Source organism: Temnothorax longispinosus, chromosome 6 (assembly GCF_030848805.1).
Source record: "Temnothorax longispinosus isolate EJ_2023e chromosome 6, Tlon_JGU_v1, whole genome shotgun sequence".
Taxonomy (NCBI): Eukaryota; Metazoa; Arthropoda; class Insecta; order Hymenoptera; family Formicidae; genus Temnothorax; species Temnothorax longispinosus.
The window spans coordinates 4,913,596-5,994,401 of record NC_092363.1 but is presented as its reverse complement, the minus strand read 5'-3'; the positions used below and the strand labels follow the sequence as shown (position 1 = coordinate 5,994,401).

Below are 1,080,806 nucleotides of genomic sequence, written 5' to 3'. Positions count from 1 at the left end.
TTCCATCTCCCTTGCTCTCTTTCTCTCTCTCTCTCTTTTTTTCTCTCATCTTCATATATGCTCAGGTATATTATTCATAAATTTAAGATAAAATAAATAAATTTTCCAAAAATGTTCACATACTATTTTATATCTGTGAGTATAACACTCTACGTCCGTCTATAATAATACAAGTGACACGTCGTACCGTATATGAATATAATTATTGCAATGTTTTCATGAAGCAGAAAATTACTTATTTTGTCGAACACAGTTTTGTGTCACATTCACATCTTTGAATTGTGGAACACACACAAGTTATGAATTATATACATTCTTTCATTTAATAAGCGTCTGAGAAGGCAATCTTCTTCTGCCTAGTCTTATTTTAATCATGAGGAATCTCTAAATTTGATGAAAAAACATTATTACATATATGTATATTAGATTTTATTAGCTATTCAGCACGTTGCAGTTTTTTTAGATCTTAGATTCTGTATTTATTATTGAAGTTATTATTAAAGATAGAATTTGTAACGCATTAAGTGTTACTGAAAGATTAATTGGCGTTTTATGTGCGCGAGATTGTTGTGTATACTGATAAAGGTAGTTTTTCCTAAGCATTTTCAAACAATGAGGCAATAGAACTATTTATAGAAATATTCCGCGCATAGACTTTCGATGTCATCATTCAATTTGTTAAACTTGCAAATAATTGCATATGCTTAATACATGTAGCAAAAGTATCACAGAATCTGTTGTTTTACTATTTGCTCTCGAAAAAGTGCTTGAAAAAAATACTGCGTTTAAAATTACTTATATTCTTATTGTAAATCTTAGTCCTATGTTTTCGCGATTAAGTTTATACGAAAATATAAGCTATTTTGTTCGATTCTAAGAATCTCATTTTATATTAAGTATCTCTATTAATATAAAATAATACACGAGTAGATCTTTATATCATCTAACATATAAAAATATATAGTAAATTTATGCATATACTTACAATTTTAAGGCAAGTTCTCATTCAGTAATAATACATTTGCCTCTATCAATGCGTGTGTATGCTTTAATAAAGTTTGCCCAACATGCAGCAGATAAAGATTTGCACTTTGCTCTAAGGTGAGAGAAGGTTAAATAGTCGGAATAAGTTTGTATATTCTTATATTTTAAATGAGCCGATTTCTTTGCCTTTATAAGAGAAATCAACTCTTTTGTGAACCAAACTGGATAAGAGGATTCAAAAATGGGACGGGAAGGAACAACAAACGTAGCAATTGCGGTGTTCAGGTAATATAAGAAATCCACCGCTTCATTAACTGAAAGTTTCTCTAAAGCAGTATCCCAGTTAATCTGATTGCCTTTTCAGGCAACGCAATTAAGAATACCATGAAGATACATACTATTAATATCATTTGACAATTTTAATATAAAGTACGATAGTAGTTTAAAGATTTAGTGTATGTTAAAATATTGATATTAGTAACTTAGAAATAGCTTCTAATCTCTCTCTACTATTATATAAAAGGGAAAAGTTTGTACTGTTGTTCGGAGTAATCTTAGAAAATATTGGACAGATTTTGAAAGTATTGTATATGAAGTAGGGGTAGAATTTCTGGGGAGTGCTATAGGATGTATAGTTTTTCGTTACCGATTTTCTGGAAACCGGTTTTTCTAATTTCTTCAATTTTTCAAGAAATAATTGACCGAATCTTAAAGAATTGTATATAAAACAGGGGCAGAATTTCCCGGGGAGTGCTATAAACTGTATAGTTTTTCGTTACCGATCTCTATTGGAACCGGTATCTGAATTTTTTTTTCCAATTTTCGGGAAATAATTGACCGAATTTTAAAAAATTGTATATAAAACAGGGGTAGAATTTCCTAATAAAGGGGTTACCGATTTCAGTCTAAAAAAAATCTACGTAATGTTCTGATTTCTGCAAATTTTGAGATATCAAGCTAATTTTTTTTTATGGATAGAATATTATTATATTGAATTTGGTGAGAATCGGTGATTACCGATTTTATTCCTTGGTTTTTTAATTAAAAAATCGAGATTCTGTGTACATCGCGAACGAGCAATCTCAAAATTCCCGAAAAAACGCCTGGGTAAACCAAGAGATGTTGTAAGCTGTTTGTGCCAACAATAGTTTGTTCGTACCACAATAACATTTATCAATGCAAAATTATTTTTTTGATAAAACAGATAAAATTGGATTAAAAAATTGCCAGATATATGTCTATAACAAAATACTGTATGTATATTTTGCTCGATAACTGATAGAAAGAGAGAGAGATTGATTGATTGATTTGTTTAATATGCCCAAACACAGTTATAGGGCAAAATTACAGAATAGCAAAACATAGAATTCGACATAATATTAGAAGTTACAGTCTGTAGATAATACAAAGACAAGATGGCAATTATGTCGCAATTTTACTATATATCTTAAATGTAGCTAACTAAATAGAAACACCAGAGTAAAAGCAAAAACTAACTATGTACATCTTAAAACTAAATAGAAACGCATAGACAAAAGCATAAGCATAATTATGTATAACTTAAAACTAAATAAACGTACACAATACATAACAAATAATAATTCGTGTAACGCAACAAACTAGAAGCATTTGACTAGATAATGCGAACATTGCACCGAGCGATTCATACAGAAGAATAAAAGTATCAGACAAATTCTGATGTAAATAAAAACGAACGGAGAAGGCTCTTGAAGGATGCAAGAGACGATGCTGAAGTAATGTTATCAGGAAGGGTATGCCAAAATCGTATTGAGGACAGGCGAAAGGAGTGCATGTACGTCGTAGTTCTGTAAGACGGGACGTGAAATACTTGTGATGACGTTGCTAGGCGCTCGGATCGTCTCAGCGCTGGATCAGAAGGCACGAAAAGCTCATTTAGGTAAGATGGAGAATTTAAGAAAAGGATACGATACGTTAGACACCCAAGAAAAAACAACCGTCTATTCTCAACTGAGAGCCAACCCAGTCTACGTCTATACGGCGTGATATGATCATCCCATTTAAGATCGAAAATAAAACGAATGCAGCAGTTTACCAATCTCTGCAGTTTGGCATTCAGCTCATTGCTCAGGCCATGATAGACGAGACAACAGTAGTCGATGTGAGGGATTATCAGGGTGGTAACTAATTTGGCTCTCAATTCAGTTGAAAGGGAGTTTCTATTAAATTTTAGTTTGTGCAGCGCATAATGGACCTTTTGCGAAACATGCAACACGTGCTTTTTCCAAGACATAGTCGATGTAAAATTAACGCCTAAATTCCTGACTTCACTCACAAAAGGAAGAGGTACTTGGTTTACTGTAATAGGCGGTAACAGACTGAGATCGATATTTCTAATGTGAGCTTGACTTCCAAAGATAAGCACTTTTGATTTGGCAGGATTTAGTTTGAGTCCGTTAGTTTGAGCATAGTTAAAAATAGCATTCGCATCCCTAGAGATTAGTTCTAATCCTTGACAAATATTGGCGGGTGAGCACTTAAGATAAATTTGAATGTCATCAGCAAACAACATATAAAGTGCATACAGCAAGACACTTCCAATGTCATTGATGAAGAGAGAGAACAAAAGCGGGCCCAGAACAGAGCCTTGAGGAACACCTGATGACGTAGCAAGCCACTCTGAGAAGTTACCAGCATCGTCAACCACAGCTTGAAAACGGCCAGTTAAATAAGAAAATATCCAGGTCAGAACGGCATCAGAAAAACCGATCTCCTTAAGCTTAATGAGTAAGCGAAGATGGGAGACAGTATCAAACGCCTTGCTAAAATCGAAAAGGATCATGATTGTAATGAGCCCATTTTCGATTCCTTCCTTAATGTCATCACATACCCGTAATAATGCTGACTGAGTGTTGTAACCAGGTCGATATGCAGACTGTCTGGGATTGATGAGATCATGTTCTATAAGGTAATCTGTAATTTGCGAAGCCACAATCCTTTCAAGTAATTTTGACAGTTCAGGTAGATTGGCTATTGGTCTCGTATCGGACGGGGACAGAGGTATACGAATCTTCGAGAGTGGGCGAATGAGCGCACGCTTCCACTGAGACGGAAAGGAAGAAGATCCAAGCGAATGATTGAATAAAACAGTGAGACACGACGAAATCATGGGCCATGCAATGCGCAAAATGAAAAGCGGTATACCATCCGAGCCCGACGCATATGAATGGAGTGGTTCAGTAGAAATGAGCCTAAGAATCGTACATGGCGATATGGTGGAGAAAACAAATTCAGGACGTAGAGATGGGCGAGTAACTAGAGCAATGGCAGAAGTGAAATCGGCATACAAGCAAGGCGACTGAGCATTTGAAATCGACACATAGAAAGAATTGAGTTGATCAGGTGTAAAATACTGTAGAGGTGAAACTGAGGCTGATTTTACAAGACCCAGTCGAGCGAGCTCCTTCCAAAGTTTTGCTGGATCATTGATGTTTTTAATAGAGTTGAGTTGATACTCACTTTTGGCCCGTTTAATATCTGTGTTAAGCTGATTACGAAAAAGCCTGTAGGTGGCGTAGCCAAGCAAGCTCTTGGAACGTTTTGCTTGCTTATATAGCCGATTTCTAATGCGGATCCGAGCCTTAAGTTCTTCTGTGAGCCACCGTAAGGGAGGCTTCCTGATAGTAAATGTACGCTCAGGAGCAAATACATCAAGTGTTCCAAGTAAGGCTTCGGATAGCATTGAACAAAGCTTATCAACTCCAGAGACTCTAGTCGGGTCATCGAGGCCAACACAACTACGATTAGCGATAGTCTGCATGCAGAGAGAGAGAGAAGAGAGAGAGAGAGAGAGAAAAGAGTTAAAAGATCAAATACTTCATTTATGTCGATAACTCATGAGAAGGTTAGCAAAGATAATAATTGCAGATTTCAAACTCAGGCGAGAGTCAACGCGATTTTAGCATGAAACTATCCACCTTCACTTTTTTACTCCGCTTATATTTTTGTACTGCCGACGTCGTTTATCTCTCGCGTTTTATTGGAATACTATATTGCATTTTCTTCTTGATCGTTAGAACACGCGTCAAACGTTGGAATTATATGTTTTCAATATGTTTTTTCGTTTACACATTCTTACTTACTTATTTACTTTTTTATTTTTATTTATTTCCGAGGTTTTGAGATACTCCTGACCATGAGGGTGAGATACAAACGAGGCTCCTGACGAAGCACTCTGAAGCGCTTCAGGATAGCCAGAGATCCCCAACAAAATTCAACAGCGGTCGGCTCCAAAGTTTAGTTAAATCTTGGCTACGATTCTCCATAGCCTCGCCAAGTCTCCACCGAGACACCAACTGATCAGTTCTCTCAGTTTCAGCGTCGAAGATGCGTTCGAATGGTGCGATAGTGGGGTACCGCGAGTCAAGGCGATCATGAGTTAGGTCGTACCTATCATTCAATTTGTCTGAAGCTAAACAGAATATCGTAAGCTGACAATCGCAACCAGAAAAATATGAGATAAGTATGTCTGAAATACCCTCTTTTCCTGGATATCGCATCTTTTTACTCTGATATCACACGAGAAGAAAAAAATATTGGGAAACCCGTAGACGTACGTCCGATAAGTTACCGCCAATTTTGCATGTTGCTTCAAAACTTATCAGCAGAATGTTTTGCACAATTCTAAAGATGGAGAACGGCGGCAGAAGAGGAAAATATAGAATTTTTCTCGGAGTAGTTGCGCAAAAATTTAATGATGTATTTCCGAGTAGAACATAAGTTTTGGGCATTTTATTCGAGTTGATGGAAATTTAGTGACATCTATGTGAGAGACGAATGTCTGTAGCCATTTGAGGATTTGCAGGAACTGACTTGAAACGATGTCTTGACGATCAACGATTGGAGGACACGCTAAAACCGGTCAATTTGTGTTTGCCGTGCGATTGCATATGTCGGTGAAAAGTACGTGCGACTCCGACATGAACAGCATTGAATCTTGTTTAAATGATCTTGTCACGAAGTGATGTGGATTGTGATTTTAACTTCTTTCCTTTCTCGTTTGATTATTATTTATAACATTTTCTAAGAAAATTACAAGGTTACAATAGGTAACGCATATATTTAGAAAACAGGAAACAATTTTTATTATTACATCTAAATATTTTTTTAAGACTTATAAAATAGTATAACGTGTAAAAAGAGTACATACGTAAATCATAACTTAACTTTGTAGGTTAACTTTACATATTTAACCATTGTTTTTATATATGCTAGACAGACAAAACTTAAGTCGTTAGATTTATATTTAATATATCTCTATTTTATATATTTCTAGTTATGAGCAGAATTTCTGACAATATTTTTTGTATTTTTTATAATGTTTTGTGATGTAAAATGTTGATAATGCATTTAATAAGTTAAATAATACAATATATGACGGAACATAAACGCTTCGGTAATATCATAATACGTATCATGATACAATTTATTCTTAATTATTAATAAGTCCACAATGACAGGTATATAGTTACATTTGTATCAATTTACATATTCCATTTTATATTCATAATAAATGCATTACGATAATAGGAATCACTAAAAAGTCAGAAATACGTGACTTTCAGTCGTGACTTCAACTAAGCTTTACGTAAAAAACTTGTCGATTAATACATCTTGCGTTCTGAGGCGAGTGACTAGGGTCTACGTGGAGATTTGCTGTAAAATCCAAGATTGGTATTTGGCCACGTCGACAAAAACGACGAACTTTGTGAGATCGCACAACATTTCATTGCCGAGCACCGACCGCGAAACGACGCCACGCAACTGATAGCGACCCGTGGTAGCGTCGAAAAGCACCAGACCGCTCCCGCTGTCACCGTTGCAAGGACCTGTCCCGTCTTGCATACCGGCGCAAAAGGTGCGGTTCGAAGTGAGAGAGACGAAACCCTGGTAGCTCCAGTGACAGTTTTCCTATAATTAATACGACAATACCGGGTCTTCATCATATGCAGAATTTGATTCTACAACGGTAACGCGAAATCCATGTTTCCCGGATAGCAACGTTAGTATCTTGGTATTATGTGAAATTGTGTCGCTTTAAGAGCATTCAAAAATTTGAAGAGAGTCCTTACCCTGTCGGCGATTGCACTTATCATATCCTTATTTTATTTATCATTTATCACTTTCGTTACGCGATGCTTAACAAATCCATCCATATGCAGCGAATAACAAAGTAGGTAATAATTAAATTTGTAAACGTAGCCAATTCAAATGGAGTGTACTTATCGCCTAGCTAAGTACTTCTCTTCCGTGATATAAATACCTCGATTTTGTTATCATAAAGATATCTTTGTTTCGAACGTTTGAAAAATCATTCTCTCTCGTTCTTACCAAACTCACTATCGGCATCATCGCCATCCGTGGTTCTTCAGTGTAACGATGGCCGTGTTCGTCTCGGCCCCATCCCACGACGTATCCTGTTCTATCGATGACATTTTGAAGATCAATTGAACCAGACCACAGGCAAACAGGTCTGATGAAAGGGCTGAACTCGACTGGCGTCCTGAGGATCAAAATCGCCAGATCGGAATCGCCGGTGGTCCTGTGCGCATATTCGGTATGGATCTTGTAGCTAGCGACCTCCCGATTAACAGTTCCCTCTTCGCGAAACCGGCGCAAGTTAAATCGCCCCAAAGCCACCTCTAACACGTTGGGGTGTAGGGTATCGTTGCTAGTGGGGCCCAACTTCAAACAATGTGCCGCTGTAATAAGAAAACATATATGTATGAATATAGTTTCTTATAATCTGCTCGTTCTATCAAGAAAGAAATTAAGCGGTAAATAGATTTCAGATATATTCTTGTATTTTATAATGCGTATTTTGTAATAACAATCTGAAGATATTGTGTCTAAATATCTAAATCTAAATAAACAATTAATTATTCCAAATATTGGCATGCTCATTTCTCGATTATATTCGGATCAATCATGGATATTTGTGAAAATTTATTAAATTGTATATTACTATGCGAATATGAATAGGTATAAATAAATAAATCTCGTGCAATTTAAGAAAAGAAATAGATATAGCGTAAGAAGCTCGTTTTATACATGGAATACTAGTAATATATAAAAAATTTTTTCTTCATATAATATACCTGTTAGAACATGTCTTGTAGTCAGAACAGAACCAGCACACTGAAACTCGTATCCATTTCTAACGACGAAGAGTGCCGCCAGCCACGGCCACTGGCCTGGCAACGTCTTCTCTCCGTTGGCTATCAAAAGATTGGTGCCTCCGCTGCGGCCGCTGATACCACATTTGTTGTAATTATTATCATTGTTGTTATTGTTATTATTGTTATTATTATCGGGTTGTGGGGCTGGTTGTGGGGCTGGTTGTGGGGCTGGTTGTGAGACTGGTTGGGCCGGATTCGGTCTTAGAAATATATTGTTATACATATTGGTCGGGGTGGGTTTTAAAAATATGTTGTTGTTATTATTATTATTATTATTATGTTGTGAAGCTTGTTGAGCCGGAGTCGGCTTTAGGAATATGTTATTGTTGTTGTTGTTGTATTGTGGGGGTGATTGGCTCGGAATCATATTCAGAAATATGTTGCTGCCAATTCCTTGAGAGAGAGTGGCGGTGGTGGATCTCTTCGGGGTGTTCCGTTCAGACGATGGTCTCGGTGTCGGTTTCGAGTTTTGACGCGATGGCAGGAAATTTTGCGAAAGCACGTTCGGCAGGTACAGAGTATGTTCCAACGTGATAGTAGTTACGATACTTCCCGTTACTACAACAAAACGTAATAATGCTATTCAATTTATATGGAGCAAGAAAATTTCAAGTGTTTTAATGAGCTTTATCTTCCAATTTATCTTCGTCGTTTTAGTTGAAAATTATGCATAATTAAATAAAAATAAGAATTAATTGGTAACTTGATAGAACTCTGTAATTTTTGCTCCTGTGTCATCAAACATATGACATTTATATATTGCATTTTAAATAAATACTCACCATCGCGTCCCGAGCAATATCGCTCACCGTTGAACCGTATTCCAGACAATGTCGGAATCGGATAACGTAAAGGAAAATAAAGATGATACGACAAATGCCTGCCCTGTTGAACAGCTGCAGCAGATTCCTCTTTTGATCGCGCCAATTCCAGTCGACCGACGTATCTCTAAAACATATATTGATGATTAAACTATTTCTGTTTATTAAGGTGCTACCAGGTGATAAATAAAAATAAAAATTTAAAACAAAGTTTTTAAATTATTTCTTAATCATTCATTTTTAACCACTTAAATCGCAAGAAGATATATGTTCGACCTTGCTTTTTAAATATTTAGATACATCAAAAAAATTATTTACAGTTCAAAATATACAGGAAATAATCTTAATCTTTGTAAAAAAATTTTACGGTTAGTACCTATTTTACGTAGAAAAAGTACGGGGGTCTTTTCTCTCCTAATATTATTATTAATATGAAAAAAAGGATACTTACTGTAGGCAACTCAGCAGCGACTTTTATGGTCACTTTTAAATGGAGTTCACCAGTTCTTGATGGAGATTGGATTTCGATCTGTCCTATTGTTTCATCTGTCCCAAGTTTGGTTATATATGTGAAATATTGTGGACACGGAGATTCTTGTCCTTGTACTAGCGTGTAAAGCAATTGCGGCAACAACGCGATCAGGATACAAATCTTAGCCATCTCGTGAGATTCTGTTACAAACTTAACAAAATACATGATTTATAAAAGTACTTTATTTTTACAATAGTGTTTAATATTTTATTTAACAATGTTGAAATAATTATTATTAATCAAAGTGATCATCAGTAGCTTTATGGCTTTTTTCATTCAGAAAGAAAGTTACAATCGTCTCGAAAAGAACTTAAAAAAATCTGTAACTTTGTTCCAAAGAAAATTTGAAAATACACAAATTTATTATGCAAATGCGATTTTATAATTGACATTTACATAATTAATATCCATTTATTCATTATACATCATTTATTCACTATACATTCATTTATTCATTATACATCAAATTTTGATATGTTGATGAGATTAGAAAACAAGATTTCGATACATAGTGCGAAATGATTTATACCGTTTACCACAAACAAACCAAGAAAACTGTTAGAACACGCAGATAAGCTCGAATATGTTTTTAAGTATAATGTCATAAATATGATAAACTCAGCAGCCAAACATAATGTAATACTGCATTTACTCCTTGCTCGATAACCCTTGAAAGATCAAACGCTTTACTGCCAATATGTCATGAGGTCAGATAATAATTTTACTTCTATATAACTTCATTTAGTTTACAACTGGTGTATGTTTCAAATCAATCTGTATTCGAAAGAGGTTGATCAATCTAATTACGTTCAATCTGTTAGAAAAATTGAACGATTAAAATTTAATAATCTTGCTAATTAATTAACTTTGAACAAAGAAAATCTTTTAATACGAAACTGTTCATAGGAAAAAGAAATTATTATGTAGATCCACACAGATTAAGACTCAAACGAAACGGCAAATACTTATTATTCATATTAGTAAATAGAAAGTTTGAGATGCTATAGTGACGAGCGATGTAGCGTATAAAGTCGACAGCAAATGTATGCGACATATGTATCCAATCAAGCAGGTAATAGAAATAAAAATTTTAACGACGCAACTCACATTCTCACAAATTTGATAACGTTTCCACGAAAGAACACTCTAAGCTTTCGTCAAAAAATTTCGTCAAAAAATATCGACTTCAAACAATAAGCAAATAACTTCTCGAAATCACGTTTCCAGATTACGTTTAGAAAAGGTACGATTTCATACGGCGAATCGACACCTGCGCGCGAATCAGAGTATCTTGAGCATTCCACGAGCACATATTCATCTTGCACCTTGATTATTCAACAGTCGAACCGGTAATATTGGATAACGTATAATATCACCGCTTCATTAAATAAATTTCAGATTTTAATGGGAATTAACGCAATTAACGTATAACTGTCTGCCTTCACTTTAATATTCTGCTTTATTATATTCTTTACTGTCGATATCGGTATCGATTGTTTCTCGTGTTTTTATTAGAACACTGTAGTGCATTTTTTTAATGCCCTCTATATGCATGTTGAGTTATGCTTCTTCAATATCTTCTCATTCACATAAGTATTCTTATTTAGTTATTTACTATTTATTCCTATTTATTCCTGAGGCACTCTTGGTGATGGAACCACTCTGAGGCGCTCCTCGATGGTCCGCAGTCCTCAGCGGAATTCAACGCTGCGACGACAATCTCCGGATGTTCAGCGTGCTAATTCTTGGAGCCAAGCTCTCACGGCTTCACTGAACCTTCACGAGACTGACCAGTTCTCTACCGAAACGCATCGAAACACGTTTACAGTTTCCGCGCCGAAGACGCGTTCGAATGGTGCGGTAGTGGGGTATACCGTGACCATGAGTCGGGTCATGTCGTATCTCGTATCATTCAACTTGGCCGGGACGGCACGCGGTACGTCGTAGGCTGACGAACCGCAACGAGGAAAATGGGAGATAAGTGTGCCTCGAGTACCCTCTCCTCCAGGACAATATTGCGCGAGAAGGAAGAACCGGGGAATCTGCGGACGCACGGGGAATCCGATGAATCACGGCCAGCGCCAGCTCCTCGTGTCGCTTCGCCATCGTCGCGACTATGATTATAAAGCGAAACCGAAGACTTATTAGTGTATCTTCTTGATGACGCGCGTATCCAAGCAATTATCCAAGCGCGCGTTCGAAAAATCACCGTCATACAATAATTATCCTTTATTATTCTTCTTTCTCTTTCGTTTCTTCTGTATTTCTTGCCTGTCCTTCTCTCACACCTGCGTCCAACTGATATCCGTGACGTAGTTTCGTCTGTGATCAATCAGAGGATTAAAATCTTCAGTTAATCATATTCTTTTAATCTTTTCAAATTGCATGAGTGTGCCAGCGTCTACAAAAGCAAGACTTTTGTTTTGTATTTCCTTTCTTTATATTTTCGATGATATATTTTTTTTCAAGTTTGCCTCAGACGAGCAAGCTTCGCTTTTTCTTGTATGCAATGTATGCGGTTAATTTGTCTCTTAGGAAATCGAGGGAATATTGCGTTCAGTTCTTGAAAGAAAACGTTAAAAAATTACTCTTGAATGTGCAAATTTCTCATGCAAAACGGAAAACGCGTATGTATATATTTTTTTAGAATTGCCCATTGTTCAAACTCGTTTGCAACGAGCATCGGTGAAGAAAAGAAGAACAAGAAAAATAAGATGTTCAACGATGTGGATGTCCCTTCCGAGTGGTTCGATGAGTTATCGAGAAATCCAGACAATTTTTAGAGACACGTCGATAAAACGCGTTATGTACCGTAATGTGTACCACAAAAATGTTACACACTCATTAAGATATACTGCAATATGAAAACACAGAAGCATTGCTACAATGAGATATCCACATGGAATATTTGCTGGAACATATCTCGCATTTAAAATGAAAAACAAACGCATGTTATTACGTAACTTTTATTATTGATTTATTAATATTTTAAGGAATATTTGTTTTAGTCCTTTTATGCTTGTCTAAGTAATTTTTGTGTAAGTTTTGCAAGTTAAGATACGTCTTAAACAATTTAATTAATTTGCTTCTACGTTTGCTTCTGGCTATGTTTGCGCTGATTCTAAGAACATCATGCGGAAAAGACAACCGTAAATAATTTGATATTTCTTGCGTTTATGGCATTCAATGTGTATTCAATCATTTTACAAAATTTATACAATTGCTCGTTATTATGTACATCTTCGCAATTATAGAGATATGAAAATAGAAATGATTTAACAGTACGGACAAATATCCCGGCATACTATTGGAAGATGGTTATCACTCTCTGTATATGTACCTTTGTGTGTGTATTATTATTTTCGTTACGAAGAACGGAGAATATACAACCAATTCCGAGTAAATTCTTCTTGATTGAAAATTTGATTTCTTTCGCATTTATCATAATTTTCGGTTTATATAATATATCTCTCAATCAAAATTAAAAATATCTCTGTTATTACTTTGCGTTCTGTAATTTACACTCATCAAAATGAAGTTTTTAGAGTTTTCCTTTTATTGTAAAATAAAGTTTGTTCAAAATTATTCAACAAATAAAGTTTTACTTTTTATTGTTAGCACATAGTTTAATTATAAATATATATGTATTTTTCCGTTAAAAACGCGTACACACAGAAACATGTTCCTCACAATTTGTAAATATAGCACGGATATGCACCAAGAATGATTTACCAACAGTCTTCAGAGGTAGATGTGGCTATGTAGTTTATATCCACTTTCTCAGTTGGCGGTAGTGTACAGGAGATTTAATAATCTTGCGAATCGAACCGATGTGACAGCTTTCTGGCTTTTTACAGGCTGTGAGTTTCTCTCTGATATCTTTCAAAATAAAACTGATACAATGTAATAATAAAAACAATTAAGAATCGGACCAGAAATTTTTATTCGTTAAATTAACTTTTTAATGAGACTTAGGTAATGGAACAACCATTTTTCCTTTTTTGAAATACTTCTTTCGTAAAACTTTGCAACTGTTTCATGTTCTCATATATTATTAAAATATTTTTTATTAATTCATTATATCTAGTTGTATCCAATTAATTGTTACTAAACTAAATGCAATAGAATTTTTATAATTAATTGTAATTTTAATTGTATAAGCAGCAGATGTGTGTAACGAGTTTTAAAATTTATTAATTAACGTATACGAAGATAATAGATCCTGTAACAATTCTGCCTTTCTTCAGAATCTGTAACAGTCACTTGGCAAAATTTGTTTTCAACAAACTTGATTTTCTAAGAAACTGTCAACATATTGTAAACATTTTATTTATTGGGTATGACAAATGAATTTTCTTTTCTTATATTATATGCACCGTAAAATTTTTAGCAGCATAAAATTTGAAAAAAAATTTAAATAGAATTTGACAGCAAAAAATAAATCAAGTATTAATCTGTGACAAATGTGATAAAAAAATCGATTTGCATAGGAAACACAAAAACATACGGAACGCGTCTAGTTTTTTCGGGAGTTGTGCGGAGAAGGAGCGGAGGATACCTGGTCTACCCTACGTTAAGTAAGAATGCGCAAAAGGATTCCGAAGTACGTACATAGGGCGAACGTTTTATTACAGTTTTCATCCGCAGATTAGCCCCTTTGGAACCATCGATACTCGAGAATCGAGATTCCAGCAGTTTATAGCCCCCTCATAAAATCTATTTGGTGTTTCCGACTTGGGCCGACTGGACTCAGGCAAGAATCGAACAAAAAGGTACCTTTACGTTGGCGCAGACCCGAGGAATTTTCAAAAATACACGCCACGTAAAGCCTGTGTTACGTGTCTCCGGGTCCAATTACGCGCAGGTTGCCGACCGGGTGTCCTTCCTTTTCAGAATTTAATCCCCGAAGATACCAAAGGATGACGCCGATGCACACATCTCGAGTCCAGTCTCTACCCCACCCGTTTTTCCTTCCGTTATCTTTGACACCGTGTTTTCACGTGCGTTCCGCGAATATCATGACAGTCCCTAACGGCCTTTTGTGGTCTCCTCGCGTTCCGAAAAATATGGCAGGGGTATCTACCTCTTCCTAATCCGGCACAATGGTGGACAGATGTGCCACAAATGTAGCATTCTCATATTTTTTTTTATTTTAAGACTTAATAATTTTAATTCAAAGATGTATAATAAATATTTGAAAACCTGTTAAATGCATTATTATAATTTAGATAGAGTATACGCAAATATTTAATTTTTAGGATATGTAATGTACAATTAATTTTCTTTGCGTTTTCTTATTGAGATAAATGATTTCCTTGTCGTGTATCAACATCTTTATCAGCATAATGAATAAAACATGACGCTTCAAAATTTATATTCATTTTTGTTTATTATGTCGCGATTTTAGAATGAGCAGCGAGCGGCCTTTGTCGGCACGACGTCGCTGAATAAATTTAATCTGAATGTCTCCTCTTTTCGGCTGTACCTAATATCCGCTACCTCCGCTACGCCGTGCGTAATACATAAAACATGCAACATCAAATCGCTATTAATGTTTCCTAGAATACTACAGCGAATAAATGAGCAAAAATCACATTCTCGTCAAAATCTAGATTATGAAATTTTATGAGACACAATATCGTGCTATTGTAAAAACCTTTATGTGTTCGTGATATCCGTTTCTGTCTAGACGCGTGAATAAATATCAATCGATGTGTCTCCTCCATCGTGGTCGTCCTTGACGAATAAGTTTGAAGCGAATGGAAACAAGGTGTTGCAAAAATTCCGATGTATCTCCGATTTTAATATCGTCCACGGTGACAGCCCTTCACATTCCTCTTCCGCTAAAACAATGATACATCGGTGAGGATTATGTCGAACCCTCGTATAATCAACAATAGTAGTAATTGGAGCATAGATACGGTTATGCCACAGCACGTCCATTAATTCTCCGCAGCGCTCATTTCTCATTCCGTCGGGCGCAATCGTCAGTTTCATCCGAGACCCTTGCATTGCATTGTTTGTTAACGAAATTGTTCTGGCACAAATAGAGCAAAGTAGTTATGCAAAATAATATATATATATATATATTTATTTATTGTATGTATTTATTACATATTTTATTATTTATCTTAAATATATATTATATATTTGAAATATATTTCTTTTAGAAAAATAGAATGAGAGACACCTCTCGATATTTTTGATGAAAAACAATTTTCTTTATTCACTAGCAATATCATCTGTGATTAAAAGTAGAACATACCTTGTAATTTCGAGAATTTATAATCTTATAATTTATAATTTATAATTTATAATCGAAATATAATCTTTTACGTAAAATTTTTCATGCTATATTATTATGTGTATAACTGATTTATATGAATTCAGTACCGTTTGGAAAACCACTTGATGTAAAATCTATTTTAATTTTATTTTATCACAGATCTGTTTTGTGATTTTAAAAAGAGCGTGATGTAGATTTAATTTTTCATATTGTGCCGAAATAATCACGTACGTGCGTCCGTAAACAAAAATTGCATTTTTCTTCGTTTCTTACTTGTGGTCTTTACCACTATCCATCATGAAACAATCACGATCGCGCCGAGTAATTTTTTAAAAACCATTACCCCACAATTGTTTACGAGGCGTGTTTACGAAGCGAGCTTTCGAGAGACGTCTCGCCGTCGGGAAGAAATCATCGGGCTCGAGCTGTGTGTCGCATAAACCGCGCAAAGTTCTCGGTTCGCCGCGACAGACCAGCTCGATTGCGTCGAAGTGTCGGGAGGGTTGGTTTTAGGGAGGAAAAGGGAGAAGGGGGGACACCAGGGTGGACTGGGGTCGGACATCGATCTGGTAGTTAACTTCAGTGCCCCCGCGGGACTCGTTGCCACCTTCGTCTGCGCTCGCGGTATGCGTTGGATGGGGTAGGACCCAGGACGGGGGGGGGGGGGTTGATGATTCGCGTGCTCGCATAAAGCGCATTACGCGTTTTTACGTTTGTGTTTACCGCGCGATCTCTAACGAGACCCGTTCGCGCCCACAGCATCAGCGGACAGCGGCACCGCCGCAGCCGCGGAGCGCGACAAACAATTCGCTAAAGGGTACACTCCGTACCCCGTAATTCCTAAATCGGGATTAGACCGGCAGTGTGAATTGGATAATCTCGGACTGACCGCTTACCGAGAGTCGCATCCGACTTTCACGACGTGAGGAAAGAACGCGCGGCGCTTAACTATATATGTATAACGTTCTCTCACTATCGTTTCGTATTAATATATTATTTTATATTATTAACATTTCGATTGTTATTGAGGTAATAGATTCCATGCATGCGTTGATTATTGATTTCACAAAGAACTGTTCAAAGAGCATATATTACGCTTTTTAGTATATAATTATCCAAAAGCAATCAGAAAATAACGCACTATCTTTATCTTTTTGCTCCAGTCTGTACGTAATGTTCGAATCCGTAATTTATTCGCCCGCGAAGCGATCGTATTCGATATCAAACGAATAAAGCTATCTCTATGATAATCAGTCGTTCAGAATCACGATCGATCGCTTTATTTTTCGATTATTCCATAAATCTTCGATCATCTTTAGTCACCTCCGATTATATAAATGAGCGATATTAAGGAATGAGAAATAAGCGAAATTAAACCTACGACAATTTAATCCTAGTAATTCGTTAAGAAATACGTAAAAGACAATCATGGATCATATCGAATCGAAAAGTCTGATAACGTTGTTCAAAGTTATTGTTTAAAGTTAGAGTTTGTATACTCGGCGGACGTTTTAGAGGTTCTCGCCGATGTTTTTCTTCAGTTTCTTATATACCGTACACTTTCCGGGCGTTTCAAAATTGGCCAAACAGTCAGTACCTTCTCGACCGTAAAGTAATAAACATATCATCGGACAGGTTTCCGCATTGTTCTTTGTCCGAGTGTCACCCTCGCAACCGCTCACGGAATAACTTGAAACCCTGCATCGCCCACGGAACGACACGTCAAATTAGCTTTTATAACAGAAACAGTCTTTTCCAATCGCGAAGAAATTTGACGCGCAAAGGAAAAGGTAATTGTAACATCACGTGATCCAATCTTGAAATCTCTCGCCGTTCAGTTCACGTCGCGTTTTCGATTCGGGCTTTCGCGCGTCACAATGAGAACGTTCCGCTTCTATTCACGCGAGCAAGGTACGGACCGCATTGTGCATATTATTCATATCACACGTATAACGGAATCGGACGCGCGACGGAGACGAAGGGTTAATCGCCGCGATCTGAGGCAACTATCACTTTCTTTTAACGCGAGCCGAGTCGGTGTTCGTATCCTCGTCTCGCCTTTCAGCGTGCGTATTACTTTAATTATTACTAGACGTGCGAGACGGGGATGGAGTCGGGAATTCTAGGCAAGTATCAAGTCCAAGTATCGATGGTAACGGCCAGGGCTCGTATTCCGTTCCTGCATTGCATGCCTTAACCGACAACTGTCGGTTCGATGAGTGTCGTTGCGCAGGTTTTTCATGTAGTGTCAAAAGCTGCGCCGACACTGTTAACGACACCGACGATTGTCGGTAAACGGATTTTAGCGGAACAGAATACGAATAGCGGAATATCTCCCCAAGTGGGAGATCGCAGCGAATTGATCGAAATAATTTCTATAGATACTAATATTAATAATAATTCGAATAACGGTCAGCATGTTCGTCTCCACGATAGTTACCGTCGCCCCGAATCACCTTCGATTTTCTCAACCGAAAATTTATCGCGAGCGCGAGTTAGCGTTTTAGTGACGACTGGATCTGTTAATCTCGATGAGTTTCGGTCCATCATGCTATACAATACGGGAAAATAGACCAGGATTGGAACAACGGTTGTCCACTTCGTGTTACTCGATCGAGTAATATCGTGTGACGGCAAGAAGCAGCAGCGATCGAAGGGTGAGTCAATTCTTTTATTACGGAACAAAGTCGTATTGACTGTATAAAATTGTATATATTTAAATGATAGACGATTTGTCAAGGCGAGTAAAAGATATATAATTTATTAAGAATTGACAAAGATGTGGCTCGGACAAGTGAAAATTCCATCCTAGTTTAATTGCGGGAATATATATGACTATTTACAAAAAAAAATTATATTATTACAATGCGTGTTATTATTATAAAATACTGGACAGAAACGAATCACATTTCTATAAATATTATGTTAACAATATCACTTTGTATCTAAAAAAAAAAATGAATTAAAAATGCAGGATATTTTCGTCCACGAAAAAGGCATTATTATAACAATATAATCCAAAAAAAAGGATTAGACAATTTTTTTGGATTGCAGCGATAAAAAAACATTCTTATAGATAGAGAAAATTATAACAGATAAGATTTATTCTTAACCATTATATCGGAGATTTAAATATTAAGTCGTTACTTTTCTCACGTTATAAAACAACGAACAATATTATCTGCTAATTTTACAATTATGGCGATAGCGTCCCGAGCGAGGCGATCGTCATTTTTGTCGTGTAAATATTTACTATAAGAAATATACGAAAAGTCTAGGGAAAATATAGACTTCGCGGATGTTATCGTAATATTCAAGCAGCACTTGCTTTGCTATTAACAAATGTAACACTATTATATTATGCCGTTATGTTAAGGTATCGAATTAGAAATGATTATCCTCATATCGACATTATCCATTATTCGATCCATATACTTTACCTTAAGGCACGTATCCCTTTTAATTTCATAATTTACAATTTTATTTCATTTACAACGCGTTTATATACAAATGCACGTATTTACAGTGTATTAACAGAATGTTCACGCTATTTAGCGTGATCACGGGTACGCCTAAAACCGTACGGCAAACCCGATCGTCGTAAGCGGCACCGACGAATTCCGCTATTTTCTCCGTTTATTTTCATCGTTTATGGTTATTATGATCGAAGCTGAGTACTCACTTATTGGCTTTTACGCGACGACGATCGATACACAAAAAAAAGACGTAGGTACTCATTGTCAGGTATAATAAATCGCGTAAAATGGTTATCGGTTTGTTGAGAAAAAATAAAGCCAAAAAAAAAAAAAAAAAAAAAAGAAAAGGCGCCCGCGTCGTGACGAACGTGAAAATATGTGCTTTCGCACGCGCGGATAATGTCGATACAGAAAGCTAACGATCAATCACAACAAATGGGAGAAAGAGTAATTTGTGTGATGTCATGCGTACTTTTCATCGACACCTAAACATGCACACGTTCCACCGTCACGTGTACATAGTTACATAGTGCGCGCCTTGCAATTTTACATTTACGAGCGCCGTAAATTACGTTGACTAGTGATATACGAGTGATATCCAAAATTTTCGAGCATCCGGCGTTCGTTTCCGATCTCTTTGATTTGAACTGAATCCGATCCGAGACCAATTAACTCTTCAGCTGTGAATGCTGCACGCCCCTCCTATTTATATATAACAATAATATATATTTCATATATATTTATTCTCATATATATAATAATATGCGTGCATATAGATCTAGTAGGAATTGAAACAGTTGCGGTATAAAGGCAAAGTGAAATTTACGACGCTTCTCGCGGTTAATTTACGACGTCGATCTGCCGATGGAAATAATAAATTCGTGCAATGTCTGCATAATTGCAAGTATTTTTCCGTGTAAGTTACTTACAAAAAAGCTCCTTTGCATGCCGTAGTTAAAGAGTTAATATATTTGTTTGGATAACTCGATTATTTTCGGATACTACTATCCCTATCTTAAAGCTAAAAGCGTCAGACTGTGCGCGTAATTCTCGATTCGCGCAGACGGTTGAATCTCCCTATTACAGGGGGATAGTCAAACAAACTCTCTATTTTTTTTAACCCTTCCCTTCGATCCTCCCTAATATCCAGGTACAATTACGAAACACGATCGTGTAGTAGGCTGCATGAATATCTAGATACGGGTGTACACTTAGATCTCAGAATTGCCAAGCGCGCGCGCGCGAAGGCATCCATGCAGTCCACATTCGACATTCACTTCCGACTTGGAATTCTTGCGGAATTAACGAATGTAGAACGTAAAATATCGAAGCACGACCGTCATATTAACGGGGATCGCTGTGGACGTGAATCCGACGAGATTAGTGAGATCAATGCGCTTTCCACGATCTGTAATCCACAAACGATCCATTTAATTAACGGTCGTTTATCACAGGCCGTTGTGTATCATGTGCGAGCTACAATTAAATTACCTTACGCGTCTTAATTATTTTACGCGGTGCCCCAGTGTCGCTGTATTTGTCTTGCGAATCCCTTTGTACGTTGAGTTCGAAGTGATAGACGATGGATACCTCGCCATCGCTCCACCTCGTGGAGCCGTCCAAAGAATCCGGACAGCGGATCCCTTTTACATTGGATTAGAGTGGCCCGGGTATTGCATAGGCAGTGTCGTGGGCAGCGACGCGGGCTGCGACGTGGATTGCGACGTGGGCAGAGATGTCGACGTCGTCGGCGTCGCTGGGAGCGGTGCGGAGGAGGTGCTCTCGTTGGTCTGCATCAGACCGCCCAGCATCCCACCCATTTCCGTGCCGGCGGTGGCATAACCCATGATACCTCCAGCCATCACCTCCAACGTTGTGGAGGCCGCCGCCGCGGCCGCCGCCACTACGTCCTGCGCTCTCATCTGCCGCTCTCTCGATTGCTCCTGCTGCTTCTTCAACAGCTTCCGCTCCTTCGCCCGTCGGTTTTGAAACCAGATCTTTATCTGCAAAAGCGACGGTTACGATTGGGCGATCGTCCCGCGTAATAATTCGACAATTTTTCACTGTGATGGACATGATTTACCTGACGCTCCGTGAGACCGAGCTGAGCAGCGAGGTCCGCCTTGCGTTTGATAGTGGTATAGTGATTCATATGAAATTCCTTCTCGAGTTCTAGTCTTTGATAGTCCGTGTAGACCACGCGGTATTTGTCTTTTGTGCGAGTCTTCCCTGAAAAAAGAGGTAGATAACGGCCGGTGTTATTACGCGGTTAATATCTATCGTGCTGATTCTCTTGTCAATAATACGTTAAAGAGATAACGTTTTTTAGCGAGCGCGTATACCGCGTGGCGACATTAACAAAGTGAAGGATATTTCGTAATTAATTTCATGTCGAATTGCCTGCCAATTCTGTACTTGCGAATAACATATACCACGTCTAATATAATATATTAAAAATGAAAAAAAAGATATAAGAAAAGAAAACAATAGAAACAGTCGTGTAAATTTTTGTCTAAAATGTTTCGACTGAGCAATTCGTTTCGTTCAAGATCTCGCCCAAACGTGTTGTAATAAAGAATATAATAGAGAACAGCCGCATTTATATACAATTTACAGTAATTATTGCTCTCTTGTGAGGGAAATTGATTATCTTAGAGTTGCAGTAGTGCAAAATAATTATTAGGTTACAAAAACAAAATTGAGGAAGACAATTTGTACATCAATAATATATTGTATATATTGCCTTTCTAGGACGCCTCTCATATCTCAAAATTAGTTTTACTTTAAAATATTACAAATTTTTTATCAATAGATAATAGAATACATGTTAAATATACTGTCACATTAATAGCTTGCGTTTGAAACAATTATAATCATGCTCTAAGCACATAAAAATTTATGAGAAGATATGGAAAAAGAATAAAGAGATAGTCATTAACTTTTAATAAAAATTAATTTGTTTTACGGTAAATATAATTATTACAAATAAAGAAAAGGTAATACGCATATACACCTACTCATACATGCACATGTACAAAATTGCGGTAGCTTGAAGCAACGGCATTCGCAGAATGAGAGATGCACATCTACGATTTTTGCAATAAATAACGCGAAGCGCGATTATTTCTTATGGGAGAAAACGACGCGCCAGAAGGCGGCAAAACGAAGAAGAGGTGCGTTGGCAATCGCACGGTGTGAATGCGTTTCTTACGACGTGGTGTTCTTGGCGGTAATACCACGCGCACAAAATATAGAATGGAGAGAGAGAGAGAGAGAGAGAGGGACGGGAAACGGGGATACGAGTGTGTGTGGGAACGGCGAGAGATGGCTCAAGAGAGAGGGACACGATTAGATAAGGCTCCGCCGGCGAGATCAAAGGCGTGCACGTTAATCCACCACTCCTCGATAAGGGAACTCCGAGGCCTTCGCGGCGTTACGAATAAGCAAGCGACCTTAGACTTTTTGTCGGTACACAGAATGGCTACAGTTTGAGGCCAGCATGGCTGGTATCGGGTCAGAGCAGGATATTCTCGTGGCAGCAAGGATGCGCAGCAAGGATGGCAAGAATAAATAATGGAGTCAATGGAATCCATATAGAAGCCGAGTGTTCCTATGAAAGGAATTCATTGAATCGAATTGACACCTATTTCAATCAGATATTTGATAATCTTCGAAATCTCAGATTACTTTGTGCTTCTTTTTGGATTTTCTTTGTGTATATATATTTTTTAAATCAATGATTGCGAAATCTTGATACCAAAGAGAGGCCGAAAGATAAACTCTCAATTTACAAAATAAATTTTTAATTAATTTTTTTTATCTAATTAATTTTCTGATTGAGGATTCCGTGAAGTACGGATTTTTACAAGAATATCACGTCGGTTAGAGATCTATGAAGCAAAAAAGAGCTTTCTATATAAAATATTTTCTACATTTTCTGAGTATAAAATAATTATATATATATGTGTATATACGTATGTATATGTATATATGTACATCAGTTATATATATAATTTAATAATCTCTGTCGAATGTCTTTGTGAGAACTATATTCTTTACCTGAAGCAGGTCCGAATTTGGACCGAAACGTCGTGTAATTATTAATAAATTTGCCAGTTATAGTCAAAGAAGTCTTTGTATATCGATATTTTTTCACTGGCGAAGAAAATTTCCTATCAATAATTTAATAATTTTAGTTACATATATATAAAATAAAATATATATGTACAAATACATTTTAAAAAAATATGGGTTTTACATCGAAACTTATATACACGCGTTTTAGAAAACAAATTTTATATATCTACGTCTTTATATAAGTCACTTGCGAAAGATTTATCTTATTTGTAAAACGTCTTTTCTTATACACGATTGTGTAGAAAACTCATACGAGGCAATGTAAGCAATGAGAATTTGAAGAATTAGGTGATACGTTGGCGTTTAGGCGTATACATGTCAACGCATGCGACGCGTGTTCACGGTTAAATCCGTGTAATCTGTTCAAATAACGCAGCAATATATTACGGACTGTCTGGTTTTGAGTTTTCATCTACTCAGAATGAGATTGAGAGATTGTTATCGCGGGCACTTCCAGCTCTCCGTATCTATAATAATGCTTGAATCACGTCTTCGCTACATATCTCATGTAAGAGAAGTGCTGTATAATAAATCGACATGTTCACCACTAATCACTCTTATTCGCTACCAAGTTTTTCGATCAGTTGGTTTCCAACTTCGATTTTAAAATGTGAGCTACGAACTTCTTGTCAGCCCTTCTCTTGTCATCAAGATGTAATTGAATTAATACGCGTAAAAAAGGCACGAGTCATCTTTCTTACGAATGAATTGAAAAGAACTCGTGCTGTTTCTTTTCTAAAAAAAAGTATCGTATTCAATTCGAAGATTTTAACTAAACACGTCTGCAAAAAGGAATATTGTCACTTAGGATAAATTTTCTTTTCGCGATGATCGATTACTTCGCGATTGCATAATGTTTAATTTAATCTCTGATATATCAATAAAGTGTTACGAGATAAACGAGGAATAAATATTAGACAGCGTTCGCCATGGTTTTTGTCAATATGATATCGCGTAATGTAGCTCGGATTTTTCCCTTTCTCTCGCTCTTTTTTCTGTTACGCTACGCGCATTGTTAGGCGTGCAAATATTTGACGCGTTAAGAGCAAACGTCGCGCAGCCTGATGCACGTAAACAAACACATGAAACATCCTTAAACCTTATCAAAAGGCAGACTCTTTATCTTTCAAGATTGTAATCGAATCAAAAAAAAAAAAAATTTCCAAACTGTATGCGGTACTGGCCTTAATTACGATAGATTTCTCGTGCGTACTCGCCACGCCACACTCGCAAAGATAATTTCGCGATTCCGAATCAATTTTTATCGTGAGGCGAAAGAAGTCGCACCATTCACCTATATAATAAAAACCGAGACTGAAGAAATCAGCTGTTTAAAGACAAATATTAGCAGCAAACTGTTGCGAGAAATAGCAAATTAAACTTCATCATTATGCAATTCTTGTAATGATAATCTAAATAAGTAGTAACACCGTCTTTTAAATAATTTTATAATCAAAATTATATAAATGTGGTAATTGACCATGACAAGGGAAAAATAAGTAATTAATAGTAAAGTTGAGTTAAAATATCAAAGGTGAATGATTTGCTCTTTCGCTGTAGTAACATCCGACACGAAGGGGAGACTTAAGAAATCGACGTTTCTAGTTTCTGGAACTTTTTTACGGTTAAGAACGGAGCAACTTTGCGCGACTCCGAGTTGAACTTTTTACATTCGGAGGAGTCCGTCAAGTCTCGGATAGTTAGCACGTATACAGGCTGTTGTTCGAGAGGGCAAGTCGTCGGCTTTTTTTATTTCACGCACGAAACACATAAGCGTATGAGTTAGGGAAGGATTACCGTCGGCGTTTTTCATCTTACCGATATCGCACCTACGATTATCCGGCCCCGTTAATCGCGACCACGCCAATGTACTACTAGATTAACTAGATGCTCTCAATAGCAAGATTGTATTACGACAATCGTTATTTTAATCGAGTCTATATTCTAAAATCAGTAATTAACACTGTAAAACATTTCTGGTCATTCGATCTTTAATCTAAAATGCGTACCAATTATTGCTAGCTAAAATTTATCACCACGAGCGGAGCATCGGGACGATTTCTTAAAATGTATCTAGCTCGTTGAATCCGTCATTGTCTATACTTTCGAACGAACGAATTCACCGGAGCTATTTCTCCCGAGTATCCGTGCGCGAAATGCGAACGAGCGCGACGGAGAAAAAGAGAAAGAGAGAGAGAGAGGGAGCGAGAGGAAACGCGACGGATTTTACGAACGCTATGAGATGCGGGAGGACAGAGAGACGTGGAGAGAAAGACGCGAGCGAGGGAGCGAAGAAACGGTGCTCCTGGGACTCGTTGCCACCCCATTATAGCATTTGCTCTTCCATTTCACGCCGCGGAATGGCAAAAGCGCGTGCCCCGCTTTTCCTGCGGGCGTTTGACAACCCCCCGACGATATCTCGTGTCGGCCTAGCCGGAGCCGCGCGCCGACTCGCGCGGGTGCCATTCGTCAACGGCGTCACAATTACCTCTATTGTGCCACCTCGCATTTGTATATCGCATATCAAGTGCCCGCGAACGAAGGGAGAAAGAGAAAGAGAGTGGTAGCGATTTAGTCGCGATGTAACTGCAACTGTCCGTTTCTTTTCAGTACTTGAAAATTCCTTTCTTTTTTTTTTTTTTTTTTTTTAATATATTTCATGTAACTCGTTAATATCTTGTAACGTCCAGTATTGTCATAACGTAACTAACGAATATGTATAGCTATACTCTTAAATAAGCTGTGCTAAATTGCATCGAATTTATTGTTGCCCCTTTTTCGCGATGTTGATTGGTTCTTTCGCTTCGTGCTGCGAGGTTAAAAATGCTATAAATTAATATATATGTATAAATGTTATATATATAAATAGTATATGTATATACATAAAAGTAACATAAAATTTTACAAAAGAAATTGCCTATCATGATTAAGTATAATATATACATAGTTACATGCGTATGTGTGTTATAAGAACTTAACGTTATAATCTTTATTATAATTGCGCTAATATAATTTTTATTATATTAGCGTGTTTAATTTAATAATAATCGCATTTAGCAAATTTTTGAAGAATTCTATTTTAACTCGTATCTAACATTTAACTGTTATGGATATGAATAAAACGTATGATGCACACACAGAATAAAGAGAAAATAATTGAGAAAACTATCGAGGGTTAAAAGAAGGATAAAAAATTTAACAGTACGTGCTAATTGATAAAAAGAAACAAGTATATACGTTAAATGAACTAACACTTGGTTCTCTTATCCCGTGATCAGTGACAAATGCAACGAATCGCAAGCAACCATGTATTGACAGACAAAAGATCAGAAACTGTGGAAAATTTCATCGTATACCTGCGGAGCGCGTGGCCAAACGGAACTCAACAGCTTCTAGATTGATTTATCGTTTTGCAACCATTCGAACTCTATAGGGCTAGTGACGACAAGAGAAGAACATTATCGTAAAATAACTAAAAATATTACCTTAACCTTGGACTGGCACGTAGCCCGGTCGAAGGAGTATACGCAAGAATGAATAAAGTAAAAAATGTCGAAGCTATTTGTTGGAAGATTTCTGTTAACTCTCTCAACGCTTCTCTCTCTCACACGAGTCACATGGATTCCATTCTATATTAAACCGTGTCCTGGTCGACTCTGAGTCTGGAGCTGATTTTTTTAGTCGAATACCCAACCGAGAGGCTTAATTCGTGGACGCGCGTTTAAGTTTTTTCGTGTGTCAGTATTTTACTTCAGTCATGTAACTCGCGTCCACTACAACTCGGTTCCAGACTGAGCTCACGGCGCCAATAATGAATCGTTTTACATCCTTGAACGGAAAAATCCCAATGTCTGACGGCATGCTGCGAGCCGAATCGCATAACACCCAAAACTCTCTCGTGATTCGAGGGTTTCCGTTGTGGATCGACTGACGACAAGGTTTAACCAGAGACTCGACAACATCGGCACCGATCCTGTTGTTGATCTTGCTACTGTCAAAACACTCGACCGTAATGAAGAGTTCCATAGTCACAGATACGGTAGGTGGAGTCTATTTTACGGATTTGAAACAAGGTCAGATTGAAAGGAGACGTTAAATCTCACAGGACGAATAACGAAGCGACGTCTTAAAGGAAAAGATCCATGAGTTTTACTAAGATAAGAAAAATTGTACATAATAAAGGGCTAATTCACTTTTAAATAATTATTTTCCATAATTATCGGTAGGAATAATAACGACCGATGTCGGCGATGTCTTTACCTGGATAATATTAAATCTTTCCTCTTTGTTGTTTACCTTTAATCGCGCCGATAAGAGGATCGTAGCCAGACGAAGGCGTCATAAAAGCGGTAGAAATCGCGTGTTCACGGAGGACCGCTCTCACGGAACCGAACGGCGCGGCGCGGCGGCGATTCGCGATGCGCGAACGAGAAAGCGCATATGCACGAGGCCGTCCCTCCACGAAATTGTAATGCACACGCCTCACGTTTTTGTATTGTCGTGGTGAGAGGCTCTGCCATGCGGCTTCTGCCCGCAATATAACCATAAAACGCAGATAATTGCCGCTGGAAGGTACGGGACGCTCGTTTCAAGGTACTTAAGGTGCGTACTTACTGCACGCGCGTGAGGTAAAATGCAAATAAGAGGAACAGGAGAGAGACGGCGACGAAAGAGAAGAATTGAGATGGATTCTGCGAAGCGCCTGATGGCGAAGTGCATCAGGCGAGGAATAATTTGGGATTTGGGGCAAAGCAGTCTGAATGTATTAGCGCATGTTAATCCCGTTAGCGGTTAAAGATTGACCAAGGATATCCATGAGGCACTGTACACTGGCCTTGCGCTTTTCTTTAGAAGAGGATTTGTCAATGTCGCTCACGAAAACACAAATGTAATATAAAAGAAAAACAAATGTAATGTAAAATTTAAACATAAGTATTCTTTTTCTGCTTCTCATCCAAAAACTCGGAGCGGACAGTCGGGTGAAAACGTGAATACGTAAATACGTGAAGCTGTCTGTACTCTCTGCGCGTGTGTACATGTATAATTGTATACACGCGCCACGCGCAAAACACATGCGTATAACATCAAACATAATAAGCGTCTTATAGCGAAATAATAATAGTAATAATAGAAATGGAGATGGAAATAATCGTCTACGTGTTTACAATTTCAAAATTCATCTTTCGATACGCGTATGCTACTTCTAATATAAGTACCTGAATTCGGAGATACTGAAAGAAATTGTATTAGACACCGTACGTACGGAACATGAGCAAATTTTTAGAAAAAAAAATTGTCAGGTTATTGCTATTTCAGTTTTGAATGTATGGTGAAAAATTCGCCGGGATGAAGATTAAAAAGTATCGAGATCTCGATGAGGTGTAAGTAAAAACACCCTCGCGGAAGAGCGTACCGAACCGATAAAATGATCCTGTTGAACCAAAATTGACTAACGTTGTCACCTTCGATTGCTAAAATTAATCAATCTCTTGTTTAGCGTTGTTAGTGTAACATTGTCAGCATGCTGGTCATTATAAAATATATCACATTATTTTTTGAAGTATATGATACATTGTATACATTAAAAATAGATTTTAAAAACTGCAGGTTCTCTAAAATATCTCACTTTTACCATTATTCTCGTTGTTTTCCTTGGACAGTTTGAGAACTAACGTATATATCTTCAGTTAGAAAACACCTACGAGATACGTTTCTACCAAAGAACAATCGGCTGCATGCACAATCGTGGTACAATAACGCATGCAAACACCAAAGGTAATATTGTACATCGACAATCAATTAATTATGATTCGTACCAAGAATTTCAAGTCGGCAACAGAGTTCATTAATTGGCGACGTTGAATCCGCGCTGCCGACAGTTTCGGCGTTGCATTCTGCAACAATTTGAGAAAAAACATCTCTTTCACCTAAAAGCTGTTTCTTCAGGTGCGTTTATATCGAACAAGGAAATTGACCGGATTTTCGAACGGCTCGTGTATACCGAATTACGGTCCCGCGGAAACGTAGAGTTAATTGTTCCTCGTCGCGTGTGTTGATTCAGGACGCGTTCCGTGCGAACGGATGGGACTTTCGAATTCGGTGAAAAATCGAGATGGACGACGAAAGGGAGGGAGGGAGGGAGGGAAGGGGATTATCTCACAAATATTTGAGAGCAATTAGATGTTTGCTCGTCCGTTACCGTGTTTACATGGTTTGCCGTATCTAGACCGCTGATGGAGACGTGTTTATGACCGCGCGCGATATGCGCGAAAGAAGTGCTCGTTAGGCGCGTAACTTCGTCACGTGGCTTTTTAATCCGATTTCTTAATCGAGCTCTTGAAATTGAAGATTAACTGTTCACGGGCAGAGCTCGGCCACGCGAGTCGTTTGCTCAAGGTTCGCAATCGCGATTTGCAGAATCGCTTTCTCATTGTCAGTATCAAATTTTGTTATATTCTAGCAAAAGTTTTATTGATACAAATCTACAGTATATATTTTCTAAGATTTGTTAAATGTATTCTCAGGAAATACAGATATATGTATAATATCGAAAAAATTTTCTTTAGACATCTTTTGAATTTCTATGTTGTTTCAACAATCATTCCTCAATTTTCTCAATTCAGGACCTCGATTAAATTTAAATATTTGTCTTGCTCTTTTTCATTAAAGAAAGATGGAAGTAAATCATTATTATGGCAAAATAAATTATGCTAAAGCACAATTTCCCGAAAAAACCGCATCTGAATTGAATTATATTTAAAAATTTCTTCCATGAGTTTTTAGAATTTTGTGTTACGTTAATAAATATTTGTTATATGTTCACAATAATTATCTTTAATGTAAATTTATATAATTCAGAACTATAAAAAAATTAACTGCATTCTTTTCGTGTTAAATAATAAATAATAATTTTAGAGAGAAAAAGAAGAGCACATGTTATACATTCGATATCTAATAATGTTTAATTATATTTTGCAATATCGGAGCATATAATTATATTCTTGACGATTTATTTCGTTCATTAATAAAACTATCAATATTATAAATCGAAAAGAATATATTTACATACTTGATATTTTTATCACTTCATATGATGAGCAAAATACACGTACTGATGAAGTTTAATCAAATATTTTAGGAACAACCTGTAACATCTTAAAATAGTTGTTTTTATCTCTTAATTAAAATTTAAGTCATTTAATTATAATCTACAACAATTTCCACGTAAATTGCGTTACATTACATTTAGTCAATTGCAAGATAAGATAAAAATAAAGTGGGACCATGAAAAAGAAGTGATAAATCGAGGTATAAAATGATCCGACGGCGACGGCGCGCGCCGTGTCCATTATTCACGTTGTTGAATTCATTTTGATCAATTGTACGAAGTAAAAGAGAAAAGGAGAGGAGCAGCCTTCAACATACAGCGTATAATTTATAATAACATAATCTGTTATTATCGAATTTTGATAGGTAACAAATTTATTTGACATGTATCAATTATGCTGTGAAATGAGCCAAATTAATATTCATTAAATTTAATATTAATTAATTTTGGCGAACTTTTGCTGCTCGCAAGAGATATAGAAAAAGCACTCTTCATCTTTATTTCATATATGTTATAAATTTTGTTATAATTCCAAAAGCTTTTTACAGTAAATGAATTTCATTCTTTTAAGACAGATAAAAATTTTATACCAAACATAAATATCATATTTTATATAACACGACGAATTTTCGGCAAAAAGATAATTGCGAAGAAAAATGAAACGTACAATTTTTCCATCTCAAGTCCGTCTATTTTGACAGTTTCATCCATTCCAAATGTTTACTGTCAACAATTGTTCTCGCATACAGAATTTTCAAAAAAAAAAAAAAAATATATATATATATAATATTAAACAATGTTGAGAATGTATTCTTCCAGTGTTCGAAAGCGTTTGTTATTCATGCAATTGCAAATTTTTCAAATTATGATTAAATTTGAAATTCTTATGTGCTACATTTTTTTTAATTTCTCGAAAGTGAGTTTGAAGAAGATTTAGTGGTGCTAGAAACATGATGTTTTACCAACCTGGTTTAGGTTGACTTTGATAGGACGGCCTTTTCATCCACTCGTACGGACTCCTTCTCCCTTGGATTCTATGAGATGTGTATAATTGGTGACGTCTTGATGTGGATGACATGTCTCTTGATGTGGACGACATATCTCTGGACGTGGTCGGCATGTCTCTGGATGTAGACGGCATATCTCTAGATGTGGACGGCACGTTCATGTTTGTAGGTAGCAGGTTTATATTGCCAGATGTGGATGATAAATTCATGTTGCGAGACGCACAGGGTAAGTCATCGTATGGCACAATATGAAAATTAGGTGGTGTTGTAGGAGAAGCGCTGTTGTTGCTATGGCTGCTGCCGTTCATGCTACCGTTCAGGCTGCCATTCATACTGCCGTTCATATTGCCGTCTACGTTACCATTCATTTTTGTGGTCGCTGGTGGATATTGATTACGGATCGCCATATCGATATTCACGTTTCTGATGCTCCATTTCAACATCCGTCGTCTGTAGGCAATTTCATATTCCTGTTCTCTCGATGGTATTTGCGACTGGAGATATTGTGGCGGTGAATTTTGTTGGAAGAACTGCGGCGGCGAACTTTCCTGCAAGTGTTTCGGCAACGATCGCTGCTGAATGCGCTGCTGTGGCAATGAATTTGGTTGGGTATGTTGTTGCGGCGGAGAATTTTGCTGCAATTGCTGTGGCGATGAAGTGGTCAATTGTTGACTGTGTTGCTGACAGAGTTGAGGCGGCGAGCTTTGCTGTAGGTGTTGATGAGGCGACGGATGCTGTTGGCAGAGTTGTTGAGGAGGCGAATTATGTTGGAGGTGCTGCTGTGGAGACGAGTGCTGATAGAGTTGCTCGGGCGGCGAACTCTGTTGCAGATGTGGCTGTGACAAATGTTGCTGGAGACGTTGTTCGGACGATGAATGTTGCTCCAGTTCTTGCGTATGATGTTGTTGCGATTGCGATTGCGTTTGAAAATGTAGATGCTGCGATTGATACTGATGTAGATACGGCGGATACTGAGTGTAGTGCCATCCGGATAGCATTTCGGGGTGGTTAAATAACTGCGGAGGAATTGAACTTGGCTGATGCTGAGGATGCAACGCCGGTGTCGCGGGTATGGGTCTGGTCGAGTATCCGTACCAGTATTGGGGACCTTCAATGGCGGCGGGAGCCGCAACCGCAACCGCGGTGTGTGGCTGGACCTGTTGCGTCGATGTTTGCTGATGTGCTTGATTCATTATCAGTTGATGTTGTTGTGGGTTATCAGCGACCTGTTGCTGCTGTGGGCGATATGCGAGGTTCGTTTGATTATAGTGCATCATGTTGGCGATGTTGCTGAGGTTCGATATGACGTTCGAGGATTCTCCAGAGATGGTGTCGTCACGAAACGATGGCATGTCGGTTCTGCGAATTGGGCTTAACTTACACAATATAAACGTCTGTTTCTTTGAACAGAAATTAATTGAAGTCACCAAGAAATTGTAAATTAACGTGAATCGTTATACATTCACGACACTTATAGCGACACAAACAACAAAACCGGCACAGATGAAACGTATCAACGCTTATTGCTGGTGCCCGACAAACGCGTTTTGTCCGATATCGATATTGAACTGACAACGTAACTCCAGCGTTTACTAGCTGAGGAGTAAATCTAACAGACACGGAGCTTGGTGGGGATCTGCCAGTAGGCTCCGCCCCTACCGAGCGGCATCGAACGACCAATCTACATCCGGCACCCAACATAATGGTGTCCAACGAGAACGTCGCCGAACAGTAGGAATGTCGCCCGCCTACAAAAAGAGAACCAGAGAAAGAGTGGGATGCCGGTTCTTGTAGCTCCACCTCTCGATAGGCACGCTGTTGCTACCTTTATGCATTTTTGAGGAAGTTGATCGGTTGCTTTCCTCGTATCGACTGCATTATGAAGATAGTCTTAATTTTTAATCTTTTAATGGCAGACGGAAATTAATTCCTACTTGTTTTACATTTAAATTTGTTTATTGGATTGAATTATAAAGGGTAATGTCCAGAGATATATGTAGAATATTCTAAAATTTAATTTAATTGCGTAAATTTACTTACTGTTTAAATTTGAAAGGTTGCAATTGCTAACTTAGAATTCTAGGATATTGAAATTTGTGATCTTCTGGACGAATGGTACTGTGATGATAATGATGACAATCGATCAGATAACTCAGTATTTCTTCTGATGATGCACATATAATTATTTTCACATGCAAAACAAAATGCTTCTTACTTTCTTTGTTTTTTTTTTTCTTAGGCAGCTGCCTACATGCACAAAAAATTTAAAAAAAGTAATAAAAAAATTTGCATTTTAATATTTATTGTTTGATTTTGTGTTTCTAGTTGAAAATGAGGTAGAGAGATAAAAATTGTAATGTTCCTAAATATTTGATTAGCATATGATGAAAAATTTTCCTAATTTGCATCCGCATTGTGCGCCAGGCTCTCATCAGCCTTTATTTTATAGTGTAAAAATGTGATTGTTTCTAAAAAAGATATTTTTAATCGTTATCTTAAAGTTCAATACATCATTATTAATAAAATATATAGTATTTCTACATTACGTTTTTATATATGTATATATATCATAGGTTTTTTTAAGATCTCGCATTAACAAGAAATCATAAGTTGATTTCTCACAGTGGCATATAAATCACGGCACAGTACACGTATCATATATCTACAATATCCACAGTATCTACAGTATTAATCGGTGCATTCGCGTAATATATTATTTTATTACGTGGTCGTAACAAAATCGTATACCGATTCCGGGATGTATAACACTTATAAACCATACGAGAAGTTCATAAATCATTTCGTCGCTTAGATGATTTAGAACCGAAAACTCAAGTTTATCGCGGCTTGCGATTAAGATCGATAATCATTGTTTATTACGTTTACTTAAGTTGAAGTGGGAACGTTATGTGTTTAATAAGAGATGAGTGTGTAACCAACTACTTATACTGAATGATGCTGATATAAGTCAATGACTTTCTTACTTTGCTCTTATGCATAACGTTCGATAATCTTGAGTTTCGGATTTTATAAAAAAATCTTACGTATTTTCTATTAATAAACTATTTGTAATTTTAGGGCCACTTAAATCATTTTTTTTAACGGAGCCACATACTCGAAAGTCGCGCTGTGGTGTGACGCATTCAAGTCGCCCATGCATGCACCATGCAGTGTAAATACTGATTGTATATATATATATATATATATATGTATAATTATGTATATCTATATAATATATATATATATATATATATATATATATATATATATATATCTATATTGGTCTAAACAATTTTACTCAGAGATCGGTCAAATTTCATCTTGCACATTCATGTATGTTTGCCTCTCTTCTCTCTTAATTCTTTTCTAAGAAAACTTTTGCATTTATTTAGAAGCATCGGAAATGTTAAACGTTTTCATTTATTTTGACAAAAATGCTTACATATTAATAAAATATTAGGCAATAATTTTATATTAATCTGAAGTTATCAAGGAAAAAAAAACAAAACATTACTGCCTATCTAATTAAATGTATTAAAAATGTGTATAAAATACATTATTGTATGTATATACAATTATATAATATACACTGAACTGTTGTAAGTATTATATAATAATTGTATATATCATACATAATTATAATATTTATAATTAAATATAAAAGGTATAACATGTTTTTCGTCATAATTTTAGCTTTATGTTTAATATGCATTAGAAAAAGGATTAAGAGTGAAAATAAGTTTTTTTATTTGAAATTTATTTCAATGAACATTTTTAGTTTTCCTAACTTTGAGATTCGATTTCACTTTTATATTGCAATTTTATATGGATAGCGAGAGATCTACCCGTCAAAGTTAACATTAAATTGAAATTGAGTCATCGACGTCAAAATTAAAATAAAATTGTATTTCGAAAGGGTTGAGAAGATCTAGTCACAACAAATGGTCTAGATCTCTCATGGTATGTAGTCGCTGGTACATAGAATTTTTGGACGATTTTCGCCCTTTGGTGCCAACATATATGATTTACGATAGATGAAAAAAATGTGAAAATTACGACCACATTTTGTTGTGTCCTTCATTTTAGTTTTGCCTTTCTTGGAAAAAAATGATTTAATGATCTTGGGTTTGAAAATAGTAGCGGGCACCTTTAATCATAACGTGGCCTTTTGGCCTTTTGTAGCTAGGTAAGTTACATACAAACGCTATTTTCGAACACTGTTCTACAATAACCGATTTATAAGGGGATAGTTAAGTATATTTTGTGTATATATATTTTAAATGTATTTTTTACTTATATAATAACTTATCAATTTTTATTCTTTTAAAATCACGTTTCGTTTCTTCGCAATTTTACTTTCGCAATTGTGCACAATTATATTTATTTCATAACTATTTGCCAGAATATGTTTTATTGTAAATGATGCATTCTATATGTCATTATGTTTCATGAACATGATAATAATGTTTGTAGTGGCTTTGCAATATTATATATGATACTTTTTCTCTATTTCAATTATGTAGATATTAATATTTTGCGCGTAAATGAAAATATTGCAATAAATCGCAAAATATGTAGTTTGTTACAATCACTTTTCTTATTTCTTAAAATAGTTTTGTAACTTTAACAGAATGTCTTAAAGATTTCCTGAGATATATGTATATTTATTATATCTGAAATTATATGTCCGAAAGATTAATAACAAAATGTATTCTCGAATCACAAATAAGTATAATAAACGTGTGTTTTTCCGCACAAACAGCTATTTGATATTAGACATAGATTGTTTTTGTTGCAATAATGAAGGTTCACCGTCTAGTCAATGTGCGGTGTCAAGCATTTGATTACCACTTCATGTTTATTTTTATTGAGGTAATTTAGGTATAGCAATATATCTAATCTACTTGTCGGATATTATCGCGTAGTAAGCACCTGATTCTGTTGTTAATAATAGAGCATTAGTTATATGGCTTTTTATAGCTGTCACAGTGTTAAGAAATGCATCTCTATATTTTTTGCCCTTATTAAGTTTTCTCGAAAGTGAAGGATCCTCAATTCATTAAATTCTTCACAATAATACAAGAATAGAGTGACGACATGCTAATTCAGATTGTTCATGGCTATAAAAATTGTTTCAAAACAGTAACGCGTCCTATTGACAAGACTAATCTTATTTTATATTCCTATATCTAAAAAGATGAAATATGAATCCTAAAAATCCATTTTTTGCTAGGAAACTATTTCAGGAGCTGAAAATCATTATCGGTTTCAAGACAAATTTAAAATGCGTTTAGTATGTTCGATGAGACGTGAGGCCTAGAATATTATATGATAAAAAATCACGCATCTAGTAAATATTGAGTTATTAATGCCAAATAGGGCTCATTTTAAAGTGAATTTCTTAAAATATAAGAAATAAAATATATAAGAAGAATTATTGCATTAATGCTAACGCCTTTAGTTATTTATTTATTTCGCGTACAAAAGCTAAAAGATAAAATTAGAGCATAGAGATTCAAGAGATTCTACATCTCTTCAATATTAAAGATTAAAATGTTGGAAATTTGCTGTTTCACGTTTTTAGAAGGAAAATTCGTGACTGATATCGAAATGTTGATCGTGTGAAGACGTAAAAAAATCTTTTTTTCTTTGTTGGAACTTTTAAGTTTCTTTTATTGAAGCGATCTAAAAAAATCTTTTTTTTTGGTAATCTTTTTTTTCTTTTTTTTCCCTTTTTTTTCATCTTCGGATCTTTATACTCATTCATCTTAAATAATTGTCATCATTGCACTTGTGATAGAAAAGCATGATTGCTGATCTGTCATTACCTTGAAAAATTTGGTGATTGCATATGATCGATATGAGCATTTTAGCGTGGTGATGCATGCTAAATGATATATTAATTGCTGAAGTTTAAGTAAGGAAACAACTTTCTATAATGTTTCCACCTGTAAATACGATTTTCGAAAATAATTTTGAGATAGAAAACAACCGCGTTTTGCTCGCGTTGAATGCGTTTCTTTTCAAAATTAGAAGGCTAAAAACAATTTAACTGTGCACTAAAGTTCTAGAAAGCTTGTGGTATACGAGCGATTACTTTTATAAATCTAGACTACATTAATTTTGTTAACCACACGCACAAGTTACACGAAAAAGACAGGAATATCCTGAGAATAGAGTTATTCTTTGACAGTAATATTTTTAAATGAAAGAATAGAGACGAGAGAGGGAATTGTTCTTCACAATGGTGAGATAAGAGTCCCGTTATTCTTTTCATTTCCATTCAACCTTTTTTTATTAAAAACGGATTGTAATGTTCTGTCCGTGTTAGAAAAATACTTTTCCGAGAATGACTCTTGTTGCGCTGTAATATAACTTCCGGTATTGCACAACATGGTACAGAGCATGACGTGAAAAGAAAAAAAGGTGGTCTATTATATCCCTTTTTTAATTTTTCACACCTTTTTTTCCTGTTTTTCCTTTCCTTTTCCTTTCTTCCTTTCTCCGAATGACCGAATACCACCGACTGCGACGGTTTCCCACGCGCTACCGATTACGACACTTTAGGACACGCTTCTTTTTCGCAACTTTCTTTGCTCCCTTTCCTGGCGATTTATTGAACCTTCCAATTATTTGAAAGATGGAAATTTTTTCTCTCTGGTCATCCCAACAATAACCACGAAATTTCCTTATTGTCAGATTAAAATTGACGTACTTTCGTCTGGTTTTATATGGAATCCATTTTTTTTTATTACGTAAATCTCTGTTATTATTAATATTATTTAAGATAATTGATATAATCTCTCTTGCGCTGTGTGCGCGATGCAAATATTTGATATGTAAATATTCGCGTTAACTTTCGAGTTTCGATTCTTCTTCTATAATTATGATCGTGTTCACGAGTTTTTGTTTTTCTTTATCGAGATTGTATTTATGTCCTCTCTATGATCTGTCTTTAAAGGGTTTATCCTAAGTTAGTCATAAATGTTTCAGTGACTCAATCAGTTTTAATCAGTCTTTCTTCCTAACAGTCACTTTCAAACGGATACTAAACTTTATGCCATACCAATAATATTTACAATAAGGACAGACTGAAAGGCAAAAACGTCGATTTATTGAGTTTATGCCGTTAGTCAGACAATAAAACACATAATTATTACACTTGTCTCGTTTCTTTATTACAGATTGTGTGGGTCTAATTTATATAGATTTAGTAGTTTACTTTTAGTTGTAAACTTTTTGTCTCCTCAATACGTGTTCAAAAATATTAATCATCGACTATATTAGATATTTGAAACTTATCCTTCATAATAACACAGATACGAAACGTCCCGTGATAATCTTGTCTCTGTCAGCAAATAAATTTATTCTTACCCCTTTACACGTCATCTGCAATTCCATAAAAATCTATAATCCCTTTTAATTAGAAAAGCAAGTAACTGTAACAGAACGTATATAGAAACCAGTAGAAATAGACAGAACTCGAATAATTTTGTAAATATGTAATGCTATTAAAATATAATATGATGACAATGAAGACCCTAATTCAATTGATAATACATGCAGTTTTCATAATTTTTAATCTAAAAATGTTTAACTTCAGTGACTCCTCTTTATCTTTTTTACTTCTGAGACTTTTTGCCATGACTTTTAACCTTCTTCCATTAATTTATTTTAAGTTGTATCTTTTATCTATAATTTTATGACTCGTAACTTCGTGCCATTGAATATGGGAGAATAAATAATTTCTCTCTCCTACAACACGATAAACGCGCGAAAAGAAAGGAAAACTTGAATAGACGAGGATAACTCGATATACCCATCGCGTTGTGCACAACCGGAGAGTTATAGTTACGTGAGGCTATACGGACATTAATTGGCGGACATCTTCGTTGCTTCGCCGAGTCGGCTTTAATGATCAGCCCGTAAAAATGTTTCTTATTTTTATTTTTTTATGATGCCATAAACACTTCGCCGCTGAAGGCGCGCATAGTGCCTGTTGCAGCTTGTTTATACGGCGATATCTTTTCATGGCATTTGTGTAATTAATTCAAGTTTTGAAAAAAAATATAATATATAATATATATAATTAAATTTAAAAAAATATATATATATATGTATATATATATATATATTATTTCTGTACAAAAAGAAATTAATTCTTGTGAACAAACTTACTCATCGTCAGTAAAATATTTTTTCTACCGATAAAACAGATCTTACTGTAACATTTAACAATTATCGCAAACTTGTTTGATCTCTCAAATCATAAATATGTATAATATTATAGCATATGTGTGCAATAATGTTGCTGGGACAGATAAATTATTTCTCTGCACATACGCCTTAGCAATTTAATTTTGATCCAACGCATGCTTAAAATCTCGCTCCTTTCAGTTTTTTAATACTTTTTACTTTTCATCTATATGTGTTAACTTTTCACGGAGCTTCAAAAAGCGTCGCGCCGTGGTTTATTTTCGTCGAAAGCTCTATCATCTCCAAAAGAGTCGGAATTTCTGGAGTCAGAATATTTAGTTATACTGCAGCGAGGCAACTGTGTGAAGCGCAACCTCTCGATTATAGCACCTGCGGGAAACATGATGGCACATTGGAGCGCGCCGCAACGTCTCATAACTTTACATAAAATTAGTACCTAAAAGCCCTTCGGCCTCGGGGGCCGCGGAAAGCTCTCGCACTGGCATTATGGCCGGTCGGAAATTCAAATGTTTAATCGGCGAGCATAACATTAGATCCTGGGTAATAACATAACCGGGAGATTGCTAGATTTTACCTCAAATGTGATTCAAGATATGCGGCTAAATTGAAAAAAAAGGATAGTAGGCGCGTGTAAAAAACTTCTAAGATTTTTCGCATTTTATAGTTTTATAGTTATATTATATTGCTTTGAAATAATTTTAGAGTTTAATATTATTGCATTTAATCGTCGCATATCTAACGAAATACTAAAAAACAACGGGCTTTTTAAAAAAAATTTAAAGACAAAAAATTAATTTTAAAAAATAATTCAATTTCATAAGTTTTTGTTATTAAAAGCTTATGTTGCGCTTTATTTTGGATGACTTTATTCGTACTAATGTGTTTTTGACACTTGAAATCGCGTTTTGCATCAAATTCTGCATACTTTGAAACTCGATGCTGTCGATGAAGTGAATTAAAAGAATAATGTAATTTTATACGCACGACTAAATGTCTATGATATGCGCTGTGTCATATGTGTCACAGTTGTCGCACGATCGCGCGTGTACGATATCTCGGTAAGCACACACGAGAGCTATTAATTGCGATTGCATAATATTTACGATGGCGTTTCGAATAGCGGTTCTATCTCGTTCCGCGCGTGTGTATTGCGGGATACTTACCAGAAAATTACTCATTAGCAGGACTGCCGGGGACCTGATGAAAACAGTTTTTCTCCCCCTTCTTTTACCTCTTTCAACGAAGAGATTACAAATAATATAAGGCAGATACAAAATAAATAAGTAAAAAACATTTATATTAAAAGTATTTATATATAAAATAGACTTTAATATTAAACTGATATATCACATTGTCAAGTAGTTGACGAGACATTAAATGACGACGCGCAATGATAACAATCGCGCGCGAAAATAATTGCGCATCAAATGATTTCTGTTTACTTTTCTGTGCGCGTTGGAAACTCTTTTACTGCGCGTGCATTCGCAAAACTAAACGTAAAATTCGGGCTTCGAGCCCAAGCTTATTGAAAGGGTTGATCCCTATGTTGGGGAAACATTAAGAAGAACTGCCTTTGAGCGGAAACATCCGGGATGTATATTTTATGCTGACCACTTTTCATAGTTCAAATTTAGACGTTTCAGCAAAACGATAATTTTCAACCCGGCGCCGCGGCGCTTTAATTGACGTGCCGCACGTTCGAACCAGGTAGTTTGCGCGTTTTTTCCTTTACTTTTTCTAGCCTGAACCTCGCTCGATATTTGTGTAACAAAAGAAAAGAGAGTTAAAAGGAACGAAGGAACTTTGGGACGAAGATTGGTGTACATCATGTCGATGTTTGTTCCGCATTTTAGCTTGAAAAAGCAGACGCCCAATATTTTATTTCTTTTCAGAGTAATTAGGAGTTCTAAAAATTAACGAATTTTTCATAATTTTTACGAAGAAGAGTACACGACGAGGAAAGTACGTACTGTAACACGTACCTCGGACTTTTTGGTCGATTGACTCTAAACGATTTCGAATGGGTTTTAAAATAAATTGCAGCTTTCCGCGCAAAGTGGAGCAATTCCGCGTCCTCGGCCATATCCGTCGCTCTTTGATTTCCGAGCGAAGCGAGGGCCATTTTTGGCACGCGAAATAATTCGTTAACGCGTTTCCTGCCGATAAGGCGACGGCGACGTTGCGAGAAATGACGCATTATGTTTGCGGCAGATAATGCGTCGGACATTTCGTGAAGCGCCCAAATTAGCAGCTATTCTTAACTACGTCGATAGAACGTGAAACTACGCTTTATATAGGCATAACTTAATAATTATATTATATCTGTTAATATCGTTTAATGTGTTTATATCTGTTAATATGTAAAACTATCCTCTATGATGATTTTAAAGGTCTTTAAAAGTTTATAAATATACGCTCTAAAATGTAAAAAGCCAAAGTATAATATTAGTGTTAAACTAGGAATTGTATCTTGCTTCCGCCTTTCTCCTCAAATATTCATTACATTATTACTCATATAAACATGTATATATATAGGTGTACATACATGATGTGCGAGTGTCCACAATGTATCATGTTTGGGTCTGTAAGTCTAAATTCTGTGTGGTTCAGCTGGATCAGTTATTCCTACGAGAAATTCTGGCGGGCCAGGATTAAAGTAGTAAAGTGGCGCCTCAACAACGAGCGATTACAAACTAAACTTCATCAGAGTTCCATCGATATTATATTTGTATAAGCACTACCTTTCACTGATAAAGAGGAAAATTGATTTAGCGAAAAATTAAATATTAATTAAATATTAAAAATTAAGAACAATTTTTTTTTCATTTCAATAACACATATAAAACAAGGATTGTTAGCATTTCTCTTATTTAACTGCAGTGAGTGCGATTATTTTTAAGATAAAGCAGTAAACATTTTCGGAACTTGTCAGTGACGAAAGTAATTCTAAAAATATAAAAATTTTCAAATAACGCATGGTGTAACATATCTGCAATAAATAATTTAAAATTGATTTATTACACAGATTTAATAGTATATTTACAAGTTTCATCAATAATACAATTGTTCATTATAAATGAGGCCATTACATAAACAGACAATTATGTAGATTTCTCTCCTAATAAAATAACACCATAAAAGTCCGTGAAACATGATTCTGTTATATGTTGTATATCAAAATTCAACTTTTTATATACTATTTTTATATCTAATTTTATATGATTAGATATATATGTCTGTAATAGAAAACTGCAAACTCTTTCGTTCAGATTGTAGAATTGCTTGTTATAAACGATTCATTATCATATTTATATGATATAAAGTACATTCTATTTACAATCGGTGATTATTAGTCAGTAAAAAATGATATAAATAAATAAGTGTATAAAATTTTGTATAAAAGAGTAAACTTCCAACATAAATCTAATAAATTCATGCTGAATTTGTCAGATTTTCAGATATAATATACGTCAAAAATATAATTAAAGGAATATGCACGTACGATATACAATTCTGAACTATTGTAACATTTTCCTTTTTATCTATGTATTATGCAGGCTCGATTTAGATGCTTTTTAGATTCTGTATTACTGTCATTATGTATATATCTCTTTTAGCAATTATTGCAGAAGTCGATTCTCCTTCTACATATATATAGTTATCTTCTTTCAAATATCACACAATTTTTCACATTTATCAATTTCGGATCTTTACTTCGTCAAATAGAAACGAAGCTCTGTTAGATGCACGAAATTATATAAATAAAAATTATTTTTATGTCATAAAGCACGATGATTATTGCACTTGGCTGTGCATAATAAAGAAGTTTTAATATTGTGCGCTAATATTATATCATCTATATCTTAACAACAATATATATGAGCATTAAGGGACTTCTATATATACTCCAGGGCAGTCTTTATACTCGCTTTATCGTACGTTACCTAACGGAAACCATTCGATAGTTTCGTTCGTCAAGTCGAGACGTCCGAGCGGCAAACTTATACCACCGAGAAATTCATTCTCCTGCAAAGTATCGTGATTCCATATCGTTGCTTCAAGCGTTCTCTCTCTGATCACTTCTAGGGGCATTCTATACTCCAACTAGTGCAAAAAATGAGTTATAAAACTTACCATATAATTGATTAATTATATAACGGATTGCATCTTTGTATCTAGAGCTTATCCATTTTCTAAATGTATATAGTTTGTTACCAAGACACAGACCGTGTATCTAAAGGCGTAAAAATTTGACTTTACCATTTCCATGAATGATGGGTGACAATTCTTCTTTACTACTTTCGTTTTCCGTTTCGTCGCCTTTGTAGGATCGGGCTTGAGGTATACCTTCACATACGTATTTGGCTCTTGAGCATTAGCCACTTTAGGGAGTCCTCGGGCATGACAAACCATGACAGATAAGGTGCCGCGAACGTAATGAAGAGCCAACTTGATCTGACCACTCTGTACGTTGTCTCGAACTCTTTTCTCGGCCCACCAATTATTTCCCACTGTTATATAAAAGCAACATCATTTTATGTATTATTTTATAAATTATTAACTGTATTACATGAGTTTTAAACTGTTATATGATATTTTCAGATAAATTGTATTTTTGACACAAAACATAATTTTGTCAGATATTAATCCTATTTACATAAATATGATATACATATATTTGCTTTAATCATTGTAATATTTTGTTATAATTAATATTAAGTTTTCATTCAATTTATTGTTAGGTTTATTATTAATACAAATGTATAAATGTTGCTGCGCTTAAGGAAATTTATTCCGAACTGTTAATAGCGCTTACAAATAATAATAATATATTTGGAGAATTCAAACCTTTGACTTTACGTAAACGAATGTCGGGGTTCTTTTGGTCTCGTAATAACGGATGGAAGAAAGTGTACACCAGATCGCTTTGGGATATTTCTGGTGCCATTTTAAACAAACTTACAAGAAACTTTTCTATATCCGCCCGTCGTTTATCGGCTACTTGCTTAATATTAGAACGTCCCACGCTCATTCCACTTGGTAAGCTGTAAAACAAATAGAGAGAATCGATCTTATTCTCGCAATGTGAGTGAATGAATAGAATGTCCTGTATTCGTAAACATTCCTATATTCCCGCCTCACACGAAGAATTAACACAGGTATCATTATATCGTTTCGTAAATAAACAACATAGCAGAGGCCAAACGGCCGCATTAAGTAGTAGTCACATTGTGAGAGCTCTTTGTAGCAAGAGGAAGAATAAATTGAAACTCAAGTATTTTATTTTGAATAGAGTGTCGTATTAATTAATGTATTTCTTTAACGTTTAACGAATTGTTCCACACTCGTTGATTAATCATTGTATGACTAAGACTGTTATAAATATGAGATATGTCTGACTCTAATATCAGATGATCTGAAGATAACACATATCAAAAGGAACGACATTGTGCGCGAAGAGCTTTTGCGTTTAAGATATCCTCTTACGGTTCGTATGACATATTGTCTTCGTTCTGTGTCGCTTTAGAATCGCGAAAAGTATTTTGGTTTGTGACAACGTAACATACGAACAGTTTTTCCTTTAAAGCTGTGATTAGTTTAGCTAATCAAGTCAATCTGGTACTTGATACTTTTTTCTTCTAAAGCAAGTACGGGCAATAACAGGTGCTTTGACACTTTGACAGTTCTGTGTTGTAAGTACATAAATTATTTTTTGAAATTGCAAGCAAATAATCATGCCATTTCACGTCATCTTATATAAGAAAAATTAATATTGCGAAATAACAGAATAAAAAATATAACGTAATTTTTTAGGATACAAATTACGTTTAATAAATATACCTGATTTTTAAAAAAGAGGAATCACAACTTGTTAATATATCAAAGACTTCTCTTCACAAGAGTAAGTAATTTTATACAATATCTTTGTAATATTTGCAGAAAGATTGTAAAATATTTTTAATGTCATCAGTCATGTTTATCAGTACAAATATGAAAATGTTATCTGTAGATAATTTAAGAATTCATTTACGACTCGAAAGTCTTGAATACAAATTAACTGATTTTCAAAGATTTAATCCTAAATTAACTGATTTCCAAAGATTTAATACTAAATTTTGAAGAAAATGGGCCTAAAATGGTTTCGAGCAAGTCTATCGATGGAGGAAGAAGCGGCCAAAGTTCCAGAAATGACGGGCTTCTATCGGAGAGTTTCATACTTTGAGTCGGCAATTCCGAAAAATGCAGAAGTCTCAGGTGCGCCTTCTTCAATCATAAGTGATTCAACGGCGAGTGACGATAACGAAACAGTACAATATGACCGTTCAAAAGCAGATCTTACAAGTCAATTATCATCGTCAATTACTGATTCGGACGAAATTACGGTAAAAGACAATGATAAGAAATTACAGATAAATAATCATGCAGTTGAAAATGCGGAACCTTCTACTTCCATCAAAGATCCAAATGTAAAAGAGCAATCAACATGCGGCGACGAATCAAATAAGATAACTGAAGATCGGTATGATATGTCAAATACAAAAAGTCCTATCTCTTCAGATAACGAGTTAGTGATTTAATACAGAGAAAATGTAGAGATAATGCATGTATATAAAAATATTTTGCACGAAAGATGGATACTTTTGTCTCGATTTGAATATCTTTATACAATTTACCATCTTCTATCTTTCTATATATGTATTTACTTAATTCGCATTTATTATTTATACACTATATTCGAAATTAAGATATAATTTAACTATGTATGAATTAAATATGCAACATGTTAATATTATACGTTTATATAAACGTAATATTTATATAAAGTAATTTAATATATAAAAAAATGTTAATATACAACTTTTGCCTTAAAATAAATATATCTATAAGATTGTGATAATCTTATAATATTATGCTATATTAAGCATCGTAAGATAAAGATGAAAATAAAAATGGGAATATGAAAGGATGATATGCGACTGATATATGTATGATATTTACCTGGTTACTTTAGCAAGTGGAAAATGTATGCACAATTTCTGATAGAATTCGCAAAACTCCTTGTATGATCGGAATAGATATGTCGGGTCCGGTTGGCCCTTCCGTTGTATCCGTAAAATGTACATGTAATATTTCTCTGGATCGTAACGTTTTTGATATCCATGAACCTGAACGCTTGTTAACTCACCTTCTTGCTGCATTCTACAAGAATATATGTATTAGAATACGCGTTGACTATTATCCGTGGAAAAATCAGGAAAAGTTATGCTTTTAAGATTTTCGATTTTTTGCGCCTGATACAGTCAGCTTTACGTTTGGTTATAACGTTTAGCAACAGTGAAAAACTCACGTATACGTGCGTGGAATGAAAGATAATAGCTCCCCCTCAGTGTGTTCTCCGGAGAATCTCATCTGCGCCAGATTATGCAGGAAGAAGTTGAATTGTGTAAACCAACTTTTCAATGAACTTTCTATCATCCGAGCGAAGGTCGCCGCTGCTTCGGGATTTGTTTGTCCAGGAAGCAAAGCTTTCTGCACGTAACTAACTGCGTCCACGGTCACCCCAGGGATACCAGACGAAGTCATCTGCGAAGTCGTGTACTCGTTCATTCTTGCCTTGTTTAAATGATCTTTTATCTCGATATCGTGCAACTTTCGCGCTATGACACTTTGCTTGTGCAGATCACTGAGAAGATTCTTTCGCGATATTAACTTATCCATTGCGATTTATTCGTTGAATATTAAAACAACAAATAAATCTATTTTTTTACACCGCGCGATCCTTATATAAATGCTATTGGACTTTATAATGATTCCTCAACTTTTTTATTCACTCCCAACGGTACTTTACTCTTAACATGATTGACTCAGACTGCTGCAACATACGATATTATGGGAGCGCGGGCGATAAATACTAATTAACTACATCGCATATAGTTTAGTGAGATAGCGGTCCGGTTTCTGATAAAGCACACGGATATGTTCTTCCGTTGTGGTTTTATTGTTTTCATAACGGTGTGGTGACCATACAACTGATAAATTCTTTATTTCAAATATATTCTAAAATTTTTCAAAACCTTTGCATAAAATGTATGTGCATTTATAATAGAAATTAATTCAAAATATATATCAGCTATTCATACTAAAATTATATCTTCCCAAAATAATTTATTCAATATTACTTAAATTTGAGCTGTTTAAAATTTATTTATCTAAACTAAAATTTAAAAATATTACGTTAATAAAATTTAACGAAGGTTGTCGTATATAGCTATTTGTGTAAAAAAATTATTGAAAACTAAAAGATTTATATATGTTACTTGTACCACATTAGTGACCAATTATTTACCTCTAAGCTTAAAACTATTTTAAAACATACCAGTCCAAAAAGATGAAGAATAAGATTTCCATGTTTTCGCACTATATTAAAAGCTTGGCAGCACAAGTCCACGAAATGATGAAATTTCGCTGAAGGTTTATCACCACCATTTATAACATATGCCATATCGGACGTCAGCACAAATGGCGTCCTATCTCTGATTAAAAATGTAACATAAGATTACATATATCTCTCATCTTTTATATTTAAAATAAGAATATGGTACATAGTATAATCCAGAAATAGATGAAATATAACATACTCACCTCTTGAAGTTTCCAAACATTTGTGCGTCACCGAGAAACTTTCCAAAGTCAATATGAAACAAGTGACCAGATGTCTTTAGCATGATATTATCATTATGTCTATCACAAATTCCTAAAATGTAAGTGGCAACGCTATAGCCGGCACAAGAAGCAGTGAAATTTTCTACCGCCCTCTCATATTCTAATTCTGAAGAATTATGCTTCGCAAGCCACTCCGCGATCGGTCGATCCTTAAACGATCCGGTTAGCCCAAACTCAACTTGGATCTTCCGTAACGTTTCTGCGTCTGTTACCATTTCTATCATTCCGCGTTTGTGACCAGTGGGCACACAGGCGAAAGTGACCATTTTCAAATCGAGGCCTTCCTTCAACCACAATTTGTCCATAATGCGTACCATTTGGAGAGTCAACATATCCTGCTGCAAATCATCGCCCACCTGGAAACAAAAAGTACAATGTATGTTAATATCAAATTTTTCGATATTAATTTCGAAGAAAATAGTGTTTTGTAGAAAATTTTTACGGATTACCCATCGCAAAAACGTACCTTGAAGATTGCTGGGCTTATAACATTGTCACAACTGATAAAGTTAATTTTCAACGGAAGAGTGAACGACGGGAAATAGGCACATGTCTGTACATTGATACCGAACACTAGTTTGCTAGGAGACAGTGGTAAGCATGTTCCATCGTCTTCCATTAACTGGCAGTGTATATTTTGTAAACCAGTTTTAAGCGTATCCATTCGTAACGATTCCTTTGTAATTTTGATATTCTCAGCCACTTCGTGCAGGTTCTGTACGGATTACGACTTAAAGTATATTCGAAATAAACAAGACTGTTTAAAATAAGCAAGATACAAAAGTTAAGGCGCACTTTAACTAGCAATTGTTGAGTGAGGAAACTCTTTCTCAGCGCATCTCCGATAACTGCTAATAACGCTCTCAACATTAACTGCAATCTTCGTTGATAACGAGCACAACTGATAGCTTTATCATCTTCCGCGGCAATTTCACCAGAATTCTATAAAATAAAAAGCCTTTATTATTTAATATAGAAAAGTTTATATTATTATTAATAATATATATCGCATGAAGCAATTCTCTACAACTTTAATTAAAAAAGTTATTTTTTATCTACAATCCATACTGTAAGCATTTAATACAAATGCGTAAGCATTTAATGTCACCAATGCTGATCAACCCAACCTGTACCTGGGGACTTTGTCCCGGCAGCGCTTGATTTAGTAACCAGTAAATATAATGAGCCACTCTCGGCGAAAGTAAGGCACGTTCTAATAAGAATCGAGTAAGAGGTGATGCTTCGTATGTCTCGTGTTTCATCGCTTGAAGTAACTGCGGCAGATAATCGACCAATTCGTCATTACTTAATTCGCGAATCCAGTCAACTGCCATCTCTCTGACTTTCATATCTGGGAAGCTGCAAAAAAATAGAAATTGCAGCGTTCTACGAGACGATTCTTCAGGAGTTGTAATAGAGAAATAATCGATAGAAATACATACCATGGTAAAAGTAATTGTAACGCTTGTACCGGAGGCAGTGGACTCCAAATTCTAAGCGACGCATGTAAATCCGGTAGACACGCCCAATCCCAACTGTGTGCAGCTAGTAATACTTTTGGTAAAGCTTCAGGTCTGTCGTGTAAATAATGCCTCTTCTCCCATAGAATTTCTCTCTCATCGATAGGCGGTCTAGAAATAGGAATCAGCTTTTGCAAAATGTCAAAGATTTAAAAAATTTAAGTCTTTCTATATTTTTAATCATATATTATTAACATACCTCGAGAATGTATCTTGCTGTGTAATATCTATTAATAATTCTTGTGTATTTTGATCTAACGAGTTGAAGTCTAACGATTCCACGTCATAATCTCGCAATTCCGAGGAATTGGGGAATAATACTTTTCCTCCATAATCGGGTAATTCTACTCCTATTATAGGATGAGTATCGCCACGTGGATGAATTCCAGGCGCCGGCGCCGGACCTAATCGTTTGTCTGCAATGGCTGGCCAAAGGGACAGAAAAAAACTCCCTTGGCTCATAACGCTAGAAATAAAATGAAGGTACATAAAACCGTGCATGATATGAAGCAACGAAAATACAAATTGTAAAAGTTTCGAAGATAAAAAGCCGAATGCGAGGAACAATTCGTGAAATGTAGCAGACACATCATTTACCCGTCATAATCGAAGAATTGTATAGCACCCCATCCCAGTTCTTCTTTCTGCATCGCGTTTTCCGCGGATGAGTTGGATTCGTGCTCCGCAGGCTGCAGCGTACGTCCGTAAAGAACTAACACAAGTCTAGCTTCCCGTGGTACTTGACATACACTTATTCCACGAAATTCCAACCTTATATAAATTATATAATTTGTATTAAATCCAACTGGCATTCTTGAGTATTGTAAGCGTCTTTTCGTACTTACCACGAATTAAATAAAATCCTTGGATAAAAATTTGTGCTAACCGTCATTGGTTCTGATAAAACTGGATTTCCCACAGGTCTGGTTCCGTGAAAGATTTGAGCTGCCACTATATAATCGTCGTGTTTCCACGTGGTTGGTAGCCTGTGCAGAGCTCCAACACGCACCAGAATAGTATCAATTACTTCTGTCGCAATCAGTGTATCTGTTAAGGAAAAATATATCATGATTATATCATAAAATTTTATCTTCTACAAAGTATATTATTGCAATAGGATTAGCCTTCTTACTTGTCGAAAATTCTCCTTTGTTATTTAGTTGAAAATCGACCCTAAACGCATGACAGTAGGTCTCGACGAGTTCCTGAATAGCATCGCGAATTTTATGACAATGAGAAGCGATCACATCAGGAAACTTTTTCCTCAAAGTAACCACAGCATAATCGCCATCTTCGTGTATAATCTCGGGCTTTTTACAGTCTATATTAGCTGTGTGAGCTTGCGGCAAAAATTGGCAGCAAGCATTCACGAAATTGTCAATAGCTTCCGTGATCTCGAATGTCTCGATGTTTCCCATTAAGGCACACACTGCTTTAACTGCTTGCACTACGCCGTGCGGTTGAAGTTGAGGTAATAAGGTAGAACCTTGATTTGTGGTTGCCAATTGTAACGCTGCAGTTTCTACGCGTTCCATTTCCTTTTCTACTGTTTCTATAATCCATAACGTAATATTAAAATTCAATGTGCAATATAAATATATTATAGACAAACAATTTCTTTTCATATGCATGTGTGTGTGTAAACATACCTAATAAAATAACTAATGTATCATATGAAATAGGCTGTGACGGTTCATTTGGTAGAATATCTTCTAATTTTAGAGTTTGATCACAATTATCATCTTGTAGCTGGAAAAAAAAGAATAATGGTTTGAACAGTCTGCTTGCGATACATTATAATATGTATACAATATACATATATGTCTGATACTGACCGTTCGAGCAATGGATTGTTTAATTTGTGCCCTGCTCATTATAGCTAATTCGATATCTTTTTCTAATTTAATGCATAGATGTATGTATTCGTATTGTGCTAAAGTTGTGTTAGGTGCAAGGTATTCAGCTAATCCCCATACTCTTAAACAATATTTTTCTACATTTACTGTATCTTCATCCTCCAAGGAACAAGCGACGTTCAAGATAACATGCTCGACACTGCAATTCACTGAAACATGTTTAAAACGATTTGCTTTAGATACAAAAGAGAGAAAGTAATCTTACTTTGGAAAAAAAAAGATTTTTTTTTTAACTTACCATTACAAGTGAAAGTAATAGATGATACAGGATCTTTATCGTTATTGAGTAATTGTGGATGGACTACTAATTTTATACTTGTACCATCTGGATATAGATTCTCCATTATTGGGCTAACAACGTATCCAATATTTGTACTAGGATTATTAAACGGAAACTCGCCTGAAATTGAACCAAATTGTAAGCAACAAAGATGTATCAATATACCATTATAGAACAAAAGGTTCTCTACTAACTTCGTATAGACTTTATCATGTTGTGAAATGCCTTCAGATCACAATCATGCAGAGATGATCTAGTTTTAATGACTGTTAAGTTTTCGTATAATCGTGTTTGACGCTTCTGCTGAAAATAATATTAAAGTATAACAATTATTTTATGAAAAATTAGACAGAAATTTTTTCGCAACTTACTCGACGATCTAAGGAAGTTCTTCGTCTCTCTATGGTATTCCATGCAGATGAATTTCGAGGAGGCAGTGGAGGTGGTGCAGCTGGCGATACAGCTGGCGATTTCGCAGATTTTTCCACAGCAGCATAAACGGGATCCGAGTTGACACTTTCATTTGTGCTGTACATATAATCAAACGGATCGAATGGATCATATACACTGCCACTAACTTGTGATTGTGAATCTGTAAAAATTATTCAATGTTATTTATTAATATTAAAATAACAGAATGTACTTCCATTTTTAGTCACATGTTTCGAGTTTTAAATTTGACATATTATATTATTTTATACTATAATTATTCTGTAATTATTTTATACCATATTAATAATTTAGAAAAAATGAGATTTGATAATTTACCATCTTTATGCTCTGGTATAGAATTATTTCCGTTGTCAGTCTTAATAAGTAACGGATCGAATGCTTCCAACACGCTAACTCGTACATTTGTTTTGTCCTCTGTTTGCTCGAAACTATTCAAATCTATAAGATTGCTATTTGGTTTCTTCTCTATCACTTTTAATACATTCAACTTTTCATCATCCAAAAATGGTGTTCCGCATATGGCAGGTGGAACAGTTGGTCTATAATTCATAGGCAATGGAGGAATCTAAAAAAGAAATGTATAAATATATTTAAAACAACTATTTTGAAAAATGTTCGTCATTAATTAATAAAGTTGGTTTTAAAAAGTAGCAAAACTAACAATAGAATATGTATATTTCACATATTTTTAATTAAGAAAGATTGAGATAATAAATATGTATATATATTTTTTTAAATATTAGAAATAAATTGAAACATATACAACTTCCCAGATAGCAGAGTGGCGTCAAGTGGCGTAATAGTGCAGTCAAAGTGACGGATTGTTGTCGTTAGAGACGTCACTTTGACGGCATTATAACGTCATTTGACGCACTCTGCTATCTGGGTTATTAATAATATTAATATCTATTAATAATACTAATAATACTATAATAATGCTATGCTAAAAAAAATAAGCATCTACCATATCTTCAGATATGATATACCTGCGTGAAGAAAAAATGCTTAAAGATAACAGATTTCCATGCAGGCTGCAAAGAAAAATGTTTTAACAAACTGCTTTGTATTAATCCCGTAAACAAACAAATTAAAAAAAAAAAAAGATTTTTGTAAGAAAATATTCATTTCAGAACAAGGCAGATTCTATAGAAGTTTTTATTACCTGTGGTGCAATATCAGGTACATTATTGCTAACGCTACTAGCTCTTGACATGATAGGGCTAATTCCTGGTGTTCCTGGCGTACATGGTGCTGTGGAAGATCGTGGGCCTGGGGAAAGAGAATGATATCTAAAGTCTCTAGAATGATACGCGCTGACTGAGCTATTACTTCGAGACACTCTTGATTGTTTCTTCAATAATGACGGATGGGTATCCCATTTAGGCTCTAACGATGCTGCTTTTCTGTAACAAAAAGTTTTTAATAAGTCACAATCTTTCGTAAGATAAAGATAAAAAATTATAAACGTTTCAATAAAAAAAGAAAGACTTTTCAGATGTCACAATTGTATAAATTGCTATTATATAAACTTGATAATTTATTTCAAAATCAAAATAGAAATAATATAATCATCGTATATGTATGTAAAAGAGAATAATTATAAAAATATGCTTGCACAAGTACAGTTCTTTAAAAAAGTGCCGTGTCTCTTAACTAAATATATAAATAACTAAATATTATAAAAATATATTTACGGCGGTGGCGGAGGTGGAGCCGAACAATATTCAGCCAGATTATCCTGCTTTACCGGGCTTGTAAAATTGATTAGGTCGGTAGAAGAATCTTGATTTGATGCGGTAGTCGTCGAATTTCTTCTACACGGTATTGGCGGTGGCGGTGCCAATATTACAGTACTCTTTTGATTTGTGTTAATGGATCCTGGTCTTGGTCGACTTCTGCATTGCAATCTATACATATTACACGGTAAATTGCTTAATTGTTATGCAGTAAAGAGTCGCACCTCCATCAAAATTGTCAAATTGATACACATTATAAGACACAATTAATTTTGAAAAATTAAAAGCAGCCGATTGGAAGGTGAAGTGTCAAAATATGTACCTTTCTCCTTGCAAGCTGTCTGTCTCCGACACGCTATTCGTATTGCACACATTGTTTTGCGCGAGGCACGCCTGTTGCACGTTACTAAGCTCCAATCGCAGCTTCTCCAATCTGTACTTCTCCAGAGCCAAGCTTTCCAGACTGAGGGCCTTGGCCTGCTCCAAGTCCTCCTGATACTTCTTTTCATGGTCAATCACCGCAGTCTTTTGATCGCAGGTGTTTCTACTGTAGTGTGACATCTGGAATCAGATTCGAAGATCATGCTCGCCGTTACACCGGTAATACATTCCGATACGATGCGTTGCCACGCGCGAGTCAACAGTCAACGCGTGCGACAGCTGAATTAGGAGCGGACGACGGTGTGTCCCGTAGATCACACACGCTCTAACCTATATCGAGCGGAGTCGCGACGGAGCAACCGGAGCAGAGACTTCCGCTACGACGAGGGACGAGTAAATCGCTGCTGGCCTCGAGGACGACGTCCCTCCCGGGAGTATCTATCGGCTATCGTGCATCCCGTACGCCGCGTCGTTTCGTGTCACCCTGTAAATGTCACCGCGTCGGACGGATCTTTTTTTCTCTCTCTCTCGGGCTGTCTGTAGCGAACAGAGTGGCACGTAGCGACGACGCGTGCGCTACTGGCCGCCAGCGAGCGACGAAAACGCGTGTGTATCGATAAATAACGGAGGGGAAAGAGGGAAAGGGCTAACGATAATAAAGAGAGAAGAAAATCCGGGGAGCTGGCGCGCGGGCGAGCGCGTTTAAAGGGCCGCGTTATCGGTCACGCGCGACCAGGCCACGAGGTGACGTTCGAGTGATTCCGGTAAATCCGCCGACGGCTCACCGTGGCATTATTCCCCGAACAGGCTCTTGGCTCGCTCGCTGACAGGTGCTCGCGAAACACCGCCGTCTGTCTCTCTCTCTCTCTTTCTCTCGCTCTCGCGGTCCTCCTCCGCTTCCGTCTTGCTTCCTCCGCCGCGCCGATTACGGGCCGATCCGCCGACGCAGCGCCGTAACGCACGCGCGCGCGCGCTCAGGAAAGTAAAGGCCTTCACACATAAAATGCCGTAAGGACGTAAAACGTAAGCGTAAGAAAATCGATCAATCCCAATCAAGTATTTTCCCCTACTGGGGTTACGGTCAGCACAATACTTGATTGGGATTGGTCGATTTTCTTACGCTTACGTTTTACGTCCTTATGCGATTTTATGTGTGAAGGCCTTAACGCCCTCGCCCGGTGCTCCGCTCCTGGCCCCCCGGTGCTCCGGCGCGATTTTCGGCTCGGGGATCTCGCTCCTTGCGCGCTTCGTTCCGAGCAGCTCCGAGCTCGCCGAAACCTGGACGTCCGGCCGGCGCGCGGCGTCAGACTGACAGACTGACTCGACTCGCTCGAATCGAATACCGAGACACCGAGTTACTGTTACTGATGGTCAACACGCGCGACGGCACTGCGGCGGGCGACGCACGCCGCGCACGAGGAAGTGGCTTCGCCGACAACGAGCGGGCCCGCGCGCTCCTCGCGCCGATCGCGCGCCGATCGCCCGCGTCGGCGAGCCGCGAGCCTTATCCGATTCAATTAATGGAGTGCGTAGGCCCGCGGCCAGTTAGGAGTTCCGCTTCAAGACGAACTGTATATGTAACTCAACCGCGGCCAACTCTCATTCTTTCGTATATGGAAGCGCGCCGCTGCTACGCTTACGCGATTTGGTTTAACCGGGTGATATTCACGAAGTCGACCCTCTCGCGCGAACCGTTATCCGCGTCGAAAGAATGATACAGATAAAGAGAAAATATAAAAAAAGTATATTTCGAGTTTTAAATCGGTTGGATAAGCATGAATGTGTGCTACATGTAACACAAAAAATTTGTCTGAACGCGGTACTTTATTTTAAAACGCTGCGTTTATAAATATATTTTATAAATATATATTTTATAAATGTTAGAATAAAAAGTACACTGCCTCTCGTGGAAAGTTAAGAGCGAGTCACTTCTAGAACTTAATGTAATGAGATAAATCTTCGATATGACAAAAACTACATATAAGTACGCATTGCAGAAATGAGAGTCGCTAATAACAGTGACTTAATGTTCCTTATAGTGGGAGGTATACATATAATATCGTTTTTTTTTATCTAGTTGAATATTTTAAGATATTGAGTCATCCCATACGGTTTTTTTATATGATAAATAAAAATTAAGGAACTTAAAAGAGTAAATTTAAATCGATTCGTCTCGCATCTTATACTTTTCCATCTTTCAGTTAAATTGGCTATTCTCCGCTTACATTGTTGTTAATGTAATAAGCAAACAACTTTATTCTCTTTTCTTTTAAAGCCTCTAAAAAATATTTTGCTACTTATGGGGGATATGACATGAGCCTAGGAACTCAAACTCTCAGAACTCGACCACAACTCCATGAATTAAAAAATAGAGAAAATTGATGAAATTATAAACTAATTACGTATACTCTGGTACTAAAATCAAGAAATAATATACAAAAAGTGAAAATGATCACGTTTGACTTCTGAGGGATTCAGAAGTATATCAGTTCACTCGTTATTTCTTTGACTGAATAGGATAATTTTTCACAAATATCGCATTAAAAATTGTATTTATGCGCGCAGCATAAATCTCTAATGCGCGATTGCAAAAGTTATTTGTGTAGGTGGGATCGATGTAACATAAAACATAAATCATTGATAACATTTCAATGATCTTGTTTCGTTCTCTTTTTTAATCAACAAGAATGATTTATTCCTTCGCGGTTCTAGATATAGGATTTCTATTAAAAGCGTCAAAAGTAGAAGAAACTAAAACACTCGGACTTTTCAGGAGAGCGAGAAGAAAAGATCTTTCAAGATTGAGAATTCTAAAATTCAAGAACAAATATCTTTTCTTAACCTCGAATTCAGGTGAAAAAACAACATAAAGATATTATATGAACTTAATTCATTTCGCGAGTCTTCCTCCAATTCTGAATTAATTAACTTGCAAGAAACAAACGAGTGACAGCTGACGTTCTATTTCTCTGTCGCGAATTAAGTGCATTATCGTAGCGAATTTATATACGCGTCTATTTTTAACGTTAATCACTGGTTTCTTGAAGGAAAAAGAAACGCGCTATCAAATGCAGTCTGTATTTAGGAAGAGGAAGTAATGGCGAGCCAAAATCCTGCCTCGTTCGTGGTCACGAGACTCCGTCTGCTGAACTTGATCGGCACCGTCGACTTGTCGCATATTTCGACTCGATGATCCTTCAGAAATGATATTATCCCCATCTTGATTTGCAGCAACGCGAACCGCATGCCTGAAAAGTTGCAAAATCGTCATAATGTGTCGACTTTACGACGCGTCAGTTACTTAATTGCTGATTTAACGACGAGTTTGAGGCAAGCTTGCTTATCAAATCGGGACGGTGGCTTTTGCATAAAACACGCGCATATACGGTACATTATCAAGGTCGTCGTCCTCCGTGCCGCATAAATTTGCACGCTCAAGCGCGGTGCGTCTCGCCTCTTGAGCTAATAATTGCTAAGCGAGTTATTTAAACGACGAATTTCGCACGCTACGCAATCGCTTTAATATGCAATCTGTCGTCCGTCGATTATTAGTTGAATTAACGATCGCTTAAAGATAACGAGGAATATTGGCTGAATGTGATTCAACAACATTGGCACGCTCTTGCGTGAAGCATGGCAAACGGAGATAAGGGAAAAATGTATGTATGAATCTCGATAAGACAATCGAGCGGGGATTACACGGCGTGTTTGCGAATTCTATAGATATTATTTCTTATCGACATCGAATAATTTTGTCATGGTTCTAAAGTGCTGACCGGAATCAATAAGCCTTTTTTTTATTCGAACGAGCGACGTAGCACGTGACGTAATGTCGCGCGTTGAGTCAGCGGATTATGAATTCTCTGGATTCACTGTTTGCTTAATCTCTCTACTCGCAATTCGACTGCGATATCATTCGCAGCCATCCTACAGAAAAAATAAATAATTTAAGAGTTTAGACTTTAGACGTTCGTTCGAACAGCACAAAAGTCCGAAAACTGCTTAAAATATATCTGGAAGATAAACGATGTTGAGCAACTCTTCTTAGATCTGATAACATTAAACTTACGACATTTCGCAGAAAATTTCAGCGTTCGCGCTAAAATCGACGATTTGTGCCAAAAATTGTTTTTATTTTTAAGAGCAGAAAAAGAAATAGATATAAAAAAAGAGATCATGCTGTAATAATAGAAAACTTTTCGAAACTTTCCGTAATAGATAGAATGGAAATTCAACTTAACGCGAAATATAGAAAAAAGTGCGAAAATATAGAAAGAAGCTAAGTACACTCAGAGAAAATAGTTCTAGCAACCATAATGTGACACATCTGACAATGAGATTTAAATACCCGCATAAAGACCCCTTTATATAAAGTCATGAGAATTATCAGAATATAGCTACGTTGTTCCTCTCAATTTTCTAGCTGCTGGTACTACGTCTTTCTCTGATTGTGAGCGCAAGAGTCGGGTACCTATGCAATTTCGTGGCCCTTCTCCAAATGGAAGATACGTGTAGGGATGTCTCGCGCGTTTATTCTCTTCCGTGAATCTCTCGGGATTGAATCTTGCCGGATTGGGATAGTAATTCGGGTCGTGGTGGAGGCCGTAAATCGGTATGATGACCCGTATGCCGGCCGGCAGCTCCACATTGCTGTTCGGTATTTGGTAGTTGTACTCGCATCTTCGAGAGAGCAGCGGGGCCGGCGGATATTTCCTGAGAGTCTCTACACATTTTATATATATATATTTAAATAAGCATTCCCAGATTATCTCCAACGGTTTTATTTTTACTGTCAAACTGTCGCGTGACGACTTTTATCGCGATACAAAATTGAGATCCGAATCTCGTTGTTCGCGAGAAAAGGATTACGTTCGGGGATATACATTGTTTTTTCCCTTACTTTCGGATTTCTCAATCAATGACATCATCAGGTCCGTACCTAATATTACCATGTCGAGATACTTCATTTCCTGCACCGCGTCGTAAGTCAATTTTTCACCCCGTTCTTGTAAAACGTCGTGTATCTCTCGCCTGGTCTTATCTTGGATTTCCTGGTTCAAGGCCAGCTCGTAGAGGCAGAACGCGATCGTGTTCGATGACGTTTCGTAGCCGGCGGCGAAGAAAACGAATGCTTGCGCCGCGATAGTATGCTGATCTAATTCTATAAATAACGGATTTTTTTTTAGCTTTTGTAAGTAAAACGATGCCGTATGTTCCGCATCGCAATTTGATTTACCGGCTTCCTTCGCCGCTTGGGCGTCCTCGTCGCTGCAGATCGTCGGGTTGCCGGTTTCGTTCTCCAGAGTACCCTTGTTTCTTAGCTCGATCAGCAGGTCCATAAAGTCGTACCTGGTCGTGCCGTTACTTTCCCTCTGGCTGATCATTTGCGACACGACGTCCATGAAGAATTTGGTAACACTTGGATCAACGAGCTGAATACCCAGCAGTCTGTACAACTTCGGCATGGCCGTTCGTAGCATCCTCCAGAGAGAGTCCTTATAACTCGGCTTGAGCCTCTTCGCCGCCCTGTGAAACTCGGATTCGTCGTCAGTGAGCGCGTTTATCTGTATGCCGAAGGCGCAGCTGCCGATGACGTCGATGATGAATTTCGCGGCCAGTTCCCGTACCTCGACGGTTTGGTCGTCGTTGCAGCTCGCCTCCTTGATGAGTCTCTGCAACTCCTCGGAGCACTCCACCAACAAGTAGAACATCCGCTTCAGCTTGCCCGACGAGAAAGCGGGCGTCAGTTTCGACCTGAGGCCCTTCCATTTGCGCCCTTCGAGATTGAACAGATGTCCGGAGAGCGGATCCTGGCGCGTGCACAATTAAAATGGGGATTTCATCAACAGAGCTCTCGCGTATTTTAACAAATATTAACAAGAAGTAGCAGTTAGCGTCTCGGCGATGGAGACAGGAAAGGAGATTAGTTGTCGCGCGTACCTGATCGTTATTGACCGGAATCCCACGGTTCAGGAAGCAAGCGAAATCCTTGACGCATACGCTCTTCACCAGATCGGGATCGCGTAAGATCAGCACGGGCGATCTTACTCGGAATGCGCCGAAGAACCTTTCATCCTTGAACCACTGATACATCTCTTTCACGTTTTCCGGCAGAGACTGTCGGAACAAAAGCAAGGGACCGAAATTCCCGACCAGCACGGTCGGCTTTCTGAACGGTACGCCGCGGCATTCCCAAAAGTCAAAGGTGGCCGTGAAATAGAAGTACAGGCTACCGAGGAGGAGCCCGATAAGCAGAAAAGGATCCAGTAATATCGCTACGATGCCGAGCATTTTCAATCTCTGCTCAATGCGCAAGTCTCAAACAGCAGCAGCCTTTCTAAAAGCGTAATCTATGATTTATGACTGAAATGATAACTGTTTTTCTTTCATGTAATTTTATCGCAGATACATGTATATGATTAATGTGTCTTGTAATCCTTAATTTACACTGCATAGCTCTTTGACGTGAGCGGGTTACTCGATAGCCGCGCTGAATCGTTCGCAATCGATTTACGACGTTGTTGGATTCTTCTCGCGGCAAACGAACAGCCGCGGCTGTTTAGCTACCGAGGTCTATTTTTGAATTCGTTTTACAAACGTAAACACTTGGCGGCGCAAAGGAGCACCACGAGGAGAGATTACGATGCTCATGCTCGCGCGCGACATATCCATATCCGATTACACGCGAGCTCCGGTCGTATGTATACAAAACGCGTGCGCAGTTTAGCGGAGTCCTACGCTACTTAACCACCTGCTGCTTTTAACGGCTACGTCAAGACATTAGCATTAAAACTTTCCGTCGTTCACAGCTCGATTTCTCTCGTGCACGTTGCACGGACGTGTCAGAGATTTCAAATATTCTTGAGAGTTTTAAGAAGAAACAGTAGGACAGATATTGGTCATATTTTCTCTAAAAATTTTGTATGCGATTTGCAATTTTATTATTTTGTTAAGAAGTGTATACTTTATACTATTTGGTAATGATAATAATACAAAATAACGATCGAATCATTCTTAATTAATTCGGTTTTCAAGCGTTTGGAATTTTTAAGAGAGAAGAAGAAGCTCAGGGGATAATCAAAAGAAAAAAGCACGTATATTTTAATTTTATTAATCTATTAAAATTTTCGGTGTGATAGATTTGTTTTAGTTTCCGTTACGCCAATGCGATTATTTCAAATTCCATTTAGATAAGCGACGATTTTTTATTCCTCTTACGTTATTCCTCTTACGCTGCGTCACGCAGTTTGCGTCGCACCGATTTATCGGCTCGCTCCGTTTCTTCGCCGAGGGGATGCGCACTCGCCCACTGGCATTCCAAGGAGTAACACACCCAAACGGCACAAATTCCGTTCGATTTAACGCGAAGGAAAGTCGGATGTGCTAAAAGACATTCCGCGGCATGATTTCGCTCGCACCGACCGCGGTTTCCCGACCGCGGCGGCCCGCGAGGGGACAGCGAGAAGAAAAGACAAGGGACGACAGGGAGGAGAGGAGAAACGACGCGTTTATTCCAAGCGTGTAACGTTGACGTTGTATCGTCGCGCCGTATCGTTCCCGCGGAAAGGCTGATCTCCCACCGACTGGAAGGCATGAACGATCGCCACGCATTTATAAGAGACCTCGCGCTCGGCTTTGAGCCGAGCCCATATGGCCGACCCGATACCTCCGCGGATAGCTACGGGTTATCTTCTCAAGAGGCTTATGCATCCCTCTCCGTCGCCGGTATCAGCCGCTCCGACAAAGAGTAAAACGAACTTGCATTCTTTTTTCGCGCGCGGCCGCGTATCTTCAGTCGCGTAAATTCGCTGCCTCGTTCGAATGAGTGGCGTGTATCTTTCGGTGGAAGATAGAAAGAGAAGCGAATTTGAACACAATAAAGCATTTAAAATGCGCATTACGGATCTTCGTGTGGAACTGAATTTTTCAAAGTGCGTTCTATATTAGATCTAGTAAAAGTTGTTGTATAACTTTGTATGAACTTTGCTGAACAACCTGGTGGGTTAATCTAATCTTTGTGAAGGCAACATTTACTTCATTCTGATGAGGCTCTGCAGAACGTGACTGATCATTATCTTTAAAATACGATCAATACGATACACGTATAGATAAACATAGAGATACTCCGATATATTTTTATATTCCATGTAAATAAAACAATGCAGAACTGGTCGTTACCAGTCGTATTTTCGCACTAAAAGAAAATAAAATGTTTTATTTTTTTTACTTTTTCCGTTCTTGAGCTAGATCAGATATTTGTTTAAACATTTGGTTAAACAAGCATGCAAAGTTGAAAATAACGCGGCTGAAAGATAAGTAAACTTTATTTCTCCCGCAACAGAATATCGGTTGTTATTTGCGCATTTACTTTGATATCGGTAAAACATGAAGCGCGCAAATATTGCGTTAAGGGGATCCTGCAGCCGTATGATTTACCGACATTATCGTTAATCAATGGATCTTTTAATTGACTTTACAGAATTGCAAGTTCTTGGTTTAGAATTAAAGTCCGCACAAAAATCTAGGGTGGAAAACGCGATTTTATATCAAAAGCACCAAAAAATTAAAAATATTACTTATTGGGGCACGTACACAGCTGTCACCTGACGACAATATTTGCTTAAAACAAAAATTCTACAGTTTATACGTACATAATGTTTATCATCCACCCTTGGGAAAACATGTAGGAATAATATCGTGTAAGTAGAAGTAAGATTCAATGCGTACAAAAAAAGATCCATCTAATAATTATTTTAGTAATGTAAATACGGATGCAGGATGACAAGAAGAGCAGCAACAGTAGTTGCCGGATCTTGCGTAAGATAGCGAGCAATCGAAAAAAGGACAGATGTCATTTCGTTAGACAAAGACAGATATAGGGAAAACAAAATTAGAAAGGTTGACATTATCGACATCGAGGAAGTTCGCCAGTCACTGCAGGATCCCCTTAAGGGGATGCTGGAGCCGTAGCCAAACTCGATCGGCGTCGGTAAAGAAGACCGGCGAACTATATCTGTCCTTGTATAGACAAAGATATAGACAAGGATAGCACGCTACATTGCACGCACACATACGCACGATGCACATCGACATTATACTTTTATATTACGCTTCCAAATCTTGATTTGGAGGGTTTATCGATGTTTTTCTTGTTGTGCAATTCGGGGGAACTTGTTTTCGCGTTCGTACCAATGGTATATCTCTTATATGAAATACATCTTGTGACGAGCTGACAGCTCGCCGCAACTCGAGACGCCATATTGGGATAAAAGTAGGATAAGGAAATCTGTACTTTCGTAATTTTTTCTCGTTTTCTATATAAAATCGGAGTTCCCCCGAATCATTAAAGTATGTACTGCAATTCTGGAGAAGGATTTTTAATTCTGTCAAATTAATACGACGCTACGTGCCGACAAAAAATGCCGGTAAAACAGACGGCTCTAGCATCCCCTTAAGCTGAAAAACTCGTTTTTCTCTCAAATTCGTTAACACTCGTCTTTTAATTTTTTGTGGAAACTATTTCGTTCGTGTCACTGTCGATCGACGTGTCACTTCTCGATCTCAACTGCCAAAAAATGCTTTGTTTGCCACAAGCAGTGTTCTTTTTCCTGCTGCTACTTTTCTTTCTCTTCTTTCTTTTTTACTTTAAGCTGAAAAACTCGTTTTTCTCTCAAATTCGTTAACACTCGTCTTTTAATCTTTTGTGGAAACTATTTCGTTCGTGTCACTGTCGATCGACGTGTCACTTCTCGATCTCAACTGCCAAAAATTGCTTTGTTTGCCACAAGCAGTGTTCTTTTTCCTGCTGCTACTTTTCTTTCTCTTCTTTCTTTTTTACTTTAAGCTGAAAAACTCGTTTTTCTCTCAAATTCGTTAACACTCGTCTTTTAATCTTTTGTGGAAACTATTTCGTTCGTGTCACTGTCGATCGACGTGTCACTTCTCGATCTCAACTGCCAAAAATTGCTTTGTTTGCCACAAGCAGTGTTCTTTTTCCTGCTGCTACTTTTCTTTCTCTTCTTTCTTTTTTACTTTAAGCTGAAAAACTCGTTTTTCTCTCAAATTCGTTAACACTCGTCTTTTAATCTTTTGTGGAAACTATTTCGTTCGTGTCACTGTCGATCGACGTGTCACTTCTCGAAAAATAGATTTTTCTTTCACGTTTATCCCTGCAACGTTGATCTCTACCTTGATGGAAACAGATGGCGGAGCACGGGGAGACGCTTACATTCCTTTTGAACGTTTATTCGACTTAATTGTGCATGCTTTTTTAACCGATTCACTATTTTCTTTCGCTCCCATTTATTTATAATATCTTTTTCTCAGTCGATTCCGAGCGTTGTGACCTGCATTCTGCATATATCTGTGCGTTAGATATATTTATAATGAAGACAATTAAGATTGGAATGTGTTACGATCATTGAAGTAGATTCTGCCTAAAAAAATTCTGAGGGAATCTTGTTCGATAAGATACAGATATTATTACGTTACGAATGATAACGTTTTGCATTGTATCAGATGTGAATGCAAGTTTATCTTTCTCAATCAAAACTATAATCTTATCGAGCTCTTCATCACGATCAACAATTTTTTATTATGAAATAATAGGTCATAAGTAGCCGTGAAATATTATTTATTACATGTGATTAAATGTTATTGTTAGACTGTATATGTAGAAGCATCAATCGTCAGCGGTATGTCAAGTTTTGTATTTCGCAATATTTCTTAAGAATTTCTAAAAATATGTTAAATATTGCTAACCGTTTTACATAAGTGTGTAAGAATATACAATCGTATTATTGTGTTAATTATAAAAATAAATTAATGTACTCTTCCTGTTTTGTGCTTCACATGAGACGTAAAAGATGCATTATAATGAAGAGCGATTATCCCAAATAAGAATAAATAATAAATTATTGACAAATGTAGTTTTCATATTTATAATTTTCACAAAAATATAAATGTAAAATTATAAAATTGTGTGTGTGCGTGGAAAGAAAAAGATATCAAATCAGTGACCAACCGCTGATAATTGGCCGACTATTGATCTTGCTGCCTGCTGCAGAAGCGACTGGTTCCGTTGCTGCGGAAATGTTTCGCGAATTGTACAATACGCGGTGCGAAATATTCTCCTATTTTCGTTAAATCAAAGAGTTCTGTTCCAACACGAGTTTACTAATAATTGAGATATTCGAATATTATGAAAGAAGCAAGCGTGTTTCTTTAGATAACTCACATTTCATTGTACATTTTTTCTAAAGAGAATCAGAGATATTAAAAATATAACAAAGTTTAAGATTTATTAATGGGTTCTAGAGAGAGATTCAAAACTGCATATCTATTAATTATATATATATACAAAAATAACTATTAAAAAAATATTAAGAACTATATATATAAATAAACTTATGTTTATTATATAAAAAAAATATTATACTAAAAGTTCAAAGATTTCAAAGATTTGAGAAATATCAACACACATAGTTTTCTTGCAATATTAAAATTTGCACTGTAGCAGGGGACCGCGTAGCAATAAATCGATATTAAAACGTGTATGTATGTAATCAAATTGATTTAAATAGAACAACGAAAACTTAGCACAAAATAAATAAACTTATTTTATATCACATGAGAAAATATGTTGGCTTCAATTGCTTCGCTGTATAAAATACACATAGATAATTACTTGATAAAACTTTTACTGACATAAAAGTGGCATTAAAAAAAAATTTGAACTTTGTTATAAATGTTCTTAAAAACTAATCCCGACGATAGAATCTAAAAACATTCATATGCTGACATTATTTATAAAACAGCTTATGTTTTAAATTTCAAGCAATTTATAACGTTTCTGATTTTGTTTACAATCTCCTTAATATATACTAGGTATATTAAAAATAATCAATTTCTTCTTTACACATACTTGCAAATAAATACTTCAAAGAAAAATAAATTATTAAAGAAATATAAATTATTAAACCAGTATAAATATACAGTAACATAATATAAATAATTATGTATATACTTTTACAAATTTAATTTATTTGCATTTGTTTTTAGAAGAATTTAGATTTGCGACTTGAAGATTCTGGGTGTGCAAAATCGCAAATTTCCTATTTCTTCTTATTACTGTCGCAAGTAATTTTTTGCACATTTTTCGAAATTTGGAATCTTCTTTTTGTAGCATATAAGTTTCGTGCCCGAAAAAGCAGACAATCTCGCTGGCTAAACTTGGCAGCAAAATCTGGGAATTCGAATAGCTCTTCATTGTGTCCGCATATTGTTCTGAAATACGCAATAAATTGCTAAACCAGATGGCTGCTCAGTTTAGTACAAGTTTACGATCTAATTGTAAGAACAAATTTCGAAAAATAGCGCTGAAAAAGGTTTGACTATATGATCAAATTATGTTATATTTTTATGTCTAAATAATTCGATAAGATAACGTTCCGCTAAATGTATATTATATATAACTATGAAGAGAGAAAGCATACACGATAGTAATGCCTTGAAATTCTCAGACACGATTGAGATTAATCCGAATATACGTCGGATTTTACTAGTTGCAAAGGCCAGTGTGAGCTTTGTCCGCAAAATTTCGCCATCGTCCGTCGAGATTGACTAAATTCGCAATAAGCGGATCAGCGTGTTCGTTTGCTGCTGTCCCACGACCTAAATAGGACTATGAATAAATAATCAGCAATCGTATTCATTTGAATGCAATCACTGCTACGGAAGTCACATTAAAATTTCATTACTTGTCCGAAAAATTAAGAGATTATTCATAGTTTAGTCATAATTAAGAAGAAGAGGAAATAAATTAATAAAAATTAACACATGTAACATTATCAATACATTGACACTTATTAAAACTAATATTGATAATATCGATACCTAAATATATTTTATCCATGTGAGATTTTTAATCGCAAATGTGATAAGAAATACTTTTAATAAAGTCAATAAACTCTCGGATTAAGCTGATTATTTGATAGATATCTCACTGTAAAAAATTTTTGTAAAATTTACAACTATTATAGTGAGTAATTTGAGACCCACTATAATAGGTGTAAATTTCCACACATTCTTAATTTGTGTAATTGTAATACAAAATTACTTTTTCCTTCCGTACTGTAATTTTGTAAAATTACAACTATTATAGTGGGTCTCAAAATTACTCACTATAATAGTTGTAATTTTACAAAATTTTTTTACAGTGCTCATTAATTAATTGTTGTATACACATTGTTAAAAGTGACATTTGAATCGATTCTCACAACTGTACGCTGCTTTCTAAATCTCGAATTATTTCGCGACAACAATAAAGCAGTGAGATTTACTTTATAATATGACGCGGGAGATTAAGCCGCAAGCATCACCGAAATTACGCGGATTACTTGGTGATCCTTTGGTATCTTGCGTAATAAAGACACGTCAGATGGACCGCAACGGATAGCGTCGATGCAGTCGGAGCCGCGGTTAGAAGAGGCCGCTGCCGTTCTGCTGGCGGTCGACCGCCTCGAAATGTTGATGCTAAATAAAACTCCTAGCTGCTTGGACCGATGCCATGCGCTCTAATTTCCGCGAAGGCACGGCCGGCTGTAGACGTGGTGGCCCGGGGTTTGCCACGTTGGAGGGCGATCGGCGCGACAGATCGCTGATATATCCTAAGGTTTCTTCGCGATCGCGAAACGGGAAGTGGAAGATTGCGGAAGAACCGGAGAGGCCGCGGGTGAAAAGACGCGGAGCCGTTCATTTTGGACGGATTTCTTGAACGGAAAATCGCTCTCGCGCGTCAAGCGACAGGCATCATCGGCAGACGGTGGGTCGAGCCTCGCGAACAACGTCCGGTCTTTGCCTCTTCCATGTGAAGGTTGCCCTGTCATGGCTATCGCCCTTCTGGGCAAGTGCGTCGCGCTGCTGGGTCTCGTCATACTCTACGCCACCTGCTATGGCTTCCGGATACGCGACGTCGTACCGCAGACGCACCATCAGGCCGTCTGCGTCCCGGCGCACGGCAGAGCCTGCCCAACGGACAGAACGGTGACGACCGGGGGACTTTCGGCACGGAAATGGCACGAGGACACGGTTCCGCGGACCATCGCTGGTGGCCGGAAACCACCTGCCGAGTCGACGTCAAATGTCGGAACGGAAAGAGCTCGAATAGAGAAGATCACTCAACATCCGAGAGACAGGGATACGACTGGAACTATGCCGAGGAGTTCCAGGCTAGAAAGTGACGAGGAGGATGACGACAAGGAGGAGGAAGAAACGGTTGTGGAAGTGGAAAGCATGGAGGAGGATGAGGAATCAGTGGGGGATTCCGAAAGAGATCAGGCGGATGGAAAGACAGATGAAGACGAAGAAGAAAAAGAAGCATCTGAGGCTGAACTATCAGATGAAGATGCTGAGGATAAGAAAAAAAGAGTGAAGAAAAAGTTTCCTACTGATGATGATAATGATGATGAAGATAAAGATGAAGAAAAGGATGAAGATAAAGATGAAGATAAGGGTGAAGATGAAGATAATGGTGATGATGATAAAAAAGTTTTTAAAAGAGATTCAAAGAAACAAGTGAAGGAAATTAAAACTACAAAGATTATTAAATCTATGAAATATAGTAAAACTGATGATAATGATAAGAAAGAGGAAGATAATAAGAAAGAAAAAGAAAAAAAAGCAACCAAAATAGATCAACAAAAAGTAATAGAATTACTTAAAAAACCACTTAGCGTATTACATAAAAAACAAGAAAAAGATGACAAAGATGAAGATGAAGATGAAGGTAAAGAATCTGATATAAAAGAAACCACCCCAGCACCTAGAAAATTAGAAAAAGTGAGGCTCGCCGATAAAGACAAAACGAGGATAGCTAAAATTTTACCTAGTAAACCCGATGTGGAAAAATCAAAACAAGAAGATAAAAAATCAGCCGATGTTGCGAAACCAGCGGTTGAGAGCGTGAAAAAGACGATCGAAAGCACAAAGAAAATTGAATCGATCGATAGCATGAAAGAATCCGTCGACGGCACGAAAAAATCAGTCGAAAGTGCCAAGAAATTAACTGAAGGCACGAAAAAAGTTGAATCGGTGAAGGCTACTCCTAAACCTAAACCTAAACCTGAAACTGCAACGAAGACAGACGAAAAATCGAAGACGCAAGTGAAACCCGAAACTTTAACACCTGCACCGAAGATTAAAGAGCAAGCGAAACAACCGGAAAGGGCGGATGTCAAAAAAGTAACAGCGAAACCAACTTCGAGACCGTCGAAGGAAGTTTCGCAAGCGGAGAGTGAGTATTATGTGAAAATGGTTCGATACGAAAAGCGAGCTTATTCGAAGATGTTTAGTGTTTCCGCGTGAATAGGCGCTGGTGGAAGTATCTTAAGTAATAATCTAACTAAGTTAATATTCAACAGCCGTGTAATCTTTTATTCGCTAGCTTCTGCTACGCGTAGAAATTCTGCATTGTTTCTTTTGAATAATCTTAAGGGACACTAAAAGAAATTTTTCTATTTAAATAGACCTTTTTGAAAATGCACATTCTTTATCTTTATTTTCTCGTTCGATAAAAGCAATCTCAGAATTTCAAAATAGATAGACGCATCTCAAAATTTCAAAATAAAACTAATAAAAAAATTTCGTAATTTATTTTATGTAATTAATCAGGCAATATTTTTTAGAGCAAGAGACGAAGCAAGAGCCGAAATCGAAGAAACATGTAGATGCGTCTATTACATTGTCCGAAGTGAATGATGCAATTCTGCGTGTGCCGACTTTCGTGCCAAATTTTACGAACGTTGAAAATCCGGAATGTCAGCAACATGGCAAGATATTCCTGCGACAATTGAGAGGTTACAAGTTGTGGGCGCTGCAAAGTGAGTCGTTTGACCGAAATAACTGTTCATTCTATTTTCATTCAGAAGCCAAAGTTATTGTAATTACTTCAACTAAAAGTTGTTCAATGTTCAGACTGATAATTATGTTACTGAATAAGGATACGTGAGCATTGTTGAATTAACAAAGCTCTCTAATCGAAGCTTTCGGCTCGCATCTATATATAGACAATGACCGGAAAGTTTATGCTTTCGAAAAATTGCATCAATTTCATCGAACCAAAGATCTGTCTTGTTTCTAGTGTTAGATTCGAGCGCAAAGATTCCGTCGAGCTTGTTACGAGGAAACGTGAATCAGTTCGGGGATTACGATCAATGTTTGGGTGTGCTGGCGCATGTTAAAATAGACGACAAGACGATAAGAATTCAAGGGAAATATTGTCTGGCTACTGTGGATCTGCAAGCTTCCCATTCAGACATGAGACTGCCGGTCAATCTAATGCAAGCCCGCACTTTTATACGAGGAAATATGCACGACGTAAGAGAAGTTTTGTTAAAGTTAAACGAAAATAAATTGTGAAATTTGTATACCGTCTGTATCTCGAGCGAAATGTAAACGAAAGTTAAAGAAGATATTGATAATGGAAATCTATTTAAAGATTCATATTTTTTTAAATTAAAAATCTGTTTTTTTAAATTGTTTTTCTTGGTACTTTTTTAATAATATTTTTATAATAAGTCTTAAAATAATCTTGATTTTTTAAAATTTAAATAACTCGTTTTTTTTAATTAGAAACTTCTCAGCAATTCGTTGTTTCAATTGAATGTTTCAGCCAGGTCATTTCATTCCAAAATTCACTACATTGAATTGGGCGCTGTGTTTACCCGCGGCGTGTTCTGCTGAGGACGCTAAACGTGCGTTAGGAAGTACCTTAAAGGATTACAATGGAACTGTTGGAATTAAATTTACGGTGGACGTCGATCCTAACATGTGTTACGTCAAGCAAAAGTCTCAGACCTATTCGAAAGAGACGATCGGCGTTTTGTACGTATCTCTTTATTACACCACGAAGAAACGCAATTGATAAATCCATGTTATTAATTTATTTTGTAGGTATTTTTACGCTATGATTGTTTGTCTCGTTATTGTAGCGACTGTGAGGGATTACTTCGTGGAGACGCGAGGGAAAGGTACGCGGGTCTCTCGATAAGATTTAATCTCTTACGAAATTAGGTTTGCCGGAATATTTCAATACAGCGGCGATTATGGCATAATGCATGCATTTCCTTCGTAGGAAATTATTCTGAGAGGATAATCATGTCATTTTCCTTACGAAGGACGATTAAAGCCTTATTGAAGGAAGCGACGGACGCTGCGGATATTACGTGTATCTACGGAATAAGAGCACTGGCTACGATCGTTCTTTACGTTGCCCACCAGCTTATAACAATTTCCCGAATACCGTTTAGCAACCGCACTTTTCTTACCGAGGTAAGATCGTTGGACGAAGTTCGCCTTTGTGTTAGAACGCCTCGACATATCGTTTCATTGATTAAACGTTGCTCGTATAGATCGCCAATAATCCGGCCAGCTCTGTTCTGCGAGTATCGTTAGTTTACACGGACGCGTTTTTGCTGCTAAGCGGTGTTCTCACCGCTTACAACATGGCGAAGGAGCTGAAGACTCGCGGTGAAATTCGCTGGTTTTGTCGTTTCGTTGCCAGATTTATCAGGTATTTTAGATTCAATAAAAATGAGAGAGTCCTCGCAGTTGTTCGACTCAAACTCAAGAAAGAAAGGTTGCATTGATTGTTCTGTCATTGGCATGCTCTTCAGACTTTCACCGGCGTTGCTCGCGGTGGTCTTCTGGTATGCGTTCGTGATGGAACACATCGGCTCGGGTCCGCAATGGAACAGCGTCGTCGCGGCGAACGCGGAACTCTGTAAGAACAACGCGTGGACGAACCTGTTGTACGTGCAGAATTTTTTTCCATTCGAGGAAATGGTGAGTAGATAGCGAGCGACAAATCGAAAAATATTTATGGATCGTATCTATCGAACAATGGATCTTTTACAGTGTGCCACGCATACGTACCAATTGGCCTTGGACATGCAACTGTCGCTCTTGGCGCCTATCCTAGTCTTCTTCCTGCAATACAAACTCCTCGTTGGTATCCTTCTGATGGCCTTCCTCATCCTGCTATCTGCCACTCTTCGTTACATAGCGACAATGAACAATTATCTGTCTCTCGTCATCTATCACGGGATATCGTGAGTATTACACAATATTTCAGACATCTTACGCGCGTGCCCGAGTAATGCAGACTTTGACGGTATATCATTGATTGCAGATTAAAGCGCCTTTACAAGACTGCCAATTTAACTTACGCGCTGCCGCTGCACAGAGCGACGCCGTACGTCTTCGGCGTCGGCCTCGGCGTGCTGTTGCATTACGTTGGGAATAACGTCAGGATTCACAGGGTACTCCCTCCCGGCATAATCATAATCGCGCGTGATCGTGGCAGTGTTCTAATTTCAGGTGTTAGTGATCTTGGGTTGGTTGATTGCGACGGCCATGGGCTCATGGTCGTTATTTTCACCCTGGCGCCAGGCCAGGCGGGACTACGTGTACGACGCTGAAGAGGCTACTCACTATGCAGTAATCGGACCGGTGCTGTGGGCCGCGACTCTATGCTGGTCAATATTTGCCTGCTTCACGGGGCACGGAGGTCCGTTGTAACGCTGCGGTAACAACAACTCGATAGGCGTGTAAATAGACAGGAGCACTGACGCAATAATCACTCGCTTTGTAGGCGGCGTTAACAGATTCCTCTCCAGCTACTGGCTAGTGATCCTCAGCAGAATATCGTACGCCGTGTACCTAACGCAATTCGCAGTATTTTTCTACAATGTTGGGACCACGAGATTCTCTACGGAGTTTCAGCCTCATAGAGCAGTAAGTCGTGCGGACGAAGCGAGAATAATTTACGAAACCGCGCAGTCTCTTGAAATTGTAGATTTATTATAAGCTTATATTCTCACCGCACGTTTAGCGCTAAATCTATCTGTCTGATTATTGTCTTTAATAATACAGTAATACACTATCAGTTTCTGTATAAAATATCTCTCAGAAGTATAAACGACACTAGAAAAATAATTCAAAAGCGAATTTCAGACCGCATTTAATGCTACTTTATGTGCGAGAGAATTAATGCATATATGAGGTACATTATTCTTACGTTTGCAGATTGATCCTCTGGAAGTAGCGATAGTGATAGCCGCGTCAGTCGTTTTGACGTTACTTTTTGATCTTCCGATGCAGGAGGTGAAGAATGTCATAATGGAAAGCACGGACGTTTCGGCGATCGAAGTTTCCGAGGAAAAAAAGACACGCGCGAGCGAGGATAAAAATGCCGAAACCGTGATGGAAACCGCGAAAGTGGCGGTCAAACATGCAAATAGTTTCGAGGATGACGAAATCGCGTCCACCGGGTGGGACTGGCAGAAGGATATAGCTCACGGTGCTACCATTCTCGAGAGGCACGACACGGAAGAGGAAATAGTAGACGTACCGACACTGAAGAAGGTGAACGGAAGGCGAATGTCATTCATCGATCATGATTCCGAAGAGGTATCGAGCAAAGATCGAGCCAAGCTAGTGACTAGAAAACCATCCAGAGACACGGAGAGTTACACGGATCGTAAGATAGGTATAAACAGTCAGAGATACGCCACGGATGACTCTGAAGAAGAAACTGTCGAATTTCTCAGAAGTCAACGGGAACATGACGAGGCTGTTGCTCAGCGGAACAGGCGTTCGTTATCCAGGACCAAAGATAAGAGACCGTCGTCAAGGGATAGAGAAAGTGACGAAGAATGGCAACGCAGAAAAAAGATCGAGGGCGATTCGAGGCAGTACAAGAGATCCGAATCCAGAGGAAGAACGTCGGCCAGGGAAGCGGACGATCGTTCTTGGGAATTCGTCGGAAAGGAAGGTTCATCCGCCAGAGAACAGCACGAATCGAAACCGCTCCTCGTGAAGTCGGCGGATATCACGAGAAGAACGTTCTCTTCCGAGAGCGAGGATGAGCCGTCGACCCAAGGAAGAGCGAAGCTGGTACGCGCTTCGAGTTCCGAAGCAAAGACGAGCGATGAGGAGGAGTGGGAACGTGAGTTGAGAATACGAAGAAAACAGTTTATGGAAAAACTGATTGCTCAGCAGCGCGAATCGTTGGTTGAGGGGGAGAGCGAGGCCAGCGTGGAATCCTTGACACGCAGATCCTCAGCGGAGGGTAGAATAGCCTTGCTAAGGGACGATATCACGCCTGAAGATAACATGGACTCGTGGACCGTTAGCGTTGGCCCACGGATTGCGCTTCTTGGATCCTCTCAGGAACCGAGTGAGCCCGAGGAGGATATTTACATGCGACGTAGGGAATATCGCGAACAGGGTCCACCATCGAGAGAAGACAGTCTGAGCGAGGAAGAGACAAGTCTGGACACGTCGAGGAGGCCATCCTACACCAGTAGTAGTCAGAAAACGTCCATGGAAGAGGAGGATGTTAACAACTATAACTTCATGTTGACCCAGGGAAGCAAGAGAGAATCCCTGCAAGATCTGTCGCAGTTGTCGCAGGAGGAATTGGCGAGTGCCGGTTGGAACGTCGTGAAGAAAGAAGGCGATATCTCGATCAAACCGACATCGACTGGCTTGTTCAAACGAGAGTCCATCGTGAAGAGTCAAGCGAGCGAGGAGGATCCCGAGTACCTCCTGCCGGAGAGGCCCAAACTGGTTCAGCAAGAGCGGGAACATCCCTTCAAGAAAGCTTGGCAGATGCAGAAGTCTAAATCGGAGGAGGAAGGCTTCTCGGTGTATACCATAAAGGATTCCAAGGAGCAGCAATCCGAGACTAAGACGAAGGAACCGCCAATTAAACGCGAACATAGCGGTGAACAATCCGAGGATATCGAATTGTTCGCCAATGACGAATCGGTCGAAGCCACCGTGGTGCTAAGAGGTAGGAGCACCGATACGGAGGATACAAGGACCGGCTCGACGAGATCCGGCACAGACGAGACAGATTCGGTAAACTCGACGGAATGCAGTAGAGCTATGCGCGACAGAAATCACAGGCAGAGCTCGACGAAATCAGAGACCGACGAAGATTCCGCGAAATTTAATTGGCCCGGCGAGGAAGAAGAAGAGGCGGCGGAAGATGAGATCTACGAGGCTGGCCAGAGAAGGAAGTCGGAAGAAACGGACTGGGACTGGGAGCGCGAGGAAACTTGACGAAAATGATTTTAGACGATTGTATAGAGTGACTATGTTTTACCTTCAAATTCGGTTGAAGGTAAAGACGAGAGGAAATAATGACCGGATTGCAGCGATCAGTTGTGCGATTTACAAGACAAAAAATATGCCGGCAAATATACATGGAGAAACGGTGGAAATTTATATTAATCGTTATATCATATAAGTTAATAAATTATAAAGAAAATATTATATACACACTATTTTTTCCAATTTTTTTTCACCAGTGTTTCCTGTCGTTTTGGTAAGTATTTTTGCACGCGTTATGTGTTCGCGATATGGATTCTTTCGTCATTTACAAATCTGTTAATTTTTTATTTTAAGAAATTCGATAGAATATTCGGTAAACTTTTCAGAGTTAATTATAGTTATTATTAAATAATATACAAAGATTGCTTTTCTTAAATGTAGAAGAAATAAAATGATTTAAGTATTTTGCCTTCAAAAAGTTCATGAATCTCGTCTCACAATGAAGACGGAGTAACACGCAAACAGGATCGATATAGAATACATCATTAAAATGTAATCAGAAACGCATTGTTGTCTGCCAATTCTATGGTCAAACGCTCTCGTTAACGCTAATTATGAAATTTCATCGAAAAGTCTATGATGAGCTGTCCGTCATTTCATCTTTCCGTAGAAAGCGAACAACTTGTGAGTTTGTCGAAAGTATGACTTTAACAAAACATATTTTTGATGTATGATTTCACACTTCACTTTTTATATTAATTATGATTAAAAAGTATACATAATTATGCAATATTAAATTAACTTTAAAATTCAAATTCTGCATATAGCCTTTTTAGGTAAAATATATCACAAATGAAATTTTATTTTAGTATTATATCGAAAGAAAGAGAAAAAGGGGAGGGAAGTATCGAATCAATTACATGTTCTTATAGTATTTTTTAAACGTTCAAGAAATTCTGACTGATATGTCACAACATTTCAATTGAAATAAACCAAATATCGTCACTCTGATAACGATATTGATTTCGCTTACTTCATTTGCCATTCGCAAGCTGTTCGAAAGTCTAAGATACAGATGTGTACCCGATCGCAATTAATTTTAGACTTTATATTGTTATATGTAAGGCCTCGTGGACGTTTTACGTTTTTCGCGTTGAGCGCGGAAATACGCATTAGTAGGTTAAAGAGGAGAAACGGCTGATATATTTTACGAGACAAAATCTCGTAAAGAACTCGTGCGCGAGCGCATAATGTTCACCGCTCGCTCGGGCTGGTAGGCGATCCTCGGCCGGACGTGTTATCCACGTGAGGTGATCTACGCTCGCATTTATGGCGCCACGGGGATTACTTCCGTTCACCATACCTACGGATCTGCGGGCGGCGGTCGCCGCTCTCACGGCGGCGGCGGTTTTCATTGCTTTCGCCCGACCGCCGCCGCGGCGGCGGTGGTTTGCCTCGTTTATGCCTGTCACACGGGACACGGAGGTAAACGAAGGCTTTATACCCCCTCGCGTAAACATAGCCCCGTACACGCACTGCATAGACTGAAAAGATCGGCGCGTTGTCGATCATATTTCATGCTTACGATCTGACATCTTTATTTGTGTCGCAGCTACATTGAGAATAATTACCGGTTTCCCTACTGGCCGACACGTCACACCACAGAGAGTGCTTGCGCGATACGCTTGGCCGTGACATGTCGCGCAAACAATTACTTAACCCTTTATTTGCCACGTTATTAAAGTGTTGGTACTGCTTTCCCGTGACATACCCAAGTCTCATGAGTGCTGGTCAGCCGTAAGATTATCTTAACTAGATAGTGTTTTCACGTCTCTTTAACGTTAACGGAGTAATTTTGAGAATTGTGTAGTCAATTTTGTTCAAAATTTTTTAATACTTGCGAATCATTTGATGTCGACTAACTTTTCTGTTATAGATACATAATATAATATAGAATTATATTCGTATATATCTATATAAAATCTATTTAAAACAATTGCGTGGGATTGTCATAATTTTATCGCGCGCAGAACAAGATAATTTATTGACTTGCATTTAAAATATTTCGCGGGACTGAATGAGGTCCGACGTTATTACGCAGCGGAATCCTTACGTAAAATATATATAGGAATATCCGGAGACTTCGACGAGTGCTTCTGGTTCCCGCGCTTTCTCGGGTATGAAGCCGCAAAATTGCATAGTCAACGTGATCCCGGACGTCCGAGGAATCCGAAACGGTTGAAGCGCGAACGGTACGACCTGCCACGGATCACTTCGTACCAATTTGGACTACGATGCCCTGCGAGATCGTGGCCGTGAGCGAAAGCCTTGGAACGGGACCCTTGAAATTCTAGGCTTCAAGATCTCGGGATCAGCATGGGTCTTCATAAGCCAGGAATTCGATAGCGGTTCCGAATCGCGGGCTGTTCCGCATCCTTGACGTCTCCGTCGAACGCGGATCTTTGCCGGAGGGACGCTAGGGACGGATTTTTCTAAGTAAGCCTTCTCTCGAATTACGATCCTCTTACGAGCTTACCTCCTATGTCTTTATTTCGAAATTTTAAAGTTATCCAAAATAATCAGAGCAGAATAAAAGGATTCTATAAAAAAAATTCTATAAAAGTACAAAAATTGCGTATAATCAATTATAAATCGCATTATGACTTAATATATATATTGAAATATATTTTTCTTCGCTTCTCTCTCCTTAAAGTGACACCTATCGAAATTTCCATGAAAAATCCGAAAAATATGACGATTCTTAATTTCAGTTATATCTTAGAAATTAATAACGATAATGATAAACATTTTTTTTATGTAAAACAATATTTCTAAACTTTCTATTCTGGAAAAATGAGGACATGAAATTTCTTATAACTCCTCCCTCGATTCGCAATATGACTGATCCACGCGCCGATATCGCGATTCGGCGTTGATGAAGGTGGCGGTGACACGCCGCGCGGGACAAAGAAGCGACGTGGAAGTTGAAGAGGTAACAGAAGAGGGAATACAATAGAAAATATTCGTCCGGGCCCGCCTGTTATTGCCTCGCACGTACCACGCGACGTACGTGTCGGTACGTTCTTATTTACTTTATCGAGAGAAGGCGAGTCGCGCGGGCGGCGCCTCTGGTGTGTTACGATTTCCACGTTCTTCTCCCCGACCGTTCCCCAAGTTCCAGCCATACTCCGACCTTTTTTCCTCCATCCCTTTCTCCCTGCCACCGCCTCCCTCGCCGACCGAAGCGCGACCCTTCTTCGTCTCTTCGGAAATGCGCGCGCCGGACGTGATCTCTCCGCGCGCATCGTCTCGTTAGTATGGCTGCTTATCCGCTTTTCCCGTTCCCCGAGAGCGTAACGTGAATGCTGCGCGTTTCTCCTCTATTGTCGTTGATTTCGGCTTGGTCCACGTGCAGCATGTGCACACGCGTCGCACACGACGACGACGCGTGTCCACACGAGCGCACACACGCCGACGACGGAGTTCGCGCGCAACCCTCTATCCTGCGAGACGTGCCCCGACTACCATCGTGGGCTCTCTCTCTCTCTCTCTCTCTCTCTCGCGCTCTCTCTCGCGCTCTCTCTCTCGCTCTCTCTCGATTTTCAAGACCCGGTTCCGTTCTCCCCGGTGTGCACCATCCGGGATGCCGTCGCGTAACGGCGCCTCCCGAGAAGTATGTGCCTCTTTTGCAGCGCCGAATGGCCGAAGAACATCTCGCCAACATAAATACCGCGAAATCAAAACATAAACCTTCAGCATTGCAGTAGTTGCGCCTCCTATTTTCATGGCAAGTTTGAAATTCGTCCAAGTCCGCAAATTAAAATTTTTGTCGTTGTGTGACAAATACTATATGTATTGAATCGAAGCAGCGGATATATTAAGTCTCAAAATGACAAGTGACTTAAACTTTATTAGTAAAGGCAAATGATTCTTTAGTTAATCATATTTGTGAGAAACGAAGCAGTCAGTGAGGATTTTAAGCCATCTACGTTAGAATCAAAACGCTGGCAATTATTTCTATAAAAACTGGAAGAATCTAATCATAACTGCTGAGATTACATGGCGTTTATCAAATCCCGCTATTCTCAAACAAGATCTTTTGCGCGATTGTGAGCACCGTTGTTTTTTCTTTGCCAATTAAATGTGGTTAGCGCAGGATCGTAAACAGGTTCGTGCGCGGCAGCGATGCTGCGCGAGGAAGAGAGGAAATCCCGAACAACAAGAACTCTCGAGTGACGCTCGAAGGCGAGGAGAAACGTCTAACGCTACGGAGACATTTGCATACTTGGGTATTCATGCAGGGGAAGCTTTCGTCGGCACATTACAGGATCCGGGATTGTTGCACGTGAATACGCGACACTGTCTGGGGAAGCGGCTGCGAGAACAGCAAAGAGCCGGCAGGAGAGACATTGTTAATGCGAGTAGAGTGTGCGCGGCCGGAGTATTCGCGACTCGCGATCGCGAGTATTTGATGTAAGTAAATTGTGAGATATGCGCCTTGCGACGTAATCGGAGCGTAGCGTCGTTTAATGTTTCGCGGAACCGAATAGCGCTTTTGCGCACTGAATATTTTTCGGCGTTCAGACACAATAATGATCCAAATAATTTCAGATTTAATTGACGTTGTCTTTAATCGCCGACTGCGATCGTTGCTACCCGATCGCGTCTCTTCGACATCTTAATCCTCTACTAACTCTTCCTTGAGGCTCGCGAAAAGTCACTCTCGAACTACATGACGTATTACTAATCAATTCGTGCTCGACGAGATGAGAGAGGTATCCTCTTTTTCTTCTTTCCGCGAAGATGGAAAAGTTGCGCCGGTCTCTTTACGAGATCGTCGTCGTCTTCGTGCCACCGAGCCGGATAATTGCTTCGATTATTTACTAGATTTCCTCGTGGCAGATTAAAGCGATACCACTCCCCATGACGCAATACTTTCCCTTCCTATCTCTCTTTTGAGAAATCTCCCGCTTCCTTTTTCACGCGCGACCCGTACCTCCCTTCGTCGCGCGTTTTCCTATAAAGCCTAATCCGATCACGATGAAACGAGGTGTCCGTTCAAGTGTAATTCCGCGATAATGGATATTGCTATTCAGAGTATCTCTCGCATTAAATGACAAGTCTCATCGCGACTTTGCCAGCGGTAAGGAGGAATGTGACGCGGTCATGCTGTACGTAGAAAAAAGGATTTAGCCAATTTCGCTTTTAATTTAATTGAATGGCTCAGCGAGAGCCTGTCTTGATCTGTCCCAAGAAAAAAATATAGATAGAGTAAGTTTGCTATACGAAATATGACTCATAAAAAGCATAATAGACAGGAATATTTTATAAAAATATGCGACGTATGCGAATATTTTAACAGGACAATTTTTCTCGATTAAACTTTACCACTTTATACTCCGCGAAACGTTTAATTGGACAATCTGACGGTACTGTCGCAAGAAGTATTCGTTTAATTTATTTACGTTTATCCTTATTACGTCTCCCAAACGCTATCCGATTCCAATTGCCTTCCTATTCCATAATCAATAAGGATAAGGAAGCGCCTCGTTCAACGGCAATAAATCGGATCCGTGTGTAATTTCGCAGGCTCTGGCGGGGGCCCAATGAGAGGCACTTGATATTGAATTATGAATGCGTCAAGCGCGTGATGGGAGAGGCGACGTGATGAGCCGGTGATGTCAATGGAACGGGCGGAAGGAACGGGTTCGCGCGCTCGCACGGAGCGTGCCGCAACCGATACCGCATCGTAGGTATTATAAGTTCAGTCGAATCCTTCGTGGGAATGAGCGGCTTGCGCCCGCGAGACTCACCTTTGCATTACTACTAGCTCGTCCCCAAGCGTAATCTCTAAGCTCCTAAAAGGTATTCGCCCCTTTCAGCCCGACCCGCCGCTCCACTCGCTGCTCCCTTATAGACTGTGCCGTCTATACTTTCTCTCTTTCTCTCTTCCTCTCAACGATGCCGACCTCGAACTTGGCGTTATCGAAGGCGGCGCCGAGAGATAAGACGCCTTCCGCGGAAAAACCGAAGTTCTTGGAATCATATCGGACGTGATTTGTAACGCTATGTTTCTACGTAGAAAAAAAACAGCTATCTCGAATTATATGCAAAATTTTCCTAATTTAAATTTTATAGGCAGAGTACAATCTAGAAGTTGTCGCGAGCTGTATACTATTAATATGCCATTAAATATACATTTTGTGAGATCACTGGCCTTTTTTCGCCACGTGCAAAATTTTTTTCTCTGAGATATCGAAGTAACGATAGGAACGCGTAGAATGATAAATTATCTTTGACAATAGCAGGGACTAAAGTGTTTTGATGACGCGTCTGAAATAAATTTAAGAGCGATGACTTTCAAGATGTCTCAGTCAAAAGCTCGTCAAATCAGTATTTAATCATTCGTGATGCGTTTCGTAAGAAAGGCTGTTACAGCTTTTTTCAACAGCGCGTTATTTGCATAATCGCTGCCGGATGATTTTGCATCACCGCGCGAATCATGCGTGTTCTGTATCACCTTAGTACGCAAAATGTGCTCCTCGCGTTTCTTATCCCTAATTTTCGTTGCATTTTTCATCATTCCGTTTCTCGTTTTCATCTATCTCGAATTTCCAATATAACTTGATAAATGCCGATAAAAATTCGATCGCCACTATAGCACGATCGCTGCTCTCGCACCCGCTTCCTCCTTCGGTTTGCGTTTACGCAGAGGCGCGAGCGCGGTAACCGCGCGTTCGCGCGTAAGTACGCGCGCGGCCCCGCGTGTGCGTGGGTGCGCGCATGCACATGCGGTCGCGTTTTATTACATAGGCAAAAGGGCCGTGTCGGCTACTATCAATAATTGCGCGATCGGCGCGCAATCAAACGCGCTCGGCGATGCACATTGAATAATATTCGTATCGTATCAAACGGCGAGCTATTCGCGGATACGCGGCAAAATTTTCAAGCAAATAATGGCCGATTGCGTAAAGCAATTTCGCGGCTCATTGCTATTGAAACGTACGCCTATCTCCCCTTCCCTCCCATCCTTCCTCCCTCCCCCCTCTCGCTCTTCCACCGCCAAAACGGACGTGCCAGCAGGAACGAACAATTTTTCCGACGAATATTTTGAATATCGCAGCCGGAAAAATTGTGAAAACGGGAAACCCGTGAAGAGGAGGATTATTCGCGGCGTTTCATCGCGAAATTAAATTTAAATTTGCGCCGGAATCAGTAAATTACTTCGATGCCTCGCAACCACAGAGTGTATGCTCATCAATAAATATCTGCTAATTTGTTACACGAATTACAATGTCACAATTTATAAAATCATACATGTGATTATGGGCCATTGCTATATCTTGAACCATTGCTATATGTAGCATGAAAGAGATGACATTTTTATAAACAGTGCTATACCTCCGCGTTGAGTCAGCAATATAAAAAAGAGAAAGTCGCGCTGTGCAAGTCGTATGGATGTTCTGCGCAATTGTGTTGCAATATATTGATTTATTTAGTTCGCTGTTCGACGTTGATTGTGTTATCGGGGATTCCCTATTTCATTATAAAAATGTAACATTCATCTTATCGCGCGAGTGCGGTTACGGGAATACACGTGCTCGAGATGCAATCTCGCGAACGTGTAACACAACGCGTATAAAGTCAGGAAACCTTATTTTTTTATCACACTTCGTAGCGGAGGTGTCACCTTATCTACGTGTTATACAACTAGATGTGTGTTATCGTTATTGATACTCACTCGCGCTATGCATTTTTCTCGTTTTTATTTTCAGTGCAAGTTTCCTGTTTATATTAAATATTTAATGCACGATCGTTCGTATGATAATACGTGTAACGAAGATAGTGGTGTCCCGAATACAATTGCCATTATATCTGATGGTTGAATTTATAAGAATATATCTTGTTTTTTATGAACTTAATAAATTACAATATTTCTGTTATACTGAGCAAAAATATGCGGTGGATGAGCACAGTGTGAAAATTCATAGTATATGATAGGTTGATATAACTCGTATATAAACGCATGAAATTCTATTCAATATTCCGTTATATGGTATGTAAATAAAATGACTAGACTATATCTATATCATGTAAAGATGTCTTCGCGAAAAACTTGGTAAGATCTTGAGAAAAATCTAGCAGGACTTAGGAGATAGTTAGAGAAAGAGAGAAATTTTAGATCTTAAAAATAGAAAATATTTTTGCAATATATTATATAGTGACACGATAAGATTTTTGTTTACGTTTCATCTAGCTTTCTTTATCCATCATAACTAACGTAAATCGGAATTTAATATCTGGCATAACGTAAGCACGCCTTCACACAAATTTTCTATGATGTGAAGCGGATAAAAGCTGCATAGATAACTGAATTTTAAACATAGCTCGAGATACGTGTTCTAATAAAGAGCCGAGCTTTAGTATTTTCATAAAACGCTTAACCCTTTGTCTACGGCAAACATATTACCTACACATGTCTCGAGAGTTTTTATATTTCCGTAAGCCTTTTATATGGGTTCATTTTATGAAATTAACTTTTTCACGCACATAAATAAATTTAATAAATCTCTTTATAAAAAGTAACCGTTATGAAAGAAAGTTAAGAGAAGCTTTTAAAGTTACTCTATTACTCTGATTAAACCAACTCTACTTAAAACTATTTTAAAAAAGATTCCACAAATTAAATTTAAAAAATTAAACTAAATTGACATTAAAAATTAAGTTAAATATTTTTATACGATAAACGTTAAAATTTACATCTTTATATATATCTTTATTATCGTTTATTTTAACTTGACATGAGATGAAAAGTCGTCAGCAAAATTCTAATTTCAATCTATGAAAATAATTATAATTCTCTTTATGATTCTAATTTAATTCGAACATAACTGCCCGAATTCGAGATACGAATTGAATTTAAAATAAATCAAATATACCACATATACTTTTCGAAATAAATTTTGGCACATCCTTCCAGGATGTAGCGTTTCGCGCGACCACGGCAACGACCGCGCTTCCGGTAGTCTCTTTGGCATCTCATTGCTGTACGCATACAGGTTGCATCGGCAGGCGAGCGTTACCATTATCATAGGTAGCACGAAGCGTCATTGCCCTAATTGGCGTCGGTCGGCCGAACGTTTTGCATTCGGTATAGCCGCGCAGTTGCGCGCGGCCACGCGTGATTTCCCTGTGCACGACCGTCTGCACGCATCACAAACTCCGAAAGGGTGCTCTTTCACCGGGCTACCGCCACCAGCCGGGATGGGGTCACCATATCGGATGGACGATTGGTGGGCGGCGGGAGATAGCGGCGCCGTCACCACGGCCGGAGGGGTGAGACCCCGGCACGATGGTACGATGGTAGGAGGGCACATTGTGGCTATTCCAAAACAAACATACGACTTGGACAGGTCGAATCGTTTCCTGGTTGGAAACTTGCCTGGAAATCGTGGCTCGTACACGGAAGGCGCGAGTTATTGTTGGCGTTTCGGTTGACTGGTGCCGATCGACTGGTACCTCGTGAAGTCTCGCGCGTTTATACGCGCAGAGAATTATCGCAGAAGAACTCGTAGATTTTGGGATTTTGTAATTCTCTGGCAGGTTGGTGAATACATAGTTAATGTTACGCCGAGTGAAAATCGTGATCATGATTAAGAATAAAGAAAAAACAAATTTACAAAAGAACAAGTGGCAAAAAATTTAAAAAGATACAAAATCAATTTGTCTGTACTCGAATAATGCGATCGAAAAATATCAAAAAGACTTGAAAACTCGGCAAAGTGTCAGAAGCGGAGGCACACGCGTGCCGTAAACGTTGGTGACAACCTGTAGATACATATAAGCGCGCAGAGAGTACGCCCGCGGGACAATCGTCGAAATTAGATCCGATGACGGAGGTGGTTGGCCGATCGGTCGGTTTGTGAAGCGCCGCGGGGGATGCTGGACGACGCGACGGGTCGGTATGTTCGGTCGGGCTCCCCGACATCGGAGGAGGGAGATTCTTCGCCTCGCTCTGTAGAGGTGAGATAGCGCGGGCATTATCGGGGAACTAATTAAACTGGAGTATAAGAAATAAAATAAAAGGGGAAGCGCGCGCGCGGCAAGGAGGAATCCTCTCGTTCCTCTCTCGCGAGTAGACGGCAGACGCCAACCGTGCTGGCCAGGTGCTCAACCTGGATACGTCGCGCGTCGTGCCTATCTCTTACCTTACCTATCCTACGCCGCGTTAGGTCGGAGGTTGGCTCGCTTGGGGGGGGGGGGGAGAAGGTCGGTCGATGGAGGTGGCCTTACCGCGCCACCCCCTTACTCTCTGCCGCTCGGTTGCTGACGCCGCCGCCACCACCGCCACCGCCGGAGGCCGGAAAGTAATTAGGCTGGAAGCGAGAGATGTGGCGGATATTGTACCGTGGTAGCTGTTTCCCTACTCGCGCGGTGTGCCGGCAGGATGGCTATATAGAGTCATTGTTATCTAACTTAAATGAACCGCGTAACAATATCGTTAGAGGCGTTTCGGTATCGCCGGCGTCCGGGGCTTCTTCGTGGCCTTCGGGACATCACGGCCTGGTCCCGAGCTCGATGCATCTTCAGCTTATAATCGCGCGTGCAATTCGGGCCGTGCCTGCAATATTCGAAACGTCGCTGGCGTTGTATAACGTTTAAGCAACGTCGACAAAATTCAGGGTATGTGGTATAGATCGCTTTTCGCTCTATATTATTGGGCTTTGGTTGGCGAGGATTCTAGTCATGTGCCATAATTTCATAACAACATTAAAGGTGGTATTCATAGTTGGATCTTATATCTAAGATCGTCTTAAGTCTGGTCAAAGGCAGTCTTAAGACTCCGTCCAGCCAATCAAATGACTGTATTAGCAACTTAAGATATTACTTAAGACGGTCTTGAAATAAGATCCGACTATGAATATCGGCCTAAAGGCCCTTATATCTAACAGTATATCGCATTTTCTTTTACGATATTCAAATCATAACTAACAAATGATAAATGCAAATAAAAAAATATATAATATAGGAAAACATATCTAGAGAGGCAAGTTGAGTACGAAGAGCTCATAAAGAGTGCAAGGAAAGATAGATTCTCAAGAAGAGGACGTTCGCGACGTTATCGAGGACGGTCTCGAGAGTGGAAATTAAACGGGACTCGGCAAGAGCAGATGAAACAATTTTTCGACGAGTCGGTGCTTGGTGCGAGAGAGGGGAGACGGGGAGAGGGGGTGAGAAAGGACAAGCCGGGAGGAGCAAGAAAGCGAGTGGGTGGGATTTCAGAGGGGGTGCCGCTATCTCGACTTATTTTCACGGATCGGATTTCTCCGGGCCGGGGGTAACGGTATCAGCGGTTTTCACGTCCCGCGGCAATTACATTAAAAGTTTCTGTAAGGGGCGCGAGAATTGAGTAGGAAGACGAGGGCAAAGAGAGAAAATGGGAGGAGCGTGGCGGGTGGAGGACGACGACCGGCCGTGAGAGAAGAGAGGAATATTCGACGTGGAGCGCGAAGGAGCAGTCCATTTCGCATAGAGGTCGGCGGAGAAGAAAGAGAGGCGGAGGTAGATCGAGCGGAGAGAGAATAAGAAATGGCCGGGACGCTCGCTAACGATCCACCAAGGTTTTTATCTCGTCATTCCTTAACGGTCGCCGCTGTTATTTAGTGCCTCGTCATTATAACCCCGACCGCCTCGCGTTTCGCCACTCCACTCCCTCCCTCTCCCCCACCGACTCGCCATACAGCGGCATCGAGTCACCCCTTCTTGCTCCCGCTATTAATTGTCCATTCACCCTCGTCGAAGTCAGCGCGCTCCCTTTTTTTTACCTTTTTTAATTTTGTCGTCGCGCGTTCGCGCGAAACTGAGGGAGGGTAAATTCGATATCGCGAAAGAATCGCGAGATGAAAATCTTGGATTCTCGCCCGAATATTCGACGACTCGTCGGTGCCTGACGCTAATTATTATTCAGCGGAAACAACGGATGACAGCGCCTTGACGCCGTTTTCAATCCTCAGCGTGAAAGAAGAGCGCGTTTCTCTTCATGGATATTCAAGTCGCATTGAATATAATAAGAAACGCAAATTGCGACGGCGATTATTGCCAATTACACGATATTTGAGTACAATGGAGAGTGTAATTGATTAACGTCGAGACGAATAGTGATCGATTAATAATCAATTTTCAGTTTTTGTGAACATCTGGTTTACGTTATGATTCACAGATTTTCGGCTCTTCTATATGAAGATAATAATTCTAAAAGTCTCTAATGCGTTTTGGGCAAAGTTCTACTTTACGACGATTAAGCATAAACAATAAGGAACTTTGTACGAATATTAGTTTGGACGATTCAGTAATGAAGTCTACCTGATCTATAGCGGCCATTCCAATCGGAAGAAGCCCCTAAGTAGAGATAAAATGTCTGGCTGAGACAGCTTCCGCGACGAGTCCACGTTAATCCAAGCAGCCGGGATATTTTAATCAGGCCGATACCGCGAGGCAAGGGTTCCACTTTGTATTTACATATCAAAATTATTGGTGCTCTCCCGGCAGGATTACCGTCTGTGGCTGCCGTTTCCGGAACAAAAGCAGAGCTCATCGAGGACCGTCGAGCGATTCTCCGATGTCCAATACGAGGTGTTCCTGGGAAATATCCCGGTCGTTGGCCGATATCGGCGAGAGGGGTAGGAAAGTCGTCGTCGAAGAAAGCACGGTCTTCACGTTTTCATGTCTCGCTCTACGAGCGGCTTTAATTACCTGGTTCACGGTACTTTTTGCCCATTGACTTCTCTCCGTCGCGCATATCTCCGGTGCTAGAGCGCGGCGCGGTAAGTCGACAGAGCTAATTACATTTTGATCGTAACGCGCGATTCTCTAGCTTCGTCGCGTAATCCCGTCGAATTTCGAAAGCCAAGAAAAAATGGAAGAAAGATGTGTAGGCGAGCACGCGCGTTCGTACACTGTAAGGAGCGACGATTAAAATCAATGATATATCTAACGTTCATCTGACTTTGCTGTTCCTTCCCTATATACTTATCTCGTGCTCGCCGACAACAGCGTGAATCCACCCCGAATTCGCGTTGCATTGTCGCGCGACCTTTTTCTCTCCGCCGTACCCTCCTCCCTTTTTCCAAACCGATTAATAGAATGGACGGAACGGGAGGCGGTAATATCGTGAGGATATGAAAAATGCATTCCTTGCGGTGTAGTCGATGGCGGCAACGGCGCTGGGAAGGGGCCAAACTTTCGAGACTTCGGTTTCAGAGCGCGAGCACAGCACAGCACTCCCGTGGAGCGAGGCGACGTTGGCGGTTGCCGGGGGTTGCCGGCATAGGAAAGAGTCGGCGGGACGGGAAAGGGGTGCGACGACCGACAGGGGGATGAAACCGAGACTGTACCGTGCGGCACGACACGTCTCGTTCTTCCTCATAATAATATTTAATCCGATCCATTGCACGGTACAGCAGTTCGCTCTTACCCCAACCTACGAAATCCTTCAGGGTTCTCTATCCGATGAAAGTATCCGCGGCGCGGTGGATTCGTCCCTCCTGCTAATACTTAGACGTTCGCAACGCTTCGAGTCGCATGCATTTCGCGTTTGCCAGCATATTTCATAATTTTTTTTTCCAATGTATATCGCGATTTAGTATTTTAAATTGAAACGCGAGTAAATACATCTCGCTTGTATTCGCGCGTGTAAATAAGCTCGCGTTAACTGAATTTTGTGCAATTAAATTATATTTAACTCATTTTCATTCGTTATTATTGCTCGCTTATATTTGTCAAGATATTTATGAACATTCGCAGACTCACAGTAATAATCTCCTTTTGCTTTGAAATACGTATTTATATAGCATACGAATTCTTCGTAAGATTTTTCCACAAACATTGTGCATTATGGAAATATAAGTATATGTTTAAAAAACCGATACATCATATAACAGAATTATGCGCATAATTATATGTTTTAAAGAGAAAATAATTTTTTTATCCTTTCGGGAGAATTTGGCAGGTGGCCAAATGGAAAAAGCAACCATGCGATATCTCTGGGATGTCTGGCGCTCGCTCTTGAAAATATTTCGAGACAGGCTCTCGGTGTAGCCGAGATAGATATCGTTTCAGACTTCAGAGCCGAATACGCGAACCGGAAGCGCGGTGTCGCTTCACGGGCCGGCGATTTCGCTTTGCTTGCTGCCTGTTGAATTCTCTGCCAATTATGCAGTGTTTGTAATACGCATTTGGGCTGCGTCTTTGCCTCTTGTAGACGCGGAATATATACGGACGAAGTTGCGGTGGCGAAAGTTAGAATAACGCATCAGGCACACTCATTTTAATTGCAATTATCTTCGCGCGGGAAGACGCGATGCGCATCTGCATGAATACTGTTTCTCCAGGTTTGCGTGCTTATGAAAAATTAATACAGACCTATTTTCGTGAAATTAAACACGCGAGAGAAAGAGAGAGCGAGGGAGAGAGAGAGAGCGCGCGCTATTGAATATAGAAAGGACGCACGCCGCACCCGAGAGTTACTTTCGTTCGATCTCGATCCAATTTGGTTCACGGACGCTCCACCTCCCGCGGACTTACGAGTAATAAATAACGATTTCAAACGTCAACCAGGAATTCGCCGCGGCCAAATTGATACCATAGATCAAGCTATGGAAAAATGGCTTTGGCGTACCAGACTGACTTTCTCCGTTCAATAAGGGACTTCCTCGGACGCTTCCTGCGACGCGACGTCGGGAAATCGACCTGGGACACGATTCTTGAAATTGATACTGTCTTCTAAATTTTCAGATGACAGAGTTTCTTTCTCCGCTGGATATTTTCGCGATCTTGCCTTATCGCAAGAAAATCCGCTCCTCTATATGTATGTGTGTGCGTGCAGTGTGTATCGGCAGTGCTACAGGTATAACAATTCTTCTCGCGGTTTGTAAAATAATAATAGATTGTACGAATAAAACGGAGCAGACGCGCTTGCTTTTGTTTATCGCAACAAATATATCGAGAAGTACGCGAGTAAAGATATTAGGACCTTTTGGAAGTGATGACGTTCACAGGCAAATACTTTTAAAATACAAAGCGAATGCCTCGCAGTAAAAGGAAAAGGTTATACACATGAAATGTAGGATATGCTGTTTCATGCTTTTACTTTAAAAGAAACGCTCTTCCATCTTCAGCTAAGAGTATTTGCTCCATCTTTATGGATGCGACATAATATGCCTTTGGTCTATAAAATTAGACATTTAAATTTACGTAATAAATTTATTATACGTTCGCGACTTGAATTTTGCGTGCAAAATTCTCGGTCATATAAGTACAAGTTATATAGCCTATTACTATAGTTACATATACAGATATCTCTATAAGTGATATAGACCGTCGAGAAATCTTTTGTTTAAATTTTTTTATAAAATTCGCTCTTGTTTGTGTCGCGAGCGCTACATGCACAATCTTTCTCGTGGTTTACGAGATAAAAATTAATCGAATAAAACGCGGTAGACGTTCTGGCTCACGGCACCAAGACAAAAGATATTACGGGCGTCGTTGCGTCCTTCGTCCCTGCCACCGAAGTGCGCCAGTTCGGGGGTGAGCAATTAAAGCGTTTCACGATCGTTGACGTCGGGACGTCAACGTTATCGTTATCGTTCGCCCCGCAACTGCGAGGGAACGCGGTATCGCGCGAAATAGCACCTCTGGCACTCGACGTGGCGCCCGCGCCGCGCCGGTGTCGTGGTAAAAGCGAATTTGGGAATTCGTCCAAATGTTAGCTCATCGGTTAAATCCATGCAACGAGGGGGTGATAGAGGGAAGAGACCGGGGTATTTGATATTGTGGCACGGCATGGGGAGGAGAGGGTGGTCGCGTTATAGGCGAGAGCTCCAACCGGCAGCCAGCCCTCTGTTTACCATATAGATGACTCGTTAGCGAATGTTAAATCACTGTATTTGCCTAGTCGGGATTTATCATTCATACTGCGGGTCAATCTACCCCGCTCCTCGCGATAATAAGTCAGCCTGCGTTCATGTTCCCTCGCTATCTGTTCTAACTGCCAAGGACTCGTCGCGCATTCACATTTACGTAATTGATTCGTCAGCACGATGATCCCTGCGCTTTCTCGTAACTCTTTTCGGTCATGTATAATATAACTTCTGATAAACTCTAACGCAGTTTTGTGCAATTCCACGTGTCATATACGCGTAATCGGTTTCAGATTCGTCGCAATAGAAATTGTCGACTTGAAACGTATACCGAAGCGCGCGTGAAAAAAAAAACGGTTTTATATAAGTATAAATAGATTTTTATTACTTATTTATTACGTAAATTTATGATTGTTATGAAGACACACACAATGAAAGTGAAACGATGTGCGATACGAATACATTGAACGATTTCAAGACGAGCTTACGTTTACGTAGGTCTAGTGAATGTGTGCTATCGTTGCATCTTATTCATCTATACTTGGCGATTGTACGGACGCACGTTTCTTGATTATCTCTTAGCTACGCCATTTCTATCGCGATTATAAATGGCCTGTTTTGTGTCTACGGTTGAATAAAAGCGCGAAGCGAGATAGAGCGGAGCAGCGCGGAGAATGAAATAAAATAAAATAAAAAAAGAAGAAATCACTGTGATTAACGCAGAATGCAATTAGTCCGCGAAGTAAAAGCGAGAGCGCTCTTTTTTCCCTCTTTCTCTCTGCAGACCCCCCACGTAAAAATGGAACCGGCTTCCGCCTGAAATTGAAATGTCGGCGTGAGTGAACACTTATGGCTGCTTCGGGCGCCAACGTCGAAGGATGGAAGTGCACGTCAGTAGATTTGCACTGTCAGTCATATCCTCTTGAGCTTACGGTTTAAAAAAATGTTTTAGATTCTTAATGAGAGAAACTTTAATGAAATTAGTAGAAACTCGTAGAGAGTTAATTAAAAATGCTGTTCGACTTTCAGAAAGTGCAATTTGAAGAGTCGGATGATACTTTTTATAAATTTAGCTTATGAAACGTGGAAATGGGCAGGAAATGAAAGGCTCGAATTGCAAAAATAGAAATGAAAGGCCACAACGTGCGCGTTTCAGCTTGGAAAGCGTAAAATTTTTCCCAGAAAAAGAATAAAAGCTGAAAAAAATGCACATGCCAGTGAAGCGAAAGAATTAATTCAGTAATAAATTGAATAATTGTATATATTAATATCAATTTCTAGTAATATTAGCAAGCAATTATACAAGTGATTATATGCATATACGAATTCAAAAGTGGATAGTTTCGCCGCGGCATAGTTTGTTAATGGCTTACATATGAGACCCTGACACTTTCCGCATGCTTTTTAATATCGCGGATCTAACACTCGAGGTGCCATGAGTACCCAGGTATTCTTCGACGAGACACGAACAGCGGAGTAGGTTCAGCCTGTCTCTGCGTCTCCGTTCCGTTTGTCACCCGCTCTCGCCCATAGACACGGTAAACAAAGCTCTAATGAAACTTCTAACGAGTCAAATCTTATTATCATTCAGAATGGAGCGAGGCGGGCGGAAGAAGAGACACGTCGAGAGACGGAGGAGAGCCCGTTGCTGAAGAAGGCTACGTTCCTTCGTTTGAGGAGTAGGTAAGTTTAGTTACTTCGCGTGCATAAACATACCCTATTACTTGAAATAACAGCAGCACCGGTTTGGTTCGTGAATTTCAAATCGGAGTTTTCTAGAAATATCCAGCGTTTTCAGCTGTAATAAAAATCAATCCACCGCGGAGTAAAAAATGACTCGTTTCTGACGATCATTGAATACTGATACAGAGATATTTTCAATATTTTAATATGCACTCCTCAATTTATATACATATAGTAAAGTGTGAAGAATTCATAGATTTTAAGACGCCGAATTATTTCTTGTATCACATTTAATGGCTAACAATAAAAGTATTTGGTTAATTAATAAAGTGTTTCCCTATTATTTCAGTATCCTTATCAATTATGCGTAAAATGGACCGTTTCTTGGAACCAAATCGGGAGTATTTATGATATATCCCTAACTTTTAATGTTTCGCAAAAGGGTTCAAGAAGAACAGTCGAGAAAAAGCTGGGAAATGAATTGGAAAAGATTATAACGCGAAGAGTCGCCTCAAGACAGAGGGTCTGGCTGAAGCACAAATTCGGATTATTCTCAATTAATAAATACCAACCGACGGCAGCCACCTATTAAAGCTATTCTCGATCTCGTAAAGGGATATCTGTTCAAAGAGAGATTAATTAATTCCAGCACTCAACAAAGTTGTAATATCGCGCTAGCTATCACGCGCCGTTGTTCAACGACGTTCAGTCGGAAATATATATTATTTATTTATCAATTAACTTTAATTTCGCGCATATTGATTACAATTATTACGTATGTAATCACCTTCACAATTTTTATCTATTCATGCTGCTGGAATGCAGATACGCGTGTCTTCGCGGACGGACAATCTGAACGTAAAAGTTACAAAGTGAATCAAAATAGCGGGAGCTGATAGGACAGCGAAACTGCTCAAGTTTGCCGATACACCCTCGCCAATTCAACCCATATTCCCGGTGCCGTGACTGCGAGAGAGAATCACTATTGGAAAGTTACCTTACAAATTAGAGTAAATGAAATTAAAAGAACTTTCCTCCCTGCAGCCTGAATTTTCAAGGAAGTTTGCCGTTGGAAGCAAGCTCTTGCATTCGTCCGAGTTCTATGTATAATGAGAAGAGAGCGACAATCGCGTCGTTCCCTCTCAGCCTGTCCCTTTCTCTCCCTTCCTGTTCCTTCGCCGTTTCTTCACGAAGTGGGATAGCATTTTTCTTCCCCTTTTTTCTCTCCTTACTTTATCCATTGGCAAAATTAACAAGGCTGCGTCCATGAAACGCAACTAAGTTCTAACACAAAATTTTTGAGCAAATGTTTTGATGAATAAAACATCGAGATATATATTTTCAATGATGTTAATCTATTTGATTGATATACTAAAATGAATGTTTCAGTTAATTCCATGTATAGTTCTTGCAGGAAATATATTTCATTGATAGGTATAACATTTTTCGCACAAAAATTTTGTACACGATTAATACTTAAAAAAAATTAAAAAATAGGTAGTTTGTTTACATATTATTTCGAACATCTATTCCATGGTGCGAACGTATAATATATAACTTTGTAATTGCATAGCGCAGAGGAAGCAAGGGTGTGAGTAAATATTCTGTCTGCGAACCGAAAAAAAAAAAACAGTTTTAAGACTGTACAAATACAGAATGCGCCTGATGTACGCTTTCGTCGAAAATATTGTTCGCGAACGCAAAGCGAATAAAATGTAATTCGAGGCGCGGATATTAATTTACATGAAATTTAATTAAATCTTGATTAAATTTAAACGCGCTCGTGTCGGGCGTGTCGAGATCGAACGCGGCTCGCGCGCAGCATTTGAAGTATTTAATGTTGACGTCATGAGTTAATTGATATTATTTACAAATAATTATTACGGATGCGCGTGTGTGAGATAATACGGATAAGTCGCTGAAATTATATGGAAGGATTTGCAGGCGTGACAATTATTTTAGGAAGCAAGTATTGATTTCTCGCTGGACAAACGTTATTCGAAGGTATATCAGTTATTTTATTGAGCATATGCTCACAATGATATCGCAACGTGTAATCAGATCTTCTTCGTTAAATTAAATTCATACGGGATGTATATATGGGAGGTTCAGAATTCATGGTAAATTATGAAATAAAATTATTGTTAAACAATGATAAATTCAGAAGCATTTCTTGAGTGTCTCGTTATAGACTTGTCTAAAGAATTTTAATCGTTACTGTAAATGCATTCGTTAATATTAAGGGGACTAGGCAAGGTTGAAAATGCAAAAATTGGCTCGTGTTTAATGGTTTATAACAAGGCCGCGAATGAATATAAAACTTTTTTATTGTTTAGGGTATTAATTATAACATTATAAAATAAAAAAAATCCATAGAAAGTCGTTCCCAGATCAATAATATCGGCGTCCCAATGTAATAAGGAAAACTGTCGAATCCACGGTTTTACCACGATTCCAGTCGAACGGATAAAGAGTTTGGCAAATTCTAAGAATATTCTTCTCCTTAGGCTTCCCTCTATCGATTATACCTAAAATCAGATTAAAAAAAAATATTGCTACAATTTTATAATAACAAATAACTCGAATTTTTACAAATTTTTTGTTTTTTGGACGCCATTTTGTTAATTTTATTTTTATTTTTAATTTTTTAGGTATAATCGATAGAGGGAAGCCTAAGGAGAAGAAATATTCTTAGAATTTGCCAAAATCTTTATCCGTTCGACTGGAATCGTGGTAAAACCGTGGATTCGACAGTTTTCCTTATTACATTGGGACGCCGATATTATTGATCTGGGAACGACTTTCCATGGATTTTTTTATTTTATAATGTTATAATTAATACCCTAAACAATAAAAAAGTTTTATATTCATTCGCGGCCTTGTTATAAACCATTAAACACGAGCCAATTTTTGCATTTTCAACCTTGCCTAGTCCCCTTAATTGAGACTCGATAGAATTATCGTCGTACTCGTGCCTGATTTTCGGCCAATAAAATATGTCTTGAAGAAACAACGACTCTATCGTAGACGCTCGACTTTTTAATTATATGTCATAAATTGGTAGACACGCTCGGCCTGCTCTAGGACACCCTATTTTCTGGGTGGCCGCAAGTTCGATCTGCCACCTCCGTGCTTTGAGATGAGCTTTACGGCGATTCCTTCGTAAATTGTCTCGCTTGATAAATCGATCGGCTAACGGGGCATCCCGTACGTGTACGTAATACTAGCAGCACTCTTTTTCGTCGAAACCTTCGAACGAGAACTAAGGGCTCACGGTAAAAGACGTCACGTGCACGGTTGAAATTGGGCGAATATTTTTGCAAATAAAATCCGCTTCAACAATCCTCCCAGATATAACATTAACAGTAATAACTTTATATAATGTGATGTAAAACGTGATGTAAAACAAGCTTTTATTAATGTATTGGAAAATAAAGACGGCTACTATTAAAATATAAAAAACGCATCAAAGCTCCTTTCCTGATCGCGTTTCGTGTCGCTAATTAAATCATGTGAGACGCATTATCGTTTGACATAGGCGGTAGTGACTACTCGCCGCGATTGCTGGTATCCTCGGTATCGTAGTCGGAGGACTGATTTATGGGGTTTGTTCCTTGGAACAAGCGTTCGGCAGTATCGAACACTAGCGAGAAATCGACCGGGGAGACGACGCGACGCGGTCAGAGGGGACCGGTACGCGTTTGACAAATCTGAGAGCTCATATGCAATAAATCGCCCGCGAGCGGCTGACTGCACAAGTTTTTCGTATTTATAGCCGTTGTGCTGAGATGCAACTGGCGCGCGCTGGCGGGCTGGCGAAGGGACGGAAAAGAGGGCCGGCAGTTGCGGAGGCAAGAAGGCTACCAACTTTCCCTATGCATCGATATGAATATAAATAACCAAGGCTCGGCCACGCAGGGACAGGCCCGCGTCGCGCCGTCGCGCTCAATCTGCTTGGCAGTCCTCTTTGCCATCCTTATATATATATGAGTTATATCTCCTACGTTCAGCTCCTCACATTCTATAAGGCGATTATAGTATACCATCCACGCGGCGTGCTATCGTGGCACTTTTCACGAGCTGCGAAAGTTTTTATTCAAGTTTTTGTACAATATACTTATATGTCAGCCCTTTTGGAAACTTCTTGAAATATAAGACCCTGTAAATTATTTTCAGAACTCGTATATCGGAACCGAACGTTTCTATTTATGCGTTTATCTTGCAGATGATAAACGTTCTTTGACGATTCTAAACCTCCGCAGAATAGACTTAGACATATCTTAAATAACCGTCACTCGCGGCAAAGGACGACTATTACATACCTGAGTGTAATTGTCATTCGTATCTCATTGCAAACAGCCCAGGCTCGTAGAGAACGAGAAAGGGGGGGGGAGTTGGTGGAATGGGTAAGGGAACGGTAGGTATCGTACCCTGGAAGCAAACACCGTCTCGCTACAATGAAACGCAATTTCCTGCTGTTGGTGCCGAGACTGAGTCAGTCGTCTCATTCGTCTTGGCTAAAAGCTTCGCTCCTCACGCTTGGTGCGTTAAACAATCGTACCTGCGTAGCATTCGTTAACGAAAGCCGAGGTAGGAAGGGCTTTCCCACCCGACCGATGCCGCCCGAAAATTCAGCCGTGCCTTCCATCGACTTCCGCGACGTTGCTTCTTCAACGTCTCGTATTAGAGTAGAAACAAAAAGATCATCGTTTCCGAAAGAGTGAAAGAGAGATTGTTACCACACGAATAACGGCTTTAGATAAAAAGTAAAAGGGAAAAGAGGAAAGATCTTTTCGGGAACGGAAGGATTTCGAATGGAGGACGGTTTTTCTTCGTTAAGACAGCGGTACGGAAGTGATACGAAAGGAAGTTGGGAGAAAAGGAATAAAAGGGGGAGAGCGGGGGTAAAGTCCTTGGTAGATAAGGGGATGAAGGCGAGAACCGACACGAGTGGCGGAAAGACAGGCGGTATTATTGCTTTAATCGATCAATCCGATAATTCTATTAGCATTTGTGTTATTCAAATGGTATTTAATTTTCCGCAACGTTACCTTCATTCCTCGATTTACATTTCATTCGTTTAGAAATGTCTCTCCCTTTGGCTCCCTCCCTCTCCTCGGGTCTTCTTCTCGGTTTGGCTTTCCCTCCCTCTTTTTTTTTGAGTCATTTAAAAACTGCGGCCTTTCGTATCTGCATGTCGTTAACTTCTCCTCTAAACTGTTTCTGTCTCTCGTCCGATCGAAATATCGTCAAACGTGCCAATATTAAATATATATACATATAATCGGATTATTCGTTTAACGTTAGGCGCGCCCGTCTTTCGTTGGAATATTTAATATTTTAATAACCGTCTTCCGCAAGATTTATGCAGACCGCATAAATCGTCCAACGCAACGGTAAAGGTAATATAATTCTAATTGGTCTTCGTTCTTTTCGATAGAAAGGGAGAGAAAGGCAAGCTAAAGATGTAGCTAAAGATAATATTATATAAATACGCTATTATATATAAAAATCTACATATTATAAATCGTATTTATTGTATAAGGGCTGGTTGTTCCAACCTGTTGGTAAACTAACTAATAGTTAAATCATATGTATATATGTCTGTTTTTCCTTTAAATTAGACAAAGATAGATATATGATTTAACTATTAGTTTACCAACAGGTTGGAACAACCGGTCCTAAATAAGCTATAAATTGTACAATTACTATATATAAAAATAATTAAATATCGAAGAAGATAATTAAATGTAGAAATGTAAGAATATCTCATAAATTCAGAAAGATGTGAATTACCCAATATAAGATATAATCTCAAAAGCACTGTTTTTAATCCTTTTGATACTCAAAATAAGTAATTAATCACTAGCCAAATAATCACTTACAGTATTAAATTTCTGTAAGAAAATCGTAAGATTCTGCACGAACCGTTCCGTTTGATTTAAAATGTCTAACAAGCGAACAACGACAGAAGCCGTATATTAATATCGTTAAACCGCCGCGAAGATCACGGTGAAATATCTGTCGTGAAAAAACGAACGTTCGACGGCGAGGAAGCCGGCTAGACTTTTCAGCTTCGCTTCGAACTTTCGAGTTTAGAACGAAGGAAGATCGGGACGGCATCGGCAATGGGCCGATGGATAGGGACGAGAGGGGCGTTGAGAGACGTGGAAATTCATGGTATCCTACCTTATCCAATCACCGCGACCGGGACGTCGGTTTTCTCGCGCGGAGTAGCTATCGGAAACTTTTTTTAATCAAGTGTTTGATCAGCATCTCCCTTTCCCTCATTGTCTTCGTTCGGTTGGCAATCTGACTGTAGCAAAGCCACCCTCCGACTTCCGTGGGCCTCGCGCCACAATACAGCCGATTAATATTATATTACACCGCTATCTGTTCACGTGGTAGTAAGCTTTGCTTTACCGTCCAATGCGCCGTAACAGTAAACAAGGAAGCTTTTGATTTAAGGGATCGTTTGCGTTTATCGAATCTCCGGAGAACCAACAATATTTGTACTGTATTCTTACCAATGATTATTAACCAAAAATTATTAATTACGTTAATTATATAGATAATACTAATCAAAGATGATATGTTTAAAATATATTGATGTAAGAGCGAACGATATCGTCGTGTATCTTTCAGATTAATCAGTCGTTCAGTTGTGTGTTATTTTATAAATTTATAAAATTTAAGCTACCTTCCACTTGGCATTACTCTTGTAAGTTAACATTACTCGCTCTCGGGAAAGCAACGCGCCGTTACGCGCTCACGTGTGTGACGGCAAGAAGAGAGGAAGGCGCGAAACGTTAGTAAGACTCACGGGCCGCATAACGGCGTATTAAGGGTGGGCTCTAAAAACGACGATATAATTACATGAGGTTGCGCGCTCGAGTCATGATTTAGAACGGTATAATGTATAATTCCTAGACCTCGACGGTGCGGAGGACGAGAGCGATCCTCCCGCCCTCGCGGTTCTCACGACAGCGCGGCGCCGTTAGTGTAAAGTGCAGGTGCTTTCGCTAAAGTATCGTGCCTATAAAATGAAATTAAACTTCCGGTAAATTTATCGGCCACCGCGGCATCGCGAGATATCCTCTCTCTCTCTCTCTCTCTCTCTCTCTCTCTCTCTCTCTCTCTCTCACTTCTTCTCGCGTTTCCACGGCCGATTAATTTGTCTCTCTCATCGTTTCCGGGAATCAAATCTCTCCTACTCAACTCGTGGGATCGCGAAGTCTGATGCTTATTCGCCGGTTATCTTTCTCTCTCTCTTCGGCCTCAGCTGTTCAAATAATCTTACGACCTACGAACAGACTCCGTGGCTGGGCTCGGTCAGAGTTTAATTGAACTGGCAGATATACCGCTCCCTCTTTATTTATCTGCGTATTATCATAACGATCCTTTTATCGTCGATTTTAGTATTTAACTGTATACGAATACGATTGGTACGGAAATTTGGTAGGAGAAAAGCAAACGATAATTTCTCAACAATTATTAAATTATTTTTTAGAATAACTTTTATAATTAAACTCATTTTGCAATAAGAAATTATTCGTCTTATCATTTTTATCAAATACTCCGAATACTAAGTGATTCGTCAAGAAAATGTCCATTTGTATATAATGTGCGTAGTGTTCTTTGATATCCGGATCGACAAGCCTGACCAACAACGGTTTTTTCTACTGAAGCTGAAACAGGCTGCCATGGAGCGATATAGAGAAGGAAGAAAACGAAAGAATAAAACGATTGAGCGATATAGCGATACAGCGGAATTATACGCACGCTTTCGGGGACCTTAAGCTACTCTCTCGTCTTATCGATAATGCGTCGTCTCTGGAAACGATCCGGGTTTTGTAATAAATCGAACTCGAGGAGTTAGGGGGATCAAATCGACGTCCCGGATACTCGGCCCGGGTCTCTGTCTTTTGCTCGATATCGTTGGCATGTAAGTCGACGATATAAATTCTCGAGGGTCGTAACCGGCGGACTCGTGGGATACACATCTCTCGCTCGCTTTTCGTGAAAATATCTCGGCCAACGCATATGTTTATGCGTTTCTCGGTGAGACACGTGTTTCTTATGGACGCTCATTCGAATGGTCAATCTCGTAAAGTGATGACCTAGAATTCTAGATGGACCTTTTCACATTATTTACGCTCTTAAGAAGGGAATGCGTGAATTTGACGAATTGTGATATATTTTTTATTTTTGACAGATACCAGAAATCTTTTAGAAAAAATTCTATAACTTCTTATTCCTGAAAAGACAGCGAATCTAATAAATGATAAAATTCGACGGAAAGAATTCATTCTGTGTTGCAATATACAAAATATACTTAAATATATACATATCACTATTTCAAACATTCAAATTCTAAAAGATTTCATTAAGATACATTGGTGTTTGTTCACCTGACTAACAACTGTATCTCTCATAGACAGGAAGTCGTGCGACAGATGAATTCCCGGGAATGTACATTTTATAGCGTCGTGAACAACGCGTCGGTCAGGCGCATTTAACGTTAAAATTTTAGCCGAATGCAATTTGCGCGCTTCCAAACTGAGGCAAAACACATGGGATTAATACAATTTAAAAAAAGTAAAAAAATGTTTTTAAATCTCTGAATTCCGCCTTCACTGAATTAAAAATAATTTGAATATCGCAAGAATTTCATCAAACGTAAAATGCTAAATCAAAATTCCTCCAAAATGGTAACATGCACTCAAAATATAAATAATATAATATTTAAAAAATAAAAATAATATATTGCAATATAAAAAATGCATGTGTGTTTTGAATTTGAATTACATTACTTTTATCGCGAAAAGTTGCATAAGTCCCGTTCAAATTTCTTTAATATTATTTAATAACTTTTGCTGCCAATAACGGAAGATTGCTTTGGGGCAGGGGGAGGCAGAGGTTCCGGACTGGGCCACGATCTGTCTTTGGCAGCGGTGAGCGAGCTAGTTACATTTCAATACGTGCTCCTTTGGCTCGTATCATATATGTGCGGCACGGAGCGCAGATACTCGCGCACGTGCAGCACGTCATAATTAAATTTTGAAAACGCGCTGTGCAGCGCACCGCCGGGTTACCGTCCACCGCGGCTAACTTGGGCGCTTTTCACGCCGGACCGGCTTGGTAATTCGATTTCGTCGAATTATCACTCATTCCGCAAAAAGGATAAATGCGTACGTGAGCCGAATTCAGCAGCGTTCGTTCTCTCTCTCTCTCTCTCCCTCTCTTTCACCTCTCACTGCCTTTATCCGCGAAAAAAGCAACGTGCATCGTTCGCGGCATGGAAAATATTGGATGTGCATGCCGTGACGTCGCGATAAACGCTTTCGTTCTATCAAAAATTTTCCAAGAACAGAGAGCAACTGTTATTGTTACATACAGTAGGTCTGGGTAATTCGCGCATGCATATATGTACACTCGACAATTTTTGCACGTTAAAAATAACGTGGAAATTTGGCTTGGAGTCTTTGATTCTTTTTTTCTTCTCGACTTACGTTACTCCAATTCGTAACAGAATCATAGTTCGCAATCAATCTCGGTACAACCGTTGTTCTCGACGCACCGTACCTTACGCATATACTCTACGAGCGAAACAGACGGGACGATTCATATTAAACAATATGAAGAAACAACTCGGTGATTTATGCGCACAAATTGTTCTGTCACTGTGCCGCCGCTCCGGAAGCTCTTCGGGTTCACAGTGTCCATTGTTCTTCTTTCGCCGACATCTTATTGGGCGCGCTCCCGTTTTCTCCAATATTCCAGTGCATTAAATCGCATTTTTTCGAGATTCCCCGTGAGATAGGGTGTCGCACGTCTCATATAAAACGTTACGAAATCTGCGCGAGCGGAGAATATCATCTCGCTTCATGCGTTTGGCGCTTCGGTTTTGCAGCCGGTCGTAGAATGCAGATGGTAATCATGAATCGTTAATGGCGTCTACCTGAATCTCTTTCTTTTCTTTGACAAGTTTCTTGTCGGCTCTGCGGTTGCCACTAAGGACGGCATTATTCGGTTTTCTCCCGAAGCACCTGCTTTTGATTCATTCAAAGACTTTGTCTCAAGTGAGTTAAAGTTTTACAAAGGACACGCAGGTAGAGTTTCTCCTTGAAAACCTCTTGTTCCTTGTTCTTCGAATTCCTGCCGCGTTGAAAAGAAGGACGGATGATACATTTTTATTGCTCAAAAGAAAACATGTTATTTTCGAACACTTTTCACTCCGCGGCAAAGGTCGGTGAATCGTAAATAATGTGAATTAATTTTATTATATAAAGGACCTGAGATTTATCTGCAATTTTCTCGCTAGTTATATATTATCTATATACTACTCCTATCAAAACGCAATAAGATTCAATGAAGATTTTTATTTTCTATTATTGACTTTATTCATATCACGGTATCAGTTCTCGAAACGTTCCCGTTTTTTAAGTTTCCTTCTCTCTCACGTTGACTCTCCTTGTAATAGATTGGAACGTTATTTCCTGACTACTGGCTTTTACGCGACAATTTTTTAAGATCACTATTTCCATGTCGTGACGCCGAAATATAGTGCCAAATGCGGGAAGCGTGCGACGCGAAATATCGAATATAGAAAGCACTCCTCGGCAACATCTGCGGAAACACAAGGACCGACAGGTCTCAGCCATTTAAAATGAAATTTAATACCCACCATCTCCGCACTCCTCAACCCAAGCTCTACTGGTTTTCCCTTATATCGTGCGCCGTGCAACGACGCGTGCTTGCCAAATGTTTTATGCAGTTTTATGGCAAACCGGGCATATATTTATCGATGCGAAATCAGCCGTCGTACTTTAACCCGCTCCGAGACCCGACGGGTCTTCTGGAACTTTTACAAGCCTTTCTACTCAAGGAGAAGTCTAAGCGGCGCTTGCGGTAAGACTTATAACGTAACTTAAACAGTACTTGTAGAAATGAGCTTTTACTCGGAGTTTTACAGCGTATTTTACAGTCGAATTGTTTACGAGATGAAGGATACGAATAAGAATCCTGCGTGATGTGCGACTAGCCAAGGAAAAAAAAATAACTCGTACGTCGGCGATGGCGGAGGGGCACAAAATCGTCGATCTCTCGAGTAATTCACTCGTCTGCTCTTTCCCTCTCTCTCTCTCGCTCTCTGTCTCCTTCTTTTCGCCTTCCTCTCTTCGTTCAGAATAGAGGTAATTACCGGATTTCGGCGAAATCCATGGACCGTAGGACATTTAGAGCTGTTATAGTTTCGACGTCTCGGCAGGGCGAAACTGGCTAGTCGGTCTGTCAAAATGAAACCCCGGAGGTGGTTGGGGGATGGCGCGGAGTGGCGTGGAGAGTCGACGTGAAGGGAGTGCGACGGGAACGAACAACGACGAACGAATGGTGTTATAACAAGGGCTAGTTAGCGGTAGCGCCGTATTACCCCCCCGCGTAGTTCTGTCGCTGCACAATGGCGACAAATTTCACGCGCTATATCATCTGGTTCCACCCGTTCGCTACCACCCGATGCGCGATGGCCGCAGGAAAGACTGACGATAAAGTGTGGAGCAGGGACGAATATCTTTGATGATGGGGCCTGCGAAGAGTGGCGCGTCGCCGGCTCCTCTCACACTCTGGTCATTCGGTCATTCGTATTTATTACTAAAAAATAATTTTTAAAAATGTAAAGAAAGCGTGTCAAGTGCATACCTCTAGTATTACACTCAGCATTATACGGACGTTTCATGAAATTCTTATTAAATTACTTAAACATTTGTTGCAAAAAGATGTACAAGCGATTTTAACTTTTGAGACTTTCCGTTTTGACTGAATGTAATTACGGTAGAAACTTCGACTAAATTTGTAATTTTTCTGTATAAATTATGTTTTTTATTTAAGAATTCAAAGAAAGTTTAATTCGGTAAAAACGGACCGACCTATAGAGGCCCTCCACCACCCCCGCTGATTACAATCAACGGTCCTCTTTTCTTTGAATGTATGCTTTTTTGCTTTTTGTTATTTTTTCATCGTACAATTTACATGTAAAATACAATTTATTTTACGCGTTAAAAAATATATAATATAATACAACACAACATACAAAATAGAAGAAGAAGAAGAAGAATAGGAAATATATTACATGTTGCTTGTACATTTCAGATATCTAGCTAATGATAATTTGCGGACGAAAACATTCAAACTGCGTATAATAGAACAAAATTCATGATTTTTATTCTTTTTAATATAGGCTGTTTTGCTAAAATTATTTATAATAAAGACCTTTACAGTTGAAATTTTTTAATCTAAACTGTATACTTTTGATATATACTTTAAGATTTTTAATAAAGTTTTATTTGGTAAAAAGCTGTCCAAGTTTATTAACAATCACTTTTAGTATTGAGAAATTGTACTATTATAAACACGTACTATTAAATATAAAACATTTTTTTAAATGAAAATTTTGAAATCAATCAAACGTGTCAATTTAAAGATTTTTGTGTTATTATACGCGTTCTATCGATTTTGTGTCATATAGATAGATGCAGTCATATCATATTTGTTAAGAATGTTTTTTTGAAAGGATAATTTCTGAATAATAACTCAAAGGCAAACAACATTACATTCTTACATTGCAGTGTATCTATTTTTTTATTAATATAAAATTCTTGATAGCAATAACATTAATAGAGATTTAATTTCTAAATTTAATTTACTTTTATTTAATGTACTTAATTATACCTGAATTATAGGATTTTGATAGCATCCATCTAAATTTGACATTGTATTACGCAATTACATTACACAATTACAATACATTACAAGTTTAATATCGTATGCATAATGGTTTTACATCAAGATAATATTTTACATAATAAATATTTTAATATATCATATACATTATACTCCGTTGAGGAATTCCTTTTTATTTTTCTTCGACAATTTTCTTCCTTGTTTCTCTCCTTTGTTATTATTTTGTTCTTCATTAAGTACGCGCGTGATTTTTCATCGACAGATTCTTGTTGATTCTTCTTTCACGTGCTTCTCTAATATTCTTTTTTTCAATTATTATTTTGTTTCATTTTTCACGATTCCTCATAGACAGATGCTTTTTGATTCCCCATCAACGATTTCCTTTTTTGTTCCATCTTCCAGCGTCAATTTCTCCCATTTTCTTGTAATCCTTGCTGACAAAATCCTTCTGATCATTTTCAGTAATTTCCATTTTTGAAGCAGTTTCCTCGTCTTTTTATTTCTTTTTCTGAAATTGCAGTTTCTTCTTTCCTTTATCGATTCTTCTTCGATAAATTCCTCTTGTTTTTCTTGTTCCTTTAGTCTTCGTTCTTCCTCTGTAATGATAATGACAGTTCCACATATTGATTCGTAGCATCAACGATTCTTGATTCATGAAGTTTGCGACATCCTGGACCTCCGCGGAGATGATTGATCAAGCACACTCATTGTTGTTTCCTCTATCGTGATGCCTCGACGAAAAATTCCTCTTGATCCTTCTTCCTCTATCGTTACTCTTTCTGCTTTTTTCGACACATCTTCGACAAACTTTTCGTAATTTCTCTATCGCAATTTCCATCTTCTATACTGCTTTGACCTTGCTTCTTCGATTATCCTTTTTACAGGCTGTTTTACGTGGCTTTTTCCTCGAATTTTCTTCGATAAACTTCTCTTTTTTCTTGTTACATTTTTTCCTTTGATCTTTCTTCTTCGTTGCATTGTCTCCTTTATTGTAATGTCTCGCCGAAAGATTTCTCTTGATTTTTTTTCAGCAATGTCTTTCTGTAATCCTTCTTTCCTCATTATTATCCTTTTCTTTTCTTTCGATTCTTCCTCGATAAATATTTCATCGCCGTAATTTATATCTTCGATATTCCTTTCACTTTGCTTTTTCGTTCATACTTTTCGGTCGTTTTTTCTTTTCTTCTTTGATTCCCTCCTTCAGCACACTTCTCTATCTTCTTGTTTTATTTATTTCTTCGATCTTCGATCTTCTATGTTATCTTCTCTATTGCGATGCCTCGTCGAAGGATTTCTCTTGATTTCTTTTCAGCAATGTCTTTCTGTAATCCTTCTTTCCCCATAATTATTTCATAATTTCAGCACCGTAATTTCTATCTTCGATATTCCTTTCACTTTGTTTCTCCGTTCATTTTCGGCCGTTTTTTCTTTTCTTCTTCGATTCCCTCCTTGAGCACACTTCTCTTTCTTCTTGTTCTATTTATTTCTTCGGTCTTCGATCTTCTATGTTATCTTCTCTATTGCAATGCCTCGTTAAAGGATTTTTCTTGATTCATTTTCAATAATACCTACCTTTCTATGATACTTCTTCCTCCATCATTATTCTTGCTGCTTTTTCGATTCTTCTTCGATGTTGTAATTTCTCCACTGCAATTTCCATCCTCAATGCTTCTTTCATCTTGGTCCTCCGTTTATCCTTTTTTATATGGCTATTTCTCCTTCTCCTCCTCGATCTTTCTTTGGCAAATCTGTCTTTATTCTTGTTCCACCAAGTTTCTTTCTTTGATTTTCGTTCTTCTGCACGGAGAGAAAAATCTTACCTCTGTGGTATGAGCGCCTCCCATGCATAAAAAGCATGTAGCGCTGCCTTGCATCAAACGCATGAATTTGTCCGTTTAAAGCATGAAGTAGGATATTATCCTTGCCTTAAACGGACAAATTCATGCGTTTGATGCAAGGAAGCGCTACATGCTTTTTATGCATGGGAGGCGCTCATACCACAGAAGTAAGATTTTTCTCTCCGTGCGTGTCATTGCTTTATCTCCTATTGTGCGATATCTCGACGAGAGATTTCTCTTGATTCCTTTTCACCAATTTTGTTTACGATATATTCCTTCTTCCATCATCGATTATCTCATCTTGATCTTTTCTTGACCAATTTATTATAATTATTCTGCAGTTTTTACTTTCGATGTAATTTGTTTCTTCGTTTTCTTCTTCTTACATCTTCGTTCCTGTTTTCCTTCTTCAATTCTTCTTCGATAACTTACTCTTTCTTCTTATTTCACCATTACTTCCTCCGATTTTCATTCTTCTATATCGTTATGTGCGTTGCGCTGTCTTCTTTGTCGCGATGTATTCTGAAAGATTCTTGTTGATTTCCTTTAATAATGACAATCTATAATTTTCTTTCTTCCCCCTTATTCTTTCTGCTCATTTTGATCCTTCATCAACAATTCTTCAAAATCTTTCCCAATTTTCATCGTTAATGCTGCTTGATTTCTGTTGATGCTGCTTGTATCTCGTATGTACGTTCCGTCCTTTTCTGACGTTGTTTTTTCTTCTTATTTCGATTCCTCGTCACAAAATCTTCATAATTTTTCTTACATATAATTTCTATCGTCGATGCTGTTAATTCTTTCTAGATGCTGTTTATACTTTATTTGTTCGTTCTTCCTTCTTCTATCGCTGTTCCACTGTTTTCTTTGATCTTTCTTCGACAAATTTCTTCTTATTTTTATTCTTATTTATTTGATTTCCATTTATCTCTCCAATCTTTGTTCTTTTATCATTATTACGTCATCTTTTCTTTGTTACTTGTCGATATATTTTTCTTAGTATCTTCAATCACAATTATTTCTTCGATTTTGCACCTCCTATCCCAATAGTATTTTATATATTTCTAGCTATTTCTCTTCTGGGGAATGTACATTTTTAAATTTTTTCCTCTTGAGTCTGCTTTATCTTATTTCTTTGACGAATGATTATCAAAAAGCTGAAAATAAATGCTGAAAATAAAGGGTAAAAATAATAAGATGCCTCCTTTTTTTCCGGGGGCATCTCTTTCATTAGTTCAATCATTTATATTACATTACATTACAGATTCGAAGCTTCTAATATTAATTTATGCAGCGCGAAATATACGAAATTATGAAATTCCAATGTTAATTTTTTGCGAGACTCTATTACTGTATTTCAAATCAACGATTATTTATTTGAGAACAAACGAATCGCGCAAGTGTACGATCGATATTTTTACAAAATTTTTTACCTGTTACCTTTTAGGCTGCCCTCCTTTTATCGGACATCGTTACAATTGAATGTAATTTCTGTTATACTAAAATGGGTCTAGATTTTACTAATAAAATTAAGTTTTAGATTCAATTTTAATTAAAATTCGGTCCGATATACATGAGCGGACCTGTAGAGGCCCTCCACCACCCCCGCCGATTCCAATCGACGGTCCTCTTTTCTTTATATATGAGCTATATATTCTTTTTTTATTCTTTACTTTTACATACATACATAATAAAACAACAAAGTAATACATAATTACATGATAAAATACAACATATGCAATTAATTTGTGTACATTCAAGATTATTTCCAGATTACACAAAAACGTTTAAAATGCGTATACTAACACATTGCCTATAATATAACGTAATAGTATATTGATAAACGATATCTAATTACGCGATATGTATTATTAATTATCAATTTGAAAGCTTACAAAACTTTACTTAATGCGAGCAACCGCGACTGAGAAAATCATGAATAAAATTAACAATTATCCCCTCTCAATTATAAAAAAAAATATTCCCAATATTGGCATACTTTGCAATATTTTGAAAAAAATTTGTAACAAACACCGTTGTGCGAAAATACACACAAAACTTCAGTTTAAGCTAGTGACCGAATAAAATAAATCGCGATCGAATATTTGCCAATAAAATGCCAATAAACTGATCCACGATACTTGCGATATCTAATTGTCATACTACTCGTAATGTCTATAATATATCGCTGACACAACGCGAGTTTTTTATACTTTTTATTTTACACGACAATGAATAAAACTTCAGAAGCATTACGCGTTTTTCGTACGTGTCTCTAAATAATTTCAATTAATCGCGCCTGATAGGATTTACACTCGCTCTATTAGCGCTATAAAGCTTTATCTTTTAAAACCTTATAGATCTTAAAAGATTGCGACAATGACCTCGTTATTGCCAACGTTGAAGGGAGAATAACTGACTCAACAATTTGGTCACATCAAAGCCTCTCCGCCGAGTGGCACGCTGGTTAGCAATCAACGTAGAAAAGAACGATCTTTATAATGACGAGCGACCTAAGTCTTGCCTCTTATCTGCAGTCTCCCTGAATTCAATCTGCAAAGGAAAGTTAAGCGATCCGTCAACTATCGGAGGTCCCGCTGCAAGAGGAAGCGAATCCCATATCTTCTAGACTGTTTTCAATAGTAGTGATTTTGGCAACGAGTCAATAACATTTACTGTTTCTTAACAATACAATTATACAATTCCTGAATATTTATTTTATTCGATATTCATCATTCTATAATATGCGAAATAAAAATGTGTGCGAGAAAATATGTTCTCCCATTATTACGAGATATACATAGATACTATAATATATATCTATACTTTTTATTAAAAAATACATGGATATACTAGTTTTAAAATGATTACAAACAAGTACATTTAAGAATAATAAAATATATGCGCCTTTATCTTAACTTTAATATATGCGGATACAAATAATTCTGGGGTACCAACTCAATTCGAGACAAGTCGAACCCGATAATAGATTCTGAAAAATTTTATATACAATTATTTTGCAATATATATCTTATTATTTATTAACTTTTTTATAACGTTTAAATTCGATTTATCAATATTTCATAATCTAATATCAGGGTACCCATTCGATTTGTATCGAATTTTTTGAGTACCCGCATATTTTTTATTACATTCATAGATGTACAACAAAGAAAAACTTTAAATCTTTCCGATAAAGTAGTAAAAATTAAAATTTATCAAATAAAATGTCCCCGTTTGCGCATGTATTTTATTATAGACATAGTATCTAACCTAATTAATTTAAAAATTAATATTTATGCTTCAAATCAGCTAATTCCCATGTATCTGAAAATGGCCTCTAAAAAGAAACCAAAAATTAAAAAAAATATATACACGTTTGTAATTACATTCTTATGAACGTTTCGAATATATCGACAAAAGTGTGCAGACTGGTTCTTGACTTAAATTAATTTCCTTAATGGTCTAAATTTATCGTTATATCCATGCATATGTTACTATTAATAAGTTACGTTATTGTAAAAATAATATTAATACTAATAATACTATTAACGGGAGAACATTTAATGAGAAGAATAAAATCTTCTCTCAAAATACAGTAATTAATTCGGCGATTATAAAACATGGTAGTCGTCATTGACTCATTGCCATAGCTGCTGCTTCCGGAAACCGTCAGGAAAAAGTGGGATTAATTTTGCCCCTGTGCAACGGAAGCCTCCAATTTTCAACAAGGCGCCTAACTAGGCGTCGTGGATGGATCCCATGAAAACTGACAAGAAATAACTCTTCACAATAAAAATTATTATATTTTGACTCTACGCTGATACGAACTACGCATTTGCTGGCGTTCACCTGATGCGAGAGACAGCGATAAGGCCCCACCGCTGAAACAGCAATCGCGACTAGGAACGTGCTAAAAACGCGATATTCGCAATAGCATTTCACAAATATTTACCAAAAAATATTTAGAAAATTAATTTAGAACTATATAAATTAGTTTCCTGAATTTAGAATTAAATCAATTTTAGAACTAAGCCGTTTTGTTTCGAATTTTTGACTTGTAATTGACAATAATGCCATCTTCTAATTCTTGGAACTATTTTCTCGAATAACATTCGCGATTCTGTAAAACACAGAAGTCAAATCTCACGAGTGAGAAGTTAATATTCGATCACTAGCTTAGTATAAAATCTTTGTATTCTTATTTAAAAAAATTTTTATTATTATACGTTATAAAAATTGGAGACAGTGTAAAACGCAAATTTTAAAAAAATTTCTTGAATTTATTAATGGAGAAAGATTTTTTGGCATGTTAAAAGTAAAGCCTCAGACAGAAAATGAAAGAAAATAAAATAAAAAATTTGAACAAAAATGTATATTTATAATAGTGTTTTAATTGAAGAAATTTTGTGTTATACGCGTTTTCGATTTCGTGTAATCCAGTTTACACAAGTTAGGTATATACAATTTAATTATATTATACATATACAATTTTATATAATTGACATTTGCGATTTCTTAAAATTATAAAAAAATTAATTTTTGTTGAATTATACCCTCCCGCTTTATCCCTACCTACTCGGCGTATGTTTATTTATTCCTACCTAAATTTCTTACAATTATATTAATGAAGTTTCCTTCTATTGTCGAAAACCATACCCCCATATTCTTACCTACCCGTGTCTTTACTTATTTGTTTTTCTACCTACCCGATTTTTATCTAATTTTTATCCGTATTCCTACCTACCCGTATATCTTTATCTAGTATATTTATATAATTACGCTTGCAGTTACCCGCAAAAAGCGTGCGTAAATTTAGTTTTAAATTGAGATCGTTTAGAAGTTTTATTAAGAGTTCATGCGGGATAGAGATTTAATTAGATAAAATAGAGACGGCATCTTTTTCCGTCGGATTACGTGCACTGAAAAAATTTATTATTTGCAAGAAAATAGATTTCTTTGAATTTAGTTTCCTCAATTCAAATAAGTATATTAGGTAGATTCGAGAAAATGTTTTAAACTCAGAAAAACGTTTTCTTAATCTATTTAATACTTCTTTGAATTAAGGAAACTAAATTCAAAGAAATCTATTTTCTTGCAAATAATAATTTTTTTTTTATGTACAATTGCACGTATACAAAAAGAAACTTTATAGGCTTATGTTATATATAGGCTATACCGTTATGTATTTTTAAAAATTCGATTGGTGTTGCACACCAACCTACCTAGTACGATCCTCTTCGTCTTCTTTCTTCTGGCCAGAGTAGACTCACCTTTTGTAACACTTGGCCATATCCTGGCTTTATATAGCCAGAAATCGACAAGGAGAAATACTTCTTTTGCTGCCGGCTAATCATCGCCGACAATAAGCGTAAGATTTTACGCTTTTGTGATGCGCGAAACACGAACGCGTCGCAAAAGGGCCATCACATTAATTAAATCAATAACATACAAAATTAACAATTAACAGTAATAATAATAATAATTCTATAAGTATACAAATTAATTGCTCATTTATACTTTACGCGCGTTTGTTCGTATTAAAATATGTATCGAGTAATTAACAAATAAACGTATCAGATTGGAAACAATTTGAAAGAAACCTTTATCTCGACTTGTGTTTCGATTCGAAAAAATTCGATCCACGATTATGAAATTTATATTTAACTTTCAAATATAAACTTTATATAAATAATGAAACTGTAATTTAAAAATAAATAAATAAAAATTATTAGACACGCCATTCGGCATTCGTTAGAATCTAAGGCCCATATGCATATTCTCATTGATTCGAACGGTTCGTTGCTAAATTCTCATTTCAAAAGCATGCAGATATGAGAAATTCAGATGAATGACGTAAGATCCAAAAAGGATAATATTTTTCCAACACAATTAGAATTAATAAAAATATCTCTATGTACTTTACAAATTATTAAAATTATTTTTCATATAATATATTAATTCAAAATTATTTTTAAATAAAGTAAAACTGATTGATTCTAAAATAATTACTTAGATAATTAACTAGAAAGAAATCTTCTATTTTATAGCAATAAATATATATGGGATCTTACGTCATATTATTATTTCAACTGGTAAAATCCAGTTATCAATTACCTCAACAGACATATTAATTTATCACTCACCGACCCCGATGCGCAACAGCGGAATTACACCTGCCACGTAGCTACGTTGTATCTGTAATATACGAACATAAAATTCATATTAAAATGGTGTTCAAAAAACCTAATGTTTTGAAACATAATTCCTATGTGCATCAAACTTTTTATTATTTAATTAAATATTAATTTAAATAATGAAACATTTTATGAAAAGGATCTTTACAAGGATAAATTTCTACAATATTAAATTATTTCTTTTCTTCTAATTATTATTTCTAAATTATTGTGAAATAAAGCGATTCAAGGATAAACAGGAAAAAAGTTGCTTTTACACAAATAAATAATATTTACCGAAAAGTTGTTCCGCTGGTGCCCGATGCCTCTCCCATCAGGCCTGCTCCTCCTCTCAGGCTATCCTGAGAGGATATCCTTATTAGATGGATAAGCTATAAAACATGTATAAATTGATGCTTTATAAAAATTGTTTTAATTATATATAATATTGTGTTTTACGTATATATACAAATATATATATATATATATATATATATATATATATATATATATATGTATATATATATAAAATAAATGCAATACACTGCGTCATTAAAATATATTTTTTGTTCTTCTAAAAGATAACACTTCTATTTTATCACATATTTAAAAAAATATTTATAGATATATATACTACATATTTCTTACTTTTACCAATTTATGAAATATTTAATCTCGGACAAATATTTAGGGAAGAGGCTAAAGGAAACAAATGCCTAACTTATTTAATATTTTATTCCTTATCTAAAGACAATTCTTTATTTCTATTTTGCATATATATATATATATATGCATTATATATATATGTACATATACATATATATATATATATATTATCCTGTACTAATTCTTTTTGTGAAAAAGAAATCTGTATAAAAGCTTTATATTATTAAAATGCCAATATTTTGTTCTTAATACAACTTTATTTTTTCTTATTCCTTCTTCATCTTCATATTTTAGCAACTTTAGTGCAACTAAGAATTAAGTGTTTCCATAATTTTGTCTTATATCTATGAAACTATTTATCTAGATATAAGTATTTTTTATAAGTATTTTTTATTATCTGAGTTAATTTCTATTTATCGTATCCTCTGTATACCTGTAAGAGTGTAACCTCGAGCATATTAGCATACCAAATTAATATATAACGCAAAATGAGTCCGAGATAAAATATCTATCATAATTCTTTATAGCTCATCCATTTTAACCTTCTGAGGCCATACCTTTTTTTTTTAATATGCCCCGGCCACACTGGGTGAGCGGCATCCAAATGGATTCAGCCTCATAATTCCAATTAATGTGCATGTAAAAATTCATGATCTAATCAAACTATCTTAAAAATATTAGGTTTAAATTTTTGTCTGGGTAGCCGCCGTCCAGTGTAGCCTCGAAGAATTAAGATAACGGATCCATGAGGTTCTATATTTATTTTTAATACAATTATAATGATATCTTATTCAAATATGTATGTCAATCAATTTTCAACAGATCCGTTACCTCATTATAATAATGCTTTTTATCACTCACCGATCAACAGTGGAGTTGTCAGCCACATATCAGCTACGATGATTCTGTAATACAAACATAAGATTCAAATTAAAACGGTGCTCAAAATAATCAATAATTCAAAAGATAATTCTTACATGTACAGAATTTTTTAATAACTTTTAATTAAATATCTATTAAAATAATTATACATTTTTCAAAAAAGATTTGCATAAGAATACATTTATATAAAATTTTATAATAATTTTTGTCTCTAATTATTATTTTTAAATCATCAAAATAAAATAATTAATCAAATAATGTTACGCAATCAATAATGCTTACCGTAAAATTGCTCCAATGACGCCCGATACCTTTCCTAGGCCTCCTCATCCTCCTTACGGATTCTTTCATTTGAATCCTTTCTTTTACTCACATCACATAACTGAGGAGTTTATTTACAAGATTGATCTGTAACATGCAAAAATATTCAAATAAAAATAATGCTTCTATTTTATATAAACATATTTAAAATATATTTTTTAGATACATATAAATACATATTGCTTGCTCTTGCATCAATTTATAAAATATTTAAAAGAAAACTAATAAATTAAAAATGGAAGAATAACTTTTGCACATCACAAGTACCATTTTATTCATAATTTTGACAAATATTAAATAAAAGAATAACGTCTTAATGAAAGTGCTTCAACTTATATAAAACTTATTTAATAAAAAAATCTAATCCTGATATAATTTAAACTATTATAAATTTTAATAATTTAGAAATATATTAATATTAACAAGCAATATTTTATATATATTTGCTAATATTAATCGAGTCATAAATAACTTATTAAACATTTAAAAAATCTTAAAATATAATCTAAAATATTTTAAACAATAAGTAAGTGCAATAAATAAGTGAAATACGACTGTATCAGATATACAATCAAATCACGGAAAAGCTGTTAAATTTTGTATTTTTTAGACAATGTATTAAACATTAAACTATCACATTATATACGATGAAAACGATATACTGCACAAATTAATAATTATTTTAATTCGTAACAATTAAAAAGTACATAGATTATATAAAATGCTCACCTCATCTGTCACACTTGGCCACCTCATTGGCTTCTCCTTGTTTCATCTATCTCCATTACTGTTTCTTCATAGCACTCATATCTGTTTCTTAAAACAAACAAAATATTGATTACAATTAAACGCAATTATAAGCAATCACTAGAATACAATAATCGCGTGACTTTACCGTACTTTGTATGTACGATACTTTCAAAATTAATCACACGCGACGCGTATTTAATTATATTGCGATAGCGGAGAAATAAAAGAAAAAATTATGGCACGTTTGTATCAACGATATTTTAAAAATAAAAATGCAACGTACTTAAAACAATGGTAAAAAGTTTCTCGCGCTAGATTGATTCATGCGATAGATCGCCCGAACAAGGCTTTCGAAATATGCGTTCCAACGAATTATTAATATCCGAGCGCCGAATCTATACTTAACGATAGGTACCGTAATAAATATATTAAATGCAAAGTTAATACATATGTTATACTCACCAATTAAGTAAGTCGCGACGCCAGTCGTTCCGCAGCCGATCCTCCCGTGTCTGCCGCGCTCTGGAAATGGAAGGAGAACGTATTAACGTAATTGACATGGCGAAGGTGCTTCGTCTCTCACACGGTCAACTTCTCGCGTTAAAAAGTGACACGGCGCAATGCGGCGGTGGCGTCACTACTACGCATCCCGCTCTGGACTTCGCGATTATGCATTTTCGTACTTCGAACAGGAAATACTATGTCCGCCTATTACTACGATTATTATTTTGCAATTCGAGCGAATAAGCGTATTAATCTTGGCAAAGATATCCGCGATTTCGCGACATTGGAAAATACGATCGTTACTCTCGCGACTGCCCGTATGTCGACACACCATCGGCCGAACAAGCGCCGCGAAACATGTACGTATTTTCAAGAATTATTAAGACCCACGAGCGCTGTCCATTACCACGCGACAGATACCGCAATATATATTAAATGAAAAGGTCAATACATGTTATACTCACCAATTAAACAAGTCGCGACGCCAGTCGTTCCGCAGCCGATCCGTCTCATGTCCGCCGCGCTCTGGAAATGGAAGGGGAACATAATCAACATGGCGGAGGCCCTTCGCACGGTCAACTTATCGCGCTAAAATAAGCGGCGCAGCGCAGCGCGGCGGCGGCGGCGACTGGCGTCACTACGCGTACCGTTCTGAACTTCGTGATTACGCATTTCTCGCACTTCGAGTAGGAAATACTATATGCGCTTGCCTTTTACTACGATTATTATTTTGCAATAGGCGTATCAATGGTCTTGACAGATATCCGCGATATTCGCGACATAACGACATTAAAGAATATCATCGTCACTTTCGCGACCGCTCGCGCGGTATACATCATCGGCCGAATAAATACCGCGAAATACATATTTTCATTAATCAATACTCGAGCGCCGAATATGTAGTACGCGACAGATATGTACTGCAATATATAATGAATGCAAGCTTAATATTTACCAGTTAAACGAGCCGCGACCCGCGACGCCGCTCGTTTCGGAGTCGGTCCGTCCCGGTGTCAGCCGCGGCCGGCCTGGAAGTGAGAGAGAGGAGAACGTAATGAACGTGGCGGAGGCGATTCGTCTCTCGCGCGCGGCAAACTTCACGCGCCAAAAGTGACGCGGCATCGCTACGCGGCGCCCTACTCTTATAATTTCACGTTCACGTATTTCCCGCATTTCGAGCAATGAATAATATACCCTCATATTTTGTTTGACGGTCGTTATCTCGCATTACGATACAAGTTAAACAAAAACAAGATGAAATTGCAAATAGATATCCGAAAATATAATCGCTTTAACGATTATCTATGCGATAAATCATCGGTTGAACAAGATTCGCGAAATACGGTACGCGTTGAAATAGATTATCAATGTATGAACGCCAAATCTATATTGCGTGATAGTTAAGTATTGCAGCAAATGATAGCGATGCAAAGTTAATATGAGTTTTCCTCTACCATTTAAGCGTGTGTCGCGATGTCACTTGTTCTGGAGTCGATCCCGTGTCGATCCGCCGCGTCCAGGCCGTCCAGCAAATGCAAAGTGAATGCAATCAAGATGTCGCAACGGCTTCATCTCCCGCGCGATTAACTTTAAGCCGAGTTTGTCGCGGGAGCGCCACGCGTCGAAAATTGATTGGTCCATATATACACATGTGCATAATAGCTTTATGCTTACGTATTATGCGTTATGCAAAAGTCTGTGTTTCCTGCTTTAATTTTAGTTTCGCGTTCACACATCTTTCACAATTTGAGCAATGAAATGATACATATTCGCCTTTTACGACGGTTATTATTTTTCATTAGAATAGGCATATTAATATTATAGAATATAGATATAGATATCCGCGATTCTCTCGCAATATCCGAAAACATATGATCGTATAACATATTAACATAGATTAATATAGATTAATATAGAACATATTAATATAGATTTTACTTAACAATTAAACGAGTCGCGACGTCACTCGTTCCAGGACCGAGACGATCCATTCGTGTCCACCACGTTCTGTTAATGCGATGAAATATTCAAAGATGCAGCATCTTTGGTCCGGTAATATGATACTTACGTAACAGTGGGCTTCGTGTAGCTTAATAAAAAAAATGAGATTTGAATAAATGGCTAATAAAAACGTATACAGTTAGTCAATCAAAAATACGCAATTTTATTCAATATTGTACAGTAGGCAGTAATTAACTCCATTAATTTCGTAAAAACTATATTATGTAAAACTATGTTATTAATAAATAATCGATACACCATATGTCTTTCAGTTATTTCATTCGTTTCTGCGATTCGTGTATTTATATTATAGATACGTTCTCGACTTAATATTAACTCTTTCTAAATTACAAATTTTTAAATAAAAACTAAAAGATATTTTAAAGTTTTTTATTTTTGTTTTTATTGATTTGTATGTTAATTGCCCTAATTTTCTTGGAAACGCAGCAGAAACTCTAAAACTCTTTATGAAACAGCCAGATATTTTACAAATCGTGCATATTTGGCTTGGTACATATAATTTTTTCTAATTAAAGCAAGACACCTAATCCGTAAATTAATCACTTGTCAATTATCACATACAGATAATAATCGCTACTAAATAATGGTTACACTGTGTGAATATTTAAATTTCATATGTACAATTAAAATTTAATTTGAACTTAATTTAATTCGAACTCTGTTTTTGAAGAAGCAAAACGAAAAAATTGTAGGAGACAAATGTAATGGGTAAAAATTGCTTTAACCATTTTCTAAATATCAATGTATAAAATGATTCTTGAAGTAACATGATCTAAGACGCGCAAAAACTACATGAAGCATTTCTTTTAAAAATTCTACTTAAAAAAAAGCAATAAAGTCATGCATATAAATTGTAAAACTGTTATTATACAAAATGATAAATGATAATTATGCAATTCAAGTAGATTTAGATTTTTACATCGCATATGTGTGTGCTACATGTGAATTTTCGCACTCGACATCGATGTCGCTTAGCCGTTTTTCCAATAGAAAATCTCGTGCTTCCGCGCATTACACAAAAAAACGTTAAGCACAAGAATCATCAAGGAAGCTAGCGTTCGGAAGAAGAATATTCGTTGCCGACCATTTCCGAGCAAGGACTCCTTGATCGACAGGTTTGATTTCCGCGTCTGGTCGCGGCAATGCGCGTTAACATCCGGCATTCGAGCCGCAGAAATAGCTTTCCGTTCCGGCGTCTCCGCAACGATTTAGAATATCCGGCAAGGTGATCGTGGCACGTGGCCGACCGATGGGAATTCGCATGACGCCGTCGAATTTCTTGGTCGCCGGCCAGTAATGTATTAACGCGGCGAGTAATGTATTTTGTATTCAATGAGGCAAACGGAGCGAACCCGTCAATATCCTTCGCCGTTGGTACCCCAGAGAGAAAAAAAGAAAGAAAGAGCCACAAAGATGTTTAATTCGCGTCAGCGTCGCGTCTATATCCGCTCTCTCTCCTTACATACAATATAAAACGAATCTATGTATATCAAACGGAGAGAGAGAAAGAGAGAAAGAGGGAGAGGAAGAGACGACGGAGCACGTCGTGCCGCAGCGCAACATCAGTAATAACGTTTATTGAAGTGTAAATACGCCTCTCAGAATTTCTGATGCAACCCCGACCGCTTCTTCCGTGTCGCGTCGCGACGCGTGAGCGCGCACGCATATCGTGATGCGTACGGAGGAGCAACGCAACAGGCCGACGCGACGTTCGATCCGCCGCCCGTGATGCGAAGGGTGAAGGCTTTCTTTCTTTCTTTCTTTCCCTTTTGCTCCTTGTTCTCGCGTAGATCTAACATTCTCGCGTCCCCGACATGCAACAGTAAAATCGTTCGCGATTCGTACGCAAGGTATTATTAGACCTGGGAGAGTTTCAGGCACTCGAGGAAACTCCTGGCGTGCTTGTGCGAGATGCAAGAAAGTGCAAGACGCCTCTTGGGAAGAGATGGAAGGATCCCAGTAAGTTTTTTTACTCGCTTCAAATCTTCGCGATGTATTGTGTAGTATGAAAGAAAAATCGGAATCGCCGGAGACAAAAAATGTGATATTACACTTATTAGAAATAAACAAAGCATAATTCCTACAGATTTCTGATAAGGCTGATAAGAAAAGAATCAAATTGTACGCGCGCGTATAAAAGATAGGTATGTAAAGGTAAAGCTGTTTTCCTTAGTCTGTTGTATTCTTCATTTCTATTCTGCTAAGAAATATTGAATAATGCTCTATATTCTTCTTGAATTATTATACAAACGAGAGATATTGTTATTCATCATGTAAAATAAAATTATATATTGCGTAAAATGTAATGCAAATTACAGTGCAATTTTACTTCACTAATCCAAAAATGCTATTTCTAATTTCAATTATAAAGAATAATTTATTATTGCGATTATCATAATATGTGCTTGATTTGCACATTTATTTTTAAAAAGTATGTACGTTTTTCAATTAGCCTGTACGGGCAATATAAATCAAACATTTATTATCTACATTCTTCCGTGTTAATAATTTTCCCTTATCATCCCTTTCAGCCTCTTTATACAAGAATGTTATAATAATAGTAACGAGTTCTTGAGGAGAATGGCGTGTGGCGCAAGTTATCGCTTGAAAAAGGGCATTCTTGCGCTTAACCCTTGCTTGAAATTTACATGTATTACAGTCGCTCGCGTGAGTCATACGGCGGCACGTTAATTATCCTTGGCGTTCTTAGGCTTATCCCGTAGACTCTCGAAAGGCCGATATCTGAAACAAGACGAGACAAGCGGTGTTAATGCCTTATCTAGCCGCGGGGTTAATAATGTCGTTGCCGCGTGATAAATCAAGCAACAGCGAAAGGGTTGTAGGGAAGGAGGGCGACCGGTACCATTTTAGGTACGTACCATCAGCGAGAACGGGAAGAAGGCTCGCATAGAGGAGACGGAAGAGGCAGACTTTGTAATCTATGGTCTCTCGTGGGGCCAGGGGCAAATCCGGAGTGTCCCGACAATTATCAACCCTCGTCCTTCCTTCGTTACTTACGTCGAGCACTATCCTTAGGCTATAACTTTTCTGGAATTTTTGCAATGCCATGTCCTCGCGTTCATGTAACTGTAACAGTACCAATACTTGACAATGATATCGCTTAGATTTTGAATTATAAGAATAGATTTATTACATATCGCAATTATCTTATTATAAAGATTTAAAATAATTATACATATACGATACGTAACTATATCGTAAAAAATATTGCTAATATTAACGGTTATATAATGGAATGTTATTCAGATACGATTATTCTTCTTTCTCTTTCGTATAATAGCTTCGTTATTTAAATACGTTACTGTTTTTTGGTAATATGCCGTGGTTCCGGAAAATTCGTTTTGCATGCGACTTTTTTGGATACAGAACACTGTTACTCGCTTACAAGTTTTTCTACTTTTTTGTCATCTTTCTTTTCTAAATGAGCTCCATAACGTTCTCTCTACCTGATATTATCTGTTTGTACTACGGGAATGTCAGGTGTGCTTAACTACCGACCACCAAAGGGGTGGCATAGTGGCGCGTGAAACAGCGAGGAGAAGGTCGAAACTTACCTCCCAGAGAACACCGAGAGGATATCTCGTAGGTCCCACTAGTGCATTTAGAATAACTTACGGCATCATGAGATTACAGGTCTGCAGCATAAACTCTCCTTACCCTCCCCGCGCGTTGGAGGGCCCCATGTCGGTGTGCCGGTGCCATTAATTAAGAGCTTCTAAGGACTGGAAAGGGTGCAATCTTCCGTACGGAGACGTTGCGACGCGTTTGGGTACCGTCGACGGAAAGAATCTAATCCCGCATCAACGTGTGCTCGTATGCGAATTATGCACGTTCAAAGTTGTTCGTTTGCTCGCGTGCGAGATTGTTAAGTGGATTGATCTTAACACGCAGCTAAAAAATAATAACTTTCCGATTTATCGAGAAATATGCATCGGCAAGATTATTTAAAAACGCCATATTTTCTAACGAGTTCTCAAAGTTTACACAAACTAATGGTAATCGATCGTCATATATTCATTTATTAATTTTTAAGATAAGAAAAACTTCAAGGATACGGGCACGTCGCGCACCAGTTTGGACCGAAATTTTCTTTCCGCGACGCGGCGCCGTCAGACAGCGAAATATTCGCCGCTGGGCTACGGACCCTTCAGTATTCAGTGCACTCGATCACACAACAGTTATCAAAGGAACTCATTTGAGCGGCTGAATGGATAGAAAGGAAGTCAATCTCGGTACGCGGAGATAAGGCAGCAGCCGGTTTCCAACCCCCGTCATCCAGCCACCAACGTTCACCTCACCCTCCCGCGGCATGTAGCGCCGCTCTCTCACGGACGATTCCCATCCCTCTGCAGTAAGCCTGACTCCGTGAACGGCGACCTCGTCTATGGAGGTGTCTTATGGCGCTCTTCCTTCTTCCCTCCTCTGCTCTCTCTCTCTCTCTCTCTCTCTCTCTCTCTCTCTCTTTTTCTCTCATCTCTACGCGCTGCGGAGTCAACCCCAGGATCTCTCATGTGAGCGCGTGTCAATACGTCTCGCCTCACCTCACCATATGCAGTCTGCCTGGAAGTCCGCCGACGAGTTACACGAGTATTTTCTCCTTTCCCCTTTCGGATTATCCTTCTCCTTCCTCCTTCATCGATCTATCTGGCGCGCATCTGGTTTCCGATTCCACTTAAGCCGCGCGCAGACTTGAGTAACAGGTGCATCTCAAATTAGGCGGTAGCGTTCGTAATCCCTCGTCGTGGCGCGTATATGACTCGCGAGAGAGAGATTGCGAATACATGCAGAGTATAATCTCATAGTCAAGACAAAATATCCGCACTCGAAGAATCTTCGGGTTTGTCACATCTGCATCAGAAAACATACTATCATGAGTCACCTCGTTCAAGTAGAGTCAAAAACTTTCAAATATGATTATTTGAACATACTTCTTTATACGTTGGACATCGTCGAGAGAAGCTGCACGTTGTCATAAATAAATTACGGCAACGACACGGGGTGTTCTCCCCGAGAGTTGGTACCATCTTACATGTTTATTAGATCTCGAGCACTCGAGAAGCGAGACGAGGGTGTAACGTAATTACATGTAAATAAATGTATGGGTCTAGATAGTTGTTGCCGGTAGGAGTCTGCATCACAGACCCGAACGTGCGGGATAGATATAGAACCGGCCTGCAAGAACTACTTCCGCTTCTTTACTTTCCTCCGAGCCTTCTTTCTTCTTTAGTATCTCCCTCTCTCTCTCTCTTCGATATTCCCTACATCCTTCTCGTATCGTCTTCGGACGCGTTCTTGCTCGATAGCACCGCTCCGCCGCTCGAGACAGTATAATTTTCGCGAGTACGTCTGCTTGAGCATGGCGCGCAAAGTTTTTCTTTAATATATTCTTACATGCGCTTGTAGATTAGATTAAAACGGCGAATAGACCCCTCCGCGTGCCCTGCTGTCCCGCACCCCTCCGTCGCCCGTTGGTCGCCCGTTCGCGAAAGATGGCGAATGCGCGCAGTCGTATTTATATGATTTATTTAAGTGGCGTGAGACGCTGAAAGCCCGCAGAATGGAATGGGAGGAAAAAGCGGCGCGGAAACGGAATTGGTTCGGAGAACGAGCGGTCGTATACCGTGCACCGTGAACCGGATGAGGATAGCCGGCGAGACCGGCTCTCCGAGAGGGGGCCAAATAAAAGATAATCCCGCCGGTCGGTTATGATAATGCCGTCGCAGGAAAGAGGCGCGAAAAGAATTAAGACACGACTCTTATTGGCCCGGGAGCGTTGCCGCGCGCGGGTATACGTTGCCCAAGGGAGACCTTCATCTCCTTCGTTTTCATCTCTTCGTCGTAGTCCTTGGTCCACGGTTGTGCTTGCGAGCAAGCAATCGTCGCCTTAATTTGCGGATGATGCTCTCGTAATTACGAGCGCTTCTCAATAAGCAGCCGCATAGAGCGATGAACCCGATCGCAGATATTCGCACCAGTGTAATTGCGTTCCAACTGCACAAAAATAAAAGAAGTTTATTATAATGTACTCTTGCTTATACATATATAAATTACTAAAGATTATTTTTAAATATATAAAATCGCAAACATTTGGTTACTTTTAATCATTTATTATTTAGATCTACGTTACACATGCGTACATTTACCTTTAGTTCCACTGGAAAAGCATTTAGATTTTTATTATTCCGTCTCGTGGTATTGCCTTGCAAAGGATTAATAATCGTGAGCGGGGACGAGACGAGCGTCGAGAGCAATCTTTCAGCCTTTTCAGAGAGACGCGTGTTGAGGTAGAAAGCACGGTGATCGCGATATTCGCACCAGCGTAATTGCGCTCCAACTGTACAAAAATAAAAGAAGTTTATCATTATGTATTCTTGCTTATATATAAATTATTAAAGATTATTTTTAAATAGATAAAATCGTAAAAATTGGTTACTTTTAATCATTTATTATTTAGACCTACATTACACATGCGTATATATTTGCCTTTGGCCCCACTGGACAAGCATTTCGATTTTTATTGTCCCGTCTCGCGGTATTGTATTGCGAAGGATTAATAATCGTGAGCGAGGATGAGACGAGCGTCGAGAGCAATCTTTCAGGGGAAACGCGCGTTGAGGTAGAAAGCACGGTGATCGCGATTACGCGCGCTGTCACCCGGCACACGGCGAAATATACTCTTTGGCACCTCCCGGGCTGCCGGGCCCCGCGGACGTGTTCGCGGCTGAAATTATGCGCTCGTTTACTTCGCGCCCTGGGTATCATGCAAACAGTTACGACGCCGCGAGCCACGGCTGGGTGGTAAAATTACATTTCCAATTCATGAAACGTCAGTTATACAGAGGTGGGAGGGCGACGCTGGTCTCTCGCCTGAAAAGAGCACACGCGTTTTCTCTCCTCCCATTCTCGTGCACGTATCCGCACGTATCCGCGTGTGTTTTGAGGCAAGGAGAACCCGCTCGAGTCGTGGAATCAAAACCGCGATCTGCTAACGTCTCTCTGTAACACATAAATGATTAAGGCTAATGAGAAAAAAAACTACATTTTTTTCTTTATATTATATTCATAAAAGAGGAGACCGCGCGCCTCCTCTAAATTATATTGGAATAAAGTAATTAAGACATATTATTAAAAATAATAGAACTATCTATTTAATATATATAATTTAAAAATTACGTTTACATTGGTTGTATTTCTGTGAAATATCAGAATGATACACACATTGTGATTGCCTCAATTTATAATTACGATAAACTTGTAACGTTTTCAGTATATTGAAATTGAGACATTGAAAGACGTATCCTCTCGCATGCACACGCAAAAATGGCGCGTCGTAACTTTATGAAATATAATGTAATCAGATCTTTTATTAAAGAAGAAAGGAAAGATGTTAAAGTATCGATAAAGTGTAACGGATTTCCTTCTTCTTTATCGTCTACGCATGAATACGGATAATAGTCTTTAGGGATATATATAGGGAGTTATAGAGGCTTCGTATCTATATAGATAACTATCTCAGAGGCAATATCGATAACTTTCGACGGAACAAATTATTACCTCATTTCTCGCTTCTTGATATCAATGTCACTTCGAGCACGAAAAATAAAGGTGACTTAAAAAAAAAGTCTCGTTGGTATTAAGATCAATTCGTAATCAAGTCGCGAGTTAAAGCAAGATAAGATTATTGAATAGAAATAGAACATACAGAATGTCGCCGCTGAATAGAAAAATCGTAGAAGTAGTAGACAGAAATCGATACCGGACGAGCTTCATGAAATCTACTTTAATCAGAAATATACGAGTCGCAGTTTCGACGGGTAAAAGTTGATTACACGTTTTTACCATGCATCTCTTTTACAAGCTGCTTGCCTTATCAAATCAAATACTTTATTGGTATGATTTATAGACCATTCCTAAAAGATGCGAGATGTGTAAAGAAAAACTAATGTCGAGTGATTCAAACGAATGATTTGTATGCGATGAGATTATCGCTGCAGTATTTATCAGAATTTAGAGAAATCTCTTCGAAGAAGGAGACAGTAATCACAGGATCATCCAACCCAATCAGCGCCAATTTGTCGCCGGTGCCACGAGATTAAGTCTCCGTAAGAGGACGCAGTGTCAACCGTACTGTCCGTGTACTGAGAAACGTCTGCCAGTTCCGAGCTTGCGTAGGTACCGTTGTAATCCGTAATGCAAACAAATCCTCCACGATGTCCAATGAATGTTCGGTAAACATCAGAGAGTATACGACGACGTTGATTCCACGTTTGGTCGACTCTTCGCCTGTACCGCGCGCGTAGTAGGTGTCTGTATGCCATAATCACCACTCCGCCTGGGTTAATTATAACCCCGTCTAATTGCCTGTAGGTAAAATCCTTTGCAAACACGTCCCGCGTTTGCCATTCCCGGTTCTGCAGAGAACCGTGTCAGCAGATCGACCGCCTGATTAAGGCTTCCGGACTGTCTCGTTATATCGACGCGGCCGTGAAAATTGTTTGGCCGGGTGATTACGCGACATCTCCGCGATTATCCGAAATTAATCTACTACGATATTACCCAGCCTTCTTTCTTTCTTTCTTTCTTTCTGTCTTTTACGTCAGTCGGGCTACTTCACGTGTGAATATATATATATATATATATATATATATATATATATATATATATATGTACATGTATATATATGTGTATGTCTAGATATATCTATAGATGTCTATGTATGTATATAGATATATCTAGGAGCCACGTTTATGTGTGTACGCGCGCGTGGAGTGACGCGACGTAATTGAATTTTTGAAAAAAAAAGCGAAACGCATTTAGAGGAAAAGTCGATTACAGGCTGTGCTGCCTGGCGATGTTATCGTAAGAGTAGTTTTGACGGTGGAAAGTGAGGAATAAACGGCGTGACTGAAATTTGTGAATATATATCAAATTTTCGCCAGGATTTAGGATGTGTTCCCATGAGCAAAGAGTTTTTTTTTTTATCACGATAGGATATGATGACGGTTTCGCATATTTCGCTTGTCAGTTCGTTCCGGGAACCCTGGAAGAATTCATATTTCTTTGCAAATGATAGGTATTGATACGCAAATAAATCTCAATTGTTCTAGAAAGAAAGTAAATTTTCTCTACTAAATTAGTTTTCCTTAAAAATAATTCTCTCGAGCTTTTGTATAACTGTGGGTTAAATCGCTGTTGGATTGAATTCCTTCAATCATCAAACGCGCGTTTTAAATAGCTTTCAGCCGATAGCGTACTTCGATCGGAAGTAACTCTATTCCTGCGAGCGTGAAATTAGACTCAAGATCTCGCGAGAAATAAAAACGTTTTTTTTCTTCTTCCTTTAACTCAGTGAATTTAGTGTCGCATTGGGACTTGCGTAACCGTACCGGCCGCGGTCGGCGGCGCGGCGCTTGATAAAACTACTGGCCGGTCTGGTTTCACCTGCACGTAGAGAAAACGCATTGCATCCGCGTGTAACGCGTCCGGTCTGATTTATCGCGGGATGAGACGTCCGGGGCCCGTCGAACCAACGAGCCCCACCAACGTCAGGGCAGCGTAACGCCGCCGCGACGTGCGTCCGAAATCGTTCCGTTTCCCCGCGGGGAGGTAAGCGCGATAGGCTACCCTAATTTATGGGGTCACCGATGGGAGGAAAGAAGGAGAGGACGAAGGGATGCGGAGTGTAATCAGTCAACTGTATAAACGATGCGGTTCCAGGCGTTTTGCCTGTTTTGCTGTTGCGAAACGATTGCAGAAGCAAGAGGTAAGATATTTAAATATATTAACTCGGTTAATTTTTTTTAAATTTTTTGCTCTACGGGACAAACATAATTATCTCGGTTAAACCGACAATTATATCAAGTACACCAAATTGTTAATATAAAGAGACACTCTATGGCATTACACTTATACTACGTTGAATAAACTTTAAAAACATAGCTATCAAGCAACTACGAGAGAAACGGAGAAAGACAATGAACTGCCACTTTAATGCAGGATCAACGCAATATTTTTCAATAAGGAACCCCAAAAACGCATTAACGGATATTCCCCGTATATATATCATGGTGGTAATGACGCGCCTCCACAGCATCGCCACCCCAAAGGCCTGGAATGAGTTCGGTGGAAGTTACTTGCCAAGTCGAGCAAACCTTATAAATGCCATCGTGGAACCATAAACCTATGATGCACGAGCGGTACCGACCACCATGGGGTCGAATTCTGCCGACTTTCAAAGTCTACTTGCTCTTCTCTCTCGTATTTCATGAACGTCGTTAACGACGGCAACGATCGAAACAGAAAGATGTCACCGAATTCATCTTTTTTTTATTAGTGCAAAGGAAATCTCGTCATTTAAATAACAAATATATAAATTGATATCCATAAGCTCAAACTTTTTTTTTATTAGTCGTTGGTTGTAGAGCTTTTTCAATTTATCTGCAAATGTATCAGTTTAAATGAAAAGTTTATAAAAAAATACTACATACATATACAAATAAAATATTTTTTGTGTATTAACTAGTTCTGGCAGCTTTCTCGCTGTTGTGCGAAATTACGTCTGTAGGAGCAAAGTAACCCTTGTTATCCGATTAGCGGCTCGTTATTTAAAACCTTAGTGAACACTGCAAAATAAATTATCGGACAGCCGAACGCGAGAGGGTTTTACGAAGAAGATAAACGGACGGACGAGCGGCGCGTTTTCCGCAAAAGCGTAAAACCAACTGCACGGGCATTCGAAAAGCCATCAGTTATTTCGACGGTATTCGAAGGCAAAGTTGTGCAAGCGATTATCCGAGTTGGTGTAAAAATATCGATTCGTGGCAAAGCGATCGCCCATTCCGGCGTACACGCACGATGTATGCGCGTTGGCTGCAACGGGATTCGTGCTGTATCCAGCAGCACAGCCAGCCAGCCATGCAGCCAGCCAACGAGCCAACCGGCTAGCGCGGTTACCGCTTTGACAGTTCGCACAGTTCGAAATCCAATAAAAAGCTAATTGAATCTGTGACGCCACCTGACTTCACTAATGAAATTTCAAAGTACCAATTTCACGTTACACTGTTCTAGCCTACCTGGCGCGCTGGGCTGGCTGGTTGACTGTTCAAGAGTGCCCGCTCGCCTCGCGGAAAATCCTAAATTGGAACAAAATGAGCTACCGTGCTAGATCCGCGCGATCCCGGTTTAATTATAATTCGTGGCTGATTTGACGTTTACTAGATCCGGCAACCTCGAATGATGTGAGAGACGATAAAACGGCGAGCCGAACGCCCGTTTGATTTCATATTTCATTTAATTTATGGATAAAAAGGAAGAGATCGATTTTCAGGCTTTGTGCGACACGACGAAAAATAGAAATTAGAACTGAAGTACGTACTCGTAGAAGAAATTGAAAACAAAAATATCTGCTTCTCAAAAGGGAGAAACAATACGAAATGAGAAAATATCAGTTTTGTCAATAAAAACATAAAATAAAGCTGTATTTTATTTTAGATAAAATATCTAAAATACTTTTAATAGAAAAATAAAATATTTCGAGTTTTTAAATAAAAACACAGTAAAAGCATGAATCAAAGACGTACTCTATATTTCGCACAAATCCACTTTTACTAAAAAATATTATTTTGTTCGCCGATGTCATGTGGTAATTAATACGATGACGTATTATAAAACTGTAATCCGCTTTTATAATAGATTAAATTCGGTTATTTAGACTCGCGACACTATAAATGGTCGGACGGTTGGGTATACACGCCAAAGTAGCGTAACTCGTAAAATCTACACGTAGCGTAACTTTCTCGCGGAAGCCTTTTAACTCGTTGCATAAGCCAGCCGTCTGCAGATGCATCTCCAGCAACGCGACATAATTTTTCGGAAGTTTTGGCGAATCTCGCGTTCGCGTTGTTACGTTTCTCCAGCTCTCCTGGCCTGTGCCGGCGTATTTCATTCTCCGCGCGTCGCATTCGTTCGTTGTCTTCGGGTCGGAGGGAGGGACTGGTGGAACAGGAAAAACTACGAGACGTTTTTCGTATCGCGAGCACGTGCGGGCCGAGGTTAATTTCGGGAGACGAATGTCACTTCTTAAACTCGTCGTGTTTTCCACCTCTTCTCCTCTCATCCCCCCCCAAAAAAAGTTTTTCAAGCATAATTGCGCCCGCTCCTTGCGCGACGCCGCCGCATAATTTCGGTCCACGCGGAAAATATCGTGGCTACACGGTGTTTCGGAAGAGTCCCGGCGAAGCGGCACAATCTCCCGACTTTGCGTCATAAGATTTTTTTCAAGAAAAAATTCCTCTCACCCGACGGTTGTAGCATCCTGGGGGAACAGTTGGCGGATTCTTCTCTCGTGTTGCGACCAAGGACGCATTTATATGAGAGGAAAAATATGACGTATATCGTTACGATGAAAATTGTTATAATGCTGACCTCAAAATCGAAATTGCTTTCCAAATGATTGAGCTTTACAGACTGTGAGGTGAAACGCAATTATTGGTCGGGTGAGCTGATGTTTCGGACATAACGTTATGTAATACTCACTTTTACGATATATTTATCGTTAATATAATATTTTGCATAGTTTGATATCTTTCTGGCTTCTAATTACTTATACGGTTAAAATTATTTATTGGAATTAAAACAGAGAATCGCATTAAATATGAATCACCGTTTATCCGATATCGATTGCTTCTTAATATAGAATCGCGTGTTAAAATAACTACGTAATTTAAGCTATAATTTATAATCTAGCTTTATTTTCCCTTCGCTTCTTTACCCATCCATTGTGAAACACTTGCCGCTTACTATTCCTGACACGTAAATCCTCGTTTCGCTTACGACGATGCTCTCGCATCCTTTGTATTAAACGCCCTGTTCTCGTGGGATATTAGATTCTGCCGTAATTGTATTAAAACCGGAACAGAGGAGCCGGAAAGTTGTGGGGTACCGCTAGCCAACACATTTCCGCTGCCATCGGATGATGAATGTAATGTTCGGCCGAGCGTGTTTATGGTCAAGGTCGTTGTTTCTGAAGTTTCTTGCAAGTACTTCCATTACTAGAACTTACTTAATCGCTTATAAATGCTTGCTAATCCATAAATGAAAGATGAATAATGTAACGCTATCAGTTGCACTTAATTCTATAAATGTTTAGAAATATTTTTTCTTATAAAAGAAATATCGAAACATCAAATGATAGAGTAGCTTCGAGTATAAAAAGATTAAGAACTGTTGTCACAACGACATATGTATATCTTCATAATATAATTTGTAATTTTAACAGCATATGGCAAATTCTTAAAGAAGATGGAAAATTCGAAATATTAATAATGCATACATTTCCAATATATTTTAATGACACTATGTTTTACTTACTCTTAATATTCCGAGATTAACGCCGTTGCGAGATTGTGGTTCCATTAACGTTCGCCTAACTGCGTTAACGATGCCCAAGACACGCTAAAGGCATCCATTCGTAGTCGAGCCTCGGCGCGACGTTGCGAGCATGGAGAATGTCAAATGGCGCTCCCTTCAACATCGCGGATCGTCTAAATCACCGGTAAATGAAATTAATTTATCCCGGCCAATCTGTCGCGTCGGCGTTACGCTCGTCGACCCCAGATCCGTATACGCGCGTACGCGATGCATGCGACAGACAATATATCTGGCTCCCCTCGCCCACGCCGAGGAGCCTGTGGACCACGTGACATTATAATCTGGCACCGTTTGGAGGTTCATCCGGCGAGACCCTTGGATAAAGGGCCGCCATCATTTTCTGGGACTTGGAAATTCAATCACGCGACCCGCCAAATCGACGTGAACGCCGAAGAAATATATCGTGTGGTTTGTGGGCATTCGAATTCGCATCTCATACTCGGGCAAAACGGCGAGGAAAGAATTAAACGCGGTTATCTGTTTACAAAGTTCCGAAAACTTTGCAACTTTGTCGGTAAAATTCAAATAGAGGTAAAATTCATTTATACACTTTCCCCCGAAAATACGGATTAGAAAGGCACGATCGAAATTTGATAGCGAATGCGACTCGTTGCAGAGAGTCCTATACACGGAATGGAAAGGAAAACGGATGAACGGTGATAACCATCGATGAATTTAGCGCGTGAGAGACAAAAACCGGCGACGAGCCGCGAAGCGAAACCGAGAGAACGCGGTAGCGTACGAGGGGGATGCGTAATGAAAATTTCGCTCTGCCGCCCACGATTTGCATGTTTATAAGCAAACGGCGAGCCATTTTTTTTTCTGCGTATTTTTTGCAAAATACGCTGCCGCGCGTCGTCTCGCGAATAACCAATTTTGCACGTCGGAATATCCCCGCAACGCTTTAATCAACCGGAATTGGCACTCGAGTCGTTTGCTGTTATTTCTAGGATTGCACTGTCAAACACTCCACGTGGAGCCCTACGGCTCTTACACGGGTAAATAAAACGAGTTTATTAAAATGCGATTACACATGATGCTTCCGCGATCTCTAAAATAATCAATTACTTTAATATAGGTAATCCCGTCGCCATCGTTTCAATTATTTACGATTTTCATGAATCCGCAACATTTTCAACACAGTGGTATCGAATCTAATTTACTGTGCTGCGCAAGATTTCAAAATGCTGATTTCTACCCGTGTATGTTGCCCGAGGATTCAATTGAAATGCATGCGATTATCGACGCGAAATACCCGCGGCATGAAAACGTTCGTTCAACGTGTAGCCACAGTCGTTTCTCCGACTCTATCGTCCGCATTTTAGCGGTTTCGAGGTAAACATCGAGCTAAGCGATTTAATGGCCGTCATTTACATCGCCGGTCGAGAGCTGAGTAATTAAAGCCATCCAAATCCGTTTTATGCCGTCGGTTCTATTGAATGACCCACAGTGGTTTGAGGCGAAGAGTGTTTGAGTTTATAGGCGGATCGTGAAGGGATTAGTAAACCGAATCCTTTTAAGGACCTCTGCCATTATCTAGGGAGGGAACGCCTGCCCCCTGTTCTGACCGATCGCTGCGAAGAGCACGTTAAAGTGTCGACTCCTTTCATCGCAAATGCGAGAATATTTACGAGTATTTGGCTTGCCGAACGATCACCGGATGAAGCGCCTTAATGTCTGCCAAAAGGAATTGCAGCTTTTACTGTAACCTTCCTGATAAAATTAATGGGAAATAAAATAGAAATTATTCTCTTCAGGTCCTCCTGTCTCGTCGACTTTTGGCATATTATCCTTTTTCGTAATATAAGAACAATATTTCAGTAATAGTTCAATAATAAATTTCAGTATTTAAAAATAAATTGACACTCTATTATGTATTATAAGTCATGACAAACGTTGTACTAATACAAAAGATTTTATCAAGAGACACGGTATAGTGTCTCGCGCCAAGTACACGCGCAGCGCGAGACCGCCGTAATTCTTTTACGCGAACACATGAGTTGCAAGTACCCGAGATTTTGATAATATTTACAACATCTTTTGATGTTAATAATATAAAAAAATTCTTCTGCGCGTTTTGTTGTATTAATATAATCATATTCTATTTAATAGCCTTACTCAACGTATATTATTTAGGATCATGTGTTTTTCATGTATTTCTATCCAGTCTTTTAAACTGCTCTGTATTCTGGAAAAGAATCCTTCGCCTCTTGATTAAGTCGAGATATCGAGTCGATTGTTAGAGAGTCCATGGGTGTTAATGGACAAATGCATAACATCTCGTTCTCGAGATTTTTCCCGACCAGGGGAGGCGAAAGAAAGTTAAAGTTTTCCTGCCCTTCGCGGGCCCGAGGGTTTCTGGTTAATGCGGGGGTGGAAGCGGTTCGAGTATTACGGTTCGGGAGAGAAGATAGGACTGCGTTGCCTATCTCACGGGTCATGAATAAAAACACAATGGACTCGCTGCTCGGGCAAGTGTTTCCGAATGAAACTGCACAACTAATTAAAAGTTCACACCATTACCGCGGCTAATGATGCTCAGATTGTATTATTAAGCTGGCTCCTCGCCCTCTTGCCCCGCTATCGGTGCACTTCCCCCGTTTGATTCGAGATCCCCGTTGTTCTCGCACAAGTTGAAAATTCATTCGCTACTTTTTTACTGCGTCGTAACTCAGCAGATACGCGATCAGATACGGATAAGCTTTTCAATTAGCGAGTTTTCGCCGTTTAGTACTAAACGTCAAGAGATCAACATTATTTAGAACCATGTAAAATTATTTATTCGTGAAAGAAATGTGTTTATTGATGAACTAAATAAATATATATACATTGTAAATCAACAGTTCCATATTTCAAGATACTTTTAACACTATGTAGTTCATGTAGACGATATACCTAATAAAAGCAATTATGATTTCTCTCTCTCTCTCTCTCTCTCTCTCTCTCTCTCTCGATCAAAGACAGACGCAATAGACTATTTAACTTCTTCATACATATATCAGAAGGATAAAATATAGCATTAGCGCATTCTTTTTAGGAAAAAGTAAAAAGAAATCCCGTTAGTATTAAGAATAAATCCATCATTCTCGCCGGAGGCCGTGGACGGATATTGATAAATTAAAATTTAATTAAACTTTAAGAACTCGGATAAAAAGACGAGCCATCCGTCGCGCAAGTCCCTTTCTCCCAGGCGACTTTCTCGCGCGGCCGAAGATTATGAAAATTAGTTATCCGACGAGACGAGCGATGAAAACGGCGCCTTACGCTAAAAGCGGAGCGACGGGAACGACGTCGACGACGGCGTCAAATGCATCGCGACGAAAACGAGGCGAATGTCCGGCCGTTGTGAGACTGCTGCGCTTAAAAAGCAGGATTCGCGTTTAGCCGTGGGCTGGGGTGGCGGTGAGGACAGGGGAACGAGGACGGCCGAGCTCGGGTAGAGAGCCGAGTCACTTCTTAAAACAGCAAATTATTTTCCCAATTTACGAGGACGCGCGCGAGAAGGCGCCGCGCGGCAAGTGTAGGATGAAAGTTACCGAGGGGGATGAATGCAGAGGGAAGGTTGGAGGAGGGTAGGAAACGCTGAAGGGTAACGAACGAAGGCGCGCTCTCGCTAGGCATTTCGCGGTAAGAGGGCCGATTATAACGAGTGCATTAAAACTCGCAAGTCCGGATCCGTCGTCGTCGTCGTCGGTCCCCGTCGTCAACTTTTAATAGAATCTTTCTCCCGCCTCTCGCGGACAATTGAACTGCTATGGCGGCTCAAAGGCAAAGGGCCGTGCCGCGAGGAGAGGGACAAAAGGGCGCGAGAGAGACAGGAGACAAGGACGAAAGAGAGGAGAGATGGTTCGAGCGAGAGGGCGAAGCCGGAGGAACCAGGAAATATGTATCTAATGTAGTTGAGACATTTTATTAACTCGCATTTGTTCCTTTTCCACGTCGGCCGATCGAGCGCGCGAGAGCGAGAGACAAAGGCGCGAGCCCGATTGTTATTGCGCGCAAAAAATGGGCATTGTTTGTCGAGAGCGAAAGAACGTTTGGAAAGGATTCGCCATAATGGGTACCGATGAAAAATGAGGGTCCGCAGCATGCCTCTCGAGTCATGTAATTGAATCGATCGTGGACAAGCCTCGCATTGTGGTATTTGAATCACGCGGGCATTGTCCGGGAAGTCGAGGTAAAATCGAATAACGACGCGAGCATCGTGATTTTGGTAACAGTCTCTTTAGCGTAATTGTCCGATCTCGACGAGGCCGACGAGGCCGACGAGGCCGCCGAGGAAAGACCGATACCTTTCGTTAGCTCGCAAATAAGTTTTCTCATTGAATGCGCGATCTCCCGGCTCAACTTTTGCGAACGCCCGATCGACGAATAAAAGTTACCCGTGCCTGAGTTGAAGCAACTTCGATCTGTAATTCGCACAATAACCCAAGTCTATTTTGTTAATTATATTTATTCAGGTTATTTAATTCATTCCCTGTGAATACGTGTAATACTATTATAAATATAATTATAAATACAGCCGTTCTTTATATTGGCTTTACTGCAATCATAGATACGTTTATTTAGATAGATATTGGACAGTGTTAATTGTCAGTGTTGCCGAAAGAATAGAAGGATTTTGGCATCGATTTCAGTAGTGAGTAATACATGTCAGATAATCTAGTGAATCTAGTCCTAGTCGATAATGTACAATACTAAATACAAGTTTCGCGACTCATAATATTTCGAGAATAATCAGACAGCTGTCTCCCCGGCTGTCTTTATTTCTGCATATCCAGAAAATCGTCGCATTGCAAGAATCGTGGTCTCGTTGTCATATTTATTAATCAAAATCGATCATCTTCTAAGAACAAGCCCGACGCAGTTGAAAAGGACCAGTCGCAACGAGAGGAGAACGATACCGGGCACTCTCGCGCCGTAATCAATGCGAAGTCTTACCGTTGAAGATCCACTCTAATTTTAATGAGACGCTCGGCCTCTCATCGAACGATCCCGACGAATTACGGAAGTAAGCATCTCGAAGAAACCAATAACTTCGCGATGGCGAACGACTGCGGAGGACGATAGTATTCTCGGCTTCCAGACTACCTCCCTTCCTTTCCTCCTCTACCCCCCTTTTTCCTCATTCCTCCCGCCCTCCTTCCCTCCCTCCTGCATCGCCCTTTTCATTGCTGGGCGAAGAATCGAACTGCCTCATTACGTTAATTTCCCCGGAGATGCCTGCATTTTTCTGATTCCATTCGTCCATTCGTCGCACGCTGCTGCTGCTGCTCCACTTTCTCCGTTCCTCTCCGACACGCGATGCGCCGGCGAGAATCCAAGGGAGAGATTTTTATATCGGGATGTAGAGTCGAGAATGAAACCATTTATGGCGGTTCGAAGACCCGTAAGAGGCAAGGGTCGCGGCTGTCTTTACCCGAGGGAACGTTACGACGAACTGCCGGCGGCGGCGGCGGGGCTTTCGAGAGCAGAGATGTGCTCCGGAAGAAATCGAGAAAGAGTCAGCTGGAGCGACGCCGGATAGCGAAAATGAGAGACACGAAGCCCCTTAAAATGTCGTGACGACGTACCACCGCGCACCGGCGCGACCGACGACCCGGGATTAAAGCGTGTGTTAGTGCGATCCAATCGATCCGAAAGTTTTTTTTTCGCATTACGAACGAAACACGTACGAAATTTAAAGGACTGTAAAAAAGTTTGTTCATAATTTAAATATTCATTTATCGTTTGCGCGAGATCTGAAGTAAATTATATCAACTGTAGAAAAAGATTTCAATTTACTTTTCAATATCTGAACCTTATGCGACGGAAAATCGATTTTGCGCCACAAATCCACGGACATAAAAATGAAATTTGTTTCAACGTTAATCAAATTTTGCAATTCGTGATATGGCAGATGACATATATTGAATTTTATTGCTAATCTATATGGCGCAAAGAGCATGCAGAAATTCGTGGCGGCAAATTCGCACGAATTCTTTCGGGAGCGCGGAAAATTCACTACCAAATATCCCAGGACCATCGAGGCTTCTCTTCTTTCCGAGTTTGAGTAGCAGCGAAATATTCCGGTGTGCCTTATTTCGGTGGTTAATTAATGCAGCTACATTAAGAAGGAAAGGGCGCGCCATGCGGAGAGTGCCTCCTTCTACTATTCCAACTTACTCTCCGCTAGTCGCTCGTTCACTGGTGCAAGGAACCCCTTGGGCTATGTTATTGTGCTCAAACTGTCTAAATGCGGGGGTTAATTGGAAGCTCCCGCGTATAGTTACCCGCCAACCCTACGATCCGTCCGGACCGTTGCACTCCGAAGCCGCCCATTGGTTGCCGTTACTATCGCCTGCTCTATCGTCTCTGTAACTTTGTTTTCCCGCTTTGGCGGGCGTGTAAGAGCGTGTACACTGGCAGCCCTAGTGCTCAACTAGTACTTTAATATCCTGCGAGCGGCATATTCGAATATCTGCGCTCGTAATGTACCAAAGCAATGTTCCACGCGGGGAAAGAATGAGAAGGGCCAGGGGAAACATCGTTGAGAAGGGTTAGAAGTGACATCGTTGAGAAAGCAAATAGGAGTAAGTGTGTCTTAGCTGGGCAAACTGACTACAGCGAAGCGTCGTTTAATGGTCGCAGAAGGGACTTGCGAGAAATACATGCTGTTCTACTAAATACTGTCAAAGATTTCCTTATACATATATAGCGTAATTGTCTGCAAATTCTACTACTTTATATATCACATTCTGAGTGTGGAACATGAAAGCGAGGTTTTCGATGCATTTGGTGACAAACTGATAATAACATCTAAATTTATGCAATGAATTCAGAACTGAAATAGATCTGAACACTTTTCATGGTAGCTATATATTCAATCGACCCCGATTATTTTTTCAAGTGCTTTTTTTCTCAGTTTAGCTTGCCGTTTAACATCGTCCGCGTTCTAGCGGTACCTTGACAATCGCAGAAAATTTGCCCGTCTAGCGCGCCGTTTGATCCTTCGCTTTGTCTTTCTGCTCGTTCCTTCTTCTCATATCCTCGATTCTCTCATCCGCTTCTTTCTGTCTGCTTTACCGTCGCCGTCTCCACCAGTGCTAGGCCGGATATACGAGGCGATACCGTCGCGCGCATGTGCCGCGCAGGAAGAGCGGTACGCATTGCGGTTGTAATATCGCGGGACGGCCGTTTTGCCGGTGTGAGAATATTATATCTAAGCTCCGTCCTCCGTGGTCTTTCGCGGTCTTTTCCTCCTCGACTTCTCGTCTCGTTTTTCGCGTCGCGTCCATGAGAACGAGATACCCCGCTGCTCGCCGCTTCGCGAGAAGACCGAGGACGTTTCCGGGCGCGCTGACGTTTCCTCTAACGACACCCGGCGCCGCGACGCATCCGGACGGCACGCACTGTCCCGCAACGCAGAGAAGCCGGCGACGCCGACGCGCGCGTACCGCGTGTTTGCCGTACCCGTCTACGTGCCCCGAGTTCCCTTGTAAATTCATGCACGTGCACCACCTCGTATTTTCGCGCTCAAGTACACGCACACGTGCGCCTAAGTGCGACGACTGCGAATTCCGGGCTGGAATTCGGCGACGATCCTCGGTAATTTATGAGGGAGACAATTGGTCCGGGGGCACCGCCGTCGGGGGTTAAAGCACCGGTAGAACATCGCCGGAGCCGCGTGTATATCAGGCGACTCTTAAGGATAATTGCGAGTGTGCATTATCGTGGCGAGAGAGGCTGCGTTCTTTAACATCCAGTAAAGAATACGGAGGATATAAACATAATGGACAATACTTTTCATTGTTTTGTAAATTAGACGTAACAAGAAACGCTATAATTGTTGGAACATAGATAACTAATTCGCATTTGGTGCTTTAACACAATATTTTTCGAAGAATTATAATTGATTTAAAATAATAATTAATAATATATACAATTTATAATTTGTATATAGATATTATTCATAATATAATTAATCTTTTATATATATAAACATGTATTTATAATAAAAACAGCAAATATATGTATTATATTTTATAAATATAACATATAATATCATTATAACATATTTTATGACGTTATTAATGTAGTTTGTAAGCTTATTCTTTGAGCATTAAAATTTATGTGTAAAAGAGACAAATCAAATCTATATGCAGAATTTTGTCGACTTTACTCTTGAAGTATGAATAATACTTATAGAAGTTGGTAAAAAATATTATAATGTTTAAGGTCCTACCAATGTTCTCATTACGATCGTCGCAATTTACAGGTACCATTATAATAGCAAAGAACTCGAGAAGTGTATTCAGCATAGAATTCTGAGATTCTCTTTCTCTTTCTAGGGAATGTCCCGGTAGTTGAAGTTGAAATAAATTCCAAGTCCGCGCACCCGGTAGCTTGCAAATTTATGGTAATGTCGGATCACGAATCTCCCAAATGAATTTTATTTAAAGTTTCCTACATCCGACCGTGCTGTGGTTTGCCGGAAAAACTTTAGAATTCATAAATACAATTTGAATGATTCCCGCTATTCCGGTCCGACATTTCTGGTCATGGACGAGTAGACGAGTATAATGACGGTTAGACACTCTAGGTACAGTGACAGAAATTCAATGAAAAAAGTTTCAATCTATTAGCGCAGCGATTCTCACATTACTCGCTAAAAATATGTTAACGAATAACGTGATGACTGACCGATGTTCGATAATTAAACATTAACGTACGCATACAGTCCGGAGCAAAATGGAATTCCTAAAGTTCAGGTTGCAATCGAAGTTTCCCTCGAATCATCGAATGGAATTATGTTATCGATATGCAATATAAATTGTATAACTATGGCGTACAGAGAGCCGTGGCTCGAGATAGCGTTCATTTCCGCCTAACTTTCGGAGTTAGTCGAGTTTAGTATCTGGAAATACGCGATCTCTCGCGAACGGACGTATTATAATATCAATCAGGTATTCGTCGAGTTTGGAATTTTATAAAATCTGGATTTCCACTGATAGTATAATTTATGCTCACGAAAAATTGTTCGCGGCACGGTTTTCAATACGTCACATTTCGCGAGTTTTAAATTATGAGCGATACTTTTCCGCGGATCGAAAAGAAGCGAGCCCGCGAAGTTCGCGCTTGTCGGTCCGCACACATCTGATTTCCGTCATATTCGCGCTGGACGCACTCACATTTCGTCGGCGGTTTCGTTGAATATTTTTTTGGGTCGAGTGGGTTCCTCCTATCTGGCTGTTTTCAGTCGGCCAAGTTTCTTTTTGCGCCGAAGCCTTTGACTGTACAGAAAGCGTAGCCACAGTCGTTGAGGATCCTTTTCAAGCTCCTCCTCGCGTAGAGGCACTCAAAAAGAAGAGATCCGCCGCACAAGTTTTCTAACGATTCGACTCTGCTTCTCGCTACCCTATCAAGTGATGATTTTGCAATTTCCGAGAAAGGAAGATGAAGTATCCTCGGGCGCAAATAGAAAAAAAAGGCAAGTCATGCCAGATATTCTTGTAACCAACCAAGAGTTTTCTGAACAAATTATGTTAGTATTATATATAGTTTACATAATATATATATAATTTGTATTTTATATATAAATTATATGTTAAAGTTATTGAATGAGCAAAAAAATGAATTAAAATACATTTGTTTAGTCAACTGTCATGACGCAGTTTAATAATTCATAAAAACTAAGTAATGTTTTTTCAAAATACTTTAAATTATAAATAATTTACTAATTATATTGATTATTTTAAGTTCATGTTTGTTAAACTGTCAAGACCTTGTAATATTTTAATATTAGAATAAATTTTGTTAATATTAGATTCTCTCGTTATTTAAAAAATTTTTTTTTATATTCGAATGTATATTTATGTCTCTCTTGCGCGTGTGCATCAAAATCGATTAAGCCTTTGAGTTAATTTTGTCGAAATCATTGACGTTAACGTATGGGAGCGTGCAACAGGAATCTTTGCACCCTGGCACGAAGTTTCTTGAGAGTGTCCTCAAGGGAAAATAGGAGGGCAGAAGGAGGGACGCTACGGATCTCTTATTGGGGCTGAGAAATATATGGACGGAAATAAGCCCCCGGTATATCGCCAAGATGAAGGGACGATAAAGGCAGGCCGAATGACCGGAGGCATGCAAATTGATAGTAATAGCCTAGCCTCCTCTGTCTCAACCCTGCGCAGCTCAACACCATCCCTTCGACCGTCTCTTTTCCCCTACGTTCCTTGGAGGATTCACCACCCTCGGTCCTACTTCCCCGGAATCCTCGCATGCACCGCATGACATTGATCATCTTGATTTACCGCCGTTTGCGTTATTATCCGCCGGAATCAAAAGCAGGCGGAAGTATTCCCTTAATCCGAATTACGGGGCTTATTTGTATTCACGACGCGAGCGTCATGAGCAAAGGCCGGATAGCGATCAAAGTTGCTCTATAAGTATATACTGGCACACGTGCAGTAATATTTCTTGCTATACATGTTTATATGTAAGAACAATTCGACAAGATTTTAGCTTAAAATATTCGCAATATGAACAGCAATGTTGCATGATATATTATTACATTAATTAATATTTATTAACAAGTTAAATAAGATATGTGTCTATAATATCTCTGAAAAACAATAAATTAACGTCTATAATTTTTTTGCGTTTATAGATCTTATTTCTGCTCTTTCCAAAATACAGCTCCAAATAATGACATAAAGATTTACATATAAAGATTTACAATAATTTAATACATTATTCCGATATTTTTTAAATTTAAGTTTCGACATTTATCACATCCGTGATTTATAGGTTTGAAGGAATTTGCAGGTTTTCTCACATGGATTTAACGTCGTGCGATCAATTATTGATTGGCATGCTGGAGCTTTTCCGGCTCATTAAAACTTATTTTGTTGTTCCTACTTCTCTCGAGTCGGATCTCATTCGCTGTCCAATGACAGAGAGCGTGCGAGAAAAGGGCGAGCGACGATTGTTGACTTCGTAGTCGGCAGCATCCACGTGGGAGCAATGCGTCGAGTCTCAAATAAGGGTTGGCAGAGGGCGGTTGGCGCTCTGATTTACACCGGCGGCAGACTTCTTCTGAATATTTAACGGGACGAGACTCGAATGTCGCTGGTACCGTCGCGCGGCTGATCCCGATTAAGGGAAAGTGATAAGTTACTCCGAGTTTCGTATGCGACTTTTACTTCGCCGGTTGTTTATATCCTCACTTTTCTCCCACGCGCCGTCCGGCTTTCCCCTGACGATGGTCCCCCATTTTATGATTTTGCCAAAATCGGAGATCTCCCATGTATCGCAGCTCATTCCCTGATACTCCATTGCATTTGCGATTATTTTAATTATATTTACTTGAAAATGATGTCCAAAATTGGAAAATGAGTTTTAAGATTAATTTAATTACAGATTCATTGTTTGATTTAAAATAAAGTATACCATGTTACAGATAATTAAACGTCGTTTTCACTTTCAACGTCATAAATAATAAATATATTGCTATAGAATACAAAATATATACACAATTGTTACTACTACTGTATAGAAGAAACAACGAGTGAACGCGCATAAAAATAGCAATAAAAGATAATAACAATTAAAGTAATTTAAATCGACCGTGACTGGCAATATATAACGTCTTTTCGATATGAACATTGAAAAACTGTGAGCCAACTTGGTTTGTCGGATTCACACAGCACTTTTTCGGATCAATCATCGAGACATTATTAATTTTGACCATGATTTTGGTCAGTTGATGTAATTTCTAAATTAAATAGTTTTTAAATTTTATTGCGAAAAACACAAAAGATAATATATCGAACAAAGATTAAAAGAAACTAATGATGCAATAAAGTTCCCAAGACGATGAACCCGTGAAACGTTCTCTTTGTCACATATATCTTATCTTGATCCTACGAAAACGTACTATCGCCAATACGTTTATCGGTCCGTGAAACTTTGCAGGATGCTGATATATATATATATATATACTACATATTGCATCCCTTGAATCGAAGCAAAGTCCGTTAATCAGAGCGCTATGATATAATCAGACTGTTAGAGCGTAATTCCGTCAGCGTTCAAACAAATTAAATAACGTATTTTTACAATCTTGTCAAATGATATCATGCAATATTTATAATTGTTTATAATTGTATTATTATAATTTAAAAAAAAAATAAAAGTTATATTTTCCAAAAAATTGTATAAAATATACACCTGAGTTGAATTAATAAAAAAATAATCCAGTGTTTAAAATTATTTAATCATTCAATCAACAACCAAATTAGTTTATCGATGCACGAAATAAAACTTGGAAAACACGTGGCATCGTGTATATTGTTAGAAAAAGTTCAACGAGATACAAATTCGGGCAAATTTAGCGTAAAACGATAATAACGGATAATAAAAGTACAGTCTCGTGGCAGTTACGAATTCATAGAGTTTCAGTAATCATCCTATCACTCGTCGATGTTTTGTGCAAATAGAATACGCGGTACAACGCGCATAAGTCGCTCGTTAAACGGACGGGTTAACGGGCAGCGTTCATTTTACCAGAATCGCGGCAAATATCAATAATTAAACGTTCCGCCGGCGGAAACAAAGCATAACGAACCGAGTTGTTTGTGAGCGTTAATATTGTGCGCATATTATTTACTCATTAGCGTCATTCAACGTTACGTTCCGTTACATATGTCCGACATTATCGCGATTTACATGCAGGTTGCAGCCGCGTCTATACGGATGCGCCGACGTTAACGAGGGCCGCACCGACGCGACGCGACGCGACGCGCGACGAGGCGACGTTCGCGCTCTACCGTCAATCCCAATCGTTTTCGCGTTCGCACCAATCAACGCGACGGCGACAGTCGAGGTGCGGAGTAAAAACGCGGAATCACGATTAAAATCGCCGGCGCGAAAATTACGCGCGGGCCAACGGGTTTCCGATTTCCCTCTTCCGTTTCCATCGTTCCGTTCGGCCCCGACGCGTTTAAACGGACAAACGAACGGACATGCATTTTCGGCAATTCGCATCGTTAATTTGCATAAATTCGCTGATAAAGATAACAGTCATTGTCTGTCGCGGCTAATCGATCTTTTCGCGTTTCCATCGAATCATTTGCGTTCCGCGTCAAACAGCTCGCTCGTATCCTATCCGTGTTTGGAATACGCGAAGGGGGTCGGGTCGATCGGCGAGGGTTGGCGAGAGGGTCGGGGATAATGCGACGCTGCGTCCCGCACTTGGACATAAATATTACAACGTGTGTGCCAACGGAGAAAATTACGGTACTCCGTCGGTGTGAAAATATGCGGGACCGTCCCGCGGCGAGTCGATGATTAATAAATCAAACCGTCGCGCACGTCAAACAGGCATGATTGTAATTTGCTGGGATTTCACTTGTGCATGTATATATAAGAAGCCAAGAGGCGGGGGAGGAGAGGAAAGAGAACGAGGATGGCCGATGGTAAACGCGCGCTTGCAAATTAAAATGCGCATAATTACGTGGCAATTATAACGTTTGCTTTTCGTCACGAGATTCCCGACGCGACTATCGACTGATACATAAAATCTGTCGGTATCAAATTTATCAATAGCTTTTTCTCGGTAATTGAGTAGGGAGGAAAAAATATGTGTGTGTATAGCTATAATATAGATAAAGTAAAGATTCGTGATACGTGTCTATGAAAAAATATATGAATATTTGAAAAATGTTTCCACCTTGTATCGGCTGTATTGTGCTGGTATTTTTAATTGAGATTGTCATTGGGAGAGTCACACACTTGAATCGATTCCTTACGTCGATGTTCGTAAGCGCCTCGACGGTACAACATTCGCGCTTCGCGTTATATGGCGCAATTGTTACCGTGCGACCGCGCATATTGTTGCATTGTTCGGTCACTGTGATTGGAATTTAAATTTTATTCATAGGCTCGTTTATATCCGGCCAGTTACGTATTCAAATCGGACGGTCTCTGCATTCGAGCCTTCTGTCCGTAGTCCGTACGTACCTAGCCATCATAACGCGGCTGCCATGCTCCCGATAATTCTGATTTCCATCCGCGATCATTCGACTGGACTGAATTCGGAAGGCACAAACTCCGTCGATTTTACAGGATGGATGTGTTTCGTGCCGTGAAAAGTAACGCGTTCGAATTGACGTGTCGCGCAGCCATCGGGGTTTCTATCGCAGTTCACGGATCGATTTGATTATCTTCGACAATTGGACTATGCTACAAAACGAGTTACGATGACAAATAGTAATTTCGTGCAAGGTTTAAGATTAGGAGATTTATATTGGCGGCCAGGCTTCGTAGCGATTCTATTGTTCGCTATATTCGATGATTGTTACAGACGCGTTACGAGTCTCCGTCGCGACCTCTCTCTGTCCCTCTGATTTTAAATTTGCCGTGTGGGATCGGCGAGATGCGCGCACGACTTACGTTCGTCGAATATGGCCGAAGTCGAAAGCGGAATTATGGTTATTACGCCGGATGTTTAATGATGACCGTTCCGTTCCGATAGAACGGATGCGCATGTAAGGTACAATACGTCATCAGAGAGAGACTCTGGACGTCCGTATTGCCAACTGTTATTTTTCTTCCTTTCCGATCTCGTCCGTTTGCTACCGTCGCCTATTGCGGCGCCCGTCGCCCGTTTGCCTTATTCCAGACGAGTAAGGATAAGTATTTGGCATGACGTCAAACGTAGATATTAGGATTCCCGGGAGTGGCCGGCCAAAGGGGCCAAAAGAGAAGAAATGAAGAAGAGGAAGAAAGAAGGACAGCCATGCGGTACCTGCTCGTGCGTCACATTCGTGACCAGCCTACGGGCACCTTGATGCTTGCCATCGTCATTTCTCCGTTTCTTCTTGAAGGAACCTTTATTTTTGGCACATGTTACGAGTCCTTTGTTCTGTTTCCGCCGTCTATTCCAGATACAGAAACGGTCGTCCGCCATATTCTGATCGATTGATTTGAACTAATTTGGATACCTCTGCTATAGATTCTAATAGAAGACTAATAGAAGACTATCGAGGCAAATAGAGTAATTACGTAGAAGTGTAAAGAAGTAGATATAATAAAGATTATTGTATTAAGTATTAATGTAATATTTTATAATATTTTTTAGATATTTTTATTGTCACAAATACCTAATAATGATTCATTATAATTTATGTATGTACCTATATATAATGTTGCTTTTAAAATTTAGAATTTATATTTTCGTAAGATATATTTGATTCTCTCCTTTTACGTCTTTAATACTCTGCCCAAAAATGCAAATATTTAATGTATACATTTAAAAATCGTAAAGAATTGAAACATATGGATGAAAAATATGTTTTCGCATTTTTCTCTTTCTTATATATTTATCTAATATCTAACGAAGCTCTCGGTTCCAGCTTCAATGTTGAAACAAAGTCGTCATTTCGAAGTTTTTGTTGTCTTCTTCGCCCGCGCGGCAAGTAAGGGCCCGTTGCTCTCTGTCTCTCTCTCCCTTCACCGTGCCGCTTTACGAATTGCAAATTTTCGGCAAGTTTTCGTTAGGGAAATTCAGCACCGACAGTGCTCGCTGTATACAAAATGGCACTAGAGGATAGAGTGGATAGCTAAGAGGAGGACGGTGAGGGAGAGGAGAGGAGAAGAGAGGGTCTTCGGATACGGCGCTCCACGGTAAAAGCACAAATATTTGACGGGTAAATAGAGTGATACTTGATGCGGCGTGCTGGTTGGTGCAGGGCGCTGCACTGCTGCTGTTACTGCTGCTGCTGCTGCGCTATCCGTTATCGCTGCCGTTCCTGCTACTGCTGGGATGGCGGTGGCGGCAGCGACTGGAGAGTGCGCTCACCGTGCTTCCCGGGAATGCTTTAGGAATCCTTCCGCATCGGCCACCCAGTTTGCTCGCCGGTGAGATTCACCACGCTTGGGCAAATTGCAAACATTAGCTGGCAACTTGTAACTCTTCGACGCGTCGCGGCGCGGCAATTCGTGCACCGCATTCCACGATCAACGGACGTAGAATGTCATGGTATTTGACATCAACGGACGTACGTGATTCATGTCACAAACGATCGATCGTTGGATCAACTTTATTACGAGAACGTAATAAATTACCAACGCCTCTTGTTGTACGGACATTTCGATCAATCTGGTATTATTTGTCAAAAGTTTCAAGTAATCAAAAATGAGAGAATTAATCTACTTTCTTCATACGCGATGATTTAATTTTTCTCACAAATACGCCAAACTGTATAAATGTACGGTAAAAATAATTTTCTTAAAAAAAGAAAACGTTTCAATACTCTATTAGTATTTCTTGTATTGCTCGTATCGATGTGTATTTTATGTTATTGATATTATTATCAAGATTACAAAGCATGCTGGGCATAATAATGTATTACGTTTTCAAAGGCAGCCCTTAGGGTGTTTCCGTATACTGTCATTAATCCCTACGACGATAAGGAAAATCCTCTCTTGAGTGATTATCCAGCGTAAATACGTTCACGAATCTGTCGCGAAAGAACTCAAGCCCCGTTGTTGTCGGGGCTCGAACCCGTCCAGGGGACGTAAGTTCGAAAAGAAATCCTCTTTGAAAGGATGGGAACGCGAATTTTGCGTGGCTCCTTCCCCGCGAGGAGAGCTGATGCTTGGGGTTAGGGTAAAAAAAGGGCCATCACCAGGGAGCATAATGCGTTTATAATAAATCGGGTAAGTTCTTATGGAAATCCGTTGGAAATTATTCGAGTTGAAAATTTGTGATGGTGCGCGAAGGATAAATGTACCCATAAACATTTGTGAAGAAGAAGTGAGAATATTTGTTTTGAAATGCCGAAGCAAAAGCATTGAGTCACATTTCTCAGATGTACTTGTCACGCCCCTTCAGTCTTGATGTTTAAAAAATCACGGAATACATTAATCATTAATAATATATCTGATATTCTCTAACTTCCAGTTAATTATTCTATTTGCCTCAATAATATCTCTACTTTATACGCATTTCAGAAATATGAAAGTCTATACAAGTGCATAAAATTGACTTTACACAATAGTCACCTCGCAAATAAAAATCTTTTTATGCTATGTTGATTATTGCGAGAATGCTTCATGGCGTACGATTGTTTCTTTTCATTTATATAAAAATACAGAGTCAAGAATCTCCTTCTCGCTGTCAATTTGTTTCATTATAGCCTCTCATTGGGGCCGTAACACTTCGCGAAGCGGAAGAACAACCTGCAGGACCGACTTGACATGACTATTCGTCACCGAGGAACCCTAACGCCTACCAGCTACGATAAACCGGATCTTCGATTTCCCTTCGTAGAATACCATAGCCATTAAGCACAATGCCGCTGCTATTACTCTTCGCGATGTTATTGAGCGGTCCCCATTATCATCGTATAATATCGCGATATCTTTTCGCCCCTAACACGGGGGCTCACGCAGAACGGAAGGACTGCCAAATCGCGATGGTCCTCGTTCGTAACTTCACCTTGGAATACAGCCTGAAATACTTTTGGCACAATCCGATGGAAAGCAATAGTTTTTAAAGCTCTATTCTCACGCGTTTCCCTAACTCCATCTAATATTGCACGGTCCATTTGCGAAGTGCAAATCAGTGGTTTCTAAAATAACACTCAATTTTTCAGATTAAAAAATTAAAATAATTAATTTGTAAAACTGAAAAACTTGTAAAGTTGCTACAAAAGAATAACTAAACATTTTAAGTAAAGAAATTTTTTTTTAATCAAGAACATCTTCGAAGTTAAGATTTGTATTTTCAATGGAAATAACGAGAATCGAATTAAGTAATTTACTTTTGTACAGTATAATGATATAAGAAACTGTTCGTACTTTATTTGGAAAAGTCGGGCTCACTACTTCACGTCGACTCGTTTGCGTGCCGATTTATCCGACAGACTAACGAGCCAACCGGGTTGAGGCTATCTTTTCCTTGGCTCGCCGTAGTTACAGCAGCGGTAGTTCCACCGGCATAAGATAAACATTGCCCAATTATAAATTCCTCGCATGCAAATGCCGAGCCCGCCAGCTGCGATGCGCCTACGAGTATAGAGTTCTTGCTTCCTTCCATGCGAGCGCTCAAGAAGCGGAAAGACCACGGTACGAAGCGCCGCGCCGAGGTAAACGAGAGAACGGCGGAAAAAGGGGAAGAGGGTTGAATAGTGGAGGAGGAGTAGGAAGAGAATGGGGAGAAACAAAGAAGGATGGACATAGAGACGAATGATGGGGGCGGAGGAAGATAAAGACAGACGGCAGAGAGATAGACAGATAAAGCGAGTGAGAGAGAGAGAGAAAGGAAGAGAACGAACAGAGAGACGCGCGGCGCGAGTTAGGGTTGCAGGACGAAAGGATGAAAAGGGAGGAGATTGGAGGCGGGTCTGATTGGCGGCGGCGTTAACTGGGAAAGCTAAGCCCGGAGTCAGCTCGGCTGCGCTGCGTCGTCATCCGTGTGACAACTTATAATTTGATAGAAACCCGTTTCGTACCCGTGTCTGTACCGGTCCCCGCCTCACTTTCCGCTTTCCATCCCCCTTTCCCGTGCCACTCGGCTCGTTCGACACGGGTCTCGTTGCACGGTTCCTCTTACGCTCCTACAACACACGTGTCCCTGCACGTATCCACACCCACTGTCTCACGGCGAAGCCGGATGCTTACCGGTCCAAGGTGTCTACGGCTCGCGGTGATGGTGAGACTGTTTCGGGCGGAGCTGACGCCGCCGTTATGAACCATCGGATTCGCCATCACTGAGGAGGATAGTTTAATTATGTTGATTAACATCGCGCGATGTTTGCAACGCGCTCGAATCAGACTTGCGTAATTAGCCGGTTGATTACCTCCGCGACGTTCGCGCAACTTTACACAATCGTTCACCGTCGTACGCGTGCGCGCGATTTATTGCATACGTAACTTTTGCGGGGCGTTATTCGCGACCATGCGGTTTAGAATCGCGCGGTAGTCGCATGGAAATCATTAATTCCTTTGTATACTGCCTCGAACAAAATTTGCAATTTCACGCTTTACACGCCAAAATAGACGATCGCGCTGAAGATGAGTACGGCGACGCCTGCAAATAAACAGAACTAAACGAATGATTTACACGTGAGTTCTCCTTCGCGCGTGCATTATGCGGAGGCTCGGCTCCCAGCATCTGGGTGTTTAGTACGCAGCACATTCCGTCCTCCCGCGATAGTGAGATTTTAGCCGATAGAAAGAGGAAAGGAGAGCGCGAGCTCTAGCGAGCGAGAGTGAAAGAGAGGGGGAGAAAGAGGTATACAGAGTGGCCGAGCTTGCTCAGCAGATTGGTATCAATGGAGACAAATTGAGTTGGCCGGTGATCGATGAAGCTCACCGGCCGTGACGCGAAGTTACGGCAGCGTGCACAATGTTTTCCCTCGCTCCTCGCTCTCGCCGTCGTGTTTCCACCTCGATACGTCGCTCCTCTTTCTACATAGATATCCGCGCGGAATCGTATCTTCTGTGCCGCTGCACGCTATCGCAATCGTAACTATTCCCCGTCCAGCGCATTTACACGCTCCTTTGTGAATGCGACAGGCCGTAACTGTCCGCCGGAAGTCGATTATCCCTTAATGCTCGTTCAGCGATTTTTTTACCCATTTGCGAATTGCGAGCGGCTGACGTTACGGCGAACTTGCAATTTGCACGTGCGTTAATCGCAACCTGTACACCAACGTGCAATTTTTTTTTCGAAAATTCCGCGATAACTGGAATGTCAGTTTAGAACACGAAGAAAAGATCAATTTTCTATTACACGTTTCGTCGTAGGTGTTATATCAGTCCCGTAGGACTTTTATTACATATTGCGACGTGACGACAAATCACAATTATGGCCGCTGAATCCGTCGCTCCATAACGATACCAGTTCCCCTAGCCTGTGTCGCGCCGTGTGGCACGCAAGGTCTTATCGTCCGAGATCTTGAATGATCGATGGCACGCAATAAGTAAATATGGGCTATCACTCAACGCGCGGGCTGATTACAGAATCAAGTGCGAGTCAACTGCACGCGCGCACGCGTTTATGTATGCATCTCCGCCAGGCGGAGTTATCGGTATGCGAGGTAGAGACGATAGCGTCTATTGAGACGCGGTGTGTAAACCCAGACTACCGGCTTTTAGTTGATTAACGCACCGTCCCCCCTCCCCACCCCCAACCGTGACTCGCCGCGAATCTGGAGTACAATGAAAATAGCTTTCGCCGGAAAGACGGATTACTTGAAGATTATTGACTTTCGACTCATCCCATCTCCCTCCCCCCTTTCTGCGTCCCCTCGCAAGACAAGCTAGATGAAGAGAGGAAGGGATAAGACGGAGAATTTCAGATTCCTCGTTTGGACCGGATCCGCGCACCGGGGGGTTATACTACTCTTCCCCTGAGTAGTAAACGTCGACGCTAGGAACGGTGAAAAGGGGAGAAAGGACGGTTCTTTGTCGTTTATCCTGTCGGGCAAGTGGTATGTCCTCCTCGACGCGAATCGAGACGACCTTCCCGATCTTTTGTTTTCTCAGAAACAAAATATTGCTGGGCTGGCTTAATCGCCGATAGTAAATGCATTCAAGTAGATACGTACGAAATTCTGCGGCATATTCACTCGTAATAAAGAACTTAATTTGTTATATTTTAAAAACTAGTAGAAAAATAATTAATTCAATTTAAAAGATTGCCATTAGACTGCGATATTGATTGCAGATAAGTATTAGGAAATGTAGGAAATGTCATTTCATTGTAAAACGCGCAGCATTGAATTATTATGTCGTTGCAAGCTGCATTCTTGTAAATAACATTGATCGCTTTATTCGATGTAAATTCCGTTTCCGTTATATATATTATAGTCAAGAAATGTTCTGCGCGCACTTCGAAATTGATTTTGCTTTAGGTCCCGCCACAGATTTGATTAGTTGCATTTATAGCACTACACACAGGCTGTCCGGCTATGCGGAGGCAAACAGTCATGGCACGTGTTGGTTTAATTATGGCCTGATGGCTCGATGCATATCCTCTCGGCTCCGATACTTCCTGTGTGTGCATACGATGAGGAGCATCCTCCGTATGCCTACATAGGGCGTCAATCAACATTAACCCGATCGTACAAACGTGATATTGGCGATTACTATATGTTGTCATCGATGTCATAATGACAAGACATGCGTGACGAGCATGACAAATCTTGAATTATAGTCACCAGAGACGAATTAATTGTAAAATCACGAGCGCGCTATTACCATATGTAATTTTGCTTTTAATAACAATTCACAGAAGCGGGAGAGAAAGCATTTTGGAAGCAAAAAATTTTGGACCAACATGTAACAAAGGTCTGAAGCAGTAATAAAATTATATAAGTACGTCAATCTGTCATACAAAATAATTAAAATTCTGTGCAGCAACAAAATCGACTGTCATTTTGTTTGCGTTAAATTTAATTCTGTTTTTCTAAAAATATAATTTAGCTTAAATAAATTTAATTTATATCTTTCTTTTGTTGCAAACACACGCGGGAGAAATGTAGACATATCATTTTCAAAACTAGTCGTACACCGGTGAAAAAAAGGACAACGGTTATCGAGATCAGACTATTCCTCCATTGTCAATGGAGATTTCGTATTTACGAGGCATGAATTTTACAACTCGTTCACTGTAACATGATTATCCGAATTCCGGGCTCCGGCTGAGCCACCCCGACACATTCGCGGGTTCGATACGCGTATGTGTGCAGGTCGCTCTACTCGTTCTATTTCCTGGCATGCATAATGCACGTAGAGGCGAGTTTACATTGCCAATGGCGAATCGGAAAAGTTCCGCCAATATCAGACAGGAGACATTTTTCGAGCCGGAGCGTTTGTCGCCGTTTCTTGAAAAATGTGTTGACGAGAAGTATTGTACAGGTTTCCAAGAAATTGTGAAAATTCCTTGGGCGACCGATGCGGCCGAATAAATTCATTTATTTTGGAAGATATTTGTATAACATTTTCAATTGTCCGCCGGATATGAAATCGGACCTATATCTGAGTTGTACTTAACGGTCGGAGGTAACGGCAAATTTGCAATATTACGAAATTGATTTATTGTCGGCGAATATTCGCTAACCGTTCTCTATTCGCGTGAGGTCGCTTGTTTTAATTTCACTATAAAGAACCGGCTCGCTTTAAACGATGTATGCTAACACCTGTATCTGCCTTTTTCCCTGCTATAGCCACCCAACGCTAGCCATCCCATCCCCCGCTTTGAACCTCCCTAATGCTCGCAAATACGGGAACTCCCATACCGGGATTATTGTATTCGAGCGTGCAAAGGCGGGAACGCGAGCAAAAGAAGCAAAAACGAGCGACGGAAGAGAAGGAGGAGGTGGAGAAGGCGATGGCGGGAACGAGCGGGAAACGAATAGAAACGTATTGCCGGCAGGAAATGAATTTTTACGATATTTACTTTAAAAGTTTTTTCCACCGCGGTCGTTATCCACTTCCGCGCCGCGAACCCTCGGCGAAGAACCAAGATCTCTCTTCGCTCCTCACGAACACCCCGGATGTTGGAACGTTCTCTGGGACAAATTATTCGCGATCGATTGATCCTCTGCTGTCTAAATGAAATAATTTACATATAAACAATGATACCAAGAATAATATGTTAAACTTTATAGATCCTTATAAGAGATTTAGACTCCTAGAAATATATGAAAATATATTAAATATTTCTAATTTGTTAAATTTTGCGAAAAGCTATATTATGATACTAAATATGATCTTTCTCTTTCATATCAATTAAGAGATCAAATAAAATTGTATGCGTTATACCTACATTATGTAAAAGTTCTTGAACGTGTCAACAGATTATTATATAAGGATTAAGGATCATGCTAGAAATAATTAGATCACATTTGAGAGAGAGCTTCTTCATTTATGCAGCTAATGATCGATTAAATCTTGACCGGTATCGCCCAGGGCAACTATTGACCATACGAATTATCCTCTACAGCGCGTATGGTCTCTGCGATGACCAGCGGAATAGTGCTGTGGAGCTCGCCGTCTAATTATCGTACGTGCCTAATTTCAAGGCACCGCGTTGAAATGTACTAACCGTAACTAATGCGGATCGGTAAACGCTATTAATCCGCAGCTTGACTTCTGCTAATCAGCGGTTCACCGCACCTCGGTGAACCGGCGCGCGGCGTTTCATAGATTCTGTTCTACGATATTGGAGATAAGCCGGACGATTTCCAGACGTGCAGATCAAAATATCGGAATACGTACGTGTTTCCTATAAAAAAACTAATCTGAATAAAAATAATGCGTTATTTGCCTCCTGTATTTTTCATTAAAGTTTGCTCCATTGCAGCTTCTTGCTTTGCCCGAATAACTCGCATTTAAAATTGTATTAAAAAATGAAACTTGACGCGCGCGTATATAACGATTTTCACGCATGCGAAATGAAATACGTATGAGACGTTTACGTATGAACGTTTCTCAAGCTCTGGATATGAATAGTTGATAAATGAATAACGTTACGGAACGGTAATACCCTTCTACCGCGGCTGCATGTGACGCTGACGTGATTTTCGTTCAATCGAGCTGTCATCGAAGATTTATCAATAGCGCGCGCCAAACCTTATGGCAATGGCATTCCCTCGCTCTATTGATACAGTTCCGTGAATGATCATAGATTGGCGGCGGTCGATTAGCAATTACTAATCTAAAGAGAATTATGGTTTTCTAGCTCGGTAACGAAAACTGCAATGTATCTTATGTTAACGTTAATCGTGTTTTAAAGCGTAATTTTTAAACTACTTTCCAAATATAATCTTGGATCATGTGATCGTAACATAGATCAATTGCTTTATAACAATATACAATCGTTCAATTATATTTGTATTTATTTTAACAAGTTACAACTACGTATTCAAAAATGCGACATGCTATATCCTACAAAATTCTAAAGAACAAGAGATAAAACCTACTGCAATATAAAATAATAAAAACATTAATTTATCCTTTTCTTTTTCACTTTTTCTCCTCTTTCTCTCCGTCCTTGCCCAGAAATTCAATAATATGCCCCAAGTTTTCATTAATAGCCTGCAAATATAAGCGTGATGCGGATTTAGTCTTCGGAAGATATACATATACCTCTTCGATCCAGAAATTCGCTGGCTTTTGCCTCGTCACACGTAATTATGTACAAATGCTCAAAGCATCGCCATCACGTGGCTTCAATACGCGTTCGGGGATTACACGGGGGTTGAACGCAAATTCGGATAGGAATGTAGTCGACATCGCGCGATCCAACGAGACAGGATCGGCCTCTCGACATACCGATAATCACCCTTGCAAGTAATGTCAATCCGCAATGTACGCGCGCGCTCGCGCAGCGGGATTCCACTTATAAACAATATCCGTTAATTTTCCCTGAATTCAATCTCGGGTCCCGGGCTCATCCGCGGGCTCACTCGCTCCTATCCCATCCGACAGTTTACCCCGTACGAAGGCGAAACTGGAAGGTGCTTCGTAACGAGAAACTTCGTAACGAGACCGGGTTCTCGGTATATTCGACCTTCGAGAGTTTCGTTGGGGAAGATACGATCGCCTCTAACGGCGTTTCAAGCGAAAATTTTCTGCATTATGTACTGGTAATCCCCGTTGGTGACGGGAAGGGAAAAAACGTTGGCTGCAAACTATGCGCGAGATTAGCGAAATTGAATTAAGATGAACATACACTATTAACCCTTCGCGCGCGCGAGTTACGTAATGATGATAATATGTCTTTAGCTTAGTTTAAAAGTATATATCTGCGTAATAAGTATCGATTTTTCTCGGTTATTAAAGTGAATTATTATTAGAGAACCGATCGAGTAAAGAGAAATATTATTATCTCGTATACATGATTATTATATATTCATGATCTAATTTATTTTAGGATTTAAAGTTTTTATCTTTTTATTATATTTTGTCAAATGAAGGGATAAAATCTACAGTGCTTTTTTGAAATATTTGACTTACACCACTGTGGTTTTTACCCCTCCAAATGTACAAAATATTTTACAGTATTATATTATCGTGTATCAATTCTAATTTAATCACCAAAAAAAAAATATTCTGCCGATAAGTGGGGAATTCCTCTTAGCAGTTCCTCTAAGCAAAAAATCTTACAGCCGCTAAACTATACAGAATATTTTTTTTTGGGTGATGCAGTAAGTCACTTTGCAGACATTAATACTCAATTTTAATCACGAGTAGAATTAATGGTAGATGAGAATCACCAATATATCATGCGATCGAAACAAATCGGACCGTATATTACGCGTCATTTCGAGGGTAACATATTGCATCTGTAATGTTGCGCGACGAAGCGCGAAATCAGTACGTTGCGCGACAGTTCGTTCGCGAATTTTCGTCCGTGCCCGGCGTGGCATATCGTTCATCGCGCCCCGTCATCTATGACCGGCGATCGCACCGCGTGACAGGTGAAAAAGTCCTAACGGTGTATTACCATGACAAAATACATAGCACTTAGCCCCGCAGCAAGTTACACTTCTGCGTGGACTGGCTTGCTCTGTTACGGAACAGGAAACGTAGGCAACAGGGAGAGAGAGGAGAGACAGAGAGTCGGTCGCGTCAGTCCACCATCCCGATGTAGAGCGGCATTACCAACTGGCCGCGTCTGATTCTCTCCCGGTGCACCGTCAGCGATGCATCGCCGGTTGGAAACCTCCCTAACGAACCACATTTACATCTGAAAGGTGCGCCAATTACCCTGACTGCGTTTTACTTCATCGACATTGTACGAGTCGCCGCGCGTCGCCTGCGCCGGCACTGAACTATCACATCCTTCGACGTTGCCCCTTCCCGCAACGTTCAACCATTTCCACCTGATCGTTCCTAGATCGTACGAGCTTTTTTTACATCCATCCCTCTTTGCTGCTTTCGGCAACATTTTGAGTATCGCCGTGAGGCATTCGCGTATATATGATCTGTCGACGCAATTTTATTGCTTTCGACCGATAATTAAAGCAACAGCGACTTTTTCTTTATCAGAGAAAAAAAGCAAAAATATTTTTGATAAATTATTTTTGTTAATAAATAATTAAAAGTGTATATTTTTAATTAAAAATGCGTTATTTTCAAAATATTGTAATAGATTGTGAAATTGTGTTAATGATAGATTATTATATCGAAATAAATTTGTAATAATACATTTTTTATGAGTTTATTTTTTAAAAATAATTTTTAAAATAATTTTTTTAAAGAAATTCAATTAAATATTAATTCTTACTAATAATAAGTATTAAAAATTATTTGAAACTGTAATACCACCACTTTTTCCGTGGGTCTTACGACTTCTCTTTTTGCATTTATTTTCTCTAAAAAGTGGTAGTCTCTCTGACGAAATGACGTCGATGCATCGCATTTTGGCTGCATAGCTTCGCGTTCGAATTAATTCTAGTAGTCTTCACTCCGAGGTCATCGTTCTTTCATTTTCAATCTCTTTTCCAGTCGCAGGCCGAGAGTGTGATATTCGCGGTTCTCTGCTTTCGGCTTCGCGACCTTTTTCGGGCCGACGCGACGTATAATTAAATTCTTTCGCGTCGCCAAATCGTTTGACCGTTCGCTTAAACGTCGTAATTAAGGCTGCGCTTGATGATCGTAGCGGCGGCCTTAGTGTTAATGACTCTTCAGGTACACAGCGTTGATGCGGTGCAAAACGCTAGAATGCATCGAGTTGAACGAATCTAACGTTCGCACGCGACGATAGTTCGCAATAATTTATTCCTCTTTGATGGCTGACGTGTAATTCGTTCCGAATTTTTTTAGCAATTCTCTGCTTTTGACTCTTTGCGCTGCCGCGCTTCAGTGTTGTCCCTTTGTCGTTTGCTCGTTAACCGCGTCGGAGCATTTTTAATTTACGTTTGTGCGTCGGGAGAGAATGCAATCGACAGGAGTCGCGCTTCCGCAAGGCGGTGCACGCTGCGAAGCGACTCGAGCGTTTTCCCGATTGTCCGATGCGGTCAAGTCTGATCAGTACAAAATTACCTTTTTCAAAAAAGGTAAAAAAAGGCGCCAAGTACACGCGCAATGTATGTTGTAATCTAAAAATCTAAATGGTAGTAGCTTTATTCTCCATAACAAAAATAATTCACAAAATTGCGTTACCTAATTCAACCTAAGTGATACGTATTTCAAAAAAAGATGTGAAATCTTTAAATTGCGCCAATTGCAAAGAGAATATATACACTTTAAAAATAATTGTTGTGCAACTACTTTTAAAAAATAAAACAAAATTGTGTTACCTAACTCAGCCCAGTAATATGTATCTTTGTATTCCTGAGAGTCTTTCTTCAACCCAAGTGGTAGTAGTTTTAATTCTCCTTCATAAAATTATAATATTACAAAGAATTATTCTAATCACAAAGAATTAAAAAAGGTAACATTATAAAATAAAAATATTAATTAAAATAAAATAAATAAAATTTTTCTTGTAAAAAAAACTTGGCGCTGCTTTTTAAGGTTTAGAACCTTTGCACAAGACTTTCGTATGGCACGTAGTGTAACGAAACGTGGGTCAACGCACAAGAAACGTATCGGTTACGGCGCGTCGTCTACAATGGCAGCAGGAGTATGCAGTAAGACGTAAGCAGTAAGCTATTCTATTGACCAATCACAGTCGATTATTCTTGAATTGTAAAAATCCCATTAGTCAATAACTTACTGCTTACGTCTTACTGTATACTCCTGCTGCCATTGTAGATGACGCTTTATACGTCAATACGTTTCTTGTGCGTTGATCTACGTTACGTTTACCATACGAAATTTTGTGCGGAGGCTCTAACCGATACGTTTCTTGTGCGTTAATCCACGTTACATTACGCTTACGCTATCATACGAGAGTCTTGTGCGGAGGCACTTATCCAGACAAATTTGCATAGCGCATAAACATAAGCGTAAGAAATTGATTGGTTTACATGTATATGTGCAAAAGGAAATAGACCAATCCATCTCTTTATGCATATGCTTATGCACCTATGCAAGTTTGTCTGGGTTGACCTTAAAAAAGCAGCGCCAAGTTTTTTACAAGAAAAATTTATTTATTTTATTTTAATTAAATATTTTTATTTTATAATGTTACCTCTTTAATTCTTTGTGATTAAAATAATTCTTTGTAATATTATAATTTTATCAAGGAGAATTAAAACTACTACCACTTGGGTTGAAGAAAGACTCTCAGGAATACAAAGATACATACCACTTGGGCTGAGTTAGGTAACACAATTTTGTTTTATTTTTTAAAAGTAGTTGCACAATTATTTTTTAAAGTGTATATATTCTCTTTGCATTGGCGCAATTTAAAGATTTCACATCTTTTTTGAAATACGTATCACTTAGGTTGAATTAGGTAACGCAATTTTGTGAATTATTTGTTAGGGAGAAATAAAGCTACTATACATATATCATCACTTGGGTTGAATTAGGTAACGAAATTTTGTGAATATTTTGTTAGAAAGAAATAAAGCTACTACCATTTAAGATTTTTAGATTTACAACATACATTGCGCGTGTACTTGGCGCCTTTTTTTACCTTTTTTGAAAAAGGTAATTTTGTACTGATATCATGCATTTGTAGTGATAAGCAAGCATCGGCAAAAAATTTCCATTTTTTATTTTTTAATTATTCACAAATTGACAATAACAACTAATTAAATTTTTATTAAATTTATATATAATATATATATTATATATATATATATATATATAAAACCTCTTATTTTTTACAAATATATGTGTATTTATAGTCGTATTATATAGAGAATCGCTATAACATTAAATGTAATAATAGTTTATAATATAGAACTATTGTCTCCTATTTTTGAAATTTTATTAAATATGTATTGATTAAATACGTATTTATTATATTTAATGTTATTCTTGCAATTCTCTATGTTAAGTGGATATAAATACACATATATATCGTATATATACATGTATATAACATTAACATGTTTTTTAAATCATGTTTATCTGCAATAATTAAATTTTTATATTAACCATTATTCTTTTTTAAATAAAAAATTTACCTGACAATGTGATTATTCCTTATCCACTAATTATTAATTTTCAATAAGTAATCTAATTTATGTATTAAAAACACATGAAGAATATAATAACGATGCGAAACTGGAAACTACTGGAACAATTCGGGTCTGGACTAGTTATTTATTGGTTCGGATTCCTTGACTGCTGAACAGATCGACTAAAAAAAAGTTTATTATAATGGCCATTTTCCCGAAAAAATTACCTACATGGATCCAACTTGTATCAAACCTATGAATATTAATACGTGATTATAATCGATATAATTGTATATATTTATTTTTGTACAGTTATCTTCAAGAAATGACAAGAGATGATACATCTAATATTTGTAAATAGATTTCTGTTAGAAGATCTGATCATGGATTAATATTTTAATACTGTTTCTGATTGTTATCGGAATAAATTAAAGTATGGTTTTGTATTTTTATATTGAATTATATATTCAAGTCATTAAACTATTCAGTATTTTTATTTCCCTCCAATGTTGCGAAAACTTAACTATTAGTAGAGCTACATAACGAGTAAATGAATTAAATAAATATTATCACATAACTGAATGAATTAAAATCACAGTCCTTAAAAATACAATGTAGACTAATATATATATTCATTATAAAATAGATTATACATATATATAGTATATTGATTATATATATATTATTAGTGTAGGTCCGGAAGTATGTTCCGGGACTTTTATTTTTTACATCGGTATTATTCCATCAGGACATTGGCAGTTTCCTGTCCTGGCAAAAATACACGGCACGTTTCGGGACAATTTTTTGAATCTGATTACATATATATGCGTTATATTCCAGGACTGTACATTCAAAAACGTAAACAGTACCGGAACATACCTCTAGACATACATATATATATATATATATCTAATCAGCTTTTTATAATGAATCAATTGTACGATGAAAACAAAGTTATTTATCTGGTTATAATATTTACAGTCCTTGAATCTGAATCCTTTAAACAAAATTGGACAATTCGTTGAATCTAAGATCAGATTTTAGTTTCTTCCTATTTTTATCCGACACTGTATCCGTGTCTCTTGATGTCGGCGACAAGAAAAATTTATTTAAAACTTTGTTTAATAATCAAATTTGATACTCATTTAAATGATATAATTACGTTCTTACGCAGCTATATGCTCGAGCAGCAAAATTGCGAATTTAATTTAGTTATTACCGCCTTAATTGTTAGTTCTGCTATACTAAAAAATCAAAAGCTTTAACAGCATAAAAAGCATAACTGTTTGTTCGTCCTAATTTGTTTGTATTGACCATCGATCCGTCAATTAAACGACTCGAAGTGAAAATTTGAAACGAGCCCTTTCTTCATCTTCTCGCTCCTTTCGACGACGAGCTGCTTCGTTAACCCGTCGCCAAGCCTGAAAATAATTTCAGCAGAGAATTTCATCAGACGGAGGGTAAAGTAGCCCTTGTAACGTCTGGCAAGCAGCTTAACGCTCGTTTAGGTGTGCATGTATACGTACGGATGGGCAGTTTAGTGGTTGTCGTTGACGAAATATATTACTTTCGTTATTGTCTGTCTCGAAGTAATATTAACAACGGGTATGAGGGTTCTATCCCCCTGTGAACTGTTTTAATTAATCCACAATGAATTAACGGTTAAAACAGCACGGCATACCGTATCGTATGTATTATCCTATCTCATTTAACCTTCTTATTTTACACTGCTTGTTTTACATGTTTCTAAATTATATTCTGGACTAGATCTTGTTCACAACAAGTTATAAATAATACTAATCAGTTTTCTTAGCTTGTTTGATAATCTATAATCTTGTTTTAACAAATTTATTACATTTAATATTAAATGTTTTAATAAGCGAGGTTTGAAAAAATGAATTGAAATTCATTTAATAAGATATAAAATTTTCGGACTGTCTTAAAACTTATTAATTTAATAAAACCTTCCATCTTCCATTCATTTATAATGCAGAATTGGCGGGACCATTAATGATAAGGTCCAAGGAACGTTGGTACGAGATTAGAATGAAGAAGAACGCGTTTGTCTCACACCTGAAAAGCGAGCAGCATCGTATTTCGGCTAATAACATGACTCGAAATAGCTTGGAAGCGTAACCGCTTTCCTGAAATTAGCTTCACTTAAATTCTCCGCAGCGCTCGCGCCAAGACGCTTACTTCTCCTTTGTAGAATGAGGTTCAACGGAAACGCGCGCAGGTAACTTTTATACGTGCCTACCACCCTTATAAATCGCTAACGATGTTGCATCCGTGCCGCTAATCGCGCGAAACGAAGTAAAACGCCGACCTAGGAATTTCGAGGTTTTACGACGGTTCCTTTTCATTTCCATTTATAAAATTATAATTTCGTGATTTTTATTAATGCATTTTACGTTCCGTTTTTTTTTATTGTATCCCAGAATACGATTGTGATATAATCATTTTTATGCATGACATTAAAGGAGAACGTGAGAGAGAATTTTGACGTTTTTTATATGTCCTAAAAAAATCTTTTTTTTTTAAAGAGAAAAGAAAAGAAAAGACGCGATAAACTTATACCAGTTACTTCCGTTGCGCATCAGGTTCAAAGTATACCACCAATTATCTTCAATTGTCTATTACACTTACGATTCGTAATCGATATTGCGTACGGGATAAGCTTAAAGGACGAGTCGGCAATTGTTAAAAAGGGTTATTGGGACGTATATGCCTTTCCTACGGATTGTGCAACAATGCGGATGGTCATAGGCGCGACATATTCTTGATTTTACAATCCACTGTAACGTGCAGCTTACGTGCTGTCGTTATCGAACAACGAGATCCGGTTTCGATCGTTTTACCCTCTGTTAAAGTTGGTGCTAAACCTTAATATCATTACAGTGAAATTGCTCCATTTAGCTGGCCCATCTCGGCTACGGACATTGCATTTTGATAACAGAGTAGTGCGGTATACTGATGCACACAGCAATCAGTACATTACAAATCCAAGCATATAAACCTTTCCTATTAACAATTTTATTATGTAATTCTTTATTCGAAAAACGCAAAAGATCTTATGATGCTAAATTTATGTGTCACTACATAGTTCCAATATATCCTCTTAATTTTATATATTATTATATATAATTTGATACAATGTTTTATTAAGATATATTTTTACAAGTAAACGCGAATATAGAAGATATTAAGCTTTTTCTTAATTAAAAGATTTCAAAATGCAATATCTGCACCCTCGATTATTAATGAAACGTAATTTTTCGCTTACTTTGATATAAGAAGATTGCGAATTTATAGAAAAATTTTTAAATGTACGTACCATTTGTAGGTGCAGCACGTGCGTCTTTGAGTACAGTGAACTGAAAGACTACCTCCCGTTTGGTAGACCAAGGGCCGAGCGAATTAGGTATACGGCCGTCGTTTCACTCGAAGGGCCTGTCGTTATCCCGTCGCTCCTCTTAGAGCCTTGAGAGCCAACTGTTAATCCTCCGCAGCACTTTGCCCTCCGGATTGATGCCTTTTAATTTGTCCTCCGGTTAAATTAAAATCGACTTAGTCTTTTCTGTCCGCCCTCGCTGCTCCTCTTCGTTCCCTCCTCCATCGCCATCGTCTCGCCATCAGTTCTGCGCCGCTCCGACTCTACGAGACTCGCAATTCGCTAACGTAAAGCGTTCTCCATCAATTTCGACGTGCTACGTATCGCTCCGGTCGCTTTGATCTGCCCTGATTCTGATTCTCCCCTATCAGGTGGTACCGAGCCAAGCCGAGCCGAGCTGAGCCGATTTGAGCCGCGTCGCTTTCATCCACGTGATGATTCTCATTTCGCTTTACCACCCTTCATCCACTTCGACCAAGAACTAGCGGCGGCTCCTTTATTATCGGCGTGCACTTTTAACAGCGTAGGTTGCTTAATGCAATTTCGCAGTGAAACATACTATCAATAAAACTGCGAGACCGGAAAAGTCTGAATGGTGCTCAATGGTGCTTTTATTCGCTCCCGGTTATCTGAAATACAAAACGAATTTTAAAATTAGTGTTTTGAGTTATAGATGCTAAAAGAAAAGCTAAAAAAATTTTCGTTATTTAGAAAACTGAAAAATGACGAATCAAACTTGAAAGATAAAAATTGGACACAATATATATCTTATACCGGAGATATTATCAAAGAATTTGACCACGAAATCGATCTCTAGACAGGCAGCTTAAGTACCGCGTGAAAACAGTGCTGTTTGTTAAATGTGTCTGTCGTGATTGTCGTCGAAACGTAAGGGTGTATTCGTCCACATCCGTATGAATGCGTTTGTCTGCGATCCGACGAAAGCACGGCAGTTCTGGCCGGTTGGCAGCAACAATAGCATGCATTAACCTTTGTGCAGTTGTAACTGCAGTTGCGAGATAGTGGCTCACTCTTTGATGGGGGGGAGAGTGGTGAGGGTTACTCCGGCCGGCCGGTACTCTCCAGGCATTTACAACCATTTCGCGTAATCTCAACGAATACATCCATCGGCCACTCCAGCGTTGCTGAGTGGACGAGCCAATTATTGTCTCGAATCTTCACTCACAGCTCGCTCGAATGTACGATGTACAGTCAATCCAACAACAAATCGGAGTATTGCTTGATTTTCCTATTCTGGCGTTTAAGTGCGTGATATAAAGCCAATATTTTAGACATTTTTGTATCGGCCTCAAATATATTTAAAAAATATAAATCGTATCGTTATAATGCTGGTTTTCGAAATTGGATGCTTAATTAAAATAAGGTAAGATAATATAGAGTCCTAAGACTTAGAAAATTGGTATTTTTCATTTTAATTTCAATTTTAGCTTCGAATTAGCTTAATATGATCTTGAGATTTAATTTTATTATACCACCTTTTTTAGGCTACTTGCCAGGCTATATTTTAAATTTTTGAGACGTTTGAACATTCGAATTGAGACTGTAATTTCGCGGAGATGATATTGCAAGTGAAAGTTATAACGCGCTCGTAATCCTAATTGCGTTTGAGTAATAGCCAAGGTGGAAGACCGATACGCGTGTGTGTATCCTGGAAGATCAGTAATATTCTCTAGCTCTCGATTACACGAGTCTGCGGGTGCGTTCAAGACGAATGGCGCCTAACTTATTGGGTTAGCCTCGAGATCGATGAACCGGAAGATCGCGAAGATGGCAAATAGGGGTCTACTTTGACGTCGTCCCATTAGCGCCGGATAAAAATGGGAATCGCAGATCTTGGTACCAGCGTACATATATACGAGGGGTGCGCGAGTCTGCCGGTAATTGCGTTTCGTCCTTAGATGACGTCGACAATTTTCAACGCCCGGACGTTTTGTGCCTGTCTATGCGAAAGCCTTTGGTGCACGAATAACGAAAATCATGACGTAATACACGGATATAAATCCATTGAAAAATATTTCTCATGGAAATAGAGAAAGAGGGAGTTTAAAATATTAAAATTACAATAATAGTATTATGTTGCAAAACGTAACCAAAGTAACTTAACAATTCTTCAGTATATCGGCATATCAAGTAATTATGTTACATCATATAAATCAAACTGTAATTCGATAATTGTTAATGAAAGATAATAAAATTGGAATTTTTGTAGCGTGTCTAAACAATTGATATAATGTAAAACACTTTTTACATTATATGTAAAATGTAATGCAGAAGGAATTGTGAGGTTTCCTAATTAATTGCTAATTCCGATGATGTATCGGAAATTAAATTTCATAGCGCTTAACATGGCAGCTATAAAACTCTTTGATAGACTTAATCGAAGCATGGTGAGGACCTAAAGAGAGGAAGAGAGAGAGAGAGAGAGAAAGAGAGAGAGTTTCTGACGTACTCATTAATTAGCGTTGAACAGTCTGTGCGTAAGTTAATTGCAAATTATGCGCTTGTGACGAAGAACGTTCTTCAGAAACCTGCGTAGTTGTAAACCTGAATCAATTAAATTCTCGTTTGCGATTATTATATAGCGGTGTAAAACATTTTAAAGATTCGAAAGAACTTGTTCTATATATAAAACATCGAATTCTATAAACAAAAAACGTTCTATGCGACTTCTTATGTATAATATTACATAAAGAAACGCTTTAATAGTATACTAATATCTTAATAAAATATAAAATAAAAAAAAAAAGAAAAAATATCGAAAATTAATAAACAAAATAATAAACACATTTTTTATCTAAAATAATTCATCATTTTCTAGTAATTTGTATATATACTATTTGTATATGTACCTAACTTTTTTGCATCTACTCAACGAGCATCTAGTTAACTATTGTATGTATTTGCGAGTAAAGTCTACATATCTCCGAGAAAAGAATTTGTTCCAAGAAGGCGCGATTCACGATTGAGGAAAGCTGTAATTCCAGAAAAATTAAGTGCTGGCTGTTTTGCATAGACCTTATTTGGTGGATGACCAAAGTGCGAATCTGGGGTTGTTAAATGCATTATGCTAACCCCATGACGGTAGGCGATGCGTTAGCGCGCTAAAACGCAAGACGCAAAGTACGCGCGTCGGACCGTTTGTCAAGCTTGCGAGTAAGTTATTGTGCTCGTCCAACAGAGACGTTCCCCGTCGGCCTCCTCTCGAGCGGAAAAAGAGAGAAGAGGCAATAAAATTTTCTCTCAGCTCTCAGATTCGCTCTTCCCCGGCCAGCGTTTTTTAAACATTTATCGCGTTCCACTGACTTCGCGCCTCGTATCCTCGTATCTTCCGCATCCCAATTTGCGAGCTTTCACGCGGTAATTTGGCCGTAATTTCATCGACGTCTGTCAGTCTCGCGGACGGCAAAGGTATAAGATAAATCGCGGCGCATAAAATACTATTCGTGAGGCAAACCGAGCGTGGCACACAAGACTGTATAATTTTGAATGACTTTTCGGAGAGCGTCGCGAAAAGAAATTCTTCCGCGGGTCCGTGAGCTCGTTTCTTCGGGACTCCTTCGATCCCGCGAGAAGCCGCGCTTACCCGGCTGGCCCGGATAGGAAATAAGGTGTCCGTGGAAATCTCATATGGCGGGTTCTCGCATAAAATAGGCTGAATAAATCACGCAGTCGGCGAGTTAGTGGATGCGAACGGGCTCGTGGAGAGCGGCGGGGATACGGAGTGGCAAGGCAAACTTTCGCCTACGACGGGGTATGCGTTTCCGCTTCTTCTTACCCCCCTTTCCTACGACGGTCTTCCTTCTGCCTTCGGAGCTCCTCACAGTCCCGACCACCTTCGACGCCGTAGTCGTCGTCTGGGCGCGTTTCGCAGTTGAGCGGCGCGCCGCTCTAAGGAAACTGATATTGCCGGCAATATCCAGTTGTTTGCATTGATTCGGTCTGTCTGAGAATCCCGAGGAGCGATTCCTATCCCAGCTTCACATCCGCCATACGAAAACTCATCCCGCGTTTGCGCCCATCGCCCTATACCTCCACCTTTCTTTTTCGTGCAGCGCGAGCCGTCCCCTTCCCCATTGCACGTGTGCATAGATTATTGAAAAGGCACCCATTGGAAATTCATATGATCCCGAAACACATCTTCGTTTAAAATCTTCATATCGGATCTTCTCCTTTCATTTCAACCATTCATGAATGGTTGAAAAATCTGATTTAATTGTAATGAAAAGCGTCTAACGATGCGTAATTAAATTATAAAAATATTCTAAAAATATTGTAAAAATAGGTGATAATATAATTCGGCATTTATTATATTATTAATTCGGCGTTGCTACATCCGAAGTAAATCCGTAAATAACGGTAGCAACGGTTTAATGTTCAACAAATTAGTGCATAGCTCCTTTCGCTCCGCTGAGTCGGATTAATTCCTAGTGAACGTCGATCGATGTTAACCGTGAAGGATTTTCGAAAGTTGAGTAAGCGTCACCTCGCGCCCGCGGAGTGTAGGGGAAACTCCCCGTGAAAACCGCTTCTGCATCGGGGAGCATCATAGGACGCGCAAGACTAGCGATGCCTATAATTCAGGTGATCTATCACCGCCGAGGAGGTCACCCTCGGCATAGAAGACGGGGTCGACAGAGGGGTCTTCATGCAAACTACCCTGCCGCCGTTCCGATGATATATCCATCGGCACCTGTTAGACGACAGCGTCTGAGCGTGCCCCGACGCCATTCCCCGTGGTAGTCTCGCGTGGATGCGCGACTTAAGCCTCCTTACCATGAATTATCGAGTACCACTTGCTGGAAAGTTGAGACCACGCTCGCGATTGTCGGCGTTGATGCTCTACGAAGTAACAGGCTGCATCAGATTTTCCCAGCAAAAGCTATAAATTTCAAAGGACACATTGTCGCATTGAAGGACGTTGGCTCTTCTTATCGGTCTTTTAGTCTCAATTCTTTGGATTCGTGCGAGAGTATGGTGACGTTATCAAATACGTTTAAGTTACGTGAAATCGAAATAAAATTTTATAACGAGAATATTACGTTAAGGGATAAACACGTAAATCAGTTTGTAACGCGCGAACGATGACAAGTCGCTGCGCCGACTTGCGGTGGGGAATTGTAGTATTTTTGAAAATATATTCATTCTCCGGCGGAGAGAGGGTGATTTCATTATAAATTCGGCGTCTACCTCCGCCGGGAAACTTACACGGATCGCCGTGTTCGCGTGAGATGGCTGGAATATTTCTCATTCAACTAGAAAACGATAAATTTCTCGAACGTAAGGGTGGCACGATGCATTAGCGAACGCTTGAGGGATCGTGCAAGGGTGGTTATTTACGAACTTGCCTTTGAAGCGGAAGGCACTATATCGTTGTCGTCTCGCTGCAATTGGGTTAAGCCTAAAAAACTCACCCCTAAACACGACTGCTCGCGTTCGACGGTCAGATTCAGCCTTCCTGAATTTCACGTGTATCGTGCGCATTGCATTTTCCTTTCGACGATGCATCACGTCTGGTTACACTTCCGTTTTAACGATACACGAGCACCGACCCTTGTTTCCGCAAGAGATTAATTTGTTACCCTCACTTGTGATCAGTTTGCGAGCTCTGTCGCGACAAGTAACACCTGCTTGTATTTTTCTTTTTAATATTTTTCAATGTTACACCATTATCCATCAAAAGGGTGTAACGTAAATAATGAGATACTTTTTTTGTAAATCGTGTATACATATTGTATGACAAATTCTTTCATGCCGTTGTCATGGACGTTTTAGTGAGCGTAAATGATTGAATGCAGTAAGCAATGTTGCAGTCACTTGTACAATATCAGATACGATACTTAGGCGGACAGAAGAAATTTGATCGATTACGACGTGGAAACGAGTATCAGTTCAGATGTCACTCTCAAGAGTAGTCACAGGTCATTAACCACCCTTTTAGTGGATTTCTTAATAGAGAAGTCAGAGATCCGCGAACTCTGCACTCTGCAGCCGACGTCGTACTAATACATTTATGAAGCGAAATAGATCTCCAACATCTTAATATAAAAAAATAACTCTATTTAAATATATAATACTATCTTAAAAAGCTCTTCTTGAATATTATATAAAAGATCTATAACAGATAAACACATATCAAACTTCTCAATCTTTTTGTATTTATATAAAAAGATTGAAAAATCTGGCATATTTATCTTGACAATAAACGATTAACGATAAATGATTTCTAATAAATTATACGTAAATTATATGCACTTCGCAACTGCCAATAAATAACGGCGCTTTGGTTTCACGAAAATTGAGCTTCTCTATTTCAGGCAAGCAGACGCCTCAACCGCAGAAACTACATTGAATTTTAGCGCGCGAGAACGTACGACCAACGCCGCACAGTCATCGGGATTCGGTTAACGTATGAGAATTCGTTCTTGAATAATTAACGATAGTGCCCACGCGGATAAAAGTATTCCATTATGTGACTTGTCCGCCATTCCACGCTGCGTCTCTTCGATGGTAATGGCAGTTTCTCGTTGCTGGTTATTTCCAATGCATTGGCTTGGATTTCACGATGCCGGCAATCTCTGTGTGGGTTTTTCTAGACCAAATTTATTAAATTAATGCTTATAGGGACCACAGCTCGCATCTCATCTATTTCGTCAAATTTCTTTACGTAGCCGAATAAAAGAAAGATCTATGATATATAATTCTATGTTTTTTTTGCGATTTTATGTTTGGTATGCTTGATATAAACGTATGCCTCTGACTATGTAAAATCTATTTTTAGATTCTGACAGTATCTCTCGGTTTCCTTTTTAATATAAATAACAATATCCGTTGCTCTTGGATTTCCTGGTAAAGTCAAATTAGCGAGAAGAAAAGCATGTTTTAGATACCAATATCCTATCATCATTTATAGTTTCGGATAATGTCAAATCGAAATCGGCTTTCACCGCGACGAGGGGTCGGATCGCACGTTTGGAAGCGTTTGTGAGTGCGAATACGATCGATAACGCAGCCGCCAAAAGTTTCTGTAAACGCGGAAAATGGTCGGGCCAGCCAGTGGAGCCACCGTATCCCCCGTGAGATTTCATTTAAATGCAGATGACCCCGCGTAAGTGGCGCGGCGTCACTCGACTTTAATATCGATGGATATCATTAGTTCACCCATGCCGCTGCCGCCCCGCCGTTCTTCCTTCCTTCCTTCCTTCCTGCAATGGATCTGCGTTATCTCATTCTCGAGTTGACTTTATATACGCAGCAATATTGCGGACACGTCTATGACCCGTTTCGAGGAAACTGCTACGAGAATCTACGCCGCTTCCCGGACGAAAGAATCAGGCGGGCATTTTCATCGCGTGCATCGCGGCTACGTCGCAAGTAGCAAGGATCTATGGCTACTTAGTAAGGCCCGTGGGAAATGTATCGCCGTTAAAAAGACACCTGGTAAGTACGACCGCACCATTATTTTCATAATGATAGCGTCGGCTTTACTGCTTCATAAATGAACTTTCAAATTGATGATTTAACGTCACTATAGTTAATTCAAGAGGATAAATTTGGTTATATGTAAAAAATCATCGAAATTTGTGCGGATTTATCTCAGGGAAAAAAATATGTCGAAAAGAAAGCTAACTCGCTTAACGTATATACGCCTTACAAATTGTTATTAATAATTACAGCATTAAATCGTAATCGCGGTAAGAGTTCATTCCATCATTCCTTTAATCGACCGTTAGCTTTATAGACCCGAGATCTATCGTTGAATTCCCTTAAACGCACTAAATCGCGAACGGCAATGTCAGGGCCACAATGACGAAACGTAAACGCGTCTTTTAACGCCTCTCAAAGAGACACAATGGCCGTCGTTGCCGGTCGATTGACCGCACTCAGCGAGGACCGGAACGTTTTACCGACTGTCGCCATCGAGGTGACGACGACAGCGTCGTCAACGGACAGGCGAGAGACAGCACGAGGGGGGTGTCGACGGGGTTATATGCCAGTTAAGGGGATGCTTTCGAGTCCTCAGCCTCTCCGGTGCTCTCGTAGAAAGACACAATAGTTTTAGCTTTGACAATCGGTTGATTGGGAAGAATTACGAGACGATTGTTCGGCACGGTGCCTCCGCTGAGTGAAGTGGATGTGCCTGGAAGCGGAAGAGAGCGCAAACCGGGCGTAGGAGGGTGCTAACGAGGGCCGGGAACGTCCTGTTCTCTATCCGGCCGGCTCGAGTCAGTCGCCAGCTCAGCGTTACTCCAGCAGTTCTGGACTAACGTCATTTAATGCGACGAGCTTTTCTGCAAATCCATAACTTGCTGCTTTACTTTCTCGTGTTGCCGCGGATAATCCTGCGCGCGACTCGAACCGCGACTTACGTGCTCACGGCAATGATCTCTGAATACCTGACGTTGCGCACGGGATAACATTACTAACAAACCCGAGAAATAAGAATAAGATGACAGATGACAGATAAGAATAAGATGCGAGCGAAAATGTTTCCTTTCTTGGCAGAAATATAGCTATATACTCTGATATCGCATAAATAAAAAATATTTTAACTTTTATGTAAAAATATGAAACTCGTAAACATATACATTGCTTTTCTCACTAAACGCGAAATATAAAGTATTTGTTTATGTTGGACAAATTTTGGCAATTGCCGAGATGAAAGAAGAAAAGTCGAGCACCGACGCGTCATCGACGTACCAAAGACCGGTGGAATTGTCTTTTCTTTTCGTTGAGAAAACGCATACTGGTATCTCGCTTTTATTATGTGACGTACCTCGCGAAACTGTCGTTGTTTCGGACGAGATGTATCACCGGGAGGCGATACCGGGAGGCGATACATCTCGGATTTTGTGTTTGTCGTTCCTTGCAAAGCTAAGACTAAGAACAGCCCGGTTAGCATTAGGGATCTCCATAACTTAACACGGCCGGACAATACGGACAATCAGGCTCCTTTACGCTACGCTGGACACCGGGTCCAACTGGTTGGCCCCGGGATCCGATTCGATGGAATGAGGTGCGGTCAAGACGTGATCCGCAGCCGAAAGAGGCTGCGACAGTCTCCAAGCCGTCTTTCGCCGAGCGTTACGGAAACCTAGATTAGTCACGGTATTATAGGTGAGGGCAAAGGTGAGGAGGGGATGTGGTGGGATTCGAACTAAATCACGAGATCGAATCGTTCGACGGACGGCGGGTGTCGTTGACCCGGGAGGTCAAAAATCTCGGAGTTTAGCAAACCGGATTGGAGTTGGTCAAGTGTGGTCGAATTCTAAGCACGCTCCGTCACCTGAAGTGAATTGCACTTTACTTGGTGCTTCGTTACAGTGATCCAAGTAAACTGCGACCGACCGAAACATACGTTTGCTACGCGTTAAACGAAGTTGCGCAGTTTTAATTGCAAATGAGGGCAGACTCTAAGAACTCTGCCTGCCTCTGCTACGAGAATAACCAAACAACCGTAGAAAAATATTTTTTTACGAAAAAGAACATAAAATGCATAAAAGATACTTCCACTCTAAAGTTAATTTTAATAAACGGCAGTTTAAAAAAGGTACGAAATACATATTTTCTATGAAAACAAGTAATAGATAAATAGTTATTTTGTCAAAGAGAAAGTCCGCGACAATGGATTACGTTTCGCTAAAAAATGTAAAAAAAAAGAAAGGAAGAAGAAATGAATAGCGTGGCCTCGGCGACTTTGTTCGCGGCGACGTTATTGTTAACCCTTTCCGGGAGGAACGCGCGCCTTGAACGCTTAAAAGAGCGATGTGACGTGTAAACGTTAATTATCGCGCCGTACACGCGACGCAAGGGACGAGCAATAATTATTTTCGCAGGGCGCCGCGATTAATTCAGGTGGTTGCGACGAGGGCGAGGGGTTGGCCGTGGACAAGCTTAGTACGCCGCACATCTCTCCTCCCCCGTACATAAAAGCGAAACGCGGCCTCGAGCACTCAGCTTAAATATTACGTAGCACCTAGCTCGCGGTATGTACCTCACTTATGCTACCTAAATTAATATCTGTTCGCGTCGCCAGATGACTACGTCGACTTCTTGAATATGCTTTCAACACGCTCGGCATTAAATTATGTTGCACGCCAGGCGAATGATCATAGAACATAATGGCTCGAGAACAGATATGATTGTGGTAGAATCTCCGGGAAACGACAAAGGGATAAATCGCTGCGCGAATGTCTGTGCAGCGGACTTCCTTTGACTATAATCATTTAGTAGTTGTTTCTATAATAAAAAGATACTTATTTTAACTACATTTCTTATATTTCAGCTTCTTTTATATTTCTTTTTTCTTCCTTTCCGCTTTTTATTAAAATTAACTTAGCGCGAAAGTATTTTTTATGTCTCTTAAAAAAAAAAAAAAATGCTTTTCCATGACTGTTTGATTATTCTTGCGAGATGCAAAGTTCTTATTACTGTTCTCATTTGCAATCGTAAGTAGTATATAATGTAGATGTTGTGATTTTATCAGTGTAAATAATTATTCCACATTTATCTATGTAGATGTGGTTTTATTATGCATTCACCTAGAAAATCTAGAAGTTTATCTGCAAGAAATTTATCTGCAAATACTCATTTATTCACATTAGTAATTATTCTATTGTCATTTATCTAGATATATATAAATAATCATATTATTCAAGATTAATATTTAATTACGTTCCGACAACTTGCAGTCGTGAAACTAATTGTAAGTAAACGACATTGTCGCATGCGCTCGCTTTTTCTTTTCACCCAATATACGCTCTGGCTTTAACGAAGCGGTATTTAACGAACGCTCCCATAAATTCGGGCCATAGTTACCCGAAGTTTTTCGTATTTCCTAGTTTACCCGTAATCGAGGACACGCTAATTTTATCGTGCTTACCTCCATAGACTCTAGTGCCTGCATACAAAAAGCCTCGGTACACGCGCGAGACGCGATCGCCCACAGGCTAGGCGAGCAGGCTGCATAATTTTATTTATCGCAACTGAATATTCATACGGGCGGATAGGATTTTTCCTTCGCATCTGTGCGGCGCGCGGAAAGAAAAACTTTGTAGAGCGTGCACACCGGACACTGGGTGAACGTTCCTTCGCGCGGCGATATACGTAATCGCGCGGCCCCGCCGCGTGCGCTAATCGCAGAAACCAGACCGCGGAATTAAATCGTCCGGCTTCATTCGTGACGAATTTTGTGATGCCGGATAAGCCCGGGGGGAGAAATGCTATCCCATTTCCACCCGAGGCCAACGTACAGCGCATACTGTGCCGCTGCGACGATAATTAATGAGCCGTCTCATATATCTGCGATCTGATAAAGCGCGAAAAAAAGGATCATTTTCACGCGCCCTTAATTAGGTAGTGAGCGTAATCGCAGGAGTTACGTATAGCGTGTTACGAAGCGTGCAGTAATTCGTGAATACGGTATACTTCGAAAACGCGAAAACTTCGAGACGGTTTACGAGAAATTAAAACTCGAATAAAGCTACGTTTAGATTTCATTTAAACGTCTTATATATCTCGCCCCCGTTCTAAAGTAGTTCACTCGATTCTCGAAAGCTGCTTAGTTATAGAAGTATTTTGTCGGTTCGCGAAAAACGCGAAGGAAATTTCTCCTGCGCTCATTGCAAACTTCTCACGAAAGTTTCCAACGGGAATAGTTGCGATCACGTCTAGCATTTACCATGTTTCGTCTCGCTGATGAGAAACGACGAACGCGCTCGCATTTTGGGCCTATAATCGGTCTCGATAATTAGATCGACCAATCAGTCCGTTCAGCCATCAAATAGTTTCACGCTCGTGTCAATGAACTTAAGCCTGATTATCGCGGACGTTGCTGTATTGCCATCTATTATAGAATTTGGAGTTGAAGTTCATTAAATCGACTCTATCTCTATTTCGTTTCAACCAATATTTTCGCCATTGACTGCTGATTGTGGCCAAACTTTAAATAACCAATTATTATTCATCAAGATTATGTACGTATGTTATACGATTATACGTACGTTACGGTTATAATGTATAAATTTCGATCAGTGATATTTTTTGCAAACTTTAAATTTGCCACGTTGTATAAATGAAATAACAATTAAACAGAAATATCAAATGTTTCATGAAAAACATGAATAAGAATTGCGCCCACATAAATGAATATATATTGTTAAAAAAAATAGCACATTTACATCAACTTATTATGTTTTTGAATTGTAATAATTGTAATAATTTATTGATGTGCTATGCCATTATTACTATTGTAATTGTTAAACAGTAAATGTATAATATAATAATTCAAGCTTAAAGCACGAATGTGTGTGTGCGTGCGATAAAAATTTCATTTAAAAATATAATAGTACACTCGCGAGAATAACAGGAAGGTTCATAAATCTGGTGTCAATTTCCCTTTGGAGAATTAAGCTCGCTTCGCGTCAAGAACCACCAGTCGCCAGACGTGACCGAGCCTATTTCATGGACGGTTTGTCCGTCTCATTTATTGCTACCAGATCGAATTATTTATGAGACGCAGAAGGCGTCACGGGTGTCACGGGCGTGCGTCAGCTGGTATATTAACACGTACCCTATCGAAACTCGCGTGCTGGACGATCGACTTTTAATCCCCGCGGATCGGACGCTGCGCTTCGGTGCAACATTGTATCCTCGTACCTTCGAGCGCTCATTCCATACGATTGAACACACGGAGTCTCGGGAGAGTTTAAAGTTTTCAAGGGGGTGCTCTCTGGTACCAGGGGTTCACGGGTACCGCTCAAATTGACGGGGTTAGAACGAACAATGGTCTAAGACTCACGCTTCGACGAGCACTAATATAAATGCAAATCGACTGCTATGTACTTCTGAATGTCTCGTAAAACAAACTTGGCGCACAGGTCAGTGCATGCTGAATGCGAAAGGCTGAAACAATCGGAGTCATCGAAAAGCTTTCGTGGCAATCTGAGAGTAGCAATAAAGCAAAGTTAAACGTCTCGTTCACAGCCTCTCTTTTCACATGTAATTTGCAAATATACCTACACAAGGATCGTTTTGTTCTCTTATTATATTAGCATATAAAAATAATTATTATTACACAGTTATACAAAAATGTAATAACGTAAAATATATATTGTTGAAACAAATACGACATATTCGAGAGGAAGAGCTATTATCAGACAAATATCTATGATTTACGAGGGACGATGTTGAGATTAGCTCGAAAAGTGAGAGTGAGAGTGAGACGCGAAAGTCTAAGAGGGTCGCACGTAGATCACACACACGAGAAAAGTGTGAAAAAAGAAACTAAGAAGGCAGGGGTTATTAGATAAAGTGCAAGCTACAAGGGGAAAGAAGAAAATAAGAGTAGACGAACACGCAGGTTGAGAAAGAACGTCAGTTGTTGGAATTGTCTCTCGCAATAAGAAGCTTGTCGGGCTAAAAAGAAAAGTTTGTCGGTTAGGGATGAAATTGTATGAAGCGTCTATAAAAAAATTTTTCCCTAGCGTTTGTCTTCTCCTCCGTTTCTCCCTATTGCTATTTCCATTTCTCTCACCGTCGGTATACCTTAGTTTGTATAAACAAGCGGATTTCGAGCTTAAACGAGATACGTCAAACGGAGAAGGGTTTTCATCTTGAAGGGTCCAAAGGAAAGGTAACGGTACGACACCAGACGCACTCCCCGTAAGATGTATGGATCGGAAAAAGCGTGAGGAGTCTTGCCGGCATTTCCGCGTGTGCGTCGAGATCGGCAAACAATGGTCGCCCAAACTTTATGTCTGCAAATTGGTCGTCGTCTGGGTCTGGGAATTTACGTATCGAATATCGTGTCTGAGACAAACGTTTATCTATTCACCTTTCATTCTTTAATTCTAAATATCATTGATTTGTATTCGTTATTATTATTTTTTTAGATGTGTAGCTATATTAAACAAGTGCCTAAATAAATTCATTAAAAATTTCATTTTATTTAGAGAAAAAAATAGTGGAACACGTTATTCGTAACGAGTGAATTCTGCTATTAAAAAATGCACATTTGTTCTACCCGAGAAAAAGTTATGACTAATTTTGCACTACAATTTTTCAACTGACATAAAGATCATTTTGGTGACACGCGGAGTTACGGGCACTTTCCCATTTCCCACAACATTACATTGCACGAACGATGTCCGTGTACCTCCTCCATTACAAGCCACAGTGCTTCCTGATGCTCGCATTATCCTAAGCAGGCAGTCGTTCTTCCCGGGAGGAGCATTCGGTATATGGAACTCATTGTTTAAGGGGTAGGATGATGCGACCAGAGAATGCGACCACGGGCCAACAATATAACCAAACGTATGCTCCAGAGGACCGACTGAGTCTTCGCGGTGAGATACTAAACAGTAACGTCTTCTCAGTTTCCACTTGGCAACACCCTCGATTTGCGAGCCAGAGCCCTCAAGGGCGCGCAGCGCCTGGTGCCGTTGTCTTTGCGGTGGACCAAATCCCGTAAACCCTATAAATAATGGCGCGACGGTACCCGCTCTCACGTGCCAGCTGTGGCATTACGTTTTGGTTTCGCTCTTCCACCTTCGTTTTTGGCACGTTGTTTTGTCACTCGATCGCGCATTACTCGCGATGAATTATAATCGTGACATATGCGCGTACGTCCTGCTATGAGGAAATTTGAAAAACCCCGGGGCACACCCGGAGAATATATTGCTAATACATTAAGCTAAATGATCGTTCAAACTTCGTGTTTGAGGACATGAGGTCATTGATGCCGAACGCGTTACGTCGCGCGATATTAAATGCCGATAATAATCGCTTTTGCTCCTGGAAAATTTCAAAAACGGCCGCACGGTCACGTACAAAGCGGCATTTTTCCGCCGCATATGGCGACGCGGTTTAGCGTTAGCGCGACATCTGCACCGGCGATACGTTAATGTGCCAAATTGATGGACCCTCTCGTAATTAATAGGTGCGGCTCGTACGCGAAAGGGGAGAGGGAGAGGAGGGAGAGGTGAGACCCCGAGATTTGCGGCATGAACCGATTTAAAACTAGCGACCGACGGGCGCGCGTAGGCGCCTGCTAATTGATACGAGTCCATTAATTATTACGTCATTTCCGGCGGGCCGTGTTGCGGCGCGCGCACGTGTTCGTGACAAGAGTTCACGTTTGGTTCCCACGCGATGGAGAATGTTACAGAGAGAGAAAGAGAGAAAGAAAATGGAAGCGAGAATGTGAGCGAAATTGAATTTCGGAGGAGTTGGCGAAGAATAAACGGGCGAAAAAGACGGAATCGAAGAGGGACGAATACTAGGCTGCGCAGACGAGAATAAGAAACGTCGAGAGAATCCGGCAAACGAAGAAACGCATACGTTAATTGCACAATAAGATTTATTCTCCTTCTGCCTCGGGGCTGCATTTTAATTAAATCACGTCCGCTTCGCGTCCCGCGTATTTACTGCAAAACTCTTTTATCTGCCCTGTCCTCTTTATTTCCTGCTCTCTGAAATATTCTTCGGAAATATTTTGGATTGATTCCAAACATAGAAATATCATCGGTTGATTTGTCACACATCCTCCTTATCTCCCGACTAAATTAGTACGCAAAATAATGAATCACGGGAATGAGGCAGGCTTAAAAAGAAATATGACGTACGTAAAAACGCGTTACGCGTTGATTAAATATTGATTCGTAACCGATACGCATTGCGCCAGCGTAAGGGGCTTACGAAGTTTCCGCCTTCATTTCATTCTCTGCATATCACCATAGGATTTTCGAGTATATTCGTTCGCTTCTACCGTCCTTCCGCGGAGTAGATCGAATCAGAGTCTTGTCTGACGCAGCGACGACGACTATTCGAAATTAATTTTTTTTCCTTCGTGCCTTCGTTTAGCCCTTCGCGTCGTCGCAACAAACGTCCTCCCATTTTCCCTTCTTTCTTCTCGCTTTTCCTTTGTTTATCGCATCTCCCTGTTTCTCTTCAAGAAACTCTTCCTTTCGGTATCCACCGGTTGAGGCAGGACCAAGCAAACGGTCTTTTAGATGCGCCATCCCGGCAGATTGTAATTTCTTTAAAAAAACAATCTCCTTCGTACTTACAGCTAATGTTTTTCGGAGAATTGCAATTTGCGCCTTGAGAGACGCTAAAGAGAAAACGATATATATTTATCTGGAATTTTTTTTATATCATGTCTCTGATAATATTATGAAGCAATATTGCTACGGCAATTGAAATAAAAAGAGATTCATAATCTCAAATGTAAAAAAATGCAACAAATAACATTGCATGAAGGTTATCCATGGAAATCGCCGAGATCATTATTAACCAGTTTTTAAATCAATAATGCAATTACATGTATTATACGCGACTTACAATTACATGCAACGTGTCTTTACTTTAGTCTAAAAATCATGCATGGGATAATAATGCATTTTCCAGCGTATATTCAACCGCATCGTGTATAAAGCGTTATTATTGTTGGCAGTTTATCATTGGTCCCCGGGGCTCACAAGTCGCGGCTTAAAACTGCATTATACGGTACTTCGCGGCGGTCGTAAAGCGGTCTCTCGTCTCATGAAAGCATAGAATATTAAGCAAGAAGTAAATATGCGGCACGGTTAGACGCGGGTAATAAAGTGATGACGCTATGAAAGTAAGCGGAAAATTTATTAAGGCTAGTTTCGTCTCTTTGATGAGTCTGGTCTTTCGAGTTACCTTTCCCCTATTGATTGACGTATTTCGATTTTTATTCACGCAATAATACATTTACGTATATGTAATGACAATATTTCGTTAGATATCTATCTTCTTTTCGTTGATTGTTAGTCGAATTCTCGAAATCTCGAGAAATATTACTTCTTCGCTATTATACTTTGTGTTATTTTCCAAATTATAACATTCGAATTTCTTCAATTATTCTTGCTTATATATGTATAAATAATATGAATATCTTACGAAAATTAACAAATAATTATCTGATACATTTGCGAATATTAGAATTACGTCAAGATAGCGTTTGATAGAAAACTTCACGTTTTTTACCGGACATATAGATTTAGTTCTCCATTTGGTTTCTCCCCTGGCTTTTCTTTACTATTTTCGATCACGCGGGACACCGTCTCGAATCGAATGCAATCACGGCGCTAGTAGCTAGTATCAACGCTGTTATTGCCACAGAATATGATAAGCACGGTAGCTATCGGTTTGTAGGTAATGGTAATTACGCAGAGAGCCTCGAGGCAATAAGGGAGATGGCAACAATACTCCGTGCTTGGGGTGATGCGGAGCTATTAGCTCCGAATCTGATAGCCATAATTATGCTCGTCTGAGATCTTGTTACGTCGCGACTTGACAATCGTAATTATTCCCGGCATAGTTAATGAATTCCTATGAATAACGTCGTTTTATTTACATACTTAAAAATATGGGACAAAATAGAAACTGTTGGAATATTTTTTCATTCTCTTTCACAATTTGCCTTCTCTTACCGCATCATAAACAGATTACATTTGTATTTTTCATAAAAAATAAATATCTAATGGTTACTCATACGAGAAAATTGCAGACAAAAGAACTGCTTTTTTTATTTATCTGTTATTTCTATATTCCTATCATCACAATTTTTTTAATTTTTACAACCAAACGAATTTTAGAAAAATATTAAAATGAAATAAAAAACCATGATAATGCTTTATCGGAAATTTAATCTCTTATATGAAAGTGTTTCATTGTTTTAATGAAAGTAATATACCTTATAAATAGTAATTACATTGTAATATACATCTGATATATATAGAGTTAACTTGGCACAAGTTTCGCGATCGGCAACCGATTAGGAGGAGAAGCAAGTTTTCCGTATCGGTCCAATTACTGGTGAAGTTACAGTCGGGGCCGAATCTGCCAACTAAGAACGCTTCGCCGCGTATATAACACGAGTCATATATCTAATCTAGATTATTAATTAAATCTGGCGTATAAAGCTGCTTCAGCTTGCAAACTCCGAAATATATTACCCCGAATCACTAAATTAATGTAGCCGCGAGTCGATTGCGGGGAGATGTTTCGCCCGGGAAAATTATGTTGCAGCGTTAGGAAACAATAAATAAAGCATAAACTTAACCGAACGAAAGTAGTGTAATCATTTCGCTGTAATATTTTCTCACATCAGGTCGCTGTAAAAATACCGATAAACAAAATTATTGTCACAACAAGCGAGGCTAAAAAATCCGGTTGCATCTCTTTACAACATTTCAATAAGAATTCATCAGCGATAAGAATTTTATTTTCTCATCACGGTGTATCTGCGTAAAACTATTTCGTAAATACATCGACACGCTCTCTTTATCGTCACGTATATCGCACGTTGCGATGTCTGCAATTACCGTAGAATACTGTCGCATTGACAAGATATTGCCATACGGCTCGCTATCGCGCGAACATGATTGCGCCTTTAATAAAATCTGTACACGTCGGGCATCCGCGTAACAGCGCAGATTTTGCGTCGACTTTGAAAAGGACATGACGAGAGGCTTTATGTAGCGGATGATGTTGCAATATGATGATAGATGTTGGTCTCCCGCTTCCCTCCTCCTCGCTTCACGGCAATTCACGATACGCGAGAGACGATAGATACGCGTGTAGGCTCTGTGCTAGCTATTGGTCTTTTATGAAGGTATCTATTCATCGTACGATCGACACCAGCCGTTGCCTCCTGCCGTCACTCGAACAGTTGAAATATTTATTCACAGATCGCGAATGAATGTCTTTGCACACGCAGAACAGAACTTGCGCGTCGTATAAATAACGAGGCACTTCCTTGTATTTACTTAGTGAGATTTTTAGAATGTTCAGTAATTTTACATACGAGTATGTAACGATATTCCTTATAAAAAATATCTTTAGTTACTAAAAGATTGAAGTCATATCTTTTACAGATATATGCATCATCATGTGCATTTAAATTAACCCTTAAAATTCAAATTATCTAAATAATTTAAATATCTGAACTTGAGTAATCGGATAATAATTACTTTGTATAATTCGGATATTTATATTTATCCAGATGTTTATAATCCAGGATTTAAATATACATCAATATTTAAATGCGAGATGTATAGCTCTAAAGAATTTATACATTTATGTTTCTAGCCAAATTAAAAAGATGTGCCATGCTTACTTTTATGATTCGTATACAAATATGTTCAATAAACTATTGCGCAAAAAAAACGTGCAATTAATAAAAAAGCAGCGGATATCGATTGTACGAGCTGCAGCGTGGCTTGCCTGTAATTTGAACGGAAGTAGAACGTACTATTATATTTATATTCGTTACGGAGGACTGAAAATCGATCAAGAAATTCTCGGAAACGGCTATAATCGATTTAACTTTTTTTTCCTAACTCCTCTTGTCATTTAGCGGTTTCGTCATCCGATATATAGTGCCGAGAGCGCGCTGCTCGCGCATTACTCACAAGGCTACGTACATCTCGCTTCGTCTGCCCCTTTAACTTCGACAGAGCAAATGGTTGACGGACAGAGGGTGGCTATTACAATTAGTGGACATTATGATAGGATGGGCAGCGTGCTGTGCCGAACCAACACCGATGAACTGACCGATCAAGCGGCTGGTACAGTCTATCATTGTCGACCGGCGTGTGCGGCTTTAGCGAACCGTTCCGTTACCCCCATCCTCTACCCGGACCAGTTCCACCGACGCCTCCACCTACCACCCCTTGGTTGCCCGACCCTTCCCCTCTCTCCCGCTTTGCGACCCCTTCGTAATTACAAGCATTCATTTCACACTAAAAGTGGCCAACGTAGCCCGACCGTTCGAAACGAGTCCCGCGCGAGTCGCATTTTTGCTACAGATTACCACCCATTCGCTCTCACCTTTCTCTCATCCTCTCCCCTTCCAACCACTGTTCGTTTTACAACGGTCCACTGAATCTCTTTTCCAAATTTTCGTGATTACAGGATATCGCGTTCGATCGCGAGCGAGGATGCATCAGTGCAAATGTTCAAAGTCGAAGAAACAGTTTTATCAAATGCCTGAAAAAATAGAATGCACATCAAGATGATGCTATCAAGATTTGCGTTTCACTATGCAATAATTTCCAGTTTTGTTGAGTATCTCTTATTTTTTTAAAGTACTCGCAAATATAATATACAATTGTTTTTATAAATGTCATTTTAAATATTTTAAAAAAAATAATATATCATTGTCAAAAATATTTAAAGTATTATATTATAATATTAATCGTTACAACCTTTAACGCTGATTTCAATATATATATATATACAAAAGTAGCGTTTCAAATGCCATTGGAGATCACGTAATTATATCGCTACAGATTATGCAGCTATAAGCTGTAAAATGGTTATCATAGGCATTACTTAGATCCCACTTGATTGAGGCGTACTTTACGACATGAATTTTCGCATGTAATGACTAATTACTTGACCAAATCCACAAATTACAAATAAGTATACGGTATAGTAATACAATGTAAACTATTCAATGAATTATAATAATTAAATATGCTTAATACAATAAACTTCTTCCTGTCATTCAAGCAACTAAAAATTTCTTTAATAATAAATAAATTGAATAATTTTATTATTAAAATTAAATTATTAAAAACTCTAATTATTTTTCGAATAAAAATCGTGAAATTATTAAAAACGACGGTTGTTAATTATAAAATAGACATTAACGTCGACGCTTGTCAACTTCATATTTGTCGTATATTCTATCCAAAAGCCAATCTTTTTCGTAGAAGTTAAATGGCAACAATCAACCACTTGGACTATCTGCTTGGAAACTTTCGAAAGATCGCAAATTAACTTTCGCAAGATTTCTCCCGACGCATTCGATCCATTTTTTTTCGACGACCAAGGTACCACTCGTACACACCTATTCTCATTGGCCCTACGAAAAATAGAACGCCGCAAGAAGGTAAAGAATGAGCCAATCTCGCGTATGATCGAACATTTCGATTCGGCGAACGGCGGCATTACGTTTATATGTTCCTGGATATCCATACGCTTTCGAGGGAGTTCGGAAACGAACGGCGCGGAACAGGGACAACCAGCTGGCGGGAAGAGAAGTGATGAAGAGAGAAAAAGAGAGAGAGAGAGTGTGAGAAGAGGCGAATTAACAACGAGCGAGTGCGGCGTTGCTCCATGGTGCTCGAAACTTTTTTATTCCTTGAATATCGGACCCAATCAGACACCCTCGGCTCTCCGCGCGCGCGAATATAAATGTTCTCCATCTCGCTTATATAATCATGGGAGTGTGAAATTAACCAGCCAATCCTGCAACCAGCCGCGAGATTCCGCTCGCACCGACGAGCGCGACCCGAACTCAGGCTACCCGACCCCTGCCGCGCGTTCTAAAATTTTTGCGGTGCCCGAATTTAAATCCGTATCCGCGCGCACAATACTTACGGTCGACGAAACTTTCAAGTGACGTTGGAATTCCACAACCTGTAAAAACACAGGCTAACAAGATTCTCTTTCGTTTTTCTCTTACACTTTCTTTGCGTTTGGATCATTTAAATATTTGAAACGTGATCCCTGCTAGTCATCATTGTATTTCGCGCCTCTTCCTCGAGATCATATGTAGTTTCCCTACTATGCACCGATGTTGCCACCATTTCAAAGTTAAAAACTTTCTAGCTTCCGCTTCCTTCCGGTTCCATTGGTCATTCTTCTATTTTGTGCCGATTAAGCCACACGTGTATTGAAGAGATTCCGAGAAAATGGGAAAGCGGAAAGAAAGAGATTTGTCTTCAGGATCAGAAGATAACGAGGAGTTACGGAAAAGAGTTAGACGTTTAGAAAAGGCATTGAGAAAGGAGAAAGGAGAAAGAGGCCGATCAAAACACAGTAAGCAGAGAGGTTATGTCTCTACATCGACGACGACAATAGAGCATATAGGCGAGGCTCAGGCGTCTTGGTTCAACCAATTCGCCTGGAGAATGTACAAATTGAGCTTCAATTGTACACATAACCTCGCCACGTAATGTCCTACGAGGATTTAACCTCAAGCCTGTCCCGAGGCTGTAGGGCGAAAAAAGGTATGCGTATATGCGGCGGGAATTAGGTGTCTTGGTCCAACCAATTCACCTTAAAAATGCAAGCTCAAGGTTGCAGGTATAACACGCATATACGAGACCAGGTGTCTTGGTCCAACCAATTCACCTTGGAAATGTGATTGAAGAAATTCAATTCCATACATAACCTTTTATATATTTATATATATATATATTCTGTGACCGAGATATAGTCCGTAGTATATCGGTTCAACCGGGATACTTAAGAAAAGATATACCACCTTGAGATGGTAATCAAATTCCTAAAACAATCTGTTTTCTTTTTTAATGGTAACAGGAAGTCGCAAGGAACGTTGTACAAGCAGATCAACATCTCGAGAGGTTAGAAGCGGTCGCGACTATCGTTACAAACGGAAGTATTATACCAATAGACGAAGTCATAGCCGGGATTACTACCCGCATGGTCACCCGTACGACGAGGACGCGGTGGATGATTACGAAGGTGAAAGTCGAGATACGAGGAATCATTCGCTTAGTTCGAGTCCCTCAGGAGGGAACCTGAGTTCACCTGAATCAAAGGAAGGCGAGACTACTCAAAAGGCTCTCGAAAAAACGCCATCCGAGCAACCATCCGGGGGAACAGGCAGTCAAGGAGTTGTAGAATCGGATAACGTTCCGAAAGGAGAAAAAGAGCTCTCGGCAGAGATAGTAAAAATGTTCGGAGAGCGAATAATGCCGGATAGAACTCTAGCACCGCCGGTGCACAAAGATCTGGCAGTCAGATGGGAAGACATAATAAAAAAGGGTCTACCAACTGAGGAACGGAAATCTCTACTGAAGAAGCTTCCTCCTCCAGAAAACTGTACCGCAATAGATCCACCAAAGCTTAATTTGGAAGTTAAGTCTGCTCTTGACAATACTATTATTAAGAGAGACGAGCGTATTGTGGAGAAACAAGCAAAAATGACTGCTGCTATTGCTGGGATTGCAAAGGCCTTGAACTCTACGTTGGAAGGAGATCCAGAAAATAAATTGGGCCTTGTAGAACATCTTAGCGATACCGCAAGATTATTAGTAGACTTACAACGTGATGAGACAATGATTCGCAGGAGTCTTATCATAAAAAACGTCAAGAGCTCATATAAGGATACCCTTAAGGATACTTTATGGGACGAAGAGCTTTTCGGAAAAGGCCTGGCGGAAAAACTCAAAACAACTAAGGTTTTGCAGCAATCGTCAAAGGACTTAAAGAGTGGCGCTAAAGACCAGTCTTGGAATAAAAATTCAAAAAACTCGCGGGGCCCGTCTCGCTGGAATCGATACAAGTCGCACGGTCAATCGAAGGCGAGCGGGCAGAGGCGGACATACAACCAGCGACAGAATCCGTCCTCTCAGGGTCACAGTACCTATCGGAAGCCGGACCAAGTACCAGCGAAGAAGGATTAGAAGTAAGTAAGGTCGCAGGTAGACTGGCACAATTTAAGAGTCAATGGTCGTGGTTAACTTCGGATTCAACCATCCTGAGCTGGGTTTCGGGATATAAAATACCGTTTTCATCAAAGGTGAGACAACACAGATTGCCAAAAGAACCACAATGGTCCGAACAGGAAAGACTACAGATTCGAGAACAAATTACGCAGCTCTTACAGAAGCAAGTCATCACAAAGTGTCAGCCGGTATCTGATCAATTTGTTTCGAAAATTTTTCTTGTTCCTAAACCAAATGGGTCTTATAGATTAATCCTTAACTTGAAAGAACTTAATAAGTTTATCGATACTGAACATTTTAAATTAGAAGACGGAAAAACGGTCAAACGAATATTACATAAAGGTTATTTTATGGCATCAATTGACTTGAAAGACGCGTACTATACAATTCGCATTGCTAGATCAGATAGGAAATATCTAAGGTTCTTGTTTGAAGGTGTCCTTTATGAATTCGAGTGTTTACCCTTCGGGTTAAGCACAGCTCCGTATACCTTTACAAAAATTATGAAACCAGTGATTTCATATTTAAGAGAATTGGGCTATTTTTCTGTTATTTATTTGGACGATTTGTTTCTTCTAGGAAAATCACATGCGGTATGTTCAGAAAATGTACGAGTAACATGTAGCCTTTTGGAGTCGTTAGGATTCATAATAAATAGAGAAAAGAGCAATATGGAGCCAGGGACCAGATGTAGATTTCTTGGTTTTGAATATAATACGATTACAATGGACATTGAGTTACCAGAAGAGAAGAAAGAAAAAATAAGTAAACAGCTTCAAAAATTCAGCTCGGCTACATGTTGTTCTATTCGAGACTTTGCTAGGTTGATAGGAACTTTAGGTTCATGTTGTACAGCGTTGAAATTTGGTTGGGTACACATGAAAGATTTTGAACGAGAAAAGTTTATTGCATTACGAAGAAACAAGGGCAATTTTGAAGCTCGCATGGAACTAAATGACGAATTAAGAGAAGATTTTAACTGGTGGAAAGTACATATTAATGCTGCAAAATGTCCAATTAAAAGTTTTAAACCTGTCCTAGAAATATTCTCAGATGCATCATCCTCAGGCTGGGGTGCTTTTTGCCAAGGCCAACGCGCTCACGGATATTGGAATGATGAAGAAAAGAAATGTCATATTAATTATCTCGAATTATTGGCAGCGTTTTTTGGTCTTAAATGTTTCGCGTCAAAAATCAGTAGCAGCGATATCTTGTTACGTATTGATAATACAACTGCGATCGCGTATATAAACAAAATGGGCGGAATTCAGTTTAAAAAACTGAGCAAGTTGGCAAAACAGATCTGGGGATGGTGCGAAGGGAAGGACCTTTGGATTTTTGCATCATATATACAATCCAAAGAAAATGTTGAAGCAGATTTTGAGTCGAGACGTCTTGAGCCAGAAACGGAGTTTGCATTATCAAATACAGCGTTCCAAACGTTAGCACAGAGGTTTGGGACACCAAATATTGACTTATTTGCATCTCGAACAAATGCGAAATGTTCGCATTATATCTCGTGGGTAAGAGACCCAGAGGCGATAGCTATCGACGCGTTTACAATTGACTGGAAAGCATTTTATTTTTACGCATTTCCTCCGTTCTCGATTATTCTTCGAGTTTTGGAAAAGATGAGGGCGGAAGGGTCAAGAGGTATCGTGGTTGTCCCTAAATGGCCGGCTCAGGCATGGTACCCGGTGTACATGTCAATGTTAGACTCTGAACCTTTTTATTTGAAACCAAATAAATATCTATATTAGAGAATTTGAGTCGCCAGTGAATAATTAAAATTAACAGAGATATTGCGAGCGACCCAACTGGCCAAATTTTATTGATTTAAAACGCTACGTTTCGACCGTGGATCCGGTCCTTTTCAAGCGCTCTCTCACAAATATATTCGTCAGGCATAATGCCCTAACTACGCCGAATCTAGAAAATATTTGTGCGTCGGGATTAAACAATACAATATAAAATATTCGTTAAACAGCATACTTCGTTAGATGTTTGTGTCATGTCAGAGCCGTGCGGTGGTAACATTACAACCTAACAATGTTACCACCGCACGGCTCTGACATGACACAAACATCTAACGAAGTATGCTGTTTAACGAATATTTTATATTGTATTGTTTAATCCCGACGCACAAATATTTTCTAGATTTGGCGTAGTTAGGGCATTATGCCTGACGAATATATTTGTGAGAGAACGCTTGAAAAAAACCGGATCCACGGTCGAAACGTAGCGTTTTAAATCAATAAAATTTGGCCAGTTGGGTCGCTCGCAATATCTCTGTTAATTTCAAATAAATATCTGTTGTGTTCTATCGACAGAAGGCCGCATCCTCTTTGGAAAAGGATTACCCTGGTTGCCGGGGTGCTGTCAGGAAAGCGTTCGAACTAAGAGAGGTACCAATAGAGGCGACGGGCATCATGCTGTCTTCACTGACGGAGTCCTCGATTAAGCAATATGACTCTTGTCTCAAAAAATGGTGGAAATTCTGTAAAGACAATAACGTTAATCCGTTTAAAGGAACATTAACAGAGGTCCTAAAATTTTTAACAGAAGAGTTCCAAGAAGGTAGAGCCTCTTATGGTACACTCAATAGTTGTAGATCTGCAATAGCCTTATTACGGGGTCCAGAAGTGGGAGAAGATGCGAGAATGAAGAGATTTTTTAAGGGAGTCGGAAAGTTGCGACCCAGTATGCCAAAATATGATACAACGTGGGATCCTAAAATGGTATTGGATCATGTGAGTAGCTGGGGTGCCAATAATGATATGACATTAGAAAAATTATCTTTAAAATTGGTAACGCTGCTCGCTCTCACTACTGGACAACGTATGCAAACACTTGAACTAATAAATATAAAAAACATTCATAGATTAGAAGATGTTATTGAAATTAGGATTCCCGACAGGATTAAGACTTCAAAGCTTAATAAACCGCAACCAGTATTAATTGTTCCGTTTTATCGCGGTAATTTGAACTTATGCGTTGCTTCTACGTTGGAAATATATCTTAAAAAGACAGAGGATTTACGGAGATTAGAAACAAAATTGTTTATTTCGTTTAAAAAACCATTCAAGTCGGTATCTAGTCAGACCTTAAGTCGCTGGATTAAAAATACTCTTAATAGTAGTGGAGTGGACACGAATATATTCAGCGCATATAGTACCCGCCATGCCTCAACGTCAGCCGCTAAGCGAAGTGGCGTAAATATAGACGCGATTAAAAAGGCAGCGGGATGGTCGGAGAAGTCAGAGACATTCGCACGATTTTATAATCGAAATATAAGTTCATCTAAGGATGCTTTTGCCAAAGCTATCCTCAATATTGCAAGTTAATTTTATAAAATTTTTAGTTATGTAATACTCTTTATTTAAAAAAGTGTATACGCTAAATGTGATAAAAATACATATAATTTTGTTCATTCACGAAATCTCAGGCATAATCTTTCTGCCGTAACAACTTTAAACATCTACATATGATCTCGAGGAAGAGGCGCGAAATACAATTAAATGATTAAACGAACTTACCTGTAAGTGAAGTTCTATCATAATTGTATGAAGCGCCTCTTCCGAAGAGATCAGTCCCACCCAGTATACACCCAACTCTAACATTGTTAGAGTCCCTATATGTTACGGCAGCACTTTGAATAAATGACCAATGGAACCGGAAGGAAGCGGAAGCTAGAAAGTTTTTAACTTTGAAATGGTGGCAACATCGGTGCATAGTAGGGAAACTACATATGATCTCTTCGGAAGAGGCGCTTCATACAATTATGATAGAACTTCATTTACAGGTAAGTTCGTTTAATCATTTAATTATACCGAATTACGCGTAACTTTGTTAGAAGATCCTCTCACTATTAATGTGATAACTATACAATTTTCGAATTGGACACTGAGTTCTCAATCGTGTTTGTATGTACCGCATATAATTTCAGTGACTTCCGATTTTCTCGACAATTGCAATAGCATATAAATTTTCTGAAATAAGACAGAAACTAGAATTACAAACGGCCGTGAAAGATGCTAGCCTTTCTCAGTATCTTATTATATCTCGTTTTTTACTTGCAAACGAGCAAACGGCAATTGGAATCAGCGGTGGAAACGGAAAGGGAAGAATGGAGCGTGCCGCGGTTTGCGCACTGCGGCCGGTATACCGTCGCAACAATAGCGGGGATTAAACGAAACTGCCGCGCGGGGGACAGTTTCTGTTTATCGCGTCATATAAATACGGAATTAATTAAAATTGCGAAGTTAATTGAATTTTTATAACCTTTTTGCTGCCTCTCGTTGCCCCACCATCTTCGCATCGACCGCGTTAACCGGGTGGTTACCGGTTATCACGACGCACCCTTCTCTATTCCGGTAAATGTAATGACCGCACAAATATTATTCTTTTGCGAAGAGAGAAACCGGACCCGTGCCGCGGTTTCTCCGCTTCCCCGATAAAACTATTCTGAGAGCATTTACGCGCAACCTGCCTGCGACCGTTGTTATGTATTTTTAACGAGGTAATCCCGTTGCACCGCAAGCCTACTGGAAATCACATTATCGCTATCACCAAGAGGCAATCTCTAGACTTCATTTCTATCAGTAAATCGATACGTAATTAATACTATATATATACTATCAAATGTGGTTCGAGCATGAAAATTTCATATGTCATTTGAAAATAATCGTGCAATATATGCGTATTGTTCGAAGGAATCAGGATATCGTTGTGAAGTTAATTGCATCTTATCGCGGACCCCAATTGTGTCTACGATTAAAATTCACATTTTATATCCTTTTGACAAACTGTCGCGCATCTTGCGACGTTCGTCTTGACAACTCCTTCGCTCGCGGCGGATTCTTGATTTCGGCAGGATGTCTTTCCCTCAGAGATTACGCGAGAGAAAGACGGCGGGAGGGAGGGAGGGATGAAAGAGGGTGCGCGGAACGGCGTTTTTCCACGGTGCCTCATAAGTAAACCTCATAAGTAATCTCGCCGGCGCGGCGGCGCGTCTTCGATTTGAATTACCCTTCTGTTATTTCTTGCCCGTCGCCGGGCGTTATCAGAAATCCGTTCGCTCGTCGGATTAGCATGTCTGAGGTAGCGACCATCAATTTCAATATCCACTCGATAAATATTCTTTTGGATCCAGACTTCTTTCCTCTACTTACTCCGCACCGATCACCCCCATCCGACCTTACCCTCCCGTCCTACCCCCCTGCGACGTCTGGAGATCCGTGAGATTCGATGGAGCACCGAGCGAGACGTACGGCTCGATAGACGGTTGCAGACTGGCTTTAGATAATATCCTCCCTCGGAGCTACGGCGGAGACACAAGACTGCAACGATATTTCGCTCTTCGCAAGTTCTTGAATATATTTATATGTATAGAGATTCGTCGCGGTAGCGCAGATAGGAACTGCCTGTTGTTTATAATGCGCCGCGCGTTGAAAATAACTCGTCGTTTACACCGTTATTAAAATTGCGGCAGACAAACAAAGTGAAAGCTGCAACGCGATATTATTTCATCGATAAAACCGTTAATCAAATCGGAAATCACAATTATGCTTTTATTCTTGTTTCTTTGTACTATTTCCTTTGTGTTGTCCGGAAAGTCACTAACTGACCAAAGATAATGACAAAAAGCTACCCCTCTTTCTTATTCTAACTGAAAACGTAAAAATTGATGTCAAATGTGCCTCATTTTTTAAGTTGTTTTTCATCATGTATATAGATTTCATATAACTTTACTTTATTGAGGACAAAACTATTATCTGTAACGTGAATACAACACTGCTAGTTAAAAATTTTTTGTAAAATTATAATATTTGTACTTCTATCCACCTATCACGTAATAATATTTGTCGTTACTTATGAGAGAATATTCATATGTCGTACAAAAGTTTACACACACTTGGATCCAAGTTTACGCATGAAATTTGAGATCTACGTGCAAAAGTAACTCTGTGGTACTATATAATAAGCGAGCCACAGCATATAATGAAGTAACAGGAATAACGAGGAGAAAGCGGGAGTACGCAATGCAATGTAAGTAATACAGTAAATAAATACGGCGTTACGTCGGTTGTTTACTGTGCCAACTGCGGCTTTGCCGTTACACTCGTAGTTACATTCGCTACGATGTATGTTCGTTAATATTGCAGCATTCTTGCAAACAGTCTCTAATGATATATCGCTCTCAAAGACTTAATCCGTATGTGCATGCGTTTGTTATATACGGAGTATTCCTGACACTGCATTATGCAATTTACTTTCAATCACGGATCTCGCAAAAAATTAAAAGTTGATTTTCTCTCGACAAAAATTTTCCACTTTCTCTTCGGCTAACACGCGCACGTAAGTATTTCAATAATTAAATAAAATTTGATTTGAGTACTTGTCTTACATAATCATCCAAAAAAACTTTTAGTCCCTACATTGGTTAAACGCATAAACCAGATTTTCATTTCGGTAAAAGAGCTTGAATGCCCTTCTTTCGCCACGTGTATCTCTTTCCTCTGTGTCGGCTCTCTTGACGAACTCCTTACTTTCTGTCGGCTGTAACTTTGCGGCCGAACCATAAGTAATGAAGAAATGCTGAAGATTTTTACTTCGGGAATTGCACGGCGGGATATATTGAAAAGAGTAAAAAAAAAAGAAAGATAAAGATGGACCAGAGATCGGGTAAAAGAGGCGAATGAAAAGCGAGGAAAGAAGGGAGATGATTGCGGGCCAGGTAATATTAATAAGTAGAAGGAAAAGTTGGTTTGATCGACCGACCTGAACGAATCCGGCACTAGACCACATCACAGGCCGTTTGAACACCGAGGCTATTAGCATAATTACAATACTTCCGCTTTAGTCGGTCCAACTTTCTGCTTATTTTAAACCGCCGTCATAATATCGTCCATGATAGCTCTGCCGAGACCATTACCTTGATGTAACCGAAAAGCCGAATCATTGATACGAATGTCGAGTAATGTCGAGATCATCGATTTTCTGTCTGAACCTGAAGATGAATAGCCAGTTCCCTGTATGTAAGTTGTTAAAAAAATATAGTTTACCTTGACGGCATCTATTTCAAACGTTATCAACTACTGTAATTAATAATGTTATAAATATGTTAGTCTTATGTAATTAACACTTTACAATACTATAAATCTGTAAGTCTGAAATATTTTATAGTGTAATTAGTAATCTTCTTTTCGTAAAAATTGTTTTACTATAAGTAATCTAAATTTAAATATTATTTCCGATGTATTAGTATCGTATTATAGTTACATTTGTATAATAATAATATCGAAGGCAAATTGGGCGCACCGCGTATGGTCGATCGTAGATATGCGAGATTCAACGTCAAGATTTCGAATCTTGGCGACGTTTTTAGATATAGGCGCAAATAAAGTTTCGTCTTTCCATTTTCGCCGCGGGAGCCGGATTGACTGTGCGCGCTGTGGAAGTTCGAAACGGTAGCGCACGGTGCTAGATTCGTTCCTTCCGGCGAAAAATCGTCTCTGGTTGAGAGATACTATTCGCGGTAAAGAGGAGAACCGAGACGGAGACGTAGATAAAAGTAGACAAGGGCAAAAGGGGAAGGAGATGGAGCCGATACCGTACGGCGCGGCCCGGTGAGATCCATCGTTTTGTCGTGACAGAGATTGTTTCGTGATCTCGAAGAAAGGATACGGACGAAATGGATTAAACGATGGGAACGTAGTCGAAGGGAAAGGAGGCATATAGAGACGCACTGCGGTATACGTAACGAAGTTACGCTGTCGCTTGTAATGAAGTAGGTTACTCAGTGTGACAGAGGACTCTAATTCCCTAAGCAAATGACGTCGATCGTATAACGAACACTGTGGCTGGATACGGTATATTTTCACTCATCTCGTTAATCCGTTAGTATCACCTCACGAATATATTTACATGAAATATATTTTTATACACTTATAATTGATATCTCGTAGAGTATCTAAAATTTAAAAGCTCTTTACGTCTTCTGCTTGTCTAAATATATACATAATAAAATACAAGCAGTGGAGCGCACGAAAGATCGCTTTAAATGATTTTCGGCAGTCTACGAAGGGAACGAAGAAATCCGCTAGTAAATTGCCGTACTACGATCTTCGAAGCTTGTACGCCGATTGGTCAGAAATGATTACTCCTGATTTAAGGAGTTCTTTGGCGCCGATCCCTCGCATTGCTCGACCAGCTACATCTATCTTACTCTCGGATGGTCTGGTCTATTTTATCTACGAGGAACAGCAGCCGACGATGCACCTAAGGCGCCGTTTATTTCCTCGTCCTTTTCCATTTACTTGCTTGCATCCGCATGTCTCGATATACAATACGTTCGGCACGGGTCAGAAATTTTTCGACGAAATATCTACAAATACTTCGTTAAAGTTGTAGAAAAAAATTAATGCGCAATAAATTAAATTTATATAACTATAACAATAATAAATTAATAACGACTATAACCGGCGGTAACTATTTTTTCTGAATTTTCGTTACAATTTAATTAAAAACACATTTGATAAGTACACGAAGCAATGAAACGTACATATTAAAAAATATCAAATCGTTAGCGTTGCGATCTTCTAATTTGATGGAAATTCGAAAAATTTCTGACGCGGTGCGATAAAATACAAGGGAACATTATCAGCATTCGCAGTCATCGTCTCGAGGCCAATCAGACGATTGATGGGTTAAATGCGACCGGATATCCAAGCCGAAATCGCGTCATTCATCTGGGTGAGGCTGGAGCAAGTAGCAGCCTCTCGAGGCAAGTGGCACCATCGACATGGTAACGGCCTGGTAACTACCTCGTAAGCCGCCTAACGGAGCACCAGTGACGTTCCTAACGGCCGAGCCTCCGCGCGTTGGTTAGACTTAGTGCAATGGCCTCTTCATCAAGCATCACACGCCTAAATCCTTGGATCTCGAATGACCGTCCTTCTCTCCGGCCGAACTGACCGAAACCTCGTGGAAATTCAAGAGGATCGTACAGGTTCGTATTCACGCGATCCTGAGCTTAACGCATTCTGGCTCGATCAGCGCGGAGCGAACAATCGATCTTTCGTGTCAATGTACTTCCAATTATCCGGCTGAAACAGCGTCGCTCGCGCAGGTCAATTCGTTCCGATCACTTCATTAGTCAATGATAACACTGCGCGTGTGCATTTCGATGGACAATGTAATTTAGTATATTAAGGGAATACACGATTCATGTTTTGCATTACGATCGTCATCCTAATATATTGCAAGATATGAGATTGACGTGTTTCAAGCATACAGAGAGCGCCCAAATGTAAGAGCATTATTCATAGTCAGATCTTATATTTAAAATTGTTTCAAGTTTCTTCGAATGGTGTACAACTCGTTTCATTGATGAACAATTTTATATATAAGATCTGACTATGAGTACCTAAAGTTTCACATTGTACGTTTTTTTTTTAATATGATTATTCTTAAAATGTCTATATCATCGATTGGAATCTCGAACGCTGATGCGGGGTTGACTTCGATGATAGTAACACTGAAAGCTGATACATCTATTGATACCGATGGTTCTTGGATCGGTCGGGATTACCGACGCGTTTCCCGGGTAATGCTGTTTCCTTGTTTCTCTTCCGCCTCGCTGAAGGGTGTATTGTGGTCGGGGCTATCCCATTACCAGGCCACTGTTTGAGTGCTGGTAGGAGAAGGATGGACATAGGTGAATGGATCACTTGCGATTACTGCGTCGATTAATTTGCATTTCTATCTCAAGTGTTCATCACGCGCTCCTAACGATCGTCATTGCGTCAGATGTTTGTTTGATTCTACTAGTTAGTAATTGTTCATTCAGCTGCACGTATATTGATCAATTAAGACATAATGATGTTGATTTTCGCACAATAAATTTCTACTGGTTATTGCTTCTTTTTTACTCTAAGAAGTCCTCCTTTTTTTAAAAACATTCGCTTATTGAAAGTGAACTATATACTCAAAATGCGGTAAATATCTCGAAAGACGCAGATAAAATTTTTGATTTAGGCATAAAAATAATGTGACTTATTTTCTTGACCTTTTTCGACGAAAAAAATTTTGCACAGGTAACCATGAGCAAATGTCGATTCCAACTATTAAATTGATATTCCATGAATCGATGTCAGGAGCACTCGATACTATGCTCTGAACAGGCCTGTTTCATGTTGGATCCAAGAATCGCGAGGGGTCGTCCGTCCTGCTAGTGAGGGGTGCATCCTTCCATTGGACGCATACAAACTGGCCGCTCTTTTGTCGAGGATAATGCCGGGAGCTTACGTTCGTTCAATATTTTCCGTCAACAGGCTGCACGCGCTCATCTCGTTATAAAGTCTGTTTGATCGACAAACATCGCGGACCTCGATGCATGTGGCCTGAATAGTGCAACCGGCGCGCATACGCACACATACACACGGGCAATTGCTGCGTATACGTGAAAAATATTCATCTCTTAAAAATATTTTTGTAATACCTTTAACTAGATGTAACGCCTCGTTTAATTCCATTAAAAGCTCCCTCACCTGGTTTTCGCGCGTATGTTTTTGATTACGTTTGTTTACTGCCAATCGTTTTCAAAATTCTTATTAACTGATTGGCAGTCTGTAGCATTACAAATGCTTGTAACGTAAAATAAAGAAATAATGGATGCAGAAGCATAAAAAAGAAATTGGAAATAATTATTTATACAATTTAAATGAATAGTTGATTTAAATTGACACAGAGCAAGTACGAATAATCGTCGAGAAAAAAAACAAAGTCATTGTAAATCAAAATTCATTGCTGGGATGGGACAAAAGCCTCGTGATCTGCATGATGTAACTTTTGGGTTTTATCAAGATCGTAAGTAATCTTGACACAGTCTGCTTGCATCTGTGCCCAATATTCCGGCGCCTATCTTGGAGTCATCCTCCTACCGCCACCCTCGTACTGTCTGCCGTACGACGACAACTCACCTAACGCTGAGAGAACCGATGACAAACGTTGCCATCTAAACAAAGGGCCTCGTGGCATACGCGCACCAGACACGCAATTTCCGCGCGGCATGTAAATCGTGCGAAATGAATTTCTGCCAATCACGCACGTGCACCAGCCGCGCACAATCACGGAAGATGATCCTACACTGCGAAGCGTATTTTCGAAAAAAAAATGCATGCGCCCACCTAACGAAGCCTATAAAGCGATGAAAAAGAAATATACAATATACATGTATAGAGAAAAAAACAACTGCGTTACTGAAATAAAATTATTAGGTTATTTATCGATAGACGCATTTTTTAATATCTTCCTTTATCATCGGCTTTTAAATCATTATTGTTAAATTATTTTTGTTGATCACGGTGATATTCTTGTTGCTATAAATACAGCGAAAAAATTATATAACTAATCTAAAGCAATTTTGAAACATATTGCAATGTTTTCGTTAGATTTATAATACATGCGTTATTTATTGCATTGTTTTTCCAAATAATTGTAAAATGGAATTGCACTCTTGTAATTGAAAATCTGATTGGCTATAAAGTTTCAAATGTAGATGTGTGTGAAATTAATATTGATCCGTGATCCGCATAAAGATTAAATTTATTCGAGAAATCAAAGAAATGAGATATTTCATCCTCATTATGACATCCACTTTTTATTGTATCATATATTATATGTATATAATATTAATTTGAATAATGCAATAATTGATAATAGTTTTAATAATTTATTCTTATTTTTTTTTCAATTATGCAATTTCAAATATTTACTCTGATAAAAGAAATTAAAAAATAAGAAAAAAACAATTCAATTTTAAATATTCGCAAAGACTTTTTGGCATCATAAAAATATTGCATCTTTCAACAATCAATCAAACAATTTCGGGATCTAATCTGTAAAGCATGCGGCTGAATTTTGCGCTTAATATAATAAGATAAATTCTTTGTACTTTTTACTTCCTTTTAAATTGTTCATAATCCAGTGATTCAAATAATTTTTATTGAATGTTTTTCCAAGTTGTTAAAAAGACGTAAATAAAAGCATGGATAAACCTAGTACTTCGGCGTAATAACTTCGGTGAGCTTTCCTATTTTTCTATAACATAAGTTTCACAGTTTTTACGAGAAATGTTTCATTCGAGATAACAACGCAAAATCGTGAAATTAAGCAGAAAGATCCAGCAATAATCGAAAAACGTTAAAATCTCTTCCTTCTATGCATTTATTCGGTCTGTCAAATTGGGACGCGAGATTCACATACGCGGCTGCCCGATGGCCCATACGCCTCTTGTCGATACCTCCATTCAGATGATTGATGCTCGCCGTCATTCGGTAGACGCGACGATATAAATCAAAAGACGCCCTTACATGAGGTGTGAACCCTTTTCTTCCCGTTTCTTCTTCTTTCCCCGTCCCGTCGCCCTCTTTCGTGTAAGGTGCTGCCAGGCGTTATCAAATCGGCCGACAACAGGGAGGAAGAGAGGATTAAATACCAAACGACCGACGGGCTTCGATTGTTGGGGTATGGCATGAATGGTGTGAGCTGACGAGGGTGCCAGAGAGAGAGAGAGAGAGAGAGAGGGAGGAAGGGGGGAAGTTATATTACCGTATAACCTCCCTGGTAGCATGTAGGGCTCAGATCCGCCTTGTATTCCCTTCCGTAATACGTCCCGTGATAGTCATTGTCGACGTATTATCCGATTACAGGCGGAAAAAGAGCGCGATGCCTCGTTAATATCCCGATCTAATAATGGTGAAAGTAATTTCAGATTTTTTGCAGTTCTGCGAGAAGAGAAAATATCTTAATTTCTATTCGCGAGTCGCATTAAATTAAATGCGAATACTGCTATATCATATATTTTCTTTTATTACATGTGTAATAATTTCTTAAGTAATTTTTTTATGTATGTATGTATATTCATTCATTATTTTATTTAATTTAGGCACAAACTTCAACTATATTCTACAATGTGAGAGATAACGAGATAACAATTTAGCCATCATGTTTTTTTATATATCTGAAAAGAAAAACAAACTTAAAGTGCCTAATAAATGATTGTGTTATACTTTTATCTTTTTTTAGAGTTAAACATCGTGTTTTTTTTCCTGCAACGCCAGAGTTCATTTGAATATGCTTGTCTGGCGTCATTTCCGGGTGCATGTGACAATTTCATATCAGCGACACGTGTCCAAAAGAATGCGGAACATACCGATGCTTTGTGAAATAATTAATTATTCTCTTTACATACGGAATATAGTTGACAGTAGGCTACGCAAGTGACGAGACAGACACACACCATTATTCATTATCGATGCTTACCAAATGGATCGTCAGCGGCACGGTATAAATGTCACTGCTGCACTATGATGTGCATGCATTGACAGTGTAGCAGTACAAGCATTGGCAGCGTAAGATTGCAACATGAAACTAACAGTGATATTCTTGATCTTGACGATCGTGTTGTGCGCCATGTTCCAGGAATCCGTAAGTTTTAATTCGAACATGATTGTTTATCGATGAATTTCCGAAGAATAACGACGTGGTATTGTGTGCGAAGGAACAATTCTTTTGGGGCCGCCGATTTCTGCGGGGCCGCGAGTTCAGGCGTAGATGCGGGCGGACCACTACAACGACAACAACGACGACAGCAAGTTCTAGTACTAGTAGTACTGTTCAGCCTGGCAGTTGAAGACGCGAGATAGTGGACACAACTCCATTTTCACTGATAATGCAAGAATAACAAATGCAAAAACTACCGCGGAAAACAACAATAAAATTAAGAGTTGCACTAGAAAATTATATAAGTTGCACTACTTAATAAGATAAACTATTACTTGAAATAATATCTGAAATAAGAATTAGTATAAATAAAAATATATCAAACGCTGAAATATGGATAAATGTTATTTCTCAAACTTTGTGAAAGAAAATTGGCTGCGAATATCCGGTACAATATTCGGTAATCAGAAAAGTGGGGCAGGTAGAGATATATTTATAAGAACTTTCTTGTAACGTATGTAATATTATAACATACGTTTTTCATACGTTTTTCAGATCTAATCGACACACATCAGTTTTGCGAATACCTGTCCAGTATTGGTTTATTTTTAATATTAAAACCGAATTACCGTGATTACTTCATAATCTTCATATATATTGCTAATTTGAAAAAAGTGTTATTGCGACGGATATGACACGTATGTATGCGGTGCGTACGCGAATGTGAAAAGAACCTCGTTGCTTTTCTTTATCGTGCCCGCGGGTTTTTCGTCGAAAATGCTGGATTTGCGACGATGACGTCCTCGAAATGTGGTGAAAATCGGTACAAGATATGCCAGGGAAGCGGCAAGGAAAAAAAAGTCGCTCGAGCGCGCATCTCCACTCCGTTGGCGGTTTCGCTAGGCTAGAAATTTATTTTCCCACGAAATGTCGTCACAGGGGGCTGGCTGCGCCTCCAGCTGCTGGATGCGATATTCCACGTCGCGTTATGCACATACGAATATTTCCATACATAAATTTCATAGAGGTGAAAGTAGATGTCTGTCTGGTTGAGTATAGCCGACGATCATAACGACGCTTAGAAATGTTAACTGAAGGCTACTCGGATTACCTACGTATTTCACATGGCGTATTATTCTATTTGTGTAATATAATATTTCACGTAAATATAGATATGCGTCTGGCACAAGTTCTCCACTTTCATCATCGTATTAAATCAGAAGCATCACGGTGTTACGAGTATTATGATAGTCTGGCAAACTAAAAACGCTTTTATAACGCTTTTTAAATCAGCGCAATTTCATTTTTTTTACCTTTTTTTTACAAGCTCAGTGCTTAAAAGCGTGAAAAAAAGTTTTAATACGGCAAAAGCCGGCAGCGCTGGTCACGTCAGCTCGGTGGCGTAACCTAATTTTCAGCGATTAAATGCAACGAGCGCGATAATGCTTGTAAATTGAGCGAATTATGCCACCGGTGCTGGTGCCCGACGTAGCCTCGTCTGATTAACATGCACGTTACGCCGGATAATGCCGTTCGACCTGACATTTGCATTGGTACGCGTCGAACAGCCTGAGATTTTAGCACGTGGGCCTGCTTGAACGGAGATACAATCAAGTAAAACATGTAAACTGCTCAACGCTTATAATGATTACATTGACCTCTAATGCAAAATAGATAAAACGATCCCTTTATTTTCAACGGGTTTACTATTTGTACTTTTCTGCGCAAAAATAAACGACATCGTCGAAAGATCGTTTTGGAGTGAAATCAAACATTTATTTATTGCGAATGTTTTCTATATACGTAGTGGTTTCTATTCGTCTGACGTTACGCGCGCAGAATCTTTGACGGAAAGTAACGGCGGGCGGAAACATTTTTTGACGTCGACAGATTGTTAGTTCACATGTACAAGCAGTCGTTCTGTTACCAATTTCCTGCGCGTTATCGGCTATAAAGATCCCCGGCCAGGTGAAATCGTGGCTACCTTCTGCAACGAGAAAAGAAACCAACTCCCACCTAAGCAACGTAGAAACTTCTGCTCGCGACAGCTACAACTTTTCGTTCTTCCGCTTCATTCAGCTCGTGTTCCCCAATCTCTCTCTCCCCCCCCCCTCTCTCTCTCTCTCTCTCTCTCTTTTCTCCTCTCTTTTCTTCTCTCGTCAACCAGAGCTATAGTCAAAATTTACCATCCGTGTGCGACGTTTTCACTGTTGCGTATCGAATACAAAGAGCCGGCAGCATCGCACCCAACCCCTTCGTTTTGGCCGACGAGTGCGAATCCTCGAAATGCGTGGGACGGAAAGGATAGGGGCTGGAGCGGAGAGGCGGTGGAAGTGGGTTGGGAAGCACCGATTCGAGAAGACGAGAGAGGGATGGTGGCTCGGATCGCAGAGGTCGGACACCACGTAAATTGCATACCCGATTGCGGTCTACTGAAGAGTAGCGCCCTCCACCCTAGTCCTCCCAGTTTCCCCTGTCCCTCTTCAGCCCCGATGCCCCGCGACCCCAAACTGGATCTAACAAGCCAGCGACCGCAGGCTAGGTTCGGCCTGCAACAGGGTCGCCACCTCTGGGGACCGCCGGCGGCTACAGCCGGTGAACTGTCCCTTGTGTCCTGACAAACCCCTTCAGTGAAAATCTTCGGTGCCATCCTCGTCCTAACAAGCCCGCTTATGTCCACTCGTAAACCGCCACGATGCACGCAAGAAACGTCGCGTTTTCCTCCGCGTCCAGTGCCAACCTCGGAATCGAAGATCGATAAAGGATAATGAGCTCAAGTCGAGGAAAAATTTCGTATCTGAATTATGTATATATATAATATTAATAGACCACCGTTGCGATTGTAATTACGGCTACGTCTGTCACGACAATATAATCGCGGCAAGTCTTTATTACGAGCATATAACCGCTGTCTGGTAATGATGTCGCTGCATTAGACAGAACGTGACGCCACCCGCTGATTTGAAGAATACGGCCTGCTCGACTCGCTCTAACTAGGATTTCTTACAGACATGGAATAAAAGACATTCGTCGGATAATAGGCTTCGCATGTCGAGCACAAATGATATCCTCGAACTACGAAGTTAAATAAACTCGAGCAATTATCGCACGAAAACAACTAATTGCTGCTAACAAGTCTTTGTTGATCTCGGTTAGGAAGTCTTTTATTTTTGCTTATCACTGTCAAAATTGTCAACGCTATGAATTCTCGCAATCGATTTTCTTTGTTCCTCATACTAATATATTTTGTGTTATAAGGAGTATTAAATATTTATATTTTTAGAAGTATTTAAGAATATTTTTAGGATAATATTTTTCAGCTTATAAATATTTATGAGTGCTCGAAAACGAGCTTTGCACTTTTGCAGCTTTCGGAAAGTTTTCCGCGACTCGATTCGTTAATATGTATTCTATCGCGACGTATCAGGTGAGAATGGCTGAGCGGTATTGCGAACTTTAAACGACACCGTTAACGCAAAGCGGTAGGCTTCTCTCAATGATTTTTTGAATAGCTCTTGGCACGTTAGAACAGACGTTATAGCCGCAACTTCGGTATACGCAATAGAAAAAGAAGTAAAAGACTGAATAAAGCATGGCACCATTTCGCGAAAACCATCGTGAACTTTTTGATGGGGACGTTAGAGAACTTTCGACAATTGTACGGTTCAGATCTGCTCGGAGTATTCCATTGGATGGAGCCAATGATACAAAGTCAAACGCTAATATACTTAATCAAAATAAATCCAGACGAATATCGAGATTCATCGCACAAGTATTAAGGCGTAGCGAACAAACTCCGACCGGGGTATTCTCTTTCCGCGGATAAATCCGATTCGTCCTAAGCCCAGCCCCGTGGCAATCGCAGATATCTATCCAGATGAAACACTGGTAACCGACGTGGGATAGTCATTTACTGCGGTACTTTGCGCGCGGGGTGACTGTGAGTTTCGGATATCGAAGAAGGAGACACTGAAGATGGAAGCCGTGGAGAAAGAGGAAGAAGAGGAGAAGGAGGAGGTGGAGGTGAGAGTTTGTGCTTGGAAGTAAGAGGCTGAAGAGCCCATCTGGCTTCCAATCAGAGCGTTGCCACCAGCACATGTGTTCACGGCACGTTGGAGGTGGCGGCTCAATCAACGAGGGTGCATCCCTCTCCGACCTCCTTCGTCACCCCTCACTCTGGCAACTTTATATCACATAATCGAGCCTTGAAGCCGCCGCTCCATACCTCGTTTACCCCTACCGCCGTCCCTTCGGCTCGCTTCTCCTCGCCCCCGTCGTTCTTTCTCCATTTCTTTCGACAGGGCCCCATCCTTTCGTCCTTCAGACCAGCAGCTCTCGGCTCTCCGCCCGCTCTCTTCTACCGCCTCTGCGTTTACGAGCTTTCATCCCTCTTTCCTTCCGTCGATCCTTCGCCTTCGCCGCCCTTCGGTCGGGCCTCGGATCGACCGTCTCTCTCTCTCTCTCTCTCTCTCTCTTTCTCGTCTCCGAGCGACTCTAACGCGCATCAACGACGGTACCTAACGGCGCTAACGGTGGGATAAGTAATTGCACGCGTCGCGCGGGGGAAATGCATCGCCGGTTACGAGAGAAACGGCGTGGTAACGGTGAAAAGTAATCACCTGCCGAGGAGGCCCTGTTACAGCTACCTGCATTGGCGGGAAACACGAGCGGAGAGCCGGAGCGACTACTATCGACCGGAAGGATCCAGTCGGCGATTAGCTCCTCGAACGAACTACGGCGAGAACTATAAATTGTAGAGAGAGAGTCTACGCGTGTGATGTTACGTAATTATTGCGCCCGCCTCGCGTACGTAGTGTTTACAATCTCTTTCGTTTCTTTCGTACCTCGCACGTTTTCGGCCTGCACAAAACTCGCGGGCTCTTGTTAACGAAACGAGATACTAGAAGTGGAAAATATACGAGATAATAGATCTTCCTAATGTGTATTTTTTCTTCTTTCTTCTCGATGGGCCTAGAGTACAAAAGAATCTTTAGTTCGCAAGGATTTTTGTGAGTCTATTTCTTGCAGAAGTAACTAATGGTATAAAGAAAATCTAATTACACATTTATTCTTGTAAAGTGAGCACACGCGAAGCAGGCTAGTAATTTATATGACTTGTTTCGAGAGTTACGGAGTTAATCTAAAAGTTACACTATTTCTCTAATAGACACAGAAAGCAGAAGTATTTTCATTTAAAACGTTTAAAACATGCGATCTATGCAATCGATACAGAATATCTGATATGATGGAATGTAATTTTTTTGCAACGTTGCAATGCAGTATTTTTTTATAAAATTCGTATGCAATGCATAAAATCTGCGCTGCGTCATTCAATGGTATGGAAAAGAAGAATTCATGCGTAATATATATATATATATATATATATATATATATATATATATATATATTTTTTTTTTTAGGCAATTTGGCCTGGACATCCTTTTGAATCATCATTCCAAAATCCTTTCTTTTCTCATGTAAATATGCGTTCTTTTGACTGGATTTGATTTAAACAAATCCACTCGTGCCACGTTAATTTGCTCACATCTGTGCTAACGCATAACAGTTTTATTTAAAATGCACCACACCAACTGTATATTAATTTTTTTATTGTTACTACTCATAAATCAATCATTATTTTTCTATACTTTTCTAAACTCGCTTTAAAATATAGCATAACAGATTTTCAGTGTTGTTAAAATTTAAAAAGTTTTATTATTTTTTCCTATTAGTTGTGAAAAATTAGTTATAAAATCTATATAAAATTGACTTTTTATTTTATTAATTATTTAACTAATAAAATACAAACTCTTTTTTATGGTTTTCATAATATCTGACATGTATAAATCTATTAGCATAATATTTCGAGCAAATATTTTGATGGATGTTACTACGTGCTATAATCTGGTGAGAAATTTTATACGGCAAAAACGAAAGAGTACAAATTATATTGTCACTCCCTAATTCGCTAATCGACGAAGTCGCGCCTGCGTTAAAGATTAGAATTTCAGTATTCTAATTAATTCATACCTCTCATACATGAGATATCTTCGTTGTTACGGCGTTCCGTGGAAATGCAAATGATACGGGGTCGCGTGTTTACCTTTGTAATATCCTATCAGACCACCGCGTCGCGTTGGTTTTGCGTTAAACGTGGTCGAAAGACGTTACTTCTCAAGTGCGTACTCGGGAAGAAGATAACAATGGCAGACAACAAGACAGAAACGCTCGATTCCTCGTTCTGCCGCTCACAAAGCGAGAAAAGTGATGTGCACCGTTCGGGATCAACGGCTTCCGCTGTGCGTGAAGCGGGTCACTTTGTTTAGCCGATAACGATCTTGAACGTGGCATGATTATTCGTCGCTTTGTGGCGTCCCGTGACAGAAGAAACATTCGAGTGCATAATGTGCAACGACTATCGTAACTTGTTTTATTTCCCGCTCGACACAAACAGCCAAGCCTATTTCTCTCGCATGTCAATGATTGAAAACGACTGTTTATTCGTTTGCTTTCGTTCATTTTGGGAGAAATATAAAAAAAAATTATTGATCCCTTGCTGAATTGATAGGATTAATTTGAGATATTATAAGATTAAATCCTACCATTTTTTTTTGCTACTCTAAGAATAATAGGCCTGTTTATAACTGACTTTCTTGCATAGACTTCCTTTATTTTTCCTCTTTTTCTTCTCACATTCGGGAGAAAAGGAGAAAAATGAACTGTGCAAGAAGTTCAGCTAAATAGAACAGGTCTCTTATTTAACTGTTTTAAATACAATCTGCAAGCAGTGATCTTAACATAAATTCAAAAAATAAATTAATTGTGGACATTCTCGTATACACGCGGAATCTATATATCGTTGATTATGCCCAATAAATCTGGATGTAAGAAACTCTCTCGGTGCTCTATTGCCCGACAATAAATCTCGCGATCTGTCACAAAAATCGTTTTATCTTTCCCGGTGCGGGCTCTCGCGTCGAATTAAGTGGATGCAGTTTGTTTGCTCGTGTCGCCGGTATTTCAGGGATGGTGCAAGGTACGAAGCGAAGAGAGGGAGGAAGGAAGGAGAGCAGTTGAAAGGCCGGCCGACGGCGGCCGGGTGGTGGACGGTAGGGGTGCACTGTGCATGGGCTCGCGAGATACGAGAAATAATGGTAGCACGTATACGCACGCCGCTTGTACATACGAGGCCACATTCGCCGAGAGAAACTGACCGCCGAACAGTTTCAATGGGGCCTGGTCACCACTCCGGCGGTAATAGCCCCGACAATAATCATTTATTGTTCCTCAATGGCATCGACGCGGTAGTAGACGCCGGCTGGCCGGATAGGAAGGAGAGGATTAAAGAGACTAACAATTCTGTACCGCCAAGCAATCTCTCCCAGACTTATTATTTTCTCGACGTGTAACCAAATACTCCCACTAAATGCTGAAATCAGCTGCGGATATTTCGCAGGTACACTTTCGACAGTGCCATCGTGCAATTAATGATAACTGTGGACGCTCAGAGTTACTTCTTTCCTGGCAATTCAAATATGTCCACCTTTTAATTTCAATACATTAAATTTTGCTTAAGTTTTAAAGTTTGGAATTAATCAATTTTGAATAAGTTTGGAGAATAAATATAATCTAAAAAGGCTCACAAAATTAAAAATTAAATTAAGGAATAAAGAGCATCGAGCCGTAACAGGATGTAAGTGTTAAATATATTAAATGTATTACAAAATTACAGACGTTTCGGTTCTAAAAAACGTCTGTAATTTTGTAATACATTTAATATATTTAACACTTACATCCCGTTACGGCTCGATGCTCTTTATTCCTTAATTTAACTTGAAGAATAAGTTGACTATATTTCACAGAACAAAGTATCGGCTTAAAAAGTATTACAGTCATGTTTAACTGTACATCATGTTGTACATCACTGTACAACTGTACATCACACTTGATTTATGATATAATCTTTCTCGAAGCGAGATGCGTGGAATAAGAGAGAGGTGTTAAGTTCAAGTCAAAGGAAATGTTATACTTTTATCTATCGCGTTGTAGATCGAATTCCACGAACGCTCACGGAATCAGTCCAAGATAACCTTAACCCCTTCACTTAATATTCTTTTTGTCTGGAAAGCGACCTGTCGTGTCGAGTTTCTTGAGATAGCGCCTCACCATCTCGATCTGTGTATTATGTTTCCTTTGATAAATAGTCTCTCTATTAAACGACCTTACCTCGAGCACATTCTTAAACTCAAAAGACATAAAGAGATAAGTAAGGCTAGATACATCTCGCTAGATAACATCGCGCGTGGAAAAACTATTATACAAAAATGCTAAGTTTACCCTTGAACATCTTTTCGTGACATGAATATTACGAAACAATTATCGCATATTATAATTGCATCTGTCTTTTAATTCAACTTACGTTGGTGTCCAAGGAACCGTGTGCAGAGGAAACCAGGTTTGACGTTTGATACATCCTAAGTAATGCTAATTCGTGTTCTTGGTCCACATGTCGCACCACGGAGTGACGGATTATTAATGCAACCAAGCAATGTGTACGTCCCCGTAGAAGCAAATCTATATGTGTATATACATAGGGCATGGGCAATAAACACTCGATGAGCAAACGGTGTGCGCTCGACATTTGATTGGGCGAGCCCGCGTAATGACGGGGTACTGTCATGCAAATCTTGTCAGCACCCCGGCGCTTATGGCTGCAGGCCCATTACGCCCGTAGGCATTCGCTCATCCATCCTGTTTGGTAACTATAAATCGATGATTTGTGAATCCTAGAAACTTAGCGCGTCTTCAAATCGCACAATGCCGCATGCACTACGCACCATTATTGTATCACTGACACTAATCTTGAAATAGATTATGATAAAAAAATACATTTTTTTTAAATTTTATTCAACTAAATCGAGTTTCTCGCTACCAACAAATACAACGCTACCCTGTGATTATTACTAGTGCAACTGCACCGCAAGGTGAAACAAATTATTGCGATTAAATGAATAACAATGGCTATTTCGATTCACGGTCGAGCGACTGTCGACGATTCGATGCTTTTGTACCGCGCATCGATTCGCTCTTTTTCATCTATTCCCTGCGCGCGCGGATCGACAAAACCCACCGGCCACCTAAAATGCCGAACCATGTGGTGACCATGGCCGATTCGAAAGTAGAGGATGGTAACGCGTTTATAATCTTTTTTCCCCTAGCACACGCATATATAGGCACGGATACAAATATGTGCACAATGCCACCGCAGTCGGATAGAATTTATATTTGGCTCGGCACTTTATCGTTGATTTATCGCGAGACCCAGTTTTCCACATTTCCCTGCACCTCGCGCAACCATTTTTCCACCTGCATCTGTTTTGGGAAAGAGAAAAAAATGGCGACAAGTTATCGTCGCACGTGCACGCGATCACCAGTAGTTTCCGACATGTCATGAACAATAATGCGACTCAAATGCCGCGGCGTGGAGCTATAACAAAAATAACAATACGATATTTTAAAAATCTATCTAACGATCCAAACGCATGTGTGCTTGTTTCATCATAAATGCATGCTCAAATGAATTAGTTCAGCAACAATCCGACAGCCGTTTGTATGGAATCGCGCGGTTGTTCCAAATAAATAAATATTTTATATTATTTTAAGACATGCGTTTCGGAATAGTCACGTTTTTTTCGCTATCATAATAGACACTGTTGGAAAATTTTTGTAGTTTAGGTTAAAAAAGGTCCTTGTTAAAATTTTTGTGTAAAATAATCAACACATACGTGTGTAGATTTAACATATCCCTGCTATGTTAATTAAATTTTACAAATTTAAAATGTAAAATTATTAAAATAATTTAAAAAATATGTTAAAGTAACACAATTTAAACGTATTTATTAAATGTGTTAAAATTTACAGACAAAGAGTGTTGATTTTACTCTATAACAGAAGTGAGAATAAAAATTTACAGAAGATGATTTTATCTTACAATCTCAACTTTAACATAAAAGTTATGTTAATTGTACACATAATTAACCTTAAATTACAATCAGAATTACATTTCCTTTCTGTTAAAATATTTTAACATAGTATTGGTGTTACCATTTAACACATCCATATTATGTTAAATTAATACAAAAATTTGAGTAGACCGTTTGAGACATGTGATTTATGTTATATTTAACACAAATTTTCCAACAGGGAAGACATAACGAGATAACTAAAAATGCAATTTTATGTAATGTATACAACGGTCATATTAAAAGCGGCTTACTGCTATCAAGTTTTAACGATAAACTCAATTTCAGATACCGCAAAAACATACAATATTTTCGTTTCTTTCGATATGCATCCAATAAAATCGTTTTCCGACTGGTTCTTCGAAGCACGACGGTCAAATCTTTGATTAGAATATACGTATTTTGCGGAACGTAGGTGAGTTTATTGCTATCAGCGCCCATGCGTATCCGGAATAACAGGATCATGAGCTTATAGCTGGAGCTTAAGGGGTTCGATCAATTATTGTTCGCCTCCTATCTACGTCACGCCGGGCTAAAGCGTTGGCCAACCTACAACAGGCACGTTCTAAATTGCATTCATGCGTATACTTTCCGCAAGCAAGTCACCTCTTCAAGTTCAAAGAATAGATATTAAATTCTGCATTGACGAAGTTTCGATCGTTAAAAAAATTTTTTTTAATTAATTATAATTCAAGAAATAAATTGTCTCCAACTTTACTAAAAAAATAATTTTGACGTAACCCAGCAGCATAATTTACATGATTAGAATTAAGATGATACATTGCTAGTTTCCGTTTGATATAATTAACAGTTTCTAATTACTGCTTTATCAAAAATCTTATCTATATATAAAGTACAAAATAGAAAATTATAAGTCTTTCTTAATTTTTCTTCAATATAATATATCTAAAATATCTAGATAATGCATTTTCTTAATAATGATAAATAATATTATTATTTTAAAAATTTGACGTAATAATTAATTAATAAACTAAATAGTGGTAAGAATAAGCTGTTTGTAGATATTGTTTTACTATTTCTACTTGCTGTGTTCTTCGATTTTGAAGATAGTTTGTGTACAATACATTCAAACACGATACACGGTGCACTCAAACTATTATGCAGGATCGTAGGCGGTTGCGGTAATAACGCAGATTATCGCGTGTGAAACGTTCTATAGGAGAACCGGAATCGGTTAGCTGACTATATCGTCACGGCTAGGCCGCTTATCTTGGTGCTGTGGCATGCTAATCAACGAGCTACTACGCCTACTACGCTTGTATATAGGACACACGGCAGTTATCTCGATTTGTCCAAATAATCCCGGAACAAATCGCCGTGGCAGCGATTAACTTCCGCTTCGTTTCTATTTCATGCAGTGTACGCCTGTCGGCGGCGCCCATTCATTTCTGTTTCCTCCAGTTAGCGCTACATCGGTACGATACCGCAAAACTGGCACGTATAAATTTAAAATGGATCACCAGGATCACCGACTTCATCGAAATAATTCCATCCAGCAATTGATATATTCGTCCTTACTGCGCGACATAATTGATTTCACAAGCTTCAACATTTCAATTTCATACATCCGTGATCGCGAGACATTGTATCTTACAACCTCTATTCTGTGGATCTTTTCTGTTTCCAGTGAATTTTCGTGAGACATGCACTTACTCCAGGTGAATGCTGCTACTCGACAATTCGCAATTTCGTTTTGCGATTTTCAGTTCACGATTAAAGTAAGACAGACTGGTAAATCGTAAGTTTAGGCACGCCATTCCATCAAGAAAAATCTTCGCAAATTATCTGTTTGCGCCTCGCGCTGATTACGCGTCAATCATTTAAGAACGAGGAAGGCGGCGAAAAGAAATGAAGTTGCGCGACCGGAGCCTAAAGACAGTGCCGCGAAAGTCCTTTACAAGAGGTTTACCACTTGCGAGAAAGAACAAGTCCGAGAAGCGGGGGAGAGGGAGAGAGAGAGAGAGAGAGAAAAAGAGAGAAAAAGAGAGGACGGAAAAGGGCGAGAGAGAACGGGGAGATAAGGAATAATATCGTCCCACGACGAGATCCTTCCGGTAAACTCCCTAGTGGCGCACCTCCCGCTGCTTTTCTCGAAACGAAGAGAAAATTGGAAGAGACTGGAGACGACTGGTTCCAACCGGCGGCTAGAAGAGGCGGCCGTGCAGGCAGAGAGATCCGCTCTCTCCCTGAAACGCGCGGCTCCTCGGGGACTCGCGAATGAAATTTCATTTCGGGAGCGCCGTAATCCCGGAATTGTTACTTGACTTCGTTCGCGGAACGAGAGCATGAAAGGGATCCTGCTGTAGATTCGCCCTGTAATCGGTGAAATGCCCCCCCCCTCTCCCATCCGTCGTCTCTCTCTACTCTTCTTATACGCCAGGCTACTTACTCTTCTTCTTTAACCGGCACGAGTCCCTCATTGTTTTCTACACCTGTTTGCAATTGGCTCAGTTCGATTCCAAAGGGATCAGTCACGGTGCCTGATAAGGTTCTAACGACATTATAACGAATAGGAGTAAATAGATGTAATTTGCGAATAGACGTAAATATTCGCGTCGATGCAAATTCGATACTGTGATTTGTCAACAGAGAAAATGTAAGGAACGACAGATTACATTAAATAAATCGTATTGTTTTTTATTATTATGTGAAGCAAAGCAGTAAACAGAAAAATATCGCCTGCGACAGTGCAAAATTATAGAATCATTTTGAATCCAACGAAATTATAACTATAATATCAAAAATTCGTTCGTACAAAAATTTTTCAAAATAACTTCTTTATATTATCAAGATTTTTTTTTAATAGTTTTGAATTTGTAGCACGTTGCAAATGACTGACCGTGTTTTAAAGCTCGATTATCGTGGGATTTTTCCTCATCGGATATCGGAAATTTTTGTTGGTACATCGCTTTCAGTTTGCTAGAATAATAGAATTATAAAAATTGCATAAAGGGATATATAAAAAATATATTAAAAAACAAACTTTGCTTATCAGCACATATCTCGTCACCGCATAAAAACTTTGTAAACAAATAATTTTTATTATTATTAAGTTTATAAAGTGCCAATTCGGTATTGAGTATAGACCGAGAAATCGACAAATGTATAGCATTAACACGGAAAAATTATAGTCGAAACATTCAAAAATTTCGGCATTTGCTTCTGCTAATTCGTTCTCGTTAACCGCTCTTCCTTTCTTCCTTACAGAACTATCCGAGCATCCGCTGTGATCTCAGTTTGCTAACCTAATTTTCGGTAAGAGATTAATCGTATAATTCAACGTTGAATGACGTGCAGACGCCGTCGATAGTGCAAATGCGGGCTACAACGGTATTATATTCGGGGAATCGATTTCCATCGATGTGATCGCCCCGCAACTCAGGTAGAAACGGATAGTAAGGAGCATGGAATTTAGATCGCGAATACCTCAAGGAACGTCGATTAATCATTCATATCGGCAATATGTAAGATCGACACGAATTACTGAGGGCGACTTAAACCATTTATATAGATTACGTCTTGATTGGACTATTATCAGTACGTGGAGACATCGCAATAGTGTGGCGTACATATATATATCATTATCTCTTTATATAACATTCTGTTGTATACTTTTACATATATATATATGAATATTTATAAATTGCAAGTATCTAGAAAATTTTCAATAAGTACTCTTAAGGTATAGCTCTAAAAAGACGTTGCTAAATCATCTATCGCCCTACCATGGTAGTCGATGTGAATGTAGCGGGAAGGAAGAATTGTTAGTACTCGAAAAAGAAGTGACACGCGCTTGATTGAGAAAGAGAGAGCGAAAGAACGAGAGAGAAATGAGACGTACGATTGTGGATAGAATGAAGAAGCGAAGATGAGAAGAGAGATAGCATACTCCAACGTGCGATTAGATGACTTGTCAACCTACAAGAAAATTGCGTTTTACAAACTTGTTTCGAGAAAAGAATTGGAGGAAATTGCGGACGAGGGCGGGTAAGGCTTGCAGACAAGCAGGTAAGGCAAAGGAGGGAAAAAAGGATGAGTGGGCCACGTGTTAGGAGAGAGGGCCAAGATGAGGACCACGAGGAGGAAAAAGGAAGAGACCCGTTCCTCGCGTTAGGGCGAAGTAGTCTGAACTGAGCTTCGAGCAATGCAAAGTCGCTACTTCTGTCGTAGCTGTAACCCGCCGCCTCCTTTACCCCCCACAGCCTGATTCCTTCGCTTCTCCCTCGTCGTCTCTACCTACTCCTTACAAAGAGAGACACAAATTGCCTTGGAACTTAGTTTCGTCGGAGATATAAAGGACTTTCCGATTACGTTACCCGTATTCCGTGATTGATCTGAGATGACGATTGCGAGAGCAACTCGACGTGACCTCTTTCCCGACACTATGCGCTTATTCTTCGTACTGTCGCCGTAGAACGATTGAAATTATGCGAGAGGCGTTATTTGCAGCCTTTCAGGCCATCGCAAGATATATTCTCTTCTACTTGCCGCACCGTTGGCCTGTTACGAGCGAAAAATTTATAACGACAGATTATTGCGTTATATTGTATATCAGAAATATTATATCAACAATATTATATTTTATGTGTAACAAGGCATATAAAGAAAACTTACTGCTTCATATATTTGTGCGATGTAACAAAACATTTTGGTGAGTTCTTAGTGTTGTCTGACTGACAACGCGTTTGTTCATTAGTCAATTTCGGGGGACGAAATTACACGGCGGATTTACTATCGTTAAACGCAAGAGACCATGCAACTGGACGCGTGTCGCACAAAAGAACCACATATGTCGGACAGTACTTTATTTAAATAAATAATACAAACATCGGGGTACGGCCGAGATCATCGAGGTAGAAGTGATTCGGTCGAACGTGGCAAATATTCGAATCACGAGGCTCAACAATTTTACTGAGAAGGTCCTACATCGAACGGCTGATCGACGGCGATTGGCCGGTCTTTCGAGGCACCCCTCAAGGGCAGTTTATGTAGTTTACATACACTGGATGAAGTAAGGCTTTGCAAACGGTGAAGATAAGCCCCGTCCGAGCGCTGCTCGGACCGTCCGCCCTTATCCCCCTTTTTTCGCCTAATATAACGATAAAATAAGGAAAGTCCCGTGGTATCGGAGAAAAAAATAGACCTTACCGGCACTGTGATTCTTTCGGATTTTACGCTTCAGAAAGATCGACGTTACCCGCGACAGAATTTCCACCTCAATTGGTTTCCGTTCGGCTCGTACCATAATAAATACGAAGGATCGGCTTGTTCCTGTCGCATGAATATAGAGCAAAAAAAAAAAAAGATATTGATAGACAACTATTATTTAACAAATAATTTCAGCCTTACTGTTAGCTATACCAATAATTATTTAATTTCAGCGTATATGTGACATACAAAAATAATATTATTTATCTTTTCTAGTATGAATTTTGTATTTCATTATAATTATTTAAAAAGACTAAAGAAAAATAAAATATATGCATTGCAGCATTAGCTTCTACACACAAGAAATGATACCTATATATAATTTATATATAACCAATTTTTTGAAAATCGTAAAAATTATATATCGACAATTCAAAGTAATTTAACAATTTAATATTTGATTATTTAAACAGTAAATGTAAAAGTAAATGCAAAATAGTAAATGCAAAACAAAAATCATGCTGTACATGCTGATTGAATGTAAAACGGGAATGAGTAAAGAACTAATGACTACTAATGCCAATCACGTCTTCGTTCAACTCGTTTGGTTAATTTTACCGCTGCTCTTGCCGGAGTAAAGGAAATTTAGGCAAAATCGACAGAGAGGCATTTAATTTCCGTGTGTTTATCGACGCAAAATGTACGGAAACGGTCGCATAGACGCGATAACGAGGGTAAAGGACTGGTTTTCGAATTTTCCAGTTGACCGCGTCAATCCAAAGGGAGCGCAGGTTAATGATTCTCTCCTGGTCTTTCTCCTATTATCTTCTCTTATATATAGTGCATCTCTGATCTTTCTCTCACTCTCCTTTTTCATCGTCTATCTTAATTTACATATAGAAGCTGGCTTTCAATTTCGGATCACGATATAGCGCGAGAGCGCCAAGAACGAAGAAAGTACCAGAGAAATCCGAGGGGTTCCTACTGAATGAAATATTTCACACGGGGCGGATTGTGAGTTTGGACGTTTTCCGGTTGATCGGACGATGCACCGTGAGCGTCGACGTGGAAACCTCCATCCTCTTTCCGACAAGCCGCGCGCTGCAGCCGTCACCCCGTAATCTCTCACGCTTCCTTCTATTTTCGTATGGGCAGGGATAAAAAAATTGGTTGATATCGAGCTTTCGTCATATTACTCGCATCGGCAATTGACGGATGGCACCGGACATTTACTTTTCGTATTTCGTTTTGGCCCGCGTCGCCGACAATGTTGCGTAAAACCCATTAAAACAATTGCGATTTAATATATGATCGCCGAATTGTATCAAAAATTGTTTAAATCTTTTGAATAAATAAAATTAATTTGGTATCAATTTGTCCTTCGTAATGTTTCATGATCTTATTCTGACATTAAACAGGTATGTAAAATTCATATTCTGTAAAAATACGCTCTATTTGAAATCAAATAGTATATAGTATATAGTATATAGTACTAGTAAATAAAATTTTAATGTACCTTGTACCTTTTAAATAGTATAATATATTTTAACAAACGCACATCTTTTACTTTCCGATCAATTTTTCTAGTAATACTATTGCGTAGGTACAATCGTCATATTTTACGATGCGTAAGAAAACTTTCAACGAGAATCTTCAACGACTCTTTCATAAAAAAAAAGCTTTCATACTTTCTCCATGAAAGAAGAAAAAAGCCAATAAATCACAAAAAATAAAATTTGATATTTTATACGTAAAATTCACTGACACTTTTGTTTGATTTTCTAGCTGCTCTCTGACATTTCAACTCTCTCATTCGTGAGCGTTTTGCTGGTTTTCCTATTGATTAGAATAATCCACTCTAATCTCACGTGTAGTTGTTCGGATAGATCGCGAAGTGCTTTGCGGTCGCACATTCCAATTGATTGCGATGCACCAAAGAACGCGATGACAGCTATTAATCAAGATCTCACTAAAACGGCCGTCGAAATTATTGCGTAGTAAAAAACGATTTTAGATGTTTCTTAATCAAGAGCTTTCTGCTGAAAAGAACCGACGTAAACAGTTTTTATAATATTTATATTTTTACCAATAATTAGATTTGAACGTAATCACATTCGCGTTTAATAAGTGTAAACTATTTAAAAAATTATGATATCATTATGTTGAACGATAGATTATACGAAGAAATTTCTTCCTTGATGAAGGATTTATCGTAATGAGACCAGAAGGGTTCCAAGTTGTCTGAGCAATCAGTCGCCCGCATGTTTGGCTTCCTAACCTTCCACTTTATCCTTTTCCCTCTTTCTACTCCCATAGTTTTTCCCTCTTGTCATTTGTGAAAGACATGCCTTCATTGATCTTTATAAGGTTCAGAATTTTACGTAATTAAAAGAATAGATTAACATCGCTACAAATCATTACACAAACTTTTATTATTAATTAAAATATGTCCATTGCTGTTCGTAAAATATATCTACTGTTAAAATAATGAAATTATTGCAGTGCAATGTCGAAAACACACACTAGTACCCGGATATATTAATGGAAAAGTGAAAAATTATGCATTGACAGAAGGATTAAGGGCCCGGACACACACTTCTGCACAACGCATAATCCGTAAGCATAAGAAAATTGATTGGTCCATACACATGTGCATAAGGAAATAGACCAATCAGTTTTCTTATGCTTACGTATTATGCGTTGTGCAGAAGTGTGTGCTCCCCGCTTAAACCTTCTGTCCCGCTGCGCTTTTAAAGAAACTGCATGCGGTTTCAAACGAACAGAATGCGGTTAGGTTTAACGCGTTAAAGAAAAAACGTCGCCGTTCTATATGCGTTTTTTTAAAAAAAGCCGACGTTTTTTATTTGTTTTCAAATAACGCTGACATTTCAGGTATTTAACAAAAAAAAGCGAGCCTTTAATACGCGTTTTCAAAAACTGCCGACGTTTTTTTAAACGCGTAAAAAAAATTTTTTGTAGATTGTGTAGAAAACGTCGGTATTCTTTTTATGAAAAAACGCGTAAAAAACTGTCTAGTTAAAACTTTTCTTTTTTAATAGTTCTAGAATAATAATTTAAAATTTTTTGTTATTAGTAATTAACTATCTACTTTATATTGCTTAAGACGATTACAATTCCATCAGTATATCGATTATAGTATGAACGCTTCCGAGATGAAGTATCCCACGCCTACTTACACGCGTCTGGTGGTTCGTTAATTACTATGACACGAGTGACAAGAAAGGGATGGTAAGTGTCGACAACAAAATCAGCCCGAAATGTACAACTAAATTCCAGCTCAGTCTTAAAATATCTAGCACCGCTGATGTATTAATTTTTTTTAAATGCAACTTTTCGAGCCTTTATAAATTTTACGTCAGTACATAACTATTTAGAACAAAGGAAAATCAGTAAAGGAAATGTCAGTTATAGAAAATGACATGAAAAGATCTGCGCGTTGAAGAGAGAAATCAGGGGGTACTAACAACACCATGTCTCTTCGCGACCAAACGTTCGGAATAACGCGAAAATGTGATAACTGCTACTACATCGACAGTAGAACTCGCTCGTCCGAACAAAAGTCTAATTCGCGCGGTGGCATTAGCAACGTGAAACGGCGTACTGTCATATATGACTCCTCATACGTTCTCTGAAACTGGCCGGGCTCGCTTGGTCGAGGCGAAATTTACCGTGTGTCGAAGGCAGGAAGTTTCACGGTCCTCCCACACGCGATGACAAAGGACAACGGCCGGGCGATGTGCATTCGTACGGATTCTACGGGCAAAGTTTGTTGAAGCCGAAGCTCTCGCTCGCGTGCGTATGCTATGTGTGCATCTGGTACGGTCCACGTCCATGCGTTTAGACTCGCGCATGTGAAACCGCCCCCGCTTGAGAATACGCGGATATTCTATTAGGGACTTAGGCGCCGAGAGAGAAAGATGAGAGGGAAATTGAAAGAGAAAGAGAGAGGGGGAGAGAGAGGGAGAGAGGACAGAGAGGAGACGCAGAAGGAGACTAGAACATAAGTGCGTTCTGTGCGACAGGACGAGAAAGGGATTAGTCGAACTATTCATATTCGTACGGAATTGTGGCTCGAGAGCGCGAACATTGCTATATATCCTATTGGACTGCTTCACGTTATCTTCCTTCGGGAAACGTCGTCACGTTGCAGAATGGTAAATTCTCTCTCTTTCTCTCTTGCTCTTCTGTTTGTTACGCCTTTAGTTTCTGATGGAGAGACTCGCGAGAGAGGAGAAACGCCCCGCAAAGTCAGTATACTGCGTTTGATTACGCTTCCCGATCCGATTGTACAATGCCAGCGAGTATAGATACTTTGTACGAGTTCGCCCGACAAACTCTCGATGAGAGTCATCGGGATTGGACGCGGTACCTGCTTTGAAATACACCGCGTTTGAAAACTGCGCTAAATAAAGCGTAAGTACTCCTTTTCATCTGCATGTCTGAAGGTTTTTAAAAGCTGTCTGCTTGGAAATATTCGCTGTTGCAAAATGTCATTTTTAATGCAACGCTCAAAGAAACGTCGAGGAAAGTTGTTTAATTTAATAATTCAATCTTTCTACCTCTTTACAACGTACTTTATTTTAAATTTCAAAACGCGAGTATAGAGTAAATTTATCAAGACGTACAGACTGATCGAATGCTATTTCAGCTCAGTAAATACGTTTGGAGATTAAGCCAGTTAGAGGTACATGCAATATTAATCGTTACTAATCCGATTATCAACATATTGTTGGACTCGCAAGGTTTGCTAGGTCTTGCCCATCTATACAGCTATATGTACGGACAACTAATAAATATATATACGACTAAAAAGTATATTGCCTATTGTCCACGCTTTCTTGTAGCGATATACGTCGATGATATAATCGGATTTTGCCAATAGCAGCCATAGCAATTGCGCCGATAGCTGCGAACGCTATTAGAATATTCTGGACATAGCCCAGGAACTGATCCTGCGGCAAATGGGTTTTCATTGAAAAGCATCGTAGAGGTAATCGGGACTCTGCAAGAAATCGCCAATATTTTAAGCATTTTCATAACTTTGACCGATCCGGTCTTAAAATCGACGATATCAGGTCGATTCGATTAAACTGTCAAACTCACCTAAAAACGCGAGAATCGTCGAATAACATATTCACCGATCTAAAATTGTATAGATAAAAAATAATTGATCAGTATGCGATCAGCAATTGCGAATAGTCGAAAGAACGATTTCGAGATAATATTTTAAGGTTCTCACAACGAATTTTCGACGTTCCATCTCGTGAAATACTCTATTAGTCGTTACTTTATACGATTTCATTTATTTCGCTTCACGCCGATTCAAAAGAAATATCCGTGTCTGCTAAAACTTCGCTGAAATCGCGCGATTTTCTTTCATCGAGCGAATTGACCGCGCGCGTAATTCCCTGAGATTTTGCAGAAATTCGCAGAAATTTCTTGCGAGAGATTGGAATCTTTCCTCAATGGAGCAATCTTGAATTGTTTTAATGCTCGTTAACGGGCGACATGTCGATTCGCGGGCTCAATTAAATCCGCGTTCTCTTGAATTGACACAAGTCGTTTGACAGAACGTAAAACGTGTCATTCCGATGCCAGATGAGCCAGAATAACGCGTGTCGGTTCGACAATAATTTATGTTATCGTAGAAACGCCCGCACGCCCGAATCCTGATTCTGGCGCAAGAGTTATAGACTAATTAAATCGGTGACGGAGCGTGTTAGTGCTTTCACCGAATGGATGCGGCTAATTACCAGTTTACGACGAACCAATGGCACGGCAGCCGATTTGTCGGTTCCCTTCTAATTGCACGTATCAACGTTTTGTTGTCGGCTTGCAATTCCGCTGGGCGCAAGCACAACTGTGATTGATTAAGCGCCTACACTTCAAAACAATACAGCTTCTTGCTGCTGGCGACGGACAGCGGCGCTCGAAAATCGACGGTAAATCTCGCGATTAAATCATAAGTTATTTGTAACTTAAAAAAAGTCTTTCTGTATATGCGACATATTTAAATGTTCCCTAAATGTATTATATACAGACAGAAAAATTTTGCACAGTATTTTGCGATGTTCTGCTTTTTATATCTTTATAAAAGCTCGCTCATTTTTCAGTCTTTGCCATACATGCTAACTTATGCTTCTTTTCTAGGTATTTTTTTATCCCTTGTTCTCCAGACTGGTCGTTGATCCACCGCGCTGACAAACTTACGAAAGTGCCGCACAAATAAAGTGTCGATTTTTCCAAAGGACAGAATTAGGAGGCACTCGGCTGGCGATGGGCCAGGCAACCAAGTTTCCAATATGCAATTCCGCTTTATTTCCGGATCGTTTGGCGCGCCCGCGCACTCGTGCGAGGGCTAATGTAATGGAAATGCTGTAAGCCCTCTATGTTCTATGCATATTATTGTGCCACTTCCACGCCGCGTCGCAATGCTAATAATTGTTATGGCCCGATAGAGTCCAATTCTAACGGGCGGAGCGGGTCAACACACGGCCTCACCGCGATTTGGCATTGAATAAATTGCAACTGTTTTTCCGCGTCCGTGACTCTTTTCAGCTAACCGATCGGCAGTATACTCGACGAGATCTGGCCGTGCAATATCGATTTCGATTCGTTCGATGGGACCGGCGACCTAAACTGATTCGACTTTGAAGCCCACGTTTCGCGTTCTCTGTTCCCGCACTGCACGATAGCTCGGGTATTGCCCGAAAGACCGATTACAATTGATTTTTTTTTAGCTCTCTAGCAAAAAATGTTTTGATCGGCTGCTATTGACTTAATTTCACATATACATATATAACCAAATTCTTTTTTTATTTGAATTTCTGATCAAATTCAAAGAGTTAATTTGATCATGTAGCGAATTAAATATTAATTCAACAGCATTCAAATGTATCTTAAAAAATAAAAAATACAAGTAAATTACATTTTATACGTAAATATAAATTGAGATTTTTTCAATAAAGTCACATTACACAAATGACGAACGGAAATTTAATTATTCTTTCATTGATATTCTAAGCGCGTGAAATGCTAATTATGCGAGCTAATAAGGGGCCTGCGCGTAGAGAGATTTTTCATTAAATCGCAGTACAAAATGAGACGCCTCTCTTTATTAATCCTGTCGGGAGTAACGATAACGTCCCTCGCGCGAAGTGTTCTCAAGTTAGGTCGATAGCGTCGTTAGAATTTGAAACGCAAATGAGAAACTCTCCTCGCCTCGATAACGTCGAAATCCCGGCAAAAATCACTCGGTGCGGCGCGCTGGTGTTTTCGCGCGGCAAAGACTACGATTTTATTTCCTCGAGCCAGCTTGCTTTGTAAAACGGTTCCGTAAGACGTGGCCGTTTCGCCTCTCGCAGCGCCGTCATGTAAACGAAGATATTTCTCGTCGTAACAAGCTGATGTAACTAAATGTGTAAGACGGAGGCGTACACATTGCCGTCGGCCCGGTTTGGGCTCGGCCATTGGTTTAACGAGCGCGTAAAAGTTAAAACAGTAAGTGCCTCTTAAAAGCGCTTTTCCACCGTGGTTTGAAACGGCACACATCACCGTATTTTATATCCTGTTTCCACTCCCGCTTTCCTCTCTTATCTTAAGTTTTTCCCCAATATTCTATACGCCTTACAAAGTTGCGACTGTTTAGCGTTCTTAATGTCAGTTCTTTAGCCTTCGTCGCGGAAATTTTGGGAAAAAATTCAACGAATTACCTCCGCGCGATGTAATTATATATTTGTTTATTTATTCACAAATTTTCTCTGTGTGCAAGATAATTCTTTTTCTCGCGCTAACGTAAAATTTACCGTTCGGTTAAGATCGAATATTAATCTACGAATCGCCGCGTCTGAAAAGGAAAAGGAAAGTTACCAAGCGTCATCCTTGGCCTTTCGTCGCTAAATTGTATAAGTCGGAAAAGAGAAAAGGGTGGAGAAAAATGCTAGGAAAAGCAGAAAGTAAGATCTGGCGATGCGCCATAGCGATTTATTTATTTCTCCCTGTGCAAACTCTGAGAAAGCTGGGGGAAAGCGCCTAGACAAACAAGGGGACAAAAACATTTTATTACGCGATTAAGCCCAATGATAACAATATTTTAAGAGGTACTAAAGAGTTTGTCAAACGCAGTTTCCGCAGTTGGCGTATTGACCGATTAGCGGGAAATATCGTTAAAAACGTTCTAACAAAGCATGTTTCGCGAAATTATTTATTTTAAATTAACTTTATATTTTTCTGTCTACTACATAATTATCTGTTTCCTATCATAGGTATTTCTTAATTCGAAGCAATTTTCAGGTTTGCGGAAAATCGGCGATGGTAAACACGAAACGAGCAGGCTGTAAAGATCCCGGGTGTACATGAAACATTTATGCGATCATAAAGACAGTTCATAAAGTTTATACGTGCAGATGTAGTCGCTAAACTATCGCACCTAGACTCTCCCCGCGACATTGGTGTGACCAGAATGTCCGCAAAGAGACCGCATCGTATCGGCGTTTTTACAACTGGAAAAACTATTATCCAGTCGCGTTTTACCACCAACGTCAGCGGATCGTGTAAGCTGGCATTACATCTTTTATTATCCGTTACATATTCCTAAGTCTGAAAGAAACAGTACCAGCTGGCATCTTGTATATGACTGTATCTATCTCTAATAAACTTCTTGATATTCTCCAAATAAGCAAGCACGCGTAACTTGTTCGAAAATGAACATAACATTATTACGATAAAAATCTGATTTTTCCCAAAAATGAGATAAAAGAAAGAAATGTTATCGTATTTTATCTTTTTAGATAAATTTAGGTAAACGTCAAAGGGGGAATGAATTGGCCCCATAGAGCCTCGTCGAAACGGGCGTTTATAGTCCACGATACTCCAATAATATAAATCCTCTTTGTTATCGGGACAAATTTATTGGAGGATATTATCGAACGTCGATTATCACGATAACATCGTGACGGTACCGGCCGGGTTTCGAGTGTGGATTGTGTTCATTGGGAGCAAAAGGTCCCACGTGATCTGCGTAATACGACTATTTGTTACGTAAACATTATTTATTGACCGGTGATCCTTCGAACGAACAATTTGTTACCGTTGATCCAATTGGTTTTAATGATTGGGTTTTACAATTGACGTCTCTCGTCGGAGTGGATAACGTAAGATAAATTGTGATTATTAAGAATCAATCGTTTCAATTTTTAAGACTTATGTTTGAATAATTTTTTACGTTAAAAATACGCTTTTAACGTTAAATGTACACTACTATAATAAAATACTAACTAAAATCAATTTAATGTGATCAGTTTCAATTCGCCTTTCAATTTAGAATATGTATTTGTATCGTAATAATTTTAATAAAATAGCTGATATTTTTGCAATAAAAAGACAGATATATAGAGGCGGACGAAACGTCTCAATTCTGTATGCTCATATAACCGCATACAATCAGTAACAAGATTAAAACTCATTGAAGTTGAATTAAATACGGTTTAAAATTGTAAAAAATGGGAAAAATATATATATATATAAAATACGAAAGAAAAATTTGTTTGGGAGAAAAAATAAAAAAGGTACAGAAATATACTTAATAGAAAAGCTTTGAAAATAGATTGTCAAAGGAACTCATTTGCCAACACATCAACCACGCGCACTAATTGAACTAAAGAGAGAGAAAGACTGGAAGAGAGAGAGAAAAGAAAAAAGTAACGCAGAAGCACGTGAAAATAAAGCCAAGGCGAACGAATTCAGTCATTTTCTCTTGTCCCACGACGTAATTGGAAACAGACCCGGAGATCGTCCTATGTATCAACAGCCCGCCGGATAACCAGGCGTTCCCTTTCGCTTATCGGATAATTACGGGGATGGGTTCTTCTAGCTGTGGATTGGAATGAAAGCTGGGTTACTGTCGGAAGGCTTCGGCCGAGGATGAGGACGCGGTGCGGTGGGGAGGAGGTCGGTGTGGGAGGTGGAAGAAGAAGTCGTTACAAAAAGTCAAGTCGGATCAGGCTGAGGGTTGCACGATCGTGCAGGGGATGAAGGCGTTAGATTAGCGTGATCTCCAGTGATAACGTTCTGCCCCATCTCTCCGCTTCCTCTGCTCGACCCTATCCCTCCTCGCCATCCACCCGTTAACTTACCGCCACCCTATCGCACGCTCCTCTCTCGTGCCGACATCATCTCAGGGCCGTCCGGTCGATTCCAGCGGACAGCATCTTAGCACGTTGTTACCGTGCAATTACTGACCCTCTAACGAGGAGGGTTGCGCGGATGCAACTTTTGAAAATCTCCTATTAGAAATAACGGCCCCTGAGCGAGCGTACGTGTCCCGAGCACCTTGGCAAATTGGGATCTGCACAGACCCTCGAAATGAATCGGCCGCGAATCTCGACTCCCGCCACAAATGCAATATTAATGTTCATATGTGAAAAATTGCGTTTGCGGACTTTAGTAACCAGGACTTACGAGTGAAGTTATTGGCGTAAAGTTGAACCGGATAATAAAAGCCTCTACAAGAAATTGTATGGATTTTGCCTTTCGCGTTTCTAAATGGAACTATATCGCGTAAATATAGATATATTTAAATAATAAGTAAAATAAATGGTATTTATTAGACAATAATCATTAGCTTTAACACAGCCAAACCTATTTACTGTGATTTCTAACGAGGCAAAACAATGAGGAAAACAGTAGTCGTAACACCATTAAAGCATCTATTGTGGTAGGTTAATACGATTCATAATCATGGGATTGTTGTGCGCCTCTACCATCGAAGATCAGTGATAAAGTTCATTTGTATTTGTCTAATTAACCGCGGTCGTATCGTCGATTGTTATTTCCGGTGCAATTACAGCGCTGCGACTTTGCAACCGCACCGAACTTTGCACCGAACTTTAACTCCACAATCATATACGTAGCAGAAACGTACAATTGGTTTCTGATACAATCAAAAGTAGCAAATTAATGTTTTATTGAAAAAAGATTCGATATCTCTAAAATAAAAGAAAGGCTCATTGCCTTAGGAAAAATACTTAGAAGAAATAAGTTGTAGCATCTTGTAACAATACACATGTTTTAATTTTGTATTGCAAAATATTTTTATCCTTATTCTTTGGTAGAATAGTCGGATATCTTGGCAAAAAGAAATATCTATAATGATTTTCTTGATTATGTCATACGCGTATACCAAGTTAGAAGCGCGAATGTTAGTTGTTCAACTTTATAATTACGTTGCACGTCTCGACAAGACCTAAACTTGTTGCACAGTTTATCGTTACGTAGGCTGCAAAGTAGCATCGTCACAATTCTCAACGGTGATTCTTTGAAAGTCGTCAAGAGGAGTGAAACCAAGCAACGCGAGGCGCGTAAGAGACAACCGGAAAGACAAGAGGAAGTTCCGCGAAAAAGAAAAATAAAAGTGGGATGAGAAAAGATCTTGGTAATGGTTGCCGACCGACGGTCAATTTAGACTTCAAAGGGTTGTCCGGTATAAAGGATATATAAGAGGGAATACGGCCTCTTACATCACGAAGCGAATTCCGTCTCGGCGAGAGAAAGAGAGCGAGAGAGTAAGCGATGCCTACGATCTATATATGTAGGGAGAAAGAGAGAGAAAGGGAGAGCGAGAATGCGTTCCATTATTTTCCAATAAATTTCCAGCGCGAAGGACGTCTCTCGCTCTCGCCTTTCCGGCGCAAGCGGCCACCCACCTCCTTTTCTCCGTTTCACGTGCACGTGCGAATCCGGTCCGAAGTTTTAAAGTGGTTTTAAAGTGTCATCGCACACTCTCGAGAGTGGACGACGCAAGTCCACTCGGCTCATTTCATCCGTTGTATCGGTAAACTATAACGAGACAAATGGATGTAGGAAAGGCATGCCCTCGCCCACACTTACGCCAGTTCACATCCGCCCAGCTAGATCTCTTTCCTCTCCTCTTCTTCTTCTTCGATATACTTTCTTCGTTTTTCCTTTCTCTAACGCGATCGCTTTTGTCTCTCGCACGTTCTTCGTAAGCATCGACCCTTCTCTCGGCACGAGGGAGGCACGGGGCCGAGAAGAGAGAATCAAAGTTGTAACTGCATGTGGCCCCCCTACGACCATTCTCTCTCCTCGCCATCCCTTATTCCCCGTCCTCTCATGAACACGTACTTTAGCCAAAGTTGCCTCGCCTCGTCGCGATAGATATAAATGAACTTGGTACTTTCAATCGTTTCCAGTTCTTTTCCCGAGTCTGCTCCGGACTACAGCGCGTAAAGCCGCTTTCGGTACGTTCGTCTTTCGATACGCTCGCGATACTCGATACTTTACTCGAATAAATAAGCAAACGCTTCGCCATACGTTACGACGAACGTTTTTCGTACGTCTTTTCGACCGTACCTTGGACCAAATTGTGTTTCGATACTCATTTATAAAATAAGAAAAACTTTTTGTAATACTTTCGCGCCCATAAGAGTACGCTACATTTAAATCAGAAATTTATTGACCAAAGTGACTTTTGTCATGATATATTTCCAATTTATGGCTTATCGCGTGGATGATGATATATTAGCGTATCGATTTGGAGTGTAATGCTCTATACGATTTTCCAGATAATATCCTATTGTACGTTACAGTTCCACCTGCACGTTCTCGGCTCTGTTGCCGAGGTCTATAGGTTACACATGTTTCATCGCATTGAATCACATTGAGTGATCAAAGCAATTAGCGAAACGCGCGGCAACGCTGATTGAACATTCGCATCAATCAAATCACGAAACAAATTTAACGATTTCCCTTTCTGATTTTCATTCTTTGGCACTCTGTACCGCGCGTGATGACAGACCCCCAGATAAATCAACCCCAAATAGATCAATGTCGAAGGGAGAATATGTTTTTTGGTTACAGCGCGTCGAGCGTGTAATGAACAAATATAATACGTTTTTCAAGCGTTTCACTTGTGCGGCGATGATAATGATAATAATAATAATAATAATAATAAAAAGAAAAAACTAATAACAAATTAAGTATAAGAGATAAAGTAACGGCGATAATGGTATACACATATTCTAAGAGATGGCGTTACGAGTACCGCACGAGAAGAGTTACAGAGCCAAAATAGTTTATTAGATATCGTAAGAAAAGCTTATATCTTTATTAAATATAAGCTTTTTTATCTTTAGCATTTCGACAGTAGTCATTGTAGATTCATAAACTTCAAAAGATGACGGTAATGATCCGATTTCAGTACCACTTGTAATTTATTTTTCTTAATAAAAAAAAGATTTATAGGGCCAAATCATATATTATTTTGGCGATATAATTGTTGTTATCAATTATTATTAACCCCACCGATATACCAATCAGTGAGCATTATAAAAAATATTCGAGCGAACGGCATTCGAGGAAATCTGGTTACGAAAGTACTTCAGGCAAATTTCCACACCACAACCTAGCCACTGTGTAGGAACTTTCAATTTTAACAACAATCGCGAAGTGATTTTACAACGCTGTGAACGGTTTTGCATTTGTCGGCGTTCGTAACGCGCGCTCACGGTGTCCCTCTTTTTCGCGAGCAGATCGCATCTCGGGAAGTCCAATTCCATCCCGTTACAATCTCTCGGGAGATAGAACTATATCTCGACGTATTCACGTGCCCGGGTCTTAGAAACCTCCATGCTTGGCCGGTCGTCTTATATATCATTTCGGAATTTCCCAAACGACGCGAACCGCATCGTTTTGTGCCGTACGGAAAATCGCACGTAATATCGTATATCGCAATAAAGACTTTCAATCTGTTGGTACACGTCTCAAAGTTGGAAAGCTGCTTATATTCAGTCGCAAATTCTTATTTACTTCCCCGTAAATACGGTAACGGTAGTCCCTCATCTCTCTCTCTTTCACGAAATGACATAACAATGTTCTTACGTAAACATTAAAATAAATTTCTACAGAAAATTACTTTTCTAAAGAGCCTCATAAATAATACCTTTGCATCTCTATACTAAACACTTTTTGATTCCGCGGATTTGTGTCACGCGATTTTGCGAAGTTCATTTTACGAAGAATTGGGTCATATTTACCGTAACAACGTTGCGTTTCCACGCAATCTTTTTTAATAGCGAGACACACACACGTAGGTTACGACGGTTCGGTATTGTGTTGCCGCTACATGTATACCTTGTAACAGGTAACATGGACAAGCAATGTAAATTCTCTCTCGCGCTTCATCATCGTACTATCGTCCATATGGCACGATACCCAGAAAAAAATGAATACATATTTGGCAATTTCGAGTTTGCGGGCTATGCAGGACGAAGCCGAAAATAGCAGTGGAATAGAGAGCAAATATTTTGCTTGCAGGGCGTGAATTTCGTTTTATAGGAGGCGGTGAGGAGCAGAGTTTTTCGCAGTCATATACGGCACGTCATGGGTATGCACGTATGCCTACGAGTTTGCTTTTATTAAAAAGCAAAGTCGAGGGGCGTGCATCTCTATCATTCAAATGGACTTTAACGAATAGTCCCGCCGTCGGTTTTTAATCCAACCAGTCTCTCTCTGACTAAAAGGAGAAAAGGAAAAAAAAAGACTTCGGCAGACATCGATGGCGCGTAAAAATCGCGAACGGGGAAAAAACGTCGGCTTACCAGTACCTATTCTTTACGATCATTCTTCACTTTCGCGACGAACAAAACTTCCGTGGAATTATGTACGCAATTGAAAGCAACAAGCGATTAGATTACTTGAGCAATCGAGAGAAAAGGATTCTCCTATTGTCTTCATAAACAGAAGTATCGACAGCGGAGGAGGTTCCCGGGCGAAACGATGAGATTTCGCAGTACGTTTCGGTTGCACGCTGGGTCCAGAATTTTGGGAACGAGGAAAGGGAGAGGGCGACAGATGCGCTGTCGCTGCAGGCACCCCCGCGAATCGAAATAAACTTGGGGTTACTCGTCTCTCTCTCTCACACGCGTTTCCCTCTTCCTCGATCCTTCCGTCGTTCTATTCCATTTTCTCCTTCCAACGCATGTTACTCTATTTCCGTCTCTTTTCTATCGTTCGCCTCTTCTTCTTTCCGCTGACTCTCTTTCTCCCCCTCTCTCTAACCTCGCCTGCCTTCGCCCTTCCGCAGTTCGCGATTCTGCCAGCCCCGCGTTCGTACGCGGCTGCCTAATATATGGCTCCTTGTAATTGCTCCGCGATAAATTAATACGATTTCGCACGCATGTGCCGCACGATATATAGGCCCATTGTTTCGGGTGGCGGCGAGTGCCCTCGAGGAACGAGAGGGTACGAGAACTTACATACGCAGTATCTCGGGATAGTTACTCGAAATACCGGGGATGATGCTCCTCCTTTTTTCCGTATGTCGATCTTGAAGAAGAGAAACACCTGCTCTGGTGCCGGCCGCGATCCGGAACGCAGCGCCGAGAGATGCGGTTTACGAGAACAATGAGGTTCACCGTAATTTATCGCCCGCTACATAGACGTCCGCCCACGGTCAGCCGAAATCCTTGCGCGGTACGTAAAATATATTCTAAGGCCCGAGATCTTCTTCACGAACGCGCGCAGTCTGACGGGTTGTTATAAATAATACCATCAATTACCGCGTTACCATTGGCTTAAAGGTCTTACGAGCCAGTTTCGTGTATGATATTGAAGAGAAAAAAATCTGGCGAAAAAAAAGACGTGTAGGTTATCACGCGGAATAACGTGAGATCGACGATACGCATCTATATCGTTACGAAAATATGTTAAATGCGCAGAGATAAACTAACCGTGAACAAAATAATTCTAATGACGGCATAAGGGAATTTATACATCGATAAAAAGGGAAATGGTAGCGCAGGTAATAGACAAGATGTGTGAAAATGGGCATCATTACGCGCGATAGGGAAAATGAGCGGGCGCACGTGCGTGAGCAACGGCGATTACCAACATATCCATAGTTTAATGGTGGGTTTTAACAAAAATTATCGGGTAGATAATTCCATGCGACCGGCGGGTTAGCATTAATTATTCTGGTACCTGGGCCGAGCTTCGTTGAGCTAGTAAATTGAAGGCATAAATTAAAAAATAACAGTTTAGTTGTGCCCGCCATATGTGATGTGAGTGGATGTAACGTATGGCCGGCGGCTCTATTATCACAATTACATATGGATTTAAACCGCGCAAAAGCATTAACATAAATTCTTGCAATGAGTGGCAAATCATTCTGTCAATGGTAGACAGCATTAATAATCTTCGTTATTATAGCGCTAGCTATGTTCCTGTGTGACTGATATTCTTTTGCAAATAGATAAAGATCGACTTGGATTTTTGAGACCGACATTTTTCTCTTTGCTACATAAATTATTCTAATCTGTTAAGCTTGTTATACATCAAGCAAGTGGCAAAGTCAATGTTTATTATAACAGTCATTTTTTAATCTTGCGCTATGCTACTTTTTCATTTTCTTTTAAATAATTAGATCTTTTTAACATAAGGACTATGTATAGTATTATAATGTAAAATGTATCGCTTCTTCAGGAAAACGCCGAGCTACTAACGCTAGAGATTAATGTATAAAATAATACCCGCAGAATATTCTTAGTATCTTTATCTAAAGAAGTCGCAGTCACATTTACACTTGCTTTCCTCCAGCACTCCGCTCGGTTCATGGAAGTATATCCCCTCTTTTTTGTTTGTCACCGTTAATCGCGGAAATTGTGTACGGAGCCAAATATCGTCAAGAATGATTTCATAGGTCGGAGAGTGTATTATACGTTCGCGGTGTCACATGATAAAAGTAACAGATATGGTAATTTAGTTCGTTAATGAACTCCTAGTTGGCAAGCCCGCGTTCTTGCTCGTGAGAGACTGGAGCCAACTGGGAAGATACATTATCCCTGAAAATTGGAATACCACGAACTCCAGAACTATTGCGCTGATTCTATACTGCGGGAAAGATAAAGAGAGATAAACTCGCGTGCAGAAAAGATGAAATTGTCATGTGTTCCGATAAGGTACCAAAAATAATCAACGAAGAAGTGAATGAGAGACAGAACTTTGCAATAAATGAAATTTTTTCGTACTTGATGATCGTGATAGAATTATTTTTATAATACTGAAGTATCCAAATAAAACATGCAAATTGGTAAATGGTGTGTGTGTGTGTGTGTGTTATTTATTCATTGTAAACTTTACATTGTAAACTACTTAATAAAAATATCCGAGCAGACAATTAACTAAGCCTCAAATAAAATTTGTCAAAATCAAAGTTTCTTTTCTTACAGACTCTTACCAAGGGAATTCTGTTTTTTGTTAATACCAATATTCTCTCAAATAAGTTCAGGATGTCCTACATATACCTGCAACATCATTTCCATATTTTATAATAACGTGGTAAAAATGCTTTCAACATTTTATCAATGATTACTAGGCCACGTGTGCGTTCGCCACACACACTTTCCCAGAAATTATTGATATCCTCGCGCGAATACTGTAAGCACGTGTGTTCGACCTGCGCGGCCAATAAATATCGATAATACCGCGGCATTATGGCAATAAACGCAAAATATAAATAGAAATTTAGCGCGCAAGGGCCAATGGCGTGGTTTGGGCATCGGCTGCTGCCGGTGGAGAGTAAGAGGACACTGTAAAACCGGCTTATTATAAATTGATCTAATCTATATGCATTAAAAGCGTGTTCCGATACGCATACTCGCTCACCGTGGTCGCGGCCGATATCGCATTTTGATAATGCGGCCGGATATTCAAATTAGGCAAGTTTATCAGATTTACTGGAGTGTCGCCACGGGATCGCTGATACGATAATATGAATCCTGGACTCGCGGTCATATCTTGTTGTAGCGTTTTTTGTTAACGTTCAACGGTGTACTCGCATTACATTTTGGCCATTACGTTTGGATTATTTCTGTCAATTATTTATCTACTTACGGATTAGTTCCCATGCATATTTACATAGAAAATAATTATAGACCTTTCCTGGACAAATTATCACGTGATACCAACGCATTAAAACTTATAAGTTAAATGATTAATTTAATGTCGACTGGAAAATTATTCATGATATCGGACATTTATCATTTCTTTTAAATATCATGATGATTCAACTATTAGTTGGTTTACTAATAGATTGGAACACACACAACCGAGCCTTACTCATTAATCTTATATCAGTCATTTATTTTGTCTTTTGGTCTCATAAATATATCTAAATTATATTACTTCAATCTCGAATGAGAACATGTCTAAAAAAAGATACTAAGTCATATAAAAGAGATTAAATCATCTAAAAGAGGATATCGACATATATTATTTTTAGGTAGAAGCAGAACAGAAGCGAGATCTTCTTATAAAATTACGCGGCTCAAGCGTCTTTTGCACACATATTCACTCAAATGGAATTACATTTGAGCCAAATCTATCTTCGAACGCGGGAAGTCAACTACCAACAGCCAGCAGAGCGAAGAGGAGAAAAAGAAAAACGGTGAAACGGATATAATATCCAACATAGGTGTCCGATACTCGCGTAAATGATTCACCGGTCGCTACCGTTCGCGCGAATAAATTCATTCGCTTCGAAGCTCAGCTTGGCAAGGGCGAAAAAGATGAAGTCAGGTAGCCAGAGAAGCGGAAGAGGCCGCTAGAGGGATGAAAGGAGTGAAAGGGAGCAAAAGAGGAAAGAGAGGAGAGAGAGAGAGAGAGAGAGAGAGAGAGAGAGAGAGAGAGAGAAAGGAATTGCTGGGAAGCTTGCTCGTTCCGAGGGCAAAAGCTAACGCGAGTTACGGCACGGCGAAAAGTTCGAAGCCGAGGCTGCGGCTAAAGCGATTCATGCGACGCACCGTCAAGGAATTCGCGATTTCTCGCTCGTATACGAGGCGCGCCTGAAGGCGCCACAAGGGAGAAGGTTCAGCCCGGCGGGATATCGCATTAAGATAAATACGTAAGCACGCGGTCGTGTATGCCGACGTTGTGAAATGTGTAATCGTCAAAAGAAAAGTCGGTACGCGCTCCCTCATGGAATATTATCAAGGCTTAGGCGGCTCGTACCCGAGCCGTTACCCGAAATTCCCTAACGAATTTTACAATCGAGCTCTCAACGAATCTTGAAAAGAGACAAACGAGTTTTTCTCTTATCTACTGATTCGACATGAAATGTACGATACTTTTAAATTGAAAATGTATGACACAATATATGTATAACACATTTTATGCTCATTGTCAGTCCACGTGGTTTCGTGTAATAGTATACGATTTGCCGTGCGCAAATAATAGTTCAAAAATTTTCCATATAAAATTTGCGCATTAGAAAAATATATCAATCAATACAGTGAGTAATGATTAATATTATTATCAGTATAAATTTAAATGGTTCATTAAATATCTATGCTTTCATTTAAATATATACATATGTATTCATAATATGAGAAACATGATATCAAAATTAATTTCGTAATATAGGTATAAAGTATCAAAAAAAATTATTTTAAAAGAAATTTCTGCTGTTAAGCCTATTCGCGTTGTTCGTAATACAGGAAAGAGACTGAAATCCTCATAACGTGAAGGAAATTGAAATAGACTCCAGGAAATTAATATGGAATGCTCTGTATAAACATGCATACCTATAAGGATGGAATATTTTGTATCTCTTATAAGGCGCGAATTGTGTGACTCTCGACAATAGGCGCATGCCCGGTTCATATATAAACTTCTAGAAGGGGAATCGAGGGGTTATGCCGACAAGCGACCAGTACGGTGGATTATCCGAAGAGCCGTGGCCGGATAGGATCATAAATTATGATGGGGAATTTGTTCGTTCGCTCCATAATCCCCGGTAGCGAAGTGCGCAAAGAAAATAAAAAAGGAAAAACGCATAGCCGGAAATCGTACTTTTGTCGCAGTTATATTGAGCAGATGACCTTTAAACTCTTGCCTGTGTCTATATGGAAACCAAAGATCCTTGCTTTGCAGTTAATTGAATATTGCTTAATATATTGGTTCATTTTTTTAAACTATTTTAAGAAATTTTCTCGCACCGCCCAATCGTTAAATCTCGGGGCAAACGCACATAAGACATATATTTCTATGTTAGAAAACTGGGAATAAAGAGTGGAGAAAATTATAGATTGTCATCAAAATATGTAGAAAATTTATTTTATTCTGAGAGCGGCGCTCGTAAAAATTTAGGTACCTGTAGTTAAGGATACAAGATTGAATTATGCTAAGAGATTACTGCACGACAAAATTTTTATATTAGTGAGTCATATCGGTGAATGTACTACGAATTATTCGATATTACCGGCCTGAACAGAATATTTCTGATATCCCTTTCCGAGATATTCAATCACGACATTGATGAATCCGGCTTTATCGTATAATAATGTAAGCTGCATGAATGAAAGCCACGATATATCGTAAATATTGTTCGGGAATGAATCACTCGGGATTATCGCCCTGAAAATTCGTTTACAAAGTCTCTTCTTGGCTGCGGAACGCCGCGTAGGTAATTTTACCGAGATTGAATTGGCTTTATATCCCGAGACTGAAATATGAGTCTGCGTCGTGTGAAATAAGAGCCGATTAGATTGAAAGAATATCTCTTTTGATATCTTCTTATACTCGGCTACAGAATTCCCTTACTAACTACTCTTCTACTCGAATTTGATAGAATAAGTCACGCAATAAGCAAGAAATATACAAACACATTACGCCTTGAAGTTTTTTACTCGCGCTAATAATATTTCAAGAATATTTTAGTTACGAGACTAAAAATATCTGCAAAATCAATATCTACAAATGTCTGGCAAATCGCTGGGCATAATTCAAACTTGCATAAATATTCGTTGTGAAACAATTACATTATATACGAGAAGAGTTTAGTGTCTATCTAAGGAATTCATTAATATCTCGTTATAACTTTAATAGGTACATGTGCCCGAGCGATGGTTACATGTATGCCGGGCAAATTGAAAATGCGTTCGTCATGCAAGCTTCATTGGAAGTCAGAGTAACAATCGACATATTACTGCAGATACTCATCGGTATCTACGGTGATTCAACTCGGTAATAAATTGTAGATTAGCGATTCCATCAGTAGTGACTTGTGCGAGGAGAAGAAAATAGTGGAAATCCCGCGACAAGGATCAATAAAAATAAAACGAATGCGGTAAACTGGCACCGCACTGTTTTACGCAGTGCCATTTGCGTTCGACATGTTAATTACCGGCACGGTCTCATTAATCCTCTCAGAACCAACGTTTTGTCTCCCTCAACTCACTTCACCGAACTTCATCCTGCAATAGCTATCTTTGACAAAAATAAACAGAATAATATAAAAAATACAAAAAAATTTCTACTTATAAAAAAGATACAATAATTATATCGATAATAAATAAATGTATAAAATGTTTACAAAAATTGTTGCCAGAGCCTTTTACTTGATTCCTATATGTCACTACAAAAACATACATTTTAAAACATAACATATATATCTGGATGGATGTATTTAAATAAATAAATGTTTTGTGACCAAAACAAAAAAATCGATATAAATGGACTGAGCTCACAAATTTAATATCTTTGAATCCAAACAACATAAAATAAAAACATGAGTGATATATTACTCTCCAAAATAATGTTAAAATTAAATGATGGATATGTAATAAATAGCTAAAAAGCATCAACTGCAAATAATGTTAAAGTGTAATATAAAAATTACATATGTATGGCAATCCATTTAAACATGAGAAAAATATAATAATTTGGATATTTGTCGAGCGCAGAGAGAAAAATATTATTGCATATTGTTATATATTATGCGGATATCTCTAATCATTTTTCACGTATCCTTTTTCGAATATAGAATTTTGTTAATATGGAAAGACATTGATGCACGTCGCAACACGTAAATACGCATTATTGATACCTTCGACGGTATGCGGACTATTGAAATGCGTAGAATTTAGCATGGGAAACAACAAACGAAGGGAAAATCGCGCAGGCATTCTCGTATCCGTATCCGTAGAAGAAAACGAGGTAGTAGTGGATAATCTCGATGCCGCTCGTTCTCATACATATTTATCCGCGACGTGTGTACACGGTGAATGCACCGACGATCCATATGCATGGTGCAACGACGGAATCGCGCGCATTCGAGGTGGCCTCTCGCAAAAGGGCCTCGCTCAAACTCGTCGAGGTGTGGGTGGCCTCTTTTTTTTCGTTGGCCAATTTCACGCTTGGAATGTAAGGAAACTGCGAAAGAAAGAAGGAAGGCAAGGGATGAAGCGGGGGGGGGAGGGGATGGCAAGGATGCAGACCGGGCGAACCGACTCCGATATTAATGATCGTTTTAAAAACTTATTTACGACAAAATTACTCCTGACGAGAGAGCGTTGTCTCGCGACACCGTAATTAGATTGAGTTTGCTATAACGCGCTCGCCCTCCCTCTTCTCTCCTCCTTCGTCATTGCTCTCCCCTCGAGGAGAGATCGAGGAGACCCTGTAACAATCAAGAAACGCGACTCTGCCTTTGTACATCTCAATTTGTTAGTAAGTAACGCACGCGCATATCGTACATGTGTTTGTGTATATATCTTTATGGTGGATACATGAATCGCGCATGTTTCCAGGGGTTGTGATTTCGATATAGGGAGACTGGTTACGCACAGTGATTTCCTACCCCTAATGACTTTTGTTTAGCGCACCCCATCGTATCACGACGCCAAGCACAATGTTGCCCATAGGGCTTCGTCTTTGTTCGGATTTGAATAAATCGTTCATGCAACACGTCCCTTCTCTCCGTCTCTCGTTATGAGATTTTAATAGTCATCGGATAGCGGATGCGAGTTCCCTGAATATGATAGCTCATGTTCTGCACTTCCGAAGGAGTGTATTAAAAATTAATAATTTACATAACCTTATATGTCCGTAAACGTAAAACGTTCCACACTATTGTAGAATTTATTGCGCAAAGAAGCAGTTTATAAATTTCTGGTTTAGTGAGTTAATGCAATGAAAATAGAACGCAATGACATTCTTCAATCCAAAATAACTCGCGTGCTTATTTATCGTTGTCGAAGTTTCTGATTTTACGACCGCTCTAGTAGATTTCAGTATTTCACCAAAATATATATCACCGTCGGATTAACGTTATAAAAACGCAAATAAATATCGTAGTTGGTGCAACCCCTGGCTGGACAGCACTAAAATCGATTCAGAGAGATGGTTACTGCACATGGCTTTCGGGCCATTTACCAATTACCGACGATTAGCCGCATAATATCTTCGCTAATAAAATTCTTAATTACAAATTGTGGATATGGGATATCGGCTTCTCTGGTTCGTGATACTGATTATCGCTCTAATAATTCGTTGTACCAACTGCAATCTACCAATATCGTTACTGCGTATGTATATCATTAGCTTCATAATTACCTATACTAAAAAGGGGGACACGCTGCAATTGTCGATATGCACTGCGCCACAGCACATTTTGCAGTTTTCCGCGTAGCCTACCTTCAATATATTTCACGTATCACGGTGAGCTCATTTATTCATATTTTTTCGGCTGATAATGGCATTTGATATATGATTTACCTGTTTTACATTCGCGCTTTTCATACATTACGAGTGCTAATCCACCGTAATTTATAATAAAATATATTTTATGACTTTTGACCTACTATATTTTATGATCCATCATTTCGAATGCTGATCGGAAAGGTAGCAATCGTCCATAAAACATTTATGAATGTATGAACTTCCCGGATTTGATTTCAATTTCCCATACTGGTCTTTTAAAGTATTTAGTGAGCTGTTACTTTGAATAATAAATATGGATACAAATTGGACGTAATAGAAACCGCTTTACTCGTTACGAGATTTATACGAAAGGAAAGTTTAATGTCTGTTTCTCCAAGAGTTTTTATTCCCGTGTATATAATTTAAAGGAAGTAAATGTGCAATCGTGTATAAAATGACAATCGGAAAGTGACAGATTCGTGGAAGTAAATGGACAAATCTGGGGTCAGTAACAATAAAACTACCTTGTTGGGTCGTTCATCGAAAAAAATTACAAATCTGTTGTCGCATGAATATCGAAATCAAAGGCAGTCACGCATGTGCAGTAACATCTGGTGTCTCGGACCATTTGCCGATTAGCGACGATCGGTTGCATAATATCTTCGTTAACGCTTTCGCTCGTGTCCCGGCCAACTCAATTATTACCGCTCGACATAACTGTCGAGAATGTACGATTGTATTACGTAGAAACCCGCATTCGGATGTTCATTTGCATGTGACTTTAGGTCTTCAAAATTTCTAATCACAGCCACCGTGCATGAATATTTTTCTTAATCGTAAGAAAATTACATTTTTTAGACTAAAGTAATAATCAGAAGTGGAGAAAATCTAGTTAACTAAAATATTGCCGACGATATTAGTGAAACATGTAATCCAAATCCTCTTAATTAGTCCTTTAATTGATCTTTTAATTAGCCTGACCAAAATCCTCTTAATCCTTATATTATTAATTTATTAATTTTAATCCTTTTAGTATCTCGATATGTATAATATAATTAAAATTATTAAATTAATACGTGCTATAACTTCATCTTCATATCAAATTTTCAATATATATTCTTGTCAAAAGCTATGTGATATGTTTTATCGTCGATTCACATTAGGGGTATTCAAATAAGTTAGAGTTTAACGGTTTGACAGGTTATGTCGGGTTAAAGTCGAGTAAAAAGTTAATTTTTACACTTTTAACCCAAAGATTAATGTGATAGGTTAATAAGTCACTTATGTATTTTGCATAACCTTAAAGAGTAACGCGCCCAAAGTTAATTAATTAACTTTTTACTCGACTTTAACCCGACATAACCTGTCAAACCGTTAAACTTTAACTTATTTGAATACCCCTATTATGTTAATCGGTTAACTGCTTGAGAAATTTTGTTTTATTTAACTTATTTGTGTCGGCAAATGCGTGTCTGCGAAGCGAAAGGAAAGAACAGAATGGACAAACCGCCGTAAAGAATATTTTCTGCTTAAACCAATAATAACGCCAGGCCCTTTTGACAAAACCGGAACGCCGCCATCGCGTGTCGTTCTCAGAGCAAAGGACAATTTTCTGGGGTTTGTCCTTCGATCCGACAGGAGAAACAGCCAGTAAGTTTTGCCGATCAATTCCTCGCCAGAAGCCAATAATTACGCGCTTTGACGCATCCCATATGTCGAGCGTTCTGGCGGCGGCGCGACGGAAGGTGCGAAATTCGGGGAGTGTCAGTCTGTCATTCTTTTATTTTATCCCTGCAAGCAACCAGGACCAGTGGCATCGCGCATATCGTTATCGAGCGGCGAGACCGAAAGCGCGGTTGGCCGGCAATTTCATAGCAAATAGCCTGATCCATCGTTATGACCATGTTCATACGTGTGACACGCACAATGCATCCGGAACTGGTTCGAACGCATCGTCGCATAGCGTTGCGAACAATCGCAGCGTTTACTTTGCAGAAGTCCTGCGAAAACTATATTTGCTCAAAGTAGAACGTTGGATTGCGATTCTTTTCGTAAAAATTGAGAGAAAGTTTTGCTTTCGCGAATAACCCATAATTTTGCGCGCAAACTCGATCGACAATCTCGATATAAATGAGAAAACATGTATGGGAATTTGCGGGCTCGAAATGCGTATACATAGGAAAAGTTCGGTATCTCGTATTTCGCTAAACGAAAAATATACGTTCGCAACCATCATTTCAACTGCAAACGCGCTGAAATTCGGCAGAGGCTCATTATTCTTCGTTTGCTGTGTGTTTAGAATGACTATAAAAACATAGATCTCTCCAGCAAAAATTTGCCGCGCGGTTGCGTTTAAGAGATTCCTTTGTAAAACGGAGATTAGAAATGAAGATCTATGCAGAGAGAAATGATATAATATCAGAGACAATGGAAGGAGGAAGGGAGGGAGGGAAAATATTTCGCTGTATAATACCGTAGGTATTTATGAACATACGTGTGTACGTGTACGCATGACAGTAAAAATAATATCATAGCCCCCGCAGATGTCACCTGCCAGAGCACTTGCGCGCACGACAACTACATCTGGGCGATGAAAAAATGCGCGATGTCCTACTTATGAAAAAAATCATGGTTGCACGCTGTTTTCCTCTGTCTCTGTTTAAACAACATCGCGCTGCATTGCGATTTTAATTAGAGAGGCTGCCCATCTAATGATGCATTAAATTTAATAACTGCAATTAATAATATTCCAAATTACAAATAGTTTAATTAATCGTGGTTAAGGTATCTCGATGACAAACACACTATTAGAGATTAGAATTAACAATGGCAAGTTAGATGCACATTACGCGAGTAAATGTTGCGTTAAAAATAAAAAAAAAACTAAACCCCAATATATACAATACTTTCACATATCTCAAAAAACGTTTCTCCAAATTGCGAAGAGAAACAGTTTGCTTGCGAAATTATTTGCGGCAAACCTTCGGTAGTGATTAAACCCTTAAATCCTTCAGGTGTACAATTAAGAAATTACGTGTAGCGAAAATCTGGGATCTTACATCAACACGGAGAGATCCGGGCTAATTCGACGGAGCGATTCTTGGCGAGCGACTGGGCCGAGGTGAAACGTATGCCTTTCGAATTTCACCTTTTTTTTCGCGTACGCGATACAAACGGAGAGGGTGGACGAGGTAGAGTCCGAGAGGCGGGAGAGCGAGAGGAGGTGCAGTGATTTCTCAAGTGCCGTGCGCGCACCTGTTCCGCCGTACTCCGCATTTCTCCGATCGCGGCGCGGATCGTCCTGATGGGAGATCCTATCGCTGCGGGACACGCTACCTGTGTTTCGTATATCTGTGCTTCGGGGATCGTCCCAGGCACCTGAATCGGCCGTTCGAATGCGAATACGCGAGCGGAGCCGGTGTGGCCTGCAGAATCGTTTCACCGTCCCTCACCCTTGAGCGAGCGAGGGCTATCGATGACCAGGTGGTTCGCCAGGTGTCGGCGATCTCGACAGAAGGAGCTAATCTAACGTTCAGCGACGATTACGAAAGCGACGGGTTAAGGCCTGATGATCGCGCTCGCAAGGCATATGTTGCACCAAGGCGAAAGCCCCCCATCACGAGAAAATGTTTATCGTAAAGAAAAAAGAAACGCGTGATTTTTCTCAAGTAAATATCTTTACGTGTTTCTAATGTGTAAATTATATATTTATAAACGCGTGTAATAAGTATGATACATGTATCAAAAATAATGTCTACATATGTGGGAACAAATTGCAGTACCTATATATAGTAATATCACTGTTTTTACCGCAGATATAACAGAGTTTGTAGTACTTTGTTTTTGTAAAGATTAAATTGTCGCATTTGTTAGAGATATTGTGGGATATCTTTAATTCCTTTGCTTCATCCATTTATACTTTCATTTTTATAATTTTATAAGAGCAATTATATCGGCTTCCCGTGCACGACTGCGTTCTCAAATAGTGAAAGAGTTTAATACACTTTTATTTATTCAAACTTTAAACTGATAAGAACTTGTCCATCAAATTACAAAGCTTGTATATTCGACCTATATTTCATACACCTGTGCATTCGACAAAAGGAGCTCATTAGCCATGGAATTATGAAAAGAGAGTTGAGTTGTTAACGATATAGTTATTCAAATTTCTCCGCGCGCCCGTGCGTAACGGTGTAATGATACTAATGATAATACTCGTTGAAAACAAGCAACGTCAATGCAGGAAACAAGTCAATGTCATTAAAAAAAGCGTTTCAGCTTGGGTTACAATCCGCATCGTTTGTAATTGCAGCCAAGGCGAGAAGTATTTCTTTCCTTTCAAAGCTGCGCAAGTGAAATCAATGCAAAATGGGTCGCGTTCTTTTGAGGCTTTACGAACCACTTCGCCTGCTTGTAATTGGCGGCGCATAGAAACTGGGTTACACTTTGCTGCAACCGAGGCATCCATGATGACCCTATTGCGAGTTCCCGATCGCAGAGATGAAGCGGAGTCGTCCCTTTGTAATCAGATACGTTCTTTTTACCATATAATTTTAATGGTATTTAATGACGTCGCAAACGATACTCGTGTACGATACCGCGGTGATACTTTCTATAGCGGTATCAATTTATATGCGAAAATTTCTTCCCAGAAACATTTCTGCAAACTGCAAAACGCGGTAGAAAGCGAGCAAATATTATAATAACTTCAAAAGCGCAATAAGTCGTTCTTCCTTTTTGAAGAAAAAAGTAATTTCATTTAAATTTTTCACTAAACTCTAAAATTTAATTATTTATAAATAACATTTGTAATGGTTTTTTTTCTGAAATGCGGTTGTTATATATTGTCTTTCAATAATTAATATAAATTAATTGTAAATATTCCTAATCATCATAGCTCTCCTGCAATAGATGTGACAAGGATATCAATCGAGTGCATCTTCGATTTTGCATGATAACACGGCCATATTACGTGAAATCACGTAGCACCCATCGGGAACGTCTCGAGAGATTTGTGTGTCAATCGGATTTCTCAGGTTTCACGTCATGCTAGTAATTACAATGTTCCGTTAAGCATTAGAATTTCCGAGGTTTCCACTTTGCTAGAATTAGTGTCAAAAGTTGTGTAAATTGACTCTTCCAGGTACAATACGTGTTTGCCTATAGTAGCCAATTATTCTCCTTAATTAGGGTCCAATTTTACAATGTGTTTTGCAGTTTCAACGCGAAATGCTCGATATATGTTTTGTGAGCTTAAAAACATATTTAATTTTGTATTGTAGTATATCAACATAGCGAATTGTGCAAAAGCATTAACGGTTATTTATTAGTCAGATCGTATCTAAATAAATACTGGTACTAACAAATTACGTGATACAAAAATGTAAAATCCCGAGAAAATTCAGAATAATTAACGCGATTGACAGACGTTATAGATATTCAATAATTTCGGATATCAGCTAAATCTTGTATCAATGTATCAATTATCTATAAATTAGTATATATATTTCTATGAATATTTATACTTATGTTGTGAATATTTTGATATTAATATATTATACATATTTTTTTAATATTTTCAATATTAACAACTGCGTATTCGAATTATATTTCTAGGTATCTGAAATATGTGCTAAAATAATAAATAATCTATATAACACTGAAAATCTATAACATAACGTAACATGAACTATTTCAATATATTTCTTCAACATTATTAGTATTATTCAAAACATATTAAATTTCTCGTAAAATTCGAATCAAACACATATGTGTTACTATTCGTGATTCTCAGATAATACATGCCAATTGCCAGACAAATTTGCGTAAAAAGTTCCCATGCAGTTCGCACAATGGATCAATCTGCACGAATCCACGCGTTATAATGCGCAAAATTATTCTCCTAGAGGCGCAATTTTCTCTCGCCGTTAAGTTGGATAGTAGATTCTACTTTTGTTTGAGCCATGAGAAGCGAGAATCCTCTTCCACGGTTACCGCGATGCGCGAAGCGCCTCGCAGCTTCTCGGGATATCGGTACAGCGAAATTCTACGATCCTAAGTTCTCGGATTCGATAGGTCGCGCGAGCCGTTATTGCAGGTTACACCTGTAAATCAGGTCCCCGAGGCGGTTACCACCCACGGGATTCGTGGGCAGAACACGCGCGGTCAGATCTACAGATTATACGGACGACTGGTATCTTGTTCCTCTTCCCCGCTCCTCGTTCCCTCTTTCACCCTCCGATCTGCGTTGGACCATGCTTGCCTGTTGGGCATGCACGCTGCACCTACGTACTATACCGTAGCATAGCGAGGGTACGAATAACACCGACTATCCCCGACAATTCAGCGCGGCCCTCTACGCCGGCTATGTTTAGCGATAATACCGAGTTCAATGGCGAGCGTACCCATTTCGAGATCCGTTTCAACTTGTCGATCGACACACTTACTGCATCACGGAGTATGTGTGATTTAGTACAATAACATCCCACGCTTCTCTCCAGTATCTCCAGTATCGTTTCTCTAATTTAGACATTTTCAATCATCAAACAAAATCTTATGCCTAATGTTAACATTTTATGATTTTCATATATCGCGTCTTTATGCTGTTTGAATCACCATAAACGAATAATAATCGTATTAATTAAAATAATAATCATATGGTTATTTTCTTGATAGCTAACTGCAAGAAGCGTGAGACAGAGTACCATAAACTTTAATTCCATAACCATAAAAATTGAAAAACTAAATATTAGAATTCTGCATCATATGTTACATCAAATAAGCACTTTTGCACATCATAAGCCGAGAATTCGGTTGCAAGTAAAACTATTTAGTGCCTCCGTAGAGAGGAGCGCCTGCACCAATGCGCATTCTTATTGGTCCATATTCACGAAGCAATTACGAGAACTACCGAATCTCTACTTTCTTTTCTACTACGCCACATGGGATACAGCGTATAAAATTGTAGATTACCCAATAGCCCGGGGCGCCATCGCTTACCGTTGCAACGTGGCTTAATCCAGTGATGTTCGTTGCGCGCGATAAAGCGAGCTTCTCGGCCACGGTACAGGGAATACCCTCAGGAATTCGCAACCAGACTCCTTTCGCGAGCATACGAATAGTCGGAGAAAAAGGACCGTTTTTTCTGGACATTCGGCCATGACATCGTGTAAATGCGCGAGACATTGCACTGCCTCATGGAAGAAAAACAGTTTATATCGCTGGACCATACCGCACGTTCAGGAATTACTGCTGGAAGGGGATTTATCTTTAAAATACCAAATATAGTTTTCCTCCGCGTGATAAAAATTCTACGAAATATCGGCGAAATATCTAAAAACACTTGCCAATAAAATAAAAGTTTCAGTACCAATAATTATTTGATCCTTATTTGATTCTTTATTTTATAACATATCAAACGAAAGAGAGGTAAATCAGTGATCATTAACGAAGTTTATTCGTAAAGTCCGCTTTCTCGACCGTTATAGTTACTCGCATTCAATCGCAATGCATTCGCGTAGCGCGAGTCACAAAATGAGCAGACGCGAGTAAAAAAGTAGAGACGCGCGGTCAAACGTCAAGTACTACACAGAATCGCGAAATAACGTTTCGTTAGCGGCAGGCGGAAGCGCATGGTCGGTTGGTCGGTCGGTCGGTCGGTCGGTCGGCCGACCGGCCTTGTCGATGCAACGCATAGTAGGGACAGGGGTTCATTACCCATGGAAAAATAAACTAAAGGGAATTGCTCTGCCGCCGCGGAGCCGGGCTATGGAGGTCTGGTGCAGCATTCAATACCCACCGCGCGCAACCCCTCCCCTCTCACCGCCCTGCTCCCTCTTTCTCTTTGTGCACCGCAGCAGGATCCCTCATCGAAAGTACCTCGGCCTGGCCCTTATTCTCGCTTACCCCCTCTGTCTCTGCGCGCTCGTTTCTTTTACCCACCCAATCCTTTCTGCACTCCCCGTCCTCTCCCGCGACTACAGGTCCACGTATAAGCCACTTAATGATTTAACCCCTCGCGTTATTAATCATCCTGATCAACTCCCGCGATGCACCACGGTGAAAGGAATCGACCGACACGTACCGATCCGATTTCTTTTTTTTTTTTGTGGAGTAACATGGCTCCACACGATGCATATCGATATTAACGGGCCAATAATGGCTTTCATTGCGATGAGGTAAGATAGAAAATTAATGCTTTTACCGTGTGAACAGTAGATTACGCGCCTGGCGGAGAAACGAAATATCGAATCAAATAAAGAGAAGTTCTATAAAAGCTTATATTTAATAGTGAACAGTTGTTCTTTCTTTCTATAAATATGCACGTTACTTTCTTGTACTTTTAATTATTTATTTATTTATTCACCGTAGGAATTAGATAACGTTAATTTATGTCAAATACGTATCGTATTATTAATGTTTAATGTGTTAATCTGTTGATTACAAAAGCATAAAATTTGATGAATTCTCTTTTGAAGCTCAATATGCAATTTTAAGCAATTTTCTATCGTTCCGCCGTTCTATTGATAAGCCGTTTATCGGCTGTTACAACTATATTTGACATTATATTTTCGAGCGGACGTAAGCTCTTCGGGGACGCAAAATCGTTTATCTCGACAGAGCGGCTCACGAATCGAATGATGAATCGCGCTCGTATGTTTTACTAGATCGCGCCGTGTACGTACACATATGTACGTATGTACGTACAGGCATGGCATCAACGAAATCTCGACGTATAGGAGGGAACGGGTGTCGGACCTTTGCGCGAGCAGAAACGGAGCGGAAGAAAGGTAGGAGGAGACGAAAAAGGAGACACAGATGAAGAAGCCGAAACAGAGGAGAGAGGAATTGGACAATAATGATGCGTTTCATTGAGCCCATTGTGTGCCCGGGATTCAAGTTCACCGACACAATCGGCATGTATCCATTCCCGACACCGTGGAGCGGCGCTATTCAATCGACTTTCAATTTCTGGATGGTGTTGCGTTCGTGTGCGCGAGACTATACGTCTGCTAGAAAGGTCCGGTTAGTATCTGCGCCCCCGCTGTTTCCACGGATACATTAGACGTATTGTATCTGTCGATTCGGCCCGGATCTGCGGCGGCAATTTTTGTTCCGTCTTCTTTGTCGGTTTCCTCTCCTCGTTCCCCCTTCAATCGCCATTCTCATCTGATATTAATTAATTTATACTTGTTTTTTTTTTGCTCGTCTCCAATTCTCCGTTCTAATCTTTATCATTCATTAATTATGTTTGAGGTTTATTGTCTATCTTATACTATGGATGAAAAAGAGCATTCCTCTGTTAGTAACGTAAAATGTATAAGTAAGTTTATACACGTAGACGTTCAAAGAATGCAACAGAATGCAAGAATCCGTATTCAGTATTCATATTCACTGCAGGTAACAGACCAATTTTGCAAACTTATTTCTCAATACTTTTTGCTCCTACGTAGACGCCTTATTACCATCTTTATCTGTTATTTGTGAGTCTCCTCACGTAATACATATTCTTTTGTCTTTGGACAAGAAAAAGAGACATTTAGAACGATAACATGCATTACTGCACACATGCTATACTATAATTCTTTTCTTTAGAAACAGTCGCATCTGCATATAATGCTATTGGAAATGAGTCATTATAAAAATTGACTTGATTACATAATTGCGAATTATTATATAGGACGTTAGTATTTCAGTAGATAATCTATTATTTGAATATGAAAAATGCGGGAGCAATCACTAATAAATTAATTCGCTAAGTTATTTATAAAAGAAGGTAATTTGACTCGTAAAATACAGTTTCTCGTAAGTAATTATTCATTTATGTAACTCCAATATGTGTTATACTTTTCCTTCCACCTGTCTCAATTAAATCTCAAACGGAGTTATTGCGTGCCTGTAATAATTTGGTAAAATATGATGGTACGATGTTCAGTTAACGTAAAGTATAACGAATCAATAAGTAAGACCCACGTTTATAGTCGTAACGTGAATCACGTATCAAAAAGTGTGTCAGAGATACTCAAAATAAAATTAAAGTTAAAATTAATTTGTTAATTTATACACATCAAAGTATTGTATATTAATATATAATACTATAAATTTAGACTATGTATTATATACTTTAAATAGATTAAATAATTATATAAGCCTTAGAGAGAGAGATAGAGCGAGATTACATTGTACAAATGTAAGTTAAGATAATATGTAACATACGTGCAATTAAAAATTTTTTGACAGCCCTCGCAACTTTAAATCTTTCATCGGATTAAATGCTCAAAAAACCGCGACGCGTTACTGTGGTCAAAGCGTCTCTCGGAGATTCGGTTCGTCATCAGACATCAGAAGTTGCGAGCATTCAGCGCTTTTTGATCTGGAAAGCTGGGGTCGGGAACGCGCTGGGAATTCCGTGGTATTCCGTGCGCCATTGTCACGAGGAGATCACGTGTGTGATGCGTGAGGGTAGAATGCAGCCGGTCCCGGGATACCGAATAATAGATATTACCACAAAAGCGGCGTGCGCCGTCACGTTGAAAATTGATTGGACATGTACCGGTGGTTGATAAGGCTGCCTCTTGTTACTGGGCGCGATATATACCTATACTTGGCGCGCGCAAACGGCGGACACGGAGAAACATAGATCGCAAGTAATTACTTTGCGCCTCCTCTTCATGAAGACGGCGCGGCGCGCGCATGCAATTGTGTTACTGAAAACGGTAAACGCGGCTCTATGGAATTCCCATTTATATTTAGCAGCATACTCTAAGATGCAATTTTATTACAATATCGTCGTCCCGTTCATAACGGTCTAACGTAATATTGTAAAAGTAAAATCTCTTAGAGAAATATACAGAGAATTATAAACGTAAGTTCTCGCCAACTTTTAAGGTTTTTCTTTCGACTTTTAAATTAAAAAGATTGATTAATCATAAATTATTTAATGCTGGAAATAAAAAGAGCTATTAGAATAAATTATATACGTTGCATGGGAATAAAGAAGATATCTTTGCTTAAATTTGAGAAAAACACGTTATACAGGAACAAGAAAATTGCAATTAATCTAAATAATTTTGAGCAATTTGACTATTAAATATATCTCATTTTCACTTCTTTACATACGAATTTAAATATTAGTTCCGAGGCCGTAATGACAGCAATCGTTTCTCGCGACAGCCAGTCGCGATCTAACAGTGGAGTATTTTCCTTTTATTCACAAAAATTAGCAAACAGACGTTTACTTGGACGATGTTGTCGCCTCTGCGGCATGGTCGCCGCGCGTTCGGCGCGTTTACCTCCTCGTCCCATACTAACACCGGCTATGCTGGCCGTCCAGAGTGCGGATAATCTAATTATCTTGGACGACAAATCTCGTTACCCGTGTCGCGGCTGTTGCCGACGACGCGGCACGGCGACGGGGACAATGCCGTGACGACCTAAACGCAAAGGCGTAACGCAGTGACTCGGCACTGCAGTCGGAATGAAACGGGAGGATGCGAGCCAAAGCGCGAGAAAAAGAGAAAACGGGACGAGGATATCGTTAACGTAATCACGAATTTCTCTACGAGAATTATTCGTCCGCCTCTGCATGCCGCTCGGCGCGGTGGAAGGTAGGCAAGGCCAGAGGCTCGGGCTAGGGAAGAAAAGAAAAACGTTTACGGGGGCTTATGTAAATGCGGGTAATTAATTTCGCGAATCCTATTAGCCCCGCGCAACGGTCGTAGGTGCGGGAAGGAGGGAATTTAACAGAGGAGGCACTTCGCAGTACCGGATTTTTTTTCGAGAGTCTCGACTTCGGAACGCAACCGGAGGTTAATTTCGAGGAGAACGACGCGTATATATGCATACATCTTCGAAAGTTAATTGGATCGCTCTCCCCGGAAGGACGCATGCTCGCTGACTGCGTCGTCGAATAATCGAAGAACAACTTCCTAGCACGAAATCTGTAATTACCAGCGATGCATGTACACATACACCTAATATTCGCACCATAAATTCGCGCTTGGAGAACGTTTACGGAGAACAGAAACGATACTATCAACTTTGAAAAATTTAATAACAAAAACGAGGCTGTCGTGCTAGAAAAAATAAAAAGACAGACATGTAAACCCTTGTTCATGCTTGTATCTCATACTAGATAATGTAACACAGAAATAATGTTTGTGAGCTGCGAATAATTTTTGTAAATAGCGATCTAGGTACCATAATACTGAGATAATTTTTATTACACGATTGATAATAATAATATAATCTTAAAATAATATGCTATTTTATCTCTCTTAAGATTCGTACAAAAATTTGGATCTCGCTCTCTCTTGTAATACAACTTGCATCCACCATAAATTCACCCCTGCCACTGCGCGACAGTAAATCCAGTTTATCGTCGCGCTCATCCTTTCGCAGTATCGCTCGCATTGTTGTCATAAAGCATCGGGGACGCTTTTGCTGACCCGGCCGGCAACAGTTAATGTGTCCATCGTGAAAAATTCGTTAATTTCACAGTGACTGCATCCGCGCGCGCAGTCGTTTCTCCTATTTCTTTTGTCCGCGCGCGCGTGCATATACACGCGCGCGAATGCACGCGGATGGACGAGACAAACCGGAACGGGTCCCTATCGTTCGCTTCGGGCGTGTTTGGGGAAGGCTACCCCTCCAACGAGCCGCGCGTATTATTGACGGGTCAAATTCATTAGATTCTCTCGCGACACCGTCGAGGGGTTTGGGATTCTGCGAGGGTAAAGGCGATAGAGCGAGCACTCGATTGGCATGGAAAAAGTTGAAGGCCGCAGACACATATCGGATTACTTTTAAAAAGAATGATTCCACTGACAATGAGATACTAGAAATATGGTGATTCTTTTATCGCGTATAATGTAAACAAAAACGCACAAAAACGTGAAAAATTTTAGGAGAGAGAAAGAGCGAGACGTTAAAGTATGAAGGAGAAAGATATTCTTCGGAAGAACATGTAACGTAGTTTTACGTATGTACGATATGTATATGTGCATGCATATATAATTTATTTTCAAATCTCTAAAACTCTAAAAAACTCATATACTTCTTTCTTCTCTCTTTCTCTTATTCTTTAGTATATGTTTCAGATATTTTTTGACGTTAATATAACAATTCAGCATGTAATTGTATAAAATAACGAACACACAAATTTTAATATTGATACCATAATTTGTAAAATAGAGATTCGCGGTTTCTCAAATAATTGGAGTGGTCTTCTTACGCGAAGAAAATTAAATTTTACGATGTTTTTAAGAAGCTGTGTAAGTTTCACGGAGCTTCGTACAATTCACCATAAAAATCGTGATTTAAGATTCTGTCGGTAGCTCTAGAATTGTATCTCCATCATCCATTTTGTTCCCTCCGATCGTTGGCTTGGTGCAAACGCATTTTTCTTTCGACGCCGCGAAGAGGCGGGGGCATAAGTTATTCCTTTGGTTCAACGTTACGAAGGTCCTCGAGGGACGCTACAGCTGGCGATACTTCCTTTTTCTCTCTTGTTCTCTCTTGATCTGTCCTAACGTTTACGACGAATTGTATGGAGAGGAAGGAAAAAGTGTTTTCCCCATTTTTTGCACTTTTTACGGGGCGAACGTCGCTTGATGCATAGCCGCATTTAATACCATTATGTGCCTTCTACCTTTCCAATGACAAATCATTCCAGCTTCTAATACCGTCGTCTGTAAATATTCTTAAACGTGAAATATAACACGTGGATACAAAACGAAGAAGAGTATCGTTTGTCGAAATATATAACCGGAGATGAAAACACAGCATCCTCCGATAAAATATCTTGACGGATCATATATTTTTTTACAGTAGTGGGTATTCAAGCTCCCGAATTTCGGAAGTGCATTTGCATAGTCAACTAGCGCCCGAATAGCTCGTATCCCTAAATATAAAGTCTCCTTCTCTCAACGGCGCGTATTGTCAGTAGTACTGTCTGGTCGAAGTGATTAACTCCCCCTTTCATTATCGCCGCTTCCCTGACCTTCATCGTATCTCAACGTAGTCTCTTCCTCCTTTACGTTCTCGAGCGCATTCCTCGCGTATTTTAAAGCGATTCCCGTCACCTTGTCGTGCCTCCACTGTCTCCCTGTCGAGGCGCGAGTTAATAATGTCCTCGCAATTAATAATTGCAGAATTAATACCGAGACGTGAAAATAAAGATAGATAAAACGTTTTTCGGAATTTCTTTCGTCGCTTTTCCCTTCGTTTGAACGTTTTTCATGTCATTTTTATTTTTTTACGGTCTATATCTACTATATATCATACTAGCTGGTTACCCGGGCTTCGCCCGGGAGTCGTTTTTCTTGAAACGACTTCATTTGTGTTTCAATATCCTTATTGTAGACAAACATAAGGAGTGTGTCGGTTGATTTAAAGACGGTAGTTTAATTCTCCTGCATGAATAACACATTCTAGATGCTTAAGTTTTAAACTTTTTTACTTGTCAATGATCACATATATTACATCCATTTTCCAAATTATTACACTCGGATGAAATTGATATTCGTAATTTAAATTATAACTAAATGCCTCTAATTTCAAATCGGACCGCATAAATTTTTTCGTGGATTAAACATGTCGTAACCGGTCTTTTTCTACTCGAGTTTGACACTATTGAGTCAATTCCGCTTTTCCAATATTTCACTTACCGATCAGCGACATCATCCCTTGGTTTACCCGGGCGTGTTTTCGGGAATTTTGAGATTGCTCGTTTGCGATGTATAGGGGGAGTCCGGGAGACTTGACCATAGAGAAGAGTTGAACCACTTCAAATATCTCGTTTAAATTTTGAACAAAGAGCTCAATCCGAGCACGTGACAATATGACGCTTGGTAGTGCGTTTCGACTGTGATTGAGACAAACGTGTTTTAACGTGCTCGGATTGAGCTCTTTGTTCAAAATTTAAACGAGATATTTGAAGTGGTTCAACTCTCCTCTATGGTCAAGTCTCCCGGACTCCCTCTACAGAACCTCGATATTTCACTTACCGATTACCGATTTACCGATTACCGATTTTATTCCTTGGTTTTTTAATTAAAAAATCGAGGTTCTGTGTACATCGCGAACGAGCAATCTCAAAATTCCCGAAAAAACGCCTGGGTAAACAATTCTCAATTCTCAATATTTAATATAAAAATTGGCAACCCTTTTACCGATTCTCGCTAAATTCAATATAATAATATTTTATCCATAAAAAAAAATTTAGCTCAAAATCTCAAAATTTGTAGAAATCAGAACAATTACGTAGATTTTTTTAGACAGAAATTGGTAACCCCTTTATTAGGAAATTCTACCCCTGTTTTATATACAATTATTAAGATTCGGTCAATTATTTCCCGAAAAATTGGAAAAATTTCGGATACCGGTTCCAATAAAGATCAGTAAAGAAAAACTATACAGTTTATAGCACTCCCCGGAAAATTCTACCCCTGTTTCATATATAATTCTTTGAGGTTCCATCAATTATTTCCCGAAAAATTGAAGAAATTAGAAAAACCGGTTTCCAGAAGATCGGTAACGAAAAACTATACACCCTATAGCACTCCCCGGAAAATTCTACCCCTACTTCATATACAATACTTTCAAAATCGGTCCAATAGTTTCTAAGATTACTCCGACCAACAGTACAAACTTTTCCCCTTTATATAATAGTAGAGATTTTATCGTTTCCCTTTACACATGAAAAATATGCATTTCTTAATTGGATGATAGTTATGCCATGTATGTAGCTATGCCATATAAAATAAAAACAAGTTAAAAACTTCGTTTTTTTAGCTATCTGCAGCTTGTTTCTAAAAAAATATTCTACATAAAATTGTATTATTCCATTGTATCGCAACAAGAGTATTCGCAGAATTAATTTAACTACATGTTTTTAAAAACATTTCGCGACGCAGAACTAAAAATGTCACAAATGACAATTGGTTACATGTTACAAAATAATATCATGTATTGTTTGACATTACTATTAATATATATACATTACTGCGTGTCAAAATTTTGCTCTTTCCCATAATTTTTTAAACAATAAATTATAAATTATATTTCAAATAAAGTCTCTTATGTATCATGATATTCTCGCGTTGAGGGGATAACCGATTCTTTCAATAATGAACTGCTCTATATTGAATGTTTCCCATTTTTCCAAAAAATCCTGTTTCGAGATATTAGTTTCACTCGTTATGAACGTAACGGTGTACGTTGCATCGTAACTCCTCGGCAATTCATCGCGATTACAATCGACCGCTGATCGTTGCGCACTTCGATTTGGAAGCCGCGACGAATTGACGACCTACCCTATTTTTGAATCAATTGATCGCTATGTGGGAACGTAGATTTCATGAAAAGCCATTCGCGGCGTAGGTCATTCGATGAAATCAAATGTCGAACTCGCCAGATTCGTTTTATCCCAAGCATATTCTGTGTGCGACTGTGCCGCATATAGAAAGAGAGAGAGAGAGAGAGAGAAAAAGAAAGAGAGAAAGAGAGAGAGAGAATGTAAAAAACTGCAATCCGAGAAGATTGAATGATCGCACCGGAATAGATTAATTCCTCCCGGGGGTCTCGATTTTGCGGAACGCGGAGGCATTTTATTACAACTCAGTCCTTGGCCTGAGAGAAATAATGAGTTGACCTAATAACCCAAAAAACCGCGAGCGGCATTATATTTGCATTCGACGAGCGAGCTCTCTCTAATCCACCGTTTCCAATTTTAATTAATTTTTATCGCGCAACAACGCCAATAAAAAAAAAAGATATTTGATTTGCTATCGCTAACGTTATTCACGTACACACTGATATATATTGATCCCGCATATAAATTTGCGCTTGTCCTTCGTCGGACTACGTTATATCGCGCTACATATTATACAGATACAGCGCCAGCGAAGAGAAATGCAGCACAATCGGCAAAAAGGGCCAGTGCTCTGTGGCGCGTGCGAAGTGCACTTGCGGCGGACCCTTTCGACCCTATGTTGACGTTGCAAGGATAGAAAGTGCACGCCTGTAGCAAGTGCAAGTAACTGCGGCATCGACAGATGAGCGAACGGGCGAACGAGCGGGCGGATGGTTGCGCGCGGCATCGCGGCGCGCGGAAACTCTCCCGTACTCGTAATTCGCAAGATATTTCGCACGGTTAGACGAAACTTGGTGGAGTTCAGCGCGTGACACCTGCCGCACTGTAATCAACCTGCCGAGTTAACTGGGTTTCTCGTTCTCTCGGCCGTGCAGCAAACCGAGCCGTCGCTGGAGCTGGGCGCCATACCGCCTGCAACGGCAAACCGCAGCGGCACAGCCAACATATATTGTCTCAATCTCCGGGGTTATTCGGGGCACACCGTCTAAATTCATGCCCAATCGACCAATGGAAACGCCGATGTATGTACCTCTACGTACGTCGGAAGTTGACGCGATTGCCATTATCGTGAAAGCTGGTACGCTACTTCTCAAGTTATGCTCAGTTGAGATTTCGGTGAAGGACATTAGAAAGTTATAAGCCAGGTAAAATCTCGCGTTGCTTGCTATAACATTGTTACCGAAATTAAATGAGAAGGTTAATTCGTTAATTATGCGATGTGAAAGTGCAGCAAAAACGTGATGTATTAACGTTAATTCCTAGGGCAACGTATATCCGCATGTTTGTTTATGGAAGCTGTTAAATTATTATAAATTAGGATACCTACAATTTTTAAAGCTTTTCCTAGTTTAATTAATGTTTAAAAAGATATTTTAAAGATTTACAATAAAACAATAGAATTATTTGTGTATTCGACACAGACTTGGACAAAACAATCCTGATACCTGATATGTATTTATATTAGCATAACCATATAAGTGCCAACAATATTTCATATAAATAATCCAAACAAAAATAATTAAAAATCGATCTTTCTTGCAATGCAATATGCTGTAGCTCATTAGTGAGACATATTTTCATTATAATTTTTAAAGATTTTTCTTTAATGTTAGAGGGATATTTTTTTCATGCGTTTTAATCGTGCGGATAATAAGCTTTTGATTGTTCGAATATGTATTCTAATGGAAGTGGCTATCGATACAAATTTCATATTTATTAAGATATCTTAATTTTAATTAAGAATTATTTCATCATCAATCTTAAAAAAAACACAATATGAAAATAAAGACAAATCGGGAAAGACTCAATACACTAACGTAAAGGGAGCAAGAAACGTCTCTCAGGGTGAATACACGCGCGATTTTCTTCACACACGCTATCAATTATGCGCTCTGCTTTATCCTTTGAAGCCTACATCCTATCGCGCGTATAACTATCACGTGTCGTGAATAATATCTGCCTTTAAGCTTTATACTAATTACGATACAGCGATACAACGCCCGCATAATGAAACATGTATTACAGAGCGTGTAACGTTAATTACGCGATGCCAACAAGCACAGAAACTTAATACAATTTGCTCTACACGTGTTGTGTATTCTACTCGAGACGATATATTTAAACATAAACAATATGTAAATAAATAACATGCTGCACATTTCCGCAAGCCGCGGGACACACATCGGAGAGACTAGTTTTACTAGAATTACAACGGTGCAGGTTTATACATATGTATTATACATATATAGATATATCGACAAGTTTATAGAAAATTTAATTATTGAAAACTTTGTCGTAAAAAATATAGAATTTCGCTGATATTTAATATTATTTAAGCAGCGATTAACTTCTTTTTATTAACATATCAATTATTTACATATTGTCACGTGTAGTACTTAAATATTAAATGAATATACGTATAATGCAATGTAGCAATAAAATTTTCGTATTCTTTAAAATAATGAAGGTGCGTAATACTTAAACGTATGATATGTTCGGCAGCAATAATAGCAGAAAGGCAACAACAGCAAGAGCAACAAGTGCGCCAGTCGTAATTACCCTCCATTTCGCTTCACGAACTGTTACCTCGTAACAAATAGACATTTCATGGAAACGGCCAAATAGAGTATCAAATTTATAACATCTGCTTCAAAAAAGACGCGTTGCATGAATTCTTTAAACTGTTCGTCTCATCACGAACAGTTAAATATGCATGTCATATCAATATCACGAAGGTTTCTTTATACTCTGCCATAAACATATTAATATGTCATACAAAAATTATATCTTACAAAACATAATTCTACAAGAAACAAAAACTAGACATTTTACATAAATTGTGAATGCAATATGAGCCATTAATGGAGATTAATATACAATTATAAAAATGAGATAAGTATGGCAGCATAATAAACAAACCAGTTCCTTTATTATAACGCTACGGAATAAAATTTCAAGCGATCAAGATTAGAGATAGAGAAAGAAAGCTAACATATATGTATACATAATATATGTTCGCCTAAAAAAAATTTTATCCTAATTATGATTAAACTCGGCATGTATTCATATACAGATAATTACTGATGACTAAATTAAAATAACAAAGAATGAAATTGTTAGCTAACACGACGAGGGCAAAAACGGCGCGAGACAAGCGCAGAAATGGCGCGAGAGGAAGAGGAGCGCGATAGGCAGAGAACGAAAGGAAGATAGCCCTCAACAACCCCACCGATGGCAACTATATCTCCCAGTGGTGGATGCACCTCCACGAGCAGCAGGAGCAGCAGTAAGCAGCAGCACCACTAGCACCACCAGCAGCAGCACCAGCAGCAGCAGCGGCGGCAACCTCCCCCCGAAAGTACAGAACGTGGCGCATGCCCATCCGGGAATCGAACCCGCGGAGGCATAACGTCACCGGCGAACCAGCCGCCGGGTTCCTCAGTACGTTTGGCGAACAGTTCGCGAACGGACGTATTCCTCCTCGTGAGCTCTGGAGAACGTATTCGTACCCGAGCATAAACACGAGCGTGTTGGCATCAAAGAGAGACGTGGGTGGTCTCGGCTCGACTCGTGCCGCCGACCGGGGCACCACACGCGAATGCAACGACCCTACGATCTGCACGCGGGACGAATCACTTCTCGTCCTCGCCGTAGCCCACTTCCTCGTGCGTCGATCTTTCGGCGCGAACGCGCCACGGTAACGCGGCGAGAATATCCTCCAAGCGGCTCGTCCAGGCTGGCGCGCAGCGGCGGCCCATGCATGCACTGACCTCATCGTCGAGAGCTTGCATCGCGACACACAACACCAAGGTCGCCCGCGATCAATGAACGTGGCGCTCACCGCCACGTGACCGGACGGCAGGCAGCGCGGACGAAAAACCGGAGGCCGCACGATTCGCGTCCGTCGATCTCGCGAACGTGCCGCGACTTATATCCCGAGATACGACCTCGAGGAATCTCGTTTCAGAGCGTACAGATGAATCACTTGTCAGACAAAAATTCGGAACTATCGTAACCACCGATAAGTCTATGACGTTACTTTTTCAGACGAGCGGATTCTCGAGACATCTCCATTTCTTGGCGTTCCTGAGAGAGTCTCTTACATCTATACTTTAAAATTGAAAACCTCTTTGAAGAAGCAATTGAAACCTCTCATGACAGACAGTTTCTTCCTCCTCTTGACCACGTGACAACGACATGCTCGATCACGAGGTTAGAGCGAAAATCTCATAGTCTACCCGGAGGGTTCTCCAAACGGACGATATCCTATCCATCGATCTCGAATTTACGGACACTGATTGTGCGATACGGAAAGAGCGTTAATATCTCGTTGACTTGACTGGCGCTCTGCCGTGCGGACCCTTGATATATTTTCCGACTGTTAAAGAGTTTGTACGGGGAAAGGGGAAGACGGAAAGGGAGGACAGCTGTGACGTGCAGTGCAATCTGTGTAAAGTAGACTCCGGGGACCGCGGGAAGGCAGTTAGAACGTGACATGACGAGAGAGTTATAGAGGCCGAAGAGTACGGACGGAAAAAGCGGTGGGAGACAGACTTTGGTTAGACTTCCGAAGTGGAAATTGCTGCGTCAACGTGAGACTGGTGAGTTTTTATCCGTGATGTCTATCTAACTCTGTAGTTTGAGTATTATTATGTTACGTAAGAAATACTTTATAGAGTAAACTTATGTAAGTAAAAGAATTATTTAATGTTTGATCAGAGAAACGAGAAAAATCTCGATGAAGTAACAATGGCTCCATTGTTTATGTTCATCTTCAAATGAGCAACAAGTGTGACTTTGCATTTTTTTGTGTCAGATAATCTTTTTCTGATATCGGATTATAAATGGCTTTTTATTGAATGTGTCGCGTATTTTTACCGACAAGAAGAGAATATAAGTTTTCAATGTTTACTACTATTAATTTATGCAGCTATCGTCTACAACTACAACAAAACTTGTTTAAACAATCGTTAACACAAGCACAGTTTAAGTTTCATATAACTTTTCTCATAAGACGCCTTCCAGTTTCTCATATACTCGTAAAATAATAATGTAGATAATTATTTTACAAAGGTATTTATCTTTTACGAAAAATGACAATGATTTAACTCAATTATCTAATTTAACAAGCAATCTGTCACTCTTACGTAAATAACTAGTTAGATGACAGCTGATAATATAGCTGGTTAAACGTACAGCAAACGTTTAGCGAATATTTAGCGCTGGAGCTGTCAGTTCGAACCCGCGCTTTAAAATAGTACACGGTAGGATAAAGAAGAGTAAAGAGAAATAAGGAGAGACGCAAGAAGAACGGAGTGTGACAAAAAGGGCCTGCCGTACGAGCATGAGTGACGTTAAGCTGACGTGAGTGGAAGGGCTGGCCAAAGTCGTGGGTGGTCCGTAAACGGGAGAAAGATAGAGAAAACAGTTGACAAAGCAGAAATATAGCAGAAGGACGGAAGAATAGCAACATAGCAAAGTGTCGCGACCAGATAATAAAAAAAAGAGAGAGACAATTTGTTACTTGGCAAAACGGAGCAGCTTGCAATCTCGTTCAATTAATATACACGATGCATAATAACTCAAAGGTTAAAAATTCAAAGAGAATATTTACAGAAATGCGTTATCTTATCGAATCGTGAATATAGATGTTAATTCAATCGTGTTCAACTGTGAATTCGATTGATTTATGTGTGTGCTGATAAAGTCATCAATTGCCAAAGTTTGCGTGTAGCTTTTACAACTCTCGCGTAGAGCTTTATAACTTTTTAACAACGTGTAAATATTTTATGAAAAATATAACACCGCATTCATCTCAATTATGTCAAAAATTAATGCGGCTTAAAAAACAATATTACGTTAGATAATTTGTAAATTGATTGATTTATATCATTTAATATGACAAAATCTCTTGTGTAATATAAGAAATAAATAATAATCGTTTAAAAAAAAAAAATACATATGCATATATTAATTTCTCTGTGTTGCGGAGAATACAAATTTTATGTATATACTAATATTATAAAGAAAGATTTTTTAATTTCTAATAAAATTTATAATTTCATATTTTCTGCAAAATTCCACTTCTTAAGAGCATGACTAATCGTATTACCATAATATGATATGAATGAAGAAACTAAAATAATTTGCAACAAAATTAATTAGATCTTTTGCGGCACGAGCAATTAATTTACTTGCGGTGCGCAAACTTTTTCCCCACGTCGCATAGACGTATGTATATGTGTGTTCGCGAGAAAACTCGCCGCAGTCGCACGCGACGTTAGTTTTTTGCGTAAACTTAGTTAAGTAAGTAACCAGAAAAAGAGAGACGCACATAAATGAGCGCTACGCAGGAACAAAAACTCGACCGGTCCTCTATTGAATCCTGTAAAGCCGTCACGCAATGGCTTGTTAGGGAAACATCACGCAAATAAATTTCGACGGATACAAAAAAAGGGCTCGATCGCCACGATGATTACATGTCGCGGGCGAAGTCGGGAGGACGCGCGCGTAATTCAACGCGCCGAAAGTTAGTCATCATTAATTTTCTCGTTTCGCTTAATTAACGCCGTGTTGCGACGCTTTCATTCAAGACCCGATTGGTGCACGTTATTTCAATCAGCACCGGTGTATGAACTTGCGATTTCACCGATGAGCTATCGGAAATGTTTTGTTAACTCACAGCTACTATTTGATTAATTATCAACTTATTGAAATAAATAACAGAATGGATAAATGAGAATGCAATATCAGAGTTGCGATATTTAAAGAAAGCTTAAAAATAAAAGACAAAAATTCTAAACGTGTCACGCGAGTATAGCTTTTTATGCGGTTGCTTATCGTTGGTTGGAATGAAGCTGGAAAGTCTATAGTTTCTTTTTCAGAGCTAAAGTACTAGAAGCTTAGCAGTTTTGTTTCAACTTTCTGTATTGTATGGCTAGAAATAGCGTCATTATCATCCTTGGTGCGTTGTTACCTTTGTACCTTTTGCAATAACGTATAATGTCTATTGATATGTCGCTGCACCTGATATGTTGTTTCACGATGAAGAGGATCGGGACTGATTGTCAGAATTAATTAATTGGGTTTGCAGTGCACATTTATATCCCATGCAAAAATACAATTTAAATGGAAATTCCGTGACCCCGATTGAATTTTCAGTATAACGTAACGTTTGTTATCAAAACTACGCTTTACAACAATGCGTAGCTTGTTCACGATAACATTTCTATTCGGTGCAATGTAGATGTTTTGAGAAATATGAGTTTAATTGTTTTCCTTTAGATTTTTTATAAACACATGTCCGAGCACTATGCACGGACGAGAAAAACATGGTAGAGAGAAATGGATAATACAGTCCGAAACATTGAATGGCATTCGGTAAACTCCATCCAGTAGAAAAGAGCTTATTCTCGATTGGACAAATTGCCGCCAATCATAAATAATTGACAGACAATCGCGAGGGATTTAGATTTATCAGCTCGGCACGTCCATCACTTCGATACTGATTTGTACCAACTCTAAACCTTAATTTGGAGTGCGTTCGCCCATATTTGTGTAACCGCACGCGAGCAATACACGGGGGAAACCAATGCTGTTACGCTCTATATTCCATGCACGTCATTCTCATCAGGAATACGTTTAGTTGTAAAACGTTTCACGAGTTAATATATTAAAGGCACGCATTAATATGTTTTGTAATATTATTAATGTGCTCATTTCCAGCGAATTTGTTTGAAACGCTTCATCAAGAGTGCGTCAAATATTATAAAATATATGACGTTTCTTTGCCAACAATTGAGGCATGTTTAAAACTTTTAATAACCTGAAGGCTAATAATTATCAAATTAACAACGTTTTTCTAATTGAGAGATTTTTTGCTTTAAATAATATAACAATAGTATAGATATAGTTATTAGTTGTGTTATCCATAGATTATATCCATTAGTTACTAGACAAATAATAGAACACTTTTTCTCTTCTCGCAGAAGTATAAAATTACTTAAAATATGAGTTGATATTTATAGTACTAACTAATTACATTTATTAATGCCGATTTAAAAATACAGAATGATGTAAGAAACTAAAGAAACAAAGTATATAGGATAACGCGATTTTTGAGAGGATTAACCTTTATACCGAAAGAACGTATAAATTATTTAGCCAGTTAACGGATTTCTTTACGAAAGCCACTGACGTGCAGCTTGCGTGTAGCTCGGGAATTTGTACGGACCGCGCGTGATTCGAGGAACAGACGTCGCTGCCGTATATCGAGATGGCGAATACCAAGGGGTAGATGTACTGGCTTGCAAGGGGTAGCATGCCTCCCGCGTGATCAGATACCAAAGATTACAAACGAAATACCACTGAGCTACTTTTATTTTTGGAATTCCGTCTAAGTAGACGTAAATTTGTTCATGTATCACCATAAGTTAGATAACAAACAGATTACAAATACGCGAAACATACGGGATTTTTAAAAAAGAGACTAAAATGCTGAGAAAAAGAAAGAGAAAGAGAGAGAAAAAAAGAGAGAGAGAAAGAGAGAAATTGTGTACAAAAACAAGGGAAAAGTATGAGATGGAACATGCAAGAGATTCGATAGAGAAAGAAGGTATGGATGAACAGTACAATGCGCGGAAAGAGAAGTAAAGCCGTTCTAAAATGAGGTCGACATAATTACACCCGCTGTCGTGCTATTATAGAAGTAGACGAACGCTAGGGCAAGGGATGTCGCGACGGGGTGAGGACAAGCTTCGTATAAGAGAGTTGGTCGCCACCCATTGTCTCACGCAGAGAGACTCGGCCCGGCACTGATTAAATACTTGACACATCCTCCGCCGCTCCGAACCGGCATAACTTTGTTCGAATTGTAATTACGGGCAGGATCGGTCTTCGGTTACAAATGAGTTCCAGGCGATCCCGGAGCCCCTCCGCAAACTTCAGTCCGTTCCTTTCAGATCGGTCGCGGTCTGCCACCCCCGCGGCAGCGAGCTTTGACTTTCTATGCGAGCCCCCGTCTCGATTCTGAACTTTTTGAAACGTTTCCGGAGATTGTACGCGTGCGGTCTCCTGAATAACAGTCTGTTTTCTGTTCCCCACGTAAACTCCAATTTATTGATTAGTATTATACATCGCATTTCTCGACGTAATTATAGTATTTAATTGCAAATTTTATGGTTGATTTTAATTTGTTATTTTTTACTACCTAATTGAGTTTGATTTAGCCGACTCACAGCATGATAAAGAATAAGTTAAACTACTGTTCAAGTTAAAACTGACGTTAATGAAATAAGTCATTAGTAATGTAAAATGTTACTTTGGGTTGAAATCGATAAGCCGTATAGAAAATACGCAAAATTATATGCGACTGCCCAGCACTTTATACGTGCATAACATGGTCAGTCTCGGTCTCCCGTGGCGTAGAAGCGAGAGTACATTGTAGTTTATCGCGGGTACCGGTTTCTAACCCCCCGAGGTGTGGGGATTATGCAATTTAAAATGAGTTAATTGAAGTGCAATAAGTCGTTAAAACTCTCGAGCAAATTAATTAATATGAAAGAGAGAGAGGGAGGTAGGAGAGAAGAAGGGAAGGAGAGAAGGGAGAGCCTGTTAGAATGGGGCAGCGCGGCGAAGCGGTCGCCCTGCCTTATCCTCGCCGCCTTCCTTGGTTTCATTCTTGCGACGCTATTACCCACCGACGTCGGCCATGTCCGTGGCACGTTCTCTCTGAACTGGGAACAGGGCGTCCGCGCCGCTTGCAAAAGTAGTGGTAACGATGAGGTTGGAGGTAGAGGATGGCGCAGGTCGATGAGGAAAGCACGGTTAATGAAATAATGTACGCTCGAGGTAGCCCTCGAGTACGCGACGCGCGCGGATTTAACTTTTGCGCGAAAATACTCGCGCACCGGGAGAGAGGGAAAGAGGGAGAGAGAGAGAGAGAAAGTGAAAAAGATAGAGATGGGATCCCTGCGTTCTCTCAACTTCGAGCTAAGTCGCGGCTTTATTGCCGAGGGAAGGCCGATCGTTGAAATCAAAAGCCCTCGCAAATCGTAGCGTGCTTAATTAAGAATTCTGCGTGCTGGGGGAGCACAATATCGTCGACTTCAATAGGGGGGGGGGGGGGGGCAGACACGCCGAAGAAGCGCCTTTGCATGAAATTTTTGGTGTTTCGATGGTTCCAGGAATTATGCATTGTGTGCTTTTATCAGCATTCGATTAATTATGCATCTCCATTTATACTTGTTAATTGCGAATACTAAATTTGCATGCATCACAAAACAATTTTGGAATTGTCTCGATTTAACATTCTTTGCATTTACAAAATGTGACGTAAAAAATAAAAGAATGACAAATGCAAAAACTGACAAGTGTTGATAAATATATACATTTCACAAATCACTTATCCATAAATCGAAGTCCAGTTGCAGATACTGCTTTCACCATGTACGCAATCCTTTTTAAAAATAAATTCATTTCAGTTGAAAGGGGGTAGGCGTGCAGAAAATCGAAAAAAGCGAGTATCGTTCGGAGAAGTCTCAATATCTGGGCAAGAGGAGGAAGATCCCTGGGGAAATAAGCGGGAAAAATAAATTATATCGATATCTCTCGCACAATCCACCTATCTGTGTTTATGAAATAGTTATGAAGTTTTATTGCTCGCGGTGAGAAACGTGTTCGTTAATGCTGCATTACAAACGTCCGTTTGACACGTTTTCAGTTTAATTACTTCGACCGCCAGTAACGGACGAACTTTCCGCAGACGATATTTCCACTCCGTTTAATGGGTCATTTGGTCTGTCAATTCTCTGATTCTCTCGTGCCAAAATTTTTCATTATTTACACCCGTACAATAACGACCGTTAGTTTTTTACAAAGATAAATGTCTTTTATTCTGTACTGCACTATATATAACAAATGAGTACGTAGAAATTGTTTTAATACAATAAAGAATCCATTTTATCTCTAGATGTATAGTACTTCATATATGGCGTATTATTGGAAAAGAACGATATTTTTTCTATCTCACTACTGTATGATTCCTGTATAATTTGAAATAAATTGAAGTTCATATTGGCGAACAGTTAAATGAGTGCAAAATAATGTAATCGTATCCATAAATATCGGCGTATCGTGCGTTATATGCCTCGCTTCTATTATACCGAAGCTTATACGACAGAACACGATCTTAATATCAGGTAAGAGAATATATAAGTTTTCACGCCGCCGGAATAAACCATACTAAATTTCACAGGTTAAACTAGTTACCACCCCTCGATGTCTCGCGTTACGCAATTTCGTTCACTTGGAAACGACCTTGGTTCACTTCCTTCATTCCGCTTGCTTTTCATCCTTTCTACATGCGTTTTCAAGCGTATGTACGTGTGTATGAGTGTGTGTGAGAGCGTAATATGTGTGCGTGTATGCGTTCGCGCGCTCCCGTCACTGAAAACATTTAGCGCTGCAAACCGGTTTTAAAGGGTCTAACGAACTGCGAAGCCAGGCTAATTGAGACCGTTGCAAACGCGCCTGTATCTCCGTCGGAACCAGTTTACTGCACGACGACAGGTGTAACACGAGGATGTTTCGTCGCTTTACAAGCGCTAATTCCTTTAAGCCGGAGGTTGAGGAAATATTATGCGAGAGAAAGGGAAGCCGAGAGGGGAGAAAAAGATTGAGAGAGAAAAAAAATAGTTCATAGATCTATATTGGTGCTTCCAGAAATATCCCTCTTAATATAACGTCAGATTAATAATTTAAAGTTTTTTAAAAGAACGCTCTACAATAAATCATAAACTCGCGCTCCCTTAACTGTAAAAAATTGGACACGAAATGTTTCACGAGTAAGAGCTCAACGAGGCAATAATTTATAAATTATTATCGCATACTGAACATTCTGTTTTTATAGCCATCGAAAATTTTCAAAACATTTCTCGCGGTTACGAAACGTAGCGTAATATTATTTTCTAGAAGAGTTCCCTCTCTCGATATACGAAGCGATACGAGCGCTGGAGTAACGAAATTGGATAACGTCCATTCTCGTGCGCAACACACCAAAATCGGCAAAATTGTATTCCGGACTTTGTTACGTGCGAGCACCTTCAATTAAAAGTTCAAAGCGAACGAAACTACAGTTTTCCGACGCGACGTAACAGTGCAGTCCCAGCGTAAGTGCAACGGTAATTCATGTGCGCCGATGCAAAAATTATCGATCGCCATAATTCCAATATAAAAATTAAAAGTGAATAAAATATTTTTCTATAAAAAACGGGCGGATAATAATCAATAGAAAAAATATTTATATGTTAATAGAAAATGTTTTTTCAAATATTGCCAATATACGTATAGCATAAAAAGATTTAATAAGAAAACCAGGAACACGCGTACATATTCATCTTTTTGTGTCTTCAGCTAAGTTTTATCTACACATTAAACATCTTCTCTTACAACTTGAGGCGAACCTGTTCGTTATATATTCTCGGCTGCGCCACGCGTCTACCGGTCGCGCAATCAGCTTATTACGTTATCAGCACACTGCATTCTCCGATATCGGAACCAATAACAAACGCGCTATTAGTAATCGTTCAAGAATAAACCTATTAATGGACCCCGCAGGATGCGTGCGGATCTTCGTTCCAGTCAAACGCGGCTCGGCGCAATGCAACGTAATCTTCTCCTGTCGCGCCCGATCGTATAATACCGTGTAACGAGGATGCAATGCCCCCTGAAATCCCTGCCACGCAGGACGACTATGCGGAGAGACCGTTGGATCCGTCGGGATGACGAAACGTATCTATGCGCAGCCGTGTGTTTGTGTGTGTAAGTGTGTGTTGTGTGTGTGAATATTTGTGTGTGCGTGTGCGCGCGCGTGAATGCGTGCATGTGTATGTGTGTGGAAACGACGACACGCACAGCAACCGTGTGACACGGAGGCCGCTCAGTCAGGCGCAAACCGGTGGGGACTATAGCTGAATTAGCATGGCTATCTGGATAATATATTGGACTGTATCGTTGGACACGACCAGCCAGAGCCACGTGATATACTGACACCCTCGCCCCTCCCCCCGTCCCTTGGTTTTATTGGCAGTACGTACCCCCCTGCGCCGGTACCAGCCCTTGACGCCCGGTTTATCCACTTTCGCCGTTAATCCGCACCGGTGCTGGCGCAGGAACGGTAAAAAATATATATTCCCTCTCCATTACCCCTTTGTCGCACCCTTGCATCCCTCTCCCACATCCCTCCCGTTTCTCATTCAGCACCGACTAGCCCCCGCACCGCGGTTGATAACTCCTCCCTTGCTTGGATCTTAATTAATTTTATCTGCGCATCAACATTGATCACCCACCCTTTCTTGATCCCGGAAAATACTTTATAAATACGCATTCGCGAAAGTGAATGTATTAACGGTAGATTTAATGATCATCAATTTTTCGTTAGACGTAGAGCCATATGTCTTTTATAATTTTCATTTATAAAATACGTTTACAAATAAGAGCGATTTATCAGTAGTATTCAGTGGTAAGATTGGTATTGTGGGATGGAGAGTGGAACAGGTGATTATTAATCGTGCATCAAGCACAGTTGGTAATCCATATATCGAGCACACGCGGGGGTCCATGACTTGCCCGCGTCTTCAACAACGAAACTCTCGTTCAAAAATCTTCTGCGTGGATGGTAGTTTATGACGGCCGACATCACCCCGTTGAAGGACGCGTATTGTAGCTAATCGTATTCTGCCTCGTAACCACCCATAATGGATTTCGGGGCCGTCTCGGTTAAATTAATAAATACTCCCGATCTTATGTACGTCAGTGTGATTTATGACGTTTTATCGAAGCGAAGAGTCGTGGAGTCCCGCGGGATAGCTCGGCAAGATATTTGATTGGCTTGTTTGAACAAGACATCGTGCTCGATCGAGAAACCGCAGGTGAGTTGGCAGATTAATAATACGATATAGATGGAAATTTAATTGAATGACGAAACTGCCGAACGTCGTTCGATCCTCGCATGTCGATACGTTGGAAACTAGTTAGCATTCGTCGCTCATTAAAATCGTACTGGTTTCATAACAATGAAAATGACATGAAGAAAAGAGAAGAATAAACGTACGTGTTGATTCTAATGCATTCTATTTGATTATAAAGTTACAACAGCGCGCGCGGTATTATAAGATAAAGATCTATAAATATATCGTTTGTTATATCGCATATAGTAACAACAAATCATTAAGTCATGGAAATGTGCGTGTGTATATGCGGCAAAGAAAAATTATATTTAAAATATTTACTCTATATTCTATAACATAATTAAATAAGGCAATTCTAGTAAATAAACCGAGATAGGAATCGTGTTTACAGATAAATTGACCCGTGATCGCAATTACATTCGATGGAATACTATCGACACGTTTTTCGTTATTGCATTAAACTGACGTTTACATTTCTGGTGTGCTGGAATGGTTAACTATCGAGAACGGGCGTTATCTCAAACCGCGCGATGTGGAATGCATTAATTAAACTCGTATTTTTAATCTCGGGTTAGCGAGCTATCTATTGAAGCGAGCTCAGTGAGGATTTTTGTAGAAGAGAGTAAAATTTCTATCGCGAAAAATCGCGGATATATATTACCGTGTGCCCGCGTTTGTAAATGCACGAAAATTTTGATAGAATCCTGGAGAAAGAGTCTCGCTTTCGAATGTTCGTATTCGTATACAATATACATCAATAGAAAATATTGTGGTAAACTGTTTCGACGATCTGCCGGTTCACTATCTAAAAATAAAGTTCATGCGGCAGCGTGAAATTGACGCCGTGAAACTTTATCGGTGTTCCCCAATCGCCCATATTCTCGCGATTGAGTGAAGCTCAATCTGCGATGAAAAAGTATCGTAACGGTGAATGAATAAGAGTGAAGGATGAGTCGGATTAAGGTTAAAAGCGTGTTCGCAAACGGTAATTGGACGTAAGAGCAACTATTTCTCTCTCCTAGCGACAAAAAGAATTAGCGGAGTAAGTTGAAGTCGCTGAAAAGAAGTTTCTGAACGAGTTTCTAATGTAAAATCCGATTCACTCTTTAGCACGATTTACCCTTTAACGCGCGATAAATTACAGTTATATTAATAAAGTTATATTGTTCTAATCAAATTAACAATAACTAAATTAACAATATGATAACAGTATACGTTTCGAGGGATGTACGTTAGATTAACTAATATAATGCAAATAATATAATATCATTGTGTAATAATATAGAGGCATAAAATTTCTATACAGTTCGGGTATCCGCGGTATAATTACCAGTGAATTGATAAACATAACACGGCGAATGCGATTCGCGCATTTCGCGTTTAAAACGCGCGAGGTTAGGACAATTAACGTGGTCCTTTAAATTTATTACGGGCCCTTTTATTACGACCGCGGAAATAAGCCGCGCGCGATACGCAGCGGCAAAATTAGTTGTATCGCGTTGCTGTGATCTCACCGCTCGCGGTGGCGTATCGATCGTGGTTAGTAATTAACGAGCGGCGCGCGCGAGAAAAATCGAAAGCGATCAAGCCTCGCTGCGCGTTGCTAACTAATTACCCGCCGAGGATCGTGATTGCGTCGCTTTGTCAATCTCCGTGAGCTAGCCTCGCCCGCTCGATTTGCATTCCGACATTCGTTCTGCAGAAACCGCATAGTGTCTATATTTTTAACCGTGTACCGACCAAATCGGGCTGTTTTATTGTCCGACCGTCTCTATCAAGATATCGAGCTGCACAGTCAGTATTTATATATTACAGAGTCCTCCACAACGTACAGATATTTATATTAACGAAGTAGAGATAAAAATACATTTCAAAATAAACAACAGAAATTATATATCGATTATTTGACATGCACATGCTTTCTTATATCTTTCGTATCTGATTTAATCAACACGATAGATTTATTTCGTAGATTTACGTGAAATTGGAACGTCTTATCGGGATAGCGTTTCTTTTCAGTCTCATACGGCAGAGAAGTTTTACGATTCAAAGTTCCTCCGTTGTTCGTTAAAATCGAACGAATTCGAACCGGCAAGGCGAGTGGGGACGAAAAAGCCACTTTTGAAAAACGCAGTCATATTATTTTATCCGTAGACTCGCATGGCTCAAGGGTGTTAAAACTTTACGAGCTATTCGAAAGGCGGGGAAAATTCTCCCCTTTTCCGTGAGATTTCCTTCCGTTCCGTCAATCGACCTAAAAATTCCCGCGCTCGCAAAAAGCATATTACTTTCAATCTAGCTTTGATCTTATCGAATCTTATATTGCTTTTTAATTTTTGAGTGCAAGGAAAAAAACGTACCACATGTGAGTATATATCACGAATTACATTCCACAATGTAAGAAAATAAATCAATACATCTTTAAATTGAAACATTCCCTTCGTTAAAAAGTAAGATTGCGTGCATCACGTGTTACTGGGCATAATAACTTAGAATCTTGTTATTCAATTATATATCGCGTTATTATCAGCGCATAATGAGGTTACACTAAAACCATTATTCTGTCTCTACACTAGAAAGAGCTAGTAAAATTGCTCTTTCACAATAAATGGGCGTAAAATTTGTGCAATTTGTAACAGAAATGTATACATTTATATATTATATTATATTCCTGTTATAAATCGTCTTATTTTTACACTTTGGTTTTTTACAATGTACTTGTTTACTTTTTCCGTCACATTTTTGCAATACTTTGTATGGTGTTATGTTATTAATTATACATTTAATAATCCGTATTATATTATTTTCTTTCCATTATTCTTCTTATTATCAGGTTAAATATTTTACTACAAATACCTCTACCTACTAATCACTTGGCGCGATTATCTCAAGCACGCGCGTTTAAGATTTAATATTCCTTATTCATGTAATTATATCCGTATAAATATATAACATTAATAAAAATAATTAAAAATACAGATTTACCGAAATAATATAAACATATAAGTTTCAGTAATGACTCTTATGTAATATGACCAAAATAAACAAGCACAACTAAAAATTTTCTCTGCACTTGGGTGTGGTGTGTGTGATCTTTACGCTCGTTCTATGATTAAAGTGTTTAGATTTCACCTGCGCTTTGACAATGATCGGCAAAGGCCACCGACGAGATATCAAGTTCAAGTGCTCACACGTTGGTGAATCCGTGTACATGCATCTTGAGGCTACGCGAATAGGGAAGGAGACGATCAATCCCGTCGATAGAGGGAACTCGGGAGAAACTCATTGAGAAGCACTTCGACGATAGCACGTCGGCGAAGAACAAGCGCGGTGTGCGGGCCCGGTTCTTCCATTTATCGAGCGAACGCGAAGCTGAAGTTCGAAGCCGCGACGGAAGGAACGAACGCGAGCGACATGGCGCAAGAAAGCGTTGACAACGAAAGCCAATATGGTGGTTAATGAGAGGGTCGCGTCAACTTTCAGCGTTCCGCAACGGCCGTGAGAGAGAAAGGGCGAGAGAAAAGCGGCTAAAGGATCGAAAGGGACGCCGATAGAGATGGTGCCGACATAGAAAAAGGGACGGGACTGAAGTGCGCTGTGGGGGTGAGATTGTAAAGAGTGTTTACTTAACCCCTGCCCCGCCTCGAGGTGAGTGCAGCTGTCTATAAAGACCGCGGATCTCTCTATAACGGGGAAGAAGAAAAGCTAAGCGAACGTTAGACAGAGATGCGAAGAGAAAAAGACGTGGAGAGAAAGAAGAAAGGAAATGTTGGGTCTGCTGAACGAATACAAGCGGTTTTTACGCGCGGCCTGTTTATACGACAATACTTTTAGCACACTGACTCCGCGACTCCGCACCACAACCAAGTCCAAATAACGTTTTTATCAACCGCATGCTCTCCTTCGCATTATATATCTATTAGATAAATTATATCTTTCATGCACCTTCCAAAAAATATGATCTTAAAATAATAATTATCATAAATTTGAGAATTGAGCGATCAATGATTCGCTGAGATAGATTATATTCTGTTTGAAATTTTAACTTGCGACGTTAGAAGTGATAATTTCTAATCGAATATGTTTTCCATTTTATGAACTAGATTGTCAAATGTATGTATATTTCGAGGTATATTTAGAACTGACAAGTATTATATTTGGTCTATATACAGTCTACAAATATAAACGTTATAATGCGAGATATTAAAACTATCTCTCACACGTGTTAAATAAGTTAATTTAGATTTATACGTGAATTCTTGTTCTTTTAAGTCAGTATCTGACAAGAATGTATGCACAAAACGCGTTTTTTTTTGGCAAACAAAACAACCTAGAAGTTTCTCGCGCCTGCCAATGTCACATTGTATACTTTTTACGTCATGTTCTATCGCATTCTCTGCTGATGCGTTTGCTTAGATGCATTTTATTAAAACCAGTTACTACATTTTCCAAATTGAAGTAAAATTGTTTCATTGATTTTCGCAAACTCTTTCATTTAATTACAATAACTCGTTCATATATAAATACATTCAACTAAATTATGACAAAATTTTTAGTATTTTATAGCGATTTTGATCTTTTTCAATAATAATATAATAAATAATATCAGAAATTTATTCTCGTGTGGAATATAGCATATAAAATTTCTGTGAATAACAATTTGGATATCAAAATGCACGTGAATACATGTAAACGCATTGAAATGATTATCCACGACCCCCCTTTCAAGTGCTTTTCTTGAAGCAATAAAAGCAATGGTACACTCTGGTCTCTTTGCAAAATCCTGCCAACATAATGGAGTGTCCTCTCAGTTATACTGTTTGAGATGAGCCGTGGTCTGAACGTGACATTTGCATTTGTACAAGCAAAAGCGGCAGCAACAGTTTGCGATGGAAGCAAACATATATTTTTCCCAAGGGTGACTTGTTACACGCGCCTTTTCATTTGTTTTTCTCGACATCCAAATCCATAGTTCTATTTATGTTTCAAATTTAAATTTAGTATTATAATATTCTTTGAAGATCAAAATTATAATTATTAATAACATCAGTTGAAAGGCATGCTTGATATGCCTAATATACTTATCAAGTGTACACTTATATGTGTATTTATGGAAAGATAATATCTCGTTATTACGTCATGCTATTCGCAGTCTACAATTTTTTGGCGATTGGTACAGTTTTATGCCTTCGATACAATTATCTAAATATGTTAACCGTTACTCTCCCTCTCTCTCTCTCTCTCTCTCTCTCTCTCTCTCTCTCTCTCTCTTTCTCTCTCTCTCTAACAAGCAAAAAACTACACAATATCAAAATAATGAACTGTCAAGCGACAATCATCACGTGCATTTAGCGGACAAAGGCTCGTTATACAATGTCACCCGTCGACAAAATCGAACGTACCGGTTGACTCGCCGTCGCGCGTGTGTTAGCAAAACGTTAAATGCTGGACAAACATAATTTGTCCCCGCCACTCACAGACGTTTATTTGCCGACGCCTGGTCTACCGACTGATTTCGGAAGTGTGAAAGACCGGGCCTTCAGTCGCACCACTAAAGTGCCGCTGAAGTGCCCGCCATGTTTTGCCCTCGCAAAGCCAAGGCAAGCTTTTCCGGGAGACCGCGTGCAACACGAAAGAGAACGAAGTACCACACGGGAAGACTAATGAGGAGTAATGAAACACGACTAAACTGAAAAGAGCAGCGAGGGCTGTTGGGCGCGGCAGACACGGAAAATGAAAGTATGCGAAGAGAGTATGTGACGACCGGTTACTTTAGCGAACGCATCGCTGCCATCCGAGGCCGTGACGTTGACGATGATTGACCGAGTAAAGTGATTTCATCGTCACATCACTGATACTGTGAATGAATGTTATGTTTTGCGGAAAATGTTATATAAATGATTTTTTAATAATTAACCCTTCGTAGTCACACTTCTCTAGAATATCATTCTAATCATACTGGGTCATATTGACCCAGTCTCGATTTTGAATGGTTGCCATTTTAATGGTATCGGTCCGATCGGGTTCAAATAATTCTGGAACATTCTAGAATATAAAACAACTGCGGTTTTGTGAAAAATGAAATGGCAACATGTTGAAAAAAAATCGTGAACGAATACATGATTTACGGTCTCTACCTAATAAGCGCAGGTCAAATTGACCCAGTGTGACTACGAAGGGTTAAAAATATCTACCGCGATTAATTTTATAGATATCACGTATGCGACGATAAATTCGACGATTAACGAATAAACTCCGAATTCATCTAAAGGTTTCAAACCAAAACCATTGCGAAAATTTGATCTTCCTTCGCACGCTTCTCATTTTTCATTGTCGAAATACGGCACCAAGATTTCATTAATATTTCACCCTCCAAGAACGCGCGGAGCAAAGTGTATTTTTCCGTCGAAATCGAGCTTGTAAACGTGCAGTCGAGTATCGAATATTTCAGCTTGGGGAAACGCGCGATATACAAGCCGGCGTACGGGAAGGATGGGTGGTACGAAAGGGTGGTCTGTGACATCGAAGCCGGCTTGTCGAGTTTGGCTCGATGTTTGCCGAATACAGTCAAAGTGCATGTGAATTACCGCATTAACCTGGACTCGGCTTGTGTGCCAGCCGTGGTGTGCAGCGCGCGTAATTAAAACATTCTTGTCACCGGACGGATCGTCAGCGCAAACAGGAGTGCCCATCATTTCGATTTGAATTCATTTGGCGGTTGAATTAATTAGCGTCGCCGGTTTTCGTTTCACCGACGTGTCGGACGTGAGAATTCCAAGCGCAACGAGTAGCACCTCTATCTGAAATATTGATGCGCGCAATACCGGCTCCCCCAAAAACACACACAGAGGGAATTTCGAAACGAAAAACTTTTATCGCATGAACTGCAGGCAGCTGACACGCGGCAATCTTTTCGTTAATATATTGAAAGCAATTTTGCATTCTCTAACGGTGATAAAAAGCTCAAAATTACTTTGAAATTACTTTAACGCTGAAATTACTTTAATTGATTTAAAGAGTCGTCCTCGTGATTTCTATGTATGTGGATTATGCAGATTTACATTTTTTTAAATTAAAAAAAAATCAATTTGTCGGGCTGCTTTTACTATTTTATTGCTATTTTCTAAGCTAATATGAATAATCGAATATGAAGTAATTTTTTACTACGATTAACATTGTTATACATTATTATACATTTTGATATTAATTTAACTAATATTTATTTGAAAAAATATGCGTATTCCGGAAATTATTATACTTATTACTAGATGGTTTCTTCGCTCGTAACTACCTACATGTCGAGTTAAGAAGCTATTCGACGCAGTCGGACTCGATTCTGAACTTGGTAATACGCGAACATTCTCGAGGACCAATAAATAGCGAGGAAACGACCATCGGGCGAAGAGGTTTCGCATAAATAATGTGACTCTGACAGTAGAGTATTCCGACAGCATAGAGATTTTAGAGCGTGCTCTAACCATGACGAGTGCCATGTTTTATGGAATGTTCAACCGCATTTAAAGCTCGACGCGACAAGTCCGGCACGAGGGTACTTAAAATTCGGCGAGTAGCTCAACCACAGATCTCATACATTGTCTGGGGCTGTTTTTTTTCCACTCTCATATTTACCAATGATACTTGACATTTTTTTCACTCCCTCCTTTCCCAGCAATTGATAATTCACACGTCTATTAGTCTGATTTTAATATTCTGCGTATAATCCTCATAATATTCAAAAAAAATTCGATCTAAAATAAAGGATAATTTGACACTCACCAAACGATGCGCAGCAGCGGAGTTATAACAGGAACGTTGATCTGTAAAATAAAAACATATTCATACATTATAGCAACGCCCAAAATAGTTAATATCTCAAAAAATAACAATAATGAAATTAAAAGCTAATTACATACTCCGATATGAAAATTTAAAAATTTATAAAAAGTAAATTGCAAAAATTAGTCCGCTTCTGAACAACAATTAAATATCTAAAGTATTTTAAAACAAAAATCGAAACAACTCGTGTATAATTTCAGCGAGTTCCATTTCCGACGATTCGTTTATTCGTGCATAAGAATCAATTGTTGCATTCGGTATCCAAGTATGAATTCATCGAAATTATATCTTGTTTTCCAATAATAAAAAAATATCTTACGTTACGCAGCAAAGCGATATCCGGATTACAGCACACGGCCACAATTAATTACACGTATAATGAACAACGGACAAATAATAACAGGTAAGTAGAAAAATCGCTCACCTCGGGGTTGCTCCGCCGTTGCCCGATGCCTCTCCGGGCCGCCTCTCCTCCTCCCCCGCTCCGCCGTGTCGTTGCTCCAGGCACACGGATTCACACTCGCGGAAGGAAAGGTTACGATCGCTCGCGCATCGAAAGATACCTACAACGAGATCGCCCGACACTACTTTACGCGGCACTCCCGCGACGAGACAACGCGAAGGAACTGTCAGATCGCCCTAACCAGTTACGATCCGCCAAACGCCCATGGCTATCTCGCGAATTACCGCGATAAACGAATGCACGCCAATTCACACGATACACGACACCACTGTTACCAGCCGCGGAGAGCTACACTCGTTCGAGACACTCGTGCACCTTCGCGCACCTTCGCGTACGGTACCTTCGCGCACTTTCCGCGCTTCGGGTAACACGAATACGCGGCACGCGCTTGGTCATGAAACCAAGTCACTGCTTCTTACGAGATTATTCTGTCTCGCCTTAACCTGACACGAATGCGAGTTACGGTGGGACAGATATCCGCGGAATGCGATGCCTGAGAAACACGGTCGTCGTCTATTTGCCGATAAATCGCGCGACAGATTTTGGTTGAACGACTGCTCGCGCGAGGTGCACGGAGTCTCGACGAGCTTCCACACAAGCGACGAATTCCTGCCGATCGTTCTCTGCGGTCGATAGACATCGTGATTCATTGCGATTGTGCTTATTAATTAAGCGTACCTCTCAACCATCGATCTACAACGTGCGCGATTCACCCGACTCACCCCCCACAGCCAACAGACGCAGAGTGACTCGCCGCTCGCCGCCCGCCGCCCCACCCCGCCGGCGACACCTTAGTGCCGTGCCGCGCGACGCTACGCGAGTCAAATTAACGGTTGTTCCTTGCTGACGGAAAGTGGCGTCTAAAAATTGTACGGATTATAGGATTTTCGAACGCACAAATCCTCGAGGCACACATAACGTATTATTCATAATCGATTGACATATCACGGCTGTTCGTTGCTCCCGTTACTTGATTCGCGTATTACTCCGCGCTCCGATTCGGTAATTATAACGTTCAGACCAGTTCAGACCGGCGCGACGGAAAGTTTGAAATTTGCGACGTGAGTGTATCCAAGCTTCTTTGGCTGCGTTCGGTAACGTCACCCGGGTACACGGGTATACTCCCTTCTCCTCTTCTAACTCGCTGAGATGGAAAGAGAAGAGAGTATACTCGTGTGCACTCGGGTGACGTTTCCGAACGCAGACTTTAAAAATGCAATTGCGTAAGTAAAATTACGGTGAATCCGTAAGTATTTTAAAAGAGAAAAAAATAATTCATAAACAAATATCTTTTCGTTATTTCGGACGCGTAAAATTACGTTAAGAGGGTACTATTTCACTTGTCGGACGACTTCAAGCCCGTTGATTGGTTACAGGACAGAAGTTCTCAAGTCTCTAGAAATTAGCCAATCAATACGCTTGAAAATTTTGTCGTACGACACATGAAACAGCAGCCTTAAAACAGTATAAGTGTTTTAAAAGAGGAAAATAATAATTTACATACGAATACATATCTGTTCGCTATTTCGGATGAATCGCGCAAAATACTTGTTTCGATAAATAAAGTAGTAAATCTAATCTCAATATACATCTACGAGTCGTCAATCGTGGAAGTTAATCGTATTTGTCCGCCGCGAGAACCCGACATTTATGATATAGATTCTTGGTCAAAATCTAACGTAATAATATTAGATCTTGCGATTAAATAACTCGCATTCTACGGATGTTCATCTAATTTTATTTCGTATTTTCTCGTATTATCGATCGTTTGTATCAACATGGCGTGATCGTCTCGAAACATGTAACTGTTATTTGAAGATGCGCCAAAATACCCCTATGAACGAGTGCAGCGTGAAGTTGCTCAAATACCGTCCGCCTGCCGCCATTAGAGATTCATTCGCTGCGCCACTTTGCGTCGCGTAACGGGACACGTCGGACGGATCGTAATTTATTAGTGCTAAAATCGTGGTTCCTTCGCGATATTCTTTCTAATACAGAGCATTCTTTCGTAGCTATAAGTAATAAAGTACGCACCACGCACTATTAACGTCGAGAGTGCCATGCTTAACTGTCGCACGGACAACGTATTCCGGTAATCAGTGACATAACTGCGCGTCTAACCCTTTTCTTTACGAGTGACTAGTAATTATGTGGAAACAACAACTGTGGAACTAGAGAGGAGGAGGAGGTCAGGGTGGCATCGGGCGGCCAGCGGAGCGACGTGGGGGTAAGTAATTTATTATTCATTTATTTGTCACTTGCATAATTAATTGTTTATTCCTGTGACGGTCGTGCGGCACCATTCCGTGCACTATTTCGCAATATTATTTAATGCAATGCATAGAAAATAATTTGGATTATATTAAGACACTGAAAGTGTTTAATAAAATACTTATGTTTAATATTTATATTCTCTACATATGAATATCTACTTTGATAAATAGTCGCTGTCTCAATGAAGCTACAAATCTTTAATCGAGAAAGTTATTTAATCGCCAAATCTAATATTCCTAATTAATCACTATATATAATGTATTCTAAGATATATTATATATATCTGTCACAGGGGTTTTGTGTAATTTGTTTATTTTTTTGCAAAATTCCCAGAGTATCCACAAAAAACCGGGATATTGTACTGAATAAAAATTATTAATATAAATATAAATATAAATTTATGTAATTATATTTATATTTATAAACATAATTTATAAATCATTTATAAATATAAATTAAGTAAGAATTTCAATTCACAATTTCACTGACAGAACCAGGATTTTGCAAAATCATTAGTAAGATTGCGTAATTTTTATTCATTCCACAATTCCAGTTTTTTGTGGATTTTCTAGGAATTTTGCAGAAAAACGAATTACATGAAATCCCTGCGACATATATATATTTTCATTTTATTTAATTTTTCATACATATATATTTTTTTTCAAGCTTGTGTTTTAAGTTACTCCTCGTCAGAGGGGAATACAGGATATTCACTTATTTTACTTTTTCACTCAATAAAGCCGACTGGCTTTGTATTTGTAATGTAATTAGAAGCGTGGTAGAATCGGCGTGCTCAATGAAAAGCGGATTGAGAGAACTGTTTCTTCTGACTTTTGCCGCTTTCCGTTTCCCTCCCACATTCCGGCCATCCCTCTCCTATCGCTTTTTCTCATCTACCATTGAATCGCGGTTCTTATCTTTGAGAAGTACGAAAAGCCTCGGCACTTCCTTGATTCGCGAAACAAAGGCCGCTAGATTGAAATTCGTTTATTGCAGCCCGGCTGCTTCTATCGAGTTCGACGTTATTCTTTCTATTACAACGATAAGACCGGTGAAGTCCATTCACGACTTCCGCCCACCGTTTCTTTCATTCGAGTTTTCTTTCCCCGAGTTACCTCTTTTTTTTTAAACTTTAGCTAATTAGAATTGATGCTATTAAATTATACCACTGCTTATCAAAAACGTTCCAATACCTATTTCAATACCAAATAGCATCAAATGTAATCTCGTTTTTTCCTCAAGGCTGTTATATTCATCGCGGGTTCCTATAAACTATTGTAACAGCTAGTTTGTCAAACAGTCTGTGAATCATTCAAAGTATAAAATTTCTTTTGTGTACAATTCAGTCAATATCTTCGATGAATAATTTCAGAATAAAATTCGATCGTTCGGCTTTGCATAACTATTCAAAAAGGGTGATATAACAAGTGGCGTAATAATAGAGGACCTTTCGACTTTTTCTTCTACTGTCGAAATGTTCTCTCGAGAAAAGATGAACGATCAAGCGAATTCTTCGGAGTATGTCCGCGCAGAAAAAGGAGATGTACGAGAAAAGAGAGAAAACAGCTGCGTCAGTTAAACGACACTGACGTCTCTTGCTCGGTTGAAATTCTCGGATGCCATTTAGTTAAAAAAAAAGAGATAGAGAGATAGAGATAGAGATAGAGATAGAGATAGATAGCTATATAGATAGAGAGAGAAAGAATAAATAACGTCAATTCCGGTCGCCGCAAAGATTCGAAACGCAGTGGACGATGACGTTTGTTTATGCAAATTCTTACTGCAGAGGCTCCCCCGAGCCTTACATTCTTCCGCGCCTTTCATTTTTCTGTTTATCTCAGCTATCTCTCCGATTGACGTCACGCACGGACATCCCCCTAAGACGAACAGACTTGACAGTCGTTTACCATCTTACCTCATTGAAATATTTTATATTTGACGAAGGAAAAATTGATCGTCTTACGGTTTACCGTTTTGGTATACATACGCTGTTAAATTTGACCCGCAATGTCGTCGCTGTCGTCGATTCGATCGTAAAAGAAGTCTCAGGCCGATGATTTACGACATATGCCTCGCCGTTTTGCTTTCCGGATAAAAATCGTGAGAAAAATGCACTCTAATTTTTATTCGGACCGACAGACAGGCGGCGGCTCGCATTATCTACGTAATTAGTGTCATACATAAATGAGCGAACGACGCGTTACAAAGGCGACAATGATCGTGTTGGATTATATGTGTCTTTATAAATTGGGCGGAAATGATTAATTATTGTCGCATACGGTACTTTCAACATTTATCTATGTTCCTCCATTCATCACTCGCGCGAATGTAAAATGTTCTAGTATATTGGATATTTGATTGCCATCGGAAATTACGGTCGATGACTATTATCGGTGATAATGACTCGTCTTTATCGTTTCGGCGAGCTGAATTTAATTTTACAAACTCTTGCTTGGAGCCCTACGTCTCCTTGATTGTCATCGTGGGAACCGAGTTGAACGGCCGTTAGCGCAGTGAAAATTAATATTTGCCCAACCTAAAAGTTTCAAGAAGACTTAACGAAAGTGTCAAGTATGCTTATTAACTCGTTCGCGCGCAAGAAGATTATGTGTGTGTGTGTGTGTGTGTGTGTGTGTGTGTATATATATTTCATAAAAAAGAAAATTGCACGCGTTTGCGAATCGTCTTTACGGACTGAAACAAAAGTGAAAGGGACATCTCTCGTGTCTCCGCTCGTATTTCTTCGTCTTCGGCGAGGAAGGATTTTCCCGGCCAAGACGTGGGCTATTTGCTGAGAACGTTGGACACGGCCGATCCGCACAGACGGCTACCATAAAGAAGGATGTCATCGCGAATCCAGAAGCGTCGGTTGTTTCCCGTAGCCACACATACACACACGCACACACATGTGTCGGGAAAAGCGTAGCCGGGATAACGCATCGCTGTAAACTTTGCACAGGAGCGGCTTTGTTTCGAGCCATTTCGTAGCGCAAAGCGTATCCGGATATATTCGATGGCGTGTTTTAACGTTGAATCGGATTGGACGTATCACCGCGAGATTACTTGTTGCCTTCATTTTACGTAGGTCGTGTTTGAGATACATCATTTAAAAAGGTTGCGAACCGTTAATGTTACAACTCTATTGAAGTGTAATATTAGCCACTTCGTAATTTTACTAAACTTTTCAAAAAATAATTATTACTTCCATATTATGTTACTACATTACATTATTTTATATTTACACTTTTAGTATTATTTAAAACAAAACATAAATTTGCATTTTATCTTGAATTCATAATTTGTTTCAATCTTTTATTTCGAATCTTATTCTATCGTATGATGCGCGCAATATTAGAGAGAATCTCGAATCCGGAAATCACCGCGGAATTCAATATGCGCGCAACCAAAGGGGCGAGAAGAACGTCTTCCAAGCACGGACGAATACACGAGATCCTGTACGAAAACATTACGTCAAATTTGAATAAACTAGCTGTTGCGCGAGCAACCGCGTCGCTGTAAGAACCGGTGGAGCCTGTGGCTGGTTGCAAAAGCGAACAGGAGATGATGGGGAAAAAGGGCGGCGCGGCGCGCGACGGCGCGGCGGCGCCGCGGTATAGTTGCTTTATCCGTTGCGGTGCGCGGAGCGTCGACTTTTATGAAATACTGCCTGGCGAAAGTTCACCGTAGGACCACCGAGCCGCTGACACCTGCAATCTGCGTTCTCGGCTGCATTCGAGATGCATGCGCCAACACGCCCGTCGGCGGTATATCCGTATTTTACGATTACTCTCGCGCGGGCTGTCTGTGGCTCCGCGGGACTTGCCCGCACGGCGGAAAGCGTTGTGACGCATCGCTTTTTCCGGTACGTGCTGTTGTCTTAGGTATGAATTGTGAAAACAAACGGGATCTACGAACGGCCTACGAACGAAATCCAGGATATTGCGCATATTAAGAAAGAGGGCGAAATTCGAAGCTTCGCGAAGACAAAAATTTTCTCTTTGCTATTAATTAGGGTTTTCTAAGCTTTAAACTATTTTATTTAGCATTAGTATTTAAGTTTGGGTTACTTAAATAAAGAAACTTAAATAAACTTATATTTTTTATCATCAGTTATTATCAATTATAAAGAATAATTTTTACTTCTACTGGAAACGGTAACAGTACTCGATGCAGTATGTAAGAAATGTAAGGATTAATTCAAGCTCTCTTGATGTTTGATGAGGATCCATGTTTTATTGTGCGTAATTACGGCATATGCGATGTTTCGAGATTTAATTATCTCCAAGTTCTCTCCTCATCATCCCCCATGTTTGCCGAGACAAATATCAACCGTCGCGCTTCCTTCGCAGCAATCCTGCCAATAGTAAAGCCAAGTTGGAAACGTCGATAAATCAGGTTAGTGCTAGCGGAGAGAGCATTATTTACGTTCGATCCGGCGGCGAGTTTAGAAGTTTTAATAGCTCAGTGACATTTGTTTCCGGACTGGGACGAACGCGGCGTATAACGCATATTGGGAATCTCTGCGCTCTGCCGTCTTGCCACCTTATCCATAGAAAAGTTTCACAATCGAAGTTTTCTGAGTTGTTTATGACGTCAGTAGCCCGCTGCAATAGCCTATCCTCCGAGAGAGTTACGACATATACTTTTATATTATCACTACTTCAGCGATCCATCCACTTACAACATATGCGCCCGTTTCTATATTTCTAGCAAAATCAAGTTATATCATGATGCAAACTCGAAAACGAAAGCACATGAGCTTGTTGATTATTTTTACAAAATGCGAAGTACAAGATTCATCGCACTTTTCTGCAATCGCGTGTTCTTTGATGCGTCTTGGTTTTTCTATAAATATTACAAAAAATCTGGTAATTTAAAAGCATTTTTAACATTGAAAGAATGAGAATTTAAAATAACTGATTTAATTTTATTCTTCTGTCACACAATCGCAACTATAGCGCTTATTTAATTAGAAATTTAACTTTTTGACTGATTGCCAGGACAATTGTAACAAATTGTCGCAATTATTTTTAATTTGCGATAATGGCTCTTCAAGACCTTTTTACATTTATGAAAAATTGTGAATTATAAACGTCGATATTTGATGATTTACTTGAGAAAAATGTTCACGTACGCATATGGTTTAATAAGTTCGCTTATCGATTCTCATCAGGTATGTCCTGCTACCTGCCTGACTTACACGAAACTATTTTGTAGTACAAAAGCGCGGCTCGCATGCCCTTCGCGTTATTAATTATTCATCTCGCGCCACGAGAACGGCGACGTAATGAGCGCTCGTGTTTGCGTCTCTCTTCTCTCGACCCTCTCTCTCTCCCTCTCTCTCTCCCTCTCTCTCTCTCTCTCTCTCTTTCTCTCTCTCTTTCTCTCTCTCTCTCTCTCTCTTTCTCTTGTTCGGTCTTCCACTCACATGGCGCTTCTTCATCCATTCTTGCCTCGCGCGCGGCTTTTGCTCGAAAGTCAAGAAAGATTATTAATAGCTCGCTCCCGCGTGAATTATCGTGTGCTCTACGAGATATCGTCGCGAGCACGTGCGATATTCAGCGAGTTGACTCCGCGTTGCACTGCAGCATTAGCGCCTGGTACAGCACGGGAAAATATCTGACCCAGTAGAAATTGGGTTGCTCCTCGAGATGCTTCGTTGCATTAATATGAGATCAGATGCCTTGCATTCAGTGGCCTGCCTTCCATGTTATCTCACAAGTTCATCGAACTCTTGCTATGTGCGCTACCCGAGAATTTAAACTTTATTTAGTTTTTTTTACGAAAAGTAAAGAGAGCAAATAAATTTTAATAATCGCGAAGATTTTTTTATAACCGGTCGTGATATATTTTTAACTAAGAGATTTCATCTGCAGAAGTTAAGTTATTAAATATGCAAAGCGAGTTATCGTTCGTGTAATTGCAAAAGCTATCCATTTCATTGGACGTATTGGAATTTCAATTAAGGATCTCTGTTCATAAATATTATTCAACAATACTATATACATAGCATAATATATTTTTCAAGTATTTAACTAACTCGCATCTCTGGTCATAATACATTTAAACATCGTTTGCGAGGATCTCGAACGGTTAATGGCGTAGTGCTCGAAAAGGTATGGAGTATGTCGGCACACGACGGAGGAACTAAGAAAGAAAGGAAGAGGAAGAAAATTTTCTCTTCGGAGCAGGAATATACCCCGTCTCTTTCTCCAATAAAGGCGATACAAACGAGCTCATTATGCGAAAAGGGGCGCGGTTTCAGAGTGGAGCACCGGTGCAGCCACCACGAAAACGAACTCTCGGAGTCAGTTCTCGACAGTCTGGTTCCTCGGCCGTTCCCGCGGCGATAAAGATAAAGGAACGACGAACCGACCAGGCCGGCGTAAACGCGCCGCGCTCCACCGCGGCGCCATAACGCTCCCCTATCGCGCGTATAACGTTCGAACATTAATTTGCATTCGCGTGGCTTCCTGCCGGCTTCGTCTGCTTCAAGGCAATGGACGGAGCCAGATGGGCATGCGATAACCAGTCAAAAAGAATATCCGCTTTGTCGAGCGAGATATAAATTGCATTTTTTTCGTCGAGATAGGGAAATTAGGAGCGGCGCGAAGTTTTCCGGTGTAAACCCGTTTTTTACGCTGCTGGTATCTTCTTTTTCTTTTTTAATAGCTGTATGAAGAAACTCGGGTCATGAATTTTATTTAACGTAATACGATATTATTCTTGAACATTGTATATATCAAAGTACATTCTGCGAGAGTTTGCTATATATACTGCAGCTGGTACTGGGTTAATCCTTCACATTGTGCTTTCTCCTCCGTTAAATGTATATCTAGAATTTTTACGCAGTCACATTACATTTCTTATGAAAAATTCTATTTATATAAGAAATGATCAGAATCAAAATGAATCAAATAAAGTTCACTTTAAATAAATTCATATCTAAAGTAAATTCTACAAATTATAGATAATCCAATGTCTAATATTCATACATTATCTACTTTAGCCCAGACGTTCTAATTTCTAAGAATATTCTTTCTATTTTCAGAAAATTTCATAGTATTGTCTTGATATAAAAAGTAGAATACATATTCTAATTTTGATCCTTTTGATAAAACATTTATAAATTTTTCACACTTCCGTTTTCCTAAAAAGATAATCATCTTATGTCAAGCCGTGATTAAAGCTAGCAAATCAGACTTGTTATCAGCTGCGTCATGCAAGGCGGCATCTCCTCCTCACGTTTGTCGAAGTATATATAGGTCTTCCGCAGATTCTTCAAGTCACGAGTTCCTGACGTAGTTCCGCGATTGGCTAGTCTACTCAAGAGCCGCGCGACAAGAGAGTAGCCTCGCTCAAAAGACTCATTAACCCCACGGAGTCGTTAGCATATTCGTCCGTTGACCCGATCTTGACGAAGAGAAACCACTCGAATCTTTATGCGCACACATGTTTTCCCCAAACGAAGAATGGCAATTATTAGACTCAAAGAAAAACGTGGGCAAGTAGTTAGCCGTTTGAAGACTTCTTGAATTTCAGAAATTAGACATAATTGCAGATTTTTTTACAGGGATTAAATTTAATATTTTTTCTTCTAATATTTCCAATAGATTGTGTCATAAATTATTATAAATGAATAACTGTATGTATACAATAAAAGAGTTACTTGTTTGTTTCCATATCGCGGTTGAGGATTGTATGCATAGATAATATTATATTATGTATTACACGCGTGTGTGTGTAACCTTTTTTATATAAAATATTACAGAGCGTCAAATTATACAAGTTACATAAATAATATTGTTATCTTGTTGCAATTCTCACGTATGTTGAACGTTTGAATGGCTGTAATTATAAATGCAAGCAGCAAGATATACATTGTCGATGACGTCAAACAAAATCAATAATTACCATTATGTGATTGTACAGGTTGTATGACTATTGCGTATTGTATATTTATTTATAATAAATTTGATCAAATATAGCTAATTCATACGTTATACATTATCTGAGTAAATAAAAAAGTAAAAATAGACAGATATGAATATTTGATGCAAACGATATAAAAAATTACCATTGAATAAAATTAAAAGCTCTTTAACTTTAAAGTAAAATTAATGTATTTTATTAATTTATTAATGAAAAAGTCAATTACACATTAACTCTAGCTATTAAAATATATATTATGCTCCTTACATGTAAAAGAACATTAAGTTGGATATAAAAAAATCAATTTCTATTCCATTAAAAGCAAAATATCCAGGAATATTCCCCAGTTTTTCGAAGCTTGGATATGCATCTCATACATTATTACGTTATCAAAATACTATTTTCCAATAATAGACGAAGATTTTCGCTTCAAATAAATTTTTTAATAGTTTATTTTGACAACCAATTTTCTGACAATAAAAAATAAAAGATCTAAAATAATCCAAAAAGTTATTATATATTATCGGATAGCCTTATAGAATTGTTAATACAACATATATAAATCATATATGTCATGATAATTGTATAAGATTTATGGATAAAGCTCATCATTCGTTGTCGTTTGTTTAAATGAATGACTAATAGAATTCCAAAAGTAGAATACCAGAATCAAATTTATATAGTTTTTGGAATAACGGATAATTCCATCGAGCTGAAAAAGTTATCAATGTTGCCTTCCAGATTTTGTAAATTTGTGATGTAACTTAATAGCGAACTGCACACATGAATTTTGCAGTACAGGCATCGTTGGAACCCACTTCCGAAATTCGATGTCGAGTACTATGCGAATGATTATTTGAAAACGATTTGCGGAATCTCATTAAAAGCCATTTGCATCAAACGTCAATTAACTCATGTTACGCGTTAGAATATTCAGTGCACTTTGTGTTCGATCGGCCTTTAATTAGCGACAACAGTTAAGTCATCCAAATTGCAACATAAGGTTAAAATGTATATATTATATTATTTACTATCGCTTGATTTTTAAATAATATGAAAAATCACAAATATACGACAATAGTCACAAAAATGTCGATTTTTAATTGATTTTTAATTTACATAAATTTTTCTTGGAATTTATTTCTGGCTTCATATATTTTGACACGATACAGGTCAATAATTCTTCAATACGTTCGTATTTCAGGTAAACTTTGATCAAAAAGATGTTTAGTTCGATAGTTCCTATATACCCCTGAAATGTATTAGACATTCTCGCATTGAGAAGTACGCATACGTGTCGGTTTCTGGCTGGGTTAAAAGTCCGAACACGTCGCACCACCGTCGATCTGCACCAAAATTTCAACTAAATTTGATTTTTTTCGTTCTTTCGTAATCCTTTTTACAAAGCGAGTACCTCGCTGCCGTCGATGATTCGTCGATATTCCTACAATGGAATATTCCCCATAGAATAATTGACTTTATTGGATTACCCCGGCTGCATCCTCCGATATGCGTATAATACATACAGTGTGCGATGAGTAAAATAAATGTTCGCAACCTGTATGAATTATTCTATCAGGATACCATCATCGAAACTCAAAAGTGAACACGTAGCTTTTACGAGAGATAATGAAGCTCTCTCGGAACAAATATTATTTTCTGTTCTGATACCTATTCTTACCGACTACAGATTATTTTTAAATAAATCGTAGGATTATGCATTCTAATAAACGCGCTATAAAAGAATTTTACGAATCAATTACTACGTTTACAAATAGACAATATGCTCGCACGTTCAGTATAATAGATATTTATAATTACACAATAGGTTTTTTAAAGGATATTTTTTGCCATAATTGTGCGAGTACGCAAAACGCGCAAGAAAAGAGGAAAGAACACAAACTTACAGGGTCATTTCCGTGCACGCGGATATTGGTCGCACTTTAATCGAGATAAATCTCGATATTTATAGCCGACGATCGGCCGGATATGTCGGGCATTGTACTTCTATAAATGCGCCAACGCGTCTGCAGCTGCACCCAGGTTCGGATATAACGTCTGAGCTTATTATATGCGATCGCAGTACAGCTCACGTCGGCGTGCATTTATGTTTTGCGTTTACGTGCCGTGGGTGGATACGAAGAAGCACAGTATGGCGAATGGCGCGCGGCATAATATGCAAAAGCAATAATTTGTTGGAGTTTCGGAGAAATTAAACTGGCGCAGCATTTGCAAGAACTATAAATACGTGTATCGTAGTAGGTTGCATGTGTGTTCGTGACACCATTTGCACGTATTAATTAGCCAGTGATTTAATTATGTAATTTATATTGAATACTTATCAGTGATGGGTAAAATACATTAACGCGACTATTTCATCTACTTCAAATAAATTACACTTTCTTCAATAAGATAGAAAATGAGATTCTCTTTCTTTAAGAGATGGTATATTAGTGTATCTATATATTAAAATCCAAAAGTCTCAATATTAAAATCCAATTACTGAACCCTGACTTCTTTTCAAAAATATGAAAAATCAAAATGAGAAGTGAGGATTACACCGTTTAATGCGTTTAATGATTGTACAAGGTAGTACGGAACTTCCAGAGTCGAACGATCCAATGGAAGCGCTCTCGATGACGATACAGTCTGGGATTAACCCAAGCGATACAGTATGTAGGAAGGAACGGAATCTCGGGCAGGGGGCTAGGATTAGTGGCAAGGTGTTTCAAGATCTCGTGCGCGCAAGGGGTTTTATGTAGGCCTCGCGATTATGGCTTTTACGAGACGATTACGTGCCTCGCGTCGCCCCGCTCGTAAATTTGATCGCGCTACCTAGAAGACGTAATTTCTGACCGGAGATATGTGAGGCGTGTAGTTTGTACTGCAATTATCTTTACGCTACGATCTTCGCATAGATGCGAGCGATTCGTCGAATGCAGATTGAGTGTCCCGTCACGCGATTGTACGCAAACAAACGGTGAAAGACAGGAGATCCTGCTTTCGCGCCATTGTACGCGAAAACTTGCAGGTGAAAGCTCGCCGAGATATCGTACTTCTATCCCATTGTCTTGGCTTCAACGCTATTGTTGTTCCTTACAGTTGAAAATCTTAGGTGATTTTTACCGTAACGCAAGATGGACAGTGAAATATTAAGTATTTCTGTACCAAAAGCTTGCATAAGAATTTGAAACTGAATAAAGTTTTCTGTAACATGTAATAATAAAATAGATAAGATTTCTGTGTTATATATTTGAAATGCTTAAATAAAATATAAATATGTATACACTACTGTCTTTGAAATCTATAAAATCCAAGAAAACTTTATTTTCAATGCAACTGATACAAATGTTTAAAATATACAGCTTTTCTTATAAAATATAAATATTACTTGCAAAGTGATTGTACGTCTGACAATGTAACTTCGATTTAACGTGTCAGGTTTAACAGCACATCTCCATTTATTGTTGTTTTATATTAAATTTTCACGTTGGGGGCGTAAACGCGACTTTATTGCATCCGCCGTGACCAAATGTCGCGCATTGCCACGTTGAAACCAGCCATATGATCTGCTGCGTGCAATGACTTTTTTACGAGGCCTTGTATGTGTAATGCGTGTGCCTTCCGCGCGTTTTCTCAGTTTCCTCGTTTTCAGTCGTAAAACTTTTTCGCTAAATGAACCTAGGTCAACGTGGTACCGTAAACTTAACTTTTCGTATTTAAGTTACACTGGTTATCCGCATATACTCGTTGTCACAACAAGCGCACTTATGTAACAGAATCCCTGAAGAATTTCTACTCGTAATGCTCTAGCCTATCAAAATGGAACATTATTTCTGATTATATTTTATATTTTTCTTCATAATGTAATCCCAATGCATAGAATTTCTGTATTGGGGCTCAGTTGTTTTATTCATTTAACCATTAATCCACCTTCTCGTTCGTCGACAGCGAATTTTTATCAAAAATTGTTTTCAATTTAGTACCCGCATGACACAGACTGACGAGTACGAAAATTAATTTTTTTCATAAGAGCGATTTTAACATTTGCGCATTTAACAAATTTTGTTATCTTTTCAAATTGATTTTAACAATTAATAATGATCTGTTTAAACTTATGAAAAAGAAGTTCGAATTTCTATTGTATTGTAGGAATCAAAGATATATTTAATATTAAATTGATAAAATATTAATTGTGCATAAAAAATTACATTTGACTTTAAATTCTTAAATTCTAGGACTAGATGCAATTTTAATTCACATTAAATTAATTTTAAATTAAACACTTAATTTTTAATTCATAAACAATTCTTTTAATTATACTCTTTTACGTATCTACGAAGACTTCGATTTTCGTGTTATAAATGCCATGCTTATGACATGGTGGACATTTTTTTGACGAACAATCTAGGAACTGCGACGTTTCATCCACGCGCGTATCTCCCGTATGACAGAATCGCATCCGATTATCTATGGTTTTCGGTACTGATCCCATACGTCAGATGAAGCGTACTCCCATGAAGAGAGGAATGGAGGAAGAAGATCATCTCGCTTTATGGGTTCTGTACGTGTCCACAACACGGAGGTGGGAAACAGTGCTGCAGTATGGTGTACGTCCTGTATTGTCCTCGCTTATTTATCGTCGCGAATGCGATACAATTCCGAGGGTCCCCGATACTATGAGTACGAGTGCGAGATACGTGGAATCTCCCAATGATTCAGATCCCCCCTGTGTCCTTTCCACTAGCTAGCCAGATAGCGCGTTACATCGATATGAAATCCTGCATGATCCTCGAATCCCTGCTATAGACGCTAAGAAAGAGAGAGAGAGAGAGAGAGAGAGGGGGGGAAGAGAGGAGAGTTATAGCCTTGCCCGATATTCTGCAAATTTATCTACATAGTGTATTTCAGACGATTACTACGCCCGGCGTCTCTAAGCATGTTTGTTTTACATAATAATGTATACCTCTCGTCACACGTCGAGAGAAATTATATATATATTTATTTAAATTTATATTAAATTAAGTTACACATTGTTATTAACGTTATTTTTATTTGTATGTTACAGGTATGTATACAGAAATTTATAAACAGAGGCCAGTACCGACTTATAAATCAGCAACTAGCAAGTACGTATTATAAATTTACAAAACCGCTAGAGATTAAAAATAATATAGAACTTAATAATACATAAAATATTGAAGAAGATAGTAGAACAAAATCGGGACAAGTGCGTTTACTTGATTTTAGCTATCATATTCGTAGAATTTTTGTTTAACTAGCACGACGTGCTATTTCTAAAATAGCACGACATATCAAAGAAATAACCTGATATTTGGAACAATTGTGAAATAGTAAACTTTTCTTGACTACGTATCAGTATGAAAAGAAATGTGAAAAGTTACCGATGCACTTGCCAGATAAATACTTCGCGAATGGGTCAACCTGTGGCACGAAGTAGTTCGTGACTCGAAGACGTAATTCTTTTCTAATACTCTCCGATCGAGCGATCGGAGATCGCGAAATGTAGGTCGCCGGTACGTCTAAAGCCCGTTGCGCAGATGACATGACTTTTAATGGACGGTCGACTAAAAAAGATACCAAAAAAGATACGAAAGGCGTGCACAGATGGAACTTTTATCGTTCAGAAGCGGAGATGATCCGGCTGCCCCATCCGCTATCCTCGACTCTCTATTCTTTTCTCATCGTTCTCGTGCCTCTGTCGTAGTCGGCGTCGCCGTCGTCGTCGTCGTTGGTCGTTGGTCGTTGGTCGTTGTCGTCGTCGTCGTCGTCGTCGTCGTCGTCGTCGTCGTCGTCGTCGTCGTCGTCGTCGTCGTCGTAGACGATGCCCGTTGACGACGAGACTTGTAATCAAAAAGTCATTATCCACCGTTGCCTCCGACTCCTACAACTTTCCCGTTACCGAGTCCGACCACAATTCCTCGGAGTTCCTGGCATCGGGGACGATGCGAAATGAGAGACAATGATACTACTTCGTATTAATTTCCCTCTTCGTACGACGGGGGTCCCCTCTTGTCCCTTTCGCCCAACGGAACATCCACCATGACTGCAGCACGCCTCGCTCGTCTCGCCGTCGTCGGGCATTCGTGAAGCTCCCATTGTTGGAGAGCGCTTGTTTTCATCTTTCGTTTCTTTCGCCCAATCTTGTACCGTCTACTGGTACACATTTCGGCGCGCCACCGGAACGACATAGGATCCAATACCTCGGAGCGATTTAACGTGGTACGTGGGATACTTTGATAGATCGCGGCGAGCGTAACCGCGGATCTGAGGGAAAACTGGTTACGATGTGGGACAAGAAGCAAAATTATTACTCGCGGTGTAATCACGTCACATCTGCTTTAAGTTCCAAACAAGATATGATTGTAAGTTAATGATAATTTATTGAGACGATAACGATCGAAATTGAGTGAGCGACCTGAGCACATACGACCTATTATTATCGCGCTGCATTTGGAGCGCGATATTATTTTTACAATGTGTTAAATTTTTTCCCGTGCGCGAATGCCGCGTAAATCGATATTTCGAATGAACGAGATTTCAGGCTGCTAATAAAAGAGCGACTACATCGCACCTCTGCAGAATTCTGTTTGGCGACACATTATTTAAATCAGCGCTATGCTTGTTTGCTGTCTCTGTGTACATGTAAATACATTCCCCTGCACTTGCGATCTCTCCCCCTGTGTCGCACAACCATCCAACAAATCCCTCCTCAATCATTGAAAAGAGACAACATAGCACTGGCGTTGATCATACCGTGACAATCCCAATGATGGCGGATCACGTGGTGGCAATCATCCCGTAAACTAGATTTTCGCGTTTGCCTCCGCTTCTCTGAAAATTCGGAAACGCCAACGTGATACATTATTTCATTTATCTAATTCGTTGACAACGATTATAAAACGTTTTGTTTTGAGAATATATTTCATCAATAATTTAGCTCATAAGAAGCACACATCATGCTTTTTAGATGACTTTTAAAAGCTTGTGACTTTTGTATTGTCACGTACTTTATGCGTTCGATTGCAAGAGTGAATGCTATCGCGTGAAAGGACTTTCTTGCTCGCGTTTTATCTTAATGTCCGTCTAAAGTAAACGTCTTAAAACTCTTGAGCTATCTTTGATATTGGTAATTCATGCTGACTGCTAGGTATCTGCGAGACATGTTTATGCCAAACGATTTCGCGGAATGACTCACTCGGTTGTTCCAGTCTAAAGACGTAGGAGGAAGACGACCAAGAAAGAAGCAAAGCCGGTTGAAATACGGTAGGATACAAGGGGGAGAACGATATTAAGATAGGTATTGAGATATTCAACTCCATTAGCGTTGTACGGCAAGAACCTCTGGGAATCGTTAAAGATTCGGCTGACTATGAGAGATACGAGCCAGTAGTGAGCATCAATATGTAAGCAACGACATCAAAACGCACGCAATAAATGTAAATATGACATTATTGGACGAATAATTTTTATTTTATTCGTAAAAACTATTATTCCATATTTTTAGAAAAAGTGTTAAGTAACATTCAATAATTTTTTAATTGAAATATCTTGCTGAGAAAGATGGGGAACGACTCCGATAACGATTGATTTTCTTTACTTGCCAATAGCATCAACGAGCATTCCGAACACTAGAAAACGCCGAGCTTATCGTGAATGCAGTCGCTTTTGTATGCGCGAGCATGCACAGGTGTAAACCGGTAGCTCGGTGTTTACAACCGCGATATTCCTTTTATCGAGTCACCTCTAGATGCGCGTCCCAGAACGCTGCAGCTTCTACGATTTTCAAAGTGCTTCGTTATTCGTGCATCGATACTTTTTCTCTCGGAAACGAATTCAGCGATATCCTCGAGCGGAGAAAATTCTCGCGATACTTTGATGTTATCGCGTCCCGCAGACTCGCAAGACTCTTACGCGTTATGTCGCATACACTATTACAAAATACTAGTTTTACGTCTGCAACAATTACCTGCTCACAGTTTCGGGAATCGTTCAGTAGATTGACAGCGTTGTCCATAGGTAATGTTAGTTCAGCAATACGTAATCCATATTACGATATACAGAAATTAAATTATCAATTACTCTCTGATTAGGAAGTTAACGCTGTTAGATAGTTTATACCATCGCTTGGCATAATATTCGAGTAATTATCCTCCTCGTTATGTTTAAAATTTACAAGTTATAAACATTTTTATTAGAGTTTTAATATTGTTAAAATTTGCAAGTGGTATTATTAAAATTTTGCATAATGTTTGTGTGTATTTCCCATTATTCGCATCATTACAAATTACATATGTAATTCTGATAATATTAGTATCATTAACTTATCATTAGCCTCTGCAGCAATATAAGATTAATTTAAATCGAAGAAGATTTATGAAACATAGATTTGTGTATTACTATTATTAATGTTGCTTTATATTTTGTTTGAGAAAATATAATTTCGCGTCACAATTATCAATAGGGTTAAATACGAATCTGTCGACGCCTCTTACGTTACAATTGACGTAAAGAATTCAGTATCGTTCTTCCTTCGACCGGGTAAACTCACGGCACTGACGAAATTGCAAGACGATCTGGTCGTGATTGCGGCCGGAATTACGCGTCATAATGCATAATAGTGGCATTCACTGCTAGCACGCAAGAAAGAAAGGGAGAAGGAGAAACGGTAAGGGAATGAAATCGGATCTCCGTGGGGCTCGGCAATAAATTAGTACCACATTGCCGTATCAGTATTTATATGCAGGCCTACCGTCCCACGACGATAACATTGTCGTTTGTTCTGTGGCTAGCAACATTACTCCGTCGACAATGCGCATTTCAACGTATCGTTTCCGCGATATCTGTGGAGGAGTCCGCCTCTAACGGCCGCGTCTTTCGTAAATTAATGAACGATATCTTTAAGTTCCTTGTCCCTCTACATCCCGCTTTATCTTTTCCCTCGCTTCTTTCTTATTAAATGATTCGTGAAGACCTTGCCACTTGACCTCAAATGGCTTATACATTCCGATCGACGGGCGTAATAGTGATTCTTCAATTAAACGTTTCTCCTTTCGTCATCACGAATAAGACTTTTAGAGAAACTCACTCGATGAGAAAGCAATCGAAATTCTTAGATATGTCTTTCATAATTGCGTCGAACAAAGAATAGAATGTATAGTATGTTCTCTAAATGATATATTGTGCGAGGAAATTATTCTATAAGTTTCAATCTTGAGCCTTTTCAAATACACCCCGAGCAAGCTCGCGCCAGCAGGGATCTGCGAGGATACGTTCGTCACGTCGTTGACATTTGAAGTATATCCATCTCCGAAACCAAGCAGTGTTTGTCGGAAGCTTTCTTTCGCAAACGTGACTAGGTTATGATCGAAAGGAGAGCTTGCCGTTTCAAAATGCTTTCCGACAGCCACGATGGTTGGGCTATCCCCACAAAGGGTAGAGTCGATCGAGTTTGTTATTCTAGTAACCCTGACAATAGCTTGCGCTCCCTTTTCAAGACGTGCGGAAGTGCAAAAACACTCCAAGCCATGTGTGTGCTGGTAATATTCTTTTATTTTAAATCAATTTTCGCGTTTCAACACGTCTTTTCACGATTATATTCTTCCAAATCTCCGGTCTCCGTGAATTCTACGTTTTCGATTACACCAAAAGTAATTTTACAATTATAGGTTTTAGCGTTTACCTTTTGTTTATAGTACAAGTAAATTTTCACAGTATTATCGCTTTTTTCTAGATGTGGAAATGGAATGCTTTATTTTTGCAACGTGCAATTATTTACATACATATTCACAAATTTCTATTATTTAATATAATTTTAAAAGTTACTCATCTTGTCTTCCGCTTATATATAAATAAGTGGAACATATAACTAACAAGCCAAAAAGCATACTTCAAATCTTACTTAGAAATCTTGACGAACTTGACAAATTAGCACGATGCATTGCAATGATATCATGACGGAAGTGAGATTGCGTTCGTGGTGACGTCGCCTTTCTATCGCTCGTTACAAAGGTGAACGTTACGTAGCGAAGGAAAGCCTCATTAGCATATCGTGGACGAAACAAACTCGCTCGCTTCTAATCGTTGAGTAGCTCGTACTTTCGACTCTCGGCTGACGTTGATAAACGTTAATGAGGGCCGCACGTAAATTTCCTTAACTCCCAATGAAAAGTTTAAATGATAAAAAAGTGGCAAGTAATTAAACGCGGTGATTGGCACTCCAGACTGGGTAAACGAAGATTCTTTTAATTAAGGTCCCATCGCGTATCTCTGCTCTCTTCGGTCGTGTCAACCACTGCCTACTTATCTTTTACGGTGCTTTCAGCTGTAGGTTACAGTATATTTCGTAGACGATAAAGTAGTAGTTTGGCAAAAGAAATTATAATATACAAAATATTAAAATAACTATAATATAATTGGATGCATATAACTTGAACATAACTGTGCAGATTATAAATCGGAGATTTTGTTGTTTATTCGCAATAATGAAACACTCAATATTTGATATTTCATTTTTATTATCGAATATTCACGTATACAGTTTATAATCCAATATGTTGATGACTTTTCAACATATACTCTGCGAGAAGAACCTTCTACTAAAAAAGTTGTACCGCAAAACGTCGATAGCGGTAATGTATCTTCATTTCTTGAATGAAGATGGTTTTGCTACTTCATTGATCTGTGAGTTTTTGCTACAACTTTACTACAATGTGACTTATGAAATTATCTTCGTGGCAATATATTCCTCCGAGCGTAGCGTTAGCGTTTACGAAAATATTCGTTCACACTGTTATACAGCTGCGATCCGCCGCTAACATACGAGGCGCGTAAAATGGCGCGACCCCCGCGTGAGAAAGCGGGTAGAAGTGCGCGGGTGAAATCGATCGTAGAGGCGGATTAAGCTCAGCGTGGCATCGTAAAAATGTGCTTCTCCACTTTATACATACTTTAGTCTTGCACGCGGCATCTCCCACGCACTTACTGTCCTACGCCGCTTTCGGTAATGCAACCATAAATAACAAAACAGGCTCCGCCAGCCCCTCGGAGCTCGTTTCGGGACGTTATCGCGTATTCCCCTTCGAACCACCCCGGAGCATCTCAGCAAGGGGTAATCTTCCTCGCAAATGCTTTTCTCCGCGATATGTATGAGAAGCAATCAAATGATCCGTCAGCGGCCGCCAAGACGGATGCGTCGATTTTTCCCTATACGCGTTTGCGCCGCACGACGACATGTAGTATTTTAAATCGATTTCGCGCTTACGTCTCTCGTCGCGTAGTCCCCGTTGTTTTTATTCCAAACGTCTCGTAATGGCATTTTTATTTTCCCGGATTTGTGTCGGATCGCGACGCACTTCGTTGTCGGCACCATTGAATATACCGCGGTAACAGAAACCAAAATTTAATTCTCTGTTGAACTGGAATATAATTGAATAAGTTATCGCGACGCAAACGCGATATTACATACGTTACTACAATATTGAAACAAACTAATTAGCTTAATAACATGATACATTTTCTAAATCTTTTTGTTTATTCTGAAATATTGCAGCAATTTACTCTGAAGTATTATTGTGGCGAGATTTATAATTCATAGACTTTCGCGTCAATTTTAAATCACCGACTTCAATTATTCTCACGATGTCGATAGCGAATATCCGCAGGCAGGACCACCCGTGCACGTTCGACAGAAATATCGTTACCTCCGAGAATTTCCAAGTATAGGAACCGTCGGCTTTAGAAATATCGGGTTATGTGCATCGCTAGTGCGACTATTTTCGGAGCTAAAGACATACGCGCGAACGACGACACCAACGGTGAAAATCGGCCACCCAACTGGCTGGTCTTAATGGTCTCAACGAGTGAACGAAAGCGGGAAAATAAAAACGCAGGAACGACAATCCTTTGAGCCCTCGTCGATCTTTCAACTGCATGAAAGACTCCGTGCCGTAAACCACATCCGAGTTCGAAACAAATATCGAGAAGACGAAAACAAACGCATTTTAATCTGTTGCCTCATATACTGAATTAAAATAGATGTGTAATACAAAAAACTGTAAAATATATTATATATTACATAAAAAAATATATAATTTCCACTGTTAAAGCTTTACGTTATGGCGCGAAAATATCACCGAATACACTGGATTATTTTAAAGAAACTAAATTTTAAAGTTTTACCCTCTTTGACACATTAGCGGCATATTAAAGCGTTTCCGTTTTATGCTCGTACAAGGTAAAATGGATGGTGTAAAATGCAATTTATCTTTCTGCAACGACGGACGCTTAGAATCGCGGAGAATGTTCTTAACGACGTTTCGTAATTAGTCACAGCTCGTTGTGGAACAAAGTATTTCGCGAGCTTAGTAAACGCTCGTATTGTTGAGGGCACTTTGTGAGTGCGGTTGCTTACAGACGCGGGGTATGTTCACGGCTACACGTAGGAACAGCGGTACGTGTTGCGTACAAGCGCAACCATTGCGGCGTCAGCAACGCCTAATTTAATCGCTAGGTAATTGCATAATATCCAATTTGTAATGTAGGCTGCGTGACGCTACGTTCCGTACCAAGCCGCATCGGTGCACGTCTAAGCATTTGCAAGTTGTGCAAGCTGCAATAATTAAGCTCGCGGATCGCATGATGTTCCAAAGGCTCAAATTACAGGGAATTTTGACATTAAATTTCATTCGCATTGTGCGGCTCTGATAGGGAGAACTAAAAACGAGCTGACATTACGTATATACACTGGTCATCCGAAACAGAATCATGAAAGATATTATAAAAGTTTAAATAAATTATAAATATCTTTTCCAACTTTAATTTGGCGAGTTAAAGATACGAGTCTTAATCAAGTATTACATGTTGACTAGATATAGCGGTAGAATTGATTTATTTTGTATGCTTTTAATAAGCTACTTTCATATTCTTTTCGATATTACAACAATATTTATATAAATATTATTTAATTCAGAATTAATCTTACCTTTGCATTTTCGGATTAAATTGATAAACTGATAAAAGCGTCCTTGTCGAAATAAAGTTGACAGAAATGTCTTTACTGATTAAAGAACGGTAACATTTATATCATCGATTGAGAACAAAATTAGTGTCGTAACGCTGTCAACCTGATTACGTCGTTCGCCATTTCCATTAATGTCCGAACAGTCTTAAATCTGAAATCTTCGTTGTTTCTGTCGGTTGGAAAAACACGTTTTCTTTTAATACGTATTTTTAATAGAACGAAACGTATATATTATGATAAAAGCAGCAAAGAAATAACAAAATACGATCTAATATACTTCCCGATTTAAACTGAAATTAATCTTAAATTAATTTTATAAAAAATAGTGTAACCTTGAAATTATTTCTATTTATCTACTAAAAAATAATATTTTCTACTAAAATCAATCCGCGATATTTTTAATATCAATTTTCTAAAAGCTAGGAAAGAAATAGATAGCCAAGTATAAATCGAACTCTGCTTCAAATATATGGTTATCCGGCAACATACATGCCTGACCTAATTAACGAAATTGCCATTGTAATTAAGCGAGCAAAACATTCTGCAGGTTAATGCAAGACGACGCATAGTGGAGAGATGGCCGTAACGAGTTTTGCATTGGGGTGGGATATATAATTAGGACGGAAAATACAGTAGAATAGTGTCGACAGAGTCACGCTGCTCGTGCCATTTTTACAAGCCTTCAGAAGCACGTTCCGAGCATAGAAATGGAAAAAGAAAAGCGCTGGATCTCGGTGATTTTGTGTCATAAAGTTTAAAAGGTAATACGAATGATGCCGCAGTGGAAAATTTATTTCTATTTTTGTTGATATTATCGCGAGTAAAGCAGTTTCTACGTTGTTAATAACAAACATCAGCGAGTGCACGCGTTATCATTTATTAATTATGTGTTTACTTTTATGATTGCTGTAATAATAAACGTATTTCTGGCCAACAATTATTTACATACAGATTTATTTCAAAAGAGCGTAATAGAGTTTAATTACATGTGCTAACTGTGAATAATCTGACTACTTCACAGATATCTAAAAGCATACGGTATTATTGCATTTTTTTCTAATATTAACGAAAATAATGTTTTAATTCAACTTTTTTTTTATTTTGGTGTAATATAATGTCATATTTAGAAATATTTAAATAAATATCTTATGCTTGTCTGATCTACATATTTAAAGAAATATAAAAGATAGGTAAATATAAAACTAAATTAAAGAAGTAATACATGGAAATCTGCAAGAATGGCAGCTTACGGAAGGCAGATTAAATTTGAATTTCAATATTTCGGAGCTTTATATATGCCCTAGGTTGATATATAGATGTAACATTGTATTAATTCGTTTATATAAGTGTTCATCATTTCACGTATTTACAGTTTGCAAATGTGACATTGTGTGGCTCGCTATTCAATAGCGTTCGCGATTTTACGCCATCGTGAGTTTCTATCGCGGCCAATTCATCGCGTTGCATGCACTTTATTCGAATGCACTTCCCTAGCATCCGCATTTATGCGGACAGGCTGATAGTTCAACGAGCGTGCATTCATATCTCATTTCCAAATTTTAAAGCTCTCTCTATATCCTCGTGTGACTCTGTCGACCAAAATTCTATTCACGAATCAATAAGACGACTTTGTTTATCACCGATTTAGCTTTTAACAGAAATTTTTTCTCCTCAACTTTATGCAAATTACAGAAGGAAATCTAATAATATATGGATTTATCGCTTGCCTCTTCAAACAAACATAAATTCTTTCCGTGTAACTTATTGTCGGAATTCTTCAACGCCTCACAATTGCTCCGCAATCACTCTTTTGCTCTTCAACTTGTCGTTTGGTCGCATGGAATGTTTTCGAGGTGTATGTGCCTCGAAGAACGCGAGATGACTCAGGTTGTCGCGCGACTTGTTTACGCACGTATCCAGCACAAGTGGAATATTTGTCAATGGCCGCGAGCCTGAAAAACGTAGACGACCACTCTTCGCTCGCTCGATCGCTCGTAATATGGTCACGCGGAGGCGGATAAAGCGGACATGTGCTTCCATACGGTGGAAAAAGAAGCGTGGACCTTCGCATCGCCGGAAGGTCTGTTTGCTTAGGAGACGCCCGAAAAACCGAGCGTTAAAAGCCGCGCGACTCTCTCCGAAACACTCACAGCCGTTGTCGACGACGACGACGACATTGTAACTGGTACAGATCCCCAAGCCCTGGGAAACGTCCGGATAATGCGCCGTCGTTCTCGCGTGGGTCAATATTTTCATTATTTTCCGTCGACAACGAGGTGGCGGACGACGACAACGTGCGGCGGGAAACGCCGTGGAAAACGCACGCGAGCGATTTTTTTTCCGCACGAGTCGTTTCGAGACGCATCCCCACGGGAATCCGACATTTTTTCGTTTTTTTTTTTTTTAGGCCCTCGCGCACACTCTATTTCTCTGGCAGAACTCCGTCAGAACGGAAAAAGGCCTCTTCCGCGTTAAATAGAGAAAAAACATGAGGTGCTGAATATTTTTCGAGCCATTGTTTCGACACGGGGACAATTCCGGCCGAGTGCCACATTTCGCTACGGAAGGACCACGAACAAAGTGAGAGAAACGTTGACGGATCTTCGAGCGAAGATATATGTCCTTTCTCATGAATTAAATGTCAACGGGTAACCTTTGCAACTACTTGCTGCCTTTAAATCAAAACTTGTGTCTTGATGTAAACAATATATAAGAAATATGTATTTAATCTATACATATTTCTGTAATTTATATTACCTGGAACACTTTGTTTCAATATGAATATAAAATTATATTATACCGGTTCTATGAAAATATTAAAGCTACTAGATTATCGAAGCACAAGTGATTGCCACTATAAATAATATAACGCTGGAATATTTCGATATTTCAGTTCCAACGTTCGATTTATCTATTCCATAAATTTATTTCGATTAACATGGATAATTGACTATGTGTTCCAATTCATGGAACTGATAAATCAACCGGTTGAAGGGATTATCTTCTTAAGATCTTTCCCCTCTCCGGTCCCCTCTTGCATCCTCTTCCGGTCCTTCGTCACTCAGTGCGAGCTTCCAGATGTGCACTCGAGAGGTTTTACGATCTGCGCGTATTAGTAAGGTGATGTTTCATCTAAACATTTTAGGTTTCCGAGTAACGTTTGACAAATGGCTATTTCAACATTTGTTATTAACATATAAAGTCTGATAACATTAATATCTAATTAATTTCATTTATCATTGCAGAATTACTAATAGAGAGAAAGGAAGAGAGAGAGAGAGAGAGGAGAGAGAGAGAGAGAGATTTATAAAATTAAAGATTTATTCTAAGTGAAATATTTAAATAAGGGTATAAAATATGTTTAGATAACAAAATTAAAATTCTAACATCTTAAGCAACACGCTAAGATAGCCATCTTCTTCTTAGCCATATCTAATTAGTTTTTCATCCATTTAACCCAATTTCGAAAGAAACTCGACACACACATCCGCTTTAAGTGTTTTGTGGAATGAGATGATACTTATGTGTACTGTATGTACACTTATTAACTATTTAAGACGTTACGAAGCTTCTAGCGCAGAGATGGAGATATCGCGTTTCTCTGTCGTCCCACGTCCCACAAAGATAATCTTGACAGTTAGCTTCACTTCCCTGTGTCGCGGCACCGCGTGACGGCAACGGAGGGAAAAATTGCTCCGGTATAAATAACAGGTTATGCCGCTTGTCACGGTTTCGTGGCGAATGAAAGACATTCGTTCGTTTCGACAGGTGCGTGCCGTGCACTTCCGTGGTTCCCAAGAGCCCAGACACGTACGTCCATTAAACGTTTCCTGAAACATCAACATCGACACATCCCGGTCTTCTCGTGCCTATAAACGTCGGATGAGAAAAGAAGGATTTCCTTCTCTCTGTTCTTACTTTTCTGAGTTAAGTGTGCTCCCTCTTTTCCCCCGCTTCCCAATAAACTAATAAAATCGCTCCCAATAAACGTCGAAGTACATTTACGCTCGAATTTGAAATTCGGACAATGGTGTTTTATATAGATTTTCCGATCTCTACTTTGTTATTCTCGATAATTAGCAATATGCATAATTATTATTTGAAAAGTGTTGATCTCCTTGAATTGAGTTATGATTATTGACTTATGAGAAATTTTCGCCTGACATTGTAATCGAACGCGCGCACCGTGAAAACGACAATGCGTTATCGTCTCATCGCCGTATGGTGTAACGAGTCACCATTCTCGATGGCATTAAGCGCGATTCCAGCTGCGAATCGTGCGCTCGCTATCGCCGACTGCTAATATCAATTGGCATTCATAATCATTAGGCGATTAATATTATATTAACATTAGCGCGCGCGTGCGCGCGTGTGTACACGCTTGCGCCAGGAAGCTGCCGGGCAACGGAGAGCGCGGACCAGATAATCCGCAATCTACGGCTTATAGCAATTGAGTGTAGTAATAGCGTTGTTATGCATTTGATATAAAGCCTCGTTTCGCGTTGGGGGTCCGCGTACGTTATGTCGTACCTGTTCCATCCACCTTGTACATTATCCAGGTTTGTACATTATGTACGGCGTATGTGTACGCTATGCAAGCGAACGTCTGCACACACCTACGTGACGATCTATAGGAATGTGTAATCCAATATCGCGCGCCAGCATAGCATGCTGTATGCTGGGTGGTCGGATCTGTATCGAGCGGGCGCGGAACTCGCCGCGCCGCGGCGCCGTGGTTAAAAATTGCGCGCGCCTTTAAGACGGCTCGTAGAAATGTAAATGAGCGCGATCGCGTGCGGCTGTGCGAAACTTACGGCCGATTGACTCGTCAACTATCGCGCTGTCAAGAGCTGTACAGCTCAGTCGTGCATTGGCATGGCATACACGTTCTAAGTAATTAAAGCGCGTATATAATGAGAGGTACGTTAAGGATTGTGGGGGAACGTCCTGTCCCCTTATCACATGGATGTCAAAGTTTTTATAGAAACATATAAAGAAACAATCGGGAAAGAGAGTTGTATGGCTCCTGTGATTATGGAGCGCATAATACGTCGCATTGTTTCCAGAACAGATCTCGCCGAGCATGTAGGTAAACTAGTTGGCAACGTACACGCGCGGCACATGCGCACGTACCTCCACCATCATCGCTGTTTACATATGTGTATTCCGAAGTGAAATTCTCGATGCTTCGTTACCGGGTCGCTTCTCAGACAGTCGTATCTAGATCCGTTCCCATCTTGTTACCGGAGTATAATAAACATAGAAATATATAGTTGCGCCGGCCTTATCTTCGTGGATTAACTGGAAACTGTGGTTGGGCACGTAAAATCCTCGGACACGAGTTAGCGTGTATTCTCGTACTGACCACCCATCGTGAAAATATCTTATTAAAACAAAGTAATGGACAACGTGTCTCTTTCTCTCCTTCTGTACCTTTCCCCTCCCCCTCTTTCTCTCTTTGTAAACCATATACGGAGTGAGAGAATCGCTTATAAGTAGCTCGTATAAATTGTTGTTACCCATTGTACGAAAACGACTTAACAAAAGTTCTTTGTTTCGCGAAAAGAAACTCGCGTAAATAATCGAAGTTTAATTCCCAGTGCAAGAAAGTCCTATAATTTGAGATATTACTATATATTGATGTAGATGTAGGTCATATCTACTTTTTTATATATTTATTAATTGTGAAAATAAATTGTAAAAAACAATAAATTTTTAATAATGTTAATGCTTATCTAGGTAACTCTCATAAGTGTTGTAAATTATAATTCATAACCTGATTATTGCACCACAAACATTATGATTTATTATTTTAGTAGACAATAACAATCATTACGTAAATATTTTCTACCTAAAAATTAAGGTAAATTACATACACGTACATTAACTTCGATAGTGAGCGAAAATAAAGTTGCAATATACATATATAATCGATATAATTGAAAATATTCTTGTGGCGACCGCAATTTGTTCTTAAATCCTATGCCTCTATTTGGTTGTTATGTTCATCAAAATGTTAATCGAGATCGTCGTAGTTCTCTTCGTCTATACTCCTGCGAGTTAATAATCATGCATGCGACGAACTCCGAAGTAATCACGAAACCGTGTTAATTCGTAGACTGCACCGAAAAGATTAGCGAACTCGCCAACGGGTTCTAGAAACCGAGAAAATACGAAAAGTTTTTGATGGATCCTACTTCCCCTTTCCATTCCCGATATTAATTAAAATCAGGCGACTTTTATTTCCTGATACTCGTCTATATTTATTTGCGTTATACTTTATAGCAGATATGGATTTATTTGATCGTTTTAACACGCAAAGTGAATGAAACATATAGAATTTCCAATACAAAATTACAAAAAACGCACGTAAAAATAGCCGGCTGCTAAATGAATTAAAATGAAGTTTGAGTATTTGTAACCAATTTATGTATGTAGATCTGCAATGTACACGTGTACACTGGATAATTGCTGTAATCGATATTTGAAACTTCCGTATCGTTTTATAATAATAAACTTAAGAATAATAAAACGAGGATAAATAGTAAATGAAATCTATAGAATAGGTACACTTCGCATAAGATAATGTCTAGGAAAAAAATAATATATCACATTTTCTTGTTACATTTTTCTGAATACTTACATATTTTTACCTTGACATAAATGGGGAAATATTTTTCGAATGCAATACCAGTCGATAAATCGAAAGATTGAAAAATATAAAAGTGAGGAAAATATAAAAGTTCTGCGACGGGGCTTAGCTAAAGCTTCTTCCAATATTAATTAACGGTACGCTTTTTTATCTCTTTCTTTCTTCCTTGTCGTTTGTGTCATTATTCTTCTCTACTAAAAATTGACGAGCATGTTCGTCACCGCCATAGGGAATATTCCTTCTCTTATTTCTTCGTCATTTTCCCGCTCGTTCTATTACCAAAACTTTGACGGGCCCCGATTTGCAAGCCAGCGGAATAATTAAAGCATTCTCCTTAAAATTGTTATCGATGACTTCTTTAATTTTCACGAACGCGTTGTTAATCCGGCACCTAGAACTTATAAACTCATCAAGGAACAACTTCAGGACTTTTGTACGGAAAATGAGATTGTTGATCGGCGTAGTTCGCTTCGTAAAAGAGATAAAAGTTAATCGATAATATAAACACTTTTTTTAAACTTTATTTCCTCTTGGAACACAAGCAACTTTGTGCTTTCTTCCAATATTATATTCAAAATATAAATATAGCAAACTATAATTAGCATATTTAATTTGTTGTACATATTAATCACACATAATGTTATTAATTATGTAAAACATGCATTATGCAATTTTATTATAATTATATTGCAAATGTGATAAAATAAAACTTTTTAATTTATCGTTTTATGCAAACTGCTCAACAAATATTCTAATATGTTAATTACACAGTTACGTTTCTTTCGTACGATTTTTTTTATTGTATCCGATATTGTACATTCGGCCTTTTGATCGCTGTTGAAGCCATGCGGAGGATTCCGACTAATCCAACCTCCCTTTTCGCTCGTGAAATCTATTTACTGACGCTAATTGCTTCGATTGTCTCGATACGTTCTCTCACCTTTGAGTCTCTAACAGCATTGTCATCGAATTTACCGATAATCAAACAGTTTTCATCAAATCGCTGACTTTATCTCCATCATGGCAGAGTACGATTGATTAAAATTGGACAGGCGGAAACATAAATTTAGGAAATAGTCATTATCTAAACAAAATATATCTTATCATGATGTAATTTTGACTATACTATCTAGCTTTAAGAACATAACTTTAAAAACATATTCATTATTATATCAGCTTCTAAATGTTTCCACAGATGAAACTACGTTTCCATATTCTCTTATCATATATATGTCTAATTTAAAATGTAGATGAATATCAAGATATTGTCGTTTTTATATAATTAATTAATATAGCACAAAACGAAAAAACGGATTTATTTATAATAGATACGACTGAGAAGTATTTTGTAATTTGCCATGTCAAAAAAGCTTCATTGTTTGACTTATAGCGGAACTTTTTGTCAACAATCCTACATCCATGAGTGAACACGCGAGAGTTTCTAGTTTCTCATAGATATTTTCGAGCTGCTTGACAAATGACCGGCACCGGCGCGTCACACGATATATCACGGTCCGAATGACATGATAAAGAATGAAGCGCGTGATAGAAACGAGAAGATAATTTAATTTTGGACCAGCGGCCCTCTTCCAATGGCCGATCTTTTTTTTTCCTCCGGACTCGAGGAGAAAACTCCGCGAAACAATCTGACGCGCATTAATTGATCGTCAGAGCAGCAATCCGACGATATTAAATCTTTCGACACACTATTATTGTGTCGTCAAATCGACCAGATACTGCAGATTTTAAGCATCAACTTCTTAAACACTGATTGAAAATATTCGTGTTTATTAGGATAACTTTCCATTAGGATCAAAATATCATATCTATTGTCATCATCGAGCGCAATATATTTATAATGCGTCAATCGTTTATGAATGTATAAGCCACATTTCTGTATTATATTATCTTCAAATTTTTAATAATTTAATACTGCAATATCTTCTTAACTAACATTGCTAATTTTTAACAAAGGTAAATTTTGCTGAAAGATTTCCGAAAATAAATTTGGAACGGAGAAAATGCTTATATACGCGGCTTAATTCTCTTATTTCTACCGATACTAAAATAAAATTTGCAGCAATAAAGAAACGTGATGTGAAAACCAGCACTACCCGCAGATCGTACATCAAGACGTGAATACGGACGTCTTGGATGATTTCTTGGTATTCCTGAATCGACCTGGTCTACTGGGAATAATCCATATTTCATCAAACATATTGATAGGAAGCCGCTTGTATGTGTGTATGGATGAATGTAACTCTCATATCGTAACCCATATCGATATACCGAAAACGAGAAAGAACGCGAAGCACAGTTAGGTCTTTAGACGTAGACGTAGGGGCGGAGTGGATCGTTAATAAAAAAAATCTTACGCATTATTCGCTTGTCCGCCCAGCACAATTAGGAACAGAGAGGTGAATAAAGTACACGAGAGACATTCCGTTATCGCGTGCAAACATCCGTGGACAGGCCGAGCCGAACCGTCGGACGACGAAAAGGATTTCGCGACGCGGGCAGCGTCGGGATCATATAAATCATCGCGGCGGGATCCAAGCGTCCATTTTATCATCGTATGGAAATCCAGTGAGTTATATCGAACCGCCGGTTTCTTATTTATGGTCGGACTGAATCGTAATACCGGACGAAAACTTCTTCTCGGCCTTCTTCTGCGCATCTGTTCGCGTATCCGTTTCTAGATTCCGAGTTCTCGAACAACATCGCCGAATTGTGTGCGTGCCGCGATCCGCCCATGTTCTTCTCTAGTTCTCTTATCATCTTATTCGAGTTAGAAACTTCGAAAATCGACGGAGGTGCGCCGTGTGTGGGTCTGTATCGCGAGTTCGAACTTAAATGGCGCAAGATTTCGCAATAAACTAATCAGGACATTTCGGCATTCTTTCCGTCACACAGACGACATTCCCGAACGAATCATCGGGAAACCATCGACGTCCACGAATTCTCGGAACTCCCTCGATGGGACGCCAGCTCGACCAGGGACGAGTTAATAATACGTCCGGCGGACTGGATGTTCAGACATCGTTAATTAAAGTCGGAGGTGCGCGCAGGGTCGGCCCGGTACCACAGCTCTTCGTGGCTACCACAGACTTTACCCCTACCCGCCTAATTCGTACAACAATGTCTATTATTCAAGTTAGCCCGTGTACGTGGTATAGCCACCTAACACGGCTGCCGGTGCGCGGTGCGTGCTGGCTGGGTCGGTGAGCAAGTTTGCCGAAGAACGCATAACTCCTCGAGCTTACCAAGTTTGCCACACCGAAAGTACTAGAAACCCGTAGAGCCAACTCATTGCCTGGTCCTATTGCTCCTTAACGCAATGGAGGATGCGCCGTGCGACACGTTAATTAATCCATCGGATTAACCATACGACCTATTACCCTCTTCGTTTCGTTGCATGCCATTAACCACGATATATTGTGCTATTTACCAGCTTGCGATATACGTATATTTAATCGCTTGCATTTGTTTACCTAGAAAATAAAAAAGTAATCATTTGCATTACTGATGATATATATTCATATCATAGTACATTATTATATCATATTATTAAATATTAAAATATTTTAACCATACAGAAAGTTGTAAAAGAGATGAAATCAATCGCTTATTTTATGAACATTGATTTCCTCTCTGTATCGACGTTACAAAAATCATATTACGTATATCTCATACAATTTCCGAGATATTTTATAAGTATATTCAGGCATGATGTAATCATTCTGTGATCCTTTACGCATGAGTAAAGCGAGGTGAGAAATTTGCCAATGTTGATCTATCGAGTGCACGGTATATCTAGATACTCTTCTTGTTCCGTCGTCCTTCACTTCACTTACTCCATTCGACTTGGTTCGATGTCCCTCTTCTTTTCTCTCTCTCATTCTGTCAAGCGGCGAATAAGTTCCGCGGTTCGTAATCTACAAATATTATTCCAGCTCCATCCAAGAAAAAGATCTTTCTCTCCTGTTCCAGCAGGCAAAACTGCCTGCGCTACCCTGAAAACTCATCCAATCGTGGAGCTCCGAGCTGGCCGTGTAAACTTCTACCATCTCGACAATTCGTGTGAAAGGAGCACCGAGAATAAGAGAAAGAAGGAAGGACGGAAAAGATGCGTGACTGAGAAAGAGAGAGAGAGAGAGAGAGAGTAAGAGAGAATTTCATCGTAGGTTCTCTCTAGAAGCGGGACAAGTGCGAGAAAGCCCGTGGAGAGGAAGTTTGCTCTGTAATTACCACGTACTGCACAATTAAAATCTTAATCATCCCCGCGCAAAAATGGGACAAACTCTATAACGTCATCATACCGCGAAAAATTCCTCAACCGGTGCGACTGAGTGTTTTCTCGAGACTTAGCATATACCTTCCAGTGAGATTTCATCCGTTATGTAAGAATTTCATGAAGGTAGCAGCGGTATAGGAGTCTAATAAGATTTATTCGAGATACTGCTGTTACATACATGCATAAACTATATACATATATACGTATATAAATTATATATACATATATATTTATTCTAAGAGCATAGAATTTCATATAAGACTATAAATTAAAACATATATTATTAATACCACACATTATTATTTATAAACCTATTTCGGTAATATATCGGATCTGTTGATTTAAAAAGAAAGTCGGTTTTCTTAATATACTATAATTAATTTAATTAGAAGTTATATTTTTTCATCCCAACTTTCTCGATTCTCTCAACCGCGGATATCTCAGATTTCGAAGTAAAGATATATATTTATGATCATTATACGTAATGCGCTGGCGCTCCAACATCGTCGATTCGCCAGAATCGTAAAACTTAACAGTGTTGAATTCACGAGGTTCCTGGGTTAATAACATAAAGCTGCCCTGTAATTAACACGAACGGAGAAAGTCGGAAAATAATATCTTGCCGAATTCCGAGGGGCTCCGTTGGGATATCGTTTCACGGCCGAGCAGTGACCCGAGGCACTTTGGAGGCTGGTTATCGAGACCCGGGGAGTTTCTTAATCTGCTCGTAAGTCAGAAGGGTTCCGAGCCAACGAGCGAGGCGTTGCCCCAAGAGTGCGATTCAGCTTTTCAACTAAGCTCGTATTACGGCCCTGGCTTGCTTGAGCTCCAGCGTCTTCGACGCTGACGTGATTTTTCACTACGTTCCTCGAGATAATTGGGAAGTCTTGTACATCGTTCCAACTATGCACGATCATTTCGCCAGACCCTCGTTTCTAAAGCAGGTTTAAACTACACGGCGATACGTCTTGCTTCTTTCAAATCTTTCACGCGAATATAATAGTGATAGATTATAACAAATAAACATAAAGCGAAGATCATCATAATGCAGATTGTCAAAATTGTTAAATTACAGCCGATCTTGATTCAAACCGCGCAGCATTTTGGGATAAGCAACGGTCCTATACTACGGAATAAACATTAAGAAATTAAAGTTTTTTATTATTTAGGTCGCTATTTATATTATGCACGCACCTGCGATCTTCAACAAATTTAAAAAAAAAAAAGAACCATCTACGTTTACCATCTTCGTCGTGAATATAACTTCGTCGCTTGCCCATTCGCCGCCTCCATTGACCTCGCTTTTAATCTAGTGTTCGTGCCCAAGTGTTTCTTATTTATAACTTTCTTTCACGGCCCCTTCGTTAAAATGCAAATACGCGTCGGCATAGAAAATATCTGTGAGATTGAAAGAAAAAGAAAAAGTTGCTGCCGAGGCCGCGGTCGCACATATTCCGCGGAAGTGAGGGAGCGAAACGCTTCATTCGCGGAAACGTTGCCTTTTTGCGCGCTGCGCCGCACTGCCTGGTCACCGTGTGTGTGTAAAAATAGAAGCGAGCGGATGGGATCGAACGAAGTAAAATTTCCGCGGTCTGAAAACGGTGACGATGATTTACAAACGGTACGCGATGGTGAAACATAAGCTCTTTTCATCCTCTTGTAAGAGCGCTCTGCTTTTCATTGTACTCTATATTGAGCGCTTTATCGTTCCAATGTACGTGTTTCGAGCGCCAATATGAGAGAAAGAGAGAGAGAGGGAGAAGGAGAAAAAGAGAGTGCCGCATTTTGCTTTACTTATTCTCTAATCGTACAAACGGCGGTATTGATTGCAGTTCCTGGAGAAAGAGGTGATTAACCGGCCAACTGTAACGGGATGAATAAAAATAATGTTGTGAAATTTAAATTGCATCGCGTTTCTTTCTTCTTTTCATTATCGAGCCTTTTGTATTCCTTCTTCACAGAAAGCAATGACGAATACATTTACATTATGATGCTTTGTAAATTTTTATAAAAGTTTAATATGTGTTGTGCGATACCGCTAATATTTAGCTTGGACGCGGGATTATTCTCGCAAACTTTATATTCGCTTTGAATATACTATATTCATATTGCTCTTTACGATAGCAAATACAATAGAGGAATTCAGTACAGCGGTAATTTCATACGTTTCTGAGATTTTGAGAATATTGATGTATTTAATCTTCACGATTGTGAGATTAATTTTCTCAAGTTTTTCTTTCAAAAAATGATGAAATAATAGCCACTATTTAATTGTCGTAACTCTCGTCTTATAGTAACGTTACTGCAGCACTTCTTTCTTTGTCAAGTTAAATTAATAACGGAAAAAAAAAAATTTCGAATGTAGATAGAAAAGTAGAATATTTGTGCGGCTTCTTCTTCGTAAAGCCAACGTTCAGGTAACAGCACTACACTGGACGAGCAAGTCTGTTGTCCTGGCGGCGGTTGTTGGCTCGCTAACTGCCCGGGTGACCGCCTCTCTCGCAAATTACCTCCAATTTACCACTAAAGTTACACTGCAGCTCCACTGTCCTCCTTTCAAGGATTGGGTATCTCTACCCACCGTTGCGCGTTGATGGTGTCGTATTTTGCGAACGATTCCTCGACTAATAGTTGAAGGGTGTAAATCCGTGTTCTAAAGCCATCCTGTCGCTATCTCGAAGAAATACGTCTGTTTAAATTTATTTAGTCGTGCGTGTATCATAAAACGACATTTTTATTATGTTCTGGTTTTACAAACGAAAAATAGATGTTTCGTTGCGAGAAGACACAGAATTCATTTAAGAAAAAAATACAAAAATGAATCTATGAGAAAACGTATCGCGTGTGAAAAATTAATGTTATACAAAATTTGTGAATTAATTACTTATCATGTAATTTTTTTAATTGCTTTTTTGATATTTTTACCCTCTGTTACATTGTCTTTCACGTTATATCGTTATTTTATTATCAAAAATTTTTTTAAAAGAAGAGAGATTCATTTAACAAAGCACTTTACTTATACGAAAGTGTTACTACAACTACGTGCGGTGAAACGAAGGCGGGATTTTGTCAGTACGGCACAGAGGGTACGGTGCCAGTATGCAAATGTCCAGTCTTGGCAATCTGCTTAACTTCCCGTCTTGAAATTTTCCGACTTTCCCCTGGAGCTTATGTAAAGTCAGCCGTCTATTAATAATGTATTAAGTAATTACGAGAACAGAAAAGAGACGGCTCCGCGATGGGGTACACGTATATACCGTCGTTGACTTTCGTGCTTGCGCACACACAATCATCCACGGATAGAGAAATGCAGGAGATAAGCTAACATTAAGCGCGTTAACATTCGACATTCGTATTCGTAGGCGAAGAGATCGGAGAAGATTTTAGCGAGCGAGTTTTTCAGAATCGTTGGTCGCCGGTAAAATATAAAATCTAAAAATTCTACGAAAGAAAGAACGAAAGAGATATGCCATTTTTTTTAGCGTTTCTTGCGACAATTTCATTCATTTTCATCTCGGTTCTGCTCGCATATTTCCCGAAAATTTTTAACTCTTAATATTGTAACAATTATATTCATTTTTATCTAATATTCTTGGACCTCGAGTTGCAGAGATAGATCCTTTCTTAAATCTTTTTTAATAAAACTTGGACTGCTCGATTTATTAAAACTAGGTTATTTGATTCATTTTTAAATATAGGATAAATTTGACGTAACTGTTACCTACAATTATCATGAATGTACCTATATAAGTAATATCAAATATGTATAACCCCCCGAATAATAGCGATTTGTAACCGAATAAATCTCGTAATTTGAGAGAATTGCTCTTACATATGTATTTTAACAGTGTGCTAAGAGTATAAAGAAAGTTTCTATATTAATATTAAATAGAATTATAGTTATTATGTCATTATTGTCGATGAAACGGCGCATTGGATAAAGGGTAACGTGAAGAATCTTCGAAACAAATCCCCGATTAAGCACAAAACTCCTTCCGGAATTACTGGTTCGGATTTACTCCGTGGAGCTTTTAGTTGAACCGAGCTTTCCGTTCTTCCGCGTGGGAGGTGCTCGGTGCAATTCAGCTAACTTGAACGCGAACGAATGATTCGATATTAATGCCGTTACGAGTTCGCGCCCTACTTACTTCCGCGCTCGCGAGACGACCGCTTGCGGATCTACCGAGGAACGGAAAGTTCGCATTTCGCGCGTCGAACTCTAATGCTCTTTTCGTAATTAATGGCTCTCTATCTCGTATTGCCGTCTGGAAATCGTGCGATTCGTGCGAGATCGGGCCTGTTTCGCGCGTAACAGCGCATTTCCGCGAAACGTTGCGCGAAAACAGCAGGAATGCGATATTGCGATGCTGCGCGTTACACGCCTCTCTGTTGTTCTCATTAATAATACAAATAGGATGCTCATCCCGTGTTTAGAATAATGCGTTATCGCACCGGTATGGTTCGCATTTGATTCGCGGACGGGACAGACGGGATTTCGTGCTGAAGCCGCAACAGTTCCAGAATTGCGAATTGTAATTTGCAAGTGGAAACCGAAAAGATAGCGCAGCATAGATTGCCTTGCTGTATGACGATAACTTACAAAATAATTAATTACAAGCTTCCTCTCTTTCATAATTAAAATGCAGATTGCAATACTAAATGCTATTAGTCCAGGAATTGGATAAGCCAGAAAAAAACTGAGAATATGATACAAACAACAATATAATATTATAATATTATAATAATATAATAATTTATATATACATATATTATATATATATATATATATAGCGATATATCAGCTACGTTTCTTTTTTATTGAAAAATGAAAAGATAAAATTCTCTCCTAGACAATCGTACTTTTTGTACAATAATCTACTTTTCCTGGAAGCTTACAGAGAAAATTCATTTTATCTGCCTAAAGTAAAATATCAATTATACGTTTCCTAGAATTTCGCAAATGAAACGCGAGCTGCAAACGAAATGAAAATCCATGCACTATACGTCACAGCCTATCATATTCGACGATACGTACGTACCTAATTCGTCTATCCTCGTGTCTGCGGATAGCAGTAATATCCAATATCCGGAAACAGTTAGGAGTCCTGGGAATACGGGTGGTCACCGTGTGCCTCGCCCACCCCTTTCGGGCCACCCCGGGGTAGTAATAGTGTGGACGTTAACTTTTTTTCCCGCGATATCCTCGGCCCGCGGTTGAGATTCAATTTGCAAAGGCTATTCCAGTAATTGCATAAGTACCGAACCGCAGTCGCACGTGGTTCAAGCTCGGTCGTCGTATCTTCGTAATATCTGTATTTCCACACGTACACGCCAAAACCTGCTGGTAACCTGTTTCGCGGGCATCGTCGACGGAAGTTCTTTCGTCGGGCTGCAACGGAAATGCTCTGGTAATAGGAACAAAATTAATACAATTAATCGTTCTAATTACGATCTTAATTGCATTAGTTTGGGATGCTCATTGGTTTCCAATTAAACTTCCTTGTACAGAAGTTCATGTAATTACGTTGACTTAAATCGATAATCATATATCGTTTCAATGGCATCGTTTTAAATCTTATCTCGAACGTTTTGCACGCGTATAAATTTAAATACCTATACTACAACATTATTACATACAACATTGTTACATTAAATTTAGTAGTGAAACAACTTGTTTTCTAAAAAAAATAATATTTGTTCTTTTATTATATTAGATACTTTTCATCCACTCATGATAAAATTAAAATTTTAAATATTCAAGTTAGTTTCTCATTTCAATTTTTTTTCTTTCATTCTTTTTATTATTTAAATTTTATAATGGACGTGAGCGAGAGATAATGAGTAAGAGTGATTCATCGCATATAAGCACCGAGTAATTAATTTTGCGAACGGATAAAATTGATCCATGTTATGCCGCCGTATACGCGGTACAAGTCATATATCCCAGGGTTAAAATAACTTTTTGTCGAGTATTAAGCACACAAGCCGTTGATCAAATCAAATAGATTACTATGTACATTCCCCTTGTACAAGCACTCATGTAACTGGTCGCCGTACTCCGCACACGATTTGAAAATGTCATCGTTAACTATTGTTCGCCGAACATTCACACGTAGTCGAGAGGGGGATGCGCGAACATGATATATTCGGCTCCCTCATGAATACGTTCGCCGTACGCTTCGGGCTAGATTGCTCTAGTTAACGACAGGTATTTGAGCGCTAACTATCCGACTGACTCGGTGCCATTAGAAATGTTTCAAGAGAAATTGCCCGTACTGCGTTGTATTAGCGCGCCGTCGAATTCTCTGCTCGCGTGTTATGTACGATGCACTGTAGCGATAAGCAATGAAAATTTTCTGTTCGATCTCATTTCCTCTAAGTTACATTATTCCATAATTAAATCATTAAGTATTCCATAATTATCCATACAAATTTCAAATAATTTTATGGCTACTTTTTCTCTCGTGAAGAAAAATATGTATCTACATAGTGTAATATTAGACGTAGAAATTATTAAATTTAGAGAACTGTTGTATTTTATAAAACAATAGGCTAAAATAATGGCTTAAGTATATAAGATACATGACAAAAAATAATAATATAAGTCATATATTTAAAAAAATCTTAAGAAATTCTTTTTTTTATATTACGACATCGCGAATTGTGCGTGACATAAATTTTATTTGCTTGACTGCTTTAATGAATGATAAATCGTATAGCGTGCAACGATAGCGTTTCGAAAATAACCTGTAAAATCATGGGATGGATACAGCGACGCGAGAAAGATGGGATGAAAGGAGAAAACCCGTCGAATCACGGCGCTCGGGCGCGTGTTAAGAAGGAAGCCCCGTCGCTGCGATGAGAATTTATGGGCTGTTCTCGAATCGCGAATACAATTTAAGCGCTGTTGATCCCGCTGTGACAAAGTGGCTCGCATGATGGATGCGGCCGTGCGCTTGCGTTTGTTACACCATCGGCTGAAGCGAGAGCACTGATATAAGCGAGCGACTGAGAGGGAACGAGAGTTGTACGGACGGCGTCGACGGCGACCGTAAAGGGTGGTGGAGAGAGAGAGCACGCGAGGGTACGTGAGATACAAACGGAGGAGAAGAAGGAGGATGAGAAGAGAGAGAGAGAGAGAGAGAGAGAGAGAGAGAAGAATCGCAGGAGAGAAAGATAGATTTGCAGTGTAGTGTGCAGGCCAGGCGGGAGTGGAAAATGGCAGGAGGGCTGCCGCGTGACATCCTACTTAGTCCGCAATTCGCGGCCCATTCATCTTCATGCGCGGAGTTCGATCGGATGTCTAAAGTTTTCAGCTCGATCTGAAAGCTTTAGTTAGCGTCCTGCGACCGGGGAGGAAAAAAAACGAAGAGCCGAGTACGAAACGATGTCGTTCACAAGCAGCCTTTCATTAATATCGCTTTTCGACGATATTAACGGTTTTTCTCGACGTTCGAAGCATACGAGCGACGTGAACGCGTTCAATACGTACACTTATGTGTGGCACAAAACTTTTACGATATTAAATTCCGAAAATATTCTGCGTAACGCTGCACGGTGCGCTCGACGTATCTCGCTTCAAGTTACGCAAATAGCGTATCTTGAAACGCTTTAGAACAACGGACTTCGGCGAGTATTCGGATATTCGAAAAAATTTAAGAGATCACACCTGCCTTACGTCGCCCCGGTTAATTGTATCACGGCAAATGTCGGGCGTATGCTAATGCGAAAGCATGTATAATACACACTCGTAGTATGCACTCCGCCGTCTCCTAGCCGGTATGTAAATGAAAATCGAAGTTTCCTACACTGCGGTGTTTGTATTCCCTCCCAATGGACTGGGATGGTAGAATTTCGCTCTGTTGATATAACCGAGAATGACGATACGCTTCGCCATTTCCGCATTGATGATGACAACTGTGATTCGTTACGCGGTATGACGATTAAATCACCAGCCACAAGCCTCGCGTCGCAGCTTTTTGCAGGTATCCCCGCGCAGATCGAATCGCGCTCTGGTTATCTTCGCCCGCGCCATTATAAGGGAATTGAACGGCGTTTGTAAATTTCGCTCCCACGATCGATACGCTCTCGTGGTCGTACAGGCCCAGCGGCTTTACCATGGTAGTTTACGTCACTCCGAGTACTGGACATGTTATACAAGGTTCAGGATGATGTCGCGCTAATGCACCGGCTTTGTTGTGATTTGTGTACAGTATCTCCTCGGTGTACGAGCAGCCCCGGATACTTCGACAATGCTTTAGGCTCAGTATAGTCGAAGGCAGAAGTTACGAGCGTGATGGGAGTGCAGTTAATAAATGGGAACCAATTACCGCGCATTATACGTGTACCATTGCGAACGGCAACTTTGTTCGCCGGCAAAATGATAGAGGAGAGTGCAAAGAGCGTGTTACATTTTACTAAGGAATATCGACACATCGAAAGACACATATTGTACATTATCTTATATTTCAGGATATTTCAAAAAGCTATTGTGTCACATATGCACATGGCCTGTGTTTAATTCTCTATGTTACGCATCTCTCAACATAACTCTCTCTCTTTCTTTTATATGTTTTATATATTTTTGCGTTTTCGACTATTTTCACTTGCGCGCATATCTTCGCAAACTCTCACGTTGCGAGCGTTCGTCAATAAGCTGAATAACATTGTCAAAGACAGGCCGAGAGATAATAATGATCATTAACGCTGCGCGGATGAATTAGCCTTCGAAATGCAGAAGAAATGAAAGATACAGGGGTTGTAACTGCAGTACATGAATATTCCATACGCTTGCGCAATGCGGTCCCACTGTTCACTTCGAATGATACACCACTCCGTACGTCAATGTCCACTTTGGCCAGGTCAGCCTTTTCCGAGGCAGGCTTCCGCGGAGGCGACACGGTCCTGTCTACGAGCCAGGAACTCGAGGAAGGAGAATAAGTCGCCGCCGCGACGTTTCCTATTTACGGCACTTCCTAGCGAGCTAAATTAACCGGGAATGCCAGAGATCCTTATCCCCCGACGTCCTCGCATTTTGCGTCGTCCTAGAGTACCGCCCGCGCGACGTCGGACGTACGCCCGCGCCGGTTAAACGAGCGAAGGAGAACGTTCTCCTCTGCCTCTACGTGACCGAGCAGATAAGAAGGCGAGAACGTCGTTAGTCTCACGCCGAGAGACGGAAGAACGTCCTCGTGCACGCGAAAACCGTCGCTGCCGCCGCCATGCCACCACTACCGCCGTCGAGAGATTATCGGGCGCTACTTCGTTTACAAATTTTCCAAGGGCCCCTCACGCCTAACACAATGATGCTTCTTTATCGCATTACTTATAGCATTCCTCGACGATTGCGGATGTGCCTACCGTGCTCAGAGATTTGCGCGTTATACGACTCGAAATAGACAACGAATTTAAAAAATAATTTTTAGTAAAATTTTACCTCAGAATTTTAGGATTACATATATATCGTGTACGTTAAATGCACTCACCGTACATCCTGTATGTACACATATGTGTATTTTGTTTCATACATATATATATATATATATATAACCGTTAATATAAATACAAGAAAAAGAACAGTTTTATTATAATAGCCGAATAAAAGAATCAAATAATGCCCCAAGGAAAATTCCAGTAGTCTCTAGTTCTCTTGATTTAGGTCTTCCTGATGCTCCGTAAATTCCTCTAATGCAATTTATCGCGACGTTGCGTGGCCAGATGTAGAAACTTCCGCGGTGCATTTACTCTTTTATTGCGAGTCGAACATGATCCTGCAGGTGCAGAGTTACTTGAGCGAAATATTTTCTACTTGCCCACTTCTATATATTTGCCCATTATTATATTTAAATATATTATACATTTTATCTTTACTGCGAGACGCGTTTTTCATTAACATTCTTTATCTTTCTGTAAAACAAAATTTAATTTACCTAACTTGAATCAACGTTACTTTTTCAAACGTATTGAAAAATTTATATAGAATTTATGTTGCTATTTAAATAATTTCCATTTAGTTTCAATTACCCACCGTTGCGGGTAGCTCATTATGCGTACTCATTGCAACAGAAAAAACTTGTTTCTAAATATAACGCAGCGACGTGGGATAATCACGTCAGTGATATTAATGACGCGCGTTGTACATGACATATTACCAATGAGACTGTCACTTCCCTTCCTGCGAGTATTATTAACTTGTTGGGCGTTTATATTAGCGGTGTAATTAAACATTCGAGCCGAGTTATTGCGATCTGTCACAGATAATTCGCAGCGGGTAAGTACGTGCAGAAAAAAATTAAATAACGCGTAACGCGGTTCCCCAACGAGCTTTCTTCTAGAGTTTCGCAAATGTGCATTCAGGCAGACTAAATCTCTTCATATATACAACTGTCGTAAATATAACGTGCGTTATTTTTACCGTGTCAGATTTTTAGATGTCCGGATCCGCGATTTAATTTAGGAAAGTTATTTCACCTTAACAGAAAAATTTTCCAACAATTTTTCTTTCTTTTCTTTTAATTCTCTCGATCTCCACATGCTATTTCCTACGCAGACGCCAATAAAACGACCGTGTATGACGGCTGGTTATGAGAAAAATTGGCGGATGGTTACGTTCGCCGATATATACGTATGTCTGCGCCTGGACAATGGTTGACCACACGGTCAACTCGGGAAGAAAGGAAGATACGTAAATAAATAATGCGGGAGGTTATTTCATGGCGATGTACAACGCGCGCTGCTTATAGACTGCTTTCCAACTGCCGTGAAACTGCACAAGACGTTTCTATATATAGTGCTTTCGCGCTACCGATGCTTCGTATATCCCTGTTTAGCCGCGCGGATCCGCAGTTCTTTTATTCTCCCGACAGTTAAGCGCAATAACTCCTGGTTACAAATAGATCGTTGTGCGCGTATTAAAAATTCCATCTCGATAAATATGAGACACCTTTAATAAAGAATATAATACATCTCGTACACTATGATTGATACGTAATCCAGACAAATTGATCATCCCTTCGAATTTTTGGATCAGCCATTGATGGCAAGAAACTTGAAAACATTAAGACGTGTGCAATACGTCCTCGTAGAAAGTATAAGCGCGGCGCCAAGGCGGTTTATAATGTTTATCTCATAATACGTCGTCTTTCATCGTATTTCTTCGTGTAAAATGGCGTGGCCGTTAGTCTTTCACGGCGGCACATTAGCACCCTCCGTGCCGCGCTCCTATAACGGATGAACAGCCATGCCAACCTGAAGAAACGCCAGACGATGATGCTCACCTATGCTATTAACTTTTGGCTTTATACCCCGTTCCACGTCTCGCTCATACTTTACATTTACAACGTAACTACGTATAGAGTGCCGTCTATAATCTCCCCAGAAGTGGGATATCAATTCCAATAGATTTAAATCTTTGGCGACCATCCCCCAGGTTTCTCTACCTTCCAACATCGTTCCCGATCTTATGCCTCTCGTAGATAATGTCATTTCTTCCCGTCCTGATGATCTACGCGGAATAAGTTTGCCGTACGAGAAGTCGTTCATGGGAAGAAGGAGTAAGCAAGACGTACGAGCTGCCGCTTCGAAGCGGCAGAACTAAAAGAGTGACTTTTAGAATACTCGGTTAGAAAGTTCCTCAGTTAAGGATTTGCTGCGCACGACTCGATACGTTTGATACGGAAAAACTATCCGCCATTTGATTCTATTTCCTTAGATACACGTGATTCACGTTCAGCAGGATAAATCGCGAGCGAATTTATCCTGCTAAACCATTTAAAAAAAGAAGAAGAAAAAGTTTTGCCTAAAAATATATAGAAAATGTCTCACCAGAACAAAAAAATATTTGCCATCGACTTTGACATAATTTTTCACTGGCCGAACGTATTGGCCGCCCTTTTAGCTGAGTCAAAGTACAGCAGTCCTCTGTGACGTGGACCGTTAGTTCGCAATGGCGATCAGTGACCTTTCCGAAGCAAGGCGGGTCGGAGATCGTTTCGGAAGGGATCTACAGAGGGACTGGTTAAACGGCATAACGTGCCGCCCTTTAAGGGCGCTTCCACAGGAATGCGACGCCGGGCTGACGACGTGACACGCATCGACGAAGCGCGATGCGCGGTGCATGCTAATGCTGGAAATCTGAAACGTCAACTAGAGCAACGCTGCTGCAACGACGACGCGGAACGCCTACCGGGATTTCGTGGAGATTCAATTCGGTCCTGTACACCAACGCGGTCCGCGTTCGTGACGATTTGCGCCGGACGAGAGCACTATCTAGAGTATCTATAGCAGAACAAGGAACATTCGCATTGTGTCCCGCTGCCATTTACCATCAGACGTGATTAGAACTGCATAACAGAGATGCAAAATTCCTTTTCATAATGTTATATCTTTAATGATTTATAATAATATCATTATCAAAATTATTTAAATCTCAAATTGATCCATTAGCGAAAAAAAAAATTAACCACTTACTCCTGTTTAATCAATTTTAACTTTATTTATATATTACATTAAAAATGATGATTACGATCTTTCGTACAATAAAACATTTTTTATTATTCGCGTTCAAATTTAACTATAAAAGGAGCTATGTTAAGCTAAAAACACGAGATATATTAAATTAATTAAATATGAAAAGAGGTTTTGTGTCTCTCTTTTTAAAAACTAATAAGTTTTCCACTACCACACAACATCGAAGATGTCATTGGAAAGATTATTGCAAAAAATGAAACACGAAACAATAAGTAGAGAAACCGAAGGGGAAGGTGGACAGCTTTGAGTAATCGTCAGAGCAGCATATTGGCAGTTGTCCCGCGTCGCTTATAACATACTAATCGTTGAAATACGTGCAAATATTTATTTTTCAGCTGTCAGGAGCATGCCACTTCGCCTGGCTTGCCCCGCGACTCCGAAGGCAAGGCGGGCCAGCCTACCTACCTATAAGGGCTTCCGAGAAATATGACTCTTGGATGCATTCGAGCCGATGCCGCGATGTGTGCACACCGCGCACTCTCGTGCTGTTACCGCACAGCCTTTATTTATGTTTCTCTCTGCACAGTTGCGCGCACGCGTTCAGCAAAGCAAATCAAAATGTTTTCTCGAGTCTCGAACTCCTTCTCCGCTTTCTCTCGCAGCTGAATTGGTACAATACCGCAGTCCGTTATTAATCGAGAGACCGTGTGTGTGTGTGTGACTGTTCATTTTGTTTGTTTCAATCTGTCATATTCGCGCGTGTGTGTGTGTGTGTGTGTGTGTGTGTGTGTTATGTGTATGTGTAGAAAGAATCTTGATGGAAGCTATTCAATTATGCATACATAAATGAGAATTGCACGTGTCAGAAATGCGCGCGACAGGATAAATTTCATCAAGATTTAACACGTTTACCACTTTATTAGTATAAAATGTTTTATTTGCGTAATAATGAAATATATTTAAGATACTTTTTTGCGATTTATTAATACATATAAATGACTTAATTTACAAGTGCATAAATACGATTCATTAAATTGAAAGTTATCGATATTTTATGATAATTATTCTAGCTGCTATATATACAAACTCTTCTCTCTGATCTCTTATTATACTAATATAAACAAAGTCACGTTGCTTTCTGTGCGCTATGTTAAATATCGTTATTTCGTATCCGTCGTAATGCGTGGGTTGTTTAGCTAAATTTCGAACGCGAAATCGCGAAAATTCGCGTTCACCGGCGACTGGTGCCTCACAGAATCGAATTATGAGGAACTGCGGCAGTCGGCGCTTTCCCTGGATGCGAATTTCACTTCCGGGAGAGGTACAATAAAACAAAGATATTTGACGGACCGGAGCGAGAGATAGGGGCGAAGAGCACGAGCGGTAGGATCGCAGTTTCCTCGTCGGTACCACACGGGGACGCATTTGGAGGGCGGGAGGAGACAGGAGAGGTTGGAAAGGCTATGAAATTACGGGTAGGTAAATGAAACTATTCCAGAGTCCCGCGTGCATGCAGCTGCCGCTGTGCCGCTACGTCGGTACCAGTCCAACCTGACCCAACAGTGCGGAAAGGACTTTTATTTTTATTTGCCTTCCGCTTTATTTTCGCTTTAATTTCTCCCTTTTCGTCGCGGCGCTTGCTAATGGAGGGAGAAGGGATGCCAGCGCGAAGGATGAGGAAAGGGACACGCACCAAGTGGATGGAGAATTGCCGGAGCCGTACCTTTCCCTTTCCTCCGAACCCTGTAGGGCTCGATTCTCCGGCGAAACTGCAATTCTTCTTTCGATGCCGATAAAAATAATTATCTTGTCCGCCTCCATTTCGTTCCGCCACCCATCGTTCTTCGTCGCGATATGCACTTAGTTATGTAACATAAATTCTTATCTTTAGTTGCAGGAATTTGAAGATGGACGTGGCCGTTTAATCTTTATAATATAATATAACTCGTATTTTTAGCTCAACTAGTTTCCATTGTCGTATGTGGTCATCGTCAAACAACGCGCATTTTTTTGCGTATTACATCTTTAATATCTCCTCGCGGTTATCCATTTAACGATAAATGTCATGCATTTATCGGGCAAATTTAAGTGACAATATTCCACTGACGGATCAAAGTTTTATGTAGAGGAATACGCGATTTACTGTAAGATGAAAAAGCGCAAGTATATCTCGACAAAGAGGGAAAATTTCGAATATCGAGATACTACACGGCGCAAAACGTCCGTGTTTGGCGAATGGCAACCCACGATTTCCACTTACTTCCTTGGGAACTTCGAATAAAGGATAGAGTTGGCATCCTATCATCTTCCGTCTGTACCGATTGTCCTTTGCCGCGGTGACTTCTTTGCATACCACCTTCGTTTCCCCGCGACTTTCTCGCGCTGTAGAAAGTAGATATCCACGGAAACAGCGTCAAGGCGGCGGCGGCGGCGCGTCCAACACCCTCCCTCAACTCTCGCTCATGCTCTCGTTCTCGCAGCCACCCTCTTTCTCTCCTTCTATCTTGGGGTGGCATTGCGCTCCCCCCTTTCCCGACACCCCTTTTGCACCCAACGGCTCTGCCATGACCCGCTCGTGCCGTCAGTCGAGTCCAGAGGACTCCGCGATTCGCACTCGACCTTGGCGAGTTTTCCTACCAACGGAACGTCGCCGATTCTTACGCAATTTTTCGGTTATTGTCCTTTCACTTTTACAACAATTCGCGATCGCTTTTCTCGGAGAATATACGATTCGTAACGTAAAAGCAATGATTAACACACCGTAGAAAATTTTATTAGTTGTAACTTTGCTACCGTTGTATGTGACAGACTTGCTAAGTACACACGTGCGCCGCGGTAATCTTGACAAGTTATTTTAAGAAAAGAAATTCTACAAACGTCGTTTTCGTCAACGTACAGTCAGTCCGATGAGTGTGAAAGGTATACCACGAATATCGGAGTTATTAATACCCGACAATCCTGCGTATCGCACATAGCACATACTTAAGTGATTTGCGCAAAGACGGAAAGAAGCGTCTCGCAGAGCTGCATCTCTTAAGGTAATCTGATATTGAGTAAACAGCGTATGCGTAAAGTGCACCGTTCGAGCGCCATATTGACAGGCGAACACGTGAGATCTTTTCCACTTCCCCGTCTTCATCGCAAAGCACTTCGGAGGGTGCCATCGGAGCACTTTGGCTCACAGGTTTCGCATAAGCAAACCAGAATAACCTATCGCGGCGTCAAACCTGAACTGTACGCATTTAGTCGTAGTGAGGTCAACTTGAAGAAATACATCTGATAAAATCCCGACAAAGTTGTCCGCCGCAGGCAACAGATATAGGTACAGCAAACACGCAGCACTCATGTCATCTCCAAAAATGCCAATTAAATTTAATTGCTCTTGTAAATTTCCTGTTACTTCGAGACTTCGCATGTTCTGCGACTTCAAATGTGCCAGACTATATTTTTAAATTGTTGGAGTTTCAGTTAACTCGTTGGCAAGTTCTAGTCAACAAATAGTCGCTGTAAAATAATCGCTGTAAACGGCGACTGCAACCAAGATAAAACTTGGTTACTCTGTTGGACAACTGTTGGCACATGATTCGAGCTGTGGCCTTGAAGAATTGCGCGACGTGGAACTTAAAGTTCTGTTAAAGTGTAAAAGTTTTGCGAAACTGTACAAAAGTTGCTGAGAATTGGACAGACATACACACGTCAAACGTGAGTCGTTCGAAGGGAAATGACCTGTGACGTATGCGTGCTCTTAAAATGGCAATGACGTTCGTTCGTTTAGTTTCATGAAGAAAGTGGCAGTGTTGGTGTTCTCCGTTTGAATCAACTTGCTTAAATATTTTATAAGAAGAGACTTTATTCCAATTATACATCATATATTATATAATATTCTGACTTTTGACAAATTATATTTCTTCATATAATTAATTTATGACGTCCCTTAACTTAAACAATGATTTCGAGCAAGGAGGATTGAGAACTATGCAAAAATTTCAAGGTAAGATCTGCTAAAAATAATTGATAATATGTAATAATTCCATGTCTAACGATAAGTCAAAATCAATTTAATCAATGCAATATTATTATACTGCATCAATTCTACAATATGATAATACACATGATTCAATTTTCGCCTTATTGTTTCAAATTTGTAAAAACTATTACTATCCATTTTGGTATCACATGTATTTGATATGTAACCTATCTAGAGGATAATTTTTTTTCATTATAATTTTTACTGCATTTAGTATTATTATATATTTAGATAATGTGTCATAATTTATTTAAATATATACATACGCTTGCAAAATACTTTTGTTATTAATAAAAAATAAAAAATAATTATTTTAAGTACTTTAAACAACTCGTTTTTAATAAATTATGATTATCATAAATCAAAATAACATACGTTCTCTTATGTGAAAAGTTAAGTGGATTATAATGCAATGAGAGATATGATATCTTTCTCAGCGTAGGGTTTAGTAGTTTCAATAGAAGATGTCAATGTTGTATGGATAAGCTAAAGGGACTTTACATCGGTCTCAATGGCCGTGTCGTGCCAGTGGTAACGGGAATTTGCTTTGCTGCGGACTCACGCGATTAAATCAACCGCTGAACGTGAAACGTTATGCAGTTTGGCCATGACGTCGGCTTCTACTCTTTGGTCCTGGTGAATTACGTTGCTCGTTTTCGTATACAGACTCGCACATCTCGCGTTTGCGTGCTATTTTACGGGACGCATATGCCGGAGTACACCGTGTCACATAATATTACCTCAATAACGGGCGGCAGGAGGGATGATCTGTGACGCCCGAGGGTTTATTACATCCTAACCGACCGATATTGGTCACTGGTCGATCGCGTAGCATCCAAAGGGAGCAACCAAACGGAGCGGGGAAGGCAGACGGATAATGTTGCGGCGAAAAGCTAAAAAGAGAGGGACGTATACGCGAGCCTTCGTACGGTTATTTTACCGCCGAGTTTTGGCTCGTACTCGGGGTAACACGCGTTCTAGTTTATGGTGAGCCATCTCGATAACCGACCGTTTCATTGTGTGGCTGTCCAACCTTTCAATCGAATAGAGTTAGTTGCCTAACATTCTCTCGCTTTCTTTGTCCCTGTCGCATACAATAAATGTTTTTCGTGATCGAAGCGATGAAAATTATCCGCTGCTTGTCACGTCATTGTAATAGTGATGTTGCACGAATTATTGTTAAAGTATCGATTAATTTTATTATCAGTTATTTAATTATGACGTCAATTAAATTATGTACATAGCGTTAAAAATTAAGAAATTTCATGTGAATATTTTCTCATAAAGATATTTTTGTTTTATTGAGAGAACTATATCGGAGAGATCATTAAAATCAAATTATTAATATTCAGTGTTCAAATTATTAAATTAGATAAAAAAGACATTACTACTGCATATATTAGTATTAAATGATATAGATATTATAGATGATGTATAATAAATAATACATATATATACATGAAATCTGATTAATTATAAACGATTGTAGTATATGTATTGATAGGTCTTCATGAACGTTCGATGCGACATAACTTAATAGTCAAATGCTATGAAAAGAAAAATCAATTGAGACCATCCTCTGAAGAATTTTGTGTTCAGGAATGACACAAGATAGAATTTGCAACTGTTAGATCGCTCGAGGATGGCGGATCGAATCCTCTCACGATACGTCCCGTCCTTTTCCAATATCTAGGATTTCCGACAAAGCCGTCGAGAATTCGCTGGAAGCCGGCAGTGTACTCGACCAGTTCGACTTCCAAAAGTTCCGTCCCTGAAGTTCACTCTTTCCCTCTTTCGCGCTGAAGAGCTCAAAGAAGGTTGTAAGAATCTATGAAAGGTCAAAGCGACAAACTTGCCTGTACGTAGATTTGAAAGAGAGTGAACGGATATTCAAGGCAAAAAATTAGCGTACAACTCCGGGAGGGATATTGCCGTTACGTCATTACAGTAGGGGTCCTGAATTGCTAATGAAATAGGGTTGCGAGTGAAAGGAAACGAAAAAGATACATCTATACTATACATCCCCCAAAATACAGATGCTAAATCAAAATCTTCTATTTCTTTTATTATTATAATTTTTAAGATAAATTATGTATACGTATGACCTGATGTGTGCGCGCTCATTTCTACATTTTTACACTTTAAACACATGCATTTGTATAATGAAATTTAATGAATAACTCAGGCTTTATTTTGTATGTGATCAAGATACGTGAAATTTTAAAAACCAGCCTTCTACAAACTTTATTTAAATTTCATACAGAGTCTCATAATACGAACGAGAGTCACTTTTATCCTTTTTGCAGCAATGGTGATTATTTTTTGAAGTGTATTTTTTGAAGTTTTTATCGAGAACGGATATAAATGCAAGTTGCTCTTAATAATTCTTTTTGTCTCAATAATCTTCTTTTCTCAATACACTAACAATGCTGACTTTTTGAAGGATGAAATTTTTATTAAAGATGGATATATTTTCTATTATTCTGTTATACATTTGCTGTAGAGGGATGGATTGAAGCAATGTTATTAATACAGTTCTAGTCGACTTATTTAAAAATCTAGTATAAAAGTTTTTATCTCAACCGCTGTAGCTGTATCGCAAGAAGGGGATCTGTGAGTAGTGACATATGACACATTCCATTTAAATCTGAAATACATATTAAATTTTATCATATTCTACCGACTTCAACGTCATTTTTCTAAAGATCTGCGCCATCAGACGTGTCTATTGAGCTATACGAATAACTGGTCGACATCGTTGCGTACATCATTCTAATCACAACAGCTGCGGTGCTTTATCGGCTGTTCGACGTTTTCCCGGGCCACTGATGAAAAATTTGAAGCGCTACATATACTAGCTATCTCACGCGCCGGTTATATTTCCCCGATATTGATTCCGTTCTCATATACACTCCATAAATAAGTTCCTCCGCCTTCCATATCTTAAGAACCGGGCGATAAATCTCTCTCCTTTTCTCTCTCTCTCTCTCTGGCGCACCAGTGCGCACAGAATCGCTATACTCGTTTTTTCGCGTCCGCTCGCATCTCTGGCTCTCCGCTTCTCCGAGCGGGTGAGCGAGCGAGCGAGCGAACGAGCTATCGCACGAGCTCGCTCGTGAACGCTCGATACGCGAAAGAGAGACTTTCCGCGGAGTCGTGCATCAGATAGCAGCACGTTTGGCTTCGGGTCTTTCGATCATCGAATTACCTGGTAACAACCGTAATTACCATAATCGCCCGAGACGTAGATGCCCGAGGTGCCAAAGCGATAAATCAGAGGCGTCGCGTCGCGTCATGCTCGGGTGCGAACCAAGAGACATTACGTTCCACATCCGCTTCTCGCTTCTCGAAAGGATCGTTAAAAACCTGTTGAGAACGACTTGAGCGGCGTATTGAATTTTAATTTCATAAACGTGCCACGCGCGCGCGGTTGGACATTCTTTCTCTTAATTTATTTTATAAACTCGTTTAAAGTTTAATGATAAAGGCTACATATTGTTATATAACGTGATATTACTATAACGTAATTCTTAGTTAGTTAATTATTATTTAGTTCAAAATTGTTTGACAAGTTTTAAATATTCCCGTCGAACAATAAGCAGCAGCATATCAACGACGTTTTTGTTGCCATTGAGGAAAGAAATACGACAAATCGCTGATGCATGCGCTCTCAAGTGGAGATTGTATCCAGTCATAGCTCCAATATCGGTTTATTGCATCGATTTGAACAATGTGACTATTGTTACGGATTTAGTCTGGATTTACGGAGAACGTTGTGCACTCTCACGAAAGGATTCATTAAATTCCATAACCCCCGATTATGTCTCATCAGCGTCTTTCCACGCTGCAGGTATTTCAGTCGGCGGATATCCGCCCATTATTATTTTGTCCCCGTTGCAACCTCTCGTCTCTCAAGATCTTTGACCTTGATCAGTATGCTGGACTATGTCGTCATTTACCGCCAGATTGGAGGCCGCGGGAGCACGCCTCTAACGATGCCGTAATTTCCGAGGGCTTTCCAATTCCGTTAATAAACCCCGCGACATGACGAGCGAGATCACGATTTTTATCGAGACACGGCTCGATTCGACGATCAGCAGAGATTGCAAGGGTCGCTGAAAATTATCTCGGCGATCGGTCTCGGAAATTTTGTCTTTCGTCTGAAAATCAATCCCGCGAGAGCCTCTCAGCGCGGGTGTTTGACATCTTAGCCGGCCAGTAAACTATTTGGATGGAAAGCACCCGCGAGAAAGACCGTTGTATTCCCTCGCAGTTTTTACGTACGATCAATTATGGCGGATGTTAACAGAACTTGATCGTCGCTCGTAAACAACGCTTTAATGGCAGCGTGGTAATGGACGCACGCCGACTTGGTAGCTGACTTACGCCCTGTAACGTGATCCGCGGATAATTCATGCTGACGGTATAAGTGACCGTCGCCGCGTTTAACGCGGGACGTTTATTACGGGACATTTCTGTCGGGCGCTCATTTTCTACGGACGGGAGATCCGTCTTCCCAACGAAACGTAAATCATCGTTACCCTGCAGGAACGCATTCCGAAACGTAAACGTCAAAGCACGCCTCCCATCGCTGTTACTCGCGTAAAAATCGTGAGCGTTTTTGACGGACGCGGACTCTGCAAGATAAGATTTTTCAAAACCTCGAATTCTTGAAAATTATTGCTTTGTATTATTCAACGTGAATTTTGACGCATAAATTATATCATCTAAGCATATAAGATCCTCTATTTGATTCATTTTGATATCTGCACAGTAATATTTGAAGATATAATATTTATAAAGCAATCATATATTACCTTTCAAGATATAATTTATAAAGAGATACAATAAAACGCTTTACAAAATTTGTGACTTTTGACACTGCACAATATAGCTGCATAAAACTCCGATACGCTGATCAATAATTATCGAGAACTTGTACTATATAAAAAGTAAAAAGTAGAGTTTTTTCTCGATATATTATCATTTTTATGACATATCTGTATTATATTACAGAAATGTTACGAAAATCAATCACGATAAAGCGGATGGCCTTAATATATAAACTTATCATGGATTCAATTTACATAAAGATCACCGGGAGCGAGAAGTTTCGCAAAGTAGTTCGCGTAGATTATCCGATAAAGAGCGAAGGAAGCTGTCACGGTCGGACGTGCCCAATCGACGGAACTTCCTGTTTGAATCGATTATTAATTGTTGGCACGTGCGCCACGTGGCTTCTATCTGCATCCCGGATGAAGGACCGTGCGCATCGCGAGCATTTCGGCGGCCGATAAGGTTATGCCCGTCCACCAGCTACTAATTAGCAGTTGATTGACTTCCTCCTCCTCTCACCTCCTCCTACCCGTATAGATGCAGTTCGGAATTAGAACTCGGAACGGCCATTATAGTGGCTTAACAGATTCTGAGCAACGCATGTACAGATTACGTATAGGATATGTTCAATACTTGAAAAGAATAGATACATAAATATTCAATAAAATATTTATAATACTATGACAGCACACTATTTGAAACGCAACAATACTTTTACGTACAATTTAAAAACATAGCTAGACATATTGATAAATTAGCGACATAAATAATCTCTTAAATATTAACTAACAAAGTAATCTTAAGTATGATGTTTTAATATGCGATTGAAACCAACAAATTGATAAACCTTTTTTACCGTCCGTTTTGTACGAGAGACAATATTCTCTCGTATGTACAATGTTACCATTATTTATATGCATCCTATCGTTATTGTCGCATATCGAGAGCAGACAGCGTGCTCGATTACTCTCGTCAACGAATCAATAAACTGTTGAAATAAGTTCAATATGCAGCGCAGGTATTCTATTATTTTTTCGGATACGTTTGCATTGATTATTTGATATATTGTACAGCTGTATGTACATGGCTTTCAATACATTTTCAGTTTACTCGTTGATAAAGATAGAAGTTATTCGATCTATGGGAAAACCACGAATAAAATAAATCTGAAAGAGTTATATGTATACTTATGTACAATCAATTAACGTACGTATATATATACACATATAAACAATTATACATGTACGTGGCATAAGATATCTATAGATATAGAATTTATTTTGCATGTAGCTTATATGACTGTTTTATTAAAGTTTTGATTCAATACTTTTCCATCATTAAAATTGTTAAAATGATGCAAACTAGAAAAAGGCAAACTATTGCCGTAATTCGGCGAATTATTAGTAATCGTTTTTCAAGTAATTATCTGCTATCCGGTAATTTTGAATAGCTCGTAGAACACGCTTGGATAGTATCTGGCCAAACTCGGAGTAAATGCTTACGGTTCGATGCTATTCCGGGCAGGTCAGTCCTTCGATTATCATGCCTCCCGCATGGCACGTGCACGGACCATTAGGATATGGTTAATGAGGGAAATCGGTTGATCGACAGTTACATTGTAATCAGATTGACAGAGCGGCAATGGTGGATGACACGCTCGTCGACTTGTCAGAAAAACAATTGGCCGTTAATCACTTTTCGATTACGCGGAGAACGACCCTGTCGTCGCGCTGGTGGATGAAGTGCACGACAATGGACAGTGTAGGCCGAAAGTATGGAGAGTTACTGCCAGTCTTTTACTTTCTATTTTTGCATATTATACTCAATATGTCATATTGCTTCATGAAATTCCTTTATCTTCGTAAAACTCACTATAGACATACTTACAACATCTCATTTATAATTAATATCGTGTTTAATCGTCAATTCTTTATTTAAAAAAATATTTTTAACGACAAAATCGATTAATTGATTAATCGATTAATAATAAAAATTATTTGACTAGACTAACTAAAGTGTATGACGCAAATTATGTGAATATTTATCGATACGAGATTGAGCAAATATTTAGATAAACATAAGTTTAATTTGCGTTATATAAATGATAACATTTTAATGATAACAGCATAGCAATCTATTGAAATTTATTTTTTACTTTTACAAAGATATACCGAGTTGTTGATTTCTAAATTACATCCTCTCTCACTTGATTTAAAATTTTTTCTCATAATAAGTTCGTAGAAAACGTAATGCCCTAAGTGCCGATAATTGACGTTGATCCGGTTTAACGCTCTTCTTTCATTAAATCTTGCCTTCCGAGGAAGAAGCGCGTTTGAATGTGTAGAAAAGAGGGATGACCTGGATTACAACGTGATGGTTGGAATAAGTTAATAAACAATTACTTAAACGAGACTACAATAGCGTCGCGATATTGGCCGCCACGTCGCTAATGATGACTGACAGCGCTTTTATGAAAATACTCACACGCGCCCTGGATAGGGTTGACACGCAGGAAGTAAGCGAAATGTGTTGCTACAACGAGTATCGCCTGTTTCTGATACGCATTTTAATACATATTGAAAGCGAGAAAGCGCGAGTTTAATTACGCTGCGCCATTGTGATCTTCTATCTATGTCGAGCTGCATCAACCTATTTGACTAAAAGTAAGTCGACGAAATGTAGGTAAAGCATGAAGATATATTAAGCCGAAGAATACTCAGCGTTCTCCAAAATAATCCAGGGCAATCCATTTACAGCGATTTGGATTTAATATTCCAATAAATCATCTTATGCGTGACACGTATCTTAAAGTCCATCTATATACGGCACTCTTCTACGAACACCTGCAATTCACGCATATCTATTCCGTGACTCAAGGGGCGGTTTGTGTGACGCCTTCTTTCATGAATCATCCTTCGCCTGACCCTCCCGAGCCAAGTCAAATTAATATGCTGCGATAGACGCTGCATTCGCGGTGGCCGTTGTAATAATGGACGACGAAGGCGACGACAGCGCGTGTGGGCACCATCACGTATGCTCATCGCTTTCGTAAGAAAAAATTAAAAAAAAATACGCAACCGTTCACTCGAAAACCACTTCCGCGAGAAAGTCACACCGCTCGACGAAGACCATAAAGTGGAGGAAATAGCGAGCGAGGGGCCAACCCCCTTCGGCTGCGCGATGTAATAGCTGCTTATTCAGCGGGCAGGCAGGTAAGGTTCCGTGGAACAAGACACGCCGGATAGTGATTGTACGCAGAAAGATGTTTCCTCTCCCTCGCACGTTACGCACATGATAATGGAGGTGGGCGAGGTCCCGCGTTTCTGTCGCCGGATGTCACGCGGTGCGTCAGGCGACACGTTTCGTGCAAAGTGACCGCACGCATCGACATTTCCTACGGCGCGACACAATGACGATGAGATGGTCGGCGTAAGGGAAAAAGTTAGCGTCGAACGATGCACGCGGATACGCTGTTGCATAATCCTTTCCGGCGCGGCGGCGTGCGTAGCTCGATAAGGCAGAAAATAACGAAATGATATTGAAAGAGGTGAGTTGCCGAGTACGCGACGACCATATCAGATAACTTCAACCGGAAATTGAAAAGTTTCATTTTACTATACGAAAGATTTGAAGATTGGAGAAATTTGAAGAATGCAGAATTAAAATCTTTTGTTTGCACCGCGTATTTAAAATACTTATGTGTTATTTCTTTCTCTCTGTTATACATTCACATTATTCGCGTTATGCATATATTGTATATTAATACTGTGACATTCGAATGCATCGCGTTCGACCGAGTACAAGAGCATTTTCTACGATAGTGACGTTGTAGCAGCAGTAAATCTCCGCTGAGAAAACAATATCCACGCGCTTTAACCGGCACGCCCGGGAGATATTATCTGTTTCCAGCGTCGCCGAGTTTTTATCGAAGAGAAAAACGAAAGAATTGTTTAACCAAGTCAGGGAAACTGCGGTCGCGCGGTGTTTGCATGGTTGCGGAGAGGGTGCAGCGACCAGAGGCACGGCGCGGCGGTACAACCGACACGAAAGGGTCGTCGGGACGATGTGTGCGGTGGTAGAAAATAAATCTACGCTTTTCATGTCGTGCAACGTGCAATTTTAAAGGTTGCAGCGGCGACGTAAAGAGCGTGAAGCGCCACCCGAGAGATAAAAGTGTACGTACAACGCAAACTCTCTCGCGAAACGCATTTCTGCGCGCGCTCCACGTGTCGCACGTGGCGGCTCTTTGGCGCTCGCGCATTCCGGCCGCAGTTATTTTTGGTTTTCGCGTTATCTACGCGCGTGACGCGCGCTCGGTGCATCAATATTCATTAATCCGCGGATGAATGTATGTATATTTATACGCAGATTGGGGATCGAGTACGCCGAAGAGGCTATGTCGCGTATAAAATGGGGAAAGGGAAAAGGAAAAACCGCGTTGGACGAAGTTTCGTCGGTCGATTACCTGAGAGTACTGCATTATGTATACGAGATCTATGTATTGTTTTACGCGAGTCAAAAATGCGCTCACGTCATAGAACTTGATTAGGGAATGCTGTGAATATATGTCAGGTGTTATATGACTTTTTCAAATTTAGGTTGAAGTAATTGCAGTTTTGACACCGGACAAAAATAGTTAAGAAAAGTCTGCAAATTTATCCCTATGTAGCATCGAAAAATGGCGTTATGTAAAATGTAATTATTTGCCGATTATCGATTGTTATCTAATTCAAAGGCAAGCTAAACCTAGTAAACTTAATAATAATATCTGCAGTGTATAATGAAAGTCTCTGTCGGATAGTTTGGATCCAACGGTTAATTGTAGTGAAGAATTCCGGCATATATCTCAATAAAATGAGATACTCGTCGTAATGACCTCATTGAGACCCTGAGGATGTGTAAATAGAGAATATGTATAGTAGATCACAGACCGTGTACTAACGATGTATCATGATCTCACTCTCTTCGCCCCTTCTTATGCAGTCTCTCTGTGAGATAACGACTAATAATAAAGCTTTATCGTCGCTGCAGGGCATCTCGCGAGAAAGCATACGTATAGATCGACACTCCTCGAGTGGCTTACACACGCAGCCTCTGTTCCATCGACTGTTTTTTGTCAAAAGAACCCCATTATACTGAACATGCGCGTCTAAAGTAGCTCTTGACCTTTTCCATCTCTCTTCTTCCCTTTTTCTCTACCCTCCCTCGATCTATCGTATATGCTTTTGGACCTAGCTCCCTACATATTTCTGTTTTATATTCTCATCTCGAGCACCTTTCACGGGATTTTGTCACACGAGAGTTAAGATGACGCCATTAAGCCAAACCTCTTTCTCAGCGGAACAAAATCAAACGATTCTCTTGTGCGAGCGGTTATACGTACGCCGGCTCAATCTTTCAGTACTACTTTTAGTGTTTGTTTGTCTACTGATTCAATACTTTCTGATATCTTTGACGCAAACGAGGAGAAACGAGTCAAGTGTTTGATCATACGTGACCGACTTTTTCAAGTGACTTCACAGTACAGTCTCATAAATCCTTTGAAATTTATTGTAACAAACGTTTCAGTCAACTTCACCAAGTTTTACGATCTGACTATTATTTCCATGTAAAAGCTTTATACAAGTATGCACATGAATTCAATTTTGTCGTTTCTCTACAATCAACTTGAAGATTGAAAAGTATAAGTATGCGCGAGATACAATCTTTGCTAATCATAGAGCACGGTCTTCGAGAAGAGCGAAGGGTAAAACGTGATTCATTGATTTGTCAATTTTAACGGTAAAACGTGCCACCATGATCTTCGATTACTGTGCTAAAGTGGTAACTGTGGGTCAAGATGAGTCGATGATCGATTTCGTATAGCATTTCCTAGAAAATACACACACGCACGGTATTCGTTTATAAATACGGAACGTAATATGTCTGGGTCGCTGAGTCGTCCCTTTGCAACCGCAGAGATACGTGACGAGCCATTGAATTGGCTCGTGACATCCTGTCTTACGCGACGATTCCGTAAGCTAACCAGAATCGCAGACGAGTCACGCTTCGACAATTCTAGTTGCCACATTGTCACGAGTAACACATGACTCGTAATAGCGATGATATTATCGTTAATATTCATTGTCTTTTCTCAACTGGTCGATCTAACGCGCCATTTATGAAACTACTGTGCTAATAAAATCATGACAAAAATAAAATTATATTTGTTGCTTCTAGCAAAAAATCTTCAGCAAAATTGACACATGTCCTAATTTAAATGACAGATTTATATATTTCATTCAATTAACAGAGATTATTTGAAGGAATATGACTAATCAAAATTTAATTCTAGCAGTGATTATAGATTCCATGTGAAATAAATATTGTCACATTAATCATTTCATGGTCTTTTTCCTGCAATATTTTTAAAACTAAACCACAAGGTAGATTAAAAAAAATTGATATAATTATTTAACGATATTTTCTTTTCTGTACATCAAAAATAGAGTTTCCGCTTTTCAACGTTGAATTTAGTTACATCACATTTTATTGCCCCGAAAATGCAAAAGTTACAGTGTAAACGGAAATGTGTTTGCGCTTGTCATATGTAATAGTACTTTTCCTCGCGGTTTACGAGTACGGTACTTTAGCACGGGACAAAGATTTTTTTTCATCTTTGTGCAATAAAGTGCCATTTTTCTTTCTTTCTCTATCTCTCTTTCTCCCCTCCTCCCTCTCTCTCTCTTACTTTCTTTCTTCTGGATTTAGTCAGATGAAACATATTTCAACATATATTTTTGGTTTGCTTTCTTCCGAGTGCCTCTTTTATGTCTATCATCTCCTGTATAATATATTTGAGCTCGTAAACCGTGTTGTCCTATCCTGGTCTCTGTCTTTATCTAAAGATTCGTATTCATGGACCGCTTTTAGTAGCTGCTATCTATTAACGACGCGCTTATAAGGAGAAGGAAGTTCGTTAAAAGCATGCCGAGAATACGAAATATCGCCTGCAGTGACCTGTGGAGCGACGGCTCATAAATTTCGCGATACTCCCTGCTCCTCAAACTTTTATCTCTTTTATCCCTCACGTTATTACGATTTAAGTTTGTAACACCTTGCACCTACATAACATCAGATAAAACTGTATCACGATACAAATAAGATTTTATTGAATAAATGATTAATAAAATCGTAAGATCAATATTTTAGAAAACTCGCAGATTCTCTGATTGAATTTAGTTAATTATTTTAGAATTATGCAACGTTATATGATATCGATATACCCAGTAATCTCAAAGATTAGTAGATACGATGGTTTAATTTTTCAATTCAATATAGATACTAAATATATTATTTCTTAAAGTGATAAGATCGAAATGTTTGCGTGCGCCGTTCTTCGAATTTATTTACGGTTGGTATTCAGTTTAAAGAACAAGTTCTTTTAGCGGATTCACACGCATAGCGTGTGTTATTTGCAAGCGGGCAAAAGAAAAATATGAAATATCACAAAGAGCAAGCAGTCGGCATTGGCAAAGCAAAGCTTGCAGTTTGAAACACGAAAACTTCACAGTTACTCTTTTACGACGTTTTTATAGCTCATTTCGTGCAAGGCATATGTCCGCTATCGCAAAGTGATCTTTGTTTTATATTCAGGCGACTGCCGTTACTGTCGTGGCTATGTTGTTGCCGATGTTTTATTCGTATTTCGCCGTCCACGTAAACTTTCGTTTTCTTTTCGAAGAAAGAGGAAGTGAATATCAGTAGTATAATGAGCAACTATACTTTAAATTCTTTTAGATTTTTTATCTGACGTAGATATAAATTTAAGATACGCCTACTGAAATATTTATACTTGCTCAAACTTAATAATTATTTCTGATAATTGTATTAATTTTCAGCAGTCGCAATATAACTTTAGGGGAGATTATCGATTACGCACATTTATAGCAAAGTATACTGAATAACACAGATCCGTCTTGATATAATTTTTAACGACGATAATTTTAGTATCAATATAAATTTCTACAAGATGCTCAAATCCGTGGTTTCCCACGTTGCACAAATGTCGCTATCTCGTGTACGCTCCGGTTCACCGGAAGGTTAAATCACACGTCGGCAGATTAACTCGAGCGTTAAACATCTTGCCTGTGTTCGGGCTCGCCAATACAGTGAGGTAAGTGGAAAGCAATTCTAGCCGACTGTAGGAAGGCCTGCGGAGGGCTTGCTCCCGATGGGAGCAGTCAGTGTCAGTGTCAGTGTCAGTGTCAGATCCGATGCAGTCATCCGGTTTGAGACGAGCAGCAGGCAGCGTGAGCGAGTTATGCACGACATTGTTAATTATCCAAAGAATAAACATCGTGACCGAGTTAAAGACTTCCAGCTTCATTAAGGGCTTAAACCGCCCTGTGTTCTTAATCGTTTCTGGCTGACAAGTTAAAACATCTAATTTCGAGATAAAACATTCCTAAGCGTCGTCTCCATTAGCTAAAACTAACCGGAGGTTTAATTCGCTCACGCTACGCCCCGCGCGCGATTACCTACCGGCAATCATCCTGCAATTGCGTGCATTTCCATTGGCGGTCGAACAGCTTTTAATGCACTCACGAATAGGGAATTACGTATAACGCGTATAACGTAAGCCGTATACGCGCTGGAAGGTTATCAAGGAGATCGAGGAAACTATCGCGAAAGCTTCAAGCGTGCCGTAATAGCATCTCATGTAGCATGAAGGATGGTCATGGCCAAAGTGAAAAGGTGGGCGGACGATTATCTTGCGCGAGCTATCAGCATCGAAATGCACGATGGCCTGGATTTTTTTCCCTTTCGACGTCCACGCACGACATCGAAAGGGATACAACGCCGTTAACGAGGAGGGCCGGCCCCCGAAGACAATAATTAAGGATCCCCCGTGCCGTGACAATTGGCGTCGTGGGCCGTGTCGTGTCGCGAGGGCACGCTATACTTGGCACTTGCGTGACACATAGCGTTGCGTGACTCGGCGCGAGCATCGAGCTAACCGAGTGGATACGAGGCCACGACCCCGTTATTATCGGTAGATCGTGTTAAACCCGTATAACCCTGGGCACCGAAAACTCGTCGGCGGTAACGTGACGGGAAATTCTTCCCTCTGCGGCGAAATCTCGGCTTTCTGACGTACACTGTTTATTTTTGTAGCGCGCATCGATGTCGAGATCAATCCGAGTCGCATGTAGCGGGATAATTAAACGTTTTTACGCCGGGATTACTTCGCGATGTACAAGCGAAACTTCTTTCCCAAGATATTATAAATCTCGGTTGATAAATTACTTGCGGTGGAAGTCATTAAGTTTGTGTCCAGTTTCATGAATTTTTATGTTGGATCTGGAAGGATCGGATCGCATCGCGTCGCGCCGAGACTGTTTTCTCCTGCAAAATTCATCGAGCGAAAGTGTTCGGCGTGCGGAAAAAGAAGGGGGCATAAGGAGGAAGACAAACACGAGGGTATCTTCCTTGAAACTTGACAAATCGCGGCGGGAGGGGGGCCGCGAAAAACGAAAGACTGAAGACGAGCCCTTCGTCCAAATGCCCGTGTATTATATGCGGCGTCCGCGCCTCCGGTAATGGCTTCTTATGATTTAGCGAGAGTGTTTTCTTAGTTCTCGTGAAAGTGGCGCCCGCGTAATCGTTTGTCAAGCGCCCGACGAAATAATAGCGCCAGGGCCAGCCACCCCTTCGTGTACCCTCGCGCCGAAGAAATTCCACGGCGATATTTCACCATCATCGCTATTAAAGGTCATTTCGCAGATGAAGAGTAACGACGCGTCCTTCGCACGAGCGCACAACGATGAACCTCGTCCCCGAACGATGTTCCACCGTGAAGAATCTTGAGGGGTAAAGCGCGGCTCGTAAAGCCCGCGGACGTTATGTCCTCGACAGGAAGTTTTCCGGTCAGCGGGTCCACGAAGACGATCGTAAAGCTAAATTCTGTTACGCGCGATTTAAAGAATTCAATCTTTCGATGTGAACAGTGCGACGCAGTCCGCTTATAAGGATGTTACACATATCTAATCTTATATAGGATGGGAGAATAATAATTCTTATTTCGATAATTATTAATTTTATCCGAGTGACCAATTAATCCAGGTATTATATGTCTTATATGGCAAAAAATGAATATATTTTTGTATATCATTCCATAAAACATTTATGAAGAAATTTTGGAGATGTGTGCGCAGATAATTAAAAAATGACGCGCGGTGGAAAGAAGTTACACAGAGGCGAGATAGTTCCAGATCAGCCGCATGTTTCCGATAGGTTGATATTCAAGGGATGTCGACCAATATAGATAGTGATTGCTAGTGATCTGAAAGCGAAAGGTGGGAGCAGCGGGACGAGATTGTGTGGCGAGGCATTAACATGCCGCCGCCGATGTGCGGTTATCAACACTGGATTGTTCACCGCGTGTCTCGACTTCCAACATGGGCCACATTACGCCCTGCCTCGCGTCGTTCCTCTAACGTCTCACGTTGAGCCAGTCGTAACCCGTGCTCGCCTTTCGTTGTGGATTCTTAACCTCCTCACGACGTTCCCTGAGGTTTTACAACACCCAGTTTATTCCCGTGAAAGGGTAGTCCTTTAGGTGAACGCGAACCACCACTGTAATTCCGTGGACGTAGCACCAGGTTGTCTTCAACCATTCGGCGACCTACTTCGTACCACGCGTTTCTACTGGGACCATTCTACTTCCTTTACGTCTTAACGCCGCGACATGTACTTTGAATAGATATTATTTTGCGACAGTATTCCCTACCTTTATACTTCTATACTACCCTTATAGATATAAATATATCCACTTTTTTTTCATCAAACAGCAGAAAGCAGAAATGTATGTAATCGATTGATTGAAATAGTTGAATCGATTTGTATCGACCTGTGTTCGTCACGATCAGAGAAACCGCTATTATTTCGCACTTATTTTTTTTCTCTCCTTGCAAGTTGAAAGATTCTTCTTTGTGCGGTAATTCGAAAAAGAAGTAGTGAGTTGTTCCTCGCGTAAAGAATCTACGTGACTGGAGCAGTCCTTTTTTCCGGGAAACACGGCCCGAGTTTCTTCACATACGCATAACACGAACCACGCGTTAATCTTGATTTGCAACTAACCACCTCCGTCGTTCTCCAGTACCTCAGTGCAACCGTAAAGCATCGATTTAATCCCCGGAGACCTTTCGTTACGTTCTACTTCTGCCTTCTCATTCTTCCGCCAGCGCACGAGCCGTGTACTTCCTGCGAAAATCGTTAAATTTATCGGAATTGATAGCTCCCTTTACACGCCTTAAGTTTTATGTACAGCATTCTGAATAACTTGGCATGAACTCTGCATCGTCGATACAATATATACGTATACATGCATGCGCATATACATATTCCAGGAAAGTAAAGCTCGTGTAGCCGTAACTTTCCGATATTAATTAATTTCACTTTAACGTCCAAGAGATGTTTTTTAATTATATCAATATTTTTTTATGACTACTTCGTTATAACGCACCAATTGAGCGATGTGTATAAAATATTGGAAATTTACCGTGCAAAGAGCATATAGGTTTTACACGCAATCCGCAATCTCGACATACATTTACCAAAAATGACGGCAGAATTCGCGTCGTATCTATTTTACGTTACATCCCAAAATATATATATGTTTTATATGTATGTATGTATTATATATATATATAATATATACGTCGGTTGGAAGATGTCTTTCGCAGAGGGTTATCGCCTAGGCTTGCTTCTGGATGTCTCCTCTTCCGTTCTATCTCCTTTTTCCTTTTCACCTCGTCCTACATCAGACCTTGGGGAATGAAATAAATTCCACGTTTCTGAGAAATTGGAGAGCCTCGGGGGGGTAGAAGACATTTTCCTTGGACCTCCGGAAAACTCCTTATTCCGCGTCATCTGCTTTTCAATCAAGGTCGGGTATCGGCGCGGGCGAGATGAGAGGTAGGTGAGCTTGGCTACGAAGCCGATGGGAGGTCGGCAGCCACCTTACCTTCAGGTTATAGATAAGTTGATATCATCCTTATATAGCACCGTCGCTCCATCGACCTTGCGCTTTCAGAGCTCGTTTTTAACCTTCGGACCGAAAGGAGAAGAGTTACGGCGTTGACCGCGACTGAACAGAATTTCCCTTTCTTGTATACATCTTTACAGCCTTTGATAATAAAACAGATAACTTTTTATATAATTTTTATGCAAAGATTTTACAGTAGATATATTATGGCTATAATATTAAGATGTTCTTGGGTCTTTTCTTTCGCTTGTAAAAAAATGAATCATTTGTAAAACGAAAAAACAGCGTTATATAAATCTGTGATTTTGATATTCTTCTATATGCAATTTACAAACGTAATATGCTCAAATTCGACAGTATCTGCAGAAAGCCAATCGAAACTTTCGTTTATAACGAAGTGTTTTTCGTGCAAATATGGAATTGGAATCGTGCAAAGGATGTAGCAGATTTCGTAAACTCTGTTACAGCACGTGCGGCCTTCCGTGTGCGAAATGTTTCAAACTAAAGTAAATTATATATTTGAGGCGACACGCGGGCGTATCTCTAACAAGAAAAGGAAGCGGAAGATATTATACGGGAGAGAACTGCGCGGCGTTTTGTCACTGAGTTCGCGGGTACAAGTTTCGCGATTTCGTCGGAGGCGCGATAAGTAAAACTCTGTCTTTTTTATTCTTCGCAAGCGGGAGTTTCTTCCGAAGTTTATAGTTACTTTCTCTACCTTCTACACCGCCAGCTGGGCGGGCCCTTGTTTCTACCACAATTTTAGTTCAGTTGGCCCGTGACCGCCGGTCACGCATAACAAATGACTCTTTCTCTCGCTCCCCTTCCCCATCTCTTTCTCTCTTTCTCTTTCCCTCTCTTTTCACAATTTTTCTTCTTGCTTTATTTGCATTCGATTATTAACTGTAAACACATGGACTGTATCAAAGTACAGATTATATAATATTTCCAAATATTTAAAAAGAGTAATATTTTTCTAGTTACTATGTATTTTTTCTCGTGATATTCTAATTACATTTATATAGGTATATCAAATACCTTTTTTTCTGAATAGAGATGAAAGAGTTTTTATATAATGAAACAAATTAATCGTATTTTATTTAAATTATTAATACGACGTATGGTGACCAATTTTATTTTCTGTGCTTATGTTCCATAAATGTAGATAAATGAAAATACAAGCCAATATTTTTATTAATGCCAAAGTTTAAATAACCAATGATCAATCAAATAATAGCTCGAAAGTTTTTTTGAGTGGCATATAAAGTTGATCGGTTCTGGTGAGAAACAATTGCAATTCGGAGACCCGCACTTCAAAATTGGCGGATGCTGGTTCCTGCAACAGACTACGAGGGACTTTTCCGCGAGTCCGAGAGAAGAGAACAAAAACCTCCGAGGACCAACGGACGAAGGAAGGCGATAGAACCAATATGTAGCACACCTTTTTCCTCTCTCTTCCTTTCTCTCTCTTTCTTCCCTTGCAACCCAACGACGAAACCTTTGTTACTTGTTAGTGACTTTTATCTGGTCGCCCCGGGTCCTCGATTTATCTCTCGGTCTCCTCTCTCATTCTCCCTCGACTCTTTTTCCCCCCTTCCCTCCTCCCATCTTCTTCGTCTTCCCTCTCGCTATCACCTACCAACAGCCCGCAGCCTCGAACAGTCCGGAACTTCTTATTCCGGATTTCAGACCCGTAGGCAAGGTTCTCGCCCCCTTTCTTCTATAGTTCTTCTTCCTACTTCTCTTTCTTTGGCCGCCGCCAGTCCCTCCAGTCCCACCACCTGGTCCCTCTTATCAGAGATAGCTTAATCTCTCGCACGACTTCTGTTAAGATAGACAACCGGGGCTAGCACGCGCGCGACCACGCTTTGCACAGCCACGAAGACGCGGACGACTTTCTTCTTCGTGTAAACCATCTCGTCTTATCGTACCTCCTCGGAAACTCGAGAACGAATTCGATTCAACGGCGGTTCTTAATTCTTACGGTTAGTTGCTGATCCACTGCCGATAATCCTACCGATCCTAATACGGAACATCACGATCTCTGAGTAAATTATATAACTCCGGTGAAACTTCCGACATCTTCTATCATTGTAAACTTTGCAAAAATCTCTCGCCGAGATCGACGGTGAATTTGCGATATATTATTTCAGGATGTTGATTATCTAATAACTGGAGAATTTTAACGATCAATTTTATTAATCACATTCTTCTTGAGAAAAGAAATATTTGACAGGAAACAGAAATAGAATTCCGGGGAAAAAGGTTAGGAATTGGGCAATTTTTCGTTTCTTCTCCCGTTGACAAATTGCGTCGAGACAAATCGCGTAATTTGTTATACAGAGTGCTTTTATGTCTGCGTACGCTTTTCGTTTCGGGTATTCGATCGAAGAGAGAAAAAAATAGTTTCTCGCTACCTTGTCTATCGTCGTTGATAAGTCGTCCTCCGAACAAAGAGGTTGATTTGTAAGGATGGTCTTGGAGATCACTTTTCTTTAGGGACCGCCATGGAAATATTGGAAGTAGTAGCAATCGAAGAATGACCCTATTCGCGCCTTTCATAGCAAATCCTTAGATAATAAAGGCTCGTTCACGCGAGCATAATGGAAGACTGATCACGCCGTCCGTGCTATCGGCGCTTGCCATTGCTCACCAAGAATTCTACTTTCGACACTCTACTCTCCTTAAATACGCCATTTCTTTGTACGATTGTTATGTTCGAATTATCCTTATCTCTCACATATAATGGTAATCAAATCGCACAGAAATTACATAGCTATCATCACTCAATGTAAAGTACAACTAAAGCTTCTCTCTTTGATTCTCTGTTTTATCGTGTCTATGTATGTCCTTTTATTTAATGAAATAGCTCGAAGAAACACGAAAAAACTGGGAACGTGTTAATATTTATTAAAATGCAAGCATTGATAAACGAATATAACAGTAACCAGAAAAAAACAGATTTTTGAAAAAATTTGTAACTCATGAAAATTTGGAAAATTTCCACTTTCATGTTCACATTCATACCTACATCACGTTACATCTCGCTAGCGATTATCAAAATATGTATAAAAATATACATTTTGCTAAAAAAATAAAAATTATATTGATATTTTACGCATTATTTCTTCAGTAACTTAAATTGTTTTAAATTGTTTTATTAAACGTGGAATGCGCGTATTGATTTCGCGCAACCATTTCAATGTAGTTAATATGCAATACCGAATATATGCACTTCTCGATATTGATTTTTCCGGCAGCGCAAACCAAATAACACCACCGGTTTCGAAATCAGTTGTCGTGGAATAATTCGAATCATTTTAAATGGTTTTATGTATCAATTTCAGAATCTAATACTTTTTTGCATATAAATTTATATATATACACATATGAAATTAAAAATATTAAATAAAACGCATTTTTTATTTCAGGTAAGTGCGCAACTAGCTCTCCCGATTAATGCGACTTATTACAAGGCCAGCTATAGCGTAAGTAAACGTCTATTTTGCTTCATATTATGACGTAATTTTAATGACACTAAGAACAACTTTACGAGAACGGAACAATTATCGTTGATTGTTACTCAAAGCGGTCGCGCGCGTATTTCGCGTATTTCCTACGACATTGGCCGCAATTAATGCCGAGAGAAAAGTTAGTTAAAGGAACTTCGCGTAGAGAAACAATGTTTTCAGTTCAGTTCTTATCGCCCTTATTATCATTAATCTGCTTTTCTGTCTACTATGAAGAGATATGAACATGAACAGATTTACGCCGTTTTTTTTTGTTCGAATAAAAATTTCTAATTATAATCAATTCGTTTATATTGGTCCATTAATTTCTTTTCATAGCATTTATATTTTTTATAGAAATGTCAAGTCTCTTACGAGACATTTTCATTGTCCAGAGCGTATTATCGTTCATTTATCTATAATCGAGAAGGTTGAGGCAACAACGCGGCCTTTGTGTCAACCTTAATGCTTCGTTCCGCGCTCATGTAAATTTCGACGGTAATTAGTTCGTGGAACATATAACGGCGAGAGTCATAGGACTTTGCTGCGAGATGAGTTATGTGTGTATTAAATGCCGGGGAAGTCAAAGGCAATGTCTAGATTCTTGAAATATCCGGCGACCATTCGAACAAACCGTCGCTACGCGATGTACGAAAAAGAATCCCACGTATGTGCCCATCAATAAAGTATGTCTATTTATGTTCACAAGAGTTGACTATTTTATATTTATTTCAATTATATCTTGATTTAATCATTGTAGCTAGCATTAAATAGTAAATTTATCAAAAGTAAAAAAATACATATATATGACAATATAACGGTATATTGAATAAAATTTAAAATAATTTAGCCATTATATTTGATGTAGTTTAATTGGCTCTACATTGAATTTCTTGTCAGATTCTGGATTGTTAATCGATCGTATCTCTCGAATCCCAATCGGGGTAACTCGTACTCGTACTAGGGGTGCGCCGGGTGCGCGCCGACAAGAAGGGGGATCGGCAGCAGTCGTGGGATTTTTGGCGCGATCTCCGGGATACGTGGATCGAATTCCAGGAAGGTTCGAAGGTGCTCCAGAATTCTCGTAATATCCAGCCAACGTCCATGCGGAGCGGCGCGACCGCCGAATTCAAAGATAGATTCCGCGTGAGTCAAAGCGAGAAAGAGGAAGCTTGCGTGGAAAGGGCGTGGAAAGGGCAAGGAAAAATGGAGATAAAGCGAAAGATAGAGAAGCACAAGGTGGACCAACGGTAACGGGGGGGACGCGTTTCTCGCGCTACCGAATGACAAATGGAGACCACAAGATTGCGCCTCCGACATCCAATTAGCCCGACCTTCCTCTCCTTGTTCGGCTCTTTCCTGACGCTTGTACCACCTCTAGCCCTTTCGTCCACCCTCACGACGTCAGGTGCAGGACACCGTCCGCCTCGCCCTGTAAATGGCCTGAGGAGCAAGAAGACTCCATCCCTTTGTACGTTTAATCAACGAAATCTAAATGTCATTTTGCCTGAATTCGCGCGACATGTGCATCATACCGTAATTTTCATTAGCATCTTTGATCCATACTAATCCGTATATTCTTAGTAATATCAACAATTAACATTAAAACGTTAATACGATACTTGACTGTCAAGAAGTGCTTAATTAAAATTTTCTTTTTCTCCTGTTTACGTTATTGTTAAAGTTTTATTATAAAAAAATGACAAGCGATGTTTAAAATTTATCAAAATCAAAGATAGGACGAGAAATTATTTCAGCATTTAGTGTTGGTTAAGATCGTACTCATTTTGTTCAGAAGGATGCAATTTTCATTTGACTCTTTACGCGTATCTACCTCGGCTCGCCTCGCGGCGTGAATTATTCGTTCGTACTTAATGAAGAATTACTTGACGCTCTTCGAGTAAAATTGTGCCATGCGCCAGTGAACACGAGGTGGCACGTCCTTGTCATCGTCTCCAGACTGTGCCTTAATATTACGGAACCGAATGCCGTCGAAGACGACGACGACGACGAAGTCAAATCCCGATGTGAAAGACGCGGCAGCGTCGGCCGCCGCCGCCGCTTCATAACGTCTAAAGGGCGTCTAGCGTCGCCTCGTCGGAAGACAAAACCGGCAATTACCGTCATTCCTTCCGCACGATAACCCTGCAGCTACGGCAGCGCGTCCGCGTGTTTGCCGAACGATCGATTTTCTTAACCCTTGCTACACAATCTCTGATTTTCCCTAACTCCGGGAGTCGCCTCCTCTCTCCCTCTCTTCCTCTCTCTCTTTCTATCTGCCGGCCGAGGTTAAATAAATTGTGAATTTCACGATAAATCGAGCGCGAGAGATCTACGATTATTTCGCGCGGGTGATTGTATTCTCTGATCCCCGCCCGTAACGCCCGAGCTCGAATTTCTCTTGGAATATTCTTGCCTGTTGTAATCCAACGTCGAATAGTCGGATATTTTACATAACGTCACTGACTCATAGCTGCGTGTCCAAATTTGTCGAAATATATATTTTCCGACGCGAAATACATTCTTGAAAAAGCTAAAAGAACCGGAAGCGCGCAGTTCAGATAAAACACGGAGTAAATTTTTAATTAACTTTACCATTATAAAACAGATCGATGTGAGAACGGCTTTATCGTGCTCAGCAAAAAATCTCGTTTACGACACACATACTTCGCGATAATAAATATGTATATTAATTATTCAAGTGACAATTACTGTAAATGGCTGTAATTAGAGCCACTAAAGACATAAAAGCGTCTGCATTATATGATAATAACAGGATGTACCAATTAAAACAAATTAACCTTCTTCGATAATTTCGCACTGAATTATCATTTACGACTAAGTACAGCCAATTAAATAAACCTTTCACATACGTTCCTTTAATAAGTTAGAAAAAAAGGAAGGACATTAAAAGTAGAAGAAAATTAAAAGTGGAAGAAAAGGAAGAATATAAAAAGTAGATACCATATGCGTTATATTGCGTTCAATAAAAATGAAAGAGAATCTTTAATTAAGCGTTAAATTGTTAGTCGTAAAATAACATTGTAACTACTAGTTCAATTTAACAATGATTAAAATTTTACGTTACGATAAGTTTTATTCGAGTTTAACGCTTTAGTACATTGTCGTTGAAAAATGTATCGCGAAACGAACGATCTCATCGGTTTATGAAAATACGCGTTGGCGAGAACGTATTCTTGCAATGAGCACACACACGTAGCCGGACAATAAATCTTTGACGATAGGCAGCTGGGCGGCAATGTTTAGCGTGAGGCATGTGGCCGCCACATTCGTTCCCGTACAGAGCAAGCGGCTCTGTTACTAATTGCTCATTAGTTCGGGTCACGGACATTCCGATCTGTGCGTAGAGTCGGCGTTTATTTCTACTCGGTTCTAGGTGGATAACGATTTATTCGTCGATTCGTGCCCCAATTAGTTAACTATCGGATCTCTACAAAAATCAAGTGACCTCAAAGCGAATCTTCCGACTAAACCTCTTTCCCCGGAAATTGCTACTCGTCGATTCTTAAAAATTCATCCGCAATCAGATATATTTATGTGCTATGTAGAATAAATTAATAGTTTTATATAAATCCACGTCTCTCAAATTGACGATTTACTGTTAACACATTGATTGCCACGGTCATCTGTGACCAGTGCTTGACACTCAATAGTGTTTATCTGGTCGCTAGTGACCGGCACTATCAAAATTTTTTAAAACTCTTGTAAAAAATAAATTTAATATAAAATTTTAAATTACATAATTAGATAACAATATAAAGTAAAAAGTGTGCAAATCTCAGCACACTACCTACAAGAATATAGTTTTATTTCATCATATTACATAATATCTTATCATTATATGCTTATAATAATGGAAATTCTACTCTGACCCTACACAGTAAACATACAAAAATCGCCTGACAGATAACGTGTATAAAATATTTTGTGTATTTCATGAATGTAAATGGTTTAGGAATATAAATCTGCATGCACATAATTAATATATATGTCTGGAAATTAGTTAGCGATCAGCTGTAACATTAGTGAAGAATAACTCCGCTTAAAGAACGATACAAAAGTGCGGACGGGAGAACGTTTCGCGGTTGTCAGAAATAAGGCAGACGAAGGTTGAAAGATCAACGAATGCAACGATGTTCTCGGGAATGAATCGTCAGGAAGTATAGCGGGCGCGATTTGTTCGACTGAGAAAATACTACGGCGCGGGCGTGACGTTTCAAGAGAGAGAAACAGAAAGAGAAAGAGAGCCGCGTTTCGTTCATTCGCCGCGGCATTATGCGAGCCAGTCTTATCGTCTCGCTTCTAATGTTTGCTCGTTTTCGTGCCTCCTTCAGTTCTGGGCACTTCTCTCGGATCCGCGTCTCCGGCTTTGCGTGATTAATCACCATAAATAAATATCCTGCCTCGGCGCGAGATACCGTACCTCGGGAGAAAGAGATTACTTCTTGCCGAGGATTCTGCTACAATCATGGCGAAACGGGTGGAGAGCCCTGCTCCCGTTCCATTTCTCCGTGGCAAGAAGGCGCAACGGGGCGTAGCTCATCTCGTGGAAATAACGCGCTGACCATTAACTTGATTTTTAAATTTAGCGTAAGTGATAGTCTTCACTGCATCCGATGCAATACGGTACAATGCGCTCGACGTTTGCTTACTAGATATTACGGTATGTAAAAAATAATAAATAGCTCAATTATACGTATAAAATCCAACTACTTTTACGTACTACGTACATATACAGATATATTGATATCTATACTCTCTCGAAAGAATATAATTCTTCAAGAAAAAAGAATAGATTAATACATTTTCTTTTTCTTAATAATTTATGAACAATACGTGTGTCTCTTAAGCAGCAAGTATTTATTCACTGCGGAATTCTTTCTTCTTGTAAGATTAGCGCTGGAAAGTATAGTGTATATCTTTTCATTAGTTGATGTACTGAGAGTAACGAATAGTTTTCTACGTATTCTCATTTCTCATTTCGCTCTTATTTACGGCTTCTCCTTGAGACTTCCCTGGCTTTGTTTTTCCAACCTTGTCGCGTTAATTTCAAAAGTAGTTAATTAAAAGACGATTCTCTCAAGCTCGACCTACATAGACTGTTGTCGAATGGATAAGAACTTTGTATTCTCAACAATTGTAACTATGTTAGAAACAGAAAATGGCTGGAAAGCCGGAGTCAGAATCCGGAGTCTATGAAAAAAGACAATTTTACAAGTTTGACACGAAATATTTTCATCGTAATATTATAGTCTAATAAAAATCAAGCGATAAAAGATGAAAAAAAAATAGAAAGTGCTACATTTTCCCTGTGATATATTCATTCATATTTATCAACAGATATTTAGGCAATGTTAGAATTGATGTGAAGTGCTTGTTTAATTCTTTATAATCTGGTACAGAAATTGTTATATAACCATAAACATGTAAAACTTGCACTTATCTACATCAAAATTCATCAATTTTTTATTCATGCAGTTACTTGTCAAGCATGAATGATGATATCAAAATATGCTTTTAAACTTTTGGATAAACCATGCTATATATAAAAAATAAATTTTGTATATTACAAAATATATAATATATATACTAATTAAAATTGACTAATTATTAATAAACTAATATTTAAAAGTGCGTCACATATCATGCGTAAAATATCGTAAAATCTAAATATTATTCTGAATTATGAAAATTGTACGAGCCAAATATATTCTTACTATTTCTCAATTTATTCTTTCCAATCCACGTGCTATCCTCTGTCTGGCATTCGTTTGAACGAAACGAAAGGCATACCGCATCATATGCGTGTACTCATCACGGCAAAACGGTACAAATTTGCGGTCGAGGAATGTTTTTGACAAATCACAGTGAGGATATCTACTCGCGGATCCTTTTTGTCTGGACTTTCTACCCTCTCGAGCTCAACGCGAGCACAAAACTTAAACAATTGGAAACGGACGGTGGGGGGGGATGACAGATACATGTGTATAGTACAGCAAGATAAATCATATTTGTAATTGTTTGCGTATTTCGCATCCAAAAGATGAAACATCTCAAAACTATCGCGAACATAATATTATCGTACAATAAAACAAACTTGATTTTTTTAAATTATTTGTGTTAATAGCTTTAAGATAAGCTTAGTCTCAGATTATGATAGAATATTCTCATCTTTAAAATAAAATGGATTGTTCTTTACCGCATGCGAGTTATTTCCCGTGCGCATATATGCTTTACGTCAATCTGCATGCGAAATTCGCCGAAACAACAAGGGATCTAGGTTGTCAATGCGAGATCGTGTTTTATGAAATATGAAAATATTACATAGAAATCGGAAAGGAATAAATCAATAAAACGAATCTATTCTATTGGCAGATGAGATATTTTTGAATGAGAAGTAAAATTTTTTAAATTGTTTCTGCCATTGTTTATGAAAAGATTATAAATGGAAGCTATTTACTTTAATTTAAAAGATTACGCAAGCCAATAGATGCATTATATATCTGCTAATTTATTTAGCCTAATTAAAAAAATTACATTTATCGGTATAACCAGCCCTTAAAAATTTTACTATTTTCTCCGAAGGGATTGCTCCGTCAGGTGGCGCCGTTTGTGGAGAAGCTTTGTACTAACTTTCCACCCTTTCCCACCCCGAATATCCCGATAGAATATACAGCTTAAAGAAGATAACATTCTTTAATAATTTACATATTTAATTTCATATCATCTGATCCTTGATAATTAGAATCAACGTAAGTTACTTAAATCTTGGTAATATAGAATATTAGTACAACTTTTAATTATTCATTTTATATTGTTTTAATAAATATCATTTTGCGTTTATACATAATTATTCAATATATTAAATTGTTATATTCAAATATTAAAAGATTATGTTAACGTATTTTAATTACAAAAATATATACTTCAACCCGTTATATGTAATGGAAAAATTATGTCAATCCTGTCGTCACTTACTTATCCATCAACTGCAGGAGACATACATAGACGGCAGCGTCGGAGTTAGGAAAATATATCTGGTATATCTCTGTTATTATGCCGAGTCGTAGAATCGATTCCCGACATCGCTATACGCTAGAGTGCAATAACCAACGAGCGGGCTGTGCCTCCACCCCGTCCGCCCGTCGTAGATAATCGCCTCGTAATTCACATATCCAGGGTCATTATTATTCATACTTCGAGTGAGACCACGGTATGCAAAGGCAAATTGCCAGCCGGACCGGGCGTATACTCGCATACGTATGTAGGAGCTTAGCTTTTCATCGAGCATTATGTAACGATCCGACTATGTACAAAAGTGTGCCACGAGGAAAAGAGTGAGTTTACTTTGGAAGTTAATAACGCTTTAGTCAACTGAACGTGCAACATGAGACACGCTTTTCCATTAAAGGGGATAGAGCAAAGTCACGAGCGATGAGTTCATAAGCCGCGCTCCGAGATCGTATCGCGAGAATAACGTAAATAATTACAAGGCACGAGGCTTGTTTACCGTAAACTTCTCCTCCCTACGGGGAGGGCGGGAAGGGGAACGTGGGAAACTCGAATCCCCCGTTGTCGAGACGTTGAGCGATCGGCAAGATTTTTTTTCCCCGCGTTACCATTTGCGAAGTGAATTAGAAATTTTGCGAGAGCGCAAGCGGCGTGGCCGCTCTGCGAGCCACGCCAATTATATCGTCGGGCTTTTACAATGGTCTTTAAAACAGCATTACGTGTTTATCTTTAAAACATCTCGCGATAAAAGCGAATTGCGGGTTACGTGCGGGCGGCACGGGAATTGAACACTTTAACCGCGGCGCTACCCCGACGATTATAAAGGCAGTAAAAGAAAGATTAGCAACCATAGCCGTCATTTGTTCCTGTTCAAAGGCATAATTATCCTTCGTTTCGCCGGGTGATTCGCAAGCGGACATAAAATCTGCGTCCAATCTGCATTTTTTTTTACCATTGATATTTCTTCCAGTAATATATCCGAGAGAGGTACGGCCGTATCACGCCGAGAGGTTGGGGTTGTTCTTTATTGGCTGTGTTTTGTCTCTCGCACAGAACACGCAAAGCCGAGATACTCGCCGAAGTCGCGCCATCTTTTTACGGCACACCCCCGTACATCTTTCTGCGGTTGATGGTTGAAAAAAGAAGAAAGGGGGCCTCGACGATCACGCGAGGCCTGTAAACGGTTATCGCGTCCCTCGACCGGAAGTACATTCCCGATGGCTGGACTCAATGGCCTCTCTAATTATGCTCCGTACAATTCACATATCTTTCGGCGCCTCGAATCTCCTAGTTTGTCCGTTCTTCGTGGAATTAGGCGAACATATGCAAATTATTATTGATTGAGACGCGATTCGATGCAAAATTCTTTGCCTCGGCTTGTCGCTCGTTGTTCAGTCTGTTATTTTTCACGGGTTATTTCCGAGTATTCATGGCCCGGCGCGTTTGAACGTGAAAAAAAAAAGAGAGATCGATCGTGCCGCGTAGATTTGCGGAATTTCTCGGCCGCTAGTCGAGCCCGCCCCTTTCTCCGCGTGTCAAATGAAAATATGTCACTGCCAGTCGGTGGCAGTCGAAATCCGGACGCGGTGGCGTTCTCATCAGCATGCGAAAACTTTGTTATTTGTTTGAACACGTTAAATTATGCATGCGCAATATGCTGACGGCTTTCGACGGCGTTTCGGGGGAGGGAGACGGAGGAGGACGCGAGTTTGGGCGCGGAGAAGGGTACGATCCGTGGGGGTAGTCGAAAGGACGGATGAGAGGGTGTGATAGAGAGAAAGAGAGGGACTAACAGTGCCACACAAAGAAGAGAGTGTACGAGTCGAAAGGGTGCAGCTTTTCTCTCAAACGTAATTGAAACAACAATAAAGTATGAACGCACAACAATGAACGCACCTAATAACCTCGAGCTCTTTACCAGTTCTATAGCTCGGCTTGAAAACGAAGGAATTCTGCGTCGACTCTGCAATTCGAGGGGTGTGAAGATATGATTAAATTACGAGATACAGGCTATTCGCCCCGGTGTCCGCCAAATTTATGTCCTCGCGCGATTAACTATCTTACGACCCGACTGACCAGCTGACTTGGGTTACAATTAATGTGTTTCAACATGAATTTTATTCAATTATTTAATATTTTTTGCAAGTTTATGTAGAGAGTATTCGTTAGATACATAGATGTCGGTCTTTTTTTTAACTTGATAGAGATCTGTATTTTGGATTGAGAGACGTAGCGATGTTTCATGCGAAGATATAATTATGCATCAAACATAGGAGCTTTTTTCAGCTGTATATGACGTGCATGGTGCATGTATAATATCGCGTTTTAAAAGTCACAAAATTAATCTATGCATAAAGAGCACACGGATTCTTTGATGCTCAGAATTCATCGACGAAAAGATAATCCAGTAGCTAAAGCAGTACAAGAGTGAAAAGTAGCAATTGATCAAGTATTCGAATAACAAATTCGAGTGTAACATGCGTTACAGAAGATCTAATCGGAAACACGGGACGCATATTTGGATAGAAAAAAAATATATATACGTAAATTAGTAGAGATTAAAAAATCACTAAGGCAAAAGCGGAGAGAGCCTCTGTGCACGTGAACGCGGAAAATGTTAAATGTTAAATGGACTCAGACTGTCAAGAGAATGTACGTATACAATGTATGCATGCACACGTGTATAGCCATGTATGAGTTAATGCGCCGTGGCGTGTGCAATGCATTTTTTTATCCGTCGACAAACGAACGGACGAACGTGACGTGGTCGCGCTAATCAAAATCCGATGCGGCGGCAACGACCGCCGATTAAGCGGTCTCTTCTGAAGCTCCCCGTCACGAATCCGCGAAGCTGCAGCGCGGTTTGACATAGGTCCGCGCGCTGGCCCTATGCCCTATGTGTATATTTCGAATATACATATTTATACGCAGAGTTTGCGCTCACGCGGTCCACTTTCCGTGTCCACGTCGATCGTCCCGGAGCGACACGGTCACCGGTCCTCCCTTTCCCCTCCCCCCTTCAGCCCGGCCAGTTACCGGTCCGTTTAAAATATGAAACGCGGTGACAGCTAAAATCTGCAGGAAGTTCGTACAATGCAGTCGGACTGCGGGCTACGGCGCGAGACAGGAAGCCGGTCAATTGGAAACGGGGTGACCGAGTTACGAGCTCCCGAACTATACCACACCGCGCTGCGCGTCCGCGTTATCCCTCCGCATCCCTTGGCAACCTGGCGTATCGAGTTTCTTAGCGAAATCACTGCCCTCTTTTCTTTCCCTTCGCGTTATACTGCTAGATCTCAGCCGCAATGCGCCGTAAGGAAAAAGAGTCCTGATTCTCTGCGGGAACCGTGGCTGGTGACTGCCTTGCAACAACCACCGGTGGGTGACCCAGCTCACGTTCACAAACGTGCAACCGTTTCTTCGCTAATGTCGCTTCCTGTTCACGTAAAAGAATTTCGATATACCGAACGTAACCGTAAGGCGGACCGAGATCCGAGCGTCACAATGAAGTCTTTCGGTCGACACGTTTGTGAGGCGGATTGCGAAAATAGTTTGCTCGTATGTCGCGATAATGCCGCTTGTCGTCCAAGTTCAATGGCTTATTTAGAGTACGTTTCTTTTCGCGTAAAATATATATTCTTGTTGTTGCTTTAATCGGTATTTTGAATCTGAAGTCAAGTTTCGCGTGAATAATCATTTCGTCTTTCATCAGCCAAGTAATCTCTATAGTTCTGTAATCAAACAGTGACTATTGAATTGTCTATGTTCGTCTCAAAATATAAGCTTTCATTCTGTATATCTCTGATATACTCGAAGACAAAATTCAAATTACGATTATACAGTTCACGCTGTCTCACAATTAAAAACTAGAAAAGCTGAAACTCGACTATATTTTTAGCTTATTTAATTTTATCGTTGTATTAATTTTATCTTATACATGCACATATTTTTATGTAATATTAAAAATTTTTATTCGCACATACGTAACTAAATAAAACGATTAGATATTAATTATCCAATTATAATCCAAGAGAATAATCAAAGTACAATAATAATAGCTATCACATAACTTCATTAAACTTTTTAAGCAAGCACAGACAATTGCAAGCGCTGATGCTAAACGGATTTTGGCTCTATATCGTCCAAGGTCTCAAAAAATATTTGAACATGTTGATAATTGCTTGTTGATATTATAAGGTAAAAGCTTGACGCAATATAATGGCGTAACGTCGATATCGGGATGAAAAGGATTAAAACGCGGCGCCATGTGAAATACGTTTACTATCTTGTTACAACGTCAATCAAAACGCACGGCAATAAATCATCAGCGTACCATATCCCTCGGATCAAGCACCGAAAACTTTATACCACGTTGATAGCGCGTATACATATAACGAATATAGGCGTTACGATATTATCTTCCAGTAAATATAATAAATTTTCGTAACGCCGGCAGGTATTTTATATACGAAATATATTTATCGCGCGGCGAGATGTTCGAAATTAAATCGTTCGAGCCATCAGAGGATGGCGCACAATAAAGGAACAGCACACGGTCGACCATCGCCACGAGGATTCGGTAAAATTGAACGGATATCGTTTGAATTGAGTGTACTCGGTCCTATCCGCCCCTTAAATTCACCATCCTTTCGTGGTCGTCGTCGTCGTCGTCGTCGTAGTCGTAGTCGTCGCCACCGTCGTCGTCGTCGTTTCTGACTTCCGTCTGGCGTACGTCGCGCGAGCTCTTATTAAAGGTGGCGATTTATCGCTAGTAATAACGGTGCGGTCTGGTGCTGCTTGGCGGCGAATGTCTCTTTGCCAAGGTTCTCCGGGAAGAGCAAAAGCGAGCTCGTGGCGCGAAGAGGAAGAGGTCAGAGGGCAGAAACTGGAAAGTAAGGGTTTATTCGCGGCAACCCCGTCCGCGCGAGGGGTGGGTGATACTTCTCCCTCTCCCCACGACAGTGTGTTATCAAGCGTGCGTTAAGCATGTGTATGTGTGTTTGCGTGTGTGTGTGCGCGCGCGCGCGACGGGGTAGATTAACAATTCCTGACATTTTAGTGGCGCTCCGGATGCGTTAACGCCACTTCAAGTACCGGAGTGCTCGACTGTAACGAGCTCCAGGATTGATTAACCGCTTCTGTCGAGCGACCCGCAACTACGGACTACGTGCTTCTCTAAGCAAACGAGACGACGGCCCGACGAAAGATCCTCGGAACTTATAATTACCGCTTGATTAATCGCCATTTTGACAGATAACTCGGAAACGGAGGGAATTTTTCACTGACTCGTCGCCGTTGTGCTCGGATCGTCTACCGTATGCATCGATTAATCTTTCTAAAATATTGGACTATGTAAATTAGCTGCCGCGTCTGCCGACTTTTCGGACAACCAATTCCGGACGAATCGGTTTCGGTAGTTGCTAGTCACGTTAAAGGTCGGGAAAATAGGAAACATTCATCATAATATGAATATATGAATCGTACTTGGATCTTAACGATTTCAGAGCGTTTTGCACTAAACGCGAGGATATTCAGATTAATTCGGCTAACTTCTTCACACGTTGATCTATATATAATACCAAACTAAAATCCAGCTTGAAATAAAGTTTATAAGTACAGAAGATAGTCGACTTTTTCCGAAATTAGTCGACGCAGATACTTTGTTCAGACTACATACGATCAGATAATTATTGACGAATATTAATAGTAAGTTTCGAGCGGAATGGCATTAAGAAAGAAATCTGCATCGATCAACACAGTATTAGGCGTCTTAAACGGTGGCAGGTGTTTTCCCACGTCAGTAATGATCGAAACGATCGGTCGACCGGGTTTGGACCGCGCATAAACATCGATAGAGGGAACAGGTCACCTGCTCAAGGGGTTAAGAAGACGAATAAGCATTATTCATACCGTGAGCGCCTATCCTTAAGTTATTCATCTCATGAATTAGTAAACACGATGAAGAGAAGCTTTGGCTCTCGCGTATCGGCCCATCCCTTCAACAAAGTTTACCAGAATATTAAGTCCAAACGATTCTCTTGCCACTCATGCTTGCCTTATCGGAAGATACAACCAATTTTGTGATTAATAAATTCGAAAGAATTACTATATAAAAAAATGTTATGACAATTGTCTCGTAACAATGCGTTACATATTATTTTCTTGATGGGTATATTGAAACGTGATTTATAATTTTAAAGAAGAAGCTAGATTAAAATGTTGAAATTTAAAGATGATATTAGTCAGGAAAGGTAATTTCTAAATTTTTAAATTTTCTAATATGACTACCAATATATTTTCTAGATCGAAAATAAAATCTGATAGCGCCGAACGTGCGTATATAATACCCATCTCGTTCCCTTCGATTTCTCCTAATAAAATTTTTAAAGAATTCTCGAAGAAGCAGAAGGGTCTCAATATTCTCTCATTCGGAACCGCACAGGTCTCTATCGAGGTTGTCAGTAATATTTAAAGGAAGGAGGAAATGGTTTAGCGAGAGGAAAGCAGTTACCGCTTGCGTCCCATCACGGCATCGTCGAAGCGTGCGACTGTAGGCTGGAAATAGATTACAAACGTAATATTTCAACCGCCGTAAATATTCATCGCTGCTGGTGTTGGCACGGCCCTTTCGTGCTGTCATATTGTTTCCTTCTCGTCCGTCTCGCGCCGACTGGCAGTCTTGCGACGTAGCGATCTAATTGGGATAAGGAGAATTTTTGTACCAGGTGGCCCCTAATTGGTTACCCGTCATTAGGGTGGTCCCGCAATCCTAGTTATCTTAGTGTAAACCTTGACAAGTAGTGGCACTCCTGAGACTTTCGCGAACTTTGGCATGTCGTTGAGATCGTCAAGCAGGCGTACAAAATGATTCACATTTTCGCAATTTTCTTTAAGATCTCTTGTTCTTTTTCACGAATTAGGTGCTAAATAAATAGAAATAATCGTAAAAATAATATGAATGCGGTTATATTTTAAATTTCTTGCATATGTGCATATACATGTACCTATACAATCTATATTTTGTAAAATTATCGCCCGTATAAGGCAGCTAAAACTTTGATATTAATAATATGCTACAATGCATATTATCAACAAAATTTTTGCTTGAAATATATTTTGCAAGATATTGTCAACATATATAGATATATTGTATATAACATATAAAGTGATATAATTAAGTATTACATCCGCTATCTCGATAGATTCATAAAAAATGGTTCATAATAAGACATATCAAAATATAAAAAGAGAGTTGATTTAATATAAGGAATGTTTTATATAACAATCGCAAACGTCTTGATTTCATTTTATGCATGATAAATTATTTCATCGTACCTATAATTTAAATAACATTTATTGTCTATGCAATAGGCGTGATAGATTCTTGTAAGATTCTTGTAAAAAAAAATATGCTTCTTTTGATTTGTTAATAAGAACTATTTAAAGGTGGTCTCAATTTAAGTCTTCGTTTCTTGTTCTCGCTGCTCTTGTTGCGTTTGTCCTTCGTCGACGTCCCAATTTTCAACATCCGGTACCGGATAATTCCACGGTTGAATTTTGGCTGATCCGAAGGCCGCAAATACCAAGAAAGCGACAACCTGGGCGACGATGGTAATCCAAAATGCGATCCTCCAACGCGCTATAGTATGCTGTCAAAGAAGACATCGTTAAACATTAAGACACTGTGAAATGTTATTTTTAGTACTTTTTAAAACAAGCTTTAAAATTTAATATGTTACAAAATTACTTCGGACATTTTGACAAGCAAATAACATAATATTAAATTTCTCATTTTAAAGATCTTATGTCACAATAAAGTTCACTTCGCAGTTGATTACGCAATTAGGATTCAGTGTCTCTTAGAGCGAATATCGGCTTAACTTTCTTATCTCGGGTTAAAGTCGTTTCACCTTTCGTAAAACTTCAAGAAAGTAGAATCTCTGTGCACGACTTATTAAAAATTCAGGAAATTGGTAATTACGTCACGTGGCTCTTAACAGACATTTCTTTCTTTTTTTTTGTTTGATCATGCATTAAGTGTTCAACTCACTCCTTCCGCTACGAGAGCACCAACTATGGGTGGTAAAATGAAGGCAGAAATAGTGCCTGGAGTATTTGTAATGCCCATGAGGATTCCTGCGTAATTCGGAGCCAGATCGTTCTGATTACAAAGATGGCCAACGAATATAGCACCACAGACTACTATGCTTAGAGTTAGCAGCACGGTCGATGTCAAACGATCGCAACCAATGTACGCGATTATAACGAGGAAAATGCTAGGTGGTATAGTGCCTGGAAAGAAAAATATATTAAATATATATTATACAATAAATATATCAAAAATCTCTGTTATGTAACTGAACTTATTTAATTTAATACAAATTCAATATAAATAACAGACAAATTATTCAGATATATATTATAATCTATGTATATAATATTAGAAAGTATAACAATCAGTACGATGCATAATACAGTTGATTCATATCAATTATAATTTGATATAAATGTTACAGAAATATGTTACGTATTGCTATTAGAAATAATAACAGAAATTACAATGTCACGTGCATTATTCGAAATCTCGGCCGGCCATAATAAGGGTCACGCAGAAAATATTTGCAAACAATACTTCATCCATTTTTCATTAATATGTAAATTGTAGATATAATTTAAATTTAGTTCTTTAAGTTATGCTATTGCATTCGCTAATGTTATGGATTGCTGAAGTTAAAAAAAAAGAGAAAGAAATGCTACTTATTTTATTAATTAATTAAAAGAAAAAGTACCATAATATATAGTTATACGTACCATCACTAAAAATAATACAGTATTTTTATTATTTTCTTTATAAACACAAAAATCCTATTTTTTTTACGGAACTATTCTTAATCTGTTATAAATGTGATTTATATTTCTACATAACGACGAATATCTATATTCATAGAGCTATGCTATTATGTGTGAATTCCATCTCAAATACATACTTATAAAAACCGCAATTTTACGTGCAACCGTCTGCGACCAGAATCCCTTTTCCCGCCCCCAATCTAAAACCGTGCCGATTAGTGGATTAGTGAAGGCGTTCACGAAATACGGCGTGCAAACGATAACGGCATTCTGTAAAGTATTTCAGGAAAAATTTACACAAAAAGTTGAGATATATTTTACATAGCTACGCACGTTATACAGAACGTACAGAATAAAATAATATTACTATATATGAAAATGCAAAATATTATTTTATCCATAATATTATTCCGCTCGTAATATCTTTTGGATTTAACATATATATCATAACTTGAAATACGTAGTACGTAGTTACGTCTCTATGACACAATATATATATATATATATATATATATATGTAGGTCTAGAGGTATGTTCCGGGACTGTTTACGTTTTTTGAAATGTACAGTCCTGGAATATAACGCATATATATGTAATCAGATTCAAAAATTGTCCCGAAACGTGCCGTAGGACATGAATTTTTTCCAGGACAGTCCTGGAAACTGCCAAATGTCCTGGAATATACCGATGTAAAAAAATAAAAGTCCCGGAACATACTTCCGGACCTACATATATATATATATATATATATATATATATATATATACAAGAAGAAATTACACATGTTATTATCCCTATTTCGCACTCACCGATGTGATATTGTATCGCAATATCTTGTTCATGTAAAGCGGCAACTGGGTGAGCAAGAAATACCAACAGAAGTTGCCTAAGGTATTCGTGACGAGCAGAGCCAAAAATGGTACCGATGAAAATATACTTTTCCACGGGATCTTCATCTCTGAGGAACCGGGCGTACGATGACCGTACGAGCTCACGATGAACGATCTTTCCTGCTCCGTTATATACTTTTGCTCTTCCGGACAACCGGCGAAAAATATATAAAAAACGACGCACCAAATTAACGGTAACGTTCCGTGGATGTAAAAAATAGCCTCCCAGCCAACGTAATTTAATATCAATCCGGAGGTAAGAATAGATATCACGGTGCCGAGCGACGTTCCGGCGTATATGATGCCGACCCACGTGCTTTTCTCCTCGTACACGACCCATGTTCCCAGAAGAACGTTTACTATAGGAAGATTCGCCGCGCTCACGAGACCGGTCAAAAATCTCACGACGTATAGCACGTACAGCTCGCTCGCCGCGATCGGCACCAACATCGTTAAGATTCCATTTGCCAGCACGCATATTAACAATACGTACTTCGTGTTGAACCTGCACCGATAAATTTCATTACCACAATTTATAGAGATATATAATATATATGTATCCTGAGAATAAATGGAATTTATAAATGGAATAGTCACTTACCGATCCGCCAAATATCCCGATGGAAACATGCCGATGAGATATCCGGCAAAATATATACTAATGACCAAACCTTGCTGGCTTGCCGTCCAATCGAATGGACCGTCGATATCGGTGGCGGCATTCCCAGGAACATCAAATTCCGGACACTCATCCGACCAATCTGGTACACCCGGTTTTTTCTTCACCATACCAATAATAGCCGTCGCGATATTCACTTTCAGACCATAAATGATCATGTTCGCAATGCATAGCATTACAGCGAACAAGTATCGTACGCGTATCTCTAAAGTCAAGATTAAAAAAGACATGTAAAATAATATGTATTAAAGATTAAGTTTGTTTAACCTATGAGATGCAATTTAGTAAATTACAATTTACTATTACGATGAGTACGTGCCGAAATGTGAGAGAAAGTGAGAGAAAGTAAGAGAAAGAGAAGCAAGAGAAACAATGAATATGTATTATTTTTACACTTCATTCAATGCGCCAAATCGATAATACTAAAAATCTATTTTTACAAGTAAGTTTACAACTATAGTTTATACATTAAATCTCTTTTACACTAACGATATCAAGCATTCAAGGAGAATCATGACAAGGCAGTAAAATGTATCGTTTAAATGTAGAAAAATTACGTTACATTAGATATAAACGTCTATTATATATACATATAATATGCATAAATTTATGCCTTGCAAATTAGAAGATAATAAAATTGTTATCCTTGACTATTATTATATAAATGTTAATTTATGACAGGAAATATTCCCTTACCCATTGTTCTGAATATTCAATGTGACCTCGGTTAATGAATCGATGACATTGATGACCATCACGTTTCAAATCGTTGCGCCAGTGTCGCCGTTTTCGTCGTTTGTTTCCGTATCGATATAATCACCAATTCAGTCTCGCTGCTCGCTCGCGCGCACGTTCAACTGCTCGAGGACGACTATCGAATTATATCGCCGACGATGAGACGGCACCCATGCACGAGATACCCAAAATTCCTTCTCCACGAATATCTTTCTGGATTTGTGTCTCGGCGCTGAGCATTCCTATCGACGCGAGATTACGCGCCGCAGAGCGGAAAGCACACTGTCATTCACTTGTAAAGTCAATACGGTTCGAGGCTTCACTGCCTTACTCAATTCCGCTAATAAATATGTTATTCCCTTTGCCGAACGATAACGGTCGCGCGTATCAAGAGAGACGGCAGTGTCTCGCGTAACAGCGAGGCAGACGTATATCTATGTGTGAGCCGACTATTATATACAACGATAATGTTGCCACGTAGAACAAAACAATTTCGAAACGTTCGTGCTCTACAATGTATAAAAACAGATATTTTCGCAATTATTCCTTCCGTATGTTTTAAATAACGGATATACCAGGCAAGTTTAATTTATTTTCAATGTCGTATTTAAGCAATCCAGTCTCCGATTTCGATTCCAATTTTAACACTAGATGTTTACTAAATGAGATAACGTTCTTGCTCAAGTTTTTCATATCACGATGCAATTCTCTGTACGAGTTCACGATATTTTGAACTTTGAAAAGTAGATATTATACAAATCCGTGCTCTTTTTGTACTTAATACCTTATCAATTAAGGTATAAATTTCGATTTTTTGAAATTGATACTGTGAAATTGCAATTTATAGTATTTATTTGATGTCTGCACGATATTCTGAATTATTCTCCCTTCACCTTATATTTAAAACTTATATAAATAAAAAAAATTCTGTTTTTAATAAAAATGTATCGAAATCTGTCAATTTAATACTTACGTTAAAGTCTTTCTCTCCTTGTCTTTAAATTAAAAAAAGATCCATAAATATATCATGGGATAGTTTCAAAACACCTATATTCACTCCACGTGCATACTCGATAAGTTCTTAACACCAACAGAGAAAAGATGATAACAGATATATAAACGCGTCAGCAAATTATGTTTGAATGACGTATGCGGTCAGCGGAACTAGGTATATAATCCGATGTGTGAATGGCGTTACGAAAGACGGTACGACACGAGTTGCCCGGCGGTCACACGAGCACTAAACTAAACTATGGAAGCGGCTGCGTTTTAACTTTCAGTAATTTGCACATAAGTGGTGATTCCATAATGTGAAACAACACTGCCTTATATTTGCTGAGTCATTACATAGAATAACTTTGATTTTTTTTATATCTGTTATAGTATTCTATACATGTACAATTTGCAGTTAATGCAATTACACGATCATTAAAGAGATTCAGTAGATAAAGCTTGTTTTTTACTACTAAAGGCAGCAGCTGTGTGAATAATTATTGAAATAACACAGCGAAAAAAAAGTAATATAATCATTTGCACTTGATTTATTTAACTTTTTTATACTCAAGGTCGTACATTTCTTTTTAAAAACGATTCCTTGAAAGCGAAGGCACCACCAGTCGCAGTCGACGAGATCATTCTCTAAAACCGGTTTTCACGGCGGTATCTGCCGTTATTCATGCCGCGTTTCTCCGGCGATAATTAAAACCAAACGCGTCTGCATTGATTATACAAGCACAGACGACAGTTTCGTCTCCGTTAACGGCTCGACGCGGCGATGGCAAGGTCTTACTCGCGCGATATCCAATGTGAATGTCCCAACCATTATCTCGGTAGGCCGCCAACATCGAAACTCGAGTCTCTCCTCTCGCCGCGATACGCGGTGGCACACGATAGCATTCTTAACGGACATTCGTCGGCGAGACGCCGCTTAATGTTTATGGGCTGAAGATAATGGGGTCTCCCTGGTGAGCCCATGTCCAAACGGATGAGAAACGTTCCGGCAGCGTAGCCTAGGACTCCCCGCCGACCATAACCCGCAGTCTTGGATATCTGTGCATTCAACATATAGTAACGCCCCCCGAATTATATTCAGTACACGTGTCATCTTTTTCCGTCAACCAATTCGAGATAAGCTAGGTACATTACACACATAATAATATTGCCACGATATCATCTTCCTGCATATTATAACATGCATATGTGTAAAGATAAATATATATAAACGTGTTGATATAAATAATTTTATATTAATATTTATATTCACATAGCTCACTTTTCTATAGCAAAAATAAAATTTATGCGAAATCCACACTGAATATCCCCGCGGAAATATTGTATGCGTGCGATTTCCTGCCGCGAGTATATCAACAATGCATTTATTGTAAGTTAATGTGTATCATGTCTACATTTGTGAAAGATAGTCACTGCCAGGTGAACCGATGCTTATCATACAAAGCAAATAATCACATGTAATAAGATGTAAGAAAAAGGAAGGAGAGAGAAAGAGAGAGTATGTAGATATAGATTAAAGATATTAAATAATATTCATAAGCTGTGCATTATCGAGACATTAGTGCATGCATATCTAATTTATACATTAGAGTGTGACCATCGCAGATACATATAATAAATAATAGATTATTTATGTACTTAACATAGATAACAAACATTAGTAAATGTTACTGTTACCTACATACTTGATGATAAGATAATCTCGCGTACGATTCTCAACTAATAGATAAAAAATTAAACTGACCTATCTAATATTTTATATTTAAAGAGGATGGTTGCTCAAGTCAAAGTGATAAGAATTAGTTTATGAAGGATTTTCAAATTATGATATACAAATTTATGGAGGATATTCGTCTGGGAATCTGTCGTCTATGCTAACGTTGAAGACAATTGTCTGGCATGGTTGTCGAGTAATTAATTATTAAAGTTATACTCTTATCTCTCTCTTATACACGGGCGACATAGCAAAAATGTTACGACACCTGTAATGTAACTCTCGAAAGCATATTAAAAATGATAAGAATTTAATGAAAGGTGCAAATAATATTCATAAGCTGTGCATTATCGAGACATTAGTGCATGCATATCTAATTTATACATTAGGAGTGTGACCATCGCAGATACATATAATAAATAATAGATTATATTCTTTACATATTTAGGAAGAACTTTTACGAAGACTGAAATAATTTGTCTACATAGTTATTAAGAAATTGTAAAACAACATAATGCCACATTTCAACGTGGATAATAACGTATTTGGGTTTTAATTGTACAAACAACGATTTAAAACCTTAAGAAACAGCTAATTAAATGCATTCCATATATTTATTTGCTAAAACTCGTTTATTTCACGCGACGAAAACACACCTATAGGCTTTTCGCTGTCCCGTCGTCTGCCCCACAACGTGACGACAACCAACCTCCTCAAAAGTTTATTAATCTCAATAAAACTTGAGTTATAAACGGAGCAGTCAGTATTTAAATGCCGCGTAAGCATCTTCGTCTGCGATAATGTGTCTATGTAGGTCATTCTACGATATCGCAATAACTTGCGTAACGCGTTATCGCGAAACAAAGTCGAGACTTGCACATCAACAAGTATTTTACAATTTTTACCTTAAATATTGTACTTTTACATAATGTATCTTATTCAACATTGGAATTTTTTTAACATAATGCTATACCACGCCGTATGTCATGCTTTCTTTTCGGTGCAAACCGCATACGTTTTTGCATCGTTCGCCGCCCGATAGGTAGCGGCGAACACAGAGCGGTGGACAATAACGACGCCACCGCGACCATCACAATATTTTTACCAGACCCGCGGTCTCTTTCGTGCGGTAAGCATGTGACAGGCGTGACGAAACGTTCGTAGAAACGAGAAGCGCGCAGACGGAAGTGGTTGCCGCGGCAGTCTCGTGACGACGACGACACAACGACGACGATGACGACGGCGACGACGACAACGACGTCGACGAAGCTTGGAGACGCACGAGTTGCCATCATCCTCGCGCCTCTTCTGGGCTTATTCGGCCCAGCGCACACCTGCATTCGTACCGGGGTGAATGCTCGCGCGCATACCTGCTAGAGGAATATGGCAGGTTGAGATGGGAGAAGCGGGGAATCCACTCGAGAAAACGCAAAGCTTCGAGCACCGGTAAAAATGGATACGTCGCCGTCGCGTCCGGGAGAAGGAGACAGAGAAAAAGGAGAGATGTGAAAAGACGAAAAAAAAAGAAAAAAAAATCGGTAGGTGCTCGAAACGTAGAACGTTTGGATGCACGACGTTTTGCGCTGATTAAAGACGCAAAAGGACTTTCGGGCACGATGGGAACAATGGTGACGATCGCGGTGGTCGATTAGCACAGCAACGCCGGCGCTTGAAAACGGGATCGGACCGCAAAGGATCCAGGACACTCCAGTCGCTACTTCGCATTGTACCAGGCATTTCGGGCCTTGCTAGCTGACTTTGTCCACAGTGTAAACACAACCCTCAGACTGCCGCTCCTCGAGACAGACCTGTCAAAGACCGGTATTCCTCGCCGACCGAACACCAATTAACTGCCGGTTGCAGGTTGAAGCAGGTTGACCCATCGTGCTAACGAGCACGATGCCCTCTTTTAACGTTCTTTAATTTTCATCCACTGTTCGGACCACCTACTACGAAAAGACATCGAGCTGGTTCAACGAGGCAACACGTTGAATTTCAGTTGACTCGTCTGATTTATTACATTAAATTATTTAAAGGTTAAAGTGTAATTGAAATTTGTCTATCAATTTGCAAAAATAAATTGAAGAATGACACGTAGAATTAGACGAACATCCATCATTGTCAATCAAATATCGCAGGATGAAGAGACCAAGTTTTAACGCAGTTAATTCTCTTTTTCACTCTTTCTCTCTCTTTCTCTCTCTTTCTCCTGAGCAGATGCAAATATTATTTAATAAAATAAAAGAAACAATGCCAGTTTTCTAATAATTTCTTTATATATTCTTATATATATCTCCTCATTATGACACGATAAACAATGGGAAACAGCATTGAAGGAACTCAGGAAAGTCACAGTAGTTTTTAATGCATCAATTATTTCTCACACCAAGTGACGGCATTTTCAAAGAAATCATTTCGAAGCGAGCCGCCTATAAATATCCGAGAGTACGACTAATTTGCAAATAAGAGGAAACGATTTTCAAACAATGACACGGAGCGTGCGATCGGGGAAGCGAAGCGGGGGCCAGAAGGTAATGTATCATCTCTCGCGCGTCCTATCTTCCATGAAGTCTATACCGCCCGAAGCGTGCTGGAGCGCACGGCGCGCGCGTTTTCCGCGTTGCATTTAAATGAAACGGACAGGTCCCATCGCGCTCGAACGCACGAGGAGGAGCGAACCACCGCTGGAGCGCACGCGTGGCATGCATTGCTCCGCGAGAGAGAAAAAAAAGAAAGGAAATACACACAGGAGACGAAGAGGTGATATATGCGGACATTAGTTATACACGAGATGTATGAGGTTTTGCGGCGTCACTCTGCCACTGTCAGATTCCGGCGCGGTGCTCGTCCCGACATAATCGGGACGACCCATATTTCCCCGCCGCAATGCGTCAAGCTTTCCCCCCCGCGTGCGATTCCCCGTTTCGTACCTTCATTTTTCACTCCGCTCGTGATCTCTCCCGCGCCCAAATTCACCTTCCATGTCGTCGCGAGCGTCTACCGCTTCTCCATCCACCGCGCCCGCACTGCTCCGCGACGCCTCTCCATCTCTCCCTGCCTTCCCCCCACGGCACACGACCCGCCGGCGTCGCGACGATTGTACATCGCTTCCGGTGAAATTCTCCTCCTCAGTATAGAATACGGGAACGGGAGTCCCGATCGAGACGAATCGATTCGCGAAATGCCGCTGGCACGGCTGGAACGACAGTCAAAGCGTCGTAGTAAATATTGGCCGACTATTTTCTATCTATTTCCGATGCTACGAAGCGCTACCTACTTTGATAAGCGAGCCGATACGCGAAGCTGAAATTGACGGTCACGCAGTAAATTTTCTCTACAAGTGTGTGGAGAAACTGTCCAAATAAAAAGAAATGTCTTAAAATACGCTTGCTAAATCTTTAGTTTCGTATTTCGATTTTAGATATTAAAAAGAAACATTTGTCTGATTTATTTAAATTTTGAGAATATGATTCGAAATGTTATTTACCGGAGCGATATGTGATCCAATGGATATCATCGTGATTAAATAATATATCATCATGTTCTTGGCGGGACGTTGAATGTATGTAAAGGCTGCAAGTAGAGCTGCTCTGGAACTTTTCTCTGGTAAAAGAATATTAGATTATATTAAAAAGAGAAGAGAGAGAGAGAGAGAGAGGTGGGGGGCACACACAAGGGAGAGCTCTCCTGATGAAGATTCAATATCGATTTTTTTCTTGGAGAATGAAAAATGCAGCCGTTTCTCCGTAAAATATATGCACTTTATCTTATGCGCTGGGAAACGTATGCGTCATGACATTACGGAGACGCTATTGAACAACCGTAAAACGTTTGTTTGTTCGGCAAGTTTACACAGCTTTCATAGTCAGCGGCAGCAGTCGGTCGACCGACTGTCACTGAATAAAATGCTAACGATGATAGATGATCGAGCATCGTTTTCTTCCGCTTGATTTGTAGGGAAAAAAAGACGTCAGTAATTTGTATACAGTAGCCGAGTTATTGAGAAGTTGCACTTTTTCATGTTACATCTAAAATAGCCCGTAATTAAATGTGATTCATTATAGTTCTGACATTTAAATCCATTATGTCATAAAGAAATGTTATTATCCGTGTAACAAAGTATCTCTTATAATAGTATCTCTTATAAGTAAAGTATCTCTAATAAGTTGTATTATCGACGGTTATTTTCTCGTCACTTTCTTATCTTCTCTAACATCATAATTCAATATGTCATTAATAAGAGTGCAAAGTTCACATTAATCGAACATCTAATCCAACAAAATGTAACGTTAACATAGATGTAATAATTGATTTTACAAAATGATTCAATAGTAGGTACCTCCTATTCTACATCAAAGACATATTTCTCTGATCTCTTAATGATTAAACAACTTAAATATTGACTGTCTGTATAAGAGAAAACAATATTCCGACGAATAATATTGATGCAAAATATTAGCTATTCTTGTGAATAATCTATACGAGCAACAGTTTGAAACGGAAAGAACGCCTGTAATTTTATAGGTGAAGGGCGCGTGCTTTGTGTCTGTTTGATCTGTATTTTATACATCTACACTTATGCGCGTATATGTGTTAGTTTGACATCTTTACGAATGCGAGACAATTTTGCCACCGACGCTGCACACTTGAAAAAGTGCGTAATAGTTTGCGTAATAGTTTATAGAATTGTCAGTACTTATAATTGCCACAAAGCATAACTGCAAGACAAGTGGCAATACAAAAGCGTATTATCCGATATCAATGATGAGAAATAGGTCAATATTCATAAGCTCGGTATAAAAATGCTCTAGCAACATAGCTTTGTACCATAGCACCAGAAATCGAGCTGAGCGCAGCAGTAAATTTAAACATGCGTGCAGTATTGTGTCTACTCGTTGCCGTGACTTTCGTCATGATCCAAGAGGCTGTAAGTATTAATACAGAAACTAGATCTTTCATTTCTATTTATAGACAAAATAATAAATTACTCTAAAATTAATTTAATTATATAGTATATATAAAGTGACTCACACGAAACTAATCAAATCATACCGTTGTTACGAATTTCTTTTGAAAATTCGTAAACGAAGATATCTGTAGCAAGATTATAGATACTTGTTTGTTTTTATTGTTATATTGATATTGAAAAACCGTCGCTTGCTTTCTTCATGTCAATTGGTTGTAGTTAATTGTAGTGCAGTACATTCGATCAGTTTCGTGAGAAACTGTATATATCTTAAATATTCATTATTGTATTCCAATTTGCATTATGTGTTAAGCATGTATTTTATTTTTACTTATAGAATTCTACACCAGGATTTTTCGAGGATCTTCTTTATCACTGTCCATTATTAAGCTATCTTTTCCCAAACTGTTGCTGCGATTATGATCGCAGTTGCTGCCCAACCACCACCACAACCACCACCACTACTACCCCTTCATCAACCACGAATGGTGGTTAACAACTTGTCAGACATGGCAAAACAAAATCTAGCGCGATTGACAAATATGAGTTTATAATGAATATATTTGAATATATAACATTGCGCCGCGCTGAATAATGCTATATATATATATATATATACATGCTCAGATTACATCTAACAAATGCTGGTCAAATATTTCTGTAAAATCTGAAAACACACTGATATATTCTAATCTCTCGCGTGTATTCTCTTAAGATAAATATTATTTATGTATAACGCAATTCATATATATGTGTACATGCATGAATGAGAAAGATGTGTGAATTATAAATTGCAACTAAAATAAAAATATATAAAATAGAATCAGTTTTAATAATTATTACAAATATATATTACACTTTTATTGCTCGACTAACTGGCACAATATAAAAAAGTATGCACTACGTTTCGGCTCGAGGTTTGAGCCCTTTTTAAGTGCGGTCTGAAAATTAGGAACGATAGCGTTGTGTAATACAATAAATAAATAAATAATAATCATTAAGCCGAAACGTAGTGCATACTTTTTTATATTGTGCCAGTTAGTCGAGCAATAAAATATTATTTTGGTTTTAATCACTGGCGGAGGAAGTTATTTTTTCTATATATTACACTTGTTATCAGCTTCTTCTATTTCTATTCTACTGTAATAAATATATTTCATAAAAGTTTTACGCGCGAAATCATGAGATGATCATGATTCATCAATTTAGATTAATTGATGATCAAATACTTCATTGAATATTTATGAGTGACGCAAATGTTAATGAATCGTAGCAATATCGGTTTCAATTTGATACAATTTATACGTGTTAATAAAAAAATAGCTTTTGCATTTAACATTTTTACATTTGGATTTTCTATAATGCGAGATGCATCAATTATTGAGCCGATACTATTAAATATGAAATATCTCCGCAAATATTTATCTTTAATCAAAACCATCTGTATGAAATACGATTATTATGTTACTCTTATCTTTCGCTAACACAGCGAGAACATAAAATTTGATCTTAATATAATTATCAAGAATCTGATACACACTTTTCCTAATATTATTATACGCTACAAACTGCGCGCTTCTATCTTCGCCTATCTTTTAAAAGATTAATGGAATAAATTATCAACGTAACGCGTTAAAATCTCCCTTGAAGCTGTGTGACGTAAGACAAAGGAAATACAATAACGTCAGAAAATATATCGTATTCGTTAGTGAACTCTCGAGTAACGATATCACTTTTTAACCGACTTCATGACTTATTGTTAAATGAAAGCGGTCTCTCGAGAGGCTCGAAGGAAAAAGAGTTACATGTAATGCCAGTCTCCGCTCGGGCAGAGTTCAACGGAGTAATATACCCGGAGGGCACGAACACCTTTATCGCATTAAAAGCGACGAGCTGCCGCCGTCTGGACGTACGCGCGTGAGACTATACCCTCTAATCTGACCTGTAAGCGCGTCTGGTCTCACGGATACGTCACGGGGCTCATCGCGTTTCGGATCAAACCGAAATGTCTTGCGTATCTTGAACGCGAACGATATGATCCTCTTAATGTGTCCCGAGGCTCACGAGTATTACGATACTCTCTTCTTCTCCTCCCCTCTACCTCCCTCTTTTGTTCCCCTCCGATCGTCTGCTCATAGTGCCCCCGGGATCACCCTCCGTTTAAGCCGGACGACGAAGCCCCGGCGAACATCGGCTTACATGCATACTGATGCGTTGCACGCGGATACGTATTAATATGTTAATACGATGCCGCCAGTTATGAGACTGTTTGATATTACAGCTGTTATTCGTATGTGATCGCACCTTTGTCAAATATTTCCGCTTTGTAGTCGCTGAGATATGTCAATAGGAACATATATTCATAAAAATATTCGATCGATTAATATAGAGAGCGAGAGATGGCATTATATCTTCTGTATACCCTGGAACGCTGTCAATGTACAGAAAAAGCTGAACAAACGCGATTTAAAATAACCGATCTTGCACTATTATCTTGTCGCTTCGATGTCCCTTCTCAGTCATGTCGACGTCTTAATCGGCTCAACGTTAAGTTTGCAGATGCTTGATCGGATATCTTGAAAAGAATAAATTAATAAATTCAAATTAAAAGTGGTTGAAAGCTTTTGATAAACGTTTTTATAATTTTTCAACTGTACTTCGATGCGAATTTTCTTGATCTTTCTTGGCAACTTAACGAGCCGTCCTCACGAATTGCGCTCACAAATTGCGGTCACAACCTCAAGAAATAGTTCGCGCTGTCTCGTGCAGTTCGCGTCGCCTTTCCGGTACGTTTTCTTAAGGTCGTTGTAAGCTGTCGACTGCGAAGAAGGAGCTCGCTGTCGCAAAACGACGCGCACGATTCTGACGCCTCGCGCCAGCAAGAATGCGGCGTCAGCTAAGCACATTCGTAAGCTTGCCGCGTTATGACATTCCTGCGTCGCAGGAGAGAGGGCACGAAGGGCGGAGAACAGCGAGATGTGACGGCGTCTTGTTAACGGCACACGATGTCCTCATTATCGCGACTGACGATGATGACGATGCAGGTACTGCGCGATGCGAAGTGGATTCTTCACTCTTCGAATGATGAAAGCGCAAGAGCGAGAGAGGAGCAAGTGGGGAATATACGAGGAAAACTGTGAACTCATTAAGATGGTCTGGTATTTGTTAAGGACGAGGGGACGTCTACGTTCCTAAGAGAGCAAAGACATTTAGTGTCTTTAAGAACTCAGTCACTTCCTAAAATGGTAAAATATACTAGGACGTTCAAATATTAACAGACTGATTTTTTTTGATGGTATAAAATGTTTCTCATTTTGAATATAATATACATTATTATTCTCTGTATTCATTCTGAGATATGGCAAGCATTTTTTTCAAATGTGAGGACAGTTTGTTAGAAGTTTTTCGGCTGCATGTATATTTAATTTTGCAAATTGACATTTCTTTGACAATTGCTGTGACTCCGGAATGAAATAATCTTAAATTTTATTTGTGTTCACAATAGGCTTCAAAAACACGTCTCCCTCCTGTAGAACCAGTCCAAAAATTGCATAATTGTATACATAAGTTTGGTTTTTATTTATCAAAATTCGTGGCGTTCAATAAGCATTCACTCGAGCATTCACTTCACTATTAATAATGGTTTTAATACTTCTCATACTAATTTGTAAAATTTTTGTAGTTTTACGAGCCGTAATACGTTTATTAGCTCAGAACAAATTATTCACACGTTTCATATTCATAATCATTAATAGATGTTCACAATCGGCGAGTGTGTGGTTCGTTTCCGATAAAATTTACAAATCCGGTGTTTAATATTAAAAAATCTTAGTAGATATTATTTATAAAAATATATCCTCTTTTTATGAAGTTAACAACAAAGTTTAAAAAATGTAGTTACATAAATATGGATGACTAAAGTATCCAATGACATACATTACTTATGGGAGTCATATATTACATATTGAAGCCCGTGGAAAGGTATCGCTTACAAATATCGATCTGCGTTGGCTTCGGCTTAATATTAAAGTGATTTGGCTTCTCTTGAATCGCTAATAATTGTTAAGGAAGGATTAAAAAAAGGATTACTGTAACTCTTAACTACGATTATTAATTCTACTAGCTTTAATTTAAACATACTATCTTAGGATAAATTTTAGCAGTAACTTATGTATCTTCGGTGGACGTCCAATCTCAAGTATTCATCTTATAAGCCGTGCACGAACAATGTCGTTGTATATCGAAGCGAATACACATGAGACAAACGTTTTTAATATTCCATATCTCCACCATCGGAAATCTTTGGTATCCCGTAGAGAGACATGGCTCTGTCTATCGTAAGCGAGGAATGAATTAAAGTTTCTGCAGAGACTTTGTTTCCCGCGATAGTATTCCGAAGCCAAAGGGCTCGCGATTTCCTCGATTGATAATCATCCTCTAGCTGCATTGCGCGCTCTCTGCATTTCTGCTCGTCCATTTTATGTGTACGATCCATTTGTACGAGATTATAAACAATTACATCGCTAATTTTTTTCGAACAGTAGTTTCAATAAAGAACAATCAATTCTTATATACCAGATATCGAAAATGATTTACCGAGAAAAATAACTGTTTGTCAGCCGAAGAAATACGAGGCTATAACGAAGGCTTGGGCGCTATCGATCTTCGCGGCGGTTCGTTCCCACGTCATTAATCCTAAATAAGGTTTATAAGATAAAGTGGAATGGCCTAGCGAAGGTCAATAAATCTGGAGGAAACGGTAAATTTGTTTCGTACTTCAGATTCATGGATACGCGATACTTTACGTAACACGGTTTTTACAACGGCGTTTATTTTGTGCTCTCGGTAATGCTTCTTTTAACATTCTACAGCTCGTTTAATGAACCTCCATCGCCAGTCGTTTACGTTCAGCACATTTGAGATTATTTCGTATTTATTTTAAGAGAATATCTTCCATACATTTTGGTTGAAATTACGTAACGTAACTGTTTGAGTTGTACAAGAATGTTGTTTTTAACATCATGTATATAGGAAGTATCATGGACTTGACTGCATACTTTTTAGCAATTGGTTAACAACTCCGGTTCTCATTATTCCAAGCGATACATAACACGCTCCGGCACGACTTATTATGCTGCGCGCCCTGAAATTACGAGGCGGGCCTCGACGGGACCATTCAAAGCAATTTCATAGGGAACTATCTCATCGGCAATATGAAATTTCACGGCATCTCGTACTACGTTACCCTTCTCAAGTCATGATGTTACGATAAATATTCAGGCGTTGTTTCTGACCCAGACAGCTAACAATCCCGCTTTATGAGAATTTGCAAAACTGATATGTGTAAACCAACATGTGCATAATGATCTTGACTTTTCTAAATTTTATGCAATTTTATATAACCACCCTCATTCTTTCTTTAAGTCGTTCTCGATTGACATAATCAATTATAACATTTTAAGACATAAAGATTCCTTCGAAGTTAAACGTCCTTATATTAGAATAAATGTCCTTATCATTTATGCGATTTATGATATACGTTAACTGAATTTAGACGCGCGCCGTACGAAATAGCGCCTAAATTCCCCGTCCGGCGTAGACCTGCACCGATAAGGTCTTCGGGGTCCACGCAAGGATCGGAAGGGCCACGCCCTGCTCACGTTGCTCGTTATTCACGGCGTGAAGGTGCTCCATCTCTCTTGCGCGCTCAGATCTCCTCCATGAATCTTATCCGGGCCGCGGGTCTCCTCGTTAAATCTCGCCAATCAGATATATATCGGGGATGCGAGGTGGTTTCGTGGTCGGGCGGTCGCTGCCCGTTTACGCCGGGTAAAATACTGCGTCGGCAGATGCTCGCCTCGCGAGCTTAACCCTCTCTCGATTCTTCAGCGGCTGCGGCTGCGGCATCGCATGCACTGTGTTTATGGTGTACGTTGTCCGCGCCTTGCATACTGTATAGGTTCTCTTACGATTTTGTGTGAGGAGTAACAGCCAGCCAGCCAGCCAACCCAACGTCGGTGTGTTTCTGGCGCGTTGTTGGAAGAGCGACCGCGCCGCAACTTCCCGCCTCCGCTTGCTCGTGGTGGCTCCCTCGGGCCACCTTCTCATTATCCGTTGGTGATGGTGGCTGCGGTATGGCGGTGGTGATAGTGATGACGACGACGGCGGCGGTTGCGCCGGTGGTAGTGATGGTGTTGGCTTAGGTGGTAGTAGTAGTAGTAGTCGCGTTCGTAATGGCAATTCCGTCGCAACAAAGGAATTGTTATTAAGCGTCGACCCGCCCGGGGACGCACCTTCCTGGACAGTCCCCGTGAGAGGAGATGGATACGCTCCATCCAACCTATTGTGCGTCGTCGCGCGAATCCCGCGGAGGATAATTTTTAAAAGAAACCACGATTTTCTGCGCGACGTTATCCCACTTCTTTGCATTCCCGCGCTCTTCCGCAATCCGCAATATTTTTTCCGGACGTTACGCGAGAAACACTTTCACCGTGAGAGTCTTCTTGTCGCACGACGGTGACCTGTCGTCCGCTTCACCTTCTACGTAGCCGTGCAGGCATCGAGATGGCAGATACGAGGTAAAGAAAAATGCGCCGGACTGATCTAATAGACCTTCTTCCCGGGTATCTAGACAGAAACGATTTCGTCGTGGATTAAAGGCGAGATATCGGACGGGCGCAATTGCATCCCTAAATCTTTGAACTGCGTTGGATTCTCCGTGATGTATTCTCGTCATTAGATTTCGGGGAACGCGTAACCGTATCCAGACGTCGTTAACTTTATTGCACATTCTATCTAATTACTGATCAAGTTAAAATATTTTTATCGGAATTTTCTTTACGGATCACGTATATCAAAAAGTATCTCGAGAGTCTCGAGACCTTCTCGAGATCGAGATTATAAGAAGAGAATCCGGACCCCTTTGATGTAAATTTTATGAAGATGAAAAGGAGACTTGTACAAAGAATAGAATGGGTTTAACTTCTGTTACGTTCTAATACTCGTGTAAAGAGGACTTAAAAAAGGCTTATTCCCTAAAGTAGACAGCCGTTACGGTAGGCCGTTACGGTAGTTTCTACGACACGTTTAGATGGATGATAGTACATTCTTAAAGACTACAGTTATTTCTCAAATTATATATTCTTTACATGTTAAAATTGCTAAAAATATCGCCAAGTTATTTTATTTACCAATGAAATGATCCAAAAATCAGAATATTAGTTAAACGACAGCGCTAATTCAGATTGGTTTAAAGTTATTGCTTGTTTCGAGGAAAAAAGCGCGCCTCCCATATTTTGCCTTAATTTTTCTACTTCCGCCAGCCGCCAAACTTCATTCTCTATGCCTTTCTGGAGGCACTCGGTTTAACCGGATTCCAGATAATTCACTTCCTTGCTCCTCGTCGTAACAGGACATTAATGAAATTAACGTGTGCGCTCGAGGTAAGATAAAATTTATATCGTACGCGAGAGATAATATGCACGCGATAGTCTTCGAGCATTATGCATTTTGAATATAAAAGCTGCCGGATACGCGTTTCAAAAGGACAAATTTCCACGCAGCTGTTTAGCACAATAATTGTAAAGCATTCCTTGCATATATAGATATCTATATCTCAATTTTCACGGGAAGAGAGATGTACGAGTATTTGTAATATTATAAATTATGATACTACAATACACACATTTTTTTAATAGCACGCCAGATACATTTCTTTACATATTTCATCTCCTACCTTTCTCTTAAGCGGTTTTGTTTTTAGATTGCATTATTAATGTTCTCGCTAGCAATTACTCACTGTCAAACGTGACGTAAGTTTAGACAAAAATTTTGAAAAGAAGATAGATAGCGCTCATTATATGCATATAATATATAGAGAGAGTGATAAATGATTTTATAATAGATAAACATAGAAAGATATATTCATTATAAAACTGATATATATAGATAAATATTAGCCATTCAATTAAAATGTTATAAATAACGGCAAGCTGCTTACGTATGCATTCTTCAAATACTGAAGTGAGATAAAATGCTTGTTTATATTAATTTCCTTAGATAAGCCTGTGGGATGCTAGCTTCCAGTAGTAACTTTATCGATGTAACCGATAATCTGAAAAGTTAGTAGCACCGTTGCGAGCTGTCGACACCTGTCGACGGCAGCTTTCGTCGAAAAATTTCTTCAGGTGCTCTGCTCGATCAGATGTCTTGTTAGTCGAAGATTTGTGGTCGTTCCGCCTCATTAAGACATAGTGTCGGCAATTGTCCCCATGCTAACCCGTGTTTTGGCCTCGCCTAATCGGCGTAAAATTCCACTGTATTAGAAATTTCAAGCACTTTGGAGCAACGTGTCCGCCGTAATCAGCTCTCAAATGCCGATCCTTCCTCGTTACTGGACTCCCCTAAGCATAGGTTACACCGAAAATGTGGCCTTCTAGAACTATGATTACGGCACCGACTGTAAAATATCGACTCTCGCGAGAGGCAAAACTGAATTAAAACGAGTCAGCCCGTAATCGATATCCAGAAATGGGAATCGTTGCTGCAAATTACCGCTTGAATGGCGCGGATATATCGCGTTTCACTGTCGATAAAATATCTCTTACCTTCTCGTTGGCTCGAACGACTGCTTCCCGTATTAATGCGTTTGTGGTTTCTCATATACCGTCTATTTGCAGAAATTCGTGTCAGTCTAACGATAATGGAATTAACCATTATAAAAGTTCTTTCACGCTGACGAGTTATTAGTATCGGTAAATATCATGATTCGTTCAAACGACAGACAGATAAAGTTCAGTGAATTTGTCGAATTATATGTAATATTTAATCGAGAAGACGATAAAAAATTGACGAAGAAATAGGAAATAGCAAAAAGGATCTTTTCTTAACTGTGGCATATACATCCAACTGAAATAATTTATTACGAGTGTAAAATAAAACAATAAAGCATTGCGCTATATCCTGTACATCATCGTTGTTATTTGTAACGTGATTTTTAAACGATTTTTAAACGATTCATGCAAATCTTGCATCGAATAATATTTTGATACGTGAAGTTTTCGCATGAAAAATAATATCTCCGTGTAATCATTGATTTCGTTATTTAATTTTGCTCATCGATTCGACGCGAGCAAACATTACCCTTTTACACTGTATGTATATATTACGTATCGTGGAAAATTGATTTCCTCAACCATTTTGAGACTCCGCGTTTAAAAAAAAAACACTTGGCACTAGTTGAAACACGATACGGCGATTAAATGCGAAACAACGGCCGGAAACTCGTTGTTTCGTTTTGATAATACTGCGAGAGCGAATGAGCGAGCGAGCGAAAGAGAGAGAGAAAGAGAGAAGGGAAGAGGAAAAGAGGGAAAGGAAATGGCAGAGGGGTGTTATATTGGCGGAGAGCGAACCGGATTAAAGCCGCATCAAAAGCGGGATGGATATATAATTACATTAGCCCATACTATCGGGTGGAAATAACAGGTTAGACGCAGCCGAGAGACCGGCGCGCACACGCGGTAATTAGGTTGTATCAGGTTCGTAAGCTGCGTTGTCAGCGAATGGACAATGTGAGCGAGCGCGCGCGCGCGAGAAAGAGAGAGAGGGAGAGAGAGAGAGCCAGCCAGCCTGCAAACACATTAGAATCTAATGACATGCTATTACATTTCAGGCCGATCGCGGGAGTCATCACGTCAAAGATCTCGCGTCGCGTCGCGTCATCCCCCGGAACCCGGAACGGAGGAGAGAACGGATCGGGCGGACGCTCTGTCGCTCCGGTTCCGCGGAGTGACGCGCTACGCGTTTACTCCCTATCCCCTCCAATACATCTACATCTCGTTAGACCACGTCTTCTCGCAGACACGAGTTCGCAACGAGTTTATTACTCGCGTTACTCTCGCCGCGCGTTCTCATTAAACGTAACGAGCATTTGCGCCGCACGCGTAACGTCTTTCAACGGTAAGGCGGCGTTTACGCCGCCGACGCTACGCGTTTCCTATCGTGCAAAAAGCGTCTCCTTAGGAGACGTCAAGTTAATCGCGGCCGCCGGGCAGACGCGCTTCGTCGTAATGCCAGGCGATTTACTCGAAACATGTGCTGGTTCGTACGTGTAATTCCCATCTGCGATCTGAATATGCACTGCGAAATCGCAAAGATTATTTGCATTATTCTCACTGCGAGAAGACCGCGCGTTTTAAAACAGGTCGATAGCTTATTCGCAATGCCCGTCAGCAGCACCGTTGTTACCATGGAAACTTCGTTTATTCGATATGTTTATTGACAATTATAAACGAGGACGGTGACAAACAAGAAAAAACTTCTGGCGCGCGATCTCTGTTCTATATTGAATTATGGTCATTTTACGGACCAGAAGAGATGGAGGAGGAAGAGACGGAAGAGAAGAAAAGAAATTACGGTTATGCTTCCGATAAAATTCCGCGCTGCACGATGTGAAATTATTTAAGGCGAACTGCTCTTCGAAGACTCGCTAGCTGCCCAGACTTCGTCTAAGGGGGGGGGAGGGAAGGGAGGAAATGTCGAGGTGCTGCCTTCCGGCGTTCTTTAACCGAGCGGAGTGGTAGTCGTAAAAAAGATGAGACCCAGTATCTTACGATATAGCCAATTTGACTGTCCTGCATTTCGACCCGATGATCCTAGCCAAGGGGAAAGAAATCAGTTTGCCTCTACCTCACCCCCTCCGTTTCTATACGCTATAGGAAAGATAATAATTCAGAAAATGCAGCCATCGACGATCGAACCGATTTCGTTCAAGGAGAGAGGAAAGCTCATTCCGCCCCGTTCCCACGTTATAGCGTAAAAATTCATTCTTCCTTTCGTTTCAAAAAACAAAATGGAACCGTAAAAAGAAGCGCATGTGCTTGTCTGTAAATAATTTAAGTGGAGTGCCTCGGCTGCGCAGTCAAATCGTCGAGAGGTCCTTCTTCCTCGAATTTGCCCCCTTTCTCTCCCCGCTCTCTCCCTCTTGTTGTCTCTTCAGGTTCGCCCATCTGAGCGTACCTGAGCAAGAGCGCGCGGAGTGTAGGTGCCTGGGAACGTAGATATTTTCCCATTTGCGTGTGTACACACGTACACGCACACGTAGAAATGGGAGCTAGTGCGTCGTTTCAGACGTAACGTACGGTCGTGCTTTTTGTACGCAACAAGCTCTGGCTCGATTGTCTCTAAAACCGTCCTCGACGAAATGCACGTACTCTTTTTTCGCATTTCACCGAGTACCGTGCAATCCCCTCCCGCTGTACCTCCCGCGCTTTAGCCTCCGCGAATTCAGCCTCTCAAACCACAGCGGTGTTTGGATAGGTACGCGACCGCTTCTCCAGAGAGTCGTCAACGAATACGCAGACGACGACGACGACGACGACGACGCTGCTTACACCAGCAAGAACGATTTGCGTAATGGTGTCGCGACGCGAATCGAATCCGTACTGTGTCAATAAACGAGCCCGGAGAAAATATCAGACAGAATGTGAGCTCTTCAATAATAAATTCTAATCAATATAGGTAGCCCAAAATATGAAACGAGTATTACAAAAATATAGTAGCGCTATCGTCTAGATCCCTTTAAAAGAAAGTTTGTAAAGATAAATGAATAATATTCGGATGTCGTTAATTAAAATACTAAATAACTTATTGTTAGTGATTTCCCAAAATCGAAATTTACTGGAAGCCTCGACTAGAAACAGTATCCCTGACGTCACTGTGCAATCGTGGACGCAATCGTGGAGAAGTTTTTCTGCAAAATGCAGAATTCTATATCCGGAAAGATAATCGAACTCGTTCAGAACTAGTTTCCGGGAGAGTGAAATTGGCATTCTCCCCGAGGCCGAGAACGTCGAGATCCGACGTTAGATTTTGTCAGGACATAGGATATTAGGCAGCACTGTAGACGCAAAGAGAAACGCGCAGGAATTCAGTCTGGAAACTCTCCTCTGCCATACCCTCCCGCTTGCTTGAGCCCTCTCGTGCAATCTTGCTGGTTGCAGATAAGACTAATTATCATTATATCCATAGAGAATAGCTCGTGCAGCATCATCCGGGAATCCTAATCTAACCTTTAATAATATCGTCGACAGTCAACAAGCTGCGCGGAGTACAAGACGTTCCGAGTTGATCATAATTAACGGAGGGACAATACGGACTTTGCACGAGTTAGAAAAATGATACTTTGGAATTATTTATTATTAAGCGCCCTTTTTAAGACTTCCGACTAATATCGCGGCACCTAAGTGAGAGCCGCCTAAGTAATGTCAAGTGTCTATGGTCTAACTTTTATCGAAACTTATACCAGTATATATATTTGCTCATAACAACTGTAATTTAACGAAGAGCAAAGTTTGAAAATTGACTCCGTATCATAGCTCGTGTAACTTCTATTTACGGCGCGGCCGCGTAGCGTGTTTATGCATGCGGTATAGACTCGACTTTAAGGATGAAATCATGCGCGGGTAGAACGTGACCCACTGTTAACGTTGTAAAAGACACGGAGAACTTGTTTGAACGTATCGGTATCCCTGGCAGAAAACGACGAGCGTCTGCTTACTAATGGCGAGTGGCGCGAAACTTTGGACGGGCGTTATGAAAATTTACGGATTTTAAATGCCCGCGAACGGGCGGCGGCATTAGAAGTTTTTACCCGCGCGAAACTTCGTCCTCCTTATCTCCCTTTATGGTCGAGTGCCGTCCTAGAAAATGGGGTAACGCGAGTATCTCGAAGCGGAAACATCGATCTCTCTGGAGGGTCGTAAAAACCGCGAGAGGCGCGGGCGAAGACAAAAGTAAAAAAAAAAATGAGAGAAAAAAGAACGTAAAAAGAGGAAATAGACGAAGAAAGGAAATAATCCCGGAAATTGAAGTGGACAGAGTCTACCTACGAATAATATTTCTAGTCTCCGATAAAGGGAATCTCCGTTAGTAGGCCAGTGGGATATCGATGCTCTGTATATCAAAACCGAAGAGGACGATTATTTTGTATTTTTCTATAACATTGAACTTCCGAGTAGCTTATGAACAGATCGAACTCAGGAAAAGAGAGAGAAAAAAATGTAATATATCGCGTACAATGTTTAATTTTAGTAAGTATTAAAAGAAATATTAACAAAGGAATATTATTTCACGTTCTGCGTGTTCCAAGATTTTAAATCGATATTGATAATAGTGGTAATACGCTCTGTATTATATTTTCTTAAGTGCTAAAGTAACGTCGTTCGGACTTTGACCGTCTGATCAGTGAAACAGATCAGTGAAATAATTCATTCACGCGGTCGGAAATAAATCAAAGCGTACTGTGAAATCAGCGATTTCTCAAATTGCCAGCTTAATTTATTTAGTTACTCGTTGTATTGCCCGGACACCTCTCCGCCGTCCAGGCTGCTAGCGGCGCGCCGGTGACAAGGAGAGGCGGCGTCGGCAAAGTTGGTAACTTTATGCTCCGCTTGTTTAGATTGGACAGGAAAGCGGTCCCTCCGGTTCTCGCCGATGTTGGTAATTTGGCACCGACTTCGGAGCCAACCAGCCGGTACCGTTGACGGTTTAACCGTAATCACCGAGCGCAACGACTTTCCCGAACTCCCAATCCTAAGATTGTCCGTGTCGCCAAAGGCGTCCGTGGCGCGCGGGCGCGCGGGCGCGCGCGCGCGCGTTCTCTCGCATAGCGCCGTGAATCGATGCCGTGATCGAGTAGGAAAGACGAGTTCCACCCGTGCCAGCTGCTACATTTGTCGGCCACTTAACCCCATTGCTCCGTCCCTAAGTCACTGGCACTGGTGAACGTGTTATTACCCGTCGTAACGCATGCACCGCTCATCGGTTACGCGATGTTCTTCAAGATGTTCTTCAGACCGGCTCGGCGATTAAACGCGCTGAATGGGGAACGAGGTGTTTCCACCTTGTAACGATCTAATGCCAGATAATTGAGACGATAAATGGAACGATAAGCGTTTCAAGCGCAAATCCTGACTGTTGTTACGATCAATCTTCCTTTATTCATTACATTCACGCATATTGTATAACGCGTGAAAACGCCTCGATAACGCTCGATAACTCTTGTTCATCTAACAGTGTCCCACGCAATGCGTGTATGTCGCTTCAAAAGATGCAAACCGGCAAGCAAACTGTTAATTGTTACGACTCATGGCACGTGTCGACGTGACAAATAATTATTCAGGCGAAACGCCCGGCAATTATATCATATTGTAGCATTATACGCGCACGAATTCCATTTCAACGTATGGCGTTTACATCCCGGCTTCATGGTTTTCGGCTCGTGTAATTCATCGAGCAATTAGAATCACACACGCCGATGCGAGGATCCGACTCTTGTACGTATACGTATATACTCCTCTGGATATATATTGTCGGCTAAAGCGATTAGCAAAGCACGAGCACTGTTTGAGATGTAGGCGCACAAATACGGACTTATTGATTCGCCGTTAGACACTCGCTGCGTCATGCATTATCGACGTGTCATTGCGTGTACGCACTCGCTTTTTAACGCGGATGAGAAACGGAACGAGCTACATCGAATGCGTTATTACAACAAAGGAATGCAGCGCATACATGTCCGAAAGAAATCTACCTGCCATTCAGCGACAGCGGTATTCATATATGAAACGCACGTTTAAAAAAATTTTCGCGCAACTTTCGCGCTTTGTCATCTAACGCGGAACCTAAATGCAGAATTTCGCTGATCCAGGCACGAGACACGTGAGTAAGAGCGATCTCAAGTTCCAAAATTCATTAGGGCGTACCGCATCGAACTCTTAACACATATACAGCTGCCATTTAACCAGCCATTCACTCCACCACGCCGCTTTCTATCCTCTAATAACTTCCCGATAGTCGAAACGTCACGAGTTCCAGCGAACGACTAGACTCTGTATACGCTTCCAATAACCGCAGGACAGTTGCCAACTGGCGCACATGTCGTTTTCCAGGATGCTCCCATCCGCGAATTTACTTTACAGCCTCGCCGTTCGAAGTGAAATATAGGCCAGCTCAATTTTTCAAACTCTTTAATGCATGTCGCAGTAACGCCAATTCGCATATGAAAAAATCACACGTAAAAGCGTGATTCTAAACTTTCTCAACTGTTTCAAATGTAGGTCTATCGTTTATTATCTTTATCGACGTAAATAAAAATGTCGTATTAAACAAATTATAGTTGGAGGTAATGGCAGTTACAAAAAAAAGATAAAAACAACTTTAGGCGGTAATCACGATTTAGACAAACAAATCCCAGGAAGATCTCTCTTACGCTTGGGGTGCCAATGGTGCCATTTGATATATGCGTCGAAAATTTCGTGCCCAACCTTGCTTGGGCTGGTATAATTAGCCGCGAATCCCGTTCGCGTTGAGAGAGAATGCGAGAGAGCTCTCGGAATACCGAGGGAACGCTCGCTTTGCGAGACAACTGGTGGATCCGAACCACGCGGTAGTCTTCAGACGACAGCGACGACGGGAAGGTGGAAGTCTCACAACGGGGTTTCGTAAGATGAGCTATGACGCTACACGGCAAAGTTAGCGGCTTAGCGTCAACGTTTGACAAATTGTGCGCCTCCATCTCGCGCCATTGGACGACGGCAATCTCCATTCTCTCTGTATCCGCGGCAATGACGTACGCCTTTGTCCCGGCTGACGCGCTATTTTGTTGAATGGCCACCTTTTCTGGCGTACGACGCGGTCTACGGGCGTATTAAACGACAAAAGCGTTCCTGGAAGACAGTCCGCGTGATTCATAATTAATTACAAGTGGTATAAACACGTCACAATGAATCGCGCGAGTTAAACGTCTCGCGCTCTTGATTAATCGTCACTTGCAGATCGGTCTAATCTGAACAAAAAAAGATTCACCCGGTCGTTGTCGGCGCACAGTCAACCCTTTTATATGAATATTATTCTCGAACAATGCTACACAAACCTTCGACCTTTAGCGAAATTGACTTTACGTTTCGCAGCGTGACGCAACGTTATAGAAAACCGTTGACAGAAAACATCTTCTTGGGTGGAGACCTTGGGACCTTATTCAAAAATCCACGTCAGAAGGGCTACGAAGGAGAAAGGATTGACGAGAAGGTGCGAAGGGAAGATTCTGCTTACGCGGGGAAGATTTACCCGATAAGATAACATCGTCATTATGACTTGATCGCGCCTCCCGCAGCATCACCTCCAGTGAGCGCCTTTCATCGCGGCGATCACGGCGGGTCTTCATCTCCCTATACGTCGTTTCCCTTAAAACCGATGACTGTACATGTCACTGCGATCCTCCCCACGATCGCACGCCGCTTGTGTTCGCCGCGTGTGAGACGCGTTTCGCAGAACGCATGTAAGATTAATCGTGACGTGCGAAACAGTCCGCTACCCGCGTCTGCGAACACGTGTTGCCCATTCCTGCTTCTCTACTTGGGTGGTTTCGCGGCCGTCGGAACGCTCGATTAACATCGGGATATCGCGATGTTCTTCACGGCTTCACGATGTTCGATAACGACGTGACTGTGAACAGCACGCGTCCGGTATATGATTGCGCACGACAGGCGGAATTAGCTGAAGTTCATCTCGCACTTTTTACAGAAGTATTTATACAAACAGCAGTTTGATATAAAAAATACTGTAATGCAAATTACGTCATTAAATAAATTTTTATTCTCTCATCACGCGATCCACATATTGTTTCTCATTGTTGCTGACTCTTATAAAGAACAACTCTTTCAAAATTATCAGAATCATTATATTGCTTATGTAATAGTTTTGATAATTGTGAAGGATTTATGCTTAAGAATTATTACTATCAAAATTATTACACTGCTTATGATCGGCAATAAAAGTCCCGTGCAGCTTGCCTTGCGAATCGCCGCATCGTATTTTGTATTGGCTCTATATATCTCAAGTCCCAATTCTTCAGCCAAGACACGAGGCTCTTTTCGAGGGAATGCGATGGAACGCATTATTTCGCGGCGCAGAGCTGCTCGGGGGTCTCAAAACGCGAGTCCATCGCTATTTCAACGAACTCATGGGAATTGGCAACGCGCGGAGAAGAGGACGAGCGTTTCCGAAACCCGCGTGCGACGGCGGTAGACGGTGAACTGAAATATTAAACGGGAGGGTGCAGGGATGCATTCATGTTACGCACGGCCTACGTACGCGTGTATCCGCTATTTTGTTGGACCGGTATGCGCGTGCATATTAACTGATTTCGGTGGCACCGGGTTGTATGCTCGGGACAACACTGCGGGATCGTATGCGCACTTGATAAATATTATAATTAGCCGATGCGGCGATATAATTCGTTTACGCGTTAATTCTTGCTGCCCCGGCATCATAGACTCCCCTGACAATGCCATCGCCGAAACGCACGATGTCAGTTATATGCGATAGTGTTGGACACTTTGTCTTTAAAAATTCATGATGGGTCAATATAACCGCATAAATACGTAACGAAAGCTAAAGTCCAGATAAATCGTGTAAGATCAGATGCGAAAATATTTTAATCAATGTTTAAAAGTCTGTCTCTAGAGACAGAAACAACTCGGGTAAATCAGTACGAATACCGATGATCGTAAATGATGATTTTATATTATCTTCACGGTCAAACTTGTGTGAAACGTTTCCACTTTCGGACGTTTCCGCAAACGGCATTATGTAGCATCGCATTTGATTTTATTGCTCTCAGGCGGAAATTGCGCCAGCCTGGTAAAACGGTCTCCGCTGTCTCCACGAATACAATGCACGAATAAATATTACAATCGTCCGAGTTGTAACGACGAATTAATTCATTTACATAGCGGTCTCTCTCTCGCATCCAGACGACGTCGAGCTCCCTTGATACCGCGATACCCGTAGCGAACCTTGTTAGCCTCAGTTTCCCGTGTGACGGTGGCGCGCCACTGTATTACACGTACCCGGCATTACAGGCAATCGTCCGACGATCGAATCGACTGACTCCCGACTCCCAATGTGTATTCCGCGCGCGGCATGTCAGCCCAATTTTGCCCGGAAATTCGTGTCGCTGCGCTGCTGCTCGTAGCACGCGTCGCGTCCCGTGCCGTATATCGACACACAGAGGCGGACAAGGGAGGCGGGCAGACAGGACGGGCATCGTGCCGCGGGTTAATTAATAAATGGGGATTCGATTTGGCGGGAATAATTCAGGAATTAACATCGCGGCACGATCGGCCTATCACTATTCGGTTCGGCTGCAACGCGCATCGTTTGGCCAGCAAGGCGATGTACGCGCGACAAAGCGCACGGACGTGTCAATATTGGCTGAGAGCTGCGAACGTTAATAATTGATAAACAGTAGTTCTTCGTTACACAGTTTGGCAATTATTCGACGTCCATGTATAATAAGGACGCATTTAGCGTTCTCAGTATAATGAGAGCGTTTGACTTACTGAAGTTATGCTTATCTAATCTTATTCAAGTAATTTCTTCGATCATACCATTTTTACTAGGGTGTTTATTTTACCGCGGAATATATACAAAAAACAATTAGAAGACGTTTGTTTAAGCCAAAAATCCTAGATAGAAATACTTGAAAACGGAGGTGTTCAACAAGAGCATATGACAACGCAGCATTTATTTATAATTAGTTATAATAATAAAACGGACAATGGGCGCTCTTTCGCAAACAGTTTTCATTCGCAAGAAAGAGAGGGAGAGAAAGAGAATTGCCAGCTGTCCATTATATTTTCTTGGTGTACACTTGTCCGCGTGTACTGCCCGTGGTCGCGTATCCTGGCGTATGCTTTGCGGTAACATCAGCACGTGGCTGGACCGAGCCAGAAACCCACTCTCGTGCCTGCGGTTTCCTTTGTTTTCTCTGTTTTGTTTCGTATCACTCCATTATACCGCACGGAGAATCCTAAAAGAGAGCGGTAGGTACCCGCGCGAGCCCGTACTTATAGGGCACCCGTATAGATAGAAAGTGAAAGATAAACTCGATCCTCATCTTCGTAAAGCTACCACGAAACGAGTTCTTTGATTGTTTAAAAGTGAAACTGTATTATGATTTATAACATTGCTTCCTTTAGCGATCTCGTCCTCCATAATTTTACCTACTTAATAATGTTTTTGCAATTTGAGATAAAATATATCTCATCAATCAATATAAAAGGAAACAATATCCATCGTCACGAAATATCACGATGACAACTTTACATTGTGTTGATTGGCGTTGTCGTTAAAAATCACTAAATAACATGCCAAAAGCAAGCAATTCTTTTTCAGCAAAAGATTTTTTCTGTTAAGATAAGAAGAGGTTATTCGAGTCAGTTAAAGAAAAAGTCGGGTCTCTTTACCCTATATTCTTGCTGAGAAAATTTGGCATTTTTAGTAGAAAGAGAAATTAAAAAAAAAGTAATTTTATGATAATTCTGTGATATATGCGTGGACTTTACGCTGTATAAACCAATATGTACCAGCGCAAGTGTTGAAATTCAGTTAAGCCCGATATGGTTATTGTTTGCTCTGGCTTTCCATGAGATTGATTGCCGAAAAAAATAACACGAGAATTGTTTTATTTCATCATGTTTGTATTAAAAATAGATTACGGTTATTTCTAAATATATTTTGGTTATATTCAAAATATGTGACATCAATCGACATAATCCTAATTCTGTAATCCTTGATATCACTTGGTAATGGAAAAATTTATTTCTATTGTAAAATATCGTGCAAATATTTTGGAATATACATGCATATTTCTCTATTGATGAATCTAATGAATCTAATGAATTGATGAATTGATGAAAATTTCTAAATTGCAAGTTGAAAATTTAATACGGAAAATATTTTAATATATATATATATAAGGATGATTTACAATTACTGAATATAATATATACAAAGCTGATACAATTTTTTCAAGCCAATTGTATCATCTTTTGCTGTAATAATTGTAAAAAAATTGTAAAAAAAGTTTTAGTATCTACATATTTATCGATTTACTTTTCAGTGAGTTTATGAAAGAGCAACGATGCATGAGCAATACCGCGAATTGAACTAATCGTGGTGATGCACGTCGCTGCTATTTTCAACGATATTTTCGGGTATCGCATACAAAGCGAGTAACGTTCGGTGCGATAAATACGGTCGAGAGTTTCGCCACTATGGATCGCGAAACTTTGCGGCGCAGATGGTTGAGACTGTTCGGCGTTGAAAATTGTCTGTAATTTTATGACCGTCAGAGGAAAAACGCGCGAGTTGGTGAATATAACGAATTATAGTGAAAGCGTGAATTAAACTAGGACAAGTTGTATAACGTAGAACTGGCTCGTCACATACTGCGAAATAAACTTTCGAGTATGCTATAGATATCGATTCGATGGTTAAATATAACTTGTTAATACGGGCTCGGTGTATAGTACGCTGCACATGCTCGCGTGTATCGACGAAAACGCGGCAGGTCTAATGGGAGGGTAAAAAGGGTATACTCCACGGGTTGAGCCACATTCAGACTGACGCGGTAATGCGCACGAATCCATTTAGCGACCGCAACGTCTCCATCCAAGAGAGCAAGCAGAAGAGACTCGGTACGAAGGAGAGAAGTAGAGAAATAGGCACAGTGTACGGAAAACGGGGGGAGAGAGAGAGAGAAGGGAGAAGCAGGAAAATCTCTCGTTCCTAGGAAGAAATCCTCTTGGTACTCGAGATGCACGTCTTCCGTCATTAATGACTAAGAATACCGTTGCAGGCAAAGTACTAAAGACGTTGCTGCGTCTTTCAGAGAAAATGTTTTCTTACCTACGTTGATTTGAAGAAGAACTGCAACCCCTTTCTCCTTTTCGCCCCATCTGTAATCCAAAATATATTTTCAAAATAATAATAATAACATATATTTAAATTTAATCGCGCTTTAAATGCCAGCTGATGCGTTTTTTATTTATATTCGAGAAACAAGAAGCACTATATTTAACGTGTTACGCGAAAAACTAATTTTAATTTAAGCTTAAGATTTTCGTGTGATATTATCGCAATAGAACGCGTTGAAAACGGAAAAAAAACGTCGTTAAATTCCTCATTCACCATCGTCAAGAAAATATTATCTTCCGAAATCTCGTTTTATAGACGGCACCGGGCGCGCCTGCTGTGCTTTCGAAAGAACCCTCGCTCGTGGAGGCGCGACAACGAAAAAACGAGGGGGGCGTGTCGGAAAGACAGAAATTGCGCGAATTATGCGAATTAAGTGAGCTCGCTGAGTAGTGACAAAGCTGCGTAATGAAGATACCGAGGAAGGCGTGTCGGGGACAGAGACGGGGGAGAAACTGCGAGGCGCACGGTAGGTAGGGGTGAGGAGTAGGTGAAGGATATAAGACGAAATGAAGTCTGCAGGGTGGACGTCGAGGGAGAGGGAGAGCCAGTAAAATTCTTGGAGTCATGGGCGACGAAAGAAAGAGAAGACAAGAGAAAGAGGACAAGGAGAAGGAGAAGAAGTGTCGGGAATGGTAGTGCGGAAAGTGAAAGAAGGAGCAGAAGATGGAGTGTCGAGGACGGTTGTGCACCGTCGCGACTAAGGGTGACGGTGTGTAAGTGGCCTGCGAAAACCGGGTGGAAAGGGAAACGAAAGAGGAGTTGATGCTGCTGCTGCTGTTGCTACCGCCACTGCTGCTGCTGCTGCTGCTGCTGCTGTTGCTACCGTCGTCGTGTGAGCGTTGCGTATCGCGTGTATGTAGAAATAGCCGACGGTGCACCACATGCTGCCTGTAGCCGATGGAAATGTAAAACTGCGACAAGTCTTGGAATAAAGTAGCTGAATAAAATACAACTAAAATCCCCTGTCGCTCTCTTGCCTACACGCCAACTCGTGGAACTCGGCCGTGGTACGGAGGATAAGTTGAGGCGAGATGCGACGCAATGCCACGACTATCACGCGTTACCGCGACGTGCTCCTACGTCAAATGGAACAGCGAGGAAAAATCTCTCACGGGAATACACACGCAAAGGGAGATGGCAGTCACAGGTCATTGACCATTCGTCCATACTGCGTTAGTGGGTGATTCTTCGGTTACGACGATTTACTGGGGTTGACTGACATTCGTAAAGCATGTATAGAGATTCTCGATTAGTATAATATTATATAATTCTAATATTGTGGTTAATTACTTAAAATGCTATTGTTTCTTCGCAAATATTCGACAGAAAGTGTGAATTATTTGTAGCTTATTTTTACCGAAAATAATGCAAGTAGCGCATAGAGTATTAAGAATTAAACTTTATTTCCTATACTTGTGTATATACTTGAGTATACACATGTACCATTGAGTTACGAAAACGTTCATTTGAAAGTTGGCATTGCTCCTGACTCGGAAATGCCGGGAAGGGGCCGCGCGACATGAAAGATCGTCCTTTCCGTTTCTCCTCTGTAGATACATACGCTGGACGCGGGTACCTTGGGTGACCGGATGCATTATCTGGCTGTTCGGACAACGTGTAAGTGTAATTAACACACCGCCGTTCATAACGAGGACAATGTACGCAGTCACACTAATGAGAGCAAATTAGCTCGTTTGTGCCAGTTTAGTTTCACCTCCTTGCTCCGCCGCTTTGCCGGCCGCGCGACGGGCTGTTCTCTGTGCGGTCAAGAATGCAAATTTGGCCGTTTCGCGCGCGCCCGTCTACACCAAACACGAATTTCTGTCGAGTTCCGTTGACGAATTCAGTGTTACGGACGGCTTGCGGCGTACAGTTTCAAAATTCATGGCTAACGTGACAAGATGTCTTTGACGCTATCCACATTCATGCACTTCCTAATAAAACACGAACTAATATACAATTGTCCTTGCATCAGTGTCTAGCGAACTGTATATCGATTGTGCTATAATCACGGTAGTATCTGGATACTTTCTGAGAAAACTATTTAACGTACAAATTAATTCAATTTTATCGTAAAAGGATCATATCCTAGTCTAAGGAAATATTTTCTTTTCATGCTAATGTAAATTTATGAATTTGAATATGATTCGCTATTAAATTTTTGTTCTTATTAATTATTAATCACGATAAATGAATAAATTGAATTTCACAATGTGGGCTGAATATCATGAATTTTACTACGCAATAATCTATACATCTACTTTGTGGTCTACAGTTTTCCTAAAGTACGTAGAAATGAAGTCGAAAGGCAAGTCGAATCGATTTTAAATAGAACCCTTTGCAAGAATGGACGTTTCGACGAATATTACAAGCTTGGTATTTTCTGGATTTGCATAGGACCGGAGCCACAGCAGCTTCTCGAATACGTATATGTGATGTGTGTGTGTGTGTGTGTGTATATATATATATATATATATATATATATATATTTCTCCAATTCGACCGATTTGTTATCCTGGACCGAATATTCTGCGCAATCCGAATAAGATGTACTGACTGGACGTATCGGAAGAAATAGTCCATCGATTGTAATATTTGTTGAAAAACATTTTATTCGTTTTCAGTTTATGTTTGCATTTATTGTTATCAATCTTTTAAATACCTATTGAAGATATCCTCGAGATTATTTTATAATATACTTGTATATGACACACACACACACACATATATATATATATATATATATATATATATATATATTTATACATAGAATATTATTTATAATATGTAAATGAAGTTGATTTTTTTTAGTCGCTCGCTAATTTTCCATCACGCGATTAGTCTATTCAAGTTTTATTTAAAATATAAGATCACACGGCACAGAGGAAATCTCTTGCAATAAATCACTAGTAGAACTCAAAGAACAGTGCAATATCTTAGATGTCGATTCCTTTGCCAGTTGATTTTAGTTCTCTATCGACATTCTTGAAAAGTCAAATCCACATCGCGCAGAGACTTGCCAAAGGAAGTTCATAGTGGAAACGGAAACAAAAGCGTAGAACAAAGAAGAATAAATATTCAGGATATCCGCAAACAAGGAAGGTTTACGATTTTATGTATAAAAATTGTAGAGTTACCTCGATCGCCATGTTACAAACGCTCTCATATTTCTTTGCTGCAAAATGCCCCGAGGGATGGAGAGGCGCGGAAGTGTGTTATAGAGCACAAAGGAGAAGGATTTTGGGAGAAAATGTACAGACACAGTAGTGCAACCATTCGACAGACCTCAAAACATGAAAAATGGACTGAAGTTTAGCTATGTTAACAGTTGTAGCTACCCTCGTTATCATTTTCTCACGTTAAATAATTTTTTTTTAACCTTTCAAAGACGAATAAAATTACTCTAAAAAATTTTCATCATGCCGCGGATAAATTTTTGCGTTTCTCCATTCATATTCCACAAACTGATTTATTGCTGCAAGTTCTTAATTTTCTTTGTTGTCACGACGCATGTACAGAGTATGCGAAATACATACACCTTGCCTTACTTTACCGGCACTCTCTCCAGTCCCTTCTTTTATTTTCTACATCGTTCGTTTCTTTCCCTTTTGTCCTATCCGTAGTGCTGCAAAAAGGGTCGCTGCGTCGCAACGTTAAAGTGCATTTCACCTGGGAGGAGCTTAACAGTAATGGCTTGCATCGTTTCGTCGAAACAAGCATCGATCGTCCGGCAAGTGGTTGGCATTCGAAAACGTAGTGTATAATCTATGATTATTGAAACAACTATGTAACGTCGATTTGCATGCAAATTGCACAGCAAGAAAATCGGAGAATTCAATGAAGTATTTTAATTTGAAATTTTATAGTGTCTGATTTCTTATTCAAGTTAACATAAGAAAAATATAACGCAAGAATAAAACACGTATCGATCTCCTAAATTGATGTTGATTCACAAACTCATCGGCATTTCCTCAAGTCTATATCCTTCGACACACAATTATATACTTTTCTTGTGTTTGTTCCGATCCAATCTTCTTCCTTCAACGTCCCAGCCAACGTCGTCGTTGTATGCGAAGCTGACGGTCGGGGTATTTTCCTCGAAAATTCGTTCGAAGGGATACTTGATGCTTGCGTAACGACGTGGTCCATGGAAGAGGATACCTTCGCGGAAGGCCTGTAGATTCTCACTCAGGTTTGCAGGCAGTCAAACCGCAGTGTCGGATTACGGTACTTGTAGAGACGGACGAGGACGAGGAGAGGAAAGAAAAATAGGTAGAAAAGTAGCGAGATAAGGGCGAACGCATTGTCTTCCCTTCAAATTGTCACTGCTCGCGTCACTTTCGTCAATCAATGAATAAATATCGCGTGATCGGTCATTACGCCATTGTGAAGATACCTTTATGACGATGAAGATGTTAAGCGGGACCACCGTTTTCTACCTTTCTCTTCTTACAACCGCACGGCATGAATGGCTCATTTCCCGATAGCCTCGACTCGCAAAGCGTGAAACAAGTTGAACGAGCGTACTCGATAATCGAGTCGGTTGTTCACGCGGTTGCCTCATCGCCTAGGCGTGCTAATTGCACTCATTATCGACGTTACCGGAATACGGAAGACTGCTCCGTGGCGGAACGTTTTCGAGCGTTCTTTTTTTGTAAGTAGAGGAAATGAACAGTGAAATCAATTGTATCGACGAATAGGTTGGGTACTGTATATAAAGGTATACGATGGATATATTCAATTTTATACGAAGTAAAAATATTTGATGAATATAGCATAAAATGTGTGCAACAAATCGATTGATTAAATAAAACATTTTGTATTGAAAGACATGTTAAATATATTCCGCTTAACTTGAAATATTTCTGAACTTTAAATCCTCGATAAATAATTTCGATGAAATTAACTTTGCATATGTTCAAGCGAAATTTTTGGCTGAAATACGAAACCCGTATTAATAATGGCATTATTTTGTTGAAATATATATTATTTGTAATGCACATTTAAAGGATCGATATCACGCAATCCTGAACTCTAAACGCAATCTAATCGGGCATTTGTGTTACTCTCAAGCTCTCCACGGTTTTATTTAGAAGCAAATTCAGCGATTCAGGATGTTCAGAAACGTCTCGAATCCCGACCAAAGTATTCCACGAGAGTAGAAGGAAGTAGATACGCGGGACGTTTTATCGGCAAAGAAAGAAAAAGTATCTATTTACGAGTCGCGTCGTGTGTTCTGTTTATTTCGACGTGGCGTGATCAAGGAAACCAGAGTTTTAATTTTCCGCCTCAGCGACTAGCTAGCCGGAGAATCAATGAGAATTAGAGAGTAGGGTAGCACCCTGGCTTACCCTCGAACGAAAAGGAATACGTTGTTAGGACGATGAATTGCGGGAGAGCGGCGCGTGGAAATGCAAAGGGCACCGTCTTTGCTAAACGTCCGCTTATGTAAATATGTAAATATATATTTGAATCACATATTTATTTTATTGATAGCCGGCGTAAAGCAGAATTCGAAATAAAAAAATAGATAAATCGAACGTGGCGACCTGCGCGAATAAAATTTTATTCGTATTTCCAAGATATGTCCGCAGCAACCTGTCACCCTAGATCCCACCCACATTTTTAGCTTAATAGTTCCTAAAGTCGTTCGTCGAAGTATATACACTCGTAGCAATTTTCTTTAGAAAGGTCGCGTCGCACCTTGAGGCCAGTAACTCGGGAGATCTTCCAGCGCAAGCGAGAAATTTAATCGCGACTCGTTCGTACGATTAAATGTCACCGCTGCCATACACGTGAGACCGAGTCGGGGGAGACAGAGACAACGGTGTCTCGGGAAATGAAAGGGTGCAAGACGAAGTCGCGGGACGCGTCGCACGAGGGACAAAATAGAGAAAGAGGGAGAGAAACGGAATAAGAGAAGGCGAAGAGGAGAAGAGGAGAGAGAGGTAGTCGAGGACGAAGGGTAGATCAGCAGGGCCCCAGATTTCCCCAGTGATTGTCTCGCAAAGTCTCGCAGAGTCTCGTCAGACCATTCATCGGCGACGTGCCGAGACTTCGAGTCTAGAAGGTTGCAGCCCTCCGCTAAACCGTCGCCAGTCCTTTTTCAACCCCGACGAAAGAGGAGGCAAGAGCTGAATCGCTTGACGTCAACCCGCGTGTGTTTTATCCCGCGCGGCTCTGTCTCCTTCTCTACACCTGTCTCTCACCCTTACTCGCTACCACGCTCCCCCTCCTCATTCACCCTTTGATGATGAAATTGCCGAACTGGCCGATAACACTGATTGAAAAAAAGGCTCCCACACAAAATCGAATTTCCAGTTACGAGCACCCCTGGTATAGCCGAGGACACCGCGATACCGATTGCTTTGATCGCCATGTATATACAGCCCTTCGTTATGAAACCCCTTGCGATCACCCTAAAACTTGAACAGAAATTACAGTTACCAAATGAAACTGATTTAGGCTTCTGACATTTCAATCGCATAATTATAATTATGATGTGTTTGATGTATAATCTTAGTGAAGAACAAATAATTCCATTAATATTTAAACAATGAGACATAACTGTAATATTATTAATTTTAGTGATATGTTATTACGTTATCAGCAAAAATTATGATCTTCTCGTAAGGTCCATAAACCCGCATTTCCCTTTCGTTTTCCATTTAATCGTCGTGACGTTTCAGAAACCGTTCGCTCTTGGCGGAGCAGATCAGGCATTCGCCTTTGATTAACGAAGCCCTCGACGTCCAAAGAAACGATTTACATTTCGGCGAAACGCGGCAAAATTTGCGAAACTGGTCAGCAGCCGGCACGGTCAGCGCGTATTAATTAGAGACTCGCCCTTAAAGTACCAGCGAGGCACGGCCTTAAAGTACGGCAGACGTGGTCTGGCGAATTCAGTGCTCGGATTTCACGTAGTCAGACGCGGGTTTAGTGCGCCGTGGGGGTAATTATTCAAGCGGTATCCCCCGTGGTGGGAGAGTCACGCAAGGGTACGGCGCGCGGCGGCGGAGGGTGTGAGTGAGCCGGCCTGAGGGGGCGCGAGACGGCGACGGGAAGGTTTTTGAGCGCGTCATCCATCACTCCGTAACGTACGCATGTACCCGCGAGTGCCCTGAAATAATTGAGCGAGAGCGGCGGAATCGTTTCTCCTCGGTAATGCTATAGCGACTGAAATTTTGTTCGTTTCTCGGCGGGCGAGCCGTATCCGCCCTCGGAAAAGCGGACGAATAGAAAAATGGAAGCTTCCACGATATCTCCACTTTGAAAATGTTAATGCGTTTATTCGCCTCAATTATTGCGGCATCTGAGAGTGCATAATTCTCTGACGGTGATGTATGAACGTATTACTCTCGCATACGAATTTATACATATAACGTGAGTGCATATACGTAAGTACATAATATACGCTCGTATTTTTGGCAGAATATGATTCTCCCGTTTCTTCACGAGCACAATGATCAATTCAGTTAGGGATAATAATATAATTACCACATTATATGCGAATTACTCTTCAGTGGCATTAATGTCTCTGAAAGAGATTTCAATTGCAACGGCGAGAATCACAAATGCGAAATTGTAAGTAAAGAAGGGGATGTCGCGAGCAGGAAAGCCGATGCTTCGTCCGCTTGGTGAACGCTTCGGCTTCCCCGGTCACGCTTCCCCAGCACGACTTTGATTATTCCAGAGCCGTACGATTAGTATTCTGTAGAAGGGAGAAAAAATGGACGGAGAAAGGAGTGAGGAAAGGGGTTAAGGAGAGAGGGGAAGCAAAAGGAACGAAAGCGCGAGAGATTGAGCGTAATAGCGCGGAGGAAGGAAGCGAGGAAGCGGATACCGAAGTCGTTACGTTTCGGTTCGGCATGCCGGACCACCGCGCGCCCAGTTCGTTTTATAAAGCTGCCTACGAAATTAAGAAGCTGTAAATTTGCGATCCTGAATTAGTATTCCGCCAGACACTTCCTCGCGCCGTCTGGAAATCGCTGCGAAGTGGAAGGCGCCAGCGAAACGATATCGAGTTGGGGCGAATACAAAGGGAAAGCATTTGTGTCGGGAAGGCAAGCGCAAAGAAAAGGCGGGGAGGGGGCTACCTTACAGAGCGACTGAAATGGTGAGCGTAATCATCTTTTTGGGCCCTTCCATTCTCACCATCTTCTCTTCCCGCTCTCGTTCTTCTTCCACGTGCGATACGTGCTTATTTTCGGGGGAGGGGGAGGGAGGGAGGAGTAAGATCGACGAGTTGCGACGCGTAAAAAACGAGCCACCCCTGAAGGGATAATCTCGGCGAGAAAAATATCGGCTCGGTGACACAGCACGGTACTCCATTGCTCAACCGTTGCAATATACTCGCCGCGATATATGTTGCTGCTTATTTCAAGGTTCAAACCTGGTAACAAACGAAATAACGTTAATGACGCCAGTGATGTGTGATAAGATATCGCAGGCTTATAAGCTTGTATGATATGTGATAATGATATGTTGCGTAAGACAGAAGCGCGTAACACACACGTCAACACACTTATTTCATGCCTGTTTAATATCTTATCCCCTTATATTTTAAATAAATGGATTAATAATTGTTACTTTCCTACAATAATTAAAAATATTGAAAGGTTTCCTGAATTTTAATCATCGATAATGAAAATTAAGAGAATCCTTTCCTTGAAGGATTGACGCTGCAACGTTAATATGAGGCACGCTAACATTTAATTTAATCAGCTTGTTGACACATCGTTACATCGTGACAAATGAGCTTTCACTCGCCACTGTTCTGGCCGTGATAAAGCGAAAATTCTAACAATAAAGACGTTACATTCCGCGTATCCTAAAATAATTGAATATGCGCTGGAGTGAATTAGCGGCGGCGTTGAATTAAATATAAGACGTCGGTAAGCCTTGGGGTTGGATCGTCGGCGGCGCTTGCTATTAATGTCACCAGCCCTAACCGCGGGTCATGGACACCGTTAGAAGGGTGCATTCTTAATCAGGTATGCCTTTCGGTACACCCGCGCGCCCTAAACCGAATGAGATAATAAAGCTGCATCCGCAGCAAACCCCTAATAACTTTACGAAATCTGGACCAACTATAGTTAACGCGGCAGACCCATTGCAATATTAATAATAAAACGGCAACACGGTGCGTTTGATAAAACAGCAAAACGCTAATCCGATAATGTAATTCTATATACCTAGGTATAAATCTAATTCGAGGATTCGCGCATAATTACTACGTAATTGTTGATCAATTAAATTCTTGTACACAAATTGACAAGAATTGTATTTAATTTGTTAAACATATTTTGTATAAATTCTTTAACAAAAATCGATTTTTTTTTATTTGCAACTAATGTTATTTTAGCGATAATTTAATGGAAAATCATTACTTACAATATTATAATTTTTAAGATGAAAAATTCGGCTAATTAAATTCCAAATCATATTTCTGCATAATAAGAAAAATTACAAGATATACCGTTACGTGTCTGTATTCTTAATTAATCGCTTGCACAACTTGCAAATCCTTTTCTTTCAAACAATCACTATATTGTCTGTCTCCAACATTGCTCTTTGTGATTGCTAACTTGCGAGACTTGGATAGATAAATCTTGAGAACCCAACTACTCAGACAAAAGTGTCATCGTTATAGCAATATGAAATTCCTGTGCATTAAATCGCGGACGGGATTCCTTAAGAAATCACTCGCGCGAATTGCGAGAGACGGCGATACAAATCGTATATACCGTGACGAATTTACTTTCTCCCGTTCGCGCAATCCGACGGGACAACCGCGTCGCCGGCGCGAGCGACACAAAGGGTGAGCGATGATGAATTGGATGCAACTCGCATCCCCTTGGCGCTCCCCCGGAGGGTTCATGACGCGTCCCGATATACGCGCCCGGCCCCATACTACACCTACACACCCACATACACACGTGACATTTGCTCGTACGCGATTTCGTGGGTGCGCGGCTACTTAACGATTCGCTCGGTTTTTGCACCCGGCAGTGACTCACGTTCTCGCACACATGTGCCACGCAGCCACACGCTAACTTCGCCGGCCAAGTCGGCGGATTCTGAAATTAAATTACGAATTACGAGCGCGGGTGTACACGAGGCGTTCGCAGCGGTGAGGCTTGGCGGCAGCGGCGGCGGCGACTTTCGAAGGGGCGGTTTGCGAGACTTTACGACTTGCAGTTATTTCCTCGGTGGCGAGCTCGCGGCAATGCACGGAGAGAAACGCCGACAACGGGGGAAAGAGGCTTCGAAATGACTCGTTTACGAGACGACCTTTGAACTCACTCTAATTTTTTTTCCTTTTTCCTAGCGAGTTTGTATCCAGTCTGTCCGCTGCAGCGTCACAATGCCAATACAAGAGGAAGCTTATGGAAACTGTATGTGCTACTAGATTATCTCGTTAGCAATTGTTATAGTTGCAGCAGAATATATGTATGAATATTCAATGATTTATTATCGTTCAATTTATATTTCGCATTTTAATGTCATTTTAATTTAATTGTAAGGAGAATACAAGAGTTAGAATGTAACAATAAGATTTAATTTTAATTGCCTGAAAATGTCGTTATTTTTGCATCAATTCTGGAATATGGCGAAGACTGAAGAGATAAAAAGGCAAAATAATGATTATTGACATAAAATTCAATTGTATCGACATAAAAGTCAATTAGAATATTAATTCACATCTCCAGTGCACGGCACAAAACGTAGGATATTAATACCTAAAAGTTTTAAAATCTTCTTAGGAAAAAGATTCTATAAATGACGCGAATAAACATCATTTCATTTTATTTTTGATATAGTTTCGACATTTCAATTAGACAATATTTCTCGTTTACTTTGCGCGGTAATCTTGTAAAGACCGACAATGCGTTCGGCAATGTAGCCCTCAACGGCGGCCAACTTTAATGTCCGACACCGTCAGTCGTTAGATTGATGTAGCAGCATCAGTCGAGTATTAACCTGAAATGAGCGTATAATGGCGGTGTCGGGTATTTGATGCCCGTGCTCAGGCTGCAACGTATGGCGTCCGCTTGTATGCAGGTCCTAGGATATTGGGCTTACATTATATACGCCGTTCATGTAGTTAAAATTAAGCGATATATCGATATGCCGAGGTATCCGAATACATATCATATGCGGTTATATATGAATATACACTAGGATGGTATCAATTCAATTCATGCAAATTTACATCTGTCAGTTATTGCATTTGTATAGCATCGTAATTCTTCGAATTTATTAACGACGATTAAATCTTTTACGATCTAATCTGAAATAAATATAAGCTAATTCATTATTATTAAAATTTTACAACTAGTTCGAGCGAAGAATTTAGGATTCCAATCGAGGAATAAGATAAATCCAGTAGATTCGTCGACGATAAGTTTCCAAATTTCCAGATCATGCTTGCCACGCGTGCGTGTATGGTTAAAGTGAAGTCGGAACAGATTCAAGAATACTTACGACTAAATTGACTTTACTTGTTCAAGACAGTTTTTCAACCTGTACATTCTCGTTCCGAGAAACGGTGCAGACAATTGACATTGTGATAAAGATTCGAAGTGCAAACCGATTTCTCTTTTTCTCCTTCGCGATTCTTCCGCCGGCTCCTCGCAGGAGTGTAAATATCGTACGTATAGGATTTAGAGCGCGTGTTTGTGCACGTCCGTGTGCCGAGAGGTACCGAAGGAAAAGTCTCCATTCTTAAAATTCCCGGTGCCCAGGCGCCCGGTGCGGCTCGCGACGATATTGGAAAAGCTATCGACGCCTTCTCATCTACTAGCCGGCGTTCAACGTACAAACCGGATGAAATATTCGGACGCAATTTCTTTATGATAATTCAATTTATCCCTCGGTCGCACGTCAGCGGCCGCGCGATGTGCATTGGCTCTATCGGGTTGTACCGATACATACCTGACGTTACCCCTCCCTGACGTTACCCCTCTCTCCCGGACCTTTTATTCTGCAAATGGTCGGACCTTATTCGCCCATATACTGCTGGGAATAGCCAACCCGATAAAGAATCCCACCCGTCTTCCGTGAATTCATTTCGCAAGTACCTTCGGAACTCGCTGCCTCTCGAAGATTCATGAAAATTGATCGATCCGCACCTTCGGCGAAATTTCTCGCGCGAGATATTCCCTTATTCGATCTTTGAAATGCTCATTCTCGGATGCAACGTTCTCGCGCGACAGTGTGTAGCGTCGTCTGGCTAATGTTTAAATTAATATAACCAAAATTGTACTACTAGAATTGGTATTACTAGAAATTTAAATTTGCATTTCGTTCTTTCGCTTCTGCGGTAATATTAAACAGATAATGTTTTTTGAATAAATGCTACAAAAAATGCTGCTACTTCTTTCGTGTAATTAATCACTATTTCTGCTATATTCTAAAATATCCCCGCGTAAAAGAAAATATTTTCTTTCTAAATTTTTTTTCAAAGCTTTAAGATTCTTTTTGGAAACAATATTCTACACATCGTATATATCTATACATCTTTCAAAGCAAAAATAATCTCCTAACAGCAGTCCTTGCTTCCTTCATCGACTGTTACTTCCAAATGGTTGACCAATTCGTCGTGCTTCATAACAGCCGTATATATATTTCGTTCATAATCCATCTCGTATCAATTTATCTTAAGCGTATCGAATCGTATCCGTGAGTGTCTTTCCCTTCTCTTATTTTCCCGTTTTCCCCGACTACCCCATCTCATCCCGACGTCCTAGCGCGAGCGACATTATCCGATTATTTCCGACCGCCATTTTCCACGGTCCCACAATGCATCCTTCGATTGCGACGAGTCTCGATTGTATTTTCGTAAGTGATATTTGCTGAGAAAACTTTGGCCACTTTACTCTAATTGTTTCTCCCTCCCCGCGCGCAATCGCGCGATAAAGCGAAATCCGTCACGATGAATAAATATCCCCAAATAGACATGTTGGACGAATTTACTCTATCGCGAAGAGTCGTGATATTTTCCGAAGAATCGCGATATTTTCTTCCACGTTAACATACATTTTTTAACTCTCATCTTCTACCTGTAACCCCGAGTTCTCGAAAGAAATAATAGAACGTAAGTGAACTGCTCATAAAGCTTTTAAATCTATTATCGAACGTCGAGTTTTATCGCGAATTTTGTCTTTTATATTTGCGCGTTAATTGTTGAAATTTTCTCAGACCTACAATCCCGAAACTAATCTATTACTCGACGGCAACGAATATGATTTATTAACGTCTCGCGAAAGTTTGACGAGATGTTGCAATTAATTCTGCGATATTCAAGAGGTATTCCAAGTTACTTTGCTGACTCACATTGCCAGGATGTTTGCTAATAAGGCGCATTCACGGTTCAACGCGCAATATAATTATGGATAATTTGGAAATAGCGGTCGTATCAATCGTGCGGTCTACTCGCGTATTTTCCGCTGCGGAGCGCTACGAATCGACAGTAAAGAGTAACGCGAAAGGATTATTATCGGTCGTATAAATCGGTAACGCAATTAACGCTGGGTGTTAGGAGGAAATTACAAGTGTGTTATGGCTTACATATACGTCGAATAAAACGCGGCCGATACGCGTACCGTTATTAGAGCGCCCGCACTGTTCTGTATAGCAAGTTGCTAATTAGTTCGCCAGATGGACAAACCGTTTGCGGTAAAATTGGCTCAGTTATGTAATAAGTCCTCGTATATTGCAGGCTGCTAACGGACTTTGGCGGTTCTACGTAACCACCCCTCCTCTTGATTTCCAATCGTTGAAAAGGGAAGCAATATTCCAGCGTTATTTAGTCGATAACTGCGTGTAATCTATGTTTACCCCGGTATCGTCACATTTTCGCACATTTATAATTTTTGTTAAAAAAAATTAATGTAAAATTATATCTTCTAAGATAACGTTAATTAAATTCGGCCGTCTTCGAACAATAAAGAAGCACGTTACGACTGATATCTCATTTAAATCACGCAACGTTTCGTTCGCCATCGTCAAAAAAGGATTGCCTCAGTTATACGTTTTCAGAATGTGCTCGGCGGCATTATGGGCGAGGGGAGTTTCCGAGCTTACGTACGAGGGATTGCTGGTTATACGTCGGACGTTAAACCGGCTTGGAAATAGTTTCCGGAACTAATTTACTCGCAAGGGTCAGCGTCGTCGTCGCCGTCGCCGCCACCGCCGCCGAATATCCTCTTTATTTCACATTCGGCTATCGTCCTCGAAATCGCTGCGGTCGCGAAGAGCGAACTTCGAACACGGATATAACACTCGATCCATTTTCTGACTGCGAACCAATATTATCTTTGATCCAACGTCGTCAACCATAGTAACGCCTGAATATAATTCGAATACCGAGAATTCCTATGTTATACCGCGCCGCGCGAGAGAGAGACGTACGATTACCTACCTACGATCGAATCAACGTACTACATGTCGTATTCTAGTTTTGTGATCGTCGATGAAGCACTCTCTCTTTATGTGTAAATATATATCTTCCCATTTCCTTTACAAATGAAATTGTTTGGAAACTTTATTTTTTTCTCTGTCGTGCCTTATATACGTTCGAAGTTATATTAAAATCATGTATGATTTTTCACATGTATCGATTTCACTCTAATTTTAATCATCTCTAAATTTAATAAGCTATTCTCAGTTTTACATTCCTAATTCAATTATTCGCTTATTCCAGGTGAAGATTTGTCCCTGTATAACCGCGACTCCGACAAGGAGTGACTATCGAGGTACATGAAAGAAGGACATGAACTACTCGCAAGGTAAGCCAATTCCGTTCGATAATATTACGTTCTAAAATATAACGTAGAAATACATCTCCCGGCTCCTCCCGGCGGTGAACGATTTTACTTTACGGGAGAGACGCGTCACCGATATCTCCGTGTATCTATCGAATTCACCGAAGGTTTGTCCTCGTCCGATTTCCAGCCCGCCCAAGTGAACGGGCGGCGGTCTGAAACAGTTCGGAAATTCACTCAACTAATCAAATACCGCTAAAACCGCTAAACAAGTTAGGTTAGCAATCTACGTGCTCCGAATGGCAACTCCGAACTGCTGCGGCTGCGAAGCGCGAAAACGCTCGCGACTGCTTCCGCAATCCGCACGCCATCTTCGCCCTCTCATCCACCTACATTCCTTAACGAGGGGAAACGACTCGATGCAGACGTGTACGGATCGCCTAATCGACGGTCCAAGTTACGCGATTCCAGGTTTTGACTTTGTCGTGTCCATCGTGTCATCGTCTAGTTGGTACAAGAGCGATCGATAGAGCGGTAACCTCTCCAATTTACAATTAGAATAAAGCGCGGTAACGCATTAAAAACTCAAGGAAATTATATTAATATTGTATCTTTATATAGAAAGAACATTCCTCCTACATATAAAATGATAAAAAAGTAAAGATTGAAAAAAATAATTAAGACAAAGCGTTTTTGACGATATTTTTCTTTAAAAAATTTAGTGATATTTTAGTATCACACTTTATTATAGTTTTTGACTATGTCTTTTCTTTTGCGCTAGTTTTCAGAGTTGAATTAATCAATAATAATTTAACGAGTTTTCTAACAATTTATATACAAACTATAAGACTATATATCCTAATAGTCCCAATTCCATTTATAAAATTTATTAAAATCGCTGTGGAACTTTTTGATTGGGAATGCAGTCCATGTATGTGTCGGATCAGATAGCTAATCAATATGTCTCGAGGGTGCAATGACACGTGCTGTCGTCCCGTCAAGATGTTTTCTCCCCCTCTCGTGACCTAATTGTCCTCATATTTTTGACATCGGACGTTATCTCGTCTACCTGCCTAATAGAAGAGCCGCATAGGAGACATATCCGTAATATCTAAGCATCTTTCTGGTCATTCACATGCAAATGTATGCTGAGTCGACCACTAGGCTCTCCACGGATGAGCGGATCCACAGTCGATGTACAGCGGACACTGATCCCTCGTTGCATCCTTTGTCCTTGCAACGTCTTTTCAGCATTTTCGTCTCGTTTACTATTTTACGGAGGGATACCTTTCCGAATGAAAAAGAGCGTACAAATTAGTCGGATCGTTAGTGAAATCCATATTAACGAGACACCCGATTCTCCCTCAGTGGAAACGCACTCCGGATCCCATGTTAATTCCAATCCCCAGGTCTTCAACAACGCACAAAGAGGAGAGAGTCGCAGCGACAGCGTTCTGTATTTCTTTTGTTGCGGTAATACTCTCCACTAAACAAGTCCTGAATATTTTAAACATATTTCACAGAACGCACATAAATACCGTACGAAAGAAATATTTTTCTTTCTCGTTGTCGTGCACGACAAGAAGAGAAAAATATACACGACTGCGTCGCGAATGAGAAATGAGGATAAATCATTCGCGTGTTTCAACTGCTTGACGACGTTAGGCACAGACAAAGGAACTGATTAGCCTTCGTAATTGAAACGCGGAAAGGAATAACAAATTAAGATACGACAATTGAATAGCACGGAATAAAAATACAATGTTGCTTTTACAACTTTGTGTCTTTTCAATTTTCCTTACATATCAAAGGGTTATGATCGATAATTTACTTCGGATCAGTTTGCTTGGGTGTCGCCGCAACCCCTCGCGCGGGAATGGCAACCCGGTCGCAACTTCCTTTCGAGGGACGAAAAGGAAATGTAGAAAACGAACGCGAACGGCCGCCGAATACAGGGCGGATGATGAATTTAGCCCGTTTTAAAGAGGTTATTGATAGAATCCATTCCCGGTTCTAAACGCATGGTCGATCGAGCGAGAGACCCAGGACCGTTAGACTATCCCCCATGCTTTCTCTCACCCTTAACGTAATTACGAATCCCTCTCGCTCTCTCCGGCCTGGTCAAAGACGACTAAATATTTCCGCTCCGCAACATTTTCTCTACCTCGTTCGCGCTAAGCCGATATTTATTCAGGCGTTTGCCCAAACGAATACCCGCCGTAAACCAACGTTAATGTCAAGAGTTATCGCGTAACACGGTCTCGACGAGTAGCGCGTTCGCGCAGCTACCATTTCATCCAATTTGCAGCGCTACAGCGTATAGAGTGCACCGAATGGGTTGCGTCGTAACGCGCGCGTCGCGTTTATCGATGTAAATTCACGGAGGAATTGTTCCCGGGTGTGAGCCAAAGCAAGATTATCTACTTGTTCATTGCGATAAATAACTCGGATAGAAACTATATCGACGTCGACGTAGCGGGACGAAATGGAATGCATATCTTTAATTAGCGGCATGCGCGCGAAATCGCGCAATAAAAGACGTGGTCACAGCGGAGGAAAGTGCTGAAGTGACTCTTTGCGATATGAACCGCTTTCTCCGCATACAGCTATCTAAGAAATTGACGCTAATCCACCTCCGTCTTACGAATTAACTCTTTATGCGGCGCTTCGTGGAAGGGGACGCGAGTCGGACTGCGAGAAAGAAATGCCGCCAGGAACTCTCTTCATCCGCCAACCATCCGGCTTATATATTGTAAATACCACGTAATCTGATGACCTCCCGGCGACGGTCCCTTCATTACCAGCGCGGGTGCCATTGTTCCGTAGGTATAATTGAATTCCCAAGGCAGCCGCTGCCGCCAGCTAACCCTCATCCTCTCGACATCAGCGATCCGAGAGAACCGCCGATTCCACGTTGGAACTCTACGAGACCCTGATTTACCCCATTCAGTCGGGAATAATGCGATATCTCGTCCCCCCCGAAAGCCACATCGAACCTCGACTCGAGAGAGCGGGGGTCATTTCGGCAGAGGAGCGGGTTAGTCTAAGCTCGTACACGATTCCGAATGTCCATCCGTTCATCGCCCAAAGTCTTCCGCTCGTCTCCGCGAATGTCGCTTCCACTTTGAGTGCAAGCCAACAATGGATTCTATCGATGCGCCCGAGAATGGTCGATAATTCGAAACTGAACGCCAACCTCCGCTACGTTATATTCCGCGTAATTTCGGTTTCGAACGTGGATTATCAGAGTTGCTCTCTGAACCATATAAATTTAATACGAACCAGCTCGCAATGTACGTAAGGTTCGGAGCGCTATATGCTCGTATAGGTTTGCATAAATAATGTAATTTCACATTTGCATGAATGTGTGCGAAATATTTCTCGATATTTTCTTTACGCATAAATTTTTAAATTAATTTACAGAATATTTTCACTTGAGAAAAATATCAGAGCGTCGATTTCCAAATTACGAATGACTGAAAACGATTTTTCTTTTTCTTTTTCGAACTGAATTATATGGAAATAAATCACCTGTTACTTAACTTTACATCTTCATATAAAATTTTTACTCGGGAAATAAATTTTGTATTGTAAGTAACGTTCGTTATATTACATTATAAATTTTCACGAATGACAACTAGGGATCAAGTTCTTAATGGTCTTTTAAGTGTCAGAACGATCGTTTCACCAGTGCCCGATTTACTTAGAGCACACTAGAGTATTCCTATCATCCCCTTTCTAAGTCTGACGGCAATAATTTTACTCGAGCACCTCCTGTGTGAGAACTCGCACCGTAATCCACGATACGTACGTTAAATATGCATGCATTACAACGCGCGATAAATATTGACTTTAATATATTAAAATTATGTATGTGACTTTTAATGTATCAGAATTATCACATCAAGCTCAAAGCGCAATTTTCCATTGTGCATATATCTACACAAATCTCACGTGCGTAAAAGTAATAAATTGGAAAAAGAGATACCCATTTTAATATTTTACCGCTTAACGAAGATATATTTGACTGAAAATTATTTCTCATTTTTGCGGAAAATAATTTTCGCGCGCAAAAAAGTGGAAATTTTAAAACGGTCTGCTCAAACGATAGAAATAATCTGATAAAAACTGAAGTGCCATCCTCATTACGACAAATTGGATATAATCAGCTGTTATGCAGCTGTATATATACGTATGGTATGGATAATCACACATGAATTAGAAGGTCGACTTCATCGTCGTTTATCAAATACCGCTGACTGTCAGTTCGAGATGATAATAAAGTGTGTAACGTGTCTAACTGGGGAAACGCCGCAGACATTCGCTAATCGTAAGTGTCAGGAGGTCGTCGCAGCATTCAGAAACCAGGACCACCTATGGCGTTCTGGATGTTACGGTCTGTCGCATCTAGGATCCCGCCAGTGATCATGAATAACAATGCCGATAACGCGTCGACGTCACCGTATGCGCTGTCCGTAATTAATGCTCGTCAGACGCCTGGAATGGAAAACTCACATTTTCTCCCCGTGCATCTCCGTGTTCCAGTATGATCTAGACGTTGAGGTGCCTTCACATTTTTTTTACGACACTGACAGGTATGTACGTGTTCTTCGTACGAACAATTTCCTGCGCGACTAATTTCGTGATGCGTTCTGTTTTCGTTGCGTCGATGTACAAAACACGATAAAGTAGCTCGATTTAAATCAAGATTAAAATAATAATATCACGCGCATGAAAAGCGTAACACAGAAATTACACATCCACGTAATCCGCATAATCGGCTGATTAAATTATGTATGATTTGTGACAATTTAAGAATTAAGAGCTTATAATTTATAGGGATAAAGTGGACAGGTATTATAGTGTAATATCTGTCTTTTTTATAAGTAAAAAAACGATTGGTGTAATACTAAAATTAATAACTAGGACAAATTGTATTTTTCTCCTTTTGTTGCCGATGGAAACTTTCTCGATAGCGAGAACGCAAAAATTTTCATCAGCGACGAAATTCCTTCGGAGTTGTGTAAATCGCCTTTGTGCAGGAGATACGCACATCGTGAGCATAAACACGCCGTTCGCTGCACGACGCTGCAGGTGCCCTGTCATAGTCATGACTGATGACCGACATTACGATTTGTCAATAACAATTGTCCCGGGCATAACCGCCCCGCGCAAACTGCAACTGATAGCTAACATCGATTGTCCACGTCGACGTAACTGTCCGCCACCCGGAGTGACCCATAACGTATCCGCACCAAAAATCTGCCGCGGACAGCCGGGCGCGAAAACGGATTCGCCCAGGCAACGTTGTCGCGGCTGGTACGCGACGTCCACGCGAACACACGCGACCGATCATTTCGCAGCATTGCCAATTTTAGTGTATTTTTTCTCGGTTCTTTTTTCTCTTTTTTTTTTTAAACAATCGAGGGTCAATCCGCGCGTCAACTCGCCCGCCGTTCAACTGGAAACGAAAGCTATTATTCCGTTGGGAAATAACGGGGCTTTTTGTTCGTCGCGAAGTGTCTCCCCGATAGACTGACGTTCAACATAATTAAAAATTGTTACAGCAAAACGCGGCGTTTTGTTATTCATTATTGGTGCGTGGAATTTTTGATATCACACGTTATTAATTTCTTTATGATATTTAATCGAGATAACATCATTGCGCATAGAAACATCCGTTGTCGGTGGCGTAACAATTATGCGAGCGGATGAACGACTGCGCGATGTTGGAATTACTGCGCGATTGCTTTCTCGAATGCACGCATCTCGAACGCGGAAAATCCCGTGAGATTTTTTCCTCAGCCACTCTCGATCGCCCTGCTCTCAACGAGTAGAAAGAAGTGAATGTAGGAAATTCAATTTGATCGCCGACACGATTTTCGATTGGCAGACAGCTCGAGAACACGTGTGTGCTGCGAGTGCAACGAGGAAAGAGAGAGAGGGAGGAGGGAGGGAGGGAGAGAGAGAGAGAATGAACGGAACCGAGTCAGTAACGAGTCGCATTGTGCGACTGAGATCTTTCTCATTTCTCTTGCCTTCGTTTTATTTTCCGTCGTAAATTTATCATCCATTCGTTCGTGGATATACGCAACCTCGCAAAGCAAGCTGTGGACTGGACGATTCCGTGCCCCTTCAAAAGTTATTTTTCTTTCTTTACTTGATTCGTAGGCATTTCGAACATCTACGCGTGCTTGAATCTTTTATTTTCTATCATCGCATCGGGATAATTTATAAAACATTGAAGATATAATATTATAGAAAAAAAATAAAGATACACCTGAGAGAGAAAAGTGATTTATCTATATCTATAAGATATGTACTTATATGTGTTTTTAAGCTAAATAAAATAACTTATATATTTAATTTAAACACACTAGAAATTTGCTTAAAATTAATATCTACTATTACGGTATAGTATATATATATATATATATATATATGTAATTGAAAATATTTGTCCTGAGAGAGAAATATACAACGCACTTATGTCTCAAATTCGTTCTGAATCCGCTCGTTACTTGAAAGCAATCAAAAAGACTGGCTGACTAGTCGGTGAGGGAAAAAATACGTTACAAGTAGAAGCTGTTGTGACTTAAACGGGTGTTTCTTCTTCTCACCGGGATTCGTCCCGATTCAGGCCGCGTGAGACTTAAATGAACCTGCAAGAGCCGCGGATTCGTACGTCGCGTCAGTCGGAGCAAAACGGACAGACAGCGTAGGAGAGCTGTATCTGGTGGAGGTTAACGTTCACCAGACGCTGAAGAGGCCCCCCCGAGTACCGGAGGCGTGCTCGAGGGCCTCTATTGAATTAACTCCATTCACCAAATTGCTCTCGCATTATGCTGGATCACGCCTGAGCTAACCTCCTGTACCTCTATAGCGCACAATCCCTCTCTGTCACAAACGGCATCGCCGAGGACGAAGCCGTCGTTGACGACTGAGATTCGCGTTCCGTTTCGCAGCAATACGCGTGCCCTTCTCTTTGTGACTCATCAAAGCCACAGCCGGTTTTCCTCGTCGGCGTCGGGAGAGGAACTCCGTTTCGCTCGGCCCTCGCCCGCGCATTTTTTAAACCGTCATTCTCAAGATTCGGTTCAATCGCTGTCCCGTTCGTTATCGGCAAGAATATCGAAATATTGGGAAATTTAATTGTATCGAAGTATTGAATTTCCAGCGGAGGACGACTGATTGGTTAAGGGAAGTAACCGATGAGATCAGACAAAGAGCTCTTCGTTTCTTTTGTTGGGCTATGAGTAGTCTCTGGCCACTCGCGCTCGGAAAGACTCGGCAATTGCAATAGTAATAGCATCTCGATTGTTAGTGAAATATTAATTGATTGTTCAAAACCATGGCAAGTACAACACGATCATCATTCACATTTCAACCAGGCAATCCACTTTTCGCAAATGATCTCATTGTTCTTCCTTTCGCTTCACGGACGGCATCATCGGGACGACGCTTGAAGATGTTCCCACGAAATACTGCCATGTTGGGCGAGAGAATCCTTCGAGGGTTTTCTCAACGAAGGTTGACGAGAAGTTAGTGTTATTACCGTCATTGAGGATGGCCAGAAACGTCTCTTACGTACGATCCTTAATTTACCCGAAAGCTTCGTCCAGCAATTCTCTACGAATTTAGAGCGTCTTGTCCTAAAACTTACGGTCACGTTTGGAGCGTCGCAAATCTTTCTTTCCTCTTCTTCCTTTTTTTTCGTCAGAACGATGTCATAACGACTTAACGACATTCTTGATAGTCGTGTCGTGATACGTCGGGATACAGCGCCCTGTTCGCGGTCATCATGTACAATAATTTTCACCGTCGACGGTCAATCTCATGTATAAATCTCAATGAAGTCGTTGGAAAGACGCATTGAAACATATGTATTTTACTAGACAGCAAACTATACGGCGACGGGCCTTATATTTATCTGCCGGTTCGTAAATAGCGCGTGTTTAAGGTTCGTAATGAAATCTAAATGGCGGCTATGCCGGGAGCAATGGCAATTGCAACGGTAGCGGCGACCACTCGGCAGGTTAACGTTAGAAGAGCTTTTATCGAGCGCATGCCCTGAGTGCAGGTGACTAATCCATCCTTTCTGCCCGCTCACTGGTGCAGGAACGTACGCCGCGCGGACTCAAAGATTAATCTTCCATACCGAATGGAGTCAAGAACGGATATAATTAATGAGCGCAATTAGACGGATAATATACCATAATACCGCGTTTGATCAGAAAAAAAGCCGTAAGAACTGCACCCATAAAACTGCATCAAGTGCTTAAAAAAAAATAAAATGAGTCGCTTAAGTATATCGCATCAATAAATCACGATGTATTAATAAGATATTAAGCATGCATACGTAATAAAAATAATAAATTACATGTAATAAAATACATATATATGTATATATGTTATGTATATATATTTATATTAAAATAATATGTTTGGAAAATGGAATAAAATGAATTTCTCTCGCCGTTTGCGTTTTCTCCATTTCTCCTATCTTATTATATTTACCATTTTGTTACGTTTTAAATTTTGCGGTTCTATGCATTTTCTCTGGTTCTTACGCCAGTGCGGCTTTAGCACTCATTACACTCTGGCAACCGCTGCCTTAATTTCTCTTTGCCACGTACCCTTTCTCGCAGAAACCGACCTTTCTGGCCGCTTGACCATTATTTACACCCACTCCCGCGTCCTTCCTTCCTCAAGCTCGATTGTATCCCTTGAGCAAATAAATGACCTCGTGATTTTTAATTGGATCTAACCGCAAAATTGGGAGCCTACGGACAATAAACGAGCAGTTGAACAAATAAGACGGTGAAAAGTTAGTGAAAATGATTTGTTTTTATACGAAAATCATCCGTTGCTATATATTTGGCGCTTATTGATAGTCGAATATTAAAACAGTAAAAATTTCTTAATAATTAGCAATGATAAAATTAAATGCGCAATAATAAGAGCAAAAGGAGGCATATTAAACGAAGATATCAAACGTGTGGATACATAAGGTGGCATCATTGTGTTCGATATGAGTGTCTGGACCATTAAATCTCCATGCAGACGCGTCCGGAACCATTCATGTAAGAGCAGCACGTAAAACGGACTCGTAACTCGTATTTTTTACAACCTGCCAATGGAACTATTCAAAGCGCGTTCGACGATGCTCCCCACGCTGAATCATCGCAATAAAATCGAACGTGTCGGGGTGGCGCCGCGGCCTTTGCATGACGTGCGTCTGGATACCGTTTCGGCGCCGCGCCGCGCCGCGCCGGGCACCTCCTGCCTCTGAAGCGAAGGGGTTCGTAACGGGTTATTCGATCGAACCAACTAACGCGGGGGTCAATGAGGAATGTTAAATGTACATCTCGCGCAATCACGCTACACCATGCAAGAAGTCCGACCCAAACAGTTTCGCTACCAATCGAGAGAAACATGCTTTGTGCACAGATGTATGTGCACGTATATCTACGATAGTAGGAAAGAGAAGAGAGAGAAAGAGAGAGAGAGAGAGAGAGAGAGAGAGAGAGAGAGAAATAGAGGAAGAGAGAGAGAGAGAAACGGGGAAACTCCATACTATGTATATACACGTATCACGGAAATGCAACCGAAGTGTGTGTCCTATACCTCGCGCGCTATATCCCCATGGTATTCTACTACTTACGAACACGCTAATTACCCAAAGGAATTTGCTGGCGTTCGTTCCTTCCGCGTATCTAAAGACCTTTAAGCGTTATCAGCTTTCGCGAATTTAGTAGCCGTATTTCCGCGAGGCAGAAGCTCTATCACCACGTTAACGCGATAATAAAAAGTAGGAACATTATCACTAACTGTATAATTAAAATTGCAAGGATCTCTCATAACCGCGAAATACGAGAAATAAATCTTGTTATGAAAACTGAAAGAGAATAAAAGTATACGCGGGAAAATTGATTACCGATTTACCTCATTCTTCATTGTAGACGTTATAGATCGCGCGATTATGTTATAAAAGATAAGAAAAACTCTGCATTAGAAAATTTGTGATTAATCTTTCCAAAATAAAGATTCTATAGAAGGACTACATTATTCGTTATTATAGCTTTCTTCCTGTCAATATTAAATTTATCTGAGTAATTATCAAGATGTAATTAAGTTTCTGATAATTTACGTTTCTTTATAATTATTTATGAGGAAATGTACGCTTCTCGCAGTACTTTATATAATATGAACGACATCAATATATTCTGTTGTGAATAAATATGTTTGTGTTTATATACAACAGATATTTTAACTTATCCATTAAAAACATCTATTTGTGCAGATATTCTAAAGAGAATATGCTGATGTGCATAAAATTTGTTGTAAACTTTATTCGGATCGATAACTCCGGAACACACAGAATCCATAAAGCCGATTAACGTTCGATAGTCCATTGGCACAGCGCGCGCGTTTCCCGTTTCTCGTTTCGGCAATTTAAATTTCCAACGGAACTGGATACAATAAAGACATTGAATCGGCGCAGATTGCATCTGTTTGCCAAGCTCAAATTACGCAAGACAAATCGGACTGATCGCGAATCTCTCGTTCGTTATTTACTCGGCGATTTTACAAATAAACCGAATCCAAATCGATCTGCAAAAGCATTTTATTTTAGTCTACAGTCGATAATGACACTTTGGTTTCACTGCGTCAACTACGATTAATTGATTCGTGCTAGCCGAGCTGTCATTATCACCGCTACACGCGCGCACGCACGCACGCACGCACGGACGGTTCGTCGTAAATTGGCTCACGTTTCGTATTCAACTGCGCGATTTAATTATATGGTCGATGAAAGACGAGAAGAGAGAAAGAAAGAGAACTCGGTAAAAGTTTGATTCGACTCGTAGATTCTATTTGCATCGAACCGACATCGATAGAAAATCTTGCGATAGGAAAGCGCACGCTTTTCACTAGACGATGGATTACGAGGTCGAATTTCATACCATTCGCAAATGTACTAATACCGAGTGGCTAAATATCAATGATATTAAACACTCGATACACATGAGAATCTAACGATCCACTTTAAAAACACTAAATTTCTGATTACGCTTGTAACGCGATTTTGTAGATACGTATTATTATACGCAGCACTTCCGCGTTGCATTACTCATTGTCGGAATTATATAATTTATTCGCGCAATTCATAATGTTGGACGCAAAACGGATAATAACATCGAACGTATCGAACATCCGAAATGGCGTGTTATTAACAGTTTCATTGTTGCGTGACCCTTTCGCGATGTTTTTTTATCATGTTTAGATGAATACGTGAACTAGTTATAACGTATGACTATCGCATATCGGCAGAATCGCTCTTCAAATGGCCAGAAATAAACGAGCCGTCGCCAGTTTATGCAGATTTTAATCGCGAAAAGCACAAAAGCGATGCTGCGAGAGATGTATCGGCAATCGTTGATTGTCCATATGCAATAATATGGTGTGTTGCCTACGCGTATAAAACATGGCGTGCCTTATGTAAGCAGCGATGCGTCGCGTCGTCGTCACGAAAAATCGATAGTCGCCGGAAATCCGATGCGATTTCTCCCGCGGGCAATCGCGAGCAGATTGATCGTAGATATTTACTGACAGTGAGACAATTCAATTTCATGCATGCTCACGTATTACATCACCTTAACTTTGACGCTAGTTTCCGCTTTTTAAACGACGAATCTGCACGTCGAGGGAATAATCGCGATTGCACGAAAAAAAAAGGTGAAAAAACCTGATATGAGGTTGCCACTGACCCAAATTCGTATATCCCGAATCGCTGCCGCATGACTAAGGCGAAGGAAGAGACAGGAGAGTATACGTCGGTACACTCCGGCAATCTGCATATCGATTTCCCCGGGAAGATGCGTTATTCATGGGAAACGGAGTCGTACGTCGCGGAAACAGAGGGTGATCCGCGCGATCGCGATACGCCAAACCCATTTGAATCGAGAGTCGACTGCGACACGCCATTCTCTCTCGACGGAGGAAGTTAAAAAGGAAAAGAATCAGACAGGGAAACAGGAAAGGAAAGAAGCAGGAGGGAGGAAGCAGGCCGTGGTATAACCGGGGATGGCGGAGAGGAGGATGGGCTTCCGCTAAGTCGTTGCTGATTTCTTTGCGTTGTCTGAAAAAGATGTCGGCTGAGATATGTCGCGCGATCCATCTTGTCGACGACGACACCCCGAGTATCGAACACACGCGTTTCCTTGTACATGCGTTTCGTGATAAAACGTCCACCAGCATCTCGTACGTACAGGATAATAAAAAAAAACAGCAGCGACAACATAAAGATTGATGCCTGGCCTTAATCATTACAAACACATTAATATTTTTAACAAGCGTGCATTACTACGGAATCTTTTCAGCGACGAAAACCATTCATCTGCTTTCCCAGTTTTCGTCGAAAGGCGCGAAGGAAAGCAGAGTTCTGTCGGTGCGTCGTCATACGCCGCCATGTAAATAAAAAAGCGCGACCGGTCGTGACAAAGTTTGCGCAAAGCGAGCACACGCTATTCGGTCTGAATGCGCTTATTATATAGTAAGCGTCATTTGTTACCTCTTTAAAAATAGCGGTGCGGCGTCGTCGACGGAGAGCGGATGCTGAGCCGCGGGACGATTTATCAGTGAGCCTGGAGACAGGCTCGGTCATCGTCCAGACAGGTTTGCACGGCGGGTGTGGACGCTAGCGTTAAATTCCGCAGCCTCGTCTGGACATAGAACTTACGACCAAACACGAGGGTTCATAGCGTTTTTTTCTCTCCTTCTCGCGAATCACTTGTCTCTTGTTCGTCGAGATAACAATCCAGATGAAATTTCGTTCGCGCCTGGAAAGACTGCGGAAAAGAGGCTATGGGTGAACGAGATTACCCCGCTTTTGCCGTCGTCGACGAAGCTTGACCTTTGTGAGCTCAAGAGAGAAAATGACTTTTTGATTCGACACGGACGATCGAGCGACACTGAAGTATTAAATTTGCACGTACGAGAGCCTTAGAACGCGGATCAAGTGGGATAAACGATAAGAGCTATTGAAAAGCATATACCCCATTCAGTGTAAAATATACATGTTTTTATTAAAAAAAAAAAAGGTTAGAAACGGAGAGCATTACTGCAAGCGCTTATCAATGAAAATTCAGAGTGTATATTTATGTTTAAAATCCCAACGCGATACTTTCGCCCTTTGATGAAATAATTCCGCGAAATTCGACCGCGACGATACATAGCCAACATTCCCCGTAGACATTCTCGAATCGAGGGAAGGTATCTATTAATCAAAATTTCAAGATATGCAGAACTCATGATAGCCAATTAGTTTGGTACCTTCCCTGGCGTCGAATCGAATCAATTTGATCCGTCGCGCTTCCGTGGAGTAGTACGTCGGTTGCGATAGGTGGATATGGCAAAATTTCAGGGGTAGCGAAAACCCATTACCACGGAGAGAGAGTTGGGTATGGGGTAGGTAAGGAGCATTACGAGATGATATTAGAGAGCGCCGGTCCATTCCCTACCACTATCGTCCCTTCCTACTCCGTCGACCGATCCTATCCGCTTAATAGATTCAGCGATATTATTGAATTAGCGGGGTTGAACGAAGCCTGGCTACTTAGACGCGTTAACGAGAAGATCGACGGGAAAGATGGCCGTGAACGAGAGGGAGGCTATGGTCCGCGAATCGAAACGGCACTCCGATATTACCCTTCTGGACCGTACCATCCTCGGGGGCATAACTCCTTGAATTTCCATCGGACCGCGAAACGCAAACAAGAAGTCTAGAAGAAGGAAGAGATTGCACGGAGCGCAGCTATGGAACATATAGAAAGTTACGTGACTTCGATTTTCCATCTTGCACAAGAATATTACGCGCGATATATTTACCAGCGAAAATTCAATTATATCTTCTTCGAGTTACTTTATTGAAAAGATTGACAAGAGAACTGAACATACGCGTGCTATGACTCGTACTAATGTAATATTCTTTCCCTTCGATTTTTTTCTTATCTTCCAGCATCCCACGTAATATTCCCCGGTATAATATACTCGGTTTTAGCTGGAAAGCCTGGAAATATTATTCGGGCAACGAGGATATATGGAAAATATCGCGAACGCGAAGTTTGACTAACGTCAGAGACGCACGCGGTAACCTGAGAGACTGTTTTCCGCGCAAGAAGTAAGAAGCAACCCTTGGGCGAGCAGATGAATCTACCTGTACGCGAGGCGCAGAGTGCCACTTCGTCATTGCCTTACGGTAACGGTTATGCTTTGGGAAAGTTTACCAGTTTCCTACTCTATCTATCTGCCTCGCTCGCTCGACGGATCCTTTTACTCGTCTCAGCGTTATCTTCTACCCGTCTCTTTCTCACTTTTTCCTTCACAGACTGCTCTCAACCCTCTCTGTAACGCGTCATCCTCTCGCTAAGAGTCAAGTTGTGCGAGAAAGCACTAGCTCGCCCCTGCAGTCTCACACGTCGCCTCATTCCAATTCGCGTTAAAAATTCCGCAGGAAAATGCAAGTCCAATTTGCATCGGACGGAAATTGACTTGCAAAGATAAAAAATAGATATGTACGTTAATGCACAAATTTCGCAGTTTATATTTTAATAAGGAAAGAAAGAAAACCAGCAAGACCACTTATTACGTTAAAGACCGCTAAAGTAAAAATAACTTCGTGAGTTGGCCGATTACCATTTCGCTTTGTGATAACCTACGAGTATGCGAGAAACTTACGTACAACACTAGCTATAACTGTAACTTCCCGAAGAACGTACCATGCAAAAATTTCTCTCAGATTGTACAACTGTACGGGAAATTTCTCGGAAGTTTTTAAATGCTCGGGACTTAAAGTCCAATATTTACGGACTGCGGTAAGTGAAGCAAAAGTGTTTCCTGCACAGATTACACATTTTGAGCTTATTTTCAAATATACATACGTATTACGTGACACGTCGCGCTTAATTATAAATACGCTATAAATTTAATGATTCTCCGCAGGCGTATATTTTGTTTCTTGTCACGACGTTTATAAGTCGGCACGGCCTGAGAAAATCTCACTCGCGTCAACCCGGATTTTCCGGCTGTCCCTTCGTTTCGAAGGGCCTCTTCGGTCTGTCACTTAATAATCTTTATTCCCTAATTCCACAGGATACGTAAAGTCGGGCAGTTAAGTCGCCCGGATTAGATATGATCAAGGAACACGAACAGACGAGGGTTCGCGTTTCTCCTGATGTTTATTCGGTACGAAGAAAAAGAAAAGAGTTCGCTCGTGCACGAGTTGCATAGTCCTAAGCTCTTCTTCTGGAGATATCTCGAGATTAGAAACAGACCGGAACAGTTCGATCACTGATATCTTTCGCATACTTACATAATGATATATACCTAATTCTTCTTATTCTTATCTTATGAAAAATATATAATATATAATATGTATATCAATTTACAATACGCAATTATGTAATAAATTATCATTTCGTTTAAGGCTTTTATACTCAACGAATACTTTAGAACGCAACAAAGTAAATTAAAAATTATAAAGTACTTTTAACATCTTTTAGCATTTTTCAAACACGTAATTAAAATATATTTTGTAGCTACTATATATGTGTATATATTCTACTATATTTCAGAATATAATGATTACTTCAAAAAAGATATTTCCAAGATACTCTCGTCAATATCGGTCTTTCCCCTGAAGATTGTGGAAACGAAAGTCTATAGTAACGAAAGCCCGGAAAGTTCCTTTCCTCGATCGAAGCACGGTCTTAAGAGGGATGTTGAATTACCTCCTCGAGCTGAACCGATCTCGTCCAGCCGTTCAACGTCGGATTGTCAATCTCTCAACTCGTATCCCTCCCTGGAGTCGTTCCGGCGAAATAGTTAGCTCGATTTTGCCCATGGAAAGACCCCCTTCGAGAATCCCTTTAGGCCTCGCGGGCGCGTGAGCTCGTGCCACGATGGAGAATCGGCACCGCTAATAATTACCACCCTTGAAATTCTCTGATTCGAAGACACCCCACGGACCATTTCTCGCGTGGCTGAGCACGCGATTTCGAAAGCCGGGCGCACGCCGTAGGCTGTATCCGCTATGCCACGCTGAAATATTTCGCCTCGAGGCGAAGAATGGCATGGTGCCGGCGCGGCGCGACGCGGCGGGAGTGACGTCGAATGTAATCGAGGGGATGAAATCGTTTGTCACGTCATTTCATTTGTTACTTTCGAGTCGTCTCCGTAGATAGTGTCTTTACGTCGTAATTCATAGCGTGTATGAAAAAAACCCCAGCTGCTTCATCTGTCTCGTGATTGTCGCTTTTTTGTTTGCAAATATATTTGCGTTTATATGTGAATCAAGTTCTATAATGATATACTGACGATTCTACATCCTGTTGATTCTGTTGACTAATTACCATATATAGAAATTAATTATTTCTTCTCTTTTTGGATATTCTATCTAAGTGCTAACTTAATTCTTTCGTATATTTTTCCGCGCGATGTAAAAGAATTATTGCATAATAATTTAATTACTTACATATAACAATTAAATGAGCAAATTTTGCATAATGTAAGCTTGCAATGTTTCTCTTAAATTCAAAAATTCTTACTCAAATAGGAATTTTCATCTTCGAGAGCAATGACAATGAAAACCTGCTTATTATATCGCGGACAGATGATAAGCCTTCCTGTATTCTTGAATTAAAATGTACACATTCGCGCACGCTTGAATGTGTTATGAGAGATTGTTTCAATGTTTCGCAGATTGGCTATTAAAACCTACCCATACGAAGTGCCTCGAGAGCGTACTCGCCTTCGCGAAACCCTCTAACACCACTGCCGACGACATGAAGGGTTGTTCTCAATTTTCCTAAATTACGCACGCCAGGCTATAGTTGCAATGCCTATGGACGAGGAAATGTGTTTTCACCCTTTCCTTTTCGATTAGACGCACCGATCCCGGGGCTATCATATATTGCAAAAAAATTGGACTGTTATCTATAAAAGAACGGTTTTGCTAAAGTATATAAAGATTTAGCTAGATACAGATCTAAAAATAATTTTGTTTCACCATCCGGATAACTATAGTAGAACGCTAAAGTATAACGATGATACTGCAAAAAATTTGACAGTTGAACAAGCAGTTTGAGTGTCCTACATAATTATTTTAAGATGATCCAACAAAATTATTTTCAGATCTGTATCCAGCTAATTTTTAGATACTTCAGCAAAATCGTTCTTCCTGCGTACCTTAAATTTAATACACTTCTGATCTAAAAAAGAAATATCTTAGAACGTAATATAATAATTTGCATCCGTTATGATACAGATTTAAATCCCAGTTTTCCTCCAGCTTTCTGCATATTATCGATTTCATCGCTAAAATAAAATATGACACTCTGTCTTCTCTCATTAATCTTGCACACTTTATATACTACTTCCCTCTCGCGTACGCTTAAGCTCATTGCAAAACAATTCGGCCAATTTCACGCTCGATTCATACCTTTGCATATTTAATCAGTGTTGTCTTCAGCGACAAACTAATTACATTTTTGCTACGAAGAAAGGAATTAGGAATGGGGAGTCGATATTCCACCATCCACTGCAACGCGCGCATGATTTGAAGAGGGTTCTTACAAATACAATAATAGTAATAAGCCAATCCCCGAGGCAACGAGCCACCACGACACAGCTTTTGATGAAGATTATTGACTGCAGAGAAAGAGAGCTCTGGCAGAAATTGGGTCGTCAAATTTCAAAACTACTCAATTGTTAAATAATTTACAGATGAAAATGCGCATTTTGTGATAAATGTCATATGCAATAATTTAAATAGAATCAAAAAAATAGAATTGGAAAATAGGAAAATATCTGTTTTATATATAACATCTACATTTGATTAGGAAGACAGTTCGAGGATAACTTGATTTTGACGGTAATGGGGCATTTGATGCTGATGAACTGCCGAACAAAGAACTCTTTTTAGCTGAAAGAAAAGAAAGTTGACTGGAAAATCTAATTAGCCTAGCCCATCATCTCCACGGCAATTCAATACTGAATCGCCACCTCTTCTCTTTTTCTAAAAGCAGCATAATTAAATTTATTGTGCCCAAGAAAGTTGTACCTGATTCTCTGCCAGTATCTCACTTTCGTCGGCCTTGAAACGAACTTTCACGAACTTATTGAATTAAATCGCACATAGTTAAAAAATAGCTATGTAACTTGATATAATGTTAACATGAAATCGATTCGTTATCAGTGCTATAGTATTCAAGCTTTAAGTGTCATACTTATATTATATGTTATATATTAACATGAAATTCTGCTAGACTTATATTTTAATTTCTAAGCATCTTTTGCTTTAATTTTATATTTTTCCGTATATCACGCTAAAAGACTAAAACAGAAACCAAAATGGAGCAGGAGAAGACTCCCGTAAAGCCGATGAATCTCACAAATAGGCTATCAGAATCTGCCGCGCAACTTAGCATTAAGTATTCGCTGTTTGCATATTAATTGTTCATTATGTCAACCGGCCCCTGACATCGTTACACGTAAGCGAGAGAGCTTATTTGGCCGGAAGCGGGAACCGTGTAACGATCTCCGACGATCGGGCGGTTCATGATTGTTCATTTCTTGTCCCCCTTTTGTAGACGTTACGCACAACTATCTCGGGAGCGATGTATGCAGATTTTTTAAATCGTCTCTATTACACGGAGCTTCCCAGCCCGCGAGATTGACATCACGGACATCATTGACATTCAGATAAAAATCGGTAGGCGCGATTATACGACGGTCGGTCGTCCGGCCGTTTTTTCTCCGGGAGCTGACAGCAAAACGGGGATGCTGCAAATATGGTGACAGTAGCAACGCAGAAGAGGAGAACACGAGTGGGCCGCGCGGCGAGGAAGAGCAAGGGAGCTGAAGCCCATATAACATTCATTCGTGATCCGTTGGGAACGCTTGAGAACAACGTCATACTTTCCCTGCCATAATTCGTCGAGGGAGAATTTTCCATCGTTCTGACTTCAACGTACTGAAATACCAATTTCGAAATTTCTGTCCGCGAACGCTGTGTAACTACATAACGACAGTCTCCATATAGGCGCGAAGTTCATGGTCGCATGTCCGTTGCGGTTTTTGTTTTAATAATTAATAATGTGTTATAAAAACGGCATTTTTACGAGTACATTTATTCATCAATGGAATTTAATCAATGGAACGTATAAAAATAATATAAAAAATGCACTAATAACACAAAAAATTAAAGTGAAAAATGAAAAAGATGCACAATATGGATATTGGAAGAATTTATTCGGTGGAAACTTGCAACGCAGCGCGGTCAATAACGTAAAAAAAATTTTGTTCAATAGCGCTACCGCGCGTCAGCCACTTTCATTTCCGTCCTCAATTGATATCATAAAACGGAAATATAGAGAAGCTTCGAGTTAATTTCAGAATATTCTGGTGCGCTAAAATTGTCTTTCCAAATGGATATTGAAATTTTTTAAAATAATTGATAGTTACTATCGTGAATTAATCCTCTTACAGATTATGCATTATGCATTACATAACTGTGAAACAGGATTATCAAAGAGAAAAGCATCGTTTATAAAACAGTGTCGATATGAGACAAACAAAGCGAGATATTCTCGCATCGTAAAGTTCAGCAACGAACATAACAACTTTTTCATTGGAGGAGTTTATTAACTCTTTATTCGAGACTTCCTTTACGAGCGACATGTCCTAGATGATAATAATGTTGGCACAACCATAAAAGTTAATACAGTCTCGATATTTCAGAATGCAGATCACCGTACAACGTCATTTCTTCTACATGCTACTCGCCCCTGCCTTTCTTACCGGATGGCATATGAAATTTCCATAACTGTAAATTCGGCACGAGTAACCCCCCCTGATTTTAGTTATCATGACTCTGCAAAGTGCATTTTAGCATGCTGCCACTTCATTACATTTTATGATGCGTAAGCAGAACCTTTATATTCAGAATCGATTAAAAAAATATTATATTTATGCCAAATGTACAGGAATATAATATTTGTTACCAAAGTACTTCAATTATATGAGAATAATTATTTGAACTTACTAAGCATTTGTAATTGTTTATTTTAAAGAGAAATCTCTCTTAAGAAATTATATTAAAATTCTTAAACATATAAATGACATGTCAAGAATGTACTTTATGCAATAAATGTTAGATTTTAAAACTGCCACATTAGATGTAAAGAAATATTTTTTTTAGATAATTGTGAGATTTGAATCTGTTTTTTGTTAATCATTTTACCAACATTTTATGGATCAAATAAATGGAAACTTTATCGTCGAGCAATCTCGATATGTTTGATATGTTCAATATTGTTAAGGGTTCATTAATATGATCATCGAAACGGTGTAAACTGCTTTAGATATGTGTCGCTATAGGTTCTTTCATCCTCCGGAACCATTCCGCGATTATCTTAAAACGTGACGTTTTTTACGGTCGCTTTTACTTCCGGTCTTTCCGCGCAGATCGGCGTTGTTCACATTCGTAACACTATTGGGATACACTCGTAAAAGTGCAAACCTAGCCGTGCTACGAGAAGCGACCACGCAATTCAAATTCAAGAATCGATTTTACGAACCGAATAAAGACGACCGGGCGACCCTTTTCGACGCGACCGTATCGAAGCGTCCGTAAAAGTTACCGACGCCCCTTGTGCGCTGGAAAAAATAATTCCGACGAGAAGACAAATGGATGAGCGAGAGCTATAGAACCAATGTGGGGTCCGTGCCAAACTTGCTGAATTCTCGAACAGTATCAAACAATAATTTTCAATTTGAGATATACAGCGATCTTATATTCGCAATAACATCAAGTTTCACAACTAGCCACACTGCATCGTGGAATCTCTGGTATTACGAGATACTGTGGCGACCAGGAAATGGTAACATATATTCCTCAACAAAATTAAAGGGCCACTTCTTGGTGACCCTTCACTATGGGGTGGCCCTGACATTGAAGGACCACCAGGAAGTGGCCCTTTAATTTTGTTGAGAAATGTATTTGCGAATGTTATGTGATATCGAAATAGCGAAAAAGATATGTATTAATATTATAATACATCCAAACACTGTTATTTTTCCATATTTTTACAAATATTTAGAAAATTTTATATTCAGAAAGAAAGTTTGCCAAAATTAAAATTGCAAAGAATATTATAAAATAGTAAATATTTTTGTACCTTTTTATATGCACACTAGGATAAATATAAATTTAAAAAAAATTGTTTGTTTACAGTCACATCATAATAGTCCGTAGTATCTCGCACGATAAAGACCGGGCTATCTCTGGCCGCCGCAAAACGTGTTGATAGCGAACAATTGATCAGTCGGGTAAAACGCGGCGAAAGTAGAAAGAGGAGGTTTTGGTCGAAAGTATACACGGCGATCATTCTAACCCAGCGTGTCGACAACGCGGGAAGCGCATAGCCCGGGGCGACGTTCATGACCCGCACTGCAAAAACTATCCGTTTTACGATACTGCCCCTCGGGCGACTCGATTCTCGCGCGCGATCCGATACCGAAAACGCGGCGCCGCTTGAATCGAGCTCCGGGTACTTCTCACGACCGCCCTATTGTGTTTCGGAATACCGGTGTACCACGCCGCTAGAAGGGATGGAAGAGAGCTAGAAGGGTTGAGATATATGCATGCTAAAACCGCGAGAGAAAGAGAAAGAAAAAAGAAAGAGAGAAAGAGAGAAAGAGAGAGCGGCTCGGTAATATCAGATTTATTTTATGAGCGAAGCAAAGCGGTGTACCCGGAGAGCAATTCTCCGCCGCACCAATGATTCACCGTAACTTTCATCCCCGCAACCCTCGATGCCATTGTACGCCTTCGCAGAACTTTTATACGCGTCGCTGACTTCGCCTCGCTCGCGCACCGATCGCTTTTCCTTTCCCTCCCCCATTTCGCTCCTCGAAAACAGACGCAAGCCATGAGCGAGGAGAGCCGTAAGGTTTTTTTTTCAAAATGTCGAAGAAAGTGATGTTTCCGTTTAATTTATTAAAATTTTTCTGAAATATTTCTTGCGTGCCAAAACAGCAAAAAAAATGCGAATATTACCACTAAAAAGGCAAAGCGTTGAGCTTTAGGTGCAAGTAATAGAAAGTTATTAATGTTAAATTATTATATATAAAATCGGTAACTTTTTTAAATAAATTATGCTTATGCTTATGATTTATGTAACTACTTTCATCCTAGATAAAATAGTTAATATCCAGAAACAACATTGAAAAGTTCAACAGCGTTGTTTTGCAAAAAATATATTAGTCATAAATAAAAAAAAATACGAGCTAGCAAAATGCACATGCAGGATAATAAGGTTTCGGATGTCAACCCTTCAACGGAATATAAATTGCATAATTTGTATAAAGAAGGAAGGTTCGCCTTGTCCCATTCGAGATAGGTATGTACACTTTCTTTACGAAGATAATATATATTTTACCCTATTTTATCATTTAGAATTTTTTTCATAAATAGCCAAAATTTCGAGAATCAAATCAGGATTGATAGATAAGATAAATAACATCCTTGACGAAGCGCAAAGAAGATTAAATGCAAAAAAGAAACATAAGATTAGACGCGAATTATGCTGAGTTGTAATAATTAATCATTCTTCTAGAAAAGTACCCAGTTCACATTTTGTATTAACACAACTGACAATCTCCTATTATCGTTCTATATGCTAAGCTTATCAACGGAAAACTATCAAACACGCGACCTGCCAACGAAGTGGCCGCGGACCGCCTGCTGGTGTGTTTTGCATTTCTCTTTTGTATATAGATTTAAAAAGACCACTAAAAAGCATATCAGCTTATGTGCTTTTTAGCATGTTAAAAACGTGTCGGTTTAGACGTAGTGTGAAATCGCTTATGACCCGCTTACGAGCTAAGATGAATTTGACACGCCCTGTTTACGAACAGTTTTTTTTATAAAGCGCTAACGATATACAGATAAAGCGCTAAAACTGCAGATTATTAGATTAGTTGAAATGTATAGTCGCGCGACTGTAAAGGCATGGGATATATAATCCATTCGTTTAATACATTTTCATAAAGTAAGGCGAGACCTAATGTATGCAGTGCACAAGTGCGCCGTAGGTCAATTTGATTACCGATCAATTAGCAACGTGAAGGATAGCCCCGAGTACCGAATAGTTAGGTCCATTATGCAAGTGAACCCCGGCAACTGTGTGAACCGACCACCGTCTAGGAGTCTGTCAGCGCTAGGTTAGGATGTAATAGACGGGCAGTATGCAAATTGGTCGACCCAGGTAGCGCATGGGGGTTAATACTTAACGCGCGACTGAAATGACGGGTGGTAAAACGATCGCGTTTAACCCGACGCGACGTCACAGGCCAACCTGACAATGAGCCCCGATGGTACGAAACCGCGCGATATTAATTTCAACGCGTGTATATTACACAGCGTAAAACCACAAAGCACCGCGGCCTTAGCCTTAGCTTCCTAGAAAGGCAGAAGGTCGACGTGCCGTTGGCAACGTCATAATTGCATCGTGGCAGCGCGCAAAGGACATTGGTTCGCCGATCATCGCAAAGTCGGTCTTCGTAATCTTGGCTGAAGAGACGACGTACTCAAAGTTGTAACCTTGAGACAGGTTTAGTTCGATATCCGCTTTCAAGATGCTAGACAGAAGTAAACGGGCAATATACTCGTAGTCACTCAAATAAAACGCTCAACAGTTTCGACTACATACTAGGACAGTTAAAAAAAAACGTGACATATTCACGTATACATTCGTTTGGTAACAGATTGTTAACATATCCGAATTATTAACATAGCTTCGAATAGTTGTTGCATATGTATGATTATCGCGCGTGGTGATATATCAGCTGTTAACTTTTTGCTCAGGCTGTCGCTAACGATGCATTTTACTATCTGTTTCAAGTACGTTAGCCGATCCACCGGACGCATTTCGGTGAGTGATAAACGCGATGATCGAACGCGCATCCCTTTATCCGCGGTCACGTCGCTAAACCGTTTACGAACAGGCTGGCGCTGTTTTCCGCTAACCGATGCGGGACAAAGGAAAGAATTGCGTTCCGTAGATAAATTCGGCGGGCTCGTCGAGCCGAGTTAGCGACCAAACGACCATGTAGTACTTTGATATCTTTGGGAGCTCGTTACGCGGGACGGGGGATAAAGAACTCCCGGCTCGTAAATTACACTTCAGGAACCATTTCTCCGCGAACGAAACGATCCTCGCCCGTTCTTCTTTCGGACGGATCGATAGAGCGAAGGAACGGTGAGGGATAGGGAAGTAGGAAGATAGTCTTCGTGTCCTATTGTTCGTAATTAGAAGGAGAGGAGCTCCTCTTAATCGAGACCTTCTCGTTGATAACGTCCACCGGGGTGGTCCGCGCCGCGTGGCAATTTATATAAGCGCGCATCGTTACAGATCTATCGATAACGAGAATCCGGATTTATGAAACAACGAAAAAACAACGTCATCAATCACCGCCGCGCCGTCCTTCTTCTGCCCGCTACTGCGTTGCGCCCGCCGCGCCGTCGCGCTACGCAAAACGACCAGTGAAAAATGACCTACCGGCAATTATGATGGCCAACGAGCGGAACAAAGAACGATAGAGAGAAAAGGATTGATTGAACGAGGCAAAAGGGATATCGCGAACCGCGAGATCAGGACTCAAGAATCTGCATAGTGATGCGATCTAATGTGCGCGCTTGCATTTTAATGCTCATTTTTAGATGCATTCTATATCGTTGTACATATATAAAGAGATCGTATATTTAATTTTAATTTTTTAAATTAAAATTTTTATTTTCAATATCTACAATTTCATTATGAACAATCACATATATGTGTACTAACTTGCTTTAAAAAGATGTCATTATATTTCAAGAAACATAGCGAAATTCAAAGCGTGGTGCGCCAATAAGACTTCCGTAAAAATTGTATCCACAATATAAGTTGTCAACTGTCATTTAACTCGTTTGCATATTTTGCCAGTAAATTAATGTCTCTCTCATGAGCATCATCAATATAATACTGATGTAAAGATCGATGCATTTTTTACTTTCTTCCTTGACTCGCCATTTGACGTTCTGTCGTTACCATACCTGAAGAGCAATTCCTCCACGCGCGGTAAACATCGAGAAAATGAAGGGATTCAATTTTCGCAAAGTACCCTCGCTAACGTTTCCGGAGCCTCTCAGGACAGCAATGGTGGATTGGTCTGTGCTTCCGCGAGAAACAGAATGAAAGAGAGGAGAGAGAGGAAGACCAGAGAGGGGAAGGAGAGAAAGAGAGGAAAGCAGAGCCGTACCACAAAACAATGATGTTGCAAACGAATGACGCGGATCAGGTCAGTCTCTCGTGGAACGCATGAAACATTTATCGTTTGATGGGCCGGCCGATGAAATAAAATTTCGAGGACGCGCAAGGAGACAAGAGAGCGGAACGCGAGGCGGAACGCGTGGGCGATGAAAGTGGACGGCTTTGTTCGGCCAGCGTAACAAAAATATCTACCTACATCGTTGATCGTTCGCCTCGTCGGTGAAAGAGCTGGTTGAAGTTTGGAACGTTCCTGGAGCGATTTTTTAAAACCGATTTGTTCCATTTCCCCTTTCGCACAGAGTTAGTTCTAAGCGCCAGACAAACAACAAAAATAGTAGGAGCGAATACACGCGTCGGAAAGCACCCTTACACACGATAAACTACCCTTCAGACCACTGAAAAAATTCTTGCATCTCTAAAACCGATTTGTTCCACTTCCCCTTTCGCACAGAGTTAGTTCTAAGCGTCAGACAAACAACAAAAAATAGTAGGAGCGAATACACGCGTCGGAAGGCACCCTTACACACGATAAACTACCCTTCAGACGACTAAAAAAATTCTTGCGTCTCTAAAACCGATTTGTTCCATTTCTCCTTTGGCACAGAGCAACTTCTAAATGCCACACACAAATTACATAAGAGACCGAACCGATACACCTTGCGAAAGACACCCTTATACTAAAAAAACCTACCTCCGGACCACTTTAAATATTCTGGCTACGCCGAAAATGATTTGTTCCATTTCTCCTTTGGCACAGAGCAACTTCTAAGTGCCACACACAAAGTACATAAGAGACCGAACCGATACACCCTGCGGAAGACACCCTTATGCTCAAAAAACTTACCCCCGGACTACTTTAAATATTCTGGCTACGTCGAAAATGATTTGTTCCATTTCTCCTTTGGCACAGAGCAACTTCTAAGTGCCACACACAAAGTACATAAGAGACTGAACCGATACACCCTGCGGAAGACACCCTTATGCTCAAAAAACTTACCCCCGGACCACTTTAAATATTCTGGCTACGTCGAAAATGATTTGTTCCATTTCTCCTTTGGCACAGAGCAACTTCTAAGTGCCACACACAAAGTACATAAAAGACCGAACCGATACACTCTGCGGAAGACACCCTTATGCTCAAGAGACCTCCCCCCGGATCACTTTAAATATTCTGGCTACGCCGAAAATGATTTGTTCCATTTCTCCTTTGACACAGAGCAACTTCTAAGTGCCACACACAAAGTACATAAAAGACCGAACCGATACACTCTGCGGAAGACACCCTTCTGCTCAAAAAACCTACCCCCGGACCACTTTAAATATTCTGGCTACATGTAGTAAAGGTTTTCGGCCGTGGATGAAATATGTCAAAATAAATCTGTAAAAAAATATAAAAAATATCCTTCTACTATTTTTTGTTGTTTGTCTGACGCTTAGAACTAACTCTGTGCGAAAGGAAAAGTGGAACAAATCGGTTTTAGAAACGCAAGAATTTTTTTAGTGGTCTGAAGGGTAGTTTATCGTGTGTAAGGGTACCTTCCGACGCGTGTATTCGCTCCTACTATTTTTTGTTGTTTGTCTGACGCTTAGAACTAACTCTGTGCGAAAGGGAAAGTGGAACAAATCGGTTTTAGAGACGCAAGAATTTTTTTAGTGGTCTGAAGGGTAGTTTATCGTGTGTAAGATTGCTTTCCGACGCGTGTATTCGCTCCTACTATTTTTTGTTGTTTGTCTGACGCTTAGAACTAACTCTGTGCGAAAGGGGAAGTGGAACAAATCGGTTTTAGAGATGCAAGAATTTTTTTAGTGATCTGAAGATTAGTTTATCGTGTGTAAGGGTGCCTTCCGACGCGTGTATTCGTTCCTACTATTTTTTGTTGTTTGTCTGACGCTTAGAACTAACTCTGTGCGAAAGGGGAAATGGAACAAATCGGTTTTAGAGACGCAAGAATTTTTTTAGTGGTCTGAAGGGTAGTTTATCGTGTGTAAGGGTACCTTCCGACGCGTGTATTCGCTCCTACTATTTTTTGTTGTTTGTCTGACGCTTAGAACTAACTCTGTGCGAAAGGGGAAGTGGAACAAATCGGTTTTAGAGACGCAAGAATTTTTTTAGTGGTCTGAAGGGTAGTTTATCGTGTGTAAGGTTGCCTTCCGACGCGTGTATTCGCTCCTACTATTTTTTTGTTGTTTGTCTGACGCTTAGAACTAACTCTGTGCGAAAGGGGAAGTGGAACAAATCGGTTTTAGAGATGCAAGAATTTTTTTAGTGGTCTGAAGGGTAGTTTATCGTGTGTAAGGGTGCCTTCCGACGCGTGTATTCGCTCTTACTATTTTTTGTTGTTTGTCTGACGCTTAGAACTAACTCTGTGTGAAAGGGGAAGTGAAACAAATCGGTTTTAGAGACGCAAGAATTTTTTTAGTGGTCTGAAGGGTAGTTTATCGTGTGTAAGGGTGCCTTCCGACGCGTGTATTCGCTCCTACTATTTTTTGTTGTTTGTCTGACGCTTAGAACTAACTCTGTGCGAAAGGGGAAGTGGAACAAATCGGTTTTAGAGATGCAAGAATTTTTTCAGTGGTCTGAAGTGTAGTTTATCGTGTGTAATGGTGCTTTCCGACGCGTGTATTCGCTCCTACTATTTTTTGTTGTTTGTCTGACGCTTAGAACTAACTCTGTGCGAAAGGGGAAATGGAACAAATCGGTTTTAAAAAATCGCTCCAGGAACGTTCCAAACTTCAACCAGCTGGTGAAACGACGTTTCCATTGATGAAAAATTCCACCATATATAGCTTCAGGAAACAGTTAGGAAACCAGGGATTGGTTAGACAGATTTAGCAATTAATTCGGCAAAGATGTCCACAATTCATTTTTTTTCTTTTGGCTAGCGACGCGCCGCATATTTGCCTTGTGTACACAGGGCTTTTTCTCGGTCACACAGTTATTTCGAAAATCGTCGAGCTCTTCCATTTGTGACGAAAACCCCACCTGGTTCATTTCTGCAAGGCAAACCCCCTACCACCCCGACGATCGTTGATCTTGCTTTTGATCAGCCAGCCATAATATCATCCCGAAAGCATATTGGCGGTGTGGTATGAATGCCGAATGCGTTACACTCGTAAAAGGGGCTACATACGTCATTCGCTCCCGTGATGCTGCGCATCGAAGTCCGACCCGACTCTGTGTTTCCATTCAACGATCGAATTGAAGGGAGAGCCTTTCCGCGGCGCGCTTTTCATACGCATTTTACCCCGTCAGATAATATGCGCGCTTCACCTTTCACAGTAACTAACGCATCGTCATTTGCGCTAATCAAAAACCCCGGCGCGACGTGATTGCGAGGAATCCGCATTAAGGCTCCTGGTCCCTGAGCCGAGAACTCTGTGTTGACGGTAGCGCCGTACCGTCGCGGCAGAAATAAGAACTCTCTCCTCTCACTCTCTCCAATGGAGAATTCTGTCTTGTGACATGTTGACAACCTTATTTTAAGTTGCGGTATATTTCTTTATTATTCGCTCTGTACTTGTGCTCTAACGTTTAACGTATTCGTGAAACTCGTAAAATTGACCGTATGGTAAGATTTGCAAGAAATATATATGCGGAAGGAACATTCACCACTCCTTTCGATAGTCGTCAAACGGCTTGTTTTCCGTATGTTTAGGCTTCGTTTTATGGCTGTTTGTTTATTGTCGAGGGAAAAGGATAGTATCCGGTCAATTTTTGAAGTGTGCTGAAACGATCTGTTGTGATTTTTTATTGAAATGTCTTTTTATTTCGGAAAATACCGCAACTTAAAATTAGGTGTTTTCCTCGCCTCGATAGTAAGAATCCAATATGGCCGCGGTGACTACCCAGGAGCCTTAAGGCTCCTGGGTAGTCACCGCGGCCATATTGGATTCTTACTATCGAGGCGAGGAAAACACCCAATTTTGTTGTGCATGCCATTTTCAAATAAAAAGACATTTCAATAAAACATCACTATAGATCGTTTCAGAACACTTCCAAAATTGGCCGAAAACTACCCTTTTCCCTCGACAATAAACAAACAGCCATAAAACGAAGCCTAAACATACGGGAAAAACAGCTGTTTAACGACTATCGAAAGAAGGTGAAAACGTTTCTTCCGCATGCAAATCTTACTTTTCGGCCAATTTTACGACTTTCACGAATACGTTAAACGTTAGAACACAAGCACAGAGCAAATAATAAAGAAATAGCACGCACAACAAAATAGGTTGTCAACATGTCACAAGACAGAATTCTCCATTGGAGAGAGTGAGAGGAGAGAGTGGCGGCGCTACCGTCAACGCAGAGTTCTCGGCTCAGGGACCAGGAGCCTTAACGCGCGTGTATAGAATGTCGCGTACGCGACAACGAGAGACAACACATCGGTGCCGCGCGGCCGCGGCCGCGGCCGCCACGCGATTCGTCGGCTATTCGTCGCTATACGAAATATAATCCGTTAATGATGAGAGTGGGCGGATCGGTTCGGTGGATCGATACCGAAACCACAGTTTTTCACTGACGCACGGTCATTTGAATAAGGAAGGTTTGCTTTGCACTCGATGCTACCTGACCCATCGCCGTAATCACTGCCACTCCATCATTCGATCGTGTATAGCCTCTCTCTTTCCCTGTCCCTCCCTCCTTTCTCTAACGTTGCCGTCTCTACATCCGTATACGAGCGCGCAGTCGACTCCCTCGTCAATAAACGAGCCCGCCTTTATTTACTCGTTACTTCATCATCCGAATCCCGACTTCTCCGTCTATAGTCTATACCGGCAATTCACCGAGTCACTGATTTACACAATTCGACGAAAAAATCAACCCGGAGATGAATCCGATTTCCGGAGTAGCGTGCAGCTAGTCGTACGCCGACAAACTTCCACGATGTTATCGTTATGGGAGATAACGCGGCTTGATAATCTCCCCACGCGATCTGATCAAAGCGCGGTTTCTGCCGTAATTTTCATTTTGCGGTACACGGCGCGTTGCCTCTCCTCGTCTTTTATTCGCGCCGTTGGTGAAATCAGGGCGAGAGCATTTTAATGAAATTGACGACCAAGATCGACGTGAAATTGATTATGACTGACTTCTACTGGCGCGTCTTCAATCATACAAGTCATTTATTTTCAAAGCGACTGAAATTTAAATGTCCTGTTAAGATAGACATGATAGCGCGTGTTTTACATTCGAATATCGTCAAAATTTATAATGCTTTATAAACTATTATTTTGAACGTCTTAAATATTTATGATAGAGACTTTTGCACTTGAATTACTACGAATTATTACATCTCTTATAAATTATGAAACTTATTAATTTTTGTACAATGTTAACAATAAAGATTATATTATTATTAGATATGTTACTTAGATATTAGATATAGCGATAGTACATAAATTCATTAGCCAATTGATCAATTTCGACACGAGATTCGACATACATTGGGAACAAATCATAAAGCGTTACAAAACACATTCTTTCATATATTGCATATCCTAATAAAAGGAAGAAATAAAGCATCAAATGGTCAAATCTACGTTGTTTGTTCTATATCAGAAATTCCTCTTTTCACTCCCGAGGACACTCGTAAAAAAAAGGAAATGTTATTGCGAATTCTACGGTGAAATATTATAGGTGTGCGAAATCTGATAGCGCGCTCGGCTGACTACTCAGATGATACTCGACTTGCCCGCGCAACATCGTGCAAGCGAATACCGCCTTTCAATTCCGCGAGTCCGGCTGATTGCATTGAACCAAATTTCGTCGGCGGACACACTTCGTGTCGCAGATATGCATGCGCCGTCGCGTATACGCGCACTCGCGTTCCGGTCGTAAAGGATTTTATCGTTATGAATTTAATTTTCATACAAACAGTTCTGACCGTTCTCTCTCTCTCTCTCTCTCTCTCTCTCTCTCTCACCCCTCTTTCCCTCTCCCTCCTTCTCTCTCTTTCTCTCTTCTTGTCCCAGCAACACTCGACGAACCGAGTGTTACGTGCCAATGCAGACATGGTTTGCAGGGTACTTAGAGAGGAACAAGGGTGGCGAGCACTCCAGCGCAGCGCCATACCCCGGCTGGTTATCCGTAATCCAATAAAACCAGGAGACACAGGCGAAATTTAATATCCAACACCATCAAAAGTCGCTGGGATTGTTCCCAGCTAGTTATAACTCCGACCCATACATCCCACGGATCGCTATTCACAGGTTGTATTGCTTCGCATTCGGGGCCTCGAGCGTCGCCATTGTGCCTTAGGGCTACGCGATCGTTATCTTAAAATGCCATATTAATCTAACTGCGGAGATAATCTGCTTTGTTACAAATTTTCTCTTTCCATTTCAAAAGTAATTAGAACTTATGATTGCTCTTGTATCTTTCTGTTTCGCTCAAAAGTAAATTTAAAATTGATTCTTATCAACAGTGATGAGTTTCTTTTTCAATTTATGTATTTCTTTTATAAATTATTTCAAATTTTTTCATTGTTACTTATAATGTTTCAATTATATCTTTCGTTTTAGTCGTTAATAATATAACTGTTAGATTTTGTGAGTTTTTTTAAGGATCAAAAGCTAGCTATGGGGTTTTTTTTTAAACCAGAAGTGATAACGATCTACCATGCTTCGCAGCACAACTAGGCCAGCAAGTTTTTTTTACATATAAATCGTTAAAATTGGTTTAATTATTTGATAGTTATCGAAGACACATACATTCTTTTAGTCTCGTCGTAATTAGAGACAGTTTTTAATCTTAGATACGTCGACGTATGATATATTTACACATGCACGGAAATATATTATTTGTTCCTATATCGAAAAATATATTTTTTTAATGTATGACTTCACGCGCGATTAATGAAACGAGATATATATATATATATATATATATATATATATATATATATATGTAGGTCCAGAAGTATGTTCCGGGACTTTTATTTTTTACATCGGTATATTCCAGGACATTTGGCAGTTTCCAGGACTGTCCTGGAAAAAATTCATGTCCTACGGCACGTTTCGGGACAATTTTTTGAATCTGATTACATATATATGCGTTATATTCCAGGACTGTACATTTCAAAAAACGTAAACAGTCCCGGAACATACCTCTAGACCTACATATATATATATATATATATACATACATATATACATACATACATACATATATATATATACCAAAATCTCACGACACATGCATGTGCTTCGTTCACGGTAGACAGATTACGTTGCGAAATTATTGCTTGTATTCGTGACTTACTTAAAATTCTCCTAAAACAGCTTTCAATGGTCTTTATAAAATTATATACTCTTGAAATGATGAAATTATTTACGACAATAAATTAAACTAAAATACAGTGAAACAAATGTAATATTTTAAATAAGAATATGCTTTAAATTTTTTTAAATTAATATACTTTTCATAAAAACTGAGATTTTTCTTTTGTATTTTCCATGCGGAAAATTAATCTGCCGATATCGAGCCCAAGTCTCTGTGGCCTGTGTATTGTCGATACCACGTAGTTGTCACTTCCACGGCTCCACCCATATTTATGTCTAGCAGCAAAGCTGACGAGAAACTTTACGAGCGAATTTTTACGATTGCGCGGTACCGGATTTATGAGATTTCGCGTTGTTGCTTTCGTCAGCGAGTTACACAGTGTACCGAAAAGTCGAACAACTGAAATGGATTTTGCCAAAAAAAAAGACCAGCGGGAGAGAAAGAGAAATTCGCACACACATATTCTCGCGTTATCGGCTCAACTCTAGGCCGGTGTGTTTGTCTCGTGGGAATCTGGTGAACCGCCGTTTTATCCCTTGCGGTGTAGACGCATTCGTACTTATCGTTATTAATTAGTGGAACGTGTCCACAGAGGTAGGACAGGGGTCGAATTACTACTCCGACAAATCCGCTTTTCGAAGTTCGACCCTTGTTATGAACACCCTCAGCAACCTCGTTTATCTGTTTATCTAGTTTGTACTTCATCGCCGGTCCTGCAGCTACAACGTGCGTAATTACTATCGAAATTTATTATGACGGTACCTCCAAATGAGAGTTACAGCTTCATATAATGTTATATTTTTCTATTCTATCTACGCTAATTCTACATCATTTAAATCAATAGATGTTACCAGTCCGGTAACTCCGGATCCGACTGAGGCAAAATACTCGCATTCCATAAATTACAATGAAGAAAACTTGCTGAATTGTAGCAGAGAAACTTAATTAATATTTGCTTCCCCCCTGCGTAGTAACTTAAATTAGATACGAAGTACAGGCGGTATTTGTACAGGATGTACATATAACTAAATTAGTGACTTAAAATTTGCAAACGTATTCTTTGATCAACTTGTCTCAGTTATACGCTTCAGTCGCTGTTGATTTTGGATTAAACGCATGTTCAGATCATAAATAACTTAAATAAAGCATCGCGGTAAAATAAGCTATATAAATATCCGGCTTTGCAAAATTAGAAAACGCTGGGAGGCTGGTCACCAGACACATTCGTTCAACGTGACATTATGGCGTGTTGCCGCTCTGTTCCGGTTGTGAGTTGTATACCCAAGTGTTCCGAGTCACTCTCTTGATACTGTTGTCTCACGGAAAAATATACAACTGCCTACTTAGCTGAATAGCTTATGGGCTTGCCAGCGACGTCAAATCCTCGCGGAGCTTAGAGCTATCTTTTAATAGAACCTGAAATTCCTGGCTAAATTAAACTACGGGCATTTTTGAAGTGCTTGCAAATATCCGTGAATAATCAGACGTAAATCTCGAGAAATTGTTCTGAGAATATAACATCCTATATAATATCCTTTTAGCATTACTTTTACAATCTACCTGAAATAATATCCAAGTAATAAGCGTCTAAAAGATATTTGAAAACTTTTAATAAACGTTCCAATTCTACAGGTTTAAATTATCTCTTAAATAAATTGTGATATTTGATTAGTTATCGTAAAATTCCGTAATAATTTCGTTTTATAATTTTTTGCAACGTGAAGGACTAGGCCGACTAGGGTACAAGAAATATAATTACCTGTTTTTATTTCGCCTCTTTTTGTCCCATCATCGAACCACAATCCCCAGGAATGACATTATAGCGCAGAGGTGGCGCAAAGTATAACGTTTATATCTAAATTATAACATTCTTGCGTACGTACAGCCGCGTTGAGAACGTTGGCGCGCCGGTTTATTTCGCTTTGTCGGCAATAACAGTAGATCTGCCTAACGAGCCCCTAAATAAGGGAAAGTAATTTCATGTATTTATGCGTGAATTATGGTACGACCGAGGGTATCTCCGGAGGCAATTAACGCCGACTTCGTAAAACCGGCATCTCCGTATGCTGCCGGAAACAAGAACAACCTAATAGAAACGCATTCGCCACTGTGCACACGTACATGTATAAATGAATGCATACGCTAACCGACCCTTAGGAATAGCAACCTTTTACCGTCTCTGTAAAACAAACTAATTGTTCGCGAGCAAAAATGAATATAACCGCACGCGCTAGTCACAATCGTTGATTCCAAAATAGTCGGCGAAATTTATAAGCGGCGAATAATCACGAGTGATATCTTCTTGAAAAAAAAATTATTTTTCGAATAGATGTTTATTTAAGCGAAATTTTTTTTAGAATGGTTGGTTCGAGAAACGAGTTCTACTTCAAATTTGTAGTTCTACTTCAAAATAACGGATCTACTTGGCAGATCTTGAGCGAGATGGCGACAAAATTAATTATTTTAACGGCAGACACATTAACCTTTAAACGCGTTACTGGAGACGTTCTCACGAGCAATCATGCGATTTAACACGACCCTGGCCTAAGAACAAGCCATGGTGCGAGGAAGACTCTGGGAGCTGACCGAATATAAGGGCCGACTGCCCTCGGTAGACGACGCATCGTCGAGATTTAAGTTCGTATTGCCTGGGCGCGCTAATGATTATTAACAGAGCGATCCGCCAGATGTTTGGTTTTATTTATGAGCCGGGCGCGACGCTAGGGAGAGACAGATAGTCGGTGAAAACGAATGCACGGCATCAGCCGACGCGAAAAAAAGAGCATGACCAATAGCACGGCGCATCTACCTACGACAGACGATTTATAGGCGCTACAGCGATGATCGTAACGGGCCTCGACCATTACCGCACTACGCGGCGGCTTTTAATTACTGCCAGTTGATACATTACACTGCTTTCCACCACTGTACGAGCGACTAGTTATTAGCCACTCGTCGGCCTCACACGTTATTGCGCTCGTCGGTGGTAATCGAGTAACAGCGCGCCCGTTGCATTTAAAAGTGAAATATCTTCAATTGGGTCGCCGCACTCGCCGCGCAGGCGCGCCGATAAAAATCGTGGCCGCGACGTCAAACGGAATTTGGATGTGGATAAAAAAAAAATATGAAAAGTATCTCTAAATAGCCGTCAAAGATTGATAAAAAACAATATCCCGTATTTTATCAAATGTCATTCGTTTGGCAATGTTTATAAGCTGCAGACTTATTGTTAGTGGGTCACTCTTGATCCAACATATCTCAAAAAACGAGAATTAGATTACCGTCAATCGGAAGGACATTTTTATCCATAGCCAGTCTTTTTTTCCAACACATCAATCGCATCTTTCCTTACTAGACGTTTCCCAAGTATTAATCGGTGGCACGCGAATCCGTGTAGTTGTGAGAAAGGGCGGAGTGCGGGGTTGCGTTACGTTCATAGGGAACGGACAATTTGCAAAAGCGAGAGACGTGGCCGAATAATTGGCCGACTCGTGAGGGGCGAGCGATTGCATTCAACATCGAATTACGTAATAACTAGTGAGCTAACTAGGGGGTGGGGTAAGGGTAATTTGCTGAGCCAACCTACGTGCAACTAGGTGGAAGCCTTTTCGGTGGTTGACAGGGGTCGGCCGGCAGCACGCCCCTTCGGGCAGCCGGCGGAAGATTTAAAACTGGCGCGACTCGCTAATGACCATTAACTAGTTGTCCCCCGCTCCACCTACTCGGCGGCACACGTTTGTCGTGCCATTCTGGGTGCGTGCCACGCTCTGTCGTGCTCGTCCTCCCGCCGCCGTCTCGACGTCTCCCCCCATCTCCACGTGCAAGTCGTGGCCCCGCTTCACTCACCCTCCTCTAAGTTAAATTATGGCTTACGCCATTTGCTGTACACTTACCCAATCGAATCGAATAATGGCTGATGCGATTACGAAAGGAAAGCTGTGCCAATAACTAGACGAAGAAGAAGAAGAAGCAAGTCGTGGCACCGCCGGCAGCTAACCCCCGCGAGATTTATGCACCGGATGTGACTCGGCTCCCATGGTTTATGGGTTTCGAGTGTGTTCACTCGCGTTCGCACGCGCACACATAGAGAGAGAAAGAGAGATGAAGTGAGAGCACGAGGGATATAGGCGAGCGCTATCCGGTCTGTTTTCTTAATGCGATCCAAGCGCGAGACAAAGTCAGATTCGACGTTATTTTCGTTTCGGACGATTCGCACTCGCTTCCAAGTTAACGCATTAGCACACAACGCCGTTATCTCGAAAGAGAGTTCTCCAAAACGATGTGCATGTGTAAAGCTGCCATAATGGATCTGGAATAGAACGAGTGTTCCATTTAAATCTAATCTGATGAATAATCCAGTACGATTAAGCTATATTTGGTAAAGTTAGAAGATACGTTAGAGATCAGAATGGAGTCTATAACTAAAAAAAAAAATGTTTTCTTGTGACTTGTTAAATATTTAAGAGATTGTCTGAGAATAAAATGCCTTAAATATCTGAACTGTGTGCACGAACTGTGCAATTCGTATTGCTCAATGTTTTACAGCCGTTCATTATAAGTTAACAAAATGCGCCGACATTAATGTATCCCAAAATGCGTGCCCAGTGATTCAAATAGTCCACGCAAATACCGACGATTTCGACATAGCGAGAGAGCCCAGTTAAACGCAAACGCACGCGGTGTCAACGGTACTTTCTCGACTTGGCGTCGCGAGAGGGTAAATGGACGGATATTTGCTCGGTGTCGCGAATCACGCACAAATACTGCAGCCGGGCGTATATATATCGGACGCGGTGCCTGCCACAGAATCAGAGCTACGCACATTCGAGAGGCGCTGCGTGTGTAAATGCGTGTATGCGTGTGGGCTTGCGTATGTACGCGTGTGATTTCAGCAAACCCGAAGCGTTGACGAGCCGAAGCTTCGGGCGTGCCTATAGCCCCGGGATGAAACTCCTCGACGGCAACGAGAACTGCGAGGACTATACGAGAACGAGGGCGCGAGGACGAGAACGAGGACGATGACAATAACGCAGGCAGTCGGCGAGCTAGCTCCGGCTTGCTCCGGCTTAAGGCCGCTCGAGACCTCTCCCGGGAACGACGGTACGAGGTCGCCGTTCAACGACGGGACAACCTCGTAGCACCGAGGAGGTGAAAGGAGGATGGTGGAAGCTGGAGAACGAAAGATGCAGAGAGGGAGGGAAGGAAAGCGAGACAGCGTGCCCGCGTGCGACCATCGTAATATCACAGGCAATTTCCTGGAGGAATTTGATCGGTTCCTATATCGCCCGGAATATTTTTCCCCGTCATTTATTTTTCGAAACGTCTCGCGAAGCTGCTACGATCACATCTCTCTCTCGTTCTCTCTCGCTCTCTCTCTCTCTATCCCCTTACTCCCTGTATACGCGAAGTACACACACGCACGCGGCACATACGCACGAGGTTATATCGGCCGATCGAGATTTTCTCGGCAATAACCTGATTTTGCGCTTATAGCGCCCGTGGAGGTCCTTGCTATATCGCGTAATTACTGGGATGCGTCGCATTTCTCTGATATGCAATATCTGCCTGCCACGGTACACTAAACTTTTCTATCACGGTCGCAACGTATCCGTACTTACGCGCCACCTGAGACGGCAAAATTCGCGTGTTTGATGCACGTGTCGTATACGCGAATAACGCGAATAAATAGCGAATATTGAACACACCCCTGGGAAAGTAACCTTTAACACTCCGAAAGCGGTTCATCGAAGTGCCGTACCGTATCGTAGAATGTTTTGTTAAAAAAAAACACAAAAAAATCCCGCGTTGATGCCGTTAGCCGCACGGAAAACCACATGCGAGCGGCGCGGTACGCGCTCGCCAGTTAAGAATTCTGCATTCTCCGACGGGGAAAGCGCGTTCGATACGACGTTCTTACCGTCCCGAAACACCGTCGTTTTCTTTCTCCTCGACTGCACATAGAGGCAAGGGGGAGGAGGCGCGGGTACCCCGCGTCTTTGACTCGGAATGTAAGGAAATGTTTCGGGACGTATGCCATTGAGGCGCACTGCATCGACCGAGAAACCATAAACACGAACCGCGTCTGGTTCGGGTGTTTTCCCGAGCCTTTGGCGAACAATCGGTGCTTTCCACGGCTCGCGACTTTGCCTTTTGAATACGTCGTAAGCGTAGATATCCTCCGATATACGCGCGAGCGCGATACACAGGGGGTAAAAATAACCGCGCGCGTGACGCCATTGTTTTAGGAAATGCACGAGAATTTTACATGGTATAGTTTGGGATGCCCGACTCGCGTCTTCGTTTCCTTATGTATTTTTGTTTAGTCTACTGCAGTCACGTATGTGTGGTAGGGCTGTTTGCGCATACGCATGTCGCATAGGGTATATCATCTTTTCTTTTTCTTATTCTTTCCACGAAACGAGTTAAATTGACAACTTCGAGTTTTTGTGTTTTCCATAATTTTTATTTTCTTTTTTTAATTCTCTGATAGAAGGTAGAAAAAGATTATTGATCGAAAGACATTACCCCGATTATATAGTGTCACTATTGCAACTGTGTAAATATATATTAATATTGTCCTTCTAAATAAATTATTTCATATAGGTATTAATTGTGTTTGATTATATATTTGAGACGGTGCTAAAATAGCGATGTCAAACAATTTTTTTCATCATGTAAAATATATGATAATATACATATTATTTATTTCAGTATAATAGCAAAATATATTTTTAATCTTAAATAGCTATTTTTTGTGTTTACGACATATATAAAGGGCTTGCTAATTTTAAGTATCATAAATGTGCAAAATGGAAGAGATATTTCACTCGAATAAGGATCTTATAATGCAGAGAAACTCGACGAGCGCTGACCTACATATAGTAATAATTTCCTGTTACCGGAGCTCTCTGCTCAAAATTATAAGAACTTCTGATTGTTATTTCTAGCAAACATTCTAATAGTTCATTACAGCGTGCAAGGTAATACAATATAGCGTCTAATTTATATTTGAAATCTGAAAGATAAATTAGAAAAGAATCTGATTATAACTTTTTTTGTTCTTTTACATGTCTTTAATATATTATGACAATAATGCTTAAAAAAATAAAATTATATAAAATAGCAAGAATATTTCAAAATTGTTTTCATAAAGAACTTTTAGAAATTCTCAACATAGTCTCAATAATAATAATAATAATAATAATATCTAATAATAATATTAATGTAAAAATTTCTTTGCATTTTACAAACAAGAAAATTTAATTATAAATAATTAGATAAATAATTAGATAAATATATGTTTCTCGTGCAATAACAATAGATTCATACCACATAGTTCTAAAAAAAAGTAGACTCGCAGGCAGCGAAACGAAATATCCCATGAGAATTAAATATATTTTAAGATTTCGATGTTTGTGCTTGACTAACGAAGAGCTCTCGCCAAAACTGACCTAGTTATCAACGGAATATCATTCCCCTGGCGGAGCACACTTCTAAGGTCGTCGGTTTCCAAGCTGCAGGTAGCGAGCAAGTTTCTCCAGCTCGCCGTTCCACGATTCGACCTCACATATAACGCGGATATCAATGTTTGCGGCTGCACTAACTAGGAGAGCATATTTACCATGCGGATCCGTGTTATATTCAGTTCGGTTTGGTTGCACGAGGAGGCACTCGCTCGTCTGCCGACTCCTCTTCATCTTGGGAGAAGTGTGTCACGCTTACCGAACTGTTTGGATAGTCGAGCGAGGGTGTATCGCGTGACGTCTGATCCTCTCGTTATAACTATACGCGTACGCACACTCGGGGACCGACTCCTTCGTACTCCTCGTTGCGTATCGATATATCGCGCCTATGAGGATTTCGCGCCGCGAAAGTATCCGATTACCGTGTTCACGAGATTCGCCGACGCGACGGGGTATTGAGCGCGGCGCGGTGCGGCGCGGCGCCGCGCCGAGAGGAATTCTTCGAGTTCTTCGCGTGATTCGCAAATACCGTCGGCATATACTCAAACACCTCAATTCGCAGCGGTAATATTTTGACGAGGCGGAATTTCGACTCACGCGCTTCGCCGACGACTATGACAGCTATGCCGAAATCGTTGAAACGTTACGATTATCGAGACTGCTCATTAATTTTGATTGCGACGAAGTTAACTGGAAAATGATTATTTTCCCGCTTTGGTTGCACAATATCTTCTGTTAATTTGCTAATATAATCTGTCATTTTAAATCTATAATAATAATTATTCGAGGGAACAGATGAAGCGACCTTTAATCAGGGATTAAAAACGCGAGGAAGATTGCAGACTGCAGGCACATCATACTTGCTCTAAGTATACTTTATTGTCCTAAATTAAGAGACGATGTTATTACTGGAGTTATCCTTTAGTAGTCTTAGGCTAATTACCGCATCCTCGCTAAACGCGACCACCACCTTTCGAGGTCGTTAAACCGTATATCGCTGCCGCAAGAACGTATATACGCTGTTGCTAACGCAAACGTGGAACGGGGGTCCTTAACTCTCGCAATAATACTCGGGAGGTACGCAGTAGAGTAAGCCACGACTAGAGCTCGAGAGAAGCCAGGAAGTGGATCGAAATAGAAACGCGGACAGACACTTGAACGGGGTAACTGATACCGGAGTGCCCATAAGCCTTTTGGAAACACACACACACACACCCACGCCTGCGTATATGCGATCTATCTTCCTCCCCCTTTCTCTTTTCGTATCTCCCTGCGTAAATAGCGGCACGTGCAAACCACCGGTACAACCCCTTCCGACTCGCTGCTGTCGAACCCTAAGGCCCTTTCGGATCCTGCGCTGTTTACCGGCACAATATTTACCCGCGACTTATAACCATCGACTGTTAAGCCGCGTGTAAAGCGTCTATACGATGCGCCGAATGAGGGTATACGGGGCACACGTTCAGGTTCAGGTACGTGCGACCGCGCGTGTCTAGATTTTCCCCGAGTTTTCTTTGTATTGGGGGCGACGCGAGCTTTGTGTCGCCTCCGCGCGAAAATAAGTTGTCACCGCCCGGGTTCCCTCGGTGCTAAGCGGATTTCCCGCGTCTTATGCCCGCGATCTACGAAGCTACTCATTTCTTCATCATACTGAACGTCTCACGGAAAATTGGTCATAATGAACTCTACCTCATTCTCCACGCAGTCAACCCCGCGTTGACGAGTTTCACCGAGAATGCCATCACGATTAACCCATTTTCAACTATTGAGGTGAAAATACCTACACCACGGTTATTCCTGTTCATCCATACCATCTATCTATCATTATCTAAGAATTATTTTACAAATTACTGAAGAATAAAGCTATTTTGTTACAATATTAATGTTCTTTCGCATTTAATTTACCATCAGTAATTACACTATCAAATAGCCGTTAAATAACTACGCGCAATACATCTAGAAGATGCTTTTAGACAAAATGTTTCATAGTGATAATATTGCTCTACTTTTTACATTCTTGTATCTCAGTCTTTCGCATATCACTGAAGAATTATGAGAAAAACGTGGTAAATCAGCGGTTTCTCTTTTGTTGCATCGTATAGTGACATGGTTTCGCAGAAAGAAAAAATCGCGAAGAAAGCTAAACGGGGAAAAAATAAAAGCTCGTTTCACGATTAGAGAGCACGTAGTTGTCACGACATAAACTCCGGCGAACGGAGGTGCACAAAGCGCCCGTAGTATACAGATAGCGTCGAGTTATTTGCGATGGTCGCGTCTCCACCGAATGCAAAGAGAAACCGACGAACGAGCGCGTAAATCTCTCTCTTTCGCCGTTTGTTTCTTTGTCTGTCCCTTTGTACCGTCCTGCCGGCATCGCGACGGTCGCAGTCATTGGCACGTTGATCTCCCGTATAAGGTGGAATAACGAATTTACTCCGGCTCGCATCTGACGCACACGTCCGCGCGCGTATGTAAATCTTTACTTTGCAATTCCTTGGCGCTATGAGTTTATAGGGTGGGCATTATAAGTTTCCCCGTCAGAGGAAATTGCAAATGTATACTGACTCGCGCGCTAAAGTAATCCATGAACTTCTCGCCACTATAGATTGCTGCTCCCTATAGATTGAACATTGAACAAATCTCAATAGATTTAAAAAAAGTCAATTTTGCCTCAAGTCCATTACTTTACTTCTTTCCTCTTTGAAATACTTAAAAAGCTATTAAAAGAGAGACGTAATATTTCTACTTGATTATGTCGTCAACACAATTTTCAATTGACAGATTTCAATCATAGGCTATAATCTCTGAAATTGAAATTTTCTTCAATTATGTTCGACACACGCCGTTAGATATTGCGCGTGAGAAATTCGATAAACATCTGTAACAAAATTTACACAAAATGCCGTTAATTGTCGCGCGCGTACAAGTGCTAGAATATTACTGAAAACAACAAAATCATCGCCGCGTTCCCTATCTGATGTTTGCGAATGAACGATTTGTGAATATCCTCTTTCATTAAAACAATATGCGCGCTAATCAAATACCTCTTGAACGTCATTTTATTTCGGCGCAATGCGGTGTTGATTCGATTGCCATCGATGCACGTGGTGCGTGGCGGCCGCTACTTGAATCAGTTGAATGAACGATTCTACGGTAGCTGCGGAAAACCTTGGGGCGTTTCCTCGTATCCACCGATGACGATAACGATTTAACATAATAAAGGAGGACGCCGATTGCAAACGCCAAACAATTTAATCGTTTCAAAACGGCGATTAAATTCGCATTCGAGAATATGAAGGAGCCGACCCCTCTTCCTGTCCCGTTTGCCAGGCGCGCTTTCCGTGCCGATGCACATGTCTAAAGCGGTCACGTTGTATTGCCTTTAATTGTACGCCGTATTTGCCGATATGATTGCGGGGGTAAATAGAGAGTAAAGCCAGAGGAAGGACGGAGCGAGAGGGATATGGACAGAAGAGGAGCCTTTTCGCAGCTGCCGTGGGCTGCGAATCGCGGTCACGTGCCTTCCTCAAATACGGCCATCCCCTAAACACGTTCGGCTCGGCTTACTGCTTTTCATTTACCCAGTTCCCTCACCTCCACCCTCCTCTCTCAGTTGTCCCCTTTCATTTCTTATACTTGTCTCTCTCCCTCTCTCTCTCTCTCTCTCTCTCTGTCTGCGCCAATTTTCTTCTCTCCTCTGTACCGTTTCCACCCTCTTTTCTTCCTATGCCGCGTACTCTCCACTCCGGAATCGACAGATGTCACAGAAGGACAAACACGCCCGGGCGGACCTGTCAGCATGTTCTGATGTCGCCTAATCGTAATTAGTACCTTAATCCGAGCAGTCATGAGAACGTCAAAAGCATTTGTGACAGCGTGTGCAATATTAAAATGCGTTATATATATTCCGTATTAGCTAGGGGAGGCTGCGACCAATTATTAAAGTTTTAACTGATTGTCGCAGAACGTAGTACGAGTTTAATATTTTATATAAAGCAAGATATATAAAGAATTGATTTGACTTTATTGCAGAATCCAAGTTTGCCATTTGTCACTGTATATAACAATGAAAATTAATATCTAAATATGTCTTTTTTATAATTGATCCCAAATAGTTCTATATGGAAGAACGTCATTATTTGTAGTTAAAGAATATTTACTTTGCGCCTATAGATAAAAATAGTTAAAAACTTGTTACAACCTAAACAAAATTGTATATTATATTATATATTTCTTCTAAATATTTAATTTTATTTTTTTTAAGTTACATAACAATTTAAATTCAATTTAATAATATTATAACTTTAATAATTGCAATTTCCGGCGAGAAACACGTCGCCTCTATATTTTAATGGTTTGAAAAATCAAGTCATTCCAACGGGGAAAGAAACTCACTCTCGCTAGCCTATATCCGCAAAATAATTTCACCCTCAACTCGGTCGGGAATAGATTCTCATTTCCGACGCTATTTCACTTCGTGCTTTCCCGGTGGATAGGTATATAAAGCGAGATTTAAAAAAGTAGAAGACGAAGATGCTAGACGGACCCTGGCACGAGGTGCAGCGGATGGAGAACAGAGGGAGAAAAAAAACAGAGGCACCGAGGCACTGAACTGAAATTAAGAATAGGACGGCAAAAGCAAGGATAGTGCGATGTGTAATCTGCAATCCAATCTTAAGTTAAATAAGAGGGAGAGGGGGGAAGGGAGAAAGAGAGAGAAACGCAGACGGAGGAAGAAATGCGGCACACAGGAGAATGCGAGGGTAGAGAGAGTCCTCAGGATCTATACTCACGGAATCCCTCCAGGATCTCTCCAAGATCTCTTCTCGCACTGTCTGCAGAAGTGTGAGGGAAGAGACAGAAAGAGAGAGAGAGAGAGAGAGAGAGGAGGAGGGAGGGAGAATGCGACAGAGGAAGAAAGGAGAGACAGCACAATGCGCACGAGGATCGCAAGACATTGTCACCCCCTTGCATCCCTTCGCAGACGCCTTCCGAAGCCACCGAAATCTTGGATGCTCCTCTTTGTTTCTGGTTTCTCGAGCGTGTGAAAATTCCAGCGTGCAAGACGCTATCAGAGCGCGAGGGGTCGTTGAAGATGTTCGACGCGCGAAATCGAATCGGATCGTACGACGCGCGGACGCGAAGTACTAACCATGTTAGCGGATACGACGACTACGTAACAGGGTTACGTACTCGTCCGGCATACACGTAAGCATACAGAATTCCTCTTGCTCACCTCAAAACAGATTTGTTCCGACAATTTTTAAAAAAATTCAATGATAGGATAACATAAATTTGGGAATGATATCAATTGCAAGTACTGTCATGCGTATTTTTTGTAATGTATACTTATAAATTATTCATCTTTCATAAACACATATTATTAGTTACAATATTTGACAAAATACTCAGCAGCAGTATTAATAATTGAAATATTTTGAAATCAAATCCAATGCAACACTATGGTTTACTGCTTATTCTCAATGCACGCAATTATACATATATATATAGTCTGTTTTAATAATACTCTCTCAACATGAGAAACCATATAACTCATTATTTATTGTGTGCAACCGTATATATGTACAATTCCAGTACGATGTACATACAAGATATCACGAAAAAGGTATGAAAATCCTGTCAATTACAATTGCAGATTCTAATTACCTAAGCAAAGGGCTTGTGCAACTATCCACTGTATTCAATGATATATAAAACTTGATAGGGGCTAGAATTCGCGCCGCATTTCGTTAATCTAGTTTGCGTAATTTGTGTTATTCAAATGAATTCGACCGTCCGAGTTTCGAATTACCGAAATTGGCAGGCGGTATGTTCATTGTCACGTCTGTAGCAAGCGACATACTAATGACACTACACAATTACTTACGGATCATTAAGTATTACGACGAGTACTTATATTAATGCCAGGATAATGAGCGCAAAGCTGAGAGCTAATGACGCCTAAATGCCCGTAAACGCACGTGCGACCTCCCATTTATTTCGTAACACGATATAGTACGCTCATCCGGATTTACGCCACGACCTAAAACCCTTTAATGAAGATTTTTATAAGATAAAGAAAGATGAACAACTGTGTAATATTATATACTTTGCGTAATATTACAATATATGTGTCTAATATTTACTTTTTTAAACACAATACCATAAACTGCTGTATTGAGAAAATCAAAGTGAATATAAAATGTCTTGCTCAACGATAATCTATTTTTATCATTTAAGAGTACCAAAATATATGCAGAATTCATTAGTGATGAATTACTACTGCAAAGTTTCCTTCGAAAATAAGAAACTCCCTTGGAAAGAATAAGATTTTTAATAAACGAGAGATTTTCTTTATTTTCTTCGCGTCGCACTTTCATCCCAAAAACCAATGTTTGAACGCCGAATTATCCACGATTGTTGTGATTTCTGTGGGTCCACGTTATTAAGTAAAAGAGTGGAAAAAGTGTTCATTCGAAAACGAACGAAGAAGAAACTTGATGCTCCGGGAGGATGGCGCTGTCTTAAGTATGACCACGATAGGATGAAGAAAAAAAAGCGTGGCGAAAAGAAGGGGAAGAGATAAGCCGAGCTCTCGGAACTTAGAAACGAGTTGGCGTTGAGGGAGAAGGCAATGAGCACCGGGGGAAATCTTCCGAAATAAGAGGAACCAGGGTCGGAGAGAGAAAGAGAAAGAGAGCGCGAGAGAGTAGTTCGCATAGCTACTAGGTCCAGTTACACCGCAAACCCGATAGCCCAGTGCTCCCGTTGAGCAGGGCGTTTCGTTCTACGCTCAGCGCGAGATTCCCTACTACTTGGTCTGACTTCGGAAGTACCGAAACTTTTCAGAATAACAGCGAAATACGGGCCACCCCCGTTTTGTTCATCCGATTCTCCCGTCAAGGGAGAACCGTATACATTCGAGGAGACCCACTCATTTGCACGTGCAATAAATTCATCGTTATAACGAAACGCAGCAAAACTTTGGCCTTTTATAAGGTGGATATTTGCGACCAAAAGATATTTTCTGCAGGACACAATAACTCAGCAAAAAAAGTTTCGAAGTAACTGTTTAGTGTTCTACATATTTTTTTTCTTTTATATTATTCACCATCGATGAAAAAACGGCAAGATTTATTCGTTACTTCAATCATTTTATGAAAAATGTTTATAGTATTAGATCTTTCGTGCTTTGCATAGCGGATGCTGAATAAAATTCTAGATGATGTCCGCTTTATCAATTTAGCAGCCGGCACACAAATTAATATCGCTGTAATTAAATTAGCGTTCATTTGATTTGGTTGATAAAAATGTAATGCTTTCAATCAGTAATGTCAATTTATCACAGTAAAACACTCATGAAGCCCTCGATATTTCCATCCAAGTGAAAAACAAATTCATCGACTCGCAATATTTTACTTATGATATATAATTTTAACAAACAGCTTTGCAATATGTATTGATAACGCTCATTCATGACATTTATAAATAATTTTTAGTTATCACGAAATGTCAGTAAAGTCTAAAGAGAGAAAGAGACGTAATAAGCTCATAAGTAATAAGATACATATTTTATGTCAAATCTAGCGAACAGGTGACTACAAAAATAAATGTTTATGTTTAATTACAATTATTAAAATTATTATCACAATATTAGATAATAATTCTATTGTAATATACAAAAATTGTTAATATAATAAAGTATAGTAATGTCTATATTATTTCGCTGTTTGAGATTAGTTCAGTGTTGTGATTTAAAATACGAAAAATATGAATAAAATTCGGCTAGAGACCAGATATCTCTCTTCGACAAAATTACGAACGACGGGAAAGGAACGATGCGCAACGACATCCGTGAAAATTCGCGAATCGGCTTCTTTCTTGCCGCTTGTCATCATCCGCCAACTCTCTCGAGGACGATCAGTTTGGGCGGGGGTGGTGGAACGAGGAGCTGCGCGAGGTGGACGCAGCGAAATATCGACACTGTGAAATTCAATGGGTTGATTTATGACGGCCATAAGTCATCAGTGACGTCACGCACTTCCCCCGCGCACCGTTTGGTCAGCATGAGTTAGCCAGAACCGACATACAGGTCTCCGTTCGCAGCCGCGTCTCGCGCTCTGTTAGCGTTTCCCATCTCCGTCGATTACCAGGGAAAGAGCTCTCTGTCTCTCCCTCTTTTCAATTCTCTCTTTCTTCCCAGCGCCGTTTCCTTTCCCCACCTTGCCATCGTTATAGCTGCGGCTACACTTTCCTCTTTTGCTGTTTTTATGGGGTTGATTCGGGATAATAAATAGGGGAATTAATTGCTTTTGCGTGGTGCGCCGTCGGTTCGTTTGATCGGTCACGCTTCGTGACGAAGCTGAGATTTACTTTTCCACGTGGATTGCGAGCCAACCGATCCGTGCGATTGACTGCAGGACCGTGTTGCCACGACTTGGACACGATATTCGATTTGAAGTTACGCGACGGAACAATTCGCGGACGAAATGCTCTTCGTGTAAACGCACCGGTAACGGAACGTCGATGAACGACGTTCGATTGGACGGCAAATGAAACGCGAGCTATCGTGACCCACAAGGCGTGACTCGTGTCGCGTCAACGACGATCTATCGTGACAGATTAGAGTGATAGGAAACGAGGTGGGGCCTGACACGTGTCAGTTTTTGAAAACGCTCCCAATGGCCTTGTCTATTACGGGAATGATTATCACCTCTGACGTTCATGCGTTCTAGATATTTCTTAATTGATAACAAAAAATTATGAGATAATGATAAAAATCTATGAAAATGAATAAATTGTAGGTATGACTCCAATTTTAATTCATACTACTTGTTCTTTTTTTCTTTCGATTAAAATAGAATAATGAGCAATATATAATATATAAACAATTTCACAAAACATAAAAAATATATTAATTCACTTATATAATAATAAGTTTATACTCATTTTATAGAAAATGTGTGTTTAAACAGACGTTTAATATGTATATATAAAATAGAATGCATTAACTGTTCATGCTAAAATGCATTCAAAAATTTACTGTTGCAATATTGCGAGATGAATATTGGAATATTCCTAACTTTCGAGGAGTTTATGCACTCCTCAGAGCAAACTCAGCTCTCCCAGGTTAACGCTAATTAATTAAACCCGCATATTGCGCCAGCTTGATCATGTCCAATCAACGCGCTAACGAGGAAACTGGAGCGCACAGTGATGGTGGACGGGTGTGTCAAGGATTTCACGAAACTTTTCCGACACTTGACACAATTGACCGGAATGGACGAGGCCGTTCTTTTTCCACTGGCTCCAGACTGTGTAAATACTTGCGCCAAAGATCGATGGCACGCCTCGTGAATTCCACGAACACAGACGCGCGCGATCCGCTGAATAAAAATTCCAGACTTTATCGGTGCATCGTCTCGCGCCAAATGTACGAGGCCAATCGTGTGGCAACTGACTCGTTCTCAGGATCGGCGATCTGTGCAGCAGGCACAATGGCGGATTAAGATACGAATAGAGTTCACAGGAACAAAATGATTTCTAACGAGAACGCTGCCGAAAAAAAAAAAACTAAAGATGTTGGATAATTTTTAGTTACTATTATTATTAATATCTAAGGCGCAAATTGTCACTTATTAAAATTTTAATAATAATATTTAATATATCTGGAAATATTTATAATAGTAATAAAGTGAAGATAAGAATAAATATAAACTACTTTTGTAAAAGATGCAATAAATTAATTTGTATTATTTCAATGTCCATGTTCCGGTCTCAAGGACCACACCTCCGCAGCTCCGTGAGCCGCGTATATGTTATTCCGCCACTGCGCGAGCAGAGATTCCACCAGAATTCTTTCACGTTAGCGCGAAATGCATCGCGAACTCGACGGTTATCGAACCGTCAGGCAGCAATAATTTATACAATTAGCTCGGCACGTCGGCGCGCCGTAAGAGATCGTTCACGGCGTATAAATTAAATTATCAAAGGCCGCCATCCCGGGGTCCGCGTAGCCCAGCATCTGCACTTTGTTGTTGTCGTTGCGAAGCACGAACCGGTATAAATATATAACCTGAATGCGCGACACACATGCAGATGCGTGTCGGGGTACACGAGCGGGCGCGTTAAGCAAAACGACGTTATATTCGCACGCGTATCGCCGTGTGCGAATCACGATGCACGCGCGCATTTATGGCGTTCCATCTCGGTGTGCGACCGCATCGCTTGCTCGCACACGCACGTGGCACATGCACGGAAAGGTGGTCGCCAGGTTAATTCCGAGCGCACGCGAGCCCAAGCAACAGCGGTAGTTGAATCGATGCTCGGTTCATTGTCTTGATTTATACTTAACGCACGTGCATGCAGGAGCTAATTATTGTCCCGAGCTCCCTACGAGCGAATTTCAACCGTTTATTCCGAGCCACGTCGAGCGTGTCCGGCGCGATCGAATTCCTTATTCACGCTCTTGACGCGTTGTTGATCGCGCCACGTCGTCGTTATTTTCGCCGTTACTCCGGTGCAAGAACGCGCGAAGAAAGCTCATTTCCGAAATACATCGACAAGAATCTCGATCGCATAATCTGCACGATTCATCTACTATACTCGGGAATATTTCCAATTAAAATTTCTGCCGAACGAGAATTATATCGCGCTAGAGATATATAATATTAATTTATATCGAGACTACCACGTTGGGTATACACTGGGCATTATCGCGTCCGAATAAAGCACTCTGGCCGCTAATAAAGATACATACCATGGGGAAGCGAACCCCACGGTTACTTCCTCGCCATAAAGATCAGCAATGGTCCATATAATTCGGTGACCTTCGGAGCACGGGTCGCCTTCGAAGAAACCTTAATTGGAAGACGGGAAATTAAGATAGTTCGCGAGGCAGCGATAACTCGGCGAAATAAAGGCCGTTTGTTTCTCGTCGGCCCTGCTGAGAGTGAGTCAGCGTGGCGATACCAAAATCGATACGAGACGTCATGTCATACTGTCTCTTAAATGTTTCTTTTCTCGGTGTATCTGAAATAGCAAATCAATCGGATCGAGCCCTTACGCGCTCACACCCTCTTGTCGCAATAATGTGCACATTTATCTTTATATCGATAACATTTATATGTTCGCAACGTTATGGGCTTACGTCTCGATCCTCCTGGGACTCGGATAAACGAAAAGAAGACACTGATCACGAGTTTCGAGAGCGACTCGTTAATAGAATCTGCTAAACCCCCTGCTACCCCCTGCACCGAACTGACAGAGTTAACGATCACACACGAGTCTTTACGACAACTTAACGTCGTTAGTCCTCGCTCAGGCACGCAAGCGATGATTTCATGTGCAAGTACGCACTTGAAAACACACACCCACGTAATATATTATCAAACATAACTGTCATATACACTTCATAGTGAATGACTCGTTTCTTTACCCTCAAATAGCATGTGGCAGTATGTAATGCGGTATGAATTATAATTATCACCATCAAAGGTATTAAAAGAGGTGACTGTACGAGAGGAATCGCTTGTGCATTGTGTAGACTAACTGCAATAGCAAAGATTTTATGCAAAATCTGATATACTCATTGTCGTTTTCTAAATAATATATCGAATTGAATTATAAAATCTATTTGATTGTAGTTTAATGAAAACATTGAGTATCATGTTTGCTGGTATACTATCATGTTTGTCGGTAGTTATCAAATTGCGGCATTTAATTGATCCATCTCACCACTAATATTAATTAAAATCACCATAAATTCCATTTTAATTAACATAAAAGCTGAATACATATATATTTTAATGTACAAAATGCCTTTATTGCAAGCTAGTAGAAAACGTAAGCCAATCATTAGATAATTCATATCACGTTTTCACGATGACGCTTTGGAATTTTACGAGTGCCTATCGACTGTCAAGTTAAATTCAAACAATACAAACCTATCACATATCGCAAATAACTTTATGTTTGAAAATAAATCAGTGTTAAAACAGAGAGAGAGAGAGAGAGAGAGAGAGAGAGAGAGAGAGAGAAACTAATTCGAAACAAATCTTCCTAGACGGCAAGTAATTTGGAACAAACCACTAGCTGGCTCCTAAGAACCAAGTTTGTACGATTTGTGATAACGATCAGTGTTAACGATGATTACTATCCCGATTACCACTTTGTGGCTGCTCGTTAATTCTAATACTCTCAGTAACGTGTACGCGCCGATACAAAACAGGATCAAAAGAGAATGGGTTGCATCCTATAGGATAGGGTATCGATATCTCTTGAATTACTTGGTAGGGTTGAAAATCGATTCTACAAGATATTTTAGTGTTCATACATATAATTATATTCAATATAGTAACATACTTTGTTATTTTATTCTACCACAAATATAGAGCGATTTTTCAATCCACTCATACTATTTTCCAGTCAAAAGTTTATTTTAAAAAAGAGCTTTTTCTACAGAAAAATTTTAATACGGTATTACTAGGATAATTTTTTAATAAAGAAAATATAATTTTTGCCTTATTTAATGAATAAAATATTTAATTTAAAAAAGCAATAGAGTTCAAGAGATTCTTTCAATCGTTGATCAATTAATGATCAACGATTATTAGATTTATGCAGAATGCCATGCATTCGAAGAATGAAAAGATACATTTATTTGGCCGATGCTCCGACAAGGAAGATTATTGAGGGATAAAAGGATCTCATAAAGTCAACGCAAACTCGAACTCGGCACCAAGTTGAGCGTGTGTTCGCGCAGATGGCACATATCTGTACACGGTGAGTTCAGATGTATGCGCCATAACTGAGTTCTCTGACACCCGCCCGATGCTCCAACCTCTCGAATCGCACTTTCTTCCTCCAAACTCCCGATTCATTCTTTCCGTTCTATTGCTCATTCGTTTTATCTCTTTGTCTGTACGCGGTAAAGATTTACTCAGTGATCTTTCTGCGACATCACATCTCAATTCTATCACCCTATACTTCGCCTTATTCTCGATACCAAGTGATATCTTCACAATGACATCGTGATAACGAAGATTATCTTTCTACAATTATTTGGCAATCTCTAGCGAAGTGCACAGAGTAAAATAATGATATTTTATGCACAATAAATATACATGTATATATGTTGAATATTAATACAATGTATCTCTTTGTTTTACCTGTAAAGTAATTTTTATCCAGACACACTTATTCGAAAAGATCCACTCTTATTCTCCTTTAAAATCTTCTTTCTGGATTTAATTCAACATTATATGTCTCAATTATCTAAGATAAAAACTTAATCAAATTAATACAGTGCAATGGATCAATATGAGGACAAAGTTGTTTTACATATCATGAACAAAATGAGATTTGTATAAATCAATGCAGTCATGTTTAATTAACTTAAGAAATGCCCCGATTATTGCTTTGCGTTCAATTAGGGAACGATTGATGCATCTTTAACTTCGGCGGAATTGCGATCTACGAAACCGCACGTACGAGCTTAGCTCCCCTTTTGTCGGCTTTCACCGCAAAAACCTGAGACTACAATGGAAGAAAAGAAGCTACGTCGCCCTCCGGGAGTACAGGTATATCCATCCACGCGAGGCCTTTAGGTTTGGCCTTACAACGAAACAAGGAAAGAAGCTATGAGAGAATCTCGAGAGAAAGAGCGAGAGCGAGAAAAGGGGAGAAAGGGGTGCACATTTGCATGCCGAGCCGCAGTCTGACTGCGGTGCGCACCGACAACTCACGCGTTTTGTTCCTTCGTTTCTCAACCGGCGGCATTGGGATTCAGCGTGGAAAGTGAAAACGGATTTCTCCCGTTCCCCCGCCGTACCGATGGCGACGCGCGCGACGAATTTCTCGTCCACTTTTACTTCTTCCTTCTCCGGTTTGCAGGTGCTTTTCTACTACCTTAAGTTTCAGCCTTCCCCCGCATTGTTTCCTTTTCCCCATCGGCGTGTCGCACCCCACCTTCCAAACAACACGTTATTTCCACTTGCAACATCGACTTCCGAGTCTTTATTACGCTCTTTAAACCCTCGTGTCTCTAAGCTCTTGATTAAACGTATTTGCATTGCAAAACAAATTTTTCATGTACATTAAATGATCGCGCATAGTAACCATTTCAAGAATTAAAAGGATTTAAGTAAATACTTCATCTAAAATTCTATTGGTTTTGTTCCTAATGTAATTGCAAAAGAAACCAATTTCAAAAAAGAGACCAATTTCATTAGTCAAAACAACCGTTTTTCTGATTCACTCGTCAATCATGTCGTAAAAGGCGTATATCAATGACAAAATTGAAACTCCCTTCCGAAAAATTTGTTTTCCGGGACACGCGGAGATCTACGGATGGTTAAAAAGCGCCGAGGTAGTACATAATGGACAACTTTTCATTCGGCGGAAAACGCGGGCTTCTGAATCCGCGTGCATTGTCCGGATGGACAATGTGTCTCCGTATTTGCGTGACTGCGTTCAGATAACGAGGGTTGCCAAAGCGAACGAGTGAATTGTAATAGAGTCGATAGCGCGAATGTCCATCCTGTTGCCACAACTGGATGACGACGATGGCTACGACCCAAGGCTATGTTCCCGGTTATCCTCGTTGCAGCAACGATTCCATCGTGGAGTTCAACGATCCCGGCCGATTTATCGGATTACACATTACTAGACGTACACACGAACTCTAATATAACAGCGTTCGGTTTTATCAAAGATAACGTACACGATCATTCGGATTTGCTTTGAGAGTTGCAAATGATGTAATTTCGTAAATTCACCATTCAACACACACAATTATTCGGCGCTCTCGTGCACAAATTGCTAGATACAATATAAATGTTCATGCGAATCGTTGTTGAAACGAAGCACTGTGTAATAACGCAGCATCAAGTCAATTTTTGTCATCAAACGGAGAAATCACGACTGTAGTGTATCGAAATAACGACTGTAGTGTTCGATATAGACCAGATCTGTAAAAATATTTTATTTTTAAATGCTCGTTTCTATAGAATTTCAGCCGATCAACAATCTAGTAGTCGATTGTTTTTGGTATTTGATCCGATTTTCTTTTATTGCAATCGAACTTGGCGCTGATGAACTTGGAGATGTAAGTGCACTTTTTCTAGATTTCGGAGAAACCGGAATTCGCGAGAGATAGAACTCAAGGGATTTCGAGGCGATTTGATTGAAAACTTCGATTAACCGAGGTGCGGGAATAATCGTGAAACTAGGATAATCTAGGCGACCAGGAAATCTAACAGCAGGCGACGCGACGCGTTCGGCGAGCGCGAGCAAATTTCAGCGGTCGAACCATCCGTCTCTCGATTCACTGGTCCAGAAGGTGCGAAACGAATTAAAAGCGTGCGGTGACATTTTCTCTTTCTATCTTTCTCTCCCTCACTTCTTTCCCTCGCGTTCCCTCTCTACGCGCACTCACTTACACCGCCCTCGCTATCAGCCTCTTTCTCCCTCTCTCTCTCGCTTACGCCCAACCACGAACAATGAACATTGGATACTCGAGACAGAAAATATGGGCGACCAGAGGGAGGGATCGCTCTGCTCGTGGATCAGGAGATGATTACGAGGTCGTAAATCTTCTAGGTTCTAGCGCACCGTCGGCGGTCCTCTGCACTGCATCACGTTGACGGCTGAAAAAACTGCGCCTGCTGGTACGCGTCTCGTTCCACACAGACACGCTCCCTGTCCGTGTTTATTAATTGAGAGATTGGTACAAATGCCTTGCTTAAGAGGTACTCAAGGCCTTTCCTCCTGTTCATGCTCTTTCGCATGTCAAAAGTTTCATTATTCATCATTAAACTCACGAACGGTACTCGTGTACAGCAAAATTAACATGATTTACTTATCCGTAAACGTTACGTAATATTTAAAATTAAAAATTCATCGAATAATAAATAGACCCAACGTATAAATTTATATGTCTGTTATGTTTATATGCCTTGAATTTTATGCGCGTTGCGCATGATGTACGCATGGATTATTCGCTACATCGCTAGGACCTCAACTGCAGGCACTCAGGCAGCGTGGAAATGCGGATCTCGAGATCCGCAGCGAGGAATATAATCGGTATCGGCGCGGCGGCGCGATCGCGCGCTCGTTGGCGCTTCGATACGTGGGATGCGTGATACCGCGCCGACCGCTTCGACGGGATATTCGATTTGACCATTGCCCGTGAGTAAGGACATTAAAGGATTAGGGTGAAAATCCCCGAAATTATTAGGCGATATCCAAGTGGAAAATGGAGCGCTGGTGGGAAACGCTGACTGGTCAGCGACCGATGGCGGATCGTCCATCTGTCCCTCGGGATAGTCGGTTCCTGTCTATCCTAAAGGGTCGACCGGATGGACCGGCGTATGTGGGCGAATGTGGGAGTGACTGGAATTGGTGGGTGGACGAAAGGGGGATGAAAAGCCGCATTGTGCGTATAATCACGCTAACCACCCGTAAAATGGATAACTTCGTATGCTATGCGATCGTCATCATTCTTTCACGGTTAAGCGAGAATTGCCGTTTCAATAGTTTTACTCCGCTCCGTTTTTGTTATGTAACAATAGGAAATTTCACGAAATTAATTAATATCAATTAATCTTTAGTGACACACGTAATGTATATTTTCTTTTGCATAATTATTCCGCTTTTATTCCTCTTGAAATTTTAATATCATTAATATTAGAATTCTTTCTATGAAATAATTAGTGAGGCAACGATAATATAGGTTCGGTAATATTCCCGTTTATATTTCTAGCCCAAAATGCAGTAAATCGATAAGAGCGGAGAATATACGTGATTTATATTTCATATCCGGTTTCTTCATTCAAGTATCGAGCGTCTTTATGGCGTCTTTAATATCCCTGATACTAGCGCATATATGTACGTGTACACATGATCTCCAATGCATACACATACGTGTTTGCATTTCCTGGCTCGGCAGCGCGTACGATTGCCCTCTTCGAGGAGCATTTCTGTCCTGAACAGTCGATGAATCTTTCATCCGACTGTCGTAACAACGGCGATCAGAAGTACCTGACGAAAGAGAACGATCTATCCCACAAAGTCGCCGAATCGGGAAGCGGAATCTCAAAGGAATCCACTACAGGATATTACATAAGTCAGTCTATTCTCCGTGTTATTACGGAGCCCGATCGATAACGTTTAAAAACCTCGTTAAAACCGGCGTTCACTGCCTTGCAAATTCGTTCCGCATTAATTTACGTTGATTCACGGCTCTACGTCGTCATTGGCAGCCATTAAGCTCATTTATACCCGACAAAGTAATTTATATACTCATTAGCGAAATTTTATCATAAAGTTAGACAAAATCGGATTTAACTAAAATACAACAAGTGTAGTTTAATATTTGTGTTGTTACTATTTTAATATATTTTTTGTGACAGATCGGCAGGTCGCATTTAACAGTTTCCTTCTTCTTTTTCCCTTAAAAAATGCGGAATAGAAATTTTTCCAATATCGTAGATACGCGCGCGCACGTAATGCAATTATTGCCAAGAATAAGCGGAAAAACCGAGGGATTGTAAAAAGAAAACACACACACACGTACATAACACACACGGTCCAGAAGGTTGCTAGGTCTGAGCGTGCTCTGTCCTTGTTTAACTTTCCCAAGTAACAAAGATAGAACGACGCTCTAGCGCTAAAAGTGTGGTTCTCGAACACAGTCCCGAATGGAGGAATAAGTGGATGCGCATTAACTTACATATCAAGAAAATATACTTTTGTATATTGAGCCAATAGAGACGAAGTCACGAAGGAGCGACTAGGGAAGAAACAAAGAATCGAAAGTAGAAAAAACAAAACTGTAAAATAAATTAAGCAGACAGAAGGACAGTTTCACGATTACCTGAACAGCACATTTGGTTTACCATAAAATCCAATAGATATCGGCTCTCCCCTCTTATAAAAAAAAATAGAAATCACAGAGAAGCGCGGTGCAATTTTGAAAGTTCAAAAAGACCGGCTATTCGATGAAACTACGAATAGAATTTATGTGTGTTTCTCGTTAACAGTTATTTTATCAATCGCGGAACTTTATATATTCAGTATAGCTAGTTCCTGGTAACGCTGAAGTTTACTTAAACGTGTATTCAATTGTAATAAAATATCAGTTAAAAAAATCTTTCCGTGCGCTTCTAATATCTAAAAAATTTTATTACGTATGGAAATATTTGCGTTGAAAACATATCGCGTGTGTGTATGCAAAAAGAGAGAAGGCACAGAAACTTAGCATTTGTGGTAAATGAATTTATAATATATAATTTACCAACAAAAGAAAAATCTTAAGAAATTTGAAGAAGTGTAAAAAGACGTTACTATCCGTTATCGTCCATCTTCCGCCGGCCTCTAATCTTTCAACTTTTGGCCAACACTAGGAGCCAATCTGATCTTCGAACGCATTAACTACACGGAGCTAATACCTGTATTAGGCAAGTAAAAATGAATCAATCGATCGACAACGTCGGAATCCTCGGGGCTAACGAACACACCTCAACAAAGTGGAGCTTGAGGCTCGGCGATCGTTTAACGCCTGCACGGATCGAGACCAATAATTTAATGGTACATTATTCACATCGAATGAATACTAAAGAGGAGACGGAGGCATTGTAATCCTCACCGTCTGAAGAATTCTCGACGAACCCCCTTCGGTCGGCATCGCGTAATTTAATGCCGCAGCGGCAGCGTTAAACATTACCTTAGCCCTCTCTTTTACTTTCTCCGCTTTCCATACACAGGCAAGTATAGATGTGTGCGGATATACACATATGCAAGCTTGGTCGTAATCATCAAGTTGCGACGTCCACAATCGAAAGCGACACGTTTCGAGATTTCAAGTTGCGCATACTGAATGCACTGTGCATTCTGCACTATGATTAGTATTGAAAGAATCTGTTAGTAGATACAAATGATTAATTGTTTTCACGCAACTGCAAGAAAGATTTTCACTACAATTAATAATTTAAGATAAAATCGCATTATACCACAGCATTACAATGACGATAAAACTATAATTATTAATTGCCTTTTTCAAGTATTTTTCACACTGATTTATGAAATGTTTTCTCTCATTAATAATTCTTTTTTAATTATTAAAATATTTCCTTGCACCTACGTGATTAATTACAAAAGAATATTATTCAACGAAACTATATACTACTTTTATCAGAGTGACATAATAAAGTAATTCATATCTGCTTTGTAGCATTGAATAAAATAATGTCCAGACGAGGAAGAAGGATCGTAAAAAGTATTATCGTTAATTCCTCGCGCGCGGGGCTGTATCGAGAGCCAACTTTCGTGAAATCCGCAACTTTTCCCTAGCTCCGCGATCTACCCGCCACATTTCGCACTTCACTCGCGAGAAACTTGCGCGCGGATAGCGCATCAATGTGAACCATTTCGCGCCAATGGCGAAAACATAAATTCTCCCCGAAACTGAATTCGTCGAGCATTAGCCGTATCCGCGCCTCGAGGCAAATGCTCAGCGAAACACGAGTTAGCTCGAACTCGTTTGTCCTAACAGCCGACATATAGAATATGTCGGGTAATTCATAGCACAGCTGAAGATACTGTCTTATAAACTGTTTTACTTCTCGATTAAAGTTCTTTTATCGTCGCAATTTCTTGATATCGTCACTATTCTCGTTACAGCGTCTAGGTACTACTACTTTTTTATACAACCTTCTAATACAATACGTGATACTTCACTTTCATATATGTAATTGTTAATCACTAATTTTAGGTTGTCATGATTTACTGGTATACCGTATACGGGAAACTATATAGGCACTCAACAGCCGACTATACATTACACATTCGCTTTAATACGTATATAGCGATGCGCGTAGGGAGAGGCGTTCCTTCTCTTTTTCTTTCTCAAAGAGTTCTGGGAAATTGCCAAAGGCGATAGGAATAAGAACTGCGTACGACGAAGACCCCGAGAAGGAAAGACAGAGGGGGCGGCCTAACGAAGCCTGAGCCGCATGCCTGATGCACTTCGTCCCGTTTCCTCATGCTCGTCGTCGATATCCTTCCACCACCCGCTCCCCCGCCCTTCCCTTCTTTCGTCTCGCATCTAAATTTACCGATTCCGCCATAGAGGAGCTCCTCTTTTCGCGCGGATGCCCTCAAACCGAGCCTTTCCGTGCAATGCCCTCTCCTCGCGATCTTGAATACGGACGGTCCAGCAGACAATCTCCCCCTCTCAATCGATCGATCATTCTTTCGCTCTCGTCTTTTCGCGTACGTCTTCTTAGCGCGCGCGTCTCCCTCGATATTTTCCATGTACGTCAACGTCCCGGCGAGCACAACTCGCGTTTCGCTTCTTCTCATGAACGTGTTCTCCTAGACTTCCATCCTCTTATGCAAGAACTTTCTTTCCTTTTTCTTTATCTCCTTTCTCTCCCCCTCTTGTCCCCCTCTTTCTCCCCGGTGAGAAATTCCGACAGTTTTCAAGGCAACGTTTATCCGCGTCGGAAAATGCGACTGAAATGCATCGGCGCGTGCTTTCCGCGCCGCGCAAGAGCAATTTCCACTCGCATTCTTTGGGTTTACCACATGACTGCTCCCTATTTGGGCAAACACACATATCGATGCAAAGATTTCGGAAAACGCGAAATCTCGCTACGCTACCTGAGTCAAGCATTTTCTGTAAAATTTTGAATAGCTTGAAAATATTTTGAATATTCCCTTGTTATTACATATAATTTTACGTGATATATTAAAAACCGAAGGAAAGTTTTTAACCTATTTTAATTTATGTATTTGCTATGTGTAAGAACCCTAACCCTCTTTCAAAATGTGACCTATAAAACTTTAGCAAATAGAAGATAAGAAAAGATTGATGGACAAGGCTGTTTTGCAGCTAAAATCATTTTCCGCGGAATTAATGTTTCATTTAATCCGTAGGCTTATAGCGCCAAGATTTTTATCACACATCGTATAATTATGGAAAAGATTCTAAGATGATAGATGAATATTGAACACGGACAGAACATATAATTTCGCGTTAACTGATAAATCTGCCAGCGATGCAACGTTCGTGCAAATACGCTGCTAGTTGTCGGAAGTGACGTATGCGTTTCGTATCCCAAGGAGAGTGCTGGCGTAATCGTACGTCACCATCAACGATGACCTTTGAACTCTATACCAATTCCTCTTGTATCTATTCAATATATTTAATTTATGAAACTAGCAGAAGAAATACAATATAAGCATAATATAAGGCTTGTGATATCTGAAGTAAATTTAAAGAAATAATATTTGTAAAAAAAATTTCTCTAATAAGGTTCAAAAAATGAATAAAGACACATGTTTATAATAATAATTTGTACAGTTTAGCCATAAAATTTACTCCTGATGGGAGGCATGTAATCATTGTAATAATTTTGGCAATCCTTATATAGACGATACAGAGATTGATCTTGATATTTGCTCGTACGTGGATCAGGTTTTCGTCCTATCGACACGTCATATTTATCGTTTCCTCGAGTGTGAGTATGCAAGCACACGCGGGGAAAAATGGCGTGCTCGTCGCGAAAGCATCCATCAACCAATTCAGTTTCCGACCCAGCGGAGATGTGGACGTGCGATAGCGATAGGTGGTTCCGTCAATTTAAAATCCTCACGCCGCGGGGGAGCTGGCGGTCTCAGTCGCGCGCGATCCGAGGAGATTTGCATCGTGGAAGTTGCAGGCGTGACGAGATAAGACAGTGGGTGGGTCGACAGGAGATTTCCATGCTTGGCAGGGCCAGCGACCAGCGCGCGGCCCTCCCTGCGAAAGGGGATCGAGAAACCCGGTCCGGAACGCACGTGAACGCAAAAGCGGGACGTGCGCGAGCGAGAAAGAAATCTCGCCGCAATGCGAGTACAGATAAGTCACCGGAACCGGAAGCCCGCTGCGCCTGATAAGTGCGCCCGTCTCTACGTGCACGCTCGGAGTCGGACTCGGTCGAACGTTACGATAGATGGGACAATCCGTTGCCGATATCACGGCCCGCGATAGGCCAGACGAGGAAATTGGCAAACATTCGTCAGTACCCACGCGCAGAACAAATATGAGATCGTATGAGCGTAACGTAAGGTATCAAATATCCCGTGGAGTTACGGCTTGCGTCTCTATGCATTCTGCATGAAATATGCGCTGCGTGCTGAAAGCCGAATCTATTCGATGAAAATCGTTTGATTCATGATTTTTCGCCGGTGTGAATATCGCGAAAATAAAATATTACACCGATTTTACCTATATTTTAGATTCTTAGGTTGTGCATCTGGTATATGTTTAATTATTCCATTTTAACAGTTGATTTTTTTTATGAAATCGAGTGTAAAAACTGCTCTCTCCGGTTACCCCTAAAAAATTAAAACTTATATTCTTTTACCCGAAATCGATTCGTCCTAATTGAGTAGGTAAAATTTTTACTTATAATAGCTATCGGTCCCTTAATGACGGATTTGGTTTTTGCTTAATCGCCCTGATACCTGATCTAATTTAGAATGTCTTCTGCGATACTTTGTTCCTAAATTACAAATTGTTAATCCATCAAATTGCAGCAACCGATATATAAATGTCATTTTATATTAATAATTTTATATAATATATAATAATACTAATATATAATAACTTGTGAATTATCAATTTTTATCATACTATAAAATTATTTTTCTCATGTCTTTGTGTTCATAACAAAACAGTTTGCTTTCCTGTTCTAGTTATATTTGTTAAATTATATGTATAGTTTCGACGCGCGATTTTAAAAGATATACATAATGAGCGCTTTGTCGTAGAATGATCAAAGAACAGGCGCACTGCGATGTTAGTCCTGAAATTATAACAAAGGGTGTCGAGCGTTTTTTAACGAAGGCTACCAGCACGTTATTTTTTGTTTGACGGAACTAGAGAGTTGAACAAAAGCTACCGTTAATTAACGTAAATTGTTTTCTCCTTCTTTTATGCCATACTTCTTTCCATTTCTTTGCGGCCTTTTATTTCTTTTTGGTTTTCATCAAACAATATATAATAGTTATAATATATATAGTATAATAATCATGTTTAGTAGAATTTATATTTTATCATTGCAAACAGATTAAATAATACACCGAATAATTAGAAACTTATTTATTATATAGAAAATAAAGAAAATTCTTACTTCAAATTGTAGATAATTATCATGACAGATAACAAAATTTCGATTCGACATCATTGTCTTCTCAAATACTTTATGCAAAGTTAAAATGAAAGTTTCACTAATCATTCCATGTTATGAATATTAAGTAAACATCTCGGCGAAATATTTTATGTTTGCAAACAGGGATTAACCGGAAATTTTGGTAGCGGTGTAACACTTAGGTACGGGTAACAAGGCCGCGGTGAAAGGAGATGAGAGGGAGGAAGGGCCTGACGAAAAGGCGAACGACGTAAGAAAGCCGGGGAAAGAAATAGAGAAGGTGCCGGAGATCTCTCTCTCTCTCTCTTGCCGGCGGAAGGTCGGGCGCTGTGCCGAGGATAAGAATTTGCATAAACCGCCCATTAAGTCGCGGGTGGTTTATTGAAAGCAGCGGTGGCGTCTGTAGGTGTGAGTTGAGATGGCTCTGGAAGGAAGATCGCTTAAAGGAAAGTAATAACGTTTGTTGGGCGAGAAGGTAGCTTACCCTTGGCCCCATCGTCTCTTTCCACCCGTCTTGTTCCACCCGACTGCGGCGGCACGGAGCGCACAGTTAGTGGCGGAGGTTCGACGCGACTGAGGGCTGGAGAACCCGGCTCCGGATACGAGGCGTTATTAGTTCCGTATTCGAAGGTCTTTGCCGGAGCGCGCGAAGCCAGTCAAGGTCTCTTCTTCCTTTATCACCGACCCCACCGTCGTATCGGTCGTTCCGCGTCAGACACGATACAATTAACGCTTCAGGGTATCGGTCTATCGATTCGCGAGTTTTCATTATGGATTGCGGTCGTTGTGTAACGTGGACAAATATAACAATCCCTATACACGTTTTTAACGTAGATCTGTTGCTTCGAGGAGTAACAGGTAGAATTGTACATGTTTCTGTACTTTAAACTTGAATAAACGGCTGTATCATTAAATAACACATATAATCATATGTTTGACGAATAGTCTATAATTTTTAAACGTATATATCTCTATCCTGTTTATTATATTTATATTATATTTTTCATAAGATTTGATTCACGAATGGGACAATTACATATTTATTAAAGACAGCTATTAGTCATAATTCTATATACGTAGAATATTTTTCACTAAATCTCTTAATTATTTTTCAAATATGTATCTCGCAATTATATCAGAAAAGTTCATCGTAAATTCATGAGTTTCCAGTTATGCGTCAGACGCGCAGATTCAAAAATCTAGTTGAGTGAGAGAGCTATACAACGAGATTGCAATACAGCGAGGCTTTTGGTAAAAGGAGATGGTAGCGGAACGGTAGCATGGTGAATAAAAGAGAGTGGGTAGACGCGAGTTCTCTCTCATCCACCCGAGAAAAGTGGACCCATTCCCTATTTTTCCACTTGCTTCTCTTTTTTTCTCGCATTTCCTCCCTCTTTCGTATGGAGGGAAAAAATTGCGAGCGAACGACTGCAGAAGGGCCCTCTCGACCCGAATTTTCCGTATTTCCCGGACGGAAGCACGGTAAGTACTTCCGTTGCCGTGCGCAATATTTTCGTAGATTATCCACGAATCCGTTAATGGAGCCATCTGCAGGGCTACATCAGTTGGCATCCCTTTTGTCTTTCCCTACCACTTGTCACTGGTTTTACCCTTCCTCCTACCACGGAACGAATAAACGAGCGAGTTCGGAAAACTACGCTGGAATCAGACCTCTCCTGACATTTATATAGATCTATAATACCAACGTTGTATAACTAAAGAGATGTTGATAAAATTACTTTTAATTAATCTATGATTTTAATTTCTTTTATCTTAATTCATATGTAAAAAACCTTTTTCTCGAGATATCGAGAATTAAAAAGGAAGGTAGAGGTCGTTCGGTAGGAATATCAGTTTATGCATTTCATGCAATTAGATATTGAGTTATTAGAAGAAAAGCGTTGAAAGGTATTTTGTCAAAAAAACAAATCGCTGTCTATCAATTTGAGGGGTTAAAACGCAATAACGTGAAGCGGCGAGGAGCGTCGTAAAGCCATTAGAATTTTTGTCACGGTACGGTACCGCACGACGAATCCTTGACACACGTCGCTGTGGTGTACATAGCACGAAGCTCTGATCTAATATTTGTATGTTTACGCTGTGTGTATGTAACTCTCGCTACCGAGGCGCCGTATTTGCGCTATGTCCGTTTCTAGCGAGGGCGTTTGTTATCTCTTTAAAAATAACCTCGTTCTCCGGCGGCGTAGCGCGATTACTGTATCTGCCGTCATCCTGTTTAATTCCGTGTTACTACGTGCCCCGATGTCGCACGTCGTTAGCGCGCGTGCGATTTTTTTTTCGCCGCGCTTTCCCAGAAGCTGTCGTTTCATCTCTCTTTCTCTTCTGACCTTTGACCGCACCGTCGCGAAAAAATAGTTTTTCACCGGAGCGAGATTATTATTTCCGTTTAAAATGTCCCCTCTCATTCGGCTCGCGGATAGACTTCGATGGAACATCGTTAAAAGTATTCCAAAGAGTATCCCCGGCTCTCTTTGTTTTCCGGAATCGTCTGATCGTTCGCGCGGAAAGTCTAATTTCTCGTTTGATCAGAATTCTTTTCAATCGCGTGCTGACTTCGACTTACTCGGCTACGTACATATAATCCCTCTCCCTCTCCCCGTAATTTGAGTACCATATAGATACTAACCGACTATCCGACAGATTTTCAGCCCTTTATGGATTTCGAGCTTTCCAATTCTCGTTTACAATTAGTAATGCAACGGGAAATTTTAATAGCACTGCATAATTATTCGTGAGTGATAGCGTTTACCGTTATTTAGGTCAGCAAAATTTGACCGATAATGAGTATTTCCATAATTTACGCGATTTCCGAATTTACATGAATATTAATATAAAATTTCTATAAAATAGTAAAATGTGCTCTTACATATCTATGATTTATGTTATCGTGCATTATCGATTTTAACATTCTTAAAAAATTTTGGATTTTTGTCGTAAATTTTTACTTCAAACAAATTTACTTATCATTAAATTTAAAAGCCTACCATTAAAAGCTTATCATAATTTCCCTTTTATGAGATTTTTGATTACAGATATTAGTGCACGATAATATATATCGCTATTAATTATTATTAATCAACAGTAAAACGATAATACTGATAAAATTCAGAAATGTGCTCAAAGATCAAAGGATATCGAGGATGAAATCAAGAAAACGGATGAACACAGGAATCGATCTCTCTATGATGTAACTGCTGTAAACTCTTGCTTTTAAGCTCCCTTCCCTTACTGCCATCAATAAAGGAAAATTAATTCAAATTAAAATCCAATTTGTGCGCTATCTCCTATTCCTCTGTGGAGCGAAGATACTCGTTATCCTTTAGAAGATGTCGAAGCTCGTTAAGTTCTCATCGAACTCGTGAAGTATCCGTCCATGAAATCGTAAGGATTATATCATACCTTCTATCTTGCCTCACTCTCCTAGTTAAATAATATCTCTCAAACTCAATGCAATAAATACAAAAAGCCATTACCTATCAAAATTAAGGGCGCGTCTTCTTACAACTTTGCGTTTAACGAGGGATGAGATCGAAAAAGTTGCCTTCGCAAATCGCAAATGGCGCGAGCCTTGGGACATTATTATCTTGAATTGATTTTATCGAACATCCACCTATCGGATACTTCAAATCGGTATCAAATTTCTTCCAAAGAGCTCTCAACAGGATCGACTCGTCGCGATTGATTTACCGACACATCCAAGTCGAGACGAAAAACGAGGAAGGAAATATACAACGTTGCTGAACTATCATCACGCTCTTTTTATCTGGAGATTCTTTGACCAATTTAGACCTGACTTTTTTTCCGAGTGAAGATTTGATTGAACACCGCTTCTTCAACTTCTTTTTCTCTATGCTAAATGTCCATAAATAAGTCGCAAACTTTATTCGAAATTTATCTCGTTATATAATTCGAGTTTGAGTAGAAAACGACAATAAACGACGGACGCGCAGTTCGCCATACATCGACGTGATCATTAATACCGCAGGTTTACAATTGGATAACTCTATTGGTCGCTATTACACTTCGATGCAGATATCGAAAGGCGGATATGCAATTCGAGTTGCCCCGGGTTAGGAAACCGCCACGACAAGGTGGCAGAGGATACAGACATTAAGGGCGAGGGTGAGGTTATTCCACGAAGATCGTCGGAGATGCCCGAGAACTGAACGTTGCGCGCGGCGCCCCTTCAGGATCAATACGGCAACCCCTGTTGTAATACCGCGTTGCCCGCCGCGAGCAACGGTGGTATAACTTTTTAACGGACTTTCCTTTAGGAATTTCTCGTCCACCCCTGGAATATTCTCAAGGATTTCATCTCTCGTATCAGGAGAATCAATACTCTCACTTATAATGCTTCTAATAACTGATAAAAAGTTCCCGCTATCAAAGCTAATCTAACTTGAAAGAGGAATTAGCATAAATCATAAATCACCTTCGAGATATATTTAATTGGGCGAAAGACACCCTGAGAGAAATTTAATTCGTTCATTTCAGATTTTTAAGAACAAGGAACTTTTCAATGACAATCTTGGAATCAAATTTTCCCTTATAAAAATTTTTTTCACATGAGAATAAATTATAAATTGTATCGACTCTAGAAAAACGTACAAGATACAGCTCATTGATTTAAATTTGATTTGACACAAAAAAATGTCGAACGATATTTTAACATGACCGATCGATTCTCGAGTTAACCGAGAATCAAAAATTTAAATCAGCACCGGTATTTCTATATTTCTCCATACAAAACGAGCGTGAGCTCGAAAAATTTTCAATTTCTCCGTCAAGTCGTCCCCAGATTTACGGGGAACCTATCGCGTCGCGATATGCCTTCCCTACTGGATTGAAAAGAATTACGCTCGAAATGAAAGTAATTACGTTCGAAAAAAGAAACGATAACGTCGCCGCGGCAGCTACTTACTCGTTAGCGCAGATATAGGGAAGACATAGTGGCCATTCCATGTCTGCTTGGCTAACTTGCGTCGTCCTGATAACGAAAGGATAGCAGGGTAATTGCACGGCTCAAGGGCTATTCGGCCGATTACTACCCTTCTTTCTTCTAGTATACGATAATCTCTATGTTCTTTTCGTTCTTATCGCGTTTGGAGACATAATGAAAATTTCGCGAGCAATATCTTGTATTATAATGAAATCCAATGTAATACCAAAATACTGTAATAGATAATGATATATATAAAACAGGCTTTCATAAATAATATAATAAAATGTACATAATACACGATTTCTATGTACATTGAACTTTTCTAGTATTTTTATTCATTGGCTGGATCGTATTTCAATGGCAGTATCGTAAAATCATTTTATTAGCATATTTTGGCGAAGAATATAGAGATGAATTCCTTGGGCTAAAAGATAAACACGCATATGCGCGACCGCATGATTTGTAGGAGAATTGTGTCTTTAATATTGAGATGTGCAGGGTTTCAATAAAAAAAAAAAAAAAAAAAAAAAAAAACAAATAATTTCCATGTTATTGAGCCATAGGAAAGTGGAAGGGAATTTTTTAATAACAGAACCTGGGGATGAGGCGATCGCAGAATGGAGACTGGTATGCCGCGAAGACACTGTCTAAGGAATCCCTGACCCACTTCGCGATTCTGAGCCAATATTTTTCTATTCTCTCGAAAATTCCTTAGAATGCACAAAAGATTTCTGTAAAAGCTATGAATATTCCCACTATGAGGTTTGAAATACGCGAGTCAGCAAGGCAAATAGTATGCGTGTGCTCATTTAAATGAATTAGTTCTTTACTAGACAATCATATATATAATCCGAATATATTATACTCAGATCTATAAATATTTCAATTCATTAAATGTGGCATTAAATGTGGCAATACGACCTTACGCATTGTAAACAGGAAGTGTCACTTTTGATAATATAAATTTGCGATAGAACTATACTATTTGTGCTATATACAAAAATAATATAAATTAGCGGAAAAAAGCAAAGACCACAAAATCCCTTATAATTATGAGCCAAGGAAACTTCGTCCTATATAGATAAGATGATGAGAATCGACGTCGCCAATGGGGTACATATATATGTATAAATATTCACAATTCGTTATTAAACATGTTCTATATTATTCGTGCCGCGAATTTTATTCCGTTTAACTATCAGCGTAATTATGACATAAATTTTGAGTACGGACAATTATTTCACGCCAGTACTAATGCTTTAAGGATTTGCTGCCGACGATGCTTTCCTGATTCTCGCGAAGGGGATTTTCAGGGCGTCGGATGGAGAGGACGCAACAGAGATAGACAGATAGATAGAGAAAGAGAGAGGGGGAGAGAGGGAGAGGGAGAGGGAGAGGGAGAGAGAGAGAGAGAGAGAGAGAGAGAGAGAGAGAGAGAGAGAGAGAAAGTAGAGGGTGGCAATTTCCAGTTATAACGGCTAATCCGTATTTCATCGCCTAAACGGCGCTCGTTCGTCTTCGTTCCTCTGCGGTTGAGAGAGCCGGGATGGAAGTCGGAGTCGAGTCGCAGTAAAATATAATTGGGTTTCGAGGATTATCCCGCGGGCGAGGTAGATCTCCGTGCGACTGGTTCCACTAGGTGCTCCCCTTGCCCCCCTCCCCCCTCGAAACCCCGGGAGCTCATCATCCCGAGGGAGTGCTGAGGGAGCATCAGCGTGCACCTATCTGCAGCCTTATTAATCTAAATCACCTAGCATGTGTTCAATATATCGGTCCCTTGAATTCTTGATTCGCGCTAACTCTCGATAATGATCATTACTTAACACTCTGCAATCTGTTATGTCACACAATGTTAAAATTTATTTGACTGTCCGAAATATTTAACGTTTGAAGCACATTTTATAGTGAAAAGCATTACGTTTATAAATATAAGTTTTTTGATATAAAATATATAAACAAAGTTTATAAATTTTATATCAAAGAGATAAAAATAAATGAGAAACAAGGCGAGGAACATGACAACTAAAATAATTCATTATAAAATAATTTTGTTATAAAGATATACACGCTGTAAAATGTTAAAGTATATAGGACGTTAACCAGATATAGGACGTTAACTAGACCATTGCGAGTATTGGTGCACCAACATAGCACGATAACGATAAGAGAGAAGCGGGAGATCAATAGGTCCATGGCTTAGGAAGAAGTAAAATAGACTAGACGCCAACTCGGTAAATTGGTTCCATTCATCAGAGTGTTTCCTGTCGCTGCACCGCTGCCCTTCTTCATTAACTACGGCTAATACCGAGAACACTGGAACTCTAACTCTCGATCCCTTCTTATTAATACCAAAAGTTGTTCGATAACGATTCGTTGCTTACGCTATTAAATGTCTCTTGGTTTTATTGCTTGTTCGACGCGCAATTGTTAGAATTGTTACTTCAGAAGAGAGAGATTATTTACTCGTAATATTAAAGTCACCTTATATACGCGTAGCATTAATTTATTTATATGAATAATCTGTCTAATAATAAATAAAGACATTCCTAATTAATGCGTACAACGACAGAGTAAATTAAAGCCACATTCTTCAGTAACAACAAAACCACGCGCGCAGGAATTTAATTAAATCAGCAAATACTCCCGGTGTAATAAACACCGCATAGTGTATAAAAATTAATCGGAGATGCAACAAAGGTATGCGCAGAGAAAATACGCGCGCCAGAAATGAGGAAAAACAGTGGTAATATTGCGTTGAGACAAAATACAAAGCGTCAAATTATCCGAGCACGCAAAATGTAGCTTCAAAGCTCGCAAAGACAGACGAACGATTCGGGGTGTTCGAAGTGGCTAATATAGCGCTACACTCGCTTTGGACTGTGCAGCAAACATGCACTCGCGCGCAAATACACTTAAAGATCCTGGCGAGGGACAAAAGAAACGACTGGCTGCATTGTGCATGAAGCTCGGTTAATGAGAACGGTAAGTCGACGGAGAAACGACGAGGGCACAAAGAAAAGAACTAACTGAACGTAAGGAAAAGCTAGCCGCGAGGAAGAAACCGAAGAGGGGTCCGGGTATAGGTTTTAAGCAGGCGCAGATAAGGATAAGCAGATTTAAAAAATAGCTTCGCTCGTCCGTCTCGCGCGGAGACGCTTGCTCAGGGATCACGGACACCGCGAGAAAAAAGGAGACGGAACTTGGCGAGAAATGGGGAAATTTCCCCTCGGGAAAAGGAAAAGCGGTGCTCTGCTCCACGTTCGTCGCGACAAAGAGACACATCGGAATACGAGCAAGAGATATATATCCAGTGACATCGTGGAAAGCTGGCCGACGAAGAGAGAAAGAGCAGGCGGCATCTCCGCGCGAAAAGCGTGGGCGAAGCCGCCGTTGATATCGGAGAACACACGCCGGATTTCCGGCCTTATCCGTCGACGATTGACCGCGCCGATAAAATCCTCCGGCTTCGCGCTCGCGAGGCGATCGACAGTGAAGAAGCAAAAGACAGAACAAAGGACGAATTGCGTTAATTAATCTGCCGCGACATTCGTTCCAAGAATGTTGAATTATACAGCGATCGATCACGGCGCATCAATATGTAACACGAAGATAAATAAGTAATATAATTATAGCAATACATTTAAGATTTGAAAACTTATTGATGTTCGTTTATCAGATGAAAATTTGATTGACAAATTTGATACTTGATTGATTAGTTTTAGCACACGGTTGTAAATACGAATCTTCTACATAAATCTAGCCAGGTAATGTTATTTAGAATGAATGCTATCGAAAAATCTCTATATAGTCAATTACGGTTTGATATTTGATTAATTTAATTTTGATTTATTTCATTAACTTATAATTGCGTTTAATAACAAATATATCATTTAATCTAATCCGTTATATAATTTAGTCCTTTTTACGTATTTTCTTCTATAAACTTTTTCATGTTGTAACTGGCGGCAATCATTCTTCAGTAATGCAAGATACAGCGACTACGAACATAGCTTTTCACTCAACGGAAAGTGCAGTGGACAAATTTGTCCTCTAAGAGAGACGGCTATATAAGGCTATATGGAATAAATGGTTTTTGACATAAAATCGATCGACGTTTGCCGCAAACTCATATTTTCCTGTTCTCAGAGCGCTTATTTTAATCTCGTCAGCGACCTACTGATATTTGTTAATGCTTCGTAAATTTTGACAACACTTATTTTCACGTTATTTAGATAATGATAAATCCATTTCTGAAAATATTTTCTAAAACAAATACTTCTAACGATAATTAATGTGAATATTAAAAAATCAATTAAAAACGAAACGAAAACACAATGTTTTATTCGTAAAATAAAGATTGACACCAATCAATGATACTTTCAGTTAAAGCGAATACTCGTTTAGTGAATTTCTATCTTAAATACATGCCTTTCAATCCCAAAGGCGATTTATTCCGATTGTATGCGCATCTAAATCTCACGGTCAAGCATATATTTCTATGTGACATACAGACTCTATTGCCATTTTCAGTTCCACGCGAATTGTAAGCGATCCTCTTCGAATTCTCAAGCGGATCAACCTCTCCCACGTCCCGTCTCGACAGGATTCTTGAGTACCAACGATTTAATATAAGGACCCCCGGCGTCGATCGACTTCAACTTATGTTAACGTGCGCAGGTGAACGCGAGCAGGTGAAGCAGACGCACGCACAAGGATGCCCGCATACTTAATCAGAATCCATACCTGTGTGCGCGTACGCGAGCTTTAAAGCAGCAGACGTCTCCGTGTGCCGTGTGGGATGCCCGTGGGTGACTTTACTAAAGCGAACTGGGAATGCGATATCTTCGCGGGGCATTACAATAACAAAGACCGCGGCGGAGGATACGTGGCGTCCTGGTCGACGTGCGTGCGTACACGTCGGCTGGCGCAATATATACCGGGTGACCTCCGCATTTGCATACCACCTCCGGCCACCCCGCGAAGCCCATGTACGCGTTTTCTTATCTCGCCCCTAACAAACCCTTTCTGCGCGTGGATAGCTGCCGTGATGGATACGGTCTGGGCACACTCCACGGACAGACCGCGTTACGAGCCACCCCTCTTCTCTATCCGTCCTTGTAAATTACTGCCTTTAATTGCGTCCGTCGGAGCGACCGTCTGGCACGATGACGGTAATTTCGGTCATCCTACGTAGACAAAAATGCCCTCGCGAAAGTGCTTTAAATAAATGCAGATATCCGATAACGTCCGTAATGCTTGTAGACCAAGTATTGCAAATATGACAAGTCATATTAGTGAAGCGTTATATTTTTAATGAAATGACAGATTGCAACGACGGAGGTGTGCACCGAGAAAATGATATTAAAGGAAAAAAGAGAAAGTCACCATTACAGTTATACAATAAAGATAATTGCTACGCGTCTGATTAGGTGACATTACCTTTTAAAAGAACATTTTGAGATCAGAATTTTCACCATTGCGGATTACAACGAAATGCTGAAAATTACGAAACGCGATTAAGCAGCACGAGCGGTGTGTCGTGTGTGTGTATGTGTGTGGTTTTATTTTTAGGAAAAGTTCCATAGGTCTGCCGTTACAGAGATTGGAGGCAGCTGCAGTGTTGATAGACGGATTACATCTGCGTATCTTCGTTCCGCGACGGCGGGTGTCGAGGATTGCCGCGAAAAAGACTGGTTTTACATTTTCCGGAAATACCGGCAACCACGATGGCTGCCTATCGCCCGCCTGCCTCGAATGATGCTGACGGTGGTGCGGCACAAGCGCCCCTTTGCTGTTTCTCCCCCTTAACCCGCCTCTCCTCCACTCGTTGTGAACGTATAGACAGCATCGGAAAGTTTCGCGAGCTGCACGCCGACTGTTCGAAAGTTAAACGAACGACTCCAATTATGCAGCCGGCGCGCTGCAACGAGCGGAGCTGTTTATTTTACAAATTTATTATTGGCGTGGCGTTACGACGAATTACTGAACTCCCTCGTTCTCTCGCTGCTTCTCATCTTCATCGCCACCCTGCGCACGCGGACCTGCTGCTATTTTATTTCTTTTCCAGTTTTCTAAATGATGCTTCTCCATTCGCGCGTTTGCTCCTGCTCCTGTTTCACTGGTGCTCCAAATAAATAAGGGCGTCGAGTCAGGAATGAAATCTCTGACAGAAGGATTATAAAGATTTTTCTCCTCTATTATTACTGGTACTTTAATTGTAGTTGTAGCGTATTTTAAAATAAAAAAATATATATATTAGATTTCGATTGTTCACGATTATTTTAACAAGAGATTGATGCGCATCAATTAAACGAACGATTAATTCAATTGTTCTCCGATTTCCGGCATAGAAGGAACAAGCTGAATGCGTATAACACAACATAATTGCACAAACTTGATAGAACGATATTTTGACGGAGGCAAAAGCTGCGCGTTTTTGTACGTCGAAAACCCGATGCAGAGAAAAGAGGCAATCGGGAGAATCACTCACCGCCGCTGGCCGGCCGCTGATGCTGAGCGCGAGTCAATTTTCTGCTCGCCCGACTGCCATAACGCCGTAAAAAATTGGCACGTAAAAAAAAAAGGAGCGCGCCGTCACGAGTTAATGAGAAGCTACCGATCGTCACGCTGCCCGGTGCCTCGGCCATGAATAATTAAACGCTCGTCCCGGCTACCGGCGTAATCCTTAAGCGTAGGCCGTAAAAAGAATTATTAAAGCGCGCGCCCTTGTTCGGTAGGATCAGAGTGCCCTACACTACATTACACCGAAGCGCGCTGTCAGGTAAAACGACTCAGGCTGCAACTACCTGTATGTGTGCGTGTGTGTGGTCCGTGGTACGAAAATTTTTGTACCGCGTTGCATTGGTGCGTCACAGTAGATTGTTGTTTTGACAAAGTAATTCAATTTCGAGCGATAATTAAATTCTCGACGACACGACAATTTCGTATGTGCTGGCACTGTACGTTGTCGGGATAATGAAGACACAATTATAAATCGTAAGCTTCGAAATAAGATTAATTATGCTGCAGAAAATTGAGATGCTGTAGACATTTGCTGTGGAAAAGAGAGAAATACGACTGACCTATTTAACGTAACAATTCGCGAATTAAATTGCATTAATCTATAAAATGGCAGAGCGCGAGTCTCGGTGAAATAATATATTTATCACTCACCCATGTGAAGTTTAAGGATCAAATTGCGTTGGACGGAAACGTGGAAAATGCGGTAGTTTGCAGCATCGGTAGTCGTCAAATTATTGGCAAGCGATTAAAGCAATGTAAAGTCTGCGCGGACTTGTTCCGCGACGAATAATTTAAGCGTGTGATTGCCGGCGGGCAAATAATACCCGTACGATAAACAACGGACCCGCCAATGCAAGTTAATCGCTCCATTGTCCGATTGTGTCGACGTGCGTGAGCGAATTCCATCGCTCTCTCATGGTAACGCGCTATACGCGCTCTAACACGAACAAAACGATTTGGTTATATCATTGCTTTTCCACGAACACGCTGGCGCACGCATTTCTGCTCGTTTTCGTGCATTAAACCGCGAATAAATATGTCCTATAGGGTGGATTCGTATATATCGTCGCCATCGTACGCTGCTCGATGATGCCGAGCGCAGATCCGGAGCACGAATTATCAGACCGTAAGGGTATGTATCGAGGAAATTAGTAGAACTTCCGGTTGTAGTATGGTATAATAATGATAAAATATATCAACGTTAAAATTTAAAAGATAAGGTTGCTTTCCAAAATTAATTTTAACTTCTAAGAAAAACCTGCTATTATACATAACCGAAAAATGTAAAAAGATATAAATGCAAGAAATAAATTGTCATTAAAAATTTAGATCCGCCATAAGGTATTCTGACACAAAATCTCAAATCGCATAAGTACAGAAATATCACATCTTTTTGCTCGTTTTTATTAATGGTACTTCAAACTGACTGTTATAAATATTCACTTTACTTCTATATCCCGTAACATTTCTATATACGTAACATTTCATAATTTTATTACATATCACAGCCAAAAGTTATATTGGCAAATGTGTTGAATAACTGATGGTTACGCAACATTCTAGCGATCGCCAGATAATCTAATTTTCCTTGACTCCCTATAACGTCTACAAAACGCGCCAGCTGTCGAGTCATTATCGTATATCCGCCCAGCTTATCGTAACCTTCTGATCTAAATTGCACGGTACTCATTGCGCATTGGGCAGCTGTTATCGATGCGAGAATCGATCTCCCAGATCGGTCGCAGCGCGCCAAGTTTCAATCGTCTGGATTCGGCCACGTAATCCGATAAGGAAAGCCGATGGAAGTTAGTGCTTTTCGGGAAAATCTCATCTGACGGGCCGACGCGCGATCTCATTTTGGTGCAGGATTATCACGCCCTACCGCACTAACCGATGGGGATCCGTAGGTCCTGCTGTACCCGGGGGTAAATAAGAGGGGTCCTGCAAAAGGCGACGTACTATAGGTATGACACGATACGGAGCACGGAGAGCCACTACAAGAAGCGAAAAGTCAATCAACCGCTCCCGCCATTGTTTGTACGCGGCTCAACACTAATTCCTATTTGTAGGTCTGATTAAACGCCCGCATAGGGGATTTTCTACTTATAATCCGCAACACGGATCTGCACAGAATACAGTAGAACGTTATAACACTTGGAAAAATCCCCTGAGTCGTGTTCGCCTTATGAAACTGCAGGAGAGAAAAAAAGAGGTGCAGGAGAGAAAGAAAGAATATGTATGAACAATCTAAATGGACGATTTTGCCGATCATATTAGACTCACGTAGCAAGTGTGATCCGACGATTGCCACACCACGGAAATAAATGATATAAAGGAATGCAAGACCAGCGCTATTTAGCCGAAACATACGCCATTGTACCAATAATACTTTCACCTAAAATATAAACCCTCCAGGCGGGCGAAAGTACCAAGACCCACAGGACGAACGAGAAGACTACCACCAACCCCGGTTAGCTAGGATACATATCTACTCCTGGGGAGCCGTTAGCTTGAAGATGGCTCCCATGGGAAACCAACTCTCAGACTCATCGTGGCAAGTAACGACCACATTCCCTCTCTTATTCCACTCAATTCGGGCTGGTTCGTCTATCCTCGTACAGTTTCTCTGACCTTTAACAGCGCACGCTTCAGTTTCGCGCATTCTTCTTCGAACATATTCGCCGTCTCATTGAGGAAAAAGTTTTCGAACGCGGAAACATCGGAGGAGAATTTACATCGACGAGAACACTTTCAAGTTTTCAAATTAGACATGTTGATAACAATGAACGGACGTAGTCTTGATTCTTTATGATAAAAAAGAAAATTTCATTTACGAAAATATTAAAAAGTTCTCCGAAATATTATCCTCTCTCCATTTAGGTGCACAATGTATGTACACACACATACACATAATGTGCTTTTCAATAATTATAATAAAATTATAAGCAATTTATTGCATTACAGATAAAATAAGTAATAATTAGGGTAAAATTTTAACTAATGTATTGTGATTCTCGACAAAAAATTGTTTTCGACATTACTTTTTGCTATATAGTGAAAAAATTTATGACAAAACTTATCACTTCTGGTTGGGATATAATACAACTCGCAAACGCATAATAGCAGGCAGGAGAGAACTGAAACAACAAGCGACAAGAGCGGTGCAACAAGAACAATGTACTAATTTGTCTAACACGATGAGCAACAATGTTTCCGTTCTTCGGTACGTGTAATATACGTACGAATGGAACATATAGTCGATGTCGCGTGTCATCTACGCCCGACACAATGAACACGATTTTCTTGCTCGAGTCCGAGACAATAGTCTTAAGGTTGTAAAGGACGGACTTGACTTGCTAAGAAGGTTGGCCGGTCCCACTGCTCCATTGTGCGCGCAGAGACTAAATTGCATAAAAAATAAACATATGTTACATATTAATATGACAGTGCCTCCGAGAACCACCCCGAGTGACCTTTCCTATAGAGTTTATAAAAAATTCACAGTCAGTTTTCCATAATTTTGTGCGTGAAGCTTATTACAATATTATCAATATTATAACCTTTTAATGTTCGATATTTAATATTATAACGTTAAAATTAAATTTTGGTTAAAAATAAATGTAGACAAAATTAATTTTTAAAAACCATGACGTTTTTTTATAAATAAAGAATAATGGATAAACGTAATTCATAAGTGGTCTATGTACTCATAACGAGAATAAAATGTAAAAAAATGAACAAGCGGGACTTTATTTCAGCAAATGAATTTCATAGAACGTTTTATTTGCATGGCATAATAATTTTGTAGATGACGGGATTTAATAAATTGTTATTAAAACTTTTATATCAATATATTCATAAAACTCGATGCGATAGAGCTTAATGTAAATTTTCATTGCACGCTAGATGCGATTTCAACATAATAACGCAGTTCACATTTTATTTTCATTACTTATGTGTCTCCTTTTTTGTAAAACGCGTAATACACAATAAATTGCAAATGATAAAAACGTTCCTTTGACAAATATGATATTTACACGACAGTATAATCCTTTCGCGCTTGAAATGAAATAATTAGTGAGGGAATGCCATTATATGTGAGGGCTGTGAGGCCCTTTGATAAATATTAATATTAATAACATTTAATTTATACACAACGATAAGAGGGCGCATTACTCGTATATGTAAACAAAGCATCGAAAATTGAATACAGCCTCAATAAAATTTTAATATATCGACCCGTGTAATTATAAAGAGCAATGAAAATCTTTATACATTGCATTTCTCGATTATAATGTCGATGTAACAGTTTATATACATGTGTACACTTATGTGTACATTTGAACACATGCAACATGCGCAGCACCTTCGGCGATGACTATGTATCACTTAAAATTATTTCCGCTTTCCTCAAGCGAGGACCATTGATGGAATTACCGTCAAACTACCTTAAGTGCGCAAACTATCTTAATGATATCGTAAGTTACGTCTCGTGTCTCGTGGCGTTACCGCCAGTTAATTCGATGATCTGTCGATGGACGAATAAATGCGAAGGGTACGGGGAGACCGGAGAACCGTGTGCGAGATACGTGGGAGCGTGGAACCGGCGCGGCGCGGCGCCCGGATTATACCGCACAACCTCGCGAAAGTAATTTCGCGAGACAGGGCACTTCATGAAACAGAGGCATAGCGCGATATTAAAGCGGCAATGCGCGGAATATGGTAATGTCGGAGGAGGTAACGAAACCCCGACGCGACGTAGCCGGACACCGGGCAGCCGGACCGGTGAAATCCGTCCGAACAAAGGAAAACGTCGAGCCACGCACGTTATTCCGTTCAATTTCACCGTGCGGTGGGTACGTATTCGCGTATGGAACGAGAGCCGACTCGCGCAAACGGCGACGCTAATGGCAGTTCCATTCTCGAGATTTTCGAATTTCTCGCAGCAACGTAAAGCCCGGCTTGCACGACTCGCTCGAGAGTTTCAGATTTTCCGGGACTTCGAGATTCGCTTTCTCTCGCTCCCCCCCTCTCTCTCTCTCTCTTTCTCTTTCTCTCCCTCTTTAACTAAAGCCCAGCGAAGGTGTTGGAGAACCGTGAAAATAGGGCAGCGCTGGAAACTCCGTCAAAGTATTAAAATCATATCGTACCCGTCTTATATGGCAAAAGTACATTGACCGCATTCACGGCACGTATTACTTCCGCCATATTTGCATTGTGTAATATTACACAATCGCAGTAAAAAATGTGCAAAAATTCCTCTACTTACTTTTCTACACGTTATTAATAATCAGAATTAACGTAAATTAGTACATTTCATATATGGACTAGCTTTGCAAAACAATTTGCATAGCGCGAGTACAAGTTAACACGATATGTTAAAAACAGAGGTAGTAATCAGATATTTCCGGACTCCAGTCTTATCGTGGTACGTAATAAGATCACGTATCATGTGTCCGAAAATGCAGTCTGATCGATCTAAATATGATACGACTCGAGATACAAGGACCATTTAAATAATAAATTAAAACTCGTGCAAACGATCCCTTATTTTTTCCGCCGGTCGCCTTCGCAACAATTCGCCAAGGACGCAAGGACCAATATAATTCGGTGCTATGCCGGAGTGCATGGCTTTCGGTACGACGGCGAAGGAAGAGGAAGAGAAGGAGGACGAGCAAGGCTGCGGAAGAGACGAGTTAGAGAAGCGGGGAGAAAGGTGGGAAACGATAGAGGGCGAAGGAGAGGACGTAACTCAGGCTGTACTTGGACTATCTGCACGGTGGATCTGGCATCTCGAAGAGCAACGCCCACTCACACTTCGCTGCGGGCGCGTCGCGGCGTGTGTGGCTCGCCTCGTACATACATACGCGCCACGTGTGAGCGCGAAAACGTATATACGCGCTAGGATCCGCGTATTACAGTCACTCGCTCTGCCCGTGCGGGCAGGTAGGTAGGTCGGACACACCGGCGCGCCGCCGCATGCACACACAGGGGTGGATCGCGCACAATTACCCATTGTCTGATACAGAAATTTATGTAAGGATACCTAGGGCCCACGTAACTAACGGACGGTCAGCTCCAAAAGAGAGGGACAGACGGAGAGAGAGGGTGAGAGAGACAGAGAGAAGGAAGAGAGATCTACTAAATCCAAAGGCTCGCCGCGGCATGCGCCTTAGACCGTGCAGATAACCGACGAATAGGATTCAGAAGGGACGTGCTTTGTGAACCGGAACCCGCGAGAGCGGCCGCGTACATACGTAACCTTATATTCTGGCGTGGGTATGGATAGAACTGTACGTGTTTCGCGTATACCGCGGGACCGGTGAGAGGACAGAGCCAGGTTTCGTTTCTTTCCTCGGCTAACTCTCGCAAATACAAGAAAGGAAGCCCTCCGACTCCGAGCGTCTTCCCAGCCGCACGCTCAATCAATGGCGAAAGTTGTTCCTATAGTCGAAGTCACTCGCAAGCGCGTCGTCACTTTCGCGGATCGAAATCGAGTCAGTTTTCAATCACGTAACAAATCAATTAGCTTAAAACATTCGGAAAAGAGGAAGGCAACCATATTCGTTTAGAAAATATATTTGCAAAATATCTGAAAAATGTAAAAAATTCATTTGGTGCTTATTTCGTTGCTAAGCCATTACTCTGACAATTCATCATTAGTCAAACCGAGTTCGTATACACGCACACGTAAATTACAATAAATCAATACTCAGATACGAGCTGCGCAGTGTAGAAATGTGCAACGTCGTACGAAATATCCAGCTTAATCCCGTCAGTAAACCATTCACAATCGTGCATGTCCCTTCACAGTATGCGCACTATTCGACAGCAGGGAGACGACATCTCGATTTGCCGGTCTGAACGGGAATTTAAAAGGATCTCGCGAAATCCGAGAGGAGACCGCGGCACGCCGCGCCGCGTTTTTCGCCAATGGCCATTCCATCGTTTGTCTCGTTTGCGTAAAGAGGAAAAACTGTTATGGAAGCGTTGTAACGCTGTGCAAACACGGATCGTGGCTTCGGCGCATTAAAACGACGACGGGGGAATGGTAGTCGAGCGTCCCTTATTTACTCACGTCCCACGTGACGAGGCAGGCACTTAGTATCGTGATATTACCGGGGCAAATAAAAAGCTCGAGTGAGAAAGGGACGAGTCAGACAGAGAACAAAGTTTTAAACGCAATGGGACGATGCTTATGGTGAACGAATGCCAGCGGTGATTGCGACCGGGTTACAGGTTTCAAATTAAAAAATATTTTGCGAAACATCACACAACCACTTGTATACGCTATCTGCCGCGCTTGTGAAAAGAAATATCGCGTGTTATATCTATAATGTCTTTTGTAATTCCACGCGTGATACCGCGCTTATCATTAAATACGTCGAGATTTATGTAAATTCGAAAATCAACATGAGATCCAATAAAGCTCGATAATCTGGCTGATAAGTCACACGTGTCAGAGGGTGGCCGATACAGATAAGCCACGTAAACATAGTTAGACCTCGTCCCATCGAACTCAAAAGCCCTTTCTCGGGAAGCATTCTGACCCTTTTTATCAGCAGATTACTTTTTACCAGAATTTTTTTAATGACCTCTCACTCTTCGTTGGGTTAATAGAAATTTTAAGGGTTCCAGCCGTATCGCCTGTCTCTCTAAATTGGTTCGTTACAGATATCGTTAAATTACGACGCGTCTGTCGCAAGAAAAACCTTATCTTTCGATTCTTGATTTCGGAAAAATACGCATGCTCAAATTTCTATCTTATCGTTATATTTATGAAGCATAACTAACAACTACAACCACATTATGTACAAGAGATTTTTATAATAAAAAATGCCATAATTCTTACTTAAAAATAACGAATAATCTAATTAATACGTCATACCAAAAAAATGATGACATCTACAAAATAGCAAAAATCTTGCTAAAAGCAACAACTTTTCATTATTTTATCAGTTTGCAACGTAATTATTAACACGAGGTTTGTAATCGATAAGGATTTATCCATCCATATTTCGCGCAACATTAATTCTATTTCAGTATTGCATCCGTGATCACGGAAGTTCCTTCTAACTCGCACATTTGTCACACAAGTCGGACGAGCACCGAGATCTTACAACACGCCGGTTTCCGTCGGCAGGAACGTCAGTTCGGTAATTCGTAGATAATAGCACCACCCACACGGACTACCTTGCGCGAATGATTCATAATACTAATAACGGTGCGCGTTAATATTAATTGAGAATCGGTGTTGGTCCGATCGCATCAATTATGCGAATGACGCGAAAGTAATGCACTGAACAATTCGATGCGGCCGTATAAATTCGTTTTTACCCTTGCATTATATATATGAGCGCGATAAATAACGCAGCGCGCGTAATTATAAACGGAGGACGGAATGAGTGTTTATCTGTCTGCGCAGACGCCTTTATCACGCATCTGGCACACATGCACACGCCGCCGTACGATGAATATCACTCTTTGTGTGTATTGTGTCTATTGCGCACGTATGGTGCGCATTTTATATGGCATCATATAAAAGCAACATCATGCGTCTCGTAAATTGCGTTACTGATAGCACATGCAGGAGATCCTGCTAGCTCTCCTATTCAGTCCACTCAATGGACATCTTCAACGATTGATTTTATAATGCGACACATCTGACACGTCGAAATTATATAAAGAAAGAAATACTCTAAAAAGGTTAATGTTCTGTATTAATTTACAAGTGGAAGCAAACGACTGGTGACTAAGAAACGTAATTATTTCGTAGAGATCTAAATCATGACATGAATTAAGCTTGAAAAAATCAGAAAAATCACGAAAATTTGCTATGAGAATTTTGCAGACCGGCCAAAATCATACCCGATTGCAGAATGCAGCCGCAGCGTTACTTACATCTGGATTTTTCAGCATTGTTTACAATTTGCGTGATGCAAACGGTTTACGCGGTTTTAGCTATCGAGCTTGTTTTTTTAATCCAGCACTTGGCGAACGACCGCAGAGGGTTAGGGGAGAAAGAGAGAAAGAGAGAAACGAAAAGCTTGTGCTAAAAAAAAACTGTATATAGTCTAAAACAAACGCGCTTAGTCTCGCACGCATCCACGAGCGACCCATCGATCACCAGTACGCGTACGTAGGGAATATCGGCAATCGACCAAAATTTTACGGCGCGACGCGAAAATCGTTCGGCAGTTTGTCAGGCGATCGAGCCTTCCGGCAGTTCGTTGCTTCACGTGCTCTACGGGCATAAAATATGCGTCAGTCGTACGTAAAGAATCATCGTCGACCTCGTCACCATTGCGATGTATATTTGCATCTATCGACGATGAAATTTAATACGGCATAAAAATAACTTTATTTATTCAACATTCGATAAATGGATAAATAATGGAAAGATTAATCAATAAATAAAAATTTATAAAAATAACAAAATTGTATATAATATGTATAATTAAAATAAATAGTCATCTTGTAGAATAATATTGCAAATAAAACATTAATATGTTTTTCTTTTGTATATTAATCTCTAGCAATATAATATGAAAGAAAATATTTTTTTATATTAATAATATTAATAATATATTAATATATTAGCATTTATATATGCGTCTCTTATCACTTTGCGAGAACGATAGATACTCGTATATACATATATACATATATTTTATATATACATATCTTGTTAAAACATTCTTGATGGCAAACAATCGATTATCTATAGAAATACACCCGCTTTAGATAATTAATCTATGATTCGTATCAGAATACAGAACACAATTCCGTTCATTTTAAAGCGGACTTTATGATGTTAAAAAAAATATATATATATATGATTTTATCTATGCATATATATAATGCACAGATAAAATTATAAATCATAAAAGAGAGAAGTATTTTAGTCAATAATATTTTAAAAGGTATAAATCCTGTAATAACCTTATATACGGCAACTTCTATAAATTCGAAATTTTTATTCATAACAGATTATATTACATCGAATATACTTTTATCCCGCGATGGTAAATATATTTGATAATTAACTGTTAAAGTTTCCATGTTCGAAAGTGCAATAGCAGATATTACAATAATAACTTTTAAGTACTCCAAATTTTTGCAGGTCTCTCTTTCTCCCTCCCTCCCTCCTTTTCTCTCTATTTCTTAACTCCGCTCGTTCAATTTATTATTCATGAAAACGATGAAAACTCTTAGCGAGGACGTGAAATTTAACTTGTCTTGCTGTCGTCGAGCGCTCGCAAGTACGTACGTACATCTCGGACCGTTGACTTTAGATCGATATTCGAAGCACGCCTTGCGCAGACGAGACACGAACGGGCAAATAGCGAGCGATCGATGCGCAAGAACTCGATAATTTTCTCTAAACGCCTGACGGCGGCCGGACATCAAACGGTCACGCCGTATTTGGCGGATCCTCCAAGTGCAATCATGACCCACGTTTTTTTGCACGTCGGGCGTTCCGAGCCGGTAGCTACTTTGTAACAGCCGGGGCTCTTTAACGTTATTACGCTCATGCGATTCTGCTTGAGAACCAGTTTCAAGTTAGTTAGTAGTGCGAGCGCATTCGGCTCATCCGACTGCCACTTTTCGCTTCGATAATCGATCAAATCTTCGACGAAATTGCATTTCCCTGCGCCGGTCGATGGTGAAAGGTAACCGATGCGAGCTTCTCATTTGCATTTTCGCCTAATGGTGCTCCGAAAAAGGGTTTCGCAACGATCCTGTTTTGCATAAACTAATACGCGAACGAGTACACACGGGCAACGATGCTTCACGAGAATAATTCCGAATTTAAATAAAAAGTGCCGACAGAATGAATTCAGCCCTTATTTCTTCATTAGGGTTGCAAAGTTTCGCGCGCGCGCGCGCGCGTGGCTATCCAACCGCGCGTGGATTCTCACGATACGATGGAACAACGACGCGTTTTCGTCGCGAAACGCCTTAATGCCCGTGTCTTTGACATTCGACATTTTTTTACAACCCATTTTTACGGTCCGCGCCTAGCGTCATCTTCTTCGAGAACGTGGGCTCCTATTTGCACGCGCCTCCTCTTCTGCCTCTGTCAGTCCAGTAACGATGCCTATATATCTCGCGCCTTCATTGCCACTTTCTTGTGAGATCTCTTACAACAGTTTCATGCAAATTTCGCGCGGCGAAGAGGGCGGCTGAGCTCTGCCCCGTTAAACCCGAACGGCGTAATCTCGAACTTTACGATCCACCAACTTCACCCTCTTTTTTTCGCGCAAACATCTCGAAACGAGCCGCGTACCGTAATCCCGAGTTTTACGTCTTCTAGCGGGCACGGGAGAAGGGGGTCTCTCCCTCTCGTACATTTATGCTTTCGTTCCTCCGCCTCGAAGTGAAAATCAGTTCCGGGGGGTAACGCGCATATTGGAGCTGTTGACATCGGAATAATCAGCCGCTGCAATAATACGAGCATCTGATACCGATAATCTGCCAATATTGGCGATGTTGTATTAATACCATGACTAAGTAATCAACAGTTTCCTATAATCGGGGACTATATATTCCTATAGTTGCCTGCACGCACTCGTGTGAGTATCGAGAAGGAATTTAGATTGTTGAGAATAATCGGAAATTTGGAAAAATCTGCAATTATTAACAAAGAATGCGAAGACTCTTTGATATACGATCATATAAAAAAAATAAAAGAGATGTATTCCCATTTAAAATACAAATTAATCACAAATTAGCAAATAATAGTAATAGTTACAAATTTCTAACTATATAATTTAATTAAAAATACGAGATTCTCATAATATTATGATGTTTCTGATTATCAGCTTTAGTAAGTTTATTTTAAATATAGGAATAACTTTATGACTCTTTTTTTTTTTTAAATTCACAAATAACGAATTCATTTCACGTCATAATTTCTTGTACCTATCACATCAGATATTATAATTGTACAATATCTGATATCCGTAATTAAGACCAGAATGAAACGTAAAAAATGACGGCAAAACGCAGGGGATCATGTTGGCATCCGTACCAGTTCTACCGGCGCAAAAACCGGATAGTCGTTGCGACCACAAATGGTGGTATTTCTCGACTTTTATCGGCAGCCATTCACTTTTCATTAGAAACTGTTACCGCGAGAACTGTTTCGCACACCCGTCCGCGCTTCGTCTTCGTTGCCTTTTGTTCTCCGCTTCGCTCCGTGCAAATACGACATTAAGCGTAAATAATTGGCCGATACTCTACGTCAGTATATCAGCAGACGATGCAGCGAGGAAAGGTTGCGCGTGTTGAGCACGCGAGGTTTGCAACTCATGTGTACATCACCGTGCACACTGTCCGGGCTTCCACGGGCGCAATACCGACTTGCGCGACGAGGTTTTTATTCGTTGTTTTATTTCTTTCGCCTCGCATCTCGTCCTCGAAATTCATTCACACGTGAGACACGTGTGACGAGAGATTACGGCATAAATTTTTTGCAAACGAGTTAAGCGAATAAAATTTCGCGCAGTGAAATTTGCAGTCGGCTTTTGATGAAACTCTGTTTTAAATATTTAGAAAAATGTCACAATAATATCACTTTAATAGTTTTCATATTAATAACATCACTGTGTTAAGAGAAAATTTAAATGAATATTATCTAAAAAAGCCGCTTTTAATTATACTGCAAATTACACAAATTAATGTTATATAATAATATGAAATAACACATATCTATATGTTTTTTTGCAAGTTTCATTCTATGACGGAATCGTATTATCAAGAGCACTACATTTTTCGAAATAGCCTGCACCGAAATAGTGGGTGCTACTTTTTATTGAACGTACCCTCGGATCCACGAAGAAAGAAAACCATAAGCCTCGATTCGAGCGATATCGACGTAAGCTCTTTCCATTTAGCGAGCGAATAGAAATCAAGGAAGTGAAACGCGTACTCTCCGTCTCGTCTCGGGAATGCTATCACTGGCGCAAATCGATTAATCCAAAGACGATTCTGGCGTCCGGACAGTGTGCTCGGTCGCCATTACCAGAAAGATCGTGAAACATCCGATCCAATCTCGCAATGGACACTACTGTCCTATCGGCGATGCAATCTTTTTATCTGCGATGTAATCCAAGATAAAAAAAAACGGGTTCGGAAAAAAGAGAGAGGGAGAGAGAGAAACGGCAAAGAGAATTTTTTTTTTACTCGGTGACCCGATAAGCTACCCGACCAGGTACTCTTACGAGAATAAAATCGTCGGATCCGCGTTTCTTCTTCACGTAAAACATTAGATAATCAAGTATAGAGTGTCTCATCCGTATAATACTTTAATATTCAGAAAGTTAATTGGAGTAAAAGTTTCCTGAATACAGGAATGTTAAGGTAAAATAGTCTTCAAATTATAAACGATAAAAATTGATCAAAATTATAGTTCACACACTTACATCTAACTGCGTTTATACTAATCTGTTATATGTTACCGATTTTCACTCAGCTCATGCAATATTGATCTTTACTGTTCATTATCTATTAATTTTCTGTATGCAAATATTACGTATACTATGGCAATCATCAACCGATTGAAATGTTAATTACAAATATTAAGTTTTAGCTCTCGCGGCATTTTATTTCGGTTCAAGTGATTAAGTTATTAACATGTATGTGGATAAACTATAAAAGATTAACATAAAATCAGTGCATTATAAGCATAAATATTACTAGCATGCATTTTTCATTAAATAAATCAATTATATTTTCAATTATCTAAACAAAACTTAAGAATTTACTTAATTATAACGTACTTAATATTAAAAAATTAATCGAATATTATTATTAATATTCTATATCTTTATAGTGTTCTCACTATGGCTTTTTTTTTTTTTACCTGTGTATAGAATGCTTGATATAATCGTATGAATAATATATAAATTGATAATATTTTTACTAGATTTGGAAACAATTTCTCTTGTACAAAAAGCACTCGTTATTACTTTTTAACAAGTTTACCTTGCTTATAAAACATCTTTTTAATTTATACGATAACTCAATAATTGTGCATGTCCCAAAGTTAAATGGTAATCTGTTTTAATCCATTTATTTCAAGCTAATGGATCTATAAGATGTAATATTTATTTGTAATAACTCTTATTTTCTTAACTTGATACATATACGTACGTCTATAATATCTTATACATATTTGATATGACTTCGACAGATCCATTACTTTAAATTGAAAAAAGTAAGTTATAATTTATCGCTTACTGATATGATAATTAACAACGGAGTTAATCTGTAGAAACAAATATATCCTGGTTTTACAGCCCAGTGTCAAAAACAATTAATATTTCAAAAAATATAATAATTGTTTACACCATATAATTATAAACGATTAATTTTGCAAATAATAAATAAAATAATAAACAATAAATTGCTCACTCCATAGTTGCGGCGCCGTCGTCCGATACTTCCTAACCTCCTCTCTCGTTCCTTCATAGCGCTTTTAACACTCGCGTAAACGCGGTTAATTACAATCGCGCGCGCACCAATCACCGGAATAAGATAATCGCGCATCACTTTGCACGGCATTCCCGATATCAACCGCACGCGATTACGTACTTTGCTGTAATGCAACAGAAAAATACGATCGCACCGATCACTAAGTCTGCTTGATACACGCGATGTCTCGCGAATGAGAATAACGTACAAACCTCGAACAGCAAAAGATTTCAACAACTCATATCGATAAACACCGCGTTTATGCTATACGATAACAAAATATTAAAATTAATACAAGATTAATAAATATAATAATACTTGTTAATTAGACGCGTTGCGATGATACTCATCTCACAATCAGAGTTAATCCATTCTGTACCTGTGACGTTCCATTAAGATAAAAAAATTGAATAATAATATTGTCTATCGATGACTTTCTAATTCGTACATGATACAATCGAATCAACGAAAACGCGATGGATTATTCGATATATATAATTGTCCGCTGCTTTAATTGTTCGACGCGAAAGCAATCGACAAAATACATTTATATCGGCGAAAAATTCAAAATGCGACGCAAAATATATTTGTGTCCAAGCTAAAGAAATAATGATTTGCCCATCAGCATTATAAAACGATAATTCATAACTTTTATTTTCTTCTATTTCCTTTATCGTTTTGATTTCTCAAAAAAATCAACCGTGCGAGATATCTGCTTCGACAAATAGCCGTAATACGGATCGTTAATCGTGCAAATCAATTAATCGCGCGCGGTATGACCGCTAATGGTTCGTGGGGAGCGCTAGCGTTTTCTCCTAGTACTTGTCGCGATCGCGCTTCGGGGAGTAATGCGACGATGCACCGAGTTGCTCGCAGCGTGTCCCGTTTGTTCGAGCAAGGTTGGCGCGCGAATCATAGAGCGGCGACCTTGCATACACAAAAACGCGACATACGAAACAAAAACAAGGCCGCGTGCCAGCCGATCCGTTATCTATATAAAACGTTTAATGTACTGTAAAATACAAACGCTGAATATTTTGTTCCTTGCATGTTAAATCATTGTAATTTAGATGAATAGCTAGATATCCCTTGCACATCAAATTGTCTATTTGATAAATGCGCTTTACTCTATTTTTATTTAAAAAATATTTATAAATATAAATAAATTGATTGCTATTACTTTTTGTTAGACTTTTATATTTCAAATTATGTGACTTATTAATAAATCAAAGACTTTTCTTGTAGTTTTAATAAAACGAGAAATTGAAATGTGTGGCACCTCGTTCCTCTTATTTTAAAATCGTACAGTTTTACTTTTCCAGGAATTACCTATTTATATTAAAAATAAATTTAATCATTTACACGTAAAATTAAAATCTGCTATTAATAAAAAACTTGTTACTACTATTGATAAAAGATAAAATTAGTACGGCAATAAAAATCAATATTATGTCAGATAAAAATCAATAATTGATTAATAAGATGACAGATCAATATGCGCAGTAAAAATATGGTTACGGCATAATAGATTCAATAACGAATCATAGCGCAGATTGCACAAGTCCTGAATTCACTGAATATAGAGACGATGCTTTAATAAATTCATGCTGCTGTGTACTACATCTACGAATTAATGACAATTAACTAACGAAATAATTAAATCATATTGTACATATCGGTATAATTAAATCGCCCATGAATAATTAATCTAACAGATATATATATTATGTATACTTGTTCCAGTTTTGCAAGTATGTTATCTGCTCGTCTATTTATACCTTTAGCTATAGTTATGATCATATCATACAAATATTAATATACTGTAACTGATAGGAAAACCTACCCTCATAACTAGCACGACAATGAAAAGTTCACTGTTCTCGTTACCGGAAGATATTTTATAAGCCTGTTATCTATGCGTGTCGGAACGTCGTAACGTACGTTATGTCACGATATTTCACGTTGCGGAATATTATCCATCTGCATGCTCGAATATATAAAACAAGCGACATACTCTGCACGAAATTGAACCTGCTGCAAAGTCAGATGTCGCAGAGGCGCGTCGATTTCACCACATGTCATATCCGAAATTTCGTGATATATAAAGAGAAAAAGATAGAGAGAGAAAAAAATGATATTTACTCGCAATTAATTCATTATTCGCAAATTGACGAGATTTGCAAAATTGTACATCTCTTTAGAGAATTATCGTTTCTTCGCCATACACATAATAAAGTCGACGCATCACGGTACATATGCATTGTATTTATAGGAGTATAGATTATCACGTGCACGTAATACACACGCGTTCAGTTGCGGTAACATGGGAATTATGGTGATATTATAGGGGTTAACCTAATCCGCGTTGAAGGTTACGAAGAAATTTACAAGCTTTCATATACATGCGCGCATACGAGTACTCGATATACGAACGGAGTCTGTATGGTGGCCACAATGCTCCCCCATGGTAACTCGATAATGTATTATGGATACGTGAAATTCGAAGAGAATCTCACTTACCGCAGGAAAATAGAAAATGTTTAAGCGAGTATCCGCGTATACGAGATCGTTTCACGCCGCGTCTAGGTTTTCCTTCTCACATTTTGTCACGATATAGACTCAAATCTCAATCCGTTCCTTTTCAATAAAGGAGCCTGAAAATAGCGCGTGTGTATTTCACAGAAAATTTGATAATATTATTGTATACAACATAAATGTAATTTCTATATGTATTTTTTTACTTCCTTTCTCACGCGTTTGTGCTGAAACTGTTTCGAAAACGATTATTCTTTGCGTAGTTCGCAATAAAATTTTAAGGTATCATTTTTCAATATCGATGACTGTTTTTTTTTGTTTTTTTTTCCCCGATGTGTTTGCGTGACATTCGGACCTGATATGTGACGTTTGGTCTCTCGCATATAACATACCATGGCATTACAAATTTATTTGCGACATGTTTGGTGTGCTGTAAAATTCAAAGCACCGAAAGATATTCTTTGGTACTTGCAACGCATGGGATGCGAACGCGTGTAAGGTTTATATCAGGGTTATTCTCTCCGATGCGCGGTTCAATGTTGCGCGTAATATGCGGACATTGCGGACGTCGTTTGCCACTGCAGGTAGCACATGTTTACGTATGGTTTATTCGATATGTAGTATACCGTATCAGGGAGCTCAATCGCGAGCAACAAAGGAGATCACGAGTCGTCCATCGTTGTAGTCGGAACCTGTCACGTCGGGATAAGAATTTTTACGATTTCCATCCGCGGCAGACTGCAGTAACCCAATTACAAAATCACTAAGCTTGTTAACCGTTAAAACCCCGTAAGTTTGTTTAGCCTGGGGCCGTTTGGAGGATGGACGGACAAAAGTAAACAATGGGACAGAGAGGAAAAGGAGGAAGCAACGCGACGGAAACAGAGAGGGAAGGGGGAAGGGATGCAAGATAGACGGAGGGAGCGACAGAATAATTCGGTTAGCGATGAGTCGCGTTGTTACGCAGCTCCGTATATTGTGTCCATTAACGGTATGCACGGTCAAACCTAATTATAATGGACCCCTCTAACCGCCGCGACGTGATTGGTAACGGTACCTTTTTTGCTTTTAACAATGCTGCCGAATAGAATCTCCTTTATGCGCGTCCATCCCACGTCAGAAGATTATTTGTACACACGAGGGTGGCATATATATAGATCGTGATGAGCGCGCGATGCATTATGTCCGATACGGCGCAAACCATAATTGAATGTCGAATTACGCGCTACCGATAGATACCACTAATAACATTTGCATTTCGCTGTAACTTCATCCATCACACAGAGAAGAGCCTCCCAGCAAAGACATATTGTATTCAAATCCGAAGCTCCAACAAAAAGGAGCCGATGATTGCAACGTCAAAGATAAACAGAGACGATATTTATCAATCCGTTGGAATGCTTCAACGAAAAGAAGACTCTGTAACTGTACTGCTTAATTTAAAATAATTAAAAAGATACAACTCTGTGCGCTTCATATCGAACACGCAATCAAATCAAGGGTTAATCGAATTGCAATTTCCATCCGATCTCTCACTCTCTCTCTCTCTCTCTCTCTCTCTTCAATGTCCACGGACTTGTCGATAATCGATTCCGTCGTCGGGACACTGATACACGTCCACCCATAAACCATTTTGTCTCGGCGCGGAAGAAGCGCAGAGTTATCGAGAAACACGATTTCTCATCCCTCGCTTCTCAACGAGATGCTAACGAACCTCTGCCTCTTTTTTCTCTGGCGCGACGTAACTCTTGGCGACAGGTCGATCGATCGGCCAGCGGCGTGTCAAAGACGCCGATTCAGGGAAGAAAACCGACTTTGCGATATCGATGTCCCGATAGCACGGCTCGCTGGTGCAAGACCCCGCACAAGCCACGCGAGGAGTCAGAGGTCAAAGGCGGGAAGCATCGATCAAAGTTTTCGCGCGATTTATCCCGAAGGCATCGCCACAACGAGGCGGGTCGTCGCGCCATCAGCTTTTTCCATAACGTACCAGTCCGCGACCCCCCTTCTCTCTTTTCCGTCCCATCGCCGAAAACCGGTTTTCTTTCTCACTCGTCGTCACGCAGCATCTGGCACCGCGGAGAATCCACATTCCTGAGATATTTCCGAAACGATGACAACTAGGAGCATGCTCCTGGGACCGATTAGCCTCCTCCGTCGATAGTCGGAAGCCCGCGTTTACGCGCTATTATTGCCTCGAAAAAAAAAAGAAACATTAAGGTGTCACGTGAACATTGGTCTCGCGGGACCGTTTCGAGTAAGGTAGAAGCGATGAAATCATAGAGGCCGATCACGAGGATCCAAAAAAAAGACGTCTCCGTACCGGATATTTCCCCTTGAACGATCCTCCGCGTCTAGCGCCGAAGGATGCGGAAGTCTCGCGTTTCTTCGCTATTTGTGCAAGTGTGCGTGACGCTAGGATTGTTTTCCCAGCTCTTCCTCGTGAGATCTTCGGAGTCTCCTAATGCGTTGCACGTTCTTGCATCCTCGGCCGTCGCGCCGATCTCTTTCCGATGTTGCGACAGCTTGCACTGAGATACCAGCAGCGATATTTTGTTCTTTTTGTGACAAACGCAAACCCCGTCAGATCTCGTGCCACGATAGAGCGAACTCCGAAATTAAACAACGATATATTTTGTGACTACTTTTATGCGTTATACATTTTATGAACTTTATATAAAATAAAATAATAAAAAGAATATAAACAGGATATCTTAATGTGAATTAGGAAATTTTCTAATTTACAATCGTAATTTTAGTCTCTTCTCGTTGATTCTTTGAAAAATTTGGAATCGTTAACTAAATCAATTAATATCTATATGCCTATTGCCAATACCATTTCTGATAAATATTTTAAATTTCAACTTTCTAGAAATCACCATAATTTATTGTTTATTGCCATCCAAAAGCTTTTATTTGAAGCTAAAGCATCGAAAAGAGGTATAACGAATTATTTCGACCTTTGTTTCAGGGAAGGGACGGCTTTATCCGGCCTACAGTCTAAGTGGCAGCGAGGGTGAGGATAATACCTCAAGTTTACGTGGTCGCGCCTATCCGCAAAATAATCATCAAACCAACCAATCCCATCACAATCATTACAACACAAGTCAACACAAGCAGCGTGCCTATCAACAACAACAACAACATCCCCTGTATCATATGCCCGGCAGTGGTGCCGGCCTCAGCGACACACCAACTTCCGGTAACGCATCTGACGAAACACTCACTGATAGTGATCTTATCACTGTTGCTCGTGATTCTGCGCTGCTCGTCCATAACGGTGAGTAAATTCATCTATTTGTATATACATACATCCATTCGTGGTATTTCATATTGCAATAAGTATATGATAAGAATATTGTTTTATATATTGTTTCAACCCAATATAAAAATTTAATATCTACATCCACGACTAATAAGAGATGAAGAATTATTATGAAGGTGTCGTGTTTTTTTTCCGCTTCTCGTTTGCTCAACTAATCTTCGATCGCGAAATCGCGAGGAGCAATGTTAAACCGTCGTGAAAGCACGATGATATCAGTTCATCGCGTTAACGGAACAAATCTTTTGAAGATAATCCACAGGAAGAGACAGAATGGTAAAAGGACACGTGCGACAGAGTCGGTCATTCGCAATAACGCGAAATCGTTCCCCTACATTACTCAAACATGATGGATGGCCCTTGCGGCGATGAGGTGTGAGGCCACACACGGGGTTTGTCGTAGACGGGGGGTTATCGGCACGCCGGCTTGTCAGGGATGACGTATCGCTCCGAAGGTATACACCATATCTCGGAGCCCGTCTAGCCCATCCTGCACCACCTTCATCCAACGCGTACCACCTGGAAACCAGCTAGCTATGGCTAACTCCGTACTCAACATAGCGGACACTTGCGCGTGATAGGTATTTATCACTGCAGTCGTGCGGCGTAAGACGAGTAAATCAATTCATCGCGCATCCGCTACCGACTATATCGACCGATCGGAAAAATAAAGAAAAGAGGCAAGTGTCCGTGCGCAACACGATGCATACCACACGTAATAGGAGATCCGCGGATGGCAGAATGATAAAAACGATTTCTCAATGAGGCTTAAATATATACGCCATAAGCCGGAAGAATACAGAAGCTTCCGCAAATGGATAGAAGCATTATAATGGAGACGTATTCAGTATCGAGTATTCAGTATTAAGTGAGCGCACGTGACGTAGCATCGAATCTCCAGTGCGACTTTCGTTTCCGAAAAAAAAAAAGATACGATTAGAGCTTCCCCTTTTATTGAGCGTAATGCGACTGGCGAGGCTCGTAATATACATCCTACCGTAATTCTCGATACTCCATTAAGATTTCAGCGGAATCACAATGACTGCGACGACTCCGCGCCTCAACGAGATGAAAAGGAAAGCGGGAGAAACTTGCGGATTTCAATCTCTAGCATGACGGCCTCTACCTATTCCCTCAACGTGACAACACGCTGGCGCCATCCATCATATGTACGCTTCTATTCTTCCACGAGCAAATAATTCCTGCCATCTCCCTCCTCCTCTATGACAGACCCGGGACACATCCTGGACGCATAATGCTCGAGGTCAATCCAGCTCTCGGGCACGCATAAACGCGCAATTACAGGCTACGCGGATTAGCATGACAGTGGAAATCATCGCGTCATCCGGGAGAGCGTATTAGACGATTACATTATCGTTGCACACTGCGCCATGAAGCGTCCCGGATTAATAGCGACGCCTTCGATCATACCAAGATGACATTCGCCTCCCTTTTGGATTAAGAATTCATTACAAGCCAAAGTGATTATATTATGCCTAACTGATAGTTTAAAAATAGAAATATTTTCTAAAGCTGTTTTAATTTTAATAAGATATATAGAATTTCAGAAAGTATCTTAAATCGAAAAATAATTTTTGCGTTATGAGATTTTCGCATAGATACTGATATTTTATTCGTTAATTAATTATATTAGATTTGTTAATTACATAGTAACTCTTTCATGTATATAAATGCGTAATGCGCGTTATATCTCTATATCTATATAAAATATGTATTGATACTTTGAACGATCGCATTACATTGCTCCGTATATAACTCTAAGCCAATTATGTTAATGGTCTTCAATTTTTATACTTAAAATCCTTGGCGCAAACAGATTTGAAATAATAAAAACAAATTATTATTTGCCGCAAAAAGCAGAATGAACCACGGTACATCATTCTCTGATTAACAGTCGACGCAATCGCCGTTTTCATCGTCGAGTGCCGAATGAATTAGGATTTTCGCCAGTGTACGAACGGCGGGCGTGACGAATTTCTCAATTCCTCCGCGCGCGGATTCGCGAGCCACGTTAATGAGACGGAAGTAATCCCCCTTCGGGGTATTCATTCGTCCTGGTTGAAAGCCCTCCTGGGTCGGTCATAGTTCCGGCACAGAAATGGATTTCGCCGCAAAATTCCGGTCGCACTCTAATCCACGTCGTCGTCTCCCCCGATTTTCGATATTCACACGAAGGAAGAATTCCCGTCGTTCCTTCCGGGAATCCTCCTTTACGTGTTATAAATTTCTTAGATAAGTCCTAGTGTTCTCTTTCTCTGCTGTATAATTTTTTTCGACAAGGTACGCCTAAACTATGATAATTGTAAATAAATAAATAAAATTTTTTATCACACGCTATCAAATTTTTTTTTCTTTGTTACTATTGGACGTTACCGCTCTTCATGTCTTACCATAATTTCGCATTTTACGAATATATTTAACATCGTCGATAACATCGCGCAAGATTTATCAAATACCCTTTAGTAACGCGGGCTTTTGTCGCCGTTCGGATAATCATGGCTCGTTATATCGAAGAACGCGATGACTGGGCACTTTGATACACAAAAAAATGTCCTCTGTTGCTTATATAGAATATCGGATTTCATCTGCGTCGTTTCGCATTAACGAGCGTCTATCATCGCGAATATCTCCGTAACGATCGGTTCTGCTTCGGCGGGTCGTTAACACTTCGTTTGATCCTACAACTGACGATGTCTCATCGTTGCTTCACGTGATAAACTCGCGCGATTCACTCCGAGCGACTCGCTGCAAACTTGCCGCGATACCGTGTCGCAATATCGCGACGCTGTTTTCTGAATTACAGCCAGTAGCTAGACCCGCCATTCGGGCTGACTGCATTTTCGCTAGGTAGACAGGCGCATAAATAAAAAATCGATACGTCCTTTCGTTCACGCATCTCACCGTTCCTCCTTGTTCCATCGCGCCCTCTCATCGCCTCGTCTCCCGTCTCTCGTCATCTCGCCTGCGTTCGAGACTCCTCTCCTTCGCGTTATGTTTCGCGCCCAATTTGCGGCCCATCATCGCTACGGAAGAAGCAATTTCTAACTTAAATGAAACTCCCTCTTGCTCGCGCTCGCCTACCCCTCGATCGACAGGAGACGCCGGTCTTGAATTTCAGCAAGTAGAGTATAGCGCGAACAGGGCGCGGGGGAAGGATGCACTGGAAAGCTCTTTTCTATCGCAACGAACATACAGTGGCTATTTTCATACCTAGTATAGCTACCAATCGCTCTAGACCGCTTCCTACACGCAACTTTCAATGTTTTTGACAAGATTATGATGGGGGTTACGAACACGCTCTTATGTTAAAAATGTCCATGTGTGATCGAATATTGCAAATATCATCTCCTTTAAACTTGCCATGTTGTATGAAATTAGCACAGCAATAATATAACGTATTTTACGCAAAAATTAAATTCAATTATCAATAATATGATAAATTTAAGAAACCTTGATAGATTCATCATCATGCAAGAAATTGACTCTTAAAATTATTACTTAAACAATCCTGTTCCACATATCTAATAATTGATTTTCATGGCATCGCGATCTTTGTGTATTATTTCCAATAGAGAAACACATACATAGTCAACAGCATTAACACGATGCGTTATGCACGGTGGATTATCCAGCGTTCACTGAAGTACATTGTCCCGAAGTATCACTAAACCGCTTACCGGTTAGATATTACATCCCTGCCAAGATCATCGCGCAAACTTGCGGGAAACTGCAGCTGCAGCTACTTCACCTCGCGTCAAATCATTGCAGCGGGTGATCGTGCGGGATGAGCGCCGCATTCTGAACTTTTCTTTTCCCGGCCACAGATACTTACCACAAGGAGCTAGTTAACAGTTTGTTACGTCCCTGTCACTATCACGATGCAAAACCGGAACTCCTACTAACTAGCTTCTTGCGGCACCGCTATCTCGATTATCGTTTGTCGTCCATTCAGCGTATCTATTACATACATCACCATAAGCAACCTAGATCGATCGCGGAGCTTGTTTTACGCTATTCGGAATAACGTCTGCGAATGTTAAGTTCGCGGCGCGAGATTAACGATTAACAATCAGTTTCTATTTGTTCCTTTTCTTGGACGATGACAGCAATAATTAGAACATAATTATCTTTTAGACGTTTTCTTGATTTTTGCATTGCTGCTGTTATCTTGACTGACAGATTTATGGAACAGAGTTTACCTGTTGAAAGCGGTAACCGCCTGTTCCGTGCTTGCACTCTCAACTTTGAAAATTTTTTCAACTTTTCCCTGATACGGATGCTGATAACTGCATCGGCTCGCTCGGAAGGTAGTAATAAAGCGGGACTGACAAAGAAGGTTGGCGCTATCGCGTGGCTGGAAGTTCGCGAGATTGCCTGGCAGCCTCTCGATATGGCCTGAGTAGAAGCGCGGCGAACTTCGATAATCTTCTCTGCAGCGAGCGGCCCAGGGCCCAAGTTTGGCAATCAATGCGAAGTAACAGTTTAATTAAATACGGGTAACCCTTCACCGACTCTGCGCGAACGCGGACGCGCGCGCACGCTTACTCGAAGACAGACTAATCTCGGCCGCGTCGTCTCAAGGGCTCCAGCTGGATTCAACAAACGTGAGCGTTCGACGGACTCGCAAATCCGATCGTCGTCGTTATTCGCGTCCCGTTTCTCCTCAGTCCCTTCGTCCTTTGCCCCTTAGATCGCGACACGTCAAACTTTGCGGTTGGCAAACAGCAATCGTACGAATACGATTTCAACCGAGATCGAGCCCAAGTCAGTTCGAAAGACCCCACTTCCGTGAATACCAGAAGTTGCGCTGAGTCCGCAGATTGTGTAGATCTGGGTTACCGATAAGGCAGAATAAACACGATCCTAACTTATCAGGTTCAATACGGCACGTAGGGCGTAAAGTCGAGAATAGAGTCTTTTGTTTTATCGATTATATTTCTTGTGGAAGACTTTATATGGGGAGCTCGCGTCGAGTCACGAAAATAGATCTTGAAGATAGAAGTCATCGATTTGTTTCTAGACTTTTTTCTACACAGAATTACTTTACTCGCCGTTCTAATTTGCGTTTTAGAGATACGTGTGATATTCATTTGTACGCAGCCCACTATATACATCGTAATATCATAAACAAGCAGTGCATGTTTCCTTCCTGCGGAGAATTCAAAGCGGATTTATGTGATTACTATTTAACATAATAACACGAAATAAATTTTCTCATGAGCATTTATGAATCGCATTACAAATTAAGCGGGGATTTATGTAAAGAAGAAAGCAGATATTATACTAACGTAACGTGTCTGTGAACTTACGGCGGTCAGGTTTTTAACACGCAAACATTCAAGCTTCTAGACCTTTTAACATGTTGAGCGGATCGCGAGGAGATTCTACATCAGTGACAAAGTACCCTTACGTGAGTCCATTACTGGAAGCACCTTCCAGGCTAGAATGTTATTGATACGTAGACGTAAGTTCGCGCACAGAGACGATCGGGGGCTCCCTTCGAGAGCATTATGTCTGCAGCGAACACTTCTCATCCATTTTCCATTCCTTTCTCCGTTTTTCTTCCCGACTGCCTATGTTTATGTATGTCCAGCTGATTACCGAAAGCGAGGATACGCGGCTGTTTGTCTCCTATACCCGGCAGCGACAGCGGCGAAGTATCGGAGTACATGGGTCACGCTTGAGTACCCGCCTCCCTCGTGTCTCTCAGTGTCTCTTTCTCCTCTTTTCTCCTCCTCACCGTCTCCTTATCTTTTCTTCTCTGCTCGCAGCTACGCACGAGCATCCCCGATGCCACGAGCAAGTTGTATACCCGGGGGCGGAAGGGACCTCCTACGCCTGATTCCGATTGCCTCTTCGTGGCCGTTCGATCGCACCCCGTCGTACGTCCTTTCTCTTTTTTCTTCTCTTCTGGAACCCTTGAGTTCCTTCTTCGCTTGTTTACGTATTACCGGACTCATTTCCATCCTTCTATCGTTCTTTACGCTCGGGACCTCGTTTAGTCATATCGAGAGAAAACGAACTTTTCCCATATGTTCCGTGAATAAATCGCCACAAGGCAGGAGATCCACAAACCGTTTCAGTAAAAAAAACTGTATGTATATGTGTATGTTGACAAATCTTTATACAGTGTTTTTTGCCGTAATTCAAAACGATTATTGTTTTAGCGAGTTCCTGATATTTTTGATACAGGCAATATATATAGATGTTTATCCATATTGAAGAATATATATGTACGCGATTTAATATTTATGAAATATAAAACATTAAAAAGCAAGTAAAATAATATAATTTTTTTATTAAATGTATATAATTAAAATTATATGTATAATTGTGACGATGCAACGATCTCTCTTGGGCATCGAAATTGTACTTTTAATATCCACTTGTTCGTAATCCGTCAACAAGAGTAATGTCATAATTGGCCGCAACGGATTATACCGATCAACGCGTTATTAACTTGAATATTACTCTATGAGCGATATTCCAATTGAAAAGGATTCGCTCAGCAAGATCTACATAGCGCTACGGTATATTCTCGATAACTGCCACGGACTTTAGTCGGACGGGCACTTGTCCTTCGTTGCACATAGCGTACATTTGAACTGAGAATAGAACGACCCGAATCCCTTTTAATACCGAACTAAGTGGGAAATGATGTTCCTCCCCTCTCTTCACCAATGGTTCGAGAGAAGCTCCTTCGTGCCGTTATCAAACCCAAGTTCAACCTATGCATTATTCAGAGAAAGAGTGGACGTGAAATTGGTGGTGGGGCGGTAAAAAGGGGGCCTATTAGCATGGAACCAAATTACTTTTCTACGATAACGTCATTCGTATAATTTGCCGCCGCGGCGGCGGATGGTGGAAGCTTTTTTCGAGTACGTCTCTTTCTGCCTCCGCGTTGTAATATCCAGGACCGAGCCCACGCTCTCTGCGAGTTTTCTGATAAGGATTTCTCGTTTGACCGAGATTTCCAATAGACGGAAAGAAAGATATGATAAAGACAGCAACCTTAGTCTGCGCGTTGCTTCCGAACCAAGATTTCAACGATATCTCTTACATCATCGTATATAAGAAAGATAAATATCTATGTATACGGTATTACGAAATTTATACGTAACATTCGCACTAAAAGATAGAATAAAGATACGATACTTTCTTTTAGACAAAATTAAACATCGCACTCGTGCAAATTCATAGATCTTATGAACATATAAAAATAAAAATTTGTTACTAGAAAGAAAGTAAGTTCCGTTAACGTACGCGATATCATAAGGACTTGAAGATAAGTGAAGACTGAACATATAGAGGCGAATCATAAAGGAACGAAACGACGAAGCACGCGCCGAGAAAATCAGTGGGCGAACGACACAGCGTCGGAATGTAATTTGTTGTTCGCGGAAGACAATCGAGGAATCAGTCGTGGAAAACGAAAGAGGGCACGAGTCCGAGGACTAAGATCTAGACGGATCCGAGTTGAAACGGGTCCGGCGGAAGTACGAGAGCTTTCTCCGCGATGCCGGTGGTCGAGGAAACAATTTCAATCATTCCCGTCGTAGCTTTGATGTTTTATGAGGATACCTACGCAATGGTCCATGGAGTCGCAATTCGTTCGGGAAACCGAACTCTTTTCCCATTGCGATCCCTGCCTACGTCTTTTGCCATTGCCTTTTTACGGCGTCTTAAGCACGGAGCCGTGTGCGCGTGTGTACAACCCATTCTCTTTCGTCTCCGCATTGTTTGAGGGTCACGGAAATACAGAGGATCCGCGAGCGAAAGGAATCGAGGCATGGGCGTCAGTTCGATTTGATTGTGTCTCGGAGCTGAAGCAAATAATGGAGGTTCGATGTCTCTCTGTCGTCAACGACCTAATGCTATCGTCGAGCTCTCGCCTTGCCTTTGGTGACCATGCAAATATTTATTTACTAGTTCTCACTCAGAACAAATAATCCTATTCAATGGCGCCTTGCGGTTGAACACAGAATCACGAAGTTAAATATGAATTGTAATTCTAATGTTTAAATAAAAATTTAGATTTAGATATAGTGGATCATTTTTTAGATATAACTGAATCTAAAACCTACTTTAGACGATCTATAATTCACAGCAAAATTCAAAAAAATATTCTATTTATGATTTTATGCGCCGTAATAAAAACGATTAAAAACTTAGAATGTACACATCATATATAAAATATATATTAGAATGCATATATACATCAGAATATATAATATAAAAAATAAATGAAAATGTGTTAGATATTTATTCTGAAATCTAACGTGCGTTAGAAGTCGTCTGAAGCGGACTTTAATTCATAATTAAAAATAAAAAGTAATCCTGTAAAATGCCGTAACAATATTATGAAACTTTTTAAAGATATGAGAACAACGTTTAAGAATTGTTCGAATGTCGCAGCTACAAAATTCCGACCACGTTTTCGAGCAGATACTTTGACTTTCTTGCTATCTCTTTGAAAGCTCAGGGCATCCGGAATCAGGATATACTTCGAGAATGAAAGTACTTCCTCGTGCGCACTCGAAAAGTACACCTGATATCGCGCGACGCGATGCGGGGTAAATCCGAAATCTAATCGCTCTGCCGTAAAATTCCGGGCACGTGCACGGTATATGCAGTCGGGTACTAACCAAACCTGAAAAACCGATGTCGAAGAAGCGACGCGAAACGAACAGGATGAATGCAGTAGAAAAAAAAAGCAGACGGGAAAACTAACAAGGAGCAAGGGCGCAGGGGAAACGGAGATTCAGAACGGTCGATTCCAGGAGGAAAAGGATATCAATGCGGCCGATTACAATGCCCCCCGAGACGCGACAAAAATCGTTCCAAGTAAAACGCCACGATCGCAAAGCGCGTTTATTACGCCGGCTGAAAGTTCCATTTACATACCGCGCGAAAACGCGGCGGGGACGGAGGCGCGGAGAAAAAAGATGCGGATGCGATTTGCAAGGCCGGTCGGGGAGGGAAGAGCGATGGTAATAGAGGAAGTGGAAGAGGGAGAGAGAAAAGCGGTGGCAGAAGAGAGTAAAAGTCGGGAAGGCAAATTTCGTTATTGCCTGCGACAGCCTCGAGGCACGCAGCGTCTATAAAGCGCCGTTAAAATAAGAAATTGAGTGTGATAAAAGTGTACAACAATAAATATATAAATAATGAAGTTCAATAGCCCCGATGACGATATAATTCACGGCTACTATAATTTGCTGTTATATTTTAATATATGTTTGCGCGTGTATAATTTCTTATAACATATCATATTTAATACAGAAAATATTAAATATGCATAAATGCTAAATATAAAAAATATTTTCTTTAACTTGTATTTAAAATTATATCTTGTGAAATCTCTTGACTTACAAAAACTTCATTTATATCAGATTATAGTATTAAATTCACAAATAAAACAAAATAGACTGAATTGCGTAAATAATTATTATGTGTTAATTTATAAAATTAAACGCGATTCCGAATTATTCGGAACGACCGCTGATGGTGGTCGCTTGCTTTCTTGCAACCATTCCTATTTAATAGCATCAAAATTTTACATGAAACAAATAACAAGGTAGACTGAACAATTTGCTGGGTTTGCATGATTAATCATTTCCCATCAATTTGCGAAACTAAAGTTGCGTGCCGTAATTATCTGAATATTATTTCGCCCTTTCGGCGAGGGTGCCCGTTTTCTTGCAGCCACGCGTGTCTACGCCTATACGGAAGCACGTACACAACTCACGTACTCCTATTCCGACGTGGCTCTCGTGAAATTAAACCGAGAGTCCATCGTTTCCCTCTTTCGGTCGGGTCGCTGCTATAAACTTCGCGAGTTTATTGTTTCCCGCGCGCAGAGTAATTTAAAGGACTCACCTAGCGGGCGAAGCCAGGGCCGCAGTCAGACAGGATTGACAAACATCCCTCACTCATAATTAATTCTCATGCAAACACGGTTTTTAGTAAGAATAAAATTTCATGTAGTGCAATGATAAGATAAATATTACATTACACGTGCGGATTCTCATTTATAATCGTCTATCATAATGAAAATTTATTGTAAAGTAAGTTTAAAATACAGTTTAGCATGAAATAGATTATTACTTGAACACTCTATATTTTAATTAAATCGATGAAATTTTTTCAATATTAAATATTAAACTAAGAAAATTTAAAATTAAAGTTTTGTTAAAGCAAAGTTCGCTTAAGAAAAAACGAGAAAAACTAATTCCAGAGTAAGATTTTATTTTCCGTCTTAAAGAGAGTAATTTGTCAAAACTCCTGGATTGTTAATGTTAAATAATGTGTTTAAGTAAAGAAGACGTTTCTGAAGATTAATGCAAACTCGCTAGAACGATCTGTATACAACGTCAGAAAACACACTCAAAACGATTAAATATATACATTAGGCAAAGGGAGGCAGAAGGTCCATTTATCCCGTCTTACGTACTGTAGTACCCCGCTGAGTATACACGCCCGATTACTTTAATTCAGGGCCTGCGACGGCGATAATTCATTGCGAGGTACAGGGCAGCGATTTCGCCTTTAGGCCGGTTATTTGTAACCGACGATCATCTTTCTTCAGCTCTTTGCTAACACCCCTTCCCTGTTCCATCTTCACCGTCTATCCATCCGTACGACGCCCACACGCATTCGGGCACCACCCTTCGAGATCGCTATCATATTTCGAGGGCGATTCGAAAACGTGCACGTTACTCGCAAAAAAGAACCGATCGTCTAAACGCTTTAATGTAATAATGGAACAATCGAAACAGCGCGATGTACAGCATAACACGACGACCGACTTTTCGTAGCCCGAGGAACCGTAATCCGAAAAAAATCAAGGTATATTACGAAGTAACTGCTTAGAAACAACGAACGTCTAACTCCGTGCCTCACCGAGGAACGTCGATCAGCCCTGAGGATCCTCGTGCTAAGCACAATAAATTAAAGCGCATGGGTGGCTTCGTGGTATCAGACAATGTTCAACTCTCCCACACGGTAATTTATGTAATCGACCTTTGCACCTCTATTGTGAATCTCGCAGATGAGTGTGATGTGAGTTGATGATGTAAAGACAACTTTATTGTAAGTAAAAATGATTTAGCTTGGAGCGTCAGGTACTCAAACTCTCACTTGCGGTCTACTTTCAGTAATGAAATGTTAATAGACTGGGCTACAATTTTCCGGATCTTACACGGTGAAAGCACTGTTTTATAATTATTGCTCGCAATATATTTTTTCTCGTATGACACAAAAATTCTTCAAATAATTCAAAACAGTTAAACAAGAATTCCAAAATATGAACATTAATTTTCTGTGTAGTATTATTATCTTTTCGTCTGCAACCTTTTTGTCTTACAGATATATTCTGTGTTTTCTACATGATCCATTACGAGAATCTTGAGTTGCCGCGGTTATGCCGAACCCTCGGCGTTCTATTTGTGGGAAGACGAAGGAATATTAGAAAGTGGTCGGAGAAAGGCAAGGAAGAGCATAGCGCGAAAGGGGATCCATAGATCTCGCGGCAGGCTAATTAAACGTCGGGATACCGCCCTATTAGCGGCAGCACCTTGGGGGGTGCACGCAACTTCGGTCTCGCCCCCATACAGCGAACCGGACTAGCTCCCGGCAATTATAAATCGTCAATTAATAAGCGTAACTCCTATCCACCTACCGTGGCGTCCCGTTGGAAACTTTAAGTCGCACTGCGGGCGGGGGTGTAAATCACCTCGAGGACCTGGGCTGTTTCTACGGTTGTTTCCACATAGTAGCCGAGGCCCCATATCGTGATGCTTTCACGACACGGGGTTCGCGACAAAGGGTCTTGACGAAGGCCGAACTTATTCTCCATCAACATAAAGGCAAAAGTTTATTAAGGTGGAAGCTGCCGTGGAATTAAAGCCAGGTATACTGGCTCGGAGGTATACGAGGCGGGCAAAAGACTCTGGTGAAAATATTAGTGATTATCGTCCCGCTCGTATTCTCGGAACTCACAAAAATGGCCGAAAAGTGTAATAAAAAAAAAGTTTAGAGAGAATATATATGACTTTTACGCTGGCTTGACTTTTCAGCACCTTTAGCACCTTGATAATTATTAGTAAGGCTAGTAAGGTGATGTATTCATTTTGCTATTATAGAAAGCATCATCTCGCATGTATCGTTAATTACTAATGATAAATCATCGAATAATACAAATAAATCGAATATTAAAAACAACGTGCGACACTTGCCATACTTTCCATAGTGCAGCGAAAATTAAACTGGAAAGAGCTGCAGAGGAATGTTATAATCAAGTCAATGAAAAATGACACACTGGAAATGTAAAATTATAAACAAAAACAGAAAAAGCGCGATTAGTGATATGCGAAATCAAAGCAAAATAGAGCCTACAGACTTCGTATCTCGTGCCAAGAGTTTTCGCTTATTTTTTCCTCTATAACCCCCGCCTTTTCTCCGCTCATTGTCTCCTCCTCCTCCTCGTGTCTCTCCCCTCTGCCTTTTCTTGTTTCGCTTGTTGCGGATATAAGCGAGGCGTTGACTATAAAATAATGAAAATTTATGGCTCCCCATCCAAGGCTTCACGGTGAATGGAACGCAAGGGGTACGCAATTTGTAGAGCTTTCAGAGAGCTTTGCCCCTGGCCTGTGATGAAAATGGCGGAGCAACGGTGACAATTACCAGGAACCTTGTCAACCCTTTCGGCCGCTTTCTCTTATCTTCTCTCTTTCTCTCCGTACCGCTCCGCACCACCGTTACAGGTGTACTCGCTTTATCGTCGTAACTGGATAGACACCCCGATCTCCTTGATCCTTTCTTCGTTATTTACAACGCCGAGTCTCGGAAACAAAGCTTTCTACGTGTCGTTTACGCGAAATAGAATGATCTTCGAGCTGCTAGCATTTACAAGACAAAAATACGTGAAAAATCATCGTTAACATAAACCGAACTCCTTTATAAATTAATTATTCGTTATTCTAGTTAACACTATCGTCTGAAGAATATTCTCTAAAAACGTTCGACTTTTAATCTTCTAAATGTATTTCAAATCTGTTTAAAGCGCTTTTAATCTTGTGTGTTATTTAGATCGATTCCAGATCAATGATACGATTGACGGAATTAACAAGTGGTATGATTAAAGAAGCGGTAAAGTTATTCAAGAGATATCTTATCCAAGAAATATCTTAAAACGAGGAAGTACGAATCGCTCAATGCTCTCAGTTTGATGAGCGTAAGGGCTGAACGCTAGTCGATCTAATAAATAGGTACTTTCTGTATTCCGCTCGTATCGTTTGTGAATAGTTTATATTCGTTCGTGGAATAAGGAATAAGCGGTTTGTTCGCACGTGAGTGCTTCCGACATGGCATACGTGGATTTGAATACAAAGTGGGTAGAACATTGGGTATCCGCGCACAAGGAGGTAATTGCATTGAATAAAGAAGGATTTGAAAACGTAAAAGTGTCTACACTTATCGCCATTCAAATATGTGCATTCGAGATTCTCAATATTCACGATCCAAAACGAATTTTCAGCATAATAACGCGAATACGTTCTAATGCTTTGCTTCCCTATCTTTCGTTTAATCGCCTTGCAAATGTAATTTTATCATCAATTACTCATATTTGAATTGCGGCAACATATGAATGTAAGGAAAAATCGATATTTTGCGCAAACGTAGAATAAAAACTTAAATGATTTTTCTACCGCAGTTTGAAAGTGATTTTAAGAGATAAATCAATCTTTCCAATGTTTCTCTTCGACTGTTTGAAATATGTTCAAAGAGATAAAATAAAAACTGATTACTTTGATTGATTTGTCATAAACCAAGTTTCTATGACTCTGAAACTTTCTCTTTTATACGTTTTATTTAGTAAACGTTTAATAAATAAATTTTGTATAAATTTTAAATATACACGTTCACGTATGCAAACTAACTGAGAAAATATATAAACTCTTTTTTACCGCAATGCCATAGTTACATTAGTTAATAATAATAGTTAGTAATAGTAGAGCAAAAAACTCGATGTGCGTTGAATAATAAAAGCATTGGATTTAAGAAACGTCGAAACAGATATAACTTTCTCTTTGCACCCCATAATCCTACTTTTTCTCGTTGCTTCCGCGCAAAAGTTGAAAATTCCAAACTTGGCTGTCCGCGCTCAGAGTCGATTTCCTCGGGGACGCGGGACAGGCATGGCGTTTCCCGACGAAAGAAATGTATTTACAGCCGCGCAGGGAGTTACGTAGTCGCAAAGGTAGAGGAATCTCGGCAGCGTCGTTAACGCTTCTCATGGAAATATTACCGTGTCGATTTCGTGAGATATTGTGTTACGATCGGAAACGCCTGTCGCGTTACCCGCGGGAATAACGTCACATGTATTTCGAATGTACGTGTTGGCTACCTAATCGTACGCATCGCTACGCATTCCTACAAAGCGCGAAAACCCAATTGGGATTCGTCCCGAAGATACTCTCTCTTATTCGTCACTTTGTACTTACTGTATGGTAGCTGTGGAATCGTAAACTTGAAGGAATTTAGAGCACTATCGGGAGTTTCCGATATAGTAAGACTTACCTGTATTCGAGATAAGACCGAGTGTAAAACAGATCTTGTCTTATATGATCTCGGAACATAGCAGTTTGTGTAAATTAAACAGTGAAATAATTATATCATGCCGTACATTTCGCGGTTATATTGAATTTAATACCGAGTAATTCAATATTAAATGTTGATTTGAAAATCAAGACGCGTTTTAAAGCACAATAATAAATTTACTAAATGTTAAATTTTATAGCTAAAAATGTTATTTTGCCTCATTAACTTCTACTTTCTATATATACATTTATTAATGTAATGCAATTTTTTCTCAACATATGATATCATGTGATTTAAAATTAGATTGAAAACGGAGACTTTTCCAAAAAAAACTGTAATTTAATTAATTCTGAAGCAATAATTTATATATTAATGATTAGAATATTACGAGAGTAGGTAATTGTTTAAATAAACGTGCGTCATCATATTGAAGCCTAGTACGAAGATCGTTCGATAAACCGCGAAATGTGACGAAGCCATCGCTATAATTCTGATCATGGCCGATGCGATGGACAGCGGTCTCGTGTAGCAACCAATAGCATATAGCCTACAGTACGGACGCAATAATGCACTAATGACGTCACCAGAATAAACAACATTTTAAATATTTGCTCGACCGATATTATCCGTACAGACCTTACGCGAAATATTCAGGCGCAATAGCAGTAAAATATCGAATATCATCCTATTGGCGATACGCCATGACGCATGAAAAACGTAATTTAAATCGTTATATCAAATTTCAGCGCACTTGATTAATGTCAATCATATGTAATATAACCGAGCGTCGATGCCGAGGTTATCGCGCGTGATTCATTAGTACGGTCATTAACACGTTTCTCGATGACGCGATTGCCAGGGGCTCAGATACGAGCAATATTTTAATTCCTATTTAAACGCATCGATTATTCTCCACGTAGTATTCTGTATTTTCAATATGATGCTTAATTGGACAGATCTTGCATTACATTACCGTTTATTGACCATCGCAGTGCATGCAGTTTTAGAGAAATACTTTCGACTTACCATACTGCAAAGCGAGCTGATGCAAAGCTTCGTGCTCTGCTTCTGTAACATAAAGAATACCAAATATGAAATACAAGATTTCTTTTCTAAAATACGAAGTTACGAAGCAATAAATTTATATTAACAGATTTTCACATATAACTCAAATTTCATAAAATACATCACAAATCATTCAATGAAATATTCGAACAGCAGCGACTTTTTATAAAAATGTCTTTTTTAAATCTAATATATAATCATATAATTATATATTATAAGATCCAATACATATCCGGAATATAAAAAAATTCTTTAAAACATGTATTGATTATAAAAACCGATGAGTCAAAAAGACATTGTAACGATACAATAACTGGAACAATCCACTAAAGGATCTGCTTCACCGGGAGAATAAATAACACGATTACGGATGAAGCGTGACAAATCCGTGGACATTAAGAAACGCCGCAGTGAGAAATTGTACAACGGGGTGGAATCTTTCGCAGACGAGGTTTATATAGCGTCGCACGCTGTCCCGCAGACATCGATTTTTCATTTATAAATAAGGAGGTCCAATTACCATACTCGCGTCGTACAATTAAAGGCGCGCGGTTTCAACAAGAGACGTTTCATGGGTGCTTGCCGTAGAATACCGAGGATAAGTTAGAGCGGCGGAATTTACGTTTATACATCAGCCGAGAGATAAATGAATCCTCGTTAGGTCGAGCACGATGAACCCTCGTTTGCATCATTCCCGAGGCTCTCGATCAAAGTGAAACTTCCTGACTTCCCGATGTCGTGAGCGAGAGAGAGAAAGAGAAAGATCAGCATATATTGAACCGGCGACCTTCAAAGAGCCGTTTGAAGCATCGGAAGGTGTGCCCTTAATGTTTTACCGCCGATTCCACTAGCACGCGATTGCTGACGTTACCATAATGATCTCCTCACCTCATCGGAGCTTCGATTGCCGCGATTTATTTTTCGGCGCATTGCGCATAAATGGATGCTGATACGCGTCGCAAGACGATGTTACATTAAACGTAAAACTGCAATCACGCGAAGTCTATTTGTCCGTTTTACGTTGATTACGTTAACCCGTATAAAGAGCTCGTTTATCCGGTTCTCCGAGTTGCATTTGGCAGCGCGAGTCTTTGAATGGTAACGTAATATCGGAGACGAGAAGTGGTCATAACTGGTCATAACTGTGTTACTGACCATAAATGTTTCCGCTCTCTTTCGCAGTTTAGGATCTCGCAATAAGTCGGATGGCCTACATTTGGCCGATAATGCCGAACGTAATACTGTTACTTCGAGTTGTCATTAAAATCGAATGAATCGCAAGTGTGTCTGAACGCGCATCATTCGATCAATTCAACTGCGCTATTTCTTTAAATCGAAATAGCGTCAGATAAAAAGATATTTACAAACGAATTTGTCACACGTGAATGACATCAGCATTCGCTAATCTAAATCTAAAAGGATGATTGACAATGCTGAAGAAGTATATAGTTTCATAGCAATAATAAGATACGAAGATAAGATAGTGAAGATAATAGCAATATTAAGCCGCTCTCAATGCTTTTATGTTGGTATATTAATATCACCCCCTCCAAAATGACAGAACGATTTTATAAATGGAGATCTGCGTACGACGTAATAAATCATCGAGCCCCATATATAACAAAAATAGCGATGTCATTGATATATTTCGGTGCATGTTTTTCACACGCGGTAATTAACGGAAGAACTTCGGTCGGGGGAAGATCTCCCCGCGATACCGGAACCGGATGTTTCCGTCGTCGGCTGTGTTTTTTTCTGCCCCTTACGAGTATCATGCACGTATCTGGCTTTAACCGTGACTCAGCTCGGCACCGACATTCAAGTCGTATCAAAGGGAGAACGGATAATATCGCGTGTTAGGTTCGGTGCTGCACTCCCAAATAGCGAAATTCTCTTTCATTAACATGAATGTACCTGCCAAGATATTGCCGCGAGGGTTACGAAATAAACGTATTTGATTCCGCGGTGATAAAGATCAGTATATCTATCATGCGCGACTTTCGGAAATCAACTGCACATTAATTCTCTAATGCACAATTCAATTTTCTCAGCATAATCAAAAGTTATACTAATGTATTACCCAATATGAAAGATAGATCTTTTTTTTAGATTACTGATATACACATAAACATGGCACAAAAATACTTCTAAAATACGACCTTCTAAATTTATAGAAAAATTTTATATAAATATATCAGAAATGAAAATATATAAAATTACATTTGCTAGAAATTTTGTTTAAAGTTATTAAATTATCGCAGATAATATTATTATTAATTGTATATACGATTTGAATGTAATTTAGATAATTTTTCACAAAGGAGTGAACGACAATACGATGAATAGACCATCCGTTAGAACGGGGAATATTACCACGGATGTTGACACCTGGCAGTGACAGTCGTCCAGTGACAGTGTCACTAACACGCGACACGCTTCGGTCGGCGCGTGCACTGGGTACATTCAAACTTCGAACACGTGCACGTACACGTGTGTGCGAGCGAATTTTCTGTCATCACCTAACCGAGCCAACTCGGGAGAATTGCCGTTAGAGAAGGTCGCCTCGTGAAAAATGCTGATCGCCGATGGCAAGAATTTGACGATTCCGATCAGTGTCAGTTTGCTAGTCATCGACGCTTCAATGATCGCATTATAGACAGGTTCCCAGCACCGCGAACCATCAATTTCCTGAGCTTGCTATGCACAATAATCGTGTATTATTACACGCTCCGTAGCCGAATGATCTGCAGAAACGGCCATATCGGGTATAATACCGATACGACTTTGTTACATGCTCGCTGAACGTTCCCAGGAAGCTTACATTGCTTCGAAGAAGCGTATAGTAGGCACGAATCATAATTCAAAGAACTTCCAATTAATTAAAAATTTCATAACTTATTACATAAATATGTACTTTTAAAATATTTATGATCAGCATCTAAACTTATCAAAGTTTTACTTTAAATAAATCAGGATGTCTAAGCGGTCATGGAAACCTGGAAGATTTCCATGACCGCTATACACTTCTTTAGATAAAAAAGGACAGAAAATGTCATGGAATTTTGTGACTTTTCTGGAATTTCGTTAAATTCTTAAAAAATGACATTTTCCTTTTTTTATCTAAAGGAGTGTATAGCGGTCATGGAAATCCAGGTTTCGACCGCTAGACACCCTGTAAAAATGTATTATAATTTATAAAATTTAGCAAACTCATAATTGTGCCTTAAAATTGATCAGCATCAATGAAGATAAGTAAATGTATTACCCTTGCCACTCTTCTTGGGTGATATCCCGCCATAAGCCGAGTCTTTCCACTTTAAATTCAGGTTTTGACGATCGATTGGCTGGCTTTGCAGTCACGATATACCATTACCATGCTACCGCGTTAAGAACTGGACGACTTACGCGAGCACGAGCTTTAGGAGTTAATGCGACGCGAAAAGCTTTGTAATGCAATAACGACAGCAGCTATGTAGCGTGAGACTGTAGGTCAAGAAATTACGAGCTTTCGAAGTGTGAGCGCAACTTATTCAGATTAGCCTCTTAAAATTACACCTGAAACAGCTGTATTGCTTATATATACAACAAGACGTACATACATATAAACTCTTTTGACTACACATTTTTCTAATGTATAATGTATGATATAATCTCTCTTGATATATTTTATTTCTGTGACGTTAATATAAATTTGGGTCTTGCCGTTGAACGACGGAAATATTTTAGATTAATTGTGTAAGAGCTTCTAAAGAGATATAATGTAAAAATCCAATTAGATTTATGGAAGATTAATTATCTGTATGTATTATATTTGTTTTCTTGTATTTCAACTAACATATTAAACTTTAGTAACTCGGTGTTATTTATTATTATGCTTTACGCTCAAATCCCAGGATGGTGTATACGTGCGTACTCTTTTCCTGGAAAATTAAGTTATAAATAAAAGTATTATACTCGCGTGTGCAAATAGGAGAAAGATTTACGGAACATGAATAATCGCATATAGTGGAAGAATAGTTTGCATGCTCAAGGTACTTTGTTCGCGGTAATATTCGGCCCCTAGATCACTTTAACTTGTGTACACATACAATTTAAAGACAACATAAACCGCGCTTTTTACAAACAATCAATTATTCCTACGAGGTACATTCTATCTAGATAACCGACAGTTGCAACCTTGCCAAGAAACTCGAACATTCTCGCGACAACGAGAATCCTTATTCGTAACCGTAGATGCATCCGCTTATGCTTATACAGACAGTTTCATATTACTTTTAAATACCCTTCCAATTACAAATATTAATAATTAAATTAGAAAATTTACAGTTACTACAATAACGCACGTCATCTGTATATTACAGATGATGATAAAATGTCGCAAAAATATCTAAAAATTATGCCAGTAAGCCAATTTTTATGGATACTTTAGATGTCTCTTAAATTTTTATATTATTTAGATTGAATACTAAAAGAGAATTCGAAAGTTTAGAACTATAATAGTACTGTAACAATAGATAAAACTTCGATTTAATTTGCGGATCTTCAAGAAAGATTTAAATGCCAAAATATTTAATGTTTACAAATGCAAAATCACAATAGATGATGATATCTAATTAAATTTCTTACACAAAAATACTCCTAAATGCAATAAAAGATTTATAATTAAAAGCACATTCGCGGTAATTTGAAACACCGTATAAAGCGGATAGTGTAGTTTTCACCCGAGAGGATTGCCAAGCTTTTCCTCCTGGACAATTCAGCTCGGTGCATAATGCTCCGATTGCAACGTACAATCGTGGTAGCGAACGACGAGCGAGTGTTGCGAAATGGTTAAACGAACTATACGTATAGATATACCTAAAGGCGATAGTACAAAGTAACAAATCACCGGCAAAGGATGCACCTCCGGTTTCCATATAGCGGTTTTCTTTATCGTCGAAACCACACACCGCGTAAAAAGCGCTTCTTTATTGCGACAGAACGACGACGAAGGAAAATAAATGCATGTGCAATATGATAACAAAAGTTGAAATAGACGTGCAACTTGGATAACTTCTAATCTCATAAATAATAATTTTTAGATTTGTCCATGATAATGACAACGCGCATTTTGCTTAGCATGCCATGTGTTCTTTTTTCTTTATGGTAATGGAACTTGCCAAAAACTATTCATTGAAATTATACCGGTTTCAACTCAACACGAATATATCTTATACATATCAAACTGCATTGCATATCTCATAGGTCTCGTTGGATCTCGCAAAGTATGGTATTCGTCGCCTTTCGTCGGAGGTATGCCGATGCATTAACGAGAACGGCGTCTGTCTGAAAATCGTTTATGACTACGGAAACGCCGTACTAAGTTTTATTTAAGACGCAACACGCGAGAGCATTTCATTAATTCCTGGCATTTCATCGACCCCAACTTCCGTCCTTTTGGCGTTGACTAAAGTCAGAGTGACGTTACGTTTTCATCTGGAAGCTCGGAACAGCGTATTCCGCAAGTCCCAGAAACTTGAGATAGAAACGAGGTCGACCGATTAGAATCTTGTCGAACAAGTTGGGAAAATGGTGAGGCTCGATTATGAGTAGATGCGTGAAAATTATAGACGGAAAAGCGTTTAATGTTCTCCATGATAAAACGTATACTCATATTAGAAACTTTTATATTATGTATTGCGTAAATTTTATTTAAATTTAACCGATGCAATGGCCGAATTAAAAGAATTTTCTCTAGAAAGAAGCGTAGTATTTTCTGATTAATTATACAACATCATATTGTTATTATTTCAGTTACATTTCGAGTACATTTTCATTACCCATAACGTTGATATATATTATTTTTAATTAAATGGTACGTAGATATGAATTTCTTTTATAATACATAAAATGTTACAATACTATGCTCTCAATTAAAAAATTAATATAGCAAAGCCAAACTGTATCCATTTTATTTACTCTGATAATTGAATATTATTGAATATATATTTTAAACATATGATAGTTATTGTTTAAGTTTCTTTTGATATATAAAATAAAGCATTGTTATGTGAAATCAAAGTATAAATACACACCCATATCTTTGGCTACGTATGTTATTCAAAAATACAACTGGCGACGAAACATCTAAAAGATCGCGATGTAAAATGTGTCAATTTTTTCGCGACACCAGCTTTCGTGAAATTTAAATAATTTATTATGGAATATTGGTATAGATGTTTTGGTATATCACCAACGAAACGAGCTTGTTATAATGTACTGCACGCGGGAAAGCACTCCACTATTTAGAACGTTTCAGTGCACGTAACTGCTAAATAAACTACTAAAGTTTAAACCCCAGTTGCGGTTCGACTTGGCCCTGAGGCGTATCTGGGTTAATCGACGTCGATGAAATTCTGAAACGAAGTTACGAGTGCTGCGGTCGAGCGCGATCGTTTTGCCATCGGTAAAATTCGTAGACAGGCTGCGTTTATTTCGCTAGAAATAGGATAGCTAAACAATCGGCATTCAAAAGAATTTTACTCTCTATGCGGAACGATCTGTTAACTACATAACATTTATAACTAAAAATATAAAAAGATATAATGTATGCGTACATATATGTAGGCATAAATTTTATGAATAACATGACACGTATGTGTACAGCTTTAATAAATAATACGTTGACTTTGAATATTGAAGCAATTCAATAAAAGTTTAATAAAACAAAAATTCATGGACTAATAGATAAAAGTAGAGCGATTAATAAATATATTTGTTTTTTGCAAAGTTAAATCAATAAATAGTAACAATATTTTTGTCTTCTATAAAAATTAAATATTATAATTATCAATTTGCTGTATTATTTTCTGGACCAACCGTGACTGTCATACTAAAAGCCTGTTTTAGTCAGATCACTGAATAAAAGGACAAATAAATCTCATCTATTGTATGTTTTACTGTTCAAGCTCAATAAAATCGGTTTTATACAGTTCAAACTAGTAACTGAGATTCAACCTCGTGACCCTCGCCGCTTGTTCCTATGATCCACTATTTGTCTTTTTTACTATTCACAGTTTTTGGTTTTTGATGTGAAATATTTTCAATCAATGACCTTTTGCCGACTTTATCATCGATTGCGGACTGTCCGCCGGAACAACGTACAAGAGACGAGCGATTTATCAATTTTCAGGCCGACTGTTCCGCAGTATAAAATATCATCCACTCGTTTGCTCCTCCCTTTCGGATAGCTCGTGCGATCGCCCAGGGCTACCCGCGGGATAATAATTATTATTTCACGCGGTTAACGAACGAATTGTGTCACGAGCAATGCCCGAACACGTTCCGGTCGGGAGAGGGAGAGAAAGAGAGAGAGAGAGCGCGCGGGTGGATATTACGAGAACGAAAAAAGAAAAATGCGCTACCTCGTAATTACCGTGGAACATGAAATTCGAAAATCCTGATTGGCATGCGTTCCCCTGGAAAGAGTCACGTTTGGTAAATTTTTGCAGCCCGACCATCCCGAGCTCTATTTTCAATAACTTTTTTCCTTCCAATAGCTGATCCGGTCCTCCGATATTTATTATCGCGGAACTGAACGACACTTGCACTAGATATGTGATTTACTAGGCAGGGGGAAAAAAGTCACGATCGCGTACCGGAAATGTCATTTTCGTTTAAATGCCGAGTGTTGGAATGGTTTAATAATTCAATGAAATTGTCATTCAAACCAGTCAAGTGCAAGGCAAGCGTGACATACCGTGGCATTTTCCCCATTCTATTAATTGCCGCGTTGTATAAATTAAACGCGTAAGATGCAAATACGACGCAATAATTAAACGTATCATTGTACTTTTATTAAGCGAAATGAGATCGTTAATTATATTTAATTGACACAAAATCGTTCAAATCAATTATCATTGATCGCTAACCCGTTGACAGTCGCGCAATTACTATTTACTGGCAATCAACCGTCCTAAGCGACTATAAACGTTCAAACTAATTAGCAGTTCGTCAATCAATTCCTTTGACTTTCCTGAGAGTGTTCGGTATCTAATTAATTTTACATCTTACTTACAATTAATCCAATAATAAAGTTTAATACTTTGATTCACTAACACAATTTACTTATGCTAAATCATGTTGTTTTTAAATATGCTACTGCAAAATTTAGTAAATAACTTGATAATAGTTCTTTTAAATATGACTGTTTTATTTTATTTAATTTTATCTTCATATATAAAAGCTCTGTTTAATTTTTTAAAATCTCCGTAAAGTTTCTATCATATTGTTTAAAATTTGCAGTAAGATGAAATTATTGAAACATAGGTCATATTGTTAATAATTTCAGACATCGAAAAAGAAATTGCTTATTTATGATTAAATCATCTTTTCTGTATGAAAGTGTAGTAATAAAAAGTATAAATGTATGTTGTGTACATGCATATATACACGTGTGAGTTGTCAACAATTATTTTGACGGTCAAGTTCCTTGTTACGTCCACCAAAGCTTTCGGCAAACAATCGGAAATAAAATTAATAACGATTGTTTGCCGACGTGTTAATATCGAAGGAAAATACGGGGAAGAGTAAATACACGTTGGAATTTCATTTTCTTCGCGCGCCTCCTTGGAAATCCCCGAGACGAGAAGGCAAGGTGGAAGATGAAACGAGCACGACATTGCGAGAAGAAAGCAGCGAAGGGGAAGGGTCACCAACTTGCCCCGCTTTCACAGCCTTTGTTTATCCTCTTCGGGGCGAACGTTTTACAGTCGTCAAGTTGGTCAAGACCGCCTTCAACGGACTCGATTTTCGTTCGTTCTTTCTTCGAAAAGACCCGTTTACCGAAACCATCAACGATTGCTGACGATAAATGACACGTAATTTTTAATTTATGCAAAGAACAACGAAATTTCTTCTACGAATTCTACGTTCCATTTTCTTGACTTATAGAAAGGCGCTCGACTCCCCACATTAGGTATTACTTCAGTAAGTCTGACAAACGTTCGGATATGGTCAGACATATGGTCGGTGCACTCGTGTATCATCGTATGAATCATAAGACGGATAAAGAAATAACGGTATATTTTATTCTCTTGACTACAGATTTCTTGCTACGGATATTTATTCCCAGGACTTAATATGCCGCTAACGTCAAATAATCAGTTCCCGGCAAGGAATAGAGGCGAAAGAAATTCAAGTATCAATCAATCAGGATTAAAATCCGGACCGACAGGAAATTCTTAACTCTTCGATACCTAATCTCCGTGCGTAAAGAGATAAAAATTTCTCTAATACCCGATAGACGCATGAGAAAGAATTAGAGAAAAATAATCTAGTCGGATGAAAAAGAATTACTATTACGTGACATAAGCCTATAGTCGGTATCTTTGAGCATTATGTGGGGTCCGGAGACCCCCCGTGGTGCACGCCGGGGCACCACGTGCAACACGAACGACAACAAACCGAGAAACACGCGTACCCGTCATCCCCTCGAATGCTGCGAGGAGAGCCAAAAATATATGCGTCCTGCTTAATAGCCGAAGATCGAGAACGACCCGCCTCCACTGTCGGTTCCCGGTCTGGGTCTTGTAACAAAAATTAATATAAGCGATAAGTCGTGCCTCGTACAGGAGTACCAGACACGTGCCTGCGGGCTTGCAAGATTTACATACCTGTATGGGAAGTGCACCTGCTCAACAAACGACTCATCTTCCGAACAATAAATCACGGTGTTTTTATAGACGTTATATATTACTTTCGAAACACAATCGAGATTATCTTTTTCGATATTCTCAATGAATCTTTTAGGTCTCATAATATTTTATCCCTATGGAATCAATTATGATGCTACTGATTTCTAACATGTGTAAATCATACATATGTTAAGCGGGACTTAATAGATGTGTGTATGAATTTTTAAATTACTTTTAAAAATGCGATAACAATGCTTTTTAAGTTTCTTCAGATTTAACTACATATAGCGAATGATGTCACATTTATATTGTGTTAAATGACGCGCACGTGTTTGCATCCATATAAAGAAAGTTGGAAAAGGTAAGTCCAGCTGGTCGAACGCTCGTTGGATACACACGCATACACTCAGGCGAACTCACACGCACGGACATGCCATGTAAACCAGACAAAACCTGCTCAGGTTGGTGCTGTCATCCAACATGCCAGATATAATGTTCGCTAATGATGCAACGCGTACAAAGGCATCACGGAATTCCGTGTCGTAAAGGCAAGCCGTGATTTATACCCAATTACCGACGAATTCAGACCCACATCGTGGAAAAAAGGCAAATCCTACGGAAAAGCCGGAGATTTAGCAGCCAATCAGTTTCGCTTTCGTAGCTGTAGGGGGACATACGTGTAGCAGTCAATCTTCCTTACGTTTCAAGCTATCGATAATTTTGTATGGAAAGATCACGCGCGCGCAGAACGTCATAATACTTGCTAATCATGCAATAATCTGCTAATTTGAAACGATCGGAAATGATTTAACGAGAGAAAACATGCAAACTAGAAAAATTACAAACATTTATATTGATTTCAATCTTATTAAAACAAACAAACAAACAAACAAACAAACATACAAACAAACAAATATATTCTTTCTATTAGAAAATGCATATACGTTTTTACGAACAAAATGTGAACTGTGAAAATGCCAGACTTCGTTGTGAAATTTTGATACTACAGACGTATTATTTCAATATGCTTTATTTCCTACGGCGCGGGCGATGTCCATACAATTTCAAAGCAGTTATATATTTAGCAGCTTGATTCCTCTGTTACGAATGTTCCGCCCAAAAAAGATATCGTGATACATCGTCGATGATATGGATGACTTGCTAGTAGAGGATGCATTAGGCAGATGCATTTATGCATCGTGTCGTCTCACATTGTTTTGCTCTTGTGCATATTCAGCAGCGTACACTGAGTATTCAAATCTCTCCATTTCGTTCATGTTTAATTAAACACCTCTTATATTTTTGCAATGGCGTATACATTTCACGCATTTTTTCACATATTATGTAATGATAAGTATATAAGTGATAAATACATAATATGTATTTTTTGCTCGTCTCTTCATATTTTTTGTTTATTAAAATCTCTTACGTAAGGAACAAATGCATCGCTATTTGTAATACGGAATGCAAATGTACTATAAATAAATATTGCACTAATTAAATATCTCGCGATGGATCTTTAAGACCGTTGTTATAAAAGCTCTCGAGATTAACATGAGCGGCCTCAATAAAAGAGCAGAGAATAGTGAATGTTGCCTCATCATGAAGAAAAAAAAAGTAACGGCCTGACCTCATCTACTCGGCTAGTACTCGTTATGTCCAACTAAATTTTTCAACGTGGTTGCGGTGAATAGGGGATACCTTCTATCTCCCTAGCTGCCTCTTGCCACGCCAAAGTCAGATAGTCGGGAGTGGTTGGAGTTGTTGCCAGCAATGTTAGTTGTCGAAAGAAAAACATCTTGCATGCATAGTGCACGCACACGTCCTACACAGGCTCCGCTTTCGGCAAGATGGTAGTATTAGTTTCGGATTACTGAAACGCCTCAACCACACTTTTAAATCTTTGACCCGTTTTTATATTTCTATTTTCTCTTCTTTCTCTTAATTATTTTAAGTTGCTCCGGCAGCAAAGATACGGGAATAGATGGTCTGGTTTTCCAACATTAAAATATAAATTTGGTATATAGATTTTAATAATGCGCGTTGGTTCTTTCTTATTAGAAATTTACTTGTTTTTCAAAACATTACTTATTGTAATTAATAATTACGCATTCTGCGTATTATCAATAAGTTAAAAGTTGATCATAAAAAGATATTTAATTTCTATGCACATATTACATGTGACAAACATGAAATAAAAAATTTATTGCTCTATATATGTATATAGTATCTGATACGAACGCAGATTACGCTGACATGTTTTTTTTTACTTAACCGTTGACATTTTTTGCTACGATTATTATCAAACAAAGTTCAAGTAAATTCGGGTGACAAAGGAAGCGTTCGTAAAAATTGCTTCATATAATAATTTCGCACGAAGTCGCGAGGGTGGCGAGTTGTACGTAGGGAAAGGGTGCACTTCATGGCAGTTACCCTCGAAATAACCCCTTTAAAAGTAACTGTCGCGACACCTGGTGCAAGTCACCCTCCATATCGAGACCCTTGCAATTTTCTTTGTGAAACGTCACGCCGTAACGTCACAAATGCGCAACACCGGGTCAACCAGCTGAATCATTTTAAATGCACGATTTAAGCAGAGAGGCTCGATAAACAAGCTACGATTCCGACGTCTTTCGGAAAAGACGAAAATATTATATGACGCGAGGAAACAAACCGGTGACCTCGCAATATTCCGAGAAGGTAATCTCACGATGGGAGCACTTTGGCGGGAACCAAAAATTTATCGCCTTGTCTGTAAGTGGATCGAAATCATTTTTTATAACCACCGTAAAGTTCGGCAACCAGAGGTTGCAGATAAATAGGGGCGAAAGAGCTTTATGTCAAATTTTATGTGCGCACTTGAAAAACTGCTATAGGATAGGCGGTAACCGAATTACAATTTTTACTACTGCCTAAATAATTTTTACTGTGCGTCTCGTGCATCAATAATACGACCGAGGTAAGTATTAAATTTTAAATTGACACGTGGCCACTGAAATACAATGGCGGACAGTGATATACGTGCTGTGTCGTATCTCCTTTACAATTTGTCTTCTCGCGTATGTCGTGACGTACATTCCTTTTCCAGACATTTCAGTTGTCTTGAATTGCCGAACGACTTTTGTCTCTTGAAAATATTTATCGTAAAACAAATTTTTTTTTAAATTGTCTCACAAATGGAATAATTATTTGACAAAACTGGAAAAGTGATTTGAAGAAACCGAGGTTCGGTCAAGGTAAGTCAAGACACATTTATTCCAAATAAAATGTACTCATTAAATATCGTAAAAAATTAAATGCAAACATTTTGCTGAAATAAGTATCATAATGTAAAAATGTACAATAGATGATTTAATGCAATTCATAAATAATGAATAATGATAATATAAAATAACTATAGAAAAACTATATAAAGCTGTTATTTATATAACGTTTTGTAATTTAAAAAGAAAATAATAAATTGACACTTGAAAAAATCCAGCAAGCAGGATTGATGCGCTTATGGACCAAGGAAATACGAGTCTGTGAAGTTTCGTCGCGCTTTGATAGAGAAAGAGGAAGACAAAGATATTCTGATGGATGTGGAAACGGGAATTTGCGAAGGGAAAAAGCGCTAGTGCACAGTTTGCCTCGTAGTACCCCGTCATTTCCCGTTTATACGGTCGCGTGTAAGCGATACTCGACGAAGGAGAGCGAGATTCCGCGTTTACCCGGCGCGGCTTTAACGTTCCACGTAAGACGATACGTATACACCAAGTCGATATAAACCCGGCACTTTGTGTGTATATAGTATACGCTCCAACTACGTGGAGTTTATCTCCCGCGAGATCCGCAGTTTTCGTGCCGCTACGAGAGGTCAATCGGTCCTCAGGGAAGCCGGGTAAAGATTTTCCGGCATAAATGAAAAGTAAAGTAATCTCGATTAAACGTTCCAGCTGTATTCTATATTCGCGCTGCCATTTGGTACAGCTATATTCGAACGCACCGAACAATTGGACTTATATCAATAAGAACTGATACCGCAGTGCGACGAAACTGAATTTGTTCTAATTTCATCATTAATGCTAGTTTAACTTGAAATCCAGCTTCAAATTTAATACTTTATCGATAATTTATGTCTGTTAAAAGTTCCGATTTCTATCATCATTAGCAAGAGTCCGATTAAAAATGTATGAATTCTTTATCTTTAATTCCGATAAGGAGGGTCTCATATATACGATTTTAGCTATGACTAGTTTCGGATTCGTTAGGCTCAGATGAGACATTTCAAAACGGTAAATTTATTACTTAACATTATAATTAATTTTATTTTATAATTAAAGTTAATATTTATAATATTTCGATTATACGGTTTGATATATTGACAGTAATCTATTTCGTTCACTTATATGTCAATTAACAGCTACCAGAAATAACTCCAAAAGAAAACTTCGATTGCATTTTAAAGTATCGCGATAAATCGAAGTATCTTAGCAATTTAAATCCGGCATATAGCGTGTGTATGCAGTTGAAGTCGGGTTTATCTTCCGCGAGATCCAGGATTTTCTACGAACAACGAATCGGCTAAGGTTTACTCGTCACGTAGTGAATATTTTTCAACGGCGTGAAGATCTTACCAGGACGAACGTAAACGGGAAACGATTGCGATCGCCCCAGTTCATTCCTGATCGATCATGCAGACACTGAAACATGTACGAGGGAGGGATTCAACAAGAGAATTATATATAGTTTGTAAAAAATATATACGTATGTTGTAACATTTAAATAAACTTGCATAAGTATGAAACCAAATTGTATCCAATATATTCGACGGTTAATTAGAAACATTTGAGAAAAGTTTATATTTTTCCGAAAAATGTAGATAGTGTACTATTTAAATCAATTTTCTACTTTTGCCCATAAATAAAATAAATCACTTTTAATGACATATTATGCAAATGTCGAGCACACATATATCTCTGTAAAAAAGTTCCATAGAACATAGTACGATTATGACCTAGAAATAATGATGATGTGCCAAGCAAAAGTTTTTATAAACTGTGTAAATATAGTAGAAGCTACATGTCGCTCTGAAAAACAGTCCGTCAAAGTTTTGTCATTAACGTTTTGAGAGAACACGGCATTCGCGAGACCTGATTATACGTCACTATATAATTACGTCAAAGCGGAGGAAATACTTTCGGGTTTCGTTAAAGCAATGCCACCCATCACGAAAACTCCTTAACGCGGTGTAATATGAAACTCTCTCTCTCTGACCGTAACGGCGGTGCATCGAGTTGCTCCGAGCGTAAAGATGTCACCTAATCTCTCCCCCTTTTCGCTCAATCGTCGTGCTTCGAATTACAGTTGACGAATATCCGCCGTAAATCTAGGCCAGTCATTAAAGACAATTAATTCACTTTAATTACAAAAGTTTTCAAATTTTGATGTAATATTGGGTGAGTTGAAATAACTATAAATCTCATTTTGCAACCATCCCCGAGGTCCGGAACATGCTAAACATTGCAAAAAACGTTAATTTATTATAACTTTGCGAAAAAAATTGCAAAAGTCCTGCAAACTTAAAGCAATGTCTATTGTAATATTTTCCGCAATGTATTAGATTTGCAATCTATTTTAAAGGCGCGCAACATTTAAATTTTTTATAAAATAACGTATTTAGTCAAATAAGTTGTAATAATTTGCGTAACTATTAGAGGGTTGCAAATTTATGTTTGGATAAGGGAAGACATTTGAAGCATTCCGTAAAATTTGCAAAACTTTTGCAATTTTTTCACGCTTGTAAAAAGTGCAAAATAATAATTGTTGCTAATTTTTCACTGTTGCGGACCTTGTCCGAGGTTGCAAACTTAACAGCTTGTGACGAAAAATAATCTTAACGTTTGCAACCAATTTGCAAAACTTTTGCAATTTTTTTGACAAAATTACGACCAAATAAACAATTGTTCTATCATTGATTAAAAAAATATATATTGCGTGCAACATAGAAGGTTGCAAATTGGCACAACTGTTCGGGGCAATTGTAAAAGTTATTCTATCGATTTGCAGCACTTTTGCAATTTTTTCGCAAAGTTATAATAAATTAACATTTTTTTGCAATATATTTAACATGTTCCGGACCTCGGGAATAGTTGCAAAATAAGATTTATTGTTATTTCAACTGACCCAATATTCCATCAAAATTTGAAAACTTTTGTAATTAAAGTTAAATTTTCGAATTTTAGTGTCTTTACTGACTGGCCTATTCGATGATGTAGGTTTTAAGCATCGGTAACCCTTTCCCGCGATACGTTCTCGTAAATGGCAGCGATAAGTGTCGACGGACGTCTCAGTTCTATTTCTTCTAGGTTTTATGGTTTCGAGCTCGTTTGCTTACGGTCGGTTACTGGATAACCCATGACTTATAGATTCCCCGCTAAAACCGACGTTATTCGAAAAAAGCGTTCAACATGGCACGATCTCCGACCTTCGTCGGTTAACTCAGGACGCTGACTCTTTCTTTCTCTCTGTCTCTCTCTCTCTCTCTCTCTCTCTCTCTCTCTCTCTCTCTCTCTCTCTCTCTCTCTCTCTCTCTCTGTAAAACGGGAAACTTTTAATAATATATTTACAGTGGTCCTCGAAACGCGCCGGGCTCATAAGACGTCACGTAATCCAATGCCGTTTACTCCGCCGCTGGTTTTACGACCGCAAGCAGCCGTGTAACAAGTCCGGATTACCGAATGCCCGAATGCCTGAGTCAGTATATACTGCTAAAATGTATGATAAGCTGATCATTTATGCCTGACACGAAGTGCTTAGTGCATGTCATTTTACATAATTTTATTCTACATACATGTACAGGTGTACACATATAGGATATCGTTTTTCACGTATTGCTGTCCATTCTCTCTAAATCTGAATCAGTGACTATTCACATGAAATCGTATTTGTGCGAAATATCACGTAACTAATCCAATTACTTCTGTGAATCTATGAATTTCTTTGACTTTTTGCTATCGCTCAAGGTAAATCCCACAAGAGTCAAATCGCGGCGCCAGCACGCGCTTAAATTTAACTCGTTATCCTAAACTACGAGGCTCAGTGGAATAAGGTGTGCGCTTGACAGGCTCGTTGAAGCATGCCCATGCCGTGGCAAGTACCGATATAACGTCGAGCGAGCGCCCCGAGACTTGATGGACATGAACGGGAAGTGCATCGTCGCGGAATACGTGTGTTTCGTCGTGCGAGGGATACGATTATCTACGTTTATGGATGCCTTGGCCGTATAATACGCCAGTAAAGTTATTGCGGGCTCCAGCTCCGGCTGTGTGACATTCCCTCCTGATGAGGGATTATCGCGCGCGCGATTGTGGCGTTAAGGTGTGTATCTGACGATTTAAGGTCGGCGTCGGAGGATCTGCTTCATGATGACGTTTGCGGAATGTCTCCGGACGAAGATACCGGTCGAAGCCGCGCGTCAAAAGGTCGTCATACGTTATACTCCGCGCGGATCATTCTCATAAAATCACACTGCATTAATTTAATGATATCGCGGATTACGTGATTTCTTCGAATGTCCGAAGTAATAACGTTTCAGTATTTTAACAAAAAAAAATCTTCTAAATACAGTCATGATATGTCTATATAACGTTGTACAAAAAGGGAGATAAAATAAAATTTTCAAGAACGCAACTTTGTACGGTATTAATTAATTATACCGAATCTGAAAAAAATCCTTTTAGGAAAAACAAAGTGCATTTAATGGGAATCGTGATGTTTGAAATAATCTGGCATCGAGAATACTTATGATTACAATCTGGTCTTTACAAGGACGACCCGTATACGCTCAAGAGTATATCTCGTTCATCCATATATGCGCTGGCTGAAGACCGTGAAAAGTCCCGAAGCGATCGCATCACCTGCCGCACGTTATAGCTGCACCTGGCAGCAAACGTCTAAATAAGTCTGTTAATCCTCCAAAGACTGCCTCGAACGGAATCATATACGGCGTATTAACGTTTACATCTGCAGACATTCTCACGCTACATCCAAGGACATTCTCATTCTTTGTTTTAAATGTAAAAGAATGTATCTGAATATTTAATTCAACTTCTCTTTTATGAAAAATATTTTGAGTCTGTTGCAAGATGATCAATAAAGTGATAGATTTAATTAATAAATTAATGGCATTTTAATATAATATCCAATTTCTTTTTATGCGATCTATTATTTTCTCATCTTTTCGTTCCGTTGTTCATAAAACTCTTTTACACATAATATTCGCACATGCACACTTATAATCATATAATAGAATAGCATATGTACTTATAATCATATAATAGAATGGCTTTTCTCGTCGATGTAACAGTCATACCGAGTCGCGATCCTAGAGAGAGAGAAGCGTATCCTTCGACTATCTCCCAGTATATTTGCCGAGAATATCGATACCTATCGGCATTTACGCCACCCGTCTGACACCGGTGAACGTGCCTTTGGCAATCTCGGCGGTACACGACCGGCATTATTGACTCGGATAGGACGTGCACTTCTGCCTCGAAGATCGACCTAATTTGTCGCGTTAGTACCACGGAATCCCCAGCTACTATTGCACGATGACATTCGCAGAATGCAGCCTAAAGATTGTTATAATTATCAAATTACACTGATGCATTTTGACCTACAAACATACCTTCCGTATAATCAAACGATATTCCGATATAAGCTTTGTATTGTGCCATATAATCGAAAGATGAAATGTAATTTAACAATCACATGCTTGTGCGTTAAGAAGTTATCCCGTAACGCCAAAATCAAACTACTTTTATACAAGTATGGAAACTTGCAATTTCGAAAGGAGGCTAAGAATTGATATTAAAGGAATGAAGAGCTGTTGTATGGAAAAGCTTTCCATGCAACCTCTGTCCAATTGTTTTTATCAGTAGTAAACTGCCTGCCTATATAAAGATCTCAACGAAATGCTTTCGCGCAATCTTGTAGCGCGCGATCGACGGTTATTAACTTTTAATAACGTTTGAAAGTACATCAGCAACGTATCGCGTCCGACTCGCGCGCTAGTTCGAGTGCTCGCAACAACCTACATTATCCACGTGTACTTTACACGCGCGTTTACAGCGCGTACAGTTGTGTGTACTCTGCGTTATCTTGCACTCACGTTAACCCACCTGGTGCATTGAGCGTGTGTACGCGTACTAGACTACTTATCTACTTTGATGTATCACTCCGGAAACTCCGCGCGCGAGCTTACTCTTCCCTCGATCCCTTCCTCTCACCCTTCGCAACCACCTCGTTTTCTGGTGGTTACAAGAGCCGCGCCAATGGCGGCAGAAAATTCGCGAAACTTCACTTTCGAAAGTTATGCGTCCGCAGCACTTTGCGGTTCATCGAGTGCCGCAAGTGGAGATAATTTCGGACGAATTTCTATGAATTTACGCGGCGGAATTAAAGCGACTCTGACGAGTAAAACCTGTACGCTTAACACATCGGCTGCCAACTGAATTCGGTCGAAACTCAATAATATTTACGAGGCGATAAGTCGACGGAAGTTTATCGAAAAGCATAACTGCAAAATTATGCTCGAAGCGATCTTTATCGAGCCATAATATTTTTAAGCGCTGTGTTACGGAATGTTACGAGTAAACGCGCGATATATAGGATCTGTTATAAAATATCTGTTATAAAACATCACTTTATGTCGTTATATCGTTATTATATAGCAGTTGCCAGTTATCATGTTAAAATTTCATTATATTGGTATGAAAATTAAATTCATCTGATTTCGTAAAGCATTTAAGATGCGATATCTCAATATAAAATGTCGACTTTTTTCAACTAGCTTCGTACGGTATTTCTTGCTGCTGCGCACGTAGCTGTACTATTAATTTATGCTAACGTCGTATCGAACCGTGATATCTAATATCGACATTATTCTGTCATCATGTGTTTATGCTGCCGTTCTCATAACGACAAGTAAATTCAATCGCGATCGTGCATAATAGATGCCTGCCTGCACTTATACTTGTAAACGTGGATATGCGATCTTTCCGCAAGAGTCACCCTACCTACCGCGCGATCAAGGTTGAAACCAGATCATATTGCACTTATCCGACAAGTATTGCGCATGTCCTTGACATTTTTTAAGGAAATTCTACGCGCTTCTTTGTGATCGGATGACACGGTCGGCTTTCCGATCAGGAAAACATTCAGGAGTAACGGAACGAGTTAGCGGAGTGAATCGCTCGCGAAGAATGAAACGGAAAGAACAAGACAGATCAGGAAGACCGAAGGAGAGAAAACCCCTCATCATCGACAACTTATATAAATCGCAATTACAGCCGATATGAAAGTTTTCACCTACCTCCGCCCTATGGAACACAAACTTGTCAATTAATAATTAATGGAATTTCTCGCAATCGACGACGCGACGGGAGTTCCAGTTTGCTACTGTTGATTCAGCTTTTATTTAATTTCATCCAGACAATTAATATCTAACCACCAATCTCATCGATTTTCCGTACAATTATATAATACTGATTCAAAACAGAAAAGGAAGATTTCAATCACATCTATCATTCGAGTTATTTAAGTCATCATCCCCTCACTCCATTACTTCTCTTCTCACGTGAAATTCGCGCTGCTTTGCGCTGGGTAGCCGATAAGCGATCCTTTTCCGCCTTTGCTCGACCGCACGAGGATTTTCCCCGTAGATGCTACGACGCTACTTCGCCGTACAAAGGAAGAAGAAGCGATATCTTCGTAATGCGGCTGCTCCTCCCCGTCTCATCTTCCTCCGTCCTGTTCCAGCGTCATCATTTATTCGAGGTGCCTATTTACGCGCGAGCCTTCAAAGCCGCTTTCACGAGATAACCCTAGCTCGCTCGAGCGAGATAACGTCAAAGTGGTCTTCCGCTGAGGGATACCGCGGTCGAGAGAGAACCGATTGAAATAGCCACTGTGTGTATGTGTGTGTGTGTGTGTGTGTGTGTGTGTGTGTGTGTGTGTGTGTAAACGCGCGTGCGCGTGCGAGTATGCGTGTGTGTGTGATGTATGTGTGTGATGTACGTGCAAAAGAGTGATTATTTTTCGAGGATGAGCGGAAACGATCGGAAACGGCGTCAATGAGAAAATAAACGTCAATCTTGAAAGGTCTGACCGACACGACATGAAACATTGACCGAGCGTCCGGCTTTGTAGTTCGCACGAGAAATTTGCTTCAACTTTTACGAAAGGGGACACAATTCGACCTGTGTCGCAAATGACCATACGTCTTGGACGTCGTCGAGTAAAACGTATTCGCGAATAGCTAGGCGGTCACTACGAAATAAACAAAGTTTTCTCCAAGAGAAATTGCGACCAGACTATGTACCGGTGAAATATGTTTTCTAGTTCAACGGGTTGCTGCTAAATATTTAAGCGTGCAATCGGTTATGCATGCGTAAATTTAATACACTTATTTCAATGAATTGGAACAAAGTATGTTAAATACATGAACATATAAAGTTAATTAATTTGAGTGTTAAAATAATAAATAACAGCAAACTATAATGTAATAATAAATATATAAAAGTTTTAAAGGATGATATTAATACGAACGTTCGCGGAACTTGATTAAAATTTATTTTTGTATGATAACTGTCCAACACACACGCGATACTTTGAGGGTTTAAGAACGTAGACATACTTCAAAGGAAGGGTGTGCATATTCAAATACGGCTAGGAAACTGTTTTAATGGAAGAACGATCAAAACGAATCGGCGCATCGAGAGGAACCATGATGAAAAGGCGAATGTCAAGTTCGAGAGAGGGAAATGTCGAGGCAAAAGAGCCACAACGAATTCACCGAAATTTCTTCAAGGAGCAGGAAGGGTCGACTCCATACTTCGGCAGCACGTGAATTTCATTGTGCCTAAAAGGAGGGATAGGATGTCAACGCGACATCACGTTTAGTGGAGCGCGTCAAAATGAACATCTGCAAGCAGAGCATTTTGCCAAATTTACGAGCGACTCGTGAATCGTTTCACGAGGGTACTAAATAAGGAAGGGCGACGTAATCGATCTGCTCCACGCGCGTGTACGTGCATAAGACACGCGAGAATGCTTTCAAAGGACGTAGGAATTTTTGGTAAAGGGTCCATAAAGAAACGTGATATAATCATGTCGAGACGAAGCAAGGAGAGAGGACTATAAATAGTATAAATGAATTTCATCGTTGGATCAAATATAAAGTCTTCGAGATTGACTATAAGTATAGACGACAGGAGATATATCTCAAATTTAATGATCGAAGTAATGTTATGAAGCAAATCAAGTGGTAATCCAATAATTCAATTAATCAATCCAATAATTATGACTCGTATCGATTGATTATTTCAAGAAATGGATTTTTCGCGATGCGACGTGACGAAGAAAGATGGAGATAATGTGGAAAAACGTACAGACAGATGCAAAGATGTAAGCGTGACGTGTCACTTAATTATATAACCAAAATATACAAAAAGAAAGAAAACGACAAATTCACACGAGGTTTAGGATTAAGAAATCGCGCGTAGACCGAATAGTGAGAGTGTTTTGGATCGAATTCGTTTAGAGTTACATTTTCGTTCACTGTTAAATTGTTCGCAATCGAAAGAAAATAATGACTGACTGACGACTGAACGACTCAAGAAAGTTCCGGTATTTTTTATACCCACAATGTTCTAGAACATACCAGAGACCCAGAGACTTTAAGCCCCTGGCAACAGCGAGCAGAGACAATAAATCTATTGGCTTCTCAGAATTGTTATGGATGGTTGGACTAATTGTAAGTTCATGATGTACCGCGAGCATTGCAAAATAACGGTTTAGCTTTGATCCTATCTATGTTTAAAATCAACAAGTTTTCAAAACAATCGTTCGACGAAGCACCTCCGAGAAAGGCTCAAGTTTCGGTACGACGCACAGGTTGAAGTTAAGAAGAAAATCGATAAAACGTCGCGGTATCTGCTATGAATTTATCGCTATTATTAGGCTATCCGCTATCATAATTTCGAACATGGATAATGCTGCAAATATTCTAGCTAAAATTTAACGTGTTTATCGTTTATAATTTATAAATTTTTCTGCAATGATAAATATCACGATGAAATTTTCAAATATATACTCGTGCGTATCTATCCTTGAAGCGCAAGCGGGAGAAATCTTGACAACTACATAAAGGAAGAGAGAGACAGAGAGAAAGCGAGAGGAAGAGAGAGGGAGCGAGAGAGAGAGCGTGTTGGTAGAATACGTCAGAGTGACGTACGAAGCATAAGGGCAAGGGAGACGAGGAGAGTCTTCAGAGCGCGAACATGCCGAGGGAACTCGCGGAACGGCCGTGCTCGGTAATCCATCACTTGCTGTCTATGCCAGTTCCGTGGCAGGCGCCCCGGGCTAAACCAATCCATGCATTTCATTCTGGTGACTTCACTCGAACCCGCCATTTTTCATCACACGGCGTGGCTGCATCATCATTTTCTGATACGAAGCGTATACCGACCTATCGCGCCGACCGGCACCTCCTCCGGCGACTCGTCCGCGGAAACGCAGCCATTCTCCCGTCTATGCATGACGATAACGAGAAGAAGTACTCAAGGTCTGTTGTGAGCGATATATCGCGATCGCGATTTGCATCACCGCCCAATTAATATCTCATCGATCGCTTTGTGTATAACTCAATTAAGTATGATGAAAACATGTTTGATATTATAAGTTTAAGAAACTTATTAATTCTAAATATTATCTTTTATATTCGTATATTATTCTAGTATGCTACATGAAACACGATGGTACAATAGAAAAGTATTTTCTCGTTTCCTATTTCGAGATGTGTTGTTGTACAGAGATCTCGGAATCTCGGTACATTAGAACAAAGACTGTCTCTGCCGGTGACTCAAAGTTCCCGAAATCATGGCGAATCGACACCGTGTAATACCTTAAAGAGTACTTCTTCCCTCGGAGTCTCTCTTCCGCGCGGCTCGAGGCCGAACTTTCGCAAGAGTTGCGATCCATCATCGGAATGGCCCCTCGAGAAACCGGAGAAACCCGTTGCGACGAACTTCCGGTCACTACGCCCGACTCTGTTCGAAAATACGTGGACTCGCTACGAAGAAAAGTCGTCCCGGTACCTAACTCTTTCTCCCGTATTTTGTCTCGCACGGCTTTGTTTCTCGTCGTCTATGGCGCAACGCTGCCTACTTCGGAACGTTTTCAGTTCGTATAGCGAAAATAAAGGCTGAAAGCAAACGCATCTGGAAAATCGACAACAGCTGCATTCGTTGGTAACTTCATGTACAAGTAAACATAGTAAATAAATAACCAGTAGTTTCTACAAAAATGTGAACAAGAATGGTTAGTGTGTCTCAATTAATACGTCTGAATTTTACCATTTGCTTTGTTTGTTTACCCTGTTGCGCATCGTTAATATCTGTGGGACTCTAAACAAAAAAGTTTTTTTTCTAAAAACTATATATATTTAAATATTTCCACATACACATACCGGTAACAGCATTTTTTCAACTAAATTTCGCATTCTACAACACGATATGTATATTTTTTTTCCATAAACTACATATCTGAGATGAAATTTGACATGTTGCTACAAAACATGATGCAACAAACCGCTAAAATAAACTACACAACTAATTGTACTGAAGTGAGTGCTGGTATTTTTTGTTCTTTCTCTACATATACAACAATATTATAAATAATAGTACCATAACTCTCCATATTGCAGATCTTTTTATACTAAATTATAATTATGACGACTATCATTCTGAGATTACGTTTGCTGTTTCTTCCTAAGTAACACAAATTTAAAGCAACCGAATAAATCTTTCGTTACGCATACATCAGAGCGTCATTTCGATCTTCGTTCACCGAGACATCCGAGTATCGCGAGCGAAATAAATTTTGTCGTTTACGTTTCGCGACGGAACCATAATGCAAACCATCCGTTCCAGCCATTCCGCGTCTGTCACGCTCTTCCGCGCGCGCCACGACAAATCCAGTAATTAAATCCGACTCCGCGAAGCGAGCCAAAGTAAATGAGCGATGTCGGTACCACACTGGCTGTCTTTAGCGCTGTCGGTGTCGTTACCGCCGATTTTCTGGTGGCATTAGCAGTGAACGCAGCCAAACGGGAATACAGGAAACGGACGGCAGTGACGAGAAAGAGAGACGAGGGAAAGAGGGGAGCAAGCTAGGAGAGAGCAGAAAGAGCAACCTGCAACGCATGAGCTATGCTCTACTACGTGGCTGCACAGACATCGCGTAAATGTTGCCGCGTCAAGGGCTCAATTAGCGAGCGATAACGAACACTCCAAAGTAAACACGGCAACGAAGAGATCGGGTCAAACTCGCCTCAGCTTTCCTCGCAAAGCTCGACAAGCTCGCCGAATGCTGCGGAAAATCACGTAGGTTTGTGCCGCTAAATGCGAGAACTCGCTAAAAAAGATTTGCCCTATTGTCACTTCGCTACAGGAGAGATTTTAGATCAAATAGAGATAAAAACAAATTTTAGAAATAAAAAAAAAGTATAAACTCGATGTAATAATATCTATAATAAAAATAAAAAATCAAACTCGACAATAGCTTGTTTGTTATTCTATATGTAAATTGTTTAATAATAATTGGTGATGTGACTGAATATATATTTGTAAAGTACAACTCACTTTCGAGGACATCTCCATTTCTAAATTATTTGCACGTTTGATGGACGCATCTGGATATAGTTATTTTCGAAAGTATTGAAAGTACATACGATTTGTTGAACGCATCGATAACAGCGGGAAACAGTCGTAGTTTCATGTGCGTTAATCGCGGTGTATCTTGTTTTGTTTCAATTATTTATTAATTAAAACAAATACCCACATATGCGCTCAGCGCGATCGAAAGTAACTGAGTATGTGCACAACTAAATTGCATTTTAACCATAAGTAATTTAAAAATACAGCTGTTTTTAACAACATTCTTGTTATCTCCGTTAATTTCTTGCCATTAATGGATAAATATATTATAACAATTTTTCAAATATAAGAGCCCACATATCCGGATATATTTTACTTACTTAATAATCAAACATTTTCTCCGTTATTCTGGTTATTCAGTACTCGACTATTTTAGGATCATATATTATTATGTTACTAAGCTAATACCTAATTTAGTATAGTTATACCTACGCTTTTATTTGCGCATAGTTACCTAAACATCATCAATTGAAGAGTTTATCAGCCATTCGCCCGTGGCATCGGTGAAGTGTTGGAGTGCTTCAACTTCGTACGAAAAGCGACGCGACCATCTACACAGGGCATCAATTAATCCGCGAGAACTTTACTGCCGCTTTAGTACGTTTACTAGCCTTGGTCAAGTAGTTGAGCTTGCGTGATAACTCCGTGCGACGAAAGCAGGACTTAAGTCCTTAAAGGGATTTAAGCGTAAGCTGATTAAACGTCGACGCGACCTTCGGACCTTCAAAGTCAATTGAACGTGAATAAGTGAGAAGCAACAGTCGGTGTTTGACACATGCCGTATTTCGCGACAATTAGAAACGACTAAATCATCCTCCGTGTTATTCACGCTGCATAATACATGCGTCTAATTTAATACGCGCGATTTGCTGATAGCAAAATTAATTAAAAAGTCTTTATGACTTTCGTTTTCTCTCTCCCTTTCTCTCTCTTTCTCTTTTCATACTTTCCAATATTTTCAATTCTAGATATCATGGGTGCCGAAAAGACCTATCGACACGTATCGTTCGCAGTAAAAACGTAACGCATTCCATATTTACGTACGAAGCTCGCGTATTTCACCTGTTATTGTTTTCTTTATGCGCTTCGAAATGCCAGCGCATCTGTTTTACGAGTTATCCGTAAACGTTCCGAGTTTAAAGGCACGTATCTAGACGCTTTCGAAACTTCCGCCCGCATTCTGCCCTTTCCCTCGGCGCAACGCGGCTCTAGGAGATGCCGGCAGTGTCTATAAAAGAATGGAGAAAAGGAGTTCATCGTGGCGTTCTCGTCCGCGCGTCTCTAACGAACGCGCGCGAGAAAAGTAGCAGCGGTCCTTTCTTGGTGCACGCCCAGGCTTGGGCTCGCTCTCTTCGGTAACGCTCTCTGCAACGTGGAACATTATTAAGCCGCGTCTCTTTTCTCTGGACTTTGAGACGAGCCCGGGCGTGCGTTTACCATTCGCAGCCCATATGATAAATTGTGCATGGCGGAACATTTTAACGGCCTCGTTTCTTTCTGCGTTTAAGTACCGCGCAAAAAGAGCGCGGAGAAATTCACGAGAGAGGAATGGAAGGGAATGGCGGTGGCGGCGACGACAGCGGCGAAAGGTGTATAGAGGAACACCCGGTAAAAGCGGGAGGGGGAGGTGTGCCGAAAGGGGGAGAGAGCCGCTTACCCTTTTAACTCGCGCGGCGTAAACGACTCGCGGAAAAAAGAGAAACGGCGCACGGCGAAAATGCCAAAAAGCCAGTTGGCGCGTATATACCGATTCCTTCCACGTGGGAAACGAAAACTTAAGCTCCGTTTTCTACTTGGCGAAGCCAGCCGACCGGGACCGTCCGACGGGCGTCTCGCCGCGCCGCTCCGCGCACCATCGAGCCGAGTATGGTGCGTCGCGTCGCGGCGCGGCGCGGCGGCGATCATCGTGTGCGTGTACGAAGAGCGCTCTGCAAACTCATTAGGGGCTGAAATAAATACTACACTGCACTCGCTTCCGCCTCGCACTGCTGCCTCCGGTGTTGCAGACTGCGCCTGCAGAGAGAACTTCCGATGAAAGTTTCTCCTAATGAGAGGCGAGAGAGAAAGAGGGAGAAGGAACGAAAGAGATGAGAGGAATAGAGACAGAAGAGAGCAAAATAGAGAGCAAAGCGCGGATGGGAACGAGGAACATGGAGAACCTGCCGCGTCGCCTTTCTCCAAAGTCAGATGCTTTTTTCCAGTTTTCGTGCCGGGAAGTCGCGACGTCTCCCCCTCAACCGACTCTCTACTCGTCCCACTCTCAAGTGTTTTGGTCGTTCGAGCAAGCTGGTGCCCTCCTGTTTCTCCCTATACTCGTCATTCTTCTTCCCTGCTCTCGTCTCTCTCTTTCTCTCTTTCGCCGCCTTCCCCTTTATCCTCCTGCCATTCTCCATCCTTCCTTCCTTTATGTTCTTCCGCCCTCTCTCATCTCTCGGGTGTTTCCACATCGATAAGTAAGAAGTCCTCGCGAGAACTCTTCGTAGGAAAATGTCGAGAACCGGCTGTTCTCTGTACGGGCTGAAATAGAAGTACGAAAGGCGAACGAGATAAAGGGAAACGATGTCGAAGGGAGAAAAAAGTTTCAAGACAAACTCTTCTTTCTTTTTTCTTTCCATCATCGTCCGCGTATTTTTTTCCGTCTGTTGCGTAGCATACTGGTTAAAACTATTTCCCTGTTTCCGCAGATGAAAATATACCTGGTAACGATTGCTCACTGCATCTGAATTACCAATTACACTACGAAAACCCGTGCAGCGTTAGACCAGTTAATATACGAAACACAAGCCTCGTATTCAATTTACGAATAATTCGAGTTACAACAAATTTGTAATAATTAATCCCGTGTTAGCAAATCCAATCAGACCGTGAAGTGCGGACGAAATACGAATGCATGAAAACCGAGACACTTTGCTCGTACACTTTTGCGGTAAAAAATCACATAGTCAGCGAAACTATAAGCTATATCGTCAATATAGAAATTCTGATATAGCGCGGTTCGCGCTTATCGTACAAAAAAAATCAATTAATAATAACAGATGCTATTAATACTGCCGCGAAATTCCCCCCCCCTCCCCGATGGATAGGGGTAATTACCCGAGTTCGTGTAACGGGCAAATTTCCACGAACTGATATTGATTACTCGACGAAGATATTACGATTTAAAATTAATTTCGTGGAGCAAGAGACGCGCACGCGTGCACGAACGCGTTCGCAGACAGTGCTGTAGCCGCGCGGATTAGCCCCCTCGTTCTCGTCCTGCGCGACCTGCTTCGCTCTCCGCCGCCACCCCCTGTTAAGCCAACCTATTCTGATCCGCTTTCGCCATTTCAATTTCATTGTCCCCTCCTGCCCGTTCGCTCCGCTCTTCCGCGTCTTCCGCATCCTGAGAACATCTACAGCTGTGCCTGCAGCCGCGAGGGTCCGATAGGCGTTCGCGAAAGAGCGACCTTTCCTTCGCCACTTTTCAGCCCTGCCAGCAATCCCGAAGAAAGCTAGCGAAGAAGAAGAAGCGGGGCGCCGCGATTTGAGAATAAGCGAAATAATCTTTCTCTCTCGGATAATCGTGCCGCGATGGACTTGACGGGATCGGCGAACACGACCGATGGACCCCTTTCAAGGGGCAAAGTAGTTTCTGAGGAGATGGACATCACCGTGTCAAGGTGGCATCGCAATTTATATCGTGTGCTCGCTGCGGAAATCTGACGAGCGGATAAAGCACATCTAAAATGTACAGCTTTATCCGCTTAAATCATGACAATACTTCTCAATTAAACTGACAATGAGCTTGGAAAGGATTGAAAACGCAATTTTGAAATTTGTTATTCGCACAAACCGCGATCACTGGCACAACGGTATGACAGAATTCATGCCATGCCTCGCATGATTTGCATCGTAAAATTTGGTACACATGTGTTTTAACGCGAACGTGCAACCGCGATGAAATAATGGAGCATACACAATCGAGCGCACGCGCTCGGTCACAGACATGCAATTGCATTTGCGCGACACGAAACAAGAAAACCGTCGCAGCTGTTGGAGCACGAATTAATTGAGGGGCACAGTAAGATGAAACGATTCTCTATTTTAAACATAAGTGAGGTATAGTATAAAATAATAAATTTTGTTATATATAACGTACACACACACACACACACACACACACACACATTCCACATTATTCAATTGCTTAAAGAATTCTGCAAAGTAAATATTAAAAATCTCGAAAAATAAATTTCTATACGGACAGGAGTCATAATTATTGCATTAACATAGATTACCGTTATATAATTGCCTGAATAATATGCCGTTAAATATCTGTGCTGAATAGTGAATTTAAGTATACACTACAATTTCGAATCATAACTCTTTCGCGTGGAAATACTTCGCGTTTCGATAACAATTTTCGATATCGTGCTGTGCGACAGTCACCACAATATTTATGTCCCATAATTTACAGCAAAATATAAAACAGTCAGTGAACCTTAAACGCGGTCCTTCTTCCGTTTCATCTTCGAGATTCTCCACCCTTATTTTATCCGGCATTTAGATTAACTGTCGAAGTAATGCGATCTATCCGCCAATAAACTGCCGCCTTTCAGGCACCGATACTTGGCCGGATGACGTAAGCTCCGTTGTATGTTGTGCAATTGTAGTTGCCGTGCCGAGGAGTAGCGAGTACATCAAAAGTTCATATTACGCCCGGAATCCACGTCTCTACTTCCGCGGAGACCATAAAACCGCCCGTAGGAATGCGCTGCGTGCGAATTGCGGTTGCACTTGACTACCTAACGGTGGATGGCAGCGAAAACTGAAAAGATCGTTCGAAGTGTATCTAGAAGCAATTCCGAAAAGGCATCTTTCGAAGATACATTCGATTGCCGGAATAATCCTTCCTCGAAGTCTTTTACAACGGCGACGGGAATCCCGCGAAAAATCGAATGCGATTTTTATTGAGTAATAAGAACGGATATCGATACTAGTATATCAAGTGTACTCCGTACGACAAGTCATATCTGTCTGTCTCTCTTGCAGAAGACCATTGTCCAAGAAATTCTGCGCGTACAATAACCCAAATTCCGACCGGTTCGTGAAACCACGCGCTATCGTGTTTTCTTCGAATCAGCATTCTGTATCCTACTTTTATTCAATTATGCACACGCCACTCTCGATACGAAAATTACTAACTATAAATCCCTATTTTATGTCTCGGAAACGTGCATAAAATACGTTCCTACTACTATATTTCATATTTCGTGCTAGAACGGAGTGCATACATGAACAAACTCAACGAATAAACTACAATCTATACAATAATGCAACTATAAAAAGATTGATGTCAATTTAGATTTAATAATTAAACTGAAATTTTTGGAACGCAAGATTCAATCAATTTCTACGTAATCTATGACGACATAGCCAATTGAGAAGATTTTGTCTCACAACCTGAAACTAGTGTGAATCATCGACACACCTGTATATATGATCGCGAATGCAAATGATGCGGAAAGCGGATCATCTTATCTGTGAAAAGCATGAATTTAAAACAGGTCAGCGTGCGTTAACCTGTTCCCAAAGCTGCTCGACTGACCGCACCCTCGCAATCAGATCAGTATCAGATTGATCAGCACCTACGCGGCCCATTCTTCAAGAAGGAAGACTGCGTTTCGTCTCTGTTCACGATTCGTATACAAGACATCTCCCGATAAGATCACCAATTATTCTCAACGATGGGCCCAGAGCACGGGCCTGTCAATTATCTACCTGGGCCGTGAACCTTTAACCATGAGAAACGATCCTTAGTCGATCTGCCAAGAGGTTGTTACACAGCACTGATAGGTACATTTACGCGGTCAATCTGATAATAACAATCAAAAAAATATCTCGTAATTCGATCTTCTTGTGTTCGATTGTTCGATATTTGTTTACGGTGACGTATCTTAATTTCTTTCTATGGGACATGCAGTGCTTACGATCAAGGAGTCTTATTTGTAAGAATGGAAATTAGAGCAGTATATCTAAATCTTTGATTTTCCAGCAATTATAATAGGTATTCCATTTAATATATATATATATGATTTCCATTTAATGATAATTTTGTACCCTATATAAAACTGTGTGATATGCATTTTTAGTTCATATAATTAATAATCAATCAACGAGTATAAAATTATATGATTAATATCGGGAGAACCTTTGCGTCTCGATGAAGCTGATAAACTTTATGCGAGACTTGGCAAAGTATTTCGACGCCAATTTAGATACCGTCATTTGAGCTGTCGTTCGAGAATGGCTTGCTGAGGCAAACGTTTACGTTTCTCGTTATATCCCCCAACCGTGTCATCGGCTCTAGCTCTCCGTATCGCTCTGTGTGTATCTCTGCTAGATTCTCTACCACAGAAAATACGCCGTGACGATTTATCGAAGCGAATTTGCGAATTAGCATCACGCTGTACATTTGCTTACGACGTTGATATCGATTTACGGTTTTATCAGAGAAATGTAATACACGTTGCAGCTGATAATAGAAACATGAACATCGGTACATTTAACGACAAACTGGCTAAACAAGAGCGAATATTTAATGCAAAATTAAACATATCGCATGCAAGTCAAAAGTGAACGACTATTGTCAGTTATGCAACTGATTATACAATAAATTATTAGAAAATATATCGCAATATGAATAATATTCAAATTGTATGAAATATTATTTAAATTAAGTAATAATATAGATATTGGTTTTACTGTTTCGTAAAATTATATGATTTTTACAATATACCGCGTGGAAGAAAAAATAGCTGAATTATATTAATAAGAAAGGCCACAATATATACGCGAAATATCGTAATTATATATCAATGACACACTTATAGGTAAATTAAAATTTCTTATACAAATCTCCACTCCAAGAAATAGCAGTAGATATTTCAAATTCGCGATAGATAATCCAATCCGTCCGAAAAGCGATAGCTCGATTCCCCGTAGCGATTTCACGACTCGTTAGATCAAAAGGGATGGCCGGGTAGGCTAGGATTCGGGTATAAGGTCGAGACTTGCGCTTCTCGAATTTGCATGTCTAGTTTGTGTGTGTACACGTGCAATTTGTTACCGCCGCCATTGCCGCAGCTACTGCTGATTGCTGATTATTCACAGACGCTAAAATATACACGGCTGAGCCCGACCTGCCCGGAGTTTATGTACACATGCACGGTGCCAAAGCGGAGGATTCATATAGCCGCGTGAAATCACGTATATGGACGAATGTATGCATTCCTGTGTATCGTTCGCGCAATTAAAGTAGACGCAGCCGACCAAATGGCAAGCACACAATGATGATTTCAATGTATAGGAACCGAAAAACGTTCATACCAAAATGCCCAAACGTATAGATTTAATTGTATGTAGAATTGTATGTAACGCATGCAGAATAAATTTGGATCGTGCGCGATTATTGTTTCGCGAAATTGCTAAATGTTTGGAGATGTAGGATCGTATCATTCTGCATACAGTTGTGCATGTTACAAGTTACAATACCCCGTATGTTTCATTCAAGATAACGAGCATCATGTATAAAAAAGTATCGAGCTAAAGCTATACGAATATAATGGTAACATATTTATATTGATTTACGCAGTTAGCGGTGCACTTAATTGTTTTCATACTACACATTGTTATCGCAAAGATTATATGTTTTCATACAACACACGATCTATACATTATCCAAAAAATTAATAATAAAATTAATAAAATTTATTAGTTAAATTTATTAGTTAAATTAATAACAATTTATTAATAATAATTTATTACTAATAATAAATTAATTAATTATTCTACGTGCACAAAGCGCCGACACAAATTATATGAAGTAATAATAGAAATATCATGTTTATCTAAGCACTTCATTCAGTGCCATGCAATATATGTGAGGTTCCGTCTAACAGTTGGAGCGAGAATTTGTCTCGTCATAAAAGGATGCTTTGTAGATCGTATAAAAGTTTCGTCGGCGGTTTGCACAGAACGGTATCATCAAATTGGCACAAAATAAGGAAGTTTATATCGTTTGGCGGGAAATCGGAGCGAGTCGGGTAAAACGACACGCGGAAACGACCGGCAAGAGGGATCCTTACGAGGAGTTTTCCGTGAGTAATTGCAGTCGTTACCGATAATTAACACGAAATACGCCTGCCCGGCCGCGGGCGTTGCGTAACCTCGTAGAACATAAACGAGATACCGTCGCGGCAATTATCGCTGCTTACGACAATTAATAATGGGATTTCCTTGATAACCCCAAGCCTCTTTCCCCCCCCCCCCTCCACTGACTTTACACCCGTCGTAGCGAGGCGATAGCTCCTTTCGGTAAAGCCAGCCCTGAAAAGGAGCTTTCTACCCTGGGTGTCTATTGTCCGCGGTAGCCCAATTTACGACGATTATTTACAGTCGGTGAAATTTATTTTCCCGTCGCTATACCGCTCTTTCCCTCCTCCCCCTACCTGCGCGGTTTGCTCATGGATGAAGCGAGGGTGGTTGGTCTGGCGGTCGCCAAAACACGGGCGCTTCGTTAGCACCCATGCTAATAATAATTACTCGCCTGGTTTGACTCGCAAACCTCACAAAGAGGGGATGGTCTCGCATAGGGACGCAAGGACATTGACATCGTCTCCACAAAAGCTGAATTTTCCACTCCGTTCTGCATTTCCTATCCTACCAGATATTCCCCCCCTCGACATTCTATTTTGCGACTGTCAAATTTTCAACACTAATAAAATCTGTTTTTAACGCTAACATATCACGAAATCACAACTTGCTAAAATATTATTTAAGCAATAATATTGTAAAATCATAATTGACATTACGTTAATATTCATCTCATATCTCGAATCCTGCGATAAATTAGTTTAATATAAATATCAAATGTGTTATAAATTTCTATAGATAGTCAAACATTTATTGGATATCATTTATATAACTATTATGATAAATACTTTTGCGATAGGTATTTATTGACGTCTCTGCTTGTTACGCCAAGCAGCTTATTATCTCTTTTGTTAGCCAATAGTCGACTCTGAGAAGCTTAAACTGAATACATTCTCGCCTTTAATCCGCGGCATCCCCTCCCGTCAAGTCTTTCGTCCCGTCGCTTCTCTAGTATCGCACAGAATTATATTTCTTCTGAAAAGAAAGATCGCGGATGAACCAATCATAATAATGAAATTTTACCTCCCACCGTCTGGCTGTCGAATGCGTATCAAATTTCTGCTTTTACAAAAAAGGAAGAAGAGTAGATATAATTCGTTTAATGCGATGTTGAAAGATTACGCTCGGATGGAAGAAATCTTAGAATTCGCGAAATTTTCGCGCACCGGAATGCATCGTCGCCATATCTGCGGAACTTTCTGCAAGCTGCTTACGAGAGACGAAATCCACTCGTCGAGATAAGCTCTTACTGAATGTAATTGAACTGCAATGGTTGTAATCTCGACCGGACGTATTTCTGACGGAAATCTTAAGCGCGAAGTAATGAGAATAGTTAGACGAATAGCGCATATACATATATATATCCACCGTGAACCAGTTTGATATCCGCAGACAATGTAAACTTCGCCATCCAACAAAATTTGCTGGTTAACAATAAACCGGTACTAGCACATCCGTTTTTTTGTTCTGACTTTCCATTATATAGTCGCATTGCTGATAAGATTGAAAAAATGATTTCTACGTAAATTTTTAATTTATTAAAAAGATTCGAGACTACACTGAGTAAACTCACAACTTGTAAAATTTATTTTAAATGTATATCATATTTTAAGATTACAAACTTCTCTATACATAGATTTAGCTCTCTTTTTCCTACAAACCTTTAAAATATAATTCACAAATTTTATGAAAGAGTTTTCTCTAGAAAATAATATATGAATTTCGTTTCGCAGTTTATTTATTCTCCCGCTACGCGATCAGATAAGATACTGCGAGCGAAATAGCGGCTGTATTGTTTAGAAGTTCGCCGTTTCCTTGATGCGGAGATATAAAAAAAATATGATTATCCTATACCCACTTCCCGACGGCCGCGTAACTTTTTTCAAACAACCGCCGTGTTTACTGATGAAAATACAGTTTTTTTTACGGTATATGGCAGTAAAAACTGCTTTATGATAGTAATACACGATAACGCCTGATGAAATAATTTTACGCCCGCTTCCCTCCGAAAAGCTTGGGATATATCAGTTTCTCTTAGCTTTCCTCGTATATAATTTTACAATACTCCTCGTTGGTTTATTTTTTTCGAGATCGCGTTTTTGAAACGTAAAAGTGGAACGTGCGATACATTGCTGCAAATGTCAAAATTGTCTTTCAAACATTGCCTATCAAAGATGAAAACGAAAGTGCCTGGTATCGCGTAATATGATATAGTTTCCATGAACAGAAATACAAGATGTTCCAAATGAGAAGTTTTACGCGCAAAATGTTTACGTGCAAACTGTTTCTTTCCGGACCTGTTGAACAAGTCCTTATTGTTTGTAAAACGCTTAAGTTTTGCTCTTTGTGGAAATGCAAAACAATCTGCTGCTGTAATAAAGTTTTTTTATATTTTCAAGACAGCAATAAATTGACGAATTATTAATATCTTGAAAAAAAATATTGTATCTTTTTTATGTAGGTACATATGCATATTGTTATCGACTACGTGTGTACGTACGTAAATAATTTTATATTGCAATTGAATTTATAATTATTGCTTTGGCACATGTTAATAAAAATTATATTTTTTTGTTGCAGGTGAGTTACGTTTATGATAATTCTCATGGATATTTATACGGTGAGTTTGTATATAGTATAATTATTTTGTAATGCGCCGACGATACTAATAAAAAATAAAAATACGCTTTACAGACCTAAGCAGATTTATAGTAATAAGTGTATAAAAATTATACAAAAGCACGTTGTTACGTAATGATAAAGATACACCTATATCCCGCAAATTTGACGGCAAATGTGGGTCTACGTGACAACAAGCGCATATACCAAATTACTAAACAGCAAAGACAAGACTGCATATATAGCGGCTGTACACCATGTAACGCGTGCAACGATGTCGGGAATATAGAGGCTATGGCGGAGGCAACTCAATGCATTATTCAGCTCGGTCAACCCTAACTCACGCAAGATGCATCCTCACCTTCCTTCATCCACCTCTAGGTGGATATACTGCAGCGGTCACCTATACGTCACCATGCATGCCTGTGTGCTGAATACGTACATCGATCTAGCGTTCACGAGCCACTGATTTCTACTTCACAGTCATGCCAGTGACTATTTATTACCGACTTCGTAAACGTTTTATTATTCTCTAGTAGTTAACCGTACCATATCCAATGATAAAGATCGTAAAAACGAAAAGAAGAGACGTAATGTTCCCCTTAGTCATTTTACAACAAATATCCGATGAATGCTACAAAATGAGAGAAATTGTTGGCTCTCGCGCGATCAGTTACGTAGAGGGGATAAAATCAAGAATAATGCTTTTTCGAGAAAATTCCACTTTTCTGAGAAGTTTAGGAAGTCCCGCGCAAGTAGTGGTCCGATTCGAGGGTAGTCAGACGAGGCAAAATGGGTATTTGGTATTCCGACGAAGTAACCCGAGCTCTTTCCACTCTCTTCCGCTCGTCGCGCACACATGCCAACTATCTTCCGGTCGCTAGAGCCGCTCTTCACGGCTTTCGTCTCGGAGACAAGCAAATATTGGCGGTCGCTCTTGAAACGAAGAGTCAAATTTGACTACACCGCGACGAATATGCAGTTCTTTATAAATCAAAAAGGCTACAAATGATGCTATTCTACATGGTGTTGTTAATACGAAAGAATCTAATAACAAAATTTGTCTCGCGGTAATTATATTCCTCGATTTTTTGTACGTGTCTCTCGTAAGACGTGTAACTTGAGTCTGCCGATACCAAGAGGAATAACAACGTTTCAATCTTAAATTTACAGTATCCTTACAAAAAACATCCACTCGTGACAGTCGTCGACAGACAGAAGCGACAATCTCCAGATTTTTAATTAACGTCCTCCCCCCCCCCTTCCCCACGCAAGTCCGAGGCTAATTCCTCAACTAGTTAACAAACAGGTCAGTTCGTCAACGTTGAGAGAAGAAACGACTTGATTCGGAGCGAGTCGCGGTAAACATCGCGAGTTCGCTGCAAGTTTTCACGCAGCAATCTCTCCGTTCCTCCGCGACTCACGCAGGGAGACATTCGCGTACCATCCCTTCTTTCCTTCCTTCCCCTTCCCCTTTATCACTCTACCGTTCTTGCTCTCACCTTTTACGTCTCTTCGGAATCTCTCTCTCCTTTCCGGCTCTCCTATCTACCTGCTCCTCGTTCCTTACATTTTCTCTGTCTTTTCCGCGTCTTCGCGGCGCGCGGCGGAATGTCACAACTTTCGCGAAAGCCTTCGATTTGGACGCAGGTGGGTGGAGGCGCGGACGGCGAATCCGCATCAAACGAACCGATTGCAGAAAACTTGTCGAGAACCCCGACGAAATCCGCGAGCCGCCGCTTCCTCCCTCTCGCCTATCCGTCCGTCGCGTCGTCGTGCATTCAGCATCGCAATGTTTCTTTCTCCTTTTTTTCCCCTCGCAGCCGCGCGCCCACGTTCTGTCTCGCTCCTCCACCCACGCCCGTCCCTCATTCTTCACCGATTTCTCTCATTTTATTACCGGCGCGCTGATGCCGTCCCGACTCGCAATGTAAAGTGAAAGATTGCCGAGAATGAAAAAGTCGCCAAACGCAAAATCATAATGTTACGAATACAGACTCGAAGGATTAAACGCCGAAAGGCATTCGATGTGATGGATTGGAGAAAGAAAAGAATTGCAAACGAATAACACGTTTCTCCTGCACTCACAGTTTCTCTCGAAGCGTCATTTTGGAGAGAAAGGGCTTTGAATTATAATTAAAATGTGGATTTTTAGATGTATATGCACCGCTAACCGAGCAATCATCGCTAATAAATAAAAATAAATTTCACCGTCTGTTATTTATAATTCGCGTGCACGCAGTGCACGCATTTAGACGCGGAACGGAATGAATGAAATACCAGTTACGAATACAAGGATAGAATTTACTCACCAGTCGATGCGTCGTCGTCGTTGCTTTCTCCGTGATGGCCCGGTTGCTCCAGGTTGCTCCAAGACTCGCATTGATGGAACGCTCCGTCATTCACTCACTCACAAAGTCTCGATCGAGAAAATGTCACTGATCCCGCGCGTTAATTAATGCTTTTTCATCGTTCATCACTTTGACAGTCCTCGACAACTGCGTGTTCCGGCCGAATAATTACGAAGACGCCGCGGCAACTTTATACTAATACGCAGACCGTTTCTTCGTAATGTTGCGGTATCATTTGCACTCTTAATCGATGAAAATCACACTCGCGCTGCCGATATTTAGGTATTACGCACGAGATGTGTTTAGAACGAGCGGACAACACGCGAAAAAACGATCGTTTGCTATTTATTAGTCCAGCACGCGACGCGTTCCGTCCGACAACTATGAAGACGCCACGGCAACTTGACGCACACCATTTCTTCGTGATGCTGCAATATCACTCCCGCATTTATTTGACAGAAATAACGCTTGCTTTGCCGGCAACGATATATTGTAACATGATGATCATCCGATTTTTCTCGGCACTCCCGAACCACGTACAAAGCTCGCTCTCTTGAAAAACGCGAAGGAAATCTCGTCGTGATTTCAAGTCGTCGCGAGATTTCTGAAAACCAAGTATGCGACGATCACGCTGGTCAAAATAAAGCACGTATTTTATTTTTTATGCAACGCGTTACATGTTTAATAATTAAATATTATACAAATGAATCTATACTCTATCTATACATATACTATACCTACTGAAATAATTGATAAGAACAATCGGAAAGAAAATGTCGAATTATATTTTTTATTATTAGATGAGAGACATTTATATGAATTTGTGGGTGGCTAGATTAATATCCCGATCGTTCGACAATTTGAAAGATACCTTTAATGTTCGCTCAGAATAATTCGAGAGATTCGCTAGGCGTCCATTTAACGATGATCACGTTGCTATTCCCGATCATCGTGATTATTCGAGCGTAATTAAACTCCGAGAGAGCGGAGATTAGATCATATTAATAATTCGCGTTACTGGATAACGACAAGTAGATAACGCGAAAAAGCAGCGATCGCCGGCCGTTTCGAGACGTAACGACTGCAAATTCGAGCGCGGTAAATTACTCTCGAGTACCTTCATTAAATACGAATACCATTGTGTACCCTCAATCCGCGTTCGCACGCGCGATGGCGATGCGGACGAATAAATAATGCGGAATAACGGCGTCTTAATAAATAGAATGCCTGAACAACTGTTGCGCCGTCGCGTTGATTCGAAACGAGCTGGTCACAAGCACCGATTATAAGTATCGTGGAGAACTACTGACCGCGATCCCGGCTGATAATTAACGTTAATTAAATAATTCGATTCGTTTCTCACGATGCACTTTCACGCGCCGGATTTTTCCCTTGACGCTATCATTGCTCACGATTTCAAATCACGCGCGACTCAGCACGATAATCGGTCATATGAAACGCCGTAATCATCATCGCGATTATATTGAACAAATGCGTTATGTTGTTCGAAACGAGCACGAAAGATGTCGTTTAATTACCAAACGATATCAAAAGTTTATGAACGCTTATCGTTTAAAACGATTATTATAGCCTCGTCTTTCGTTCGCGTGTATTCGCAGAGATCTGCCGTCGATATTTATTTCAGTCTCGATTTCAGTAGTCTTTCTCTCTCGAAACTTCGCTTCGTTACAATCTGCAACGTGTCTCCGGCGCGAGACAAACAACTTAAAAAACGTCGTTGATTTCCAAGAATTTGACGCCGCGGCCGGTTGGCCGGTACGCCGGTAGCGAGTCGCGCGACGTCGTGTTTGTTTTGATCCGCGCGATTATGTTACGCCTCAGTGCGCCTCGGGTATCTCGAAGTTACCCCCACCACTTGCCGCCGCGACGAGGTAAGGGTTAAGGGTAAGCTTCGTGTTTTCGATACGTTTTTTCGATTCAGTTAGGGAAGGACTATCGCGAGAGAAAGAATGCGGGACCGAATCGCGATCACCGCGGAGTACTCCGCTAACGACTCCAACTTAATAATGACGATTAACTGAAATCGTTCGACGCTCGTAATCGGCCTTCGTCGCTTTATTCTAATAATCTGATTATTGATCTATTATCACCATTATTCGTTATATTTCGCGACAGAGTTTCGGGGATTTCATACGGGGTATTTTTCGTACGTATATAGCTAAGTAATTGCAGGCTGCTCGGCAATACTCGGTCAGTATGCCTCGCCTCGTGAGATACAATTCGGAATTATTAAAGACACGTCACGCAAAGGCGTACTTATTTCGTTTTGACTAACGCGATCGTCGCACGATAGTTTTCTAAAATCTTACGAAGAGATTCGTTCCACGTTTCCAGCGAGAAATGTAACTTGGTTTTATTTTAATAGATGCTTATTGCTTATCACATATTTATTATTCGTTATATCTCGCGATAGACCTTCGGGAAAATCGAATAACCATATTTTTCGCGCATATAACTAAATAATTACTGGCTGCTCGGCAATATTAGGTCAGTGTGCTTCGCGAGATACAATTTGAAAATATTAAGCGCGCGCGTGAGTCACGCAACCTTTTTTTACTCGGGTAGGTAGTCGTACGACCAGTACTCCGGAATCTCGCCTGCCTTCTCTCCGCCGCGTTTTCGGTATATTACCTTTATTTAAAACAATTACTGTGAGCGAACAAGTATCGGGAGTGTCGAACCGGACGACGGACGATCATCTTGCAGCGACGAACCGAAATTCTTCGTAATTTGTGTAAAAGTGAGTGTTATACGCGCCGCCATATTGAACGCGATTGAGGGATCGAGTGCCAAACCTTGTGGGAGAAGCAAGTGAGTGTTGCTTTACCACGCTGGGAACGGTCCTCGGAATCCGTTACGACCCGCATTATCCGCCACGTCTCGCGTGTGAAGCTTCGGGAGCATCAAACGAATATATTTTCGACTATTCGAACAATCGGCGGCCAGTCAACGACGCTCGGTCCTGTGTGCGTCTAGTTCCGCGCGGCGCGCGAGTGCGAGGCGTAATGACTAATGACTAGTAATGACGACATATTAAGCTGTGTGTGCGCGCGCACGTCCCGTCCCGTCGCGCATTTCGGTCCGCCGATAGTTTCAGGTGTCTCACGATTCGCGACCGTTGACCGTTTGTCGCCGCGACGAGACTCGCTCCGCGTCTTCGGTATGTTTTCACGGTCGACGGTGAACGTTGTACGCGACGGACGCCCGCGTAAAATGCTAAATCGACGAGAACGATCGCGACGAGTCAAAATTCTCCGATAACTGGTGCGTGCCGTCGACTACGCGCCGATGGAAAACGATCTACTTACCGGCACCTGTCAATACTCCGTATCGATTACTTCGTACTTATTCGACGTAATTCGCGCGCGACAGTGTTTCGAGAGTGTCGGCGGTCCGGTCGTGCGACGATTAATTAGGATAATTAGGTGATTGACGATCGACAGTGGTCGGGGGCGCGCTCGCTCACTTTCTGAAGTGGACCGCTCCGGCCGCGCGGAGGCGTCGGCGTCGGCATGAAGTTGTCTTCGCGTACCTTCGCCAAGTTTTTCATCCGCCGCTACGTGTCCGGCCAATGAGCGATCGCCGTGCAGTATTAAGTCGACGGGGACGACGGGAACGGTCGCGAGTCGAATTTCTCTGGCAATCGGCGTGCGTGGCGTCGACTCCGCGGCGACGGGAAACGATCTACTTATCGGGACTCGTTAATACTCCGTATTATTCGGCGTAATGCGCGCGCGACAGTGTTTCGAGAGTGTCGGATAGTCGGTCGTGTGATGAATTAATTAAGAATTAAGTGATTGACGATGGACAATGGTCGGGTGCGCGCTCGCTCGCCTCCTGAAGTGGACCGCTCGCAAGTGGAGGCGTCGGCGTCGGTATGAAGTTGTCTTCGCGTACCCTCGAAGTTCTTCGTCCGTCGCTACGCGTTCGACTAACGGACGGTCGTCATTACGCGCGTTTCAAGTGCCGTGCGGATCTCGTGTGTAATATGCGCCGGGAGTGCCGTGTTACACACGACGGGCGATCATTGTATCGTATTAATTAACGCGCGGGATCGTAATTAGCCGCGTTTTTCCGATCGATATCCGGCGCGAGTGCATGTTCGGAGCGTCGGCGCCGACGGCGAGAAGCAGCGAGCAGCGAGGAGGCAGGGCTTCGATACCGGGCCAACAGCGGTGCGCCGACGGGTGAGTGAACGCATTTATCACATACAATGGTCTTCATGGTAACATGTTTCGAGTTACGAGTCGTGTATATTCTTGCCTCGAAAACTAAACGAATTGTCGAAAAATTGAAAATATATAGCGGAGTTGAACGGAGGTCTCGTAGCAATATCTTAAATTATTCATTAACCCGGGAACGGTCACCTGAGGTGATTTTTACACCTCAGTGTCGAAAAAAATGAGGCTCACGTCACAGCAATTTTAATGTGCTTTTTCATCTTTTAAATATTTTTCCGGTTTCTCCTTATTTTTTTCCAGAAAATATCGTGAATAAATCTGTGTACCTACTTACTGTCCTCAAGTACTAATAAATTATAGAAAAATATACAATATGTAATTAATATCTAATAATTTCTTTTAATTGGAGGGTAAAAAATATTTCAAAATATTTAAAGGTGACCATTTATGCAAAAAAGAATTTAAATTAAGTGACCGTTTCCGGGTTAACATCAAACAAGCTTAAAATATTAAAAGGGAATTTCTTTCTCCTGTTTCTCCAATATAATTTCCAAGAAAACAGAGCCTGCAGGATTTTACCCGAATAATTCTGTATTTGCATGATTATTATTTTCCATTCATGTTATTATCGATTTAACGTTATTGAGTCATAGCTTAAACATAGCGCTTCGAATTATATTACTGTTATATTTGTCTGCAGTCGCTTTTTATTCAAATAACTGAATTAAATGATATTACTTTTGTTTCGTTACGCGATTATATGGTATGCAAATGACATTTGATCATCAGCGAATCTCGTTGCCACTTTTATGCGAGCGATAATTTTATGCAAGTAAACGTCGCGTGTTTATTGGAAATGAATTCTTAATATCTACATTTACTGTGTGATCAACAATACTGCTATTGCCGATGTTATTGACGCGTGAGCCCTTACTAGGCCCTTACAAGGGCTCGCTAATAATACCTGTATTTCTAAAAGCGTCAAAGTTCTAATGACAGCCGAAATACTACACGCGTGTCAATAACATCGTTACTGTATCGAGTCCAGCACCTGATCACAGGAATTTTTATATTCCAAACTGCACCCCCCGCACGAGTGGGGCTCGTGCGGAGAAACTGGGCTATCTTTCGGAGGAGACATTAAATTTAATCGAATAACTACTGTCGTCCTTTTTTTAACGTTACACACAATAAATTTCATGATTTAATCTCAAATAGAAAATACGTAAAAGCATTTCCATTTGTTTCAAACGCAGCGCATCAAGTTACTTGGCACAAAAACTCGCGCTTGTAATATGTTCTATGTATTCGGAGAATTAACGCAGCTGTCTGAATCGACTGTTTTTTATTTCACTCGCAGAATATATCCGTCTATTTGGGCATTATGTTTCGTGAAAATCTAAACTGCACGTAAAAAAGCAATACTTGCAACAAAGAATCGCAATAAAGTATAATCATGAAGGATCAAACACGGGTATAGTAACGTTCAGCCAAAAGCGATCGATGGGCATCGAGATGTGAACTCGTGAGGAAGGTGTCGAAGATTTAAGTTGTCTCGGATGATCCCGAACGAAACGTAGGAGGAACGTTCGAATAGGGTGCGACATCCCTCGCTCACAATCAGTTGTAAGGCTGGCGTTATCGCGGGAGAAAGACGGGCCAGAGGGTTGGGAACGGCACGGAATAAAACCTCTTCAGAGAGACGCGCGTATAAGATGGATAGCTCTGGCTTCGGCGAGAGTGCATCGGTGTGGGCGCCCCGACGGCTCTCGTTCTTCGTCGTGTTTCGTACGTGTTCGCGTTGCCGGATTCGGAGAATGTTAGGACGTTATCGATGACGCGAAGCGATTCGTAGGGCGCCCTCGGCGCGAGTTCTCGAAAATTAAGGGTCGAGAAAAGGAAGAGGCTGCTATTTCTACAATTTTTCAATCGCATTTAATCGGAATCAGTAGTGCGATATCTTTAATTTCATAAAAACAGGTCAATATACGCATTGTTTTCGTTAAAAGTTATTGACAATATTTTTATTCGTTTATTCGTTTATTTCGCGATTATCTCACAATTGATTTCCTATGTGTGTATACACGTATCTGTTGTAGGTAATGTTGTCGTAATAAAAAAACGCAATGGAAAAAATTTCAAAAAATATACAAAACGTTTTTGTATCTTAACGAGTCGTTTGATGTATCTTTCTTTCTTTCGATCTTATCCCTGCGAAGAAGGATCGCGCTCGTGGTTATCGCGTGATTAGATCGTTAGGATCGGATTCTCAATCGAGAAGAATTTATTTTCCGTGGATCTCACCCGCTGATAGTGCCCTTTGAAACGAGAAAGAGCGCGATTACTTCGGTAAGAGTTTTACGCGAAAGGGATTTATGCTGATATTCTGCGGAGATTAATTATATCCTGCTTTCGTGCTTATCATACGATGCCATATACATTTAAATATGCTGCTTATTTGTAAGATTTTCTTTTTCATTTGAATAAACATTAACATATCTCTGATATAAAAAAAATGCGAAAGTTAACGATATACTTCCCAACAATTATAATGTCTAAAAATAGGATAAGTTGAATCAATAAACTACGCTTCCGAGCGAAATAAAAAATGTTTTCTTTTCCATTTCTAAATATCATATTTAGCCATTTGATTTCAACTCGTTGGCTCCGAGTACGTTTACAAGATGCTACTTCCATCGTTTCGGGCAGACCGAGTCACGACTTCGCGTAGAACGTCTGCGGAGTTATAGTTGACAGGTCGGGATAAGGAGAGAAAAAAGAGAAACGATCCTGGGTTATTTCATTTGCTGGTCACGATCTTTTCCATGTACTACCGCGGTCAGTAAATGCGCCGCGCCGCGCCGTCGCGGTCGTATGAAGCGGTGACAGTCCAAATCCGAGAACGTAGAGTTCTTCGGTAGAACGGTTGTAGTTACCGAGTTTTCCTCGGCTTTCAGGAAAGAAAAGGCGAACGTTGTTATTAGTCGCACGTGAAGGGATTTCTCGCTGAACGGATATAACACCGAACGTCTCGAAAGTCTCCCCATTTGTTTATTAATTCGATAGCGAGCAAGTTTCTCAGATTTAATGGTACAAGTAATTTCGGCGTTTGGACAACAGTCAGTGTCCACAAAGCAAATTACATCGACGCGGAAAATCTTTCTTCCGTTTCGGGCAAATAATCGCGTTTCTCCCTCCCCAATCTCCGCATAATCACCCCTTCATAAAGTCACGTGGCTATTTGTCTCTCGAAGCGTCATTTTGGAGAGAAAGGGCTTTGAATTATAATTAAAATATGGATTTTTAGATGTATATGCACCGCTAACCGAGCAATCATCGCTAATAAATAAAAATAAAAACTTGACCATTTACAAAGTTACGATCATATTGTGCGATTCAATGTGGTAGCTTATTGTTCCCCGATAGAATCTTATGGGAATAAAATTTAGCTTTTACCGCATCAAAATACGGTTTCGACCTCTTTTGAAAATACGGAGAAAATTCTTTCCTCACTCTCGTCTATCTTACATTCTCCATTCTCCCTCGGTCATCGTAACCATCCCATCGTCGTTTCAACTTTCCGTTTCCCTTGCGAGAAGCAGAATCAACGTGCAGCTCCCACGTAACGCCGCGAAAGTCGAAAGGTAGAAGAAAAAGAAGAATGATATCCGGGCGCGCGCCTAACCGGAAATACTCGACGACGAAGATCTAAGATTCGCGAAGGAGTTTCGCGGAAGGATGAATAATAACGTTTGAAATTCGAAACGCGGAATAAAACGATGTCGCGGACGAAAGGCACGTCGTCAAAAAAGAGGGGCAGGCGTTTCTGGCGGATGGTACCGGTAGCAGGGAGGAGAGGAGGGTGATTGAGAAGAAGATAGGGTAGATAGATTCCCACAGGAAGGGAGGGACGTATCCTCGCGCGTATAGTCGACGGCAAAGCGAAAGGCTGCAAGTGGGAACGCTAAGAAGGCAGGAAGGAAGGAACGAAGGCTTCGTTCAATAAAATAGAATATCTAATAAGGGACAAAAATGCAGTCAAGAAGAGAATGGAGGGCGCGGGCAAAGAAGGCGGATAGTTCGTTCGGTTGAGCGCGAGAGGAGACGTGAGTTCGAGGCCTCCGTTCCGTACCTCTTATTCCTCTTCGAGATACCTAGAAAGATCGGAAAGGAGAGCTGATCCACGAAAGAGTCAGAGATGGTCCAATGTATAAAACGACGACCTTTGAATGAGGAGAATAGAGGAAGGCGGGATGCGGGATATACATAAAGTCAGACAGCGTATGGAAATAAAGGCGTGATATCGCGGAGTGCATGGAGAGTATAGAAAGAATTTTTGTCGGAAATCTATTTGAAATGTAACTTTTTTCTTATATGAATACTTTATCCCGTATTTTTATCCTTTACATTGCAAGCGTTATTCTTTTAGTTATGTCAATAAACAATTAAAAGATATTTTCGATCAATAGTCATAACATATGGATAACCGCGTCCACTTAATCACAATCTTATTTCGATCAATGCGTTGTATCTTCCATTGGAAAATCACGGTTATGCATGTTATACGTTATACCTATAGCAACTGCAGCATAATCTCGTTTCGATCAACATGCCAAGGCGAGACCAGTCTCTCGATGTCAGTCAGAGCTTCGTTTCAATTTACATATGCATCAGCGTGGTGTCATTATCCTATCATCCTTAAGAATCGGGTTCAGATTTAAACGAAGCGATTTACAAATATGTAAATTCGAAACCTATCATAGCAGCGTCTCCATACTCGACATTCCCGTTTGCTTCTCTATCATTTAAGCTCTCCTTCCTATTTTAATTACACTATTCAGTCTCTTCCTCTGTCTTTTTGGTCTCTCCTGATTCTCATTAATCTTCGCAAACATGTTATGTCTGTTACTTTAACTGTAGGAGAATAGAGAATTTTATATATTAAATTCCGTGAGAAACGTCAGAAGCTACGAATTGGTCGACAGCATTGGTTGGGGTCTTGGGAGTTTTGGTCCAAAAACGCGTTAGGGGCGGCGCACCTGCATACTGCATTAACTGAGTCTTTTTGTTGTATTTTACCTAATATTCTACAGAAAACAAATACAGCTCACAGAGCCTTTACATAACACGGCCGCGTGTTGGTGGTCAAATACTACATTAAAATTTTGGTCTCATATACTGATTCCGAGAACGGCGCCGCTGGCGCGTAGGCGCCCGTTGGGTTTGGAAAAAAATATATATAATAATTTTGGGGGTGGCGTGTGGTCGTGTGGTAAGGCGGCCAGATCGTAACTCTCCGGGACCCGGGTGCTGTCCCCCCCCGTGTTCACACTGATTTTTGTATATTCCCAGAGCTAAACTGCACCCGCAAGCCCGGAACCGACAGGAGGCCGCGCCGGCGGGGGGGCCCTCGCCGCATGGGGCTGGGTGTGGCTCGTAAGCGCAGAAAACTGGCTATCTTTCGGGGAGACCTTACTTTGAATTGGTCGTTTAAAAGAAACCATGTTCAGACCTTACCACACGTAAACACTTGGTGTTGGGAAATGATGAGGGGGAAGTGTTAAAGAGAACGGGCGGGACGCGAACGGTTATCCTAATCTATTTTTTTGCATAATGTCACATATTCATATTTATGAAAATATTTTTTAAACAAAACCAAATATCCCTCAGATTAGTAATATAACACAAACACCCTCCATTAAAAAGAAATTTTGATATTAATACTATTAGCATTTTGTTATTTTTTTTTCTATATTTATTAGTATTTTGTGACAGTAAATTTGTAGAAACCAAAAATTTAAAGATGAAAAGGCACATATAAGTGCTGTACGTGAGCGCCTCTTTTTTTTTTTTTTTTTTTTTTTTTTTTTTTTTTTCTTTTTTTTCGCTTGGGGGAGGTGTAATGCACACTCAGGTGACCGTTACCCGGTTATCCAGGGGGAAAAGAGGAGAGGAGGAGGGGGGGGGGGGAAAAGGGGTAGGAGGGGGGGGAGGAGGGGGGGGCTGGGGGGGGGGGGAGAGGGGGGGGTGGGGGGGGGGGGAGAGGGGGGAGGAGGGGGGGGGGGGGGGAGGAGGGGGAGGGGGGGGGGGGGGGGGAGAGGGGGGAGGAAAGGGGCGGAAGGAAAAAAAATGAGGAGGGAGGAGGGGGGAGAGGGAAGAAGAGGGGGGGGGGGAGGGGGGGGGGGGGGGTAGAGGGGAGGGGGGGGGGGGGGGGGGGGGAGGGGGGGAGGGAGGGGGGGAGGGGAGGAGGAGGGGGGGAGTAAGGTTATTTAATATTTCGGAGTCGCAACCTCGCTTTTCCACGTTCGCCGTAATCGTGTACATATTACAATTTTTGTTCGACATTCGTTTACCCTTTTTCGGCAAGAATACACAACACCGACTACGACTCGACAGTAGTTCCCATAAGTAAGAAACCATTTGTAGGTGATAAAAATTGGGTCAACCATGAACCCAACTCCACGGACCTGGTATCGTGGCTGCACCTCTTTTGTCGGCCTGTATCTAACCTTGGCCCGCCCGCTGTCTGGCTGCTTCTGCTTGCTAAAAAATGCTCTTCTCTCGGCCTTCTATCCGCTTTCGACCTGAGGGCGTTAAACTACGCCCCAGATACATTGTCGCTCCCAGTATTGTTTTAATTAAGGTAATATACGAAACGCGGCGGGAGAGGCAGAGCGAGATTTCGGAGTACTAGGTCCTAAAGACTATCTATCCCCGAAGGTCAAACATGGCCTAATTTCGTGCTACGAGCGCTCGCTTAAATAATTTCAAAATGGGTATCTCGCGAAGCCCACTGCCTAATATGTCCGGCACCTATTATTATGTTAATAATTCGCGAAATCTGGGTATTCGATTTTCCCGAAGGTCTAAAAACGCGGTAATAAACAATATAATGGTACCTATATTTGATAGAGAAGCATAACATCTATTAATTAAAAACCAGTTACATTTCCTTGCTGTAAACGTGAACGATCTCCTTCGAGAATTTTTAAAACTATCGGGGCGCGATCGTGTTAGTCAGATGCAAGATACGAAGAGGAAAGAGCTTGTGCGTTCTTTTCTTAGTAAACTATCCAGCATTGTATCTACACTAGGCGGGCTACTAGACCGTATGCCGATCAGCCAGCAATTACTTAGCTATACGTCCGAAAATACCCGATAATCCCCGAATCTCTGTCGCAAATATAACCATAATGGTAATATAGATTCATATCGATTTTAGAACAAAGCCGAAGGTCGAATTACAGCATCGATTTCAGTTAATCGCGATTATTAAGTTGGAGTCGTTATCGGAGTATTCCGCGGTGATCGCACGACGTTTTTTAAGTTGTTTGTTTCGCGCCGGAGACACGTGTACAGATTATAACGAAGAATCGGACGATCATCATGTTACAATATATCGTTGCCGGCAGAAGAGCAAGCGTTATTTCTGTCAAATAAATGCGGGAGTGATATTGCAGCATCACGAAGAAATGGTGTGCGTCAAGTTGCCGTGGCGTTTTCATCATAGTTGGCCATCGGACGGAACGCGTCGCGTGTTGGACTAATAAATAGCAAACGATCGTTTTTTTTTTTCGCGTGTTGTTTGCTCGTTCTAAACACATCTCGTGCGTAATAAATATTGGCAGCGCAGCGCGTGTGTGATTTTCATCGATTAGAGTGCAAATGATACCGCAACATTACGAAGAAAACGGTCTGCGTATTAGTATAAAGTTGCCGCGGCGTCTTCGTAATTATTCGGCCGGAACACGCAATTGTCGAAGACTGTTTTTTGTGATATGACAGGTCGTCCAGACCGCGTTTGAGCGGGGTCGGCGCTTTGGTCAGAGGGCAGAAACCTTACCCAAAAACCAGAACCGTTCAAGGAACCGTGAGCCAAAATCACAAAGTAGGGCGCTAGTCACTGGGTGGAAATCATAACGACGACTACGCAGCGACTGGTGATAAATTCTAATCGCTTGTATTCGTACTGTATTGTCTTCATTCCTATTAATCGATTCCTTTCCGCGCGTACTAAATATCTGTGCACGAATTCATTATGCACACGAAATTAAGTAACAGAGCTAAAGGTGTGTTATAACAAAAACAAACGGTTTTGAAACTTTCGGATAAAGTTCTGTGTAATTTCTTGGAAATCGGCACGGAATTTCGTGCTATTCCCGTCAATGATCCTCCTCAAAATTGCGAAAAGGTTCAAACTTGATAAGGGCCTGAAATTCAATTATTTTTCTTTACTATGTATATTCTAAAACGCATCTGACTAAAACTATATGTGTTTTCTGCGTTTCTATATATCGCGGAATACTATCGTCGCCTTAATCTAAAATTACATTGCGCCTAAAATATTTAATTTGTTTAATATTAATATTCAACTGTTCATTAAATATGGAAATATTTAATGAATTCAAAAGGAACATAATGCGATACATATTTCCTATATAATCAACCTACACTGGACTAAATATAATATTAAATTATTTTTCTTGTACATGTGAATAAAATCTGAAAGGTTAAAGTGGTACAGCGATAGTCTTAATATAATTGCTACCTATTGCTACCACAAAAAAAAAATGAATTTATCTACCCAAACAACACGACCCCCACCTAATCCACAAAAAAAAAACAACAACAAAGCTTCATTCTGGGGCGCAAAAAATCCCCCCTAAATAATACAGGCCTTTTTTTTTTCCGCAATGTGTCCTCTTATTTCCAATGTTTTCGGTTCCGTCGCATTGTTTCCCCACCCCCTTATTTTTTTTTTTTATTTTTATTTTTTCTTTTATAATAATATTATTATTTGTTAAATTGTTATAGAGAAGATTTGTTTTTTTTTTTCTTTTGACTACTTTTTATGTTTTCACTTTTTCTTTCATTCCTTTCTTTTCCTTCTTTTCCTTTGCTTTCCTGCTTGGTCTTCCTACTTTTCATTTCTTCCCCCCTCTTCTGTTTTTTTATTTTGTGGGTCTCCTTTTCTTTCTTTTTTCCTCTTTCCTTTTTTTTTTTCTCTTTTGTTTCGCCGTTCCTTCGCTGTCTTCTTGTTTTATTCTCCTGTTTCTTCGGGTTCTTGTAATCTTTCGCCCACAAAGCTCTTTTCCGGGGTTTTGGGGGGTCCTCCTTCTATTGTGATTTTTTTCTTTTCTTTTTGTCTTGGTATATGGTTCTTTCTCTTTTGTCTTTTGTTGTCTTTTTTTGAGTTCTTCCCCCTTCTTTTGTGTTGTCCGGTGGGTGCTTCAATTTTTTAATTTTTTTTTGCTTTTGTTTTACAGTTGATGAAATAGGTTCTAAGTGGGATACTTAAAAGGACCGAGATCGAATGGTACTAGGGAGCAAAAAAAAGAATCTCTATCTCTTCCTATCATCTCCCTCTAGAGATCCCACATACAATCAGGGTCTCGCACAAAGCGGGCAACCTCTGGGCCATATGAAGTTCGACGACCTAAAGTGGGGTGGACATACTTTAGGATCACTCGGGGGTAGGAAGGGAGAGGGGGAACGGTGCGACAACTAACGCGAAAGGGTTATGCGGAGGGGATCCATCATATCACGGGGGGAAACGCGGGGGAGGGGGGGGTGGGAGGGTAGAGGGGGGGGGGGAAGCAGGTAGGGGGGGGTGTGAAGGGGGCTGAGGAGGAGGGAGGGGGAAGAAGGGAGTAATTTGAACAAACGGGGGGGCGGGGGGGGGTAAGTACGGGACGGGGGGGTGACGTCCCGGAAAAAGGTGGCTGAACGCGGGGAGAGGGGGGCACAGGCCGGGGGGAGACTATCCGGTAAGGCGCAAAGGGGGGGGGTGGGAAGAAGATATGGGAGATCTCGTATTTTGTTTATAACTAGATTACTGGGATTACGTTTGAAGCGAGTAAGGTTTCTAAATCCCCGGGTGGAGTAGGGGGACGTAGAAAAGAGTGCTTAATCTTCGTATTTTTCTTCGTCCTCCCCTCAAGGGTGGTTCAGGTCATCGTGCTAATGTCGGCTGTTTCTCCCCGAAAGAAAAAAAAAGAAAAAAAGACTTACGACGTTGCGGACGGGTAACACTCAACGCAACATAGTAGTCTCGTATAATATCCGTGGAACAATCCGCCCGACAGTGAATGGCCAGCACCCACCCAGGCCACCCGCGGTCGCAGCGCACACACCTCACCGCCCAGGCAGCAGCAGCCGGGAAAGAGAAGGAGGCCTTTTTGTTTCCCAAATCTTGTAAGCTTTCTTCTTCTCTGCTTTTCTTCTTTGGGGCCGAACTGTCATCTAGGCCTCAGAAAAAGGTTCTCATGCTTCTGACAGGATCGTACTCTTCGCCACCACGATCTTCGTCTCTCCGGGGTCACGGCTATTTCATCCTCGGATTATCCTACCGTTTCCAGTTTGTAGTTTCCCTCTTTCTTGTCTGCAAACCGGCCGGGCTCAAATGCGCGCGTTTTACAACACCATCCGAACAATCATCGTCTCTCTCTCCGGGACGTCATCCTCGGATGATCCTACCGGGCTTCCCTCGTCGATTCATGCAACCGACAACGAGGCCAATCGCGTTTTAACATCCCTGCTCGCGCCTTTACAACATGCTTGTATGATTACCTTTCAAATACGGAAATAGTGATCCTTTATAGTTAATAATTTTTAATGATATTTTATACCAGGAACCATATACCAAAAACGTAGTAATAAAATGTTAAAAGAAACTCTCTTATTACGATTAAGTTTTTATGAATTAAAAAAAGCATAAGAAATACTTTTGTATAAAATTATTTTGCGACATTATTTGCTATTTTGAAGATCGGAAGTTGTAGTTTTATTCTAGCCGTTTCTTTGTTACCTTCATCTCCTTCTTCGTATCTTTCGTCACTGTCCCGTACCGATCTTTCTCTGTTTCTCTTACTGTTTCTCTCTCTCTCACTAAATCTGAACGACTGATTATGTCAGGCGGAGTTAAGACCGCGTTTGTTTATCTGATTTAACGTTATAACGGCAGGCGGTGAGACAAGCTACCGTAGAACGTCGTGGTGGTATTTCGTGTAACTAAGATTGAGCAGGAGAAAGAGAGAAACGGAAATAGAGGCAGCAGGAGAGACAGCAAAGGACATGGGACGAAAGAGCGGGGAATGGAGGAGAGATATCCAAGACGCTCTGTCGCCGGAGGCGAAGACGGCCCTCCTTCGAAGAGCAGTTTAGTTACGATGAATGGACCGAATGAATCACGCGGACCAATTAAGGATTACAGTAGGCGACGCTCCACCATCACCGGTCCCGCTTTGGAGTCGATACCAGAGGTGCGAGGACCAAAGGTATCCCCAACACGGGGGGTGGGGCAAACCGAGTTTCTTCATGCTTGCTTAGCCTTCGCTGGCTTGCACTTAATTGGAACTTAAGTATACTTTCCGGGCGCTACATTCCGTCGCTTTCCGGGGTTATATCGAGCTGAGAATTTCCTCAGATTAGAGACAAGGACAATTTTAAGCAAAGTACCGGAACGTTAAAATTTCTAAAACCCTCTTATTCCAATTAAGAGCACTGATCTCTTTTAGTAGTTAAGTAAATTTTTTTTTATTTGCTTCCTTATAGAAAGGAAAATAGATTATACAGCAAAAGAAATAGATAAAAGAACTGTTTTAATTATATCTCTCTTTATCTAGTATCTTTAGCATATGTATATAATAGCCACGATATGATGACTCATCGTCAGTATAATACAATTCTTAGAACGAGCGTTTATTTGCTTGCCTCACTAAAGGTCTTACGAAAACATTAAATGATATCACATTAATAATATTATTATTAATCAAATTCATGCGATTGTAGTTAAAAGAGAAGCGCGGAGAGATATTGTCAATTTATTTTGTGGGGTAACGCGCTATTGATCGGCAAACTATAAAAATTGACGAAAATTTTTTTTTCTGTCAGAAAGTCGTATCTCTTGTTAAATATACTATCTCAGAGCTATACCGTTTTCAGAGCTAGTTACGAATGTTCCTTATCGTAACGTTCGATATAAAAACAGATAATAGAACATTTCGAAATGAAATGGAATGAGCTGATTAATCATCATGTTTTTTTATCCGCGCGGATAGCACTCACTAAATTAATCGAGAACTTGTGAGATATTTAATGGCTGAAATAGCTCTGTAAGTCGCGCACGATTTTCTCATTGGTATATACAACTGTTAAGATATCTATTATTTTACCAAAATTTCAACATTTATTAGATTACGCAGCAACTTAAAGCTTCATTTGCTCTAAATTTCTAAATTTTATTATATGGAAGTTTTAGATAAGATGAAAACAGAATAGCACATCGTGCAGGATATTAACACCGTGCTTTAATTTAGTGGGTGCTATACGCGTTCACTTCGTAGTTCCAGAACCAATCTACCGTACGCGCGCGCGCGCGTATATCTGAGCCATCTACTAATTTATCTCCGACAGCGCCAACCGAGCTACGTTACCACCTCTTTCTTCTATCGTTAACGAGATCATAGACAGCACGTCACGCACTTGCAACATCGATAGGTTTCACATGAGATTTTTTTCCGGGGGTCTTAATCACCGGATAGATATACCGCGTAATTCCAATTTCGCACATGTCGAAAGAACCCGTTGCGCTTGTCCCGCTTGTCCGAAGTCCTGGAACGCTCCCAAAGAAATCCTTCTTTCGTGAGGTCCAAACGATCACTCGGATATTTTTGTGCCGTTGCCAGATTCGTTTCGAAACTCGCGATTCAGCCGTGCCTCATAGTAACCGCACAACGATGGTAGTAGCAATCGTTAAGACAAAGAAAGAAACGAGAACGACGCATCATACGACGTATATAAAAGTATATAACTTATTCATGTTGATACGTGCTATATTCGCATCGATCGTTGCGAAAATTTTCAGTTGTCATTCGCAAACTATTACTTTTCGTCTTTTATGCGCGCGTTCATGGTCGAGCTATAAGGTCCACTTTAATATAATTTATACATGTACACTTTAGTAGGGCAGATGCTTCTAAGAATATCGTGAAACTAAGCATATCTATTACATTACAAAATATCTTTAACAATATTGTTTTGGTCTTTCGTGACATTGTCAGTGTATAGCCAGTTAAGACACAATATCAATTTTATATCTATATGGCATATACATAATTTTATTAAAATTTGAGTCAGACAAATATACTAATAAATCGCACGAATATACTAATAAGTAATGCAAAGCAATAGAAATAGATCTCTTATATTATTAATGTTATAAAACAAATTTATCTTTATTATTCGAAAGCATTTATTTAATTAAAGATAAGCTACTAATAAAAACAATCTGATTAGATACAACTGCTGTACTCTAATTAATTTAGTTTGTACGAAGCTGTATTTAGAACAGTCAAGACAGTACCGAAGAGAAATTTACATCAATGCGTTGCATAATCGCCGCAGTTAACCCTAATCTCATTCATGACCTGTAGAAGTCATGCGTTCGTATGCTGCGGGGAACAGTCCATGACTAAGTGCTCGATCACGTGAACTCATTCGACACCCGATAATCGCGTACGCCAAAGAAGGGCGCACGCCGGCAATCGCCCACCGTGTAAACCACCTGCCGCGTTTCTGGTCTTATTCTTACACGAAAAGAGCGCGAGAACCGTCGACGCGCTGTCTCACCCCTTTCGCGGGACGGGGCTGCTGCCGCCGGGGCAGAAGCCCTTTCTCCTTTCTCTCTCCCTCTCTCTCTCTCTCTCTCTCTCTCTCTCTTTCTCTCTCTCTCTTCCCCTCTTCCTCTCCCTCCTCTCTCGGGGGTGCCGATTTGGGGGATGAAGCACGACAGCGCGTGTGTACCAGTGCACACACACACACACATACACATGCGCGCAATGCCACACGCACGATCGCGCACGGAGGGAATCACAATGGAAAGAGACGGAGCGAGCTAGAGGGGTGACGGGCATGAGGAAGACAACGACGACGACGACGACGACGATGACGATGACGACGACGACGACGACGACGACGACGACGACGACGACATCGGCGACGGTGACGACGACGACGACGACGACGGCGCAACGTAGCCATGTTGAGCTACGCATGCGCCGCGTGGGAGTCAGAGCCGCGGATTGTCGGGTCGAACGAGGAGGCCGGAGTCAGTGCACTGCCAGCTCCGGAACCGCGAACGTCGATCTCGCGCGTCTCCAATGTCACCGTAGTTTTGTCCGTGTCGCGTATAACACGGTTTGCGCCCTCGCGTCCCGAGGTGGGTGCAGTCGGGTGGACTCGGTCGACAAACTCTACCACCTCTACTTCCCGAACTCTGTTCGAGTCGCGTGCTAGGTCGTTCCACCCTGAGTCCCAAGTCATCATTCGAGAGCTTTCGGAAGGAATGCGACCGGTATCGACAGCGGACCAGCAGTGCTAACGAACAATAGTGTAGTGTCCTCCAGCTCGGAGCAAGCTCTTGCTCTACCTGGATCTATCCGCGAATGCGGTACCGGTACTGCGGTGTTTCCTTGTGACCATCCAACCGATCGACCGACCGATCGCTGTACCGCGTCGCTCGCTGATTGGTCCATCGAGCTGACTCGCTTGGGAGGAGAGATTGGTTTCCAGCGGAGAGATCAGTGGCGAAGATGATGGTGATTTAAGAGTGTCGTGCAGTGCTCGTGTGCAATGGTAGAGGCAACCGTACGACCGATAGGCATAGAGGACCGTAGATGTACCAGCCAGGTGGGTGTTCGGGGATGCGAAGAGAATTCCTAATAATCGCTACGCGTGCCGGATTCTCTATTCCATTCCATTTTTTCCTGCTCCCCTCCCCCAAGTCCTTATACCTGGCCCCTGCGATCGGTCGCGTGCCCGTCGGGCCTCGGGGCGCGCTTCATGTCTCCCCACCACGCCCAGCGTTTGTGAACAGCCGCTGCACCGAGCGAGAAAGAGCTGCTCCGAATTGCACGTCAGGCGGATGCGATTCGCTGTTAGAGAGATGGATGTCATGCCATTGTCATTTCGATCATCGAGATAGGCATGTAGGTGGGAATCGAGTCTCGATGCACTTGCATACTGGAATGTGAGGCTCGCGCAGGGAGATAAATTTGTCCGGGCGGTGCTTCGATTCGATAAGTAGGAGAAATTAGTCCCCGCTAAGCCGCTCAGAGCGTTTCATGCGCAGACGATATTTTGTTTTGGCAACCGCGATTAACGCGAATTATGCGCGTATTCATGCTACGTTAAAAAAAATCATCGTTTTATTTCTACTTTTGCACGGAATAACGTGTAACGGATGGGGGAATGGTTCGCGCACCGTTTCCTATCGCTATTGATATGTTGGAATTGCGTCCCGGTACCGTGCCGGCGCTATATTGCAATTTCCAGTTTCCAAGTTCACTTTAGACAATTTTGCGACGATATGATGTATCTTTCGATGATAAATATATAACCAAAGTCGGATATTAATTTTACAGCACGAATCAAGAAATATACTAAATATTTCAAATTTATTTTGTTTTATCAGAGAAACAGTTAAGATCTCAATTATTTCAAAATGCAAATATAATAATAATTACAACAATTTGGAAATAAACTAATAATTTGGAAAATATCTAAAAAAACGTACTAAAGAAAATATTGATTTTACGTAGCGCTGTCGATATCAAGGCTTTACTGACCGCTCTCTCCGAAAAAGCCTCCGCTTTGCTCGTAAATGTCAAGCAGATAAGTTCCTACGAATTGCTCACCCGAGATTATTTCGTCGTTTGCGTGAGTTCCACACGCGATATACGCGATAATGTTCGAAACCTCGCTTTGGAATAGAGATTGATTGCAGCGTCTTCTAAGGATGACGAAAGCGTCGTTTTTCTTTTCTATTCGAGGTTTTCAACGAAAGTCCGCTGTAAATACTTCTTATTACGCACGTTTGCCACGCGCATTATTAGGAACTCACGTGAACCTTTTTATAGATTATTCTCTGATTCTTGAACTTGTTGGTTGATAAAGAAAAATGTCCGGGATTGAAATGGAAATCATATTTATCTCCTAATGACCGCGGTCACGAGATAACGCTGTTTCATGAAACGAATGATCAGACTTTTGATATATGGAATATGTTTTTAACAATTTTGACCATTGATTAACTAAAATAACTGGAGCGAGTTTTTTTGCACGAATTATTTTATGTACACATTGACGTTTATATGCATAAAAAGAACTGACAACGTAATAACATTTTAGATTAGAAATCTGTTCCGATGTGCCTTGAAAACATCGATCCCCCCCGCGGCAAGAGATGTTTTTCGTCATGCCGCAGTAATACTAATATAATATAAACATATTTTCAACGTTTTTGTTTGAGGAACAGACAAAAAATTCGATTAATTATTTTTTTCAAATTATTATACGATGTCATGTCACTTAAATGGTTTACTATGAAGATATAAGTTGCAACGAAGGCAGTATGTAATATCATCGAATAATGTGATGCTGTTAACTTTTGCAATAAATTGGATACATAATGATGGACCAACAATAATTGTCAATCGATAAAAGAACGTCATCACGTGTCGAAGTGGCATGATCTTGTATGAAATTTGATCATTGATGTTTATTCTTGATGATACATATTAACATTTTAGTTTGTCATTTAACTCGTTTAAGTTGCAAATCTGATCGTGGGATGGGAGGGGGGGGTGAATGGTAATTTTCAACGCCACTTAATCCCTTACGTGCAGCCAAAGCCGGAAAATCCCGAAGCGTATAATATGTAACAAGTTATAGTATTTATGATCTCGATTTTCATATTGGATCGGCATAATTTTCTGGTCGCTTAACAAGTAATTTACCAATTATACATGATTATTATACGACGATCGATAATATAGAATCAGCAACGCGTGAACGTTGACAGTACTCGATACGGGATTAAAAGTGAAAATATGATGCGGATTAACGAGGATATTGTTATAAACGAGGAAATTGAATCAAATTATAATTAACGATGGTAATATTATCGCGGGCACAGTATCGAATACGTGGGCACAATAAAGACGAATGAATATTTATTACGCGTCGAAATAATAGAGAAAAATTTACCATTCATACGATAATGAATATTTGTTTTCTAGTCGTATTTGTGTAGATACCCAACAATCCCACGATAGCCCATTAAAATATTAATTAGTTAATTAATTATTAATATATATGCACTAAAATAAATTATCATTTGTCGCGTTTCGGAGCGACAGCTTTATATTTTTCAACATAATATATGTTTTATATCGCGCACAAGTGCATCTTTGAATTTGCGACAGAAATAACGTTATAGCGATAACAATACCGTGAACTTTGACATTCGCGATAGAGCAACACGTGGCAATAAAAGGGAGAGGGCCATTGTCGCCAGAGAAAACGAGGTTATCCCAAACGAGACGGCGCGAATGAAGATTAAAGGGTCGCCATGTTGGGAAGCAGCGTTTTGTCAGCGTTTTAACGAAAACAAATGCAACATGTATTATCTCGCCGGCACGTTCGAGTAGCGGCACGTCGCACGTGCCGTTGGTAACTAGGAAGATAGTTGCGCGAAAATAATGACACATGTCTCAACGTGCACGTTGCATAAAGCAGAAAGGCAAAGTCGCGTCGGCGTACGTTGATGGTGTAGGGTGTGTCGTCGTCCTCCAGGCACACCATTAGGACTGGTGTCACGTAGGGTACTACAAGGGGATAAGAACGGGGAGGGAGGAATTGTCCATAAAGTCTCATTGTCCCTCGAAAGTCGTAATGGACAGTGCACTGAGGAAATTGCGGACGGCGTTGCACAGTCGCCGCGCGTTTAGAATTGCATTGCTGATCCTACCGTCTCCCGCATCTCGTTAGAAAGGTCCTTAGAAAAGTCCTACCGCGTGCGCGTGCGAAGAAATCTACCGTGGGATGTCTATAATGCTTTCCATTTCTTAATATTATTGTAACATTAAAATAGTACGTAATTATATACTCTTATGTGCATAAATAATATAATTCTTTAACTGTTTAATCGCTTGGATGTTACTTACAAATTTTTTGAGAATCCATGAATGTAATTATATTTTGTTGACTTGATGAGCCAAATAAATTTTACACGTGTAAGATTTTTTCGCAAATACACTCACATAATACACAATATTTATGTGAATTAGCGAGTGATCCTTATCAAGAGAAATAAATTTCAATCTTAATATGATTGAAACTTATTTCTCCGTTCAGTCGACAACGAATGACTATGATTAACTTCTCAGTACAGCGGTAATCAATTGCACTTGACGAACGGTTCAGTGAATGCGAGAGTAGAGAGCTTCTTTGGTTGGGTCTCCTATTAAAAATACTTAACTCGTCGTCGGTCGATGACCTAACGCTGTCGATATCGTTGGCATGCAAATATAATCGGTTTGCGCCGATATATATTACACGTTCTTTGTTTGCCAATACTCGCCGGCATTTATTCTCGTCCGGTCATTGCGCGGGATATTTCGTAGACAGGCGGATTCTTTCTGCGCGTTCGTTATCATCATGATTGATGTCGCATTATCACGCGGACCGGATGCGCGCTCGCGAATATCTCTCGAAGCATATGGCGTATGTAGCACGATAACTTAGCGAACTCTCTATTGTATTAAGCTACGCGTTACTTTCTTCGTCGCTCGTTATTTACTACGGCGATATTATCAAATGATTTCCATAATTTCCATAAGCTCGTATGCGCGAGAGGGACAAAGTCCGCGCATGCAAATGGTGAGTTTATCGCACGGCAACGCGAACTTATTGTTATTCGCACCTCTTCCTTAGAGCTAATCGGCGCGTCAAAAAGTGGTGGGTGCACGGATCGTCGTAAATATTCATTCGAGATCGATCAGTCGAACGAAGGCCTTTGCGTCCATAGTACGTCGTTGCAGTGACCGACTTTTTCCTATTGAATTCCGCCTTTTGTCTTGTGCCGAGGTGATTTACCGGCGCATTGTCATCGAGTCTCGGCAACGACCGCCGTGCCTTTTTAGAAATTCAGATAGTCTCTATACCGATACGCACACAAAGCTGAAATGGAAGTGGACGGAAACTCGCTGGAATTTCGTCGCGAGACTTAGCAAATCGTCCACCCTGCATCTCCGCGTGAAAGTCGCTCTTACATCGCGTCTGAGAAAGATAAAGGGGCCGGAGAGGATTTCTTGAAATATGGCACCGTGGGAGAAAGAGCGACGAAAGTGTCATAAAATCCGTAGAGACGCAAAAAAATAGATAGAACATGTCGGATCGTAGATGTTGCTGGAGCAGTGAAAGACGAGAGAGACCGGGAGGCGAAGAAAGAGCCGGGAGGAAGAGTTAGGAGAGAGCATCCCGAGTAGGCGCATTTGAAAATGTAATCAGTATAATAGCAAGGTGGTTCTACGAAGCCGTGCAAGCGAGAAACGCCTGACGTCTCGACGCTTCTCTTTATGCGTTGCCTCTCTCTTCTTTTCGCCTAGCACCAATTCGCTCGCCTCCACCTCCGCTTCTCCATCCGTACATCTCTTTCTGACTGCGTACCCTTACCCTTCGTCCCTACGGCTCTTTTAGTCCCGGAGAAACGTCTCTCTTTGTCCGTGCACTTTAATTTGTTAAAAGCGCGAATAGCAACACCTGTCGTGAGACGAGATATGTGAGCTTCAAAACGTGACTTCTTGAATGCGTACAGTATTCCAAATTACGCAGAAAACGATGGAGGACGATAACAAACCGTGGTCATGACTTTTTCAGATAATATTTGTTTGTATAGGCGCTATAAAACGCTTTTAAATACATGAAGATGTGCTCTCTCTCTCTCTCTCTCTTTCTCTCTCTCTCTCTCTCTCTCTCTCTCTTTATTGTAGTCCGCTTCTATATGAAATATCCAACTGTCAAATGTGGCGAATGCATTTACGCCGCGCACATTGGTCTTTCTAATATTACTCTGGATAGACCGTTTTTAATTTAAAAAAATCATCTTATGATAATTAATTAAATAAAAATTAGCAAATAGAATATATGACAAATAAAAAAGCGTTGCTGTATTTATATGGAACTTTTATTATGCGGTTTATTGTTAATTACTCACAAATGCAAATTTATTCCTACTGCGAATTTATATTTCTATATTTGCGTAGGAAGAGTATCTTTTAAATTATTTATTATTACATTGTTATAAATAAAATCACTACTTCATGATATATTTTATTATCGCCTCTTATTAGGTCAATATACATTTCGACTATCTAATATGTTCTGATCGTAAATCTCTTTAATTAAATTAGCAAGGTTCGAATTCAAAGATATCGAGAAAAATCGAATCAGATTTTAATATTTAGATATCTTATAAAAATCTAATAACTGACATTTTGCGCACGGATCCGTGTGTGCATACACATATTTACATAGTTGTGGGTAGTGTGATTTTACTCGTCTTAATTCGACAACGCGCGGAAGAGCGCAAAGACAGAAAGCAGAGGATATGATGCAAATACATCGCGCGAAAATTATCGAGTTATCTCCTCATCTTCGCAAATACGAACGCGTCTCATCGAATTGTCACGAAGTTAACTTGGAGGCCGGCGGAAAAGTTCTTTATCCGCGAACTCGTGAAGCATTAACTTTGCTTTCTACACGGTCGGAACTTTTCATCGCGACTCGCATCAGTACTTATGCCGTCTCCATCCAACGCAGCGTCTAAACGCGCGTTGCAGTGGATCGCCCACGTTTGCGTTCGTTCGCCTCCTTATTCGCGATTCGTAATGCGGCTATTTTTATACGTGCACAAAAGCCACAACACGCACAGGCGGCACGCAATAATTGTAATTAGACATTCTTGTGTACACGGAGTCTATAAATTCCCGCATAAAATTACCAAACGTAGGCAGTTTATCTCGAGTCGCAAATGTCGTAGTGCATACTATAGCGTCAACGGGGTGTTACAGAAATATTGCCTTTACCTTTAGCTACGGATTTTAAAGGAGCAAGAAATAATTTTAATATAGCGTACTCGTTAACGCAAGACGATTAGATGAAACAGTAAGATCTTGGCGCAGACGGTCGCTGAAGTGCGTGATGGAGCTGATAGACATTATCGCATGGGGCATTGAGGTCGAGTGTCACGGAGACTACTACATGGTCTCGAGTCTCGAGCGAAACCGGGCCTTCTCCGCACACCCCGTATATTCCGAGCCGAGCACACTGTGTCTCGCTATGTAGCACGCACACGATGACGTGCGTGCGAACAGCTTACGCACACCTCGATACGCACTTAGAGGTCGAGCAGTAGATATATACACACGTGCGCTGACCTACGCATGTACCGTCGAATCCACGCGGGATTTACACGCGCGCTCGTGCTCACGCGTGTATATGTATCTACGCACGACACGCGCGCTATCGTATGTATAGGTGGTCCGGAATGGTGACCGCGACACGGTATATAGCGACGGCTAAACCCTACTAAAGCTCGTAATGTATAGCCCGGCGCAACCCGTGCTACGCCCTCCGGCCAGACCCTCTCTTCTCTTCCTGCACCCTCCACTGTCTCCCGAGCCACCCTCCCTGATTTGCCACCCACCCTCTATCGCCCTCCTTCCACGTCCCTCCTGTCCCTGGTCCTTCGGGTTCTGATGGCGAACGCAAACCCGGTAGAGCGTTATCGACCTGCGGAGACGGTTTTAACGAATCGCTGATTAATTAGAACGGACCATCGCCGGTAACCCTTGGCGATCCTTATCGCGACCAATGCACCAGGAACGTTCCTCGCTTGCAGACGCTGCCTTAAAGGTGCTCCGCTGTGATAGTAAGAGAGAGTGTGCTTGAATTTCCGTGCACGCGCGGCACTTTCTACGTGCAGACATTGTCAGTGGGTAGCCGCACCACGTTTACGAAAAGAGGAATGTGGCGTGATAATGCACGGCGATGTGTCAGCATTTGCGAAAAACGCCTGTAACGCTGTGTAATAACATCAGATTATAATTTATTCGGCAGATTATAATTTAGAAATATCTTAAAAATTCAAGTCTCTAATAATTCAAAAAATAACTAAAGACATTACGAAACATCCGTTACTTTGTATTTTTGTATTATGTAATATTAACAATCTGTACTTTGCTGGAAAAAATTTATATCATTGATCATATGTGATATGAATATAAGTAGTATTATTTTGTTAAGGATTCTACTATTTAAGATTTATTATTTAACAAGATTTTGAAATTATACAAATATGGATTAAAATTTTTAATATTTGCAAATTTATAGATATGTGATAGCATGTGCTGCTTATTACAAATGTGAAAATAGATTATTAGGCTTGACGTGTTATTTATGAATACATAAATCAATGAATATTGTGTTGCATTCAATGCGTCTGTTTCGCTTTAATATAAAATATTTATTTCAATATAAAAGATGCAATTAATTTTTAAAGTATGATACAAATTTCAATGGTGAAAGGTAAAGTTTTGCATTGAGAGAGATAAAAACTCGCTTGCAGCATGTTGAGTAATTGGAATTCGATATACTGTACATTTCACTGCACTGATTCGCGACGTTCGCGACAAACTATTTTTACTCGCGCAGCAGGTAGTACAATAAAATTCGTGTCGGCATAGATATATGCTTTTCATATTTCCGATAGGCACGAAATGCACCAATACGATAATATTGAATTTTTCGAATTTTCTGTTTCGGCACGTTTAAGTGCGCAATAATGGAAATGTACAGCAACAACGAAAGGCGGTGGCGCGTTACATCGAGTTGCGCCGTTCGCAATCGATGTTATACGTTTTCTGTCATATTTCCTGTTGCAAAATATGATATTCCCTACGGAAGTCAGCGTGCAAACGCGTGTTCGTTCAAAAGTATCCGAATAATTTTTACGTGTATTACAAATCGTGTCATTTCAAGCCACATAAATCTTTTCTAACTGTCTGCTGAATTATTGATGCCAGATTACTATAGACAGGCGGTCGGCTAGTGCTATCGTGCGTGTCTTTATGTAGAATTTATCATTCAGTGTAATTAAAAACATATTGCTTTGAAGAAAATTATATTTATGAACATTTCAAGAAGTTATCTACAGGAAAAATATAAATATTAAATTAAATTATTACATTAAATTAAATTGTCACATTAAAATTAAAAGTGAGAAACGTCATCATTCATGCATTTTTCAAAACTAATCGTGCATTTTTTACACATATTCTCCATTTTTTATTCAACGACTTCGCTTTAGGATTACTCTAAATGCGATAATATCCAACGAGATTTCTGTCTTGATCCCTTCGTGATCCGATGCACCAAACGGTGCGGCTAAATAACAAGTAATTTAAAATCATCGTCTTCAAGTCACAAATCAACCTGAACACAATCTCCAGGGGGCGGCGCCTTCGAATTAAAGCGGTCCGCGGTCACCTCCCCCCCCCCTTCAACCATCGTATCCTGTTTTCTTAAACCTAAATTTATTGTTTGCTCGCCGCTCCTCGTTCAGCTCTTTTCCGTCTCTCGGGGGAGTTTAATAAATCTCTGTCGTGTTTTGCAGCGACCGGGAAAACGAGGAGGTTCCTTCCTCCTCGTTGTTAGGCGTCACTTCCGGCGGGGCCACCCTTGTCGTCCCTACACGGTCAAATTTTCTGAAGGGAGAAACTTCATGAAGTTAGAACAATAATCGCGCTAGTGATATCTGTTCTTGTAAAAACATACAGAATATACAAAATAGAACATTTTCTTCGTTATTTAATATATTATTATCATTATTTAAAATATAAATAACGAAATTATAATTATCTTCATTCTTGATTAGCTATATACGATTAGCTTTAAACATTCAAAGTAATTTTTTCATAATTTTGATTTGAAATTTTGATATCGTACAAATATAATTTAATTATGTTACTTAATTTGAATAATTAATATCGTAACGGTATACTACGATATTATATAATATCAATGCAAAATTATGTTTAATATAGAGGCAAATATAGGAGTTGGTGATTAAAGCAGAATTTTTCAGAATATTTTTTCCTCATCTAGCTAAGGTTATTGAAGCGATCGATATTACGCTGCAGGCAACATTTACATTGAAACATTCTAAACTACGACCGTAACCATGCATAATAAAGTACGCATTAACTTGTTTTGGCTTAATTAAACCTTCAATATTATATCGTTTTTCTCTATTATTGCAGTCATATTATCTCTATCTCCATGTCACAAACGAAAACTAATCAAATTTATCTCACACATAGCAATTATTTTAGTATCTCGCACATTCGTGCTCAGTTTCGGTCGTGCAATATCAGTTGATAGTAAAATGGAAAAACGTTCACGGATTGGAGAACGAGATGAATAATCTCCCTTGGTTTAGCTCACGAAACGCGCGGTTTGTTGATAGCTTCAGCGACAATAGGCAGTCGGTATCAGTGGCCAGTGGGAAACAGGCCTGATATCGTTTTATTTCACGCACCCATCGAAATTTAGTATTGCCATAAAATGCCGCGAAAGGCGAGGGTTGCACTCGCGTGAATGAGCTAAAAGGGAAAGGGAAACGGACATTGGCCGGGAGCGGTACGTCGAGGGTGGCCGGCGCGCGTGAAGGCGACGCGACGGTGCAAAGAGAGGGATGAGACGCACGCGTGTCACGACGGCAGGTCTATTTTCAGTTGATGCTCGAACGCCATCCCTAAAACAATATCCCAGACCGTGTACGCGGAGCGGAGTCCGGAGCAAGAGCGAGACTACGCCGGATAGACGAGGATGGTTGAGAAAGGAGGATGGCTGAAAGAGCGGCAGGCGAGAGCTTCGCGTCGCGGTCACTTTATTTTAACGTCGAGCGACGATAAAACACGCTGAAACGTCGGTGCGAGGTTGAAAGTTTTTACAAAGCCTTATCCGGAGAACCTTGGCGAAGCTGCAGTTCTCCCTACGTTTCGAACTAAAGCGCGAATATCAGTCGCTGATAATATCGTTCCGCGCATTTTTGCCGCGAAGATCCATCCGAGAATATCTCTGCTCATTTGAAATCTGATATAACAAGATTAAACGAAATGTTCACGCATCGCAGATATTTTAACCTGGTTATTCTGGACGTTGTTGGAAACTTTGAACTGACATTCCAGAGAGAACGAGAAAGAGAGAACGAGAAAGAAAGAGAGAGAGAGAGAGAGAGACGAGTGAGTTCAGAATGTTCAGATAGCTTATTATTTCTGGAAAAAATACGAAAGACAACAAATTAAAGATAGACATAAAATCATCGAATGATTACGCGAAAAACAAGTGTCTTCGCAGGAAAGTACGGCGGTTCAAAAGTTTCAAAGTAAACACGTCTTAAGAAGATACGAGAGAGATAAAATTGCTTCGATATGGCTAAAGAGCTTCGTGACGTTATTGCGGAAGTTATCATAGAAAACACATAGAGAGCGAAAACAGCTACGGGGCATCTACCGCGAATTAAGAACGAGCGTCGGGATTTTAATAACAAAATTAATCGATTATAATGGAACGTATTGAATTGAAGATAAGGGCGCGTAATGGCGGAAGTCGGAATCGCTAATTCGCTGATTTTACTTTCACGAGGTGTTAATCAGGCAACCAGAAAAAGGTGTTTCGTGGGCGCAGGAGCGAGGAGGGGAAATTTGTTGCGGATTTGCATATTCATGGTGCGCACGTACTTACCCGTCGTGAAAACATTTACCTTGGGTAGTCTTTATTATTCCTGGCTGTTACGAAAGCTTCGAATTCAAGACTTCGTTGTTTCCATGCGAATAAGTTTGTCACGCCCATGGCTCTTATTATTGCTCAAATAGAGCTAAAGCTCTCGGAAAGCTATTTTTTTGTTCCTGCGCCAGAATAACCAGCTATTTGATTTATTTTTAAATATTATATGTATTTCATGAATTAGAGAGAAATGATTGTACATCATAACGGTCGTGTTTTACTTATTATTATTGATTATGTATATTTTAATTTTTTTATTATATACCTATATAAGTATATAAGTGATATTTCCTTAACAATATTCGTTTATTATTCTACTATTATTTTTTATTTAACATTTAATATGAATATTATCTATCAATTACGTTGTCTTTACAATTGAGAATGTAAGGTATAAAAAACATCAAAAAGCATAATCGTAAAGTACGTTTTTACGTAATGCACTGATGAATTGATGTTATTGATAAAAGTGGGTATTAAAAGTTTTCTCCGCTAATGAATGGCTCGAACTACCGCGTTTCAAACCGATGATTCAAACTCGTCGGAAAGCGAGCGAAGGATGCGAACCGGTGGTAACTTTATCGAATCTGCTCAATTGTATGAAAACTCCTTGAAGTACCGGAACACAGGCTCTTCTCATCGAAATTTTTACTTCAATTTACTTGAAAAGATATTTTCGTTGTAATCCTTTTATCGTTGTAATTACTTTCTAATGATATTACTCTATATTACTAAGTAAATGCCATAACTGTAATAAATAATGCGAGAAATAATGTAATATAGATATTTTTTTTATAACCACAAAATTTTGATTAATCACAATCTGCAATGTTAAAATGATTAAAAAGAGAGTTGTTGCGTAATGTTAAAGTTTATAAAAAGTATTCATTCCATAATCGTAAACTCCAAACGTTCTATAACTTCTGAAACTATTTATAGCACTTGCTTCCGTGCCAACGAAACACAAGTTCATGTGCTATAAGTGTGTAGGCAAAGTTTGCGACAGGTGCATAAACAAACAGAGTTCAAGATATTACTACATGTTATGATTACTTAAGCAGATATTTCAAAGTCGTCACTACTTTGTAGCTTAAGTGCCTCAATCTTCAGTTTGCGATTGCGAGTTGCGATGGGAATCGATTTGGTCCGTTGGCCATAGGCCGATAAGGAAACCGAGAGAATCGGAGAGAAGGCGGGGAGGGGACGGGAGAAGAGATTTAAGAAAAAGAACAGACGCGAAAAAGGGAAAGAGAGAAATTAGATGGTCTGCGGGGCGCTTCCTCGGTTCGTTAGTGACTTTATAATAATGAGAGTTCAGGCGGTAGTCCAGAGGGTGAACTGGAAAAATGGAATCACCTCTAATCACTGGCCTTCGTTGCGGCGAACAAAGCCGCGAGGAGAGCATCCACTCAACGATCATCGAGGAAAAAGTCTCGCTATTCGACAGTCTGAAGAGAGTCGAAATTGGAAAACGAAATTGGTGGCGTAAGAAAAACTTATCGCGACGCTGTCGGATTTTCTTGATAGAATTTCGGTTTTGAAAGAATTTCTGTGGACTATATAGGCGTCATGAAATGTGTGCAGGCGTTTTGTTAACTGCGTATAATTTTATTCGTTTATGATATGAAAAGCCAAACCGGATGACGTAGGAGCAAATAATCGGCGTTTATTCCATGATGATTTTAAAACGAACCTTTATACACATTTGGGATAAATAGTTTTAATTAGCCAATGTTCAGTCGGACGGTGATGTTGCGCTCGTACAGCAACGTCAGTATGGAAATATTTGCCCATACGTGTCGATCCCTTTTTTAATTCTGTACGTTATTGTATACTCGGGCGTATTCATCGTGTAAATTGTTTGGCCGAACGCGGAGAAATAATAACGGTAATGACTGCGAAATTAAAGCCGCGTACGTCGAGATAAAAACGATTCGGCCACATTTTCCATCCCGCCGTCGCGCGAGGGACCGTTTTTTTATTTTATACTGATGATCGCAATATACTCGCACTTTTTTTTCTCACTTTTTTTCGCAACGCGCCCGTTAACACTTTCGCGTCTACTATTGACGGCATCCGGTGCACTTTGACGGTCGTTAACGGAGAGACACCGAACGCGATATTGAATCGTGCGATCGTGAACAATCGGCGACAATGCCCGATGAATAGATTGGAAATGGGGCAAAATAACCTACGGCGAGAGATAGCGAACGATAGTGCCAGAAAGTATAGTTAACGTTGATCTATTGAATGCTCGATTTCATCAATCGAGAATAAAAATCCCATTTGCGGAGTCATTTTTTCCAGCTAATGTAAAAATAGATAGTTATATACATTTAATTCATGATTGAAATATATATAAAGATAATATAAATGATAATGCACAATAATTTCTTTGTTCTTAATATTAATATATTATTTTGCTATTACTTTCAACTCAAGTGCATAAAAGCGATTATATTGCATATATATGTTGCCTTTATGAAAACTTACATTCTTATATTGCATGCCACCAGATTCCGTGATGGGCTCGATTACATTGTAGCACCCATGAACGTGATAACTGTCTAACATCACAAAACATTTACTCCCAAAATATATAATAATATTGCGTCGCAATAATTGCATTCGTCGGGCATAGAGTTTGCCGCGCGTCCGCACTGTTCAACAATGCGTTTAGCCTATTTGCGAAATAGCAACGTTGCCTGCGTATGTACGCATGTTGACCATGCATACCGGCAAATCGGCGCGTGATTAATTCACATAGTGTTGCGGGAAACACGGAAAACATCTGAACCACAAAGCATTAAATCCCGGCACCGTTTGAGAACGGAGACAAGAGACAGAGACATAGAGAGAGAGTGAGAGAGAGAGAGTAAGAGAGAGAGAGAGAGAGAGAGAGAGAGAGAGAGAGAGAGAGAGAGAGAGAGTTGAGAGAGAGAGAGAGAGAGAAAGAAAGAAAGAGATGAGCGGCTCGGTGATGCTTGACGATATCGCCGAGGGAGCGAAACACGAGGAGTGGAGTACACATCGAATACGAGGAAACGAATCCCGCGACGCGACGCATTGGGAGAATGCACGTAAAAATCCAGAGAATTCCCGAGAAAGCCACAATCTAACCGTAACTTCACCGACGGGCCCCGGCGCAGTTTTCGAAGGACTGCAAGTGCAGCAAAGTGAAAGAGAGTGAGAGAGGATAGGGATGGAGAGAGAGAGAGAGAGAGAGAGAGAGAGAGAGAGAGAGAGGGAGCGAGAGAGAAAGTGAGAGTAAGTGAGTGAGTGAGATACATTCGGGAGACGAGATATACAGCCTACCATCGGCGCGATGCATAAATAACGATATCGGTGTTTTCACAAGCACACACGCTACCAAGCGTGTACAAGGGAGGTTACTCTACCGTAGCAGCACCGGCCCGCGGTATATAACTCACCCCGTCGAGAGTCGTGCACACTGAATAGAGTCAACGGGATCGATACCTATCGGCCTGTACGTAGCACACGCTCCGAGGACACACGGTCTTCTATGCTTTCTCTCTCTCTCTCTCTCTCTCTCTCTCTCTCTCTCTCTCTCTTTCTTTCTCTCTGTCTCTCTCTTAGTTTCCTCGCGCGCGTGGTTCGCACTGTCCTTAGTAGTCAACTAGTAATCTCCCTTGTGATAAATGCGGTGACATAAACTTTGATTCTCCTTACCAGACTTACTATCTCTGAAGTATAATATTCAATCCGAGATAACATTTTTGTTTTAATTTTATCTTGTAACGCTTGCTAGCAGAGATGTAATAACGAAATCCGAAAAGTGCAGTGTTAGTTGTGATAAACTTATTCAATATTTTTGCTAGAGAAAGATAATCTGTACGTTACTATAATTTTCCGATATTTTATATAGATATGTATATCCAACATTTATGGTGTATAAGTTGTCATGAAATTATTAGATTTTATTGGTTTATTTGATTATCTACTTCGCCACGCTTCCAATAAGTTCAATAGCGAATTTTCAGCTGCGCGAACAAAAGACAATTACTATATATGGATGAAAAAAGAGATACGCGATCGAATAGGATAGAGAGCTAAGGACGGAGTACTAAATAACGTACCGATAAAAGAGCTATTAATAATGACGCGATCAAAGAGATTGAATGTATCGGCGGGCCGGTGCAGCGCTGCGCAATTCGATTTAATCTTCTCTGTAATTAGACAAACGGCTGCTAATGCAAAAGATATTTCAATCGTTATCACAGCTTAAAGCGATTTTTAAGCGAATTAAAAATCGATACTGCCGTGTTATGGCTAAATGCTATCCCGTACTCTGCTCCATGATACTGCGGCGCTCTATACGCGCCTAGTTTCGGTCGGACGAGCTTTTCCGGGGCATTTAGGGGTTCGGGTGATATATCGGGGGATAAATACAGCGCGTTCCGTAGTACCGGGATACGCCCCGTGCGCTGCTTTACCCCCGAGATCACGCGACACCAAATAATGACCGACTCTGCAACCCCGGATTAGCAAATCCCGCGTGGAATTAGGTGCGCTCTACAGAGGGTTTCAACTCCGCGATCTTCGTGTGGCCTTTTAGCCGATGTAATAAATCGATTGTCCTGACAGTATCATTTGATAACTCGCATTATCAGGAGGACAAATTTCTATTTAATGTTTTCACGAAAAGCCAGAATATAAATTTACGAAGAGAATATATCTTCACGACTCCCCATATCGGATTTATTCTTTATTATTAATTGCTAATTGAAATTCGATCCATAAATTTTCACTAAAGATTTTGCACCGTTATATAGTAATCAGCCGTTTTCAACATAGTATTTACGATAAAACTAATATATCATTTGCTACTTCCTAAAGTCGAGCGAGTGCCGAGTCTTTCGTTTAATATGCCCGACAAGTTTCCCGTATGTCGCGAGGATGACGCACGTTTTAATTATTTACAAGAATCGACAGATGCGAGCGGCGATTTACTCACGCGCGATTTGTTCCGCTCTACGATGAATCGTCCGGTACCGATTCCAATCCGACGCACGTTCTCGTATCGCTAGAGCAAGGGAGAGACTGGATGGAGCTGCTCTCATCAACGGTGCAGCAAGTTCATAAATAATGCAGACCCTTTATAACGCTGACCCCCGCTAGCAACAACTCCATCTGCGTCTTTCGAGGTGCTAGCACAGATAACTTCGGCATTCTCTCGTGCGAAAACCTTTAATCCACGAATTAACCCTTTCACGCCGGAATTTTTTATTTAGAAATGTAGGATCCTAGGTCGATCGTTGATCAATGAATCCTGATTAAAGGCCATTAAAGCCATCACGGAAATCGATCTATATATCATCGCGATGAAAGCATCATATGCAAATCGATCAATCACTGTTTATTATTCATTCATTTTTATCCGACGTCAATTTTAGAACGATTCGTAAATCCGATTTGTCTGAGTATAATTAATGGATGATAAATCAATCGTGGAAATAACCTAAATCCGCCAAGGTTTGCAGTTACCACAAAATTAATTTTGTTTCACTATCGCTATCCTGCACACTGTAAACTCAACGCTTCCGCGAACTATATTTCGCACAGTGAGATTCTGAGTGAATATATTGAATTTCTCAAACACCAGAGATGTTACAGTTTCGTCCGACATATATGGTATTAATCTTTTAATATACAAGGAAGCGCATTTAAACTATTCAGCTGCAATGTTACAAAAAAAAAAGATACAATAAGGATAACTTTTATACATTATTCACAAAAAATATGTTCTTTTTTTTTATTGAAATAGAAAAATATCTGAATAGAGTCGTTTGCATCAATTTCCTTACTGCACGCGAAAACATGCTGAAGGAAGAGAAGTGAAAATCTCACGTTCAAAAGTCGCAAATATTACTCGGCGCGTCTCAGAAAGAATTCATGCGAAGAATTTAAAGAACGAGGCGCGCTTACTGAAGAACGCGATATTCCTAGGGGATATGTCATCGTTCGCGGGCTGCAAAAGAAGGCGAGGTAACGACAAGATTATAGGGTGAAGGTTCCGGTCGGGGAGAAAATGCTAGACCAACTCACGGAAGCGACCGAGCTGCATATCGAGTAGTACGAAGCCCCTGCTTATAACCTCCGTTATTATATTTCGCGTCCATTTCAATATTAATTCGTTATCTCTTCGATCTCGCGGCACGAAAACTTTGATCATTTAATTATGCGTTGTTAATAAATCATAAGCGCGCGCGTGATTGTGCGACTAGTGCGCTTGAAAATAGACACTCTTTACAATACTATATTTTGAAGCTTCCAGGAGTGAATAAAGCCGCAAATTTAAATGAAGATCGTCATAATGGTCCATAGCAGAAAATTAGGCGTTTACTTATTGTGTTTAGTTAAATTTACAATATGATATTGCAAAATTTTTAATATCCAACAGTGATAAAGAAAATATGCATTATATCTCGTCAATTCGCGATCTTTTTTAATCAAATTTCTAAATAGCGTCTTTGCAACGCGTCGCAATGTACCGTTCGGAGTGGAGTAATGACTATGAAGCGCACAACACACGAAGGAAAAGTGCTTGCATGCTTGTGAGATAGAGCGAACGATGCATATACTACGCGTCGGGTGCCGCGGCTCGGCGACGGTAACGGCACGGTGCAAGCACCTCGCGATGAAATATGAACGGCGGTGCTCTCGCGGCACAGATGGCTGAATTTGAGGTCGCTGCTTCCTGCAGCAATAATGCCGTCAGATCGATAGGCCGCGGCTATAGATACGAGCGGAATAGCGCGGATAACCCCTTTTCGAATTCATTTCTTCCGCAGCACGTCTCCTGCCGACCTGGACTCCCCTCCCCCCTCCTCTTTCTCTTTCTCTCTTGCCGCTCTTCTCCCTCCGTCGTCGACCGCGTTTCCATTCCCCGCCGCGTCTCCATCATCCCTCTCTCGATCTCACCCCTCGACTCTCCGTCCCTCTTTCTTCTCCGCGCGCTCGAGGTAGAGCAGCCTTCGTTCGTACTCGTCTCCTTATCGATCCGCCTACCGTCTAGCTTACGGCGTGTGTGCTCCGGAGCGCACCTTGTACCGGAAGTGAAAAGGGGCGGGATCGTGGCACCGGTCGTGCTTGGCACGACGACGAGTCTGCTGCTCCGCTGTGCCCGTCGACGTGCCCTTGTCGATCGTGACTCGAACCAACTCAAACTCAGTGTCGCAATATCGGGTATATCGTATCGATCGCATTCGCATTTTGGATTAAATACCTCGAATTAATGTGCGAAGTAAAATCTCTTAGCGTAACACAAAACAGTTTCAAGAAGTTGGCTCCGACACAGTGATGTGCGTTATGATCCAAGTAATAAATTATTTTTATTACAAAAACTTCTTATTGAGATTTTACAATAAAACTGTGCTGTCAATGTCAATTGTGTGCTTAAATACTGTTAATCCTAAAGCTACAAAACTGTGTTTCTAACTAGAACATTAGTAATTATTGCGTTATCCAATATTATTTTAACTCTCGTTTTAAAATTGAAATATTAATTTCAGATTAACCCAGATTCTCTGATTATAGTAATTTCAATTGTTAAATAAAATATTCAAAAGGGAAATATAAAATTCTGCTCGATCAAAGTTTAAACAATACGTTGTAATTTTGTACGTTATACCCCGTTTTCATTTTTTCGATTCTTTAGAAAACTTCGAACACTGTCCCGTAGTAACTCCTCATGAGTTAAATACGAACAGACACTAAATGGACCGGCAGAAACGTTCACAACGGGGAGATGAGACCGTAAATTTGATTAGTCTGCGAATGCGGGAGAGAGTCTGCACTTAGACAACCGCACGCATGCATCGCTAGAGACGAATAGAGGCAATCTGTGACAGACCACACATGTTTGAGAGAAATTTCTTAAATCCTAACACGTAGCTATACAATGATGTCGAAATTAAAGGATGAGAAAAAAATCTCTTATTTTTCGACAAAATCAGGACACTATAAAGATTAGAGTAAAGCTTGAATTCAATTACAAAATAATATGCTTAATGAATACAAATTTCCTAGATAATTTTCTTTAAAAAATGTTGATATAATTGAAATTTACAAATTAAATCTTGCTTTTGTACAAATATAAAATCATTATGAGCACTTTTTTGTAAAATTTTTACATCTTTCTTCCCTTCGAGCATCACGCGGTAACGTACAAGATTTGTTGGCGCCATCGTTCTCCTCGCGATTTATACTTTCTCGGTTTAAAACGATTTATTTAACGTTCGGGCTTGCTCACCAAGAATCGTAGATGCCAGCGGCGAGACGATACACGGTTTTCCAAACGTTTCATTCTTTTTTCGCACCGTAACCAGAATTCCTCGCAACGTACCAAGCCGCAAAGGCCATAAATAAACTCATTTTGCTTCTACTAAATCGGCACATGTGATATAAAACAGAGGGAAATCTTAAGTTGAAACGTGCATTTGCGACGAAAAGGTAGGAACGGGATTCGACTTTAGCCTGTCGCTGTCTATAGGAACGTTGACCAATGGCGACGGTAGCTGTAATTTTTAGTCACGGGAGTGTCTAAGGGGGCCATTAACCCTTTAGCCTACTGGCGTGGCCCGATCGACAGCAGCCACCAGGAAGGGAGCTACAGCAGGTTAGTTATACAGCCCATACGTAGGAGAGAAAAAGAGAATCGTACGAAACGAGTTGGCCAGGAAGAGATGACTACAGGAAAAAGAGAACGCGCGCGAGTTCGAATAAGGAGAGGAAAGGAGTGGAAGAAGAAGGGATACCGAAAGAGCGAGAGCAGAGAGAGAGAGAGAGAGAGTGAGAGGGGGGGGCGCAGGGCGAGAGTTTGAGAGGACCGGGTAGCGGAGAACCGGGTGGCGGATGTCGAGAGGGAAGAAGAGGGTGGTCGAGGTTACCATAGCGACCACTGAGAACCAAATGGACCCACACGCTGTCACGGCATGCCTGCCTTGCGAGCGAGGGAGAAATAGCGAAAGAGAGAACGAAAGAGAACACGTTCACCACCATCGTCACCGTTCTCACAACCGCCGCCGCCACCTACACACTCACCCCCTCCTCCGTCCGCGACCGTCTCTCACCGTGGCGCGGGGCGCCTAGCCAACGGAATTATGCTAAATCCCCGACGAGGAAAATTCGCGACACGACGTCGCGACGTGTACCTACGTGCTGTATCGTCATCTCGGGAAATCTGCGCGTACAACCTGCACGCGTTCTCGGGGTGACAGTTCGATCAAGATCGCGAATCTCGAAGGCACGCCAATGGTTCGCCTCGCTCACTCGCCATCGTGCCAGCTACGAAAAATATGCACATCGTTTCGCGTGAAATCAGGCGTCTATATATAAGTTCTATATACATACGTAAATATGTGTATTCGCAAACTGTTATATGCTCGTCTAAAGATAATTGCGAGTCACACATTTCTTCTTGGAGACTGTTATTAATTCATGTCTCATTTCTTTCTCTTTCTTTTAAAAAAGTTATTTATTAATTTACATTAAATTTTAAGCGCCGTATTGTTATCGCTGTAGAGCATTTATAAAAAATATTGATTGAAATTGGAAATGCGTAAAAATTGGAAAAATTTTTGTATTATTTCTGGAATAATGCAAAATCATGAAACTTGAACATTAACGCTGCGAGAATGGAAGATTCGTTGGGCACGGAAGAGCCAGGAATCGTTATTTTGAAGAGCTATAGTGGTATATTATTTCTTTAAGAAAGTGAGAAAAGAGAATATTATTATACATGACTCACATTTTGTTAAATTTCTGGCACGACTCTCGTATCATTAGTTTAATACATTTCACAAACTTTCTTATAAAGACGACGAATCTATATCAAGAAATTATTTTAGAACCTTCGCGAATTGAAATTTGTCGCTGGTCTTTCTCTGATTTTCTATCTGAATATTTAGTTAACTTTTTGTTATTATTCTATAATGAGAACTAGCTATCCATCAAATCTAATATAACATCTCTTCTGGAAGAGATTTCCATGTTAGAACGTCAATCACTTTATCGAATAAGATTCTTTTTAACGGCAGATCTCACAGTTTTACGTACATATATTTTAATTAAAGTGAATGAAATATGTATATATTCTGGCAAAATATCGTTCAAATAATCTGCTATTTTTAAATTATCGAAAAATGTCGTTGTTAATTCTTAGCCGTATAGTGACAGGTACTCAGAACGCGACTGCGATAATAACGGATTGATATTAAGGAAGCCTGTGGCTTATCGTCGCCATATTCCACGCGTAATCCCAAGCATCGGTCCTCCAAGTCGTGCGCGACGTGGAAGATAACAAATCTTGAAATATGTTCAGCCCCTGAGGTGGGGTTTGCGACAATACGAGGGAAATTTCGCAAACCCCTCTACTATATTATCCCCGCGTGCATATATAATACACGCTCACATGTGCGCGCGCGTGCATATTCATGCACGGCGCTACATTTCATCTTTACCCCGCTACAAGCTCGAATGAACTCGTGTCCTCGCGAGGCCCTACTGATTTGTGTAAACGACCGTTTCTAGGGCGTGCTTTCCGTATCCTAGAAAACATTTCCCATCTCGCCCCTGAATACGGTAGCTTCGGGTTACGCCTCGTTTATGAAAAATGAGATGGGGCCGGAGGGGACCGGTTCCACGGACGAACGAATGTTATTTTTTTTAGGAAATCGGACAGAGAAAGAAGGTGTTCATAAATTCGTCGACGCATGAAGTGCCGCGCCGTGGTAGGCATAGTTGGTAATATCGTAGACGGAAAAAGGCTTGGACGAGAGAGAGGATCTGTTTTATGTACGAAAAGTATCCTTGGCGTGGCACGCACGCTCTCACACACGCGCACACATATGGCGCGACGGGTCGGGTCGTCTGGCCGGTATCAACGGACTTCATTCTCGTCGGGATTGCCGTCGGAATACACTCAAGTCGATCGTTTTAATGGGATTTTTAAGTGGCACGCCCTGCCCTTATCTGCATTCAACCCTACGCAGCCCACCCACGAAATTCTTTCCTCGGGAAAGGTATTATGATTCCCCCCTAGAGCGTTCTATGGTGGTGGTCATGGTTCATATAGATATTTCACAAAAATTGTGAGCAGGAGGAAAACGGTCGAGACAATCGCCACACCCTAAGAGTTTGTTGGTCAAACAGCGTACCTCCCTTGAACACGGGTCAAACATATTCAAATATGTGTTTGCCTATTTCTTTAAATATTGCGTTGATTGACCCTTCTATTGAATATAAAATTTTTTAGCGAATAATTTGTCACATCACTCGATATGCAACAACGTCCGTTGAAAAGAAATCTTTAATTCCAATATTTTATACCACGCCCTCGACACAATGCGAGAAATATTACAGCTGATGGGAACTAAGTCGAGCATTTCATACAATTGCATTCCACAACGGCTGTGCTTCCGGAATTATTATTTTGTGCTAGATGGAGCGACATTATTCTATTCTTCTCGCGCTCAAATATGATTTATGAGAATACCACTATTACACTATTATCATTGTTAGTCGATCCTCTTAAAACTAGCCGCGTTTTCTACGATCTTTTTTCAGTCTACTCCACTCTACGTACATACAAGCAAACGGTTCAGTGAGAATAAGGGTAGTTTCGAATTTGATGCTGTAACACTCGTACAGATATACAGTTACCATTGAGGGTTGTAACGGGAAGCGTGCGTTCGGTAACGAAATAAGCAAGGCATTGTGGCTTGTCAGGTATGCGTATTAGCGTGACAAAAAGCTAGGGAACGTCGCGATCGCGATGACGTGCCACCTGGCTCGTCACGTACCCGCATTTATCGAGGAAGGTAGGGGAGCCTTTGCTTTGTGCGGGGCACGGCGAAACGGCTAATCCGGAGGGTGTTTTGAAAATAAGCGCCACATTTAGAAGTGTGTATGTGGGCGACGAACATGATGCGCGGAATCGAACGAAATGAACGATGCAAAGAATAATCGGGGACGTGCCGAAACCGTCGCGATGCTGCGCGTAAATAAAAATGCATTCCGCTCGATGGGTAACGAACCGCGGGCGTGTTCGGACTTTTATGCGTGTAGTTGTCCGGTTTTACGATCCTTTCGCTGTCTGGACGCGCGCGAGCTTTATCGAGAACACCATTGCGAAGTCGATAAATAAAGAATTACGCTCCGCTATTCGTTCCATTCAGCGCCAGTCAGTTCCGCGGGTCAGTTGCCCGATATACGCACGAAGTTTAAATATCTATTGATCGGCTCGCCGGCTACGAGTCTATCGTTAACCGGATCAGCAAATCGGTTCTATCTGAGACTACCGTTTATAACAGAAATATATGCCACGGATATACATTTTTATCGCTAGAACAGATTAAAAACGAAATCTACGTAATACTTTAACCTTTTTAATGAATTTTGAATGCATTTCAAAATTTTTTTCTCTCCCGTTTGATATTTTGCATATTTAATTAAAAAGTAATATTTATAATTGTGAAATGCATCACTTTTGTAACGTGGAAAATTAGATTCACGAGTTAGTTACATTTATTAGTTAAAATGTAACTAACTCGTTATCTTTATTTGAGAACTTGAGAGGAAGGGGAGACAGCGAGACACATCCGACCGGGCGATCACTTTCAATTCTGTCATCTGCATTCGTGCCCGTCCATCATCCAGTATAGTTACCTATGCAATAAACGAATGAGCGCCCGAAAATGGTGCGGCGATCCGTGGAAATCCATCTGCTACGGTATGTAGCGAAGCGTAAGCTCGAAAATCGTGATACGTGCGTCTACATACGTCGCGATAGTAGGGTACGGCGGAATTGGTTTGTTCGGGATTATCCATTAAAAAAAAATGTCGACGATTGGGAGATTGACCTACGTCCCAGTGCCCGGTGCGAGAGCGATCGCATTCGGTGTGCGTCGCTTCGCCGGCCCGACCGACGCGATTTGTTCGCGAGCGGATAATGGAAAACGCATTTTCGATGTATCGTCAGTGGGAGACACTAGGTACTCGGAGATCCCCGATGTTTAATGCAGACGCGCACCGTGCCGAGTCCCGTGCACCTCGGATTGAACGGCCATTTCTATATGAAAAGTTGGAAAAAGTGTCACTGAAACCGTTCGTGTAACTTTGCAATAACAAAAATTTGACCCAAATTCTTTAATTTCTTCTTTTTCTAGAATCAAAATCACTCGAATCGTTGATAACTTAAATTAAGTTTACATTAATATGTAATTTGAAGTTGCGCTTACGAGAAATATCTTTTTATTATTTGTCCATTGAAACTTCAAGTCATTGAAGCTTTTTAATGCTCAATATAAAAAGAAATTATTATTAAAACTCTTATTAAATTAATAATAGTACGACAATAATCCATCGTCGTCGTTTTAATATCGTATTATCGGAAAATAGTATTATAGATTTTTTAATATATTTCTTATACAAGTAGTATTAATTAGTCACGTCAATTAATCCTCGGAGATATTGCGATACTCGTCGTTACATTACGCTGTTTTTACAATGTTTGTTGTCGTATCGAGCAGGATTGAAACAAGAAATCACAATTCGCCCAAACGATTCAAACTAATTGCACAAGCACATGTACGAGAATTTTGCATAATGGTGACCTCTTTGTTGATTGGATTACTCGCTACCGATCGGGAAGACTGCGAGAAAAATAACGGAAATGCAGCAATGTTGTACACAGCGCGACAAAAAAAGCGGGACGATTAAATAAACGGCCGTATGTAAAGATATAGCAGTATTAATCAAGTTGCAATTGGAGGAAGTCGGAACAATTAAAAAGCAACTGATACAAAAAATGTAGGTCGTATCGATCAATGCCCGCTTCCCAATGGAAACGTAACAAACATTCAGCGCTCGCTGAACCGAGCCCTGAAATTGTACACCCATCCATGGTAATTCTATACAGAGGAAATTGGTATTTTGCCGTAAATCACGCGATAACCCGCACCGTACTCATTATCAGTTTGATAATTTTCAAACTCATCGTGATTCCCCGGGGAATGGAACGTGCGTCAGAACAAACGTGCTCGTTAGCTTAACGACGGTCCTCTTCTTTACAATACACCTCCCCCTCACCGTTAAAAAGTCAAAAAGATTTTCTAAAAACTCACAAAGAGAAAAAGAAATTATAATAACTTTCTACAGATTAAACGTTTTTCTTTAATTTGATATTAACGTTTTTTAATTATATATAAAATTTATTTATTTATCACTTATTTCTCTTCAAAGAAATGAACGTATCAAAATGTCAGCAAATATAAATGTCATTAAAAAAATATCTAATTGTTTTCTATGGTTTCTATGGTTTCTAACAAATGTAAAACGTACAGTTTAATCTATCTCTCTGGTTAAAAAGTAGCTGTCTGAAAAGTAAAAGAAAAAAATGAGAATCTGTGCGGAAGATAAAGATAGAATCCAAGACGGAGAGAGTTTCTCATTGGACCACATTCTATGTCCCATCTCTTGCTTCAATCTAAATTGGAGCTGAGATCGAATAAGAGAGTGGAAGTGAGGGAGAAGGGAGTGAGTGAAGTAAAGAGAGTGGAAGTGAGGGAGAATGCGAAAGAGAGAAACAACGAAAGACAGAAATTAGCAAGACTGCATGGTCGGTAATGCGTGGAACGTGCGTACGTGCGCGCGCGTGTTTACGCACGGCATATTGCATGTATGTACGCATATGTATTTATATGTGCGCACGTTTGCGTCGCGTAAGCACTGTGCTTTGAGGAAGGCTAAGAGGAGGGCCACGGAGGCGATTCTAATTACGCGAGTGCCTCGGGACGTGAGATTACGCTAAACGCGCCCTGATAAACACTCTCGTTTTTCAACGGGGCGCTGCGCGTAGAGGATACGGGAAGGCGGAGTAGGTGGAGGAGAAGGAGGAAAAGACGAGAAAAGAGGAAAGCCAACCAGCCACTCGTATCTGTCTGATGGCATGTACTCGTCCTGTCTTTTTACCGCTCCGTTCTTTGCCGCCACGCGTTGCACGTGACCCCGTGAAATGATCGCTCGTTAAGCGCACACCGTCTCTTTCTCGTCGCAATGATAAAGTCGCTCGCACGCTAATTATAAGGATAACAGCTTCCATTAGCTACCGTGTACGTGGGATCGAAAAAAAGTAGCTTATTATCTTGTTATGTACTTGGATTTTATCATTCCGAGTTATTTCTGTTTTACATTGAAATTTATTATTTTATTACATAAATATTTAATTATAAAGAAATAAAAAATGAAGAAATAATTGTGTGTTACAACTTTGGGTACTATTAGTTGAAAGATTTATTTTTTAGTTTTATATTTCCGTGCTTTAATAATTCTAATGCTGTTACTTCATGATTTTATCAAAAAGTTAATTTTTTCATACTTATACGTCTTGTCATGTTAAAACTTTTAAAACACTATATTAATCTATTTAAAAATATCTTAAAATTACTCAGAGACTGCGTAACAACGACGTCACATGCTTTCTTTCACTAGCATCGCAAAAAAATCTTAATCGAATAATCTCTAGACCCTTGTTAAATCCAATACAATCCCTGGTGGCATCGGTTAGCGATAAGAGCGCAACGATCTCTCTTCTCTAGTCCTAATCTTTTCTATTTCCTTCTATTCGATGACATAAGCCACGTGCTTGTCAGAGACGGCAGGCCTCTGCGAGCCACGTGTGTTTCTAATCTCTTATCTGTCATTGGTCCTTACAATAGCTGATATTCTTGAACCGATACCGAACCAATGATGACACGTGCCGCGCAGATGTGTATGCACGAGGGAAAAGTGCATACGCGGTCGCACGCATTCTCGCTCTCGCATTGGGAATCGGTTAACGCATCGTTACGTTCTTACGTAACGTTGCGTGTCAAATTAACGTAAGAATCAGATTACACTAAATTGTGGTGACAATAGCAAATTTTATCTCATACATATTTGTCATTTTTGCTTAATTTAGATATCCTAATAATCTTTATAATTCTATGAAGCTTAATCGGAAAAATGTTAGAGTATTTTAGTGCAGAGCAGGATCATGAATATTCATGGTAGTATTTCTTATAGCTTATTTGTAACCATATTGTCATGATTTATTTGATTTGGAAATATCTGTAAAATTATGAGGCGGTTCTGCTTTTCTGTAGAGAGGTCATTTTTATATTTAACTTTTACTCTTATAATTCTGACGGCGATATCGATTGCGTGCACAATGGTATATAAGTTTTCCTTTATCTTACAAATTATGGACACGCCAAGATACTGACCCTTTAAAAGCAGTCTGGTTGTTTGAAATCGTAAACTATCATCGTCACGCCTACGTTAGACCAAGCGATATTCTACGCGCGCTTTTAAATCAACCATGACAGCTTCCAAACTATTTTCGATGGAAAAAGGTGAAAACAACAAGACAGAAGAAACGAAATTATGATGAATAACAATGTGCCAGAACTAACGAAGTCGTAGTGGTCTTCACCGCGACATGTGACACCGAGCATTGCTAGGGTCAATGTTCGTCGCTATCTACATTGTCGGCCAACAGAATAATGAAACATTGTTAAATATATCTGTTGTTGCTGTACTTTTTATTTTAATTTGATTACGATATTTTTTACGATCCGACAAAATTATGGTCTCTAAATATTAAAAATGAATACAAGTATGAATATGAAGATGAATAAGGTAACGAGAATAAGATCAATAAAGTAACAATGATAGAAATAATAATAATTAGCATTATTTAGCCATTTTGGTACAAAAAATTTGATCTGTTTCAATAATCTTTTATTTTCGTGAAATTCTTAAGGTTAAATTTGAAGGCTTAGTTTTCCAAGAAATGCTGTCTTAGAAAATTCAAAATAGAATCTACTAATCATTTTCATGGGATGAATGCAATGAATTTCGAGACTGCACACGTCTGGCTCAGTCGCACACGAATTTCGAGATCGCTTCGAGTAAGAGAGAAACAAGGCTTCTCATTTGATGCACGGACGACGGCCGGCGCGTGACGTGCCCAGTTAATTACCGAAAAATGCCTTAATTGTCTCGACGACTGTCGTGCCTGCTAGGCTCCATCTGCATAGAAATGTTCCCTTTGGAGAACTTCTACGAAGAGTGTCGTGTACTCGTGACATACTATTTTTAAACCTGATAAATATATTCTATATTGATATAAATTGATAAATTCTTATATCATAATGTAATTATAATTTTAATTTACGTTTTTGTTAATTAAATAATAAATAGAAATAACAGTGATTCTTTTACGAATATTTTTTTTACATATTTTTCATCAAACAAATTTTTATTATATTAATGTATGAAAATATTTAATCATGGTTTTTAATAATGGAATATTACAATTTTTATGTAAAGACCAGAACTATAGAAATGATTCAGACACGTAGTGTGTCTCCGAAAGTGCTTTAACAAATTATTATTACTTTTATCATAATTATGGAAGCACATAAACCGATTACATTTTACGCACCAAGAAAGTTATATGAAAGTTCTGCGGAGCGAGAAAAGCGATTTGCGTTTAATTATAATTCCAAAGGCGGATGCGCAACATTATTGTTAGTCCATTTTGTTATATTTATACGGCGGCGGAATTGCATACAATCCTGATTGCACGTTGTCAATGACACGGCAGCTAATGACTATAACTGCCGCGGTCGTAAACTCGTAGCCAATCATGTCGGGATTTAGATACTAAAAGTCGTTTGTACTTTTACATTCTGAGCGACCGGACGAGGAGTGCCAGCATAACGACATGCGTTATGCGTTGCACGTGTTCCTTATACCGCAGCCCGGTTCACATGTGAATCATCCTAAGGCTATAGTTTAACAAGCAAACTGCCGTGAAACTTGTATTCTAGGATACAAGCTTGTTATAGTGTAGAACAGACAACTTGTTCCGAGGGCTTTTGCCAATAATGAAGTTTTGTATCGCAATTAATAATTTTATATTGCTTGGAATATATGACATTAAATTAGGAACATTAAGTTGTGTGGATAATGTAATTTATTAAATTAATATATCGCATTTTCTCTTTTTCTCAGATAAACATATTTTTCATAATAACCAAAAAGAATACACGAGCATGATTTAAAAAATAATTTAAAATTTTATCGTCGCATTTTTTAATATGTATATTGTATTTTCCTCATATTTTTTTAGTACTTTATTCTATTATACAAGGCACGTCATATTTCGTTGGGAACTAACATACAATCATACAGCATTCCCAAACGTACAGTGAGCCTCTATAATTGAACCAATTGTTTCATTAAAAATAAACTCGGATAAATGGATGCCACTATATGGCACTCTGTAGCGATGCGAAAATCTTACGAGACACAATTTAATCCCTTGTAGTACGATGCCTCGAATAAGAGACGAACGAATCTAAAACAAAGTGGGTCTGAAGTCAGCACTATTTTCATCATTGAAACATAGGATATGTCTTGAGTCAATAAATTGAATTCGATCTTTATGCTAAAACAGTTAAAATGGTTCCATATAGCGCTAAAAGTATAGTGAAAATCAGGGTTATTGCAGGGCACTCTGAAAATAAATTTCAGAATTGTGAAAGATGAGTTCAGAATCGACTCAAGTTTCAAACTCTTAGGTGAAATTAATATTCTCCATTTTAATAGCTCGTGCTATTAAAACGTCTGATCGTTGTACTACATTGCAATTAGTCTTAATTGTTCCACCGTCCTTCTAAGCACGTCCCGCTTACCACCTTCCGCATTGTCCGGTTGCGATAAGCACGCGAGGGCGGAATCATGACGCGAAGTTTAATTGTGCAAAGCTCTCTCCAGAATTACCATGTGTTTCCGCTAGAGGAAGAACGATAGAGACAGAGAGAAGTGAGGAGAGGGAGCACAGGTGGAAAAGGAAGAGACGTCTACAAGTTGAGAACACTCGAAGCAACAAAAGGGACGGAAGTAAACTCGCGGTTACGTTTACATCGTAGAAATTACTCGTGAAGATATTTATGTTACCGTAAAAGAGACCGACAGCGAGAGAGAATGGAGGTCGAAATCTCTCTCGACCGTCTCCGAAGTACCCGTTGCATCGTGTTTACGTTTTATCCGACACGCAGACACGGTCGGGAGAAATCTTGCGGCTCCTTCAGCCTGCCGCCGTCAGTCCCTTCAAGAGGCGCGTCGATGGCCCTTTTTTACTTGTCGCGGCCCACTGGCGAGAGAGCGTCCTTTGAACTCCCTTCATTAACACCTGGATCGCCGGATATTACCTCAACCTCCCTCGATCGTATCCTTTGATCAACCGACCCCTCTTTCGGTCCCCGCGACTGCAGGCGCAAAGTAATCCGCGGCACTGGCCGCTTTCAAAGAATTTTCCGCTGGCTTCCTTAAGCGAGGAGGGGAGAAAAAATAGCAACCCTTTTGGATTTTCGTACCTCGTCGGGCAAAAAGGACTGCCGACCGAGCACGGAGGATCCCTTTTACCCTCTTTCGCACGGTTGACCGACGAATCCCGAGTTTCGACCTCTCGCGAGGGGTCGGGCTCTCACGATTCTCGACGTTCCGATGCGAGACGCATATTTGACTGCGTAAGGTCACCGGTCAAGCGAAGTTTAATTCGGCCGAATTAACCTTCCCATTGCACCACGATCAATCCGACAGACTACAGCGAATTAAACTCAGCTTTTCAAATTATTTAGAAACAAATTGATTGATTATTGCAATTGATAAATTAATTATTAAAGCACTGCTATTATTAGTTATTACATATACTTCTGTTCTTATTATAATTATAACTTGTTAAAATCTTGAATTTTTAATTATTCTTAACAAAAAAGTATTTTAATGTTTTAAAAGTAGTAAATTTATATAAAATTTTCAAGATTTATGTGAATGATTACATTGGTGGATAGAATACTAGAAAATCAGAATGACGAATTAACAGATTATTGCACGATATTAGTGGAATGTATACGTGTCTTTTGTGATAAGTTAAAATTGTGCCGTTTAAACAATATTATTTAGGAATATCGGATGAGAGGCACAACCGCGAAGAAATACGATCGCTTCGTGCTGTGAGAAGCCAAGAAAGCGAATTTGACTGTTATTCAATCGTGTAAACATCTTCATTTGCACGGTCGAAGGTATGGATGGCGTCCAACTGAGCGAATCTAATATTAAAACGTGCTAAATTCTGCTTGCGGAGAATCTATCTCTCAAAATAGCTACTTCCAGTGTACTCCTAACATTGTCCATACAATCGTATCGACGTGATATCGGAGTAGCGGGAAGCGGTCCATTGTCTTCTGTACGCCGTCTAACTATGCACAAAAGCACACACATATCGCGGAAATTGCCGACGTAATTATCCTTATCTCTAATTGAGAAACTCGGTCATGCAAAACGATACCGCGCCTGTACGATAACTAAGAGAACAATCCAATCTTCACCGGCAGTCTGTTATTTCATATTGTTAATTATTATTAATTGACTTTATGTAATTAAAATTTTGTTATAATCTAAAAAAATATTCTTCTTATTTGACATGATCGCGGTTTATGCTCTAGCCTCTAGCTTTTCCTGATTTTTTCCTTTGTTTTCTTGCAAAAAGAGCAGCGAGACGACAGGTTTTAGAGCTGTTAGAGTCACGAGAAAACGTCGCCGAGAAGAAAAAGAGTTTGTCCGGACTTTTCTCTCTCGAGCTTCTTCTCCGAACGCCATGGGCGTCCGATCGAATAGGATATTGGAAACTTTATTCACGGCTGTCAGTGAAGAAGGACGAAGCTCGAGCGTAGGACGAGCGCTCGGCGCTTCTCGAATGGCGGCGGCTGTAAACCATGCATCTCGTTCTTCCCATTCAATAAAGGGATGCGCAATGATTTAGGCGAAGCCGGCCGGCCGAAAAAGGTGCAATAAATAGAAAAGGCTTACGTGCCCGGAATCCTATCGCGGCCACCCGCGCCCTTCGGGATCGCGTCTATCTTCGGAGGGACTAGTCGTCGTAGTCGGACATATGGGTGCGAGGGATAGCGGGACGGCCCTCGATATTCCTACGGAATAGATTTTCTTCCCATTGCATTTCACGTGGATTCTCGACCGCTCTCGATTGGACCAAGTCGTCCGAGAATACGCGCACCTATCAGAGGGTGGCATAATTCCGGTCTGATAAAACACGGATGATCGACGAAAGAGATCCCCGGCCGGTCGTGTGTGTGCACATGCGAGGGTGTCTTTTATCGCGACCTTATCGAGACGGAAAATCGACTGGCTGGCTTATTGACGATGCCATTTGAATGCACGCCCCGACAGCTGTGTGTGTATGTGTACGCGCACGTGTACACGCAGTTCATGCAGTTCATTCGTGAACGTGCGGGTTTCGACCGGGGTCGCTATGCTATGAACGCCCGTGTGGAAACTAGATTAGATTATAGAATTCAATTAATTAAAAGTGAAACTCCGTCCGGCGTGGTCCGAGTTAGTCCGCGGCTAGTCGTCGGAGCTTTTTTCCTCCATCCTGCTTGCCGAGATCGTCTGCGGCTAAAAGCTGACCGGTTAGAAAGAGTAAATCGCAGCCATTGTGCGAGCGAAACGCGAGAAACACTTCGAGTTTCTATCGATTCGAGCGAGTGATCGTGTGTAATTGGACGATTAGTCCGGCTTTGCGTGCACGGGTATTATCACTATGGTTAAAATTGCACGAGATGGACATTCTCTTTGAGTCGTATCGATTTAGCATCTTTCGGGTTGTCAGTTCGATCGAGGTAATCTCGCGTTATTGTGACATCGTACTCGCGAGATATATCGCAAATTGACGCATATGAATCGTTTATGGCACGAATGCGAAATAAGCGTGGTTGAAATCCGGCATTCCTTCCGGTTAGCGCCAATGCTGCAATGTAATTAAAGGTAATTGAACTATTTCGTGTATAAATATTCGGGTAAGCGAGCGACTCCTCGTCTCCGCTTGGTCGTCACACGTGATCGCGGAATTTAATTGCGCCAATTAAATTTCGCTCTTGATTCGACAAGTCTCGCTATATATATTATTATGCAGCATATCAAAAATCGCATTTGCTATGCGCTGCGGCAGTCATTGAATCGTATGTCATACCGGAGCACGTCATTGTTTTTCGCGTGGCTGTGGACAAGGAACGAGAACTGTCAGTTCTCATCTGGTAAATTCCGAATGGTTGAAAACATAAGTTTGCTTGTGTCATTGACGTATGACCAACGACAAAAAAGTTTATAAATTACTGTCGTATTGAAATTTACTTTTTCCCTAATGTATACTGAAATTTAAAATATGATGACAAATATCAGATGCAAATAGAAATGTAAAAATTTGATTATATGGGCAATAAGGGATTTCGTAATCTCTATTTTTAATGGAATAACTTTTATCAATTCAAGTTGATAGAATTTTTAACAGCAATCCGGAAAGAGACATTATATGCATTGGTAACAGACATTGGTGGTAAATTTTTTAGCTATGATAGACAGCAGAAGTTGTCTCTATCTGTTTTTAATAGAAGTCGTACGTTTTCGATACATATATATATATATATATATATATATAGTTCAATGACGTCGGCCATGTAAAATTGAATAGCAATATTTGTTTTCCACATAGCAACGTGAGACTTCATACCGAACGGTAATTTTAGAAGTATGATTGATTTTGTAACGTATCGGGTTTCTGTGCACCGTGCAGTCGACTTATCGGCGTACTTCGATCACCGAACGGTATCGATGTGCGCAATCTCCTACAAATCGGGGAACAAAATTAAATAAATCAAAGGGTGGACACACGGGCGGATGAAATGGACGAGGGGGAGAGGAGAAGGCAACTCGGAGCCACCCTCTGTCCCTTATCTCCCGTCTATCCTACGAACGTTTCTAGGGTCCGTCCCTATGGCCGGGGGAATCCTTCGTTTACGATTCTAACCCGGACGAATCCCTTAAGCGAGATTTTCAAGACTGCGCGCTCGTAACTCGTAGAAATGGTCCCGCCAGGAAAAACTTACCTTCGAACGACCCTAAACTCTTCACCGTGTATAAACTACAAAATACTCGGGCAGAGGTGATTTCTCCTTGTACATTCAATGAATTAAAATTTTAGCTTGCCCAGTAAAATTGATAATAAATAATTAGCAACGAACATTTTTCTACCCACATAAAAAACAAGACAAAAAGATAACTATTTTCTTCAATGAGGTAGCATAGTTACGAAATTATTCGCAATTAAAGATTGCAAGATTTTATCTAATTATATCTTTAACGTTAAGCTTAAGATATATTAATATTTAAAATTTGCACATCTGGTGCATGTCCTACAAACTTTTTATTGAGAAAAAATTGGCTCTGAGCTCATCATAAAATTCGCATATTTTATAAACGATATTCCTAGCAAAAATGGGGTACGCGATCTTTAAAGAGAAATGAAGTACAACGCGAATCGGTAAAACTGGTAAAATTATACGGGAGAAGAAATTGCAGGCGCAAAACCGACTGCACTTTTTTACGTCTCCGCCGATGGTGCCGCGGAGAATGGCGAATCCAATTATCGATTCGCACGTGCAGATTTTTAGCCATGCATATTCACGCCAGTGACCGCCAGTTATCGTCGCTGCGCTTTCCACGGACGCGTATAAACGCACAGTATGCGTAACGACGCAATCAAAATGATTTCAATTCACGATATTAGCGGCGCCCATTGAATCACTCACGAAAAATAAATCGCATGAAATAACACAAATCTTGTTTGGTCCTTGCAATGCACCTCGATATATCTGGCGCATTCATTTTACATGCTCATTTATGTAATGCGTACGATTTTAATCAGAGCGTTCCTCGATAGATGTTTTTTTTCCGTCGAGATTACATATCATCGCTAGACATATGGCGAATTCGGCAAATGTAGATGTATATCGAAACAGTGCGCGCAGTTTGCGTAACTAGTTATGCTTTATAGAAGCATGCGATTCTCGAATCATTCTGAACAAGATTTAATTTCAAGTTTACAGTTTGGTTTATCAAAGCTCATTTCGTAACATAACACTTTCAATAGCCGGTACATTAGCCATTCGCAATGTGTACGGTTCGTTAAATAAATAATATGAAACATTAATGACCGCGGCTCAGTTTAAGCGCTGTAATATTTGATCGATGCGCCATGTGTATTGCGAACGATCGTTGTCGCATGCGCGCACAGAACGCTATCGTTTGACGGCATCGTTATTCAAATCGTTACTATTATATGTGGACTTGTAATCATAACATCCTATGTCCAACGTATCCCTGAAAACCTTCCTTTGACGTACATTTCATGGATCGTAGGCTTCTGCACAATGTATGCATATCGCGTGGGTGTATTCACGCTCGATTAAATGCGTCCATTTACGCGTCATCACATACGCAAGTAATTTCTCATTGCAATAGTCTATCTGTCGTTATATGTAAATTCTTATTAAAGAAATTAACAAGATTGATTTGCCAATATTTACGTCAATTTCCATAAAGTCAAAGATAAACCTTAGATACTTCCATACTTATCAAATAAAAATTAGAGAGCATGTGAAAAAAATAAAGGAAGGTCGATTTTGTTTAAACTGAAATCAAATTTAAAACTTAAAAAGGAAGATTATTAACAACACGCTGATCTTGTTTAACCTAATTTTTATTAAACAATGTTATCATTGTTCATAGGTATTACCTATATAGTTAGGAACATACGGTAAGAAATTTGAACTAATCCGTATCTATAAGAGGTATTACGCTTATTCTCAACATACGGTACTCGAGGTGAATCTGAGAATCAAAAAATAGTATCGATGCCCCGAAAATATCGCGATATCGCACCCTTGAAGCCCTTAACGCGGCTTTCGGAAGCCGAGTCGTTCGCATAACGTACGCGTATCACGTACGTGCAATCAGGAGGGAGCGACCGAGTAGCGAAGCTCCGTGTGTACGTATGGATACGTACGCAACCCACATAGGGTTTCACATACACGTACATGTATACCAAAGGGGGTACACAGCATCCCCGTGCATACAACGTGAAGCGACTATTCCCAAGGCGGCTATAGAGCCACTCGAATACATTCTGCTTTCGTTCCTGAATGCAAACCGGAATGATAGCCAGCTGATAGCACGACCGAGTCACGACCGGTCACTTTGACAAACCCTCCCTCGGTAGCCAAAGCGTCCTGCACGAATCATCACTACCCATCTCGTCTTTGCTCTCGTCTATATACGCCAGAGACGATTCACCCTTTCAGAGCATAAGCTCGGATAATTTTCCTAACGAATCGGTTTCGCATGTGGAGTCGTGAAGCGACCACGGTGGAATTAAATAGTGGGTTAATCGATTCTGATGCATGCTCTGATTAGGACTAAATGATAAGGAGAGAGTAGAGTATGTGTGCCTATGGTACAGTACACTGTTCCTTCAAAGCAACACCGTAATTTTACATTGCAGACATTGGATCATGCGTAGAATTTAATAGGTCTGTGAACACATGTACATTTATGTTTTACTTTTACCCCAGGGACGATCACATGCATTTGCGAAGTGAATGCATTAATGGAGTTATGTATATTAATTATACGGTTTTACAGCATTCCCTTGCGATTAGCTTGTGCATATTGTAATAACATAAATATTTCGCATGTTTATTAATTGTTAGATTTTTATCATTATTATAATAAGCGACAAGTTTTATATAATCAATATTATGTACATTTAATATGGACAAATTATCCGTTAACTTTACGAAATTAGTATTGGTTCGAGTGAAGGAAATTTGAGTATTCTGCGAACAGTAGAATATAATATTATGATATCTATGTATGAGAGAATAGAATTGTAGGAAATCGTTGATTAAATGGGACAATACGTAACGAATGTGTGTACAGATAAAATTAATAATTATTACAAGATCATTGAAAACTAACGGGCATCTATTTATTATCAGACATCGTAAGACCATATTATATTATTGTTATTAATATAATATGTTAATTATATTGGTCATAATTAGTTGTATATTAAATTACAATTATAGCGATTAATTTTATCATTGAAAATTATATTGCCTCATTTATCCAAAGCTCGCAATTGGTCCACATTTTATTCATTTCACTCTGCGCATGTTAAATTGAAATGTACTTGTACATCATATCATATCTATATCTTTCAAGGAGAAACTTCTACAAGTTGAGTTTAACGTTTAAAGGAAAATTACGCTAAACTGCTTCTTGTAAAAAGATTCATCGAATTCCAAAGATGAAAGAGTTGTTCTCTACCCCCCTCCCCCCAGCAAAACCGATTTTTTTTGTCAACGCCTCGTCATTCCCCGATGTTCCTACGAAGATTATGCGCCAGCTGACCGCCCTTAGTACGGTCTCGACATATCGTTTCGATAAATCACAACAATTACTCAACTCTGCTCTAGAGCGCATATGTCCCAGGAAATCGGGGCTGCCTCAAAACTCATCTCACCCCTACGTTGTTCTGTAGCTGGGAACGCTTTTTGTCGAGGCGTGCCCGATATATCCAAGGATTATGCGACCGACGTGACGTTCCGCCTAATTGTAATCAGTATCGTTCCGACCCTCGTCAAATTAAACCGACGTAATAATATTGCATATTATTGCAAGAGATCGTATATGGTTATATCGCTTTTCTTTTTAGAAAGATTCCTATACACAATTTGCTTCGTATATATTAATTTTATTTTTAAAATATCAGAAGTCTGCCCATGCATTGCAATTTTATATATTTGTAAATAACATAATTTACGCTGATCGATATTATTGCAAGATAAATTCAGTCTTCTTTAAAAATTTATGAAATGGGAAATTTATGAGTCGTGCTATGTATGTGAATATTTATATCTTCCGATTATTTTTCTTTAATTTTATTTAATGTTTTGCAAAAGATGAAGTACTAGTGACTAATACGCATAGAAATATTGAATTTTGCAAGGGCAGAGACGCTGGCGGGCGCGAAATTATAGATGAGTATCAACCGCACGTGAACCAAGCAGATAATGCACCAAATGAATAGGTCGGCTCGACAATGAGGGACCACCGTGACTCTTTCATACGCTTGATCCGGGCTTAACTCCTCTCCCCTTAATCAGTTTCCGATCCCCTAATGATTTTGGGTGCGGTTATGATCCTCGTGGTGCATCCATTGATCGTCAATATGATGTGTAACGCATCTGATACTAGGTGCACGAAGGTAGAAACCTCATATCGGCGTTCCATTTATCGTTCATAAACTGATCATCCTTTGATATCAATTTTGAATACCGTTCAACGGTCACAGATGACTCTTGAACTATCCTCAAATTGTATTTCAGATAATTTTAAAGTGACTGCTCGTATGAAAAATATTTTATCTTTATGGTAATCTTCTTTATCATCTGTAAAAATTTGACGAAAATAATAACACTTCTCGCAAACTGTAAAAGTAATTTTTGATTCGCGAGCAATTTCGAGCAAACAAATATTCTAGTATAGTGATTGTCGCACATAACGGTAATTATTCACGCGGTTGAGAACTAAAATCAAATTAATCAAGCCGGAAGTGAAGAGTAGGCGCGGGACGGAAAGCGGATAAGAGAAAAGGATGGCGAAATACTCAATTAAGCTCCGAGGCTTTTCGTCTCTTCTGGGGTCTCCGAGATTTATCCTGGGATAACCGGCCGTGCCGGTTGTGCGTATTTAAATCATGGCGCTTGGAAGGGGGCAGTGAAATTGACGAGGATACCAGAATCTGAGACGAAAGCTCTCCTTTCTCCATTAAACAAACCTACAAAAAAAAAAAAGACGAGTAGGAACGCGCGAGTCTGTGGCGATCGAGGGTAGTTAAGATTGTTAACCTGTTGGATCGATTTCTCGTGGATACACTACGAGATCAGGTTACGGAGGTTCAAGAGGCGGGTGTTAAGATGTCGAGTGTACCCTTGAAATGCCGATGGCACTACTACCGAGAAATCCTCTCCATTTCCTATCTTTCGTAGCCAGCAACTATCTTCTTGGACAAGCAAGCAAATTCGTAGTTCGTTTCTTACATAAAACCTTAAATATTGTATTATAAATTAAATCATTAATGTGCATTATATATTTGCTAAACAGATATTATATATAAAATGAGATATACTTCGACTATTTAGGCACAGAGAGAGTGTAATATCATTCTCGCTTTTAAATCAAGAAATTTATTTTTAACAATGTTTTATTGATTTTTTTTATTAAAAGAACATGATTGCAGACATACTCAGAAATTAATAATAGAAAAATTAACTTTGCGATTATATTTCTTATAATAGAAGACGGAATTTAGGTCGATTGAATAATGTCATTTTGCAAAATTATGCCAAAAGTAGAGTATGCCACTTTTTTAAGCGCAATATTAGAGCATATTCAGACACTATCTCTTATCCTTCCATTGATCGCAGTTCTAAAGTACAAACCGTACAATAAAGATCGTCGCTCGCGTGTGGTCGAAGAAAATTAAACTGCGTCATGAAACGACAATAAACAACCAACGCCGTGATTGACGCGCGAGTCGTACGCGATGGCTTTCGAAATGAACGCCGAGTGCGGCTGCAAACTGCATATATGTGTGCACGTGTCCGCGTTCCTGACCGAACGAGCAGTAGAACGACACGCAGTGCATTTTGCGTCGACGGCGACTGAAAGGGTGAATTATTGTTCGGCCATGACGCCGCAGATCAAACTTTTTAATTCGGTCTAATAACCGGCATATCGGCGCGGCGGGTCGCGGAAAAAATTCGCCGGCGAGCGATTTCAAATCGCTTGACTAGCCTCGCGCCGCTTTCATTAATCCGCTGATCATCTCCGTCGGACCGCACGTTATTGCGACCGGCAAACCGGTTTTTCTTTCATCGATTGCACGGTCGCGGCGACAAAGGGAACGACGTAAGAGGCGCGAGAATTCACGTTCGACGTTGTAGCCTACGTTAAATTAGGGTCGTGAAGAAGATGGACTTTTTTATTTCGTGCCCAGCCTTGGCGCCTCACCCTCGCGCGAGTTACCCTTAGGCGTCGGAGCGATTGCCGGAACGTCGTCGCCCCAAGTCGGTCACACTGAGCTTATCGGGGCTTTCCTTCGCCGATCGATATCTACCTTGCGTAAGCTCGTTGTGGTAATTAATGACTCGGAAGGATAAACGTAGATACTCAATGAAAATATTAGTCCTATGATATATCGCCGTGGCGCACGAACTGCGAGCGAGACACGAAATGTATTACAAAGATGTGTTTTCGTAACGTCGTACGTAAGTATATTGAAGTTTCAAGATTCTTTAAGATAAAAACTAATAATAAAGAGACCTGATTGAGCTGCTTGCGAGAATTGATTTAAATCGAAAGAAAAGACCATTTTTTATAATAGTATTATGTATAATTATATAACGATAATAATATAAGTATGTAATATAATACTATAATTTATATAAATACTGTGTAATAGTATAATAGTAATAGTATATACAATTATATGATACAGATTATTCTTGTACCAGACATTAATTGTTAATATATCGATATTTTATCATTAGGTACTATATGAATAATGTATTATAATCAAGCTGCATGAGATAGAAACGTGGAGATATAAGATGAAAATCCTCCGTGTTCGCAGTAAGAGAGCAAGTGGGAATCCTCTTATCGTTTAGACATTCTTCGTCCGTCCGTGCACGCAACGCAGGAGCGAAGAAAAGCCGACGAAGCGTTGATTAAAATGCATTTGTCGAGTTTTTCACCTGGACTCCCTTTCTCGCATACCGACAGTCGTCGCGCGTGATGCGTCACGTTGCGCGCGCGCCGGCGCGGCCACGTGTCCGTCGTAATTAACGCTAATTTTTTAATTAGTATCTCGGTCGGCAACAGCATCAACGTCACGCGTGTACTCTCTCGCGAGAATTCCGGAGTTTCGTTGCGACGGGAAAAACGGGCGATAACGCGGACGAGAGAGAAGCGAGAAGAAGGAACGTGAAGATAATAATATCCGCTTAACGGACGGTGGGCATGGGCGTTGAATGAAAAAAATTTCCTGGATTTCGTTATGACGGCGACGAAACACCGTCCGCGCTGCCGGTTACTCGCGTAATAATCAGTGGCACGTATATTTCAACGTAGACATTGCACCCCGCTAGTATCTCCTTCATTTCGAAAACGTAATAGCGATCTCTTGACAGCGTAGGCACCCTCGAAAAGTACGATTTATAGACACAGCAATAAATTTCCAAAATTATATTATATGTAACAATAAATATTTTCTTGAAATTATATGATAGCAATTATAAACATTTTTTGATCATAATCTGAAATATTTACGCTACATGTACGTGAAATTTTTAATAGTCCTAATTCTTTTCTTTCTGAGATTACAAAATAAACGAATTATTCTGAATCGAAATCTCTGTTGGGCAACAAATTCCGTATTTTTAACGCATAGATGCGGCGTCCACCAAATCCGCCAATTTGTTCTCTGCTCTGCAAACATACGAAGTCAGCTATGTTACTTTGACGATCTAATGACTTCGCTTTCATCTTCGTACCGGGCACGCGGTCACCGGAAACAGATAGGCGCACTGGGCGTTCTGGGCTCTAGCATCCTCCTGGTTCAATTTGCACTTGGCTCGGCCCTTTGCTCTTCTCGTGACAGGATGCCTTTCAATTATTCCGTCCACGCCGCTCCGTAATTTGAGCTCTACACAGTGGTCGCTCTTTTTCCCCTCTCCCCGTCGCGCGTCGGTCGGCCGGCCGGACGAGTCCGACGCACCCCTTTTTGTTGTTTTATTTTTTGCCTTTTTTTTTGAACACGTGAAAACTGCGAAGTATACCACGGGGGAGACACAACGCGAGAATTGCCGTAAAACGATGGCGAAAGTGCGGGGGAAAAAATGGGATTTTCGACGATGGCTCCGCTACCGAGAGCAAATGGGCTTTCGATCGGCTCGAATGACCATGACTTTAATTGCGTACTTTGTTCGGCGCCATCGTGTAATTTCCGGCGTTCGCCGGTGGTTTATGTACCACGGCGATGTAACGGAATTTGGCGCACGCCATAAACACACCAAATGCCGTTGTTTTATCGGCCATAATGGGACAGGTTGTATCGTCATGATCTACCGAATTAACAGCTGGCATTTACGACGTATGTCGCGCACGCGAGTAACGTGCCGAAAAGTCGTCGTATTAATACGTTGCTACATCCCGTGATCAGCTTGACACGAGATGACAAGTCGCATCATAAATCTAAACGAATCGTTCTGTCCGAGAAATATTGATTCACATCATTTTACATGAAAGTTACTTTGATACATTGAATGAAACGTATGATATTAATTAATAAGATTTAAATACAATTTTTGTATAGATTATAAGAAACGATAATACATTATATTTCATACTTCTAATTCACGATTTGTTTCTCTTGTTTTAGGTAAGTCCACAAATGGCCGACCGGCTGCTTGCAAAAGTGAACGATTGGGAGGGATTACCACTGTGAGTCATTAGCAAATATCTTATTCATTTACGATGGTTCGATTTGCAAACTGATTGGTGGACTCGCTCTCAGACACCCTCAACAAATTCAAGACAACCCGCGCGCGAATTCGAGGAATTAATTAGTGAAAATCCGAAGGGGATCGTGGGTAGTCGGGGATCGGGGGATTGTAAAGATTGGACGGCAGGCCATATCTAAGGGTATGGGGAAGGTATGGTAGACTTTGGTACTCGAGACTTCGGCCTTCGAAACCCTCGCAGCAACGGGTCTCTCCCTCGGGAGCTGCTCTTCCCTCTCCCTCCTTCCTTCTCTCTTCTCTTCATTCAGCCCCACTTCTCTCCATTTTCCAAACCCTCTATGTTGGTAGATGACTCCCTCTCTTTCCCTTTCCATTTCGCTCTTTACTGTCGCGCTCTCTCTGTCTTCCCCTTCCGGCTCTTCATCGCCGATACTTCATATTAACCGCATCTCTCCGTCGGGCCGTTATCGTTATAATAAAGAAGAAGGAAAAGAATGAGGACGAACGAAAAACGAGAAAAAAAAACCAACACCACCGCCGCGCCGCCGAGACGCAAAAGCACGATGGCGTCCGATTATTTGCGAGCGCCGACAAAACCTATATCGCAGACTGGCTCGTGCCAGATAATTTCAGGGGCGATATTTCTCAATTGCACGATTCGCAGCCGCTTATCCGCATAATGGCCAGACTAAAAAAGCATTTCAAGACGCTACGAGCGATTCGGAGTCGCGATTTCGTACCTATCTGCGGAAATGGCGATTTGCAAGGGTTTCAGCAGCATTAATAACCATAATGCAAACGCATCGCAGGATTGCGATATTTGGAGAAAGATAATAGCTCGAATTTATACTATGTAACAGTAAATACCCGAATTTCAAATACCAATTTTCATAGCCTTCCGCATATAATACCCGCATTGCTCTTTTTATAAAATATTAGTCTCTCATAAATAAAAATAAATTTAGGGGGAGAGATATACAATCTTATTGTTAATCGTCAAAAAATAGTGAAGAACAACACAATGTAATTTTACATATATTTAGAGAAAATATTTCTGTGCATGATCCTATTTGTATTTATCAGCCTCCGACATTTTTATCGAAGTCATTTTTGCGTTATCTTATAAATCGTATATACGTGTGGAGTTCACTAATATGAAATGTTGGAGCAGTTAACTGCACGGTCAACATCAAAACACGATATCCACGTAAAACGTAAGATCCACGCAGTAATTGAATGCCATTGAATAACCATCTCGGAAATAATGGCCCCTTATTTTCCCACCGTTTCCTTCGAGAAATGAGTTCTCGCGAATACCGGAGCGAAATGAACGCCACGTAGTTGTCTGCCGGTCTTCTGCTATCTAAATTACGTTTCGAGGGAGAGAAGCCGTGGTTATTTATTTCTTCAGCGGCATCATGCATTTCGCATCCGACGAAGACATCCGACAAAACCCGCCGTTAAATCTTTACTAAGGCTCTTTCGTCCCCCGTTGCTTTTTTGTCTGTTTGCTCGCGAAAAATTCAGGATCTGCGATTAGGAAGAGTACATATATTAAAACTACCGATCTCTTTAACTCGTGAAAACAAGAGAGTCTGGTACTTTAAATGTATGAAGTTTATACGTCTCTATTTTCCACATTCGTAAATATTAATAAACAACATTCCATTTTTTTAAATAAAATATCTTTGAAAAGAATAGTTAATTTTATTGTAAATTAATAATGGAAGTACGCGGAATCACACCTAACGCATTTATACCATAAATCCATTCATACTTTTTATAATATTAAGTTCTTTCTTTACAAAGAAATAATTACTCTTTTCGATTTTTTTTTAAAGATACATATAGTAGAAGGGAGATCTTTTAAATTAACTTTACACTTTATTACAATCCTACAGGTTTTTCAAAAATCATTTATTTTAACCGGAAAAATCATTTGTTTCTGTTCGCAACTTTTACGGCGCGCTCTCGTTTTTTTATTTCATATCTTCATGATAGCTGATGAATTTCGCTTTAACGTTCGAAATACTCTTCGTACTCCACGTATGTCCAATGGTATCAACGAATTTTTTGTACAATTTATCGTGTAAATTATGACTGTACGAAGAAAAGGACGAACCCTCAAGCCTAAGTCTCGAATAAATCATCTCTCCACTTTTTAAATTCCACTCGATTATCCGTAGCACTCCGAGATGAATATTCAATTCGCATTTAATGCTCACACTCGACGGTGGTGTCTTTTTCACTACCAAGCACGTGGAACGAATGACAATTAATTACATTTTAATTACACGTTATCCTCATTACGCGGTGATTGTATTAATAGTTAGACATTTCCTGCACAGATTTGATTAACTCGATTATTCTCAGTATCGAGATAAATGTAGGCTATGGTATTCATCTCGGCACGTTTAACATGAACGCGCGGACGCTAATCATGTCACGAACTATATTATTACATTGTCGATTACAATTATTAATCAGACTTCTTTCGCAAGTTATCCAAATTAATCGAGCTAACTGAACAAGAGATCGTAATATCAAATTTTGCTCAGATCATATTGTGACCGAATTTCGCGAATATTAAAATTAAAATTTTGCAAAAAAATTTTCGCAATATTGCTTTAAAAATATTCAAATATTTATATTAAAACGAAGTGGTTTTTATATGAAACTAGATTTGGCATCGTGTTCAATATTACATTTACATGTAATTGTATATTCTTTTCCCCTCGTCTTAGTTCCGCATGGAGATTTCGCGAGATGTTTCTGGTGCCTTTTATGCGCCTTTACGTGGCTCGAGCCAAGTCGGAAACAATTATTTATAATGTATTTCCTCCAGACGTCTGATTAACCCCGTGGGTGAATGAAACTCTCGCCTCGCTGGTGTGCGCTCAAAACGGGTATTTGATTATTCATCTTCTTCTTTCTTCCTGGTTTTCTTTTTCTTTTTACGATTCTACGTCGCGGCGCTGCGCCGGAGTGAAAAGAGGGTTGTGAAACCATGGAGGGCCTACAGTGGTGCAATCCCTGGGGCTGCTCTGCCTCCGTCTACACTCTCTCCCCCCTACTACCGCAGCGACTCCTTTCACTCTTCTGCATTCGACCACCCCAGGCAAAGGATAAGGTATTCTAATGCCTCGGAGTCTGCCCGCTTTTCACTCCCTCCAACTCTCTCTTTCGTCCCTTTCGTCCTTAACCCCATCCTCTCCATCTATACCTACCACCTATACCATCGCCTTTCCGCGGCGTAAACTCCGTCACTGTTGGTTGCTGGCTCCGCGAATCAGTCTGTACCCTCTCACTCGTTCTTCTTTTTCTCTATTTTTTTTCTTTTTTTTTCATATCTACCACTGCCGTCGTGTATTCGTGAATAAAAACCGAAGGGCACGCCAGGCGGTCTGGCTCTCGCGGGAAAATGGAAATCCGATATTGGTACTTCGCCCTTTAAAAGGAGTGCGCGCGCCTACCGATACGAAATGCGCGTAAATTCTACGGTTCCGCGCTCCGCGCGGCAATTTGCCAGATGAAAAATCGCCCCTCGACGGCGCAATGGAGCCCCGTTGAAAAACTCGATCGCTCGTGCCCGCCGGTACATCGAGACTTTTGCACACAAACCGAAGTTCCTCCACCGAAGGTTATTTATAAACGCCATGTATATAAATGCAAAGTGGAGAGTCGCGTATTTCATGCGTAATGGTTTGTTACACACGGATCCGAACTTTGGTTAGTCCAATTTTCGAAGCTATAAACATGGAAAAGTACAGTAATTGCTGGTTTCTATAGTCCACGAATAAATCATGAAAGTACAAAATTGAACCAATTTATATTAATCGATATGATATAGCCGATGGATAACCGACATTCAGATGGTGAAGTGGAAAGGCCTTAAGTGGAATAAACAGGTTTGATTGTAACGTATGTAATAGTGTCCCCGACTATCGCAACGAGGATTGTCATGGGAATTGCAAGCGACTGTAAATTATAGTCGAGAATATAGGAATGCGATCACACACACATTGGACGCGAGACACAGTTACGGTAATACATTGCGTTGACCGGCAGGAAATTTATGTAATTGGAAAATTTTAGAGCACAAATAGAGAAGGAAGGACACCTGCAAAAGCGGCAGTAAGCGATCGTCGGGGTGCAGAGTGGAAAATGTGAAGGGGATATGGAGAGGGTGTCGGAGGGTAGGCCGCGAGAAGAACGAGCGGAATTTATTATCACGTCAGCAAGTAGTCGTTATGTTGCCGGGAAAATGGCAAGGGGGAGAAGGGATGTTGGAAGCCGGGTATAGGCCGTAGACCGAAAGAACAGGAGAAAGACGAGGAGAGAGAAAGAGATAGATAAAAGAAGAAAGAGAGAGAGAGACTTAGCCCGTAATGCGCCGAGAGAGGGTGCCGTTCTTACCGACTCGTGAATAACGACCGCGGCTACCATTGTTATATGTCTCTCAGCCGTCAATTTCGGGAGAAGACGACCGGCAGCACGGATCCAGATATTTTCGCGCGTTCATCCCGAAAATCCATTCGGCTCTCCCGCGATCATGTCGATCAACGCCACCCTCAACGCGCGCGAAATTTGCATCGTTAAGATACTTCGCGGGGTCTGATTCCCCCTCTTTCCATATAACGACATTGAGCGTAACTATTATCGGGTCGATGTCAGACATAATCAGAGTTTTACCGCGCCGTTAAAAAGATGCGAACGAATAGATTTTATTTGCGAGTGTAAGCAGTGCACGGGAAAAACGTTTCAAACAGAAATGTTAGGAAAATATGAAACGCGCTGTGCGATGCTTAATGTAAGGATTCCCTCTCACCGATGCTCTGTAAGCTACTACGAAATATCTTCACGTGAAATATTTTTGAAATCGGATTAACGTTCGTGTGGCGCGCGCGCGCGCGTGCGCCGCCGCCGCCACCGTCGTGTCGTTTAAATATTCAATTCCGGGTATTCTACGTAGGCGGTTCCGGCAGATTAAAACATTTCTAAATCTCCATCGCAATCCGCTTTTATCTGTTTAACTCTTAATTCGTAGCCGGAAATTTAAACAGAACGCTGCTTATGTGGGTGTGTGCGCGAATTTATCCGTTGCGGAATAGCATGTTCTATAACTTAATCCATTAAAAATTTTTCGTTTAGATATCCACGCGATAAGTATAGCGGGGGATATTTAAAAGTGCATTACGGATGAAGGAGTGTTATATAATACTTGTATGTAAATAGCAGTTCTTTTCTGCGAAAAGAAATTCCTGTATTTCTTATGTTGTTAAATAATTCGAGAAATTTGTTAGCTGCAGTCTCGATATACACAAGAAATTCTCCTATGTTGTTTGCTGATTAATGTGTTCGACATTGTTTGAATGTTTGCACAACTTATGTTTATATTGGAGCAAAATTACCTTCCACTCCCTGGTACAATCTAACCCCCGGTTTACTGTATTCCAAATCTACGTCAAATGTTTGTTTTTCACGCAGAATATATATAGGTACGCGCATTTACGATATCGCGTTGCGAAAGATCAATTATCAGATTATATCTATTGTTTGGTTTTCTCGCGGGTCAAGGATCAAAAACCGAAAACAGCCTCGGAAAACGACCAATAATTTAGTGCGGCAAAACTGCAAGAGGTGACAACAGAATACAATAATAGTACATATCGCGATAAAGTTACAGCGGGTATAGAGAGGATGGAATATCGAGTGAAAAACTGGTTTGCCGGTTTAAAACGCAAAATTCATCTAGCACGTACGATCCTCAGTTCTTTGACGCGGACTACATTTTTACTCTCCCCTCCCCCCCTCTCTCTTTCTCCCTTCCCCTGTTATTCAACACATATCCATGTAATATTTACTCGTTCAAGAATCAACAGTGTCGGCTCCGATCGAAATAAGAGACACGAGATTCGCGTGAATTTGAACGTCATAATATAACGCAACGCAGGAATTCAATTAACTCTGAACAGAATACAGAGAGAACGTTTATTTACCTGAATTTAGATTACTGTGCTTCGCGGCGGTGTTTCTCTGGTATTCTAATCTTTAAAAAAAAATTAACTATAATACTGTTAATATTAGAAGGACATTAAAAGATATTAACTACTATTAAATATTAGCGAGACTGCATTTTATTTATTTTTTTTATTGAAACAATTTATATGTGAGAGTATTAAGCATTTTTATATCGAATATACAATTATATATAAGAGAAGAAAAATTGAAGGATTACCGAGAATTAATGAAAGCGCGAAATATCTGATTAAGAATTCGAATAGATGCGTTCGAACCAGTTCCCCGATTCTGACTCGCAAACTCCCGATAATCGGGAGGCAAGCTCGAGACTTTGATCGGACGACATAGTAGATGCCGGGTGCGGACGAGTCCGGGAGGAAGATTGATCAAAAGAAACCGGATCCGTCGGATCCGGATCCGGATCGCGCGTATTAACGAGGCGGAGGCGCGCCGATTTTCGCCGAGGTTCGCGATTGTCTCTCGTCGTCGTCGTGATATTTTACAGAACGTCGCGGGGATGCGAAAACGAAAGGGAGGAAAGGGACGGACGGACGGACGGACGGCGACAGGGGATGGCGAGATTTTCAACTCTTTGCTGATTAAAGCGAATTTCCTATGGCTCTCGCTACCGGGTAATCCGCTTGGCGGGTTTAGCGGCGGCGACGGCGGCGGCGTCGGCGGTGGTGGAGGCACCAACCTCCGTTTCCCTATCCCACGCTGTGTGCCGCTGCCGCTCTGATTTAAATTTATTTACATTTGTCCCTTTTCTACGGCGCGCTTCCTGCGCGGCGCTATGAACCCGACGGCGCTATTGATTTCGTCCTCACTCACGAGCCACCTACTCCCCCAGTCCACTCCCTTCGCCCCTGCCCACCACCCATCGGGCTCTCACCCCCGATGCCCCCTCCGAGCAAAACCCCACACCCGCAACGCCGGGCTTTAGCCGCGGAAATTTGCCGTTACGAAATTCATCGATCGTGTCCTTTTCGACTAGTTCCAAAAGACCACGATGCCGCCTGTAGCAGAGTGTGAGGACAGAGGAAGAAGAAGGCGTTGCGAATAAGGTTCATTTGAAGGTTCTTTTCGATGAGAAAAAAATGAAAATATTCGAGCCGCCGATTGGTGGAGAATTTTTGTTTCGCATTGGGACGAGATTTTGATCGAACGAGTTTATCTTGTTCGATAAAACAAATCGTTCGGGATAATATCCATTTGTAGGTACTCATTCAGTTTGTCTCGCGTTGTTACTATTGTCTGCTATTTCTTTACATATATTCTTGAAAGGCAAAAAGGGACGGATTGTCGCACAGGTTCTCTTGCGATCCATGCGAACTGAAGCACATGGACCGTCTCGCGAGGGAAAATTAAAAATGCCGGAAGTTAAATGTGAATACCCTAGAGCATGTACGTTACATAAGTATACGGATAGGGTATATACATCGTGACGTCAGATGAATCGTGAGATCCAATCGGCTTCTATCCGCGCCTATAAGAATTTTACAACGGTATAAATATACCTTCACCGATATATATCTCTCTCTCGAAGTTGGCTATGTAGAGCAAAGTTACCACCGCGCCGTGCCGTGTTTCTCTCTAAAAACGCTACGGTCGATCGCGAGTGTACGCTCCAATCGTTTCTTATTTTCTTACTATTTCGAGTACGGCCGCATTTCGATAACTCGCAGCTCCGGTCCCGACCGGAATAAGAATCATTTTCAGACATTTTTACTAGGATTCTTTATATTTTTTCTTTTTTCTTTGCTAAAGCGCTCGAGGCGCACACGAGCCAGCCCCGAAATGGAAGAAAAATTCGAGAAGTCACACACACACAGGGAGAGGGAGATATGGAAGGCAAACATTCGTGCAGCAGTCGCGATAAGGTGGATTATCGTTGATAATTCCACTGGTTGCTCTATCAAAGCTAAAAATCTCAATTTATCGCGTCTATATCATAAATAACATTCTATTTTTATTAACGGTGCATTGTACGGACAAATATACAAAAACATCGATGCCACGTGACATTTCACTCGGAGCAAATGGTAATTGTAAGTTCGTTATGATTATACTTATTACGATAATTACTTCGCTATTCAATATAAAATCAGGTTATCAGGCAGAAACTCCAATTAAAACTGTATATTTCAATATTATGTATCAGGTTGCTCTGTCCATCCATTTATCAAAATTTGTTAGCTTGATAAAGCTCGAAAGCGTAATCAAGTGTCAAGTCGTTTGAAAAAGTACTAAAAATTATAAAAATATTCTTAATGAATCTCGAGAATCTGATTTGGTGAAATCAGCCGAGATTCAAATGAAAGGTACAATAAAACAAAACTCAATCAAGTAAAATGGCATATATTTTAGACATTAGAACGAGAGGTCGGATAATCAGACCCGAATTTTACAAGAAATTTCAGCTCTCTTTTTAGAAGTATCGTCAGAAGAACTGCCACATTGGGATGAGAATATCCGGGCAGCGCTGTTATCCAAAATTTAGTATCGGAACTCTTCCGAAATTACATTTTATAGAGGCAATTCGTTCTGCGCCGCACCGGGATTGGCTTGCATTAATAATGCCTTTATGGGGCGCACCGGGTGACCCCGAAGTCAGCAGTCTGACTCGATTTTTCACAGTGCTACAGAAACGGACGTCGACGAAAACACGTTTGAAAGGACAGTATATAAGCTTCGCCATTTAGTCGTGTCACCGTGGCACGCTTCGTAATGCGCTCCTTAAAAGACGCGATATGTACAAAACATAAAGTATGCAACATCGCCTTAAAATATCCCCTCACGTTCGAGAGCATCGTCCATAAATAAAATGCTTTCAAAATAATCTTCACATTGACCATATATCGATATCAATTGCAAAGTTAAATTACATACTGAGATGTATATTTCGCAAAGTATCGACTATTTAATGTAATTTCAAAGTGGAAATTTATTAACATGCCATTATAAGTCCTCCTCAACGTCGAAGATAAATGTATTCAAAACTTTTCCGAAAGCTTCAAGTGCCGAAAGGAAAAGTTAAAGATTAGTCCGTGATTTCCTCTGAAATTTGAAATTCGGATTAACGCGAATTAACGCGGTGTAGTTATGCAAAGTTATTATCGCGATAGAACCAACAAGCGACGGCGGCGCGCGGCCGCGCAACACGGATATCGCGAAATAAAGTTTCCGACGCAAGAGTTTGAAGCTTATGAATGATTCATTACTCAAACAGATACAGCGGAGCGGTCGGTGAGAAAGTTGCCGGACGTTATCTATCTTGTTGCAGCGAGATATAAGACGCAAGTGCAAGTGGCGCACTCGCGTTACAGAGGCAATCTGCTTTTCAGTGATCGAACCGGTCTTTTCGCAAACTGCCATACGATCTGTAAACTCGTCGTTATCCCCTTACAGGCGCCGTTATCCACGTGGCAGTAAACGTAACTTCGCGAGGTAAAAAGCGTTTCTCAGCGCAATGCTGGCTGGCTGGCTGGCAATCGTTTCCTCCCCCGTACGCTTGCCGTCGCGATCGCTTTACGACACGTTCTCGCTTATATCCGATTTCGAAATTTCGCGTTATTTACCGTTAGAATCTTTGCAACGAGGCAAGAAATAAACGTCGCCCGCATGCAGACTCGTAAAACAGACATCGAAGGGTGGGAAATGGGCGCGGCGGCGGCACCGCGCCATTCGCAGTTTGTGTGCACACGCTCAATGTGCTCCGGATCGCTGACTTGTCGCACTTTGTCTCGCTATCGGCACGCAGTTTTTCGTGGCGAAATACCGTTCCTCATCTATCTCCGATAAAGCGAACGGGGCGAGCGCCTTTCTCGATGATATCATAAAAATCGGAAATAGCGCTATAAAATATTGCCTTCTTGCGCGTTTACGCACATGCGGGGGAATTCTCGCGCATCCTTCCCTCGAGATGCTCCCAGTACCGTCCTACAGCATGTGTCCGCAAGTAAGAGCACACATTAAACTTTACTTAAGCTTTAACTATCGTGCTCGCGATGTCTTTGTTTCATATGGGGTCAAGAACTTTTGAAGTGCTGCGGTTATCTTTTGCATTATAAATGTATATCGCGCATATAGAACGTGTTGAATGGCACTTTGCAAACGAACTTCGTTATTGTGGAAGTATGAAATGAAATTTTTAATCCTAAGCTGAATATTTATGCGGTAGATTATCTTCATTTATGTATCGTCATACTTGTTAATATTTGATTGAAATATGCAGGTAATTGAGCACAAGTTTTACAACGCGAGTATAGTTTCTAATTATTAAACACTGATTCTGAAATTGAAAATTTTGAAAGAATAATCTAAAATTAAACAATTTAGTAGAATATTAAATTAAAGGCAGGTTCAGAAAAACGAATCAATTTCGCACATTCTCTTGCACTTTCTACATCCGGCGCAAGAAACATCAAAGGTTAACGTGCCCGCTCAAGGAAAACGCATCAAGTTCGAGAACAAAAGCTAACGCTGGGAGAGCGAGGATAAATCTACACCTTACCCCGGAGGCATCACGAACTCAGCAAACACGAAGCAGGAGAAATTACTCGGCGCGCGTACACCTTCGTACGTGTAATATATAAATTTAACGTACGCATAAATCCACGCGCGAATATTACGAAAGCGTGTCGAAAAGATAATAACTCGGTTTAAGCGTCCTCCGGAGAGCACGAGAGCTGCACTGCCAGAGAATACTGCGAGCCTTCTCAAGTCCTAACATGCATATCAGGGTGAGAGAGAGAGAGAGAGAGAGAGAGAGAGTGGGGGGGAGGAGAGAAAAAAAGAAAGAGAACGGCGAAGTGGCGGAAAGCCGACAACAATTACTTCTAATGTCGGTCGCTTCCAGGAATTGCTCGGTTTTAAGCCCGTCTCTAACACGTCCGACTTAACGTCGCGTCGGGCCGTGTTACGAGCCCGATCTCGAGCCCGGCTCGCCAACGGCGATTCCGTTATCTTGCGAGAGCTTTACCGCGGCTTACATCAGTGACACGTTCTCTCGCCGACATGCTGATGCGCTGCTCCGCTCTACAACGCTCCTTCTCACGACGATCGATCGATAAAAGTCAGAAACTGGTTCTACCATCGCGAATGTGGGTTACTGCGGGAGGAAGTAAACGCCGGTAGGGTCCGAGCGCACCCGTGGTTCATTGCACCACCAAGGTGGGAGGCTGGAGAGGGGTTTCTGCGACGAGTCGATAATCCACTTTTCCGTGACGCGCGAGACAACTCAGACAATCATTCGAACGTTAACGAATTCTTCGTCTTGTTCTGGCGAACTGTAAGATCGCGCTTCGTGCCCGCTTGTAAATGTCGTTCATGTGTCGGAACAACGTCCTTTCGATGCACGCGTAATTGTTATAATTATATAATAACTGACTTTGAATGTATCAGTCCCTAAGGCGAGCTTAAGCAGCAAGTTACAGACCGCGAATCTCGTATCTTCAGTACTGTGATGAACGTAGACCTGTTTCGCGGAGTATTCTGTCTCTCGGAAGTGATGATTATATATATATCTATGTAAATTAATGCACCGCTCCTGATTCTGCAATCTTACAAAGACCTCAGCTAAGACGACGACGACGATGACAACGGACATCGAGAAAGACGGCGACGCCGACGACGACCGGTTAATGAGAATCTACGACGGATGATAAAGTCAACCCCAAAGTTCTGGGATGGGAACCGCGAGACGGGAAGGAAGGAAGAGGAGGGGTGGCAACTCCCGCATAAGCTGACCAAGTTAAGTAATTTGCGCACCAGGCAGCTACGGCGAATAAGTCATAACTAAGGTAGATTGTGACTAATTGTGTCCCGGGTGAGGGTCACCGCACGTTTCGGAGAACGGCCGAGCGCCAAGACTCATAGGGGTCGCTAATAAGTCGGTTAAACTAAAATTTGGGCCAGTCGTGAGTTGCCTCAGCGAAATGATATCGTCACCTGGGACCTGTTCGCGTGATGGTGTCGATCTTGAGTTTAAATTAGGTCAACCGCCTCCGTTTTCCTCGAGTAACGGAAGAAGATCCGGTTTTACATCGTGAGAAGTCATGTGCGTGACTTATTCCGGAAATATGTCTTCGTTCATACTAATTTTTAAAGTTTTACACAGAATACGTTATATCGAGGAACAGTTAAGTATATTAATTTAAAAAATGTTAAAGCACGAAGAGAAAATTCTTTAAAGCTCAGAAATAACGATTATATTTTTGAAATGTACAAATATATTTTATATTTACATTTTACGATGATAAACGAGAAATTTATGGTAAAATGTTAACTTATTTTTATGTATAAATGATTATAAACTTTAAATAGAAACGGAAAAACTAATTTATAGAGAGTTGTAAAGTCCACAAGATTAAATACAAAAACCGCTCAACTCTTTTCATCGCAACGCAATTACAGCAATTAAAATTTCAACGCTGTGTTAAAAAAGCCTGCGAATAAAGAGACGAAACTACTTTCCGTGCGCGGCGCAAAGCGTCGCTTAACGAACAAATTGCATCGATCCGTGAAGGAAGCACGCTTCGTGTTGCAACGCGGTTGCATGTGCAGTCTACCAGCGCTTTAAAGTTGCGCTTGAAAGGCAACGCGCGTCGCTCAGGATGCTCCAAATTAAATCTCAACCTTGTTAGTATTACGTTAACCGTCGTGCGACTTGGCTCGTCCGTTTTAGTCCAGTTTTCATTGTTTATTGTCGAAAAACTCGAAAGACCTGCCGTCGCGCAAAGCCACTTTAGCCGAGACAAGACGTAAGAGAAACGAAAAGGAGAAGCGGATTTGCGGAGACCTCATCCTCCGTCTTCTCTCTGTTCTTTCGAGTTCACCCTTAATAGATTTTCGCCTCTGCCTTTTGTTGCGAACGGTGGAAGGAGATGATGACCCAACCACCATCTCCTGTGCTCTTTGCTTCCTTCCTTCCTTCGTTCGTTCGTTCGTTCGTTCGTTCATTCGTTCTACCGTTCTCTATTTACTGCCCGAGCTCTGTGAATCGTGTTGCGTTAACTAGCTAGCTAACATCGAGACACCATTCCATTCCGCACTGTCGTCTCCGACTATCCGGTACCGAATAACCGCCTCGTGACTCGCGAAGAAACCTTCGCCCAGCGCATCTCGGAAAATAAACTCCATGATTTAAAGCGTCTGAAAAAGAGGTCTTTATTTCGCGCGACACTCTTATTTCTGCACCGCTCGGGACAACTAAGGCCTGATTAATGGCCGTTAGTTTTATTCGTTTCTAGCCGGCTCTACCGGTCGGACCGACGACGTCGCGAGGCTGACCTTTATCTCGCTCGACGCTCAGGGAGGCCGGCCACCCCGTGTGCCAGTGCCGCTCAACCTACGTAGGCCGTCAAGTGTTTTAATGAAAAAGCAGCCGCGCGTCGGCTGCGCTTGGCATCGACCTTGCTACGCGGTGCTGGTCTGTTTTTTTACACGAGCGTTTTGCATTAGTTCATTCTTCGAACCATTTGGGGCTAACTGGACAATTACTCTTCTGCGCGGGATACAAACGAAAATTATTATTATTAACTTCAGCAGAATTGTCTGATGATACCCCACGTTGCTAGAATAATCAGCATCTGAAAATTTGCCGGTGAAATATCTTTACATTTGTTTTAAAAAAGGAAGAAATCGATATAATGATACTTTAATAATGTAATTTAACCATGTAATTAAATTTAATAAGAACTCATTAATGAGAGTCAACGATAAATTTTCTCTTATTATTATGATAAATTTTAATTCATTAACTTCTTATCGATGTCAATAGTATATTCAGTCATCATATTAATATATAAAATTCGAAATGTTACTTTTAATCTCAGCGATTTTTTTTCCTTTCTTGCAAAATGCAACGATCCCTAATTCTGTAAACTCCATCTTCTCGTGGAGCCTTCGTTAATTGTCTCAACTCGCTGGCACAAGCAGATTCGTACTTTAGTCGACGTTCGAATTGGAGCGCAAAGTGCACTGCGGGTGATTGTTTAGATAGAGGGTCGTCTCTTGTCTCGAGAACAATTAAACTACAACGTTCTTATCTTTTCTCTCGAATACGTGACATTTCACGAATAAAAGAGTTTCTAAATGGTTACTTGAAGTGGCTACCAAATTTATATATATATATATTTATCTTTTTATCTCTTTATTTCTCTCTTTGTATTTCTCGCTCTCTATAGTACCTATACATATATATTGTTAAAACTTAATGTAGAGAAGATTTAATAATGTTACTTATTTAAGATTTAGTAATGTTACTCTAATTGTACAGCACATTCCGGAATTCTTGACCTGATCCATTTTTTACGAGAATTATATCGTTAGAGATTCTGAATAGTTTGGTAAATTAATTTATTAATGGAATCTTAAATTATTTGCTAAATTGAGATTAAAATTACGTTTACAATATAATTTTAATGAAAGCAATTGATGCTTCGAAGTCTTCCATCGATGTTGAAAAATATCTGAATATTATACATTCGCCGCGTATCGCAATTATCCTGATGGAGCTAGTGCGGTATTACTGTACGGTGTTATCTGTCAATGCTGATTGAGTAACCAAAATGGAGCGCTAAGGCGACCAGACAGTGTGTCTACGAGCAGATTTGGCGCGCTGCTACTGGAGGTATGTAATGCGGGCGTATGCCGTAGATGTATTCGCGATATATAAATGGATGCGGGAGAGGTAAAAGCTGGGGATATAGGCGCTGTTGATACAGCATGAAACACCACGGACAAAGTGGCTATTACGTTTCCTCGTTATCTATATACGCTTTTCAAGCACGGCGGGCCAGCGCATCTCTCGCTCGCGCCTATTATTCGCGCATATATACTGGGTCAAAAGTACATACATATATGAGGTGTAATGCGCGCCGGGACCAAACGTCGCTCTGCGTCTCCCAAGCATCTCAGCATATGCACTTTCCCGTTTTTAAACTTTAACGAGCGCGAACTCGGTCTGCTCGTTTTGTGTCCTCCTAAGGCAAAACCGCGATCCATCGCTCGCCTGCGTTGCGTCAAGCTCTTTCAGCCCGATTCTTCCAGCGGATCTCTGTTTTTTAAACTAAAACGACGGTAATGTCGTAATTTTTTTCCGGATTTAGTACTGTATTTTGTTGAGCTTTAAAAATCTGGGAGTGCTCTTAGAGAGAGGTGATGCTTAATCTTCGCACGCTTGAAATATCATTCCACATTCCACATTCCGATGACGGAAGAAAGTCGTGAAAAAATTCCTCTGTTATAATGCGAATTAATCTCCGCGAAGTTAAGAGGATATATCAAGGGTGCTTTTTTCGGATTTATCTAATGTTATCATTACATCTATGTTTCATCAGAATTCTATTACTTCTAAGATATAAAGGAACCATAGATAACACCGTTTCAAGTACTCCAAAGTATTACACATAAATGAATATCCTACATATCATCTTTACTTCACAAATATATTATACTAGAATATATCGTTATTTTCCAAATCGATCCTATTACACATTCTTCCGGCAGAAATAACAACGAAAACTTGCTGAGCGAGGGGAGGGTTGGCGACCATTCTCATGGCGCCCATTAAGAATTGGCGCGAGCCTCAAGAACCAACCAACGGCGCTGACGTTATGGCCGATCGGCGGGCGCCGGTAGTTAATTAAATCAGAATCAACATCGAATTAAATCGAAGCCATACCGTGCTTCGCCAGAATCGTCTCCTATTCCACGTAGCGCCGTTTCCAACGCCGTGAAAACTTTAAACGAGAGAGGAAAGATAGAGAGAGACTTGGCGGTGGTTGAGGGAATTGCCAAGACGTGGCTGCGAAGGTAGAGGAGGATAGAGGGAACAAGGTGGTGGAGGGAGAGAAGAAGATCCGCAGGCACCTACGCTGCATCCGACTGGGTACCTAAGGCACCTAACCGAATCCAGACTCCGCTCCTTCCTCGCGCTTCTTCGTTCGCGTCCGTTGCTTCCTTCCTTCCTTCCTTCCTTCCTTCCATTTTCCAAGTTTCCAATGTATAATTCCGAACTTTCCGCCGACAATAGCAGTTCTCCGCAGTTCCGCAACACAATTGATCGCTTCGCCGCGATTCGCCTCCTACTTTATACTCTGTTCCAAGGGGGCTGCGGGATTGAAAGGACTCTAGGACCCGAGGTGCCGCGCGAGCTGAATATAGGTACGTGCTTACAGATCATGCCGAGTCTGTACCTTCGCAGACGAACGTCGCGAGGCTGATGATTCCGTCTCTGTGTGCGGAGTATTTAGCGACATAAAGGATCTGCCAAACGTTGGCATGTGCGCCAGGAATGCTCTCGCAGAACTGAACCTGCCGATCTTTTGAACTGTTCTTAAAAGATATTCGTACTAGAGATGCGGCAAAATTTTCTCGTGTATTTCTCAGTAATGTTAGGAGGGACATAATTTATTTATTTCTTCTATCCCGAGGATTATTGCACAAATAATGTTAATGCTATAAGGACGCTGAAAAAATTCTGCGAAATATATATTCGCATAGTATTGAGGTGAATATTATGTAAAACAATCCTGCCATAATGATGCAGACTACACGCTAATTAGCCACTACTACACCACTCGAGTTGACTAAGCTAAATAAATCAATTAAATGTAACATGGTTACGTTATTACGGCAGTTCCTGTTAAATATTCTCCAAAGCTCTCGCGCAAAACAGTTCCCCCACAATTAAGCTAGTGCCGGATTCACGTAAGCCGTGTAAATCTGCTATTAACGGCATAGAACAATGTAAATGCCGACGTCGGATGCATTGAAAGCACGCGACCGTTCCTCGCTCGACCTCCCTACTCCATTCCGTCTGATGCGTTCGCGTTCGTGGAATGACATCGACCCTTCCGATCTATCCTCGATTCACAGGGCGATCCATGCAGGCAGAATTCGTCGCGATAATGAGAAAAATGTCATAAATCATGATCGCTCGTGCGAAATCGGTAGCCGGAATAAAGCAGACCAGCACCGTGGCGAAGAAGGAGACAGGGTCGAGGGTGAAAACGCGAATAAGGGGTGGCTCGTGCAACCGTGAAACGTCGTGAATATATTACGCAGCTATCACGATGTCTCCCGAAGCGCGGCATAACTAGTGTACCGAGATTCTATCTAGATTCCTGACCGGCAGAATTGGTGGAGGGGAGGAGAACGGGAGGTTGGATGAGTATATTAGAGACGGCAAGGTTGGGTTCTGTTAGAATTCGCCTTGCACCGCCCCTGACGAATGTGACTTAGACACGCGCGCAGACTTGCCATATCCGAATATTCATTCTTCGTGATATAAACGACCACCTTGACCTTTTGCTATCGACAATGACGATACTCGTCTGTTGAATTCAAATCGTGGATTACTCTTACTTATTGTTAGTGTTTGATTATCGTGCATATGCGACAATTGCGTGTCATGCACGTACGAGTGGATTAACCCACCGTTATTGCCACGTGTGATCTTTAAATGAGATACCCACCGTAACGTGTAGTCGAATACGTAATTTGTTAGAAAATGAGAGAGAAGTGGGAGGGGAGAAAAAATATTCGATTAAAGAAATTTTTCTATTTTCAGGTTTTTATAAAGACAGGTATATATATTTAATATTTTAATAGAAATGCGAACCGCATTAATATAAAATATGAACACTCACGTGGTAGTAATTTTCGATGCAGTTTTATACTATAATATACGATCTATATTTAAACAAGAAAATAGCGGATCTCTTTCTCTCTCTTTCTTTCACACACATTCACACACACACTCACTTCTCTCTCTCTCTCTCTCTCTCTCTCTCTCTCTCTCTCCCCCCTTCTTCCTCTCCCTCCTAGCCATGCGTAGATAGAAACTCTTGCTTTATTCGGATTTAGATAAAGTTGAGGAATTGGACGCGGTTATTCAGATTTTACGACAGATTATAACTTCGGGCATGGTAATTAAGTGCCAGCTCTCTTCCGCTCTCGTAAACGTGTTGCCTGGCTGGCCTTTTTGGTGGACCACCATGGAATTTTAAGTGGAATTGGGGGATTGTTTAATTCGCGTCGTTGGGGTAGGTCTCCCCCGCCGCTCTCGACGTTTTAAGCGTTTTCCATAATGCCTACGTGAATTCACCCTCACGTATTAGCATTTTAATTAGAAAACAGATCTCTAATTCGACGTTCCTATGACAATTTAATTGCCAAGCGTAATTAATACGAGATCCCCATTCTCGTTAGACAGTAAAACGTGCTTGCCGTAAGCTATGTTATTTCCTTAAATGTAATATCGCGACAGAAATTATATAGAAATTCTGAAATCCTTTTATTAATCCTGATAATAAGGACTGATAAAAAGATGATAATCCATTTCCTTCTATTTACTTGCATCCTTTTACTTTCAGTAATGGTAATACAAATAGCAATCGCACTATTATTATATACAAATTTGAAATTATTTTTATTATAGTTTAAACGGTAAAAAGAAACGAATCTCTTTCGATATATCTTCCAGACAAATCGTAATAGAATACACAGAGCGTCTCATAACTTTTATAGTTGTAATTTCTGCTTATCCTGCGCAATGCAAGGCAGCCGAGAAACGCCGCAACTTCCACTTCCTGCACGTCAACCCCTGCTTCTGTCGCAATTCCCAGGAAGCTTTTTATCGCAGAACGGTGCAGAGGTGCTATCGCTGTCCCACGACATACGATCGTAAATTTCTCGCACCAGGCGCAGAAAGGGCGGCGTGACGGGTGGAGGCGAAGCGGGGGAGGGGACCGAGAGAGCAAAAGAGCGGGAGAAGGATAACGAGCAAACATCTACACGCACTTATCGCTAGAAGGGCTAACCGCAAAATAACGGGTTGCAAGCTGCGAATAGTTAATGCGAAAAGGGGTGTCGAAAAGCCTGGCGCGATACACTTTGCTCGATTTTTAAGCTGGCGTATCAACCACCGACTCCTCCAGCTACCATCTCCTCTTCCGTCTCTCCTCACTATCTCGTAATGTAAACGTATCGGACGCACGTAACAACCTGCAATTTTTTTCACGGGAAATGATCAAACGTTGCCGATAAGACCCCGAACTCGCTTGGACGCACACCCTTTTACGCCAAAAGGGCGATAGCGATCTCCAAACTCGCGTCTGGGTAGCAGCGACACTAACGTAATACCGCGATAACACCCGCGATATGATAAGGGTAAGGGCAGATTTTTCATTACTCGACGTGTAAGGGTTCACTTTCATCGACGCTCTTAATTAGTCAATTCAGGTTCATTTAATCTTGTCTAGATTCTTTATAAATTATAATATAGAAAAAAAGGATTTAGTCGACTGAAAAAAGCGATAAATCACGTTGAATAAACGTTGGTAAAAGCAATTTCAAGATATTGAATTTACGACATTTTGACATCGCGACAATCCTATATCAATGCAAATTTAGTATATAATTTAGTATAATATAATAAATGGTATATAAATTGCACTGGATGTTCTTATGTTTGAGAGATAAATCGAGCGATAATTTCGAGAACAATTTTAACTTTGTAATGCCATTTCAAAGACTATTAGAGCAATTCCGAATCGATTTTAAAGTTACTCGAAAATAATTTCATTTATCATGATAAATTCCATCAGATATCAGAAATAGAATTTTTCTGCAAATACAAATGCTTATAACCACTATTTTTAGAATTTATTAAAAATATTTAAACAAATAAAATTGTTTTGACGTTTTGAAAAACGTTTTGCATAATGTTAAACTGAATTATCGCGTATCTAAATTATGATTTTGACTATATAATTATGAATACTTTATTACAAGCGTTGATGAACTCATTAATATCATGCATTTACTTATAAGTATACTAGTATTATAATTATTTGCTTAATTATTGTAGCACAACGAAATTATGCGCTACTTCCAATAATTTACTTATATATGCGTTTATCTTGTTTCACATATAAAATATTATCATACTATTTTAATTAAATTAATGCATTATTAAACTGGCGTTACATTTTTCCGAAATTTTAAATTCTAACTATACGAATTAAAATTTCATAAAAATATAAAATTGTATTAAAATTAAATTTAAATAATTTAATTATGTGTAACAGAAACTTAATTCTTGAATCGTGACTTGTTCGGAAAAATATTTTTAAAATACGCCTACATTTTGTTGAATTTATTCGGAATGCACATCGCCACTATGCTTTTACGAGGCCGATTTTTTTTTACATTAGGTTTTTCGATGCGAAGAACGCGAGGATAAAAAAAATAGGACATCCTTTGCCGTCTGTTTACCCGGTCGTCTAGGCCGCCCGCAATAAGGGAATCAGTAGAAACGTGGAATTCGTTTCGGCAGGCGGAGCTAGTTTCTCGAGTGGCGCGGAAAACACCGATGGAAATTCAAAGAAAAAGGAGGACAGACGGAAGAGGTAGAGGCAGGCCGCGATCAGGGGCGAGAGTGACTGAGGCGAGAGCGAAGCGTTGGAAGATGGATAGACAGGGTAAAGGGGAGAGCCGAGAAGACGAAAAGAAGACGGCTTGGGGATGGGCGAATGGGCTTCTCGCGAAATGAGAAGAGACTTTATCCATCGCGGATGGATACCGAGGGAAAAAGTAACCCACCACCGCTCGACATAGGAGAGAGCTTTCGGGGTACCGAATCCGCTAAAGCTTTCTGCTTTCTCCTCGCGTTCGCGGTCGATTTTAATCGCGTCCATTGTGTCGAGAGATCCTCGCGTCGATTTCTTCACAACTATGATAGGTTATTTTGGAATTTGCAACGTAGAATTCCATATCAATCGTTAATTATACTTTTTTAACCTTGTTAACCGTTTTTTTCTTTTATTTATACACATACACATACATATAACTTTAGAGGTTTGGAAAGAAAAAGATAGAAAATTAATTAAATCGATCGACATTGATAGACTCGATTATTACTGGACTAAACAGAAAAGCGTTGAAAACAAGTATAACAACATGAAAAAGATATAAAGATATTTATTTTATTTTTTTTTATACAATTAATAATAGCATTCAATTGAAGCTAAAAAGGAGAAAGAAAAATTCCCAAGTATCAATAACGGTGGTCTCCATGAAAAGTATCGCTCAAGAATTCTTGGAAATGTTTGCGCAATATTATTGCTAACTTTGCAGTGAAGATGATCGTCGACCTCGAGGGAAGCGTTTGACGAAAGTGGGTTAACAATTCTTAAGTGCTTTCAGGTGGCTTCTGATAATAGAGATAGACTAATATTATCCAGGAGGCATTAGCCTATCAGTCTCTAAGGAAGTCCCGCGTATCCCTTAGGGAATTTTAGTGCAGGCTTCGCTATAGCGCCTTCTAAGATAAAGCTATTGTTTAGATAGCTTAGAGAAAAACTCCCGGGGATAGCTTGCCGGTTACATCGTCAGAAAGCACTTCTCTGTGTGGACATGTACATATCCATCGCACACACGCGCGCGCGTGTGTATGTGTGTGTGTGTGATTTGAAGTGGATGCACCTTAATAGCCAAGGAACGCCCTGTCTCGACAAGAACACCCACACGTAGACTAACATGAGACGACTATGTATGTCGATATCTTCAGAAATTTGGACAAAAACACACTGCCTCGTAACATCTTGACACGATAAATAAATGTTGTACTTGTGTAATCATCACACAAACACACACACAACTACTTAGCGGATGCGACATTTGTGACGCTATACTGACTTGATGTGTCTATACATATACACATCTGTCACATATGTGCGAGGCTGAAAGATTATTTTCCGGAGCGAGTAAAAAAGTTAACTAGACTAAAAAATTTATCAATAATCACGTAGCAGTTACCATATTATTAAGAATATTAATGTCTTCATTGGAAGACGTGTACGTGTATATACGAATCGATATCGCTTATTTGTGTGAATAATATAGAACGAACGGAGGTTTTGCGAAGCCGTAGCTCTTTACTGTGTTAAAGATCGCAATTAGATCTAATTCTAATGTAGGTCGAGATCGTAGCTGTGTTCATTCAATATGTATTCAATTGTCGCGCTATAACGTGAACATTACATCGCTGTCGCGCGCGCGGTTCTAAAGAGCGATCTAAACGACCGAGTACTCGCTCAACCGCTTATCGGATAATGAAAAAGTAATTAGTGCCCTTCGCGTAGGCAGTCACGAAGGATTGTTATCTCGCACGGTACAAATTTCGTACGTATATAACGGCCACTATTTATCAGGATTCGCGTGTGTGCCAGAAAAGGAAAATAAGGAGAAAATGCAACACGTCCGATATACGGTCGGTGCCGGTAAAGAAATGTATCTGCCTGAAGGTGGAATTTTGTAACTTCTCCTTTGCCTGGCCGCGACATGAACCTTACTTTCCCGGGACTTTGTTTTTCCGGGGATCGTGGCGAATTTGCCCCCTCGAAGAACGGAGAATGGAAAGTTAGTCTTTCGTAGCGATTTTTCCAAGTTTCCTTGGGGGATCACATTACTAGATTAAGCCGGGCTCTTTTCAGCGATCTTCTTTGACCCGCTTGTCGGGTCTGTTGCGTCGTTTTCCCTCGCCGGAGCGCTTTTCCCGCGCCCTCGAGTCGGTAGATAGGGGAGAAAAAAAAAGACACAAAGCGACGCTTGCCTTCCCGTTTCGACGCCTGGGTACCTGCCCTTCGTGTCCTTCTCTGTGTGCCGTTTCTTTTTCGCTTAGACGGACGGGGAGGAAGAGGATAAGAAACTAGACGGAAGAAGATAAGGCGAAACTGGAGCGCGCAACTTCTGTCTTGAACGCCTGTCCGGATCTAGAAAGGGTACAGGTCGAGAGAAATCAGACGTTCGTTCCAAAGCAGTGCTTGAAACATTTATCTAGAGATTCACGGCGAACCCAAGCGCGACTTCTGAAAGTCTCGTTGCACTTTTAAGACTGGTTAAGACTGACGTTTCACCGATCTTGAAGCAGGTTTAATCGTAGTTCTTTGAGAGTACGATCGAACAGTGCCAAGCATCAGGAATTGATATCAAGTTAAGCTTGAAAAGAAATTGTGTACATTTCTTGTGTGTGTGTGTGATCACTGAGTTTTCAATTACTTACTTTAATTTGTCCATTAATTAATCCATTTAATCCAGACGTACTTCTCTCGTGTTTAATGCCTTAATGAAATGTTTATCGCGTAACGTTGACTTTCTAACGTAAAAGCAGAGATAAAAAAAATGGTCCGTCAAAAGAACGAGACATATGTAATAAGATTACATTTAATGAAGATCTCTAATTGTAAGATTAAAATTAAGAAATCTAATCTTCTAATCTAGTGAATCTCTTTGTTCACGAAAGGCTTACCTAAAACGCCAGGACATTTATCATGCTGTCTAAGAAGTGAAAATAAAGCTGCTTCCGACTACCTGCATTTATCGTCCTATTCTCTTGGCCCAACGGCCGAGATGTTTCACGCTAGAAAAATCTCCTAACTTATCCGAAATCTCAGCTTTCCATGAATCCAGACGACACGAGCAACAAAAGCGCGCACCAAGATAACGCTCCGGCTACTCGCAATACCTCTAAGGATCCGCGAGGGCCCTGGCTTAGGCCTAATCAAATTGTAAATTCGCTAAAAATGCAAATTTGCCGGATCGGACGTCTATCTGAGAGCGACAAGCGCGCACGCAACTCGCTACGTTTATTTTTCTTTTTTTTTACGTACCAAAGCGGAGCATCTACCGCTCATTTGCATACACGCTCTGAATGGCAAACGATTTCTCTACGTCCTCTATGTGCTCGTTTCCTATATATCTCTTCTGTGTCTATCTATCTCGTTGACGATTAATTATCGGGGGCTCGCGATCTTTTATACCTTATTGGATGAATCACACAATCGTGACATCGTTGAACACGATAGAAAAAATACGAAAATATAAATATATTTAATAATCTTGTGTTGTTAGATTGCCACCATTCGTCATAGTTCGTCGCCGCAGTTTGTTTAATTCGGATCTAGAAAAATGTTTTTTTTTTCTAATAATGAAATTAATTTTTTTGTACGTTATTCACATGTAAAGAACACAATTGAATTGTATAATTTTAGATATACATCTCCACTCTTGTTTTAAGCACATTCTTCATACCTATGGAACCGCTTAGTCTCGTCGTTCGCCGCGAATCGCAGCGAAAATGAACCGCGAACACGATGGAGATAGCGCGATTCCGATGAAATATTGACGTGTCCCGGGGATTTATGTCGTAGGTTGTAGCGCAGAACAGACAGGCCGCAATAGTCGGATAAATTAACAGCACGTTGGACGCTACTAAATATAAAAGAGAACCGCGACTGTGTATTTCTAGTCCACGCGAAACTCAGCGTTACGACTCGGTGGGGCCGGTTGACCCTTCAGCCGTGATTAAAGGCTTCGATTTATCGAGTGTGCGTCCCCGGCATACCATGGCATACGAGCACGAGCGGGGCGGCGCAGAATGGACGTGGTGAACAAGGTGGAGTCGCGCACCCTCCCATAGTCCGACTGATGCCTTATTTATTTCCTCAGTCCCGCTGTAATATTCATCGCATAAAAATTGATTTGGAATTAGATATCCTCTTAGACCTTCTCTTAGACCTCTCTCGAGTCTCCGGGCTGCTCTCGAGGGTGAGCGAAGTCCCCGGCAAAAGAAATTACTTCTTCAAGTAGTCATCCGTATTTTATGAACGATGTTTCTAGCTATTTTATAATTTTCTTGTGCTTGTTAATCCATAAGGGCGACGTAATAAGAGTACTGTATACTGTACTTCAAAGTATTACGAAGGACCCGATAGAGTCACAAAAATAATTAGTGACTGTGAATAATCCGGTTTTAATGCAAAAGCAGTATTTTTGTCATCGAGATAATTAAGTGTACTCTCCCTTCGTATATCTAAGGAAATTGGAATTTATATCTTTAGAATTATGCTAACAGAGCTCTTACTAATGTGGTGAAAGTAATTTCAAATAATTTTCTAAAAGTGTTAGATAAATAAGGTGGGGAAAAATGAAAATATAATTTTTTAAGTTGTAATTTTTTTTATTTCCTTGTATAATGATTATTTTAAGACTATTGAAAAGTAAAATAACGATGTGGTATGGACACTCGCTTTCCGGGTCGCTGCATATTAGCAAAATCAACCGTCGATGAACACGCAATACGCGTCACCCTTCGATTGCCGGGTCTCCAGTGCCTGACAATTTAGCCAAAAGCTCCGTCGTCGAAAAGGGTGAAGGGGCCAGGAAGGGGTGCATCCAGGCACGTAACGAAGGGACGTGCGGCGGCATGGTCAGCGACCCTCGTCGCGGAGGGTAGGGTCCGAGATTTCTCTTGATAGGACGAGGCATTTTGTCAAGCGGCTAAAGTAATCCGAGCCACGCAGCCGATGGGTGGTGGTTTCCGTGGGCGGGCGAACACACACCAAGTCGGAGCTGAGGTCGAAAACGAGAGGGAGAGACGAATTTTCGTCGGGAAGCTCGCGTGCCGGAGCGGAGCGTGGCGTGCGCGCTCCGTCGACGTACGGCGTTCCTTTTCGGATCGGTCGATGGCGATGGCGATGGCGATGCCTTGCACACAACGAGCCGACGGACAGAGTCAGCCGACGTCGACGTCGGTTGGCGTGATTTCGAGCCCCGTAGAGACCACGCCGGATATGAACCTAACTTTACCGGAGAGAACGCGCGGCACGTCGATGGCCTCGGTGCGCCGCGCCGCGCACGGCTGGCTTCGATCAAAGTCGAACGAACCGAAAAGCGACGTGCTGGCGGACGCTTCGTCGTGAAAGCCGAGGCGCGCCTCGTTCTCCATTCTCGCATCGGCACCGCACGGCACAAAAGAGTGTTAATTGTGAACGGGAAAGTTGCACGTGGAGATTCCCTCTGACGCGGCATCGCCGACGCGGCGCTTCCTGAAAGGAGAATCAAAACTCCATTAATGAATCAACCCCTCGGCATTTCGAAAGCCTTTCACGATCTTACATCGCACGCAAGGGAGCTCGCGCATTACCCCGGTCGGCAATCGATCACACGTGCGAAATTCGAGTCCTGGGAACATCAACATCAGTAACGCACTGCTGTTATGAGGCTGTTAACGGGAAAGCGCGCGCGCGCGGACAGAAAGATTAATCTTGGATTCTATATTTTATTTCGCATATGATTCATATTTACATTTGCCAACCGAGGCAGCTTACAAATAAAAAATTAAACATATTGCAAGACTCGGTGCATTGCAAGTATAGTAGTAAATATTCTAATAAAGACGCCATCATAAAGCGTCTTTCTACATGTACCGGGCTTCAGGGTTAGTAGTAAATGTTTCATAACTCGCTCGCTCTCGCCATCGACGCGATCACGAGAAACGTAAATAACATCGTCCTACGTACGTGGTTATTTCGAGAGGAAGAAGTTGGAGAGCCGCGTTATTCCACGAAGGAAGCGCCACGGTTCTCTCCGTCGAGTTTTTGATTAGGTATGTCTCTTTACGCGGGTACCACCGACGTCGATAAGTATCACTTTCAAGTAACTTTCCCCAACCTCCTTCGTCGAGCCTTGCCTATACTTGGCCGTGTGCCTTCTCCCCCTTTCTCTGTTCGCTAACTATCCGGCCGACTATCCGTCCGTCTCCCTCACCCACGAAGCGAAACCACGAACTTTCTGGTGCCCGCTCGTCGAGCTCGTCGGTTCCGCCGCCGCGGATGCCGGCTAACGAGCGACGTTAGACAGGATGCAATTAGCAGAAGTCCTCTTTTGAGGCTGGGTACCATGTCTCTTCTTTCCCGCGCCGCGTCAGCGGAGCTCCGCGGCGTAGAGGAAAAAGCTGGTACATCCCCAATTGAAAGTCACTTCGGCGCTCGCCTAATTTATTTCTTTCTCCTCCTTGTCCGAATGCAAATGGCGGCGTCGTCGCACCGTCCCGAACTTTTTCCAACACCCGGCCTCTGTCCACGTTTCTCTGGCACGGTCCCTTCGGGATTTGTTTGTTCCCACCCCGACGTTTCCTGCCTCTTTCTCTCTCTCTCTCTCTCTCTCTCTCTCTCTTTTTCTTTCTCTCTCGCATCAGTATTCCTCTCATTTGTCTCGCACTGATTGTCCGGGAAGCGTAATGGCGCAATCTTCTGAGCCGTCGAACGAGAAGCCGCAGAACAGTGGCACTGGGCGCCCTACTTGAACCGTTCGCCAAGTCACGTATTACACTTCGAACGACGAACTGTGTGTTCGTACGTCGAGCGGCTAATCAATTTCTTTTCGTACCGCAATCCTCGCGGCAATTAAGTCCCGATAGATAAAAAAGCGGATGTATCTACAGCGCTCGTCGGGAAAAATGTTCGACCTAGCTGTCTGCCATTCTCTCCTCGCTTTAGACAATGGATTCTCACGTCATTCAGAATACGAAAGCGATGGATAGAAGAATATGCTCGACGAGCATTTTTGGTGCCCGAAGCGTTTTGTTGTTAACATGTACACTGACAATGAGATTTTATTATATACATACTTTATATATACATATGCAACATTTATAGAAAATATTGCAAAATGTGGGCAACACACTTACAAATAAGGAGCTTTGATAGATTTAAAACTTTAATTAAGATTGTTAAACTAAAGTTAAATTAAAATTCTTTTTTAATAAATAATTATATAATCCTGAGATAAAGTTGTTTAAAATTTAGTTAAAGGACATTAGATTTAACTTCATAAAATATATTTTTGCTTCCACATTTCTCTACATCTAATTTAAATTTATGTGTATGAACAGTTTTCTAATGAAATTATACATCAAATCAAATTGTACACTAATTAATGTAAGTATTATCAGAGTTGTAAAAAGTACATAAACATCGAAGTCATTTTAACTAGTTTGTAATTACTTTAAATGGGCAGCATCGCGATTTTATAGAGATTGGTGCGAAACATGGGAGAGAGGAGGGGCGATTATTTCAGGGGGCACGACGAAAATTCGTAATTAGGGGATAATCGAGCGATAATGACTTTCAATGATTTAACGCGACGAAACTCATCCATTAACGTTGCCTCGCTCGACGATGGAAAGTTTTTCGATGCAGACAGAAAACCACATCGACCGTACGTCATGCGGAGGGTGTGCGGCTCGCTCGCCGAAATTCCCAGGATCGGAATCGGTCGTACCTATACACGCCGCGACCCGTAATGACGTTCGCGAATCAGAACACGGATGACCGAAACGAAATGCATCGCTCGCTACGCTCCGATTCACATAGCTCCCTACACACGCGTGTGTACGTGCACGCGTACGCGTGCACGAAATCGTACGTGTCTTCGGAGCATCGCGTTTAACAGTGAGGGGGTCATGGACGACTAGCCCGTGTTAAGAGTCACGCTCGATCGCATCCTACTTGCGCTCGCACGCCGACCGGTCAATGCACGTCCGTGGAACGGAGCAGTAATTTCTGATCCCGGGGCACGTCGGATCGGCCCGGCGTGTGCGGAGGAGGAGAATGGCAAACGATGAGGAGAGATGCATCGTGCATCAAGAGATTGCCGGGAGTGTAGAGGGGACCGCGGACGCGTGGGAGCAGAAACAGATTCCTTGACCATAACCGGTTCGCACACGCCGCTCACGATCCCTCGCGCGAGTTTACGTTGCCCCGGGTTAGGTAAGTTACTCCGGACACGGGGTTAAGTAACCTTCCAGGTCGAACGAGAAAAAGTCATCGAGAGAGAGCCGTCCTACGCTCCCCCTGTGCCCGCCATCGATTTATCTTTCGACTTCGCTGCGCTCTCGGAATCGCGTCTGCTTCTACGAATGCCGTGCTCGCATAATAAGCATAATGAGTTATAGCGCATATTATAAATAACATCTATAACAACTAGTATGCCATATAATATAATATTATGCAGCTTGCGCTTTTGATTTTTATTTATTATGTTTCCAATATATTCTGCGCGTTAATATTAACATCGATTGATGACGATTCTACATTAATAACGCACATAATTAAACAATATTACTCTGAGAATGTCGTACATTGTGTTGCTCGATTTTTGGTTTCTTAGAAAGGCAACACCAAGACGAACGCTTTTTCGAGAAACGACTCGTGACTTATTAATAGCGTATATCGACTTGGAGTCAGGCATGGAGTTGCGCTTATACACGGAAACGCGTGTATACCGAACGATCAACCCCGCGTATATCGAAGTATCGGAATTTCTCCGAGGAGTAACTAAAAGGGTAATTTCCAAGCGCTAGATGAACTCGACCTCGAACCAACCGATCAACCGCCTGTCCGTCTATCCGTCTGTTCATCTCGCGGGTCGAACGATACCGAACGGAGCGCGTGCATCGATGCCGCGTAAGCAATATTGATCGAACGGGTGCATTACGGGGTGACCCAGGAGGAGGCGGTCGGTGACTATGGGGCTTGCTGCGGCGCCGGGGATGGCCAGGACCGAACCCGCGCACCAGCTTCATTACAGGACCTGACTAGGGGGCCGTGATCCGAGTTCCGCTCTCTCGTCTTGTGTCGCACGTTGCGCCTCTTTTCGCCCGTGTTTCTCACGCGTCCTCCGTTTCTCCCCGTTTCTCTGCCTCTCCCTCTCTCCCTGATTCCGATTATTTGCTCTTACTCTACCCCTCTCTCCTCTCCCGCCTCGCTGTCTGCCTATCTCTCGGCTACAGCTTACTCTTTGCCAACTCTGGCTCCGACTATCGACGCTTCACGCTTGATCGCCAACCCTCCTTCTCTCTATCTGCCTTAGCTTCCCTCTGACCCGTGCGGTCACTGAGATCCATACCGAAGATAGTAATATAATAGGCATAGTTTGCGAAATAGGTAGCTTCCTGCGATGCACGTACGAAAAGCGCGTTCGCGTTGCGAAACGCGGAGATGAGAGAGGAGACCAGCCCGGAACGCACAGCGGGAACGAGCCGGAACGAGCTTTCGATTAAATTATCGACACGTTATTCCACTTACGATGTTGCCCGGCCCTGCATACAACGATATCGCAACGCTATCTCCCACTTTATCTGCGTTACACGCGATCGCTCCATCGTGATTGTCAATTATAATATGAAATTTCGACACGTAAACACACAGCGCGCCACTTGATACTTCATTATATAATGACCCGATGCAATGATCCACTTAATGTCACGGTTTAATAATAACGCCGAAAGGTATCGAGTTTTGCACAAAGTACCATTTTGTTGAGCCCAAATATCTCGCAAGAGAGCAAATAACATGGTGAATTTCTGTAAAGTGAACACAGTAATACTTTGAACAAATCTTCTTGTTAGATTCTTCCAAATCATTGCGCATTTTTTTTTACTTCCAATATCGAAAGCATGGTTGTCTCTAAAAGTTGTCTAAAATAAATATTGAGCAAGTTTCTTCTGTTTTTTTTTCTTTACGCCTGAGCAATGTGAATCTAGAAAAATGTATCATAAAGTCGCGAACATTTTCTCATCATTTACGAGAGAGCATGTTGAACTACATAGTAATCTCGTTCTTTCGATACTCTAAATCTGATTCCGTGCTCGATGAAACAAAATTGACTCTCGACCATGTAGGGCAATCTCGTTTCATTATGTAAAGACAGTAAAGCGTATGTCTTAAACATGTAATACTTTCAAATTATATTTAAAAGAACTATCAGTTTATACACGTATATTTCTTATTTGTAAGATGGAATTCTTTCGTCCTGTCAGATTCATTTCGTTAACTAATGAAATTCCAAAAGTGTACACTCTTTTACTAAAGATCCATTTTTCCTCATTTTTTTCCGTCCATTTCTAGCCTTTAATACCTTTTTCATTAATTCTTATCGTGGAAATCGAATCGTGACGAGTCATCCCCGTTTTCAAGACTGATACTCAACTCGCGATCCGCATGCGCGATTCGCGTAATTCTCATAGTGATATCTCTGGCCTCCAGCGTTTGGCCTCCCCCGTTTTACATCTCTTTTGTTACAGTAAATCGACGCGACGGAATTACGCAGCGCTTCGTCAGACATCGGTATGTATACGTATACGTATACATACACGCGGTGGCGCGTCCCTCATCACTCTGCCTGATTAATTCATTGCGCGAAGTGCGGGGATGTTCAACGGTAGGGTGCTCGGGAGGGTAGGAGGGTACGAGAGACGGACGACACGTAGCGGAGCAGAGCGCGTAGCGATGCAGAGGAGTGGAGGATGAGGCGGTGGAACTGTTTGGCGCACACGAGGTACCGGCTCGGTCGGACGTTTTGATTCAATGCTGCCTGGATGCATTGATTAAATGACTTCAAATTAAAACGGATAGCGCAGCAGGTGCGCGAGGATAGCGATATTGGCGGTGGGGTGCGGACGGACGGGTGAGCGGTTGGGCGCAAAGCCACGAAGTCGCTAACTCCGAAACCTACGCGCTCGCTCTCGTGCGGCCTGAGTTTCGCAATGAAAACACGAGTGTGTGCGAAAATCGCGCAGACCGGAAACCCCAACACATGGGATACGAATTTCTACGTCGTGAAACAGAAGCGTACGCGCTAAATCATAACTAATCGACTTACCTTTCGATGTCATTGACTAATCGACTAGGCCGTGCTAGGAAAATTATTAAGTACGCATAATTCTATTTAGTAAATTCATACGGTCTTGAAATACGATCAATGCAATGAACACCTTGGGGACCGAGAGTTAGGAAACCGCATTCACTATACACGAGGCGAGCATGCAAGGGCGTTTATTCCATGCAGGAAAGATCGATCTTCGGGCATCGTGCGAATAGCTTCCAAGTCGGCCAAGTCGCCCTCTAGAATTCTACCCTTCCGAACGCCAATTCCTTTTCTTCCTCGTTCTGACGCTCGTGAGCGGGCGGGTCGATATTCCACCTTGCGCCTGTCTATCAGTCAAAAAGATTCTATCTCCCAGAAACGCGACGACCTACTTCGGTCGGCGACGAGTCATGCGATATCGGCTTGTCGAGAAGCGATTTGTATTATACCGAACGGTATTTCCACGGTATTATGGGATAATCACGCTAGATTTTGAATGATTTGATTTACGGGATTAGATTGAAAGAAAAATCAAATAACACATTGTGTTGCAAAAATCAGTGTATTTTCTTCAGCTATATTTCATTCAAATAATTTAAATCAAATTCTTTTTTTGCAGACACATTTTCACATTTAAGACCTTATATTTACGCCGGATGTGCTTCGCTTTAATAATCCGGTTGATAAACGGGAAACGCTGCGAAACACAGATATATATCTGCGTTATGTGTGTTATTCTCCAACTCTTCCTAAATAATTTAATAAACATGACAGTAATAGATACATTTATGCGAACACATATATTTCAATATGATAAAATCATTACATTTATATACGTTAGCAATATTTGTACACGCTTAGAGCAACATGCTATTAATATAAAATAAGAGAATTTCGATGTGTTTCTCGCATTTAATTTGCAGAAAATAATCAAACCGTTCGTCTGAAAGGGTTACGCTCAACCCTCGGTAATATTATGCCTACCTGTAATTATGTATTTAATAAGCGCATACTACACCGCATATCCGCAGCAATATTTCAGCATACATAAGTCAGAATTCTGCACACGTTTCACAAACACGATTCAGATCCATTTGCAAACGCGGCCGCGCAGATATTCCCAAAAATCGCTCTCGGGAACGAACTAGCTCACGCTACGCGGATGAAACAGTCCGGTGTAATAACGTTAATCTCAAAACTCTGTATTAAGCCCCGAACGATGTATCCGTGTCCCCGCGCGCGCTTCGTCGGCAACGCACAGTAATATTCGCGCCATTTTATAGAGATATCGAGTTAATCTATCGAGGTAATAATTTTCTGCTCGCTGCGCGCGGCCGGGCCGGGCGCTTCTACCTTCGCACGTTACGCGCGACTGCGAATCGTCGGCACTGTTCGCTAACGAAGCATTAGGATATCAGTTTTGAAAAGCAAAGTTTCCGCGAATATCCAATTTCCATCCAGCGTCCATCCAGCAGCGTCCTTCGACGCCGACGTAACGGCAATGCCGCCATACCCGGCATTATATTCGCTCGTCGTTCGATCATTCGCATTATGCGTGCCAGATATTAATCCCGTGTAATCGCATTATGGTGCCCGCGGCTACGCGTGCGCCAACGTAACTTGCGAGAATGTAACCGATCGCCAAAGGTTACAGCACACGGCGGAGCGAATGTATTACCATAAGATGGGATTAGATTGCACCCGCAGGGGCAGCTTTGCGCGACGGTAAATAGAGATTGTAACGTCATTTAATACCCGAAGAAAATAATGTGTTGGCTACAATTCACGATAAAATAGCTACGAAATTTTCTTCTTAGAAATTACGCAGAGTACCTATATGAAAATTTTTAATTTTTACTTGAAATTGACACTGATTCAATTTAAAGGACCGAATTTCTCTGACAGTGGGTAGCTCTAAAGGCTTGTTCTTATTCCGCTGCGAAGTTGCCTTTGTCGACGCGATCTAACTCCATTTTACGGTATCGCACGCGTGTGATGTGATGGTAGCGCGGAAGTTTCAGCCCGCGAAAACGAATTACATCGCGCTAGGGGATGAAGTAATAACGCTGATGCCGGGGTTGCTATGTGGCCATGTGATACAACATGCGCGGATGGCTGCGGACGGACGATGAATGGCCTCTTTGATCTGCATTTGCTTTGTATAACGCTAAGAGAGCGGAGAGAGCGCGTAGTCGATATGGACATCGTGTACATCCTCCGTGAGGTTGTCTGATTACACGAGCCTTTTCTGTGCAAAGGGACTACTCATTGGCTCTGCATTACGAGTTGTATTACTGTTAACTATTGACACCGTGGTCGGCCCGATACGCGAGGCAGAAAGAGCGGCTGGGAATCAATAATACCGTACTCGGGGAAAGAGGCGGAAGAACTAATGCTGATTACTATCTGTAATATGAAGGATGGACGGGAAGAAGCACGATGGATTACGTAGCCAGATTAATAGACGTAAAAGAAAGTACTATGATGTTTAAAAATAGTCGAGTTTTTAATGATAATATTAAAATGCGATATAAAATCTTAATTTTTCTTTAATTATGCATGCATTGACAAATAGTTATAAATTGATGCTAAAATACCGAAGCTAAAGATTCCTTGAAGAAAAAAAGATTAAAGCATTTAAACGTAGCGAAATAGAGAAATGCATAATTTCTCTTTTACTAATCTTTTTTGATAAAAAAATCTTTTTTGTTTAAATTTAAATAATAAGAGCGGTTAGTTACAGCACCATGACGATGATGATAGTCGCATATAGGTAGGTACTAGGTCATTTCCTCCAGGCAAATGTGCAAATTTCTCCAACAACGCGGGCGCGGACCGATCGATTATAGTTAAGGTGTAACCAAATTATAATATAATCACCCCTTAATCTCTTCACATTGGCTACGCGCGGGTCAACCAGCGGTTTATCACCGCGCGCGATGCTGGCAGGGCTGAAATCCATCAAGCGCCCCATTGCGTCGATGGAAACCATTGCCGTTAGTTTCCTAAGCAACCGATAGCAGGTCGGGATTAGCTCGGGGTGCGGGTTAATACTTGAGGGTTCGCGAACGACGTACGTTGTATATGTGATGGAACAAGAAGAGAGAGAAGGGGAGAGGGGGAGGAGATCAGCCGCGGCAACCGATGATAGAGATCGATCTTTCGCACGTAAATAATTGGATCGCGGTTACTTTGTACGACGATAGCTCCCGGCTGGCTTAATAACCTCCTGCCCGATATCCAAGACGGTCGCTCGGGAGCAGCTTGCTATACCCAGCTACGCGTTCGAATTTACGTAATGCGATTGCTTTGTATACATTTATCGACGGTGTTTCGCGGGCATCTTTTATAAGCAGCTCTTAGGGATATTAATTAAAGTCAAAGCAGATTTAAGAGATAATACCAGAAAGAGAGGCGGAATATCGATTGGGTCAATTGGGTGAATTTTAGCTCTTATTATATAGTGGCTTTAATTAGAACGTGTTCCAATAAGGCAATAAATATGAAACTTTGAACTTTGAGAATTTTCTTAATTATAGAACTGATATTTACGGGCTTAAGGTAATATGATTTATTTTCTTAAATTTGTTTATGGCTGATTCACTGCGTCTTACATCGACACTTGTCAGGTTTAAATGTGCGTTGCTATTCCATTTGATGTCGAATAACTAAATCCAACGCAATTACCAATGGTATACAGTGCTAATTATTAATTAGCATGACTGACAGACACATGCACGTGAATCAATCCTTCGAGAAAACAGGAACTGCAACATACCTCGAACAATATTTTGAAAATGCCTTGAAAAGTTTGCTCTGTATGATACCTCGTAATCTAAACAAATATAATGTCAAACTCAAACACGCTGGTTGAAATCTGAAATTGAGTGTGACAACAAGTGGCGAATAAGCAACGAGAAGATCGATAATTAAAAGTAATCTGCCGATTACATCGGTTCGATACGCTGCAATTTCAAATCTGCAGTATATTAGTTCAGCTATTGGGAATTAAATCAGAATAAACGCGAAGTTTGAAATGTGCAAGTTTCACGTTAGTTCGGCTAATTGAATTTCAAATGTGTGTCTTGCTGTCATGGAATTCACTCTATCTTTTCCCTCCAAACACGTTATGGTAGAGTACATCGATGTTAGCAAACATTTCCGTCGTTTTTTTGCTTTCTCGTCCCGTCGTACGTGTCTCTCAATGCAGGCGGGTGCTTGAAAATATACCAGTGTTCGTCAAAATGGCTCGTCAAAAATGACCGATAAATCGAAAAGAGGATCGTGCACTTCTAGATGCTTATCACGTAAAGCAAACGCGCGGAAGAATAATCGTTTAAGAAAATGTCATTGAAAAACAAAATGCGATTAATTATATTATTTGCGATTAGAAAATGAAATTTTGACGTAGTGTCCATAATAAGCATCTGTTCGAAACTAATTAACAATTATTATTTGTCGTAATTAAAATATATTTTAAACAATGTATGTATTTGTTTGTATTTCGTTTATACACGTTGGGTAACATTTTTATATTGCGAAAACGACTTTATGCTTTTGTACCCTTGGCAAGTATTCTCGTTACGAGCGATTTTTTTGTCGCTTTGGACCATCGCATCGTAACAAACCACATGGATAAATGTTCTGAAAATCAAAAAAACGAACTAATAATGCTTCGCCGCAACAGGAAATGTCAGTCACTAATTAATCCCACTGACAATCGTTCGAGCGATTCGACGTGAAGCGCAAGCTTCGGACTGTCGGCCATCGGCGAGGGTAGCCGCGCTGGAGGTCTACCTAAAAATACGCGAAAAAAGCGAGATCTCTGCGGCGTATTCATCGAGGCCTCGCGACAAAAAGGGTTTTAATTTCCGGTGAGAAAGACAGTCGAGAGAATCGTCGGCTTGGATGCGCGAGTGAGAGAACGCCGGCCGGCTTCAAAACAAAATAATATTACAGCTCGACGCGCTTCACGGCGCAGACCGCGACTTCACCTTCCTTCTGCCTTCCATCCTTGTTTCAATTTAACAAAGGATTCTCATATTCTTTCCACGAGCAGCTATTTACATCATTCTTTACCTTCTGAAATTACCATGCGACATAACAATCATTGCAATTAAAATTGTTCGGATACAAGAAGAACCATGAAAGTCAATCTCTCTTAATGCATTTTTTAATTTTTTATATAGCATAAATGAACCGATTTTGTAATAACAGGCTTAATCACGGAACATTATTTTAAAATATGAAGTAAAAATAAAACGACATACCTATATTTTTTCCGGAAGCCATCTGTTCAATTAAAAGTTTTTTTCTCATGTTTTTGTACCTGCATAAAAGTATACATCATACATTGCGCGATATGGTTTTTACTGTTGTGTCTGTCACGATTCAATTTTTAGCCAGCACAATTCACTCGAGGAAACAAACCGATGCAGAATTCAAAACTCTGGCACTTGAATACGAAATATCTTGCTGAATAAATTAAGATATATCGCGAAGAGCTGTGTAGTTTTTCTCGATACACTCGAGAGAAACGTGCTTCACTTTTGTTTTGAAAAACCGCGCGATAAAAAAATAGCCCGAGTGCGTGCCGTGGCGAATTTTTAGTGTCGGCCCCATTTTTCACAAACGGCGATTCGATTCATCGGTTACGACCGTCGATCCGGCTATCCGGCGCGGTATCCTCGAATACTTTTTGCCTGGCTTTTATGATCCGCGGGCCGAATAAACTTTTACCTTCCCTCCCTCATCGTAGCTCGGATTCCATAAGACCACTTTAGTCGGCGGAGAGTGCAGAGCGAGTCGCCGCAGGGGGGTGGCGACATGAGAACCACTTTTCCGCGATTCGTCGTTCGCTATAACCGGGCATGTCCGTGGCAGGAAGCGTTACGACGCCAGGCAGAGCCAGCAGTAGGAAGATGAAAAGATATTGGCGCCGAAGTTAAGGAGAAGGACGACGCAGGAGCGTCCTGCTGACTCGGCTCGCTTCGAGATGAGTCGACGAGAGAAACCTGGAAGTTCGTCTCGCCCACTTTCTCATCCTTCCTCGTCTCCCCCCCGTATCCTTAAATATCACTGTCTCTCTCGTATATTCTGGTAATGCTGTCCTTCGTCTCTGCCACGATGTCAGGCTTCCCTCCCGCGGGATCGACGTAATCCTCTTCCATCATTTCGCAACGATGATATAAAAAGAGTACTTATGTCGGTTCAATTATGGAGACTCGCGCCAATAAAAGCACACCGTTCCGCACGCTCTTTCTCTCATTCTCTTTCTCTCCTTCTCTGCGTTTTCTTCACTTGAAACGTCTTGCGAGTTGCGAGTGAAACTTCTATCAGCATGATGATAAAAGAACGAGCGATATTGCGCCGAGAAGTATCCGCGCCGTCCGTCGCTTATACTTATTAATTTAGAAGCGAAATTAAATCGACTGCGCTTTGCTTCTCACACAAAAAGGCGTCACAAAATTTAGCTTAAATGTCTAAAAAATATTATTTTATTTATTAAATTGTCATAAAATACATATATATATAGTAAATGCATGTATGGATTTAATCTGCGCAACATATTATAATTAATTTTACTCTTAAACTTATTAATTAAATGCTAACAAATTGCGACGTGTATCTGACAGAAGATTAATAGATTTCTAAAATGTAAAATTTTGGACGAAATTTCCTCACAGTAACTCGACGTCGCTTAATAAGCGTGTGCGGAGCGTATCTCGAAAAAAATTTGCTTGATTATTCTTATAGTCCGCACGCAATCGGAAGTCTTATCTACATGTTGGAAACCGAGAGGAAACGATAGTATTTTAATCAGGATGTGATAAAACGACCGTCTGCATCGCGTACGCGAGCGCCGTCACGACAGCTGTCATTAATCACTTTGAATATCGCCGGACGAAGCATTTATCTAATGTCTAGAGCCTCTAGAGCGTTATTAATAAAGGCAGCAACACAACGACGGTCACTTTATGTCGCGTAATTTCACTACTAATTACGGCCGCTGACGTTTGTCAGCTCGCTCGCTCATGACTGGAAACTCGAACTGAAGCTGGGATTCGCGAACAACGTGCATAATTACGTGAAACAGATTGCTTTTAACAAAATTCAGGCGACGCTCTTTTTAGTCTGCTTTACTTAATCTGTAAATAAAGTGGCAAAAATATTTTGTCATCGAATAAGTGAAACGATTCGATATAATCTCGCTCTATTATATTTTGTTTTTAAAATACTACATGTTGGAAACCCATTAATATTTAAACTGAAAGTAGCTCTTCTTTTGAAACAAGATAATTTTATTATGATAAAATTAGGCCATATATACAATTATATTTGTAACAATTTTGCATATATCATAACTCATTACAAAATCTATCAAAAAATAATGCACGAAAAGTGGAATATTCTGTATATGGCACACGAATGGGGGAAAAGCAATATATATTGATTTTCATTATATAGCTGACATAAATTGAAAAACTAAAAGTCAGTTCTTTAATTCAGGACAGAGATAGGAAAGGAAATATATGAATCGGAAACTTCATCGGAAATCAGTAGGTATTATTACCCAATAAACTATGTTTTTCTCATATTGCTATATTAATTGATTAAATGTTCGACTCTTTTGTTTTACATTACACAATAAGATAAAACGTGTAATATGAAATCATTGTTCGACATACGAGTCGAGTCCTCTTAAGTTTATATTTAAAAAATCGTTTTATTTCTTTTTTCATATTACGCAACATTCTTTTCTATATTTTTAGAATTAAAATATGTAAACAGTATACGTATGAACAACAATACGCCAATATTTTGCAGCTCCTGAGTCGGAACGAAAAATATATTTTCCATTGTTAGCTCACGTAGGCTACTTTTTTTCCAACTTGTAGCGAATATTATTCTATATACGCGTTCGAATTATATAACGCGGAGGCGAAATAGAATATTTCGTCGCGTGCGTTGCAAATCATTACTAAATATTCGTAATAAAAAGCGGGGACGCGAAATAGCGCGTAATTTGGGGGATGCGTTAGGTCGATAAATAATATCGGCGCTCCGTAAAACGCGGAACTAGGTAAAAACAATCGATGAACAATTCCGCAACATCTGCGCCACTTCTCTGTATACGTGACCGCATCAAACCCGATAGCCAGTAAAGCGAGCGAGTGCTCTGTGCGTTTACACGTCTGCTCACAGCCGGCGGCTGTATCGGACATCCCGCTCTTTCTCTCTCTCTGTGTGTTTCCCCTCTCTGTGTGCTCCCCGTCCAAAAGGTATCGAAAAGCCCACGTCGCAACGAATTTCGAACAATAAGCACGACACTTCCGGTCAAGCTCGGAACGCGTTCTAGTTTCCGGCTCATAATTAGTCGCCATCCGGGTGAAAGATAATTAACTGATAAGAACAACCAGGCGAATCCTGGACAGAGATGAGTGTGCCATTCGTACGAAAATGACGATATCGAGAGACCGGCAATAGATGGAATCGCTAACGATATTCAATACTATTGAAGCAATCTCAATAGTCTCGCCCCGATACTCCGATACTCCGATACTTTAGCATCGACACTTTCCGCTTGATACTTTGAAAGTATCGACAGTTTCTTGCCACTATCGCGACATACATATCGATTACATATGTATTATCGCGGTATTGAGCCGACAATATATTTTTTCGGAGAGAACGTACTTGGATATTACTGTTAATTTTTGTGATTAATGCATCTATCTATAATAATCTATTTTAGAAATTATTTTTAATTTAAATGCGATGGATACTTTTCTATTATTGTAAAAAAAGAGATAATAAGAAAGATTTTTATTTAATGCTTTACTATCGAGAGTTTTCTCTCCATATTTAGCGACAATGAGAGAGATACTTTCTTTCCATATTGATGTATACGTAACGCGTTGATACCATTACTCTATATCGAAGGCAAAGGGGAACTCAATGAAAGGAAAGAGATTCGACTTCAGCGAAGAGGATCGGAAACTGGCGCCTCTATTAATAGGCACGCGTCTGGCGCTTCGTCATACGTCATCATTTTATTTTTCCGGCAGCACACTTCCTTTCATCTCAAGCCTCGCGCGAATGACGATACCCTTGTACCGTCCACCATTCGGTTTCTTCACGCGACCTCGAAAATGCCGCAAATTGCTCAGAGATGCGCCGCGGCACGCGTCTTTTGCTTCTATTCACGGAACTGCAATTAGAAACGGCCAGACGTTCTTAGTCAAAGTTCTTACGAAGTAAAGGACAAGGATATATTAACTTCGTTGTCAGCTCCGCTTTATTTTAGCTTTACATTAAGGAATTACAATCATCATTTCTTCTTTATGTTATTTCGATTTTCTTCACGTCCTTTGCAATTCGAGAAACAACAAGCTTTTGCTTTTTCATGTTTTTTTTACTGAAAATAAAAGATTAATTATATTACTTTAATCTGAGTGTATCTCTAGCCAATCATAATTACATATATCGCCACTAATTTTCGAAAACATTGAAGAATAAAACTAATGATATAGAGGTCATTGAGAAATTTACTTATAGTTTATAGGTAATTTGATAAAAAGAATACGAGTGCATGTTCGAACTGACTACTATTTGTTACTAGTATACGTTCTGCTGTACGAACTAAACTTATTCGCGCGTCGTTGAGCGGAATAAATTAGGATTTTATACTTAGCTGAGGGAATAGACAAATGTAAACCACTGCCTGTCTGCAAGTTCGCTGATAAACGCAGCTGTTATGGAACTTGCACGCAGTAACAAAGTTTATCCGAGTTTCTACGTATTAATCGGATAGTTCGCCGGGGAGTTGGTTGGTTAATTAGTTAGTCAGTTACTCGATCACCGCGTTATCTTTTATGGTTCCTTCTTCCTTCGTCGGCCAACTTTTATCCGGCATAACGAGTACGTTTCCGCATAAAAATATCATATCGCTTCTATAAATATTCCGCTTCAAATATTCGATAAACTTCCGGCGAGTCGTTTATACACGTTGTAGATTAAACCATACTAACGAAGTTAAATCGCTTTCGTGATAAACATAATTTAAAAATTCTACTTTCCGAATTAATCTTCTTGTGGTAACAACCTTTTCGGTTGGATCTCACAATGTAGAAATAAATAAATTTATATCATAAAGCGGTATAAAGTTTTATGTGCAGAAAATTTCTCGATGTCGATGAAGCGGAATGTTATTAGAACATGTCATTTATATGAGATGCTGTAAGTAAATTCGCATTTTTAGCATTGCGACTCATGAGATATGAAACCTAGATATCACATTACTCACAATTTAGCGCAAGTAATCAATTTACGCGAATATAAAAATAGGAATGATATTTAATCATTTTTAAATCAATACGGTTTATGGTTTATGAGAACGTTGCGGTTTGTTGGCTAGCTAAATATACACACACAATTGTGATTTTACACAGAGCACATAGAATTATAAGCACAAAACATCCTCACAGCATTGTTGAATATTGAATCATAAAAAGTCTGTAAATTGACAACGGTGTCGCGATAAAGAAACGGCAAACAGAACCGAGAGGAAAACGCGATGCTTTGCAATAAAAATCCGAGTGTTTTCGCATCTATTATTTTGTGCTTACGGACGCGGTTTGGATCTTGCCCACCGAGTACATATAACGACCGTGAGATATCGGGCCGCAGTGCATATACTCTTCTTCTACTCCGCGGCTAGGCTAAATTTATTTTTAATTAACGTGCAAATGAAATGCACCGGCCAGTGCTTCTTGCTTATCGGAAGCGCCACTCGCGATCGTTGATAGCACGACCACAGAGATTATTTGCATCCCGTGAGCACGCGGGCAAATCGATTGTCCGAGAATGTCCAATGACGTCGTCATCATGTCGAAGGACGATAAAACCAAACCATTTTCCCTGTTTTTCGTTATTGTAAGCAGAAATAGAATGAACCGAACGATCGAGAACGACGTACCGGTGACATTATATCACACGTAGCATAATTTAAGAGTGCTTCAGTATTTAGTTGCTTTTCAATAATTGATGTGTGTACGGAACTTAATATCGCGTGCACGAAGATACTGCTTCTGTCTTCGACACGATTTTCTAGAATTCTACGTATGTAGGTACATATCACAGTTTCTGGGACGATCAATATTTGCCAAATTTACCGATATAGGATTGAGCAGACGTATTTCTCTCGTCTTACATATCTATCACAGAATATCACAGAAATTTGGTCATACTATTTGTTTAAAATAATTGGTGTGTATGATTCTAATCTCAGGTATTAGTCGAATTTTTTCGTATACTCTATAAATTTATCTTATCCAGTTCGCTATAAGTAGTGAACAAATTGCGTTTTACCGGACAAATCTGGCAGCAAAAGACGAAGCATGTAATGGAAAGATAAACCTGCTGCAGCAGATTTATTACATCCGAGAGGATTATACCCCTGGTTTTCTAAAGGGAGAGTATTTTTCGTGTAAAACAGACACGACAATGTCCGAACAGCGGCATTTCCAACGAAGGGAGCATCCGCTGTCGCTGATAAAGCGTTTTACCCACGAAATTGATTTAGTTAGTCGAAAAACTGGCACCAAATGGCATCCTCGTAGCTGGGGTAATACGGACGCCTATATTACATTAATTAACGCCACTGATACGTGCGAAATCGTATCGTACGAACGCGTATATCCACGGCCGTAACGTTAACGCATTAAATCGACCATTTCCGATTGATTAATCGACGATTGATGACCCTGCGCAGAGTACATGCGTAATAAACTGATTTAGGACGATGATACTAACACGTAAAGCAAGTCGGAATGGATATACATGATGTCCACGATGCTGCCATGAATTACTAGACACACAACTATCCGCCGAATAATTGCTCTTTACTGCAATATGTTTAATTAATCTGTACATTGTGATTTCTTGAATTTTTAAACATTTAAACGGATGTGCATATATATATATTTAATATACTTATGTATATTACATAAGTTTCACATCCGATTAAATGTTTAAAAATTCAATATATGTTACATAAGTGTATATATAACAGGTATTAAGATTCATCACGGCTACAAATTAAAGTTATCTTATTTCTGTATCTATATACATATATATTTATACATATATATCCATAGATATATACATTTATACATAGAAATAAGATAGAAATAAAGTAAATTTAATCTATAGCCGTAATGGATATTTAATACGTAAAGTATGCGAAGAGAATAAAATATTCCTAACTTCTGACTGTAACAAAAAATCCCTGGATAAAACGGATGTGCAGTAGAAAGAGAAAAAAGGAGCAAAGGGACGCTTCTCTTTGACTGAGCGAAGTTCATTTGGAAGGCAATTAAACTTGTTCAGTAAATTAAGCGCGTAATGCGTAGCTGGTATAGTTCGATGGTTGCGGGTCGCGTCAGCTGTTACGTTCGCTAAGCCCTTATTATACCGAGTTATGAATTTTTGGGGGGTGGCGCAACACCCAGGAAACGCAGCACACCGGCGAGATAGTGTAGCTGAGGTTATAGTAGTGGTAGCTGTTTAACACAGAGCCCCCGGACGTCTGGATGGGACTTTCTCTCCGTCTCGTCGTTTCTGTTTCTCTCTCTCTCTCTCTCTCTCTCTCTCTCTCTCTCTCTCTCTCTCTCTCTCTCTCTCTCCTTCGCGCGGCGCAGCGTTTATGCACCAACCCCTTGCCATAGGTCGTAACCTTCCGGCGTGTCGAGGTAAGCAGACCGTACCAGACGGCTGCAGCTGCACCGTTGCTGGCGCTAGCGCCAAACGATTTCCGTTCTGGCGATTAATTCTCGGCAAAACGTCTGCCGGTTCTCTGGGAAGGATCGAAGTCGTGCTGCACCGCGGAATCTTGGATAACAAGGGATTGTATACACTAGATCGTCGACGAAATCGGCTGTTGTCGAGACGCGATCACTATCGCCGTAATTACTCGATCAAATTAATCGTCTTCCCAAATATTGCAATGATTGTATTTTAAACATAAATGATTTCGTAATAAAGAAATCGGTCATGATGTCGAACGCGCTCGAATGTCGACTGCATGCGGAGTAAAATTCACCATAAAAAAAATGTAACGTTTTTGTTTTTATAATATGCCGAATAAAGTACATTATTCGATTGTCGAATAAATATTTTATGCGAGTTAATATATCGCCCAGCGGCGACATTGCGCGATGACTATTTAATTTAATCGGTTTATACATAATCGATTCTATCCGAGCGTAATTCCATTTTTATTCCACTTTCTCACCTCGTCGTGCATGTGATCACGCGCGCGCTAAAATCCGAGTAGAGTTTTCCGCGAGTCGGTGCCAGGGTAGCGTATATATTTTCGAGCAATTAGTGTCACGATCTTTTTCTACCCGTGCGCTTAACTTTGACACGCTCTGTCACTCCGAGCCTCGGTACCCTTCAATCCCAGTTGTCTGCTATTCGGATGCGAGTAATTACGCGTCACTCATGGCTCTTACGATCGACGAGAGCATGCCGGCGAAGTTTCCTCGCTCGAATGCGAGCACGCGGAGCCAGGGGAACTTCTGTCGCGGGAATGAAGCGTCTGACTTTGCCGAGGCGTGCCACGATTTCCCGTCGCGATCATTTCGAGTGTCGATCTATCACATTGCATCACAGATGGTAAAATTCGCGTTCATCGAAGTGCCGTGATCGCACAAAATTTCAGAGTGAAGACAGGTGGCATCGCATGAAGATCGTTGGGCAATTGTTTAACGGAATTAACATCATTACTAACGCGAAATGAAAATTCTAATATAAATCGAGCACACGTTGAATATAAACTGCGTTAGATAAAAAGTTGCAATCGTAATTATATGTAAATGTGTCCACTGCCTCAGGATAAGATGCCTCAAGTTCGCTTATCTCCGAGAACCGTTCTGTTTGTGCCATTATCTCGCTAATAAAACGAGCTACATTTCCGGTCGTCGTAATTCCATGAACCCGACGTGCTCTCGCACAATTCCATGAAACTATTATAATCTTTGCGAAGAAAAGATAACCCCGCGGAGGGTATCGCGAGCGAATATAAAATCTCGCCCCCAGAGACGTATGACGCATCCGCGGCGGTACTTCCGCGCACATCCGAACGAGCAGTCCGTCTCGAAAGCCTGTCGAATGCAGCCGGCGCGCGCTGCACATTTCATGTCGGCTTGCGAGCCCGAGCGCGATGCAACCGCAGCAAAGCTCGGCAAGCTCGTAGTTCGTAGCTCGTTAGACGAGAACACGGCCGATGTATCGGTTAACAGGCCGCTGCTTACGCTGTTGAGACTTAGCGAAAGCCGCAGACCGTCGCTTATTAAACCACCCCTAATTATATTTCAATATGCGCCCGCGAGGTGGAGTACCGAGATAGGAGATTGGCCGAGAAGAGCGGGCGAGGAAAGCGGCGGCGGCGGCGGCGGAGGTATAACGCGAGGGGGCGAAGGGACGGCACGGACGACGGCTGAGGAGGTTGAAACGCCAAGAGCTACGGGGACGCAACCCCCGGAATATGCAACCCCTCTCGACCGCGATACTCCGTCGCTCCCCCCCCCCTTCTTCCTCATCCCGCTCGAGCGCAAAGATGAATTTGCCTGCTCCTCGTGGCAATTAATAGTTTCGTCCCCAATTAAAAGAGGATATTAAAATCGCGTTTTGCCGCTCGCCAAACCATCGACAGGATTTCATTAAAAGCTATTGCCGATACGGCAAACATTAACGCTATCTATCTCGTATCCGCGTACTCATCATCCCGATAATATAACGAAAATATAACGCGCGCTTCGCTCGAAGCCACAAATCTCAGAGGTATTATTTCGAATTTGCAGCTGCGACTAAAACTTCGTCGTGAATACTTTTGCGCATTGAAGATACTATATATGTTGCGGAATTCTAAAGCGGCGGTCCGCATGTGATTGCGTATCTGCATACCGATTGCTTCCAGTAGAAATTGCAGCGGCCATACGTGATTGGAATCTATTTGAATGTATCAAAATGTCATTTGCGAAGCTACATTATAACAATTATGGTAGTTTCGCTGTCGATTACATCATACATCTTCGGTTTGCAATAAATTGTTTGTAATAAATTAGATTTATATCGGAGCATAAAACATAGACGTGTCCGTTTTATATAAATTTATCTAACGAAATATTCCTTTTTTTTTGTTTCAGGTGAGTTCAAATCTATAATTCCTCTCTCTATAGGGTAAGTACAATAAACAATCGATTGATATAATATTCATTGTCTGATAAATTATTATCGTGTGTGCTATGGTTACTATCGCGCGCAGTAGCTTTCATTTCAATCCATCGGTAACTAGCTCTCATTTTGCTTATCCATAATCGCGCGCTGTTATTAAACAGTTACTGCATCGGAAAAATCTTCAAATATAATTTTCAGAAAAAGAAAAGGTTTAAAGAAAACATTTAAGATTAACGCATTAAATAAATCGTATTAATTTATCTATTACTTGTCACATAGTCTAATTTTATAGCGTAAAGATCATCAGGTTTGCAAAAAGGATTGCAAACCTTGCCGGTCTTCGGTGAACTTCCTTGATGTTCACGTATTTAATACGTTCGATCGATTGCGAGGTCTTTTATTTAAAGTGTTCCGCTACTCTATCTCTTTATTTTCCCGATAATTCCTCATTAATTCCGCTGAGGTTATTCATCTTTTAGTCTTCATTTATGCGAAAAGTTTGCACTACCTCTGAATATCATTATCCACGTAGCATCCTTTTCTCTCGACTCCTCGGGCGATTTGATTCCATTGTTGAAGAAGAACTAGTTCCAAAGGAAACTTCCTTGTATCGTATAGTCTAGCAAGCTGTTCAGACAAGAGCATACATATCCATTTTATGGAATAATAAGAATTCTCGCAAAATTAATGAAGATTCAAGTTTACGCAATCACGCGACATATTTTGTAGTCGCGAAACCATTTACTGGCGGAATACGCCTGCTGTAATGTGACAATATACGTGTAAATTAATCGATCGGAGATACTAATACCTGCAAATTTGCATAATCCGACACCCAAATAACCAAGTAACCTAATATGCTGATAAGCGTAAACGGCAACCCCAAAATTCTATGCCCTTTAGTAATAACACGTTGAATGCTTAAACACGTATACGAATATATTAATCAAATATTTAACATAAAAATATGTATTTTTTTTTTAATTTTTTACTATAACTGAATGCGAAAGTAAACAAATTTAGATGCTCGACGATTTTAAGTAAATTAATTTTATACTGTTGCATTAACTTATTATTTGTCATGTAAATAATTTTGTAATGTACGTTTACAGATATCAACGTCGTACTCATGTCAAAATTCTTTGATACTTTTTAGCATTAATATTCATGCCGCCGAATGGAAAAGAGTTTTTTCAATACGATCTTATAAGTATATATACTTGATCACCGCGTTAATGAATTTAAATACAAAATAATTTTCATTATCGATGCAAAATGGGGGTATGAAGCACTTACTATATTACATGAAATGTTATCGCACGAAATCAGCTCGAGCGATGCGTCGATGCTCCTTCGGTGTTCGATCCGCTCTCATCTTCGGCGCGAACAAAATCTACCACCCCCTGATTATCCGTGAAAATCTTCCACTCTCCCTCACCGCTCGTTTCGCACCTACCCCTTTTCACCTTTACTCACCTCGGATTATCGATTGCCCCGGGCATCGTTTCGTACATGTGAAACGCACGCCGACACAAGCGCGCTCAAGGTAATAGCTGTGATTACGGAGGGATGATCCCATCAGGGCTTACGAGACTTTTAACGAAACTTTTCGACCATACGAATTCCGGTATGCCCCGAGGCGAGCATACACGCTGGTAGAAACGTTATTTCGGGCTCGTGACGTGACGCGACAATAAAATTGCAATTTGGTAATGAAATCGCGAATGTAATAAACACTTTATAGATATATAGATAATGGCTCGCAGTGTGTGCCGGTGAATGGTAAAAATAAATAATTTTTAATAAATTTCATCAATTTACTTTTCCATTTGGTGCGTTTTACCAATTCCGGTCATTAAAATTTGTGTTTAACATTGTGGTAGCGTTAAGATTGCATTCTCATTTACGTACAAATATATATTTTAAAAAGATACAATACAATAAAACTATTTTAGCAAACTTCCTCTGAGAATAACGAGATATAATTATATAATAAAATTCTAATGAATTTTTCGATATATTAGCGAATTTTTACATTGTTATCTAGCTATTCGTGACATTCAAAATTTTATATTAAATTATGATATTAATTTTTTACAAGGGTGTTAAAAAATGACAACGTCGGTCATTAGTGATTGCCAGAGCGTCATTGAAAAATCAGGTGTCGATTACGGATGACCGTCAACGTGTTAAACGAGAGAAACGGCTAAGAAGCGTTTGACTAAAAGCGCCGAACAGGTGTGAAATCTGGCGCGAGCACGAGCAATTGCGCGACTGACGCGGAGGCGTTGTAAAGCGCATACCGCGATCCATCACTCATTAAGCGCAGCTGCGCTTGCAGATTTCCATTGTCGTTGCACCTGCTCATGCATGTTTCACGAATATGTCGACGCGTGTTTTCCACCGTGTTGTTGGAACCATTGCGGGAAAGTCCGGGAAATTCTAAACGGACATTTGGAAAGTTGATTCCGCGACGAAAAGGAATCAAATCGGAAAAAATGAGAAGCATTGCAGAGTCCAGTGAATAAAATTTATATAATTAATTTATATAATTGCACGTGAATTTTATATATTAATTGCGCACAATATTAAGTTGTGATAGTTCAAAATTTAATAAAAAATACGCCGATTATAAGAATTTTATGTTATTCATAAATAAGTAAATGCCGTAATCATGATCGGTTGCCCGATATAATTACTGTATAATTATTTTGGTATATGTACCATACCAGAACAGGAGTTTTGTTACGTCAGTTTAGAATACACAATAATTAATTCAATTAATTTCATATAATTTGTCATAAGTATTTAAAAACAAGAATAACAATTGAAGCAAACAAGTTTATAACATGTGTCAAGACGAATAAAAATGTCAAATATCCTTAAGTATATTACACATATATCTACGAGTCGATACGATTTTGTGAAAGAGCTGAAAGCAGCTGTTTGTCTCGAAAGTTCGTTACAGTCATTATATCCTGATAAACGAACGTGGAATCGACATAGCTGCGAACACGCGAGGAAGTCGATGCGATAGGCAGGTAGATAAAAAGACAGTGAAATAATACAGACGGGATAGGCAGATTGGATTGATTGATAGCATTTATTATAGCGTGACTAATGGCTATATTTCGCTAAGTATGGCAAATCCAAAGAGAATGACACGCGCATCGGTGAAACACGCCGCGGCCTATCTATTCACTCTAAATATAGTCGCGTAATTTACATATTACATGCGCCTCTAAATTTCGACGCAAATTGATACTTATTGAAATATCGATTTAACGCGATAATTAACGATAATTTTGCGGAAATCAGATTTTGCGGGGGGGGAAGGGTACTCCCTTGATAAATCGATTCCCCCGACGTCTTATCCCCAAGACAATGCGGCTTTCAACTTTGACTTAAGTATTGATCACGCGAAGGAGCTCTCGGGATGATAAATCGTTTGACGACTAAAAAATTAATCTCAGGGTGGAAAACGGTGTATAACATTCCGCGCCATTGTCTCCTCATCCCTGTGCTTCTTTCTTCCTTGTTCCGAACGACAATTCATCGAGGCATTTGCACCTTTAGCACGAAGGATGGTGGCGACCGAGGTGATTAATGAGCAACCGGAGTTTTGATTATGGCGGACCGGAGGGTGGTCCGTCATGCAATTAGAAGATGAATCATTCCTAAGCTCAAATCATAGTAATCCGATGAGACAGGCGAGCAGAGAATGGAAGGCTTTTGCGAGAGAGAGAGAACGATGTGATGAGAGGCCATTTATTTATAGCCACGTTAATAATAAGTATTCAGTGTCGAACAATTAATGTGTATCTCATTAAATTAACGCATAATATTAATTCATATTACTGTAATACTGATTATAATACATATAATTGTACAAAAATCAATATTTCTCACTCATATATCAATTAATAATAGTATCATGTTTACCAAAATTTTTCCGCATAATTTTGCGTGTAAATTAAAGGCCAGTGCTTTAAATTATTAATAATAACTGATGAAATGATTTAATATTACAGTGACCTTTTAATCCATTACGACAAAAAATATTTTATTAATTTTGACATTTGATATTTAATATCACCAAAAAAAGAGAAAATAAAATATTACGTTAATATCTTTATAATTTGAATATCTATTATTATACCGTGAAAATAAATATTTAATATTCTGATATATTGAATACTTTTGAAAATTTATATTTTTACTAGATATATAAGTCATTAGTTACACATTTCCATCCGAATTAAACCAGAGATTTCTACGCTGCAGCATAACTGACAGCGTCTATCCTTATTAAAGGTCATCATTATGAAAGCTTTCAGAAATCTTATGAGATATCTACGAAATTTATTCAGACACTTCGCGCACGCGCGCCCCTTTATTCGAGCGAAAACTTGCGGAATCTCTTCGCGGTAATCTTACGTTAATTGTGATACGTAAGGCTATCAAGCCAGAGCATTGTCGTTGGCTAATTAAGAGATGACTTCAACGCGCGAAGTCGTTGGCGACGTCTGCCAGCAGCAGGATTAATTAAGCCGAATTGCCTCGCGGAGTTAAGCTCTGAGATCTCATAACCGGATTCAATCCGCGCCTTCATATTTCTTTCTCAGTATCGTTTGTCTAATCTGAAGGGAATATTAAAAGATGTCCAATTTCGCTAAGTATGATGATTCAGTATATTTATATAAGCGTTTTGCGCGAGAGTTGATTATCGCGCGACGGATTATACTAGTGCGGCAATCCTAAAGAGAGATCACATTTTCTAAATATATTAGTATTTCGAGTCGAGTACGTTAACAAGATATATGCAATGATCATACAGAATAGACGATAATTGTGTCATTGTGTGTGATTATCGTGTTAGCAAAAACTCTGTATGAATTCTTTTACATTGAGACTAATGCGACTTTGTTATCGTATCGAATATATAAGTGTGCTGGTGCTTTTACATTACCATAACATATTATTACCATAATGGAACGTTAGTTGTTTCAAACTCGTAACAGCACGAAGGCGGCGCGATGTCTCGTGACCTGCGAGTCAGTTTTGGACAATTCGTCGGCTGGCAACGTTTTAGCTGTCGTTCAACATGGAATCAAAACGCATATTCGCGTTCCCGACAATTGCGTCAATCTCGTAAATTCATCGTCGCCATCAATTTGTCCGCGTCGGCCACTCCGCTGGAGTGGCCAGAGTTTCTCTTTTTTTCTCCGTTCCTCTCTACCTTCTCTCTTTTTCTATACGCGAAGAATCAGCAGACCGTTCAATTGCGACCAGCTGGACTGGCACAAACCAGGCACTGTGCTTGGTCCCGACGTGATTCTCGCGAGAGAGCGCCGGCGAAACGTGGAAAGAAGGAAAAAGCCAAGACGTGCACGAGAACACGCGAGGAGCACTGCCATTGGCTGGTGCGCGGTATCTCCCCTTTTACACACAATGGCACCGATTGTTTATCTCAAGATCGCCGCATTCATGAAAGCTTCATCGTCGTGCTTCAGCCACAACTTGCGCGTATAAGCGCCATCGCGCCTCGACATCAACTGCCGTCATTGTCTCGGCGTCGTCGCTCGCTCGTCGTCATCATCATCTCTCGAGAGATTCGAGGAACAGCCGAGGTCGAAGATCGAGCATCGTCTGGCGCAGCGCGCAGATTCAATAAAGAGATTCTGCGATGGGCGATGGGAATGTTAGTGTCAGAAGAAGAAGAAGAGTTTTTTGTATAAGCGTACTTATGAGATAGAACGTTCGGTGATTTTTACCAGATGTATGGAATGCTTTGATTTTTAATTTTTGGTAGCACACATTGGATAGAATTTACCTCAAAATCAATATGCCTCTTGAAATTCAAAGTACCTGATGGTATTATGGTACTGACACAATATACCCAAGGACACGATAGAGGTACCTCCATGTCGCCAAGTTCCATGGAAAGCTACCTGTTTCAGAAACCGCATGCTACTAATCTTTAACAGCACCCTCCTGAGGGCACCCTCATGCCCGAATACCGAAAGTCATCTCTGTACACACACCATACCTACGTACGCACGATCGAATACGTATCTCCACATTCCGCGTTCGGTCCGTCACGACCTCTTCGCTCCTGATTCCCGATTCGTTTGCAGCTTTTTGTCAGTCCGCGCGTCGGAAGCTCGCTCGCTCGTCCGCCACCATGAGCGTGCCCGGAGCCCGGTCCGTCCATAGGGATTTTGCACCGCGCCCGGTCTCGTCGCATAAAGGGTTGCCCACGGATGATGTAGTGCCGTGTTTATTGCGTCCTATTTGCTTCTCCGCCATCAGCGTTGCCGCAATAGCGCGGAGCTCTCTTCTCTCTCTCTCTCTCTCTCTCTCTCTCGCTCGCTCTCTCTTTCTCCTCTCTCCTCTCTTCTCTCTCTTTCTCTCCCTGCGTTGTGTGTGCTCCAGCGCGCTCGCGTTCGCGCAATGGCCGACGGCGCGTGTGTATGCGTCTGTGTGCTGAGCTGGCTCAACTCTCGCTCCGCAGGAACTAATTACAACGAACCCCGGCTTGTTGGCCGAGAGAGTGCAATGTTTTCGTTCTTGTGCCCAGTGGTGTACCGTCCGTTTTACCGCGGCCACCCTTTCCCTCCTTCCTCCTTCCCTCCCTCCCTTCCTCCCCCGCTCTATTCCACTCTCTCGATCCCCCTTTCCCGTCTCACCACCCTCGAACTCGATCTCCTACTGCGTCCCTCGGCACCCTCCGTACCCCCGAATCCCAACGACGATACCTCGACGCGACTGTCCTCCACGCCTTCTCTCCCACGGGATTTGCTTACAATGCGGAATCCGCCCGGGGGAGGAAAAAAAATTTCAGCTTTTTGAAACCGGGACAAAAGAAGCGGCTAGAAAATCTGGGAGAAATGCGTGGCGCCGTATTGCGTGCGCGACTAAGCGTTATATAACGTGGGATGATCTATGACGGGCGCTTCTTGTGTAGGAACGCCTATTATATGAGTAACTCCGGATTATTGTTCTACGGGACTCGTCGTCGATCTGTAACAATCGCACATGGGTAAGTCATTAAAAATCGAGAATTGTCGAATAAAATTTCTCCATTCAAATGGAATATTACGATAAGTCAACAGACGGATATTGGAAATGGAAAGACAAAGAAGCTTTTGTATTAAGTGTCTTTTACTAATTTACCCTTATATATCTTTTATTATCTTTACTTTAATTTATATATATTCATAATTGTACATGAACAATATTATCATGTTTTCGGATCATTTAGAGATATAAAAGAGATATAAAATTTTGTTTGCGAGAGATCAAAGTAAAATTAATTGCAAGCGGATTGATACAGAATTTATATGTCGATCTCTCCGCTCGTTGCTTTCAGTATGCATATTTACGTATTCTGAAAAGTTATGTTCGATCGATATAAAGTCACATGGAAACGCCGGATTTCAGGGGCTATCAGATTTATGCGTAACAGGTACCATAAACTGCAGAGAGCTTTCCCGAGCGTCAACAAAATAAAATATGAACATTCGTCTCCAAAAAGTCGTAAATTTCTTGACTGCGAAATATAGTAAACTCGATTGGTGGTTTTTCTTTAACTTCTAAACCAAACCTTTTGAACTTACTTTTATGTCATTATTTCACTATTTGTTAATAGATATCATTAGAATATTATCTACATCGATAATCTCTTTTCTGTTCAATATTTCGACAAAGTTGATCATACAGTTTCAGTGAATACTTGCTCAAAGACGATCTCATTCAGTACTCGTTATCGATCTGAACGCACAACAATCACTAATTACGTCGCCAACAACGTGGATACGGGCGGTGCTTGTCCCACGGATAAAACACAATAGTTTGAAAAAAAGGGGCGGAAGAAGGGTGAACCGTGCGCTCGTTTGTCGCGCGCCGATACGATAAAAACAGCATTGATATGCGCTGCGCAGCCTGCGTCGTTTTATTTGTATGGTGCATATTTTCGGGGAGAGAGCCGGGGACACGCTTAGGGAAGGGAAAAAGCGGGTGGGTTGACGGAGGTCGGGAGACAGCGAAAGGGCGCCGACGAACGGGAAGGGGAGAGGCGACGATAACCGAAAAAGGAGGAAACAAGAGTTTCGATGATTGATAGATGCCAGCCGATTGAAAACTGCGTCGATGTCTGCCCGTGCAAATGAATTTCACGTACGGATTCGCGCAGCGGAAAGTCCGTGTCGTAGATCTCGCTGGTCGTGGCCGTTTCATCATCGCTTCCAAAGTGATGTCCCGTCGATATCGATAACATAAGATACGCTCGCATTATATTGCGTAACTTTAGCCACCGATTTTCCTCGTCGAATCCCAGAAAAGCCATATCTGACGCGGAATTAAAGCTGCCCGTGCTGCAAAAATTGTACGCGTATGAATTATCGAAAGTACATTCGTGATCGGTAAAATACTATTACTATAAAAAGCACGAATACGTGCAACTGCGTGTAGATTAAAAAGCAAACGTCATATCCAAACCCGTTCCGTAAATTTTATCAAACGACAGTATTTAAAAAAAGGATACAAATGCCATCCCCGCGCGCATCAACGTGCCGATATCGGCGAAAATAGTACTTATTGCGAAATATTCGCGTGCCCGTGTACTGAAATAACTATTTCGATGTCGGTATCATCTAACAAATAAACGGATTGTCCAGCAATTTTCCCTGGTAGTAACATCGACGCGCTTTTATTTGTGACGACATCGTTTCGGCTACATCCATCGGTTGGCCTAAATGGGCAACCGATTATAGAAATCTGGCACGGCCACACAGCCGTGCTGATCCGAATTGAAAACATGTATGTTGTAACGGCGCAGACTACCGGGAATGCAGCGTTGCAGCTCGTAATACTCGCGGAAAAAAAAGTATTTGCTTCGTTCCATTCGCGTCGCGCGGATGCACCGTCATCAAAGTGCCAATAACTGACCTCATTGTTTCCGTTCGTAACGCGTAATAACCTTGCGATATAAATAAAAAATGTGCGACACAGGAAACGAAGAGAGAGAGAGAGAGAGAGAGAGAGAGAGAGAGAGACACTCATGCCCGGCATACTCAGAGTGTTTCCGCAGCTTTACGTCAACGACTTACGTCATCGTTAAAATTATTATCATTTGATGACTTGAATCTCACGATAATTATAAAACCGTTAATAAATGTTATAGCATTCACATAATCAACTTTTACGTTCGGTAGAAATTTATTATATATATAGCATGAGAGATAAAGTTGTTATATCGTTTCTCCGTTTATTCTATTACTTCATGCGAGAATCGAATAAACAATGCAAATGTGTTTATCTCTGTAGCGTTTTTCTTTCCAAAATATAGTTTTGATATTTGTGGTGTTTACGTAGTAAACAGAAAGTCGTTGCTGCGTGTTTGATTTATTTCGAGTAATTTTAACAAACATGCGCAATTCCGGTTATTCCGGTTACGCTAAGAATGAACCATCATAACTGCACACGGAGAATTTTCACAAATTAAAAGTAATTTGTACCATTTTATAAATTGACATCTTGATAGACGGTCCAGGTTATCGTATCACTTCATGCTAATAATATACCGTTTCCATGTAGCGAGATAATGCGAAATATAAAATGTATCTCAAAATATATATCAAATACCAAATATAATTATTATTTGCAATCTAAATAGATTCACAACAGCTTCATAATTTTATAAATATTGATTTTGTATCGATAACTCGGGAATGACAGTATTAAACTTTGCCTATGTATTATTAAATATGGATCATGAAATTATTATGAGACGACGGAAAAGATTAAAGAAAAGTTATATTACTAAACATTATTTTCTACGTGACATTTTTGTTAATAAACAGCAATAATGAATAATGCAGAAGGCAAAATTTTGATATCCTATTGCACGATGTAATGGACGCGCAAGTTTTTCGATGTTTATTTATCAAAAACGGCTGTTCTCCGAGGAATAAATGTTGTGCTTCCATATGGTAACATTTGACATGGTTTCGTGGCTCGCCACAGAACTGATTTATTCGCCACAAAACGCGGGGAAATCGAATCACTGCAGAGATAAATACGTATCGTCAGATTGCACAGATCGATACGAAGATTTAGATACATGGAGATGGCCCAGATCAAAACCCAACAAAATTGTGCGGAGTTAAAATAATGTCAGCCGTATCTGAAAACGTCACGCATATGATTCTATTTTACACTGCGTTACTAATCAAAACTCGCTCAACTTCAACCTCAACCCGGATTTGGGTTATACGACCGCCCCTCCCCTCTTTACCCCGCCACTCGTCAGGGTGAGGAGGGTGAGTAACAATAAAATGATACATGCAAGTAATAACAACGCGACGCGTGCAGAAAAAATAAACGCGATCATCTCCGACCGAAACGCGCGAGTGTTTCGCGTCGATGTAATTTCATCCATAGCGAGATACGCCACCCTACCTCCCTCCCTTTTTCTAGAACGTTACAAAAACGCGGTCGGGGTGTGCGATATGCAGTGGGGGCAGGAGATGGAGAAGGGGGGGGGGGAGAGCGATTAATGCGAGCAACGCGAGAGCGCACGAACGGCCGGAGGGCAGTTCGAGATTTCAGAACGCGCGCGTATATGCACGGAGCAGCGCGAGTGCAGGGCTGCCCTGACTGCTATACGAGCACCGCGGGTATTGTTATCGCTACGCCAGCTGCCAACCCCGCGCTTCTACCTTTACGTGTGTTCACGCGCGTACCTGCAGTCCGGGACTGCCGCCCATCCGCACGAGCGAGCGAGCTTCTCACGTGGAGTATTCGCGGGACGTCGATATCGGTATCGTCGACGTATTTCTACAACCTGAGGCAATTCGGTGACCGATGAACGTAACCCAGTAGCCCCGATTGTGAGGGATCAAGTATCCCAGCTGAGTATCAAGAATTATATATTCTGAGCTAGGGACAGGTAAATTGATGAAAATATTTAATTATTTTGTAAATGGTGGCACAACGCCGTTTTTTCGATACTATACTTTGGGGTATGTGGTTAGTAAATTTTATAAAAAAAAGTAGATGTGGAAACGTAGCTGTTACTTGATTTCCAACTTCCAGCCTTCAATTGCAAGCAGTCCAACTCATTGACTCAGACACGTTTTTTCGCTTCCGCTGTGAAACGTCGTTTGTTCTCTCCTGCCCGTAACAAGAGAGATTCGAAGTTTCCTTCTAGGAAGGGCGTCTCTTTGCGTATGCGTTAGTGAGTACCCCGGGGACCGACCCTTCGGACCCTTGGAAACCTAGAGTCCCGAATCAGCTATTCGACCGTTCGCGAAGCCAATCAAGCTTACAGAACTTCTTCCACAGGTTCTGGCTTTGTTCCCTAATTACGTGCCTCGTCGAAAAACCTGCGTTGCTCGTTTGCAGCTTTGTTAACGATTGTCTACAGGGATGGTCAAGACATTCGCTAAAGATGTCAAAAAGTGAAAAGCGTAAAATACGCCGGAATTCTATTAGCTTAAATATCATACAAAACCATTCTCGATTTAATTGTTAATTTATTCAACTTTGCGAAATTTGATGAGATATGAATATAAGACATACGTTAGATTTTTTATCCGTAAAAATGTCTAATTTTATAAATTACGTAATGTATAAACGTAAATAACTATTAACCATTCCTTCTCCATCAAATATAAAAATTTATACGTATATCTATTTTTTTCTTTTAAGTTAGATCTTGACGTCTTCTATTTGTATCTCTCTCTTCTCTTCTATCTTCTCCGCTAAACTTTTCTCAGGTTAAATAAAGAAGAGATCCCGCTCAGGGCGTCGATATAGCTGGAACTGACGCTACGAGAAGGGGTTTCGTGGATTCTCGCTTTTTCCTTTTACCGCCGTCAGTTTCCTCGATATCGTGTTACGCGTCCAGGGATGAGGCGGAGTATCTTCCCCTGGAAGCCCACCCCTCGACCCGGGTGAAGCCGAGAGATAATTCTCCGCTGCAGCGTCATTAACTTCTTCTTATTGCGCGAGCTACACACCCCCGAAACGCATCCATTCTGGGTATAGAGGGGTCGGTGGTTCGTTTTATCGAGCGACCCTCCTATGCCATTTGTAGCTCATCGATCAACGACGCGCCGGCGAAAAGAATACCCGGCATCCACACCTCCGCGAGCACGGATTTCCTCCGTAATCGAGTTTGTTCTCGATTATCGATGGTCGCACCTCCCGGGAAACACCATCTTCTCGCTTCGACCCCACGTCAGTGCAAAATACTGGCGTGAGTTGCCTTATGTTTGAACAATTCGTATGTATATCACTTATACATATATAGGTTGAAACTTTATAAAGATATAACATTTGTACAAAAGAAGCTCACGAGTAAAATTTGCTTTTAGCAGTAGAAATGCTATCCTAATAACATAATTGAATTTATTTCAAGCATTAAGGTAAAGGTACCAATACCCGGACACTTAAGCGTAGGATATGTTAAAATGTACCAATACCTGGACACGTACCTGTGTCTGGATACCTTTAAAAAAATATAAATTTATGGAAATAAACGTCTGGATATTATAACTGAAGTTTCATACTACAAGAAAAAATACTTTTATCTTTGATTTTAATTCGCGTTATACTTATAAATAATAAAGGTGTCCGGATATAGGAACATGTCCGGGTATTGGTACCTTTACCTTAAAACTTAAAATCGAAGAAAGTTTAAAAGCAAGCATTTTAAGAAAGTAATATTTATTTACCGGATCTATTTAAAAAGATATACTTGCCACTTTTTCCTTACCGTCTGAAACAGAGGATGTATATTTATATATTTTCTACTTCAGTCTTTTAAAGATCTTTCGTATTTTTAAGAAAGAAAAATGGAATCGTGTCATAAGTAATAGTACTCAAAGTCAATACTCACAATTCAAAACAAAATTTGAAAACTCGTGAGGCACGAGCAAGGCATGAAGATTAGCCGGACGAGCTGAAGCGTATAGCAATTGCAGAACTCATTGTGAACAATAACGATAAGGCCATGAGAACTCTACGGTATTATTCTCAAGCGTAACCCCGCCCCTACTAAATTCCTAGGCTGGTACACAATCTAATTTCACACGTCGTCCTCGAGCTGTACAGGCGGCCGGACACGTTCGTGCATGGAGATCGACGTTGCGCGCGCGAGAAATTCGCGAGACTAATCAAGAAAGCGAGAGGAAACCCATTGTCAATCTCTTCTCCGTGCCTGCGCACGGAATTTCATGAAGCGCGCGTGCCTCTCGCTGCGCGCAGCTGATCGATCCGTCACGGCGTCAGCCTGCAATACCATAAAACATATCCGGTAATGATATTCATATATCGCGCTGGCCGCAAAAGCCCGATGAATGCCAATATATGAAAATGCATACCCCGGGAAGGAAAAAGGGGACGAGAGCTTGAGTCACCGTCTGTTCCCGTGAGTAAAAGCTCAGCATAATCCCCTCTTTTTTTCTCGTGCGTCTTCCCCGCACGATGATCAGCGTCTAGGGACACGCGAGGACGTAGGGCTCTCCCTTCCTCTTTGACCGCGTCCTAATGAAATATCTCGTATGCGAAATTGACAGCAATGAAATGGAGCGACGACGAGCTGCGGTCTCCAGATTTTCCTTTTCTCTAGAGGCCCGGAAAAACCGCAAAGGCTCGCCTGCTTTTGTCGTCGAAACCCTCCGATAATCTGCCCCGATATACCGGCGTCATATTGTGCGACGAATATTCTCGCACATTTACGAAAAATGAAAATAAATGTTTATAATGCGAAGAGACTCTTAATGTAATTGCGAAGTAAAAAGAAATTATTTTTACAAGTGTTTTCAATTTTTAGAACATTTCGAATTCCAGAGTGTATTATTTTAATACAATTTCCGCTCGCATACGCGGCACGTGGCACGATATATGCAACTTACCAGAATTCGACGCAATTTACGCATAGCGGATTAAGAAATATCGGTGCGATTAAATGGAAATTAATTTTTGTTCGGCGCCGTCGAATTATCGAATCGCTATAAAATACGTAATTGCATCGGGGAGGTATCTCGCTATCGAGCTATGTTTTATTATTTCGCATATACCGGTTGTTATACCCCGCGCCGCGCGCCGGGTCGACGATGGCCGCCGCCGTGCCGTTGCACGCGCGAACCTGGAAAAATCTTTAGGCGCACATTTCCAGCTCCAGGCTCCAGGAAGAACGAGCGAGAATATTTTTGCCGCGGAATGGCGCTCGTAAAAATATGAGGAACCCGTCGTAAAACGTAATCGCCGATTAGCCGGGGAAGTCCCGACGGCAGTCCTACGGGAGTTCAGGGCCGGCTAAAGCGGTCGCGAACCGACGCGGCGCGCCGCTCGACGGAAAGTTTTCCGCTCGCTCTCATATACACGCGGTGCGAATGGAGCGAGGAATGGACGATAAAGACCGGATCGTAAAAGTAACGGCGAATAGGCTATGCGCTAAGGAAAAGCGGAAGAGCTTGCCGCTGGGGACACGCACACTCGAAGGAAACATTTTTAGTCAGGAGGAATCCTCGATAATCATAAACCGCGTCCTCGGTGCTGCTTTCATTAAGGCGGAGACGTGATAACGAATGTTAATGGGCCACTAAACACGCCGGCCTTTTAAATGCCACGGTTAAATATGTGCGAACTTACGATTTCCGAACAGAGCTTGTGGAAAATTGCATGTTCGAGATTAAAATGTCAATCTTATTACACTCTTTATTAAATAAACGTACTATATTTTAACATTCCACGTAAATAGTTTTTCTCTAATAGTATGATGTGGAATTCATAAAAAAATTAAGTTTCCTCTTTTTTTAAGTTTTAATTTTACTGATTAGTTGTAAAATTCAGATTTAAACGGGTAACTTAAAAAAATGGGAAAAAATATATTGATATCTAATCTAATTTTAATAATATTATTTGGAGGAGAAATAAGAACTTTTTTCTATTGAAGATTAAATTGATAAAATTTTTAGTATCAATGTCAAACAAATTAATAGAGTAATCGCTACAATAACAAATTATAAATATGAAATAACGTATTAAATCTTTAAAAGCATGTGAAATTTAGTTTATTGAAATGTTTATTTTTAAAAATGTTAATCATTGAAGACAGAAGAAATATTCAATGTGCCAAAATACACACAAATAATATCATATAAGCCAGAGAATGCGCTTGGGTGATTTCTGTGATTCCTGTCCAACAAGTTCAAGTGCTATGGCATCCGCCGCTAATTGCGCGGAAGCCATCGATCCTCAATGTGCCGGTTAATGATTAATGAAGCCACGTCCGGGAGAGGGCAAGGGTTGAGCAAGATCGCGCGTTCTACGGCCCTGTTAACACTGACCGACCCATCCTGGCCTCGGATACCGATCAGGATGGCTCGCGCAAACGGTAGCAATAAACGCCGCCCGGACTGGTCGGGTTTACATCAATAGAGACGCAAGCCGGCTGTAAAAAAGTGGATGCGTTGCGCGAGCGTATTTATAGTTAGAGGTTTCTTGGTCGTTCGTGCGTGCATCAGCTTCGAAGAAGGGGGTCTAGAGAAATTAGATCCGAAGAGAGACGATGATGACGCAGTCATTCTCAAAGGGCGTATCCTAGTGAAGTTTCAGTAGACGTGCACCGCGAAGTTGTGAATATTATATTCATATAGAATTTCGTTTGACACAAATTTAATGAATGTTAATTTAATGAAACTAGCTGGACGATTTAATACAAAAATACATGGATTTACTTATGAAATAAAAAGGAAAAAACAAGTCCGAGATAATATAAAGTTCCGAGTTTTAAATCTAATTTATTCGATACTATTATTAAGTAAATCTATTTTAATGTAATATGACAAGTAATATCATATGCTGAGTAAAAAGGGTTTTGAGAATCACTGCGGCGGAGGAGATGAGGCTTCGCAAGACCGAAAATATGGCGGTGGTAGCAGACGCTGATCGAGGACAACGAAACGAGCGATGAGAGGGGTTGGAGGAAGTGCAAGTAATAAACGTCGCGAGGGGTGAAAGGGGAGGTCGGGTACAGTTAACCCACGGTCGTAAATGCCTCCACGTAATTATTATGCCCAGCGTAACCAAGGTCAGCCACCTTCGATAATACGTCGGCGAACGCCGGTTTACCAAAATGCGTCGGTACAGTCAAGTTTTGACGCTGTCGGTATCTAATTATCCAGCTCGCAATTACCTGTACCCCGTCATAAAAGTCGGCGGGACGATTCGCCGCTTTTTAGAAGGCGCTCGGTGACTTCTCGTTTGCTGCTCGTTTCAAAGGTGCGCCGCAATAACAAACTAACGAGCTGTCGGGTCTCTATCAGTTACCGGATTGGGTCGCGTTTATGCGATTTTGCGCACAGAACCAGCTGTCTGTAAGAATCGAGCAAGATATATAAAGTATTGCTACACTAAAGCGTTGTCTACAATGACGGTAGGAGTATACAATAAGACGTAAGCAATAATTAAGTTATTGACTAATGGGATTTTTACAATTCAAGAATAATTGACTGTGGTTGGTCAATAGCTTACTGCTTGGTACTGCTTACACGTCTTACTGCATACTCCTGCTGCCATTGTAGACGACGCTTAAGATTTATTTAACGAAGCTGTTTTGAAAAAGAAGTAATTTAACTCTTTTTTTGTAAAATTGAAAACTTTGCGATAAAAGAGCATTTTGAAAGCAATGTAACACATGTTGTCTTAAATTAATCTTTATTTTTATACTAATTTTTTGCGTTGTTATTTTTACGTTATCTATTTAATTCCGTAAAATCATTCGTTACACGGCACGTCTACATTCCAATGCAACGTTGCCGCTGCTCACACTCTATGTGTGACAAAATGATGGGAGTCGATCGTATAATTGTACATTGGGATACAGTAATTACCACGTATGGCTACGTTTTGTTTCACGATTACCTATTAATGCTCCAAATAGCTCATATTTGTGCTGTACAAGCATTACATTCAAAATTAATTATCACTGAACGCATAAATGAATAATATCTCGTCGAATTATATTCGCATGAGCTCCTGGTTCGATAAATAATACTTCATACTGATTGTGAGTGGCAAAAAGTATCGCGATAAGCAACAAGTCACGACAACTGAAAATCCGAGACTTAATTTATTTTTTATTCAACTATAGTCAAGGCATGATGCGTACAGATTATACCGGTTCTACTTCTGTGCAGATTCAATTTCCTCGACGAGTCGTATAATGAGTCAACCTCGCGATCTAACAACTACTGCTGCCGTCATGCTCAATTAGATGTCAACGACTTCTTAGGATCGCGATTAATTTCAATATAGTTGCTCGTTGGAGCAACTATTGAACGTAATGCTTGGCGTTCTTTTGAACAGTGCATGAGAATAAATATCGTATATAGATTAATCAAATTATTTCTATACATATATTGTTTTCCAGCCACATCATATATTCAATCACAATAACTTAATACAATCGTTATCCTAAGAAGTATGATCCTTACGTATAAAATCTAAAAAGATATTAAAAATAAAACAAATTAAAGCCATTTTTTAAATAATTCATAATCTTTAAGCACTTATAATGTATTCATTAAAAAAATTATAATATAAAGCGTGATTATATACGTATGAGTTTATTATAAACTAGTATAGAGTTTATGATTATGTTTGCGTTATATGTATGTCGCTCTAGGATTAGCTTAGATGTTCGTTGTTAGTTAGCTCGCCGTACAAGACGATAACGCAGATGATAGAGCGAGCGGAACGCGACGAAGAAGCAAGGCCTAAGGAGACGCTAAACCGGAAGACGGCGAGTAAGGGCGGAAGGGGAAGCTTAAGGACCGAAAGACCCCATTGACGGACAAGTTCCTCCCGCTCGCCCATTGAAACACGTAACAGTGCACCGTCACGCCGTTAATCCGCCGTCTGCTCCGTAATGCCCTAATAACATTCGCAGCGACAATGGAACCGCTAAAAGTAATGCGCCCCCGAAGACTCCCCCCCCCCCGTCTTTCTACAGGCGTGCTGCGAGCATTTTTAAACGCGCCAATAATGGCAGCTCAGATTTACGCCGAGAGGATACAAAACAGCGTAGACCTTGCGACAGAATGCCCGGCAAATCGCTCACAAAGCGCATTAAACGTCTCTGCGTTCGGGAAATTGGGAACAAGCGACGGTCGAGTGTCCCTTTCCCTTCAAGGAAAAGACGGCCATAACGAGATGGCCGCTGTGGAGGGATCGATACCCGCCGATAATCCGCTCGGATTCATATTCGGGCTCGGAATACCTACTTAGAGAAATGCTTAGGAGACAGATCACCTTTTTTTCGAGAGCGCTTAAACGTACCGGTCCAGAAAGATTCACTGGGACATAGCCGTTTATACTGAGCTAACGTAGATATAAATGGGAAGGAAGAAAGGAGATTGATTGTGTTTAAAAGTTTTCTCAACCGAATAAGAGTATTAAGAACCACGGCAGAAAATATATGAATTTATAATTACGTGAAGATAATAAGGGATCTGTCTATTATACCTAGAGATATTTATGTAAAATATTTTCAAAATTTTTGAATGTAATAAATAACGAAACAGCTCGTGAATATTTGTCGAGTACGACGGTACTTGCTGCATCCTTTGATCATTAATATTTCAGATGAAAATCTCAAACGATATAATTCTGCAGTGAAACGGGCTTCCACATATATTTACACGAACACCAATTTTGAATCCTCTCCAAACACATACATGTATAATTTTTTTTCATTCGTTTTCACATTACTCGTGTTATATTTGCCCATCTCTTTATCCGCACTGAAATAACGCCATATATGCTTATTTATGTAAAAGCGAGACAAAAGTGAATAATCGCCGGATGATGAAAATTTCATGCGTGTACAAGCATGGAACGTGTCTCCGACATTTGACCCCCAGCGACCCAGAAAACGACATCAGCGTCATTTAAAGAGTTAACATATAGAGACACGCGAGCCCTTGATGGTTTTGCCGCTGTACCCTACCTCACGTCGCGGAATCGACTTCCGCGTGCCACGTGCAGGGTGCGCGTGTACGTGTACGCGCACCCTGCGCCACCCCTCTGTAGAATGTCGCCAGTGGACAAATCCGGACCGCGTTTCCTCCCCGCGCGCCCTGCGCCCTACGCGCTCCGTCGGGAATGACGAAGGCCGTCACTCGCCCCGTTTGTGGTAGCGCGTGCGTGAATGGACTTTGACGGCCGCGCACACAAACACGGATAAGCACGTATGCATACGCGTGTATGCGCGAACTCAACGACGGCTATATACGCAGCTGGACTCGCTAATGACCAGACGCATCCAGGAATCAAATTCAGATGACGGGTCCGGGTGGTGCGCGCAGCCACACGCCGCGGCGCAGCGCCCCGACCGACGCGACGCGGCGAGGTCGCATTTCTATGCGAGCCGTGACGTCCATTCATGCTGCCAATTATTATCGAAAACGACGTAACTGTACGCGCTCGGGAAATTGGCCTCCTCGATTCGATTTATATAGTATATACATTCCGCTCGCAAGGCACTCTCCGGGGGGTAGTTTTTGCCGAGTTTCTCGCTCACCCGCCCCACAATCCCCATTGCGCGATCTCTTTCTGAAAGAGAACCCACTTCGCGTCGACTGTATCGAGGTATTATTAAGACGATGGTGCGTGCGTTTGCAACCTGTTTATTTGAAGGAAATAATCGGGCGTCATTTTACACTTAAAGAGAAAAGATCATATTTCGACTTCCGTGAAAAGACTTGTGTGCTGTTTTATATACACGTCCCGAACGGTTAAGAAGAAAAAAATTGTCGAATGAAAAGTTAGAACATTATGATTATTATTAGTAAGTATATATCTTTCTGCTAATTTTTCGTTGTTTTAGGAATTTAGGATAATAATTATCCGAAGTGTATGGCACGAATTTTGTTAGATATATTTTGAAAAAGAAAAGTTACAGCATTTCTTCCTAGCTTTCTGGCTTCGAAATTTTTTGAAAAACTTATGACGGATTTCTTCCTAGCGAAAATTTGAACGCAAATGAAACTGAGATTGGCGATACATGCAAAAATATTTCCGTGCATCGAAGCAAATCGATTCAAGGATTCATGGATTTTCACCAAGGGTGAATGAGAAATGGAAGTTCCACATTGTCCCGAAATGAGCGATTTCAAAATCAATTTTCTCGATACCAGCCGCGCTGACAGGTTTCGTTCTTGAGGGTGAAACTGACGCTTTTCGTAGGGAAGGGTAATTCGGGCGTATACGAAGTTCCTGTGAATAATGGAGGGTGTTTCTCAAAATCCGGAACGCACGTCGGACGTTTATTGGTACGCCAGCAGCATTGTGTGTACATCGCCGGCTCATACGAAAGATCCGTAACGTGAGAAAATTGACATTTTCGCCGCGAATTTGATTATAAATGATATTTCGTTTACAATGCACCCATATATTAATCCCAGCATCAATCAAAATTGGCCAATAAATTGCATTAAATCATAGAGAACTGATGATGCCTATCTTCAAAGCCGTTTATCAATAGGTGCAACAGTGGGTTATTAACATGGTTATCGTGATCGTTAAATAGACTGCGCCAATATAACAAATAAAGAATACAACAATGAATGATGATATTTTGATTATTGCCCCATAGTGAGCCAATATTGAAAATATGAACGTTTGCGAACCGTACATTAATCTAATTCGATCAATTGCAATCCCATTGGTTACGAAATACCTAAATCTCGTCGAGACGTTGGCGTATCGAGACGATTGGAGCAGTCGGTTTCCGTCGTCGTAAATCTCGCAGGCGGTGAACGAACGTTCGTTTAAGTATAGTAACGCGAGAGCGAGGTATCCAAAGATTACCAAGACGCTACCAATGGAGGTCAAAGGGGCACGGCGATCGTCTGAAAGGAACCACGGGAAGTATTTCGTTCCGAACCGACAGCGAAGAATTTCGGGCTCTTTGTGATTGGCAATAGACCGAGGAAATTGGTTTGAAATTCGCGGGGCTATGGAATGTATTGGCAATCAGATTTCCTGCCCCCCAGCCACCTCCGACGTTGCCCTCCGTCCTCCTTCCAGTGCCCGCCCTCTTCCTTCCGCCAGACCGGCAATGAAGGGTGCGCCAGGGAGAGAGAGCTTCCCTGGCATTCTCAGAATGTGGCATAGGCCAAGGGATGCTCGGGGCGGCGCGGCGGTGGCGGTGATAGTGGTGGTAGTGATGGTGATGGTTGCTGTATTTTCCACCACCCCTTATCTTTCCATCTCCTCGCGATTCCACGGAAATTCCACGATCACGACTCGACGCGCGAGAGCTGCCGGCGCCGGCGTCCAGGTGATGGAACGTCGAATTGGGTCGACTGTTTGAACGGGAGAGCCGTATGTGAAGATCGCGGATGTCGAGTGCGATCGGGACATTATCTGCGAGGAGTTTATGTCTGAATGCATTCTGTGGGAGCGGGGTTGATGTCGTCGTAAAAGAGGATAGCGCGCTTCCATTTGTAACCGCTCGTCTAGAAACAGAATACGGCATATGGTCTCCCATCGTGATATAATTAGCAGGACGACGTGCGTTAAGAGGATGGAAGACTAATTTGTCGGAGAATACCTTGACAATGAACAGAGGAAATATGTAGAAATTTACCGGATATACATGGTGGTAAGGAGAACCACACGGAAAGTTCTTATGAATAAGTGAAAAGCACAACAGATCGCAATCTGGGGAAGTGATGGATGCTGGAATCATATAGGAAAATCTAATACTAAAACGTAGATGGATCTTTATTCTTTCGTCATAAAATATTTATATGCAAAGTGATTGCTTTAAAAATTGAAATCACTTCGTTGCTTTCACTAAGATTTACAAAGTTATCTTTATTCACTTATAAACGGAAATCAATATCTTATTTGTTAAATTGTGAAATTTTAATCTTGCTATTATTTTTCTTCTCATTACATAGATTCCATCAAAGGAAATATATAAAAATTCCTTGCCCCAAATTTCTAAAAGCAATCACTTAATGCAAGCTTTCTGTTATGCTTGAAACATATGTATAGTAACAGTTTATCGATAAAATGACAAACTCCGGCTATTGCCTATCATAGATATTGGATTTTCTTATGAAGTTTACGGAGATTACAAACCTGAATTTTTTACAATATCATGCCTTTTAGATAAGCATCTTTACGAATGAATGTAATACGACACGACTGCATCCATCTAAACATATGGCCATTTGAACGCATATTTTCGATTAAACCAGTAAACTCGTGCGATTGAGTTTTCGATTGACTTTATATAGCACGCCCGAACGATCAATTACCTCAGACAGAAATCTCGGTTCGGAAATAACATTTCAGTGTATTGCTTTTTCAATTTATGATAGCGATTCGTAGCTAAAACTGTCCATGCTACGAAATGGTTTGAGGAATGAAAAGCAATAAAGCGGATTTCCAAATAACTGGCGCGAATAACTGCGGCTGGTTTTAATTTAAGTTTGCATTGGAATCACAAAATGATGTGAGAGATATTTTTGTTACAGCAAACATAATTTCTGTGAAAATTCTTTTAATAATTTACTACAAGCACAGAAATAACTGGAGCAAAAGACGAAGTATAACATAAAAAGCTTCCGTTTTAGAAGAGATAGAGAACAAATATAAAATTATTTGTTTTTAAAGCCGGTATTCATAGTCAGATCTTATATTTAAAATTGTTTTAAGTTTATCTTTAGATGCTTTTCGATTCGCTTCATTGCAGGCTACGGAGTATCTAAAGATGAACTTAAGACGATCTTATAACAATATATAAGATCCGACTATGAATACCGGCCTACGTTATTAAAAGATTTGGTATTTAACAGATTGAAAATGAAATGAATGAAATATTATAGAATATTATCTAAAATTCATCCTTTATTTTTACACACATTCGCGTTATTACCATATAAATAAATTTCTTTCTACTCACATAGTCAACAATTTATTTCCAGCTACCAAATAACAAAAATATGATGAAAATTAATTAATTATTTTATAACACTGGTCTTCAATGGTTATCTTATTTCTTTTTTATAAATAAATGATATTGCGCGAAATACGGATAATCGCATAAAACGAAACTCATGAAATTCAATAGATTCCTTGGTTCAAGAATCCGGCCAGCAATAATTCCTCGCTCGCTAGCCTGCTATTAAGGCTATCTGGAAATCACAGAGAACTACCCGATTATTGTGTCTCGCGGGCCAATTTCAGTAGAATGGGCCAACGAGAATAATTAACAAAGCATTTAATTATCGCTCGACTGATATCGTACGGATTTCGCAAAGACAATTTCTCGCCGAGTTATAATGAAATATAGCTTAATAAACGAATTCTGGAGATATTCGTGTTTTCCTTCCCATATATTTACCATGTCATATTTCTCTGTAATAACTAGAATCCTATTATCGTTAATCTCTTATTTGAGTTGACGAGAAATCATTGTTTTAACTCGTAACATTTATACATTGATATAATTTATTCTATGCGTGATTAATTTCAAATCAATTCCGAAATTCATCCATGGCACTGACATTTATTAAAAAGACTATAGCCATGAAATGCCGTACAGTTAACTATGATTTCATAATATATATCTAATATATCATTTTATAATATTATCGATAGCCACTATTACAAAATTGATTTTTTAACATTATACATGTAAACTGTAAAATTAATTTGAACGATATATGTATAACAGATTTTTGTTAAATCATAAACTATTATTGTGATTTCAGTAACAATGCAATAAAAATAAATTATAGTTGACCAATCAAAAACGCGGAAATCGGGATAACATATTGGCAACATGCGCCGTTTCCGTTTTTTGCACGCTAATAATCTGAAAGTTTGCGCTGCATCGGGTCAATCACCTGTCAAAGAAGTATGCAAACCTATCGCAGCTTTTTTCATCCGCGCCGCGACATGCTTCACGTCTGTGCTTTCGCGTCGATGTCGAAGCGTCGCGCCGCGTTTCGTCTCGTCTCGTCTCGTCGCGTCGCTCGCGAATCTGGACGAATGGTACAGGTTGACGGGCACACGGGGAGAACGCAGGGGATACGCGGGGGATTGAAGCCGGCGATTCAGGACGGATAGCCAAGGCAAAGTTTCCTGGTTCCATTGTTCCAGCATTAGTTAGTTTCATTAATGTAATTCCCGTGTACGAGATGAGAGGGCTCTCGTATTTACTTGGTTTCCTTTTTAGCAATCTATTGTCGGCCTTTGTGTCAGCATACGGCACCACCGGTGCTCGTATTGTCCCGGGGTATTGTCAACGACTGCCTCCAATGGAAATCCACGCCCAAACGCCGATCTCTCTAGTACCATCGTCATCGACCAACGCGCGTACCCGATAGAGTAAATTGATGGTGAACGAGATGGGGGTGGCGCGGAAGACTGCAACAGTCAGTCTCTTTCATCATTCGGCGAAATCCATGAATTCGTATCTGAAAGCCGGTGTGTGTGTGTATTGTAACGCGTTGAAAAAATCTTCTGAACGCAGACGTACACAATTTGGTGAATTCGAGGATTGTATTGAAATACCGTATCTAAAGTTTGTGTATGTGGCTTTCGCGCTGCAATATCTGGTGTAATATCATTTATTGTTTATTTAAAATTTAATTGCACGATGACTGTCATTTTCTAATTAAATATTGAATTTCCGTTTACGTTTATCATCAATGAGCATGTATTATTCCGCAACTGAAGAAAGACTCTATTGGATCTCGTATCTATAACATAAAATTTATATGATCTTGTTCAATTATTCCTTTCTCCATCAAACGCTATATTTAATCCCTAGTTGTTTGTTTTTAGCATTTTCGAGTGCATGCTAAACATTTTATATTAACATCAACTTACACGTAATTATAATTTATATTAAGCTATTTTATCATAATTAATTAAAAGATGTGGATCGCATGATATTTAAACAATTCCGATAGCACTCGAGACATCAAAGAGGCTCTTTCAACTAATTAACTGAGCTTTACTTTGCACATTTAATTAAATCGCTGTACAGTCCGATTCAACATCTGAGTAAATATTCTGATTAGGCTATTGAAATTTAGTCTAACTACGTGATACGTGTTATGCTTTGACAGAAAAAAATACTAATGTTTTATTGATAATCACCTAAAATGTATTTGTTCAGAGTCGTTTTGACGTTTTTAAGGACTTTAATAGACGCAAACGTCACGACATGCCCGGAATACTCTTTATGTCGGAATATAATCGCATCCAGCTTCATGACTTCCGTCGGATCCTCTTTCCTCTGTCTCTCGTTGACATCTGACGAAATTAAGAATGTCGTCCGTCTGTCACCCCGCCAAAATGGCAACGACGAACCCCGTACAATTCCCCGCGAGGTTTTTGCCACGCTTGCGGAAACACATCGGACCGGAACCGCCGCTGGGAAGCGACAAGAAACGTCCTTATCCCCTAGCTTCTCGCGAACACGATGACGAATATTTTTCTTACCGTCGTACTCCACAGAACCATCTTAGGTTTCCAAGTCACCCTCCAGAAAGAGGAGAACGACCCTGCTGGAGCCGTGAAAAACTCTCGAGAGGGTCGAAGCGTCTCCTACTTGACGGAGCTCGACAGCGGCGCCATGATTAATTCATTGCTGCCGGAAAATTATCGTACGTCGCGCTCCGAAAAATCCAATTTCGATTATATCCGAATCTTATTAAATAAAAGGATATCTGATGGGTACATCATAAAATTATGCGAACGATTGAGGGGAAAAATAATATCATATCACATTATGATATATGTATAATCTGCGATATATTTGCTTATTAATTTCATTTTACAATTATTCAAATTAGAGTTTTTGCGCTATCCTAACTCCTCAGATTAACAATTAATACCAATATCTAACTTTGATGTATTTATATACTCTCGTCGAGAAAAAAGATGTTGACCACAAATAGCCAATGGCGGCGAGTGCCGTGATAAAGAGCGTGAAAAATCAGTGACTTCCGGCATCGTTGACAGTGATGATGACGGCCGCGTCCCCGCATGCGGGTGATTCCGGATTTTTGTGGTCCGCCGAGGGGTCCGTCGTAAGATTTACGCCGAACATATTTATGAGCAAGTCGAATCGCCGCTCTTTGAGATCTTTAAATAGCGCGCGATCGCTAGCGCCTTTTGCCTCAAGTTCTCGGTCTCTTCTTTCCTCCTTCGTCTATCATGCGATGCAATGTCCCAAATATGCCTCGCCATCTCAGGTTCTCCCCGCACGTGTCAGATCTGTCTTTCTAATTGGCACGTTCATTACGACAATCAAAGGACGCCGCGCGATTCGTCACGTTTCACGGAACAAATAACCTGAAGTGAGTTTGCATATTCATAGGAGCGAATGTCTCAAGAATTGATATGCGCTTACGGATATCTCGACACATCTATTTAAAATTTCTTATACCTTTGAGTTCATATGAATAAAGAAAGAGTTCATAAAATCGCAATGAAATCAGATGTATTCTATTCTTAGCGTAATTTGATTGCGATAATTAATTAGTAGCTAATTATCAATTATATAATTATTTAAAATGTACGCCTGTGCAGTTCTAATTTTATGATATTCGTGTTAATAAACATGTGCATCCATAGACAACCCGTCTGAAATAAATTTTTAATTCACATTCCGCGCGTGAGTCTATTAAAAACGCAGAATTTTAATTAACTCTCATATAATTAAAATTTAATTTAGGCCAGCAGAGGCCGCGACGTACTTATTGTAGCGCAAAATTTTGATCCTTTTCTCATTAAGCGAGGAAATAAATGTTTGCAGTCAATCGAAAACAATACACTACGCTATTAATTGTCAAATATAATTTTAGGTTTTATTTGTATAAAACAAAAATTCTATTTCTTCTTCCGATTATGGATTTAAATAAAGTTCCAATAATACAAGATTTAAAGCTGCCGAAATATTAAAGAGACAATTTACAAATAGACATTTTTGTCTGATTTTGTATAGCAGTCAAAAATGTAAGATAGGACAGAAATATTTGAAACGTACTGGAGTGTAACACAATTTTTTTTCCAAAATATAACAATTAACCCCGTGATAATTTATATAATCTGTATTTACACCGTTATGTGGTACCTATAAAATTAACGAAACGACGTACTTTATGTTAAAAATAAACCCGTAAAATAAAGAAAAGGCGATGTGCGCTAATACCAAAAATAGAAGACGTAAATTAAAGGAAAGAGAAGAAAAAGAGGAAGATGGAAGCGAAGAGGCGATAAACCGGCGAGAAAGGTAGAAGCGGAGAGAAAAGCAGAGAGAAGCGTCAGAAGAGAAGCGTTTAATTTCCTGTCGCGCGCTTTATTTCATTAAAAAGTCATTAATAATATTACGTTAACGCACGTGTGCGCGCGCGCGCGCGCGCTCCGCTGTATGGATAGTCGGGAGAGATTTCGTCCTCTCTGTGTACATACGTATATACACACATAAATACACGCCATTGCTGCATCTGCGCGTGCAGATACCTCTATGCAGTTGCATGTGCGGGTACATGCTTCTCTCTTACGCGCGCTTCGTCTTTTCTGGCATGATATACAATATTAAACTCCGGTAGAAAGCTATATTCTGCTTTCCTCTCTTTCTCTTTCCTCTCTCTCTCTCTCTCTTTTTCTCCAAATGACATTGCTTTTCCTGTGTGCTCTTCGACGTTTCCCCTCTTCTTCCTGCCAAACGAGCTACCACTGTGAAATATCGCGAACGAACTATTTTTGCATCCTCATGGGGCCATACCTTCAAGTTATCCATTATCATTTTAGACTCACCACGCGTATATTACCCCTTCGAAGCTTTCCAGATTTTTTCTCCTTTCTCGCTCTCTCGCGTATGCGCGCACGCTTCTTTTGTTTTAACGAAAAATTCTGCGGCGCGAACTCCCGCGAGCTTTTAAATGTGTCGCCGGGCAAAGCAACGTTAGAGCCGGACACCGATACACTACCGCGCGAACTCAAAATGAATGAGCGCTACGTCCTTTGTGCCGTTGGTGCGCAAAGTGGTTTTATGTATGTAGGTCGCGAAGTTTTCGATGAAATTGTGGCCTCGGCGCGGCAGCTGCAACCCTATCCGTGATCGTGTGCGCGAACGTTTGATCTCTCCGCGGTGTAATAGACTCGCAGAGTGACTCCATTGAATTCGCATTCGATCCGCGAATATCGCGCAATTAGAGCGCAAGGGCCGTCAGTAAAGCGTAATAGAACCGCGAAATCGATCCGGGACAAACAATGGGAGTAATCGTCATATCCGTTATGTTCGTCTTTAATTAATTTCTATTATCAAAATCAGTCATTCAAAATTTATAGGTAATTCGGTGAATGGTCCAACAATTATTTCCATTTTGCGATATGCAATCATACACAAAACTAATATAGTGACAGAAATACATTTTGATATTGGAGGTGGATAAACGAATTTATTTATCTTAAGACAAACATGCTTGCTTTTTGTATACACAAATATTTAACAGGAAAAGAAATAAAGAGAATGATAAAAAAACGAGAAAAAATAATATTTTAATGTTCTGAGAAATTATAATGAAATGCAGAGTAATTCGATAAACATATAAATTTTAAAATTGCATTAAGAAAGATTGTCTAACTGGATTGATTGCAAAAACGCACTCACTTCAATCCACGCGTAGAATAATCGATCAAATTCCGCGATCTCTTTAATCCGAGCGCGATCGTTCCCATTCCGTCCATCATCGGTACTGGGGAATTGTTTTAACGCACGCCGATAAAATGCGTCCGAGGTGAGAACGGGCGCGGGTCAGCCGTCGTGAGTGGATATAGATGTCTGTCCCTCGCTCTGATGCCCTGACCAGAACGCGATGTTCCAATTTCGGGGCACAAAGGAGGACACACGTATTGCGCGTTAGATCTGTCAGAATCCTTGTCGATCGAACCGTCCCGGCAGACACTCGTCCGCTCGCGAAATGTCGATGCCATTAACGTCGATGGGCCCCACGCTAAAAGAGTAACACGTTCCAGCTTGCGGAACTCGCAGTCCTCTTTGATCTTCGTGAAGCACCTGGTGCACTACGAAAGGACCGTGCCATTGGTAATAATAACTCGCTTTTGAACCAGACCGACCTCTTTGGGGGGTGCCGAGACTTATCTCCGGTTGCATCTTATTGCGAGATTCGCGCATTGTTTTCCTTTCCTTTTATGATTCTATACCAGCTCTCCGATAGCCATCCCCTCGTTGCCCTGGTTCTTTTGCCTTTCTCCATAGCTGTCTTCGGGCACGAACAGCTGGCAGTTTCAGATGACCCCGCCAAGCCTTCGCCCCTGCACCCTTAAGACGATACGGGTCCTACAAGACGCTCGAATTCGCAAAAGGCCGGGATCCATCTAACGATCGCTGAGAAAACAGTGACGAAGAAACTCTATCCCTTTCATTATCTCGATTTGTTCTTTATATATAATATTTTACTGTTATGTACATCTTTAGCTCATACTAAAGCAAATAAATGATATGTCAAAAGCATATAAATTATAAAAATAATTAGCGCATATAATGATTTGTAGGTTCTCTTTGAATAGATTCCCCATTTTTCCACAAAGATTTGTAGAATAAAAAAATCGTTCCCCCTAACTCAAACGCGCCTGAATGCAGTTAATGCTTAACACGTTTCTTCGTTCCAAATTCGCGTTGTAAAGTGAAAAGAAGGATTTAGAGAAACGCTAACTTATGGACGTAATGTTCCCGAACGCGTTTAATAGTCGCTGCGAGCCGCACGACGATGCGAGACTAAGGAACACAAACGGAAAATACGTGTGTGAGGAAAGAGACCTACGGAGGGGGATAGTCAGTTAGTCCAAGCTTGCCTTTCGAGAAACACGATACCACGTTGGAGGCAGCATACTCCGGCCATTAGCTATTTACGGAAACGACTCGGCAAATGGGGCGTGGAGCCGAAGTTGCTTCACGATTTTCGTTCAGCCGAGGAAGAAGAAGAGGAAGTCGAGATATATATTTTTTTTGTTTTCCCCAAAGGAACGACGGCGGGTGGTAGCACCGAAAGGATTGAGTAATGCGCTCTTTTATTCCGGGAAGGACGATGCAACCGTTCAAGCATGCTTCGCTACGTGGAAAATCGTGCGCAAGGTCGACGAGGGAAATCGAAACGATTTTTACCCTTTTCCTTCGTCGCCCCCAGTTTTACGTCCGTTCCATCACGTTTCACAGGCAACCAGCAGTTGCCGAACGTCGACGGAACCGATCTGTCGCCATTAGAACTGCGTCTTTCTGGAAAAAAAAATTTCGTCAGTGTTTTAACATGTTAAAAACGATCTCTTTAATAAAAAAACGAGTGCGCTTATTAAAAATATAATTTAAATCAAATTATCTGCTCCGTTAAAAGATATTAACTAAAATTATCTTAAATTGTCTTAATTTTGTAAAAGATATTTGCTATTAATGGCAGCATGAAATGTTAAATGGTACAAAATCTTATCGGAAATACTGTTAAATATATTTTTTCTTTTTTGTTTAAATTTCGGGAGTTTTTTTACGAAGAAAGCCTGCAATTGAAACTCACTCTAAAGTTAAATACTTAAAACTGTCACCCCGATAGCGTGCGATAGAATTCGTACAATAAATCGACGCATTCCGATACTTATTGATCACACGGCTTTTTTTTTCTCCCTCTTTCTCTCGCTTTGCACCCCGCATAACTCATAAATTTTTCAGAAGGCTGAAAGCTTCGATCGCGTGCACTAATCTCGCGGGCAGATGCCACGCAATGCCTCGCAAAACCGATTACGAGAGAGTAGATCGGTATATACCGCGCGGTAAAAAGATCTTCGAAGAATAGAAATGGGACCGTTAAATCCGTCAAAATGCCTACCCGTGGATAAAACGCGACGTCCCTCCTCGCGTGGTGCCTTTCTTCACCAAAGAGACACACTCATCCACCGTAACTAAACGGATCTCTCTCTCTCCTCCTGAAATTATCCTCATTGTGACCAAGCTTCTCCACTATGTATGAATTCTCATAATGATGCATCACCAGAATGTAAGCATTACTCTCCCTTTTCGCGTATTCAATAGCATGTAATTTACTTCGAAAAAAGGTAATCGTAAATCTAAGATTTACGTATACATATACATAAAGTTGCGTATATTACTCTCTCTTTCTCTCTGTCTCTTTCTCTCCCCCCTCTCTCTCTTTATCTAAACGTTCGATGGTAACGTTTCTAATTATCTATAATAATCTGAGAGATCTATAAACCTGCAGACGAAACGTTTCAGTAACGAGAATGCTTTGCTCTTTATTATATAAGCTATACAACAGTACCCAACCCTTCACAGAAGAACAGAGCCATTTTTTGTGCCACCATACCTACTTATCGGGCAGCCTCAAAGAAGACACCGAATGCAAATTTCAATCAGTCTGAGCGGTTCCGTCGTCGTGAATCGTCGCGATTCAGCATTTGCCTAACGAGCATGCTAATCGACGTTAATTCGTCGACAAGTACGGAGGCACGTCTCAACGAGTCTTACTGACTAGCCTTGCGTATGCTGCTGAGCGATCCTAGCTTGATCTGAAACAATGGGACCCCCTCGTGTGTGGTCCGTCCTGGCCTGCGAGGACAACTCTTCGCACCCAATCGGTCGTCCAGTCTCGTGCACGCTCGCTCCCGGTGGAGACCGAGTCGCTCCTCGGCGAGCTCGGCAGTGCAATTACTCGCGATCCTCTGGGGATGACATTTCTCGCGGTTTATCGTGCAAATATTTGCCAGACAAGATCTTGTAATTCCTTCCCCGTCTGTCTGCCGCGCGCCCGCGTTTCGTGTTGTGCCAACGAAGGATGATACAGGCGAACGGAACGAGTAAAAGTGAATGAAAAAAAAAAGTGGCAACTCGTACTTACGACGGCACCTGTTGAATACGCAGACGTGTCTATCTATCTTCATAATCGACAATTATTTGATCCTATTTGTCGTATGTAAATCCGCCATCCGAAAGACGAGCGTCTAAGGAGACGTTGTAAGAAATGTCTGGAGAGATTGTTCCTGTGGAAATGACTCATCTCGAACTTTTATGTCGCTCAGGTAAGAGGACTTGCTTTTTGTTTCTCTTCTGCACTCTATCGATCGCGCAAATCTCGCGTATATCTCACCTATCATCTAACGATCGCCATCAAAAAATACTCCGCCTTTCGATCATTATTCAAAAAGAGAGAGCATCGGCCAAATAGTATACGGCTCCATTTATCCTCGTTGCACGGCCATCAAGGTCAGGCGTGATCCTGTCACGTCATATATCATCGTTAAGACGTACTGGGAATACCAGTTAAGGGTTAAAAGCAGCCTTTATCAATCCGGGGCCGAGCCCTCGGGGTCTTTCTCATACGTCTATCGGACCGTTCCGCCGGACGTGCATTTCCATTAATTCACCCGCCTGTTATGACCAGACTTTAAACGGTCCGCTAGACGATCGCTGTCTTCTGCAGAACTTTCCGCGGGGGAAATGGTGTTTACGGGACGACGTGCGATTGCCAGCCGCCCGCACCGAGTCATCAGCATACAAAATAACGTTCTCACCGATCAGCGAACGAGGAAGAAGGTATCCTTCCAAGATGACGATCTTCTCCGAGAGAAAACGTCTCCGGCATTTCGTGATCGTTAGGTGGCAATGAATCATAGTCGGAAGCTTAGAAAATTGTGTGGGCGATGAGCGATACTCACGGGGCATTCTTAGCAATTTTCTTCCCGCCGCGACGTCCGTGGATACATCATGTGAAGCGCGAATGTGCTTCGCAAATCGATCGTGCTGCTAGCAGGCCGCCAAACGATCACGATAATTTGCCGTGGTCTCGTTCACCCTACCTGCCGGTAATGACAGTCGCCGGAGGCTGGAGGAATTCGTGGGAGGCTCAATTTTGTTAAACAACCTACATGGAAAAAAAAAGCGGAGACGGTGACGTACCTGAGCGAATTCCGATCATGGATCATGTTGGACGTGTTTCGTCTCCGAACCATTATTTAAAGTTTCCACGAATAGCTTATCGTTATTTCGACTGTTCCTTCAAAACTATTCATCACAATAGACGACATCTATTAATCTTTATACGATCACAAAAGAGACATCTAACTGACCTTGACATTGTGAATGACATCATATATAAATGACAGGATGCATTTTAACATGTGTTTGACGTATGAAAGTAAGTCATTAAAGTAAATGATTAGGGTTGCTAAACGACTTTAGAAAATCGGGAAAATCAAGAAAAATTATGGAAATTTGAACTGGCCAGGAAAAATCAGGGAAATATGTACAAAATCCTGGAATTTTTAACTTTATTTACATTCTTAAATGCTCTTATTCTAAAGAGTATTTATAATTTTTTAAATATTATATCTAACATTTATAGTCAAATGTAACTCACGCATTTTACAAGTCATTTCTTACGTGTTACTACGAGAGAACACTTCTGAAGCACAATATTTATTTATTTTTTGTTAATTTGAATTTGCATTCAGGATTATATTATGTTACTAAACTTCCAACTTGTGTTGCTTGTAGTAATATGTATAAGCTATATCTTTCCTGCAATATCCCTGCTTCTAAATGTTTAAATTTAAGATCACATATTATGTTATGGAAACTTCTCCATTATCGTCCGCAAAGCATGGAAAAGTCAGAGAATTTCAAAACTCATTTTCTGTGGTAGCCCTGATTATTTTGTTATAAGAATACTTGTAACTGTAAAAGAATATAACTTTTAAAAAGTTTGCTGCAAACCTCCCTCCACAGCCAGATCCCATAGCATGGCAGTGAAGCACATGATGCACGAAATATCATGTTCACTATAACGTAAAAGTCGCGATTCGGATGCATAACGTAACGCATCGAGGGAATGATGAAATTCTAACACACGTACGCGGAAAAATTTGTAATTTCCTCACACGGGACCGTCTGTATCTCGGGTGAATTCAATTTCGTCGTATATGCAGATACATAACCGACCCGGGTCACTTTAATCCCCCTCAATGGCGCTCATTATTCTTTCAAGACCGTTTCCAAGAGGTATTTCAATGCGAATAACTTATGTACGTGCCGGCAGTCACCTGCTACACGGCCCGCTCATGAGATGCTCTCGAAGTTCTCTCGGTGCGATGCACGTGCAGGTGCATTGTGCCACGGCAATCGCCGAAGTTGGGATCGCTCGCTCGCTCGTTCGCTCGTTCGCTCGCGCGTGGGAGGCTAAGAGAACCGCTCTTATGAGAAGGAGACGCGCGGCGCGGTTACGGCGCGCGAGATGGAGGCAAGGAGAAGAAGGTTCTTGACTGGCTGCTCTCCTAAGCTCAGGCTAGAAGGAGGTGGTATTTCGTCAACGGATGATCCGGCTCTGGCCTTCACCCGCGCGCCTTGAACCCGTCTCTCTTCTTCCCATTAGCATTCACCCTGCCTGCAGATAATTACATGGAGTTGTAACTCCGGAACCCCCGCCGCCGCCTGGGGAGATAGTGGAAGGACCGAGTATTTGCAATACCGGGGCCGATCATTAATATCGACGTGACTACCAGGCCGAAACCGTAGACCGTGCGAAATTTACGCTCGATTGAAGCGATCGATTAAGAAGACGTTCGCATTTCGCCTGACGCGCTTCGTGCATCAGTTAAAATTGAATGCCGCGAGGACGCTCACGCCGACTGTAAATAATGTTTTACGTTTTACGAGATCGGAAAAATGATATAATCAGCAAGTGCATATTTATTTATTATGGGATAATCAGTATAATGTGTATTCCTATACGTATACTTGTAGTATTAAAAAAAAATGAACTTACTATAATTTCAAATCTCCGCTTCTAATTCACCATTTCCGTCACACGCGCTACAGCGTGAGTAATCAATTGATGACGTTTTCCCTCATGCCGGTCTCGAGATCGTGTGCACTTGCTGTGCATCAGCTTGGATCTTTTTTTATTTAGTCAACGGAATGTCCCTCGCAGAACGTAATAACCGGTAACGGCCGAGAGTCAAGTTGATATTACCGAGGGTGTGTTTTAATCTAAAGCGTATCGGGTGGCCCGTATACATAAGAGTGTGCGTACACGCGTCACCTCGCGAGTCAAGGATACCTCGGGCAACTATTCGGTAGGGTGAACCGAGAGGCGCTATAGCGCTCTGTACACCCCCGTGCTCGCGCCATTCGCCCGCCCCAAAGATTGATGGTGACACCGTGGGGGTGGCGTAAGTCATCCGCGTAAAGAAAAAGAAAGTTTAAAGTTTCCCGCCTGAACATGCATCGCCCCTTAAATACCCTTAAATTTAATGATGCCTAAGATAGAAGGATAGCGTGCACCGCGCCATTCCGAACTTCGCCATTTCAGTCGCCGTAAAGTTTTAAATGTGCGGAAACATGGCGCGCGCGCGCGAACGCGAGCGCTTAATTACGAAGTGAATTAAAAGAAGCGAAATGGAAGTCGGCGCAGTTTGATCGACAGCGCACTCGATTAAAGTATAAATCACCGTCACATTTCGGACTGTTGAACAAATTGAACCGCGATGTGCCTCTTTATCATAATTCCTCGCGAGGGTGTGCGCGTTAAAATAGAGCGATTAATTATTATTACGTCGATGTATGATTATGTGCATTTAACAATTTATTTTAAATAGTTCTATTTCTCTACCTGTTCTACTGTAATGCGAACTTGATATTATTGTACGCATATATGCGTTTGTTGGCAGGGAATTAGTCCCTCGTATTTAATTAATCGTTGTTTGGGCTTTATTGCGTTCAGCTTATTATGGCGCAATAGCGTAATTATTGAATGTTATAGAGTCCGCCATTACGCTAAATTTGGAGAACGCAGATTCTCTTCTACCAGTAGTAGTTATCAACGTCGACATTGCGACGTAACATAACTGTTCGTAAATACTTAAACATGTTAGAATACGAAAGTAGTTAAAAGTCATTAAATAATCTCGTAAGATATAAAACACAAAGCAATATTTTTAATATTTATTAAGTATTATTTTAATACTTTATTATAATAAGGATTTTGTCAACTACGCATTATTCTAATCGATCGTTTTTTCTTTGTTTCAGGTATGTACACTGCTCTTTTAGAGACGACATAACGATAACATAATCAGCGGATTCCGTAAGTGCATTTATTTAGATATGAAATTAATTTGTCATAATAATTGACACTAAACGGCCAAGAACTGGCGGTTAAAGAAACACGTCATATGAAAACAAAACACGACATTGACTTTTATTTTGTGAAAAATTTTAATTTTTCCTCAAATTTATCTCTGATATTAATTATAAGTTTATAAAAAATGCAGATCTGTCAGGTGATTAAATCATAGCTGTTGATTATGTAGAAGTCGAAATTAGTTGATCTTAAAGTAGTCTTAATTGACCACTACTGATGCGCGCATCAGCGTTTAAAACAGGAAATGAGAAATTCGTACAGTGCAGTAACAACATGACTAATCTCTGTTTAACGAGAATATCGACGGATGTTTCGAATTAAAAGGCAACCGTAAAAAATCTGGCCTGCGAGCGAAAGGGTCCTCGATTACGAGAATATATACGTAAACACTAGACGAAGGAATGCCGGTTTTTCAACCCTATACCTGTCGCGACATACGGAAGGCGACTGAACGAACACGGCGCTCGCGCGCAACCTCGAAGGACGAAAATCCTATCGAGCCTACAACCTGTCCCAAGACATCTGTCCCCAATTCCATCTGCGACCCATCTCGCAGGATCCCCGGCTCGTTCTGCTTGTTTACAAATTGACTTCATAAGGGGCGGTGATTTCCACCACGAATGGGATCGACCATTGGGATTCACGGCATACGGTTAACCCGCCGATCAGAAGACCTTCCGAGGGCCGAGAATCGTTACGGTTTATACCCCTTTCTTAACGGGCGCTTCCGTCGTATCATATAGACCTTAGAGTAAACAAGCGTAACACGAACGTCCTGTATTTTCGTTAACGAGTTTTGGATTAAACCAGAACGAGTGATGAAATATGAAAATGGATGAGAAAAATTACTGAACCATCTGTTCCAGAGAAAGAGAGCGAGAGAGATTATTATTCTATATATTTATATTTAATTTATAGTAAAGAGATTAACTAACGATTTCTAACTATATCAGAGATATAGTTTGAAACTGACAGAATATATTCAAATTAAAAAAATCGAGATTATATCAATACCACACACACATACACATATTTATTAGAATAGATTAAATCTGGCGGCTATTAAACGGTTATTGAGTTAATGGCACGTCGATTTCTAACGATCGCTATCGATTTGCAGCTTGTGACTGTAGATATCTCGCATTATCGAAATAATCGCGTGTAAATTACAGTCTCGCGGAGACTATTGAGTATACGTATCATTTATCCCGATACGCGATCGTGAGACGCATTTGTAAGAACGGCTTTATCGGCAGAATGAAGCGGGATACGCGCGCAATCACGAAGTACCGCGGATAATGCGGATAATCAGCCATATCGTTGAGAAAACGTATCATTACAGCGCGCGCGGATAAAATGCGCACGCGAGAACAATCTCGAGAAACGTCTCGCGGCTTTTATGAAAAATAATCGCGCACAGACGGCACATTTGCTGAAACGAGACTATCCGACGAATTAAAAATCACTTAGCGGTTAGAAAGCTCTAGGGATAATTGCGAAACCGGTTCTATACGCGGCCGGTATCCTTTCTCACGAGATTTATCCCACGCATTGTGCGCTAGAAGCTCTCTTACTTAGGCAAAACGCATTTATATTAATATCGCGCGTTAATGCAAGCCGGATGCATCTTTCGGCAATCCAGGGTACTGTAGAAGTCTTGATATAATTTTTAACATTGTGCCGGGTAACGTTAATTAATCAAACGTATTTATTTATTAATTTTGTCCGACGATCATGCAGTTAATAATGTGGCAATTAGCGATCAACATTTACAATATATAATTTGCGATATAAATTTAATACACACTGTTGATGGTAATGGAATTAAATATTCGGTAGAAGAATTCTCGCAGGTAGGATAAATTGATATTATAGGCAGTATATAGGCATGCTATATATAAAATTCACATTCACACGCGTCAGCTTTCGTGTAGATCACAGAAATCGATTTCGTAGAAAGCTGGAGACTCTGAGATATCTCGGCGCGACTATAGGATTCTCCGATTGAATTGCGAGTAGGATAGTAATTTCTCGACACACGAGGATGAAATTGCTCGGTTATCTTTGTAATTTTATTATTTCGCGGGATCGAAGAGAGAGATTTGGGATGGTTTAGGATTACCTTCGGAAATACGAGCATCAATGACCGCGGGTGGAAGAAACGCGTCTCTGTTATTAGACCATATGCAGACTTGGAATTTTTTCTCAAAGCTAGCATCCCAATAGGTTTTTAACGGCTCATCTATTCGCACTTTGTCGACACGTCAAGCGGAAAAAGTCTTATGTTTATCCAGCCGTCCCGCTCGTCCGCGTCTTATTGAAAGATCGTTATGAAAGACGACCGATGCAGAGCGCCCTCGACGGCACCCTGTGTTTATGAAACCAATTTTCCGGCTTCCGAGACAAATGGCGTCCGCAAGATCCAACCGTCGAGTCCTCACTGATGTCACACGGTGCTAAACGTCCAAACGTCGGTTCTCCAAAAGTAGATTTTTTTTTTAGAACTCGAACCCCAATGATATTTACAATAGTTTTCTTAATGACCGTCCCCCTCTTTACGTTACGCGGAATCAAATTCCATGAAACCCTAAGGAAACCTCTTATGAAGATGATTTATGATTTTTCACATATTTAACGCAGATAAAAATTTTAAGTTTAATATGAGAATTTTAAAACTTTTAAACGATAATTTTAACATAATATGAAAACTTATATATTGATATGTTCTTAATATATTTTAGTACAATATAAAAGATATCATTAAATTTAACAAATCTAAAATATACAAACAAAATTGTTCAATCTAAAACAATAACCAATATTCATTACTTTAAAACGATATGTCCATTAATTAGATAACGCTTAACTGCTTATGGGTGAAAAAATGAAGTTACATTAATATAATTACAACAGGTAGCAATATTGTATCGAAATGTGTCAAGCTGAAATTCTATCTAAAAAGATCAATTAGTCAATTCTTAAACAACAAAAGGTTGAAGTCCTTTCCAAACAAAAATTAATCGCATTTCAACTAACAAAAACTGCTTAGAAGTTTAAAGCAAACAAACACGAATGAAATGACAAAAAATATAATATCGTGACCAACCGTTCTACGCAAGCAACTCAGGCACCTGAAATCACCGTGGTCGCTCGGAGCCCATTGGTCACTGACAATTCAATTCTCTCCGTATAACTCCGGTCTGCAGATCCTCGTCTAACCTGTTTGTTTTTCCAATTTTCCATGGCCCAGGTAAATATCTATCCCGCGATGGTCCCTTTGGACCCATTCCCCGTACCAACAGTATCATATTAAAAGGCTAAAAGGGGCTAATTGTCCTCAACGAAAAAGAAATTAGGATCGTCGACCCGTAATCCAAACATCCTCGCTAACGACGGGACGCCAATGTCCTTTTCACTAGCCAGTCGCCTGCCAGATCCTGCCACGAAGATAAAAAGAAACCGGTCACCCAGTGAGGATGCTGTCTGGCATCCAGAAAAGACCATGCGAACGGGCTTTGTGCCCGCCGTGGACTTTCGGTCAGGATTGTTTGGGACTAAAATGCAAATCTCTCTCTTGCGAACTGGACAATGCATGCGCCGAGAACGAAACGATTCGGTCGCTTTTGGGCTTTAGCTCACGAATAAACGCGACGGACCGCCGCCTCGAGACCGCGAAATCTCTCATCTGTTCGCCCTAAACAATTCTCGATGGTCCAGTTGCGGTCAATATACGCGGCGTGCATAACACGCGTCGATCCAAGCGGAAAAAAGGAAAATAGGGTTCGGTGCCGAAATAAAAAGTGCTACGTGACGAGGAACAATCGCATCTTGAAATAGATTCATCGATAGTGCATGCTAAATCCAGATAGAATCTAGCGACACTCGGCACGTTCCAAACTTGGGGAAAAGAAAGAGGGTCGCGTCGCGAACTCTCTTCAGAGAACGTTGGAAAAATTCCGACCGAGTGATTCGCCCTACTTTCAAAAATCGAGAGCTTTCCTTATTAGCCGACCGGACCGTCAGTTCCCGAACATAGGAAGCGCAAGTTTGATGAAATAGAGTTCATAATGCCCGAGAGCGTCGAGTACGTGGAGTACTAAGGTACTAAGGTACTCCATTTGGAAATTAATTAGGTTAATTCCGTTTCGCGTACCTCCATTTTCCTCGTGGACATGGAACATGTTACGACACGGTGCTACTTTAATCAAACTCGTCGAAAAACTTACGACTCGGTGTGTAATCTCTCGAGGGAACTCGCGCGCGTTTCTTTCGCCGGCGCGGCGGGATTATACGTATCGTTCGTGAAGACGAAACCGATATGTTAAAAGGCGGTGATGGCAATATTACGGAAAACGTAGGATGGCCGCGTGTCACAATGTGTACACAAGTTGCATATGAGTTACACGTTCCACGGAGTTCGGCCATGATCCTCCTCGACCCAGCAGCGCCCAGATGGAACACCCGAAACACGACACTTCCTAACACAAACAGTTCCAGATGGGACTTTTTGAACACACGCGCGGTAGAAAACGTATGCGTGATCTTGCGCGTTAAATGACGTTACGTCGGAAAGTTATCTGACCAAACAACGTGATACTTGGAATAATTTTATATAAATAGGCCTCTTTTTTATTTTTGTTTACTTTTTTTATCGTTGACTGCATTTTATTACCACTTTTATTATATATTTTTAGTTGATTTGACCACGACGGCGCGGCAGTGACACATAGTTTACCTTATTCGTTTCTTTCTAAAATTAGAGTCGAAAATAAACAACGTGACAGACTATAAACTTTAAAATTTGAAGTTAATTGACTTTAGCTGATTGTGAGCTATAAACGGACAGAATAAAATGCGATTCTCATTGTGGATCATTTTATATACAATACGTACATTTTATGTATGCATACATACACACATGTATACACATAAACATATAATATATATATCGAGAGATATGAACGTCCCGTAACCACCGAGAAATCGAAAGAGAGACTCTCGCTCCGTTTCCACAGCAGAAAGGTGATCGATGGTTCGGACGATTGGTATCGCAAGCCAATACGATACCCCAGAGACATTACACAGACGCACTTGGAGAAATTGCTAATCCCCTACATCACGACCCTCGATACTCCGTTATACGCTGTTACTCTTATGCTATCCGCTATACTCTCGGCTACGTGTCAGGAATTTCTCTTGCCACCCTAAACAGCCATTCTCGCGCGTTAGTTTCAGATAATTTATCTATACTGCAGTCGGCTCTGTCTTGAACGAAGCGTTTTCGTTTGCAACACGATTATCTATTTTTTGTTTTCGAAAATATTAGATATTAATGTCTTTCTCATATAAATAGAACGTAACAACGACGACGATCGGCAATTAATGATAATCAATAATTATAATACGGTTAGTATGTCGCGAGATACTGATTGCGCAAATGTTAGCAGGTCTTTTACAGCTTCGCATTTCACATATCTCTATATCTTACACGTCTCTAAAACTACGCTCCTACTCGACGAGGAGGCGGCCGACATTCCGATTTCGGCGTCGATATTCTCGATGTTTGACAAGCCTTCCAGTCCCTGTTGAACGTTCCATCTGATCCTTCATCTTCCCTTAACACATCTCAATATCACTCGGCTGCGCGTGTATGCGTTAATGCATCGCCTTTTGTGCGCGGATAACGCGGTTGGTAAACTCACGTCGGAGTACACGCGCGCGCGCGCGCGCGCAAACAGACGCGCGTACTCCCAATATCCGTTTAGATAAGTAGTTGAAATCACGCGGGCACGCAACATTTATCTTGGCACTCAGTGGAAGCGGAATAGCAATACGAAGTACTTCGTACTTTGCGCGACACATCTATTTAACCCTTAGCGACGACAGATGTGCCGATTTAATCGAAATTGGAATTTATTCGTTTTTCAAGTCTTTTAATTAAAATTATTGATTTGAACTTTATTGAATTACGTAAAATTAGTGATCTTGATGAAAATAATTTTTACTTGAAAAATAAAGGTGAACGGGAAACGAGAGAGGAAACTGTTTAAAAAGAAATTTAACATTTTTATTTAATAACATTGATATATTACAAATTAATTGCTTTAAAAAATACAGTTAAAGCTTTCTACTTACAAAGTCGCGAGCATGTTTGCGCAACAGTCGTAGAATTGAGAGTCCCCCGTTATAGTTTGACTCCGACACATCGATACACGGATTTTTCACGCGCAACTGCGTTCCCATAAGCATGCCACGGTGCTTTCTTTCTTCGACTAGAAGGGACGCGGCATTGCACTCCTCCTCGGCATGGTGTAACTCATCAGCGGCATGTACAAAGCTGCCAATAGACGTGCCGAGATAATACGTACGAGAGGGGAGAACGCGGACACTTTTAACCGCGCGTGTTTGAATAAGCGCTCCCCTAATTCCTTGGAGCACCGCGACGATGCTCGAGTGCCTGGAAATATGACAAACACATTTGCGCCGCTCATGCGGAGCAACGTTCCGAGTCGAACGTGGCAGATGTCTGCTCGTATCATGCCTTGAAGCATTAGGTTCTTTTAGACTGTCTTTATTAGACGATTAGGCTAAATGGTATATTTCCTAATTTTTTATATCATTTGCAAGAATGTTAATTTGCATTAGACATTGCATATATAATCACTAGTAAATATGGGATAAAGAAATAAGCACATAAATAGATATAATAACTGTTTGTCGGTTCGATTGGAACTTGTTCACTAAATTTCTTAAGAAGAAAAAGTTCTAAATATATGACAATCGCGAAAATTATTGAGTCAAACGTTGATGTCTAACATGTATCGAAAGAACGGCAAATGGAATTCATCGCCCTTTTGTGTCGGAGTTTTTTGCCATTTTATTAAAAAGAAGAGAAAAAGATATCTCGGTTGTTAGCAAGTGAGAAAAAAGGGATCTGCAGTCACTTGAAGCGAGTAGTCAGGTGCTCGTGTTTTTCGACCGACTCGAAGCGCATCGATCGTATCACGTAGTATTGACTTGGACTCGATGCACGAAAGTACCCAAGTTCCTAAATGAATTATTAAAACGTGTCGAATATATCTCTTTTTCTCTCGCGTTATTTATTGCTTGTCGTCGCAATAATATCGAGACGGCATTACGGTGAGCTAGGAAACATATCCAACTTTTCTTTCCCCGCCGATTGAATTGCAGATAATACGCTACTTTATTTAATTAGGTGAATCTAACGACTTGGATTATGTTCTCTCGAACATTTCTATGCAAATAAGTGGTACAAGTGAAACTTTTACTAATACTTCAGTCAGAAAATTGTGAGAGTGAAAATAAACTTACAAATTAAATATGCAATTACTTAATATTAAAATTTAGAAGAGAGAGAGAGAGAGAGAGAGAAAGAGGCACAAAACCAATTTATTGAATTTTTCTTTAACAGAAGTACATTCTGAATTCATTAATAAAGCTATGTAAAAAGTTCGATGGATTTAGGTCACGCGGTATATATAACAGGAGAGGCTATCAATTATACTTAACTTGAAGAGCTTCGAAAATAGTGATTGATCGTTAATGGCCTAACCGTTAACGCGAAAATACTTATCGGTCTAAACCAATAGGAGGAGAATATTCGTTTCATAATTATCTGTATCCGTGGAGACAGGCTCGCTCCGGCAGACAGAAGCTAATGACAGGTTCGGGATTCGTTCGGGAGGCCATATACATGATTCGTGCCGTCTCCCGCTCGTGTCGTCGTATGACAGACGGTCGATCCAGATCACCGGAAAAACGCATTACGGAGGCAGGCTTCTTTGGTTCATAGAAGGGATCGAGATAAGTGCGTCCTTTTTTGAAAGTTCCATTAATCACGCAGGACTCCAACTGAGCATCGCGGGATCGAAGCCGCGTGACAAGTTTTGAAGCAATTAGACACCCTTCGAAATTCCTAGCCGAAGAGTCACCGCGCCCGTTCCCACCCTCCCCGTTCCCCTCTAATCGGAATTGCTCCTCGAAATCGCTTGTCCTGGCAATCTAACTGCTCTCAAGCCCGATAAAAGAAATGAACGAACCCTTTTCGAGAGAGTAACACTCCGCTCCGAACGCGCCGAACGATATTACGCCGATCCAACTGAAGAAACTCTTTGAGGTTTTTCGGATAGCAATCAGACCCTTAATCGAATCTTTTCAAGACGCGAACATCAGCGTAATCCATCAAGCGGTTTTTTTTGTTTTTTTTTTCCCATGAAATAATTGCATCTTCGTGGATCTTATTTCCCGTCGCTAATATAATCGAATCCGTGTCTATTTTACAGTCATTTTCTTTTTCTATATCAAAAATACTATGCCTTCTATCATAAACGAGTCAATATTTAAATGATTAAAATTTTATTTTTAAAAATCCTTTTTATAGGAGAAAAATTACATTAATATATAGTATTATGATATTTTGCGTATATTAAAATTTTAATTTAGATTTCCTTAATTTAAATGTTGTTAAGAAAGAAGATAAATTGAATGTTTTTTTAATATGATACTACTTTTTTAAATCTTAGAATTTGTCGTATATTTAAAATGACGGTATATGTCGTCTGCAATAGTCGATAAAGGATTAGGCGGCATCAGTACTCGATTCTCCTCATTGTGTCGTTCTCAGACGCTTACTCGCGTCATATAAAGGTATTACGAGCTGTCCACCGAGGACCATCGTGACAGAAGACGGAAAGAAAGAAATATACCGTCAATAAAAGAGCTCGTGCGTGCTGATACGAGCATATTTCGTCGAGAGGGTAAAGTCTGCGGTCAAAGAAGGATCCAATAATCGGTCGTGGGTCACTCTCTTGCCGTCCAGTTAACGTCGGACAAGAAGCAAGGAAAAAAGTTTTGAAGAGAGAGAGAGAGAGAGAGAGAGAGAGAGAGAGAGAGAAGGAATGAAAAAGACAGATATCCGAGGGTGAGATCGAATAGGGTAAACACGAGGATATTAGCACAGACCGCTCGACTTTTTAAACATCAGATTTATTGATGTTCAACGATGTGACGCAAGCTGATACGACATCCTTAATACCATGTATGAACTTTTAATATCGACTGTGTATACATTCTGTCTACCTATATACATGTATAATGTCATTATTAAAGGAAGTCGCCCGTAACAAAATGTATTAAACGAACGAGAAGTAGGTTATGCTAACATAACATATTTTATATGAGAAAAGAAAAACATCGATTTATGATGAGAGAGAACGGATGAAAAATGAATAATTAAACTTTTTTAAATTGAATTTTTTCTAAAGAATATAATATATTTAATAATAATACATATATATGTAATTTTTTGTGAAAAAAAAAAAATATATATATATATTGAGCTGTAAGTCTCGCGTTTCTCTTCGATTTATTCCAATTGTCAATTAATTCGGATCTACATAGCTTTTAATATCTAAGTTTGACCCGCGAAGTTTTCACGACGGCTGTCCGCTTCGATTAGCTCGGCGAACGTTATTTCAACGGCTTTTCTTTACGCTCGATGAAATATTCCGCGTCCGGAGGAACGATTCGCCGTTGCCGAAACGGCTCGAAACGGCGCGGCGCGACGGCATCGGCAGTGCGAAGTGATTCTGACTTCCGCGCTTCTCCCGAGCTTAAACTTCGGAGTAATACCTCGGAGTTATCGGGCACGCCTCCAAAGTTCCGAGTCGTTTAACGATAAGTGCTTATCAGAACTGATAAAAAATATGGACCGAGTTTATAACAAAGCGTACATAAGAGGGGCGGAATATAATTGGACCACTCCGTACTTCGCGAACGTCCAAGTTCCATTTATTAAGGGCAAAACTTTCGGATCGCACAATCACGTTTTACAGAGTTATAAATCAAATACATTTGCAAAGGATCTCTTCGACTTTGTATGGAAACAGTGATCCAGTATAAATTAATGAAATTCAACGGGATTCGGACTATCGTTAACGGACTCTCGTAACTTCTATTATTTTAGTTCGCCAATTGGATTCCTCGCTCGTCTTGAATTCTCTTTCATCTAGCTAGTTTCTTTCTCAAGAATAACACGTCATCTAAAAACGGATCTGCTTTCACTCAAACAATTAAATCGAAACATATATCTGATCTATAGCTAAATGATTTTCGCATAAAACGGGTGACCCTCCCTTCGAAGTGAACGTTCGATTTCGCTTTTCGACTTTTTATGTGTGCTTCGAGGATCTTCACGTATTATTCCTCGGGATATATACGAGCGGGAGGAGCAGGTTGCTCTTCATTCATCGAATCTTCGTTGCGATCTCGGGAGGAGGAGGAGGAGAGGCATAGCGGGAGACGAAAAGAGTGAACGGCGAGGAGTAGGTGGAGAAAGATCGTGGAACGATCGGCGAAGCGTTCTTAAAAGCCTCTTAAACCTGTCGCTGCCAAGCGAAACCGCCCATATTTATCGTCAATATCGAAGCGACGAAGCCCTCGCAGCTGGCCATCTGCGAAACCGAAACGGTCGATACCAACCTGCGTCTCCTGCTCGTTTAAAACGATCCGATCGCGCGGGATCGGTCAAGACAGGGGGAAGTTTGTCCTCCGCCATTTTCTTCGTGACTTTGTCGCCGATGACAAAGACAAATGACACAAACCCGCGATGCGAACCCAAATCTATTCCACGAATCGTAAGGTGGACGAATCTTAACGAGACGACTCTCGTCCTCAGACGAGTGTGATATAATATTTATCATCAATATTTAAAAGCACAGACAGATTTCGTTGAATCTTTAAATTGGCGTTTTCAACACTCGACGCTCGAATATGTTCTGAAATTACACGCTTCTTGTAAATTCTCACAACAGCGTAACGTATAGACTCTGCAATGTGGCCGAAACACATTTGCGTACTTCGTCTGCCAACTCATCACTCGTTTTTTTTTTTCAACCACCTCTCTGTCTTCGCAACCCCCTCATTCCCACATCAATCATTAATCAATTTGCAACACGTGTGTCTGCTTTAATTTACGCAACATTCTCGATCTACCTCCTCCACGCTGTTGCAAGGCTGCTTCCACTGCCGGTGTCATGCGTCGCGACAGGTGGCGATCGTGCCTGTTTTTCGTTGTGCAAGAACGCCACATTGTTGCCTGCCTAAACACGGCGGGTCCCCGCGGGACCCCTCGTCTCGCCAACCCCTTTCGCGAAGACCGAAAGGAAAACGTGTAATGCGAGACGGGCCTTCGCTGCGCACGGTGACAGCAGCGCCGTGCTGACAAATGCCACGTAATAGGCCCGATTGTTCGCCGGTCGGGCCAATTTGAGTGGCAGCCCGGTAATTTCATTGCCCGGAGAAGCCCCACCGGAAAAGGCGATCCCAGGCGTATCCTTTCTCTCCTTGCACGAGTCGGCGCGAGTCGCAGCGCACAGTGACAGATTAAAGGGGTTACCCTATCGGTGTGTACGTGCGTGCATATTTCTTTTTTTTTTAGTCGCGGATTCGCCATTCATCGCGAGCGGCTCGGTCTCCGGGTAGCCGTATGTCGTTCGGCAGGGATCAACGCAAGGAAGGGAAGGGGGCAAAGAGAAAGGAACGGGGTGCGAACGAGTTTTCAGGATGTAGCGGCTCGGGGAAGCCCAAGAAAACCCCGGTAGCCGGCTCGATACAGTTGCGTTTATGGTTTGGTAACATCGAATGTACCCCTCTGCCCTCTCGCCTGCGCACGACGAGAACGATCGTTTCGAGTCCGCCGGATCCCCCTTTCGGCGTCGTCGTATTAGATAATCACAGGCCGGGACGGAAGGGGACCGTACGCCACGAACTTGAAAGGCCCCGACATCCATCATCCATGGGAGAGGGACGTTGCCCCCCTTCTTGTGTCCATCGGACCAGACCAGGACCTGCGTTCTGTTTCCCCTTCTTCGACTATCCCGCGTCAACATTGGCTCTCGGTTCAGTTGCGCTCAGAGCTCTATTTTGCGATATCATTTTGGTTGCGAATCTTGGCTCACTAATCACTTTAAGGATTCAGTACGTCGACTCTTTTTTAAAGCGAAGGAAAATTGATAAATTTACAAATATTTGATATGCCATCATTATCCAAAGAGAGACAATCTTTTTCTTCTCGATTCACGATGTGATATAATTATTAATTCTAAACTAATGCTTTAGAACTCCACAATTATTAATACAAGTTAATACCAGTAACATGATTAATTATAAATGACTACCGTAAGTTGGCAATCAAATCGGAAGGACAATGACCTGAAAGTTATTTAAATTAGTACGGTTGAAATACATTTTGCTTTGTTTATTTTTGGCGTTCTGAGCGGCTGCCCGTTTCAATTATCCCTGTAAAGCCGGTGCTGCTTCATCTCTCTCGCCCTTCCTCTCGCCTACCCCCTAGCTCGCCAGTGTACACGCCGAGATAAACACAATGTCAACGAACACATTAATGTTGTACCCCCCGCTCGCATCCGTGCAGTTCTTTCATGCCGCTCGATCGACCGTCGCAGCCAAATGTCGAACGGTTCGCGAAAATCGCGGTAACAGTCGGCCTAATGGAGATTGGATCGCGGATAAGGCGGCCCTTTTCTCCGGCCGGAACTCACGTACCGCCGACCTTTTGTGATTGACGAAAATCTTCGGTAGTTGACAATTTCGCTTTCAATAAGTGGCCGCCATCGAAATGGGAGCGATATCGTCTCGCGGAGAAAGAGTACTTTGGCTTTTGTGACCGCTAACTTATTATTACGCAAGAACTCCATTCGCTAAATTGGGTGCACATTCTGCGTCTGTATATTTAAAAAGCTCGATTACGAGACAGGCGTACTTGCGCACGCGCGTGTATGTGTATGTGCGGGTGTATGTGTGTATGTGTGGTGCAGATGGTTGCATTTGTGCGCGCAATATTGGTGCCGATATCGCACAGCTCGGAGAGAAGATTGAACGCGCCAGCATGCGAAGTTCCACAAAGTTATCTTTGCTCGCGGCACACTTCGCCCTTATTGATGCATTGTCCGCAGATTGAAAGCGGAAATCGATAGAAGAAGCTGCTTACTGCTTTATACGCGCGTTACAATGCGACTTCCGCTCTTTCTACCTGCTCGCAGGAAGGCAAAGATCGACGAGTGATAAGTTGTACCAATTTTTCCGATCTAATGATCTTTGTAACGTCAAACCCTCGAGTCAAACCCCATTTAATCGCGTTAATATGGAAATTAAACTGTCCTACACCGAGCGAAATTGAATTACTTCTGTCTTGAGGGCGAGTCCGCGCTTTATTTCGTGTCATCCATCATGTTCCTGCATTTATGTATAGACGCAAGTAGGGCAATCTCGACGACCCGCGCCGTAATAGATATGTAAATCTGCAATTTAATTGCGTCTTTGAATAATAAGTAATTTAGTCATATATTAGAACGCTCTAAGGATGAACTTTTAATAATGGAAAGCGTTTCTATTGAAACAGTGATACATTGAATTTTCTCTCTCTCTCGATAGTAGAGCAGCGTTGACGGGAATATAGCTTCCCGAGTTACGACTTAATTTTGATCACATATCTCTCATAGACCGATATAAATATATCGTTCTTCAAAACAATCAAAACTTTAAACAGTCTAATGATAGAACGCGAGCCCTTCAACGAGGTCAGCCCGCATATATTTTTAACATGTTATCGCGAATCGTCCGTGCATTTAAAGCCGCATTTAAAGATTAAAACTGAAAGTATTTATCGCAATTAAATAAGAGATTGTATATACATAGAAATTATTTGTATATATTACTATTATATTACATAAATTTTTTGCTTCGCGCAATTTTTTTCTTTTTTCTGTGGTTTGTGAGAACCACTGGGGTATATTGCGAGAACGCGCGCATGGTGCATTCACTTTTCTCGCCTGCAGATGACGTAACATGAAAAAAAGACACATGGCTCACGTGCGGAATTGGGAGAAAAGAAGGAGGGAGGTGGGCCCTAAATATCAATACTATTCGTCTCGGCCGGGAGAGCCACACACGTTTCGTTTTTTCGTGCGTGCCTATGCATCTGATACATTACACAAAACGCGGAACCGGCGGAACATTGTTTGCAGTTACGCCCGCCGACCACTGCTGTTCGCCGCATTCTTTTCTTCATGGCCACGCAAGCACCCTAAAAGAAATATTATATGTTTTATAAAAGTAAATTGTAAAGTTGAAGTGTATGGCACGTGAGGTGCATCTTCCTTATGCTCGATATGAAAAAGTATTCTACGTATTATAAAACGTACGATCAAACCGATAGTCTCATGTTATGTCAGAGTTACAGCTGTTACAATTATTACTATTTAAAAAAACCAATAAATTTATTGATAATTATGCGTCAAGTAAAATTTAAAATTTACGTACTGCTTTTAAAAATTACACCAAAGTTGCATTTTGACATTAATTATCTGGAAGAAATGATCTATTTGCAACTGCTTTAAATTAATAAACAGATAATGCTTTATTTTCAGTTATTTATAATTAAAGCAATTGTTGACATATTATTACGAAGCAAATATGTAAAAGATGTGAAACGTATAAAAATTTGCGATAATCTTTACATGTCATTCAAGGTAAATACGCGTACAATGATCAATATTTAATTTGCACTATATTGTGCAATTTACTTTTAAAATAACAGTTGCAGAGGCATAAGTAGATTTTCGGCGAAACGCCACGGGAAACACCACTTTCTCTCCCTTTCAATTCGCGTGGCAGCAAAGAGGGCGACGTGAATCACGGATGTCGGGGGAGGGTGGGGAGGAAGGGAAGGTATTAGCATAATTCAGTCCGAAACGCAGACCAGATTCCTTCCTGAAGAGGCCCCGGTGTCAGATGGCAAGCCTATGAAGAAGCCGGCACTCGAAGGTCTCCCGTAGGGCCTCCGAGATTAGCATCAGCGACCGTAAACGCCAGAAAATAAGCGGCTCTTCCCGCGCAATGTCGACTGCCGAAAATTTATTCCAATCCTTTGTTCTGAGGCGCTCGTTACTTATCATTAGTACGGCGTACGCTCGAAGCACTTGTCAAATCGAGGATATCAAGAGTCGGCCACGCCTTGGGAGGTTCCCTCCGCTTGCTGTCTGTTGTAAAATAACGATTCTCGATGTCGGAGTACTCCCGTCATTCGAATGCAATAATTTCAATTCCATAATACGTGTAAAATAATTATCTTTTGTTCTCGTACGTACAAAGCATTAAATCGCTCGCAAACTTAAAGAAGCTTCTACCTACACACACCACGGACTTACTTACATATATACACATCGCTTACGCAGATAGATGTTTTTCACGCGCCACATTTGACATTAAATTTATTTCAATTGTCGTTATTTTAATGTTGCGCTTGCGTCATTTGCCAAAAACAAGAGAAAAAGAGAGACATTTTCTTCCCGTTTTAATTTAGAGGTGGGCGCAATTAATTTCCATTCTCGGCGAAAAGTTCAAGCTTGACAATGACATTTGGCTATATGACGTAGCTGTACGAAATATTTCCAGACGTCGCAGATTAGTCCAAGTTAGCGAAATATAGTCCTAGATATTCTTGTAACTATCCTTACTCCTGTCGTCATAGGATCTCTGACGTTTCTTGTACGTCAGTTGCAAGTTGACGCACAATCGGTCAAGAAGGAAATGTCGTTAGTTATTATGTTTTAAATCCAGGTCATGACGTATGACTCGGCAATGAAACTTCCAATTCAGTGCTCGTTGCACTCTTATTTATAGAACTAGGAAAAGTATTATTGATTACTATCGATTGAAAACGTCATGTTACATCCATATAATGTGTTTCCGTTTATTAATAAATTGGAGGAATCTATTATTGTTCTAATTCTAACATTATATTAACATTATACTTTCAAAAAACAGCAATAAAACAATGACAGTAAAAAAGGTCAAATAATATGAAATTGTTATTATTTAGATTATTTAGTAAGTCATGTAAAATGACGTTATTAGGACGACTATATCAACCTATTTCTGTTTTATTCGGGCGAGGGCTAAAGTTAGCGCGGACGTCTTATCATCGATCGCGCCATTTCAACAATCGGATATGCACCCCGCTTGTGAGCGGTCGAAGGTGCCCGCAGGAAACCTTAGCAAGAACTTCTCCCCCATTTCCCTACCTCCCAAGGATACCCCCCACGAGTCTCGCGGACACGGAGGGATGGCCGGAACTAGCTAGCCCGAAGGTCTCGCGAGTAAGGGCTACGAAACACGAGGGGAAGCAAGCGTGAGATACGGCTCCGAACCTATTCGATAAGATCTTTAGTCTGTCGTAAGGACAGGAAGTGCATTAAGGAAACGGGTATTCCCACTGTGACTGCTAACTCGACACCGTATTACTCTCGGGTTAAAATAGTAGTTGCAGATATCGCAAATAGATTACGATCTACGGAAAATTTCCCGCAGAAAGTTAGTTTTTCGAGATCTTAAAATTGAGAGCGCATTGTGTGCCAAGATGAGAGAAAAGTCCGAGGGAGTTTGAGAGTTTTTAGCGCACAATACTTTTATAAAGAGCGAGTTTAGATGATGATTTGTCGGCAAAATATCTGTCCTATTTTACGAAGTAAAAATACATTTAATAATTGTTTAAAATGCATTTAATAATTGGAGCAATCTAGGTAGTGTTATTATTATCCGATTATAACTAACTTAACGAAGTTTCAGGAATATCGAAGAAATAAAATTCCATAATTCGATTTACGCTATCGAATACCTATATATGTTCCAATTTTGACTAGTTATACGATTAATGATTAGTGTAGACAGTACTCTGTTTACCTATATTTTTAGCTCTTCAATACCAAACGAAGAGGTTTGCAAATATTCACCCGCGTGTCGAATCGAGTCCATATAGCATTACGAATTCACATGGAAAAAAGGATTTTCCAACAATTGAAAGCCTCCAGGACCAATACAGAGGTACAAAACTGCGCGTCGAATCGAAACACTCAGTTATGAGTTGACATATCCCACGGCAAATTCGCACGAAGGGGGTGAAGATCGAAAAGCCCGGAATCTCGAATTCGATTTTTCGACACGACCAATACGACCGCTGCTGAATGGATTCACGGCTGTGACCCCGGCAGAAAGGCGAGATGGAGGCCCGTGAGTCCAAGATTGGAAAACGACTGGGATTACGTAAAAAAAAAAGAGAGAGAAAGAGGAGAAGCTAAGGCGGATTGCGTATCGGGCAGATGGCAGGCGAGCTCTCTCGTAAAGCCAACTACGTTTGTGCACGAAAGTACCTTGCGCGCTGCACCTCCTTCTCCGTGTGAACCGTACGTGTGCGTGGTGCACGTGCGTGGTGATCGGGCCCGCGGTAATGGCAATGGTGGTAGTAACTGTTGCTCTCGTCGACGAGGAGATATGGGATACGATAGGAGCACGAACACACGTTGGACGGCGCGCCACTCGGATTTCGAAAAAGGGTGGGATACCCTTTCATCCCGATCCGGTCAATAGTTCTTTTCGGTATCTCTTTCTTTTCTTCTCTTCGTTTTCTTCGTCTTCTTCTCACTTCGGTGCCTTCTATTTCATGCGGAATGGCACGATGCCAAAGGCCGGTCCCAAAAGTTTCGTGGAACGGGGGAGCTTCTCCAAAAGGAAAGATCAGATCTGCCCTCGCGTGCAACATTTTTTTCGCGTTATAGGTACGAGAGGACGGGGTCCCCTTTATGGTAAAGAGTTCGGAACGTGTTTCTCTCCCGCGATTGATAATACAGTTCCGAAAGTGAATGGTAATGGAAATAAGCTAATGCATTTTTAAAAGATTTACCCCAAGAATAGGATTTAATAATTCTGCCAACACTCGCGAGTTGGATGCAAAAACGCCGACTAAATGTAACCCCATTTGCTTGATAAATGCTGTACCCTCCGTGCCTTTTAGATTTGCCATTTAAACCCCGCTTAATTCATAATATTCAATCATGCAGAAATTTTAACGACGCTCGAAAGGATCATTTATTTAACTCTGCCTTATGCTTCGCTTATTTTCTCTTCTCGCCTTTCGAACCGGTGAAAGCTCCCACGCATCAATTTATAATTTTTACACGTGTCATCGAACAAACGCGTTCTCGCTACCATATATCCCGTGGGGGAACAGATTTCAGTGAACAGGTCCAACGTGACTCTGCAAGTAGCAAGTAGCGGAGGGTCCAGCAGTCTGATGGACAAGGTAATCTTTAGATTCATCTTGCCGAGCCAGATGTCCAAACTGAACCATTTCATGTAGTGCCACATTTCCACTACACATATCACCAATCCACCTTATCAGTTCAAAAACAGAGAACATCAATTTAAATAATTCCTTCTTTTTTATATGATATTTTATTTACAATATTATTTACAATAATTTGAACAAAAAATGGATATTAAAATATTTATAGATATAAATTTGATCCGATAATTTTAATAGCAATAAAGGACGATACTTCTTATGATAAGTTATATGAAAATTAATTACTAAATTAGAAGGTTTTACGTTCTCGGTATAGATTGTCGCTCGATCGCGTGCTGTCGCTGTATTGCAAACATTACGGCGATCGTTTGAAGTTTCTAACTAACGTTAATTTTATGCCAAACACGGGACTTCGCGCTACCATCCATAAAATCTGCCCCCCGTGTACGCTCCGTATAAGTTCCGCGCTGCGGAGACTGCAACTTATTCCGTTCTTCGTACGGGGAACGCGACAAACGCATGTTTAACCAAACTAACAACGATGAAGCACGGCGGCGACGTGCGAGCGAAGTTCCGGTGGTCGTTTGGAGAAGTTCTTCGCCGCCCATGACTTAGTCGGCCGCGAGTGCATCAAGGTGCCGCGCGATATGCAAAGTTTAAGGAAATAAAGAGCGCGGAAGTTCGAAAGATTATGGAAACTACCTATATTTTCATATTCGGATGAATGATTGGAAATGCCGTTATCACGAAACTTTCCAACTTCGACGATCGCAGTAACTTCTGGCTGCCGGAGGGTCCGTTTTGGTCACGATTCTTCTTAAGCGATTGTATCCAAATCTTAGAGAAAGATAAACGTTCCATTATTCTTCGCGCGATATATTTTAATCTCTTCCGCGGTGCTAGAATTGATCTCGTCTTCCTGATCCAGACGCGTCTAATGTTATCTACATTAGTTCATCCCTCTCCGCTCTGTCCGTTCTTCAACCTCCGATGCCTCGTGAAATGAAAATCGCGTCCGCGTTTGAATGCAAATGATTGCGAGGGCCGCATTATCGAGCCGAAAAATGCGATGCGCATCGCGCACCTGACGTGTAAAGACTGCCGTATGGAGTTATGGCGTTACATACTCGTTATCCTCTCCGCCGCGCGCGGCCGTAAAGCGACCTGTCCTTACACGGAACTCCGGGCCGGCGTGTATGCATGTTTATCCGCGGTACACCGGCGATGAGGTACACACGCAAGGAGGAGGTGAAGGTGGAAGAGAAGGAAGTTTTCGTGGCAGCCAGCCTTTGCGCGCGCGCGCGGTCGTGACCGAGAGCGACGTGCGTCGGAGTGCAGCGCACGGAGCAAGAGAGCCCATCGCCATGAGCGCCGCAATTTACGAAGCCATCATCCTTGTATGCAGATGCCGCGACCGTGAGGGATGCCCCCCTATCTCTCCCTTTCTTTGCGTTCTGACGATCCCTCTCCCTTTCTCCTCCGCGCGAGCGAGGGACTTCTCTCATCGTCGCATCGGGACCTCCCGCGCAGTCCCGACGTGCTCGCACTTTTACACTTTTATTGGCCTGCCCCGGCTATTTTACAGCCGATAGTGGATTAAGGGGATTAAGCGCAGTCGTCCGTAGGGCGGGATGCCTTTCGCGATATAGAGACATAAAGTCCGTAAGATACGGGGATTACCCTTTTTCTAACGAGCGACTGCTTCGGCGGCTTCGAGCGTCTCTCGCGCGAAACACCGATATAAAAAGTCGATTTACGCCGAACGCATTGTGACGTGCGATGCCGTGATCGTGCCGTGCCGTGCCGTACCGCCCGCATCCGCGAGCCGATCTCTCGCCTTCATCCTCGTCCACCTTGAAAGTTTACTGGCGCTACGTGGATTTCCGAAGAGTGTCGGGTTACTCAAACGTGCAGCATCGCTATCTTGAGGGAGTACGTTGTACGTTCTTCCGAGACAAAGAGGCTGTGTCAAAGTATAAGGCTGTTGAAAACATCAGTGTCGATATCGCCACATTTCAATGTGTCAATGTTTCTCGTGAAGCAGTAATTGGGCGCAGTCATCAAAGAATCACAAACGTGTTACAAGCATAAAGTTATTTATTTAAAAATGAACGATAATTATATATAGAAAGTTCAATCTTCTAATGTGACATCTATAGCATATTTATCGTGTAATCTAATTCTACCCATCATGAATGATTTTCTTGATGCTGTAAAGATAAAGATTCTCGAATATTAGAATATATCAAGTATTTTATAAACAAGCGACCTGAAGGAAAGATCACATCTCAGGATTATTCTAGTATTTCTGATCATATATTTCATTCATTTTTAAAATATTGCAGTTTTATCTTAAAAAGATGCTATTAAAAACATGATATTCTTTGTGTTATTCTATATATTCAGTACATTTGAACTTTCTTTAAAGTACAATAGAGATATTTCAACAATGTTTCGATGCATATGGAATCAGATCGTTTTGTTGCGCATAGCAGAAAGTATCATGGACCATTTTCGTTTCTCTCAACCGCAAACAAGGTCGCTCCAGCACTCCCGGCACTCGGATCACGAAAAGCCCCATCTTCCGCGAATGTCGAGTACCATTTACGGCCGAAAGCTTTTCTGGGATTTCAATATCGCAGTGGAGTAAAGTAACGAAGAGAGGGTAGAATTGAATCGTCCGAATAAAATCGAGGCTATAGATCTCCGCATTAGAAAATTGATCTTTTTCGATTATCATTTATTTTCGAATGGACAGTCCATCCTTATGTATTTGCGTGGCTTATACTTGCAATAAATTGTAATTATCGATTATCTTTTTCTTTGATGATAAAATAGTTACATTCGCTACATGCAAGGAAAGTATTTTATAATAAGGTACACTTAAACGAGAGAGTTAAATAGACAGAAAGAAAGAGATAGAGAAAGAGAGGGAGGCAAATCTTTTAAGTCAACATACCGTTATCATTCCTACAGCTTCGCGTTCTAATTATAATACAAATACAAACTTCAATACCACACAAGTGGTACGCAAATTAGAAGAGCACGTTGAGCGCTCCGTTTTAATGATTCAACGGGCAAAGCGGTTGTGCAGCCAGGTAGCCTTCTTCGAAACATCATAATTTACCGCGCGCGACTCGGGTTCTTTATTATCTCGGCTCCGTTAAAGCGCGAAGCGACGGACGAGAGGGGAAAGGTTTTTATCTACCCGCGTTCTCTCGTTTCACGATAGGTACAACTTAATCGTACCGTAGCGCGAAACTGTCCAACCGGATAAAGCGCGATGGAGACGACGGCGCGGCGGTGCGGCACACAGCCGGCGATGAGAAAGCCTCGGTTTTGGACCGACAGAAAAACACGGGAAACGTCTACCTATTAGGTCACGCTCACCCTGTGTTTCGAGAGCGCAACCCGAGAGAATCCGGGTAACCCGGTAAAACGATAGCCGAAACCCGGAAACTCGAAAGCGTGCGCATTATTCAGAGCAGTCACGTGAAGGAGCGAAAGGAGCGAGCGGATTCCCTGCGCCAGACGTGCCGACCGCTAAATGAATTTTTTATAACAACCCAGCTGTATGAAATCTCCCGCGAAAAACAATTCCGCGCCGTGAGAATTTAAATGGATGCTCCGGGGGAATTTAGATAATGCAGTTTAATTTATCCTCTTTCTCTTTCTTTCTCGGTATAAACCTGCTGTTAAAATCTATGGCTATTGTCTAAGTTTTCAACATGGTTTGCGCGCGTATAATTGTATAAATATTAAACAAATTTCCATTGTATATCTAAAACTATAAAACTATATATATATATATATATATATCTTCTCTCCACCCCCTCTCTCTCTCTCTTTCTCTTCGCTATGTTACGCAGTTTTCTATGAATTAAACGATATATTGCCCGGAAAGAAAGAGCTCGTTCAATGAACAAACTACCAACGAATAAAGAATTGTATATTGCGAGTAAAATTCCTCCGTTTAAATTTTAGCCTTTGCTTTATCACTGTTACCTATTCACTTTATTATTTTCCTCAAAAATTGGTCAGTTAAAAGCAAACGTTTCCAAAAGATATTGAAGCATGAAATTTATCCAGGGGATTTTTGATAAAGCCTTATTCGGAAACAGAGAGAGTATTGGGATGATTTTTAAATCAAAATACCACGCTGCATGGCAGATTCGAAGCGGTAAACTTCGCATAATAGAGAACGGATCGTCGAATCCAATGGTATCCGGTCGTCGACAGTCGGACGACCGGCAGCAGCCGGTCTTCGACCAGCCGCCGTCGCGACGTCGTCGACGATCTCTCAACCCCCGTCCCTCCCCCAACCCCTTGGCAAACATTTGAACGCGAGATGGCACGACGCCACCGTTACGGGGGTGCTATTCTATCCTATCCACCTCTCGCCTGTTTCCGCGAACAATGCAATATCACCCGCTGCCCGATTCGCATTGCGCCAATACTTTCCCGTTCGCAAACATTCGTGTTCTCTGGTCCATTTAAGTCTCATTACGTCACCCATTGACTCGTTAACTCGCACTTTCGGGCGTTAACTCGCCGCGGGATAAAAATCGCGTGAACGAATGAGGTGTTAATCGCGGCGAGCAAATTGCACGCGATACTAACGAAGAAGATATCGGTAACATTTCCGGAACGCTCACATAGACGCTGCCAAGATTTCTCTATTGACACTAAACGATTTTCTTGCTCATGTTTTTTGCGGAAACACAATTGCAATTAAATCCGTAATCTACGTGAGAACCTGTTATTTTGATAAATGCTGTCGCTCGACAGTCAATGTGCAAGAAAATCTCACAAGATTTTATGTACATTCTCATACATGTATATATACACACGTAGGCGCGTGTATAAATTGTAATTTTTTTACTTGTAGAAAAATCAAGTACAAAATCTTTTTATTTGTCATTGAAATTACAGAATTTGAATTTCATATGGGATAACGTAGAGAGAGTTTCTTTCTCTTTCTCACGTGCTATAAGGCAAAGATATTTAGGAGAGAACGCTTCATTTAACTTTCTATTCTTCTCTAAATCCAGAGCGAGACATAGTGCATAATGCATTCCTCTCGCGTTGCATACAGAACCGTTATTTGCATACATTGTTTAGGATAGAGAACAAGCATAAATTGAAAGTGATCGAAAAGCAATAATTGCGTAACGGATAACACTATTGCACAAACATAAAGTTTATTAACACTGAAGCATTTTTGCAGCCGATGTTCATTAAAACAAATATAATATTAAAGATTTTTTTCGCGTTTTCTTCGAAATTATGAGAAAATTGCGCGAAACCGATGATTACATTGCATGGTATTTTGCATTTTGCATTGTAGGAACAACAATATTATATACGATTACGATATTTGTAGCATATGGTATTTTATCTCGTTTTTCAGCACCGTGCGTATGTGTGCGTGTATTTTAGTTGGGAAGAATGATTAAAATTCTCCTGTATTGTGTACCGCATATACACAATCGCGCCGCGAAGTTATCCGGAGAAGAGAAACATTGTTCCAAAGTTTATCCAGTAACAACATTAATTATTTGCTATTCTAGCAACACGGATTTCAGATATTTTTGCATTAATAATAAATGCGCCGGTATCACGAGCAATTTTCGTTACGTAATGAATAACGCGACAGCACAATGTAATCCTCATAATTGTGGATCGAGCGGTTATAGATGCAAATATTCTACGTTTGTCGACATTTGCTATTATTGGTGCTTTACGATATTAAAAAAAGAATGTAACAGCTTCGGGAATGTGGCTCTGCACACACATTCGTAGATCTTCATACTAATCATACTTTATGCTACGTCTGTCATTATACGAAAGCTACGCCCATTCAGCGCGCATTCTTGTGAGATGACATATTATCTCAATAGCCGTGATTACCGTCCTTGTAATCACCTTTTCTGCCCCGCTGCATTTCAATCGCTCGCACACACGAATAACATCGGAGAAATTCTTCGATTTCCAATCTGCAAAGCCGTGCCCACGCTAATCGATTCCCTCAGTGTCTGTCTGCCGCGCGTCCGCTCCCACACCGAACCAATAATAATCGAAGATCGTGGGCGAAGATCGAGAGTACGGACGGTGCAACATACCTCGTTATCCTGTTCGCGGGCCCTCCCTTTCCCTTTCTGCGTTTAATATTCGCGATACACTTTAATCGTTCATCAACCGCCCGAAACCGGTCATCCCAATAAAACGAACGGGGCCAGGAACGGATGGTGGCCTCGAAGTACGAAGCTAATAATTTTTGGGATTCAGTGGGACAGCGAGAGAGACATTGAAGAAAAATATGCTCTTGCGATATACGTTAATGTAACAAAGTCGACAATTTTAATTTTCTGAGAAACGTGGCTGCATTACTAATTGTAAGTTGAAGTTAATTCTAATTGTAAGTTTAATTGATTTCACGGCTTCTCCTAAACTAGAAATTACAAAAAAATAAATTACTAGGAACAGTACGCTGGAAAAGAACTAGGCGAAATCAGTTAAGCGTCAGCTTGCTCTCATCGATGTTTATCGGAAGAACTCCTAAGGATATTCTTTCGCGGGATTTTCCGGTGGGGCGGGACTTGAATTTCGTTAGTTTTCACGTAGCATATCCGCCCCTGGCCGCCGGAGATGGCAGGAAGATGAGGTGCGAGAACCTGAAGAAGAGCCGGACCAGGCGGGCGGCGGCGCGTGAAAGAGAACGGGTCTTCTTTCGACGGGATCCGCTGCAGCATCAGTGGAGTAGTGGGTGCCGTGATCGTCGAGGACCGGCTGTTGTCCCTTCCTCTCTCTCCGCGCCCCCCTTTCCCGGACGGACCCCTTCGCCCCACCAGCCTAGTCTCACCCAAAGCCTCCTCCGCACCCTTGCTCCAAAATGCCCCTTACGCAAACCTCCCCGCCGCGCCGCCGAAGGATCACCCTACCCCACTCTCTTACCTTCCCCACTACTTCACCATCCACCGTCCTCCACGGTGTCGGGAGTCATCGGTTGCCCCTCTATCCTCAGTCTGTCACCGACCGCGCAAGCGTGCGGTTCTACCAAAGGAGTGTGACGAAGAACGGTTCTCGACGGTCCACGGAGATCGCGTCGCGTGGGTCTTCGCAAGGTCGATGCGTGTGCCGATCTGCTATCCGATCGAGTGTGAAAAAACAAAACAGTGATCCCGGACGTTGAATCACTCGTCGGATCTCGTGCGGTCAGATGATAGATCGCGCGGCCATAAAAGGGAAATTGTTCGAGGATCGCGTGAACCGGTCGCGTGTACGGACCACCGACAGCCCGCATCGCGCGGTCGCCTGAAATTTTCTCGGAACACATTTTCGCAATCCGCGTCTCCGCTGACACCCCGGTCTGCACGACAGGACGTCGATCGACCGGGCCTCTCTCTCTCCTTCGGCGAAGTGACGTGACCGAGGGGACTTCCGGTTTCCACGAGCGAGCGCGAGGTCGCTTCCCCGACGTTGCTGGACATCGTCGATGGGAGGACGGAATCGCCGGTGGTCGTTTATCGGTCGATCGAAAAATTCGCGGCGGAACGAATTGAACCCGTATCCTCGTCATCTACTCCGAAAATTTTCGGAGCAACCCGACTAGTCCCACGCTGTGCCCCGCTTTCAATTGGTCACGGCCTGTCCCGCGCGAGTCACGGGACCAAACAGATTATTATTAATCTCCGTCGTGACGAGAAAGAGAACCGCACGGCTGCCCGCAGTTACTCGTGACACGTAACAAAGTGACAAACGTGAATACTCAATGGATTGCGCATTAGACTCGCAATTCTACGCTCCGACTTCTCAACTTCTCGCGAAGGGCACGTTCTGATGCGAAATGTGCGCACTGTGAACCGACGTTGAGTTCCGAGAGATCGAAAGTGGATCGCGCGGAGTGCCTGTGAAATTCTGTGCATCGCCAAGTGCAAGTGAATGAATGCGGTGCCGATCGAAACGACCGTGTGCCCCGCAAAAGAGGTAACGCCAACGATGCCCGAGGTGACCGCCGTCCGCGACAGACGACAGTCCGACTGCGCGAATTCGAGAACGAGCGCACTTCTTTCCCACCCTCGCGCGTAAAACGGGGGAACAGGTGCACCGGGGGTTTCCACTCGCCTTTCTCTCTCGCCTCGTCGTATTTCAACGACTACGTGCGCTCGCGGCGAGGTTTAATTTGGGATACCGTGGGGTTTCGCGCGCTTTGTCGTACGCGGGCGCGCGCCATCCATCGACGTCGCGGGTCTCTCTCCCCTTTGAAGTTCAAACCGGAAGGATCGTTTATACACGCCTCTCTCTCTCTTCCTCCTGGGGTGATTCGAGACCCAGACGACGCGTGCATATGTGATCGCGACGCTGTTTACTCGGCGCCCTCGAAGCGTAGCCGTAGATCGCGACGAGGTCGCGGCTCGTCGCCCACGTCTCCATTTTCGCTCTCGTCGATGACAAAGAGAGGCGTACGTTCTCCTTCATGTGCGACCCCACCGCGTTGCTGGATCTAGTGCCGGGCGAGGGATTACTCAAGAGGCCGTCCATGGATTACAACGAGTACACGTACTGCTACGGTGGTGGTCGAGGTGGGTGGCATTTCTTTCCACGGTGTTCCGCCACGGTGCGCCGCGCGGCCACCGGGAATCAGCTCGCGCCCGCCGCGGAACGAACGTGATTTTCTATATCGTTCGCGTCCCGATCGCGCGATCCGATGCATTCTTTATTCTTTACACGGCCGTCAAAACCGGCTTGAGCGAAGCGTTGATGGAGAAATCTCGTTGGAAGGAGAATCTCCCGTCGAAGTGTTGGCAGGACTTAAGGCCTCACTTAACTGCGTGCTAATTCTCGTCGTAAATTAATCTATCGTGAAATTAATTGCATTAATTTTCTACATCTTACGCCTGTCATATCGCGATCGTGTAACTGCACAAATTATTTGAGATTACGATGAAAATTATTGATAATTTAATAATGAAACATTGTGCGCTATATTGACGCTATTACGATATTGTAAAAGTGTGTGCTGATGTACAAATGTCTAGTCACTGGTTTTGCTTCTCGTTAGACTCTGTAGAATCAAATACGGGTGATCCTGACGCGTGTAACGACGATATCGCTTCTGTTCCGTGCAAAATTTAAAAATGAAAGGCAGCTCTTCCATGAATATACGGGAGAATATAGCCAATCAATCAAAGAGAATCGGAGTAGTTAAATATTTAACAATGCGAAACGGAGTGGCGTTGATAGAGTGGTGTTCCCGATAACTCGGTTTCTCCATAGAAAAACACAGTGACTAATATTTTTATTAAAATTGACGTTTATTTATTTTTATTTATGCCGCGTTATTCCAAATTACGCGGCATTGTTTAACGCTGACGGCAAGTTAAAAAGATAATATGCGGTCGTGTTATCTACAGACATCTGCATAAACAAACTGCTCGAATCTTATGGAAATGTATGTTACTTGCGATAATTTTTTTCATAAAAAAAAGGTCGTACTTTAATGCCAGATAGTAACCCGGTTTCCGGCAAAATAATAATTAAGAATCCTCAAGCCACGCGATCCAACTACTCCCGCCTCTGTCGTGATAAAGCTTCTATTTTCGGCGCGAATCGATTGTCCCGAGGCAACGCTTCCCCGCGGCGATGAAAAAAAGCAGCAAGACGAAAACATCCCCGCAGAGATGGAGCAGAGGGGTGTCACGCGACTGCATTATCACGCGGGCCCTATTTGTCAAGTCGACGTGTATCCAAGGCGTGACTCGGAGAAATTTTTTCGCGTGTAAAACTGCTTACGGCGTATGCAAATGAAATTTTCCATTATGCGCCTCTTAACTATTCGACGACGAGAGTCCCGCGTTTTAATGGAAAGAGGAAAACGTGGACAGTATCTTACGCGGTATCGTGTAACCGGATTTACTTGTCATCGTGACGTACTTGTGTCGGGCGATGGATGCGAAAAAAAGGATCGATCGAAAGTGAATCAGGTGAATGTTCATAGTAATTCCGATATTTATTTATTTATTTATTTTGACTATTATTGCACTAGTTTTGAGATTGTGCGTAACTCCGCGTCCTAAATAAATGATGGCACCGCGTCGGGAAAGAAAATTTACTCGACGTCATTTATGCACGTTAAAATATTTGGCGCCTAACTCATCAGACTTTTTTGATATTATAGAACGTTGCGTCTTAGGACGTGGGAAAATTCCAGGTACCATACGCTGTCGGGAACAGGAACTTGTTTCATTTTGCCGAAGCACGATGCAAGCCGTCGAGTGAAATTCCGTTTAAACACTATTACGCAAGCACGACATTTCCATTAAGATTTTCCGACGAAGCGAACGGAAAAACGAATATAATTATCGTTGCTGAAAAACGGGGCGTTATAGCGTCGCTTCCTGATGCCGTCCCGTCACTCGGTACTTCGAATTTCTTTAAAAATTATTTTTCTTCGAGACTTTCGAATCAGAAATCGTTCGAAATGACAAATGATAATGTTTCCGTGGCTGGAATCGTGTGACATCGACCGTAATAATTATAATAAGTGACAATTTAAGTTACTGACATGAAAGCCAATACAATTATTCATTAATGCACAACTTAATGCTCTTTTATATTGCTTTTCGCAAAAATTATGCCTTATGCAGGAGCATGTATGTAAGATAAATATTCTTTCTTTTAAAAATTTCTCGCGGAATATAGAAATCTTAAAAAATGCATATGTTTTTCGGTGTCAGTAACGGGGTCAATTAAAACTTGAATTTTATTCATTTTAATGTGCATACATTTGCTCGAATGAAAGTTTGATTGACTGAAAGTGGCGGATCGGCCAGGCTCTGATTGTGGTGTCTCTATTTTTCGCTGGATGGAAAGCTGCCATTTCGCGAAGATCCGCCGCGAACTCGTCCCGACTTCGCGATAGCGTTCGAGCCGCGATAAAAACTCCATCCCCGGCGCGAATCGATCGCCCGCGGGCGCAACACTTTCACCGTGAGAGAGCATGGGGGGAGCGCGAGAGAGGGTGGAAGCTCAGGGAAAAGCTGCGGGAAGAACGACAACGCGCGCGCGGCGGAGAGACATACGTGACGAGGGGTTAGCGAGAGGGAGCGGGTTGCATTACCACCACGCAGGAGCCGTATTTATCACCCTGACATTTCCAAATGTCGCGCGGTTTATCAGGTGTTCCCCGGTGGAAACCTTAAGGCACCGTGGCACGAACTCGCCGCCCACCGATGTGGCGCGGCACGGCGCGGCGCGTCCGTGAGAGAGTACGAACATCGCATCGGCTACGTCATTAAATTTGCATAATAAGACGTCGTGTGGTGGCCGAACGCCACATCGTAGTAACAGTAGTCGTAACCGCGATCATCGTTATCGTCGAAGCTGCTGGTACTCGCCGCGAACAGCTGCCGCGATCGCCAATAATTATATGAAACGGGTTTAGTTAACGCCTCGGTGGACGAAGGATGGAACGAGGCGTCACGCCGTGACAAAAATCTTGGATCGGACGTCCTTCGTGCGCTGCATTTCGTCCAATCTCGAAACTGATCGATCCCGCCAGGTGCAAGCTGAAACATGAAGTCGTGGACTACTCTCCCGTGTTACTTCTAATTTGCTTATCGAGTAGTTTCAGAAAGTCGATAAAATTTATCTCCGATATCTCCTGGTCAAGAAAATGTGAAGCGATTCTGTTATTATAACTGCAATAAGTAACAAAGCATAATTTTGAAAAAATTATGTTATTTTTTTTATATTAGAGAAAACGAAGTTTCATGGATAATTTGAAGATTAAAACAAAATACAATTGTCGCACATTTTATTGAGAGGCAAATAAATTATCTTGACAGATCCTTAAGCAGGCAAGATATTCATGATAAAAAAAAACATAATCTTTCTTGACTTTGTGTTTTTGTCGTCGTTCCTATTCCGAATGCTATTTCCGCGAAAGTGTGTCGCGACATTAAAAGCGCAAATTCGTGAAAGCATTTTTATCGGGGATAGATGAAAAAAACTGCGACAATTTTCGAGAACGAACGTAACGTTGTCACAGGGGGAATTAATTAATTTCGGGCCGCCCTCCGTGCCACGCGATTTGCACGTTAAATCGCGGTCGCCATACCCGCCGTTGCTCTGCGCCCTACGAACGTGACCGATTCGCCCTGCGCGCGACGCATTAAAGTTATTCACTTTAACTATTTTCAAGTTTCGAGTCGGCTGCCGGGGTCCCTTCCCGGGTATACCAGTCCGCGCTGCGTTCCTCTGAATGCACCGTAACGATCCCTCGGAACGCGGCCGACAGGGGCAGGGGCGCCGACAACCCCCACGGGCTCGCGTCGCTTCCGGTTTCCGGCGCGCGCCGCGCGGATTCCGCGGTTGTACACCACCGCACCGTCGCGAACTTTCGTAACGTCGACGGAAATAAAACAAGTCGATGAGTTCGCGATCGTTCGAGAGAGGAAGGGCGGTGGATTAACGCGCGCGCGATTTTGAAGGAATCCGGACGAAGGGCGGGTGCGTTGCGATGCAACTGGCAGATGCTGATTATTCGAAATAATTTGGAAAAAGTGATATATTTTAGTTGTTTAATTGTATTTTGATTCTAAAGCTGAATTAATTTGGATAACAGAAATGTCACGGAGTAATATACTATCATGGCTTTTTATATTTAATTTTTTTTTAATGTTGTCTTTCAATATTTATACAAACTTTTTTTAGTAGTCTATTCTGTGCCAGAGCAATTTTGAAAATTTTAAGCAATTTGAAAATTTAGAGAGTGTTATAGCCACGAATTTTCGCTTTAAAATCGCAGAAAACGTCAGTCCTCGAAAGCGTGCTTTCAATACAAATCCAGCTGCGCTTTTAACGGATATGCAGATAGAGTGTATATACCCAAACAAATAAATTAATAACAATTCCCCGTGAAAAACGCGGGCATTGCGCTTTTTGTGCGCGCGCGAGACGCGCACGTGTAATAAACTCTCCGTTAACGGCGGGATTCTTCACGCGTCTAGCCGTAATATTATATTATAATCGCGCTGATCTCCCGACGTGTATTAAGTCGTTGAACACGATGTCCAGAATTACCGACGTATACGAGAGCAAAAGAGGGAGAGGTAGAGAGAGAGATAGAAAGGGAGCGCCTTTGTAATAACCTTCCCGGAGCGAGCGCGCGCCTATTACCGCCTCGAGCGCTAAAATACCTATATGACGGGGCTGGCCTTCTTGAATTACGCGGCAGGCTGCTCCGTCGAGATTAACGTCTCGTAATAACAAGCGCGCGCGGTGGTGTAAGGTGGTGTACACGGGGGTTCCCCCCCACGGAGGCCGAGGCGAAGGGAAGAAACGATCCAAGAAGCGACGCCACGGCGAGAGGCTCTCTCGTCAACGCCAACGGCAACGGCAGCGGCGGCTTCGATTCCTCGTTAAAGGCACGTGCGTGGTTATCGGTTGCTCGTCTACCACGGTCGTTCTGAGACGGTTCGGATCGGTCCACCACGCAATCTAATTGCTATACCGAAGTTCGCGTGGGATAAAGGCGTGCTTTTCGCCCCTCACACGCGTGAGATTTAAGGATCCCGGTGGAGGAACGAGAGCAATTACCGTTCTCTCGGATCGATAGGGCCGATTTCGCTGCCGGATTGTGTCATTATCGATGGACAACATCGGTTCTTCCTCTCTCTCTCTTTTTCTCTCTTTCTTTCTTTCTTTCTTTCTCTTTCTCTCTTTGAGAAAATAAGACAACCACAAACTTTGATGCAGCCCCGTCGCGGATTGCGAGATTGAGCAATCTTCTCGCGGCTTCATCCCATCGCGCGACATGCGAACTTGAACTTTTCAACGTGGTTGACGCTGTTTTACGAAACTTCGAAAAATCGGACGTGTCAGACAATGCGCCGTGCTCCTGGGATTGATGAAGTTATGTTAAAATATAGCGCGACGTGTTGAATTGTATAATTAAAGATTCAACATTTTAACAAAATAATAGTAATTGATTTATGGTGTTCGTTACTAGTATACCACAAATAACTGATGATCGATTTATTAAAGTAATTACAGAAAAACTCGTTAGTATTATATCATCAATGAAACTTGTTCCGTTTCGCGCTTACAAAATATGCCGCCAACCACTGGAAAATCCCAATTTATGAAAATGGAAAACTTCATGGAATTTATACGAGCTGAGCTGATATCTATTTTCTCAATTTATGAAAATGAAAAACTTTGTGGAATTCGTACGCGAGCCATGCTATCTATTTCGGGAAAAAAATATAATTTAGCATTCCATTCCACAGGTTATGCGTTATATTTTACAAAGTATACATCAGAGTAATAGGCAGCGCCTATTTACAAGATTAAATTCCCCATATAGGATTTGTTATAGATATCATATATATGTGCGATATTATATAAGGTACACAATATAATATACTATCTGTATCTATGTTTCTCTCTCTCTCTCTTAACGTGTCGTACCGAGTTTGTTTGCTTACCCCGCATCTTGTTCCACGGTATCGACGAAGCTGCCATTTTCCTCGAGTAGTCGAGGAAGTCATTTCGACCGAACCGTAAAACGCATCGTACCGTACCCGGCCAAACTTTAATACATACGCCTCGGCGGATGCCGCACTCGAAATTGAGCAATCTTGCACCCCATGAAGCTATCCTGCATCGCAAACTTGCAACTTTGGTATTCCTAGAGTGCCTCGGCCACTGGGCAACTAATTTAGTGGTTTCCTTGGTACGAGACGAACTCGACACTTTTGGTCGCGAAATTGGTATTCCATTGGTCCGTAGGTGCCATCGCCGTTTCTCGAGATAGGAAATCTTATACCTTTTAATCTTATTCCAAAGGCCTCTCTAATTATGACTATTTTAAAACGCGACTATAAATTTATATTCAAGACTAGAATTAATTGCTTAACATAGTTATCGTTTATGTAATGGACTTCGTACTTTAATTGCAGATTAAGATATGAATATATTTAACGTACAAAGAGTTAATCGTTAAGTCGCCAATGAATATTATCAGACATAAACAATGTAATGTGCTAAAGCTCTCTCCGAATATAGTGTTACCGAAAAACGTAACCGATTTAACAAAATCATGGCTCTTATTAATAGCGCACAGTTGCAACGGATATCGGTTATCCGTTCGCTCGCGAGCCGGTTCGGAAAATGTGATTGCCCGAGCAAAAGTTTGGGAGCGGCGGAATCTCAATAGCATAAGGACGGAAGGCTGCTTTCGGGAGGAGGGAGGGAGGGAGGAGGACGAACGACCCCTAGGATCGTCTTCTACGACCTCCTCTCGTCTCGCGGCGGGCCTCCTTCCAATATCCACGAGCTGCCAAACGCAGGATCTCCTCCTCGCCCACGTCGCCCGCCACCCGTCTCGAATCTCCTACCCTTCCTATTCCCTCCCCTGCTTCTATCCCTTACCTCCCTCGCCGCTTCCTTCCTTCCTCCCTCCTTCCTCTTCCTCCGACGGGCAACCTCTCTGCCTCTCCTCGCTCTATCCTCGCCAAACGGCCGCACGGCATCGATTTTAACTTCGGCTTTGTGGATTTATTTTGGCCCCGTGCCTTAACCGACCCGAAAAACCCGTGTGCCGGCGTATTTCTCTAAAGAAATCATTTCCTTTCGCGCGATTACGGTAGAGGAATGGCGACGTGGGATCGGGAAAATCAAGGGGGTAGTACAAACGTCGTGCGTACCGCCGGCAATAAATTTCGCCGTACGATGCGCACAGTTATCGCGCCGATCTCTCGAGCCTTTCCTACATGAAATTCCGGGATGGCAGCCGATAAACATTTTACGATACCTTCTGCTCCTTCGAGAAAACGGGTTAACTCCTAGGGTTGCTAAACAGATTTATGTGACGAGCAGTTGATATATAGTTGCGCGCATATTTATTTTTTCATTTTATGCTGCAAATCTGATAATAAGCGCGGCGCTTGCGATTTTTGTGTTTGCACTTTCTTATGCTTGTCTAGGAGTGTCAGAAAAAACAGAACGTAGAATTTCCTTCTTTGCTCAATTTCAAAGAGGGAGTCTTCAACTCCGTAATGCAATTTGGCTTAGAAGTAGAAATCCGGTGCATTGTGGACATAACAGATATCGTTGCGGACGTCATTGGCAGATATCCCGGGCTATTCCGGCGAAATCTATCGACCTACCGGCGCCTCCTATGAGTGTGGCCCTATTCATTAGGTACGTTCGCCGCACGAGAAATCCGGATTCGAAAGTTTCTAGGGGGAGAAGGAGGAGGAAAAGAGGAGGAGGTGGAGGAGAGAGGAATCGGCGCGTCCTAAATCACTCCTTTCTTTACGTAGGTGTACTAACGACTTTGCCTCCTCCGCAGCCTGTAATTAATAGTCGGACCGCGTTCTCCGGGATCCTATATCACCGCGAAGAGAGGGAACCGCGCGAGATAGCCGTAGATCGTATGGGATTGTAGGACGTAGATCGTAGGGGCCCGATAGGCTCTCATGCCGGTCAAGACCGATCGAATGAGAACGATCATCGTAAGATTTCCATCGACTGTTAATTGCGCCGATTAACGAATACCGACGTCGAAATGCCGATGGGGGAGCGCGATCGGTTAACACCCGTATGTTCGTTGCTGATTAATTCTCGCTCTTTCTCTTTCTCCTTTCCTCTCTCTTCTCCTGCCTCTATATTTCTCTCTTTCTCCACGTTTCTCAGGTAAGACCTGTTAACCCGTGTATAGATCGTAGATCTCCAATTGCCCGTGTCGCCCGTGTCGTAAAGAGCCGGGGGAAACGTAACACGGGATACGCTCGTCGATCTGCGCGAGATACATGGGTAATCGTTAGCAACACTTTACGGCCGCCGCTATTACGGTAAAACGTAAAACATTATATGGGGGGAGCTCCATTAAATGACCGGTTAATAAATAACTGCCGCGATATATGTGCGTGCGCGCACTGCATTCGGCCGCGGAACGACTTTCCTGCGAGAGTCGATCTCCGTGTGTGTCGCCCGATTACGCAAAACCCGGCGTAACTATCAAGAATCGTACACCTACTATTCAGTTCGCTGATTAAACGATAGCGCGAAATGCCTGAAGGTGCTGCCGAGATACGTTTACGGCGCCACGACTGTTCGTACTAATTAATTTCGCGAACGTCGTCCGCTCGCATTCAGCCGATGCCTGATATTATTGCAAAGTCACTTAACGAGCGAAAAAGATCATTGCTTTCGCAATAAACCTTTACGACATCCTAATAACGAGGTACATAAATATCGTCGGTATTACATGTTATCTTTAACATATCGTTTTGAACTCTATGAAAAGTTGTTAACAGCGATGTAAAATGATTTATATTTTCCAGCTATATTCTTTGTCTCATATCCGCTTGCATGCGCTCACGTTTGTTCGCAAATTGCACAGGTATAGGTTGACGTTACCTTCTACTTTATTGATACAGACTGGCTTAGATGATCTGAAATAAATTTGACATAAAGACCTAAACCTATATTACTTACTCTTATTATACTTATCTGTGCAAATAAAAGCGCAGGGGAATTCAGGGGAATATCGGTATACCCGCGATACAGCTCTCGCATTATCGGTTAATGCAGCAATTCTCTTGGGACGAGGGACGAGCCGGTATCGATGATACTTAGCCGACGTCCCGAGCCGACCGCTCACTCGGTGAAACAATAATGCGACTCGCTCGGCGATCGAGGGGCACCGATTCGCCGACGATTGCGAACCCCGTAGCCACCCACGCGTCCTAGATCGGCGGGATCCTTCGGGGTCTTGCGGGACAATTTACTCGCGACGTGTCCGTGTAACCGGCGTGTAACTGGCGCGCGTAAAGCGCGATCGTATACGAGACTTGCTATCAAATCGCGGCGCGAAACGCGGCGTTTCACACGATGGTCGGCGCGCAGATATTATGACATCCACGTTGGAGAGAACAGAGAACTCGCCCACGGGGAGAGATCGTCAGGGCACGATCATCGATCGGCGATAATGGCTGACGACGCGAACACGTGGGCGAGTTACAGGCTCTCGGCCGACTCTCGACCGCAAAAGTTTGCCGATGAGAACGGCTTACAGGGTTACTCGGAGTGTTAGCGGTGTTTCGGTCCGATGCGTTTCTTCGGTACCAAATTGCAGCAATTTTACAAGCGACCCCGTTGCCGTCCGATGTTCGGAACTTCGGAATTGCAGACCGTTGCGATTCGGCCCGAAGATACTTATCATTCTCGAGCGTGATTAACGTGTAACAATGAACGTAGACACGTGAACGAACGAGGCTCCGATCGCTTTAAGTAATTACTAATAGCGCCCGATTTTTAACCGCAGAGATATTACACGGAGAAACAGCACGTTCCAAATTATTTTAGTCGATTGTTCAACGCGCTCGTAACTTTGATCGAAATGTTTATAACGAGAGATGCGTTGGACTGGAAGCGGGCATGCGAAAAAAATTCCGAGTTCCAACTCACGTGCGTCTCCTTAATTGGCGTGTTAGGGGACGTAAAACCGGTCGTTCGTTGTACGTTCCGCTCGGCGATCGCTCGCGTGAACACACACAGCGTTTTCCATGTGTTTTCGGTTCGCCGATGCAGCCTGCCGAAAACAGGGTACCAATTATATCGGCCGCAATTCCTGACATCCTGCACTTTGCTCGCGAACACACTTTATGCGCGATCGATGCTCTCAATCGATATCCTTCCACGACACCATCAGAACTTTCGCGTGAGCAATTGCTACGAATTAAAAAGTAAAAGATATTATTATCATTAAAAATTAATATAAGTTATTTCGTGCACTCTTATATTATCTTATAATACGGTACAAAATTAATGAGATATTATTAAGATTGAGAGCGATATTATTAAGATTAAATTATTGAGTATACCTTGAAAGAAAGTTTAAACAGGGTCAAGTTGATATTCACGTCCTAACGTGTGGTCAAAATGTTATTTCTTATCATGTTACATTTTACAGTGCAATGATATTAACGATTATAGGAATTAAAAACTAATTTGATCAAAAGTCTTTATTAGGTTGTAGACTACTAATATTATAAAACTATAGAATATTATAAAAACTATGTTGTATGCGAGGTCCATGCTGTAAAACTCATTTCTAATGCAAAAAAATAATCACTCGAATATTATTCAGTTCGACTTGAAAGAGAAAACCGGAAATAAGATTTGCACTATTTGACTAATAACAATTTTTATGCATGATGTCAGGGATATCCTGCGAGCTTTCACATGAAAGCAAAAGATAGAGAGAGCAAAAGATAAGGGTAAGGGGCATTCGCTCGAATTCACACGATCAGACGCTTTGATTTTCGAACCGCCGTTTCCCGTCTGGAAAATGCCTCGTCTTTCCACGCTCGGCTTAGTCTCGCCTTTCGAAGGAAAGGATCGCCGAGGGTGTCGTATCGAGGTGTTTCGCGGAGGTCCACTCGAACACACTAGACACGCCGGACTTCCTGGTCGTAAAGACAGCGAAAGAGAGACGGAGAAGAAGGAAGAGAAACTAGAAGACTAGCCCACTCGCGGCTCTTCCACTACCGGCGGCGCGTGCACGCCACATAAATTCTAATGGGAAACGAATTAAGCCGCCCCATTTTCTCACCCTGAGCCCGGAGCCCGGAGCCCGGAGCCCGGAGCCCCTTATTTTCGCCGAACGTGAAAAGTTTTCAGCGTACTTTCGCGGAAGGAGATCCTCTTAGATATATCGTACTTAATGCAACCGCCCTCTTGCACGTTACACGTACGTGCGTAATAGCTCTCTAGGCCGACACACAGAAATTTTCCGGACCATGTATCATCTAAAGCTTCAGCTTAAATACGACGGTATATTTAGGGTGAATTATATACGTTTCAGACTTGGCGGATACCGGACGTAGTTATCACGGTCCGATGAGAAAACGTATTAACTCTTTGAATTCACATACATCAGGATTAAAACAGATATAATTCTATCGGTTGCACAGTTTTGCCGTGCTGCGTTACTAACGAGCTTTCCCGATTTCAGTTTTCCTAATTTAGTGCCGTAAACACGCGGCGCAAGTGCAGGAACGTTATTAGTTCACGTACGAGCTCTTTGTGAATTCGCGTCTCGGTCCGTAGGCGAGTTTTCATCGCGAATTTCTTCCGAAACGCGCCGACGAGATTTCAAAGAGAGAACGTGGGACAAGTGCCGCGCGCGCGCGCGTGAGCGCATTCTCTCTCTTTCTCTCTCTTTCTTTTTTTATCAGGTACCATTTATTTCGACTTCCTTGTTAACTCTCGCGGACTTGGCCGCCGTGGAAAAGCTAATTTCGATTTTCCAGGACACCGGCGTGCCGTGAAAAATCCAATGGTTGAGCTGGGCGGCGGGAGAGCGTTCCACGAATTCTCGCTGCTCTCCGACTTCGCTCGGTCTATCCCGCTCCCTTTTTATTTTCGAGCCACGTAAATTCTAATGGGAAACGAATTAAGTCCTTTTTTTTCTCTCCCTTTTTTCCCACTTCTTCCCCTCGACGGATCGCTCCTCCTCGTGGAGTTTCCACTTTGTCCGTAGGAAAAACGAGCGGCGGCACTGACGCCGACGCCGCCGTCGCCGCCACGCCATTCCGCGCGGTTTAAGGCCGCCGAGAGATGCGATGCTCGACTTCGTGGTACAGATGTTAGTGCATTCGAAGTTACACGGACGTGCAAGCTCGTCCGAAAGCAGGGCCGGCGCGAAAGATAGTTTCACTGCAATAATGAACCAACAAAAGTTTCTATCTTATATGAATTATATTAATAAAAGAAAGACAATATACACAATTATGATAAATTAATAAGAAAATAATTGAGCATAAACTCAATGGAATGATGAAGCAACTTGATTACAATGAATAATATATAAAAAGATTATACGAAGCTCAAAATATATGACATTAAAGATATCTATCTGCATTTGATTGTATAACGTACAGTGTCTGATTAGAAAAGATACTTGAAAAAATGATATATTTTATGTCCTCCCCCAGGTTTCATCGAATCTCCAGCCGGCCCTGTCCGGACGTGTATGTACCCACGTACGCGCGAAAATGTATGTAACACGAGGGTAAGGGACGGGAGTTCACATAGGGCGTAGAACGAGCGCGAGGGTAAAGAACCGCCGCTATCGGCCCTCCGTCCATCCCCCTTCCGCTCTTTCCAACCCGCCCGTCGTCTACATCGTGTCTCTCCCTCTGCACCGCGTCTCCTCTGACTTCCAATTAAAACTGTTTCGCCCTACCCGTGCTCTTTTCCCCTCCCGGGGAGAAACCGGCCGGCCCGCCCCTTCATTTTTCAAGATTTTCCTCTGATGCCAGAAGGAAACGAGAGAGAGTGAGAGAGGGTTTCGAGGAGGCTTTTCCTTCGCTCTCGGGTCACTTGACGGCGAAAATCTCCTAACGAGACGTAATGCGACGATGTCGCGCGCGCACGTCCGACCCACTGATGAAACGAGAGGACTCGATTCGCTTCTAAGGAACGAAAACGCGGGGATTAGTAATGATTATTGACATGCCGTCAGCAGCTGGTCGCGATTATTAAAGTAATGAAGATATGGATATCTTCGTATAATTGGAACAGATAAATATATTTTACTTTAAGAATTAAATTTATCTCTTTTATAAATTATATAAAGAATACAAAATAAACAAAAATAAAATATATTTTCATATAATAAGTGCTATAATACGATCGAGTAATGATATGATATAATGATACAATGCGATGTGTCCGACCATACCGCGAGACAAGACGGCCGGTAGATCATGATCTTCAGGAACGGGGACGGATTCAGGGAAGATCTTCGGTTACGTAGAAACATGATATTTCATTTTGCCCAACATCCTTAATGAGACTAATTGCGCGCGTAGTTAAGCGTTTTATCGTAATTAAATTATGGTAAATTGATACGAGCGCGCGTGCGTGCATGCGGAAGATGATGCAACGAGCAGCAGAAAATTTTTGCGAAAACTTCCGGATATTGCGATAAATTGCAAACGCTACCCGATACTACAGCGACGTAGTGATTCTCGGAGTAAAGTGGTTGTTCCACAAATTCTGGCATGGCTTCCATAAGTTCTGGGGGTAGCACGAAGAGGCGGCGACGGCGGCATCGGCGGTGGGGTGTATGTACGTAAACTCAAGATAACTCAACCGCTTTAGGATTCGCCAGGAACCGAGAACCCTGGAGGATCTCCCGATATATCCAACGTTCTGTGTTATGCGAAGAACCAAAATAGCGTATATCCGTTCGATAATATTTTTATAAGATTCTCTCTCTCTCTCTCTTTCTCCTTCTCCTTTTTCTCTATCTATTTATCTATCTATCTATCTCTCTATCTCTATCTTTCTCTCATTTTTTGTGCGCACCTTATTTTTTTATATAATTCAAATGATTCGGGATACCCTTCCGTTCGAGAATACAGGACATGGATGTCGATTATTTTCAGCTGCGCAGAAATTCAGTTACATCGTCATAAGTTTAAACAATCTCACTTTGGTTTGTTAAATTGGTGAGTAGGACAGCAGTTCATTTCGAGCTTACGCTATTCGCGTCTTCGACCGAAATGTTTGACTGGTTTATCGATATCTGTGACGAGAATAGGCACCTTTAATTATTCATACTATATATCTTCCCATAATCTCAAAAAGCAGCAGTGCTAGAGCTATATTTATTTGACGTGAAGGAAGCAAAAGTGTCGTTTTGTAAACTTTCATTTCGAAGGAGTCAAACTCGCTATTCTCACAACTTACAGATACATTTTCTGAAAATCCCAGTTACGTGTGCACGCACATACATTTAATGTAATTATAAAAAAGTTACATAAATAGATTTGAGCCATGGAGAAGTAAGGCAATTTTGTTTTAATTTCTTACGGTGGATTTATAAAACTACGACCATACGCGAAGCTTCTCACGCGACTGCCGCTGGCACGTGGAAATATGCGCAGCTTTATCCAACGTGCGATATAGTATTAATTCGTTCCGCTCCGAAAGCTAATCCGGACACGAGACTAACCCTTGTTCATTTTCTTCGCTCTGCACCCCAAAATTCGTCCACTCTGCTTTTTGATACGTGACCAGGCTCCCGAATCGTTTGTTCACCTTTCCCGCCTTTCCCCTCCTAAATCTCCGTGGATATTGCTACGATGTTGCTTTATACGGCATTTTATCCCAGAGAGTGGTTTCACATGAGTCATACTTTTTTGGCGAAAAATAGCGGTGGCTATACTTTTTATCAGAAACAAAAATTCATAATTTACATTCACGATACACCGCGAGTCATTTAATTTAGTATATTAATTTTTTTAATTTTATATTTGTACAATTATAAAATTGCTATTAATCCTCGCATATGAGTAACGTTTAATTAAGGTAACGGTGTTTTGTTGTCAAATTTTATATATACATATGTACATATATACATCATACCCATATATTAAATTAATAACATTTACTTAACATACATAAAATCTGTAGAAATAGTATTATTAATAACGAAATTAGATAGATTTATCGCTTAAAGATTTATTATTTTGATGTTCGAATTAAAACTACGAAGAGGCGTTTGACGTGATCAGATTGCACATCGCACAAGGTGAGCAGCGATCAATTGCTCTCAAGATCTAACTTTCTTTCCATATACGGTCGTCCCAGTTAGCTTTTCCATATCGAAAGAACGCCTCCAGTGATCCGAAGACAATCTGACGATCTGGAGAACCTCTTGATTCTACACGGCGAACGCTCGATCCGTTGGGGATTCCGTACCTGAGGATCACGGAAAAAAGAAGTACCTTCTCTAATAAATTCCATTAGGCATGGGCTCTTGCGCGTAAGGGCCCCGATATTATGTTACGCGTTTTGACGCACTCTCAATGGGCACGCATCCATTACGTCGGCCGGGTGTGCGGCATCGGGTCCTCGAGGTCAGGGACTCATTCAGCCCGGGGTCCTCTGTGACGACGTGTTCCTTTCGTTGCCCTCCGCCCTTAGGTCTCTTCACGAATGTGGATTCAGTCGCGCGCAAACCAGGCGAGCATAATTCGATTCACGGATGGTTCGCTTCTTCCTACCTACCCGCGTGCGCGCATCCTTTGTCGCGCGATGCTCATCCTGGATACTGGATAGCGGCATGCAAGATCCAGTGCCCTTTTGTCGATGCTCGAACTTTCTCTCCTGGTCCTCCTCGGTCTGTTTTTATTTATTCTCCTCGAATGACGACAACGACGACGACGACGAAGATGATGACGACGAGGAGATCCTCGCTCCTTCTCGTGCGCTCAAACTGTTAAAACGGTGAGAAAAGGAGCGACGACGAAGACGACGACGGGGTGAGATCCTTCAAGTAACTGTGTCAGGACAATACCCACTCCCGCCGATCTATTAGCAAGAATAACGACGTGCCACAGACTCTTCTGCCTCGATGGCTCCGGCAAGGATGAATAGACTGGCGCGGCTCCTGTCGAGCGCTCGAGCTCTCGAGTTGCGCAAACGTTTCGTACGTAACGAACGGATTCTGGGGTTAACAAGTTTCAGGTATAATAGAAACGGTTGACAAGGCGCACTGTCGACTATATAGTGTCCGCTTCGCTGAAATTTCTATTAGCAAAAATTATGACGACTCTCGACGCTCATTTCGCAGCAGGACCAAGATAATCATTTTGATTGAGAATATTTTTTTAATGTAGATCTACATATACGTAAATTTAATATCGCATCGGTTCTACAGCTTGGACAGTATACTGTTGCATTAATTAAAATTTAATCACCTCGAGTTGGGAAATATTAATATAAGGATTCATATTTGATCGCGCCGAACACGAATCCGGGGTTGGGAAGGAAGATATACAATAAAAGAGTTTCACATTTGGGATATATATTATTACTATATGATTATTATTAATTACGTCGATATATATTAATTTATTCCATTGTAACCACAGTTAACGTTCGTATCCGTATCGTTTTACCGTTAATATCGTTTTGCCGTAACTTGAGTACCTATATATGTAAAAGGAGTGTTTTTCCGAGATGGGTTCTGACTTTTGGAAAAGGGGCACCGTTGCCCTTGAAACGTTACGCTAGTTTACGCGTCTCTACCTTCGTCGATGGACCGATGCACATTTGTAGTAATGCCAAATGGTGCTTTCCTCACCGAGAAAAGGGTGGGGGGGGGGAGACCAAGAGCGAAATGTCGAAACTGGGAAAGTTCGGTCGTAAAAGGGTCGAGTGCTCTTGGTTGAACCAAGTCGTGGGGGCCGGAAGGAGGGCAGGGGAAAGGGTCGCGCAAGCGAAGCACGAATCGAAGTTGGTAGCTACGGCGAACGGGTGGAAGGAAGGATGAAGGGGAGACGAGCACGCGATTAGACGAGATTGAGAAAGTCTTTTGTCGTCGCACGGGATAAAACTTTTTCCTTCTTTTTTTCGTCGCTCTCCTCTCGCACCCTCTTCCTTCATCTTTCGCTCGCCCGGTCCCTCTCGCTACTCCCCCTGTCTTCTTCCGCTCACGCCGCCTCCTGTTGCGCCCTTTATCGTTCAATAGGATATCAGGCGACGTTCGTTACGACCATCAGAAAAAGAGTACGAACGAATCCGCCTCATTGGCTGGCACTCGATGCAGAAAAAGCGGCTCGAATTTCTTGCCGATATTCCCATACCGGATCCCTTCGGACTCTTCGCCGACGTAATGCCCGAATTCGACTATTTTCGAATGACAGCGATCGGACTGGTACACGGTCACGCGTCAGAAATTAAAACTGGAGATTTAAATTGTTCTCGAAATATTAACGAAGAATACCTAACGATAAAATAAAGTGATATTTTAGAGAAATATCACATATTGGAACAAAGTAAACCGCAAGTAAATTTCTCTAACGCAAACGCGAGTACATACGGCGCTGCTTAAACTATCCGACCGAAATTTAACTTCGCAACTGCTTGCGTTTACCTCCGGTGCATAAAGCCCGCTGAATATTACAGTACGCGTCTAACTATAATCTGCTAACGCTTTCGTAGAAAATATTGAAATAAATAATGTGACGGTCTCTCACATCGTGAATCAAGGAATCGCATCAGGAATCGTGGCTGTCCATTTTTAATATTTCCCAACGATCTTTTTAATCCGCGACACTCCGCAAATCCGCACCGCTGCCTCGCGTTTGCGTCAATGCTCGAAAGCGAGCTTTTGCTGGGGCTTTGGCTTTAAAAAAATCTTGGCTTAAAGCTTAAAAAATCCTAGATCGCTCGCGGATAGGGTTAGCGGTGTTCCATCTTGCCATCCACCCCCGACAGTCGCGGTGTTGGCGCATCGCGTGTGAACTGTGCCTAATCTGTGAGATCGGCTCAACCCTTCGCCAGATGAAAACCCTGGCCGGGGCCATCTGCCCTGGATTACTCGGTGCGAGCATTATTAGCCTCGAGACCGCCAGCCGCCCTAGATCCTAGGCGAATCCTCGCGTCGTGTCGACCCGCCGTTTTTCTTACCAACCGTCAGAACTAACTTTATTCCGAGACAGGTAATTTTTTAAGAATGTCTCGTATTTTCAGTAGCCATTTATTGAAGATAATTCTTTTCGCCTCCTGCAATCTTCCTTCTCGTGGCAATTTGCAAGGGTTGATTTTTATTTTTATTACATCAGCGACCAAGGACGAAATACAAAGGCAGAAAAAGCCTGCCTTTTCAAAAGGGAAATTTCACGGGCAAAGGGTTTCTTATAGATTCTTTTTTTTTTTTGACATTTTTATCTCTGGACCTCGAAATTTATAACTCTGTTCCCCGATACCGCGCAATTAAGAAAGATGTTAAAGGGTGTCCAGTATCTCCAGACTGAGCGTGCCTTTTCTTTTGTTGTTGCAGGGTGTTTGTTGGACAGTTCGGCACCACGGGGCCCGCCTGATGTGCCACCCCGTAACCCCGCAATGAGCCGGCTCAACGGAAGACTGCCAGGAAGTCACGCAGCGAGCGATCACGAACGCGATCCCGATCTCGAGCCATCCTGTCTCGTACGCACCCCATCCGGTAACTTCTACAATATACCAAGTGAGTTCGCAGGCAGGGATCGTTAAGTCTGATTTAGTAGAGAGAAGGAATGAGCGAGCAGTCATACAGAGACGTGGGAAACGGCTTTCCCCTTTTCCTACGTCTACGAGTACCTTTGGCCAATTTAAAATCGATTCGTTCTACACGAAACGGAAATTCCAATAGCATTTTCACAATTTTAAAAATATTAAATACACAAAATATTTAGAGAAGTAAAGTTAAACATTTGTTAAAAAATGAATTGCTCGAACTTTTCTTATTCTTAATTGTTTGTCTTGATGTGTTTATAGCTCGAGAATTATCGATCTTTGTATCTTTGTTAGGAAAAATTATCCATTGTACAAGATTGGTCAAAGAATCTATATATAGATGATAGTTTTAATAATACTCCGTACATTTTCCCTTTCATCTCCGTCAAAAGATTCGCGATCACCATTATCTTAATTAAGGAATATTGACCCAAGAATTTGTTTTTCTTTTTCTCTCTCTCCCTCCTTCTCTCTCTTTCTCATATACATTCGCTCACTCACATACCCGCGCACACATCTGGTCAGGTAGTCGCGTCACGAAATGAAAGAGACTATTTCCGTAGCTGTCCTCGTTCTCTCGTATCTCTCTAAAGCATCGATTTATCTCCGCGAGGATACAAATATGAAACTCCAATGCTTTTAATAGTATCACGTGATTAACAAACAAATATACATATATCAACGTAAATACGGATAAATATTTGTTAGGGAGAAAAACGCGCCTTCGCGCGAGCACAAGTATCCTGTTGTGGTCTCGGTGGGGTGTGTCCCCCCCGATAATGTCGGCGATGTTTGCGCCAAGCCGTCGAAAGAAGGCTTAAGCAAAGGACGACGGCGGGTGACATCTTTGACGAGGGTATACATCGTAATCAGTGGTAACCAATGAGAAGATCAGCCGAAGGGAGGAGTGTCGATAATTTTTTTAACTTCTTTTTGTACTCGGCGCATCTTATCGTCCCCAGGTTTTTTTTAAGACTTGGCTTGAAAGTCGCGTTACGTTATCCGAAATTTTTCCTTTTTTTTCAACAAACTTTTCGTATACGCCTTCGTCTGTTTGCCGAAGGATTCCAGAGATATCCCTCCGCTTTATCTTGGGAAAGCAAGGCACGTGATAACGCCGGCGATGCGCGTGTTGCGCGTGAGAAAACGCGGTTTCTCGTGAAATAAAAGTTCGAAATAAAAGTCGAGACTTGTTGGAGCAGCCTCGAGACTAACTTGACTCTAACAAGCCGAACGATTCTCAAAATTTAGTCGCCGCAGATTGGTCTGCGCGGAGAGCGAATTGGTACGAGTCGGCTTGCCAACTTAGTCTTTCGCGAGTTCTTCAAACTTACGCCCGCATAGGCAAATTAATTACAAATCTAATTTAAAGGATCGTAACATGAAATAACATTGTATACCGGTGGTAACTTTTCAACAGAATAAAATAGATGTTACAAATGCTCGATCAGCACTAGTAGATAGCAGTAACTATACGAGAAGAAGTAATAAAAAAAGCAACAGAGATCGCGAACATTGGAATTGTGACGTCGCGAGTCGTTTGATCAAATTATTGTTTGAGCCAATTATTTTAATATAGGTAATATCGGCCGCGATATTATAGTTAAAATTTAACTTGACTTTTTAGAAATTGCACGAAGATAAATGAGCGATATATATCCATATGGAGAACAATGGGCGAAACACGAACCCTGAGCGACGGCGAAGGACAAATCCCTTGACGGTTTCACTTGTCCTTTGCCATACCCACGCCACCGAGCGTACTCGCGGAAAGAAAAGGGCGCCTTGCGGCGACATTTTTCCGAGGTACTCCACCGACGCGTGGTATCGACTACAGAGAAAACAACGGCGAAACCTAAGCTTTTCTACGTATAAAGTCTCCCCCGGTCCACTCGGCGACTCGGGAAGTGTCCGGCACAAATACTCGGGCACCCGGTGACACGCTCCTTTCTCTTGTTCGGCTCGTCGTAAAGATTTTTCAAATTCCATGGTCGAGCGCCGGGGTTGACTTTTCCACCGATGCGTCTCTGTGCACCCTGATGTTTTTCTAAAGCAAACGTGGCTCGCTTCAAAGGTTTCTCTCTAAAATCCGTGGGATAGGTCGAACGGTGATTTACGAGCCTTACGATCCTTCGTCTTATTGACTGCCCGGTTATGACACCGCCTGACGCTTATGGTCGTCTGCATAATGCTTAAGTCCACAGTCGAGATCTTCCTTCCTAAGAGTCACTTGCTCACGCAGTGAATTTGCTCTCGTTTTTTTTTTTCGTTCGAGTCTACCTAAAGTAACCTCTAAACTCGTTTTTCTGTTATAATTATGAGCTGCGTGATTGGTGTGTAAAGTGAGAAACATATTTATGTGCCAAAAGGACTACGTACCTGGACAATACTTGTGTGCACCTAATAAATTGAGCTCCTCTGTGTCTAAAAGTTTACTGCGGGATTTCTTATGATCGCAAATTGCAACGGTACGTAATGAAAGAGAAGCATTTTAATTCGTAAAATACTTAGTTAAAATTTTTTTGCAAAATATTTACATTTTGCTGCCTCTAATACTAGATATTTTTGCTAAATTCTTTTCGTATATTTTTCGTTCGAGAAAAATTATCTCGCAGCTCTCGACTTGAAATATATAGCTCAATATTATCGCGCAACCGGGATTCTAGTCCTTTAAATGATTTGACACGGCCAACACGGCTCCAATTCGATGCGTACTCACGTTCAACCCTTCGTCAAAGCTATTCTTCGCGTAAGGATGCCTCTCGCGAGCGCATCATCGGCGGTAAATCACCTGGCGGGTCGCCAATTAGAATGGATTCTCGCCAGCGAACCGCCGATTAGCAGACATTCCCCTTTAATTCGATTCCGGGCGATGGAGGTCGCCGTCTCGTGCGCCTAAGCACCCCGGAGGAAAATAAAAACGAGAAAGACACCCTCCGGGTAGAGCCCGAGTATCCCCGAAAATCACCGTAATCACCGATATCTGCCTAAATGGCATAATCACCGGATTTCGGGGCCGGAGCACCAACACCTACAATTAGCGGTGGTGGGGTCAGCAGCTTCGGCTCTGGGGCCCTCTTCTCTTCCCACGCCCGCGTTTTACCGTTTCGCCCAGGTATGCCTAAAGGTGCGGGGGAACATTAGAGTTGGGCGAGCTTTCCGTAAGAAGACGAAGGGGCGCTGAAGCAACCAAACTCTGCCTCGCTCGCTCCTCGTATCGAGCGCGTCTCGAAAAAGGGGTTTCGTGAAGCGGGCTCGAGACGGGCTAAGTGTCAAGAACAACAAAGCTCGAACTCGAATGCCGCTTGCGCGCGTAAACGTGTAAAGTGGCTCATTAATATTCAAAACGCTGGAGCACTGCGTTTTAAATGCGCACCGCGCTACCACGCGCGACCGTATCTCGACGCGCGGAGAGACCGAGAGAGAGAGAGAGAGAGATAGAGAGAGAGAGAGAGAGAAGTACTCGAGTTAAACTTCCAAAATTAATTCACAGCTTGTTTCAAATGTAAATACATTTCAACGTGCTTATTTCTATTTTATTAGTTATTATACCTGGATTTAAATATGTAATTCTGATTTTTTCCCGCGATATTTTCCGCTGACTATGAATGTTGTATTTTTTATTATTATTATTATTTTAACCGCGAATGAATGTAAAAGTGCGCGTTTTGCGAACGAGCTATTTTATCGCGGCTAATATTAACTCTAATATTTCAGTAGGGTATCGCGAGAAACGTAATAGAATTCGTGTTACTCCGCTATTCCATGCCCGAAACTTGTGTGCTCGAGGTTCCCTCGGTTGAGGATTAACGCGTTAATACCACTCGTGCATATTGTTGCGAGAGTGTGATCCCTCAGACCACCGCCATCCACCACTAATCATCCAGTCATCACGACGTTCACCATCGTCCGTCAAATATGCGGAATCGCGTATACAGGATGTATACCGCCTCGATTTCCGAGATCATACCTTCCGGAGATCTTGAAAGATGACAAAAGAAAAAAGTCACGATTTCCAATGCATTATACTACCAAATTAGCCGCTTTTTGAATAGAAGCCCCTTTTTTTCCTACGATTTCTCCTCGTCTTTACACAAAATCCTCGACGGTTTTCTAAGACTCGAGAACGCATACCTATACGCAGGCTTCCCTTCGCGCGGTTGCTTGAAATTCAAGTCGAAACCGCGATGAATCATATACTTATCGATTCAACAAGAGCCCCGCGACCGCCTCACGCGTGTGGGGAAACGCGCGCGAGTGGAAAGACGTTCGCGTCTGGCATCACAAAGAATCGCGTCTGGTCGTTCACCGGGGGGAAAAGCCTCGCCGCGCCGTTGAAAATGAAGAATCGACACGCTGTCGTAATTTATTTAACGGTCGGCCACGCCTCGCGCGCTCACCAGCCTCCGCGCTCGAGCGCTCCTAATTACACGTTCCGCGCGTAATCGGAAATGGCCGGCGCGAGGGTAAACGTAAGCGAGGGGGGCGTGATTATCCCGACGACGGATTGACGGCGGTCATTTTTAGCCCCGTCAAAACCGATAGAGATCCCACGTCAAAACGTAATACGTGCTGTCTATTAGCGGCTCTAACGATATCATTTACCTCGGTAAATCAGTTAACTTGATAGAGCCGCGGCGTGGCGGCTAATCCCGTGCGCGCAACTTTAAAAATTGAGGAATAATGCCCCTCTCGGAGGCGCCAAGTGTGCGCGAGCTCGTCGAAAAAGCTATCTTACCGCCAATTTTCCGCGTATATTATGACGCTTCCTGTATAATACGATTTCGTATGCATTACGTAAAATGTAAACTACATCGCGCTGAATTGCATTTACATTTTGGACGGGCGGGGGGAAAAACCTTGACGGGGCGCCCACGTTGTTTCCCACGAGAAATTTCGCCGATCTGTCAGACGCGAATATAACAAACTGTCTTCATTCTCTGTTTTCTCTTCTCTTTTGCAGAGATACCGAAGAATGAATACAACAAGAATCAGTCCACGGGGAACAGTCCAATAAAGGTGGAGCTGCAGAACAACATGGACAGGTAAGACCGTTTACCGCACTCGCACAATACTTTTTCCCTCCCCCCGCCGTGGCGGCGAGGTGTCCTCGATGGTGAATGAATTGGACCGTCGTCGTCGTGGTATACCGAGCAGAGAAAATTCGTGTTCCGAAAACCGACACATGATCGAGGCTAAACGAATACAGGTCCGCGCGGGCCGACTTCTGTTCCGCCGCTTCTTTCTTCGTGCCACTCGAGAGATCCTCATGAATCATCCATTCATGCAGTCGACTCGCGGCACAATGAGTCAATGTTTGAGCGTGGATTGTCGTACCTCAAGAAAGCGTGCGTCTCTCGCCTACGCTCGTGACGTCCGCCCTGTGGAAAATCGTCGGTCTTACGGGTTCTTACGGTTCTTATAAGGACCATTCGCCATTCGCCGCAGATCCACAGAGAAGAGCGCGCCGTCGAAAACTTGCAAAACGTCTGCTACCGCGAGAGAGATTTCACATCGTGTTTACGAAGCCGGTAAACGAACTTCCTTCGGCCGCGGGGAGAGAGAAAGAGAGGAGAATGGAATTTGATAACGCGCCACCCTGGGAGCGAACGGAGATTCGAGTTTCTCCGCTTTTACGGTATGCAAATTTGCTAAATGGCATTAACGCCCCGGCTCGAAAGTTGAGCGAGTCATTTTTAAGAGATTGAATAGAACGATATTGAAGTAATACGAAATGAGAAAACTAATTTGATAATAGCCAATGCTAATTCTCGGCCGATCCGGCGAGTGCGCAATGTGATTCGTTTGTACTTGCATTAATTTGTACATCGTGAAATTTTTTGACGTTTTACGGAAATAGTAAAATTATACGAGAAACGGCATGATCCAATATTCTTTTTTATTCGCATAAAATTAATATTTCACTTATATTTATTAAAAATCAAAACAAAACGGAATATCCTGAAAATGTAAATGTGATAAAAGCGAAGAGCTTTACGTTCAAAAACGTAGGATATTTCAATATTGAAACTTTGTAACGAATAAGTCAAACATTCGGTTAAACATTTCGACATTCGGGGGGGCTGCAAAATGGGGAATTCAGAGGCCGGAAGTTTCACTCGGGAAAACTCCAAATCGTCCGCTTTTATTTGGTTTGCGCGATAGAAAAAAAATGCGCATCCAATCCGCGTAGAATCAACAAGCGGGAGAGAGGACTCCCTGGTAGACGCCGCTTGGTTCACGTTTTTTTCATTATCACGCGGTGCAACGAAAGCAAACGCGCTTTCCCGCTCACGCTTCAGAAGCCGACGGTTGAGTTTAAATATTTTGGTTAGACATTTGTGAGTTACTTGGAAACGGCGGCACGACGCGGCGGCGGCAACGTTCAATACAAACACACTCGAGGGCTGCCGCTTTTCCACGGAGGTATGTAACGAGCGAGAATACATTACGAGTTTCTCGAACGTCACGAGGGAGAGAGCGGGAGAAAGAGGGACGAAACTCCACGCTGTACCGAAACTCCGAGAGTTCGGCCGCGAACGTGCCTGAAAATTGTACCGAGGTGCCGAATTCCACGGCGGTGTTTCTCTAATTACAATGGCGGCGCATCGAGAAATTACGCCGTGTAACGGCGGGTTCGGGTATACGGACGGCTATCTAACTTTTCGGATAAAACGGCGGGGGGATAAAGATTAATCTCTGACCGCTAATGAGCGATGGGGGGGGGGGGATAATGCGCGTGTTCAGCGGGATCCGCTACCGTCGTGACGGGAATTTACATGCGGCTGGCTACAAATCGACCTTCATCGGTTTTCAGAGTACCTTTACCTTACGGGCACGCCCCGTCGATGATCCCGATGAGGAGACAAAGCATCCGCTGTCATTTCCGCAAGGGAATCGATTGGTGCAGCTGGAAACTAATTGCCATAGTAGTAATTATGCTCTCGCTCTGCTTGACCGCGGCATTAACCTACGTCGCAGGTAATTATTCGCATATTGCATTCCGAGCGATCTTTCTTTGCTCTACGAAATATCTGTCTTTTACATCGAGCGCGCGTAATCTTGAGTAAGAGATTTAACAGCTCTGTTTAAACACGTTGCTCTTAAACAACGGATATCTGAGAGACGTTTCTAAAAAGCAAAAGTTTCTTGAACGCGTCGTTATCTATCAGATATGTATTTTAGATCATTTTTTAATTTTCGCGGGTGCAATTTAATCTTGAAGCGATATGGCGTAACGTGAAAAATAACGTAGCGTAATGTTTGATAAACTAACACTACATCCAATCCTAATTGATCCCTTATTAAGCGTCGAATTTAGTGAACTGGTCGTACCAAGGCACGAAGGCGTGCACGGTCCTGGTGGGCGAGAACACCGACGCCAAGCCGTCTTCGGGCGAGACGAACAAGACGTCCACATCGTCCACGTCGACGTCGTCGCAGTCGAGCGGCAGGACGCGGCAGCAGTCGTCGTCAGGAGGTAGTATTAGCACGTCGGATAGCATGTTGCTAGATGGTGTTGTCGTATACAGCCGCAAACGTAGAGACACGTTTAACGAGCATGCGTTGCACCAAACTGTCGCGCCACCACCCCCTCGTGACCCCGAGGAGCTGCCCTTGACCCCGGCCGCTCTCGCCGAGGCGGAGACCTCGGGGTCCGGGCAGCGGTCAGTCCCGTTGCATGAGGAGGAGTCTCCTGGTAAGGTTGTGCATGATCCGGAGCATGCGGACGGTTGGAATCCGGTGAGAGGAGCCATCGACCGCTCGAGCGAAGCAGCTGCCGTGAACGCCGAGGACGCGCCGCCGGAGTCACCGGGATCAACGGCTTCCTCGCGGACGGTACAGCTTGTCGTGAATGTCTCTTCTACCGCTACTAACTACTCGTACGATCGTTCGACTCATACCACTGTCGCTGTCGATCATCTCGCCTCTTCGTCCTCTGTCTCTGTCGGCTCTGGCAATTCTCTCGCGTTAACTTTCGTTCGCCAATCGCCCCGTAACGAGACGTCCGGCACGACCCCGCGATCACCGCCGCAAGACACTTCTTCGAGACGCACCCCGAAGTTCCCGGCCGTCGACGGTATCGACGTCGTCGCCGAGACGCGGCATCAAGAGGTGCACGCCGCCTCGAAAGTCCCGATGGCGAAACTCAGCCGCGATGACTCCGCGGATTTCGTCCGCGATACCGATAACGCCGGCACGTCCGAAAGTTCGGACATTGCCGAAAGCAGCACCACCGGCGGCACCGCGGCTACGACGTCTGCATCCGGCGCGGAGTCCGCGAAACTTGGCGCAGATAGCACCGACTACGGCCAAGTAGTCGGCGGAATTGCAGAAAATGGCAGTAACGTTTTCCCCGTCGATTACAGTGATAATATAGACGATAGCACTGTAGAGCCAACGACCGTAACAGAAATACACTCGAAGGAACTAACGGAGAGCCAACAATCGGACGTAAGTAATTCAAGCGAAAAATTAGTTCCCGTAGAAATGGATCAGAAAGAAGTAGATGCTATCGCAGTTTCGCCTAGTATGAGCGTAGATAATGAAACGGCGCTTAATGCTCTACCGAATAAGGATGAGAACGTCGAGGAACCTGTGGAAGACGTAATCGAGGTTGCCGAAGATCGCGAAGACGTGTCTGAGGAAAAAATTAGCTCGGACGAAAATGAGAGGTTGGTCACTTCTGCAAAAAGCGACGGTATCTCAAAGACGATAAATATTACCGCGAAATCGATAGAATCCCAGACATCCAGCATCGTAAAAGAAACGCGGGAGCTCTCCAGAGAATTTACCTCTTCCGAATCCGAGACCTCATCCAATATAACTAGAACTTCCGAGCAATCTGAGGAACTGCAACGAGACTATCCCGTCCCGATTTACAGCTACGGACAGGACGAGGTGGAGATCGTCAACCTTCATCACAAGAAACAACCCGTTGAAACCGCAAAAGCGGAACGTCCTGTTAAATCATCCGAATCCGTGAGTCTCAACAACGATGTAAAGATGAACGCCGCTCTTCGACAGGATCGGAATAAAAACGATCCACAGATCGTCGTGAGAGAAAAGAGCGACGAAGAGTTTCTTCAGAAGTTTAAAGAACAGTTCCACGAGGCGTCCATCGATGCTGAAGAATCCGTTGAAAATTCCCCATCGATTAAGACTAATTATAACTCCCCTCCAGCGGACATGAAACCTCCCCTGCATGAAACGGTGCATGATTCATCGGGCAACGCATCACCCGGGTCCCCTTGGTCCGTCCATCCGATGACCCAACGCGTGCAGATCGTAGAGGTACCTATATACCGCGACGGTCATTCGCAGCCGTTGTCCTCGTCCTCTTCATCGTCCTCATTCTCATCGTCATCGCATCGAGTGCTCATAAACGTAACGATCGCCACCGAGGACTCGTCCGCCGTTTCCTCGAGGCCGCTGTACGTCCTGTCGGTGTCGGTGCCGACGGAAAGCGGCGCGATTAGCCATTCATCCGGGAATAGCGTCGATCAGGTGCAGGTGCGCACGGCCGAGCGACTATCGGAGCCATCCGCAGCAAGCATGAAAAAAATCCCAGCTAACGACGAAGAATCGATTGACGCGATCGATACGCGATTACCGCCACCGCCGCAGCCACCTGCCTCGCCGCCGGCGCCGATCTGGGCCGGCGGCGAGTGCGAGTGCTCCTGCCCCTGCATGGGCTCATCCTCTGACGAGTGGGACAACTTTTCAGCGATCGACGACGACCTCGAGCAGGAGCAGCTCGAGAGCATTAACTCCACTCTGTTAGCCGAGAATTCCCCCGAGGAGCCGGGGGAGAGACTGACGGATAAGAGGGACGGAGAGTCATCCGTGAAAGATTCGGTAAGGCCTGACGCGACCTCCACCACCGAGGACTATTATCCTTCGTCGACAGACGACACCGCGGTGAGTGGCGAGTCAATCAACGATACTTCCGCGTCGACTTACGAGCCGGAAGTAAGCACTGATGCGTGGCCTTGCTCTGGGAGCACTCCGCTACCCCCAGAACCCACTATACTGATTCTCGAAGGTGAGGCCCCGTTTTCTCTTTTTCTCTGATCTTTGATCTTTTCTTCCTGAATCACTTCTCTTCTATTCTCTACTATTCTGATACTTCTACTTTCTGTGTTTTCCGTCTTTGCTGATGCTGATGCTCAATTCTTCGCTTGTTGTTTTACTCGTGGACTGGTCAAAAGCGAGTTTACGCTGATTTGCCTGTACTGTTGTAGTCATTGTAATGTGTTTTGTGGTAGTGGGTAGTGTAATTTACGTAGATTATAACGGTGATGTAGTTTTAAGTCACCAGTATGAATTCCTTAATCAATTCCTGCACGGAATGTCCCGAATTAATTGTTGGCGGTTGTAACAGTTATTGTTGATGCAAAAAAGTTCGTATTATTTTCAAAAGAAAAATAATTTTCACCGCGGTTCCATTAATTGTGAAATAACTGATACTAAAATTAATCGATCCGTTTAAAAATAAAATGTATAAAAGAAAAGATATAACGCTCACGAAACCAACATGCATAAGCATCCATGCCTAGACTTGGGAATATTTCAAGAGTGAATTCTTACGTCTGTCGGATAATGTAATCTCGATGCTGTGTAACTTAACGCCAATTTTGCTCTTTTCCTCTTAAAGCCAGCTGTTCGGTACGAGTTGCAGTCTAGGCAGTCACTTTTTGGTAGTTGGATTACGCAATTAATTATACTAAAATTACTAATGACGATCTCGACTTACATTATCCAACGGAAACTCGAGCTTCCTCAGTCGTGTACATGCTTCTGATTGCGACTTCGCGTCCGTAGGTGCGCGAACCTTCCCGGCGAGGTCCTTCCCGCCTGACGGAACGACCTTCGCTCAGGTCGGTTTAGGACAGAAGCTCAGCAAGGAGATACCGCCGTACGGCTACTGGAACATGCAGTTTTACCAATCGGAGGCCGCCTACGTTCGCTTCGACTACAACATCCCGCGTGGTGCGAGCATCGGCGTGTACGCGAGGAGGAACGCGCTGCCCACGCACACGCAGTACGATCTACTGGAAGTTCTCAGCGGCTTCAAGGCTCGGACCACCAGGGCGTCCCATGTTAGTGTTATTGTATGTGCCGTTACCCCATTTTTATTTCACTTTCTCGCGTAATATGCCGATAATCTCGGCTAGAGAATGTCTTTTTTTTTTCCTTTTTTTATTCTCCCGCTCGACGACGAATACGCATGTATACGTAATCAAGTGCTGACAGTTTAATTCCAATTTCCGATGACTTTCACAGCCTTCGATTAAGAAGGAGGTAACCCAGTATATGGAGCCGGGACATTGGTTCCTTTCGCTTTATAACGACGACGGAGATCCTCATGAAGTCTCGTTCATCGCCGTAATCGCCGAGGATATGACGCATAACTGCCCAAACGGTTGTAGCGGCAAGGGCGAGTGTCTTCTCGGTCATTGCCAGTGCAATCCTGGTTTCGGTGGCGAAGACTGCAGCGAGAGTGTCTGTCCTGTTCTTTGCAGTCAAAGAGGTGAGTTTGTCTTACCTGGTAAAAAAATATTCCCGGGTAAAAGTTAATCGTTAATCGCCTTTTGTTTGTTTTAATCGTGTAAATATCGGTTTTACAATAATTTATATTTATTTTGATATATTTTTGTTATATTGTTTTATATACTATATATATCCGCATGCATATGTATTATTATATAAAATTATTACTATAAAAATATTGAGAAATCTGATAATAGGATTCAACCGTTTGATTAAAATAACATTAAATTGAAATCCGTATTGGAATTTTAATAAACTTCAAAAATCGGTTATTGGTTACGGGTTTGATTAAAATCCTATTGAAATAGAAAGAAATAACGATTGGTAGGTTTTTTAACCGATTAAAAAAACCAAGTTCCGCGCGGCTTCGTTTATTGATTTCTTTTAAATAGAAATCAAAGCCGATTACGTTTCACTCGTTTCAGTATTGCACTTTTGCAAATACTCGCGATACATGTTAATTTCCTGGGTGCTTGGTACACCAGTTTCTCCCTCAGTGCACTCGCGAAGCGATACGCAGTTGTGTTTATTTACTGTGAATAAAATATAGTAACTTATTTTTCAAGAGAAGTACATTAATGCACTCTTGTAATTTCTGGGGATGCAATCAATTGAAATACAAATATTTTCTATGTAGATCAATTACGGCGACAATTGCGTCTTATCGGGAGCTTTAATCCTTGAAAGTCTCCGTCCGAAATCAAATTTGCGAGTTTTGTGCGCATAAATAATTCTCGTTCGCGTCCCGTCAACAAATAAGTAATCCCGTCGTTTCGATTTAGGCGAGTACATAAACGGCGAGTGCCAATGCAATCCCGGCTGGAAGGGCAAAGAGTGCTCCCTGCGACACGACGAGTGCGAAGTGCCCGACTGCAACGGTCACGGGCATTGCACCAACGGCAAGTGCAACTGTGTACGCGGCTACAAGGGGAAGTACTGCGAAGAGGTCGACTGTCCACATCCGACTTGCTCGGGCCACGGTTTCTGCGCCGAGGGAACGTGCATCTGTAAAAAGGGCTGGAAAGGAGCCGACTGCAGTCAAATGGATAAAGAGGCACTGCAGTGCCTGCCGGACTGCAGCGGTCACGGGAATTTCGATCTGGAGACCCAGACCTGCCTCTGCGAGCCCATGTGGTCCGGTGATGATTGCTCGAAAGGTAAGTGGATGAATGAGCGAACATAATTATATTTCAGAATATTGTACATCGAACAAGAAGTAAAAATGACATATGAATATGTCATTTTTCAGTTTATAAAGATTAAAAATAGAGTAGTTAGCTGTATTGTATAGTAGAATTAAATATATGGGAGAAAAGATTAAATATTAAAAGACAGTTTTTGTTAGTTTTTTTTTCTACAATACTTTAAAAATGGTATCTTTTTATTGGTTTTTTTTTGTAATTGGTCTTTTTGAAGGCATTTTAAACAGACTCATTTTATCTTTTGACATTTATGCGTTTATAAATTTATTTTAAGAGCTAGCAAGCTGGTCGAAATTAGCACACTGAATAGATGTCTATGTCGACCTGTAACATTTAAAATCAGCGAAGTAAACGCGATATGGAATTGGGTTAAGAGTATCGATTCTACTTTCGGTGAATTGACGATTCCTATGTTTCCAGGTTTTTGGATGGTGACAGAACTTGCGAAGTAATTTTTACGAAACTCTACCGATTAACTGTCCACTTTTCTAGACCCCACCCCTTCTCTTTTTATTTACTTGTCGAACGATCATCGCTTTGCTTCTGAGTGTCCGCTTGGACTAACATACTTCCGTATTATTCCATGCACTTCGAACAATCGTTTTAAGCCTTTCGCTTCGTGTTTCAGAACTGTGCGATCTTGATTGCGGGCCTCACGGGCACTGCGTGGACAACGCCTGCGACTGCTTGCCAGGCTGGTCCGGCGAGCTGTGCAATCTGAAGCAATGCGATCCTCGCTGCAACGAGCACGGACAATGCAAGAATGGCACGTGTCTATGCGTCACCGGATGGAACGGAAAACACTGCACGATGGAGGGCTGTCCGAATTCCTGTTCCGGCCACGGACAGTGCAGGGTGTCGAACGACGCGCAGTGGGAGTGTCAGTGCTATAACGGCTGGGACGGCAAGGATTGCAGCGTGCTTCTAGAACAGAATTGTAACGACGGACGAGACAACGATAAAGGTACAGCGTTTAAACATTGTTTCATTTTTTCCTTACATTAATTTAATACGTAAAAGAGAAACTTGATTATTATTCTTGTATAATATTTCGTAAATATAATCTAATTAAATTCAAAGTTAAACGATAGAAAAAATGAACTGAAGGCTAAAAGAGATAATGCAAATTGGAATTTTAGATACTCTTGTATTTGTTTAAGTATTTATAGTTAGAATATTTGTTCAAAATTAAGCAACCGCCCGAGGCTGTCATCAGTAAGTATATATCTCTTTCTTGCGACTTTAATGAAAAATAATGTATCTTTTAGATGGTCTCATTGATTGCGCCGACCCGGAATGTTGCTCCAATCACATATGCCGCAGCAGCCAGCTGTGCGTTTCAGCTCCTAAGCCAATCGATATATTACTACGGAAACAACCGCCCGCCATCACCGCATCCTTCTTCGAGAGAATGAAGTTCCTAATCGACGAGGGCAGTCTGCAGAACTACGCTCGTCAGGAGACCTTCAACGAGAGGTAAGTTCGCCGTCTATCGTCGCGCGAGACTTTCCCCTCTCGTCCTTGCGACCAATGTCGTCGTCATGATCCTCGTCGTCAGCGCGTTGAAATCGTTAGCGAAAATTGTCCGTCCCGATGTCGATGTTGCGTCTACAGTCTGCGTGTCTCTGAGTAAAGAAATGAAATAGGAATCTCAACACATGCGCGATCACGAGAGAATGGCAGCATTAAATAGGAACACACATTGACGCTACACAAGGTATCACACAAAGTTCGCCACATTTTCTTTTGCATATGGATTTCTTGAACAATATAAAATTAATTTTATTGAGCGCTATTTTTCAAGAATTTCTTTATGGCGATTAAATTTTAAATAAAATTTTGATTGACGTAAATTTCACTGAAGACATTCTCGCGAGTGAGGAAATAAGATTTTATTATTTAATTTGATTCTTAAAGCTTATTCCAAGATTTCCCAGATTTTCAACAGCTTACAGCTCGGAAACTATTAGTGCCTCGACATCGTTAATTAAGGTCACATGTATTTCAAATTAGGCAAAGGATCCGTATGGCAAAGGAAGTGCATGGGGGGTGGGGGTGAGCCTGTGTAAAGCGTGAATCGCGAAGGTCGAGAAAGTTGCATGCTTGACGGGACGACTAAAGGTTATTAATAATACGAATATATGTACGGTCCCTTTGACTCGAGCCGGGAACCGAATCGGTTGAAAGATTAGTCGAGCAAAGCCGATCGATCTCTATTTTTAACTAAGCGGGAAGAAGCGCGCACACAGAGAATAGGGTCCCAGCTCTCTCTCGCAGGGACCCGGTAATCTTTTAGCTGCCTCTGCGCGCATATTACAAGATACACGCATACCCCTGTACATCTCTCTCTCAATACACATGTATTACCGAACAGTACAGACACGAGGATGCATATACATAGATTTCAATATATTATATCTGCGTTGTTGTGACCCGTGTGAAATCACATCCCAACAGTTTTCTACATATGTTTTGTACGTACGTGTGCGCGAGCGTGTGCCCTGCACTAAGCCTCCCCCCCCGGCCCTCGTCTCCATCAATCTATTTCTCTTTCTCTCTTTCATTCTCTTTCTCTGTCTATTCCGATCACAGTCCCTTACGATCTATCTATCGGTATATCAATCCAACCCCCCCCCCCCCCCGTTCTTTCGATACTTTCTCTTTCTCTCTTTCTCATGTCCGTCCGAGTGGAGCTTGCGTGAATGTGTGAGTCCATGTTTAAGCCTCGAGCTTTTCGCTCATCATGCCGGCTAAGGGGGTAGGAAGGGGATACAATAACCGGACAGTTTTTTCTCCCCGACGCGTCGGGTCCATTGGAAGGGACCGGCAAATTCTAGTAATCCGGAGACGCGACGTATCGAAATTCTTCGTAAAAGCGGAAAGTTTTCCTCAGACTCTTCTATATTTTCATCCTCCTGCCTCTGGAAATCCTTTGATACTTTTTTTCTCTCTCTCCCGACCCGTACCCTCGGTCCCGCGTTCTCCTCCTCCTCCTATTTTCGCCTTTAATCGCATCATTTTAACTCGGCTCTGTTTTATCCGTGCTGCCCGGTCAGTATGTTCTGGAATCACTTCAACACAAGGTAAGAAAAACCAGACGCTCGACTAAATGAACGAGGATCCGTAATAAGATCCGTCGTAGCGGTATTAAAAGAACCTGCTGCTGTTTGATAATATTTTCGTGCATTTGGTATCTCTCACGTATCTGTAAATAAATACATCCTGCATCCCGATCGCGACGAGCCGTGCGTGTGTGCGTTCGACTGCGCTTGAGAAGCCTTGACCTCTCTCGATTTGATTGAATTTTCAGCAGGTCTCCTTCGATCGTGTATTTCACATTTAGAGTATCAATCGTCTCCAAGATGATAAGAGAGCTTGGATGTGCAACATCTATCATAGATATCAAGAATCATCGAGCATCAGGAGAGGATTACTCTCACTAATGCTGGTGATATCTACGTTCTCTCATTGACTTAGGCGGGATACTACGGAAAATGAGCGAAATACACGATCTAAGAGTCTCTATCTTGACAGTTGGAACACATTCCACGATCGTTCGAGCTCGCACTTCGTCCTCCGTTATTGTTGAACACATTCTCATGTTGCATGGTTCAGTTACCTTTTTATTCCTACGTTGTGTTTCGTGCCTTTTACGTTGAGCTTCCGACTTTGTGTTATTCGTGTATATATAAATATATATATTGACTGTACTTATATAAGTAGTGACTTGTCCTCGACTATTATGCTCCAGTGCCAAAGAGGCACGAAGGTTCGACTGTCGTACACTATATTGCTTATTTAATAAACCACAGGCAACTACAGTCTGACAGAGAGATTCGAGAAAATCTCGTCGAAACATCGAAATGACAAAAAAGGAGAAGAAATGCACCGATCACGTTCGCCGTTATTCGTGCAGCGGACGGTCGAAGAGTCGAGTGGTTCCTCTTTAGCACTGAGAAGCAAAATTGACGAAAGTACATCGCGTTAAATATTCAACATATCTGCATACGCGATTGGCGATTAATGCCTGATATCGAGATAATTATTAATCGGCGAAAGGATTCTGTCACATAATATAAATGGACACACATTACCCTTCGATGCAAATTCACTCTCGATTGCCCCTGTCTTTTTAAACATCCGTGAGACGCGCACTTTGCGTTTAATTATAGCGATTTTTCCCATCACAGATATCGAATTATGGATCGATCTTAAGGATCTATTCTTAAAGCACTTGGGCCTGAAGCAAAACACCCGAGGTCTTTTCTGCACCCCTACTTTATCGCTTTATTTTAATAGATACAACTCACATTATAACGTATAATTAAAAAGAAGACGTTCCTAATCTTCTATTAGCAGTAAAAAGAAGATATTTCTCATTTTCTATCACACTTTTGCTCATTATTTGTGGATTCATAAAAACAAAAAGGCACGCGTTTAATTTATCTATCAGTCAAGTCTTATTTTTTTCTTAACGAATTATTGAAAGTCAGACCTCTTATTAAGCGTTATCAAGTGGCAGTATTTTTTCGTCGGTATGCACTCGGAAGAAGAGATATCCGAGAAGTGTGAACAGTAAAACGTAGTAGATTGAGATTAGCCTAGAGAATAGCGATTGCTTTGTTGGTAGTGTACGACGAAGCACACAGAGAAATGATCTTAGACTATATACACGCTCGCGAGCTTCCTGCGATTAACACAGTCGTTGTCTAACAGCCGGTCGGCAGTCATACGTGGTCGCGTTGTCACGCACCTTGGCACGGGATTGATGGGGGTGCGGGTGAGCACCAGCACACCGCTGGAAGGCTTCACTCTCACGAGAGACGACGGCTGGTTCGATCTCCTGGTGAACGGCGGCGGTGCCGTAACTTTACAATTCGGTAGGTCGCCCTTCAAGCCGCAGAGCCATATCGTCTTCGTGCCTTGGAACGAGGTGAGCCTGAATTTCTCACGATGTAATAAATTTATCGCGCGTCACCAGGAACTTCTGATATTCATCTTACGGTTAAAGACAAGATAATGAAGATATCATTTGTTTCGCTACAGGTCGTCATCATCGACAAGATTATCATGAGCACCGCCGAAGAGAAACCACCCATACACGTTCCGCATGCGTGCGCGGCTCACGATTACGATCTCATGAAGCCGGTCGTTCTGGCGACCTGGAAGCACGGATTCCAAGGTGCCTGCCCGGACAAGAGCGCTATCTTGGCGGAGTCGCAGGTCATACAGGAAAGCTTGCAGATACCCGGGACGGGCCTGAATTTGGTGTATCACAGTTCCCGAGCGGCCGGTTACCTCTCCACCATACAACTGCAGCTGACGCCGGAAGTCATCCCGCCGACGTTAAATCTGATACACTTGAGAATCACGATCGAGGGTATACTCTTCGAGAAGATCTTCGAGGCCGATCCCGTGATCAAGTTCACTTACGCCTGGAACCGCCTGAACGTTTATCGTCAACGCGTTTACGGGGTGACGACCGCTATGGTCAAGGTCGGTTACGAGTACAGTGACTGCAAGGACATCATCTGGGACGTACAGACGACGAAGTTGAGCGGTCATGACATGTCTATTTCGGAAGTCGGCGGTTGGAATCTGGACATTCATCATAGGTATAACTTCCACGAGGGTATTTTGCAAAAGGGAGATGGCTCGAACATTTATCTCAAGCACAAACCGAGAGTTATTCTCACCACGATGGGAGATGGTCATCAAAGGCCGCTGGATTGCTACGACTGCGACGGACAAGCTTCGAAACAGCGTCTCTTAGCGCCCGTTGCTCTCGCCACTGCCGCAGACGGCTCCATCTTCGTCGGTGATTTCAATCTAGTCAGGAAGATCCTCGTCGATGGAACAGTTAGAACTGTGGTCAGACTAAAGTATGTAACTAATACTGTTTATACAATAATTTTTATAACTCTTTTTTTCATAAATTTAATTTAACTTTAAATTAATTTTTTTAGCGCAACCAGAGTATCATATCGTTACCACATTGCTCTGAGTCCTCTGGACGGCGTTCTCTACATATCGGATCCAGAATCTCATCAGATTATTCGCGTTCGCGATACCAACGACTACACGGATCCCGAGCATAACTGGGAGACAGTGGTCGGCTCCGGGGAACGTTGTCTTCCCGGCGATGAAGCTCATTGCGGTGATGGCGCTCTCGCGCGAGACGCTAAACTCGCTTATCCCAAAGGCGTTGCCGTTTCTGCGGACAACGTCCTATACTTCGCTGACGGCACGAACATCCGAATGGTCGACAGGGACGGCATTATCACCACCGTGATCGGCAATCACATGCACAAGTCGCATTGGAAGCCCATACCCTGCGAGGGCACGTTGAACGTCGAGGAAGTCCACCTCCGTTGGCCAACCGAGCTGGCGATCAATCCTCTGGACAATTCGCTGCACATGATTGACGATCATATGGTCCTTCAGCTGGCGCCGGACGGTCGCGTCAAAGTCGTCGCTGGTCGTCCGCTTCACTGCGCTTCGCCATCGGCCTCGTTCGACACGGAACTCGCGACTCATGCCACACTCGTGATGCCGCAGAGTATCGCGTTCGGTCCATCGGGGGATCTCTACATCGCCGAGAGCGATTCGCAGAGGATCAATCGCGTTCGCGTGATCGGCACTGACGGCAAAATATCGCCGTATGCCGGCGCCGAATCCAAGTGCAATTGTTTGGAGCGCGGCTGCGACTGCTTCGAGGCAGATCATTATTTGGCATCCACCTCTAAATTCAACACCATATCCGCTGTGGCAGTTTCCCCCGATGGGGTAGTGCACATCGGCGACCAGGCTAATTATCGAATCCGCTCGGTGACGGCAAGCATTCCTGATGCGAGCGGTGCGCGCGAATACGAAATCTATGCGCCCGACACACAGGAGATCTATGTGTTCAACCGATTCGGCCAACATATTGCTACGAAGAATATTTTGACCGGCGAAACCGTGTATCTCTTTACCTACAATGTGAACACCAGTAACGGTAAGCTCAGCACGGTGACGGACGCGGCTGGCAACAAGGTCTTCTTACTCAGAGATTACAGCAGTCAGGTAAATTCGATCGAGAACACGAAGGGACAAAAATGCAGACTGAGAATGTCCAGGATGAAAATGCTGCAGGAATTGAGCACGCCCGATGATTACAATGTTACCTTCGACTATCACGGACCCACGGGCTTACTAAAAACAAAACTCGACAGTACCGGACGTAGTTACGTTTATAATTATGATGAGTTTGGTAGACTGACGAGTGCGGTAACTCCTACGGGCAAGGTAATCAGCTTGACATTTGATCTCAGTCTGAAAGGTGCCGTAGTGAAAGTCGGACAGAACAACAGGAAGCCTATCTCGATGCTCATTAAAGGATCATCCGTCGTTACGAAGATCGGAGAGGCCGAACAGAGAACGACAGTTCTCGCAGATGGTTCAGTCGGAAGAGTGACACCATGGGCTCACACGGTTAGCACCGATTCGATGCCATACTCGATTCTAGCAGAGCTCGAGCCTTTGCTGGGTGAGAGCTATCCCGTGCCAGCTAAACAGAGAACGGAGATTGCCGGGGATTTGGCTAATCGCTTCGAATGGCGATACTTCCTCCGGAAAGTCCAAGGGAACAAGAATCGTGGCAACACGAAGGCGATCGCCCAGGTCGGCAGGAAGCTTCGTGTCAACGGTGAGATCCTGTTGTCTCTCGAATACGATAGAGAGACAAACACCGTGGCCGTGTTCATGGACGATCGGATGGAACTGTTGAATGTCACGTACGACAGAACGGCTAGACCGGTCAAGTGGGGACCGAGAAACGGTATCTTTGCCGGCGTCGAATTGGAATACGATCGATTTAGCAGATTGACAAGCTGGACGTGGGGTGACATTAGCGAAACCTACGGCTTCGACAGATCTGGCCGGTTATTCGAAATCAAGTACAGCGACGGCACGTCGATGGTGTACGCTTTCAAAGATATGTTCAGCATCCTACCGCTGAAGGTCACCACACCGCGTGGAAGCGATTATCTTCTTCAATATGACGAAGCAGGAGCATTACAGTCGTTGACCACACCAAGAGGACATATCCATACGTTCTCTCTTCAAACTTCTCTCGGATTTTACAAGTATCAGTACTATTCGCCGATGAACAGACATCCATATGAGATCCTTTACAACGACGACGGTCAGACTCTCGCCAAGGTATATCCCCATCAAAGCGGAAAGGTCGCTTATGTCTACGATCACGCTGGAAAACTTGAAACGACACTTGCCGGTAAGTGGCTCTTTCTAATATAATTTTGTCACAATAATACCTATTTCATCCTTATTTTTTAATTAAAATTTATTAGTTGTGGTTAAAAGATAAATATTGTTTATTTACGCTTAATTTATAAAACAAAGACGTTAGAGACACAATCTGTTAATATAAATAACGTGAATCTCTTTTCTTAGGTCTCTCCTCGATACATTACACCTATCAAGAAACAACCAGTCTGGTGCGCAGCATCGACATCAACGAGCCAAACTTCGAGATGCGCATCGAATACAAATATCACGCCGGCATCGTGAAGGACGAGAAGATCAAATTTGGCAGCAAGAGCGGCATGGATAACGCTCATTACCGTTATCAGTACGACGGTAACGCGCGAATATCCGGCATCGAGGTCGACATCAACGGCAAACAGCTACCTCAACTTCGTCTCAAGTACAACCAGAATCTCGGGGTACTGGAGGGCGTCGGCGATCTCAGGATATACAGAAATCTCTTCAATAGATCGGTTATGCAGGACAGCAGCAAACAGTTCTTCACGGTTACGGACTATGACGAGCACGGACGCGTCAAGACCGTGCTGATGAACATCCGATCGTTCGACGTATTCCGTATGGAGCTCGAATACGATAATCGCAATCGCATCAAGATGAGGAAGCTCACGATTGGAAAGGAGTCGATGGAGAAGAAAGAATGGTCCAGAATGGAAAAGATCACGTATAACGCAGACGGTCATGTGCTGGAAGTAGCGGACACAGAGAACAATTGGCAGTACGCATACGACGAGAACGGTAATGTGATCGGCGTGACTGAACATAATGAGAAAATCGCCTTGGGCTACGATAGTGGCGATCGAGTGGTCCAGTACGGTGACGTTGAGTTCAATTCATACGATGGACGCGGTTTCGTTGTGATTCGCGGGGAGCACAAGTATAGGTATGTATTTCCTATTTTTATTTAATTAATTTAAGGATATAAAATTAAGATTATATTAAGATAATATTTGTTCTTTTTCTATTTCTAAAATACACTTATAAAATAAGAGTAAATTTTGCTGAAAGCTATTTTATGGAATACCGATTGAAAAATGTTTTAATAAACGATGTGCGATATTCTTTCTTTTCTTTAGATACAACTCGCGCGGCCAGCTGATTCATGCGTCGGAGCACAAGAAATTCCAGATCTGGTACTTCTATGATGACCGTGGCCGACTGGTGTCCATGAACGACGACCGAGAGAACATCACTCAATTCTTCTACGCGAATCCAAAGACTCCGGATCTGATAACGCACGTGCACTTCCCGAAATCGTCCAAGACGTTCCGATTCCTCTATGACTCGCGCGATTTCCTGATGACCGTGGAGACGTCCGAGCAACGCTTCTACGTCGCGACAGATCAAAATGGCTCGCCTCTCGCTCTCTTCGACACTAACGGCAATCTCATCAAAGAAATGCGGCGCACTCCTTTCGGCAAGATTATTAAGGACACCAATCCGGACTTCTATCTGCCCATCGATTTCCACGGAGGTCTCTTCGATCCCAACACCAAGTTGATCTACCTGAACAAGAGACTCTACGATCCGACTGTCGGACAATGGATGACGCCAGCTTGGGAACAGATGGCCAATGAACTCACCACGCCGACCGACATTTTCATCTATCGCTTCCGCAATAACGATCCGGTCAATTTTAAGCAGAATGTCGAATACATGACAGATTTGGGAAGCTGGCTAAAACTCTACGGCTACGACATCTCGATGATGCTCGGTTCCGAGTACACGAAGCAAATGGTGTATCAGCCGAGCGCGACCGTCACATCCCCGCAACTGACTCCGGACTTCGGCGTGATGTCCGGCCTGCAGTGCATCGTGAATCGCGTGCAAGAGAAGTTCTCTGACCTCGGTTTCGTTCCTAAACCTTTGTTGAAGTTGGAACCGAAAACGAGGAACCTCCTACCGCGAGTGGCACATCGTCGAGCGGTCTTCGGCGAGGGTATCCTGGTATCGCGCGTCGGCGGTCGAGCTCTTGTGAGCGTGGTGGACGGTGTGAACAGCGTGGTGCAAGACGTGGTGACGTCAGTATTCAACAACTCGTACTTCCTGCCGTTACACTTCAGCGTGCACGACCAGGACGTCTTCTACTTCGTCAAGGACAACGCGCTGAAGATCCGCGACGACATGGAGGAGCTCCATCGACTCGGGAGCATGTTCAATGTGTCCACGCACGAGACGACGGAGCACGGTGCGGGCACGTGGAAGGAGCTGAGGCTTCACAATCCGGACGCGGCCGTGGTGATCAAGTACGGGGCCGATCCCGAGCAAGAACGACACCGTATTCTGAAACACGCGCACAAACGAGCGGTCGAGAGAGCCTGGGAGATCGAGAAGCAGTTGGTGATAGCCGGTTTCCAGGGTAGGGGCGACTGGTCGAAGGAGGAGAAGGATGAATTGATCAGCCGCGGCACGGTCGACGGCTATGAGGGCGTCGACATCCACAGCGTGCACAGGTATCCCCAGCTCGCCGACGATCCCGGTAACGTCGCGTTTACCCGCGACACCAAGAGGAAGAGGCGGAAGAGCGGCAACAGGCGCAACAGGACTCACAGGCACGACTCGTGATTCGAGGACACTACGACGCGAGTTTGGAGTATAACTTGGGACTTGATTCGCGCGTGAATCCGAGTACTACGAAACGGGAGAGAAAGAGAGCAACGCGTTAATGGAAAATCCTGCCGCCGCGTGTCGTAAAATTGCAATTTAGCGCGAGCGGCCGGCGACGTCGCACTTTTTCTCTCCTCGATCCTTCTCTCGGCCTCTTCTCCCCGCGCTCGTCGTCGAGACGCGATGATCTACCACGAGCGACCACGGATGCGTCCCGTGTCTGGATGCAAACCTACCCCCGTCGATGTGCCATAAGCGCGTCCACGCGATCGCGATCTATCCTAGATTCCTAGATCGATCAATCGTGCGTGCGAAGACGGCGGGTGTGGGTGACGGATCGCGAAGTGTCAAAATTAAGCTAGTCGCATTATTAACGAAATGAAGAATATAAAGCTTGTTACACATGGTGATTAGTTTATAGAGAAGACAGAGGGACACGAGGAAGAGGGAGGGAGAGAAGGAGAGGTGGCGAAAATCGAGGTATTATAGGGACGAAGAGATGCGTGCGTGTGAACTTTCAAAGTGCCGTCCGCGACGAAAATCCGATAGTGTTTTCGCGAAAAGGAGGGTGGGTGGGGAGTATGGAGTGTGTCTTGGACTTTTTCGGATCGTCGGTCGAATACAGCATGCCGATGTCATTCAATAGGGTCTACAAGACACGCGTAAGCACGCACGCGGGAGCGAAGGTATCTCGAGGTATCGTCGCGTCGAGGTCGGAAGATGCGGGGCGAGAGGATAATTTTCAATACAAAAAGATACGCCGATGTTCTCCGAACGTCCAGTTATCTGGCACTCAGTTCGGGATGCTCTCACCTCGCATCTCTGATTGGGACGTATCCGCCCCGCGGGGGTGGATACATCTAAACAAACTGTCCGTGGACGTCGCCGTAGATCGCGTCGCGAGACGCCGTAGGAAAAGCGAGAGAAAGAGAGAGAAAGAGAGAGATTGAAAGGGAACGAAAGAGAGAAAGAGAGAGAGAGATTGAGAGAGAGAGAAAGAGAAAGAGACAAAGGAGAGCAGATATACAGCAGATATTTTTAACAAGGCGCAAATTGGTGTACTAGATGCGAGACAAGCAATTGTAAATATAGCTACTCGAACTCTTAATGGTAAATGTAGATAAAATATCGTAATGTAACGCGCGAAAACGATCGTAAACTCAAGTGGAACTGTCGATACCGCTTTTTTATATGTATAGAAAGAAGAAAACATGACATACACGCACACACACACACACACACACACACACACACACACACACACACATACGTACACACATGTAAAGATATAGGAACTTGTGCCCCCGTGATATGCTCGAACGCAAGAAATGGGGTAAAGTCGCGGAAGTTATATCGGACGCGTCGCGATCTTTTCGATAAAAAAAGATTAATAAATAACGCGAGAGATTCTGTCAGGAGAAAACGCGACGTTCGCGCGAAACGGACGGTTCGCGTTTAAATCTCGACCCAGGCCTACGCACGATTGACACACAAGTACACAAGAAACACACTATCGCTTCAAATCGGCCGGATATGCATAGCATGAACGGCAACGTTATCTCATTGATTTTGCTGGCACGTGCGAACGTGTAATTGAATGAGCCAAGTATAAATGTGACATCTAGAATCGAAATCTATCAAGGTCTTAAGATCTATAAAAAATTCGGAATTCATTTTAAAAATATAATTTCTTTAATATTTAAAGTAAGAGTTTATGGAGTTTTTACAAGCTTTTAAGCAAGTAAAGTGATACACTGATTTCCCAATAATAAAAGCAATAGTCAATGCAAAAGTTCTTGAAAAGTGGTATTAAAACAAATTGATATCGGAAAATGATCAAAAGTGACATGATCACTTTTATCGTTTCAGAATTGTTGCACTGCCCCACTTATCAATTATCCCCAATTATCTGATTTGAATTTGATAGATAGATTTCAAACTTGATGAATTTTGATCGTGACTGCCTGAGCGAATCTACCGATTTGTCGTAGACAACGTAGACACGTGTAAATAGTATCGTATCACGTAAACGTGTAAGAACTATTGCGACGTGATATCGTCACGTAATAAAAAATGACGTGACGCGACGTGACGAGACGAGCGACAGTCGTAACGGGATGCGTCGAAGTAATAATGTCCAGAAGAAATAATAATATAATGAAAAATAATAATAATATACGATAACGATAAGTAATAAGAATAATAAATAGAGTAATAATAATAATGGGAAAAAAAACGATAATATATTACCATTATACGGAAAAATGCCCCGCCTATCTTTCTACTAAAAATGAGAAATTATTTTTTGAATTGTGTCGTCGAAGAAGTCCTATGTAACCGTGTGTATGTGGGATCGCCCTGTGGAAAAAAGAACCTCACCCCCCGCGCTCCGCCGAAGAGAGCATCCCCGGAAAAAAAATAGTTGGATTAACAAGAATCGATGTATGCAGAGAGATTCGTTTCGTCAAGTTATAAATTCCTAATCCTCAAAATATAGGGGATTGGTTTTGCGATGATTGAATTCTTTTTCTATATCCCTTAATACGTGTCCATTCAATTCTCATCGGGAAGGAAAAAGAAATTAGAAACTTTCACGAAACGTTTGAAACGTGAAATTTTTCCTTATTAATTTTCCCTTACGGGATTAAATTCCACATCAGTGCTTTTTCTCTTGTCAGTTAAGTTGTTAACGAGCCCGACCTCTTATAACGCAATTTTAAGACAAATCTCCCTGGCTTCGAAGATCAAATATTTCGCCGAAATAAATTTCTTTCGATTCATCTTAATTCACCTATCTTTTACAGGGCACAACCTTAGCCCCTCCTCTCTATAACTGATATAGCTGAACTCGTCGGTGTTTATCAATATTGGGTAAATAAGGAAAAAAAAGTAAAAAGTGTAGAAGTCTGTGGTTCGGGTCGAATGAAGTAACCGACTAATAGAAAGTAAAGAATGCAAAAAAAAAACGAAATATAACGCATAATATATATATATAAATATATAGGAGTACACGGTGAGCCAACGTGCGAGCCAACGCAGCTCCACCACGTTGTGTTCCGCGTAGACGATATATATTAAAAGGAGAAAAAAAAATAAAAATACATAATCATAACTACAAACGTACGTATTAGTTGACGAGTTAACGTGGGGTTTAGCGAACGGTTAAGGGAGTGTGCTAGTGAACCTTACAAGTAACATCGCTGTACATATCTCTGTTGTGTATAGCCGACAACACGCCACTGTTCCGCGAAAGTAGTCTTCACGTCCTCGCATCATGAAAGATTTTTCTACCACGAAATCACAAGGGATTTTAGCGACGGGGCCTCATTGATTTGCAACACTTAATTTTCACACACGACCATACACATTTTTAATCCTGCGTCATTTTTTCCACAGATCAAAGTTACGAAAATTCTGGCTTGTCCATATCACTCTCGCACGCATCGCCTTTATAAAGAAATAGATAAATTGATAGGAACCATTGTATGTTTTATATTGTAAAGACGACTAACGGACACGCCGCTGGGATTTTTGTTATTTTGCGACACGTTCTGTCTAAACGTCTTGAATTTGATAGAATAATTTCGGTTCGGTTTCTTCGAAGGGGAGCCCGAGGCTGGACGAGGCATATCGATCTGTGATTCATTCCATATGTCAAACCGTCGGCGCAGAGGCAAAATTTTATTTTCCTCCGTATAAATAGAGTAAGGGCGAGAATTCAGTAAGCTTTGACGCGGAAAATTGCTCAGCCATCAAAGCCTCGGGAGACCCGGCTTCAAATACACAGGCTCGCCTACATTAACTCCTCGAAACCGTAGTTAAATTGCTTCGGAGCGATTTTTCTCGACATTAGTGTAATCTCGAGCAAGTGATTTTCATTGTCGCTCCGGGACGTGTACGTTGAACTAATATTCATGAGATGTAAAATTATTTGCTCAAGATTATAAAAATACGGCGTTGGAGAGCATAGTTTTTACCGACCCCCTCGGTAACTAAAGGGTTCAGCTTCATCCAATTCAGCAACGGAGAACATTGCATGAGAATGCGTTTTTACTCGTTAATATCATTTCCAGGATGTATGTTAACTTGAGAGGAAACAATTTGATTTTTATCATGGAAAACTGAAAAGTCTCAAAATTCTTTTACGGTCATTGTCGATTTAAAGCGGATATCTTTAAAGTAATATTAAATGAGATCGCCTCTCCAACAATGTTCTCGGGCGTGACCTTGGATGATGCGGGTCCCTTCGATATCTGACAATCTCCTCGGCTCCGGCGAGCTCGAGGGGACGCTATCCCGTAGCGCTTTGTTACTGAGTTGCCCATTGACACACCGTTATCCGACACGCGCGCATTGTCGTTCGTAGAGAAGCTCAGCATGCGGCAGCGGCTTCCTGGCGTGGCGGCCGGGCGGTCGTTGCAAGCGGTTTTCTATGTGTGCTCGTCTACTTGCAAAAAAAAAAACGATACGTAAAAAACGGGAGAGAGAAAAAGAAACAGAAAACGATACGATATGTTTAGGAAAAGAAGAAGTCCTGTACTCGAGTTAACTTTACGCTTAGCGCATATTTCCTTCGAGCGTAGAAGCCGCCTGGATGAGTTCCGGTCCCCCATCGGTTTTTTCCCTCGGCGCTTTTGTTCATGAACCCCACAAAGCGGACGTGTCCCGGCAACGATTTGTCCGGCCGAATTCACTTTTTTATAATAGAACAATCGGACACGTTATTATTGTAATTTATTACTGTAATTTATAAGAAAGACGTGGATTCTAAAGAGAAAAATTGGAGCATTCAGCTTGTTTAGTAATTCTGACGTAAAATATAGTTTTGCGAGAGCGTAGACCTCGACGAAACCACACGCTCGCGTTCACTGTTAAATATTAAAGGATGAAATTTAATATACCTTGTTAAATAACATTTTGTTATTTTTAACTACCATGTGTGTCGAAATTTATTATTCTAACGCAAAACGATATTATTTTAACTCCATTAGTTCAGTTAAATTAACATTAATTTAGTTGAATTAACGACATATTGAGTAGGAGCAGTGGCGTTTTTATAGGAATGATTGAAAATGACTCAAATTGAGTACAATTGGCTATGAATTTAACAGTGTTTGCTAAAAGCGCGATTTTGCTTCGATTCCCAATGTTTTCAAACGGATCCGAGAATATCTCCGAATTTACGCCGGGAGATTCTCGAGAAACCCGATGATACATGTTCATGCCCGAATGCGAATCCCAAATACCTCGTGAGCGACATTGCGGAATCGAAGGCGATCGAGGGAAGATTAAAAAAACCGGGGGAGAGCGCGGGATTCCCGGCGCGGCTCGTCGCAGGAGGGTGCAAAATTTATTATTGTTACGCCGGATCGCGGTCGGCGAAGCTCGATCGACACCGCGACTAAGGAAAAGAAAAGCAATACTTCGTAACTATCGTGTATGTCTTTGGACGCCGCCGAAAGTCCGGCGGTAGAACGAGGGACGACGATAAATATGTCAAAAAGTGAGGAGAGCGTGAGGAAGGATGCGTGAGAAGCTAAAAGAGAGCGCATGAGAGAAAGAGATATATATAAATTAATATATATATATAAATATATAAATATGCGAGTTGCGTTATAACGATAGTTATTGCGAGGGGAAATGAAGGAAATCGTGCGCTTTTTTTTTATATACATATATATAAATATATATATAATGTATACAGGCGAGCCGCGAGAGATACCGCTCGTCGAACGTGCTCGTCGCGCTTCTTTCTATACGCCACCGAGAAATTTGCGGCGGTCGCGTGATATTTCGTTTTGTACATATATAATACGACCGATAAAGAATGATATATCGTTCCGTTCCGTTGACGATGGAGCGCTTCTCGTGGCCCCGCGAGCACGGAGTCCTCGCGATACTTCGGATACGGTAAACGCATTTGAAGGACTGCAGAATCATCGCAACGAGCCTCATCTAGGCCGCGTGTCGTGCACGTTGCAATCATTTTTCACGCACGTGACTCGACGCGTGTCGCCGTATCCAAGAATCACCGAAAGGTCCAAACAGAGAGCTCCAGTTGCGAGAATTATCCTAGGCTTTTAACGTACCTCGTGATGATCGACTTATATGTTTATTTCTACGAATGCAGATTAACTTTAATCTCGGTTTAACTTATTTTCTATCTTTTTTTTTACCAAAAAATTAGAAAAAGATAGAGAGTAAGTGTTAAATCGAGATTAAAGTTGATCTACATTTGTAGAAACGGATATTAAATCACCTTACCGTACCCGAAGCGTCGCGCGGAGCCTCCGTCGTCGCTCGCGAGCGGCGAGATGAAGAAGAGAGCTGCTCGTAAAAAGAGGAAAAGCCACAATCGTACGCGACATTGATGTTGTTAATTAGGGTACCTACAATTATCCGTAGCGATGGTAGTTTCGTACACCCGTGCCCGCAAAAAGAAAAGAAGGAATCATCTCACCGTAGCGACCTTTATACTTTCATATAAGGACGACGGTCAATTTATACGCAGAAGAGAGGAAACGGAGGAAGTGAAAAATTTTACTGGCATCTATTCTTGGCATTGGCGTGACGGTGAACGCCGCTCGGGTACCCGGCACCCGGAATCCTCGCGAGAAACTCGAACGGCGAACCGGCGATCACCGACACGGCCGATACACCACGCTCGCCCGTTCGTCTGTACTTTATTTTTCCGTTTTTTTTTTTTTCGTGAACTTGTACATATTAATTGCGATCATTATGTAAATACTCTTGAACACACACACACACACACACGTAAAACACGCGCGTGCGTGCCCGCGCGCGCGCAAGGTTTATTTTAAAGATTACATCGTGAGATATACATACGCATACATGTATATGTACGCACACATATGTATGTATACGTATATATAAATATATTTACCATGTAATGATATTTAACAATAAGGTAACATATATTCTATACTCTTACACGCTAAGTACTCAATAAATATATCTATAAAATTTCCCCGTGTTTGTGAATGTCTGCCCCTGGACCCATCCCGACGATCCCGTCGTATCGTGGCGTCTGAACCATCCAAACAAAGCCAAAGACTACGTCTCGAGTTAACGTTAACACCTCTCTGTTCATCGGATCCGTTGAAGGGTATTCATCGTTAAATGTGTTCTCACCCCCCTGGCCTCTGTTACATCATCCCCCACTTCATTCTCCCGCCGCGTCACCACCCACAAAAATGTTCGCGAATGACTCTTAGATTAGGTTTATAAACAAATAAAACAATATATATGTATATAAATATAAATACGAATTATATATATATGATACTCTCGCGACGGGTCCGACACGGTCTGACAAGTACCTATGGATACGTGATGTGATGAAAGTTGTTTTTCTATCGATAATAACGAGAAAGTTAATTAAAGTCTTTTAGTAACATCACTGACAAGTTGTTATCATTATCTCTCTCTTTCTCTCTCTCTTTCTTACTGTGCCCATACACATACACGCACACATATATACACAGCTATCTTGAACTCTATGCGCGTCCAACGAGATCACATCCTCCCTCAGATCTGCTACCTCTTACAATTAGTGAGAGACTTCGAGTGTGTAAATAGGAACTTATCTGTCGGTGCTAGCAGAGAAACTATATAACAATACAGCGTGCGGTAGTCGTTAATCCGTTACACCGAGCGTTTTTTCATGCTGATCCTCCTTCGTATCTGTTACTCTGTAAAAATTATGAGAAGAAAAAGATAATCGCAGATTCACTCATAACTCTTACGTGTAAGCTATAAACTATATTAATTGGTGCTCAGGGAAAATTGCTACGTCGCTTACGAGAAACAAAGATACACGTTAACTCTGCCATTATTAAAGAGCCCGGCCTCTTTTTAATATTTATATTACTTTCGTCAATCTTTAGTACTTCAATTGCGAGAAAATGTCTTTTCGTCTTATCTAGAAATCAATCTCAAAATATCTTAAATTTATTACAAGTAATTATCAGGATTGCGCTGGTTCTTCTACTTTTTTAAAATTATTTCTAGCCGTGGGAGAGTTAACAATGGTTAAAAATTGATTTAAGATAAGTAGAGATACGCGTTTCACATTATTTCAATTTAAATTATTACATATACTATAGGTTTATTTTCTTGGAAATTCAAAGACCGAATTTTTTTCTTCTACAAAAACAAGGACTAACAAAGACGCAATATAGAGGAATTGAATATCACAGCTAAGTATATCGTTTTATACATCATTTTATTGCAAAAAACGTGTTCTTGACAGTGGCTTTATTCTTTACAAATGGTTGTATTACACATTATTTCCGAGGAAAAACAATATGAAAAAGATACATGTTACATTCCCCTTAATACTGTTACTGTACAGTCGAATGTAATCCAATATATTAACAGATTTCACAATTGCCCAGTTCAAAAGGAACAGAACGAAAAGTCACAATTATTTATTGTCGAGAATGTAACATATATCAGATACTTTTCTCCCTTAAAACGATCTTAAAAAAAAGAAATATTATAAATAATAATTAATATTACATTTTAAAAACATCTTTCAATGATTAGAGCGACTAGCAACAGAGTTAAGTGCAATTATATTACAACAATGGATTTATATATATTTATTACAATAGTCTGATCTCCATTTTTTGAATGCTGCGAAACTTGTGGCGTTTAGAAAAATGTTATTACACGTAAATGTTTTATTATAGAAAACACAAATTAGTAGAACAGTGAATTTTCGAAGAATGCTTGTACAATAAAATTTGCTGAAATTATTCTCTAATCAAACGAAAAGTGGTATTTGTAAATGATGGATAAATATTTCTCTAATAATCACAAATAATTTTTATTTCGTCAATACTCTTCCGATTTGCATCTCACAATTGCAAAACATTAATCAGAGAATGTCATTGAAACAACTTAAAAGAAGATATGTACAATTCATGTCGACTATTTAATGTAACCTAATATTTTTTTACATAAACTATATTATAATATGAACATTTTGTGAACAGCAGTCATATACGAAATATATACATGCATTCTTTACTTTCTAGTAACTGCATATCTATTGATAAAGCAAATATTGGAAGCAACACCCACCATATGGGCTTAGGAATGTTGGAATGTATTTGTTATTAGTAGGAAGTTATTAGAACACATTTGCAAGAAATATAAATAACAAATTAATGAATAGAAATTCAATACGTTAATATAACCTGATATTTAACTGCTAAAACTGTTGAGACAGATTAATTAGTTTAAATATTAAAGATAATGGTACAATGATTTAATCCTTCTCATGTCTTTTATTATTCACGCAACAACTGTTTTCTAAAACAGTCATTTAAGTCATTTTTAATATGCGTACAAAGAATCTTTAGAGCAACAATACAAAAATCTCACCACATAACTGATCGTTTCTTATGTTAATCACACAATGATTTGTTTAATATGTGGTATGTTTTTTCAGATATATATTTACATTACATCCAGTTCACACATTCATTGAGCTTTAATATTTTTGTAATACATTATGAAAAAGACTTTTATTTCATATAACGAATTTTTGTCTTGTATTTCTTTGATTAAAGAAATGTTTAATCGTGTTAATCGTGAGATTTCTTTCAACTCTACTTTCACGGAGACAAATATATATCGTTCAGGATGATGAACTGTGGTATTATTTAACATTTAGACACGAGTAGGATTATTGATTTTTCTGTGGCATTACATTTCCTATCTAATATTTTTTTTTATGAGTAACAAAAATAATAACAGCATATACAAAAATACAAACACAGTATTGATCAGAGGACTAAGTTAATAATTTTCTTTAGCGTTGCAATAATAACAATGATGCATGTGAGAGCAGTTCGTGTTCAACCAACATTGTTACTTACTCAAGGCCCAGAGACCAATTGATACCTTGAACTAGAAACAAAATCAACGGTTGCCAAGCAACCAGCCACCTTAACCAATCCAGCAATTGGCCGTATAAAACATGCGGCTGTGTCCAACTGTATTTTTCATTAAGGCATTTAACAGATATATATCGGCATAAAATCGCCATTAGTTAAATTCTCGTATTAAGTTATGAATACAAAGGATACGGATTGCGGATCATTTTCGATAAGTCAACTTTCTCTTTGCAATAAGGGCAAGTCTGTTTTTTCCCTACAATGCACCAGCCTCTAATGCAAAATTCGTGGAAAACGTGGTCGCAAGTAAGCTTGTACGTATTTTCGATTACACCCTCCTCACGTTCGGAAACTAGAAGTTTATTTCCGCATACTGCGCAAACATTTGGCTCCAAAACCCTGGTCGGGATACTGTCTGGGGCATAATACTAAAAATCATATTAAACGTTATGAAATTATGTATAACGCGATAATTTAACGTCTAATATGATACGCATACCCCGATGTGCGACGCCATCGTGTCGGCGCACATTTCAGCAACGTCCCTTCCTAATACTCCAAAGTAAAGACCGTAAAATATGAACAACATGCCCCAATCCATCCAAACGACAGGCTTAACGTTCAATACGATATTTAGACCAACGAGTGTAAATATAACTAAAAGATATCCGATTATACCCAGCCCGTAGCTGAGCTTATAAATAAAATAAAACCATTTGTACACTAATCTGCAAAGGAAATAAATTATCTGTCATTATTTTATGATTAATTGTCGATCTGCGTTACTAAAAATTACTCGGCATTACCTAGGCGTGGTACCTTCTATTGGTCTCTGAATGGCTTTCCTTACTACTAGACCCGTTATACACGAAGATAAAAGCCATAAAAATATAAATCTCCACCAGTGGTTCTTCAAGCTAATTCCAAATGGAATAATCCACATGGCTACTAATGTTACAAGCTGCAAAAACGAAATACTGTATTAATATATAGTTCCTCTGATATTTGCGTTATAAAGAAGACAAATATCTTATTCCACCTGGTATGACTTAAAGTGCCTCTTCTTCCACTCAACCAGGACAATCTGTGCTACCGCTACCGTTATCAGCAATATAAGCAGCATTTCTGCGTGCATAGATTCGTGACCTCGATGCTGTTCGTGCATCTTTATGTGCTGCTCCCTGAAAAAAATTGATTTACAAGTTCCATTATATCTTCCCACGTGCTAATCGTGGACATTGTAAGTAAAAAAAAATATATATATATGAGAAAAGGTCTTTGTTGTAAGACTACAATAGACTTGTAACTTGCCTCCATTCTTCCTCTGGAGTCAATTCTGCTTTGCTCTAAAAGTAAAAAGCATTACAATTAGAAAATATTGGGACATGTGCAATGTAAAATAATATTTAAAAAAAATTTTCTCAATGAAACGATCGTGTATATTCGTTAACAACAAGCTTTTATACCCAAAGCAAGGGTACTGTCTGTGAAAACTGTTGCAAGTCAGCACAATTATATGCATGGAGCAACTTTGACTCTCGTTCGGGAGGTTATGTTTTGATGACGCGTACCATTTTTACATTTTGTCAAATAATTAAAACCTGTAAAATTACGCACGTACTTTATTTGGATGCAATTCTTGTATATCCATCGTGAAACGCCGTATCGCATTAACGCATAGAGAAATATGTGTTAAACTGATATAAGAAGACGGTTACCGCGTTGCAGGCACATGCCACATACCGTTAGCAGTGCCGCACATTCGCTGAATGACCGGCATTTGTGTTATCTGCATTATCATGAAGAGATTTTTTAAATTTCAGTTAAATATTAGCTCTTCCGCGATTATATTTTATATTTCACCTGACGTTCCCTCGACGCTCCGTCGACTTCTGAGAGTTCGAATTTTCGCAGTTCGAGTTCTTGAATATAAAATTTCAGAACTTTTCAAAGTCACAATTGTTAAGATATTTAATAATGTCTATCTATTATAATTTCTTGATATATTGTTCAAGAATTTAATTTTGGCAAATCTCTCAAGTCCTAGAAATTCTCGGAATTGCAATTCTCAATATGTTAAATAATTATCACCTCTTATCTAACTGTATTATGATATTTCTAATAATCTAATGCTTTGCGTTTAAGATTTTCGCAGTTCTCAAGAAACTCTTATTTAGAAATTTTTGAAAATTTAGTAAGAGAGAGAGAGTGCTATTTCTTCGCTAATTATATTTCTCCGATACTTTGCCGATTTTCAATCATTCAAAGTTTCGCGGTTCGCAAAAATATAAACGAAAACCATCTATAATTACGAACAGTTAGCCGATAAATTAGTGACAGTCGGTAAAACCAAACTTAATTTATTTTTTAAATGTATTATCAGTTCTCACGTCGTTCATTATTACAAACAATGTTTCCATTTCGATTGTTCATTGTTTTGAGGTCAGTGTATTTCATTTGAAAAGAAAAAGCGTTAGCGAGAGACATCTCGGAGATCGAACAAGTAATTCAAATCGCGCGCGGTTTCAACGGCGCGTACGCGCGCGGTGATACGCTGGCGTCTCCGGCCAATGAGCGCGCCTCGTACACCGCCGCCAACGCTCGGCTCTCCCCGGCGCCTAAGCCACGCCCCAGTGCTACGAGGGCCCCGCGCGGAAAGGGTAGAGCTGGAATGGTAATTCACCGTCCGTGGTGCAGCAACATGAGCGTCTGCGGTACCGTTCGCTGAGAAAACGCGCCGCGACGTGACAAAATTCCATTCGCGATTCGTGAATCGCGCGCGGTCGTACGTGTGTCTCCAGCGGGTGGTCGCGGCGGCGTACGCGTGTTCTCCGCGCGTGTGTCAACAGTGTCCGCGGTGTGCCCGCATTAAACGTTCCCGTACACGTGGAATTACGCGGGGTTACCTCGGCCGCGGGGTTAAGTTCTCTCATCGCCGGATTCTACGGAAGGATACCCGCGAGCCACAGCGAGCCAGCCAAGTCGGACGGACCCCCCCTTCCCTCCCCGACCGGTCGCGCCGTCGTGCCGAGGAATTGCTTTCGGTGAGTAACCCAGAATGTTGTCTTCCGTTCCCGAGCGAACGAGCGCACCGCCGCGCCGCTCGGAGTTGCGCGGATTTGCGAAATTCCCCCTCGGCCTGGGATTATTCCTCGTCCCTCGGCCCTTCTCGCCGACGATCACCCTTGGCGGGCAAAAAAATTGTTTTTATTCGACGGCGAGAGAGGGGAAAGATCCACACCGTTCGCGCTACCGTGCCGTGAGTCGCGAAAACAGATCGTGAATCGGAGAGAGAGAGAGAGAAAGAGAGAGAGAGAGAGAGAGAGAGAGAGAGAGAGAGAGAGAGACGTTCGTGAATCGCGCGTGAATACCGGGAAACTACGCGGTGATCGGTTTAAGGAATTGTAATCCCTTTATCCTCCAGCCTTCCCTTCGGCGAGCGACGTCCGCCGGGATGCGGGCGTGAGACGTCGTCGAGCTCCACCGTCGGCGTTTCGGAGCACGGTAGTCGTCGCGGCATGGCCGTGAGAGGAACGGTCGGACATTCTCACGACTCACGACATCGTGTTCTACAAACGGCAATTAGCCGCTATCGTAATTATATTCTGTTGTCTAGCGTCTACGCGTCTCGTTCCTTTTCGCGACGCTTTCAAGGACTCGAACGTCGCGACTGTCTTAAGACTCTCGAGCAGTGATTTAGGGGTCAGTTACCGGTCAGCCTTTCTACTCGACCGTCGACGTTGCGCGATGCGTTCTCGATGCCGAGATGATATCGCAGCTTGGATTTCGTCGCGAAGGATCGCGGTCTCGGAAGCGCGCGCACCAGGTCGAGTCGCGCGACGAGGAACCCCTCGTTTTCCTTTTTTAAAGGCACGGTTTAGCGGGCCGCGTATAAGCGGATTCCTCGGTGGTGGAAGTTTTGTCGCGGCGCTCCGCGATCACCTGACCCTGAGAACGCGACGCGGAATGCGGAAAACGCCGCGGAGAAGGTCAATAGTTTCGCGGCCGGCCTCGTCGTCGCCGCCGCCGCCGCCGCTGCGCCGTTCGATCCCTGGACCCAATATCGAATCGAAGAGATCCGCGTTTAGATCTGCGATCCGTCCGCGATTTGTACTCCGAGAATCCACGGTGCGATATATAAAATTTTTTTTTATTATATAATACATTTTTTGTGTAAATTTATCGCCTCCAGAAGAATGCTGTCACAATTGAAAAATTCACAATTTTCGGGAGAGAGGAAAGACAAATTTTATTCAATTTGAATTGTGAGATAACTAACGCTATTACGATGCATTGTTATAGTAAAACTTGTATTGTTTCTTGCAGAGGTCTGGTGTAATTCACTTGTCAATTCACTTATGACACAATTCGTCCGGCGACCGCAGCATAACCGGTTTAAAAGAATAACGACCCTTCTGCTGCGTGCGACGGATTTCGCCATATATAGCACGTAGATAACATTTCAGGCATCTTTTTATGGAGTTAACTCAAAACCGAAAATTTTCAAGTTGTGTATTTTAAGTCGACAGCAGGTATTCTTCTAGGGAGATGCGATATGAAAAATATGTACAATGCATATAAATATGTATTAAATGCCCGCGAGATTTATCATCGACCATGCTAATTTATCGTGCTCGTTAATTACGACTCCGCAATACGCGGTATCTCGCCCCCCGCGCCAATTTCGCTCGCGTTAATCGCGAGAGTTGATCGCCGGCACGGCGCGGCAAGAAAATTTAGGCCTCCCCCTACTCGCATCGTGCATTTTAACGTTAATTGCGGCTGTTCGATTCTCAGACGCATGAAGATAACGTCGCGCGCGATCTGCGCGTACGATACAGACACGCGGCGCTAAATGCGAGATATGAATATGGATCTCGAAGCCCGTAAGAGATCCCCGATTACGGGGGCGGCGTCGGGAAGAATAATTTTGTTGGAGATATTATTCGTAAATTTTTCCACGAGAATATCCCGAGGGATTCCGCGCCAAACCTCCAATTGCCACCCCCGAGATTCTTAAATTCGTTTCCCTCTCCGTGTTTTTCCAACGCGCCCCGCGATTAATGCGATTTGTATTCCTCGGGGACTCGACGATGCAGCTTCGCTGCTGATGGGGCACGCGGAACGGACGTGAAGTCAGGGAACCCCGAAAGGGCAAAGTCCTCCCCGCGCGCTGCACTGTCGTTCGGACGTCGCGCAAATTGGCGAACCTCCAGGTTTTCCGTACTCTCACCCGTCGCGCGTTCCCTCGCCTCCCCCCCTGCCCGTCCGCCCGCGAATATCGCATTCCTCGCCAGCATCCAGCGTGTGAGCCCCACGTGTGTGCGAGCGTGAGGAGAGATTCGCTTCCGCCATGGGCGACACGTCTAAGCGCCGCGCGTGCCTCGCCCGAGGATCTCGCGTTGGCACGTCCGAATATTTTAACGACGAACCCTCCCGTAGGCAGCCTCGAAGACAGACTTTTCTTATGCCCATTTCTACCAATGTAGATTAACTTCTAATCTCGGTTTAACTTACTCTTTCTATCTTTTTCTAACTTTTAGAACTAGGAAAAGATGACAGGTAAGTTAAACCAAGATCAAAATTAACCTGCGTTGATAGAAATGGACATTAGAGTTCTAGTGTTTGGAGTTTTTCTTAAAGTATTTATTATAGTCTTTTTTTCTGTCGAGCCTTCGAAAAACATAAAAATACGAAGTATGAGTTAAGGCAAACGTACATAGTGTTTCGAGACGAAAAGCGCTGTATAAAAGTGGGTAATAATGGCGTGAGTTAAGGTTCATAAAAAGAAGGTGCGATAAAATGAAAATATATGAATACATAGAAATAAAGACTAACGTGGAGCATAATTTCCGGAGAAATACCGTCGTAAAAAACACCACGTGCGGGAAGTAAAGGGATATTGTCGATAAATATAAACGCGCAACGAGAAAGTTTGTTTTTCAGTTTCACCTTTAGCGGGTGCTTCGTTTGAGATTCGCCGATCGAGAAACGTAACGTTCAAAACTGAAGAAGCACCAGGGAGAGATTCTGTTTGAACATATTATTTCCACATTATCGAACGATTACTCGAATCAAGGCTCCGCTAGTTGTTTTCGTCCTATTTTTTTTATCAAACGGCAAACGCGGAGAAACACGGAATCTAATCTGAAACCACCGGATGATGTTTACTTTGCGATATATCCTCTGGAATTTAGAACCCCTGGCGACCAGATGACTGAAATCGATTGCTTTATTGCGCGAACGCCAAGGCGAGAAAGGACTCGTGAAGGCTCTGTGGCGTCGTAAAACGTTTGTTATAACACCGAAACCCGAAATTGAACACGTGACATATAATAAAAAACGCTTATATCAGTATTTATCGAGAGGCGCACGACAAATCATTCGTAAACGATCTTATCAAACGGGCTGATAATGAAATTGCAGATCGCGCACGCGTCGCGATATCGTAATAACCTGCATAAAAAATAATTCCCGGCTGCTTTCGTTATACGTCACGGAACGGATTTTATACCGTTGAAACGCACGTTGTGGAATCGTTACTCAGGAAACGTGTGGTTTTCCTATAATCAAAGAGGAGTTTCGAGCTAAAAACTCCCGGCGTTAGCATACCGAACGTAATAGTAGAACCACCGCGCGCCGTAAACGCATCACGTTAAAAAGGTCGCGGCGGCGCGACGTTGTGACGTTGTTTTATTGGCTGAACGACGCCAAGCTCTGTAATCACTGACGCCTCACGTAATTGCATGACGCCCCGTGAGGTGTATAGTGTATATCGCCGGTGAATTGACTGGAAGGCTAAGGCCAAGGGTGGCGATATTGTTGGATGAATAAACGAACGCCGTTTATCGCCCCGCGAAAGGAGAACTAAATCCTCTTCTAATTCTAATTCGAAATTGCGAGGTACGATAACAGCTCTCTTGCAAATTGACGCAACTTCTCGCAAACGTTGTGTCAACAAGCCGCGTTATCACAACGTCGAGGATACGTGGTAACATACGCTGCGATTTGAAATAGCTCGAACGGAATCGAGCAAAATAAACTTAAAAATTTTGCGAAATGGCTCACGAGAATGTCGGTCTCGTAATATTTAACTACCGTGTTTAACGACGAGATGCGCGGCACGCATTTCAATTCCGACTTCGACGTAACTCTTTCAAAGAGTTTAATTCCCTTTAAGAGTTACCATTCCCTCTCTCCCGTATCTTCCTCTCTCAAACCGAGAAGCCTCGTTTTATCGTCTCGATCGTCTCTATCGAGATCCACCTGTGGAGGAGATAACTTTCGCCATTACGAATGCACGGGTACGAGCGGGTCGCGCCGGATGGGAGGTGGGACGCCACAAAGCTTTCCAGTGATGCGTGCATTCCGCGACGGACGGCACTTCCTGTATAAATACCGTAACGGGAATGAAGAGTAACGCGCGAGCGCGCGCGCGCGCGCCGGCCGAGGCGGCGGCGACGGCGGCTCGAGGGACGGCTCGAAGGCATGCGAACGAGAGAAAAATCACCGGGCGATTGTGAATTCCGTTGACTGACGACGCCGAGAAACCGCGCCGCGGTATTTCTCGACGCGCGCGGCGCGGTCGTGCATCTCTCTCTCTCGCTCTCTTTCCCCTCTGTCTCGTTGCACCTGCCCACGTTGCCGCAACGCGCATTAAATCACGAAAAGGACGTTTGCGTGGGGACGTTATGTGGAGCGGCGGCAGTGAATGGAATGACCGGCTGTCGGGGTATAAACAACGTCGTTTCTACCTGTAAACCACGTAATCCGTCTCCTTTACGCGTAATCCGCGCGCTTAGATAACTTCTGATGCGCGTGTGCGGCCCCCGGTTTCTTTCTTCCCATCTGTCTTGTTTCCGAAGGCAAAGACCTCGAACTCGATTATAAGTGCGTAATCATTAATCTTCGGTTTCATGAGCGAACGAGCGGAGAATATTTCGCATTAAGTATGAAGGATGAAGTAGAGAGATAACGGAAACTTACTCCAACTTGTATTTTAACAAAACTTTGATTCGAGGCTTAATCACCGAAGTATCGAAGTATCGAAGATTATGGAGGAAAGCACGAGGCAGATTCGATTTGTTAAGTTTTAATTGACATTTATAACTCATATTTAAACGTATCTCGTTGCCTTTGTTCGAAGGCTTTGTCAGCAAATGGAATTTCGGTGTTCGAAAGCTGACATCCGCTGCTCATTGTATTTCGAGCTTGTTCCTCGATCGCGCGGGAACAAGATTTGTTTGTCGTTTTCATCTCGATGATCGACGATGCGCCGAAAAATCGCCAGCAACGTACAACTCCGTTTATCGAATCCGCATACGTGACACACGATATCGTAAAGTGAAATCGCGCGGAAGAATTTCCTCGTAAATCACCTCGGTCATCGTTGGATAACATTCGTCCGCGCGCGCCGTCGTTCATCGAGTTATAATTTAATTTGGCGTAGCCAATACGTCACGGTACTCTGTGTTCTCACCGTGCGCGCTTAACGTTCTAATGAAGGCATACTTGACCACGATCAATCTGAGGATCATTATAGAGATCGTTTTAACGCGGCAGAAGTTAGGAAAAGTAATATCACTCTAATGCGGTTTCAATCATTCGAGAGCAGGAAGCGGTGATAAATTGTGACGCAACTTACGTGCGCGAGCAAATAATTATTTCCTGGCGACGTGAGAGATTAAGAAATCATTCCGATGGAGATTGCCAATATCCTCCGGGCACCGTATATCGCCTGCGAGAAAAGTGGAGTATCGCCCGCTCGTTCTCGGGACGATAAATGCGCGCTTAATGAAACCTCCATAATGGGACGCGATCGCGACGCTGCTGTAAGGAACGCGGAAACACGTTTTGCCGATTAACGCCTTTACGAAGGCTGTGTATTATACATTGGCCGGTGTCGCCGATCGAGCGCTTCTCTATAAGCCTCGAGATGGCCGCGCATCGATGAAATAACCGTATTTCAACCGTGCGCCACGTAGCAATACCGCACACGAACTTCCTTCCCACGTACTGCAATGTATACACAATTACCGGTAACCCATTTTTCCTTTCGTCAGCAAGACAGACCACCGGTGGTGTTGCGCAACGACATCGATGAAGATTTATCGCCGACGCGTCGCGCCTGCCTTTCCCTGAGCGCGAATTACCCGCGTGTCGCTTCGTAATCAGATAAGACCGTGTATAACGACGCCCAGAGATAGCGGTAGCGGTAACGAGTTTGATAACCCAAATAATTTGTGTAATAACGTCGAGGGTGTATCGAGCGCCGGGGCTCTTCAAGTCTCGCAAATTCGGGCGATGAAGGAACAATGGCGTAGGTCATCAATAATTGCATCGGCAACACCAACTAGATCTAATAAAGTAAACATTATAATAAAGTAACGAAGTTGTAATAAAATAAAATATTATAAAGATCTAACTGTAATTTCGAAGTCTTTCGGTGGGTGATCTACTTGCAAATCCAAGTGTGTTACTTTTACAGGCATAAACGTCTAAAAATGACATATCAGACAGAAGCTCTTTTTATGTATTTCTTTATGTGTTAAATTACGTCATTTAAAACGTTTAATCGTGTTAAATTAAAGATTAATATCAATCGTGTTCAATGACGTAATTTAAAAAAAATGTGTAAGAAGAGCTTTGGCTAAAATAACACATTCATGGATTTGCAGTGCGCCGGACGCGATTTTCGGGGGGGGGGGGCAGATTGCTCGCCAATTCAAATAAAACGAACGGTTTGCAGGTGGTAGACGATGTGTAGTAGTCTGTAACGAGGCTACATGCAGCCTCCAGTGAGTGACCGTCACCGGTTAACTGCCGCCTCCAACGGTGCCGCAATTTTCCGATGCCTCGGCATCACCCCGTTCCCTGATTCCGCTCTCCTCGCTCGTCCCAACTCCGCGCCGTTATCGTTCTCCTCGGTCATTGATGTGCAAAGTGGAGGGACTCGCACCCACGCGCGAATCATCAGCCCACCATTCGCGTCCCGGTCACGTCCTCGTTTAATAACTTACAGGGCACTCGATCGCGGCGCTTTGATAAATTGGAACGCAATGATATTGCTAATGTGCTCCCATTTACAACGAGTGGGCCGATGCTCCGCAACGTGTAGGCGCATATAAACACGTTTAAATAAGTAATTCTCAAGAAATCTCACAAATATCATAAAAAATGATTTTTTTTTACATTGACGCGCAAAGTATTGTCTTCTTCACGCGGGGTATATCCTAGAATATTTACCATTTGCAGTGAAGTAACTTCTTACTTCTGCGTAACTGTTATATAATAATCCCATACGGGAGATATCGCTTAAAACGCGTGTTAAACGCGGTAGCCAGAGACCCAAGAATGACACAACGTTTAGGAGATCCCGTGTGCATGCCCTGAGGTCTGCAACCGATGGTCGAAAGTGGGTTATCCGAATGGAATGGAACGGCTAGCGATAGCTATTCGATTTTCTCTATATACCGGTCGCTTCTGCTAATTCATTACACTCTCTCTTTGAAGCGTGTGGCTGCCTTAACGCGTGACAAGACACTCGTGAAATAATTATTACATACGCAAATCATGTTACAGGAATGTAAGAGTCGCATCAATGCAACACCGTTATTAATTAATTACTTAAATTGTTTAACACTGAAATCATCCCGCTCGTCTTTGCTCACGTAACAGAGTAGGTATTTCGTAATCTTCTTCCATAACGTATACGTACGCCCTAATAATATAAAGGTTCCTGCTATTATTATTGTTCGTCTAATTACACGTCCTAGAGATGCTCTGCCGCAATATGCGAGTAGAAAGTCCGTGAAACATTATTGCAAGCTAATCGCATATTAAACTGTCGTGCACCATAAACACGATATTTTAACGCGCGGGCAATCCTATTGTAGCATATATTTTCAAGAAGGCTAATTAATTTTCTAGGCTTGCGTACTGCTGTAGATTGCAGGTGGAATTAAAAAAACTGTCACAATACTTGTTATTATTTCTTATTGTATTCAACTTTAAACCAATGAACATATATATTGATCGTGAAATATTAAATTTAAAAATTAATATAAGATTATGTTTTGTCACAACAATTATGATGCAAGAAAATTTCTATTTTTAAATTAAGAAATAAAGGGCATCGAGCCTTAACAAGGGGTGTCCGTGTTAATTTATCAAATATATTAATATATCAAATATATTATCAAATATATTAATATATTAATATATTAATATTAATATATTTGATAAATTAACACGGACACCCCTCCCTTGTTAAGGCTCGATGCCCTTTATTTCTTAATTTAATTTTTAATTTTGTGAGCCTTTTAAATTATATTTCTATTTTTATTATTTAAGACGTTTATATTATTTCACATGGTCCACAATACCTCGAACCTCGATTGCCCTCTTATCATTTACACCTAAATAAGGTGCGTATGCGAACCGATATCAAATGAAATTATTTGGAATAACATATTTGAGACGTACGATAAACTGCGATAAACCCGAGATGATAACAGCGAATCTCGCAGCGAATCATTTAATCTCGAAAGTATTTGCCCGCGTTCAATGGTCATCGATACGTACCGCGCGAAACAAACGTCAAAGAAGTTCGACTTGAGGTATGAATTGGAATTGTCTGGGAGAAATGCACGCGAAAAGATTCTCGGTATCGCGGATGAAACCGCGGCACGTGTTAGCACGAAACCACCGTCGTAACGAACATAAGAAGTTACATCGTGCAGGCCGAGTGAAAGGATTCCTTGGCTCACACTTTTACATTGCAACCTTCGGACATGACGCATAAAGCGTTAGTCGTCATTTCCGCTTTTGCGTGCCACCGGGCTGTTTCACGATACACGAAAGTGTCGTAGGGTCGAAGCCAGTTTTTCTGCCTTCAGATATCGTCGATAAGATCGATGGAAATACGATAAAGTGCATTTCTCCCCGCGGCTCTCCAATTGCTATAATCACGAATAAAATTATTTCTAACGCTTTCTGATCGAATTTTCCGCTTTTCTTTAATCTTTTTATTTAATTTTTATTTATTCTCCAAGCATACAATCAAAAATTGAATATTATTTACATGAAAATTTCAACTTAAAAAAAAATTAAGTATTTTTTCTTCAAAAATATATCTATATATCTCCTTTAAACTTATACACGGTATTCGATGTCTCCGTCTTGACAGACACCGCTTGCAATTTTAATTCAATCTCTCGAGATTTACTCTCTTGGTTGCAGAGAATGTCCTTCCCTTCAACAGTAATGGAATTTCTCGTTAGCTTTGCAAGTTGGAAGTTCGCGCTCGACGGACGCCCCAATTAAGTTTTGATAACCATGTTACATTTAAACTCCAATAAATGATAGACACTACAAATGTAAAAATAATTAACGACAGTTGATTTTGTTGTACATTAACAACGTACTTAGTTATCTGTCGCACTTTTACTGAATCTTATCAATAAAGACCACTTTATTTATTGACTATATATAGACGATAAAATAATATAGCAATATAGTGATAATTACTTAATTTTCATCAAATCTCGAGGCGGAAATCCTGAAGGGAATCAAGTAATATGTAACTGTATGCAAAAGTAGATGGAAGATCCATCGAGTGCAACGAAGCACGGGGTCTGAAATGAATGGGAGCATGTCCCGCGGTTAGAAGGAGAGAAGAGTACCGTAAGGAAAAAGACGCTCGATCGAAGTGAGCATTGGTTCCGTAAAAGGATCTCAATTTGCGGTCTTTTATACGAGTGTCTACTTACTGCTGCATAAATCTCTTTAATGACAAGTAAATAATATTTTCATCAGATTCGTTGTCGAGAAAAAAAGCCACGTCAAACAAATCGATAAGATTCGGAAGAAGATTCACGATAAAATAAATACCGCAATATATTTCCGGTAAAATAAATTTCTAACGTACACACACATTATTAACGTGCAATTTCGCGCATGAAATACTTTTCCAATATTTTTGTAACGATTATTACTACTCTGGGTAGACAGAAATACTCTTTTAACTAATACTTTCAAGAAAGTTTGACTTTTCAATTCTATATCTATATATTAGCGACACCGTTATTGGTAAGAGAAAATTTACTTCCGCTGTTGCCTGACGCTTGGCTCTCATCATTTTACCGATAAAGAAGCGGTTTCTTTCACGCAGGTTTCTTTCAGATAGATTCAACGTTCTTCTTTTGGCATAGCAAGAAAAAGTGAATTGTCCGATGTACAAGGATAAAATTATTCTTGAACGATCTTCACCACAAAGCAACAACTAGGAAGACTTCACGGGGATAAGGCTTTCGGGTTTAGCTTAACGGGTTCTCTCGTTCACCTCTGACCTTCGAGCGCCTTCGGCGCTTTTCCTATATACGATTCACTTAGGCGCTCCCATTGAACTTGTCCCCAATCCTCGGAGCTTGGCTAGTCACGTTTCCTCGTCGTCCTCTCCGCAAAACGTAAATTAATAGATGCTCCATTTCCGTGCGTGACCTTCCTCGAGCGAACGTTCGTTCATCTTCTCGGATTGACCGATGAGTCAATGACTCGACAAAGGACGAGATCGAGTGACGTTGACGCGCGAGAATGTCTTTATGTTGAAAGCCTGAAGAGGAAGATCTCGAAAAATATATATCCCTGCTAACGTGCGATTTTCAATTAGCTTGAATAGAATGGGAAATACAACCTGACAAGGAAATCGTAATTTTTTTCACGTCCTTTTGTATCGAACAAACGGAGCTGCGACGCGAGTTGCTGTAATTTCTCCGTAAAGACACCTTTTCACGGATAATTACAATTTTTCCCCTTAGGAAATGTATTTAACCGCGTTTTCTTCTCGTGACGATAATTGACGTATTGGAATGACGACTCGAGGAATGTCGTGCGCGGCGTATCTGTAGTTCGAGACACCTCCAAAGCGCTCTATATAAGATCAAGTTGTCCGCGCATTTTGCGGACATATATACATATATATACATAACATCATCGTTTCTTCTCGGCGACCTACATTCGTCAATTACTTTTCACCGCATCCAGTTCTTCTCTCGTTGAGCAATGTACCGTGCAGGTCGTTTAATAAAGACCCCGCATCGTCTCCTCGATAGCATTTATATATATTACGAAAGCTGTACCGTAGAAAAATTTCTTTGTGCTTTTGACGTTTTATAGAAAATTCGATTTCTTATTTTTCTTCTCTCTCTCTCTTTCTTTTTTTATCTCGGCTTTGGTCCTTTCTTGCTCAAGTACGTACGATCGACCTTTGCGTCATCTGTATAGTTTCGCGCGGCATAATGCTATCGTGATTTAAACGACCTAGTTTGTAACCATTACGTGGATACATGTCCATTATTATCAGTATATATACGAAGTGTATCCTTTGGTGGCGCTATACAGTAATTTTCGACGGTCGATATCACGCCCTAAAAGTACTTATGTCTCGGGAACATGACTTTCACTATATTCGGAACTGAGAAACACCGAGGAAATGAGACTTCTCGTGTTCGGCAACGACCATGGCAAGGACTAAAACGTACTGGCCGACTTTTTACCGCGTAGGGTCAGGTCCAAGCAACTGTGGCGAATGGGAGATACGTAAGAAACATAATAGTGAAAAGACTTTTGTCAAATTTTTAGAATAACAGTATTTAATATTATTTATTTTGTCATTTTTTTAGATTTAGATTTAATATTAATTTAATGAATTTAAAGGGATTTGTATTTAATCTTGACATTTTGATGTCTCAAACACCAAACAATCTAATTATGAAAAATGTATACAATTTATTAAAAAAAGATAATTTTACAATCTCGATTCAGTGTCTAGATAATTCTAGCACTAAAATAGTTAAAATTTTATCGCGAATAATATCACGTAAATTTCTTGCCGGTCAAGGAATGCGTTCTCTTATCGAGATGTTAGCGAACGCTCCTTTCTCAAGGAGATATTTCAAGGGACAACCTTGGGAGAGAAATCGATATCAAGCGCCGCTTTAGACTTTTGTAGGGCACAAGGTAGCAGGTGAATACGTAACAATCAACCACTCACGGAAAGAGGCCCACCCCATTTAATTCCTTTTATTCTAGTTTTCTTGTTTGAGAAAATATTTCTTTCTACAGAACTTGTCTCACAGAACTAAAGTTGAGTCGGTAGAATTAAACTTGGGTATATAATTTGATGCCTCAACTGTTATGCTCTGTCAACTATAAATTTTGTAGCAATTTTTTCTCAGCAAAACTAAGTTGTTTTGAGTGATACAAAATTATGTCTTTTTTTTTTACATTGTAGTTAATTACAGCTATGTTTAACGTTGAGTATTAAATAGATTTATTGAGGTTCCCGTTAATGAAAAGTGGGCTACAAATTTGACAAAAGATTTATAGTCGTTACAGAATATACGGTACTTGTGGAGCGAAAAATGCCCAAAATTGAAAACACGTGGTGTTCATATTTATATGCGAACGTATAAAAAAGAACGGACGAGAAATCCAGTTTCGTCCGCATTATGCATGAATTTTTTTCATGTTCAAGATTAGATAAGCGATAAATTTATACATATAGCGTCATTGATGTTGTAATAAACTACCTTATTATAGGTATACTGTTACGAGTAACTCGCTAATAGCTTAAAGTGATTCATATACATGCGTAGTATACATGCATGGTCAACATTTATTTTTCACATTTGTACCTTACTTTTTCTTAAATTTCGTGACAGCTGCTTTATATTCGACTGCTTTTCATCAGCAATATCTTCTTGAGGGTCATCAATAATTGCGCCATTCAATTCTTGAGTCAGAGAGTTTCTTATTTAATAAATGGATCAATAAATTTCAACTAAGGAAAAATAAAGTATTTCGTCAGAAACCCTGTTATCGAGAGAATCACTCGCGTGATTTTCGACATGGCGACTTAGCACGTGAAAGAGGCGATCACGTCAAATGTTATAGTTATGTTATTCTTAGTAACAGCGTCACACACACGCGGATCAATAAAAAGACGGAGGTATTTCCGAATGTTGTTAACATTCTGTTTCTGTTACTGCTGTCCTCCCAGTAACACAGGAAGACAGCGATCAAGTGCTTCAGCAAGTAGAACGCGGAGTGAGGAACTCACTTCCTATAAATACCAACCGCGCACGGGTTCAATCGATTTTCTGATCACGTCTGTGACGTTCGAATACACATGACCAGATGATCTATTTCTGATATCTCTTATGCGCTTTTCTATCGGGCAACGTCCTCAGCAGATATCCGCGTTCCTACTTCCTCGAGTCTTTGTCAAAAGAAAAAAAAATCGAACGTATACCTTCCTGCATGACTGTATAAAAATAGAAACTTCAGCTCTTGGAGAACTCCTTGGATGACGACGACGAACCAATTGAGATCTGTATTATCGATGACAATAGACAAAGTGTCTTGAACATACAATTTTTATATATTATACTTCCTCTTGTTCAAAATTATATAACATTCTTTTATTTGTGGCATATATATTTATTTATGAAATAAATATCAAATTTATAATATATATTGAAATAAATCCTTCTCAAAAAAAGCACATATCTGCATATCAAAGATCTAGAGAAAGCATGTTCGGCAAGAAAGTGGAAATCACGTTTTCACTCTGTTTATCGCCAAGTTATCTAATACAGATTACACACGAAGCGTCAACAGTCCGATATGGGAAAGTATCGCTTGCAAATCGATATTTCCTTTCATTAAAATATCTTTAGACATTTATATTTAAATCGCTCGAAAACCGAGACGATTCCTCATGCACGCGCATGGCGCCTCCGATCCGATAATCGCGCGTTTCGCCGTCGAAGTCAGAATGCGCGGCATGGTATACGCGTCTGAATCATTGAATGACTGTTAACGCTGACAGAAGATATTGATGAACGTCGCATGCATAATGACGAAGCGGCCACGCGATATATGCACGCATCGCGCATATCTCCGCCCGATTTTTACTGTAAACTCTCTCGAAAGCGAACTTGTCGCGCGACCCGCTTTAAATCGTGAAACTTTCGTCCACGAATGATTTCTCTGCAGGTGCACGGAAAAAGATTCGCCAAACTCACAGTTTTTCTCTTTCTCTCTCGCAGCTTCTTCTCCTAATCATATCACTGGAACAGGATAACGTTGTTTTCGAGATTACATGTCGAGAAACTCATGTCTTTTCCAACATTGTCGATCTCTCATTGATTTATACATATATAAACGGGTATCCACGTTTTAAAATTTTTTCGTGAAATAGTTAAAGGAATTGATTATATATATAGATATATATATACGTTTGTATAATGTATCGTGAACAATTGAACCAAATGTCTAAGAAGAACGATAAAATTATATCTGAAAAATAAAAAATTTTCGCTTTGACGGATTAGAAACTTCACTCATACATTTTACATTGTGTGGTTATCTCAATCAATGTAAATCGTGCAATCAGCCAGAATAGGTCTGCTAGGAATAATTAACGCGCGCCACACAGCCGCGAATGTGTGTTAAGTCGTCGATTTGGATTAAATCGACTGGAAATTGGCAATTTAAGTATACCGCGAGCTTTCTCTAACGGGCCAATCTTTTTTATGAATACTTTTATTGCTGATAGAAATCGATTTTCAGGCAAACTACTTTTCAAATCAGGTTTTTTAATAGAAATGGCTGGAAGTATGAAGCTGGCTTAATAATAAAATAAATTGAAGTAAGATAAAAATACTCGCATCTCGCGTATCGCGTAATCGTGAAGAAATGCTTATGGAAATCGAAGAAAGTCAGGTGAATTTAAATGAATAACGAAACTAATTTACTCTGAATATGAATTTTTCAACTTTAAAAATACAATTTAGACAGTATTGATATATTTAATAGAATATGCACGTCTAACCTTTTTTACTCTAAGTATAAATATTTATTTGTAAAAGATTTTGGTTTTTAATATATTCATATATAGTAAAGAAGCGTTTGACTTGAACTTTTAAAGGTCCCTAAAAATTGCAGGTTTTCAGTGCGCCAATTTAGATTTTATTGAGTGATCTAAAATAGCTATCAACTCACCGAGTTCCCTCGTATTCGTGGCAAGCATCGACGATGATCGGTTCGATTACAGATTAAGTTTCCATCGACGTCGCGCGTTACACTTTAGAGTAGGTGCACTCTCTTGCTTTCGTCGAGAAATCTGCACGTATCCGCGGTGACGTCCCCGCACAAGAGAAATGGCTCTTGCACTTTCTTTTTCTGCCGGGTCATCTCTCTTTTTCTTACCGTTAGCCTTCTTGTCCATAACCCGGTCGTATACGTACGCTGACAGGTCTTTAATGGCGACCGTGTTATCTGACATAAAAAGCTAATTATGGGAAGAGACCGGAATATTGCCCACTTTTTATAAAATCATGCAGAGGGTTAAAACAAAGAAAAAAAAACAAGTAAAATAACTATAAAATTTTCATTTTATTACAACAATACAAAAATATGATTGAATATTGATTTTGATTGAAAATGTGATTTTTAAGTTAAAATTTGATGTAAACCTTGCAATTGATGATGTAATTAGCATTTACGTTCAGAAATAAAATCCAATAATGAAAATTGTGTTTTCAATATCGCGATTAATTGATTTTTAATTTTTGATGTTGCACTGTGAAAGCTATATGGTGTTAACAATAACAATCCAAACAATAACGAAGGAAATTAAAAAGACAACTACCAAAATTAGACCATTTCTGTATATATGTATATAATAAGGAAAGATGACATTTTCTGGAGAAATATAGGTCCGGCTTCCGTTGCGCTTAAGGTCATAATCGCACAGTTATTCGGAGCGACGTTTTCCTGCCTTACGAATATAGTGTCGGATGACAGAGAAAGAAAGGATGACTCTGACAAGATTTATCTGTTTGCCCGATATGTCTGCACACTTAAAAGTCTCCGACTACTTTAGCGATTTATCAGCCGTGAGAATAAAGTTCTGTTAGGAATATGGGAATTCGCTGTCCGAAATAAAATAAAGTCCGTTCCTTTCGCAAGAAAATTTGATGGGCGTTGATTTTTTAATTATCGGAACCTTTCACATTACATTTTGTAGAAAGAAGACGTAATAGAAGAAACCTTGACCTACATATCGCGTTCGATTTCAGAAATATATCGCTGCATAAAGGATCTCATGCTCACGATTTTAATAAAACTGAAATTTAATAAGTAAAGACTCGTCTTCTTGAAACGTTTTATCTACAGTTGTTTTTACTTCTTTGCTCCTCTGACAGGACGTATACTTCAGAATTCAGATTATAATACGCACATATAATTCTACATCTTTTATTTCTGTCTTTATTGCCAGTATGCAGAGTAGGAAGTTAATTATTTGCCGACATAACGAAGCTGAAAAATTTGACGCGTGTCTCCCGACGTCGGTGGATTCGCTTTCATATCGATTAAGCATATAGATCAATCAGGCGCTCGTTGTCGCGACAGGTGGTGCGTTGACAATGCGTAGCATGTCCTCCGTATGTTTCCATCGTATGCTTTCGCGGCCCAAATGGCCAGGCCTTGGAAGTGAAACGATGGTAAGAGGGAACAAATCGTGCGGATCATTAAAGTTAATGAGTTATAACGCGCGACGAATGACGCGCGCCTCGCAGTCAAAATTGAGCGCTGTTACACTTCGCTGCTAACTGTATACAGAGCTTCCCTGCTAGGCTGGTGCAGGCTCCTGCATATGTGCACGCTTATTCCACTTATCGGGACCATAATTTTAACTCGCCTCGCGCAAACCCATCGTCGATTAGATGCAGCGCGCTAAAATAATACATCTGCTTGCCTGCCTCGTTGTTAGCGTACGGCCGCTTTCTCCGCGTTCTCTAGAATCCAAACGATCCATATCCCATAAAGGAACACCTGTTACACATACCTGTGTATCGCGTTATTCGCTTAATCAATCAATTAACTTACCGCAAAATTAATTGTGTGTGCGATCGCAAAATTTTCCAATTTTTTACTAGTTACTTTATGACCAGAAACGTTTTTTACGTCTTTCTATTATTCTTATCGTGTATTTTACTGCACCGCGATAATAATCTTCGATCGCAGATATATTCAACCGAATTCGCGACAGCGTCCCAGTTGTAAATACCATCGCCGTGCATTAGGTGATCAATGCACGGAGCATACCAACTATATCAACTGCTAGCAGAGGTATCAGCCAAAGTCGACCTCGATTTTGAGATTCCAATCTCAAATCGATGATCCACTTCTCTCTTTTGTACATGACGAAATGAGACCAAAGTGTCTCGCGGACAGTCTTGACGTAATTCTTTTAATTGCACTTTGATTAGCTTGCAAAATTTACATATTTGACTATATGTTCTTCTTACTTACTCACAGAATAAATTTACATTTATTACACGACGCATCACAAATATCTAACAATAAAAAATAACTCGACTATTTTCGATGATCTATAATGTCTAAATTGTAATAATAATTGTAAATTTTATATGTTCCGCCTTTATGCCATGCATCAATTATTGCTCGATTTTAAAACGCTGTTTTGACATTTTTGATCGATATTTTTTAAAAATTTATTGGATATTTATTAACTTAAAAATAACTTGGACCGTTTATTAGTATAAATTCGCGAGGAAGGACGCGCGACGAAAGACACGACGACGTTAAAACATCGATGTGATGCACGTTGTTACTTGCGTCATCAACCGAACTGAGAAATGCCGTCGTGTTGTCGTACGATGCCCGCTGCTATTCTCGGCAGAATGTCGGTCGGAGAAAAATCGTGGGTGAAACCGGACGAACTCGCAATAGCTGCTTCTCCAAAGGGATCTCGTGCGAGACGTGATGAAGATAATGCCCGAGTTGACTCCGGCCCAACGGTATCAAACGACTTCGTCTGAACCATTTATTAATACAATTAAGACGCCAGACGACTCTGGCGTCACGCTCTCGACAGCTTGAATCCTTTTACTGACAACGCACTCGGACTTTGAAAATCAATACTTTTCTTGAGATTAAAAGAGGGCACAAAGTCTTTTATATTTTCTGCCCTTTAAAAGAAAGTTACGCGACTGAGCGTACGTAGTTGTGACTTTGTTCGTTGATGCATTACATAACCGCGGTTCATCTAGATCTTTATTTATATCTCCGTGAGAAAGAGTTATTATTCTCCGCTTTTATAAATATAGACGAGGCTACACTTAGAACTACATTTTTTAATCATTATTTTAAAAGAAACTCTTATGTACTTGTGTAATATTTCTATTTCAAGTCGCGTTATGTTTATCTGTCTATCGTCCGCGATACGCAGATTATCGCAGGTCTTCGTTCCGTAGATGATAGATGATCGTATCAGTACGTGTGAGATAAGGCCTTAAAAATATTGTCGCGATACACTTCCTGCTTCTGAAAGATATACGCCCGCTAGTTCGCGTCCACTTCGAAGTGCTCACGTTCGCGATAAATAAGGATTTCTTTGGCCGCGTCCAAATACATGGGTGCATCAGCCTCCAGAATCGTCCCTTCTATCAAAGGATTATCCGTGGCCAACAACCGGGCCACTCTCCAACCCATCGATTACGTCGAGTACTGTCTGTCGTACGATCGAACTTTGGCAACCGTCGGGCTTAGATATCATTGTCTATTTATTTAGGTCTCCGAACCCCTACTTTTCGTAATCGACAAGTTCTCCAATGACGATGAACGACAGGTGGTCTTGGATACCACCTGTACAGACATATCTGTATCAATCCATGTGTGTACAATATAGCGTAATACGCATTACTATCAATTTTCTGTTTTCCCTCTCGAACTACGCTTTTTAACCGCTTCTGTTTGTGATCTTCGCGTGAAACAACTTTCTTAAAAAACAGATAGAAAATTCTGCCTCTTTTATTTGTATGTTTAAAAACTGGATTAATATTTGCATGAGGATCTGCGTAAGAGAGTAACGACATACGACGATAATTTATCAGTTTACCACAGCCCAATTATCGATATTTGTGTCCGTTGGTCTTATCGCGAGTATTATTATTATTATTATTATATCGCGGAAAACCGGCGAATGACGACGTCTTTTGCATAATTCGCCGGTGACTCATAACCGCATACTCTATGCGTGTAGAGCCACTTTACGTTGAAGTTTTCTTATCACCTGCTGCATAACAGGCCACGAAGTCGAACGTCTCTTTCCGCGAAGGAATAAAATATGAGATCGTAAGTCACTTTTCCTAATTGGCGCACGATTTGTACAACACAATTTACAATTGTAAGATTATCTGATGTGTTTACTGCAGCCGTAAAATATTCGAACATCTTGTTTTTTGATAAAGAAAATTAATTGTTAAAAAAACACACGCTTTATCAGGAGAAGGAAATCAAAATTTTTTTTACACGAACCGATAATTTCATCTGCGCTCCATGGAAGTACGATCGGTACATTAGTTTGTCGCCTTAACTTGCTTCTCCTCATATGTATACGGTGTTCCACATTATGGAAAATCTAAGATATCTCAGCATTCTGATTTCGCAAACGAAAAATCTAACCGCCTTACGTAATTGCACCGTTTTCTAGTCTCCGATGGTATCCGGTGTACGCGAAACAAATAACGACTCTCTTTCTTCAGTTCCCACGAAGTGAATTCGAGCGACTTCCCGTTACGGTGAGAGAGAGACGCTTGTGCCCTCCGTGAAGTCCTTCATTGTGTCTTGACTGGCTGTCGTCGATCGAACGGCCTCACTGTAAAAGTGTCTCCACAATCTGACACCTTATTGCATGACGATAGATATTTTCAAGGTCGGTATTCGTCGCACAGGCGATTTAACGATTCGTTTTATAATACCTACTCTGGCGGGATTGTGCAAAATCCGTTTGCACGTGCGTCGGAAACTTTAAAACGATTCCAAACTTAATTAAAACCAGTTCGCGAAAATAAATGCGACTTCCGTTAAGCTTGCAGATGCAAAAATATGTTGAAATTTCTCAGCAAGAAACAACTCTTTTATCTATTAATAACGGTTATTTAATTGTCTGCGAGGAACGTCTGATGAATTAAATTCTTGGGGTTTTGCAGTCCCCATTCAGAATCGCACGAAACTTGATACGTAATTCTGGCCGGACAACTCATTTAGCGAACTCTCATAAATTGCTTTTGTTGCAATACGAGTAGCACGCTGAGCGAAACAGATTCACGCGCGTAACTACGTACCAGCAATTGTAATCAAGTAACACACAACTGCAACCGCCGCGAAATAAATTCGCGATTCACAAAACTCGGGGAGTAAATTCGTCCGCACTTAAATGCATACAGAGTAAAGTGATATATCAAAATTTTATTTTTCTTTCAACACCTTAACGGAATGTACGTATTATACACAGGAGCTAATTAAATTTATGTAATTAAACGTATGTAATTAATACGTTGCATTTATTCATTCTTTCTTTATTCATTGAGAAATTCCGCAAAATTCAACGGTGTTACTGATTGTGAGAGCCTCGGAGACGTGGCATTTGTATTTTTTATCAGTGCTATATCCAAGTTATCTTTACGTTTTAAGAACCCTTGGCACCATTCTTTGCGCGTGATAATATTGGCATGTTTGCTAAGCCTCCTTAATGACAAATGTGAGAAATATGTCGCTTGCATATAGTATCTTTTACCTCGATCTCATACTTGTTTAATATCTTTATGGCTATTCGCTTCGCGTAATTTTTCAATGCACCGACATGCATCTTTTGTCGTCGCGCATTATCAACATTTTATCTTTATACAATAGATACTAATCCTTATTATTTTTGGACACGTTTACGCCGAAGAAGTATTTTCGATTAACGATTTGATGGATTTATTTATAGCTTTTCCGATTAAATTACTGTAGCAAGAGAGTAGTTTCTCCTAACTTCTCATGTCTTGGCGAAGCTATAACTATACGACGAGTTGGAACGATGAGTTCTTCAAGTTCCACCTCGCCGCGAGAAACGCTATTATACCCAAGTTCTTCCCGGACAGGAGAAGTAACGAGAAACGCTACGCTGATTGCAATTAATTGTGCAACGCGCGTGCGGCGCGGCGCTGTACGCGAGAAACGGAAAACGAGGGAGAGCCAGGAGAAGGAAAAATGCCGGAACGACGAGCGCTCGTAATTTCTAAAAACGAAACTCGATTCCCGTCGTGCACGGTCGCTGGATAGGACCGCGCTCATTGGCGTTACCACCTATAATACCTTAATCTCAGCACCGATGAGTATCGAACGTAACCGATGACGCGTTAATTAACGACTCTATTCGGGTCAGGTTCGGAGGAACCTGCCACAGCGCCGATATAGAAAATGGATCGAGAGATCGTAATTTTCGCATTTTTATTCAGATTATTGAATAGTACTGCTTTCTTTTTATCCGGTATCTAAGAACGATCACACAAGTATTTGCGAGAAATTTAAGTAAAGAGGACGAAAAACTGTTGAGAATATGTTTCGTAAAATAAACCTGAAAAATGTTACATAATGAGAAACGCGTTATGGTTGTGAAGGGAAGTGTAATAGTGCTGAGAGGCAGTTGTCGAATAATCAGCAAGTTTACGACGTATGATATTCCCGTCTTATGTACGGAAATACGGTAACGTTACTTCCACTAACCAAGTGGAAGTAACACATAGTCGCTAGCCTTTAATGTAGGTATTTGCCCCGAGACCCACGCGCGCGTAATTTGCACTTGCCATTCAGACCGGGGTACATCCTCATTAAGCCGATCAGACTGAGTTTGCATGCATTATCCGTATATGAACATTACGGGACACTCGAGTTAAGAGGAGGTGGTGCGCGACGTTCTGAAGTTCCTGAATAGCCAATCAGTGGAGTGTTATGGCATTTCCGTGAAATAATAAAGCCGAGGATGAATAATACATCATCAACGTCATAAGCGGAGCAAACATTTAATTGCCGTTGCTCTTTCACGAAATCGCACACGGCTCCAAATTCACCTGTCCCCGTAAGGAGATATGGTGCTTGCGTCAAGACATTAACTCAATATCTCGCTGAACAATTAAATTCAAGGTTATCTGAAATTTGATATTCTAATGTTTTGCGTATACATAAAATTCAAGAGGCAGCGCGATAGTACCTTCAAGATCCGCGAATGTCAGAAGGTATCGATCGCGATACTTTCGGTTTTGAGCTTCGCCCATATTTTTGTCATTTTCATCGCAACGTTAAAATCCGACGCATTTCCGTGCAGCGTAATCACCGGTGGATTTATAATAGGATCGGACACAAATACGGCCTCTCTCGACCCATCACGCTCCGCTCGACAAGGAAGCCAATCCCTTTATGCCCCTCCGCGATCGGTAGCTTAATCAATAGAGACAAGAAACGCGCGGCGCGCCTCCCAATCGCTCGTTTGCCATTTCTCGCGAGTCCCTAGGCCATAAACACGGCTGACACAAATGTGTCCTAAGAGAATCCTATAACTTACATATGTATATAATATATAGATTACACGAGATTTCTCAGCTTAACGTTAGAAGAACTATGAATTGGACGAAACAGATCAGAGACAATTATTGCGAATAATAATATTATAACAAACTATTACAAGAGACCATCTATTTCAATTTTATAATAGAAACTTTAGATTTACAAAATTAATGAACTGTAGACAAACTTTAATGCTAAGAAATAATTACTTTTGAGTGTTTCACATTGTTGTGGGAATAGAGACGTAATACAAACATTTTTGTGAAAAAATATAGAAGGAATAATTGGAAAGAAGAAGAAGAAGATATTGACACGAAAATATGAACTTTTAACTATTTGCAGTAACGAACGTACTCGGTTTCAAATAAGACGACATGATATAGCAGCATATGCATACGTAATTACGACATTCGTAATTAAGATACACAATTAAGATATACTAATATCATACGTAGCACAGTCGACTAAATTATTTATAAAAGGATTTATAAAAGGATAAAATATAGCGCGCACATATATACAAGATTTAAATCTTAAAGAAAATATGAAATAAAGCTGTTATTTTGTAACATTTATTAACGAATGGAATTTCGTGAATTAAGGATATTTATGCGAGTATTACTGCAAAAGCATTTACGAAGCAATGAAATACGCGGAATGTAACGTACACGTCTGACAGAAACATTTATCTGATATAAATAATCTGTTCTCTCTCTGGAAAAGCGAAAGACCGACACATTTATCACTTATGATAACCTATGTTTTATCTTGTTAGGAAAAGAAATAAATATTAAAAGACACAAGGTTTGCACAAGTCTGCAACGAGGGGAAATTTACAGCCGGCATTGGTGTCTATACAAAAATTCAGCAGTGGACTAAAAAAAGTAAGAAGTGGCCTGTAATGTTTGATGGCATTGTCGTCAGTGATTGGGCAGTGGTAATAATGACTGGTGGCAGTGGCAATGCAGGAAGCATTGCATAACATTGTTAAGTGTCCGAATTTTAATCGGCATTGGCTCGGCAGTACGGCAGTGGTGTACAAAAGTTTGGGTTGTGAATTTCCCCTCGGTCTGAAATTACTCGAAACGGCGGATTTATAAGTAAATAAAAGTTTCGATAAGGTATAAGCGTACGAATGAAGAGACTGGCAGAAAGAAAAGGTCGAAGTCGAAAATTGAAACAATAGGCTGCTAGAAATGTTCACTCTCGTTTTCATTGCATTCTTAAGCGTGTCGCAGATTCAAATTACTGTTAGATAATACGCGTGAGTACTGACCTTGGTTACAGTCTGATGGATGCCGGTAGTTTTACAGCAAGTAAGACGATGCGCATAAAAACATTAATTGGAATGTACAATTAAGCAGTATTGCCGTGTCGTGCTTGTTACCTCCATTAATCGGCCGGGTTCATTATCCTTTTCTGTCCCTTTCGCTCTCTCTTTATACGTATATATAAAGGCGTTTTCGTTTCATCCTTCCCTTGCTTCTGAAAGTAACATCATAAATAAACGTGAGAGATAAACGTTATATCGTTTGGATTGAATTTTGAATAATTTGAAAGTATTCTAAGTGCCATAGTTGCGCCTTAAATATTCATAATCGAATAATTGAGAGGTACAGAGGGAAAATTTGCAATTTTCGCTTTCTCGAACATATACGGTAAAGTTTAAACGAAACCTTCGAGCCCGTTAGATAATTAAACGAGACTTGGAATATTTTCTATCTGCAATCTCAGAGCATGAGGCATCCTCCAGCATTACCCAGCCTTGACCAGAGTCGTAATTCTCTACGCGTATATATTATATATATGCACCTTCAACAGCCGCACACCTGAACGGAGGCATAATTAGCACTATATGTAAATAAGCTTTTGCGACGAGTGAATCCTTACGTAAGCCTGGTCTTCGTTTTATTACGTTGGCCTTCGACAGCAGCCGTCTTCGTATCCGAGGAGGCGCATTGATTTGTCATTTTTATCTGTTTGCCGAGATGAACCGAAATCATTAATATAAATAGCTCATTGACTTTGAGCTAACTTCGATTATAATTAATTAGTGATGGCTTACGGGCGACAAAAATAAAATAACTCATTTCTTTCTCAAGGTACACACCAAAGATAGTTGTTTTTATTATTTTACTTTATATTATATATTTATTAAATTATTTTAATCTTTTAACGTATACCTGCAATTTATTTATGTTTATTTTGGTTCTGATATTCCAGTATACTCTATTTCATCCAAAATAATATTGAGTTAATTATTATGTCATTTGCTGGCGTTGTTAACTATTTTAAATAAATCTATGTATTTGTTACAAACATACAATAATTAGCATTTCGGATATTCAGTTTACATAATTACATTACGCATAATTTAATTAGTCTAGTTTTCTTTTCAAATGCGAATTATTCAATTATTGTTCCATCTGCTATTTAGCACTCGCTAATTTTTTTTTTCAGCGATTTGTCAAACTTTTTAATTTTCCATTTTCTTAGAAAGAAATTATACGATATAAACAAAATTATATAATATATAACAGGTTCTGTGTTCCACTTAGGAATTAAAGAAATCATACATACATCCAATATATAATACATAAAATAATAAAGAAAAATTTTTTTGGCGAATTCGAATAAACTGTACAAATATAACTTGAGCGGACGGTGAGAATAATCTGTCCGAGATAAAATTACGGTGGAAAAGTAATTTGATTATCCCTTCCCGTCGTCGACGGGAGGGTTAACGGAGAATTTCTCGTCAGCCTGTTACTTCGGCGTGTCGCGTAATAACAGGTATTCTTTCTCACACGATCATTCATCGCCGCGAGAGCTGCGGAGAGCGCGACTCGCGAGAGTCCTCTTCGGACGTCAGTCCGTGTCCAACCGTCGCGTCGCGTGGATCGCACGTTTGTCCGACGTACGTGTGCAGCGCGGAGCCGCGTTTATTTATAAACCCGTATCCGGGAACGTGCGCTGCCGCGCAGACACAACCGGGTTTTCCTCTCCCAGTCACTTTTCCGCAGCGTTTGCGTGCCGCTCCGCGGCGTGAGGCTGCGGCAAATCGTGCGTGTGTGCCAGTGAGATTGGGAAATCCGTTTGAAATTGGCATTCCGTTTATCTCGACGCCCGATCATGCGTTGCCAAGGTAGGAGGAAGTCCGCGCCGCTGGCGCGCGGACTAGTGCGCTTATTCAGCGCGGAATTCGTGCGGCTGGGAGTGCCAAGTGCCAGACTAATTTACATGAAATCTGAGAGATCGGAGGAACGTTCGTTTTCGCGCGCGCTTCCGGTCCTAATTCCGACATCCGTCAGGCTGATACAGGCGGAAAAGACGGCGCTTGAATTCCGCATTTGTTTCGGAATTGAGATCTCGATCGGACACGTTTATCTTCCGCGCGAGTCTCGACGAGTCGCCGACTCCGAACTTCAAAACTGCCGATTGATAACAATTGATTCGAACTTCGCTCCTCTCTCGGGGATCACACTCGGTTCTTTATTCAAGACCGGTCCCGAGGCAGCGTGAAGTTCAAGTTATTCAGCGCTCTGAACGGCTATTACGGCGATATGAACGGAAAATTACGAGCACATCGAAATAATGGCGCAATCGATTGAGAGGATGTGCGCTACGCGCAGCTCGTTAGCGCGTGCCGCGCGGCCCCGTGAGGGTCCCCGGTGCTAAGTGCGTTGCTGAAGAGCGCTCCCGCAAGGTCGCTGCGAGGTAGCACTCGCATCGCTTATCAGGCCGCTCCTTGAATAACGTTGAAACTCACCGCACGTCGTCCGATCGTCGCTCTTGACCATTCGCGTGAATATATCGATGTGGTAGTTGACGTTTGAATTACCGTCATCACTAAATCCACGCGACACGCTTGATTCCCCAAGATCGTACACCTCCACTCGCATTAACTTGTAGATAAAAGTGCCCGAGGTGGCGTACGTTAGATCGGCTGACCTTAAGAAAACGCTAAACATGGAGTTCCCTCGCACGCATCTATCAGTGCGAGTCAGTCACGGACACGCTTCGCTGCGGGCGACATCCTGCAAACCTGTGTGCGTTGCGCTCTCGCGCGACGTGTATAGATCTGTTTTCGTAACGCGCGTTCGACGATTCTATACGTTCGATCTTGTTCGCGAGCTCGCGTGAACAAAGTTTCTATTCAACGTTTGTTTATCAAAACCGCGTTTAACGTTTCGAAGAAAGATTCTCGAATAGATATGACGAATTTTTATGAATAAACTGACTCGTTGAAAATGTCATCCAAATGCTGAAGAAGATAAGAAATCAAACGCTAGCGTGTAATTTAAAAAGTGTGGGAAATAAAGCTTAGAAAAATTCGTGAGGCAAAATTTCATAACGAGACATATTTTTTTATAATTAAGAAGTTTGATTGTAAATCTGCAATATATGAATTAACATCGGATTATTTTGTGGGTACCAGGAGTCAGGGAATGAACAGAGCCGCATATACGTATTTCTACCTCGCGTCTTTATGCGCACGATGAAACGCGACGAGAAAGCGTCTCCTAATTAGCGTATTTCGGGAAGCGTGAAATCTCCGAGGGTTACCGTATACCTCGCAGCGTTTCTTTCTTTTTTTTTTTTTTTTTTTTTTTTTAAGTTTAACAGCGAGATCTTTAAAACACAGCGTAATACACAAAAAGCTGCTGGACCGTGTTCTTCATCGTGCGAACGTGTGTTAACGACGCGCTTCGGTGCGCGCGCTCACGCGTACTCACGCTCGAAAGACCTCGCCCTTTTCTCTCTCTCCAGGCAGGATCCCTTCGCGGATACCTGCCGCACAACCTGCTTATATGCGCTCGCGCGTATACAGACGACGCCACTTCGGACCTAAATCTCCTGCCCTTTGTACTCGCGAACGCAGGTAGAAACTCTCCCTAGTTAGCCGCATCTTGTCTTATAAAGGATCGTCGCGATCGAAGAAACTTCCTGAATATTTTAACGGACAGTTCTTCATTCGAATCTGCGCTTTGAATTGGTTGTCCCTATCAGATACTTAATTCAGACAGAAAATTATATTAAAATCAAAATTTCCACAATGTGTACCACGTATATCATTATTATGTAACTTTTGCGTAATCGCTGCGCGTTACGTCAATTACGAAAAATTTTTTCCTCGTATGCATTTTCGCCCGCGACGCATTTTGCCACTCGAAGATTTGCTTGTTATTTTTAGCACAAATTGGGTCGCACGCTTTAATCGATGTCGCTTTACATCCCGTACTTGGTCGTTATTAACCTTGGCTCGCCTCGTCCAGAAACTAATTCGATCACAGCTCGTGGAATTGCATTAGCGCGAGGGTCCGAATATGCTTATCGCATGGGGGAGCATAATCAACACGTCCACACACGGAAGCGTTTCACGAGGATTTTTCTCCTTAGTTGCCAGCGACGAGAAAATTGTGAAACAAAATAATTTAATCGTTTACTTTCATTATGCGTAATTATTATACTAATTCTCATTAACCTGACGTAGCGTAACCCTTCTTTCATGTCGAGGCGAGACCCGCGCTCATTAACATTCTGAATAAGAAATTTTAACGTTAGATAAATTAATATAATGCGCCGCATAATTTTCTTATCCTAGACAAGATTATATACATTATTATAATCGAGTGGATTTTGAATTTTTACAATCTACAAGTATGCTGTAAAAATATTTAAGTTTTTCCGGTTCTTCCTTCTCTTTGATAGAGACAATTCTGCCGTCTATTATCAGCGAATTATTCGAGTGATACATAATTCGGTAGCGGCTATCAGCCTGTCACGACCCGATTGGGAATAGACGTTGAAATTTGCCGGCCTCTTTACGCTCCACATATTTCAAAACCCTTTCCTCCATCACCCTACTTGCCGTTCTCATCCATTTTCCCGTCTCTCGTTCTCGACGGTACTGTGTGAAGAAAAATATGAAGCACTTAACGGTGGAAGAGGGTGGGGATATAATACGCTGCGTAAAACTTGTCCCCTGCTCTAAACCTACTTAATAATTCAAATTATTAAAATTAACTCCACGAGTTCAAATTGAAAGTGATATATATGCGTTGCGACGATGATCAGACTTCCTCGTCACGTCTGTATACGAGCAATTATATTAAACTGTTAATCGTTAAGCCATGACGCTGCAGAATGTATTTAAAATTCCGCTACCGTGAATATATGATCCATCCCGTAACGGAACTTTATGATCGCTCGATGATCGTGATATAGTAACTCTCACGGAGTTTTTCAGGCAAGAGTGTGATAAAGCACGGATCTGTGGCGTGCAGTATAATGTGCTTAAATTCTGAGAAAAATGCTGATGCGATAGCTACTCGATCGTGTCATATGGCGGCGGGATTGTGTGCCGAGCGAGGTACAAGAGAAAGTAGGTGGTTCCATCCAATCGATAACGAAGTTCCTTCTTCGCAAGAGTGTCTTTTGTGTTCGTAAAATCGATTTCTCAAACTGAAAGGAACCATGCAACTGTGCCGCATCTTCCTGCCATTTTCTACGCAAATACACGCACCACTGCTCTTATTTGATGTTCTCTGCCGAAATAGGAGTAAGCCATAAACTGTAGTTCGGGGAATAGTACATATACATATATATTATCTAGTCCCTTAAATTTTAAACATATACGATACTTCAGATAATCGATAATAATGTTGGCAGGATATCTAAATACTCCCAAGCTTGCACTTTGTTAAAATATAACATTAAAGTAATGATTTCAAGATCTCTAAAAGCATTTAATTTATAAAAACACCGGATAAATTATATTTTCAAATAAATATATATCTAAATATTTTTCTAAAACTTGCTTTTTGTTAAAATAGATTTAAAATAATTATTTGGAGATTTCTAAAATTGTTTAATTTATAAAAATATACTGAAAAAGTTATATTTTTAATTAAATTTAAATATCGTTCTAAAACTTATTCTTTATTCAAGTTATTCAAGTACCTACACCATTAAAATAATAATTCGAAGATCTCATAAATTGTTCAATTTGTAAAAATGCTGAATGAATTATGTTCGATTTATCCACAGTTTTTATATTTGCTCATACAATTTTGTCTCGCCGATTTTTAATCAAAGTTTTTCGGGACGCAGAAGCGCGGTGTCACCTGAAAATTTTTCTCCTATATATTTCTGATCGTTTGAATCTCGGCTTAGCGAGGTTGATCCCAGATTTCGAGACCTTCATCCCTTTCCAAACGAATAATCTGCCTGAAGCAATCTTTAAGGATCGTGCAGGTGGATTTAACAAGCTTCGCTTCAAGGCCAATGGGAACAGCTCCGACTAATTGCACCTTCGGGATCATCCTGCATGAATTTCTGTACACCAACAACCAAGAAGAGCACCTCCAACATCTTATCTAATAGAAGACCGACCGTTTCTCTGACGCTCGTTAAAGTGCGAAGCGTGGCATAACGATTATAAGGGCTGCACAGATTCTTCATTGGTATCCTTAGGGTATGCAGGCGCATAGGCTGCGTAAGCCTAAAATGTGTGCTGTTTCTAGTTCAGCTATTTACATGCATAATTCTCTACGGTAAAGATTCTCTAATAATTGATATGGAGATTATATAATTTTGGAGGTTTTGCTTGAGAATTCTAAATAATGCCAGAGAAATCCTAGTTTTACGACTCGGATCGATTCTGATTGAAATATAATGAGACAGGTACTTTCGTACATTAAAAAAAACTATGAAATTGGCATAATATCTACGGACTCCTATCTTTCATATTCAATCGCCAGAATTTTATTATGATAATCTAGTAATAATACTCTAACAACGGGGTGTTACCTTCACACGGGGATAGTCACAAGTACCACGGTATATAACGTTAAATCCGACAAAGAGGCGCATTGTAAATTGTAAACATCGTTGGTGCCTGCGCCGGTGGAAATCGATCATTAATTTTTTACGTAACGGTCGACGAGCGGTAGCGTGTAACCTTCGACGGTGCAAAGCCTATCGACGCGCGGAATTGAACTCCGGTGAGGACGTGGAGGTTACTGACATGGCCCTGCTTTGTCCGTAACCCATCCGTAATGAGCGCCGTAATTTATCCATAATTTATCCGTTGTTGCATTCCCTTTGACAGCCGTAACCACGTTTGCTCGCCTGGGTTATAACTGCAATCCTGCGGCGTTGCACGACCGGTACCGTCTTGCTAAACCGGCCGGAATGGCTGCCGGGTCTGATAACAGTAAAGTGCGGGTGCCCAATACACCTTACGCGAGAAAATATCTGGAGAATGTTGATAAATGCGTAGAAAAAGTGTGACATTCACGCTTTTTCATTATCGCGTACGCGTACGTATTACCGTAAACAACCTGAGATTAATCAACCGCGATCTCATCGCCGCATACAAATCCAGTCGGATGCAATATGTATCCGACTAGCAAATAGAAATGATAAATAGGATGGATTTATTATCGCATAACTGCGAATCGATACTTTCGTGCGTTTACACGACCAATTACTAAAATAAATATAGTATTTTTAAGACGACAAAGTTTCATATTTTGTTGGCATAATAAACATTTCAGAAATGTTAGTGAAGAAAAAGAACTATCTATTACAGTAATATAAAAGACATATATCATTATTAAAAGTGAAATGGAATGTGTTGTACGCGAGACAAATTAATTCGGTCAGAAGAATGGATTCGATTTTATCAACACGGGGGTAGATTTAAACTCTCGAGCGAAGTATCGAGAAACCATTTTTCAGGCAAGGCGACGCCTTGACCCGTGCACAATCGCCAGTGTTGTTGTGCACAATAAGAGAGAGTGCGCGCTTGAAAATGCACGTTCGTATCTATTCAACGCTTCCTTCGTACAACTACTCTTACGTATACTCCGAGAGAGAATGCCCCGTCCATTTATTCCAGAGCCAACCGCAACATCGGTCGGGCCACCACGGCTCGCATTCCAATTACAAAAATTATCATCGGACGCACGCGAGAGGCCCTTATTGTGCCTCGTGAATAATTTTCGGGCTTTCCGAGCACTGGCGACGTGCCAGCAAAAATTTTTAATTCTCCTCTGTCGACGATCGATTGCGGGTAAGTCCAACTAGAACAATGCGTCGCGACGCTTTGCGGAAGGAAGCGCAAAATATCTAAAGTAATCGCACATTTTAGTGTAGCGTGTAATCTCTCGTACGAATTAACGATGAAAAATATAATAAAGATACGAGAGACACGAAATATGACCATGTTGTTCTCTAATTATTGCTCAAGACTCGAACAATGTGCAGGAAAACATCTCGAAATGTGGATTTTTTAGGAAAATAAATGCGAACGTGGGAAAACTCGTATCGACGATGATATAGCGCGGAAGAAACTGTTGTTGACACTTGCGCCAGTTTACTTCTACTGAAGCGCGAAATGACGTCCCACCATTTCTGTTAAACACAACGACAAAATATCGGAACGAGGCATGACCTACATTTGAAACTTGATTTTCCGGTTCAAAATTAAAACAGCGCGCGTGCGACCTAAGGACTTTTATGTCTGTCGAATGTACAGAATGTACAGCTATTGTCGATAATATTGTCGATTAAATAAAAGTAGAATGTCTCACGTTTTAATAAAAGATTAATATTGCAGCTTTATGATGCGTATTATATAAAGTGTTACTTTTCCATCGCGTCTTTTAAAAGGAATTTATTTTGACGCATAATTGCAACATAAGACTGCTTGTCGCATAATCGCTTGCCACTAACAGCGCTTGTATACTAACCCAGATTTTAGGCATAAATTCGCGGACGTAATTGTAAACAGTAACTGTGCCGGTCAGTTAAGTATCGTCGGCCGAGCTGTCGTTGCGAACGGCAGCCCGTCGTCGACACATGATTCACTGTCGGATGCAGATGTCCTCCATCACCCTGAAATCACGTCACGGGCCGTATCATTATCTCCGCATGGCGCGTCGCCCGATTGTTTCGATTATCGGAAAATCGTAATATTGGGCGCGCACTAGTGGAGCAAAAATTGTTTAATCCACCATCTGGTTAACGGCTAATCGAACGTAACGGTTTGCCTATCGCGGAGCAAAAATAAAGTTTCAAAACTATGCAATCTGGGAGAAAGAGTTTTGATTGGAGCTATTAATTTACCTTCTATACAACGGCCAATTTGATAACTATTCCAGATGCGGGCGCGCAAATCGCTCGAATGAAAAATAAACGAAGTATCCTTCATCAAAAAATCCTAGATTGTTAGAACTAAAAATAAACGAAATACACCACGCGAATATGAATGAACGTTCCGCTTGACGCTTTCGAGTGAGTTAAAAACACGGATTATTTCATCGTCACGGTAATAGCACAGTACTCCATACTACAGCGCTAATTTTAGAGGACTGGAGCCGGCGAGCAAGAGCGAGCCAATATCGCTTTTACGACGATTTGATTACGCAAACGTTGCATTTCGCGACTGCCGCCTAAAGAGCGAAACTAATCGACGCCTCGAATAAGTCTGTCGGGGGCAAGGTGAAAAACATGAAATATCTTCATTCGCGACGTTAAACGCGAAAATGATGACTTTCTAACAGCACCTGTCTGTCCACATTAACGCACCACATAGCGCTATTCCTAGACAAATGACTGGTTATGAGACAGTAATCACGGGTTTATGATTTGATCACGCGAGCGTCCAAATACCCTGGAGGACATCCAGACGAATCGACGGACTGTATATACCATTTTATATGCTGTAAAAACAAGATTTTATAGGACAGGCTGAAGAAACGCGAAATATCTTCATTCGCGGCTGTTGACCAGCGCGGCGACGCCCAAAGACACACCATCATGGCTGCAGAAAAGAGGCGCAAAAGGGACGCAGACGCATACGGACAGTGTACCGTGCCCTGTGTACTTTGCAACACGTATCGCAAACGCCGTCGCAAAGCTTCATTCCTCGACACAGTCGTGTCTCTTTTCAAAGCGTTTCTAAACAGAACCAGCCAATCTCGAGAACCAGTCGAGAGGGCTTTGCACTAAAAACCAGTTCAGGAGCTCGCGAAAAAAGGCCGCGCTTCTCGCAGCTTGCAAGTCGTTACACGGAGCTGGTTATTTCTATTCAAAACAAGATGCGAGACGTGAAAGCGAAAAATATTCATTTCAAACGTGTGAAAGTAACCTTCATGTTGAACGAGTGACTATCTCAATCGTAATAATTTTCTTTACAGCGAAATATAATTTAATGTTTCTAGCGTAGAAATTATTCTCGATTCGGAACCGACAAACTTCTTTTTAGTGAAATTTTTTGAACCATATATATTTACAAGATTGGCAACAAAAAGACAAAAATGATAAAAAGCGAACGCATGCAACGTTCGACAAAAATAGGCTAATTAGATTCGTCTAGCAAGGACGATATAAAACCTTATTCCCCCGAGGAAACTTTGCACGTATATAAATACCCTGTCTATATTCTTTTGCTGCAATTCGCCGTAAACGACGTTTTCCTCGCCTAACGTAGCGCGACATTGCTTTTAAGACCATCTATATATCCTTAACTGCCATCTCTTCGGCATTGTCCTCGAAGCGTGCCGTGGCACGAATTTCCATCTTGAGATCTCTGTCGAATCCTCTCGACATGCAGTCTAGCGAAATATACATATATTTTAACCTTCTTGAATAAATAGACTCTTATTCTAAATAGATTCAATTATCAGTATCAGTTTTGTACATATATTCTTATTTAAGTTTGCGTTCTACCTAATTCACGTTCTGTTCTATGATCTGGTTTTTGTTCCGTTCACGGTATTTTTGTTTTATAATCTATTCGTTTGTGCTCTGATTGTCGTGTTTTTGCTACAGATCATAACAACAACTTTGCTAATATTCTATCTTTTGCATGTACATTTCTTATTCATGCTCAATTATCTGATCTATTCATAAATTAATTTTGCAATTATCACTATTATTAAGTACGAATTGCAGTACTTTTAAGCATTTTTTATGAAGTCACTCTCAGCTCGTTATCACTTTTTAATTACTATACAAGAAACAGTATGCATTAAGCATTGCTCCTCAATTGTTTAGAGGAATCCAAAAACTATTATTATCTTCTCTGCAAATTGTCCTGTATGGAATAAAATCGGACTTTAGATAGACGAACTAACAGAGTCTCGAGAGAACGATGTTTCCTGTAATATTTTTCATACAACGACGGGCGTTCTCATGTCGACGATTTCAAAACCCGTGGACACCCGTCATTAAGGAAACTCTCAAATGGCAATCGCAATGGCGATGACTCAAGCGTGACTACATGAGGGAACGTATCATTCCCCCGGATGCATCGATGATCTGACTCCTGTACGTGGCGCAAGAATAACATTACCATTACAATGCGACCGTAGCGGGTATTTATAAAACCGTGCCGACATCCTATTATTACGTTGGATCGATACTAATCGATGTGGTCACATGGGATTTTAAATCTTTAATCCGGCGATATCCGAATCGGGAACTTCGCGCAATCGATAATCGCCGACCCGACGAATCTCTCATTTGTTATTAATATATGACCGATATAGAAATCTGCATTAAATTGAATATACAAATAAAAGATATCCGAGACCTTTGGGCTAAAACTCAAGAGTTCCGCGTAATCAAATCGAGCACGTGCGATAAGCGTTATCCAGAGCGATCTCTTATCCAATGTTATCTCCAATTCCAAAAGTATGCGACTGCGACGCGATAGCGCGTGTTAACATATGTATAATGCATCCGTTGTAATTGAAATTTCTTATGTTATACATTATTCTTGTGCCTGCGACTTTATTTCAGCGCTGCACGTTTGACGTTTAATATAATCATCGACCGTTACAAAATAACTTGATTGAATTTTGTAGCGGTTATAAACTGGGCCGATAAAATATAATGAACGCTATACCCAAGACGCACAGCATGCATTAATTAAATTTATCGTAACGAAATTCTACCGTATTTCGTCCCACTTCTAAACTGGAACTGGCCGAAAATTTAATTAATGAGACCACATCCGGAAGATAATTAATTCGGATACTTGTGATAAAACGTGATTGTTAACAATGATGTTTGCCGCGGATAAAACGCGATCGTTCAAATGTTCGTGGCGTTCGACGACCGCCAGGAAGCCGCGACGTAATCGTTCATTGATATTATTTATACACGGTCGTTGTTATTTACGTATAGGATAAATAAGGGAGGATATATAAATAATTCTGTACGGAACCATGTACGTCGTGGCCACCACCGGTGCTATTTTCGAGGTCGCAACGCGGAGGAGCGTTCACACCGTCTTCCCGTCGCTGCACACGAGAGATTACGGGTTAGTCACGTTTATTTACGACACGCCCTTTATCTTATCGACGCTTCTTTCCACGCGTTCTCGGTCACCAGACACTTCATCCGGAGCGGAGATGAATACGTGAGGTCATTTGCAACCGGAGTGTTTGTCAAAAAGTACGACGACTCCGTCGAAACTTGCGACGCTCGAGTGATTTTTATATATAGAAGTTATTTGATCAGCAATTTTTGTATAAGCTGAATTTAATAACTTTTGACGTAAACTATATTTTTTCTTTTAGCGAGAAATATATGTCATAATGTTACAGTACGAAAATAATTCAGAGTTCACATAAACACAATTCTATTATAGCGACGGAAATGCACTTTATTAAAATATACGACCAAATATTTCCATATTTCCGAATTTTAAATATAATATTGTAACTAAATATAATTCTGTAGGCACATCATCTTTACAATTTCTAATTTACAATTTTATTAATTATGTTAGAATTATGCACGTTGCGCTAAAAAGTAGTTTTTTTACGCCTTTTTTCTCGCGCGCACTTATTTCATTATCTGCAATTTTCTTTGATTAGAGAAATTAAGAAGTGGAATTTAAAATGTGAAAAAAGTAACAGGAGGAAAAATTACGCTTTGCGAGAAAAATTACGTTTTCCGAATATTGTACGATACACGTGGAGTTTCGCAGCCTCGTGCTGGTAGTGTGTATATGAAAGCGACACAACTTTCAACGAGGACAACACGTGTGTGCGCACGCTCGATACTCGGAAAGGTATTATAACGTATATACGTACGATACACCAGACCCCTTATAAGCGGTAATAGTGACATAACAAAACGAAGGCGCGAGATAATAATGATTCAGCATGATACCGTTCGTGCTTTTCTCTCGCACGTGTCATCAGAGAAAAAATCAGGTTATTGCCAAAGTCGTTCTATCATTAGTAACCAATAACAATTCTTACTACCTTGTAATTTTTATCACTTGGCGCAGAAAATTGTAAAATATAATGTGAACGAAGGAATCACGCTGAATAAAAATACATGATGCCGATTTTCTATAATAGTTACGCTAAAAATTTTAGTTTGTTTTATTTTTTATTAAATATAAATAAAAATATTTGAGATATTTTGAGAAATATTTGATTTATAGATGGACTTTTTGATGAAATTTTTCTGTCAATAACAAATGTGCACGGTTGAAACGATGCAGTTGCACGATTGCAATTATTAAATTCGGATTCCGGATATAGTCTTCCGTGATTCAATTTTATTTCATTTGATGTACAAAATAATCTCTTAATGGAGTCCATGCGTGGTTACGGTAGTCCGACCTTGCTATTCACGAAAATATGAGCGACATATTTTACGGTATCTGCATACGCGGCATTTTCCAACATTACGGCACGCTTTTGAAATGTCAACCGCATACATGTTGCCTCAATGTCACGCGCTATAATTCTCAGCTCCAGTTGTTATCTTTTTTTTTTTTTTCAAAGGCTGAAGACAGCCTTATTTAGCCAGCATGAATACTTGGGAATTTACTCGCGCTGCGATGATACGATTTTAAGGATTTAACAATCCCAATTATTTTCTAAGGTGCGCAATTTAATCTAATTAAATTAAATTTAATTTAATCCAAGATATTTAATTTAATATGTAACTCGATACACAAAGTACAAATAATATATGCAAGAAGTTTTATATAGACACACAAGCTTGCTCTGCACGTGTCTCCTCATCGATTATACATTTCCAATTGTACTGTTTCCGCGGTCTAATCTCGTTATGTCCGTCATCTAATTATTTAGCATGCCCTAGACATTTTAGTTGTTACTAAAAAAAAACTCATTATGTGAACTATAGCTTATCAATCGTGCTCTCATGCTACCACACGCGATTGTCTCGTCCATCCTTCAAGGACCGCTCGGCAAATCCTGCGGTTTTGCACGAAGAAGAGCGTAATCGATTAATCGTTCACGCTGAACGGCGTCTTCGAGATCGCGAGCGATCCGGCCAGCGGAGCAACATTCCACGATCCAGAGCGACTGTGCCCATTCCGATCGAGTCCGAAGCCGAAGGAAAGGGCTCGATCGCCGGGGAAACGTGCAGCGCGCGTTTCATGCGCGCGAGCTGGAAAGCAACAATTCCTCGCTCCACCTGTCCTCCGCACACGTCGCCGAAAATCGGACTTCATCTCGGAGCCTTGATATGACCTTCTCCTCGATCTACCGAGCTGATCGGTCGTTCCCTGGGCCGGCCTGACGGCATTCTTCTCGGCCCACGCCTCCTTATTCTTCGTCACCATCGTGATTTCTTCCTCTTCCTCCCCACCGATATAGTCAACCTAATCTTTATTTCCAAATTATTTGGGCTCTACTGCATTGAGATCAAAATACCACGCACAAAAATACTGAAGAAAAGCCATATGTTGCATAATTATACTATAACAAATGCCGAAAAAAATTCAAGATCTCTATCTCTATCTCAAGAAGCAAAGGAATAAATTTTTACAATACAGAAACGTCGTTCCGGATTTTTAATGCCTAAATTACTGTTAATTATGAATCTTTTCCTTTTGGATATCAATTTGAAGATCATACAGTTTTTTTCCATTTTGATGAGAAATTGCGCGGTATCTGATACACTCTGTATCTTCATCTAAGATACGTAAGCGTATGATTCTATATGCATATTACGGAACTGTTCAAGAATATATCACTTCCATAAGCATTTGCATTAAAACCTATGCAAATTGGTCCGGAGAACCGCTAAGCCTTCGTCCGCTATCTCTTGCGCAGTGCACGTGCATAACTTTGCGGATTTCTACGCGAATATCTAATAAATCAAAAAGCACTGCAGTCAATAATTTTTAGGTAATGATGGTTTATTATACACAATGCCTAATAATTTAAATCATTTAGCAGGGCAGCTACAGCTACAGAGTCAGTTAAGAAATACAGTAAATTGATGAACTAGATTTAAACGGTTTTATATTTTAGTATTTGTGTTATAAATATAAAATCGATTATTAGATAAGCAATGTAGTAAAAAGCTTGTCTGCATTTTTCTTTCTCATATTTATGCAATTAACTTTCGTCGTGAAATCAATACTTTAACGATCTTCCAATTCAGACAGCAATTAAATATTAAACTGTTCTTAACTGATTTATGCAACGATATCGATGCTCCTCGTTTCCCTCGCGCTTTCGTCGAGTGCGCGCGGCACGGGAAGACGAGCTCAGGAACCGAGGAAACAACGGATCTTCAATTTTTTTTTCTCTCTACAAAGAGGGTATCTTACGATCTACAAAACGGATCTCGCCGGTCCCTAGATTTCATTCTCGTCGACTTTCACCGGAGACTTCGGTTTTCAGCAAGGACGTCTCTTTAACGCACGATCCACGAGCACTCCCATATATTCACGAACGACTATTGTCTCGTTACTAAATGCAGCCACTTGCTTCCTTTTCGATTCATTTCTACGCGATCCCATACGGCCGCATTGTTCGTTATGTTTTCTAATGAAGAGCAGTTTAACACGTTTGTGAATTTTGATATTCGATTACAAAGTTCTTGAGAGTTAAAACGTATAATCGATAACAAGAATGTTGATATTTATTCCGCACTTCACCGACATTGCGCATCCCAATTATTTAAATTGCCGGCTAAAACAAAAGCCTAAAAGGATTTAAATTTCTTTCTCTAGAATTAAAAAAATTTGTCATCCATTATTAAGCAATTCGAACAGATTGCGATAACTCATCCGATTTTTTTTCTTTCCTTCCCCGAAACGAAATTGTTTTCTTTATAATTCACGTGATTGGAACACAACGAGCGATGCCGACGTTGTTAGCCGTGAAACTCCATGAAGCAATTCCGTAACCGTTGATGACTAGAACCGGCGAATGCATGCTAGATGCACTGCATTTGCATATACGAACGAGCCGAGCCGAGCCGAGCCGAGCCGTTGCATCTAATTGTTAGTCCGCTTGACCCAATCGAGAATCGCCGCACGCGCAGCATCGCACAGACGCGATTTTCATTCTCTCGGCTGTGTTAACGTGCCGCCTTGCAATAAAATCGCGCTCCTGCCTCGCGAGAGACTTAAGGTGATTCTCAGGAGAGTATTCTCTCAATGTGTCGGTTTTATATCAACGACGTTCTTCGAGAAATCGAAAAACGGGCTAAAAAATATTTAATTCTCTCGCGTCAATTTAATTCATTATTTAATTGAATTATTTTAATTGAAGGTGAATGGTCAGATACGAATGGATTTCTGTCGATTAGAAAAATTTGTAAAACTTTGTTTTACACGCAAAATCAACGTCTTATATTGTTAGAGTTATTCCTATACGCACGCAGAGCGAAAAAATCTGCAAGGTACGTAAACATATCGCGGCGTGTCAGCGCATACGAATGTCGTCGAGGATTTGCGATGGCTTCGCAAATTGGGCCAATCGATGATCCAAACCGAGGCGTAATCCAATAACTACCACGCTCGCTCCAGCAAATATTCAACATTCCTCCATAGGGACGGCCACACACGTCCGTTTGCAGCTCTTGAATTCCTCGCCGATAATCCGAGGAATTTGCAACTCTTCTCAGCATATAAAACAGATCGAGAAAGACGAGCATTATATTTAGCAAAAATACGTAAAACAAAAAAGTCATAAGGACTTCTATAAATTTATCTTAACATATCTTTGAATATTACAATAACATGATTTTCTTTTGTTCTAAAAATACTGTGGTACCAATATCGTTATATGGAAACCGACTTAATAATTGGATACTTAAGTTAAAATCTAAATCTGCGTGATTAGCAAACATTTGTAGTAACCTCGTACGTTTCTCTGATCTCGTAAAAGGGATCATTAAATAAACCCTTCTTGCAAATCGAACGGCATGAATAGATGCTCAAATATCACGTATTTAATGACACACAACCGCGGTAATAACGTTATTTTCTTGGTCTCTTTAAGTTAAATTTTTTCTATAGAAGTTTTTTTAACAATGTATTCAAGTTTCAAATAAAGACTTTTCTCTTTAAAGACTTTGTCTTTCTCTTATTAAGTTTCTATATTCTTCATCAAATGAGCCTTATACATATTACATATAATAGTATTTCTTAGCCTAATGGCAATTCCACGCAAAACAGTAATATATCTTTCAGTAATGACCGTAATTTACGAGAGAGAAGTTTTTTTTATTTCGTATGTCAATTCGAAAGCTATTAATACACGATATAAAAGAGCTTAAATGAAGTACGATTTATGCTGTGTCATAAAATTTTGTACGTGACGCACGATAATAAAATCTTTTTCCTCCATTTACCGAATAATATTGCCATCTCTCTGACACCTCGTTCCCCTTTTTATTTCCAGGTGAAAGGGATTTCTCGACTTAGGCTAAGATGTCACATCACAGCGACGACAACATGCTGATAGCGACGTCGGACTCCTTTTGGGAGCCGGGCAACTACAAGCGAACGACGAGGAGGATCGAGGACGGTCACAAGCTCTGCGACAGTCTGATAGCTCTGGTCCAGGAAAGGGCGGAGATCGAGAAGAACTATGCCAAGGCGCTCAAAAACTGGTCGAAGAATTGGAACGACAAGATTGAGAAGGGACCGGAGTACGGGACGACCGAGGCGGCGTGGAAGGGCGTCCTGGTGGAGTCCGACAGGCTCTGCGATCTTCATCTCAGGGTCAAAGAGAACCTCTGCAACGACATCGTTCAGCAAGTCAAGACGTGGCAGAAGGATGCGTATCACAAGGTAAAAGGGCGGTATTATGTCGAGCCAAGTCGGTGGGTCCTTTAAAAATCGAAATTTCAAGTCGTATCTTGAAATTTTTGAATTTTTTCCGTGAAAGGATGGACGACATGATCGCTAGATCGTTCCTTGACACACTTTTGAATGACAAAGTAGTAAGCGGCGCAATAAATCTCGTTTGATCCTAATTTATTTTTTACGAGTAATTAATTTTAAAATTCAGCTAAAGTTTAGTTTTCGCAATAAATTCCTTCTAGATTTATAAGACGTTTATTAGCATCAGTAATATTAAATCAATTATCAGTTATAATAATGTGATATTACACATTTTCAGCTTTTTGGCATAAAACTGCGTTTCAAGACCGAATAGTAATCGGCGCGTGATCGCAAAAGCATGAAGCGGCGAAATGTTTAAAATTCACAGAAATTATCATTAGGCGCAAGATTCCGATGACCGCAAATGTTAATTCTTATTTATTGTGTTGTCGGTCGTCATTTGCTTATTAGTTCTCTGATATCTGTGGCTAGCTAATGATATATTTTACACAAGTTTCTGTGATAGTGGCTGATGTCGCACGGGTTTGGTTCCGTGATTGCAGTCGATGATGACCCTGAAGGAGCGCAAGGAAATGGAAGACGCGTTTAAGAAGGCGCAGAAGCCATGGGCGAAACTTCTCCAGAAGGTCGAGAAGACGAAGTCGGAGTATCACAACAGCTGTAAGACCGAGCGAACCGCGGCGAACATGGAGAGGAACGCATCGGCGGATAGTTCTCTCTCGCCGGATCAGGTGAGGGTCGTTACGTTTCCATTGTGTTCCCCCCTCCCGTATCTCGCGGGACACGTTACGTCACTTGTCACTTGTAACGTGTTTATTAACCGATCGACCCAACGACCATGTATTACCATAGACGTTACTTCGTCATCACGTGCACTTTTAAAAGACGGATTGTGGCGGATTGTGATTGAGCCGCATCGCGGATACAATTGCGCGAATTGCATGAATTTTTTCCTAACAAAATAATCCTTGCAGTTACAAAATAACGTGCAGTAATAACGTTCCCGTAATACAATAGAATACATAAAATTTCTAGTTTGAGTTTAGACAAAAATATAGATAGAAAATATGTAAAATAGCAAACGGTGACAAAGATGACAAGTTAAACTATTATTCTGCGAATTTTCCATATTTATAACTAACAAACGTGCACGTGGTACATTAATTATTTTGATTAACAGTGCTGCGTATTTTAACACGCGATTTAAATCCGCGAGTCAGGTAACTCGATTCCACGATAGGATTCTTTTCGCGTTTTTATCAGTACCCTTTTCGAAGCGACGAGACAACCGCATTACAAACGATACAGACGCAACGTACATATTATCGTAACGCATATTGTATAAACATTAGTCGCGCGATCTCGGTCTCAAGCAGCGCGATCCTATATATGGATACAGTTGTTCTCTAGCGAGTATTATTTGCAGATGGCCCGAGGCTCTGATAACGTACGTTACACCTTATTCTTAAGAATTCTTGCATGCGCTGCTACCTCATTTCTTGCTTGACGTTTCGCGGTAAGCTAACGATACGCGACTCTCGTTCGCTTCTGGACGCGGAGTCCCTCTTGCACGTCTGTGTGATGTTTCTTGCCCAACGCGTGTCTATTCGGAACGGGAAGGATACTCTATAACGATCGCAGTACAGACCGAACGTACACGCCGTACGTTCATTCCGCTTCTTGTACGGTAACAATTATACGAATGATACCCAAGAGTGACGTGAACGCGCCGAGAAAAACTGTATTGCAACTTTCCATCTGAGTTTCGCTACCGACGCTATATTGTTCTAATTGCCGTTAGAATTGCCGGAGAGAGATTGTGATCCGAGTTTAGGAGAAGAAGGAAATTCTAAAAAGAAAAAAATTCGCGTTTCATGTTCCCTCGGTAATTCTGAGAGTCCAACATCCGTGAATCGCGAATTGGCCAGAACTTGCGAGCACGTGGCTCAATAATCGGCACAATAATGATCCCGATGTCGGAGGCAGGCATCTCTGAAAGACGGCTATAACGACGTTTCTAGATGACAGAGTGTGGATGTGGTGCATGGAGCCTCAGAATACCAAAAAACCTTAGGGATAATAAAATAGGCGACGTTCAGTTTGTATGTATATTATATTGCATGTCGCATGTCTCTCAATTTCTGTCTTTCTCTCTTTTCTTGTGTTTTCCTTACTACAGAAGGCTCTGCTGGTAAGCAAAACTCTGACTTAAGCCTTTTCTCTCGCACGGATGGTTTTTTCCTCGGAATGTTGATCAGTCGAATGGATCGAAATCGGAAAGGCGCGATCAGCCGAATGTTCTCTTGAGATCCGCGTGTCTTCTTCTCTCCACGCGTATACATAATCTTGTCAACTTCTGATGTCGATCCATCCCTTATCTTAGATGCGGCACGCCTGGCTTATTTCTATCGGACGTACTGCTGCTTAGTAATTATTCGGAGTGCCTGTATATTTAAAAGGTTGCTACGTAGAGAAAATACGACTGACAACGGGTGTAATTTCTGTAGCCCTCTGGCTTGATTGATTAAGCGTTACTCGTAATTACAAGAATCCACACATTCGACGTGTATTACCGTAATTTAGTGAACCGGGGCCGGCACGAGAAATGCGGCGCACGTGCGTGGAATACGGGATGATTCACGAGCCGGCGTATATGTAAATCTCTTTACTCTAAATTCTTAGAGCGCTCGCGGTGCACGTTTCACGTTTTTCTTTCTTGTGTAAAATCGCATAATGACATAAATTTCGCCCGAACGGCCTCAACCTTGTCCTCGCCGCGATGCGGTCGGAAAGTGAACGCTGTAATTATGAAATTACATAAAGCGGGGAGATTACTGTGTAACCGGGACATTTTTATAAGTTTCATGAAATTCGCGCAAGTTCCATTGTGAAGTTCCCAATAAAGATCCAAGGCCCGACAGATCGCTGTAAGATTTTCACAAAACTGTCTAATGTCGTTTGCAAGATTGTTACGTTGCACTTCAATAAGATGAATGTTTTTATACTATCCGCGTAAACAGCAATGGATTTCAGTTTCAATCTGGAAAGATATCTTGAGAATGCAAGTTAGATCATTATTACGATAAAATGTCCATTATTTTATTATTTACGCGTAGTTGCATGATGAAATAAGCATATATAAGTAGATTAAACGATATGTAGTTAGTTGTAGCAAGAGTAGTCAGATTATATATTTCTTCGCACATTTTGACGTACGGAAATTGTCATATATTTCTCGTCCCCTTTCTCAATGTGGCTAATCCACATTAGCGCTTAACATCGCTGAAAAGCTTCAGCTTTTTGGCGATGGGCCAGACGAGGTTGAAGATAAAGAATTGGGCCTATTAGATTATCGTTTCAATCAACATCGGGTAGGATTTTCCGGACTAATTGCGAACGAAACAAATTACATCTAGAGAATTGCATGAAGTGACTCCGATTCATATACCGTTTCTTCAAAGATCTAAATCTCTTAGATCACGTCTCGTCAGTGCCTCTCAAAGCCCAGATCAAAGCCTTTACCTTCAACCCGGCGTTAAAGAGGAACGCTCCTTGCAAAGTGTCTCTAAACATTTTTTTTTTGTCTTTTTCGACAGGTGAAGAAAATGCAGGACCGAGTGCAAAAAACGAAGGAGGAGGTGCAAAGGGCGAAGGAGAAGTACGAGGCGGCCCTTCAGGAAATCAATCAGTACAATCCAAAGTACATGGAAGACATGACGCAAGTGTTCGACAAGTGCCAGGAGATGGAGACGCAGCGATTACAGTTCTTCAAAGACGTTCTCTTCGGTATTCACAAGTGTCTGAATATATCGCAGGACCCAGTGTAAGTCTTTCGCCCACCCTGTCGCGTAACCGTATATATTGTGCAACGTTGCGTAACCGCAAATTCGACGGACATACATTCTCCACAAAAATCGATGCGTCGCTCGCGAACGCGGCATGACCGTGTCCGTCATAATCAACATTGATTAGAGAACTTTCGTTTTCATCGCTCGGTTAATTCTCTCGCGTTTTTGCCTCGACAATCCAGATCGAATAAAACTGAAATTGGAGTCGCGTCTCTCGTCCCTGTCCATTTCACATTTGACGAATATGAAACTTTCACATGTCATTACCGTGCCGTTTACTGCAGATTGCGTATTACCGTTTTTCCAGGCTTCCACAGATATACGAGGAATTCTATCACACGATAAATAATGCCGACCACGAGAAAGACCTCAAATGGTGGTCTAATAACCACGGCGTCAATATGGCTATGAATTGGCCGCAGTTCGAAGTAAGTCGCTTACGCTTGTCGCTAAAAAGAAAAAGCTCTACTGTCGCATGTAAAAGCCCTGCTCGTGGTTGAAGATCTGTTGTTAGACAACAACTAGCTGTAGCGTGGACTGAATTATTACTCTCTATAGTTGTCCCCTCCCATTTTTTTTACAATAATTTTACAATTACTTGTCGAACATTCTGTGCGCCTCAGTACACTTCTTTTTATTCCCAGCAGTTTGATTCGACGGAAATGATATTTGCTGCGATTTCTCGAATTAAAGCTCCGTTGAAAAATAAATTGTGTCCAAATTCAAGTAATAAAATATTGATTACAAGAATAGATGATAATGGAATTACATTTTGTCGCGCTAAAATAACGGAAAGCTCTGAAAAAAGCGGGAGATACTCTTAATCAGCGTTTTTAACGCCTTCACACTCGTCGCTATTGTCGTCCATTATTTCCGTAGTTGTTACATTAAAATAAGAATTACGCTTTTCTCTGTACATTCGCCTCTGAAAAAGTACCCTGCTTAACAACAAATGTTTTGCCTTCTTCAGTTTTCAAGCTTTTTTTAACCCGTAATCTCTCATACGTATTCCGAGACGCGATGTTTTCCGATATTTTTTTACTTTCCCTGGAAAAAAAAGGAATAGCATTAAAATTCACGCGCTCGTTGTATATAACGTGAATTCATCGATCGTTCTTTTTATACTGATTACGGGTTGCAAGCGTTGCTGGATCCCCTTTATCAAGAGTTCTTCTTTAACTAACTTATATGAAAAACCTTACGCAGAATTGTGTTCGTTATCGCAGTTATATATATCGTCGCTCGTCCAAATGATGTTACGTCCCCGTGGAATACACCCACTGTCAAGGGCTAAATTCGTTGCGAGAGTAACACCCAACCCCCACACTGTCACCTCTCTCTCTCTCTCTCGCCTGATCTTTTCTTTCAATTCAAGAGTACTTAGATAATATCGAAAGCTCCCACGTTATGACATCGTACTCTTAATATTTGAGAAGGAAATGTAGAGCAAGAAAAAGAGAAAGAGAGAGAGAGAGAGAAAGAAAGAAAGAAAGAACCCCTGACAATTTTCCGGAATGCATGCATGTGATTGTTTTGGGACGTTGCTATTATGCAGGACTACACAGAGGAGTTCCGCGAGATCACGAAGGGCTCGAAGTCGAAGGAGGCGCTCCCGGCAGGCTCCATCACTCTCATCAATCAACGCCCGGTCGGCGAGGATCTGCATGTAAAGTTTTGTTTACACGTTACACACACACACACACACACACACACGTCGCGCCAATCTCACTTTAACTGATTTTCAACACAATCCGCGCATCCAAAAGGCCCGCCCGCCTATTATTACCCACGCTGGACGAGCCGGTCCCGTCTTGATCGGTTCGATCGGCCGAGGGAATGAGATAGAAAGAGAAAGATCGCCGGCACCCGGTTAGGCTGGCACGCGACAGCTTTTAACGGATGTCCCAGCTGGCCGCGAGGTCATCCAGGATGGGTTTCCTTTCTCAGCTTCTAGCTCCTAACCGAATTAACCGTAATCCTCTCCGCTCTTGCGCTCGCACGTAATCGCACGGATCTGTGCCTAAAGGTGAACACGGACAGCCTCCTGCGGCAGGTACGGCAGAAACGAAATTTACAAGCTGGAGAGGCAACGCGGCGAATGATCCGAGAGGCATCGTATCAAGGAGTAAAGGATCGCAAAGTCAGATCAGTCGAAGGGAGATTACATCTCTGATTAATTTTTTTCTGGCGCATCTCCTTCGAATAAATTAATGATATTGTGAATTTAATGATATTGTCTTGAGATGAGATAAATAATATCGATGAAAAAATAGTTGTATCTTACAAATTGTTCTCGGCTAGGTTTAAAGCCAAGTTTAGAAAAGCTCTCTTCGAGCCTCAAAAGTTTGTAAATATTTCTCGCAAGACGCTTATTACCCTGCTCATGTGGTATACGGTATGGATAATTATAATATTATTAAGAGATATACGTATGTGAATCGTTAAATTTAGCTTAAGTCGTATATGCCTGCAACCGATTGTTAAAAATCACATGCAGCATCTGCATGGTTCACGTTTAAAAATTGCGACGATGGCCGTAATTATGGAAAACCAAATGACCGAACTAATACGGAATTAATTTCGCGAATGGAAGAATAACGGCAGATTGCGCCGAGACTGTCGTACTTTCCTTTAGTTTAGAAACTCCTCTTCATCTTGATGTAAATTGTACTTTAACGGACTTTCAGTTTAACGTGTAGCAGCCGAGAGGTGATTATTCGATGGAAATTAAAGATCTACATAGACATAGCGTCCGAACGAATTTTTATGAAAGGAAAACAAGTTTCCGAAGGAAACGCGACAGTTGCGGAGCGATTCTGTATGTTAATTTCTTGCATGGTACAGCATAAAACTATCTGTACATAGCCGACAGCTGAATTATTATTCTCGCACAAGGACATCTCGTTTAAAACGTGTCTCGTCAATAACGCAATAACAATAATGACATCGGTGATAGAGAGACTTGAAATGGCATTATTTTTAACTATTCATAATTAATCCGTTCATCGAGAGATATCACGCAACCATTTTCACGATTGTTTACTTAAAGACGAGTAATCTCAAGCCTCTTTGTGCTTTGTAAATACGCTTTTTTTTAAATTGCTACATATTTATCGCAATGGGAATCCGGACACTATTTTCTCCATAAAAGTACATAGACTTCTTACATTGTCGAGCCTTATCGCGGTCGAATGTAAGCCTCAAGATAGTGAATCTTCTTGACGCACGCAAGATTATTGGGCAGATAGACGCAACGAGATAGCGGTGGGCTTCAACGAAACATGCATCGTCGGCATGCTCACATTCGGGGCGTAAAATACTCGCGGCTAGCGACTCCGTATCGTAATACACTTGGTTGCACGCATGGCGTTTTCATCGATAGAGATTCGTGCATCCGGTATCACGGTACGCACTTATACAGATCTCGCCGAGACGTTATATCTAACACAACACGTTTTCTCCCTCCCGTTCAAACAGGAATTTTCATCGGCCAATAACAGATCAAAATCGAAGCCCGCCGCCCGAGTAATATCACCGGAAAGCAATCACGGGGATAGCAAAACGGACATAAGTTCTAGCAAGCCGTCCTCGGAGAAGAATAACGAGACTGACAGCGTTAACAGAACCTCGACTATCACGTAAGTTGTCGTAAGGTTCTCGCAACGTGAAAGATAAATTGATAGTTTTATATTGATACACGTTTTATTAGTACGTACTAAAACGCTTGATGATTGCAGTAACGGTACTAATGCCAAGCAAGAGTCGAACCCGTTCGAAGAGGAGGAATGGGACGAGGACGGTGGTGAGCCACTGGTCGACAATGGGGAACCAGGGGTTCCCGTACGAGCCTTGTACGATTACGAGGGAGCCGAAGCGGATGAGCTTAGTTTCAAGCAAGGTATAATAGGAAGGGTGTCGTTCGCAAATGTTTTGGAGTCACTCAATCCAACTTGAGCGACTTTACTAATTATCTATTATGTTTAGCAAAGGAGTGATGTAATTATTTGAACTCGCTATTCATACAATTAATATAACGGCTTGATGAATAATATTAATGTCGAATGATATTAATTTAAATTTCGTTGAATTTTTCAGGCGATGTATTCGAGAAACTGGAAGATGAAGACGAGCAAGGGTGGTGTAAAGGAAGGAAGGACGGCAGAGTGGGCCTCTATCCGGCGAATTATGTAGGCTTGGTGTCGCAATAGATTAACTAATGCAAAGCCAAATCCACAAGTTAGTTACTTAAATATGTAATCTCCGCGAAGAACAAAATTGCAAAGTTTCGTTTTTCTTCGCTGTCGTTTGCGCGAGTTGGAGATTCGCAGGACCATCAGTTTTTCGTGGCGTCCTGTGAGACGACGCGATTCACGATGGATGAATCTGAATGAAGAAACGAGTTACAACAAGTCTCTGACATCTGGGTACCTCTAGGTAAAGCGTAAACTGATCGTCTGCATTTACGAATTGTATAAACGGCGAGTGACGATTCCATTTCGAGATCTTTACTCCGCGACTAGCGGCGTTAAAGTGAACAGTTTCCCTACATGAAAATATACCCCTCACTCAGAATTAAATTTGTTTTTAGATAGCTAGGTTAGTTAAAATCCTTCCCTAGTTAGTCTCTATGGATAAAACATGGATTACACGCGTATAGCGAGTTTAGAATATTGGAATATTGCGTTTTACGACTCATTGTTGTAACTCATTGTTGTAACAAAAAGAATCTTTTGGTTGAGACGAAACGAGAGTTCTATTTAATTTATTGTTATTAAAGAAAAGTACTATTAAAAACTAATGTCTATATAAATGGTGTCATTGTACATAATAGATGTAAGAGCCTAGCAATATGTGAAGCTATTAATTGTCGTTTAATGAATTTGAAGTGTTATATATTTGAAGTATGTGAACATAAAGTGCAGCACTTTAAATGGGCATAAATTTAATATAAAAGAGATTCGGGACCCAGAAATCGATAATTATTCCATTCATTAGTTAAATGTTATAGTCGAGATAATAATTTGATGAAATAAATATGAATTATATCAATGATAATGTTATAGGAGAAAAATAATTTCATCTAAAGTATGTTATATATATGTACACATATACATATATAACTTGTTTTTATATAAATCCGGTAGTCTTTAAAAAAATTTTTTTGTTAATTTTCAATTAAAAGAAGTTATATATCTCGGAATTATAATACATCGAAAAGAATAAAGATGTCTCGTATTATAATCGTTACTTTAATTAGTATAATAATATCTACCAAATACCACACATGTATTGAATGAAATAAGTTTTTCTGAAACTAAATGTATGAGATTTTAGAGAGTTGGCATGAATCATGTGAAAATTAACATGTAGCTAACATTTTTTATCTTCAAAAAGCTCTTTTCGTAAAATATGTTCTGAATTATCTAATGCGTTAGCTGCAGAGTCATAGAGATATTTGATTTATGATTATTATAATATAGACATTGAAAAAAAAAGTATTCATTACGAATACATTGTGTCTATGTACACAGTATTTATGTAAATATCATATAGAATATATAGTAAAATTATAAATTCAGTCTGACTGATTTTTTTACATTTATTTAATTAATCCTCCAAATTACCTTTTGTAAAGTGTGTTCACAGCTCCATAAAGTTGTCAAGTATATATATAAATTGTAGCTTGTGTATAAAATTTATTATATATGTATGTTTAATAAACGACTTCTACATAAAACATTCTATCGATTTATATCGTTAATTATATTTACGATAGTAATGTTTTAATTATACGGACAAAACTGAAAACAAAAATGTCTTGTTGGAAATAAAAACGCAATTACCTGTATTTGAATTCAGAATAACATCGAAATGCTATGTAAAACGCATTATATTGACATATTAGAAATTGTCAAAATCAAAAATTAATAAAAACTATTTTCTCATTCTATATCAGGCAAAACTTAAAAATTCTCTTTTTAAGACAATTATTTCTTAGAATTCTTCAATGTAAATTATTTATACTTAACAGAACTTTATCTTGTGTGGATTGTTTTCCATATCTATCACTAATAATTACACAGGTGATTATATTATTAATTATATTAAAAAGAAGAATAATAATCTCTCTTAATAAAATATATTGTAACATTCGCTTACTTATATTATACTCATATATTTAATGCTGTTATCTATATTTAACAAAGTTTTTCAATAAGATGTCAAGTATACAGTATTACACGCAGTTGTATATTTTAAATAACAATTACGGAAAATAAACTGTTTTCTTCATCAGTGTGATAATAAAGTATGTATAAAGTTTCGAGTTCTTCGGAGAGAAAAAACGAACATTTTTTTTCATTATCATTGCGAATGAAAATATTGCAAAGAAAGCCCTAGTAAATTTATGAAAAAATTTCATTATATATATTATTTCATTACATATATATATATATAAATTTCATTTTACACAATGAAATTTTTATATATATAATATATATATATATATATATTATTTAGCTAGGGCTATATATCTCAAAATCTGACAACTTAAGCAACTTACATTCTGTGTGATATATTTACATCAATGTGTATCTCTATTCATAAGAAGGTTTAAACATAAAGATAAAATACGCTCATGCATCAGCAAAGTAATACGGTTGTCTTGCATAAAAGCTGTTTTCTTCTTATGTTTGTTTTCTCCTCCTCTCTTTTCTACATATGTATAATGGAAAGTATATATATCTCTAGAATTTTATAATTTGACATATTTTCTAAAACATAAATGAACTTCATATTCTAGGATATAAACTTTCCAAAACTTATATATATCTAAACAGCACTTTTAATTAAAGGCGTGAACTCAGAGTGTAATATTTTTGAATTAAAATCAAACAAATACATTCTTCTCGACGTTGTTCGCATCATAATAAGTGAAATGAAATTTAATGTCTTCCAAACTAAATAATTTCTAAATTCTAATTAATTACAAACACGCGCATAAAATACAGCGTTTTTATAAATTATATTACAATTTTATATAGAATCACTTATGCATGTAAACATGGAAAATTTTAAATTTCAAATACTATAATCAAATATATGGCTAGCATGTACATTTAGTACAGAAAATTTTTATATCCATATTATTGGCAGATCTCGTAGCAATCATAATAACAAACATCGTAACAGAATTTTATCTGCTCATTATTCCCCAAACATATTACGTAATACAGATTTGATACATCAATGAGTCGCAACGTGTTCTTGTAGGTCCTCCAGCGTGCGGAACGGCTTGTCACACAACACACATACTTGCGCGTTTGCATTATGTATATCCAAATGTTCCGCCAACTCCTTTTCCGCGTTGAACAATTCGTCGCAAAGCATGCATTGATACTGATAAACCTTCATCCCTTGCTTCTCCCACTCCGCTATCGCGACTTCCTCCTCGTGCTCCTGCATATGCATCTCCAGCAACATCTCCGAATCAAACGTCGCCGAGCACTGGCCACACTGATACGCCTCGGTTTCCTTTGACTTATTATTACCGTCATTGGTGCTTTGGTCTATGCTAATCAGATTCGGGTTGTCGTCCTCATCGTCGAACAAGTGTTTGCCAACGTGCTCCTCTAACGCTTCATCCGATTCCAAAATCTTGCTGCAAATACCGCACTGATACTGCTCCTTGCTATTGCTCTGCTCCCCTTCGCTCAGATCGTCGCAGTGCTTCTGTAAGTGATCCTTCAGTACTTCCTCGTCCGTGAAGATCTTGTCGCACACGAAACAGGTGTACGTTTCTTTAGGCTTCTTTGCGATGTTTTCAGTGCTATCCAGCTTCACGCCTGTGCTACTTATCTTGTCTGACTGGATGTCATTTTTCTCACTTACAACAGTCTGCGTTTTTGTCGCGGTTTCATTTTCCTCGGCTTGATCCTTCTGCGGTGACGTGGATGCGACCGATAGCATTTTCAACAACGTGTCAGCACTGCTGAACTTCTTGTTCCCGATTGCGTTCTCTATGTTGAATTCGGAATGATCGTGGCCCTCCAAGTGCTTCGCGAGAAGGTTCTTCGTACGGAATATGGAATTGCAGACGTAACATTTGTGTTGCGACGTTTTGCACACGTGCGTCTTCACGAGACGTGCTTCGACTACCTCGTGACATCTCTTACAGCGCATCATCTTCTGCTTGCCCTGTCGCGGGTTCTGCGAGAGCGAAGTCGCTTGTTGATCGTTTTGCAACTCGATCTGCACGGTAGAGATATCCGATGCAGCCTTGTGATTAAGAATGTGCGCGTCGACTTCCTTGCGGGTTTGGAACGTGAGTCCACATAGCCCGCACATATGAGACTCAGTTATGGCACCCTCTACCCTGTTAGTCTCCTCAACCGTCTGTTTATCTTGTTTGTTTTCCATCGGTTTGCCAATATTGATCGCCGACTGTCTCGTCATCATAGACGTTCTCGAGTTAGTTGCCTTGGGCGTTTCGCAAATGGCTGCATGTTCATTATCATTCGATGCATCGGAATCAGAGTCCAATGCACTGACGTTGTAATCGTTGTACCTTACCGGAGGTACGCTTTGACGTTTACGAGTGATCCGGCTTATACTGAACGGCCCGGCGCCCCTGCCCCTGCCCCTGCCCCTGCCTCTGCCCCTGCCCCTGCCCCTTCGCGCGGTCGACTTGATCACGTGAGAATTATTAACGTTATAATGCTTACTCTCCTTTACTGTATCTAGGCGTTTTATTACAACTTTCGGCTGATACCTAGGCGAGTGCACAGCCATCTTTATCAACGCTGGTGAAAACCTGGTGGATTCCTGGCTGCATACGTCGGCCATTTGTCTTGTCGTAGAAGGCTCGATATTTTTCTTTATAGCTAATTCTATTATATCCTTCAACTTCTGGTCGAGTTTCTGGCGGGTGCAGGTGACACTGTCAGTTTTGAAGTTATCCATTTTCGCAGCGCCGTCGCTCGTGCCGAGTATCTTGTGCTTCATTTCATTCTTGACAAAATCCGCCAATTCGCATTGTACGCGTTTCAGAACCATCAATTCATGACCCTCTACTTCGATATTCAAACATCTTTCGACAAGCTCGTTTTTGGACTTGCTGTTGGCCTTGTTGTTCGCGTTGGTCTTCACGGGATTTACTCTACGTAGCTGAACCGCGTCGATGATATCGGTATTCTTTTCCCGATTGCTTTCGTCCGGGCTAGGATTCTTAGAATCCTTCGGCAAATTATTAACGTCCAATGAATTAAGGTTCGATGGATCCACGAGAATCAACGTTGACGTTACAGCGAACTTGGTGTCACCGATCACTAGCTCGGATTTCACCGATTGAGGCGTAAAAGTTTGTCCGTCATTCTTCTGTATCTTGGACTTCCTCGTACGAACGCTTAATGCAACGTTATCCGTTAATGAAGTCGGAGAGTGCTCTCTTTCCATCGAGGTGTCCAGAGAGGATCCATTTCTCCCGACAGGGTGTTCCTTACTGATTTTGTTCATCAACGATATTTTGTTTCTCTGTTGCAAATGCAGCTCCTTGCTCAATCTCGTTCTGCGCGCGTCGGAATCCGTGTCTCCATCACGAATCCCGATGTACTTTTCCGTAAGATTCGTCTCTAGATTTTTCAGCACCTTCGCTACCTTCTTCTGCCTTTCCGTTTCCTTATCCGCATTGGTCTTCGCTCGAGCCTTTTGCACGGGCGATAATTGCACGTCGTCGGAAGCTATGGAATCCGTGTCAGACACGTTTTCCCCAGTTGCAGCCAAAAGCGCCTTCTTCCTCTCTACCCAACGCCTCGTGGATGCCTTCCTCCGTTCGATAGTTCTGCCGCGTCTCGCGGGTAACAATCTAGCTCTTGTTGGTCCGGAATACGTTTTACCTTCCGCATGATTCTCGTCGTTCTTCTTTGGCTTAGATGAATCTGGTTCGTCTTCATTATCCTCTGACGATATACATATTGTATCTAGTATAACTTCATCTGTGTCACAAGTACCATTCGCAGTGTCTATCCTTGATTTTTTCTGAAATAGAACAATTGGATTATTTTTTTTATTGTCACAAGTAACTCCTGGATGTATCAACTTTACAATTCCGTAAAATATGAATGAAACTTAATGCATAAATTGTCGATGATTATCAGCATACAAAAATAAAGATGAATATAACGTTGAGAAAATGTCACGAAACAGAATTAATAATTATAGAATTTAAAGACGATTATTTTTTTTATTGTCACAAGTAACTCTTGGATGTATCAACTTTACAATTCCGTAAAACATGAATGAAACTTAATGCATAAATTGTCGATGATTATCAGCATACAAAAATAAAGATGAATATAACGTTGAGAAAATGTCACGAAACAGAATTAATAATTATAGAATTTAAAGACGATTATTTTTTTTATTGTCACAAGTAACTCTTGGATGTATCAACTTTACAATTCCGTAAAACATGAATGAAACTTAATGCATAAATTGTCATGATTATCAGCATACAAAAATAAAGATGAATATAACGTTGAGAAAATGTCACGAAACAGAATTAATAAATTATGGAATTTAAAGACGTACCTTCTCAGTGTCTGAAATATTATCCTCGCCGATTTTACGTTTCCTCTTCGCATTCTTCGTCGTACAACTTTCATCCTTAGAAGCAGGATCTTTAATCTAAGATGAAAACGAAGAACGTTACGCCGAAGCGATGCAAAAGTCTACGAAGCAAAAAGGTACTAGGGCTACTTACAGCATTATCAGACGTTTCTGATACCTCTAGCTGTTCCAAGAGGGCTTTGTTGGACTGTACAAACCGTTCTTTGAACTCGCCCCACATATCCAGCTTATATAAGCACACGTGACACACGACTCCGGGTAGATTCTCCTCATACTTGATCTACGGCAAAAACAAATATGAATCAAGCCGTTCGATAGAACTCACGAGACACAAAGCTAAGTAAAAAGACTTACGTCGATGCAAGTGCACTTGATCAGATCCTTGAGCTTGCCCTCCACACGGTCACTCATCAGACTGGTCATGCAGCCGTGATCGGCCAGGCAAATTCGACAGCGGCTTGGCCGTTCGGCCATGTTTGACGGCTCGTCCGACATCGCTTCAACGGGAGGCGATTGCGGGTGGAAACCCGGCCCCGGAAAAACGCGTGTGAGCTCTCGAACGATGCTCAACAACGACAAATACGTTGGTCGTGTTCGCGCGGCGGGTGCCCGCGCTTCGCCATCAATAACCTATTCGGTCCTCTTTCCGTCGCTCGATTACGAGCGCGGACGTAGCTGGACGCGACGCGCGATCCTGGCCGACGACGATCTCCAATGTTCTCTCGGCCGCTGTATCCGTCCAACGGAACACCCCGCTCGTCACTCGACTCGTTCGACCGAAACACGATCACTCGCCGCCGAAGCAGGAAACGTTCGCCATAACAGATCTCTCACGGCAAACTCCGCGCCGCAAAGCGCGCGCGGAACGAAAATATGGCGCACTCTCGACCGTAATCGCGTGTCGCGTGAATTCGCGTAGTGGCGTCAGATGAAAACGGCCCGTGGCGATTGGCGGAGTGCCGCGGGACGCTTCGCGACGCGGCCACTTTATTGGTCTGACCCGCATCAAATTCGAGAGCCCATTCGTCCGCGTATTCCTCGAGGAGCCGACCGAAATAGACCTTCTGTGTCGATTGTTGTTGCGCAGATAATTCGAAAAACGCTGATAATAGCAATCGTCCAATCGATATTAATTTGGTTCGGGCTTACTGACGCTTTAATCGCCGAAATAAAAATACGCCGAGTCCACAATGAGAAAGAATTGAATTAAATCTCGTCACTGTACAATAATATCGCTAAATTAACAAATAATTTTCTCTCAAACAAAAGTTTTCTCTCAAAAAAGACACGATAAAATAAAGATGATAATTAGTGAGGTCGATAATGTAGAAATCTGCAGAAGAGTTACTCGCGGTGTCGGCAATGCAGGAATCTTCGACGCTGCAAATCAAACGGCCGAACGAAAAGATTTCGGAAATGCGACCGAGAACGAAAATATCGACTGTCGAGGATACGACACACCGGATATTTTCTAGTAAATTCCGTGAAATCGATTTCCGCCGGTGCACGATTGTAATAAGGGATCGATCCGCATCGTTGTTTCGCGCGGAGCCGGTGCACGACGCGTGGTGTGGTTACGCTTGGAACGAATAATTTCTCCGCTACGTTTTGTAACGTGTGTACCCTTGAACGCATTCTATTTCGCAGAGCGTACGTATCTTCGTTCGGTTTTCATATTTTCACACATAATGCATATCGGTAAACGAATGCACGACTTGCGAAGTCATTTCCTCCGTCATTAACATATTCGCCACATTAGCATCTCCGAGTCGAGAAGGTTCGGCGCGGAAAGAACGCGCGCGGACTCGGTTGGAGTAGCACCTCGATATCGTCGCGGCGAGAAAAGCCTCCTTGTGGTGTTTTAATAATCGCTTTTTTTTCTCTCTCACTCCCGCAGAGGATGGCCGAGATAGATTTGTCTCCCGCACAGGACAGGGGTGTGTTGAAGGAGATCATCAAGGAAGGTGTTGGCGATGAGACTCCTACGAACGGTTGCAAGGTGAAAGTCCACTATACCGGCACTCTGTTGAACGGCGAGAAGTTTGACTCCAGCAGAGACAGAGATAAGCCGTTCAAATTTGTTGTCGGAAGTAACAGCGTCATCAAAGCATGGGACATCGGCATCGCCAGCATGAAGAAGGGTGAGATCGCTGTGCTGACGTGCGCCCCCGAATATGCCTATGGCAAGTCGGGTAGTCCGCCGTCAATTCCACCTGACGCTACATTGAAATTTGAAGTGAGTATAGATACTAATCGATACCACTGATCGTTGCTTAAGACAAGCTCCTGCGATTCTGCAAAGTTTTATAATGTATTAGTCATTATCTGCATGTAAATTAGCAGTATTTCAACATGCATATTATAATATGTATAATATTCAATAAGAGATACATATATTTTAATATAATTAATTTTATTATACATAAATATTAGAGAACTGTCGATCATATTCTAATATATATATATATATATATATATATATATATATATATATATATATGTTTTTCTAGGTTGAATTGCTTGACTGGTGCGGAGAAGATCTAAGTCCGGGTAAAGATAAGAGTATTCAGAGATTCCAACTTGTTGCTGGCCAAAACTATGCTAATCCGGAAGACGGCAGCACTGTAAAGAGTTAGTATCACGATTTGACAGTCTTAAATGTGAAATACGTGTCATATATTCTCTTCATCTAACAAACTCTGTATATGTCCTTAGTACACTTGGTTGGAAAGTACAATGATGAAGTATTTGAAGACAGAGAGATAGAATTTATCCTCGGAGAAGGAGAAGATGTAGGAATTGTGGAGGGTGTAGAATTAGCGCTGCCGCGCTTTTTAAAAGGCGAGAAATCTAGGCTGTTAATTAAAAGTAAACATGCATTTAAGGAGGAAGGAAATCCGAAATACAAAATTCCGCCAAATGCGGACGTGGAGTATGAAGTGGAGTTACAAAATTTTGAGAAGGTAATTGCGATTATTATTAAAGATGGACTTGCCTCTATAGTTCTGTAACTTTCTTAATTACTGAATATTATTTATTACAGGAGACAAGTATATGGTCAATGAAGCCAGAAGAAAAGATAGAACAAGCAAAGATGCAGAAAGAGAAAGGGACGAAGTACTTGACATCCAATAAAATCAATCTGGCCATTAAAGTGTACCAGAAAGTCCCCAAGTATTTAAATGTCGTGACAGATTTCACGGACGATCTCAAAAAGGAGAGGGACAGTCTCCTAGTAGCGGCTCACTTAAACCTCGCTCTATGTTATCTGAAAACCAATGAAAACCTTTTGGCCAAGGAAGAATGTGGCAAAGCTCTAGAACTGGATCCGCAGAATGAGAAGGCATTGTTCAGAAGAGGACAAGCGCACCTTGGGCTTGCATCGCCTGAAATCGCTATTAACGATTTCCAAGAGGTTCTAAAAGTACAGCCGAAAAATACGGCCGCGTCTAAACAAATTTTAATCTGTAATTCTCTTATTAAGAAGCAATTAGCTAAAGAGAAGAAACTTTACGCGAACATGTTCGATAAGTTTGCGCAGGAAGATAAACAGGTTTGTGAGAAACAATAATGTTGAATAACGTTTTTAATCGATACGCGATACCTTCTCTTCACGTAGCCGAGCTTTCGTATCATTGGTGTTGGTCATGAAATTTGTTATAAACATTTAGCTATTTGAAACTGAAATGTTCTCTGCAATGCCCAACAAATACACTTGAATATCGATCATTCGTATTTTAATATAGAAAGTATCATGCAATATCATAGGCTCTGCATTTTGTTATAAATATTATGAATGATATAAAGGCTGATTAATTTAAATAAATTCAAATAAATCGTAAAAATTAACTTGTCGATTGTGTTTGCGTTGGACCATAAACCGTTAGTAATCTCACAGAAGGAGGAGCAAAAACTGAAGGAACAGCCAGATGTGATGCGCGAGACTCTAGGAGAATGGGGACAGGAAGAAAGACCCGGAGGCAGAGACGCGACTGCCTTTGAAAAGGAAAATCCTAACATACTCATGCTCAACGCTAATGGTTCTGGTGAATTCAAAAATATGTAAACAGTGGCTCTTAGAATGTTCTTTCTCTTTCGTTACACTGCCCCGCGTAACTGCCAACGAATTGAGGTCCCGTCAATCTTTATTTTCTGTGCCTTCTAAGAGTACTGCTATCTTTTACAAAAATTGAAAATTGCATGTTAGATGTACTGAAACGTCAAGTGTTTAATTTTAACGCGTAGAATTTGTGTTGGTCAACATATCCGAAAGTTTACTGTACTTAAACATCCGCGTGGCGTTAATTACAAAAATATTTTAAGCATACTGTCCCTCGAGGAGTTAAATGCATGTTGTTCATATTGTTATAAAAATACAATTTTATCAATGCAGTACTTTTTATAAATTTCCTTCTGTAAAATTATGTGCACCAATCACGAAATTGTATCTCAAGTCATACTATTCCATTATAATGTAGTGCCATTGTTTAAACTTTAATACGTCGATCATTACTGTGTATATTGTAGATTTAGAAAAGAATTGATGAATTAATATGCAAATAGTCTTTCGTGAATGAATGCGCATGGAATCAGAAATTAAGAGAACCATTTGTACATCGGTATAAAAGGAATATGTAAACTTGATGATGTACACCGGTTACAATTGTATAAAAATAACTTTCACAGCGATATACATTTCTTTCTTATGTCATCTGCACTGATTCGTGAATTATGTACGACGTTATAGAACTAGAAAAGAACATTGCGGAATTAAATATAAGAAAATGTGATGAAAATTCAAATGTCATTCCATTAGATTGTCATATCGTAATCTCTAATCCCCTTACCCATAATTTCTTATCGGTAAACGAAGTTGATCTTTCTCAATAAATTAGATAATACAAATTTATGTATCATGTATTTTATATATGACAAACTTACATAGAATATAATAGAATTTCTAGCACAAAAATTGATTTTCTCATATCTCGGAACCAAAACAGTTTCTACTGTACACAAAATAAGACGTCTATATTATTTCCCTTTTACATAATGTTATAATAAAATGCTTTTGCGACCCAAATTCTCTTGAAATATACATATATAACTCTTTAAATACGACGTTGCATACTTTAATATAGTTTACGCTTAAGATTTCTTTTTAAATATTTATAAACAACTATTGCTCCAGTTTGAATCAGTTATCCTTGACCTCCTTGACTGACGCAAAGTTAACCAGTGATTGTAACGTCCAATAAAACCTATCTCCTATCTTTCGATATTTTAATAGACTTTAACTCAGGTCAACTTAGTATCTTTCGATGTTTTAATAGACTTTAACTCAGGTCAACTTAGTACAATAGATATCTTAACAACGACACGGTTGACAGATATGTGATACGCGTAACAAATTGTCGTTAATTCAGAATATGTCGTTAATTAAAATTTTTAATAATTTTTCTGCTTTGAGAAAGTTTCGCCAACGTATTTTGCAGCATAGAATTTGCGATATAAAATGTATAGCGACTTTAATCATCAAAACGTAAAAATCTTGTACGCCGAGCATTCTTTGATATACTCGCTAAGTAAACGTTCAACTGGAAAAGTAAGCTTCCTCAATTGTCTAGACGTGTCGTCTAGACTTTCTGATATGTTATCTTCGTTATTAGTACATTACACATATGCACACACGTGGATGCCCGCAGGGATGGGCTCACGATCATCCGAGCCATCGTCGAGATCGGGACTTTTGCGCAATGCGGCGTCGACCGCCGACTGGCGTTCGTCCAGCGTGAATAAAAATCCGGATTATGCGCCGCGACCGCATCTTTCGTAAAAAATAGAATGACTTGACAGAAAAATCGTAATGGAAAAACGGGAAAATGCTCAAAATTACCGCGGGCATTTCACATTCAGCGATATTTCGCGTACGTTTTGGAACAGATGAGGGACATCCCTTCTCGTGGAGAATCATTGTCTCTGTTATTAATTCAGATCGAGATAAACTCAGATTTGTTGCTTTTGTTATTAATTCATGTCGGGTCTCTGATAAATTTCGGGGCAGGTGGGATTCTTTCGAGCGGCGGATCAATGTTTCTCTCCTGCATTTCTGAATCTCGGGAGAGATTCGCGAGGAGAGATCGCGACTCTGGAGGCGCCCCCGAGACCGCACCGCCCTGGTTCAATAAGGGGCGACAGAGAGAGGGACGAAAATAGCTCCTCTCTCTCCCTCCCTCGAGCGGCGTGTCAGATGTGCCATGCCTGGGTGGCACCAGCCAGTGCAAGAACGTCCGCGGTCACGGGTTCTCCCCACAGTGTATAGCACGTCTCGCGGTGCGTCGACGAGTATAGTGAGCGGAGTCCGGGACAGTCGTCTGCTAGATTCGAGGCCGCCGAGGGTGGTCCACGCGCCGTCATGCCGAACATAATAAATGACATAAAGCTGGACTTTAAGGACGTGCTGCTGCGCCCGAAACGGAGCACGCTGAAGAGCCGTTCGGATGTGAGAGCCTTTATGTAATTGGCGTGTTAATTCGGAATTCGCGTTCCTCGTCGCGTCCGGGAATAATTGCATGCGTGTCTCCGGCGAGAGAGAGGAAAGAGAGCGAGAGAGAGAGAGAGAGAGAGAGAAGAGAAAAAGAAAAAAAAATACGACATTATCCACCACGCAATATCGCGGGACATACCAGAGAGTGTATTTCTCGGGATACAATTACGCTTGGATTTCAAAAATTCGATCGCTCGAATTCGACGGATTGCACGCGTTGTGTGCGTGCAAGTCGATTACGCGCCGATTGCAGAATGTTCGCGTTCGCGCGATCGCTGGTCGAAGCTCCCGAATTTATGGTCCCTCCTCAGGCGCCCAAAACCATCTCTATATTGATTTAATTTCTCACGAATACGGCCGACTTCCTGTCGGTTGATCGTCCGGCCCGCCGTCTTACGTCGACAGTGCCGATTTTTATTATACGTCCCGCACATTTCTATGAGAAAATTCACGTAAATTAAAGATTAACAAGAGTGATTTATATCGTTGCATTTTTATGACTATACACTGTAATGAAATTGTTGGTGATATTTGCACGTATTATGTCATAATGAATTTTTTAATTTTATTAATTTAACACACACTTCTGTTCTACGTAAAATTGTTACTCTTTTTATATCTTTGTGTGTGTGTAAAAATATAAAAAGTTATACACATGTAAAATAATAATCTAATATAATTAAATATATATATATATATATTTTTTTTTAAATATATTTATATAAAATATATTTAATTCATATATATATATATATATATATATATATATATATATATATATGGGTGTGTGTGTGTAGTATGAATTAAATATTACTGTCCTCAACATCTGTCTCAACACTTAAATATATAATAAAAATAATATCAATATTTCCTTTGACTCACATTTCAGGTAGACCTTTTCAGAGAGATCACATTTCGCAATTCCAAACAAACATACAGAGGAATTCCCGTGATGGCTTCTAATATGGACACAGTTGGCACGTTTGAAATGGCAAAAGCTTTATCAAAGGTAAAAATCCATTTCGGAATAAATATCAAAGTTTTTCCTTCAATGAATTTGTCAGATTTTTTAACGGGCTCTCTTTTTCCTCATACATAATATCTGCATACATTAAACAGATATAAATCAAAAACTTTTCGTATAACAAACATTAATATGCGATCATATAAATAAAATCGTTCTGATATGATAATGCGTTGTCTTACTCATTGTGCACATTCTTTTAGCATGGTCTTTTTACTACGGTTCATAAATATTATACCGCAGATGAATGGAAAGGCTTTGTCGCGCTAAATCCCGATTGCGTAAAAAATGTAGCGGCCAGCTCGGGGACAGGAAACGAAGATTACGAACGGCTCTCGAGCATTTTGGAAGCCGTGCCGGAATTGTCATTTATATGCCTGGACGTTGCGAACGGATACTCGCAACATTTTGTGGAATATGTGAGAAAAGTAAGAGCGCAATATCCGAACCACACTATAATTGTAAGTACAATCGAACGTCTTATTATCTTCAGTATAGAAATACGATCGGTCGGTCGGTGATTTTTAAGCGTCGCTATCATTCAATCGCTAAATACGTATACCTCGTATTTAAACATAAAGATTAATTGCTGCCGCTACAGGCAGGAAATGTTGTGACAGGGGAAATGGTGGAGGAACTAATACTCTCAGGAGCGGATATAATTAAAGTAGGAATTGGCCCGGGTTCTGTCTGCACAACGCGAATGAAAACCGGCGTCGGTTATCCGCAATTGAGCGCCGTGATTGAATGCGCGGATGCGGCGCATGGCTTGAAGGGCCACATCATCGCCGTAAATATTTATTATTACATTCTCTATCGCAATTGGCACGAATGTAATCGTAGACGTACCTCGCTTTCATCTAACGTATTAACGTGTTTATTCCTCAGGACGGTGGGTGTACCTGTCCCGGAGATCTAGCGAAAGCGTTCGGTGCCGGCGCGGACTTCGTCATGGCGGGTGGAATGTTCGCGGGTCACGACGAATGCGGGGGCGAAGTTATAGAAAAGAACGGAAAGAAGTTGAAACTTTTTTACGGTATGTCCTCCAATACAGCAATGAAGAAGCACGTCGGTGGTGTTGCAGACTACAGGTGAGAACTGCGACAACTGTCGTAGCGCTACAAACAAGTATACGTGTGTCAAGATGATTAACGAAAAAATTTGCCCCGCACTTATTTCAATGCGTAGATCTTCAGAAGGGAAAACTGTCGAAGTGCCTTACAGAGGTTTGGTCGAAAACACTGTGCTGGACATATTAGGCGGCCTAAGATCCGCCTGTACTTACACAGGGGCCGAACGTTTGCGCGAATTACCGCGACGAGCGACGTTTATACGCTGCACGCAACAATTAAATCCCATGTACGGACCTCCCCCAGAAATGTAAAGCTTATGATTATTAAATTAGTAAAAAAAAGAGGCTTAGGAAAGAAAGTTTTAAACGCCAATATTTGTTGATCGCGTATTATTTGCTGGCAAATAATATTTATATATATGGGTGAAAATGCAGTCTTGTAAAATATTTACCACGCTGTATCGTGTAATGACGCGTTTAAGTATTACGAATTAATCCTTAAGTATGCTCAAATGTGGAAGAACGTTATACAATAATCCTTCATGCACAAATAAAGAAATTTCGTTACATTAAGCGCCGTTTTATATCATTGTAGTTATCCTCTTACGAACAATCATATATCAATCTCCTACAGCAACAAATCGATGCTTTAATTATCTCCTAATTTAATTATCTCTAATTACATTTCACATTTAAACAACGAATGGGCAGCATTTATACACTTCGTTGTTCTTTTTATTATGAAATATGAATATGCATATATATTTTACAAACCTTGTACGAAATGTGCACTGTATCTACAGTAAGCTCTACCTATTTAGTACTTTACAGAAATTTTATTTATAAGTGGAAATCTTTCGTACGTATTTGCTATTTACTTCTCTTGATCAGAGAAACTGGAAAGTTCTCTGTTGCACCTGTTCCTGAAACATTCGCCAATGTTAATTAATTATGTGCATAAAAGTATAAAAGATAACAGGAAAATTTCAACTAATAAAAGAAGATCGAGTAAACGCAAAAAAGAAAAAAGAAAATATTATTGTGCTATTATAACGAAACAAAAATATAATTCACGAGATTTATAGAACCGACTAGAAGTTATACTAGAAGTTTGACAATGTAATTGATTAAGATACTTGCCAACAATGTTAATATACGAAGTGGAAAACCTCCCTATTAATATATTCTATCATAATTCCTATGTTATAATCGCAATAAATAGATTTCGTATACGACGTCTGTGAAACTTGTATACAAATAATCCTTCTAATAATTAAACGTGATATGATGCATGTATAAGTTCCTGGTTTATATCTTATATATCTTATCATATTTTACCATTCTAATTTTATTTGATAATTAATGTCAATGCAAATGATAAAAATATTATGAACGTAATTTGTAATTAAAAATTTCTGCAAAAAAATATCAGACAATACATATTTATGATAAGTCTCGAATATGCACGTACCTATCCATAAAACTCAAAGTAACATAAAGGAGAAAAATTATATAATTATTCGATATATTTTTTTGATATCTTATTTGAAATATTTCTCAAGCAACATAACATATTGTAAATTTATTATATAAGTACCTTTTAATTAAATTATAAATATATTCGAAATGATGCCACAAAATATACCAAATGAAAACATAAATTTGTTTTATTAACAAATATTAATGCATGGAAAATATATAAATACTAACATAAAAAAAGTATTGTTACATGTCTAGATACATTTTTTTATATTATACATCAAATATATAAGTAACGAGGCCAAACATAAAATTATTATTAATTTTGAAATAATTTCCTTTTTATTTTAAGGAACGACGAAACTTTTGAAGATATCTTTTAAAAGTTATTCATGTGTTTCCTGATGACATAATTGTATAAACATAAGCATAATATTAATGTAATTTTATATTTAAAAAATGGATGACTTTCTAATATTACAACCAAACTGTAGTTCAAGATATAATTGAGTTTCAACGCTGTGTAATTTTCAATATCATACTAAGTGTGGCTTGAGAAAATAGTAATATATAATTATTTATTATTCCTACCTAGCTTTCAATTGTAACGGAGTAAAATTACTGTAACAAAATACTAAGATTTTCATTAACTTTCTTTTTCATCGAAGAATAAGTATGTAGAAATACATGGAGAATATATGAAAGTTTATATAGATATTTTACTATTTATGAATACAACATATATCTCTAGAAAGATTATATCAGATATTAGATGTATTTCAAATTTCATCTCTTCTTATTCAGTAGTTAATGCATTATTTTATATAGAGAATGTTTTAAAAGTTGCGTATTGTAGACAAGAAATATTAAAGACAAAATCGAAAAGTATAAGTCCCAGTCTACAATAGGTGTTTCAAGCCCTAAGCCCTAAGAAATTGACCAATCACAGTAAATTATTCTCCTCAAATTCAACTATGATTGAACAATTTCTTAAGGCTTAGGGCTTAAAACACCTATTGTAGACCGGGACTAATGGTTACATCATTATAGGGAAGCACATCGATATTGTATATGTATAATGGACTAAAGTTCTAATTAAGATTGTGTTGAAAATTGATTTGCCATCAATGAAAGATCAATTTTACTTCACAATCTCAATAGTAAACTTTATCCCACTTAACATGAAAAATAAAGATCATGCGAAAAGAATCGTGTGCAATACAGTTTTTGCTGAGGTCTAAGTTTATCAAAGAATTTATAACTACGATAAGAAGCTTCCCATCTTCGATATTCTGTATCCACTTATGAAAATGAATTGAAGCATGTAATAAAGAGATGTACAAAAATTTGAAATATTTTACATATGACTAGTTAAAGTCTTTTGATACTTAATTACTCGGAAATAAAGAGCCAATATATTTCGTTATGTATATCGTATAAAAACACATGTAATACTGACTAAGCAATGTTTAGAATGTTGTTAGTAAATTATATTCCACGTTATGAGTTATATATATCCCGTCCGACTAATCTCCAGTTCGCAGGTCCTGATTCCTTTGTATACATGTAGATTAATGCTGAATGAAACATTTTAAACTGTAGGATGTCCCATGCCACGACATATTGTAGGACGGGTAAACCTCTCTAATTGGCTGCTCCAAATATCTAAAAATAGTATTGGTATTTCACGAGAAAGCAAAAGAAAAACCAAAGTAACATTGTATTTAACACAAGTGCAATAGGACATATGCATATATAAATGTCATATCATGTATCTTTCGTATACATAAGTAGAAGAACTTTCATGGATAATGAAAACACATGGCAGCTGCATCAATTATATAGCATTTCGTATATAGTCAAGAGTTTTATATAGTTATAATAAAACACGAGTGTCTCAGGTAAATAAGTGTCTTATCAAGGTATATATAATAATCTAATATGATAAATATACTAATATATCGTTCATAACAACGCATTTATAAGGATATAGTTTAACAAGTTTAATGACAGAGAAAGAGTAAGAGAAAGAGTAAGATAAAGAGAGAGAGAGAGGATGGCAATAAAATGGTACAGATGTCGATCCCTCGTTCCACTTTCTGACCCGCTGCTTCACCTGCCAGCTTCAACTTATATTACAATAATACATGTTATGGAACAAAAATACATACAATAGTATAAGTAGAACACAGACATCATATTTATACTATATTATAATATTAATTGCAATCAAACTTCTCTTGTTTGATACTTTTTGTTACTTAAACTTAGAACGATGGGATATCCTATAGTATATGTATACGTGTATATATAAAAAACACAAAACGTTTTATAGTATAAACAGAATATAATCGATTCTCATGACATTCTCAAAGATATATGAAGATTATGAAGCAGTCAACTATTTATGATAAAAGTTATATGGAGATATAGCAGATATTAACCGCATCCCGATGGAAAGCTATCTGAAAACTATCTGAAATAAACAAATAATTATGGTAAAAAGAGATGACCCATATACAAAAAGAACAGATTTTATTTCAAAGGTGTAAAATGTATCGTTATTCAAATATTCGCATGAACCACGAAATTATCAAAAATTTCATGTTTTGCAAAGTTTAAATCAAATTCCCTGAAAGAGGTTCAATGATTATAAGTAAATAACATTTTCTTATTCTTACACCATTGATTTATAATATGTCGGAATATCAAGCCAATATAAAAATGAGTATTAAATATAATTAAATAAAAATAATTAAACTATTAAATAAACAAAATTTTCAAATAGACAAGGTATAAACAAGGTATAAACAAAACAACAGGCATAAACAAAATAAAAATTATGATTACTTCTTTTGATGTTAAATTGATATATTTCATCAATATATAACAACACTCAAATTTATATTAGCTTAGTATAACAACTATAGCACTTAGAAAATCATATAAATTTAAACTAATCATCATTCTTTAAAATGCTAGCGCTACCAAACAAGTTACTGAACTTTTAATCATCGGAATTAAAGTTTTTGCCAAAATAAAGATCTATAAATTTTTTTATGATAATCAATTTGATTTAATATATCGTTAAAACTTTATGCTTTATATAATTTTCCGTATGCTCATTCATGTTTGTTGCGCTAAAATTTACTTACAGCTTGCCTTTCTCTCAAATGGAAGTTTAATTCTCAGAAGTAGACTGTGAGTAAGGATAATTCTGATATCCTGTTGGGAAAGAAGGATTTTGCTGCCCCGTCTGTGGTTGAGAATTAGATCCAGCATTCGCTGCGTAATAACCAGTTGGTGCGGAGCCAGCGTTCATTGTTGGATAACTTCCATAAGCTTGAGGGAACGCGTTAGGAGTGGTACCCGGTGGACCAGCCGATTGCCCCTGAAGAGTCTGCATTTGTTGCTGGGTCATTTGGTTCCCTTGCATTCCAAGCTGCACAATATTATACATGATGTTAAAATACAACAGCAAACAACAATATTGAGCGTTATATTTTGAAGGAAATACCTTGCCCGCTTTCATTTGAGCTTCGATCGCTTCTGCTTCCTTTATTTTACCGATGCTTCTGTAATATTCTGCCCATTGCACGCTATAATCTGCTTGACCACCATTTTGCGCGGCACCTGCCTGCTGTTGCGGCTGCGTCTGTGGCTGCGGCTGTTGATTTGGCCCAGCAGAACCGGGTGTCGGTGGATTAGACTGATTTTGCGAATTACCTGAAACATTTTATTTCATTAATTTTACATAATAATCTAAAAATCATGCTGTAAATCTCTCAGTAAAGATTTCCTTGTGATATAAAACTGTAAAGATTTTTACCTCCTTGCTGATTATGATCTTGCTTTCCCTGTTTCGCTTGTTGCTCAATCATGTCTGCTTCTCTGTGCATGCCTAGTGAACGATAATACTCCGCCCATTGAGCACTATAGTCTGGCTGACCAGTCTGTGGATTGACTTGTACAGGAGCTTGATTAGCATTGCCTGCAAGAGCAAATGTATCGCATAACAGATTTGAAACTTACCTTCTTGCATGCTATAAGGAATCATAAAGCCATACATACTTCCGTCGTTGGATTGTGGTTGATTTGGCCATGCTTGATACCCTGTATTCCAATTTGGATTGTATCCGACTGCTCCTTGCGCTCCAGCATATGAAGAACCAGCTGGACCCTTTAAATAATAAATAAAATGTTATTGAAAAAATATCTTATATAAGAATGGTCATCAAGAGACACGGTGGTGTCTCGCACCAAGTACGCGCGGAGTACCCGAGATTTTGAGACAACGAGTGAACGGATCAAGTTCTAAGTAGGTATATATATAACTAACCATCCCCAGCTTTTCGCTGAATATTCTCTTTGCGTGTTCAACTTGTTCAGGATTTCCTCGAATAATGAAAATCTTTTCATTCTCATTGCTCTGATTCCTTCTATCTAACTCACAGTGCGCTCCTGTCTGCTGATTGATCTGTTTGATAGTTTCACCACCTAGAATAAAGATTTTAATGCAAGATAATTAATTTTAAAGGAAGAACATCATCATTACATACTTATTAAATAAAATCAAGAATAAAATTACTAAGATTTTAAATCAATAAGATAGGAAGCTTTAACAACGCACATATATATGTGCAATTAACACATTTAAATTAACATGTGAATAAAGTAAAACCTTTGCCAATTATAATGCCGCATTTGGAAGAAGGAACGGTAAACGTTGTTTCAATTTTATCTTGCATAGGGCCGCCTTGTCGTCTATCCCAACTCCCATACTCATTTGGATTGCGATTGCCACCAAAACCATTACCCCTCAGGCCACCTCTGCCACCTCCCATATTAGTTCTACCATCATCTCTTCTCTAAAAATAAGGAAGTTAACAATAGATTTTCTGCAGTTAAAAATAAATAAAGAATATTGATTACGGTATTAGCTCGTGGACATATATGCATTCTAATATAATTCTAATAAAATAATCGTAAACATATCAAGATATATACCATGACGCTATCAATCAACTCCTGAATTCTTTGACGAGCCTGTTCAACAGCTTGATGCTTTCCTGACAATAAACATTTTCTATCGCCAGGGCCGTCTTCTCTTCCTTGTTGGAATTGAACTTTAGCTCCGCTTTCAGCTTGTATCTTTTTTATCATATCCCCACCTTTACCAATAACGACACCAACTGCGGCTCTTGGAACAAGTACCTATGTCAAATAATAACTTTATAAATTTTAAAGATAAAAATATGTATCTCTCTATTTCTCTTTCTCCCTGTACAGTTAAATTTTAAGTCAACAAACATTTTTAATTACAATCGCTTGTGACATAATAAAAATAATTATTAACCTCTACTCCATCACTATTTGCAGGACCATGATTAAAACCACTATCATTAGAATAGTTTCCTGTCCTTTCGGTACCACCACCACCCCCACTACCACCTCTTCCTCCTCCTCCTCCTCCTCCTCCTCCTCCTCCTCCTCCTCCTCTATGAAACATTTGCATTTCTTTTTCAGCTATTAATTCATAGACTAATTGCTTTGCATATTCAACTTTCTGGGGATCTCCTGTTATTCTACAGAAAGACACAGAACTTTAAATAATTATGCCATATTGCCTCGGTATATAAAATTGAAGGACAATTGTTTTTACATAGAGGAAAGATTATTTGTCTTACCTCAAAGGTTTCTCTTGTTCCTGAGATGGCCCCTCCTGAATAACAACCATCTTAGCTCCAGACTTCTCTTGAAGTTGCTTTATAGTTTCCCCCCCTTTGCCGATTATCAAACCAACTTTAGGACCTGGAATCATTATTTCAACAAATCCTGGATGTCCCATCATTCCGCTGCCACTGCTGCCACTCATATTCATATCGCCGATTCCCTCGCTTCTGCTCCTTTGATTTACTATTGACAATACAAGCTCCTTCGCACGACTGAAACACATAAAGTACGGATGTACAATACTTTTTCAACTAAACTGTTTTACATGTGTCAAAAGATTTAATCAATGTACAACAATCAAGTTTATTTGCAACACATAAATATGCACTAATATCTATTGCGGATCAAAATTATACATCACATTTGTAATATTTCTCTTTTCTAATGATCAAAGTTTTCAAACGGTATAATAAAAAGTTTCAAAGATTTTGTATCAAAATGCCATGTATAGGTATCAAATTGCCATATATAGATTTAATCATAAGCAGTTTCAAATAAATAAATAAAATTCTCTTCATGTTGTGATTAACACGTCCCCATGCATATCCTATCCTCCTTCCTTCCACCTTTCTCTTTCTCCATACCCTATTAAAAGCAAAAAACTATTAGTAAATACAAAATTATTAAATCAAAAGGTCAACTCATTAATCAATTTTCAATGGTCAGAAATTATGAAGCTTATAGAAAGTCAAGTTTGAACCCGCTATTGGCATCCAGGAGCTAAATAAAGATTCTGTAAAACATTTCATAATTTCAATATGCAAAAGCATATATCCTACATTTGTGAAATGCATGTTAGGATGAAATTGTAGCATATATAAAATATACTAACATGTAAGCTGTTATCAGAATCAATCGTAACCCAATTCAATCACATTTTCTAATAAATAAGATCGTATAAAGCGTTGTGCAATATTTATACGTCGTCATAACATCGCAGTTTGAAATGATTTTTCAATTGTTTTGGGGGAATGTGACAAGATGGGGAGTGTGGTGAAAAAACATTCGCGCTTAAATAAATTAGAATGTGAAATGTCCCTATAAAAATTTAAGGAGGATAGCAGATTTGCTTGGCTGATTTATAAATAATTTTGACTAAAAAAGTACTTTCCAGTCTATAACTTTAAAACTTGAATCGATAATCATACCCCATTTCCATAAAAGACAAACATTCAAGGCCAACAGACAAAAGTAAACTCTTATCATTCATTGTGTGGATATAAAGTCATGGTATTGCATTGCATACAAAATAGTTGAAATTAACGAAATAAGAAGGGAAAACAAGTTACTTGACAGCTTCTCGTGAACCAGTTAGCGTGCAAACACGCTCAGGCAGCCCACCACTTTCCGGTGCCATTTGAATCTTACATCCTGTTTCGCTTTGCAATCTTGTTATCTGTTCTCCACCTCTGCCAATTACTGTAAATACATTATTATCACTTAAACGTAATTATATATTTATTATATATATATAATGTTCCTACTGTTGCATTTCAATTATGAGAATCAATTAATACAACAAAAACAATATCCAAATTTGTTCCAAAATGCAACAGGATTTTGTATTAACACAATATAATAATACTTAGACTATAAAATTTACATGGTAATATTATAAATATGTCACAATAAATGATAAACCACAGCTAGTTCTTAAATCATTACAACGGATTGTAATACAACATATTGCCGAAATTTGTACAGAGAATATGCCAGTGACCTCTTCTATAATTTTACTTACTTAAACCGACCATTTTATCTGGAACTCTGATGTCTTCGTTGCATATACCACCTAAATTGGAAGAAACTTGCGGTGGTCTGGCTCCTTGACCAGCCGCATCTCCAAGGGAATTGCCAGCGGGTCCACCACGAATACCTATCAAAGGATCTACTACTAACGATGCCATTTTCTTAGCCTCTGGCTCTGAAAACGCAACACGTAAATGCACACGTTAATACAGAACGCAGTCTGCAAAGTGGATCGTTGGCTCTATCAATAAAATAGAAAAAAAATCTATAAGTATATTTTAAATATTACCTGAACTGTCTTCAAGAGGGCGTTTCAATTTGGAATCCTGATTATTTTGTGCACCACCTGGATTTATCTTTGCGGCAATCTGGAACGATCAAATCGTAGACATAAATTCAGAAGAATGCTTTACTTTCTAAATTGAGTCATCGTACAAGTCATTTCATTAAGTATATTTCAGTTAACCAAAATATCATACGCAAGTATTATATTACACATATATTATACTCTCAGAGGCCAAGCTGATTACCCTCATAAAATAGAAAATTGCTCAAAGTTACAAACTAATCTTATCGCTCTGGGACTAGGAAATTTACAAATGATCAGTCTAGCCCACGAGGCGCTCGTACGTCACGGATAAGACTCTCCCGAATCGTGCCGCGTAAAATAGGCCGATCCGAGAGGTAACAGCCGCGAGTCGCCGCCGCCGCCGCCGAAGGACATGACGCTCTCACTCGCGGGAGACGCGCACGGCCCCCATCGCCGTCATCGACGTCGCCGCCGCGGAGTCGCGCGATCACGTACCTGCTTGGCGCGTTGGAGTGCCGCCGCGAACGCGGTGCTCTGGCTGAAGTTCTGAGGCGGCGCGACCGCTGAGTAGTCACTCATATTGGTGCATGAAGTTGTCGGGACGGGTCGGGGGATTGAATCACGTTGCTGCTGCTGTCTAGGTCCAACGATGGTCCAACGATCCGCCTCGCCGTCGCGGGCTCTGGCGCGCAGACGGAATGGAAACGGCGGCTCGCGGACGCGAGAACAAGCTTTTTTACGAGGCGGCGCGACGCCGTTCGCGAAGAAGGGAAAAGTTTACGGCGAACTCGGCGAGTGAAAGAACCGTACTTTCACGGGGAAAACGGCACGGCGCAAGCGTCCACCATTGGGTGCGCGACCGTTTTAGTGAGGAAACTCGCGCCCTCGTTGTGCCCTCGTCGCGCGATTCGTCGGCAATCGCGGTGACGCGCGGGAAGCCGTCGAGAATGCGTTCCGAAAGTTCTGGCGGTATAAAGGTGAAATTTCATGGGCAGTGAAAAGCAGCAGCAGATTGTACTGATTGGCTATAAAATAGAGAAGTTCTCGAGTTCCTAGAACTTCTCTATTTTGTAGCCAATCAGTACGATCTGCTGCTACTTTTCACTGCCCATGAAATTTCACCTTTAGGCTGCGGTCACATGATGCGTCATGCGTGATGCGGGATAGGCGTCCGCAGTTCAATGGGCGTCCGTCATAGCAACAACCAATCAGAGCTATCCCGCTTGATTTTCGTCCGCTTTTATCTGATCCCGGCGGAATTGAACGTGACAAATGGACCGCTACATTCAAAGATGAAAGATAAATTCTCTGACAATAGTCAAATATTTTTAAATTGTTAATATTTAATATTGCTTGTCGAGGATTCTTTCTTCAGTTCTTTTTTCTTAATTCACTAAACTATTATATCTTTGTCATTTTCATCTTTGTTGTATACTGCTAAAATGTTAATTTATTTTATTACATACTATAGAAATAAAATCTAAGAATCTAATACAAAAACATCAAGGTTTTTTCTCTTATTGTTAGATTGTTAAAATTACGATATCAGTTTAGATTAGAATACGTACGCTCAAAAGTAACAATTATAATAAAATCAATATTGCTCAGTTGACGATTTTTATTGCAGTAAAAGTATCGTGTCGTGCGATACGGTCGCAGTCAGTAACAGCCTAGATTAAAGTGCAATTATTTCCAGTTTATGACAAGGTTTGCACTTATACTTTTTCATTATTTTTTATAAAAACTTTGTAATTCTGCAATCTTATCCTTAACGAATAAAATTCCTCACAGTTATATAAATCATTTGACATCAACTCTTAACGTTTGTTGAACAGTCAGAATATATTATCTTTGCAATAATAGTCGCTAATACGAAGCAAGCGCATGTAACAAAAGAAAAGGGATAACAATAAGCAATTTGACTTGATGTACTTCTTTTATTAAAAATAGATTTATCATTGTTTATTGCAATCCCTTCCCGCACAAAATTAATAATAAAACAATTTTAATACAGTAAAGAAAACATAGGAAATATAAGATAATAGAATACAGAAACGCATAACTGTTAAATAATCACATTTCTTGTTTTCTTACTTAACACAATAATGATATAAGATAAATTATTTCACATTGCATGCCATTTGACATTCAATTATACAATTTCTATAAAAAATATAAATAAACTACTTTCTCTATAATAATCAAGTATATTTGAGTACAAATATAAAATAAATATAAATACTTATAAATATACTTATATTAATAATAAAAATTTCTATCGAATGGAATAGCTTTATTATATTCTCTTTTTTAATATTATCACCTAAAAAGAGAGTCTAACTAATTAGAGAGTCTAAAATATTACATTAAAATTACTGTTAAAAGTATTGCGTCTTATTAATCATTAAGTACATCAAAGCGCAGATCATCGTTAATCCTTATGCCTCTCTGTATTACGTATTCTTTCCACTAAAGCCCGTGTAATATTACCAGGTACTTTTTGATGTTTGCTTATTAAATCTCTAAGACTATCAGCAACCTGAAAATATGTTGAAATATTTTCGAGTGATATTATTTGGAAAGTGTACGACGTGTTTTACACCTTAATAATTATTTACCTTTGTCTGCAACTCTTCGGGCGTAAGACTCCCGTCGTACGGAATAGGTTCACCTACATACGTCACCAGTTTTACCGGAAAGCCACCGTAAATCGGTACAAGAGGAAGTTTCGTCGTGGCATATATCTTCAGCCATATTCTTCTTCCCCAACTTACAGTTCTAAATGCTTCTCTGAGATTTTTCGTAAAGAAAGGAACTATACTCTAATGAGAAACAACCATTACAATAGAATAAAATAAAATAATACAAAACTTTTGAAGAGAACGCACCACTTTCGCATCGAGAGCGACCTTTGCAAAGCCCATCCTTTTTTGCCACATAAGCTCATAATAGGAATCCCCAAACTGAGCTTCGTACACTCCACCCGGAGAAATAGCGAGCATATGTCCCTCTTTTAAAATAGCTGAACAAGTCTGAACTGTGCCGGGTATAATTTTCAAAACGTCAGCGAATATAGACCAACCAGGAATCATGAAGAGAAATCGATCTACCACCAGGCGGATTAGTTTTGAATTGTATAGAAATACTTTGGATGCAAAATAATACACATCGACTGGGATAGCTCCATGGTAATATATGAATAATACTGGCTTGTCCTGTGGAATATTCTCTAAGCCCACAATTTCATATCCTGTTAAAGAATTATACGTGTTATATTCTAATGAAAATCTATAGTTACGTGACGCAAACTATATATTTTCAGCACTGCCAGTAAAAAAAAAAAATACGGGGCTTGTATGGCTCAATTTAAATGCTTTCTAATGCCCAGTGCTTCTTATATAAATAAATTATTAGACTGGGATGTACCATGCCAAATCCAACCGTGTGCGTCCCAGGCAGCTGCAGCCATATGAAGAGCTGCGTCTCGCCATGCAGTACCATAAGCATTTCTTAATCTAACCCTGAAAGAAAAGAAAATGTTTCTTTTAAGTATGCTTTTTATATAAACTATGTGGTATATTTCTTTTATATAAACTGGGAAACTGTTTTGAACACAATTTTGTAAAAAATTATAAATTAAAACGTATGTTATAAGCCAATACATTCACAAGTTTGCACTCGTTGCTTCTAACAGCGAATTATTTCATTATAACAATCGGCTTGATACAAATGAGTTATCTGTTACAGTTAATATTAATAAATTATATTGCATTTGATATACACGCGTTATGTTTGTAACCGATACGTTATATTCAAACCTGTGTAGCTTGTAGATGTACAACATTAAGGCAGTTAAGTACAGCAGCAGCGCAATTACAAGCGGGAGTAGAAATGTTACAAGAAGTGGCATTAGGAGCCATGTCAGCCACAATGTAAAGTCCAAGTCAATGTACTGAACTGCAAATAATACAAAGTACATTCTTTAACGATTGTTAAACTGCATTACTCTTCAAGGTACACATTCTTATAAAAATTATAACAAAAAAAAAACTAAATATCTACTTGTACAAATAAGAAGCGTCATATGTCTAAACGTGCACTTTCACAAATGTTTATTTTTTTTTTTTTTAAGTGTGATGAGGTAACATAATTAATTAAGACAGCGTTATGTTATATTCCTAATGATGACGTGTATGTATCAAGGCTTACGTTAACACAGCATTTTTACCTATAATATCTTCTAGCATTGGCCACAAGTTGTACACGATCGAAAACATGTTTAGTATTTAATTAATACAAAAGGAGACGTGGGACACGAATTAATTCATAGAATGACCGAGCTCTTTATACCCTCGCAGGAAGCACCCGTATACTCATCATTACGACTACGATCAAAGATTTATCGCATCTCTCGCGATTATACAATATATCCGCAGCACGATTAGCATTTATTTAAATTCTTCCAACGAGACTAATCATTAACGTTTTTGCTATTATTTTTTTCCCTATTATATGCATGGTCGGCGATCAATCGGCGTGGATCCGAATCGTTCCGCAAAGTGGCACGACACAAACGTCACCAATTTCAACTTCGCGTGATGCATTTGTAATATATCGTTACTTAAAATGAAAATGAATCGGGTCATTATGCGTGTCACATCGACGTCCCAATTCCGTAATTCATCGCGATGACTAGTCTACAATACCTAGCCGTAACCTTTATTCGGCGACAACAATGTACCGTATGGTACATATGTAATAACACGCATACATACATATACATATGTTCGCGGACGGGGGGACGGGAAGAGTCGAGATGTTTTTCTGTAATGAGTTTCGAACGCAACGATATATCGGAGGAATATCGAAATTCTTCCTTTATTACGCAGAATATTAGGGATACAAAAGCCTGATGTTCTCCCCTGCGACCTGATAGGTACAATTAATTTTAATTATAATATTCAATATTGCTGTTTGTTACATTTTGTGTTATATAGTTATATCGTATGAATCTGTTTGCAAAGAATTTGTATTCTGATTTGTATTACAAAGTGCGAGCCGCACTTTCGAATCGTGCGGCAATTACGTTATGGCGGAATATTTTCGTCTCCGATCTCGGTCTGATTCCGAGATCTCTCGTCGGATGAGTTACGGAAACGGAATACGAAGATAAGAAAATTGGAGCCTCTCTCGACCGTTCTCGACCGTTGGTCAAACTGCCAAGTGCCAATTGACACGTGCCTAACTTCAGCGCGATAAAGGCCTTCACACATAAAATCGCGTAAGAACGTAAAACGTAAGCGTAAGAAAATCGACCAATCCCAATCAAGTATTGCGCTGTCCGTAACTCCAGTAGGGGAAAATACTTGATTGGGATTGATCGATTTTCTTACGCTTACGTTTTACGTTCTTACGCGATTTTATGTGTGAAGGCCTTAAGTAAGCGCTGCGCATCCGAATGCACGTTCGTGCAGTTACGCAAACTGGCGTGGTGACCGTGGCGTGCGCGCATGCGCGATCGCACGCTTGTGTGCGACCATACGTGTGTGTGCGCGGCGCGTGCGTCTGTGTGCGGTATACAGATGATACATGATACACGGATTTTGCAATTGTACTCGATCCGGAATCGTGTGCCGTCTCGGTCTCCTGATACCGTTCGGCGGGCAGTAACGTCGGTCGCGTGATTCTACCTGAACGCCGAAACGGAGTAACGACGAGCTCCGGCCGTGCGTTACTCGGCACCGCGACGGTGAGACGGCGATTCCGTGGCCAGCGTGCTCGCGCTCCTGCTCCTCTTCCGGAAAAGGACAGTCCGGAGTCCCCCTCGCGAGATCGTGAACGCAGAACGCAGCTCCGCACTGTCCCACGCATATGACGGACGTTCGCGGTTTTAACGCTTTCCTCGCGCATCGGCAACAAGAATTGGCCAGATGAAGGTATAATCGTCGTTCGCGCTGGATCGAGACGGCGGGGCGAGAATCGCCAGAGGAACCAGGAATGCGCGAGATCACGAAAAAGAGCGAGACGGAGAGAAAGAAAGAGAGAGGGGATTACGTATCGTTCTGTTTGTTGTTTATTGTCAAGACGAGTTCTCCGTTTCCCTCCTCCTTTTTGCTCGAGCGTGTCGCGATGCCATTTAGTCGCGTAGAATTTTCATTCACTCAGAAATCTATCGAAGCTCTGCACCTCGCGCAATTAATTTCGCAGTAACGTGTCTATACCTTTGTATACGTGCCGTTTGTTTTCATAGGGCGTTTTAACGAAACACGTGTATTCTTGTAAGAATAGGGATCAGGACTTAGAGAATTAAGAATATCTTTCTAGGCCTTTACGAAGAGCTTTGTGCACATGTCCCTCACTTATTTTGTCTGCCATGTGTTTGTACATAAACATATCCTTAATGCTGTGTGGACACTGTGTTTTTGGAGCACTCATCCAGACACCCTGGGACATTTTTTAAGTCTAAAAGGTTTTTGAAAACATTTCTGTGTTACAAAAAATCTAGAAAAATTCATGTATCATCTTTAAGGTTTCAAAAAGTGATAATCGACTGTGAACTCTTAAAAGTCCCCACAGTGTCCCTACAGGGTTATAGGTGCCAGTAAGCGTACTCTGGTGTATGTAGTAAAATTATTTCATAGATAATGTCAGATGATGACCCTGCATTGGACTCAATGGATACCGAGGAAGAGATCTTTGTTCCTCGCAACCACAGCTTGGAGGCGACCGTCAGACGGTCCAAGAGCTTGCGCAAGCTGAGGTCACATTCCGGCTCTAATTCGCACTTAACTAGAAACAATTTAAGCGTTCGTCGCAGTACGCGCAATAGAATGCAGACGTATGACAATCTTAATACAAGCTGGATACTAGGTACAATTGAGATTGTTTAATAAATAAAGAACGCACCACTTAATTGTAAAGCGAAATAGTTAGCTTTTAACCACTAATGTACAACATATACATTTTCATAAATATTGCGCATATTTAGAACTGGAGATCGCAACTGTTTCAAATGTTTCTTAAAATTAACAGGGACACAAACTTTGAAAGGATATCCTATGTTTCAACAACATCCTTCTTCTTCGGACAAAGAGATGGTGGACGATGTCCCTGGTAGAAAACGTGATCTCCGAGACCGCATGCCCTTGAGATCTCGCGAAAATCATCCACCTAATAAAACTCCGACGAGGCATCTTAGGGACAGAACGGAACACGATCGACAAAATAGCAGAGAACTTCGAGCTAGAGCCGATCGTGACCTGAAAGAACGAACTGAGCCGGAAAAGGATGTCAGCGAACAAACGAGACCAGCGAATGAGGAGAAAGACACTAGGCATGCAATTTAATCGAACGCTTATACACGTGCTTAATGGAATTTAATATAACTGAAGTTAAAATGTTTCCTCAGAACGAGAAAGTCTGACAGTCCAAGCAGATTTCGAGAAGGTCCCGTAACCAGATTATGCGGAAGTGTAGTTGAGAAAACTGAGAAGCCCAAGGTGGAGCAAGAGGAGGCGGACGATGATAGCTCGCGCGAAAGTGAAAAGCCAGATAATAATGATAATGACAACTCTGAAAATGAAGACGTAAGTGAATTTCTGTAGCTCATTTCTCTACAGTTGAATGGCGATCTGTAAATTTTATGTATCTTTTATTTACATTATTTTTCGTTAGGGATATGAGGATATGTATACACGTATTAAGAGGACGAGGCGCACGGCTCAACGACAACTGCCAAGAGGTAAGGAAAAGTTTTAGTTTTGCCAACGCTGCTGCATAACAGGTATATTTGTTTTCTCTTCCAAAATAGTAACACGATATATTTATCTACAGTGGAGGATAGTGATCTAAGCGAATCTTCGGATTCTCCCGGGCCTAGAAAGTATAGTTTACGTCAAAAAAAGCCTACCGTAGATAGGTTTCAAGCTAACGTAGAGCCGGTTAGGCGTTCTATTAGAGCCCTTAGAAGTGTTCTCAGTAATTCAATGAGAAGAAGGAAGCATAGAAATAAGAGCACGAGTTCTGCCGACTCCACTGACTCCGAGCCTCAACGTTATGACAAGAAGAAAGGCAAAAAAGCAAGGTACTTGTATATATCATGAAAAAAAATTTATTGAATGATACGTTCATTAGCATACGTAAATATTGAATATTTTAAAGACAATCGACCATACAACAAGGCGGTCCACCCGATCGAAAAGCTGACATAAATCCTATAACGTTAGATACTAACATTAGATTTAGTGACGTCGGAGGTCTGCGAAAACACATTGAATGCCTTAAGGAGATGGTCATCTTTCCCATGCTGTATCCAGACATACTTGAGTGTTTCGACATTACTCCACCGAAGGGTGTCTTGTTCTATGGCCCTCCAGGTATATACAATATACCTTTTTAAAGTGCAGCATAATGGAAACTCGTTTTAATTTTTATGCAACTTGGAAATTTATTTCAGGGACTGGCAAGACACTAATAGCTAGAGCACTGGCAAATGAATGCAGTCAAGGCAACACGAAGATGGCATTCTTCATGAGGAAAGGAGCGGACTGTCTGTCAAAGTGGGTCGGGGAATCGGAACGGCAATTGAGATTGTTATTTGAACAGGCTCAACAAATGAAACCGTCCATAATATTTTTTGACGAAATAGATGGTCTGGCACCTGTCAGAAGTACTAAGCAGGATCAGATACACGCCAGTATTGTATCTACACTCTTAGCGCTCATGGATGGTCTCAGTGACAGAGGACAGGTAATAGAAATAATTCTTTGATGTCTACAGCCTGATTTGAACCTTGACTTTTAATGTAAAAGTGCTATAGTCTCATATGGACCTTGGCTTTCATTAGTTTTATTACAATCGCAATTTTTAAGAAATTGTAAGCTCCTTGTCCAACTTCCATTTTGGAGAACTGGTTTTAAAACTTATTTTTATTAGTTGGAGATTTTTGTTTTCCAAGGGATAATGCAATATATCATGGTTTATTTATCTCCAGTTTAGTTACTTTAAGTTCGTGTACTTTATTTTTATCATAACGGATTTTCCCATTTAATTTATAATATTAATATAAACTATATATGTGGAGTGGCAATTTTTTGGGAATTAAACCTAGATCTTTTGCTTGACAAGGGACTGCTCTAGCACTGAGTTTCCCAGCATCCTAAAAACGATGTTAAAAGGATTTATAGGTTAGATGTTTTTGATAAAATTTTCTAAGTTTTTCCTTTTTCCTTGTAAAAGGTTATAGTTATCGGCGCGACGAATAGAATCGATGCAATCGATCCAGCCCTTCGAAGACCCGGCCGTTTTGATCGCGAACTATGTTTTGCTTTACCGGCTAAAAAAGAGAGATTAGAGATTCTGAAAATTCACGTTAGTAAATGGAAAAAAACGCCGTCCGAACAATTACTGGAGATATTGGCGGAGAAGGCGACTGGTTATTGCGGCTCAGACCTGAGAGCCTTGTGCACTGAGGCAGTACTACAGGCATTAAGGAGAACTTACCCACAAATTTATATGACAAACGACAGATTATTGCTGGATCCGGAGAGAGTCCAAGTACGTTTCGTAATGAGAGGAATAATGACTAGTATACAATTGGAATTTTATTTTAAAAGTTATTGATATTAATTATATTAATTAAAACAGGTAAAGAAACGTGACTTTATGCAAGCAAGCTCTATGCTCGTTCCGTCATCCCATAGAGTAGCTCCATGCGCAGGAAGAAAATTGCAGCCTTTTATGGAACCACTATTAGCGCCTCCATTGGAAGAATTGCTTAATTTAATCAAAGGAACATTTCCTCAAGGTGTAAATCCTGCAATGGCAAAGTAATTATTCCTTATATGACAATAATAAAATTGGTGATAAAAATACGTTCTTTTGAATTGTTATCTATATATCGTGGTTCCTTTTTATAGAATGAGGAATGCCAAGGGCATCTATCGTCCAAGATTATTGATTTCGGGTGGCAGTCTTTCTGAAGGTCAAGGACCTCATTTAGCTCAAGCATTGCTACATTGTATGGAACATCTGCCAGTCCAGATTTTAGATGTCAGCACATTGTTTGCGGAAAGTGCTCGATCCCCGGAAGAAACTTGCGTGCAGGTTAATATAGCAAATACACACAACATTGTTAGATTAAGCTTTTAAATTTATGTATTTATCTAAACGTTTTAAAACTCCTTAATTTTTCATAATAACCAAAAATGACGAAAAGATATAATCTTGTATATTTTATGATTTTTTAAATTTATATGTGATATGTACTTATTATTATCAAAGAAAGAAAAGTTTTATTCCGCTAGTTGAATATTATAGATAAATATTAATAATTGTAAATTATTATAGGTATTTAACGAAGCGGTTAGAAACGTACCGTCCACAATTTACATTCGATCGATCAATCAATGGTGGCCCCTCGTGCCGGAAACAGTAAAAGCAGTTTTCTTGTGCCGTATCGCAGCACTTGATCCTTCATTGCCAATTTTAATTCTCGCAACGAGCGATGCAACGTATCAAGATCTCCCAAATCAATTAAAAAGTTTGTTCAGTGAATTACGCGGGGAGGTGTATTCTATGAAGACTCCCACCACCGAACAAAGAATGAAATTTTTCCGGCCCATTTTTATCGTTCAGAGTCTAAGACAACCACAGATCAAAAGTAACAAAGTAGAGGTTTTAGAAACACTGCCATTAGCGCCGAATCCGTTGCCAAAGAAATTAACGGAACAGGAGAAGCGGATCATGTACGAGAAAGATGAGGTATCTCTGAGAGAGTTACGAATTTTCCTGAGAGAGATATGCGCTAAACTAGCGAGAAATCGACAGTAAGTATCGTGTAAATTATTTTCAGTCTTTCTTTTTTTTTTTACAGTCGGTCAGAGGGGGTTTAATGGAACGATGTGTTTTAGATTTTTCATGTTTACGAAGCCGGTGGACACGGAAGAAGTACCGGATTACAACCAGATAATAAAACAACCTATGGATCTGGAAACGATGATGACCAAGATCGATATGAACTGCTACCTCTGCGCCCGCGAATTTCTCGACGATATTGATCTCATATGCAGAAATGCTCTAGAATATAACCCAGACAGGTCAGTAACTAAATTAGGAAGCGATCTTTCTGACATTTCTCGCCGGTCAAGGAAAACAGTCATACGAGTCTCGTGCGAGAATATCTCCGTTACAGAAGCAGTTATTGATATTATGCTATAACTTAAGGTTCTTCTCTAGCGATACTGTCTTTTTCTATACTGACATTCATATATTGTGTGTTTTCATGTCAGCTTACGTGATAGGCCTTCCCTCGGAATATTAAAGAGGTAGTTGAGCTTTTTGCTGTTTATCCGTAATGCTGTTATCGCTCCGTAGATAATAGTGGTTTTCAATTTAGAGCGCACCATAATCGTTGATGTTTTGCTAGACACACCATTATAACTAATTCACCACGCATCATTGAAGACCACTCCCATTAGTCATTACGCTTTCTATTCAATGGAATGCTAGAATATGAATTTTTTATACGCTGCTAACACGTTGTGTTCTCCTCTCACAGGGATCCTGCGGACAAATTGATAAGACATCGAGCGTGTTCCTTGCGTGACAACGCTTACGCTTTAATAAAAGCCGAACTGGACTCCGATTTCGAGGACAAGTGTCGCGAAATTTCGAAGACTCGCCGAATTTTAGAGAACAATTGTGATAATGAGGAAGAAAGCAAGAATTCCAAACTGGAATCCACTTCCACGGGCGAGCGAGCGGAGAAGAAGGAGTCTGTAAATTCTAGTCATTCTCTCGTCGTGAACGGAAAGAAATTCGGCAGTTCGAGGAAGCGTAAAATACCCGCTTGGGCGCGTGGCTACGTGAAGAAAATCCATAAAAAGAAGAAAATCGCTTTCGATGAGAGCGTCACTGAAATAGTCGCGAATAAATCGTTAAACAATGAAACTACCACTAGTATCGATCTAGAAAAATTCCAAGAATTCGAAACCGAGGCGAATAGCGTTTTGAATGGGCATATGGGGTTGTTCGACAATACCGATTCAGAGAATGATTCGCAAAATGAGAATTCAAAGGGGAGTCAAAATGGCACTGTCGTGGATCAACGAATAGATAATCTTCAAATGGAAATAAGCTTCGTGGATGAAGACAAGCCAATGGTGAACGGCGATTCGAGTTCGTCATCTCGACGTGAAAGCATGGACGATTTGTCATTCGCCATCGAGAGCAGCGATACTAGCCGGGATAAGATTGAAGAAAATGAGAAAATTGTAGTTGATAAAAGCGAATTGGAAAATGCATGGCATTTTACGGTTGAAATAACGAAGGACTTTCCTGTCGAGGTATTGTGCGATATCTATGTGCAACTAAGCAGATGCGTTGGAAAATATGCTCAGAAATACGATAGAAAATCACTGCCAAAGGTAAATATACATTTTATTGATTATAAAAATTATAGAAACTACAGAATGATGAACAATATCAGCTTATCCAATTTTAACGTATGTTAACAAATATTGGTATACTTTTAGGACTTGCTCAAGGAAGTGGAAAAGTTTACAGAGTACAAGTCACAACGTCAGTAGAGTACAATATACAGGTATGACATTGTGAAAGAAACTGCATGTTGCTAACAAGACAAACATACTACATTATTACGCCATTGCGATACCTGCAGAAGGTCTTTTTTTGTATATTTATACTGAATGCAAAACCGGATATTATCATTGTTGTATCAAACGGAACTTTGGAATGCTATATTTCTTAGTTATTCTACTGCCAACTTTTAGGTGAATAACAGCATATATCTACAAAGCAATTGCATTGTTATGTGACATAACAGGCAATTTTAGTTGAATATTGAGTTTCGAATAATATGGATTGGATTTTGTACATATTCGAAAAAACACTGTAAATGTCCAATCGAGTGATTATTTGATATTTCATACAAAAATAAGATAATATCACGACTCTTAATCACATATAGGGCTGAAATAATAAGAAAGAACGAGTTAGATTTATTATTACTGCCGTTTATACATATACATCTTTTTTATAAAATTAATTTGATTTAAATTTAATAAATAAAATGCATATTCAATTATTCATTATAATTGACTTGATGAAATAATAATATTTTTTTTATCATTGTGTTTAAAACCATTTTTATTTTTGAGATTATATCACTTTTATATGTCATAGCGATAAAAGTGAAAAAAAAAGAAATAAGGAAAAAGTAAGTAGCCAATCGCTAACATTCTTACATAATATTCCTTTAGGATAATCGTGGACTCTTGTTTGTGAACACTTGTACGAAAGATTTCAGATTAGATATACAAGATCTAATTAAAAACTTAATATCTGACAATATATAATACGTATAACACGTAAGATATAAGTTTTTAATTTAATCTTCGATAATTTAATATATGTATGTGTACTTTACATATATACAGACACATTTTGCAAAAATTATTTTTCTGTCAAGTTTCTACATTATGTTGATTATATAGGAAAATGAAAATATTAGAATTGGTACATTGTGTACTTAACTGTTTTAGCTAAATCTTTGTTAAATAAAGACATTATCATGATATGACGATCGTCCTTAATTTTGGATTATCGTCATTTTAAATATTTATGATAATCGGCATTTTATTATATTGCTGATGAAAAATTATTCCAGATATCCATCTTGGATTCGAATAAAAATTTACTCACACGTAACAGGGAAAGCCGAAATACGTATCGTGTATCATTTCTTTATACTTGTTACATATATATAAGATCGTGGTTTTCTCCTCGTGTATCAAAATATACCTCGTGCTACAGAATGTATCAATTCAAATTATTACTAGTATAAGATGGTATACTTGACGTATGAAAATGAGTAAATCAAAGCTTATCATCTGAAAAAATCCACATAAAGGGATTTAATTTTAAGATATAAATCACGAAAATTATTCCAAGTTATCGTGTTTAACCCCTTTGCTGTTAGACGAAAAAAATGTTTATGTGCCAAAAATGCTTTTGACAAAGAAGTTAGTAAAATTATTTAAAAAATTCAAAATAAAAATTTTTTAAGCAAATTAAACTATATTTTAAATGTTTTGCCAATCATATTGAATTTGCCAATTCTTGAATTTTTATTTTAAATTTGAAATCAGCGATTTCAAAAATTTTCATGCAAATCGAATAAATTTTTTTCATTTTTGATCCGCCATTGCATCCGCTATTTTAAATTTCGCAATTTTGATTTCAGATTTGAATTCAGCGACCCCAAAAACATAAAAATATAGTATCCCATTCTAATTGTTCTGATATATAAGCATCTTTTCTTGAATGTGCAGATATTTCTGTCATGAGCACTTTTGGCCAGGTTTATTTTTAGGAATATTTCCGTTTGACAGTCAAGGGATTAAAGAAACATAAGATAGTGAATATTGTATATCTATAACAGAGTATTTTGTTTCATCAAAATCCTGTTACTTTTTTTTTCACTTACCGAACAATTGTTCCAGTTAAATGTGGTGTTTTTCTTGTGATGATAACTTTTGATCTTGTATTAATGCAGTACAGTTCATACGAAATAACTTAAGGTATATTCAAAACTAGTAATCTGCAATTTAAATAGACCAAAGTTGTAAAAAGTATAAGGTTTTACTCGTTGAAGATGGAAACAGGGCACTTAATATACACACACGTACACTACTATAAATATGAAATACCTCGATAAAAAAAAAATATATATATTATATATATACGATGCAGTGGCGGCTAGTTAGTCATGTTTAGATCAATTTCGAAGGCTCTGAAAAGTGAATGATTTTATAAAATTGTAAAATTGATCGTTCGCGCATTAGATCTTCAAAGATGTTAAATGTCCGGATTAGGACTTGAAGAATTGGCGCAAGAATAAAAAATCACTCCATTTTACTAAATTTTTCAGGAGAGATAAGTAATATCGGTAAAAATCTGAAACGACAATGAAATAATTACAAAACATTGAGACTTCCAGTCGGTCCTAAGCACTCTTGAATATCTGGCCGTCGCTCTACAAAATATCCCAGGACTATCGCACCTTCTTCGATTATATTTTCTTTTTTTATTATGTCGATTCGATTATATTTTCTTTTTTTATTATCTCGATTCGATTATGTTTTCTTTTTTATTATCTCGATCTTTCAACCATCCTATTTTTATTCCAAAAGTGCAAAAAATTATTTTATTTTTACAATTCTCGGTTTACAATTCCGAAGCTATGCCTTGATTTAAAGAGAAAAAAAAACTGCCGTTCTTATTATTCAGAAATTGAGTATCCACGCTCGATAAGAACTGTGACGATTCTGGGAGACTTTGTGTTATATGTACATGTATAAATATTAGCGAATATTTAGGGTATAACTTGCCTTCCCCAGATTCGTGTATTGGTTGTGACTTGCTGTAATTGTGAACGATTAGTTACCACAGAGGATGAACCCGTATGCGACGAGACGAAAAGCTCGTTTTCACTTAAGCTGTCACGGACAGCCTCTGAAAAGCAGATTCTCTCCAATAACCGTTTTAAACAATAATGTTCGGAGGCAACGTACATATATACAGGGCACGCGATCCATCCTTTTGCTGTTCAAAACCATACAATCGAATAGGAGCTATAGTAAATAAATTCTATCGATAAATCTCTCATGTGATCCACGAAGTAATATCTTTCTTAGGGATACGTTGTTGTTGTTAAAATGTGAAATTTTCGTTCGCAAGAGCACGATTAGGTGGATAATCTACCGAGTTTTGTTAGTAGCGTATTCGTATTCTCGTGTCAGGCCGATACATTCGTAGCGAAAAAATTTTGTAGTTAGCGTAAATAAGAATTCGTTCCGTTCGGCGATTGGATCGTTCGTCGAAATTCGATTGTATTGCGAATTTCTTTAGTAAGTAGAATCGCGCGCGTCGCGCGAAAAGACTGAGGTTTAGAAGAAGGAAAAAAAGGGAAACAAGAAACGCGCTTTTTTCCAGCGTTCCGTATTAATGCATGTGATGTACAACGTTCTCGATTCTCAGCCTCGATTGAAAACGAAGAAGGACGAAAAAAGGGGGGGGGGAAGAAAAAAAAAGATCGTTTCACGCGAATTATCACCGATAATCTCTTGCGACGATGGTACTCCGCCGACGGCGATCGTACCATACAAAGTATCCGGGTATTTGCCAAAGAAGCTAACGACAGATAATGCACCAGCGAAACTCACCCCGCGTACATAACAATTTACAATTGTTGCAAAGTGTTCAAGTAAAACGACGGAAAGGTCACACCGATAATCTCGCAGTCGGACGGATTGTGTGTACATACGATTTTTCTTCTAGCGATTACAAGTTTTACATTCCGCTTCGAGATAAAACGAATCCGAAAGGGACGGCAGCGTTCCGCGATTTTTACGTTTCTTGGCGCAGTATATTCTCCGGCATGCCGTCATTTCGCTGTACCACCGCATGAAATCCCACATTTATACGTATATATGTGTAATGTGTATAAACGATGCGTGTGCTATCGGATCGAGAAGCTATCTTGCAAACACTGCCGATTACGGACGAGCGACCACACTTATTTGTCTCTCTCTCTCTCTCTCTCTCTCTCTCTCTCTCTCTCTCTCTCTCTCTCTCTCTCTCTCTCTCTCTCTCTCTCTCTCTCTCTCTCTCTTTCTCTCTTAAATAACGTCCCTTAAGACTACTTTCTACGAAGAACGAAGTATTAAACGCGCTCGAGCTTGAGCTGTAGCATATCAGGTACCCGGCAATTTTTTCTATTGACGAACACACGCAGAAGTAGATGGTAGCCTTAAGAATTTAGACGCATTACACTACGTTATGAAGACATTACACGAAGTTATGAAAAATACGGACGAAAAGCGACGAGATGTATCCACTGCCTTATTTATTTTATCATATAAGTAATACATTTTATTGTCATATATTATAATGAAATAAAAATTTCGTAATGTAACCGATCCGCCGGCGATTTATTTGCATCCCTCCTCGCCTGTTCCTTATTCTCATCTCGCAAAGGGTTTTTGTACACTGACCGGCAGGAATACCTGGAGTGCCTGGATAGTTTGATATGGTGATACATTTTTATTATCTCCGTAGTGCGAAACATACGAAAGCCGTCGTATCGATACGGCAATCGATCCTTGTGATTTTCCGTCTGTTTAGCCGACGATGATGTCAGGAATAATGTTGAAATTGAGTAGTGGATTCTCATAACACCGAATAACATTTGCGTAAAAATTCCAGTAACGATACCGATCGTATAAGATCATTTCAGAATGCGCGAATAAATTGTGGGATTTGTACCGATACGTCGACCATAGTAACTGACATTAATTACAAGCAGCAGAAGTGGAGATAGATCGGTTTGGTTCTTTTCGAACTCTTGAAAGAAGTATGTCCGGCGCGACGAAGGATTTCTCCTGCATCGGAGGGCTGGAGAAGCACATTAGAATCGTGAAGGAGATGGTCCTGTTCCCGTTGATGTATGGAGACGTATATGCTAAATTTAATCTCAGACCGCCGCGCGGTTTGTTGTTCTACGGTCCTCCAGGTAATGCCAAATCCCGTTTGAGCTCAGGATCTTTCTTCACTGTTAAATTTGTACTTAGTGTCAAATTATACTTAATTTGAGGCATTTATAACCATTCCTATAGGTTGCCACTGCTCCTACTCAATATGTCGTTAATTTAACTAAAACAATGTTAATTAATTTAATTAAACCAATAGACGAGTTAAAATAATACTGTTCTGTGTGAAAATAATAAATTTCGACATACGTGATAGTTAAAAATAACAAAATATTATTTAATTCAAGGTCTTTGTTTCAATTTCATCCTTTAATATTTAACACTGTTGCTTTCATTCTTTGTTAGGAACGGGAAAGACTCTCGTAGCCAGCGCATTAGCGACAGAATGCAGCAATTCCGAGCGCAAAGTCTCCTTTATTTCGCGCAAGGGTTCTGACTGTCTTAGCAAGTGGGTCGGAGAGAGCGAAAAGAAGCTCGAAAAGATTTTCTCCCTGGTCGGTGAAGTTCGATCTCTTAAAATTCCGTGCACACTTTAAGGATAAATGTTTAAATTTAAGGATCACTTTGTGATCTTTCTTTAAAACTTACAATTAGCTATTTTGAACAGATTGTATCATAAAATCGAATCCGCATGCAAAAATCTTGCGTATCGGCCCGAGAGTGAGCGTTTCCCTCATCTTTAATCCGAAGAAATTATCGTTTGTTTTCTCCAGGCACAACAAACGAAACCATGTATCATTTTCTTCGATGAAGTTGACGGTCTCGCGCCTGTGAGATCCAGTCGGCAGGATTTTGTTCACGCCAGCGTGGTCTCCACTCTCTTGGCTCTGATGGACGGTCTGGACAGTAATTCCGAGATCATAGTAATAGGGGCGACCAACAGAATCGACGCGATAGATCCCGCTCTGAGAAGACCCGGCAGATTCGACAAAGAGCTGTACTTTCCTTTACCTTGCTACAGCGCTAGAAAAGAGATACTTTCGGTATTGTATCTGCTAGTAAAAAAATATCACAGATATATAAGGAAGAAGATAAAGAGGGAAAACGTTAATGTGTTTCCGTACGGCGAATATAGGTGCACATCAAAAGTTGGAAGCAGAAACCGACGCAGAAGTTCCTAGCGTATCTGGCGTCGAAAACGTTGGGATTCTGCGGCAGCGATCTGCAGGCTCTTTGCGCTGAAGCAGTCATGTGTTCCGTTCGCAGAAATTATCCGCAGATTTATAATTCCAAATCCAAGTATCATATCAACGAACGCCACCTCAAAGTAAGCTGTTTGGTGACGATAAATACCAATTTGAAATAACGAACAAAATAAAATTATTTACCTTGCAGGAAGTTGACTTTATATGAAAATAGTATTTATATAAAATATATGTATACGTTTCATCATTATATATTATTATATATTATTTTGTATATTTTATATTGTTCTTATAAAATTAAACGACTGAGAGAAATGCTGATTTCTCGTCAAGGTAGAAAAGGAAGATTTCCTGAAGGCGCGCCAGAACATCGTTCCCGCGTCGCATCGCGTCATCGTCGCCCCGATCAAGAGTTTATCTCTCAGGATCCAGCCTCTGTTGCAGGAGGACCTAGCGGGAATCCTGTCGCGCTTGCAGACACTTTGTCCGGCCGGCATGCTGACTTCCGATAACATGTAAGTGTCGCGTCCCGAAAGAGGCGAAAATCGAATACTGATTCGCGTGGGACCGCAGTACAGGCAAGGCCACGTCCAAATCGAGCGGTTGCCCGCGAATTTTGCTGTGCGGCGACGACGCTCACACTCGTCATCTGGGACCGGCGTTGCTGCACACCCTGGAACACCTGCCGTGCCACATCCTGGACATCACGACGCTGTTCGAGGAAACGGGCAAGGCGGCCGAAGAAGCCATGATACAAGTAGAAACCACCTTACTTTCCTGCCCTTGGGAAAAATGTATAAGACGACAGTCGTTTTGTTATGATAACAGAAGATCAAAACCGCCCGTCGCACCCTACCGGCGTTGCTGTACATGCCCGGGGTCTTGACCTGGTGGGACCTGGTGGACGAGACGACGAGAGTGGTTTTTACCTCTTTAATGCGCGGTCTCGATCGATCGGTGCACATGCTCGTGCTAATGACCGCCCACTGTCGACACGTTAATCTGCCATCGGAGGTTGACATCCTTTTTGTCTTTTCCACACGCTCTTATTTCACATTTTATATATTTCTGCACATGTTTCGTATATATTTAATACGTCAAAGTTTAAGCGGTCACTTCTGGGCTTAAATGTGATCTTATTAAGTAAGCATATTTATCGAGATAGTACATTTCAAAGAAGATTGGAGTAAGAATGTTAAAAGTAATATTTATAGAATTGAGGGCCTTCATGCAAGAGGGATGTAAGTCGACTTACATCTTTATTGTTTTTTTTATGTTGCAAAAAGAAGATAAGTAAAACTTACAATCTTATAGATTTGATGGACAACGAAAAGCGCATTTAAAAAGCCTGCGAAAGCGTTTTCCAATTTTTTTGCTTGATTATTTTAGAAATAGGGCACTGTAAACCGGAGCTAAGTAAAATATGAAAAGAAAACAGTAAATTCACATACTTATATCGATAATCGATTTAAATTTTGATACTAATAAAAATTCGTTTTGGTTTTTTCTGAAGCTTTTATAAAATTGAAATAAATAAAAATACTTATTTTAACATATTATCTCAAAAGTATAAGAAAATAACATTTTAATGATACTTACATTCCTATTGCATGTCGACAGTAGTTTTGAGAAAAAATGGAAAAGTTATTTTTCTCAAAATGGAGTTTTCTGACTTTACATCTTGCATGGAAGCCCTCAATTATTCTAAAAGTAAAAGTAGCCCAGATAGAATCAAGCAAAATAGCAGCGTTAGTCTTTTAAACGACCGACCTTTAAATGTTGATATATTTGCAATACGTTTGCTCATAAGTGCACAATTATCGACTGCTTGCGCCACTTGTAACAGATTGCAGAATTGTACGACGATAATCGCGGCGAAGTGTACGAAGTGAGAACGCCGTCGTCGCAAAAACGACGTTCCTTTTTCAAGCAACTGTTCAATGGAAACTCCGACAGTCTGTCCGATCGCTCCTCGCAAGGTAATTATCCATCTGAAACGGTAGCGTACGATCGTTAATAATAAATTGACTTCTAACGCAGCGGATCTGGCGTCAATCTTGTGCCCGAAGAAGCTCAAGGGCGAGACTAGAAAGCTGAGGAACCACGTACACCCTGCCGATTCCAGCGGATTACTAGGTACGTTAAAGAGTACAAGTTTTACGTGCAATATTTATCCCCTTGTTAATGTCCATCGTAATGGCCTCGAAGAGATTAGCGCGGCACGCACGACCAGAAAGATTAAAACGCAATCGAAAGCGCGAAATAAGCTCGGAGCTGTACGGTCCTCGCACTCGACGTCTTCCAGATCGAGTAACTGCTAATTGACAATCTCATAAGTCCAACTTTCTTAGAATTGAGTTATCAACACATTAATGTTTATTTCTATCGCAGTTTAATTTTAATCTTGATCTAACTTACCATTCATCTTTTTCTAGTTCTAAAAGTTAAAAAAAGATAGAAAGTAAGGTAAATGTACAAGTGCCTGGACAGTCAGCGAACACCTTTATCATTTTAGTCCCTAAATAAGTATAACGCGAATTAACGTTTGGATACTACAAATAAAGTTTCAAAATACAAGAAAAGTATTTTCATCTTTGATTTTAATCAGTCCTGACAGTCCACTGACTGCCCAGGCATTGGTACATTTACCTTAAGCTAAACCGAGATTAAAGTTAATCTACTTTGATAGAAATGGACATAATTGTGCTAGATCACAATGGATTTGTATACTCTTCTAAGCTTGACGATTCTTAGGAACGGCCGTCAAGAGAGAGTACAACGCGTCCGGCGAGGGCCCGCCGTCCAAACGGCAGAGATTAACATCCGGCGCATCTTCAGCACCGTCCAGCACCGAGAAGCTCTTCAGCTCGCAAATCGAGGATCTGGTCGAAACGATTGTCAAATCGACCGACGAGTGGCCGAGCCATTTACTGGAGAGCCTGTTCTCCTCCCTCGAACTCACAATGGAGAATAACGGGGATCTGCGCGCGACGGTGAATGAGTACGTCGTGCGTTACGAGGAATTGAAACGGGTGAAAATGCGGGCGAAGCAGGAAGAGGATTGATCACTAATTCGATGTAACGTCCCTTGTGAATCGTCCATGTGATGTCTGAATTTGTGAAATGTAACGCAACAGAACGCAATAACCGACACAATGACAAATTCATTAAATGAAATATTGTGATGTAATAAATGACGCGGTGAGAGACCTGTTTATGTTAAAGAATATTCTTCGTACATTTCTTTGCAACCTTTTCGCTAGCAATGGATGAACGTGATCACCTTGCGTGATGTCACATTTTTTATTTTATTTGACTGAGGTAATATTTTTTTGCAATAAATTTTTTACAGTGATTTTAATAAGGATGCTTATTAACATCAAAATTTAAATCAATTATCGATTTAACACTATGTGGATTTACTGTTCCAACAAAGAGATGTTTTAAAGACCGACGCGCAGTTTACTGAGTTTGGAAAAGTAAAATTCACACAATATTATTATTAGGCTACCAAGATCCGTTTTTCTCTCTAATTGATTGTATATCACGTCGGTCCTGTTTCACTTATTATTATTATTTAAGGGGGAATATGCAGTCAGAGGCGCAAAAAAAGAGGGATTTTCTCGAATTTTTTTTACGTAAACGTATTAACTTTTTTATTCAGAAACTTTTACATGATATTAATATATGTTTGACGAACTTTTTGTATTTTTTTTTAGTAGAAAATAATAGTTATTATAATTTTGGCAAATATTTTAATACAACTCCTAAAAAAAAAGTTGCATCCCGGTGGACATCATATCTCGAGACAGGATTATCTAAAATAAAAAAACCAAGAAGATTTCGTTAGTAGATGACTTTATCTTCCGTATGAACGAAGGATTTCGAAAAAAATTGAATTTTGAATTTTTTAGAGAACTTTAAAATTCGAGTCACGATTTTTACTAAAAAAAATTGACCATTTCATTTTTGTAAAACAAGTTCTAGTCGTTGAAAAAAAAATCCTTCGTCCACACGGAAGCTTAATATGTATAAAAGAAATGTGTAAAATTTCAAAAAGATCGGTGCAGTAGATTTTGAGATATCGTGTCCACCGACTTCAGTATGAATAAAAGCCAAAATTATTCGCCAAAATTATAATAACTATTATTTTCTACTAAAAAAAATACAAAAAGTTCGTCAAACATATATTAATATCATGTAAAAGTTTCTGAATAAAAAAGTTAATACGTTTACGTAAAAAAAATTCGAGAAAATCCCTCTTTTTTTGCGCCTCTGACTGCATATATTCCCCCTTAATTATATTTCACTGTTATTTAAAAAATTATTTTAATTAAATGATAAATAAGAGATTTATCAAAGTAATTAAGTGATTAAATAATATAACACCGAGATAAAATAATAAACATCTGATTTGCAATTAAAGCTGAAATTTAAAAATATGAAGATTTATTTTAGAAATATGTAATATATCGACTTTTCACCGAAAAAAAGATTGAAATGTATTATTTATATTTTCTTGTTTTATCCCCGATAACTCTGAAGAACGATTTTTAGTTTTACAATTGTTTTTTTTTTCGGCGTTGAAAATATTTGTAAAAAATTTGGTATCGCGATGCCAATTATTCGAGCTCTATTCCGCCAATTGCCTTTGATGCACCGATTCGACGACCGTCTTTTCTCTCCCTTTGTGACTCATAAGATCGAATCGGTTTCTCCTACTTGAGAGGGCCGTGGTAGAGGGGCCCGACGATGAGGTCCACAGCGAGCTTATCAGTTAGCGTGCGGCTGTGCAATGCTGTGTATCGTGTTGCATCCTGCATCTCGAGTGTTATCGCGCTTCGCGGAATCGCGAAAGTAACGTGCTCTCTATTTCGAAGGAAGCGAAGCGGCCTGATCGTTACATACTAAAGCCGGCGGTGGTGTATCGCCGGAAATTCTCTCTCTTTCTCTCTCTCTCTCTCTCTTTTCACCCTTCCCTCATCGAGGCTTTTCACCGACTCGTGCGTGCGTGCCGAATGCGTGACAACGACAAGAAGCGACGAGGAAGTCACGCAAGCAACAACGGTAACGCGTGGACGTTTTTATTCCGCCACACGCGATATTACCACGGTAGACGGATCGATCTTTTAGCGCGACTTTAATCGTGGCAATCCTTCCTTATTCCTTTGTAGGGATTGTCTTTTATTGTTCGCGTAGTGTTCAAATTCTTCTAACGCGATGCTACTGGAAAATAAAAACAGAAATTGATGTTTTTTAACAAATATTTATTACAAACATGTAGAATGTTAAAAATCCTAAAATATTCTAATTTTCTATAACGTTGTATCTTTCTTTCAAAAAAATAGGAGCGCCGCTAATGTATTACCTAAGTGCTAGGGAAAACGACATTTTGGCAGCAGTACTACTCTTAGAAAAATTGACTGACATACATAGTGCGCGATATTGACGAAGACGACGAAATCAGAAGAGGAGTCGTGTAAACGAATGAGAAATTTTTCTTTTTCTCTTAGAACATCATGTACGTGAACTTACATATTGTAACTTTTGTAACTCTAACCTGACACAAAAGAAATTTCTGACGAAACGTATAAGAATATAAAAATTTATATCTATGGTTATAGTAATAGCATATGTATATAAGCATACATATAAGTAGGAATATAGCGAAATGAGACGTCTATAATCGACCAGTTTTAACGGAACCATACGATTAACGTGACTATTGTTACAAAACGGTTATTTAATCGCACAAGCTAATGAAACGCATACTCCCTCGTCTTCGCCAACCGAAGGTTGGCAGCAGTCGGGAGAAAAAGAAGAAAAATTCAAATATATAACGTTTAGACTTAAACCAGTAAGAATATAATTCGTCTTTTCTCTTATTGCTTTTAAAAATTTTTAATTTGTTAAAATATAATCAACAATGTTTATATATCTTATTAGAGCTTTAGAAGCTCTTACTAACCCTTGTAGCAAGAGTCGATAACCGAACAAGATTAACAATTGCGAATTATTCACATTCAGATCTTTTAACATCAAGAATAGCATTTCAAGCATCTTTCTATGCTCATAAACAAAACGTTTAGGATTTTTATTTATTTACCATAAGCCGAAAGTCTTTGTTTTCGAAATTGAAACTTGATATATCACACTTATTCAATTCGCTTGAAGTATTACACGTCCTTTGTACAGCTCATTTGTTTCAATAAAGAAGACAACGCAATAGTGAAAATGATAAGAGTAAGAAAAGAAAAACAATTATAGAAAGTTTGCTCTTCTTTGTCGATTTTATTCATACACACACGTGTGTGTGTGTGTGTGTGTGTGTGAATGTGTGTAAGATAAATCAATACTTATATAGAAAAAAATACATAACATATACTTATATCACGAATATCTTTCTTAAAATTTAAGAAAATTAAAAACAACGTAAAAGGAAAATAAAAGAATATATTGGCACGTTCGTTGCTTGGTCTTGAACATATTTAAGGAGCCGGGTCTCCAACGCTAGTCAAGTTTTTGCTAATATGTTCAGTCTAGCACAGCTATTTCGTTGTCATTGGCTTTCAGTTCCGTAGTATACGGCGACCCGTCCGATTGCTCCCACGTTTCGAAGATATCCTGGTGAGCACATACCGCGTACTCTTCCAAGTTGTTATTAATTTCCGGTAGATCATTGCAGAGTCTGATCCTGTAATGGTCCAGATCCTCCAAATAAATACCCAGCTTTCTATTGAACGAATTCGCCAGGAACTGATACTCGCTCTCAGTTATGGTCATGAATGACGGACAATCGGACGGTCCGAAATTCGTAAATACAACGTCGCATTCTTCCGGATAAATAGTCGGCTCCAGCTGTGAAGGCAACGTGTTGCTTGCAGCATTTTGTACCAGCATCTCTCTTTCCATACGATTAGGCGACTCGTGATTGATGTCGTTTTGCGTATTTCCTCTCATTATTCGCAGCACTTCTTGCACATCATCGTCAATGTTCGAATTAGTTTTCACCGACTCTGTTTTTTTGTGAAGTCGAGATAAAGGAGGAGCTAAACGTTTCGTCGCGTCTCCGTCAAAACCATAACTTTTTCCGTTATTAATAATTATTTCCATGGAATTTATGAAAGAATTGGTCAATTCAGCGGTTTCTTTGGCCCCTGCAACTTCACCAGACCATCTGATAGAGTAGTGAGGGCTTTCGCTGGACCAAGAATTTTGCTTGGACATAGGTGACGTTTTGTCGGATTTCTCCGGCTGGCAGGCGAGAAGAACTTTGTTGTCGTTGAATGAAATTTCGTTTTGACAATTTCTTCTTTCTCGCTCGTTCGTCGTTGGCGAATTTTCCTTATCGCGGATGTCTATGCTATCGGAAAAAGTTTTGATAACCATGTCAGCTGTGGTTTCCTGCGAAGCGAGATAACAACGATCTTCCTGTCTTTCGCAAGAACTGTTGCTATCGGGGATTGCGTCTTTATATGGCGTATTCGAGATCTTTTCGAGACTCTTCCCCACCACAACCGTGCGACTCGCTATCGCGTCGCCTTTGGTAGACGCAAATTTACCTACAATGTATCGATTCGCAGCTTTGTCGGGCCGTATACCGTGTTGCATGTGACTCTCGTCCACAACATGGTTCGGGAAAGACAAATCGATATTCCCAGCGCGGTTATCTTTTCTCTCGGCTCCCTCATTTTCGAAGGAGCCCGGAGTTTGCGTGCAAACGTCGACGATATACCCGAGGCTATTCTGCAGCTTTATGTACCTCCGATCCAGGCTCACGTCCGTCGTCGTCACGCCGTTCAGTTTGAATTTCACGCGTACCATCCCTTTTTGGCGACTCCTTCTCTGCCTGACCCTATTCTTGTGCGTCAGTCGTTTGTGGATCCTTAGATTGGAGAGGATCTCGAAGGGTATGTCGCACACGTCGAATTGCTGACCGCCGTCGAGATTTATCTTGTGGTGGTCCAAGATGTCCATTAGCGATCCCAGGGCAGCGTTGTGCCGCCATCGTGTGTGCAGAGCAACGTCGCTCTCGCATTTGAAGGCTCTACCGCATATCCCGCACGTACTCCCGACGATGACGACGCTGCACTCACGCAGAGTCACGTCGGCGGAGATGCGAAAGCCTCTTCCTTTCGTTTGCACCTCGGCGATGCGCATCCCGTCCGTGTTTGTCTCTCGCGATCAAGTCCAGTCTCTTCGACCGTCCTACCTCTTCTTGCGCCGCCGCCACCGCCGCCGCCGCTCCCGTCGAGCGTTCCCCTGCGAGTCCACGGTCGCGCGGCGCGGCAACTACCGCAGTGACTCGTCCGATAGTCGCCGGTCGCCGGTACTTCGCCTGTGTCAGCAACAAAACTTCGCTTCGACTTCGTCCTCGAATGTGGCGCCACCTCGTGCAACGGATGTCACGCGATCTGATATCTGATGCCTCTGATGTTCAAACAAAAACAATTCGTATCGTATTGTTGACATATGTTATTTGTATAGAGATCAGAAAAAAAGGATACGGCGAACCGTTACCCGAAACGTATTTCATAACACGTTATGGATCCTGACATTCCCGAGTCTATTGTGGCTAACAGATTCACAGATAATAATCTTTAGCATGTTAGAGTTAGTCAAAATCACCCAGATAGCAAAACGTGAGTGTGCAAAATTATGCAAACGTATTACGGAGAACAATTTATGTATTGTTGCCACAATGCGTAAACATGAATTGTACTTGAACCGTTGCAACCGTTGCTTGAAACAAATTCAATACGTGTAAAAAGCTGCGTCCGCAAATACTATTGTTAGGTATTTGCGGACGCATCTTTTTGCATGTTATTACTGCAACGCTCGTTATAAGTTCATGTATATATTACGCAAATATGACAGACGTTTTGCTGTCTGGGCAGAGATTGAGGATTGAAAGCATTCCGTGCAGATATGAAAGTTAAATCGGTTGCGAGCTTCAATTGTTCGTTAAAGCGATATGGTTTACGGAAAAATGCTGAATTGTTAATCATAGGGCCTATAAAGAAAGCAGTCTAACAAAACAAAACGGATGTAGGTACGTTTATTAGTTAACGGTATGTCAGCCTTGAATTCCGTCTTCTGTCCTCGACTTTGTAAACTATGTTTACATCATTTAAGCCTTGGGTCGACGATTCTAAAAACAGTTCCGAGTTCTCGGAACTGTCGGAGAAAGACATATAATTAAAAACTCGCAATGGCCTCGGTCAAATAGCCTTGGTCAATGGCCTCGGTCAATGGCCGAATTATTTAAATGTGATTGGCCAATTTTTTCACCGTCCGAGATCTCGGAGCGATCGTAGACACAAGGCTTTACATTTATTTATTCCTATAATACTTTCACCTGACTCAGATTGCCAGTTTAATTTACACGAATAAAGTGTTGTAATGCTCTAATAATTAAATAGCGACCGATATGTGTATAACACAGAATAAATATTGGCGTTTTCGATCATCGATCGAAATCAGAAAAAAATATGATATCGATAACGTAATAATATTCATAATGATTTGATTATAATAAATATTTAAATAATCATAGAATTCAGAGGAGCTATCTTGTGAGTGTTATCTGTCTTTTTCTTTGTATATATTTGTAAACTATTTTTTCCTCAACATTGTCAGAGACGTCAGATTGAATAGTTAAATAATAATACGAATTTGATGAGTATTTACGAATATTGATAAAAAAATTATAATTATAGAATTATAAAGAAAATATCAAAGATAGTTATTAGTTATAGAATTTACGATGTATATCCTGTCTCAATACTTAACAATATTTGATTGTAATTTATTACGCGATTATCTTCCTCGGAGGACTGACACTACTTGAAGAAAAATTTCTACTCGTAACTATTGTTTTCTAGCCAATTAAAAAATTTAAATCATAGTAACATGGAAATTTTTATAATGTTTTAAATTAAGTTTGGTTTCGTTTTCTTTAAATGTATACATACCTCGTACTGAGATGATATTTATTTCGCCCGAGCAAACGAAGTAAAACCTCAAAGAAGTTGTTATAAACGTGACGCTGTCATCAAGACTGACCAGATTTTCGTACTTTCACTTTCGACGAAGCTCAAACTTTTCGTAGGAGGCAGCAGGGAGGATGGTCCCTCTCAGCGCGCTGTCGGCAAGAAAGCATACAAAGAAACTATTGGCAACACCGCTCGCTTAAGACGAATATTGTTCTTCTGTATAGCAATTAATTATTATTATACGTGGTTTACGTGATTACGATGTTTACGTGTTTGTATATGACCCTGCCTACCTCTTGTACTTAGCTCGTAATAAGGTAACTATTTTCTTTTATAACTCGAAAACTAAGCTTTGGCAAAAATTTTGCTACAGGAAAAATCGTCTCAGAATCGAGTCAGGAATCTGTGCGGGACAATAGGGTTGTTCGAATCACCCTGTATATGCCAATAAAATTGCCGAATTTTCGAATCATTAAAAAAAATGTTTTTTATTATAATGACTGTTACAGAAAACTGCTGTGAAAATAATGTTGTGTTTATAATTCTTTATCACATCTCATCTTAACCGGATTAAAAAGGAAGAGCTGTTACTTTAAACCGCAATCTCTATTCGACTAAAAATTACGTGAGGAAAAGCAAAATACACAAAATTTGATCCACGTTATCTTCGCACGTCGTTCATGTATATCTTTTTTCTAAGTTATCATTCTGGAACGAAAGAGTATTTCCCATGTCCTTTCGCCGAGGAGGCTTGAGAATTATATTCTTTCGAAAAATGATCGCTGAAATATATACTTTCGAAAAACGATTGCTGAAATATACATTTTGTCCTGTTTGATGCTTAGGTATGGGGGAGAAGCAGTGCAATTTATCTTTAAAAGATTAATAACACCGATCGATATTACTGTGTGTGAAACGCAACACGAAACTTCAACACGCGATAGTAATGATTACGTAGGCTCATCGATTCCCATTGGATTAACCGTCCAAATCGGATTAAATTTGAATCTTTTTTTTTGTATTTCTCTCTCCAAAACATAATCCAAAATAATCTTGACCATTGATTGCCAATCAAAGTTCGCAAAAAGTAAAAAAAAAGACTATATATATATTTATCAACCTTAAATAAAACACACGTTCTAAACACGCTTCTCATTTCACGGCTGTCTCTTTTAACTTTATATCAATTTTTACTTTTCAAAAATTTATAAAAATTGTATATTGTCAAAAATATGACTCACCGATCCTGCCAGGATTCGAACCTGGAATCTTCTGATCCGTAGTCAGACGCGTTATCCGTTGCGCCACAGGACCGTGTTAGAACCCGTTTCTTCAATGTAGCTTCAAATTAAAACATATAAATCTATGTATGAAAGATAATTTACATATATTTACATATATATTACATATATACGTACATTTACATATTACATATATTTTACATTGTAATGCTTCAACATTCAGAGATGATTGAAGATCATTAATATCACATTTATAACGACTTCGATCAAATTCTGATTAACTTAATTGGTGATTAATTCAACCGGAAGAATTTCAAAACTTCGAATTGTACAATTCGTTGTCCCTGATCTAATCTTTCTTTCCATACGTTAAGCAACAAAAAATAATTCTATTTATCTTAACAAAATAGCATAGATATTTGACAAGTTAACCACCGATTAAGTTAATCGGAGTTTGGTCAGAATCTGCACTCCAATTTTTTTTTCACTAAACTGACGTCTCGCATTAGCTAACATATTTTTCGAATATCTTCCTTTATAAATGCCATTAAAAATTGAAATTTCTTATATCTCTTTACATCGAACATCTGGGGATTTACTCTAAAGCATAACAGATACCGTGTCAATAATTATTTTCACCGTGAAGTATCGTCGCTGTTTCAGATTTATTCGGTTGCGGCAAATGTATCTGCAAACATGGATATTCACGATAGCGCATATAATTACTTATGCTCGTAAGTATTCTTCGCAACAATATTACGAATTGAAACGTGCAACGTTCACGAAACTCGTGGTGTCATATTTCTCTAGAATATACCATCGCCAAACGCGGATTATGCAACGGTTACAAGTCTGGCGAGGATGATCTTCAGACATTCGACTTTATTAGCAAGCTGAAATTGGATCTGCTAGATGCCCGTTACAACGGCATGACGAAGGTTCGGGGCAGCAATCGCATGCAGACTGCATACCGGCTGGAAAGAGACACTGATGTCACCCTCCCGACGAAGTATTCAAATTAGTACGCGTAGAAACAATGGCCTGGGCCGACTTGGGTCACGGACCCTGATTAACTCGGTCTCGACGAATATTTCTTACCAATGTAGATTACCTTAATCTTTATTTAACTTAATTTTTATCTTTTTCTAGTTCTAAGAATTAGAAAAAGATCAAAAGTAAATTGAAACAAAATTAAAATTAATTTGCATTGATAGAAATGGACATAATTTAACTGATATAATTGTTTAAAGCAAAATTTTTAATTATACAATTTGTTTCGTCCAACCTACTGTCTTTTCCATGTATCAAATAATGAAAAATTCTGTCCACGTTAACGAAGATAATAATCGCCGATTAAGTGAGTCAGAGTTTGGTCAAAATCATCCTTAGTTGGCACGGGTCCTTTGCAAAGTTTACCATGACTTCAAAATAGTACCTTAAATGTTCGCCTATCCGAAATCAAATGCGGTACTGAAAATTCTTTTCGTCTAATTAATGATTCTTCAATATAGCCTTTTGTAAATTTGCCCGTTGAAAAGATATCGATTAAGGAAAATGCCGATCTTCCTTGCACGTGCGAATTCTTTTCCAGGAACATCACACCGAACGGGCTTTCAGAGGAGTTCTCTTTGGTGTATACGTTGAGAGCTAGAAAATCACCGAAGTATCCTTGGCACATCATTAAGATCGTGGACGCGAAAGGCGACGCTCAGCTTCTCATCACGATGAATTCCAGGAAGCGAACACTGGATTTTTCATCGATCGACCATGAGGGAGAATTACAGACGGTCTCTTTCGTGAATGATCGCGTGAGTGTCGTCAACCATATCCGTCATCATTCTAGAAGAGTTCGCGGATTGTTGCGCGTAATGGTCCACTATTCATAAAATAAATGCTTGGCATTGTTGCCAAACGGGCTCAACGCACTCAAACAGCGAAGACAAAATCGTGGAGAATTATCCGAATTGATAAATTGTCGATTATCTAGATTTTCTCTTGCAAAAGGCGACATTCCAGTTTCTTTCTCTTTGCTAATTGTAAGACACTGTACCGCCCCAGATCGATGATTCTAAAGTCGAACGCGCCCCAATATGCGGCGCCAACACGATGTGGAATGTATCTGTCGTAAATCCTCTCGAGTAGGTCGTTTCTTAAAAAAATCATCGAGGAAAGAGAGAGAGAGAGAGAGAGCCGGAGTCGTGGTCGTTAAAACGATTTGGCCGATCACTTATTTATGCATGAGTGTTTCGCCCCACGAAATCATTACGTAAGCGTAAGCTATTGCGTGAGATGCGTGCCGAGCCGCGAAAGTAGGCGCGTGAATTGTATTTGTACACAGGGCAGATGTAACGGATGTAATATGTCGGGTCGTTTCGTGCGCAAATGTCACTTCAAAGAGCCTCGACAATTAGAAATCCTCCCGCTCGCGTTATAGAGAAACGAGTCTCACGCTCGGCATCCTCGGCGATACTGCGATAAGAGAACGTCACGACGCGCTCGGGGTCTTTTGATCGATGAGATTTGCGATTACTTAACTGCATTTTGAAACAGCATAGATTTATGCGATAAATACGAAACTTCGCGGCCTCTCGGTAATGAGTCTTAGTTAAAACTCATTTGTCTCTTTCTACATCATTATCCTGTCTAGGATAATGTATATGTATATTAAGAAAAAGATTTGATCAATTGCAGCTTGCGTCATTGAAAAATATGTATGATTTCTTTTTTAACAGGTGTTCGACAGGGGTTGGCACAAGGTAAACTTTGGGGTGTTCAAGGATAAGCTGGTTCTTAACGTCGACTGCGAATTCGCTGGCGTGGAAGATCTAAAACCGCGCGGCCCGATTAAAGTCGATGGGAACATATCGATAGCCAAAATGAGCAATAGTAAGATCACTGTACCGGTAAGACCTCGTTATAATATCAATCAGATTTGCATTCGAAGCTTGATTATCGCGCTATTTAATCTACAGCTTAACTTTTTGGATCGAAAAATCCTGAACGAATTTTGATCCAACCATCTATAAACGCTGACTCACATACATATCTAACATCCACGAATTGCATCGTTATTATGTCACTGCGAGGAATGCACTGCTTCCAGAGATGAAGTTACGTGTCGGCCGTCACAATTAACTGGCCCGCTACTTAATAACTACCGCTTCAAATAGCCTAAAACTGTCAGTAGGACGAGTTGAATTTAATATTAGACCTTTTGGCCCATATCCAGAATGCACACGCGACGACGTTATAATTCTAACGAATAGAAATATCTTTGTTCATATGAAAGAAAAACACAAAAAGGTATACATTTAATTAAATGTCAGTATGAAATTCTAAGATTTTAAATATATGTCTATTTGCATTGTCTTCAGATCGACGTGCAATGGATGGTTCTAAACTGCGATCCAACGAGACACGAGAGAGAAACGTGCGAAGAGCTACCGGTAAGATCCACATATTTCGGCAAATTTAACAGATTCGCGAGATCTGATTAGTGTAATGTACGTGACCGTAGAAGACCATAGCCGCAGCCTCTCTGCTTCAAATAACACCCAGCTGTGACACGATTTGTCCGCAAGGACCACATGGATTCAACGGTACAGACGTAAGTCCTCTCCTTGTTTTATATTTGTAAAATATTTGCATATCAGACCGTGAGTAAGCTTTTTCAGCAGTTTAAAAGTGAAATACTAATAAAGTTTAGTTTACGACTAATTATATTAATCATATAAGATTGGACAAAAAGGTTCTGGGACTGATGAAATAAAAATCACAATACGTAACATAGAATAAAAAAAATAAGCGTTTTTCAATTTTTAATATATTCCCCAGAAACTTGTATACATTGATGACATTGCTTGATAGATCCTGGAATGCTCTTTGTTATGGACATCCTCGAAACATTTTCTCTTCACAACAATAAAGCCTACAGGGTCCAAATCTGGATCTTCACAATGATACTCGAATGCGCGACATTGCTGGCAAAGAAAGGCGTGTTGGAACATCTTCCCTACTCGCCGGATTTGGCCCCTGTGGATTTTATGTTATTCCCCAAATTGAAAACCGCCTCGAAGGGAAGACGTTTCGGGGACTTCAAAGACATTCAAAGGAATGTGACCGAACCAGCTTCTCTTGTAACACATTTAAACAAGCATGATCTATACAAGCGATGTCATCGAAGTCGCTAGGGAATACCCAGGTAGCAATTAATGTCTAAAAGACATCATAAAGACATCTTTAAGATTTCTGGCATCTTAAAGACATCTTTATGATGTCTTTTAGACATTAATGCTACCTGGGTATATTGAAAATTTAAAAGCGTTTATTTTATTCTATGTGACGTTTTGGGATTTTTATTTTATCAGTCCCAGAACTTCTTTGTTCGACCTTATAATCACTAAACAAATAAACTTAATATATTTTCTATTTATTAAATGCTATGATAGTTAAAACTGCATACATTTTTTAAAATTTTCTTAATAATTTCCGAGATCGCGTTGATAAAGAAAATCGTATCAGGGATTGCCCGGTCCATCCGGAGCGCCGGGACCAATTGGTGCGTCAGGCTCGCCTGGATTTCCAGGTCCGCGTGGCCCGCCGGGAGAACAAGGAAGAACAGTATGTTTCCTTATTTATTCAAAAAATTATAATAATATGTAAATCATCCAAATAATATTTACATTTACAAAACATAGACAGCATGTATGCATACCATAGACGTATATTACGTCTATGGTATGCAAAGAAAGAAATGTAAGAGATGTATATTATCAGGGAGCCCCAGGTAACACTGGTGCCAGAGGTTTTCCGGGATTGCAAGGTTCAAAAGGAGCGATCGGACCCGCGGGACCGTCGGGATTACCAGGATCACCAGGACGAAAGGGTGAAAGAGTAAGCTCTTCGTTGCTCTTTTGAACTTTTTGGATATGATTACATGTGGCTAGAAAATTTTTGTATGAGATAAATAACAGTAAAATAATTAATTTTTCAATAGGGGGATATGGGATTTCCGGGTTTGAAAGGAGATCAGGGTCCTCGAGGATTTCCGGGTCCGCCAGGGAATATGAGCGATTTTCTTTATCCTGTTGGATCACCAGGATACAAGGGTGAGAAAGGTGAACGGGGAGACAATGGTGTTCAAGGGCAGCCGGGTGAGAAAGGTACATTACGTTATTCCTCGGAAAGAGAACATCAGATAAGTCTCAATTAAGATAGATGAAATCCGCTTGTGGAACGTCAAACACGCGTCCGACGACGTAATTCGATCTCGTTAGAAATCGAGTCGAGATGTATAATTGCGTTATTCTGCATATAGCGAGAGAGTATTACGAAACGGAGTATGTCCGATTAATGCACTCGTTGTCATCGTAATGTCTAAATCAAAACCGTCTAATCTCGATTGTACCAGTACTTTATGTAATATGTAATGCTTATTTTCAAGTTCTAATCTACGAGTATAATTTACTAATGGAAAAATATGAGTAATTTTTAAGGATATGTAATACGTATATACGGGTTGAAAATCGTTAGATCAAAATTTATCATTTTTGATCTAACGATTTAAATGGCGCTCTTAAACGATTCAAGCGGCGCATAATATTCCACGTATCACTGACCCAGATGCGCTCATTCGCAGTCATTGTAAATCAATTTATCGCAATCTATGCTCATCTATAAGTAATTCAAAATTATGTGCTTACAAGTACCTCAAGTACCAAAGTTAATTGTTCAATGTAGAATAGGAAATTTTATTATAAACATTTCAATTTCTTTTTGTTTTTCTTTACGTTATTTGTAACCACAAAACTTCATTTTGTACTTACATTATGTACATTATTAGCAATAAAGATTATTATTTATTAAATATTTAAGTGATTGACTCAGGAGAAAAAGGGGGTGAAATTATTAAGAGAACTATAAAAAAAATATATTAATTAGATTACTATAAATAATTTTAGGCGAACCTGGAGACAAAGGATATCCGGGATTAGATGGATCTCGCGGTCGTGACGGAGCGCCTGGATTGCAAGGTTCCCCCGGGAACAGAGGACAAACGGGATTACCCGGCCTTCAAGGTCCACCAGGCCATAGTATAAGTGAGGCAGAAATTCGCGATATCTGCGCCACTGTTCTGAGAGGTAATTTTCATTGTTATCGTAGACATTAAATTTAATTGAAATTGAATTAAAATTTAACTAATCCTCCAATCGTCGACTCCCTTCGTTTTCGCTGTAAAGATATATAAATTAAACTAGTTAAGTCGATTAAACTCCAGGTAACTTTGATGAAAGTGGGGTGACGGCTGTATCTTATTATAAAACTGCGCATGAGTGGAAAAGACAGGAATATGTGCAAATTGTGATGTGATTTTTTTCCTTGTTATTACCCATATGCATACAGAACAGATGACCGAAATGGCAGCGCTAATGCAAGGTCCGCCGGGCCCACCTGGCCGAGGTCGTCCGGGCCGTCCTGGATCACCTGGGGTCCAAGGTCGTCCAGGTACACCCTTCGAGTCAGAATCATCAATTCCCTGCGCTTTTTTCTTGCGTTCGGCACGACAGATTAATCGCGTTAGAGATCAACTGCTACTACATGGATTTTCTTAGTTTATAGAGGAATCTTGGATAAAATGGGACCTAACTCAAGAGATGTTTGTCAGGCGACAAAACCGAGCGTCGTTGTAGTAGCATCGCCATTTAAACGCTTGAAGTATCACCGTCCCTCGTGTCCCTAGAGCTATAACGTATGCGAATGGCGTAATTCATAGTATTCATACACGTGGCACTTAACGCGGCGTCGTGGTTACGCTCATAACAATAATGATATATTGGCATGTGTCGCAGAAAGACTGAATGAACTAACAGAGAGTCTACGAGGGCTACCCGGATTACCGGGACCGGCTCGACACGGCCGTCCCGGTCGAGCCGGAAAGCGGGGCATCCCAGGTACCTATCACTCGGAACCAAAGCAATTCTCTGAAACGTCTGGAAAATAGCCTGTTTGGACTAATGGAACGCTTTTGTCGTGCGCACGCAGAAAATCAGATTAGTCGAGTAATTTCATTAGCTTAATTCTCTCATCATCGGACATGACGCTTTTTTAATGCATTAAAGCGGATATATCTTTTTTTAAAGCAGCACACGCTTTAACATCATTGACAAATCTTTGATTATACCTTCAGTTTTTATATCTGTTCTATTCTTTATTTTCTATGTATTATCAAAATGGAATCTTATCAAAGACCCAGTTTTTTAAAAAAGATGCCCGGATAATGTAAAGAAATTAACGCATGGCGCATTCATATTTGATATCAATATTTGATATCAATTTTTTATCGCTGTTTGTACGATATCGTAATTATTTCGTGATTTAATTCCGATTTTCGATCGTTTAGGCGACCCGGGCCCACCGGGTTTACCAGGGGAACGTGGATTCGTCGGTTTACCTGGCTCGCAGGGTCCCATCGGTCCACAGGGACCACCTAGTGAACGTGGAGAAAAGGGGGACAGAGGTCCCGAGGGAATCAGTTTGGAAGGTCCGCCTGGTCCACCGGGTCTATCAGGTTAAATTATGTTACATCAGTAAAAGATTATTTAAATAGATAGCAATGAGAGATTATTACATTAGATCTTAGGATGGCTATATAGCAATCATACTACCTCTTATAATAGGGCCTCCTGGTAATGACGGCGTCGGTTTACCTGGAAGACAGGGAGATAGAGGTGAACCAGGCAGACCAGGTAAAAAGATTATTATATCTAACAAGAGAACCTCGCAAAGGCAAAAATTCTGATTTTGATAAAAAACTTTACACACATTTAAGGAGAGATGGGGTTAACAGAATCTAGAAATTTTCATTTGCGGCCTAAAAATGATTCTAAGGAATGAAATCACCTCTCATATGTTGAGTGGTTTTTTACTTTTCTCAATATACATGTCTCGAAAGGATTTTTTCCAATATAATTTATGGAATAATTAAGATCTCTATAATTTGGGCATTGCAATCACTTTATACGCAAGATATTGCACCAATTCCGTAATTTTGTAATTAAAAAATTAATTCTGTAACTGTTAACAGGTGTTCCTGGTGCGAGGGGACCGCCAGGAGTGCAGGGACCGCCCGGATACTGCGAATTCTGCAATTATCCTGGCAGCAATTACCTGCATAATCGTGGCAATGAGAAAGGTCCTTAATCAGCAGGAACCAATATTTCTATATACGTAGCAGAAGGAACGTTGCGGAGAAAGATTATTAAACAAAATTATCATTCGATGTATCTTCTGACATTGAGCGTTTTTATAATTTAGTAACATCGAACTGAAAATCTCTCACGACGAAGCACTGCCACGTAAAGCTAGCGTTTCTCTAAATTACAATTTAGCTTACTTTGATGTATTATAATAAAGCTTGCTTCTCGATGCTTCTCGATGCGTAATTAATGGTAATTAAATCACCGAGGGTACTGTCTACTGTCATCTCTCTCGCTGAATTCCTGGAATCCTGATCGCTCTCCGCGCCCGCGCCTTCGCGGATGAAGGACGAATCACGAATCTCACGAATCCCCGCGGAGAGAGATTTCGAAACGGTCGCGAGGGTCGCTGCGGTCTGCATTCCCCGTTCCCGGCGTTCGGAGAGAGCGCGATCGGACGATCGGGCGCGCCACCAGCGGGCCGTCGGGGAAGATCCAGCGACACGGCCAGTGATGGCCGCGACGTGCGTCGGATCGGGATTCGCGCGGCGGGCTTGTTTACCGTGACGTCGTTCCCGGCATCCGGGGGTGAATCCACGTCTCGTTCCGCGCGTCTCGTTACCGGGATCCGCCGTCCGCGGCTCGCTCGGGTCGGCGGCCGCCGTCGGGGTCCCCCCCGCGCGCACGTGCCGAGCGTATATCGACCGCCGCGCGAAGCGAGTCGGACGTTCCGCGGCGTTTTGTCAAAAACCGCTCCCGCGGCCGTCCGTGTGAGAGAACGGTCATACACGCGAGAGCGACCGCTCGTGGATTTAACGATCCGCCGTCTCGTCCCCCCTCGGTTCGTAACTCGGGTGTCTCTCGCGGGATTTAATGACGGAGCCGGAGCAGCGATAGGAACGTCCGTGAGGGAAGGCCTTCCACGGGCACACGGGACGACTCCACGCCCCCGTCGGTACCCCTTTTTTTCTCGCCGGAGACACGCGCGCGGAGAGCGCCTCAGGTAGGTAGGCAGGTAGACAGATAGGTAAACCGACCGGTAGAACAGGTTAGGTGCCTCCTGCAAGGCTGCCGCGAGGTCCGCTCTTTTGATTTTCGATCTCTCTGTAATCTCTCTCGCGATTTTTCTTCTCGAATATATATATTTATATATTTTTTAAATATTTAAAAAATTTTTTTATGTATTTCCTGCCGAGTATGCGGAAAGCACAAAAGTGACACGATTAAACTCGTCATAATTCGACTTAGGATTGGAGACACAATCACTTAATTAAATCGCTACAATAAATGAAAAAAAATAATCTATATATATGCACACATATATCTATAACTAGAATGTCCGTCTATATGTTCCTTAAACCCTCAACTCCTAAACTCTTTGACCTACGAAAAATATGTATCTATGAAACCTGAAATACCCCACTCCCTTCCTCTGATTTCATCCCCTTGATACTTTGTGATATATCACTATAAATTAATTCCAATAATTTATGATTTTTACATTTCCACATAAAATGCTGATGTTTTAGGTATAAGAAGTCTGAGCAATTTAAACTAATAAATTGATATGTGAGACCGGTATTCACACAGTCAGATCTTATATATAAGATCGTCTTAAGTTTATCTTTAGATGCTGTACGACTCAGATGAACTTAAGACAATCTTATATACACATATAAGATCTGACTATGAATACCGGCCATAGTCCGTCCGTTCTTGCTCTCAAGTTGCTAGTACGGCTCTGACTGTATACTTAAAAACGGTCTTAAATATAGGAACCGACTATGAATATCATCCTAAAGACTTCATTGATACGCTAGAATTATCGACTACCGGAGACCGGCCGGTCTTTCCACTTGACCGCGAATACCAATGCCGTGCTTTAAATATTGACGTCTAATTGCTGCTCGAACGTATAACGATTTACCAAAGTGCCGAAATAATTTCGGTTTCCGAAATAGAACGTCGATATTTTGTGGCGCCCGGCGCCCCGTCCAAATCCGTAATATGCTCGCGAACTCTCGAACTGATGAGTATTCGGAACGAGACAGCGTTAAGTGACAGCTTGATACTGATAGGCGCTGAATTATTGATGAGTAACCGCGAGGCATCATTTATTGACATGCCATCCGACTTTGAAATTGATCGAGGAAATTAAGCCCGTACTTATTCGATCGACGGAATATAAAATTCAATTTAAAGAAATAATATAAATAGATTGTTGGACTTGGCGCCGAACGTAGCAAGACGAGAAACGAGAGATTATCGTTTTATCGTTTAATGACGTCTCGCCGATTTAACGTTGAATTTTAATTCGCGAATTGCGTGCTTGCGTTAATTGAAGAACATTTTTATACCACACGGCGAATCAATCGAGAGGAGGCTCATCCTCTCTCTCTCTCTCTCTCTCTCTCTCTGCTACGCCAAGGACGACTTCGATCGAACCTTCGTTAACTTAATCGGCAATTATATTATCGATCATATTAAATGAGAATTGATTATCAATTTAACAACATCGATATTAATTCGTAAAAATATGTTGCGAAAAATATTACTCCAGAGGTTCGAACTTGTCTCCCAAGCCGCGCAAGCGCGCGGCTTACGAAATTCCCCGCGCAAACAAATCGGAGCTTTTGTTGCTTGCTTATCACCGTACGTTATACTTCCCGTGTTTGCTAGTAAAATAAATAGAGTATAAAGTATAAAGTTCAATTCAATTGAAAGCAAATAAATATGTTCGAGATTTTGAAAAAGAGAGAGGAAAAGTGCAGGAAGCTAACTTTCAGGATGCGAATGGTATCGCTCTCTGAAGGTCGATAGAAAGCTCTGCGAGACGAGTAATCGAACGTGCCCTCACCGGGTGAAAACACATCAAAACATCCCGTATATATCGTCGTCGATACCGTCCCCGATCGCCGCCGGTTTCGATTCTTCTTGTCGTTTCACGGCGCGGCTCCGCGGCTCCGATCGTCGCGTCGGCTCCAGGCTCGGAGAAATTTTCTCAGCGCGCTGAAGTTGGCCGCGCCTCCCGGTCGCTCCGTTTCGCGCGTTCCTTCAAACGCACCCGCGGCCGCCCGGCGTTCCTTTCCCGGCCGTTCCCCCGTTTCTTCGGCCGATCTTACGTTTCCCCCCACCTGGCCCACTTATCGTATTGATTCAAACTTAGGCATCCGCGTTTAGTTCCCTCATTCTGCCGAAGCCCATCGGGGCCGATTATTCCTTTATTACTTCCTGATCGGTCCATTCCGGTCTGCGATCTCTCGAGCAATTGTTGTCGCGAATAGCTTGAGCGACGCGATGCTCGACGCTGCACCCCGAAGAAAGATAAACGCTCGCAGGGCATTCCTCCCTATTTCCCAGATTTCTCGAAAGGCATAAACATTCCTGAACAATGCATTATTATTATTTTCATGAATAATATAGTACTTAGAAAATTTTTAGATACTGAAGATTAACAAAAAAGGGGAGTATTTTTTATTAAATTTAAACTACTAAATTTCTTATTAAATTTCTCGTCAAAATTATTTCAAACGTAGACAATATAATTGCGTTAACTTAAAGATAATTCTAGACAATATATTGGGTATTGGGTTAACCAATAAGTCCGTGCGGTTATTTATAAGTAACATTTATAAGTAAAAAACCGTACGGACTTATTGGCCAACCTATTAATTTGCGTTAATTTCAAAATAATTCAAGATAATATAATTTGCGTTAATTTCAAAATAGAATTCTATTTACAATTTTATGAACCGTTAATTTTGACGCATACTTTAACATGTATTTTATATAAATTTTACATATGACATTATAAGTATAAGAATTTTAATCCGAATTATAGGTCATCTAAAATGAGCATACACAAATTTTTATCTCAAAATTAGCACCTTTAATTATCTGAATTATATCGTTTAGATGTTTAGAATGAGCTTGAAATAATTTTAACGAGAAAATTATCAGTAAGAAATTGTTATTAGTTAAATTTAATACGAAATAATTAACTGTTTTTTTTTTTTCAATCTTCAGCGTCTAAAAATTTTCCAAGCGTCACGAATATTATTCTTAAAATAATGCATAATTCAGGAATATAGCATCACAAATAAATTATTTACGTTGTAAAATTTAGCACATCGATTTGAACGCAAAGAAAAATAAACGCGAGAAGCACGGAAGAAATCGTTGACCGAAAAAGTAACTCTCGGGTGACGAACGGTCGGTTTTAAATCAATTACATCTTCGGATATCGATGTTCCCTAACTAGGTCAATCGTTTACGTGAAGCGGATTGTATCACCATGGTTGAACAACCTTGAATTAATTCTCTTTCCGAAAATATAGTCTTCATATATATCCTCGCAAAAAAAAAGTCTATAACGAAGAGTCTGCCGTGGCAGAGGCTAATATTAACTCCTTGTCGTTCAAACTGTCTCTCATGAATGAGTAAAAATCAAGTAGTTCATTTTCAATTTAATCTAGTACGAACGTTATCAAATATAGTAAATAATTATACTGTGTAATTGGCGATACTCTTCTTTCAGGGTTGTTCCAATCTTTAAATATCAAAGAAAAAAAAACAATAGATGCCTGATTATCTGACACAAACGTCCGAAGTAAGAAGCGATATGCATATTCGACAGATTTTTTTACAGCATTTTACGCAATAGTATCGTAGATTAAACATAGGTATAAATTTAGGTTGGAAGATGCTCGCACATTGATGATACGTGGCGCGTTTCCTTAATACAAATACATGGCGCGTACTGTCTAATCGTTACTAATTAGCTCTCTCTAGGACGTCGTTAAGTCGATGATGAACAGTCTCGTTCTCATCACGACGCAACTGACGCGTCCTACGAGCTACGAATTAAGAGCAGCTCCGGCAGTTGCGTGTCTACGCGCGATGGACGAAGTGTTCCATCATCAATTCGCGACGGAATGTATCTACTTTGGAGCTAGAGCTAATAGAGAATGTAATGAGGCAAAGTTAAGTGATGTCGCAACCTCTTAAAATATTCTGCGGATATTTTACGAGCGCTGCTAAAAGGTCAATCTTAACGAGTAATTTTGACGAGAGCCGTCGCACTATTCTGACGACGAGAACGCACATTATTATCCCATGCTATTTGTCTCATTCGAAAGAGAGTATCGCGTTAACGCTGTCGTAACGCACGCATAGCTTACTGCGGAATATTTGTTAAAGAAATACCGAGGCAATTATCATAATGAATCTACGATTAGTCACTCCAGCGACCTTCGCTTCGCGCGTACTCGCCGATATTTTATGCCGCGCATAAATTTACGGCGAACTATAATAAGGAAAGAAAAAAAGAAAAGAAACAACGCAGTAGATCCCAAGGATCGTTGCAAAACAACATCCGCTACAGGCGGTCACGAAGACACGTGCAGGGAGAATCGATGAGGAGACGCATCATCCGCTCGTTTTTCGCAGTGAAAATGGCAGAGGAAGGCGCGGGTGGATCGGGAAACGGGAGCAGCGGCGAGACGAGCCGTTTGCAGCTTCTCCAGGAGATGCGACAGCAGAACTTCGACACCATACGATTCGCGTCGTACCGCACCGCCTGCAAGCTAAGATTCATACAGAAGAAAGTGCACCGTGAGTATACTCCCTCATCAGCTTCAGTAAGCTTCAGTCAGCTTTTACGTGTAAGCCTTCAAAAGCAAAACACACTCTGTGAAATGAAAAATAAAAAGAAGTAAAAAATAATTAAATAAAATCGTACGCTCTGCTACTAGAATGAAGAAATTTACAAAGAGCAGAATAAATCTGTTTGGTTTTTGAGAGGCTCATACATTGCATATAGTTTTAGAACGATTAATGGGCAAAGTTCTTTAAATCGCTGCTGGGATATTAACTCAGAAACGCTAATTTTCTCACACTTATACGACTATGCTAATGATAATTAACATGCCTCTTCGCGTCGGCACGTCGGAATTTAAACAGAACGCTGGCGCTCGCGCTTGCGTTAATTAATCTTGTGTGAAGAGATGTTAAGGTAAATGTCAAGGTATGTACCTTTTTAATAACGCATGCATGGTTTTGCGCAGTGCACAACGTCGATATATGGAACGTGATTGAGGCATTTCGAGAGAACGGTCTGAACACGTTGGAGCCGTCGAGCACCTTAGGAGTATCCAGACTTGAAACACTACTGTCTTCCTTGTTTCACGCGCTGAACAAGAGAGTGCCGGTGTCGCAACAGGCCAAAGTTGACGCTACCACGGCGTTGCTAATGAACTGGTTGCTGGCTGCTTACACCAGCGGGTACGCTTGATGAGATAAACAATCGAATCGTTATTCCTAACACTGTTTGTTAACCGTTTGTTTCTTTAATTTTGTTAAAACTGTTATGTAATTGTCGGCTATATATCTAATTACCATGCGATTTTCTTTCAGGGAGAACAATAAGATATCCGTGTTCTCGGTAAAGGTGGCCCTGGCGACGTTATGCGCGGGAAAGCTCATGGACAAATTTCGATGTAAGCCTCGCAAATAGTTTCCTCGCTCTCTTAATGACCATTGAGCTTAAGTCGATTAACGATGTTTATTCTACGAGCAGATATATATTCGCAAATATCCGACAGCAACGGGCACATGATACACTGGAGGTTCGCCGATTATCTGAAAGAAGTTCTAGCTTTAACCGCGGCGGTCTACGAGTCCCCGTCGTTCGGATATTCCGACGGTCTCGCTAACTCCATTTTTCCCCCGGTACGTACGCATTGCACGTATGTGTGTAAGCTGTTCTAATACATTACTCGACTAAACGGATAATGCCTTGTATGCGGCAGAATTCCAAAGTCACTGTAAACGACTTCCTGGACACGCTCATGTCGGATCCTGGACCGCATTGCTTAATCTGGTTGCCGTTGTATCACAGAATGGCGGCCGTGGAAACAGGTGGGTTGTGCGAGAAATTAAACACGACGAAAATTGACCGGCGATCGAGATCTTACGTCATCCTTCGTGTTTCCAGTTGCCCATCCTATTATGTGCGACGCGTGTCACAGGGAGAACTTCACCGGGTTCCGATACAGATGTCAGAAGTGCCATTCGTACCAGCTATGTCAAGACTGTTTCTGGCGCGGTAAAGTTTCAGGGACGCACAATAATGACCACGAAACAAGAGAGTACAGCAGCTTCGTACGTATTTTCGTTGTTCACGTACTCTAAAACATTTAAATCTTGCGTTATTTAGTTTTCAAGAATGTAATTTTTATCGATAGAAATCACCAAGCAAGCAGATTGGCCATTCCCTGCGAAAAAGCTTTAGATGCGTCCCCGAGAAGGGGAAGAACAGTCTACCGCGATTCCCGGAACAACCCGAGAAGACGCTAGATCTGTCGCATATAGTGTTTGTATCTTTATCGTTGCATAACTTTACAATCGCTCGTTGTGTCTCGGCATGATTTTACAATCCAAATAAATTCACTACGTTCCAGCCCACCGTCACCTTTACCATCTCACAACGGTTTTCCAGATCCGGGATTTATGGCCCCCTTTGATTCAGGATCGGTGGATAGTCGTTCGACTCTGAGAAGGTAAGCCCGAGCGAAATTATAATTTATGCACAATTTATTTGCCTTTGCCATTTGCGTGCAGACGCCATGCTTTACTTATTCCTTTTGTATATCGTCCAGTATGGACAGTTCAAGACTGGACGATGAACATAAATTAATAGCACGATATGCACAAAGGTTGGCACAAGAAGCTAGGACCATGGTAAGTCCTTTAACATTTTACATACATTTTACGCTTATTATCTACACAGCCTCGCGTTGTAATTTGCTTAATGTTAAAGCGCAAGTGTTCTTAATCCGTTAAATTTGCAAAAGCCGCGAAAGCCAATTAAACTGTTTTACCGTTTCCATTATCGTGGCCGCTCTCTAGCACTAATATTAATTTCATAACTGCCTCGTTAACAGCCTCGTACCGCGTCCAGAATGTCCCAGGCAGATCAAGCAGTAAGTATACACCGTTTAGACCACCGCTATGAATTCACGTCGCGGATTATTTTACGCGGGACGATATTTTTGCTTACAGGGTCGAGCACCATCGGACATGAACCTGGCATCGTTAGATGCGTCGCGGGCGCAGCGCGAGCTTATATCGCAGTTGGAGGCAAAGAACAAGGAAATAATGCGCGAGATAGCAAGGTTAAGGTATACCTGTGTCGTTTATATTCCTTTATATCAAACCTAAACCTCAATTTCATCCTGTTTACCCATCCTAGGATCACGCATGTTCAGAACGTTCTGTTTCGCTTTGTGTCACCTTGGTTGCATAGCCTGCACAATGAACAAAGAGAAACAATACATATTTATATATTGCCGATTACCAGTGACAAAAACTGCGTTCCGATATTCACTGTTAGTATTGAAAATCTATAGTTTACGTTACGTACAACTATAGATTACGTTAGAAAATCTATAGTTTACATTATGTACACTATAGATTTTTAGTACTATCGGCAGTGACTGTCGGAATGCAGTTAAAGAGATTATTCGCGTTCAAACAAGTTAACATTGAGCGTTCTTGATATCTCTCGAATTGGCATACATATTTATACATATTGACTACATTCATATACAACTTCATTTAGACATTCATATACATTCATTTAATATCATAATGTATTGATATATGAATCTAGTGAATATCATACATATTCACTAGATTCATATATTAATACATTAATACATTCATATACAACTACATTAACCACACATCACAACGCTTATAAAATGAATCGATGAAGTGGAATATTATCATGTTTTAAGATCGTGTGATATATTCTACTTTTTTATGTTAAATATTATGTCTAACAATTCCTCAAAAAATCTTTCATTCTCGCTACAGAAGGCAACAGGAGATAGAAGCCGCGGGTTTGGAAAATCCGGCGTTAATGTCAGAATTGCGAGCTTTGAGGCAAAGAAAGGATGAACTGGAGACGCATTTGGCGACGTTACAAGATTCTAGGAGGCAATTAATGGTACAGCTGGAGGGTTTAATGAAAATGCTAAAGGTATCTTTACTAACATTTTACACAAGGCTGCTTTTTAAAAAGTTAAAAAAATTAAACAGTTAAAATTAAACGAGTTCCAACTCAATTCTCTGTCTCTAAAGATAAAACTTGATGAAGAAGGAGAACCGATGAAATGTGTGTCACGGAAATTATAATACAGAAAGAATACTGTTTCACATAAACAGGAACATAATTAGTAACATAATGCAATTTATCTCGATAGAATCATCAAGCATCACCACGATCAACACCAAACAGTTCACCACGAAGTACGAAGTCGCCGCCCTTGCCACCCGGCGTCATACCGAGCAGCAGGTCGGCACCGCCGACTCCCGGCGGGCCCTTGTCTACGACACCTCAACAGCAGCAGCAGCAACAACAGCAAATGCAGCAACAAATGCAACAACAAATGTCTCAGAGCTATCAAAATCCCGTACCGACAACGACAGTGGCTAACGTGCAAGGCAACGCTATGCTCGGCACGATACAGAATCCCATTCCAGATAGCTTATCGTGCGTTGGCGGCGATGTAAGGTAGGCAAGCATGCACAAAGAGAGAATACATTATAAACGAGAGGATAGAACCTTCTACAGCGCGAAAAGAGCGAAGCAAAGAGAGAAAATTATAAATAGAACGAATATGCGTGATACATAATTGTACACGTGATTCATACATACAGAATAATATATTACACAGTCAGCAATTTATTTACTTAGACATTCCAAGCGAACTTTAGAAATCTATGTACATTCCATGTACATAAAAATATATTCTAACAACGTAGGTACATAATTAGATTGTGTAGCTAAATAAATATTAATTATATCGATATTCGCAATAATGTAAAATAGATATCCTATTGAAGATAGTAGTTTTATACCACGTCGCATTGGACTTAATCCTTCCAAATTATTGTCGATGAAGTAAATGATTTGTATTGTAAAAGGAAATCAACTTTGAAACACAAACGCTCGAAAAAAGCAGGTTCATCACTTATATATAAAATATATACCCTGATCATATGTTTATTAAAAAATTGATTTCTCCCGTCGATATTATTGTAGCAATTGAACATAGAAATATTGCACAGTATACGATTACTTCACAATTAGCTAAAGAACTCCTAAATTATCCTGCATGCGAATATGAGCGATTTCTAATTAAGCTAGTATTAAGAACAATGTGGTACTAGCGCGAAATAAGTGACAGTACCTCGTAAGATGTTACTTAAATCGTCAGATTTATATCGACCTATAAATATATATAGTAGATATATTTGTATATCCCATGTCATGTCGCTTTTAACCCTGTTTAAGTAATATCTTTTAATTTTTATTAGGTTCAAGATGTAAGTTTCTTACATGAATATCCTCTTTTACTTTGCTATCATTATTAGTCATCTTAAATGTATCATTTTTTATGTACAGTATAAAAGCAGCTATCGTGTAAGGAAAGTACTGATGCGTTGGATATAAGTTTGACGCGTATAAGTTACCCATCCGATCCTTCTTTTCTGCTAAGCTTGTGTAAAACTACCATCCACCTTTAAAACATTGTTATTATTTATTACGCAAGCGTTGCGATATGTAAATATATCCTGCAAGTACTGTAACGGTCAAACGCGGCAGATATCTTAATAGATCGGAGACGAAGCATTTTTGCGATGCGTTCACAACTTTTGCCATATTGATATATTTTTGTTAGATTACAGTATATCATTACATTTTAGACACCAATAAATATCGTAGCTTCCTGAAATCGTGCATGTGTGTATTGTTATAATCGATGAGTTGCTAATTTTAATTTGAAATTTTATTGACGCTTATATGTCTTGATCGCGAGTAATTATAGCGAATTGAATGTGTAAGAGTTACGTTAAGCGGACTGAATAATGCTTGTGCAATAAAAATTGCATGCTGCAATTTTTGTTTAAAGAATTTTTTATTTGGAAATTGCTTCGCGCCAAGAAAATAGAGATTTTCGATGTCAGGTCTGCGTTCAGGACAAACAGCTTACCAGGGAGCGGTTCCAGCAGTGCCAATAATAGTTTGGGCCGATCCTTAAGAAACGACTTACTGGTAGCTGCCGACAGCGTTACTAATGCCATGTCAACGCTTGTGAGGGAATTAAATTCAGGTATGTTAAATAATAATGCGCTATATAAAATCGATTAGTATCAATAATAACGATTGATAAATTGGACGTAGATGTGTAAAAGCGGAACTTGATTTGAAAATATTCCTCGATTAAGAATATGTTGGAAAAAATTGGGAAGAAAACATGCGTAAATAATGTACGAGAGAGATTTTTAGAATTTCCAAAATTATTGTAAGAGTTCCATCAAACCGACGAAAATTCGTCTGACAAAGCTACGTCCAGTTGTGCTTATAGTTTTAAATAGTATAATTACACGATACCACTCAGCCTTTCCGTGATAGTATGTCAAACTCAATACATAGTTGGTACATAAAAATTTCGCAGAATATAGGTATTACTATCTCACACAATCAAAACTGAAGGTAATTTTTAAGAGGCAATAGCGCCTCGTCGTGAGTTATACAGATCAATTTGATATTGCAAGCTTTTAGCTACAAAGTATGTTAGCATTTATCGCCGTGTCTTAGCTGATGGCATGTTAGTAATACGGATCATTAAGCGATATCGTTATCAGTGGACCCGTAAATATGTCAAATTCGATTGTCTCGGAGGCGAGGTGAGCAATAGATAAACTGATCTGCATTCACCATATTATCGTGAAGTAGTATCTTTACAACAAAACCATATCTATACTAATACTACACTATTTATTACTATTATTGCTACTATTTTTGCTCCTGCTACTCTTATTGTTATTACTCTCACTATTACCACACTGCTGACAGATGTACATATTAACTAGTTTGCGTGTTTCATGCCATTTTATAAGAAACGTTTCTTCTTCACCTAATCGTTCTAAACATCTAAACATATAAAACAGATATATTTCGAATTTTTCAACACTATATGTTAACTTTTCGCACACTGTATGTATACCATTATTTTATTATTTTTAATTCGATTTAAAACTGCAAGAAACAATACGACGCAGGATTTATCTTTCAACTACTTGCTAACATTTATCTCTGAAATATTCTCAATCATCGCATTTGAGCTGAATGTACAGGCATGCCACGTCGCATTTATATTCTCTCGTGTCATCAAAGGATCATATAGCATGAAAAAGATGCGACTCTTCATCTGTTCCTAGTCTTGATATTCATAAATGATCTATGAGATGATCCATATCAAATGCTGTCTATATATGTAAGAAATTTCATTGGATATACTTGAATCGAACTTGGATGCACCTTTATGTATATACGTTCGTATTCTGGAAAATCGCGTAAGTACAACATTCATTGCAGGAAGATGAATAATGATTGACGTGAATCCTATCGTTTCGATCGTAAAATATCGAGATAAGTGACTCTTGAGTCTAGTTTTTCACAACATCTCTTGCATTATACACAAATTTTTGTAAATTTTTAATAATATAATAATGACTATATACGCGCGAAAAGCATAGATCTTTTGAAAAGATGTAAATACAGAAATATACATATGATCCCTTATTAAAACTATTACACGTTCTTCCTGCAGTTATGTTCGTTTTGATACAAAACTTTTTTTCCTTAAACTTGATTGGAAGTCATTATTTAACAGGACCTCGTTATTTACTTGCGCATTTAAACTTTAGTTTTAATCGTACTTAAAATACTATTATTTTTTTCGAGACTTTAACGATTTTCTTTATTTATATTCTAATATCTAATGGTCGAGGGAAAGTACAATATGGGATACTGTGTATATTTTCTCTATACGGTTGGTTTCTAAAACGTTTGGTATAATTTAACCGCATTCTATTAAACAAAGTAACGAGAAAAGTTTATATGAATAAATGCCATAAACACGTCGTCGCCAGATACAAACCGTACGCACGAACTTTTCTCATTACTTCTGTTAGTAGGGCCAAGGGCTAAAATTAGTCCGAACGGTTGGAAAATACACTGTGTATTTGCCTGTTACCATCTCTACACGGTTTCATTTATTTTCTTTCTAGAATAGAGTTAGTTAATATTAGCCTAGTGGAATAGCACATGGACTACACTACACGCAAGGCCACAGATGACAGCAACAACAATCTAATCCGCAATCCCAAGAAATTCCCAATACATATTAAATGTTACTTTGTACAGAAAATTTCGAGACCTGGACTTTGTAGACTAACAAACTCGTAACTTGATACACAAGTGTAAAATAAAAAAATTAGAACTCAAAATTATCTAAATCTTATATAAGAAAGCGTTACACACAATAAAAAGATAATTAGAAATATAGATAAACGAAATTATAAATATTTCGATATGGATAAAGACATATATACAGTCTGTCTAACAAGAACGTGACCGGCAAAACTTTCGTTTGGAAATTGTTACATCAAAAATTCAAATAATCAGGTAATGGAACTTTCCTCCTGCGACGTGTCGTAGAGATCTCGGTTATTGTCCGACTTTCGTGAAGGAACGAAACTGTGTTTAGCAATTCGAAGTCGTCTTCCTTTTGTACGCATCAATAAATATCGCAAGAATTGGCCGTAAAGTACATAAAAAGTGAATATGTAAAAGCCATTGTAAGCAAGTGATTAAAGCGGTTTGAAGAAGCAAAAATCGTCGATGATCTACTTCTACTAGAACGTAGAATGTAACGATAGATAAAGATAGATAACGGATTATGGAGATGTTTTCTACCATGTTCTTCCTCGACCAGCAAAATTTAAGAAAAAGAGTATAAACATATCCTGCGAAAGTTGTCTACTCATAATTTGAAATTCCAATAAAAAAAATTTTTTTCCGAAAGATACGTCTAAAAAAGAACTGCTCGAACGCATGCAAATATCAGTTGTGATTAGGGCAATGTTACCTTCTCTAGTGGAGCTTCTTTTTGGCACAAACTGTTAGCGGCTCATCTTGGTTTATTCCCAACAGACTTCTCCAGCAGATCGTTATATATCTGGCAAAGATTTGGGACTATTTCTCAAAGTAAGAATTTGACACTTTATCCATTAATCCATTAATTTGAATGATTCAAAGTCGTCTTTGTACCCAGTGAAAAGAAGAAAATAGTATCGAGGTGATAGACAGGCTAATACGAATCCTCGAGATTGTTTGAAAACATATAAAGCTAAAGCTTCGTGAAATAAATATGGATTTTAAATGCCAATTATCGACAACGGTGGCGATTAAATAGTTTATTATATGAAAGTATCGATTAAATAATGTTACAATTTTTTTCATTTTATTATAATAAATAATATCAAAATTATGCCGGTCTCGCTCTTGTTAGACAGACTGTATGTATACCTTCTTAATTAAATTTGGCCGAGACAAATAGACATTTCGATATACTGTATACAATATACAAATGACACTTTAGACGTGTTATGGAATGTGTGTGATGCACCCCCCGTGAATGTGTCCTGGTGGCTTGCAGACTCAGACCAGGAGGACCATTCTCACAACTCGGGGCTAATGAACATCAGAAAACCGCTAGGTAAGTATCTCTACGTCGACTTTGAGACCTTCATTACTATTACTTTCGTTTGCACCTTAGATATTCGCAATGTCGCTCTTCTAATCGAAGCAATTCCCGTAACTTTTCAAGCGCTGATTATCTACGAGTTTCACGTTGACATTTCGGTTTAAATTTTTCTTTGGTACTTTCAACATTAATTTTGCCAAGATCAAACATGTACATATATGTACATACAATATATGTATATGTATATATATATTCGTATTCACATTTTAAAACATCTCTACATTTCTATCATCTTCATAAGCATCACGCACACACTAACGATGTATACTTCTGACGATAATATTAAGATAAGTTGTCCTATGAATCTTTGTCGTATATCTTCATAAATGATTATTCTTATTCATCTATAGTTATAAGTCTATATATGTGCAAATATCAGATAATATTCCCTTGGTACGACTACGTAAACCTTCTTCGAAGTTGAGACCTACTTGGGAAGAGAAAGAGAGAGAAATGGAATTAAATTCAGCGAATATACTACTTTTTTATCGTTTAAACTAAAAGTGACAAATATAATAAACGATCTCAGTATTCTAGGGCGACTATACATTTTGAAACGGATCGCGTCTACTTATAGACTTTGAAGCCGGAGAGGATGGAGACGATAGCAGCGGCGGTGGGAATTCCTGGCGAGAGGAGCTGCAACGGCGTTATCAGCAGGAGAATGACTTTTTGGCGGAATTGCGATCTCGTAACAGTATACCGCAAACACCGTCGGCCACGCTGTCCAACGAGCAGGAGCATGAGAGAGGCGAGAGAGAAGAGGCGGACGGTGAAAAGGAAGACGAAGATGAAGCCAACTGGGCGGAAGCGGTGAAAAGATGGGTCAATCGATAAGTTGATCCAGCAAGGAGTACTGGGCGTTAGGTGTTTAAGATACAAGTTTGAGGAATCCGATGAAGAGAAGACGTGACAGCGATCGAACCACATACACGTACACGCTGTGGACTAATACTTCGATATTAGTATACAATGTAATCTTAGGAAGAATTGAATGTCGTGCGATTACGAAAACCTATGCATTTTGTAAGGCGGTACTTGCGGTCGAAAATCGACGAATAAATCGTACGGAAGTCACGAAGATTTTCACGTGTACGAAACACAAGTACCGTAATTCATTCGTAGAATGGCATTTGTATCGTGAGCATACAATGATTTTGCTACTCCATTTATTTGCAATTTGTGATGTAATAAGACTTTCCGAGTTTGTTAAATATACACCCATATATATATATATATATATATATATATATATATATATACACACGACTCGAAAATAAGCATTTTGCGTTTTATTACATTTTTTATTTATTGTTATAATTGTTACCACCATTTGTAATTACTATTAAGCGAATGAAATGCGATACACAAGAGTACTGTATGTATCTTGTAATTCCATTGCTTTAAAGCTAGTATAATTTTAAGGGAATATATATGTACATATTAACTGACGAAATGGTTTTGTCATCTCGCAATATTACTCATTCACGCAGACATTTATATTATAAATCATACGAAAAATTTTGCACACGTTACCATACCATTGACCAAGCCCGAAATAATTAACTTGTAACAGTAAGGTGATTGCAATTAAATCAATTTTTTAATAAATTACGAGTTTAGCGGAAACTTGGTTTGGAGAGCCAAAGTGTGTTTTTGTACATTCGTACCGGCGCTTGACGTACAATAAACGCTATTAAATAAAAAAGTAATAATATATAAACGAGTAAAAAAATATTGACGCATTAGATGACGCTTCAAGTGCTTTGAATTCGCATTTACAATTGCAGAGTAAAAAGAGTAGAGGAAAAACGAAACTAGTCTTACGTACAAAATACTCGTTTTTTTTTTCAGTTCCTAGGATATAAGAGAGTATTCCGATTAATAATCCAATTGTTAAAACATGACTGCTACTGATAAGAACCAATGCGTTTTGTAACATTTAAATGGCATCCCCTGTCCGCGAATCCTGTGTATATATACATATTGACGTCTGAATTCCTTTTGTCTATCTCTTTACGTATGAAAATGATGTAGCGCCTATGAAAACTGAATAAAAGTTTATAGATAGACATCAAAATGGTTGTTTATTTTATAATGGTTATTATACAATGTTTATTTTACTAATTTAACACTCGGATAATAATCTTTTATTCTAATAAACTCATTCATAATCTGACTCTATCATAATTGTTTTATATTATCTCTTTTTATTTTGTTGTGTTGTATCCTGGAAATATTTTTGGCATATTTTTGACATAATAAATTAAATCTAAATTAATAAAAAGACATGTACAACTTAATTGGATAGAACAAGCGATTTTGAGTTATACGTTAAGAATCGCGTGAAGGCTTCTCTTGAAGTAGATGTCTATAAATGCAAATGCACATACACACAAAATATATATTCTGTATTCAAAAATAGTTTTTAGATTAATAAAATCTTGTTACAATACAGCATGTTGATATCTAAAGTTATACAAACCAATTTTTATATTAATCTCAATACAGACTTTAGCATTATATACCTTCGTGCAATAATATCTCTATTACTATTATTGATACAAGATTCGAAATATATTAATTGGAAGATCACATCTGCCATATAAATTGTCAGTAGAAAAATAATATAGTCAATTGTTGCAAAGAAATTGATAAATACTCTTTATTTTAGATCCGCCACTATTCTGGACTCCCTCTTTAAATTGGAGTTCTCTTTTTTCTTATGCATTTCTTTCTCCGTATTGTTACGTAAGTAACAACATGAAGAAAGAAGATAAAAAATATACGATATTTTTACATTGTTAGTGTACCATCAAGAACAAAGCTAAGTTCGATTATAGTCAATTCTAGATTTAAATAAGAAGTTTAAATAAGAGTGAAAATTGAGATTCTATTACTAATAAGAGAGATAATTCGAGCCTAATATTCCAGTATATAGGACTCTATTCTCTGTTCATAATTTAATAAATGTAGCAGATGTTGACGTAAACTATAGCAAGAATAAATTTTAATATTGAATTGCTTTTTATACAAATGCTTAATTTAAAGATAACAGTATCACGAGAGACCTTTTAGTTTTAATATTTTTTTCTGCTTTGATTGTGACTTATTCCTGCATTAATGTATCAATAATATTGTAGTGTTTCTCGCTCGTAGTTACATCATTTGTCTTATCGTTACTGTTACCTGGTAAACATAAAGATAAACGCAAACGTTTCAGTCTCGGTTTTTTTGTAACAGTTGGACACTCGAACGTGTCGTCGAATGTGTCATTAATGATTTCAACTTCTGGAGACGATGAACCATTTTGATCTGCAGTTTCCTGTTTTGCGTTTACTTGCTAAAGGATAAGAAATCAATTATGCATGTAGAAGAATATTGAAGAAAAAAATGTTATTTAAAATAACTTAACTTCTTCAACAACAGAATATATATATAATCATCTTACATATGTAAATAATAAATTTTGATATTTTATATGCAAAACTATAGAGAATTAATGCTGGTCCCTAATTTTTATTGCTTTGAAAAATCTTATATAATATATAAGAGAATAAGAATGCTTATTATTATATCGTGATACATTATGGACTTGAGAATTATATCTATTTTTCAAAATACATTATTACATAATTATACAAAATACGTTAATACGTAAAGTACAATATTATTAAATCCATTATAAAATACAATATTACAAAAATTTTCATCAAAAACGTATGTTATGGCAGAACTAATTTCCATTACAGTGGATTCCAGAATTAAATTAATTACCTGGGTAGAAATATCGACTGTCCGTACGTTAATCAAAGAATTTTCATTGGAGTTTCTTTGGCTACTAGATTTTGCAATACAGTTTTGGTCCGTAATCTTATGCAGCTTTTCCAGTTGATTAACTCGATGTCGTAGGGATAAATTTTCACTTTCGCTAAATGCCAAACGTTCCTCGAATTCTCTAAAAACAGAAAAAAGTAGAATAGAAACGTTAAAGATTTAGTATTGAATTTTAGTATTGAAGATTAGTATTGAATAATGACAATACGTACGAGCTCTTAGATCGTTCTTCCGCTAGGGAATCGCGATGCATCGTAAGTTGAGTTCGAAGACTTTCGATTTTTCTCGTTTTCTTTAATGATATCCTAAAATCAATGGATAGTGAGTTGTAAGATATCAAGATCAAGATATGTGTATAAGCAAGACATACTCTTTCAAATCGGAAATGCAATTAAGTAAAGTGTTGCGATCTGTCCTATTTCCAACCATTTCCTGTACATCCTCAAGCGTACCCATTGACAACGCATTATGCATGCTGCAACAAAGATCAATTTGAGCAATAAGCTGCCAATGCTCGACTTAATTACACGAGACGATCAACATAAATAAACGTACTCTCGAAAATGTTCCACTTACTTTTCTTCCCAAGACAGCTTCTTTCTCAGAAACTCAGACTTTTCCTTAAAATGCTTTATCTGTTCCCTCAGGGCATATATAGCTGAGTTTTTCTGATTGATCTCGCTTTCCACCTTTCGCACTTCCTGCCTAAGGCCAGCATTCTGTTTCTCCAGAATCGCATTCTTCGAGGTGTAGTACTTGATATTCTTTTCGTTCAGTAAGATTTGAAACTTCAGGCTGTCGATCCTGCTTTGCGAGGACAAATTGTCCGCATTATCCGCGGCGGTCTCGGTGTTCGAAACCGTGAAGTGAGCCTTATGGATCCTATTCTCCGTCACTTTGGCACGACATTGCGGACATGTCTCCGATCTGTGGAACAAACGTCAAATTAGTTGAAACGTTCGATCGATTCGTCGTCTCCTTTATAAACAAAATTGGAAATTTCACGACAAAACAATGGGATTTGTTTTATCCGCATCCTGGAAAGAGGGAGACGGACGACGGAAGATGCGGAGAGCGAACGATACTGATAATACGCGTCGCATTCGTAGGAACATGATTAAACATAACCGCGATACGCCGTATTTACCTCTCGAGCCATTGCAACAGGCAGCGGTGATGAAACACATGGCCGCAGCGAGTGAAAAAAATGTCTTCGGACGATATCAGCAGGTCGTGACAGATGATACACAGGATTTTCATTCTGCATGCGATGAAAGTGAAAACGAGGCGCATAAACGACAGCGATCGGCTCCGTCTTCAGCCAGCGTACTCGACACTCGTAGTATTCACACATTCACAGTGCTCGCACTCGCACTAGTCCACGTCCACGCACTCCACGCACGCACCTGACGCAGACGCAGCTAGTCGCGCATGATCGTAGAACAGCTGATGAGACCTCTCCCCCCTTCCCCCCTCTCCCTCTCATGCAGCTCGCAGCTCGCAGCTCGCAGCTCCGGATCTTGTTGCTGTATCGCACGAACAATAGTTGCGTCAATCTGTCGAGATTCCTCGCCTCGAAGTCACAGAATGCATATATTTCTTGATAGGAACTGATAGGAACTTTGGGCCGGTGCTAAAACACTTTGAAGGCTTCGAAGCCTGGAGACATCGCAGCAAGATTCCTCGTGGCACGATACAGATTGCATTTGCAAAAGTTAACATGCGTTCTGTCAGCTAACAGAAAGAAAATAATTATAGTACGAGGGTTTTGTTCCGTAGATTGGATTTAAAGTTCTCAGATGCGTGATGTACAAGTCGCAGTTTGTCGGCTTGGACGATAAGCCGTGCGATACGAAGTGCCTGTTGTGCGACCGCACGTTTGTCCTTCCGACAAACGAGACGGATTTTCTCACGCATTTGTTTAAGGCGCATCGCCTCGTTATAGCCGACGTTTGGAAAATTGCCAATTTAAGGAGGTACAATGACCAATTCTTATCCTGTTGCCTGTATCATGTGTGTGTACTTTGCAGTTAGATATAATGATCCTGATAATTTCAGTTATGTACATTACTGGAGCATAAAATTTAAGGAAGCACCGTTGACGACTTATTGTAGTACATTGCTAATGGACTGCACGCCGGATGGACAGCCAAGTAAAAATGAACATTATTTCCTGCTCTCTGACTGTCTGTCGGAGGACAAGACTTTGAGAGACGAAATACATCGGGCTAAACTGGTATGTCTATCAACAAACAGCTAATATGTTTGATATGTAGTTTATGATGGCTTTCTTTGTAACGATATGGAATTATTATTTCAAGGAATGGATATTGGCGAAACAAGCAGCTGAACGTGCGGATACCAGTTTCAAGCGCGGCTGTATATTCTGCCGTACTGAAATCTGTGGATCACGTGCCGAGTATATAAAACATCTTTATCAGAAGCACAATCTTTACCTTGGTAAACCAGAAAATTTAGTGTTTGTCGACGAGCTTTTAGACAAAATCCAAAACAATGTTGAAAGGTATAACATTAAAAAATTAATACATGCATTACAATTGAATCTACATGTGCTCCAATAACATAATGTAGTATATATATATATTTTTTTATAAAAATATTTATACAAAATTATTTATGTCAATCTTTTTAGTTTAATATGCATTTATTGCGAGGGAACATTTAAGGATCGTACGGTGTTAAAAGAACATATGCGAAAAAAATTCCACAAGTGTATAAATCCTCACAATAAAACGTACGATAAATTTTATATAAATAATTATCTGGAGCCGGAAAGGACTTGGGAAAAGAAACAGGTAATGTGCGATTTGAGATAAGAAATGTTAATACTTCAGAAATAATACTTCAGAATATAATGATTTTTTTAATTTCTACAGGCTAATTTGAAAACAAATCCTGACGTGGGAGGTGGCAGTAGCGAAAATGAAGATGAGGAAAGTTCTTGGTCTGATTGGAATGACGAATCTATTGGGATAACGTGTCTGTTTTGTAATTATAACAGTAATGAATTCACCTGTGTCTTGAGACATATGAAAGAGACGCACAGTTTTGATTTTGAAGAAACTGTCAAAGACTTGACTTTTTATCAAAAAGTAAAGAACTGTCGTGTAACCATTAGCTTTATGTTTTTAACGATATACTTTTCTGCAACGTATTATCAAATTACAGGTGAAAGTGGTTAATTATATAAAAAGACAAATTCAATTAAAACGATGTATTTTCTGCGAAACAGAATCAGATAACGTTTTAGAGCATATGAAGAATCAACGACACTGTAAAATTGCCACGCAAAAAGTTTGGGATCAGCCAGAGTAAATATATATATGATTGGAATTACACAGAATTTATCTATATAAAAAATTATATTAAATGTTTTACCATTTATTCCAGATATTATTTTCCTATGTCTGAAAATGACTCGTTTTTGTACAATCTTGACGCAACTAGTAACAGCGATGAAGAAAGCGATATTGAGAATCTTACTGAAGCAATGTAAGTATATATTGGAAGGAAATGATACATCAATTATAAATTAAAACAAATAATGCATTCAAAAAATTTCAGGTGTAATTTATAAACGATTTTCCCTGAATGGAAGCTAAACTTTATCCAGTATTTTAATGAAAAATTTTTTGTTAATTTATGTTATCGTGTGAAGTACTACTCGATTGCATCCTTATACATTAAGATTTCATATATATTTCTGCTGTTATTATCTAATAAATTTATCTATATTGCTTATTATGGTATACATTTTCTTAACTGTATAAGGTACAATTAATCCGGACGTTTCGGCTCCACATTGAGCCGTCTTCAGCGGTGTAAAAATTAGTAAAAGTAAAATTAGATTAGAAATGATGAATTATAAAGCTAGAAATTTTACTGTCAACAATTCTGCTTGGATTAATCGTCGATTGAGTTATTCACAATTTACGAGGCGGACCTGGGAGATGACATCTTAGAAGATAATTCGGACGAGGGGAGCACCAGCGGCGAGGATTATCCGTTGGATTCAGACTTCAGACGATGTGCAAGAGGTAATTAAGGACACGTGTTGGACGTTGGAAAAGACGTGTTGGAAATTTTCAAATTTGTGACTTGATCAATGCTCGTTCTTACGAATGTATATCTTTCAGCTTCTCGACTTGAAAACCAGATTGCAGATACGCTTACGCATATATTGCTCTTTACTACATTGGAGATTATTTCAACTGTGCCGAGAAGGCTGGCCATGTTTTTCTGACTGTGAAAATATGAGGGATAATAAGGTCTTCAAAGATGCGGACTCGGCAATTGAATCCGTTATAGAAAACGTAAAAAGCGTTAAAAATAATTAATAATAAATTAATAAAATTAATTATTTATTAATTTAATTACACAAACACTTTCTAATATATTTTACAAAATATGTTTATTTGATTATATAATGTTACACTAACTATTATCTAAGTATTATTTACATAATCATTTACATTATTTTTTTACCCTGGAGAAAAGTCTCTTACCACGTACTTTAGAGACACCTTTGCTAGTTCCCGGATTTTCATCTGATTGCTGACATTTTTCGTGAAGAGCTTTATATAGCAATTCAGCATCATTTTTATTTCCGAGTATTTCTTTTAGTTCTTCCTAACATTATAAAGATTATTCATATTTAATATTTTTATTTACAAATTGTACGAAAAAATTATATATTATAAAAAGAATTTAGACCTCTTAATTGTTGTTCACTTACTTCTGAGAGCTTGACAAGATGATCTAATGATTCCCCTTTATTCAATAAAATATGCAAATTTTTCGAATGTACACCCGGCAATTTAGCTATAAAATCTTGGATATGAGAGTTATATTTTTCTTCCATTACTTGCTTGTTTTCAACGTCATCTGCTCCAATTTTAGCAGCTACATTCGAATCAGGTTGATCTCGTCCTTGCTACAAACGTACAAAACTTGAATATCCAATAGAATTATTTATTAGATATATATTAATTATATTATTTCTATATATATAAATTTTGTTAAACATAAAATTATATATATATATATATATATTTGTATTACCTTTAATTCTTCAAACAATTGTGCTGTAGCATGTGGACTAGGAGACCATATAATTTTTAGTTTGGGAAAGTGAAGAGTTAATAATTGCAGTTTTGCTGTTACATTAGTATTTTTAAGATCTCTACCGACAGAGTAATTTCCCTGAAACAAGAGACGTTGTTACAATTGTTATATAAAAAGAATTGTGTCGTTTTTGTAAAATTAGATACCTGAAAACAGAATGGTTTATCCTGATCAAATTCTATGAGGAGCATGGGTTTAGCATAGTGCCTCGTCATAGAAACTGCTTGATTGTATAATCTCCCAGAAAATAAAGAGCCAATCAAATCAGATATACTTTTCCTCTCAACACATATTTCTGGTGTTAAAATGTAATCACCCACCTGTAATATTATAACATTATAAACCATGTACAGATAACATTATTTTACATTAATAAACTTAATATATATTTCACTTACCACTAATGTCACCGGTTCGATTTTTATACCGCGCGTATACAAAATGGCTGGTAATTCACTTCTGAATTCTCTCATATCAACAATAACTTTTGGAATTATTTTGGCTGCAGATTGCCCTCCTTTACGTGTATTGTCCTGATCTGTGTTATCCGCCTGAATTGCAAGAGCCAAACAATCGTCCGATTTTCCATCTTGATCTTCTGGTATAACCATGGTCTATAAAGTGAAAGAAATTAATAATAATTGTTTAATAGCATATTCTTTTTGTTCTGAGATCATATAGAGAAAAACTTACAGTTTTCGTATTAATCAAAGAATGAAACGCTTCCTTTTCCCGTCGTAAAGAGGTAAGATATTCTTGTTCTTCAACCGACCCGCCATAAATTAAAAAATATACTTTCAAGTTTAATGATGGGTTATTATTCTGATACACCTCTAATTGCCTCACGGTGCCAATATCGGCCACGTATAAAATAATATTATTTGGCATATGCTCAGTTAAGATTCGTTGTAAAGCCATTGGATCTCCTCCTTTCTTTAAAGCTTGTATAAAAATGATAGGTGCGGATGCCGTATAAGTCTCTTTAGTTAAATCCAATTCTGCGATCTTTAAAATTAGAAAACAGGATTAATAAAAAAACATTTTTCTAATAAGCTCCTAACAAGTTAAAATCTTTCTTAAATATTATAATAATGTATAACTTACTTGCGAACATTCTTCAAACAATGTCTGATGCTTCACATCTTCTTTGGAAGTACTTGGTTGAGTTCCTTCTGTGCATTTTTGCGACAAGGTGAGCACATAAGTATCCTGCATTTCCGGCGTTTCTTCCTCTGTATTACTTTCAGATGTTGATGGTTGATCTTTCGCGTTTTTTCCACTATCGCAACTTGTCTTTTGTTCTTTATTATGCGATAGTTTTTTCAAAGCCTCATAAAGTAAATATTCATTTGCACCCATAGTTAAATAATTCTTTAATTGGCGACATATAGTGTTATCGTGTACTAAGATAAGAACTTTATCAATATTTTCATAGTCTTTTTTCTTATGTTTCTGTTCTTGAATCTCAGATAATACTTCCGATAAAGCTTCCCATTTTGGATTTGGTTCTGGTTTCAGTTCATTCTTATCTGTGTAAACTCTGCTTCTCGCATATTTGAACAAATTCTCGAATTCATCCAACATTATCCAACCACCGGCTTTCACGGCATATTCCATAGTCCGTAAACGATTTAGCATGGCATAAAATGTAACAGAATCTTCGTATGTCAAGGATATAACAAGGGAACGTAACGTTTTTAAATCGGAAAACAATTGTTTGGTCGTTGTACTAAGCTGATGCCAGATTGGATCTATTTGCAAATGTAACTGCTTGTGAAATTTCTTTGCTATTGCATTCTCTACAGTCAGTTCGTCTAAGTCTAAAGATTTATTGAGCCTCTTCAATTCTTTCACGGTGTAATTCATAATATCAAGTAAAGTGGTTTGAATGTTCTGCATCTTCGGTGTGATCTGTACATGTAGTTCTATAACATCGGGCTCATGCTTGGACAAGCAATTATTAATAGTTGTGTGGAAACGTGGCCATAAATACAATTTCTTCACGAACAGAGCTTTCATAACTCGTTCTACTCGCAAATACCCAACCGTGAAAGCCAGTGATGAATTTGTGAACGCTTTGATAAATCCAGTTTTATTATGCTGTCTATATAAACGCAACGCAAATGCTTCTTGGTAAGCATTCAGAATATTGTGAGCTCTATAGACGAGAATACCAGTGACCAAGTGCAACGGAACTCTGTTTTTTAACATGTCAACCACCAAAATACGACCTGATATAAACAGCACTCCACCCTCCAAATACATTATTTCCCTGCGTTTATAGTAATGGTAAGATTTTATTAAATGATTATGTAAAATGAGAATGTATCTTTTTTATACCTTTCATTAGAGAGACATTCAGCATTCACTATACGCGGTAGCCTACTTGTTCCATAACTTTTAAGCAGATCAATAATGTAATTCTCATCATGATTGGTGGTTCCCAAAATTATAACTAGATTGCCCGGATCCGAGTAAGCTTTTATCACATTCGCAAAAACAGTTTCTATACCAAGACCCCTATGAACATTTTCCAATAAATAATAAGATTATACATTCTTACGTGAGATACAACAACAGCAAAGATAAAATATACTTACTTAGCTGTAATAACTAGTCCATCTTCCTGAAGAATTTCAAGGAAGATTTGGTTTTCGTATTCCAACATGTTTAACGATAATTTTCAATCCAATTTCTAGGTTATTTATTAATTGCTCCAGCGTTCAAAACAGTAATCCAAACAAAATATCCAAATTGGCAAAAAAAAATTCTATAATCTGAAATGGGAAGTATGATGCTTATAAAATAGATATGGAAACTAAGAAAAAAATAGAGTTATATAGTAATTAATATAGCATGGCTTACTCTATCACGAATTTTGTAAGTTTTTCCTGATGTCTCGTTGTAAGAGGAAGTATCGTCCTCGACCATTACTTCGGACACCAATAGAGTGTATTTACTGATTTCATGCGACGGATGGCCATAAACGCCAATACTTACAGGCCGTTTGAAGCTGCGAGGAAACGCCACATGTTAGACAATAATAAATTTGACAAACCATAATTTGCAGTACCTCTTAGGTATAAAAATAATATCTTCCCCACAGGTTACGGACTGCAGACAATAGTGCTCGTACGTCGGTTTGCTTATAATCTGCGACGCATATAAATCCGCATCCCCCGTTCTGAAAAGAATACAAAGCATACAATGTATCATGTGTTGCGACACTTAATAAGGAAAAAAATTCCATTTTATTAACAGGACAGTTAATAATCACAACACTATTCTCACTCACATCGTTGTCAACCGTATCTTAATGTCACCGTCATACGTCAAGCTGTAATATTTGTAAGAGCCACCAGGTACATCATCACTAACGTAGTGCAATAATTCCTCGTTCAGCGCCAATACATAGGTTATCTAAAAGTTCAACAAAAGTAGTATAATATATATACTAATATAATAGTTACTATTTAAAATATACTTTATAATACTAATATTACGCTATATAATAATAGTATAATAATTTACTACATAGAAATTTCACGAAGTTTAGAATCTCTCACAAAGAACTTGAGTAAACATGATCGTACCAATGCTGCAATAAGAAATATTGTCTTCATAATACGGCCAGAGAGAAGAATGAGAGACGACACGGCCCGATTTTAGGTTAGGTGATCCCAGAGTTGCCGTTCGCCGGAAGACTGGTGGGCAGCAGTGGTAACTGGTAGCACGCCCCGGCGACGTTCGCGAGCATCAGCTGACTGCAAAAATGGCGCCAAGCCCTCGAAATTACCGGCGGATTTGTAATCGTTTATTTTTGTTCGAATAAATCAAGTCCTGTTTATCTCCACGATTTTAAATTTCTTTAATAGTGTATATGTATAGTAACAGTAACAAAGGTCGATAAATAATTTCGATTTGCATAAAAAAGATTCCGAACTTGTTGATAGAGTTCGAGTGAAGTTTCGTTTCTTAAAAATTAATTGTATGTTGCGAATAACAGATGTCGCCTCCTTTTCTATAACAGGCCGTACGCACTAATTATACCTCCAAAACAAAATTTTTAATTATTTATATATTATTTAAATTATTATATTAATTATTTATATTATTTTATGTAACCTCAGCAATATTTAACTTGGTTCCAAAAATATCTGATTATTAGAATAAGTTACTAAGTTTTTTTTATTAGAATAAGAATAATTTACTGGAGCTCTGATGTCCTCGATACGTACATTTATTTTGTATAATAATAAAGAAGAACTGCAGAGCACATTTATCTAATTCTGCCCTTATTTGATATATGTCAAATGTGCGCCATGTTTAATAACGATATGACGGATATCATGATGCGCTCTATAAATCTAGGGGTTTTTTTTACGATTTTTGCAGCAACGGATCGCGAGATACATTGATAAACCACGAAATAGACCGTTTATTCTATTTCGAGGATGCCGCAAACGTTGTGAGATGTTTCCAGATCTGTCGAAAACAGATTTTGCAAAGTGTCAGCTACAAAAGTTTTGCCGGCAGAAGCACAAAACAGAATCCGCCAACGTGACGGCAGATTCTGCTCGGTTTCTGCTGGCAATCTGTTGTCATCAGATTACATCAGCAGGAGATGCTAGCGGAACACGAGTTTAATGCGGACACACTCGATGCCAATCTGCTGCGATATTTCGCTCGAATAATCTACTGGCAAACTGCTAACATACTGTTATTTTGCTCACTGGAATAATTTTATCGAACGGCGACAGGCTATAGATCTCTCTTGTAGAATGTAGATCGATCGGATATTTTATCAGAGAGGGAAAAAATGTTCATCCATATAGCGTTTATCATTTAGAACGAGGTTAACAAGACCACTTAGGGTCTATGATCCTCGTTAGATTCATAGTCGCGGCAGCGGCGTACGCTCGCGAAACAAATGATTCCGCGCGATTCTCGATGATCGCGCGACGATCATATGCCGCGAGGCGCCGCGCCGACCGGTGACTAATTATTACTAACGAGAGCGAAATTAACTAAGGTGCCTCGCGTCGAATAAAGGCATATAAGTAAAGAGAGTAGCGCGCGATAAGCGCGCGGCGTAAAAGCAGACGTCTCGGTTGAGAGAGACGCGCTGCTCGCCGAGGACGCCGAGCCACCCCGGGTTGGACATCCCATTAGTCGGGGCTCCCATATTTATGCAAATTTACGCGCTCTTCGCGCATGGTCTACGACAATGTGCGAGCCGCGCATCCGAGCCGTTCCCGTTTGCGGGGCCCTACGACGCCCCTAACGCGTAACCGCGATCAACTATGATATCCGGCGGCAACGCCATTAGTAAATAAGGTGTAGTAATTACATCGCGAAGGAGGGAGCGAGAGAGCACCGAGGGAGATACTTAATAATGAGCAATTAAAGCGCGGAAAGGATATTTTATTTTTTTTCCATGCTCTTTCCCCCCTTCGGTAGATATATGTAAAACCATCTGCTGTCCGCTGACGTGACCGCTATTGCTAATTTGTTATAGGAAGAGGGGGGGGGAGGCGTCCGTTTGTCGCCCCGCTGGATTTTTCTCTTCGAAAAGAAAGCTTTCGCATTGATCGCACTTGCAAGGGCCGCTCGCTACGATTACGTGTGTGTGAGGAACGTCAAGATCGTCTCGTATCTTCCTCGACGGGAGATATTCCTTCCCCTGTGCGTGTAATTCCGAACAGCGACGCGTTTCGCGGGGGGAAAAGCGTGACGCCTTGTAATAACGGAATGATATCGCGCGTGAACGAGGCGGTATAGCCATCTCGGACGGATGCATTCCTTCATCTAACGGGAGACTTTCTCTTAATTAGTGGAGAGACGTGCGAATAGAGCGAAGTTTTTGGAGAACCCGAGAGAGACCTTCGAGAGCTGCTGCTTATCGGGCGTCAGGCATGAAAGGAAGTTTGGGAACGGGAGGAACAAACAAAGGCACGTCTTATTGCCGAATCAACGAGACGTGTCTCGAATTCGAGAACCGTTATATGGATTCTGCTTAGCGCGACGTGAAATAGATGAAACTAAACTGTTGAATTTTCCGATATCTGAAATATGCATAGCTCGCGCGTCCTTCTTGCGCTCGATTCGTCGAAAGGATTAAGAGGAGCGTCTTATAATTTACATATTTATTCTTTCGGTACATACAGAAAACAAAGAAGTGTCAAATCGAAACTTATATACTCATCAAATTAACGCATCATTGCTTCATACGAAACAATCTATAACATCATTCATGCAAGTTTTCTTCATTTAACGCAATGTAATCTCATTTTAAGATTTTTACGTTGAAAGATACTTTGAAAACAAGAATATTCTTTCTTTCTATGTAACGAAATACTCGACATCAGGATCGCCAATATTATATCGGACGACGGACTCTTTTCTATAATAATTCCGTTGGTACGAGCTAACGTTTCATCACGCGGCAATTGAATTTTTCAAATTTCTCCCCCGCGCGAGCCAATCGGCGCGGCCCGTTGACATCACGTGACCCGAATTTCGAGGACTATATAAGTGGAAATCGCTTCCGCCCCTCCAGTCGCCTCGCGTCATCTCGTCGGTCGTCATCGGTCATCGTTTCCGCGGATCGCGTGTGTCGTGCCGAAATTTCGCGAAAGTCTCTTCCGCGGGACGCGAACGGGCCGGGCTCACGACCCCCTCGATCGAAGTGGAGACGCGATCGCGGTTAAAAGGCTCCGCGTGCGCTCGCGCACGCACACGAGTTTGCCGTTCGCCGCGGCACATACACTCGCTCGCCTGTTAGTATACCTTCGCGGTGAATTCGCGGTGAATCGAACCTAAGGGCGGCCGGCGGCGTGAAGTGCGGCGCGGACGGCCGCGGCCGCGCGCGCGCGCGCGCGTCGAGCGAGAGAAGCAGCGAGGGAGGGGAGCCCGCGAGACGGAGGGTCAAAAAATGCGAGGCTGCGCGCGCAGCCGCTTTGTCTCTCCCGTCGAGTAGCGGCGCGGCGCGGAGGGAAGGGGCGCTCAGAACCACGAGGGGGCCACCAAGGGTCCGCGAGAGCGGACCATGGCGGACCAGCGGCGAACTGCATCCTCTCAGTCGGCCGCTGAACCCGCGCGCCGTACGGTTGGTACGCGTGCGTTTACCGCGCTCGACCGTCCGTCCGTCCGTCCGTACGTTCGTTCGTTCATACGTTCTTTCGTTCGCACCGCGTATATACCGTTCGCCGTCTCTCCGTATCGCCTTCTCCCGACTCCCGTCGTCGCGACCGACGCGTTCAAGTGAAAAATCCGCACGTTTTTCCCTTCTGTTATCCTTCCCCGAGACCGCCCGGCCCGATCATCGTCGGCGTCGTCGTCGTCGTCGTCCGGTGGTGTTCCATTCGAGGGGAGAGCGGCGGGGCCCCGACCACGGCTGCTCCGAAACGAGGGTGCTCCGACCCGGCGAGAATACGAGATCTGCTACCCCTTTGGATTTTTCGGCGGATCGTCCCTCCTCCTCACGCTGGTAGATCGTCCTCGTGCGCGGTCGACGAGAAATTTTCCTGCATGGTAAGTACGCTACGAACTATATATGTATACTCGAACAATACCGAACGCCGCATTGACCGGCGCTTATTGCCTCGCGAAACGGCCTACCCCTCGCCCGGCTGGCGATTCGCGGGGTTGGGTTGAAAGGGACGAGTGGACGCGGGGGTTTATTGTTCCCGCGAGGCAGTACCGTTACCTCCTCGCCAGAATTGAATAATTAAATACATCGATATCCGCGTCGAGGGGAAGTAGAGGAGTGAAGTTGTCTCTTCTAGTAGCGAGTAGCGAGTAGAGCGTTCTCCGATTCGAGATAATTTCCCTCGTGCACTTGTCCCTTCAGTTTGAATTTCAACGGAATGTTTAAACGATGACTGATCATCGAAAGCGTATATCACCGTGACAATCGATAAGATAAGCGAGATTCCCAATAAGATTCCTGACGGGCGTTTTGTTCTTGCGAAAGATCGTGTATCCCCATTGGAGCACGCTTGAATTTCGAATTGAATGAATTAACGTTTGCTCCGCTATATTATCGGGTAGCGGACGCGATTTTCTATGCCGGTGCGGCAAATTGTAATCCGAACAAATTCTTTTGAGACAGGTTGTGTCGATCTGATAAGCCATTATTTTCTATTTACCATAGAAAAATATACTATCTATAGTAAATAGAAAAAAAATGATATGTATTTGTACGTACATAGAAATATACGTAGCCAACGATTTTTCAATTGGATAATCCCAAATATAGAATCTAACGAAATCTAACACGTAAGTTAGGTCATCGAAAGGATATTATATTTTGCGTTTTATAAAGTACGAAAGGATACAGAAATATGTTAAAGTGCGCGTCTTGTGAGTTTCTAAAAAAAAAAAATGTATTTTGCTCGGGCGGGACAGCTGGATTAGCAGCTATAAATAAAGTAGCGTCGCGCCCGATATCTGCATCTTTTCGGGGTAATCCTCGCTGACGTTCGTCAGCCGAGGGACATCGTTTTTCAGCTTTAAACTCAGCATTAGCGGCGATCGGCTCCGAGTTGTCATCGACCGCGCTTAATCTCGCAGCCGCGATTCTTTCTTTCTTTTTTTTCTCTTCCTGCAGAAATCCATTTTCGTTGCTGCAAAGGTATGCTGTAACGTATGGATATACGTATGCTTTTTTCGTCACGGATTTTTTGCCCCGCTTTGAAATGATTTTTCCTTAGCTTCCAAAGAGGATTATGATTTGCTGCAACTGTCCAAGTTTTAATATGCTACATTTTTGTGATGAAATTTATAAATCCTTAATTTATGAATTTATTAATGAATTCGCGTGAAACGGATAGAAAAATATGATTTTATTATTGTTAAAAAACGGCTGAATGTCCATTTTGACTCGATTTGAAACTATTTTTGCTTTCGAAGCAGATTACCGTAAATTTTTAGCGAGTTACATTTTTATAATTAATTGTGGATTTATTAAAGAATTTATGTAAAATAAATAGAAAAATATCGTTTTGTTTCTTCTTTTTTTGAAGTTTATTATAATTATCGAAAAATCCTATATTTTCTTTTGATAATTCGAAATTGCTTTCGAGCTATTAGCTAAGAGTCACTGGTAATATTTTCGTTTGGAGAATATCCGTTCTAAATGGGACAAAAAGATCCGTGACGAGAATGATATTCGAGATGACGTTTTGGGGGGCACCACGTATACTTCTAATAATAAAAGCTCTCAGAGTGACTCGCTAATGAGTACGCCGCGAAGAAAGGGAACGGCCGCGCTCGCCGGGTTTTCACACGTGCACGCCAACGCGAGCAAAAGTGACGCAACAGAGAGAAAAGTGCTCGCTATCGCGGAATAAAGTCGGCTTTTTGATTCGCGCGCTTTGCATGCAATCTCGCGCGTTGTGGTGGCTCCGTTAGTATCTGTCGCAATAGTTCGCCAGAACTATAATATTTTTGCGCCTGGCAATTCGTTGCTCGTCTGAAAATCATTAGTCAGCCGTTAACGTGAGGGCCTCTCTGTGTTGAAACACTTTTAATAATAAAATAAATGCATTACGGGTCGGAGGAAAGAAAATTGGATCTCGATCTTTATAAACGGTCTTCATTACTCTAACGTCTGCGCGGACACGCTAATAAACGCGATAAACGATCGCGGTGACGCATAATTATTATGCGATTATCATTACCGGCGCCGTCCGACGTCGATGCGCTCGAATAAGCGCGTTTCCTCGTATCGTTCTCGCCGAGAAAGTCATCCCGCGTATCGATGATCGCGACGATCGCGCGTGACGTAACGCGACATTTTCGAGTTTTCCGCGTCCCTCGTGAACGACCGGTTTTCCTGAGATTTTTTTTCGACGGCGCCGGTCACAGATGCGTGCGTATCAAGTGTATCATGTAAATGTAGAAACGGGAGGGGGTCCCGCGCGTTGAATAACAATGCGCATTTCCTCGGCGGCTCGTTCTCTAGTAGCGCACAAAATTGTGCGTGTCTCGCATGATATAATCATGAGCGGCACTAAGAATGGGATTAACATCGTACGAAGTGGAGCTGTAATACTGTGGAGTCGAGTACCTATGTCACGCGTCGAGTGAACATGTCGTTTTATCATGTGACGAGACTTCCCCTAGCTCTTCTTCGGTATACCTCGTTACTTCCTCCGGATGAAGTACAATGAAAAAAAAGGGCAAATTATAGGCTGCGCAAAGTACGACTTCATATGCGTATGGAATCTTCATCGGGCCCCGAACGTATTTTCAGGAAGTAGGACTCAGCTGGCGTACGTTGACTCTGACATTTTCAACTTTTTCCTCTCGCTGCTCTCGCACGCATTTTTTCTCAGGAAACGACAATTTTTATACATGCACGATGTTGTATTTATGCCACGTATGTATTGAATAAGATTTTTTTTATATTTCTAGAATTTTAAACACTTAAAGTATATATATATTGATAAACAAAACGTTGCTACAATGGAAGACACAATATTCGTGCTTCCTTCCATTTGAATCTTGACAACATAAGTCATCAATAACCGCAATTTAGCGTAATTGGGATAATTGCTACAACATTCCCATCGCGGGGAAAGCTACCGTCCGGGCGCTTTAGTCCGTAATTAAAGGCGAAGGTGCGTTTCCACGCTCTTAGGTGTTAACAACGCCAATTATCGATAATCGTGATTTACAACTATAATTCTCGATTACATTCTCGTATATCCAGATTGATACAGCCCGTAATTGATAGTGACGTATGAGCGAGATTACGTTTAATACGTAGCGACGTTGTCATCGAGGAACATTTGGGGGAAGGAGACTTTCGCGACTCGTGTAGTTCGATTTCAGAGCCGCTCGAGAGCGCAAACCGCCAAGTTATGCCAACTCCGACATTAGTGTCGCAGTACGACAATCGATCTTTCCGGCTAACCCGTACTACCGCAAAGCTTCCGCTGTGGAAAATCCCACTTCGCGTCTATTAACCCTCGGTTATCCTGAACAAACGACTGTCACGTAAAATACGAAATTAAAAATAAAGAAAAGACCATGAAACATACAAGATATAATTAAATTAAAAGATATAATAATATTAAATACAAAAATTTAAAATAATATAAAATGCAAAATACAGAATTTTTTAATGTATATAATTTTTCGTACATAATATTCCGTGTAAACTTTATTAATATGAAATATATACTTATATTATTGTTATTTATTATCATTTTTTATATGTATACATAAAATATTAATATTATTTTATTAATACATATACTACGATATATATTTTATATTCGCAGATATCAAAAGTTATTGTTACGGATAAACTTATAAACGAGGAGTGGCGGTTATGATTGAGGGAAAGTATTTATATCGGCAACCATGCGTCCGCGCGGTATCGTCACGTCATGAAATAATAGTAGGCTCGACTTGACGTAGATTCGAAGTGCTGCGACACACGTGTACGGATACCCGAGGCCCCGAGGCAATAAAAAACGGTGTCCTTAAAGGTCGCCGAGCGCAATTATGTCTAATCTCTATCTAATGATACCACTAATGATATCTCCGGTTTATCCAAGCAACTTTCATTTACGTACAATCGCGATTACGCATTAAGGCACACGTTCGCGATAAAGGGGAGTCGTACGCCCCGCGATTCGACCCCATTCGACGTGAAACTTTACGATACATTCTCGCGACCCTTCAATCCGTATCTCCGTATCTCCATCCGCACTTAAGACCATTTAACGGTACATTCAATCATTTTATATATTTAGACTTTACGATACAAATATGTTATATTTATATGGGAAAACCGGTGATAGAGAACGGGTTTTACGGCGTACCTCGCCGGTTAATGAACGAGACCGGGGAAAAATCACGGACACGCGTCGGGTCTAAGATTTTGCGCACGCTGATGAGAGACGGTGTCGATATTTGCGCGGCTTATTGATTGACCCTTGAAACCCACGTGTGTGTTGCCAGGCGAGGCGACGCCGCAGGAAGTAATTCACGTTTCCAGCGCGCGTTTCCCCTTTTTCTCTCCTTTGTCGCCGCGCGTACAAATTCGGGCTTTAACTTCGGCCAGCGCTTCTCTCGTAAATCATCCCGACACGGCAAAGTCGCCGCTATTGCTTCTGAAAACATCCCGATGCCACGGTCGCGTTAACTCTGCAAAAGCATCACGCTGGGCACGTTTTATACCGATAGTCCGAGGTCGCAATTTATTATACCTTCGATGTGTCTACGAATAACTTTTGTATTATAGGGTATTGTTATTTACGTAGAATTGTTACGTAGAATATTTTTCATAGCTTCTCAAATGAGTTATCGCCACAGCTTTGTGATTTAAATGACTGAAATATTTCTCTGACTGTTGTGTAATTTTTTATTGGAGATTTTGTTAAAAATTCTTATTCTTGTGTGTGTTACAAATTCAATTATTGCACAAGAAATGAAATACATCTATTTTTAAGAACTCTTTCTACGGACGACCACTTAAAAGCATTCAACGGTCACAATCGATGACTACAGATGTCACGTTTTATGGGACACTAGTAACACGTTTATTCCATGTTTCCATTATCTCGCACACAGAGCTCCGCTTGTAACATCGGCTTACATCGACACGATCGTTTTCCGGACGTTTAAGAGCCCCTCCCTCTCCCCGTCCTCCTTCGAAAGCACTTTGGCCACCGGATAGTCGGATAAATCTTTTAAAACGTCAGCTCGTCGACACGTCGAGATATTTCATATTCACGTGGGGCAAGGGGTAGGCGAAGGGAGGCCCCGGTGGTGGGCGCATCTTTTCCCGGATTTGTCACGGCGTCTCGATACGCCGGCCCTTAAAAGTTTCGCTACTCGTACGAGCGCGCACGTGAACACGCGCGCAGCCTTTTAATTGCCCATATTTTTAGCTCGGGTGTCCGGTTCGCCCGCGACGATAAATTTCTCCGCTCCCTGACTTCGGCGGGATCGCTGGCGTTCGTTCCCTTCCTTCGCCCCCCGTCGTCGTCGTCGTCGTCGTGAATCTTGTACCTGGGTCTTACACCTGAGAGAGTGCAGTGGCGTATCCCTTCCCACCGGATCCGATCCGAAGGGCCCTGTTGCTTATAATCCGAAAGCGGAAGGGGGGAGGGTCGAAGGAAAGATGAAAGAACCAAGGGGAAAAGAAAACAATTATGACTCGAATACGAAAGGCGCGTATTTGTAATAAAATACCGGCCAGTTGCTAGATATATAATTAATAATGTTTAATGGGCTGATGTGTTATACGGGAAAATAGCAAATGAAACCTATCACACGGTCTACTGTTAGATTATTGTTAATGCGCGATGCCAAGCTCTAATCGCATAATATTAAACTAGTTTCGAACGCCATTAGGTCATTATTTTATGCAGAAAAAACGCGAAATAATAAATCGAGAGACTACACTGATTTAAACTAATACCTTGAGTTAAATAACATTTTGTTATTTTTAACTACCGTGTGTGTCGTCGAAATTTATTATTTTTATATAAAACTAACATTTTAACTTTATTGGTTTAATTAACGTTTAATTAATTAGTTAAATTAACGATATATTTTTTGAATAGGAACAGTGGCTTATAGAAACATGGTTAAAAATAACTGAAATTGAGTATAATTTGACACTAAGAATTTAACAGTATATGTATCACGCAATTGGTGTTTTCTGGCTTTGTTAGCTGGTAAATTCGGAGAAACTTCTTCGCACAAGCCGTATCTGAGAGGTTAATATGTACTATTTTACACGATATTGACTGATGGCAAACCTCGAACAAGAATGAAACGGTACAATATACTTATTCGCATTGCCGTACTTTCCGCATGATTGCACGAACGCTACAACGAAGCCGCAGAATTTTTTTTTTCGCCGCGACGCGTTTCCACGTCTCGTTACCTCGTAACCCTCGCGGGACACAGGAATCGGATCAGGATCATTGCGGAACAACAACGTTGCACGGTACATGAAGGAGAAGGAGGAGGAGGAGGAGGCGGCCGCATATTGTCGAGGCGTAACGGATCAGAGTGAAAGTCCGAGACACGACTCGCGCCGCTCGCTTGCTCGCGAGCGAGTCCGTCTCTCTTCGAAGAGGAGCCTTCGAAGGAGCCTTCGAAGGCGCGATACCGGGCTTGACTCGAACCGGGTCCGAAATAGTCGTGAGCGCGGCGTTCGCGCCTCCCGGCCTACCGATACTTACGCGCAATTACGAGAGCGTACCCTCTTTTTCGGTCTCCTTCTTTCCACCTTTCCTCTCCAGGAAGCACCTTCCTCACTCGTCTCGCTCGGGCACGCGTTCGTTTTCGCTCCTGTTTCGCTTCGATGAGAGGCGCGTGCGAGTGCGTGTCCGTGCACTTCCGACCCAACTACTGGCCCAAGTGCCCCGCGCCACTTACGCGTTTTAGTGGCGAAAGGGTCCTCCACGAGACGTTTCAACAGATTATTTTTTATCGCCGAGGTGCGATACCCTTTCGCTTTCGGCGATTCCGGATCTACGTATACAGAGAACGCACGCTCGCCATTTCCGTATCTTCGATGCTCGTCGTTTGCCAAATGTAAAAGTCGTTGCGACTAAATTGGAGTCTGAGAATTTTATTGTCCAAAGATACGTTCGCAAAGAATATCGCTCTCAATTGTTCGTCGTATCTCGCGGTCTTTCATGATTCTTTATTTATCGAAGGATCGCACAAAGAACCCAGAGACGTAGATACGATTGAGCAACAAGTGTCCACGTATTATTCGTTTCGAAAGTCCAAGTGACGGAAGTGCATCCTATTACTCCGTGTTCGCGGAATTGCCACAGACGGTATTAATTGCTGAATCAGAATATAGGAAGCAGCCGTTGCGATTGGTGATTCACGATGCCTACATTTCGATTTCTATGTCAATATATGACGGGATATAAACTGTATATTTGCCTGCGCTAAATTGGACTAGTTTGTGTAGGTTGATAAATAGAGACCTTGTTCGAGATATTCGAATGGAACCGCAAGTCGATATTCAGCCCGGTTACAAAGCTCCTACAAAAATACCGAAAGAACTATTTAGAAGTACAGGCGTGGGCATCTCGAAAATATAATCTTGATTGAGCTCGTATTAAACATTCATCAACTCACGCAATATCGATGACATTCGAAATTAATTAAACATTTAGAAGTGTCTAAATATTTGAAGCATCGGTGTCACCAATGAATTCTTTGAGACATAAAGTTCTCGCTTTTCGAATTGTATTTCGATTTATCATAAATATATGAAAAAATTACTTTAATTAAAGATAATATTAATGTTATGATTGGTTAAAAAATTATTTGTTAATCGGAGATGAGAAAGTCGAGTACAGTTTTTTTTTTTCTAAATGGACCCGGGATGAATGATGGCAATCTCATCTTCATCTTTATATCGAGAAAGTCTCTCGCTACGAGAAAGTCCCGTAACTGCGTAAGCCGTGGCGAATGTTGGGTCGAAACAATGACCGGTATTCGGAGCGTGCATTTATTTAAATCGCGAAGAGAGGCAAGTGTTGCTCCTTGCGCGCCGAGTACGCAGCGAAGAGGTTAAATATATCTCGGCCTGGCCTAACCGTTCCTCCTCCTATCCTCATTCCTTTCGAACGGCCGGTCTTTGCTAAGTCAGATTCGAGTGCAGGCACTTCTAGGCGAGAACCACGCGAGGGTCGCCCCGATGACGAATGTGATCAGCGAAATTTCCAAGATTAGTTACGGGAAACCATTGCAGGGACCGTTTGTTCGTAAATCTCATTACTCACGGGTTAGGTAGACAGATCGCTTATCGCGATAGTCACGATGGAAAATGCCGGGATTTAATATCTTAATTAAATTATTCGCGCTGTATTCGTGCGAGATTTGTGATGCTAATGCGCATTTACGGTCTAGTTCTGGCGGTTTAACGTCATTGCTCAACGGTACCGCAGTTAATAGCGATCTGTTTAATTTGTATAAACATGTATATTTGATATTCAGCGTTAATGCGCGCTTGTTGACGGAAAATCGAGCTCACAATTGCGGAATTGATTATTTTGAAAATTCATTGGATTAAATTTCGTAATTAATGCCGATGAGAGGACAGCCGGAGGGGGTGATTATGCATACAGCCGCGTAGAATACCGCCCAAGGAAAATATTTGGGCCGGAAATTATGCGCGATATTTTCGCACTCCAATAATAAACTAAGCTACGCGCTCGCAGCGGATAACGGATAGCGGACCAAACGAATAATGATCGTTAAATTGGAGCTGACGAGCGCAGCTTTCGTTCGTCGACGCGTGATACTATCGTCGCGTGTAATCCCGATTTATTTCTCGCCCGATTTCAATTACGGGAGCCGTGCGCTGAATCATAAAGCTCCGCAACCCGTCAAATGGAAATAAATGCGCGTTGATAATTACGCGTATATACTTTTGAAGCGATATCCACATTTTTGTGAAAAAAGCATACTCATTAGCTTCACATGCGAGCGCATCGAAAAGGTATCGATTGGATTATACGTCCAAAACTGTACAAAGGATTTTACGCCCTATAATGGAAATAATGTATCGCGTTTTGTATAATTAAACATCGTGTAATTATATATTGTATAATTAAATATCAATTTATTTTTCGATGCGCTTCTTTATATGGAATTAACAAATATGTTTTTACAAAAAAAAAATCCCGCGCAGTTATTGAAGGCGTATTTATTTCTGTTTGACGGGTACGTAACGCGAGTGTGCCATGTGATGTAGGTGAACGTTTTTTCACTTTGCACTCTTTAAAAAATACGACTGCAATTTGCAGCGGGTAAAATGCCGATGCGTCTGCGAAAAAATACGCGCGATAAGTGCCGCGGCGCGTACAAATGGGAAGTGTGCGGTTCGCCCGTGGGTGCTTGTACGATGTGGAAGGAAAAAAAAAGGAGTACGAAAGTGCAAGTCGTTTGCGTAACGCGTGAGTTACTTACGGCGGCGTTCACATCGCCAGTTAACAGCGCAATGTGCGCCGGTTAAACAACTTACAGTCGTTCCACTGTTACGGCGCTTTAACAGCTCGCTAGCAATAATATTCTACGTGACGTAAAATTGTTTAATAACTAATAAAAATATCCGAGGTTCGCTGACGTTTCGACAAATGCGTGGAAAAAGAAAAACCGACCGGGTCGTTCGTAAGTTTTAAAGTTTCGCACGTTTGTCTTCCACATAGCTTTCAGAAAATGCAATGTGGGATATCACGAATCGAGACAAATTTGTGCTCGTTGACGATGACAATACAATTTCGCTAACGAACGAAGGAGCGTTACGCGGCGTGTATGTGTGTGCGTGTGTAGGAGATTTCTCACGAGTGATGAAAGTGACTTCCCCGATCGACCTCTCCACACTCGATAACACCGACGTTCCTCTAAGGCTTCTGTTTATCACGGGTATCGCTTTACGGGATTGTTTGCGCAGATAGGCGGCCGGCAATCGGAGCCAAGGTTCGCTTTGAGAAAGTTACGGCCTCGACGACAGAGTCGAGTAAAAATTTTGATAGCGCCCACGTAAGGACGACGTAATAAGATAATAAGATTATACCCTCCGTTTTATAGAGATTACTTGTTGCGGTGTTCTTAAACGCAGCAATAAAATCAAATCCAATTTGAAATACGACATACACTCTTCTTGCCGGGGATGGATATAAAGAAAAACTAAAGGTGGAGGATATTTATGATATTAACGGAGATATTACGGTACTGGGGTACGCGAGCTACTTGTTTTTCTCTCTGAATTATAAAATTGTGCGGATCGATTATGATGATTGGCAGCCAGATGGTTTGAGGTTGTAAAAAAGATCCCAGATGAGACTGTGCGAAAGCGACATAATATTGCAAAGTCATCTTTTCACGGCGATGGCTTTGCAACAGTCGTTATTTATCGAGTTTTCGAGCCGTTATGTCATACCGCGTTATTAGTCTATCAACCAATATGAAAACACAGATATTGGAAATTATACGTTGCGCGATGTAATCATCCCTCAATCATGCACAACCTTAAAAAAAGAGAGAGAGAGAGATACCCTCGTAACCTTCCAAATTGCAATTCGCACGCGTGATTAAGCGCAATATGCATAACTACCCGCGACTATCACGTGCATTGTTGCATTCGTCGGTTTTCTCGAGGATTTTGTACAACCACCGTTAATTATAGCAATTGCTGCATGGTACGCATTATCGCGGAATGCCGTTATGCAAACGAGAATAGATTTCGCCAAATAGACCGCGAAAAAGACAAAATGAGAGTAACGAAATATTGCAGCAAGGAGTACAGAGATCAAAAGGAGTCGAAGTCGGTCGCTTTCGACTCGGTCGCCGCAAATTCCGTCGTTCCGATTGCCGTTCGTTGACGAAGGATGTCGGCGGGGATCGGCAGGTTCTTCGACGGCTATCGTTACTTTACTTCCCACGACCGGATCCGATCCTAACGGCCGGCGGTGTCTCTAAACACGCCCGGCTGAAAAGGCGGAGGCGGTGCTGCGAGGCCGGATAAGTGTCGGGGTCCGTCTTCCTCGGCATGAGGCCGGACCAACTCAAGTGTTGAACTCAATTCCGTCAGGTTCAATCTCGCGTTCGTTTTCGAATCCCGTTCCGAACGGAAGTTGCCGGACATCTCGCATAACACATCACATACAACGTGTCGTCATGAGTTTCCGAAAAGTAGACATCTCCATGATCCTCTCTGTGTGCACAAAAGACGGTCAAATGTTGCAATTTTTAACCAAATTTCTTCAGAGAAATAATTAATGAATTTTAGAGTTCTTCTAATGTATACAACGTGATATAAATGTGATAAATATTGCACCAGGGAAAGTATAATATACAATTTCCTTTATTATTTTATATTACTGTATATAAAATATCATCACAATAATATATCATATCATTTATACTTTATAATCACAAATGTCGTTCTTTTCGTTAATAATAATTTCTCAAACAAAAAGTAACGATAGAAAATACAATCGTGACAAAAAATAAAAAGGTCCTTTCCACTTTTTATTCCATAAATATCGAGGGGAATATTCATGTTGCAGAGAATACACTGCATTTCTGGCAACATTGTCTGGCGTGAGTCATCGCGGCGCTTCGCTGCGGTGAGTTACCGTTAACTCTTAGCACGACGACGTTGAATCCGCGAGCACGTGAGAACACGCCTTTTTGCCGTGCTCGTTATTTCCGTCAGCGAACTCGGCTTGGTTGTTTGTTTACGCAGCCCAAGCCTTTTCCGAGGCTCGACGGGTTTAAAGAAAACGCGAAGGGCTCCGAATGTCTCTGTTAGCTCGAAAACGTTGGGAGATAAAACGGCGTGCAGTTTACCGAAGCTTTCCGAGGTCTTTTTCGTTTGCGATATAGTTTATCATTTCGCGAATTTCTCTCGCAATTTTGCTGAAAATTTCGTTCCTCCTCTGCACTGACAAAATTTCGCGCCGCCTTTACGTGAACATCAGTCTGCACGTCTCGCTCGGTGGTGGCGTAAGACGTTATGAAACGTGACGCGAGAGCATATAAAACGTCTCCTCAATTACGAGCTCGCTCTATTCAGACGCTCAGATGCGTCTTAGCGAAATTGGCTTTTCTTGTCTCGCACGAATCCGAGGCCGGTTTAACCCTTTTCTCTACGTCGTATTAAGCCACTTTGTTGAACTTATTGACAAACGAGATAGGAATGTACCGTAATTGCTAACGTAAAGTAATGGTGTCGCAAGTTGAGAGAGTGGGGAGAGAGAAAGAGGTCTTGATTAATCGTGAAAATATTAGAAATTTTCGTGAAGTTCATGAAATGATATACACATAACGAGAAACAGTGTCAAAGTACCGAAAACTGGCATACTTTTTCTTGACTGCAACTTTACAAATTTAAAGTCGATTTTTTTCTAATAAAACTTTTATCTCTTAATCGTGATTTTTGTTCCATTATTTGCTTCAAAAAAATTTTTATTTCTAGATATATTTTAAACATTGACTGACAAGATTGGTTGCGCAGAGTCAAATTTTACCGTTTAGCTGCATCGTAATGCTTCAGCAAGATCCGGTATGTCCATCCGGTATGCGAAAGGAGAGAGAGAAAGAGAGATTGAGATGCATGTTCTTTTTTCATTTATTTTTTTTGCGGTACGCGCGCATATTGTACTCGCGTGATCGCCCTTCGTAGTCGTCGTCGGGTGGTGCTGGTACGTACGAGAGGAATAAATTGCGTGGGACGTGATGCTTATGAAGGTAATTGAGCACGTGTCGCGTCGCGTTGATGAGCTATTATAAGGATCGCCGAGAATCAGCCGTCCTTATAAAAATTGTCCGTTCGCGCGCCCGCGCGAACGCGTTTGACAAGGGGACATTACGAGAGACGACGTCGTGCATCAAGGCTTGACGGGCGCGAACGAGAGAAAATTACGCTACAAATTCGCACTCTCTCGCGAGGCGAGAGGACCAGCTGACGACTGGCGGCGCGGACAAAAGTATAGATGATGCGACGCCCGGAAAGACCTCTTTCAGGGTCGGCTGCCGTAAAGCGAGCGTAAATGGCTTCCCCGCGCGAAGTACGTCATTGACCGAGGAACGAAGTCTAAACTCTGTTAGAGCAGTTAATTCAAAATATAATTACATAAAATAATTAAGATTTTTAAGACTACGTTATTTTTATATTGAGAGCTTTCCAGCAAGTGACACAAGTCGACACAAACGTCGTTCTATTTTTTTTTTCAATGAGTAACAAAGACAAAACGACACTTGTGTCGACTTGTGTCGCTTGCTGAAAAGCTTCCATTGTTAAAAAGTTTTGGACGGGTCTTCTCGAATTCGTTTGCTTCAGGGGCACGAAGTGTGCGAATGCGGCCCTGTCGCCCGTATCTTCTTAAAACCGTAGCAGCCCATCTTCTGTAAATTACTCGACAGTTGTCATATGGGGTCCCTCGCTTCCCTCAGACGCTCCCGCATGATATCGCTTTGAAGTCTAAAACCAAAGAACCGCGTGAGATCATTCGCACCACGTAGGTCGGCATCGCGTGCATCCGGGACAAAGGAGTAGCGAAACGTAACGTGTAATATGTAAATGCAGAAACTGAGTTAAAACAGATGTTTTGCTGAGATGATTATACGCAGTGATATGCGAAAAGTCGGTTTATAGTCAGCGACTTAGACACAAAGAAGCGTATGTTAAAATTTCGATGTAAAACTACGTGAAAGAAGAGATCTCACGCGCGCATACGATACGATTTTGATTTGAGGGAATAAAAAAGGAGTAGAAAGATTTATTTATCTCGTGTGTGCACGTGTATTAATTTTCAACGACGTAACTTTCGGTTATTTTCGACGTGGCTGCGACGTGGGACGCGATACCCTCTTACCTTATGCCATTACCATCGTCGTAAAGTACGAGCCCTTAAGGGCAGCCGCGGGAAAACAATTTTTGCGGCCGCTCTTTCAGAATCGGCCGCCCTTCCCTTTTAGCTCCGTTCCGGGATTTACAAGCGGTCGTCGCGAGCGGCGAGAGGGCGCGGAATTATTTATAATAATTACAAACATGCGAAAAAAGTTTCGCCGTTGCCCGGTCCGTGCCGCGCAGGCAAGTGAGCGAAACACGCGAGAACGGCCGTTCTCGCACCACGTGCGTGGACCAAATGTAACGCGAGACGCCGGGGATTAATGCCTCGCCATTCATTACAAACTTCTGACGTGTACGTCTTTTTTTACACGTGATCGGCTTCGAATTCGTGCGAGTAAGAGAGGCGGAAGCAATCGGGACGAAAAACAAGCAAATAAGAGAAAGAAAACGTATGAATGAAAGAGAAGATTCCTAAAAAAATTCATAGCTTTACAAGAAATCTATTAAATTAGATAAAAATTGTGTAAAAAAATTAAATCAGATAAAACTAATAGTTGAAATGAGAATGCCATGTTTTAAATTGCACATTATTTTATTTTACGTGCAAAAAGGCACGTGGTACTTGAAGAACCGCTAGCACTTGGAGTTAGGAAGCATGAAATTGGGGTCTCTTATTTCGGAGAGGCTCATCCACCCCACGACGTTAACTCGGTCCAGTTTAGGTCTCAACCGCGGCACGAAGTGCGCGGTAAGGCGTTATGGAGCGTCTTTTATCACCGCGAAAAACGTTCTCACGCGAAACGAGTTTCGTGCGTTTGTAAACGACGTTCTTTCCGTTTCGGTTTTTACTCTGCCCCGACATGTCGCTCTAGTTAACCCAATTTAGCGCGATGAAAGGAGGAACGTAGCTTCCTTTTGGTTTTATTACAAAGATATTAGGGTGATGCTATCTTAATAGGGACACCTTATCCGGGCATTCAAAAGGGAAGCGCGATTAAGCGATTACGATTTGCACATTTCACATTTACATAATTTCGTGCGTTCTACTCTGATTGAAATCTCGCACGAGGTCGCGTTTCTCAGAACAATAACTTTCGAAAGATCGCTACGGATATTCGATGTATCGCGCGAGAGTATCAGTGCCGTTGCTGGGTCGGTCTGTGCCCGCAAATCATTATCTTTAATTCATCGTCAAAAACCCGCGTCAGGTAGTAATTACGATCGCGCATACGTGCGTGTACACGCGGCGTTGTGGCACGTGCGTCAGCCGGACGGGCGCCAGCACGTGCAACGCCGAAATGGGGTCTACGAAGAAGACGCGCGAAGGCAGATTGTGCGATCACTTTCGCGAATGCGTATTCCGTGTATCTCCTTCTTTATTAAAATATTAATGAGTTTTACTCTCTGGAAATAACGATAAAATTCTCAGCTAAATATAGCTTGGAGTGATAATTTCGACCGTCATCCACCTGCCTCGGTTTTTTTCTCATGAAGAGATAAAGAATAATAATACGATCCCTCCGCGCGCGGGATGGATATTATTTAGAATGATAAGAGCACACGCACTCCGCGTGTATTCATTTATAAGTTTTACTCTTCGACAACGACTCTCGATAATAAGATTCCCCGGTAAACACGGAGTGTGTCTCTCTCAATGGACCTTCAGACCCGAGAGAGCTTTACTTACCGAGTGCGCGGTACTCGGTGATAAAACTCTCCCGAGAGTGGACACCTCGCCTTAGCCTGGAGGTCCGACTGGACGGGATGGAAATATTTGACTCTTGCCCTCTCAAATACACGGACAGAAAGGGACTAACTCTTGCGTGCGCGCGCGAGCGCGCGAGCGGAGCGAGCAAACTCGTGAGCGCACGCATGCACGCACGCCTTCACGTTCGCATATGTACCTGCGCGGGTCGCACGTGTTGTATGCCGGTGTCGCTCGGGCTTGACTTATGTGTGCAGCAGCTGCAGCACCGCAGTGTCATTGACATCGGCGGCGCACACCAGTTTCCACGTCGCGCTCACTCACGCAGCCAACCAGCCAGCCAGCCAGCCAGCCAGCCAGCCAGCCAGCCAGCCAGCCAGCCAGCCAGTCAACCAACCAACCTACCTACCCACCACCACCATTACCACCCGGCTCTTGTCCTCCTACCGATCGTACATTACACGCGAGGACGATTATAGCCCCGGCATGCTAACCGGCTGGCTGATGTTCGCTGTTCGCGCTCGCGCGCGATGATCCTCCCGCCCTTCCTCCTTATTTCTTTAAACTTACTTCGCGAATTCGCTTCGGACTATCTTACGGGTTCTTCTCTCTGCTCGTCTCGACCTTTCGAAACTATGCGCAGCTATCGATAACGCGATCTCGAGAAATTATAACGGTTCAGTATTTAATACTGTATTATTAAGTTCGCGACGCGAGAAAAAGATCCTTCCCTCGATAGTCCTCCTTATTTTTCTCTCTCTTATCATTTATCTTCCCTCTACTTTATCAGCTTTGTCGTCTGAGAGAGTTGCACGTCCTGCTCGTCGAATTAAGGGGCCTCACGTATGAGTGTGGGTGACATGGGTTCCTTTTCGGGCGGCTTGCATGGCGATGATTTATTCCGCCGCATCCGAGTGTACTTTGTACTTTTCACGACACTGACTCTCGCGCGCTGTCACTCGAGCGAATGAGAAATTCCGGTCGAATTGAAAGCGACACAACATCGTATTCGGGGAAAACGGAGCACGGAGAAGTTTAAATTGATATTTACATTGTAATGATCGCGTTCGACTTCTTCGAAAAGTATAAATTTAAATGTATAATAAAATACTTCTGGGTTTATTAGGATATGCTAAATCTATCTGCATAAAATATTTCAACGTCTTTCGACGTTTTTGTAACAGGAATCATTAAATGCAGGATTCAATTGCTGCACAATGGCGACGAAAGTGAGAGGGAGGGAGTAGGACACACAAAAATTTTCCGAGGCAGACTTGATGAGATGAATCGAGGTGAATACCGAGAACGTAGTGGAAAACACGCCGACAGCGGAACGATAATTTGGTTCAGTATGGAAATTGCGGGAACATCGTGAATGTAATTTTGGAGGGGCAATGCGCAGGCAAGAGATGATGAGAGCGACGAGGATAACTTTGGATGATTCATACCGAATGATTATGTGAACGAAAGTAGATTACAATCTCCTCGTCTTTTAATACCTTCTTTATTCAGAAACATTAATTCCGAATGATGGATACAAGCGGTGCGTTCTTTGAAACATTAGAGTTTAAGAGGTATGAGTTTTTTAGACATGTAAAATTCTAACGTATAATAAGAAGAGAGATGCCAATGACACCGCAATGGAATATGAGTCACGTGTCAAACGCCAGCCCGATTCTAACTCGAGCCTCTTTCTCTAGGAGGTCGTTCCGACTTTAGGATTCCACGCATCTCGCTCGCCATGACGTGCTCGCGCGCGGACAAGCTTTCCGAGACTTACGGGCGATCATTTTTCAAGCGCCTTCTTCCAGTTGCCTCTCTCGCTTTCTTTCTCGCTCCCGGCGGAGTTAGTCACGTCTAGTCACCTCCTGCCAGTCCGGGGTGTCTTCCTTTAGTCGCTTTCTTTCTCCTCTCGCCTCGCGCCTGACTTCGCATCTCCGGGCGGCCGAGTTGCCGTTCCTGTTATTCTTATTTCCGCGCTGACTCGACTCTCTCTCTCTCCCTCTCTCCTATCTTTATCCTCTTCCAATCTTGCTCCTGTTTCGTCTTTCCCTACGCTGCGCCTCGCTCCCTTCTGCCATCGTCGAAGTCTATTCCCATTCGCCGAGCGCGATAGCGCGCGGCAGCGCTGCCGGAACTGGTCCATCGGGGAAAGATTCTTCGGGTAGGCAGGTCGAATCGGAGAACCGCGACTTTAATCTCGCTGCCAGCGTACATTCCGGATTCCAACGACTCTTACCGTTGACGAGGTCTCTCTCTCTCTCTCTCTCTCTCTCTCTCTCTCTCTCTATCTCTCTCTCTCTCTCTCCTCGCGAACCGTATCGAACGTCGAATGATAAAGATCCGACCGCGAAGGCTACGATTCGCATGTCCTTTCCTCGCGTTCTGAGATAAATAAATGTCTCCGGCACCTGCTTCTTCAGCCTTCGACGCACAGTATTCCGACGCGTTGCATCACAAATTATTTTCGCCCGGAGTGCGTGATGCAACTTCTAGAAATACGCGTTTGCAGGTCGGTGCGTTCTATATTAATCGTCGAAAAATCAACGTCGCGTTGTTTAATCTTAAATAATTCGTAAACCTGCACTCAGATCAGATTAATTTTTACGGAAAAAGTAAAAGATAGAACAAAGCTTCCGCGAAAGGTTCTCAACGCGAAACGAGACGATTGTTCATTTGAGAATTACGAAACCGGTTTGGCGCCTTTCCGCGCTGCCGAGGGAGTTATTGAATCGTCGAATGTGCCGGTGCATTGTTAACCAGGCCGAATGGCAGTCCTTTGTCCCAGATGAGTACGTTTTACCCGCGCGACGGATCATTGGCACCGACGATGAATTCGAGAATTCCGGCCTGTATACTGCCGCCAAGACGGTCACTGACAAGTGCCCAAATTATCCTTCTCCCCCCTCTCATATAATCATGGAATAATTATAATTAGAAATATATTTCTATTTGGAAAAATTACAATTTTATTTGGTATTATGAAAAAGTTTAAACAAAGTTTTAATATTGTCATAGTGAATTTTTTTATTTAATCTGTCCACGTGATACTGCAACAAGTTAAGCTAGTCTGTTTTCTTGAAAATACAAACTTTTATTTCGGAAGGGTGAAGACGGCCCTGGCGCTGCAATCAGCTGGTCCAGTCCCAGCACTGTTGCCAGACGTATCCTTCCGCCGTCGGAGACTGTCCCATGCCTTTTTTTGCTTTATCCCGAGTCTTCTATATTCGCATCTACAGAAGTGCGTGCGCCGCACGCACGAACACGCTCGAGCGCGCTCGCACAAGCGCGCGGCGGTCGTGTACATAAATGGTCGTCGTATCCCGCCCCATCTTCCTCTTTATATATATCCCACTCGGCGAATTCTTCTGGCGAACGATTTTTGCGTGATTATCGTGAATTCTACTTAAGCTATTTATTTAGCTTTCAACACATTGTCATTTATCATCGCGTTATAAATGCATTTATAAATTCACGAATGACACGTACACGTTTGATATTGAAAGGCGTAATGCAATTGCTGATGGATGTACAGTCCATGATAAATTCGGTATCTGCTTTTCTGTATTGAGAGTCCGCAGCTGAGAAAGAATCTTGCGCCAGTCCTTACGGACTGCTCTTTCCACTTAAGACGAGCGCGAAACAAACAATTTACGAATAAGAACGGATGAAAAAATTAGATGGAACGCACGCTCGTTCTAATCTCCTGAGAAAATCCTTGGGAATCTAAAATTCTGATTTGGCATGATATTTGCAAAGAAAAAAGCGTTGTTTACGGCGGCGAGAGAAACTCTGTAGAAAGAGAAGTCGCGGCGCAACGGTCCTCGCAGAAGTTTCAAAGTGATTCTCATACCCTGTGTGTGTGTCAATGTGTGCGTGCATGCTTCTGACTTCCTGTCGGAGGATTATTGGCGTGAAATAAAGATTGCACTCCCCGCGCTTTGTGCGTGCGGGGTAGGAACGCGCGGTGCGTGGGATAAGAATGTGATACTTGCATACATCTCTATACTTATCTGTCCGCAGATTACGAATGAATTTTTTTTAAATTCATTCTCAAGCTTATCTCTGTATTATTATTTAAGTAAGTCAATGGTTTATTATTTATTAATATTATGTAATATGTATTAAATGCTTTCCTGCGTCGAGTACAACTTCAAATACTTTTGCACGTAGGCGTAATCATTCTTAACCGAATTCACAGCTGTATTCTTTAATGTTCTTTAACGTCAGCTACACAGGCTTCCCTAATGAAATTTCGGTTAAGTTATTACGATAGTCCGTGTCGATTTGTGGGAGTTTCTAACTGCTTTCCGTGACACGATTCGCCCGTTTAATTCACCGCTAATGACTCCGCGACGGCGGAGCCGGGGCAAAACCCGTCCGACTTGCGGCCGCGTCTCTTTTTTCCCTATTTTCAGCACGTTACTTTCACGTGGAAGAAACTTTTAAGCCGTTTGCGTCCGTTTATGCAACGCCCCGTCGACTCTTCACGGTCGTGATACTCAGTAAACCGCCGCGCCGCGGTCTACGTGGAAGTAGTACAAAAGGAGCCCATCGGGTGTTTCAACGTTTTATGGAAAACATCACCGATGCTATTTATTTCCCACGAGGAAACACCGGACGCGCAGTCGCTTTGCTCCAAGATTACGTGAGAACGGAAAACCGATTTTCTTCTAACCGTCGCGTGTATATTCTTTTTCAAAGAAGCTCTCTTTCTCTCTCTCATTGAATGTAATGATAAAAGTTTTCGAGACTCGGGAATCAGCACAATTGTATCTTCCGGATCGGCAGCTTCACGAATACAGCGATACACAGCGATTGTACGATAGTTATGAATACTTTACGAGAAATTTATGTTTCTCCGATAAGAAATATCTTGAAAGAGGTCCTCGCTTCTTTAGGAATGCTCCTTAGTTTATGACTGCGACGCAAATGTTTTATGAGTTGTTTATGATGAGTTGTTTATTACGCAACGCTTGGTCGCGAAACAGTCATAAAGCTTTGATATAATATTGGCTGATAATACGCTTAGGGCGCAACAGACTGCAGGTTGAATATGATACGACGGTGTGCAGCGATGAAGGTATTTTTCAGGCGTTTTACTGTGTTTGCTATCACAAAGACATAGGCCGCTAGGTGAAATGGTTTGGCACTTTGTACAGGCACGTTATCAGCGTTTACAAATTCGGTTATACATAGGCTTTATTACTAATTATATTGTCTATGTGAAAATTGAATTTTGTAATATTACGTTTCTGTTTATGACTTGTTGCAATTATTCTACCTAACTTATCGGAAAAACTAAGGTCTATATGCAATTTCGCCCAAATAAATCTAAATTTTTCTATTCTTTTCTGTTATTTTTAAAGTTATTATTTTATTGTTAAATATCTTGCAAACTGATGACGTACTCAGCGAATGCGAGAAGCAAAGACGATTATACCTGTAAAACTTTATGTTTAAGGTATACGACTGTTATAAATCACTGTGTAATATTACATACGATGAGATAGTTATTAAATTTTACGTTATTAAACATTCTTGTTTCAAATGATATAAAAGTTAAATTATTAATAAATAAAGATGGAGATTATGAAAAATTAGAAGAAAAATTTTTATTAAATAAATTATTTGAAATATATTGACAGTAAAACGCGAGATATAAACCATAAAGGAATTGAAATAAAAATATTTTAAAAGTTTGAGTATATAGATGTACTATTTAACATGAGAATTTATGACATAAAAATTAATCAAATAGAATTATTAAGTATACCTTCGTGGTATTCTCAATTAAGTTTCCTGAAAATATTTAATAAATTGACAATTATATTAATTCCAAGAAATATTTAAAATTTTTATTAATTTGTTCCAGCCTATCCATTTCAAGGTAATAGATCTGTATGAGATGTTACATTTATATTTTTGTGCTTTTAACTTGATCTATATACATAATATTTTATACGTATATATATATGCATACATATATAAATCTGATATAATTTTCACGATCTATTATCTTAACAAAATAAAAAATAATATGTCATTCAGATGCGATACGCAGCAGCGGAGTTGCGACTATGTTGAAACTATGTCGAATTATCAAACATTTATTGTACATAAATTATAATAATATATAGAATAATTTTAATATCTAGAGGGATAATTGTTGCTTGCACATAAAATAATTATAAATTATTATGCATGCAAGCAAGAAATGAAATAAAATAATAATGATTCACTCATTCCATGGTTGCTCCGTCGTCGTTGGATGCCTGCCAGGTTTCTTTTTTTCAGATTCACCATTGCACTTGTACACCACACTGCACAAGACCCGTGAAACATATTTAATTTACGATTGCGCGTACTAATTATTGGAATAAGATAACCGCGCGGCACTTTACAATTGTATGTCGCGGAATTGAAATCCCGTCGAAACAATCGTGAAAATAATGTAAAAAAATTCAAAGTCTTATGATCGGTTCAACATCCACGAATTTTGCAAATTAACACAACGAACAAAATCAAATCAATTGGCGGGGAGTTTTAACAAATCACAAATAAAAAGAAATACTTTATAGCCATTTCTTATTCTTCCATTTTTTAGTGAAACGAATAATTCGCGCGATTTATTTACTTCGATAGACGCTTCACACGCTTACATATACGTCATACGTGACGTCACGGCGTGGCGTCCGCGTCGTGTTACAAAGTCGCGTAAACAAGGTCGCCGGGCGTTATCATTCGCACAGTGAGACTCGAGCCGGCGCGGCGCGCGGCGTTAGTATCTCTTAATCCGTCACCGTGGCAAGTAACGGGACACATCAAATGCGATTATTTTCTACGAACAATTAGCCTGTCCATTAGCACGTACGCTTAATTAACTCCCATGATTAATAACTATAAATCTTGTGACTGCTTTTACGCAATTATTCCGCATGATTTCAATTTCGAACTTTTTGATCGGAAACGGAACGCGCCTCGCGTATATGAAACTTTTAATTAAGCATGATGGTGATACATTTAGCTAATAAATACTCTTGAAACTCAGCCCGTATTTTAATAATTATCGATTGCGTGGTACGTTTGTACATTTGCGATTTGTTAAAACCATTTCTCGTGATTTCGAGACTTTATTATTGGTACGCTGTTGGAACGGATGATAGACGAGCGGCTAATAATCGCAAACTTTCTATCTTTTTCGCATTATTTTTCCATAGTAATGAACAATAATAGGATACGCGTTGCGTGCGATCAGTGTCGAGAGTATCAGGCAAAGCGCCGTGATTATCCTATTCCAGTGATTTAGTACGGCGCGATTGTAATTAAATATCTTTCGCGAGTGTTGTGTTGTATAATACGAATGTAACGATGAATCTGAGAGGAGGAGGCCTGGGAGGCATCGAGCAATGACGGAGCAATCATGAGGTAAATTATTAATTATAATTTTATTTCATTTATTGCATAACCATTTATAAATTATTTCATGTACGGGCAGCAATTATTGCTCTAGATATTAATTATTCTGTACTTTGCTATAATTTATGTATATTATGTATATTTCTGTTTGATAGTTCGACATATAGTTTCAACATAATTGCAACTCCGCCGCTGCGCATCATATCTGTGGGATATTATTTATTTTGTTAAGATATAGATCTCTGTGAAAATTACATATGTGTATAAATCAATTTAAAAGCATAAAATCTAAATAAATGTAATATATCTCATACAGATCTGTTATCTTGGAACAGATAAGCTCTAAAACAAATTATAGTATTAATATTTAATCTTGGATTTAATATCTATAACTGTCAATTTATAAAACATTTTCAGGAAACTTAATTGAGAACACCATGAAGGTATATATAATTAATAATTTTAATATATATTTATAGCGTAACTTCTATGTCACGCTTCTACGTAGAATAGAATATTTTTCTCTCTGTTTTTATTGTTGGAATATAAAAGTTTTACTTGAGTCCTTCATGACGTTCACATCTCATGGACGATAAAGATTGGAACAAGATATTTTTGTATTCTTTGTGTATATTTCTTCTTTATATATTTACGAGAAATAAAAATAAATATGTATATTATTTATTAAACACAGTAGTGAATAATAACTAATTTAATTATGCCTTACTTTCTCTTCCTCATATATTTTTCAAGTAGTTTGGTTTCTATATGCTTCTAAGATTAAATGTTATATAAACCGATATGAGAAAGCAACATTTAGAAATTTTCTTCGCGATATGCATTTGAAATATAAAATATTTTACTGTCAGGTAATAAGGTTTCAAATAATTTATTGAATAAAGAAAAGCGCTAATAATTATTATAATTATATTTATTTTTATACCGAGTAAGTCAATTTTTATTCTAATTTTTCATAGTCTGTCCATCGTTATTTATTGATAATTTGATTTTATATTTTGTTTAAATACATTTAATAATCTGAAATCCAATCGCTACACGGAGAAAATTTTATATTAAATTTTACTATGCTGTCGCACCAACTGCGGACCATCAAGACGCACAAGTTTAAATGCTATAGTTTTATAGTAAAATTATTATGTCCATAGCATTTAGTGCTACGATCATAGCATTTAATGCTATAATTATAGCTCTGCTATGGACATAGTAATTTTATTATAAGACTGTAGCATTTAAACTTGTGCGTCTTGATGGTCCGCAGCTAGTGCGACACCATAGTAATATTTACTATAAATTTTTCTCCGTGTATCTTTAATGACGTCAGATTTCTTGGAAATAGATTGAAATATAATTATATATCGAATCGTTTGTGTCTTTTGATATAAAACTTTATTTATTTTATATGATAAATGATAAGCCACTTTTCGATATATCTATGTAACAATTATAAATACGGGTTAAAAGCCTTATATCCAAGAAATGCCGAGAGAAATGCCGAAATTAAATAGTACCCAATATTGGTGTGAGGTAAGTCTCTGAAGCCAGCGTTGGAAAATTTAGATCTTCGACAAATATTAGCTCATGACAGTCGTGACGGACGATCAGTGTTCCTCCTCTGATTACGCAGCATTTCGTCTCGGACGACGACGAAAGATAGAACCGTCGATGAAAATGTGTATACGCTCAAACGCGCGGCGCTCAAATTTCGGAAGCAGGTGGTTAAAGCGTTTGAGCCGGTAAGCGAACCCGGCTTCCTCTCTACCTTCGGGCGCGGTAACCACTCGATCACGAACGACCGGCACAAAGGCTTCTGGCTTATTCCGCCGAGCGACTAACCATCGTCTTAAAGGACGGGTTTCTCACATGAAGAAACTCGACGGTCTTAGCTTTTTCGATTATAGATCAGGTAGAATAGTTGCAGTAACGTCACGAAGGGAGATACGAGTTTTTTTTTTAATTACGTGATAAATTAATCGATGCAAATTGAGATGTAGAATTAAAATATATAAAATCGTTTCTATTTAACAAATAATGCATCCGCGTATTATACATGAGTTCTTTCCTAGAACAAATCTTACATTAAAATTTTATTTACATTAATACTAAAATCGTGCGATACATGTTGGGATCATCCGTGTTTGTCTCGACTTGATAAGTATCTTACGAGTGGACGCGTCTGGAACCGGCTTAAGAATGATACGCATACATTCTCGTGCATTGTTTCAAAACTTGACGAAGAACCGAAGAGCGATCATTGCGCTTTTTTCTGAAAGCAACCGAAAGAATTGACGTTAATTATCCGTTCATAAATCGTAGTGGACATTCCGGGCGGCTAATTGCGCATCTTTGCTCAAACTGACATTGCGTATGCATAATTATGTAAATATTTCGTACGGTTCCTTCTTTCGAGCGCTTCCTCCTCCTCCTCCTCCTCCGTGAGATCGTGAAGCTCCTTTGTCCCGCGGGCACGGTCGATTCCAATAATTACGCAAGCAAGAACAAGAGAACAAATCGTGGAACGCATCGGCGCGCGCGTCGGCTTTTCCAATCTATTCGTCGGTCGACTGATTGTTATCGGGCTTTATTCGGGAGTTAGGCATTTTGTACGAAGCGCCGGTCCGGTCCAAATTAATGTCCGGCTCAGGGCCAGGACCGGTCAGAAACTGCTCCCTCTCTCCCGCTCCCGCTTCGTTCGTCGGGTTATTAGTACGGCCCATTGTCCACGATTGCCGTAGCCTGGGACGGTGATCCATAACCATCGTTGCTGGGAACACGAAGGATGTGCCGCGTCCGCGGGCGGAGGGCTACGTTACACCGCGAGCGAAGGTCGACTCCCGTTGTGGGCGAGTGTGTAACCCGACGTTACCTGTTTGCCTGCACCGGTATATATATCCGGCCGGTGCTCTGCGGTCGTGCGTCCGGATGGACGGAGAAACGTATATCGAACGTATTAAATGTGCAAAACGCGAGGCACAGGATGCTGCGTAATTTTCATCCTCTCGCCGCGTCCACCCGGGGAATCGTCTGCGTGACTCCGGACGATTACGTGCCGTTTCGTACGTTTCGAGGATACGGCGTTATTTTAATCGTGTTCGCCGGATGTCGCAAATCGGTCGCGTTATTCGACACGACGCGCCTTCGGGATGTATTCTTTTCTCCTTTGAAATAAATCGGCACGTCGTCATTGTAGCGCGCGGATACATTCGGCGCATCGGTTCACCCTGTCCTGCCCGCTCCGGTTCCCTTGCCTTCGTGCGTCGTTGTCGCCGCCGATGCCGCGATGTAGCAACCTTGTCACGCAGGGGTATTAAATAATTAAATGCATTAACCGGTCGATCGTGTTTGCGCCAAGTTCGCGCGGTCCTCTGTCTTGTTTGGCGTATCGCTAATATGTCTTGCGTGATATTGATTAATGGATATTGGGCGCGCGTTTGGGCGGTGTGTCCTAAGTTGCGGACTACATATTTTTTAGTACGATTACTCTTAGAGTGATAGGGAGAAAAATTACGTACATAACACATTTGAAAGAAGTACAAAACTGTGTTGACCTTTTGTAAACAAATATCTTACACGTTGCTGAAAGAATTAACTTGCTGTTCTTATATAAAGTTGATGGATTATCCGGTCTGACAGTAACCAGACATCGCAGGTAGTATAGGATCGTATCGAAATTAGTGACGCGTATCATCGATTCCACACACGGACATTACCGCGATTATGTAAGTTGATATTAGAGATCGAAAGTTCCTTGTCGTGGGTCAGTGAGAGAAAAGTCATTGATACCTTTCACCAACCGTTGACACACTCGTTTGAGATGGTCAACGGCGCGCTTCTTGTACAAATATCGCGTACAAGTGCTGCTCGTTCCACGTGACCGAAATAGACAAGGAATAAGCGCATACTTAAGTCTCTCAATAATTTGCCCTTTACTCGGTCCAATTTAATTCAAGATATAAAAATTTGAAAATTGTTTCTACAATGTTATTAAATATAAAGGTAATAATAGCGATGTAACTTTTCAACTTTAATAAATTGAACTAGGGCCTCTCCCCCCGTTGGGATTTGTACGTAGACGCCTCCATATGTAGAGAAAATTTCTCTTTTCCTCCGGGACTACTTTTACTGTTATCATCCACAGGGGTTCATTATTCCTAGAGGTTTCGATAATGTTGCATCAAGGCTGTAATTGCTATTACGCCTTTGTATTAAGCAAAGAGAGCCGAGGTAAGCCTATAGCTCTCTTAATGACTGGTTGTTTAAAAATAAAAACGTGGCGAAGGTCACTGACATCGAAGTGTGACGAATCCGTGAACGCGGCGAACGGCCAACCTTGGATGCTGACAAAGTGTGAGAAAGCAGCTGAAGTTCGTCGATCTCGGAGAATCGCGCGGCTTCGTTAACCCTGAACGAATAACGAGGTGATTGTGACACCTCGAACCGTATGGGGTACGTAACACCCCTGGCTGAAATCTCGGTTGAATTCGCGATGAAAGACTGTTTGAGAATAATTAAAGACTCCGTTAAAAAATAATGATTTATTAATTACATCTAATTAGATAGACAAATAGTGCGGATATAATTGACTAATAATCGTTATTTAATGATAAGGCGACGATTATTAAGTTAGTAGACAACGTGGGAGGTTAACGATCGATCGTTCAATATTTCACGAGAGACGCGATTCGAATTGCGAATTGGCTTACACGCGAGGTGCGTAACGCAACCTATACGTAATATTTATTCGAAATTAATGAACGCGGCTTTCGTTAAGTTTTCGCGCGGTAGTCGGAAACAGGTGAGCCCGCGTTCCGGCTGACATTGTTGATGTACGCCCTTTGAATCGTGCAATCATTCAAGATTCAATGCCTGTAATTCACGGAGCCGGGACGTGTGAGCGCTTAATGTTAAGCTATGCTAATGGAATGCGTTTCGAGCTTCCTACACTGTCGGCGCGGCGACGAGGAGAAATATCGCCGCATTATGCGTATATATTTCGCATACTGCGCACCGTGCGCGGGCGCGAATGCAGGTTAAAATCACCGGAGTCGGCTGTCAGGTTCGCTATGAAAAGTGCTGGTAACCGGCGTCGGAAGATTAACTGCCCGTTCGTGATAAATTTAATGACCGCACTTAACCGGGCTTCTCGTGTTCATATTTAGTATTGTTACCTATCGAAACGTCATTCTCGCATTTTTACGCGAATTCTACAAGCGTCCTGCAAAGTCTCTCTTTGTTACACGCGCGCGTAATTGCATTCTTATTTTTAAAAAGAAAGACGAATGAAATTTTAATGTCGAGTTGACAACGATTGGATTCAAAAGATCTTCGTGTTCGTCGTCAGTGATAATGTCAGGGTTAACGAACGGAAATGAATGGCATAATGCAGGAATATTTTCTCTGTTCCTGACGCATAGATCAGTATAAAATTAATTACATATTGCAGAGGGATTATTGCAAGCGGATTTGTCATGATGGATTGTAAATATGGACACGAGGCCGTAATGACGTTCGATTAGCATTGTTATTACTCGGCGAGTGAAATGCCACGTCTAAGCGATATAATCGATCAGCGTTGCACAAGGGCTGGCTATTAGTAGTAGTCATTATATACATCTGCGTTACCTAAACGCGGTCATCGACCGAGTTTCCCCGCAAAAGAAACGACGTTGCTAGAACGAGATCACTCGGTACGCATACGTTTAAATTAGTACAGTTCAATTATAGTGCGAACGAATAGAAGCAGGTGATATATTTACTATGAAAGCTTTCGCAATTGATCTTTATTTAAATCAATCGCGCGCGGATGATGCGATACGCTTGCGTAATGCTCGCACCTACTCTAGATTTGCCAATAATTCGACATATCCGACTTGCGATCTGCTTTCTGGCGAGCTTTCGGCTTTCGTAATGAGATTACGGGAGCATTGGCACGCGATACAAAATTAGGTAACGACTGCATAAGCTTAACGGCGCGGCGTGCCGGCCGATATAATTTAGAACCGTACTGATAGTTTTACTCGCGATGACAAATCGGGATAATTGTAAAGCCACGACGCGCTTCCAGAAAGCCGGTGAACGAACGGAATAAATCCTCTCCTCGTGGCGAAGCGCGATGATCGGCCGTACCACCTTGCGCGCGTAATTCCTCACGCGCGAGTCTCACGGGGGATTAAATCCCCGAGTGATAAACGGCAAAGTTCCCCCTCGGTCGCGGCTAACAACAGATTTCGTTAAACCAATCCCTCGACTCTCTATCCCTTCCCCCCTCGTTTCCCTTGACCGGAGTGCAATTACAGCCCGGGCAGCCTGCTCTCGCATCCTCCGGCGAGAGCAATCTCGGCGGCACGACCGGTGCCCGGGGCACGACAACCTGAATCGCGGGGCCCCTCCGATAAAAAGCGGATATCGTTCCATAAATCATTCATCGGCGGTGTATTAGGTGCACACCGCGTGTGCGCGCGGACTCATGCATAAGTATGAGGGCGTGCGGACTCTCCCGCTCGATTCTCCTTAACCGGCCGACTTTTTCCGACGACGATTTTTCGGATCTCCCGAGTGAAAGTAATGGCCGCGTCGCGCGGAGTGGAATTCCCTCGGGAGGACGACGGCGACGATGACGACGGGGAGTAACGCGATATTATATATTCGCGCTGGTCGATTTGCCGGGTGGGCGCGCAAGAGGACGGCGCGTCTCGTAAACTCCCCTTTCTTAACGCGACCGTTTATTTACGCGCCGCGTTATCTCGCGAAGGTGGATTTCCATTACTGCGCGACGAGCAGCGCTGGACGAGGCGCGCCGGGGCAGTTATAAGGGAATTATTTTTAATGTTCGGTTGTCGCTCGCTCGCGCATTCTATTATCCCGCATCAACAAAGTAGCAATTTTACCATCGAGTTACCGAGCCTTAATTTACCGTTTGAAAATCGTACGGTTTAGGTCGTCCACATTGCGCGAACATTCTTCTTGTCCGCTACAAATCGGACGCGCTTGAACGTTCAAACTGAAACCATCTGTATTTATATACGCGCGCTGCTAATAACATATTCCGTGTGCTCTCCGGTCAACGACTTGTCCGATTTGAACTTCTTATTAGAGTGAACTTCGTCGTGGAGCGCAGTGACAAATATCCCTCTTTTTTTCTCTTTCTCTCTTTCTTCCGCTCGCCCGTGTGCTCGTTCGGGAATTCATGATTCGCGCACACGTGCAGTCATGCGGGCTGAGTTTCTTCGACACGGTAACAAGCTGTGTACCTCGGGACCGAAGCGAGGGGGGGACCACACCACGCAGCCATAGAGATAGGTGCTTAGGGATATCGGGCTGGAGAGTATCCGACTAATCAAGGGCCTCATGAGCGATGACGTGCGAGCAAATGGGACAGCATCGCGTTAACGCAACACGACAGTGATGTAGAGCCGGGAAAAATGAGAAGCGACGCCGGGCTCTCCGCCTTTTGACTCATCGCCGTGCGAGGAATGTGGATGCGCTTTTACGAAATTTCGTTATTTATAGCCGCGCCGCGGGCCTCTCGCGTCGCCGTCTTCCCTCGCGGGTACAATGGGACTTGTAATGGGAGTAATGACCGAAAGCGGGGCGTCGCCGCTAACCGCGAACCCCATTAGCGCTAGAATAGAAAAATTGAAACTTCAAACGTGAGCAGGGCCTTTTGACCTGTATTTGGAACGCGCTTACAGCGCTAAATGCGGCGTGAAATAAGAGGAATCTCAACGTAGAATATAAATTCCGGTGACAGGTGATTATTCCTGTTTTTAATCAGCTTGGTACTAATTCGATAGATTTATTCAGATTGAGCATTATATCTCTTTCGTCGGACAAACTGCCTATATTTCTGAACTAATCTCAATTTTTAATTTTCTTCATTATATATTGTTCATTATGTATTCATATTTCGGCTTATACCTTCTTATTTGGCTTTCAAGGGATTAAAGTAACGTTATCTCGAATTTATCGCTATACTCCACATGACTTATGTCTCGAATTAAAGAGCACTCATCTGAATCTACCTGTTTCGTGCGATGAGGGATGTCCAATAATCAGGAATACGCACGTATAATGTACCTACGTCGGAATATTCGATCAAAATCGTGAGAATATCGTGTAGTAGCGCGGGTAAAATTGTCGAATCTAGTTGTAAGCTGCAAAATGAAAAAAAAAGGAACGTCGCGAAGAAGATTTAAACGGACTCGAGAAATAAGCGTCTGTAAAATGTCAATGTTATTTAACGTGACTCGAATCAGCGCGCGTGTCGATTCGTCGCCGCTTTGTTTTTGCGTTTGACAGTGAACCGCGTGCCATATCTCGACTCGTAATAGCAGCACACGCGTTACGATTCCCGAGATGGCTTTTCAGCTCGGCGGCGTAACGACTCTCGCGGAGCCCGGCGATACCGTAAAAGCGTTTCGTAAGAGTCTTCCGAGTGATACCGAGTATGAAACGCGCGGACGTGACCGACGTTGTTTCATTAACGTCCTTTCTTTCTCTCACGGCGCGCTGCCGGTTGATATAGTAATTCCCGGGGCTCGCCTCGCCCGAGACGCGCGCTACTCCTCTCTCTGTAGGACGTGGGAGTTGGCCGGAGAACGAGCGTCGCGCCTCCTCCCTGCACGCGGTTCTACGACTATCCTATCCGCTTGTGGGCCAGTCATGGGTCAGTGCATCTCACTTCCCAGTCACGAATCCGAACGACGTTGTACGGGCGTGAGGCTTCTCGAAGGGAATTCGCGTTTACGCGGGAAAGAAAGAGCAGGAAGTTCGGTTACGTGGAACTGTCGGTCGAGTCTCGGGATTTTTTGCAGGCAACTTTTGCGAAATTCGTAGAAATTAATCACTGAAAACTCCCGCGAAGGTTCTGCATCGCGGACGGAATCGTCGTCGCGACTTTCCGATGAGAAATCCGCTCCGCGGCTTTGTATCCGGGTGAGTTTCAATTTTCGACTCCTTTGTTAGAAGGAAATACGAGGAACGGGCAGCCTTGTGAATCATTCGCTATACCGACTTTCGGAGACACGGTCCGATCGCAGCGCGGCAACAAATTGCAAAGCGGAGTCGCGACCGTGAATTTATAATATATAACACTTGGATTTTTTCGTTTCCTTAGTGTTTCCTTATGCGAATTATTCCGTCACATATTATCGTCAGAATATATGCGGTAGGTATAAATTTTCAATATATTCACTATCCTACGCAAACTTTATCTCGACGATGCCGAAGAATACATAACATCCGAACTCCGCAAAATCGATCGACGTCGTCAGCTCGAAACGCGCACCACTGCCTTTACATACCGCTAAAGTAATTGGCGTTATGGCGTTGCAGCGGCTGAATTTTTCTCGTAGACCAGTAGTCGACTGCACACACCGTGCGGTTAGAGCCAATTATAACCATAATCACGGGCGAAAACGCATACCGATCGTAGGATCGCCCGTAGCACGCGATATCTCTCTCTCGCCAGATCGCAATCGTTGATCATTTGCACCGCCCTGAGGTGGGATCCGTTCGCGAAAAGCCGCCGCGAGACAGTTCGAGGAGACGGTTTCTCGTCGACGTGGCCGCCGACCAGCTTTCCCGCGGCTCGGCGCGTCCTTGAAGTGAAAACGCGCCCCGCGTGTTAAACTAGTTTGAAATCACGCGTGCTGGCGTGATACGTAATAATCACTTTTCGTTCGTTCGGGACACCGCCGCGTAGTCCCGGGTAGCACCATAATTACAGCGTACTTATATGCAGCTGTGCGTAATGATAACGAGCCGGGTATCAATCGCTCGCTCCGCGCTCTCGTTTTTCGCAAGGTCGCGGCGCAGGAATAGACACGTATGCACCGGGAATAGACACCGCGGCCGAGCGGGCCCGGAGGAAAAGTGCCACTAGGGAGACTCTTGTTCACGGTCGTTGAACCCGCAATTACGTAGTTACGCGCTAAGGATTGTTAGAATATCACGCACACACGCACGCGTACGCTGCACGGAATCCATCGAAAATAACGGAAGTGTGCATAAGTGGTAAACGAATAAAGCTAATGCACGATATGACTATCGTGTCGATAATTTCTCGGCGTTGAGAGAACAGACCGCCGGGTAACAGCACGGTGGAAAGGCCGCGGAGAGTCTATCCGTGTGTAGCTTCTTCATTTTCCGCGATACACGTAAGCAGGCAGGTATATTGCACACGAATTCTCCGCGCAACCGCGCGAGAACGATTAAACGCGGGAATCGGCATTAAAAGGGATGGGTAGAAAGTTACGACTTGTCGTAAGGAAGCGATCCTCGAGCGCGATATCTACCTTCCTCTCGGCACGCGTGTTTAATCTTCTTTATTATGACTCGGTCTCGTCTGAGATCATCTTACTGTATCATCTCCTCCTCTCTTTCGCTCTCTCGAATATCCGCGTGTTTGTATTTCACTTAATCGTGTTTTTATGCCTCATCTCCCTGCAATATCCGTCGATCGTATTTTTATTTCCACGTTCTTTATGTCACAATATCGATACAATCTTCGTTAGAACGCCGTCGTAAAATTTAAATTGTTACATGTCGAAAGATTTTTTTTTTTATTACCATGACTATCTTCACTAACTTGTCGAACAAGCGCATACTGACGCTCAACCGTGAACGAACGCGGCGCCGCGCCGCGCCGCCGTGCTGGCGAATCGCAAATTCATTTCCACTCGACCCACGTAATCAGTAAGCCGCGTGGAAAAGTCGGAAAAGACGGCGCATTCGGCGACGATGGGGAAAGATTTGATATTAGATTTGCGTTTAAAGCCGCTCGTTAGATACGGCATACGCAACGTGCGTGTCTCCTCCTCGCGATTTCGCTTCGACCGCCGCGCCGCGGTACCGGTACAGTACCCGACATCGGGCGCTGTTCGAGCGATTTCTCCGAGTCGAAAGCTGAAATCTCCGCGATCTCGTGACGTACAGAAATTTTGGCGATCAAGTAATCCATCTGATAGCTTAATTTCTTCTTTTTTATAGTATTATGTTCTCTTTAATATTCTTAGCCATGATATACGGAGATGCGAAACTTACGAAACATGAATTTTAATTGCCAATTACATTTTTCGTGTTTTATATGTTACCATCTTATCTTTTCATCTATATTCATATACACGTCTATTTTTACACCGTGGCAAAATATAGGCAGAGGCGAGAAATCTGGTTATTCCTCGGGTATATCGTTAATAATAATAATAACAACAACCGAGGTCGACGCAACGAGCCTTTACGCCACGACGCACGCCGTACGCACTCGCTGTAACCCGCGTGTCACGGTCGTGCACGTCCTCGCCGTCCCTTAGCGGGGAGAGAGACTCGCCGAGAGGAGCGTGTTCCTGCAATAATGGAAAACGCATTTTTCGCGCGGTCTAATGGTTCCCGCGCGCGCGTGCACACGCGGCGAACGGTTATTACGAGTAATATTAGCATCGTCGCGCGTTCGAGGCGTCGTCCGGCCGGTACCGATTCCGCCGCGTGCGATGATCGCGAGTAAATTGATCGTTTTTCGTTTTAATGCGCGTATGCCGTAATCACGCGTAATTCGATACATAATGCGAACGAGCGGACAAGTGAATCTTAACCGTACCTGTGCTCCGCGATGCGCTCCGGCGCGGAGGCATCTCGGGATCTCTTTCCGATCGAGAACCGTAAGATGCAACTTTTCAACCGACAGAGATGTCTCGTCCCCGTCTCTTCCCCTCATTATCTATTTTCAACTTTTTACCCTTCGGAATTCATCTTTCGTTTGATGAGCGTCATTGTCCTTCACTAGCTCGACTGTTCGAGCAATTAGAGTATTTTTAATTTTAGGATAACGATTTGTTAACAATAAAAATCGATTCTGACTAATTTGGCAATTCTCGAATTCGATGAAATTAGTTTCTATTCGTACATATCGATTTTTCCGGAGTCTGATAACAGTGATAACACAATTCTGATGGTAATTGCGCGGAAGTCGGCGGCATTGGGACTCGCTGCATTTCGAATGTTTAGCCGGGACTGTACCCGTATTACAGCCAGCACTCTTCCATGCCCAGACGTAACCCCTGTAACCAGCATAACCACCATGACCACCGGTACCGACGCAGTACCGGCGCGCTGGACGCCGATCTCGTATTATATAACACATAGACGATCTCGCTCGGCGCGGGGCAGGTTACACCAAAGTGGCGTATCACGAGCAGGTGTAGCCCCCGGGACGTATCATCAGAGGCTATCTGTAAAAGAAGTTTTGATCGACGAGCATGGCTAAAGCCTACTAGCCCCGTGGGCTAGCCCGCGCGTACGCGCGCGATTAAATTACGCTGCGCGAGTGAGCGCGCGGGCGCGAGAGCACTCGCGAAATCAGTTTCCGCCCTTTATTTCTAGGCTATCCCGGTCCTTTTCTCCCTCGGTTAGACCGGCCGCAAATTGGCGCAAAGTATAGACCGCGCGTCTGGCATCTCGCGTCGATATCGAAATTCCGCAGACGCGGAAGATACGTCGAATTGGCGTGTCGTGTAGCTCGTCGCTAAAGAAAATTAGAAGAATATCTCGTGCGAAGATAGGTATCTGAATCGTAGGATAACGAATAATTCTGAATTATTGCGCACATGATATATCACTTCTATATATGATATATCACTTAAATTGAATTATTATTATTATTAGTATAGAGAAATCTTCTTCATTGTTTGATTTTTGTCTTTATTGATATCATATACGCGGCGCGACAATGATACAGAGTTATGCATGTGTCTACGTTACACATAATATCAATATTATTGATTAATAGTAATATATATGGTATTTACTTGATTGAAAAATAACAATGTCCTGTTGTGAGTTTGAGTCTCTTCGAAAAGGGTTATTTTTGTGTGTGTGTGTGTGTGTGTGTGTGTGTGTGTGTGTGTGTGTGAGAGAGAGAGAGAGAGAGAGAGAGAGAGAGAGAGAGAGAGAGAGAGAGAGAACAGCTGGGAAATGAAAGAAGAATGTAGAATAAGTGCGCCCTACTGAGCGACCCGAGGAGTGACCCTCCTACGCGACAACGCGGACAAGCCCGGGTCCACGCGGTATATCTATACCAGATAACGCTAGTAAGACGCTATTTCACGTACGAATATCCGAGCGGTGCCACTTCGAACCGGTACGAGTTCGTGCAACGCCCAACACCCACGCGTCGCTCGGTGCATTCGCCGAGCCTTATGCAGTAACATTATCCTTGCGTCCGCGTTCTCTCTGTCTGCTTTCCTTCGCTGCATTTCCGGCTCTCGCCGTCCGAAACCTGCGGGAAATTTCAAAGATTCGTTATCTCTCTCTCTCGCGCGGGTAAATACGAGATCCGCTTTTTGGCTTCCGTGGTCGAGCGACACGTTAATTTCGCGTCAACCGTGTCGGCGCCGTGATTTTCTGTTTCCTCCTCTTCTTCCTCTCACGATGTTCTACGATCGAGAGATCTGAATATAATCGACAGCAGGCCATTGATCTTCCCTTTTATAAGAAACTTTCCATCGCTCGCCGAGAAACGTAGGATCGTAAGAAACTCGGATCGTTCTTGTTCGCAATCGTCCTTTCCGCATCCCTGTTTAATTAAGACCCTCGTGGCGGAATCAACGCCAGCGGACGGATCTATTAAACCGAACGACTAAGTAACGTTCGTTAAAAACATTTATTGCAACCAGCGCGGCGATGGTAAACGGTTTAATCACCCCAGTCGTTAACACAGCCCTGGCGGAGCAGGAAATCGCTTTGCAAAAAGATTCTTGATTCCGATAGCACACCCGGTAGATAGCGATAGTACTCCAAGTATAGCCGTCGCGATAGATATTACGCGTACCACCGAGCGAAGATGGCAATGACCCAAGACTGGCCTCGCGTTTCTTTCACCTTCCCGCCTTCGCCGAATTTTCGTTCGATTAAAACGGCCACGTCGTTGTAGTGGTACGGAATAATTTCAAGAGTTGGCGAACAGAGTGTCGATGAACTCGCAGTTGTACGTATAAGGATTACTTTCGTACATAACGAATAACGGATGTAACGAATTTTTCAGAATCAGCATAGTCTCCGTTTTCAAGTTAAAACAATATGTATATTTGTGATTTAAATTAGAAGACATATGCCGAGATAATTTTAATAATTTTTAATTTTAATAAATATTTTAAATATAAAATCTATTTAGTGCTGAGATTTTCTTGAATTTATTTGAAATAATCTTTCCGCGTTGATTAAATTAAATTTTTTAAAAATAGTCGCTTTATTGATGGCTCAGACATACATAGATTAAGTCATCATTCATATTAGTTGGAATCAGTTAACCGTCGGAAATATCGTGTCTCGTATAATGTTTGCGAAATTATAACTGGCACGTTTGGAATACGCGCTTTTCTAAATTACGTTTGATTAGGCTGTCACGTTACTGTTAGCGAGGCCTGGGCTTTTCAACGTATATTCCATGTTTGTCGACGGATACATCTCTACTTAGTGGTCTGTATCGATTATCGATGAAAGCAACTCGACTGACGAAGGTCATGGCAGAGCCGGAAGAGAGAATTCTCGTTGGCGTTCGATTAAACGTTTGCAGGTGATGTTACGCATTTCTCTTGGGCTGCAAGAGCGATTAAGATGATTCATATAAAATCAGTTTTCCTAACGTAACGTTATTCGTGTCCTGTTAATAACATGAGGGTACTTATTCCTGTAACGGATACGGGCTCATCGATTACTCTTGAAATTATCCTGCCAGTCTTATCTCATAGCGGTATAGCTAGAATTTTCTCATATAAAACGAGATAAGATCTCTTTTTATTTTTACTCATTGTAAATATTATTCTTGATTTTTTATTTCTTTGTAGGATTTATTTTTTTACTCATGGATAATATATATACTTCTATTATAATGCACATTCGAAATAAAGTGCGGAAAATGTCTCATATGTCTAGTCCAGCAATCATGATAAAAAGGTGAAGGTATAAATAGCGAAATCGATATTTCGCGTAGCAATCGCGAATGCCGCGGAGTATATTCTCATTTTGTGTCATTACGAATTATAGTTTAATGGAGACGACCGTATATATCGCGGATTTCTTGAGAAATCCGGCTAAATCAGCCGCTATCTTTGGATTCAATCAGACTCCATTTTAATTTACTCCAATTTTAATTTACAGCTCGAATAATAAACCATCGTGAGACAGGTGATATACGATTAATTAGTAACGCATATATCGAGTTTGTCGTACAAGAAGTATCTTTGTGTACTGCTTATAATAATTACGTCTCGTTGAAAAAGAGATATTTGTCCTGCGGGCGGTTTATGTGAATGAATATTACATGCTTGTCCCGAGAGTGAATTTAGTGTCATTCCTAATCGCTAATTACGCGACAACTTGTCTTTGTGTGTTGATTGGCAGGAGAGATCGCTTAACCGGTAATTTTTGTCGATTTAACAGACTAATTAGAAAGTAGCGTTACAACACATTGTTAACAAAGGTTTTTGACCGGCTGAATGTCGAAATGTTGTAACGATCAAATTGTTCTTCTTTAAAATTAGATATTTTATTGTCTTTTATTTTCTTATCTTATCTCTTTATCCAAGTTTTCGAAAATGTGCCATCTCGCTCAAAAGATAACTGCTACCGGTAACTCTTCCGGGTTATATTTGCAAAATGTTATACGCTTTCTGGCAATATTTTGTACATTTAATATCTGATAATAATTTCCAAGCACTTAAATTTATGTGGAATTAAGTTTATCCCCACATTGGTGATTCAGAACTATTGTCAATGGTGCCTATTAAAAGCGATCATAAATGCCGCGGGGCAGCTTCGTTTCGGCTTCGAAACGATCCTATTCGAGCGCGGCCTGCTCGCTTTCATTCATCAATGTCCTTGCGCCACTTCTCCTTCCCGTAGGGGGGAACCATCGCAATTGCACGCGGACAATGATTCGATATCGGAGGGGACTTAAAGAGACCCACCGCTGCGGTCTCGAAGGTAACGAGACGTGAAGCGATACTCGAGACCACGCTGCACGCTAAAGATAAAAATGCTCTTTGTATCACGACGAGCGACGATAACGACGACGACGCAACGACGAGAAGCTCTCGGGGGATGCGTAAGTGCGCCGTAAACGCACGTCTGACGTTCCCGAGTGGCGCAGATTGAAATTGATCGATCAAAATTCTCGGCGACCGCGAACGAGCGAGTCAATGATTCGCGCCGCGAGGTCGTTGAGACTTCCAACCTCGCTTCATTTAACCGGCTACTCGTTGCTGTCTCGCTGCCGGGTGTCATTGTTGTAAGTCGTGCTCGTCGCCGATGTCGTTTAGGAAGCGTGGGCGAGCTACCTCGGGTCGGTCGCGAACAATGAGAAGGATAGTTGGCTCGTTATTGCCGTTTTCACTCGCGCGATGTGAGTACCGCGCGACCTGCACTCGCGGCCATCAAACGCGAATCGACCGCGAACGAGATCGTTTACCGTGGCGTTAACCGGCGCCGAAATTAAGCGTGAAGTAAGCGGACGTGGGGCTCGTGGGCTAAAAAAGGTCGCGTCTCTGAAGGATATGCGGAAGCGGTCGATGATTTAAGTGGCTCCGACGAGATCATTATGCAAAATACGCTGCACGCCACGCTTTTGAAGTGTTCGAGTTACGTCATCGTATAACTTTTATTTTCGGCTCGCCGCGAGATTGCCCTCGTCTCCCCGAAATTACGCGCCAGAGTCACGTCCGTTGAATCATGGTTCTATTGGCTGTGTTTTTTTTTACTCACCGTATATTTTACAATCTCTGGATATCGCTTCGATTTGATATTGCGTGTCGCAAAGCCCTTAGATCGTATAACGACGGAGCGCCGCGCCGAGAGGAAAAGTCTCTGCGCGGAAGCGGATGGAAAGTGGGCGAAGCTTGTGAATTTCTGCAGCCGGTTCTGTCATTTCGTTTTTTTTTTTATTAGACGGAACAGGCGCACGAGTGGAAAACCGCGAGAAATTTCTGTGTAACACCTCTAATCTACCCACGCCGGTTGTGCACGCACACCTGTGTCGTTCGACACAATGTTACAACGATTCTCCGCCGCGAGAGACTCTTCCTTCGCTTCTCTACCTTACATATATTAGTTTGACAAGTCGCCCACGCGACCGTACGTTTGCAGCAACGGCGGCCGATTCCGCGGTTGTGTTCCGCGAGAGTTTCGCGATTCTCTCGCGTTCATTGAGGCGTGTCTTCAGCCGCGTCGCGCACTTGTGCCATCGCTCGTCGCACTTTAGCACCCAAGTAACTCTCGCAATAGCGTAAAATAACTCGAGATTTCGCTTTCGCTCGACATAATTATTTGCTAATTTTTTTCAAACATTTCTCCCGTGTGTTTTGCCGTAATAATTAACCGCCTCAGCATGTAATACGCTCTGTAACAACTTAATTTTTTTCTATTTTATTAACATCTTGTACTTTCTCGCAACAAAACAACTTTCTCGGAAAAAAATTACCTCAAAGCTTGTTACGAGAATGTATTATTAATGTTTGACACGTTCAATGTATAAAGACGATACCGTGTGCGATTCTACACTCATTTGCCAACCGCTGACAGGCACCGTTTTCGCCTACGTTTCTCGTGCCACGGCAGTCACGAGGCCTCGTGCGAGCGCGCAACGTGCGAATTTAAAATCGGCGGCGATATAATTAACACGCCAATCAGTAACAAAGGATCGGTGCGCGCATGCACGCCGCTCTAATGACCGGCGATGCGCCGGCAATTAATGAGTCCGGCGTGCCGCTAATTATATAAAAGTTCACGCTTTCCTCGCTCGCGGCACGTGTCCCTTCTTTCCCTCCTCGTCCGTTACGTCTTGTTTTCTGGTTTTTCCGTTTTAGTCTCTTTCGCCTCCTCTCTTCTTCTTTCTCCGTGCCCGCGCCCGCTTCTTTCATGTTTCATTCGCCCGTATCATTCTCCCGTGGTAAGCCGTGGTTGCACGTTGCACGCATAATTAGCCCCGTCGAGTATCATATTCGGCCACGGTTGCGTGCGCGCTTCTTTAGTAGTACCAAGCGGGATGATATTATCGTGATGCATCATTATCGGAGCGAAAGGGAGATTCCGTATCTACGCCGCGCCATTTTACTGGAGAATTCGCGCGAGTCGATCTTGCGTCTTCACGCGAATTTTCTAACGCTGCGATTTAGCATCTGCATAAAGAATAATTTCATTTCTTTTACATTTATTAGATACTTGGTGATAATTTGATAAATATTTGATACTTAATGATACTATCTTTTGACGTAATCTAAGTCGAATGATCTTCTTTTCACTCTATAAGAAAGCTAAATTATGAATCAGATATTTACCAACACGCAAAAATTGCGATCTCGAGCCAACGAGCCTTCTTGGAATCTGTAGAAAATATATATATTCGAGCTCTGAATCGAGCTCTCTTATTTGCCCTTGCCTTAAGATTTGACTACTACGGGTTTGTGCATAAAATCATAAAGTCCTCTCTTCGTTTGCGAGAATGGTGGCACCCGGATCCCGGGGACTCGCAGCAGCGAGAAAAATGCGCCCGCGCGTCGCGTAATTCTACGCTCGCGTAGGTGCGCGAACAATGCGCGCGCGCGTGGCGTGTCAAAAGACGACGATGCCACCGCCGCGCTGCCGGTTCTAACTCGCTGCTGTCGCAAGAGGAGGTTCCCGTCGTCCTTCTTACATTACCCACCCGAGAGAGAAAGAGAGAATAACATTATGTTACTCGAGAGGAAGCGCTTTCCACGCAATAAGCTGCGCAGCAAGAACGCGTTAATCATGTTGTCGTAATTAAAGTTTCGTGGATCAAAAAATTTCGTTGGTGTGTTACAATCGGCGCCGAGAAACCTCGATAAAATTAATTATCCGAGTTCAACGGGCGTGCGATATTTCTATTCAGAGTGTTCTCCGTTAGCATTTATATTAGCTTCCATAAATATCTCTTTCAATTAATGTTTCTACATCATTATAATTGTATAATTAACGTTTTCACTGCGCAGAAATCGCTATCGTTAGATTAGACTTTCACGTTGATCCTTTGCTCCGAGTTGGCACCTCGGGGGTTTCTTCATTCGCGAAACATCGCTACGGATCTGTTTATTCGCGCTCGATCTATAACGGGTGGCGTATACGCTCTGCTTACGGGGGATTTCTAACATCACGGCTTGCTGCTCGCAAGGCGGCCTTAATGGCCGAGTCGTATATTAACGACGCGTGTTACGCTTCTTTTTTCATTTCGTCCAATTCATGAGAGAAAGCGCGCGCTCCGGGATGCGCACGTCCGTGGAATGAGCGTGAAAAGCCGTTGGCGAATTAGCGCCTTTGCATTTTTGATCGGCGCAGCATTAACATTTCATCGTAATGGACGCGTCGTTTTGCGCCGGCGTTTTTGAAGGAAATTGCAGGCTCGATTAACATTTTCGTAAGAACGGGCAGTCGACGAGCGGCGTCGTTAAATCGGTAAGTTGAGAACGTCGCGTGTCTTATTGCAATTTTGAACGTAATCGATGGCGATGTTCCCGAACAGGAAGTACATAATTACGGCGGTAATTTTTAATTATTGTTTTAGTCGATGCACCGTTAGTTGAAAAATGTAACCGACGTTACGTGAGATTTCTTTTTTCCTTGTTATTGCTTATACTTGTTATTGTGTTGTTCAGTCAGGATGACTAAAAATTCGCAAGATATTGAGTAACACACATATATCGTGGATATATCAAATCAATGCATTACGATATCGCAATGTAACAATTACGTTACCCCGCGATTCGCTCGGTCGAATCTCCAGAGGCGCGCGCCGCGGAGATGAGTACACGTGATGCACACGTGCTGCCCCGGTATCGATTTCGCGAGCACCAATTATTTTCCTCTTGCACCGAGGACGTCTACCCCGGGCTGCCGGGGGTGAGTGGGTGGCACCGCGGGGGCTGCGGACGAAAAGGGAGAGCTCGGCGGCACGGCGGCGCGGGCGGTCGCGATAGCGCAGGGCCGCTGGCCGACGAGGTCAAAGTACGGCGATACACGGTTGAAAATCCATTAGCCGAGTGCGGGTCGCTCGCGGTATTGTAAAAGTATTTACCGCGCGTGCACTCGCGGCGACTCGCGTGATTACCGCTTAATTGCGTTACCGCGCTCCTGTCCCTCCCAGACGTCTGAATAGAGCCCGGGCACTGAAAAAGCGCATGACGATTTGTTAATGTTAATCCACTAGCGATGTCAACTACATACGTCCATTATGTGGCGCGGACAGGAATTTAGAATCGTCATCAGAGATGCCTGAAACACGCTGATATTCGAAACTTGTGGGCAACGGCGAATCAAGATGACGCTGCGAACACAATTTTGATTATCCAGAATGTACGAAATTGCGCTACTCTTCCGCGATTATTATTGACATATGTCGGTGACATATTACGGAATACCGCAACTGATGGTCTAATATAGCCGTCCTCAGTTGGAACCGCACGTTCCATCGGCATAGTTCGAGCACAAGCGGACGATGAGTACCTATAGACTATAGTATAGAGAGTACGTGGCATAATTACGGGCGTGAGGTGTCCACGTCGCGACGGGCGGGCACTAATTAAGAGAATGTGTGCTCTGAGTAATCAACCGCTTCTAATCTGACTTAAGGATAATCGCGTTATTCGCGATCGGATATAAGGACTTAATTTTTCCACCGCAAATGCGTTGGAACGAGCGGCTTATCGACCGCGCGAGTCTCCGGCTCGCGACGATGATTGTTAATTATTGCAACCGATGACTGCGCTGTGCGTCGTCGCGATATGCTAATTGCACTTTACGATCTATCACATTAACGCCCATTAATTTCTCTCTTGCTTGTTAATGTCCCGGATAATTATCGCGACAACCGAGCGAGGTCCGAACGAGCGAAAGGAGGAGGGAGAAGATTAAGAAAATTAAATTCTGTCCTGTTTTCTGTTCTGTTTTCTGTAAAAGAAAATCAGGTCCAAGTTTTCTCACCGCGGAACTACTCAAGTGCAACGTCTTGCCTAACGTCTTGTACCAGGTGTTGCGACTCTCGCTACTGTTGCCGCAGCAACTTTAATAGCGATTATGCGCGCGCGAACGCCACGCTTCCTCGTGGCCCGGTACACAGCATTCCCCTAATTGGGTGTCGGCCACACACGTAATTCCGGAATTAAAAGTTACTATATACGTTTCGCCGTACGTAATTAGCTTGCCGCCCGGTACTACAGCCTACATTGCGTTTACTAGAGTAAACGTGTGCCAACTCATCGCCGTGCGCTCAGTCTTATGAGCGAGAATCTTTCCCACAGTGCTATTACGGAATTGTATAGCTCTTTGTCGGAAGATCTTTTAAGCGATTTCTAAGCTAACAGAAAATTCTATTTTACTTTTTTATATTTAACGATATAGCACACATTTAATTATTTTACATATCAAATTTTACATTAACTTCCGTATTAATTAACTGTTGTTACATATTTTATATAATTTAAATTTGCATATTATCCTAATGATGAATTACACATAATATTTTAATTGAACAGTGCTATTACTTCGGAGCTTCTGCTTTCCCTCTTGATAATCCAGGGGTAGCGACACCGACCCCTGCGCCTCTATTATGGCGCTCGTTGTCATCTCGACGTAGCAATCGGCTGAATAGCGTATTGTTCGCCGAAAGTGCCTTCTATTCCCGAAGAACTCCTCCCGACACAGCGAAGGCTCGTGTCACGCTCGCGGAAATTCCCGCTCATCGCGTGACGAAAGTAACGATTGTCCCAACGACAAGGGATGTCCCTGTGTATAGATTTCTCGTAGACGTGCTACTAAGTTTGCCCATTTTCCTCTTTCTTTGCCCATTTCCCCATCATTGTCGTTGTCGTTGTCTTCGTTGTCTTCGTCGTCCTCGGTTGTTCCCGTCTTCTACCTCATCACCGGCAGCAGATGCCTATTACTGCTTTCCATGCTAGTTATTTTTATTGTTCCTAATTATCTCAGATATGATGCAATTATCATTCGCTCGCTCCGAAGTTTTAACCAACGCAAAATTTGTATGTGAGGTATCTTTATGTCTAACAAGCGATGAGTTACGGCTTGTGGATGAACGGTAAAACGTATGATTAAGATTATTGAGCAAAATTTAAGGACGCACAATTCCGGAAATGAGACAAACGACGGCGAACGGTGCAATTGCGACGTCAAGGAGTATGCCATTGCAAAATTCTAGAATTATAAATGTATACTTGTTTTCCGGATGCGTCAAGTCGCGCTTAAAAGACGATAAATTCGTGTCAAGGGAGCTTGATGGATGAAACGAGGGATCGACTTTGCCAGGTCGCGTGGTTCGCGGAGGTCGAAATGTGCCGCGCTGCGTCGTCGCGATATTCGATGAATATCGCGACCTCCTTCATCTTCCGTTCATTCGTGCCCTTCGAGTTTCGACGACGCGCTTCCGCTTATCGAGCCCGTATTTGAACGGACATTTATTGCCATATTTTATGTGCCTGTCAGTGTCTCGACGATGCGGAAACGTATTTGTTTAACGACCGCCCGACGATTCGTCGAAGTGGCCCCTTCTTTTCAATATTGCCGCTATAAACGAGAGTCTCGCGTGTATCGCTTGGAAGATATTCGGACATATACATGTATATGACGTCTTTACGTCGCTCTTAATTCACATCGTCCCGAGGACCAAGACGTTTTTATATCTCTAACTGATCAGTGGAAGAGATTCATTATTGTATAGCGTGAATTAAGTTAGTTTTGATGATGGTTTATAAGCTATCTCTGACGGAAATTCTCTCGATTATTGCTAATAAAAAACAATCTTATTTATTGCGAAAAACACTTTCTTGACGAACGGCAAGGAGCGCGATTGTTTCAGAAGTTACAGAAGAATGACGGAATCTGATTGTGTGCAACGAAAAGGAACGAGTCAGGTGTGTCCGTATACGTCATATCGGGGGAACGTCGTATAGAGGGAAACAATTCTCGTTGGCACGCGCGCGAAATCGACATGTCATAACACGCTGGAATTGACAAACGTGGTTTTAATACGTCCACGTGCTGCATACGCGTGTATCTGTGCGACTTCGGCTTGCCGCGAAACGCGGAAATCTCTTCCGCTCAATAAATCATCCTGCGAATTACCCGGCTACGCAATTCCGCCGGGCGGCTGCAATGCAAGCACGGACGTCGACGATGTCAAACCTGTCGTAAGTCAGAAACCCCGGATTGAATTGGACTAAAGCGCATTAACAGCACGATCGAGAAACCTCCTCATCCGACGACTGAAAGCTATAACTGACTCACCGACAAGTAATCCCGTCTTAATTGCACGCTAAAAAAGAAAATGCAGAAGTATAAATATACATTTTAATAGCGCGTTGTTGCATCGTGACTGGTCGCCTGCAATCCTTTCTCCATTACAAGGATAGTACATTCTAAAGATATATCAAGTTGATTGTTAACGATTAAGCCTCGATTGAGATAAATAACTACCTATTTAATTTCCCTTTATCTCGGAGTTTGTACTTTTCTACTTTCTGACGCGTTTAACTGTACTTCTTGTTGATTGCGTTCTTATTTTTATACGGCGTGTCCTGTGATTCGCTTGTGAAAGCGGAATCGGACAAACCATTGCGAGTCTGCAACGAAACCGTCCGTCATATGTGTTTTCCTGTCGCGAATCGCGCAATCCGCCTCCTTTCAAAACTAATCCGAGCCCCCGGACGATGCGCCCGAGGAGGAAGAGCTTTCAAATTTCTTTCGCAACAAATCTTGGGCAAGCCGCGCGGCGCCGCCCGAGCGCGCTTATTATATACCGGGCCCGCAATTAGTTACGGCCGAAGATCCCGGCCAATTACGTTAACCAGGTTGACTCGCGGTATACAGAGCGCAAATGCGCGCGGCGGATTACGTCTTACTCCTGCGGCGTTGCGCGCAGAGTCGCCGAACAATGCGAGGTGAGAGTTTCGCGAGATCTGCGTACACGGCGATCGGCGTGCACACGCTGTTTCATTAACGTATGAAATTTCTTTCACAGATTTTTCGATGGATTTAGTATCGAACTTTTATTAGCGGAAATTTGATAGGTTATTAGCACTCCAGGCATTAGCAGTTTTTAGCATTAATGATAATCAAGTCACAAATAAAATTTTTTTATAATATTACATAATACATTGAATTACAATTTTATTACATTTTAGAGATAGAAGAGAGATCACGTTTACGTCAGTATACGTGCAGGTATCTTCATCGATTGAAACTCAGCGCTTTTATTCTAATTAGATCTATCCCGCGCGCAATGACTGTCGACTTTATGCCCTGAATGCTATTCGGCCCGCAATTTTCTAGGATGATGCATATCGCTTGCTCAGCAACGATACGGTCAAATCGTCGAGCTAATTGACTGGCGCTTTCGTGTTCCGCGAGAACGTTCGCGCGTTCGCAACGAGGGCGCGAATCGGCCGTTTTGCATGCATCCGCGAAAGAGGCGCTGGCCGTAAAATGCGATTTAAACTTCAGCCGAACGTCCCGGCTTAAAAAAGAATGGCATATATAAATCTCGCGAATCGGCTGCCGCGAGGAACCAAGGTTCGCGCGAATAAATACGAGAATCTATTACGTGACGATTGCGTGTATATGCCGCAATCGTTGGAATAAATTACGTTACGTGTTCTCGAAAAAAAAAACCGCGGTTCGATCCGTATAGGTGAGGTGCCCGAGAAATGTCGATCTCAAGGACAGAGAGATTGCGTCGAAAGGAAAGGATCCCGGTGAAGGAAAGAAGCGAGCGAACGGCGCGAACAGGCTCGCTTCGAGACGACGAGTAATTGCGCGCGGAAAAGCGATCGATCGAGCCAGCAAATATCCAATATCTAATTGGCGGCGCGCGGTCTTTGCGCGGCTATTCCATTACGCGTCATTATTGTTGCGACAGGCGGCTCGGAATCGGTTTCGCAAGAGCGCGCGCGCGCGCGCCATTCGAACTTTTATCTGCGCGAAACGGCCTTGCCTTTTCGCATCGCGTACGACGCCTTTGTGTAGGTGTCACTTGCTTTCCCGCCTTGAAAAACCTTTCACTGTTTTGCACACCTACATACGTTACAGACGCGTAATAGACGGCCGCGTTAGACCGTTGTTACAAAGCCGGAGAAATCCTGGGGGAGCGGTGTGTAACTCGTTTCGTATAGAACTCACAATCAGCGCGAGCGAGCGAGCGAGCGGATTCCGTTTCGATCGCGTCGTCGTACGTATAGGGTGACGCAGAGTCGCCGGATATCTTATGCGTTATTGTTGCGACGCGGATAATTGCTTAAAACTCACAATCAAGAGAATCAAGCCTTCTCTCAGGCATCTCGTGTGACGACACGACTTATCGACAAAGCTGACGCAGCCTCGTTGCAGCAATAAGGAACACTTGATTAACATATGCGATTGACCTAAGTGACATAACGATGATGCAGTCTTCCCGCGCCTTCTTAACGTTTGTCCCCAGTATCTCCACTGATACTTAAATGTCATCCCGTTTAACGAAGCGCAAAAGTTATGCGCTACATGTATTTCTTTCCTCACTTTCAAGCTGATTTTTAACGAGCGGCACAGTTTGTTGCGCCGTCAAATACGCCAATCTTTTTAATCAGTCGCCAGACGTTCTCTACGAATGCTAATTACGTCAACGACGGTCTGGATTGCGCTAATTAAGAAATAATTATATCAATCCCACAGATTTAAAAGAGGATGCATAATGCCTTCAATTTTTAGTGAACCCTCTCCTCCCCTTCATCCTTGTCCGCGAGATACTTTTGCGATTTTCAGTTCCCTTTTCTTTTCCCCCTACAGCTTTTTTCTAGTAGGTTGCATTGATTCTACGTCAAGAAGCATGCCGATTCATCATTGTTACTTGACTTATTAATCACGTTTCATTAGCGCGATGCTTGCCGACGATGTTTCTATGAAAATTCTGTTATCATTACATTCGTTTTGCCGTGTTGTAATTTCAGCAGCGTATCAACTCTGCTCCGCAAAGTGTGTAATCAAACAGCAACAAACATCGTATTTGCATCCGGACGCGATACGCTCTAATTCTGTACTTCTATTCACATCTACTCTCACATTTGCATCTAATTTTCTAGCATCATATTTTAGCGTCCGCGAGAGGCAAAACTATGTTTGCAATGTGTTTACAGTTTATGCGGGAGATATTGATTAAATAAAAGACTGAAAGCGGGAGATACTGAGTTAAATATATTTAGTAATATATTTATGAATTCGGAGAGATATATATATATATACACACACACATATATATATATATATATATATATATATATATATATATATAGATCAAGCAAGTATTTAAAACAGCCGTATCTGTTTGTATCTGTTTATTCAAATGTCTCTTAAGAAGTTTTTAATATAACATTTTACTTGTTAGTTTTATCCGATTTCAATACACCTTACATTAACGTTAATTTTATCTCTTAATCGTACATTAATCACACATTGATCCAGCGCGATTAGAACTGCGTTCATATTTCCAAGAAAAGAACAACGCGCGTTCCACCTCGCTGTTCACGCATTGTCGTAGAAACGCGGCGAACTTTCATAGAAAATACCTTGGTAGATATCCCGATACCATGCCTCGAACACGCTGGCCGCAAAACGGCCTTCAACTCTCGTCGATCCCTTCGAGAAGTCAACACGCACGACCCATCGCGAGTTTCGATAGCCGAGTCGATCGTCGCACCGTCGCGTTCACCCAGATCATTTCACGCAGATCATGACGACGAAATCATTCTTTCCCCCCCCCCCCTCTGCAACGTCACCTGATTTACCTCATCGAGCACTTTGATTTTTCACGGATGCGCCACCGACCGACGCTTCGTTTCATCGTAGCCATTTTTCTTTTGAGTTGCCGCTCCCTACCCTGTTCCTACTTTCTGTTACAGATCTCGGTACCATCTATAGACATCGCGTACGATAGCGAGAGTCATCCAATAACGACGAGGATGTAGCCCGTGTGGCAGGGCTTTTCGACGAGAGAGAGAACCGCACGAATTTCAAGTCAGGACGATGATGATGCGCGCGATACAGGGAAGAGGAATTGACCGAGGGAAGAACAGGTCAGCGTAGAAGAAAGAAGGAGAGATTCCTCCTTGCTTCCTCGCGAGAGAACACGCCGGATGTTATCGCGAGACTGATAAAAACACTGCCAGGAGTAATGACGAGCTAGATTGCCGCTTCGTCCGCTGAACCGTTCCTTGGTCGATCTTGGCTTTCGCTCCTCGCTAACTGCCCCCCTACCTGCCTTCCCCCTACGTGTCGGCCCTGCCTTCGTCACGTACACACACGTACACGCTTATATTAATATATACACACCCGCTCTCTCTCTCCCTCGAGAGATCAAAGACTGAAAATAAAAGGTGGCGACATGTTGGGCGTGAGTCAGCCGGGCAACACGCCCTCGAGCTTACGGCACTCGGCGAGCTTCTCGTGCTTGCAACGCGGCACTGCCGGCGAGGGTCATCGGGCGAGGACCTCGACGTTGCTGCAACAACCGAGTCTACAGCTGAGCAACGGTCATCATCAGTACACGTCCAGCGGCCAGGCGGCGGCGGCTGCGGCCGCGGCAGCGGCCGCGCATTGCTCCCTCCTGCAGCATCATCAGCAACAGTCCCGCGAACCGTTTGATCCCGTCCTTCAGGACGGCAACGATTACGGCTTCGTGAGGATCCGGCCGCGGTTGCGCAGCACGAATGCGACCTTGTATCACGAGGAAGAAGTGGCGGCCGCGAAGAACGCCCTGAGGGAACAGCGTGACGCCGCCGCGTTCAGCGACCGCGAGTGCGACTCCAACTTCAGGGACTGCCCGTTGAAAGTCAAGGACCACCGCGATCTCTCACCGAAGGGAACTGCCAAGAATCAGAATCCATTACGGGGCGCGTTGATTCTCTTCACCTCGACGTCGTCCTGGTGGAAGGCCCGACAACGGGAAGAGCAACTGAATGCAACCGGCGGTGCCACTGCCGCTATCAGCGCACCGTCGTCAGAACTACGGAAATGGCCAGGCACTTCGATGGCGTCACCCTCGAACGGGAGAAAGTGGCCGACCTCGATGACGTCCCCCACGAACGATCGGAAGTGGCCCGTGGGTAACAGCCTGCTAACGTCGCCGTCGAACGAGAGGAAGTGGAACAGATCCTCGGTTTCGTCTACATCGACGAACCAACAGGATCGGAAGTGGCGGTCCCTCGGCGCACTTTTAAGGACTCCCGTCGGCACCAGCGGTAGCTCTCACATCAGTCAGAACTCCCTGTCGCACAACATGAGCGTGTCCATGATCGAGGGCGATCACTTCCGCGAGGAATCGCGCGGCTCGAGCTGCAAGGCGCGCTATCAACAGCCGACGTCCTACTCGGCGCGGGTGTCCCGTGTCAGTAGAGACGTTTATCGGGAGAACGGGGAGTTTGGTCAAATTGCCGGCAGGTCAAAGGTCAGCCGCAGGTTGTACCAAGATAGCGAGCCGGCAAACGAGCTCGACGAGAGACACGTCCCGCAGCGCAACCGACATCAGCTGGATGACCCCGAACAATGCAGGAGCATTCGAGAGGGACGCGAGCACGGCAGAGCCACGGAACAGAGCGCCATGGAGACCCGCGGCACGACCTCCACTACACGATCGAGTCGCGCGCAGAGCTTTTATCTTCTGGACGATTTCCTGCGGCCGCAGCCCCAGCAGCCGAGCAACAAGTGCATGCTGAATCTATACATATCCCCGTCGTACCCCGTCAAGTGCGAGCACGGCAGGTCGTGCGAGGTCAGGCAGGCGACCTGCCAGCAGGCGAACGTCGGCAGCAATATCACGCCGCCGCGACGCCACAACTCGAGCTCGGACAGCCTCGAAGTGGCCACCAGTCCGCTGCCGCCGCCGGTGCCGCCGCCGCCGCCGCATCAGGCCGCATCAGGTAACGCGCGGGACCGCGAACGGAATGAGAACCCGAAGGAGGCGAATAAGGACGTGTGCCCGTGCAAACTGTGCTGGACCAATATGCAGAGATCCTTTGTGGAAGAGGTAAGTGAAGTCCCCCTCGAAGGGTGCGCCGGACAATAATTGAGTCGTTCGTCACGCCGCGTACTCCACGCTCGGAGATCCGCGGGAGATTCCGCTTGAGAAATGGGGCTATGATTAAGGGACTTTGACAAAGGATCGCGCCGGACGGAGGTCGCCGTCCCCGTCTGGTCGATTCCATGTATACGGGCATACAGGGCGTCTCCGAACAATTTCGTTTATACGCTTTTCACACATATACTTATTCTTAACTAAAGTAATAAAATCAAGATTTTAATGGTCAGTTTTAATCATCGTTTAACAAGAGATCATTGAATTCTACTATATATACATTCTGTTAGATATAGGTAGTTCTTATTTTAGAACTTTAAAAGCATTTGCTGATACAATGTCTATGGAAGACATATTATATCGGTATGTAAAGCTAAATATGTATATTATATATACGCACAAATTTTGCTTACGACTTTTTCGTGCAATTTAAAGCCGATTTTCTCTCAACGAAAATGCCGATATATACAGTGGTTTTTTAATTGTAGACACGAACAAGCAATAAGATCTTATTCCTTGTGTAATTTCAAACAAATCCGACTTTAATAGGGCTTCAATTTGCGGCTTAATGTCGTTGAGATATCTAACGTTAAAGATTATAAAGTAATGGAAATACTTGTTCGGCTGCGGCGTCCGCTACGGCGGAATCCCCCCCGAAAGAAATCGATACGTCTGAAAGAGAAACCGAATAAGCGACATGGCATTTCGCCTGGACGGGGAATTGGTCGGCTCGTCGGGTTTTATCGTAATCGTTATCCGTGATGTTTATGTCGCGGCGAGTAACTTTCACCCCGGCGTGCGCCACGACTCCGCGATCGCGCGAAGATAGACGTCCGGCCGCGAAAAGGTGCTTGCGGCCCGGCAGTCGGAAAAGTCTTCCCCGAAGAGAGAAAGAAGGAGGATCCTCGACTATCCTCGACTGTCCGGTCATCCGTCGACGTATTTCTCCGCGAATAACTTGCCATTAACTCGCCTTTAACCCGTTCCGTGCCGTTTGCCGCGCCGAGAGCGAGCTATCCTAACGCCTCTGTCAGGATCCCGCTTTACGACCGTTTGCGCGATCGGTAGCGCGCGATCCGATAGGGAGTATAGAGACGACGACGGAATCCTCGGCTTCGTGGAACCCGCCGCAATTAGAGACGAGTCGACGAAGAGTTTAACATCGAGCGGTGAGTTCGTAAAGTAGCGTCTTATCTGTCTTGCGTAAATTAATTTTCATGATCTTAAGGCAAGACTCGCATAGCCTCCGTGCTATTAATACGTATATAATTTATTACATTGCATTATCTGTCGGACGCGAATTTTTTTTAAATTAAATTTAGAGTCTCTTAACGGGATATTGATGAGAGATCGGTTATCACAATTATTAATTTTGAATTACTTTATTCATTGTTGAACTTTTGACCGACAAAATCGAAACGCATAGGGATTCGCGAAGTGGTATCGAAGATGAAGATCGCGATGTCTTGCGCGATAAACGGTCGGGAGATTCAATCGAGCTCTTATCTTGCGTGAAAGGCAACGCGATTACATTAATCAGCAATCGTTGAAGAATTCAAATCGCGTATTATATGCGGTGACAAGTGGAATAGATGAATATAGAAACGACAGAACGCGCATTTGTCTTTGATATCATCTTACGATCGCGTGATTATTGCGAATAATCAGGGGCATTTCGAACTTGATACATACGATAAACATAGTATATGAAATTGTGCTGCATTAAAATTATACAATCGCAAGCCAGATCACTGTGCACTGCTTCATAAGTTCACAGTATTAAATATCTTGATGATTAAGCCGCAGATCGAAGTTTCATTTATTCATTTTCATTTATTTGGAATTAAACGCAGAATAAGATTTTATTACTTATTCGCTTTAGTGAAAAGAACTGCAGTTATACAAAATGCAATTCTGTAAGGTTTCTAATTTAGTCGAGCTAGAATATACGGTAATGCTAGCAATCTCGAAATGCGCGACATTCTATGTACTGATCGAGTTCATCGACATGTGGCCCTTCTGTGCGTAATCGATAGTGTAAAGTCCCCCCAGGAATAGAACCGTAATGCGGATCACAACACCGTTCGCAAACCTACAACCGGTATCGATCCTTTGACCCGAGAAACGCCTCACCCAGCGAAGAGCCGTGTTTGTCTATTTGCTCGATCGAATCCGAGCAAATATACGGCGAAGCTACGCACTCGTGCGTATGCGGAAGAGTAAAAGGAAAAAAATTCACATACATGCATATTTTCAAGAACATGTCTATGGCGAGATGGAAGATAATTCAGCGACAAGCTGGCTGTATTAAAGTGAGATTATATACGGAGTAATCTTCCCTTTTTTTTATAACTAGCGACGCTCAGCGATAAACTGTATGAACTGTATAAAAATGTATGTAGTGCAGACTAAACACGATTTCGGCCTCAGACTCTCGATCTTCCGTTCATCCGGACTCCGAAACGGTCGCGAGGTCGAGCCGCGACGAGTCGCGGCTTCGAGGACGAGTCGGGTTACAAGTTCACACGCTTTCCGGGTCGCGACCCACCGCATATACGCACACGCACGCACTAGCACAAATCCGTCGGCTTATCGCCGGGGATAAGTGGAAGCACGTGCTGGTTGCGCGAGGGTATCTACTGTTTGAATTGGACAGCCGCCCGCCCCGCGGCTCGTCTTCGCCCTTTCCCTCCTCGCTCCGATGAGCGTGTGTCGAACATTCGTTATTTTTGGGACGCGGGGCACGCGCGGCGTGGCGAAGGGAGGAAGTCGTATTTCTATCCTTCCAGTATCTGGCTCTATTATTAGTGAATGCTGGAGAGGCACGCTGGGTTTAACTGGGTTTCCGCCCGATTTTAAACACTGGCATATCCAACGGAGAGGCTCTCTCTTTCTCTCTTTTTCGCTATCGTTGTTTCTCTCCTCTTATCGTACGTTTTCAGAAAATATCGCGCGCTGACATGTTCCTCGCACGATGGTTTCATCCGGTTTATATACGACGGTCGTATCCGCGGATTTGTTCGCGGTCGCGCGTGCTTGTTCATGCTGTTTCAATCTATCCGTGCATTACTTTTCGAATGTTATTAGTGAATACTATAGAGTATAGAGTACCCATGGCGTCGTCGCGTGTTTATCGATATCGATAAATGCGAAGACATCGGAGACGTTAATTGTATCGGGAGGGTAAATGCAACTCCAATCTATCAAATGTCTCTTTAATGAACACAGGTGAAGACTGGATCGTTAATGTTACTGCTGTGTAAATTTTCCGTGAGGTTTCCTCGGTTCTCATTCCCCGATTGCGTAAGAGAATCGCCGTTTCACAAAACGAATTTACGACGTGAAATTATCGAAGATTCTCTCACGTGGGTACTTTGGCATTTGTCACGGTCGGGACACGCTCGTCGCCGACTCTTTTAGCTCTATGAAATCGAGACGTCCTAGGTCAGGGACGCGTAACCTACGCATCCGGCTCAGACGTGTGCATTTTCACTGTCGTTGAAAGGTATGCAGATTACGGCCGTCTGCGGACGGAAAATTACTAGTAATATTTATACGCGGCCGGAGAATGTGACGTTAAATTCATATGATTTCGAGGATGAGCGAAATGAGAGAGCCGCGGACGCGACCGTGAAGAAATTTCATAGAATTACGTAAACTGATGGCATAACGACACGCCGCGGAAAAGAAAACGCACGTAAACGCATGATACTCTTCTTTCTGCAAATGCAACCGTCAAAATACTAGCGATGGGATTAAGTGTTCTGTAAGTATTATAGATTCGAATCTGTTGGCGTAGTTTCAAACTCTTTATGGTTACGTCGGAAAATAAAAGCAGTACTTTTAGACCATGAATCTGAATGAAATGGGTTCGAAACTTCTATGAGTATTCTCGAAAAATAAGAGTATTAAATACTTCCAAGTGGACTCGAATCAGGCTTAAATATGTTTGAATTTTTATGAGTACTTTACTAGAAATTTTACGCTTCACATAAAAACGTTTGTATAAAGAGATAATTATTGTAATATATTATTTTTTGACAATTACAAATATTATATTATCAATCGTTGAAATTAAATATAGTAAAAATGCGATTAAAAATATAGAATGAAAGTTACTTGAAATTTTTACACATTACATTCTTTAAACTAACAATTTTATTCTTAAAGTTCGAGTACTACTTGTAAAAGATTCGATTCTTTCTTCTGAACGTGATCCCATTCGATGAAGCATTAAGGAAAACAGGGTAGATTAGATAAGATAAGAGAAAAAGTTTCCCAAAGAAATGCTGAAATTAAACAGCGTATCGTGGCGCTGAAAGAAATTCCCCAACAATTTCTACGATTTTCCTCGCGCAGTTTCGTCGACCGGCGGCAAATTACGTATCGCGTACGTGAGACGTAAAGTTGATGCGACTAGACGACTCATGATGATGCGCGCGAAAGACCGGCGACAGAAGTGGCGATGACTGCAAGTGCGATGGGAGAAAAGAGCGCATCATCAGGTATGCGGCTGCCGTATGTCGGAGACACGTGCAAAGTGCAGGGTGGAAATAATCGTGCAACACCACCACGTCGGAAATAGAATGAACTGATCGCCAAAAAGTCACTCGTCTGCGTTATTACTTACTAGATAATATCTTCGTGAATAATTTATCAATGCTTTATCAATGTTGAAAATTTCGATTCTTGAGCTCGCTCGAAGGAATTTGTTATTTTCGAAGGATCGCGTTACTGTTACGACAAGGCGTGAGAAAATTCAAATGTTCAACGAACGTTCTCGGATCAGGTGCGATGCATCGAATCCTTCTCTTCCTTCTTACGACCCTGATCTCGAACGCGCTTAATCCGTCGTCTGAATTGATCCCGCATCCCGTATTCATTGCTTTCGTGAATACGAGACGGTGAACGCACACGTATACACGTATGTACGCGCATACGTCGCCCGTCCGGAGTGAGTAATACTTCGGCAGCCGGGCGTATATCACAACATAATATCTCCGTGTAGGAGTTATCTTCGCGTGATTTCTTTACGTGCCACGCATCTGGGCATGAGCGCGATGTTGGAGGCACGTATATAGAAACGGGCCGATAGAACGAACGAGTCGTCGCTGATCGGGCGCGAATAGCGATAGGAGGAAAATTATTACAAATGATGTTGCAAGAATGTACGCCGTCGCACGCAGGAGTCTAAACTTGTCTCGAGAATATCGATATTTCTAAAAGCCTTCCGATACGTCGAAATGTTCTTTAGCACGCTTCTACAGATGTATTACATCGCTGTGAGGAAATATTATCTAAAGTAAATACCTCCTGATATATTGAATCGTTTCTCGTAGCGTCGCAAGAACGGACAAGCGTTATCGTCGTGACTGACATTTAATAAAAAAAGAAAGTGGATCTAATCCTGTGACAGGAGTGGACATCTATAGGAGGAACATCTCGGTGACAATAGAAAATATCGTGTTCGTGAAGGAAGGCATGGCCGGATGGCTTCGAGAGGCGCTCCAAGTTGAATCGTCCTGTAGGGCCCGGGAGGGGACAGGACCATCTATAAGATAGAAGCCACGAGATAGACCCCTGACGGTGATATCTCACGGTGAGATCTTCGAGCCCGGCCGTGTCCGTCGTTGCGTCGAACCGGGTGATTTATCATTATTGAAATACGGGCCATTTGAGCCATCGTAGTCCACTCTCGCGCGACATGCGACGTTTCTTCTGCCGGCCGGGAGTCCCTTTTGTGCCCCGCTTCGCGCTCAGTATATACGTTTGCTTTCCACTCGAAAGTTATTCAAATCGACCGTAACGATCGCGAGATAAAATTATCCAAACCGGAATTACTCTTCCCGAGGCAGTACATGTCAGAATAATAATACATCCTATTTTATTGATCACTTTATTGATTGTTATAATTAACAATTAATAATCTAAAAATATAAGAAAGTATATGAAAGTTTGTACGAAGTAAGGACGTAGGATATATCTTTTGGCGCTCCTCGAGAAAAATTTATTGTTGCATTATGCAAAGCGACATTGATTAAAACAGTATTGCGCAGCGAATTGAAAGCTATTTTTAGAATATATTTATTTCACTTTCATATTGGCGGTATCATCGCGTGTCATCTCGCGAGAAGGTGATATCGCCGCGCAGCGAGTCCGCCTCGGAGCGAGTCGAATAAATTTGCAATCGCGCGCGGCGGTTTGTTTCTTTTTTTTTTCCACACGCGCAACCGATGCACGCGCGGCGGACGTTGCCCATTGCGCCGACCGACCGAAGCAACCCGAAAGGTTGCACCCGCGACGCGTATCGCCATAAATTTTATTCTCTTCAGCAACTTTCGCGTTCATTCGCGCGCCTGCCCGCGCGTAAAAAGTTTTTGAGATAGCGCTCAACGACGCGGACCGGTCACGATTTAATGATGTTACGTTAAACGAAATTTATCCGCCTGCACCTTCCTGCCTTGTGCGCGAACTCCGCTGCCGATCGGAGCTTGCGATAAGCGCCGGTTCTCTCTTTCTCTCTTTTTGTCCCGCGGGCGTCGATCTGAAATTGCTCGTTGCGAACGCTAATTGTAACGGTGCCTTTTATAATACATCGTCTCGTCGCGATTACGAACGACTGCTTGGCGAAATCGTTTATCACGGAGTAGCTGAGAGATGTAAGCGCGCGGTGGAATTATAGATTGGGGGACGGGTCAAGATGTAAACCGCGATCAAAATCTTCCCGGAATCCTCGGACAGTGCACTTCCGCGCGCACTTCTCTTCTCGTTCCTCTGCCCTGCCCTCCTCGCGAAATAAAATTTCTTTTTGTCAACACAGATGGTGGCCGAATGCACTTTGGTACAAACCGGATCCGAGCACATGGCATTACTCTACGTCTGGAAGATAACGCCACGAACAAACAAGCGGATTCCGGTTTGCACTGGTGTTCTATGGCTGCACCGGCAGCAGGTCTAGCATTTAATTGCAATCTATTCAGCGAGAACATACTTTTAATTATTTTCATTTAATTAATTATTCTTTTTCATTTTGATGAAGACCCGCATCTTTTCGGTTTAGCAGTAAAACTTCGCGAAGTAACACTGCTAACATTTCTACCTGCTGATGCAGGAAGAAATTTATTTATAACGTGCGATGTACGTATAATATGTTCACGTTTAACGGATGTCTTTCAATACAGCATCTCCGAGAGAAGATGTTCGTGACACCCTCGGGCAACGCGGTTGAGAGTCGCTGCGCGGACGATACAGTATATTTCTCATATTTTTGCCAAGCCCTCCCCTTCGAGCAATCAAATAAGATTATTACGTTCGTGGCGAGAGAGAGAGAGAAAGAGAAAGAGAGACTACAACGTTGAGAACGGACGTGCCGGTTGATCGAAACGCAGCGTCTCGCGCGAACGATCCTTCGAGGACTTTTTAGAGCGCGGTTAGCGCGCTAATGAACTGACAAACGACGGCTACTCTGAGTTCCGGTTATTAAACCGCAAGACCGCTGCGGTGCGAAAGACAATGGGCTCGCTTTTAAATGACGACCGATCCCAAACCCTATTTACGTCGAATGCATACTAAATGCGTGCGGCTTGGATTTTATAGTCCCATCCCATAAAAATGAGGGAATGGAAGAAGGCACTAAGACCTTGAAGAGATTGCTCTCGATATTAATACAGTTTTTAGAAATTTCTTTAGCTTATCGACGAAATTTTTATCTTGTAGAAAATTATTTTTTAATAGGCAGACTCTATATATCGAACAAATTATTTCTGCTTTATTCTTAGCTGTGTAAATTGTTTGCATAAGATAAGAACGAGTCTTTTACCATTGTGGATGTAGTAGATCCCTGCAATATGCACTCCGTTATCGACAAGTCAAATCCTACTTTACCGAAGTAGGCAGTCGCGATGTAGGTAGTCGACAGGCAGCATGTCGTGAAGATGACAGCACCAATATTTTTTTCGGTCTTTGACCGAAGTATATTTATAAGTTATATAAATTTTTTTTTTATATATTACTTGAGATTTATTTTCGCGCATTCACTTTTATATATTTCATTAGGTTTTTATTTTATTCTCGTTGTAAGTGCAATGTTTGGTAGGTTCGTACAATAAGATACTTATAAATAATACGCCCCTTGTCTATTATAATCTCTTTTGTAAGCTCTTTTGTAATACAACGGATAAGTTTATTTATTTTATATTATTATATTTGATGCAAAATTTTGTTTAATATATTCTCTTATATTTGACTATAATTATGTTTAAAATTTTGTTGATATCTTTAGGAATGTTATTTTAATAGAACTCACGGGGCATACTTTTACACATCATTCCATTAACATTATGTATGTTTTTCACAAATAGTTTTGTAAACATAAGCTTTGTAAACAACAATTTTATAAAATTCGGTTTTATTTACATATCTTAGAAGAACATTGACAGTCGACAGTTGTAATTTAATAATTTGCTACTGAAGCTCTTTTGCAGGCACGTTTGCACAAGTGTACGAATTGTCTGCAAAACTGCGATGTAAAAGAGAGACGAGTCCCAATCCATTTTTCCGAATAGCTTGATATTTTATCTGATTGTCAACTCGCATAACGGGGTGCATTCATTCGCGCGAATGTGAAGATGGGTGACGGGTGATAAAGCGAGTCATTATGTCTGATTATGTAAATGAATGTAGTTGCATGAATATTCGTCCGCGTGTGTTACGGGATTCGTAAAAACGTGCAAACCGCGAGTCTCCCTCCTCCCCGTGTCTCTCCTCCTTAACGCTCAATCACGCCGTCAAGCTCATCTACTCTCCGGGAATGCGGGTGTACGATTCTCAGGCCGTGGCGCTCGTATGGGCCGCCTGGTCGGCGAGATTTAGATTCCCGGTAGAATTGGCCACCCGTATCCCCCGTATCGCGCGCCGTTAGCGTTTGCCGCATTAAATGCTCCCCCTCCCCGGCGATTTAACTGTAATACGAATTCCGTCGCGCATCCAAAGAAAATCCCTGGCAGCCGATCTCGTAACCGAGCTCGTAAGTCAGCAGCTGGCACTCGCTTGACGTTTGGGATCGCGCGCCAACTCTCTGTAAATAAACAATAAGGATCAACATTGTAAAAAAAAAAACGTATAAAACATATGAGGAAACGTTTAAAATGGACAAGGATACCCATATATCCTACCAAGGATACGTTTTCACTATAAATTATATAAAATTCACGCTTATTGCACATGCAGTTTTACGTAGAACTTTTTTAGCGGTATGCTTCTATATAGACTTATATAATAATAAATATAATAAATATTATAAATATTTATATACTAGATAAATTTTATTGGATAAGGCAAAAAGTCGAGGAAAAAAACTTGCTTCTTTTTTAAGAAATTTCGAAGACAAGTTTTATGTGCAAAACCGGAACTTTGTTACACAAGATATTAACTGTTTTCTCAGCTATTTTCTGCCATCTTTTAGACAGTCTCATTATTCCGTCCTCATTGAGCACATAACGTTACGCTCAATAACAGCCATTTATTTAAAAAAACGAGATTTTTGTCTAATTCGGTAGTAAGCGGAAATAACTGGTTCCCGTTATGCTCTTGCTTCGACGTTCGAAATTGCGTGTGAATTAATAATTTGCGAATATCAATACGGTAGGAATTGGCTGTAATATATTAATTAACTGAAATAATTATAATATAATAATTAACCGTGATATATTATTCGTAAAATAACACGTATAATATATACGACGTAAAAATAATCCGAATTCCAACAGGATGGCTCGTGAAATGTGTTTTCTATTTCGTTAAATATTGATTTACATTTGTTTAATATTTCTCGGTTAAATATCCCGTAATTCACACACACGCAGTATAAATATGATTATCTCGTAACGTATACATGAGTGACATTTAGAGTAAGCTCTTTGACTCCGAGCGAACTGCTCATAATCAGCGATCTTGTTGATATACGGGCGCCATTGCTGTGGTATTTGCAGGCCGTTCTGTGTGGATGCAAAGTTCCGGATGCTTGAGATTTAATATTTTCACGGAACTCATTTGAGACGCTTGGCGCTCCAGTTTCCGCTTTTACTGCGCCGTAAGTACACGGGTGCCTCGAGAACGAACTTCGTGAGTAGGCCGTAACAACATAATGTGGTCTAATACACGACAGTCTGATAAGAGTTTCGGGTTGAAAAGCTATTTCAACGAGCACATTCCGTCGCGGTCTCGTAGCAGCTGTCCTTCATGTACAATCAGAAGTAACTTGGCCGGTTTCAGAAACGTTATTACTTCCAAGAGAGTATAAGATTATGTCACGATAACTTCTTGTTCCTAAGCTTTTGTCAAGAGATTTTAAAAACCGGATAAAAAAGTATGAAGAGATGTACGAGACAAAATTCCATTTCAAGTTGATCTACAATTGGTGCGATTCACTCGAGTCATCCCATCTCTCTCGTGCGTTAGATTGAACGCTCGTGTTATGTCTCGTCGTTACATTTCATACGTTTCGTAGGCTCACATCGCGTGTATGCCCTGCATCCTCGAGCCACTCGCGAGATCGAAATAATTATGCGACAAGGAGCGGAAGTGCGATCGTATACCGATACATGAGATGTAATTCGACGCCGATGCAACGATGAAGCGTCCCTTTGTATCTACGACGTGGTGTGTACGCTCGACGCTCGACGCGCACACACATACGATCGCAATCACGGTAATCACGATACGTCAGACGCGCCAACGCCGGTCGTGTCGCCTGTCCGTTTCGAAGCTGTGCGATATGCGGAACTTCTTTCAGTAATTCGTAACGTTATTGCGAGTGGGCATGGCGACGATCTGTACGCCGTATATAATCAGATAACGGACTCGACGGCGATGAGAGTGGATCGACCCTTTTCATGTAATGACGGTTTTTCCATGGGCTGTCGATCGTTTAGCGAATGGAATTCCAGACGTCGACGACAATATGAGATCGAGAGAGAGAGAGAGAGAAGAAAATGCACAGGAATAATACTGACGTTTTTCACAGCTGCGCATAGACTGTTGCTTTTTTAACTGGTGATAAGAAGATAATAACGTTTCAAATAGTTTCTGTAACGCTTTTAAATTAATTAATTCACTTATAATACTCGCTTATGCATTAACAAAGTAGGAATCACTCGCAAATGATATCGCTGCATGCGTGGTATGCCCTAAGGGAGTCGCTGGAATCCCCGGGCAACGCTTTATTTTGAAACGGGAGTTCATAGTATAGCGACGCGCGGAAACTCTCGCGGATGCAGGCAACGTTACCTAATTAGCACTTTCCTAACAAATAGAGCAAAGGCTCGAATTTCGCTCCCGCAGGCCGCGCGTCGGCGGAACGCGGTGCCAATTCGCTGTATAATCAGAAAATTGGAAATCTATTTATCTTCGCGTTTGTTTTGCGTCGGGTCGCGCGCTCGTTTGCATAAAAGCGCGTTTAATTGATCGCCAACCACTGCGGGGCGGAAGAAATAACGGCGGCCGTGTCGCGGGTTTCGTATCGCGATGTTATCGATCTCCGTGTATAACGCGACCGAGCGTAACGCGAGTCGAAAGTCGAATATCGGTGACACCGGCGTTCCCTAAGACGCTTCCACAACACGGAGCGTCGCCGGATGTTCTCACGAATTTACGGAAAAATGCATTCTACGTTGAAAGTTGCCTGCTGCCATATCGAGAAGCAGCAAGCCGATTCCATGACGGTCGGCGAAACGAATTAAACGGAGACGCGCGAACGAACCGACCTAGGTGATTATATCATATTTGTAGAAACGTTGAAGCAGTCGAAATTCTATTATTTAGGTACTTTTCTCGAAGTTAATGTTGATACCGTTATACGGTTCTTTGTAGTGTTAGGCTGCGATGTAATTCTGAAAAATCTACATCTTATCTTATTTCTATAAGTGGCACGAGTTCGAAAGTCTTGTGCAACAGCCCGAAACGTGCGGGACACGTTATCGAATTTGTTGATACCCGGCTAGACGGGAGACGTTTGCTGAGGCGTTCTCACGGGATTCCGCGAAAAAAGTTTCCGCTTATTGCGAAAACCTGTTCCCGCGAACGGAAAAACGGACGAATAAAAGCCCGCGCGCTCGGTTTCCAGGAATGGATGACGATGCTGATTAAAAGCGGGATGACTCCGTGAGCATCACCGCGTGGTGCGTAACGCGTCGCGAGTTTACGATCTATATAACTTCTCCTTTATGCTTCTTTCTTACTAGCTGTACGATAACGTATGCTTATGCGACACTTTATAGTTCATCAAATCTCTTTGCTCCGTTTCTCAAATTGCGATTGCGGTCGTCTCGCGCGACTCTCGATTCGTTCATAAAGGATCTTGTTGCGTGAAACGCAGAAATTTTTGCCAGGTGAGATTGTACGAATGGTCATTCTTGAATTTAACATCCTTTCGAGAGTGAAAATATGAATATTCCCGAGCCATGAAAATCCGGAAAAGCAGGATTTTCAAGTATGAAAAATGCAGTGAGTCTAGCAAACTATGCTATCTCTCATGAATATTCGCATTTTATATTTCTCGAAAATGTAACGATAAGGGAAATCTTTTACCTTGAAAAAAATGAGCGTGATACAAGCGATGAGTCATCTTGTCTTAAAATAGAATACCTGTTGTAAAGGAAATTACGTGGGGAAATTCTACGGGTGGGCAAATATTTATGAGTGTATATAGGGTACGCTGTGAGAGTGTTTTCCCCTAATATTGTCGAGACAGAAATTGCTGCCCGCGAAGGGGCGGCGGAGAAATTTACTCAGCCTAAGTCCTTCGACAGTATCCCCGAGCCAGCGGCTAACACAAGTTTGGTTGACATCGATGCGTGGACGATCAGGTGAGGGTCGTCGAAGGAAAACGGGGCGACCGAGCGAGGTCGACATCGACTTCTCTCGCGTCGGGGACGCGGCGCGGCGCGAGTCGGGTCACGAACACCAGGGAAAACACAACGGGCGAGGGAGAGGGACAAAAAAAGGAACGCGGTGGGCGCGGATGTAGGTGGGTAGGATAGATGAGGAAGGCGCGCGGGTAGAGGACACATGAAGGGTTGGGGGAGAAGAGGAGGCTGGTGTGTGTATCCGCGTCGAGGGTGGAGAAGGACCTGCGCGCGAATTTCCCGCGTTCGCCCAACTCATATTGATCCCACCCCAGCGAACTCCCTCGTTCCAGCCGGGTGGTGGAAGGCGCGGGGTGCGGGAAGGGAGGCCCGGCAAGGGTGGTTCGTCGGCGTATAACGCCGGACCGAGCGTGCGAGTGAGTGAGTGATCGAGTGAGCGAGCGAGCGAACGGGAGACGGAGGGTGAGTCGTAGAATCGCAGGCGCTCCGAGGGTGGTGGTCCAGCGCGCGTCGGAGTCGTCGTGCTCTCCGATCGGGATTCGCGAACGTGTCTTCGCCGTCGCTGTCGTCATCGCCGCTGTCACGATCGTCGTTACTGTCGTGTGTCGCGTCGTGGTGTCGCGCGCTCTCGTCGCGTTATCCTTATACGAGGGAGTCAGCCCGCTTTTCCGTCGTTCATCGTTGCGTGCAATTGTCGTGCAATTGTCCGGAGCCCTCGAAACGTGTTCACGCGCGCGTGTGGTAGAAAGAAGTTTTGGGGGAAGTTGTCGACTTGGGGAATTGGAGAAAGTCGAGCGGCAAAAGTGCGCGAGTGTGCGGATCGGTCGACGACACGGTTGTTTCGGTCCCGCTCGACGGGCCGGTTGTTGCAGCAGCATCGTTATAGTTGTGTGATTAATGAAATTTGCCCTTACTTTCCGCGAAAGTTATTAAACAGAAAAGAAGGACAACAAACGAGAATATCACCGAGCAAATTTCACACAGACTGACCCCGGACTTTACTGCCTCGATTTACGATTGGCACTCGCGACACGGCCTCGCGAGAACCCATCGCCGGCGGGAAAGTGCATAAAGCGCGAGTGCGAAACCATTTACCAGGCCCCTTCGTGCGCGGTTTTTTTTCCTTCCTCCCCATTGTCCGTTTTATTACCATTTTATCGTCGAAGACGAGGCTGAAGACGGGAGAAAGTGCGTAACGCGCGAATCGGCTCGGTAATCGAGTTCGCCGAGTCAGTTCCCGCACCGAATGGGCCCGTTTTAGTTTGCTCGTGCGAGTCACACGCCGATAAAAGCTACTTAAAACGTGAGAAGGAATTATTTAGTTTTGGTTAAATATATGATAAAAAGTACGTTATCGTAAAATAAAATTTGAAAACAAGTTTGAGAGTTGATCGTATATACGCTTGTGTATGTATATTTGCAAATACGTTCGTAGAAATTCACATGCAATGCCTCATCCCACTTGGCGACAGACCACGTTTGACTGATTAAATTGTCCAAGAGGCGTGTGCCGCTTTGTAGTCAAACGGCATGCGTCTCTTGAATGACCTAGTAGCTGCAAATTAGTTCTGGAACTATAGGTACTCATTATTGAGAAACCGCATTATTACACGGCAACAAGATTTGAACGACTCGTAATTCGACTCGCGAATAATCGATGCGCCGATTACGATGATTACGTCGAATTATCCTCGATTAATGAAATAACTTTTCCACTGATATTGCTTATAACAGATTAAAGGATTATCGTTTTATTATCGTAATTGCCCTGTCATCGATATCCGAATAGTTTTTCGACCTCGGAAATATTTTTCCGGAAATATATGCACGCGGTTTTGCATGCATCGGCCCGATTGCACGTGCGATCGCGTGTGGGAGACTCGCGTGGTCGACAATCCGCGACGATCTACTAACAATCCACACAACGTCCATAGCGATCACGTCGCAGTCATGACCGACGGTTCGCAACACGTTCAGAACAATCACCGTTGGCCTCGTTTGGCGGCCAGAAAAAATCAATGCGACTACATTTCAGTATATTTAGTTGAAATGAATATCAACTTATTAAATTAATTTTATTTTAATTTAACGTCGAATGTAAATTAAATTTTAAAGGGCAAGAAAAGAATAGGGAGAATAACTGTTCCACATCCTTTAGGAAAGTTGGCACAAGCATTGATACGAAGCAGAAAGTAAGACTCGGATGAGATACAAACAAGAGATTATCATCTGTTGGATTTAATGAGTCATAATATGATATGATACTTCAAACAGCTCTCTTTGCTTTGCAAAATCTACTCCGTCGACCGCATAAAGCCTTTCATCGTTATGTTATAATCACCGTATTTACTACCGCTAGTAAATTGTTCGTGCAAGATCCGCATCTTTTGTCGTACGTGGTTGAGAGTGAAAATTTGTAAAGCACTAATATAAATCCCATTTTAACAATTAAATCGATTAAGTGCGCATCGTGCGCTTAAATCCGCATTTAATTACAGATGGATTACGGGCCTTTAATTAATATTGCTTTGGATTGCAGATTGAACTTTGCCATCATCAATAATATAATTAGTAATTATATTATTACATTTGAAGACTTACGCGTTAATAAAATATCGAAAAGCGCGATCGGAATTCTATTTCCCAGCGATTCAATTGATCGCTTTCAGCGCTGTAAATAGATTAAAGATTAAATATTAAGGGAAATGTATCTCTTGATTTAACCCTAGAGAGTCTTTATGAATTTTCTCATACGTGAAAGGCCAAGCGGGGTATAAAAACACCCCAAACTTGTACCGCGTGTATAATATTTCCAGAATGTTTTTAGAAAACTTTAGAATAGATAATTTTGTTTGTTGTTTAATAGGGAAGACGATAGTAGTCATCAATTTGCGGTAGTAAAAAAAAAAAAACAGTAAAAAAATCTCGAAAAACAAGAAAAAGAACCAAAAATTGGGCTGAAATGACTATTTTTATAAAAAATGCTGTAGTTTTTCATAAAATTCACCGATTTTAACATTTTTAATGATTTTCAAGGATTTTGAAAGACGAATAGACAACCTTCAAGGGCATGTAAGCGATTTTTTCGTTTCTTAAAAAAAACATATTTCTTTGAACATCTGAAGTAGAGGAAATGATGAAAAACTGTCGGATGGAAAAAATCGCAAAAAATGGAAAGTAAAACAGATTCTGTCGATTATTATTTATTTGAAAGGTAGTCAAAAGTTATAAAAGTATATGGAAACAGTAAAATTAACTCCACAAAAACTTTACAAAGTTTTAATCACTTGCTGTGCAAAAACATCAAAAATGAAATAATTGACCGAATCTTAAACAATTATATATGAAACAGGGGTAGAATTTTCAGGGGAGTGCTATAAAGTGTATAATTTTTCGTTACCGATTTTCACAAAAAATCTGAAATATACTTTACTGTGAAAAATGTCGAACGTAAACGGCCAAAGGGGGTGATATGTCACCCCAAACGATTTTCTTTTTCGGTTTTCAGCTGCTGCACGGATCTAACGCACTTGCTGAATGACGGAGGTCGACTGCCGGATGACTAAACTGAATTATGGTTAGGGTTTCGGTATGAAAACTAACCTTCCTAAGGCAGGGGCGCAATTTGAATTTCGCGTGGGGTGACATATTATCCCAGAAAGACTCTCTAGGGTTAATATAATATCTGCACTATATGCAATTTTCTATGCGCGATCCAGATAGTCGATAGAATCGTGAAATAATGAAATGCACTTTTGGTGAATAAACTCTCGGTGCGCGAGCTGTTATTTCTCGCCAATATTTTCTGGAATCGTTCCATGAATACCGGAACGGAACGGAACGTACTCGTAAAATCGACATGGGACACGTTTCGCCTGGCGAGACGTCGGGGTTTCGCCCTCGACGAGATCGATCGATCGCCCGCGTCGTCGTCGGCATCTCGCTCTCGCAACAACTTAATACCCGGAATCTTGTTCCCCATGTAGGCCCGGGCTCAAGCTCGCTCGTAAATACACCCGAGGAGCGCGTAAAAGTCCGGGGGCCCCCGGTCGTGACGCCCGCGATATAGAGAGGCCAGGTGGCGAGCGCGAATATATACGAATGCTTCGAGAATGACTCAAGCGGACCCATTATGAGAAAGAAAGCGCGATCCGTTCGCGCCGCAGATGCAGAATCTGTTTAGACGCTACAGACACGTTATCAGGGATCTACGGGTTCTACGAACGCCTATGAGAATTTTTGAAACGTGAAAAGAGACGTAAGGTAAATATACCAATGTCGGGACACTCAAGATCTATGTCTGGACACCTTTATCATTTTAGTTTTTAAATAAGTATAACGCGAATTAAAATTAAAGATAAAAATATAATACAAGAAGAATATTTTTATCTCTGATTTTTTATTTTTTATTTGCGTTATAACTTATTTAAGGACTAAAATGACAAAAATGTCAAGACATAGGTACATGTCCAGGCATTGGTTACATTTACCTTATTCCCTCTATTTTAATACGATGTCCGATTGACTTCTCAAAGGCATTTAGAAGCAGATGAAATGTTTATACATGTACAAATCTTTGTCAGATAGGGAAAAGGATGTGTAGTAAGGTCTTGAAACATTTCTTTAACTGATGAAGGTTCCGATGGGACAATTAAACCGTTAACCCTTGCCTTGCGTAAAGTGAATCATCTATCCCTACATTGTGTTATGTTTGAACAGGCGTTTCGGATCACTTGTAGTTAAGTTTCATAAGTTATTAAATATCCGTGAGAAAATTAATAGAGAAATATTATGCGATTAAACTTTGCAATGCCTGCCACACAACGAAGTTGAATACTGTCTGCTATGTCTGAAATAAAATGCTTTTAAAAAATTGTATTCGGATTTCATTTAATGAGAACGGTAATTCGGAATATGGAGACAACAATTTCGTAACAATGTTTAGCGAGGGTGAAACTTTTATAAATACTTTCAGTATGAGAAATTCTTTTCATACTAAAATTACAGATAAATTTAATTTTGTTTCTCGACTGGTTAATTTTATTATTGTCCATTTTGTTGTTGGGCCCGACTACGTAGAAGAGAGAGAAAGAAATAGATTGGAGAGTGATCTACGAACACATCGATCGAAAACATGCATCTCGGATACACCGTCGTGATAAATCATTAACCGGGCGTGTTTATTGGCCATGCTCGAGCAAATCCCGGCTGGTGGTTGATTTATTGTCCGGGCACCGATGCCGATCGGTCGGTTATCAATCCGGTCGTGACTCGCGAATCGGGCGCAACAGGCGGGCCCGGGCGCCCGATACGGAAGCTCAAAGGAACGGAATTAGGTGCGAGATCGGCGTAGGCGTGAATATAGTTTCGTGGTAAGGTGAGAAAGCACGATAGAAAGGACTAACCGACATGTATAATAATAGACAAATAACGCCCGCGTTGCATTGCCGTGAGGTCAAAAGCAAGAAATTAAACATTTTAGCATCTCAAATATTTTCACCTCGTAACCCAGTTTCGCATCGGAGAAAGACCTTGTCTAAAGAATAACAATCCGTTGTCAGAGAGGTGTCTTCTCCACACCGAGACCCTGACAGCTTAGGTGTAAAGAAAAAAGAAAGCGAAGAGGAAAAAACTGTTTGTCAGGAATATGCATTACGGCGGCGACATCAATTTCTCACCCGGTCCCATTTCCCGATCGGAGCTCCACAGGTTACGCGATGTAAATCAGGCCGACCCGCCGCCGCCCGCCGTCCGGTATTGAAGTTCTATGTACAACGCGCGAAGTAAACTGCCACGGTCGTAGGCTCTATCTCTATCCTTCCTTGACATGTCTACGCGATAAAGTGCACGCGATGGTCGTCTCTACGCTGCTCACGTAGAATTGTGTTTGAGCTAGACATCTTGCGTCAATTGTTCCATATATTCGCATACATTATTATTTCTTTTTCATTTTTCTCTTTCGTATTATAAGTAATTAATGAATTTTAATTGGATTAGAGTTCCAGAAACAAGATTGTTTAATCCCATCGTACATATGGACAGTCTCCGAGTATCTCGGTCCTCGGAATTCGTGAAAAATGTAGTCCGGGAATTTCCACCCGAGCAGCACTCGCGCGCAATTCGTCGGGCTTTTATACGGGATCCGCCATAATCCCTTCACGTGCCGCAAATGGGTGCAGGTTGTCTTCGCCGTTTCGTGACGTTCTATCGTTCCTCTTCTATTATACTTACGCGAGTAGCGAGTAGCTTCCAAGTATCGAGCTTATTCAGACCATCCTAGTTATGTTAATAAAAAGAGAGAACGGACGAGTCTACGAGAAAATGACTCCCAAGTTTTAGAGTCGGAACAGTCTACCTCGCAACCATCGCGAGACGCGTCGTAAAAAATCGAAAAATACCTCCAAGGCCATGGAGAGTCATTTCGGTCACTCAATCGCGGACTGGAACCGTTTCGTGGGAATCGATAAATCGTCTCGCGCAATCGGGATGCGGCAGTTATCGCGAGCGATAATGGCTCGCCGATGGTTGCGAAACTCGCGCCTGGATATAAACTGCAGTGTGTTTACAGCTTCGCCAACTTCCTCCGAACGCTTACCGCGGAGCCGTAGAAAAAAATAGCGCGCGGTAATAAGCCTTTCTCCGGGACGCGGGCATATGTTTTCTAAATCGCATTATGGAATTATATTCCACCGCGATTATCGGCGCGATGAGGAGTTGTATACTGTTACACGTGTTATGACTTTGTCCGATAACTCGATATTGTTATCTTCAATTTAATTCGATATCGTTTTGCTCTGCATTATCATTGGATAAACAATATCTATCACATAAGCGCTGAATGTCTGTTGCTGTCGAACACGCGATATACATTCAATAAAAATCGATTTATAGCTGATAGATTTTCTCAACGATTACAAACGTGGCTCATAAATCGCCGATTGAATTGAATTGCGCGGATGCGGTTTACGATTTTTCCAAACGCCGTTTCAATTCCATCTAATATCTGCCTCGTTTTCTTCATCCGGTTTCATTGATTTCCTCCGTACGAACTCCTTGGGCAGTCGCCACTTATTCGAGACCACTCGTCTCTTATCTTATCAGTGTTATCGACGCTCGAATTGCGCCCACGCTTTTCTTCAAGGTTTTGAGAAAAATATTTTCTTGGATATAGTTGATTTTTTTCGGATGAGTTTTATCTCTCTTTTAAATAGCTATTTGTCTAGCAAACATTGTAGATCCATTTTATCGATCATTATCTTAATTAATTGAATATAGAAGGTAACGTTTGATGAACATGATATTTTGCAATACTGCCGCAACAATTATTTCGAGTAATGGAATAATAAGTCGATTGTTTTTTTTTTTGGCGCACTTTACAGTCACGAAAAGTAGAAAATCTGAAATGGGTCATATCCTTCGGTGAAAATAGACTCGGTCGCGAAAGGGTTGTTGGGTGCGCCGAAGGTTACCGGCACGCCATCTAAAACGGTGCGCCGCGAGGCTTGCTGCAGGGATAGAAGTACGAGGAATCGCGGTAGTTTATAGATAGCCGGGACGGATAAAAGCGAAACGGTACGGCCCCATGGAGTTCGTTATTACCCGATTATCGTTGTTACCGGTCTAATCTCACCGCGGCAGCAACCCCGCAGCAGCAGCAGCAACAACAGCGGCAACGGCGGCAGCAACGGCTTTTGCACTTAGCACTTACGTGGCGGCTGGTATTATGGTGGCAATAACGAGCGACCCCCATCACGTAACCCCACTTAAGTGCCAAGTCGCTGCCGCGCCGTATCGGAAAAGGGCGCAAGGAGAGAGGAAAGGGGACGAAAAAATGAAGAGAGCGCCGCGACCTCCACCCATCGTTACCCGGGTACCCACATCGTACAACGGGCGGTTACCTTCTTGCTCCTCTCCCCCTCCCCCTGCACTCATGTTTAACCGTGAACACCGCGGGGCTAATAGAAAGTATACACCACCGTCGCTCCCTGTGTACATCTCCCTTTATTAATATCGATGTTTCGTGCGATGCCAACATTAATCGCGTAATCGAGCTGCGCTTCGGTTCGAGTATACGCGGATCGTACCGGTAGCTGAGAAGGCTCTTGGCTCTACTATCACGCGAATTCGATCGCGCGCGGCTTTTTAAAACCTCCTCGACGGAGGACAGGGATGGAATTACTCGATATTTCGCGAAATTACAATGAGTCGTGAATAGAATACCGATTGCCTCGATTTGTTCTCTCGGATCGCACCAAGAGTTAATTAGAAGTTTATGGTGAATATCTTGTGTACGCAAAGCAGGTCTAACGCGAAAATATCCGCGCGTTGCAAAATGCAAACGCGACAAATTTGTATTTTCGTCACAATTTGTATTTTCTTGAAGTTTTGCTCATAATGTTTCAACTGTTGCACAACGTGGGAGCGGCTGGCAGCGTGGCGTACTGGGAAACGTATTAAGGATACGGCAGCAAGGAGACGTCGCATAACTTCGAATTATCACTGTACATAATTGCTCGAACGAGCAAGCAACTTAGCGGTACAGCAGTCCCAAGATGTGACGGGGCTGCATCTCGCGGCATACCATCTTAAATAGCCTGGCACTTTATATAGATGTCCGTTAATAAACTTCATTATACCGCTGCACTTAATTGATTAACGAGAAATTACGGAGACGGTTCTGTATACAGGAAACGAGGGTACGGCGAGCGTTCCCTACGGGGGGAGATAGCTCGGCTTAGTGGGGCATGAAAAACGAATGAAACCGCGTTAATTAAATCCACAATGTAATCTCGCTTCCATGACACCGCCCTTTATTTTCTCCGTCACGTTTTTCTTCGCGCCGCATAAACGCACTGTTTTTAACGTGAAAAGTGCACGTCACGAAAATGTGCGACTGCGGGTCTGATTGCGGCTCGCACAATTTCTACGTGATTGTTATGCAGAATAAAATACCGAGAATGGAGTAATTATAAACTTTTAATGTCGCTCGCGATTTTTTTAACTCGTCGTCGAATACACGACAGCACGAACGATCGTACTAATCTTCATTCGATTATTTTCTAATGGGAGAGGATCGTATCCTCGCAATGAGTCTTCACATTCCCCGGGAGATTAACGGCAACGTAAGATCGAATGCCGGCAATATCGGCAAACAGTTTTCCGCTATTAAGCGCAACCTCTCCCGCTATGACTCCGCCATGATCTAACCGATGCTTAGACTAGGAGTAAACTTCCGGTATTTTTGCGCGAGTACACGCGTACCCGCCTGTAATCTCCACGCCCTTTAATTATCCGCAGCTTGACGCCGAGTAGTTACGGCGAATAGTAACGTTGTCATTATAACTATACGAAGAGCGAACGAGGCTACCGTGCCTCTTTCTCCTTTTCCTCTTTCTCTTTATCGTCTTCTTTCCCTTCACCTCCTCTTCTTCTTCTTCTTCTTCCTTCTGTTCTTCTTATTGTGACCCTCGCGTCTTCTTCACCTCTCACGACGATATAGAGGTCGTGGCGGTTTAAACGCCGCGAGAGTCATTGTCCAGCGCCCGGTTCAAGATCCGTTCTGCGAAACGCACGATACTCAGTCACCGCTCCTTCGCGATCAAGTTCCCGCGATTGCACGCTGCCAAAGCATTTCGGACGTTTAAATATATTCGCCGTGATGCGAATGTTCACGTCGCAAATTACTCTCGGTACGGAAAAGTTTCTTCCGATGAGATTTGAATAGCAGATAATTCTATCGTACGACCTCACCTAAACCCATTACTTTATCAGCGGCAGTAAAACCGTCGTCTCACTCAGATCCTAGCTGTAAAGTGGTATTAAGCACCAGCTTTAAGTAATCTCGGCGAGACTCAACAAGAAGCCTATTCGTACGACTCTCGGGTCCTTTGTTCGCGACTGGGCGCTGCGGGATCGCCGCGATTTTACGAGCCAGTCGACGATACCGGTCGGACGACCGTTTCTTACAGTATCTATCGTAACTAAATACACTATAATATGTCACCCGTCGCGTAGAAGCCATGGGCGTAAAGTACTGTCGTTGAAACAATGAGGTAGATGCGTCACGATTCAGGACGCTGATCTTTCTCATCGAAGGACCGGCGCGGCGGTCCGTGGGCGTCTTAGCGTTCTAATAGCTTTTAATGCTCCGCCAACGTGATTTAGATGTGCACCGCTGGCCCCCGATTTTGCACAAAGGATCTCGACGGTGCACTGACCGTCCTTTCGAGAGGCGAGACCCAGACTGGCTCGGCGGCAGCGCCCTTGAAATTCCTCCCGCGAATACCTGCGGCTGCAACTTTTGGCCGCGCGCGTGCATAAAGTAAGATAAAGCTCTGTAAAATGAGCGTAACTTTTTTCCCCCCCTCTGCGGAGCGACAACCGCCGCCGCAGCGCGGGGCAGATTTTATGCCAGCGCGCGTCCGTAATTCTCTCCGCGGCTTAGATTTGTGTGAATTTTTCAAGGGTTTTACGAAACGCTTTAATGGACGAGTGCGATCAAGCGGATTTTTTTTCTCTCTCCCTTTCTCCCTCTTGGGGTTTTTTAACCGGCCGAACCGTCATCCCTCTGTCTCGCTCGCTGGTCAGCCAGAACCAGCTCTACCACGAAACTGTCACGTCGAATCGCGTTTGAAAAGGGGTTTCATTTTTCCACGAATCTCACCTATATTTTTTATGATCAACTTTTCAATCTATGGAGTCTGCCATTAAATTGAGATAAAATCAAACAGACGGTAAAAAGAATAAGAGGTAAAATAGAAAATTGCGAAAACTTGTTTTGTAAAGCAATATATGTTTTCTAAAACAATACATATTTTGTTGTTTGAATTTCTGATATTTCGGGAAAGGACCGCTTGACCTTTTCCGCTTTGGATTTTGGAAACGCGTAAGCCCAGCTCCGAAATTGCATCTCGCTGTATCTTTGATACCGTGCACCTCGTGTGGTCCTCTTTCCAGCGACATATAGATGGTCAGCGTCCACCCACTGATACGCGCGAGTCTCTCAGAGTCTCGGGTTACAGACGACTCTTTCCCAAAAAGAGCAACGGCACACGAATACACGGACGTCCACCTCTTAGACGCAGTATGCAAATTTCCTTGCCTCCTAGCCGGGCACCGTCAGACGTCGGGAATATGAATCACGCTGCGATGAGAGGCCGCTGCCTCATAACAGGAAATCAGTCCCTGTGCGCGCGATCCTGCAGATTCAAACAAAGCCCGATGCGTTCCCCTTTATCTCGCCCTTCAGCTTTTTCATCGATCGGACGCGTCCCACGCGCGCGAAGAAAGCCTCCAGGCTTTCAAAACGTGGGAATTAATATCGGATGTGAAAGGATTTCAATTAATAATTTCAATAATGTAAGAGACGCGTATCTCTCTTTCCTTCTCTTTCTCTCCCTCCTTCCTTCCCTTTCCACTCTCTTGGTCTATGCACGTCATTAATATTTTTTACAACTGAAACTCAATCTCAAACTTTGATCTCAAGAAACAATCTCAAACTTTGCTCTCAAGAAACAATCTCATGCTTGGCATATAAAGAAGTATCTTGGCATATAAAGAAACATCTATATTCAAACGGGCTTATAAAACGAAAATAATACTGACAACGATAAACGAAACGTACAAGTTCATATTTTCCTGTCTCGACAGTGACACTTCGCGCGGCACTGACGTCACTCTTCGAAGCTGACCAAATCGAGTACCGAGGAGTCTTAAACTTGCATTTTACTTTCATGTATTAATCCAGGAACTTGTCCGTAAAACATTTCCGCCGAGAAGGTTAGTGCGTGGGTGGATCAAATACATCGAGTAGTTTTGCGAAAATATAGAGTGCATATATAAACGTATCCGAGCTTCTGAATTTCTTTAAAGAAGAATCTAACTATCTAAAAGGTGCAATTTTGAATTAATTTTTTTGCAATCTATTTTTTTATTGGTGGGTTACCAACAAATCTGCTTATGAATTGTAGTATTTAGAGTATTTAATGGCATACCAGCCGCAAATTCGCATTTGTGGTATCCTTTGCGGCGACGCGGACGGATGGTACAATAAAACAAACAGTAGCTCGCAGTAGATGTGACGAACCGGCATTTATCAGCACGTAACGAAGACGGTCACGCGACCTCCTGGTTCATGGATAATGACCGTGACGGAGGCCGCGTAGCTGCCCTCATCAATATATGACGTCTAACGTCGTTTTCACTTCCCATACAGAAAACCGTCGTTTCCTCTGCAACGATCCCGTCGCGAGAAAAATATCGCAGGTGCAATTAGGTCGATGTTATGCGAAAATTAGTACGTAAGGGCGGACGTGCGTGCGTGATCAACACACGATCGAGTCAATCGCGAAAACTCCGCATTTCGCATCGATGATTTGATGTTCTTCGTTCATAAATCTTGACAATATGTTCCAGAATATTTTGTGGTTCTGAAAAAGAGACCTTTTCTTTGAATAATTTTCTTCCGTTAAGTTATGTTGAGGCAAAACTTTAAGATAAGCCCCAAAATGTGCAGGTAATTCATGAGAACTGCAGAAATTTCAATAAATTATTATTGCATAGCTCGAAATATCTTTGAGTGCGCAAGACGCGATCGGCGGCCTTCTTCATCGCGCGAAAGCGACGAACATTCGTGTGTGATGGTTCGATGCGATACGAAGAATCTCGACGAATCAAAATTACTCGCGACGTCCTCGAGTGAAACTCCGAGGAAGGTACTCTGACTCGTCGAGGAAGACGTGAGATTTCGATGGCGAGATAGAAATATCTCGTCAGTCAATTTTCATTGGACCAATTACTCCAAATGGAGCTTTCGGTTTGTCCTACGAAAACCAGAGAAATCGTTGAAATGTTACCTTAGTGAACTTCTCACCAAGACTATTCTAGAGACGATCGATAACGAAGAACGGGCGATAACGAGATAACTAATTCGGCGAAATTAGTAGAGAAGAGCGTCTGGTGTTCTCGCGAAGATGGACGCTCTAGAGCTACAAGCCGCCTTGGTGAAGCTCGATCCGGCCACCACGGTGACGCCGATCGGCACCACCGTAAAATTGATGCCCCATCATCGCGTCGCCTTCACCGTAAATATTGACGACGAGGGCGATATGACTTTGGAAGATCCAACGCGGAACGACGACGAGAAGTCGTCGGCCGAGACGACGACGTCGGTGTCGAGGAAGACGCCAGGAAGCTGCGTGGCCAACCTGACGACGAGTCATCAGGGCCATCATCAGGGCAGCGGCCAGCAGATGGGTGTCTCCAAGTGCGGGATCGTCGAGGTCAGGTGACGCCAGCCACCTTGCTACGGCGTCAACATGATTTACCACACTTATCCGCCGCACCGAGGCAGCAAGCACCATGCCAAGCATCATGCCAAGGAGAAGAGACACCATCATCATCACACTATGCACCATCAGCATCACAGAGCACATGTGGTAAGTCGTCGCGTTAAGCGCGCATTGTCGCGGACAAAGAGATGGCGATGATGATGACGTCGCATCGCCGTCGTGAGCGTGCGAAGAGATTCCCCATACTATTGTCTGCACTCGCAAGGTCGTTTGATTGTTTCACACGACATGCTGAGTTCGAGAATTCGTCTTATTAATTTTATATGAATATGATGAATAAGAAAAGTTGACTTCTTGATATCTTTTGTTAAAAGATTTATCGGATTTTTACATTAACAGGTTGAAAAATAGTGGAGCAATGCGCCGCGAGAGAAAGAAGTTTCTACGTCATATTTCTTTTAATCAAAAATTATATTTTTCCCGCAACAATTTCGCGCTAGGTACCATCCAAATGCTGTATAAAAGCGTTTCGTGCCTTCTATGAAATTCGAAACTCGTCCGAGGGCTTTTATAGAATTCAATAAGAGATGGAAAAGCGTGCGTATAGTAACTCGTATTTCTGTGGGCCCCTCGAGAAGCTCAACTCGCCGTAGGCACTTGTATAATGCATTTCGTTCAACTGCATTCTCACTACAAAACACGCGAACATATTTGAAAAGACATTACGCTCCGTATTCCCGTGGTACAAAGAAATAAATAATACGTTCCAGCGCAAATGGCGAACCATGTCCAACGAAGAAATTAAATTCACCTCCGAAATAAATCCGAAAGGCTGTTTTCGATTTTTTCACTTATTCAATCCGAAATCCGCGCGCGCGATGCGGGAATAGTATAATATTTTTATTATCGAAAGTTTTATTGTGGCAATTCACGTGCTCTGTGGCCGTCCGAAAACGCGGAGTTTAATTAAAATTGATACTCCACGCATGCAGAGAGATTGCAAATTAAATTTGTATACTCATATTTCGAGCGAAATTAAAATCGAGATTAAAACCGACTAAATTGCGCATCAACATTAATATTTAAGTAGACGTTCACGTCATATTAATGTAGAAACATTGCTGTTCCTTGTTTCGCGGTAGCGTTATTACGAATTAAGTATTCCGCATGGCCTGTTCGTTACTGTATCGGACGCTCTTTATCCATTGAGCATACCCATTGTGCGTTCCATGCTCATGCAGCGAGCCGTGCGTTTCCTCTATGAATTTTTCTCGCGCAACGGTTCCTCACAGTGACGAATGTGTATCACCGAGTCAGCGGACAATGCGACACGCTCTGGCTGGCGTTCTGTTCTCTGGCTCCGCACACGTTAGCTCCGTAATACATGAGGATACGGGCGCGTTCCGTGACGGAACGCATACGGTATATATACCGGGCGTCTCTCGTGTCTGGCCGAAGGAGTTGTCCGTTCGCGCCAGCCACTTTATTTTCCTAGCGGTAGTTTTGCGAGGAGATAATTAACGAGCTCGCAAGAGCAATCGACCGCGCGTTAACTTGGTCCCTCGTACGCCTACGGGCGGTAGATTAGCATGTTAATTTTTTAACGGGGTTTTTGTCGACCTGCGCCTACACGCGAGACAAACACATTTTCTGAGGACCGCGAGCCGAAAAAGGAACATGCATACGAAATGAGAGAAATTGCACTCGTAATAGAGAGAAAAATGAAAGAGAGAGAGAGAGAGAGAGAGAGAGAGAGAGAGAGAAAAGGGAAACGTTATTAAACCATCACATAAATCGCGCGTAAGTTTTTACGTGATTTTTTTTTTTTAATGTCTCTTCACGTTTGCGCAACAAATTCAGAAAAATTGTCTTAATTATGTTAGTTTGTTCATTCCGATAATAACTGCTTTGTGGTGCTGGGTGACTCGCATTCGTGACAAAGTACGAAGGATCCACTGTAATTGCACCTTCGTGAAGAGGGTCGATCCAGGCGGGTTCGTCCAGGGTGAATTGATGTCTCGCGCGAAGATGCGCGTCCACATGTGGACGTGCGTATATCGTGATCTCGAGTGTGTATACGCGTGTGTGTGTATACACCTTGGCGGACGTGTACTCGCAGCTGCACTTAAGCGGGACATAATAGGCCTATCGCGAGCCACTTGTCTACTTCAGACCATCGCCCGCGGCCGCGGCGACCGACGTTAATAGACGCGTGTGCGGGACCACGAGACGACGAAGATGCGCGACGCCACGCAAATTCCGTACCAAATGATATAACTGGCACATCGCAGTTCGCTAATGTGTCTCATTTAGGTAATTGCTGTTCCCCGAGTTTGGATAACGTCAACTTCGTTTGAGATGCGTTTGTCGTACCACAATCTGGCAGCGTTACGATTATATTTCATCTTCCCGAGGTTTCCGCCAAGAACTGACATACCGAATTGACAAAATAAACCTCGTTGCATCCAATGTCTGCATCGCTGCATTAATTTTCACAATTCGCATAATCGGCGACGCAGCGCGCGTTTAACGATGTGCGTACATTCGTTTTTGTTGTACCCTACGTTTCGTTCCGACTGCAAGCAACATGTAAATTGTGCACGTCGAGAGCTACCCTTCGTTAGCTTCGTAGGAGAGAGCGCGAGACTTTTCCCTCTCGAAACACAATCGTCCGGTATCCAGAGCTATCGAGCGGCTCGCAGGCGCTGGTATTGAATTCTCGAGTGGGAGGAAATGCTGCGAGCGCATCTCGCGTGTGTATATACATATGCACATATGGGAGGCAGGTTTCTGCGTATATACACGTACGTAGCATATCCTCCCCTGAGTCACACGCCGGGGGCTCCGTCAACGATGAGGTTCGGCATATGTACCGGATGGGCAGATCGATAATGTTGGGCCACGTAACTAGGACGCCGGTCTCCGTCGCGCTCCGAATATCTCTCGCGGCGATATACATGTACACGTGTGTACCTGTGTGCATGTATATATACACTTGCGATCTTTTATTTTACCTTGCCCGTAACATACAATATGTTAGAGAAATAGCCATAAATCTTTCCGCAGATAACTTTATAGTCGGATTTATGGTTATCACGCGCAACGGTTGAAATTGTAATTGTTCGCTGTTTTACGCAACGAGCTAAATCGCACTTTCGAGATAACGAGCGTGCATGAGTCGTATTTGCGAATTCCGTCGTGTATCATTAATTTTTTTTTATATGTAGTTCGAGCTTGAGTATCTTTGTTGTATTTGCATCCATCTGATCCCGTCTGATCACATATTCTCAGGCTCTTTCTCTTTGCGCAGCAAGGAAAAAGCCCGCCGACTGTCGCCAGGGTCAGACTTTCAATTAGAGTTTAAGTCAGATCTTAACGAGGCTTAAAAGAATCGGCGCGTATATACACGTGCTTACACGCAGATCGAAGACTTAAGCCGGCTCGGTCCGCTCGTCGCGTCATTTGTTCGAAGGGATGAACTTGCTCGCTTGGGCTTCTGTTGCGACCGCGATCACATTCGAACGACATGAAACCGCATAATCGGGAATCAGTCGATTTACACATTTTCGTGTTCGCGTTCTCGTGAAAACAAGCTAAGGGATTTTCGAGCGGTACGCATACGGACGACTGTCGAGTCGCGATTTGATACATTAAGCCGACAATGAGATTTGTCTCTCCGCGATAAAGTGTTTAACTCGTTCCACCGCAGTTGCCTTCGATTCGCGTAATTGCGTACCGCAATCACAAATAGAAACGAATACCATAATTGCAATAATGATTCTCCAAATGCAGAAGAGCTAATCGAAGGATACGACAAAAGTACAACACAACGATATTATTTGCAATATGTTGCTATAATGTATCGTTGTAATTACCTATCGATTTTAATTCTTACGATAGCATAATATGGAATTCCACACAGACCATTTATTCATCTCATTATTTAGAGTAGATCACGGTAAATCTCGGTCGCGCTGAAAAATTAGTATACGACAGTAACAGATAACAATGAGAATTCTTTTTCCAAGAAAGTCCCTTTTTACCTCCTTTCACGAGGGTAATCACATTTCCTGCTTCTCCATTACTTTATTCCGCTTTTTCTCGTGGGCGCGGAATATATAAATATTTTTTTGCTGCGAGTCTGACAGAGCCAATCTTCCTGCAGCTTCTAATAAATTAATCGACCGGCTTCCCGTAGCTTACTTCGAAGAACGTCTAATTAGCTGGGCCTCGAAGTCGCGCGGAGAGTCGCCGGTAAAAATATTTACATCCGCCGTTTTGCAATTTGCAGGATGTGCGTGACGGACGCACGCGTGAACGCACGTTGGCCGTATGCGTGACCCTACGGGGCCGTCAGACAAACGCACAATACGTAATTTCGCACCGCAATTTTGATAAGCACCACGAGAGAAGGCGACAATCGCGACCGATCGCGCGAATCGATTGACACGGCGACGTCAAAATTATAACGTATGCCCCTTAAATGCCCGGTGGAAAGTGTCACGTGTGATCGGCTGATTGTTATAATTAGCGCGCGTATTCCCGTTGGGCAGCGAGAATTTTTCACGGTGTGATTACCTCCGGTATAACGCCGGACAGTTCGGAACCACCGTGACCTTGGCCCGAAAGTCCGTCTCACCGGTTATATTTATCTGGCGGTGGTGTGCGTTCGGTGTGTGAGAGAAACACGGGGCGGTAAAACTGACGGCGCCTTCGCGCGAGAGTCTTCCATTAATTTCAGACGTCTCGTAATTTTCCGGCGTATTCGCGAAGCGCGCGGATCGGATATCGAGTCTCTTGTTAAGATAGGTCGTAATGAATATTAATTGCAGCACGGCTATCCTTCGCGCGCCACTCGATCCTTCGCGCCCGTGGCAGACGATCTGCGATCTATAGGGAACGAAATTTGTGACAATTTAACGAAATCGCTCGAGGCGTATTTACGTCATGATTAGTCGTATAGTTCTCCCCAAATTGCGGTCGCCGCCGCGAGATCGTGTAACGGTGAACGCTCGTTTCGTGTCACGTGCGAACGTGAAGCTGAAGATGATGATGGATTAGGTACAGTGGCGGCCGCGATTTATTCTGACGCTAATATCCGCACGGCGAAATCGGCGCGCGAGAAATGCGAATCAATCAACGTAAATTGCGGGAAGACAAATGGCGTTTCACTCCTGTGGATGAAAATTCTTGTAGAACGCGCATGAACACAAGCATTGATCGAAGTATTGTCTGATAATAGCGATCTGTATCGCGTACGTGGATTATCATCAATATTAAGTTCTCGAATTAAATTAACACTCGTGTCGCGATATAAATATCCTCAATGATAAGTTACGAAAGCGCGAGAGCTTTTACGAGTGATTTTTAATCCTTAACCCGCAAACCTGGGTCGTTTTCGTCCGGGCGAAAATCAAATGTAGTTGTAACTTTTGAATACAAATTATGTGAAAAAATTAAATTGTTCATAATTTTATGATTGATATTTCAAAGTGAAGCTTTGAAACACCTTCATAAATTTTTTCAGATTTTTTGCAGATTTTAACACTTAAAAAAAACGTCAGGACCCAGGTTTGCGGCGTAAAGGTCCTAAAAAAACGTTTGCGGGTTAAGGGGATGCTAAAGTGACTCAATTACCGACAACTACAGTCAAAGGTCTAATTTTGAAACGGCTTTATAGATTGCAAAATCCTTTTACAAGAGTAATGTATAGGTACTAATGAAGGGTGGGAATGTAAAATAATTAGTAATAATTGAAAAAAATTAAAAATGCTGTTACCTCATTTTCTAATATAAACAGTTGTATAAGTAATATGTACGAAATGAAATGTTCCCACCCTTCAGAAGACGTGCACAAACAATAACGTACCTTTGAAATTGAGATTGAAAGCCTGGAATAAAAATGAGACGTTCGAAGAAATTATAACCTATAACCATGTCTATCCTTGTCTATCATCATTGTCTATACAAGGACAGATATAGAATTTGGTCGGTAATACGAACGGCTTTAGGATCCCCTTAAGGGTTAAGTTACGACGATTCATAGTAAAATGTGTCGCGCTAGCTAAAGCGCGACGGACGGCCGCGGCGCGGTGTCATCATCGAGCGGAACAATCGGATCGTATCTCTCGCGTATGATAAAGACACATCCGGCAGAAGACGAGGTCGCCGTCATACCCGCTTGTCGCGAACGTGATAGAAAGGGGATTAGACAAACAGGATTTCGCGAAGCCCGATATCCGCGACCGGACACGTGTTGCGGGCTCGCGTTGATTATTATCTCTATGAAAGCACTTATCGCGGTACTATTATTTCTCCGTGCAACATAGGCACGACGAATCGTCGACCATGTGAATCGCGGACGTATCGATCCGTCACTGTTACAGAAACGATAATTTACTGGTGGAGGAACGATGATCTTTCCCCTATGCCGGGGGTTAAAGCACGCGTGCTAACGAGCCACTTTTATCCCGCGCACGTGCAACACACGGTAATCCTCTCCCCATTGTTGTACGCACCACGGCGAGTACATTCATACGGGAATCTAATAATAGGGCAAGAACCGCGGAGATCGACGGTGTTGCTGGTGGAAGGGCGAGGGAATGCATACGGGATTTAATTACCTGCTGGGGTGAATAATTAAAAAAAGGAAGATTCATTTTGTGGCGACAGCCTTATTTATGTATATTAAATTTAAAATTTTCGCAGTTAATCATCCTCACAGTTTGCCTCCGCAGAGTTTTACAGTCTTTGGAAACGAGCTTTCAAAAGAGAGCGCGTTTGACGCGGTGAATGTATTGAGAATAATCCGGCGTTCTTAACCGTACGTTTCCTCGTACAAAAGTTGAAGTTCAACGCGGCGTTGCATTCGTGTATTATTATTATCGCGCGGGCGTTCTTGAACGATGCTCTTCCTGAGCGCTTTATTGCAGATGGAAGATATACGGCCGCGGCCTCTACGCGCGGGCAGTGAGTTTCGGACGTTCTTCGTTGACTTCCATTTAAATTCGTCATACCGTTTAAATACGTACACTTACTCCCGCGCGCAAACATCATTATCCTGTTTAATGGAGAAGCGGCGATCAAGATTTCCTTCTTCAGCAGAATCCCAAGAATCGTCGTCTTAAAAATGGAATTTTTAAGTCTACCCTTCGTTGCTATATAAATATATTATATATTCTAGGCAATTAATTATAAAATAAATGATATTTGCGCGTGTGGTCTGGAAATTTATCCAGAGTGTATTAACGAGTTGCGTTGGCGACTAATTGGAAGGTTAAAGGTCCTCGGGTCTATCGAGGACCTTTAACATATACACTTTAACAAAAACAACGTGAAAAAGAGGAAGACCGCGACGACAAATATGGCATTTTAGTAGCGATTTAATTAGAAATATCCACGTACTCGCTGGAGATGAGAAGCGTGATGAAAAGCGCATTTCAGCACGTACCCGCTCGCTCGCTCGCGCCCGATGCACACGCTCACGCGTTACGATCACGCTCACTTGTATTCGGACCTGCACGCATCTCGATCAGTGGCTGGCCGACCATCCTACCCGAAAGACGTCTCGGAAGACCCTCGCGGTACGCCCCACGAAAATCGATCGGCGCGGTGGCGCTCTTCCCTCATCATCCGACCGGATGCCGAGGAACCGGTCGACCACTCTTGGTTCTCGTCTCGCGTCGGTATCGTCCAGTTCAGTGTCTCTCGAATAGTGTTAGAGCCGGAAGAGTTCGGTGTTTCGCGACGTGAGATTAAGATCTTCGCGAGGGGAACTTCTGTGACGTCTTACCTGCAAATTTCCGTCAAGTTATAATAGTAAATTAGTTCGTTCCTGGATCGAGGTATATAATTGATTTTCTTGACAAAGATGTTAGAAATTTAGTTTCCAAGTTAAAAGCAATTGAAAAATAACAAAAAATTAGAATTTAATAATATTCTATATAAAATCGTATAACGCCACGTTTTTTAATTGAATCCAAATTAGAAAAGAAAATATTGATTTGGCCCATCGCTCGATCTCTTTTTTTCGAACGAGGCCATTTGCAGCCAAGAATTTCGGAGTCAAAGACCTTCAGGTATAAAAATCATTATTGATCGATCGATCTATCCGTTCGCACGAGAGGTCAAAAGAGCGGCAGACAAGCATCCTGTTCTTCGTCATTCATGGAGGATCGGAAAACCTTCGAAGCAAAAGTGAAGGATCGTTAAAATGCGGATGAACGTCGGTGCATTCTCGTTTCACGGCTTCAAGAAGGTGAGAACGGCCAGCGTATTTCGGGTAACCGGCCTCCACATTTAATTTCCCGATCTAAATCGCCTCTACCCTGCGATTCCGAAGGATTCCGCCTAGATTCGTCTCGTGTTGCCCGTCCGTTTTATCCTGGCGTCGAGCCAGCATTACTGGCCGCTTCGATATATCGCGGCGTGAATATCCCTCGCTCTCTTTCGCTTCCGTGTGACAAAGTTGCGCGACGAAAACCAACCGCAAGAAAAAGATTCAACGGCAGTTTCTAATTTCAAACTGGTTGCCTCACGAGAAGCGGCATTTTTGTCTATTTTTATCCGTGCTACACGTGAAAATAGGCGCCCGTATTTTATGACCAAAGACGGAGAATTATATTCCTCGGACGAGAGAGATGTTGTGAGATGAAAAATCATACCCAGCTCCCTTTCCGTGCTTCCTCTCTCGGAGACCGTCATTTACTTTATTAAAATTATGTCCGTCGCGTCTATTAATATTTCGTTGGCTATATAAATCTGCGCTTGTTATTTTTAATTCGAAGACGCAACTCGAACCGTCGCTCATACGTCATATTCTGTCGTGAGAACAAAAGAAGGGTTAAAAAAAAAAGGTTTAAAACGCGTCGTCTAAAAATGCATCGCTCGTAAGAATAACCCCTGATATTCTCGCGCGCGAATTTAATGCTTTTGCCGAGATGCAGGGAGAGAAAATTAAAACACGGCAGCATGGGACGAGATTAAAAAATAGTAACTCGGGGAGATAATGGATCTCCATCATTTCGTCGCGCGCGCGATACACGCCCGCCTCATTTTCTCCGTGTATCGTCGACGGTTCGCAGATTACCTGATGCCGCGATATTGGATTACGGTGGGGGACCGGCGAGGCTACACACAATGCCCCGTCGCGTCTGCCTTTAATTTAATATACGCGCCGGGGGAGAGTCTTCGGCGGAATCCAGGCGCATCAGTACCGAGTCGACCTTCCTTCGATGGCGAGACGAGTCCGGTTCCTCCTCGTGCGTTCCGTCTCCGCGACAGAAGGGGCATATCGCGAAGGGACCACACACGCATCCCTCGAGCCGCGTGTCGCGCGCTGAGAAAGGCCGAGGAGTCAGTCGGTCCTCTAATTAAAACCCGCTCAGAGCAGCTCCCATGCCTGAGGTTCTGTTTTCGTTGATTGAATGCTGCAAACGCTGTCTGCCGTCGCCGTTCGTAAGTCAAACTGATCCATTGACTTCTCTCGTTGTAGTTTTCTTTTCTTTTTTACTTTTTTTTTCTTCTACACGTAAGACTCGGCTCTCGGCGACAGTGAGAGAACTCTCGCGTGTGTGGGCGCGAAGTGTATCGAGAAAGGATATGCGCGTCTCGGAAGTGTCTTTCGCTTTCGTCTCGATTTTCGGACAATCCGCGTAGCAATGGAAAGCGGAATTTCGCGATTGATTTTAATCTATTTGGCGTGTATCGGCTGCCATCGTTCTGTGTGCTGACAATGAGCGGGGATTTCGCTCGTTTATTACAATCGCGATTTTTCTAATCCGCGCGCGGCTTCGATTCCGCTGATACGGTGTAACAGAATATATCATATCGGCTTCTCGATTTATACCTGTGCCGTGTTTTACCAGGCGAGGATTTTTCCTTGCTAAGAAGGTTCCCCGAGGAGATTAATCGCTCGCGCGAGAAATTGCTTCGCCGGCCCGAGAAATTGCTCCGGCCGAATGAAATTCGCGCCGGTTGTATCCTTTTCGAAGCTGGCTTTTGATATCGTTGATATCGTAAATCAACATTTCGCTCTCTAACGCGTGACAGGCGCAGAGATCGGGCACCGGGTATCGAGAAGGAGAGCATTCTTGTCCGGTGGATATGTCAACGTGCTCCGTGATGCCGGTCTCCCTGCAAGACATTTTGGTAAATATCTGTATACCTTTTTCAATACTGCTTGGCCGCTTAAAAGCCTTGCAAACCATTCTCGATAGAATTCATCACTAACACAGCTGCTTGTAGCAAGTAACTTTGATATTTCCAAAATAATAATGCAATCCGCGGCAAATTATACGTTACAGTGCTTCTGGTTTTTACTCAATTTACTGACCGTAAATTATTATTTACCGTTTCGTCAAGTACAATTCCCACAAAATGTTTCTGCGTCTGTCGTATTAATTGAACGAGTCCATTGTGTGGCCTTTTACATTATATCGTACATTATGAATAACATTTCTTGAGAGAGAGAGAGAGAGAGAGAAAATTTTGAAATTTAATATTTCTTCTACAATAGAATAAATTGCTTTTAGTTTTTTAATAAGCTTCTTTTAGCTTAAAAGTTTAGCTTCCTTTTTCTTAGAAATAATCGTCTCAATTCATGAGACGCGCGTTTAACAAAGCATATAATGTAACCGAGTATACGTGTGCGCGTCGTTCTCTCTCATTGTCCGCCGTCCGAGGTTCCAGGTAATTGATGTTAACGTTTAATGAAATTCCGCGAACGAAAGAAAAGCACAAGAGGGCCGTATTGAACTTACGAACGCGCGATCGTTGCCTACCGGCCTTACGCTCAACCGGTTACACTGGTTTCGCGAGAAAAGAAGCTAAAAGGAACGCGCGAGATAGCCGCGCCGCACCCGGCACTGGGTGGGAGATGCATAAAAAGAGAACGCATTCGATAGCAGCTGCTCTTAAATTCACGAACACGCGTTACATCACGTTTAACTGGCCGCACAATATCGCAAAAATGGTTAATCGGATCTTTTTTGTCTCGCTCACGTGAAAGCTGCGTAACATTGTTACTCGGTCCCAAACCATTCACGTAATTGTTTCGACATTTCTCTGCGATTGGAAGGGATTATTTTGATGTTTAATCAAAAATATTGCTTTTCCGCTATACGCATTAATCCGATCTACTAACTCGTCGTAAGTAATTGATTGTTTGCAACATGAATTGTTTAATGCAGAGAGCGATTTTATGTTTCGCTAATCGCGGCTTTATTCAAAAGATCCATATTCAGATGTTGATATATTAGAAATTTATACGCGTGCACGTAATGAATTTACATTTCGTTCGATTTTACGTTTTACCGTACTTGCCATTTGCAATTTTAATACAGGAAACACGCAGAAAAAATATAAATGGCGAGAGAGAGAGGGGTGCGAAATATATTTGCAATATACCGTGCATCTTCGCTTTTTTCCCGATATTTCACAGTTGACATTTCCCACTTAAAAAATCGTACGTATCTGTTTTTCACAAAATAAAGGTGCTTTGGCATTTTCACTTCGCGACGCGATATTTACATTGATCCCGACAAAAGCTCGAAAAGTTTTTCGGAATATTTCGTACGCTTGTGCTCTAACAAAAAATATTTTTCACAAATGCACCCCTCGACCTTTACTTTGTTCTCGGCTACGTCAAAAACGTATGATCCTTCATATCACGCGTGTCGTGCACGTGTCCCGCGAAACCATACCAGTTTCGTTGAAATTATTATATCTGTGTCATCGGCTATGAATGCAAAGCGAGAGGTCTTCTCACGGTTAATTTCATTATGCTCTGACGATCCGCGCGAATCCTTTGTGTCTAATGTCATATTCGAAGAAATACGGGTTCTTGAATAGGAAATGGTAAAATTAATTACACGTTTTAATTAAATTTATTAAACCCGTATCATATGTCTTATATTCACTTACTTTTAATTTTTTTTATTTTTGCAAAAAGTATCGAGTACCACACTTGCGGTGTTTAAGGTAAATCTGATAAATGTACCAATGCTGGGACATTTAAGCCCTATGTCTGGACAGCTTTATTATTTTAGTTTTTAATTAAGTATTTTTAAATAAGTATAACGCGAATTATAAAATTAAAGGTAAAAAAAATATAAATATAATACAAGAAACATGTTTTTATCTTTGATTCGTTGATTTTAATTCGCGTTATAACTTATTTAAGGACTAAAATGATGAAAATGTCTAGACATAGGTACGTGTCCAGGCACATTTACCTTAATAACGCAAATGCGCGAGTCTCGATACTCCATTAAAGTTAAACGTCCTTATTGTCGTCTCGAGGCCAGCAGCGCCCACGAATTTTGCCCTAAACGCGACGAGGCCGCGCGCGCTACATGTGGGGTCGGCAAACGTTTCTCGGTCGTTTACGGCGTCGACCTAAGCCGAGTGCGGCTTTCAGCCCCGATTTCAGCACGAGACGAGGAACGTTCGCAATACCCGCTCGCGAATTCTCGAGCGAGAGTATTTTCGTTTCTGGCACGTCGCTGAGGCCTACATCGCGACGTCATGGGCCTCGCTGGCTTGTATTTGCACACACGTTATGTAACTTCGCGCCCTTAGTCGCGTGTGATCATGCTTGTTAAGCGATTTCGGCGAGCAAGTCGTTCGCGTAAGCGTTCTCAGGGACGAAATTTCTACGATTCAACGATTTTTGGCACGCGCTCTTCTGCCGACGACGCGACGCGACGTTTCCAATCTCTCATTGTTCGAATCGGTATAATCCCCGAATAGTGCTCGCGATCTTGTGCTCGCCAAGATTGAATATTTATTTTCTTTCTTTTTATGGTTCGGTCGTATGTTTACGAAGCTGTTCCGGAGACGGCGCGCCAGCCAATGGCTCACATGTGGTTGTCGAATACATCGAGTGAATTTTTTATATTGCTGCTGTACTATATTCTTGAACTGGGCCATGGCATACTAGGGAAATTGTCAGGTGTATCGCAAAAGGGATATTTTATTACGGTACGAGTTGCTTATTACTTTTTGGCGAAAGAAAATCAGTTAGCGCGTTTTGCGATATTTTCGTGATATTCACGCGATGTCTTTTTGCATCAATATTTAAATGTCTGATATGAAGAATTATTTATTAATTGCTCAAATGGTATTCCGATAAAATTCAAATTTATTTAGATATCGCTAATGGACGCTGATTTTCCGCTCGATATTTCCCGCTTTGTCATCGCATCGATAAACTGTCAGTGTCGGGAAACCCAGTGTTTGGCCGAGTGTTTGCGTATCCCAATTTGCCGGAGGCTCGCTTTTGCCGGTCCACGAAAGGAGACGTACACACACTCCACTTACCGCAAATAAACGGCCGGCCTCTGCGCCGCGCCGCGCCGTGCCGTGCCGTACTCCGGAGAGAAGACCGCGGCTGCGATTGCGTAAGTGCGCGATAGGCACGCACGGGAATGCGTGCGTGCACATATTTGCGCGCGGTTCCTCGTCACGGGCTTTAAATGCGACGAAGACCAGTCATGAAATGTAGCCAGTACACCCGCGCTGTACCGGGATCGATCAGCTGATCGGGCAGCGAGAGCGAGTGGAGTTCCGCGACTTCGACGTCGATTTGTTGTGCAGTGCCGTGTAATTAATCCGCGAATCGATTCGGCCCTTGACAAAGCGGGTCAGCGTTATAGCGATCCATAACCGGCAACGGCGGCGTTAATTGACATTGCGTGAATAAATATAAACGTTCTCGCGAGGGCTCGATCGATCGCGCACCGCCACTTTCGGACGGAAAGTAGGTCGATCTTTGGACGTAACGCGTGCACGCGTTGCAGATCACCGGCTAAACATCGTCCGCCCGCAGTCTTTTCCGAGAGTGCATCGGGAGTGTCAGTTCATGCCTGCGTAACGACGTGAGATAAACATGTAAATCGACGCGATAACAATTCGTCCGAGTGATGAGATAGACTTACGTAATCGGACTACGAAGTGTATTAAATGAACTTTGCAGTACTTTCGCAATTCCTCGCATGTCGCGGGGAAAAACGTGATATGAAAATCTCACGCAATATCTCACGCGCCACGAAACACGCGCTGTGCATTTCCACGATGCAGCTCGCGGCTCTGTATTTCACGGTGTATTAGAAAGCGCGGCGGTTTGAAACGGGTACCGAATAACACACGTTTAAATTTCCACGCGCGTGCACGTGCCACATCGTCGGTCCCTCGCGTTGGCCGAGACGCGTTAAATGCACGTCGAGTCAATTATATCGTTACGCGACCAGTTGCGTAACGTTATGCGTTTTTTCCACCACGAGTCAAAAACGAGGTCAAAAACGCACGAGTCAAAAACTTGATTTCCTCCCGGTGGAGGGGGACCACGTCAAAATCTTGCAATTGAGTCGTATCGACGTCCCATTTCTCAAAAAAACAACAACGACGATAAATTAGTAGAAGATTTATTGAGGTCGGTTCATCTCGTTAGAACACTTAATCTCGAATCACCGATGTAATTAGCGTGCGCGCGTGATGAATCGCGCGCCTCTTTCTCGTGAGATAAGAGAGCGAAAGATTGATCTGCGCGGCGTGCACATTTTTTCCCGGCGAAGTATGATTATCGATTATTCGATCATTGGAATTTACGGCTTGTCGTGAGAAGCCGAGAACGGGGATAACCGACGAGACGTTGCAGCGTCACGCTGATAACATTAGGCGTCTCGAGAATAAGTTTATCGAGAGAGCAACATTTTTACGTCTCCGTCAACGATTTAGCGCAATTCGTTTTGTTACACGCGCCTGTCATTCGCGTGTTTAACGGCTTATGCTTATATTATCGATACATTCGCGATACGTTGATAGACGCCGATCGATACGACATCGCTGTACATACATCAAATTTCGATCGTGTTGAAACTGCACGATGAAGTTCCTGGTGAAATACTACGATTTCTTGAACGTCACGTTCTTCACGGTGAGATTTTAAAGCATAGTATATTTTCATTATTACACTGAAAAAAAAATTGTTAATCCGAGAAAAATATTTATTAAACATTTTAGTTAGTTAACTAAACATTAGTTGTTTCAACAATTTATTTAGTTTTTTAAATCAAGAATTAATTAATTCAACAAATGTTCAGTTAAACTAACTAAAATGTTCAGTTGAACATATAGGTATAAATATTTTTTTGGATTAACAATTTTTTTTTAGTATACGATGCCCAGAATGGGAAGCGAGATTTTTTTTGCATCGGGGAGATCTAACTTGTGCTTTATTCTTTGACATTGTTTAACGTCTCGGAATATAATTTTTTCTCGATACCTCATCTCTGGGAGCTCCATTATCGAGAACGCATCTCGGAGAAAGAAAAGATTAATGATTCATCTTGGATCTTAATTGCGGAGATTGACGGCCGCGGTATATTATCGATAATTGCATGCGCGAGAGTGCCTTATCGTGCGCCCGATAATGGACCGCTCGCGAAATCCGACGGCCTTTCAGATACGCGCTTGAAAGAATGGCATTATTATGCGCGCATTCCGCAGTTTGCAGTAGCCGCGGCATAGCAATGCATCTGCCGCGGCGGTCGCGCGTTATCGCGCCATTTGTCATTCGCTCTCGCTCGCCTCTTCTCCCGTTTGCTCTTATTCGTTGCCACGATAATTGGATTTCTCTGAAACGTATCGCGCGAAACTACAGGAAAAATTCGGCGACCTTTTACGCGGCGTTATCAGAATCCCGGGATACCCTCGTGAAACACGTCGATGTTTCTCTGACTCCCGAGAAGGAACCTGTTCGGGACCTGTTATTCTTCAAGGGTTCGGATGTATGTGAGATAAAGGGTCGCGCGCATTGACGTTTAACCTTTTGTCGATTGGAAGCTAAAGAGAGTACGCTGATGGTCTTATTAATTTCCGTAACCATATCCGTAGAAACGTCGGGACACACATCTCCGGCGGGACTTGGAATACTCTTCGAATTATTGTCGGCATAGCGCGAGGCGATAAGAAACGATCGTCATTACAATACGCATGTTATCGAATGTCGATTGACTTCGATGACTTGCGCGAAGAATCGCAAATCACTTCTGGCGACCGTATACCGTCGACAACATTAAGAATTTGTTTGTCGATGTCACGCTTGCTCTTCCGTTGAGTAAGAACTCGGAAGTTCATTAGCTCGCAACTATATCGGTGTCAGTGGTGGATTTGATGGCCAATTTTCCGCTGACGTTTTCGCTTGTAAACCTTTACGTATAACACGGTTGCATCACGCGATACTGTCGATGCGTTCGCGAATCGCTAAAATTGCGAGGTGATTCACCAGGTGGTTAGTGGGTCGTACGATTTCCCTGTTGGTTTCGTAAGTGGGACTTCGCCGAAAACGATGCGAATTTTTCTGCGAATTCCGCGGACGGCGACCTTTCGTACGAAATGTTCTTGAAAGTTTCGCACGGCATCGTCCTGGTTTAATACGTCGTTTTCACCATCACGAACATTTTTATTGCTATATATGGACGCTTTATCACCAATCAAGAATGAGATCGTCTCGTATATTAATAATCTATCGATCGGGATCATTTGAGATACGCATTCTTCGATCTTTTTCCGTACAACTCGTTTTAGATGAGATGTGAGTGATGTGACACACATTAATTTCTAATCCGAACGCTCTGTTTTAAGTATAATTAAACTTGTATTACTTTTTTAATGTATTATATGACACACATTAGAAATTAATGTGTATCATATAATACATTAAAAAAGTAATACAAGTTTAATTACTAGAGCGTTCGGTAAAAGTACGCGTGTTCAAAACGCAATAAAAGTGTGCTAGCACATTCAGTTTTATATCTATTAAATTATTATTTAATTATTCGAGAAAAGAGTGATCTGAGAAGGATAATAAAAAAGCAGAGAGTATCCTCTAGTGGATACGTGTTACATTCGTATAACGAAGGAGAACTTATTTCGCTTTTATTATTTATTTAGAGCGGATAAATAATGCGATCCTGCTCGCTCGCGCATTCGCGATGATTCCTTTCGTTTCCACCCAGTATCGCGATTGCCTTCACGCCGCGAAATTTAGCGAAGTGAGATGGCTAATTCTCTGTAACAGGATGACAAAGAGCGACGAGCAACCACAAAAGCCCAATGGACTTTATCAGCGCGCCGCAGAATGCATCGACATGTCGACGTAATTTGTCAGTCGTTGCACTTGCGTCTTTATTGGCGCGTTCCTTCGTTTAAGTCGCTCGTCCGATGCACCCGACACGAGAAATTGATCTTGAAAAGTGACGCGCGTTCACCCGTCGACGTAGGAACTTCAAATTCAAATCAAAACGCGGTTAAAAACTTTGCTTATAAAAATCCGAATTTATCATTTTATATTTCCCATTACGTTATTACGACATTGTAATTGCATGTAAAAGGGGCTTCTTACAATTAATATAAGACGTATGTATTAAAATATTACGTGTAATTCTAATCCTTGTATTATTCTGATTTGCAGGTGAGTAGGCGATCCAAAGAACACGCGACCGAAGAGAAGGGAAGGGTGAGTCAATTTGAGTTGTCGCTAGAAATCGTAATCGGTCGTCTCGGTGGCCGATGATTAGTCGCGGTGAGAAATTGGCGCTGAGAACCGCTAAACCCGTGGCTCCCGCCACAAGTCGGGCTTCCACCCACGTGGCCGGAACTTGTCGATACAAGTCCGTTCGATTAGCATGCATGTCGCGTTACATCGAACAGGAAGGGCCGTTTAATAACACGGCGGAGTCCGCATCCGTCCCGCCTCGGGTGTCCGGATACGCGTATACGACCGCGGATATTTTTGCGATGCATTCTATTGCAACGTGGCCGCGAACGACGACGAGCGACACGACGTTGCGGCGTGTCCTTAACGGCCACTTAAATATGCACGAAGAGAAACTGACTGTCGATGCTAATGTACGTATACGTATGTTATAAGCTGATGAACACGTAAATCTTGTTATCGAGGTTTATTGCGCGAGAGGAGAAATCCCCAAAGTGTGTCCGCGCGTGCGTTTTCACTAACAAGCCTCTTCAGAAATGATCTTGCCTTATTGGAGATTGCTATCCCGAGCTTGCACTCGCGCCAGAGTAAAAAGTATTTCAAGTTAACTCAAGTTATCCCTCCCTCCTCTCGAGTAAATAATCTACGAGTTTCTCATGTTCCAGTTATTTTCGTGCGCCGGGGTTTCTGTTGCTTATTGACTCTTAAACATCGAACAATCTTATAAAACTTTTCTTCTTACCATAAGACGAACTTGAACTCGCTGAACTAATCTCGCTTCAATTTGCAACGCAGATGGGGTCATAGAACCTCATACTAAGTGAGAAATTAATCAAAGTGCAACGGGAATACAGCAATCGTTTTTTCACAACGATATTATCGTCCGAATAAGATATACGGAAATATAATGATGATGCAAATTTGTGAAAATGACGACGTTAAAGTATGTACATGAGATACGCGATAGAAAACGAGGGCGGGAATGTGTGTCCGAAGATCTTTGCGGTCGTGCATTAAACATTTATCAAACGAAAGTGCAAAAATGGTGTCCTTAGAATCGGAGTTGGCGCATCAAAAGCCACGCAGAGCCTTCATCAATTATATAAGGAAGTAGGTCAGAAAAGTCCACGCGGTCAATTTCGAATCGTGTGTATGTGTGAGCGGCCTTGATCACGCTGGTAAATATGCGCATTCTTTTAAAACTCAGGATTCCCCCTAGCGAATTAAATATTCAACGCTAATTGAGTTGATTTCACCGAGTTGTTCGTCTCTTGGAACCGACAGCCGAACGGTTCGCCGTACAGTTCGCAGTCCGTCGACCGCGAGATTTCCGCGAAAGTACCTTGTACGCGAATGCAAATTCCGTTTATGCGTGTGTGTGCGTGTACATGACGCACGTTAGTTTTGACGGCCGGACTATCCCGCGGTAGTATCAAGACGGGATTACTGACCGGCACTAAAATCTCTAAATTCACTAAATACACCGATCGACAAGTTTGCTAATTGAATGTCGACGTGTTTGATCAGCCATGTTTAAGATTCAACGAGATAGCCTCGTTAAATCGTCTCGTCGAAGGTGTCTCGTTAGATGACGACGGTGACTCGCTAATACCCACTTCCTTACTTTCTCCATTTCTAATTGTCACGGCCGTTAAACAACGGTATACGCGTAAATTTCTTCAATTACGCGCGTGTGTCCGCCGCTGCCGTGATTCCGTTTACTCGCGGTGGCGCGAGCACCACTTTCGCAACTAAACAGATCTAGGCGAGAGATGATTCGGTAGCGAGGAGCCATAATATGAAAAGTACATCCTGCTTTACTTCTCGAAAGGCACGGTGATTAGACTCGATTTTCGTTCTGTACGACGAAAATACTTCGAGTTAACCATGCTTGGAGATTCGAATAATGAGACGTGTCGACAGGGAGTCTTAGGGACGCAGCAGAAATCATCGGGATATCGTCGAGATATTATCTGAACATCGTTAATTAACGAGGACTAATGGCACCGTGACCTGAGTAAGTCGGGCCCGCATATACCTGGAATAGCGGAGTAGAAACAGGTCGCCCTTACCGAGAATAATTTTGCGACTGTTGGTCTCTCGCGAATGCATTAATTACTCGCCCAGAGACTGACTTAAGCTCGGGATATACTTGGTTTGCTCGAAGCGTGACTAACAAGAACCCGTCGAGACGACGATCAACAAACAGGACATAGTTTGAGGTTCAGTCAGGAAATTATTCACGCATACGAATATTCCAAATGTTAAGTTACTATTATTATTGTTACGATTGACGTATGAAAAGAATAGACTATTGGAAATCAATGATAATCAATCTCGGAGAGATTAGAATAAAAGTGGAGCTTGGGAAGATTTTTTTCCAGTTTTTTTTTCTTTCCGCAAAAAGCGAAAAATTGTTTTGGATTTCATTCTGGTTATCCTGACGGGATTTCGTTGCGATTTTTCCTCACGTTCGCTCACCGTCGACCGCACTTGTTCGTCGACGATAACGACCGTGGTGCGTTTTACAACTAAGCCGCATTCTGAATAGCAAGTCGCGTGTTCGCCGTCCGTTCATATAAATCCTTTAGTTAGTTGCAAATTCACGCTGATTGGACGTACCCGTCCAATGGGATTATGCAGCCTTGGCGCTTAATGGAATTTACAAGTTTAAACTGACGAGAGATGCCGCGTATACTATATACATGTACCGTCTCTCCACGTGTCCGCCTTGTTTGTTACCGCTACTATATGGTTTCTCGATTATTTTCCACGTGCGCCCCTTCTCTGGTCTCGCGAGAGGGAGTGCTCGCCGTCGCGTCGCGTCGTGACGGATTCAAGGTCGATGACGAATCACATTTTCTTGCCCCGATGATTTCTGCGCGGCACGCATAACGTATGTGTTTTTCATGGACCGCTGGAATGGAAAATAGAAGTGCAAAAAGACTCGCAATTTACTCCGCAGCGAACGATAAACCCTCTCGACGCGGGGTTAACGGCTTAAAAGTGGCGGCCCATTGATAACAAGGCCGTTGTCGGAACGTATCGGCGATGAATCATCGACCGGCTTTCGCGCATAATAGGACGAAGTCCGCGAATCGCGTTGCGTTATTACCGCTATACAACACAAGGGTGGCGGTGAACGTGGGCGAGCGCCAACGATTTGCGAACTCAACACGCGCGGGCGTGCGCGCGGATGGAAAATTAATCGCCCGCGAATGAAAGCTCCGCGCGGCTCCGCGTTTTGTTACAATCGCGTCGTGAATTAAGCTCGACTTCGTCCGCGCGTGCCGGCGCGTTTCAACAGAGACCATATATTTCCCGTCTCCGTTCAGCACGTTCAACGCTTCGTTAAACCCAGAAAGCATCGTGCTGCGTAGATCGATAAATAAAATGAAGAATAAACAAAAGAATTATATCTCCTTCCTTGTGCGCGCGCAACTGGCGCGGGGTTCAGCGCGTCGCTAATTAACGCTCGTCCTCGATCGAGCTGAGTTTTTAGTTGAATTTATGACACGGAGCCGTTAAAGCATTCGTGAGAAAGAGAGAAGTATGAGAGAACCCCTGAGAATCGACACAATATTCCGTTGGCGGCTGTGCAAGCGGAATAATCGCAATAGCACCGTACGGCGCGATATCGGACCCGAGAGGGCCCCGGAGGGGAAAGAAGAGGCCACATTCGAATGAGATTCTCCTTTGGTGGTCTCGCGCGGCTCGTCTGCGCGCGTTGCATTTTGAGAACCTGCGAGCGAATCTCTCGAGTGGGCGCTAAACATGTTTACTTACTCGGTGCACCGACACGAAGCGCATATACGTGCGCAGAAGTCCACAGGTACCGTCGGTCGTCACACTTTCGCAAGTCGAGGAGAACGCGTTTTTAAAGTCGGCGCGCGGCTTTTTACGCGGACGAGGCCTTCGACCGCGCAACTTTTTCCAGGCGCGCGCACGCTCGCAAAGTACCCGGAGTAAGTACTCGCCTACGTCTCGCGTATAGAGAATCCCCCGCGCGAAACGCACGTAACGAGGCAATAATGATAGCGGTAATAATGATAGGGCATTTACTCTCGCGACGTGGGATTAATAATAATAATCATTACGACGAGACGTCGCCGCGAATTCTTCTCGCGTTCAAGTACGAGGAAAATAATCATCGCCTCTCGGTCTGCGCGCGGTCTCTTGATTAATCGATTTCCTTTCGTCGACTCGAGTCGCGCGACGATCAATCACTTTCGAGCGACCGGCGCGACAGGATCATCGGGATCGAACTGCAGGCGTCGCTTCCGACAAAATCAGGCCTTTCAAGGATAAGGCGCGTCATTGAGCGGCTATTTTTACATCCGTACGATTAATGCCGGCGCGGACTCGCGGACGCCACGCCACGCAACGCCGACGCGACGCTTTGTTGTGGCCGATACGCAGACAGCAGCGGAAGGGCAATGCCGCTTTGATCACTCTTTATGACCAGCAAGGTGTTAAATCCTTTCTCGGAAAGGTTGACGCGTTTATGACGGAGGGACCGTTTTGCGTCAGGCACGCGTCGCTGACGACAAGCGCACATCCGCGCGTATTGCCGTCGGTTCATTCATGAGAGCGCGCTTCCTCGAGCACCCACACACACCTCTCACCTCGTCGCCGTGGCAACGCGACGTTATTTTCATTCATATACGTCGCGTCTCACGCACGCCAGAGATTCCTTACGCACGTGAGTCATACGCGCGGCGCCCGGTGTTACGGAATACGAGCGCACGGCGGGTAGTCGACTGTCGATCGTCGTCGAGATCGCGGGCCGTTAAAGCGTCGCGCGAGCTTACGCCAGACGTAACCCACTTCGGTCGAGGCACGCGATATCAATCGGACGTTAAAGCTCGGATCGGACGACAAAGCGAGAAGGAGAGACGAGCGAGAAACGAATGAGGTTCCACGAGTGGCAGTACCGCGCTGAGATTTGGCTCGGGGTAGGAAGGGCGCGAGACAAGTGCTTCCAGGCAAGTATTATCCCGTGATATCGTCGGGAATGTAGGTCACTCGAGATTAATGCGAGTGACGGACGTTACGTCCGTTTGGAAAAGTTACGCGAAAGGTAGACAAGAGCTTCCTTTCCGAACTTTCTCTCGTCGTTACCTCGGGAACGTTCTTACCGTTATCTTACCCGTACGGTACAGAGATTATCTTAAAATAACGACGATGAACGGACAACGGACCGACGACGGTGGAGAGGAAGGGGCTGAAAGTCGCGACTGCGAAGCCGCGGGGTGGGAGATAAAATCGTGTTTCGCGCAAAGGACAGCCGGCGCGAAAGATCGCGCGACGTGTAACGCGACAGGCATGCTTTCAGAGCGGAATTAAAATTCCGGTGTTCACAGATAGGCTTTCTTAATGCGCGACCTGTGTGAGTCATTGCCTCCGCTGACTGGACAGAAGTCGGCGGCACCTAACGCACCGTTAAGGCCCTCGCACAATGCCGGGCAACGGGCAATAGGAACAGAATTTCCGACGCGTTGGATTTCTATTTTCTATTGCCTGTATCTGACCAATTACAATGATTTGGTTTTACATGGCGCTTTTAGTCAGGTTCAGGCAATAGAGAATGGAAATCCAACGCGTCGGAAATTCTGTTCCTATTGCCTATTGCTATTACCTGGCATTGTGCAAGAGCCTTTATGCTAGTCACGAGCGAGCGAGCGAGCGGAGCGGAGCGGAGCGGAGCGGACCGGACTACTCATGCTACACTCTTACAATTAGCAATCGGCGCGCGGGATCGGCGGGTTTCTTTCTTCGTGTATGTCCTAATGACGTTCGAGCAAGTTCTTGTCTTTTTCCTCGTCCAAGTCATATCTCGTGTCCGGGTACAATCGCTTATCTCGCGGGGAACCGATTAGGCGACCGAGTTACTTTTCCTCACAATGATTCGTGTCCTCGCGATCCTATACCGTGTTCATTCCGCGGCGCTGCAACCTCCTTTATATTACAACATTCATTAATCCCCCGACAACTCTCTCTCCGATGTCCATTATAAGAAACATATATCTGTTCTTTTTTTATTTGCAATCTGAAAATATCGGATCTCCAGAGATACTCGGCAGTGCTGTTTTGGTTCACGGAGATATGTCCGGAGCCGTTATTTAAATCGTTTAAAGGGAAACGCAGAGAAGGATGTATCAGACCGCTCCTCGAACGTCAGTTTTGATAAAACGCTCACGGCTTTTCCAAGTTAATTATCGACGCCAACAGGAACGCGGCATCGCACGAAGCTCGTGCAGATTATTAATGAGCAAAGCAGGAACGCGAGCTTGATGAACAATCTCCATTTTTATGCACTCGCGTTTCACGATTTGCGTATACTTCGTTGAAAGAATATTTTAAAGTAAAGCAAAGCTCGTGCTTTTTTTTATTGTCAAATAGCTCGTGCATGCGTATGACTAGAGTTGCGTGAATAATGCAACATAATCGAGTGAGTAATGTCAGGTGAATAATCATTACGAACCGCAATAGGCGCAACTCCCCTCCCCCGCTAGATAATGTTTTTCCTCCAATTTGTGACGATGAATCAGACATTAATTCGACTAGAATCGCTTCTCACCCATCGCGTCCGGCTTTCGTTCCGTCGATCGTTGCGCTCGGTAGCCCACGGCATTAAATTCCGAACGGTGGTTCGAACGGTGCGTCGAATTAGTGTAAAAATCATGGGCGTTCGGGCACCGCCGCCGGTTAGATCGTTAGCGAGGTTACGACAAAGAGCTCGAACGTGAGCTCGGACTATTCGGCGGAGTACTATTCACCCGCGGTCGCTCCAGGTCGCGTTTCTGCATCGGGAAACGAACGCAAACGCAGAACAAGGCAGAGAAGGAATGACAGAGCGGCTCGTGAGTGTTTGCGCCTGCCGGGGCGCAATAATAATGGAATTCCAGTCGTTATCCGTTTTACGCGAATTCGCGGAAACATAAAGTGTGCCAAGCATCTCGCGAGAGCTAGGCCTCGGACGTGTATCTCGCCCGCGGAAATCTCGTGTCTCTTTTTTTCCCCCGTCCACGCGAACACGCGCGCGCCGGCGGACACGGCTAGGTTCGCGCGAACTTTCGACTTTTAGGCACTTTTTCCGATAGTTCGTATAGCAAGTGTCGAAAGCAAAAATTGCCTCGTTTTCCCGCGAGTTGCCGTAACACCTCGAACGGAGCGGAAAATTAGCACTTGCGAGCGCGGGTAACACTCGCCTCCAGGAATTATTACGACAACTTGCATCAACGCGAGCGAGTCGACTTTACGACTCGGAAGCTGAAGGACGAAGATATTATATCTATATATAAATCTATAAAAGTTCATATATATTAAATCGCGAAGAAACGGTTCGCGGATATAAGCTGCGTGCAGAGGCCGACAATGTAAAGTGGTACACGATATTGTTTTGAGGGAACGGTTGTATACGCCCGTAATTGTATTTCCATATACTCCGCACGTAACTGCACTCACGGTGCAATTTCGATTTTTACGAACTCCGACATGGCACGTCCGCCCGTTTACCGTCGCGCGATTATTATGGAACGCGCCGTCCGCTATTACTAAACAAAACGCACGCAGGGACCGAAGGAGATAGAGAGAACATTGCCGTTTGCGGGAATACCTCTTTGCCCTGCGGAATTATCAGGATCACGGCCGTCACGTAACCCATAGTACTTCCGAGAGAGCGAATTGTGGATTAAACACCGCGACTACAAATTTGTATCGGTTTTCAGCTGGCTGCGTCCTTCCCCGAAATTCCTTGGCGCGCAAATAAATAGACAACGATAGATCCGTCTTACCGTGATGTATGATAATACGATGCGCCAGAAAGTGATGCATGGGATATAAATAAATCAAGAGAGAAAGCGGCTCTTTTTCTTGTTTTACGAGCGCGGCTGGATTATCGGAAAGAATATCGCCCGAAACGAGTACACGTGCCCGTTCTCCATTTCTTCTTCTTTTTTTCCTGATCATTACTTGGACAAACGGATTTGCTTGGACGGAGAAATGAGAAATACACGAGTCTTTCTCGGACGGCTGTATCCGCTTCGTGATATGATGGATCCGAATGTATTCTATGAATCGCTTTGAGGCTTTTTCGTCAGTTGGAAAGATATAATATGCAAACGCGTATGTTTTCCTTATCGAGAAGGTATTCCGAAAAAAAAAGGAATATTATTCGTGTAAAGTCGCTGATAATATAATTTTTGCGAGATGTTTTGCGAGGCATACGATTCCACTTATGAATGCGCGAAAATAATATTTACGCATTGTAATGCGTTATCCGAAACAGAGATAATTTGGACATTAGGAAATTTCTACTGACGTTCGATACGGCTGGCACTGTGCGATAACGACGCGGTTCCCCGAAACATTTCGTTATCTGTATTCCGGAAAACTATTAACGAAATGCGAAATCGCGGTCACGCCGAAGGGAACGCGTACGTTTTGCACCTGCATCTGACGCGCGCGGCGCGAGATTTCGTTTTCAGGTAAATACCGCGTCGTTATTGAGTCAGCGTCCCTCTCACTTTCGTGACGCGGTATGATCTCTTGTGATGAATCACGCCGTCTTTTTCACTGTTGCTGCTCCAGCGAGACGCGACTACCGCTGTGTGCCTTTCGACTGCGATTTGCATTGGCATCCGTCTCTGCGCGAATTAATTATTTAGCGCGTGAGTTGGATTCGTCCCGACGCGACGGATTATTCATTATTCGCGAGGCGAGATCGTTGGAAATTTTTAATTACGTGGAACCTGACTTTCTACCACTTCGGGAATACATACGCTTTACATTGTCTGATACCAGGAATATATATCAGCGAGTAGAGAGAATTGATACGGATCACAAAGTTAGATCTGAAACCGAACGGACGCACTTATCGATTCGTAACGCGAGCGCGCGAAGATAAAGGAAATCCCGGAATGCAATTTGGAGTTCGTGGAAGCGGAGTACACTCATACACGTTTCTGATAATGAATCAGTGCCGGTAGCCCCGCGAAACGTAATTGCGCAGGTGAGGTCACTCACTGCCATTTTATCTGAGCGGACAGAGGTATCTGCGCTCGCGTGCGTTTCGCTTTTCCTCGACGACAACGACGACGACGCCGACGTCGCAAAAGCCGCTCGCCCACAGCGCGATTACGGTTAGAAGCCTTTTCGCAGAATCGGGTCAGGCAGCTGTCGCGTACACCTCGGCCTCGGCACGATCCCGTCCCCTCTCCCCCGTCCGTTTCTTCGTTTACGATGGCACAACAAAGACCCGCGGTCACGTGTACACGGCGAACACCCACGCGAGCGCGAGCGCGCACACCCTCGTAAATGCACCGTTCGCGCCGTATATAATAGGCCCGGCGCGATCTTCCATTGTCCACTTACGGTCAAAGTCTTTCGTCGTAAGCGCCCAGTCGGATAAAAGCGCGGAGAAGGAGAGCGGACTAAGGCGGCCCGAGGGGACAAGGAAGAAGTCGCGTATGACGACACTTCTCCGGGGCCCAATGTCATCGGGGCCGCTATGCTTCCGCGAATTTATGCGATTATTATGCCGGCGGCTGGCTGGCGAACGACGGGATCATCAAGACTCGCCGACGCCGAGACTAGGCGGGCCCCAACATCGCGACAGCGCTGAGGTCCGTTATAAACCGTTGTTATTACGTGATCGGACAAGCGGATTGGGCATTCGTCTCGTCGACAGGATATTCCTCTCGATTGTGACGCAAAACATATGGAATTTTTTATGTTTTTTTATAGAAATGATTGCGTGACGTTAATACGCGGACTGTTGCTACGCGAATAAATTAAAATGTCGCGTAAAATGAGTATTGATAGATCCAAATTCACACACAAAGCGGCATAATGGAACCGAGAGAACTAAATCTAACTGCCTAGAGCGGCGTGAATTTACGGGCAGCTTTCTCATTATCAACAAGTGTCTAACTGAGAATCCCCCGAAAGACGCTAAATGAGGTGTCAATTCGCTGGCGCTTGACCCTGCTCGAAGGTTTAAAGGCCGCGGCAACACCACTTGCGTAACTGGCAGCCGGCAACGACGGAGCACGAAATCGAGATAAGAATCGCGAGACATGCGCTCGTAACATCGACGCGAAAAACTTGCTCAGCTGCCGCTGTTGCTGCTACTGCGACAGCGGCGTGACAAAGAACTGTCCTCACGCGATCGAGAAATCTGCGGTTTTCATCCGGTGCGGCCTCGCCGAGGTAACGCGAAGCGTCTTAGCCGCCGGACATTACCTTGACAAGTTGATCCTGACCGCAGCGGTGGTACGCAGTTACGATGTAGCTACATCTGAAATGTCGCTTCCGGTTTCCTGCACTTTGTTTTGTCTTTATTTCATCTAAAACTCCTTCCTCCCCGCGCGCGCGTGTGTGTTCTTTAATTATATTATTAATGCATGAAATATAATTTTTAAATTATTGGAAATAATTTTACATATTTACGCATCTGTTTGGCATGTATGTGATTTTTATTTGTTCAATATATTTTTTGGAATAGCGTGAGAATATTCTTCCTGCTCAAAGAACGCGGCGCTCAAGGTTTTACGAGCGCATTCGCCTCGCGTTTCATTGACGCTCGGGTACCAGGCGGAAGTGAGTCGCCGCGCAAATCCGCAATTTCTACACGTCAGTTCGCAGGGAATAACGGCAGATAAGAGTGAAAGTAAATCAGGGGACTTTTTGCTCGCGCGATGCGCAACCGGTCGATTATTTTATTTATTTTGCACCGTGTGCTCCTCACGCGGCGAGATAGTCGCGGGGCATGAAGGATACTCACTCTCGCGATAGTTATAAATCATACAGAGAGAGGTCACGGTGCAATAGAAACGCTGGAAACTGTATATCGCGCAAGCGGCGGCGATACCGATACGTATTCTTTGCGTTTCGTTCGATCGGAGAATTTATGACGTTCGGTTTATGATGTTTACACCGCCTGAGATAGCTGGTCTTTGTTTGACGTGTTAAACTTAAACACCGCCGTCTGTTGTCTCAAGTGTCATTTCTCACGCATACCGATTCCTCCGAAATTATGTGTGTACTTCTGCTAAGACGTGATTTATTGCGTCCCCTATTATCGGCTTTTACAGAAAATTACGCAAAAACGCTCAAAGCCTTTCCCACGTTTCCTATGAAAAAAAAGGCCTCATTATCTCGGCAAATACACCCTTTTCCATTCATCGATTCGATTTTCTCTCTCTCGCGCGCACGCACGCAGCATGCGCGGCCAGGCGTGCTCGCGGTAAATCCATATACGCACACACGGACACCGGTGAAGCAGCTGTTCCACACGCGTGGTCCACGACACGCGTGTGCGTGCGCTCTCTCGACGGCGGCGATTGGCGCTCGGCGCCGCGACGGCTGGACGGTGGGGATAAGGAAATGCGCACGGGTGGGACGGGACGGTGGCCACGATTCCCGCACACGGGGTACCGTGTTGTGAGTGAGTGAAAACCAGTCAGTCAGTCAGTCACTCAGTCAAGCGGCAGAGCGAGCACGCCGCGCGGTGGCTCGCCCACGAGCTCTTCTCCTCGCCCTTCGCACTCGGGGAAAACGAGAAAAAACGTGTGTGTGCGCGCGCGGCGAAAACGCGGCGAGAGATCGAGGTTGCTCCTGTGTCGCGCGATCCCGAAAAATTTCACTGCCGTGACACTGCCCTTTTTTTAATACTGCCCCGATACGTTGTTTCCCTCGCGTATCGTAGAATCCCGCTCAACCCGCGATCGACGTTCAAATACCGTGATTTTCGCCTGGTCCATGCCAATGAACGTCTCCCGTATTATCAGTGCGGTGATCGATAGTCGGCGCAGTAGTAGTAGCAGCAGTAATAAGTCCATTCCACGTGACACAAGTGCGAAGCAGCAGCCGCGAGGATGCCCAGCCAAACCACCACGATCTTGCTCAAGTGCTCCATGGTGGATGTGCCCGCGCTCAACCACGTGAAGCTCAAATCTCTCTATGCAGTAAGTAGTGCGGATGCTGGGTGCTTCGATAGGAAGCCCAAGGGACGTAACGGTATGCCAGGACGACGTCGTCTGGTCGATCTCGCGGGATCGATGCCGCGGTGATGCCGTGAGAAGATCGAGTCCAGGCTATCTCGTGGTAACATGTATGTAGGGATCCCCCCTAAGCACGTGTTGCGCACAGCGTTCGTTTGTAAATTTTTTAATCGGTTTATTCAACTCGACTCCTCCGAGAGAGAAAGAGAACCAGGAGGATCGATATACATGACAATACCGAGCGTAATACTTTAACGCTCGTTTCATACATTTTATTCTAATTCTAATGACTAGCCGGATGTTATTGTGTCGGTGCTAAAACGCAGTTCCGCTGACCGAGTTCTTTTGTCAGTCGACTAAAAGTCTTTTTGGTGCCGGTCGAGTGTATAAATACCCAGCTTTCGCGAGTTGACCTCTGCTTGGTCTATACTCTACGCGGATTTTTACTCACTCACGATACACGCGTATAAACAGACGTGAGCACGTGTAGAAATGTACAAATGATACGCGATATATCCACGTCGCTCGCGAAACGTCCGACGAGACGTCGGACGATTCAGTTATCTCTCTACCGAATCACCTCGAGGCTTCCCAGAAACGGCATTCATTTTTTTTCCGCGAATAAGCACGCGTGTGCATCGTCGCAGACCGAGCGAGACGACCGTACGCCCGTACGGACGGTCAGTCAAAGGGGAGGGAAAATGCGTGTGCGGTGCGTGTGCACCCACAGGCGTGCGCGTTTGCCGGCGGCGGTTCTCCGGAGGGCTACCGGCGACTTACACGGGGTGGGAATAAAGGGGAAGGCCTGCCGCGTCGCGTCTGGAGATGTTTGCGCCTCATTAACGTTAACCTCATTCAACGCGAATGCAGATGCATTCACGAGGCAAGGCGCGCGTTCGTCTCCAGCAGTCTCACGCCTGGCTCTCCTCTCTCGTCGCATGACGAGCGCCAGCCTCGCGTGTGGGCGCGCTGAATATCGCGGCGGTTGCGTGTTTAGAGAGACACACACAGACAGCTTTTTCAGTTTATCAAGTCATGGGAAAATTTAATTGTCGAGGTATACGCATTTTTCCTTGAATCTACATTTGAAGGAAACGGAGAGAGAAAAGGGGAAGGAATATTTCAGAGAAGAAAATTAAATTTATACTTTTGTATTCGCATTTTTTTTCTACTTTGATGAATAAGCGGATCGTCTTCGCGTATCGTCTCTCCTTTCTTCGAGAACCCCCCCGTTGCGAGAATCTCTCTTCACAATGCCGTGGCACGGTCTTCAACAGGTATAAACGCGCCACTGCGTTGCTGCACCAGCAGGGAGTGCAACGTGAGCTAATCACAACGCGCTGCTCGTCGTACGGTGTATCTCGCATTGACAAACGGACAATGGACTTTCATTGCAAACGCAGAGAAACTGCGCCGCATTGTTCGCCGAACCTGAAGATGCGGAAACTTGAAAAGGTTTCTCAACCACGAGAAAATCCCGTTTGTCGAAATCAACGTAAATTATTAAAGATTATCGCTGCAATTATTAACACACATTTCCCGAAATGGGGAGAGATTTTCTCCCTCTCTCTCTTCTTTCATAATATACACATAATATTTATATAATTTACATGTGTAATTTAAAGTGACAACAAACCTGTTATATTCTGCGCACGGGGGGGGGGGGGCGTCGCGTATCACATCCGTAAGTGATAGCGTTCGATTCGCAGAAAGTGACATTTTGAATTATCTCTACGAGAGCTATAACGCCTAACGATAACCTTGTTAAAGCTCGAAATACATATACTTTGTCCTTATAAAAGTGCTCCCGCGTTTGTCAGTGCGGGATAGCGCTTTGATAGCGTATCACCTTTATTGTACCTATTATGAAGGCTTGCGATCCAATCTGTGATGAATTATCCATTAGATGCGATCGATTTCGCGCGACGTACACACAGACAGAAAGAGAAGGAGATAAAAAGAGAGAGAGAGAGAGACACACACACACACACACACACACACGAGATACAACGGGATTGCTCGACGAAGATTAACCATTCGCCTCGCGCGTCGTCTATGTATTCTAAATATAAAGAGACAAGCCCGTTCCCTCGGCAGGAGGGAAAAAGACTACGGTAAGACTCAATCGCAGGAGCTTTGGAAAGGTCGAAAAATCAAACGCGTCTCTTTCGTGCGAGCCCGATAATGAAAGTGGAGTCACGCTTTTCGCCTTCCATCGATCGATTTCCCAGAACTGTATAAGATCAAGATATCTTAATATTTTGATTGTAAGAGATTTACAAATTGCGCAAAAGTTATATTATTCTCGAGATAAGCTAACGCGATAATCTAAAGATTAAGAGGAATTCTAGACGGAGAGAACGTAATACTTTCTCCTAATTTGTTTAATCGCAGATACAAGCTTGATATATATTCTTAACATATTCAGATTTATCAGACAGTTCACTGGATCTCCGTTCTGCTACTCCGGATTGATTATTGGAGGAGATAGCGGGGCCTGCGAAATAGGATCTGTACTTGTACTTAACACGTGAGAATGCAGTTCACCAAAAATTCTCAGTAGCGAGCGACGGGGTTAAGGGGGGGGGGAAGAAAACCACGCATGTGCACGCGTTTCTAACGCATGGCCACGTGGATGCTCTGAATGCGTCGAGTGGTTCCTGGCCCCATTTCCGTGCAAAAAAAAGAGATGGATAAATTATCTGGTCGGAAATCGGGTATCGCAATATCGCCGCGTTATCTCGGATAACGACGGCGCCGCGTACGTTTACAGTCGAGATACGATTATCGCGATCTTATCGCGATGGAAAACGAGCGCGAGAATCTCCGCGCGCCGGGATCGTCGCGTCGTCGGTGCAGTCACGCGCGTGCCGCTTTTCCAGGCCGCGCGCGGCGGAAATTTTTCCTCGCCTCGAGACGAAAGAATGCGCTTCGTGCGTGACAGATCTTGTTTACTGAGCATCGTCGCTGAGACCAGCGAGACTCCGGACGAAGCTAAAATAACGGAGCAATGCAGCGCTGTTAAATCACATGATGTGCAGGCATGAGACTTAATACACGCCATTGAATATTGCGGATGTGTGTTTTACGTAATTACTAATTGTGAGAGGTGGATTAAAGTGTTTTTACTTTTCGCGAGAACGCGAACTTTCGCGCGGAATCGAATATACACCATCGTCGCTTCCGAATATATCCCGCCGAAGACTGCCCTCGGGATAGAAATTATGAGCCTTCGGGCCATCCGGTATCGCTCGGGCGGCTGGTATCGCTTTAATTCGATAACCTGTTTCTTTTTTATACGTCGGGTCCGCTCTCACGGCACAGACGCTCCTCTTCGCCGCATCGTTGTTCGGTCCGATTTTTTCCTCCGCTGCCCGACCCTATACACACGCAGTACCGAGTGACCAGGTCGGGCCCGTGGCCGTGAAAGTTCTCTGTTTCACTACGTGAGCCCCGCGTCACGGCCGTGCTCGCACGTCCTTCCGATGGCAGCGGACCTCCCGATCGGAGGGGTCCGACGTGTCGTATGCGGCGAGCTTGTGTGCTCGAGGAAAGGAAGAAATTTTCGAAAGCGATGACGAGCCTTTTCGAGCGGAGCGACGCCGACGTGACGCGATCTTATTTGAGAGCGAGCCGCATAACGTCTTTATTGCGTCGCATTGCATCGCGAAGGTACGAATTTGGCTTGAAATGGCATAGGGGAAAAAATATATCTTTATAAACTGTAATTGTTACAAATTATACACACATGTTCCAACTTTCGCCTCGGCTCTGTTGCAGTTTCAGAGATTCGGCGAGATCTCGTCGAGTAAATCTCTGCGATCCCTATTTCGCGGTTCAATAAAGCGATTCGTCGACGAGCAAACACTCAACTCATACTCGCACAACAGACAACGACGACTCTTGAGCACGACCCCTTTTTCTATTCTGGTGCGTGCACGTCGACGCCTGCTCGTCCATGAGTTTTTTATATTAGCTCTCTCTCTTTTTCACGCGCGTGTTTGCAGCCCTCTCGGGGCGCACTCTTCCTCGAGCGTCTTCGAGGCCGGCTACGTGAGCTGAACCCCATTGTTGGCCGATCTACAGTGAGAGGAATTTCTAGGAGCGGAGAAGCGTCATTATGCGTTATGCACAAGCAAGAAATGATTGACTCACGAGATCATTGCAGAAAAATGATTGCATGACCGACGCTCGTGATCTCGCTGACAGTTTCGAGAGCGCCGATATTGTAGAATGTAGATGTTGTATTACGTATAGCGTCTTTTACATTACAAGTCGCAAAATTCAGTCTTGAGATTATTTTAACCGATCTAACTACTCGATTGTTATAAAAGAAGAAAATTCGTGTCTGTAATCTGATGATGCAAAGATCGATGACCGACGCGCGTCTGATGACGCAAGAGGGATAAATATTTTGCGGCGAGCCTCATCCGCGCAATGTCGTAACGTTATAGTTTGCGGACGGAATGGTATCGTGCGTTGCGGTCGTAAATCTTTTCTAATGCGGTTAATATAGAATACGATATCTGGATTATTCATGAGTGTATTCACCGTTAGTCGGAAGTCTCGCGTTCGATCATAAGCAGAAGGTTAACAAGTCACGCGTGAAACTTATCGGTGATTTGTAAAGGGTATCCCGATAAGCGAGAAATGTACCCGACAATGAATAGATCCACACTTTCCACGTCATATCTCGCGGTTTTTAATAACCGCACGCTGCTTTGATAACTCCGTTGCTCCGAGCGTGCGTGTTGCTCCGCGCGCTCGCGAACACGCTCTCAGACCAGCTCGCAATCAGCTGATTTGTCACGCGTCGAAAGTGTACATGTTTGAGAGCTGTGGCGCAGAACGACGGTCTTTTTGCATAAATTGATGCCTCGGCGCGCAGCTGTACTGCTCTCTTCTAATCCAAAGGCGCGTCAATGCCGTCAATTATCTTCTGCGTTCGTTCATAACGAGGGCAAGATGTTTTCACTTTCTACGTTTACGTGTGCATGCGCTCGTTGTACAAGCCTGTGTGCCTTCTTACGCTTTATGTCGACTTCTGCGCCAAGCTTGGTCGAAATAACGCGATGTCCGTTACATGTGCACTTGGGCTCGCATTTATTGGCCCGCCTTTCCTCGATTATCACGCGATTCATTCATCGGCAGAATCTTGAACGTTTCTCTTCCTTTTCATCCTCGAATCGTGTGAATGGTTTTGCAAATAGGTCAGAATCTTAATAGAAACTTAACTAAGTGTACGTCGCTAATGCCAGGAGCAGTTTCTCCAATCGATGATCGACTAATTGGCATTTGTGAAAACGTCCCAGCCGCGTTTGCGCACGTACGACGACGACGACGACGACGACGACGACGACGACGACGATTGGCAAACGTCCCGATGAAAAGGTGGCGGTTACAAGTGGACGTAAACGCGGACGAGGTACTTTTACTCGCTCTTGAGGAAAAATGGATAATCGCCGGCGAAGAAATCGATTCGTCGTAACTTCGCGCTCGATTCAAATCACTCGATTCGTTTCGCTAAAACGGCGCGATCTCTCCGATTCCTTTTCGCATAGGAGCGGAATATTTATCACAATATGCGGCCTAACGTAAATTCGAAGCGCTGAGAACGATTAAGATGCAAACATGCACGTACCTGATGTATCATGTAATAATTTTTATTTAACGCGACTGAGAGAGAGATATATTATTTACAAAATTTACAAATTATTTTACTTTCACGGCGGAGCCGTTACATGATTTTTATGCATTGTGACAGTTCTTAGCCTGACGGCGGCGTGCATTGCGAGCGCCGGTAACTGTATTTCGCTCGCCGCGCACGTGAGACAATTGGCTGTTGGCCTACATCTGAAAAGTTGCGATTGCTTACGATCGTGTCTTTTGCATAAGTGCCTCGTAAAGGTGCTCGATGGGCTCTCTTGTGGGTTATTCTATTCAAATCTCGCGATCGAGAAATAGATTTTTTATGAGCGTGCACATATAACTTGTGCATATCTATTCAGAAAAACAAGTATTTCCGCGGTGATTGTTTTTTCAGATCAATCATCGCTGAAAGCAACTCACGTCAATCACGTCACTTTATAAACCGATCGATTTATCTTCGTACGATAGTAGGGAGGTTCACGTTTGCTCGTCTAACGTCCTTGACCCGCGATTTTTGCCCCCGTGATTGATATCGCAGCGCGGACGTTCCTCCGACGTTTTCCCGTTGCCCAACGCGAGAAAAATTCTCCAACTGATAACAACTGACTACTGTCGCTTCCACCGGCTGAACTTCGCATCATTCTCGCGAGTAAAAGCGAGCCAAACAACGCTTAATAATTGGAAAGCTACCCGTGGAAAGCTGCTCTGAAAATTACTGTTTCACTAATATTGTTAGCTCGATACAAACTTTTTTTTCCTCGTTACAAGTGTGCCACCGAGATCGGCAGCGTAATTGTGGTGGTGTAATTTAGTGCAATTTTAAAATGTAATCTCTCAGGCGTAATTTTCGGGTCATATATTCCTTGGCGCGCTTTCGACATGTTACAAAGATTGATGAAACTTGCTCCCGTGCATGCTTTCATATCTCGGCAGCTTACGGCGGACTTTTGTCGGCGGTGAATTATTGAGTTCGATATGGCCCGGGCGTTATTCGAGATTCTAAAAATTCCGCGACGAGAGATCGCTCGGTGATGCGAAAAAAAAAAAAGAAAAGATGGAAATTCCGTTCCGCTGAATGTCGCAACGCGAGAAATCGTAAAATTATAATGCATCTCCGGCATCGTCGTGCTCGTCATCTCAGTTACGGAGAACAGTCATCGAGGCTGATATTCCGAGAGCAGCACGTGAGTGGCTTGCGGAATTCGACGTTATTACGAGCTTCGTCGCGATGCGCAGTTACCAGCATTATCACATCAATTTTAATTTATTTAGGGTAAAGAAACTCGTTGTAAGTAACGGTAACTATCTTTATTTATCAGATAATATTCGCCAAGCAACGTGTTAGGATTACGTGAGGGACAAGGCGAGGCGTTTATTACGAAAATCTCGTTTTCCCGCAGGAGAACACAACGCGGACAGCTGCAGCTGCTGCCCTAAGTTTAGTCTTTGTGCCGCTGCAGGTTGGCAGGTGCCTGATACGAGATACATCTGCTAACCTGCACGTGTTCGCGCGTCCGCGTGTGCGTGCGTGCATCCGTGCGCAGGTATACGATCCCGCATGTTCGGATTGAGGCGCGCGAGGTCGACGAAACCTCGACGAGCCGGTGTGCCGACGAGCCAGCCGATCTTCTTGTATGCAGGTTTGGGAGGCAAATCTGTTCACCTGCCGCTATCGCTAGGTGTGCCGGGCCCGACCGTGCCGGGCGTGCAGCCAGGTGCCCCGAGAAAAATCAAGAGCCACGAAGTCCACCGGTCCCGAGATTAAGGTTTGCCCCTGAGCGAGCGTAATGATAGGGTGCCGCGCTGGGTGGATGAGAGAGTGTCCAACTTTATCGTACTTCTTTTTTTCTCTTTCTCTTCCTGTCCACCGCTATTTATATACGGGCGAATTTCGCCTCGCGACACGTTTGCCTATGCTCAGATAAAAATCACGATCAACCACTCATTTTTCAATTCCTTTTATTCGCAGAAGCCTCGCTTTCTTTCCTAAATACATTATATATAAATATATGTATATATAAATGGTCACGATTTTCAGTAATGAGGGACTTAGATGATGATGATATATAAATATAAAAGCGAGATCTACCTAGCGATAAGACCACCTTTTTTATTTTGTTGAGATGGCTATTGTAAATTTTTATACAATTCTTATTCGCTGTTATCTATCTCGCGAGTAATCCTAAAGTAGGATATCTCGCATCTCCCGGGCATTATAATACAGCGAGAAACCTAAATTTATCCCCCTTTCAAGAGCTTTCTGTTCGTCACAAAAGGATCCTCTACGACGTCGTTTTGTGTCGTCGTCTCTCACTCTGCGGGAACTACATCAGTCATGCATTATATGGATAATCTAAATAGAACTAGCGGGTCCTGCTACTTCTCACGCATTCAGTTACTTGAAATTTAAGCTTTCCCCTTTTTACGCGCGCCTTCCCGTTTCTCTCCTCCACCCACACACTTCCCTTACGCTGTTTGCCCCGATATATCCGTTCGTGATTCTTTCTACCGAGGGTCGAACTTCTTCTATTCACGTCGCGCGACCCCTCCTTGTCCATTAAGGCTGACCTAAGGCAAAGAGAATCCATCTCAGGTATCAGTGCTTTCTCATAATCACGCAGATGGGAAATTCGGCCATCTGTCGAGTGAGTTAATCACGAAGTGGCAAGGATAAAAAAATTAATATAAGCTGTTAAAAATCTATATCAATACTATAATCTCTCGACGATGATTCTGTGCACAATTCGTCACATTCTTAATAATTACGCATATATCACGAAGGAATGCTCTTAATTAACGGATAATCCGTGAGTACATTCGGAAGAAAGCTCTTCTATCACAGGACCGTTGATTGATGATGGGCGTTTCTCGTAACTTTCCTCGATGATTTTCTTTTCGAGCGTTTTTCGTACGCTACTCACATTTCCACCGTCAACTGGAAAAGAAGGTAGAACGAATGTTGCTGGGTGCAATCGACATGTTTCGACTACGTACTGGTATCGACTTTGTAGAAAAAAAGCGCGCACCGTTGCGTAGATACGTACATTGACCTGCCATCCGTACAGTGACACAAGGTTGTCCACCGGTGTGACATTGACAATGGTACGAACAGGCAGGTCTAATGAACCTCCTGCGTCGTTCTCCCCTCTTTTTCCCCGTGACTTCCTGTCCCACCTATGTCATAGATCCGTATTTTGACCCGCACATTTAGCATTAAAATGACTTAGCCAGCACAGGTAAAGTCAGATGATTACGTAATACGTAATACATATGTTTGTTGCTTAAAAACTAAAAATATTGTTACATCAATGAAATTTATTCATGTATCCCGATATAAGATCAACCTGGACCGGAGAAAATCGATAATTTAAGAAAGAAGTTATTGGCTCGATATCTGCGAGCTCCGGATGTAAATAACAGTATTAGGATAGTCTTGCTGGAGCTGTCACTGCTTACAAATGATTTTTGGTTTCTGATTACCGTTCCCTGTATTCAGTTTGAATAAGCTTATGTTACATGATATATACGGGTCTTGTTCATTTCGCAAGTGCCGCGCGTGCGTAAATATATGTGTTGACTCTAGCTTAGTCTACAGTTCTTCTTCTGCTCGATCCGGAACGCAATAATATTGTAGTAATATTGAAAAATTAAAATTGTTTATATGAATAATTGTTTTATTATTTATATGAATAATTGTTTTATTCAGCATATAAAAATTTATAGATTTAATTTAGCGTTCCCGTTTGAAATCCATTGACTTCCCATTGACTTGCTTCAATATTAAGGGTACAGCGTAATCGAGAGTTCGCTAATTGGAGTTTACTTTAGCGACACGGTATCTCAGTTCCGTGCCCGCCTAGATGGAAGTCTAAGCCGTTGGACCTATTTTCCATTGTTGAGTGGAGCTGATGATCTTCGATCCCATCAACGTGTTCGATGCGATCGCGTAGGTGCTTGACCGCGTTCTTTATGCAACGGTCGTTTTTTTTTTTCATTGGGGTCCAGGGTCGCCCTCCAATTAAACATCGATATATAATTACAGACTCGCGTATAATTAGGGGCGGACTCCGCCGGTCTAAGAATACATCGATTTCTGTCACTGCGCATTAGCCGCGGGGTCACTGCACCGTTTATAAAACGTTCCGTAGATCCCGATGGCGAATTATAAATCGTCTGTAATGAGTGCGCCGCCTTTGAACCGTTACATGCTTACAGTTAATTCTCATCGTGGCTGTACGTAGCGGCGGCTACGTTGCTCTTTTTGCAAGTCGAGAGGAAGAGTTCTTTGGCGATTCGGAATAAGTACCGCATGAGAGAAACGTACCCGCACATTTTTCAGGATTCTCCATCCCGCTTTATAAAACGATCCGTAACTTTGATCAATGCAGCATTGGATGCACCATTTGCGATACGGCTTTTGTATGCGCGCCGTACCACATTTGCAGCGAGGCGAATCTATCGCGCTCCATTGTCCGACACTAACGAGACGAGCTTTAATTATTCTTACATTGTTTTGCAAAGAAAAACCGTTTACAGCCGTCCGATTGTTCCCCGACGTGCCGAGACGATTTTCTGTATTCTCTTCGTCGAATAAACGTTATTTACGCGCAAAAAGCGCGTCGCGACGCGTCGATATTTTTTCGTGTTCCACTAGCCTGATTCCGTTTCGCCCGCGAAAACCGTATCATTTATACGCGTCGAGCATTTATCTGCCTCCCCCGAACACTAAAATCTCGAAATATCGCGGACGAATCTCTTTTAAACGTAGCAATTTGAACAATCGCAGATTCTAGGTTTCTAAAAAGAACCTTTTCAAAAGGAAACAAAGCTGCAGGATATTTATTACCGGGTATATCAAACACTGGAGTCGTGATCCCATCGAAGAGGATCGCACGATGAATGAGAGCGCAGCGTCAGAATCGTAATCGCCCGCGGCGTCATTTCTTCGGCGCACTTATCGGCCGCATATCGCGGACGCGCGCTCGCGGCCCGCACACGTGCAGCGATGCGCATCCGCACACGTGTCCCGTCAACACCGACGCGCGCGGGGCTCGGCTTGCGCGCCCCGAAGCCACCCACGTTAACGCTTTGTCTCCGATTGCTAAATCGCGTGTTTGGTCTACGGACGAGAAAGGGAAACGAGAGGACTCGCGCGAACGGATTGCGGTAGGCGAGAATAGGCGAGTCGAAAAGTGATTGCGCAATTTAGCCTGGGCGGAATACCGAAATAATTAAGCGGCGAAGCGCGACGAAGACCGTCGCGAGATAGCGGACGGAACTTCGCGAGGAGACGTAAAATAATTAGTTTTTATTTTCACTTCGCGGCGACCTTAATATAACTCACCGAAGATGTGGGTCAGTTAATTGATAATTGTTTCGTCAAGCGCGAATGCTCTGATAGATAATTTCTCAAACAAAGTCTTCGAAACGGAGTTGAGATACAGCACGACGGAATGCTCGTTAAAAGACGTTCAACTGTAATCACGAACTCTATAATTTTTATAAAGCATTTTATGGTAAAGATAACTAGTGCAACAAGTTGCGTAACGTATATTACATTAAACTCGACTGTCTCAAGAATTGATTCTTTAATTATTTAGAGAACTGCGAAGCCCAGCTCGCTATAACTAACGTTCGTTCTTTCTAATTACAGAGTCCTGGAACGTTGCACAAGGATGTCGGCGGTGCTGGTACGAAGGTCAGCGAGAAAACCATCGGTGGCGTCGGCACTGCGACCCTCACCACGCTCTCCTCCATTAATAACGCATCCAACACCGGCCGTAATAAAAACAACCCCGTATCTCACGAGGTAAGTTACAACGCCGATCGTCGGGAAGGACGAGAGCGAGAGATCCTCGGCGTATTGATCGTAGCCGGGCGATATGTCATCCCGGGCCCCGTAGATGACTTGGATAATTAACCGGTCCTGCGCTTGAGTTTATTGCCCATTAATCCGCTCGCATTCGCGATCGGGCGGGCCCCCGTGCATGTGCGCGCGTGGAATCGGCCCAGCCTTTCCGCCTTGCGATATCTACAAGCCCTGTGCCTGTGTGTGCGTTCGCACAGGCACATGACATTATTCAGTGCATGACTTATTGGACGCAGCATGAAGTACCGTTTACAGTTTAGTTCTACTTCTGCTGCTGTCGCACCGGTAAGGAGAGTTGAATGGTCTACTCCGTTCGCGCACAATATAAAGGAACCTGAACGATGAAAGTATTTGTCTCGTCTCGAAGTTTTCCCCGAAGAAATTTTCTTTTTAACGAAGATTCGCCATTTATCTGGTGATGTAAACGGAAAAAGAGCACGATGAATTGTTAATCAGCATCCGCGAGACTTTATGCCTCTTTTCGCGCCTTTGTTTAGGAACGGTGCGACGTGAAAGCGGAACAACTCGCGCGGAATAAAAAAAAAACTCGATCTCGCCGATGACGCGATCGGGAATCGTTCACACGATTCGTCTGTTATCACGAGGGCACAATGTGCACGCGGGCCGCGCACGTAGGATTTTATTGGCCATTGTTAACGAGGAAAATTGTGCCGGCGCGGCGCGGCGCGCGTCGACGCGCGCCCGCGTGCGTTTATCGGGTATCCGCATAAATTTATAGAGTAGAACTCGCTATCGGCGGCGATCGCGGCGAAACCCGCGGCGCGGCTCGTCGCGCGATTTTTGTTAACGGTTTTATCGGGGATTTACAGGACGGGAAGGGAAATTCTCTCTTGAGAGAGAGAGAAGTGGTCGTCGCGGACTCGCCCGCGACGCTACTCGGACGGAACTAATTGAAAATTGTTGCCGTCGGCTACCTGTTAGGTCGCGATAAATTGTGTCTCTGACGTGCGCACGCTACGACTACTCTTGTTCCATTGCCGTTTCGACGAAACCGTCACGAACTAGCTGAAACGGTATCAATTGCTCCCGCGCACAATTTCGTCGTCCTTCGGAGCGCAAAATGGCCAGGTAGAATTGCAGTGTATTGTTGTATCTGTGACGGTAGCGAAGCAATTAGAAGCCTCTTCTTCGAGCTAAAACTGATATCTTAACGAAGTTTTTAATCATTAGTTTTTAACGAGGACCAACCTGTTTAAGCGAATCAACGCTGTTAAATTCGTGGTGTGAAATTATGCTCAATTTGAGTCAATTTTCAATCATTCTTACAGATCGCCACTGCTCCTACTCTCAATATGTCGTTAATTTAACTAACAATGAAGTTAAAATACTATTTTTCTATGTTAAAATAATAAATTTCAACACACGTGGTAATTAAAATTAAAACTAACAAAATGTTATTTAATCCAAGCAGGTATTGGTTTTGTTCTTGGTCCTGAAATAGCGTATAATGTTTCCTTTGCTGAACTTTCTTTCGTTAATTGAATTTACAAATGAATGAAATGAAGTTTTTCTTCATAAGGTATCACGTTGGTATCGTGTCAACGATATTGATATCATCGCTACCGACCGCAGTCAAGATCCGACGCGTATTAATCGCCTCGCCAAACGCTCATTAAGAGTAGGTACAAAAAATTTTCTTTTCAGCCTGCTGTGGTCGACGCCACTGGTTAATTTGCTCACCCGCGAACTGTCATTACGCCTGTCGCGGCCTCGATTCCGCCGCTATATCATTTCTTGCACCTCCGTGGGACAAATCGCCACGTCACCGTCGTTTGTCTCCCTTAATGCTCGGCGCCTTTTTTTCGCGAGTCCATTACGTGACCGAGACGATCGGATTTCCTTGCGCAACTGTACGCGATCGCGCGATCCCTCATGCGCGTCGCGGTTTTCAGAAGCGGTTCGTGCATAAATATACGTATAAGCAGGAGCAACCTGTACACGGATACTTTTTTTTTACCTCGCGGATTGTTGTCACGCGGTTAATGCGCTTACGTCTGCACATGCACCTCTTAGGCCCCGGACACACACTTTTTCGTAACAGTAACAGTAGGATTTCGACCAATCGTGTTACTCGATTCGGGAACGTATGGCTGTACGTTTTCAAATCGAGCAACGCGATTGGTCGAAATCCTACTGTTACGTTCTACGGAAAGTGTGTGTGGCCAGCTTTAGAGATGAAAAAGACGCGGTTCACCGTTACCGGCGCGTTGCACGCGATACATGTATTGCGCCGCGGTTTATCGAGCTCTCGGACTAATTCGTACGTGAATTTAGAAAGTCCGGCGCGCGAGATTTGCAGCTAATTGTTGTATCACGCTTGTGCAACTGCGACGGGCGCGAAAGCCAACGTTCGCCTCTCCGGTTACCGTCATTTTGTAAAACGAAAGCGCTCATTAGCCGGTTGACTCGAGGCGCGGATTGACGCACTCACCTGACAGAGAAATTACGTAGCTTTTACGTCTTACCTGCATTGATTCTTGTTCATCTTTTTCGATCGTTTTCTTAATCACGGTAGTCATATCGCAATTTATTGATAATGTCAAAACTATTTTCGTCCGTGTCAGTACTTTACACGAGTTCTCTGATAGATAATGATAATAATACCCGTTCAGTTGATATTGATAATAGATATTGATCGTTGGAGTCTTACAAGGATAGGTCGATTATAAATGCTCTCGTCTTTAGCAAGTTCAGGAGATAACTTCAGCATAAATGGCTCGTATAAAACGGTGCCCTTTCCGGAGAGACAAGATATGAGTCACGTCTCTTCGAGACATCGTCGAGTGGCGTGGCGTAACAAAGATAAGACCATAAATACTGGCTAATCGGAAAAATAACGGCTCGTAGGCGTACCGCTCTATAATTTTACACTGAATTTCTTTAACCTTCCATTTGAGAAATCATTTTCTGCAACTTTTACATGCTAATATACTGCAGAAGTCACACAACTAGTAATCCAATATTTTACGATGTAATCTAATTAGCGTGTACGGAATATCTTGCGCAGTAGATACTTACGTAAAGCAGCTATGATATTCGCGTTCTCGTGATAATTTATACGTAACTTGTCGGATAGGTTTACAGGCCCCGCCAAGGGACACGGAATCACAGACCGCGTGTTCGTAACGCTCGCACCGATTCCATATATAGATCGTTCGATCGGAACATCGGGAGTTCCGGCGGCAATGCGCAGTTTGGAGATAATTTATTATTAATTTGAGCTTTATTTAGATAAATTTAATTATCTACGTGCGTGTAAATGTCAATGCAATTGAATCCGAGCTATCTCATCCATGCAAATGCCTCGTGTGTGCTCTTTAAAATCGAGAGAGAGAGAGAGAGAGCAGAGGAATGCTTGGGCATACGCCCAATACATAGCGTACATACGTATGTTATGTAACCGTATGCGGTTTGCTCCGCTAATGTTTGTATATCAACGATTGTTTCGGATTCCTCGTTGACGTGCATCGGTACACCTCGCCGACACCGCCGATCGCTCTAATCACAATTGGAGGGTGTCCAATTCTGTATACAGGGATAATTCTGTTAAATCTATATCTGTGCTCATAATAATATGAACAAAAATAATAATTTCATTGCACCGACGATTCACTCTTATATTGGTTACAGTTCATTGAGGCCGAATCATAGCTGAATATTGATGAAGTTTTTCCTCCCTGAAATAACAAAAATCAAATCCGCATTGGTCAACGATTCACCAAGAAATCTGTTTAATTTCGAGAGAGAATTTTACATGATGTATGCTTTGTATACTTTGGTTATATTTTACATTGTTTTACGCGATAATTGAATTGTTGGCAAATTTTATTTGGCCATTTTGTTTCGCTTTGTCTCGTGTGGACATCATGAATTTGCGATTTGTGCCACGGAGGTCTTTAATTTCGGGCGATCCAAAAATGGAGTTACAGCGGTTGGGAACGCAATTGGCATTTCTCCTCTCTCTCTCTCTCTCTCTCTCTCTCTCCCCCACACACACACACACACACACACACGTCACACACACACGCGCGCTAATTAAATCCGCAGTGCTTACGTGACGTGCGCTTTGACGTCGGCGCCGATTGTTTGCAATTCGACTGCGTTAAACGCGATATCAAGGATTCAGGACGTAAGTTGATAAAGTCGCGGCTGCTTGCTATAATAACGCCGCTGCCGTACGCACGCACGTCATGCAACCATAAGAAGCCTCAGCGAGAATCATAAGCGTGCAACAAGGCGGCGCGGCGTAACCCGATCGCCTCGCATTGTATCTCGGATTTCGCGATAGCATAAATACGCTACGTGCGGGACTATCCCGATGTTAACGATCCTAGGCGAAAGTAACATAACGCCGAGATTAGCAGGAGAGAGTCACAAGCGGTTCTCCGCTTAACTTACGAGGTAACTTGTCTCCCAAGTCGACGTCGCGCGTCGCCTTCCTGCTCGACTCTGTCGGGGTGTAAAACCGAGGGCGACAAGTTAAGAGAGAAATTACCGTTGATGTCGACACTAAGGGAAACGGCCTTATTATACCGCATTATTTAGTCGTTTGAGTTTACGATATCGCTAAAGAGCCCATTTCGAAGTAATTTTATCGAGTGGTGACGAAATTACAATCGTACGCTTAAAATACGAGTATTTAAGTGGGACGCCCGTGTCGTGCTCCTCGAAAGAAACTGTACTTGTAGCTTGTCCTTTCATCTCCGTACCGTTCTTGCATAACGCACGTGACACTTATATCCTATTGTTAATACAATATTCTCATCTCCGTCCTATAATTTACTTGCGCGCGCGCACACACTCGTACACGACAAACGACCGTCGACGGATAAAATATCAGGACTCACAATCAGGCAAGAATTGAGACACGATTCCGTATTTCATAATTATCCCCGCCGCGATCGTACTTGCTAAACGGGAGACAATGCGACGCCTTTATGTCACCGCGAAACAATCGGCACTGCCGTCGGTACTCATTATAGTTCACTTGCGAGCCTCTTGCACACAGCCAGGAGACATTAAATATATCTTTGCTTTCTACGAAGCAATTTGCCGCAATAGAAAATATATTCGGTGCGCTGAGCGAAAAACATAAGATTTCCAGACATTACCGCAAGGATTTTCTTCTTTAAAACCGCAATTTATATTTGACGTTGTTTTTCTTAATATTTATGCTTCTTATTTATATTTCAATCGTTGATATAACTTGGTTTTTTAAATTCTAAGCTTAACCATATCGTATAATTTTGTGCGAGTGCAAAATTTTTGCAGAGTTCACGTAAGATTTTCCACCGCTCGATTGCGGTAGGTAGATGGATTCTCGTGTTTTCCCAACGTTGTACAACGAACGGTCGTCTGATTAGCCATGTATCGGTTGCTTTGTCGAATCTCATCACCGGCCACGCGGAAACGCATAGCTCGCACAGGCGTTTCTTCTCTTCGGCACAACACGTGCACGCTGCGATGTACCGTTATCTCCATACGCACTTTGACTCCGTGCATATATGTGGGTCTCGGGTGGTCACTCCTATGCTAATGGAGATATCTGTTTATCTGTTCGGTTATAAGCCTTGCCGTTGCGCGTTTCGTGGGCGCGCGCGCGCGTGCAACCTTCACATCGGTGTGGGTGACGACGATAATGAGATCTTGTATATCGCCGGCACTATTAACGGCAATTGTCCGGCTCGGGAGAGCGACATTAATATATACCGGTTTGTGCATCGAACGCGACCTAGAATCCCACTATTGCACCATGTCATCATTGCGCTTTAATTTCGGAATAAATATCGATGTAGCGCAAGTCGTGCTTGGATGCACGTTCGAAGGTCCAATAATTTTCATTGCACCTGAAGAAACGTGAAAATGAACGAGGAAAACAATTACGAGTATTCTTCGTGCGGAGCGAAGAAGATTATTGAAAAGGCAGCTAGAAATATATCTTCCTCGCCAAACACCAAGCGACCCATGCTTGCAATTACCTTCCCTCCCTTATTCTCTCGCCATCGCTCCGAGCCGCAAAATCCAGCTCGCCCATAACGAGGACAGGCCGCGGCTAATTCCCGACGTTTAAATTTCTAATGATCCACGATCAGCGCGCGCGACTATCGCGACGTGCGAACACGCTTCCAGGCGGCCGTATAATCGGCCAAGGGGGGATATAAATATTCATTAGGCCGGTTCAATTATAAGACCACCGAGGGTTACCGGGCTGCGTTATCGGTGTGTGCCGACGTGTAAGCGCTAAACACGTATTGCGCGTACGCGTTCGCAACTGACAAGGGCATTCGCAAGTGTGCGTCGGTCGACCACGGCGACAAAAGGACGATGAACTGTACCAGTAGCGTCGTCGTCGTAGCGGCCGGCCGGCCGACGCGGCGGCCGCGACGAGATAACCGGTTTCGGATATCTGCGAAATTGTATACCTGGCCTATCTACCAACACGGTTAAACTGAATTCAAAGTGGCAGATAGTTCCTACGCACCTACGCGCACCCGCTGCTTTCTGGAAAATAAAAGAAATATCCGTCAGTTAAAAAATAAATTAATTTCTCATACTAATATCTCTTACAGTTTCAGATGTTTCTAACTTTAAATGCTAATTTTTTGACATTAGTATCTTTCTGATATAATTTTCAATGTAATATTTTTATTAAATATACTGTTTTTATTTCTATATAGCTTAATTGATATCTATATATGCGTTATAATAATTTGTAAACGCTGTCGAAACTTCTTATGGAGAAACATCGCACAATACGATTTCTTTTCTCGTTCTCGGGGATCATGCTAACACGCGCGTGAATTGCAAACTGACTTTCTACAACCAATTATATTGGCACTGTTTCACTAAAATCTTTTGTTTTCTAAAGGAATTGGCTTGTTTAATTTATCGGGTCATCGTAGATTTCACGTAAACCGGTTTGAAAGGTTTTCATCGACAAATTTATCGCGACTGTATCGTATTCTGAAAAAAAAACTGTAACTTCTCGTGTTAATTATCGCTTATCGCAATCACAGATTTCGTAGCACGCGCGATAGCCGTCTATCGTTCTCGGTGTCGAGCAACAAGAAGAACACGGCAAAAACCAGGAGTAGCCGTCGGCCGTATGGTATTAATATCGTTCCATCTTGCACTGAAGAAAACGTTCAGGTCACGCGTGTCCCGTTAGCGTCGAAGGGATCACGCCGAGGGTTAATGGAACCGTTCTGACGATTCGCCGGCGATTCGCGATCGTTAAAGGCTGATAATAAGTCAGGGCCGCCGTTACGCGGCGGCGCGTTTCTCTCTCTTACATAATGCGACCCCGCAGACGTTTGTCTGTCGATCGACGCTCGTTTCCGGTGGGCCGTGCGAGCGTGTGTCACGTGACTTCCGCCGTAAAATCGTGCGTAACGCGTAACGTATAAATATGCACGTACGTGGCGCGCATCCTCGTGTGCACGATCGAGTCGTATATGCGACGGCACGACCAACATATGCGCGCGAACGTTAACGAGATGCGCGTGCATCAATCGTTTGTAATACACTTGGAATCCCGAGGTCTTCTCTCTCGAAGAGAAGCGCGCTCTCACACGCCAACGTTGGCAATCTATTCCTGTTTACTCAAAGTAGCTACAAATTTTGTCATCAGAACGCCCTGAGGAGAAAAGAGCTATGTTGTACACTTGTGAAATTAAGAATGAATCTCTACCTCGCGACTTCGAAATGGTCTAGTACGTTGTACGCGATTTATGACGTACAGCCTCGCTCTACAGAGTTTGTTGAAATTCTCATTTTGCTCACACGCTTATCCGATAAGAATCTCGATAAACGCCTTTATTTTGAACGGGCGAAACTGATGAGTTCAATGTACCAATACGACCAGTACAAAGATTTCGATTAATAACTCGTTTGCGGTAATCTAACTCGGTAACGAGAGAAACTTTTAACGAATCATACGCGATAATGACAGGTTTGAGTACCAGTTAGTTACGCTTGAAGACATGCCACAAGCACGGTCTTATTAATCTATATTATGATCTTGTTACGCGATACATATACATCTCTACGAAATTACAGAAATCGCGGTCCATCGAGTAGACGTGACCAATTGATAACTTCGATAAAAAAAAGCCGACCGATTCTTCGTATCTTTGCAGTATTTCTCGCTAAACGCTCAATTCCTTTATATCACCGATCTCGAAAGACAATATTCGACGCGCAACGCGCTCCTTTCTTGGATCGTTCGCTTCTCCTTGAAACGAGCGATCATTATAATTCGCGATGCACACGCGAGGAAACCGCGAGGTCCCTTCACAATGCGCGTTCGAAGCGTCAAAACCTTTCGAAAACGATCCGCGATGATCATTGTCGAACAGCTGGTCGCTGGTATTCGAAGTCTCGTGAAAAAATGCGTCGTTTAACGATATAATCATCGTAAAAGTTTTATATCGACGCATTACACGCACATTTAATGCACGGCGCGTACAGTATACATGTTGCGTAAAAATTATGCGTGGAGGTGCGTGTGTACGTTCCTTTATCGTTACACCTAGAATTTACAATTCTGTGATGGGTGATGGATCGCCTCAGCGATCTTGTGCACGTCGTATATTTGTGAAGGATCATCTCTGATCCTTTTGAGGGGAGGGGGGGGGGTAAGATGTTCATAGTTAATGTAGGCGATAATTTGAGGGTGATAAAGAAAATTATCTTTAATCCTTTTAGGCGCATATTTTTTTCGAATCGATTTTGCCCTTCTAATAATAAAACTTTATCGCGCAGCAGCAGTAATCATAATATGTAGAATGTAGACTGAGAAGCCGATACAAATTTTTTTTCTCTCAGAAGCGCTTACTGCTTATCCCACTTTCATGACACTGATCGCGTATGCTTAATATATGCTGTTGTATTTAATGGGAAAAATAAATAATTGTCGCGATGCGGTTGCAGTTTCAGCGTTCCTCCAAGATGCCGTTGCACAACGCATCGTTGAGACCGATGGGCGATTAGTATTTTCCGGTTTCTGAGGTTGTGCGTTCCGTTGTGTGTCAAGGCGATCGGCCTTGGCTCTATATTTCTTTTATAGGCGAGTCATTGTTTGCAATCGTTACATAAATGTATCATCTCATAATATAAGCATAAATCGACTTTTCGTCTCCGACTATAAATTTAACTAGCATGACTGATTAAAATTAAACGCTGTGCAGGTATTATCGTGCAAAGCGATCGTTTGAAACAAACCTTGAGGATAATTATCGCGATCCGCTATCAAGATTAGATTCAAGCAATTAAGTTGAAGTAATAAGGTAATTAGTTATTCGTAAGATTAATATCAAGAAAAGTATCGAAGTTTTCTTAGCAATTACCGTTGCAATACAGTAGTCACGCCGAAGAAATCACTTCTGGCGATAGCGGTTTGCGGCGTAAAGATGTAAATTGAATATTTGCATAAGAATCCTTATCTAATAAACCTTTTCCAGCTGCGTACGGTCTGCCAGCGTACAGCGGTAAACAATTCCTCAAGGAAGAACCTCCGAGCAGACCTCGGAAAGCATGGTCATAAATTGCAGGTGTGCCAGAGTACAGGAAAAACATTCGAAAGGTGTCGGCGTGAAGGAGAACTGACAGCTCGTTTCTTTTTCGTGGTCAGAATTTCGGTGCGGGTCGTTTACAAAACTTTCCGGTTTATTTCCCAGCCGGTTCTTCTTGCAGCTGCGCTTTTTCGATGCTCTCGCATAAACCACACGCGCCGTTACAAGACTTGGACGATTCAAAAGGGCGCCGAGAGAGTGGTAACGGAGAAAGCTCGTTTCGGGCCGCGTCGTGCAGCCGATACTCGCCTGCGTGTGCACTCATACGCATGTTGTACATGTCAGTGGCAACGGGCGACACTCCGCTGAATCCGGTAACCGCATCACACGTGTGTGTCCCAAACACGCGTGAGCCGCTCACGTGTGCAAGAAGGCCATGTGCGACTTTTCCTTCGCGAGATCGTAGTCCGCATCCGGTTACATCCGCCCAAGTTTCTCGACGCGTGAAAAAAAAAACAATGAATACTAAGTCACCTAATTTCACGAAAAATGCACTCGATATTTATCGTATGCACATTAATTATAACGCTAGTTTGCAACATAATAGTATTAATTATTTGTTTTGTCATTACTTTAGTGTTAATTAATGCTGAAACTTCTGTCAGAAAGCTTCTGAAAGAAATCTTATTTCTTAATTTTTATAATAGCGCAAGTATTTTCTCTTTAATCGCGAATAAAAGACTCGCCGAATGAGAAATTAGCGACGAGCTTGAAATGTGACTTTCACGAATTTCTGAGGGGCGACAGATGATGAATCCCAATCGAAATAATTGCTTCCCGGCCGTTTGTGCCGTCGAAGACGACGAAGACGGAGGAACGGGAGTTCAACATTCGGTCGAATCTCCGCTCCAAGGCGGAAATTGTGTCGCCACGGCCTACGTCGTGAACGACAAAGGTATATCCCCGCCGTGGCACGGCGCGCGATTGAATTTCAATACGCAGAAGTTGTTAAGCAATGAAAGGCTTCCACGGGCTTGACGCTCGATTGTCTTTCCAGTTTCCATTGTCCGCGGGTGAGGCGCACGGAAAAAAATCGTAATAAAGGCCTTCTTGGGTTCCGCGAACGTGCCGACCGAAGGATCCGTTGTTCCTCGCGAGCGGATCGGTCCGTCGGGCTACCAATCACGGGGATAAAAGTAGGGCGCGCGAGAAAAAAGGGGGTACATGATCTCCAATCTTGTATTAAAATTGTATCTCTCGAAATACTGGTTTCGATGACTGGTCGGAAGAAATATTCCTCGTAAATCGTTTATAAATGCTCAAGGTGGGACACTTGGCAGTTAATGTGAAAAAAAAAGGAAACGCCTACTTGGTCTAGTCACTACCATATACGTATAAAAAGGTTTCGTTGCCTTATTAAGGCGTTCTCGTCTCGTCTCATCTCGCGCGATTCTGCGCGTCCAGTTCGTCAACTGGACGAAGAAGGACGGAGAGCCGGAACTCCGAAACCAGTTTATTATTCGAAACGCACGCCGCGAGTACGCGTAAAAAGAAGCGAGGCCTCCTCGCGAGTCCGAGATGTTTTCTAGCAGGTTTTATTTGAGGTCAGTTTCGTCCTACAAGAGAGAAAGATGCGACCGCTCATCGGCTCGTTATCATCTCCGCCGATCCGATCTCCCCGCCGCCATTGTTATTCTCCTGGAGAAATTACCGATCTTCATCCATAAACGCGAAATCGTCGGCGCCGGACGATCTCGCCCGTTCCGGAATCGCTTAAAATGATAAAACAGCACCGTACAAATAAGTTTATAGGCCGCGTAAATATCGGCGCCGTGGCCGCGTTTCCCGCCTCTCGAGGAGAGTCTCTTTCTCCCGCTGTCTGTTTCGCCTTGCGCGAAACTTTTGTTCCGATTCATGCTGATTCCGGCGTGTCCGTATCGGTTTTTTCATGAATAAATCATATTGCTGTTTATCTCCAGATGAAACCGTGAATTTCGGTCGGGAGAATTTGCACAATGCCGCGATTGACGTTCACCGAAACATGATCCATACGATTGAAACGTATCGTTTGTTTCATAAACGTATGTAGATCGCAATATGCGCAACTAATAACATATTCATGAATATTTCTCAATAAGCAAGCTTTACCTAATCTACCGTGTTTGAAAAGGACGATTATTGCTCGTCGCGCGTTGCATTATTTGACATTCATTCACATATATTATATAATATGCAGTATATTTGCATTTTTATTCCTCTAATGCGTTCAATTTATATAAATCCTTTATTCTCCGTGATTATAATTTTTAATAATCTGTCCGATATTTATATTTAGATAATGACTCGACACTCGACTCTTATCGATTGCTTTTGACAAATACGCTTCTACATGTAAATAACTTGCGTCGCTCATAATTTGACACGGGAGATACCGAAGCAGATAAAATAAATGGTTTCTTCGAAATCCGCCTTTCGTCGAAGCGCAATTATACAGCGATATTCTCCAGTAACGTTATGCAACGGCGGATATCGTACCTATACGCGGCAACGCGCGTCCGAACGTTTCTTATGAATTTGAAAAACCGGGAGCGCACAATTACAAGGCTACTCCGGACTCTCGTTTCACGAGTCATTGATTATTAGAAGCGCCGACGTTACGTTAATGCCGCAATCAATCGCAAATCGAGCGACCGAACAGCCGTGTAATCTCCAGTAATCCCGGGGAGAAATCTGCCAATCGCATCATCCTACGTGCGTTTTTAGCGTCGACTCCGTTACATAATTATGAAATTTATCTGGAACACATCCGCGCGCGAATACCGGTGAAAATATCGGTGAAAATACCGGTTGCTCGCTCGTGCTCCTTTTGCTTCGTTCGGAAAGGAAGTGATCGACCGTGTAGTAACTCTTACGCAATCCCGGCCAGGATGTGCAGCACGCGTGTGCGTAGGTGCGTCTATAACTTTTGATCGGGACGACCGAAGCGAGTCCGCGACGACGACCGCTGTCGAGACTATGGGGTCGGTTTAGCAAGTGTGTCAATGATAGCGTTGGAGGATATTATTCAGTATCTTCCTCGGAGTGCGTCCAGGCCGGAACCGCGCGTGCCCGAGCGAAAGAGAGAAATTGCAGACGCGAGAAGATGAGAAACAGGAAAGCCTGGAATGATAACGTTCGCTTTTGCTGATTCGGCCGGCACGCTTTGCAGTTTCGAACTTTCGCGTGTTCCGCAAAACGGCCCGAGGAACTCCAACTGATTAGCGATTTAATCGTATCTCGGCGATTTAAACTAAGGGTAAATTAGATAAATGAAAGCAACAAGTATACGGATATCAGAGAAGATCAAAGATAATGTTTCCAGGAGTTCACATCTGACCTTTTTAACGAGGGGATATGGTGCAGTTTTTTTTTTATTTGCGATTTAGCAGAACGGTAAACGGTAGACGATGCTTAATAAATCCTCCGAGTAATCGGTAATTGCACCGAGGGAGGTCGGTGCATTACAGGCGCATTAGAAATAACTCAAATAACCCATGACGGACCTCGTTAATTAAAATACTAACGGTAAATTCGAGGATCGCGCTCGAGCACATCCGACTTTAGTTCGATCGTAAAGAGCTCTTTAATTTCTGAAAAGGATTCTCAATTTTTCTGCTCGCAGTCTGGATTAATTTGCACGATAAATATGGAATATATCGCTATTTCAGGTTTTTTTTTAGCTTATCTTTATTGGGCAAATAAAATTTATTTCAAACATTATTTTGACACGAGAATTTATTTACGAATATTTTCTCTTAGCAAATACTCGCTGGTACGTTAATAACTGCAATTTAATTCGAGATATCTATAAATATGTTTCCGGGACATTGAACGCAGGATTTGCTTTGGCAATGTAAGTGGACTGACCGAGCCTGGTACAAATTTTAGAACGTTTAAATAATATACTGGCTCTCGCGCACCTTGGCTTTTATAATCGTCCGCCGGCATCCCGACCAAGTGTAAGATTTGCGAATAGTAAATCGTCGAGAGTCGCAAATTGATGCTGTGCCAAATTATAGTTACGAGTTCGCATCTGTTCAAATAATCGCCGATTCTCCCCGAGAACACGCGTATATTTTGAATCCTATTAATAGCCGCGCGAAATTAAGTCGTTAACGTACGCATTAGTCAGTGATTTATCACGCTTACTGGCAGACGGTTTCACTTTCCCGCTTTACAAGAGATTGCGCACATCTCTATAACAAAAACACTTTCTAGTTTACAGGCGAAAAAAGTAACTCAAACAGTTACTCGCAGCTAATCTCTATAACGGAACATCGAAGAAATCTCTATCCTATATAAAATTTAACTCCGATTTAATTACTGACCGAGACTTCGCGCAAGTAATATCTTCCTTCTCTCCGCGCGTAAAATTTACATTAATTTGCAGTTGAAATTTAATTTGCATTTACATCGCGATACGCGCGGTCCATAGATTTCGTAAATTAAAGTAAAGCTCTGTATATTTACAGAAAAATATCTTTCTTCAGATTTGGTTTTTGGCTGAAGAATTTATTTTATGAATTCTATTGCTCTAAATTATCAAATTATGTGAAGTAAATGCAGAATTGGGACATAATACGTAACATTTTCGACTGTGAAACGGCGCATGGCGTCGTTTGCATCGATCCGTCTGGTAGGGCTGTCTTGATTTGGCATAATCGGAATTAATTGATAATTTGCCACTCGGGGGATTACGAATAGCCGGCCCGTCGACCGGGAATTTTTATTTCGCACGTGCGGCCACCCGAAATACTCGCCGCCCGGAAGTTTTAATGAGCCGCATTCACGGCAATCAAGAGTGTGCAGTTTTGTTCGCGGCACGCGTGCGCCCCTTTATGATAGCGGAACGAAAGAGTCACTTTGCGTTGCGTTTCGCCGAGCCATTTGCCGGCAAACACCAGCATAAACATTTATTTATTCCCATTCGTATACCGTTACCCTCTCATATTGTAAGTGATTTTGAATCGCAACGCCATTCGTATAAGTATTTGCCTGCGTGTATTTACTGAATTAAACAAGGCAGCTGATGCTTTTACAAGCGCGCGATTCGTGGGTGGATGAGATATGTTGATACACGTATCTAGTGGCTTCCGCGCGAGATATTCCTGTTTATCCAATCTGCCGCTGTGTACATACGCAAGGTGTATCATGTAAATCCTCCTGGATTTTGCCTAGCATTATAATTGAAGAAGACTTATTATTCATATTCCTCAGATTCAATCTGCCTCTCTTCCAGCAACGAGTGACTCGTTCGCGCGAAACGTTTCTTAGAAAAGAATCCGAAAAATCCAATTCATGATACTCGGGGAAAGTGCAACGCTAAAGTACGATATTATAGTGTTGCAATTAACGTTGAGAACACGCGGTGAAAATGCGCCGCTGTTTGTATCCGCGTCCATTTAAGTCGCTCTCAAGGCGCGTACGTTACGTCGTAACGGAGCACCGATCGGCTCCGCTCCATTCCGCTCCGCTCCGGGAATCGGCTCGCTCGCGCGGGTTAATGAGCTCCTCCCTGCGTGCGTACACCATGGCCGGAGTGACGTTTCCACTCGGCGTCGTGCTTCCGAGATATCGATACGCCCACGTGCCGTCGCCGGAGTGTCCCACGTATCCGAGTACGCGCGTATTAGGTACTCGGTCGCGGCTGCTATACGTAATCGCGCGCGCACACAAGCGCGGCAACCAGCTGCAGGCAGCATCGCGTTGGCGCACGCGGCATTAGAAAGGCGGCCGCGACTGGGAGATGTCACAAGGTAAACCGCATAACATAACTGGGATACACAGGGAGTTATTGTGCATGCCTATCTGCGCGATCGGTAGGCAATACGGTTTACCGGGCGGCGGCTGAAACCGAGCGCGCTCGAGCGTCCTTGAGAAAATTTCTCCCTCGCTATGTTCTCGCCGCACTTTCGTAGCCGCGCGCTCTCCTGAAAACCGCAAGGCTTTTTGCGACGATTTATTTTCGAATCGCGGAACAACGTTTCATTATCGCATCGAGGTTGTCCCCCCCCCCCCCTGGTCGGCTTTCCTGTCTCTGGCGGATTTTCGAGTTTCGAGGGTCAAAACGAGGCTTGGCTCGCAGCGGATTCATTACGTGAGTCTTGGCGGCGCGATTCGTGCGTGTTATTTATGCGTGCGTTAAGCATGCCTCGACCTGCCGCGCGTTGGAGCTCGGCGGCGAACTGCCTCCGTAGGGTCGACAGAGAAAGAGACGCGAAAGAGCGCGAGAAACCGCGCTATTGATCAGGCACGCGAGAAGGAAAGACGGAGAGAGAAAGGAAGAGAGAGAGAGAGAGATTGGCAAGAGCGGGGCGAGGTAAAACGCAAGATTACAATTTATACGAGCGGCCTCCGGACCGCACGGTTATTCACTCGCGACTTTTTATTTATGCCGCTGCCCTCCCATCCCGCTCTCGCCCCGCGCGAAACGCATCCGCGTATATCGCCGGTCCGAGAGAGCCGCGCGCGCAACGGACGATAATAATTTTTCATTACACCAGATCAGAGAGCGAGAGAGCCGCGCGGTCGCCGATCCATTCTCAGATCCCGTATTTTAATTGGGATCCGGGGATTTTACCGCGCACGAAATTAACGAAGCAGAGAGAGAGAGATTCCGGTCTGGAAACGTCGGGCGATGAAAATCGTGCGATCAGCCGGCGCGGCGTTTGATTGAATCGTTTCGATGAGAAACGTGGGTTCTTTCGCGAGCGCGATTACGTATAGATGCAAAGCGATGTAGAACCAGAAGGCAACAAGGACGCGTGAGAGCACTTGTGAACCGTCTCTGGCGACCCTTTAATAGGAATTTATGCCAACATTCTGCCTGACCTTAATTGCCGCCAGGCCTGATCAATTGGCGCCGAATCGCGTCGTACTTTGTCGTAGCTCGCGCCTTCGTAGATCAAGCGTTTGCGCGAGGAGATCTATTTAGAGTGATCGTCGTGATCGACATTAATTAAAATACAACGATCGTTACGTCAAATGCGTTGAGGAGAGCACTTGGTATTCCAATACGAATATTTCGCGTATTGAAAATTATACGTTCGCGATTGCTGTGCGCCGAAGGTAAACGTCGGTGACACGCGGAGCGATATCCAGAGCTCTATTGAATATTCATATCAAGTGCATTCGTTACTTCGATACTTTCTCATAACGTCACACGCGTAAATACTGTTAACAGTGCTATACATCTGGAGCGAGGTGAGCGTGGTACCCACCTCGGCGAGGTGTCTGTTTCCAAGATACTTAAAGGCCGAAAATAAACGGCGTATATTTTCTCGCGTAATTTTATTTATTGTGAATAAATAAACTCATCATTTTTCTTATTCTCGCGTAGGGTGAACGTCTGAGGAAGCGAGAAAGCGTTTTATCTCTCGGATGAAACGTTTATATGATTTTCTAGAATGCAGTAGATTCCGGAGGTGTTTGACCCGCGCCATTGGACGCCATTAGATAATTCATCGCTTTGCCGTTAAACACGTTCCGCCGACTTATGTCAGGATATTCACCGTGGATATATACTTTTCCGATGCCGGGACACTCGGAGTTGGCAACGATACCCGAAATCGATTGCCGGCATTCGGCCATAAATATTTAACATCGGCGGAAAGACGCGCGAGGAAATCTAATGAACGGCTAGAGACTCCGACGCGAAGCTGACGAACAACAGCAGGCCTGCTTGTCATTCGAGGTGCATTCACGACCGGTGACTGCCCCTGGCTGTTGGTACGGAAAGGCGTCGCTCTCCGCCGACGAAACGTTTTAATGGCTCTCTCGGGAGCGAAGAAATAATTGTCCGGGTCACTTCTCGGTGTCGTTAAACTTGTTAAATCGGGGGTCACCACATCGCACGGACACACACACGTGGAAACGTATATGCCGATGCCGTGCATTCGCGCATGTGCGTGCCACTTTCTTTAAGAGATCATACCACCGCGCCACTTTCACGATGCGAAGAAAAGCCTTCGACCGCCACGGAAGCGATTCGGGCAATTTTAACGCGAAAACCGAGCGCGGGGTAATTGCGGTGTTATTTCCTCGCGTCGATAAAATTGCGCGGCGGAGAAACGCACGGAAGGTACTTCGTAGGAATACGTTAGATGTATATTGATACAATATACGAGCAATCTCTCAAAAGGTTCGCGTCAAATTTTCTTCCGAGTTCGGGGGATGGGCCTGCAACGAAAATTAATTGAATGTGCTCTCTCGGCATTCTTCTAAAAATTTCAACGTTCACTTTCTCAGCACGTGCAACTTGATCAATTTTATATTTCGGCTGATGTTTCACGCTGGAACTATAATCATCCTGTACCTTCTCGAGAAACTCCACTGATCGTAAAGATACTGCCCTTGAAAACTCGAGTCATTGCACGCGTGGGCAAATAAATCTGCGAGTTCGAGCAAGTTGCGAGCTCGATCTTTTTGTTCAGATGCCGGCGTCGCGAATCTTGGTAGACGCTTTTGATAGGCTCGTACGTAAAAGAAAATGCTAAAAGAAAATTCTTCTGTTTGTTCCAGAAATTGCCGTCTTTCTTCAACAGCAAGCCGACGCGAGTGGACAAGACGGACAACAACAATGCGAACAATTCTAACAGCACGAGCAACAACATCCACAATATGCCGCTGCACGAACCCATTAGTGCTACTTCCCCCGAAGTATACGGTATGTGAGAACACTATGATTACGCGAAAATCGCGGTACCTTATGCGGCGCGTGTGGGGAAACGTGCCAGTCGTGCCGCGCTATCATTTAATACATCGTCGACCGAATTGCGTATTTAAGACGCCGCGGATACGCATCTGAGCGTACGGAACGCGCTGTTACGCCGACGTGAATTGCAACGGCAATATGGGATTACGGCACATGTGAGAGAAATTATTCATGCTCCTCCGGAAAGACAATTCTCGGTTCGTACTTCGCGAACGAATAAATACAGCTTTGCACGGTTTAATAGAAATTAAGCGCTCTCCGTATAGCCGAGATTAATCAGGGAAAACGCGTGGGATTTATGTACCAAAGATATTACGCTCGTAACGAAAAAAAAAAGAATCTATGATCCGTCGGAGACTTACGTAACTCCCGCTGCGGACTCCCCAAAGTACGCAGCCCGGCCTCACGTGTGTTTTTTCTTCGCGGAAAAAATAGCCGGGAGATTGCCCATGACGCCCCAGGAGGCGGTGAAGTATTACGGCTCCAGACTGACGGAATTCGAGCGCGCCGAGATCGAGAAGTACTCGGAGATCTGGTACCTGGGCCTGTCGGCCCACAAGATCCACGGCGAGGAGGTCTCCTCCCAGAACGGCGGCTACGACGACGAAAACGGCAGTTACAACAAGGTCCTGCACGATCATATCTCCTACAGGTGAGCGACCGTTCTCCTTCGCCGATGCCCCGGCGATGTGTGGACTTTCCCTCTTCTCTCCTAATTATTATCGCCGCACGCGCACGAGGTTTGTTTCGCCGACTACACAGCTCGGAGATCGTATAGCTAGCTAAGCTTAGCAATGGAATCTCGCGATTGCGCGCACTCTTGCTGCATTCCGTGCGTCGTTGCTCTCGAGAGGAGAAATTGCGGTTGAGTACGCTGCGCGTACAGTTGTATCTAAACGCACGCGGTAAACTGTCGCGATAAATCGCGAAACAGTAAGTAAAAAATGTTCAACGACGAATTTTCTCCGCGCGTGAAAGATATCCACGCGTCAACGGTAAACGGGACTGGTAATTGCGAGAACGCGACTCTTCTTTTCGCCTTTCTTAAATCTCGTGGTTTACGTCGTTTTCTCGGGTTTTTTTTTTCTCTTGCACGTGTGTAAATTATACGAAACTTGTGTGCATTCAGATACGAGATTTTGGAGGTGATCGGCAAGGGGAGTTTCGGTCAGGTGATCCGAGCGCTGGATCACAAAACGGGACAGCACATCGCCATCAAGATTATCAGGTACGCGGAAACGGTATACACTCATCTCGCTATGACTCAGATCAGCGAGATACGATCTGAAGAAAAACGCGACGCGTCCGTAATGGGATAATGTCTGATGCATCCGGCATTTTTCCGGATGCGTCCGCTTTCCGAGCGCGCACTGCGTCGTTTCTTTATTTAAACAGCGCGGCTTTCACTGTCCTTGCAGGAACAAAAAGAGATTCCATCATCAGGCGCTCATCGAGGTGAGAATCTTGGAGCATCTCAGAAAGAAGGATTTGGACGGGAACTCTCAGCACAATGTGATACATATGCTAGAATATTTTTACTTCAGGAATCACCTGTGCATCAGTTTCGAATTAATGAGGTGAGCGAGATCAAGCGAGATAAGCAGAGTCGAGCCTCCGCCCGCTGGAATTTATTTAAACGAACAAGTAAAATTGTCGTTGCAGCTTGAATCTGTACGAGCTAATCAAAAAGAACAATTATCAAGGATTCAGCCTGAGCCTGATCCGCCGTTTCGCCAACTCGCTAATTAGTTGCCTGAGACTGCTCTACCGAGAGAACATCATTCACTGTGACTTGAAACCGGTGGGTAACACGAAGGAGCGCACAGTCATGTTTTATTCATTCGTTAATCATTCGAGTGCCGTGTCTCATATACATTGTCATTGTTACAGGAAAATGTGCTGCTGAAACAACGGGGGAGCAGCTCGATCAAAGTCATCGATTTCGGCTCGTCGTGTTACAGCCACCAGCGCGTTTACACGTACATACAGTCGAGGTTCTACAGGAGTCCGGAAGTGATTCTCGGTCTTCCCTACGGCACGCCGATCGATATGTGGAGTCTGGGCTGTATCTTAGCCGAGCTGTACACGGGATATCCCCTGTTTCCGGGCGAGGACGAGATAGAACAGCTCGCCTGCATTATGGAGGTCCTCGGTCAACCACCGGAGCACATTATCAATCACGCCACTCGTCGCAGGCTCTTCTTCGGTAAGCTATTAATACCCGCGAGTACTAGAAACTCTGGAGGCAGAAGTGTCCCCACTGAAGATAAAAAACGGTCGATGTGCCGCGCACACGGTAATACTTAGAGAACCGGGTTTAAAATAATTGCAGATCAGAAGGGAAGTCCGCGATGCGTGACAAACAGCAAGGGCAAGAAGAGATGGGTAGGTAGCAAGAACCTCTCGCTGGCACTACGGTGCTCCGACATGCTCTTCGTAAACTTCGTTAGCAGATGCCTCGAGTAAGTTCCTTACAATACGCGGTATTCTAGCGTAGATTTATTATTCGAGAATTCTATTATACAAAATCGACTTTGCTATTATATCTTTGAAAATCTAAAGTTCTCAGTTGATAAATCATTTTTATAGAAAATAAAATTATTATAAGTTCTTTATAATGAATTGGCAAGTTTCTTATTTGTCGAATATATTTTCTATTAGGTATTGATAATAGATTGTATTATATTATCGAATTATGCAAATTTTATACTAAATGATTCATTACACTACTAGGTGGGATCCAAAGAAGCGTATGACCCCCGACGAGGCGATGCGTCACGAGTGGCTGACTTCGTCGTCGTCTTCGCACGTGAGCTCCTCCTCGTCAGCGATAGCCTCGTCGACGGTGAACGCGAGCGCGAATACGACGACGACGAGCGTCGAGACGCCGCGGGAATCCGCGCATGCTCCGCAGACGGTGAGCGTGACTGTGAGCGCGCCGCGGCAACGGGCAACGACGATGGAGGACCCGCCGTACACGATGTACCGGTTGTACAAGGGTCGCAAATACGTGCAGAAGGTCTCCACAGGCACCGACGTCACCGACAACGGCGGCGGCCTGATGGTGAAGAGCAAGCTGAACGGCAGCGCGAGCAGTCACGCCCTGGCGAGCAGCACGCAGACAGCGACGTCGAGGCACGCGTCGACCGGCGACATCGTTGCGAGCTTAGACCCGAATCTCGACGACTCAGGCACGTTCCTGCCGCCGATATTGTGAAGTCGGGTTTGCGCCAGCCACTTCTAAACGCGCTACTCGCGTACCGACGCGATCAACAGGCTCGCTGCGAGAAATGCGTAGATGTGTTTATCACTTGACGTACATCAAGAGCGAGTGCAATTGAATAGAAAGCGCGTATAGAACTGGCTGGTCGGTCCGACGTTACCATTTCTCGATGCCAAACGGCTAGTTAAGCGCAAAGTCGCTAGTCTCGGCATGTATCGAGCTGTGAGGCCAAAATGACGATCTGACGACGGGAGAAGAGCGCGTAGGCATGATGAGCAATATAGAGCGATCGCGTGATCCGATTCGCGCGCCCCCGAGGACTCTAGCGATCCAATGTCACTCAGGTAATCGTAATGAACTCGCGCGCGCGCGCATTATCGTAGTTATTCGCGAAAAAAACATAAACTTGCTGCCTAAGATGAGGATATTAGCACCGTTAGTGTATACCGATTCACATTTCGACATGGACCATTGTACCTATGTGGTTCAAATGTTTATCTTGCGCTTGTATGAAACTGAAGATATTAACGGGTGACGAAATCTCGGCTGTAGATGTAAAAAAAATTACCATTGAAAATTTGTACAGAATTGCGTGGTTTGCCTTGCTGTCGACGAGCCGTGAAAGACGATTCGTCGCCAGGTTGCGTTTTCGACGGTGAAAAAAAGTTCGCACGAATGAACGCAATCGGAAAGTATACTGTATAGCAGCATCATGCTTTAGGTAACTACGCGAGTGCAAGCGGCGCGATGCGATGTACGTATCGTGGCAACGATGTACGATAGAGAAGTGAGGAACTCGAAGCGAAGCATATTATGGTCAAACAACGATTCGTCCGACATTGCAGTGTAACGTCGGGGATTACCATCGAATTACGGTCGCGCCGAGAAGACCTGAGTCGTTCGAGACCCGTGTGTCGCCGACACAAGGTCGCGCGATTAATAACGAAGCGTCAAGGCGAAGAATAACATTAATACGTGAAGCGTGCTCCAGTTTAACGAGGCCTGAGTAGTCTTATTGTGATATTAAACTACCACTGTCTTACTTAGATCTCTCTGATATTAAGAAGTAACGATCGCTAATATAATAATTTCAATTTACTATTAATCATTATTTTCTTATTATCTGTAATAATCGCTATATCGTTACTATTTACCGCAAAGATATAGCGGCATACAAGTAACGAGAATTATCATCGATATAATGACAGAGTTAACACTACTTATATACGTAGGTATGTACAGATTTTAATTACGCGGTTTTCGAAGTCCCAGAGCAGCAGCAGCAGCATGCTAGTTCATTTACTATGATATACGTAAAAAAAAAAACTCCGCTAATTTTTCAATGCGCGATTTTCAGTGAATTTTTACGTGTTCCCTATCACCGCTCTTCTGTTGTCATTAATCGTCTACGCGACGTAACGCATGCTTTATTACGTCGAAATTGATTAATTAACGTTGATTAACGCCCCGTGAGATCCCTCTCCGCCTTCGCAGTACTACCTATTTACGCATTGCTCGTAGCTTCCTCGCATTAATTAACGATTTATGATTTGACACGCCCTTTCGGAACCATTACGAGCATTTCGCGATATGCAGAGGATTTGACAAGAAACAAAACCTATTGTATAGTATTATATTGTTAGGCTACTTTTATATAGACTTGGTAATTGTTCGATGTGCCCGTACCCATTCTAAACTTTCGCAAGACACGAGCTCGGTAATAATTACATCATCAGAAACGTGAGATGCTCCATCGTTTGCTGCTTTCGAGCTTCCACCACGGAACCGTTATCTTCCGTTTTCGCATGCTTCTCTAATTCTTAAAGGTCCTATTATACGTATGAAACCGTTGAAGGCCCTACTAAAACTTTTAATACGTATTTTATTGCCACGGTTATAAAAATTGGAGCAGATACGTGAACATCCGATACTCGCAAATTATAATCGCGTACAAGAGACTGAAATGAATCATTATTTTATATTGGAAACATGGCGAAATTGTTCCTAATAGTTCGTTCTGCAAAAAATCGATATGTCGCCTTAATTTTATTACATTTTTACAGCGCACTCGTTCAGTTCCTTTATGAATTTATTGTTTGATTCGCGAAAAGTTATCGAACGTCTCACGATGATAATTGAAACGAAATAATGAAACTGGACTTGCCGTCACACAAACGGGGTCCCACTTTAGGTTCCAAGAACTTTTAGAACAATTAATATCGTACCAATCGTAGTGGTATCGCGCGACATAATCGGTGAATGGCCAATAAAACGCGAGCGGAGGTATATTATAATATTAAGAATTACATATAATAAATATATTATTCGTATACGGCGAATCTGCCCGAACGAACGACTGATGAAGTAGCGCATTATTATATATGATACATGATACACGATTCTCATGACTTGTGGCGGGTTCGTAGCGGTCGCTCTCGAGTAATCGCGTCGACGTAGCGACGATCATCACGAAATCTCGGGTGAACATTTCGTTCGATTACTCCAAACGAAAAAAAAAAAAGAAAAGAGACGAAAGAGAGAAGAAAATTTGACGAGAGAGTAATGTCTATGAGGCGACGATTTCTAGGGAACGAGATATATCAAATTGTGTATAAAATAAAGACGTGACTGTGTGTGCGTGCATGCGTGCGTGCCTGCGCGGGAGACTCGTCTCGGGGAGAGAAAGAGAGTGGAAAAAAAAAAGAAACGAGTGTGGCCGTATGGTTATGCACACATATATCTAATTATATAAATATATTATACCATTATACACGTGAAGCGCGGAAATGCGCAAGGGCAAAACGAGTTAAGTCTAGGATACGATAGAGGGACAATTAGAAGGGCGTTCGCGAAGAACACGCGGGACTCCGTCTACGGAGTTCCCGCCCTGCCCTTTTTTTAAAGAAAAAAAAAAGGCAAAAAACGCCGTTCAATTGTACAGTCTTAAGTTTTTAGTTGTGTTCACTATTGTATACAGAGGGATCAAATTATAGTATCTGTATAAACGGGACGGTTGTATTATCTGCGTGACGTGCATCATCACTTATATACAGATCAACACATGCACATTCGGCACGCGTGTGTCGCGCGTACGCCCAAAAGAAACATAACGAGAAGCATGTTCGTACAGCGAAAAACATGCTAGTGATCGGTTTCACCGGCGTCGGTTAACTCGACTCAAACCCGGGGGGGTCTTTGTCTTCTGGAAGAGACAGAGGGATCGCTCAGGCAGAGAAGTGGAGACCGACACCGACGAAGCCGGGACTACGGTGAAAAAAGAAACAAACAAAAAAAAAAGACAGGGCCTGTAGTACTATTTCGATATCATCCGAGGAACAGTGAAAATCCGCGAAAAACCCACGTCCTTCGACTGAAAGCTTACTCGACTTCGCACCTGGTCAATTCGTCGTTCGCGAATGAATAGTCGTTGCCGTACGCTGGCGATTTCTCCATACGGCGCGGACGGAAAAGGGAGACAATCGCTTTTTCTAGTCCAGGATGTAAGGAACGTGCTCCGAACGTACATACACACATCTCACTTGAACGCGATGGAGAGAAAAAAAAAGAGAGAGAAAGAGAAGTTTTCTCTGGCTTCTCAGTGAAAGAACGCTCCGCGCGGCGTATATCCGTTAGATCAATGTGCAACTAATTAATGAGTTTTAACGACGCGATTAAACGCTATCGAATTAAATTAAGTACAATCGTGCGTACGTGACTCTCCTCCCCTTTCCCGCGACGGATATAACGCGTGCGACGAAGAGGACCCTGCGGGGTGTTTATCGCGAAGAGCCACCGTTGCGATGGCCGAGCCTCGTAGATCATCCTAGTAGGACAATCATAGAGTTACGCGTTTGTGTTTAGACGCGCTAGTAAATTTTCATTAGATGATAGAGACGCGAGTGACAGCGTCTAACAAGGGAGTAAGTATCTCTCGTTCGAGACGCTCGCTAATGCGTAAAATGATCCCGTGGGCGTGCATCGTGACGGAGGATCGTTTAGATTATTAAACGACGGCCAACGCGCGCACTTCGCTCTTCTAGGCCCGCAAGAGAGAGATATCGGCACGCAAATCCACGCGGAATTGAAAATATCTCAAGAGCACGGGGAGGAGGAGTAGAGGAAGAACGATTCCGATAAAAATGTGGGAGCGAGGGTTCATAGAGAGAGAGAGAGAGTGGATTTGTGAATCTGGCGTTCAATTGCGGATGTCTTGTTATAAACATGTAAGTGCGAGTTCGTCAATTTCTGCCCAGACTTAACTATAGCGAACGAGAGAATTGCTAAATAATAAAATGATTATAATGACATTAGTATATATATATACATATACCATATATATATACTGATACGATACTGAAGCATCATCATCTTTTGTATCATTTGTTCGTTTGTTTTTATCTTACTGCGTTTGTCTTTCATTATTAATGCAATACCAAGATGACTCGGTTTCGACTCGGTATCTTGTGTGTAAATATATAACTAATAAAAAAAATATGTATACAAATGCACCGAGGGCAAATCTTATCGACGAATCTTCCTTGCACTCCCCTTTTTCAGGATTTCCACATTCTACAGTGTTAAGTACCAAATATCAGTGATTTAAATAGTTTATTTAACATACTCGTATTAAATACATCACTTGTATGAGATACAACGCAATAAGCAGACCGGATGAGCAAAAAGGTCTGTCGATATTCAGAACCATTGTTTAAAGTTTAAAACGATGAATTATTTCGCTGCTAATTTTAATTAGTGAAAATAGATGCGAGTTCTGAATACAGACTACGAAGAACGCTAGGAGTGTATAAAGAATGAAAAAAAGGATGAGTAAGTAACGAACCTCTTTGAGGAAAAGGACAGTTTTAGAGAGACAGAAGGCACAGGATGATCTAACATTACTTATATGTATGTACTTCTTGGCGACATATGCATTCGTACTGAATCTGTGAATTCGCCTTCTAACGACAGATGGATGGATGCTATACACACATATTCTTCTAATGAAAATATAAGATCGATGACTGATTTTAAATAACTGTCGGAGATCGTTGCATGCACGACAATATAGATAGATATATATATGAATACCACAGCATATATGTAGTCAATAATCTCGAAGTAAATCTTCCAACGCTTTTGTTTCGATGCTACCTCCGCCTCTCTCCCTTTTGGGTTTTTCTTTTCTCTTTTTTCTCTTCCTTCAATTGCTTTTGCTTCTCTCTAAAACATAAAATTATATTTAAAGCTTTATATATTTATCATATAATATAAATAGGCTTTTAGTGCATTAACGCTGCGATTATTGTCCTACCTGTCTTCCTTGTCCTTCTCCTTCTTCTTCTGGCTCTCCAGCTTGGCTTTTTCTCTCTTTTCTCTCTCCTGCTGTACGATAGTAGCTGCGTTCAAGTTCTTTTCGATTCCACAGTCTCCGCCGTTCGCTCCATCCTCTTCCTTGTCTCCCTCGCTATTGTCTTCGTCAGACATTTGACTGTATTGCGCTAGTATAGCCTCCCGTATTCGTTTCTCCTCCTCCGTGTAGCTCCTCTGCGTCGTCGTGGGTAGACTCTGCGACTCCAGCATCTTTGCCAGTCTGACATCGACGTCTTCCGTCGGTGCAGGTGCCCCGGCCACTTCCGCAGCTGGCTGCCACTCTGCCCACGCGCTTAAGATTTCTGCTACATGACTGCTAATATCATCCTCCTGCAACGAAAATAATGCAGCTCTGTATCATAAAGTATATTACGTAATCTTATGCAAGAGTGTAGAGATAAGAATTAATGAATATTCCTGGCGTATCTATGAATCAAAAATTGAGAGAATTAAGATTTGAAGGTCTTATCGAAAATTAATATACGGAGTCAGCGCGAGCTTCTTCATTTCTCTTATGATCTTTGAATCCTGACGGGTCTGTCCGGGACCCTTGGCGAACGAAAACGACAGAGGACAGTTACTCCGCGAGACGAAGCGACCGGGATACGCGCGCACGCGGGTAAAGACTCGCCGGTAGGAGAGCGTACGGGAGGCAGAGACACGTACTTTCGAAGCACGACCTCGCGGTTTCTATTTCCGACCGGCTGACGATGCGGCGGCCGCGCCGCACGCGCGCGCGCGTTCTAACCTCAACGCTCGGCGCCGCGCGGGTCCCACTCACCGTCACGCCCGCGAGGATGCTCTCGAGCGCCTCGGTCTTCTCGTCCTCGGACTCGTCGCCCTCGAGGATGCCCCTGATGTACGTGCCGAAGACACCCTCGTCCGTGTTGAGCGCCTGCAGCTTCCTGCTGAGCCAGGCGTCGAACGAGTTGGCCGCGACCGCCATCGTTCTCAACTCGTCCGGTCCGGCGTGTGCGTTCACGCGACTTGAACTTTTCACCGGCCGCCTCTTCGCGCGCGCCGAATGGCGAGGGTAGGAAAGAAGGAAGAACCGCAGCGTCGCCGCGATGACGCCCCGCCGTCCGGGCAGTCACATCTTTCGACGTTGGACGCGACACGCCGGCGACCGGGCTCGGTCATCTCCACGACGGCGCGGCCATCGTCGCCAAGCGCCTTCGAGCTTTCCGTCCGTTCCTTTCCTCCGCGCGTAGATCCTCGACCCGCCGTAAGACACACGTATATATCGGGCCCGATGCCGCGCGTGTTGTTACGCACGACGACGTCGCGAATGTCGCAGGCACCGTTTCTGGAGCGCATTTTCGGAGCGTGCGCACCTTAACACCTTACGCACCGCAACTGCGCGCGCGTTGCGTTGTTGGTTGTTGGCCGCATGGCGACGTAGATTTTTCTCGCGCTGCAGTGGACGGCGAAAGAGAGTTTCCAACAGCTAAATGCCCTTGAGATCGTAACTGGTACTTATTGGTGTAGAAAATAGAGGAATTTATCACCAAATTCTGATTAGCTTGGTCGACGATTAATTTGTTGAGTAATTTCCAATTCATTAACATGGCCCGAATTGTTAATTTTCTATCGTTTGACACTATATGGGAGGAAAATTTAGATTGAGAGTGACGAATTGTATACTGTATGCAGTTACATACAAATCTTACTTGGAGCAATTCCATTGATTAAGTTAACCCTAGAAAGTCACATTAATTGATTCCTGCATGAGGCCATAGATTATACAGAGAAATTAGAGTGATTAGGCATTTCTTATCCATCTGATATAGATAGATGATAGATGATTAAAAGAAATTAGAATAAGACTCCTCTTACCTAGCAATGTGCATAATTGAAAGAAAGTGGTAAGCTGACGTACAAAGATTATACGAGTTCCCCCAAACGAAAAATGTGAAATAGAATTGTAAAAAAAAAACTAAATTTGGATAGAGTTGACGGCCCGTTAAATACCATATAAAAAAAATTAATTCCTGCGAGTCCCGACTCTCCTCAACCATAAATGTATTACACCCAACTACTTTCAACTTTCAACTATCAATATAATTCATCGGAAAGTGAATATTTTTGAACTTTTTTTTTTATTTAAATTTGAGAATGACAGGAACGCGCCTGTGTCATTGGAATTATAATTGACATTAAAAAAAAAGTTAATTTCGGAAAAAGCCCGAATAGAAATTTCTGAACCCCAAAAACACTATTTGCTTAAAAAAAATAGTTTTTTAAACACCGTAATATTGTACAACATAATCGTTTATTAAAGGTAAAGTAGGAAAAGATAGCCTTATTTTTATCAGTTCGGTATGAAGTGCGCTGTTAGCGTTTAAGGAGGATTATCTATTCAATTTATTGCTATTAAAATCGCTAATAAAATTACTGTTAAAAATACTGTTAAAATCGGTTTTTAACCAAATTACTGTCGTTATTAACCCTATTCACTCCAACGTTTTTTTTTTCGCCCCAATAATCCTCCAACCATGCACTTTCGAGTCTTACGTGTTTTTTATAATGTTAATAGCTTTGAAAAATTCCCCAAAAATTATTATAATATCTTTGTACCTTCGACTAAAAATAATGTAAAGAACATTTGGAAATCATTTATTTAAATATTTTTTTTACAACAATTATATGTTGACAAACACACGTTACGACTCGTTTTACTTAAAAAATCATAACTCACGAACAAATTGACGAAGCTTAATGAACCAAAACGCAAATTAAAGCTAAAAGTAGTGCAAATGAGAAAAAAAATATGAGATAATTATTAATTAAATAGGAATACTTAATTTCGTCGCCGCAAATTTGGTAATTTTTAAATGGTACAGAAGGACTTTAAGGACTTAAAGAATGCTAGAAAAAGAATTTCTGAATAAGAAAAGGCGAATTTGAAGTGTGACAGATATTTTTTATGTAAAAAAATAATTTTTTTTTTATAATCGTAGCTCCTCCCCACCTCTTCCACCTGTCTCTGAGCCATAATAGACCTCTGTGGAATGTTAAATTTTTTTTTTTAACGACAAAAATATTTTAAATACGGTTAAATTATACACAAAAATACATTTTTATCGAAAAAAATGCTCATTTACCTTTCACACAACACTGACGTAATCCTCCATCCATGCACTTACGTGTCCCACCGAGATTTTGATTGTTTCCCGTTTCGAGAGTAAATGAGCTAGGACTTTGAAATTTTTACCTGAGGTTCCCTGCCACAATAACTTTTTTCCGGCGTGGAGGGGATTCTCCCACGATCATTTGTTTTCCGGAACAAACGATTATTAGAAATTCG

At 40.9% G+C, this 1,080,806-nt stretch overlaps 26 protein-coding genes, 8 long non-coding RNA genes and 1 other non-coding gene across 88 annotated transcripts; 14 read left to right on the top strand and 21 right to left on the bottom strand.

Annotated features, from left to right (window-relative positions):
• Nucleotides 1-6,353: 6,353 nt before the first annotated feature.
• Nucleotides 6,354-11,750, bottom strand: LOC139815375 (uncharacterized). Of its 2 annotated transcripts, none has more exons than XM_071782282.1 (6): nucleotides 10,662-11,750; nucleotides 9,474-9,704; nucleotides 8,984-9,149; nucleotides 8,121-8,759; nucleotides 7,354-7,724; nucleotides 6,354-6,933 (listed from the first exon to the last, which is right to left on the bottom strand). In XM_071782282.1, the coding sequence occupies exons 2-6, from the start codon at nucleotides 9,681-9,683 to the stop codon at nucleotides 6,664-6,666; spliced, it is 1,656 nt and encodes a 551-aa protein (XP_071638383.1). In that variant the 5' UTR covers nucleotides 9,684-9,704; nucleotides 10,662-11,750; the 3' UTR covers nucleotides 6,354-6,663. The 2 variants fall into 2 exon arrangements, with proteins under 2 accessions (XP_071638383.1, XP_071638382.1); XM_071782281.1 differs by having other exon boundaries at nucleotides 11,170-11,748.
• Nucleotides 11,751-18,816: 7,066 nt separating this feature from the next.
• Nucleotides 18,817-33,123, bottom strand: LOC139815062 (homeotic protein caudal). The gene is made up of 3 exons (XM_071781665.1): nucleotides 31,528-33,123; nucleotides 21,400-21,545; nucleotides 18,817-21,319 (listed from the first exon to the last, which is right to left on the bottom strand). Exons 1-3 carry the CDS (start codon nucleotides 32,918-32,920, stop codon nucleotides 20,963-20,965), a joined length of 1,896 nt encoding a protein of 631 aa, XP_071637766.1. The 5' UTR covers nucleotides 32,921-33,123; the 3' UTR covers nucleotides 18,817-20,962.
• Nucleotides 33,124-42,784: 9,661 nt separating this feature from the next.
• Nucleotides 42,785-56,171, bottom strand: Pi3k68d (phosphatidylinositol-4-phosphate 3-kinase catalytic subunit Pi3K68D). Of its 11 annotated transcripts, XM_071780159.1 has the most exons (28): nucleotides 55,922-56,171; nucleotides 55,581-55,785; nucleotides 55,126-55,279; nucleotides 54,737-54,975; nucleotides 54,373-54,585; nucleotides 53,841-54,081; nucleotides 53,665-53,709; nucleotides 52,994-53,243; nucleotides 52,597-52,817; nucleotides 52,420-52,528; nucleotides 52,184-52,345; nucleotides 51,865-52,094; nucleotides 51,679-51,778; nucleotides 51,162-51,581; nucleotides 50,875-51,076; nucleotides 50,627-50,800; nucleotides 50,229-50,495; nucleotides 49,952-50,140; nucleotides 49,637-49,868; nucleotides 49,305-49,451; nucleotides 48,976-49,224; nucleotides 48,429-48,865; nucleotides 48,163-48,319; nucleotides 47,134-47,369; nucleotides 46,785-46,985; nucleotides 44,634-44,830; nucleotides 44,046-44,296; nucleotides 42,785-43,889 (listed from the first exon to the last, which is right to left on the bottom strand). In XM_071780159.1, the coding sequence occupies exons 4-28, from the start codon at nucleotides 54,973-54,975 to the stop codon at nucleotides 43,716-43,718; spliced, it is 5,343 nt and encodes a 1,780-aa protein (XP_071636260.1). In that variant the 5' UTR covers nucleotides 55,126-55,279; nucleotides 55,581-55,785; nucleotides 55,922-56,171; the 3' UTR covers nucleotides 42,785-43,715. The 11 variants fall into 11 exon arrangements, with proteins under 11 accessions (XP_071636260.1, XP_071636269.1, XP_071636262.1 ...); XM_071780168.1 differs by lacking the exons at nucleotides 55,581-55,785; nucleotides 55,922-56,171 and having other exon boundaries at nucleotides 53,841-53,947; nucleotides 54,008-54,081; nucleotides 55,126-55,562; XM_071780161.1 differs by lacking the exon at nucleotides 55,126-55,279 and having other exon boundaries at nucleotides 55,581-56,171.
• Nucleotides 56,172-56,645: 474 nt separating this feature from the next.
• LOC139814124 (probable cytochrome P450 6a13) lies at nucleotides 56,646-62,518 on the bottom strand. 3 transcript variants are annotated; one of them, XM_071780156.1, is made up of 6 exons: nucleotides 62,014-62,518; nucleotides 60,736-61,145; nucleotides 60,032-60,605; nucleotides 59,735-59,956; nucleotides 59,267-59,518; nucleotides 56,646-58,043 (listed from the first exon to the last, which is right to left on the bottom strand). In XM_071780156.1, the coding sequence occupies exons 2-6, from the start codon at nucleotides 61,084-61,086 to the stop codon at nucleotides 57,877-57,879; spliced, it is 1,566 nt and encodes a 521-aa protein (XP_071636257.1). In that variant the 5' UTR covers nucleotides 61,087-61,145; nucleotides 62,014-62,518; the 3' UTR covers nucleotides 56,646-57,876. The 3 variants fall into 3 exon arrangements, with proteins under 3 accessions (XP_071636257.1, XP_071636258.1, XP_071636256.1); XM_071780157.1 differs by having other exon boundaries at nucleotides 60,736-61,128; XM_071780155.1 differs by having other exon boundaries at nucleotides 60,736-61,132; nucleotides 62,014-62,517.
• A 5,504-nt stretch (nucleotides 62,519-68,022) lies between these two features.
• Nucleotides 68,023-76,134, top strand: LOC139814318 (uncharacterized). Its single transcript, XM_071780499.1, has 13 exons — nucleotides 68,023-70,087; nucleotides 70,479-70,673; nucleotides 70,934-71,169; nucleotides 71,465-71,676; nucleotides 71,746-71,822; nucleotides 71,927-72,123; nucleotides 72,204-72,364; nucleotides 72,468-72,636; nucleotides 72,709-72,902; nucleotides 72,983-73,112; nucleotides 73,171-73,360; nucleotides 73,445-73,587; nucleotides 73,879-76,134. Exons 1-13 carry the CDS (start codon nucleotides 68,680-68,682, stop codon nucleotides 75,919-75,921), a joined length of 5,355 nt encoding a protein of 1,784 aa, XP_071636600.1. The 5' UTR covers nucleotides 68,023-68,679; the 3' UTR covers nucleotides 75,922-76,134.
• A 33,845-nt stretch (nucleotides 76,135-109,979) lies between these two features.
• LOC139814743 (uncharacterized) lies at nucleotides 109,980-116,950 on the bottom strand. The gene is made up of 5 exons (XR_011732577.1): nucleotides 116,863-116,950; nucleotides 116,095-116,220; nucleotides 115,792-115,835; nucleotides 114,562-114,656; nucleotides 109,980-114,286 (listed from the first exon to the last, which is right to left on the bottom strand). It is a non-coding gene; the product is annotated as an uncharacterized lncRNA (long non-coding RNA).
• Nucleotides 116,951-120,078: 3,128 nt separating this feature from the next.
• Nucleotides 120,079-125,408, bottom strand: LOC139815129 (uncharacterized). 2 transcript variants are annotated; one of them, XR_011732673.1, is made up of 4 exons: nucleotides 124,359-125,408; nucleotides 122,985-124,278; nucleotides 122,289-122,496; nucleotides 120,079-122,151 (listed from the first exon to the last, which is right to left on the bottom strand). It is a non-coding gene; the product is annotated as an uncharacterized lncRNA (long non-coding RNA). The 2 variants fall into 2 exon arrangements; XR_011732672.1 differs by having other exon boundaries at nucleotides 122,289-124,278.
• Nucleotides 125,409-186,936: 61,528 nt separating this feature from the next.
• LOC139815088 (uncharacterized) lies at nucleotides 186,937-192,665 on the top strand. 2 transcript variants are annotated; one of them, XM_071781720.1, is made up of 3 exons: nucleotides 186,937-187,197; nucleotides 187,702-188,812; nucleotides 191,183-192,665. In XM_071781720.1, the coding sequence occupies exons 1-2, from the start codon at nucleotides 187,071-187,073 to the stop codon at nucleotides 188,808-188,810; spliced, it is 1,236 nt and encodes a 411-aa protein (XP_071637821.1). In that variant the 5' UTR covers nucleotides 186,937-187,070; the 3' UTR covers nucleotides 188,811-188,812; nucleotides 191,183-192,665. The 2 variants fall into 2 exon arrangements, with proteins under 2 accessions (XP_071637821.1, XP_071637822.1); XM_071781721.1 differs by lacking the exon at nucleotides 191,183-192,665 and having other exon boundaries at nucleotides 187,702-190,599.
• Nucleotides 192,666-202,013: 9,348 nt separating this feature from the next.
• Nucleotides 202,014-202,750, top strand: LOC139814244 (uncharacterized). Its single transcript, XR_011732379.1, has 2 exons — nucleotides 202,014-202,343; nucleotides 202,417-202,750. It is a non-coding gene; the product is annotated as an uncharacterized lncRNA (long non-coding RNA).
• A 58,583-nt stretch (nucleotides 202,751-261,333) lies between these two features.
• Ten-m (teneurin transmembrane protein Ten-m) lies at nucleotides 261,334-782,068 on the top strand. 10 transcript variants are annotated; one of them, XM_071781853.1, is made up of 18 exons: nucleotides 261,334-262,036; nucleotides 412,171-412,255; nucleotides 507,011-507,319; nucleotides 751,183-751,365; nucleotides 756,358-756,439; nucleotides 758,212-758,375; nucleotides 758,716-761,439; nucleotides 762,219-762,508; nucleotides 762,681-762,927; nucleotides 763,730-764,104; nucleotides 764,778-765,113; nucleotides 765,418-765,625; nucleotides 767,206-767,232; nucleotides 768,866-769,082; nucleotides 769,196-770,031; nucleotides 770,116-772,424; nucleotides 772,604-773,357; nucleotides 773,551-782,068. In XM_071781853.1, exons 2-18 carry the CDS (start codon nucleotides 412,240-412,242, stop codon nucleotides 775,037-775,039), a joined length of 10,566 nt encoding a protein of 3,521 aa, XP_071637954.1. In that variant the 5' UTR covers nucleotides 261,334-262,036; nucleotides 412,171-412,239; the 3' UTR covers nucleotides 775,040-782,068. The 10 variants fall into 10 exon arrangements, with proteins under 10 accessions (XP_071637954.1, XP_071637955.1, XP_071637953.1 ...); XM_071781854.1 differs by having other exon boundaries at nucleotides 758,704-761,439; nucleotides 762,219-762,496; XM_071781852.1 differs by having other exon boundaries at nucleotides 758,704-761,439.
• On the bottom strand, nucleotides 316,148-323,046 carry LOC139814781 (uncharacterized). The gene is made up of 3 exons (XR_011732599.1): nucleotides 321,644-323,046; nucleotides 318,935-319,284; nucleotides 316,148-316,569 (listed from the first exon to the last, which is right to left on the bottom strand). It is a non-coding gene; the product is annotated as an uncharacterized lncRNA (long non-coding RNA).
• LOC139814496 (sialin-like) lies at nucleotides 364,740-370,209 on the bottom strand. 2 transcript variants are annotated; one of them, XM_071780781.1, is made up of 7 exons: nucleotides 369,923-370,209; nucleotides 368,911-369,191; nucleotides 368,137-368,419; nucleotides 367,455-368,040; nucleotides 366,783-366,915; nucleotides 365,846-366,087; nucleotides 364,740-365,444 (listed from the first exon to the last, which is right to left on the bottom strand). In XM_071780781.1, exons 2-7 carry the CDS (start codon nucleotides 368,912-368,914, stop codon nucleotides 365,253-365,255), a joined length of 1,440 nt encoding a protein of 479 aa, XP_071636882.1. In that variant the 5' UTR covers nucleotides 368,915-369,191; nucleotides 369,923-370,209; the 3' UTR covers nucleotides 364,740-365,252. The 2 variants fall into 2 exon arrangements, with proteins under 2 accessions (XP_071636882.1, XP_071636883.1); XM_071780782.1 differs by lacking the exon at nucleotides 369,923-370,209 and having other exon boundaries at nucleotides 368,911-369,648.
• On the bottom strand, nucleotides 392,344-476,100 carry LOC139815181 (uncharacterized). Its single transcript, XR_011732682.1, has 3 exons — nucleotides 476,026-476,100; nucleotides 397,395-397,444; nucleotides 392,344-392,368 (listed from the first exon to the last, which is right to left on the bottom strand). It is a non-coding gene; the product is annotated as an uncharacterized lncRNA (long non-coding RNA).
• LOC139815182 (uncharacterized) lies at nucleotides 695,714-762,261 on the bottom strand. Of its 2 annotated transcripts, none has more exons than XR_011732683.1 (3): nucleotides 762,151-762,261; nucleotides 742,788-743,051; nucleotides 695,714-700,206 (listed from the first exon to the last, which is right to left on the bottom strand). It is a non-coding gene; the product is annotated as an uncharacterized lncRNA (long non-coding RNA). The 2 variants fall into 2 exon arrangements; XR_011732684.1 differs by lacking the exon at nucleotides 695,714-700,206 and adding an exon at nucleotides 734,576-735,877.
• On the bottom strand, nucleotides 781,851-786,788 carry LOC139815180 (E3 ubiquitin ligase Rnf121). Of its 2 annotated transcripts, XM_071781883.1 has the most exons (8): nucleotides 786,629-786,788; nucleotides 786,315-786,353; nucleotides 786,047-786,184; nucleotides 785,814-785,968; nucleotides 785,507-785,735; nucleotides 785,200-785,435; nucleotides 784,990-785,106; nucleotides 781,851-782,793 (listed from the first exon to the last, which is right to left on the bottom strand). In XM_071781883.1, the coding sequence occupies exons 1-8, from the start codon at nucleotides 786,656-786,658 to the stop codon at nucleotides 782,739-782,741; spliced, it is 999 nt and encodes a 332-aa protein (XP_071637984.1). In that variant the 5' UTR covers nucleotides 786,659-786,788; the 3' UTR covers nucleotides 781,851-782,738. The 2 variants fall into 2 exon arrangements, with proteins under 2 accessions (XP_071637984.1, XP_071637985.1); XM_071781884.1 differs by lacking the exon at nucleotides 781,851-782,793 and having other exon boundaries at nucleotides 783,310-785,106; nucleotides 786,629-786,787.
• Nucleotides 786,789-787,665: 877 nt separating this feature from the next.
• Nucleotides 787,666-839,068, top strand: Synd (protein kinase C and casein kinase substrate in neurons protein Synd). 7 transcript variants are annotated; one of them, XM_071781870.1, is made up of 11 exons: nucleotides 787,667-788,051; nucleotides 829,197-829,588; nucleotides 830,185-830,373; nucleotides 831,069-831,089; nucleotides 831,664-831,744; nucleotides 833,239-833,465; nucleotides 833,798-833,918; nucleotides 835,046-835,156; nucleotides 836,968-837,128; nucleotides 837,228-837,388; nucleotides 837,586-839,068. In XM_071781870.1, the coding sequence occupies exons 2-11, from the start codon at nucleotides 829,226-829,228 to the stop codon at nucleotides 837,696-837,698; spliced, it is 1,548 nt and encodes a 515-aa protein (XP_071637971.1). In that variant the 5' UTR covers nucleotides 787,667-788,051; nucleotides 829,197-829,225; the 3' UTR covers nucleotides 837,699-839,068. The 7 variants fall into 7 exon arrangements, with proteins under 7 accessions (XP_071637977.1, XP_071637971.1, XP_071637973.1 ...); XM_071781871.1 differs by lacking the exon at nucleotides 787,667-788,051 and adding an exon at nucleotides 813,355-813,634; XM_071781876.1 differs by lacking the exon at nucleotides 835,046-835,156 and having other exon boundaries at nucleotides 787,666-788,051.
• A 545-nt stretch (nucleotides 839,069-839,613) lies between these two features.
• LOC139815175 (uncharacterized) lies at nucleotides 839,614-845,351 on the bottom strand. The gene is made up of 4 exons (XM_071781863.1): nucleotides 844,471-845,351; nucleotides 844,250-844,396; nucleotides 844,078-844,173; nucleotides 839,614-843,525 (listed from the first exon to the last, which is right to left on the bottom strand). Exons 1-4 carry the CDS (start codon nucleotides 844,609-844,611, stop codon nucleotides 840,736-840,738), a joined length of 3,174 nt encoding a protein of 1,057 aa, XP_071637964.1. The 5' UTR covers nucleotides 844,612-845,351; the 3' UTR covers nucleotides 839,614-840,735.
• A 199-nt stretch (nucleotides 845,352-845,550) lies between these two features.
• On the top strand, nucleotides 845,551-849,025 carry Fkbp59 (FK506-binding protein 59kD). 3 transcript variants are annotated; one of them, XM_071781881.1, is made up of 6 exons: nucleotides 845,551-845,766; nucleotides 846,014-846,352; nucleotides 846,627-846,747; nucleotides 846,832-847,079; nucleotides 847,160-847,669; nucleotides 848,004-848,141. In XM_071781881.1, the coding sequence occupies exons 2-6, from the start codon at nucleotides 846,017-846,019 to the stop codon at nucleotides 848,004-848,006; spliced, it is 1,218 nt and encodes a 405-aa protein (XP_071637982.1). In that variant the 5' UTR covers nucleotides 845,551-845,766; nucleotides 846,014-846,016; the 3' UTR covers nucleotides 848,007-848,141. The 3 variants fall into 3 exon arrangements, with proteins under 3 accessions (XP_071637982.1, XP_071637981.1, XP_071637978.1); XM_071781880.1 differs by having other exon boundaries at nucleotides 845,555-845,731; nucleotides 848,015-849,025; XM_071781877.1 differs by having other exon boundaries at nucleotides 845,557-845,766; nucleotides 848,015-849,025.
• A 1,351-nt stretch (nucleotides 849,026-850,376) lies between these two features.
• Nucleotides 850,377-853,332, top strand: LOC139815179 (GMP reductase 1). The gene is made up of 6 exons (XM_071781882.1): nucleotides 850,377-850,618; nucleotides 851,553-851,672; nucleotides 851,891-852,148; nucleotides 852,289-852,477; nucleotides 852,576-852,778; nucleotides 852,876-853,332. Exons 1-6 carry the CDS (start codon nucleotides 850,532-850,534, stop codon nucleotides 853,069-853,071), a joined length of 1,053 nt encoding a protein of 350 aa, XP_071637983.1. The 5' UTR covers nucleotides 850,377-850,531; the 3' UTR covers nucleotides 853,072-853,332.
• Nucleotides 853,112-862,881, bottom strand: Psi (P-element somatic inhibitor). 5 transcript variants are annotated; one of them, XM_071781866.1, is made up of 14 exons: nucleotides 862,526-862,881; nucleotides 862,010-862,088; nucleotides 861,713-861,895; nucleotides 861,261-861,390; nucleotides 859,926-860,183; nucleotides 859,595-859,841; nucleotides 859,246-859,452; nucleotides 858,920-859,106; nucleotides 858,578-858,735; nucleotides 858,310-858,418; nucleotides 858,068-858,229; nucleotides 857,756-857,964; nucleotides 857,394-857,680; nucleotides 853,112-853,682 (listed from the first exon to the last, which is right to left on the bottom strand). In XM_071781866.1, the coding sequence occupies exons 1-13, from the start codon at nucleotides 862,607-862,609 to the stop codon at nucleotides 857,420-857,422; spliced, it is 2,274 nt and encodes a 757-aa protein (XP_071637967.1). In that variant the 5' UTR covers nucleotides 862,610-862,881; the 3' UTR covers nucleotides 853,112-853,682; nucleotides 857,394-857,419. The 5 variants fall into 5 exon arrangements, with proteins under 5 accessions (XP_071637967.1, XP_071637966.1, XP_071637965.1 ...); XM_071781865.1 differs by lacking the exon at nucleotides 853,112-853,682 and adding an exon at nucleotides 854,185-855,903; XM_071781864.1 differs by lacking the exon at nucleotides 853,112-853,682 and adding an exon at nucleotides 855,940-856,714.
• Nucleotides 862,882-863,630: 749 nt separating this feature from the next.
• On the bottom strand, nucleotides 863,631-866,785 carry LOC139815171 (DGAT1/2-independent enzyme synthesizing storage lipids). The gene is made up of 6 exons (XM_071781851.1): nucleotides 866,259-866,785; nucleotides 865,849-865,987; nucleotides 865,457-865,551; nucleotides 864,919-865,280; nucleotides 864,649-864,852; nucleotides 863,631-864,569 (listed from the first exon to the last, which is right to left on the bottom strand). The coding sequence occupies exons 1-6, from the start codon at nucleotides 866,305-866,307 to the stop codon at nucleotides 864,462-864,464; spliced, it is 957 nt and encodes a 318-aa protein (XP_071637952.1). The 5' UTR covers nucleotides 866,308-866,785; the 3' UTR covers nucleotides 863,631-864,461.
• A 759-nt stretch (nucleotides 866,786-867,544) lies between these two features.
• On the top strand, nucleotides 867,545-878,723 carry LOC139815162 (ATPase family AAA domain-containing protein 2). 2 transcript variants are annotated; one of them, XM_071781831.1, is made up of 16 exons: nucleotides 867,545-867,966; nucleotides 868,672-868,900; nucleotides 869,063-869,363; nucleotides 869,439-869,616; nucleotides 869,705-869,771; nucleotides 869,864-870,113; nucleotides 870,191-870,405; nucleotides 870,486-870,778; nucleotides 871,268-871,585; nucleotides 871,676-871,857; nucleotides 871,948-872,134; nucleotides 872,378-872,856; nucleotides 872,941-873,126; nucleotides 873,319-873,354; nucleotides 873,588-874,455; nucleotides 874,564-878,723. In XM_071781831.1, the coding sequence occupies exons 1-16, from the start codon at nucleotides 867,961-867,963 to the stop codon at nucleotides 874,615-874,617; spliced, it is 3,849 nt and encodes a 1,282-aa protein (XP_071637932.1). In that variant the 5' UTR covers nucleotides 867,545-867,960; the 3' UTR covers nucleotides 874,618-878,723. The 2 variants fall into 2 exon arrangements, with proteins under 2 accessions (XP_071637932.1, XP_071637933.1); XM_071781832.1 differs by lacking the exon at nucleotides 873,319-873,354.
• On the top strand, nucleotides 874,588-883,972 carry LOC139815168 (ATPase family AAA domain-containing protein 2-like). The gene is made up of 9 exons (XM_071781847.1): nucleotides 874,588-874,631; nucleotides 880,314-880,583; nucleotides 880,676-880,867; nucleotides 881,079-881,260; nucleotides 881,319-881,502; nucleotides 881,574-881,759; nucleotides 882,592-882,724; nucleotides 882,786-882,881; nucleotides 883,500-883,972. The coding sequence occupies exons 2-9, from the start codon at nucleotides 880,431-880,433 to the stop codon at nucleotides 883,808-883,810; spliced, it is 1,437 nt and encodes a 478-aa protein (XP_071637948.1). The 5' UTR covers nucleotides 874,588-874,631; nucleotides 880,314-880,430; the 3' UTR covers nucleotides 883,811-883,972.
• On the bottom strand, nucleotides 879,175-880,309 carry LOC139815173 (uncharacterized). The gene is made up of 3 exons (XR_011732681.1): nucleotides 880,189-880,309; nucleotides 879,850-880,091; nucleotides 879,175-879,763 (listed from the first exon to the last, which is right to left on the bottom strand). It is a non-coding gene; the product is annotated as an uncharacterized lncRNA (long non-coding RNA).
• Nucleotides 883,973-884,480: 508 nt separating the features above from the next.
• On the top strand, nucleotides 884,481-900,410 carry LOC139815166 (uncharacterized). 5 transcript variants are annotated; one of them, XM_071781840.1, is made up of 17 exons: nucleotides 884,481-885,812; nucleotides 886,094-886,266; nucleotides 892,645-892,715; nucleotides 892,792-892,990; nucleotides 893,573-893,789; nucleotides 894,714-894,884; nucleotides 895,356-895,427; nucleotides 895,499-895,588; nucleotides 896,503-896,601; nucleotides 896,758-896,874; nucleotides 896,978-897,143; nucleotides 897,942-898,121; nucleotides 898,384-898,485; nucleotides 898,830-898,931; nucleotides 899,381-899,548; nucleotides 899,658-899,726; nucleotides 900,065-900,410. In XM_071781840.1, the coding sequence occupies exons 3-17, from the start codon at nucleotides 892,664-892,666 to the stop codon at nucleotides 900,178-900,180; spliced, it is 1,920 nt and encodes a 639-aa protein (XP_071637941.1). In that variant the 5' UTR covers nucleotides 884,481-885,812; nucleotides 886,094-886,266; nucleotides 892,645-892,663; the 3' UTR covers nucleotides 900,181-900,410. The 5 variants fall into 5 exon arrangements, 4 of the variants coding, with proteins under 4 accessions (XP_071637941.1, XP_071637940.1, XP_071637944.1 ...); XM_071781839.1 differs by lacking the exon at nucleotides 886,094-886,266; XM_071781843.1 differs by lacking the exons at nucleotides 886,094-886,266; nucleotides 898,384-898,485.
• Nucleotides 885,996-895,144, bottom strand: LOC139815167 (uncharacterized). Of its 3 annotated transcripts, none has more exons than XM_071781844.1 (4): nucleotides 895,024-895,144; nucleotides 891,982-892,081; nucleotides 890,720-890,889; nucleotides 885,996-889,175 (listed from the first exon to the last, which is right to left on the bottom strand). In XM_071781844.1, the coding sequence occupies exon 4, from the start codon at nucleotides 888,903-888,905 to the stop codon at nucleotides 887,280-887,282; it is 1,626 nt and encodes a 541-aa protein (XP_071637945.1). In that variant the 5' UTR covers nucleotides 888,906-889,175; nucleotides 890,720-890,889; nucleotides 891,982-892,081; nucleotides 895,024-895,144; the 3' UTR covers nucleotides 885,996-887,279. The 3 variants fall into 3 exon arrangements, with proteins under 3 accessions (XP_071637945.1, XP_071637947.1, XP_071637946.1); XM_071781846.1 differs by having other exon boundaries at nucleotides 895,020-895,118; XM_071781845.1 differs by lacking the exon at nucleotides 895,024-895,144 and having other exon boundaries at nucleotides 891,982-892,612.
• Nucleotides 891,982-892,054, bottom strand: Trnar-acg (transfer RNA arginine (anticodon ACG)). The gene has a single exon. It is a non-coding gene; the product is annotated as a tRNA-Arg (tRNA).
• Nucleotides 900,411-904,627: 4,217 nt separating the features above from the next.
• LOC139815172 (uncharacterized) lies at nucleotides 904,628-906,713 on the bottom strand. The gene is made up of 3 exons (XR_011732680.1): nucleotides 906,573-906,713; nucleotides 906,210-906,463; nucleotides 904,628-905,761 (listed from the first exon to the last, which is right to left on the bottom strand). It is a non-coding gene; the product is annotated as an uncharacterized lncRNA (long non-coding RNA).
• LOC139815164 (dystrobrevin beta) lies at nucleotides 905,591-916,553 on the top strand. Of its 5 annotated transcripts, none has more exons than XM_071781836.1 (16): nucleotides 905,591-905,789; nucleotides 906,242-906,458; nucleotides 906,591-906,673; nucleotides 906,754-906,905; nucleotides 906,986-907,094; nucleotides 907,171-907,337; nucleotides 907,421-907,548; nucleotides 907,637-907,735; nucleotides 907,892-907,916; nucleotides 908,120-908,158; nucleotides 908,238-908,356; nucleotides 909,054-909,219; nucleotides 909,443-909,753; nucleotides 911,211-911,356; nucleotides 914,750-914,809; nucleotides 915,435-916,553. In XM_071781836.1, the coding sequence occupies exons 1-16, from the start codon at nucleotides 905,591-905,593 to the stop codon at nucleotides 915,692-915,694; spliced, it is 2,280 nt and encodes a 759-aa protein (XP_071637937.1). In that variant the 3' UTR covers nucleotides 915,695-916,553. The 5 variants fall into 5 exon arrangements, with proteins under 5 accessions (XP_071637937.1, XP_071637935.1, XP_071637938.1 ...); XM_071781834.1 differs by having other exon boundaries at nucleotides 907,835-907,916; nucleotides 908,238-908,350; XM_071781835.1 differs by having other exon boundaries at nucleotides 905,630-905,789; nucleotides 907,835-907,916.
• Nucleotides 916,554-917,047: 494 nt separating this feature from the next.
• LOC139815170 (E3 ubiquitin-protein ligase TRAIP) lies at nucleotides 917,048-920,140 on the bottom strand. Its single transcript, XM_071781849.1, has 6 exons — nucleotides 919,842-920,140; nucleotides 919,271-919,621; nucleotides 919,065-919,169; nucleotides 918,907-918,999; nucleotides 918,635-918,815; nucleotides 917,048-918,200 (listed from the first exon to the last, which is right to left on the bottom strand). The coding sequence occupies exons 1-6, from the start codon at nucleotides 919,985-919,987 to the stop codon at nucleotides 917,967-917,969; spliced, it is 1,110 nt and encodes a 369-aa protein (XP_071637950.1). The 5' UTR covers nucleotides 919,988-920,140; the 3' UTR covers nucleotides 917,048-917,966.
• A 70-nt stretch (nucleotides 920,141-920,210) lies between these two features.
• On the top strand, nucleotides 920,211-922,552 carry LOC139815169 (zinc finger protein 277). The gene is made up of 8 exons (XM_071781848.1): nucleotides 920,211-920,670; nucleotides 920,753-920,930; nucleotides 921,016-921,218; nucleotides 921,348-921,510; nucleotides 921,592-921,807; nucleotides 921,884-922,026; nucleotides 922,106-922,207; nucleotides 922,280-922,552. Exons 1-8 carry the CDS (start codon nucleotides 920,501-920,503, stop codon nucleotides 922,290-922,292), a joined length of 1,188 nt encoding a protein of 395 aa, XP_071637949.1. The 5' UTR covers nucleotides 920,211-920,500; the 3' UTR covers nucleotides 922,293-922,552.
• Nucleotides 922,553-923,068: 516 nt separating this feature from the next.
• On the bottom strand, nucleotides 923,069-926,844 carry Mei-9 (DNA repair endonuclease XPF mei-9). The gene is made up of 10 exons (XM_071781833.1): nucleotides 926,705-926,844; nucleotides 926,440-926,616; nucleotides 926,180-926,359; nucleotides 924,944-926,111; nucleotides 924,533-924,844; nucleotides 924,238-924,453; nucleotides 923,986-924,159; nucleotides 923,777-923,917; nucleotides 923,451-923,648; nucleotides 923,069-923,344 (listed from the first exon to the last, which is right to left on the bottom strand). Exons 2-10 carry the CDS (start codon nucleotides 926,505-926,507, stop codon nucleotides 923,189-923,191), a joined length of 2,613 nt encoding a protein of 870 aa, XP_071637934.1. The 5' UTR covers nucleotides 926,508-926,616; nucleotides 926,705-926,844; the 3' UTR covers nucleotides 923,069-923,188.
• Nucleotides 926,845-930,890: 4,046 nt separating this feature from the next.
• Nucleotides 930,891-1,076,633, top strand: LOC139814630 (uncharacterized). Its single transcript, XM_071781045.1, has 11 exons — nucleotides 930,891-931,372; nucleotides 981,279-983,401; nucleotides 1,050,406-1,050,561; nucleotides 1,068,714-1,068,858; nucleotides 1,069,342-1,069,558; nucleotides 1,070,036-1,070,134; nucleotides 1,070,325-1,070,483; nucleotides 1,070,569-1,070,707; nucleotides 1,070,797-1,071,112; nucleotides 1,071,239-1,071,368; nucleotides 1,071,640-1,076,633. Exons 2-11 carry the CDS (start codon nucleotides 981,761-981,763, stop codon nucleotides 1,072,121-1,072,123), a joined length of 3,486 nt encoding a protein of 1,161 aa, XP_071637146.1. The 5' UTR covers nucleotides 930,891-931,372; nucleotides 981,279-981,760; the 3' UTR covers nucleotides 1,072,124-1,076,633.
• Nucleotides 996,241-1,009,734, top strand: LOC139814640 (uncharacterized). Of its 4 annotated transcripts, none has more exons than XM_071781065.1 (2): nucleotides 996,241-997,615; nucleotides 1,008,874-1,009,734. In XM_071781065.1, the coding sequence occupies exon 2, from the start codon at nucleotides 1,009,284-1,009,286 to the stop codon at nucleotides 1,009,599-1,009,601; it is 318 nt and encodes a 105-aa protein (XP_071637166.1). In that variant the 5' UTR covers nucleotides 996,241-997,615; nucleotides 1,008,874-1,009,283; the 3' UTR covers nucleotides 1,009,602-1,009,734. The 4 variants fall into 4 exon arrangements, with proteins under 4 accessions (XP_071637166.1, XP_071637169.1, XP_071637168.1 ...); XM_071781068.1 differs by having other exon boundaries at nucleotides 1,008,827-1,009,734; XM_071781067.1 differs by having other exon boundaries at nucleotides 996,241-997,658.
• An 87-nt stretch (nucleotides 1,076,634-1,076,720) lies between the features above and the next one.
• LOC139814638 (coiled-coil domain-containing protein 43) lies at nucleotides 1,076,721-1,079,143 on the bottom strand. Its single transcript, XM_071781063.1, has 3 exons — nucleotides 1,078,281-1,079,143; nucleotides 1,077,441-1,077,829; nucleotides 1,076,721-1,077,349 (listed from the first exon to the last, which is right to left on the bottom strand). Exons 1-3 carry the CDS (start codon nucleotides 1,078,443-1,078,445, stop codon nucleotides 1,077,277-1,077,279), a joined length of 627 nt encoding a protein of 208 aa, XP_071637164.1. The 5' UTR covers nucleotides 1,078,446-1,079,143; the 3' UTR covers nucleotides 1,076,721-1,077,276.
• Nucleotides 1,079,144-1,080,806: the final 1,663 nt, after the last annotated feature.

Coding starts and splice junctions, on each gene's coding strand:
- LOC139815375 (XM_071782282.1), bottom strand. CDS start 9,683: ATGGCTAAGATTTGTATCCTGATCGCGTTGTTGCCGCAATTGCTTTAC. Junction 9,150..9,473: donor TCGCTGCTGAGTTGCCTACA/GTAAGTATCCTT, acceptor TATATGTTTTAG/AGATACGTCGGTCGACTGGA. Junction 6,934..7,353: donor TGATGCCGATAGTGAGTTTG/GTAAGAACGAGA, acceptor TATTAATTATAG/GAAAACTGTCACTGGAGCTA.
- LOC139815062 (XM_071781665.1), bottom strand. CDS start 32,920: ATGCCATCGTTTCGTGACGACACCATCTCTGGAGAATCCTCGAACGTC. Junction 21,546..31,527: donor TCAAAGTCAACCTAAACCAG/GTTGGTAAAACA, acceptor CTCTTTTTTCAG/GGAAGACTCGCACAAAAGAC. Junction 21,320..21,399: donor TCGGTCTCACGGAGCGTCAG/GTAAATCATGTC, acceptor TCGCTTTTGCAG/ATAAAGATCTGGTTTCAAAA.
- Pi3k68d (XM_071780161.1), bottom strand. CDS start 54,975: ATGTCACACTACAGTAGAAACACCTGCGATCAAAAGACTGCGGTGATT. Junction 48,866..48,975: donor TAAGCCCAGCAATCTTCAAG/GTACGTTTTTGC, acceptor TTTTGTTTCCAG/GTGGGCGATGATTTGCAGCA. Junction 47,370..48,162: donor TTCTTCATCTTTTTGGACTG/GTATGTTTTAAA, acceptor ACGACTTCGCAG/ATGACTTCGTCTGGTATCCC.
- LOC139814124 (XM_071780156.1), bottom strand. CDS start 61,086: ATGCTCGGCATCGTAGCGATATTACTGGATCCTTTTCTGCTTATCGGG. Junction 59,519..59,734: donor TCTCGACATGGTAATATTAG/GTACGGACCTGA, acceptor TAAAATGTGTAG/AGACTCTCAGGAAATATCCG. Junction 58,044..59,266: donor AGGGCCACGAAATTGCATAG/GTACCCGACTCT, acceptor GCAACTTTTCAG/GCATGCGGTTCGCGTTGCTG.
- LOC139814318 (XM_071780499.1), top strand. CDS start 68,680: ATGGCTATCGCCCTTCTGGGCAAGTGCGTCGCGCTGCTGGGTCTCGTC. Junction 72,365..72,467: donor TTCGTTGCCAGATTTATCAG/GTATTTTAGATT, acceptor CATGCTCTTCAG/ACTTTCACCGGCGTTGCTCG. Junction 73,588..73,878: donor AGTTTCAGCCTCATAGAGCA/GTAAGTCGTGCG, acceptor TTACGTTTGCAG/ATTGATCCTCTGGAAGTAGC.
- LOC139815088 (XM_071781720.1), top strand. CDS start 187,071: ATGGGAAAGCGGAAAGAAAGAGATTTGTCTTCAGGATCAGAAGATAAC. Junction 187,198..187,701: donor AAGAGGCCGATCAAAACACA/GTAAGCAGAGAG, acceptor TAATGGTAACAG/GAAGTCGCAAGGAACGTTGT.
- LOC139814496 (XM_071780781.1), bottom strand. Junction 366,916..367,454: donor TGCGATACAATATCACATCG/GTGAGTGCGAAA, acceptor AATACTTTACAG/AATGCCGTTATCGTTTGCAC. Junction 366,088..366,782: donor TAAAATTGCGGTTTTTATAA/GTATGTATTTGA, acceptor TTTTCTTTCCAG/GCACTATACCACCTAGCATT.
- Ten-m (XM_071781852.1), top strand. Junction 762,509..762,680: donor CGTCCCATGTTAGTGTTATT/GTATGTGCCGTT, acceptor TGACTTTCACAG/CCTTCGATTAAGAAGGAGGT. Junction 770,032..770,115: donor AGAACTGTGGTCAGACTAAA/GTATGTAACTAA, acceptor TAATTTTTTTAG/CGCAACCAGAGTATCATATC.
- LOC139815180 (XM_071781883.1), bottom strand. CDS start 786,658: ATGGATATACAAGAATTGCATCCAAATAAA. Junction 786,185..786,314: donor CAGAGGAAGAATGGAGGCAA/GTTACAAGTCTA, acceptor TTTTTCAGGGAG/CAGCACATAAAGATGCACGA. Junction 785,436..785,506: donor CGATGGCGTCGCACATCGGG/GTATGCGTATCA, acceptor TATGATTTTTAG/TATTATGCCCCAGACAGTAT.
- Synd (XM_071781870.1), top strand. CDS start 829,226: ATGTCACATCACAGCGACGACAACATGCTGATAGCGACGTCGGACTCC. Junction 829,589..830,184: donor AGAAGGATGCGTATCACAAG/GTAAAAGGGCGG, acceptor CCGTGATTGCAG/TCGATGATGACCCTGAAGGA. Junction 837,389..837,585: donor TGAGCTTAGTTTCAAGCAAG/GTATAATAGGAA, acceptor TGAATTTTTCAG/GCGATGTATTCGAGAAACTG.
- LOC139815175 (XM_071781863.1), bottom strand. CDS start 844,611: ATGTCGGACGAGCCGTCAAACATGGCCGAACGGCCAAGCCGCTGTCGA. Junction 844,397..844,470: donor TCAAGTGCACTTGCATCGAC/GTAAGTCTTTTT, acceptor TTTTTGCCGTAG/ATCAAGTATGAGGAGAATCT. Junction 844,174..844,249: donor CAGAAACGTCTGATAATGCT/GTAAGTAGCCCT, acceptor TTTTCATCTTAG/ATTAAAGATCCTGCTTCTAA.
- Fkbp59 (XM_071781880.1), top strand. CDS start 846,017: ATGGCCGAGATAGATTTGTCTCCCGCACAGGACAGGGGTGTGTTGAAG. Junction 846,353..846,626: donor ACGCTACATTGAAATTTGAA/GTGAGTATAGAT, acceptor ATGTTTTTCTAG/GTTGAATTGCTTGACTGGTG. Junction 846,748..846,831: donor AGACGGCAGCACTGTAAAGA/GTTAGTATCACG, acceptor ATATGTCCTTAG/TACACTTGGTTGGAAAGTAC.
- LOC139815179 (XM_071781882.1), top strand. CDS start 850,532: ATGCCGAACATAATAAATGACATAAAGCTGGACTTTAAGGACGTGCTG. Junction 850,619..851,552: donor CGCTGAAGAGCCGTTCGGAT/GTGAGAGCCTTT, acceptor CTCACATTTCAG/GTAGACCTTTTCAGAGAGAT. Junction 851,673..851,890: donor TGGCAAAAGCTTTATCAAAG/GTAAAAATCCAT, acceptor ACATTCTTTTAG/CATGGTCTTTTTACTACGGT.
- Psi (XM_071781866.1), bottom strand. CDS start 862,609: ATGAGTGACTACTCAGCGGTCGCGCCGCCTCAGAACTTCAGCCAGAGC. Junction 861,896..862,009: donor CCCTCTTGAAGACAGTTCAG/GTAATATTTAAA, acceptor TTGCGTTTTCAG/AGCCAGAGGCTAAGAAAATG. Junction 857,965..858,067: donor AGATCATAATCAGCAAGGAG/GTAAAAATCTTT, acceptor AAAATGTTTCAG/GTAATTCGCAAAATCAGTCT.
- LOC139815171 (XM_071781851.1), bottom strand. CDS start 866,307: ATGTTTTCGATCGTGTACAACTTGTGGCCAATGCTAGAAGATATTATA. Junction 865,988..866,258: donor AATGCTAGAAGATATTATAG/GTAAAAATGCTG, acceptor TATTATTTGCAG/TTCAGTACATTGACTTGGAC. Junction 865,281..865,456: donor ACACGGTTGGATTTGGCATG/GTACATCCCAGT, acceptor ATTCTTTAACAG/GATATGAAATTGTGGGCTTA.
- LOC139815162 (XM_071781831.1), top strand. Junction 869,772..869,863: donor TCAACGACAACTGCCAAGAG/GTAAGGAAAAGT, acceptor ATTTATCTACAG/TGGAGGATAGTGATCTAAGC. Junction 870,406..870,485: donor CTTGTTCTATGGCCCTCCAG/GTATATACAATA, acceptor AATTTATTTCAG/GGACTGGCAAGACACTAATA.
- LOC139815168 (XM_071781847.1), top strand. CDS start 880,431: ATGGACGGTCTGGACAGTAATTCCGAGATCATAGTAATAGGGGCGACC. Junction 880,584..880,675: donor CTAGAAAAGAGATACTTTCG/GTATTGTATCTG, acceptor CGGCGAATATAG/GTGCACATCAAAAGTTGGAA. Junction 882,725..882,785: donor GTCCGATCGCTCCTCGCAAG/GTAATTATCCAT, acceptor CTTCTAACGCAG/CGGATCTGGCGTCAATCTTG.
- LOC139815167 (XM_071781844.1), bottom strand. CDS start 888,905: ATGCGCATCGCCGAGGTGCAAACGAAAGGAAGAGGCTTTCGCATCTCC.
- LOC139815166 (XM_071781839.1), top strand. CDS start 892,664: ATGTATCTGCAAACATGGATATTCACGATAGCGCATATAATTACTTAT. Junction 892,991..893,572: donor GATGTCACCCTCCCGACGAA/GTATTCAAATTA, acceptor ATTCTTTTCCAG/GAACATCACACCGAACGGGC. Junction 896,875..896,977: donor CAGGACGAAAGGGTGAAAGA/GTAAGCTCTTCG, acceptor ATTTTTCAATAG/GGGGATATGGGATTTCCGGG.
- LOC139815164 (XM_071781834.1), top strand. CDS start 905,591: ATGAGGAGACGCATCATCCGCTCGTTTTTCGCAGTGAAAATGGCAGAG. Junction 908,351..909,053: donor ATAATGCGCGAGATAGCAAG/GTTAAGGTATAC, acceptor TTCTCGCTACAG/AAGGCAACAGGAGATAGAAG. Junction 909,754..911,210: donor TGCGTTGGCGGCGATGTAAG/GTAGGCAAGCAT, acceptor TTTCGATGTCAG/GTCTGCGTTCAGGACAAACA.
- LOC139815170 (XM_071781849.1), bottom strand. CDS start 919,987: ATGCGCCTCGTTTTCACTTTCATCGCATGCAGAATGAAAATCCTGTGT. Junction 919,000..919,064: donor TGCATTTCCGATTTGAAAGA/GTATGTCTTGCT, acceptor CATTGATTTTAG/GATATCATTAAAGAAAACGA. Junction 918,816..918,906: donor GAAGAACGATCTAAGAGCTC/GTACGTATTGTC, acceptor TTCTGTTTTTAG/AGAATTCGAGGAACGTTTGG.
- LOC139815169 (XM_071781848.1), top strand. CDS start 920,501: ATGTACAAGTCGCAGTTTGTCGGCTTGGACGATAAGCCGTGCGATACG. Junction 920,671..920,752: donor AAAATTGCCAATTTAAGGAG/GTACAATGACCA, acceptor TGATAATTTCAG/TTATGTACATTACTGGAGCA. Junction 921,511..921,591: donor GGACTTGGGAAAAGAAACAG/GTAATGTGCGAT, acceptor TAATTTCTACAG/GCTAATTTGAAAACAAATCC.
- Mei-9 (XM_071781833.1), bottom strand. CDS start 926,507: ATGTTGGAATACGAAAACCAAATCTTCCTTGAAATTCTTCAGGAAGAT. Junction 924,454..924,532: donor CTTTGATTAATACGAAAACT/GTAAGTTTTTCT, acceptor TTCACTTTATAG/ACCATGGTTATACCAGAAGA. Junction 923,918..923,985: donor ATAAACCATTCTGTTTTCAG/GTATCTAATTTT, acceptor CTCTTGTTTCAG/GGAAATTACTCTGTCGGTAG.
- LOC139814630 (XM_071781045.1), top strand. CDS start 981,761: ATGTTGGGCGTGAGTCAGCCGGGCAACACGCCCTCGAGCTTACGGCAC. Junction 1,069,559..1,070,035: donor CACGATCATATCTCCTACAG/GTGAGCGACCGT, acceptor GTGTGCATTCAG/ATACGAGATTTTGGAGGTGA. Junction 1,070,708..1,070,796: donor TTCACTGTGACTTGAAACCG/GTGGGTAACACG, acceptor TCATTGTTACAG/GAAAATGTGCTGCTGAAACA.
- LOC139814640 (XM_071781065.1), top strand. CDS start 1,009,284: ATGGACGCTCTAGAGCTACAAGCCGCCTTGGTGAAGCTCGATCCGGCC.
- LOC139814638 (XM_071781063.1), bottom strand. CDS start 1,078,445: ATGGCGGTCGCGGCCAACTCGTTCGACGCCTGGCTCAGCAGGAAGCTG. Junction 1,077,830..1,078,280: donor GCATCCTCGCGGGCGTGACG/GTGAGTGGGACC, acceptor TTTTCGTTGCAG/GAGGATGATATTAGCAGTCA. Junction 1,077,350..1,077,440: donor GAGAAGGACAAGGAAGACAG/GTAGGACAATAA, acceptor TTTATGTTTTAG/AGAGAAGCAAAAGCAATTGA.